Source organism: Marmota flaviventris, chromosome 3 (assembly GCF_047511675.1).
Source record: "Marmota flaviventris isolate mMarFla1 chromosome 3, mMarFla1.hap1, whole genome shotgun sequence".
Classification (NCBI taxonomy): Eukaryota; Metazoa; Chordata; class Mammalia; order Rodentia; family Sciuridae; genus Marmota; species Marmota flaviventris.
This window is the reverse complement of record NC_092500.1, coordinates 83,892,347-84,806,478: the sequence shown is the minus strand read 5'-3', so window position 1 is coordinate 84,806,478 and position 914,132 is coordinate 83,892,347. Positions and strand designations below refer to the sequence as shown.

The 914,132-nt window shown below is 37.2% G+C and overlaps 6 protein-coding genes, 2 non-coding genes and 4 pseudogenes across 25 annotated transcripts; 8 read left to right on the top strand and 4 right to left on the bottom strand.

The window, feature by feature from the left end:
- Nucleotides 1-3,780: 3,780 nt before the first annotated feature.
- On the bottom strand, nucleotides 3,781-485,059 carry Itpr2 (inositol 1,4,5-trisphosphate receptor type 2). Of its 2 annotated transcripts, XM_027934069.2 has the most exons (57): nucleotides 484,500-485,059; nucleotides 442,190-442,260; nucleotides 390,330-390,445; nucleotides 389,490-389,576; nucleotides 386,995-387,153; nucleotides 381,667-381,765; nucleotides 381,286-381,369; nucleotides 380,676-380,822; nucleotides 377,601-377,696; nucleotides 361,623-361,667; nucleotides 351,217-351,368; nucleotides 347,280-347,379; nucleotides 346,597-346,757; nucleotides 338,277-338,418; nucleotides 335,894-336,055; nucleotides 330,818-330,990; nucleotides 329,592-329,711; nucleotides 329,274-329,459; nucleotides 327,921-328,172; nucleotides 327,152-327,296; nucleotides 325,729-325,879; nucleotides 301,623-301,816; nucleotides 298,136-298,265; nucleotides 295,742-295,799; nucleotides 293,404-293,569; nucleotides 292,107-292,280; nucleotides 272,475-272,564; nucleotides 272,219-272,344; nucleotides 267,503-267,625; nucleotides 266,664-266,864; nucleotides 264,432-264,683; nucleotides 261,492-261,617; nucleotides 248,168-248,296; nucleotides 246,135-246,255; nucleotides 231,320-231,510; nucleotides 227,443-227,585; nucleotides 218,749-218,857; nucleotides 159,894-160,002; nucleotides 159,231-159,418; nucleotides 153,422-153,605; nucleotides 152,434-152,690; nucleotides 150,122-150,322; nucleotides 147,578-147,688; nucleotides 143,272-143,367; nucleotides 140,767-140,889; nucleotides 105,751-105,858; nucleotides 100,860-101,052; nucleotides 97,275-97,400; nucleotides 89,135-89,310; nucleotides 81,398-81,562; nucleotides 77,705-77,900; nucleotides 73,754-73,846; nucleotides 64,410-64,540; nucleotides 63,013-63,178; nucleotides 52,131-52,291; nucleotides 8,569-8,730; nucleotides 3,781-7,907 (listed from the first exon to the last, which is right to left on the bottom strand). In XM_027934069.2, the coding sequence occupies exons 1-57, from the start codon at nucleotides 484,589-484,591 to the stop codon at nucleotides 7,821-7,823; spliced, it is 8,106 nt and encodes a 2,701-aa protein (XP_027789870.1). In that variant the 5' UTR covers nucleotides 484,592-485,059; the 3' UTR covers nucleotides 3,781-7,820. The 2 variants fall into 2 exon arrangements, with proteins under 2 accessions (XP_027789870.1, XP_071466148.1); XM_071610047.1 differs by lacking the exon at nucleotides 442,190-442,260 and having other exon boundaries at nucleotides 484,500-484,585.
- LOC114091761 (U6 spliceosomal RNA) lies at nucleotides 287,671-287,774 on the top strand. The gene has a single exon (XR_003582543.1). It is a non-coding gene; the product is annotated as a U6 spliceosomal RNA (small nuclear RNA).
- Nucleotides 475,352-475,451, top strand: LOC114091760 (U6 spliceosomal RNA; annotated as a pseudogene).
- A 79,868-nt stretch (nucleotides 485,060-564,927) lies between the features above and the next one.
- Nucleotides 564,928-594,429, bottom strand: Ints13 (integrator complex subunit 13). 7 transcript variants are annotated; one of them, XM_071610044.1, is made up of 18 exons: nucleotides 593,890-594,429; nucleotides 592,669-592,900; nucleotides 590,213-590,287; nucleotides 584,189-584,391; nucleotides 583,710-583,790; nucleotides 581,659-581,761; nucleotides 579,986-580,114; nucleotides 578,264-578,348; nucleotides 575,559-575,648; nucleotides 575,273-575,380; nucleotides 574,124-574,302; nucleotides 572,849-573,019; nucleotides 572,420-572,574; nucleotides 571,858-572,088; nucleotides 570,258-570,397; nucleotides 566,010-566,145; nucleotides 565,799-565,858; nucleotides 564,928-565,280 (listed from the first exon to the last, which is right to left on the bottom strand). In XM_071610044.1, exons 2-17 carry the CDS (start codon nucleotides 592,891-592,893, stop codon nucleotides 565,834-565,836), a joined length of 2,136 nt encoding a protein of 711 aa, XP_071466145.1. In that variant the 5' UTR covers nucleotides 592,894-592,900; nucleotides 593,890-594,429; the 3' UTR covers nucleotides 564,928-565,280; nucleotides 565,799-565,833. The 7 variants fall into 7 exon arrangements, with proteins under 7 accessions (XP_071466145.1, XP_071466143.1, XP_071466146.1 ...); XM_071610042.1 differs by lacking the exon at nucleotides 565,799-565,858; XM_071610045.1 differs by lacking the exon at nucleotides 565,799-565,858 and having other exon boundaries at nucleotides 575,273-575,362.
- LOC114091614 (large ribosomal subunit protein eL15-like) lies at nucleotides 587,989-588,540 on the top strand (annotated as a pseudogene).
- Nucleotides 594,430-594,587: 158 nt separating the features above from the next.
- Nucleotides 594,588-624,041, top strand: Fgfr1op2 (FGFR1 oncogene partner 2). Of its 11 annotated transcripts, none has more exons than XM_027934137.2 (8): nucleotides 594,588-594,828; nucleotides 598,489-598,618; nucleotides 610,441-610,589; nucleotides 612,833-612,950; nucleotides 614,201-614,343; nucleotides 616,831-616,944; nucleotides 619,921-620,034; nucleotides 623,582-624,041. In XM_027934137.2, exons 3-8 carry the CDS (start codon nucleotides 610,455-610,457, stop codon nucleotides 623,639-623,641), a joined length of 684 nt encoding a protein of 227 aa, XP_027789938.1. In that variant the 5' UTR covers nucleotides 594,588-594,828; nucleotides 598,489-598,618; nucleotides 610,441-610,454; the 3' UTR covers nucleotides 623,642-624,041. The 11 variants fall into 11 exon arrangements, with proteins under 11 accessions (XP_027789938.1, XP_071466142.1, XP_027789929.1 ...); XM_071610041.1 differs by lacking the exon at nucleotides 623,582-624,041 and adding an exon at nucleotides 621,459-623,453 and having other exon boundaries at nucleotides 594,588-594,739; XM_027934128.2 differs by lacking the exon at nucleotides 623,582-624,041 and adding an exon at nucleotides 621,459-623,453 and having other exon boundaries at nucleotides 610,453-610,589.
- A 6,335-nt stretch (nucleotides 624,042-630,376) lies between these two features.
- Nucleotides 630,377-667,064, bottom strand: Tm7sf3 (transmembrane 7 superfamily member 3). Its single transcript, XM_027934205.2, has 12 exons — nucleotides 666,709-667,064; nucleotides 655,060-655,214; nucleotides 651,666-651,816; nucleotides 648,517-648,637; nucleotides 646,614-646,785; nucleotides 643,909-644,086; nucleotides 638,014-638,100; nucleotides 636,392-636,472; nucleotides 635,461-635,613; nucleotides 632,425-632,522; nucleotides 631,473-631,635; nucleotides 630,377-630,965 (listed from the first exon to the last, which is right to left on the bottom strand). The coding sequence occupies exons 1-12, from the start codon at nucleotides 666,797-666,799 to the stop codon at nucleotides 630,703-630,705; spliced, it is 1,713 nt and encodes a 570-aa protein (XP_027790006.1). The 5' UTR covers nucleotides 666,800-667,064; the 3' UTR covers nucleotides 630,377-630,702.
- Nucleotides 667,065-675,488: 8,424 nt separating this feature from the next.
- Med21 (mediator complex subunit 21) lies at nucleotides 675,489-680,769 on the top strand. Its single transcript, XM_027934260.1, has 4 exons — nucleotides 675,489-675,552; nucleotides 679,173-679,287; nucleotides 679,804-679,904; nucleotides 680,349-680,769. The coding sequence occupies exons 1-4, from the start codon at nucleotides 675,511-675,513 to the stop codon at nucleotides 680,523-680,525; spliced, it is 435 nt and encodes a 144-aa protein (XP_027790061.1). The 5' UTR covers nucleotides 675,489-675,510; the 3' UTR covers nucleotides 680,526-680,769.
- A 42,575-nt stretch (nucleotides 680,770-723,344) lies between these two features.
- On the top strand, nucleotides 723,345-724,094 carry LOC139705087 (uncharacterized protein C12orf71 homolog pseudogene; annotated as a pseudogene).
- A 5,794-nt stretch (nucleotides 724,095-729,888) lies between these two features.
- On the bottom strand, nucleotides 729,889-731,190 carry LOC114091626 (tRNA methyltransferase 10 homolog B pseudogene; annotated as a pseudogene).
- A 59,548-nt stretch (nucleotides 731,191-790,738) lies between these two features.
- Nucleotides 790,739-790,845, top strand: LOC139705287 (U6 spliceosomal RNA). Its single transcript, XR_011707204.1, has one exon. It is a non-coding gene; the product is annotated as a U6 spliceosomal RNA (small nuclear RNA).
- Nucleotides 790,846-829,034: 38,189 nt separating this feature from the next.
- On the top strand, nucleotides 829,035-907,892 carry Stk38l (serine/threonine kinase 38 like). The gene is made up of 14 exons (XM_027934259.2): nucleotides 829,035-829,112; nucleotides 882,905-883,049; nucleotides 887,076-887,127; nucleotides 891,560-891,682; nucleotides 892,086-892,169; nucleotides 897,297-897,420; nucleotides 899,175-899,329; nucleotides 899,729-899,831; nucleotides 900,017-900,078; nucleotides 902,628-902,745; nucleotides 903,163-903,286; nucleotides 904,130-904,225; nucleotides 905,445-905,536; nucleotides 905,635-907,892. Exons 2-14 carry the CDS (start codon nucleotides 882,916-882,918, stop codon nucleotides 905,760-905,762), a joined length of 1,395 nt encoding a protein of 464 aa, XP_027790060.1. The 5' UTR covers nucleotides 829,035-829,112; nucleotides 882,905-882,915; the 3' UTR covers nucleotides 905,763-907,892.
- Nucleotides 907,893-914,132: the final 6,240 nt, after the last annotated feature.

The window sequence follows — 914,132 nt, the reverse complement described above, 5'->3', positions numbered from 1 at the left end:
TTTAGCATTCATTTATTCCTTTGGCCCCACTGCCGTGCGGTATCTTGATGATGCTAAAATCTTTTATTTCGAGCCCTGACTTCTTACATAGATATTTCAAACCAACACATATTCTTTCCTGGGTGTCTCTACAACAAGTAAAACTCATTGAATCCAAGCATAAGCCCATCTTCTACTCCCCCTTACAGCCTTCCCTATAGAACCACTGTTTTCCCATTGAGCAAGCCGAGAGTCCACAACTTGTTCTGGATCCCTCCCTTTTTCTTGTTTCTCACCACTGAGCACAAAGCTGCAGGCCCTTTGGAACACCTCTTTCAACTAATACTTTTTTCCATTCTAGTGGCTACTAATCTTAAGATAAAACCCTCCTCATATCTTGCCCAGACTTCTGCAGAATTCTTTAAATTTAATAAGCACTAAATAAATGTTGAAAAGATGAATATCTAAGCATCAGGATGGAGGTTTTGTAAAAATCTCGGTGAATTGCTATTCTGCCCTATCCAGTATTTATGCAACAGCTTTTTTGGAGCTAAGCTTTGCATTTCTCCTGAAGTTCAGCAGAATACCTTTGTTCACCCTTCCAGTTTTCTGACATTATTGTTCTTCTGTCATCAATCATGTTAACTCTACTTCCCAGCTTTATGTCATTTCCACATTTTGTAATTTTGCTGTCTACTTCTTTATTCCAGACATGGAAATAAATGTTGGTCAGGAAAAGGCCAAGGACAGAGATCTAACAACCGGCCAAGGATATTTTACTCTAGTCTCACATTAAGTAAAACTGTTCACTTGCATATAAATTTGCAGAATTCCCTTCTTGTCCAAGACACATTTCTCTATGTTGTCGACAGGAATTTCATGCAAACTTCTAAAATGTCTTTTTGAATTCAATAGAAACTGTGACTATGATATTCACTTAATCCACAATTCTAGTCATCCTATAAAAATGTAAATGATGTTGGGAAAAACCTGTTTTTAGGAAATGTTAGATAGATTTAAGTCATTAAAACTTTCATTTCTAAAAAATGTCATTATTAAACTATCAAAGCAAATTTTTAAAACTATAAAAAAGAAAACAAGGCATATCCTATAGCTATTTTATAATGAATATCATTTTGTGTATTTTGTTGAGAAGCATATTTTTATGTAGTTAATAGTCTATATAATTTTGTAGCCATTTAAAATAAAACTAATCTTACATGTTTTCCAGTATTGCCTCAGTTTACATACTTCTTTTAGGTTTTATGACATTTCATCCTGTGACTGAATTATAAGTTTATAAACACACCTAAATTGCTGGACATTTGGAATGTGTTTGATTTTGAAATGATATATGATAAAATGAAATTTTGCATATGCATTTTTTTCTTATTTGATATTGTTCTTGGGTAAATCCTAGAAGTTTCATACTTGAGTCAATATTCTGGTGCCTATTACATATTTCTCTGTATTAGTCAGATAGGGTGTGTAATGCTGCGGTAACAAATTATCACATACCTCAATTTCATTTATTTAACAACCCAAAAGGAAAAAAATACCCCATATATTTCAATGGCTTATCACATGAAAGTTTATTTCTCACTCATACCTATTCTGCTGCAGGCTCAAGGACCTTCAGGATAGTTCCTTTCAAAGAGGATTTAGATTGGTTCCATCTTGCTCCATGACTGATGAGGATTTAGACTGGTTCCATCTGGCTCCATGACTGATGAGGCAGGGTAAGGACTGCAGATTGTATAGGGGATTTTTCCTGCCTCAGCTTGTCAGTTGTACTCACAATCAATTGAATAGAAATGTCCATGTGTTCCCACCGATTTGCAGTGAGTGTTGGAAAGTGTTTCATCTGTGTGTTCAGTACTAAAAGGAGCACCACTATTGGTAAGCGTTAAAGTTTACTCCAGTGGAATGGTTTTGTGCTGTGTCTATGAAGCTGGGCTGGAACTACATTCCCCAGAATGCCTTTACTCATGAGGTTACCCATTAGGCTTGCCCACAGGAAGTCTTTTCATGAGATTTGGAACATGGAAGTGAAACAGTAGCTACTAAGTTCAGAATAAGCAGGTGACAGATGCCACTATATCTCCTGCCTGGTCTCCTGGCTCACCGTGTTGGTGAGCAGCAGAAGGTGGTCTACAGTTCTCCAGCTCTATCAGATTTCCTACTCCAGCTCTGAGTCCTGGGTCAGAAACACACGCAGCTCCAGGTGAAAGGAGCCAGCTTCTTCAATTAGGCCACCTACACTATATGGAGTTTGGAGGTGGTTGACACCAGATGCACATTTGTCTATCCTCAGGATCCCAGCTTTTCCTTGCTCTCCTCTGCATCATACCCAGCTTTCCTCCCTATCTGCCAGCCCCACTGACTTGCTGTAACTTCGGCCCCACTGTCTGATGCAGAAGCACCAGCCTTCCATGAAGTTCTTCACCATAACTACATGATGTTAGACACACAGTTATGGTGAAGATCCCTAAAATGAATCTCTCAGGCAATGTTATCCAAAGTGATTTTGATTTCCTGATAAATCTCTAATTAAAAACCATACATGATAAAGCAGGGCCTAATCTTAAGGTATTGTGGTCACAGAATTTTTGAGTTAAGCTGCTGAGAAGACAGGATCACGGAGCAACACTTGACTCATGTTGAAAGAGAAGAGGAGGAGGTTATAATAAGTGATTGTCTATAAAGGAGACAAACATAAACATACAACAAAACCAAAGGCAGGAATTAGAGCTGGCACAGTCTTAGCAGCTTTTCCCCTGTGCAAACAGAATACAGGGGATGAAGCTTTGGGAGCAAGTGCTGTGGTGACTACCCAGGGGATCCTCACCTGTATGCCCCTCCCCTGTTGGGAGGGGACCACTAGCTGGAGAGGATTTTCCACCAAGGACTAGAGATCAAAGGAAACAGGCTAATCTTGGGGGGAAATCCAAAATAAAACTGAAGAGTCAGAATTTTTATTAAAGTGAGTCCAACTGAGTTTAACAACTAATCTCTGTTCCCATAACATTTCTACCTGCCTGAAGTTCCATCTCTGTGATTCTTTGTTTGCCATGTGACTCCATGTGATGCACCAGCACGTCAGCTGTGGGGGAGGTACTGGGTTGCTAAAGCCTGGAGATTTTTGGCCTGGGGTTGTTCTCTGAAGACCAGGCCCTCCTGAGACTTCCTCAAAACACCCTGGCTGACCAAAGGCAGGGTGACTTGTGGACTTCTTTCACACTGCCCTCCACATGCACACTACTGCCCTTGGTGCCAATCACTCTCACTGGAAGAGGAACTCTGTCCCATTTCCCTACCCCCATCATTCCTCTGATTCCAAACAAAACAAATCAGTTCTTGCCACACTGCTTCAAAGAAGTGTGGTGTCCTGGAAAATACCCATATGAGCAAAGAAATCTATTCATAGATTGCATGTGATTCATGCCACTCAGGTTGACTTTGGCTGCGTTATGCTTAGTTCTCTTCTGAGGGAAACTGTCATTGGAAGCAGCAGGAAATCTGAGAAGATCAAGTGGCCTGTGCCCACTGAGCTCACACAGGACATCAGACACAATATAGATACACCAGTGTGTGTTGGTAAATTGAGGACTTGGCCAGCTCCCAACAAACCCTGAGTATGTGGGTCCATCCGGATCATTTCATCATTGTGACTGGAATCATAGCTTTTGGTCCCTCATGTCTTGCTATGTGAAATAGCAATGATAAAGCCTTTTTACACCAATGGAGACATTTTGAAACATGGCAAGAAGTGAATAAAGCACTGAAAGTATCACACACAAAAAATATACAAATCCAATTTTATTAATATTAACTTATAAATTATCTGGCCTTGACAGATTATATTAGAATCATGTTTTTTTTTTTTTTGAGGCAAATATAGTAATCCTCTACTGCAGGGGGATAAAAAGTCTACTTGGTGATATGAGAAGTACTGGCATGATAATTTCATAAATTATTCAAGTCCGTGGAAACATTCCAGTTCAGAGATGGCAACCCAGATTTGCTTTCAGATTTCTCAATTTTCACATGCATTTTTAGCTCCCTGCTTGATTCTGGTACTGTGTGTTTTCTTTTACTAAACAGGATAGCTTTATCAATAATTATTCAGAGACAGCAGCAAATGAGTGACTAGAAGGCTTCAATTGGCCTGAGGCATTTTCTAAAAACTGGAATTGGTTGTCAAATTTTGAAGATGGAGCACTTAGCACGGCCTCCCCACTCCCTAAATATGGCGCGCACTTAGTGGTTTCCCACACTGTAGAGACTTGCTGGCTCCCACAGGCCTCTGTGGCTGTTTAAGACGCCTGCTCCCTCTGTAGTGCATCCTGTCAGGTGTCTCAGCATTGTGGAACGGGTCTCTATTTCAGAATATGTTGATTTGTTGTTCAGTGTGGCTTTAAAGCAGCTCTAGGGAATATTCCAACGTACAGTTGCTCTTCCACCAAGCACTGTTCTCTTCATGTTTAAAGGGTTATCTCTTGAGTCTACAATCTGTTACATCATTGTGCCTATGCAATGTTTACTTACTTATGTCCAATATACCAGGTCCCTGGAGGGCAAGCCCTCTCCTTCCTATTATCTATGGTTAGTCCTCCTTTTCCCTATGAACAGCATACAGGGAAACAGAAGTTGCCATTTTAGCTTTCCCTCACCAATTCCTGAGATTCCTGCTTATTCTCAGTCCTGGAGGAAAGGGGGTGTGGGCCACACTGCACTACTGCTTATAATAGGATAGCTAGAAGCTAAAAGGACAGCCAAAGCGCTGAGCCATGAGCTGCAGATATGGGAACAAGCACACAGTTACTTCTGACTTGAATGAATTCTCTTCCTGAGACTATTAACAATCTACTAGAAACTAAGTTCTCTTTACTAACAACAACAACAAAATGTCAATACGTAAGAAAATAAGCCCTTTTCTAAGTTGAACTTTTTAATGACAGAAAATATGATAAATATTTTCATGTATACAGTTTATTTTATTAATATTATAGTCCTAGATGATACAACATCTCTAATCCCTAAAAAGATATTTTAATTTAGAAGACTTACTCTTGAGTCTCAGAATGTAGCACACAGGAAAACAAAACCCTTTTGAAATTAAAAATGTTATTCAGCAGAAACTGAGACTTTTAAACCCATATGGATTTTAATACCAAATATTAAAAATCAAAGCAAAGATAATTGTATTTATTTTAATATCACTATATAAATATGAGCATGTTGATGATACTCACCTCACCAAATGTTGTAGCTGCATTAACAAACATATGCATAACCAAGAAAGTCCTACAAGTTGTCATTTCTTTATTATTATTTTATCATTCATGAATTTAATGTCCTGGAAAGTGCCTTTTTGGTTTGCTATTCTTATTTTGCTTTATAACCCCCAAACATTTAGGTATTAAAAATACAACTGAGAAATTTTAAGATCTGGATGAAATGACAGTCTGTACTCATTTTTGGGTTTTTTCCCATGAGAGAAAATATGCCATGAAACAATGAGCTGCCTACACAATGGCTGGAGATGTTCAATCATTTCCCAATAGCAGTTACAGGGCCAATAGCTTTTTCACTCTAGAATGGACAATTGCCGTGTCAGGAAAGACTAGATAGTTTGCCATCTAAAACACAGGTTGCTCACATCTGTACCAATTAATTGATACTCTTGACTTTCAGTTCAGACATCAGAAATATTTTATGCTGAAACAGAGACAGCTTCCTATATTAGAATATGTTCAGTATTTGCCTTTGCCCTCTTCTTTTCCTTCCCCACAAAACTCTGCCCAATTCCAGATTTAAAAGTACACTTTTTACTAAATACTGATAATGATAATGATGGTGAATTTTTCACATGACTATTTTAGTCTAATTTTGATAAAGCCATTTTTAAAAACAAATATATGATATAGTGTTTTTAAAAAATTAATCATTGATGGACCTTTATCTTATCTTATTTATATGTTGTGCTGAGACTCAAACCCAGTGCCTCACACATGCTAGGCAAATGCTCTACTACTGAGCCACAACCCCAGCCCCTGGTACTAAGTTTGAATAAAGAATTCAGGTTAACTGAATAACAGCTGGATTTCTTCTCCCTTTAGTGAATGCCCACTAGGTTCAAAGGTTGTTCTGTATACTGATATATCACAATTTCTTTGCATCTTTTAGTCATGGATGTCAGGGTCCTTTAGCTACTGGCCAGGAAAAATACTATCATATCAGAGTGAGGAGTGCTTAGTTTGGGGTGTTCTGGGGTGGGAAGTGGTGCCAGTTGATTTGGTTCAAAAATTTGTTCCTCTGGGCTCCAACAGCTGTATTCCAAGTCTATGTTTTAACAGTGTGTGGAAGAAAGATAGGTTCTGGTTTCCTTTGTGTTCTACACAGACCATGCTTTGAGATTTTTAGGAGTCAACAGTTAAAACTATGTGATAAAAAAATCCCAAAACTTTAAAACTGTCATAGCAACCCCTCTTTGGCTCTTCAACCTTGGTGGTAATAACCAAAAGTTTAAAGGCACTAGAGGCCAGAGGGCCCATTTGCAAAGCCTCTCTCAGAGTCTAGAGTCAGGAGCCTTCTATGCTTTGCCACACAGCAATTCTCCTAATATTTTCATTATCTGTATTTTGCTTTAATGTTACAAATGTATAGTCTCTAAAAGTAATCTGACCATGCCAGGTTATTTTCTCCCTCAACAAACTCTGATTGCATGATTTAACATAAAAACAATTTGGGGAAGAGATTATTATCTTTATACATTTTGAAAAGCCCTTACTGTTACAGTTTTAAACATGCAATGGAAATGCTGTATTTTCTTGAGTATTTAATCAATTTCTTGGATTCTCTCCTCTAACTGCAGGAACAGGATAAACAGAAACACTCAGTTCTTGGAGCACAACAAACACAAATCAAATTGCTTTCACTCCATGTTTATAAAAATCAAGGCCACCATCAGAAGTTTTTCACTCTTTCCTGTCACCTTTAAATATTTTCATTTATTAAAAGCAGTATATTTTAATAGTATATGCATATGTTCTAAAAAAAAAAATTCTTCCCTGGGGTTGCTGTCAGGCTTTTCTTCCCCAAGCCTTTTGCAATCTTAGCGTATTCTGAATTAAAATGTGTTCCTAACAAGTTATATGAAAGCCTCCTTTTGGGCTGCACATCGACATAGCCCATCTGAAGCCTGGAGAAAGCAATCGAATCCAGCTATGTGGTCAGCAGGCGGGCATCTGCTCCAAAGCACTTGCTCCTGAGCTGCACATCCACTGGGTTTCATGTAATAAAGAAACTGCCCAGCGACAGCTACGGTTTGGAAGTATCCCCAAGCTCCTTTCCAATTCTCATTTTTAATCTTTTCAGCTATTTTCTTTAGTAAAATTAGCCACCAAAGTATGACTTCCTGTATCATTGACCTATGTGCCACAATTAGAAGAAATAAATTCCAACCAGCCCTGAGGAAGGCTAGAGTCAGCACTGAAGGAAAAACTGAGCCTCATCAATTTATCAGAAGGTGGTTCTCACTGCCCGGTGTTACTTCCCACTCTGCCTCTCCCTACCCTCTCTAGCCCTGTGCCCAAGTTCATGTTGCTTTGAGGATGTGTGATGTGTGCTTTCGAGTTGCTGCTTTTGAGCTTGGGTCTTCTCAGCCATGAAAACACAGTTACAAATTGTTCTGGGAGCTAAACCACTCAACATCTTGGCACTTGGTTGTTTTTAACTTTTCAACAATAGGCACTGTTCACTCCCCTCCATCTCAGTCCTTTATTCAGTGATCAGGCAGGACACTGATGAAAGGCTGGTCACGGCTTCCCCCCATGGTATCAGTGTGGTGGCATGTGATGATTCACATGGGGTGTGTTTGATCCGAGGAAGCCCAGCCTCTGCTTATTCTTCCTTTGTTCTGTCATCTGGGGAGAGAGAGAGAGAGAGAGTGTTCAGCTGATTTCCACTCTTCCCCAGTGCTGGTGGGCACAGACGTTCTCTATCAATATTTCCCAAGTACCTACGATCTGGCATCTTATAGAATATATTTATCAAAAAAAGGGGAAATAAAAAAGTGTGAATTTCCATAAAGAGAGAAAAAGAGCAAACCCCTCTCTGTGGTTGGGAAACAGGAACCATGGTTAATTTTTAAGACAGATCTTGATTTTCACTCATTTATCACCATCACCACAATCATTTTAATAGTTAGCCGGGCTACTATTGATAACCACGAATGCTAATGATGTTGTATGATAAAGGGGTAGATTGTTGTAGTTACTAATAATGATTTGCTATTCTGATGAGTATAATAATTGTAAACGTGGCAGAAAATATGCTCTTCTATCAAAAAGTGCAGAGGTGTCCTTGTATGTTGGCATTTGCTCCTTTCTCCCCTTCATAGAAGAAGAAATGTCACACACAGTGACTAAGTGGAAGACCCTGTTTGCCAAGATATGGTTCTATAGCATACTGGAGTTCACAATCCTCTGAAGGACAGCCTAGCTCCCAGCAGTCTCTCTGGATCTCCCCAGATTCAAAGTGGTGAGTGGCTCCGGCCCCCAGTGCCACCTCCAGGAGCATACATACCTGCTCCTTGAGTTCCGCCAGCTGACCTGACAGCTGTTTGACCAGACTCATGGTTGATTCCAGCTTTTCCTGCAGGTTCCGAATCTCATTTTGCTCACTGTCACCTTCATTGCTAACGAGGGACATGGCTCGCATCCGAGGAAACCAGTCCAAGTTCTTCTCCTAAAAGCAAAGTAAATGTGCAGGAACAAAGGAATGAGTATGGAAGGGAGCCTGGAGTCCCATAAAGAATGTTTATAGGTGTTCATTATTATTAATGAACCAAGTTAAACCAAGGTCTCTTAGCATTCACACCAAAAGGCATCCTCTAGCCAGGGTTAGGGAGGGGATGAGGGCAGAAACGAAGTGGGGGTCAGCCATTGCTCTTCATGAACTGGGGGAAGACCTTCAATATTGAAACAAGCTTGCTATGGGCTTCCAGAGAGATTCCAGATGAAGCACTTAGGAGAGCACCATGCACCCTGCAGGCATGCAGTGAATCTTCCTGAGTGAGGGGTCATGATGAGGTGGGGTCTGGAAACTGGGGAGAGGACGTGTATTATGTGTGGGTACAGCAGAGTCATGAGCTGTTTCTCTTTCCCCCAGCACAGGGGAGGAAAGGGTGGTAGAACAAGAGGGTGGTAAAAAGATAGTTTCAGTTCTAGCTGCCCATGCTCGTTTCCTTCCTACTTCCCCTGTTGAGGCTCCTCACTAGCTCTTTGGCCTCTAAGCTCCACTTAGGAAAGAGGGGAGTAGGAGGGCATGGCCCAGGGTTGCTCTGTCTGCTCCCTTTGGAAACACTCTATTATGGCGGTTTTAGACTTAAGACTTCTCCAGACAGCAATAGATGGCACCACTTCTGTATTTCTAGTGTGTGTCTTGTGGTGGTGGTGGGAGGATATTAGGAGGAGGACTCTACTTTCCACTATGATAGACACCCAGCTGTCTAAAAAATTGAATTGCCTAACAACATAGAATCACTGCGAATTACTTAGATTACATTTTCCAATCTTCAAAAGAACTCTACAAAGTAAACCATATTGTCTCCTATTTTACAGGTAAGGAAACAAGAGGATCCAACATTACAATTACCCCTGTCACAAGCTAGTGAATGGCAGGGGAGAAATGGGATTTGAGCCATTGATTGGGCATGCCAGTGTATCTCTACCTACCCATCTATTTCTCTAAGTCACCTTCTCTCAATATCCCCAGAAGTTGGCTTTTTGCTTAAGTTTCTTTCTTCTCCAGAAATGTCCACTGAAGTGGTTGTGGAAATCCTCTGTCTAGAGGATCCTAAGCAGGAGGGTCATTGAGCAAGCACCTTCCCTAAGGTGGAAAAAGTGCACTGTGCTGTGGTCTCCACGATCTTACCTGGCCCTTGAATTGATTTTTTGTTGTTGTTGCTGGTTGGGGAACAAGTTCTCTTTAGTTCCCTATTGCCAAGGGCAGTGAAAGGGGCTAATAAAGGATTAAAGATAAAACACATTGAAGAGTTTTAAACTGCATTTAAACAGCTGTAGTTAATTAGCATTTCAAAGGAGAACAGTCACTTCCTCTGAAGTGCAGAGTGACAGATTCATTCATTTAATCAATCCTTCAACTTCTATTGTCAGGTAGCAGGGATGAAAGTCAGATAAGACTGTGTGTGTGTGTGTGTGTGTGTGTGTGTGTGCGCTCTCAAGGGGCTTATGGAATAGGATGGTCCTCCAGGAAGAGTGGACTGCACACCCTGTCTGTCAAAATCCCCTGGGGTTGCTTGTTAAAATTGAGATCCTAACCCCATCACCTCTTATCAAATCAGAACCTCAGGGGATGTGTGTGATTCTTATTCTGATGTCATTACTGTGTAAGAACTCTGGTCTTCAGAGACAGAAAAGATAAATGAGGATTGCTGGGACAGTGGCAGGACAGGGAGATGGTGTGAACAGGAAAAATCTATAATAGCAGTTTGGAAAAAACAGCAGAGGAAACCAAATCAGGACCCATTAAATGCTTGCAGAGTGGTGTACACGGTCCAGCCAGGTGGGAAGCCAGGCCTTGAAATGACTGCAGCAAAGACCCTTGTTCACAAACAATCCAGGTAAATGTGCAGATAAGTCAGAAAGCCAGACTGACACAGAATCTTGTGTCTCCTTGGGATGGGCATCAGGAAGACACAGGTGTAGCGAAGTAGGAATGTTGGCAAAGAGGTAGTTAGGCTTAGGAATATTAAGGTGTGGACTGGCAGGAAAGATGGAGAGGAAGAAACCTGGGCTAGCTCCTGTGGTCATTTGTTCCTTCTAACAATGCAATGACATGCGTTCTATTATCTCTCTAGTGTCTATATTGTCTACAATGCTACTAGTTATCTAAATTTTACAAAGGAAGAAACTGAGTCTAGGAGGGGCACAGTGGGGATCCCAGCTCAGATCTGTTCATTCTGTTTTGTTGGTAGGACACAAGACAGTGCACAGAAAATGGAATAAATATAAGATTTTGAAGGTAGGACAACTTTGAGATATGAAAACTCTGGGGTGAGAATGCCTTAAATCTGCTGAAGGTGGGTACTGCCTAAGTTGGGGTATCAGTGTTGGTGGGCACAGAATTTTAATTGAAGAAGATTATGGAAGATTATGGTTATGGAAGCTGGGGTGATGGTAGTACTCTTGTGTGAATGTACTCAACACCATAAAGCTATTTTTAAAATGGCCCACTGACAAATTTTATATTCTGTATATTTTACCACAACTAAAAAAAAAAATCACAGAATTTGCAGAGGCTAATTTTTTTGGATGAAATGTGCACGGAGCCCCGGAAGTCATCCTGAAGATCAGTACCTGGGTAGATGAGGAAGCTGTGGGCCAGCCAGGGCCAATGTTTGTAATGAATGCACAAAAGTGACCCAATGTGCTAGAGGACATTGAGATTTTAAAAATGTCCTTTAATGGTGATTGAAGGTGTCAAGATTTCTTTTTCTTTTTTTTTTTTTAATTTTTTATTGTGGGTTGTTCAAAACATTACAAATTTCTTGACATATCATATTCCACACTTTGATTCAAGTGGGTTATGAACTCCCACCTTCACCCCATACACAGATTGCAGAATCACATCAGTTACACATCCATTGATTTACAAATTGCCATACTAGTGTCTGTTGTGCTCCACTGCCTTTCCCATCCTCCACCCTCCCCCCTCCCCACCTCTCCCCTCCCCTCCCCTCCTCTCTCTCTACCTCCTCCACTGTATAACCCTGAGGGTCTCCTTCCATTACCATGCAATTTTCGATGTCAGGGAGCCCAGAATTTGTGAACCTTCTTCTAGGGCCCTTAGGACTGAGTGGTTGGGGAAATAGGCAGCTGCCTCCAGAGGGCTAAAAGGGAGGCTCCTCCTGCGACAAAGAGGCAGCATTGTGGAAGAGAAGAAAGGCCCATGAGGACCGGGGCCAGAGGAGCTCTTGGAGCAGAGGTTTTGGGAGCATCAAATGACTGGGCTTGGGGTGAGGAGGTACCTGGTGGCATGTGATGGCCACAGTGAGTGAAAATATTAACTTTCAGAAAGTTTCAAGACACAAAGCATTGCTCGAATACTTAGCAGACTGTCACAGGAGAGAATACGAAACTGCCTCTGAAGAAACGCTACTGCAGCATTGGGGGCCAGATCAGTCAAGTCCAACACCTTTGGCTTTTGAGGAAACAATGGCAGTTCTCAGTGGACCACTGTTGGAGCCATTTGGGCCATGGAGCTCTCATTCCCTGCACTGTTCTGTATCTCTGTTCATCCATTAATTGAGTAATTCTTACTGGGGATTTCTGTGTCTGTGCTAGGCACTGAGAAAACAACAGAAAACAAAACCCAGCACAATCCATGTGCTCTTTAAAATACACGGTTTGGCGGAGGGGTGGAGAGTAAAACTTCAATCAAGGGATGACAAAAATAAAGACAAGCTGTGCTTAAATGCTAGGCAGGAAAGGTACACGGCTTCTCTTTTCTCTCAGTTACTAAAATGCATTCTTTCTTTTAACACTCCTTTGGTTTTCCTAATCTTTTTTTCTGCTTTTTAATATGTATATTGTTTCATTTCTTCCTCCCTTTGTGTATCAACTGATGACTGGCCAAAATGTAAATATAATGTTTAATTAACATTTTTTTTCACTATCAAACACAATTTTATGGTTCTTAAGATTTGAGAGACTGAAGTTAAGTGAAAAAAATTTAATATTTTTGTCCTTTTTTAATAAAATGATCTTTTAAAAATCAGTTTCACATCTTATTTTTCTTCAAAACTAATGCAGAAAATATATTCTTTTCACCAAGTTTAACTCAAATACAGCAGTGTTCTTGGAATAAAATGTGGTGTGTGTTTATATATGATTATGTATAGTCATATAGTTAGATCAGTTTGTCCTATTAACATTTGTATTACTTTTGAGATATATACATATCTCAAAAGTAATTCCCAATTAAGCACCCAGAATTTCCTCTCTCTGCTCTGCTACTTTCCATGGAGTTCTCATCCTGAGCAAGGTGGAGAGAAAGGTGAGCTGTGGACCCACACACAGAACAGTAACTAGCTGACAGGACACCACTCCCTCAGCAGGTCCACGTGTAACGTGCTCAATGTCTAACAAAGCCGTTGGATTTGATTTACTATTCCTCAGTTTACTTCTCTATGCTATGTATATCTTGTGATCATATGAGCACATGATTATTAGATTCCCATGTTGACTCTGCTTAGTCAATATGAAATCATTTCCTTATTTCACCAGGAATGAAAATATTTGACCACAGGGTAGCATAGAGTCAGGGAAGTGGTGGATTAACTGTTAGAATCTGAGGCTACAATGCAAGATCCTAACAATTTGGTGAGTGAAAATTCAGACCTTCCAGAGATTTCAAAAATGCAAAGCTCAGAGATGGAACTAGTCATATCTCTGAGATGTCACAGGCCAACCACAACCCTCTTTCTGTCTCCAAATTCTAATAATAATGTACCTTTCTGGATGACTGAAAGACCAAATGGTAGAGATACATAAATCTTTCAAATTAGTCCTTTCAACAATAGTCAGATCAGTTTGTCCTATTAACATTTGTAGTTATGCAATAAAAATGATTAAGTTGTTAGTGCCAATCAAAATTATCTGTGCTGTTTTCATATTTGGTTCTAAAATACAGTATTTCATTTGTGGGAAAGAGGCAATGTGGTACAATGCACAGAGCACGGATTTAGGAGTCAGGACACCTGGGTTCTGACTTTATTAGCCCCAAACTAGCAATGTGACATAGAGGGGGAAGGTCTTATTGCTGAGTCCCAGTTTCCTCATCTGTAAAGCTAGAATGTTATCCTAGGTGGTGTCTATGTCTTTTCCGGCTCATCATTATGTCAGTTATGAATACAAGGAAAGTTTAAAAGCCAAACTGCTGAGAGAAACTTCCAGCTTGCCAAGTGAGCAAATAGAAACAGGGCTTTAGGATAGAAGCAACCTTGAAACCACATAGCCACTGTGAATGCCCAGCGCCTTGTGAATGCCCAGCCAATAGTCTAGAAAGTTTGGTTTCCTTGAGGTCTCACAGTACAATAGTGGCAGATGTCCCTGCTCTCGTTCCACTTCAGGACAAGTTCTGCCACATTACATAATGGAATAGGTCTTACATAACCCGTCCCTCTTGGTATCTAATTGACCACAGGCTCAAGAAAACACAAAGAGCATAATCACCTTCCTCTACATCAGAATGAGATTAAGGAGTAAATCAGATTGATCTGGGGAGGCCAGACATTGGAGAAACTGACTTGTATCTTTTTAGCTCTATTAGCTACACATTAATAGATTCCTGCAGGTAAGCTAAAGAGAAAGCAAGTAGTCTCCATCCCACACCACAATAACCAATCTCCAAGGCACTGTAGCCATGCTATGACCAATACCCACAATTCCTTAAAGTAGGGGTGGTTACCATCGTGCTTTACAGAATGGCACCGAGGCAAGAGGAGGATTATTACTAGCCCAATGTCTCACAGGTGATGTAAGTGGCTAAGCCTGGCTCTGACCTCCACCCTGTTTGACTGGAAATCTTGTGGTCCTTTGACTGCATTAGACTACTTTCTGTCTAATGGTGACGTCAGGTTTAGTTCTGAACTTGCTGAAGCAAACAAACACCAGGAAACCTCCAAACAGAAACTACTATATCTTATACCTTCTTGAATACTTTTTCTGGGATATGCTAAAAAGATGCTAAAAGCTTATTTATTGGAAATCAGAAACACAAACCACTGGAGCATTGCATCACAGATGCATGTGTGGGTACCGACGGGAACATGTCAATGCTCGACATTCACTAAGATTTTGCAGAGTGTTCACAAATATGGCTGACAAGAGGTCACGCATTGAGTGTGCCATGTCTTGCCATGGAATATCAATAAACCATTTAATATACACTTTCACTTCTGCTTCCAGACTTTATTGCTATGCTTAGATTTGCTGCCACAAGATCATTTCCTAGGGTCTTTCTTGGTTACCATCCTCTCCTAAGTTTTCTGTTTATATTGCATTTTCCATTCTAAAACTCATTTGCAAAGCCTCCTGGGCTGAAGAGCATAACCATTTCCCCAAAGCCTCAGCATGACCTACCGCATTTTTCTCTTTGCACTTCTGGTCTGGAGATGTCAGCAGAAATGGCTCTCAAAAGTAACAACAGCCATGCAACTACCACCTCCTTACTGGAAGGTCCCTGAGGGAAAGACACTGTTCCTGCTTTCCTGGAACTTCAGACATAGGAAAACAGGTTGGAACAATCTTTCTTTTGAAGTTGAAGTGATCGTTTCAGTTTCGGGGAGTGCCTCATGTGCCTGGTCCCAGTCACTGCACAATTTCACAAAAGGCCTGGTGGGCTTCTCACCTTTGTGACAACAGGGTGGCCTTGAGGGCAGATTAGGCATTATCTTGAAAAAAATAAGGGACACCCACAACATAGTGTCTGGCTTCCTATCCAGTTCCTAGTGAATGCCCCACCTACAGACAAGAAATGCTGCCTTAGGGAAGTCCCCCCCCCACCACCAAAAAAAAAAAAAAAAAAAAAAAAAAAAGGCTACCTCTCTTCAAGGCTCAGATACGAGCCCCATAGTTCATAGGGAAGAATGGGCTGGAAAAATATACCCTTGCTTGACAAAAGTTAGGGACTTCAGGTGAGAGGATAAGGATCCAGCTATATTCCTTGAAATTAAAACACCATTCCTGGACTGACAGATAAATGAAACCATTGGTAATTTATTCTAAAAAGAGGTAGGGGAAAACAGCCAATTTTGTTCTAGAAAAACAACACATTAAGGACTAGCAGATTCATTTTCCATGCATTTTATTTCCTTATTTTCTTCTGCATCTCTCTGTACCTTAATCTCCCTGCATCATTTTTCCTGCAATGGGTAGGGCCCTGCAAATTCAGATTAGCAAATTTATGAAAACTGAGAAAGTTGGGGATGGTAAATTATTCAAAACAAGCCTATATTGGAAGCAATAATTCCCTCTGGAGTGTTAGCATGACACCCTGACATATTTTAAAAATTTGAATGTTCATGTTATGTACATGTACAAACAAGGCATAACGAATTCCACTATTATGCATCATTATAATGCACCACTAAAAATTAGTGTTCAAATAGCATGTTTATATTATGTACATGAAGTGTTTTGGACCTCATAAAGTGCTGCACAGATAGAAAGTATCCTTGGACAGTTGGAGCAATGTGCACAGCAGCTGGGACCCTTGCCTGCGGGCAACACATGGCCCCTAACAAATGCTAGTATCACTGCTGGATCTGGCCTGTTCCCTTTTCCATGGTACCACCTCCAGTGTGGGAAGGGGAATGCAGCCCTGAGAGCCCCGCAGGGCAAGGCCTATTTCATCTAGTCACCACTTCCAAAACATAGGGAAAAACATGTCTAGTCAAAGTATCAATGGAGGAGAGTTCTGGGATGAAAACAACCTAACAGGACTATTGATCTCAGCAGGGCCCAGGTTTAGAATCAGAGAGTTGCAATTGAAGGGCCTGGGAGATAGCCCACTCTCCAGCCTCCTTGCTTTGTACCCTGAGCAGCCCTGGTGGGAGGCAGACAGTTCCAAGCACAGGGCTCACAGGAGGACCAGGAGGAGGTAGAAGTATGAAGTCCTTTCTCTCTCAGCTGGCCTCCTGACTTTAGGGAGACTGGACACAGACAGCAATGACCCTTGGGTGTCTATAGGATGAATCATTCACATCTGCTCATGGTGGGTCCTATATGCTCCCAGCTGACAGTGATCTGAGGGGCAGAGCCACTGTCAGGAGGGCTGGGAAGATCTAAGAAGGTAGCACAGAGTGGCTGGGAAGCACAGCCCTCTTGTCAGTAAATTTTAGAAGGATTGCCGGGGAGCCAGCATGAAGAGGGCTCTCAGAGGCTCTGGGTGGACACTGAACCTTACCTTGAGCTGTGATCAGTGTGAGGCCTGCTCAGGGAGAGGCATGCGGAGCTCACATACCCAGAGCTGCTGCAAGCCACTGGCCAGCTGATTTCTAGAATCCCCTGCAGGATCAGACTTGGACTGGGATCCAATTAGTCAAAGGGCCAGGAATCTGGGGAAGCATATGACGATGCAGAGACTTGTCCACCAGCTCACTGTGAATGGCCCAGGAACTGAAGTCCCCACTGCTCTTTTTCCTTCAGATGTGTTAAATGGGAAACATTTTGATTACAAAGGAAAAAAATAAGTAAATCAGAGAAGACTATCAGGGATAACAGACAGCTCCAAGGTTCTGCTGATGGACTTCCTAGAGCTAGTCTAGGCAAGTCTCTGCTACATGTTTTTTTTTCCCCCCTATTAATTCTATTTGTGTGTGTGTGGAGGGTGGGTACTGGGGATTGAACCAGGGGTGCTCTACCATTGAACTATATCCCCAGGCCTTTTTATTTTTTTTTGAGACAGAGTCTCACTAATTTGTCCAGGCTGCCCTGGAACTTGTGATCCTCCTGCTTCAGCCTCCTAACTACCCTTGGCTCTAATCAATTCTTCAAACCTTTGATTCTATAGTTTTCTTTGGGGTATTTTTTTCTTACCTTATTACTTATTAATTTCCATACTTTAACCCCTCTGATTACTATCACTTGGATTCTTTATAAAAAGAACATACATATGTATTTTCTTTTACAAATAATTTGAAGTAGGAACATTCATGAGTCTCATTATATAGAAGAAAGCTGGAGAATTATTCACAGTGAGTTGGGGGCAAGGCACACTGAACAGAGTTGAACACTCAAGTGGGCATTTGTTCAACTCTTGGCTGCCTAGGATCTGGAGGCCCTCCCTGTGTGAGAAAACAACTAGGGTAGGGTCTTGGTGGAAGGTTGGGTCTAGCCTTGCACCTCAGATACAGGAAGGGCTCCCCATGGCAGCTGGAGCTGAGTCCCATTAGATATTAGGAGTAGCCCATTAGATGTTCCTGCCTCAGAAATGGATGTTGAATAAGTGATGCCAAGAAGCAGGGGTGGTACAGGATTCCTTCAATTCACACTGGCTGGGGTGGTGGCTTCTGGCTGTGGTGACACCATGCATGCCAGGACCAACTTCCAGCCTGCGACCACAATGATAACCAATTCCTTCTCCAGCCAGACTGTCCCCAGCTGGACTTTCCAAACAGCACATTTTTCATGAGTCTGTCCATACTGAACCTGATTCCCACTTTCCTCTTAACACTGTACATTTTTTCCACAACTTTTTTCTCTCTAAAGAGCACAAGTCCATTGCTATCATTGAAAATAAAGAAACCCAAATGAAACACAGCAAGGGAATGACAAGGTCAAGTCCTAATTTAACACAGCCAATTTCATCCAGAATAAAAATAATAAAACATTACACTACAATGGCTGAGCCATATATTTAATTAACTCTTATTTAATAATTATAATTAATAATATATAATTATGCAATGATCCTATTATTAATTAATTGGATCATCAATTACACAGAAAAGAACATTGTGGACTCTTGAGTTTATATGCCCATTTGAGGACAGGATCTTTCTCTGATTTATTCTTGCATCTTTCATTTTATAGAACATGATGGACACTGAACATGTATTTGTTAATAAAATGGATGAATGATTAGGTGTTGCTGCATTCATATAAATGCATGGTAGGTAAGGATAGTAAGTAAAATTTCTGTATGGCATATTATTCTTTCTTCTTTATCAATCTAAAACAAAATGCTTTCCTTCTCCCCCTTCAACATATACTTAATTATCATCTGATATATGTACTTTTCTAGGTGGCTAAGGCAATGAGCAGCTCCAAAAGAGTCCACAATTTTGTGGTGTTTACATTTTAATGGCAGGGGAAAATGAAGGGTGTGGAAATGATAATAAAATGAACAAAAATAAAATAATTTCAGCTGGGTGTGGTGGCACACACCTGTAATCCCAGAAGTTAGGGAGGCTGGGGCAGGAGGATTGTGAGTTCAAAGCCAGCCTCAGTAAAAGTGAGGCACTAAGCAACTCAGGGAGACCCTGTTTCTAAATAAAATACAAAATAGGGCTGGTGTTGTGGCTCAGTGGTCGAATGCCCCTGAGTTCAATCTCCAGTACCTGCCCAAAAAGATAGAAAAATAAAATAACTTAAGATAAAAAGAAGTATAAATGACCAAAATGGTGGTTTGAAAGATTGGGGGGCTGGGGTTGTCTCAGTGATAGAGCGCTTGCCTAGCATGCACAAGGCACTGGGTTCAATCCTCAGCACCACATAAATGTAAAATAAAGATATTGTGTCCACCTAAAACTAAAAAATAAATATTAAAAAAATGGACAATGGCCAAGACTCCTATTCAGGAATCCATGTAGGCATGGATGATGGCTTCAGCAAGGGTTATTCTAGATTAGGCAAGCCACAAATGATGTTCTAGGGAAGTGATGCTTGACTGACAAGAAGGAGAAGCTCTTCCCAGATTGGAGGGACACTGTTTCAGTCAAAGGCAGTAGTAAAAGTAACAATGCACAGGCCTCAGGGCAGAGAACAGTGTTGGTATTTTGAAGGAACAGAAAGAAGGCCATGGAACTGGAGAGTGGTACCAAGTGAGAAAGAAGGGATGGCAAGAGATAAGGTACCAGAAGTGAACAGGACTTAGCTATGGAGAGTCCTTCAAACAGCATGATTCACAATAAGGTTTTAAACAAAGAAATGGCATATTTTGGTTTATAGCAAAAATGCATATATATATATCCCCCCCCCACATCCATCCCCATGCACATCCATTCATAGACAGAAATAAAAAACTGAACACCTTGGCTGTTGTGAGGAGAATGGACAACGGCCAAGACTCCTATTCAGGAATCCATGTAGGCATGGATGATGGCTTCAGCAAGGGGCACAAGGAAGTGTGACCCCAATGTCAGCCCCAGGGACTATGAAGTCCCCTTGAAGTGTTTGGAAATGCAAGCCTGCCAGACAACACCTCCTTCTGAAGGAGAAGGCTGCATTCATAGAGCTTAAGATATTTGGTTAACATGATTAATGTGATCAGACGGACTGCATAATTCAGTCCCTAAGATGGATTATTGGGCCAGAACCACATGACTGTTTTCCCAGAGAAGAGGATTGTGCCATTTGCGAAAGCCAATTGTGTACATCTCTTCCCAACTCTGCATTCCTCGACGCCTTGCTGGTACCTTGACACCAACCATAGTGGGAGTATTTACACAAGGGAAATAGACAAATGTTATACTCAGGGTTGTCCAGACTCTACCAGGACTAGCACACCATGAATAATACCTCTTATTAATAGACAGGGAGGAAGTCATAAAGACTGTTTAGATTAAATCACTGACCCAAACCATACATCAGAAGATCATAGCAGGACCAGGTCAGCAGAGGTCTCCTAATACACCAGACACCTGATCTTAAACGTCTCTCAACCTTCCCCTATATTACCATCTGAATTTTTAGTTTGTTGGATTCACAGTTGAATAATATCTTTCTGAGTCATTCAGTCATTTGAATTTACATAAGCGCTTTGGGTATCATGGTCCTCATTATGACAATAAAGAGCCTGTTTTTATCAAGATCATTTTGCTTTTCAAAATCTCCCAAAGTCAACAGAAAGGACAATTATGTTTCAGATACCTATTTAGAAAGTGCTGGATGGCCAGTGATGGCCCCAGACTCAGGGTGGCTGAAAGAAAAAGCAGATCTGAATCTTTTGGTTAGGCTCTTACAGAGGGATCTGCCCAAGCTGTATAGGAAAGTGTGTCTGGATCCATCTGTTTGTCTTCTAAAGACAACCGGGAGGGAGGACTTTGCAATTACAAACCATGCTGAGGTGCAAAGGACAAAACCATTTTTGTGTTTTGATCATAAACAATAATAACTTGGCTCAGTAATTGTGTCAGTTAATATACAATTTGATTGATTTCTTCCTCAAGTATAAATCAAAACTGCTTTTCTGTAAGTCCTAATTCTTTGACAGGATTTCACAAGATTTCTCAAATATGATCATTATATTTATCTCCACAGTATATGATTTATTAGGAGGAGAATTAAGAAAAATATATCTATTTGCAAAACTCTAGGAAAATTAGATACTATATATATAATGTCTATATAGAAAATATTACACCTAAGAACTTCGAGAAAAAAACCATTTCTAGAAATCTTTTAATTCCAGAGCCAAATGCCACAACAAAAATGGAATTAAAATCTGTTTTAGTTAATGCATCTGTTAATCTTTGAACATCAATGTATATTTCTACATTTATCTCATACAGAGAAATGGATAAATCTGCTTAAAGGCAACTGAAATTCCTCTTTTGTAAAAATTAAGAATGTCACTTTATCCCTTGAGAACTAGTCAATGAATAGTCACCAAATCTTAAAATCACATGAAATAGCTCTAAGAAGAATTGCCACATGATGATCATCACAGAGCATTGACCTGCTGCCATCTGATTATACTGTGTTTGCAGCCGACCAGCTAGCATACAATAATAAATAATAAAATAATAAATGGGATTTTAATTTTATCTAGTATTTATTTAACACAATGCTGGAATTGAACCCAGGGCATTGTATATGTATATGTACTCTACCACTGAGCTACAACTCCAGCCCCTATTTGTTTTATTTGAGCTGTTCAGTCTATCCTTAAGTCTTTCCCCTTATTTTCAAAATAATGCCTAAGAAGAGTTGCTGGTTCTCAAAAGTGTGTTTCCCAGACCAGGTGCATCAGCATCACCTGAGAAATGGTTAGAAATGCAAAATCTTATACCTCACCCCAAATCTACAGAATCACAAATACAGTCCACCTCCAGGTGATTGTGATGCATGCTCAAGGTTGAGAACAACCTCGGTAGATAACTCAGGATCTAGCCAGGAATTTCTTAACATCATATCTGTTGGATGAACCACAAAACAATTCTTAACTATACTTACATGTTACATGTTTATAAGGTAATCATACAATTTATTGAATAAACTGACAAGCATTTTAACACAAGAAGAGTGTTTTTAATAAAAATGCAGTGTTGGGGCATCAACTAGGAATGGTCCAGTCAAAACTATGGTTCCTCTGGATTATGTTAAAACCTAGACTATTATTTGCAGGATCTGGACCAACTGGTAATAGAATAAAACAATTCTGTAACCATATTTGGGCAACCTGCCTAGATTATAAAATCTCATTTATATGAAAAATTGGGAGAGAATGACCCTCATATTACCTATGAGGAAGCTGTAAGCATTTGGTCACCAGCAAACTGCCCACAAGCAATGAGTTTTAACACATTTCTCAAGGGAGTGGTCCATACCTACCACTTCAGTTCCATTATCACCCATTCTCTTCTTTACTCTTACAAAATAGATTCCTACCAATATTACCCTGAAATGTCTCTTTGATTCTCATGACTTTCTTTTGGAAATTTCACATCGTTTTCCTCCAATTTTCGTTCCTGGCCTTAGTACTAGTCTCTCACCTGTTCCAAAAGTCCAGTGCCAAAGAGCTAGAAGATGTTCATGATTAAAACCTTGAGTGGCTCTTTCGGGGTTATCACAACAAAGGCCTAACAGTAAGTTCAAAGTTGGATCAAGATGATATGTCAGATTGTACCAAAGAGATCTTACACACAGACAAAAATTTCCAATTAGCATCAAAGACTAAGAATTCTTCACTAGATTCTGCAAATAGGGCAAATGGGGCTTTGAAGGATGCTGAATAAAAACCTGAATTGAATCCAGACCAATATGTTCTTCTGGGATGGGCCAGTTAGTTGTGATTCAAAATGGGATTGAACTCTAAGTCAGAGTACAGCTTTGCAGAGGATGATGGTGACCACTGGCTGGCTGGCTCTGGGACCTGGATTTGCTTCAGCAGTTCAAAATAATTTCTCCAAAGTCATTAATGAATTGACAGCTGGCTATATGGGTCCACAGAGCACAGGGTCCTGAACAGAGAGAGCCCAGCAGCTGTAGGTATCAACAAACAACTCTGCCAAGCAGCTATCACATGATAAGAAGCAATGAGGTAATTTCAAGTATGATGAACAAGAGGAACTTTGAATGATGAAGCAAAGTGATGGACTTCTCAGGACACAAGTAAAATCAAAAGAAGAATATGGTAAATTGCAATTCCAGAGGCTGGTGGTTCTCTTTGAGTAATGACCTCTGGCTGATTATAATTATAACATGCCTAGTCACAAAAGACACAAGGTTTTGATGAACAGGAATTACAACCATGAGCTTTAGCATGCTTTCCCACAAAAGCAATGTGGAAACAACCATTGATTATTCAGTAGGTGTTGCATTTCTAAATTTTGTGCAGTTTCACAAATAAATTCCCCAACTTTATGCTGAGGCTACTCAGGGTTTATAGATTTTGCTCACTTTTCTACTTTTGAAACATTGCACTGATTATTCATTTTTATGGAATATCCATCTAGTAGAAGACTTAAAAAAATTGAAACAGACACAGAAGCAATTCCTACATGTAAAACTTGTTTTCAACACATGATGGAGCCAATTGGATGAAATAATGTAAGGCCTTGGATGACTGGTTGCTGTACACGGGTGTTCTGTGCTGACAAGCATGTGGATGCTGCCCTGAGACATAGTACTGATCAACCGTCAAGTTACTCCCTAATCTGAAGTAAATCTGCATTGCCTCTTTGGTTGAATCGTACATATATTGAGAGTCAAAGCCACACACACACACACACACACCTATAGTTTCCATAGCAGTACAGTCAACTTCTAGACTCACATTTCTTTCTCTTCCTCCTCCTTTTCTTCCCCCAGTACGAGGATCAAATCCAAGGCCTAACACACAAGGCAAGACCTATACCACTGAGCTCCACCCTCCCTAAACTCACACTTCTCCTTCAGTTTGCTTTTCTCCATGTGCTCCTCCTGACCTAACCTCTCCCAGGTCTACCACCCTTTATGGTTGGGGCACTCGTATAAAATTTGAATGGTTTTGGTTCCTGGTTCCTAAGAGGATGGCCTAAACCTTTGAGATTTCCTGAGTGATAGAAGTATCTTTGTCACTCATAATCACCCAGATTATACCAGGGTTTATGCTAATGAACTAACTCATGTTGGGCTCCTAGATACCTTCAGGAGGTAGGTTACTAGAATGACCAAAGACAGATGATGGCAGTGTTGGGACTTTGAGCCAGTCAACTCCTGGGCTAAGGACTGAGTTCAATCATATGGCCAATGTTTCCATTAACCAAGCTATGTAAGAAAACCTAATAAAAACTCTGGAAACTGAGGATTAGTGGATCAGTGGAATTTTCTTTTTGATGAATAAACTAATGTGCAGACAAAGTAACATGCCCTGGTCCCTTGGGGAGAAGCTATGGAAGGTCTGTGTTCCCTCCTAGACAGTTCCCCATGGTGATCTTCCTTATTTATATCCTTTGTAATAAAACTATAATACTAAGTATAGCTTTTTAAAAAATTTCTTTTGAGTTGCTAGCAAATTATCTAACTTAACTGGTTTGTGGAACCCCCCCAAATTTATAGCAAGCCTATCAGAAGTGTTAACCTCAAGACCCTAAAGACTAGCTGGTGTCTAAAGTCTTGCTGGGAATTGTGCCCTGTAACTTGTGGGGTCGGCACCAACTGTGGGTGGTTAGTGCCAAAAAGGAATTGTGGTATCCCCAGTTGGGATGGAAACTGAATAGCTGGTGTTTGAATAGTCACCACCTTGTTCACTACCTCTGGCTGTGTTCCAGCTCCTGCAGGTGGCAAGACACAGGGTGCTCATGATAGGAATGGTAAAGAAATGGAAGGGCAGTTAGTTCAGGTTACAGGGCTAGCTGGGCATTTACTTCTGTGAACTGTTGCTGCTCTGAGACCTATAAATAGCAAGCTGTGGATTGGACTATTACAAAAGACAGCTATAGATGATAGAACATACCCAGAGAGTTGCAGCTGTATGTATATTCAGGATGTGACCATGCAAGGCCAACAAGATTTATCCAGTGTGTGTCTGTTGCTAAAGAATAAAATAACTCTCTGTTTTATCCTGAGCCCTGCACAGGAAAAGGATGCTGTTGGAGTGTGATCTTACATAAGGCCACTCTTGATTCCTTACCCATTCTGCCTTAGAAGTTAGGGACAATTTGAAATCCATCAGCCTGTGGGTGCTTTGTGGATTAAACTGTTGTGCTTATATGTTCTACCCATTTCCTTGTCAGAACTGAATTTTGTGTTTTACAAATAATTGATGATGTTGGGCACTTCTCTGATACAAAAATAAAGCACTAATACATTTTTTAGAGTCAATTTTGCTAGCATAAAACTTAAATGTCTTTTTTTGCACAGGGGACCCTGTGTATTCCAGTCCCTGTCCCTCTGCTATCCTGCATCCTCGTCACCATCTGTTTCCCTTACTAACTCTGCCACAGGAACTATCCCACTGGTCCCTCCTTGAGCCCAATCCATTCCTATCAAGTGTTGGCCTGTGCAAATCTCCATCTTTCTGTGGCTTCTCATTTACTTCATTGCTATTTCCTTAGAGGGCGTCCCTGCTAAAACACCTTTCGCTGTTCTCTACTCCTTTAACTTGCTTTGTTTTCCTCTATGTTACCTGGCATTACACCTATATTATACAGTTACCTGTCTCTGATAAAAAAATACAAGTTCTAGGAGAACAGGGCTTTTTGGCTTGTTCCCAGAGCCTAGAACAATTTGACTTGTAGTAGGTTTTCAATAAATGCTAGCTACATAAATGCAGAGGTCAACATGGAGCAAAGTGCTCCAGGACTGCTATGTTTTCCCCACGGGTCCAGAGATGAAGAATATCCAGGTGACAGATGAAGCAACTATGAGGTTTTGAGAAGATGTGTGCCCATGTTAACACTAACTGAGGTGAACGCCCACTCACCCACATCTCCAGATGAGAGGACACAGATGTGCATGGAACCAAGAAAAGAGGCTATAACTTACCAGGCAGGGGTTGGAGGGAGCCATCCCTATGTGAAGCCCAGCCTGATCTCTCATTAAACTTGCAATCAGAGAAGGTTATTATTTAAGTTTCTTCCTCTGAAACCGGTGATGATGATCCCTTTCTGATATGATTTCTGTCAGGGTTTAATATAATGCTATAGAGGATCAAGTGCAAAGTGTTCCCCCGCTGGGGGATGAAAACTGATACTCATAACACACATTTGGTGGGAGGCAAACTTGAGAGGGGTTAGGGTGTAGGCGTGCCACAGGGGGACATACGGTTAGGGCCAAGCACAAGGAGAGTGATCTGCAGCTGGCCCCATGGGATATGACGTTAGCATACTTTCCAGGGACAAGAAAAAAGAAGTCACCCTGATGTGAGTGTAGACATTTCCCCAGGTCAGCTGCAATTTGGGAGTTTCTAAGGGTTTTCCTTCCACTCTGCCCACCCCATTACTTGCTAACTCTGAAGCAATGAGGAGCCTACTCATTTCGTCCATATCCCCAAATACAACTTTAACCTTTATGTGCCACTTTGAAAAATGTAAATTACTTAAGTTGTCATGCTTCTGAAATCTACTGTTTGAAAATCACTGACACACAAAGAGAAGAAGGATGGAAGGATTCTATTTTTGTCTGTTTTCTCTGCAAGGACTGTCTGTGGTTAGACTTCCTAACCGGTGTTGCCCAAGTAGTCAGAGCTGACCTATCTGTATATGGGGACTGTTACTTTGAAAGGAAGCTTCAAGGCTTTGTTCCAGAGGCTTTGCAGCCCTTCATATTTACTGAACACATGATGAATCCGCTTTTACTTCCTCCTTCATTATTTATGTTACTTGAAGGGGCTCCCAGAACCACTTCTACACATTGGGTTCATCTCTCCCCTCTCTGCTGGTCTTGCTGCCTCCTCTCTCCAAGGCTACTGAATTTGGAGGCGTGGTAATGACCTTTAGCTCTGCCTGGTCCTGAGGCCTGTGGTCATGCTATGAATCCTGTGAAGGAAGCCTTGCCCTTAGAGCCATTTTTGGCTATGCCATAACTTTGCACTTGGAAATGAGATTATGGGAGATGCCTGTACTTTCACACCACGGCTTCAATATGCAGCTGGCGGATGCATGCCTACTTAACTTCAGACTTGACAAGGCTTTTTAGTGGCCTAACAAACAAGATTTATTTGGATTTAAAATTTATCACCAAGAATGGAAAATTGATGGTCTCACCAGTGTTAGTAGCCAAGACTTCCAAGGTCCTGTTGAACTTGAATTTATCCTCAGCACTTCAGTGGACATTCTCTTATATCCCGTAAATCCCACCAGGCAGATATAAATATATTCTTTTTATTTTCATTTTATGACTGAGATTTTAAGGTAATTTGACCATATCTTTGTGTAACCATTTTAAATATTTTAAAAAGACTTTGTTATTATCATCCCGAATTTAATATTTCTTGTCATTGGGGCCCTTATTACAGAATTTAAAACAATGTTACCAACAGCCTCAGATTTGGTTGCTGGAAGCTGAGTTGGAAATTATGTTATATTGGAATCATAGCAACATCTATTCAGCATTATTTAAAGGATCTGGTTATGATTTAATCCCTGGTGATGGTTTAGGTATCATAACATAGTAAATTTCTCCTCATTTTATTCCCCCAGAATACTCTTGCTCACTCCCACCTACCCCAACAACTCACAACTCATTTTTAATTTGCTAAAATATTCAGGGAAGACTTGGAGATAAAAATACATAATGTACATTGTATTAATTGAGATTGTGCACTGTTCAGGAATAAAGGTAACCAAATTATTTTAACTTAAAATACCTTTAGGTTAGTGGAAATTATAAAAGTGAGTTTAAAAAAATAGAATACTTACTATTTATTTCAAAAAGTTTTTCTTTCTTTTTTCAGTGCTGAGGATTGCTAAGGATTGAACCCAGAGCCTCAGCCTTATGTGCACAAGGCAAAACTCAACCACTGAGCTTCACCCCTGCTCATCAGGGTTGTTTTTTTTTAAAGTAACAATTTTACCAAGCACATTGAAAGTAAGACTCAAGCTTTCAACACAAAACACAGTTACATGCAACATGTCAATAACAGGTATACAAAGTGAAGCTGAAATAATTTTGATGTACTCTATCAGGTTAAACAGAAATTTAAGAAAAATCTTACTTACGAACTACCATTTTACTTTTCAATATTATAGGATGAGCATAGCTGACACAAGGTGTAATGTAAATTTCACCCACGAAGATCCACTTTTAATATAGAAATCTCCTGTTCTCTTATTCACAATTAACAGCAACTTATTGTATGGAATGCCATTGTGCTACGATGGTCGGATCAAGGTGATGTGTCCAGTTTCCAAGTGGCTTGAGGCCCTGGGGCTGTAGAAGAGTGTTCCTGGGCCTTGAGCTGGGGTTGCAGTGCTAAAGCTCCATTGAGCAGGACTGAATCACATGTAGCCTCACATCCCTGGATGATCCACAAAGCAATGTGCTCCTGTTTGTCTATCTCACTGGACAGGTTCCCTCAGAGCTGACCTCTGGCAATTTATCTTCACCTGGAGACTCAGATCACACTCAGAACTTACAAAGACCTATGTTCCTTACCAAAAATAAAACAATTTACATAGCTCTCTGAGGCCTTATCACCAAAAGGACATTTTAGAAAACATGTTTTGCATCTCTTGCTGGTGTCACACACACCTAAGGACCACTCTGTTTTTTCTCTTATTGCCTAACACACAAGCCTAGCACACTCTTAAATACGTGGGGTGGATGCATAGTGCAAGAATATTGACAGATTTTTTTTTTTACTATTATCTCTTCTCTACTATTTCTTGTCAATCACCAATTATTTACAATCATATGCTTCTTATATCTCTCATACCAGATCCTTTTTCTCTAATCCAGAGAAACCAGGACTCTAAATATCAACTGTTCTTCTGCTCTAACACCACTACTTTCTGATCTATCAAAATCTGAACTTAGTGCCCTGCAATAATATCAGCCCAACCATTATCTAGCTACCAACCTATTTACAGGTGTCTGTTCTTCTCTCTTGATGGGTACTCTCAGTTCCCCTCAGCACCTCTCTGTACCCTAGATGAAAGAGTGCATACCCCAGGCACAAAAGACAGGGAACCTTATGATGGTCATTTGGGTGGGTTACTTTCATTCTCTCATCCTCCCTGGGGAGGGCTTCCTGGGCTGGGCTGGAAAGTTGGAGAGGCCTTTGCAGCTCTGAGGTTCTCTAAGCTCATGCTCTATCATTTCAACTCCTACCTGTGCTTGTGGGCATAAGATTGGGATAGATTTAAAAGGAAAAACGATTTGAGCTTTTTGAAGGAGACATAATTCATATTATTAAAATCAGCACCTTTTTAATTCACATAATATTTTAAAAGCTTGATTACTCTTTCACATTTATTATCTTAGTTTATTTTTCTCATTAACTCTTTGAAGGGCAATTCCAATTGTTCCCAAGACACAGAAAGGAAAACTAAGGTACATGGCTGTCACCCCTTAACCATGTCACCCATATAGTGAACAAGTCATTACTAGAATGCAGGCTTTTGATTTCTAGGTCCCAAGACTCTTTCTCTAGAGAAAGATCTATTTACATGATTTTCGTGATCTGATCTTAGAAAAGGATCTAAGTATGTAGATGCCTCTCATATATTTGAAGTTAGACTTACACTCAACTCATGAGAAAGGAAATGAAAGGTATATAATGACACCTTCAGGATAAGCTGTCTTTCAGAATAAAGCAAGACAGAGTTAATTAACAAACGGGATCAAAACATTTAAAGGAACTCTGTCCATCGGGAGGAAGGCCTGAGCTTGAACCGAATGAGGTGGAAGGAGGTGGAACTGGCTTTTGTCCTGTGGCTTGTGTCCTGTGCTCTTCTGGGGAGGTTTGGTTAATTTCTGTATGTTCCTCAAGAAAGACAGAATGAGAGGAGGAATAATATGTTAGAATAAAAATATGACAGGTGAGCACTGTCGTATTTGCATCTATTATTTCACATAATTAAAATGACTCCATTGCCCTGATTATTTTTCCCTTCCCTGCTGTTTTTCCTCTGTAGCCCTCATCATCATCTGGCATAGTATATATATAATCTATCAATTGTATTGATTGCCTGAATATCAGAATGCAAACATCATGAGGGTGGGGATTTCTGTTTTGTTTACTGTTGTCTTGGATCATGTGCCTAAAACAATGCCTGGCACACAGCTGGTGATGAGAGAATAAACGAACCAGCTTTCACAACAGCCCTGAGGTAGGTACTGTTGTCTCCCAAGATCACAGAGCTAGTAAGTGGTAAAGCAGGAAACTGCCTCAAGATTCAAGCCTACGTCTAAACTAGAGTCTACAGTTGTGCATGGCGATGAGGTCACATCAGTTTATCTTGGTCTGGTCTACTAAACATTCAAGTCACACAACCAACTAACTCCCTTTGCTCCCAACCTCTGTTCATTAAGCAACTTCTGATTCTAATCTGGCTTCTCAGGGAAAAAAAAATACACTGACTGGCCATCATACATGTCTGTTCTGCTTGGAAATTATAATTTATCTGGCTAAATCAAGGATAGGCAATCAATGCATAAGTGTTCTGACACATCCACATCTCTGCCTTTTGACTTTCATTCATTGGTGTAGCAATAAGTACTCTGGTGGCATCTAGGATCTATCTGGGCCTGCAAAAGTCAGATATGAACTTCTTTCACCTAAAAGGCGGTCTGTAATGAAGTGCTGCACCAGAGAGACCATCTGGTCACCTGCATATCAACCTCCCCAGGTGGCAACCTGATATCACTGCATTCTATTTTTAGCAAGGCAGAATTCTGACTATAGTTTGATATAATTTGGGAATGACAATGATGAACATGAATTGCGAAAGGAAGTTCATTGGTATCATACTGACTTTGCTACCATTTTATTTCAGGGTTTACTAGCAAGGTTAAACTAGTTTCTCTAAGCAAGTCTAACCATTCTCATGCCTCCACATGGAGGGGTAAAGGAAGGAAAAATGTACAATGTCACTAGAAAGAATGAAAATTTAATTTGAAGCTTAGTAATTCCTGAAGCCTGAGAACCTACAACGATCCACTATAATGTAATATTAGAGTAACAATATAATATTATCCATTTTAATATAAGAAGAGAACATTGTATATCCCCAAACATGCAAGGATTCCAGAAATGGCTCTGGCAACTTTAATTATAGAATTTTTTTTTCTGTAATTTTTTTCCCTTGGCATTGTATCCTCAGACTTATGATACAGAAGTTTAGAAGTAGTAGACCAGAATTTTCATTAAGCTCATGTAGTCGCCTACAAATGTTCAATTGTTCATGCTTGTTTGTCATTATATACGTGAGCTCAGAGTTTTAAATGCTAAAATAAGTTTTCTCATCTGTGCATTTATTCTAGAAGCTAAGAGGTATGAAAAAAAGACATTTCCTATAGGAAATAAACTGTGGATAATATTTACAAACTATTCAAAGGAATAAGTACTTTAATTAAAGGGCAGATTTATCCTTCACAGGGCTTAAATAGAATGCTTGTTAACATTTTACTCATCGAGACAATGTCAAATGATGGGGGCAGCTAAGGTGATCAAGCATAAATGCTAGTGGGCGTGCTGAATAGAACTTCACGCAAACACTGGCCCCACAGCTGGTGCCTGCATAGAAACCATTTCTGATCTGAATATTTTAAAAGTATTGTAGTACTTTTTGCGTATTGTCAGATTCACCATGAAAACTATAAATTATTTTAAATAGGAAATTAAAATAATACATAGGATTTCTTTAAAAAGTCACCAGAAGTGAAACCTATTTTAAAGTAATTACCAGTTAAACATCCTTGTCTGGCTGCTGACAGGTTTTCAGTGATTATGCAACAAATATTCTTATTTTCCTACATCACTTGGCCTCCTCATGAAGCAGTGTAGCCTGCTTCCTCTTGTTCTCTTGGAAAACTTGAAAGACATCGCCTGTATGAGGTAGAAAATGTCGTTTCTGCTAGCTTAATGGCTAATTACAGCAACAGGAGGGACAAATAAGAAAATACAGCTAAATTGCAATAAGTAATGAAGGGCTTTGTGAGCTTTAACTACAATTTCACACCTTGTGCAACGGCTGTTTAACAAAGCTCTTGTTGCCGATTCCCTTCGTTAATTCCAGTGTGATATTTTGATGCTTACAGTTATCTATTTTACAAAAAGCGGGTTCAGATTATGTTTATCTTTTTCATTAGCAGGGATGTTCCTAATAGAACCACCCACAGTCACTCTTGTTTTTGCTCCATTTTTAAGAGAAGATATATTCTCTGGTTGCTGTTGTTGGAATAATTTGAATATAATCCACTACATTCTTCTTCACTGTTGTTTTATGATTTCTTTTAGGATAGGCAGACTAAAAGGAATACATATTTTTTAGAGAATATTCTTCCCTCTTCCTGCTGTGTAAACCCCTACATATATCCATCACAGGAGGGACAGTGTACTTGGTTTGAATCAATCTCTCTCTCTCTCTCTTTCTTTCTTTAAGGTATACATGACAATGGAGTATATTTTGACACATTGTATGCACATGGAGTACAACATCTTCTAATTAGGATCCCATTCTTGTGGTTGTACACTATGTGGAGTTTCACTGGTCATGTATTCATGTGAACAAAGGAAAGTTATGTCCAATTCATTCTACTGTCTTTTCTAATTCCATCCCCTCTCCCTTCCCTTCATTCCCCTTTGTCCAATCCAATGAACTTCTATTCTTCCTCTCACCCTGCCTACCCCCTCAGTGTGTTAGCATCCACATATCAGAGAGAACATTTGGCCTTTGGTTTTTTGGAATTGGCTTATTTCATTTAGCGTGATAGTCTCCATTTCACCCATTTACTGGAAAATGCCATAATTTCACTGAATTTTTCTTTTTGAGAACCAACAACAAAAACAACCTGTTGAGGGTCCATTCTAGAAAGAATGCATATATTAATAGTTCCAATGGCCACAAGGAAAGAAAGGTCCTCTGGCACTTTCTCCTCATTTTTTTAAAAAAATATTTATTTATTTATTTATTTTTAGTTGTAGTTGGACACAATACCTTTATTTTATTTATTTTTATGTGGTGCTGAGGATTGAACCCAGGGCCTTGCACTTGCTAGGCGTGTGCTCTACTACTGAGCCACAACCCCAGCCCCCCACTTTCTGCTAATTTTGAAGAATAAATATTCTGGGTCTATATAGCCAGTCTCCAGGATACCTGCACAGTAAACAGAAGCAAACATCCAACGATTCCTCCATCCTGCAGAAAATCACCCAGTCGCCACTTCAACTGGTATTGATTAAAAACTATGACAGTTCACGGTGGCCTCTGAGGATTATGAAAAACCTCAGTTTTTTCAACACCTTGAATCCCGAATTCTCAGCTACAAGGCAATTCTTATCTGCAGAATTCTGTAGGGTGGCTTTACTGGCTTCTGTTATGTAGAAATTGGAGAAGACCAATTGAGAACCTTACATGTGTGTGTGTGTGTGTGTGTGTGTGTGTGTGTGTGTGTATCTCTGAAGGCCCTTAAGGCAATTGTGTAAAATAATGTGTGAAAGATTGTTGCTGGAAATAGTGCAAGATTTCATGATTTAAAAAACACATCAGTGTCATTTAGATAAAATGAAATGGTTCCTTACTTTCTTCGTATACATTTTAACCATCTTCTCGAGGAACTAGTCCAATGAATACTGCACGAAACTGGCATTTTGTGCTTTGTCCCAGGGATGCAATTTGCCAGCCTGACTGGCTTCTTTCTCCACAGCTCACCTGCACTTTCTCCTTTATTAAAGACGATATAATCTCAGTTTCTATCACAGTCACATTCACGAAGCCACTAAGAGCCAGAGAGAGCGGCACAGATGAAGACAGCAAAGGATAGGATTTCATGGAACAGGTTTGTAATCAGTGTAAAAATCTGACACAAACTCATAATGTAGATAGGGGAGAAATGAATGGAACAATGAAGTTATATGAAGAGAAGAAACCTGGTAGTCAAAGGCCAACTGACACACAACCTTGGGGAAAATCAGAATGAGCAGTGAGACAGATTATTTATTCTAGGAAGATTCTCGTGTGCCGGGTGGAGAGGTGGCTTCAACGGTGTCCACCCATGTTTCTGTCACTGTGTCTGGTTCTCCTTAGACAACGCCCCACCCTCTCTGATGATGGAAGCCAATTCCCCCTCCTTCTCATGTAGCACTTTATTAGACAAAGACCAAGAAGAAAGAGCAGGCTGGTGCGGCTACCCTGGGCTCCAGCTTCAATTCCCCTTCTTGGCCTTATCCTGATGGAGCCCAGGGAGGCCACCCAATCACAACCTAACTGGTCATGTCCTGTAAAGTAAGTTTAGTGGACACTGCAGGACTGCTTGGTGACCTTATAATAAGGAAGAGAGCCCTGATGCTTTTCTTCAAGATTAGTATGATTCTCTTATCCACCTCTGGCTTCCAAGTTGGCCAGACTTGTAGTTTTGATTATAAAAACCACAGAATATCAGAGTTCAAAGGGTATTTTTATGAATTTAATTCAACGCCTTGAAGTTCATAAAAGGAAGCTAAAGGAGATTGCCTAAGGTCTATGTCTCTTAATTCCTAATCTAGTCTTATATGTCCAGGTCAATCTGGAATACTTTGGATCTGCTCAGAGGCTCCAGTTGAATATGTGTAGGCTACCAAGAATACAGGTATTAGAGAAAATTCCTCATTAGCAGGGATTTTTAAACACAGTTTTAAGTGTCACGGTAGGTAGTATCATTTTTTCCCCCCAATTTTAACAGACAAGAACAATGAAGCACAGAGTAGGTATGCAAATTCCCCAGGGTTACACAGCCAGATAGGCAAGTTGCCATATAAACTCAATCTTAACACCTGTGCTTTGGACTACTGCATAATTTTGCTCCATCATCTGCATTATTAGGAAGTTGAGTCACTAAAGGTATTTCATTACATATTTCTTGATCATTCATTTGTTCATTTATCACTTCAGCAACTATTTACTAAGCACTTATTATGTGCCAGCAACTGCTCTAATTCCTGGTAATGTAAAAATGAGCAAAGCAAAGTTGTTGTCCTCATTTAAATTACATTTAAACATAGGAGACATAATATCAAAAATAAAGACAGCTGGGCACAGTGGTGCATGCCTGTAATCCCAGCAGCTCAGAAGGCTGAGGCAGGAGGATCACAAGTTCGAAGCCAGCCTCGGCAACTTAGTGAGGCTCTAAGCAACTTAGTGAGAACCTATCTCAAAAAATAATAATAATAATAATAAAGGGCTGAGAATGTAGCTCAGGGGTCAAGTGCCCTGGAGTTCAATCCCCCATAACAAAAATAAGTAAATAATTAAATAAAGACAATATAATGTCAGATTGTCACAGTGTTTTGGAAGGTAAAAACCCAGGGTAAGAGGATAAAGAATGATAGAGAGGAAGGAGAGATATCTGGAGGGACGTCTTTTGAAATACGAATGGGGAAAGCCTTTCTGAGCTGGTGACACTTAGGTGGAGACGTACAGGATGTGAGAGGACAATCTGGATGCTGTGCACTGTGAGAAGAGCAGATGCCTCAGGTGGAGGAGAGCTTGGTGCTGTGCGGGGACAGCACGTTCAGCAGGCTGGCTGCAGCCTCCGAGTGGGGAGAGGGGCAGGACAGCAGGTGGCAGAGCTTGGAGGCCTGGACAAGAAGCCTGGATTTTGTTCAATGTACAGTAGGAAGCCAGCAGAGGGTTTGGAGCCAAAGAGTGAGCATTTTAATTTATGTGTTAAAAAACAGCACTTTTCTCCCTGAGGAGTGACCAGTGGAGGGGCAAGCCCGGGAGCTCAGGGGCCAGCATGGTGGCCAGCAGAAGTCTAGGTGAGAGGTGACAGTTATGGGGACTAGAGGGGTAGAAGTTTTAGAACAGTGGATTGGCATCTATTTTTTAGGTGGGCACTGGGTATTGAACTCAGGGGCACTCAACCACTGAGCCACATCCTCAGCCCTATTTTGTATTTGATTTAGAGACAGGGTCTCACTGAGTTGCTTAGGGCCTCGCTTTTGCTGAGGCTGGCTTTGAACTGTGGTCCTCCTGTCTCAGCCTCCTGAGCCACTGGGATTATAGATGGGCACCACTGCACCTGACTTGGCACGTATTTTATTGAATGGTAAAATGAGATATTTTGATGGAGTATATGTTGTGTTAGAGGAATGAGGAATGTTAATTTTCAATTAAGGTTTAAAACCTCTTTCCAATTAAGTACTTTTTAAAAAAGGCAGTAAGTGCTTGAACAGAAAAAAAAAAAGGTGGGGGGGGCAAAGAATTTGACATAAAGAATCTGGTCTTTGTCCCTGATTCTTAAGAGATTTTTATTTATTTTTCTTGGTATAGGAAATAGAACCTAGGGCCTCACACATGCTAGGCAAGTGATCTACTGCTGAGCTATATCCCCAGCTCCTGTCCCTGATTCTTGAAGATTCTAAAACCCTTGGAATTTCCCAGTGATTGGAGTGTCCTTATTGGTCATGGGCCATTGGGATCATCTCTGCGTCTAGGCTAAGAGATAGCATGACTCAGTGTGAGGCTGAGCACCAGGAAGACCTCGCTGCATGATCAGAGGGTGTGCGCAGGCGTCAGCTGAGCTCTGGGGAGGGCGGGGGCTGGCGATGGAGGTCAATTATGTGGCAAACGATTAGGTCAACCATGCTTTGTAATGAAACCCCAATAAAAATTCCAGGCATCCAAGCTCACTGGAGCTTCCTGATTGGCAAACACTGGTGACCCAGGAAGGTGATGTGCCTGATTCCCCAGGAGACGACACAGAGGCCCCAGGTTCAGATCCTACCAGGCCCTGTCCACACATCTCTTGGTGTGGCTGTTCCCGATCTTTACCCTATAAAATAAAGCTGCAACTGTGAGCACAGTGATTCTTAGGGTTTCTATGTCACCCTGGTGGGTCATCAAACCTGAAGGGATCATGGGAACCACTGAACTTGCAGCCAGTTGGTCTGAACTATGACTGACCTGGGGACACCTCAAGAACCGCTGGCATAAGAATTGTAGGCTTCTCACTGGGGACTGTGGGCGCTGACTCTGGGCAGTTAGTATCGAAGTTGTATTGTGGTGTGCCAGCTGATGTCAGTACACATCCCAGGTCACTGTCACTGCCCCCAACAGAAGGGACCTGGAGAGAAATCTGTCCACAGCCAGGATCTAATGGCTGAAGATCTAAATCTTCAGAAGATCTAATCTTCCCATTAGGATGGGAAGGGTGCGTTTGGTCCCATCACCACTCTGTTCTAACAGGAAGCCAAGGACTGTAAATAGCACATGTTCCAATGGGGATTCAACATGCTAAGATCTCTTGGCACTTTCTTAATCTCCCCACCTGTGGAATTTCTATTCAAATACAAATCACTCCACCAACAGTTTAAAATAAATCCATATTTGTCATTATCAACTGCAAACATGAGCCTTGGGCATGTTCCCCTCACGCCCATCTTCAACATCCTTCAGTCTTCTCTCCTGACCCTGGTTTTGTGCTCTGCAGAGCCCTGGTATCATCAGCCTGTGGAGGTCCATTCTCACCCCATGTAGGATGAGCTGGTGACAAAAACCACTGTTTTCCCAGTTTCTTCCTTCGATGGGCTGGCCAGGGAGGAGGGGAGGAGGACTCTAATTTCTGAAGACCTGTGCTCCAGGTGGTCATAGTTTGCACCTGGAGTATCCCCCGAAAGGCTCATGTATAGAGGCCTGGTCACCAGCGGATGGCACTGTTGGAGGATGATAGAAGCACTGCGGGTGTGTCCTTTAAGGGCACATTGGGACCCTACCCCTTCTCTCTCTCTTCACTTCCTGGCTCCCGTGAGATGGGAAGTCTCCCTCCATCACACATTCCTTGTCACGGTGCGCCGCTTCTCCACAGGCTCAAAAGCCAGAGAGTCAACAGACCATAGACTGAAGCCTCTGGAACTCTGAACCTAATAAACCTTTCTTCCTTCAAGTTGTTTTCCTCATGTAGTTTGTCACAGTGATAGAAAACTAAGTGATACACAGGTGGAGGGAACAGTAGGAGCCAAAATTGGCTGAACTGAAACTCACAATAAGAAGAATGCCAGGCACAAAATAGACATTATTATTGCTGTGTGTATAAAGGTGACTGTATGACCAATGTGATTCTGCAACCTGTACACTTAGAAAAATGAGAAATTATATCCCATCTGATTCAAATGTATGATATGTCAAGGTCATTGTACTGTCATGTGTAACTAATTAAAACAAATTCAAAAAAAAGGAAAAAGAAGAATGCCAGGCATAGAATAACAGAAGGATGGGATGGAGGTGGAGAACCAAGCCCTCTTGGTTTATGGGTGGAGGCATTAGGAGGACAGCTCACGCCGATTCTGGGTCAAATTTTCATCTTCCTTCCATCATACTATCCCTAACCTATTTTTTTCCCTAGTTCCTCCCATCATATTTTCTATCGGTACAATGGTTGCTGGTTTTCCATCCTCCCCATTTCTTACCCCTTTATAAACTACTTCCTGCTTTCACTTTTATGACACTTCCTAAAAGATCCCATTTAAAAAAATCATATAATTGCTCTATTTAAAAATCATAGATGTAAAGTAAACAAGGAACCCAACACCTATAATTTCAGTTACTTGGGATAGGGAGCAGGAGTACAGTAAGTTCGAGGATAGCCTGAGCAAATTAACAAGACCCTGTCTCAAAATAAAAAAGGCTGGGCTGGGGATGGGGCTCAAGCAGTAGTGCACTCACCTGACATGTGCAGGGCACTGGGTTCCATCCTCAGCACTACATACAAATAAAAATAAAGCTGTTGGGTCCACTGAAAACTGAAAAATAAATATTAAAAAATTCTCTCTCTCTTCTAAAAATAAATAATTAAATAAATAAATAAATAGGGCTGGGGATGGAGCTCAGAGGTACAGTGCTTGCCTAAAAAGCCTGAAGCCCTGGGTTCAATCCCCAGGAAAAAAAAGAAAAGAAAGAACAAAAGAAAGGAAAAGAAAAGAAGAGAAAGAGAGAAACAAGGAAGGAAGAAAGAAAGTCTCACTTTTATTTGTAGGATTAGGCAAAAATTCCTTATGATCAATTCCTGCTACCATTTAGCCCCAACCTAATCCAGGTGGATTATGCCCTTTCTGAGTATTAATCATAGTTGGTCCTCTGTATCTCCAGGTTTAGCATCCAGTCTTCACAGAATGAAAATATTTCGAAAAATAATTGCTGTCATGAACATATGTAACCTTTCTTTGCTGGTCATTATTCCCTTAATACAGTATAATAACTAATTCAACAGCATTTATATTGTATTAAGTATTATAAGTAATCTAAGATGTTGGAGAGCACACAGGAAGATGTGTCTAGGTTACACATGAACACAACACCATTTAAATAAGGCACTTGAGCATCTGCGGATCTTGGTACCCAAGGGGAGGTTCTGGAAGCAATCCCTCAAGGACACCAAGGGACATCTGTATTCAAATCTTCTCATTTCCTTTATATACGATGTCCTCTTCCCAATCTGGAGGACAGAGCCTTCTCTGTAGCTTATCACACATTGTTGATATGCAGTCATGAAGACTGAGTAATAACCTTTTGATATATTATTCTTTCCCATGAGGCTCAAGGCTCCTGAAGGTGGAGAATTTATTCATCAACTTTTTGTGTGTGCTTCTCTACAATATCTAACCATTAATATAGACATGGTAGCCACTAAATAAAAATTGTTGAATAATCATTTCTTGATCCCAGACATGCTATTTCAGTAGTCAAATGCCCACATACATTTTAAAATTGAATGTAACATTTATTAGGTGTCAGAAAATGCAAAAATAGTGAATTGCTTAATGCTCATAAAGCCCCACAGGTGGGAATGTTTTTAACCCATTTTACAAGTGCAGAAGCTAAGGTACAGGAGGGTTAGATAACCTGCCCAATGCTTCAAAAGTCCCTCAGGTTGTATCTAAACCACACCACCACGCCACACCACGTCCCGCCCTCACACCCAGCACCCCTTCAATGACTCGTTTCATTCTCGATTCCTGTGTACGAGTGAGTTCCATGTTAGAAAATAAAGTGAAGTGATCATGATATGCCCAAGTTAGAATAAATGCCATCACCCCCCAATACGATGAGTTCTTCTATAGCTGTTGGTACTGTGTCATTATATTCTAAAATGACACTTTTCAAGCTGGACTCAGTGCTTCCAAATGTGCACCCCAGCACAGGTGCAGCTGGAGACAGGTGAAATCTCCCATCCCTCCCACAGCCACCAGAATCACTGTGGAAGTTTCTCAAGGAGGTTTTGGCTCCAGGTCTTAGAGGAAAATTCCTGCTCTGTCCCTAGTCAGTGTGGCCCTAGTGAGAAGGTCAGAGCACAGAGGCCCAATCACCGGGACCACAGACCAGCGGGATTCAAGAGCCAGACTACAGCTGGGGGGAAGCCAACCCTCACCTGACCTCCCAGGGAACAAACAGGAACAAACTCTGACCACTCCCAAATCCCTGCCACGACTACTTCCGGTTCATCATATAAAACAAACATCAACACCCCAGAAATGAGACAGAAAAAAAAATATTTTAAACACTAGAGTTACCCGAATTTTAGAAGTAGGACAGAAGAGACTCTGGAAATTACCTAGATTTTCGTTATGAACAGGAATCTACAGTCCTGAAGTTCATCTCTTCTCACAGTCATAGCTCTGCTTAGTAGAAGCAGGACCAAGGACCTTGATAGCACAATGTGGCACATCCAAGGTAGTTATCTCTTTGAAAAGTTACGGATACCTTTTCAATTAGACTACCTCTAAATTTGGTTATGTTTGAGTTTCAGATTCTGGCGAACCAGGTTTTTGGATGTCAGGTGTGTTGGAAATGCTCATCAGGTATCCCACAGGACAGCATAAATACCCTGAACGCTTTCTTCAGAGTTCACCACGGTAGAGGGAACAGTGCAGAAAACTCAGAGCCAGAATAAGATTCCTACACAAACTGTGCGCTTCACACCAGAACTTTTTCAGATGTTGGAAAAAATGAAAAAGGTGATTACGTGATGGAAAAATGTGGCTAATTCTTCCTATGAAGGAGCCCAAATCGTGCATTCTTTGGAAAATGAACTAAATATTCTTTGATGATCCCATGTGGAGCCTAGAAGAAGGCAGTGCCTGCTATCTTGCCCCAAGATGGTGAGGGAAGCTATATGGTACATGCATGCAGGTCACCTGGGTTCTGACGCAGCATTACTGCCTACCACTGCTGGGGACACTCTAGAAAACAGGCCCCCACACCTCTTATCACTTGTAAAACTCAGATTCAATGGTCTTAGCAATTCAAATATTTAAACGAGCTCTCAACTTCTGGTTTAACAAGGGAAGAAATGATAAAGGCATTTGAGTTTGGGTCTGACAACATACTTGAGGACTCGTTTGGCCCAACATTTTTCCTGGTGGTCATGCACACTGTTTAATTACCAAAAAACCTGGGCGACTTGTTGAGAATCATCCTTCTGTTCTCAGAAAATTCTGTGAGGGGGCCTTCCCTTTCCTGATTTTCTTTGCCCCCTGTCCAGGGGCTAGCACAGTGCCGGACACAGGAGAGAGTGTTTACTGAAAAATGAAAACTGACCATCTAACCTCCAAAAGGTGCATTGCAGAAATCAGTAGAGCACTTGAACATGAAAGAGCTTAAGAATGTTTTGCGTCTGCAAAGTAGTATTTAAATTTCGCCCTGTTATTTAGTTGGCCAAGTAGTCTTAGTAGAAAGGAAATCAACATTTGTTGGGCAATAACCGTGAGCCAGACACCGTGGAAGGCACTGATATATGTGATTCTGTTGAACTCACACAGGAATCCTAGTAAAAAAAGGATGAGAAAACAGAAAGCTGAGGTAATGTACCTCAGATGCTGTTATTTTGAAACACCTTGATCTCTAAATCCTACAAAAGTAGCAGACTCCACTAACATGATATTAAATGACTGATCTCTGAAATACAAATGCTGAATCACTTTGGTAAAAATTCAGCAATTATTTTTCAGGAATTTTAGATAAAAATTGGTCTGAAGTCTGATGGAAATTAGCTTGCATGATAACCTTACCTAACACAAGAGCAATATTTCAGCTTAATTGGTATCTTAACTAATTACTCATAATATGACCCAGGTTATGCCGTTCTATTAAAAACCATTAGACAGGAGTCCTGTGGCTTTACCGTATATAGTCCTCATTCCCACAACTTACATTTTGATGGCATCTGTTACTCTCTGGAAGAAAGCCAGAGTTTCTGAGTAAAATGTATCAGTCCTAACAATGTGGACATTATTATTCCAGAAAGCCAACTGAGAATTCAACAAGATCTTACAGTAATGACTAGAACTGGGAAACAAGAATTTTCTTCGGCACAGCAGGGAGAAATCTTTTTATTAAAGTTATGAGAATCAGAGATGTGAACATCCCTTTACAAGTTTCAAATAAATGACTTAGGATGGGTCACCCTTTCAGTATGGCTTCCACATACTGAACAAATCCAGGTCACTTTGCTCTAAACATTTGGGGTTGCAGCATAATTCCATATGAAAACTCATTAATCAATATTGGGTCACAGGATATCCACACACTGAACAAAGTACTCTTAGGTTCACTGACTAACGAAAAGCTGGAATCCTCTTTCAGTTTTCCTATGAACACTGTTTTTCTCCTCTCTGGTTCTACTTTTTGATGAGTAAAATCTGGGTGGTAGACGACATTATTATCATCATTGTTAAAGAGTTTCCTCTGTGCCCAAGTCCAATGCAAAGCTTCCTCTGATTCTCTGGCTCCACATAATCCCTTTTGGGACACCCTTTCCAAATCTGTGACTTCAACTATTAATTATACTCCATCAACTTATGAATCTTCATGATCAGCTAACAGATATTTATTGAGCATCTACTACTTGCCAGGCACTGTTCTATGCTCCTCAGATACCCTAGCAAATTAAGAGATTAAAAATTTATCTTTGTGGTGTTTAACTTTTCTAGTAGATTATCCACTTCAGACTTCTCATCTGAATTCCAGACTCACATATCCAGTTTTTTATGGAACCTATGTGCTTGAATATTATAAACCAAACTAAGCTGATCACATCTCCTCAATTTACACCTATGGCATGCTTACTCCTCCCACAGCCTCCCCCAAACTATCCAAGGCCTGGGGATGTAATGGCCTTCCCTTTACCTTCATTAAAGCCTCTGCCTTCATTTTTCCATGGCCATCATTTCTACTGGCATTTCCTTTGTCTGAGTTCTTATTCTTGTTTCTGGGCAATGAAATTTTTCTACTAGTTTCCCCCCCCCCGCCCCAGGATGACCCCTTGAATCTGTTTCTTACGTTGCCATGCAACATGCTTTCTAAAATCTAAATCTGCCCTGTCTCTTTGGTTTACTCTCTGGGTGGCTTCCCTAAGCTTTCAGGCAAAAGTAAAAACTTCTAAGTAAGTACACAGGCCCTTTGTGCTCTGGCTCCTGGTTACCACTGGAGTCTCCTGGTCTCCCCACCCTCACTCTTTCTCCAGACATACCCATCTGCTCCATCTGCCATTTCAGTCCTCATTCCCTGGCTCCCCTGGAGCTCCCAGGTGTGGCCTCCAGGAAGCCTGCCTTCCCAGGCCCTCTGCTCTGCTGCACCACTGTGTGTGTGTCTGCTCCTGAACCTGGGCTCCTGCTTCCTTGGGTTAGCTCTGCCTCTTTTTGAATCCCAAGGCCTAGCTCAGGGCCTGGAATGCAGTAGGCACTCAACATGTGTTTGCTGAATGAGCATATCTTTTGACAAAAGTGGAAAACGACACATAGCCTGCATTTTCAAGGTACTTGAGATCACAGCTCCAAGAATGCAGCTTCAACACTAAGAATTTTAATTCATACAACTACTAGAGAAGCAGAATGAGCTTTCCTCTTTCTAAAAGATGTCTTTTGGCTTTTGAGTTTTTTCCCCTACCTTTTCTCCAATACTTGATTTACACATATTTGACCTTAGTTAAGTTTTACCTGATTTCTCACTAGATGAGGGATTGGCTAAAGGTAAGATCTGTGTTTGGACTTCTTTACTGAGCACCTTGGATGAACAGCACTTCTGAACCTCGAATGATAAAATTGGGTATAGTGAAGTAAGATGACCTGCAAAGCTGCTAGTACATATCATGTATTTAACTAATTTCCCTTCTTTATCTTACACTTTCACTTTAAAATGCACTTTCTGCCTGGACCACTTTCCTTCCATCCCTTCTGTCAAAGTACTCCTCATTTCTAAGCCCAACTCTCCTCACAGTCTTCTCTGTGAAACAGCACCCAGCACCTCAGCCACAAATAACTGTCTGTCCTCTGTGCTCCAGTGACGGTTATTTTGCTCAATAAATCCATGCTGAGTGCCTACTATGTGCTAGGCATTGATGTAGTTGCTGGAAATATAGCAGAGAACAAAACAGCACGCAAATGCCCTACTGGAGTGTGTATTGTGAGGTGAGCACTAAAAATATTAATAAATATGGAACAGTCTGATGTTGGAGATAAATGCTGAAAGAAATAAAGGGTGATAAGACAAAGTAACAAGAATGAGGGCGTCAGGGAGGGGACTGCATGCAAAGAGCCGGGGGACAACCAGGACAAGCAGAAAGCACACATACACAAAGGCACTGACCAGCAAGAAGGCCAATGTGGCTGCAGTGCAATTGGTGTGAAGAAGGAAGGTGTGAAGCAAAGAGGCTGGTGAAGTTGGCCAGAGTCACCCTGAGGAAAGGTCCATGAAAGAGTTGGGATTTAATCCTCAGTATCATGCAAGGGTCTTTTTGCAGGGGAGCAATGGTGTAATTTGTTTTCACTGTCTACTTTGTCCCTTACCAGAGTCGTGATAGACACTGTATTTTCTGGTGAATGTAGCTGTCCTTCCCATTAAGTTGTGGTTTTGTGAGGGTGGTGAAGATGTTTTATTCTTGTTTTTATCAGTGCCTTGTGTAGACTGCTCCCCAGTAAGTACTTGTCAAATTAAACACAGAATATTCTGCAGCCTCTTTCTTTCTTGCCTGCATTTGGAATCATTATAATTGCAATATTCCTATCTTTGTAAGAGGCATGCAATTGCCAACCAGTTCTGAACAGGTTCTCATTTTCCTATCTGAACCCCTCTCAGGCCATCCTGCTATTGTAGGGCTGTCATCTGACCTCCTGGCCAGGTCCATTCCCTGCCCTGTGGCCTGGATTTTTATAGCCCCTCTTCTTTAAAGCACCAAGTGTGCAGCTGAGAGCGTTGGGTACAGCTGGCCTTGTCTGCCCTCAGAGGAACCGTGGCTTCTTGCTTTACGTGTTGTATAGGACCCAGTACTAGGACACTCTGATTGACCACTTACAGGTTATGGACACAGCATCCCTTTGCTTGAGCTGTGCCACTAGGAGCAAGTTATAATCCTCTTTAAGCCTCTGTTTCTTCATGTGTGAAATGGGGATAATAATAATAGGATCCTCCCAGTTTTTCCCCAGGATTTTTGCCTTGACCCTTCTCCAAGACTTGCAATGGGAAGGTTAATGCCTCCACAGCCTATCAAAGTTCAGCAGGCTTCCATTCTGAGTTCTGACTCATTACACATACATTATCAATGGGCAATTTGAGAAGCAAAGTCAAGTCATCAATCTTGTAAATAGAAATCCTAAAAAATCAAACTCCATCTTCTAGAGCCCAGTTGATTCTTTGGCACCCAGTTTCTTCTAGAACAACCAACAAAAGCCACTTCCGGCTTCTCAAACTCTACGGACAATCACCCAGACACCAGCAGATCCAGTTTGGGATCAATTCAGGAAGGAAGTAACCTAGGACAGCTCAGAGTTAGGGCCTTTCTGCCTGCCTTTGTCTTTATTCCCCAGCCCACTTCCATCCATGAAAATCATTCCAAAATTATTTGGCCCAAATCCCTTTCCCCTCATTTCTAGCACTGAGGTCTCACAAGCTGAGCACTGCAATACAGTCTCCTAGATTCAGGCTCCATGTGCAGCCACTGTTAAACACTTCCAAGTCTGTCTGTTTTACAAACAAACAAACAACAAAAAAGAGGATTAGAAAGGTGTAAACATGAGTGTAAAAAGGTGGTTAATTCATGCATCTTGCACATGCATACCAAATAGAAAATGTGAATAATATGGAGGGGGTCTCCAGCCATGACAATGAAATCTGGAGTTGGGAATTGAGACAGATCCCTTTTAAGTTAAAGACACATGTCTGCACTTAAAATGTGGGGAGAAGGTGGTGGCTCTGTGAATGTATACACTGGCCTCTTAATTGTGCATTTTGAGCTGTGGAGACCCCCTTGGCTTGCCGTGACATGTAAACATTTTTTAAAACGTTGTCTTAATAAGTTCTGAAATCTTTAAAATAGGTTTTAGTTAAAAATTAAGATGTTACATAATTGGCTTCATTAGATCCAATTACACAATTAGTGTAAATTAGAAATAATGGAATCAGAACATATAATTTCAGAATTATGACACATAACAATAATGTGGAAATTAAGTTGGCAAATGTGCTGAGGCAGGCAGGGTGCATATAAATTGTAGACAATTTGATGTCTTCCATGAGCACAAACATCTCCCTGCTCCAGTAGTTACTGCTCAAAAATATGGTTTAACTAAACAAGACTGATTTTGAGTTCCAGACTCAGAAACCAACATCTGGAAAATCATAAGTTCTTTTCCCCTCCCTAGGTGGCTGAAGGAATGACTGAATAGATTTCTAATTCATGAAGAGGATGATCCCTCTCTTCCTAAGATCTAAACAGATCACTACAAGGAAGGATTCATTCTTAAGGGTGAAGGATGCCAAAAAACAACAACAACAACAACAACAACAAAAAAGCCCCACATCCATGTAGATAGCTGCCCCTCTGCTCTGGAAGCAGCCTCAGGCACTCTCCCAAGCATCTGTGTGTGTGGGAGGGAAGGGGCTGGGCTTTGGACACTCTAGGAGAGAGACCAGGGAGGCATGCAAGTACCTCAGCCCTCAAATCAGTCATCTGATTTTTAATGTTGAATTCTCTACACTTGGTTCAAGTGATATAACCCCTTCCTGCCACACCTTTATCTTCTGATTTTAAAGAAGGGAATGAGCATTTGACTAATGAGAAATTCATGTACCTCTCTCTCCCATCTATTTTTGCTGTATCTTTCTATAAATTGTGTTCAAGTGCCAGAAGACTAAAAAGAAACCATTTATTTATTAATTTCCTTACTTTTTTTTGATTTACTCAATAAATGGTTTAAGTTTCATGGGGGAAGAGATGGTTTCTTCTTCATCCTTATACATCAAACTTTTAGCATAGCCACTAGCAATGGATGTTGAATTGCTTTTAATACACATTACAGACATTATTTGCCCTGGTATTGTGTAGAACAAACTGCTACTATCTACCTGGATATGGCCTTCAAGAAACTTACAATTATTTTCTGTGTGAAGACAGATGATTATGTTCAGAAAAATATGAATTAAATTGTCTTGGTTTATATTGTCATAATGTCAAGAAGCACTAACGGGAGGAAATGATCCCGCAAACCATGGTCATGATGGGTGGGGAGCAGCCAGGGTCTCAGTCACAGCCCAGTGCCATCCATCAGGATGCTTGGGGAGGCAGCAGTTCTCTGCACACACACAGCTCTTATATGCAACTCTGGTTTGGGTCTTGCTGTTTGTTGCATTAAGTAATAAACATCTCCAAAGATCCCTAACATATCTCGGCAAACAACACTGAAAATATCCTCCAAATTTAGAGAAACAGCTAAAAAGCCTGAGGCATTTTTTTTCTAATGGTTGCTATTTTGTCTGTTCCTCCTCAGTCATCATCTTTTGGATAGAAGAAGCAAAGGGGCTCTGTGATGCTCAAAGGCCATTACTCGGAAGGCCTGGGGATTTATTCCTTTATATTTACCTCTTGTTTACTGGATTTTCTTTCATTACTTCTATTTTCCCGTGTGGGCCCTTCTTTTCCCTTATTTTCTCTTCCCAATAAATACCAACTCAAAATATCAATTATTTTATCAAAAATGAGGGTTTGCTTGCCAGAAGAAAATACATTCCCCAATACCTTGATCTACCTGCATCTTCCCTAACAAGATCCCAGCAGATGCTTTGTGTTAATTTGAATATTCATACACTGGCTTTAAACATCTTGGCTGAGAGTATGAATGAAAGGGTACAGCAGTTTTAAGTTCTGATTAATATTTCAGACTCCTGATTTTTATCATTGGATTAATACAGATGTACAAACATGTTTCCCAAAATTCTAATCCACAGAATAGAAGTAGCATATTAATTTATTTTAAATGTATGTTTTAATGAATATTTGGTATACATGTACATGTTGACATGGTAATAAAGAATAAGGGTGAAGCACTGAAGGTGAAATCATCCAGATGGAGAAACATTCCCCACACTTGTTATATTATATTCTTGTTTTTCCCATTTCACCAAAAGGTAGGAGGCATTTTCTAAAAGTCCCAAGGCACAAATCAGATTTCCTTAGTGTAACAAAATTCAGATGAATTCATTTTCTTTTGCATAAACCCTTATGGGTAAAAGCTGTATTGATTATGAAGCACCTTGCAAAGCCTATTGATAAACAAGCACCTACATCAACTTGGTAAAAAAACATGTTTTAAGGAACAAAAATAAGAGCAGCAGGAAGACACCTGGAAGGTTTCCTACCAAACTGTTAAGAGGAGCTATCTCTGGAGGGAGGGGAAAAAAACTCCCAGTCTTCAAACTCAACTGTAAACGTGCTTCGACTTATACATGTTCTAAAATCTTGTCTCTCTATGAGGCTCGGGATTATGAAACCAAAGTCTCCATGGAGCTTGGTGTAACAGATTTTCTGAACTGAGTTTGTCAGCTACAGATTTTTAGTTTTCCAAAAACACCATTTCAGAAAATGAGCAATCTTCCATGTGAACAAATTTTTGTTTCCATTCAGACCTAAGCTAATCCACTCTTCTGTCCTCTGTTCATTAAAATTCAGGAATGGAGCCTGTTCCCTGGGATGCGCATTGCTTGGATGAGAATGAGATGTTTCAGGCTGGAATAAGCTTGTGGGCTCTTATCCCTCCTGTCAAGGTTCTGGAAAGAGCTCTGACAGAAGAGGAATGGGTAGAAACATGCATAAGGACTTGGATACTTAAAGATCCAAGCACAAGTGCCTGGTAAAATGCTGCTTTTACTGTGAAGGCTAAAGATGGGTCAACATTTTCACAGCAGTCTTCTTTTGTGGGAAAAGGTCATTGGGTGATTTCTGCATTACAAAATCCAAAGGCTGTGACCTGTCTCTTCTTTATGGCTTCTCTGCAGCAATTGCTGCTGTTGAATTCTGGCCCTGAAACACTCATCTCTGGGCTTTTGACAAGCTCTACTTCCTGATTCTCCTTCTGCCTCTTTACTGTCTTCTTTTCTATCTATTTCACTCATCTTTCTTCTGGGGGACTCCCAGGTTCTGTTCTGGGCTCTCTCCTCACTCTTTACACTCTCCCCCTTCTCCCACCAGTCTGTAGATTGGCGGCTTCAATGGTCCTTCCATGTGGACAGTCAATATTAGAACTTCATTTACCAAGTCTCTTCACTCTACCAGGTCATTTTAACATCTCACAGCACTCCTATGAGAGATGCCATAGTTTCTTCACTTGAGAAGAGGCTCAGATAGGTTTTAAGATTCATCTATGACATCCAAGACCACCCAGCCAATAAGTAGTAGAGCACAAGTTTGATCTTCTTGGCTCCAAGACTCATACTGTGGCCACCTTGACATTCCTTTGAATCCACAATTCTCGCTCTTCAGTCTCACTTCAAAATCAACAAGTCTTTTCCCCTGACCAACTTCTCTTCCTAACAAAGAGACTTTCTGAAGTTGACACACCACCTTTCTCCCAATGACCAGGCTGTCACTGTCAGGTGTCTCAGGTTCATCTTGCTCTCTTCCACCTCCTGCTCCTCCCCCATCCACCACTCAATTTCATCCCTTGCTAAATACCATCTCTGATGTTATATCCCCCTCCCTTCAATGCCATCTTACACACCAATGTGCCACTACTTGATTATTGTCCCGGATCACACTATCCTCTTAGTTATAATATTCAGTGGCTTCACATTGCTGATGAAATAACACCCAAATGCCTGTATTTGTTACTCAAAAGTCCCATCTACTTTTCTTGCCACGTCTCTCAGGGATTCATTCTAATCGGACTGGATGCCAGGGAAAACTGGGCAACTAACGATCCCTCGAGGGTCTGCGTGTCCCACTTTTATGCCTGTGTTCAGACTGCTCCTTCCTACAGGCACTCACTTTTATTTAGCAGATAAACCCTACCTGCACAAATCCTGCCCTGTCTGTTATGCTGGCCCCCTCTTCTCCCCCTACCCCATCTTACACACACAAACACACACACACACAATTCTCCTTCTCCCCCATCCAGTTAAATGTCACTTCACAGATTTTCATTTGTATAACTCGTGTGGAACTTTTCTACTTTTGGTTTGCTATCCCCCATCTCTCTGACTAAGCTCTAAATTCCTTGGCACAGGGGAATATAGCAGACTTTTCACTGTATTCCCTGAAATCTTTTATTCTAAAAGATATCATAGGAACCTAATAAATACTATTGATTAGATTTATTCAAACTTTGATATAGTGCAGCAATGTGAGTTCACATTTAAAATGTAATGCTTGATGTACCATTTTTTTCCCAGCAAGCAGAAACGAAATGTTTCTCACATACCAGACCAAGAATGTGCAAATGACCACTGTGAAGGCACAACCTCAAATGGTTAACACCCCCCAACCAGCCACCCCCGCAACTTAAAAAGGGAAGAGGGCAGAAAGGCAAAAGTGGAAAAAGAGAGACCAAATTAGGTTCTGTCTGCTGTCAAATGAATGCAGAGAAAACAACTTACAGTGAGATGAAAGTCAATAATAAAAAAAAATATGAAAAATCTTGAACTATTAAAATTCCATTTACATGTACTTTATAAAAATTCCATTTACATTTACTTGTGACACATTGATATTGACAGGAAGGAACATTATTACTGTATCAATCTGCACTTATCAATATCTTTCTCACTAAAAATGTTCTTTCGTTGCTCCTGATGGGTCCCTGCTTTTCTACATGGATGATAAGTCCCCAGAGGCAAGGACCTAGAGCCACTGTTAACTAAGTTCTCCTGTCCTGACCCCATTGCATTGATGCTAATTATCCTGAGAACCGAGCAGCAAGGAGGACCATGCATTCTCTAAGATCTCTTTCTCAAACAGTGAACACAATTTTGTAGGATGGTCTTTGAGGAAAATAAAAACCCAATGTACAGGCTTGTTTGTTATAAGTATACGAGAATTGATACAGTTGTAATTATGCTTATTAAAAGTGCCACGCTAAAGTGACAACTTTAACTTCCTTTTGGGCCAGTTAGTTTTAATTTTCTATGAGACAAAAGAAGCAATTTCAAATTATGGACAACCACATCCTCTGTGCTTATCTTAATGAGGAGCTATAAGTAACGACATGTGGCAGGATCGATGAAAATCCATCATGAACTCTGGAAAATCAATCCAAAGTATATGCTGCCAGGAAACCAGGACCCTCCTGTTAGGACTAAATATCATACTCTTCCTACATGGAATTTAATTTCTTAAACTTTTGATTTTTGAAATTCAAGGAATTTCATAAAGCACAAATCTTTTGTTCACATTTGACAATAGGAATGTTCCAGATTTGGGGAATTAGGAGATCAGCAATGATAGAAGGCATGAGGTCAGAAGGTGACAGACATCACTGAGAAGATGCTATTCATTGCACAGAATATCCCACAGGAGAATTATGTGCATATTATATGTGCACTTGAGTTTTAGATTTGGGTGAAAAACCAAGAAATCTACTGGGAACCAGCAATTTAGGCCACACAGAGGTTCTTCAGTGGTTATGGGCTTATTAAAAACATTGCTAGAGCCATTCTATTCTGAAAGGAGGGAAAGATAGAAAAGGTGCAAGTGTGCAGAACACAGATGGTCACAGATTCCAATGCTCTGGTCACTCACCACAATCATTTGAGCCACGTAACTTTCAGGTCCAGTGTATTCTGTTGGGTCTTTAACTTTCACCAGGACAATGAAGTACAAATAATGCCACATATTGTGTTCTGATTTAATATGCTCCTCAAATGAAACAGTCTTATTATCAAACTTGTCCCTCTCGAGTCCTGCAAAACACAAGAAATATAATATATGTAATTTGTCATTTAATCAGCACTTAACTTTTTAGCATAAAAACAAAACATAATCATTATTGAGAAAAAATGCCTGCTGAAACAGTGTGCCAATTTAAAATGTTATGATTAAAAACAACATAGTACCCAAGACCTCTAGGAAAAAGGCCACAGTTTATAGATTTCTTGCTAACTAATATTTATTTTTCCTCCCATGGATCCTTGGAAATGCACAATCCTATTGTAGACTTAAACTTTACAGGTAATTTTAAATATAGCTATAGCAAACCTGTCAAATTAAACTGGACCACAAATCTAAGAAAAAGAAGTAAAATAATTGTGCAAGAAAAGGTATACTTGCTCATCAGGGTAGAAAAAAATTATTTTATTCAGGACATGGGTTAAAAGAGGAAAGGCATTGAGAGTCCTCTCTTCAGAACCGCTTATAATCAGTGAAGGGCACATGAACAGAGCAAACCAGCCAGACTCTGGGGGCATCGAGGACTCACACGCTACTCTATACCTCTAGACTTCCATGCTCCAGGTACTGGGGGAGGGGAAGAATCTGTTCAATCTCCTGGGCACATTTTCAGCCTCTGAAAGAACACGGAAGTATGAATTTGGGCAGTAAGATTATTTTCTCCTGACATTGAGTAGATGAAAGGAAATGAATGAAAATGAAGAAAAACATCTATGGAAAAATGAATTCCATTGCCAGGTAAAATGGGGAGTTGGGATTGAGTCTGGCTTTGAGTTCAGATCCTGGAGAAGAAACCAGGAAACTGAATTCCAGTTTTGGCTACTCTTTCTCTAACCACTTTAAAAAGCCCATTCAAGCATAAAGAAGATCCTCTAAGTAATAAAATACAAGGCACACTAAATTAAAAAAAAAAAAAATCTGTCCCCAGTGAGTGTGTTAAAAGGTGTGCCTTTTAACTTACATTATTGAATATTTTTATGAAAAACATCACAATATTCAGTGGCTAATGGCTATGCCCCATCTTATGACCTGTCTTCAGCTCAGTATACCCAAATAAACTCAACTCCTCTTTCCCAAATCTGCTCTAACCACAGTCCTTCTCCTTTCATTTGATGGCAACTCTGTTCTTTCAGTTGTTCAAGCCAAAAGCCTAGGAGTCATCTTCGAATTCTGTCTGCCTCTCAAGCATATGGTCCAATCCATGATAAAATGCTTTTGGTTGGACTTTCAAAACATATCTGGAATTCTGAACACTTCTCACCCCCTCCACTGCTGCCATTACAGTCTGGGCCATCATCATCCCTCATCCGATTACTGCAATAGCCTCCCAGAACCTCTCTGTTCCCACTGGTGCTCTCCATGGCCTGTTCTCAGCACAAAAGAGACAGCAATCCCTTAAATACCGAAACACAATGGTGTCTCTCCTCTGATGCAAAACCTGCATTGGCCTTTCACCTCTTCAGTCCAGGGCCAAGTCCTTACAATGGCCTACAAGTAGAGCTGCTAAAAGCACAAAACAAAATGAAACCCAGGATGCCCAGTTAAGTTTGAATTTCAGATAAAGAATGAATAACTGTTTAGTACAAGGTTGCCCTCATGCACCATTTACTTGCTAAATCCTGCATAGTTTGGCTCACAGCCACACTAACCTTCTCGCCTCCTGTATTCTCTGTTGCTAGCTCCTATGCTAACAACAATACTGGCCTCCTTGCTATTCCTTGGACAGAATCCTGCTTCAGGGACTCTGGATTGGTTGCTTCCTCTGCTCACAAAACTCTTCTCCCTGATATCTCCTCAGCTGACTCATTCACCTTTAAGCTTTTGCCAAAATCTCACCTTCTCAACATGGCCTAACTCAATCACCCTATTAACTCACTACCAGTCCTTTCCTTCTCTGCCGACACTCTTGATCGCCTTTTTTCTCTTTCTTCCTCTTTCCTACGATGCCTATCACCCACCAGTAGACTGAATACAGCCAGGGCAAAGTTGTGAGACTCGATCTCAACTCTAAGATAAAGAGGTAAAAATGACTGCAAGAAAAAATCTTTACTGCTAATTAGCACAGAACAAAGAGATGTCATTTTAGCCAGAAACTTGAATAAGAATTTATTATATTTATTGCTTATTGTTTGTCTTTCTTCCCATTAGAACTTAAGATTCCCCCTGGACAGATATTTTTGTCTTTTAACTTCACCAGTGGTTCCAAAAGCTGAGAATGGTGTCTGGCACTTAGAGGGCACTCAACAAAACACAGACTGAATGAATTAAGAATATTTCACTAATACAATATAGCTCTACTAAGATGCTATATTAATTAAATAAAAAAAGAAAGAAAGAAACATACAATATAGCCAGGCACACTGGCACACTCCTATAATTCCAGTGGCTCAGGAGGCTGAGGCAGGAGGATCCCAAGTTCAAAGTCAGCCTCAGCAACTTAGCAAGACCCTAAGCAACTTAGTGAGACCCTGTCTCAAAATAAAATATAAAAGGGCTGAGGGTGTGGTTCAGTGGTTTAGCATCCCTGGGCTAAAAAAAAAAATGAAAAACACCCAAGCAAATCAGATAGTGACAAGTATGGGCAAGGATGTGGAACCCTCATATTCTGCTAGTAGAAATAAAATAATGCATCTGCTTTAGAAAAGAGTTTGGCAGTTCCTCAAAAGGTTAGACAGAAGAGTTACCATATGACTCAGCATATTCCACCCACTGGTCCAACAAGAGAAATGAAAATGTATGTTCACACAAAAATCTGTTCATGGTTATGTTAAGTGAAATAAGCCAGACTCAGAAAGTCAAGGGTCATGTTTTCTCTCATATGTGGAAGACAAAGAGGAAAAAGGGAAAGAAAGGTGTGTGTGTATGTGTGTGGGGAATCTCATGAAAATCCAAAGGAAATGAGTAGAGTGGAGGAAAGGGACCAGGGGAGGGAGGAAAGGAGAGAAATACGGGGGAGGGATATTGGCCGAATTATATTGTGTGTGTGTATGAAAATGTACCAACAAATCCCATCATTACATACAACTATAATACATCAATAAAAATATAGAAAAAACCTGTTCATGAAAAGAGAAAGAAAGAAACATACAATAGCCAGGAATAGTAATAAAAAATGCTCATAAATAATGCTCATAGTAGCATTATTTATAATAGCCCAAAGTGGAAACAACCCAAATGTCCTTCAGTTGATGACCAGAAACAAAATATGATATATGCAAAAAATGTAATTTTTTTTTGCAATAATAAGATCTGGAGTACTGAATACAGGATATAAAATGAACCTTGAAAACATCATACTAAGTGAAAGAAATTGGTCACAAAGACTGGATATTTTGATCCCATTTATATGAAATCTTAAAAATACATCAGTGGTTGCCCAAATCTAAGGAGGTTGGAAGTTGGGGGGGCGGGTGATGGTTAAAGTGTAGGGGTTCTTTTTTTGGGGGGGCAATAAAAATATTCTAAGATTGATTATAGTGATCTACACACAACTCCGAATTTGCTGCAAACTACTGAATTATAGACATTAAATGTGAGAGCTGTAAGGCATGTTAAACATATCTTAATAGAGCTATTATCAAGAAAGAGAGAGATGGGGGGGTGTAGATTATAGTAAAATTTACAGTTCTCAATTCAAACACCTACTGCTTGCAAGACAATAATGCTACAAACACAATGTTTCTCATACCAAGTAATCCATGATATGGTAGAGGAACAGATAACTTGTGTTATTTGCTAAAGTGGAAGGATAAAGAGAGCAAAATGAATTGACGAGGCATATTTAAATGGTTTCTAACAAGTGTGAAGCTTTAAAAATCCTGCCTTGGAACATGACTATGGCAAGTGGAAAAGAGGTGTATGGCTTAATAAATGAGCTTAATATTTGATGAGCACCTATTTATGTCAACAACATATTTATTTATGTCTAAATACACTATCATAATTACAATGATTCAATATGACTTTTTAGCATGTGAAGAAATAGATTCTAAATAATTCAACAAATTACCCAAGTTGACTCTTCTAGTTAATGGAAGAGTTTGTCAGTATTTAAATAAAAATACTTCTGCCTCTAAAGCTCACATTCTTTTGTCACATGGGCAGAGGAATTGGCATGGCAAAACTAGAGATGAAGGTAGATGACCTGTCCAGGGATATGTCAGTTCCTGGTTGGTTCACAGGGAACCCCCAGAAATAAGATGGAGTGGCGTGTTTGGCACAAACCACAAAGAGCTTTAAACTCAAAGCTGTGGTGCTTGCACTACATTTGGAAGACATTTGAGAGGAGATTGGCAGATTCAGAGCTGTACTTCAAGTAGCTCCTGGGCAGAATTTAGAAGAAGAGAAAGGGCTGAGGTAGAGAATGAGGCACTAGGGCAGTGTGGTGGGGAGCTGAGAGCAGAACGGGTTCTTTCCTCTGCATGGGTTCTTACTCACTGGGCTTTGCCACAGATTCCCACCATCTTAACAATCATCACGTTGATGGTTTCTCAATCCTCATCTCCAGTATGAGCCTTTCTTCTCAACTTCAGGTTCCACTTCCAGCTGCCTACTTGATAAATCCTGTGGGGTAGCTTGTGGACCTGTCAGACATAGCTCATTAAAAGTCTCCTCCTTCACTGCTGTTTAGGAAGTCCTTGTTAAGTGGGGAACTTGAGGTGATCCTTAGACTCCACTCGCTGACAATCCACTCTGGCAGTTTCTCTTTCTCTTTCTCTCCAAATACATCAAGTCTCTGCCTCCACCTCCTCTTCTTTTTGCCTTGCAAATATTCCTTCCTCAAGACTCAGCTCACACACTGCACCACTGACTCCCACAGATAGCTAGATGGCTGATCTTGGGGACTCCAACACTTGACTAAGAAAATGTCTGTCTCTGTCTCAGCCTCTACCACTTTACTGTCTGATTAACTTTTTATAATATCAGCACCTGGCATAATTTCTAGCAAACAGTAGACATTCACCTACACTCAAAAGAAAAATTGCATAAATGAATAAGAGAGGTGGAAGAGGTATTTGGAATGAAAATTTGAAAGATCTATATAATTATAGGTATATACTTGGGGTGAAGGAGGAATCAATAATGATTCTGAATTTTCTGACATGATTTATATTAGGGTAATATTTCCAGAGCAAGATAGCCTGTCATGTTGTTTCATCACACCTAGTCTATCCACATCTCCTTCTTGTTACCTTTTTTGCTGCTGTAACTAAAAAATATGACCAGAACAATTTTAGGAGGAAAAGTTTATTTGAGGGTTCACAGTTTCAGAGGCAGGCTCCATCCTTCAGGGCTCAAGGTGAGACAGGACATCATGGCAGAAGCATATGGCAGAGGAATGTGGCTTACATGATGATAGGAAGCAGAGAGAGAGATCTCCACTTGCCAGATACAAATATATACCCCAAAGTCAAGCCCCAATTCCCACCTCCTCCAGCCACACCTACCACTTCAGTCACTACTCAGTTAATCCCTATCAGGGGATTAATTCTCTGATTAAGACTCTCACAACCCAATCATTTTTCCTCTGAATTTCTTGCCTTATCTCACATGTGAGCTATTGGGGGATACCTCATATCCAAACCATAATAAGTGTGAAACCACTGAGCCACTTCCTCAGCCCTTTTTAATTTTTATTTTACGGCAGGGTCTCACTAAGTTGCTGAGGTTAGTTTTGAATTTGTGATTCTCCTGCCTCCAGCCTTTCAGGTTGCTGGGATTACAGGCATGAGCCATTGGATACAGGAGCTACTTTGTTTCTACGATTACTGCTTGAGTTCTGTCCTCTGCTAACCATCACCCAGTCATGGCCACTTTCAGAATCACCAGCAATTATTTTCTGAGTCATGTTTAACTCTCAAATGTTTGGACATAGCCTTCAAGGCTGGGAAAGCCTAGCTGCTGCCACCACCTGTCACAGAATCCACATCCTCCCCACCACTGTGGGTGTGTCTTGAAAACACCTGGAGCCAGTCTCTCTTGCTATGGAGGTTTTCTCCTCTTATTTGATTTTATAACTTTTTTTTAATCACAGATAATCCCATCCTACCAAAACACAATTCTGGGTTAATTGCAACTATTTTACAACTTACTAAAATAACTCCCAAATATCCTGGCTATTTAAATGTTTCTTGTAATTAAATTGTAATTAAGATATGTATATCTTAATAAACCTTATAATTAAGATATGATATGCACTATATCTTGCAGGTATAGAGAGTCCAGCAACGAGTGCATGTCTAGAAATCCATTATCATGATACTCTCCACATTTCTACTGCTTAAATTCCTAAAAATGCCCAGGACCAATTGACAAACTTGTTTTTTTAAAGTTTCCATTTTATTTAAATGGGCACACAAAGTTTGATATACTTTATAATATTTGTTCTAATATAAAAACACTATTTACATTTATTCTCAGGTTAAATTACCTAAATGGCCCCTCAGACTTGAATAAACATAAAACTTCCAGAAAAGAGACTTTAGAATATGTTGATCCAACATATCCTTGCACCTCTTGACATATCACCCTCCATCCCTGAATACCTGGCATATGACATAGCTGGCTCAGAGTGGTAAGAAACTTGGCCAAGATCACACAGCCAGATGTGGAACCACTGTAGAGCTATGTCTATTTGATTATGAGGTTCATGTGTTTTCTAGCATACATGGTACACAGCACCCAGCAAAGGTGCTAAGACAGCAATGACATGTACAGCAATGTAGAGCTGAGTGTGATGTGAGGAATTTAAGGGCAGACATATTTGCTCTGGTTGGTGAGATCAGAGATGGATTCATGGCATAATGACCTTAGAGCTGGGCCTCAGAGAGTGGCGAGCAGGAACTCAACAGCTCAGGAGTTTGGAATTTTAAAATGAGTGTGCCCCACAACTGAGATCACAGAGGGAGTTCAGGAAGTTAAACATGAATAACCAGCTGGACTGGAACAGGGATATAAATGGAAGAAATGTAGATAAACAGGTAGGGGGGGAAAAAAAAGAAGGGGCCAAATCGTGAGGTTTCTTAGATGCCAGGAAAATTAGAGTTTTAGAGTTATAGACTGTTACTGATGGCTCTTTGAGTAAGAAAATGATGAATTTAAAGTGGAAAAATTAGTCTGGCAGCACTGAGCAGACCGTTTTGGAGCATGAGTCAAGATGAGCCTGAAAATCCAAGGTGTGGCTGTGGGAATATGTGAAGATGTGTGACTGTGGAAGTTCATTAGCCCAAGGTAGCTGGTGTATCTGGAAGAGGAAGAAGGAGATGCTAAAAAACAACGGTGACATTCCCAGCCAGACAACTGGAGGTAGGGGAGGAGGACATCATGAAGTGCAGCATGTAAGTCAGGATTAGGAGCTGGGTCAGAGCGTCAGACATGACGTATTGGTTTTAGACATGGAACAACGTCTGGCTACCGGGAAGATGCGTCTATGTGTCCAATAAACAAATGAAAATAGATGGGAAAACATAGGGAGGGTTTGGAGCTGAGGAGGCCTATTTGGCAATAATCTGTACAAAAGGGAGGTTAAAGAGGATGGCAGAGAGGAAAGACAAGAAGTCAATGACAAAATTAAATCTCTTTTCTAGGGGTTTGGGAGAAGAAATCAAAACTTCTTTCTTAGGAGTCTGGGGTAAAACCAAAGAATGAACAATCAGAAGTAGAAAAAAAGGTCAACAGGAAATTAATAGTGAGTTTGAAAAGAAGACTTAAGTTTGGCAATGAGGGTTACTGTGATGTTTTAAGATATTTCTAGGTCATAGGTTTTTAAAATAACCATGAAAAGCCATGGGACACAGGATCATGTCTTAGAATGAGGCTCCCATCTTAGTGACCCTCTCTTCAAACACAGCCTTTTTCAGAGGTAGTGCACCAACATGACGGTTAGGATCATGAAGAAAAGGACTTAGAGGAGGCAGTGAAAGGCAGACCATGAGGCACACCAGAAGTTTCCAAAGAATGCATCTTTTCTCCCCTCTGGAACTCATCCTTCCCTACAATGGCTCAGCCCCATATCACTACACTCCTCAACTTGGATCTGTTCCCAGGCTTGGTTGTCCTTGAGTTAGACCATGACCTGATGCTGCCATTTAAAGAGAATCATGTAGCTTAGTGGACTTTTGAGTTTAAATCCTGGCTCTACTGATTACTAGCCAGACATTGATAGGATCTGAATTGTTTCCATGTGTGTAAATGGGTGGTCATATGCAGAATATACTTTGTTTTTCAAAAACAAAATTCAAAGAAAAAAATCTAAGTTGAATATCCATTGTGTAATGAGTATTCAATAAACAGTCTTGAGATTTCCCATGATGATGTTGTTGATGATGCTAAAAGAGAGGTTCCAAGGTTGAAGGTGGGACCTTGACAGCCTCTCAGCCTATTCTTTCCAAGCTTCTGAATGACTGCAGGACATCTTCCTTGGCTACCTCTCAACCTTGCTCTCCCCCTTCTAATCCAGATACCAAAACAGAAGACTCCAATTCCTGTCTTAATTTCCTTCTAGCAAATCCTTGCTCAGCATTATAATCTGCTCTAACTAAAGTACCAGAGACTCTGAGTGAGAAGTCCAGAGGCTCTTTCACTTCATACTACTGGCCTTCTCTGCTCTGGCAGGGTTGAGTATTCATTCCTGTCTCATGAGGCTTTCTCCCCTCACTCTGGAGATGCCACATACTCCTGGTTCTCTTCGTGCCAGTCTAATTTGGTGCTGTTAGTTTTTTGGTATGTGAATCTGTTTCTCTCCTAACTCTTCAAGGCTGGTGCTTTCCACATGTATCCCAGCTGTGTTTTTTCTCACTCAGAAGCTCTTCCCCACACTCCTGATTTTATCCCACACAGGTTGAGGATTCCCCAGTTGACTGGTCTCTAGTGCAGACCCACTCTCTGAGACTCATACTCATACACTGGCCTACACTCGATGTACAACACTGTGGTTTTCAATGCACAATGCAATTTAATTGTTTCTAAAGTTAAACTCAGAATATTCCTACCTAAAGGGATTTTATTCATCTATTCTTAAACACAATCACCTGTTGGTTATTATTCTCCACCCAAGTACCTAAGGTATCTGTCATCGGTATTCCTAGCCACCAAGGTTTAAAAATTCTGTCCTCTAAATATTTCTTGCCTTCTACCCTTAACAGCTCCACTACTCATTGAATCAGGTTTATATTACCTTTCTGTTGCTTGAACTGTGGCCTCATCCTCCTACCTGGTTACTCTGCTTGCAGGACTATTTCCTGATAAAGGGCCTCCCAAAGCTGCCACACTGCTCTAAAACAAAAATTAGAACCTTAACTCTTTTATTTACGATTCTTTAATGGTTCATGATCTTAAGTCTGTAGGATAAAGTCCATGCTGCCTAACCGAAAAGGCTAACCTGTCCTCTTGGCATCCCTTGCTCTGAACTTCACACGCAATAACACTGAGATTTTCTTGAGTAAATGAAGCTCTTCCTGGTGCTGTTCTTTCCTCTGAGCCTTTGTATCTCCTGGCCATTCTGCTTCCACCCATCTCCAGCTGTCTAATGCTCTTCCATCTTAAGCCATTGGCTCTGCCATTAGCTCTCCTAAGAGGTTTTCCTGATTCTTTTCCATTGCTCCTTACTCCAACCTGAAGAGGTAACCGTCCTTTGGGTCCTTGCAGCTCAGCCGGAACGTCTTTAATATTTCTCTCATTACAAATGACAGCACTGCTGTTTAGTATGTTTGTATCCCACAACAGATCGTGAACACCCTGAGACAGGGTATGTGTCAATTTTAATTGTTTCCCTGGCATGCAGCACTTTACTGCACATTATTCTCTGGTACATCTCTGGAAAGGTTTGGAAGAGCCATGGGAGGAAACAAAACAATCCACAAAAGATGAACTGGGGAGGAAATGGGGTTTACTGAGGCCCAATCTAAGCTATAAATGGTTACAGTGGAGTAAAGCCCTTATGCTTATCTGGTGACTTTTAGCCAAAGAATCTTCGGCCCAACATGGAAAATCAGAGGGTGAAGTCAGCCTAGTGTTGGTGGTCATCCAAAGAGGGAGAGGGATTCTACAGTGCAGGAGACCAGCTGCAGGGACAGCTAAAGTCAGAAAGGGCTTTGGAGATGTCACATACTCCTGGTTCTCTTCGTGCCAGTCTAATTTGGTGCTCTTAGTTTTTTAGTATGTGGTATGAATAATAAATACAAGAGAGCTGAGTCCAAGAGAAGGATGCCAACAGAGGGAAGGATGGGGTCCTGAGAGAGACGATGATGCGGCAGGGAGGAGAGTGGTGGGTATGCCAGGATGCTTTAAAACTAGGAGAAAGCACCCCCCAGTTTTAAAGATGAGAATCTAAAACAGTGATGTTAGAGAGTAGAAGTTCAAGCTTCTGGAAAAAGTATCTTTGAATTCATAATTTAACCCCTCCCCAAAAGCCCCAAATCATTCTGTTGTGTAATTAATACATTTTTGTGATAAAAGCCAGTTGGGGAAACCTTTTGACATTTTTGCATCACATTCTAAAATCAGAGAATCATATAAATTGCAGAAATAATGACAGAATAGCTTTGAGATGCAATTCTTCTATTTATGGAAGCAGAGAATTCCAGTGTACTTTTCTGTTACATAATCTGAATTTTATCCAGCCTTCATTTTCAAGTAGATTTTCCAAAAGCATGACAAATAAAAAAAATTATTCTAGCCCCTCTCTCCTGCTAAACAGTTTATTCATCTATTCTTTTAGCATATGGAGAACACTTACCACAGATGAAACAGGTTGTTTTCAAAATTTCTTCTTTCTTCTGTTTTTCACTTCTGAGATCAGCAAAGGTATCAATGATAACTCCAAAAATCAAGTTAAGAACAATAATGATGACAATGAAAAAGAAAAGAAGGTCATAAACCACTCGGGCAGCAAACAAGGGTTCCTGAAATACAATTTTAAGAAAAAATATAAAATATTATACATAATTTCAAGTTATGTTGATCTGATTTAGCAAACTGCCTAGCACAAACATATGTTCAATAAAAGCAAATAATATCCACAGTTGTAAAAATAACCCCCACTTTCTATCTATCTTCTTTTAAGTATTTTAAGATAAACTGCCTAGCCTATTCTCAAACCCTTCCACTTCTGTAGGACGGCATATTTTTCTGCCCAGTGGAGCGGATGCACCTTTCTTTAGAAACTACTTTATTTCGGGATTCCACTAAATGCATTTTGGCACAGTGGGCCACATTCCAGACACTACACAAAATGTAGTTAAATACTAATTCCAAAAGTCAGCAATTAGGGAGCTGAAAGGATCTAAGTGTTTGTCAATTTCTGGAATAGGTTTGTCCTCAGTGTTAAGAGGTCAAGAATATAGAGTCCACGCTTATTTCTACCTGGTGAACAGTATCAAAATATACATTAGAGGGGGCTGGGGTTGTGGCTCAGCGGTAGAGCGCTCGCCTAGCACATGCGAGGTGCTGGGTTCGATCTTCAGCACCACATAAAAAATACATAGATAAAATAAAGGTATTGTGTTCAACTACAGCTAAAAAAACTTTTTAAAAAATATATACATTAGAGATCATGTAATTCAGTTTAACCACTGACGGACCTGAGTTTATAAGTTTAAATGACTTGACATTATACAATTGGCCAGCTGCAGAATTAAGACTTTAAAGTTCTTAGCCAGGCACTCAAGATTTTATAATTATTAAAATTTTTTCCTTCCTTGCCATTTTAATATATGAAATCCTATTAGAATTTGTTCAAAGTTTATATTCATCATGGATAAATAATGAAAGCTCTTCCCAGGCAGAAGCAAAGAGTAAATCTTTATATCTGAGGAACCTGATAGACAAGAGGCGGCCTCCTTGCTGTGATTTATGTAGCAATCAACCCCTAGATGAAGTCTGCAGTCATGGTTCTGTTGTGGTAACAGAATACAGAGGTCAGACGTGGATGCATTTCATAACCCTACTAGCATACATAGATTGTTAGTGCTACAGCTATTTCTGTGTAATCCTAGTACACAATTAGCAGATGTTATTGGCCACTGTCAAACAATATAGTACTCTGAAAGCAAAATCATATTATAAATGCTATTAAGAAAGGTTGCAAAAAATAATTATATGCTTCTTGAAAAAAATACTTCTCCTCTGACTTACATCTTTGGACGGCTTTCTGAGCACATCCCCCACGCCACCACCGTTTCTGAGGCCCTGGTTCAGCACAGTGACAATGCACATAAGAAGAGTGTCACATGTCCTTTCAATGCCATCTTCGTACTCTTCGTCAGCTATGAAAACACATAAAAGATATAGCAAACCTACATTTATAAAACATACTGTTATCTATTTCCAAAGATATACTTCTGACTGTGCCATTATACAATTTTTAAAGTCACATGACATCTACTTCATATGTGACAGCACATGACTGACACACGCTGATGAAGACACACTTTTAATTTCCTGAAATATTTTTTTTTCTTGCACAGATGGAAAAATGACAGAATGGAAAGGACAAAATATAAGAAAGCCAATATTCACTGTGCATTGTTGTGGTGGGAAGAGATTGTGGTAAAACCTCCACAAACAGCCATGTCACCTAGGAGACACAAGTCTCACAGAGGAAAGAGCATGAACAAGGAAGCCAGGCAGACCAGGCTTCAGGTCCTGCTGTGTTCCAGAAGGCTCCAGAATGTTGAACCTCAACATCCTCATCTGCAAAATGAGAAGGGCTGTTTGAGGATTAAACCCTTCAGAGGGTTGTTCAAAGATTATGTTTATGGTATATAAAAACTGTACAGACTGCTATACACTTCAGTAGGTGCCTACATTTTGGGCAGGCACAATTATTTCATCATTTTAGTTAAGTTTCTAAGTTTTCTTAAGGAACAACTTGGAGGTACGGATGAGAAACACAATGTATTTATATGAAAAACTTTACTCAGGGAGAAATGGGCAGAGAGAAAAAGGTATCATATAACAGAAATATCCCTAGGATACACTAATTTTGTCTAAAGGTATAGTTCTTAGACTTAAAATATAATTTCCTAATAATTTAAAATAGTGACAAACTCATGCTAAGTTGGATGTTAGAATCAGAATGTTCTAACATTAGTAAATGAGCAGAAGGGTGTTTTTTGGTTACAAAGTAAAACAAACAAACAAACAAAAAAACAGGGGCATTGAATTTTGGGATTCTGTAACTATAGTCTATATGTCCAGGCATGACTGCACAAGCAACCACCAGTAAAGAAAAGAAAAAGAATCTAACTCTGTCTAGGTGATCCATGACCAACAGCCGGTTTAGCTCATTGTTAGGAAAGACTGATTTTTCCTTTCTGAACAGATTTCAACACTGTATGAATGAGGGATTCTGGTATTTTTACTTTTCTTAGAACTGTCCCTTTTTTAACATGCTGGGATACATGTGGCTACAGCCAGGGATGGGCAAGCATGAGAGGTGGCTTCAAAGACAGTGGCAGAATCTGCGGTGGTCACTTACCTCAGAGCTGAACCAAGGCACACCGTGGTTTAGAAAGCAGGAGAAAGAAAACTCCCTTTGGAGGAAGGAACAATGGGGAAGAGGTGTTGGGGCAGAGCAGACAAGGCAAGTGGGCGAGCAGTGGACTATGCTGTCTGTAATGTGCTAGCTAGGGTCCAACACACGGGGGCAGATCCTAACATGATGGCTGAGAAGAATGAGAAGAAAAAGGGTTAGAAATGTGTCAGAATATGAAAGTGATTATACAGAGAAAAATGGTTTTCCAGTAAGGAGGTCACAGAGGAACATGTGTATATGCTACTTTGCTACAGTTAGATTTTCAAGCAAAGCAATCTTATATCTAGCAGCATGGTCTGCATTCGTTTAATCATTCAGTAACTGCTTGGTCATGTCACAAAAAACAGTTGCTAAAGACTTATCAAGTATCATAATCAGTATATAAAAGTGACAAGAGGGGCTGGAGTTATAGCTCTGTGTAAGAGCACTTGCCTAGCATGTATGAGGCACTGGGTTCGATTCTCAGCACCACACATAAATAAATACATTAAAGTTCCATCAACAACTAAAAAAATATTTTTAAAAAAGTGACAGGAAAGTGCTCCTATCTCTCCTCCAAATATGGAAATGAGGTTCTTTATTCTCTAAGAAGTGAGTTGACAAAATCCATATGCAACTCCTGTGATTAGCCATAGTGAAATAAAATTGATTGGCTGCAAATACATCATGAGAGAACGGATGGTCCGTGTGCCATGTAAAAAGGCAGATAAGGCCCAGGTCAGGCCAATGTCAGCATCAGTCCAGTCACCCTGCTCAGTACTAATCAGTATATGGGCTCATGGTTTAGGCAGGAGCCTCTATGAGCTTGGTTAATAATGTTCTACCTTTGTGGACTTAAAAACAGCATAGTACAGGAACACAGCCACATCAATGCTTATAGCAGCACAATTCACAATAGCTAAACTGTGGAACCAATCTAGATGCCCTTCAATAGATGAATGGATAAAAAAAAATGTGGTACATATACACAATGGAATATTACTCAGCCATAAAAGAAAATAAAATCATGGCATTTGCAGGTAAATGGATGGCATCTGAGAAGATAATGCTAAATGAAGTTTGCCAATCCCCCCAAATTAAATGCTGAATGTTTTCTCTGATATAAGGTGACTGACTCATAGTGGGGTAGGAGGGGTAGCATGGGAGGAATAGGAAAACACTAGATAGGGCAGAGGGATAGGAAGGGAAGGGAGTGGGGCAGGGGGTTAGAAAGGATGGTGGAATGTGATGGACATCATTATCCAAAGCACATATATGAAGACACGAATTGGTGTGAATATATTTTATATATAACCAGAGACATGAAAAATTGTGCTGTGTATGTGTAATAAGAATTATAATGCATTCTGCTGTCATTTAGTTTTAAAAAATCAATTAAAAAAACCCCAAAGCTCTACCTTTGTGAGATGGATCCACTCTCAATTTGTCAGGCCAAGTTCCCAGACCTTCAGGCTGAAAGTCAGAGCCCATGTCATGATAAATTCACATAGATAAATGCCACCTTGTGGTTACCTGTGTAACCAGCTGGCCTTCCCCATATCACATCTGCCTTGTTCATTTCATCACACCAGCAGCCACTGGCTAGGTGTTAGGAATAGAAGTAAAAGAGATGAGGGTGTCCCAGTCCATAGGACACATGGTCCTAGGAAAGGAAAGGGGTAGTCATCCTGAAAGCTGGTGGCACCTGAGGGGAGCCTAGAAAGACAAGGCACGCCTGGGGCGTAAAATCAGTGAAGTAAGGCATCCTGGGCAGATAAAATGGGATGAGCAAAGGTGAACAGGTGTGGAAGCACACAGGGTGTTGAGGGAACCCCAGGGGGACAGAGGGCACTGGGCCTTTGGTATATGAAGAGGCATGTGGAAGGCATGAGAGAAGAGCTGTGGGAGCAGAGCTCAAGAGATTCCATCAAGCTTGTATTCTGAACTCTGTGGGGAGCAACTGGAGAGCTTCCAACAGGGGCAAAGTTGTTTACCCTCTGGTTGGGGAAATAGTATGAGAAAAACATGTACACTGCAAAATAGCTGGTGATCAAACACACAGAAGTGGTACAAAACGATCAGTGCAGCGCGAGAACCTTCCACGCCACGTATAATTGGAGAGGTGTCCCAATAATTAACACAGAGGTTGAGTTTATCTTGAAAACTCAGTGGCCTAAGACTTGAGCAAAGACACATCTCACATGGCATAAGCAGAAAGCCACAGAGGTGGAGAGATATAGGCTTGAACAATGAACAGCAAATAAACCAGTGAGTACACAGGAGAGGAAGATGAAGTGGGAGCGATAAACTGAGAGCTCTCTGTGAAGCTTCAGGGAGTGTGGACTTTATTGGGCAGGTAATGGAGCATCATGGAAAGGCTGACCGGGGGTACAGGAGGAAATATTCAGAGCAGTGATTTCTGACAAGTAGTGTAGTGGTGATAAACTGGGTGAACTGAGGAGGAGAGTATGACTGGAGGTAAAGACCACTTAGGAGGCAGTTGCAATAATTCAGGCATGATGTGCTATGAGGCTTTACCAGCATAATGGCAAAGAACAGGGGGAAGGATGAATGAAAAGGAGCAGTTGGGGTTTTAGGCATGAGGGAAAAGGCAGCATTGAATACCATACCAGGGCTGTCCAGCCAGTGGAGACATGGGAAAAGGATGGTCCCATTAGACCACAAAAGTAGGCAATTCAGATGGAGGAACCTGATATAGACTGTTCTGATGAAGACAAAGAAGGAATGTTGATGATTTTTATGTGTACAGGATGAGACGACAGACATTTTTTAAAAAGTCAGAGAAGACAAGAATTCTGGGTGAAATTAAGGAAGAGAATAATTTAAACATGGAAGGGTGGCAAAAAAAAATTGAAATTATGGAAGAATCAAGGGCAATGAAAGGTGAGAAAAGGTCATAGGATTTAACAATAAGGTCACTGGGAACCAATAGGAAGAGGTGAATAATAACAGAGAAGGTGATTGCTGCACAGATTGAAGGAGACAGTGTAGGCCCAATTGTTTCATAAGAAATTTTGGTATTAAAACTATTACTTTGGTGGAAACCAGAGGGAGATTCAATTAGAACCTAAAGTATATGTAAAAAGAGAGAGACCAAGCAAAAGATTTCAGATGCAAAGCAATGGTCCTCATGGTGGCCAGGGGGTAGGGACAATAAATGAAGGTGATTATGAAAGTAGAGAGAGCATATGTTGGTTATAAACAAAAGGAAAGAATTAGTGGAAGTTGACTTTCAGTGAGCAACACTGAAAAGGTCTACATATTCACACGTAAAAAATTTGGAATAGTAAGGACTCAACAAATTCTAGCTATTGTAATTACCATTACTGATTAATGGCTTTTAAATCTTAAGAAAAGGTATGGTTTTAACATAATTAACAAATTTGATACTGGAACAATATGAGGTTAAATTATCCATTTTCATTTGACTATTGTTAAATATTTTTCTCCATACTGTAAAAAATCTTTCCTATGAAGACAGGAATCAAAATAAATTTTATTGTTTCTGAAATAGTTCCCTCTCATCTGAAGTGGTAGTCTATAAAATTTTTTAAATATTGGACATGCTTAAGTAAGATTTACTAATGTCACCTTTTTTTGCATTAATAATTGAATTATTCAGTTTATGGTTTCTGAGAAAGAAATGGATTATCACTGAGATACATTTGGAAATCTGAACACAACTGAGAAACCTATTTTTTTAAAGTCTTCAGCTTTAATTAAAATCCATCTATTATGGAATTGCTGATTTGAAAATTTTTAACTAGGAAAAAATTTTAAAACACTAGGCATTCTGTAGGAAGCCAAAATGTAAAGTGCATCATGCTGACTGGTTTCTGGTACTTATTGATCTTTTCTATTAAAGTAAAATATCGAAACATGTTAACTTTGAATTACTTATAAATGTTGAACAACTGTGAACCTCCTCCTTTTTTTCCTGTATATTCAGAAGGCTTTTTACTTACAGCATAATTGTGATTATATTTTGTAAATTATCTCAAAAAGGTTTTGCTTTTCTAGAAAAGTCAGTTCAGGGGTTCTTTTTTAAAAAGTATATATTTTTGTCTAGGAATCAGGGCGGTCAGTAGCAAATGAAATAAAAGTTGGTGTTTTTTTTTTTCCCCAACCACAGTTGGTTGCCAGGTACCATGTGAATTTTCTGCTGTTGGGACAATAACCTTACCCACATCCACAGGAGCCTTCCCCGGGAGCTGGTCGCTCTGCCTTCCAAACACCACAAGGCTAGTTATTATGCCACTGTGTGTGTCTGGGCCTTTTGTAATGTGGACCTGCTGTCCACAAGGTAACAAACCAAGGCCCTCACAAATGCACACTAGGGTTTGTAAATTAAAATTTAATCCTGGTTTTAGACATACAAAAGTTATTTTTAAATCTAAGTGACACACGCTGCACAACAAACACCAGGTTTTAGCTTTCACTCCACTTCTGCAGTTAAATATCTGAGTTAAATACAAAAGTTAAAGGAAGATCAAACCCAAAGAATTTTCAATGAAATGAATTTTAACACTTGCATGTCAAGTGCAAAAAGGATAGGGAAGAAAGTATAGATTAATACAGGCATTTCTATATTTTTAAGACTGATTTGGGAATAATTTGTAAGTGTGATAAGCTCTTTCCACCATGTAGGACTCCCCACGGGGTCTCCAACACTCTTCCAGGGCTGAAACTCCGCTACCATCCAGCTGGAATCCTTGCTTTCCTCCTACCTTGGCAGCTTTCCTTGCAAAAGCATTTCTACCTTTCCTCCCACTCCTAGCTCAACTAGAGCCCCAAATCATATAGACTTTGCCCTGGACCATGCACCTGGGAGAAAGAATTGTCTCCACTTGTCCATAGAGAAAGGGAGAGGTAAGGTCTTCTCATCACTTTTAGGTGAACAGTAATATGGTATAAAAATTTTCAGAAAGCTTTTTTTTTTTTAACTTGTTACATGAAACATTTACTTTGAACATACTGAAACAAGTTTGTACCAAGTATTGTAATCCCACCTCAGCTGGAATGAAATACAACATAGAAAGAAAAAGCAGCCACCAACATGTAGGCTATGCCTGGTGTCAGAAAGCCTTTTTTAATAGATTATATTCAGCAGGAAAGACAGTAGAATGAATCAGACATAACTTTTCTATGTTCATATATGAATATAAGATCAGCAAAATTCCACATCATGTACAACACAAGAATGGGATCCTAATTAGAATAAGTTATATTCCATGTGTGTATAAATACATGTCAAAATATACTCTATTGTCATCGGTATCTAAAAAGAACAAAATTTTTAAAAAGTGAAAAGAAAAGTTTGTATTTAGAGTTTTAAACCAATGTCCAGACAGAACAAAGTTTCTCAGCCTTAACAATATTAATGCTTTGGACTGGATGATTCTTGGTTGTGGGCTGTCCTCTGCTTTTTGGATATTTAGCCTCCCTAGCCTCTATCAGATATCCATCCTTGGTTATGAAAACCAAACACACCTTACTCCATGCACTCTCAGATGTCCCCAGGGAAAGGGAGTAGAAAGCAAAACCAAGTCCTGTTGATAAATATGCAATGAAGAATGTATCCAAGAAATTGCCTTCCGTATACAACATGCTTAAAGAAAATCCATGCATGCATACTCAGTGAAAGGCAATCTAACAGGTGGAATTTTAACAATCTCTGAATTTTGGATAGAGGGAAATAATTTATTAGAGATTAATCCTTTAACTGGAAAGAAATAACAGTCAGACAGAGTGCTGGCTTTGGAATCAGAAATCCACATTGATTTCCAAGCTCTGTGATCTTGGCAATTAAAGTCTTGATTCTTCCAAATTTTATCTAAAATACAAAAATAATTAGTCCTGTCTCTCTCAGTCATAGAAGGGTTGTGATGATTAAATAACATCATGCACACAAAGTGTCCAGCACAGTACCTGAAATGCTAAGCCTGGTCCAGGTCTTTGAAGACTGGGCAGGACCTCACTCTTATTGTTCCCTGTGCAGGAAGCACTCTTCCTCATCTTGACCTTATTAAGTCTCAACTAATTCCTCTGAGAAAGGTCTTTCTGTCTAATTTACCTATGGCCAGTCTCTCTTTTGATTATTGACCACAGAATTAGCCTTATTTTATAGCTTTTCATGCTTCCACCAATATTTTATAATTTCCATAAGGGCCAGGGTCATGGTGGCTGGCCCAGAGTAAGGGCCCCAGAAATCTTTATGAATGATGGTAAAAGGAAGAAAGGGAAGAAGGAAGGGAAGGAAGAAGGCAGGCAGGCACAGGTTTTCATTATTATTAATACCATCTGTGGCTAACATACAGTTTCCATTACATCTTTTTCTTTAAAACATTTTAAAATGTCATACTCATTCTTAGGTCAAGCTGTACAAAAACAGGTGGCAAGCCATATTTATCCTATTGTAGAACTTATCAAACTTGAGGATGACAAGAGAGGGAATAAGTATACTACTTTGAGGCTCATGGCCCACTTGAACTGGAACCGCCCTGAAACTAAGAGATCATCTGGTCAAAAAACTCCTAATCTATTCACTGGATAATCTGCAAAGTCCTAGGATTATGAGTTGGCAGAAACAGAGAGAAATAAATGCATGGTTTCATATGTGAAACCTCAAACTCCCAATTATATGAGTACAGGATGGGTATTTAGGGCTTAACAGCTAAGCCAGCGAAGAATGGCATTTCAGTTACGAGTCAGCCAAATACGGGTCAAGAGTGTGATGCAATTCCAAATTCTGCTACCCAGAATGCAACAGCACCATTCAACTGCTTGCCTTGGAGTATTACATCAAGAGTCACTGCTATAATATGTGAGGAAGGCTGAAGAAATTGGAGATGTTTAAATTGAAGGATGCATATAATAGGATTTTGGAAACTGCAGAGCACAGCAATGCCACATGAGCTGAAGAAAGCTGGTTCTACTACGGTAAGCCTTAACAGGAAAGCAGGGGCAGGGGGGAAAAGGAGTCTTGGTGGCAGTTGCTCACAACACCTGTAGATACTGGGAGCCTGGAAGAAATGTGTCTAATCCTCCCTTTAGGTCATAAAGCGTAAACTATCTTAGTCAGGGAAAGGAAATGTCCATTTTCCCCCAAGCAATAGTCCAATATCTCAAAGCAAAAGACAACTAGGAAAGAAGGCACTGTTGTTATGACTAGACAGACAACATGCTCCATCCTTATACTCTTTTTCCCCTGATCTTCCCTGAGTCCAATTTTGTCTTCTGTAGACACAGAACATCTTCTTCTACCAAATCTACTCCTGTTTATATATGACAGCTCTCAAAATATTTAATGACACACAGTCCCTGTGTCTTCACTGCTTCAAGAAATAATCATTAATTTCTTCTATGTTCATGAAACATCACACATGCTGTAGTTTCTAGACTCCTGCTACTCTTCAAAGAATATGAAGTTTTAAAAATCATTTGTATATGCAGTATCTCACTAGCTCTTGTGGAAGTAGGGAAATTTTCATTCATTCTCTCATTGTCTCTCTTTGCAAGCCACATGAACAAAGTCCAGGAAATTTTCAAAATATATCCAAGACATCTAGCTAGGGAGTAGCAGGTCCAAGATTATAGCCAAGTTTTTGGAGTTCTAAGCCTGTGCTTTTCCAAATCCTTTGTTAAAGTCTATACAGTCAAAAGAGACTTGGAATGGTTTGCCATATGGTAAAAGAATTTTAGCAGCATGTACCACAAATTTGCTAAATTATCATGTATAGCAATAATACAAGGAAATAAGACGAGGATTCAAAATAACAGACAAGATAATTTCTTTTTCTCTAGTTTGGATACTCTGGGTTCTTTTACCCTCTATTCTTCTATTTCATCTCACCATGAAATTCCTAGAGCAATTTTCTTAGATGTAATTAGCGTTACTTCAGAGGTATCAAGTTTATACCATCCTAGAGTTCTTTCTACAGACCTGTATTTGAAGATGGTATTGTGGGTGAACAGTTTTCCTTTTCACATGTTTCCATCATGGAAGGCAAAGTCATGGTAGGAACTCCATCATTACCTAAGAAGATACAAAGCAGAGTGTGGGTAGAGATGAGTATGCAAACAATAAGAAATAAACATACAGATTCCACTTAACTGTGATGCTAAAGTCTTTTAGTAAGTTGGTTTGAAACCCTGAACAGAGTTTTGTCTATTGAAGCAATTTTATAGAGAATAAATTAATGGACCAACTCACTAAAAGCATTTTACCTTTTTTTAAGTGGCTGCGATAAAGTATTGCTAAGATTTAGACCTTAACCACCATTTGTAAGAATGTTTGTATGGCCAGATGCATCCAGGGTTCTGAACTGGGGTGCCAAGAACATATTCCCTCAATGCAGCTGGCAGTCCTTGAACTCTAAGCACTTGTCCCTATGGCTGAGGTACCCAGACTAGAGTCAGTGGCATTTCTAGCAGTAAAGTATGGGCTGCAGGGAACAAGGGCATAAAATAACCCAGGGAAGGACAAATCTTTTTGCCAGATCCCTGTTCGGGATCTCTCCTTTCTTTCATTGTCCCCAGAAACTCATCTACCTGTTCATTTATTTGCCTGGTACAGAATGGAACAGAAAATAGTAATCTTCCTATTTGTATGAAAGAAATTTTTCTTTGACTCAGAAGCTACGATAAGAGTAGAAATGGCAAATGGGAGCTGGAGTTAGAAGGGAAAGTGAGGAGGAGGTGAACTAGAGGTGGGATTGTCAGCCACCAAAGCACTCAAGCACTGGAGCAGAGAGCTAGGTCCACTGTGGAAAGGGAGACTACAGATCTCAGGCCTCCATTTCTCCCTGCCCCTGACGGTGGGCATATCACCATCAGTACTGACATGGGAAAGGGGTGAGAATCAGGTGGTCAGAGAGGGAGAGAACTGGAGTTTCTCAATGTGCTCTGGTGGCCATCCCCTTAATAAATATCTACTCAAGTCCTATACTAGGTTCTAAGGGCTCAGATTTGAGAGTTTGAAGAACTAAAATTCAAGTAGGCAACACAGAGAGGTATAGACATAACCGCAGTGAAACAGAGAAAGTGAAGTACAGGTTGAAAAAAAAGTGTAATGCAACAGGAGAGGTAGCAGTGAATTCTAGAAGGGAAATAAAACAGATGTTTTACTTGCATGAAGATGAGGCAGGGAGTCAATAGGGTAATTCCGGGTGCAATCTGCCTAACAAAGGGCATAGGGACCACAGAAGGCACAGAGCAGGCTGAGTGACCTCAGCTACCAGGACACTTTGCACCAAGCATCCCATAGCCAGTCAGACTCACGGCTGTGGTCATAATGACTAGTGTGGGTAGGCAGAAGACAGGCTATAGGTGAAGAAGCCACATGGGCAGCTCCTGCAGGGTACTAGAGAGTAAAAATGAGGGTGATAAGCAAGAGGGTGAACTGAGGATGGGGAAGAGGGACAAGTCACCTCAATTTTTCAACAAAATCTTCCCTCCAAGTTCTTGGGCTTTTCTGAAACATGGGTTCCCTTGGAAACTGCTCAAGTGAAGTTTTCTTTGAGTTGCAGAATATTCTGGTAGGAACCACTTTCTTCTAAACTCTCAAAGCAATTTGCAAATAATGAGTCCTGCACTCTCACATATACCTGTGATGCTTTTGCCATTAGCTCTAAATGCCCAGTCTCTGTGCTCCCATCCACTGGTTTTCTGGTCAGCACTTCACACTCACGGAAGAATGGCATACTTCTGCACTCCAAATTTCACTTGCTCCCCAGTGTGTTATCCTCAGTAATTCCACTCCACACACATAGTCAACTTTGCAAGTAAATGGTATCCAATACTTGAAAGAGTAAATTTTATATCATGTTTCAACAGAGTTACTAATATAGTTTGTATGTCCCCACCAAAACTCATGTAGAAATTTAATCCCCACTGTAAATTATTATGAGGTAGGACCAGGTGGGACCTTTATGGGGTGATCAAGTTATGAGGGTAAGAGTGGGTCTGTTATAAAAACCAGTTTGGCTCTGTCTCATCATGTGGTACCCTCTGCCTTATGAAGATGCTTCAAGAAGACCCTCACCAGAGGATGCTGAGCAGATGTCAGCTCTATGCCCCTGGACTTCCCAGCCTCCAGAACTACTGTGAGTTAAACAAAACTCTGTTCTTTATAAATCATCTAGTCTCAAGTAATTTGATATAAAACAGATACAACATGGCATTAGAAATGAACAAAAAATATAATGAAAATAAGGGTGCTTTTTCTAGGGCATTACATCATATACTACTCAATCTATGAAACAAAAACTCTCAATCTGTGAAGAATCAGGAGTGTAACTTTGTTAGCTCTTTCTACATGCTAGATTTTCATAGCATTTACAAAAGCTTTATTTAACAGCTTTCTATATGAATGTGCATAAGTATTTTTAGTAAAGAGCTTGAAATTATAGCTCTAGTGTTGCCTATTTTGTTAAGAAGGGTATTTTTTCCATTTCTAAGGAAAATATTTATATTCATAATATGACACCAACTTCCTTCTTAAGTAACACAAAATATGTACCACTGAATTCATTAAGACAATAACTACCATAAACATTTTGAATTCAGAAATTACAATGTTTCTGTTTTAGATTGGCTCTGTACTGAGCAACTTAATGTGATCATGCCTCTAGTCTAGCAAGTAAGTAAAATGATAAAACTGTTGAGAGCACTATTTATGATTCATGGTTTAGTAAAAGTGGAGCTTCACAGGTATTTATATATGAGCTTTTCCACCAAATATGTAAAACCTGTATTAATGTGTACAAAGCAATACTTAAGGAAGAACAAAGAAAGCAGTAGCAGAAAATATTCAGGTTATTGTAAAAAAGACTAACACCTAGGTATGAAAGTCAGTAGAGTCCCAGCTTAATAACTTTCCATTCAAGTATTTAATGTTTCTATTCTGTGCTTAGATCATTTAGAATTACTAATAGATTGAAATGCCACTTAATTATCACACAGTCTAAGAAAGATAACATCATACACTGTCAATTGAATAATTGAGAAATGTTTGTTAAAGACAAGAAAGAGTATCATTTATAAGGCAATGCTAATTAAATCTTATTTTTAAGTTTAATGGTTTGAGGACAGGCTGTGCCATTTTGTGGTTTCTATTCTCTACAACCCAGAACCAGCAGATGCACCAGAAAAATTATCAGCAAAGGCAGGACTATGATTCTATGTAGAAAAGCAGGAGGCGGGGAATAAGAGCAACAAAGAAATTTAACCAAAACAATAGAAGGTAAGAAAGACGGGGAAAGGAGTCATTATAAAGCATGATAATTAAAACATCCAAAGTAACATGGAAAGAATAAGGCCCGAATCACAGTGAGCAGGAATGGGTGCTGCCAAACCACTCAAATAACAAAAATACAGACTGTACAGGATGCTGAAAATCACCTGCTGATAGACTGGGTCCCTTCATCACAGTATTTCCAGCATATCTTCCAGATTAAATTCCTTACTATTTGATGGGTTCCAAATCAAAGCATTTATCATTTTCAATTAAATATAATACGGTATTGTACTGCAACCAAGCATATGGAATAATGATTGCAAATGGATCAAGGAAAAAGAGGAGGGAAAGAATTCCAAACCCATTATTCTGCACTGAAGATGCTGACTTCTGGAGTATGGTCAGCATTATTGACATTTTCTTCCTGAGAGTGAGCTTAGATGATGTTTCTTGTGTGGGTATTTCCCTATACATATTGACAGCTAATATGTACTCTGAAAGTACTGCACGCTCCTGACTCTCAGTAGTAAACAAGAACATGTTTTCAAAGGAATGAAAGGAAAATTTCCTCCATTAGAGTTTATCTATAATCCCACAAACAAGCTACATACAATCATATCTGCCGTCAGAAAGCTCATTCAGTGGAAGTAACAATACCTGTAACTGGAGTTCTGTTTTTCAGCCTATGCACTTCCATAGTGAAGTCATCCTTCAGGAAAAGAAACCCAATAATGGAAAACAGGTAGACGAGGATGAGAGCCAGGACTGCGGTTAGAATAATGGAGCGGCCGTTCCGTGTGACACTTTTTATGACATTGAGCAGAGTCTCTTCTCTGTATACCAAATCAAAAAGCTACAAAAATGAAGAAAGTAAAAACAAGGAAAAAATGTAATGCAGCAAAAAGCAAATGAATACAGATAATTACAAATACAAATGTGAGCCATTCTAGTTTATCTATAAAAAACAACCAAAGCCACCTTAAACATAAATCAAAACACTTATTTTTTCTCTGTTTGGAATATATTAATAAACTGTTTTCCAATAAATATAACTCTAATCATATAATATGCATCTGATAACTTCATAATTAATATAATATCAATTTATTCTATGACATAATAGAAATAGTATACTTTGATTTGAATTTAGAAAAATTAAAGTGGATTCACCTGACTGATAAATTATTGACAAATTCACTAACTTCACTGTTTATTCAAGGGGTTAGAGGAGAAATTAGAACAATTTTACAAGTGTGATGCAATGGAAAAGGTATGGAATTCAAACCTTTGAGAAATGCAAACACCTTTTTTTTTAACTAAATAAAAACAAAATCTGTTAATTTAGCGAATACTTTTAGAAGCAAAAGTATAAACATAATTATAATATACAATTTTGCCAATGGGCCATTAATCATTTTATCTTTAGTATATTAGAAAAGCTATGCTCTAGGCAAGAATATAGGTATTTGTTTGCTATTTACTGTCTATACCAAGAATGAGTTTATTTATTGCTCCATTAAAAAGCTGAAATTATGCATTAGTAAGTACATTTTATTATAAAATGCTGATTAAAAGACATAAAATAACATTCACTTAAAATATATATAAATAGCAGTTTGGAAATTAATACTACCATTAAAATTAGAATAACTGGGATTGGTATTCTGTTATCTGTGGGCTGAAATGGTCAATTATGAGTCATACATGCTTTCAGAAACACCAAGGTCTTGCTTTCTGTTTTTCCAAGTACTGAAGGTTATATACAGTTACTTCTCAATTAAATTATAGTCTTATATATAACTGTTCAATAGATCTTTTTTTTTCTTAAACGAATAAATTTTTTTTACAAAGCTCTTGACATATCATATTTCATACATTAGATTCAAGTGGGTTATGAACTCCCATTTTTACCCCAAATACAGATTGCAGAATCACATCGGTTACACATCCACATTTTTACATAATGCCATATTAGTAACTGTTGTATTCTGCTACCTTTCCTATCCTCTACTATCCCCCCTCCCCTCCCCTCCCATCTTCTCTCTCTACCCCATCTGACTTGTTTGCTCACTTTAGGAAACCAATCTTTTATGATGGTCAAATAAAAAACCAAGTTTAACTATCTTTCTATCTATTTATCTTCTGGAAGATGGAGCTAACTTTAGAAATAAAGTCAATATTCTTCAGTAAAGACAAATTAATGCAAATTCAACTTCCAGATTGTCACTACTCTGGTTTATTCAATTTATTTAAGCATTAAGTTGCCATGAAGGAGATTTTCTTTTATGTTAACTCAACAGTGGCTTGAAAAACAGGTCTTGCAATATGCAGTAGGTTAGCTCTAGAGAGAGTTTATAGCTTTCAGAAGCCTGTGGGATGCTTGATAACAATTCCTGAGCCTCACTCTAAGCCCACAGCATCAGCCTCTTGCTAGTTCTAAAGGTCTTTACAGTGGATAGGTTGATGGTTCTTTATTTCTGCAAGGAAAATTTAGAGTGTAGTTTTTATTACTTCAGATAAAGGACTGACACTTGAGGACCCAAGAGACTTCTTACTCAAATATTTTTTAAAATACACAAAGTAATTTTAAAATAATTTTAAATAATAATAATTTAAAATAATATTTTAAATAATAATTTTAAATAATATTTTAAATACATAATAGTATATAGTAATAAATAATTTTAATAATAATAAATATATTATAATAAATATTATATGTTAAATTTCCTTCTAGTACTCTTAAACACCAAAATAGATATTATATTCATAACTAACCCAATATGAACAAGCTAGCATCATTATTATAAACTTTGAAAGATAAAATATTGAAAGAAAATGAAACTATAACTGGGTTAAGTAACATAAAATAAAATTAATACAATTCTAATAACTCATATAATAATTAAATAAGCTTTTATTTTGTTAAACATCTTTCCCTGGAAAACAGAGATTTTATATGTGTCGTTTCACATATGTTTTAATGTTACTTGATGTATCTTGATACTAACAGTCTCATATACTGTTCCATCCATTCAATAAATAAGATTAACACACAACACATTATAGATTCATCAGGTTATATACATTCAATATTATACAGATTTCTGTAAGTCAGTAATGCCTGAATGAAGTAGTTTAAAAATTATACATTATTGCATGTCAGAGTCAGGTAAAAGTGCTGGGTATAATAGGACTTTACATATCATAGGAAAAAAATGGAATTTTCTAGTGAATCAGGAAAAAGAGAAAGTTCATTTGGATTGCTGAAATAGAAAAAAAAATCTATTGCTAAATGATCTAACTTAACAGCCTAGAAGATAAGTCTGTATCAAAATACAATATGTCTGAATCAAAATATAAAATCCACTCATAACTACAACTCTTCCAAGGATAAAACGATAAAGGAAATAAGGCCTCATTTCAGCCTTCCTACATGATTGTGTCACGTAATAGGAAAGCAAAAGGTGCTGAATTCTTCCTTGCTGGCCTGAATGAACTGGTCAACAAAATGTTTTAGGTCTTCAGCTTGTTTTCAGGAATCACTTTAGTAGACAGCACTCTCTACTGTATATTCACTATGAACCGGAGACAGAAATAAATTGTCCCTACAGCTCTATGATGCTAACAAACATGGTAGTGTTCTAAGTTTCAAAACATTATAACACATTTATACTGACTCCTCTCCTGGTTTATTGCTATAAAACAGTATATATGTAGAAAGGAAAACAGAATAATCATTCTAGAAAAGTCTTAAAAACATCTATTTAAAGAAAGAAAGAAATATATACACATATATTTCTTTAATATGTGTATATATATATACTTAACAATCACATATTAAACCTGAAACTATAAGACTGTACCTAAAACAAATGACTCATTGTCTTTTTCCCTAGGTTGGCCTTTGTTTCTCCTCATTTTACTTAGATAACATTCTAAAGATGAAGATAACATTTGATACTATAAAAATACAATGATTTCAGCACCCAAGAAAATAGATCCTTACTTTTCCCCACACTGTTGGAGAATATTGAAATGTAAAGGGAAATATTAGTTGGCTGAAACCAAAAGCAGCTGTCTTATGAAGCCTGAGAAGAGGTGGGATGGTTGATTGCTTCTGAGAGAGGAAACAAAAAACTATACCTCCTATGGTGGTTTCCCAGAAAAAAAAAGAAAGACTAAAAATTATAATTCACACTCTTCCTTAGAAATTCTAAAAATAACACAATTTGTCCTAAATGTCAGGCCCTGCTCTAAAAAAATAAAAAATAAATCAAAGGACAAGGCATAAGCAGCAGCAGCACTGTGGCTTTATCAGCAGTGACTGTCCATGTAAAGATTACTCACCAGGAAGCTATAGAAGAACTCATGAACAAAGAGGCCCAGCATGCAGACCAGGACGTATGCCACGTGATAGAGAAAGGCCACATCCAGGATGACTGCTCCATATCCTCGGGTGAACGTGCCACGATTTCCCACAAAACTCACCAGAAATACTATTTTATTACAAAGCTAAAAGGAGTAAAAGATTTGATTTTACTGTCTTATTTATCCTGAATTCACATACATGGTAGGATACTGACAAAAACTATTATCCATATACTCTGTGGTTTTCTTTCATGGTTTCTAATATAAATCTGCATAGAAACATAATATGTGCAAAACTTGTATCCTTTTCAGTTTCAGTAAAAGAGAGAAGAATGATGAAGAGAACTAGCTATGCAATTGAAACAGACTTGAATTTAAATCCTGGCTCTTTCAATTATGCAACCTAGTCCATGCAACTGTAAGCCTCAAAGTTTTTTTTTCTGAAAAATTGGAATAAAAAATTTCCCTCATAGATCTCTTTAGAGGACTAAAAGACATTATGCATTATGAATCAATTAGTACAATGACTCTTTACTACTTTTACTATTATTTTCATATTAAAAGAAATATAAAATGGTTTACTACACTAAAATATAACAGAAAAAAAATTTAGAAAATATATAGATTTGAGAAAAAAAAAGAAAATATATAGATTTGTCTTTTCTATCTTGGATTTTTTTATATTGAGTATTATTTTAAAGAAGCAAGTCATTAAATATTTTTACCATATATTTTATATACATTGAAAATATGAATGTACTATGTACCTGGGTTAAAATAAACATAATGCACATATTTATTTTCTAAGCCATATATGTAGTAATTATTCAATAAATATTTTGGAATGTTTACTATTTCTCTGATCATGTAGTACATTTATATTCAGGCTTTAATTAATATTACCTTTTGTGGCATAACTTTGGGAATGTAGAAATTTATATTGACTTTCTTTAACAATAACAATGATATGTACAGTGATTTATAAAGACATTAGTTATCATAAACTTAGTGCCATCTCTTTGGTTATTGAATCACAGCATTATTTATAAGAGCCAATTTTGCCTCATAGTCATCAAAGAAGAAATTACAGATTCCAAGAATTCTTAGAATTTTCCTTCCTCATTGTTCCCTGAGTTCTTCACATTATCTAATGGAAACATATTTATCTTTAAGCATCCAAACCTAACTTTGGAAAAACAGATTGCTCTTTGCAACACTGTTGGTTTTTTTCTATATCGATAACATAAACAAAAGTACCTTAGGGGATGATTTTAAATAACATAAAAAGAAACATAACACTTTGAGTCAGATATAAGATTTGAAAGGGTGAAAAAAAACTTTTCCTTCAACTTTCTGAAGCCCAAATCAACACAGATGAAATGACCTATGGGTTATTAGTGAATGTTTTGAAAGACCAGTCAATTCAACAGCCCAGCACCTAAAAGTCAAAACTTTCCTAAATTTCCCCTCAGCCAATTAACTATCCTTGCAATAATTGATCACTTCCTCCTTCATCATCTTAACAATTTTAATAACACCAAATAGAAAGAAACTCCTACTATTTTCTTTGTTCAGTGTTTCCTCACTAGCTTCCACTAGTATTAAATACAGCTATGGTATAATAGAAGTCTTGATATTTATTGTTCAAGAACAGGGTTGATATCATAAAAACAGGGACTTTACATAAAGTGCTTCTCCACATGGAGTATTTGACAAGAAACAGCCATGAAAATGGGAAGAAATAGAATATCTGGCAAAGTGTATTCAGCAGTTTACTCTCTTAATTGTTTTGAGTGGCTCTTGTCTAAATTTACACTATCTTGATTAATTTGTTATAATTCATCAGTATAATATAGAAATAAGTTGTATAATAAATAGAATTAAAAGTAAGAATCATAACTTTTCAGAAGGATGAATGATGTGATTAAGAAAGTTCTTGTTTTCTGATCTCTAATTCTTTAAATTGCATCATTAAAAGTTATGTAGGAAGAAACTTTATAAGTCCTGTACACTGAGGAAAAAAGAATACTTTGAATTTAAGTCCTCAAAAAAGAGCAATACATTTGGTTCTCAAATAATGAAAAAGCAAGAACACATATCTGCCTAAAAGGGACTCTGCCATTTTCACATGAAAATTAGAGATTTGCTTTATTTGTATTCAGAGTTTTTGTTTATGAATCTTGATCTAGAGTGTGACAGATACATTCCTGTTCTCTGGACTAAGTCTAGAAGTGGAATGGAGTCAGCTCTAGCAGCGGCATCCATCTATTTCTCTTGAGATCAGACACAGGGAAATCAATGTCCTCATGATTTAAAGAGTTCATACCAAGGGCTGGGGCTGTGGTTCAGTGGTAGCGCACTTGTCTGGCATGTGTGAGGCACTGGGTTCAATTCTCAGCACCACATATGAATAAATAAAATAAAGGTCTATTAACAACTAAAAATATTTTTTTTAAAAAAAGAGTTCATACCAAGGAGAAATAAATGCAAGAATAATTATTTGATTAGACAAGAAGTTGAACTCTGGTTTCTCACATAGGATGCAATTTGTCAGTTGTTTTCATAGAACACTTTCCTTAAGAGCTGGGAATATTTATGTAAGAAAAAAGTTTATAAGCCATGTACACTAAGGAAAAATGATACGTTGAATTTGAATTCTCAAAAAAGAGCAATACATTTTGGTTCTCAAATAATGAAAAAGCAAAACCATTCTCCCTTTTCATGTCACGACTTGGCTGCTGTCATCTAACCAGTCCTTCACCTGTCACTACTGCAATCATTTCTATGGCAAAGGTCCACATGGACAACAACGACTAGAAGTTTAGTGAGAACATCTGAGTTGGCTTAGAAAGCCCTGGAATCAGACACATGGGACCAATATACAACACCATAACTGTCTCATTTGGTCTCCCTTCTCCATTTAGTTTTCAAAGCTGCCCAGTCTATATTTTTGATGGGGATGGGGTCAGTTATGTGTTGGTGGGGAAAAAAGAGTGGGCATGGAGAGGCAACTTCAAAGTAAACTTTCTGGAAATTTTATTAACAGTGCTACACCATCAGGTCTTCCCAAACAAAAGTGAATTTAACAGATACTTGTTCATTAATGTATACTAAAGCAATACCACTGGTTTTAATTAGGTAAAAAATATACAGTAAAGTAATATCTCCATATACACTTTATAGTCTGTGGATATGTCTTCAGGACTAATATCAGTGCAGTGTGGTGGAAAAACACTGGATGAGAAGTTGGCCATCTGGGGTCCAGTTGTGGCTATGGCACTAACTTCCTGCTTTAGTACATCCTTCTGTCTCTACAGGATTTTATTTGCTCATGTCTGCAATTATGTGCCTAGAATTTAGGTGCCTTATAGTTCTAGAATTTTATGTGAGTCCTTTAAATTTTACTATTTAATCTGATCACAGACATTTGTTTTCGTCTTTATATTATCCTTGTGATCTAACTTCATACTCTGGCCCTGATCAAGAATTATATCCCCATCTTAACATTGTTCCTATGGGAAAATATGACCTATTTTCCAAGAATAAATTGTAGAATACAAAAAAAAACCATGCAAGACTTGTCTGCTTATATGTTGAAAAGATAAAATTGAATTTATAATCTTCAACTACATTACCATATTTTCACCAACCGACTGAATCACCCTTCTCATTGAAAATGAGATGATTTAATTTTTTAAAAAAAAATCTCTATTTCAGTGATGTTACATTGTAGGCAAGATAAGGTTCTAAGATTAATATGTAAGACAAAATTTGCATGCAAATTTTGCAGTCAGAATTGCCCTGGAAATCTTTTAATCTGCCCACAAAACAGTACAGTAAACCTGGACGATATAAAGAGTAGCATCTCTCACTAAGTACAAAAAAACAGCACTGAAGCAATTTTGTATTCTGCAAGTGAATACCAGAAGTAGTTAGGAGCTTTCATTGACCATAATCTGTAAAACTGTGTGTGTGTGGGGGGGAATATAAGAGTTTTGACTTGGAATGTATAATTGAATTTGTATATATTAAGTGAACATATGATGGGATCCAACCTTATCGATCAATAGCAACAAGAGACCTCCAGAAAACTACCTACAGGTAAATATCTGAGGGTATGATTTATTTGAACACCATAGTTTATTTGATAGACTAGTTATCTGCTAAACACCATTTGCTTCTCCTCTCTGCAAAATGGCAAGACCAAGTTCTAGCATAAAAAAACATTTGCACATGAGAAATAACTATGAGAAAGACAAATGATGTACAAATAGCTTTAAATCAATTACACATTTCCAGGCATTGTTAGAAAAAGGAAAAAAAAACATTGTGACTAAAAAGTATTTACAAGATGTTAAAAGATCTGATATTTACTATATTGATATTATTTTAAAATGTAAGCATCTAAACAAAAGATAATGGAAGGGTTAAACAGGTTATTTAACATTTACATGACGATTAAAATGAGATTTACATACAATCTTATTAGAATGAAAAAATATTAAGTGATCCTAAATTTCTAAAATGTTCACTTATATTTGTCAGAAGAACATATTAATCTCTATTACCATTAACTATCAATGCAGTGTAGTGGATGAGAAAGAAGGAAACTATAGTGGGTTATATGATGTGCTTTATAACTGAGAAAGAAAACGTTTGAATTTTTGAAACATCTTAAATATTGGGATAACTCCTGTGACAAGATAAGCTAGTTAAAATCTAGATAAAACTTCAATTTCTAAAAATGAATAAAGATGAAAAAAAATGAAGTACTACAACAAAGAGGAGCCAGTAATCCTAAATGCTCAGCACACAAGCTGAGGATTTTTTCCTCCCACTTAGTTCCTTTTCCAAAAGAGACTTTCAGTGTTTGCATAACATTATGAAAGGCAGAGTCCAGGAACAAGAACCAAAACAGAAACACTCTCCAATCATGATAGCGCATACTGCCTCACATGTTAGATCCTAAGTAAATGGTAGCTATTATTACTGTTGTATCAGTATCCTAATTATTGTTCTTTTCTAAATCTTCCACACTCATCTCAATTGCACTAAATAGCAACTGCTCTCTTACAGACTAGGTATCAGTATCTCATTCCTTCCACGGATGAGAAGAATGAAATTCAGAGGCTTGCTGAGTTGCCTGAAGTCTAGTTCTGATTTTCATTAAGGCTAACCTTTCAAGTAGATGTCTGGTTTTTCCTGTTTCTGATATCTCTAATTTTAGCACTTATAATCTCACCTGTTATGCAATGCAAATGTGTAAGCATAAATTAAGAAAATGAACATATTAAAACCTAAGATACACAGCATGACCAATTCATATTTTCATTTGTTTATTTCCTGCCTCCTGAATAAACCGTAGATAATTTTACAGTATGTTATTTTAAAAGTTAAGGTAGATGATTATTCACTAAGAATTCTTAGTTGATATAATATTAAAATTATAGATAAAACTTCTGTCAATACCTAATATATCAAGATTACAATTATTCCATGGAGTTTGTCCCAAATTGACATTGATTCTTTCATCAAAATGCCCTGGACCAGTGGATGTGATAATGCATAATCTGGCTGTGCAAACATGTTTTATACTATAAAAGCTATTAGGGTACCAGCAGATTTTCATATAGTTAATAAGGTAGATATGTTTACATATTTTAAAAATTTTTCATAAAGATATTAAAGTATAAGACTTGCATTTCATATGAATACTCAATTGTTATAGTGGAATTATTCTCACCAAAACCTAAGGACAAGTGTTGTTTTTATCCTATCCCAGGAGGGGGATAAGAGAAATACTTCAAGTGTTTTGGGTTTATCCCAACAGACATTAGAATGCTATTCCTCATCTTTTAATATATTCTGGGTCCAAAGATAAAGAACATGCAAAACAGTGAGTCTGACACATCCACCTCTAGATGGCGAGCACCATGTCCTCTCCTCTTGCTATTTTTAGTATCTATTAAATTACATAACAGGGGCACAGTGAAAGTTTGTTATTTTTGGCCAAATCTATCTAACTATTATTTCACTTATCAAACTTGGATTTTTCTAACTTAGGGTTAGTGTCCTATTGAGGGTCAGTTACCAGTTTATGAAAAATATTTGCTTCTTAAATAATATGGTTTCATATTCAAATTATTTTTTTAAAGAAAAAAATAAGCCAAATACATAGGTTTAGAAAAATTTAGATATATTCCTGAATATTCTCAAATTAGATGGTTTGGTAATATTACCAAATTAGCTTATTTCCAATGCATTGAAAGTACAAGTTCAGTTCATGTAAATATTTTCAATGTTCAAATACCAAGTATTAGAGTAAAGAAAAAAGGAGCTGGAAGGGAGCAAGAAGAGTAGGATTATGTACATGAACGTGACAACTTCTGCCCTCCAGAAACTTGCAGAAGGTATATTTGGTACTTTACAAGATTCTGTACTTATAGACTTCTTTATAATACACTTCCCTTTATTAACAATAGTTGAGAACTGGCAATTTGGTTGCTTGAATAATCCGATTAACTGGGAAGTGTCAAATATGTCATGTTTAATTTTTGAAGAATTGTAATAAAAGAGATATCAGAAACACAGAAATATAGAATTGCTCATACTAGCTCAGCATCATAATTCTCACAATTTGATTGACTATTTCATTTATTAATTTTCAATAAGTATTTGAACATATTTTATGTGTAAGACACTGTACAAGAATACAAAGATAACCATTCCTTCAGTCGTTCATTCACTTAATAATTAGTTGACTGCTTTGAGAAATATTTATTGAGTCCCTATGATGTTCCTTATGACATGGAATGATCAAGCACTATTCTTAAGAACTGTATAATGTAGTAAGGGAGATAAATTCTGGCTAAAAAATTTCCAGAATAGGGTATATTATGTTAAAAACTCAGTAAAAGATAAAATGCATTAGGAATTCAGTAGCTATAATAACAATATTTCTGGGCTTACCTGTCCATTTGTATTTCAAAAGCCAGGTGATATATCTTTTCTTAAGGTAATATCCATTTATGGTTTCACCTTGTGTAAAGCTGGTAGAGAGATCTTTTAAAAATTTTACTTCTTGGGTAATATTATTTATATAAATGTCTTACCTGCTTTTTTTGAAATAGTATTCTAGCTTGCATATTCTAAACTCACCTAACTAAAGTTTCAAAATGTACTCCCTTTTTCTAGTATTTCAAAACTTGGCAAAAAGAATATTAATCTTATCTATGCCTTCTACAAATTTATAAGATTTGTTCACATAAAAGGAGTCCAATTTCATATTTTCTCAGGTAATAACCCTTTTTCTTAGGTCATTTGATAAAAAGGTATTCACTTCTTAAGTTCTACTGAATATAACTTAATCTTTCTTGGATGATTTAGAAATCATTTTAGGATGTTTTACAGTGGCTTGGAGTCATTGCTGTCAATAGCTGTGGGTATAGGATACGGATGGCATTAAAATTGGATTAGATTAAATTGATGGCAGAACTGGGTCATGCCCCAAATGCTACCTCCTTAAATATATCGATTTTTTGTCATTTTTTTATTTCTCTAAATTAAATAATGTACGAATTATACTATGGCTAATTTAGGTTCACAATAAATTAGAATTCACTTTGTCTACATGAGTGAAAACATAGAGCTACAGTTTTATGTTTAATACACTTTTAATTAGTTCTGTAACAATAGGAAACTAAGCAAAGTACTTACATTAGCTGCACCAAGAAGTATTAATGTAGGGCCAAGACCTATAGTATATATTGACCTGAGCATGACTGACACAAGAAAGGGCCGAATACCCACAGGCTTGGAGAAGAAAAACAGCATAGACGTGCAGATCGCAACTGCTATCCACAGAAGGACTGAGAACAATGGAGAGAGGGTACCTGTAAAATGTGGAAGAAATTTATTTTCAATGAGAATAAAACTAGAAAATGCTGAAATACTTGCTCCTCTATTTGAGCAAGTCAAGCCATAATGCACTGAAACAAAACCACTGTAAACTCTATATTCTAAGGAAATGTCTTTGAACACACTACTTACTGCATTACTAGAAAGTTTGTGATTAATTTCAAGCTACTTACTCACTAGTTAACCTCCTTCTATTAAATCTGAGAATTCTCCTCCTATCTCACCTCTGGGAGTAATTTTCTAAGTGCTTTCCAGTAATTTTCTAAGACCCATCTCATTTGGAAATCCTAATTCAAAATTTATGATTAATGACTGTTAGGGGTATAGCTAAATTATGAGAAATCAGGCAACTTTTTCATTGAACTCATACTTTGTCTTGCTTCATTATTACCAAGAATCCATATTATGTTTTCCCTAAAAACAATCCAGTATGTAGAGTACCTAATTTTTTATAAAGTAAGGACAAGTTTGAACTGTTACAACACACACACACACACACACAGGTGTCTACATCTGAATGTATGTGTATGACTGTGAGGATCTGAAATCCAAAACAAGTTTTATAGAAAATGTAGAGCTATGCAATCATCAGAAAATAAAAAGTTTTTAAAAATGAACTCCATTACAAACAGAATTTCTCAGAAAGAGCCCACAAAGGAGGCTTAAAAATATCTTTCTTTTAAAAAGAAGTACAATTCAATGACATTTGCACTGACATGCAGAATCAAGGAATCCTCTGTGGGTTGTGAGTGCTCCATCTGTAGAAGTAAATCAAGGGGCAACATTCTTGGGCTGACTGGATCAGCTCTGGAACTTCAAACTCCTGTCCATAGGATGACATTGCCACAGGGGGTACAACAAAATGGAGGTTTTTCCACAAATTTCTTTAGTAAGTATTCCATGATGACTCTTATTCTTTTGGCCACACCTGTTTTTATTATTTTATAAATTTATTTCTTCATGCAAAACACCTTGAGTGCTTTGGTGTGGAGAGCTTTTGTACTATCACTGAAACCCTGGGTTATCTGGCCTCCTTTAATGAATTCTGTATAGACTTTAGTTCACAGTGCTAATAAATTTCAAAAATAGACTGATACTGTCAGATGTTGTGTTAGTCAGCTTTTCATCACTGTGACCAAAATACCTGACATAAACAACTTAAAGAGGAAAGATTTATTTGGGCTTGTGGTTTTGAGCTTTCCATCCAAGGACAGTCAGGTCCATTGCTTCCGGCCTGAGGTGAGGCAGAACATGATGGCAGAAGGTGAAGCAGAGCCACGCTGCTTACCTCATGGCAGACAGGAGGCAGACTGAGAGAGAAGGAGGTTGGGGACAATACATGCCCAAGGGCCCACTTCAACTATGTCCTACCTCCCTAAAATGCCATCAAATTATCAATTCACTGTTGAGGTCAGAGCCCTCATGCTCCAAACACTTCCCCACAGTCCCATCTCTGAATGTTGCTGCCTTGACTACATGAACCTTGGGTGGGAGCAGATATTCCAGATACAAACCATAAAAAAAGTTTACAACAAACAAAAAATATCAATGAAGAGCATTAGTTTAGACATTAACTTCTGAAATGCTTGTTTTTATCATGTTTTCTCTTGCTATAGTCTGCATACAGTATGAGTGTGTTCCCCAGAGATTCACAGCCTAGAAGCCTGGGCCCCGGTATGATGGTGTTGAGGTGGTAAAATTTTTAAGAGGCAGGGCCTACTGCAAAGTAATTAGGTCATGAGGGTACTGCCCTGGGAAGGAATTGATGCAGTTATCACAGGACTAACACAGTTCTCTCCAAAGCAGTTGTTATAAAGTGAGGCTATCCTGCAGGCAGGGTTTTTGCACCCGGTCATTTCCACATCCACCTTTCTATAATGTTGTGAGTTATAACATGTCATGTTGTGACGAGGGCCCTCACCAAGGGGTGAACAGATAGGACCATCCAATCTTGAACTCCAAGTCTCTCTTTTTTTTAATGAAGTACCCAGCATCAGGTATTTTATTATATCCATACAAAATGAACTAACACATGTTTTATAGCAAACAATGATGAAAAAAGATTGGGAAGAGAGGTTTGATCTCCCCCATAATCAAATTTATCTGGTAAGATTAATTCAGGGGTGGGGAAAGAAAAGGGGTAAACTTCCTGAAAGTTACATTCTGTTTCCAGTGCTAACAAAATGGACATGCTACTTGTGTTTATTTTGATATTGGCTTATAATCATTTTGTGTCTACCCAAAATAAAGCCTAACCACCAACTGCCTTGACGTCATAGATCTCAATGAGAAAAAAAAATGCCTTTAGGGTCCTCTTATCCTTATTAGGACTTGGGTCTCCTTTAGAATGCAAACCCTAAGGGAGAGGGCCATCTCGAGGTCTGTCACAGGGCTTGTCTTGAAGCAATAAATTAAAGTTCATTAAGTAAACAAACAGAAACATACTCTGTGAGTTCATTTTAAGTAGGCAGTTAAGTCTATTTATAAACACTCCAAGTTGCAGAGCTTTACTTTCAAGTATATTAAAACCGCCAACATCTTCAAGGCACATTTAACAATTTTCTATCAATCAAGTGACTCTTCAGTGTAATTCACAATGTCTTGGTATGACATTCTTGAAGTCCCAGATTTGGCACAGATAGCCACACTGGATGTTAATGCCTGATAAGGTAGCCACATCTTTACTCTTCTCCATATAGTATCAAGCTTGGTGAGATTTCCTCCTGATTATACAAGAAATTAATAGCCATGTGCTTAAAATTGGTTGCTTTCTAGAAAGAATTCCAAAAGTGTCTCACACAGCCCCTTGTACGTAGTTTAATGATAAATACATCCTTGAGGAATGAATAAAGAAGCTTAAAATTTATTTTAAATGACTATTAATTGATAATGATAACTGTAATTTCATCTTCCATAAGAATGATCCTATTGTTTTCTATCTGAAGATTCAACACGAAAAAAAAAAAAGAAAAAGAAAGAAAGGAAATTAAAATATAAAACGTCTCTGACAAACTCTAGAGCAGATAGTGCAGATTTTCAAAGCCAATCCTTACCCATTAAGGGGGAAGGTTATCTCTCTTCTCAGTACAGTATATTTCTACCAATTTTCTATAAGGAGCATGTATAATATTTATAATGGAAAATATTTTTAGAAATCCCCCTATACATTTTTAAATCTTAGAAAGTAGGAAGTTAAGCCTTTATAAAAGAAATTTTAGGCAGCAAAATTGGAAACTCAATTCAGTTCACATAATGGAACGCTGCTATCTACCTCAATCTACCTCATGCTAATTTGTTTATGGCTTCCTGTATAGAGCAATCTGCTTCTTACTTCTTGGTCTCTCTCCATGGCCTCTGCCTCCCACATAGGTTCATAAGACTCTCCTGTTTTTTTCTGCCTAGTCCAGCTAAAGTAGACATCCATTCATAAATCCATGGGTTTTCCTTGTGCTTTTCTCAACTTTTGCTCCTTTAATCATACCAAGAACTTCTTAAGGACAAGGACAGCTTTCCTACTATTAGAATTTCTAGGATCTAGCATGCTGCCTGAAATTTGGTGGTACCCCATCAATGCTTATGCTTATTTAATTGAATGTACTGAAATACCTTGAAGAATTTATTTATTTTTTAACACAAAGCACTTGTAGGGAAAAAGAATTACCTACAAAATTGAAATACACACACACACACACACAAACACACTCATTTTTATAAAAATCACATGCTATCTTGCTATGAGAAATTCCAATGGCAAAATTCTCTCCCCTGAATAGTCTGCTTTTGCCAAATGCAGTCCAGGACAGAGACAATTGGCATGGCCATTTTTAATTTATGAGCAGATATCCAGGAGATTCCCTAGCATCAACAGCTGCTGTGCTAGCCTGGAGATGAGAGGACATTCTCTATCTGGAGTAGAGGACAGAGGGTACTTTTCAAGTTGTCCTCTAAGAATTGTATTCCCATAATATCTCCATTTAATTACTGTATACCAGTGCCATGGCCAAAGGGGAACACTATTCTCTTAGTTAATATTATATCCCCATTGTAAACCAGACTTGAGGCCCAAGAAATCCCCAGTGGCTCTGTTGTTATAAGGCTGGAAAATACACCTTGAGAAAGCATCAACAGCCCAGTCCCTCTGCCAGCCCCTCAGCTCTCATGTTCCCATTGGTCTCTGTGGCTCTAAAGTAACATACATTAAGGTTTGGGATTGGAAAGGGTGGCACACATTAATCAGAGGTCTTTTTTTTGGCTCAAGATTTATTAGGAGATTTCATGATCAACATGATCAACATCTACACACAAAATTATGAGGATCTCAGGGTAAAATAGATTCCTTATATTTATTTACTTATTTTTCATTTTAAACTTCATTTGCAAACTCTTTAAGACTTATGTAATAGTTGCAAAAATAATGCAAAAAAAATCCTCCATATCTTTTACCTAAATTCCCCAATGTCAACACCTTATATAACCAAAGATCAACATCATTGATGAGGCATTTTTAGCTAACCTATTTGACCAAAGTTGGCCATATGTCCAACTAAAATCTTTTTTTTGGGATCACGATGCATTTAGTTGTCACATCTCTTTCATCTCTCTCTTTTTTAAAAAATTTTTTTGTAGTTGTAGATGGATGGAATGCCTTATTTTATTAGTTTATTTTTATGTGGTCATTAGAACTGAATCCAGTACCTCATGCATGCTAGGCAAGCACTCTGCCACTAAGCTACAGCTCCAGCCCTCTTTCATCTCTCTTAATTTGGACCATTCTTTAATTTTTGTCTTTCATAAGCCTCATAAGAGACTGAGGTTGTGGCTCAGTGGTAGAGCAGTAGCCTAGCATGTGTGAGGCACTGGGCTTGATTCTCAGCATCACATTAAAAAAATAAATAAACAAAATAAAGGTATTGTGTCCATCTACAACTAAAAAAAGAAATTAAAAAATAAACCTGATAACTTTAATTATTATAATAATTACTAGCTGATTATTTTATAGAATGTCCCTGATTTGGAGTGTGTCTGAAATTTCCTCAGTTTACTCATCATTTTTGGCAAATGATGTTATGTCCTTGTTGGTACCTTTTGTCAGAAGCCACATGATGTTACCATGTCTCATGAATGGCAACATGAAGATTGAATGCTTAAAGTGATTTCTCCACTCTAAAGTTACCACTTTTCCTTTTGTAATTGGTAAGACTCTGTGAACATCCTGTTTTCATCATATAGCTACCCCTTATTTTTAGCACCCATTATTGATTCTTACTGCTGTGATGTTTGTCAAGTGGTGATATTCTATTTCCATCATTCTGCCTACATTTTATTAACAAGAATACTATTATAAGGAAGAATTCTTTTTTCTCACTACAAATATGGATTCCTGGATTCTTTTTTTATTCCATGAGTTATAATGTGTCACTGTCAATAATTTTTTTCTCAAAGTTTTCTCAGATTTGGCGACGAGGAGGCCTTTTAAGTTGGATCCTGTGTTCTTACACGTCCCCATCATTTTTTGAGCACATCTTAGAAGAATTTTAATGGTCACATAATCCATCTTTTAATGACTTCAAAGTGCTCCAGGAGAGTAATGGTTCAGCCTGTTCGAAAAAATTCAGCATCAAAGAGCTTTCACCACCAGCACAGAATTCTTCTTCAGACAGTTCTGGTGGCCAAGTGTACTTATCAGCCTTGACTTTCCTTCCTTGGCCTTCCTAGAGATGCACAGTGTGCAGCTGAGGTTTGGAGACTATGCTAACTGTGACCTAAATTTCAACCTTGCTCATGGAGTAATAACTAAATCATTCATCTGGAACTGCAATCTGATGACCAGACTCATCTTGGGGTTCTACATTGCCCCTTTCTTCTAAATGCCAAACCCACACCCAGATACTTTGAGACTGAGCCTCTCCTCGGTTGCTACTGTTAGTTCCTTTTCAAGGGAAAGTTTGCATCTGCAGCTGATGATGGGGCACCATGTTTTTCAGGGTCGTGTTTGTTAATCCTATTTCTTTTGGAGTCAGGAGAACAACTCCAAACCCATTTATACATGTGGTTTTCAGTCTTTGTTCAAGGATTAGTCACATCAGAAACACCTTGAGAGCTTATTTAAAAATAGAATTATTAGGCAAATCTGAAACAGGTGTACCATCCATAGAACAAAGTACTCACTTTACAGGTTTTGTCAGGAAGATTCAATGAAATTATGTTTGTAAAGTGCTGAGCATTTTGCCTGACCCAATCTAAATGGTAAATGACATCAGCCACTATTATTATTATCAATATTACTATTATAACTATTATCAGTCAGGTTAGTATTAAAAATACATCTGGTGTTCTGCTTTCTCCTGAATGAGTAAGGAACAGTGGTCCAGAGGATGGCATTTCCCATCACCATGCATAATAGGTGGCATCAAAGGCTGTACACCTCATCTCTGCTGGTCATGTCAGCAATATCATAGAATGGAACTGAGGGGACATGAGGTCATATATGAAGGAGCACATACTATCTACATATTTCCAATACAATCTTTCATGAAGAAAGGTCCAAGATTAGAAACAAAAGGTTTAGACTTCTACTCTGAGATTAGCCATGTTTGCCTCTCTGGGTTTCCATCTCTGCATCTGTCAAATAAAGGTTTGATACTGGATGAATTCTAGAGTTGCCTCCAACTCTAAAACTTTATGCCTCTATTAACTGGGACTCTGCCATCTAGTCTCAGCAGTCTGTGTGCAGATGATAGTGATTTATCTATCATTTCATGCTGGACTTCTCTTGTCACAAGAGTTACACTCCTCGGGTGCCAAGAGTTCACATTAAAGGAGACCAAACACAGGGCCGAAGAGACAGGCCGTTTCCACTTCCTAGTGCAGTATGGATGGCCAAAGAGTTGCTACATTTTTCACTGATATTTAACTCGCGCATCCACCTTATTGACAAATATTCTATCATTGGCAATGTCTTCTAATGAAAGAAATCTTTTTTTCATGACCACACAAATTGTATCTAAAGGATATGATTTTAATATTTTTGATATCTATAATGGACTTGTAAAATAGAAAATTACTCTAGGATTCCCATTTTTTGTCTCACCTCCAGTTCATCTGAAATGAGCTTAAATATCTGTTGCTTTCATCATAACACCTTTCCAACAGGCTTCCCTTGGTAGCATGAACATACTGTACCTTATAACAACCACAACTCAACTTTATCAGACGCTTAAGGAGTTGCTATAGGTAAAGCACTATTATAAATGCTTTACCTATAGCAACTCCTTAAATTTTCACAATAATCCTGTGAATACAAAGCACTTCATGATTATCATTTGAAATACAAAAGTATTTCATAGTTATCACTTGCTGATTTTTTCATGCCCCCCCCATTCTTTCCACGCCAACTGCAAAGGTATTTACTTGTTTCCCTCACTTGTAATATATTTTCCCATGTGCACTGTCAAACTCAAACAAAATTTATTTCTCAAAACCCTTAAGTATATTTCTACCTTATTTCCCATTTCACTTAAAATGGTATTTATCTCACCTTTGCCCTTATAAAACCACATGCATTATTAGTTTAATAATACTAATTTCATAGTCAATATCCTTTATTCTCTATTATTATATTCTGTCTTATATTGTGCATTTTAAAGACCACGATTATAAATATTCAACTTTCTATATTATTATATATAATATTATAGAATCAAAACCAAAAAATTATAGGTTGCATATATGTGCATGTATATATGAGATTTTTTTTGTAAAATTATATTCCTCTCCACAGTTTACTGAACACTCAGCATCATGCTTTCAAAAACAGAAAAATTAATTTAACAATAATTAAATTTTCCTTATTTCAGAGCTGTTTATGGTTAAGGAACTTATGTAGTATATTAATTTTAGAATTTTAAAACATTGATCATTTGAAGAGACAAGCACTTGCCTTCATCTCCATCATCCCCAAATGGGTAGAAGAGAGCAACTGCTAGATTGATGAACACGGCCAGGTTGAAAGAAATGCTCCCCCAGAGAGAGATATGTCTCGAGAACCAGAACAGAGCAGGGTTGTCTGGAAGCAGAAAGTGGAACGGGTCAGAACAGAAAATAAATCTGGATTTTAACAGGTAAGTCTAACTGAAATAATATTGCATTAAATCCATTTTTGTAAACTACTATAAAATCATATTTAAGTAAACATCAATTATGTCTTAATTTATTGAAAATAATGAATACCACAGGGAGATTTCTATTTCATTCCTTTTTTTATCCTTCAGCCAGTTTACACCTACCCTGCAGTAGAAGACTGAGTAATTTTGCAATTACTAATGGTGGTCAGTAAAGGTGGTTCTGGCTAGGTGCAGGGGCTACTTGGGAAACTGAGGCAGGAGGATGGCAAGTCCAGCATGGGACATTTAGTGAGGTCTTGTCTGAAAATAAAAAATAAAAGGGCTGGTAATGTGGCTCAGTGGAGTGCCCCTGAATTCAATTACAATTAAAAAAATAAGTAGAAAAGGGGATTTTGTACTCTATCCCCAGAACCGATTAGGGGGGAAGGCAGCTTAGCAGCTGCCTGAGGTCCCTTTTAATGAAATGGTATACATCACTGTACAATTTGGTAACACTGATAAACGGGTCCCATTCCCATGCCTTAAAAGTAAAAAACAAAAACAACAATAACAAAAGACCCTAGCACAGGTACATCTATAATGAAAATTCCTATGACACAGCTGTAGTTACCTAAAATCAGAAACATAATGCCACAGCACAGTACTATTTATTGAGAAGAAGTGATTTATACTATCTATATTTTAAACCATAATACTTAACAACTTATTGGGTTTGAAACAGCAGAAAAAGATGAACTCTGCAAAAAGAAATATCTCTAAGTGGGAGAGAGACTTTGCAGAATATTTTTAGAAATGGGACTCCATGTCTGTTATCAGAAAAGAATTAGTAAACACATCTACTGAATGTCATCTACCTTAACTGAAACTCACTTCTTTCTTTCTTTTTTAATTTGTTCTTTTTAGTTATACATGATAGTAGGATCTATCTATACAAACATGGAACATATCTCATTCTAATTAGGATTGTGGCATGCATTTTTATACTCTCCTAGTAGCACGTTTGAAAGAAGTCAAGAAAGAAATTATTCTCCCTTAGCATTTTACCACATAGAGCCATAAGGAATAAAGTGACATTTTATTTCAGAGGTTCACTGTGGTAGATTCATATTCATCCATAGGAAAGTTTGTCAGATCCATTCTACTGTCTTTCCTATTTCCTATCCCTCCTCCCTTTTCTTCATTCCCCTTTGTCTAATCCACCAAACTTCTATTCTTTCCCTCCTCCAACCTTGTTGTAGGTAAGCACCCACATATCAGAGAGAACATTTGACCTTTGGTTTTTTGGGATTGGCTTCTGCCAATTAGCATGATAGTCTTCACATCTATCCATTTACTGGTGAATGTCAAAGTCATTCTTTTTTTATGGCTGAGTTATATTCCATTGTGTATATATACCACAGTTTCTTTATCCATTCATCTGTTGATGGGTAGCTAGGTTGGTTCCATAGCTTAGCTAATGTGAACTGTGCTGCTATAAACATCAGTGTGGCTGTGTCACTGAAGTATGCTGATTTCCTTTCCTTTGGATGTATATCAAGGAGTGGGATAACTGGGTCAAACAGTGGTTCCATTCCTAGTTTTTTTGAGGAGTCTCCCATACTGCTTTCCAGAGTGGTTGCACTAATTTGCAATCCTGTTTATTGATTGGGTTATTTGGGGTTTTATTTTTATTTTTATTTTTGGTTAAGCTTTTGAGTTCTTCGAATATTCTGGAAATTAATGTCTTATCTTATGTGTAGGTGGCAAAGATTTTCTCCCATTCTGTAGGTTCTCTCTTTATGCTCTTGATGATTTCCTTTGCTGCGAAGAAGCTGTTTAGTTTGATATCATCCCATTTATTCTTTATACCTCTTTTAAATAACTGAACAGACATTTAATGCATTCAAGGTTGACTAGCAGCCCAATTTGCCCTAGGCACCACCACCCTTTGTTCTCTAACTTTTAATATCTTAACACCAGGATTAAAATACTGGAGTTAATTATGGGGGAGGCCTATTGATTTTCAAGTAGAAGTTAGAAACTTTTCAGATATACCCTGTGAATCCCCATCTAGCGCCTGCTGTTTACTTACAAACTATTCTTCTGTTCAGTACATGTTGTTTTTCTTCCCTTGGGATGGAATATTTCATGCTAGAAAAAGCTATCGCTAGCCATGGCATTTTATTGACTAATATTCTGCTTTTTAAAAATGAGGACTCCTAGTTCACAAATGATGGAAATGGCTGTTTCCAAATTTTAAAGTGAAATGTACTTTGGAAATAATTTTCAGATTTTGTTCAGACATAACAAGATATTTATGTAAATAAAGAGCACAGACTCCAGGGCAGCTCACTATTCAATTTGCTTTTTGGTCAGGAGAAAATGCATGGTTTTCAAATGTCTCAAATAAAACTACTGAGTCCTTACATATATTTTGGACACTCAAAAATGTCACTTTATTCCTTAGGGTTCTATGTGGTAAAATGCTAAGGGAGAATAATTTCTTTCTTGACTTCTTTCATATGTGCTACTAGGATGTCTAAAAATGCATGCCACAATCCTATATCCAAAGATGTGGTTCTCAAGCTAAATTCAAGTTCATAAATCATACTCACTAAGGTTCCTAGAAAACTAGAAGGATGAACAGAGGCCAGCTTATCTGGGAAACCTCTCCTAAAGACAAAAAAAAAAAAAAAAAAAAAAAAAAACACCAAAAAACCTAATCAAGAGCTTCCCCCTACCAATTTTTGTCAAAATTCATGATATCCCTTATCTGGGAAAATAAATTAAAATTTATTTAAAGTTAAAAAAAATTTAAATATTAAAACTCAGTGTTTCCAAATAGATTGGAGGTTTGAGATATAAGTAGTGAGAATGATTTTTAACTGTAAAGTTATAACACTTGCTCTCTCTGAATACAGGTGTCATGAAAGGTTTGGCTTATTTGATATGGAAAGGGAACCTATGTTAAAAGAAAGGATGACTCTCAGAAAAACACCGGACAGTCCATTCAATCCCAGGACAATAGAGAAGAGCATGAGGAGTCCTCTGGTGCTGACATCCCCCCACCCTGTTCTCTGACTATCAGAGGCCAGTGGTGCCTATTCATGGACTTCAAACCTGCAGCTGCCCAGTGGTTGAAACTTACAGCTGCAACCTTGCATTTCATAACATGTATTTAAAAAATAGGATCATCACTGACAGGCAATGTGTAATCAGGCCTTTCTGCATTCAATGCAGTCACAGGTACCGTCTCCACTTCTAGACTAGGCTTACACTCTTAAGTCTGTAAGTGGCTTCATTGACATCAGACTGGAAAGAAATTTAAAAACTATTTAAGTGAATTGGCATCATGTGTCCCCAAAGTACCAACTTATCTACTGCTATGCACAGAACTAGCCCTCTCAGGTTTTTGTACTTACTCCTGATTTTCTTTTGCCACTTCATCTCATTGTAGAGATCTTCTGTTTGCTGGAAGAAGTCATTCACTTTGCTTCCTTGTTCATCCCTCTCAGTTGTATTGAACACACGACACTTGGATTCACGAGTGAGGAACTCACAAATATTGGGGACAGGAAAAACGATTTGCTCCATGGTCCTGTCATGCCGAACAATCTGAAAACAATAATTTGCATTTGATTTTAGCCTTTTGCATACCTGAGTCTTAGACTATTATTTAATTTTCAGCATAAGTCTGTTTACTAATATTTTATGAATCCAGTATGAAAAAAATGTGCTGGCTTAAAATCCCTAAAATAGTCCTTTACTGTACTTTATTTTGCATTTTATCTTTAAATAAAATAAGAGCAATTAATTGACATAGTAGCATACTATATTACAAATAAGAAAAAATTAATCATTCATTCTGAGTTAGCATTAAAGTTTTGCCATCTATTTTTATTTTCATGAAGTACACCAGCGAATGAAGACTGTCTTAATTAGCAGGTGACTGGCTATCGCCTCAAACCCAGCCCTTAGCATATTTGTGTCTTGTTCCTGGTCTGTTCTTCCTGGACAGGGCTCTTGGGTAACAAGTGACATTCAAGTGCATCCTCAGTTCTACAGGGAAAGGTGTTTCATATTATTAAAGTGTTCTCCTATACATGGCAAAACCTATTTTTGTAGGCACAACACCATTTTTAAGCATGTGCCCACACATGTATAGTCATTATTTTGGACATCCCTAATTGGTATTTGTGACCATTTATCTTTAGACCAAAAACGAGGCTGAATATTTTCACAAGGATTTACTATGTAACAAAGAATTTATGGAGCTTAAACTTCAAGGTTCATTTCAAGTCCTTAGGAATTAATAAGGATTGGTCTAAATACAGAAGAGTAATTTTATTTCCCTTTGCCATTGACTAGTTTGGGAGTGGGCATATGACCTAACTCTGGAAAATGAGGCATAAGAAGAAATCTCTAGGGGCATGGGGGTGGTGGTGGGGGTTTCTAGAAGATTTTACTTCCTAATAAAGGCAGAGAGTCACCTGGGACAAAATAATAATGGCCCCAAACCGAACACAGAAAACACAAGCTTTGTTTTTTTTTTTTTTTTTAATACCCTGCACCCTCTTTCTTTTTGCTTAGAATAAAGGGTGGTATAAAGGTGTGGACCTTGAAACTCTGCAGCCTTGAGGCAAGGTGAAAGAAGAAACCTAGCAGAAGCATGAAAAGCCTACATGCTTGAATCGGTTGTAGGAGTGCTTACACCTCCAGACCACCCATCAGATGATAACGTGTTTTTGTTGTTTGAATAACTGTGAGTTGGTCTTCTGTTAAACTTATAATTGAAGATATCCTAAACAATATGTGGTCTCATCAAACTACAAGCTAGAATACTGACATAAAGCAAACAAGATGAAATTTAGTAGTGGTAAATAAAACTTCCTGCACATAGACTAAAAATCAATTATATAAAATAATTGGACATATACGGTATGGTAAACAACCATCTGAAAAATTTTTAAAAAAGGTTTACTTGATTAAAAAGTGTCAAATACTAAAAAAATCTCAGGGTGCAATAAAGAAATGGAATCTTGATTATTATAAGACAAGCTATTCAGTCCCTTTATGAAATGTCATGTTTAATTCTGGTTGTCACATTTTACAAAGGGCACTGACAAACTGGAGGTATTACTGAAGTAAATGGGAATAACTTAACTGCAAAGAGCCAAATATGGTTGATTTTTTCCCACAAATCATTCAACAAATGCTTATTCAGTCATTAGGTGAGGAGCTTTGGGGAAATCAAAGTTGAAAACAATGTGAGCACCTATCTATAAGAACTTGAGGTTTAGAAATCATGACGGCTCTTCAAATGTTACCACCAAGCTACTATGTTGAGAGTGGAGGAAATATTCTCAACAGAGGGTAAACTTTATAATGAGCTAATGTAAATTCTTTGTTTAAGAAAAACCTTTCTGATTATTAGGGTTGTTCCAAATTAAAGCAATCTCCTTCAGAAGAACTGAGATCTCTGTTACACAAAGAATTTAAAGTAGAAGCAACATCACTACAGGGCAATTCCTTCCTAGACAGACACATAGACATAAGATACTTTCTATTTCCTAGGGTCATTAAGTCTATAATTTACAGATAAATTATTATCCTCAATAATATCAATTATTATAGTTACGCTCTGGATACAATATTTAGTTTTGGAAATACAAAGATAATTGAGACCAGTCCCTGTCTCAAACTGAAAACAAGTGAAATATACATAAAGCCAACAATACTCCAGTGTGATCTGCATTGAACTAACAGAAGGACTAAAGTGCTATGGAAACTGCAGTGGAAACCTGGGGGCGGGGGTGGAATTAGTGAATGCCTGGAGGAAGAAGGGGAGCCCCTTCTGAGAAGGTCATTTAAGCTGATTTTTGAATGAGCATGAGAACTGGTCAATGTGAAGAATTTATACCATCAACCCAGACCCCTCCTTTGAAACCTGGACTTCTATGTTGAATTTCATGGGTGTTTCACCCTCACCTCAAATTCAGTTTACCTAAGAATGAACAAATAATCTACCTTTTAACAGCAAGAATTCATTCTCTCCCAGGATTTCCATACATGACACCAACTGTTTATTCATCCTACAGCCCAGGGGGCATCCTTTTCCACACCATTTTACTAATTTTACACATGCGCTATAGTTTGGAACAAAAGGTTCATGTGTTAAAAGCCATTCAAGGTACTGAAACTTTGGGGAGTTTGGGACTAGCAAGAGGTCCTTAGACCTAAGGAATCATGCCTTTGAAGAAACAGAAGGTGTTGTTCTTGTCCTCTTCTCCTTTTGCTTTCTGGATGATGAGTGGTTTTGCTCTACTGTGTGCCCCTGCCATGATGTACCACCCGCTACAGGCCCAAAAGCAATGGGTCCACCCAAACATGAACTGGAGCCTCGAAAATCATAAGACAAAATAAACCTTTTCTTTTTAGTAGTTAATTATCTAGGTACTTTTTTTTTTATAATAACACCAAAGCTGACTGATACAATGTACAATCCAAAATTAATCCCTGTCAGGATGTCTATATATTTCTCTGCATATAACTATACCTATGTGTGTGCAAATGTGTGTGTGCATATAGTTTGAAACCCAAAGTTTGGAGATGTGTGTGTGTGTGTGTGTGTGTTTGTGTATTTATCTATATATCTATATATATATTTGCATGTACATATATTCTCTAATCCAACCATCTTCAATACTACCATCTCTCACCTTTCCTATTATCATATCATCTTGTCTGATTCACCTGTCTTCTCTAATGCCTTCTCTTTCTAAATCTTTCTCCAAACAGCAACCAGAGTGCTCTTTTTGTAAGAACATCCCCTCCCTGTGCTCTTTCACATTTTTTCTTCATTCCCTTTTTCTATTTGAAGTCCTCTTCCTGATCATTAGTAAAGAGAAACTTGTATCCAGTCTTTAATCTATTCTTGATGGCAGCCTTTTTTATGAAATCTATCCTGAAAAATTTCAGGCACATTTAATTGCTGTTTCCTCTGCATTTCCTTGAGCCTTGTTTATATACTTACTGCACAGAATTATCTTCCATATGTGTGAATTGGTAGTGAGTGCTCAGTAAACATTAACGGAATGAATTTATAGCTCTCTCCTCACTGCTGGGAATCAATAAAACCACCTCCAACAGTAGCTCTCATCTCTCATAGGTATAAACAACCCCCTCTGTCATCTGCCCACTCTGCCTGCTATTCCCTGATCTCTTCTAATCTCCTTGCTCGGTACTTTGGTTTCTGAGACCGTCCTCAGGACCTTCATGACTTGATGATCTATTTGTATTAATTCCTTCAGCCTCCTGACTCCCAGTTCCTAAGCACCAGATGTAGTGAGCAATATTTTGGCTCCAGGTCCAGCTTCTGGGCTGCTCTAGGTCAAGTTTGACACCAAAGTTGTGGTACTGTTAATGCTTACAAATGTGAGCAAGGAACTGATTTTGCCACACAAAGTAATAATGCTCATTATTCCAAAGGTTTGGCAATAGTAAACAATAAGGTATGGCAATTATATATCCTGAGAGCAGTGATGCCCATCCTGCATTCTGCTAAAGAATCAAAAATATCTGCCAAAATGAATGCACATATGAGTGTAAAAATTAGGACTGACAAGCATCAACTACTCTGCTCACTTCTGCCTGATTAGTTCTGCCAACTAGTATCAAAATGATACCATAGCTAGTAAATGACAGCCATATGGGTCTCCCAATATATAATGATAAATGCATTTTGACTCACACCTCCTGAACTCCCATTGGCCATTAAATAAAATTAAATAATATCTAATCTGAGGGGAGGAGTGGCAAGGGGTCAATTGATGCACACTGAAAATGGAAATTGTTGAACCTTGCAAGTTAACAGTCATATGAAAACTTTATTAGTACCTTCTATATCTTCTACACTTCTATTTTCCTAAGACACACAGAGATCTCTTTTGCATTAAGCCTTCCACAGTTTTAAAATGTAACATTTTCTAGAATCATGACTTCTATAATATTTATCCTGTCTCTAAAATATCACTGCTCTGCAATGATTGTTTCTACAATCAAACAACAAAAATAAAATAACTCTATTAATTTTAGAAAACAATTTACACATAGTTCTGGTAAAGGAAGAAAAAAGATAACTTTGAAAGATATGCACCTCCATTTCTTATAGATCCTCTTTTAGTATATACTTTTCAGTTTAAATCACTCAATGCTGCTTCATTGCTCTAGGAAAATACATGAAAATGGTCTCAAATAGGAAGTAAACATTTTTTTTTCACAGTTGGTCCCTTTCAAGAAATAGTAGATGGTTACCTCGATCTGGGCGGTGTGGTTGGCATAATATTTTAAGGCTTCATCTCCTTCATCTGGATCTGATCCCGGTTTGAGCATCTGCTGTAACAGTTTGTTGTGGCGGGCCAACTAGAGAGGGAAAAGGATAAAGGTTTGAGATATTTTCATTTCCCCTTTCCTGGTTCACACTTCAAAATTCCTTTGTCCATTTGTAGATACAACTTCACAGTCCTGGGGTAAATGGCAACTAGTTATATTTCAAGAAAGTAGGTCTATATTTGAAAGGCATGAATAATCAAGTCACTAAGGATCAGCTGTCAACATTTGTTAATTAAATTTATGTTTTCAATAAGTATATGATTGTGCCAGGAAAAAGAAATGTCCACAGTGATATGATACAGATGTAAATAATATTCCCTGTAATAAATTTAAACTACATTCACAGATCAAACTGCCAGATCAACAGTGCAATAGATCAGAGGGTAGTGGAAATAATATAAAGGGTAGCTTCCTGGTGGGCATAAGTAGTCCTGTGTATTTCAGAGGATTTCTCTTAAGGCATCTAATCAAAGTTTCCCATCAGTAGTTTTTACTGAAGTTCTTTGCTTTATCATCTTAAGTCTGTCAAAATTGACACTTCATGGGTATAGATTTCTATTTTACTGTAATTGAAACTGGGCATTTAAAAAAACAAAAAACTCATCTTAAATTATTTCAAGCTACTACTGTAAATCATTCAAGAAAATCATTTCCTGATTTTCACTACTGCTGTAGAAGTAATCTTTCTCTCTTATTTAAACGTTTAAGATATTTGCTGGCTTGTTCTCTTACTTTGTAGATAATTAGTACCTATTGCCTTTAGAAGTCTCTTTTATGGTTGTCTTGAACAATTCCTGAGACCTTGCAATGTCTTTAACCTTTCAAATGTTCTATTCCTCAAGTTCCCCAAGGATTTCTAGTGCTATTCTGCTATATAATTCTTTTACTACTAGCATAGTACACGTGTCTTTTCTGTGTCCTAAGCATTTTAAGTATATGATCTCACTTAATCCTACTAAGAAATCCTGGGGTACATACTATCATTATCACTAACTCATAGAAAATGTGAAACTTTTCTATAATAATATAACTAGAAATCAGTAGAGCCAGTATTAAACTCAAACAATATGGCTCCAGATTCTGTATTTTATCAACATTATAGAGCAATAAACAAGTTCTTCATTATTTATGAGATATTCATACAAATATTACCTAGACAGAATGGAGATACATTTGAAATAATAATCTAGGACCAATAAAACCAAATGAGTATCTTCCTTGGATGTGATAATTTGGTGAGCTAAATATTCATTCCATTGATGCCGCTCTAGAACAAATAATTTTTGAAATTATTATTTTAGAATTGACTTTCAGGAACATTTGTAAATCATTCAAGAAAATAATTTCCTGATTTTCACTTATATTTTATATTCAACTAAATGGGAATTATATAAAATTTTATTAGAAACCATAGTCATGGAATTTGTTGTGACTTATAGGTATTACGAAAAATCTAAATGAGTTTCAATGGATAAAATTATTGCCACCATTCAGGCACATTAGCAAGTGGCAAAAAGTGGACAGTTCATCAACGTAAAACTGGCATGATTTATTTAAATATTGAATCTAGGGCACAAGAAGAATTAAGAATATATTATGGTTTAAATCTGAAATGTCCCCCAAAAGCTCCTGTATGAAGGCTTGGTCTCCAGCTGATGGTGCTCTTGGGAGGTGGCAGAACCTTTAGGAGTCGGGGGCCTACCTGGAGGAAGTCAGGCTGCTGAGAGTGTGCCCTTGAGGGGAATCTTGGGACCCTGCCCCTTCCTACGATGCAAATAGTTTTGCTCCACCATGGCTTCCGCCATCATGCTCAGCCTCACCACAGGCATCCAGAGCAACAAGGCCAAGACTTGGCCTTGGACTGAAACTTCTGAAACTACAAGCCAAAATAAATCTTTCCAATTTTTAAGATATTTATATCAGATATTTTGTTATGGTGCTGGAAATCTATCACAGGCTGACTCTAATATTACTGACATGAGCAATTAAGTTTAGAAATGTCATTTACTAAGAGAAAATACAAAGAAAGCAAATTTAGGGGCAGAAAGTCAGGATTTGGGTCTGGATACCTAGAAACTTTCAATGTCACCCTATAAAGGTGACATGGATCACACTGTTGGATAGGTTTGTCAAAAGTTCTAGGGAGAGGTAAGGGCTTGATTATATATTTAGGGTTGTCAGTGATAACAGTTATAGGAAACCATGGTCTAAGCCTCCACACTAGGCACCAAGAGACCAGCCTAAAACTCAACATGGAGTCAGTCATGCTAAAGCTCCATGGCATCAAACTGAAACTAAATTATCATTTGAACTTCCAAGAATTCAAGAGAAAGGTAAGAGCCAAATTCTCCAACAGGCCAATTTCAATTTGTGTGACAATGAAGTTCTCTTTATTTTATTTTTTGCTTTTTAGTTCTATTTTAATCTTTTCTGAGTAATATGAAGTAACCTCATGTCAACCAGTCAGTTGTTTTTCTGTTGTCTATTTCCCTGCTCCTGTGTTACAGGGAGAGTAACTTTAAATGACCAGTCCACTTTTTGTTCTTCATCCCTGTTTTCCTCACCCCTGTTCTGTTGATAAAACCAATCTCTTTGCATTTATTCAACTTTATAAAGAATAAGTACTTCCCAAGTCTAGGAAAAGTATTTCCTGTGTCTAGAATCACAAATAAAGCTAATCAAGATTTCTAAATAAAATCTGCTATAATTTTGTTTTTTGATGTCACAGTATGGCTGACATTTAAAATCATGAACTTCAGTGAGATCATCAAAAAGTGAGTTTAGACCAAGAAAAGAGCTCCATGGAATCCAAAAGAGATAAAGAAGATAAAAACCATTGTCAAAGAAGAGTGAGAAAGCTGGGTAGGCATGCAGACACAAAATAGTGCAATGGAACTTCTGGAAGCCAAGTGAAGAAAGAATTTCAAGGTGGAGGGCAGGACCATGGGCATCAAATGCTGCTGATAAGCAAATGGAATGAAGCCTGGGAAGTGTCATTTTGTTTGATAACTGATAAGCTTGATAGCAGCAATTCCAGGTGGTGAGGGAAGAAAAGTGTAGTGAGTTTATGTAAGAATGGGAGGAGAGGAGATAAAACCAGTGAGTGTGAGTACAGGAAACTCTTGAGGACCACTGCTTTGGGGATAGCCAAGGAATAGCTTGCAGAATAGTCCGAGTTTACTGGAAACTCTGCAAAAATTTTTGCACTGGATTTCGGATTTCATTGATACTGGGCAGGACTGATACTTTCACCAGTCCTACTTTGCCCCCCAAATTTGGTTTTCCTAGATTCAAGCGTTCACTTGCAGGAACACTTTTAATTTTTAGGCTAGCTAGACAAGGAGAGGGGCAAAAGGGAGCTTTTGTTTTTAAATATAGGAAACGTCAGGCTTGATTTTGAGAGAACAGGAACAATTACTGGAATGCTGTCAGGGAGTGTGGAATGGTCCAGCACTAAGTGGAAGGCTTGGCCTTAGAAAATGCACCCCAGAGACAGCAGAGATTTGCAGGGGCAGGGGCTAACTGTGACAGTGGGAACACAGAGGAGACATTTTCTGGTTACGTTTATTTTCTTGGCAAAATAGGAGGCTAATAATGAGGATGAAAGAGGAGGCACTGGATATTTAATGAAGCAAAGGTATGATGCAGTCAGATAAGGAAAGAGAAGGGCTTGGGGAATATAGTAGGAGTGTCAAGAAGCCTCAAGGGTCTCCTTTCTGTATGGTCACAGTAAGAACAGTGAGCATGTTTGTAGGATTCTCTCCAGTGACATTCAGTTGTCTGGGTGCAGGTATGCAGGAGACAGAAAGTTGTAACTAATGAGATTTGTGGTTTGGCTGGATGAGGTCAACACCATCAAAAAAGACAACAGGAACTAGGAGTCTATGCAAGGAATTTAAACAGGACTATGGAATCTAAGCTGAATGAAGGAGGAAGTGAAGCCAGGAGGGACAATAAAAAGATGATAGAATCAATGAATTGTAGCTTCTAATGTGGTTTTTAAAAGGGATAGTAACTGGGGAACTAGAAGGAAGTACAAGTGAGGCAGAACTAGTCCAGGTGGAATATTTGCAATGGAGCTTATTGACAGTGAGGGCTCACTGATTGGTAATGATGAGTTGCAGGTACACCCATATGGCTAACTGTGTCTCACATCTCCTTCCCACGCTGTTTGGATCCACAAGTCTCCCACCTGGAATACTACAATAGCCTTTCCCCCCATTTTAAAAATTGATTCTTTTTAGTTATACATGATAGTAGAATTCATTTTGATAAAATTATACATGCATATTTATATCTTATTCTAATTAGGATGTCATTCTTGTGGATGTACACAGTGGTGGGATTCACTTAGGTTTTTTTCATATAAGTACACTGGAAAATTATGTCAAATTCATGCAATAGCCTTATAACAAGTCTCCTTGCTTCACCCTTGTCCTCTTGAGACTAGCCTTAATACAGGAGCTGAGCTGATCCTGCTGGTCAGATTATGTCTTTTTCCTACCCAGAACCCTCACATGGCTATTATCTGAGAGCCAGAGACATGTCCTCATAATAGCCCTCTGACCTTCCTACACCTCTCTTCTTCTACCTTCCCCCTGGTGACTCAGTCCCAGGCATACTGGTCTCCCAACTGTCCCTTCTACCCAAGTAGCATGTTATCAACCCAGGGTCTTTGCAGTTGCTATTCTGTTCTGGATTCTTTTCCTTTAGACACCTGCATATCTTGCTCCCCTGCCTACTTCTGGTTTCCTTTTCAATATTGTCTTGCCAGTAACCAAGCTTGAAAAGATCAACCCACCCTCTGCCTGCCTCCCCTGCTACATTGAACCCCATTTCCTGCTTTAGTTTTCCCCATAAAACATTATCATCTGACAGTATATTTTGTAATGGATCTGTTCATTAACTCTCCCCCTTCTAGAACGTAAGTTAGGAAAAAAAAAAAAAAAGAAAAGAATGTAAGTTAGGACGTGATTTTCATTTGATTCATTCAATGCTATATTTCCAAGGCTTAGAACAGTGTCTTACACATAGTAGGTGCTCAATGCATATTTTTAATCAATTAAATGTAAAATCAGAACTCTTTAAAACTTAAAAGTTGACAGCTTCTTAAGGTAAAGTAACTTAGTGACTTCAATATTTTCTCATTAATTTATTAAAAAGCTTTTACTTCTTTACAGTTACTTTATTTATTTTTTTTTATACTGACTTTCAATTTTTTTTTTTAAATTTTTTATTGTGGGTTGTTCAAAACATTACAAATTTCTTGACATATCATATTCCACACTTTGATTCAAGTGGGTTATGAACTCCCACCTTCACCCCATTACAGTTACTTTATGATATTAAAATTACTAAAATTGTTTGAAGAAAATAATTCTATTTTATGCACCATAACTAATGGTAAATAAACCCATAGAAAAAATTTACATTTAGTATATTTTGCTTAGCAGAAACATTTTAGAACCTCTCTTCTTTATGCAGTCTTAATGAGATAATTTACATTTATTTTGTTTTACTGCAGATATAAAGCATTCTAAAAGGCACTTTAAAAAAACCTTCTAAGCCTTCTTGTACATGTTCAAAGTCTTAAGCAACATTTTCATTCAGGGTTGTATAGGTTTGCTACACATATCTTGGAAAATTTCAAATATGTAATTTTTAAAAAACAATAAAAAAGAAAAATAATTCCAGCATTTTTTCTTTTTTTTTTTTACTTCTCTTGACTTTTTTAAGAATTTATTTTGAAGTTTCATTTTATACAGGAAATAGGCTTAACACCAATAAGTGAACTTTAAGAACTAAGACCCCAGGAGCCTTCCCTGGTTGGCAAAAAAAAAAAAAAAAAAAAAAAAAATTCCTTTATGTGCCACAAATCCTGCTTCTGGGATATCCTATTTTCTTTTCTTTCTTTCTTTCTTCTTCTTCTTCTTCTTTTTTTTTTGCTAACCCCCTGCCCCCTCCCTTCCCTTCCCACCCCTTTGCCCTATCTAGAATCCATCTATTCCTCCCATGCTCCCTCTCCCTACCCCACTATGAGTCAGTCACCTTATATCAAATATTCGCCATTTTTTTTTGATTGGCTAACTTCACTTAGCATTATCTTCTCCAACTGCATCCATTTACCTGCAAATGCCATGATTTTATTCTCTTTTAATTGCTGAGTAATATTCCATTGTGTATATATGGCAATTTTTTAATCCATTCATCTACCACAAATCAAAACTACTCTAAGATATCATCTCACTCCAGTCACAATGGCAGCTATTATGAAGACAAACAACAATAAGTGTTGGTGAGGATGTGGGGAAAAAGGCACACTCATATATTGCTGGTGGGACTGCAAAGTGGTGCAGCCAATATGAAAAGCAGTATGGAGACTTCTTGGAAAACTTGGAATGGAACCACCATTTGACCCAGCTGTCCCTCTCCCCAGTCTATACCCAAAGGACTTAAAACCCGCATACTACAGGGACACAGCCACATCAATGTTTATAGCAGCACAATTCACAATAGCCAAACTGTGGATCCACCATTTTTTTTCTACCTGTTCATCTTTTATATTCTTTGCCACTGAGGGTCATTCTTGACCAAGCAGCCTGCTTGCTTGTCTCTGTTCTGCATTGACACGGTGCCCTGCACATTCCTATATCATAAAACTTATCATATTTTATCTTACTCACTTTTATTTCTCTCCAGTGGGCTGTGACATTCTTAAGGAAAAGGGCCTGGTCTTATTCATTTCTGTATTCTTAGAGCCAGAAACAAAACTTGGTTCATAAAATAGGCTCAATAAATACGTCTTGAATCTGGCTAATCAATGACATATATCTGTGTGTTAAAGTTAAGCAAGGGCTCAATAAATTCTGTTTCCACCTCTATAAAGAGGAAAGGTGAATAAATCTGATTAGAAATCAGATGATAATTCCCAGAAAAATGCTTTAATGTTTTTTCTTGCTTGCTTATGATTATTGATGTGCGTATATCCCTTCTGGTAGGTTGTAAGTGATTTAGGCAACAGCTATATGGCAGCCCAACCTTAGTGATTGTGAAATGCATGAAATGGTATCAATATAGAGTATTTTTGGTACAAATTTATAATTTGCTACAAATGCAACTTCTCAGAGACCAATTAACATATGTCCATTAGTTTCTAAAATATTTAAATCCCTTTGTATGCAATTCTATTAAAAGTATTCTACAGAATAACAGTACTGCCAACCAAAGGCAATCAATTTTCTTAATGATGGACTCTTTTGCCACATTTGTTATTATGCCCTGACATGTACCCTTTTATATAACATTAAAACAACAACAAACACAGCATCCAAAGAAGAAATAGTATTATTATTATATGTTCTGAAAAAAAGGAAAAAAAAATGTTTAGTTCCTGGAATGTTTGGCACATCGTGGAGAGATGTCACAGTAAGAAATCTCAGTAAGAAATCTAATTTAAACCCTAATTAAAAACTGAAAAACAGGTATGAAGATATTCAAGGGCTATGCCTGATGACATCCAACTTGACTATTGACAGAGACACTCACAACAGTACTTGAAATTAGCTGATGTCACTATATAGTATGGTCCAGAAAACTAAAATCAATCAATATTAGTAATTATGAGAGTCTGAACCTGCACAGCTGCCCTGAATGTTAACAAGAATGATATTGTAGGTAGGAAACCCCTGGGTCCTAGAACTACTTGTGATCCACATGAAAATAATTGCCAAAATAGTAGCAATTATTTTATATATGGGAGGGAAATGATGTCTAGGTTTTGCATGCATAGTTAGTATATAGTGCCAAAAGAATTCTGCCCAAATGAACACTTATTAGGCTATTATCACAGATAATAAAACCAGGCCTGGGATTGCTTATCAACTACCATAATGATTGGTTTTGGTGAGTGTCCCCCTAAAGGGGACATGCGCCGCTGTGTTAAGGTTTGGTTCTCATGTGTCATACTACTGGGAAGCAGTGGAATCCCTTTTTTTTTTTGGTCCTGGGGATTAAAACAAGGGGGAGTTTTATCACTGAGATATATATCCAGCCCTTTCATTTTTTATTTTAGACAGTCTTACCAAGTTGCCCAGGCTGGCCTTGCACTTGTGATCCTCCTGCCTCAGTCTCCAGAATGCCTGGGATTACAGGTGTGGCTCACCATGCTGGCAAGGTGGTAGACTCTTTAAGAGGTGAAGCCAAGTGGGAGGTCTTCAGTCATTGGAGGAGCATGCCTTTGAGGATACTGGGACCCCAGCCCCTTTCCTCTTCCTCCTTTTCAGGTGCCAGCCATGAAGTGAACAGGCTTCATTCTGGCACATGATCCCCACCATAATGGCTGCCTCACCATAGGCCAAAGTAAGGGGACCAGTGGATCATAGAGTGAAATTCCAAAACTGTAGGCCAAAATAAATCTTTCTTCTTATAAGTTGATCATTTCAGGTAGTTTGTCAGGAAAGCTAACACAACAATATTAAAATATATAACAAAATGTAATACAATAAGTGAGCAGATATATGTATATATATTGCAATATAATAAATGGGTAGGCCAAGTGCAGTGGTGCATGCCTGTAAGCCCAGTGGCTCAGGAGGCTGAGGCAGAGGATCATGAGTTCAAAGCCAGCAATGGTGAGGTGCTAAGCAACTCAGTGAGACCCTCTCTCTAAATAAAATACAAAATAAGGCTGGGGATGTGGCTCAGTGGTTGAGTGCCCCCTGAGTTCAATCCCCAGTACCTAAAAATAAATAAATAGGCAAATATAGATATTATACATATATATGTGCATCTGTATATTTGTGGGGGTGAGGAAGGAATCGATAACACTGGCAGAGAGTTAGCCTTATGAAAGAATAAAAACATATCCTCCAAAGGTGAATACTGCTAAGGAGAGGTAAGGATTCCTTCATTATTTGTTGGAGATAATCATGCACCTCCTTATCAATCATGATACATCTGTCATTCAGTTAAATATAAATGCAACTAAATAGGAGTAAAAACACATGTGTGTGCATTTATACACAAATACACACACATATATCTACAACAGAGTCTTTGGAGAATATCATGCATTTTTAAATCCAAAAATGGGAAATAAAGATGACAGATTTGAGGTTTTCATTTTTGCTGACATCCTTTATTAAAACATTTCATATTTATCTTCTTACCATGAGGATTTTAATGTTCATTAATGTTGATATTGATACATATGAAATATATATCAAGAAATGGTTTCTGAATGATACTGAACAATAATTATTCCTTGGTACTTCTGTGTTCTACTTTTACTAATTGGTAAAACTGTGACACAGCAACTTGCTGCTCAAAGATCACAAAGTGAGCTGGGGCCTGAAGTTAGAATAATTGCCTTATGTGTTTAGGCTAATAATTGTGCAATGCTTTCAAACAGAACACCATTCCCATTTGAAGTAGAGATAAATGAGCAGAAGAAGGTATAAATTAAGGTTTTACCTATTCTTGCATATATAATGTATATAAACCCCTCTGTTTTCAAAACATCTGGGGTATTCTTTTTCCATCTAATTTTGTGATCCTGTTATGTGCAAAGCTCAAGTTTGACTAGTGTGGTATTATAGAGATAAAATATATTTTGTTCTTTTAAAACAAACTGATTTCCAGGAATTGGAGAAATTAAATCAATTATAGCCATGTGATTAATATGAGGTTAAAAAAAAGAAAGCGGGGGGCAGGATTACTAAGAATCACATTTGTTTTGGTGCCACCAGGAAAAGAATCATGTAGACATATACCTGATAAAGAAAGGTATTAAAGAATGAATAAAATGCCCACAGGCAGAAAGGAGAAAGGAGAGGATCGCATGAGAATGTCCTTCTGCACAAAGAGAGGGATCTGCATGAACCAAGTCATGGAGGATGGTAAGAAGAGTTAGGACCAGAAAGAGAATTTGAAGCCATACTAAATGTTTAAGTGGAGAATACTGCCATGGGTGGAACTGTATCCAAAGCAACCCAAAAAGATCCACTCACATCCTAAACCCTCGTATCTATGAGTATGATCTTATTTGGAAATAGGGTCTTTGTAGCTGTAATCAAATTAAGATGAGGTCATTTTGGAGTAGAGTGAACCCTCACCCATTAACTAGTGTCCTTAGAAGAGGAAAATATGGGCTCAGACAGACACATGAGGAACAGAGTCATGCGACAGAGGAGACTGGAGTGATGGGGGCCTTGGAACACCAGCATTACTCCATACACTAGTGCCTTTACCAAAACAAATGTGATTCTTGGGAGTCGTTAAAACAAGTCAATAGGGGCCAAGAACAGCCAGCCAACAACGAAACTGGGAAGGGACAAAGAAAGACCCTTCCCTTGAGCCTTCACAAGACCATGGGCCTGCCAACCCCTTCATTCAGGACTTCCAGCTTTGAGCACGGTGAGGCATTGTCTGCTGTTTTGAGCTACCAGTTTGTTCTGGTCTGCTATGGCATCCCTAGAAAGCCAGCACAAATACAAACCATAAAGGAATTCTCCTCTTAACTGTGACAAGATGAAATGAGATTGTCTTCACCATCCCTTTCTCTGATATTAATAAGCGAATTATGGATCACAGAAGATCCATTTGGGAATGGTACCATCTGTCCAGAGCTGCTCTCAATGCTGAGAGTTCCTTTATATAGAACACAGCCCAAAGAAGTAATGATTCTTCCAGAATGTTGATGCCAGAATCACTAGTCTGTTAGGAGTAGGGTCAAAGTCATGTTAAGAAGAAGAAAAGGGCTTTCTCACATGAGACTGAACTGTGTGGTCTCAGCAGGTCTCAGTCACATGGCAGGGGGGTCACTTAGAAGGAAAGTAGCTTCAGGCACTTCTGGTAGAAAGGAACACATTCCTCCCTCTTGCCAGCATAGCCTGGATGGCAGGAACACTCGGTTGCATCCAGCAGAAGTCTGAGGTTAAAAAAGGGCAGTGAGCAAGGACCCTTCTCAAGGAGGAAATGTGGAGTTCCCTAAAAGAGAGAGGTGAGACCACGAGAGAGGTAAGGAGGAGAAGAAGAGTGGAGAGAAAGGGTGGGGAAGGATATTAAAGACAAGATAGGAGAAGCAGAGGAAGGCCCTGACTTTTCACTGAAGAGTACAGTGGAAGGGGTTAGTTGGAAACAGTAACTAATCTCATTCTTAAAAAGGTATTTCTCATCCTTTTTTTCCTTTTCCAGACATGCTTTTCCCTAGTCAAACACAGTTGTCCACATTGCCTTGAGCAGATTTGGGGTTGCAACTGGAATAGGACAGAAACAAATGACATTTTTCTGGACTTCCAAACTAAGCTCTTGAGAATCCAAAGAGAAAGCCCCAAGGACAGCATGACAAGAGGAAAGGGTGGCCATGGATGAGAAAGAGAAGGATCATTCTGAGAAATTTGGTTTGAAAAACTTTGGAAAAAGACAGCTGTGGCTCAGTGGCAGAGCACTTTCCTAGCATGTGTGAGGCACTGGGTTTGATCCTCAGCACCACATCAATAAATACATGAATAAATAAATAAAATAAAGTTATTATATCCATTTATGACTAAAAATATTAAAAAAAAAAGCTGTGGATGATTCCTGGACCAAGAGAATAAAGGGCCAAGACCCCAAGGCAAGTATGAAACCTCAGACATCTCAGACTGCTTTTTTCTCATTTCTCCCCACCCCTGCCTCCCTCTCTCTCTCATACACACACCCCTCTAGGGATATACAGAGGAACTGGTCCTTCCCTTCCTCCAAGCACAATTGGAGGAGAGACCCTGGAACACCAGCATTACTCTATACACTAGTGCCTGTACCCAAGGAGTATAATACATAAATAATTCCACCATGAGCATTAGGGATCAGTTATTAGTTCTATTATAGCAATGGCCAAACATAGACAAAGATATGTGCAAAATAACAAGGAATTCAACAAAAATTTTTTTAAAAATGTTTTTCAACTAACTCCTGATTTTTCAGATGAACTAGACTGCTACTCATTAATACCTATCTTATATTTCAGCTAATCAGTAATTAATTAGTGATTATATGAAATAAATGGCTTATGATATAGGGCAAAGCAGGAGAAAAAAAAAAGACAAAGACAATGACCCTCAAGAAACAATGCATTTTTTAAAACAATTTAAGGCAGTTTTCAGTAAGTAAACTATCTTTGTAATAGGTTTCTGACATAAAGCTTACAAAGTGTTGTGATGGAGAGTGTAGTTTTCTTACTGATTGTTAATGCTGTTTTTAATAAAAATGTGTCTCTGGGGCTGCTGCATAGGAATCATCTAGAAACTGTTGGAGATGCAAGTCCTTAGGCACCTCAGACCTTCCCAATCAGAAACTCCAGGGGTGGGGTTAAGGGTGCAGCCATCTGCTTCAATAACCGACTGCCTAATAGTAGATCTTATCATCAGAAGCAATTTGGATTCTGGACGAAAAATCCACCATTCTCTTAATAAATTAAACATAAAAGAATCAATGTTTTCAAAGGAGTTTTTTCCTTTAAAACATAAGAAAAATGCAAATATTTAGAAAATCTTACTGTAAGACACACTTTTTAAAATAAAAATTTGAGCCAGACATATAAAATGTTTTGCACTTAATTTTTAAGAACGAGTGATCACTAGTAGCTACAGATTTCCAAATTCATGTTGCTCTTTGTAAATACTTCTGTACTAAAATGGTAAAAATTACTTTAATCTCATTAAAATTTTAGTTTATAAAATATATAATATATTAAGTATGTTAGTTTATTAGTTGGTTTATTTTTATGAAAAGACTAGATGAACAAATTTTTGTCTTGTAAACCAAGTCTTCCCCCTACAATTATTTAAGACAAATTCATTCTTTATTTCCAGTTTTCAAGTAAAACAGGTCATATCTTTTCTGACTTCTAGACTTTAGAACTTATTTATAATTTTATATTTTTATGCAAATTTTAATGAAGTATAATGCCTAATTCCTTCTGATATCATCAAAATAACATAGATTAATAATTTGGAATGAATAAAACTACATGAAAACAAATAATACATATAGGTCATCTTATCTGAAATCAGTATTTTAATATTGCAAATTTGTTAATGTTGCAGTGCTATTCTTCACAAAACTTAAAAATGTTTTAAGATGAGAAAGCAAGAGCATTAACATGCAATTCTAGCATGTGTGAGGTTATCCAAAAGACAGATATTAAGAGAAAGCAAGTGATCTTTGGGAACCCCACAAATGACAAACACTTGGAGCTTTTGGTTTTTGACTTGTAGAATTGATGAAAGAGGTAAATTTCTTCTACCTTATTTCTTTCTGATGTAACTAAAGATAAATCTTTGAAATTTCTAGGCCTCTCTCTTTCCATATAGGAAGTAATGCATTAGAAAATGCAGATCTACAGATCCAGAGATGAGAGGATAATGTTACCCGAGCTGCTTCTTTAGCATCCAGAAAAAAGCTTGCTGGCTACTTCCAACCCATGTCCCCTTCCTCATGGTTCTTCAAATGTGGTCTGAGAAATACTAACAAATCACAAGGACCTTTCTGCACAGTAATTCTCAAGAGTGATGCACTGGTGTGAAATACTCTTTATTTGATGTTGGTGTGTCACCCTCACTTCGAATATAAGTCTCAGGTCAGGCATGGTGACACAAGCCTGTAACCCCAGAGGCTTGGGAAGTTGAGACAGAAGGATCGTGAGTTCAAGGCCAACCTCATCAAAAGCCAGGCCCTAAGCAACTCAGTGAGACCCTGTCTCTAAATAAAATACAAAAGATATGGGGATGTGGCTCAGTGGTCAAGTGCCCCTGAGTTGAATCCCCTGTGCCCACCCCAAATACTTAAGTCTCAGAAGGATAGGGATTTTGTTTTGTTAACTACTGTACTCCATGTATCTAAAACCATATCCAGCACAGAACAGTTGCTTAATATTTATTGGATAGATGGATGGATGGTAGGAATAGAGTATTTTTTGTATGTTTTGTTTGCTTATTTGTTAATTCATTTAAGTGGTATATGTGTTTTACATTCCAAAAGAGACTGATTTTTAGAAAACAATAAGTTGTCATATTCTATGTAAATGGGAAAAATATTTTAATTCCCATTTCTGGAATAAACTAGACATCTACTTACAAAACTAAATAAGAAGGATGGCTTTGCTTATCTTTTCCAAAACATTCTGATTCTTTCACTGTTTTTTAGTTGTTGCATTTTCTAGTTGTTGCATTTTCTAGTTGTTGTATTTTCTTTGAAGCAATCACCAAGAGGTAAAGAAAGCAATCTTTTGGGGGTCTTTGACCCATTAAAATAATTTTGTGGTTGACTGGGAAAACTTAGAGAGCCTTTGCTCTCCGAGTAATTGCCGTAGTGAGTGGGCTTATTTATACTGACAAATTATTTCTGGTTCTACTGCGGACCTTTCATAGCAATGCATTCAAGTTTTTTCACCTTCTTATGTCTCATTTGCCTACCTGTGAAGTAACAATAATATCTACAATAATCTCAGAAAATTGTTGGAGGATCAATACTCCTAATGCTCTTAATTTCCCAACCAACAGGGCTCAGAGAAGAGCCCTGGATCACTATCCTCTCCATGAGAAACCTCTTCTAAGAATGAGTCAATTGCTTTTGGGTTGCTCATAGTCTTGACAAAGCCACTGTAAAGTGGGTTTAATTAAAGGCTCGAAGTTAATAATGATGAGTTCTACAAAGATTCTCCCACTGCTCAGGAATCCAATGTGAAGTGCAGAAATTAGCCAGATGTAAATCGGGGGTGGAATATGAAGGGCTGAGAAGAACCACTGCGAGATAATTTTCAGGAACTTTAAGCTGAATTGCTTGAAAGCATTTCAACCGTAGGTTTCTTCAGCTTTCTATTTCTGCATCACGCCAGAATGAGAAATATCATGCCATTGCTTCTCTATGTTTAACTGTCTAATGGCTGCTAAAAAAAAGGTCAGCTTTTGTTCGACAGAGTGGTTTCTAAAGGGAGAGAATTACTGCTCAAATGAACTTCTGCATTTCAAAGGCAACTCTAATAAAGGAGGGAAATGAGGTGGCAAGGTGAATCTCAACTCCAAGTAAGGATTCAGATCAGTTGAGTCAAACTGAAAAGAGACAAAGAAGTTTAAACAGATGCATTCTGATACTTGCTCATTCTGTGACATCCAACACCCTCTTAAATGTTACCTAATCATCCAGAAGTTAAATGACCCAGGTTGCAAATGAAAAGACCATGGGAGGGCAAGTCACAAAAGAAGGGGAAGAAAGATAAAATTTAGGTAAGTTCACATAGCAAAACTGAGTTCCCTTCCTTAAAAAAGGTATAGCTAATTAATAAATAAGGCATTTAAGGATATAGGCACTGAACATAAACATATTGGTAGTAAGATACTGCCTGCATTATAAGTTTCTTTTTTATTATTTATTTTTATTTCTTACCTACATGACAATAGTGGAATGCATTACAATCATAATTATCCATTCACAGTACAATTTTTCGTGTCTCTCTATATAAAGTACATTCATGCCAAATGATGCCATTATACATGAGCTCTCTTTTTTTTGCATTACAATTCTTAATATACCTTTATACCACAATTTATCATACTGCATTATAAGCTTCTTTGTTACAATGTAACGAGGTCATGAATTATCTGTAAATGAAAATATTATTATCATTGTTAGGTCCATAAAGTACTTTATGTATGATATTAACATAACATAAATACTCTCTTCTCCTGAACCAAAAACAAAAAAAAAATACTTTTTTATCCTTATAATTTTATGCCACCACGAGATAAATTCAATAATTAATGTGTGTCTTGTATGTTCATTCTAAAATACTTAACAAATCTTTATTGTGTGCCACATAATGCTCCAGGCATTGCAGTTATAAAAGCAAACGAAACAGATAAAAGCTCCTGCCCTCAAGGAACTAACTTTCTGTTGGTGGAGGAGACACAAATAAACGCGCATTCTACCAAAATATGAAAGTTCTAAGAAGAGAAGAGAGCAGAGGATGGGAGTAAGGATTGGGGGTGCACGTGAAGCCTGCTATTTTAAATAACATAGTCACAGACCATTTTCACAGAAATTTAAAAGGCAGAACCAATAACAAGTTTAAAGACCCAAGGTGGGATTATGGTTCTTGGTTTCAAAGCGCAGCCATGAGACCACTGTGGCTTGAGCAGAGAAAATAAGAAGGAAAGCACCAGAGAAGTGATGGGGAGGGGCCAGGTCATACTGGGAGGCTTTTGAAGTCAATGTGAAATTTGATTTCTGCTGAGAAACTGGAAGTATTCGAAAGTGTTGAGCAGAGAGGTAACATAATCTGCATTATATTTTTAAGGGTTCATTATGGTTACTGTGTTTGAGAAAACAACTGAGGAATGCACAGACAAATGGAAGTAGAATAGTCAGAAGCCTATGGCAGTAATCCAGTTGAGAGATGATGGCAGTCTGGACCAGATGATCATGCAGAAAGTGGGCAGATTCTGGAACACAGAGATCAAGAGGGACGATGGCAGAGATGACTAGAGAGTAGGGCGTCCCAGTGGTTAGCACCACAGGCTCTGAACAGACCTGGGTTCAAATCCCAACTGTCCCATTTGTTCACAGAGCAACCACTGGCAAGTGGTTTAGCTTTTCAGAGCTTTCACTTTTAGCAAGTGAGGTTACTAAGAACACTTCCTTAATATTTACCTCAAAAAGTTACTCTGATATTCAGATGAGACACGGTACCTGACACGAAGAAAGTACTTGATAAATATGAACTAAAATAATAATAAAAAAAAGAAAGAGCAATCAGGAGCCTGACCAGGGTCTCTCAAGCCAGACCAATGAGCACACACTGTGGCTCACCAGAAGCCATGGAAATGCTGAGTGAGGAGATGGGCACCATCAGCTGGCATTTTGGAATAATTACTTTGACTTCTTTGAAGAGTGGATTGAAAAGGCACTTCACTGGAAACAAAGAGGAGACTGCCTTAGGTGCCTGGTAAGAGCGGATGGCAGCAGGGAGTGGAGGAAGTGAGTGGCTGAGGGAGGCAGGGGAAGTGCTGACTGGCTCCATAGGCCTTGTGGTGAGGGCGTGGGAGGGTCCAGGGCAACAGCAGCCTCTGGCTGGATAGCCCCTGAGTGAACAGGCCACTCCCTGAGGAAAGTGCTCAGAGTGATTCTGGAAAGAAGCCAGGGTGGTTTCAAGACTAAGCCCCCTGCTCTGCAGTAGACTCAGATTATATCCTACAGGGAGGAGAAAGTCAGGTTCCCCAGGGGAAGCAGGAAGAGTCCGCTGCCTATATCACCCCTGCTCCTGAAGCATTGATACTTTCTGGATGTGTGTCTTTACATTATAACTTGGGAAGACTTCTTCCTTAGTTTGCCTCAATGTCAAATATGTGGGAGTGACCAACTGCAACTATAAAACAAAGTTAACTATAAGGCAGTTCTAGAATCAGTAACACCATTAATAACATGGGGGGTGATGGAGGGGAAAATTTTCAAGGAAAACTTGCCCAAAGAAATTGTTCTCTGTTAAAACTGCATAGACATGTGTTTGTTTATTCCTTTTGGAGCTCATTTGTGGACCCTCTTGCAGCATCTACTTAGGATCTGAACCCTGGAGCTGCCTGAATTCAAGCCCTTCCCTCCCCTAATGAGCTTAGGGAGGGTTGATGGACCTCTCCTTTCAGCTTCAGCCTCGCCATCTGAGCGTGAAGTCCTCCCTGCAACTCCCAAACCCACTGACATTTAATTAGCACTATTGCTGGGATCCTGAAGCATGCCTTACTAGATGACAACCATAATGCCTTACTAGATGTCAAGCAGAATGGGTAAACGTGAAAACAAATACCTAGTCTGGCAGATAGTGATCTGCTTTTGCAAACTGGACCCTCTGAGCATTTCCAATTAGCCCTTTTCAGGTTCTGCTTTTAGGTAATGGCACTGTGCTAAGGGAAAGCAAATATAAATATGAAGGAGCCTTAGGAAATCTTGGAGGGTGAACATTTTAAATAAAGTGCATGAGTGCACACACCCCACTTCTTCTGAAGAACAATCATGGTATACTGATGGCATAAAGTTGTCCTGAGTGACAGCAAGACAATTTGAGTTGCAGTGCCTCTAGTGTTATCTCATTCTCCCAGGCCCTCTGGGTTTTAGAGCTGAAATTTTGCTTTCATTCTGCTTAAGGTAGGGATCAGAAAAGCACACCCTGGCTGAGCTGCTTTGAGTTACTACTCTTCTGACTCTTGTGCACCTTTTGGAATACACCTGTGTTTCCAATCATCATCGCACAGCTGCTCTGTTCACTGCTATCCCGTTTGGGTGCTCACCACCCAGGCTTGTAGAACTGCTAAGTGTCACAGCCAGGCCCAGCTGACAAGTGTACTTTGTGTATTGAGTTATTTAGGGCCATTGGTCCCACCCTCTTTTGAGAGTCTCTCTCCTCCCCTCTCTTACTTTTAAATCTCATTCCCTCAGAACTCTCATTTCAACCCATTTCTGTGGTTTCCTCTCCTCCCATGCTTTCCTTTAACTTTTGATACTACTCTGATTCTGTTCTCGATGTTCTACTCCTCTGATTCCAATCGCTTTGCTCTGGAAGTCTCATCTCTGCTCACCAATGTTCCAAGCTTAGCTGTCATTCCTGAGAATGAAGTATACAGAGTCCACTGCTTGTTGTATACCTCCAAACCCAATGTCTCGATAGCTCCTTAAATACCGAAGGTCTAGAACTAAGTTTCCTTTTCCATTTCCCCTCCAAGCTTCTCTTTCCCTGGTCTTGCCCACCAACCAACTCCATGCCTAGAAGCTATCCAATACTCTTACATCCGTTTTGCTCTCCTTAAGCCACTCCTGTGGTCATTAAATGAGCTAAATATGAAGCTAGACTTAAGAGAGGGCAGTGGAGATGGCTTCTCACTACATGTAGGACTAAGGTCAAAACCCTTGGCAAGATCTACATGGCCTCCTGATCTGACCCTGCCCATCTCCTCAGCCTCCTCACTTGCCCTCTTCCTTGGTCTCTTCTTATTTTGTCATTAAAGACTTTGCATCTAAAGATGATGCAGATTCTCATATTGTTTTATGGGGTCAGTGTGTACACACATGACCAAGAGGGAGACAGCTATGGTTTTTATTCATTAACTTTAGTGCAAGCTATTTTTTTTTTTTAGCAGATATTTCCTTGTTGATAGACAGAGGTCGGTTTAATTTCTGAGAAGGGGTTGGGTTTTAGCAGAAATAAAATGAATAACAATCAGGTCAGGATGACACCAGGAAGGTGGAAAGCACAAAAGGAGAAGGAAGGGAAGGAAAGGAGAAGAGGTTGTATGTGAGTCAGGTGATCAGGCCCGGTCAATTAGGGAAGGAAGCTGAGAAGGGCAAAAGTCTGGAGTAGCTTTTTTTGAAACTGTGGTCTGCAGACAACTCAAATAAAAATATCTTGGATGTATGGTAAAAAGTGATCTTGGGTCCTACCTTCAATCTATTGAGAGTCTCTGCAGACAGAGTCTAGGAATTAGAAGTGAACTACATTTGAGAACTTCTGCTTTAGACCTCAATATAGAACACAGCGTTTCCTCAGTTGTCCATCAGATGTAAGTGGAAAACTACCTTCGCCCATAGCTAGTTTTCTTTTGTTTGTCCTGTGGCTTTGCCCTCTAGATCCCTCTCATTGCAATCACTCTGTCTTCACTTCCTGGATTCTGCTTCCATTCTGCTAGGTTCATTCACATTCCTGATTCACACTGAATTCGTTTGTCTTCTCCATCTAAGGAATGAGCATAAGCCTGCCCCTATCAACTTGTTAGTGAATTCTCATTTATCAGGCTCTCGCTGTCCACAGAATACTTAAGTCATACAACCAGAGGAATGGAAGAAAGGACCTCCAGTATGTTCCTTTTATCCAGTCAAGAATTCTAAGCGTCTGTGTGTGTGTGTGTGTGTGTGTATGCGCACATACGTGCCTGTGAGCTTACGTAAGCATGGCATGTCACACTCATAGACAAAGTGAATTAAACTTTATAAATACAAAGTTGAAAAACACTTAAAAGTAAGTGGTCCCATCAGTTCTGATTCACAAGGATATTTCAAATGTGAGGAATGGGAATCTTTCCCATTGAGAAGATTATAAAAATTATCTAAAGCAGTATCTGGCAAACCATAACTCCTGGGTCAAATCTGTTCTGCCACCTGCTTTGTAAAAATGAAGTTTTATTTGGTAAACACAGACAAACGCATGTGTTTACACATTATCCGTAGCTGTTTTGGCTCTAGGATGGCAGAGTTGAAAATCTGCAACAGAGACAGTATGGTCTGAAAAGCTGAAAATATTCACCATGTGGCACTTTGTAAACCCCTGATAAACCAATTCATAAAAGTTTTCAGGTCTCATATGGCAGACAAAAAAATGTATAGATATGGATAAATGCCATATAGATAGATACACTTCTAGAAGATGTTTTTTGAACCAATCCATTTTATATCCCTAAAACTGATCTTTCATTGATAACATAAATCATAAGGGGCTTTCCAGAATTTTCTCCTACTATATAATTTCAGATAATCACTTCATTGTGAGGTTAAAGGGAACCTTTTTTTGGTTTGTTTTTTGTCTGGCTGAGGATAACTATTTCCCTTTCTGAGGTCTGACATTTTTTTAGTTCAACAGTTTTATCTTCTGATATTATTTTGTTGCAATGGTCTATCACTTTACTGTGTTTCTGTAAGTAATTCAGAAATTCAAAATGCATCAAAAATCACAAAAGACAAAGGCTGAGCAATCTTGTCAGTAATTAGTAAGACCCATGTAACTCCATAGTTCTCTTAGCTACTGCATCAGGAAAAGCTATTTTCAAAAATAATTTTAATGTTCTAGTACTTGATCTATTTATTGGCCAACAGTTGATAGTCAATAGAGAGTTAGTTGGACCTCTGTTCTGCTATCCCATCCCATCTGATGCTTCTACCGTGTGTCTTCAGGATAAAATGTCAGCTGAAGAGTTGAACCTTCTACACTCACATTTGAGATGGAAAAACAAGCTAATTGATATACATTACAGGCAGATATATGCAAGCACAAACAAAGACACACATATCCAGACTCTTCCTCAGTGCTTTGACATAAGTGGTTTTTATCGGCTTATGTGTTTACTAATTGTTTTCACATTGGTTCCTTTATAATTGATTTATCTTTAAATGCTTGCTTAATAATGTCATGGTATAAATTAGTACATGAATAAAAGTACAATTGTTAAAAGATCCTTTTAAGACCTGTAATAATGCTTTTGGGTTGGCAGATATTTTCTAATGCAGACTTCTCTGTCATTTTTTTGTTGCTAATGTGTTCAGCAATTTATAAAATCATCAATGTCTCAATAATTTTATGGTAACATAAGTAAGAGCAAAGTACTCTGAGGAACAGTTTGGACAAAATGTGTACTACGTGACATGTCAATTAATATTTCTATGGAATTGTTTTTTGGTACTTAAAGTCCTCCAGAAGTTGCTGAAGTGCCCCTCCTCTGCCACTTACCACACACAGCACCTCCCTGCCTTCCCCGTCCTTGATGCAAGGTCCCCAGAGAACCTGACGTGCACACACACCAAGCTAAATGCTGCCCCCACCCCTGTAATACTTCCCTATTATGAAAATGTTTTCCTCTTTTTTTTTGCTTATGTAAATCTTATCAATCCACAAACATTATCTAAAATGCAAGTCACTCCACAAAGTCTTATACAGCAATTCTAGTCAATCAATCTAATTCCTTTGTAATCATCTACAACACTTATTAACTATAACAATCACTCATTTACTTACTCAATCAACCCAAAATGTTTATGGAATCGATCACATGCTATGCACTGGAAGACATTTGTGAATAAAACCCAAATTGTGCTCTTAAAGAGTTTGGAATCTAGCAGAGTCAGATAAGTAAATAGGCCACAAGAGTCCAGTTGATGTATATTCCATGATATATCACAGTAAGCAATGATGTATCGCGTGACAGACAAAATCCAGTCTTGAGTCAGAGTAACAATGTGAAGAACAGGCCCTGGAGTCCAAGTGTCTGGATTCGTCCCTAGGTTGTACACACCATGGGAGAAGCAAGAGTACCGTTATGGGTATAGTCAGTGTTAGTTGCTGAAAAAAGACCCAAATGGGAGCTTGAGCTCCAGGCAGTGGAGGTATCAGTCTGGTGTAGAAGAGAAGCCCATGCTGAAGATAAAAATGTGGGATTTATCATGGTACTGCTGGTTCTTACCATCATGTGATTGAATGAGATCACCCAGGGAGTGATCAGTCATTAAAAAGCCAAGAGATCCAAGGATTGAGTCCTACAACACTGTGGCCAGAACACTTCAGACAGAAGGAGAAAGGAACCAGTGAAGGAGACCGAGAAGAAGGAAACAGAATGATCAGAAGACAGTGCTGTGTGAAACTAAGTGAAGAAAGTACTTCAAGGGGAAGAGAGTGACCAACTGGGTCAAATGTTAGTGACAGGTCACATAAGATGAGGAAGAGGACAAACCATTAGATTTAGCAAGGTGGCAGTCACTGTAGTCCACGTAGAACTTATTGGTGGCATGGTGGGGATAAAAGTCTGGCAGAAATGGATTTAAGAAAGAAAGGAAAGAGAGGAATTGGGGGTAACAATTATGTACATTCTTTTGAGCAATTCTGCTATAAAAGGGAGCAGAATCTCAAGCCAGTGGGCTAGAGGCTTTTCAGAGAAGCAGATGAACATGCTTGAATACTGAGTGAATGGCCAAATGATTGAGTATAGAGTGAATTCAGTCTGCTCCTCAGACTCCTTCAGGCTCTCTCCCTGACACATTCTGGCCCTTATGCCCTCATCTTCCCAAGTATACTCCCACCCTGAGATCCCAGAGCACCCCAGATACACATCTTCCAAAGGACTTAATGCAATGTGATTGTTTTCTTGTCTCTCCTGTAATAAAAGGTGAACTTCATGAAAGTAGAGACGATGTCTCTTTTCCACACCCCATTCATCCCCATCCCCGCCTGCTACATGACTGGTGTCCATAGAACACACACAATCAGTGTGATCCCAAGGAGGGATGTCAGTTCATTGAGGGGAGGGAACTGTCTGCTCCCTTCTTTATTCTCACAACCGAGAACAGCAGCCTTATTGCATACCTGGACAATTAAACTAAATCTATTTTTCAACTCAATATGATAAATGTGATATTTTTAAAAGCTTTTTTCAATAAAGTTCACATATTGGGAAGCTTCTACATTATTGAAGTCCATCTATGAAGTAAGCTTACAATCTATTTTCACAAACACTGCTATATTTGTCATAGTCCAGAATTAACTATATTCATTTAATTATAAGTGAAGTGTTGAACACTATCCCTGAGGACTGGAAAAAAGCAAAGTGCAACACTTTTCATCTGGGAAATTTTGCAGAACTCTTTTAGAAAACATTGTCCATGTTGTTGTACTTTGTCTTCATATAAATTCCTTTTAGAACTAAATGCCAATAAACAGTTGGTTATTAATAAATAGCATAGGTATTAATTCACTATTTTTCATGCTCAGTTACCAAAAAAAAAAAAAAAAAACTCAGATCTACCTCTGATAAACAGTCAGAATATTGGCCAAGATACTCAAAGTACTTAGATACCCCCTTTTTTTTAAGGTTTTTGATCTTACATATTCTAACAGTCTAGTTATACAAAAGCATTTCTCATTCAACCTCAAATTCCTTTTATATAGAGATGATGCATAAATATATACATAAATATCTAGTACATGATTAGTTATTCCATTCCATTACTTAAAACATAATCTAACCCAGTAAAAGAGGCATCGTGGTCCAAATATACTCTAGTATTCATATAGGTCCCTGAAAACTTACTTTGCAAACATGGGTACCCATCATAGTTTAGTAGATGAGCAAGCTGAAGTCAGATAAGCCGAGTGACGTAAATAGCTCATAGAGAAAACACACAGTGCAGGGCGAATAACAGCTAAGCAGTCCCCACAATATCCTTGATACAATATTCCAGCTAACACATTACTGCACTCCAAATGCCTCTGCATGTTAAAAAACCCAGCTGTGTTTTCTGCTTTCTGCACTACAAGCAATAATAAAGATGAAGTAATTGTAAGTTAGTTAAAACCCTTCAAAGATATTAGAGATGGAAGTTATGTATCCAATTACGAACCCATCCTTCTGCTTCTACAAATGAAGTAAATGAAGCAATGCTGATTACTATATATTAGCATAAGAAAATAAAAGCTGCAAAGAGGTGAAAAGCATAACTCTCTAAGGGAAACATTTTAAGTAATAGGAGTGATATATACATTACATATGATTTCAGTATAAATTAAAATTCAGTTATTTAGAATAATTTGTATGCTTATCCCTTAAAATGAATATAGCTTAAGCAATGGCAGCTATGAAACAGAATTTTCAAAGAGAAAAAAAAGTGGATTAATGGGGACTATCAGGACATCTATAAAACTTCTTCAGTATAACATAGAGAATCACAGTGCTTAAAATACCATGGCTATTCCTACCACCTGGTCTCTCTCTCCCAAGTGTTAAGAAACAGATATTGGTTTTGGGTTCAGATAGGGTAATAATTCAAGGATCTGAAGTACACTAAGAAATGCTGTGCATTTTCTTTGGGAGGGGGAAAAACAAAAACTTAGAAGTCCTATCTGCAATTTCTAGCTTTTCTAATAAACTTTGTATTCAATGAATATAGCTGAGATCAGAGCAGCATAAGGAGGAGTCAGAGACATGGCAACAGCCTTATGCATGGCTAGAATTCAGATTGATGTTCTGATAATTATGTCAGTTAAAAACAAGTATATAACAAACATAAAATGTTAAGAAAAAAAAGAGATAATAATAATTGATTCCACTGAACCTGGCTTCATGATCCTTACATGGAACTAACAATTAGAGAGGCCAATTTCAATCCATTTTGGGGATTGTATTGTTTTTATTGCTCCCACTAGCCATGAATTTGAGAGGTCACTTAAATGATAGTAACACAAAGATCAGTTGTTGCTCAGTGAAGTATATTTGGGTGCCAGTTAGAGGATTTAAACGATTACACCTAGGAAATTTTTCCATTACATTTTTTCCTTTGTAGAAAAGTTTGTTGTTGTTTTAAATGATATTTCATGGGCACCCAGATTTGTGAACCTACTGCTAATTAAGTATGCAAGATCGATATGCATGAGATAATTAAAGAACAATTCTAGGATGATATATAGCATGAACAACTGTCAAAGTATGCATGTGGTTTGGGGCAAACATAACAAGTATAAGAATTAAAAACAAAAAGAAACCATTGTTGGTTGGAAGTTATTTGGAAATGGGATAGGTAGTTCTCACTTCAGATTTTAAAGGAACTACATCAATACTAAAATACTAAATGAGGAGATATTCTATTATCTCAGGAGGATAGCTTCATTTAAAAAAAATAAGAAAAGTACCTAGGAAGAGGAGAGATAATACAGAGCCCTAACTAATAGAATTTACAGAAAAGACTGGAAAAGAGTGACCTGTAAAATTAAAATAAAAGCAGTCATAGTTAAATAAGATCCTTGACTGCCAGAATGCTAGTATCAGTTTTGCAAGATGCTATTTATCTATCGCTGCTGTGGTTTAGATATGAGGTGTCCCCCAAAAGCTCATGTGTGAGACCATGCAAGAATTTTCAGAGGTGAACTGATTATAAGAAGTGTAAACTAATCAGTGGATTAAGCCACTCATATTGATTAACTGGGTGGCAACTGTAGGCAGGTAGGGTGTGGCTGAAGGGAGTAGGTCACTAAGGACGCAACTTTGGGGTAATGAGAGAGCCAGCATTCTCTCTCAGCTTCCTGCCTGCCATGTCCTGAGCTGCTTTCCTTCAGCACGGCTTTCTGCCATGATATTCTGCCTCACCTTGGGCCCAGAAATATGGAGTAAGCTGACTATGAACTGAACCTCTGAAACCATGAGCCAAAATAAACTTTTCCTACATTGTTCTTGTCAGGTCGTTGGGTCACAGTGACAATAAAGCTAACAAAATCAAATGCCTATCTTGCATAAAAGTATTATCAGCATGCATGCATTTTTGCAGGTAATTGTTCCTCCATACTCTTCTTAAGTGTCTACTATACACAAGGTACTATATTTAGCATGGGAGCAGAAAAAAAAAAGATGAAGAAAAGATTTGTGTTTATATAGAAAAAAATTTATACATCAAGAGCAGAAATTATTGATTTTGATCATGGTACCAATGCTAACAGAAAAATATCTTTATTCAGGTTTTCTATTAAAATACTTAAACTATAAAATACCAAAGTTTTGTAGTATATTATATACTAGTCATTCATTTGTTCATTTGTGCTAAATTCCTGTGATCAGTCATTGAGATATCAACCATGTTTACTAAATCAAATTATTACAGTTCATCTCATAAAAAACATATGGGTATCATAAAAAATCCCTATGAATTGTCCCAAAACAAAATTCTCCCTGCAGAGAAAGCCTTTGACAAAATTCAGCATCAATTAATGATAAAAATACTGAAGAAACTAGGGATAGAAGCTACTTCAACATCATAAAGAGGCTGTATATGACAACATTATAGTGAATGGGGAAAAACTGAAAAACTTTCCTTAAAAATCTAGAACAACCAGTGAACTGAATTTGGCCAAAGCAGAATGAGCTTGAGTGGGGATTCTTCCCAGAACTTCCAGATAAAAGACTACCCTAACCTGCACTTGATTTGGGCTTTGTTAGACACTAACAGAGATTACACTTGAGCCAGCCCAGACTTCTAATCTTTAAACCTGTAATGTAATAAATAAGCATTGTTGAAATCTACTAAATTTGTGCTATTTTTAATGCAACAATAGGAAATTAACATAATATTTTATAGGGTGTCTTTGGGGACTAAATAGGATAATATCTGTAGAGTTCTTAATATTTGTAATTGTCAAGTTGTAAATATTCAAGAAATGATAGCTCTTTAAAAAAATCTGGAACAAGACAAGGTGTTCACTCTCACCACTCCCATTTAATACCTGGCTTCAAATTATACTACAAGGTTATAGTAATAAGAACTGCAGGGTATTGGCATAAAAACAGATGTACTGACTTATGGTACAGAATAGAAGACATCTATAGAAATCCACACATCTATAGTCACCTTATCCTTGACAAAGGTACCAAAACATAAACTGGAGAAAAGACAGCCTTTTTAACAAATGGTGCTGGGAAAACTGGTTATCCATATGTTTAAAAAAAAAATAAGGCTCAACCTTGATCTCTCACCCTGCACAAAATCCAACTCAAAATGGATCAAAGTTTAGTAATTAGGACAGAAACTATAATTCTTAGAAGAAAACAGGGTCAACACTCCAACATATGGGCACAGGCAGTAACTTCCTCAATAGGACCCCTAAAGCTGACATCAAATTAAAAAGCTTCTGCAGAGCAAAGGAAACAATTAAGAATGTGAAAAAGAGAACCTATATAATGGAAGAAAATCTCTGCTAGCCATTCTTCTGACAGAGATTTAATATCTAGAACATATAAAGAACTAAAAAAAAACATTGAAAACAAATAATCCAACTAATAAACGGGCAAATGAACTAATAGACACTTCTCAACAGAAGAAATACAAATGGCCAAAAAATATATGAAAAAAATCACTGGCAATGAGGGAAATGCAAATCCCTACTGAGATTAGAGAAATGCAAATCCCACTGAGATTTCATATCACTCCAGTCAGAATGGCAGTTATCAAGAATACAAATAATAATAAATGCTGGAGAGGATGTGGAGAAAAAGGAATGCTTTTACATGGTTTGTGGTACTGTAAATTAGTACAACCAGCATGGAAATCAGTATTGAAGTTTTTCAAGACTAGACATGGAACCACCATATGACCCAGGATAACCATTCCTTTGTTGGGGACCGCAAATCAAGTCAAGATGGCGCCTGGCAGTTTGGCAGGAGGAGTGGTTTGTGAAGCAACGCCACCACCGAGCCATTAAGATGGTGAGGATTCCTTATTGGCTGATTGCTGTATCTGGATGATGCTAATTGAGTCAAGCTGTGTGTAATCAGGTATATATAGCTCTGCTGTTCCGCAATAAAGTGGTTCCCGCTACCTTGCGTGCCCGCTACCTTGAGTTCCCGCTCAGTTCCCGCTGAGTTCCTCCGTAATAAAGCAGTTCCCGCTTCAACCTTCAAGTTGCTTGTCACCTCCCGGTTATTTTGCCCAGCCGGACTGTGGCATTCCTTGGTGTTTATCTTAAAGGTTTAAAGTCATCACACTACAGTGATACATGCATACATACACGCACTACAGTGATACATGTTTACAGCAGCACAATTCACAATAGCCAAACTATAGAACCAGCTTAGACAAATTGATAAAAAAAAAAATGTGCTATACACACACAATGGAGTTTTATTTAGTCATAAAGAAAAATGAAATTATGTCATTTTTAGGAAAATGGATCGAATTTGAGAAAATTATGTTAAGCAAAATAAGCTAAACTCAGAAGGTCAAGTTTGTATGTTTTCTTTCATATGTGGAAGCTATAGGGTAACAAAGAAAAGAAAGATAGTGCGGGGGAGGGGTCTCATGAAAATCGAAGAGAGATCAGGAGAGTAGAGGAAAGGGACCATGGGAGGAAGGAGAGGAGGGAAAGAAAAAACACTGGGAATAATATTGGCAAAATTATATTCTTATATTATGTACATGTGTAACTATGTGCAACAACTATGTAACAACAGATCCCACCATATGTACAACTATAATGCACCAATGAAAAATATGGGGAAAAAACAACCAGAAGTTTCTCCCTGTAAAATATCTATGGTGCATGTTTGCAGAAACTGTTTCCTTTGCTCAAAATGTCCTCACCATCTCTTTTATTCTACAGGGTTCAGTTCAAGTGTCTCCTCTTCTAGAAGTCTCTTCTGCCTCCTAGGGGAATAGCTTCTTGCACAGACTCAACTTTAAAACAGCACATTAAATTATATTGATTTCTCCATCTTCCTCTCTCCATTACATACAGTTCATTGGGAGCTTCTTGAGACATTTTATTTATCTTTTTATCTTAGCAACTAACACAATGCCTGACATAAGAGGTGTTCAGTACATGTTCTTGAATGACTCTCTGATGGTAAATGAACCTGAGGTAATTCTATGTGATCAATATAATATTTAAGAGCTCATAGCTGGCTGGCGGGGGGGGGGGGGTCCAGCTTCCAAGGACTTCTTTTAATCCTTGAAACATGCCAAGCTCATTGCCACTTTCAAGACACTTGTACACCACACCCCCCACTTCAAACACTGACCTTTGTTACTTTTCTTAGATCTAGCTTCCGTTTAAGCTCATCAGAGTAAACTCTCCAGATCAACCAGTCTCCAGCAGGCCCCACTGTCTTTCAACCACTCCCCAGTCTCATCCCCAGCATCACCTATCTATCTGCAACTTTTTGGGTTTGTCTTCTCCCCTTCTTGGCTCTCAGGCAATATGGAAATTCCCTGAAAGCTGACCCATGCTGATCATTTCACTGCTGCATCCTAGTATCTGGCACAGTGCTTGGTATTTAGTAAGCACTCGATACGCAATCAGATCAAAGAATGAATAAGGAATTTGGATCCTTTACTCCATGAGTGGTAAACTGAAAAGCTGCATTCAACTTGCTGGTGAGTTTTGTTTGGACTGCTCATTGTTTTAAAAAACCTTAAATGAGGGCTGGGGTTGTAGCTCAATGGTAGAGTGCTTGCCTCACACATAGGTTCGATCATCAGTACCACATAAAAATAAATAAATAAATAAAGATATTGTATCCATCTACAACTAAAAAATATTTTAAAACACCTTAAATGAGTTGCCAATTTTTAAAGGTTAGGATATATACATACATACATATGTATATGTATATGTATATATGTGTGTGTGTGTGTGTGTGTAAATTTCAAAATTCAGACTTTTTTTTCAAATTATTGCAAGAAGAAAACCAGGACCTGTAATCTCAATTGGCAAATCATCAGATGTGAATAATGGTTGCCTGCTTTGGGAGAGGATCATCAGACTGTCCAGCCCCACCTGCCCCACTCATTCACATGCCCCATCCCGCCCTGTAGGTGGTCTGGATTCGGGCCCTGATCTCTTTTCCTGTAGCCTTCACTATGAACTATGCTCTCATATAATTCCCTGACCTCATGGATTGCTACTACATGAAATCTTAGAATATGCCTTTAGAGATGAATTAGCATCAGAACATACCTTATTACTATTTCTATATTTAAACAGTAAAGAATTACATGATTAAATAAAAAACTGGATACAATAGAAAATCTTTTATTAGAAGAAAAATCTGGGTGAGTAGTTAACAGATCTTAAGGGGGTAGAAGAAAACTGCCATTAAAATATAAAAAAGTCAATGAATCAGGAAGTAGATATAACTAATATGATTTGCAAAGGGTTATTATCCTTCATTAAAATTCAAGAAAAAAAATGAACCCTAATAAAGAACGGACAAATACATTTTGCAGAAGAAATACAAGTGACCCAAGAACTCATTAAAAGATGGTCTGTTTTACTAGAAACCGAAAAGATGTGAATCAAAATGATATCCCCATTCATCTATCATACATTAATTTATTCAACAAACATCTGCTGAGTTATCACTACATTCCAAACACTATCAGTTTAGCAAAGATTTTTTAAATGGTAATAATTTTAGGATTGAGTAAGTTAAGTACTTCATACACTGTGGAAAATAATTTTACAATATTCATCAAGAATCATAACACAGTTACTACTCTGTGACCCAGTAATTAAACTTCTTGGAATTTATCCTAGGAAAATAATCAGTGTAGCAGACAAAGATTAATGTATGAGGATGTTAATCATAGTGTAATTTATAATATCAAACACATTAGAAACGTAATGTCTAACAATAAGGAGTGATTAAACAAATTATGGTCCATTCAAACGATGCACAATTATGCAGACATTAAAATTATGTTTTCAAAGACCATTTATTGATATGGGAAAATGATCATGAAAAGTTTTAAAGCCTGAATTTTGAAAAGAATCTCATCTAACTAATTAAAGTGATATATTCTATGATTCGGGGCTTATTTTTGCTTCTTCCCGCCGTCTTGTTATCTGATACTTCTCCTGCAAGGAACATAACATTTCTCCATATACATCTTATTTCAGATGGGCATTAAATGAAGAGTCTCAGAGAAAAACACAGAAATTGCTAGAAGGAATGTGAGGAACAATGTGGCTCACTACAGGTTAAACATATAACAAAGTACTGAAGGATGCTCAAATGGTGGGCAGGGGCTTAACAGAAAGCAAGAACAGAGAAGAAGGAGGAACAGGAAGGAAGTAGAATATAAAAGATCAAGACTACAGCAGAGAGAGAGGTCAGAGAGGCAGGAGGAGAGCCAGAGGAGGACAGAAGTCAAAAGGGACACCACTGAATGTTAAGGAAATTCTCTGCACAACGCCACAGTACTAGAACTTAAGAAATTCCCTTTTTGATGTATTTATAGTTTTATGTAGATCAGACAAGACACTTACAAGAAGCATTATTTGTTTCTTGTAACACCAACCACAGGAAGGGCCAAAAGGGATGTCATGGTAGAAAAAGCAGAACCATCTCACTGCCATGAAAAGCATAACAACAAAAACTGAAAGTCTGAGAGCCCCAAAATAAACTGTCTGTACAAAAGATGATTATAGTAAAACAAGGAGGAAGCGGCATCTTGGTTTTGGAATTGCTGAACTGTGCAAAGGCAGAAACCAATCTGCACGGTCATTTGCATGAAGAAGCCCAAGGATCCCACATCCACAGTGAAAACAAGAAGAGCTGGATTCAACCAGACACAGCTACTTGGCCACTCCTGAAGCACAGCTCCTCTGCATTTACTCACTGGTGCAGGAGCGGTCTGGACAACAGGCTTGTAAGGAACTCGGCAACCATGGTTGGCTTCCCATGATACCAAATATGATATGCCAGGCCAGGGACAGCCAAAGAAGCCACTTGTGAAAGGTCAACAGAGCACAGGGGGCTCTTCTGTGAGTGAATGCTGACAATCTTTCATAAACGATTGGTGGCAGGAAATCACCTCATAAAGAATACATCTAAGGGCTGAAGGTTATGGCTCAGTGGCAGAGCGCTTGCCTGGAACATGGAAGGCACTGGATTCGATCCTCAGCAACCACACAAAAATAAATAAAAATAAAACAAAGGTATATATATATATATATATATATATATATATATATATATATATATGGTGGTAAGGTGACAATTTCTTGTGTAACTGTAACAAAATAAGCAGACAATAGCTTAGCATTATGGTGTCAGTTATTTATAACTGGTCCTGTACTACTCCATTCCTATACAGGGGATCCATGTGGACTCTCCATTTAACTGCAAATCACCATTGAGTCTTAAGGCAGAAAGCCTACAGCAATTTAGAATCTACTTGTTCCCTTCACTCAGTCCAGAGCTCTCTCTTTCTGAAGCCTGATTTCTTTTATGTACCTCTACCTTGTACTTTAATTGCTCTTCAAGCCACTACTTTTCCAACATTTTCTTTAGGGGAACTTAAAAAAAAATACCTCTGTATGTCCACTCTGGCCATTTTCACATCAGTTGGTTTCTCTCTTCCTTTCAGTAAGTTATTTTAACCTTTTGTTACTTTTGAATTTCTACTCCCGGGAAAATTCCACATTATCTTTGAATATATCTGTTCTCTTCTTTAAGTATTTTCATAAACTCAAATCCATCAAAATAACTGACCTTTATGCCATCTTCATTTTTCCCTTCTTTCATTTATAAGTTACATTTTTTTGTTATCGTCTTGAAATCTATAACCAACTCTTAAATTCTTTATCTTCTCTCCATTCTTCTCAACATGCAGCTTAGCCTTTTAGAACATTTTGTATCCTCTACTCTTAAAATTAATCTGCTGTGGGCTGGGGCTGTAGCTCAGTGGTGGAGTCTTGCACATGTGAGGCACTGGAATCGATCCTCAGCACCACATAAAAATAAATAAAGATATTGTGTCCATCCACAACTAAAAAACATATTTTTAAAAAATGAATCTGCTACAACTGAACTAACCTAAGTCTTTCTTCAACCTTGGCATTTTTATTGTTACCTCTAATGCACTGGTAATCTGAGATTGCATTTTAAAACTTCTTCAAAGATGTGGGATAATCAGGCACAAACATACTAGCCACATCACTGTTCCAAGGCAAACCGACCTGGTCTGGAAGCTCATTTCCCACTCAATAGTTGCACGGCTAGGTCTTGTTTACAAAGCTGCTCACTCACGCATAGGACAACCTCACCAGAGAGAGCAAGACTAGCTTTCAGTCAGGAACTCAACTCTCAACAAAATGGCACCTTTTCCATATCCTAAATTTCCCTTGTGATTCTATTCCCTTCCCCTTCCTTCTAAAAGGTATTGCTGCTGTCTTTGCCCTAATCTTCCTGTCCCTTCCATGTCCCCTCTCCACCCCGCACAGAATGCTACAGCTCCTACAGAAACTCCTGGACCCCATACACACACCGTCACCATGTTTCTATGACCAGACCTGGAAAAATATGACAATAAGTCACTGACATAAAATACAAAGAATGATTTTATTCTCAGCCTGGATCTATATCTCCCTACTTATATTAACTCTTATTCTTTTTTCTAACTTGACTCAATTCCTGTCACCTGATTTCTCTTTCTCTCTAAAATAACACCTTTTCCATATCCTAAATCTCCATTTCTACTCCCTTCAACCCATCCTTCATCTTGCTTTCTGTTCCTCAATACCTAAAATGCTCTTTTTGTCTTTGCAGCTATAACTCATTTACCCTCACCTCCTTCTGATCTATATATGCATCTTGATACACAATAAGAGACCCTAAAATCTTCTCAATATCTCAACTAGATCATGTAACAATAGCAGCCTCTTTTGTTAGTAGCTTTAAAAATCTGACTCCTTCCCAGAAGCCTCTGTAAATATTATACTCAAGTTTACATCAATTAGACAGTTATACAAAGGGTAGAAAAGGGCACAAGAAATGTCTAAAGAGCAACCTTTAAAAATAAATCTACTCAGAATCTGACCTTATATCTATCATTGCTTATTTAATCAAGAAATAAAATGAATGGGGAAGCAGGAGAAAGGAGAGATTGTCAATGGGAGATGATGGCTAGGAAGAAAGATTATGAAGAATTATAAGTCTGAATTTTATTCGGAAAAAAAAGAGGGGGCTTTACAGACAAATGCACATTTAAAGTTTTTAACTTCTAAAACAATCTGCATTCAAAAATGCAAATTTAAATTTGAGCTTCATGTTAGTGGAATTAAACTTATCAAATAATATTTACCAAAGTTTTGGTTTTTATAAATCATGAAGTAGAAACATTTTTTTCCAAAAGAATTTGAAAGTTAGCCTCACATTTGTTAGAAGTCCAGTTGAAACCAATTAGAGGCTGCTACTTTATGCTTTGCCAATCTACAATTCAAGGAGACCAGCAGGTACCTGCCAGGCTTTTCCTGATTAGGCCTGATTGCTCTCCCTTACTTCACATTCTCTGTTTTCTCAGTAGCCTTTCTCTCTTCTTCAGGATTTCTCTTTGTTACCATGTTTTACCTATCCCTGAGTCTCTGACATGAGACTGTCCCTTCCTTCCTCCTGGCCGAGTTTTTGGTGCCAACCACTGGTAACTTGTAGACTGTCCCCTAGCATATTCTGCAGTGTATCAGGCATTCTTGGGGCTTGTTGCTCTCTTTAACCCCAAACATAGGGGGCGAGTGCTGAATAAATGAAAGGACCAGAACTGGAATACGACAAAAAGTCACTGTCATAAAACACAACCGATAAGAAAAGCAAAATAATATAAGGATATAAAATGTGATACCTGATGGGCCAGAATATAGATATTGTGTCCAACATCCTTTGGGGAAACACCATCATCTCTGCCTTCCTCTTCCCCATGATCACATTCCAATCCTTGGTTATAGGCATTCTTCATCACATCTACCTAATGGGAGAAAAAAAAAGGAACAACAAACAAGGTTTGAAATGCTACAACACACGTTTTAGATTTTTTTGTGTCATAATTTAAAATTGGGAAGCTTCATGAGTCTCAAAAGTATAAAAGACGCATAATGAAAATATCTTTGAAAACTATTTAAATGAATATGAAGTATAGTCCTGCAATCCTACAATTCTTGTCTTACATGGAAATTTTTGCTTTGACTTTGAATGTTAATTGTCAAAGTTCACATGATTTATGAGAATCTGGAACCCTGAGAAACATCCATTATTTAGTGAGCCCCCACAAGGGAACAGACAGACATGGTTCTGGATGTGGTATAATAACAACAACAGTGATAATAATAATAAGTGGAAACAACAGGGCATCTCCCCTCAAGGAACTTACTCCCAGTGGACAATCAGCAAGTAAAGAACTGGTATTTTTCAAAAAGGTATTGCACAGTTCTATTGCTGAATAAATTCATAATTCATTGATGTATTTAACTATAGGATTGGGACAGTGCTGCACTTCTTAACCCATTGCTTATTATTAGCAAATCAAAATTTTAAATAAATTTGAATTATTTAGGTTGAATTAGTATGAAAAATTCATGAGTCAGAAATATAATATAAATGTATTGGTAACAAAGTCAGGTGTGGTAACACATGCCTGTAATCTCAGCTACTCAGGAGACTAAGACAGAAGAATCACAAGTTTGAGGGAAGCCTGGGCAACTTAGTAAACTCATTAAACTGTGTTAAATAACACAGTGTCTTATCTCTCTTCTTGACTCCATTATTTACTAATAAAGCAAAGATAGTAGTGTCAGCCTCCCATAGGGTCTCTCCATAGCACCAACCATGGTGTTGATGCAAATGGGACTTAGTCACTGGGGCACTGAGCTATACGGCTTGAATACGTCCTCAACACGTTTGAAACTTGCTGCTTTAAAAACATAACTATGTTACTTCATAATTTGCATACCATAAGTAAGAAGAAAAATATAACTTCTACAATAGGAAGATATTAATGATCTCTGTGGAATCACCATCAAATCTCTGCACAATTTCCTCTAGGCCAAGCATTGTGCAACATTTCTCAAGTAAGAACAACAACAAAAAATACATATTAATTTTACTTTTCAAATAGGTATACAATCTGGGATATGTCTTATAAACAATTTTACAAACCTTCCTTACATACAGTCTTTCTGTATCTATGGGCAATTTGATACCCCTTGAGGATACCAAAATCTGGGGACGCTCAATTTCCTCATAAAAAAATGATGTAGTGTTTGCATATAATCTATGCACAGCCTCCCTTATACTTTAAATTATCTCTAGATTACTCACAATGCTTAATATAATGTAAATACTACATTAATAGTTAATATGTTGTATTATTTAGGGAATAATGACAAGGAACAAGTCTATACATATTCTGTACAGGAACAATTTTTAAAAATTATTTTTGTTCTGTGATTAGCTGAATCCACAGATGTAGGTGGGACTCCTGGATACACAGGGCTGACTATACTCCCCAGACACTAGTAAACTAAAGTCAACTTTTTTTCTGGCAAAGACCATTTGCATATAGTTTAGTAGAGTGTAACAATCTGGCAAGAAGTACTCAGAGTGGATAAAATGAATGAAGTCATAGGACCCAATTCCTATAGACCTTCAGAAGCACTTGTAATGGTGAGTCATTATGTTCCATTAGGTCTCGGCAGAGGAGGGAAAGTTGCTAGCCTTTTCTTCTGACAGGCTTATCATCCTCCTCTCCCTTTTAGGCTACACATTATTTTGTTAATTTGTTTTAATTAGTTACACATGACAGTACAATGACTTTGACATATCATACATTTGAATCAGATGGGATATAATAACTCATTTTTCTGAGTACACAGGTTGCAGAATCACATTGGTCATGCATTCACATATATACACACAGTAATAATAATGTCTGTTCCCATTCTACTATCCTTCCTATCTCCCCAACCCCTCCCCTCCCCTCCCATCACTTCTCTCTACCTAATCTACGGTAACACTATTCTTTTTTTTTTTCTCACATTTTCATACATGTATTTTGTATAACAATGAGGGTCTCCTTCCACCATCCATGCAATTCCCTTTCTCCCTCCCTTTCCCTCCCACCCCTCTTCCCTATGTAGAGGTAATCTTCTTCCCGTGCTCTTCCTCTCTTCCCCATTTTGAGTCACCCTCCTTATATCAGAGAAGACATTCGGCATTTTTTTTTTTTTTTGGTATTGGCTAAATTCACTTAGCATAATCTGCTCTAATGCCATCCATTTCCCTGCAAACTACATGATTTTATTATTTTTTAGTGGCTACACATTATTAACACAACTTTAAAACTTTTCCTTACCAGTTCCCTGGGTCTCATGTTGAAAAGAATTCTCTCTGCATTCTCGCTGTCATGTCTGCTTTCCATAATGGCCAGCAAAAGCTTGGAGGCGTTGTTCTAGAGAAACAGATTGAGTTAATGCACATGTAAAGTCTGTTTCATGGACTAATGATCCCCTGCGTTTGTTTTAATTGAGATTGCCAGGACCATTTTTTAATCAAACAGAATTGAAAACTGACCATTTCTTTTGTCTTATTAATGTTTTAAATTGGATGTTTTACTTCATTGTCAATACAAAATAAATCTAATGAATCATAAGAGATGTTACAAGGGATATTTTAATTATTGGTGAAAAGATGCTTTAAATACAAAATTGACTATATATATTATATATATATATATATATATATATATATATATATATATATATAATGCAAATATATTTTCCTTCCTTATTTCCTAAATAGTCATTCGTATCATGACATTTTAATAAGAAATAAAGTGAACAGGAAATGATGACATATTTTATAGCAATGGCATAAACTTAAAGAAGTTAACACAGTTGTTTTTGAAATAAAATATTATTAGCAAATCAAAATTTTAAATAAATTTGAATTATTTAGGTTGAATTAGTATGAAAAATTCATGAGTCAGAAATATAATATAAATTTATTGATAACAAAGTCAAGTGTGGTTGCACATGCCTGTAATCCCAGCTACTCAGGAGACTAAGACAGAAGAATCACAAGTTTGAGGCAAGCCTGGGCAACTTAGTAAGACCCTGTCTCAAAATAAAAGTAAAAAAAAAAGTGTGTGGGGAGGTGCTTGGGATGTAGCCCAGTGGTAGAGCACTTGCTTACTATATGCAAAACTCATATTCAGTATCTGGACTATGGCAGAATAATATTTTCTTTTTTTATGGATGGTTGTTTCGTTTTGCCATACTGGAGATTGAACTGAGGGCCTTGCGTGGGTAAGTGTACTACCACTGAGCTACGTTCCTAGCCCAAGGATAATATTTTCTATTTTTGCTTAATAGAGAATAATATAGCTTATATTATTTGATATGCTCTTATTTTATTCATAAATATATTATCTCAAATATTTTACTTTGAGATATCAAAAATGTGTCTAAAACAATTTGCAATCCAAATGGGCAACACAAAGTTATAGAAAGTCTTATCATAGAAAGTATAATATCCTAGACATTTTGAATGACCACTGCAGGCTTGGCTAAAAGTTCAATATGCTATCCTCTGCCACAGAGCCAGTTCTGGACATTATGAAAGATGTTTCCATACACTATGATTTTAAATAGTGCTGCAATAAAATTTTGGCTGGCAAAAAAAATACCCAGGAGATATTTCTACAGAGTTTTGTTATATTCATTTAGACCAGAATCTTAATCTTCACATATAATCTTTGATAGAACAAAAGAGGTAGAGTCAATGGTTTTTAAGGCACTTCAAAGTGAGTCAAAGTTAATATCTTTCACAGAATAAAAAATTAAATTCAATCAGCATTCAATCTAGGTGGACAATCACCACACGAATTTTTTATAAGATTATGTAAAGTAATTCCACTGTTTAATTTTAGTACTAAGTTCTATCCTGCTATTCCAGAAGTACCACATGAAGACTATTTTGAAGTGACTGATATTAGAAGATGATGAAGATGAAGAGCTGTAGATGGCACCAAAGCCACTGACCCACAGGGAAAAGATCTTAGTACGTTTATCCCATTTTCATTTTTTGCAGATTTGCACCAATTCTAATACCCACTTTCATAATGTAGGATCCTGCATAAACAACATAACTAAGAAATATGATTTCAGGATTAGTGGAGAGCTTAAATCCTTAGCGCCATTTGAACAGACCTCCACAGAATTCAAAGCTCACTCCCTGGCAACAGGAGCAGGACTCTCTAAGGAATCACACGAATCACAGGACCAATACATAATAGCTTAAAAATACATCCAATTTCAGAATGCTATCGGCAATATGGTATTTTTTGACCAATTTTCTTTTTCATACTATGTCAAAAGAATAGAAAGAAATCTTATAAATGACCTCCTAAAATCTGAATCCATTTTAAAGTACAAGACCCTATATAAGCTAAAAAATCAAATGGAAGTGTCAGAGTTAATAGGGGGGTTTTCTTCCAATGGAAGCCAGAATCTTCAAAATAAAACAAAACAAAAAATATTATCTGTCTACAAACTCAACATTTCATATTTACCAATGATAAGAAATGGAAGTAAAAAGTAAAAAGTTTGAAAAATTCATAAAGAATTATACTATATGAGTATACAAAATATAAAATTACGAACAATTAAGCAATCAAATTCAGTAATGGATGATATGAAATAAAACCTTAATATTTTAATGCAGCATCTGTATAATGTTATAGAAAATTTATTAAAGCCCCATACCTATGAAAGCCCCTCGAATTTACTAATGTACATCTTACTGTCAAGCAGACGTTGTTTTCATGTTAACCAATATAAACAAAACCTCAGACTGTTTAGAAAGCTACATTCACCTCATTCTTTAAGTAAAAAACTAAACTTCAAATATTTTAAATCAAATCTGTAAATTTGGTATTTCAAACAAATCGTGACTTATCAAACTATTGTATTTTAAAAGATATAAATTGTGCTTATTAAGTAAAACTTAAAGAAATCTTTGTTTAAAAGTATTTTTATTTGGATAGCTTATATATTTGTACTACTAAATCATACCCATTTAAGATTTGTTGTTGTTTTTTTTTCACATAGGTCTGGATTTGTAAGTAATCTATATGTCCATACTTTATTTATTTATCTATCTCTATTATTTTCAGCATGGGAGATTGAAATCAGGAGCACTTTACCACTGAGCTACAACCCCAGCCATTTTTATTTTGTATTTTGAGACAGGGTCTCACTAAGTTAGTAAAGCTGGCCTTGAACTTGCAATCCTTCTTCCTCAGCCCCTAGAGTCACTGGGATCACAGGAATGCACCCAGCACCTGGCCCAAACATTATTTTTAAGTTTCTTCCTCTATAAGACATATTAATTAAAAATGAGATGTAAAAGTATAGTCTTTAGACTAATGAAAGGTTTCAAAAGTCAAAGACCAAGGCAACTACATGTTGTTTCTTTCTGGATAATGGTTAAAGATAAATTTAAGATAAAGTAACAAAAAGGTTTTATGTAACTCAAGTGAAGCTGACTGTCATAGAGGCCCAGATGCTTCATTAACTGACGCCTGCAGCCAGCAAGTCAAAGGGCACAAGTGCTGTCCACGTGGGGACCACCTTCATTCTGTCCTGAATGGAGGGGCTCAAAGCTCACACAGGTGACAGTGGAAAAATACAAATGCAACTCTTCTGCAAAAAGAAGCAGCACCTGTTTACTAGGGGCCTTTAGCACAACCTTCACATGAGTAGGACATATGTATATTCCATCTGACACTCAAACCTGCATTTAGAAACAGATTCATAAAAATATCATTTCTATTCTTCTTGGCCATAAATTTACCCAGATAAAGTTCAACTTAATTATATGCTTTCTATCATATTGGATAGCTCTGGCTTTGCAGAGAAATTGTATTTATCCCTGATTGTGCCTTTTTTAACCTGCTCAACACTAAACACAATAATGTGGTCTTAAATAATTTATTTCAATTGAATATCATGCCTTAGCATTGGGGATTTATATAGTTTCTAGACAAATATTCATTTTGTCTATTTTCATTTGAACAGAAAGTTCAAAAAGAAAAAAAATTAAATGCCCCTGTGCTTCTGAGAAACAGAACTGCTGAAAGTGGGTACAAGGCTTGCATTAAAGGACTCCCTTAAAGGCACTGCGAATATAACAACATATTTTTTGAGAGGAATTCATATTCTAATGTAAAAAGGACTTGGAAAGAAGATATAAAACTAAAATGTGTCACTCCTTTGACATTATCTAATTAATTATGACCTCCTGTAGCCCAGGTGGGCTATAAGTACACGGTGTGGTCAGTGTTCAGCACATTTTGCTTCTCTGTATAATGAAAATTACAAAATAAAAACAGCAAGGAAGTAGTGAAACAAAGTGGCTGCTCGAGAGAACATCCACACAGGAGCTTGCAATTGAACATTACCTCAAAGTAAAATTTCCGTTTTATCAGAAATTTTGTGAGCCTTTTGATTTTTAAATCTCTTTCTGTCAACTCATTAGTTGAAAATCTGATCACATCTTACATTTGACAAATGCTGCTTGAAGACTTAGAGTCAACTCTGAAAGGGAGCTTTATGTAGGGAATGTAACTTTCCCCACTGGAACAGCGGATTTTACTCTACCTTTAGCTGGAGCACCAAGTCCATTCGGTATTTACCAAGAGGATTTATGTCATTCAGAATCAAAGCAATGATGATATCAATCCCATTGGATTCATGAGTAGCAATGCAAGTCTAGAAAACAAAATATTTGTAAAATAACCTTTTATTTACAAATGAACAACACTAGATACAATAGGACATAAAATAGCAGAATCACCTTTATTTTTTGACCTTTAAAACATAATTGAAATTTAACTTTATTTGAGTTATTCTTTTGTGTGGAGTCTTTTAATTGATTGGTATTAGGTAAGAGGCTTTGGACACAGAGCATTAAGAGAGACAGATGTCTGTGAATGCCTATTTTTAAAATGAACTATTTTTTTTCAGAATTTCAAAGACCACTGATCATGTTAAATACTCTTCTGGCCAATAAATTTTTAATACAGCCATCAACAGAGGAGCTCTTTAAACTTTCCAGTTTTAAGATTTCACCCATCCTAAGAGAATATAAAAAAGGGAGATCTGTAAGTAAATTTTATAGGACTGATGTAGCACTTTAATTTAGGTGCTACTTAATGCTAAATTGGTGACGAGAGGTGGTGTGCACGTGCTGGACAACAGCAAAGACAGATGATGTGGGAATCTCCTAATATTTGGTGGGGGGGAACACACTGTCAGTTATGGTGTATAAGGGAAAATTTTGACAGATTTCTTAAACCTGGGTGATATATAGAGAGATTTTTGATTGGGAAAATTACATAAAACATCTTGAGACATAAATATGAACATTTTGAAGATAAAGATCTACTGTGCTAGGGTTCTGAACTTAATTTTACAGAACTTAAGATTCAAAAGGTTTGAGGGCTAGATTCATGGGACTATGTTACAATGGAGAACCTTGCCATAGAGTTTGAAAAAAATCTGAAAACTTGCTGAGTTAAATGAGAAAGGGTAATACCAAGACAAGTCTGAAATGACTGCTTTTTAGGATAGGCCTTATTTTTCCTTCATACAAGGAAACTGTCAGTCCCCTGACACAGAGGAAAGGCGTTTTCCATTCACCTTTCCCATTATTTCCTTAGGTTCTTCTGCCCATGAAATGTTTACTAAATGTAAAGGGAGTCTAGTTGCAGTCCATTTCTAGAATTTGCTAGCAAACTTCTTTCCTTCCATACATTTTCAGAGCATGGGAAATTATATGTGGGGTTAGAGTTATTTTATTATTAGTTTTTACTTTTAGAACTTACTTGGTGTTAATAAATTAACTTCAAAACTCAACTTCACCCTCTTATAAAACCAAGAGTTGGGTACATTCTAATAGGCTGCCCATGAAATAATAATAGAAGTGCATGGCAAACATATTTTCTGTTATAGATAGACATGGCTTTATCAACAAAACCAAATCTCTAAATTTGTATATTTTTCCTTAACTTATAAATTAACTGTTAGGCTTTCTTGTATCATTGACCTAGGAAATTGAAACAGAATCCAAAAAACTTCAGGGCAAAATTCACAAACTCACATGTGCCTTACAAAGAAGAAAAAATTATCCCTATAACAAATTATTTATATCAGTGATTCTCATGTTTTACTTGTTTATGTTTTATGTTGTTTACATGTTTTATGTACCTATAATGTATATGTGTGTGAGTATATGTTCCTACATACACACAGTCACTCTATATGTGTATATAATTTGCAATACAAAAGTAAATCTCTTTTTCTCATTTCCTTCTATCAACAACTGATGTTTGTTCTCAATGGCTTCTTTAACATTTATATCCAGAAATGTCTGTGATTGGAAAACTCTTCCTGCATAAGCCTGTGCTTATGATGGTAGCTCTATAAAGCTTGTGTGGTTGCAAAAATATCAGTTGGCTCCTCTTTCCTCTACTCACCAAAAGTTATGTCTTCTCCCATAATGTGTCCTTGATATCCAAAATAAAAATGGAATAAGAGATCTACATTCTAGAAAACAGTATTGAACTTTGTGCCACCCTCCAAAATTAATACAGTCAAAAGAGCACTCTATTTAGATTCAAAATCTAAGGTCTTGAGTTTTAGAAACAACTCCACAACTAACCAATTCTGGCACTCTGAGACACTGGGAAGTCACTTAATCTCTTGAGTCAGAACCTATTCATCAGCAAAATAGGAGCAATAACATCTCCTTCATATGTTTTACTGTGAGTATAAAAGAGAATATATACTACCCCCAGTAGTAGGGCAAAAGGAAGTTTATTCTACAATCCTGGAAAGATCACTACAGATGAAAACTGAGCATTGGGGGAAGAGACATATTTTACCTTTTGTTCAGTAATTCTGACTTTTATCTTGAATGTTTTCATGGGAATTTGCTTTTATGATGAAATTAAATAAAGATATGGCACAGTAGTCACTACTCTATAATTCAGTCTTTGCATGTTTTGTTAGGAAAGTAAAAATGTCTGGCAAAGCAAGAAGAAAGATCCTTCAAATGTACACAAAGGTTGGGTGCTTCCCTAACTTGGCCCTTTGCTCGTGAGTCATGACTACTTTTGCATGAGGAACTGCTTTCACAATTACCTGATTTTCATGGCACGGACCCTGGCAATATTCAGTCAAGCTCTCCAGGGTCTGGTTGACCAGTGCTACATTCTTCTCGTTGATGTAGAGACCCAACAGGCCCAGGCCACCTGTTGTACTCCCACAAATGCAGTCCAAAAACTGGAGGGTCTCACAGACGAGGTTGTAATTTGTCTTGTTGTTTTGATTTCTCAAGAAGTTCTGAGGGCAAAAGAAAATACATCACAGGGGTTAAAAAAAAAAACTATACTAATTGCTTTCAATTCTCTCTCTATATGTGTGTTTTTCTAACTCAAAAGTATCCCTGAGGCAGTGAGGGATGGAAATGCTCTTTATAAGAAAGTGTTCACATTTACTAATTTTCTCAAAGGTTTAAGATGGGAAAAAGCCTATAGGTTTTAGCTAAAGGTTCTGTATCAATTGTACAGTTCATAATGAACACTTCTCAATGTCACCTGTTTAAAATAACTTAGTAAGGGAGAAATAATAAGTATGAAAAGGAGAAGAAGAAAGTAAAAGCAAAAAGCAATTCATTAGAGAGAGAAATAATCAAATTTCAAGTAAAGGGTCCCTGATAGGTAATGCCGCTTCATTGTTTGTTGATTGTAATGATAGCACTTGGAAGCATTGTCAAAAATTTCAAAGAGTTAACACAAATCTATATAAAAGAGGTTGTATACTGCTTTTTATAGCAAAATCTCTTATCAGACCCATGGCAAGGTGACTGGCTTAACCAATAAGAGTACATCCAAACCCTGATATATTGTGAGGCTATAAAATGAGGCACATCAGTATATACTGATAAGCATAACCTAACGATATATAAGTTAGTAATAAAGTATATTAATTAATAAAAAAGTAAATTGGAGGATACTATGAAATGTGTATTCTCTTTAATAAAAGGTTTACACACATATCAACATTTACATGGGGACAAAAATTTGTACAAGGAAATACAACCTATTAATAGTGATTTTCTTGAGGAATAAGCCTAGTGAAATGGTAAGCAAGAAGGAAGAGTTTTATTTCTTAAAACATTGCTTATATTTATTGTTTTAATTAATTTAATTTATTCATTTGAATTTATTTCTACCATTTATTATTCTTAAAACTATTTTACACATAGTAATTCCCTATATTGTTTGATCCCATACTCCTATCAGGAAAATGTCCAATCAAAAATTCTATAATCTCTTATACATTCCATACATCTGTTCCCTACATTGACAGACTGGACGGGTTAGGACAAGCATGTAGGCACACATCCAGCACCCTTTCTCTAGAAGGAATGCTTCTGGATTGGCTTGCCAACCATGTTGCAGAAGCTCTCCCCAAGTTGGAGGGATGGTTCACAAGAGTAATGACTTTCAACATCATTAATTCCTGAGCTTCTCATCCCCGTGGAAGACATTTAGTCCAATATGTCTTAACCTACCATATCCCACCAATTCAGAGCCCTTGCACTCTAGATCCTCACCAGAAAACACAACTTCATAATCCACTGTCCTCTACTGGGGACAGGTGGTCTTAGAAACACCTATAGTGAAAATGGAAGATAAGAGGCACTGCAAATTTCAGCCACTTCCACTAGAATTCATTAATGGATTCTTTTGCCAGCCATACCACCTGGAAGGGTGGCTAGGCTGGCATGATGGAAGGTGTGCTGGACCTGAAATGGTCTGCTGACTAAAACCGCCTCAGGTAAGCATACTCACTCACCTTCAATCAGGACAATCAAGGATTTCAACATTTCATGTGGCTTTGCCATGGTGACATAAGCAAATAATGCAAAAAAAAAAAAAAAAAAAAAAAAAAAAGTCAAAATTCTTAGGCTCCTAAACTCATCTGTCTGACCAAGGACAATGTATCAAATAAGATATTAAGACATGCACTGTACTCATTTACAAAGGTATCAACCTTCATTGATGCAAAAAATCCTTCTCTGTATTAACTTTGTTTCTAATAAAAACAAAACATATTCAGCATCCTCAAAACCATGAAAGGCATAGATGAGACCAATTGGACTTTCCTCAACAAATGCAAGAAAACTGAAGCTCATTGAGGATTAAAAAAAATTGAGTTGTGGATACACAAGATGATAATGTGTGCATCTGATTTTTTCATGCATCAAGGAACTTTTTTCTCATTTTTCTTTGCTGATACAAAAGTTTCTTCCATTTCAGAAAAGCATTGCTGGCTTTATTGATTATCTCTCCAAATCTCTCTCCCAAACTACTTGTTAGCTTTATTTGAGTTTAATTACTTATAACCACAGGCTTATTCTCAGCTTTCACACAAAACAGAACAAATACCTGCAGCTCCCGGTTGTGATTCTCACACAGTAACTGAAGAAATCTCAGGATTGGCTGCATGATGGCAATTGCGGGACTCATTGTTACTTCTTCTGCAGATTTTTCCTCCACGTTTCCCACCTCTGAGCCTGTGCACATAATGTCTATTTCTGGATCCATTTCTCTTCTGTATACACAATATGCTTTAGATGTTGCCGAAGAAGCTTCTGTTAACTGCCCTTTCATACCCTCTTTTAAATGTAGTGATGAATCTCTTACTGAAAATAAAGTAGTATTCTTATTTTTCTGAACTAATTTTCTTTCTAATTAAAATAAAAGAAAGACAACCAGAGACCCAAATTCTCTAACAATTGTATTAAAAAATCATCTGACGAGAGATGCAACAATTATCTCATAAGGGATTTGAGGTGAGAAATAAAAAATTAACATTTGCAGTGGAACATCAGAAAAGATTTCAATCCTTAGCCAATTTTAGAATTTTCTGATATCTATATCAGAAAGACAGACACACACAGACAGATACACACACAATCTATGAATTTATTACATACAAGAAGGTTGGGAAAATATGACAAACTTCAAAATGTTAACATCTTTATGACTTATAATTAATATGGTGATAATTTTTTTTATTTCAAATACCAAGATTTTTTTGTTATATAGAGTTTAATGCTACCAATTTTGTTCCAAATCTTAAATTTTCATGGTGACTCTAAAGGTTTTAGGCAGTTGTTGTGTACCACACATGCCACAGTAAAATCAAAGAGTTCTCATGTCACCGATTGCTTCACACTGATTAAACCTCATCTAAGTTTGCTCCTGCAAGGCCCATGACCAAAACTCTTTATGGATGGAAGTTCACGTTCAGAGCCAAAGAGGCGATAATTAGGCCAAGATAAAGGAGATGATAAGGACAAGAGACATTTAAAGGCTACATCACCTTCTCTTCTCTCACCCTCTTCTCCCCAAGAGCCAAAGAGTTCTTTACCTCTCACTCGTGGGCCGGATGTAATCAACTCACTGTCCTCATCCCTCTTTTTGCTCCCTAGATCGATGGTGTTCACTGTCACTGTTGATCTTATCTCTTTCTGAGCCGCCTTCATTCGATCATAGAGAACTTTGAAGAATTTTTCTGACTTTTTTTGTTCATGCAACTGCTTGTAGAAGGAACTCTGAAAGAAAACATAGTTTAAGATATCAATACCCAAGAGGAGAAGAATAGTTGTTTTCATGCAGGAAGTGAACATAAGCATTATAGATAAAAGCACATATTTAAAATGCTACCCATTATTACTTCATAAATTGACAGCCTTCAGTCTCTTGTACTAGTTAATGAGAACTAATAATAGCTAGTTATTTACTTAGCACTTTCTACTAAGAGACATATTTTAATGTGTTATTTCTGTTATTCTTACTGATTATATTTTTTAAATTATAAGGTTATTATAAGATGTTGTATGAAAAGAGTTTTTGATTTTTATGTTTTTATAAAGTCACACCTTGATTCAACACATATTTACTGAATGCCTACTGTGTGCCAGCTCTACCTAGTGCTAAAGATAGAACAAAAAAGGAAAAGCAACCACAATCCCTGCACTCATGGGTTTGTAATCTTAAAAAAAAAAAAAATCCATAAGTCCAATGTTTACCCTGTTTAAAATATGAGCTTATGTTAAGTTATGAAGAGTTATTTTTCTCTTTATCTAAATTAAAGTACATTTAATTTAGAATGGTTACCATGACAACCTCACTCATAGGAACCTACTGATAAATAGGCACTAAGTTTTTTCAGTACTCATTAGTTACATTGCTTCACATGGGGTCTAGGACAAATCCAATTTAAAATAAATCCTGCTCTATAGTGAATAATGATGTAGAAAGGATTCAACATCAAAAATATGATAAAATTATCTTAGTAAGATGTGGAAATACTGAGCCTTAGAAATATGTACTCTAATCATTGTCTGATCAATGTCTTATGGAAGTATTCAGAAGAAGGGGTAAGAGATAGGAAAGGTGATGTACTCCAGAGAAGGTAGAATTTGAAATGGGTGGAGAAATCATAAACTATTAATAATAAATCTATGAGATAGTCACAACATAAATAAGAGAAATATAGTAAAAATTTAGTGAAGATAATAATCATGTAACTATAATGATAAAAAAGAGATTTTTGTAAGCTTAACAAGAGGTAGTGTAAAGAAAACATATATATATAAACAATGTTTTCTAGATCAAGGAGAACTGTCCATAGTCCAAAATAAGAAAATCTAAACAGGCCATTTTGGGGAATTTGACTGTTTCAGATACGCTCTCCTAAAGGAGTGCCTGGAACCATGACCTACAGGTCTTGGGACATGTGAGACTCCAACGGCATCGGGTTTTGCAATTTTCTATGTGGGCAATGCACATATGCACAGTGAATTTAGAAGCATAAGATGCCTACTCCACCCACACAAGAGGACGCTCCCAAGTGGAGGGTGAGCAACCCTTAAGGCAGCAGGCCAAAAGTCACAGTAACCATAGCAACCACAGCCCAACAGCCAAGCTGGTTCTGTTGGTTCAAAGGATAAACACAGCGTTCACAGATCTCTGTGGTTCCACAAATTAAGCTGAAGCTTAAGCCCTAAAATTTTGAAACAATATGGTTAGAATGTGGAAGGAGGTCCCAATATATTAGTAAAGAAGATATGGAAATGTTGTGGCTCTACTGAAACAGGGTTTTACAGTTGATATAGATCTTTCACTCATATCACATCATGGGCACCTTCAGTCCAACAGTATGATGCACCAGATGCTCTTTTGCCATTTTATAGATTAATAAAATGAGATTTAGCAAAGGTAAGTGACTTGCCCAATATTACATAACGAGTAAGTAGTAGAGCAAGGATTTAAATCTAGATACTGACTCCAAACCACTAAATTATAAAATAGCAATATAAACTCAAAACAATAGATCATTTACATAGACAATACCTTTTAAAACCCAGGGATCTACAATACTGAACAGCATGAGTTTAAGAAAATTAAAAGTATGTTTCATAGACAATTTTATAATCTCAACAGACAGGTAAGGATTTAACAATAAAGATATTGTTTCTGCTTGGGAAAGTATCTTAGGGAGCTGCAGAGTGTATAAGGGGGAAAGCCAGGTCCTTTTTTAGGAGCCAAAGGTAATGGATAAACACATTTGTGTGACAGAGGAAGGATTTGGCCCCAAAGAAGAGGAGGCAGACTGAAAATGGAAGGGCTGAGAAGAGAAGTGAAATAATGAACTAGAAACACAAGAGAGGACAAGGGTATGACGCAAGGTGAGCCAGCCAGTGACACTTCCAGGGCTGAGGATATAGAAGGTTATTTCTAGAAAGGAGGTGTTTATTGTGGCTAAGATTACAGAATCTGGAGTCAGACTGCACGGGTTCAAATCCTGACTCTACCAAATAGCTGTGTGAGTTTGGAACTATCTGTTTCTTCTTCTGTAAGAATTCATATTGCCTCATGGGTTGTTGGAGAACAAACCACCAAGAGTGGTGCCTGGGATTTAGCAGATATTTCTCTTTCCTATTGTTATGATTAGTATTTGAAATTGAAATGTGAGTTTTTCTATCATCCACCAACCAATCTTTAATAAAGTATGTTAAACACATAAATTGATTTCTATAGTTAGGAAGGTAGAAATTAAGGAAGGGGCTCTGATTCATATCTCAATAATAGAAGGAGAGCTGCCAAGATAATCCATGAACTAAAATGCAGGATACTGGTGACTAAGGAAACAGTGAGAATGTAAAACCCCCAGGGGACTGGCAGGAGCCTTGGGAGGGATGCATTTCAGTCTATAATAGTGCAGGGTTCAGGATTCCAGCTGATATCAACTAGACCTCTGAGGCCAGATGGACACAGATGACATTTAGGTGACACAATGATGTACTTAATTGAAGAACCTGACCAAGGGGAAGCCTAGCAAATGAGATTGCCATAGGTCATCTTATAAGAAACTTTTTACATACAAGTGTAATTTAATACTCTTTCATCAACAAATATCCATTAAATAGCTGTAAAAGACTATAGATACAAAGAATACCACCGGATCTTCTATATTAAGAAGTTGAATTTTATTAGAGAGGGTGCAGTACAAATTAAAAAATTAAAAAAAAAAAAGGTAGCACAAGCAAAGCAGCAAGTAAGAATTAAAGAACCAGTGCTAGGGAAGTTCAGATAAGGGAGCAGTTGCCAAATGCCCCAGCCAGACAAGAAAGACTATGAATGAGGAAGAATTTGACTGGGACCATTTGTAGATACATTCACTCCTGAGCACTTATTGTACTCTTAGATAGAGTCAGATATAATGCCAGACATAAAGAAGAACATGTGATCTCGACTTTTAAGGATTTTTAATTTATTAGAGTCTTAAGCTCACAATAACGCGGCAGTACTGCTAAAGATGTCTGCAGGTCACAGAGGGCCCTTCAGCAACTAGCAATCAATTCCGCCCAAAGGGACATGGAGTCAGAAAAGGCTTCCATGAGAAATCTATTGAGGTAAAGAGAAAGCATGAAAAATCACATATTTGGGGAGCTGAAGAGTTTAGTGTAGCTGGCGTGAAAGAGAAAGGACAGAGGGAGGAAGTGGGAAGTTGGAAAAGTTGACAGGATTCAATCATGAAGGCTCTGATGGACTAGAGTAGGGAGTCTGCCTTTGCCGGGCAGGTAATGATCAGAAGCAAGGCAATAATAGGTTTTGGAAAGATATCCTTGGAAGAAATAGGGAGAATGATTTGGAGAAGAGCAAAACTAGAAGCAAGGATACTTCTTGGAAGGCTTCTCCTCACAATTCATTAAAATATAAGAAGGATATGTAGGAGGGTTGGACAAGCAGGGGTTGAAAATAAAGTATGGATATGAAAGATGTTAAGAGGACAGAATCACAGAGGTTGATCATCCTGGGATATCCAGGAAGAGAGTGAGGGTGAGTGAGGGTAAGTTAAGGTGAAGGCTGGTTTTTGAAATTCTTTCTTTCTTTTTAAAATATTTGTTTTAGTTATAGGTGGACACAAAGCTTTATTTATTTATTTATTTATTTATTTATTTATTTTTTATGTGGTGCTGAGGATTGAACCCAGTGCCTCACACATGCTAGGTGAGTGCTCTACTGCTGAGCCACAACCACAGCCCCTGGCTTTTGATTTCTGTGTAGACAGCTTAATAGATGCAGTGCTAGTCATCAAAAGAGACAATGCACAGGGAGGAATGGGCATGTAGAGAATAATAGTGGATTCCATTTGGAATGTGTTGATACTTGTTCAACATCTTGTAAAGATCTCTGGAAGATACTTAGATGCAGCATCTAGGACTTCAGTGAGTGAACTGAGAATCATCAGCATAGAGCAGAAATTAAAGATGTGAACATGAATGAGATTCAGTTGGGGATCAAGTAGAATAAAAGAGGAGGGTCCAAAGAAACTGGGGAAATGTCAGGATTCAGGAGTTAATCAGAAGAAGAGGAATCTTCACAGAATGCTAAGAAGAAATGGTAGAAGGTGGGAGGAGAAGCTGGAGAAGGGGGTATCCCAAGACCAAGGCATGAAAAAGTCTCAAGAAGAAAAACGAAAGTCACCAGTGACAAAATGCCACAGAAATGTCAAGAAAATAAGGACTAAAATATGTTTTGGTTATGAAGGAATCTAGGAAATCTTTATCTACCTTGCCAGGAATTGAAAAAGTGGAATATGCAGTTTCTGACTGGTATTGGCTTATTCTCCAACAATATGAAGACATAAGTAAGTACAAATATGCACAGAGGATGAAGAATGATCCCATCTGATAACCCTCAGTGGTCCAGACAGAGGATTCCAGAACATACTGTTAAGCCTAAGAATCACTTCTAGAGATGTCAAGAAATCCTTCACTCCTATCGTATGTCTACATTTAATGGAGTAGCCTAGATAATTATTCAGAAACTCCCAACTGAATATCTGGTAGGAGAAGATGAGATAATTTCCAAGAAAATCCACTCAAATCCCTCCATTACCTACTGCTTCAAGCTCCTTCAGAGGAATCTGTGCTGTAGCTTTAGTACCATGGGAACTTTCAACACTTTTCTTTTTTCCCCACTAAGAAATATCATTGTTTGGAGATGATTTTGTTTTTGTTTTTGTCACTGTGCCATTTGCTATTCATGAGGCCTTTGTTCCTAAAGCTTCACCATTGGATGTGTCCTATAGTAAAGTTCCTGTTGTTCGACATATTCAATGGCTAGCTAAAGCAAAGTATCCCAGATTTGAATCAGATGTGGCTTCTGCTTGCTATGAAGAGGGACAGTGGGTTTCGGACTCCAATGAGTTGCAGTTGTTACATTGTTGCTTGTTCACCCAGGCAAATCTAGAAAGATCAGGTTACTGAGCAGCAGCAAGGCCAGAGGGCAGCCTTGTTTTCTGGGAACACTTCCCAGATCCCAGGCTAGCAAGCCCAATTGCCTGTGGGCGTGGAGGGGCCTGTGTGCAACTTGGCAGGAGTTACCAAGGGAAGTGTGTACCTTCTGGAGAAGGTGGTCAGATCCTCTGTGTGCAGGTGAGCATATCGTTCACTGTAGCAGAATTCCTGATCTAATGTCAGACTGATGTTTCTTAGGATGTTCTGCTTTATGGAATAATTTGTGAAGTTCTGTAGCTTTTACATCAAATTAAATAAATTTATAAGGAAAATGTGAGGTTCTTCCTTTTGTTTGTTGTTTGGTTGCTATGATAAGTAAAGAAGAAATACAAATAACAAATGTAAGGCCCATGATTGATAAACAGGCACCTGTGTTTGTGAATTTCCTCCTTCAAGCAAGGCAATGCCGAGTAAAATGCCTTCTGAAAAAATCCTGTCGTTTTTGGTGTTTACTATAACATCAATGACAAGTTCCGATGCACCCTCTTTATCCAGCAGAGACTGGATATCAGACATTGAAATCCCGGTCTTATCTGAATCTTGTCCAGAAAAGCTTCCTGTGATTAGGGAAAACAAACAAACAAACTTTAACTGCAGACACACTAGCATGCAATGTTTTCAAATCCTTACAACATAAAAAATATTTAACATTGAGCCTTTTTTCCTACATAATTCAATATAATGGAAACTGAGTTGAAAATTAACAAAGGTGTATAAAAATGGAACTTTTGGCTAAAGGTCAGACACCTGTACTTTAGTGTAATTAAATTTTTTTCTTAAGAAAACAGAAAAAAATAGCTTTTTTGTCCTTCATTTACATACTTAATTTACTTATTTTTTTCAAAATCACAAGGCAAAATCAATTACAATGTTCAAATCTGTTTTTTTCATGAACCCCAAACTGCACAAAGGTTGTTAAGAGTGCTTTTTAAATGAATATATTATATTTGTGCCATTCAAGTGAAATACGAAAGACTGACATAAAAAAAAATGTCATGAGAATCCTAAAATGAAAAAACAGAGAAGCCTCACCTCCCACTTGTGCAATTTTGGCGTAGTTTCCTGTCAGGTGTCCATTCATACCAACTCCATAATCACCTTTGAAGTATCGATTCAGGAGTATTTTTCTTAATATGCTACCCTAATAAGAAAATAGGAAAAGTGTTAGTTATTGTGTCTTTTTCTAATGAAAGTAGAAAATCTCAGTATATTAAAATGCCACATAAGGTATATTTTATGGAAAATATTGTGATATGGATATTTTAATTATATATCAAATAATATTTTCTGAGGCAAAAAATCATAAATATGTACCAAAATAATAATTTTACTTCTTATAACAAATGAAGAAGGGCAGAAACTTGGAACTGATGAATGGGCTTATGACCTAGACTATAGAGTTGGTTTCACAGATTTACCCTAATTAAACTCATCAACCTATATATATTAAATATAAATATTTTTTATATGCTGGTCATACCTCAATAAAGCAATTTTAAAAATAAGTTTTCTTATTCCAGAAATAAAATATGGTAGATTGTACCAGAAAAATCACAAATACTATAAAAACTGGAGGTCCCAGTGTTGGTAAGAATATCAGTAGTTCCTAAAGATAACACAGAATGACAAACACCCCAAGAATTAAAACACAAAGACTTAGTTAGAAAAGCTTATTAAAAGAGTTGGGGGGAAACTGGGTATACATCAGCCACTCAGAAATTAAGCTTGATAAAACAATGAATTATATTCAGACTCTAAGAAGTTTTACTCAAAAGACAGTGGGCAAAAGACCTTGTATTTCTTTATAAAACATGCAATTCAAAAATTCCTAAGTCTCCAACTTTGTACTGATTATAGAATGTTTTATATGTAATATTTTAAAATACAATTTCTTTCACATGTATAAGAAATGCACACATCTGAAATCCCAGTGGCTCAGGAGGCTAAGGCAGGAGTGTAGCAAGTTGGAGGCCAGTCTCAGCAACTTAGCAAGACACTCTCTAAGAAAATAACCAAAGGTGGCGGGGTGGGGGAATGGGGCTGGCTGGGATGTAGCTCAGTGGTAACCCCCCAGTACCAAAACAGAAAAAAAAGAAATACAATAACTCCAAATCTCCTTTAGAGGTTATTATTAATTTAATAGAAAGAATGGTCTTAAAATACTATTTAAAGAATACTTGTTTATCCCCACATCCTCACCAATACTTATTGTTGTTTGTATTCTTTTTTTTTATTTATTTTTATTTTTATTTATTTTTTTATTTTTATTTTTTATTTTTTTTGACATGAAAATAATTTTATTCAAAATAAAGATTGAAAGTAAAAGCTTTTTTTCCCCCAAGGCTTTGGAAATTCATCAAAAACAATTAGTAAGAAAAAAAATCATGCATTCAGATTCTAAACAAAGAAATAAATTGGCTAATTCAAATCTTTAATAATTTGGCTGTTTCAATAAAACTGAACAGCTCTATAAAATGCATTTGGTAAAGTCACAAAGAATTTTTCATTTGTTTTGTTAAATTGATTTCAGAAATTACTACTAGATTTAGATGTATTAAATTATTATTATTATTATTTTATATTCTGGAGTTCTTTTTTTCTTTTTTATTTTTTTTTTTATTGGTTGTTCAAAACATTATAGAGCTCTTGACATATCATATTTCATACATTAGATTCAAGTTGGTTATGAACTCCCAATTTTACCCCAAATACAGATTGCAGAATCACATCGGTTACACATCCACATTTTTACACAGCTGCCATTCTGACTGGAGTGAGGTGAAATCTTAGAGTAGTTCTGATTTGCATTTCTCTAATTGCTAGAGATGCTGAACATTTTTTCATATATTTGTTGATTGATTGTATATCTTCTTCTGAGAACTGTCTGTTCATTTCTTTGGCCCATTTATTGACTGGGTTATTTGTTTTTTGTTGTTGTTGTTGTTTGTTTGTTTTTTGGTGTTTAGCTTTTTTAGTTCTTTATATACCCTAGAGATTAGTGCTCTATCTGATGTGTGAGGGGTAAAAATTTGCTCCCAAGCTGTAAGCTCTCTATTCACCTCACTGATTGTTTCTTTTGCTGAGAAGAAGCTTTTTAGTTTCAATCCAACCCATTTATTGATTTTTGGTTTTAATTCTTGCACTACAGGTGTCTTATTAAGGAAGTTGGGGCCTAATCCAACATGATGGAGGTTTGGGCCTTCTTTTTCTTCCATTAGGCACAAGGTCTCTGGTTTAATTCCTAGGTCCTTGATCCACTTTGAGTTGAGTTTTGTGCATGGTGAGAGATAGAGGTTTAATTTTGTTACATGTGGATTTCCAGTTTTCCCAGCACCATTTGTTGAAGAGGCTGTCTTTTCTCCAATGTACGTTTTTGGCGCCTTTGTCTAATACAAGATAACTGTAGTTATGTGGGTTAGTCTTTGTGTCCTCTAATCTGTACCATTGGTCTACAGGTCTATTTTGGTGCCAATACTATGCTGTTTTTGTTACGATTGCTCTGTGGTATAGTTTAAGGTCTGGAATAGTAATGCCACCAGCTTCACTCTTCTTGCTAAGGATTGCTTTGGCTATTCTGGTGGGACTGCACCAACTTGGTACAGCCAATCTGGAAAAGCAGTATGAAGATTCCTTGGAAAACTTGGAATAGAACCACCATTTGACCCAGCTATCCCACTCCTTGGTTTATACCCAAAGGACTTAAAACAGAATACTATAGGGGCAAAGCCATATCAACATTTATAGCAACACAATTCACAATACCTAAATTGTGGAACCAACCCAGATGCCCTTCAGTAGATGAATGGATAGGGAACATTACTCAGCATTAAAAGAGAATAAAATCATGGCATCAACTTTTTGACTCCTGTATACTTAATAATAAAATGTTCCTTCATTTTATATATATATATATATATATTTTTTTTTTTAAAAACCACACTTGTTTAAACTATTTAAATTAATGTAACTACTAAGGTGTCACTCCTATCCTGCAGGGAAGGCAGCTGATCTAATCTCTACTCTTGATTACAAAATCCAAGCCATTTCCCATTCCTGTACAACCCTCCCCCAAGCACACCTCAATTTATGTAGTGACACGTGTCTCTTATCACTCTTTCTCTCTTTCATGCTTTGGTTGTCTCTCCTTCTCTGGTTCTCAAGCTTTGCCCTCATTTCTTTTGTTGTGCTTGCCTCTCTGTTTTCCCTTCCCCATCTGCAATTTCATCTGATCCTTGATTGCGCAATCGCTTCTGCAGATCTGAAGGCCAACTGTGTCTCCTCCAGCCTTGACCTTGCTCTCTTAAGCTGCTCAATCTGTTTCTCATCTCTGACTGCCATTCTACAGGCACCTCAAACTCAATTTTCATTCTCTGTTAAACATGGTTTCCTGTAGATTTCTATTTATTTTAAAGAGATAATAATTATTCTAGTCATTTAGGCTTCAAATTTACTGAATCATGTATTTACCCCCCACCTGAACTTGACAATGGTCTGTGTCTTCAGACATTATATTTTAACAAACTGAACTATGTGATCATTTCTTAAAGTTTTCTATGCCTTTCTTGGCTCACATCATTACTAATAGACAGGTCCTGTCTTCTTCATTCTACAAATATTCATTAGGTGCTGATTATTTTAGACATTATCCTATGAGAATAAGATATAACCTTCCTCTCCAAGAGTTTACAATGAGCCGTGTGCTAGGTCTTGAGTAAGCACAGTAGTCGATTCTGAGAAGGTTTCACATGCACACGTGCACTTCTAAGCCATGCTCATGGAACAGACTGACCTGTGCACGGGGAACAACATGTCCTAAATGCTCTGTGCCAGGAATTTTAGAAGACATTCAGTGATGGCAGGTGTTTATCTTTATAGTGACTTTTATTGATTTAATTCTTGGAACGCAAACACCTATAATGGCTCTTTATTTCATGTTTTTTTCCTTGAAGACTTTTCCATATGGAGTGTATTAAGTAAAGGAGATGACTAGTCTCACAAGAAGTAGTGAGATATAAGAGCTATTCCCTCACTGAATACGACTCTACTTTTCCTTATAAAACCTAAGAAGGCTATCTGGCGGAGACATGAGAAATTAAAATGGTCAATACCTATGGTGTGTGTGGGTGTTTTATGAGAAAGTCCTTTGAGTTGAATTAGTACTATATGGCTGAAGAACAGTCCTTTCAAAAGGGAAAGAAAAATAAAACATTTCTTTGGAATCAAGTGGGCTTTTCCTGTGTATCTCATTATAGCAGAAGGTGATGCCTTTAGACTCATTAACAATGGGGTTGAAGTTATAATTGGGATGAAAAACATGAGCTCATATGAACTGAAGCGCTGGTTTGTACCCAGGGTAGTACAGTTTGCTGACCTAATCTCACCCCCACAGATCCTGCATGATACAATTTGTGCATCCCTAATGAATATAACTGTCAGGTGGAAAGATCCAGCCTCTTTTTTTGAAATTGCACAGGTCAAATCAGAATTGGTGTCTGGAAGACAACCGAATATGGGTAGAAGCCTGGATCCTTATGATCTACTTTTGTTTTAGTCTTTGTAAGGATCTTACTCACTTCTTTTAATCACACTATTCCAAGAAACAAATATCATTTTATTAAAAAAGAAGAAGAAAAGTAAAACTACTTCTTACCCTTTAAAAATTCTCTGTAACTTGTTAGAAGAATAAACTGTTTAAAATCAATCATGGAGCAGAACTGTCCTGCAATAAACTAAAATAATGCTTATATTTGTCAATATTTTAAAGTTTTCTTCAGGAAAATAAAATCACAAGTATCTATCAGAATGATAAACACAGAAGTCAAATGAGCAACATTCTTCTTATGCAATTCTAGCCTCATCAGATTATTTTCTAACTATTCTGTGTAACACTCAGAATATCATAGAAAGGGGTAGCTTCCCTCTATCTCTGTTCTTAATGCTGCAAACACTGGGGGCTCTTATAGAAGTTACCTCACCACTCTGGCCCTCTTTCCTTCAATCAAATGAAATTATTATAGCACCTACTATCATAGGGTTTCTCTGGCATTAAATAGTTAAAATTACATAAAATATTTGGGACAGTTCCCAACATGTACAAAGTGTTGTGTAAGTTTTATGTATCTGATGCTCTCCATGCTAGTATTAATATTATCCAGATCATAGAACAGCTTACAACTTCATCCTTTCATATACTTCTTCTCACTTTATACCAAACCTTCCCACAAAGTAAAATAAAGATCTAACAAAAAAGTAAAAATAATAAATGATAAATTGCCTAAGTTTTCCAATAATAACCAGTCCTTGGAATTAGATATTTGTCGGTCTAAAACATGCATATAATAATCAGTCCAAAGCATACATATATTTCACTATATAAGATGTATCTTATGCTAAGTGCAGTGGTGCACGCCTATAATCCCAGCAGCTCGGAAGGCTGAGGCAGAAATATTGTGAGTTCAAAGCGAGCCTCAGCAAAAGTGAGGTGCTAAGCAACTCAGTGAGACCCTATTTCTAAATAAACTACAAATTAGGCCTGGGGATGTGGCTCAGTGGTCGAGTGCCCCTGAGTACAATCCCCAGTACCACCCCCCCCCCTTCAAAATGTATCTTACAACTTCAACTAAAGTTGGAAAAAATAATTCTACATTGGTTCAAACATAGTTTTCAAGTAAGACAAACTCTGGTGCTAAAACCAAATGAGATGTAGATTGAGCAGGATTCTGCTGCATCTTAATCGTTCTCCCTTAAGAATGGAAAACTCCAATAGTGCCACATCACCAGTTCAGCAGAACCAACTTATGTTGTCATTTATCAAGTTCTGATTTGCTGGATGAGAAGCAAGTCTGTGTCACAGTTTGCCTTGGGGCTTCCTGGTGGCCTGTGCTGCTTGTGATGGGTTACTGTGGTAGTTGTTTAGATGTGAGTCATTCCCCCAAAATTACTTTAACTCAAATAAAGTAATTGTAGAACCCTTGTCAGAAATTCTGGTGCCAACACTGTAAATGATTGTCTCAGACACAATTTGGGAAATTCAGGAAAAAACTAAAAGCACATTAAGCTATTTTGAAAAGAATTCTACTACAATTGAGAAGGTCCACTTCTGTACTGGTTGTTCAAATCCAAAATGAATTCCTGACTGGGCCTCCCACGGAAGGTGTCTTTGTTGGGTTAGGCCAACTAGCCAGGAATGTTCTTTACAGTCTTTTCAGTGTCAGAGTCAATCCCAGGCCACAAGACACTGCTTTTAGCCAACGTCTTTATGCGAACACATCCCAGATGTGCTAAATGCACTGTAGCCAAGATAACTAACAACCACCTTCTGAAATTACAACAAAATATCTCCATAAAAAGACATCTTTTGTGGCCAGAGAAGTCATGCTGACAGTCTGTGAATATCTAGGAGAATTGGTTTTTTCCTGGCCACTCCCTGTTAAGTTGAGTCCAATGTATCAAAACTTAAGCAACTCAGAAGTTACAGCCTTTCATGGATGGAGAGGAAAATAAAAAATTATTAATCCTAGAAAGGACTAAAGATTTTCTTTTGCTTTTGAGAAAACATAATATTGTTTGCCTTAACAGAAGTTAATAGCCTTAGGAATGAAGACTTCAAGGATGCAACATTTGAAGAACCGATTTCACATCTGTTCCCATCCCTTTGGGAAAATACTCTTATTTTTTTTTCCATTGTGGACAACATAATCACAACATTATGAAGAAGGGACACCCTAACCAGCAGTTTAAAAAACTAAAGCCTCAAATGGAAATTCAAAAGAGAATAAAAATTACAAACTAAAGATGTTTAATTTAGGATTTTTCCTTAAAGATTATTGTTTAGCTACTAATCAGCTTGGTCAAGATCTGTGAGGAGGTGATTGTATGTGCCTCTACTCCCCACAGTGTCATTTTAACATTAAATAAGGTAGTAGCATAATTGGTGTTTCCATAACCTTTTGATTTAATGATAGTACATCTGATTAGATATTTTCCCACATTTGAATTCCCAGGGGGGAAAAGGTCCATATCTCATTTTAAAGAAATTAATTGTAATAACTGCAACCTAATGGAATTATATCAGGTCCATCATTATAATCAACTGCCTCTTTAGGGAATTGCTTTGAGGACATGTGGTAAATCTCCTATAATGTAGCTTTCTAATGGTTTGGATGTCTTGGTCTCAGTCCGAGTAGTGGGTGCCCATCTCTTTCTCTGTTGCTTTTGACCAGCTATTTTAAGATGAGAAACACACATTTCAACAGCAGTTGTTATATATATTCACAAGATGTTCTTCATCAGCACAATGATAATCATTATAATCCTGAAAAACATATGGATGCCTCAACAATGCTACTAAAGGGCCTTGTGAAAAAATAAAAGACTGGAAAATTTTAGAACCAATTATTCATATACCACAATGGAAGTCTACTTCCAAATTACCTTTCTCCTTGTTTTTTGTAATCATAAAGACATTCGTTACATTTCTACCATGCATCAAGAACAAGAATGGGGGTACAAAAAATAATTCTGCATCATGTGCTAAAGCAATGTTTAGATATGTATAGCTGAGACATTCAGTACTGTTTTTCAGTATAGATAATCCTCATCAGATCATTGAATTCCATTTGTGAAATTTAAATGTTTGAACATGATCATGTTTAAGCATTTTATTGATGATGCTGGGTATGAATGACTTCAGTAATCACTGCAGGTTTATCAAATATCCAAGCCTCAAGGTAAATGGGGTAGCTGAGTAGGCTTTATTAGGGAATGATTCTGTGCCCCATAAACAATAAGGAGTGAAGGAAACTGTATTTATTTTATTTGGGGTATAATAAAAGTCTTTCTGTATTTGAATTCCAGGAAGCATACTGAATGACATCAAATTCAACAAACTCTCCCACCTCAACCATTTTACAAACAGAGTCTGTTTAAATTCAAAAGCTAAGGACTTATGTAACCCTTCACCAATAGTACTTGAGAATGAATTTTATTGCTTGTATTGTTTAGTTCTCTGAGTAAGCAATATTCATCTCATCTTCAGAACAGAATGGTAAAAAGTTGAGAGGAGAGTAAACAAGCAGAGATGTGCATACCAGCTTTAGATATAATTTCCTTACTGAAGAAACACTTCCAGACTCACACACCATAAATCACTATCTCATAAAACTACAGTCAACTGGCAGTGGCACACAACACCAGAATTAAGCCCATAATCCCCTGGTACACAGCAGATAAACCTACCAGAATACTATCTGTGACTGAAAAAATGGAGTCCATGCTGCCAATGTGAGCGTGTGCACACACCGAGGGCTGAGGAAAATGGAATTTCAAGTAGTAATTTCAAAGTTTCTGCAGACTGCGTTGCAATGAGTTCAGTAATGGACTCGGTTTATGGCAGTTCCCAGAGAACTCAAAAGTGGGAAAGCAGAAGGCAGGAGGAGATGGGAATAAATGACATAACTGACATTGATCTGAATAACAATATGAACTGCAATGGAGAAGGGGTATTCCTCCTGGACAACAGAAAAAGGCCTATTCAGTTTGCTGTGTTAAAGCTCTGTCCTTGGATGCTATGTGACTCTTATGTTTGCACAATCATTTAGTAAAGGTTGATACATGGGTACAACTTTGGAAGGTGGTGTGACAGGAGGTGAGGAACAATACTTAAAGGGAGGTAAGATCCTGCTCTATACTGACTTCCTGTCCTGCTCTATATTTACTTCCTGTTTCTATGGAGTCTCTTGCAGTCCTTCAGCTCCAAGTTGGGATCTCCTCATCTATAACTAAGAGAGTGCTGCTCACAGGGCTGTGAGAGGGGCATCTGCCTGAGGATAGCTGGCAAGGAAAAATGTGGTGGAATTTACCCCACCACAACATCACACACACACACACACACACACACACACACACAAAACATTCAAGAGAAAGACTTCGCCCTAGAAAGATTCTACAAAGAAATTGTGTCTAAAGGACAGGGAGTAAACTATCACTTGTATTACTTATCAATCAATGCAAATATTTGACAAAAGTAGGAAGCTAATTTTTTTTTTTTTTTAGAGAGAGAGAGAGAGAATTTTAATATTTATTTTTTAGTTTTTGGCGGACACAATATCTTTGTTTGTATGTGGTGCTGAGGATTGAACCCGGGCCGCATGCATGCCAGGCAAGCGCGCTACCGCTTGAGCCACATCCCCAGCCCAGAAGCTAAATTTTAATAAATTCAACAATTGTTTTAGAATCTCCTCACACAGGAGAAAAATATTTATGGAGTCTGAAATGAAGAGTTCTACACAGGCTCAGCTTCTAACGGACGTATCAAGAATTAAATAATGTCTATATACAGTTTAAGATATAATAAATTCAATTTATAAAAGCTTCTTGCATTGGAAGATGGTATATTTTGGTGGAAAGGATACTATTTCGGAGACCAGTGGACTTAATTCAGATCTGGGTCCAGCATTTACTAGCTTTGTGATGGCAAGAATTATACATAATTGCCATGAGACTCAGTTTCCCCACCTCTGGATAATAATATCTACACTGTAGGATTAAAAATTATATTTTTGTTCTTAGCCATAAGTGCTAAGTAAACAGATGTGCTATGGTATTGCAATTAATGATTAAAGGGAAAAAAGCTTCAGTCTGGGGAAGATTTGTATAACTGATGACATATATGGGGTATGGCAATGCTCAGTGGCACAAAGACCAGCATAGCTTTATCGGTTAACATGAATACTCAGTTCCGACCTTCTACAAGTTTTTAAAAGAGCAAATTAAATACAGCATTAATTCTGTAGATGATTACTCTGAAGCCAATTTGATCAGCATGTTACAGTTTCATAAAAATAACACCTACACATCAATAGGTTTCAACCACCCTGGTAAATGTACAAAGCAGATATCTTCAGAAGATAATTTAGATCAGCTTTTCTTGAAGCAGTGTTAGAAGGAAAGCCAATATTTCACATTCTGCAGGAAAAGAGCTGTTTTCCCTTCTGATATTTATTTTTAACCTAAGAAACATAGCAATATATTAAATATATTTATAAAGTTATCATCATGCAATGATGGTTCATTAGGAAGTCTGTGCTTCCTAACTAGTCTTCCTATAACCACATGCTGCCCCTTTTGCATCTACACTCAGCATTCAGGGACTTGCAAAACAACATAGGGCTACTACTGTTCATGACGTATGAAGGTGAATGCTTACAAATCAATAACTAAAGCATACTCTCAGAAAAGCAGGCAAAGGAATTAAAACTGGCATTTCATATACATAAATATGTATTGGCAACAAGTGGGGAAAATGCTCATATTCTTTGACTAATCAGGGAAGATTATTAAGATTATTGAGCACCATTTCCACACACAACAGATTGGCAAAAATTAAGAAACAATACAAAATCAGTGCCACATAAGACATGAATGACGAGAGTGTCGCAATGCAAATTGGAACAACCCCTTTAGAAAACATATTGATATATGCTTTCATCCAACAATTTCACTCACAGAGAAACATGTGCCCAAGCAGATCAACAGCATCCCGTCCAGACATTCATGTTAGCATTGAGAGCAAGGGCAAAACAACAAGCAGAAATCACAGAGAGTCAACCTCAAATAACCACTGATGGGAAAATGAACAGATACATATGACATATCGCCAGCATGGAATGTAAACATGAATGAACAAGAGCCTCACAACAGCATACAACAACCTTGGTGAATCTTAGAAACACAGTGTCTAGAAGAGAGGAAGTAAGCCCTAGAAGACATGTAGGGCAGTACTAAAAATGCAAGCTTCCACTAGTCTCTGGAGGGGAAGGCCAGAGCACACAGGCAGACACAAGTGCTTGGGGACAGCTGGCTGGAGGATTCCTGGGTCTTCACTATATTATTATGCATTATAATTTAGAATTATGTTGAACATATTGTTTCATAAAAATTCAGTATTATATTTTTTAAATACTCAAGAAATACCAGGCGTCATGATAAGTGCTCCCCTCACATAATGTCCCATTGATTTCCACCTCCCTGAATACAGGCTAAAACCACAGTATGGCTTGGATGAAGATTTATGGGCTAACACCTATGGATCTTGAACCACTATTGTCATTGTCCTCTGAACCAATCTACATCTCCCTGATGCCACTCAAACCTTGGAGGATCCCATTACACTCCTCCCTGCTTCAAGACATCAGCACAGTATATTCCCTCTGCCAGGCCTACTTTCAGCCCCTGCCCTCCCGGCTTGCTTGCTTAAGTCCTGATCAACCTTCAGATTTCAACTCACATGTCGTCCTTAGTCATCCTCTCCAGGCTTCCCAAGTTAATTCCCACTAAATCCTCTCATTGCACTACATACTTCACTAAATACTTCAGTTTTATATTGATTTACACCAATTTTTCAATGACTTCCATTAATTCTATTAAATTGTAAGTGTCATGAGGATAGGGACTGTGCTTGCTTACTTGCTTGCTTGCTTGCCTTTTTGACTGACCATTGATTTCAACACCTAGCTAAAACTTGACACATTAAGTTTTGAATGAACATTTGAATCAATGATATTGAATGAGAGATCACTACATTTACTAATCAAATCTGGTGCCAAGGGCCATCTATTCAAAGATGCCCCATGTATGCTGTATATTCTCACAACAATGTTACTGAAATATTAAGTATTTTTAGTACACAAACTCATTTCCCATGGTTATAATCCTGAAAGAAGGAAGTTGTGTTGGAATCTAACAAGCAATACATGTGAATGCTTAAAAATTAAAGACGGACCATTCCAAAATTCAGTCTGAAGGACTGGAAGGTAAAAATGTTAATAAGAGCACACACAGCCTAGTGCAAAAGAACTCACTCATGTGAACATATATTAGTCTAGTCCGAGTTCTTCCCCTCCTGGAATAGTCTATTGAATTTTCATTTCTTACTGAAAACACAAACCATCTTGATGCTGTACACCATGGAAGGATCTAACTCAGCAACCTCATTCCTAATATTATGTGATTATCACAAAGATATAGGAAGTTACAATAGCCACTTTTTTGTTGTTTGGGTGTGTTATAATTTATTTTAAAAGATAAAATTAAACACAATTCTATACTACCTCATTTTTCTCATGAAATAACCATTTCATCTTTAGTGTCTTATACTTCTAATTAAATAGGTCATATTTTGATCATCTCTTGCACAATTTACACATGACACCATATGTTTTTGCCTACATTAATGTAAGTAATTATTACTCTTCTGAGCTCCTAATTGGGTTCTATATGTAAACCATAATTTTCAAAGATTTTACAGGAAGAAAAAAACCAAGACAATGACTAAAAAGTAATGAAAAATAGAAAGCCCCTAAATTTCCATCAACATTTCAAAGCGCCAACATAATTATTACCAAAGTGAGGTCTCAGCTCAAACAATTATAAATATGCCAGAGCTAAGTAAAGGGACAATGTGACAAATGCCTACCTTAGGAATGACCTTTTTGAGAGTCTTTGACTAGGTTTATTACAGTCCTTTGAATACTATTTTGAAAATCATTCTGATTCCCTGTGGCATACACCACAGCAGATATTTCACTGCTTTAATATGTCTAGAGTGACACTGGAATCCAGGGCACCAAGAGGGTAAAACTCGACTTTCCCTAGCAGCAGAGCAGAGCACGCTGGCTACAGTGGAAGCGCAGGTGCTTGCTAGCACTGTGCTGGCATCTCTGCGTTATAAATAAGGATTTTCACAGGCTTGACAATCACCTGTTGAAATGTGCTTCTCAAAGAAACAAGTGGGAAAAAAAAAAAAAACATTCACACTCTGAAAGCTTAAAGTCTTCAATAAATTTGATTTGAGGCAAACCATTTTGTGTGTGTATGTGGCACGAAGCTAAGCGGGCTGGTTTCCAGGGATTAAACCCACGGACTTTCAACCACTGAGCAACAACCTCAGGCTTTTTTTTTTGAGATAGAATCTCACTGAATTGCTTAGGATCTCACTAAGTTTCTGCGTCTGGCTTTGAACTCGTGATCCTCCTGCCTCAGCCTCCCAAATCTCTGGGATTACAGTCGTGCACCACTGGGAGCCTGTTTATAAATCGATTGTTTTAAATTAGTAAATTGTTCAGAGAAAGGGAATAATTTCTGTGAACTACAGGTGCTAATGCTGATCTAATACTCCCAATTTGGAAAAGGGTAAGTCAAAGAATCTCTTTCCCCTTTCTCCCTTTACAATGTACAGGGTGGAGAGGGGGCATGGATGTGATTTACCTTTTAGATATGAATGCCTATATTTTAAAAGGTATTTATGAAGTCAGTGAGGTATTAAAATCCTTGTTTTCTCTCCTGGGTACTGATAAGCCTGTTGACTCTGAACAAGGGAACAAGCACACCTCCCCTTAGGATTCCCTGATTCTAACACACACCTTTTTCTCAACATTTTAACATTTCTGATTCTAATTCACAGTGTGTCACAGATTAATTGGCAGTATGCCTTTTCTTTCCAGAGATACACGAAATTGTGGCATGTCTTCCAGTTGCTTATATATTAGAGTTGATGGAATATATTGAATGAGAGGGCAACCATTTCTTCTAATCTAGCGTTGTGACACTGAGCCACACGGGCTGTGGCACCACTTTTATGTCCCTTTTTTGGTTAATATAAAATAAGATGAAATCATGCCGAACATTGTGGGATTTAACCTTTGTAATAAAAAAATTTTTTTTAGTTTCTCTCTTTTTCATGCTACATTTCTATCTAAAAGCTCAAGTCACCACCATCTTCAGTTTTTGATGACGTATTCCCTGAGTTGAGCTTGTATTAAAATTAGAAAGGAAAATGACCACATTGATGTATATGAAAAGTGTATTTATCCCACACATCAAGAGTAATGGAAAAGAAAATAACTATGTGAGATGCATTTAACTAATTTATGAAGCCTAGATAATATTTCTCTCATTTGAAGAAATCACCCCTTAATACCACTTTACATGCCCAAGAATGGCTAGAATAAAAAGGAGAAAAATGACACATACTAGTGAGGATGCAGAGAAATTAGGACTCTCATACACTGCCAATCAAAATATAAAATGGGACAGCTACTCTGGAGAACTGTTTGGCAGTTCCAGAAAATGAACAGAGCTATCACTAAGAACCAACAATCCCACTCCTAAGTATGTACTGAAGAGAAATTAAAACATCCACATAAAAATGTGTATGGCAATGTTAATATCAGCATTAGTCATAACTGTCAAAAAAGTGAACACAATCCAAATGTTCAACAAGTGATGAATGGTAACCAAAATGTGATATAAGCATACAATGGAATATTGTATGTCAACAAAAGGTAAACATACTAATATATGCTACAATATGGATGTGCTTCAAAACATTGTGCCAAGTAAAAGGAGGTGTCACAAGAGCCTGCATACCATATCATTCCATTTATATAAAATGTCAGAAGAGGATAATTCATAGAGATAGGAAGATTAGTGTTTGTTAGCACAGTAATCCCAGTGGCTCAGGAGGCTAAGGCAGGAGGATCACAAGTCCGAGGCCAGCCTCAGGCAACTTAGTGAGTCTCTGTCTCAAAATAAAAAAATAAAAAGGTGGGGACTGAAGTTGTGACTCAGTGGTAAAGCACTTGCCTAGCACATATAAGGCAATGGGTTTAATTCTCAGCACCACATAAAAATAAAGGCATTGTGTTCATCTACAACTAAAAAAATAGTTTTTAATTTAAAAAAATTTAAAAAGGGCTGGGGATGTGGCTCAGGGTTAAAATGCCCCTGAGTTCAATTCCCAGTACAAAAAAAAATTTTAGAAAAAGAAAAGAAAAAGAAAAATTAGTGTTTGCCAGCAACTGGGGATGGAGAGAATGGGAAGTGACTGCTAGAGTTTGGGGTTTCTTTGGGGGTGACAAAGATGGTTCTAAACTTAGACACTGGTGTTGGCTGCAAATCTGTGAATATACTAAGCACCACTGAATTGTACATTCAAGCAGGGGGGATTTTATGATATGTGAATGTCTCAATAAAGCTCTTACAAAAATAGAAAATAAATCCATTAGATCAGTTAAGGAAAATCATCCCTTAAATGATTTTAAACTACATCTCTTAAAGAAAATAATGTCAGTTTTGTCCAAATTTTTACTAAGCAGCTGAGCTGCTATTTGCCACAAAGTTCCTGCATTGAAGTACATCTGTGCAACAGATGTAGTATAAAGGCATATGTTTTGAATGTTACATCTGTTAGTAAAATGTAGCAAGGCTCTAACTGCTAATTAAATATGAAATTGTATGTGTCAATTAGGAGCCAATTTCTTGTTAAAACTGCCTAATGTTAAGGCACAATAAATGGAGCGAGTGTCTGGGACTGTCTTGACCTGTGTGGGAAGGCAGCCCAGTGCACTGAATATAGGCTAGACAGTTTCCATGGATACCTCACACAACCTGAGGTGTAGACACTCAAAATTATAAACGACTTTATGGAAATCATGCTTTGCAAAACATGTTTTTGAAATGTTAAACAAAAATATGCATTTTCCTGAAGAAAGATGTCCAAATTTATATTTCTGATAAGGTTTTGGGGGGAGAGGTAGGGCACATTATTTAAAGGACAGTTTTTAAGTTCCTTTAGAATTCATATTAAGAGGACAGACATTCAAAATATGTCCTTCAACATCAGCTTTATGGTAAACCTCAAGAGTTTAAAGATATTTAGCTTTTATAGAAACCAACTACAATGAATTATTGCAGCTGAGCTTAATTAATTTGGCCACTGCATACTAATATGCTGGTCTTTCCAAATAAATGTACACTGTAATTACAACCAGGCAACTCCACCCACCATCCTTTTGCTCCTTCCCATGAAATATGACTACATATCTTCCAGATGTAGCATAAAAGCCTCAGTATTATTTGCCAACCATTTTAGAATTAAACAAAGCATGAGAAAGACACATGGCATAAGAAAAGGAGACATTTCCCACACCACTTTGCCTGGAAGACCTGGGAGACACCTGCTTATTTACTAACCCTTTAACAGGTTAGAGAAGGAGGATAAGACAGTCACAACACATGCCACTTTCATGACCCCAAATCACTTCCACTATTGGGCAATCAAGTCCTAGAACTTCAAAGATAATTAGCATGCACAGAAATGCAGCTGTATTCTTTGGGACCGCTCAATTCAGGCACTACTGGAGGACCGACCATCATGAGTAAGGAAAAGGCATGAATTGTTGTAATAATGAGCCAAATGAATCAGTAGATTTTAATCAAATTAAACAAATACTGGATGATGTATCAGGACAATTCTGCAAATATCACCTCTTATTTCACCGCAAGCTAACACCTGGCTTAACAGCACGAGTCAACCATATTATGCTCTTCCTGAATAATTTTGAAGCATGTGCATTTATTCTAACTTGAAAGACAGTGTTTTGAAAAAATTAGAAAATGTTCACCAGAAGTGTAGAGGGTAGGAATTGGTGCTAAAAGATCACAAAAGGAACTCAAACTAGAAAAATACCTGTCTTAAAAGAGAACCCTGCATTAAGTTTTCTGCGCTGTTGCCAACTCTATCTTGATCCTCCCAATTTCCTCCTGTTTTCAGTCTCTTTTCACCTGAGCTCTAGCCAATCCCTAGGGATCTCAACCAGCATGGCCTTCATCATGGAAGCAGTGGCCTTCCCACATGTGTGCCTCCTACCACTCCCACCACCTTCACCAGTAGCTCTGGATTATTCTTCAGGTCTCCGCTTATGTCATTTTCTTGGAAAGAACTGTTTCCTAGACAGTCCTGCCCTAACCTATCCTGCATCCTCCAGTTACATACTCTTGCCACACACCTTCAGAGTAATTAAGAGAAGGAAATTAATGAATTTCCTTCCTAACCATGTGGTTGATATCTGATTTTCTCACTAAACTCTAAACTCTATGAAGGTGTAATAAATTATTCATCAGTGTATGTCCAGAGATTATTGAACAGACATTCAATAATTTTGATGTATTTTTTCTATTTCTAAATACTTCTATATCCTATCATTTTCATTATTTCCTAACAAAAACTTGTTTTCATAGAATTCAGATTCTTGTTTTTCAAATTCACATAAAAAGTAGTACTAGGAAATAAATATCCTTCGTCCTATTTTGTCCTCTGATTCATTGTCATTTAATGTATGCAGAATCAACATACAGACATGCATGTAACCATATTTGGGACATGTGTAGGGCCAATGTGTAAATACCTGGTGGGTGATAGAACAGTGGACATCCATATGTCCACTCTAGTTACAAAGTCTTGAAGCCTGAGCCATGTCTGTCTTCTACCTCCGTACTCAGGATCCAATACTTTCTTCAGTACCAACCTCCTCAATGCCTTTCACATAGTCTACCATACTTGAAACTAAAATCATGTGCTCTATAGCTTCTGTCACCTGGAACAACCTCTGAGTACCTCTTTGCCTTATTTACTCTTCATCTCATTTCAATCTTCAGTTAGAAATATCCCTTTGTCCTTGATTCACCTCTCAATGGGCAGGGTAGGGAAGGATTTCTAGCTTTAAAGCACTTGAGTGGTCACGTTGCAAGAAGACACTGCAGTTTCATGAAGCACGGCATGCTGCACGTATGCCCAGGGGATTTCAGAGGTTATGAAAGCCATTTCCATCTTGCATTTAAAAGTCTCTGCTTACATCAGAATTAAGATTCATTATGTTATTGCCATGGTACTAACATTTTAACCCCTTGAGAAAAAAAAAAGATTCACATAGTATTTCCTCCTGGAAAACATAAAATGTCTTAGAAGAATTCATTATCAAAGATACCATCAGATATCCTTGCCCTATAAGTCTGTATTTATCAACACGAGAATAAATGACAAACTCTAGTTTACTGCAAGGAGAGGCCACGTGCTGAAGGCTGGCCACCTGGTCACAAAATCCTCTCTCTTTTCTTCTGAGTGCATAATCAGACTACATTTACTTGTCTCTGCCCAGTAAGGTGGAGCCACGTGATTGAGTCTGAGCAAACTGAAGATAAGCAAAGTACCACCGGCCTCACGTGGGAGTCTTGTCTCCTTTCCTCTGCTGTAGCTTGATACAGAACAGCAAAGCAGGCTCAGAAGACACAGAGCCCAAGATGGACAGATCCTGGATCGCTAGGGAAGCTGGCTAATAGGAAAGCTGCCCTACTAGGAACATGACACTGGAATTTTAACTTTCATTTTTTAAACAGAAGTAAAGTATAATTATATTAAGAATTATATAATTATGATATTAATATATTATTAGTTATATATTAATATCACAATTATCACATATGCTTATATAATTGTTAATTATTTTGTATTAATATTATAATTATCATGTATAATTATAACACTAATTATTATATATATTATATTAATATAATAGAAGCAAATTCTATTATATTAAGCCACAGAGGTTTTTGGTTTGTTATTTCATTAGGTAGATTATCTCTAATATAGGCTAGTCTGGGTCAGCCCGAATGGGCCATCACTGGTCCTAAGCTCTTCCTAGGGTAATATGTCCAAACTCATCTGTATCCACAGGAACCCTGACTCTAAGCACCAGCTAGTCATGAAGCTTTTGTTAAAACTCATCTGGGAATACAATTTCACCTATACCAAAATAGTTCCAGGTTCTCCTTAGCCTGTCCCATCATTCTCCAACATCTTTTCCTCATCTCCACTGACCCATTGTCTCCAAGTCCCCATCACTACAATTCTCTCACCACCCCCACATACGCACACTCTTTTTCCTTCCTTTGTGGTAATCCTTGAATAGATCCAGTGTCACGAAAGCTACCCAGAAAAAAAAGTCAACTGACCTCAGGCCACATGTATGTCATCAACTGTCAGGAAATGCTCTCCACCATCCAGCTGCACTTCCACCAACCTTGTCATTTGTCCACTTTCATTTCTCCTATCCTTGAACCTCTGAAAATATTTCCTCTCTACAGTGGAGTAGTAAGGCTGGAATAGCCTCCGAGTTCCTCTGAAAGCACTCAGGAATCCCTGAATTTAAGTATGCATCCCAAGAACAATGCAATATTTATGAACAACACGGCACACGGTTTTGTTTTGACTTCTCTATTATTTCACCAGCCAGTAAAGAAATATGAGCTAAATTCTTAGTATGATCAGTTATCATGGGAAAAGCTTGCAATTAACTATAATTTTTAAAAAGACAAAAAGGAAAACAGAAAGAAAGAGGAGAAAAAAAGAAAGGGCAAAGAATTGATGGACAGTATTGGCTGGGATTTGTATCAATTTAGTTAGATATACAAAAAACAAACAAACAAAAAGTGCTTCATTTCCTCTAATGAAGTCCTGAAAATGATTTACTGCAGTGATGATATTTCTAGGCTTTAAAGACATCCATGCAAAAAGATATTCTTCTGTATTGGATCAATCGCATTCCAGCCTGGCTAGAAGGGATGATAATTATTGGAAAGTAAATTGTTATGTTTTTGTCTGACTGCCTATTGCCTTGGCACGTGCAACTTCCAACTCTGTCTGGAAATAATAGTACACCAAGCCATCTTGGGTGACTTATATAACCAGCTGCTATCATCTGAAAACTGTCAGCTTCAGAAACTTGCTACTGTATGTGCAGTTATGCCATTGGAACACTGATTTCATTTCATTTATTTTCTGCCTGCTGCCGAGAACTGTCATTTTAAAAGAAAATTAATTTCAAAGCTTCACCTTTATTCTTAATTCAAGTCACTGTAGATTTGGTTACTAACAATTTCCAAAAGAGAGGAATAATATTTAATGAACTACTGACATTACTTATTTCTTATTTTAATTTATCTATTAAAATTATGGTTAATTCTTTAGGCAAAATATAGTTATCTTCTGCTTCCTGGGTTTATAACAACAGATCAAGAATCCAGCCTCCAACAGAACAGAATCTGCATGTCTCATCACCTAAAAGTAAGATGGTGGAAAATTATTCTCCTAAACTCTGGGAATTTAACAAATATACAAAGTAATTTCTACCTCAGGGCTATGTGCACTATCAAAACTAGCAAGACACCTACCAGAGTAGTGAAAACAGAGTTTGCAAAATCTTACTCAGATTGAACCAGTTTGTTCCAGTACCAGCAAGAGAACAAGGCAAAACAATAACAACAACAACAACAACAAAACAACTTTACAGGTTAAAATAGAAAGTGCTAAGAGGAAAAAACAAAACAGAAGCTTTATATCATTATTAAAAAAAAAATTCCTGTAATGTCCAAATATTAGCACCAATGCCAATACCAAAACTTTTTTTAAAGGAAATAAAAGGTAACAAAGAGAAAAGCATTTTCTACAGTGACTTTTTGGGGAGTTCTGAACATTCTTTCTACATTTAAACATTATCTGTTCTACTTACTGTAATGTTTATGTAACCTATCAAAGCCCTAATATGAACATACTATTCTTTGAAAGCACATATAGATTTCCAGCATGTGCCTGGCTAATTAAGTTAGTATCACTATACTTCTGATGAAATCAATGAAAACAACAAAGAAAATAAAATGACACTCTCCAAACTCCATTTTCAGCAAAAGCAAGAGATAGATAGCAAAAACCAAAGGGCTTATTACTGTTTCCTCATCTCCACTGCCCCATTGACTCCAATTCATATAAGGGCTGCCCACATCTGCAGGCATCAGGTAGAGCCCGAGCAGGAGAAAAGTGAAGACAACTTTTAAGAGTTAGCCCAACTACAGCAGCAAAATAAAGGCAAGGATATATATCCCGAGGTTAAGAAATACCAAGAAATATGAGAGCTCCATTTCACACACATATCAATAGTTATCAGATGTCAGAAAAGGCAATGTCAGAGATACAGAGGTCCTAGAACTATGAAAAGAACTATCGTATTTGTGACTGCAGAAAATAAAAGTGTTTGGATCTACAAAGACTGTTACTGAGGCTAGCTTTGAACTCCTGATCCTCCTGATCCTCCCGCCTCAGCCTCCCAAGCCACTGAGATTCCAGGCAAGCTCCGTTGCTCACAGCTCCTGCAAATTACTAGTAGTATCAACAGAAAGAATATACAGAAAGGTTATGAAGAGAAAGGCAATACGTGCCATGCAGCAGCATTTGAATGCAACAGCAAAGTTGATCAGTAAATGGCACTCCTGAGTTACACACAACAGCTAAAATCATAACCAGAAAACTCCAATGTGTGCACTTTTAAAAATAAGGGTAATATCACCTCTATAAGGTAATGTTGCACAGCAAAAAGATAGTAATTTACAAAGAGATTGCAAAAAATAAAAACAAAAAACAGTAAGAGATGAAAGTAAAAAAAATTCTTCTGAAATGAATAAATAATTAGAAAGGAAACAAATTATCTAGACACTACAGGAAACAGAGGATTGAATAAAAACAAAATAAATGGACATTAAGAAATCCCTTTAAAAGTTAAAAGAAAACATAAAATAAGACAGTGACTGGGAGACTCAAATGCACAACTGGAGATCTGAGGAACAAAATCAAAGAAATAGGGTTTAAATCAAAGAAATAGAGAATGAATAGTTTACAAAGACATAAGGAAATCTTCCATTTTCCTAAGTATAAAGTTTGAAGAATGTAACAGTGATAGCAAACAGAAAACTAGAAACTAGTTTTGAAGTTAGAAAGCAAAAGATTTCCTGCATCTGGAAAATAAACTCTCCTTAAATAGAGAATAAATTCATATTTAACTGCAAAATTTCTAGAAGACAACAACTAAAATACTATCTAGAGGGATGCTATGGATTCAGGTAAAGTAATGCTAAGAGAAAAATCCATAGTCTTAAAAATTCATGGCAACAAAAATAAATGTCCTAAACAAAAATAAAAATAGCAAAATTTAAGTCAAATAAATTATTAAATATAGAATGATGTAATTTAGAAGAGACAAATAAACAGCAGTAACAAATATATTTTTTAAAACTTGCTTTTTTCAAAAAAGAGATTAAGCATCAAATGACCTGGTTAAAATAAAAAAAAAAAAGCTAAAACACTAAGTAAAACAATGTGAAAGGAAAATAACCAAATAAACAGAAAAGTTTAAATGGTCACAAAATTTCCTATGATCAACATTGTTTTTCATTTCATTTTTTGAAAGATTGAATAAAATGAATAATTTTCAAGGAAAACGTAATTTGCCAAAATTGAATCCAAATGAGATAGAATATGGTCTAATGGGACATTTCCATAGAAGAAATAAAAGAAACTGTCAAAGAGTAAACAATTGAAAAAACACCAATCTCAGATAGTTTCACAGGGCACTACTGCCAAACTTAGGAGAGGAGGTCATTCCAAATCTGTTTAAATGTTTCAAAGAGAAAAAAACAAGAGAAACTTCTAAATTCTTCTTGTAAAACAAATAAGACTGATACAAAAATCTGACAGTGATCAACAACAACAACAAAAAATCTACAAGGTTTTTATAAATATCACTGTGTACACATATAGTATGGGTAAGTATGTGTTGCTGAATTTCATGATCCAGTGGAATTTGTTCCAAGAATGCAAAGATGGCTCAATATTAGAAATATTAGGAAATCTATTAATCAAAGAGGTAATTTAAAGAAATATTTTCCACATTCATTAACTATTTAAAAAAAAAACATATGGTCATGCTCAGTTGATGCTGAAAAGACATGGATAAAATTTAACTGCATTTCTGATTAAAATATATATGTGTGTGTATATATATATATATATATGTATGTTTAATATATGCTGTTATTTAATACATGCTATATGTATGTATAGCATATATATATAGTTAAATATGATAAATAGATGCTTCTTTAACAAAATAAAATATATTAGTCTTACCCCAAAGCTAGCACCATGTTTAATGAGAAATTATTAGAGACATTCCAAGTAAGGCCAGAAAAAGACAAAGAGGTTTACTGTTACCATTATTGTTTTACATGTGCTAGATACACAAGCCAAAACAATTAGCCCAGAGCATTAATTCAGAGATAAAAAGAAAATTGGAAATTATCAGTATTTGTGGAGGATGCCACTTCATCCTATGAATACCAAAGACAATAAAATGAAAAACTACTGAAAACAGTAGGACATTTCATTAAGGAAATGAGATTTAAAACATGAAGCAGCTCCCTGGGTACTAAGGCAAGATCAAGGAGGTGTATCAGTAAGTAAAATGAGTAAGGTGAAAATAGTAGTATGGTGAAAGGTGAAATGGTGAAAATAGAGCGATAGGAAAGCAGAGATAAGAACAAACATACCTTTGTATTTGCTTATGTGCACAGAGAAACTCTGAAAGCACACCTAAGAAATGAGTACCAGTTCAAGTGCAGGGAGTTGGGAGGGTGGAAACCAGGTGCATGAGGGTCGGGGAGAAACTATCCGCATTACATTTCTGTCCATGTGGGTATACTGTCTATTCAAAAATGAATTTTTACTCCTCACACTTCAGATAGAGCCCTAATATCCAGAGTATACAAAGAACTCAAAAAATTAAACAATAAGAAAACAAATAACCCAATCAACAAATGGGCCAAAGACCTGAACAGACACTTCTCAGAGGAGGACATACAATCAATCAACAAGTACATGAAAAAATGCTCACCATCTCTAGCAGTCAGAGAAATGCAAATCAAAACCACCCTAAGATACCATCTCACTCCAGTAAGATTGGCAGCCACTATGAAGTCAAACAACAACAAGTGCTGGAGAGGATGTGGGGAAAAGGGTACTCTTGTACATTGCTGGTGGGACTGCAAACTGGTGCGGCCAATCTGGAAATCAGTATGGAGATTCCTGGGAAAGCTGGGAATGGAACCACCATTTGACCCAGCTATTGCCCTTCTTGGACTTTTCCCCGAAGACCTTAAAAGAGCGTACTACAGGGATACTGCTACATCGATGTTCATAGCAGCACAATTCACAATTGCTAGACTGTGGAACCAACCCAGATGCCCTTCAATAGATGAATGGATAAAAAAAATGTGGCATTTATACACCATGGAGTATTACGCAGCACTAAAAAATGACAAAATCATAGAATTTGCAGGGAAATGGATGGCACTAGAGCAGATTATGCTTAGTGAAGCTAGCCAATCCCTAAAAAACAAATACCAAATGTCTTCTTTGATATAATGAGAGCAACTAAGAACAGAGCAGGGAGGAAGAGCAGGAAGAAAAGATTAACATTAAACAGATAGATGAGGTGGGATGGAAAGGGAGAGAAAAGGGAAATTGCATGGTAATGGAGGGAGACCCTCATTGTTATACAAAATTACATATAAGAGGTTGTGAGGGGAATGGGAAAATAAACAAGGAGAGATACGAATTACAGTGGATGGGGTAGAGAGAGAAGATGGGAGGGGAGGGAGGGGGAATGGTAGAGGATAGGAAAGGTAGCAGAATGCAACAGTCACTAGTATGGCAATATGTAAAAACGTGGGTGTGTAACTGATGTGATTCTGCAATCTGTATTTGGGGTAAAATTGGGAGTTCATAACCAACTTGAATCTAATGTATGAAATATGATATGTCAAGAGCTTTATAATGTTTTTAACAACCAATAAAAAAAAATTAAAAAAAAATAAAATAAAATAAATTTTTCACATAAAAAAAAATGAATTTAAAATGAATTTGAACTGAGAGTTTTCTTCAGGTTCTCAAAGAAATATGCAGTTATTAAACTATTGTTTCTCAGCTCCAAGCTGGCCCTTGTGATGCTAGGGTTAGAATTTTTTAAATCCGGGGCTAGAGTTGTGGCTCAGCAGTAGAGTGCTTGCCTGGTATGTGTGAGGCTCTGGGTTCAATCCTTAGCACCACATATAAATAAATAAAATAAAGGTCCATTGACAAGTAAAAAATATTTAAAAAAAAAAAAAGAATTTGATAAATCACATCTCTGCTTTGCTGGCTAGATCCAGGATAGGTTCAGCCCAGAGGGAGCCTACCAGGCAGGAGGAAGAAGGGCTTGCTCCTTCTGTCTGCTTCCATGGGTCTTCTGTGTTGCTACCAGTTCCTGTGAGTGCTGTTCCAGCCACACTTTACACCAGGAAGGACGACTCCTAATGAGAGCTGTTAACTTCGGTAGTCTGTAGCCTTTCCACGGCGCCTTTCTCTCAGCAACATCTGCTTCTGTCTTTTGCTGATGGACCCTGGGGTCTGTGTAGCAGCCAGACAGGACCCTCCTCCAAGGTTTCTAATGCTAAAATTCCAGTGTCTTCTTTTGCTCTCGCCCTAGATATGGCAGCTGCTTTCTGAGACTGTGACATTCTAGTGTGTTCTCTTTCAGCCTTTCATTGCTTCATTTCCTAGTTATCAATGAGTTTTATTAAACTTTCTTTAAAATTTGATTTTTCCCTCTCTCCTAATTCAAACCTCATTGCAAATCTTTTATTTTTTAGGCACATACTATGAATTTGATTGAGTAGATATATGTAGAAATGTGGACCTTCCACAAGTTGATACAACTTTGAAAAATTACAGCAGAACAGTTAGAAATTAGAGAAAATTAGTTCATGTGACTAAAATAATGAGTTTCTTTTTGGATTACCCAATAAATTATTTCTTGGATGGAACATCATGTTAATGTTAGCAACATAAGTCTTGTGAAAGAAAGTATATTAAAAAGCCAGACTCAGCCCTTAAGTAGCTGCCTTTCTATAGTATAAATGTTCAAAAAGAAACTCACTGAGCCAAACTGCATAATACATCACTGAGTTTTATTACCTGAAGGCTGTGCAGCAGGTGGTACATTTTCAGTAGTTATGTACAACTGAACTAAATATTTAGTTCATTTGCAGAGAAAAGTTTACTCACTCATAATTGAGGTTCAGAAAATCATAAAATCATTTAGTATTATTTATTTTATATGCACAACTCATTAAAAATTATTCCTTTATAATTTTGTATTATAAATACTAAAATGTAAGTGAAAATACCTTAATAGCTGCCAGTTATATATCTGGTAATTGTCTGATGACAGCTGAACTACTAAGAATGTGTTCCTGGAAAGTACATGTTCTACAAAGTTGCATGAGCTCTGTGTTTCACTGTCAAACATTCTTAGGTTCATTATATGCATTCAGAGGCCCCTCTGGAGCTTCCCAAAGCCTCAGCCATCACACGTTGGTCATAAAGCACATAGGTTCACCAATGTAATTTGGCTTTTTCAAAAATTCCCTTTTAAAATATGTATTTGTGGTACAAAACAAGATGATCCTTGCAAAAAAGATAGAAGCAGGTGAATAAAGGAAAGATGCTCAGAGAGCCCCAGCCCCAGCAATGATGGATCATACATTAGCTTTTAAAAATGCAGACAGGAAAAGAAACAAACAAAAAACCATATTCAATTATGGTAGGTAAGGGATTAGCCAGTTCCTTTTTACTGTTTTGTAAAGATGAAGGAGAACGTTATGCTTGCTGATGTAACAAGCTATCCTTCCATTACCAGATAATTAAAACAGCTCTGATTTCATTCATTAACAAAGGTACACCAGCTAGCATCAATTAAAGACCTGGAGGCTAGCCTCCTCATAGCAGATGACATTTACTGAACTACAATTCCTGGTATCTTTTTTACTTTTATAAAATACTAATACCATGTTAGCCATCAAATATTTTGTCTATTCTAACAAGATACATTTTCTATTACAGTTTTGCCAAACAAAAAAGAACTATGGTTTTACAGTTTGGTTTACATATATAGTGTGAATACTCTTTGTGTATGTATATGTATGTGTGTGTGTGTGTGTGTGTACACACACACACACACACATACACATACACACACGCAGAGTTGTCCCTTGGTAACTGCAGGGGATTGGTTTCAAGTCTCCCCTGCCCCACAGATACCGAAATCTGCAGATGATCAAGTCTCATAAAAAATGACATAGTGTTTGCATATAACCTGCATACATCCTCCCACATACTTTAAATGATCTCTAGGTTGCTTATAATACCTAATACAATGGTAAGAACAATGTAAACAACTGCTATACTGTGTTGTTTAGGAAATAATGACAAGAAAAAAGTCTATACATGTTCAGTATAGATACAATCTTTCAAAAATTTTCAAATGACTCTGATCTGCTGAACCCATGAGTACAGAAGGCCAACTACATATATACATACCAGAAGTACAGTGTAAGTAGAGGCGTCCTAATGCTATCTCTAAAACTCAGAATATTTGATAAGAAGTAGCTACAAATCTTGCTCTTACATCAGACTCACCTGGGAAGCAATTTAAAAACCATATCTTTTCAGACCTTCAATCTAGACACAATCTATCAAAATTTCCTTGAAATATGGGCCAACCTGATGCTAGTCCATGGAACAACATTTGTGGACCATTTAGATGTTTTATAACCACTATCCTGTCACCTCTTAGCAGTGTGACCCTGATCAGCTCCTGATATCTTTATGCATCAGTTTCCTCTTTGCTTAAAAAGAATAATCATACCTACTATAGGCAGTTGAAATAATGACATGAATATGAAAGTACATGTGTGAATGTTAAATGTTATATGTGATGTAGATAATCTATTAAAATGATTTTGCTAAATCTGGGGTTTAATATATTTTTGAAAACAATTTGCTCATGAATACCCACATACATGAAATCAGGATATAAGGTTACATTCAGCAAATTTTTGTCCTCAGAAGATTTTTAAAGAATAAGAGAAAAACAAGTTTTTTTGCAAATTGGGAAAAAAACTGTGACAACACTGGTTTTGTGACAGTTTAAGAACGCTTCACCTAAAATTACAAAAGAACTGTACACCTAATCCCTGTTGATACAGCAAAATAGAAGCTTCTGCATAACCTTTCAGTGCTTTGGCTTCAACCCGGTGTCCAAAAAATTCTAATGAACATAAAGTTCTCGCCAGGGCTTGTGGTTGAAAATTTAAATCCTATGTGTAAGAAAATGAGAGTAGAGGGGTTGGGAAAGCTGAGCTCACATCATTGGTTTTGGTTGTCTCCCAGTGGACCTTTAAGCCCCTACTGTGACAATAATCCTCTACTTTCCCAGGCCCTAACTTTTCAACATCTAATATTATCTTTCTTCCTCTATCTCAGATCTCCTTTTGTGAAAAGATACCCAAAAGTCTCAACTAAACAATATGGGGTTAATTTCTGATGGTTCTCAATTCTTTAAATTGATCAGCTACAGTCTCACAAAGAAAGTAAACTTGCTTAATATTAAAAGGCCATTTGAACTCACAATTTAAAATTCTTTGTCACTAATGTTCCTTCCCCCACAAAATGACCACTGACTATCAATTTCTATATTTGTATTCATAGATCATGACATTGGAAAAAAATAACAGCCTTTTAAGAAGATTCCCCCAAAAAATAGTTTTAAAAAACCAAATAAACCACTGCTAAGTGTTTGTAAGAAAATATTTTTCTCTCATCAAGAGGATTAGGTCCCACACCACCCCTACATTATTTATGCAGGTTACATAATGCTTAAATTCTGCTCTTCGGTGTGTGTGTGTGTGTGCGTGTGAGTGTGTATGTGTACGTGTGTGTGTATATACACACACACACATATATATGCATATATATGTGTATATATTTTGCGAATATCTTTGCTGGAATTACAACGGCAATTTATCAATTTATGTGCAGCTAATCAACCCATTTGCTTTCTAGTATAGAGCAGTAAAAGCTTATCTCATGCAGACTCACGGATCGTTCAAAGCAACCTAATTGAATTTCAGGGCCAAGAGCATTGCACAACACGTGACGTGTCTCCAGTGGAGCACAGTGCCAGACACTGCAGGCGTTACATAATCACATGCTGTTGTTGGCAGAGCCGCCTCCGTGGCTTGGCAGTCCACGTCTCCTCCAATCATGCCCTGCAGCTTTAATCTGCACAGAGTTTTCACATGTACAGTCACATGTTTTGAGACTTTCATAGCTGCAAATAAAACAGGGACCATTTCCCTACTGGTAGAAGCAGTTCATTAAAACCAGTCACACAGCACACAGGATGACATCAGAATGGAAGACACAGATAATACAGAGGCTTTCAAGCAAGCAGCAGAAAAAGCAAATATCAAATATTCCATTTTTCAAATGATTGAAGATACATAATACTATCCCTGCCATTTCAAATGACTTTTCAAATTGGGAAGGTACAGGAATAATATATTTAGACATTACATAGAGTATAACCAATTATCAAACATGAGCTAGCTAGCTATTCTTGAACATGAGCCCTAGGGGGTACATAAATTCCAAGCCTCAAATACTCATCATTTTATTTTCAACGGTCAATCAGAATATGCACGATTATGAAATATTAGGTATATTTAGTCCTTAAGTAATATTATCATATTTGTAAACATTGAGCTATTTTATATATATCTAAGAGTTTACCTTCAGTTTCTATTGTATTGCTAATGCTGTGCCCTAATGCAAAAATATGTCTAAAATTGATAATGACATACGATATATGCCAAATGAACTCCTATTTTTGTTTTCAAATTTTTAAAAATATGCTTAAGTATGAGATTCAGAACTCAGATGTTAAACAATGTCTTCAGATTTTCTCAAAAACAAAAGGAATCATTTAAATCTATACCAGGGATGTTTAACAGAACTTCCAGGGAGATAGAAATGCTACATAAAAAAATAAAAAGAAAAAAGAAATGTTACATAAAGAGGGAAAAATGAAAACAAAGGACACAAAAAAAAATGAAAACAAAACACACAAACCATGTTTTTTCCTGATTCCAAAATGCATTTATATCTCCACCAAATGTTAAAATATTATCAAAATAAAAAATTAATATCACAGTAGCTAAAATTAAGCAGGTTACTGTCTGCATAAAAACAATATTAATGAGCAGAATTTTTAAATACATTTTTTTAGTTGTAGATAAACACAATATCTTTATTTATTTTATGTGGTGCTGAGAATTGAACCCACTGCCTCACACATGTGAGGCAAGCATTCCACCACTAAGCCACAATCCCAACCCTAATGAACAGAATTTTGAGTAAAATGTGACGTTACTTTAAGTAAGTAGATTTAGAAACAGTTTACTTTGATCTCACATGACTCGAATAGTTATAGAATGAGAATTCAAAATGTAGAAGGATTAAAATAAAGCATTTATTTTATTTAATATAAAACTTAAACTTGAGAAACTGAGTATGATAAATCACTTGTGAGACAGTGACACCTACTGATGCACTGTGATACTGCAGCCCAGCTCTACAGGCTCAGTCCATTACCATCTCAGGGAAGAGGCAGGAAAAAACAATTTCAAAAGAATTCACTGTAAAATATGAGTATCACTACCATGGGGAAAGGGTGGGCCTAGAAGCTATGGAATGAAAAAGGAGAAATTTTCTTTGGTACCTGTGACCTTTCTATTAAAAAAACTTCCCAACACCTGGGTTTTCATGTTCTGCATTCTATAATAACTTCCTTTCGATACTTTGGGATTTATAACAGACATATAAAGTCCATCCTTTTAGAGTGAAACAGACCTGGAAATATATTTTAGAATCTGTTTCCTGGACAGCTACAATCCTTTCCTACTGACTGCTCTGCCTACAGCATTTCTCACCAATGGCATCAAAGCAGGACTAACCTTTTACAGTCAGTTCCTGATCAAAAATCTTCCTTCAGAAACTTCAACTTTCACTGACAGTTAGGTGAATGCCATTTCCACAGCTCTGACTCTGAGACACTCTCCAAGTTTATATTCCAGCACTATTGAAACTAAACTTTACACCACATAAACAGGTTCTTATTTCCCATTAAGAACAGTGTTCTGGATGATTTGTTCACAAACCATATCCTGAACAAAGCACTCTCATTTATCCCTGTACTCCACACTGAGCTCTTTTCCTTGTCTTTATTTTTTCTCCACAACCTTGGACTCACTCTATCCGACTCATTGCTCAATGTAGCACTTCCATATTTATCCCCCATACAGACTATCTCACCATTAGCCACAGAAACCATGTCCCAACCTCCGACCCAGGCCAACACTGCCAACATTCCAGCTAGGCATTCCCTGTCCCTTGAGGAGCACTGGTTATTGCTTCTATAATCCAAGGTGCACTCTGTTTTCAGTTCTTTGCTCACACTCTCATCCAGCCTGGAATACCACCCTTTTTTCCTTTCTGATTATATAAAATCATTTTTATTATCATTCCTTTTCTGATGTTGTTGCTGCTGCTGCTGCTGGGAATTGAACCCAAGCCTTGCACATGCTAGGCAAGCACTCTACCACTGAACCACCTCCCCATGCCAACCTGCATTCTTTATCCATTTTTCAAATATTTACTAGTTAGTCCAAGACACTGTACACACTGCAATTGCCCTGATAAGATGCTTATTCTCATAGAAGTTACAGGACTACTGTGAGAGACAAATAAAAGGTAAACAACAATAAAAAAAAAATAGATGCATGTGCTTTCTAAAACTAGCTATGACAAAGAAATAGGATGTTATAATAAAGATGAACTGGGGGGAAGTTTAGAGTTGTCAAGGAAATCATTTCAGCTCAGAATGTGTCTTGTGTACTGAAACCTGAAGGATATAAGAAGTCGGGCATACAGTCAGAGGAACCACATTCCAGGCAGAAGGAATAGCAAATGCAAAACCTCTAAGTGGGAAGAGATGATCCTGCTTGAAGAACAGAAAGAAAACACTACAGTAAACAAGAGAAAGAGGTTGAAAAGCTGGCACAAGCTGGATCATGAAGGAACATATTGATTCTAGCAAGAAATGAGAATTTTCTTTTAAAGGGCAACACAACAACACAAAACCCCCACAGGATATTAATAGGAGAATGACATGATCTAGTTCATGATTCATAACTATTACTCTATGGAAAGAAGAAATTGGAGGTTACAAACAACAGAAGCTGGGACATGAGCAGGGAGGGCATGTGACAGCCCAGACAGGAGAGGATGATGACTGAAGCCAGAAGAATGGGCTTACACAAGCGGGAAACTGGGCAGATAAGCAGCTGGATGCACTGAAGAAACATTTATGGTTAAAATCATGAGGCAAGTGGATATAGATTCTGTATGGGGTAAGAGGAATCAAGAAGGACACCTGAGGGGGCTGGGGTTGTAGCTCAGTGGTAGAGCACTCGCTTAGCATGTGCAAGGTACTGGGTTCCATCCTCAGCACCACATAAAAACAAATAAATAAAATAAAGGTCCTGTGTCCATACACAACTAAAAAAAAATATTTAAAAAAAAAAGAATGACACCTGAGGTTTTGGTTGAGTAACTTAAAGGATAGGGATGCTGTTTATTAATAATAGGAATGTAGAGGGAAAAGGGAAACAAGGAGAATATCAAAGACTCAACTCAGTCCTTGGGATATTTGAGGTCCAGCATAAATTCATGGAATTTCCTAGTACCAAACAGCCCATTATCATCTTTTTTTTTTAAATGAAAAGTCACAGTAACACTCAATGCTCTATTTTCTCAAGGTTTATGTGAAATTCTTAAGAAATGGCTTGTAGCCATCCCAGACCAGTCAAAAATGTCTTTGGTGTCTGACTTAACATTCTGCCTCTAACATCTACGTTGTTCACTTTTGAAGAGAGTACAGGCTTAACTGACGTTACTTGCTTTTCCCACGCACTCACATGGCCTGCTTCTAACTGGAGTACAAGCTTTTCATGGACAGATAACTGATGCTCAATGGTGCTTCTGCACTGGGCACTATATACTTCGTTGGTTGGTGATGAAGAGTACAATATTTAAGTGTCCTCAGGTTTTAAAAATTCTATTAAATAACATGATACCACCAATTAAAATAATTCTGGGATAGCGAAGCATTTGGCATTTCAAGAAATAGAAAAAAAAATAAATCTCTTTCAATTAATATAAACTGATAGATCTATTAGAATAATAAATTCCAAATATTCATTTTACAGAAATTTTCTTAACTGAAAACTACTTATGCTAGTGGATCTCAATGTCACAGAAAAAGGAAACAGTGTAGAACTAGCACACAGTGAGATGCCAATACTGGTAGCTTGCTGTTAATCAGATCTGTCTCTGTAAGGAAATGAGTGAAGACCGCCATTCCTACACGACAAAGCCAGGAGTACACATACACAGGATTTCTCATAGAAAGTGAACTTAGGGAGACACCACCGGAGCTCGGGCCTGGCCCAGATCCACCTCCACCCACTTGTGTGGGACCCAGGCCCAGGGTAGGTCCGGATCCGTCATGCACACCCACCTACCATACAGAATAAGAATAGAATCTTAAATGCTGCAAGAGAGAGGAATCAGATCACACATGGGGGAGACCAATTCATATCTCAGCAGATTTTTCAATCCAGACCCTCAAAACTAGGAGATCCTGGAACAACATATACCAAGCTCTGAAAGAAAATGGATGCCAACCAAGAATCTTTTATTCAGCAAAATTAAGCGATAGATTTGATGATAAAATAAAAACCTTCCATGATAAACAAAAGTTAAAAGAATTTACAACTAGAAAGCCTGCACTACAGAACATCCTTGGTAAAATATTCCACGAAGAAGAAATGAAAAACAATGATGAAAATCAGCAGAAGGAGGTATAAAGGAAAAACTAATCAAAGGAGAAACCAAGTCAAATTAAATACCAAAAATAAACAAAAATGGCTGGGAATACAAATTATGTCTCAATAATAACCCTGAATGTTAATGGCTTAAACTTACCAATCAAAAGACATAGAGTAACAGATTGGATTAAAAAAAAAAAAAGACCCAACAATATGCTGCCTCAAAGAGACTCATCTCATTGGAAAAGACATCCATAGACTGAAGGTGAAAGGTTGGAAAAAATCATACTACTCACATAGACTGGGGAAGCAAGCAGGGGTTTCCACCCTCATATTAAATAAAGTAGACATCAAGTTAAAGTCAATCAAAAGGGATAAAGAAAGACACTACATACTGCTCAAGGGAACCATTAACCAACAAGACATAACAATTATAAATATATATGCCCCAAACAACGGAGCGTCTATGTTCATCAAAAAAACTCTTCTCAAGTTCAAGAGTCAAACAGATCACAACACAATAATTCTGGGTGACTTTAACACACCTCTTTCACCACTGGATAGATCTTCCAAACAAAAGCTGAATAAAGAAACTATAGAACTCAATAATACAATCAATAACTTAGATATAACTGACATATATAGAATATTTCATCCTTCAACAAGCGAATACATTCTCTTCTCAGCAGCACATGAATCCTTCTCTAAAATAGACCATATATTATGCCACAAAGCAACATTTAGCAAATACAGAAAAGTAGGGATACTACCCTGCATTTTATCAGATCATAATGGAATGAAACTAGAAAACAATGATGAAATAGAAAACAAAAGCTATTCCAACACCTGGAGACTAAATAATATGATATTGAAAGAACAAGGAGGAGATTACAAAATTCTTAGAGGTAAATGAGAACACTGATACAACATATCAAAATCTCTGGGACACTATGAAGGCAGTACTAAGAGGAAAGTTCCTTGCATGGAGTTCATTCCTTAAAAGAAGAAAAAGTCAACAAATAAATGACCTAACATTACATCTCAAAAACCTAGAAAAAGAACATACCAATAGCAAAATTAGTAGAAGACAGGAAATAATTAAAATCAGAGATGAAATCAATGAAATTGAAAAAACTGACAGAACGAAAAGTTGGTTCTTTTAAAAAATAAATAAAATTGACAGACCTTTAGCCATGATAACGAAGAGAAGGAGAGAAAACTCAAATTATTAACATATGTGATGAAAAAGAAAGTATCATAAGAGACACTACAGAAATACAGAAGATAATTATAAATTATTTTGAAAACTGTACTCTGATAAAATAGAAAATATCAAAGTCATCAAAAAAATTCTAGAGTCATATGACTTGCCCATATTGAATCAAGATGATGTACACAATTTAAATAGATCAATTTCAAGTGATGAAATAGAAGACGCCATCAGAAGCCTACCAACCAAGAAAAGCCCAGGACCGGATGGATACACAGCTGAGTTCTACAAGACCTTTAACGAAAAACTAATACCAATACTCCTCAAATTATTTCGTAAAATAGAAAAAGAGGGAGCACTTCCAAACTCATTCTATGAGGCCAATATCACCCTAATTCCAAAACTACGCAAAGACACAAAGAAAGAAACCAATATCTCTAATAAACATAGATGCAAAAATTCTCAATAAAATTCTGGCAAATCAAATACAAAAACATATCAAAAAGATAGTGTACCATGATCAATTTGGGTTCATCCCACGGGATATAAGTTTTGTTCAACATACAGAAATCAATAAATGTAATTAATCGCATCAATAGACTTAAAGATAAGAATCAAATGATCATCTCGATAGACATAGAAAAAGCATTCGACAAAATACAGCACTCCTTCATGCTCAAAACACTAGAAAAACTAGGGATAATGTGAACATATTTCAACATTGTAAAAGCTACCTATGCTGAGCCCCAGGCCAACAACATTGTAAATGGAGAAAAATTGAAAGCATTCCTTCTAAAAACTGGAACAAGACAGGGATGCTCTCTTTCCCCAATTCTATTTAACATAGTTCTTGAAACACTTGCCAGAGCAATTAGACAGACAAAATAAATTAAATGCATATGAATAGGAAAAGAAGAACTCAAATTAGCACTATTTGCCAATGATATTATTCTATACTTAGAAGACCCAAAAAATTCCACCAGAAAACTTCTAGAACTAATAAATCAATTCAACAAAGTAGCAGCATATAAAATCAACACCTATAAATCAAAGGCATTTCTATATATCAGTGACAAATCCTCTGAAAGGGAAATGAGGAAAAATACCCCATTTACAATAGCCTCAAAAAAGTAAAATGCTTGGGAATCAACTTAAGGAAAGAGGTAACAGACCTCTAAAATGAAAACTATAGAACACTAAAGAAATAAATTAAAGAAGACCTTAAACTATGGAAAGATCTACCTTGTTCTTGGATAGGCAGAATTAATATTGTCAAAATGACCATACTACCAAAAGCACTATACAGATTGAATGCAATTCCAACCAAAATTCCAATGACATTCCTCATAGAAATAGAAAAATAAGTCATGAAATTCATCTGGAAAAATAAGAGACCCAGAATAGCTAAAGCAATCTTTAGCAAGAAAAGTGAAGTAGGTAGCATCAGTATACCAGACCTTAAACTATACTACAGAGCAACAGTAACAAAAACAGCATGGTATTGGCACCAAAATAGACAGATAGACCAATGGTGCAGAATAGAGGACACAGAGACTAACCCACATAACTACAGTTATCTTATATTACACAAAGGCACAAAGAACATACATTGGAGAAAAGATAGCCTCTTCAACAAATGGTGCTGAGAAAATTGGAAATCCATATGTACCCCTATCTCTCACCATGCACAAAACTCAACTCAAAGTGGATCAAGGAGCTAGGAATTAAATCAGAGATACTATGCCTAATAGAAGAAAAAGTAGGCCCAAATCTCCATCATGTCAGATTAGGCTCCAACTTCCTTAATAAGACTCCTTTAGCACAAGAATTGAAATCAAGAATCAATAAATGGGATGAATTCAAACTAAAAAGCTTCTTCACCGCAAAAGAAATAATGAAGTGAAGACAGAACCTACATTTTGGGAGCAAATTTTTAACACATGCACATCAGATAGAGCACTAATCTCTAGGATATATAAAGAACTCAAAAATATTAACACCAAAAAACAAATAACCCAATCAATAAATGGGCCAAGGAATTGAACAGATCCTTCTCAGAAGAGGATTTACAATCAATCAACAAATATATGAAAAAATGTTCAACATCTCTAGCACTTAGAGAAATGCAAATCAAAACTACTCTAAGATTTCATCTCACTCCAGTCAGAATGGCAGTTATCAAGAATACAAACAATAATAACTGTTGGCAAGGATGTGGGGAAAAAGGCACACTCATACACTGCTGGTGGGACTGCAAATTGGTATAGCCAATATGGAAAGCAGTATGGAGATTCCTTGGAAAACTGGAAACGGAACCACCATTTGACACACCTATTCCTCTCCTCAGTCTATACGCAAATGACTTAAAAACAGCACCCTACATACAGATACACAGTCACATCAATGTTTATAGCAGCACAATTCACAATAGCTAAACAGTGGAACCAACCCAGATGCTCTCCAGTAGATGAATGGATAACAAAAATGTGGTATATATACACAATGGAATACTATTCAGCATTAAAAGAGAATAAAACCATGGCATTTGCAGGTAAATGGATGGCACTGGAGAAGATAATGCTAAGTAAATTTAGCCAATCCCCCCAAACCAAATGCTGACTGTTTTCTCTGATATAAGGATGCTGATTCATAATGGGGTTGGAGGGAGCGTGGGAAGATTAGATAAACTCTAGATAGAGCAAAGGGGAGAAAGGGGAAAGGAGGGGGCATAGGGGTAGGAAAGGCGGTGGAATGTGATAGACACCATTACTCTAAGTGCATGTATGAAGACATGAATGGTGTGAATATACTTTGTATACAACCAGAGATGTAAAAATTGTGCTCTTTATGTTAATATGAATTGTAATGCATTCTGCTATCATACATAACAAATTAGAATTTTAAAAAGAAAGTGAACTTAGCTTGCAAAAGGCAACAAGAGCTTATTATGTAATGAGAAAACATCCCATTGGAGAAAGGTCAGTGGGGAAGTGCCTTTCTCTGTGCCTCATGAGTCCCAGGTGGAGAACCTTCCATTAGTGACACACCTAACCTCTCTCTTTCCACTCACTCGCTCCTCCCTGGAAAAGAGCAAGGGCCTTATCTAATTGGCAGTGTGCTTAGCCAAGTCTCTCCTGGGTTCTGCCTGACCACAAGCACAGGTAAATTCTGGACCTCTCTCTGCCATGCTCCAAGAGGCTTGCCCTCCAGGCATCTGGGGCTATTAGTAGGTAGGGAAAAATATTATTAAATACCCACAGATCCAGAGGCATGTTTCCAGTTAGATGTTTCAGTTATGAAAGTAACATTTTTGTATTAACCTAAATGACTCCTGTGTCTGCCCATGGTTCCAAATACTGGGAGAGGAATATTACTGAAATTATTGAATATTATTGAAAGGGCTTCCTCGAGCCCTAGCCGGAAATAGAACCATTAAGGTGTTAAATTCTTATTTGGGGCCACAGAACTAAACATAGGATTCAACACACTTGCATGTTTTAAAACTGCATCTATCCTGGGAAAATAAGAGTCCATCCCATCACGTTAGGATGTTCTCTTCTTTAGTCAATTATTACAACCATGCTCCTCCACATGGAAACCTGAAGGCAGAAGTTGGGCTGAAATAACATTTCTTCAGAGGCCACAAAAACAAACAAACAAAAAAAAACCAAAAACAAACAAACAAAAAAAAAACCCTGCTCAAATCTACTCTATGCGTCCAGAAGAATTTTAGGTGTAAGCTTTAAGGTTTTTCTATTGTTCCCTTGTAAGATTCAATCTCCCTCCAAATTAAAACTGCATTTTCCCCTTTGACACTGTGGACATTTGGATGCTCAACATATCATGCCAAGTGGGTGTGATTTCTTGGCTGAAATTCATCACCCTTGCCTTCTCTATTTGCAGAAACCTGGTAGGAGTAGAATAATTTCATGCCTAACTAGGTCAGTTCTGTACTGTACCTATTTACTCTGCTGAGCACTAGGACATGAAAGTGGATAAAATTCCTTCTGTCGTCTTTCGTTTCACAATGAATGGCACCTCCCATCTTCCCATTACTCAAGCCACAATCTGTAGTTATTTTTGACTCCTCTTTCTCGTATACCACATGTACAATCCATCTGTAAAATCTGCCCACTTGGGGCTGGAGTTCTGGCTCAGCGGTAGAGCACTCACCTAGCATGTGCAAGGCCCTGGGTTCCATCCTCAGCACCACATAAAAATAAACAAATAAAATAAAGGTATTGTGTCCAACTAAAACTAAAAAAAAAAAATCTATCCACTGCAATTTCACGATCTATCCAAAGTCCAATGACTTCTCATCTCTACTGCTATCATCACTCTGATCCCGATCACCTTCATTTCTCACCTAGACCTGTACAACCACCTGTTAAAAATTCTCCCTGCTATCACTTTTGTCCTTCTAGGTGTACTCTCTATAGCAGACACAGTGGTCCTTGTAAATCATAGATCAGATTTAACTTACTTCCATATAGAAAGTGTTTTGATGGCTTCTTTTCTAACTCAGAGGGGAAAAAAAAATCAAAGTCCTTTCCACATCCTGCAGAGGCCCTGCCTGCTGCAGCCCCTGGCCCACCTCTCTGATCTCATGGCTGACACTGTCACTAACTCTTCTCCAGCCACACTGGCTTCCTTGCTATTTCTCAAACACGGAACAGGAGCTCCTGACTGAGGTCTTTTGCTCATGCTCATTCCTCTGCCTAGGATATCTGCAAAGTGCCTTTCCTCAGTGACTTTCTCTCCCCTCAGTGACTTCTAAACACTTCCAACTTCAGGAACTGTTCCTGGTATAGGATCCTGAGTTAGGAGACCTTCCTTGGATCTCTGTCAAATATCACCCTGTCAGAAAGACATTCTCTTAACACCCCACACAGAACACAAATCTCGCCACTCTTCATTCTTCTTGCCCTGCTACTGCCCTGACAGAGGCAGCAGAGTAATTCAGTATTAAAGAGCAAGATCGTACAAACCACCTTGCCATCAGAATATAAGCTCCACTCCTGAGTGGCCTTTGTCCCTTCATTCCATTGTTTTATTTCACTACCATATCTTTGGGAGCTAGTACAGTTCCTGGCACAATAGGCATCAACATTTTTTTGCATTAAAATCTTGTGGTGCAGTCTAACTGTACCCTCCACTATTTCTAAAAAGAAATTTACATGCTTTGTGTCACATTAACAATATAAATCCAAAAAGGAAAAATGAATCAGAGAAGTATGTTATAAGAGACCTCAAAAGATCACTTGGCTCAACTTTGGCTTTTAATTTAACTTGACAGGTGACATAGGTGAGAACAAAGGAGACTAAAATCCCATAGTGACATATCAAGAACCCAGTGTCCCAACCAGCAATCCCTACAAATGTCCAAAGATGCCTTTTTTTTTCTGGTGCTGATAATTAAATCTAGGGCCTCCCACATGCTAGACTAGTGCTCTAAGTTATATCCTCAGCCCCCAAAGTTATTTTAAAGACCATCTTAGGTCTATAAAGTCAGATTGACTAAATTTATTTTGAGTCATATATAGTTAGTAAAACTAGAAATAATCATTTGTTTTCTCATTCATAGGGGTCAGAAGGCCAACTAACTTCTTCTGGAATGTGGTATATCTGAAGTCTTCAAAGACAGACTCCGAGGCCACAGAATACTTGAAATTATTGGGCCATTCTCGTGTGTCCATATTTGTATTTGGAAAACATTATTATCTGTGTTGCTAGTAGTCATGATCTTCTGAGGAAATGTCTCATTGAAGGTCATTTTTTCCCCATTCATCCTAGAGATGTTTTCTTTCTTTTTGGGTCAGAAGTAATTGTGGGAGGAAGACCATTCTTTTCCCCCAACAGAGGCTACAAAGACCTAGAATCAACACAGTCATAATTTCTACACTCAAATCTCTCCTTTCTACTTCCATCTTCAGGAGCTATGCCTGGTTCAGGGTTCATGGTGGTGAATCTCAACCCCTAAGAGCTGGGTTCTTAATGATATGAGCATATTTCTGGGTAAGAAACCCACCTTTATATAGCTTTTTCAGATATGTTGGTCCATCTACATGTAATTGTAATGATAAGCTCAGAGAAAAAGGAAATGCTTCTTTCCAAAGTTATTTCATTTACTTATTTTCAGTTCTCTCAATGTATGCTGATTTATAAATATTAAATCATAAAAAATTATACTCAGAAAAAGAACTTATACATGAAAGCCAAAAATAAATCTTTCAAGAGTTAAGCTTTTTATGATTCAATTTAGACCTACTTTTAGTGTTGAACTATCAACATTTGTAGGTTTGGGTAGCCACTGAATGGTAAGTGGCCCAATAAATCAGTTACGGTAAATTATTTTTATCTTAAATACCCTTCAGAGTAAGATAAAAGATAGATATCTGAGAACCACACAAGTTCATTTCTGAGCCTGGTTTCTCCTGGATCCCTATAATATTTGTTGTAGTTTCCTAATGCGCTCATCATATTCTGCCCACTGAAATATCTGAGGCAACATGAAGTACAAACAAGTGTAACCCTATAGCGTTAGGCACGTAAGCCATCTCAATAAATGCACTGAAAATAACAGCAGTGAACAATTAAATTGGACAACAGATTTTCATATTAGAGTCTGAATGTTATCCCTAGCCTTTCATTTACCACATACCCTGAACATTTACCACATACCTTGGACATGTGTACTAACCAAACCAGAGCAAAACTAAATTCAAAAAACTTTAGCAGTAGACAGGTACAAAATTTGGCTTTTAAAAATGCTTCTGGATATTTTACTCCTCTTAGCTTTATTTGTACCAGGGATTGATCCCAGAGGCACTAAACCACGGAGCCACATCCCCAACCTTTTTTCATATTTTATTTGAAGACAGGGTCTCATTGAATTGCTTAGGGCCTTGCTAAGTTGCTGGGGCTGGCTTTGAACTCGAGATCCTCCAACCTCAGCCTCTCACGGATTACAGGTGTGTGCCACTGCTCCTAGTCTCCTCTTAGCTTTGTGAAGCATTTATGGCCATGCCTGGTAATAGCTACTCCTGTGCAGGTCAGACTGCCTCTCACTCCAGAGTAACCTTCCTCAGCATTGATTTTTCTTTTTCTTTAAAATTAATTTATTTATTTTAATTAGGTATATATAATAGCAGAATGCATTTTGATCCATTGTACACATTGCAACACAACTTACATTTTTATGGTTGTACATGATGTAGTGTCACTCAACATGTACAATCACACTCACACGTGTACCTTGGGTAATGATGTCCATCTCATTCCACCATCTTTCCTGCCCCCTTGCACCCTCCTGACTCTCCCCTCCTTTGCCCAGTCAAAGTTCCCCCATTTTTCCCATGCCAACAGGAGGTATTTCCTCACATACACCTGTGCCTTTCTGTTGCCATGCTGTGCTTCATATTCATTGCATTCACACACACCTGTAAGTGCATATCTGAAGGATGCCAGGAAATTCCCTTTTCCTGTGTGTGTAGTGAAGTAGGCCATCACTCATAACCCTACAGGAAAGACTATCCCCGCATCAAAACACAAATGACCAATAATCTTAATTTGACTATAAAAGAAGTCATTTGTTAAGGGTAGGAGGAATTATTCTGTATGTGTCATTTTTCTGATACTGCTTATTCTCCTTCTATTGGTTTAAAATACACTAGAGGTAGAAAATCTTTATACCTAAGAAGATACAACAGTATTGCCTTAAAATATCAGAAAAATATCCATAAACCAGGATATTTGTGAAAGTAATACTATGATGTGATCCTTGCTTAAAATAATGAGAATTTACTGTTTCATTTTTCTCTCTCACATACAGGCACAAGGAATAAGTTATTAAGGCTTGACTGCATCATGGGCTAAAATTAGCATCCTTATTGGTGGTCTAAAAATTCATTTTATGTGGGTATTAGGATTAACCACCAACATTTTAACAACTGACCACTTACCAAAATAAAAAACAAAACTGTGCATATATATGGTTTATGAAAACTTATAAACAGTATGAAATGCTTCCCAAAAAAGCATGCTTTTTTTTTTCTCTTTTTCCTTCTTCCTCTCTTTCTGTGTGTGCATGTGTGTGTAGTGCTGAGGACAGAACTACCAAGGCCTCATGCATGCTAGGCAAGTGCTATACTACTGAGCTCCATCCCCTGTCTTCAAAGAAGGATTTTAAGCATATGTTTTGCTATGAGAGGGACACAATGATTAAATGTTTTTCCAGAAAATTTCTTGAATTTAAGTGTAGCTAATAGGAAACTCTAAAGTTCACATGTGAAATTTATAATTCTTCATGAAAATGCTGAAACTGTCAAAAAATGCTATCCATTTTAGAGAATGATCCAAGGCTAAAAACTATGACGAACATGATTCTATCAAATTTTCAAATTCTCCCACTTTGCTTTTTCAGAACCACTCAGCTCTATTTAGTGTTTTAACTTTATGCTCAAACATCTATATCCATAAAACATGGATCAAACATCCATGTTTTTCTAGATGTCATGCCAAACAATTGCTTTCTTTGAACATTAAGATGTAAAACAAGAGGAAAATAAAACTCCCTTTTTATGTTTCTTGTCTTGGTTTGGACCAATTTAAATAATAATGTTTAGAAATAACTTGGAAATGCCAACAATCTGCTCAGTACAGTTTGGCTGCCCTCAACAAAATGAACACAAAAGCAAACACAGAAAACATTTGCACATGTTTCATCTATAAGTAGATTAAAGACTGAGCTGGTATTAGGACTAAATTGGGCCCACTCAAAAATTCCTATGTACCTCTCCTGGGTATCTATCCTAAAGAATTAAAGTCAGTATACTATTACGTACATGCACACCCATGTTTACAGCAGCACAATTCACAATACCCCAACTATGGAACCAGCCTAGGTGTCCATCAACAGATGAATGAATAAATAAAGTGTGGTATATGTGCACAATGGAGTTTTATTCATGCCATAAATAAAAATGAAATTATGGCATTTGTAGAAAAATGTATGGAACTTGGGAATATTATGTTAAGCAAAATAAGCAAATCTCAGAAAGTCAAGACTCATATTTTTTTTTCTTCTATGTGGAAGCTAGTATAGAAAAAGGAAAAGAAAGGTAGGGGTAGGGATCTCATGAAAAATCAAAGGGCAGAGGAATAGGACCAGGGGGAGGAGGAAGGGAGGAAAGAGAGAAGTACTAGAGAATGATACTGGCCAAATTGTATGGTAATCCTGTGTGTGAGTTCAAATACGTAACAGAAAATACTACTATTATATGCAAACTATAATGCACCAATAAAAAAATGTAGAAAAAAATTTATGTAAAGTTCTAACCCCCAGTAATTCAGAATTCAGAATATAGTCATACTTAGAGACAAGGTCTTTAAACAGATAATTGAATTAAAATGAGGTCATTAGGGTGGGCCCTAATGCAATGTAATGGTGTTCCTAAAAGAAGAGGAAATTTGGATACAGGCACACACAGAGTGAAGACTACATGAAGATACAAGGAGAAATTGGTCTTCTACAAACCAAAGAGACAGGCCTGGAACAAATCCTTCCCTCCAGGCCCTCCAAAGGAACCAACCCTGCCAATGCCTTCATTTCCGACTTCTAGACCATGAGAAAATGAACTTCTACTGTCTGAGCCACATCGTCTGTGGAAATTTGTATGGCAGTCCATGCAAATTAATATAAATGGTATCATTTCCTTCCTTTTGTAAGAGGTGTTGGTTATCTGATCAAAACACATAAGAAAAAATAAGGCTTTTCTCCAAATAATTCTCTCCCTGGTGCCTGATCCATGACTCAGGGGACAGTGCTCAACACGCCCACCCTCCTAGTCATGGAGAATCACTAGCTGCTTCGTCAGGGACCTTCCTGGAGTGGGTCCTTCATCTGCTGCTCCACTTCTGGCCCAATCATGGAATAGTTCCCAGTTTTATAATCTTCTCTTTTCTCCCTAAAATAAAGGAACTACAGAAATATTCAGTATAAATGTTCCAAGAAGTATCCCTGGCAAGAATCAGCAAGACGGTATGCAAACATGTGAATCTCATTCTACTTCCAGAACATGACTCTTGACAACAGACCTCAGAGAAAACTGCTTGATCTCAACTGCAAGATACATTCCTAACACTGACATAGCCTTAAAGAGTGCAAGGCAGAAAAGGACCTTCTGCTCTAAACATAAATCTTAAATCATTCTAGCTAGAGCTGAAGAAATAACAATTTCATCACAAATCAATGAGTTACTATATTTTCTAATTTACTGACTCTCCTTTAACAATACAGTATTCTGACTCAAGAAAGAAAAAAAGAAGGAAAGAAAGAAGGACCAACCAAATCTTTTATGGAAACCAGAGAATGGAACTTCCTTCTCAAGATCTTACAATGTGATTTAAAAGATAGGAAAAAAAATAAGTTAAACGTTTAATAGGTAGTTTACTACAAAGGAAAGATGCAATGTCAAGGTGGCCCAACAGTCCTTCTGCAGACTTGGTCACTTGCTGTCCTGCATCAATGGGTTTCACAGGAGCTGATAATTTGATGAGGGACCTTTAGATCAAGAATCTGTATGAAGCACTTTTCATTCTTGAGGTTAAAAATTGCTTTATTAATTGAGCAGTAACTGAAACCATTTTAAATGTTTTAAATCACTGGTCTCTATAGGTAACAGTAAAATAAACCATGTATTGCCACAAATAATAAAAATGAGCCCCCTGCCGCCAAATCTGCATGTAGCACATGGAAGCTTCATACTTGCTAGTCAGACTATGGTAGAAGCCACAGAAGTCCAATAAAACTTTACTGAGTCATTAAATAGCACCCTTTGGCAGAAGATGTGCTGACTATATTTTCTGTTACAGATTTCCCAATTATTTTCTCATACAAACATAAAATAAAAATTAATACATATCAAATGCCATGATAGAACATCATGGCTACCTACAGTGCAGTTCAAAATCGCGAACCAGTTGCAAAGTCTGTAGCTTCGGACTAAGAAGGAATGGTTTCTTCCACCTTGGAGCCAAATCAGTCAAGTACTTGGGGAAGTTGGGCTTAAAGGTTTCCCTCAGGTATTTTTAAAGCCTGAAGCAAAAGACTTCCTTTCACAAAATTAATGCAGAAACATTACTCCAATGGAAACAAATTTAGTTAAATCTAAAAAAAAGGGGGGAATTCAAATGTAAGGGGAAAAAAAAGGTTTACAAGGTTTTGAAATTAGACATGATTTAGCTCCCATTTTTAAGACAGGAATTTTTCATAAGAAAATCCTTTTCTGTTGTACTATAGCACAATTGTTTAAAGATGGAGCGCATAAAGGAGAAAAGAAGAAAGAATCCAAAAAGAACAACTTGTGTGTCAGTCAAGATCTCAAAGATTAATATTTATGAAAACAATTGGCAAACAACAGTCTATGATCCAAGTACAAAAAATGTTGTAGCAGATGTCTTGTCGAAAGGCTACAGACGCTGAGAAGTAGCATACTTTCGTCCATATGTTTTCTCAGCCTTAAGAAAAGATATCCTCAGTCACTTCAGTTTTTTGAGAACACAGAGTGCCTGTGTGTACAGTGAAGAAGAAGCTTTTTTTGTAAAGGAAACTCCAAGCCAAGATTTCTGGTTTCATTTGGAAAGAGGTGGCATATACATTTAAGTGGGACAGGAACATTAGCCAAGTAACTTAATCTAAAAAGCCCAATCTGGCAAGATTTTGTAGAAGAGAATGAGGTGGTCTTTGGTTGTTTGGGCCTGCCTGGCATCCCTTTCCCCATCTATTGGCAACAATACTCCAATTTTCTTAGGAAGAACAACTTCACCCCTCTTCCAAGCTGTCTGTTGGTGCACTATCCCAGCTGCTCAGTGGTTGAGCTTGTGACTATGAAATCTAAGGTTAATATGCAAAGGAAGGGAGCAAGCTTGGAGAACGGGGAAATAAGCAGGATCAATGGTTATCATTAGGTTAAAGGACAATGATAGCAGTTGTAGCTAAAGAAGCAAATGGAATGGAAAAGAGTAAAGGTCAGTGCACTGAGATTCCTGAATCAGCAATGTGGAGGAGAAGCCATTCCTGGTGATGAAAATTTCCAAGTTGTTATCACAGAAGTGAGTAGTGGACCATGGAGGTAGGCAGTACAGATTCAGAGGTCAAGGCCCCAGAGGCCAGAGGATCAGCCACTAAGCCCAGATGGACTGCCCTTGATGTGTCAGGTCCGAGAGCCAAGACTATGTGCTAGGTCCCAAAGTCTTGGATGGATGAGAGGGAGTGATAGGACATTGGCAGATGCCAGGGTGACAGAGTCAGAGGGTCTTTGTCTGAAAGAAGAATTTCAAAAGAAGGCAGGGAAATCCACCTTGAAGTAACAACAGGAGGCTGCAAAACTCTTCACATGGAGGGTAAGTGAGAAAAGACACTTCCTACAAATCAGCTGAGAAAGAAGCTGACCTTAGAAGAGAATGAGGATTCCTATAAAGCAAAAGGGGATAAAGATACAGGAGAGTTTGCTGAGTGTGAAGTCCATAGAGGGAGGAGGACAACTTGGGAAACTGAGAAAGAGAGAACTGACAAGGAAACGTGGCATGCAAAGGGCATGAGAGGAAGGGTTTGTTATTTACATTTTGGTCACTGACTGATAAAAGCATGGTGGAATTGATATGGCAGTCTTTCAAGAGAGTAGGCAAACAGTGTAGTAGCTGGAGGTCTTGTCTAACTACAAAGGGTATGGGGACGTTCACCACCCCTACATATGTTGTAACCTACTAGTTTAATGAATAAAAAAACAGTGGTAGATTGCAAAAAGCCTAAAAAGACATCTTTCTTGAAGATACACCCAAGTGGGAGGTTATCGCTTAGTTACTGTTTACCTTCTCCATACACTTTCCTGATTGCTCTACTCTGGCATTGTGAGAGAAAATCAAATCAACTCAATACCTGGGATAGAAATTATATAAGTGCATATATCTGGGTTAATATCTTCAACATCATTCTATCTCTTTCATCTAAATTATAAGTATTTAATATGATTTTAATTGTCTACTTCTTCTCATTTAATTATGTTGTACCCTGGATTCAATCAAAAACTAGAAACAACTGAGAAAAGATAAACCCAATAATTTCACTGAGCAACCTGCATATATTCAAATTGTTGTGTGTTGTTTTGCTTTAAGCAAATAAGATTTATCCAAAAATGTTTGAGACTTTCAAGTACCAGATGGAATATGCAGGAATCAAGCCCATTCTGAAGAAATCAGTAAATGGTAGATGTTCAAAATCATTAAATACAAGAAGAAATGTCTTAAGGTGGTTTGGTGTTGTTGTAATAGGAAAATAGTTTTCCTCTGGCAGCCAAGCATGAAATTTCTACTGCTTTGAAGTTGATATCAAACAGAATGAAAGAACATACTATGTAGTGATTAGGAACATGGACTGTAAAGCCAGAGGACCTGGGGTTTCATCCTGACTCTACGATTTCCTTGCTGTGTAAACATGGACAAGTTTCTTTACCTTTCTCTGCTGTGAAGTTCCTCAGTGTATTGATATGAAGATTTTATGAATTACAATATAACAAAGCAAAAGTTTTAGCAGCTATTATTATTTATAGGGCAGATACCTTAAAGTGGGATGAGACTATATTTCCCTTTATGCTTTGTTTTTGGTTTGGGTTTTTTAAGGCCTGTTGAACTTCCCGGTTTCTAGAGGTAACAAAATGAATCAGTCCAAAGCAGGAAATTGAAAAACTGAAATAATATTCAAATTATCATTTATTTTTCACTAATATTATTTAATTCCCTGCCACATGGAGAAGTATTATAGGGAGTAGAACAAGAAAACCTTGTTTCATATTTATGCTCTGTCAGTTACCAAGCATGTGATTCTTACTAGGGTGATGTCCTCTCAGTGTCTTTCTTCATAATTATAAAATGAAGGTTAAAATAATCCTTTGCTCCCTCAGAGAGTTACTGTGAAGATCCAAGTGACATGGACACCTTGTTACCTTGCAAAGGACTTCTCTAGATACACATAATTGACAACAGTTCAGCAACAATACAGCGGTCATAATAATGTGGATTTAGGGCCTCATATACTAGGCAGTTTATTTCTTATGTGAGGACTTGCTCAAATAGTGGTTTATAAATTAATGAATCTGATAAGAACAGTGAAATGTATCAGACCCAATCTTCTCTGTATCCATTATATTTCTCCTCATCCTTGCAATGGTAAAAGCACAGAGCAGTTCCAAGCACCAATTTTATCCAATGTCAGGAGATTCTGATGCTCTGTGAGATCAATAATTAGTGGGTTCTAGGGCTAGCTACTCTTAACAGTGTCCCCATTCTGTTGACTGGACCTTGGTCTCTCTCCAGAGTCCCCACTACTCCCATGTCCTCTTGATTTTATAGGAGTCTTTTCCTGATTTTATAGGTTCAAAGCTTACATGGTATTTCTGTTCTTTAGTGGCTAAGTCTCCTTGCATGTTCTTACCAAGTCTCTTCTCAGGGAAGGAAACTCTTTCTGGAACAGAAGCCTCTCCATTTGCTGGCCTTCAGACCACAGTATCCTTCCTTTGCTCCAGCCCTCCTGGCTGAACTCCCACTATTACTGTGCAGTGTCTGAGGATTCTTCACATCTTCCCCTTTGTTCTCCCAGGCCACACAGCAAGCAAAGACAACAGCCCATTAGACATGGTACTTTCTGTAAGAGGGTCTCCATCATCAGCCCTCTCTGCTACTGGCCAATTTTACAGGTGTGTCAAAAGTATAAAGAATCCTGCTTTTCCTGGGTTACAAAGATATGCAAAATGGAACTTGAAGTGATGCTTGCAGAATCTGCTTCTTGGCTAGGACCACTGAAGGCCACCGGGTTACATCTGCACACAAACATTTATAGCTCTGTGGAAGTAAGTCAGTCAATCTACAAATGTTTGCTGAGCAATAGCTGTGCAGAGGGTATGGTGTTAAATACTAGAAATTCTTTGGTGAGGGTAAGATCAACAGTCTCTGTTTCAGATAGCACAACATATTTTGGAGTGTGAACTAAGACTAGAGAGAAATACAAAATTGTACCTTCATAGAATATCATCATTCAAAGCTTTTGGGGTCATTTTTTCGCCTACTAAAACTGCAGACCTGTCCTTGAGGGGTTTTTAGGTTATTTAAAATACCAGGACACACAGGAAGGAAAATCTTCATCAGGCCTGTTCTAAAGGTCTACAAAAATAACACATATAGGACTGTATACATGCTTAAATGATTACAGTATAGAATAATATGGAGTTAAACTAATTGTGAAATGCTTCCTGAAAAAGGGTTTAAGTTAGATTTAGATTTAGAGAGAAATAGTTAACATGACAATTTAATAATATATTAATTTTAGTGGGTTTTTTTGTTCTTTATTATCTGTTTTTCTTTTCTTTTTAAATCACTATAACATTCTTCATCTGCAATCATTAGTTACCAAGTGTCTTTCACTACTTAATGGAGGCAATGAATGGAAATCACCTTCTAAATATAGGTAATGTTTTCATTATAACCTTTTTGGGCATAGATCTCTAGAATCATAGCATGTCTCAAAAACCATTGAGGCAATGGATGCTATTCTGTAACATTTTGAAATGGGAAAGTAAAGGCAACGCATAATTAGGAGCTTTGTAATTTTTTGTATGGTTTCAATGATTACTTTAAAAATTTGCTAAGTTTTCTTACTTTTATACCACAAAATACAGTTGACACTAAAACTCAAATTTATTTTCCTTGGCAAGAAAGTTATCAAATTCTTCAATTATAATGCAGTCTCTATAGCCTTTCTACCCAAATTTGTTTATTTACCTTCTAAAAAAACAGTAACATGCACAGAAGATGAATGATCCTGCACAGGTTCTTACAAGAGAAGCTGGATACAATTTATAAATTTGCAATGATATGATTACTGCTAGGACTGACAGGTATGCATATTTGATGGAGGAGAATTAAGTTGCTTGATATAATTCTGACATTCTTTTTGCTGCTTCTCAAAACCAGAAATAAAAGATTAGTTACAATGATTCCTTTTCCTTGCTGAGGAAAAGAATAAATTATTGTTAAGTCAGGTGACAGTAAATTTTAGTTTAAAAAATGGAGGAGATCTTAAAAATAACTCAAGACATCATTTCTCAAAGATCTTTATCCATATCGCTCCAGATAGCAACTTTCAAATCAAGAAGCCACTGTTTGCTATCATTGTGCAAGGTGTAAATATCACCTAGCCCACTGGGGCATTTGTAAAGATCACAGCTCTCAATTAGATGCTGTTTGTTGAAAGCCACATTTCCTCAAGGGGCTGTCTACAATAGTCATCTTACCAGGTATGGTTTAGAACTTTTACAGCTAATGTTCTTGTTACTAACAACTCAGACTATGGGCACAGTGAGAGGCTGAGGGTGCTCTGAGCTTGATCTGTACATCTATAAAAGTAAATCTTCCAAAATCCTCATAGCTACTGTATCACATTGTTCTCAATCAATTTAAACTAAAAACTTCAAGACTTTCCTTAGCAGCTCACTGAATATGTATTCTAGTACACACTTGGGAAAAATTATCAAAAATGAAACTAAAGAGATTTTGATTTTATTTAGATGTAATCCAAGAAAATAGAAGTGTTGGAATTATAAATCCTATACTCTCTTTTTAAATTTTTTTTTAGTTGTCAATGTACCTTTATTTTATTTGTTTATATGTGATGCTGAGAATCGAACTCAGTGCCTCTCACATGCTAGGCAAGTGCTCTACCACTGAGCAATAACCCAGCTCAAATCCTATAACCTCTTTACATCTAATATGCTAAGTGTGAACTTAGGAGCCCAAATGTTTACATTGGAATCTCAGCTCTCTTCTCTCTACCAGATGTGTGAACTTAATCTTTCTATACCTCAGTTTCCTCGTTAGTAAAAGGGAGATAATAATGACATATGGATGAGGATTAAATAAGATAACACATAAAAGATTAGAAATAGCATCTGATGTACGATAAACTTAATCAATGCCTGTTAATATCTTTTTAAACCTTTGCTTAAAACTGCACCATAGCTATCTCGAGATACCTCAAAATTTTCTTTAATATAAAAAAACCCCTGCACCATAGCTATTATAGAAGAAATTTCTGAATCTCTATGCAATACTATTCCAAGGATAGATGCTATTTTAAATCTGAACATTTTAAGAATGTTGAACTTTTCTAAACCTCCTTGTTGTCCTGTTGAGTATATATGTATTCGTGTAACATCCATAGGAAAATATTCACAGGGGAAATTGTGATTGGCATGATAAGTAGGTCAATTGCTCTCATTCCAATGTAAACAGAATGACTTTCACATACCAGTTCAAAAGTTATCATGGAATATTTTCAATACTCACTATCTTTCCAATCCTAAAGTACAGAAGTCATAAGTTTTATATATTTGGGATCAGAACTTTCAGGCATCTTTACAGTTTGATTTATATATATATTTCTCCCTTTTTATGAGAGAAATAATTTTTAATGCTCTACAAATCATAATGAAAATATATACTACACAGTGGAAGAGGAAGGAAATGGACCTCCCCCCCAAAATCCATAAGATCAAACTCATCCTCTGAGCACCTATTACTTCCCCCTCAGCTGCCTTGGCTCAGCTCTACCTGGTCCACACAGGTTCTCTCCCCAGTGCCACCTCAGGCAAGCCTCTGCCCAGGTTGAGGCCCACAGTTTCTTTAAATGTATAAAGCAAAGGCACAGTGTTCTAGTTAAGCTACTGGGTTCAACGGCACAAATACACCACCAGCTACTTCTCTGTTATGGTAAAGACATCGTGGAAACAAAAGAAGCAGGGAACAAAATGGCTTTTAAGACACAGAACATTAGAAATCATACTCCCCTAAAGCTTTTTGAAATATACATTCTCTCTCCCTCCCCCAAATTTCCAACATGTTATTTTTTATAAAATACAAATAAATAGGTCTGTCTTGTTATTTTTTAAAAAATCTTTTATACCTCATAAATATATGCTACTTGAATGTATCAATTAAAATTTAAAAATTAAAAAGCTTTTAAAATATGAGCAACCCCAAAGATCCACTGCACTTACCAAGTTGTCAGAGTTATATCCTTTGTAAAATTTTGCTTATTATAATCACCTACACAAAAAATACTTTGATGGAGGTTTCCTAAAACTCAGTTAAATTTTCCCTTTAAGGACTTTCTATACATAATTTTCACATTTTATCCTTCAATAAAAATAAGTACGACAACAAGTCACTACATGATCCCTAGATGATTTCATGTGTAGACACATATAACAGGAAATTAAATGCTCCTTTACTTATTATCCTTTCAAGAATCTGATTTCGTCTACCCACATCTTATTTCTCAGCTTTATGGACAAAAACTAAGAAATATGATGAAAGAAAAAAAATATCCCTAAGCATAATTAATTTAGGAATAGAACTCAGAGGTATAATAAATTGTAAGCTTTCAAAAAAACAATTGACTGAATACCAGATAAAATGTAGAATATATATCCTTAATCTAGTTCCTTAAAATATCACACAAAAGATAGCCAAATCAGAAAACTTAGAAATTGCCTTAAAGAGCATTTGGTACAACCATGAACCATCATGCTTGGTTGCCCTATTTTTAAATTTTTACCAGATATACACACATGCGCGTTTCTCTCTCTCTCTCCCTCTCCCTCCCTCTCTCTCTGTTTCTCTCTCTCTCTCTCACACACACACACAAAAAAAACAAAAACAAAAAACACAACCTACTTCTGGTGTCAGGGACTGTGATGTTTGAAATTACTATTTGGAAGTGACATACAACTCCTAAAATCCTTGGAATCTCCAAAGTGAAAAATCCTTCAGAATGGGGATGTTTCACTGGAAATATCAAGACAGGATGAGAAGGTTAGGGCTTTCATCCCCACCTCCAGCCTCCAGGGAAGAGGAGGGACTCACCATTATGTAGATCACCAAAGGCTAGCAATATAATCATGCATGCTTAGGAAATGAAGACTCCATTAAAAAAAAAAAAAAAAAAAGACAGGGTTCAGAGATTCAGAGAGTTTCCAGATAGCTGAACATTTAGAGATTGGAGTGCTCAGAGAGGGAGGTCTTTACCCGTTTCTTATGCCTGGTCTTGTGCATCTTCCACTGAGCTGTTCATCTGTATCCTTTGTAATAGCCTTTACAATAAACCAGTAAATGCAAACATTTCCCTGAATTCTATAAGGGGCTCTAGCAAATTAATCGAACCTAAGGAGGGAGTAATAGAAACCCAAGTTTATATCTTGTTGGTCAGAAGTAGGTAAAACAAGTTGGGGCTTGTAAGTGGCTCCTGAAGAGGGAGCAGTCTTGGGGACTGAGCCCTCAAACTCTGGGATCTCACGTTATCCCCAGGTAGACGGTATCAGAATTTAATTGATGCTACAGCACTGCTTGCTTGCTGGGTGGGTAAAACGCCATGCACACTTGGTGTCAGAAGTGTGTTGCTAGAGTAGCTATAAGGAGAAACTGAGTTTGTTTCTACCTATAACTCCAGAGGAACCAAGGAAATAAAAATGGAGATTTTCTTTTCAACTGACATTTTTACATTTAAATAGGTAGAGTTTAAATGTAATAGGAGAGCTAAAATGAAAAACACCGATTTGAGTTTTCTGTGTTGATTTAATTCAGAGAAACCTTTGGGGAACGCTTCCATACACAAATAATAGAAATCCAGTTGATGAGGTGTTAGAGGACCAGGAATTTGGGAACTTATGTGATTAACATAGCTTACCTCTCTGCATCTCTCTTTCTCTATTTGCCATGAGGAGGTAACACTGCCTGCTCTATGTACTCTCCTGAATTGTCGAAAGGTAGCAAAATATTTTTAAATATTTTGAAGACAGCAAAGGAGTATCAATTCAAAACACTTTTTGTCATATTCATTTAAACTGCCCTACATAGTAATTTTCATCAGCCACAGGTAAGCACTGAATCTATATTCTAGATGAAAGTTCTCACTGTCAGTAGAAGGATCACCGTGGTGGACTGAATCATGCCCTCCCCAAAGATGGTCATGTCCTCAGGATCCCCTTCCTTGTCCCAGAATCTGCAAACCTGTTTCCCTACATGGCAAAGGGATTTTGCATACATGATTAATTAAAAAAAAAGAATAGCGTTACCCTAGATTAGGTAGAGAGAAGTGATGGGAGGGGAGGGGAGGGGTTGGGGAGATAGGAAGGATAGTAGAATGAAACAGACATTATTATTACTGTGTGTATATATGTGAATGCATGACCAATGTGATTCTGCAACCTGTATACTCAGAAAAATGAGATATTATATCCCATCTGATTCAAATATATGATATGTCAAGGTCATTGTACTGTCATGTGTAACTCATTAAAACAAATAAAAAAATTTTAAAAATAGCAAAAAGGAAGAAAGGAAGGAAGGAAGGAAGGAAGGAAGGAAGGAAGGAAGGAAGGAAGGAAGAAAGAAAGAAAGAAAGAAAGGAAGAAAGAAAGAAAGAATCTTGACAGGGGAGAGTATACTGGATTGTTCGTGTGGTTCCAATGTAATCACAGGTCTTAAAAAAGGGAGACAAAGGTGCCAGAGGGGGAGATGTGACAGTTGAGGGAGGGGCGGAGGAGAGAACATGGGGGAAGAAAACTGGAAGCTGCTACACTGCTGGCTTTGAAGATGGAGGAAGGGCCCATGAACTAAGGCATGCAGGAGGCCTCTAGAGGCTGGAAAAGCCTAGGAAATGAACTCTCCTCTAGAATCTCCAGAGGCAACACACCTCTGCTGACTTCTTGATTTTAACCTTTGACCTCCAAGTCTGTAAGATAATGAATTTGTGTGGTTTTTAAGCTACTGAATAAGTTGAAAATATAACCACCTATTATCCCATTACTGAAAATCAGGTTTTTCTTAGAGCCCACCATAGCTTTGACCACTTTCTGAGTCCTACCCAGAATGCTTTCATCAAGACCTATTCATTACACTCCCCTCCACTGGCACAGGCAATTGGGCACTGAGCATTTAAAGAGGGCCAACTGTCACTACCTAGAGATCTTCTAGACCTATCTCTTCTTCCACAGTACAGATATTTGAATTGTTCTAGATTTAATATTCTTTCCTTAAGAACTTCCAGCAGGGATATCTTCGGCTTCTACTAGTAGAAATGTTTCTCCTGGGGCTGGGGTTGTAGCTCAGTGGTAGAGCACTTGCCTAGACTGTGAGGCACTGGGTTTGATCCTTAGTGGCACATAAAAAATGAAACAAACAAAATAAAGGCATGCTGTCCTTTGGATAATGATGTCCATCACATTCCACATGTATGAAGACATGAATTAGGTGTCAGCATACTTTATATACAAACAGAGATATGAAAAACTGTGGTATATATGTGTAATAAGAATTATAATGCAAAAGAAGAAGGAAGAGGAGGAGGAGGAGGAAGAGGAGGAGGAGGAGGAGACAAAAAAAAAAAACTTGAAATAGAACCACCATTTGACCCAGCTATCCTACTCCTCCGTCTATAGCCAAAATGATTTAAAAACAGCATACTACAGTGATGCAGCTACATCAATGTTTATAGCAGCTCAATTCACAATAGCTAAACTGTGGAACCAACTTATCTGTCCTTCAGTAGATGAATGGATAAAGAAATTATGGTACATATACACAATGGAATATTACTCAGCATTAAAAGAGAATAAAATCATGGCATTTGCAGGTAAATGGATGGCATCGGAGAAGATAATGCTAAGTGAAGTTAGCCAATCCCCAAAAAACAAATGCCGAATGTTTTCTCTGATATAAGGAGGCTGACTTATAGTGGGGTAGGGAAGGGGAGCATGGGAGGATTAGATGAATTCTAGATAGGGAAGAGGGGTGGGAAGGAAAGGGAGGGGGCAGGGGATTAGCAAGGGTGGTGGAATGTGATGGACACCATTATCCAAAATACATGTATGAAAACTCGAATTGGGTGTCAACGTACTTTTTATATAAACAGATATGAAAAATTGTGATATATATGTGTAATAAGAATTGTAATACAAAAAATACAAAGTACATGTATAAAGGCATGAATTGGTGTGAATATACTCTATATACAAAGATATGAAAAACTGTACTCTATATGTGTAATAAAGATTGTAATGCATTCCACTGTTGTGTTTTTAAAAAACATAAAATCAATAAAACTAAAAAAAGGTATGCTGTCTATCTACAACTACAAAAAAAAAAATGCTTCTCCTTCCAAAACACTTAGAAACAAGGTGTGTCTAAGAATTAGAATTCTTTCATCTGCATTTTTTTCCTACTCTATCCTTATAGGACACTTACAAGTCATTTCCCAGATTTTTTCTATTAGTTAAATGACTGCATTTCCCCCAACTTTAATTATCTTAGAGGTCTATCTGAAACTTGACCTGTTTTGAATGCAATATTCTGTCTTATGTTCTGTCTGCCTATATCTAACTATTTGGATCCATAAATTTGTTTCTTGAACAAAGTGTACTAACCTTTTTAAATATCAGAATACAAAATTTGTAAAAGCTGACTATGCTTACACTAAGACACTCTTGACTACTCAACGTAAAATCTTACTTGATTTCTTCTCTATTTTCTTAGAGTAATTCAATAATGTTCTTTTTTATTGGTTCTTTATAGTTATATATGACAGGAGAATCCATTTTGACATAATTATAAAAACATAGAGTATATCTTGTTCTAATTCAGATCCCAGAGCCTCTCCTTCCTCCTCCTCTCTCTACTCCCACTCCCTTCCCTCTATTGATCTTTCTGCCATTTATCCATAGTTATTTTTTAATTAATTTCTTTTGGATGTACCCAATCGTGAGATTCACTTCCAATTCATATACGTAATTGGAAGCTGTGCCATGTCTCTTTGCTTATATATAAGATATTACTACTGTAAAGCTCCAAACACTCACATTGACCTAATTTTTCACTCTATGACCTAGCATTTCATTCAAGATCAAATAATCTATAGCAGTATCTCAAGGAATCAAAGACAACAAAAAATCCCAAGGAACTCTACTTATATAAACATATACTCAAATTTGTGAGCATTTTCTTGAGTCCTGGGTCAGAGAAACATTTGCTAAAGTTGCATTGACCCCTTTATTTTGATAACTTGTTTCCCAAATATAGTTTGAATGATGACAAGAAGCTATTGCAAAAGAGAAGGCATTTTGATTACTGATGCAAACATCAGATTCAAATGGAATATTTTGAGGCAACAGTCCTCCTTTTAGTAACCAAGATTCCACAGCCTTTCATTTCTACAGAAATGCATTTTAAAAAAACACTACAATCTTTTCAGAATTAGAATATACATAAGTTAATAAACATAATCCTTGAAATTTTAAAATACAGATGATTAGTATTTATAGAAACAGACCAAAAAATTATTAAGAAGCATAGTACAATTTTGTTTGATATCTAAATAAAAGTATTGAGAGATTAGCTTAAAAAACTTCTCTAGACTTATATTTTATCACCTTGGGTATTAAACATGCTGCTAGCTACCTCTTAATGAGCACCTGAGCTGTCATTTTTAATAATAGACTGACAATTATTATCTATAAGGTGCTATTTCTCTGAGAATCATCTGTGCAGTACTTAATACAGTTAAGAATAGAAACTTACTACTCCAATTATTAAAAAGCACTATTTTATAATATTTGGTATAATATAAAAAATAATAAGTATAATCTTTAAAAAATCAACAGATGCCAAAATGCACAGACATTCTCAATAAACGTCAGAACTTTATGTGAAATCTAAATAATGCCATAACTCATTGTTTAAAAAGCTCATTTGGTCTACTGAAATCAAAAGGAGAAAACATACATAATGAAGGCAGACTATATTAAACCAAATCAACCAAATATTCAGGCCACTCTAATTTTAGTTATTTCTCAACTCTAAACAAAACATGAGAGATGAATACCATATAAAATCAAATTATCTAATTCATATAAGTACTTATACCATTAATATATAAGTGATCATATAATAGCCTATTGTAATCCATAGATTATAGCACTAGGGAAATCTTACTTCATTTATATACTAAAAGATTTTTTTTAAAAATACCTCTTCCACAAAGCTGTCTCTCTTCTCTAGCATTTCTCGTAATGTCTGAAGAATTTTAATGCAGAGTTTTTCTTCTTTCTCCATTAGTTTCTTTGTATGATTAATCAACCTTAAAGCAAAACATTAAACCTTAGAAAGGACAGTGATTTCTCTTAAAGCTATATATGAACATCATATGCTGTACAAAACAAAAAAAAAAAAACCATGCTATAATTTAAAAATATGAAATAAACTAAATATACATTTTCAAAGCTTTAAAATTATACTTCAGCTTATAAATTTTGTATTATGAAACATCCTTTTTGTTTTATAGGCAGTATATCTCAGCTTCTCAAACTTTAGGTAATATTCTTCTAGTAGGACACAATACTCTGAAAAACAAGGAAACATCACGTATTCAAAGATTATCATGTGGAAGAAAGAACCAAAGAGTGAAAGTTTTAGAGAAGCAGGCTTTGCTTTTCTTGTAAGGAGAACTTTTGAACAGTTATTCTTTCTGCCTGTTAGACCCGACCACATGAAAACACACCACCTTGTCTGAAAGAAACACCAATAGTCTCAACTCATCTATGTTGTGTTGGAAAAGAGGAATAAGTGTAGTATATTTTATTATGTTATATCATATTATTTTCTATGTACTGTATTATATTAACTATATAGTAGCAGCAGCAAAACACAATATTGTAATGTTAGTTTAACAGGCTACTTTCTAGTGTCCACTAATAATAATGTACTATTTTTTCAAGCTAGAGTTTAGTAGAAACAGGCAGTTTCTGATTAAAAATGGAGAAAAAAAATTTTAAAGTAATATCAAGGCAGTCTATCCATTTGCTATTTTTTCTATGATTTGGACAAAAATTCTACTCATAATTTTATTTGGTGAACATGCACTGGTGAAGTTCTGTTAGAGATTTTTCAGGACCACAATTGTAGACTATCCTCAGATTCAAAATAAAGTCAAATGTTTATCATCAGGATATATAGCTCAGCATACGTAGCTCATGTTTTCCTAGAGAAACAAGGGTTGCAGGTTGCAAGGAAATGCTCTGCTTTCTGTGACATAACATGAGTACTGTGGGACACAACCCTGAGAAAAATAAAAAGGAGTTGCCACCAGTTAATGGCCACTAAGTGATTACCAGGTGTCCAGGTCAAATGCAAGAACTCTCTAGAATTCTTTCCACTCATCCTTACCACAAGCCAGTGAGACAGCTTCCATATTTGGGCTAATTTTGCTAATGAGAAAACAGAGGTCCAGAAAGATAATATATATTGCCTCTGATTATATCATTCTAGAGGTGGGACTGGAAATAGACTTGGGTCCCTCCGACTTCAGAGCCAAAATTCTTGGCATCACTCTGTGACAACACGATAGTTCACCAATCTCTTGATTTTCAGGGTTGCTGTGCAGAGTCTCAATACACACCAGGTGGCACACAGCCACTCGATAAAATAAGTGCCACCGCAGAGGTTATTGGCAAGTGCCATAAACCAAAGAAATCATTTCATTCTGTTGCAGGGAATTATCTGGAGCTGATCAGAGAGAGTTTCCGTCAAGAAATAACATTTCACTTGAAAGATTTCACCTGGCGGGGAAGGGTGGGAAGATAAGGCATCCCTGCAAGGGGAACAGCATGATCACAAAGGGAAGAGGCAGAAAGCCAACCATCCTGTCCAGCAACTGGTAAGAGCACTGACTGGCAGCAAAGACTTAAAGACCTGGAGGAGGAAAGTAAGAGACATGGTTTGGAAAGAAGGGACTGGAAAAGTATGATAAAGAGTCTGGAATGTATTCTGGAGAAAATAGGAAACCACCGGTTATAAGGGGCCTGACCAGAATATAGGTGTGAGAAAGATGCCACTGGAGGCAACAGGAACGATGAAGCAGAGGAATGAGCGCGAGGGGAGAGATGGAGAGGGCAAGTGATAGGATAAAGGGATAAGAAGCAATACAGAAGTACCACAGCCGAACACGGTAAATAATGACAGAGAGATGGAAGACCAGGAAGAAGAGTGGATTGTAGAACCCCAAAATGGATAGACTGGGTGATATGTGGATGGCAATACTTTGAAATGATAACCTGCTTACGCTGAAGGGGCCGCACACAATGAAGGTAACGGTGATTTCTTTCAGACAAGGTGGTGTGTTCTCATGTGGTTGGGTCCAACAGGCAGAAAGAATAACTGTTAAAAAGTTCTCCTTACAAGAAAAGCAAAGCCTGCTTCTCTAAAACTTTCTCTCTTTGGTTTTCTTCCACATGATAATCTTTGAATACATGAAAATAATTTTTTGTGAATGTTGTAAATTATTTTCTCCCTCTCAGGCTGAGTATTTACATTTTCTTTAAATCTTCCTCGGGTAAAATATTTAATTCAGTTATCACACTGAAAATACTAACCGTAAGGTTGAATTTTCACTTCTTAGGAATTTGTAAAAGGGATTAATGTATCACATGATGTTTGGTTGGATAGGATAAGTGACTTTCAAATATTTCTTCTATGATCAAAGTAGTAAATACATTTCACAACCCAGTATATAAGAACGTGTGTGTGAGTACAAGTCGACACAAATTTCTCCTTACTGTGAGATGTACTTTGATACTTTATATTTTTTTTCTAATTCATCTTTTAAAATTGGCTAGTTACCTCTACCTATGTCAATTTAAAAATCCACAAATGGATTAGATCCCATAATTCAAAAAAACAGTGAGGTTCTCCTTCACAAGGGAGAGGCAGTTGCTGAACTGAATGGACCAAAACCAGCTGCCTTTCAAGTGAACACCCACATTGACCTTTTCTCTACATCCCCATTCTATGTGACTAAGTAGAATTCAAGCCCTTTCCTCAGTTCTCTTCTTCATATCCTCCTGGAGATCCTTTTGAGTCCATGGGTCCAAGAAATAGATTCATTTTAGTAAAGAAAGGCCCACTTAGACTTTGGCCCAAACTTTACATTTCCAACTAAGCTTCACCAGAGCACTCTGCACAGAAATTTAAGGTCACTTGCATAGTACTAACTAAATCAAATCTAATTTTGCTAAATCTCCTTGAAAACAAAACTGTTAGTCTTCACAGAGTTAGAGGAGGTCAGAATAAGCATTAGACCAGAAAACAGACATTTGTGAGCTGCTAGCAGTAATACAGTTGTGATAACACAAAACTCTCTTCACTACCCATTAAAGTAAGTACAATATCCTTTTCCTCCCTCTGGGTGTAGGGTCTGCAATATGTTCCCACTATCACATCACTTGTGCTCCTCTGTTGTTAGTTTACCTAATGGAGCCACAGATTTGCCTCCATCTTCACAATAGGACAACATTTATTTGATCTCCTGAGCTTCTTTATATCACTTTCTCCTGTGCCTATACCTTCAGGTTCTAGACCATTGCTATCTAACACGACTCTGTGATAATAGAAATTTTCTCTCTCTCTGCTGTCAGTTTGGTACCCATTAGCCACACATGGCCACTGGGCACTAGAAATGGGGCAAATGAGACTAAGGGAGTAAATTTTCATTTTATTTTAATTAACTTAAATTTCAATTTAAATAGCCACCTGTGCCTAGTAGCTGCTACTATCAACACCCTAGTTCTTGACAAGGAAGTCAATAAACTTTTTATCTAAAGAATTAGTAACTATTTTAGGTTTTGCAGGCCATATAATCTCTGTGGCAACCAACTGACTCTGCATTGTAGCATGAAAGAAGCTCACAGGCAACACACAAATGGACTTAAAACTCTACAAAAATGGAAACAGGACCTATTTAGCCGAGTGCCAGAGTTTCCCCTGTTGATTCAACAGATTTCAAGAATTATACTCACTTAAAGTAGAAAGGTCCACTTAGGCCTTGGCCCAAACTTACTTTCCCCAACCTGGTTTTACCAGAGCACTATGCATAGCAATATAAGGCCCCTTCTTAACTCAGAAATGAGCAACATGATCTATTTAGCTTGAGGGCCTTCTGGAACCCCTGGTCCAGGGTGTCAAATTCGTACTCTATAGCTATAGTATGATATTAATTAACCAGAGCTGAAGTTCTCAAGTTTACAACCTACATTTTTTCATTAGTTGCTCAAGACAATACAATGATCTTGACATATCATACATTTGATTCAAAAGGTGTATGAATTCTTATTTTTCCACATGTACAGATTGCAGGACAACCTATTTTTTATATATGGACATATGTTCATAAGAGGTGAAGGGTATTTTTAAAAATTTTTTATTGTTGGTTGTTCAAAACATTACATAGTTCTTGATATATTTCACACTTTGATTCAAGTGGGTTATGAACTCCCATTTTTACCCCGTATAGATTGCAGAATCACATCAGTTATACATCCATTGATTTACATATTGCCATACTAGTGTCTGTTGTATTCTGCTGCCTTTCCTATCCTCTACTATCCCCCCTCCCCTCCCCTCCCCTCCCCTCTTCTCTCTCTACCCCCTCTACTGTCATTCATTTCTCCCCCTTGTATTATTTTTCCCTTTCCCCTCACTTCCTCTTGTATGTAATTTTGTATAACCCTGAGGGTCTCCTTCCATTTCCATGCAATTTCCCTTCTCTCTCCCTTTCCCTCCCACCTCTCATCCCTGTTTAATGTTAATCTTCTTCTCATGCTCTTCGTCCCTACTCTGTTCTTAGTTACTCTCCTTATATCAAAGAAGACATTTGGCATTTGTTTTTTAGGGATTGGGTAGCTTCACTTAGCACAATCTGCTCTAATGCCATCCATTTCCCTGTAAATTCTATGATTTTGTCATTTTTTAATGCAGAGTAATACTCCATTGTTTATAAATGCCACATTTTTTTTTATCCATTCGTCTATTGAAGGGCATCTAGGTTGGTTCCACAGTCTTGCTATTGTGAATTGTGCTGCTATGAACATCGATGTAGCAGTGTCCCTGTAGCATGCTCTTTTTAGGTCTTTAGGGAATAGACCGAGAAGGGGAATAGCTGGGTCAAATGGTGGTTCCATTCCCAGCTTTCCAAGAAATCTCCATACTGCTTTCCAAATTGGCTGCACCAATTTGCAGTCCCACCAGCAATGTACAAGTGTACCCTTTTCCCCACATCCTCGCCAGCACTTGTTGTTGTTTGACTTCATAATGGCTGCCAATCTTACTGGAGTGAGATGGTATCTTAGGGTGGTTTTGATTTGCATTTCTCTGACTGCTAGAGATGGTGAGCATTTTTTCATGTACTTGCTGATTGAGTGTATGTCCTCCTCTGAGAAGTGTCTGTTCAGGTCCTTGGCCCATTTGTTGATTGGGTTATTTGTTATCTTATTGTCTAATTTTTTGAGTTCTTTGTATACTCTGGATATTAGGGCTCTGTCTGAAGTGTGAGGAGTAAAGATTTGTTCCCAGGATGTAGGCTCCCTATTTACCTCTCTTATTGTTTCTTTTGCTGAGAAAAAACTTTTTAGTTTGAGTAAGTCCCATTTGTTGATTCTAGTTATTAACTTTTGTGCTATGGGTGTCCTATTGAGGAATTTGGAGCCCGACCCCACAGTATGTAGATTGTAGCCAACTTTTTCTTCTATCAGACGGCGTGTCTCTGATTTGATATCAAGCTCCTTGATCCATTTTGAATTAACTTTTGTGCATGGCGAGAGAAAGGGATTCAGTTTCATTTTGTTGCATATGGATTTCCAGTTTTCCCAGCACCATTTGTTGAAGATGCTATCCTTCCTCCATTGCATGCTTTTAGCCCCTTTATCAAATATAAGATAGTTGTAGTTTTGTGGATTGGTTTCTGTGTCCTCTATTCTGTACCATTGGTCCACCCGCCTGTTTTGGTACCAGTACCATGCTGTTTTTGTTACTATTGCTCTGTAGTATAGTTTGAAGTCTGGTATCGCTATACCGCCTGATTCACACTTCCTGCTTAGCATTGTTTTTGCTATTCTGGGTCTTTTATTTTTCCATATGAATTTCATGATTGCTTTCTCTATTTCTACAAGAAATGCCGTTGGGATTTTGATTGGCATTGCATTAAACCTATAGAGAACTTTTGGTAATATCGCCATTTTGATGATGTTAGTTCTGCCTATCCATGAACAGGGTATATTTTTCCATCTTCTAAGATCTTCTTCTATTTCTCTCTTTAGGGTTCTGTAGTTTTCATTGTATAAGTCTTTCACCTCTTTTGTTAGGTTGATTCCCAAGTATTTTATTTTTTTTGAGGATATTGTGAATGGAGTGGTTGTCCTCATTTCCATTTCAGAGGATTTGTCGCTGATATACAGGAATGCCTTTGATTTATGCGTGTTGATTTTATATCCTGCCACTTTGCTGAATTCATTTATTAGCTCTAATAGTTTCTTTGTAGACCCTTTTGGGTCTGCTAGGTATAGAATCATGTCATCTGCAAATAGTGATAATTTAAGTTCTTCTTTTCCTATTTTGATGCCTTTAATTTCTTTCATCTGTCTAATTGCTCTGGCCAGTGTTTCGAGAACTATGTTGAACAGAAGTGGTGAGAGAGGGCATCCCTGTCTTGTTCCAGATTTTAGAGGGAATGCCTTCAATTTTTCTACATTCAGAATGATGCTAGCCTGAGGCTTAGCATAAATTGCTTTTACAATATTGAGGTATGTTCCTGTTATCCCTAGTTTTTCTAGAGTTTTGAACATAAAGGGATGCTGTACTTTGTCGAATGCTTTTTCCGCATCTATCGAGATGATCATATGGTTCTTATTTTTAAGTCTATTGATGTGGTGAATAACATTTATTGATTTCCGTATATTGAACCAGCCTTGCATCCCAGGGATGAATCCTACTTGATCATGGTGCACAATTTTTTTTGATATGTTTTTGTATCCGATTCGCCAGAATTTTATTGAGGATTTTTGCATCTAGGTTCATTAGAGATATTGGTCTGTAGTTTTCTTTCTTTGAAGTGTCTTTGTCTGGTTTAGGTATCAGGGTGATGTTGGCCTCATAGAATGAATTTGGAAGTTCTCCCTCTTTTTCTATTTCCTGAAGTAGCTTGAAAAGTATTGGTATTAGTTCCTCTTTAAAGGTTTTGTAAAACTCTGCTGTATACCCATCCAGTCCTGGGCTTTTCTTAGTTGGTAGTCTTTTGATGGTTTCTTCTATTTCCTCAATTGATATTGGTCTGTTTAGGTTGTCTATATCCTCCTGACTCAATCTGGGCAGATCATATGACTTAAGAAATTTATGGATGCCTTCACTATCTGTGAAGGGTATTTTTAAGACCATGTTTTTATATTGAGTTACTAGGCAATACTTCTACCTAGAATTTGCTTTCTATGTTCTCAGCAGTCATCACTTTTGCAGACACTCTGAACCGCCTCATTTAAAGGTACTTACCAGAAGACTGGCAATTCTCCAGCCCCCTAAGATATAGTGAGTCTAGAGCTGAGAGTCCTTAATTCTGACCATCTGTAGCATTCAACATGATCCCTAGAGTCAGTTCTTCTCATCACATTCGTTATTTGCTTTCTCAAAGTCCCAACCGGAACTTGTTAAAAAAGGAACACACTTTTTGTGTCCCCAGTTCTTCCATTTCTATCTCAGTACGCCAAGTCAATGGAGAAGGTTTCTAGATCTCTCTCAGTAATATCCTTAACCACACAAAATACAGCTGAATGGAAAATGGTCAAGGTACTTGGTCACTTGATCCAACTGACTCCATCCATATACTCTCTTTGGAAGACCATGCAACTGACTAGCCAACTCATTATTATTTTTTTTTTTGTCCTGAAAATTAAACCCAGGGTGCTCTACTACTGAGCTACATCCCCAGGCCTTTTTACTTTTTATTTTGAGACAGGGTCTTGCTAAGTTTCTGAGGGTCTTACTAAATTGCTGGGGCTGGCCTTGGACTTGCAATCCTCCTGCCTCTGCTTTGTGAGTTTCTGGGATTACAGACATGAGCCATTTCACCTGGTTGACTGGGCATCATGAGTCTATGTGCAATGAAATGCAAATCATTCAGTAACATGACTCTTCTTTCAGAAGCTAGGCTTTTTCTTACACCTGCTTATACACGCAGATCCTCCCTGAGAGTTTTCCACTTAGCATTAAGAAAAGAATAATCTAGGGTAAACATGGGGGCTTTATGATAAGACCTCAACAATGCTGAGATAAAGGAGTAAATGGAAGAGTTGCAGATGAGAATCATGATGGCATGACTAAGTACTGAGACTAACACTTAATAGCTCATTTACCTGAAGCATGCCTACACATCAACTTACTGACTTCTGAAACAGGCTGACTTCCCAATCTCTCAAGGTGTTTATGCTGACCACATAAAATAATAAGTAATAATTGTACACATAGTAACAACTCAATAAATGTTAATTCCTCTTCCTTTCCCTCTCTGAAAATTAATGACTTTAAACAAGAATCTCTTAAAAGTTTGTACTACATAGTTAAAGGAAGGAATTAGAACCAAAATATTATTTTGTGTGATATTTTGTGCCCAATAATGAAACACTTCATTTGTAGTACATTTTAGTACAATAGAATAAATTGACCATCACCAAAATGAAACTTCAAATGACCCAATTCAATTATTTGGAAAGTATATTTTGACATGGATTTTTAGACCCTGCACATGCTTTGTAGATTGTCATAAGTATTGTCATAAGTAAAAAGCAGAGATGTTAGAGGCCTTCACACTTTGGGAAACAAGCAGAATCTCAGACCCAATCCACTTACTTGGACATGAACGTGCCACATCTGATTCTTGCATCACTTCCTTCAGGGAACAGCAGTTCTGGACTGTACAATACATCAACCAACACTGAGAATTCAGCCTGCGTCATTGGGCTGAACTGTTGTTCCAAGGAGGCCACGACATCCTAAGACACAAAGCACAAGAGAACCCATTGGAAGACTAAGTCAGACTTTATCTTTCAAAGACATAGTAAACCTAAGAATACTAACCAGGAATGTCAGAGTAGATGGACCCTATCTCCCTATGGCACCAAATGTCTGTGCTATCAGTCTAGTCTGGTTTTATGTATAAGTACTGCCTGGGCCTCTGGGTTTTTTTGTTTTGTTTTTGTTTTCACTTATAAGACAAAGAAAGGGTGGGTAACCATAAGATTTTAAAGAATATACACACAAGAATAAAACTCACTAAAGCCATTGTACAGGCCATTAAGTGTCTAGGACTGTAAAGGAATCATGAATAATTGGAATAAATTGGAGGCCTATTTGGGGTACAGCTAAAAAAAAAGATGTGTCATTGGTCATCTAGAACTAACCATTTCTTCCAACGGAAAAACCCACTGATATATTATTTGAAGCATAATAGTACAAGGGTTCAATGACATTCAATAGTATTTCAAATTATATTTATCAATACACTCTAATGATCACCTACCCCATGGCCTATTTTCACCCCTTTCTTGCTACAAGAATCTGAATATTGTTTCTGAATCTGACAGCAACATTCTTAAGGAGATGAACCCCTCAGCTCTGGGTCAAAGTTGATTAGATTAAGCTAGTCCACCTCCGGCTCTAGCAGCTGACCTTAGCCTGATTATATGACACAGTCCCAGCCAATGAGACATCAGGTGAAGTCTGCAGATGTGCTGGGAGCTGGAAGAATCTTTTTAAACCATCTACTGTTCTCCAGGGAGCTTAAAGGTGTGAATCCAAGGGAGCCAGCCCTCATGTGGCTTTGGGAGATCAGCTTTAAACCAAAAGCCAGCAGACATGGCCTATCCACTGCTGAATTAGCCCTCTCAGGGAAAGCCACATAGGCTTCCTGTTGCGTGAAATGACAGTCATTATTGTTTAAGCCATTTTATTTGAACACTGTGATATTTAAGCTGGAAACATCCTAACTGATGTGTTTCTAAATAAACTATAAGCGGTTATAATTTCTTGAACATTCTTTAATGGTTAAAGCATCTCCTTTTTATTTTTAAACTACATTAGGAAACAAACAAAAAAAAATCTTCTCACATAAGCAACAATTTATCCACCCACAGCTATGGCATATTTTGTTAAGCAGAAAACTGCTTCTTGTTACTCTCAGCTACAGAAACTCAGATGGGGCCACCACCCTCTGGATTTCTTATGGCCAGAAATCAGGAGCTGACTTATCTTTAAGTCTTTCTTAACCTTTCAGCAAAAGTGATTATTTCTACTTACTATTCTAAATCAGCTTTCTGAGAAATTCCTGACATCAGTTAAAGGTGACTAGCAGGAAGTCCATACATCAAGGGGGAAACCAGAGATCATATAAAGGTGAGAAGAGGGCATGCTTATTATATGTGATCATATTTAGTGAAGTGTACCTGAAATACACCTAGGGATTTTTTTTTCTCCTCTCTTTATTTCATTTACTGAATGAATGGTACTCAGGCTACTATGTTGTAAATTTTATCTTTACTTCTGATTTTGATCCTGGACCAACTATGTAATCTGAGTCACTCTCCCCACGTGAAAACTTGGGAGAATGATACTAGTGATCACATGGGCTTGCTGGGGGGACTAAAAGGAAGTGGCTAGAATATGCTGGCCTCTGACTCATTTCACATGTTAGTAATCACTGTGACTGCACATCAGTGCTCCATGATCATCACCTGTGGTCACAATCTCCGGTTACTTACTCCACAGTCCTCATCTAACCGAGTCACTGCTAAAGTATCTTGTGTACTGGTTCCTACTCTGAAATGTCTTCTCTCTTGGCCTCTGTTACACTGCAATTTATTTCCCACCTGGGTCCTGTCCTGACCTTTCCTTTGTCGATCCCTGGTAGCTCCTGGTCTTCTTCTTTGACTACATTTTCTTCTGAGAGATCTCATCCAACTCTATGATTTTGATATCATGTATCAGTTGCAACAGCACATTTATATTTCCAGGATGAACATCATCCCACACCAATCCAGACTTGTACATCTAACTACCTCTCTTGACTCAACCACTGAAGTATCTAAATAGGCATCTCAAACTTAAAATTCCCCCAATTCCTTCTTAAACCAAGCCATCATCACCTTTTGCTTGAACTAATGTCAAAATACCTAACTAAACTCACTATTTCCATGTCTGGATTCTATAAACACCACCCAAAATCCACAGAGATCTCTTTAAATATACACTAGTCATGTCTGTCCTCTGCTAAAAATCTCTTAACCTGCCATCACTCAGAACAAAATCCAAATGCTTTATCGTGTATTTTAGTTTATTCAGGCTGCTATAACAAAATACCATAAACTGGATGCTTAAAAATGATAGAAATTATTTTTCATAATCTTGAGGTCTGGGAAATCTAAGATCAAGTCACCAGCAGATTTGGCATCCCATGAAGGCCCACCTCCTGATTCACCAAGAGTGCTATCTTGCTGGGTTCTCACAGGGTAGAAGGGCCAAATGAGTTTCCTTGGGCCTATTTTATGAGGGCACCAAATCTTATTTATACAGTTTTCACCCTGATGACCTAATCATCTCCCCCAAATTCATATGTTGAGGTCCTCTCTCATAGTACCACAGAATGTGGCTTTATTTGGAGATAGGGCCTTTTAAAAGGTAATTAAGATAAAATGAATTTATATAAGCGGGACTTAATCCAAGGATACATGTTATAAGGATACATATGATTGGTATGATTGGTTATAAGGATACATATGATTGATGTCCTCATAACAAGAAGAAATTGGGGCACAAATGTGCACATGTGCAGAGGGAAAACCATGTGAGGACCCAGTGAGAAATTAGCCATTTATAATTTAAGGAGAGAAGTCTCAGAAGAAACCAAGCCTACTGATACCTTGATCTTGAACCTCTAGCCTATAGAACAGTGAGAAAATAAGTTTCTGTTGTTCGAACCACCCTACCGATAGTTTTTGGTTTTGTTTTTTGTTAGAGCAGCCCTAGCAAACTAATACATTATGTCTTTCATTCAATATCCCAGAATGTCCAGATCAAAAGCATGAGTGAGACTCTACGCAAGTAATTTGTGAATAAAGGTGCTTGGATCATTCTGCCCAAAAGGTTATAAAATAATACTGAGAGAGAAATTGAAGCAAGGTTATGGATATTTAATTTATTATATAAATCTATATGGTCAACTATTTTACCAATTTTAGTACTGGCATTATCGTTATTATTCTGATATTAAGAATCTCTACTCAGCTGGGTATGGTGGTGCATGCTGGTAATCCCAGCAGTTCAGGAGGCTGAGGGAGGAGGATCGCAAGTTCAAAGCCAGCCTCAGCAAAAGCAAGGTGCTAAGCAACTCAGTGAGACCCTGTCTCTAAATAAAAATAGAAAATAGGGTTGGGGATATGGCTCAGTGGTAGAATGCCTCTGAGTTCAATCCCCAGTACCAAAAAAAAAAAAAAGAATCACTACTCACTACTACAATATTAGAACATATTAAATAATGTACAGTCACTAAAAAATAACTCACAACTTTTACCTGAAAGTTATGCATTTAAAAGGGTAGTGTGGTAGAGAGTTGTAAAATAAAACCTAGTCCCCAAAAAGAATAGAATATTTTCAACATATCTTCTTTGTGAAATTCATCTTTTAAAAATTATAATTTATAAAATATTAATGTCATTTCATATTCTCATTATACCTGTAACTTTTCAATAATATTTCTATAATCCCAAGCAGGCCCTCCAAGAGCTTCCTTAAAGCGTGGTCCAGAACGAGCTGAGAGTCTCCAACCCATGGCTGCTCTCTGCACCATATTTGAATGACTCTTCATGAAAAGAGTATTGACTTGGCTGTCCAAATCCACTGGAATGGCAATCCCACGATTTTTTGCTGTAAAATAAAGATTTCAAATAGTTTCCTCTTAATTTGACTAAAGCCTCTTATAAACTATCCCCATACGTACATGAACATAAAACACATAAAAAAGAAAAATAGCAAATTCTTAAACTCTACTATTAAATCATTTTAAAAATATTTCAATTCTTCAGACCAATGAGTAAAGTGGGTCCAGTAAACATTCAAGAACTTATTTGATTTCCCAGTGATTAATCTTTAAAACACACTTCATACAGTATCAACACAGGAAAACATTATATAAAAGCCATGGAGAGTTTTTTTCTTTCCAGATGCCAAAGGAAATAAGACAGCAGACAGAAAACACATTCTGCCAATTCATTCATTAACTTAATTGGTATGTGTCTGTGTGTGTGTTTGTGCGCACACACACACATACATATGGACACAAAATTGCATGTGATACATCTGACAGTAGAAATAAAGAAACCCATTTTAAAAATCTATATTGTAAGATGACCCATAGTACATGTTTTTTCCCCCAAGATCCCCTGAAATTTGCATTTCGCAGACTTATATCATGATAACACTGGAAAATGAGAATGCTTGCCACAAGGAAAAGGAAATGTTGAGGCATTTCTGAAAGACAGAATGAGAATGGCATTGCTCCATCAGAGAATCAGGAACAGAAGCTGTCCCTCAAGAGCACTGAGTTAGAACAGATCTTCCTAGGGGCACAGTCAACCCATATTAGGTGTATCAGGAAGATGGTGTCATCTGGGCAACTCATCAAAGAATCACACTTGAAAAGCAAGAAGGTAAGGCCCTCCATCCAGTGATTAGCAGAAACAGAGAAGTTGGCAGTAGCAGTTTTTACCCAGAGGATACATTTGGAGAAATGGAGCAATGTTCTTTCAGGAAATTAGAATACCTAACTAGAAAGAACACCTAACAAAGGTGCTAGGACTTGACCAAGGAGCAGAACAGAGATTGAAGTAACTCCAAAGATCATCAGATATGGGGGAGATAGGAGGAAAAGAGAAAAGGCAGGTCCAACAGAGAGAAAATACGTTGAAGACTCCAACTCCCAGCAAAGCTCCCTTATTTTAACACTTGTTGGGATGTTCAGCCTATTTTTGGCTACACACACATACACACCCGCCCCACCCCCCCCACACACACACACCCTAAGGGAAAGTCTGCATATGATTTTTCAGCCCCTTCCATAGAACTCCAGGTCAGTTCCATCACTTATGCAAGGATGCTGAGAGAAACAGACCCTTCAAACTGCAATGAAAAACCATGCCAGCCAGCCATGCCAATCATTACAGACCTCCACAATTATGAACACACCACCATGGACCATAAGGAAACAACTTACTCCAGTCAGAATGGCAACTATTAAGAATACAAACAACAATAAATGTTGGCAAGGATGCGGGGGGAAAGGTACAATCATACACTACTGGTGAGACTGCAAATTGGTGCAACCACTATGGAAAGCAGTATGGAGATTCCTCTCTGAGGAACTTGGAATGGAACTACCATTTGACCCAGTTATCCCACTCCTCGGTTTATACCCAAAGGACTTAAAATCATTACAGTGACGCAGCCACATCAATATTTATAGCAGTTCAACTCACAATAGCTAAACTATGAAACCAACTGAGGTGCCCTTCAACAGATGAATGGATAAAGAAAATATGGTACATTTATACAATGAAATATTAATCAGCCTTAAAGAAGAACAAATTATGACATTTCCCAGTAAATGAATGGAACTGGGTACCATCATGCTAAGTGAAAAAAGCCAATCCTAAAAAACCATATGTGGATGCTAACCCACAATAGAGGGGTGGCAGGGAAGAATAGAGGTACTTTGGATTATATAGAGAGAAGGGAAGTGGGAGAAGATATATGGGGTAGAAATAATAGTAGAATTAATCAAATATTACAACCCTATGTGCATACATGATTGCATGAAAGGTGTGATTCTACAACATGCACAACTAGAAGAATAAGAAGTTACACTCCATTTATATGTAATGTGTCAAATGTACTCTCATGTGTAACTAATTGGAATAAACTTTAAAAAAGAATAACTAATTGACCAACAGGTAAAACAGAGATAATTCAAGGAGAGAAAAAAAATATTTACATAGTTCTAATAACTGTCCTCAGAAAAATCTGATCACATACTACTTCCAAAATATCAGAAAAATGACATCTTGGCAATTAAAAATGACATCTGGGCAAAGTGGAGCATGCCTATAATCCCAGCTCAGAAGTCTGAGGTAGAAGGACTGCAAGTTCAAAACCAGCCTGGAAAATTTGTGAGACCCTGTCTCAAAATAAAATAAAAAATGTTGGGGATATAGCTCAATGTTACAGCACTTGCCTAGCATGCATGGGCCCTGAGTTCCTCAGCACCACCACCACCAACACCACATATGTGTGTGTATGTGTGTGTGTGTATGTGTGTGTGTGTGTGTGTGTATTATTCACAAATAAAAACTTCAAAAACCAGATGGAAAAGAAAAGGATAGGAACAAAGTTGGTAATCTTGAAAAGGAAGTCAAGGAATCTTGTGAAACATAAAGCATAAAAGATTAAAAGGGAAAATAAAACAAGGGATAATGAAATTGGGAGTGTAACTCCGGGAAGTTATATACCTAACACGTGTAAGTTCCAGAAAGAAAAAAGCAGACAAAATGGAAGGAATAAATTATTTAAAAAAAAACAGGAGACAATATCCATGGGCTGAAGACAGATGCAAATCTCCAAACTAAAAGGGCCCACTGTTTGGATCACTAAGTACACTGATCATATTTTGGTAACATTTTAGAATATGGTTATAGGTTGAACTGTGTCCCCCAAAAGCATACCTGAAAGTTCTGATCATCAATACCTGTGAACGTGTCCCTATTTGGAAATAGGGTCTTTGTGGATATAATCAAGTTGAATTGAGGTCATACTGAATTAGGATCTGCCCTAATCCAATTTGGCTGGTGTCCTCATAAGAAGGGGAGAAGAGATAGAGAGACACGCAGAGGGAAGCACGCCATGTGAAGATGGAGGCAGAGATTGGGTTTACTCAGCTGCCAGCCAACAACTGTCAGCAAACACAGGAAGCAGAGAGATCCTTCCCTGGAGCCTGGGGAGAGCCTGGTGCTGCCCACACCCTGACTTCAGATAGGGAGACAGTGAGTTTCTGTTGTTTTAAGACTTTCAGTGTATACTTTATTATGGCCAGCCATAGAAAGTAGTACAAAAGTCAAGAATAAAGAGAAAAATCTCAAGAACTTCCAGAGGAAAAAAAGAGAATTTCTAAAAAGAATCAGTTTGGCACCAAACTTCCCATTAACATCACTGAATGCTACAACAGTCTTTAAAGATTAAATGAGTTTTGAAAATTAAAATTTATATCTATCTAAACTAAAAATCAAATGTGAATCCACCATAAAATGTTCCAGAATAGGTAAAGGCTCAGAAATTCTTCACTGAACCTAAGAAAAAAATACATAAAAAATGAGAAGGGAATCAAGAAAATGTCAACATGAACATAAGAAACTATGGCAACTGGTTACGAATCTGAAGAAGAGAATTAGACTAGAAACAAATTTTAAAAGATTCATTAGATAGATTTTAATGGTTAAGAAATTGTCTTCCAATTGAAAAGTTTTTAATATTTCAGCACTACATTTTTATTTCAAATGGTTATACACTAAAAATATTTACACATCATGATTTGTATGTTCTAATCATTTATTTGTAATGTTTATCAACCTATATGATTTATTTGTATTTCAAATAGAATATAAGCATCACAAATCATAACAATAGAAAATCAATAATATGTCAAGCAATAATTAGAATATAAAGTAGAAGAAAAGAGATAATGAAGGATGCATGTTAATTTCCTCATTTCTCACAGTGTGAAACTTATAGACATTATTTGAGATGTTTAATCAAGAAACAGAGATATAAAGATCATATTTAAAGCCATAATGATAGTCACCAGAACACTTATTTTAAATTAATGAAAATAGGCAGAAGGAACTAAAAAGAAACTGGATAGAGACAGATACATACACAGATAGATACAGACACAGACAATCTGGCTTGCTTCATACAATGAAAGGAAAGGAACAATAGTAGAGGAGACTGGTGAAAACTCTCCAAAGCTGGAAGATACTCAAAAACCCCTTTGGAAATAGACAATTTTTACTATCAACACACACACACACACACACACACAAAAAAAAAAAAAAAAACAATTACCAGTTTAGGTAAGAACTCAGTCTTAAGAATACTAATAACTCTAAGCGAATCTTAAATAGCCCACTGCATCCTGGCCCAGACTGTGCCAGCATTCACTAGAATGCTATTCCTGCTCAGTTTCCCTTTCCCAAGTACACAGTATCTCTGTTCATGTCTTTCACACAAAGCAGTGCAACTGCACTTCTGTCCCAGCTGAAAGACAGACGGCCTCCACAGCACCAAGTGGCACATAGTTTTATAAATGCTTGATCCTGCACAATGATCCCACCCTGCAAGACTTTCTTCCTCTTCTGGCTGCTTCACACATAGGCTGTCTTTGCTCTGAACAGTCAAAAAAGTCAAAGAGAATGGCTGGGTATGTAGCTCAGTGGCAAAGTGCTTGTCTAGCATGTGTGAGGCCCTGGGTTCAACCCCCAATACCACACACACACACACACACACACACACACACACACACAAATAGAAGACAACGCTGCCTCTACGTTATTTTCTAAGCAACAAAAATTATAAACCTTAGTTTTGATCAAAGCATGTTATAACCAAGTTTCACTAACATTTAAACAAAAGAAGAGGGTATGGATTTATCTCCCCTTTATAAAGGAGTCGCTTACATTGCTCATTGATGGAATGAACCATCAAGTAATTATGGTTGCTATGAATGTGATTTATACAAAGAAGTGCTCAATTAATATTTTTCCAACGATACTAGCAGAAATGTAGTCCAATGGCCACGCCTCTGTTATGAACAATGTGGGTTTTTTTAATAGTGAGTTCAGAAAAATCTCATTCACCCCCAAAATCTTCTGTAAATTGCTGCTACTAAATATTCCTCTCTGGCTAGCAGCAGGGACTAGCCAGGTTGAGGAGACGCCACTATTCCGAACTTAATTGAAAGGTTTCCCTCAACTACACAACTTTAACTAATATTATTCAGTTTTCCTATCTTGGCATAAACTCCACAATATAAACTAACCAGATAAAATATACTACTTTCTCATGCTTAAAGGAAACACTAACAAGTCACTAAATCAAAATTCTTAGGCAATAAAAGAAAATCAACTATGCAATTAATGGAAAGAGTATTGGAATCAACAAAAGTCAGTTGTTTAGATAGTTGTAACATGTTTTAAAGCAATGGTGAAAGCACAACTATTTCTAAAGATAGTCTGAAATAGATCTGCTCCACTGTCAAAATAATATAAGTATTAATCTGAAATCAAAACTGACAATAGTAATTTAGTTTTATATATATTGCTTAAGATTAAAGCAAAAAATTAAGCAGAAAAGAAAATTATAATTAGCAAAAAAAAAAAGAATTGGTTCACTATCTCACTTACAGAAATATTAAAATTAACTAGAGCACTATTTTTCAAACAGAACAAAAACATGATCCAAACTGAGACTACTTTCATTAAGTTAGAAAAATTCTGGGATATATAGTACGCAGAAATGTGAGCTAGGACATATTCTTGGAATTAGTAGTAAGAAAGAGCTAATGAATTTATTATAGCCAGCCATTCTTCAGGTCTACAGTCTTAGCTCCAACTGTGTGCTTTAATAGAAAGGGTCATGTTAAAGTTTAAAATGTGTAAAAAAAAGAATTACTTCTATTTCTCTTCTAAGTTAGAGCATACTTGAGATACCACCTTGTTAAGGGCACACTGTCAGAGATCAAGTATATGGAGCCCTTAAAAACTAATGGGAGAGAAGATGGACTATTATTAATGCATTTATCTTTCCTAGAGCCCTGCCTAGATATAGCTAGTTGTCTAAAATGAGCTATCTTTATTCATAGTTATTTTTATTAGTAGGCTAACCTTCTAATTAGGCTTATAGGTTCTGAAAATTCTCTGGATGTGACAAGTTTTCTCAGTGATTTTAAGATGTAATCAAAATCCACTTCTAATTATTATTCATTAAATATTGCATATTATGTGAATTTTTTTTAATTAGGTAGAATTACTGATGGTATCTGCCAGACCAATGCAGTGATAGATGCCAAGGGAAAAATGCTCAGATAGATAAACTGACAGGTAGGGGGAAGGCAACAGAAAGTGTAAGCATTAATTAGAAAACCAGGTTGGTTGTCAGGGACCACTGAACAGGCCCATAACAATGACAACAGAGGTGTGCAAGGAACATGCAATGTTCCTTTCTGTATCATGTCAAAGTGTCCAGGATAAATCATACTGAAGTACTGCGTTTTTAAACAGACAGAACATAAAAGATATTAAATGTGTAGGATGGATCTTCAATTAATTTGCAAACAGAACAAAGTATATAGTTTTTATGGTTTACTCAAGAACTAACAGTGGAACACCTGACTAGTTATCTGAATTTATTAAAGTTGTTCCACACCACATACCTTGCAACTAAATGTATTCCCACTAGCTCAAAATTTCAACCAGCAACAGCCTAAATACAGATAAACCAAAACCATAAAAATTTTTTATGAAAAATTAAAAAAAAGATTGATCAAGCCTCCTCTGAAGATGAAAGAAAACCTTTAAAAAAAACTAAGAGAAAAGAGAATTCTGCATGCCAAAAACAATTCAAATGACAAATTAAGAAACAGTTGGAGGGGCACAGTGGTGGACACCTCCTGAGTATCCCAGATACTCAGGAGACTGAGGCAGGAGGATCAGAAATTTGAGATCAGCCTAAGCAACTTAGTGAGACCCTGTTTCAAAATAAAAAATAAAAAGGGCTGGGTATGTGGCTCAGTGGTTAAGTGCCCCCTGGCATCAATCTCCAGTACAAAACAAAAATAAAAAAAAAATTCTCACAGTCACAGAGTTCATTTCTCTAATATATAAATGGTTATATAAATTATTAAGAAAAAAGCACTAGAAAAATAATCAAAGCACAAGAAGTGACAGGTCACAAGAAAGGAAATACTAGTGATTCACTCGTGTGGAAGGGTTTTCTTTTTCATAAAAGAGAAACTCACATTAAAACTATAAGCATATTCTCACTAAGATTGACAAAAATCTAACTTGCTGTATTATCGAGGATAAAGACACCCCCCTAGATTGTTGGGGGTGTTAACTGAACAATCGCTATAGAGGGTAATATCTATCAAAATTAAAATAATCCAGAAATTCTACTCCTAGGTATTTACCCTATTCTCTTTCATGTGCAAAGTGATTGAAAACAATATAAATATTCAACAATGAAGTAAAATCAATTATAATATAATTACATAATAGGATATTATGTAGTCAACAACAAGAGTGGGATATTCAATCATTTATTTGTATTTTATTCATGCCATAAATATTCATAGACTACCTACTGTACTCTGGGCACTCTGTCAGGCTCTAGAACTTTATAACAGCTAATGCACTTAATTTTCTTCTGTGATTTCTTTACATGTTGTAAAGAACATTAAAGATATTAAATACACATTTCCTGTTTGGCATTTCCACAATGCACTGGGACTTTGCCAAGAGCAGGAAATAGGGCGCAACAGAGTGCATTTCCTCCAACTAAAAGAATGCCTTTCAGATAATAAGGAACCATTATAAACCAGCCGAATTAATAAAAAGTGAAAACTTATTAATAAATAAGTGAAGATATTATAATCTCTTCAGATTTAATTTTTTAAAAATAAATAATGGTGCTTATAGAAAACAGAATCATAGGAGTGTTTTATGTCAAACTCTTTATCAACTCTAAGACCCCAGTACACTGAAATGAATAGGCTCGCTTATTAGAGACTGAATTTCTCAAAGGGTTAATATTTTTTGCAAGTTTAAATTGGGGGGGAATATTGGCTTGACGATTTATGTTCATTATTTAAACCATTTGTAAAAGATATTTTATAGAATTTCCATTTGGAAAATAGATTGTGTTGCCAACAAAGAATCCAACATTAATCTTCCAAATCATTTGAAGATTATGAAGCACATGGAACAAAATTCTTTCTTAAATAAAATAATATGTCAGTGATTTTTGGATACTTTTTCTCAAAGCACTTCTACCATGTGCTGCTGTTTCATCTGAATAAGTAAACTGAGGAATAGCAACTGACCAAGCACATTTAAAAATTCACATGGGCTTAATATTTGTCAAATCTCAGTGAACACCATGTGTGCATGTATTGCCAAGGTCTCCATCCCTACTTGCTCCCATAACTGGCCTTAATCTATAGGATTGAGGGTAGAAAATGATAAAGATATCCCTACCTTAACAATGTGTTCAGGACCTGCATGAAATGACTATCTGGGTGTTTGTATTTATTATAATTTAAGAACTTGTTTCTCCTTGCTAGTTTCAAATTCTATATAACTCAGAAGAAAGTCTAACAATGGAGGTAATTATCAATAAAAATTTCTACAGCTACACATCATTCATAAACGTCTTTAAAAGTTTGGAAAATTTTATGAGAAAAACCTAACATGGTAAATACATGGTTTTGCCTACAATTTTAAAACCATATTATGTTTTTTGAAAAATGCTATGTATTTGTTTCAATTATAGCTTAATTTACCATCTTGGTCTATATCTTATAACTTACAAGTGTAAAACAGGTAACATGTTCATTTAAATTGGTTTGTGATAGAGCATCACAAATGCCTATTAGCATGTCAGTCCAAAAGGGGTTCAGATCTCAGCTCTCTCCTTTCCTACCTGTATGATCTTAAGCAAGTAGTCTAACTTTGCTCACCTCATTTCCTCATCTATAAAATGGGGCTAAGAATTATGTCCACATTACAGAGTTTACCAGACTGTCCAATGTTCATCAAGTGCTGGCCGCTCTCAACAAAGCAAGTGCTAAGTTTGTGATTGCTTTTGCTGATTTTTCACTACCTTTTGTATTTGATGTACAAATGAGGAAGTACTTTTGATAATGATAGATGAGTTGAGCTAATATACTTAAGAGCACTTTACAAATCATAGTGTTATGTAAATGTAACTATAATCAATATTTGCATTTGCAGAAATGTGCTTACCAATTTGTAAATGCACTGAAAATTTGCTTTATAGACACAAAGTACCCTCTTGACTTTGTCATGTTTTGAATACATAGACATTGTTCTCTTTAATACTATAAATGCATACATATTTTAATCGTGTAAAATATCAGTGCCTAAATATATTTTTAAAGAGTTGCTGAAATGCAAAACTGACTATGTTCTGAGTTGTAAAAACTTTAGACAGAAGTTTTTATGAAGCAAAGTTTACAGGAGACCACTGTTTTGGACTGAACTCCTGCTGGGTCTTAGAAAACCAGTAATCAGAATGGAGTCATTCATGCTAGCTGCCACATAATCAAACTAAATTCCAAAATGGGCCCTTTTCCCAAGAAATATGGGAGATCACAGCAACCAATCAAAAGGGTCCCTGTTTAACTTTAAGGAAAGTAACTTTGAAACAACCAATCTGTTTCTTGTTCCCTGTTTCTGCTTTCCTCAGCACTTTTCTATCTATAAAGCCTCCACCTTTACTCAGCTTGTTGGGAATATGTATTCTATTATAGAATAAGATGCTGCTTGATTCTAGAATCACACAAAAAAAATCAATTGAATCTTTAAACTAAACTTGTCAGAATTTTACCTTTGATACCAGCAAACCAAATCATGATGGTTCTAGTTTATATCCTAGAACTTCCACAAAATAGGATTTATGGGGTAACTGATATGGCACAGACTGCATACTCAGAGAAACTTGGATTTCAAACCCAAGTCAGCTTCTTAATTGGGCAAGTTACTTAACTTTATGAGCCTAAATTCCATTACCTGTAAAATACTCATCCCACAGATTATTGTTAATCAACAAATACTTATTATCTACTTAACACCAGAACCAAATTTCTGTTTTCATAGTCTATATTCTAATGGGTGAAGCAGACAGTACAGAAGCAACAAACAAAAAAGAGTCTTTCAAATAGTGAAACATATTAGGAGGAAAATAAAATCATATAATATGATAAAGGTGAGAAGAAACTGAGACACTGAATGTGGATTTTTCTGGGACACTTCACTGAGCACTTAGCTTCAGAGATGAGACCTGATTGACAAGAGGAAACAAGCAAGTTGCAACGTGGGGAAGAGGACTCAAACAGCAGGAACAGCACATGCAAATGCCCTGAGTTAAGAAAAGCCTGGTTAGAAAAGGCCATAAAATATCTACTGTTTCAATTATAGTAAAAATAAAAGAAATAAAAGGCCAGGCTGCATGGAGCAGAGATCAGGCAGGGGTTGGTGAAGAAAGGTAGGACTAGATGAAGTTCAGTCGAGGGACCTTGATAAGCTCTGGTAAGGAACACAAATTTTCAAATGCAGCAAGAAGTTTTAGTAGGTGACTGATAGGATCTGAATTACATTTCAAGATCATTAAACTGCTATGCAGAGGGAATGGATTGCAATACGATGGGGGAAGAAGTGGGGAATTCAGTAAGGAGACTCCTCTGTACTCCATGTCCAATAATAGTGGATCTGAACAAGGGTGCCTAACAGAGAAAGAAAAGAGATATATTTTGGAAGTGGAACCAGTAGAAACTGTTCTCATGCTTAATGGAGGTGAACAAAAGGGAAGAATCAGAGTACTAATTGCAAAACAGTTATTTTTAAAAAATAGGGCTGAAATCCACTTCTTGCAGCTGCCACATATTGATTATGACCCTATCTGTAAGAACCTGTTCAAGAATCAGGTGTTTGAGGATAATTATCATGTTCCCCCTCAGAGTCCTCTTCTTTGTCTAAATATCTCAAATGTTTTCAGTCACTGGTCAAATGATTTTTAAATCTCTTTCCTACAATGAATGTCCATGTCTGACTGCATTTCATTTTGGTCCTACCTCCTTCCATGAATGGTATCCTCCAGCAACCAAAAAGCATGGGGTCTCCCTGTCACAAGGCAGAACTTGACTTTCACCCTCATCCTAGATCATAGCTTTCTATGAATGTCTCTTTGACAGCTGCTTAATAGTTTCTTGCTCCTTAAAATCTAATCAGGGAGAAAAGATTTGTACTTATGATGATGTAAGCTGGAATAAATTGAAAAGCACAAAAAAAAAAGGTGTAAATGATCAAATGAGGGAAAGTCCATTTAATGGATATGGGGGTCAGCAATGGCTTTTATGGAAGACTTCAAACAAACAAAAAAAAATTGAGTCATGGAAAAGATGCTGAGAAGTGTCCATGGTGGAAATGGAAGAAAGAGAAAGTTGAAAGAAACTTGCAATGGGAGAAAGCTGCAGCATGAAGAATGCACGGCATAGAGACTTCAGTTCGCTGTCACATAGGGCATTACGGAGACCAAAGCACAAGGAGAACAGAAAGAAAAGGTAGGCTTATGACGCAGAGGCCACACCGGGTCCATCATGGAGTCAATACAGATTACATGAAGGATGTTGCTAAAGTAAGGGACTTTGTTCAGGGGATTTCAGTTCAGGATGATTATTCTGGTAACAGATTTTAAAAGTGAGGAAAGAAGGGGAAAACGTTGGTTCACAAAGAAAGTAAGAGGGGCTAAACAAAGCCTCCATAGAACGAATGGAAGCGGAGGGATGAATGCAGAGGAAGAACAGAATTTCCAGAGCTCAGCAACTGTGCTGATGGACAGGAACAACAGGAAAGAGGCAGAAAGCATGTCTCCTTGCAAGATAAGACAGGTTGTCACATGAAATATCAGTCATCAAATCCATCTTGATCAACAGATTTATACATCATTATCTTTTAGATTTCTTATCCTACCTGCTTTTATAGCATACAGAAAGGAACTGTTTTTTTTCTGTTAAATCCTAAGATTGTGGCCAGAATAGAAAATGAATCTTATAACTTAGAAATAAACTATATATTTGGATTAATATAGTCTCAGTGATTATTTAAGCCCCCAAACCCTGCTATCCTGCTATATAAGAACTGATCTGACCACAGTACACCCACCACTAAGCCTGGAATCCAGGCAACAAGCACAGCATGGAGTTGCACTTGCAGCAAAGTTCCTGTCTCTGTATTCCTAAGTGAACAGCATGCTCTCTATGCCCTGTGTGAGCTGACCAGCATTGCTTGGATGTATCTGATAAACAGTGAGGGAAGAGGAGGAGAAGAGAAAGGGGGAAAGAGGAAGAGAAAGAAGGAAGATAAGAAAACAGGGAGATAAGGCCTTAAAATGGAAAAGAAAGAGGGCTGGGGTTATAGCTCAGTGGTAGAGCGCTTGCCTTGCATGCAAAAGGCCCTGGGTTCAATCCTCAGCACACATAAAAATAAATAAATAAATATAAAGATATTGTGTCCATCTACAACTAAAAAAAATATTTAAAAAAATGGAAAGAAATAAATACTAGTTGGCAGATAAGATAACATATTCCTATGCAAAAATCAACACCATCGTATATTATCTTGGAGTGGTTAATATGTGTCCTAACAGAGTTGGTCCAGATGAAAATCCCTTTACTTCTATTTTATTATAACTTGAAAAGTAATATATGATTAGGAACTCAGAAATTATGTAAAAGTGTGAACAAGAGAACCACATTTCCCTATCACTCCACCACTTAGAGGTAACCTGTGTTAATATTTTACTCATATGACCCTATAGGCACTTTGCAATCTTTTTAATAATAAAAAATAGGTAGTTTTGTTGTCCTTTTTTATTTTTGATGTAATACAATTGTGGCCTCCTCTTCCTTCTTTTCCCTTCTTTTTCTGAACCATTCAGTTATAAAAAATTTAGGAGGTACAGAGCAGAAAAACAAAAAGTCTGAAGGAAGTATGGTGATCCAGAGCCCTGGAGCCCAAAAAGAAGTGGAAGGTCTGCAAGGATGGCATCCACACTGGGGGACGGCCTGGCTCAGGGAGGTAAAGAGGGTATGCATGTAAAGGCACAGGACAGGGCAGAGAACCAGAGACCCAGAAAGGTGAAGAAGACAGCTCACATAGCAAGCGCATGGCCTGGACTGCTGGAGCCAAGATGGCGAGCAGGGCACCTCCACAGGAGGGTGTCGGAGGCCAGGCCCAGGAGGACAGCTTCCCTGAGGGGTATCTGGGCCCACGTGGGCTCTGTGTGCAAAGGAGGGTTCCAAGTGTGGAACTACTGGAGTTACAAGCTTATTTCAAGAAAGCTGGCATCTTTACAATCGAATTTTCCAATCCAGAAATTGTATAGCTTTCCATTTATAAAAAAATTTATATCCCTCAATATGATATTTTAATTTTGTTCTCTTGTATTTATAAGTTTACCCTTAATTATTTAATATTTTCATTGCTATTGTGAATTCACAATATTGTGGCTATTGTGAATATTTTTTATATTATGTGTTTTTGGTATACAGAAAATCCATTAAAGTATAATACTTATCTGTAATTAATTATCTTAGTGAATTGTAATACTAGTCTATTAGTTTTAGTAATTTTCATTTGATGTTCCTTGGTTAGAACTGCTTTTTTAAATTATTCACGTTAAAATTGGTGCCATCCTTAAATTTTGTTAATATAAAATTGTTTAGTTCAGATTGCAAATGGGAGAAAGACTTTAAAATGATCATTCATTAAATCATTTATCACATATCTACTGCATACATACAATAACCCTGGCCAAGTTACACAACCTAGATAATCCTGCTTCCTTAACTGTAAAATGTAAATAATCAAAGAACCTACCTAATCTATCTAAATGAGAGAATGCACGTAAGTTACTTAGCTTTGCACATGGCAAGTGCTCAGGAAATGTTAACAGTCGCAGTGACAAAGACAATGAAACCCTACAAACTGCCCTCCCCAACACCCACAGAACCACCAAAGAATGAGCAAGCCCCTCTTTGTTTTCCTTTTTTTCATTTCAGCCACGTCTATAGTTCTCCTCCCTCCTGCCCTCCACCCTTCATTAACCAGCCTACACACACACACACACACACACACACTCACACAGGGATCTGTAAGAAACTCTTTTTCTAATGTTATGATCCCCTTGCCTCCCACTTCATTTGTAATTTCTGAATCTTTCAACATCTAATAGGTTCTCAAGAAATACTTATGGATTCCAAACAAAATTAGAACACTAAAAAACACTCAGAACATCCTACTGCTGTATCAAAGTCTCAGTAAGTCAGTTTATTAATAGACAAGACCCACTCTACAATGAAATGTGAGATAACAACTAAAACCATGACTTTAAAATTTTATTGAGTTATACTTTAAGTGTCAAATACAATACTATTACATTTAAATTTAGAAATAAAAATACATTCCCCCTCTCAAAAAGCCTGTGATGTTCAGAATCATTTTCTGATCATTGCTCTTCGACTATACAGAAATCATACCTGTTTTCTTACTAAATTGTAAATTGGAAACTTGGTTCTATTGCCTACTAGCCAAAAGTCTAGTTTTGTCAAGAGGTGTATAACTAAGTCAAACTGCATACCATGAACTTACCCACTTCTGCCAAAGTCCTGATACAGGATTCCACTGAGGCTTTCTGTGCGGGGTTTGGCCAGGTGCAATTGTAAATTCTGAAGGCAGACTGCAGCAGCTGAATAAAAACTGGCTGGTGTGTCTGAAAACAAAAAGAAACAAGGCAAGTTGTGCCAATAAGCCACTAACATGCCTGATGTGGGATCTACGCATTATCAGAAAGGTTTATCAAAATAAAATGCAATACATTTTTTCAACTTTCAGTGTTATTTAATATATATCTCATTCAGCCAACATTATTCTATACCCACTTCATAATCCGCACTGTACCAGACACTATAGAAAATCAGTCATTTGCATTTTAACTGTATTCTTAATCAGAAAATATGCCACTTCTTAAGCCAATGACATGAACCTAAGCAGTTTTTATAAATCTCTTTTGTATTCCCAAGTACAAATACAAAAGTGTTTTGGGTTTGGTTGGCTGGTGGGATTTCATATGATGGGCAAATAGAAAGGACAGCCGCTTTGAACTTCAAAAACAACTTCATGGGGCTGAGGTCGTGGCTCAGTGGTAGAGCACTTGCCTGGCACACATGAGGCACTAGGTTTAATCCTCCACAACACACAAATTTAAATAAATAAACTAAAGGTATTGTGTCCATCTACAACTAAAAAATAAACAAATAAAACAATTTCTTATATCTCTATACAATTGTTTAAAATTTTTCCCTAAAGAAAATACAATTGAAATGATATTTTTATAAGAGTAATATATAGTCACTGGAGAGTATTTGGGAACCATGGGAATAAAAATAGTCAATAATCTTTCAATGTGGAGATAATCAGTAACGATATTTTAAAGATAGAGTCATCCTTATATTTGAAGGGGGAGTGGTTCCAGGACCCTTCACAGATACCAAAATCCACAGATATTCAAGGCTTTTATATGAAATTGTGTAATATTTGCATACAACCTCTGCATATCCCCCCCATATACTTTAAATATCTCTGTATTACTTCTAATACCTAATATAATATATAGGCTATATCAATGGTTGTTGCACTGTATTGTTTAGGAAATAATGACAAATAAAGTCTGCATTTGTTTGGTCCAGATGCAATTTTTTTTTCAAATATTTTTGATCCAAGGTTGGTTGAATCCTCAGATGTGAAACTAGCAGCTACAGAGAGAGTCAGCAGTATTTACTTCCTGAGTTTCTCTATGTGTATATGCATATGTATTCTTCACACAAACTATAGTATAGAATGATACTATAACACAAATTTTGTGACCTATTATTACTTCATAAACATTTTCCTTACCAATCAACGTTCCCTTTAAAACATGACTTTTAATTGCAACATAATAAGATACTCTACAGATACACCACAATCTATTTAGCTATTCCCTTTGTGGACATTTAAGGTTGATATCAAATTTTAAATATTATAAATACCTGGATGAAAATTTTAATATATAAACCTACACTAATTCTTTAGGATAAATGTCCAAAGTAAAACTATTGGATTAAAATGCCTATCCATTTAAAGAACTATGTCATCATTTCAACACTTGGCGTGTAGTCAACATATAGATGTGAAAGATGTCAACCTGCTTACAGAGTAAGGAAAAATAACACAATTTCAAGATAGGGTCTCTTTACTTAAAATAAAGTTTGGTTCAGAAATAGGAATAATTTGAAAGAAGAATGCTTTTCAGAAAACAGCTGGGCACAGTGGCACATCCCTGTAATCCCAGCAGCTAGGGAGGATGAGGCAAGAGGATCACGAGTTCAAAGCCAATATTAGCAACTTAGTGAGTCCCTGAGCAACTCAGCAAGATCCTGTATAGAAATAAAATATAAGAAAGGGCTGGGAAAGAGGCTCAGTGTTCAAGTTCCCCTGGGTTCAATCCCAGTACAAAAAAAAAAAAAAAGAAAGAAAGAAAAGAAAAGAAATGTAGAGAACAACTTCTGAACCAGACTGTAGATTTTTCCTACTCCAAGAATATAAATTCCTTGCAACAATGCTTCTGCTCTTGGTTCAGTTACCTGGAGGCTGGTACTGTTGTCTGAGAAAGGAGAGCTGAAGAAGCCACTCACGATGCTCATGACTGACTCCGTGATGCACTTCTCCAGGAAGACGTCTGCGTGCTTCCTGTCTGTGGTGCTGTTGCAGACCTGGAGAGAAGAGCAAAACAACTCAGTGTGCTTCATCCCATCTTTGCATCATAACTCAACATAGGAATCTTCTAAAAAATTGTCCTGAAATAGCTCTCCATAATAATCTTTATCCTTTTTAAAGTTGCTTTGATTAGAAACATTTCTGCCCCCAATCTATTAAAATTGTATCATTTTGCAGTAGCTTCTCCTTCAAGTTTGACTCATCTCGGCCAGGGATCAGAATTCCTTCACAGACTCCAAGCTGCTTATTCTTGATTTTTTTGGCTTCTCCATTCCCTTGCACACCAAACCTGTCCCCTAGTCCTCAAGCTTGGTTCTCCTGGAAAACACTTTTCCTCCCATTCAACATGAAGAAGCCAAAGAAGAAATAGTCTTAAGTATAAGAAAGTGGTAGACATAATCAATGGTGGTGTGTGTCTGCATGCACTTTACCCAAACTGGACAGGGCAAACAAAGAAAATATCTGGAGGGGAGACCAGAAAGGTCAGAGAAGATAAGTCAACACCCTTTCCAACTATTCTGACTTTCTCACCTACAGATGATCTTGGAAGCATGGAAATGTACTTTTGTAAGCATTCTTCTCAGAGTAGGGTAAGCAAGAAGGCACAAAACTAGAGCTACAGACAGACCAAACAGGAATAGCCCTGGAGCTGGGGTTGTGGCTCAGTGGTAGAGTGCTTGCCTCACATGTGTAAGACAGTGGGTTTGATTCTCAGCACCACATATAAATAAATGAATAAAATAAAGGTCCATCAACAACTAAAATATATTAAAAAAAAAAACAGCCCTGCTTCCTGCTCTGTTCTTTACATTTGATTAAATGAGGCACAAACTGGCCAGTTTGCCAAACTATAAATTTCAAAGTGTCTCAGGGTGGAGAAATTGCAAATGCTAAGATGTATAATTAAAAAAAAAAAAACACATAAAAAGCACACAGGAAACATGGAGATAAAAAGGAGAAGGAGGAGAACAGAGGGTGTGAGAAGAGACTGAAAAACAGAGAGGGAAATAAAATTTAAATGTTGACAAATTGTAGTGGGTAAATATGGTGGCCATATGTTCCAGATGTTCTTAGGCAACCCAAATTTTTATGTGATTTTTGTCTTTTCAATAAGGTGCTTAAGTAAAAGAATAAGTAAATGTAATTTCATTTGATATTGCTTTAAAACTCTTCATACAAATTCATAAAAGAGAAAAATTCCTTTCTCAAACCATGTGTTCCAATGTTTTCAGTTTAGAAAACAGAAGTGCTAAAGCTAGCAATTGCTGAATGGGGGAGAAGAAAGAGGACAAGTTTGCATCTAAGCCCTTCTCCATTTCATTTTTTCCCCTCTATTAAATGGCACCTATCTGATGTTTTTAGAACTAAAGGATTTTCAGTACAACTAACATCATAGGGTTATAGTAGGGAACAGTACAATTAAAGGAAATAAACGATGCCAAGTTATGTAATCCAGCTCTTGTCCCAGTATATAACATAGTGTCTGGCACATACAAGATGTTCAATACAGTAGTCCCCCTTATCCACAGAGATATATTCTAAGACCCCTGGTAGATGCTTGAAACCATGTACCATGTTTCATCTACCAAACCCCAAATATACATATTTTTTCTTATACATGCATACCTACAATGAAGTTTAAGTGGCAAAGTAGGTACACGAAGAGATTAACAACAACATAATAAAATGAACCAATTACAACAATATATTGGAATGAAAATTATGTGAATGTGGTCTCTCTCTTCCCCCACAATCTTATTTTATTTTCACTTAAATACTTTCCAAATTCTCTTTGACATATGTGAATTGCCAGCATCACTCACTACTCTTGTGTGTTGGGGTCAAGATTAAGTAAAATGAATGTCACTTGAACATAAGCACCGCAACACTGCTACAGTGGATCTAATAATCAAGGGGTCTACTAAGTGACTAGCAGGTAGGTAGCATATATGCCATGGATAGGCTGGACAAAGGGATAATTCACATCCTGGGCCAGAGGGCATGGGATGACGGATGACATAAGATGCGTGAGATTTCATCAAGCTACTAAGAACAGCATGCAATTTAAAACTTATGAATTGTTTGTTTCTGGAATTGCTCATTTAATACGTTCAAATTTCTGTCACCCTCAGATAACTGAAACTGCAGAAAGTGAAACTGTGTATAAGAGGGGACTTTTAAATGTTTGTGAAATGAATGAATCAATAAACTAATTAAAAAAAATAACTAACGACTCTTATTTTTTATTTTGTTCATTAACTTTGAGCTAGGCTATCTTTGTGAGCCACTCTAACCTGGAATTAACATTTCATGTGGTCTCAGAACTGATATAAAATTGATTTTCCCAAGATGGATATGAATTAGGATTTAGTTCTGTTGGTACCTTTCTAGCACTGGCTTTTACATTGAACTTTTCTGATATGGAGGATAAAACTGTATAATGTTGAATTTGTAGCAGACCAATTCTGGCACAACCAGCAAGAGTGACCTTCTTCATTCATGATACAACATGCAATCATGTAGAGCTCTCTGGAGTTATGAGAGTTATCACACTGCATTACTTGAAACTGGAAATTTGCCAAAGCACCACCCAGAAATTTCCCTTTCAATCAATAGAGTAATAAAAGTTATCTATTTCTAGATAAAAGTCTTTATTCAAAATCTTGAATAGTAAAAACTCTTATGTTTACAAAATGGTGCAAAACCTATTCTCTTTTCAAGCTATTTTTTTTTTCTGCCTCATATGAATGGCATCCCATATTTTATTATCATTAATAGCCAAGAAATGTAGGAAGCTACTTTTCTTTTATTTATTTATTTTTTAGTTGTTGTTCGACCTTTATTTATTTATTTTATATGCGGTGTTGAGAATCGAAACCAGTGCCTCACACATGCCAGGCACGTGCACTACTGCTGAGCCATAGCCCCAACCCCAGGAAACTACTTTTCTTATTAAAATCTATTAAGAAATTTTCAGGGGAAATGAAGCTAATAAATAGTGTAATATTTCCTTGTCCTCTCTATTACTGATTTTTATTACCTCTTTACAACAAAGATCAGAAATGACTCAAATACAATTATATCACATTAAATTATCTTTTATGTGTTTTACATGTTTTCTCAAGTTTCAATCGCTTTCATGTATTAATGACATAACATTATTTCCTATAAAACATTTCTATGTACTGTCATTACCTAAAAACTTGTTTTAAAAGGCTATATTTATTCCATCATTTTAATGTATTCTCATGCTTTAATCTATTTTTGGAATGGGCTGAGGTATATATTACCAAAAATTACAAATCATTTTCTTAGTTATTTCCTTCTTGCTAGTCTTTTATGTGATTTCTTTTATTTATTCGTTTTTATTTATTTAGGCTATCACAAAGAATTATGCGAGATTACCAATTTTACTTTCAGATTTTTGGGTATATTTCACCCAAGAACGAGTCAAATGAGGGTGAGTAGACAGTTTTATACTACTTGTTGGGATGATCCTCTAAATAAATTTACGATGCTATCAACAATCATGGGTACATAGGATGTCCCTACATTACCATCACTAGCTCTAGCTTTCAGGTTCTGGTTGGGTTTCATTACTGCAGGGCACTGTCGGGAGATCACAGAGTGGAAGAGAAAGAGGTCAGGTACCTACCCACCTCTGCTCCCATGCCCACGTCCCTTTCTCTTCTGAGACTTCCATGTTCTGGGGACCCACCTCCAACTGGAGCCCATCTTGCATGTCTGCAAACTGCCCCCTGACAGGAACACTGTGCTGCCCACTGCCCCTTCAGGCCCCTAGGCAGTACCAGCTTTGTCTTGTTCCCAGTTCCTGGTTCCTTCAGCCCTACCCACACCTCTCCCAGTACGCCATTTGTTTCCTACTGAACAGACTGCTACGCCTACATATTATAATAATTATTTTGTCAATTTAATGATACCTAAAAGTTATTTCATTTTGTATTTCATACATTGTTAACAAGGCTGGGTACTTTTATGTCATCATTTCATGTCTGTTTTCTGTCCTGTACAAGAAACTCAAGCCCTGGAAACCACTTTCCAACAACCTGGATAATGACTGTACATTATATATCAGTTTAATAGACCTTTTATAAGCTCTTTTCAGATTGTGCACTCTGACTCTTAGAATATTTACATCCTTCTGTTTCACTGTGTAAACTAATTTTTAACATTCAAGCCCTACTACTTATTTTGATCAGACCTATTTATTTAACATAAAGAACACAAAACCTCCCTTCTTCAAAAAAAATTATAGTCTATACATTTTTATTCTAGTTTTTAAACTCTTTATCTGCATTTTGCTGCTGTAGGTAATCTAACGTGCAGAAAATGCTTATTTTTTTCCCCATACTGAAACTCACCTGCCCTCCAAACATTTATTGAATAGTAATTTCTTGCCTCCTTCTTAGGTGGCTTCAGGTTGGTCTTACAATATGTCACTAATTACTTAAATCTCTCTCTAAATTTTTATATACACCAAGGATTTTCAAAATATCTTAATCCAACTGCATAAAAATAAAAGATTCTCAGTTTGTAATGTGTTTTCCAGCTTGAAAAAAGGTATCCACCATCATTACCTTTCCCAGGAAAAAAAAATACACCTTTTGAAATATTTGTCCTCTTTTATTTCCAGATGAATTTTATTGTATATTTGTTGAAATTCATGACTATCATACAGCTTCTTGAATTTTTAAATTCAAACTAAACATTGGATTAGGAATTCGAATATCTGATTAAACAAAATAAAGTCCGTCGTCTACTAGAGACCTTATTTCAATCAAGAAAGGCACTCCGCAGACAAATTAATAAATACAGAACATGTGAAGTGGTAAAAAAAAAAAAATCAAGAAAAAAAAACAGACTATAGAGAAAATAGAGGCAAATGGTATAGAGGAGGGGTGATTATGTTGAGCATTACAATTTATTTACATTTCTTACATAACATCTAATTTTAATGAAGAACTGAAAGAGGAAGCAACCGTGGAGATTTCTGGGGCAAAAGCAATTAACAAACTGTCTCCACAATTAGAATTCACATGCTTGGATGCCAGGAACCAATCTGTCGTGCTTACCACTACACACACAGCACTTCTGCACTTAGTAGGTATTCTATTTGATGAAAAATTTTATCAAGTGTCTGAATTTCTCCATTATCATATACGATGTCCCTCCTCTCTTCTGCTCTAAAAGTAATTGGTACCCTCCCAAAGATGACAGGCTATGCTAAATAAATTACCAGATGCTAGAGCAGCACTGTCCAATAAAACTGTGTCTATGATGCCCAATTTAGAAGCCCATAATGCACATGCTTACTGAATACTTAAATATTGCTGGTGCAATTGAGGAATTGACTTTAAATTGCAGTTAATTGATTCTGATTAAAATTTAACTTGAGATAACCACACATGGCAAGCGGCTCTTGTACAGGGCAAGAATGCACTAGAGCCGGTAGCACACCTTTGATCACTGAGAAAATAAATCCCAAGGATCATTTTATTATTCCTCAAGGAGAACAAAAATGTTCCTCTAAATATCTGAGGTAATATCTCATATTTATTTTAATTTACATTCCTTTGCTTGTGAGGCCAAAACTTTCCCAAGTGTTTGCTTTCTGTATCGCCTTTGTACGAGAATCACATGTTCATTCACCAAATTGGTTCTCTTAGATTCTAAATTTATTACAGAAAAAAAATTATTAATCACAGGAACTCTGAAAACTAAAGAGAAATAAAAAGGAAAACAAAATTATCCAAAATCCTATAATTTAGATAAAACTATTGCTAATATTGAAAAATTATTTGTTATACTTTTCCTCTGCCATATATATTTTACATAACTGAGATTCTTCTGGAATCAGTTTTATATCTTCCTTTTTATACAACACTTCATCAATTAGCATTTCTCACATTAAAAGCTCTCAAACAGTCTCGTTGACTCAACATCTATCATATAGATATGTCAGAATTTATTTAATCATTTTTCTAAGTTCAGTACTTAAATTATTTGCTGCTTTATAATAGCATAAAATTAAGTTGAACTTTTCTGACTATAAATCCTTGATGGTGTTTTTAAATTATTTCCCAAGGGCAGATTCTTGGAAGTTAAATTTCGTGATATATTTAAAATTATATAATATTTCTTTATATAAATAAAATAATATAAATATACCATTATTTATATCATATAACTTTATACAGAAAGACTGCATAAAATTATATTCTCATCTAATCAAAAGGGTATATAAATGCGCATCCTGAACCATTACCAATATTATCTTTTTACTCTTGCAGTTAGGATGGTTGGAAATTGGATCTTATTTACCTTTGTATTTTTTAAAATTATTAATAGTTGGACATTTTTCAGAGGTCTATTAACTACTTATATTTACTCTTTCTATAAATCCTAAATGCCAAAAAAAAATGAATCAAAAATGCTTGGTTTTTCCCATTGTTTTATTAGACTGTTAGTGCTTTCCTTAATAACATATGTAAGTTCTTTACTACACTTTTAAAAGTATATAGTAATTTTTTCCATTTTGATGGTTTTCTGAAATTTTTACTTGGAAAGTTTTTAAGTGCCTAAGTAACTATTAAATCTTCAAACAGTGAAATGTCTAGAATATTCCTTAGCGAATTTCATTCATTGCTTTTATGCTTAAAAAGAACTTTCTCGTCCAAATATATTCATCTACATTTCCACTCATTTTTAGTTTCCATTTGTCCACCTAAAAATCCATTTTTCTTATTGTTACCATATTATGTAAGTTCATTTCACCTCAAATAACCAGTGTCCTCAAAAATCATTTTGATTTAATTTAAATCAACAATTTTGTTGAGTGCCTGTTCCATGCCAAGAATGTTCTACATACTTAGAATCCCATCAGTGAACAGAATATACAAAAATCACTACTTTAATGGAGTTTATATTATTAATTTAATTATCTAAGAACAGGCAATGGGTCAAATATGGCCATATCCACTCAATTACGTATTGTATGTGGCTTCTTACCCTGTAATAATTGCTATAATAGTTATAATAGTGGCCTACAAAACTGAAGTATTCATTATATGCTCTTTACAGAAAAAGTTTGCTGATCCCTAGAAATAACCAATCCTTTCTCATTAGTGAGTAGTGTTTTATTATACATTAAGATCTTACACATATAAAGGGATGTTTCTGGCTATTTATTTCATTTGACTGACATGCCTAGTTAATTCTGTATTAAGACTATTCTTACTTTGTTTCTAAATCCACTTTATAAGTCAACTTAACTTCAGGTGACATTATTAATTTATTCTATACATAGTTACTGAATATCTACTATTGTGAGGCATTGTTCTAGGTGAGGACTAAATGAAACAGACAAAATCCCTGTCTTTCATTTGTTTCTCCTGAAATAGAAACAAATACATAAAGAAATGTCAGATGGTGGTAAACTGTATTGAGAAAAATGGAGCAAGCATAGGGAGGATAGTAGGTGTTCAGAGAAGGGCCCTCTAAAAGGGTGGCTTATGGGGAGGGGCCTGCAAGAAGAGAAGGAAGAAGTCATGAGGATAACTGAGGGGTCAAGCATACAGGAAAAGGTGCTGAGATGGGAGCATGTTGGGAAAAGCAGCAAGGAGGACACTAGCTGGAACAGGAAGCTAGCTGGGGACAGGATAAGAGAACGTCAAAACCAGGGGATGGAGCGAGAGCAGGGTGAAGGTCAAATCATGCAGAAGTTTTGCTCTGGGTAAGACATAAAGTCTCCGAAGGAATCTGGAAGAGCAGTGACCTGCACCTCTTCCACTTCTTCCAGACAAGACAGTGGTCCTTTGGAACAGGGTGATCATGATCCAAGTGTTCAAAAGTAGTCAAATTTGGGACATTTTAATACCAGAACTTGCTGAAGGGTTGGATTTAAGGTATAAGAAAAAAAATGGTTTACAGATGACATTAAGATTTTTTCCTATACCTAGAGTGAGAATGAAACTTCTATTTACTACAATGCTGAAGATTTAGAAAGGGATTGTTTTACAGCAGGGCATAGGAATGAATAAAGAGTTTGAGGTCAGATAGCCAAATGGATATGTCATGTAGACAGATATGTAAGATTGGACATCAGGGGAAAAGTCTAGGCTTCAATCAACCCAGTATTAAAGTTAAGAGAAGAGATGAGATCAGCAAGAAGTGACTATAGTCAGAGAACGGAACAAGTTCAAGGTGTGAACCTGGCACATCCCAATATTTGGAAGCTGGAAAGATGCAGAGGAAAGAGCCCAGAGACTGAGAAGCAGTTAGTGAGTTGGAAGGCAAAGAGGATAGAACTCATCTTGGGGCCCAAAGGAAGAAGTATTTGAAGAAATAACAAATATTATTGTTCATAATAAATACTGCAAAGAATCTGAAGAGCAGAAAATATGATGCCAGACAGGGAACAATCAACCAATCATCAAGAACAGGTAAACATTCAGCAACTCAGTGAGACCCTGTCTCAGAATAAAAAATAGAAAATAAATTTTAAAATGGACTGGGGAATGTAGCTCATTGGTTGAGTGCCCCTGGATTCAATCCCTGGTACCAAAAAAAAAAAAAAAAAAAAAGAACAGGCAAATCAGCTCTTCAACCCAGGTGGACACCATCATTATAATTCAGCATGAAAGTTAAAGAGATGAATAGAATTACAATTGGAGAAAAGGTGCTACTCAAATAATAAAATCTATAGAATATACTTTTTCACTTCCCTGCAATGCTAGCTAATGAGACCATACTAAAAAAAGGGGGGGGGGGAGGCTTTAAAATGAGGCTTATCAATGGTTCATTCAACTTAAGAAACAAAAGAAAAATAAATCTTTTTAATCCTATAAAATGAAAGAAATAGGAAAGTATGCCCCGAAGTACATATAAATCACATTTTTTCTCCTACCTTTTACCTATTTGTAAGTTAAGTAAAGAGAGTATGGTTTTACTCAAGTGATCTATCTGAAAATGAAATACTTAGATCTTTGTCTTGTTAAGTAATGACTGATGGGACAATGATATGACACTGTGTTAGGTGTGCCTCCTAAATTATTCCTTGGTCTAATTTCATTCTGCCAGTATATCACTTAGACTAGTCTTGGTATTATAGGATCTTGAAATCGATAGTGAAATTGGGAACATCTTCAAAAACATATACATAATCAGAGGCTGACATTGATCATAGTCCACCTTCCTCCTTGTGCTTTCTCATAATGACTCAAGTCCCCTGACTTCACCACAACAATCAGTTATGAAGCTAAAGAAAAGCATTCCTGCCCTACAAACACCAATTTTAGCTGCATTAGAGCATAGATCAAAGTAGGCTGTCATTAAATGCTCTAAAAGACAGGGTAACAACTTTTCATGGGTCTAATAGCTTTTGTGACCTGCCTGAATCTGGTGTATTTACAACCCATGGATGCTGCCTCTGTCAGGAAATCAGAATGGAGTAAGTATGTGAAATAATTGGGCACCAGTTTATTAAAAATTATCTCTGAAGAAATATTTTCTTATATGGGTCTTAAGATGATAAAAGACAAGGAGATACAAACAAGAGAATGAAGGATCCTAATAGAGGTGACTCTTTGGAGGGCGGTAGTCCACAGCAAACAAAAGAGGAAAAAACCAAAAAGCCCCTGTCATGCTGGCTCCAGAAAACCTCGGGAAGAAAGGCGGAAGGCAGAATGAGTGCTACTGTGTGTCAATATTTCATTTATTTTTAAACAATTAATTTTTAAACAAAAATTTTCTCCAAATTTCTACTAAAACATAATTGTGCTGGCCAGACCCTGCATAAAGTAGTTGGCTCCAACCTGAATACCAAACCTTTAAAGAGAAACACAGACAGACTAGTGGGAACCCAAAAGTATATGAAAACAAGGATCCCACAAATGACTTCATAGGTTCATGGAAAGATGTGAAGGAAATATGAAATAATTGACAAGTTGGGTGGGGAAAGGCTGCCCATTCTACAGCAAGCTAGTGGAGTCACCTAGCAAATGATCTCATTGGAACCCACATATAAAATTATGAGGCCAACCTAGGTTTTAAATTCATTTAATTTTATAATTTCAACATAGACTGCAGACAAGGAAATTTTGTTGCTTCTAATAAACACTTATATTTTGTGAACTTAATTGTTCAATATTACTGATGGAAGAATATCAAGGTCAAAATTATCATAAATAAGGGATGAGGAGATAGCTCAGGGGTAGAGGTCTTCTACCCAGCATGCATGAGGCCTAAGGTTTGATCCTCACTATCACAAAACACACACACACACACACACACACACACACACACACGTGTATACTCTCTATATACTTTCCTACAGATTCTCTTCACCATTTCTCACTTAATTGAGTATCATGGGATTTCATAACTTTGTTGTAACATCTGAATTTGATTCATGCCCTTTGTGACAACTCATCAACTACCGTTGTGCATGTCCAGCTTTGTGTCTAGTTTTGGGTTTCTACCTGTGCTGGATGATCCCCCCTTTGGTTATACTCAATATTATTATTTGGTATAGGTCTCAGGGAAGCACTTTAAAGTTGCTAGGCTCCATACAACTTTTCAATAATACTGGTGATAATGATATAGGTGAAGTTGCCCACTCTCCTAGAAGGCACCTTCCTAAGAGTTTTGTATGCCTTATTTCACTGAATCTTCCCAGGAACACCATGAGGAATATGTTATTATTCTATTCATTATATAAATAAGGAAACTTTGGGTGAGACTGCTAAGTACCTTGCCCAAGATAACCATAGCCAGTGTGGACACAGACTTTGATCTGGCTACCTTCTGTAAAATACCTACCCTCAACCACCATTCTCTACTAAAGCAATTCTCAAAGTGTGTTCCCTGGACCAGCAACTATAAATCATCACCTTGGATCTTAAAAATGCCAAATCTTCCAGGTACTGAATCAGAAACTCTCAGGTCAGAGCCCAGCAATCTGTGTTTTAATAAGTCCCCAAGTAATTCTAAAGCTTGAGAACTACTACCCTACTAAATGGAAAGACCAATTTCTACTCACTTAACCATACTTATTTTATAATTTGAACTAAACATTTGAAGTAGCCCCTTAATCTTTTTTTATAGGAGAAGAAAGAAATTCCAGATGTGGAAGAATCAGGCTTCCTTTTCTCTCCGGAAACAGAAAGGGTGATTTCCTGACAACTCTGGTGAGTGGATTAGAGAACTTCTGCCTTAAAATATGGACAGGAGGGAAATAAGAAGGAAAAAGTACTTTCACAATATAGTTAAGCCGTTGTGGTTAGACATGAAAAGTGAATAGACCTAGAAGGTCTTGAAATTCCCTTAGAGACTACAGAATAAATAACATGAATCATCTGCTTCGTCAAAACAGCTAAAATGAAAAACAAACAAACAAAAAGCAACCTTCCCACAGGCATACTTTTTTTAAAAAAAAAAAAGAACATAAATATATACACTTTTGTCTTCCAGATGCATTAGTGGAAAAGTGTTTCCAAGGTGCCATAATCAATGGCAGTTACCATCAGCTTTCTGTGGTGTAAAAAAAAAAAAAAAGTCATTTTAGCATTATAACTCACGCTGCCTAGAATACGCCCTTGGTCTTTCTTAGGCTTATCTCTACTCAGTAGCACAGTGCGTGCAACTCGGCAAATCAGTCCATAATCTCTTTAGCATCTTCCTGCACGTGCAATTTTAAAGTTCAGGCATTGGCACAGAAATCATCCTTACTTCAAGGACTCTAGAGACTCTTTCACATTCTTGCATCTGGCTAGATACTAACTTTTCATAAGCCAGTGGGAATACATATGAGTATTATGTTAAATCTCATATAAAACAGAGTGGTTTCTTTACAGGTGCAGATTTACCTGAGAAAGGTAAAAGTGGCTTCCAGTCAGATGAAAATGATGTAAAACAGAAACTACCCTACCTCACATGAACTTGAACCTAGTGGAGATGGCACACACTTAACCACCCAAAGGTATAATGAGTGAATCTCACCTGGAAACTGTGGCTAAGTAGAAAGGAAAAGTACAGGGCCCACTGTATTTTCCAAAGGTGCTCGTGGGTATCTAGGGTCATAGTGTTTTACTGTATCTGCTGCGTTGTCCCTCCTTCTAGAAGGGGCTATAGAAAGGCAGTGAGATGACATTCTGAAAGATGGTGGAAATAAGGGCTTCACCAATCCTTTAACAAAGAAATGTATATGAAGCCTCTACAAAGCTACCAGCACTCAGGAATGGACAGGCTAGAGAGATGAGCACAGGCCATCGTAACTCATAACAGGTCTAAGGAGTTATCTATACAGCATTGCCAGTGAAAGGCTTATTTTCATTCCATGTCCTATTACTTTAAAGAAAAAACTAAAGAAGATTTTTTTAATTTTTAAAATAATAGACCCTGGACATTGTAAGAATTCACTTTGCAAAAGGAAGGACTAACACATACTAAAGAGAATTCAGTGCTATCTTTCAACCGAAGATTCACTCCTTCCTTTCTTTATCTATTCATTCATTTACTTAGTAATAACAGAGCAAAAACATGCTGAGCAGTATCTAGAATATGCCATCCAGCTCCACACATCCTTTCCTAAACCCTGCCCCAAACAGAGCAAAACAAAAACAAGAGGAAATGGACTCCAAGCAAAAGCAGAGTCTGGTTTTGCTGACATGAGTGATAACACCACATGATTAACTTATTCCAACATGCTTCCAAGGAAGGCTGAACGAGCAATAATGAGTAATGCTAAGTCTGCAGTCAGGTCAAGTGCCTACCTGCCTGAGAGAGGAGGTTGAGGCCTGGAGGCCTCCCCCACCTGTGGTGTTAATTGCACTCATGGTATGAGTTGATTACAAATTGACCTCTGCCAAATGTCTTCTCAAACCAATGTAAAAATGCTACTAAAATTCTACTTAATAACAGACAAATATCATTTGTAAAAATAAGAAATGAACACTATCTAGTACTACGTATACTGTACGAGGAATTTTGTGGACATTAACACATTAAATCTTACAATCTGGTGGAACTCATTCACAACTTCATGAATGTAAGAGTGAAGCAAAAGGTTGTAGGTTTGATGGAAATCTCAGCTGTTTAATTCTGTTTAGTCAGAGCATATATTGCGAACCTTACTAAACATGAATAGTGTTTAAAGGTGAAAGCGCAACTTACCCTTGCCATATCCACCAAGAAGTTCTCAAATAATTTCCAAATGTGGTTACTTGTGTAGATTTCTTTCATTTCCACTTCAGTGTCAACATAACAGTGGTTAACAAAGTTCACATAAGCAATTTTAACCTGTGTAAATTTCAAATTCAAAAGAAAGTTAATTTCTTTAGTGATCACTTTCAAATATCAATTACAAAAGGTTCAAATGTGTTAGTTCCTGTAGTATATTACCGCATGTTTATCTACCGAGAATGCATTCCCATTTCCTTTCTTTTTCCAGGACAATCCACTCCAATCCAGGGGTGAACATATGATCTAGTACTGAGGTCTGTAGGCCCAGGGACTGATATGTGAACGAGCATTTCATGCAAACCAAGCCCCTCATCCTATCACAGAGACTCTAGGGGTCAGGGGTGCTCCCTTGCGCTCGCTCGCTCTCTCTCTCTCTCTCTCTCTCTCTCTCTCTCTCTCTCCTCTTCTCCCTCCCTCTTTCCCTGCCCCTTCTCCCTCCCTCTTTCCCTGCCCCTTCTCCCTTCTCTCTCCCCTGACCCCTGCCCTCACCTGCTACTAAAGTGAAACATGATAAATCTGAACTTCAAGAAACTATCTGCTAGGTGTGTGGAGAGAAAAACTATACCCAGAAGAAGTGAATGAGGCAAAGACACAAAGGAACAAGGGACAACAGAAAGAATTCTGAACCTCTGCATCCACTTGAACAATAGTCCTTCAAATTTCCAAGTACAAGAGCCAGTAAAATCCCCTTAAATTCCCTTTCTTGTTTAAACTACTTTGTTAGGTCTTTGTCACTTGCAACCAGAAGTCCTAATATAATGCTTAAATATGTTGACAAAATAATACTTCATTGACATTAAAAAAAAAGAAACTTATGCTACTGATCCAGAGGAAAAAACAAACTCATAGTTAACAAAAAAGAAGTATTATTTGGGAATGGAGTACATTCCTCAGAATCAGCAAAATTCTTCATGAAGGATTAGGATGAGTCTCATCAATATATACCATGTGGAAAGCACACAGGGCAGTCATTTTTTTATTTTATTTTCTTTGTTTCTCTCATTATAAAAATCTAATGAATTTCTATAAATCTATAAGAAAAATGTATATACACAAAAAAATTAATTAAACTATTTCGGGGATCCATGGAGTTAGAGTTAGAACCACAGGAACATAGGGCCAGCTTGCATACCTTGGTGATTTTCTCTGCTTGACTGGGGTCTAACACAAGCCATCCAAAGTAGGTGTGTGTGTCAAGGATGGTCATAGATAGGGAAATATTTGAGCCAGTCAGCATGCCATCACAGGCCACAGAAGCAAATATTTATGCCGTATTTACTGTGTGCCAAACACCTTAGGCATTTTGTATGTGCTATCTTATTTAATTCAATTCTCCAACAATCCTATCAGACATGTATTATAATTATTTCATCTTAAAACTGTGGAAACTGAAAATTGAAAAATTAAGTAATATGTTGGAGTCAGTGATATCACTAGGCAGTAAATGATCCAGGACTTTGACTCATCCTTTGATTCATTTGTTCATTCATTCAAAACATATGTACTGAGTATTGTTCCATCTCAGACAATGTAATGATGAACAGAAACAGCCCTAACTGTTACTCTCCTTGAGTTTATAATCTTGGAAAAGAGTATGAGGGCTAAATATATTTACTAATGAATAAAATTCAAATGACAAATTTCACATTATAGACTCATAGACTCTCTGCTACAAGAGACCAGGACACTTGTTCCTGAAGATGTAAGGCCCAGATCAGATTCTAAAGGGTGAAGGGGAATTATTTACACAAACCTAGAAGTAAGGGTGGTGTTTTCAGGGGAGCTGCATATGGGAAGAGGCATGGCCAAAACCATGACCACAAATAAGGACAGAACCCGTAGATTTCCTCACTATACTATATTCTCTCTGCCATCTTATTTCAAACAAATCAAGGCATGAAATACCCTAGGATTGAGGTGTCAACAATCCTACAGAATTTCCAAAAATTTTCTTTAAAGTCCATCACTACAGAAGACTATTTAGAAATGGGAAAGTTAACTCCCCTGACACATTTTTAAGTTACTGTAATTTAAAATGTTTGGTTTCATATAATTTTCAGTATATCATACATTTGAAAAATTTTCAATAATATACCATAATAGTACAAAAGAAAGGAATTATTAAAATGTACTTTCCTGGAAGCCTCATTAATAGAACCCTGATAGCAGACAATCAGCTTCTGTTACTTTTTTCCCCCCATATCATCAAAACCAAACTGAGGGGCTGGGGTTGTGGCTCAGTGGTAGAGTTCTTGCCTAGCATGCATGATGCACTGGATTCCATCCCCAGCACCACACAAAAATAAAAACAAATAAAATAAAGATATTGTATCCACCTACAACTAAAAATAAAAAATAAAAAAATAAATCAAACTGAGAGGGTAAAGAAGGATGTATGAACAAAGCAAACTGTGTATGGTATTTTTCAAGAACGCATCTATTATAAAGCAAAGTAAACTTACAGAGTCCCGTGTGCGATCTTGCAGCACTAGCCTAGCCTCTCCAATCAATGATTATAAATCATTTATGAAGTGCCTGTTTATGCTCAAAAATATACTACAGGCTACAAGTAAAGTTTTCATTTGATCTGATTACCATGTTTAAAATTTAAGAGACATTTTTAGTAGCTTCCAGTAAACTAACAGGAGCCATACTTTAAAAAAGTTTTACTCTGCTTCCAAGTTTCTTATATAACTAAAATATATATATCTTTTCATGCTCTTTTAAATTTCTCAAATTATATAGCTAACTAAAATTTCTCAATTAAATATGTGTGATCTCATAAATGTTAGTATGGGAGACTTCCAGCACTTAGATGTACTTCAAAACTTTATGATGGTTCTACAGCTACTGAGCTTCTGCCAGGCTTACCTCTGGGATGCAGTCATCGTGGGTCACCACCCTCACTATGTCGTCCAAGGGCAAAAGGGAATTACACTTGATTTCAGTATAGACATTCTTCCCCTCTGTGCATGCTGCCAGCAACTCCACAAGGGTGATGTGGTAGGCTAAGGGGCCACTGTCATCCCCTCGGTCTCTCTCTGAACACATCATGTGGAGAAGGATTGGAAATGATGCTCTATCATTGTAAAAGATCAGCACATCTTCACCCCCATTTATCAACTGAAATGATAATAAGAGAATCTCCATTGCTATCCAAATTTTCATTCTTGTGTTTTATTTTCAAAGGCTTGATCTATCTAAAAACAGTTGTATCTCTTTATAAAAAGCATAGATAACACCGTGAAGGAATCATTATGCCAAGGAAGAATGGTGAAAAGATTATAATCATGTGCCAAGTTGTGAAAGCTACAAAATGAGGCAGAGAGATATAGGTGCGGCAGAGGTGGCAAGAATTAGACAACATGGACAGTAGCAAGGTGGTTATCAGTGAGTTAGACACTGAAATCAAACCTATAAAATAATAAATTTATTTCCCTCCATATTAGAGGACTCTACTGCCAAAGCACTGGATATCACTTATGTCTAATTTTTACTAAACAGGATGATATACCCCAAACCACTTCAATAGTGACTAAATAAGTAAGCAAGTACATTGAGCCAAGTATAAATCTACAAAAGTCTGGAAAACTCCATGTTTATTGGGAAAGCATCATAAGAAAACAGAGGTAAAAGCAGAAGAGGGAGAAATAAGGAGAAGACTACTAAAAAATGAGACACAAAGAAATGAATAGTAAGGGCTTTTAGGACATGAATTTTCCTTCAGATTTTATTGTATAATTTTAGTGGAAAATTCCAGCAAGTAGCAATTTTACTGCTGAAACATCATAAAATATTATTGTTTATCTCTTACGAGGACCAATTTTCTGAACACAATATGAGTATTTTAGTGGGGAACAATAGATATACAATTTTTAATCTTTTTATCATATTTAAATTGATAAGCCAAAGAATTGAGCAGTTTTGTTGGAAGAAAAATGTATACATATCACAAATATATTAAATATTAACATAATATTAAAAATACTTCCTCACACATGGAAACACATCATTTGATAAATGCCATAGGGATGGCTTAAATATTTGCTACTCTCTCATTCTAATTCTTTCTTTGGTGATCAGAATCCAAATCAAATTACTTCCCACACATTTCTATGCATTAAAGAAGAACTAATGTGAATGTAAATATAATTTGTAAAAAGGTAAATTTTACAAGTGTAAAACATTCCTTACAATGTTTAATAACAATAATTGACATTTAAAATTTTTAAGCTTTTGCTGAATTAATTTTAAGATTTCTAAATGGCAGGAGGGACTCATATTGAATCAATACAAGAATATCTCCCATCCCTAACTTGAAAGAATATTATTGCAAAACTGTCCCCAAACCAACAAAGTCTATAATACAGTGTAACAGTTTGGTAGCCATGACTTGAAACTGCCTTAATCCAGACAGGCCACAAGAGAACCATTTAGTCACAGAGTGGTGATTTATCCAGATGGGCTCTTTGGGCTGCCAATTCCCCAAAGTCTCACCCTTGGTTCCTAGTGAGTAACTCACTCTTTATGTAAATCTCACTCGATACCAAACATCAAGATAAAAAGGGCAAAATAAACTAAGTACTTCAGCCATTCATTCTTCATAGATTCTTGTGTTACTCTAAGTAGCAAGTTCCCACCTGCTATAATAAAGCACCAACAAGTAGCTTTTAAATCGACTGGTTCCTTTTGAAGCCTTTGCAAAATATGGCAGAGAACACCCATTCTACATTTCAGAAACAGAACAATAAAAGTACTAAACAAACAGAGTTCTATCTCTTTGTTGTATTATTAAAAACTTTAAAATACTAAATTTTTTACTTTAATTTCAAATAAGCTTGTGAAATGGTAAGACTTTAGTCATTATTTAACATACCCAAATTCATTATGAATCAAACGAAAATACTCTTAGAAAATCATAAACTTAAGTTGTAATGTGTTGCTTCATTGGACTAAAGCAAAATATATTTGTGCTTAAGGAGTCATGATGAAATAATTTTCCAAAATGGTTGCTTGACTTTTTTCTTCTGCTAAATTAACAGAAAATACACATTCGAGCATATTGTTTAGGTCAAACTGATAAAATACAAACTAAGAACACACCTCTGTCATTACCATATCCTGGCATTTCTTCACGTATTTACCATCTGCTTTCACAATTGTTTGCAAAAACCTCAGGTACTCCACGTGGCGGCCATGTGTCTCAATGCAGTGCACAAAATGCTGCACAACCCTCTCGCTGATTTCATTACACAGATGGTAATTGTTCATGAAGATGTGCCGCATGGTTTCTGCTTCAAGGAGCTAAACAGGGAACATGCTTTGTAATAATGACAAGATCAATTTTGTATTCTACAAAATTAGACTAATTTTCCTGCTTGTGATCAGCTTTACATTTTATATGAAGCCCAAGTGAATTTTCTGTGCAAGTCTTTTACAAAACGCAATGAGATCATTAACCATTAAAAGAAATTCAGCTCACAAAGGAACTCAGTTGAAGACAGAAGCTTATTATCATGAAGTACAACATGTCAGCAATAGTGTTCTTGACATTAATTTAATTATCTATTATTCAAAGTCAGCTCTTTCTTAAGATCTGCTTAAACATGTTTAAAAGGCGAGAGTTAACTCTATCTTCAAGTTACCCATATTTTATCTTACGGTATTATTAAGTTAGTTCTTTGTTATACCTTATCATTGTTTTAACATTAAACTGTATATGAAAAAATGAAATTGTCATTTGCATATAAAATTTTTGCAATTTCTAAATTTACTTTAAAAGAGTCCTTAATAGAAATAAAAAGATGATCAATTTTAAGGAGAGAATACCTACAAGGAAGAAATGAGATGACAAGGATTAATAAAATTCTGTTAATTAGTGCTACTAAGATTAATCTGATGCATACTTTACTATAAATATTAGAAATCACTAAAATACTTACACCAGGAGTTAAAAACAAATTCAGATGTTTATGAAGAAGAATTTGATTCTGTGGATTTCCTCTGCAGAAATTCTGCAGGAAGGTATGGGCTAGATTCATTACTTCATTCATCTTTTCATCATTCTGTAAGTTAAAAGAGTAGCACATGATACAGAGAAACAAACCTGAGTGCAAATACTATCAAAAAAATATTCCTTCAGAAGATTATCTTTCTATGAGTTATAACACAAATTGCACAAAATGTGTTAGTTTACTAACTCTATATTTGTAATACATTGGCAACCTCTTTAATATCTATAGAGTAGATTTAACAATATTAGGACTCCTTTGTCCAGTATGTACACAAAATGTAAAATGCAGCAAGGTTTAAATGAAATGCATATAACATCAAAGGCAATGGGAAAGTTGAAATTTTCTAGCATACTCTCACAAAACACCTTTTGCAACTTCTTTCCTCCCCAATCTCTCAACCCAATGAAAAAGTATAGATAGTAAACTGTTCAGAGATGGTTTAACGATTCCAAACATGAGATTTCCTACCAGTTTTTATGAGATATTTACAAAAATTTTATTTTACTACTTCTGCTTCTAAATATATCAAGCACTTCTAAATATCTAGAAGGACTAAATATTTCCTATAAGAACTTATTCACTATGCACACAGCACTGGTAAATAAAATTGCACTTGTAGGAATGGTTATAATCTGACACATCTTCTAATATGACCGTTTATCCTTGAACCTTTCCCTCCCCAGTTCCTTCTCTCTACTTTCAGTCTAGGGAACAAGCACAGGCATATGTAATGCTTAGAGATTGTCAAACAAATTCATATTCAAAAGTCATTTAGGAGGACAGAATTTCCTATGAATTTCAACACAAAGTAGACAAAATGTGCTAATTATACTAACCACTCTGTCATACACCAGAAACCTCTTTCATATGTAGAAATGAGATGTTGCAAAATTGGGACTTCTTTGTCCATTATATATAATATATACACAGCAAAACATTTAAGTCCTTGTTGGAAACATCTAGTCTTTCAAGATGTCTACCCATACCCAACATATGGTAAAATTAGAGGGTAAAGTAATGCCCTTTAAGTATTTTTGTTACTACTTAAGAATGGTTGCCATTTTGGTGAATGGAAATATTAAATTTGACATCATGGAGAATGTGCTGACTGTTCACTTGGTGGTGGGTGGGAGAAGGAGAAAGTATGCAGAGAGAAGGGTTCTGTGCCCCTTAGATTAGTTCTGATTGTCTAATCATTGTTTTATGTGCAGTATATCATAAAAAGTAGAGCTAGTAAATTAGCTAACTCATACATATCTTAGTGTCATAATTGATAGAAAAGATGCATCTTGGACATGGAATTGTTTTATCTCTCCAAAGTGTGTATCAGAACTTGTTCATTGGGCTGGAGAAGAGGGGAAGAAGGAAGTACACAGGGGAAAGTGGAACAAGTGCTCAAGGATTTATATTTTGATGTGAGCCACTGGTGTGTGTGCATCTTCTGACTGTACTGCTGGAATATTTTAATTCACAGGGAACATGCTTTCTTGCTAATATTTTAGTAGTAGAAATCTGATAATGAATCTCCTAGAAACATTATTGCAGTGTACCCTGCTGCTTTATGTCTCATTTTAAATTGAGTATTAAGTATTTTAAATTTGCATATAAATTTTTAATTGTAACTCTGCCAATTCATCTATCTAGAATCCTGATGCCATTTTTGTCTTTGGTGAAATTTTTGTTCCCAAGAAAGTCAGTATTATAATTTTTTCCTAACAAATTGAGTTGGTGTAATATATGCTTGGTTTAAAAAAATACTCCTGTAGCCTTGGGATTTTTGAATTGGTGAATATTCATGATGTGGAAAACCACAGTTGAGGTCTATGATCTCAACCACACAAAACAGGATGCTGCGTATGTACAGGCAGGGCCCAGGACAGTCCTGGCTAAACTGCTTGTGACTGGATGACGTTCTTCTTTACTTACGTTTTTATGTTTCCTGGAAAGTACATATTAACTTTTGAAAAATAAAAGTTATTTTTTAAAAAATGTGTTCCTTTGTCTGGGGGACATTGTTTTTTCTCTCTGCCTGTTTCATGGTCGCTCTTCTCTGTGCCTTTATGTTTTTACACCTCCCATAGTTGCCCCTGCCACTTCCCTGACTTCTAGATATTCCTTGTCTTCTCTTTATTTGTCCTCATATCTGTTGGGTTCTAGTCCTTAGACCCTCCCTTTGTTTCCCAGCCCGTCCTTGTTTTGCCCCAGTCTTTCTGAATATTATCTGCCTTTCCCCATCTCTGAACACCCACTTCTCCCCACCCGGCCCACATCTCCTCTGCCATCCCTCCTTGTGCTCTCTTTGTGTAATATGACATGAATTGCATTCTGCCATCATGTATAACAAACTAGAATAAATAAATAATTTAATTTTTAAAAAGTGGTCTTTTGACATTATTGAAATCATCTAATAACTTCATATATAATGCATTGCCCATTTGTCATGTGGCCATTATTAGAGATTCAGAATGAATTTGTGTTTTGAGTCGTAGCTGATATTAATTGTGTTTAATGTCTTCCTTTTTCCTAATCTAAGGGTCTATATGCCATCTATAACTAAGCAAGCAGCCTAAAGTCCTTAATAGGCCCATTTCCTCATATTTAAAACAGGGAAGAATCAATTAGACTAACAAGACTAAAAATAACCCCATTTCTAAATAAAAGTGGGAAAATTTAACTTCAAAATCTTCTAACACTTTCTTTCAACTTGTGTAACCCAGGAATAGTTAGAAGACAATGAAGACACTTCAGTCACAGAAATGCCCAATTCCCACTGAAAAGCCAGCAGGGCAGAAGGGCATCCCTGGGGCCAGTGCTACAGCAGCTCCTGCTTCCTGTAACTCTCTTCTCACTTCTTTTCTATTTTTATTATTATTTCTAAACAATCTAGTTATTAAAACTTAATAAACCCATAGAAACAAAGGAGTAAAAAATGTTCAATTCTTCAGTTATATGATTAGAAAGAAATTAATCATGTGTCCAATGTCCATGTTATAATATCAGATAAAATAATCCAGAGAATAAATACTGAGGATTTAGTATCTTTTGTTGGCTTCCAAGAATTCTTCAATGGCATTCTTTACCACAGGCTGGATTATGCCACCTTAGGAATGGTAGACTTGTAAATTTATATATTAGAAAGTAATTAAAGGGGAAAGGCAGACAACCCAGTAGAAGATCAAGTGAGGAGGGCATCCTAACAGAGAAAGGCCTGGCCTGGCCTGGTGGCACCAAAGGAGATGAAAAGATCTCCTACTGGGTGATATGAGAGACCAGTGTGGCCGATGAAAGGGGTGGGCGTTCATATGGAGGCGTGGCAGCAGTGCGGTGGAAGACGTTTTTTTACTGGGTACCTATAAATAAGTAACTGTCTTAAGAAGACAATGGGAGAGGACAGGGTTCTAACTGTTAGAGAATGGATACATAGCACTGAAAAAGAGAAACTAACATGAACTCTGGTTTTGAAATTAGAGTTATGATTATGAAAACATGGTTTTCAATAATGTATAAACAGATAAGAAAACAAATGTCAATGTAACTTGGATATGTTATGTGTGCATGAATGTATGTATGTGCATGTACACACACACACACACACACACACATATGCATATCTCTGACTTTGTCTGTTCAGAGGACATGGAAAATGCAACATTCCAATAGCAACGAGCACACTCATTTTCCAAAACTTTGCTTCTAAAGATCACTCTCTATCAAATAGAACCAGGGCTTCTTGAAGAAATGGCTGATTCAAAGTTGAAGTAGAATGAACCTGGAACGTTTTACTGTGCCAGATCACGATGATGGGGACATGTTAGAGGACACAGAATCTAGCTTGAACGGGCTTCACTGGCCAGTTCTGGGGAAAACTGTGAGTCAAAATAATGATAGAACCCTATTATAACCTATTGAGTAAAATGAACTTCTGCATGTCCACACTGATACAAGTAAATGAAAGGATGTACTCAAAGTTAGATGAAGAATGGGATATTTACTTAGTTTCACAGAATCACTCCACAAAATACTTAATAATCACAAAGGGAAAGTGAGTACTTCACAGTGGAGAATCCAAGCAGTCACCACCTTAATCAAGTGATCCAAGCGGACATCATGAATAATGGGGCAATTAAAATCATGCGTTGCCTACTAGCAAGCAATGAGAAGAACTGAGCATCCTTCTGCTATGTTCCTATCAAAGATGCTTTACTGAGTCTAATCCCATGAGGACATAACAGCTGACCCAAATTAGAAGCCATTCTTCAAGATAAGTGGCTATCTTTAAAAGTATCAATGACATGAGAGTTCCAGCACCAGAAAATTTAAATACATAACAACCCCAAACTGCATGTTTCTAAAGTGGATCCTTGTGTCAATTAGGACACTCCCGGGACAAAGAGAAATTTGAATGGTGTGTGGGATTAGGTGACAGCAAAATGTCATATCCCTCCTGATTTGGAAGGCTGTAGTGTGGTCATGTAGAACCATGTCTTTGCGTGAAATACACACTAACTGGCTCCAAGATGACGGTGATCAGGTAGGGGACTCAATCTCAAATAGTAAAGAGAAGAAAAGCTCTCTTTCACTTTTTTATACACTTAAAATTGTATCAAAATACAAAGTTAAAGAAAAAGGTATTTAAGGACAAACCTTTTCATAGGGTATCTGCAGAAGATCTAACACCACAGAATGAGCCCCCATATTTTTCAGTAATCGTTGATGTTGATTCCGACACTTTTTATTCTGTATGCAGAGTTTACTTAACCTGATCAAAATCTTTAAAAAGAAGTAAACATTATAAACAACAATATTAAATAAATATAATATATAAGCAACAATTATTTATGATAATTATTTAATATCATGCAAATATAATCCTATATAAAGATATTGTAAATTTGCTGACCTCCTTTACAATCCTGTAGTTATTGCTCTTATTGCTGTCAATCTGGGGTTTCTTTGTTCCATCTTGCACTGGACTTAAAATATTTGATTCCTAAAATAAACAAAAACATGTATTTTATGCCATATGTAGCTTGATAATAAACTTATGTTGTAATAAATATACTTTGTGATTATTTTTAATGAATTTATTTTTCAACCTAAATTTTTTCTTTTGTATTTTCTTTATTGAATAAAAAGCTCCTTGGCTTGAGTAAGCCATGTAAATTACCACTGCCTAATAAGAACCCAATTATAAGATAAATGATATTACTAATAATTAATGAACTGTATTTAAAAATAAAAGTTATTATATAATGCTAGTGTATATATGTACCTATTTGTGTGTATACATGTGTATATTTCAAAATATCATGGTTTCATGTTGTCTTTAGAAAAAGAACAGTAAAAATTCAGAGCATAAAAAAGATATAATTTTGTCATCATGGATAACCCATAACGAAATAAAGAGTGAAGGAGCATATCATAACAGCTGAACACATCTCAGGAAGGGAAGAAAGAACAACTTAACCCAAGGATTCTCTGCCAGGTTACCATGACATCCTTAAGAGTCACGACTTGGGGCCACCCAAGCATGTACACAGCCATGAAAATGAATTCAGGAAAATAAAACTTTAATTATAAATAGTATTTCAAATTACCAACATTACTAAAGCTTAATGCCTGAAACACCAAAAACACTTACTTATAATAATTATTAATCTGAAGCATTATAAAAAACAAATATAAGGAATGCAAATATTTTAAATATTAACTATTGTAATAACCATATAGAAGTGATTATAAATAATTCCATATTGAACATTTTAAATTAAAACAGTACATATCTGGTACTAGACTATGGTGAATGGATCAAAAAATAAATAAAAGATATGACCCTTCTTACAACAAAATTAAAGCCTACCTAAGAAAATAGGGAGAAGTAAGAAAATAAAAAATTGATTGAAGTTTGTCTAGATGAACCCAATTACTATGTTTAACTAGAAAGCTCTAGTAAAAAAAGGGTAGATTTGAATTGAGCAGATTTCACTACTCAGAGAAAGAGAGAGAATGGCTACAATTTAGACACCTTTATGAAAGAAGTCAAGTTTAAGCCAAGGTTTTCAAAGGTAGAAACCAGTTAAGCACAGGGGATGCCTGGGCAGTAGAGGGACAACTTGGTCAGAGCAGAAAGTCATCTTAGCCAAAGGGACTGCAGTGAGAAAAGGCACATGTGCTGAGCAGAAAACAGCAAGAACTGATGGAACAGGTTGCACAAGACTGAGCCATTACCTCTCTCATTTACACTAAATTCAAAATTACACTTGGGATGAACATCAGGTTCAACTTGGATTAAAAACACCCTAAACTCCTGACTATTGAAGGCATGGGACTCTCACAGTTACAGAGGACCCCAGTCCAAGCTCAGAAAAAATTAAGAAAAATAACATGAGGCCAACCAATATAATTTCATTTGTCCTGGGCTATTTTTCCTACTGTGCTCCAGGATGAATCATAAAAGTAATACAAACCAAGGGGAAAAAAATACTTTGCTTGCTGGTCCAACAATTCTGATGAAAAGCTTCAAGCCCCTGTAATCCCAGCGGCTGGGGAAGATGAGGCAGGAGCACCTCAAGTTCAAAGCCAGCCTCAGCAATGATGACGCACTAAGCAACTCAGTGAGACCCTGTCTCTAATAAAATACAAAATAGGGCTGGGGATATGGCTCAGTGGTGGGTTTCCCTGAGTTCAATCCCTGGTACAAAAAAAAAAAAAACAAAAAACACCTTATAGCCTCAGAGTGACTTGGTAAGGGTTTAGCCAGCACCACTCATTGTCAGCTTTGCATTCTTCTTTCACTTTGCTTCTTGCAAATATTGTGCCAAGCCTCCCAATCTGAATTCCACTTTAGCAGGTAACCTCCTATTTCATTTATTAAGCAGAAGGAAATTTCCATAAATTACTTTTCCCTTTTTCAACCCAAAATTTCCACTATCACAAACTGACCTATCTCCTTTTCCTTAGAGAACAAAACTTTTGATGTATGGATTTTGAAAATTCCCTGCCTCCTCTTTTCTGCTTCAGTCTTATTTCTTATATACAACTAGTTTCTACCCTCTACTCTTTCTCATCTCTTTAAAATATGGTCAATTGGAGGCTACTCAAACACATTCAGTGATACTGCCCACCCTGGAAAGCAGTCTTGCCTCTCAGATTATTGATTCTACTATTATCTCAAAAGAATAATCTAGGCCACATTGATTGCTTTACATGCTAATGATTCAAAATTGCCAAAACTTTCTCCAGCATTTGAGACTGTGGTTCATTCCCATTTTTTGTTAAGCCCCATTCTCTGTTTTATTGTGGTGTGATACTCTTCCCTATTACCTTCTACCTTGTGACCAATCGTCTCTTTTTCATTCAACAGAACTGCAACTGCAAAAGGTAAAAAAGCAAATGGTGAAAGCATTCAAAAGCTTACTAAGGCTGATTTCAGGGCTATTTCCCCTAGTTATCCTAATAAATGCAAGGAGGGACACGAAACAGTGAAACCTCCACTCCAGGTAAAGGGGAAAACTGAGACATTGTCTGCCAGACTCTAAACATTAAATGAATCCTAAAAAGTCATAGAAGAAAATATTAACCTGTCTTTGTAAGCAAAGCTAGCATAGAAGAGGCAAGGCAGGTCAAGTGGCTAAGATAGATGGAAACTCTCTAGATGGAAAGAGACTGTAGGTCAGAGAATGAGACACTTAGGGTTTCTACTTCATACCAAAAGGAATGTATTGATGAGAGGTAGAAATTGAAAAGGGTAGAAATATAATTAAATTTCCTTTTTCTGATCTCAAAGGTAGAGGTTGAATTTTTATAAGGCTGTTTGATGTTTTTCTTTTTCTGGAAGAAATATTAAGGAAAATCAAATCTATACCACAAATCAAGATTAAGATATTACCAAGTCTAAGGACTGACAAAGCTCCAAAGATAGACTTTTAAAGAAGGCAGTCGAAAATGCAGGCAAAGTTTTGGCCAATACATTGAAGCCCATTTTTCAAACAATGACCTGAATAAAAAGCAACAGACTTGTTTTAAGAAAAGTGATCTCGGGCAAAATGTACTACGGTACGAGAAGTTATGCTCTTTAGTTCAACCCAGGGGAAGACTCAGACAATGCTAAGCTGTGTTAACTATGGGAATCATGAAGAATAATGATTTTAATTTAAAATTGCCAGCAGTCAACCCAAGGAGACAACACTGGAGAATTCAATAAACAATCCCTTTTAATTTCAGAAAATAATGCAACATAATTAAGTGGAACAAAAGTATTAACCTAAAGAACATCTGGATGATTCCAAGTGAGTCATCAGGGGAATCTAAGAAATATGTAAACAATGTACCTACAGTTAGGTTTTTATTATTTTATTTTGCAAATGCTCTAAACAAGCATGTTTTAAGAATTTTCCTCCAAAAAGGGCAGAAATCAACTGTATTTTTTATATCCTACACAGCCTTAGCCCTATTGAAGTAACCAGATCTACAAAGCTCTAACTTAATTCTAATGACAAAACACTAGAAAAGTGCAAAATGCTGAGCAAGTCCAGGAAAAATGTCTAACTCTGCGAACAGTGCCACACTTACAGAACACACCCAAATGACCCCTGACAATGGGTGACGAAGAATAAATATGGAGCTCCAACAGCACTAGTACTTTATTATAATTGCTTCCTGTCATCTGGACAACCTAAATTTACTTCTTCTAATGGAATATGGGAAATAGCTTAATTAAGTGATTTTATAGAAGCAGCTATATTTTTAATTGTATAGTATGTACCACAATAAAAAAGCAGTAGGTTCAGAAACAAGACAGCAAGAAGAGTCTAGATACTGGGTGGGTAGCAGGGTTTTAGGCAGAGACACAGAGAGTGAATTCTGCTTCTAAACAAAAGTTTCTCCCCAGTTTTAAATTTTTCTTTTTTTTTTTTAATTGGGTGTGGGTAGGGAAGGAGCAAGGAAACTCTTTTGTATCAACAGCAAAAGTAATGTAATAAAATAGTATCATATGGACTACATGGCAGCTAACACTGGCACCAATTCGTGGGGACCCAGCTTCTTAATTTAAGCAAGGGCAATCATGCTTTTAAAAATAGGACTTTCCAAATCCTACCATGTAGAGCTGCCGGCAACTGCAGCTGCACGATTAAAATAGCTCAATGCATGCCTTCTATTCTTCCCCACCCCACTGAAGTTTAAGGAGGTCCTTCCTCAGCAAAGTTGTCAAGTCAGCAAGATGGCAAAGCACTCTGGTCACCATCTGGATCCCCAGCCTTCCCTTCATGTAACCACTCTTCAGCCCCATCAGGGGCTTCATTACCATCCAGGGTCCCCACATCTCAGATGTCAAGTGCCTTCCTTCTCCTTTCCTCACTCCCTCTAAAACATGGGTAAAGATCTAATAATCAGTCTTTCATATTTTTATTGATCAATCAGATTATAATTTAATTAATACTTCAAAATAAATGTTTACCCTCTTCAGACAACTGAATAAGAGCCTTTTATGGGGATGATAGGTTTTTTTTCTCCCTCCCATCTAAGAGTACCATCACCTACTAGTCATTTAGGGGGGTGCAAAATACCTAAAATACCCTAGATCTATGTGTCTGAACTTAAATTAATCTGGACCATCATGGTGTCGTGGTTGACCATTTCTTTTTTTGTTGTATTTTGTAGTGACAGACTTAACCTAGGGACTCGTATGTGCAAGGCAAAAACTCCACTATTGTACACCTCCAGCTCATGGTTGACAGTTTCTGCTTCCCCAAGAAGTGCCTAGGGCTGCTGAAAGGATTGGACCAAGATTTACAAAGGGCTGAGGAGGCTGTGTCTCCCTTATTGGCAGATGACTTCCCTCAGGCTTCCCTCAACCCAGGCCCAAATCCCTTCCTTTTGAGAGAATAAGTATACACACTCCTAACTTGACCCTAAACCTGTTTCCCCCACACACCCTGTCCTCCTGCAAATACAATGAATTTTCTGACTCATTTGATATAATTTTAAATGGTATTTGATTATGTTTAATCTGATATCCAAGAAAACACCCCAAATTTACTATCTGTTTGAGAAATAAAGTAACAAAAAGCACATGGCCCTGGACAGTATGCTCTTTTATAGAGATATTAGGAAATACTGGGAATATATCAGTGACAGGTATGTTCACTGTAAACGAATAATGGCTGTCATAATGCAACAGGAAATTGCCATCACAGAAAAGCTGTTTTTCTTTCTTTCTTTCATTTTTTTTAAGAAATGGAGTCTTGGGGCTGGGATTGTTGCTCAGCAGTAGAGTGCTTGCCTAGCATCAGCAAGGCCCTGTGTTCGATCCTCAGCACCACATAAAAATAAATGAATGGAATAAAGGCATTGTGTCCAACTACAACTAAAAAAATAAATATTTTTTTTTTAAAAAAAGAAATGGAGTCTTGCTATGTTGCTCAGGCTGACCCCAAATTCTTGGCCTCAAGCAATCCTCCTGCCTCAGCCTTCCCTGTAACTGGGACTACAGATATGCAATTACCACATCTAGCTTATCCCAGAAATTTTGCAATGCAACTAAGGGGTGGCTAAAACCTCACCAGAATTCTATAAAACATGGAAATAACGAGCGGCCTTTTAGTCATGAGAGTGGTAGACAGTAACAAGCACTATACGGGAAGTGAGAACAGTCGTGTATCATACCCCCAGAAACCACTTCTGGTACCTGCGGCATCATGTGAAGAAAGCATCCTTCTTACAGTCCTCACAGAAGTGGCTGTGAGAGGAGGCCACTGAACGAATGTGTGGCAGGAAGGAATCACTCTCAACCAAGTAACTGCCCTAATCAAGCAGTCATGACAGAAATGTTGGCACCTGATCTAGTGACAAACCTGTGCTGATCTGACTGTATCAACTTCAATTGTTCCCTTGTAAGACACTTACCAAGAATCTTAGAACCTTAGGAATCTAATCATTAATAACCTGTATTGAATTAAAAATAAGTGGAAGCATTTCTTTAACAAAAGGGTAAGATAGTAATTGTTCTTTTAACATGAAGGGAAATACTAAGTTTCCTGCTAAAACAGCATTAATTTTAAATATAGGGTAGAAGACAAGAAGATTCTTCTTGTGGAAGTAATTTAAATAACAAATTCAGGAAGTGTAAGCATTACATTTAAGAATTTGCATTACAACTAAATAGAATGAGAATATATAAAACTAGCATTTGGGTAAAACCCAAAAATTATTTTTCAGCAGTATGTCAGACAGAAGGGCCTATTGATCCATATCTCTGGCAATCACCTTCACTAACATTAGCTCAGACATAAGGACAAGGATAAGTACTGTGACATAAACAAATAAGATAAACTAAACAATGAGTTCTGGAGTAAAAATAGAATATAAAGACAAGAAAATAGATTCTATCAAAGGAAAGCACTGCCCAAATTATAGAATTAAAGTTTTTCATGAAATTACCCTGGCATCCTGTATTGGTCAAGCCAAGTAGTAGGCTTGTTTAAAACACAAGAACTCTTTTCTGTACTAGGCCATGAGGACTCAACATTCCACCAGTCCCTGATGTCAAGTGTCACCTCCTCAATCACAACTTGTGCTGCAGAAACAGTGCTTATGTAGAACTATTTTCCCACTATGAAAAATCAAGTACCCCTACTGGGGAAAGTAGAATTGTCTTTCAAGATATCCTTCTAAAGATATTTGCCTCCTCGTTTTGCTTTATCAAAGAAAAGACTGAAAGTGGTAAGCAAAGAACAGAATACAGATTTTGCTTTTAATGAGTAATGCATGCAGACATAATAGACACATCAACACACAGGGAAGGTGTGCCAGAAAGAAATAGAGAAAGAATAATGGAGGAAGGGAGATGGGGAAGGAGACAAAGAAGAAGGGAATAAATCTATAAATAGTTATGTATATGAAGTAATAGAAATAATTAAGATAAAGCTACTGACTAAAATCCAATGCCTATCAGGGATGTTATTGCTAAGAAAGACAACCCAAAATCTCAACAATAAGAAGACTATCATTTCCCAGTGAAATGCAGTCAAGAAATCTTCTGAAAGGACTTGTTAATAGGTATGTGCAAAACAACCATGGAGACAAGGAAGAACAACATCACTCATGCCATGTGGCTCCACGCAGTTTGCTGCACCAAGGAACAGTACTGGGGATGGCCCCACAGCATCCCTCAACAAGGGTAAGCAATGATTCTGGAGAAGAGGAAACTACAAGCCGAGCATCAGCAAGAAAAGATAAGGCATGAGTCCTCCATTCTCCCATCAGCCAATAGAGAAACACTGGGAGCTCAGCCAGTTGCCAGTATGGGTCTAGATTTCCAAGTAAATGCTCTCCTAACTCCCACAGTAACTTCTTACTGGGCAAGTTTAAGAGTAACCTTCTCAATGGAAGAACTCACAACTGTCTGAGCCATTGATTATAGAAACTGCTTAGGGACACCAACTGTGGGGCTCATAGAAATTGGACAACTGATGGGGGCAGAAGTCCCAGGTCCCATGAGAAGCTGAGTTAGTGTACAGCACCTTGAAGGTGAGGGACTCCCTCTACCATTCCTATCAGCCCAGGCAGCTCGATGTCCAGGCAACTCAGAGTGAGCCCTGGGGACATTTTTCAGTTAATTCTTTTCCTTACATCACCTATCCATTAAGAGGAGAAAAAAAAAAAAAAAAAAAAAAAAAAAGCTCAGAAGGAAAAGAGTTTAGATATGAATCTAAACTGGATAGATTTGAAAAAGAACCAATTAGAAAGCTTGAAGATGAAAAAATTAGTCCTTTAAGTAAAAACTAGATAGATGTTAAATATCAGACTTTAAATTGTTTCATTTAAAAATTTTTATGAAATTGTGTATAGAAAATCATAAGTAATTTTTTAAGCGCTGGAAACCACATATAGGTGAATAGATAGATACAGAGATTAACACAAATCCACATGCAAATAGAGAAGAAAATTCACTGCAAGAAAAATAAATAACAACCTAAATGAATAACAAGAGCAAGGACTTCTTTTGGGAGCACTGTGATGTCCAAGTGACCTGCTTTTCCAGCCTAAATAAAGAGATGGGTGAATGCAAAGGGCAATCCTGACTTAACCCACTCGGATATGGTTTCCTGAGTTAATCTCTCCTTCCTATATTTAGAAGTCAACACATATTTGAATGTGATGAATTAGTAATTGCTTCTAATGCTACTGACATTGTCAACTTGTTACACTCTAGCCTTTAAGCTTTCAGAAATGAGGTACCGTCTTTTTAATGCCCAGGAAAAGAAGTTTAACGAAGGGGAACACTGCGACATATTCTAGATATTAAAGCACATAGGTCCTAGGGATGCAACGGGGTCACTAGAAGACCAAATCCATCCCATTCTCCTCCCCATTTACAAGAGATGAACTATAATGATGGGATAATTTTGGGCCACAAGCTGAGATATGTAGTTTTGATAGATGGCTTTCACTTCACCTTTATTGCCCAGAGTACACAGAATCTAGAGTTAAGGGGAGAAGAACATTTAGATTATTGGAAACATGTTTCTATTATAAAAGTGAAGAATCCCATTAATGTTATCTGGTCCTCTGATATCTAAGCAGGCACAAAGTTAGACCATTATGAGCTGTTTGCAAACAATGTCAATGGCCCTGTGTTTAGAGCCTTTGTGAGACTTACTCAACAACAAAGAACTGTTATTGGTATAGGCCTGCAAGAGTGCATGCTGCCTGCTACTGGCTGTTTCCATTGATATTGTGATTTATTCATTCTGTTTACAACACATTGCCACAGGCTTTGCCTGATGGTTCCTTGCATAATGCAGATTATGTGACTGTGTATAGGTTAGTAACTTTGTAGCTTCTCATTTTTCCTCTTTTTAAAGTAATCCCTTAATGAATGTACCTTTCTCCTGGCTTCTCAATCCGCAAATATTTCTACTGTCACATCCCCAGTTTGGGCTTTTTAAATCTCACACGTGGATTTGTGCAAGAAGCTCTTAATTGGTTCCCCCACTTTGATCACTTGTTCTCCTGAATTCTGCCCAGGAAAAAAAAATGTCCAAGATAATATACTCACCTCCTACTCAAGAATCTTCAGAGTCTCCCAATTTCCAGTCATTTCTAATGAAATCACTTTTTTTTAATTGACTGCTGCAAGTATTTCACTAACTAATCCTGCAAACAGGTCTACCTTACATGTCTGAACTAATCCTTCTCCAAGTTGTTACCCACACCAACCAGCCTTCCTCCATACCATGCAGCTCAGCACCAAGTCAACTGCTGTCACACACTTCCAAGGGTGTTCATTCTATGCACTCATTCTTTAAGGGCAAGAGCCATATCTGGAATATTAGATTGGCTTCTCGACATCAAACTTTAAGAAGGGAAATAAGAAATTGAAGTGTACACAAAAGCGAGTGAGCATGATGGCAAAGGGACTGAAATTATACTTCAAACAGAATGTGTCGAAGAAGGATTTTCCTCTGGAGAAACACAACAGCTAATCAAGTAGAGGAGGTTCATGCATAGTCCACATTGCTTAAACCTACCATCAGTGAACAGATATCCCAGGACGAATATACAGCTCAAAATACAGAAGAGCAATTTATTGTTAAAAACCATAAAACAGAATATGATGAAGTAGAGTTCGGAGAAACCCCTCCTATACAACATCTAAAAGGGACAGATAAAATATTTAAGATACCTGTTTTTAGTAGAGAGACCAGAAACCATGAAAGGACATAAAAGTTTCAAAGCAATAATCAAGCACTGAATTCATTGTTGGCCTTGAAGGCTTCAGTATACACCCAATAACCTGGATTCCAAGTTTTAATGTGATACATGCACGCACACGCACGCGCGTGCACACACACACACACACACACACACACACATACACGAAAGGAAACAGAGAATGAAATCCAAGGAAGGAAGGTCTGATCAGAAGCCCTGACACACAGTCAAAAATATCAAAGAGAGACAGCGTGGTGATAAATCAGGAAAAGATGTAGCATAGAAGAACCAAAAGGGTCCCTGTCTTGGCCTTGACTCTGGATGAAGTTAAAAAGGTGGGGAAATGCTCTTGAGGCCCCCCGTATAAAAAGACAAGCCCTCTTTGACTCCATTTGGGAGCAGAATTCTCACTAATAAAGTAGCTCTCCAGAGTCCAAACCAAAAATGTATTTGATGTGGTTACAGAATATAATATCCCAAGGTGCCTCATAGAATCAAATATAATTATCTAGATTAAACACAGGCCTCAGAAGAACTTCACATATAAAGTTCCAAAAAATGTAAGTTCATAACAAAAATTCCACTAAACACCTAATTAAATGCATCCTAAGGACTTCTGCAAGAATATAAAACTTAAAATTGCAGATCACCCTCCTGTTACAAAACATCTAGATTCTAAATATAAGCCTATTTTAAGTATATTTCTGGGATCACAGAAAACAAAGGTCTCTCCAAGATCCCACCCTGTATCTCCTAAGGGAAAAAAAAGTAACAAGAAATCAGATCAAGGGAGCTCCAATATATAAGGCTACAGAATAAGTATCCCTGAAGGCAAATGACAATACTACTTCTAAACCCAGAAACTAAGGAAGCCCTGAACAAATGTCAAGTTTGGGGAGCTAAAACCCAAAATTTCTGCCTTAGGACAGGTGTGCAGAAAGGGAGTAACATGGTTTCAGACTAGCAGCGCCCCCTGGCAACGGGCTGAGGCAATAGCAAGCATTCTAAAGAGGAAAACATCCCATTTCAACTCTGAGGTCTGCAGATCAAAAGATATGGGCTTATTTATTTGTTGATTGATTGTATATCCTCTTCTGAGAAGTGTCTGTTCAAGTCCTTGGCCCATTTATTAATTGGGTCATTTGGTTTTTTTCTTTTCTTTCTTTCTTTCTTTTTTTTTTTTGGTGTTAAGGTTTTTGAGTTCTTTATATACCCTAGAGATTAGTGCTCTATCTGATGTGTGAGGGGTAAAATTTTGCACCCAAAAAGTAGGCTGTCTGTTCACCTCACAGATTTCTTTTTGCTGAGAAGAATCCCTCTCCTTGGTCTATACCCAAGAACTTAAAAACAGCATATTACAGGGACACAGCCACATCAATGTTTATAGCAGCACAATTCACAACAGCTAAACTGTGGAACCAACCTAAATGCCCTTCAGTAGATGAATGGATAAAAAAACACATGGCATATATACATGATGGAATATTACTCAGCGATAAAAGAGAATAAAATCATGGCATTTGCAGGTAAATGGATGGAGCTGGAGAAGATATGCTAAGTGAGTTAGCCAATCCCCCGCCCCCCCTCCCTAAAAAAATAAAATAAAACAAATGTCGAACGTTTTCTCTGACATAAGGAGGCTGATTCATAGTGGAATAGGGAGCGGGGGCAGGGGAGGAATAGACAGACTCTAGATAGGGTAGAGGGGTGGGAGGGGAAAGGAGGGGACATGGGGTTAGAAATGAGGGTGAAATGTGATGAACATCATTATCCAAAGCACATGTATGAAGACACTAATTGGCATGAATATACTCTGTATACAACCAGAGAAAAAAAAGAGAGAGAGAGATGGGCTCAAAACCTGCCTAAAAGCAGTTAGAGTAGCTTCATTTACAATTGTCCAAAATTGTAAACAACCAAGATAACCTTCAATGGAGGAATGCATAACAAGCTGTAGTGTATCCATACAGTGGGCTAGTTAGTATACGGAGATTTTAAAAATAATAATAATAATAGATATCAAGAATATGAAAAGCTCTTAAATATATATTGCTAAGTCAAAGAAATCCGTCTGAAAAAGCTATATCTTATAAGATTATAACTAAATGACATTCTGGAAAAAGTGAAACTACAGAGATAATAAAAAGATCAGTGGTTGCCAAGGACTCCGGAGTTCAGTGGGAAGAGATATATAGGTGAAGCCCAGAGAATTGTCAACAGTGAAACTATTCTGTGGGATGCTGTAATGGTAGATACATGAGAGTATACATTTGTAGAGCCCATAGGCTTTATAAGGCGAAGAGTGAACCCTAACCAAATGATGGACTTCAGTTAATAAAAATGTATCATTATTGGCTCATCAATTGTAACAAATGTACCATGCTGATACTAGATGTTAATAATAGGCAGAAATAAGAACGGAGAATTCATTTTCTGTGAAATTCTTCTCCAAACCTAAATTTTCTCTAAAGCCTATTCAAAAAAGATATGAACTCATAATCAAAGATGATCAAAAATATAATAAAATGAAGAACATGAATGAGAATAAGAAACACCAAAATTCTTCAGGTCCTGGAAGTCTTACATATAGAATATAAAGTAGCCTTAAGGAATGGCAAAAATTAAAAGGCAATAAAACATCATTTAAAAAATAGCCAAATAGATGTGCATAAAAATCAAACTTTGGGTATAAAAAAGTATAATAATTGACATTAAAAATTCAACTGGTCGGGCTGGGGATGTGGCTCAAGCAGTAGCGCGCTCGCCTGGCATGCGTGCGGCCCGGGTTCGATCCTCAGCACCACATACAAACAAAGATGTTGTGTCCACCAATAACTAAAAAATAAATATTAAAAAATTCTCTCTTTAAAAAAAAAAAATCAACTGGTGCCTCCTAAAGCTTAGGAAATAAGGCCAAGAGTTAATAAATGGGACGGCATCAAATTAAAAAGCTTCTGCACAGCAACAGAAATTAGGAATGTGAAGAGAAAACCTAAAGTATGGGAGAAAAATCTTTGCTAGCTACTCTTCTGACAGAGCATTAATGTTTAAAATACATAAAGAACTCAAAAAACTTTGTACCAGGGGCTGCAGTTGTGGCTACGTGGTAGAGCGCATGCCTAGCATGTGTGAGGCACTGGGTTCAATACTCAGCACTATATACAAATGAATATACAAATAAATTAAATAAAGGTATAAAAAATTCTTAAAAAATGTACCAACAAAATCAAATAACCCAATTAATAAAGGGGCAATTGAATTAAATAGACAATTCTCAAATGAAGAAATACAAATGGCCAGCAAATATATGAAAAAAATGTTCAACATCATTAACAATTAGGGAAATGCAAATCAAAACTACACTGAGATTTCATCTCACGACAATCAGAATGGACGTCATCAAGAATACAAATAAGCAGGACATGGTTGTATATGCTTGTAATCCCAGCAGCTTGGGAGGCTAAGGCAGGAAGACTGCAAGTTCAAGGCCAGCCTCAGCAACTTAGTGAGGCCCTGAACAACTTTACAAGAACCTGTTTTAAAATAAAGGTGGTTCAATGGTTAAGCACCCCTGGCTTCAATCCCCAATACCAAAATAATAATAATAATAAAAACAATATAATAAATGCTGGAAAGGATGTGGAGAAAAAAACACTTTTACACTATCAGTGGCACTATAAATTAGTGCAACCAATATGAAAATCAATATGGAGGTTTCCCAAAAGACTAGGCATGGATCCACCATATGACCCAGCTATACCACTCCTCAGTATTTATCTTGAAGAATGAAAATCATCATATTACAGTGATACATGCTTTCTCATGTTTATAATAGCACAATTCACAATAGCCAAACTATGTAAGCAGCCTAGGTATACATCAAGGAATGAATGAAAAAAGAAAATGTGGTAAATATACACAATAGAGTTTTATTCCGCCATAAAGAAAAATGAAATTATGATGTTTTTCAGGAAAATGGATGGAACTAGAATGTTCCATTATATTAAGCGAAATAAGTTAAACTCAGATGATTAAGGGTCATATGTTTTCTCTCATATGTGGAAGCTAGAGAGGAAAAAGGAAAAGAAAGTAGGGGGTAGATCTCATGAAAATCTAAAGGAGATCAGTAGAAGAAATGGACCAACGAGTGGGAGATGGGGAGAGTGGGGGGAAGTGCCGGAGTGATATTGGCCAAATTATATTGTTACACTGTGTGCATGTATACACAACACACATCCCATCATCATGTACAACTATAATGCACCAATAACAAATTAAAAATTCAACTGGGAAATTGAGAGACACACCTGAAGAGATATTTGGATAAATTTAAAGACGATATTCAATATATAGTACAAGGTCACAGATATAGAAAATATGAAAAAGAAATTAATAGACACATACTATTTAATGCTATACTAGTAATAGAAGGTTTAATGTACATGTATCTGGAGTTTCACAATTAAAGTGCTGTTATTCAAAAACCAGAAAACTTCTCCACAGCAGCAATGGAGGCCCAAACACAAGAAATAATACCTTTAGAAGTGAGAGAAAATAACTTTCAACTGATAAAATTTTTTCTTTGTAGTTAAAAATAATAATTATTATTATTATAAATTTATAAGCATCTAATAAAATATCCTCCAAATGAGTAAAGTAAAAATTAATAGAACTACAGGGTAAAATTGATAAGCCTACCACTGCAGTAGGAAATGCCAACAAATCTCTCTCATTTATTGCTGTTAAGAAAACAAAAATATTAGAAAACTAGATGATTTAAACATAATTAGTAAATCTGAGTCACCAGCCACACATAAAGAATCTCATACCTCATATCTTCTCAATTCTATCTAGAACTTTAAAAAAACTGAAGGTATGATAGACCAAAAAGCAAGACTCAATAAATTTAGGAGAAATTACATTATCCTAACCACATTCCCTTGTCACAAGTTAATAAAGAATTCAGTTTTTTAAAGGCAAAGATTTCAATATATTTGGAAATATAGAAACTCACTCCTAAGAAATTATGAGTTGAAAAAGAAAATCATAATGGAAAATTTTAAAAATAACTAATATTAAACAGTAATAAAAATACAATTTGTCAAAATTTGTGGCACTCAACTCCTTAGAATGGAATCACACCATTAAATTTTCTTCAAAAGTCTGTCAACATAAAAGATTAGAAAACAGTAGAATACATATGATAAAATAGCAAACAAATCCAGAATTCCAACAAAGACAAAAAGAGATTATTTTACAAGAATGAAAAATACATAAAACTCTGGCAAAACTGAGATAGAAGAGAGACAAAAATAAACAGTATTAAGAATAAAAAGTGGATAAGAAAGCCAAGATACCACAGAAAGAAAAAGAAGGTGAAGGAGCTAGCTTCAGCAGCACATATGCTAAAATTAGAATGATACAGAGAAAATTAGCATGGCTCTGCACAAGGGTGACATATAAACATGAAGTGTTCTGCATTTGTCCGTGTGTTCTTGCACAGTAGTATGACTAATGGTAACAGGAATATTACTTTAACTTTCAACAGAAAGGATTTTGAATGTTTCACCATAAAGACATAATCGATTTGAAGGAACAAATACGTTTAACCTGATTTAAACATTATAGAATTACACGTTTCAAAACTCCATATGGCACCCCATTGATGTGTACAATTTATTTTTATTTCCATGCATTGGTTAAAAAGTAAAATTAATTTAAATTAAAAACTTTTAAGGATGATGAACAAATATGAACCAATTAATGCCAATAAACTTGAAGACTTAAAACATATGGCTCATAAACAACAAATTGAGTCTTAATAGAAGAGTTTGAGTTAATTGAATAACCATTTTTAAAAATGAATCAAGCCAATCCCAAAAAACCAAAGGCCGAATGTTCTCTCTAATAACTGGATGCTGATCCGTAATGGGGGGAGGGGAATGGAGGAACTTTGATTGGTCAAAGGGGAGGAAAGGGTGGGGAGGGGGTATGGGGGCAGGAAAGATGGTGGAATGAGATGGACATCATCACCTTAGGTACATGTATGACTGCACATGTAGTGCGATGCTATATCGTGTACGACCAGAAAAATGAAAAGTTGTGTACAATGAATCAAAATGCATTCTGCTTTTATATACACCTAATTAGAATAAATTAATTAATCTTAAAAAATGAATCAGTAATTAAAATCTTACCACAAAATAAATATGTGGCCCAGCAACTTTTACACACGAGTTTTAACATTAATGTTAAATGATAATTCCAGTCTTACACAAAGAAAAAGAATATGCTTCAGCTCATTTTATAGAACTAGTCTAACCTTGATACCAACACTTGTATGAACAAGACAAGAAAGGAAAACTGCAAGTCAATGTCACTGACAATGTAGACGTAAAACCCTACACAAAGTATTAGTAAACAGTCTGGCAATATAAAAAAAATTGGATACTTTTATTCTCTGATGCAAAGTTACTATGGTAGAAGGTCTATTTAAGATTTACATAATTCAAGTGAACATATTAAAGAAAAAACATAATCGAGATAGATATGTAAATTATATCCAATTAAAGTCAATAAAGAAGAAGGGAGGAAGAAGATAGGTGAGGAAGAGAAGGAGGAGGGGGGACTTCTTACCGGTAATATTCTATTTCTTAAGCTATACATTAATTTCAATCACAGAAGTTTGTAGTTTAAGAAATGTATCACATATCCTATAAGGTATTGGATTTGATTACCCCTCCAAGTATCTTTTAACTCTAAGGTTTTATAATTCTATATTCACCATAGTAAATAGCACAATGTTTTTCCCATAAAAACAAATAATAATTATTATAAACACTAACTGAATGCTGACTTTGGTAGACACTGTTGGTTGCTACCCAACATCCTTTCTTACTCATACTTACTAGCAGATTCCAGTTTTTGTTCGTTTTTTGTTTTTGTTTTTCTGCATCCATTGTTCCCCTATGTAACTCAGCATGGGCATCAAGTGAGCAAGCCCTGTGCATGTGATGTGTGTCAGTTAATGCAGCTTCAGTGGAGAAGTATAAACAACATGAAAATATAAATAGTAGGGTAACATTAGTTACCAACAAGTCAAGAAGTAAGGCTCCAATTCCTTGCCTCAGGTTGTCACCCTGGGTTGCTGGGCTTAATTCTGAGGCTGATCTTTCTCCTGGTGGCGTTGTGGGAGCTACTGCCTAGACGTCACATCTGTGCATACCACTGTGAGGAACTATTTCTGGGTCTCCTGTTTAGGAACAAGGGAATCTTTCTCAGGTATTCCTCAATAGATTCTACCTCATAGCTTTTTGGCCAAAATATGGCCACATGTTTACCTCTAAACCAATGGACTGTAGGAGTAGTTTAGATTAAATATAAGATGTCCCTCAATCTATAGCATTTCAAGCTAAGTATCATTATTATGTCCATTTTATAGAGGATAAAAATGCAACTTAGATAATGAAAACAAATTGCTCAAAGTCACACATATACTAAGAGGCAAATTCTGGACTGCCTCATTCCAAATCTCCTGGTATCAATCACCTAAGCAAATCATCTCTATGCTGCATATTATTAACTGACACTCACTATTCATTCCCAGCCTGTGAGGTCCCCTGAACCAAAGACTAGTATCCCAAATCCCCTGCAGCTAGAATTCTACATTCTACCTTCTGCCAATGAGATAAACTCAGGTGGAACTTGAACGGCAGAAGGAAAAGTAAAGGTTATCTCCTTGGGACTATGAGAAAATTCCAGTAGACACGGGTGTTTCCCATGAACACCATGTTGTATTATCTTTCCACATGCTTTCAAAATGTGAGTCAGTGGTGGTGATTGCAGCAACAAAGGCAATAGCCAAAGCAGCTTCTTTACCTCTGACCCTTGCAATCTCTAATGCCAGGGCAACCTCCAAACTGTACTCCTCCAGTATTTAAGTCCTGGTATTAAATCACTTCCTCCTTAAAGTACCTAAAATTGTTACCTTTTCCTGAACTGATAAATCCTGAACTCAACAAATAAATACCAATTTCACTGACTCCTATTCATCTGACACCCCCAGAAAATGGGTTATATAACTTGTTGGTAACTAATGTCACCCTACTACTTATATAATGTAATGCTTTATCTTTAGGATTTCCTCAATCAAACCACTTGTTTCTCTTCTTTCTTTACATAAATACAAAATGTTTGTGAAACTTTTAAGAGGAGACCATGCATACACACTATGATAGAGGCTCTTTCTACCATCTTCCCTCAGTGTGTGGAAACTACAAGTAGTGATTAACATCTTCCATGTTAATGTAGAAGAGATTCTTCTCATCTTAGGATTTGTTTTATTATTGTTGTTGTTGTTGTTTTCAAAGTCCTACAAAAAATAAAATGTGTTTTCCTAAGGTTCATTTTTTTTAAGAATGGAATTTTTTGAAAAAGGAAGGAATGCATGTATTCCTATTCCCTAGAATACATGTAAAATATGTATTTTTCAAAAGAAAAAGATATTATAACTTTTGAAAGCATAATATATTCACAAGTATCATTAAATGAAATTTCAGAAAATGAAATTTCACACTAATGAACCTGGATCTTGTTATCAAAAAAGCTGGGTTCAAATTTCAGTTAAGTCACAGAGTTGACTGACATTAAGGAGGTTCTTGGTTCCTCTGAGCTTCAGTGTATTTAGCGTTAGGAATGTAATACTTATAACTGACTCCAAAGTTTGCTGAAACATTTAAAAAGAGATTCCATAGATAAAAATATTTATTCTAAAATGTGGAATGTAGCAAGTACTAAATAAATGTTAAGTCTTCTCTTATGTCTTAAATACATTATGGGAGAACTTTATTCTCCCACCATCCCAAATTGGTCATAAAATAAATATTCATGGAGTAGAAATTCTGCATTCTATGAACACATTACAAAAATCACAAGAAAAGTTTCTGAAAGATGAAGTAAAAAAATTTCTTATTGATAAGCGACAATTACCTGAGACAAGTAAGAAGTAGTAGCCTATCAATCCAACCCCCCTTTGAAACTAGTCAGCATTTTGATTATTTGAATTATCACCTGTTCTATTATCATTCTTCACCCCAAAATGACTTGAGTTCTCAAACAACAGCAAACCTGAGGCAGTTAAGCCTATCTAAATAGCTTATATTCCTGCAGATTAAAAAGCAACGAAATAAAACATTTGACAGGCACTTAAGAAACTTTATGGATTATCAATTGTGATGGTCTGCTGTTATTTAAGCATTACCACTAACACTGTGCAAAAAGAATATATTGTCCTATGTATTAGTAAAATGGGAAAAGAACAACTCATTAAACCCACTAAAGACTAAAACAGAAGACTCAAGATCAACACCTTAGTTCACTCTTTAGCTCAAGCATAAATTCTTGGTATTTTTGTGTTGACAATAAAGCATATCGTCCTTCTATTTAGATATTTTTATATATTATATAAGGACAGAATGAAAGAAATGATTTGTAGGTTGGTGAAAAGCAGGCACTTTGAATAGTGACAACAAAAATTCCCCTCTCCATAGGCCTGTTATGGTCATGATTCTTGAATTATATGATATAGTGAAAATGAGACAGAGTAAAAAATTACACAGATGAGGTCATAGGTAGTAGCAATTGACAAGAATCAAAGGGCAGGTGTGTGGAGTTCGTTGACATAGGGGAAATTTTATATTCTGAAGCTCAGACAAAAGTTGTCTTACAAACAATTTTGATTATAAAGCATGTGGCTACATACATATCTGACTTAAAAGATACTGCTTGGATTAGTTCAAAGTAGAACTTGGAAACCAACCTCATTTGGTTCTTCGCCACCTTTGACTTGACTTTCACCTATCTCTCCATTCTCATAGCTGCCGCTCTTCTCCACCCATAACTCAGATTTTTCTACAGTCAGTCGAAGTTGGTCCAGATCTGCCTTGATTTGCTTGTAGTTATCTACATCTTGATTGGATACCAGCAGTTGCACCTGAAAACATCAGAATGTTAAACTTTAGAACATTTTTACAACTCTCTTTATTCCTATATCTTTTATGCCTAAACTCTGAGTCTTAAAATATATCTTATGTAGAGTTTGATATTTCTAGAACATTTGTGAATATTTTAGATGTATATTGACCATGAAAACTTACCTGGATATAACCAATATATTGACATGTTATAAAAAATTTTATTTTATTTTTTACAAAAATGTGCCTTAGCTAAACTTTGCAAAGTTGGTGAAAAGTAATTTAACATAAAAAGAATTAACATAATTTCACTGTTGAGATCAATTTTTCTGAGACTATTTAAAAATAGGTAGAAACATTTTTAAAAAGTGGCAGAAAAAATATAGAGATCTAATCTAAGCTTAATAATCTAATTTTTTATTTTATTATAATTTCTAAGGATTATGACATACACATATATGCAAAATTATATGTATTTACATACATATAATTCTATATGACTACCTTTTAGTCAATTTCATATTCTTTAGCACATTCTGAGAAAACTTCCTAATAAAGATCAATGCCTTATTAAATAAAATAAATATTAGTGACATATACATAAACCTTTAGGTATGACTAATAATCTCAAAACTGATGTCTTATTCAAAGATCAAAGAGAAAGATTAATTCCATAACAATTCCTTTTCTTTTTTTTTTCAGAGTCACAGTATTTATTTCAGAGCTACTACTTGTCCTTCCCAATATATCAGTAAAATTTGGGGTCAAAATAATAACAAAGGTAACAAAATTCCTAACGTATTATCTTCCAGTGCCTTCTTAAACCTTAGTGCCTGTCACTCATATTAAAGACATTATCTGAAAATCTCTTGTGAGGAACTCTTGACGTAGACAAGACCATCTGTATCTTTAAAAATATAAAGCATCTCCAGCAAAAGCCACGCAGTCTCGTTAATTCTACAACCATGAAATCAGGGTGGGTGACATTTTCAAAGTTTCAGCTGTGGACCCCTCAATCTTACCTGTTTATTTCTTTTATTCCTTTTTGTTTTAAGGTGCCAGGATTGAATTCAGGAACTCAACGTATGGTATATACCTGGCAATTGCCCTACCACGGAGATACATTTCTGTCAACAAGCTCACCTGTTTAAATGCCTGTAAAACTTCCGCTCTCTGGCTGAAGTGCTTGAAGAGTAGCTGCAGGGCTCCTGACAGCAAAGGAGCATAGTCGTGCATGATCAGATGAATGAGGACCCGTAAAAATGTCCTGCCTCCTTCATCGTCAAGTTGCACTGGATTTTTTTCCTTTCTATAAAAACAAAAACAATATTAAAATAACATATTTACATAACATCTTATATTAAAGTGATTAAACTTGTATCTATGTTTTCAGAGTTAAATGACTTGTTTTCCCAAATTAGGAAGCGAATGGGAAGATCCCCTCATATAATTGATGAGAAAACAATTACAAAGAAAACCCTGTATTTGTCCTTAAAAGTAGGGGTTACTAGCCATCCTAGTTTGTCCAAGACTGAGGAGGTTCCTAGGCAAAACCAGGATGAGCTGGCCACCTAGGCATAGAGGAAAGACAGGCATCTGAACACATTCAGAGTATTTATGGAGAATATCTACCAATGATTGATTTTTCCCCAGAGCCTAAGAGATCCCTACATGACAGGTGGGGAGGGGCTAGAGAAGGGAAGGCCACATGTACAAGACCATCACAAGAGCAGCTCTGTGTTTGGTATAATGGGGCTCTGAATAAGACTCTAGTGGAGTAAAAGGCCGATCTACAGTCATGTGCTGTTTAATAATGGGGCTACACTCTGAGAAATGTATCATTAGGTGATTCCATCACCATGTGAACATTATAGAGTATACTTGTGCCTACTATGCACCTATAATATGAAGTGTGTGTGTGTGTGTGGGGGGGGGGGGTTCTATTGCTTTTACAGCCATGATAAACAAAAAACACACAAGATTAAATTAAACCAGGTACAGTGGTATATGTCTGTAATCCCAGCAGCTTGGGAGGCTGAGGCAGGAGGATCATGAGTTCCAAGTCAGCCTCAGCAATTTAGCCGAGGCGCTAAGCAACTCAGTGAGACCTTGTCTCTAAAAAAATACAAAATAGGGCTGGAGATGTGGCTCAGTGGTCGAGTTTAATCACTGGTACTCCTCCCCCAAAAGAAGATTAAATTAAGCACAAGAGAAAAAAATGATACAAACAAGAGACAAGATAATGAGGGTGCTGGTGGTATAACAGAGCATATAGAAACCATTTTTAGTGAATAGGAATACATTCTAAAATCATAATAAAAAGTATCATATAGCAAATGTATAAACCAGCAACATAGCATTTACTATCATTATCAGGTATTTACATGTCAGGTACAAAATCATATGTCGCATATTTCAATACAACTAGCAGCACAGGAGGTTCTAGACAGCATCACCACAAACACATGAGCACTGCACTATCCTCCACCAACACGATGGCTGCAGTGTGACTGGGCCACAGGAATCTTCCAGCTCCATTACAATTTTATAAAACCACTACTGTGTATGTGGCTGTCTTTGACCAAAACACCATGAGCATCACATGACTGGATTTTTAAGGTGAAATCACACACTGGTTAAGTCTTTCTTCCCAAGAATTATGAATAAGAAAACATTTCAATAGAAAAACAAGCAAAAGCTGATAACTGTGACATGAAAACAAATCTAAATCAAATGTTCACTAGAGATAAAAATCTCTCTCCCCTTAATTTTTGTTTTTGTTTCTAACAACAACAAAAGCAACAAAAAGCTTAGTGAAGACTCTTTTTTTTTTAGGTTCTTATGTCAACTCTGTAATAAAAATGAATGTTAGAATCTCAATAATTTTAGCTTCTTTTACTTTTTGTTTTGGTTGCTATTAATTTCATTTCTGAAAAAAGAAACTCTTCAAAACAATAAAGGGAAGAGTGCCCAAAACAAAGGAGGGTAGTCAGGCCAAACGCATACTGTTTTCTTTAATTATGGATATTTCCAATTAGCAGAAAATAGTTTTATTGTTAACATATCAAGTTAATGATAACATTAAAAGAAGTTACTTTCTTGCCTGGAATGCGTGAGATTCAGGGAAATAATGTTTTACAACACGCAGTGATATTTACATCAGGGGAGCTAAAGGGCATTCTTGTGCTGTCATTATTTAAGGAAAGAAAAGCAAAGACTTCAGGGAAAAGTTCAATACACTGATCTCATCTCTTTTTTCTTTTCTTTTCTTTTTTTTTTTTTTTACTTGACTTAAAGGAGAACTATGCTTTCTCCTCTAGAGTATATTAGCTGCTTCATTTCTGGCAGAAATTTATGTTAACAACAACAGAAGATCTAAAAATAAATACGTATAGGGAGGTGAACAACAAAATGTTATTGATAAAATTCCAGGTAAAATCTTACTCACAAGTAAAATAAAGACACTTGAGTGTTACTATACCTTCCAGCAAACATAGTTTCTGCCTGAGCTGCAATTTCATCTATATCAGGAACAATAGCTGCAAAGATAGATGGTAAAATCTTTATCTTATCCCAATCAGGAGCCACCATATTCATAGTAATACTAATTTACCTGAACTTATTTTTGCCTTCCTTTATTTAGGCCACCAAAGATCAACTAATAGTTTAAAAATTAAAATATAGCCTTGCGGAGACATTAATGTTTTAACTGAAGTTTCCATTTACTTATTTATTTTAGTGTTGGGTATTGAATCCAGGGCCTCATGCATACTAAGTTTCCATTTTTGTTAATGCAAGCTATGTTTTAAACTAATGTGTTACTGTAGTCAAAGATATGTATATTTGTTTGTTATGCGGTACTACAGATTGAACCAGGGGCACTCCACCATTGACCTACATCCCCAGCCCTTTTTTTTCCCTTCAGATAAAGTCTCATCAAGTTGCCAAGGCTGGTCTCAAACTTGCAATCTTCCTGCCTCAGGCTCCTAAGTAGCTGAGATTATAGGTGTGTGTCACTGTGCCTGGCTAGTCAAAAATACATTTGAAGATCAGAAAACACCATTTACAAAGGTGCCTCTTATCTATATGATCATTATCATACACACACACACACAGAGTTCACATATACCTACACATATGAATATACAAATACATATGAACATACATATATACATACATATAATTTAAATAGGTAATGACATGGAAGGATAATCTTTCAAAGACTCAAAATGTACATATGAGTCTTATTATTGTACATTTCCAAACAACATGATGTTTTTACCTAAGCTTACTAACTTCTAAAATTCCATCTTTTTTCTTGTGGACGGGGTGTTTTTTCTCTTGGCAAACCAATCATGGTTCCTAGTAAGGAGTTCCTAGTGTTCCCCACGACTAACATTTTGAAGACACTTTTATTAAGGTAACATGTTTAAGTGATAACTACACAGTTCATTTACTCACCTCCAAAGCATAAAAAGAAAAGAGAGTAACATATGGAAAAGCAGTTCTTCCATACTAAGTTTCCATTCCAATCTGTAAGGCATCGCTTACAGATTCACATGAGGAAAGCAGTCAGGCCAATCAGAGACAAAAGGTTTTCTGGGTGCCCCTAGACCTTCCCTCTGGTGCTTTACTGACACTTAGAGCTCATGTTTCCCGAAGCCTGGCTTCTGGGAGCCAATAATTGTTATGCTTCTGTCAATGCAACCGCCAGCAGGACTTTCTGGTTCTGCCTTCACGTTCCTGGAAACAGCCCTTTGGGGTTCTACACTTCTGAGAAGCCGAAAAAGAGCGGTGCTGCAAAGGTGCCAGAAGTGACTTCTCCCAGGCAAGCCCATCTCCAACCGCAGGGCCTTGCTGCCTTGGGAATCTGCTGATGTCAGACACAGACAGCAGGACATCGGCCTAGTATCCATTTTATCTGCACACTTGCAATCGCTGCATCATTTCTGTCAAGCTGATTGACAGACAAAGAGGAGGAAGTCCCTAACGTTGTCACAGTGGTTATAGTTTGAAGAAAGTTTCATATCTGTGTGCAAATCCTATCCTCAGAAAAAGAATTCTGTTCACTAGCTAACTACTTCATAAGACGTAGCTTCTAGCCTGCCATGACCAGCCTGACCTATGTGGGAAAATGCTAATTTAATTTCTTAGGTATCATTAAGTCCTTTGTATAGTCACAAACTTTTTTAAACCATTTTGGTGTTTCATTGTTATGCGCCAACTCTCAGAAACAGAGTGGCTTCATTCTTTCACTTTTTAAAAATGTGAAAACTGAAATATAACTCCAGTTTATAACTGTGCAAAGTTAAAACCACACAAAGTCAAACTAACAAACACTCTCAGAACTTTGAGGAATGCCAATCTTTATTGTTGAGTCAGGTGATGGCTTCCTCACAAAACACCTTTTCTTCTGAAAGCCCTGTTACACTCTGCTCCTGATCCAGGCAGAAAAATGTCTCTTAGATTTTCATCAAAAAAACACAATGCTTAAGATACAGGTTAGCACTGAAGAGACATGGTGGGGGTAAGGGCTGGGGGTCCTTCTTCCACAACTTTCAGGACCTTTAGCAAGTAATTTACCCCCTCTACCCTGGGTTTGCAGATCAGTACCATGGCACAAGAAATAATACCTCTCCCTCATGGAGTTGTAAGAGTTACAAAGGACAAGCATTCATGGGATTTAGTGTCAATTAACACCAAATATGCTCCCCACCATTTAGGCAAGTTATTTAATGTTCTGTCTTGATCCTTTCATGTTATTAGTGGAGACCATGTCTACATTTCCTTTAATAGAAATACCATGATGTTTTAAAATATGAAAGTTGCCTTTAAGTTCTTATGAAAACAATAAATACTGTCACAGAAAACCTACCTGAGGGTAGTAAGGTATCTGGAGAGCCATTGGCAGATGTCTCAGCATTGTCATTGTTCTCCCCGAACTCCTTTTTATATATCGACAACATATATGAGATCCTATAATCTAGTCTGACACTCAGGATAAACTACAAGAAACATGCAAAACAGCATTTTCAATTAATTAGCACAGTGTTGAAAAAAGCAATTCATTACATGGCACCAAGAGCAACACAGCCACCAACCTTTCAAGTGAACTATTCAGAAACTTGGTGAACTTAACATTCCGTCATCCACATGTTTATCAATGTTAAGACTAAGGGAAAAGATACATTTCTATAAGCCAGTGTTAGTCAAATCCCACAGCAATTTTTGGAAACAAGGAAGACTGACACCCTACAATTGGTCTCTGAATAGTCCAGGTAGGTATCTTGTGGGTCTGGATGAAGAAGTAATGTTGTAATTCCACAGAGCACTTTGCAGCATTTTCATTGGCTCAGAGGAGAATGCTTGAGCTATGGCCTTCATTCTTGCACAGAAAGGCTGGGCTTTCAGCTACAGTAGAGCTGATTCTACAATGAGCCCTGGAGTTGGGGCCATAAAGGGACAACTGAAATCATGGTACCTATGTGCTGTGGGTTTTCCATTGGTATTTGTGTTTCCGTAGGCTGACTTTGCTAGAGTTATTGTTCCCATTAACAAAAACTAAGAACTAAGGCTTCAGTCATGTCATGGAGAATTCAATCACTTGAAGCCCACGGATAACCAGAAGCTGGTAACCAAGTTGGGAAAACAAATTATAGCACTGTTTACATGAATAGGAAATGACTGAGTGCTGAACCATGTGGCAGGGATGCTATGGAGATCCGAGAAGGATAAATCAGGATGCAACAGATTAGAGGAGTGGTTTTCATGGTTGCCTTCCATCCCAGTCTGCCTGAGGTAGGCCCTTTACTTTCTGTGTTTCAGCATAGTTAACAGTGCCCCCTAGATTCTCAAGAGTCTCATTTGGACAGTAAGCAATGCAGTCACCCAAGTTTTAGGAAAGCTGGCATTTCCTGGTGTCACTGAAGCTTATCACTCTCTCTGTGCCACCCTTGCACCACACCACACCTCCCTCCACCACATCCAGCCCCCTCCTCTCATTCTCCCTCAGACTCTGTTCCCTGAGCTCTTAAATGCTCCTCATTTGTTTAATGTCCATGTCGCCCTCCATAGTCTTCTTTTCTACCTCCTAATAAGCAGTTTATGAGATTGCCTCCAAGGTTCACTTTAAACCCTTTTTACATCATGTTTTCACTGGTTCCCCAATCCAAATCGAAATCAATCTACCTTCCACCCTCCACTCACCCACCCTTCCTCCTTCTCCTCTTATTTTTTTTCCTCCTCCTCCCTCCCTTCCTTCCTCCTTCACCTCTTCCTTCTCATCTTTCCCTCCCCACCCCCAGATGTTTATGCTCCTTCCAGGCAGGAAACACTCTTTGTAAGTCACACTCATTTAATTCACCAAACATTTGTTAAGCCAGGTACCGAGGAAGTGGCCAGGGATACAAAAATGGTACCAAGGACATAAGTCTACCTCGGAAGAGACTCTTTTATTAATATGCAGTGAGTGCTCACACAGTGGGTGAAGTGATTTTAGTTAATAAGGGCATTTTCAAAGCAGAAGACAGATCATGGGAAAGGGGAATAAGAAAGAGCTCTCAGATTTGATAACCTGGAGCAAGAGAGTAGGAAGAGAAGGTGGGCTGCAGGTGAACAAGGAATCTGAGGGGTTTTTTTTAAAGCTTATATAAAAAAAAGTAAGAAACAAATTAATTAAATGTGAAATATCCTTTCTCTTTTAATTGAAGATTAGTAATCCTAAATATAACCAAAATAAAACACTGAATTCTCTACTACATCAAATTATGAAAAACAAATAGAAGGTTCATGGACGAAAGGAACAAATAAAAACAAAGGCAGAGAAAGACCATATAGAAAAGGTGAGAGAAAGAATGAACTGAGAGAGAAATAAACAGACTGAAAAAGAAGGATACACTAAAAATGGGAAAAATAAGAATCCTGAGAGAGAAGAAGAGCTAGTAGAAAGCAGAAGATCTGCCAAGGAGTGTGGCTACAAAGAAATTCTTCAACAGAAGTTTCAAGAAAGAAACATGCTCAAGAACAGGATCAGTGAAACTGACCCCGACCCAGGGACCAGCAATCAGACTGAACAGAGGGTCAAGGAGAATTCATAAAGTGCCCAAAGAGGCAGCAAAAATGAATCAGCCCCTGACTGCTGTGCCTCAGAATCTCATTTCATCCTTTTTTACCTGTTAAGAATTTTTTTCTAATGCTCCTTTTCTCCAACTGTGGGCTAAAAGGAGGTCACATGTTTTAGAGGTCGTCCCATGAGCAGGATGATGTTAAGCTGGGGGCTCATTAGGTCCCTGGGTCAGGTGATGACTGCCTTTCTCAGCTTAAGAATAGGAAAACTCTAAGTGATTTTTCAGGGTCATGAACACAGGGTTGGGAGGCCTGCCAATGTGTCTCAGGATTCAGCCTTTGGAATTCCTGGAGGAACTGTGAAGCCTTTTATGATTATAAATCTAATTACTTTGAATGAAAAATGTACAGACCCTTCCAGGACTACTGACCCACTTCTGGTAGCTCAGTCTATGTTAAATTATGATGAAAGACTTAGTAAACTATATCCAGAATCGTAAGAGATTCTTGAAAACTCCAGCTTCCAGTCTCCAAATCTGGAATAAATGCTATAATTAAGGTATCATAAAACTGCTTTCCAAACTTAACAAAAAAGAAAAGTGCTAAGAATTTATAAGCTACTCTAATGGAAATTTATTCACTAAAATAATGCATGTGTAATAAGAGTTTATGTTGTTTAAATTCATAAAGTTAAGGTATTAGAGTAGGTTAACTTTTCAGGAAATAATTATTCCCTGTCCCCTAAAAACAAAAGCACAGAGAGAGATGGTTATTTATATAAATCACTAGAACCAATGATAACAATTTTTATTTGAGTTTCTTGCAACAACAATAAGTCTGGATATTTGGAATCATATGCTTGATTCAATTAAAAACAGGAAAATAATTGGAATTCAATCATTAACTCTACCTTGCATAAATACTTCCTAAATGAGGAAAAATTCAATCAGGATCAATATCAAATGAAAAAATATATATATTTTATATATATATATATATATATATATATATATATATATATATATAGATAGATAGATAGATATACACATACACACATGAAAGCAGTTTTAGCCAGCTCAAAGCACTCCGTAATTGCTGGATATTATCATTAGTATATTTAATAGAATAAATAAATAGAATTAATATGTTAAATAGCATCTGTGTAAGATGTCTTACCAGGCTTGTTCATAACTTTAAAAAATAAAATTAGATAAACAGCATTTCAGAATACTCACATAGCGACTGGGAACAAAAAGCTTAGTGAAATATAAGCAAAATGTGTCTGTCATGGGACGCACCTGTAAAATCTCGATGATCTTCAGCTTGGTGTCCATCACCGTCACGTCCTCATGCTCCGTGGGGCTCACCTGCTTAGTGGGGTGGATGCTGGGCTGCACATCAGGCACACTCACGGGAAAGATGGAGCCTCTGCTGAGCACCATCTGGGTCATCATCTCTCCCACCCCATGGATGGTCCTCATGACGTTGTTCCCTGGCACCAGAAAAGGCCACAGTCAACACATGTAATACCTGGAGCTATGCAGCAGTGATGCTCACTTGGTCACAACCAGGCCAAGAACCTGACAGGGCATTATGACACATAGGAAAGGAGCACGGGCTCTGCTCTGGCTCTGACTACACGGATGGAGTTCAGTGATTGCAGGTGCACTTCAAAATGGCACGATTTTTGAAGATCAAGTTTACTTTTCTCAGAAAATGCTTTCACGTGATTCACTGAAGGTAAATTGTTGGTACCCCTAATATCCAGGCTCTTCTGTAACACAGGAAGTCCTACCAACTGTCACACCAATAGGCCCTTTCACAATGACAAAAAAAAAACAAAAATTGTTGATTGTTAATGTCTATGACACAGTCAGTTTCAAACAGGGATACAAAGACTACAACCAAGTTCCCAGCAGAAAATAAATACATTTCTTTTCTCTTGTAAGAGCCTTAAGACATTCTGCCTCCTAAAAGTTGAAAAACCCAAGAGAAGGAGGGGCAGCAGAAAGTGCCTATAGTTCCAGCAACTTGAGAGGCTGAGGCCAGAGAATCCTGAAGCGCCCAGGAGTTTGAGGCCAGCCTGGGCAACACAGGTAGACCAAATCCCCACCCCACCCGACATGAACGAAATATGAAAAACCAAAATGAACAAAGAGCATATTCTTCTTTTCAAAACTAAGAAAAAAAAAAAAACCTGAACAAGCCCTCTATTTTCACTTGTCATAGAAGCCACTTTACTAAACAAAAAAGTAATGAACCCCTGCTGGCATTACTACAGATAATGCTTCTGATATATGGTTACCTGGTAAGAATTGGTTTTCATCATTCTTTTAGGGATTTGGAGATATAGCCTTATCCAGCTCAAACCGAAGCCACCAACCCCTTGGATCTCCACAAATATTGGACAGGTGACCTCAGAGAGCAAAAACCCTATGCATAGATCATGCCAAAACTAGCATTTTCTAAACAGGCCTCATATGAAAAGTTGGGAAGTTAGTTCACATGCACAGCCTACCAAGTACCTCACATTTCACTTCTCCCCAGGCCTCAGACCACCCTGTTTCTTTGTCCCATACCCTTCCCTAAACCTATCCTTGGGGAGGCAGGTTTGAGTCTGGGAGCTTCCTCTCATTTGTCTACCTCATGAATAAACTCTATTTTTTAAAACTCCAGTGACTGGCAACACTACTTGGTAGGCAGAATGGACCCAACTGATCACAGGATTGCATAAAAACTATTTAAATGCTCAATTGTGACATTCTGATTCTACACTGAGGTCAAGAAATTTTTATCTCTCTTGTAATATTTACAAAAAGCTTGTGAGTACATTTTAAGAAAAAAGAACATCTCATCTGGGGAAAGAGTCTGTACTCTCCAATACAATCCCCATCCCTTCATCTAATTTGAAAAAAAGACCATTTGAAATCCACAAAAAAACTAGTTGGAGGTATTTACAGAAATGAGTTAGTGACAAACATGATGGCCTCCACTGAAGATCACTGTTTTCTGTGTTTCCTCCTGAGTTTGGCGATTTATTCATTTGTCCATCAATAAAACTGCATGATTTGCACTATGCCCCTACTGCCTATGCTGACCACAAACAGCTGGGTCAAAGGTTCCTCCTGTCACTCCCACGATTTATGCTCTCCAGCCTGGCTGTTGTACCTCACTTCTAAGTTCCTACAACAAGCAACAAGAATTCAAAAGAATGGTTGTCTACTTTTCTTTCCAAACAGTGGTCTTTGCTTCGTGGGTGTTCATGGAACTCTGCCTGAAGCCAAAGCCTAAGAATCTGGCAAAAGAATTTTCCCTTCCCTAAGTGTCAAGGGGTGTAAACCAAGAGAAAGGCAAATGGAAATGAGGGGTGATGAGATAAAACTCTCAGCTCTAAAGGAAGAATACAAACTCCAGGGATGCTTAAATGATCAAAGGACAAATAATTAAAAAAAGATGTTTAAAAGATGACAAGAGAATCTGAATAATCCAAACCACTATTACCACTCATAACTACTATTATTTGTACATTGTGTAAAGATGATATGCTTTTTAAAACACACTGTCTTATCTATATGTGAAATCAGTACAAGTAAGAGGTCAGTGCACCAATTGTACTTTTGAATACACAAAAAAGTAGTGTTTTTCTCTTAAGTGGCGTATGATAGGAAGAAATTAATTTAGGTTTTCTCCTTGAAGGTCTGGGACCAGTATTATGTTGCTACTTTCAAAAGTCAAAAAAGAAGAGGAAAAAAAATACATAAAGGAAATTTCCAAATTGGACAAAGTTGAGACAGTTCACTATTTTCTATCAGAATAGCCTGAGAGTCTCCTTTTCTGTGGTTCCCAATCACAGCAAGTGAGTATTTCCAAATCTCCCACACTGTTTGCCACGTGGATTGCAAGGATGCACCTCTGGTTACTGGCAATAGTTTGGGTTTGGGTTTGAAGTCCAACCAGTACATTCATTCAAGTCTTGATCCGAGTATATATGAGTGTTTGCCTCCAAAGATGATTTCTCACCACTGACAGAGAACAGGCTCCCTTGTTATTCTTAACCCTGAAACACACAGAAATCCTTGGCACCCACAGTGTCTCAGTCTTATTTAGATTTGCATGGAAAATAATCATTTAATCCAAATGATTATAATAAAGACAGTTAGACCAGACAATTCTTTACCCAAATATAGAACCCATCACCAAGAAATTAAAATCCAGAGGCCGGAACCATATTAATATATAACATATGTTGTCAGTGAAATGGGAGGGTTCATTCCAGTGGTACCACATCCTCGCATGCCTGTGGCACGTGGTTGCCACAAAATTCTCCTGACATTTCCATGTACGGCCAACTCAGGAGTCTTAAGTGAAAGGATGCTGTATTTTCTGGGTTTGCTTGGAGGTGATGAGAAGTGCTGTGATTCTGAACTATTGCAGCTTGAAAAACATAAGTCAAACACTGCATGAATCACAAGCATGCAAGTCTTCCTGGTATCTGTTTTTCCACAGAAAAAAAATTTCTAAGTCTAGACTGTCGAGATAAATCAGAGGTGATCAGTCCCCAACATTACAAAAGAGAAGTCATATTATTTCTCTTCTCAACCATAATTAGTTAATATTGACTTAAATATTTCGGTTAAAAGGCTCCTAACAACAGAAATTCTCTGAACAATCTAATCCCTAGGAATTCAGTTCTTCTATAATTTTTGTATATTAACCCAGTAGCCAGATTTGGGATATATGTAAAAAAAGCAAGTTGAGATAATCTGAAAACCTGGAAGTTGTTTCTGTTGAGTTAAAAGCAAGAAGGAAGGAATTGCTTAGGAGAAAAGGCAGATGGACTTTTTATGTTTTTTCATTATATAATTAGATACATATTTTTACTAATCCTAATTCCCTCAAAAGAAAAAGCCAAAAATGAGACAGGTTTAGTAAATCCACACTGGGAATGGTGATGGAATCATCTGAGAATATATTGTTTTGTTCCTTTGATTGTTCCAGTGATCCAAGTTTCCATTACCCATTTCAGAAAAGTGAAAAGCAATGAGGTATGTATACGACACTGAAGCTGCTGCATGGACCAACATTTAAATTTGCCTTATTCAGAAGTTACTGTGGGGAATCACTACTGGGTTCAACAATCATTTGCAATTATATGGATTTATAGAAGCATAAGAGATTTAACAGAATCTTGACTGAAATTTACCTATGGTAGTTTATTTGAAGTCATCTTTACGCATTATCTCTTCCCATTAGAAACACTTTTCTCTTCTGAACACATAAGAATAGAAATGATAATTTGAATTTTCTTGTTTTTCAGATTTCAAATAGACATTACTATAACATTTTCAGGATTTATAAGAGATAATAGACATCTGATTAGAAGTATTCTTTGAATAATTGTTCACACAATTTAATTGTTCTATGACTAAAGTCAGCTCAGTGTTTTATAATGATTTAGAAGCCAAAATGGATAATACAAAAACAATTCTTATTTTCCTTGAAACATATTTTTACAGCTGGATTTGCATAAATGCATCTGCTCTTATAATAATTCACTTGAAACAGAATGACACTAAGCCAGGAAACCGTGGCTCAGAAGGTCTTCCTGGTTCCAGCCTAGCCCAGCAGTAACTCACAAACCTCAGCGAGAAAATGCCTACGCCCTCTAGAATGAGAGTAGTTTTCTGTTTCAATCATTTTCTAGAGCAGTGCTTCCTCTCCATGGCTGAAGGTTTCGGTTATAAAAGGTCAATTCTGTATGCCAAGAAAACAAAAATATTCACATGAAATCAAAGCCTTAATTAAGGTACTGGCATAAGCAGAGCAACAGGTAATATGGTACCAACCTGGCTTCAAGATTTGAAGCCCTGAGAAGACCATCAGATGACTAGCCCTCCAAGCTTCAAGTGATCACAGTATTTCAGAGAGCTACATAATTTATTCCACACAGGGCTTTACCCCACACGCTGAACCTCAATAGGCTCACTGTTCCTCTGCCTGGATTCTCTCACCCAGATGGTTACATGGCTTTCTCTATTGCTCCTTTTTGATTTATGATGCAATGTCACCTCCTCAGCTAGACCTCTTCTAACCACCCTCATAAAGAAGCATTGCCATCAATGTCAATCCACGCACCAAGTGACATTTCAGCCACAGCATTATAACCATCTCACATCCTATGATACATCTGATTATATGTATATTGTGTTCTCTCCCCCCAACAAAAGGAACAGGAGGAGAGAGGCGCCCCATGAAGGCAGGGATCCTGCCTGGCTTACTGTTCTGTTGCTATCCAGAGTAATGCCTGATGTATAGCAGGCATTGAATAAATGTTCATTCAATAAATGAAGGAATGAAAGAAAAAAAAGCTGGATAAATAAACGAACTATTAAGAATGAGAATTACTTTTTTAGAAGCCTTGTATAAAAAATTGGCTTTCATTACATTAAAAGTATTCCATCTTTCATCAAGATGAGTTCTTGCTTATTTTCTTTTATACTTCTCTAAATTTTTGCAAAAAGAATATATAATTATGTGCTTCTTAAAAATCAATTTATTAAAAGGAAAAAAATTAATTAAATAGATACCACTGAGATAAAGGGAAATAATGGAACTTGCCTAGTTGAGGGAATATCATATACCCTGTATTTTGTTGGGTCACAGGACAAGCATCCCTTTGCCTCAACTAATCCTCACAGGGTCCCCCTCACCCCATCCCACTTTACATAGCCAGAAAGTGGCAGAGTCTTAAATACATGCCAACTGATGTGAACATGACTCTTTTTGGCCCATACCATATTGCTTCATTAACAAGGTCCCAAAGAGTTTATGTTAGAACTCAGAAAGCCCAGAAAGACAAGATTCCAATTAAAACTGCACTAAGAATGTGGAACTGCTGTTTGCTTCTAATCATGTAATGAATTTGCTCACATTATTCTCAAGTTATCTAACCCAACCAGCTTTTATTACACATGTTGAGCCACACATTACTAGCAGCTTTTTGTTTATATTACAAGGCAAGCTTTGTTCAGAAAGTATTCATAAAGCAACAAATTTTTCTCTGACTCTGTAACAGGGACATCCAGGGTGTGCAGACATAAGAGAAGCAGAAGAATTTACAATATGGTTGGAAAATCTAAAACATGTCCACAAAAATAAAATTAAGACCAAGTACGAGGCAGATGGCATGGTAATAGCATAGCATGGGTAGTACACAGATGGCTTGGGATGTTTTCATTAGGAGACATCAGCTAAAGATGCAGGGAGGAAGTGGAGGACAGCTTCACTGAAGATACAGAATTTAGAACTAGGTTTGGGATGAAGTGAAGATTTTGATTAGAAAAAGCATGATTTTTGTCAAATCTTTGTTCAGAATGTCGAACCTAATAAAATATGTTCTGGCTTCTTATAAAAATAGAATTTTATAACATGTACAAGAGGGCATGAAGAATAAAAAGTACCATATAATGTAAGGGATTACTTTAAAAGGGGAAGTGCAGGACATGAGCATGCTTTGACTTCACCTCTGAAAAACAACTCTTCTCATTTAATTAGCTTCCAATATAGTCGTCAGCACCTTACTAATGAATACGTGATCCTACCATGTAATCACAGCTCATAATCTCTTGTGATACAGCATGACTGACACACAATATTGCCTCTAAAACGAGAGGTCCTCTAGAAAAGTGATTTATAAAGAACACTTAATAGACATAACAGATAATATGACACCTAATTTTCTTCATTCTAAATAAACACTCACTGAATACAGCATTTTGGTAGATTATTCCAAGAGCTTAGAAATAGAACAAACCCAATAACTAACCAAAAACATCTAAAATAAACTAACACTATTATCTGCCCTTTTTTTTCAAATATCAAGAAGACTACTTGAAAGAAAATTATTTCCCATCCCACACACTAAAGAAGTGCTATTCAAAGGGTGAATTGAAAAAGCAATTCATACAAAATAGTGGTTGAGTTCTGCATTTTACTTTGGATTGCATCAGTCAGATACCAACAAAGTCATTTCAATATTCTGAACCTCAAGATTTTAATTTACAAAACTGATCTTTAAATCTTAATAGCTGATAATGAGAAATAAATGAATTTCTTTACCATTTTTATGACTGAGATGATTTACTTAAAATGAAATGCACAGATCTTTAAATGCAAGGTTTGCGCAGTTCTCACAAAGGCACATGAACACATAAACTACAAGTCATGTAAATACAGAAAATTTTCATTATCTCAGAAAGCTCCTTCATGCCCCTTCAGTTAATTTCCCAACATTCCTCCCACCCCCTCCACCCAGAGCATTTCTGGTTTCTCACAACAAAAACTCATACATTGGTTAATGTGGTATTTCATACGTATGGTTTCAGTTAGTGATTATAGGTAAAAAGTTATAATTAATGAACAAATGTTAAAGGATAGAAGGCCCTCTAGTTTTTGCTGCTTTGCTCTTCTTTGACCAGATCAGTACAGAAGCTCCCAAAAAAAAATCTGAAAAAAGACAGTACTCAGCACATCTTAGCAATACATGCACTAGAAAGCTTATAGTGGCACAATTCACAATAGCCAAATTATGAAACGAGCCCAGATGCCCATCAGTAGATGAGGAAATCAAGAAAATGTGATACACACACACACACACACACACACACACACACACTATGGAGTTTTACTCAGCCATCAAGAAGAATGAAATAATGGCATTTGCCAGTAAATGGATAGAAATGGAGAAAATTGTACTAAGTGAGATAAGTCACACTCAGAAAATCAAGGGTTGAATGTATTCCATCCGGAAGCTAGACAAAAATAAGGGGAAAAAGGCAGTGGGGGATCAGATAGATAGAGATATAAGGAAGATCAGTGGAGTAGAAGTAGGAGATAAGAGGGAGGAAGGAAGGAAGGGAAAGGAAAAGAAATACAGAATGAATCTAACAAAATCATGTTACATACATATATAAATATATCAAAGGAATTGCACCTGTGTGTTTATATTAAAAAATACAGATCAAAAATAAAGAAAGAAAGACAAAGAAGAAGATGAGTAGAGGAGGGAGAAAAAGGGGAGGGAGGAGAGGAGAAAAGGAGGGCAATAAGGATTGAAGTCAAATTCCTTTTTGTATAATTTTATCAAAAAGAATCTAAATGCTGTATCTAATTATAATGCTCTAATTAGAAAAAACAGTACTGAATCCTGTATATACTGTTTTTTCCTATACATAACTATGATAAAGTATAATTTATAAATTAGGCACAGTAAGATAGTAACCATAATAACTAGTAAGAAAAACAATAGCAGTATACTATAATAAAAATTATTCAAAACTTATGAATCATTTACTCCCAAAATTTTCCATTTAATATTTTCAGACTGCGGGTGACCACAGGTAACTGAAGAAACAAAAAGGAAAACTGCAGATAAGAAGGGACCACCGTATTTTTGTCAGTGACTTGGACAGAGATTGTATGTTTCTCAAGAGCAAAGATAATATGAAACAAGAAGTGAATAACTATCAAATATAGTTATGGTGAATAACTATCAAATTCCAAAACTACATTAATAGGCGAAAAAATGATAGATTAAACCCAACAAGGGATAATCAAAATAAAAGAAGTCATTGCACTTAAAGTCAAAATTAAAACAACTTAAATACAGGATGAATTGAAAGTTTTGTAAAAGAATACAAATCAGAATTTTAGTTGGATTTAAGTTCAGTAACAATCAATACTATGCCTTTGTTGCCAAAACACTCATTCTCACCTAGGCTCATTATAGAAGTAGAGTGTCCAGAATGAGTGAAAAAGTAGTCATACTGCCTCTGTTCTTTCAGAGTTTGAAAAATCATACCACTCACATGGACTACAGAAGCAAGCAGGGGTTTCCATCCTCATAGCAAATAAAGTAGACTTTAATCTAAAGTCAATCAAAAAGGATAAAGAAGAACACTACATACTGCTCAAGGGAACCATACACCAACAAGACTGAACAATTACAAATACATATGCCCCAAACAATGGAGCATCTACGTCCATCAAACAAACTCTTCTCAAGTTCAAGAGTCAAATAGACCACAACACAATAATTTTGGGTGACTTTAACACACCTTTTTTATCACTAGATAGATCTTCTAAACAAAAGCTGAACAAAAAAAACTATAGAACTCAATAATACAATTAATAACTAACACTTAACTGACATATATGGAATATTTCATCCTTCAACGAGAGAATACACTTTCTTCTCAGCAGCACATGGGTCCTTCTCTAAAATAGACCATATTCTATGCCACAAAGCAACTCTTAGAAATATAAAAAAGTAGAGATACTACCCTGCATTCTATCAGATCACAATGGAACAAAATTAGAAATCAATGATAAAATAAGAAATAAAAGCCACTCCAACACCTGGAGATTAAATAATATGCTACTGAATGAACAATGGGTTGCAGAAAACATCAAGGAGGAGATTAAAATTTTTTAGAGGTGAATGAGAACACAGATACAACATTGAAATCTCTGGGACACTAAGAAAGCAGTTCTAAGAAGAAAGTTCATTACATGGAATTAATTCCTTCAAAGAAGAAAAAGTCAACAAATAAATGACCTAATATTACATCTCAAAGCCCTAGGAAAAAAAGAACAAATCTACACCAAAAGCAGTACAAGACAGGAAAAAATTAAAATCAGAGCTAAAATCAATGAAATTGAAACAATTGAAAAATTGACAGAAAAAAAGTTGGTTCTTTGAAAAAAAATAAATAAAATTGACAGACCTTTAGCCATGCTAACAAAGAAAAGAAAAGAGAAAACTCAAATTACTAACATAGGTGACAAAAAAGGAAATATCACGACACTATGGAAATACAGAAGATAATTAGAAATTATTTTGAAAACTTGTACTTCAATAAAATAGAAAATATCGAAAGCAGACAAATTTCTAGAGTCATATAATTTGCCAAAATTGAATTAGAATGATAAACACAATTTAAACAGATCAATTTCAAGTGACAAAATAGAAGATGCCATCAAAAGTCTACCAACAAAGAAAAGCCAGGACCGAATGGATACACAGCCAAGTTCTACAAGACCTTTAAAGAAGAACTAGTATGAATACTCTTCAATTTATTTCAGGAAATAGAAAAAGAGGGAGCACTTCCAAACTCATTCTATGAGGCCAATATTACCCTGATTCCAAAACCAGGCAAACACACATCAAAAAAAGAAAACTTCAGACCAATATCTCTAATGAACATAGTTGCAAAAATTCTCAATATAATTATGGCAAATTGCACACAAAAACATATCCAAAAGATAATACACCACAATCAAGTGGGATTCATCCCAAGGATGCAAGGTTGGTTCAACATACGGAAAGAATTTGGTTTGAATCACAGGAGAAACTCTTAGAACTAGAGATGACCACACAGAGGGAGCCAACATCAGGGGAGGGCTAGCCATTTTCAAACAGGAAGAGCTGAGGTGCGGAAGCGATGTTGGCTTTCTATGTGGTTCCAGGGAATAGCAATAGGTTCCAGTTGGAAATTAGAGGAAGGTACATTTAGAATCACCTTAAAAAAGAGAAATAACAATTACAGCAGTGAGGAATAAGAAAGGCCAGACCTTTGCAAAAGTAAAATCATGATCCCTGCAGGTGGCCAAGACTCTAGATGACCATTTGTCACAAGTGTCTATGAAGAAGTGAATTTCATATATTGTATAGATGATTTATGTGGTTCTTTGCTAATGCTCTATATACCTATGTTTGAGTCTCAATAATACACATTATAGGTGGTCCTTGGTGGACTCACTTTACAAGAAGTTGAGAGAACTGGGGAACCTACCCAGTATATGTTCATACTTTGAGGCTCCCGATTCTGAGGAAAGGATGGTATTTATAATTAGAGAAAAACAACTGTAGTAGAAAGAAGGTAAGGACCATCAGGTCCTCTTTAGTCATGCTTACTACCTGGGAAGTCATCCTCGGCATGATCCTGCCCACTTAGTGCAGGCAATGTTGATGAGCCTCCTCTTGGATATAAGGAGAAATGCCTAGACTCATTCTTGTCCCTCCTACTTAACTTCAGAGGTTTCCAAGTCACCTTATAGCAAAAAGAATGGGAATAAAATTCTTCACACTGAACTGCAGAATGCATTCACCAATGTTTAACAGACCCATTTGGAATAACAAGCCCCCAAATCTCCAGGTAGTACACTGATTTTTTACACATCCCACTGAAACACAAACCCAGAATCAGTTTTCTGCCTCTACAGGATCAGAGGAGTTGCAAAGTATAAATAAAAATAATTTTATGTTGCAACTTGATGTGAGAAACCCAATTGAGAGAAATATGAAGAACTTATACAGTTACTTTATATCTTATGATGTTATATAAATTATAAATATCCATTCAGTCCTCCTGTAGTTTATTAACCGACAGTTACCAAAAATTTTTTGGACCATAATACTCTATTAAAATGGTTCATAAGGATTACCAAAAAGATATACTATGACTTGTTAAAATTGCTAAGATAAAAATATTGAAACAAAATATCAAGAAGAGTTTTAACATGAACTGGCATTTATCATGTTATCTCCCTTTCACTGTAAGTTAGAAAAGCAAAACTAATGAAGTTTATAAATAATTTAAAAATCTTACATTCTGAATGCTATGGTTCAAAAAATATTTTTATTATTCAAATATGTGGATATTTATATAAAACATATATACATTCATTAGATGCAGTTCATCCAACAAATATTTTTTAATCCAGGTTTAATGGCACATGCCCGTAATTGGGAGGCTAAAGTAAAAGTTCTAAGCCATCCTGGAAATTTAGCAAGACTCTGTCTCAAAATAAAATTTTAAAAAGGGACTATGGGCGTGGCTCAGTATCAGAGCACCTTCGAGTTTAATCCACTGTACCACAAAAACAAATAAATTTTTTGATAACCAAGTTGATATATAATAGTACATTAGGCATGGTACAAGTCAAATACAGAACCAGAAATAGAACTATTTTTACAGTTTTTCCTCTAACTGTAGTTCTCTCAGTCAATAATATGAATCTTTATTATGCATTATCTGGGTAGTAACTCAAAGAGTCATGCACCCTTTTATAACTTTACTGGAAATGACAGACAATAATTATAAAATGAACAAAAGAAAATACACAGTTATATATTTGTGGTATTAGGATCCCTAAATATTTCTGCTCTTCAGATGCATATATACTTACACCAGGTATGTCATACATGCATTTGGCCCAACAATAAGCAAGATGTGAAAGCACAGTGACACGTTGCTGAACAATGGCAATATGTTCTGAGAAATGGGTCATCAGGTGAATTCACCATTGTGCAAACATCACTGAAGGAGATTATACAAACCTGGATGACATCACCTATGACACTCCTAAGATATACACTATATACTGTCATATATGTATCATCCACTGTCCACTGAAGCATTGGTTACACAGCTCATGTGTCTATATACATGAGATACAGAAGTAGGTCACAGAAAGGTGGCTGAGGAGATTGTTTTGCGGGGAAACAGCAAGAGAAAGAACTAGTGATATCTATCAGGTGGTGAAGACCCTTGAGCATCAAATTAAGGAGCTGAGTTATTCTCTAGAGATGATGAGGGCTAAAGAAAGAGGTAGCAAGTATAACTTAGAAGAATCTTATGTGGTCCTGTGGAGATAGCGCCAAGGCAGAGGCATGGAAAACAATCAGCAATCTATTGCAAGAAGGGAAGAGAAACACCCGGCTTCAACAGATAGCTGGGAGGTAAAACAAACCACTTGGAATTAAAACTCTATTTCTGAAACAAGCCAAACAACCACTCATGTACTAATGATTCCTTTAAAAAATTATTTTTGGTCTGACTAATAAAATCACTTCAAGCTAAAACAAAATTCTTAGTAAATACATAGTGCGTTCTATTGAATTTTGGGAGGAAACTTGGAAAAAGTAGAAAACAGAGTCCCTGCACATGAGGAAGTCTAAAGTTAGGGAGAGAAAAAGAAAGGACACTTGGATTCAATTTTTCCAGCAAGCTACAAGCTAAATGATCTGAGGAAAAGTATATCACCTATCTAAAAACCCATTTCCTGGTCAAAACCATGACCAATACACCAAACTTGTTGGACTATGGTAAGAATTAAAGATAAAAACACATGGAAAAGACCTAAAGGTATGATATTAAGCAACTGATACCCTCTTACAGTAAATGTGTGGCCTGGTGTGTGTTACATAGTTATTCAGTGATATTTTGCACAAGCCACATTTCCTCACATTTCTTTTAAAAATGCATATACATATATATATATATATATATATATATATATATATATATATATACATATATATATATATATATATATACATGCATTTGATTTTTAAAAGAAATGTAAGAGGAATGTGATTCACTGCACTTCAGGTGTTTGAGATCTTCTTGCTATACAGGGAAGACTAAACTCCCCAAAGGAGAGTTATTTTAGTCATCATCCATATCTAAGAGAAAACCTGATAGTTACCCAGGCACTTTTTCTAAAACTTATAAAAGTTTAAAAGGAAGAAAAAAAAGTAAAAAGAAGTATAAAATATATTGTATCTTAAGCCAAAAAGAACTCAGAGGTGCATCCAGCAAAGCACAAAGCTAGTGAGAGAACCAGAATCAGGAGATCTGAATGTCACAGAAATCTTTCTCAACATCTAAAGAACAAGATTCTGGAAAAAGGCATGCTGCCCGGGGAGGCTGCTGATGCCAGTTGCTCCGGGGCATTTGGAAATAGGTAGCTTCCAAAGATTTTTCAAGCCTAGAAGTTTGTTGTGCTTTTAAATGTTTTTAATGTCGTTTTTATTTTTCTTCCTAATCTCCACCTCCTCTGAGATCTTAATCTTGATCCACACTTTTTCCAATTGTGTTACTTTTCTGGAAGATAATTATAGTGGATGCAGTGACAGTCCTGCCTAGATTTCCTTCTTAGAAATGAGGAAATATTGCCCCAGCTGCCCTGGGTGCTTCCTGGAGGACAGTCCTTACTGTCAGACCCCTATGATGATTAACAAGTGCTATGGTCTGAACAATATGTCACCCCAAAATTCATATGGTGAAATCCTTACCTCTAAGGTGATGGATTAGAAGGTGGGGCTCTTGGGAAATGATCAGGTCATGGAAGAGGAACCTGCATGAATATGATCCATGTCCTTATAATAGAGACCTGAAAGAGACCCCTTGAGCCCTTCTCCCACATGAGGACACAGTGAGGAGTTACAATCTGTGAACCGGGAAGTGGGCCTTCACCAGACACTGAGTCTGCTGGCACCATCATCTAAGACTTCACATCTCCCAGAACTAATTTAAATGTTTATTGTTTATAAGCCACCTGGTCTAAGGCATTTTTTTGTTTTGTTTTAGCAGCCCAAATCATCTAAAAAGAGAAAATTGGTGCCAAGAAGTGAGACACTAAAAACATGGACGTGGCTTTGGAACTGGGTTAACAGGTAGAGGCTGGAGGAGTTTTGCGCTACATGCTAGAAAAAGTTTATATTGCTATGTGTGGGCCACTAAGGGGTGAATCTGCTGAGGACTCAAAAGAAGAGAAAGGGAGCTACAGAAAAAGCCTAAATCTTCTTAGAGAATATGTAAAAGGTCATGAACTGAATACTGGTAGAAATATGGATGGTAAAGACCCTTCTGATAAGGTCTCAAATGAAAATGAGAAGCATATTCTAGAAACTGTAAGAAAGTCCTCTTTATAAAGTAGCAAAGAACTTCTAAATTGTGTTTGTACTGTACAGAAGGTACAGTACAAACACAATTGAAAAATGATATTGGATATTTGGGTAAGGAAATATCTAACAAAAGTGTATAAGGGGTACCTGATTCCTCTTGACAGCTTATAGTAAAAGATAGAAATAAATTAAAGATGGAATTGTTAATCAAAAGGGAAGAAGAACTTAAAATTTCAGGAAATTTCCTATTGGAAATGTCTTTTTGGAAAAAAAAAATCTGTTTGGAAGAAGACAAGGGTGTGACCAAGGGACCATCTGATAAGAAATCTAGTACTAACAGTTTGTTTTAATCAGCTTTTTCACTGCAGTGAGCAAAAGACAAGAAAAGACCAACATAAAGGAGGAAAGGTTTACTTAAGTCTCACAGTTGCACAGGTCTCAGTCCATAAATGGCCAGTTCTATTCCTTAGGGCCCAAGGTGAGCAGAACAACATGGCAGATGGACATGGCAGAGGAAAGCAGCTAGGAATGTGGCACCAGGAAGCCAAGAGAGAAAACTCCACTGGCCAGGGACAAAAAATATATACCCTGGCCATATCCCCAATGGGCTAACTCCATTGCTCTGGGCCCAAAGTGAGGCACCACATCTTGACAGATGGCCAGAGGCAGATAAAGGCTGTCGGCTTACAGCATCCAGAAGCAGAAAGAGGGATGAAAGAAGGAGCCTCCAGGGAAGATGAGCCCTTCCTGGGCATGCCCCCAGTGACCCACCTCCTCCAGCCGTGCCCTACCAATACCAGCCAGTCAGTCCATTCAAACAGAGATGACTGATAGGTTATGGCTCTCACAATCAAATCATTTCACCTCTGAATATTCCTGCATTAACAGGAGCTTTGGGCAGACACCTCACATCCAAACCATAAGAGACTAGCATCACAACCACTTCCTCCCTTGGTCCAGTCCTGCTTCTTTCCCTTCCTCTCCACTGGTGTAGATTCTAAGAGCTCTCCCCCATTAAATCACCTTCATGATCATCTCTGTCTCAGAGTCTGCTTCCCAGGAAGCACAGCTGGAATAAGTAATGCTAGAGCTGCTGAGGGACTGCTGCTGCTGCTGCTGCTGCTGCTGCTGCTGCTGCTGTTTTTAAGTCAGTGGAAAGATCTCTAGGCATTCTGAGAAGAATGTGTCAATCTGACACAATACACACATACACAAAGGGACAAGGAAAAAAAATATCACTGTGGCTGAGACTGTGGGTGAGAAGCATCCCTGCCTCTTAGAGGCTACAATTTTCTTTGATAAACGTATATTATTTGGATGCAGAGAAGGTGTGGAGAGCAGAGACTAGTGAGTGGGAGGGAAGTAGGTGTGAAGAAGAAGATACACATTTGAGCTGAGACAGCTCTGCTGGAAGCAAAGAGACCTTGCTGAAAGCAGAGAGATGAGTGGACAGGCGGAATGGAGATCTGAAGGACGATAATGCTGAGGGGGAAGAACGGTGTTGGGAAAAATTAGGTCCAGAAACCAATGAAAGAGATTTTCAAATGACAAATGGTACTTGTAGTATCTTCTCTTTTGCAAATAAGCCTTGCTAATACTTCACTGTGAACTCTACGGCAAACTAAAAGGAAAGTCGGATGAAAGGAAGTCAGATGGAAAATTCAAAGAAGATGAACACATTTCAAGTGAAGCCAGCTTCTACTTGAGGTACTTCCTCTGTGGTTTGTACTAAATCTTTTTCTGTTCTTTCTCATCCCCCATCTCCACATATATACCTCTTCAAAGTCTCACCTAACTCCAGGTAAGTCTTTTTCTACCTCTCTGTTTTCTTCTTCTTCTTTTTTTTCTTTCCATTTTTGGTAAGACAATGTGGATATTTCAGGGAACCTGGTTTCTGGCTTTGAGGCATTCTAGCTGGTGTCTCTACAAAGAATAATCACCACTGTTAACCAAGAGATGGGCTTCATGGATATTTACTAAAAAAGAGTGTTTTGTGACTCCTATTAAAAAGAATACCACTGAAGATGAAATGGATTGAAGAATCAGTTTTGAACTGAAGGAGACTATAAAGCTCGTATTTAGACCAACCTCATAATTTTATAAAGAAGGAAACTATTTTCTGGCAGATTTTTTTGTCTGCAAATGTTTTCTTCCTTTCCCACCCATATAACAGTATTAAGTATGTTTCTGCTCTGCCTCACATCTCAATTTCCCTTCTCTTTTTTTACAGCAATGATATTGCCAGAAAAAGTATTTCAAGGTAGATCATGTGAAATCTCTGCCAAGGGGGGGAAAAAAGTTTAATTGAAGAAGTAGCTGGTTCTTTGCCACTAGATGGAAAGTTTGCATACCTCTTACTCTCTTCCCCAAATCTCCAGGGTAAGGGGTACTCCTGGACACACATATATCCAAAGTGCCCCTCACTACCCTGTCTCCTTATTTCTCCTTAGTGTGGGTTGGGCCCATAGGGCTATAAATCAATGCAGTTTTAATCTTTTCGGTACAGAAGGATAATTTCAGGCTGTTGTGGTTGCTTGTATCTTATTCTCTAAGACCAAATGCATTTCATCTCCAAACCAGAAGCCTCAAAGGAAAGGAAATCCTACAAGTAATGGAATTCTCCATTGATTGTTTGTAGTAATTTCTCACTTCCAACATCATAAAGTGTATGCCAACAAAAGACATTATCTGGTTACTGACTGGGAAGAGGTCCACATTTCAGAGTTGAACTATGGAAATTCCCAAGAATTTGGAGTTATGAAAAAGCAAAATGATAGATAATAAAAAGAAACTGTTCAGCTCTTGTTTGGTCTTTTGGTAGTCTTCTATGATCTATTGCCTTATTGAATTATGGGTTCAAGGACAGGGAAACAATTGTGAAATGAGACAACAGCGGTATCCAGACACCCTAACTAGGCCCAAGTTTTACTCAGTGGTGAAGACTCCATTGCTCCATGTGGAAGGTTTCAATTTGAACCCTAGTCCCATTCCAACAACAAACAGATCATTAGAACATGAACAGGGTATCTAAATAACAAACCATGCCCAAACCATTTCCAAGGCTGTGTCAAGTTCTTTATTCTAACCACATATATGTTCAAATAGAGATGATTCCTACTCTTGGAATTCACAATTAACACACACTACGAGGCTCATTAGAACAATGTTAAATGGGATTCACATTTGTCTCCAACTAGCTAAACAACTCTCTAGTAAAAGAAAATGTACTCACCCTGTTGTTTAGAAAAAGAAATGATCGTCAGTCATCAGAAGTAAAATCTTTGGATTGTATATACTTTGGCAAGTATTAAAAAAAGTTGTGTAATTTTAAAAATGCAATGTGTTCAAAGAATATCCAAAATATCCAATTTATCAGCTTGTATGTAGGTTGGCTTTTAACTTTTATACATGACAAAGAAGAACACTGCTTGACATAATCCTTCAACCCAAAAGATCAATTACACTGAATGGTGCCTGTGCATTTTAAATTACTGAGAGCAAATGATAGGTATTAGGCAGAGCAAATTGACTCAACAACATAGCTTGCTGAGAGTGAATGCATTTGTTTGAAAACAATATTTCTTTTCTTAAGTGAGTACACAGCCAAGGAAACAGATTGGATTGATAATTCTGAAGATTAGATCTCCTGTTTCACTACAGAGAAGGCCAGGGCAGTGCCAGCTCCCCGTGTCTCCATGTGGGCATGCCTCAATAATTTTCCGAATGGACCACCTCTAGGGCACAAAAATGAAAGCTGCTCTAAGCCTAGCAACTTCTGCTGAACGTGCCAACTAAACGCCACGGCACTGGGAGCAGCCACAGCCTGGGAGCTGGACTCAGACCTCCAACAAGCTCTACACTGAGGACGCGCAAGTGACACCAAGTGAGCTGCAATGCCACCAAAGACCCAGGAGAAGAAAATTTTTGTAACTGCCGCTTTCCAAGCCAGCCTTCCCCACCTCCTCAAATGCTAATCACTGATATCCAAGCCTCCAGGATTTCCCAGAAAGGCAGATGAATGCTGTGTGTGCACAGCCTATTTAAGACTGGCGCCACTGAGGCTGGCACAAAATGGAACTCCAGGAGCTGAAAACCTTTCCTTCTACGCACGCCTCTTCTTCTGACCTGCCAGATAACTGCCAAAGACATTTCTCTGCATGGCCAACCCCAACTGTACCGAAGGAGAATCAGTAAGGGGTAAGTGAGTAAAAAGAACCAAAAAGACACAGAGCTACTGCACAAAACTCCAGACACTGTACGTGCATAGAAAACTGTATCAATTATTGGAAGGAACTATTTTATCTAGCAATAATGTTTATAAAATGGCTACTTTTTTAAATCCTACTTTGCAAATAACTTCTAATTGAAAATGAAGTTTCATTAAAATAAGAAAATACAATTGAAACCATTTAATGGACAAAAAAGAACCAAGATGATGATACACTGGATATGGAAATGTAACAACACTGCTTTGACTTCTACTAGTTGTCCTTTAACATATCCATGCCCCCCCACCCAGCCCCCCAGGTACTTTCCATAATTTGGGATTTCCTTTCTGGCGAGAACCTCTGTCTCACCCTGCACCACAAGATTTTTCCCATGCCTGAAAATCTTGTCTCCACATTTGGAGATTCCAGAAATATGTTCCCTCTTGTTTCTTTTGTTAAGAATTTATAGAGTCTACTAGAACTTTTGCTAGGATTTATAGTCTAATAGAATACAGCTATAACAACACACCTCCTGGTTGAGTTGTAAGGTAATTATTTAAGCTTGACGTGTCACCTTGCATAACATGAATCCTTCTCCTACCTGGTTAATTAAGTTATTTACTTTATGTTGTTGTTTTTAAAAACTTTCAAATTTATGGAAATAGCTGCAAATACAGTACAAAGAACCCTGTACAAATAGACCCTGTGCCCAAATAGATTAGATGCACAAATTCTACAGCATTGGTGTCAGTCTCTCTCCCTCCCTCCCTCCCTCTCTCCCTTCCTCCCTCCCTCCCTCCCTCCACACATGTACACACAAATTTTTCCTGCACTGTTTAAGAGTTAGTTCCAGACATCATGACTTTTCAAACCTCAATTCTTCAGCATGTACTTGCTAAAAATAAGTACATTCTCTTACATAACCACAGCACAATTTAAAAATTCAGGAAATCTAAATGATACCGTACTACCACTAACAAAAATCATATTCACATTTTATCAATTGTGCCACTGTTGGGGAACAGACAGATGAGGATGGTGGAAACGTGAGGTTAAGAAAATAATTCTATAAAATGGGCCCACTGTGCTGACCCCACATACATTTTTTTTCAAGAAGCAATTTATCTGTAGCCCTGCCTGGCCTAAGGATATGTCACATTCCTCAGCAAACTACCTATTAATTGCAGGAGAAATGCAGGCCCAAGATAATGTCAATGGGAGGAACCCAGGAGACTTTTGTGACCAGATCCTGAAAATCTGGGACATAAGGAAAGTTCCTCCTGACCACAAAATATGTAAGAATATTTGGTTAAAAATCCAATTAGAACTGGTCAGCCTGGGCCAAGGTGACCTAGAGTTGTCATAACAGTGGGTACTTGAAAGTCTGATGTTACCCTGCTGTTAGTCAAAAGTCAAGACGTGGACCTTGGCGGGATTCTCTGGAAACTTCCCTGGGACCCCCGGTAAGACTGGAGTGCAGGAGAGGCACACTGTCCTCCTCTCTGAGAGGACCCACTCTCTCTCTTGAGAGCAACTCCCTTCCCTTTTCCTTACCCCTTCAATAAACACATTCCTGTTACTCGGAGCAACATGTCTGAAATCTTTCTGACTTGGTCACAAGAATCAAGGTTTGAAGGTGGGTCTTCGTGTTGCCTCAGTTTCTTGGAAGGCCCCAGCTCTATAATACCCCTAATGCCTTCAACAGAGAATATCTGTCCTGATTCAAGACCCAATCCAGCTTCCACAGGGCATTTAATGGTCATCTCAATTAATCCCCTCTACTCTGGAGCACTTTCAGCCCTCCTTTACCTTTCATGATGCTGGCATTTTTGCCCAGATTGACATTTATTGTCCACTGAGCAGCCAAAGTGATCAGGTCACATCAAACCCTCCCTCTGAAGGTTGCTCATCACTCAGAACAAAACCAGGTCCCTCCCTTGCCCATCTCCTCCATATCACAGCATTATCAATGTCACAGCATATATTCATTTATTATCTGATAGCTTCTCTCAAGGGGCAATTTTGTCAACTTATCCATTAATAGTCCTCTCTATGGCTAAGGACTTCGCTTGTCTTGTTCCTGGATAATTCCAGAGACTAGAACAGTGTTTGCATGCAGAGGTGGCTCAAGATTCCTCTTGAATAATTAATAGACAGTTGTCAAATTTAAGAAAGATGATTAAGATATCCAGAAGTGAATGGGGTTCATTAGAAAAGATGAGAATTATTACTTTAAAAAAATAATAACTGTATAAGGGCTGGGGGATATATCTCAGTGGCAGAGTATAGGTTCAGCATGGATGAGGCCCTGGCTTTAATTTCTAGCACCACAATAAAAGTTTACATGTCTTACAGGGCAGACAAGACAGTGGAAAACACAAACAAGATATCAGCACATTTTCAGAAGGGAAAACAAATGCTTTTCTTTAGGATAAACCCTATATACAGTCTATCAAACTGAAACCAAAAGTCAGGATCAATTTCTACCTTTTTAAGAATAGTTGAGTTTAAACTGGAGATTGCCAACACATCACAACAGGAAGGCTCTGTTGATATGGCCATCCTGACTAGCACACACCCTCTACAACTGCTAAAAGAGTCGCTCACTGGTGAGAGTCAGGTGGCAGAATTAGCAGGCCACCTGCATGTCCCTGCCCTTCAAATGACCACTGCAGTTCTTTTCTTTGCTCTCATTTGCACGTTGTTCACAGACTCTTATTTTTGTAAAATTTTACACACACAGGGCTGGGGTTGTGGCTCAGTGGTAGAGCTCTTGCCTAGCACATGGGAAGGCCTGGGTTCAATTCACAGCACCACATAGAAATTAAAAAATAAAATGAAAGTCTATTAACAACTAAAAAAATATTTTTAAAAAATTTTTAAGTAAAAAAAAAAATGTAAACACACATGAAAGATGCAGGAATAGAAAAGAACAGTCCTGTAACCTTTTCCTTTTTTCTCCATATGCTTTCATTGCCCATGCCTCAGTCCCCACAACTCCCTCTGAATATATACTATGTGTCTCAGACATTACCATGCTGGACAATTTCACTCTGTAGATTCAGATTGCCTTTTACTTCCAGAATGTTTCCCTAGACTTTCATTTTAAATTGTACCCTGCCCCCCCACTGCTCTGTTTTTCTACTCCAGGGACTCCAGTTGTTCATGTAGTGGCTCCTCTTTGCCTGTCTTCTATGCCTCCACTTTCTCTCTCACCTTTGAGGCTTGTTTTTTAGTATCATCATCACTCTCTTCACTGTTCTCCTGACTTTCTTCAATGCCCCTTATTACATTTTCATTCAAACCTATTCTCCCTTGGACACCTTACAATGTAGTCTGTATGTCTGAAAATAAAATTCTATTTCTTTCCTGACTTCAATCAATTTTCATTGTATTTCTTCCTGCTTTTTGGTCCACTTCTGACCTTGGTTTTGGAATTCCTGTCTCACACTGTTTATCATAGCCCAATGTTTGTGAAGAAATTTAAATTCGATTGGAGTATCATGTTACAACATTCTTATGCTTCCTGGTTGCTTTTCAAAGAGGAAGTGTCATTGACTCAAGTGTTTTAACTTCCATTCTCTTTGGGTCATACAGGTGAACACTGATGACATCTATGCATTTTGTGGGCAGGCTGACAATAGGAACTGGTTCACAAAATCTCTGGTTCAAGAGCTCCCTCTTCTGTCAGAATCATGAAGTGCAGTTTTTTAAAGTGGCTTTCAGGGGTGGGGGGCAATGAAGGAGGTTTATCTCTTTCAACTTCTTGGCTTACTTTTATCATGTACTATTCCAGGTGACCCTATCTTGATTCCTTTCCTTTCACATATAAGACTCCAAAAGATGCTTCTCCCTATCTCTAAGCTCATTCACCCCTAAAAGCTCCAGAACTGCTACCTGTATACTTTTAAGTCCCTTTTTCTCTTTAGTCAGTGCTCATATCTACTGGATTTTGTTTTGTTTTGTTTTTCAGTATTTTTACACCGTCTCTTTCTGAGGGTGATTTTCTCACAATACCCTCTTATCTCTTTTGTTTTTTTCCAGAGACCCTGACTGTGGCCTGTAGTGGGAGCTCATGAGGTAGCTCTACTGAAAACTGATATTTACTTTTCCATTTACAGTAACTCAAGTTTGTGCTGTCCACTGGCCTCTAGTGATGCTGAAGGTGAAGGATTTATGTGATTTAATTTGCTTCTTATTGATCTATGCAGTTTTTTGGAAGATATAAAAGGGATTGAGATTTAGGCAGCAGCAATTAATTACTCTGGATTATCTGTAAGTACCTCATTTATAATTCTTAATTAGATATTTCTTCCTAATGTCTGAAATTAGATTTCTGGTTCCCCCTTTTCCTCCTGCAGTGACTATTGCAGGGGATGCTATTGTGCTCCCCTATTACCCTGCTTCAGAGCTGAGGCACCTCTTCCCCAGTGGGAAGTGCAGAGGTATCATGGCTGCTGCCTGTTCAGGGCGGAGTGAGCACTAAGCACTACTCTTGGCCACGGCACACTCACCCAGTGCTACTTACCCAGTACACCCTACTCCATGAGAAGCCAGCAGCCACTGGCTGGCTGACACTAAGATAGAAACTGGGCTCCTGGCCTTAATCTGTGACAACCCCATAGGGCCATTCCAGCTCAGCTGAGGTCTCAAGCATTGCACATTGGTCCCTCTGATCTGCACAAACCTACCTTTCTCACTTCCCTACAGGTGTATATCTTGAGAACACCCCTTAATAAGCTTCCCACAAAAAGTTCTCCATCTCAGGGCACTTTCAATACTCAACCTAAGGCAATCACCCTTCTAAAAAGACTTACTGAATTATGAGACAACCGCTGTTGTAGTTTACTGAATACATCGATATGTTCTTCTCATAAGAAAACTCTGAGAAAGACACTATAATTCTATAATTGTCATTTTTCTATCTCAAGTGAGAAAAGAAAATCAAAGAGAAAATAAGTTATAATGCCACAGGCAGGAAGGGAACCCAGGCACTCTGCCTCCAGAGCCCTCTCCTCCACTTCAGCCACTGCCACCCACTCTAGCTGTGCACTCAGCCTCCCTTAGGAAGACCTTAGCCAGTACCTCCTTGCATCTGCCGATGCCCTGTTCCAAACCCTATGATACATACCACAATGATCACAAAGAGTAAGATGCTTTTATTCTTTTAACATATAACATTTTCACTGGGGGATAGGTGATAACATTCATTGCTAAAGATGGAATTCGATCTTATAAGTTTGTCTTTTGAAACTATAGCATTAAAACAAAGAAGCATACTTGTGAATCCCTCATTACTACCTGCCAGGTCACAAGATTACTTTTCATACGTATTGTGCATGTGTATGAGAAAGTGCATGTTATCAACCACTGCTCTATAGACTTGTTTTTTATTTTACTTCAATGTAATAAAAAAATATTATAATATGTCTCAGAAGTTCTTACCTCCATCTTGAAATTTGCTTAATCTTTCAAAATACGATGACATGGGGGCCTGTACAATATCTAGGATGGCCAGAAGTGTTCTTGTCAGCCTTAATAATTCACTGAAACTATAAAATCCAAAGTATATAAGATTCCGAGCCAGGTGAACCACCTTAATAAAAAAAGGGGGGGCATGGTAAAGAAGACAGAAATGAAAAGAAGAACATTAGGAACACTGGTATTTTAAAATCTGAATTAGTTCAGATATTGCTAAACTTTATAATTCTTTAATACCTAGGAGTTAAAATCCCTGTAAAAGCAACCCTTAAATTTTGATTTATTTTGAATTATTTAATATTTATTTTATTATTTATTTGAATTATTACCTCTTTATTGAATATTAGCTCATTTAAGTCAGTAAGATACTACTTAATAAGTGGTTAAACTAATTACTTCAGTAAATAAATATTATCCATGAAACTTGCCCATAAATACATGTTCCTTATTCTGCTTTGCAGTCTTCTGTATACTATGAGACACAGCAAGTATGAGAGGCAGCCTCCAGGATGTGGCCCCCACTGTACAGGGTCCTCTCACATTGTATAGATTGGTCTCTGTGACCAACAGAATCCAGCAGAGTGATGACATGCCACTCCCAAGATCAGATGATAGAAGACTGCAACTTTCATCTTGGAGTCCTCTTTGTCCTGCCTTGCCCTGCAGGGAGCCAGTGACATGTCATGGGTACAGTCAGCTCCCAGAAAGAAGAAGCTGAGGTGTTTAGTCAAAAGCCAGCCAGAAAGCATGGCTACCAATAATCACGAGCAGCAGACCATCTAGCCCAGATGACTGCCATCTCGCTCAACATCTTGACTGCTCCCTCTTGGAAGACCCTGAACCACAACTACCAAGCTACTCCCAGGATCCTGACTCATAGAAATTGTAAGACAATAAATGAATGTTTTTGTTTTAGGCTACTATGTTTGAGGGTAATATGTCACACACCAATAGGGAGCTAATACATTAGGTATCCTGTAACAGAATCCTCTAGGTTTGCATCATTCCAAAAATGATATCATCACTGGAGACATTTCAATTCAGTAAAATGAGCCTAAAAATATCACCTCTGTGAAGATAAGGGGGAAAAAAAAAGCATCCAAACATAAAGTATGAAAAAGTATCCTCATTTATCAACTGTAACAAAGATAACATATTCAAAAAAATCAAGGGAAACAGTAATTAATAGATATTAAAGTATTTTGATATCTCATCAAAGTACCAAATCTATATTTTATCAATGCAGAGAATCATGCTGTCATGAACTAAACTATCCAATTACCGAAACACCCTAAATACCAAAGGGAAAAAAAATCTTTGATGCTTAATGTATCTAATTTTTGACAGGGAACATTTAATTACTTTATGAGTAACCATTTAAAAATACCTCAAATGTTAGTTTGTTTTTTTCTTTATCCCCAAAAGGAAAGGGCTGATTTACAACTTCTTTCAAGTATTCCTCAACAAATTCCATCGTTAGTGCAAATTTCCTCTTCATATCATTTCTGGAAGAGTCTGTTATAGAATCATATCTGGAAAGACAGAAGATAAGGCAAGTTAAACTGATTATAATAATTAAAAAACAGAAAACTATGTACTTTAACTTCCTCACTTGAAGACTTTGTTAAATCAATTAACCCTTCCAGGTATCATCCTGCATCTATAAAACGGGGCCATTGTGAAATGAGAAAGAACACATACAAAGTACTTAAATCAGAGTGAACTATAATATCAAACTTTTAACTTATCATTATTCTTATTATTTCTGCATACTGGCTTCCAGAAAGATGTTTCTATTATCACTGAAAATTGTCATTTTGTTCTCAAAAAGAATATAACAAGCCTATGATCCCAGTGGCTCAAAGGGCCAAGGCAGGAGGATCCCAAGTTCAAAGTCAGCCTCAGCAACTTAGCAAGCCCTGTCTCAAAAAATAAAATATATAAATGATTGGGGACATGGCTCAGTTGTTAAGCATGCTGGGATCAATCCCTGGTACCGATAAATAAATAAATAAATAATCTAATTTGCACTTGGAAGATGAACAATGTTAGGATACACACATGCCTTTCCATTGTATTTCATCTCAAAATTAAAGACAATTGATTTTGAGTTCAACTGCTAAATTTATAGTCTTGAGAAATGTTTCCCAACGTACTCATGAATCGTGATCTTTGTGGGGATTTCCGTCCAGAGCCTGGCATAGCGAACAGGCACCACAGACTCCTGAGGGTCTCGGTCAACGTGCATGTGGAGCATGAGGCGACAAAAAGATGCCCGGAGGTCGAACGGGAGGCTCTCATCCGACACGCACCGCAGGATCAGATCTACAGAGAGCTGTGTAGAAATCTGGTTTATGGCCAGATACTGGCGATCCAAGCACATCCTTGCAAAGAGGTTTAGCTGGTACCTTAAAAATATGAGACATATTACATTGTTGATTTCATCTTGATAAACGTCCTAAACTTCATAGTAAAAATTGATGTCTATTTTGATGATCTCTGTATTTCCAAGTGCTTGTGATACTGAGTCAAACTCTGTGAGTGGAAGTTCAAGTGATAAATAAGGACACAGACATGAGATTGTCTCTCTGCCCCTTTATTATAATTTCTCCTCTTTGTTCCAGTGACGTGTGTCTGGCCCAGGTTGTCACTGTGTTCCAGGTTTCCTGGGATTACAAAGACACTAGGCTGGAAGGCCAGGGAGCACAAGTCACATGACACCATCTCGCCCCATCCCCAGCCTCCTGAGCCGGGGGCTCTAGAATCTACACGCCAAGTTTGCTCCCACAGTTCCCAAACCAAATGTGATCAGTTCAAACAGTGTCAGTACTTGGATTCATCAGCCTCTGAGATGAAGAGTCAGCCACGGGTTTGTTGCTGTAGCTGTAGAAACCAGGGAAGGAAGGCATTTTCTGCCTTTCTCTGATTCCTGCCTCTTGGGGCCAAACTGGTCCCTGGGTTGCTGCTTCTGTTTTCATCCCTTAAGCTCAAAGATGCCAGTTAGGATCTTGTCCCCAACACACTGACACTGGGAACGACCTTCAGTACTTCTGCTGTACATCGATGAGTTTTCATAACTACAGACACCAGTTTCTCCAAAGCCCAGGTCAGCAGGTATTAAAGAGTGCTGGTATAAACTACTGGCTGCCCTCCTCTGTGGCCACCCCACAGTGAGGTCAGCTTCCTCAGCCCAGCTACCACTGCTCTCTCAATTTGTGCCCTGGATCCTAACTTGTCTCCCACTCTACTTGAAAACAGAAAGAAACCTCCACACACAAAACTCCAATCTAGAGGAAACTCGGGGAACGGCAAATGGTGTACATGGAAAACACAGACGCCAACTTTCCTTTTGACTATTTGACGCAGTTAGTCCTAAACATTTCAGCTACCCTAGTTCTGGAATGACTTTTAAAATCTCCTCTTCACACAGACCTAACTTTTAGAGGTTTCAGAGAATCCACTCTCGATGAGTATGTGAAAGAGTGAATTATGACTCTATAGTACTTCACCTGTAGTAGGTAAGGACCTCCAGGTCAGCTTTGGTGCCTTCCTTTGCTTCCTGAGCCAGGTGCCGAATAGCTTTGCCATGAGGCTCCTTGTTGCTGTCAATCCAGTACAGCCAGACTTCTTCGTCATCCAGGTCGTCTGGTAGGATGCAGCTCTCCATGGGGTTGTCTATTTGCATGGAGACCAGCCTTGAAATCAGGAACATGCAAAAATCTATCAGGAAGCACGCTTACAACTATGATTTAAAAAATAAAAAAAAAACTACAGAACTTTAAAAATAATGAACAGAAAAAAATGCCTCCATGATCTATCTGCCTTACTTAGTTTGGATGAGAATGTCAGCATTGCCAGGACTCAACATAAATTTACAGATGAGTTCTTGAGTGACAGGGATGGCAGTGGTGTTAGACACACAGAGATCTGACAGATAATCCAAAAACCTGGCAAGAGAAGAAAAATTAAATGGAACAGGAAGGCGAAGCATTTTACGAAATCATCACAATGAAAATATAATTTGGAATATAACAGGAAACTTATTTTTATATTTGTAATACTTTTTCCATGTGACATTTTTCTAATGTGTTGCCTCTCTACTGCATCATTAGAAACAAATTAAACACTCCATGCTTTTCATTTAATACAAACCTTCATTGAATATAAAGCATATGTTTACTTCTATTTATTTGGTGACATTCTTTCCTCAGCATGGTGACTTATGTTTATAAAATCATTTATCTGCCTTAAAGTGACAGTCCCCAGGATTGATATCAAAACAAAACAGATCAAAGCTAAGGCTGGACTGAATAAAACAGGACATAGCACATGCTTCATGAAAGTGACCATGACCTGGTCCAGAGAGAGGACCAGTTCTACTTTCTAGTATTTATTTGCTATACTACTTAGTTAAGAAAACATTGCCAATGTTCATTTCCCTCAGATGAAGCAGTATGGCGAAATCAAAGCAGAACCATAATCCCCAGATTTACTTTTACTTCGTATTCTATTCCTATCAGGGCATTCTTGGGCATACTGCTCTGTTTTCTCATTTCAAAAATGTGGATAATATAGCTCAGTGGTTGAGTATGTGCACTAGATAAGCAAAACTCTGTATTTAATTCTCAACACACACACACACAAAAATGTGGATAATAAAAGATAACCAGTATTCTTCATGAGAATGTGCAAGATTTTAAATGAGATGATGTATATGAATATATTTTGAAAGCTATATATAGGTTATCAGAAGGAAAATTAAGTACATTAAATTATAAGTCTAGTTCTGGGATGTAACTCAGTGACAGAGCATTGCCCAGCATGTGCAAGGCCCTGGGTTCAAGTCCCAGCAGGGTAAAAATAAACAAATGATCAGTTTCTAAAGGGTTTTGATCTCTAACAAAGAAATAACTATATACCAATAAACCCAACAGAATTTGTCCAGGAAAGTTAGTGCTACCAAAGAATTCTAACTTTTAAAATTTCTAAAAATAAAACCAAAAGCCCCGGTCCCCACTAGAAAAGAACGAACGCTACATAAACCACTTCAAACCTTGGCTCCCGGTTCCTCCTGAGTAAGCTGACAAATGTTTCTATTTCTTTTGCTGTGATATGTTTCTCTAGTAGTTTTCTGTTGTTGTGCAACAAAGCTGTGATAGTATCTTCTGCCAAAATATCATAGCCAATCTGGGACTGCATGACACAGAAATTCTTAGCAATATACTCCTGCAAAGAGGAAAGACTGTCAGAATGTGCCGCCATACAGCTCAGAAATCAAGGTCCTCTCAGGGCTAGCAACACGGGTAACTCATTCACAACAGAAAACTTTCTAAAAGTTTTGTCAAAAGAGAAGCAAGTAAATATTTCTTCAAAAAAATAGAGCTTTTTGAGGAAGGCAATTAAAACATATCAATATAAATATAATTTAAATTATGATGAAAAATACATTGCTAAAATGATTTTTAATATGCATGCTTAAGCTCTTGTGAGAAAACCAAAAATAAATATAATTAAAATAACAAATCTTTACAACTTGGTAACTTAGGATTTCATCAGTCTAACAGAGGCTCTTTCTCTGAGTTTTCCCAAAAGCCATGACCAGTGATTTTGGCAAGATGATGAAAAAGAAAATAACTATTTGATATTTCATTCATGAGACATGAGATCTATCCATCTACCTGAAGACTGTAGATGGATCTGGGTTGATTTCTTTCTTGTATATAAACTACAATGATCTATAAGTTCTTTTATTTAAAATAATTGTAAAAACTTAGTAATTTCTTATCATTAAAATGTAAACTGGGGTGGGGATGTAGCTCTGTGGTAGAATGCTTGCCTGGCATGCATGGGGCCCTGGGTTCAATCCCTAGTACTACACACACACACACACACTGCAACCAAATAAGATAATGTAATCAACCATGTTGCTAATCAGATCCATTCATTCAGTAAAAATTTCTTAGAGGCCTCAAACATTCCAGGCACTGATTGGGAGACTAGGGGTATGGCTGTAAACAAGACAGATAAGCTATCATGAAGCTTTCATCCCTGTGAGCAAACAAATATACTCTCATTTCACATGTTGATAAGTGAAATGCAAAAAACAGAAGGATGGAGAAAAGTGGCAACTTTAGATGGGAGATGCCAAAGAAAGGACATGGGCACAAGGATGGAATGATCAAAAGGAGGCAGCCAGGGGAAGACCTGAAGAGAAGCCCTCTAGGCAGTGAAAGAAGCAAGTGCAAAGGCCCTGTGGTAGTGGAACTAAACTTCTTGTGTTCTACAAAGAAGAGATGGCCATTGCAGTGAAAGGGAAGTAAGCAGGGGAAAGCAACAGCTGGAGTTGGAGAGGTAAGTCAAAAAAGGAGTCCTTGTGAGTTATCGTAAAGAGCAAAAACTAAGAACAAGAGAAAGCCACAGGAGTTTCAATTAAACTTTACTTATTCTGCTCCTTACTCTTCACACTAACTCTCCTATACTCCCAATCACTATTGCTCATTTTTAACATTGTGTGTATAAGCAACACATCTCACATAACAATAGAACTAGTGAGATGAAACCTTCTACATCAAATGTTTTCCAGTTCCTGGGTATTCTCCTTGGGAAGGCATCTCTGTTTCTAAGATGGGAGAATGTATTGATTAGAGAGTGGTTTTGCCTCAGGCAAAATTTACTGGAATATATCTATTCCTTGAAAATGGTATTGGTTTGCACAAATCTAATTATGTTCTAGGCAGCATTTTTGTGGTCTTTCAAAATGATGACTTTGTATATTGGTAGCCAATTAAGTAAAGTAAATGTCTTCTGTTGGTGTATCATTTTAAAGATATGTATTGATTTACACACTTTTATGACCACTGTAGTCATACTCTGATATCGGGCAAACTTCCAAGAAGTTGGTAAATAATTAAATGAAATTACAGGGTTATCAAATTCTATAAATAATAACAAACAAAGACACACCATTAAAGACCAGGGTGAGCACTAAATCATGAGTCAACTCAGACTGTAAAGTACAAGTGATGATATGGGAAAATGAGGTAATTATGCAAAAAAGTAGGCCTTTTGCCTACATTTAAAAAACCTTGTTCTTAAAATCATCAGAAAGCTATTTTATGCTTATTATAAAGCATTCTTAATGCAAAAAGAAGTAATAAAAGGGTTTTTCAGCTACCACTGAGATCCCACTGGAGCACACAGGGACAGGTGAGGGAAAATAAAATTCAACCCTCGACGAACACGGACTTCTTCGTTCCTTCCTCAGCTCAATGATCTAAAACTTGGGGAGAGGAGAGGAAGGAAAAGCTGACCCACAGCCATATATGCACAGAAACCCAGGCCAGGTCCCCAGAGCATGTCAGCACTTACTTGGGATGAACCACGTGATTAGGCAGAGGTGTGTGCACATGTGTATATGTGGCCCTTGCAGTGTTTGCTCATCAGAGGATGTTTTCAGAGTGGAAACTGCACACAACACAAGGAGCCTGGGTGCAGTTAAGACTAAGGGAGTGAGAAAACCTGAACATGCCATGCCAGAGAAAGGACACCAACTAAGATGTGCTGCCTGGGAACCTACCACAAGGAGCAGAGTGACCCATCCCAGGACCTCTGGCACTGAAGCCCATGGCAGGGATGGAGAACAGGAGGATGGATCCTCAGCAGCCTTCCAAAGGCTAAGCACATTCAAAGATGGCACACATCCTGACCTTATGGGACTGAGGGCCCCAGGGACGCTGAAGACCTGTGAACTCTTTCTGTTAATTTCATTCTCTAATGATCCAGCACTACTTGTATGGGTGGCATGGTGGCCTATCTAGCAAAGCATAGTAATCTCCCCTTTTCCCCAAGGGACACATTCCATGACCCACAGTGGATGCCTGAAACATGGACAGTACCAGACCCAACTTAAACTGTTTTTCCTATACATACACACCTATGATAAAAGTTTAATTTATAAATCAGGCATAGTAACATATTAATAATAATGAATAACATATAATATTCACAATAAGATATCATAATAAATGTGATTTAAGATGATAGATTTATGTATTGAGCAGCCAGTTGAGTAATGTCTATATTTCTAGAATTACTTCTAGAATCTAGCAATTAATATTTTTGAACCAAAGTTGACCATGGGTAATGGAAAGAAGATAAAATGAAATTGTGGAAAAGAAGGGATTACTCTGTTTTTTTCAGACCCAAGAAGAAAACTAAAGACAAGTAAAATATGCTGGGTAGCCTCATTCCAGACCTCCTCTGAAGACTTTAGACTCTCAGAAGAGGACGCACCTCCAATGCAGATTCTCTGAATGCCTGAATGTCTGTCATTTTTTTTTCTTTTTGTAGTTGTATATGGACAGAATGCCTTCATTTTATTTGTTTTATTTTTATGTGGTGCTGAGGATCGAACACAGTGCCTCACACATGCTAGGCGACCACTCTGCCGCTGAGTTATAGCCCCAGCCCAAGGTCTGTCATTTAACATTCTGGATCTTGAGTTTTCCTCCCATGAAACATGAACAACTCTATCCACTTTTATCTTGCCATCTTAAAGGAATGTAGTGAAGTTGCAGGCATAATTCCAGAGATAACATTTACAACTGGAAAGAAAGATGCTTATTCCTGGGGTTACATTTGAAAATATTTAAGGATTTATGTACATTGTTCCCTTGCTTCCATTCTTTCCCATATTATTTATCTCCTGGCTAATCTGTTTTACATATTTTTGGACCTTTATGAATCTTTGAACAGAATTCCAAAGCCAATGTATTTTATTTAACACATCCTTCCTAATATATATATATATATATATATATATATATATATATATATATATTCTTATATATTTTTTTGGCAAAAAAGAATATACATATTCTTTTTTGCCAAAACACTTTCAAACTACCCAGAGACAATAACACAATGATGGAGCGATAACCATAGGCCTAAGGGGAGAGCTCAGGGGTGGAGCACTTGCCTACCATGCATGAGGTCCTGGATTCAATCCCCAATACTGTAAAGAAAAAAAAAAAAGAACAACCTCCAACTTTAGGCAAGTTATTTAACCTCTTTGTTTGTCAATTCCTCATCTTAGTATCAACTAAACTGAGTTAATCTGTGAAAATTGCTTACAACTAAGCCTAATGCAAAGTGAGCACTCTAAAATACTACTAAATACTCCTAACAACCTCTACCCTGCAGGACTGACACTACAGGCTGTGGGGTACTTAGGCCCTCCCCCAGCCCTCTCCCACACCATTCTTCATGGAATAACCTCCTCAGCAAAACTTATGGTGGTGTATTCTGCCTTCCTGGTTAAGAGAAACATGGAAACTAATTTTCCAAATGATAATTAATTTTAAACAATTTTATGTTAAACATTCACATTATTGAACACAATGCAAAATATTATGTACTTTTAAAATAAAATGAGACCTGAAAGAAATTTCATTAGGAGCCAACAATTTTTAGCTGCATCACACGTGGCTTCCCTGTCCTCCTCAGCTGTGAATATCTTAGGGCTGAAGTACCCTTTCTAGCAGCCATCATTCTTTCTTCAAAGGTCTCTGTTCCTAAAATTGCTTTTCCTAACCAATTTATGAGAATGATTCTTATCCTACTCAGATGCTTTCTTCTCCAGGAATCTGTCCTGGGTTCCCCAGCCACAGCTGTGCTCCCCCTCTTGAGAACTTCCATCCTTGTCTTCTGTCTCTGCTCCCCTCTGCCTCCCCCTTACACTTCAGATGCACATGCCACATGTTTTCCACTAGAAAACAAACTCCTTGACCACAGATGTTGAGGCTGTACCTTGCAAGTTCCTCAAGCCAAGAAATGTTCCATTCCTCTTTACATAATAGACCCCGTACCCCTCCTGCCCAGAAATTAATACGTTCACATAAGAACTCAGGATATCCTCACCCAAGCAGGGATTCTAATTTTATACGGAGGAATAAATAACTATGTTGGCTCAAAAATACTTACAGATCATTTTTGTGCTGCCAATATAAAACACTTCATTGCAAAGTGAAATTCCTAATTCCTACTTTCTTACACTTTACAACAGCAATGAAAAGAACCCTGCTCACACTTCATATGTGAAACAGAATTAAGAATGGGGGCCACCTCTGACCTGATTTTTCCGGTAATCCTGCTGTGAATGCCTGAGGACGCGGTAACAGAGCCGTAGCATGTACTTGTAGGGAGCGTATCTTTGGTCCCCCAGGTCTTCGAGCCTCAACATAGAGCCTTCTCCTGCTTTCTCTTTAAAGGGTGCTTTAAGAATCCCAAATACCTATCAGGAATAAAAAAAATTGCATATTCTAATAAACATGCTTTATGATCATTTTTTTTTTTTTTTACAAATAAGAACATTGGCTCAAAAACACTTTTGTAACATTTGAGTAGAATTAATGTAAAGGGGTGAAAGTACTTAGGATACAGGACTAGAATGTTCAAGGGACAGAAAACCAATGCTAAAAGAGTTCCCTAAAGTGAATGACAAAAATATTGTTTAAATAAAATGCTAAATTTTATTTAGAAATAATGTTTTTAAATTGGGAAATAGAAAGATGTTCAACTGTACCAAGCTGCATGTTTAGATGAACTAAATATAATTTCTGTATGCTTTTGGGTATTTTCCTACTATTTTCTATAACTTCCCCAAATCAAAATAATATAAAGAAACCATTTACTTTTATCTGAAACTTACATCAGAAAATTGCTTCCAAATATAACTTTTACCTCTTCCTAGGGTCAATTCAGAAAGAGGAAATAGCAATCCTAAATATATATGCACTGAATACCAGAGCACCCAAATATAACTCTTTCTAAAAGAGTAAATTCACTGTTCATGATACACAAAGATGTGACCAAGTCAGTGAATGTATCAGAATTAAAATATAATAAATAAGGACCCACATGGGCAGCTGATGGGACCCAGTGAGCCAGATGTTTGTAAGAAAATTAGCAGTTAGGAAGTACTGGAAAGCATTGAGGATAAAATTTGCTTTGAGTAAGACAGCAGGTAGGCTCACCTGGAGACTAGCTGGTAGGATGAGTAAACCACTAGGAAAGAACAGGCAGTCAAGGGAATGAGCATTAACACAAGAAGAAAAATGGAAAGAAATTCTCATTTGGAGCCCATGAAATGTGATAGCATTTCTTCAATAATTGTGTATTTACTAAACTTTGCATGTTATATTTATAACACTGAAATTAAAAATCTGATTGAAATTAAAAATATGTTGGTTAAAATATTAATAAATCCATACCAGGTCCCAAACGTCTTTGAAATCAAATGTTTTATATAAAAGCATTGCTGATGTCAGAAAATGCTTTGCTCCAATTAGATTTATAACCCATTATTTGAGAAAAATATTGACTATATATACTATATACTGTGTCTATTTTCCTTTCTCAATTCAACGAGAACATGTATATTACTAACATAATTGTTAGTTATGTTTAAGTATCTTCCTTGAGTCCATATGTAATTCACACAAAAGCCCATTACTTTAAGTAGCAAATAACAAGGAAAAAAATAACATATAAAGAAGGACATGTCCAGATGTGCATGTTATCAGGAAATGAACTGATTCACTGGTATATTATAAATAATTTCAGGAAGACACAATAAAGGAGCAGCTCTAAACTCTCAGGGAAAAAATTTCAGAATATTGTATGGTGTACTTATGAACCAGTGTTCCTAGAGAAGAGAAGAAGTAGGAAGAGGATGGAAATGGCATTTTCCAAGTTCATCTAGAAATTCTACCTAGACATTTTTGCCAGCAGTTTCTGGAGAATCTGACCACAAAGGTTTTTTGGAGATCTTTGGTAGGCTGCCTCTGAGACGGCCCCCGATGATCCCTGCCTCTTGATAATCACATCCTATGGAATCTTCTCTCTTTGACTATGGGCTGAATTTATTAACTTTCTTCTAACTAAATACAGCAAAATGCATAACATGTCTAATATAAGATCATAAAGGGCTGTGGCTCCTATCTGGGGGTCGTGTCTTGTTTCCTCTTGGATCCGTCACTTCTTTTTTTAAAATATTTTTCAGTTTTAGCTGGACACAATATCTTTATTTTATTTTTATGTGGTGCTGAGAATCGAACCCAGTGCCTCACACATCCTAGGTGAGCACGCTACCACTTGAGCCACATCCCCAGCCCCTTGGATCAGTCACTTCTAAGGGAAGCAAGTTGCCTCCTCTCCCTGGAGACTCCACTGGGAGAGGCCCAAATGAGCAAGCTGGGAAGTGCATCTTCTCTCATGTCTCCTCTCAACCTTGAGATGATGGCAGCTCCACCCGACTCCTTGACTTACTCTGAAAGACCCTCAGCAAGAACACCCACCTAAACTGCTCCTAGAGTTTTAATCCACAGAAACTTCAGAAAGTGTCTGTCTAGGGGTCATTTATAACACAGCAATAGATAATTAATACAAGGACTTTCCTGACACCATAATTTAAAAAACAAAATAAGCAAATTTAGCTTCATAACAAAATTCACCTGTGCCAATATGTTTTGTTCCCTCATTAGTTTTTGACGTTCTCGGTTCGGCTTGGTGATAACCACATCCAGAACTTCTTGTCCATTATTAGGCACATCAGCAACAAAAAAGATGAGGTCTTCCAATAATTTGGTTACAAACCTATCATAAAATGAAAAGGAAATTTTACTCTGTGGCTTAATTTTGGATTTTCTTTTTACTAAATGTAAGAACTGAAACAATGGAAAACAAAGTATTGATAATACAAATCTTTAATAAATAAAAGATAATATCTAATGCAGTTACTGTTTACCTTAACTTTTATAATAATATTCCTTCTCCAGTTCCTACTACAGCCTCTCTGCCTCTAGGTCTAATTGAGTATTTGCAGGCTTTTGTGAAATACAGTCCCAGGTACCTCAACAACAGATGAGCTGGTAAGATAACACCACCAGATTCTTTTCCATGACTGATCAGCAAAGTAGAGTTTTTTCCATTTCAGAGAAAATGGCTATCCCTCTAAATTACTAAATTCAAACTTTATTTTTACTATTCACCCAAGCTACTGCGTTTCAATTTATTCAAATGTACAGAACAAATACTAGGCGCAGTGGTGCATGACTGTAATCCCAGTGGCTTGGGACATTGAAGCAGGAGGTTTGTGAGTTCAAAGCCAGTCTCAGCAACATAGTGAGACACTTAGCAACTCAGGCAGACACTGTCTCTAAAGAAAATATTTTCAAAGGCTGGGCATGTGACTCAGTGGTTAAGCATCCCTGGGTTCAACCCTTGGAGGAGGAGGAGGAGGAGGAGGAGGAGGAGGAGGAGGAGGAGGAGGAGGAGGAGAAGGGGAGGAGAAGGAGGAGGAGGAGGAGGAGGAGGAGAGGAGGAGAAGGAGGAGGAGAAAAATTTAAACAACCTGTGAAAAGAAACCAAGTAAGCAATTAGACACTGTTGTGAAAGTATCAACTGTTCTATAAAAACCATAGTATTCTAAAACCAAACACCAATGTTCACTTGTAACTTGATATTGTGGTTACTGTTGTTATTATTATAACTATTATGTGAACTTCAGTGGCATTTAGTCCCTAAAGTGTTTTGAAAATTCCTCCTTACTTAACTTTTTGCTCCCTCCTTCCTCTGCCTGTTCTTTGTAATTTTTTATGTTGGTAGGTAGATGGAGGCAGCCAGGCTTCATATTATTACAAACACTGGTAAACTTATTTGAACTCTGTATTTTTAAAAGAGATTTTGAAAGTTATTGATGATGAAATAAACTTGTTATTTCGTTTATAAATATGATTTTTATAGTAAAACAAAAAATATTTAAATTAGCATCCCCCATGTACTGGTAGCATAATCATTCACGAGTATTAGCATGATACATCATGATCATATTAATAATAAAACTACAAGTGTCTCAACTATTACAGAACTGTTAGAATATATTTCGTCAGGAAACATCCTGATCCCATCTCCAAGGATCCTATGCCTCCTTAACACTAAGGAGGCAAATTTTAAATTTTAACTCAGTTCTTTGGAAAATGTGTCTAGCTGATAGGATTCACTGACATCTCAGAAGGCAACCACAGAAATAAAAAAAAAAAAACACATGTGCATTAAATATGATGTGAACTTCTTTTGAATTATGACTTAATGTCTTCCAAGTCATTCAGTTCTTCATAAAACAGAAAACAATTTTTTTGAGCTCAGATTACTTCAGCAAACTGAGATTAGTTAAACCTAGGTTGCGATCTGCTCAATATAAGTCCAGCTGGACCATAAATATTTGCATTTATTTTCTTTTTAAAACTATCAATATTCATTTTCTCTTTCTAATTCTCTATTTAGATAACTAAGAAAGCCCAATTTGTGGTCAACTAATATCACTCTGCTTCAAAGTCTTCTAAATGTCGTGAAACCTCCCGATGGTTAATGGAATGATGATGAAGAAAATTAAGTACTGACTGAATATCACTGCACACAAGCCCAAGCTGCAGAGCCCTCCCCAATGAGGGAGCGAGGGAGGCCAGAAAATATGAATATTTGGTTTTCGTTTGGTTTGGGTTTTGTTTCTGTGTTTTTTAATATTTCATCTCAAGCATCCCATCTATGGCCAAAAAAAAAACTGGTTTGCTTTTCATACTCCAGTTCTGTATTGGGTGATTACATCTTTTTAACTCATGTAATTGTACTAATTTTTGTTTATTAAAAACTTTTTCTGGGGCTGGGGCTATACCTCAGTGGTTCAGTACCTGCCTCGCATGTGTGAGGCACTGGGTTCAATCCTCAGCACCACATAAAAATAAATAAATAAAGATATTGTGTCCATCTACAACTTAAAAAATAATTTAGAAGAAAACTTTTTCTGTGTGACTGTCAGGTATAGCAATAATGATGTACATAAAGTATATAATGTATATGTGTGTTGTGTGTGTATGTGTATGTGCACATGTGTGTATATATATACTTTGTGTGTGTATGTATATGTATATGACACAGCACATCTGAAGACATTAATAAGAAGTTTCATGGATCAGAAATCAAATAAGAATAACAAAGTGAAGAGCCTGGCTAACATTCAACCCTCACAAGGTAGCCAGAACTGAAAGCACATGGTAGAGATGACACTAAAGACATAAAAGCAGGGAATAAAGTTGGGGTTATCTATCTCTTCAAATATCCCCCCAAATCCAGTGGTCCCTTTAGGCTCTGGTAGTGAAGGGAACAAAAAGCACATGATAGGACTTGGGCTAGCCACTTGTGATCACGATGACCACTGATCACCAGAGGACCTGAAATCTCAGCACTCAATACCAGACCCAGCTCTGGGCTAGTGGGAGCAGGGAGACAAAATCCAAAGCTAATAGAGAAAATGAATGAACATAGAGAGGAAAAGCAAAAACCTCCCACCTGAAAAGAGACTAAAGAGTGAAATTCCAAAACACATGAAAGAAACCGATTAAGAAAGACGACCATCATGCTAAAGAATCAGGAGACTAATTCATTACCAATAAAACCAAGTAACAGAACAATTTCAAAATAACTTTTAAATAATTATTATTTTTTGGTCCTCCAATGGATAAAGAAAGTAGGTATCTACCAAAACTATATAACATTTTAAAATGCTAGTATGAAGGAAGAATGGGCATATATGCAAAGAACCTAAAGAAATCTAAAAAATCACAATTTAAATCACTTAAGTAAAAGTCTAATTGATAAAGGTAAACTATACTGCACATATTCTAAGAACAATTAATGATCATATGATAGTATAAAAATGAATATAAATAGAATAGAGAGATTTAAAAAGGCAATTATAAAAGATTAAATTAGGAGTTGAGGAAGATGATTAAGAGGAGACTATATGTATTTAAGGTGTTTTGACAGAAAAGAGGAAAATGGAAAGAATCAATATTTGAAGGAAAGTGGATAAAAAACTTAACATTAAAGGAAGACATACATATTCAGATTAAACTAACTGTCAAGGGGAAAGAACAGAAATAAAACATCCCCTTGAAAACATAGTGAGACATTAGGACATTGGGGACAGAGAAGAAAATCTACAAAATTACCAGACAGTAAAGAAAGATTACCAGTAAAGATAACAAGAAAACAGAGATAACAATTGACAGCATATTTCCTAAGAGCAACAAAAGATTCCAGAAAATCATTAAACTATAGCTATAAAATACTATAAGAAAATACTTGTCACTCTAACATTTCACACACAAATTGTCACTTAAGAGTAGAGGCAAAACTTGGGGCTGGGAGCGTAGTTCAGAGACACAATGCCTGCTTGGTATATGTGAAGCCCTAGGTTCCATGCCCAGCCTGAAAGAAAGAGAAAGGGAGGGAGGGAGAGAAAGAGGGGGAAAAAGAGTAGAGGCAATATAAAAACATTTTAGACATCTTTATACATGTGAAGACTAAAGATTATAACCCAACAAAGAGCTCTATTGAATGGACTGAAAACAAGTGAGCCCAGAGAGAAGTGAGATGCAAGAATTAAAAGCAAGCAGAGAGAGATAATTAATCACTGGAAAACAACTTTTAGAAATTAAATTTCTCAGTAAAAATGACGGTTCAGGGGGTGCAGTGGTGCATGCCTGTAATCCCAGCGGCTCAGGAGGCTGAGGCAGGAGGATCATGAGTTCAAAGCCAGCCTCAGCAAAAGCAAGACACTAAGCAACTCAGTGAGACCCTGTTTCTAAATAAAATATAAAATAGAGCTGGGGATGTGCTCAGTGGTTGAGTGCCCCTGAGTTCAATCCCTGGTACCCCCCAAAAAAGGATCTTGCATCACAATTTATATGACACATTTGTTCTTTTGTATGTAACAAATATAAAATAAAACTACAAATGAATAAACACAGAACTGTGGTTCTAGGCATATGCTTCATGAACGATGGGAGGGAGACTATCAGTGTATAAGCAAAGCAGTGCTGAGGCACTTTCTCCCATGAGAAGAAGAAAAAAGTATTAATAACTTCAAGCTTTATAAGAAAGGATATATAAGAAAATGTATAATTAAGAATTTTGGGGCTAGGGCTATAGCTCAGTGGTAGAGTGCTAGTCTCACGGGTGAGAGGCACAGGGTTCCATCCCCAGCATCATATAAAAATAAATACATAAAAGATATTATGTCCATTTACAACTAAAAAAAAATTTAATGGAAAGAAAAGAATTTCAAGGCTGAGGTTATGGTTCAGTGGTAGAGCACTTGCCTAGCACAAGTGAGGCACTGGGTTCAATCCTCAGCACCCCATAAAAATAAATAAAGTTATTTAGAAAAAAGAATTTCAGAGCTCTTGCCAAAAAACAGAAGTACAACCTCAAGCTTCTGAATCAGTAGCGGAAAAGATAAGATAGGGAAGGGAAGGGAGAGATAACCTTCATCCATTGAACAGAAAGCAAAAAGGAAGTGGAAGGAAAAGAAAAGCTACCCTAAGTAAAAAATACGAATGAGCCCAAAGACATTATTTATTACATGCAAGGTAATTAAACTATTTGATTAAGTTTTTAAAATCAAGGTCTCTGCTGCTCACAAGACACATAACTAAAACAAAATGACCAGGAAATCTAAAATCAAGGGACACTGAAAAAGAGGCACCAGGTAAATATTAAAGAAAAGATAGCTGGTGTTGCAATAGTAATATCAGGCAGATAACATTTGGTGAAAAATGATGGTGCTGTGGAAAGCAACCTCAGAGACATCTGACCTGGTGATCCCCTGTTGGATGACCTCTCTAGATCCTGAGCTTCACTATGGGGAATAAGAGGCAGACTTCAAGTCTATAAGTTGCGTGGAGACACATACAATCTAAGACCTTCAGCACCTATTAGCACCATACATGCATACATGGAGAAATAATTCTGAATTAATTACATCTGTAAACAATGGATGCTATATACAAACCCTATGCAGGTAAAACATGCTCTCTCAGATGTACAATGCACTACAGAAATTCTGGTTAAGGAGTGCACATGTCACCTCCTCAAGGTCTGCACAGCAGTCAACAGTCCTTCATATTTCCTTTCTCTCCCCTCCAACATGTTCCCAATACCCTCTATTTCGTTGGTGCAACTATGTAAAATGCAAGCAAAAAATCCAACTGAAAATTATCTAAGGTTGAGCATCTTGGAGCACAACACAGCAGCTGTGCCTCTGGAGTCCTTTCGTGGGCTGAGTAAAAGGAGGGATACAAGGGAGAAAGAGAGAATTCCAACACCACAGGCATTTTGAGACAGACCTGCAATATTCTCACACCCTCCCTTTGACCTTGTATCATCTTCCTCGTTTTGAGTAAAAAGAACATCTAATAATAACTTCATTCTCCATAGGGGGAAAAAGTCAGGGTTGTCAGTTATTTTCAGAAAGAGTTTTATATTGAATTCCAAAACTAAGAAAATAATATAGATGCATTCAACTATGCCAATAAACTCTACTATGCTGACAGGCAGTTTTGAATGCATTTTGATGGGAAATGGCTTTTCTAAGATTACTAAATTAAGATCAATAATTGCAACTTCATATTTCTCAGGCAAAGTCTTCTCTTTGCTATTTTTTTCACTCTAAAAACAGTGATAAAAGAAGCAGAGGAAATAAAATGCATGATCTCTGCTCACTACTAGGCCACCACCTTCCTTGGACACATCTCGTGAGAAGGTCCCCTCCATCAGTAACTGGAGAAAGAGCAACTTGAGCCTGGTGGCATCCAGTGATGGTGGAGCACTCATAATGGGAATCTTTATTTGTCCTTCTCTTCAGTGAATACCTTCATGCTTAGAATTGTAAGAGGGGCTTAGTAAATTTCTATGCATATGTGAAAAGGACAGAGACAGAAATGGATTCATCAAATGAAATTAGATAAATCTCAGGCAAATAAAAATTCCTATCTGCACATTAGAACCCATTTCCTGTCATAATTGAGCTCTGATATTTAATTATCTGTTTTCCATAAAAGTGGGGCAGTTGCTTCAGCTTCTGGCCTTTATTTATTTCCTCCAACAGGGTTAGAGATATAATTGAATACACGACAGTTGTTTTCCAATGCAGGTCTGTCAGGGGAAAAGCAGAGGAAAGAACAGAGAGAGCTGAGAACCAGCTATTTCATTTGTTTGCATATTTATGATTTTTTTTATCAACAGGAGCCGGACAGGGGGAAGCAAGTTAGTGTTTTATTCCTTTGTATTATAAGATACATACCTAAAAGTCTCTAAAACATATATGTTTAGTTAAGGGATACTTACAATGTGAGCCGCATGACACTACCACCCAGAGCAAGCAACAGACAACTACAGGAACCCTTCCTTCCCTCACCAGTCAACTCCTGCCTCCCCTCTAAGAGGAAACCCCAACTGAATTTTGTGACAATGGTTTTCTTGAACGTCTTTTAGGCCTTCCAATTGCCAAAACACCCCTAAAGAAGTTGCATTTATTTATCTTGTTTTTTAACTTACAAATAGTGTAACAGCGAATGCATTTGTTGTGTCTCATTTTCACTCAATCTAAAGTTTGTTAGATTTATTCACAGCATTGCACACAGATATAGTTCTTCAATTTTCACAGCTATACTGTATTCCAGTGTATGAATATATCATGACTTTAATCATCTATTTAATGGGTGATGGATTTGTGGACAGAGTTCAGTCTGGGAGTATTTAGAACAAGGCTGGACATTCCTGAGCATGTGTTCTGTGGCACATATGGAGGAGATCCTTTTGGACAGATGTTCAAGAATACTCAGCCAAGAGTGAAACTGGCAAGCCACGGGATGTTTACTTCTTTAACTTAACTAGTTTCTGCAAGGTGCTTATCTCAGTTATCATCTCACCAGCTGTGTCTGAGAGTTCTAATGCATGAATGCCTTGGCTTGGTAAACACCTTTATCTTGTTCAAATTAAAAGATAAGGTGCAAATCATGAAGAGGGAAAAATAGGATATTTGTGTTCCGATGTGCTGAAAAGCACACAGACTTTAAATTACATGTATTTGAAGCCCCCACTTATTACTTATGTGACCTTATACAAGTTGCTCACTCTCTCGATTCTCCTTTATATATAATGAGAATATCTACCTCAGGACCATTTGAAGGATCAAATAAAATACATGTGTGATGCCTAACACAGTACCTGATTCAAAGTAGAGATACAATAATTTCTAGCTATCATTTTCATCCTCTCTCTCACTTATTTCCAAAACCAGTTTGAGAACCAAGGATCCAGTTTCTCTGAATGAGTTAAAAGGGCAGAAAGCTATGCCTTGCAGATTTTTTTCTAGTACTCCATTTTTTTTTTCATTTTGAAATACTAGAGCTGAGAAATGTGTCATGAATTAAAAATGATCAGAAAAACATAAAACTTCCTTTAGGACATTAAACTCTAAGACCAAATATCAAATCAAGTGCAACAAATGGTATCATGAAGCCTTTCAAAGAAAAGATCAAAGAATAACTACAGGGCTGGGATTGTGGCTCAGTAGTAGAGCGCTTGCCTCACACGTGTGAGGCACTGGGTTTGATTCTCAGCACCGCATATAAATAAATGAATAAAATAAAAGGTCCTCGTCAACTAAAAAAAAATTATAAAAAAAAGAATAACTACAAACAACTATTTTCAAGACAAGGAAAAAGCAAATACTCCATCAGATTTTAAATCACTACTTTTCATTCACTCATTATGATCAAGAGAAATTAAGTTCTCACCTCATTCAGAAGGAATTGTGTGACTACCAAGAATATTCTATTATTCCCTTAGAGTCACTCATTCACTGAAGGTATAAAGCAAGAATTGACAATTAATTCTTGATGATTAAAAGCCATTTTAAAAGTTACTAACCTCCTTTCATTCTGAGTTATGGTGCCATTTTCCAGCTTTTTAACCGTGGTTGCTAGCACTTTGTTTGCATCATTAGCAAAGTCTAAGTCTCGGACCTCAGACAGTGGGACAGACACAATGGCAAATGCTTCTTTATCCTCTTTTGTTTGGCAGGTTCCAATCTGGAATGTGTTTTTCCATTAAGATTAGTTTTGCTAAATAACTATGCAATATTCTTCAAAGACTAACACATATCAGTACTGTTTAAGAAATATAAGGCAAGAATAGATAATCCAAACACAGTAACTCCCACATGCATCACTCTCTGGGAAAGAATGCAAGGATGCGGTGATTTCCATGCCCATTCCCTGCCCTGATTCCAAAGTACCAAAAAAATTGTCCCTTCCACACTTGTCCTTTGCTTCAGTTCCAACAGAGCACAGAAGAGGCAATCCTGAAATCATATCCTCTTCCCAAATATTGTTCCCATTCTTTTTGGAATCTGTACTACAGCCTCCTGACTGACAGTCCTGCTACAGGTTCCGCTACCTCAGCAAGTGGCAGATATAAGAACTCAATGAAATTAATTATAATAATCTCTAATGTTGATGAAGGTGGATTCTAAGGAATATGTCAGAAACCCTCTAAATCCTACAAACACAACATTTGACAAAAAAAATTAAACCATTCTTGGCAATATTTACCTTCAACATAACAGGTCGTTCTTCATCTGTGTCTATAGGAATACTAGTACTGGTTACCCATGTGTTGGTGCATAAATGTCTTAATCGAACATATGAGTTCCTAAAAGAAAAAAATATAAAAGACATACTATAACAAATTTGACATATTTGTCAATATATAACATGTTGACATATTTAACAGTTTCATATATGATAGGAACATAAATATATCTTAGACTATCAAGATACATTTGGATTATGAAAAAATTCTGAATTTAGACTATTTCAAAGCAAGCATACTATTATTACCCAGGCCAGTTGTTCTCTCAAAGTGTCAACATCAACAGAATCAACATCACCAGGGAATTTAGCCGAAATGTAAATTCTAAAACCTTACCCCAGTCCATTAAATCAGAAACTCTGGGGGTAAGGCCCCAAAATGAGTAGTTCAACAGGCTTCTCAGGCAACTTTGATGCACACTAAAGGAAAACTGATCAAGTAACCATTTCCATTAGAACTGCTCCTGCCAGCTGTCTCCTGTGTAGCTTAATCATCTGCATGTGAAAGTATGTACAGTTGATCCCCGTTATTTGTGAATTCCGTACTTGTAAATTCTACTTACTAAAATTTATTTGTAACCCCAAGATCATAGAGCTTTTGTGGTCATTTGAGGACATGTGCAGAGTGACAAAGCATTTGAGTCATCCAACAGGCACATTTCCAAGCTGAGGTCCAGCAAGGTGACATTTGGCCTCCTTGTTCCAGCTCTACTGTAAATACATGTTCCTTTTGCAGTCTACTTAGTGCCATATTTTTTTTTTTCCATTTCCATGCTTCTTATTGGAGATTTTGGTGTTTAAAATGGCCCCCATTCTAGAAATGCTATCAACCATTCCTATGATATGACTGAAGAAAATTCTTGTGCTAGATAAGCTTCACGTAGGCCTGAGTTATAGTCCTGTTTCCACGAGGTCAATGTTAATGAATCAACAGTTCATAGACAATAAGGTATCTTTAAACAGACATGAACACAAAACCAGTTTATGTACTGACAGAAACTAACAGAACATAACCCTATACTTCCCCTATGAACAATGGTTCATTCTGCTAATGGCTCATTTTGCTAATTCCATGAATCATGAATAACAAAAATTCACTGCATATGACCATTGAGAAAGTGCCTGGAAAATCACACTTAGACCTTCATGCAGCTCAAATATTACCATTTTTATTGAATCTTACCATTATTTCTTTAACAAATATGTGTATAGGACTAATTAAAAGAAAATCCCATAAAGTTTTCTGCCTTAGAGTTGCTAAGTATAAAGATTAAACATAAACATATCATACAACATAAGATGTAAAACATTTTGGCCAATAAGAGAAAATAAATAAAATACCAGTGACCTCAGGGAAAGAGATTCATTCAACAATATGGTTCTGCATTCACACAAGTAGAATAAACAGAAAATGAGTTGCAAAAATCTAAAATGACAAGGATCCAATTCTGAAGATTAAACCCAGGGGTGCTTTACACTGAGCTGCTTCTCCAGTCCTTTTAATTTATCATGAGGCAAGATCTTGCTAAGCTGCTGAGACTGGCCTCCAACTTGTGATCCTCCTGCCTGAGCCTCTTGAGTAGCTGGGATTACAGGTGTGCACCATTGTGCCCAGCATAAGCATCCAATTCTTCTCTAAATAACCAAAATTTTTGAAATGTCTCTGGTCTTCCACTTATCTTCTGCACTGAATTACACAGGAGATATCATTTGTATTCAGTGGTCTTCCCTTGCATTTTAAGCATCGGGAAAGTGGATCATAGCTTATATATCTCTGTGGCTCTTTCCCCTATTTTACCCTGGCACTTCTTCAATACAGGTTGAGTACCCTTTATCCAAAATGCTTGTAACCACAGTGTTTCATATTTTAGATTTTTCCATTTTAGAATATAAGCATAATGAGACATCTTGGGGGTGGTCCCAAGTTTAAACATGAAACTCATCGATGTTTTACACATACCTTAGACATATAGCCTGAAGATAACGTTATACAATATTTGTGGTGCACCTAGATTTTCACTAAAACCTATCATAGAAGGTCAGGTGTAGAATTTCCCACCTGTAGCATCATGTTGGCATTCAAAAAGTATCTGTTTGGGAAATATTTCAAATTTTGGATTTTCATATTAGGGATGCTCAACCTGTATGTACTTACCGAGTTAACTCTTATTTCTGGGTTCCAAATAAAAGAGAATATACTCCAGCCTGTTAACTTACATCTTGAGAGGATTTTGGAACTGAGTACCTCTTAAGGACCTGTGCCATAGAAATCTATTGTCAGTAGACCTTGATGTAATCTGAACAGTGAGATCCTTTACCATTTCCTTGAACAAACTCTCTTGACGGGCATTCAAGAAAGACTCCACTTTCAAGCCAAGTCTGGTGGCATGCACCTGTAATCCCAGAGGCTTGGGAGGCTGAGGCAAGAGGACCACAAGTTCAAAGCCAACATCAGCAACTTAGCAAGGTTAAGCAACTCAGCAAGACTCTGTCTCTAAATAAAATATTTTGTTTAAAAAAAAAATAGTTGGGGATGTGGTTCAGTGGTTAAACACCCTTGGGTTCATTCCCAAGTACCCCCCCCCAAAAAAAAACCCTCCAATTTTGCTAAAAAATCTAAAATGAGTGAAGTCATTCCAAGGAGTAATTAAGATCCCAATTCTGGGAAGACAAGGCAGGAGACAGACCTGATAGGGGATCTCTTTATAGACCATATGGGAGAAAGGGAAGCCTGAGAGATGGACTCACATAAAGTCAAGATTCAGCAACATTCCTCATGAATGAGAATACCATGGAATTCTCATACCCTGGGACACTCCACAGTGGTGTTTCTCAGCAGTATTAGTACAGCCACATTTTACCCTTCCCAAAAGGGCCTGATACAACAGCGCCTGCATCTTTGCATAGTTACCTTCATTCACTTAACCTCTACCCAAGGCCTAAGTATAACACTGCTCCATCAAGGCCAACTGAGCGATACCCCACCCTAGCCCAACAATGTGGACGGCACACAGTGTGTCCAACAAGTGCATCAGGGTGCTACTGTTGGAAGAGAGTTGTGGGCAAAAGAGGTCAACTGAAATAGTCAAATTCAAGCAAAAGAACATAAGATATTCTCTTACATGAGGTTCTGACTGCCTCATTTCCCATCACCCTCCCCCCTTACCCACTTAGGTCCAACTCTACTTGCCTCCTCATTGGTCCTTAAAAACACCTAGTAAATTTCAAGATTCTTCCATTCCCTTTTCCTGCTGCTTGAAACACTCCTCCCAGATGGAGTGGACACAATCCCTTGATTCAAGGGCCATTCCTGCACACTCTGATCTAACAGAATTCTCTATACTCTGCAATTTTTCTTCAAAGCATTGTTATTACCTGACCCTATATTTTGTGTTTGCTGGTTTATTTACTGCTTGTCTCTTCCATTTGAATGTCAGTATATAACCAGTTTGCTCACTGTTGTCTTCTCAGTGCTAAAGGCAATGCCTGGAATGTAATCAATGTTCCTTAAATATTGTTGACTGAATCACTAAATAAATGAACAAATGAAGTGGGAAACCTGACATAATAAAAATAAATGATAAAAGTATTCCTAGAAATGCTTTTAGATTATTTATCATTTTTGTAACCAAAGGCCATATAAGTAATAGGAATAAATGATTCTTATGAATTTTTCAGAACTCAATTGGTCCTGTACCTTTTAATTATTTATAAGAATAAAATAAACTATGTTAATCTACTCACAAAAGAGGCACAATATTTTACACACTTTTTCTTCACTTATGCTCTGGATATCACAGAAATTATATTAACATTATGATTTTCATTCCTTACTTACTCCTAAAACTATTCAAAGAAACATCTTTTAACTATATATTCTTTTTTTTTTTTTTTTTACCTCGGAACCAAGCAGTCAGCTCTCTGAAGAGTTGTGGCATCCAGTTCAAAAAGAGATGCAATGTCGTTTCCATGTGGGACTGAGACCAAAGTATACATGATCTTCTCTCCTGACTGGCGTTTTTTCTTTGAAGTTGGAAGGTCTCCATCTCTCTGTTGAGAAGATATAAAGTTATGTACTTTTATCAACTTTCTTATTAAACTCGCCACTTAATCAGGAGATAGTGTTTGAATTTGCATGTTTCTAAAGATGTCTATTTCACAAGACCCAGAAAAAGCAGATTAGACCTGACAGTCTTTGAGGAAACTATTATCAAGACACACACTCCTGGGTGGCATTGGATCCAGGCACATCTTTATGGCACTCACAGTCACAATAGCTTGTTTCCTTCAATCTATTGAAAAGTAAGGGTTTGGGCCATTTGATAAACCAAATACAGAGAAGAAATGAGGCTTCATCTAGATCCAAAATTAAAGACATACATACAGGAAACAAATATATGAAAAGGTGCTCAACATCACTAAGCATCATGGAAATACAAATCTAAACCACCATGAACTATCACACCGTTAGAATGTGTATTTTCAAGAAGACAAGAGACAATAAGTGTTGGGAGGGTGTAGAGAGAAAAGAACCATCGCACACTGTTGGTGGGACTGTAAGTGCAGCCCTTATGAAACACAATATGGATGTTCCTAAAAAAAACTAAAAAGAGAACTATTACGTGGCCCAATAATCCCTCCTCTGGGCACAGAACCAAAGAAGATGAAATCTCCACTCATAAAGACATCTGTGCCCCACATTCACTGAAGTACTATTCACAATGGTCATCGCATGGAGACAACATAAGTTGTCCATTGATGGATGAAAAGGCAAAGAAATCTGTGAGACATATATAAATACACATAAAGAGAGACAGATGGTCCCCCATTTATAATGGCTTGACTTATAATTTTTTTGACATTATGATGTGTAAAATCAATATGCATTCATTAGAAACCACACTCCAAAAAATGATCTTTTCATAGGCTAGCAATCTGCAGCATGATACTCTCTTGCTATGCCAAAAAACCTCAGCTCCAAGTCAGCTACAAGGTCTCAAGAATCAACAACCAATGATTAATAGTATACTGTATTGCTAAGGATATGATGTTTGGTAGGTTAGGAATGTTAAACACAATTTCAACTACAATATTTTCAACTTACAATAGGTTTAACAGAATGTGATCCCATCATAAGTCAAGGAACTGAACAATGGAATATTATTCAGACTTTAAAAAAAAATGGGGGGAGACCTTGACATTTGTGATAACAGATATAAACGTAGGGGTCATAATGCCAAGTAAAATAAACCAGACACAAGAAAACAAAATACCACATGGTATCAGTTAAGTGCTCCTGGGTTCAAACCCTGGTACCTCCTCCCCCCACAAAAAATAAAAGGTAACTATATGAGATAATGGATATGTTAATTTGTTTGATGATAATAATAATTTCACCATGTTTATGTATATTAAAACATCATGTGATACACCATAAGTGTATACAATTTTTAAAAGGAGAGAGAAGGAAAAAAGGAAGGAAGGAAGGAAGGCATGCAGGCAGGCAGAGGTGTGTTGTGTCCTGGTCTATATCATGCAACTTAATAAGAAAATCCAGGTGTTATGCTAAGATATACCTGGTAATGAAGCACTATTCTCTAAGGCTCTAACATCTGATGGTGCCACAGAAACCACACTGCTGACTGCAAACAGCTGAGACAAGAAGGCCTGAACAAGGCCCACAGAATCCTTAACAGGCCCAGTAGAACACCGCATGCAACTAAGAGTGGCTTCTCAAGGTTAAAAGCACATTGACAGATGATACTGAAGACGGTAAGGATTTCAATGAAGAGGCTGAGGAACATAAGGAAGAAGGAGGAGGTTCAAGAAGAGGAAGTGGTCATTCCAAAAGAAGCAAAAGGAAGTTTGTTTTAAATTATATCCTCAGAAATATGAAACATGGGGAGAAACAGGCCAGGATGATAACAGTGGCAAATAAATACTATGAAAGAACATAAGATATTCTCTTACATTAGGTTCTGACTTTTTGGATTTCATAATGCTTTTGCTGCAAAAAAGAAAGAACTACCGACACGGTGAGTGGCGTTAACACACATGAGAGAAGACTGCCTCAGAATGTAAGAACACAGAAATGATGGACGAGATCAGTCAGTTGTAGAAATAACTAGAAGGATTTTTGTGTACATGTAGGTAATGGGATTTGGGCATATCTTAGTCTGTTTTCTGTTGCTACAACTGAACACCACAGATTGGGTAGCTTATAAGAAGAACGGTTTATTTAGCTAATGATTCTGGAGGCTGGAGGTTCAGGAACACGGTGCTGACTGCTGGTGACACCTTCTCGCTGTACCCTAACGTGGTACAAGGCACCACATGGCAAAACAGAGCAAGCTAGTCAGAGAGTTCACTTTTATCATAAAGCCATGTCTACAATAACCTACAAATCCCTGAATAAATTAACCCATTCATGAGGGAAGAGCCCTCATGCCACAGTCACCTCCCAAAAGTCCCACCTCTCCACACCACTGCATTGGGGACCAAGTTGCCAACACATGAAATATAGGGACACTTTCCATCGTAGTAGCACACAAGCGGCTTCCGTGGAATGTTGGAATGGAACAACTAAGAGCTTATCAATTACACTGGACCATGTTTGAAGAAAGGCTTTATTAACAGAAGATCAGCATGTAACCTAAATAAATGGAGCATCTGTGAGTAAGAACTTTACAGGTTCTCAGATCACTGAAGAGCATAGATGTAATAAACGGGTATGCCAATCTTCTTGGTAGAATGCCATAGTCCTAAAAGGACTATGGCATATAATTTCCTGACTGGGTCTCCGATACACCAATCTTCTTATTATAATTTAGCTTTTGATATAGATATTCTTTCAAGGGCAATGCACTAACTGACCCAACTATTTAGATCTACTAACAGTTGAAAGTTGGTGTTGTGGCTTATGAAAGTTGGTGTTGTGGCTTATGGTCACTTGTGAGTTCACTTAGGAGGAGTCAATCCCCCTCCATTCATTCTCCTTTTGGAATGCTAATGAAATGAATTTTCTAGACCAATAAGAAGATATCAGATCTAGGTTCCTAAAGATAACCCTCCTACTGACTCTCCCTGGTACTGTCTTCCTGTGGGGGTCCAAGCAAATCAGTCAGGAGCCTCTTTATTTTGACACTCTCACATTGCAACACTGAGAATCTTTTCCAAACACAGAAAAAAAATCACTAATTAGGGTTAATTAAAACAGGGCACTCTGAGTTACTCATGCTATTTAAGACCTGTGGTTTTACTTTAATTACATAGAATATATGGAATGTACTATTCTGCCCTTAAATAATTCATGTAGGTCTTTGAAAAATGGCTTTAATGAATAGAAAATTTTCCATTTATAAATAACACAACAATTGTTTATGTGTGAATAAGAGCTTTTAACATGTTTAGTTGTTTTTTTTTAAGACAAGTGCTGTTGTCTTAAGCATTTTGTTTTTGATCTCTCATACATTGTTAATTTGTTACATGAACTTTCTCTGTAAAGAGTTTGACAGTAAACTTCAAGGCATCTTCTGGAATTTTTAACTAATGATATCCCAATAACAAGTTTCAAGTATATATTTTTTAATATATGAATCTGACTTCAATATAGAACAAAGTCAATATTAGATCTTTATAGCATGAAGACAATCCTGCTCAGAACCATATGCATGTGGCTTTTGTTTATAAACCCACATTGATTTTTAAGTAAGAAAAAGAAAGACATAGAAACAGTAGTTCCCTGTGTGGAATTACTGCAGCTCAATGGTGTCTCCCTTGAATCACAAAAATGCATTAAGGTCCCACAGAGCTTAAACAGGTGTGAAATGTAACATCAGTGAGCTCAATTTAGGGTGACACAGGGTCTCAGAATGTTAACCGAGTACTGGGCTCTTGGAAAACTGGCATTTTCACTGGGAAGGAGAGGCAGGGCCTCCCAGGTTACAGGAGACACTGGCCCTTAAGAAAAGCCACTTAGGAAACTCAGGGCTCTCCTGGTTTCTCCTGCTGACCTGGGGCCTGCCGGGGGCAGCAGAGCAGTTAGACCCCTGGAACACCTTCTGTGTTACTCACTGGTGAGTCATCAAATTTTTAGCAGGAACCTCACATTGCAATTCTGTTGTTGGGAGCCAGAGACATTCTGTAAGAAACATGTCTGCTTTTCTGAGCTGTGTGAGGCCATGGCATAATGATGCATAGGCTTCTCTGTTTGCATTCGCAGCCTCTTGGGCTTGCTGCTGACTTTATGTAACCACACACAACACTGCCTCTTAAAGCTGCACATGTTCCTCCTCTTGCAGGGCTTCCTTAAAAAATCCTCACTCTCTCTTTTTCTCTTTTTTCCCCCTTAGCACTTAACCAGTGATGAACACAGAATAAAAAACTAAAGAAATTGGGGGAATCTTACTTTCAGAAGCCAGTGCTCAAGGAATTTTGAGAGTCTTTCAGAATCTGGTATCACCACATCCCAAAATTCTACAGAATGTACAAGTAAATTTTCAGCAAAGTTTCCTGATTCCAATAATATTTCTGTTTGTATACATAAATGCACGTAGATAGACCAGTGGTTCTCAATGGGGGAGATTTTGTCCCGGGGGGGGGGGTCATTTGACAATTTCTAGACATATTTTTAATTGTCATAACTAGGGACTAGGGGTGGGGGGCTGTTGGCACCTACCTAGTAAATAGAGGTCATAGATGCTGCTAAACAGCCTGAGATGCAAAGGACACCCCACGCACAACAGAGAATTGCCTGGCCCAATATGTAGATATTACTAGGGTTGAGAAACCCCACCATTAACAAAAGATACTCCTCCAAAAAATTAGATCACATGCCACATAAATATGGTTGTGTTAATATAGATGGTGCTGCAGTACATCAAAAAAAAAAAAAAAGAAGAAGAAGAAGAAAAAGATTTTTAAAAAAGCCCTTTCCCAGAGCCATTTGAAAAGATACAACCTTTCAAGAAGAAATAATGACTGTCAGGTTCCAAGCCTGGCTTGACACGGTTCCAATGTTTACCGGGTCCCTGTGGATGCTGTACATTTGTAAGATTGGAAATAATAGACTCCTTTGTAAAATAAATACAGCAATTTGGGTCTTAATGGGAGCTCTGACACACATCGCCTCATTTCTGCGGCACCATGCATTAACCTCTGAAACTTCAAAAATGGAAGGCAACGTTTTGATAAAGGTTTCTAAATTACAGGAAAAATATTAACTGGGCATTAAATAGACAACCTAGGGAAAATTAGGAAAGAAAAAATTAGCATAGTCATAGTGAACTCAGCATTACTGGAACCCAGATCTGAGGTGAAATGGCCTTCTGTTTTGGGAAATTGATTTCTTATTTCACAGGCAGGAGATAAAGTCTGAAGCCTCCTCTGTTTTCTTCTTTAGACAGAAACATAATTATTGCTCTGTGGTAAATGATCTATAAAATGAGAAGCCATATTGTTATCGTTATAGTTCCATACTCTCCATTTTGTTTATTCTCAAGCTAGGGTTTCTGGAGAGGAAAAAAATTAAATCAAGTGTCTCCAGTTGGATGTCTCTCTGAGATGACAGATGAGATCCAGTCATAAACATCTCCAGCAAATGCAGCCCCACCTGTCTTGTGTGCAATTAAGGAAATGCTGCTGACAACTGCTTAAACAGAAGAGCATTCTTCTCACCTTCAGAGGTAAATGAAGAAATGGTGTTTTGAAATAAAAAGGAAAAAAATACGTATCAAGACAGGGTAAAAGCTGGATTAGCACAAACAGTGAACTTCACCACAGATTCATGAGTTATTTATATTTTCTGTGCTCTATATACCTTTATATCCCATATTCTCCCACTCCACTCTGCCCAGCCATCAGTAGTACCACCAACAGTATGAAGCAGAAAGGAAATGAGCACAGAGATGTAATTCAATTGTTCAATGTGAAACTTTGATATCATGCCCTTGTAATAGAGACAACCCTTATTGCTAGCCTACTAACATCTTTTATTCAGTTTCCCTTTGTTTGATCTCATTTTATCTCATGGCACCCAGATGAGGTATATAAGGTAAACATCTTCATCCCATTAGATAAGGAAACTGAATCTCAAGAAAGCTCTCTGACTCTTCCAATGGCACACACGTGGTACTAGATGTAGGGCCCTCTTGGTCCTAAACCATGCTAAAGAAGCCTCACAGAATGTTATAAAATAACCCTTGAAAGAAAGAAAAGCAGCCCCTGACATCCAACAGGTGTACTCCAGCTAGGCTAGTTTTTCTCTTGCTAATATGAACAATGACACACAACATCGACTTCAGACAAGGACACTTTGACCATGATGGGTCAAGACAAAAAACAGGACCCTCCTTAATGGTGTCTGAAAACAGACAAAATATGAATATCATCCAAGCCACAAAAATGACTAAATACTTCCCTAGCTAACATAAATGGCTAAAGAAGCATCTTTAGCCTTCCCTCCTTTCAGGTAAAATTTATTAAGATTCTCTTCTTCCTAACAGCATCTCTATCCATGACAAAGCTCCACTTCCTCAAATTCTCCTCAAAAGTACCTTACGCAAGTCCAAATCATAGAATGAGTTATTCTAACATGCTCTTCCTGAGATGCCCAGCAGTTCCCCATGTTGCGCCTGCATCTCCCTGTGAAGAGTAATAAACTGAACTTGTTCAACAGCAGGTGTGTTTCTGGTGGACTCTGCTGCAGTGACAAACTCAAAGGAAGAACCAAAGAAGCCATGATTCATCCTCAGCTTTTTAAACTGGTTACTGAGAGCATATTCTTAAATCATAAGAAAAACAGAATCCAACAATCTTGATCAGCCACTGGAAACCCGAGAGGAGAAGAGCCCACCCAGGGTGATAAAACTGAAATAGAAATAGATCTAATTGATGGAACAAGCCTACATCTGTATGGAGGGCTATTTTGACACAAATTACAGTTTCACTGGGCCAATGGCACGAGACTTCAGCTTCCTTTCAATTGTAATCCCAACAGTCAAATGGAAAGAGGAGTCAGTCAAGCAGGACTGAATCAGGTCAGAAGTTCTGACTTGATTCCCTTGCCCCATCCCCAAAATAAACTGTGCACTGATGCAAACACCGTAGTCATGTTAGCTGAACACTCAACTCTCTGTCAATGGGTAAAATTTATGGGTTTTTTTTATTTTAATTTTTTATCATAAAATAATTGTACATATTTATGGGGTACAATATGATGTTTCATTTCATGTATACATTGTGTGATGACTAAATTAAGATAATGAGAATATCTACCACCTTAAACAGTTATTATTTCTTGGTAGTAAGAACATTCAAATACTTTCTTCTAGCTGTTTTGTAATAAACAGCACATCCTTGTTAATCATATTCACACTACTGTGCGACAGTACCCTAGAACTTCTTGCTCCTAATTGTAACTCTATACCCATCAACTTACTTTTCCCATTCCCTCCTCCCCCCTACTTTCCACACCCTCTGCAAAACACCATTCTATTCTCTTTTTTTTCAGAGTTTGTTTGTTTATTGTTGTAACATTTTGTTTTGAACATCAAACACTGCACAAAATATGAGCCATTCATCTTAAGATGTCTTTACTATAACCAAAGAGTACTGTATTGATGTTTACAATTAATTTCAGACAACTGAAAACTTATTAGTGATATTTCTAATAATCAAATAGGCTGAACGCAATTATTAAATTAAAAGAGCAGTTTCCCCTCCCTTTCTTACCCTCAAACCAAACCAAAAGTCATTTTCCACCTGGAAATAACATTTATTTTAACCAGTTTTAAATAAAACCCAGCATGCTCTAAAACATGGGAAAATAAGGTTTCCCAGAGTGAATATGATACTTGAAAAGATAAAGCTCCCTGGATGAATCTGTTTTCACCAACTTGCAAAAAGAGAAAATGCTTAATGTTTTTTCTAACCATTTCTTCGCTCAAAGGCCTTGCTTCACCTTCAAAGCAACTAGTGAAGGATTGCACGCAGGCCCACGGTCAAGTGGGCTGTTCAGGGAAGAAGCACATTTCAGTCACTTAGTCACCTTTCCTCCTCAGTTGGTTTCCCTATGATTTTTAGCAGCTTTTGTTTTAGGACATCAAACTAGTAGGTTTCTTTTTCCAAATGAAGACTCTATGTAGATGTGTTTGAACACAGTGAAACATTACTGATTACGGCACTAAGTGTGCATGCTCCAAGTCCACACATGTACCTCGCACAGCCTGACCGAGAGCAGACATTAACTTCCACAGCAGTACAAGCTTCAACACATGATATCAGAGCAAAAAACACTAAAGTTAGATTGAAGTGGGAAGAGGGAAAGGGGCCATGTCACCAATGGAGCAACTGACAAGAATGACTTAGAAGAGACCAATCTCCCTACAGCTGTCCTTGTGACGTTGCTTGTCACTGAGCCAGCATAAAGTTGATGTTTCAACTTGCCATACTAAGAGATTGTGTGCAAACACACTCAAGGGCATCTCTCTTTCACAGAAAGAACAAATGTCATTTGTACCAAATGGCAATGGATGCTCAGGACAAACTTAATATTTTCCTAACATTACAGCAATAATAATCATCTACTTTCAGCAAAAGGGACTCCTTTAAACAAGAAAAAAGACTCACGGTCATTAGCCTACATACCCACTGGGTCAATCTGCAGCAACAAACTCTAGGGATAGTGGACATTGAGACAGAAGAACCAGCCACCCTCAACACAGGCTGGGAGATCCAGATACTAGGCTGGGTCCTCTCAGAAGGCCTGTATCCAAGGAGAAGAGCTTGTCAAGAAAAACAAACTAGTCAAAAATTGTGTGAAGGACAACCTAAAAAGAGGATACATATTAAGATTTCCTGTACCACACATATGCAAATAAGTCCTACTAAGTGCAGATTAAGCACATAAAGCTCTTATTCTTCCTCTAAATCAAAGGCAGTTGAAAGGACACACTGGTGGCATCTATGAAAATAAGAAAACTGCATGGATATTTTACTAAAATCTTAATTCACTAACTGGGCAGAACTTCATATAAACATAACCTAGTTCTCCTATTTACTATATATAAATAAATCATTAGACAATTAGTCCTTAGAACTATTTAAGGGGGAGGTTTTGCACTGGAGAAAGCCTGTGTCATCTCTTCTCTAGGAATATGTGCCTCCAGACACCATTCTACTCTTAACTCCTAGGAGATCAACATTTTCAGATTCTCCATGTGAGTGAGGATCATGCAGTACGTGTTTTTCTGTGCCTCTTTTATGTCACTTAACATCTTCCAGGTACATCCATGTTATGGCAAATGGCAGGATTCATCTTTTCAGTGCTGAATAGTATTCTCTTATACAATAAGTACCACATCTTCTTTATCTATTTATCTGTCAATGGAGATTTAGATTTATTCCATATCCTGGCTATTGTAAACAGTGCAACAATAAACATGGAAGTATAGATGTCTCTTTGACACTCTTATTTTGTTTCTTTTTGATATATACCTAGCAGTAGAACTTCTGGATCATATTACAGTTCTGTATTTAAATTTTGAGGGACTTGCATGCTGCTTTTCATAATGGCTATGCATTTCAACCTCCAATGTATAAGAGTTCCCCAAACCCTCACCATTTGCTATTTTTTGTCTTTTTCATAATAGTCATTCTAACTGAAGGGAGGTGATATCTCATTGTAGTTATGATTTGCATTTCCCTGGTGGTTATGAAACTACTAGAAAAAAACAGATAGAAAATATTATATGACTTTAGTCTGGGCAAGGCTTTTTTAGATGAATCCTCAGAAAGACAGGCAACAAAAGCAAAAGTTTCACAACTTTGACAAACAGTGTTACTAAAATATCTCTGCACATCAAAGGAAATGATAGACAGAGTGAAGAAACAACCTAGAGAACAGGAGAAAGTATCTGCAAAATATACATCCAAAATTTATAAGGAACTCTTCTCAATGGCAAAAGAACAAATAATCCAACTGAAGAATGGGACAGACACTTGTCAAAAGAAGACACACAAATGACCAACAGCTAAATGGGGAAAAAGTGTAATTTTTTTTTTTACTTTTGTTCTTGTTTTCCTTTTTTGTTCTTCAAATTGCTAGAAGTCTCCCTCAGTGACTTAATTGGACTTCTTATAATCTAAGCTATATCATCTTTTATCTTTTTTCTTTCATCCATAGCTCTACTCAGAGAATCTCAAGAGAGAGATTCTCAGAGATTCTGGTCTTCAAATTTGATACTGAATTTTCCATTTGTTCATATGAAATACAGGATTTATTAGGGAAGAAAAAATTTTACTCACCACATTTTTTCCTTCATTTTGGGCATCTCGATAATCAGGATTAAGCTAAAAAAGAAAGAAAGAAAACTAGTTTTGAATTGCCATTAAGAGCATATTAACAAGACCAGTAATCTTTAATTCAGTTCACTAGTGTACCCTTAACTAAGTTTGATATCTTAAAAGGTGAGAAAAAAATTTAGTAAACATAACCACTTAAAACATTACCACCAAGCCCTAGTTATAGGAAGTAAAAGATAAAATGCCCGACTTAGGGCCTTGGTTCATATCCATACTGTTGACATCTTTGTACAAGTCAGAGAAGACAATCTCACCTCTTCTGGGAAAGCATTCAAGAGAGTTCACCATTTGACCTACCACAAAAACTGACATTAACCAATCACTCAGACATCAGTATTTAAAAATACACCAAAGGAAAGTTTCAACCATGATTCAAGATGGTGCTTTGCATGCACACAGGGAAAAGAAAACTGCAAAAGGGAAGCTCAGGTCAGTTATGTCAGCGAATACACAAGAACTATTGGAACCCAGACAAAAACTCATCTTTGGGCTCAGAGAGCAGAGATTAGAGGTCATTCCAATGACCTCTACATGAGCCCTGGAGAAACTGAATATTGGCACCTACATCACCCAGCTGGTTAGATTCCCTCTTCATTCCCACTCATGAAAAGTATATCTTAGTTGTCCTGAATTAACGACAGATTTTTTTTCTTGAAATATCAAGCCCTAATGAATTTAAACATTTTAATGTGAATCTACCAGTGTATGCAATGCACAAGCCCAAGTAGTTCAATTTATTCCAAATGTAAAGTCAGATGTCTTTTTTTTTTTAAATTTTTTATTGTTGGTTGTTCAAAACATTACATAGTTCTTGACATATCATATTTCACACTTTGATTTAAGGGGGTTATGAACTCCCATTTTTACCCCATATACAGATTGCAGAATCACATCAGTTACACATCCATTGATTTACATATTGCCATACTAGTGTCTGTTGTGTTCTGCTGCCTTTCCTATCCTCTACTATCCCCCCTCCCCTCCCCTCCCCTCCCCTCTTCTCTCTCTACCCCCTCTACTGTCATTCATTTCTCCCCCTTGTATTATTTTTCCCTTTCCCCTCACTTCCTCTTGTATGTACTTTTGTATAACCCTGAGGTTCTCCTTCCATTTCCATGCAATTTCCCTTCTCTCTCCCTTTCCCTCCCACCTCTCATCCCTGTTTAATGTTAATCTTCTTCTCCTGCTCTTCGTCCCTACTCTGTTCTTAGTTACTCTCCTTATATCAAAGAAGACATTTGGCATTTGTTTTTTAGGGATTGGCTAGCTTCACTTAGCATAATCTGCTCTAATGCCATCCATTTCCCTGCAAATTCTATGATTTTGTCATTTTTTTAATGCAGAGTAATACTCCATTGTGCATAAATGCCACATTTTTTTTATCCATTCGTCTATTGAAGGGCATCTAGGTTGGTTCCACAGTCTTGCTATTGTGAATTGACCTGCTATGAACATCGATGTAGCAGTGTCCCAGTAGCATGCTCTTTTTAGGTCTTTCTTAAAATGAATGTAATGATAATTTGGGAATGGCAATTAGAAGTCCTAATTGCCATTCCCAAATTATCATTACATTCAATGAAAGTGCTGGAGAAAAAAAACATAAAAGAAAAATAAGACAAAAGAAAAAACTCTTGACCTCATTGAGAACAAAGGCTGAAGAACCACCTAAATTCCAAATCTTCTGTAAGTTGGAGCTAATTATAAAGCAGATAGTTCTGGAGGGAGAGGCAGGTAACTCCCAGCTTCCAGTAACCTTCAACCTCACTTCAAGCTAGCAGCCCTTCAAGAAGAAAGAAGAGGCCTGCTGTGCCTCCCACCATTTGTCCTGACTCAGAACCCCAGAGAACTTACCAAGTAAAAACCTAAATGGAAAGGCTTCTTGATCAGTGAGAAGCTGCTATTAGATTAAGCAGAAAATCATTTCCCTAGCCGGGCCCCCCATTGACCTGTATCTCCTCTCACGACCAGGGAGATACACAATTCTCAGAAAGTAACTGGGCGGAAAGTACAGGGAGCAGATGCAGGCAGATGAATTTCTGAGAAGCACTGTAGTGAAAAGAAGAGAAACAAAAGAACCACTAATGCTGTGTGCTGGAATCTCACTGCATCGTAAAGTAGAAATAGTGAAGGGGTAGGAGGCAGAAGCAACTGCAGAGGAACTCAGACACAGAGAGTCAACATCTGCTAAAACTGGGAACCGCACTGGAAATGCACCCATCAGTCTGCCCTACAGCTAGCTGAAGGCTTAGAAAAAGAATTGAGCCAGGCACAGTGGTGCATGCCTGTAATCCCAGCAGTTTGGGAGGCTGAGATCGGAGTATCACAGGTTCAAAGCCAACCTCAGTAACTTAGCCAGACCCTGTCTCAAAAATAAAATATTAAAAAGGGTTAGAGATGTGGCTCAGTGGTTAAGCACCTCTGGGTTCAATCCCTGGTGACAGAAAGAAAGAGGTGGGCAGGGAAGCGGGGAAGAAGATAAAAGAAAAAAAAAAAGGATCAAATTGTCAGACCACAGAATTTAGAAATGGAACAAAAGGACAAGCCACTCAACTCATATGGTTATGTACAGAACTCACTTTTATGAGGATAATACAGAAAGAAGGAAGGAAAGAAGGGAAAAACAAAAGTTAACTGATGAGGGCTGAGGTTGTGGCTCAGTGGTAGAGTGTTCGTCTGGCATGCATGGGACAATGGGTTCGATCCTCAGCACCACATAAACATAAAGATATTGTGTCCATCTTAAACTAAAAAACAAATATTTTTTTAAAGGTAACTGATGAGAAAGTACATTGGAACAGAGGGAATTCTTTCTCAGGTTCCTTCTGAATATTTCTTACATGATGCAAAATAAAGTTTCAGGAAAAGGTTTCATATATTCAAGAAAGTACAAGTAAATGTGACTTTTATGTAAAGGCAAAAAAATGCATGAACAGCTAAAAGGATAAGATAACAATATAATATTGTAAATAATAATAATATAAAGTATTGCAATGTAAGATAATGAGAATTTCAATAAAAATGAATATGAATACAAACTCAAAGTCTATTCTAGCAGCAATAAAAAGCACTGTTGGTGCCACATAGAATGAGTGATGAAGAGGGTAAGTTGGATAGCTATCCTTTCATACAAAATAAAAATTTAAAAAAAAAACAGAGGACCAGAGAAGGGACTATTAACTATTGGGTAGCCAGTGTACTCAGAAGGAGGAGAGAATAAGTAGAACACAAACAATAATCAAAGATAACAGAAAGTCTAACTTTGCTCACTTGAAAGAAGGACTGTGTGTGCAAAGGTCACCTTATTTCAAGAGAAAAAATCAACAAAAGAGGTCGACACATTCATTCAAAAATTATGAGGTGGGGAAAAAGAGGGAAAACAGCAAGAGGGACATAAACAAAGCAAGAAATCAGGCCTAGGTAAAATACGCATCATGCACAGGAGGGATAAACCAAATGTGGTTGAGTCAGAAATGGAGTTGCTCAGCAGGAACCAGATGAGCTACCACCCCACACAGATGACTCTGGGAAACATCAAGTGGAAGAAGAAAGACACACAAAGAATGTGCTGTGTGATTCCACTTATGTGAAATATGAAAGTAAACAAAAACAAACTGTGGTGAAACAAATCAGAGAGCGGAGGTGTAAAGAAGAGGAAGGACAGAAAACTGACCCAGTCTCAGAGCCCCATGACAGCATCTCTTGCACACTCAGAACTGATACAAAGGTGGGGAGACATGAGCTACCTGTCAGGGCTGGGCCAGCAACTGGGGGTTTGGAGCCGACCTCCACTTCCTATGAGACTCAGACTCCACCATGGACTCCCTGAATTCCTTTGGATTATGAATCATGCAATTTGTTCCCAAACAGAATTAATCTTCCATTTAAGATGCAAGAAGGAAAATTTGAGAACCAGAGAGTTAGTTATCTGGCCCCCTAATCTACTGATTAGGAAACCCAAGAAAGTACATTTTTACTTGATAGTAAAGAAAATTCCAGTATGGTGCCCAGAAGGGATTTATTCACCTATTTTAATCAAGTATCACCATATTTTTAAATTTTTTTTTAGTTGTAATGGACACAGTACCTTTATTTTGTTCATTTATTTTTTTTATGTGGTGCTAAGGATCAAACCCAGAGCCTCACAGGCAGAAGGCAAGTGCTCTGCCAGAGCTTCAACTCCAGCCCCAAGGACCACCATAGTTTTTTTTTAAATTTTGTTTTCAAATTAAAATCCTAACTTTTGTTTCAAACTTAAAAAAAAAATCCACACTAAAATTTTCACTAAATTACAACCAAAACTATGCAACATTTTTAACCAAAGATATAACCTAGGGTCAAATTTACATTTAATAAGCATTAGAATAGTTGGTTCCATAAATAAACTCATGCTGGAAACCATGACACATCTATATCTATAACTAAAATGTGCACAGAAATAGGAATTAACATTCCTAAGTCAAACACAAAATAATTTATGCCCTTTGAAGTACAGGTCATAGTCTATACCACATTCAATGTTACATTCTATAATTCAGTCTTGACATATTTTATTCACTCAGGATCACCCAATTCAATCCTTGCTGGGATGAAAGGGGAGCTAGTCCCAGGCTGCTCTAAAAGGAAATGCCATGTGTGCCGGGAAAGGTCACCCAGTCCCCATGGAACTTGGCATTCTCATCTGAAAAATGAGGGGAAAAAAATCTCTAACTGAACCCCAGGTGGATGTCAATGAATTTTACACATTCATGTACTTGGTGGCAATGCCAAGATGTGCCAGTCAGGTTCTGTCTCATCTGTGTCTCTCGGCCTACAATGTTCTATTTTAAATAAATCACATTAAGTGATGGTTGTAGCCAATTAGTAAATTCAGTAAAGTGTGAACAGTAATAATAATAACAAAGAGGAAGAGAAGGGAAAGGAGGGGGAAAGGCCAGCCAACTAAAGCTATGGCTATATAAATGCACCAAAATTAACTATTAAAGATCAAATACCATGCTGTTTTCCTTCTCTAAAGATAGTGACAGCAGTAATTATTAAAGTAATTGGACTAAGAATAAATAGCAAAAAAATTATTTTTAACGAAGGAAGAAAAAGATATATATAGCTACAGATAACCGCATCTTTTACGATTTTAAAGGAAATATTTCCTTATGTTAAAAAAATAAACTATAAATTCAGCATTGAAGAAAGAGAAAACTAATATGCTCTTCAATCTTTTATTCAATAAATATTAATAGAGCATCTATAATGGACAAAGCATTGTGGCATATGGTATTTTAGCAAAGACAAAGAGAATATGGTCCCTGACCACAAGACCTTATGATCTAGGAGGGAAAATAAGACATAAATACAGTCAGCTATAATACAAAATAGAATGTGACCAGAGATATAAGACAGGAATGAATAATTTATAAATAATATAGGTCAGAGGAAGGAGGGATCTGTGGTGGGCAAATTTATTCAAGAATTATTCATGGAGAGTAGCATTTGAGATAAGCCTTGAAGGATGGGTAGAATTTTAAGCGGCCAGAGAAGGAAAGAAGGACTGAGAAGACAGGCAGCGCTGGGGGAGCAAATGTCACACAAGTGAGAAAAATGAGCCTTGTTTAGAGAAGACCCTGAAAGGTCATTTATGAAATCCTTTTTATATGCTGTTAAAGGTTCATTCATTTAACCTCACAACTATGCTATAAGAAGGGATTCTTAACTCTTCTGTACAGATGAGGCACCCAGGGTTCTTCCGCAAAGTCACACCACTGTCAAGTGGCAGGGTGACGAGGCACAGGTCTGATGGTGCCAGACATACATCATTCAGTCACTTAGTGTCTTGCTTCCCTCCTGCCTCCATAATAAAGAGCGGTGTGATCCAAGACCAGAGGGAAGATCCACCCAGACCAATGGGGACTTTAAACCACAGGCCACACATACATAAAATCAGTAGTATCTGAATGTGAGAAGAAAATGCTTGTTGTGACTCTCAAGTTTTTAACTCTGCACTAAGAATAATTATCATTTTGTGGGGAAAGAACTCAAGCTTTGAAATATTGATTAAGTTTATATAGCTACAGATAACCAAGATCAAATTTATGGCCCACAGCAGCCATGGAAGAGAATAACAGACAAAGAATTTAAAGACTACTAATATTTAAAAAGAGTGGTTTTTTTTTTAAATGGCTAAAGAAGAATAGAAAGAAGTTAGATACAGTGCAAAGTAGCATAGAGAAAGTAACATCACAGTCCTGGGGTTGTGGCTCAGTGAGAAGCACTTGCCTGGCACATGAGAGGCACTGGGTTAGAGCCTCAACACCACATAAAAATAAGGAAAGAAAGATATTGTAGAGGAGGAGGAAAAGGGGGGAGGAGGAGGGAGAGGAGGGGGAGGAAAAGGAAGAGGAGGGGGAGGGGAGGAGGAGGAGGAGGAGGAGGAGGGAGTTTGTTTTTCTTATTTGTGCTTAGATTTCAGGTTGTAATTCTTTAAACTTACTGTGAGATGGCACCTATAGATATAATAATTTAAACATTACACAAGACCAGGTGTCTCAGATGTATAATGGAAGCAATTACAAGAAAGATCTCAATGTCCCAGTGACTGAGTTAATGGAATTCTCCTCTGGATTGCAAACTATTCAAGGCCAAAAACCATGGATTAATCACCTTTCTTTTCCTTCACAATCTATAGACATTAATGTCATAAAATCGTTGTGTGTACATTTTTAAGTAAAACAGTGACTAGAACTTCAGGGCCAAATCTGATTGATAAAAGTCCAGAAAAGAGATGAAGGAAAAAATAACTTTAAATGGGTGTTTATGTACGCCAGCTACAATTTATATTTTAATGTGGAATATTCTGTGTGTTTAGGGTCTAGTATGTGTCTGTATTTTATCTGTATCCACACACATACATACAAATTGGGCCTTTCTCATATTCTATAGTTGACAAATATGATAAAGAACTAAATATATGGATATTTAAGGCTACAGCCATAATATTCGTAAACGTATACTAATAAACAAGTTCTTGAGTACTATTTTTAATTAATTAAATCCAGACTATTGAATAGTCAGGAAGTAAGTGTTTACTGCCATCTGGTGGAAGTTTTGCCTATCTACAAACAAATAAACTAAAAGAGCAATAGGAGATCTCAAAATTATTTTGCATTACTTCATCTATCTTGTTTTTAAAGGATTATCAAAGGCTTTTACTTTAATAATCTTCAAAGTAAGAAAACATAAAAAGCAGATCAGAAACTGTGATGCTTGATTTGTAATTCTTCCTATGACTGTGGAAGAACTATTTACCAAGGCTCCCATATTATCCCATTGCATATGTACAATAAAATTATTTTCTCCCCCCAAGACAAAGTTGTGAACTTGACTGCACCACCAAGGTAACAATGCCAAAAGCTGTGTTGTGTATGGAACACTCAAAACTATGTAAGAGTTTGTCTACCTCCTTTTGCCATCTAACTAGCGACATGCCTGCCCCTTAGAACTGACATTACAGGGTAGAGCCTACAAACGTGGCACTCTATTACCTCATGAAGCCAAAATATCTTTACTATATCTTCATAACCAAGTGCTTTGTTCCACATTTTATCCAGGGAGTTTTAGCACTATATAGTTCTCAAAAACTGGTCTTTATTCTCTAAAACTATACCATTGGAGATCTTTACAATGAACAAGAATCCATTTCTAAACCTTGATTCACTTTATTTAGTATACTGCAAAATAAAACCTAAATAATGTCATATCTTACATTACTGTCCTAATTCCTAGATGTTTTTCTTAATTCACCAAAAACAGCTTGTAATTTACATGTTGGGGTTCCTACAGAATCTCTAGCATATGAAATGGCCTAATTTCCTTTAGATTATGCCCCCTTCATTTCTACAAACAATAGCCTTATTACAACTTTTCTGAATAACTTAATCACCCAGTTAATAGGTGGTTAAATCAGAGTATTATGTGTAAGCATGATGTTTATAAGTGAGTTTTAGAGTTGGTTTTTCTTATTTGTGCTTAGATTTCAGGTTGTAATTCTTTAAACTTACTGTGAGATGGCACCTATAGATATAATAATTTAAACATTACACAAGACCAGATGTCTCAGATGTATGATGGAAGCAATTGTAAGAAAGATCTCAATGTCACAGTGACTCAGTTAATAGAATTCTCCTCTAGATTGCAAACTATTCAAGGCCAAAAACCATGGATTAATCACCTATTTTTTTCCTTCACAATCTCAAAATACTACTTTCACCTAGGGGACATTCAACAAATAATTGTGTAATTGCAGAATAGTGTTAATCAATATTTCTCAACCTAAACACTACTGGCATTTTGGACAAGATAATTCTTTGTTGTGGAGGGCTGTCTAATACATTATTGGATGTCTAGCTATCTCTCTGTTCTCTAGCAACAAATATAAGTCCCCCTCTCCAATTATGAAATAAAAATGCCTACAGACATTGCCAAAAATCACCCTGAAATTGAGAACCACTGATACAGATGAAACTGTACAAGATTAGCATTCATCCCTAATATTGTCACTATATGTATATATATATATATATATATATATATATATTATACATAAGTTACATATGCACATATATAATACATATGTATGTGTGTACATATATGTGTGTATGTGTATATATATTTATATATATATATATATATTTTTTTTTTTTTTTTTTTTTTTTTTTACTTTGAGCAAAATGAATCATCTCACTGGGCCTGGATTTCCTTTTCTATAAATTGAAATAACTAGGGCTGGGGATGTGGCTCAAGCGGTAGAGCGCTCACCTGGCATGCGTGCGGCCCGGGTTCGATCCTCACCACCACATACAAACAAAGATGTTGTGTCCACCAAAAACTAAAAAATAAATATTAAAAAATTCTCTCTCTCTCACTCTCTCTTTAAAAAAAAAGAAATAACTGGATTTACAATAAGCGTAGTCCTTATGCTTCATTTATTCAATCATCTAGTATTTACTCAATGTAAACTACATGTGAGACACTGTTCTAGCACAAGACATCCAGTCATGAGCTTGCATGGGCCTTTCTTCATGGGGAACAAAACAGTCAGTGGAGGGACATACACAATGCTCAGGGGAACAAGCACATAAAGAAAGACATAACTGCTAACTGTGAAGAAGTCAAAGAAGTGATATAAGCATTTCTTCCATAAATGGGGGATTTCTCAAGTATCTCAACAGGTTTACAGAGAAAAACTGTGGAATTATTCAGAATGAAAACCTTTTAAAATGCTACAAGCCTCAATGAATTCTAACTCTACCACATTGCAAGACTACAAATTAAGTTATCATATAACAGAAAACTGTTTCAAGTTATTCAAAAGAATCTTCATTTCTTCTCTAGAAATAAAACTTTATTTTCACTGACACAGTTGTAAATATTTGTGGGGCATCGTGTGCTAAATTAAAACATATATGCAATGTGTAATGATCAGATCAGTGCAATTGGTATTTTTTTAATGTTTTTTTTAGTAGCAGTTGGACACAATACCTTTATTTTATTTATTTATTTTTATGTGGTGCTGAGGATCAAACCCAGTGCCTCAAACATGCTAGGAGAGTGCGCTAATGCTGAGCCACAATCCCAGCCCTGCAATTGGTATTTTTTCAAGAAAATTTTATCAGAGGACCTCAGAAAAATAAAAGCAACCAACATTGTAGTATAATACTACAAGGCATGAGCAGTCTGTTAAGCTGCCCTCCTTGATAAGCACACAGCACATTTAACCTAGTTAATTTCGAGTAATCTCACCCAAAGTGTCTACTTTATGTCATGGAAGTAACTGGCTGGCTTGTGTATCATGTCTGACGTGTAAACTTTGGGTAGAATTTGATTGGAAGAATTTTTGTCTCCATGAGGCAGTATTTCCTATGTCAAAGCATAACAGGTGATATTTTCCAGGTAAACAGATGAAATCACTAAAATTGGTCCCTAAACATTTTTTCCCATTACATTATATGACAAAGAAGTATCAGTTCTTCATGACAATGATGATAATAATAATAAAACACTGTTCTCCAGTGTCTTCTTTCTTTCCTCTCTACAAAACTGAAGAAACTTAACACATATTGAATAAATTTCATGTACAAGGGACTGTATACACTCTATCTTTCTTAATTCCAGAATAATTCCATACGACATATATTGTCACCTTTTTTAACACACAAAAGAACTCAGGTCCAGAAAAGTTAGATATTTGCTTCAAGTGAGATAGACTGTAAACAGTACACAGGAGACTTTTTCCCCCTACTATTCTAGGTTCTTTTTGTGCCACTGGCCAATATAAATAACCATAAACTCAAAGGCAGTTCAAGAATCGCATAATCCAATTTACCAAGAATGCCAAAAGCACATTAAAGCAAGGGTATAAATTATAAATATGCCTGCTGCGGGTGGAAAAGCCATGGGAAAAGAGAGTAAGACCCTGTGATATCCTGCTCCTTTTTAGGTACTTCTCTTCAATGCAAAAACAGTGCAATACTCACCCATCATTTTTAAGTATATTTGCAAAAAGTATCAAACGGGACTCTTATCTGCACTCTAACTCTCGCTCTCTCTCTCTGAACATTTGATCAGCACTGACCTCTACCTCCTGGCTTCCTCATCACTCCTCCACCCAGGCCTTCTGGCTTCCACTAAAAAATGATCTCAATAAAGTCATAAATGATCGCAGTCTTGCCAAGTGCTGTAAATAGATTTTGCTCCTGACCTTTTCGGTAACACTCCCTCCTTTTTGAAACTTTATCCTCCCTTGCTTGGCATTTGTGATTCAACCCACTTGGTTTTCCAGCTGCTTCTCTGGCTTGGCAGGCTCCCAGTCTTTTGTCCACCCTTAAAAGATAATGTTCCTTGTGGTTCTGTCTTAAACATCTCACCATTCTTTCACACTCCCTAATGATCTTCTCTGTAGAGATGAGAATGAAATCTACTTTGTTAGCCCTAGTCAATCCCCGAATTTCTAAACCATTTGTGAAGCCCGTGCCTATTAGACATTTTCACCTGGACATTCTATAAGCAACCCCAACCAAAGTTAATCAGAGCAGAATGGATTAGTTCCTTCATTAACTTGGCACCTTCTCCCATTTTCTCCAAATTGAGAAGTGACATTTCCAGTTCTTCAAATCTGAAATTCTTCTACTCCTAAACCCTACCATTTAGTGGTTACCATGCCATTGATTCTGCCTCCTAAAAATATCTTCAACCCTTCGCCTCCTTACCATTATCAATGCCCTTGGCCCAGATTCCCAAAGTTCCTGGAAGGTATCATCCTTCTGGTCCTCTGCTTCTAACTCCAGTCTCTTTTGGTTACTTCACAAAGTTCCTGACCAGCACTATACACTAGAACTTTCTCTTTGACCATAGAAATGTCCCATACCTGTGCTAACCCAGATGGAGTAGCCAATGGACAACACACAATGTGGGTAGTATGACTAAGAAACTGACTTTTAGATTTCATTTAATTTTAATAATATTAATTTTAATCTAGTAGCCAACACGTGGTTAGAAGGTAACATGTTGGTCAGTGCAACTCTGAAGTGGTCTTCTTTAAATACAATCTTCTTTATAACACTCCTCTTACTTTAAAGTTAAAACCACTCTTCTTAATTTAGTGGATATGCTCTGAACTACATTTCTATTCTGAACAATCCCTCCCACCATCTAGCACAACTTCCACATGTATCAGTCACACAAAACCACACTGTATGACATGCATGCCTCCTTGCTCAGGTACAAGCTGCCCTTACTACCTGAGCCCCCTTTGTCTCTCCCCATGTTTCTCACTCATCCAGCAAGCAGCTCCTCCTCAGCCTCCTCATCCTGCCGTGCAGCTACCTGGCACCCTCTGGCATAGGTATGCAGCACTGAAGCACGCTACTATTCCTACTGCTATCACATATTTGCCACACTATACGGGAGCTCTTCAAGGGCAGATTGGATTTTTTTTTATGACTTCACCGGTCTATTTCAATGGTTTCAAATAGTCCTTTAGTCACAGCCTCTAGGTTGCTAGGAGAAATTGCCTCAAATCTCATTTCTATTACTAATTATGGCAAATCCAAATTCTTCATTCATAATCTTAAAGGAAAGTGAACTGTCAATAATCCCTTTCTCAACCCTTTCCTTGAAGTGAGCCTTAGTTTTTATATTGTCTACATATGATTTAAACTTTTCACATCCATGTCTGTGCCTTCTTGAAAAACCTACAAGGTTTTTCTCTTCCAATCCATGTCTATTACTTTCTTTGAGAACCATGGGAAAAAGTTCACCCCAAGAAAGAACCCTTTGGACTCATCTTACACTGACCAACTCTACCAGCACAGGTAAGTAGCTCTGTGTGATGTTACCTACAGGCTCTAGCTGTTGATTATATACTGTCCTCTGAACTCCAAGGCCAATTCCTGGAGAGCAAAGACAGTCCTTTGCTTCCTCGCTGTATGTAAAGCACTCTGCCCAGCTGTGCATTTATTAGGCACTGAAGATACACAGATAGAAGAGTCTATGGAATCTTAGAGATGATGTTTGATGTTTTTATGAATTCCAAAAGTTGTCATTTACAACGCTTGTTTTCAACATACTAATACAAAGTAATACGTAGACATTAAAGATAAAACAAAAATATTTGATAAATAAAAGCCATGGATCTTTCCTGCACCCAAAAAGAAGAGTGTAGATCAATAAAGCAAATAATGTCAGGAGGTTATAACTCAAATTTTGAGGAATTCCCTGTAGTGCCTCAATGACCCAAATAATCTTTGTAATTGAGATTTGGGGAATTTTTAAAAAGCAAAATGACAAAAGGGTAATCATGGTTTCTCCATGGCTATCAGAAGCTGGTCACCACCTGCTTCCTGACTAGAAATCAATTTTTTATCAAGTGACTGTGACTGGCCACCCCTCCAGACACTCGTACACCAGGACGTGCACCCTGGGACATCAGTGTGCCAGGCTCTTATCTGAACTACTGATGCAGGAAACAGAAAACTATAGCTTATGAAAGCCAGTGTTTTGAAGCTACGGTTTCTATTTCAATGTTAAAATATTACACAGAAGCACCCATTCTATTAGATAAAATCTATAGAAAATGGATTTCTAGCTTTCAATTTTTAGATATATATTTAATACTTAATTCTTCTTCTCCTACCTTGCCATAAAAAAAAAGATGTTATCTACAGAATTAAAGGTCAAAGAAAAGGTCCTCCAAATACACCAGACTCTTTAATGGATAAAATAGCTTCTGGCATTTAAAACTATGTTCTCTAGAGACAGAGTGAAAAGATAGTCTAACAAAATCTTTTCAAGGAATCAATTGCTTTCTATTTTTCAATCTTTTAATTAATTCATTTATGTATCAAAGTCTTGGATCATCACAGAAAGTGATGAACAATTTAATCCCTAGTAATCTAACCATTTGAATTTATCAAATGATATGTTTTATTCACAGAAATTAATAAGGAATGTGCATATCATGTCAGTTTCCTACAGAATGTCAGAAGTAAAATGGTATTAACTGAAAAGTGAACTAGGAAAAACAATCACTGACACAGAATCCAAAGGGACTTTAATCCTAATTTCTTACCTTTGACAGACTGCATTAGGTTTTTCTAATTCTTATTTTAGACGAGATTTTCTGCTTTACTGTGCATATTTGCTTCAAAGAGTTACTTTTCAAAAGGGTTACTTTGAGATATTTATTGTACAGATAGCCTAGAAATTACAAAGCCACGTTACATTTAGTTGAGCAATAAATAATGTGCCAGATATTTATAAGAGGAAGAGTGATCCCTATTAATCATATAATACAATTAATCATGCTGTTATCACTTCCTGGGTGCTCACCTTGAGCCACACATTACACCAAGCACTTTACCTCATTTAGTTCTCTTAATGTAATTATATTTAATTATCCTCATTTTCCAGAGTAGGAAAGTGGAGCTTTGAGAGATTAATTGGCACAAATATGGCTGCAAATACCTCTTACATACAAATCCTGAAGTCTCCTTCTTCCCACCCTCTAACCTTACAAAAGTCTGCATAGCTCTTTTATATTCATTCATTTACTCAGAAAATATCCATCAAATGCTTGCCAAGTGCCAGCCACTGTTCTAGGTGCTAGGGATCCAGTGATGGTGAAAACCAAGATCCCTGCCTCCAAAAAGCACTGGTACACTCATCACTTGTTGGCCCTTTGGCTAAGATCAGGCATAGAAAATGATCCCTTGACAGACAGTCACTAAAATAAAGTGTACACGGAGTCAGATGGAAAGTACTATGAAGAACGCCACAGAGGACCAAGTTTGTGAGGGTAATGGGGTTGGCTGCAGGTGGTGATGGGTCACACGCTTATAGAACCTACAAGACCCCCCTGTTCCCCATGTCTCTTCTAATCAGTCTACCAACACCACTTCCCTCCTTATCTCTCCTCACACCCAAAACCAGAAGTCAGATAAGTGATGGTTAAAGCCTTTTAGACCTCTGGATTACAATCTCAAAAGAAATTCTAAAAAACAGAAACAGAGTAAAGAACAGAATGAATATTTCTATACACATTTAAAAAAAAATAGAATATTTTCAAGGCCAGGAGCAATGGTTTAACACCTGAAATCTCAGCAGCTTGGGAGGCTGATGCTGGAGGATCACAAGTTCAAAGCCAGACTCGGCAACTTAGCAAGACCCTGTCTCAAAATAAAAAAATTAAAAAAGGGCTGGGGACATGTTTCAGGAGTTAAGCACCCCTGAGTTCAATCCCCAGTACCAAAAATAAACAAATAAAATAAGAATAGTTTCAAAGTTATTTTTAAATTAGATAACCAAACTTTGAACTATTTCTAAGATCTTTTTTGATGTTATTTCTACCACTCTTCACATCTGATTGTCAATATGCTTTTAGTAGAAAAAGAAAAGTCTAGATAGTGCAAAGGGGAAAAGGGGAGGGAGGGAAAGGGAGGGAGCATAGGGGTAGAAAAGAGGTGGAATGCAATGGTCATCATTACTCTAAGTACATGTGTGAAGACACAAAAGATATGACTCTTCTTAACCAGAGATATGAAAAAATGTGCTCTATATGTGTAATATGAATTGTAATGCATTCTGTTGTCATATATAACAAATTAAATTTTTTAAAAAGACTAATTTAAAAAATAAGAACATTGTATCAAAATATCACCATAGAAACATAGAAGCTAATTTTAGAATAAATGAATATGAAAAAAATTATTTTTTAAAAAGTCCTTCATATGTTTTTACTATTCTTATTGACAGTTTTAGGACAGTTCAGTGAATCGAGAACAAACCCTTTCCTCTCCAAAGGTTTGAACAATAAAAACCACCTACTGGTGAAAGAGTGGCCACTGAATGTAAACCTGACATTCTGTGGGTCACATACACATCAACAATGAACTGATCATGCCTCTAATACAGATACTCTGAAAGATTGAAACTAAATAGAAAATTTTAGACCATATCACATACATATGCAAGTCAGATACCTTGTTTCAGCTGACCTTACAATAAGATCAACTGCAAAGTTTTTTCATTGTTACTTTTTTAAAAATATTTATTTTTTAGTTGTCACTGGACACAATATCTTTATTTCATTTTTATATGGTGCTAAGGTTCGAACCCAGTGTCTCCAGTGTCTCACATGTGCTAAGCGAGCACTCTACCACTGAGCCACAACCCCAGCCCCTTCATTGTTACTTTCATTTTTATTTTAAGAATTTGACTATTATCTACATTTTTAAAAAATAATTTATATGCCAACACAGAATATTACAGGCAATAATCAAATCTATATAACAACTATCCCTTTTCGAGAAACCAATTGCCTATTTCTCTATTTCAGAGTTAGTGACTTATTTGCACTATATCCCATAATCTTACCTCTGCAGCTAAATAGTTCCCAGTTGCAAGATGTTTAAATCTGAACAAGCTGTTCCACTGTCCTGCACCTCCACGGCATGGGTCATGGTGAACCACCTACAAAGACAGTAATTACAATAATATCAAATGGTATTCATGTTCCTGCAAACAAATGCCAAGAGTTTATGCAGAGTGCCCTCCTGTTAATATTGACCTGTAAAATCTAATACACGTTTTCATGAGAGTATGATGTGGCAGGCCAACAAAATTCTTTATAAGTGAGCAAAAGAGATAGACTAACGGTTGTTAACTCACTATGCATGCATGAGGTATATGCCTTCCATCTGCAAATACTGCCTCATTCCATAAGGCATATTTCCAGAACAAAAACTGGGCCAATCCAAACCCAAGACTGTGGTTCTCCCCCATCTCTTATTCCATAGATGGTAGTAAAAACCTTACTATAGGCCAGGTACCCTTCAAGACAATAAAGGCAGGGCAATGGAAATGACTACATATTTCATTCTAATGGAGAAGATAAAATTAGAAAACAAAGAAATAAATAAGATTTGAAAAGGAAGGAGACAGAGTGCATGGTGGAGTAACTAGGAAATGCTAATTTCTATATAGCAATCCACATGGGTTACTCAGAGATGACATGGGAGCTGAAACTTGAAGAAAGAGAACAAGATAGTCATGCAGAGACTGACGAGATCATTCCAGGCAAAGGGAACCCCAAATGCTAAGGCTTTCATTAGCAGAGAGCCCAGAGGCTTCTCTATATCAGGGGAAAGAAACCTTGCCTGGCAAGGTTATGGGCATTTCCATGAGAATGGAAAGTAGAGGAATATAGTAGCAGAAAGGTTCCTCTTTTAGTGACAGTAGTCTCCTAAAGGGTGGGTGCTTGGGGACAGCATAACATGTGAGGACAGGCCTGCAGGCTCAGAGGAGGGTGGCTTTCTGTCATGCTAGATCTTCAATAAGTCCATGTCCCCCATACCAGTTTTCCTCCTCCAGCCCTTCCAATACTGTCAGATCTAATTCCTATATTAAATACCTCTTTGCATGAAATGCCTGATCCTCATGCTGACAGAGCATGAGGCCCAGGCTTCCTGAGGAAACCCAGCTGTTACAGCATACAATAGAGAAGCACCCTGAGCCTGCATCATTCAAACCTCTTCCACAAATACACATTGGTAATACTTCAGCACATGACTATTCTAAAAAGCTTTTGCATCAAGTTATCTGAAAGGTCCAATTATTTAATGAATTCATGATGGAGAAGGGAGCTTAAATGTAATAAAGACATTATCTCAAAGCTCTTAAATAACTTATTCACTCTCCATCTGACTGTTCAATGTGTCACAGAAATTCCAACTACACCTTTGCTGGAGAGGGTTTCATGGCTGTGGTGCAGTTTCAGCAAAAGTCATGCAACTAAAGAGATGGCAGAGTTTTCAAAACTCTTTGTAACAGAGTTGGAACCAAATATTAAATAAGCAGGGAACTCACTATACTTCATGAATAAAGTTTTTAAATAGTACCTTACAGTGTTTCTATCTTGATGATTTTTTTTTAAATTTTTGGAATACAATAAGAAATCAGCAGTGTACAAATTCATGCTTTATTTATTTATTTATTTGGGGGGTTGCCTGTTACTATTCAGCCTTACCCTGAAGAGGGAGGAAGCCTCTGGCAAAAGTCTCATGCAGCCTCCTGTGCTGTTGGCTTTGGTGATGGTGTTTTTCCCACACCTTCTCAGTTCTGTCACCTGGTGATAGCTACAGTCACCAAAGTCTTTCTAAATACCAAACACTAAAGGTGTGACTCAACAAGTCGGGGATTTCAAGACAGGAGAAGTGTTTTATCATACCTTTTCATCTCTATTCTAACCCATGTCATAACATCAAGAATTCTTTGGGTGTTAGCTACATTTATTAATAAGGCACAGCTCATTTGCATAAATATCATACTTCCTCATTTTGGTTCAAGTTTCTGTAATAGGCCTTGTTACACCCTACTGGTGGTTATTTCCCTCTGTTTCTTTTATCATGTACAAATAAGTTTGTTCTGTTTTTTCACTTCTACTAGTTATTAATCAAAGTCTCACGATTACCTTTGCTCTTTCATTTTCCTAAACTTGTATGGAATGACTTCAGATCCTCTTCTACCGCTTCTCTCTAACTCAGGATGTAAATGGGTTTATCAAAGATAGATATAAATATCATATCTTCTAGAGTAGTCATTTGCATGTTGAAATACATATCATTTTATTATAAACTTTTTTCCTTTTGTTTCTTCTTTATACTAGAATGGAGTATTATATTTGTTTTCAATCATGAGAACTTGTATATTTCATTTAGGGCACTATGGGAAGCACTACAAAATATGGGCTTTAAAAGGAGGTGGGGGGGGGGAAGGAGGTAGGAGATGGGTTTGAAATAGTTGAGAACCACTGCTATAGGTATACATGTCCATTAAATCAAGATGCAATTTATCAGCTGTTGCCTTGTTCACAAGTGGTTATGTATCTTTTTTCCTCCACTGTATAGAAAGATAATTCAAAGAAAAAACCCATATCTTACATTTCTAATTACTCTAACATCCTGCCACATTTAATAAATACTTTCTAAAGGGTGAAAAAATTCTCAACAGTGAGTCTCTTGATTCCAATAGAAATGGCATCCCCAGAATAAACACTGTTCTCATCAGTGAGAGCCTAGTTCTGATATCTATCTTCACTGAAAGTGAATCATCCTGCTCCATCTTCACTCCATGGCCCTTTCTGGCCAATCAGCCTTGACAGTGTTTCACAATGGACTTTTAAAAACCAAAATCAAATATATGGCCTTATTAAATGTGTGTTTGTATATAAGAGAGAGAATGAAAGACACTTCAGAGAAGACAGGAGAAAGACACAGAATCCTTTCAGATCCATCATAGCAATGAAGGGGTATGAGTTGGCTCACAAAAAAAAATTATTGTTTTATGAGTACATTATAAATGATGCCTATAATGATAAAACAACCTACTGGAGCTTACTTTTTTATCTAAATATTTATTCAAAGTAAGAAAAAAATCTATATAATCACACACCTCTATTTCCCAGAGTGCTTTAGAACTAGTAGCAGAAGTCGCTGACTGACGCAAGGTGGTACGAAGAAAAATGTGCTGTTTCTTCTCATATTCATCACAAGTCAGAAACTTCTCTTGCTCTGCATGAAACAGTCTAACAACATCACCCTAGAAAAAAACAGATCAAGAAACAATGCATTCCAACAACTGTCTGAATTATTTTTTATTTCCTTTTAGATATATATGACAATAGTGTGTATTTTGTCTGAATTATTTTTAATAAAAATAATAAACAGTTTAATTTTAGTTACTGAAGTTAGTTACACTGTTAAGTTTCTCTAGAAGTTATATTGTTGTGGCACCTATACTCTCAACTATAGAATTTCTCATTATCCCTGAAAAACAAGAGGTTCTTTTTGGTTCTGATACTTAGGGACCTTCTGTCAGCTACTTGGCTTTGAATGATTATTTACACATTTAAAATACTGGTGGGGAGTAAATCAATAAAACATTCATAGTATTAAGATTTGTGGTCACATTGTAAATTATGAGTGCAGAGGTTCTACATGTAGACTTTTAGTAAGACTATCTTTATTTCTTCCAGCAAATGTTCAATGCAGCACATACTTACTCCTTTTAACACATCCTCTCGATAGGAACTAAATTTCATGAATAAAGTGATTTTCCAGCTTGTGTTACAATTAACAGCATTCACCTATTAATGAAGAAATATCGAGTTATAAGACTACAGATTCCATTCTATAAAGAAATCATTATTTCAACTAGTAAAAGAAGAAAAAGACAACTTTGGACAATTGAAGTATGTACCTCAATAAAAATTTCATCAAAGGACCATCTAAAATTAGCTAGTCAGCATCTACATATACGTTAGAAATATTAGTTGGCCTTACTAGGATTATGCTCATGAAAACAATGAAGGACACTACGTGACTTCTTCTCTCTCTCCCACCTAAGAAAACCAACAATTGCTGTCCTTAGCTAGGGAACTCACCTCCTTACAGCCTGGGTTATCGAGAAGCTCTATGTTGCTGGCATGCAGTGGCTGTCCTGCGTTCACAGGCATCAAAACAACTTTATCTCCTACGACAATCTAGAAATCAGAAAGAAATTGCAATTGAGACATTGCATGGATCTTTAGTCCTATATCTGAACTTAAAAATAACTGCACAGGAGTTCTCATTGTTGACCTGACAACTGGTCCTTTTATCCTCCACACAAATTTTAGATCAATTCTTGTTACCTTTGAAGTAAAATAGCTTCTAATAAATGATCATGTAATCATGCCCCATAGTACCTATCAGTCTGGACTCACAACACCAGAACAAATCTTTTTATTATCAGTCTCATTTCAGATGGAGTTTTCTGGAAGTCCATAATCAGCTCATTGTTCCTCCCCACAAGGTCTTACACCACAAGTACAGCAAATAGAGAGTAAAAGCAACTGCCACAATGAAACCAATCTGCATATATATCAAAATCACTCCAAGTGCAAGCAAAATATGTTATATATTTGTATTATCTCTGTAAAGGGACACAAGTCTGGCAAATTTGATCTTCCCATAATCTCAGAAATTTATTAAATATTTTAATATCATCTGGATTCAGGAAATACAAGTTGAGGTATGACTTACAAAAATATGCTTTTTGTTTGGGCTTGGCATCTAGTTCCCTCTTATCTTAAACATCCTAAATTAATATTACTTAAGCCTGGTACTCCTTTTAACATCAAAACTAAAATTGGTTGTGGGAAAAGTTCTCCAGAAGTAAACCTAAGCTGATTTTTTAATTTATGCTATCATAGCAATGTCTACTTTATATTCAAATATTTTTATCTGTAACTCAAATTGTAGGGAATTAAAGTTACCCTTTCTTAATAAAAATAATGAGCAGTTAATTTTAGTTGTTAAAGTTAGTTACACCCCTAAATTTCTTTAAAAGATGTAATACTGTGGCACCTACACTCTCAATTACAGACTTTCTCATCATCTCCAAATGAAAACCAAAAGCTTCCTTTGGTATATTTTATACCAATTAGTTTAATAGATAACTGAAAAACAAATTAGGGTTCAAAACTTCTCCAGGTATCTTAAACCAAAACTTTAAGGAACATCAATTTCATATTTTCAATATCAGATAACCTCATATGGATTATATAGAGGAGTCTATATTCACACATGGTACTATTGTTACAAAATATATTTGGAGATTCAGATATGATAAAGAATCCCCAAACCAATCAAACAATGTGAAGCTGTACTTTGTTTTGTGGAAATAACTCCAACTATTTACTGGATTGGCCTCTATTCATTATCCTACCTTTCAAGTCCATAGTAAGTCAGAAGTTGTGACTCTCAAAGACTCATCATAGAAACTCTTCATACAGAGATAAGGAGAAATCATCATGAAATAGTATTAAGTGCAGATATGAAGGGGAAGAGCAAGGCACATATCATGGTATCTTCTGGAGGCGGGGGTAAGGGAGTGGACAGATGGGAGAAAGGGTAAGAGTGACTCTTCACAGTCTTATATGATTTTCTACTATTTAATCATGAAATGATACCTCTTAAAAATTAAATCAGAAACAAAAATATATAAAAATCAATATTCCTAAGCATATTTCCACTACTCTCCTCTCCTAAACACACACACACACACACACACACACACACACACACGATATTGAAGCTCCTTCCCATGACACAAAGGCAGCTTCAGGTCATAGAGCCACACAGAGGCCCAAGTACTCATCCACACTAAAAATTACTGGGTGCTTGATTCCACATTTTACCCGTGCTACATCTGAGCATCCAATTTAAAAAGAAAAAAAAACAGGTTTTATTACTATTTCATTCTCATCTGTCCCATGTAAATATGAGCCAGTAAGTTGCTAAACATTATGATATATTTGAGCTATGTTCTGCCAACTCAATATTTTGGGTTACATCTATATTGTACATTGCTCTGAGTCTTACGATTTTACCATATTCATCTATAAGCTTTGGGTCAATTCATATGTTATATTTACTTCAAAACACCACCATAAAGTCTTCTATATATATATTTTTTTAATTTTTAGTTGTAGATGGACACAATACCTTTATTTTATTTATGCATATGTGCTGCGGATTGAACCCAGGGCCCCACGCATGTGAGGCAAATACTCTATCACTGAGCCACAACCCCAACCCCAAGTCTTCTATATTTTTAAGACACCAGTCATACAGCCAAAATGTTTTTTAATGTCTATGAATCAGTTTCCAAGGGTTATGAACACAGTACTGAAAATTATAATCTAACATTAATTCACTAACTTCCAGGCCCTCAGTCTTGTTGACAATGGTTACCTTGAATAGCTGAATAACACTTGCAAATGAAATCAACAAAATGCCAATCATGTGAAATAAAAAAGAATAGTAAGAGGTGCCAGGAAGAACACAGATATGTAAGAAATAGTCCCTATTCTCAGGAAATTCACACCTAATTAGAAAACTTGGCAAATATGGAACATGGTAACATTAGCAGAAGAGTGCCACTTGGGGCCTGATCCACTGAAGGGGCCAGAAACTTTCTGGGGAATTGCATATTTAGTACAGAACTTGAGAGTGAAGTCATTTTAGGCCACATCCTAGGATTAGCCATCATATTCCCTCTACAGCATGAACATCTTTTTTTAAACATTGTAATTCCGAAAGCACTTCTGTGGATTCTATATAACAGCCATGTAAGATCAAGCTGGGATTTTGCTGAAAATAAAGAGCAATATAATGCCATTTGCAGTCACTCTCCTTCTGAAGTGGCACCTGGTATGGTGAAAAGAATATCACAACAGGAATCAAAACACCAGAGTTCTAGTTCCACCTCTGCTAGAAATTCAAGGTATGTAACTTTTTAAAACAGCAAAATCTACTTGATAGATGGAAAGAGTCTCTTTCCCCAAGAATTGAAATTTTCTCTCCATTTAAAGAATATCTAGCCTTTTCACAGTTTCACTATCTACCAATAAGGTGAAGAACCCCAGTCTTCCTACATCAAAATTGAAAATGAAAAAATAACTATTCAATCAGGAGACAATAAATAAAAATTAAATATTTATGTTCTCTGTTTATAGTTGTCCCCAATGACTTTTTAACCGTTTGACAGCAAGCAAGGGCTTTCTATACAGTGAAAGTTGGATCCATGTGTCAAAACCATCCTTCCCACATCCTTAAACATGTATTACAAAGGTACACGTAAGTGGAGGGACCACTGATTTTTGAGGATATGAGCACCTTTCTCCCCTGACTATCATCACTTCATTCTTGCATTTGGTTGTGTCGAAGAACATCTTGTTAGACACACACAGCCTAAATTAATACTTAACTAATTGCTAACTAGTAAATTATAATTTTAAAGTCCTCTAAACATTGCAATTTCTTCATCTTAATAGGCTTTTGGAGAAAAAAAATCAGGAGTAATAGAAATGACAGAATTTGCAATCGCCTTCAACAAAACAGTAAGGTTATATTTTAGAAAAATACTACCTCTTCCAAAGAAAGAAAATAAGGGTTACAGTACAACTATTTATGTGACCAATATAGGGCTGTGGGTGTGCTTAGGTTTTCACAGCAACCTTAATCATACACAAAAGCTATACAGTGGTGAGCAAAAACAGTGAGCTATTTCAGCAAAAAGCAAAGTGGAAGGTTGTTTCAGCCATGCTATAGGGAGCACATCAAGATAAGGACACTTTTATATTGCACTTAACAATTACATTGTCCATTTTCACCAAAATGGAGCATTTTGAGTGGTAGGTTTTGTTTTGTTTTTCTAGTACAACTAATTATTTGAAATAGTTCATTACATTCAACTCTCTATTGATTCTGTAAAGTGATTTGGAAGCAGGTAAAGAAATAGAGAGAATGAATAAACAGTGAATTAATATAATCCATGCATCACCTAAAGGCTCAAATTTATCCAATCATTTTACCACATTCTTTCAGAGTTTGAGCTCAGCTTTTGTTTGTTTTGATGTTTAATTTTCATGGAACACCTATAGACAGGGACATTACTCAGTGGTGGGAGCAGGTAGTGGGTGCCAGGGGGACAAGCAGGACAAGAAATGGTATCAAAAGCATGGGTCTTTCACAAACCTGTCATCAGCCCCTGAATAATTGAGAGTTGATTGTAATTAACTACTAAAATTAAAATGTATCATGCTCACAGCACACTGCTTGATGCCAAAAGAAAAAGAATACAACTTATTTTTTAAGGAATCCAACACAAGGTTCAAAGTGCATTCCATTCCTGCATGCCATGCTTCTCCCAAACCTTACCTAAGGAAGATATCACCAGATAACTTATTAACCCAAATAAATCATGAAGTTGCATCCTGTGGAATTGAAATCATACTTTAAAATTCGCTAGAAAAGTAGATTCACAATAAAAGGCAGACATTTCTAAGTCTAGAAATACCCAAAACACATTAAAAATGTAAACAACATATTGATGCAGAAAACTCTTTGCATAATTACATTTTATATTGCTTTGAATTCATGTTGTCAAATTTTTGAAAATCTCCACAAAACCACCTGGCCCAACATGGGTAGGGCGTTCTATTTATGAAAGTTATTTGGTGTTCACTGTCAATCAGCATTTATTAAGCATCTCCCAAGTGTGAGAAACTCTCACAATATTTTATATATTACATGCACAAAAAAAAAAATCAAACTATTGATCCTAATGAATCATTTCATGTAATTTTTCTCTATAAAAGAGCAGAAAATATTTTGGCAATTACTATAATTTATGTAACAATATGTACATAGTCCACAACTAATTATAAACATAGCTGTCATCAGTAAGTAGGTGGTAAACCTACAGCTCCTCATATATCCCACATCTACTATAACACGACTGTAAGAAGCTGCTATGGAGCCAATACATTATTGCTGTGACTCATGGTGTTGTTACTCTATTGGTTCAAAGGGCAGACTCTGTATCTTAAACACAGTTTTTTTTACTGCAACCATGTTCCCTCCTGCAAACAGGCAAGAGAATATACTCTGAAAACTACCCAGTAACATTAAGGTTGCTTACGTTCTTTCATGCAAACTCTAACTGGAAGGTGATTTTAAATTAATTTGAATTCTGACTTTATGACTTCTGAGCACAGTCTGTACTATAAATACATGCATTTAGCCTAGTAAGACACTAACACGAAAATATGTTGGTTGAAAATTATCCTTTCTTTGTATCTTTTAGAGTTTGTCCCTTTGTCCCTTATTAAGAACTGCTTCATCTATGAACTCACTGTTTCCCCCTTAATTTTATATTTACATACATTGTCACCCTCACTTCTCAGCTTCCAGAAGGGATGAATATAAAACCAAGACCCTTCATTTCCTGCAGCATCCAAGGACACACGCATGGCATTCTTCTCCAGTAAAGCTGGTAATCGCTTGTTGACAGTTAAATATTTGTTGCTTTTTATATGCAGTAGCTGTAGGGGAAAGACAAGCAGTTACCACCTTTATCCCTTTGTCTCCCCTTTAATTGTATTTGTGCATTATACATATATCATATACCCATATAACATGACTTGAGGCAGAAGCTAAACAAAGGACCTGTTTTCAGACTCCACGACCATCTTTCCAAGTCGATCTTCTTTGTCTCCTCCCCACCTCCACCCCCAATCTGCTTCATAATGAGGTGAGTATGTGCGCAACATAAACCAGAGACACTCTGAATGTTTATTTTTTCATCTAGCGTAAATAATAGAATAAATCCAGGTTTTCCAAAGGAGACCTGGAGTCCCCGAAACCATATCCTTTCTCAAAGCCTGCAAAGCTACAAAAAAGAAAAAGAAAAAGAATATACTAAAGAAAAACTAAGACACTGGAACAATGTTTCAAACTACTCAGTATCACCCTGGCCCAGGGACAGCCTAACTCTTCCTCAGTGAGGAGGGCTGCGCATCTTAAACAGGCTCTGCAACTCCACAGAACCAGCCCCTTCTCACAGGAGTGTAGAGGCTCCATTCTCAGATATTTTGGATTCCATGAAGAAAACATTTCCAAAAATGTAATTCTACTAAATAGGAAAACCAAAACAAAATAGGTTTCCCATCTATTATTACAATTGTTTTGAAAAACAACAGTCATTTTAGTGCCTACAATATAAAAAGGGAGTGATCTCAAAATAAAAGAAAGGTCTTCAATTGAAAAAAAAAAAAAAAATAACCAGATCTTTGAAAAGCTCTCTATTATACCCTTGGTTATTGGAAACCCTCGTGGGCCAACCGCATTCTTCTTCTGGGTTCCACCGCATTAAAGCCATGGTTCAGCCCCTAACCGAGCAGGCAAACATTTTCACTTCAAGTACTTGACAAGGAACACTTAAGTACTTGCTAGACTTAACACCAATCAAAAATCTGTGCAGAGAAACTATTTATGGAAGATTGCCCAAGGGACATCAGTCTACCCATGCCAAGAGTATCATGTTATCTTTCATCAGATTTAGTCATACATGCAGGAAGCTGCAGACCCAGGTTCTCTCATCTTGTCTCCTCAGAGAATTGCTTTGCCCTGTACTCTGTTTTTTTGCCATTGTCCAAAAGCAAAATATCAGGGGGATATTACTTTTAAAAACAGGTTTATGAAGTACTCCCTCATTGTGGTATTTGCTATAAGGAAGTTGTTAAGGATATTGTTTACTAAATAAAACAGTATCCTCTTTATGAGCACTCATAGGAGAAATACTTCCTTGCTCTTATTTCTGGCAATGGTTTCCAGTCTAGACCTCTGTTTGGCTGTATGTTATGGGCCTCCAATGCTAATGCTATAGCATAGGAAGCTTCCCTTATGGCTAAGCAGGCAGCAAAAAAGGCTTCAGGACAAAGTTTATCAGACTTTACCACATGGTTTTCATAAGCATGTCTCACCCTAACTTCAGCTTGCTCATGCAGTCATTATTTTCCCTTTAACCCAACTGCCTTAACTATTTGCCTTTTATCTTGTTATGTGTTATGTATTTTGGAAAATGTCTTACACTCTTTTTTGGAACAAGGTGGGGCATTTATTTAAAAAGCTAAAAAGATCCAAATGAAGCACAGGAAAGGAATGCAGCTGAGATAAATCAGAGTGTGCATATTAATTGAAGTAGAAAATCTTCTAATAACATTCAAAGAGGATTTCCATCTAAAAGTACAATTCAAAATTTTTCCTTTCTCTATAAAAGATAAATATAAAGACCCTGATGTCAAACAGTAACCCCATGAATCTAAAGGACTACTTCTTACAGGCCTTTAGAAATCCTTTCCTCAGGAAAAGAAACTCTATTCCTTTTTTTATTATTATTATGTTATTGTATTTTTGTACCTTTATTTTATTTATTTATTTATTTATATGTGGTGCTGAGGATCAAACCCAGTGCCTTACACATGCTAGGCAAGGAATCTACCACTGAGATATAGCCCCAGTCCCTACCTTATTCCTTTTTATACATACACCTAGATACAATCACTTCTTTATGTGCATACATCAGACTTATTCTTTTTTTCCCCCTTGATAGTGTTGGGGATTGAGCCGAGGACCTCACTAAAAGTAGGCAAACTCTATAACCACTGTGCCACTGAGCTATGCACCTATCCCAGGATTATTTTTAGATGTACAGAATCGTGCACTGATTACTAACTGAATACATCACAACATTTGTAATTCTCACTGAAGAACAAACTATTATATTTCCAGATTTTCATTTGGCATTCCAACCCAAATGAATAATTTGGATAATTGCCCATAAAATATCCATCTCTTTTAAGAAAAAGTAGAGACTTACTTGTATAACATTACTGTATTTCACAATTTCTCCCAACAGTTTCTTATTCTCTGATTCATTTTGTTTTTGTTCCAGTTCTGCAGCATGCTATAAAATGATTATCAAATATTCAGTGTGGAAACAGAGTCAACAGAGTAAAATAATTAACAAAGAAATGATTTTTTTAGTAAAAAGTATATAACCAGAAATACAATTGGCTGATTGCTTAGAGTTTGGGGAGAGGGAGAGAAAGAGAGCAATAATTAAATAAGTGATTGTAATATAATGTGATAACTTCTCAACTCATGCTGAAATGTAGCCAAAAATGTCTTGGGTTACTTTTATGTTGGAAATTTCAGGAAAACATTTTGGTCTTATAAAATTGCTTTAAGAATGAATATTTCTAGAAATACCAACCAGGATAGAAGGTCAATTACAAAAGTCTCAAAGTATAGTTTTTAATTCTGAAAATAGTAGGAATTTTATTTTCTATGTTCTATGAAATTTAAACTCAGCAAAACCAGAAACAATGATCTTTAAATTGTTTTTCCAATTTACAAATTACATACTAAGTCAAGTAAAATATACCTGAACTTAATATTCCTACAGAGATTCTGAACTGGTTTTCAGTTTAATGTGAAGCTTTGAATTAGTCTGGCACACCCTAAAAAAAATGGCAGCTTGTATTACCAGAAAACAAGTGGTCACACCCTATAACTTAAAACTGCCCTACACTTTTCAATGTGTATCTGAAATCTCTGTGTATTGGGTGAAATCACAAAGCTAGAAAGCTGTGAATACATCTTTTGTTATTGCTGCTCTAGTCCAGCCTGAGCAAGACACATGCAGCCTGGCCCTTACCTGTAGTTTCTTCAGCAAGGCGGCCTCTGTGTGGTTCCCCTGTTTGGCTTGCTTGGCTTTCCAATACTGCTTCTGGGCAGAATATCGATTCATAGGGCACACCTTGAAAAGGCAGTCTATGACAAACCAACAAACAAAACACTGTAACTAAGGCTGCTGGCATTTCTTAGACTTCCTTCATTGCCTAGTTTGGGGGTCTTGGAATTTCTAAGTCAAAAGAACGTTCAAAAGTCATATAATCCACCCTCTAGCTATTAGATTTCTCCTATAACATCCTTTTCAAATAATTATACTTAGCTAAAATAAACCCTTCTTCATTAGTTTAAGTTTTAAAAAAATATTATAGCCAGTGTGATTTGTAAAGAAATAAAACCAATATAATTATTATACTTTTTTATTTATTTATTTTTATGTGGTGCTGAGGATCGAACCCAGGGCCTTGCACATGCGAGGCGACCACTCTACTGCTGAGCCATAACCCCAGCCCCTACTTAGCATTTTTAATTGTGATGGGGGACCTAGTCTTAGTGGATAGTATGAGATCAGTGTCTTATCTGACCCAACACAATTAATACTTATTTATGGTAGGTATTTTGACAGCCAAAGCTACACAGAAAACAGAAACAATCACAGCTGATCATTATAGTCATCCATTTCCCAAGTTTCTGAATACCTTGAATGAACATGGTGTGGACACCTCAGAGACAATGGGATATGATGGAAGCATAAAGCAAAACAGAACAAATACATAACAACACCAAGATTATAGTCCTAATACTGCTCCCAAATATCAAGATAGGAAACCATAGTTGAATATTGTGCCCATGATATCTCTAAGTCAAAAAGCAGAGGTGGGGCTGAGGAAAGTGAAGTTGGCCAAATGTAAAGCCTCAGATTGTGAAATCCCTTTCCATTTTAGGGCCTTGGATTTATGGTCCCCCTCAACAGTCTCCCCATAGGTAACACCTGATTTTACACTACAGTAAATAACCAATCTGCTTCTGTGTGGGAACTAAGACCACAGGACTGTCTGGGCTGATAGATGGGAAACACAGGGCGAGACAGTCTTCTGCAAAAAGACTTCTCCTGGTGGTGGTGGGGTACATGTGGGTTTAATTTTCTCTCTCTGCCTCCTTTAGAACACATTTTTTTTAAATAAAAAAATCTACATGTCTTGGGCTGGTCACATATTTTGTCTTAATTCTAAATTTGCTGCATAATAAAAGTATTAATAATACCTGCCACACCTAATTCACAGGCCTGCTGAGATGCACAAAAGGATAATCTGTGTGAAAGTTCTCTGCGAACTCTGAAGCCCTATTATAAATGTAAAGTATTATTATTAACATTGCCTCATTCTTCCAGTAATAGCCTCACTAAGATGAAAAGATGATTAAATCCTTACTGAGCTCTCAGCAAAAGTGGATTTCCTGGAGTACACCTGAACCTGCACCAAGAGTGCCCAATTAATGACAAGGTGTTCGCTCCTGGGACATACGATGCCACAGAGTGTTTTGTATGAAGTCCTCGAAGTCTCTCAAATAGAATGGCAATGAGCATTACCTCCCCATGACCTTGTAATATCATTTAAACTTTGCAGATACAATCCCTAACACCAGTTCAGTCACAGCCTTTGACAAGCCCACTTTTCTCCTGCATGAGGGAATTCAGCTGTATCAGATCCAACAATCTCTCCATCTTCCTCACCCTGCTTCTAAAACTAGCTGTCTCGTATTCCTTGGTCTGCTCCTTCTCTAAAATTAGAGGTGTATATATGCTGAGAAAGCGCTTTTAGGGGTTTCTCCATTAGAAATCATCTCAGTGTCACCTTTTTAATTAGGTAACAACCTCTTTAACATTTGAAGACGCAAGAATTTTTTTTTTTTAAAAGAGAGGTTTGCCTCATAATAAGTACCAAAAGTGCAAATAAAAAAGGAAGGAATTTGAGTCGAATATGTTAAAAGTTTAACCTTCAGACCTTAGGCCAACAATCTTGCAGAAATACAGTTCGGGATACTTAGTAATGCAACAAGACATGACATGTTAGGTCTGGCAATAGTGTAAGAACAATGGCTTAGAATGGGTACTTTTTTTTTCTTTTAACAGCCATGAAAGGAAACTAAGCCACCCAGAAATTTTACTTCAGCCTGATTTCAAATGCCAGGGTTAGAGAAGAGATATGAAAGCCCTTCACAGGGTGCAGAGCAGGAACTTGGCTGTGAGTCAAAGAACTAGCCTTTCCACTTGATGCCATGTACACCTACCTGCAGGGCACCATCTACACTCCACTTCCAAGACTCATCTAAACAGTGTTGAAACATTTTGCTTTGTAGCTAAAAAGCACTTCCTAAAACACTTGAATCTGAGGTCGTTTCTGCCCCAACCTGGAAACTGACTTTAGCACTCCATTCTAGGCTATTACACGTAAGGCTGGGTCAGGCCAGCAAGTTCCTCTGGGCATGGTGGGAAAAAAAAAAAAACTTGCTTTTTCGCTTCTCCACCCTCCTAAAGATGTCTTAAGATTTAAATGAGGCAACGCATATTAAACCATCAGCAAATGGCTGTCACAAGGCAGACATTCAACAAATGGCTCTTTCATGGTAGCTTGTAAAATTACCTCATGCTGATTACAAGGAACATGGTTGCCAAGGGTTTTATTACCTCCACGTGGAGGAAGCTGGGAATGGAAAGGCTCTAGGACTTCTCTTTTTTTTGCAGCAAAGATCCATGATGACAATGATTTCTGGGACAAAGGGCAAGCTGGGACTCTCCCAGTGATAAAATGGAAAGTGGTAAGAAAATTCTCCCTAGGGTAAGGAACAGGCAGACAAGAGACCACTTCCTACTAGCAATTAGAATTCAGAGTTGTTCATGGGAGTGGTATGCATTCATTAGCCAAATTCATAGTGGTAACTCTGTTTTTGATTTTCAGTTTCTCCAAGAAATGCATCCTAAAATACGATGCTTATATAAAACTCTTTATGTTTAGAAGTGTCAAAAAGGCATGTGTTTTTCTATTAAAAATAGAAATTTCAGACCAAACATCTACTTCCCTTGCCTAAGGGAAGGTAACTAAAGAGGAAAATATGCTTTAGAATGCTACAAAGGCCAAGGAGAATTTATTGCATGTGTTAGCAAACATTAAAATTAATCACAACACGATTGGCAACCATGAAAACTGCAATATAACTTTCTCTAGCCAATAGTCAGCTATTTTACTACTGAAGAGGAAGATAAATGGTCTTTCATAGTTACAGGCTTGTAGAATACTAAAATGCTAGCACTTGAAGGGCCCTCAGATAAAATCCAACCTGGAAATAAAGAGGCAAAAACTCAAAGAGTGAGCTGCCTAGGTCTTTCCTGATAGAATCTCTAGAGTGAAATAAAGAATACATATGAACAAGTTGAACCACATACAGGATACTGAAAATGCCCTCACAAGTGACTGCCTAGTTGCCTTGGCTTTCCATTACAGGTGTTTCTGAAAAACACTTGGGATTACCAATTAATAAGGTAAAAGGTTAATTTTGGCTCACAGTTTCAGAGGTCTCAGACCATGGTCACTTGGCCCTGTCACTTTGGATCTGAGTTGTGGCAGAACATCACAGAGAAGAACATGTGGTGGAGCAAAGCTGTCACCTTATGGCAGCTGAGAAGAGAGCAGGAGGAAAGGGTCAGGGGTTCCAATATCCCCTCCAAGGTTAGAACTCCAATGACCTAACTTCCTTCCCCTAGGCCCCACATCCTAAAGGTTCCACCACCTCCCAATAATGTCTCAGGCTGGGGACCAAACCTTCAACAAGTAGGCCTTTGGAGGACATTCAACATCTTAAGAAGACATTAATGCCACACTTAGTTTGCTGAATACGTCAACTACTATGAAGCACTTTATAAACTATAAAGAGTACTGTATAGTGACAATTAAAATCATTTCCTCTTCACAACACCCTTGAAAGTTAACCAGATTATCTCCATGTTACAGAAGACTAAGAATTAAGTCCACAAAGTTGGTCAGGAATTGAGCTGCAATTAGAACAGAGAGCCTCTGTGTCACTGCTAGTCAAAGGTACCATTTGGAAGACAGGTTTTCACAATGAGGCAAACTCTGGCTCATGATAAATACCATTCATAATTCTACATATACACCTTGAGGCCATTGAGAACAAATCTAAACCAGCTTCTACCCAGTGGCCCTAAATCCCCAGACAGCATCCTTCTGACCTATTTTAACTTGGATTTGATTAGCATAGCAGGATCTCCTCAGAAAGCACCATTCTTATTATATATACTACCAACACCTCTTTCCCATAATAGAAGTGTTTGGCCAATTGCAGATTGAATTCTTAAGGTATTAACTAAAGCACTTGTTAATGTATTCAGCAAGTTTGGAAAGTGGAAAATATACTGGCCAGACAGTTATGTCTCAATTCTCATCCTACCACAGTCATACACATAACACAACTTCTAGAGAAATACTATGAAGTTAAATATATACATGTGTAATAGCTACAATATTAAAAAGAAACTAGTAGTTTTTATGGGAAATTTGTTATATATATATATATATATATATATATATATATTACCATATAAATGCCAAAACATCAATAAGAATGCTATAAAATATTAGTCTCAAAGAGAAAAATTATCTGATTCAAACATTAATGAGTAAATACTCAAGAACAAATGAAACTTTATCTTTTACTTCATTTGGAATAGGGAAGAAAAATAAAATTCAAATGCATTAAGGCTAATTTACATTGTTATCAAGGTTTAAGTTTCAGCATTAATCAAACCATTATACTAGACATAAATGGAACTTGCTCCCAGAAAATTATAATGTATAATTTTTCAATTAACTTTCCCATTCTCAGTGTCCTATGTTAACACTGATAATCAAAAAAAGTATAATGAGCACACTGACTCGGAAATCAAAATGCAAGTTTCTAAATTCCATTACATAGGGCTGGGATTGTGGCTTAGCGATAGAGCGCTCTACCGCTCGCCTAGCATGGGCGGGACCCGGGTTCGATCCTCAGCACCACATACAAATAAAGGCATTGTGTTGTGTCCATCTACACCTAAAAAATAAATGTTTAAAAAAAATTCCATTACACAGATATCAAATCCAAAAGAAAGGAATTTATACATCCATACAAATACATAGACACATACTTAATGTATATGTACTTATATTAAAATATGTATTTCCATAGTACCTCCTATATCTCAGGGAGCATGGTTTTCACGTGTGTGTCTATCTCATTTAATTCTTCTACAAACCCTTGAGGTAAGCATTAGTTTTATAAGTGAGGAATGAGAAACAAGATGTTTTAGAGCTCAATCCTAAAATCTCAAATTTTTAGACTTACTCCTGATCAATCTGTTTCCAAATTCCATCTTCATAATGTTATAGAGAACACTCTATGTTTGTTGAATTAAAACTTTAAAAATTAGGCCTAGGTATATTTGCTGAAATTAAAACACATAACATGATAGTCTTAGCCTTTCCTGACTTCAAATTCTGAGAGATGCTGCGATTTCCTACAAGTACTCAAAATTACATCAGAAAGAGTCCATCTGAACATCTTTATGAATATGGTAGAAGTGGTACAAAAGCAAGATAGAAACACCCAAGAAATTATATGGCCTCAAGCCCTCCACTTAGAAAACAATAATTTTCTAATAGATGAACAATTAAACTGTTAATACAGGTAAATTAACTTTCTAGAGATAGGCTTGTTTCTTTATATCAATTTAAGCATGGCAATCATAACTCCTGGACTAAATATTTGAATTTAAAAAGTCTATTCCAGGGGGTTGGGGTTGTAGCTCAGTAAGTAGAGCACCTGCCTAGCATGTGTGAGGCACTGGGTTCGAATCTGAGCACCACATATAAATAAATAAAGGTACATTGACAACTAAAAATATATTCTAAAAAAGTCTAGCACAGGATATTTTATGCAAGTAACAGTTATGTAATTTAAATACTTGGATTGAAGACTGTGTGCTATTCATTGTTCCAGGACTGAATTAATTGCTGTTCTCATATAGGAGACCCAAAACAATTCAGTTTGTTATGCTAGTCCTGTGAGCCAAAATTTATGCCTAAGAACAAAAATATCATGGAGTCCTGTTCCTCACCCTTATTTTAGATTCATGCCCAAGTAAGTCTAGTTTTCTACTGATCATTACCACCATAAAGCATCTATACATAACTTAGGAGTCAATGGACAACAACTTCAGAACAAAGTTTTACAAACTAACTGTGCAAGCCAGGTTAGAAATAAATTTATTTGGTCTCAATATGCCCTTTTTCAATGGAATGTAGAGGAACTAAATGACACAAGAAAGGAAAAGAAAGGTAAATGGAAATTGCAAGTAGCAGGTACTTTCTCAAGAAACTTATTTCTGGTGTGTGTGTATGAGAGAGAGAGAGAGAGAGAGAGACGCGCATGCACACACACACACACACACACACACACACACACATGCATACTGGATTACAGTGTAAGATACATTTCCTTCAAAGAATTCCAATAATAAGTATTTAGAAGTTGCTGTTCTAGAAGATAACACATGTGCAAAGGTTAGTGAACTTTAAATTTATGTGAAAAAAATAGAATAAATGCATAGATCCTGTTGACAAGAAGCAAGGACAAGAGCCAAGACTAAGAGAACTTTTCTTTGCAATATGAGTGACTTGTGAAACACATAAAAACTATCTTTTTATTAACTGACCTGTCAAATTTGTATACAGGCAATTTTAGTGGAGGAAGATGCCCATTTAAAAAAGATCCTCCTCTTTTTTCTCCCCACTCAGGTTGACTTCAGCCTTTCCTACAGCACCTATCTATCAGCTGGTATCTTTCATAGTCAACAAGTATTGGATGTAACTCTATTTTCAGTGCCTATTATTTGATATCTGGAAGATGTTCAAAACCTGTTTGCAAAAGAAAATTCTTGCCAAATTGCCTGAGAAATAATCATGAGATATCAATACTTTCTGCTCTAAAAATTTTTAGTCTTTCTTTTCTCCTATTAAAATAGAAATAACTGACAGAGGATTTCTAAGATGTTTATTTCAATTTCCCCCTTAGACCTTGAGAGCTCCACGAGGATGAGGTGGACTGGTACAAAGGATCTGGGGTAGGCACCTTTTAAACTACCAACAATGAGAAGAATGTTGTTCATCAAATTTTCAGATGATGTAGACTGGGAAGAATAGTTAATTCGAAAGATAAAAATCTACATTTTTTAAATAATCTCCACAGGACAAACATCAATTCAATTATACTTTATACAAACATGAATATAAATATGAAATTTAGAAAAAAAAATCAACTACTTAAGTACATGATAGAGGGGAAACACCAGGGCTATTAGCAATTAACATAAAAACTCTTTTGAAAAGGCTTTATAATCTCAGGCTTCAGTTCAACTTAATATAATTAAAGTGACTGCTATGATTTAGATATGGTTTGTCTTCCAAGGGTTTGTGTATTGTGAGCTTGGCCCCCAATGTGGCCTGTAAAGAGGTGGTGGGTCCTTTAAGAGGTGGGGCTTAGTGGGAGATAAGTAGATCACTAGTGATTGTTATGGTTTAGACATGATGTAGCCTCCAAAAGTTCATGTGTGAGACAATACAACAAAGTTTAGAGGTAAAATGACTGGGTTATGAAAGCCTTAATCCAATCATTGAATTAATACCCTGAGAGGGATTCATTTGGTGGTAATTGAAGGTGGGTAGAGTGTGGCTGGAGGATATAGGTCATTGGGGGGCATGCCTTTGGGGTATGTATTTTGTTTCTGGCAAGTGGAATCTGTCTCCCTGTCCCTCTCCTTCTCCCTCTCCCTGTACCTCTGCCTCTGCCTCTCTCCTTCTTTGTGTGGTGTCCTGAGCCACTTTCCTCTGCCACACTCCTCCACTATGAGGTCTGGCCTCATCTCTGGCCCCAAGGAATGAAGTAACCATCTATGGACTGATACCTCTGAAATCATGAGCCCCAAAATAAACTTTTCCTCCTGTAATTGTTCTTGTCAGGTCTTTTGTTCCCAGTAGCAAAAACAGCTGACTGAAACAGGGATGCTGCCCTTGAAAGGGATTAAGGTAGTTCTCCTGGAACCTTGGTTAGTTCTCAAGAGAGGGTTGCTATAAAAGAGCAAGAATAGTCCCTCTCCATCACTCTCTGGCTTCCAGTCTCCCATATTAGATCTCCCTCTCACAATGACTCCCACCATGATGCCATCTGCCATGATGTAGTACAGCCAAGGGGGCCCTCACCAGAGCCAAGCAGATGTTGGTGCCATCCTCTTGAACCTCCAAAACTGTGAGCTACATAAACTCACTGATTTACAAATATCCAACCTCGTATTTTTATAGCAATATAAAACTAAGAAATACAGTGAGCACACATCCCTATGTACCCATACTATTTCTGGTTTATGTCTGTGGCCTGAGGTTGACAAATAATCATAACCCTTTCTACCCTTAAAAGTGTCCTGGTTTTGACAATAATTATATGCTCACTCCAAAATAATATATGAGCATTGTGTTATAATGGCTTAAAAGCTGATGCCACCACTTTAGGCTGGTTAATAGAACAATGGGATCTCAACCAGAACAAGAAACACACCTAGATAACTGGGTTCAATTGTGCATGGCATATTTTAAGCAGCATCTTAACAAATTAGTCTGTATCCAGAGTTGGACAAACCAGAAAGAAAAATGTCAGGGTTTTTTTGAAGAACAGTAGTAGGAACTAGGAAATGTTGCATGGCAGAGATAAAACAATTCGATAACATTACTTCATATTGCTGAAAGTCTACAAGTAAAACAGGAAAATTCTTTTCCCTATATTAATTCAGGAAAAAAAAACAATTTTACTTCAAACTAAGAGAAAACTTAGCAACAACTGGAGGAAAATCCAAGAAAAATATTACTAAAAAATAAACTTTTGTTCATCATGTTGTAATGAAGGCAGATGAGAAATGGTGCCAAAGGGGTCTTACATCAGGAAGGAGGTTTCTTCCAAATTCGCTTTTTTTTTTTTTTTAATGAGAATTGTAGCAGAGGTGATGGGCATGAAAGGGGCAGAGTTCATGTCCTCCATTTACATAAAATTTCAGAACTTCTCACCTGCCTCAGCTGTATTTATCAAACTGTGGTTTGGTTTGACATCTCAGCATTACAGAAACCAGGAAATCCCTGTCCTGGACCCTTCAAGTTTTCTACTACTAAATGTCTGTCAGTACCAGGTTAAAATGCTCACAGTTCATGCACTTTGTAAATAAGCATTATTATTACTTCCAACTTTACATTCCAGATGAGCAAATACAGTTGTGTTTATATCTTGGAGTTTCAGAAGCATGACGCTTTGTGGTATTTTGCCACTTAAGTATTTTAGTTTGGTAAGATGTGCCCAAATTAAAAGAACATGAACAGAGAGCCAAAAGTGAAAGGCATGAAAACCAGGAAACACCTCCTTCCCCCAACACACACACACACACACACACACACACACACACACAAATAGCATTATAATGTTTAATAACTAAGTACAACGTGTCAAGCACAATGAAAGCTTTACATAGATACATCGATCTCCAAAAATAATTTTGAGACAGACATGGTTATCACTCCCATCATACAGACAGTGAAATTAGTATCTTAATGGTGCGGTTCTGTCCAAGGTCACAGAGCTAGCAAGTGGTAGAGCTAGGATTCACATACAAACAAGTTGACTTCAGAGCTATGCTATTATACAGTACAGATGGAAAGGATACAACCCAGATATGTTGTATGTTTGGAAGGTGGAGCAGTGAAATATTGAAGAATTAAAATATGGAAGGAAAGGAGGGACTTCCAGGAAGCAGGGTGGACACAGAAGTAGGCAAAGGAGAGATAAGATAACAGAGTAGCTGAGACAGTGGGTGAGATGTGGGAACTACAGGAACAGCTGTGGCATTTTCTTCTTGCATTTTTTGTCTTCCTTTTATTCTTTTTTCTTTATTATTTTTTCCTCCATAACTTTAAATTGTTGTTCTCTTCCACCATTCCTTAGGCTCTTCCTTTCATTACTACCTCTTTGTGGTTTTGCCACCTTTTCTGTTTTTCTTTATCATTTTCTTCCTTTTACAATCTTAGTTCACTCTGTCTCCAGTATTTCCTTGATTTGTTCTCTGAACTTTCTCTTTTCTTTTTTCTCTCCCTTTCCTGATTATAAAATCCCCCCCTCAAAAAAATGTATTCTTATTTTCTTTGGATAAGATTATAGCTTTTATCTTTCAAATAAAACCATAAATGATTTGGATATTTTCTTGACCAAACTCAATTTAAAATTAAGTTTCAAAGGCAAACATATATACCTAACAGAGGACTTGCATCCAGAAAAGTACTGATATAGCTCGATGACAGAAGACACAGTCCAACAAGACCTGAACAACCATCTCATGGAAAAATGATATATGGATTGCTTTAGCTATTTGGGGTCTTTTATTTTTCCAAATGAATTTCATGATTGCTTTTTCTAATTCTATGAAGAATGTCATTGGGATTTTAATAGGAATTGTGTCAAATCTGTATAACAGTTTTGATAATATGGCCATTTTGACAATATTAATTCTGCCTATCCAGGAGCAATGGGAGGTCTTCCCATATTCTAAGGTCTTCTTCAATTTCTTTCTTTAGTGTTCTGTAGTTTTCACTGTAGAGGTCTTTCACCTCTTTAGTCGTTTGATTCCCCAGTAATTTTTTTTTTGAGGTTATTGTGAATGGGGTAGTTTTCCTAATTTCTTTTTCAGTAAATTCATCACTGATGTATAGGAACACATTTTCAAAAGAAGCCAATCCCAAAAAACCAAAGCCAAATGTTTTCTCTGATATGCAGATGCTAATTCACAATTAAGGCAGGGTTGGGGGAGAACATAGTTACTTTAGATTAGGTAGAGGGAAGTGAAGGGAGAGGAGTGCGGGGACAGGGGTAGGGAAAATAGTAGAATGAATCTCACATTAGTACCCTATGTACATATGACTACACAACTGGTGGGATTCTACATCGTGTACAATCAGAAGAATGAGAAATTATACTCCACTTATGTGTAATGTATCAAAGTGCATTCTACTGTTATGTATAATGAATTAGAACAAATAAAAAAAAAGATAAGCAACAGGAAAAAATGATATATGGATAGCCAACAAGAAATGAAATGATACTCAGTGTCATTATCAGTAGAAAAATGAAATTAAAGCACTTGTGTACTGTTACACAACCAACAGAATGGCCAAAATCAAAAGAATGACAAAGCCATGTGTGGATGAAGATCTGAAATAGCTGCGACCCTCAGACATTGGTGGTATAAATACAGAATGGTACAGCTACTTGGGAAAACATTTTGGTAGTTTCTTAAAAAGTTAAAAATACACTTACATGACCCAGTAATCCCAATCTAAGATATGGACCCAAGAAAACTAAAACTTACATATATATGTATGTGAAAATATATATATATATGTGTGTGTGTGTGTATATATATGTATGTGTATATATATATGTATATGTATATATATAGATATATGCACGCGCGCGCGCACACACACACACACACATATATATATATATATATATATATATATATATATATATATATACACAAAACCTTGTATGCAGATGTTCATCAGCATTCTTCATAACAGCCAAAAGAGCAGGTGAGGGAAACAACCTGAATATCTGATTTCAAATGTAGTAGTATATCCAAACAATAGAATACCACTTGGCCAAAAAGAAAAGGAACAACATGAATAAGTCTTAAAACTTAAAAAGAAGCCAGACACAGACTATATACCATACAATGCCATTTATATGGAATTCTTAAAAAGGTGAAACTATAGCATCCAATAAAAAAAGTCAGTGTTACCTGGAACTTGTGAATAGGAAGAAACAGTTTGGATCAATGGAAAAGTGATTATAGTGTAGAGTGCATCACTATATGTACTTACTAAAACTTGTTGAATTAATCACTTAAAATAAGTGGATTTTATAGTATATAAATTATTGTACAATTAAACTGAGAAGTCATTGCCATATTTGTACATGGCCCTCAATTGCTTACATATTTTTGGATTCTTAAGATAAAAGATAATATTTAAAGACATAAGAAGAATCTGTTTCAGTTGTGTGGCTGAGGTTTGGGGATATGGGAAGGGAAATACAGGGTGACTTTTTTTGCTACATCACAGGATCAAGCTGACTTCCCTAGTGTGGTAGCTCTTTAAAATATTTGATGATTCACTGATAAGACACACCCAGGGGTGCAGCAAGTAAATCTGGCTAAATGTAGTGAGATAAATTTTCCTAAACACAGTATGAAGTGAAATTGGAGCTTAATCCACAATTTAATTTTCATTTGGAGAAAAGAATACCCTGCAATACCTTGTCACATCTCAAAGGAAGAGGTCAACAAATGGGAGGTGGGGGTGAGGGAGTGCAAAAAGACTTGCAGAGAGATGAGACTACCTGAGCATCAAGAACCACGGACAGACCATGTGAACATCAAGATTACTGACCACACTGGATTAAAACACGACAAATAAATTAAAATCCCTGAGTTCATAATTATTTTAAAAAACACGTATTGGTCACCTTTGTAGTTTAAAGTAGCAACTCTTTACTCTAAACTAATAGATGAAGGGAAATAAGCACTAAAGCAGACAAAAAAAGAAAGTAGATGAACATGAACACAAATGATGTCTTGATACATTACAAAATGGAAAAAAGCAATCTGCACAACACTGAATAATGTGATCCCAGTGTTACAAAACTAACAAATCTATATGAGCTTTTATAGGCTTGATTAAAAACTCTAAGGAGAAAAATTACAAAAAGTGGTTAACCTTGAGGAAGAGAAATGGATGTTGTGAAAGAGAAAAGATGATTTTGGCTTTGTACATTTTACTGCTTTTGTTAAAAAAAAAAAAGTAATAAGTCTATAAACAAAACCTCTCATTTTCCAGGAACAAAAATCAAATTCATTATGGGTTATATATTAAGGCCTTGTAATGGTGCTACGTTCTTTCCTGGATGAGCCCCAGATTTGTCCTTATAATGGAAAGCATATAACAAAGTTTCAAAAGATATAAATAGCAAGTGAATACTTTAACATACATTGCTGTTTCTCTCCCTCCCTCCTTCCCTCTCTCTCCCTCTCTCTCCCTCTCTCCCTCTCTCTCTCTCTCTCTCTCTCTCTCTCTCTCTCTCTCAGGAAAAACACCAGAGAAGGAGAACAAGTCATGATGATGCTACTGCTACCATTGTCGCCAACTTATTTAAAATCACACTTAGAAAAGGTTGATTTAATTATCTACATAGTTTATTCCACAGTTGTTCTTTTCCAAGGAACTCTGCAATTAAGTGGCACCCAATTAGTCATACAAGAAAACAATGTGAAAGGGCTGGGATTGTGGCTCAGCGGTAGAGTGGCTCCCCTAGCATGTGTGAGGCCCTGGGTTCAATCCTCAGCACCACATATAAATAAATAAAATAAAGGTATTGTGTCCACCTACAACTAACATATAAAATTTATAAAAAGAAAGAAAACAACATGAAGGGCTAAGAGTAGAGCTTAATGGCAGAGCACTTGCTGAGCATGCAAGTGAGTCCATCCACAACATACCCTGCCCCCTACAAAGACTCATAAAGGCATTCACCAGGAGAAGTGGAGGATATAATTTCAAATATTCTCATATGCTGGCCGAATGGAAAAGAATGAATTCCACAACAATTTATAAGTGCTATTAATTCCTACCTCCTTTACTAGTTGGGTACAAGCCATGATCCCAGGTTTGCTTTGTTTTGTTTTAAATTGACGAATAAAAAATGAATTTTATTTATATGTCATAAAGTTTAATAATTGTATACATTGTGGAATGGCTAAATCAAGCTAATTAACGTATCCATTATCTCAGCCATTTGTGTGTGTGTATGTGTGTGTGGTGATAATATCTACCTTTTCAGCAATTTTCAAGTATATAATGCATTGTTATTAACTATAGCAATAATGTTGTACAATAGGTCTCTTGAACTACTAATTCTAGCTGAAATTTTATATTCACTAGTTTTATACATACATATGCATCCAGTCTTTCCATGTGGTAACTGTACACAGTGAGTTTCAGGCAGGCATGAGCTAAACTGCTTGGTTAAACCAAAGAGGAAGCCGGGCATAGTGGCATGCTCTTGTAATCCCAGCAACTCAGGAGGCTGACACCGGAGGATAGAGAGTCCAAAGCCAGCCTCATCAGATTAGTGAGGAACTTAGCAACTCAACGAGACCCTGTCTCTAAATAAAATATTAAAAGGGGCTGGGGATGGGGCTCAGTGGTTAAGCGCCCCTAGGTTCAATCCCTGATAACAAAAAAAGAAAACAGAAGAAGAGATATATAAAGAAGGAGAGGATTTCCAAAAGATGCACTAGAGAAACAAAAGAAAAGTTTGTCCTCAACATGTGCCCAGGAGGGAAGGAAGACCCTGGAAGCAGGTATGCAGGAAGCATATTTCTCTGCTCCAGTGGCTGACAAGGGCAGCACTCACACCAACAAGCAAGACAATGTTGTGGAAGACCAGATAAAAAAAGATGAGGTAGCTAGCAAGTCCATCTCTGTGTGCTTACTAGAGAGAAAGGAGTGCCAGCCCACCAAAAGAAATACAAAGCATGTCACAACAATGATGTTCATCATGGCCCCAAACTGGAAACAGCCTATTTAAATGCCTATCAACTGGAGAATGGATAAATACATTGTGGTATGCTAAGGGGATGGGATCCCAAAGAGAATGAACTACTGCTACATGCAGCAACATAAATGAACTACAGAGAGCTGAACAAAGAAGTCAGCTACAGAGGTCATGTACTTTTCACACCTAGGTAGATACCCAAGAGAATTGAAAGCCTTTCCACGCCCACACAAAAACCTGTACATAAATGTTTACAGCAGCATGATTCACAATAACCCCCAAAAGAAAACAAACTAAATGTCCATAAACCAATAGTGGATAAATAAAATATGATGTCCAGCATTTTTTAAAATTCTGATTCATGATACAATATAGATAATCCTTGAGAATATTATCTAAGTGAAAGAAGACGGTCTCAAAATAGCACATATTGAATGTTTCCATTAAATGAAGTGTCCAGAATAAGCAAACCCATAGAGGTATATAGTACATTACTGATTGCCAAGGATGGCAGAAGAGGGAAATGGAGTGATGGCTAATGGCTGTATCTTTTGGCAGGGGATAAAAATGTTCTGGAATTAGAGAGTAGTGATGATTGCACAAATTTGCAAATGCACTAAAAACAACTAAATTGCATATCTGAGATGGTGAATGTTATGGTACGTGAATTGACTTATAAGTCAATAAAAAACTGTTAAAAAAAAAGAGGGTGGCATGGTTCCACTTATACGAAGTTTGAAAACTGAAACTCATTGATGGTAATAAGGGTAAAGATAGCAGCCACTTTTATCAGAAGAACCTCTGGGGGGCTGGAAATGTTCTACATATCTGAATAAAAGTGGTGGCTACCTGAATAAATATTCAAATACACATACATGCACATACATATATAAATTTATCAAATTTATACTTAATATACTTAAGTTTACACTTAAGATTTATGTGTTTTAACGTATGTAAGTTAAGTTTCCTTCAGCAGCTATTTTAGGAAAAAAAACTTTTTTTAGAAAATCCATAGCATGGAACCAACCTAGGTGCCCTTCAACAGATGAATGGAAAAGAGAATGTAGTATATATACACACACAATGGACTATTACTCAGCTATAAAGAAGAATGAAACTATGGCATTTGCCAGTACATGGATGGAACTGGAGAATATCATGCTAACTGAAATATGCCAGTCCCCAAAAGACAAAGGTCAAATGTTCTTTCAGATATGAAACAAGGAAAGGTAGGGAGGGGAGGTACAGAAGTTCATTGTATTAGACAAAGGGGAATGAAGGGAAGGGAAGGAGATGGGAATAGGAAAGACAGTAGAATAAATCAGACATAGTTTCCTATGTTCATATATGAACACATGACCAGTGTAACTCCACATCATGCTCAACCACAAGAATGGGATCCTAGTTAGAATAAATTATACTCCATGTATGCATAATATGTCAAAATACACCCTACTGTCATGTATATCTAAAAATAACAAATAAATTTTAAAAAGAAAATCCATAGCATTATGATGAGAATCAAGAATGTCATTGGTAGGCTGGAGTTGTGGCTCTGTGGTAGAATGCTTGCCTGGCATGTGTGAGGCCCTGGGTTCAATCCTCAGCACTGCATATAAATAAATAAATAAATAAATCCATTGACAACTAAAAATTTTTTTTTAAATTTTTTTAAAAAGATGTCATTGGTATCTAGCATTTAGATCCACTCCATGATGCAATTTTATCCAACCATTTGCCTCAACTAAAAACCCTAAAATCATCTTTGATTCACCTCTTATATATCTCATGTCCAAAATAATAAAACCCCTATAGATTTTACCTTTAAGATACACATAGATTCTGACTTACCAACCCATAAACCTGATCTAAATCACCATATTTCTCTCCTGGCTATAATCACAGTCCCCTAACAAGTCCCCTGTTCCTGCCCAGGTCCCTGACCATCAGCACTCCACTTACCAGGTGGAATGTGCCTGTTAAGACACAAGTTGGGGCCTCTGGGCCTCTGCTCACAACCCTCCGATGGCTCCACCTCACCAAGAGCAAAAAGCAAAGGCCCCAGGGGCCTATGAGGCCCTGCCTAAGCTGCTGTGGGCCCCTGCCTCCCCCAAACACTTTGCTGGCCTCACCCGCCACATCTGGCCCCTCACTAGCTCCACCCAGCCACAGCAGTCCACTTGCTATTACTGCAACCTATCCAGGGCACCCCTCCTTTAGCACCTTTGCCCTTGATGGTCTGTCCACCTCTGGCTGTTCTCTAGGATGTCTGCTCTGTCTCCCACTTTAGGCCTATCCTCAAATATCCACAGGGCCTTCCCTGGCAGTGCAAAAACAGCACCCCTATCCAGCCAGCACTCTGATTACTCTGATTTATTTTTTCTCATAGCCTCTCTCCATCTAATAAATGTCTGGTTCTTAGTAGGTGCTCAATGAATGTTTTCTGTCTGAATGAAAATATACATGAATAAATGAATGAATAAATATAAATAAAAGAAATGAATAAAGGTTACACAAATTCTTGAATGTAGAACAAAACCCCACAACCAACAGTAAATCTGATTTTTTTACTGTATATACAGGTTATTTTTATCATAAACAGGTAGTAGAGTTACAGTAGCCTGTACTTCAACTGGATTCTATCAGATCTGCCTAAAAAAAAAAATATTATAAAGCAAAAGGGAATATACAGTTTTTCTCAACTGTCCTACCATCTACAGGGCTTTATTAAGAAAATATTGACTTTAAGATTTGAAAAGGAAAGGGTGAATACGAAGGAAAATAATTTTGCAGGCAAACTGTTACTCATTTATAGAATCTCGGAAGTTTTCTGTTCAAAGTTAGGTGAATGATGGACAGTGCAACTTCTTTCAGATGTAATGTTTTGCAAGAGAGAGAAATATTTCCCAGGTACCAACAGTACAAATGTTCTCAAGGGTCACTGAGGCCTATCCTGCCCACAGATTAGCAACGGCTTTGCCAGAACCAGCTTTGATGTTATCCAGAAATGAGGAACAACAGACCTCCTGAGCTCCTGGCAGGCCAGATGAAAACAAGAGAACATAAAGGAGCCCTGGTGCTTCTTTCCTTTTATCCTTGAACAAACACAGACATAAAGCAGATGTGACCTCACTAAATATGAGCTGGTTCAACTGATGTGCAGTTTTTACCACACTTCTAATGATTACACATTGTCATGTCCCCACTCTTTGTGACTGAATCCAGGCGAAGGACTAAAGCAACCCTCTGCACCACGGACATAAAAGTTTATTTGAGACATAAATTCTGGCTACTCTAACAATCTGGTAAATGGTACCGGCTTATTTTTCAATAGCTCAAACTGCAAAGTTGAACCATCTGCTCAATAGAAAAATTGCTCCCAACATAGCTAACTTTTGTTGTTTGAAGAAGCACCCTTGAATGCCTTCCCAGAAGCATAGCCTCAAGAAAGAAAAAGAAATTCCTTAACAAAATCCTCAACTACAGAAGGCATAGATGTAGGTAGAGGGATCAAAATTCAACCAAGCAAAATGTAAGAATATTTGGTCTTGGGAGAGAGAGAAAGAGAGAAGTGTGGTCATAATGTACTTCTTATAGAACCTGATTATCAGAAGGCATTTACATGGTTCTGCCTAACATAAAAAAAAAAAAAAAAGTTATGCCAGAGTAGTTTCTCATTTGCAACTCAAATTTTAGTCTCATTACCTGACAGAGAGACTGTAGATATTCAATAAATTCCATTTTGATTGAAATTTAATTCTAAACTTTGAGCCTCATTCTTCCATGAAGACTTCCCAACTCATAAGAAACTACTTCTCAGACCCCTATAATATATACTAGTCAACACAGATTATTAACTGTTTTTGTTGTTCTTTACTTATTTTTGCATAGATTCTTATCTCTACAACTAGACTGTGAGTGCTTCAAATTCAAAAACTACACTTAAATTTCTTCTAAGTTACCCAACAGTATCTCACCAGGGGGATACAAAGTGTATTAAATATGAAACATCACCCCACGTAAGCACAAACAGCTCGATATATAAGATTCCCACAACACACACAGACTCCCACATGGCTCTTCCTAAGCGGTTTCTTTAAAGGCCTAATAAAATATGCATGCAAATGGGGTGAACCTGGAGAATGAGCCCATTCTGTTCCGCCCCATGTCCCACATTCCCCAAGCTCAGGAAAGACAGGGCTAGTGTTTTCTGTGGTGCTCCGAAGCACTGGATGTGAGTCTGAATAGGAAATGAGAAGGAACAACCTAACAATTTACCACCAAACATGTAATTCCCACAAACTGCTGCTGGGCCCTAACTTACTATGGCGTGACTCCTTGGAGACGGGGGTCTTAATTTTTCAAAAGGATCTCTGGAGGATTTCATCTACACACTCCTAACCACCCCTGGTTTGCTGAGAGCATCACAAACTTGTTTGGCAGTACAGCTGTCTTCTTTATTCCAAAGCACACACGCTTTATCTACAACTAACTTATGCTCACCAATCAGATCTGTGTGAAGAAGAGTAGAGGGGTAACACGGTCATGAAGTCAAATTGGGTTATTTCAAAATAGTGCACTGTTTTCTATACTTGTTTTTTTCTTCAAAGAGTTCAAGTGTTTACTTATCAAGGTGGGGGGGGGGTGTTATTTCATTAGATTCTTAATTAACTTGTGTCTAATTCCCTTCAAGGCTACTTATAAGTTACTAAAAAAATGAACAAAAGGCTGGGGTTCTGGCTCAGCAGTAGAATGCTCGCCTAGCACATGCATGGTGCTGGGTTCAATCCTCACCACCACATAAAAATAAATAAAATAAAGGTATTGTGTCCAACTACAACTAAAAAAAAAAAAAAAAACTTTTTTTAAAAATGAGCAAAAACATGTTTCTAAACTCCCTTTCAGGTTTATCAAAATACTTTTTCTTGCTAAATATCCAAGTAATTCAAAACTAAGCAATTGACCAAGTCAGAGTAAAACTGTCTGAAGAGGTCATCAGTCTTTCAGAGTGTTTCTACTCTGATGAAACACCACTTGGTCAAAGGCCAAATGGTTTTATTTGAGATTTTGAATTAGTACATAAAAATACACGCATTTAAAATTTCAAAGAAAAAACAAATCATGAAGTTAGCCTGCCTGCTTGCTCTTCCCTCCCTCCCTCTCTCCCACTTCTCTCCTTTTTTTTTTTTTTTTGTTTGTTTGTTTGTTTGTTCTCAATGCCATAATTCACTATGCTACCAGCTCAGAGCTCTGAAAATACCCACAAGCACTGGAGACTTGTGCCCTCACTTTACTGGCATAGGGACTCCTTTTTTATATATATATATATACTCTTTTTTTTAACCTTTATTTTATTTATTTATTTTTATGTGGTGTTGAGGATTGAATCCGGTGCTTCACATGTGCTAGGTGAGCGCTCTACCACTGAACTACAGCCCCAGCCAGTATAGGGGCTCTTGAAGTTCATGGTTCCTCGATGAAGCCATAATTCACTTTATAGGTTAGTCATCTGCGGGGAGCCACCCATGAATTACTTGAGGGTCTTCACTCGTTATCGAGCACATGACTTCTATCTCTGCTCTACCAGGAAGACCCTTCTTGTAGTTCCGGAGTTGGGCATAAAGGTTGGGAACTGGACAGCCCACCTCCTACCTTATTTGGCAAAGAACATTCCATGAAAAAATTTTGATCTTCCCCAATATAAATAAAGCAAGTGTGGGCTCCATTTTGCTCTTTTTAGTGTGGAAGCGCGATCCCTAAGACCAGCAAGCCCATCAGGCCCCCACTTTTAAAATTACTTTCTGTGTCCTGTGGTTTTTTTCACGGCTCAACTTTCTTAGCTTTTATTCTGCAGCCAGCCCATTCCACCAAGAGGAACTCCATTCCCACAGGCCTTGTGGGAGTCATACACACAAATCAGGTGTGAATGACAAGAACCATACAGAACTACAACTTTCATAGACTTAAGTGAAATAAAAGTAATTTCATATAGTCCAACCCTAAAACATCTTTAACTTCTCTTTGTGTTACTCATGCAAATGTTATAAAGTTCTATTCAAATTCCATAGGTCTTTCTGATTTGTCTCTTGTTCTACTTTATAGCTCCCATTCTCCATTCACTAAATGTCTCTAAAGCTCATAACTCGTCACCTCTCAGCAGGACAACTGCAACTGTGCGCTCATCACTTATATCACCTTTCCCATCAAGTTCTGGGACCACTGGGTCAGTTTCTGCTAACACTCCTTTTGACATGTTTCTCTGTTCAAAACTTCTCCTACACCAAGTGCATATTTATTTACCTCTTCTTGGTTGTCCTACATCATGCCACCTCTCTCACGTCATTCCTTCATTGACTTTTCTTCATTGTTCTTCAACAGATTCAGTGATCTAGACACGAAAAGCCCCTGCTTCAAACCCACAGCTTGTTCCTTCTTAAGTGACTTCAGTGGGCTATTCTATCATCTGAATAATTCTATCTATCAATTTTCTATCAATTCAAGTCCCTTTTAACTTCAAAACCCTGAAGACACAGTTTCTCCAGAAAGTCTTCCTAATTGCTTTTGTACTATCTAAAATTATTACAAAGACATTATCCTTCCTCATTGTTTTGACAATTGTTCCTACCTAAATTTCAACATGTATAAATCATGAAATAGTATATGGCATTCTAAAATACTGGTTCTTTCTGGTAATAAGTGATTCGTCACTGGGGAGACCAGAAAGCTAGAAGGAGCTTGAAATGCAAACTTCAGAATCCATCAGTCCCAAGCCTACAAGTTAAAACAGAAATAAGTGAAACTTTAAAATGGAAGTATAAGGAGTATGAAGGGAAAAGGTAAACCCTGGGGAAATTCATAACTTTAAAGTACATGTCATATGAAACTAATTACTTGGATTTGGTTGTAAGATTTTATGTAGACCCCATTACCTGAAGTTTTATACAAAATTAATAGCTTGGTTCCCTGCTACATTTTTATGGGTTACTGTTACCATTTCTGCTCTGCAGTTTGCAAGTCCACAATAGAAGCAGCAGGAAGAGGGTTGGGGTTGTAGCTCAGTGGTAAAGCTCTTCCCTAGCACATGTGAAGTTCTGGGTTTGATCCTCAGCACCACATAAAAGTAAATAAATAAAATAAAGGTATAGTGTCCATCTACAACTAAAAATATTTAAAAAAAATAAGAAGCTGAAGGAAGAAACTGAACTCATGTGGAGTTAGCATTGACTTTTAATATCCAATTTGGAAAATTAAAAATGGACTGGGATCCAAAGCATCGCTCATACATATTACTCATACATTTCTACAAGTAAGTTACTGCTTATTCCATAATGTAAAATGTCAAGCATTAGTGGGAATGTCTATTGTAATCATCTTTGAAGGTACAACTGGTTTTAGTGATCACACAATTTCTCCTCCCATTTCTTTTTCTCCTGGGGAAACAATGAAATACTAATTTGTTCCAATATGTCATCACCTACTCTTGCTTCTTGAGAGGAAATAAAGACCACTGTTTTCAAGTGTTGTGCCAGGGTGGTAACATTTTGGGTCTGGGCATCACGATCAAATATTATGTTCATTTTAGAAAACCAAGCCTACAGATCTCAAGAAATGCTATGGTTAACTTATCCATCTTTTTAATGGTATCAATTCTGGAAAATGTCATAAACATAGTAATAAAGACTAAAAAAACATAATATTCCATTTTTTAAATATTTTTTAGTTTCAAGTGGACACAATATCTTTATTTTTATTTTTATGTGGTGCTGAGGATTGGAACCCAGTGACTCACGCATGCTAGGCGAACGCCCCACCACTGAGCCACAATCCCATCCCTAATATTCCATTTTTTAATTATGGCATGTGTCCTCTAAGACTTCTTAAGTAATAATGTCAAATGGTGTGCCTCAGGAACTCAGTTGTAGAACTTATTTGAAAGTGAAAAAAAAAAGTGTATACTTCACTAATCCTACAGGATTTTCTCTAGCACTGTTAGAAAAATCTTCACCATTGCTAATTTAGTTAATACTTACTTAGCATCCAACAGCTGTAAAAGCATGGAACTGACATTTTAAAAACTCCCAAGAAGAACCATTAGAACTAGAAAACCTTCTGCTCCTTCTAGAGTATCTGGGGAAAATAAGAAGACCTCTTCCTAATGACTGCAAGGAATGCTGGGGTAATCTCATATAACAACAGCAACCAAATCAAAAGAATGCTTTCTCAATCTAGAAAATACTACAATGTTAAGCATTGGGCCATAGATTTAGATTTCCAAGTTCAATGCTTAACTCTTAATCTTCATTTTTGCAATCTGGGTAAACAGGTACCCAGTTATAGACTCTAATTGCCCAGTTCTCACCTAAACTAACATATGGGTCTATGTATTGACGGTTAGTACTTGTCCTCACATCTCCAAGGGCATGTCACACTCATGCCTACCACTGCCTCATTTCCTTAGAGACAGTAAGTCATGGGACTTGCTCTGCTGATTTATACCTCATCCACAGAGTCATCTCTAGGACATGTGATGCCAATGAGGCAGTCTCCATATAAGAGGTCTGCACTCCTCTGTGCTTGATGAAGACTTAGTAATAGGATAAATGTGTTCTGTATTTCCAAACAGAGGGACCTTGAAATGGTCAAAGAACCACTATAATTACACTGGGACAATAGGTGAAAACCAGGACTGTTCCAGGCAAAATGGTACATATATTATAACCAATGAGCTCATATAGATCCTCTCTCTGTACATGAGACTTAAGAAGAAGGCCAGCAGAAAGAGAGAAGGCAATAAGCAAAGTCCTGAGGCATAAAAAAAAAATAGAAATAAAAGAAGGGAAATGTTTATTATAAATGAACAGAAGTGAGATAGAGGAAAATGGAAAGACACTCATAAGTGCAGGGGGTCGACAGCCAATATTTCAGACAGTATGCAAAAAACTTCAGGCATCTGGGGGGGGGGGGCACGACTGTAATCTCAGAGGCTCAGGAGGCTGAGACAAGAGGATTGCAAGTTCAAAGCCAGCCTTAGCAATGGCGAGGCACTAAGCAACTTAGTGAAACCCTGTCTCTACAATACAAAATCCTGTCTCTAAAATACAAAATAGGGCTGGGGATGTGGCTCAGTGGTTGAGTGCCCTGACTTCAATCCCCCAAAAAAGAAAAGAACTTTAGGCATCTAGTTGCACTAAGTCTCCAAAGCAAACCTACAAAATAGATGTAACAGCCCCCAATTTACAAGTAAGTTAAATGAGGATTGCTACCCAAGATCATACAGCTAGCTAACACCTCTCAAGTGATTAAAAAAAAAAAAAAAAAAAAAAGTTGAGTCATCAAAATGGCAAAACACCAGGATAGTATGTTACAAAAAAGGTATGCACATTCTAAGGGAGTGCCTAAACAGCTTACTGGGATGTGGAAGAAAATTCTAGATGCTAAATTTACATTTATTTTATCCTCTACTTTAAACTCTTCATTTGTGTATATCCAATCATGTGTAGAGCAAAGTATTATATTAGTGTGTATGTGTATATATATATATATATATATATATATATATATATATATATAACTTATATACATATATAATTTAAAAATAAGTGTATATCTATTATCCTCACTTATTTATACCTACTTTTTTTCTGATGAGGCATATGACCAAAAACATTGAAAGAACTACTGTCTAGAGTTCAGAATAGTACAAACTGAGGGGCAGTTTATACAATCACTATAGCATCAACAAGTCTAATCTCAAACTACCACAAACATTGTTGTAGCCGTGAGGCCCAGGTGGTAGTGGCCAAAACTGATTCATGTTTTTCCTCTTATCTATGAATTCTGACAATAAATTCCAATCAACTCAAGTCAACTGAACTTGAAATGTCAAAAAAAAAAAAAATGAAGCAGACGTAACTTTTCTATGTTCACTTATGAATACGCCAACAGTGAAACTCCACATCATGTACAACCACAAGAATGGTATACTAATTCAAATAAGTTATACTCCATGTATGTATAATATGCCAAAATACACTCTACTGTCATGTATATCTACAAAGAACAAAGAAAAAAGTATCAACTTATCCTGGAAGTTTCAAAGGAACTAAATTGATACTGCAGAATAACATGACTTTAAACCCAAACATATTATTTTTGTCACATGCAGAATCCCACAGTTATATGCCTAGGGTCTTAAGTGATCAGTGTAGATACAAGATGAATAATTCACTTTGATGGGTTTAAAAATTTTTTACTTTTTAGAAATTTTAAAAATATTTCACAGTAGATATCTAAAAACTAATTTTAATTTTGACAGCCCTCTTTGTTTGCAAGAAAGTTCTTCCTGCTCGTTTTAAGTTCCTCAAAGAGCTTAAACCTGGTTATCCTATCATATCATCAGTTTACACAGTGATTAGTTAGTTCTCATACTTTGCATAACTTTTTTATTTTTTATTTTTTGGTTATAAATGGACACAATACCTTTATCTTATTTATTTTTTTTTATTTTTATTTATTTTTTAGTTGTGGTTGGACACAGTGCCTTTATTTTATTTATGTATTTTTACATGGGTCTGAGGATTGAACCCAGGGCCTCACACATGCCAGGCGAGCGCTCTACCACTGAGCTACAAGCCCAGCCCCTTTGCATAACTTTTCAAGTACATGAAAGCATTTCTTTAACTCATCTGTTATTCTTTCTCTATCTGGTCCAAATATATATCTGGCTGATTTTACTGGACTATTGGGAAGTACCCCACATAGTGATAAAGTTTCAGGCAGAGTACTTAGAAAAACATCCTTGTTGGGATATGGAAGACACAAAAGTGAGGTAGAGGTGGCTGCCAAGACTTTCCTATTTGAGGATTTCTAGAAATTCAAACACAATTCTAGAAATGGTAAGAATAATTGTTTAAGCACTAATTAGAATTCCAAGGGATAATAATTTGGAATTAATTAGAATCCCAAATTTCGATTTTTTTTTTTAAAGAAAACTGCCCAAATTAACAACCCAGGATGAATTCCTCTCCTCCTCCCCTCACCCCACCTTGGGGCTCCATCCTCCCTTCCTGCCTGATCTCTTACCCCATACACTGTCCCACCTTTCTCACTCTCCATCTCCCTACCTTGAATCTTCTTTATACCTTTACTAGACACAATACATAAAAGCATATATAAGGAGTCATTTATTATACATTGATGTCTCTTTTTCTAAGTTGTAAACAATTGTTTAACATAAAAACTTAGAAATACCAAAATACTACCTAGTGCATAGAAGATACTTATGAATATCAATTCTTTCTTTGCTTTGTTGAATGTTTTTGCCTCTCAGTTGGCCGCAACCAGATTAACTTTGTCAAGATCAAAGCTCCTGATGGGGGTGGGAGGTGCCTAACCTTGACACTAGTCTTTCTCCATGACACAGTCTTGATAGCCACAATGACTTTGAAAACCTTCAACTTTGTATTGTTTCTTTTAAAAGATACAAGTGTAGTTTATAAAGCCTCTTATTTAGAACAGAGGATGTTCAAGTCTTCACAGGTTAGACTTTGGAAAGAGAAGCTCCAGGTAGAAAAGGATGTCTGACTCAGCAACCAGACCACCGCCCCACCCCAGCCCCCCAGCTCCGGAGCCTGGATTTCCACTGAGTTTGTTTCACCAAGTGCTACCTACATACCCATCTCTCAGCAGTCTGTGGCTCCGGACCTACAACTGGGGACAGGAATGCGTAGAAGGCCCTTCTATAATCCTAGTTCAAATGAAATTAGTATTTTCTTTTAAATTTTCTTATTAAATGCCACTGGAAAGATAAAAAGAAATATTTACAAAACATAGTTTTTCAAACAAGAGATATGGATCTTCCATGGACCACATGCAACTGGCCCCAGGTCTCCTCCATAATAGAGGTCAAGAAGCCAAATATAAATCTTCCAGTTTTCATGGGCCATTTGCATCACTGGGACAGAAATAGTGTCATACAAATTTCTTAAAATTTTATCTCCAGTGTCTACCAAAGTATCTAAAATGAAAAAGTGTTCAATAACTATTGTAGAAATAAATGAATGAAACACATACATGAATGTTCATCTATTAAAAGAAACACCCTCCCAAGTGGAGATACAAAATGGGCCATATCCATTACATGAACTAACTTACAGTAAGAATTTCCTTCTCTTAGGTACAAGACAGTTGTTCTTTCAAATTTCCCTTACAGGAATGTGCTGCATTTGAAACCAAATTCAAATAAAATTAGTTTTTTTTCTTTGTCCAAGAAAATCAATCTATAGTAGCATGCCCAGGTATGTTCTAAATACATTATTCATTTTAGCACAGCATGGCTCATTTTCAAAGGAAGAGAAGGAACAGTTTGTAACTGCTGGTCTTCCCTTAACGGCCGCTATTTAAATTATGAGGCATTATTCTGTTGTAAATTATAATCTTACCTGAGGAAATTACACTAGTTTTGCAAATCTAGACAAATTAAGTACAGGGTTACCAATAGATACTAGGAGATGGAATACACAAACTTACCAAAAAAGAATAACAGGATTCCTTCAAAGACTACAAAGTTACTAGAGGTGTTCAAGCAGAAATAAAGGAGGATGCAATACAAAAATAGTAGCTTTGGGCAAGAACATGAATAAGATATGTAACCTCCACATCAACTCTTCTAGAGCTGCCAGCAATTGGTGATAATCCTAAACCTAAACCCAAGTAAAATCTGAACTAGAGAATTACTAGAAACAAAGAATCAAAAGAATCAAACATAATCTGTCTGGAGTAATAAAGATAAAATTTAAGATGATGTTCAACATTTCATGGAAGAAAGGATTGGAGCTCAGAAAATGAAATCCCAGTTTGATGCTCTGACAGGAGAGCTGGAGAAACAGTCTCAAAACCAAGGTCTCTCTTACCTTCCCTGACCCCAGGCTCTCAATTCTCTTGGAGCCTTCTTCCCTTCCAGAGCACAGGAAGGGGCTTTCTCTGAAGTTCCCTTATTTACAGAAAGATCAGATCCATCTAAGAGTACACTTGCTTTCAATCCTTGTTATGGTTTGAATATGAGGTATCCCCCCAAAGCTCCTGTTAATACAGAAATAGTCAAATATAAAATGACAGGATTATGAGAGCTGTAAATCAATTGGTCCATCCTAGTTTGAATGACTGAGTGGTATCTGGGGGAGGTGAATTATTAGGGGCATGCCTTGGAAGGGCCTTTCTTCTGGAGGGCCCCTATCCCTCTCCCTCTCTCTCTCTGCTTCCTGATCCCACCATGAATTGAGCAGTTTTCTTCACTGAGTCTTCTCCCAGGATATACTACCTTACTTTGAGCCCAGAGCATTCGAGTCAACCAACTATGAACTGAGATCTCTGAAACCATGAACCCCAAATAAGTTTATCCTGCTCTAAGTTGTTCTTATTGAGTATTTTGATCACAGTAAAGCAAAAGCTAACCAAAATAATCATCTTCCTGAAATTTTGCTGACTATGGAAGATGAAACTCATATCACAGAATAAGAGATTGAAGATCAAATGGTACGCCCAGAACTCAGGAAGTTGGTCCCAGGTCACTGTGTGTTTTTCAGGCCCATTCATTTCCTCCAAAAAATCATTTACTACTCCTCTAAAATTACCTATATCCCTCATTTCCCCTTCCCCGACAAAGAGGGTATTTAAGCTTCAATCATGTGGACATTTTTTTGAGTTTCATATTTTGTATAGCTCCCAGGTACATGTACACATTAGGAAATTCGTTGTGCTTTCCTCTTGTCAGCCAGTTTTTTGTTATAGTGGTGTTGGCCATGGCCCTTTATAAAAATCAGGAGAAGGAAACTATAATTATATATTAATATCTGTATCTCTGATTCCTTATAATATAGAGAATGGGGGTAGGGAAGATCTACTGTTACTGATCTCACCTTGTCAATTAATGTGCTAGTTGCTTTATGCAAATTGTTTTATTAAATTTCCAAATAGCCCCAGATGTCTATATCACCATCATTTTATAGTATATATACTATAGCAAAAGAGAATTAAGTATCCCCTCAAAGCCACACTCCCAGTAAGTGGCAGAGCTAAGGTCTAGACACCAGTCTGACTCCACAGTACCCCAGTAAATTAACGAGAAGTGCCCAGTAAGCCAACAAAGAACTGAATGCTAAAACTGTAGTTCCAGGGGAGAAGTAAGGCTAATGCCCTAAAGATAAAGAATCTACTCTGTATAATCAGTTAACAGTTCTCCTGCATATCTAGAATAGACTGGTAACTTACTATCCTTTGGAGAACTAAAAAAAAAGGAAAAAAAACTCTCAATGTATTGTCTGTATTTTATAGTAGATGAGAAATCCTGGTAAGAAAGGCTTGGGGACAGTCTAATGTATTTCTAGGAAGAGTGTGAAAATACATGTTCCCTGAGACCCAGCAATGCTACTCATAGGAAAATCCCCTATTAGAATGGGCCTTGGTAGTCTGGTAAAACTCACAAACCCTTTCTCAGAAAAAAATGTGTATTGCCTACATTCAAAACTGCAGACAATGGGACAAGTCTCCAAGGCCCTAGGCACCAGGATGGCAGATCCAGCCTGCAGGACCACATCCTCGGATCTAGGCTCTGGGCTGTGGACTCAAGATCAAGGGCTACCCTAGTGCACTGAGGCTCAACCCCATGCACCCAGGCACCAAGCTAACCTACTTTCTAACCCAGGTACACAGCTAGCCTATCTAAGGACTCAATCAGCAAATCTGCCCAAGGAACCCACCAAACAATGAACCCAGAATCTGTGCATGAGCTGAGTAGTGAAGGACTTTCCCTACCAAAACCACTTTACAGACTGGAATTGATACTTAATTCTTGAAATATACAAACATCAACACAAGGCTGCAGGGATCACAAATAATCAGGGAAACATAACACCACCAATACCATCAAAGGAACAAAACAAAATCCTGTGAAACCAAAGAAATGGGGATCTATGACCTGCCTAAAAAATAATTCAGAATAATCTTCTTAAACTCAGTGAGCTACAAATGAAACACATTAACAGCCAATTTCAGAAAAACATCATACAAACCAAATTCAACAAAGAGAATACAATGATAAAAGAACTGGACAGAAATTCTGGAGCTAAAGAACAGGGTACCTTAACTGAAAGTTTCCATAGGCTTCAACCACATATTTAATCAAGTTATAGCATGTGAGCTCAAAGATAAGTCATTTAAAATTAGTTAGAAGAACGGGGGGGGGGGGAGTGAAAAAAAAACAGGACTATGGGACACTATCAAAAAAAAACTATCATGGGCATCTTGTGAACCCAAAAGGATCAGAGAAAGAAAAGGGATCATAAAACTTATTTAAAGAAACAATCAATGTCAGACAACTTTCCAAATTCAGAAGGGAAAAAATGAACATTTGGATTCACGTATCCCAAAGAACCTCAAATAGATGAAAAGTAAAGAAATCTTCACTACAGCACATTAAACCAAGTTCTCAAATGTCAGAGTGAAGTTTGAAAGCCACAACAGAAAAACAATTCATCACAAAAAAGGAAACCTCCACATGATGATCGGATTTCTCAGGAGATATCTTAGACCAGGAGAGAGTAGGAGGACTATTCAAGAAGTTGAAAGAAATAACTGCTGACCAAAAACACAATACTCCATTTACCTTCAGAAATGAAGAACAGAATTTTGCCAGACAAATAAAAACTGTGGGAATTCATCACCACTAGGCCTGCCTAACAAGAAATGCCAAAGGTATTTCTTCAATTTGAAATGAAAGAACACTAACACCATGAAAACACGTGAAAGTTTAAAACTTTCTGTACAGGTAAGGATATAGTCAATTCAGAACAGTCTAATACTGTAACAATGGCACATAAATAACTTTATTATTATTGTTATTATTTTTAGTTATCAACGGACCTTTATTTTACTTATTTATATGCGGTGCTGAGGATCGAACTCAGTACCTCACACGTGTGAGGCAAGCACTCTGCCACTGAGCTACAGCTACAGCCCCCATAAATCACTTTTAACTCACTGAAGTTAAAAAGTGAACATATTTTAATAACTACAGTTACAGGGCTTGGGAGATAGCTCCGTGGTAAAGCACTTGCCTAGCATGCATGAGGCACTGGGTTCAATTTTTATCACCACACAAAAAATTTAATAAATAAATAACAACAAAAAGATTTATATATTTATATATATAAATGCATATATATACATATATACACACATATATATGTATATGTGTACGTATATATATAACTATAGCTACAATAATTTGTTAGTGGATACATAGTATATAAAAAAGTATAACTCTGATATAAGGTGACTGACTCAAAGTGGGGTAAGGAGAGGGAGCTTGGGAGGAATAGATGAACTCTAGATAGGGCACAGGGGTGAGAGGGGATGGGAGGGAGCAGGGGGTTAGCAATGATGGTGAAATGTGATGGACATCATTATCCAAAGTACATATATGAAGACATGAGTTGGTGTGAACATACTTTATATACAAACAGAGATGTAAAAAACTGTGATCTATATGTGTAATAAGAATTGTGATGCATTCTGCTGTCGTGTATTTTAAAAATAAAAACAATTTAAATAAATAAATAAATAAATAAAATTGGGAGGATCACTATAAAAAAAAGTACAAATTGTTACAGTAACATAAAATGAGGGAGGAGCATAGAAAGTATAGTGTTGATGTCATCAAAATCACATTGTGGCTCAGTGGTAGAGTGCTTACCTAGCATGTGTGAGGCACTGTGTTCAAACCTCAACACCACATATAAATAAATGAATAAAAGTCCATCAACAACTAAAAAAAATTTTTTCAAAAATTACATTGTCGGAGCTGGGGTTGTAGCTCAGTGATAGATCTTTTGCCTAGCATATGTGAGGCAGTGGGTTCAACTATGAGTACCACATATAAATAAATTAATAAAATAAAGGTTCACCAATACACATAAAAAAATTTTTAAGTTACATTGTTATCAACTTAAAATAGACTCTATTGGTAAGCTCTATTTCTTAACCTGGCTGACAGGTATTCATGTAATTTTTGTTTCTTTATTTTACAGTTCTATTAGTGGGAAGCCTCTTCTCCACATTCATCGCTTTTTTCTGATGGTGGAAACTTGAATGATGAAAGTGGCAATACTCCATTCCTTTTCTTACCTAGCCCTTAAGAAGTGAGAAAACTACTTGACTCCCTCAATGGTGCCTACATCTGGCTAAAGGGTCTCACTTGACTGTGGCTTCAGAATGAGAACACTCATTTCACCCAAATTCCTGAAGCTAAATATAGCTCCATTATATAGTAAAATTTTGGTACTGATCATTTTCCCTTAGTTAAAAATAACAGGGCTGCTCTACTTCAAAACTTACCACCAAGCTACAGTAATTAACATGGTATGGTAGTGGTGAAAGAACAGACAAATCAGTGGAACAGAATAGAAAGACAAGAAATAGACTCACATAAATATGGTCAACTAATTTTTGATAAAGGAACAAAGGCTATATAATAAAGTAAAAACAGTCTCTCCAACAAATGTGCTAGAACAACTGGATATCAATATGCAAAAAAAACTGAATCTGGACAAAAACTTTCCATCACTCACAAAAATCATCTATAGTTGAGCACAGTGGTACACTCCAGTAATCCCAGAGGATCAGGAGGCTGAGACAGGAAGATCGTGAGTTCAAAGCCAGCCTGAGCAAAAGTGAGGCACTAAGCAACTCAGTGAGACCCTGTCTCTAAATAAAATACAAAATAGGGCTGGGGATGTGGCCCAGTGGTTAAGTGCTCCTGAGTTCAATCCCCAGTACCCCAAAAAAGAAATCACTTACAAATGGGTCATAATTCTAAATGTAAAATATGAAACTATAAACTCCTAGGAGACAAGAAGGGGGAAACCAGTATGTTCCTTGGGTTTGGCAATAATTTTTTAAATAAAATATCAAAGGCATAATTCATGAAAGAAAGAATTGATAAAACGGCACCTGCATGTCTGGCTTGGGTGGCTCTTACAGTGCCATCTGCTAGCTGGATGATGGCAGTTATATTATAAAGCAGGGCTAGTGGCACTTATGCAGCAGGAACAGGATGTTCCATCCCTATGTGTAACTATCTGCCATGCCTCCTGTCTCTACACTGTCTCACTCACTCTCCCCGAGACTGCTGCCCGGGGTATCCCACCCAACCCCTTTCCCAGCCAGCAGATGGCTGCTCTCCGCCAGTGACTGCTTACTCAGACCCTGGTGCTTTCACTTGTCAGAAGGGCCAGCCTGATTTCCTCATCTGTGAAATAGGAATAAAGGACTTCTTGGAAAAGGGAGAGATAATTGATAAAATGGACTTCATAAATTTAAAACTTCTGTTCTACAAAAGACGTATCAAAAAAGTGAGAGACACAAACTGGGAGAAAATAATTGCAGAAAACGTGTCTAATAAAGGACTATCAGATAATTAAACAATAAGAAAAAGAACAACCTGATTTTAAAATGGCCAAAAGACCTGAACAGACACACTTCACAAAAGATATACAGATGGTAAATGGACTTATAAAAAGAGGCTCACAATCACGTCATTAGGGAACTGAAAACTAAAAATTATAACAGCAATGAGATACCACTACATGCCACCTAGAATAGCCAAAATTCAAAACACTAACACCAAATGCTGGCAAATATGCGGAGCAATAGGACTCTCATTTATTGCTGATGGGAATTCAAAATGGTACACACCGTCTGGCTTTTCCTAACAAAACTACATATACTCTTAAACTATATAATCTGGCAATGAAGCTCTATGATATGTATCCAAATGAGTTGAAAAGTTATGTCTATACACAACCTGAGCTAGATTTTTATAGCAGTTTTATTCACAATTGCCAAAATTTGAAATTAATTAAAATGACCTACAGTAGATAAATAAAGAAATAAACTCTGGTACATCCAGACAGTGGAATATTATTCTTTGAAAAGCAAAGAAAAAAAATGTTTTCTTCTTCAGCATCGAAAAAGAAATGGGGGCGGGTGGCTGGGGTTGTGGCTCAGAGGTAGAACACTCGCCTAGCTCATGCAAGGTGCTGGGTTTGATCCTCAGTACCATAAAAATAAAGGTGTTGTATCCAACTACAACTAAAAGATAAATATTTAAAAAAAAGAAATGGGTTGTAAAACCATTTTTTAAAACATGGTGGAACCAAAAAGGCATTATATAAACAGAAAGCAGACAGTCTGAAAAAGCTATGTTGTGTAGGATACCAACTATGTGAAATTTGTGGAAAACACAAAGGCATGGAGACAGAAATCATGGGTTTTCAGAGGTCAGGGGGAGTGCATGACCAGGGAGAGCACAGAGGATTTTCAGAGCAGTGAAATTACTCTTGTGATTACTGGTGTATACAGGTCATATTTGTCAAGCTCCATAGAATGCACACCACAAAGAATGAACATTAATGTACACTGTGAACTCTGGGCTATAAGGATATGTCAATATAGTCTCATCAATTATAACAAACGAATCCCTCCGGTGCAGGATTTTGATAGTGGAAGAAGATGTGTGCATGTGGGAGCAAGGAGTATATGGAAATTGTACTTTCAGTTTAATTTTGCTGTGACTCTAAAACTGCTATAAAAAAATTCATTTTTTTAAAAAAAATGCAAGCCTATTTTTGAACTCTGCCCATTTAGCTCTATATCTATAGCAATATAGTCTATATCCATATACTCAAAAACACATATATACAAGTAATCAGACATATACATAAATATATCCATTTTATACATTTTTAATGTATGCTTTATTTCATAATGAACGTTTTTGAAAATAACATTTTGAAATGAACTGGTAGCAATAGGGGAAAGCAGTTATAAAGTTAAAAAAAATTAAAGCAGAATATAAGTCTATTAAGGTTTGAGAGGGGCTTCAGACCAGCAAACTACCGTGGGAGGTCAGGCCTGGTGTCCCAGATCCACCCACACCGGACTGCGAGGGCCCAAGGCTCACAGTAGGCCCAGGTTCATCCCTCCACCAGCAGACACCCGCCAGAGCCCAGCCTCTGGCAAGGACTGCCCCTTCTGACCAGCAGACAACCTGGGGAGGTCGGGACCGGCCCAGATCCACTCACTTGCATAGGAACCAGGTCCAGAGTAGATCCGAGTTTGCCACCCCCCACCCCCAACCTGAGAGCCTAAACCTAACCCATTTCCATCTTGGGGCACTGCAGACATCACCATAGTCTTCCCCATGCAGTAGCCCCTACCTTTTTGACAACAGACAGGGCCTAGAAGCAGCTCCATCTCAGAGCAGACATCCCAAAGAGATTGTGAGGCCCACCCTTTCAACCCCATCTCTGTAAGACCTTGCTTCCATCTTGGGGAACCTCCACCATTATCTCAAGTTACCTTGGCTATTTCCGACACCATCTTTAGTTGCAGTAGCATACACTGAGGGACACCAACAGGGTCTGAAAGCCCAACATCAAGGTGAGGTGCAGACAATCTGCACAGGTACTAAAAGAATATAAGGTAGAAGTTGGTGAAATGAAAGAGAAGGAGTTCAGAAGGTTCACAATTAAAATGATCTGTCAATTAAAGAATGGCTTAAATGAGCAAATACAGGCAAAAATTGATCACTCCAACAAACAGATAAAAGAGCAAATACAGGTAGCAAAGATTACTTTAAGAAAGAGATAGAGACTCTGGGGAAAAAAGTCAGAAATCCTTCAAATGAAGGATACAATAAACCAAATAAAAAACTCAATAAAAAGCATAACCAACAGGCTAGATCACTTGGAAGAAAGAATGTCAGATAATGAAGCAAAGTATACAATCTGGAAAATAAAGTTGATCACACAGTGAAAACAGTAAGAAACCATGAACAGAACATCCAAGAATTATGGGACAGCATTAAAAGACAAAATCTAAGAGTTATTGGGATAGAGGAAGGCACAGAGTTTCAAACCAAAGGAATGCACAATTTCTTCAATGAGATAATATCAGAAAATTTCCCAAGCATGAAGAACCAATTGGAAAACCAAATACCAGAGGCTTACAGGATACCAAATGTATAAAATTACAACAGATCTGTACCAAGATACATTATAATGAAAATGCCTAGCAATCAGAATAAGGATGGAATCTTAAATGCGGCAAGAGAGTGGAATGAGATCACATATAGGGGGAGATTTTTCAACCTTAACCCTAAAAGCTAGAAGATCATGGAACAACATATACCAAGCTCTGAAAGAAAATGGATACCAAACAAGAATCTTGTATCCAGCAAAACTAAGCTTTAGATTTGGTGATTAAATAAAAACTTTCCATGATAAAAGTTAAAATAATTTTAACAGAATACAACAGTCACTAGTATGGCAATATGTAAAAACGTGGATGTGTAATCGATGTAATTCTGCAATCTGTATATGGGGTAAAAATGGGAGTTCACAACCCACTTGAATCAAATGTATGAAATATGATATGTCAAGAGCTTTGTAATGTTTTGAACAACCAATAATAAAAAAAAAGTTAAAAGAATTTACAACTAGAAAGCCTGCACTACAGAACATTCCATGAAAAGGAAATGAAAAATAATGATGAAAATCAGCAGAGGGAGGTATTACAATAAAGGAAAATCTAATCAGAAGAGAAACCATGTCACATTAAATACCAAAAAGAAACAAAAAGGCTGGAAATACAAATCATGTCTCAATAATAACCCTGAATGTTAATGGCCTAAACTCACCAACCAAAAGACATAGACTAGCAGATAGGATTAAAAAAAAAAGACCCAACAATATGCTACCTCCAAGAGACTCTTCTCATAGGAAAAGACATCCACAGACTGAAGGTGAAGGGTTGGGAAAAATCATGCCACTCACATGGACTGCGGAAGCAAGCAGGGGTTTCCATCATCATATAAAATAAAGTAGACTTCAAGATAACATCAATCAAAAGGGATAAAAAAGGACACTACATACTGCTCAAGGGAACTATACGCCAACAAGACTTGATAATTATAAATATATATGCCCCAAACAATGGAGCATCTATGTTCACCAAACTCTTCTCAAGTTCAAGAGTCAAATAGACCACAACATAATAATTCTGTGTGACTTTAACACACCTCCTTCACCACTGGATAGATCTTCCAAACAAAAGCTGAACAAAGAAACTATAGAACTCAATAATACAATCAATAACTTAGACTTAACTGACATATATGGAATATTTCATGCTTCAATGAGAGAATACACTTTCTTCTCTGCAGCACATGGATCCATCTCTAAAATAGACCATATAATATGCCACAAAGCAAATCTTAGCAAATATAAAAAAGTAGAGATACTATCCTGCATTCTATCAGATCATAATGGAATGAAATTAGAAATCAATGATAAATTAAGAAATAAAAGCTGCTCCAACCCCTGGAGACTAAGTAATATGCTACTGAATGAACAATGGTTTGCAGAAGACATCAAGGAGGAGATTAAAAAAAATTAGAGGTGAATGAGAACACAGATACAACATATCGAAATCTCTGGGACACTACGAAAGCAGTTCTAAGAGGAAAGTTCATTGCATGGAGTTCATTCCTTCAAAGAAGAAAAAGTCAACAAATAAATGACTTAACACTACATCTCAAAGCCCTAGAAAAAGAAGAACAAATCTGCACCAAAAGCAGTAGTAGACAAGAAATAATTAAAATCAGAGCTGAAATCAATGAAATTGAAACAATTAAAAAAATTGACAGAATAAAAAGTTGATTCTTTGAAAAAATAAATAAAATTGACAGACCCTTAGCCATGCCAGCAAAAAGAGAAAACTCAAATTACTAACATACGTGATGAAAAAGGAAGTATCACGACAGACACTACAGAAATACACAAGATAATTAGAAATTATTTTAAAAACTTGTACTGCAATATAATGGAAAATATCAAAGGTATCGACAAATTTCTAGAGTCATATAATTTGCCAAAATTGAATCAGGATGATATACACAATTTAAACATATCAATTTCAAGCAACGAAATAGAAGAAGCCATCAGAAGTCTACCAACCAAGAAAAACCCAGGACCAGATGGATACACAGCCAACTTCTTCAAGACCTTTAAAGAAGAACTAATACCAATACTCTTCAATTTATTTCAGGAAATAGAAAAAGAGGAAGCACTTCCAAATTCATTCTATGAGGCCAATATCACCCTGATTCCAAAACCAGGCAAACACACATCAAAAAAAGAAAACTTCAGACTAATATTTCTAAATGAACATAGACGCAAAAATTCTCAATAAAATTGTGGCAAATCGAATACAAAAACATATCAAAAAGATCATGCACCACAATCAAGTGGGATTCATCCCAGGGATGCAAGGTTGGTTCAACATACAGAAATCAATAAATGTAATTCATCGCATCAATAGACTTAAAGATAAGAATCATATGATCATCTCAAGAGATGCAGAAAAAGCAGTTGACAAAATACAGCACTGCTTTATGTTCAAAACACTAGAAAAACTAGGGAAGAACATATCTCAACATCATAAAGGCTATCTATGCTAAGCCCCAGGCCAACATCATTCTAAATAGAGAAAAATTGAAGGCATTCCCTCGAAAAACTGGCACAAGACAGGGATGCCCTCTTTCACCACTTCTATTTAACACAGTTCTTGAAACACTAGCCAGAGCAATTAGATGACAGAAATTAAAGGGATACAAATAAGGAAAAGAAGAATTCAAATTGACACTATTTGCTGATGATATGATTTTATGCCTAGAAGACCCTTTAAAAGTTCCACCATAAAACTTCTAGAACTAGTAAATTAATTCAGCAAAGTAGCAGGATATAAAATCAACACCCATAAATCAAATGCATTTCTGTATATCAGTGACAAATCCTAAGAAAGGGAAACGAGGAAAACTACCCCATTTAAAATAGCCTCAAAAAATAAAAATAAAATACTTGAGAATCAACTTAACGAAAGAGGTGAAAGATCTATATAATGAAAATTACAGAAGCCTAAAGAAAGAAATCAAAGAAGACCTTAGAAGATGGAAAGATCTACCTTGCTCTTAGATAGGCAAAATTAATATTATCAAAATAACCATACTTCCAAAAGCACTATACAGATTTTATGTAATTCCAATCAAAATCCCAATGACATTCCTCATAGAAATAGAAAGAGCAGTCATGAAATTCATCTGAAAAAATAAGAGACCCAGAATAGCTAAAGCAATCCTTAGCAGGAAGAGTGAAGCAGGTGGCATCACTATACCAGACTTTAAACTATACTATAGAGCAATAGTAACAAAATCAGCATGGTATTGGCACCAAAACAAACTGGTAGACAAATAGTACAGAATAGAGGACACAATGACTAACCCACGAGATTACAATTATCTTATATTAGACAAAGATGTCAAAAACATGCATTGGAGAAAAGATAGCCTCTTCAACAAATGGTGCTGGGAAAACTGGAAATCCACATGTAACAAAATGAAATTAAACCCCTACCTCTCACCATGCACAAAACTTAACTCAAAATGGACCAAGGACCTAGCAATAAAACTAGAGACCCTGCATCTAATAGAAGAAAATGTAGACCTTAATCTCCATCATGTGGGATCAGGCCCCAACTTCCTTAATAAGATACTTTAGGCACAAGAATTAAAATCAAGAAGCAATAAATGGGATGGATTCAAACTAAAAAGTTTCTTCTCAGCAAAAGAAACAATCTGTGAGGTGAACAGATTGTGAGGTGAACATCTTGGGAGAAAATCTTTACCCCTCACATATAAGATAGAGTACTAATCTTTACAGTACATAAAGAACTCAAAAAGCTAAGCACTAAAAAAACAAATAACCCAACACTTCTCAGAAGATGATATACAATCAATCAACAAATATATGAAAAAATGCTCATCATCTCTAGAAATTAGAGAAATGCAAATCAAAACTATTCTAAGATATCATCTCACTCCAGTCAGAATGGCAGCTATTATGAAGACAAACAACAATAAATGCTGGCGAGGATGTGGGGAAAAGGTACACTCATATATTGCTGGTGGGACTGCAAAGTGGTGCAGCCAATAATGGAAAGCAGTATGGACATTCCTTGGAAAATTGGGAATGGAACCACCATTTGACCCAACTATACCTCTCCTCGGACTATACCCAAAGGACTTAAAAACAGCATACTACAGGGACACAGCCACATCAATATTTATAGCAGCACAATTCACAATAGCTAAACTGTGGAACCAACCTAGATGCCCTTCAGTGGATGAATGGATAAAAAAAAATGTGTCATATATACACAATGGAATATTACTCAGCAATAAAAGAGAATAAAATCATGGCATTTGCAGGTAAATGGATGGCGCTGGAGAAGATAATGCTAAGTGAAGTTAGCCAATCTCAAAAAACCAAAGGCCAAATGTTTTCTCTGATATAAGGAGGCTGATTCATAGTGAGTAGGGAGGGGGAGCATGGGAGGAATAGATGAACTCTAATTAGGGAAGAGAGGTGGGAGGGGAAGGGAGGGAGCATGGAGTTAGAAATGATGGTGGAATGTGATGGACATTATTATCCAAAGTACATGTATGAAGACATGAATTGGTGTGAATATACTTTGTATACAACCAGAGATATGGAAAATTGTGCTCTATATGTGTAATAGGAATTGTAATGCATTCCACTGTCATATAGCATATATAAATAAAAAATTAATTAAAATAAATAAATAGAAAAAAATTTGAGAGGCATCAATAGAATTAGCATAAGCAGTGTTTTATTCAGCTTCTGATTGATTAATTGATTGGTAGTTGTAGATGGACAGAATGCCTTTATTTATTTATTAATTTATTTTTAATGTGGTGCTGAGGATCAAACCCATTGCCTCACACATGCTACGCAAGCACTCTACCATTGAGCTACACCCCAACCCCTCAGTCAGCTTTTTTGTGCTGTGGCCAGAACACTCTCACCCATCTTTTATATCAGGGTAGAAAGTAGAAAGCTATCTCGTTTTCCTGGCTTTCATACCTATAAGCCCATAAGTAGAGATATCTGCCTTTAACTTAACAATACTGGTCAAATATATAAAAAGAAGACAAGGGTAATGAAGAAGTAGGAATTAAAGGCTTTCCAATGTTGTTGTTTTAAGTTAAAATATTAGTTACAGTCTGTTGCTTTTTGCTTTGTTTTCTACATTTGTCCACTAAACACTCATACTGTATTTCTAACATCACATTTTGGGTACTGGACTTTTTCTCTTATACAACCACATAACAGAACCTAACTCCAAACCTAACCACACAATCAATTTTATTTAACTACTTTCCTTCCAATATTTACCCACATCCGGGTATTTAATTATGTAGATATAATCAGAGTCCAAGTTGCCTAAGTGAGGCTTCTTACAACCATTAAATTCTGCTTCGTGAAGCCTCCCTAAACAGAAGCAGGAGGACAAGTCTCCACAGCCCTATTTCTAAACAGAGCCGAGGCTTCTGTCCTTTAGAAATACTAGTTTAAGAAAACAGTTTAAGCCCACTTCTAATTCCAGAATAGGACACTCTGAATAAGCTTATTATCTTCCAGTTCCTCATGGTCCTTGAGAGCCTCTGGATATGGAAGTTAAGTTAACCACCTCCAAGTCATCTGATAGGACACACACACACACACACACACACACCGCCCTCATCCTACAGGAAGACATTAGAGAAGTACTGAGACACAGTAAGTTCCTAGTGATCCACCACATTCATTTTTAGGGTGTATATCTCACTTTTCAGAGGTGTTCAGCTTTAAAAGGGCAAGCAAGGCTGGAGGAGAACAAGGTGCATCCCTGTCATGGCAAACAGAGGCTGCATCACTAAATGTGAGAGCTGCTTTTGTTATTCACCTTATTCTTCAAAAGACAAAGCACCTAAACCACTTCCAAGCATTTATAAAACAAACACTGCCACTTTCCAGCAATGTTTGCTTTCTTCTGAAATTGTGTGGTTACCTTGAAAACCACAAATTATAAACAAGGGCATCTGATCAGGGAAGATCATGAACCTGCGCACTCACTAAGTCAACACCTGGGAAAGCACGGCAGTTGACCTGGGCTTGAATACACAAGGTGCAGATCAATCTTTTGTGTAACTTGAAAAAGTTAATGATTGCTAAGCTTTAAGGAGATATTCCATAAGGACTTTCATAAACAAAATTTCTGTTAACATTTTTATTATTCAGAAAGGAGAAAAACAAGGTTCATCTACCATAAACCATAGAAGCATAATCTTGACTCATGCATATTTCCACTTAAAATAATAAACATGTATATCACTTTTCTGCCCACTGAAGATACAAAGCACGTAAAAACTGAACCAATTTGACATTTCAATATGTCATTCATATGCCTAACATAGTAATATTAGAGGGGATAGGGAAATGGTTGACCTAAAAACAGCTACTATTTGATTCATTGGAGAGTAATTTGAGTGAGCCAAAGTTTCAATTCTGCAAACAGTCTATGCTTCTCACTATAATGTGTTCCTAGTAATGATGTTATTAAGTACATTTTCTACAGGAAATGCTATCAAATAAAATAATTGGGATTATTTCCCAATTAGAATATATAGTTGCTGGGCAGAGAGGCACATACATCTGCAAATCTAGCTACTCAAGAGGCTGATGCAGGAGGACCACAAGTTCAAGGCCAGCCTAAGCTATTTGGTGAGACTCTATCTCAAACCAATAAAAAAAAAATACAGAGTCAATAATGAATGTAGCATAATGCAGCATATAGCATGAGTAGAAATACTATAACCTCCATATCATTTAGAAGAGCAGCCTATAAAATTCATTAAAATGTACTTTATTATACAATCATAAGGATCATTTTTTTTCCTAAAAGTAGAATTGTACCAAATAAATATCTGAAGAGCTTACCAAAGACCTTCCTGTGAGGGCCCAGAGAGGCAGTCAGATGAATGAAGTCTTTCCCCACCTCCCCACACTTCAAGTTTAAAGATAAAAATAAGTCACAGCAATGTAGACTATAGAGACTTAATCTTTTTACAGGGAAGTCGAAAGTTTATTTCAAAGTGAACTCAACTTCTAACTATCCCTTGAATCTGGAGTTGGCTAAATTCACCTCTCCTATCCCAGCCTTTTCCAGAAAAGCAAATAAATAGAATTATGCATTATGTCACCTTCTGAGTCTGAGGAGCCATCAGTGACTCATCGTCTTTACCATGAGGAGCATTCGTTGTGTGGATACACTGCTGTTTGTTTTCTTACCTACCCACCAGCTAAAGGAGATTTTCTCTATTTCCAGGTTTTGCTACAAATACTCTTTGTGTGAATTTAGGTTTCCATTATTCTTTGGTAAATGTTTAAGAGTGAGACTGCTGAGTCATATGGTGAAAGCATCTAATAAACAGCCAACTCTTTTTCAAGGCGCTGTAGCACTTTGTGTACCAACAGAAATGTATGAGGGTCCTGGCTGATAAATTTGATAATGGACTTATCCACTGCTTTAAGGTAAAAACCAAATGTCTCAACACGGCATACAAGGCTGTTAGGTATCAGGACCCTCCTCTCACCTCATATCTGCCACCCTTCCACCATCTCCTAAGCTTTCAACATATCTTCGAAGCCACAGCCACAAACCTGTCATGCTAATTCACACCTCAGTGCCCCAACCAGTAACGTCTCTTTCTCCTCAACCTCCTCCTCTTCACCTGGTTAATAATGCTGATTCCCCAGTTTACCTCCATTCTTCTTCTCAATCCCAAAGCCAATCACAATCTTCTCTGTGTTTCCATAGCGCCTTGGATCTACAGGCAGTACAGACAGTGGGTAAGGGTCTAGACTGCAATCACAGCTTTGCTCCTCTTAGGTGTATGACTTTGGGCAAGTCCCTGAGTCTATCTTTCCCTTAGTTTCCTCATCTATAAAATGGGATATGATAAAGAATGCTACCCCCCCCCCCGTATCCATCCTCTTCTTCCTTTGCATAGTTTGGCTGGCACTTGACCTGCCCCCAACCACCATGCTCCTCAGCCTCCTTGAAACAATACGGAGTATTAGTCTTCTATGGCTGCTGTAACAACTCTCCACAAAATTGATGGCTTTACACAACAGAAATGTATTCTATAGTAGTTACAGAGGCCAGACATCCAAAGTCAAGGTGATGGCAGGGCCATGTTCCCTCTGGAAGTTCTAGGAGAGAATGCTCTCTGGCCTCTCCAGCTCTGGTGACTCTAGGTGTTCGCTTTATGTCAGCAAAATTCCACCTCCACCTTCACATGACCTTCCCCTCATGTTTGTTTCTCCTAAAAACACCTGTCATTGAATTTAGGGACCACCTGGATAATACAGGATGATCTCTTCTTAAGATTCTTAATTATAACTGCAAAGACCCTTTTTCCAAATAAATTCACACTCATAGGATTTTAGTACGTGGACATGTGTTTTATAGGACTGTCATTCAATCCAGTATACCATATGCCTATGAGATATGAGTGGGAGTGATAAATGAAATTTCAGGTATCTTCCTGAAAAAAGAATCCACTTTTCCTGGATTAACCTTACCTCTTTTCTACTGACTGGGAAATGGTGACTAATTAGAGCAACTTTGAAAGCCCTGTGTTGATAACGACACAAGCTGGTGCTGGATCACTCACATAGGAACCACTGAGTGAAAGAGAAATAAGTTTCTAATTTATTGGGCTTTGTTTTATTTTATTTTTTTTGTGTGTTTTCTGTTTGTTTTTTTTTGTTTGTTTGTTTTTGTTTTTTTTGGATTTCTGTGATAGCATCGTGTATACAGAGATAATATTTTTAAAATCATATATGCTTTATAGGTTATATGATGATTAGATAGATTAATAAAATATAAAGCAGTTAGAACATTGCCTGACATATAGTAAGGACAAAATAAACATGAGTTATTAGCAGCAAAGGCAGTAAAGAACGTTTTGTCACATTCCATTATCATGAATTTACTTGTGTATCATGTGCAAAAGACTAAATGTACTGAGATAATGGCTTGGTGCTTTAATCTATATTATACTGAAAAGAATAACAAACATTCCATTACTTTTTAAAGAATGCAGTGTAGCTTTGCACCTCAATTATTACCCTAAGAACTACTGTCATGAACAGGTATATCTTGGGCCTGGGACATCTGTGTGTCCCTTCCCCTCAGGTACAAATCTTTCAGGTCAAACACTATTTTAATTAAGAAGCTTTCTTCATCACTCAAAACAGGAAATTAAAATCTCCATCATCCCATACTACCTTCCCCATATCTTTTTATTTAGCCCTTATCTCTTTCTACCTTGAGTTAAAATTATATATATGCACATCTTATCACCCTCATTAGATTATAAATTCCTTGAGAGCAGCTCTTATTTCTGACTCATCTGGAATGTAACAACTGGTCCACACACTTCACTGCACACAGTGTACATTCAATAAACCTCTGCTGAATGAATCCAAAATCTTACAAGGTTGAACACCAATAGCTTCAAACAAGCCTACCTCCCACCTACTGATGGTGTGACCTTGAGCATATACTTCACTTTCCAAAAATTTACATTTGTAAAATGGGACTATTAGGATTAAATATGGTAACAAGGAAAAAGACCATCATAAGCAATAAAGGTGAAGAATTTGAATATGGAGGACTTTCTATTCCTGGAAAGCGTAGTCTTGGCTATTAGATTAACATGCTCACAGTAAAAAAAAATATATTTATACAGTACTTACTAAAAATTTGGACAGCTAATTTCATACATGACATGAGAAACGAGTTGGTTTTTTTTTTTTTTTTTTTTTTACATAAGCTTGTAGCTCATGAAAGTGACCCATGGGTACATGAATGATAAGGGAAGGAGCCGAAGAATTGTTCTTACCCACTAATCCACCAAACCACGGGAATAATGTTTGTTAATTTTCTGCCCCTCGCTTCTTAAGAGAGAATTAAACCTCACAGTCAAAGTCACAAATCAATAAAGTTCAGACATCATTCATATTTTAGATACATAGGTAATTTTGTGAATTATTATAAATTGCTTTGAAGAGCAATTTATAAGACATCCAAAAGTGATCCTCTTTTATCCCTCAGAACCACTGCCCAATAGAGACTGAAGTATTTTAAAGAACAAGCACTTTCACAACCCTGACTAGTTCAAAAGGAGAAGCAAAGAGGCAGGGCATCTGTTTTCACCTCACCCTTCAGTCCTTCTCCAAAGCCTCACAGAGAAGAGCAAACTTATTATCTAATTTCCACACCACTTTAGAGTTTAATAGTAGGGTATTAGTAGTAGAGGGTTATTATCCAATGACTTACAAACACCCAGGACCTACAGTGGTAGTAACATTCAACTGAAGAATTTTAAAGGTTTTTAATAAAAACCACGTAGTTGTTGGCTTGAAAACCCATAGCAAATTTCTTAAATTTTCTGAGCAGCAAATTACTACATCTGCAGTCTGGATTGTCTAAAACCTCCAAGTGAGTAAGGCAACTCTGCTGAGGATGTGGGCTGCAAATGTGGCCCCCAAAGCAACAAGGGTTCTCATCAGAATAAACTCAACTGTACTGTGTTTAGTTTCCTCTACAGTGCCTGGAGTTAAATTGGCAAACAGGAGCCTAACCAGAGACAAACAAGGCAGTCTGAAGACGACTAAAGAAATCCCAGAAGAATGTGTAGCTGGCATCAAATAAAAGAACTAAAAAAAGCTAAGACTGTAGAAGAAAAGACCTGTAGGAATATGATCAGTCTAAGCAAATATCCAAATGGCTATTGTTTGGAAGACGGATTAGATTTCATCTATGGGCTTTATAGGACCAACAAGTAGAATTTACAGGAGGGCACAATTCAATAGATAGTATGGGCTAGTGGTTAAAAACAAGTCTGGAGTCATAAAACTTGGTTTCAATCTTAGCTCGGCCACTACTGAGCTCAGCAACCTTAAGATGGTTGCAAGATCTCTTTATACATATATTTCTCTATTAAAAAATTAGAGTAGCAGTAGTTTCTACTTCAAGAGGTTATAGGGATGACCAAGTAATAATGCATAGGAAACTCCAAGCACAGCATATCATGTATCAAATGCTCAATAAGTGTTATTTGATTTCGAATCTGAAATAGTTGGTCTTCATAAAAAAAAATTACACTAATACCAAATCTGAAGAAATTCAATATAGTAATTATTAAGCTAGTGAAGAAGGTATTTATAACTGATTAAAGGGTTAAATTGTATATCAAAAAATAAGACCATTAAATCATATTTTCAATTACATAAAGAGTCAAAGCAAGTACCTAGCAAGAACTCTTCTTCATTTACACACCTGAGTATGACCTTTAGGAGTGGGGGAAAGGGTGAGGCCTGCCTTCAAAATGGCTTCCCTGAAGCCAAGCACACATCTGTAATCCCACCTATCTGGGAGGCTGAGGCAGGAGGACCACAAGTTTGAGGTTAGCCTGGGGAATTTAGCAAGAACCTGTCTCAACATAAAATAAAAAGGACTGGGGATCTAGCTCAGTGGTAGAGTATTTGCCTGGCATGCCTAGCACCACACACACACACACACACACACACACTCTCTCTCTCTCTCTCTCACACACACACATACACATACACTCTCTCTCTCTCTCTCTCTCTCTCCCTTCCCCCCCCCCACACACACATACACACAATGAATGGCTTCCCTAAATTACCCAAAAAGAAGGAACTGGGTTAAAGAAAGGATCTTGTGGATCTTCCCTTAAGTCTCTGATTTTCACCACCTGCTTTTTCACATCACAGAAAAGAAATTCTTTCTTTTTGTCCCAATTCCTGAGGCACTCTGACTTATTACTGTAAAATGACCTGCTGCTTACCAGAAGTGGCCCTGTGGTAGGTTGAGGGAATTATGATCATGTCAAATGATTACAGAATCTCAGAGTTGAAACTTTTTAGGCTAAAGGTCCAACACTGGGGAGAATGCAATCAACCAAGGAAGAGGTTTGTCTTCTCTTCCCTCAGCCTCCTGGGGACTAGCTCCCTGGCTTCTCCATGGTCTCTGTGTTTTTGTCCTCCTCAGGATCAGAGAAGGACATGTGAATCTCTCTTGCCTTCATGTAAGTCAGCTTCTCCTCCTAACAGAAAAGCCACATGTGTTAATAAACAGAGACTTTTGGAAAAATCCATTCTTGAAAAAGGTGTTTTTGGAGAATAGAGAAGTATAAGAAGGATCTAGGGGGAAAAAAAGCCAAAAGAACATAAAAAAAACTAAAGTAGCTGCCATTATTTAGGATGAGGAGAAGGATTAAGTATATATCAAAAAATAAGACCAGCAGTAAATCATGTTGCTATTATGCACCTCCTGATACAATGCAGACAGGGCACTTAACCTCTCTGGTATCCTCCTCAAAATTTTAACCCTCTCTAATCCCAAACAACAACACCAGACAGACCCAATCCAAGGGACAGACTAAGAAGTACCTGGCCAGGACTCTTCAGAAGTATCAAGGTCGTGAAAAACAAAAACAAAACCAAGAAAAACAAAAAGTGTCACAGACCAGAACAGACTAATACCCAAATGCAGACTGGGACCCAGGAAAAACTGGAAATGTGGAAAAAGTGCTGAAATCCAAATGAGGTCAGGAATTAGTCCTAGCAATGTACAAATGGTAATTTCTTAATTTTGATAGATGTACCATAGTAATATGAGATGCAAATGTTGGAGGAAGCAGGGTGGAGGGGAATTTCTTGCACTGCCTTTACAACTCTAATGTACTTCCAAGTTGATTCCAAAGTTTCAAGTTTATCATTTAAAAATAGGGAATATCCTGGGCTGGGGTTGTGGCTCAGTGGAAGAGTGCTCGCCTAGCATGCATGGGGCACTGGGTTCGATCCTCAGCACCACATAAATGTAAAATAAAGATATTGTGTCCACCTAAAACTTAAGAATAAATATTTTTTTAAAAAATAGGAAATATATGAACATTAAAGGAACTGTATTAGCTTAATGCCACTGTGCTTCTGTTTATATTATTTTCATTGCACGGTTTTTGTTGGAAAAACAGCTGTCCATCAGGTAGTAAATAACCCTTTGGAAATTGCATATTTGTTAGAACTTCGTTTCCTCTGTTCATAAGTGAAGCACAGTCCCAAAAGAAGACTCTACCACATAATTTTTGTGTGTATGTGGGAGAATCACTGTAACTTATTTGGAACTTTGGGACCTCACTCAAAAAATTGGAGGAGTTGTACTAGATCTACTTTTCATTGCTTCAGCACTCTAAAATGTTGCAACTCACTTGAACAAGTCATAGCATGAGTACTGAAAAACACAAAAATCTTTTTAAATTAATTTAAGAATGTCATGCATCTGGCTGAGGCAAGAGGAACTTCAGGCATAAAATGGTGTAACCCAAGAGCTGTAAAGGACTGGCCACAGGAGAGGATGAGGCAGTCTGGACAATAGTATTGGCTCCAGGCCAATGGGCTGTATGAAGACCAGGTCAGAGACCACCCCTTCTCCCCTGGGGCTCTGCAGGGATGGGGAGGAGAGTTGAGCTTTAAGATAAAAGGGAGCCCTGGATCCCCAATAGGAAAGGACCTTCCTTTTCCACTGATAAATGGAGTAAGCTAAATGGTTTAGTCTTAAACTTTTAGAAATAGAAAATGAGAGCAAATCAGCAAGGGTAATGACCTAAAGCATTAGATTACAGGAAAAGCCAGGGTTTGGGCCAAGGGATGGAGCACCTGAAAGAATGATTCATACTTTGAACCAGTGCCTACTGAATAATGTGAGACCAAATATCTGAATATATTTACCTCTTGAGTATGGAGCTGTTATGGAGCTCAGGGTTCCTTCACATACTCTAAAATAATCTTTGCACTTTAAAACAATTTACTTTAATGAGAAAGAGAAAAAGAGAAACAGCAGCCTGAAATCCTAAGGTTTATCTTTGAAAGAGTAATTATTGCTGACCCTCAAAGGAATAAGGCTGCCCAGGCTCACAGCAGTGAAATCTGGGGCATCCCTGGGAACCAAGTTTTATCACATGATCAGGGAAAGGTTGGATGTCTCATCCAAAAGTATCTAATGGCCACTTTTTGGGGGGAAGGGTAAAGCTCCATGTCTTGGAAACACAAAATTAATAAAATAAAATAAAACTCTCCCCTGGAAGAGATTATAATTTAAGGGTAGAACCAAATATTTTTAATGAAAATACATTATGCGTTTCTATTGTTAGTTAAGTATCATATAATGACCTAAAATGTTTTTACATTTACTTGCTCTGGAAAGATTTCAAGGCTCACAAAACTTTATGTGATAGGCACTGTTCCCATTATCCATCCCAGAGGACAGATGTCCTCTGAGGCTCAAAACAGTTAGGTGACCTATTTAAGAGGACATAGCCATTGAATGACACAGTCAAAACCTAAACCTCATGCTTTTTCTTAATACAAATAAAGTGTTGTCCCAGTTTACTTTTAAAACTTTTCTCTTTGTCTTTAATGCTCTACAGTTCACAAGGGAATACCTCCCTGTGGATTTGGTTGTATTTATCATTACTACTTTGAATATGATGTGCCCTTTCTATTGGGGGAATACTTTTTTCTCCAGTTGATCCAAGTTCTCACCCATGTCCATTCATAGGTTGTGTCTCTCCCATTCCCTCTAATCTCTTCTAGAATTCAGCTGGATGCTGCTGGACCTTCTCGATCTATTCTCCTAACTTACCATCACTCTTTCATATCCTTCTTCATATCTCTCTCTGTTACATACTGGGTGATTTCCTCAGATCTCTTTCTCCAGAGCACTAATTCCCTCTTCGGCTTTACATAACATGCTAGTTCATGCTTTTTAAAATCTATCTCACCTCCATTCATGCTCTCTGTTCATCTATGAGGGTTTCTGCGTCCTCTTTTATTTTATACACACTTGCTGCTGAGTCTCTGGCAGGCTGTTCCTCAGTGCTGGTAGCCTATCTGTAGTGATTTTACTGTGAGTTCCTCCTCAGTGGAGACTTCTATTGCAAGGTCTCATTGACCCAGGGTTAGCAGAATGTTCCTACTGAGAAGTTTTAGGAATGTTTCCAGTGAGTATTTTACCTTTCAAAGCCTATTTTATGTTTTCTCCACTTGGGGAAAAATTTAGATTTTATCCAAATTTTTTAACTAAAAGGACACTCTCTCTACAAGATTCTAAGTTGAGGGAAAGAAAAATATTCTCATAAAAAGATATTGTATATAAAGCACCTACCACAGAGGGTAAAACATAGTGACTATTTACTAAATGTTAACTATCTCCCCTCCCCAGTGCATTGATCAGCACATCTTGACTTGAGTATGTCACTCTAAGGAATTCTTTCCATTCTGCAGGGTTTTGGGGTTTTTTTTAATTATTTATTAAAGCTGATTTCTATCATTGTAAGAATGAATGCATGCAGAGCGTTCATAATAAATTTTGCTTTAAATTTATTTTTATTATTGTAAGCATACACAAATTATGAAATATGTTTGACAATCTTTTAGTTACTGATTTTAGTTTTCTAGAATTCTTTACAGATTCCATTGGTTCTTTTATAAACCTGAGTTATAATCAATTCCTACTAAACCCATTTATCAGTTAAGGAGATTATCAAGCTATTTCTAAGATTGCTTAGAAAGGATTTCTAAGACAATTGTTAGTTATGATACTCCATCCAGAGTGTATTTAAAGCCAAGCTAAAGCATCACTGTCACTTTCCTGAAGACTTTACAAAGATAAATTAACCAGCTAACAATGAAGCACTATAACATTTATAATAACTGCCACATAAATATATAAATAAATTTATTTGGCTGCATTTACTGGCTTGAAAAGTCATCTTTCACAGTTAATTACCATGATTTCCTTTCAACAGAAGACTATTGTCCAGGAAAACAAAAATTGAAATTATTCTTTCATTATAAATCCTCCAATGTATCAAAGAACAACAATGGGTACATTTTTGAAAGAACTTGCAGTGGTATTTGAAAGTTCCACACTGAATAAAGTTTTAACATTACTTTTTTGACACAAAAACAATCTGCTCTCTTAGGTCATATAATAAAACATATTTTTTCTAATTTTTACCTCTGAACTTCTTGGGAGGGTTGGCAAGGTCCCCTGCCTCTGGGTGCACCACACATCTGTCATCCACTAACCTACAAGGGAAAGCATGTTTATATGGTTAATGTTGTCATATGCATAGTCCACAGGCTGCACAAGGACACTGCATAAATATTTACACAGTGTTAACAGCTTCACTAAGAAACTTTTTAATAACCATGGATTTGTAAAAAGATTTGTTTTTAGGAATTCATTACAACAAGGTTTATGAAATTGAAAAATAGAACATATTATTAACTAGTAGGAAACTAGTTAGAGAAATGGAATACTACAGAGCTACTTAAAATTCTATTAAATAAAATGCACTGGGCTCCAAAATGCCTATACTACAGTGTAAAAATAAGTGATAACCAACAAATATGATATCACATGTTTAAATACATGGATGCGTGCGTGCGTACACACACACACACACACACACACACACACACACAAATACATATACATATAACAAATGGAACACAGATAGCAAAATATCAAGAGTGGTCAGACCACCCATAGCTTTTATTTTCCTCTCTTTCCTCTGTGTGTATATTAACAAGGAATCCCACCCAGGCTTCTGTAATGACCATGGAGCAGGTGGCTATGAGTACTCATCCTGCATTCAAACTCTGGCTCACCCACTTCCTATCTAGGACTTTGGGACTCTTTTTTTTTTTTTTAGTTATAGATGGACAGAATGCCTTTATTTTATTTTTATGTGGTGCTGAGGATCAAACCCAGTGCCTTATGCATGCTAGACAAGTAGACAAGTGCTCTGCCGCTGAGTTACTGCCCCAGCCCTAGGACTCATTCTTTACACCTGTAAAACATGGATAAAAGTTCTTATCTCAAACCACTGTTAGGATGATTAAACAACTTGAGATTTTTAAAATATCTAGAATACTTTCTGGAGAACAGTAAGCCTTTAAATAAGTGTTTAGTTGGTAAATAAAATCAAGAACATTCTGTCTTATTCTGCACTATATTCTGTTTCTAGAATAATGACTTGCATGTATCAGGTGATTAACAAATAATAGTCAAATGAATAAACTGCCTTTAGTAGTCATAAAAGCAGCATGTTTAATCCCTGTTAAAATATTTACAAAAAGCCACTTTCTAGTTTGATTCCAAAAGGGAGAAGTCATATCTCTGAATTGTGAGATGTGAGTCTCCTGTTCACAGAGAAAGATCTAACTACCAAAGACTCATTAGCTCATCTCCCATGGACTAACTAGTGGGATTATTTAGGTTTTTTTCCAGAAAATTGTGAGAATACATGTGAATTAGTTACACACATGTGAATTTATTTGAAGGACACTTTTTTCTTTTTCCTTTTAACTTTTTTTTTTTAAGTATTTGACTTGCTATCATGCAACAACTCCAGCACAGAATAAACCCCTTGAAATAGGATGATTAACCAAATAAAAATGAAACTTTTGGTTCATAGTTGCAGACACTTCCTAAATCACCACATTTTTCTATGGGATTCAATTTCCACAAAGTAAAACACTAATTTGGTCAAGTAGTACTGTTTTTCTTTGATTTCTTTTCCCATATATACTTCATTTATGCTAGTTCACTAAAATGTGGTTTTACATGAGCTGCCAGGCATGCAAGAAATTCCTTTTAAGAGTCTTTAGAAACTGTTTTCTTAGAAACAGGAAATCACATTGGATCAAGAGAAAACAAATCCAAACCTCCGTGATGTCCAAGTGCAGTTTGTAATATTGAATCTGAAAGACTTCAAACAGTTCTAAGAATATCACCACATAATTTAAATAAAAACGCTGTGAAGGAAAGGTCAGCTTTTCTAATTAGCCAAGATGCGTTAAGAATTCAAAACACAATGATAAAAGAATCATAGTCTTATTTAGAGCACATAAAAATTACATAAAAGACATTAACACTCCACTCATCCTTCGTGCCTGCCATTCCTACAGAAATACAGGCTCCCACCAAATGCCACAGAGACCCCCACATGAATGGACTAGACTTCAAGAGAAATGGGAACTAAAGCTATAAATCAGATCACAGTGCACTTATGTAAACACTTGTGTCTATCCTCAATTACTGATAGCCTAGATAAAACCATAATAATGAAGAGTGACTCTAATTCTAAGAATTTGCCATTCCTTATACACAAACTTGTATGAGAATCACAAAGGTAATCATTTCATTCTTCGGATTTGGTGACTTGGAAATGAGTTTGGAAAGAACGGAAAGGGGTGGGGGTCGGAAGAAGCAAGGAGAGTAATATATATATTACAATTGTACAAGTCTTATGTCTGTTATAAGACTTGTACAATTGTTGATATTAAAAGCCAAAGAGGATTTCACTTACAGTTGTTTGAATAATTTCTACAATATCGCCAACCACCTCTTCCTGAATATCTCCAGGACCAGTATTTATATACCATCCTTTTGCACTACTAATCTTATAAATAGCACTCTATCTTTCCCATCACAGTACTTGTCACATTTTTTATAACTTTTGGTCTTGTTTACTATTATGTCCTTGGCATGTACTAGACTGAGTTACAGTAGGTACTAAATAAGTATTTGTTAAATGAATAAACAAGTCAGTGAATAATTGATCATTTGCTACCCATTTAACTTCTAGTTCTTCTGGAACTACATAGTATAAGTTTTTCTGAGATGAACAAGCCTATTTCTTCCTTATATTGATATCAACCGAGGAGCTCAACTTCCTTCCATCTATACCAACTGTTTAACATCCTCCTTAAAGATACTATCCACATGAGGCCAGATGCTCCCCTCCCTGAAGAAGTACAGGGTACAGAAGACTATTCCTCCTTTCACCTTTCACCCCTACACTAAGCTTAGAGTGATTTTTTATTTTTTTTTTAATTTTAATTTTTTTTTTTTTTTTGTACCAGGGGTTGAACCCAGGGGCACTTAACTTCCAAGCCACATCCTCAGCCCTTTTTTTATATTTTATTTAGAGTCAGTAACTTGCTGAGTTGCTTAGGGCCTCACTAAATTTCTGAGGCCCAACTTGAACTCAAAATTCTCCTCTCTGCCTCCAGAGCCACTGGGATTACAAGTCTGTGCCACCAAGCCTGGCTATAGTGAGGCATTCTAAGTTTAAAGTAGCTTCTGTGAGCAGTCAAGGCCTACATCTGACTTTCATTAGATTTACAGCCACACAATAATTCCGGGTCATTTTCATGTAACTACTGATATGCCAGGTTCTCTCACCCACCTATGAGGCAGTTAAATTTTATAATCTAAGGAAAATAATTATGACAAGCAAAAAAGGATAAATGTAAAAATCAACCTTTGGCCTATGAGTAGAAGTCATTTGAAAAACATCAATATCTATTCCATCCCTACCTAATTCACTTACAGTACCTGGCAAGATTATTATCCATTTTAATCACTCATAAGAAGTGTTTCCCAAATTTGGCCAACTGGATGAAACACTTGAGGAATTTAATAATAATGATAACAATTTTTGTTCTTTGTCCAGATCCATCAAATCAAAATTTCTAGGAAAGGGGACTGAGAATCTATTTTTTCTGACCTTACTTAACTGGTTTAGAGTTATCTGTTCTGGACTCCCATAATAGATTATCCTATAAAAATAGAATGTATCATATTCCATCAAAATTCATACATATAACACTATAAGTTATAAGCTCCAAGAGAGACCATTTTTGCTTACAATTATATGCCCATCTCCAAATAATATGGAGATAGCCTAATAGTAGATAAAGGGAAAGATCAGAAATATTTCCCATCTATATGTGTCTCAGAAAATTACCCAAAATGTCATATCTTGAAAAGGGTCAAGATAATCTGTTCTAAATGATGATTTCTCATATAACCCCTTTCAACCCATTATATCAATTCAGTTTTAATGGGCTGCATTTAGTTTTCACATGACTATGCATTAGCAAATTAGCCATACAGGTAATTACAATGATAGCATAAAACCTAAACCTGTCACTGAAACTCCCCTAACATAAATGTGTTTTCCTTATATCTATCTTCTCTTCATAAATCATAACTGATTGAATTATTCATTCACTTCAGTTTACAGGAAGGAAAAACATCAACATTTGGAGCTTCCAAAGTATTATGAGAATTTATTAGCTTTTTCAAATGATGTTATACATAAGTATGAATAAAAATGTAAATCAAATTTCAACTGGACAGAAGAAAAAAGTTTAAACTACTGTAAGATGCATAGCATCTGTATGAAATTTGTGTTTATGCATGAAATTCAAGTTGACTACACCTAACACTTTGGTTTTAAAAAAAAAAAAAAATATATATATATATATATATATATATATATATATATATATATTAGTTGTAGTTGGACACAACACCTTTATTTCACTTGTTTATTTTTGTATGTGGTGCTGAGGATCAAACCCAGGGTATTGCACGTGCAAGGCAAGTGCTCTACTGCTGAGCCACAACCCCAGCCCAACACTTTGTTTAAAATAAAGTGTTCCATTAATTATTTTTACAAATATCAACAGTCAAGAGAAAATGCATTTTTTTATTTTCTTGGTTTTGTGGTTTAGGATATTCTACTGCTGTCCATATTAAAAAACTTAATTGCAATCCAACCTCAATCCTAGCTTCAAGCTTCAGAACTGAAATTTATCCTTTAAACATCTTCAAGTTCCACTTGTTCATTTCCCAGATGGGAAGTTCTACCCTGAATTCCTACAGCAACTTTAAGAGTATTTTCTAATTTACAAGATAGTCTGAAAGTATGTCAGATACTTTAGTCTTATCCTCTCAATCAAATAATAATTATAGATGCTTCTTAACTTGTGGTGAGGTTATGGCCAGATAAACACATCATAATTTGAATATATCAAAAGTCAAAATGTGATGAAAACAGCTAACCTACTGAGCAACACAGCTTAGCAGTACAGTACACTGTGCAGTATGGGTTGTTGAACCTCATGATTTCATGGCTGATGGGGAGCTACAGGGTGTATGAGACCACACTGATAGCCCAGGAAAAGATCATAATTCAAAACATGATGAATGGTTTCCAGGGCTTTCAACCAAAGTAGGCAAAAAATTCTAATTAAAATTATCATTATCTCCGAGACCAACTATCAGTCTATCACTCACTGATTACATGTCAAGTGCCGCTCTATATATTTATATGCATTACACTAAATTCCAGACTTGCAAGGCATTTTCTTCCTCCAGATTAGAGAGATCAAATGATATGGCCAAGATGATAACTCAAGAAAAGATCTGTACTCAAATCCATAAGACCAAAGACATTTCTCCTTTCTTCCATTCTATTAGGTCAAATTTGAATTCTCTTGTACATTGTACATGCATGGTAAAATAAGGGAGATGTAGCAGACACTCAAAATTTTTTACTGAAGTGCTGATTGACTTCCACTGATATCAATTCCAACTTTAAAAATTTCACAATCCTATAATTCCATTTTTACAGTATCTATAAAATTAGAAAGCAGTAGTTATACTTAAGTATACCATTCATTAATTTGCATAAAGCCTTACTAATTTCTGTCATGTAAAGACACCCAACAGCAAAACACATCCAGGTAGGGCTGGACATTGTGGTGCATCCCAGCTCCTTGGGAGGCTAAGGCAGAATAATCACAAGTTTAAGGCCGGCCTGGGTACCTTAGCACAATTCTCATTCTCTCTCTCTCTCTCTCTCTCTCTCTCTCTCTCTCTCTCTCTCTCTCTCTCTCTCATACACACACACACATGCATTAAGGTAATGAAGATGACTGTTAAATGATGTTAGGACAATTTATTATTCATAATCCTTTCTTCACAGTACACATAAAAAGCCAATGCCAAGTGGGCTAAAGCCTTTAATATGATAGTAAAAACTATTTAGAAGAATAGGGTTGGGGTTGTAGCTCAGTGGTAGAGCACTTGCCTAGCATGTGTGAGGCACCAAGTTCAATTCCCAGCACCATATATAAATAAATAAAATAAAGGTTCATTGACAATTAAAACAAAATTTAAAAATAAAACTAATCTATTCAGAAAAACAGATGGGTGATAATTGTCATAAGAAGGGAAAAATTAACTAAGCCAGACCAAAACTAAGAAACGACTGATATATTTGTCTACATTAAAACTAAAAACTTCTAGCCAGGCACATTGGTGCCCGTCTGTAATCCCAGTGGCTCAAGACACTGAGGCAGGAGGATTAAAATTTCAAAACTAGCCTCAGCAATTTAGTGAAGCCCTAAGCAACTAAGCAAGACTCTGTCTCTAAGTAAAATTTTTTAAAATGGATAGGGATGAGGTTCAGTGATGAAGTGCCCCTGGGTTCAATCTCCAGTACAAAAAAAAAAAAACTAAGAAGTTCTATCCACCAAGACTGTATACCAAGAGACAGAAAAGTCACAAGGCTACCACCACACTTGTGCATTTGTACATTAAACAAAGGTGGCAGCTTACTAACTAAATTCTGAATCTTGGTCTGTGCTCCACTGTAGAAGCCATACACAGCAGCAGAAGCTGTGACTGTGCAGATGGAGTGGTATGTTTGCACAAGAGAACACTGTGCAGCCTACATAGGCAACTCTTTTTAGTTCATACAAAGAAGCCATAAATACTAACAGTATCCTTTAACACACAAGTTACAAAGTAAGAGAGGATATTTGCTACAAAGGCTTCCTAAGAGGAATTTAAAATAATGTCTAAGAATCAATTTTAAAAAAGAAAAAGAAAAATACAAAAAAATCATGAACAATTTTTTGTTTGTTTTGAGGAAGCATTAATAGTCCTTAAGCATCTGATAAAATGTTCATCCTAATTACTAATCAGGAAAATGCAAATCAAGACAGCATTCATATGCAACAAACTGGCAAAAGATAAAGTTAATGTCAAATGTTAGCAAGTTTTTGAATCAATGTATACTTTCATTCACTACTGGAAGGAGTAAAAATTAGAACAAACACGTTTTTTAAAATATTTTTTCAGTTGTAGATGGACACAATATCTTCATTTTATTTATTTATTTGTTTATATGATGCTGAGGATTGAACCCAGTGACTCATGCATTCGAGGCAAGTGCTCAACCACTGAGCTACAACCCTACGCCAAGAAACACATTTTTTAAATGTGGTATTTAAAGTTGAACATGAGCATGTCTTCCCATTCAGCCTTTCCATTCCCAGTTTATATATGCCCTAGAGAAATCTTACAGATGTGCATCTGAAAACATGTACTGAAGTGTACAAGATAACACTGTTTATGATAGAAGAAACTGAAAAAACCCAAATGCCCATCAAATGGCAGCATGAATAAACTACAACTAAATGAATAACTTCATATAGTAGAAAACTATTTGAAAATGAATGAATTGCAGCAGGTCGCAACAACTCTTTAAAAAGCTCAAAAACATGAAGTTGAGCTTAAGAAAAGCAAGTCCCAAAATAATAAATGTTACATAATTCCATTTATAAAGAAAGTTTAAATAGGTTTTAAGACTAAACAACATATATTCTAGGAACATGCACAAATAATAAAAAAATTATAAAAAGTGCATAACTATCAGATTTTTAAGTAAATTTCTCAGAGTAAGCAAATTATTCCTTAGACTCCAGTCCCTTATTATTCCAACAATTACAAAGAAAATGCCACATGCTAGGTAAAATATGCTAGTTGTACTTTTTTCCTTATGAAGCCATAAATGGTATCTCTACATTGACTATATTGTGAAATAAGTGTGATATTTTCCTGATGTCTGTTTGTCAGATATATCTGACCCTTTAATATTTAATTTTTTTAGTTGTAAATGGACATAATACCTTTATTTTATTTTTATGTGGTGCTGAGGATTGAATCCAGTGCCCCACATGTGAGGCGAGCACTCTACTACCACTGAGCTACAATCCCAGCCCTGACCCATTTAATACTAAGTGACATAGTTTATTTCTAATAAAATGACTCTGAAGTGCATTTAAATAAAATGAAGGACAGAGTAGACCAGATATCCACAGCAGATGTTATTAAAAGCTTTTAGTAAGAAAGGGGGTTAAAAGGATGGATAGTTCTAAGCAAGATACAACTGCTTGTGAGAGTGTTTTCAGAACTTTACCCCAAATAACACTGTCTCCCACCTATCTGATTTGTACTGCTTGACTACATGAATATTTCCCTTGACTGTAATCTCCTGGCTTCTTCCCTAATCTGTCCTTCCTCCCTACCATCTCCCCACCATTCTGGCACACAGTTTGAATCCCTTCTTCACCTGATTTAGAAGTAACACTAGAATAGAAGGAAAGAGATGTGGTTTATGTCCTTGATCTGCATTAACCAGTTGTGTTGATGTTAGTTACTCAATCTCTCTGTGTCTCTGTTTTTTTTTTTTTTGTTTGTTTGTTTGTTTGTTTGTTTGAGCCAGCTGTTATATTTCTATGGTTTTTTGTTTCTCTGGTCCCTTTTTTTGTGGTAAGAGCGGGCCTGTGACATAATCCTTCAATAGCAAACGTTGACATTTATCATTGCACTCTTTCTATAGTTTGAAAGTTCAACTCACTAGCACATTTTTTAAGTTTATACATTTATTTTCTCATTATAAGCAAAATACTAACAAGTAATTACATTCCACTCATTCACCATAGTTTTTTAATTCATTATTTTTAAAAAATACTTAGTAATTTGGACACATTTCTTACTAGAAAATCTCAAGTTGCCCCAATAGGAATCATTTCCAGGCTGCAGATTCGTGTTTATATGACAATTTTCTCATAATTCAGAATAACATGACAAGCCATATTACAAATGTCCAATTTCACACTTTACAGGTCTTGTGGATATACCCCTTTGCAAAGCCACAAATAATTTAAAACATGCCAAAAGGAAAGTAATTTCATTGCAAAATTTTTTGCTAAAAAGTGTTCTAAATTGTAAATGTAAAACAGATGCAATACACCAAATTCACTCATGGCTGTTCTCTGATTTTACCTACCCATGGTTACAAGAGTTAGATTCATACTTGTTTGCCATTCAAAAGGTGTGATTTTTAAATTTAAACCAATAAAATTTATCATTATCTTCTCCTTTGAGATGAGTACCATATGGACTACAAAGATGATGCTTGTGTATTAATATTTTCTACAAATTATTGCAAGAAGTAGTCACTCTTTGAAGCAATTTTTTGCAGCAATTATATTCAAAATATGAAACTCACCAGAAAAATCTAAATTGCCTATAGCCTTTCAAAGAAACATATATTTCAAACATGATTTCAGAAAAGATTTGCCCCTAAGTTTTGAAAGCTTAAAGTCCTAATCCAAGCCTGGCATGGTAGCACGTACCTGTAACCCCAGCCACGCAGCAGGCAGGAGAATCACAAGTTCAAGGCCAGCCTCAGAAATTAGCAAAGCCCTTTCTCAAATAAAGATTAAAAAGAACGAGGGGTGTAACTTAGTGGTAAAGTCCCCTGGGTTTAATCCCTCATACCAAAAAAGAAAAAAAGTCCTGATCCTGCTAAAGAAAAAAAAATCATGACTTTTTTTTCTAGGTTTTTCCTTCTCCATCTAATAACTTCCTTTTCTTGACCTTCTGTCTATCCCCTGCCTCCTCTCCTCCTCAATCTCTTTGAACCCAGTACTGTTGCAAGCCAGTTGGTTAAGTATTTTGTCCTAGCCTGTTTATTACAGTTCCCTTGAAAGCCAAAGCATTTGCAAAGTACCTCAGAATATGAATGGGCATCCATAGACGGTTGAGATCAATTATTTAGTTATGGCTGAGCTGACCTTAACTCACTTCTCAATTATTTACAAAGAGCTAGAAAAATCACTGGTGCTGATAAAATGACTCACTAGGCAAAGTTCAGGTGTAGATGTTTACTACTACTAGACTGTCATTACTATCTGAGTTTTTGCAGCAATTTACAGGAGAAAAGGCCATAAAATTCAGAAATTCACTGTGCCACTCTCCTCCTCCCAGGAGAAACACCTCCCTCATTTCAGGGTTCTGCCTGCTTTGGGGTCCTCCAGTGCCTAAGCACAGATTTTGGTTTTTTTGTTTTGTTTTGTTTCCATTTTGTCTACAGTTTATAGTGATCATACTGTAGATTAAATTCAAATGAATATGAACTTAAATATTTAAAACTTACTAAAAAAAAAAAAACAAGGAAATAAGCTAGTCATGAGTCAGCAAAAACAACAAATATTGTAATCATCAATGAAAACTATAAAATAGCTATCGTGAAATCCTTAAAGAAATGAAAGATTTTTTTTAAAGATCAAAGAGAAGGATCATAAAATGGCCAGATAAATTTGATAAAGAATTTCTAGAGATATAAAGAAAATTATTATGGAATAAATAGATGGGTTCAAGATAGTAAATTAGATACGGCTACTTACTAAGCTGGAAGATAGATCATAAGAAATTACTCAGAATGAAACAGATAACAAGAATAGAGGAGGGGCTGGGGCTCTAGCTCAGTGGCAGAGTGTCTGCCAAGCATATGTGAGGCACTGGGTTTGATCCTTAGCAAAACATGAAAATAAATTTTTAAAAAAAGGCATCTGTCCATCTACAACTACAAAAAAAATTGAAGAATAGAGGAAATAGAAAAGATAGGTTAAAAGCTATAAAGGGTAGGATGACAAAGTTATTCACATGTCATTAACATCTCAGAAGGAGGGAACATGGGATGGAAGAGGCAATATAGGAAGAGATAATGGCTGAGAATTTCCATAGGTAATGAAAAATGTGAATCCACAGAAATAGAAAATACAATATATTCCAAGAAACAGACATTTTTTGGGGCGTAACTGGGAATTTAACCTAGGGGTGCTTTATCACTGACTTACATCCCCAGCCCTTTTTATTTTTTCTATTTCAAAACAGGGTCTCGCTGAGTTACTTTGAGCTAAATTGTGAGGCTGGCCTGAAACTTGCAATCCTCCTGCCTCAACCTCCTAAGTCCCTGGGATTACAGTTGTCAGCCAACATGCCTGGCAAAATAGATATATTTTTTTAAAAAAAACTGCACATATTGAAAAAAATACAAAGCAACAAATGTAGAGAAGGTGTTTAAAGCAGCCCAAGGGAAACCCATGGCAATTAAATGGACAGCAAATGTCTCAGAATCTGCAAAACACCAGGAGATAGAAAAGGTGAGAAAAAGCTGGTAAACATGTGAATTAACCTAAACATAGCATAAAAGAATGACAAGAACTACTCACATAAAGGGTTAAAAAGAACAGCACTGAAATACCAACAGCAGCATATGAGTAGAAAGGGAATGAACAGAGTTAAACAGCCTCTGGTTCCGAATTGTACAAGATGACTTCAAATATCAATTAACTTAATACAGCGTAAAAATGTTTCCCAATCCAACTTTATTAAGGCATAATCAACTAATAAAAATCATACATATGTTTACAATGTACACATGACATTTTGACATTTGTATACATTGTGGAACGATTAAATCAAGCTAATTCATCTATTACTTTATACTCAATTTTTGTGGTGAGACACTAAAAATCCACTAGCTCAGCAATTTCAAGTACATGATACGTTATTATTAATGTATATAGTCACCACACTGTAGCTTGGTGCCCCATCCTATCCAACTGAAATTCTGTATCTTTTGATCAATATCTCCCCATTTGCTCTCCAATGCCTTCCAGTCCCTGGCAACTACTATTCTCTGCTTAAGGGGCTGTAGCTCAGTGGCAGAGCGCTTGCCTAGCACATGTGAAGCACGGGGTTCAATCTTAACACCATATAAAAAAATAAGCAAATTTTTAAAAAAGTCCTGATGTCCATCTACAACAACAAAAATTTTTTTAAAAAAAAAAGAACAACTTTTGTAGATTCCATGTATAAGTGAAATTTCACGGTATTTGCCTTTCTATGCCTGGCCTATTTCATTCAGCATAATGTCCTCTAGATTCATCACTGTTGTCAAAAATGACAGGATTTCCTTTCTTTTTAAATGCTGATTAACATTCCAGTTTGTGTGTGTGTGTGTGTGTGTGTGTGCATGCGCGCTCACACATGCATGTGTAAAACATTTTCATTATCCATCCATCAATCAATGAACACTTAATTTGTTTCTATGCCTTGACTACTGTGAATACTGCAGTTAACATGGGCATGTAGATGTCTTTAGGCATAACCATTTCATTTCAGCACCCAAAAGTGAAACTACTGAATTATATGGTAGTTCTATTTGAATTTTTTTAGAATCCTCTACAATGTTTTCCATAATAGCTATACTAATTTACGTTTCCACCAATAGTGTACAAGGTTTCCCTTTTCACCCTTGCCAATGTCTTATCTCTTGTCATTTTGATAATAGTCATTCTAATAGGTATGAGGTAATATCTCGTTGTGGTTTTAATTTTCATTTCCCTGATGATAAGTAACGTTGAACAGCTTTTTATATATTTCTTGGTCATCTATATTGCTCCTTTTGGAAAATATTCAGTCCTTTGCCTAAAACAAACATAATGAAATTAATTTTTTTAATTTAATTCATCACATAAAAGACAGATTTTCAATAGGATAAAAAAATCCAGTCACATGGTATTCACAAGACTCATACCTAGAACATAAGGACATACTAAGAAAAGAAAGGTGTGGTAGCAGTTATAACATCAGAAAAATAGTCTAAAAGAAAAAAGTCTTATTCCATACTTTAAAAAGCCATTATATAATGAGAAATAGTTCAGTTTCCTAAGAAGATACAAAAATTCTAAATTATATATAAAAGTCCCAAAATGTTTACAACAAAACTGATAAAACTACAGGGAGAAATTAACAAATACACTATCGCAGTGGCAGATTTCAACACACTTCTCAATTAGTGATAGGGCAAAGAGACAAAAATTAGTAAGGATGAATGCTTTAAAACATATTTAACAAGGCTGATCTAATGGACATACAACAACAAGTGGTAATACATAAAACTCAGCAACTGGAGAAAATATGTTCTTAAGCATGAACAGAACCTTAATATACCAGTTCCCTTAATTGTTTCCAGACTGTATGGTTTTCATATTCCCACTCTGTCTCTAAAATATAACCTAAACTTACAGGTATGGATTTTTTAAAAGTGGTGTCCTCTTGGATTACACTTAACTAAAACCTCACACTCCACATCAATGTTTATAGCAGCACAATTCACAATAGCTAAACTGTGGAACCAAATTAGATGCCCTTCAATGGATGAATGGATAAAAAAAAAATGTGGCATATATACACAATGGAATATTACTCAGCAATAAAAGAGAATAAAATCATGGCATTTGCAGGTAAATGGATGAAGTTAGAGAAGATAATGCTAACTGAAATTAGCCAATCCCCAAAAAACAAATGTCAAATGTGTTCTTTGATATAAGGGGCCTGATTCATAGTGAGATAAGGAGCAGGAGCATGGAAGGAATAGACAAACTCTAGATAGGGCAGGGGGCAGGAGGGGAAGGGAGGGAGCAAGGGGTTATTAATGATGGTGGAACATGATGATCATTATTATCCAAAGTACATGTATGAAGACATGAATTGGTGTGAATATACTTTGTATACAACCAAAGATATGAAAAATTGTGCTCTATATGTGTAATAAGAATTGTAATGCATTCTGCTGTAACATATAAATAAAATAAATAAATAAAACCCCACACTCACTCATCCTCCAGAAGCATGGGGTCTCCTTTGATCCCACCATATCTGACATGCTGTCACCTTACAATATCACACTTCAAGGTGTTATTTAATCATATTAGACCTCCAGCTACATGTCTCCAATAACTAATAAGAGCCCTGGGGATTGCAACACTCTATTTGTAATTTTATAATACCCTGCACATATTTTGTATATAAGTGATATATAGTAAGTGCACCCCACATAATATCCCATACAGTGGTGTATAGTGAGTGCACAAAAAGAATTGTTGAATTAATTGTTACTTTAATAGATCAGAAAGATAAAGAAATCAAAATGCAAAAGACAAAAGGGAGTTGATGATGAAATAGTGGCTCTCTTGAAGCAGAATGTGTACCTAAATCACAGGAAGGAAAGATGGAGCAAGCAGTAATGATACAACAGATCATTCTTGGACCGTCTCCTGGGCAGACCATAAAGCAGCATTTAATTATGTATCCTGGAAGTGGGCAGGAAAAAGAAACCTCAAAAAATAATTCAGTCAGTAAGAGCTCCAAGGCAGAACAGAAGGAAACAGAACAGAACATTCGTTAGCAAAAACATTCCTTTCCTTTGAAATCTTCAAAGCACAATGCAATCGGTGATTAGGTCTGTGGCTGTAAGGACCTGCCTCTTCCCTGTTCCCTTCTTCAAAAAGAGATGAAAATGAGAACCAACTACCACTTCCCGATCGATTAGACATGAAAGAGAAATATTACTAGGAGGAGAGTACTGACAAGAGGAGTTCCTTGGCCAGAAAAACCTCTGACAACTACAGACCAATTCCCACAATCATTACAGCGTGAGAAAGAAATTTGGAGGGGTATTAAAGTTACCTCGTTAAAGCTACAAGCAGATGACTCGTTTCTGGGTGGATCAGAAGCCAGACTGTGTTTAAGAACTATCAGAAAAGGAAGAACTCAGAACAAAACAACTCCCATTCTCACATAAATCCTTCAGAGACAGGGGCTGGGGTTGTAGCTCAGTGACTGAGTGCTTGCCTCACATGTGTGAGGCTCTGAGTTGATCCACAGCACCACAAAAATAAATAAATAAATAAATAAATAAGGATATTGTGCTCATCTACAACTTAAAAATTTTTAAAAATAAATAAATAAATCCTTCAGAGACAAAGCCTCCAGTATTTAATTAACAGTAGCTAAATGTGAATAAAGATGGGTTTTAAAAAATACAGTTGTCATGCTAAAGTCTTACCTATAATTGGTACAAAATGAATATGAAGAAAATAATCCCAGACTTGTTTATGCTAATGGTGAGAGTCTAATTGTGGCTGGAATGACAGATATACCCTTCTGCAGCATTTTAATTGGAGAACAAAGTCCTCTTTTTCTGGGATGGAGTAAAAGAATCCTTACCAGAAAATAAAGAAGAACCCACATGACCTGAGAGCAAAACCAACTAAGGCAAATAAAGATAAATAAAAACAAGGAAAATCTCATAGTTGGAAAGAGCTTCAGTGTTACATTGAATTAAATTCTCCCTGGCTTTTAGGCTAGACAAAATTTATTTTTTCCAACCCCTAAAAGCAGAAATAGTAGCACACTTAAAGCAGAATTTGTAACTAATTATAAGAAATGAATGTATCTATAAATGTAAAATGGTCCTTAATTCTAATCCTTCATTCTTCAGACAGTGATCATAGCAATAGGGGAATGTTCATGAAAAGAAATATTGGCTTCCTACAAAATAAGCAAAAGTGGGATGCCAGGCATGGTGGCGCATGCCTGTAATCCTAGTGATTTTGGGTGGCTGAGGCAGGAGGATCGCAAATTCAAAGCCAGCCTCAGCAACTCAGTGAGGCCCTAAACAACTTAGCAAAACCCTGTCTTAAAATAAAAAATAAAAAGGGGTGCGGATGTGGCTTAGTGGTTAAGTACCCCTGGGTTTAATCCCTGGTGCCAAAAAGAAAAAAAGTGGGATGGGTAATATACATTTAACACTATATTTTTTCTTCTTAAAATTTCAGCATCACAAGTTTATCTTTTCCATACTAAATGTGTGATGTTTCGAAAGTTACTTCATTTGCATAACTACAAAATTGAGAAAATAATAGTAGTACCCTCATAAGGTTGGCCTGAAAATTAACTGATTTGATAATGCAAAATGCCTAGTATATTCAATGAATGTTAAACAACATTATCATCATCATCATTAATTTTATTTATTATAAATGCTCAGTATAAAGCAAAGATTCAATGATTAGCTATCATCATTTTCATCATCATAATATTCATTAGCATCATTTAATTGTTGAAAGAAATTCACAACTAAGGTAGTCACTTTGGAGAAAATGAGTTTAAATATCTTTAATATTTAAATTCTATGGGCTGGGGTTGTGGCTCGGTGGCAGGGCGTTTGCCTCGCATATGTGAGGCACTGGATTCGATTCTCAGCACCACATAAAATAAATAAACAGAATAAAGATATTGTGCCCATGTATAACTAAAAACTATTTTTAAAAAAATTTCACAAGTATATACTGAGCTGCTACTATTTGCCAGGAATTATTCTAAGAGCAAAAAAAAAAAAATTAACATTCTTACAGCAGGGAACTGGGGAGCAGATAAATAGTAAATCCACAAATTACATAGTGTACTAAGAGATAAATGCTATAGAAAAGAAGGAAAAATAAAACATGGCAAAGACTTCAAGGAGGCGAGGGAGACATCTAGGCAAACTGCAGTACAGGCAGAGGGAACAGCCAGCTCATCGCCCTACTGTGGGAATGCATTCAGCGTTTCTGAAGACACCTATGAGGCCACCAGGAGTGAGTAAGAAGGTGAGTGACTGGAAGGGAGATCAGAGACATCAAGAAATAGAAGGCCACATCCTGTCGGATCTCCCATGTCAGAGTAAAGACTGTTTTTATTCTGAGTGAGCTGGGAGTTGCTAGAGGATTTGGAGCAGAGGAAGGTTCCACATGGTCTGGCTTATTTCTAAGAACCCTCTCACCCCTGAGTTAAGAACAGACTGATAGGAATGAGTGAGATGCAAAGTAGGGAGAGATCTGAAGAAGGAGGACTATGGGTGACAAAATTGTATTTCATGTGGGATTTGTGCGAAATGAGTTGATGGGAGCTGCTCTTGCCACACACACACACACACACACACACACACACACTGAAAAACCATGTGAGATGATATGTTAATTTGTTTCACTACTGTTTACCATCTATATGTATCCCATAACATCATATTGTGTACCTTAAGTATATGCAACAATATCGATTAAAGAAAAACAGGGAGATCACTTTGAAAACTAGTACAGTAATCCAGGAAAGAAAAAAGAAGGTCCATAAACATGTCTCACATGAACTTATGAATATCCCACCTAGAGAGAATGTTAGGAGAACCTAAGGGATCCTTATCAACAGTTATTCTCTCCTTTAGAGTTATTATACTGGTTTTGGAGTGTAATTGTGCATAGCAAAATCACAGTTACCATAAGTAAAGTGCAGTTAAGTACTTCAGAGTCAAAAAACTAGACTGTGTCTGGAACAAGGTAAATAATATCTGCTTATTTAATTCAGTAAATCAGAATTTATTCAACTTCTTGGTGGAAATGTTATTCAAATATGATTTTTAATGGGAAAAATATGACATAGGGGGAAAAAAACCTTGAAAAACAAGAGACTGTTGTTTCTCAGTTGCTCAAGAAGCACAGTTACATGTTAATTCACATTCATTCATCCTTTCATTAAACAAATATAATTGACCACCTACTGTGTGTCAGGTACCATACTGCTTTCTAACTGAATCACTTAAGCTAGACTTAAAGGATCAAACAAAAAGATCTAGGGTGTGAAAACAATTTCAAAAAGTTCACATTTGGTTGACAGACACACAGAGCTCAGGATGAGGCCCCTGACCTGCTAAAAACCTAGGATTCAAAAGTTAGCACTACATCAAGAAGCTTACAGTCCCTGTTCAACCTGGGTTCATGATGAGCCAAACAGAAAATTAAGATTATTATGCTTTAAATATCATGTTAATTAATCTTTGTAAACAATTTTTCAAAAAGCACCTTAAATATTTAAATGTATTTCAGTCTTCCTAAGAGTATTTTTCTCAAACTTGCATGATAATTATAGAAAGAAATAATTATAGAAAGAAAATATTCACCTTCTATTTAAAGAAAAAATATGTATGTACTATTAACAAACCAATGTTTAATGTTACATATGATCAAAGAAAGAATAATTGAAATTGCAATAATTTGGAATATTGATCATTGATACTGACTGTTTTCTATGTGATAAAGCACACAAAAATCTTTTCAAGAATGCCCATCCATTTTAAAGTATTTTCTCCACCTAATATCAATCTTCACTGGTTACATTTATGTACCCTGGCAAGCACAATGTATTCAGTCCATGCCAATGTTCTGCTAGAGGCACCACAGGGCAGATAAGAAGCTAATGCTAAAACACGATATCACATATAGTAAATCTAAATCACTGTCTCTGTCATCAGAAGACAGCAGCTCTCTCTGTGATTTATACTAGACATCACAAAATTCCTATAATGCTCTCCTCATTCTTTTTCTCTTTTACAAGTGGTGGCAATTATTCCCCTAATTCTTAAAAATTCTGCAAAAAATATAGAAGTCTTTCCTTTGAGGATGCATGCACCTTCGGTGATTCCACAAAACCAGTTGGTATATCAGTAAGGGATATTCAATGGACCCACTAACATTCTAAGACCACATTATCAATTTCAAACTAATTATTTACCAATGGTGCCATAAACATCTGTTACTTTTTAGTCTGCTCCTTACCCTTTGAGAAATACCCCTTTCCGCTTACAACTTTTAAAATGGCATAGTTAAGAACTAGCAGAACCCCTCCAATACCCAAGGGAAAGTATGAGACCAAGGCTAACTCCTTTCTCTTCTACCACTCCAGAAAGTTCTTGGTCCAGAGGAGAGCACCTAACCCAAAGTAACCTACTTCCTCTAGCTAAACCCCATCTGCCTGAAGTTATCATCCAGAACACTAGTCCTTTCAAATTATTATTCCAACAAATGGATTATCCACTGCTTAGGTTAGAACTCTCCTAACCTAATCGTAAGCTTTCAGGGGACACCTCATATTGAAACCATAACAGTAGATGACACAAAACAAACATGAACAATGAAAGAAAAGGGAGGGAAGGGGAACATAGAATCTATCTGTTTTTGAGGTCATGCATTATAGGGGAAAGTGTAGGCCTGCAAACCATTTTCCACACGGCGGATGGAAAAAAAAGTCTGCCAGAGAACACAGCTTATAAGAAGGAAAAAATGAAGAAAGCCAGATAAAATCCTGGTGTCACCAACTGTTTTGGTTTCAATATGAGGTGTCTCCTGAAAGCTCATGCTTAGGTTAGGAGAGTTCTAACCTAAGCAGTGGATTAATCCATTTCTAGGAATAGTAATTTGAAAGGACTACTGTCCTGGATGATAACTTTAGGCAGGTGGGGTATAGCTAGAGGAAGTAGGTTACTGAAGGCATATTTTTGGTGAGGGTTATATTTTGTCCCTGGAGCTTTACTGTCTCTGCTTCCTGGCTGCTATGTCAATGCACAGCTGTCCTCTGCCATGAGGGTCTGCTTCACCTCAGGCCCACAGCAATGGAGTCGGCCAACGATGGACTGAAATCTCTTAAACCGTCAGCCAAAATAAACTTTTCCTCCTCTAAGTTCTTCTTGTCAGGTGTTTTGGACACAGCCACGAAAAGCTGACTAACACATCAACTCAACCCTTGGTTCCAGTTGCAGCTGAAGCCAAAATCTCTTCCTGGACTTCCCAATAATGAAAACAACAACCCTCCACTCTGCATGCTCTGGTTGGGTTTCTGCCCCTTGCAGTAGGAGTAAATGTAGCCATGAAGGCCACATACCTAGTAAAGAACTGACAAAGTATAACCAAAACCATTCTAGCCTCATACCAAAAAAATAAAATATGTACACTTTGTCACTGACTCATTCATTCAACAAGTATTTTTTGTGTGTTGATTCTGAACCAGACATTGTCCTAGGCTCTGTGGCTATAGCACTGACACAACAGACCAAATTTAGAGCTTAAATTTGGCAGCAATAGCCTCTATTACATGTTAGCCCAAGTATTCCCAAGCTTGGACCCAAGGGGTGGACTTCAAGGAGGTTCAAGGACCCTAAATATGTTTAATACCCTAAATATGTGTCTATGCATATCTATGGCAAGTTGCAATATAAATTTTGTTTCAAAGACACATATGACCCAAGAAAAAATCCAAAAAAACCCTTACAGCATAAGTGTGATAGCCGGCTTTGCATTGCTGTGACAAAATACCTGAGGTGGGGAGAGATTTAAAAGAAGTAAAGATTTATTCTGGCTCATGGTTTCAGAGTTTTCAATTCAAAGATGGCTGCCTCCATTGTTTTGTGCCTGAGGTAAGGCAGAATATCATACTGGCTGGAGGATGTGAAGAAAGAGGGTGTTTATCTCATGGCAGCAACCAGGAAGCAGCAGAGTGAGGGGCCAGAATCAAGGTATTCCTTTAAGGACATGCCTCAGGGACCTATCCCCTTCAGCTAGTTCCCACTTCCGGAAGTTCCACCACCCCTTAAGAGTGCCTCCAGCTGGGGACACAGCCTTCAAGACATACATCTTTGGGGAAATCCCAGATCCAAACTCTAACAATAAGCAGACCTTGGGATCATGAGGTCTTCAAATTCTTACAGAAATTTAATCTTCACCTCGGCACAAAGCTGGTGTTGTGCAGAAACACCATTCTCTTGTATAGCAGACAATGAGGTTAACTCCATTAATCATATCTTTTCCTATGAAAACAAAACTAAGAGCTAATAAGGGGTTGCCTTAACCCATAAGATGCTGGAAGGTGTCTTAAATTTTAGCTCTTTAATTAAGGATTGTGCCTGAAGAAGAGGATAAAACCGAACCCTCCTCTAGATCACACAGTCTCAACTCCCTCAAATGCTTTTGTGGCCAACATATCACTCGATAAAGTTGAAAGCCCTGATGGAAGCAAAGGAACTGCAGATATTTCTACCAAAGAGGGACCTCTACCGCGAAGTTCTAAAGGCCCAGTTTACAAACATTGCTGTCATCCACAGTCAGTTTTACATATTCCGTTCTTTTCCCTTAACAATTTGAATTTAAAAACCTGCATGCTACAATTTAATACAACTAAAGAGCAATCAAGTTGGACCCCAAAGGAAAGAATTTTTTTCATCTGTAAAATAAATTTCTTCTAAACATATTCCTTTCTGGATTAAAAGAAAAATAGGAATTAGGGTCATGGCTTTCCCTTCTTCTAAAAGCTCTTCCAGAGATGTCTAAACAGCAGCAATTGTTATCATTATTATCTCACCTTAACTTTCTCTAAGAATGTGATTTAGTGGTTTTCATTCTGGCTGCTCCAGCATCTAGGGTACCAAATTTAGAATCCTTTACGATGTAAACCAACTTGTTTCTCAACCTCCTGCCTTTTCATGGAATGATACTTAAGACTTTTCGACAAGAAATGTCACTAGAAAAGACAATCTCATTTGACATTTTGGTAAGATTTTACCAATTCCTCCCAAAATGGTGTGACTGTCTTGCCTTCTAAAGAGGTGAGAGAAAAAGCCAGGGCCACTACTCCATGACTGGGCCCCCGCCACAGTCTTTCTGTAGCACAGGGGCTCATTTCTCTGTCTATATCTGTCTTCTCATTCTGTTTCATAATGCCAAGCTTTAAGTAGTTTTTAGTTAAATATACCCAAAATATTTTTAAACTGCCTTTTTAAGCAATTGCTTTTAGGGTTTGATAGCCTTACTAGTGTGATGTTTTACCAACCAAACTTCTAGTCACGAAAGTGACAAACCTCCACCATTACCTTACCTCCTTAAACACACTATAAGAAACAAATATAGATTTAGTAATATACTCATTCTATTCCCCTAAACCAACCCAGATTTCAGCTTTTCTTTTTTAAATTTTGTTTATCTTTACATATTCAGGCATAATGCCACTCATAGTTATAAATTACATGGAAAAATAAATCCATTAAGACACAGACAATTCTTCAACTCTGTGATGCTTTTGGGTTGTACACTAAGGGCTTTGTCACTGAAAGGCCACATCCATGTAAGATGAAGACATCTCCTGCCAGGAGGCATAGAAATTATTCTTAATCATAAAGAATAACAAACCTTCACCATTTCATTTTGCTTTTGCTTTTGTCCTGTCTGAGAAAGTTCTACAAAAAGCACATGATTCAAAAGTTTACTCTAGATTAAGATCTACTACTTACCAAGAGAACCACACCTTTTTTAGTTTTCTCTCAAAGTGATTTGAAGGATAATCTCTACTCTTAGTGGTTGCTCAAAGTTCTTATAGTTGTTTTTTCATAATGTCATATTTCCCAATATTAAGTTAGTGAAACGACGTCTCTTTAGTTACCTGCTTTATTCGGTGTTCTAAACCAGTGAATTCTTTTTTTTTTTTTTTTAATTTTTTATTGTGGGTTGTTCAAAACATTACAAATTTCTTGACATATCATATTCCACACTTTGATTCAAGTGGGTTATGAACTCCCACCTTCACCCCATACACAGATTGCAGAATCACATCAGTTACACATCCATTGATTTACAAATTGCCATACTAGTGTCTGTTGTGCTCCGCTGCCTTTCCCATCCTCCACCCTCCCCCCTCCCCACCTCTCCCCTCCCCTCCCCTCCTCTCTCTCTACCTCCTCCACTGTATAACCCTGAGGGTCTCCTTCCATTACCATGCAATTTCCCTTCTCTCTCCCTTTCCCCCCCACCTCTCATCCCTGTTAAATGTTAATCTTCTTCTCCTGCTCTTCTTCCCTACTCTGTTCTTAGTTACTCTCCTTATATCAAAGAAGACATTTGGCATTTGTTTTTTAGGGATTGGCTAGCTTCACTTAGCATAATCTGCTCTAATGCCATCCATTTCCCTGTAAATTCTATGATTTTGTCATTTTTTAATGCAGAGTAATACTCCATTGTGTATAAATGCCACATTTTTTTTATCCATTCGTCTATTGAAGGGCATCTAGGTTGGTTCCACAGTCTTGCTATTGTGAACTGTGCTGCTATGAACATCGATGTAGCAGTGTCCCTGTAGCATGCTCTTTTTAGGTCTTTAGGGAATAGACCAAGAAGGGGAATAGCTGGGTCAAATGGTGGCTCCATTCCCAGCTTTCCAAGAAATCTCCATACTGCTTTCCAAATTGGCTGCACCAATCTGCAGTCCCACCAGCAATGTACAAGTGTACCCTTTTCCCCACATCCTCGCCAGCACTTGTTGTTGTTTGACTTCTTAATGGTTGCCAATCTTACTGGAGTGAGATGGTATCTTAGGGTGGTTTTGATTTGCATTTCTCTGACAGCTAGAGCAATAGTAACAAAAACAGCATGGTACTGGTACCAAAACAGGCGGGTGGACCAATGGTACAGAATAGAGGACACAGAAACCAATCCACAAAACTACAACTTTCTTATATTTGATAAAGGGGCTAAAAGCATGCAATGGAGGAAGGATAGCATCTTCAACAAATGGTGCTGGGAAAACTGGAAATCCATATGCAACAAAATGAATCCCTTTCTCTCGCCATGCACAAAAGTGAATTCAAAATGGATCAAGGAGCTTGATATCAAATCAGAGACGCGCCATCTGATAGAAGAAAAAGTTGGCTACGATCTACAGTCGGTGGGGTCGGGCTCCAAATTCCTCAATAGGACACCCATAGCACAAAAGTTAATAACTAGAATCAACAAATGGGACTTAATCAAACTAAAAAGTTTTTTTCTCAGCAAAAGAAACAATAAGAGAGGTAAATAGGGAGCCTACACCCTGGGAACAAATCTTTACTCCTCACACTTCAGATAGAGCCCTAATATCCAGAGTATACAAAGAACTCAAAAAATTAGACAATAAGAGAACAAACAACCCAATCAACAAATGGGCCAAGGACCTGAACAGACACTTCTCAGAGGAGGACATACAGTCAATCAACAAGTACATGAAAAAATGCTAAACCAGTGAATTCTAAGTATAAAAAAGCCATAGCTTAGGGACTTGCCATTTTCCCTACAGCCACCCCTTTCTCTTCTGCTCAGCAAGCACCACTGGGACATTCAGTCTCCCTTCCTTTCACACACCCATCAAAAGCCTCTTCCCTGCCGGTCTGAAATCTGAATCCCAACCACTTGGCAGTAAAGGGCTGTCACCAGGCCAGGCTCCCTGCAGGAGCATTCCAAACATTGCCTAAAGACTCCCTAGTAGCAGAAGTTTTCTTAAAAGGACTTGGAATTTAAAAACAGGAACAGAGAAGATGTGATAGGAAATGCTTTATTTTCACTTAATGTCACATTTCCTTGAATTTATGGATATCTAGATTTAGACACATTACTCTGCTTAATCTTTCACCCTTTAATCTTTCCTGAATGCTAGAGTTCAAAGAAACTGCTGGACCACATTTTGAATTTTATTTGTTTGTTTGTTTTTAACAGTCGACAAAATTTGAAGCTATCTTCCTCTCTTATACTTTGAACTAAAAAAGGGGAGGAGGGATTGGGATTGTAGCTCAGTGGTAGAGTGCTTGCTTAGCATGTGTGAGGCACTGGGTTCGATCCTCAGCACCACATAAAAATAAATAAACAAAATAAAGGTCCATCGACAACTAGAATAATATTTTTAAAAAAAACAGGGGCTGGGGTTGTGGCTCAGTGGTAGAGTTCTTGCCTAGCACATGCGAGGCCCTGGGTTTGATCCTCAGCACCACATAAAAATAAATAAAATAAAAATGAAAAAAAAAACAGCTAATAAGGAGAGGATACCTTAATGACACTCCACGTATCATGATTTATCTGTGAAGTTGTAGTCAGATGATAATTAGAGTATAGTTTTAAAACGCCAAAAACAAGATTTTTAACTTTTGATATAACTAAAACAATATTTGTTTTCCAAATATGTTCTTTTATCAATAAACATAAAATAGAATCGTACTGCAGAGGAGATACTTTCATTCTTTTTTAATTATAAAAATCTGAAAAAAATAAGCCATTGATATTAAAATACGTAATTTGATTCAACCCTTGCTATTAAAAAGGAGTAGGTGATCTCCCTATGACTTAATCACTTTAAAAGCATCTAATACTAATTTTTTAAATGTCTACCATGAATCAGTATATCTTTCCAAATATTCAAACAGGTTTAATGTCACTTCTTACCCCCAAAGGACCACACACATATATTATCAGTACTCCTAAAAGAAAAAAAAATTATTTTTGGACTGGGGATTGAATCCAGGGTACTTTACCACTGAAATATATCCCCAATCCTTTTTTTCTATTTTTTGTATTTCTTTCTTTCTTTTTTTTTTTTTTTTTTTTTTTTTTTTGCAGCTAGGGAGTGGGTATCAGGGATTAAACTCAGAGGCACTTGACCACTACAGCCACATCCCCAGCCCTATTTTGTATTTTTATTTATTTATTTGTTTGTTTATTTATTTAGTTATTTTATTTTATTTTTTTTTTTTTAGAGGCAGGGTCTCACTGAGTTTCTTAGTGTCTCCCCGTTGCTGAGGCTGGCTTTGAACTAAGGATCCTCCTGCCTCAGCCTCCCAAAATCACTGGGATTACAGGCGCTCGGCAGGATATACAGGTCTACTTTTATTTTGATACAGGGTCTCACTAAATTGCACAGGCTAGCCTAGAATTTAGAATCCTCCTGCCTCACACTTTGGAGTAACCGGGATTACAGGTGTGTACCCGGACACTAGGCTCAGTATCTCCGGTTTAAAGATGGGGATCTTGATTCAAAGTTAAATGATTTTCCAAGTTGTCAAAACCTCTTCAGGGCATAACAAATTCATTCCTATGCACCTGAGTAGTTCTTTCTGCAATCCACACTGCTTTTAAAGACTCATTATCAAACATTTATTTATTCAAGGATTTAACTTCAACCTTGAAATTAAATATGATTTATACAGTCATGTCAATAATCTATCAATGGGTTGGGGATGTGGCTCAAGCGGTAGCGCACTCGCCTGGCATGCGTGCGGCCAGGGTTCCATCCTCAGCACCACATACAAAAAAAGATGTTGTGTCCGCCGAAAACTAAAAAATAAATATTAAAAAATTCTCTCTCTCTCTCTCTAAAAAATAAATACATAAATAATCTATCAATGTTTTCAATACTTCAACATGGATCCAAATTTTAAGTATGTAAGAAAGAAGAAAAAAAAGTTGAAGATACTTTTTACTTACTTGTTTGTTTGTTTATTTATTTATTTTTGGTACTGGGGATTTAACTCAGGGCACTTATCCACTGAACCACATCCCCAGCCCCTTTTATTTTTTATTTTGAGACAGGGTCTCACTGAGTTGCTTAGGGTCTTGCTAAGTTGCTGAGGCTGACTTTGAATTTGCAATCCTCCTGCCTCAGACTCCCAAGCCACTGGAAGATACTGACTATATATATATTAGACACAATACCTTTATTTTATTTATTTATTTTTATGTGGTGCTAAAGATCAAACCCAGTACCTCACACATGCCAGGCAAGTGCTCTACCACTGAGCTACAACCCCAGCCCTAGATACTGACTTTAAGAGTTAGGAAAATTTAATTATTCTAAAAGATTACACAAAGATCACATTTCAAATATTACATATTTTATAGTAATTAGAAATTAAAATTCATATTTAGTTTGAGCACAATATAAATTAGGTTTTTAACATGGAGAACATTTAAATTTTTAAATATTTAAAGCAGTTTAGCAACACAATTTTCTAATTTTTGAGATCGAAATTGATCTTTTGATTTTAAAATTCAAATTTTAAGTTTAGAAAATTTTAAACCCTGATTATATTACACTCCACATTGTGTCCTCTTCATTAAAATAATTAACTTATGTTCACTATGTGCATATAAGTGCCACTATTATGCCATAAAGTAGGTAAACTGTTTATATCTAAGCAAAAGTTTTCTTAAAAAAAGCAAGAAATTAACCAGTTGCACTGGTACACGCCTATAAGGCCAGGCCTCTGGAGGCTGAGGCAGAAGGATCCCAAGTTCAAAGGCAGCCTCAGCAAAAAAGTGAGGTGCTATGCAATTCAGTGAGAACCTGTCTCTAAATAAAAGACAAAATAAGTTTGGGGGGCCCAGGTTGCGGCTCAGTGGCAGAGCACTTGCCGAGCATGCATGAGGCACTGGGTTCCATCCTCAGCACCACATAAAAATAAAATAAAGGTATTTTGTCCACCTACAACTAAAAAAATAAATGTTAAAAAAAAATAAGGCTGGGGTGGTAGCTCAGTGGTAGAGCGCTCACCTAGCACATGTGAGACCCTGGGTTCGATCCTCAACACCACATAAAAATTAATTAATTTTTTAAAAAGGTATTGTGTCCATCTACAACTAAAAAAATATTTTAAAAATAAGTAAATAAATAAGGCTGGGGATGTGGCTCAGTGGTTGAGCATCCCTGAGTTCAATCCCCCATACCAAAAAAAAAAAAAAAAAAAATTAAACTTACTGTAAGAAAGACAGATTCAAATACATATGCTTTCCTGAATGAGAACTATTAATCAAAGTTCTATGCTCATGAATAATGTGCTTCTTTTTAAAGTTTGTCTTATGCTCCTTTTTAAATTTTGCATCAACATTATTGAGATATAATTTAGCAACAACAAACTGCTGCCTTTTCTTTTTGACCCCTTACCAGTACTCCCACCCTTGATTTCCTCAGAATCCTCTTCTACACTAACAGATGCCAAAGTAATGTTTAGGCCACTCCAGGCTACTGAAGCTTTGCGAGGGCATATAAATTTTTATCAGAAAGAAGCAGAAACAGTTCTGAAAGCCCAGAAAAACAGTAGCCTGGAAATGAGACTAGTCTGATATAAGTACCCAAATAATTAAAGGCTTCCAGTTTTAAATCGTATTTGTACGGACCTAGGAAATGAGGATTCGTGAAGGTTAAGGGGTGATCCTATTTGGCCACAGTGGACACGTGGCGTCTCTGCCTGTACAGCACCCACCACCCGCCTACTGACAGCAAAGCCCAGACCAAAGAACTGGGAGGGGTCTCCTCCTACACAGTGCATGATGACGTCACCTCTGAAACAGGCTCCGCTCCTCCCCCAGCCGCGGTGTTGGCTGAAAGATGTGACCATTACCTAAGCCACTGCAACAGAGATAACTGTAGTACTGTACTTTCTCTAGAGTGTAAGGAAATGGGGCACTCCTTTTTTCAGCTCTGAGTGTAAGAGAACGGGGGTAAGGCAGAAGCTACTAGCGCCAATTAGCCTCCTTTGGGACAACACCTGCCCAGGATGTGACTTTATTGATAGTACAGCAGAATCCGGGGAGATGAAGAGCAAGTCCTGCAAACTGTGATGCCAAGATTTCCCAGTTACCTATCACAATATCCTCTTGTTTTGCTAGAAATGTCTTAAATTGAGTTTTCTGATTCTTGCACCAAAAAATATCCTTAAAAAAAAATAGTGTCTTCACATAACACTCATTCTTGGTCACATCCAGGAGTGTGGCACTTGTTGAACTCTTTCCCATCACCAGTTACTCTGGTAAACCTAGAAAGAGCCAACTGGCTTAAACATCACCATAAGGAATTTATGATGGCTAACAGGAAATAACTTTCTCATAGAGAAATTTTCAAGGGAGGGGTTACAAAGTAGTTTCTCTTTCAAAGTATTTTTTAAAGCTTTAATGTTTTAAAGGTTCTTCTATACTTTGTGAACATGAGTATATTACATTTACAATAAACAGAAAAAATCTTCTTTTAATGCATAATTAAAAGAAGGCAAAGGCCTGAATAATTTTTATTCATTAAGAAGATCAAGAGGCAGGAATAAAGATGTACTTTTTAATGCCTTTTCAATCCCCATGATTTTGTCTAAAAACTGTGAGTATTCCCAAGAGAAATGTTATAATTTGATTAGTTGCTATTTAAAATTTGACAAGATTTTCTCCCACAAATTTGTTTATTTGTAAACTGATTAACTATTCAAATCAGATAAATTGTTTTTGCTAATCTACATCTAACAGTCACAAAAGTTCAATCAGAATTCTTGCCAAGAGAGAGTAGCACCAGCTGTTCATTGGAAACATATATTAAAAACTATATCCTATTGGCTCCAAAACAAATACATGTTTTATGTCAATAAATAAGACAAAAAATTGCTTCATTACTATGTTCTAGTAGAGAAGAAATTTTAGCAACTAAAAGAGCATGTAAGCTTTAAAATTTAACAAAACATGAAAATTCTAGTCAAAGAAAATAATATATATCAAGCAATTCTAAGACTATTACTAATCTGATACACTCCAAGTGTTTTTAGTACATCAAATGAATTACATGCATCAAACCAGAAACAAAAGAAAAACATAAGTATTCACAATTTAATAACATATATTATTAAAGAAAGAAAAAAAAAAAACAAAATAAATAATAGATAAGGCAGCATGGCTCCAGAGAGCCTACTAGACAAACACCAGCTTAAAAACTGGTATACTACAAAATTTTATAAACATAATACAGCAGCACTTTTAACAACCATGCAATAGGAACTCAGCTAAGTTTCCAAAAAGACATTCATGCTAATTTTCTAGAAATAATAATATATATAATAACAATGATAGCTTCCACATAGTTGGCACTTAGATGCCTAATGCCTCAGACCTGATGGTGACCAAATATTTGACATATATTAATTTCCATTAGTTTCATGGCAGTACTACAAACTGGGCAATAATCCTACCTTGCAAATAAGAAAGCTGAGATATTTAATATTAAATAACTTCTGAAGGTCACACTATGAGAAAAAGTGGAGCAATAATTTGAAATCAGATTCATCTGAGCCAAAAGCCCAAACTTTACAGCATATGCTAACTATTCATTCAATATATTTCTTGAGTACCTATTGTGTGACAGATACTATGAAAATCCCAGGGGAGTCTCTGCCCTTAGGGAGTTTAAAGTCTAATGGAAGAAGTAAATATAATTAGATACTCATAGAAATAGAAGCAAAATTAAAACCACAACTGTGATCAATTTTATAAAGGAAAAGAATATGGTGCTGTATAGCATACAGGATCTCTCACAGTCTGAGAGATCAGTGACAGTTCACCACAAGAGTCACAGAGCTGAAATCTGAATGAGGAATAGGTGAAAGGCTTGCAGGTAAGAAGGGAAACTGACCAGAGGGGGAGCACATGTAAAGGTCTTGCGGCAATAGGAAGCTCATAAAATTCATGCAACTAAAAAAGAAGGCAGAGAGCTAGAGGAAGGGCGCATAGTACAAGATGTAGCTCACACACAGCTCAGAGACTTGGAAAACCAGAAGTGAATTACATTTTATCCAGATATGAACAAATGAAAATTTCTTTCAAATCTGTACCTTTAGTTTTTTCAAGTAATTATGCCTCAATAGCAATGGTGAATATTTTCATTCATAAATCTTTTTTAGGTCCAAAGTGAAGAACTAAATGGACACCGTCCCTTCAGTGATTGTGACGACAAGCTACTCTCATCCCTACACAACTGCTTGGTTCATGCTGTCATCATGTATCATCCTGATTCCTCCGCTGCCTGTCACTTGCAGGCTTCTGTTTGTCCTCCCATTCTCTGATCTTTCTAAAGCAAAACCAGATCATGTGATTGTGCTGTTTAAAAACCCTTCAATGGCTTCACATTGCCTAATAGGGAATACATCATCTTTTACCCATCTAGTTTCATATTTTGTTAGAGTACAGTAGAGCCACTGTTGGGTACATTTCTTGGGGCTTTGTTATTTCTAGTGCATTAGCCTCACCTTCATGGTCCAAGATGCCTTATTCCCATGCCCATGGGTGGGGGACTAAACACCTCCATTAATGGTTTTTCTTCCACGTGTAGTATATGGCCTCACCTAATTATGAAGGGGACTAGGAAATATGGTCTTTATTTTGGGACCCATAAACCCATCTACTTCTCTTAGTATGAAAGAAGGGGAAAATGGATTTCATGGAATAACTAACTAGCAGTCTCTGAAACAGAAATTGACATTAACATGTCTTTTTAAAATTAAATGTTTCAAACTAAATGATATAGTTGACATTAATTCTTTATAATTTATTAGACAAATTGTAACTTTCATTTTTGAAAAAAAAACATGCATTATGAACACGGGTGTATTCTTTAGAAAATGCTTATAGACTAACTTTATAGATATCCATTGCCAAAGAAATTACCGCCTGTCAAAATTTCTTCATGACAATTTACCAAAATAATTATTGATTCAGATTCTCTAATTATTAACAAAGTATTTTTATACTTCTGAGAGATTCCTTAGCAGCTGAGACTTTGGAAATAAGCACTTAGTTTATCCCCTAACAGATAACAATGACTTCATTTGTACTAACCAGGAAGGAAGGCTCTGAAAACATGACCTGTCAGGTAAAGAAATAAAGAAAAGTAAATAAAAGTCCCTTTCTCATTTATTAATACTAGAAATGCACTGATTTAGTAAAGTTTTAACAACTTACACTTTCACTGACAGTGAATCTTGATTTAAGTATCATTTAATATTTCTCATTCCTAGCCACGCACAAGTTTAGAATCCTGAATATAACAAAATTTTTTTCTTTGCTTTCCCCACCAACTATAAAGAACCAGAACTGAAATTACCTTCTCTGAAAACATGGTTGAAGCCAAAAATCTACTTGCAATGCAAATGTTTAAGTAGTTATGTCCCTGATATTAGCAATGACCTTGAACACTCTCAAAACAAAAGTGACCAGTCTTTAAATCATTAACTTACTTTGGATCCCTAGTGTAACTGTGTTTGGTGATTTGTGTATTCAATTTTTTTGAGTCACTGTCTTTATGTTGCTTGATATTCTTAAACTAGATTTAGTTTGAATGTTATAGAAATGGAAAAAAAAACTCTGATTATGTTTGGTATCATTTATCTCAAAATTACTTTTCAAAGTACTTATATTTTCAAACACCATTATAGGGGAATACAGTATGTTAGAACTAAAAGAAATTGAACGACAATGTTTTATTTTTTCAAATTATTTTATAATTTGTACATATCTACATTTTCACTCTCTCATTTTTCTCTCATATGTAAATCCTAAAGCAACAAGTATTCATTCAATAAGTAACACTGTGTTACACAAAAGGAGAGCTATTGTAAGGTTCCACTTACATGAGGTACCTAGAGTAGGCAAATTTATAAAGACAGAAAATAAACCCAAAGTTACCAGGGGATAAAGGTAGGGGAATATGAGGATTTATTGTCTAAAGGATATGGAGTTTCTATTTGAGATAATGAAAAAGTTCTGGAAACAGTGGTGATGGTTACTCAACACTGTGAATATAATTATTGCTGTGGATTTATAGACTTAACAAAAATTAAAATGGAAAATTGTATGTCATGTATATTTTTTCATAATTTATTTTAAAAAGGCACTACAGCTTACTACAGTATTAAACTGTCTATAAGCAGTGACAACCAGCATATGCCCAGGCCCTCTGTCCCCTTTCCCCAATGCCATACTGCCCCAGAAGCAGATAGAAATCAGAGCTCTGCTCAGTGATTTTCCTGGTAGCCAGATCAGAGCACTGGGATTCACTTTCATGACATAAATGATTAATCCTAATCCAAGTGGGGCCAAATGCTATCACTCTACAATCTGAAATTTGAGAGACACCAATATAGGAATTACAGGGTCAAGGTCATGCGGGTGGTGGGACCCAGAGAGAAGGTCCTGCTGTTGGCACTCTCACAGGAGCCCTGGATCTTGGCCTCCCTTAATGGCCACTTGTCAGTTTCTTGGCGCTCCTCCAGTATCCTCACAATAAATCTCCTTCTTTTCTTAAAGGTAGCCAGAGATGGTCTGTGTTCCTTACCAACAAAGAACATTCCTTTCAACATAATGAAGTCATCTAAATCTTCAGCTTTATTCAGGTGGGCAAAGAGATGTACAAATATCCCTTGCTTCCCAGATCTTTCAAGGTTTTGAGATCAGATAGTAAGAATTAGGATATCAAGGGACACTGTGAATTGTTTTTGAAGATTTCCAAGGCAATTCACTATATAGTGTGCAAATAATTAAATATGAGTTGAACATGAGTCGGAGGTACTTTAGTCTCTTGAGATTTTTACAAATAATATACTTTGATTTATCACTAGAAATGTTAATAAACAACTTTTAAACAAGTTGTATTTTTCAGGGGGTTTTTGTTAGTTTATTTGGGCTCTTTACATTTAGCATTGGTGATCCATTTAAATTCCCTACAAAATATGAACAATCCTCTTTTCTACAGGAGACAATATGTGGAGAAAATCAGGATCTGTCCTTAGTGATTGTTTCATAATTAGCCATTACCACTACAGGTCTCAGGAAGCTAGACAACTAGGATTTACTTCATTCAAAACCTAAGTTTTACTACTTGCTTTGGTGGCACATATACTAAAATTGGAAGGACACAGAGATTAGCATGGTCCCTGCACAAGAATGATATGCAAATTTGTGAAGCATTCCATATTGTTTTTTAAAAGGGAAGAAAAAAAAACCAAGGTTTTATAGAGTAGAGGAAGGAGTGTAGGAGAGGGGAGGGAGGGCAGGAAGGAAAGAGAGGAGGGATGGGGGGATCATGAACTGAAATCGAATTCCATGTGTATATGATTTTGTCAGGATGAGCCCAACTACTTACTACATATAACTATAAACCTCAAATTAAAAAAAAAAAGAGGTGGCACCTTGGAGACATGATTAGGCCATGAGGCCTTCACCCTCATAGGCTATTATAAACAGCTAAATTTGGCCCCCTTTTGTCCTTTCTTGCCCTCTTGCCTTCCATCAGGCAATGATGCAGCAAGAAGACTCTCACCAGATGATGAACCAATAAATTTCTGTTACTTATTAAAAAAAAAAACTAAGTTTTCTCTAGAAATCCATTGAGGAATTCTCTTGGATATAATCAATATATAATAAAGTCTAGCATTTTATAACTGGTACAAAGAGATCTTTATAATGATATTTTAATAGTGACTCAAACATCTCAGTAATAGGTAGAACCTCAATGACGTATGTCTGAATTCTAAGAATTTAGATACCAATTGAGATTATGCTTTGTTCACTTCCTTAACCTTTCCCTGTATTCATAGGAACTTATCTATGGCCTTTGTCACTTTTTAAGACATCGAAAGAGAAAGAGGGTATGGTAGACTCCATACAGAGAAGAAGAGAATTTCAAACCAAGTGGGACAGCGTGTGTGAGTGTGTATGTGCAGTGTGTGTGTGTGTGTGTGTGTGTGTGTATGCATATCCACGCAGTCAAATGCATTATAAGGAAAAAATAATTAAGAACTACTTTAAATGAAAAGCTGTCCTTATTTCCAAAGCTTCCAAGGAATCTATAAAACTTGAATTAAGTTCATGACTCATGAAGAAAAACTATGAAACACTGGAGATAAGAAGCAGCAAGGAAAGGGGAATAAAAATATCATATACAAAGAAGCTGAGTATCTTTTCTAAATTCTACACACACATACACATACACACACACACACACAAACAAATGCTAAGTTTCTTCTTGACCAAGCTTTATATCCCCGACCTCATTCTCTCAGGACTCAGTAAATCCACCATATATTGAAAGAAGTCTTTCTTAATAATCTCAGAGGAAACTGAATCAAGTTTAAGTCTCTCACATTTGCTAAAATTAGCATAAAATAGATTCTCAGATTATTGCTTCTGTTTTTGTGTCTCTCAAAAATAACAAACTGTTTGCTTATAGTTTTCCAGACCTATTAAAATGGACAGAAAAATTCACTGATTTTTTAGATGAAAAATTACCAAGAACACATAATCAATTATGGGAATAGATAAAACAAATATCCATCCTAATAATTCTGCAAAGTTTAGCTCATGTGCCAGCTCATTCTTGAAGCCCCCCCAGGTTATCCAAAGCAGAAGAGGAAGAAGGACTCTTCTGACTTCCTATTCCACTGTTTCTGACCACATTTTTGGCATTTATAAAGAAGTACCTCACAGTGCAGATATTCAACACCATTCTTTTCTGTTACTAAATATTCAAAAGTGCTACACTGATTTCCCAAATATTTATTCAACACCTACTATGTACTAGGAATTTTGTCAGATGCTAAGCATACAAGAATTTAAATGACCACATTTTCTTGGTACTTGTTAGTTCCTGGTCTTGCAGCACTCACAGCACTGAGAGTAAAAATAAAAACTGCCTTCATTTCTCCCACAAATCCTGGCCCACTGTTGTACCACAAATTGTCAAAGGAAGATTTTATTTTTGAGATAATATTTTATAGCTTAATATCTGTCATCTCTTTACATGTGTATCCCTAGCCCATAGTGTAGCTCATTAAGCATTTACCAAAAGAATAAATCATCTTAACATGCTTCAGCAAAAAGTACACCATCAGGACAGTCACGTGGACTTCTTTCATCATGTGGACACTCTGTCAATTCTATGATTAAAGTTTTTTTCCTAAATAGCCTAATAGTTTCTCTCTCTCTCTCTCTCTCTCTCTCTCTCTCTCTCTCAACTCAGGGGCATTCAACCACTGAGCCACATTCCCAGCCCTATTCTTTTTTTTTTTTTTTTTTAATTTAGAGACAGGGTCTGAGTTGCTTAGAGCCTCACAGTTGCTGAGGCTGGCTTTGAATGAGATCCTCAGGCCTCAGCCTCTGGAGCCACTGGCATGTGCCACTGCATGTGCCACTGCATATTACAGGCATGTGCCACTGCACCCAGCTATATGTAACTCATTCTTAATTCAAGGTTGGAGATCTATGGTGTGTGTTGTTATAACCTATATAATAGCTATTGTTAACCAACAATTGATTTGAATTTTGAGAAAGCTAATCCATCCTTTTCAGACAGTAAAAGAATTTGTTAATTTAGTTTGAACACACACCCAATAACCCCTCACAAACTAATGCTATAGATGTTGACTAAGGCAATAAAAACCTCAATCTGAGTTCAAGGTTACTAAAAGAACAAGTCAACCATGCAAAAATGTATATTTTACGTGTGTAAACAGACTTCTAAAGTAAAACAGACTATATATTTACTGTATGAAATAAATTACTCATCATAATTGCTCAGTATTACTGGCTGGACAGACATTTTTCATAATACATTTTAATACCAATGTGAACTAGGAACAAATTTTTCATGGTAAACATATGACTATTTCAGTAACATGCTTTATTTATACTTTTTAAAATAAATATTATTGATGTAGCTCAGAGGTAGAGCACTTGCCCAACATGTGTGAGGCCATGGGTTCAATCCCCAGCACCAAAAAATTATAAATATAGATAGATATAAAGATATATATATATATATATATATATATATATATATATATATATATATATATATATTATTGATTAACAGTAATAAGAAATTGAAGAATCCTTAAAAACATCATTTTCATTTTAATTAACTTTCCTGACTATAAAAGCAATAGGTGTTTAATTAAAGAAATATATTCAAAATCTGGGAAATAAAGGAGATATAAAAAGGAGAATTAAAAATCAGCCATTCATGGGCTGGGGTTGTGGCTCAGTGGTAGAGCACTTGCCTAGCATGTGTGAGGCACTGGGTTCAAGTATCAGCACCACATATAAATAAATAAATAAATAAAATAAAATAAAGGTCCATCAATATCTAAAAAAATATTTTTTTAAAGAAATCAGCATTCACTAGCCATGTGAGAATCAACCACTGCTAGTATGCTATTCTATTTTCCCAGTATCTTGCTTTGAATATTTTTATTAAAATTGTGGTTTTCTAAAGTTATCTATTAATGAATTTACCATCTAAATTGGTATGAAAGTAGAAAGATAACCAACCACACACAAAAAAGACATCAATGGGGACTGGGGTGGTGGCTCAGTGGTAAAGGGTTTGCCTACCATGTATGAGGCACTGCATTCAATTCTCAACACTGCAAATAAATAAATAAAATAAAGGCCCATTGACAACTAAAAAACATTTTTTAAAAGAAGACATTAATGTATTTGAAAGGCATACTTATAACCATCAAATAAATGAATAAATGAATGAATGAATGTCCATTAGCTTCACATGTCTGATTATGATACAGTGATCCATTACCAAATTCTTATATTAAAAAAGTAAAACTTGCTGGCCACAGTGGCAAACACGTGCACGCTGTAATCCCAACAGCTCCAGAGGCTAAGGCAGGAGGATTGCAAGTTCAAAGCCACCCTCATCAATTTAGCAAGGCCCTAAGCAACTTAGTGAGACCCTATCTCAAAATTTAAAATAAAAATAAAAAGGGGGGCCCGGGGCTGTAGCTCAGTGGCAGAGCACTTGCCTAGCATGTATGAGGCACTGGGTTCGATCCTCAGCACCACATAAAAATAAACAAATAAAATAAAGGCATTCTGTCCATCTAAAACTACAAAAAAAAATTTAAATAAAATAAAATAAAAAGGGCTGGAGATGTATCTCAATGGTTGAGTGCCTCTTGGTCCAATCCCTGGTACAAAAAAAAAAAAAAAGTAAAACTTACTTAGTACATTATAAATTTATCATAAAAGTCCATGGTTACTTCTTTTACATTTATATATGAAGATATGTACTCTGACTGGGATTAAAGTTTGAAAGTTTAGTTCTATAGTAATCTGTCTATAGTCTCTAGGTTATCTTCATACCATCTATACAATAACAGTTCCAAAGGGAAAATGTGATTATGAAAAGAGCTACCTGTGCACAAATAAAAGACTTCTTTTAAACCTAGAATGAAGCCAAGCAGTTGCCTCTGAATTCCAGTCTGTCAAGACAAGTATTTAGGGGCACTTGAACAGGGATAGTTGTTTGCCTGACTGAGCTCTCACTTTAGTGAGGGTCCAAGGCCTGCAGTGTTATTCATGGAATGATTTCTAGGTTTCAGAAACAGTCCAGCTTTCAGTTTAAAATAGATTTCATGTTGACCACTTCAGAAGCTGTCTTTGAACTTTAGCTGGTTTCAAGTTCCACAACATCACACTTCTAACCCTTAGACTTCCCCAAAAAACTCAGTATTCAAGATTCCATCATGTATCCTCCCCACTGAACATGTATGCAAATATTCAATGAGTTTTTAGATAATTTTTATCACATTATCAGATGCCATAGCCAAAACAAAGCTCAGTTTCTGTGCCTATAGCAGAAAACAATATTTGGCTATTATTTAGAAGGTCCTATTTGGAAGATAATAAACATAACTTGCAAATTATGCAAAAATAAAAGTTCCATTCCATGCTTCATCTACAACTCCCTACTAATCAAACAATTCTATTACAGAAAATATTTTTACAACTATAATAAGGATGACATAATTAAGAGAAAATAAATCATATCTGTAAACATTTAAAGGTCAATAGAAGAGAAATTCAAGGGACTATAATTAGGAACAATAAAATGTAAGCATTTTCATAGTCTTGTTATCCAAGGAATTAAATCAGAATTACTAACTAGGTGACTCACCCCTTTCCCCACGTGATATCTGTTATTGAACATGGAAAAAGGAAAGGGAAAAATTAATAGAATTGGTCAAAATCAAGCAAGAAGTAAAAATAAGGGCCTCAATCCTTTGTCACTCTAACTAAGAGACTATTATGACACTTTGATATCAGTGTTACAATTGGTAGTTATCTGACAGTTCTTCAATACCTTAACTTGATGAAACCTCAAGCCAAAAGTAGCAATCACTTAAACATACATACACACACATACACACACATGCACACAAATATACACACTTTTTATTTCCCAACCTCTCATCTTATGAATGGCCAATGAAGAAATGGCATACCTCACTGGTTCCACTTTCCCTACCATCCTAAGAATTCTGCTAACACTTTTTGTGTTAGTTAGCTTCCTGTTACTGCAATAAAATACCTGATGTAACCAATGTATAAAAAGAAAGGTTTATTTTAGCTTAAAGTTTTGGAGGCTTTCAGGACTGATTGGCCTCACTGCTTTCAGCCTGTAATGGCATAGTACATCATGATGGGAGAATATGGCACCTTATGGCAACTGGGAGAATATGGCACCTTATGGCAACTGAAGCAAAGAGAACAGGAGAAAAAGGCTATATCCCAATATCACTTTTAAGGATAAGCCTCCAAAGACCAAACTTCCTCCCACTATGCCCAGCCCCTTAAAGGTTCTGCCACCTCCCAATTGTGTAATGAACCTTTAACACATGGGCCTTTAGGGGAATTTAAGATCTAAACTCTAGCACTTTTATCCTGAAAAGTCAGACTCATCAATTGAAACACAATTATTTTCTTCTGATTCTTATAAATGGCATTACAGTTAATTTTTTAATGACCTTGCATGGTTTTAATGTTTAGGACTTTCTTTGACTCATGGAACCACAATGTCATCCAATTTTTAGAAATTATAAAGCTCATGGAAGCATATACCCATGCCACATGTAATATTATGTAGGCAGATATTGGGGTGGCATCCCCTACTTGTTAGCTTACTTACAATTTGTAAATATTTTATTTTGCAAGTTGGGTCTAGAGCTATGAAACCAAAGTTTCTCAATATATTGTTGCAGGTCATTATTTGTACATGTCCTGTATCAAAGACAGTGGATACTTCTGGTTGAATTAATAAGTTTAATTAACCATTACAAAATTAAATGGTATTATTTCTCAACAGTTGAAACTTTTCATCTCTGAATTTAGAAAATTATTTTATAACACAGAATCCCTAACTTTGAAAATGATCATCATGTTAATAAAAATCAAAGCAATGAAGAATAAACATGAACCACATGGTCCCTTTAGAAATTAAACAAGCCTTATTAAAGGTACCAGATGCTTTCTGAAAGCATCACAGAAGTTTCTGCAACATTAATTATATATCTCATAAACAGCAAAGTTTGGAAATGTGTGTTAATAAGATAATCAATAATTGCAGGTTTAACTCTATGTCAGTTCCAATTTTAAAAGAAATAACATGTTTTTCAATGAGCCCCATTTTCAAAGCAGAAAAATGCTATTTTTAATCATCAAAGATATACTGAAGCCATTATTTGTCAAGTGAAATATCACAGCACTTGAATAGTTTGTCCTGATCCTTATTCCATAAGGATACTCTTAAGCCAGAATTCATTTAAGTCCTAAGCTAGTTATCTGCTGCCCTTGAATACTTTTTGGACACTATTCAATGAGGGCCAGGAAACTGCATCAGAGCATATCAGCAATGACTTTCATTCACTACAATGCCCTTTGAAAAGATGTTCAGAAGCAAGTATCAGGACAGAGAAATGGCATACCCTATTCCTGACTTACAGAGTACTACATAATTATGTGAACCCCTGAGCAGTCTCACTCAAAAAAAGAATATCCAATCAAAGCATCAAATTCTACAAGGCACAGCTTTTCTAAAGACTCTTCTTTAACTTAGCAGCATGTGAACCTTGTCAGATTACTCTCAACATGACTCTGTACATTAACAGAAAAATACTATTCTGTTAATACAATACACAAATACAATCTAAGGAAACTCAACTTTTGAAACACCATCAAGAAACACTGACTACAAATAATAAATATTTATACAAATGTATATGTGACATTCATAGTCATTCAAGCTTATTTTTCTCAAGGCTTAAAAAGTATTATGTGTATGTAGCCAAAGAAAAGCATACTTGGCTAGGAATCTGGAGACAGGTTTGAGTTTCAACTTTTTGCACTGATATCTCCTATTTCTAGGGTCAGTCACTTCATTTTTCTTAGAGTTTCCTTATCTCTAAAATGAGTAGGGCAGACTCCACAACTGTTGAAGTTGTAGCTCCATGATTTGCCACCCACAGCCCTTCTAGTATTTGTTTTATAAGTTACTCACATGCATGCCTTTGCTGTACACGGCACTATAGAAATATGGCCTTTTGGTTTTGTCTAGGTTTTATACACTACTCCTAGACTTTTTTATTGTATTATCCACAAATATAACTATTGCTCATAGTCACCAAGGTAGTGATAATTACTGCAACAGCTAGTACTTACATAAGTGCTTATTACATGACTATACTGTACTAAGCACTTTACACATATGAACTCTTCTCACCACAAACCCATGGGAAAGAAACCATTATTATTCCCATTTTTGCAACTGAGGGGACTGAGGTACAGGTGGGTTATGTAACTTGCCCAGGGTCAAAAAGTTTACAAGTGGAAGAGTTGGGATTCAAACCCCAACCCGCTCCTAGAAGCCCATCAGTTTAACTCCAGCCTTGCACTTGGCTAGAGGGTCCATAGAAGGTGAAGTGCAGCAGAGTTCATCCACAAAATATTGGCAGAGTCCCCAAAACTGCACTCATACTATGAATTCTCCCAGGAATAACCAATAGTTTGTGATTTACAAACCCAGCATACATACTTGCAATTCTTATTTCTTTCTTCCCTGCTTCAGTTGTGCAAGTAAATAACAAGGATGGAAAAGAGATTAAACTAAATCTACCTTCCTTCTCTCAATTATTTGGGGAAATGTACAAATAACAGGAACTGTGGGACTACTGGTAACTTCCACATCCCACTGCTGAGTAGGCAGAGCTCCGTTATAACAAGCTCCCAGTCATGGTCCAGGGACGTTGCATGTTAAGTCATGTCCCCCAAAAACGAACAGCTGAAAACAGTGACATAGAAACACCAGTTCTGCAGCCTCAAATCTCTAAGACTGGGGAGTCTAAGAGCCTGGGACCATGAGGTAACAAAAAACTACCTCTGCAGCAAAATATATTACAGTGTGCAATTAAACTCGTCAGTGGTATACAAAATTAGGGCAGAGAGAAAATACTGGTAATCAAAAAAAAAAAAAGCCCTATTTAGCTATTCAGCACATTGTTTTTGTATATGTATACTCATATATTTCCCCAATTATTAACCAACTCCAATCTTGCACTTGGCTGAGATTCAAGAGATCTTCCCTATGGGAACCAGAGCTGAGTTCTGGAACCCGGGCAGCCGCCCCTAGGCTGCCCACGAGGCGGGGCAAGTCCTCGTTTGGCAAGGACAAAAGGAAATTACTTCAGCGAAGAGGAGACGGTGAGCTCCTCCCGTAGGACAAAGCCACACTTTGGCTCACCACATCTCGCCCGAGTTTCACGTCCAAGGCCACGGACTTCTATCGCCTGCTCTTCAAACCCAGCACTGACAGACAAGGGGATGAGAGCGGTACTGAGAAACGATGGGAAGAGAAGGTGTTTTGTTTTCCCAAAGGGGAAAACAAACCCACATTTTAATCAAAACAACCTATGGAGAAGCCAGCGAAGACTTCTTCGCCCGGCCTGTCTCAGGACTTTTGAATCACTTCCTCCTTTTCTGATGTGTCTGAGTTTGAGATTACAAAGTTGCTGAGAAAGTCTTGCCTCTCCGGCAGCTTCCTGCGAGTGAGAGCAGGCGCTGACCCTGCCCGGCGCCGCCACCTCGGGCGGGAACCGGAGGGCGCCGCAGCGCGAGGAGGGACTGGGATGGGTTCCGCGGGGACAGAGCGCGAGCGCTGCCCAGCCGCCTCTCCTGCTTACCCCAGGGTGCTGATGAAGCCGTTGACAGAGCCCTCCGCGTACAGGGACACGATGTCCCCTATGTAGAGGAAGCTGGACATTTTATCAGACATGCTGCTTCATGTTCCAAAGTGAACCTCCCTCCTCTTCCCTGCGCCCTCGCTGCTCTCTCCAAAGGAGCTGCAGCGGCAGAGGCAGAATGGAGCGCAGGACCGCTGCAGCGGCGCAGGGCACAGTCCCAGTGACCGAGAATAGGGGTTCAGCCTGCTTCCGCACCGCAGGAGCGGGGCAGGAGCAAAGGCGCCCTGTGGACACCCCGCGACGTGCGCAGCCCCGACGCCCCGAGAAGCTGCAGCAGCCGCCTCCCCGGCAGGTTTCCTGTTCCTTCAGAAGTTTTCTCTCCAACACCTTTGCTCCTCCTCCTCCCTCCTCCGCTCCCTTCTTCGAGTCCCCTCCCCGATCGGCGTCCCGCCGCAGCCGTCACCGTCACCGCAGCCCCGCGGGAGCTGGAGGTTGCAGAGCCCCTCGGTCCCCTCAGGGGAATTTTTGGACCAGGTGCTGGTGCCCATCCGATCACGCAGAGGAGAGGATCCCAGGGGAGGCGGGGGCATCCAATCAGGCAACGGCGACCGGGGGCGGAGCTGGACAGGGGCGGGGCGACTCTGAGGAGGCCGGGCCACCGGGGAAGCTGAGGAGGTGGACGCAGCTGCGGGCGCGGGGAGGAGCACTGGGCGGTGCTGGAAGAGCTGCAGGGGGCCGGAGCCTCCGGGGGGACGCTGCCTATTCTAACTGGAGAGGAAGGACCTGGGGCTCGACAGTCCCTGCCTGGGAAAGCGAATGAGCCTGAAAGGGACTAAAAGGGTGCGAATTGGTGAAGGGGAGGGTGCATGCATGACCCATGCTCAGTGGAATGAACCAGCGAGACTCCTGAACATGAAAACGTGGAGTAGGGGTGTGGATGGGGTGGATGGGATTGAGTAACTCGCTGATCAAGGGAGAGGAAGAGGTTGAAGTGAAGGAAAACATACAAATAAAAAACAAATACATAATAAAGAAAAGGAGCGAGGAGGGAGTAAAAATTTCGCTTGGCATATGTAATTTTGTTGTTTTGTTTTTCTCAAGTATATTAGCCTTAGTGAAACTTGACCCAGGAGCAGATGTCTAGGTGAGTGCGAGCTTCCGTGGAGCTTTCCTCACTTGGCCGAGCCTGCAATTTTTGTAGCCAGCCCCTGACGTTGAGGGCACTGTGGACCTGTGCCTTCTCTTAACTTCTGTTAAGCCTCCAAGGCTGGGCCTCCTGTGCTTCCTTAACTTCAAGCCAAGGCTAACCATGTACCTCCTGGAGCCCATTGTCACTGTCTCATTGACAGCCCTTGCTTGTTTACATTTAAAGTTGATGACTTTTGAAGCTCCAGCCGTTGCAAACTAACTGGAGGCAGCACACGCTTGAAATCCTTCTCTGTTGCTTTTGAAGTCTTCACCTTAGAACATCGTTTTAAAAGTCTTTCACCCTACCCTTCTAGAAGACATGAAGGAGGCAAACTCCAGCAGTGATGACAGTCAACACTCAATTAAAAAAAATGAATGCTACTTAAAGTAATCCCACAGAGCAACGTTTGCAGAAAAGCAGAGGAACTCTGGGAATGCAGAGGATATGTGCCAAATTATGCAACTGGCCAAAATGTACCTTACAGTTCAATGATGTCACTCATGTCTTACAGCTCAAAGATGGTTTGGGTTGAAATTTATAGTCATACAATAGACTGTGAGAGAAAAATCAGCTTAATATTCAAATGTTTGTATTTAGAAAGCCTTCAGGAAAGAAAAGAATAGACTCTGGATCCAGGAAATGCCAGTACAAAGTCTGTGTGTGTTGAGATAAACTGAACCTAGTCATTGACTTACCATGCAGCTGAGAGATCTCTTTACTTCTGTGTTCTGGAAAAGATAACTTAGCTACTTAGAAATGCCTATTACATGATAGAAGCCTTCTTCTGCCTACACATGTGACATTACTATTGGGAGCCTGCAAGAAACTGGCCATAATTATTAAAAAGCTTGAGATGGAACAAGATGATGAGTGTAGAAATGGAACTTTCTTTTTTTGTGGAGTGGCGGGGGTGGGGTACTAGGGGTTGAACTCAGAGCACTCCACCATTGAGCCCCCACCCCAGCCCTATTTTGCATTTTATTTGGAGACAGGGTCTCACTGAGTTGCTTAGGACCTCAATTTTGCTGAGGCTGACTTTGAACTTGTGACCCTCCTGCCTCAGCTCATGAGCCAGTGGGATTACAGGTGTGAGCCACAGTGCCCAGAGGAAGTTTCTTTTTGTCCAAGTGACCTATGCATTACATTCTATGGTTCTCCATATTGCACAGTCCTGTGCTATACATCTAATGGATGCTCAACAATTACTGGTCAAAGACATGAATGTTCTTTGTTATCTCAAGGCACAGAGTAACTGTGGACAACACATAATAAAATGAGCAGGTGAGTGTTTATGCTCATGAACAGATAAAAGTATCAAGTCATGTACCCAAGTTCTAGCTCTTGGTAGGCATGTCTCCTGGGCCCAAAACAGGGTCCTCTAAAAACTAAAGCCCAGCACTGGTGCCCTGTTGCCTGGCCTAAGAATACATTCATTTTAATGTACCTTTCAACACTTCTCACTTTGTTTTCTGCTTATTTTTGTACATATTGAATCTTACCAAACTAAAAGTATTCTAAGAATGAAATCAGCATCTAATTCATGTTTTATCCCTGTGGGACCTAGAAGTGCCCATTGAAAGTTTCAATAAATATTGGATAGGTAAATTAAATAATAACTAATGTAGAATGTTTTAATGTTAAAATATTTATATTACCTCTGAGAGCAGGTGTCATTTCAGCAAAAGCTCTGGTCATCATGCCCTATATGAAAAGGCAATAAATAGAGCAGAGTATAATATTTGAAATGTTTATTCCCAAAGGATTTACTATATTAAAAGGTTTCCAGTAAAAAAGTTCTTCCATCAGAGATGTTTTCAGGGTAATTTATAATCAGTGTTCACTTGAATGTTCTTAGATCAATACTAGAAGTGAAAAGGTTTGCAAGCCATTATCTATCAAATGAGTGTTTCATGAATTGCTTTCCTCTCTTCCCTTCCTTGTAATGAATATAATTTTTTAAATGTAGTGGTTTATTGAGCAGTCTCCTTCATGAAATACAAATAAAATACAGTTTTTTAAGTCATCCCATTTCAACAACACTCTATTAAATCTACATGTTCTGTTCCTTAATAATATTTCAAGGAAAGTCCTTGGATATAAAATATTTTCAATTATTAAAAATACACACTCAGCTAGGTGTGGTGGCGCACGTCAGGAATCCCAGCTACTCAGGAGGCGGAGGCAGGAGGATAGCAAGTTCGAGGTCTGCCTCAGCAACTTAGTGAGACCCTCAGTAGTTTAGCATGACACTGTTTCTAAATAAAAAGTTCTGGGGCTGAAGCTCAGTGGTAGAAAACCCCTGGGTTCAGTATTCCATCACTGCCAATAAATAAATAAATGAAAATATATGCTCTTGCACATGTGCACATTCACATACTCGTGTATACACACATACACACATGCACTCACACATGTGCGCACATCCCAGTACAGTTTCAAACATTGGTCTCATCTCCTCCAGCCCTCTTCAGATCAATGAGTAAGTCACAGGAAAGGAGGTGTCTGCCTTTTATCACTATACATAGGTCTTCATGAGCTCCTTGGGTGTTGAGATGGAGAGCTAGAATCAGGATGAAAAGAGTAAGTGTATCACTCTGAACTCACTATGTGATTTCAGTTTTCTATTGACTCTGCTGCTCATCTGGCCAGCCTTGACTATTTGCAGAGGACTTGTTGTCAGGTAGGTATCAAATTTCACCTCCCTGTTGGGCTCTAAAACACCTCTGCGCATTTCTTTGGAGTGGGGCCTCTGATAGTAGGCCCCACAAACAGACAACCCTTTCAAACATAGTTCAAGTAGATCTGGCTGTGCTTTGAGTGTAGGAAAGTTGGGAATAGTCTTATTCGTGGCAATGCAACCAGTGCACAGGACCCTTGCCTACAAAGTTCCCAAACTCGATTTGATATTTGTTTTGCTGGCACCATCCTGAAATTCTCAGTCAATTTTTTTTTCTTGAGAGAGAGAGAGAGGGAATTTTTAAAAAATATTTATTTTTTAGTTTTCGGCGGGCACACCATCTTTATTTGTATGTGGTGCTGAGGATCGAACCCAGCACCGCACACATGCCAGGCGAGCGCGCTACCTCTGGAGCCACATCCCCAGCCCTCTCAGTCAATTTTTTACAAGGAACTCTGCATTTTCATTTTGCACTGGACCCTGCAACTTATGTAGCCCAGTCCTGGATTCAGGAATCCTTACCACAACAAAGAGTAAGCAGCTTGCCTGCTCCACTGATCCCCCTCATGAATCTTTCTCTCTCTTGCCAATTCCTTTTTTCCATCTCAGCCATCTCAACAAGTCTGACACATCAAGTCACTTCCAATTAGAACAATTAACACCAAAATTCTCCACTTGTAGTACTACCACACTCCAAGTTTCTTTCCAAATGTCCTCATTGGGACAAGGGTAAAACTCTACCATCCCTCGCTAATCAAAAATGGACAACTTAAACTGAGGATATAAAGTAGTATGAGACTCTGAGTTCAATCCCCAGAACCGCCCCCCCCCACACACACACACACAAAAGACAATTCTGTCAATTCACTATAATCAATTTGTATTCACCATGATGAATTCTAATAAATAGAGATTAGTCATTTATATTCATTGAAATGTTGAACCAAGAAGTGTGTCCTTGGGCTTCTGGGTTCAAGCTGAAAGAAGGGTAGATGGTACAGGAGAGAATATCATAACCATCATCAGCCACTGTTATCTCAACACTCCTGTGAGGTAGAACATGTGGTCACCACCCCTGTACCCACCCACATACCTTTGCCCTATAGGGTAGCATCCTGAATGGGGTTAACCTCCAATTCCAAGCAAGCAGTTTTTGAGATCTAGTACACATAAATAAGACCGATCTGAAGAGTTTGTTAACACACAAATCCCTGAGCCCTATCCCTGAGATTCTGATGTAACAGATCTTGGGTGGGGTTTGGCATCACTTCTGAAGAAAGGGTTGTATGTGGGCAGGAGCTGAGGGAGACAGGGTTCAAGTAAACCTTGGCTAGTGAAATAACCTCAAAATTGCAGAAAAACCTTAACAAAAAGAATACATAGCTCTACCCCAAATTTAGTAATTTTAATAATTTGTCACATTTTATAGCTCTTTTTCTATAGACACACAATTTGTTTTCAGAAACATTTGAGTGCAGGTGGCATAATTGTGTCTGCTAATTTTTTAATACTTCACGTATATAGTACCTAAGAACAACAATAGTCTGATATAGCAACTATCAAGTTCAGGATATTTAGCATTAATATAAAATTTTTACCTTATCTACTGTCCAAATTCCAATGTTGTCTATTATCCCAGTAGTGCTCTTCTATAGCATTTGACTCCAAGGACAGAATCCTAGCCAATCATATTTAGCATTTAGTTGTCAGAACTCTTTAATATCTTTTAATCTGTAACAATTCCTCAGCTGTACTTTGTCTTTAATGCCATTGACATTTTTTTAAAAAATTATATTTATTTGTAGACTATTTCTCAATCAGGGTTGTCTTGTATTTCTTCACAAATAGATTAGGTTGGGCTTGGGATGTAACTTAGCTGTACAGCACTTGCTTAGCATGTACAAGACCATGGGTTCAATCCCCAGCATCACAAAAACAAAACAACAACAAAACTGAATTAGTTTAGGAATTTCCAGCCAGAATAGTACACAAAAGACAATGTGTTCTTCAGGGTACCCTGATATCAGGGACACAATATCCATCTGTCCCTCACTGACGATGTTAGTTTCTATCACTGTCAGGATGTTGTCCAGTACACAGGAGTTTAAGAATAATCCCAAACCAGATCTCTTATAAAGAAATGGTTTCCAAATAAATAATCTCTTAACCTGAAAAAATTCTGGAAATGAAGGCCAATTTCAAGGCAGCAACAAGCCTGATTTTCCTGCCACAAAGGCTATCCATACCATCTCCTGATCCTTAGCCTGTTTCCAAAGCCAGGGTTTGACCTCAGTCTGCGGTATCGGTCTCACACGGTCCTTGTGAAGTTTAAATTAGAAAATAAATTTAAAGGGCTAGGCTGGTAGTGTCTGGCACTAGGCACTCAATAAATGTTAGCTATTATTATGATTACCATTATCTGAAAGAAAAGCAATATTGAAGATCATAAGAAAACCAAGCATAAGAGATGTTGCAACCAGTGCAAGAAGACACTAGTGACAGCCAGCCACAAACATCTTCAGACACTGAATCAATGGCTCTCCAATTTACACATCAGTGCCTTCCGTGCCTTCCACAAGCAAACAGTAGTCAATACTTGGTGTCTATTGAAATTTAAATTATTTCAGGAATATTTTAATTTTCTTAGTATGTGTAAAAGAAATCATTTTTTAAAGCAGTCAAATTTCAGATCAGGGGGAAATTTTTGAGATTAAAAAAAAAAAAAAGGTAGCTAAATTTCCAGCCCAATGCTGCAAAACCACCCACAAATGTCACATGAGAACTCTGCCTTCTACAAGCTGACGGCTTTTTATCTCTTCACAAAAGGGAACAGATAAAACCCACAGAGAAAACTGCCATCCAACATCAGAGAATACTGTCATGTTTATGGTTCCATGAATGATAATGGCCTCTCACAGACTCTGATGCCCACAATAAAGGTTGCTTGGGCAGTTAAGGGTCTAAAATCAAATTAAAAGAGATTATGCAAGGTATGGTCCCAATTCCAATATCCCGTGGGATTTCTGGACTGCTCTGGAAAGCTTACTTCAGGAATTTCAATCCTGTCTTTAAAAATGGAAAGAGACTGCTCACCAATTAGTAAATGTCATAAATGAAAAGTTCGACAGCAAGTTTCTATAGAGGGAAAGGAATGACTCTAAGGAAGGAAACTAATATATATATATCAGTAACTTTCATGTTTGATTCTCTGAGTTAAGTACTCTTCATACATTACCTAACAATCCCCATGAAATAATTGCTATTATTAATCCCATTTTACAAATGAAGAAACAGACTTAGAAAAAATAAGGAATCTTCCCAAGATCACCCAATTAGTAAGATAGGGGAGAAAAGAGAAAGTAGTACCATGACTCAGAAAGAGGCAAAAAACAGGGAGGATAAACCCAGGAAGAAATTTCTGAAATCTCTCACCGCCTGTCTTTTTCCCCCAAATTTAACTTGGTTTCCTCTCATTTGCATAAGTGGTTTAAACTGCAGAACTGTGCATCTGCTCTTGTGCATTATTTCAGGTATGTGCATCCTGATTAACCAACTGAATCATAAGTTTATTTAAGGCAAGAAGTCTTTTATATACTTCCCTTCCATTGCCCTTTGCTCTTTGCTGCTGAAATAATTAGCCCAGGAAATGTTCTGGATCCCAATCATAACATCCACTTTAAGCTGTGCTCAGGGAAAATGCTCAGGACAGGGGCTTACATCCAATGGACTTTTATACTTCTTCAAATCATTTGAAGGCAGATGAGCCATGATCACAATCACAGAAAGTCAAGTATCTAAAGGACTGAGAGAAGCAAGTGGCATGTGATTATTTAAAGGCTAAGCACATTTTAAAAACACTAGAGATGTGAACTTCAGAGAGCCCAGAAGCTGGATCTCCTAAAGGATGTTCCTGGAAACATGACCTTCACCTAACCAGTCTCAGGGCCAATGCACAAAGGTGCAGGAAGCTGTTTTGTACCAGGTATTTGCAATCATCAGCACAGAGTCACAGACTACAGGCCTGATTACTTATAAGAACTCAATATATGATAAAGGAAGTATCAAGAATCAATGGGAAAATATAAGATTGTTCAAAAATACTGTTGAAATGATTATGTACTTATTTGAAGAATATAAGTTTTAAAATGAATTCAGGTGAGTATATTAAATCATTTAATATAAGAAATATGGGCTGGGGTTGTGGCTCAGTAGTCTAGTGCTCGCCTAGCACATGTGAAGCCCTGGGTTCAATCCTCAACACCACATGAAAATAAATAAATAAAACAAAGGTATTGTGTCCAACTACAACTAAAAAATACATATTAAAAAAAGGAAATATATATATACCCAGTCAGGCATGGTGACACACACATGTAATCTCAACAACTCAGGAAGCTGAGTCTGAATAATCATGTTTGAGGCCAGCCTGAGCAGCTTAGTGAGACCCTGCTCATAATAAAATAAAAAGGGATGGGGATATAGTTCAGTGATGGAGTGGTAGAGCACCCAGGTTCAATCCCCACTACTTGAAAACATATGTGTGTGTGTGTGTGTGTGTGTGTGTGTCCAAAGGAAAGGGAATTGGATGTATCACACCCTATGAACAAGGGATTTCTTAGCAATACATATGTATTAAAATAGAAATATAAAGCAAAATATCAAGTAAATTTTATGTCAAAAACTTCTAACAAACAAAATTGAAAGGGAAACAAACTAAAAAAGCTCTTTGCAATAAATTTTATAGGCAAAATGTTGATTATAGGCAAATAAGTAAAAGTAATATAATAGTGATATATCATTTCTCAGATTAGCAAAAATTTTTTAAATTATCACAACCAAGGCTGATAATCAAACAACTAATCTCTTATTCAACCATTTTTTAACTGTAAATATGGAAGATTTCCTAAGGAAATAATTCTATATATGAAAAATACTTTATTCACTATTATGTTTATCATAGTATTTATAATAACAAGAATATTAATAATCATTAGAAAAAGTAAATACTGAACATTAGCAGATTATGGATGCATGTTATAGTATGTGACATGGAACTTAGCCCCTGATTCTTATTAAGAATATATGAACAAACAAAAAAATTTTTTAAAAAGTGACATTAGGCTGGCAATGTATCAGTGGTTAGAGCATTTGTCTAGCATGCTTGAGACCTTAGGTTTGATCTCTAGCAATGCAAGATAAGAAAGAGAGAAAAAGAGAAAGATAAGAATAAATAAAGAAATGTATAATAATACATAAAATTATTTCTATGATGACTTAAAAAGCAAGATTAATGTTCTACATTAAGTACAGTCATTGTAATGTAGGGGGAAAGCAACGTATAAGAAAAAGACATGTTTGATAAACTGTGGGTAATTTTTCCACTTTCCTAATGTTTTAGAGAGTATTAATTTTTAAATAAAAAATATAAACATACAGGAGTGAATGACATTTGCTTTTTTTTTTTTTTTTTGGCAGTGTTGGGATTTGAACCCGAGGCCTTTCATTTGCTTTTAAGAGAAAAAAAAAAAATGTTTTCAAGCCATGTCTAGAAACAGCAGTAGAGAGCCGGCAGAGCGGTAGGAGGGGACTGGTCAGCTTTAGCGGGGCAGAAGACAAAATGGGAAGCTGTTGGTGTTTCAATTGATCTATTCCTATCAATGCATATTTTATAAAATGTTTATTGCCTTCTTTATAGTGAATCATAAGCAGCGCACATAGCGCTCCAGGGCATTCCACTAACTTATTTTTGCTGGGCCAGTGTCTCCTGGCATCTTTCAGGACATCTCAGTGGAAAAAAAGAGTACGTGGAAATTCAAGAAGCTTGTAGAATTTGAAACCACCCTTCTTGGCAGAAGCAGAGTTAAGAATGGAATGTAGTTCTCCATGACAACCTTATCAGTGTTTGGGGTCTGCTTATTTCTGGGTACCATGTTCCAGGAAAGTGTTGCAACTAAGCTTGTTACCATTTTCCCCTTAGTTACAGGCACCAGGATTTGTACTCACTCATCAGCACAATCTCTGCTTATCAAAGTGGAGCAGGTATTGTATTCAATAAGCCTAGCAATGAATGACATAGAAATACTGACAGAGAGAGAAAGTGCTAAACCCTTTTCCACAGGAAATTTTACAATTAGTCAAATCTATGGGCTTCAATTCAGCTCCTGAACTCTCCCAAATCATCCTTCCATATGTTGTAGGACTTGTTTAAATCTCATCTGATATTGTTCCTATTTAAATAGATTTATACTAGAGAAAACTCAAAAATTTCCTTCAAACAGCGAGCGTACTGTTTGCAGCTGCTTCTCACAGACTTTCATTTCTCTGAAAAGATAGACACTTGCCTCAGATGTCACTTCCTACTCCTATTTGTCTGTACACTAAGATAACAGCACACCAGGTTTTGAATACATGCTCACTTCCTCATAGACTTGAAGAGTGTGTCTTTGTACGGTAGAATTTCTGGAAGAATGTGTATATGGCAGTGTATGTGGAACTAAGGGGTTGGCAGATGGTGGTAGATTAGGAAAACTTGCTAACAGTCCCTGTCTTGCTTTCTTCCGAGAAGCATGCCTTTTTCTCCATAAGCCACAGTTCCTTCATTCCCAGGTGGCTTGAAATATTGCCTCTTAAAGTCATTTCATAATTGCCTCTATCTCTGATGTTAAGAATTCTTGCTATACACCATTTCCCCAACACACGGCATACACATATCCATGTAAAGTTCTACCATCTTGTGGTTTGGGCTGTATTACAAATCTACGTTAACTTTGCTTTGCATTCTTAAAGCTTAAAATCATTCTTTTTCTTTATTTATTAGCATTTTTTCTTCTAATATCTATTTTTCTTTACCAATATTCTTATTGTCAGCCTTTGACAAAATAGGGAAATATGAAGAGAGAGATCTCTTTTTCTCCACCCTCTACCCTTCACCCCTACTGCAACAGATCCCGACATTTCATACTGCACTATTCATGTTAGTTTGTACCATAGCTTTTGTCATCCTTAGATGCTTTCCCGTTGTTCCACTTCTAAACAGCCACTTATTTCTGCCTCAAAACTGATGGAAGTATCAGCTTTATTTTTTTCCCAAACTGAGTCTATATACTTTTTTCCACCTGTGACTGAGTCATTTTGTCGACAGTTAGGCACAGTATTTGGAAACAAAACTAATTGCTTCTTGTCTGTCTGACAGCATTCTTATAACCCAAGCAGAGACAAACGGTTTTATATAGTCGAGTTGTTGTCTTGTTTGTTGATTGAGTTCTGAAATCAGAATTAAAGTAAAATGGAAGAAAGTTTTTAAAACCTTCTTTTCGAAAGATTGGTTGCATTAAAACAGAGAAGAGTTAATGGAAAACTCCCTTTTCACACTCTTTCCAGGAGCCACAGCCTAGTGAGGGGTAGGTATAAAGGGTAAAAGTAAAGATGGGGGGTCCCTATCTGTTCAACCTCAGATGAGGACCCCCTTGGCCACATCACAACATGGCAAAGTGGAAAAAAAAAATGCCCCGGTGCAGAAAAGGTCCAGTGCATGGGGCAGGTAGCCTTACCTTATAACAACCTGCTCTTATTCTGAGATGAGGAACTTATCCTGAAAGACTGGCATTAGCCCCTACCGAGCGCAACCCCCAGTGATCTACCAATCTTCCACGAGGCCCCACCTCCTTTTTTTTTTTTTTAATACCTACCCTTTAGTTTTAGGACACAATATTTTCTTTGTGGTGTTGAGGATCGAACCCAGTGCCCCCTGTAAGCTAGGCGAGCACTCCACCACTGAGCCACACCCTAGGCCCCGCCTCTTAAAAGCTCCACCTTCTGAGCATCACCACACTGGAGACCAAGCCTCAGTAAACAACCTTTGGGAGATAAATGAAATCCAAATCGCAGCACTTGTATTTTTAAGGTAAGTGCTAATTATAGAGATTATAGAGGATAGAAAAAGGTGGTTTGTATTATAATTGAGGGATGAAAAATATTTCTACGTTAAAAAATATTAAACTAACTTCTAGCTCCATTAAGCAGCTAAATAAAAGGTTCAGCATTTCTGTAAACAGTATTTTCTGCTTATAAAAGCCGAACTTTCCTTATTACTTATTTCCATTACTTATCCCAAAATAGATGCATCCTCTTTTCTGTGTGTGTAGTTTTAATCATTGAATATTATTTTGACCACAGATCTTATAAGTATAATGAACATATATGTCTTATAGATTCTTAAAAAGACAATATTATGAATTTTTTAAAAGTCATATAAAACTTGAATATTAATTTTGATTAAATCTGTAGTATATTTGGGGTCACATCATATTTGTAAAACTCACAATTGAGAGTACTTTGTTAACTGAACTTATATCTTTTTTAAGTTAGTATGTGCTAATGTGTATAATAAAGACAATCTTGCAAATTTAAAGCAAATCAAGAAATTGCAGCAATTATCAAATTAAAAACGTCACATAACATCAACTACCTATTATTCATTGGCAATTTCCAAGTAACCAAGACTACACTTCATTGAATTCCAAGAAGAAAAAAATATCCATATCACAAACACTCCTCAGTCAAATGGTCTGCATATAAGACAAAGATTTAACTCACTCAATATTGATATTTAATATGGATTCTCATAACACAATTTTCTTGGCCTAGCCTAACAAGGATCACATAGAACAACTCTGTCAATTATCACACATTTTAGTAGTGTTTAGAATTTTTAGAATTATTTGCCTACTCAGTTGAGCCCCAGCCCAACATATAGTGAATACAGAGGGAAATCCTGGCATAACAGCTCTGAAAACAAGGGAGGACATCAGTAAATGCAAATAAAATTGTGGTGTAGATAATTACATTGCTAGCATTTTTTTCTTCAGTGATATTTCTTGGAAAATAAAAATAAATTGCATTTTCTTGTTTATTACCAATCTCCCAATTTTACTGAAAAATACCCATTGGCTTCCAGCTATATACTTAACTCATCCACATTTAGACTTTTCATCATTACACTGAATTAACAGAGGAATTTCTCAAATTGGACTTTATCAGAAGAAAATGCATCTGTTCTTTATGTGGCGCAATTTGAAATCCTATATTATTAAATTTTATATAATCTAAAGAAAATTACAATATATATTTGTGACAAATTTGTAGAGATCAAATCTATATTCTTGGCTCAAATCCTTCAATATTGCCATTAACCTTAAAAATGAAAGATTTTGTGGCATTTATACACAATGGAGTATTACTCTGCATTAAAAAATGACAAAATCATAGAATTTGCAGGGAAATGGATGGCATTAGAGCAGATTATGCTAAGTGAAGCTAGCCAATCCCTAAAAAACAAATGCCAAATGTCTTCTTTGATATAAGGAGAGTAACTAAGAACAGAGTAGGGACAAAGAGCATGAGAAGAAGATTAACATTAAACAGGGATGAGAGGTGGGAGGGAAAGGGAGAGAGAAGGGAAATTGCATGGAAATGGAAGGAGACCCTCAGGGTTATACAAAATTACATACAAGAGGAAGTGAGGGGAAAGGGAAAAATAATACAAGGGGGAGAAATGAATGACAGTAGAGGGGGTAGAGAGAGAAGAGGGGAGGGGAGGGGAGGGGAGGGGGGATAGTAGAGGATAGGAAAGGCAGCAGAATACAACAGACACTAGTATGGCAATATGTAAATCAATGGATGTGTAACTGATGTGATTCTGCAATCTGTATACGGGGTAAAAATGGGAGTTCATAACCCACTTGAATCAAAGTGTGAAATATGATATGTCAAGAACTATGTAATGTTTTGAACAACCAACAATAAAAATTAAAAAAAAAGAAAACAAACAAAAAAATGAAAGATTTTTTTTATCTTTCTATAATATTTGGCTATTCCAGATGAGCAGGAAATTCCTTATCAGTTTGTTCAACGTAATTAATACTCCAGATACATTATGGGACCAGAGGCAGTGCCTAAGAGAAGTGAAAGGAATCAATGCTCTTGAACTTTGTATTACTCAATCCTATTTTTACATACGACTCAATCAACAGAATAAATTATCTTTAATATCCATAAAAAAGCAAATGATTGACTTTTTTGTAGTTGTAAATGGACATATACTTTTATTTTATTTATTTATGTGGTGCTGAGGATCAAACCCAGTGCCCCACACATGCAAGGCAAGCGCTCTACCACTGAGCCACAATTCCAGGCCCATGAGACTATTTCTATGTAAAAATTTCAGTTAATATTTTTAATTAAGGTATTATGGGTGAAGAAAGTAAAACATTTCATTCTGTGGATGTTTCTCGTGATGTTACCAACATGCTTAGTGAGGTGGAAAATTGAAGCAATTCTCTGGATGATTCATGCCATAATAAAATAGTCAAATTCTTGAGTTTAAGCTTAGGCATCTGTTTTTTTTTTTTAATTTCTACTTTGTTATTTTGTTTTCCTATGATTTTGCAAACAGAACACTCCCAGACAGGATAACATCTCCACACCTAGATAAATATCATTTTTTTTCCAGATTTACAAATGAAAAAAAAAAAACTAAGGACCAAATAAATTAGGTGACTCATCCATAAATCAGGAGTTAAGTCATAACCTCCCGAATTCTCTTCTCCCATGATTATACCATATATCATTCTATCTTTTTCTAATTACAGTGCTCCTCCTTTATCTGTGGTTTTGATTTCTGCAGTTTCAGTTACCCAAGATCAACCATGTCCTGAAAATATTAAGTGGAAAATTCTAGAAATAAACAATTTGTAAGTTTTTAATAACTTTTATTACCATACACTATTTCTATTGTTCTATCTGATTACTAATGTTGTTAATCTCTTATTGTGCTCTAATTTATAAATTAAACTTCATCATAGGCATATATATGTAAGAGAAACATTACTAATGTACATGTAGGGTTTGTTGGTATTCCATTTCAGATGTCTTCCTGGGCTTCTAAAACATATCCCCCATGGAGAAAGGGAGCTACTATAATCCTATTTGCAGTAATTATGCCTAATCTTTAAATAATATACAAATAAATCAAACTACAATAGAAAATAGAAAATAATGGTTAACAGTAGGAAAAACACTATTACCCTTGTAGAGACAATTGCTCTAATCATCTTGGTGTTTATCTTAACATTTATTATTCATGTATATTATATAGATAATATGTTTTTACAAAAATGAGAAAGTCATATTCAAACCATTTAGAAGCCAAATTTTCTCACTAAACTATAGATCATTAATATACTTCCATTATGAATAAATCTTATGTGCCACCAGGTGCAATGGTGCACACCTGTAATTCCAGTGGCTTGGGAGGCTGAGGCAGGAGGATCACTAGTTCAAAGCCAGTCTCAGCAACTCAGTGAGGCCCTAAGCAACTCAGTGAGACCTGTCTCTAAATAAAATTTTAAAAAAGGCTGGGGATGTGGCTCAATAGTCAAGCACCCCTGGGTTCAATCCCTGGTACAAAAAAAAAAAAATCTTATGTGCCTTATTTTTCAAATGCTTATTTTAATGATGAAGAATTGAATTTAAGGATGGTTCAATCTATATTAATACTTTCCAATCAATTTTAGAAAGTTAGTTATTAAAACTTAATGAGATACTACTACATGTATAAAATTGTTGCCATCACTACCAGAAAATACTTCCATGAAAGTATGTTTCTCTTTGACTTTTAAAATGTATAACAGGTATGACATTCATTTTACAAATATTAAACTAACGCATTATTTTTTCCCCTTAAATCAAGTTTCAATGAAGTCTCTGCCTTAGAGATCAAACCCTGCAGGCTTGTACAAGGGCTAGAGTGGATTATTTTGTCCTGCTCAGGACAATAAGCCAGAAATCTGGTAGAGAAGGAATTTACTAAATTCTTGACCCTCCACTTAACCAAGGATATCTGTTATAGGATAGGAAAGATGACGTTAGTGCCACAATGTACAACCCTGAGGTTAAAGTGGAACATACAAGAATATGGTGTAGAAGACATGGAGAAATACTGTAGTTTATAGAATCTAAGACAGCATTGATCATAAGCTGCATCCTGACACCACCACTGTGGTTTGCATGCTGTTTGTCCCTGACAAAACTCATGTTGATATTTAATTGCCAATGTAGCAGTTGGAGAGGTGATGGGGTCTCTTTAAGAGACGTTTGGGTCATGGAGACCCCACCTTCTCAAAAAGAGCAATGTAGTTCCTGCAAGGGTAGTTTAGTCATCTCTAGCCCCCTGTGTCTCCTCCTCCCCTTCTTTCTTTCTTTCTTTTTGCACATGCCTGCTTGCCCTTCCACCATATGTGAAGCAGCAGAAGGATCTCCCGAGATACCAATCAGAAGCAGCCAAGCCTAGATTTCTTGAGCTTTCCAGCCTCCAGAATTATAATCCAAACAAACCTCTTTTCTTTATTAATCATTCAGTCTTAGGTATTCTGTTATAGCAATAGAAAACAGACTAAGACAACCACTAAGAAAAATGATAAGCTAAAACATGACATACGTTCAGTTTCAAAGATGTTAAAATATGGAAGTGAGTGGAGAGTGCATCTTAAATGCATTAAGTACAGTGTAAGAAAGGGCAAGAAGGGGGGCAAGGTAAGGGGCTTCGCTCTCCTCACTCTGGAGCTTTAAAGTTAACTCAGGGCAGTTTAAGGCAGAAAGGATCTTGCCTTGCTTCTAGATAGGGTTTGGAGAGGAGTCCGCCTCAAACAATCCACATTCTAATGGGGAAGGTGGAGAGAAAAAGTGGTGACCTAGTGTAATGGGGCAGAGGAGGGAGCTTGACACCGGGTCCCCAAAGCTCACCTCTACTCTTGTGTGATATAGATGGAAGCCATAGTGCTGGTAACAAAGGTGAGAATGTAGGCATAGGCTGTAGCTCAGTGGTAGAACGCCTGCCTCACATGCTCTAGGCCCTGGGTGTTACCCCAACACTGCAAAAAAAAAAAAAGAGGAAGAAGGCACATGATCTAAGACCTGAAAGCAGGAAGCCCCACGGTGCCACAGTAGCAGATTCCTTCCCCACTCTGTGATTCAGGGCAGATGACCCCATCATCTAGTAGGCCAAGAGCCAGATAGAGAACAGGGCAGAAACTCAGTAGGGACCAGGGAGCCAGGCACTGCCAAGTCAGTCAGGGAGAACGCTGGGCTCAGCTCAAACTGCAAAAGTGACTAAACCATGAGTTACATCACTTGCAGATCCAGCCAGCGAAGCCAGCAGCAACCTGGTGACCAAGAGTCATCACAGAGAACAGAGAAGCTGGAGCACAGAACATGGAGCCCGTGTGGAACTAAAAACCCCATCCTCCAAAAGCCACAAGATCACAAAACCACATCCTGCCAGGTGAAATCTAAGAGACCAAACATATACCCAAAAGAGACTAGACGTTTACCTAAAGAGACTGTTTAAATTTCTGTAACTATATCCAAGTTTTAATGCTCAAGGACTGAAGTCAGCTGTTTCCTGGCCCTCCAGCAGGTGGAGCCTCTGGAGGCTGTGTTTCAGACCCATGAAGGAAGTACACCTCCTCTGCAAGGCTGACTTGCAGAATGAGTACAAAGTAGGACGTCTAGTTAACATGACGTTTGATGACATCAAACCACCATTATATTTTCCATGCATCTTCCCTGATCTCTCCAACCAGAAGCATTTCCTTCCTTTTCTGAATTTTCATAGTACATTGGTTCTCAAAATGTGGTTTCTGACCATCAACATCTGTGCCACCTGAGAACTTGTTAGAAATGCAAATCTTCAGGGCCACCTCACAACTACTATATCAGAAATTTGAAAAGTAGAGCCCTGCAATCTGTGTGTGTGTTTTGTGTGTGTGTGTGTATGTGTGTGTGTGTTTGTAGTTGGACACAATACTTTTATTTCATTTACTTATTTTTGTGCTGAAGATCGAACCCAGGGTCTCCCACGTGCAAGGCGAGCGCTCTACCACTGAGCCACAACCCCAGCCCTGCAATCTGTATTTTAACAAATCATTTAAACATTCCAATGCTTGCTAAAATTTGAGAACCATTGTCATAGCACTTTGTACCTTTTTTGAGATCTGTTACATGCTAGCCTTGTAGTTTTAGTTTCACTGTCCTGTGGATGTTGGGTTTGAACATAGACTATGTCATAAATGTACAATACAGGTCCTGCTATAGACGTCTAGACACCACTCAGTCATCCTTCTCTATTCCTTGCAGATTTACCTCTGGGCTCACTGTTACTCTGGCCAACACTTTCCCCACAACTCATAATACTTTCAATATCTGTATAAATGATGTTTCTCCTATCCTGGCCTCTCAGCCTCAATTCTCACACTCTACTTTAGCTCCTTACTCTATGAGTACAACATTGACCATAATCACAACCCATAATATCAATTTCAAGAAGCTGACTCTCTTAGCACCATCTACATCTTGTCTTTTTCTTGCACCCTCTAAACACTCTCATTCATACAGTTTTTTGACTCTGATTGATCACCACTATCCCATGGTACCCCACCTTTCACACATCCTATTTTCCTTTCTTACTCAGTTGGATTAGAATTGATCATCATAATCACTCCAGTGTACTACCTTCAACTCTCTTTGACCTCTCTTAGTCCTCTCCCTCTATTCACCTGGTAAACTCCAAAGCTGGTTAAATCCAGTGCTCAGCCTGCTCTACAGCTGCACTCCTGACTAATATTGCTGTAGGAAAATGCAAAACCCCACACACAACCAGTCCCTTCTAAATTTGTAACTACTGATCCTCAAGTGGGTGTGGTGGACACAATGCATTCTCTTAACTTATCCACCCTCCTAGAAGATGACTTCACACCTTCTTCTCCATCTCCTCCCCAAATGACAAATTTCCCTTCCAGTCTCATGTTGCTGATCATCTTGCTTCCTATTTCATGGAGAAAATAAAAACAATTAAAACAACTTCTACAAGCATCTGCAGCAATACCTGTATCATTTTCTCTGTCTTCCACCCTGTGCTGAACTCACTCCAGCCCTATCTAATCCCCATACAGAAATTCCCTGGAAAGAATTGTAGATAACTTATCTTCTATCTCTTTCTCCTCTTTCCATTCTCTTTTGAACCCTTTGCCTCTGCCCCCACTTAGCCATTGAGACTCTTGTCAAAGTCACCTGTGACCTTCATAACGCTATAAATGGTCACTTAGTTCTTTCTTCCTCTTTCTTCCTCTTACTCAACTTACCAGGAGTACTTTGCACAATTGATGACTCTCTTCTATATATTTTCTTGGCTTCCAGGACACCATACTTTCTTGGTTTTTCCTGTGCTTCATTATCAGTTCTCTTTGCTGGTTCTTCCTTCTGTCTCCAACATTTAAACAATAAAGTGCCTAATGGTTCAGACATGGGACCTCTTCTCAGATGACTGTCTCTCATAAATTTTCCACTTAGAACTTCAAAGTCTATATATCCAATTGTGTAGATTTGTTTGTATAATAGACAGATATTAGCAGAATTTGACATAAGATTACTCTAGCTGTGTATGAAGAAGGGATCCAAGGAGAACAAGAAATTATGTAGGGGCACTAGCAAGAAGACTAATGTAATATAGTGGTCTCCTTATCCACAGGGAATACATTCTGAGATTCCCAGCAGATGCCTGACGTTGCAGATAATACCAAACACTATATGTACAGCAAAATGTGTTTCTTGACATATGTACCAATGAAAAGTTTTAATTTATAAATTAGGCACAGTCTGAGATTAATAGCAATAATAGTAAAACAGAACAATTATAACAATATGCTATAATAAAAAATTGTGTGTAGTCTTTCCTTCAAAGTATCTTATTCACCTTTCTTCTTGTGATAATGTGAGATAATACATGTTGACATGATGAGATGAAGTGAGGTGAATGAAAGGCACTCTGATGTACTGTTCAGCTACTATGTAAGGGTTATTTGAACACAAGCACTGTGATATCATGGCAGTTGATCTGATACCCTAAATAACTACTCACTAATAGATGGGTAACAAGAGGTAATTCATGTCCTGGACATGGGTAGGAGATGTCACACTACCAAGATGGTGTATAATTTAAAACTTATGAATTGTTTATTTCTGGAATTTTCCATTTACTATCTCTGGACTGTAGTTGATCACAGTACCTGAAACTGTGGAAAGTGAAATTGCAGATAAAGTGGGAGGAATAGGGACTACTATAGTCTGGATAAGAAATAAAATTGGTGTAAACTGTAGTGATGGTGGTAGAAATGAAGAAAATACACTCATTTAAAATTATTTTACAGCTAAAATCAAAAGATTTTGGTGATAGATTAGATGGGAGTAGGAAGGGAAAGAAAGGATCAAAGATGTCTCCCAAATTATCAGCTGGGCAAGAGGGAAAATGAGAAGGCTACTAAATGTGCTATGAAAAAGAGGAGGGAAATAGGTTTGGGTTTTTTTGAAGTGTTGGGAAGATAAAAGTTTAATTTGTAGCTACTTAAGTTTCAGAGGCTTGACACATCTCATTGATAAAATTCATAAATTACTTGGGATATACAGAACTAGAATTTGCTAGATAGGACTGAATGAAGATCATAAAACTATCAAATCACGCTAAGCAACAAAGTAAGATGAAAACTGAAGTATCTTTTAAACAAAGCAATTTGGAGGGCATTAATGAGCTGGACAGCAGCAGTTTCAGTGAAGTTCTGGGTAATGTAAGAGGAGCCAGAAAACAAATGAAGGGAATGGCCTTCTAAGAAGGAGGAACATTTTTTTCATTGAAAGATAAAATAGAGGAAACTAGGAGAGGGCAACATGAAGAGGAAGCAAGCGGTGGGATTAAGAGACAGGAAATAGGAAAAATAATAATAGAAATTGAAAGAGAGGGGAACTTATGAGAAAAAAATTCTTCTTGGTAAAATAGAAAATGAATAGATTCTCAACTTCCTCAGAAAGTAACACTGGCTATGAGGAGGTGTTAGAATGTTTCTTGGGTAATAAAGTTCAGGTTTCATTTTCATTTTATTTTATCAGAATAAAAGAATCCACATAAAGTTTGGGCATTAAGAAAATCATGGGGCTGGGGTTGTGACTCAGAGGAAAAGCGCTCGCCTAGCATGCGTGAGGCACTGAGTTCGATCCCCAGCGCCACATAAAAATTAAATAAAGGTATTGTGTCTGCCTACAACTAAAGAATAAATGTTTAAAAGAAAAGAAAATAATATGCTGTGGAAATAAAAAATTTAAGCTTTTATCTGGAAATGATAAGGCTAGATTTATTACCCTGAAATAGCTACCTATTGCCTGTAATGGAAACAATAAGGAAAAATTAATCAGCAGGAATTCTGTTAATTGTCATTTAAGCACAACCATTTCCTTTCTTTGAAATCCATCTGAAAAAGTCCACAGGGCAAGAAGGTTGCCTCAAATCCAAGGTACAAACACAAGTTATAAGACAAACAGAGGAAATTATTCCATCATAAATCTGTCAGTCAGCAAAACAGTCCATTCAGACCAGCATAAAGGCCTTATCTGCTCTTTGGCTGTAATGTTCTGGCTATTTCTCTTTCCTTCCCTTGAGCAACACATTTAGTCATTGCAACCAGGGAACCTGGAATGTGTGAGGGACATTGAAATGTATCTACTAGCTCAATGCTCTCTGGCTGTTTTAAGTGGTATTATAAAGATCACAAGGAGCTGGGCATGGTGGCCCAACCCTGTAATCCCAGCAGCTGGGGAGATTGAGACATGAGGATTGCAAGTTCAAAGATGGCCTCAGCAACAGCAAGGTGCTAAGCAACTCAGTGAGACCCTGTCTCTAAATAAAATACAAAATAGGGCTGGGGAGTCCATTCACCAGAGTCTCTGGTGACAGAGAACTTGATAGCTTTCAAGGGCACCCTCCAGATAGAGAGCACTTCCTTCCATTCACCAGATATCATCTCCCTGATGTTTCCATTTCTCTGAGTTTGCCACATTAGAATTTTTTCTACAACTCAAAATTCCTATCCCAAATACTGTCTCTTCAAAGAGGAAAGGTAGCTATCATATACTTCTGTTTTCTCCAGTTCACATCTGCAAATTCTTATTTTGATTCCACTTTGTTATGTCCTACCACCATATTTCTGTGATTGGTCCCCAGTTTGATTATATTGATGCCCAGAGTTGAACACAATTATCTAGATATTCTCTAGCAAAGATGAGTAGAATGAAACTATAACCTCTCTTATTTGGAATATTATGTTTATATAATATATTGATTGCTATACAATTAACATATTTATTAAATATCACTAAATTAATATTTCATCCAAAATGTTAATACATCCAATGATTCCATAGCTTTCTTTTCAATAAAATCACACCATTGACTCACTGTGGCAGGTTGAGAATGGTTTCCCTAAGATGTTCATGTCTTAATCCCTAAAGCATGAGATATGATACCTTATGTGATAGGAGAGGATTTTGCAGGTGTGATTAAATTAAGGATCTTGGGAAGGGGAAATTATCCAGAATTATCTGGGTGGGCCCAGTGTAATTAAAAAGTTTGTTATAAGAAGGAGGCAGGAGGGCCAAAGTCAGAGGAAATGTGACAATAGAAGCAGCTATCGGAGTGACGCAGGACTGTGAGCCAAGGAATTTGAGCAGCCTTAAGAAGCTGGAAAAGATAAGGAAACAAATTCTCCCCAAAAGCCTCCGAAAGGAATGTAGTCCTGATGGCCCACTTACCTTCCTGACCCCTAGAATGAACTGTAAAAGAATAGACTTTAATTCTTTAAGCCAATAAGTTTGTAGTGATTTGTTGAAGCAGAAATAGGAACCAATACTCTCATATTAAATTTCATTGACATACACTTCATCCATGTGCACTGTAGCTAAACTTGCTATGACACAACCAGCCTTTGCTTCTAAGGGCTTTGCATCTTCAGGTTCAACCAACCACCGAAAGAAAATATTTGAAAAAAAGTCAAGTTGATACTAAACATGCACACATCTTGTTGTCTTGTCATTCCCTAAACAATGGAGTATAACAACAATTTGAATAAGTATACTATATCAGATATTAGAAATAATTATAAATAATTAGAGATGATTTAAAGCACACTGAAAGATATATGCAGGCTGTATATAAATACTATACCATTTTATATGAAGGACCCAAGCATCTGAGGATTTGAATATATATACTGGGGGGCATAGTATGATTACCCTATGGAGAACCAGGGATGACTGTACTTATATAGTTGGTTTTCTGGATTTAATTTTTAAAAACCTAATGATTATTCATATTAATTTTAACTTGGTTTACTTTATCTCACTTCTCAATTATCAAGAAATAATTTTAAAACAATTCTATTATCCAAGTGTGCAAAATTATTCCATCTTCATGAAATCCACTGATATTTTATAAGCATATTTTTAAGAGAGAATTTTTAATATTTATTTTTTAATTTTCAGCAGACACAACATCTTTGTTTGTATGTGGTGCTGAGGATCGAACCCAGGCCACACGCATGCTTGCAGAGCGTGCTACTGCTTGAGCCACATCCCCAGCCCTATAAGCACATTTTTAAAAAAAATTTTTTAGTGGTTGATAGACTTTTATTTTATTTATTTGTATGTGGTGTTGAGAATCAAACCCAGTGCCTCTCACATGCCAGGCAAGTATGCTACTGCTGAGCCCTAGCCCCAGCCCTTATAAGCATATTTTTAATGTATCATTAACCAAATCACCAATCAAAACATTGAATGGGGAGGACAAAGGGAAAAATTCAAGAAAGATGCATCTCTCTCCAGATTTTGGGAATCACTTGTCAGTGACTTTGTTGTACTTCATTCAGAAGATATTTTTTAATGCTATCCAAAAGAATACCACAAGACTTTCATTAATTCCTTGGACTGGTTCACAACTCTGATAGTAACCCTGACAAGGAGATGAAGTTAATCCGATGGAATGTGCTTTTTTGTGAATCGGTGCTGGTTTCTGATGATCATGGTTTTCTAGTTTAGGCGTTCATAAACCACTGCTTTACTAATCTACAGTCTTGCATGGAGCCCATCATGTGTCCACAGGCTTCGACATGATGAATATAAGTAAGTTTTTTTAATTTTCAAAGACAGAATAGTTGTATAGTATTCAAGAGATATCAAAGTACCAAGACATTGTTTATGCTTTCAAAAAAAATTATACTGAAACTAGATGGGCATAGTAGTGCATGACTATCATTCCAGCTATTCAGATGGTTGAGGTGGGAGGATTACTAGTTCAAGGTCAGTCTAGGCAATTTATCAAGATCTTGTTTTAAAATAAAAAGTAAAAAGGTCTGGGATGTAGCTCAGTGGTAGAGTACCCCTGGGTTCAATCCTAGCCGAGAGAGAGAGAGAGAGAGAGACAGAGAGAGACAGAGAGGAAGAACAGAAAACAAATTAAAAATTTTAAAAAATAAAAAATTATGTTGTAACTAATTTTATTCACCCTGTATTCTTTTGAAGATTTTCTAGAATATTATAATACTAACAAATGATCTAGAAAGCAACTACCAACAAGGCATCCAGGTAGTTGGGAAAGTAAAGCACCTACAGGTAGTTTTTTTGTTTTGTTTTGTTTTTGGTACTGGGTATTGAACTCAGGGTTCTCAACCACTGAGCCACATGCCTAGCCCTATTTCGTATTTTATTTAGAGACAGAGTCTCACTGAGTTGCTCAGCGGCTCACTTTTGCTAAGGCTGGCTTTGAACTTGCAACCCTCCTGCCCCAGCCTCCGAAGCCTCTGGGATTATAGGCATGCGTCACCACACCCAATTTCTACAGGTAGTTTTTTTTTTTTTTTTTTAATTTTTTATTGTTGGCTGTTCAAAACATTACATAGTTCTTGATATATCATATTTCACACTTTGATTCAAGTGGGTTATGAGCTCCCATTTTTACCCCATATACAGATTGCAGAATTACATCAGTTACACATCCATTGATTTACATATTGCCATACTAGTGTCTGTTGTGTTCTGCTGCCTTTCCTATCCTCTACTACCCCCCCTCCCCTCCCCTCCCCTCCCCTCTTCTCTCTCTGCCCCCTCTACTGACATTCATTTGTCCCCCTTGTATTATTTTTCCCTTTCCCCTCACTTCCTCTTGTATGTACTTTTGTATAACTCTGAGGGTCTCCTTCCATTTCCATGCAATTTCCCTTCTCTCTCCCTTTCCCTCCCACCTCTCATCCCTGTTTAATATTAATCTTCTTCTCATGCTCTTCGACCCTACTCTGTTCTTAGTTACTCTCCTTATATCAAAGAAGACATTTGGCATTTGTTTTTTAGGGATTGGCTAGCTTCACTTAGCATAGTTTCTTGGACAACTTTTTTCACTTCCCTGAGACTAAAAAGAAATCCTACAATAGTAGAAAACTAGTGATGTCCTATGTTGTTTGACTTATGTTCTAAGGTTGGGGATGGGAAGAGATATTCAGGAACAATGATTTCATATTCAAAATATCCAGTTTACATCAATAAGATAATAAACTATTTCATTCCGTTGGTAAAATCTTTCACAGAGCAAAAATTTTTAAGTTTTGATGAATTTAACTGGCAAGGTTTTCTTTTACAGACTGTGCTTTTGGTTTCACATCTAGGAACTCTTTGTCTAACCTGCTTCTTTGGTCAGTTTGAACCAGGTGCTTCTCTGGAGTTCTGTGTCCATGCTGATGCCCCCTTCAGGTTTCAGGCAGCCTTGAATGTAGGCTGGGCAATACTAAAGTTAAAAAAAAAAAAAAATATGTAAACTCAGCACCAGTTTTGTGTTGCTTCAAATTCTGATCTTCTTCCCCTAGCTGCTTATTCCTGTTCACTTTTCAGAGTCCTCAAGTAGCTTCTTACTGTTTTCTTTTTATTTTTAGCTGGATTCCATGGGAGAGATCAGGAGCAGTATGCTGACTCCATCTATCCTGGAGTCATGACACCAGCTTGTTAAACATCTAACCCTGGATGAGTTAGCACAAGTCTCTCTTCTCTGTCTCTTTTACATCATCCCCAGAAACTGGAGTTTTAATTACAATGGGAACTGGAGAAATAGCACTGGGACAAGGGTGGCATCTGCTGCAGCCACCACAGGCTGAGGTCTGGTGCTGTTCTCTCCCTGCCAGCCCCCATTTTTAAGTTAAATTATAGAAATCATGACATATCACTTGTTCATACTTCCATACCCATATCTAGAGAGGATATTTTACTACATAACAAAAATATTATTGTCACACTAACCTAACAAACAATAATTCTCTATTGCAGACCACATGCCAGAGCCAGTGTTTCCAGGTGGTCCCAATGTGAGACCAAATCTTAATATTTTGAAGGACTGTAATAACACAGTAGAAGAAATCTTTGCAGATATGCATTGAGGAAAGGCTATATCTCCTTCATATACGATCAACACTATCTCAACTCTCATTCCTAATCTTAACATCTTTCTCACATAATATTCCTCCTTCCTGGCATCCTAATGTCCAGCAAGGACGCAGAATAGAGGAAACCACAAATAATTAGGGAAAAAAAACCCTTCTCACCCACAAACAAGGAATTAATCATATGTTCCTCTCAATCTATTAATAGTGAAAAATTATTATATGGTGAGTTAGAATAATTTCTTAAGGTAGTGTTTTCAATCTGCAAGTCATGACCCGTTAGTGGATTGTAAAGTGAATTTATTGTATTTTAGCCAGCATCTTTTAAGAAAAGAATGAGTAGAATAGACACTTTCGAAGTACATTCTACATTGTAAGGGTAAGCTACTTTTTTCTGACATTTTGTTTTGGTTCTATATATGTAAATACAATTGTGAACTGAGGATACTTCTGAGAAATGTACTGTTGTGTAATTTCACCATAGAGTGTAATTACACAAACTAAGATGCCTATGACATCACTATATGACATAATTATACAGGGCACCATTATGTGTGTCGTCCATGATTGACCAAAACCTCAGTTATGCCACACATGACTGTATATCTATATGAATTGCAATAGAAATCTGTTTCTCCTTGCTGGTAAGAATGTGAAGCAAGGGGAACTCTCATTCACTGTTAGTGTGAATGTAAATTAGTATAGCCATCGTGGAAAGTAGTATGGTACTTCCTCAAAAAACTAGAAAAGGTGCCAGGCATGGTAGCACACATATGTAGTCAGAAGGATCATTCAAGCTCAGGTGTTCAAGACCAGCCTGGGCAACATAATGAGACCCTATCTCATAAAAACAAATATCATCCTGATTTAGTTTTGGCATATCATATGCCTCTAGAAATTTCTCGATGTCTTCGATATTTTCAATTCTATTGGAGTACAAATTTTCAAAATAATTTCTAGTTATCTTCTGTATTTCTGTAGTGTCCATCACAATATTTCCTTTTTCATCATAAATGTTAGTGATTTGAGTTTTCTCTCTCCTTCTCTTCATTAGCATGGCTAATGGTTTATCAATTTTATTTATTTTTTCAAAGAACTAACTTTTTGTCTTGTCAAATTTTTCAATTGTTTCTTTTGTTTCAATTTTATTGATTTCAGCTCTGATTTTAATTATTTCCTGTCTTCTGCTGCTTTTGGTGTTGATTTGTTCTTCTTTTTCTAGGGCTTTGAGATGTAATTTTAAGTCATTTATTTGTTGACTTTTTCTTCTTTTAAGGAATGAACTCCATGCAATGAACTTTCCTCTTAGAACTGCCTTCATAGTGTCCCAAAGGTTTCGATATGTTGTATTGAAGTTCTTGATTACCTCTAAGAATTTTTTAATCTCCTCCTTGATATCTTTGCAACCCATTGTTCATTCAATAGCATATTATTTAGTCTCCAGGTGTTGGAAAAGCTTTTATTTTTTATTTTATCATTGATTTCTAATTTCATTTCATTGTGGTCTGATAGAATGCAGGGTAGTATCTCTACTTTTTTGTATTTACTAAGATTTGCTTTGTGGTGTAACATATGGTCTATTTTAGAGAAGGATCCATGTGCTGCTGAGAAAAAAGTGTATTCACTTGTTGATGGATAATATATTCTATATATGCCAGTTAAGTCTAAGTTATTGATTGTATTATTGAATTCTATAGTTTCTTTGTTTAGCTTTTGTTTGGAAGATCTATCCAGTGGGGAAAGAGGTATGCTAAAGTCACCCAGAATTATTGTGTTGTGGTCTATTTGACTCTTGAACTTGAGAAGAGTTTGATTGATGAAAGTAGATGCTCCATTGTTTGGGGCATATATATTTATAACTGCCTTGTTGATGTATGGTTCCCTTAAGCATTATGAAATGTTCCTCTTCATCCCTTTTGATTAACTTTGGCATGAAGTCTACTTTATTTGATATGAGAATAGAAACCTCTGCTTGCTTATGTAGACCATGTGAATGGTATATTTTATTTCAACCTTTAACCTTCAGTCTGTGGGAGTCTTTTCCTATGAGATGAGTCTGTTGAAAGCAGCTTACTGTTGGGTCTTTTTTTTAAATCCAATCTACCAGCCTATGTCTTTTGATTGGTAAGTTTAGGCCATTACCAATTTAAACAGATCGATTTCAAGTAAGGAAATAGAGGATGCCATCAGAAGCCTACCAACCAAGAAAAGCCCAGGACTGGATGGGTACACAACCGAGTTCTACAAGACCTTTAAAGAAGAACTAACACCAATACTTTTCAAACTATTTCATGAAATAGAAAAAGAAGGAACACTTCCAAACACATTCTATGAGGCCAATGTCACCCTAATTCCAAAACCAGATAAAGACACATCAAAGAAAGAAAACTTCAGACCAATATTTCAAATGAATATAGATGCAGAAATTCTCAATAAAATTCTGGCAAATCAAATACAAAAACATATCAGAAAGATAGTGCACCATGATCAAATAGGATTCATTCCAGGGAGTAATAAATGTAATTCATCACATCAATAGACTTAAAGATAAAATAAAGATAAAAATAGACTTAAAAATCATATGATCATCTTAATAGATACTGGGAAAGCATTTGATAAAATACAGCACCCCTTCATATTCAAAACACTAGAAAAACTAGGGATAACAGGAACATATCTCAACATTGTAAAAGCTATCTATGCTGAGCCCCAGGTCAACATCATTCTAAATGGAGAAAAATTGAAAGCATTCCCTCTAAAAGCTGGAACAAGACAGGGATGCCCTCTTTCACCACTTCTATTCAACATAGTTCTTAAAACTCTAGCCAGAGCAATCAGACAGATGAAAGAAATTTAAAGGGATATGGATAGGAAAAAAATAACTAAAATTATCACTATTTGTAGATGATACGATTCTATACCTAGAAGACCCAAAATATTCCACCAGAAATATCTTAGAACTAATAAATAAATTCAGCAAAGTAGCTGGATATAAAATCAATACCTATAAATCAAAGGCATTTCTGTACATCAGTGACAAATTCGCTAAAAAAAAAAACTAGGAAAACCACCCCATTTACAATAGCCTCAAAAAAAAATACTTGGGAATAAATTTAACAAAAGAGGTGAAAGACCTCTACAATAAAAAGTACAACACACTAAAGAAAAAAATTAAAGAACATCTACCTTGTTCTTAGATAAGCAGAATTAAAAAATGACCATACTACCAAAAGTACTATACAGATTCAATACAATCCCAATGACACTCCTTATAGAAATAGAAAAAGGAATCATGAAATAAGAGACCCAGAAAAATAAGAGACCCAGAATAGCCAAAGGAATCCTTAGCAAGAAGAGTGAAGCTGGTAGCATTACTATACCAGACCTTAAACTATACCACAGAGCAATAGTAACAAAACCAGCAAGGCATCAAAATAGACTGGTAGTTCAATGGTACAAAATAGAGGACCCAGAGTCTAACCCACATAACTACAGTTATCTTATATCAGACAATGGTGCCAAAAATGTACACTGGAGAAAAGATAGCCTCTTCAACAAATGCTGCTGGGAAAACTGGATATCCACATGTAACAAAATGAAATTAAACCTCTATCTCTCACCATGCAAAAAACTCAACTCAAAGTGGATCAAGGACATGGAATTAAACCAGATACCTTGCACCTAATCAAAGAAAAAGTAGGCCCTAATCTTCATCATATCAGATTAGGCCCCAACTTTCTTAATAAGACTCCTATAGTGCAAGAATTAAAACCAAGAATCAATAAATGGGATGGATTCAAACTAAAAAACTTCTTCTCAGAAAAAGAAACAATCAGTGAGGTGAACAGAGCACGTACAGAATGGGAGCAAATCTTTACCACAAGCACATCAGATAGAGCACTAATTTCTAGAATATATAAAGCACTCAAAAACCTTAACACCAGGGGCTGGGGCTGGGGCTCAATGGCAGAGCACTTGTCTTGCATGAGTGAGGTATTGGGTTTGATCCTCAGCACCACATAAAAATAAAGAGATAACTAAAGATATTGTGTCCACCTACAATTTTAAAAATATTTTTTTAAAAAAAGCTCAACACCAAAAAAACCAAATAACCCAATCAATAAATGGGCTAAGGAATTGAACAGACACTTCTCAGAAGAGGATATACAATCAACTAACAAACATATAAAAAAATGTTCAGGGACTGGGATTGTGGCTCAGTGGTAGAGCTCTCATCTAGCACGTGCGAGGCCCTGGGTTCAATCCTCAGCACCACATAAAAAAATAAACAAACAAAATAAAGGTATTGTGTCCAACTACTTCTAAAAAATAAATATTTTTTTAAAATGTTCAACATCTCTAGCAATTAGAGAAATGCAAATCAAAAGTACTTTAAGATTTCATCTCACTCCAGTCAGAATGGCAGCTATCAAGAATACAAACAACAATAAGGGTTGGTGAGGATGTGGGGGAAAAGGCACACTCATACATTGCTAGTGGCACTGCAAATTGGTGCAGCCAACCTGGAAAACAGTATGGAGATTCCTTGGAAAACTTGGAATGGAACCACCATTTGACCCAGCTATCCCACTCCTCAGTTTATACCCAAAGGATTTAAAAACAGCATACTACAGGGACACAGCCACATCAATGTTTATAGAAGCATAATTCACAATAGCTAAACTGTGGAACCAACCCAGATGGTTGATGAATGGATAGGGAAACTTTGGTATATCTACACAATGGAACATTACTCAGCATTAAAAGAAAAAAAAATCATGGCATCAGCAGGTAAATGGATGGAGTTAGAGAATATAATGCTAAGTGAAGAAAGCTAATCCCAAAAACCAAAGGCCGAATGAATGTTTTCTTTGATATGAGGATGCTGAATCATAATGTGAGGAATGGAGGAACTTTAGATACGGAAAGGGAAGGGACATGGTGGTAGGAAAGATGGTGGAATGAGTTAGATGTCATTACCCTAAGTACATGTATGAAGACACAAATGGTGTGAAAATACTTTGTGTACAATCAGTTACTTGAAAATTTGAGTTCTATATGTGTAATATGAAATGAACTGCATTTTTCTATCATGTATAACAAATTAAAATAAATAATTTTATAAACAAACAAACAAATTTTAAAAAAACTAGAAACAGAACTTGCACGTGATACAGCAATCCCATTACTGGATACATATGTAAAGGAAATGAAAACAGAATGTCAAAGAGTTATCTACACTAAAACAATACTGAATATTACAGAACTAATCACAATAATCAAGATGTGGAATTAATAGGTGACCATTGATGAATGAATGAATGAATAAAGAAAATATGGGGGCTGGGGATGTGGCTGAAGCGGTAGCGCGCTCGCCTGGCATGCGTGCGGCCAGATCCTCAGCACCACATACAAACAAAGATATTGTGTCTGCCAAAAAACTAAAAAATAAATATTAAAGAACTCTCTCTCTCTCTCTCTCTCTCTCTCAAAAAAAAAAATATGATACATATGTGTGTGTGTGTGTATACACACACAATGGAATATTATTTGGCTATAAAGAACAATGAAATTCTATCATTTGCATCAGTGTGGATGGAATTGGAGGACAGTAATTTTTAAGTGAAATAAGTCAAACACACAAAGACAAATACTGCGTGTTCTCACCTACATGTGCAAGATAAAAAGCTGATCTCACAGAAGTGGAGAATAGTGAATATCAGAGCCTGGAGAGCATGGGGGAGGGAAGAATGGAGAAGCACAGGGATGCAATTTGGATAGGAGGAGCTTCTCATATTGTATAGCTCAGTGGAATAATTATGATTGACAACAATTAATTGCATATTTCAAAATAGCTACTACAGAGGATTTTGAATGTTCCAAATACAAAGAAATGATAAATGTCTGAGGCAATAGATATGCTAATTATCCTAATGTGATCATCACACATTGTATAAATGTATTGAAATGTCACACTGAATTCCATGAATATGTTTAATTACTGTGCCAATTAAAAATAAATTTTAAAAAATAGAAACCTCTTTCTTATCGTATGTTGTGAACAACGATTTGAAAACCACAGCTTCACAGAAAGTCTAAACTGGCCCTGTATCTTAGAAGGCTAGTCCCTTTTTCCAATATCTCTAAAGAATGATTGGATCCAGAAGATCCAGTCTTCCCTTCTTCCTACATGTCTGGTGGATAGATGTTTTCTACAGAGTCAGGTGTCTAGACAGTGAAGATAATCAGCAGCACATCCACCAAGAGGCTGAGAAAGCCAGCTTTCCCCTACAAAATGCTGAGAATAGTGTCAAATCAGATGGTAAGACCACGAGGAGAACATAAGAAACACAGGCAGAAAATCAGGACAGAGCAAAAAATGAGGAGAACATGCACATGAAATTCTAGACCATCAGTCACACCTACCCAGAAGCATGCATGCCAGCCAAGATGAGGGTAAACAGTGAAGATGGCTGAAGTTAGGGAGTAGTGCTTGGGCACCACCTCTGGGATTTAATCCCTGTTTTCTTCTTATTAGTTGGGTGTTCTTAGAAATGTTAAGCACTCTGAGCCTTATTTTTATCATCTATTAACTAGGAGGAAAAGAGTTATTGTCTCCTAGGATTGTGATGATGATTAAATGAGTTAATACCTGTATAGAACTTTACCCTCTGGAAAATGACTAAGATCTCACAGAAGTACCTGCTGTATTTTGGAGGGTTTATGGAAGTAAGAGTGAAAGTAGAGAATAATAAGATAACTAAATAAGGCAACATACAATGAAACTCACAATACAATTATAATATTTTTATCAGGTGGTTAAATTCAGTATCAAGACAGCCCTGAAACTGCTTACATTTTGTTCCCTGTTGGAAACCTAACTTTCTCATCACACTCACTTGGTTGAAGTTACCTTCATTTATATCCTGAAGAGATATGATAAATTAATATTGAATTGAGAAATTCAAATATTGACTTTTTTAAAATACAAGTTTTTGTTTTAAAATACTAATGTCTTTTACCTAAACTCTCCCTTACTTTAACATCATCTCTTCAGGTGTATCTCTTACTTTGGCACATTCAGACCCCTTCTGAGTGTCACCTTCTCTTAAGAGAAGCCAGCTAGCTATCAAGACAGGGAGAGTCCAGGGGGTTGGATCAAAGGAAGCACAGAAAGGAGTGTGGGTTGCTGAGGGGGGCAGGCAGCTCTGTTGAGGACGGGTCAAGGTGGAGGTGGGGGTGGGGACATGTGGTTCCCAACAAAGTCCCCAGATTCCAGATGGGATGAATGGAAAGGGAGGATGTTTCTCATGGAAGCTCTGCTTTCCTGGCACACAATAGAGGCTGAAGGAGAATGCTGCAGTCAAATCACAGCCTGGAGATTGAAAATCATCTCTCCCATCAAGGGTAACTTTGCATTTCCACCATAACTCAAGGTATGAGAGAGTAGAGACAAGGCACACTTCTAATCTCTCTCTTACATCTTTTCTATCCATTCGCCATATCATTTACATACACTTGATTGGAAAACAATATAGATCACACTTTATTTCTAACTGGTTACAGACCATAATCATAGCCACTTCCTTTATGTATCAGTTATAAACAAATATCATTGAGTTTAAATGGTATTTTAAATGTAACCCGTTTCTAGGATTATTAAGGATATTCTTTAACCTTAGCTTCTGTTTTATAAATTGGATGATAATATTTAAATCTCATTCTTAATTTTGACTTTTTTTTTTATCTGGGGATTGAACTCAGGGGCACTCAACCACTGAGCCACATCCCTAGTCCTTTTTTGTATTTGTCTTGAGACAGGGTCTTGCTGAGTTGCTTAGTTCCTCGCTATGTTGCTAAGGCTGGCTTTGAACTCTTGATCCTCCTACCTCAACCTCCTGAGCTGCTGGGATTACAGGAGTGCACCACCTCGCCTGGTTTAATTTTGACTTTTAAATGTGGGTATGACCATCCAGCACTTGGGAGGGTTGGTGCATACACATTAGTTTATCTTTTTGACTCTCCTTTCCTGAGTTCAGACTAGTCCCATAGCCTCCTTTGAAATTAGAAAGGAAGATGGAGAATGAATTTTTCACGTATGTATGACTACTTATATACAGTAGGCCATTATTTATGGCTTGAAATAATCTGGTTGTAATTTGAAGCCCTACTATATAATGAATATTACTAACAAACACCTAGAAATAACACTGAAAAAATACAAGTAAGGCAATTATATTCCATCTTTGTGATAAATAATGAAGACTTCCCTCCTAACATATATTGGGAGAGAAAAAAAATCGAATAGAAAAGAATGTTCTCTAGGCCTATAAGATTGGTCTCATTAGAAGTGAGTACGATTACTCTTCACAGTATTCTGTTGGTAGGCCTGTTGGGTTAGTTTGTTTTCTTTTCTTAAATTACTCATTTCTGTGACTATGCCAGGCCACTGTGCCCCATTGCATGCTACGCCGTTTCTGTTGCTGAATTATATAAGAAATCTTGGTATTTTCCCTGCAACCTTGTACCTAGTAATGCATCATCTTGAGCTTCTTCTCTTCTTCCTGACCTCCCCCTTCCTCTTTCCAGATGCTGTTGTCTAGTGAACATTAAATGTATGCCTTCAGAAGCTTGCTGGCTAATTTCACCAAGTGGAAAACAAAAAAAGTTAGTTAGAAATCAAGTAATGAATTATAAAGGCAATCATTGGAGCTTTATTTCTTTAATATAAAAAGAACTTTTTCTAAACATTTCATTTCTCTTGATTGAGATTTGTATCTTTTTTCACAAAAGAGTGCTCTTTGTTCCATTGGTTTTGGGCTTGGGGTGTTTTCTTTTTGCTTTTTGGGGTTTCTTTGTACTGGATGGTGATTGAACCCAGAGCCTCGTGCAAACTAGGCAAGTGCCCTAGCCCTGGGCTGTGTCTCCAGCCCAAGAATGTTTCTTTATACCTCTTCTCCTTTCACAGGAAATGTCTCCACACTGCGTTCCTATGGTACTCAACCCACATGGGTAGCTGTTTTTTTTTTTTTCCAGATGTTATTCAGATCAAGTACTGACTTCTCTCACACAGAAACCACAAGTTTTAATTTTTCCTAAATTGAAACAAAACCTTCTTCTCCCCATCTTAGCAGCCATTTCCTGACAAATTTACTGGTTTATGATCTTTCTGTTTCATACATTTGACTGTCTTTTTTAAAAATATTTTTTAGTTGTAAATGGATAAAATACCTTTATTTATTTATCTTTATGTGGTGCTGAGGATTGAAATAATGGCTTGAAATAATCTGGTTGTAATTTGAAGTGCCTCACACATACTAGGTGAGTGTGCTCTACCACTGAGCCACAACCCCAGCCCAACATTGGACTCTTAATTGTCATTAATTGAACAAACTGGCCAGTGTGACCTGTATCTATCATGAAGTAATTTTTGCTAGGGGTGTACTGTCTATAGAGCCATCTTAAATCCATAAGCAGAACCCTTCCATCTATAACTAAGGGCTCTTTTCTGTCACTGGTGGGAACCATTTTAATATACACATGGGTTTCCATAGCTTGGGCTAGATTCATCCTGGTAGTTGTATCTAATAATGGCACCAAATCCTAGAACCAGCCCCAATTCAATGACTCAAAATACCACCCTCAGAGATTTTGGCACCTGTCAAAACCTCTCCAGGGAAGGTTTTCTGGAAATTCTAAGACCCTATAAAAATGTGGAGAACTCAACACTAGAACATCTGTGACACAGTATAAGACTAGATTTGACAGTCTGTTCAGATCATGGTCATGCCTCTTCCTGTTGTACATCGCTTAACCTTTATGTGTCTATTTCCTCGTGGACTGATTATTCTCCAATTGCCCCCATTGGAGCCACATGGGAATTGACACCTGAAGCCTATATGACCTAGATTGATTCCCTTGACCTCAGGCTTCCAGTTGTTTCCTTTATGAGAAATGGGAAGGAAGTGGTCAGAGAGAGCAGTTGGAGTGTTTGCTGTCCCTACACCCCACTGAACTTCAGTTGTTCACACCTCACCTGCTGCCCTCCCCTGCACCCACTGGGGCTCCAGACACACCTCTCTATGATCTGAGGCTTCTGAGAGCAGCTCTTCCTAGAACAATTCTTCACCTGGCTCCAGTTGTACCATTTTCTTGACTTTCCCTGCTGCCTCAGGATGGGAACAGCTGCCTACTGCTGCTAGATTTCTGATACTTCCGCATCCCTGATTGATTTGCTTAAATCTGCCTCCGTGTCTGTAAACAGTTCTTTCCTTCTGTACATGTGTCCTGTTTCTGCTGCAACCTTGATGAACATACCTCACAGGGCTGTAGCTAGGACTAGTAAATTCAGACATGTATCACAACAGCACAGGGTACAGACTAAATGCTGTGTAAGGATCAGCCACTGTCATCACAAGGAGTCCTGTCTGCTTTCCTACCAGTTCTAGAAGACATACCACTGAAATTGCCAAAAATAGATAGGGGCCCTATTTCTAGGAAGCCTCAGAATTTCTGGAGGCCTCTACCAAGCTCCCTCTGTGAAGGTATTTGTGAAGGCTGGGATGGGAAAGCCAGAGTGACATGGGAGAGTCACCATGGGTTGGGGCAGTGGGGAGCGGAGGAAGCATCAGGTCTCTCAGCATGTCAACAGGCAAGGACTGAAGGACACAGTCCCTCTGGAGAGGTTTGGGCTGCAGGACCTGAAAGAGGAGTCTTGGCTGGACAGGATACCTAAAGGGTGTGGCAGAGTGCAGGAGAGAATGGGGCACCCAGGACAAATGTCTTTCTGTACTTGGCCTAGAGCCTACAGGGCTGTTGTCCAAATTCTGAAGACCAGGTGAACCCAGTGTTTGGGACTAACAGGATCTTATCTGAGAATGCCAGCTGGCTGAGTTCACACTGTCATATTTATACTGGTGGAAGCTGGTTCAGGTGGGAATGAAGACTGTTCCTCATGAACAGGGCTGAAGGCATAAACAGAACATCAGAGGACGTGTATAGCAGTGGTTGGCAGGAGAGGCTCTCAGGACCTGACAGGACTCAAAGCAGCTTCACCAGTTCCTAGCTGGGTGGCACTGGGCAAGTCACTCAGACTCTCTAAGCCTCATATGTTTAGTCTGTAAATATGATGCTAATAACAGAGCCTATATTTAGAGTGGTTACAAGAATTAAATAAGGAAATTCAGGTGTAGTGCGTCATACAGTGACTGACCTTTAGTAAGCACTCAAAGCCATTCTTCTAATCCTCATACAAACTGTGGTCTCCATCACAGTTCTTAACAGTCAGGCTAGCAAGAATCTTGCAGACACAAGTTAATGAAAGGGTAACAAGTCTTGTGAGAATATTGTGTAATAAATAGGGTTGTGCTGTAAGTAGATGTGTTAATCCAACCAGCTTATTCTTTCTTTTTCTTGCAAATCCAGACCCAAGAAAACTGCAATCACTGTCTAAACTATAGGGTGGCTATGCTCTTTAGCTCAGTAGTATAGTTTAAAAGTTGGTTCTGAGTAGGTACAGTGGCACATGCCTGTAATCTCAGCACCTTGGGAGGCTGAGGCAGGAGGATTGCAAATTCAGGATCAGCCTCACCAATTTAGTGAGACCGTTAACAACATAGCAAAAGCCTGTCTCAAAATTAAAAAAAAAAAATTAAAAGGACTGGGGATATAGCTCAATGGTAAAGCACCCCTGGGTTCAATCTCTAGTACCAAAATAAATAAATAAATAGAAGTTAGGTTATGGAATCAAGCCTGTTGAGGCTCAAGTCCCAACACTGGCAGAAAAGAGCTCCTTGACCTGGGGGCAATTTACTTTATCTTCTGGAGCTCTGTTCATCTCTCATTTGTAAAATGGAAAAATTAATCATTTCTGCCTCGTAGGATAGTTATGAATATTAAGGGAGATGATAGAGACAAACCTCTTAGCAAATGTTGGTTCTCACTGTTAGTCCACTTCCAATAGAAGGAAATTGTGAGAGTTTGACTGTTAAATAAAATACATGCCCCAAGAACATTTGAGAACTTTCACAATAAAACATTCTGCCATATTGTGGAGAAAGAGGACTGATGGGAAGAGATCATGGGGAAATTTTCAAGATGGCGAAAATGTTAAATTCTTATTTGGAGTAATGGGTGTATAGAATTGTCAAAGTTCGTGGAACACGGCAGATTTGTACTGTATTTGTGAAAATTATACCTCAAAGGAAGAAGACAGCAGTTACGAATTCTACTCTTGATCTAGGAGTTTATCTCATCCTATTCCCTATATTAAGCTTGAAAACATCATTGGTAACATTGATTCAGAGAAGCAATGATGTTGGACTGTCATTCACAGACTGCACAATTAAAGGTTCCTTATCTTTAAAGGTACAGCTTCTGCTCAAAACCCATTCACCAGAAACTATTAAGAGTCATGGGGAGGCCTTGGTCCTAAGCATCATTTCATCAGGTCTATGGGAATAGTGAATCCAGAGCTTATCTTCACTGATCTTTCTTAGGGTGTCTCTATAAACAATGAGGTGAATGACTAGGCTAGAGTCACACCCACCCAATGACTGACTTGTATATATCACTAACAGTGGCAGTAGTCTTGCTACAGAGGAAGGGAAGGATGAACCTGTTAATGAATGGATGATTGAGTGGACAAACAAACATTTACTTAATGGCCATCATGCATCCCCTTAATTAAATGTAATTCTCACAGAAACCTTATGGAGGGGCTGGGGATATGGCTCAGTGGTAGAGTGCATGCCTAGCATGCATGAGGCCTTGGGTTTGTTCCTCAGCACTACAAAAGCAAAACAATAACAAAAATTTATGAAGCAAATGTCATTATCCCCACTTAATAAATTAGAAAGAATCTACTTAGAAGGGAAGCAATTAGCCTAGTCATAGCAGAAATAGACTCCCATGTCATCTGAGCATATTCTGAATAATTTCCATTTGTTGCAAGTTATTTTTTTTCTTAAGAGTTCCTCTGGAACTGGGATGTGACTCAGTAGGTAGAGTTCTTGCTTAGCATGCATGTGGCCCTGGGTTTGATACCCACTAGTACCAAAAAGAAAAAGAAAAGAAAGAAATAAAATCTCCTGTGTATTTTATTAGAGCTTGTATGTTACAGTTAGGATACATAGAAAGATTCCGTCTTTATTCCAAATGCTATCCCAGCCACCTTCACTAAGGAACTGATTAATAGAAAATTATGAGGTAGGATATACTTTCAAAGTATTAGTCAATGTTTTCCTGCAATATTTTCCTCTTACTTCTCCATTCTTATCATCTTTCAAACAGCAGGGAGGTTATTCTGAGTTCTATTACCCCCAAGAAGGGGAGCTTAACAGAAAATAGAGGGGAAAAAAATGAACTTCTTTTGACTTTTGGGTCTGCAAAATCTAGGCTCCAAAGATATTGGGAAAGCTGTAAGACATAAATAAGATTTTTTAAATCTACTTGATAATGTAGAGGAAAAATGCCCATTCACCTTTACACAAGGATTTTGGTGGGGGTTAGGGGGCAAAAAGAGGCAAGTTAGAAAGAAGTCAGGAGAACACAGATACTAACATGACTCCTTGGTGGGTCCGCCCCTTCCTTCTCCCTCGCGAATTCAAGTGTGTGGGAAGGACTGAGATATAGACAGTGACTCCCACATCAAGGGGATGGAGCAAGAATATCTCAGAAGATAAATTACCATGCAAAAGACAGATATTGAGGGTGTGGGCCCCATGGATGACCTTCACGGTAGGTACCAGCATGGACAACAGACACGCAGAGATCAGACTCAAACCCCACACCTCAGTCCCCACATCTTGCCACTGGGAACATACTCTAGAAATTAGGTACAATCCTGGGAAGGGTGAGAGGAAATCCCCAAACTGACAGAGATTAATTTTGGCTACATTGAAGGAATAGGGGCTAAAACAGAAATTAGGTGCAATTATAGAAAAACAAACAGATTTCTTGTCCAGTTGCACAGAGGTGTTTTGACGTTTGCCTATTGGCATTCATAATGTAGTAGTTATTTCTGTAGCAGGTCTCCTACTTCAGATATAACAGCATGAGAAGGGAACCATATGTTAAGCTTACGAATAGAAATCTAGAGAAAAAACTTCATTAAGGACAAAATGAAATCTCCCTTTTGACTTGGCCTCTGCTTTTCTCGCCATCATATTCATTGAGTTTATCCTATTTGTGTGTGACATCCCAAGTTTACTTTTGTTGCAAATTCCTATACCTATTCCTTCCGAGTTATGTGCCTTCTGCTTGTATCCTTCAGAGTCTCTGATCATATTAAGTTTTTGTTCTGTAACTTGTTTATTTCGAAACAGAGTTTTTAAGAAGAGGGTTCATTTATTGGTTGAGTCCTTTGCAAAAGTCCTCTTGTCCAACAGGAGTTTAATAATTTTTTTCTTGGCTGTTGTGTGTGCACCACATGCCACAGAAGCTCCTTTGTTCCCACTTATATGGTCTCTGGTCTCCTGTGCATCACCTGTCAGTGAATGACCCAGGCATGACCACTCTAGAAGAAGCAAAAACAAATTGTGGGAAGAGAGGTGAACACTAAGCCAATATCTTTAAAGAAATGTTGTCACTTGAACCACTGGAAACCATTATGGCCCAGCCCAAGAGTTGTTGTTCCACCTCTTTGACATATGTTGTCAAGCAAAAAGGTAAAGGGACCAAGGACAAGACTTGTTTCTGAAAGCAGGGAAAACCAGCCCCAGAAAAAGGAGATAGAGGAACTGGAGACGCAGTTCAGTGGTAGTGAATATGGTTCAGATGTGGAGGCTCAGGTTTCAATCTCCAGCAAGGAGGAGAAAACAACAGGAGAATGGGAGATGGGGAGAGGAAAATAGAGAGGAAGTGGAAGGGGAAGGGAAAGGGGAAGGAAAGAAAGAGAAATTAATGAATGAATAAATAGGGAATGGATTAGGAGAGGAGAGTAAGTAATGACAATTGCTAGAAAAAGAATTACTATCAATGAGTGGAAGAAAATTGCACATAGGTCAGATCAGACTCCACCCCATTGACAATGGACCTGAGAAAGCAATCGCCTTAAGAAATGTTGTAATTATTCCATATATGTATGTCAAAAAAGTTAGGAACACGTGGGCCTAAATTCCCTCCTACAAACTCAAAATTATATTGCCACTTAAAGGTTCTAAGATAGTCTGCATCAAATAAACCTATATTACTTTAAGCCAGAGTTTTCAAATTTATTTGAATACAATACACTTTCCTGCCTTTCTGTTAACACCCTGAGCAACAAGTTTCACTATACACCAGTTTGTGAACTGCAGATAAACAATTTTTTCTTTCTTCTTCTTTTCTTAAATTTACTGATTTTTCCAATATTTGGATTTTCATTTTTATCCTCATAAGTTTATTTCAATAGAGACCCTAATGATCACAATTATTTTTTTTAAATGTTAAGAGTTCTTAGGGGATGCCTGTAACAGGAATGAAGGCATGAAGGCATGAACAGCAGAGGCTGAAGAAGATCATTCAGGGCAGTGGAAGATCCCAGAGAGCATAGGCGCCGGGTAGAAAATTAGGTGACAGCTGAAGTAATTCCCGGACTCAAAAAAAGGGAAAGACTGGGGCTGGGATTGTGGCTCAGCGGTAGAGTGCTCGCCTAGCTTGAGTGGGATCCGGGTTTGATTCTCAGAACCACATAAAAATAAAGACATTGTGTTATGTCCATCTACACCTAAAAATAAATAAATAAATATTTTTTTAAAAAGTGAAAGACAAAGGTGTGTGACTTGGGGACAGGGACTCTGGTATTATTTTCTAACTTAGGTTAAGGGACTCAGAAGAAAAGTACTTTGCAATACCACCTAGATCCACTTTCTACATTATCAGAGTAGAAGGCCACAGATACATTGTGATTTGAGAAACAATCTAGAGTAGCTACATAATCAAAAATGTTGAATACTCTTTTAATTGGTCTAATTTTGAAATTATCATATTGCTCAGCCTTACATGTTAAATTTTTACCTGTTTCATAGTAAGAATTCAAAAAATGTTTATTTAATTTATGCTATAGTCTATATTAGTCTATACATAGATATGTCATAGGATATAAAATAAATTATTTTGTTTTGACTTTGGTGCTAGGGATTGGGCCTAGGGCCTCATGCATGCTAACTGCCACTGAACTATTCCTCCAACCCCTGTATATATTGCTTTTTAACTTAGGCTGCTTCTTAGTACTAGTTTCATCTGTAAAGTTTATATCTACAAATGCTTTATTTTAATATTTGAGGTTGTTGGGAATTGTTTTGTTTTTGCCAAACACCTCCCTGGCAGCAAATAGATTGAAAGCATCCGCTCTGGCATGAGACACATCGGTTCCATTCTGGCTCTGCCACTCATTAAGCCATGTGAATGGGTCAAGGTGCTTAGCTTCTCTGAGTTTCTCTTTCTTCATCCATAAAGTTGGGATAATAATAGTTCTAATTCATAGGACTGTCAGCAGGATTACGTGACAATACAAGTGAAGTTCTTGCATAATGGCTGGCATGTACTCAATAATTAATAGACATCAGCAGAATTCTACAAACTAATGACTGGGACGGAGTAGAGATGAGGGAAAGACAAAAATATGAAGCAAAGGAATAGGGTGATGAGAGTTGGAAGTTGGAGAAACTGAAACTTTTCTAGGTTTAATCAAGAAAGAACTGGTGAGGTGCTAGAAAGACTCTGTGGGAGACAGACCTGCCAAATGTAAGTTTGATGCTTCTAGTTTATATATTTATTCAGTACCTTCTCTGTGCAAGGGACTATTTAGGCTCTGGGGAAATCACAGTTAGCAAGAGAGTTTTCATTCTAGTGTAGGAGAAAAATGATACATAAGAAAAGAAGTTTAAAAAAGATAAAACTGCTCACAGTAACAAGAGCTATGTATTGATTAAAAGAGGACAAAGGAATAAAGAAAGTTGGTGGTGATGTTTTACATAGGAGTCAAAACATGGGCCTAAGCGATGTGAAGAAGCAAAACATACAACATCTGGGAGAACCATATACCAACCACTGGCAGCTGCTAGTGTAATAGTGTGTGTTCCACCATGAAGACCAGTGTGCCTGGAGTGAAGGGAGGGTGGTAGGAGATGAAGTCTTAAGGGAAATAAGGGACAAATTGTGGAGGGACTGGGAAGTCCTAGTAAGAAATTTTCTAAATGTGGTGAAATTCTGAAAGATTCTTCCCCAACCTTCTTGCCTCCCTCATCTATCCATTACAAGGTAGTTGAATATTGTGGTCTGATTTATATTTTTAAAATATCATGGTTGATGTTTTAAGAATAGACTGTTGTTGAGGAGGGATAATGAAAGTAAAAAAAAAAAAACATTATGAGGCTATTTCAGTAGTCCTAAAAATAGATAATAATGCTTTGGACTATGATAGTAATGTTAAAATATGCTTGGATGAGAAATATACTAAAACTTTCAAATTAAACCAATATGATTTTGTTTGTAAGGTATGAGGCAAAGGAAAGGGTCAGGTTTGATTCCTGTGTAGCATACAGTTACCTGGAATCTTAGATGAATGGATAAAATACACCTGAGAGTAGATTTAAAAGCAGGAGTTGGCTAACCTGGAGACCAAACAGGTAAATAAAAGGACACTTGAATGATTTTTTTTTTTAACAGTAAAAAAGGGAAACTATAGCTGGACATAATGGTGCATGCTTATAATCTCAGTGCTTGAGAAACTGAGGCAGGAGGATCACAAATTTAAGGCTAGCCTTTTCATAGTGAGACCCTGTCTCAAAATGAAAAATAAATAAAAGAACTGGAGGCCTGGTGTGGTGGTGCATTCCTGTAATCCCAGCGGCTCAGGAGATCCAGGCAAGAGGAACAGCGAGTCCCTAAGCAACTCATGGAGACCCTGTCTTTAAGTAATACATAAAAAAGGACTGGGGATGTAGCTCAGTGGTAAAGCACCCCTGGATTCAATCCCTAATACCCATAAATAAATAAATAAATAAATAAATAAATGGGGGGGGCTGTTTTGGAATGAACAATAAAAAAATTCTCAGTTTAATTTAAATTTGTTAATCTACCAACAAAGATCCACATGGAGCATGAAATTGGTTTTGATTTACAAGCTTCATGAAAAGCCAAGATCCTCAAATTAATACTGAAAGCCAGATCGTTTTTCTTATACAAATGAAGAGTTCAAAATGTACCCACCTGACTATAGTCAGTTAGGTCCCCCTGCTGGTGACTAGGAAACTTACCTCTTGATATAGTATGCTAACTGATAGGTACTAATGTTGCTCTGAGCCAAATGTATGGTGTAGGCCAAATTGGCTCCTTTCACGTTTTATCCCTCCTTCCTCCTGATGTCTACCTCACTTTCACCAAGACCAACTATCACCAGATTCCATGCAACATACTAGCTACAAGATATATCCCAACAAATAGGACGTTTTTTCCTGAGACTCATCAAAACATACTTTCTTTTGTGTCCTACTCTCCAACACAACTTCTTTGTGCCTGACAATATGAGTCAAAGAGTAGGTACTTACCTCTCTAAAATAATGTAATGTTTTTAACTAAAATTGTTCCTCATAAAGAGAGAAAAATATAAAAATTTCAGATAGAACTAATGTTGAGGAAGGAAGAATACTATTAAAAATAATAAGAAAAAAAATTCCCAAAAGATTCTCATCACATCAGGCTGTCCTTGGCAAGCCTTATGCCTTCAATATTTCCTACTTAAAACTAGGCTTTCCACTGCCACACCCTCCCAGTCCCCTCAGAGGAGTGGTGGTTGCCCCCACAACTTCTGATCTAGGGGAAACGATGCATGGTGAGTCGGCCACGTAGCCAGGGCCCTAAGGAAATTGGGCCAGCTTTCAGGTTTCCCAGGCAAGGTGCATAAGTCAGGCCTCCAGTACATACAATAGAGGTCAGGTCAAAACTCATTTCCTGGAACAGTCACCATGGAGAAAACTACTAAAATACTTAAATACCAAACTCCATTTTTATGCATGCTCTCAAGAAAAAAAGCACAAAGAAGCTGGGCTTGGTGGCACACATCTGTTATTTAACTACTCAAAAGACTGAGGCAGGAAGATCTCAAGTTGGAGGCCAGCCTCAACATATTAGCAAGACACTGTCTCAAAATAAAAAAAATAAAAAGCACTAGCTAGAGATATAGCTCAGAGGTAGATTGCTCCTAGGTTCAATCCCCCAATTGGATGGGCTGGGGAGAGGTAAGGACAGAAAAGCAGCCCTACAACAACTCATTAGGAAGAGGTCCTGCTGGTACAGGGTGCCAGCATGTGGGTGTGGCTCACTCAGGGCATTTGCTGAACCTTGACACTCCAACAAGAGCCTCAGCTTTATTTAACTATTATTCCTGGGGGAAAAAACCATACACACATTTTAATGCCAGCACCATTCCTGTTCATCCATTAACCTGTGTGTTGATGGGCTTTGTTAGTCTGTAATGTCTGACTTGCTTACATGGCTGATTATCAGGGGGTATGCTCAGAGTTCGCAATAAAAATGTCCAGAATTTTACATAAAGATTTAATTTGAAAAATAAGGCATTTTGTGATCATGAAACAAAAAATACAAAAATTTGATTTCTGTTTCAAATAAAAAATGTTCTTCACTTTCTTTACCTATTCTTCTTGTCTAAGAGTTCACCTGTCAGGAAGATGTACCAATGTATCATTTATTACATAGCTTATCTTGGTATAATGTATTTGAAACCTCTCTGAAAGGTAAGTTGAATAGTTATTACATTTTGCGGAGGGTTGGGGGTACTGAGGATTGAACACAGGGGCACTTAACCACTGAGCCACATCCTCAGCCTTTTTATTTATTTATTTATTTTGAGACAGGGCCTCACTAAGTTGCCGAGGCTGGCTTTGAATTTGTGATCCTCCTGCCTCAGCCTCTTGAGCTGCTGAGATTACAGGCGCACACCACCATGCTGGCCAATTATAACATTTTCATCATCCCTTTCTACCTTTCCCATCCCAACCTCCCTCATCGTCTGTATCTTTTTCATTCTTTAGAAATTGTTTCTAGCATATCATTTCAGGTGCTCTGTTAGAATATCTATTAGAATTTTGACCAAAAAAAGCTCAGTGGCAGCCAGTAGTCCTTTCAGTGGGGTGAACATGGTGATGGTTTGGGTAGCAGCTTCTACCACCCCATACTGACAATTATTAAAGTCTAATAAAAGAATTGCCTCTTGTCTATGCCCTTCTCTACCAGCAGATGATGAGCTGTGCAAGCGGCATGGGATTTGTCTTATTCACTGCTGAATCCTACCGGTTAGAATGATGCCAGACCATAGTAGGCATTCAATAAATATTTTAAAAATTATTACATAAGATCATTCTTATGATCTTTCACTTAGACATCCTGAACTACTCAGCCATCTCTTTTTGGCCAGCATTCTAAATTACCTACTTGAATAGGGCTTGTGAGGAAAGGGGATGGTCTCATTACTGATCATGAGCTAGTCTCTGAATAGTGAGGACCCACATTCAGCTAACTGATTTCCCAGAGATCATGTGAGTTTCTATTAGCAGCTTACAGTAAGCTAAAGATGCACAATAGCAATTTTTTTAAGGTGGAAGAAATATTGGTTCCATGTGGACTATAGGAAGCAAAAACTGAGAATGTTTTCCTTCTTTATGTTGGTTTAGTCCAGGAACTTGCACTACAGCAGGCTTCATTGTGTCCATAGAGGAATATAATCATTTGCTTTTTTCCAGGAACATTGTGTTTTCATCATCTTGTTGTTGGCATTCCGTGTAGTTTGTTCACATGAACTTCCAAAGCCAACAATTTTTCAGAAATGTTCTCAGGAAACAATACCTGTCTTGATCTCAGAATAACTGAGCAAGTCATAAAGGCAAGAAAGAATATTTTTTCTGGGTGTCAGCACAGCACACCAGCTGTATCCATCAGTGGGAGGTTATATTTTCCTATCCAATATCAAGTGCTAGCCACACCTAGAGTACATCAAGTTAAACCAGTATAAATTGTTTATAAACATAAAGTTACTGGGAGTGACTTCATCCAAGATTTTTTTTTTTTTTTTTGTACCAGAGATTGAACTCAGGGGCACTTGACTCCGGCCATGTCCTGCGTGGGCGTGGAAGTGAAGATTCCTCTGGGTGGAGTGGGCTGGCTGCAGAATAAAAGCTAAGAAAGAAAATGGTGAAAGTAATTTTTAAAAGCAGGGACAGAATGGCTAGCCGATCTTAGGGATCACGCTTCCACACTAGAAAAAAAAAATATGGAGCCCTTGCTTGCCTTATTTATATGGGGAAACATCAAAGATTTTTCATGGAATGTTCTTTGCCAAATAAGGTAGGACTTCGGCTGTCCAGTTTCCAAGGGGTTACGCCCAACTCCAGAGCTATGAGAGTGTTCAGAGTGTTCTTCCTAGCAGAGCGGAGATAGAGGTCACCAGCTTTGAGCAATCCATTAGTGGGAGGAGCCACAAAACAGTTCGCAATGCCAAACCTAAATCTCCCTGGCTCAATACCAAGTGAAGACGCTCAAGTAATTCACGGGTGGCTCCCCACACTGGACCACTGAGCCACATCCCCAGCCCTATTTTATATTTTATTTAGAGACAGGTCTTGATGACTTACTAAGGCCCTCATTGATTTGCTGAAGCCGGCTTTGAACTTGCAATTTTCCTGCCTCAGCCTCCAGAGCCACTGGGATTACAGGCGGGCACCACCGTGCCCAGCTCATCCAAGTCTCTTTTAAAATTTTACATTTTACACTTCAAAGTCAATAGTACAGATCCTAGCTATAGTTAATCCTGAAAGCTGGTAAGTGCCAAATTCCATGGACTAAGTACATTATAAAGGCCTAAAGGAAATAAACTATAACTACAATCCCATTTACCTTGTAAAAATAATCTTATTTCTCTTTCTGCTAACCTGAATCTAAATTTTGTGGCTTTCTAGTTATGGAGCTGTTTGTGTCAGAAAAGAAATACTATTGACAAAAATAAATTGCATTCAACTTGGAAATTTATAAGACTCTTCCAAATGCAGGTTAGGGAGACCCTAAAAGAATCTCCCAATAAAAATAAATAAAATGTCAGAGAAAAATATCTTTTTAAATTCTTCAAGTAGGGGAAAGTAAGAAATACTCAGATCTTTAAACCAAGTGAATGCAGGCACCCTAAGAGGTGAGCAAGGATGAGACTTCCCTGGAGCATTCCTGAGGAACCCTGAAGACACTGAATTTCCACTTTGATGGTTGCAAGCAACACAGGGGAATAGGAAATAAAGGCTATGGCTCAACAAAGGTGAAGAATCTAAACTGGGGCCCTGAAAGTCTACATCATTGATATAATAGGAAAAAATAAATGTAATCCTATCTCACTGACAGTGAAATAAAGAAACTGTCTTGTCTCCAGATGTGCCATGGAAAGAAGGGTGTAAAAAAAATCTCTTCTGAAAATACATAATTACAAGGATTATTGACTCTTACAGGGATTTACAGCCTGAATTTATACTGCCACTGTGATGATTAAAAAAATGTTTAAAATGAAAATTTTATTTAGTGGGAAAATCCCCTAAATGTTTGTCAGGAGAAAAGTTAAAATTAAGGCTTTAAGGATTCCAATAAAGAGCCAAGGAAAAGGAATTAAAGTGAATATCATAAAACACACAGGAAGCAAAGCACTGATTAAGAGATGGCAGAAAAATCGGGGGAAAGGACTAAAAAAGCTTATGTTGGAGTGATAACAGATTAGCTATATCTAAAGAAAGAATTTGCAAACTAGAAGAAAGATACAAAGAAAGTCATAAAATATTCCAGACAGAGATGAAAATATGAAATAGATGTGGAATATAGACTGAGGTCTAATTATCATTCCAGAACAAGCTAATAGAATAAAGAAGAAATAATATTCGGCAAGATAACAATTGTTAGCTTTCTACTACTGGGATAAAATGCCTGAGAAAATCAGCTTAAATAGAGGAAAGGTTTATTTTGGTTCATAGTTTCAGAGGTTTCAGTCCAGTCCAAGGCCAGTTGTCTGTTGTTTTGGGGCCTCTGAGAGCAGAACATCATGGCAAGGAGTGTAGTACAACAAAGCTGCTTACCTCATGGTGGCAGGAAAGCAAAGAGAAAGACAAGAAGGGGCAAGGCTCCCCATATCCCCTTCAAGGGAGACCCCAGTGACCTAACTTCCTCCAACATGGTCCCCCCACGTTAAGATTCCACTATCTCCCAATAGCATGCTGGGCTGGATATCAAGCCTCTAACACAGGAGCCTATGGAGGAACACTCCAGATCCAAACTATAGCAGGCTAGGAATCCTTCAGAATTATAAAAAGATGCAGATCCAGAAAGACCAGGTGAAACAAAACAAAACAAGCAGATAAATAAAATAAAAATTAAAAATATACAACTAAATAAAAAATAAAAAAATCCATACAACTACAAACCACCAAGCAATGAAAACACTTCAAAAGCGTAGAAAGCGTACACATTACCTGCAAGAGATAGCAAGGAAGCTGGCAACTGACTTTTCAACAGTAACAATGGAAACCTGAAGGTAGCAGAGCCCTCCATTGGCTGAGCTAAAACAACTAATAATCTATTAGTCTACAGCCCTTAAAAAGTAGGAGGAAATAGAATAATTTTCAGACAAACAAAAACAAAGACTGCCATTGAAAGACCTTCTAAAAGAAGTCTAAACGAAGGATTTAATTGCAAAAGAATTAGTGAACAAAGACATTGGTCATATGTGCACAAAGCACAGAAGTCATTGTTTGCAATAACTGATTGTGCAGATTGTAATGCAATAAAAAGAAATAGTAATTATCTGCCTAACTACTGATAAGTTTTTTCTAGATGTATAAATAATAATGAAGGGGTGATCAGAATTAAAATATTCTAAGGTGCTTGTAGTTTTTGGAGGGTAAAAATATTGAATCACTGTAAACTTTGACAAATATTCACATTAAAATAATCTGAAAACCACTAAAGTAAAAGACAGAAAACACATTGCTTCCAAGTTAGAACATATTTATAAGTCAAATATGAACCAGATGCACATAACTATAATCCTAGCTCCTTGGGAGGCTGAAGCAGAAGGATTGCAAGTTTGTGGAGAGCCTGGACAATTTAGCAAAACCATATCTCAAAATCAAAAATAAGAAGGGTTGGAGGCATTGCTCAGTGGTAGAATGGTTGCCTAGCATGCAGGAGGCCCTAGGTTCAATCCCCAGCATGAGGGAGGAGGAAGAGGAAGAAAGAGAAGGGGAACAGGAGGAAGACAAGGAGAAGAAATCCTGATTTCCAGTGTGATAATATTAGCAAGTGGCATTGATATTATCAGGTCACATGGGTGGGATGGGATTACTGCCCTTATAAAAGAGATCCAGAAGTGCTAGGAATATAGTTTAGTGGTAGAATGCTTGCCTAGCATGTACAAGGCACCGAGAGAGAGAGAGAGAGAGAGAGAGAGAGAGAGAGAGAGAGATTGATTCCAGAGACCTCCTTACCCTTTTCACCACGTGTGGACACAGTGAGAAGATGACCATTGATGAACCAAAAGGGTGCTCTCACTAGAGCCCAAATCTACCAGCTCCTTGATCTTGGACTCCCCACCTTTCAGAACTGTGAGAAATAAAGTTGTATTGCTAGTAAGCCACCCACTCTATGGTAATTTGCTATAACTAAAACAGCTTCCCTCTGGAAATCTAAGCAAACACAGGTAGTTACTTCTGTTAATTTTCTTATGATTTGCCACAAAATTGTCTTTTAATAATCTCAGTGATTTAATTGAGTAAAAAATATTTATACACTTATAACCAGAGAATCAAAATGCAAGAGCCCAAAGAGATCATAGGACACTTGTAATCTGACATTCTCTAATTTAACAACTGCAAAATTGAGACCCAGAGAGAATCAATGATTTTCCCAAGGTGTCCTAGTTAGTAATTATAAAAAGACAAGAACCCAGGTTTCCTCATTACCCCCCACATTCAGTGACCTTTCCACCCACTCTACCATTTTCCATTTACCATTCTATTATTAAAGCATTAGATGCCCGCTAAGATGAATAGAAACCGTTGACTGGGAAGAACCTTCTGTTTTCAGGATTATGAATTCTAACTTTCTCCAGTCATTAACTCCATGATGCCACAGTGAAATAAGTGGCAATTTGTCCAGACCTGCATTCACTTCCCAAAACACTCATACATTATCTGCTGGCACTCTCATTCTTTTCACAGGGAATTCAAAGAACAGACCTTAGCGGAAGTGGAAAACCTGTGGGTGGTACCAGACATTCTGATACTATCTCTTCTAATTTCCCCAAGGCAGCTTCAAACATGTTGCTTAGCCCTTTATTATATTTTTCCTCCAGAAATGTTTTTAGTGAAATCATCTTTTACATTTAGGCAAGATGAAATCCTCTCTTAGCAGCCACTTCTGCTCTTTGTGTAAAAGAATGTTGGAGGAATTAAAGAGGGTCTAAGATAAGCAACTAAAAAAACTAAAGGAGTGAGAAACAATTTCTCTATAGCAATCTAATGAGATGAAAATATTTAACCAAGAAAGATACAGCTAAGTGGTGATAAAAGTGTAGAAAAAAATGGCATTAAGAGATATTGTAAGGAGGGATGGCCTTATGGAAAAGGCCATTCCTTAAGATAACTTGAAAGTTGGGTTTCTGTAATGTTACATGGTCTCCAAAAGTCATTTAAAAACTCAAGTATTTGATAAATTATATGAGTGTGTGCTTAGCTTTAGAAAAAACTGTCAATCTATTTTTCAAAGTAGATGTGCCATTTTCCAACCTCATTAGCTGTGTATTGAGTGTTCGTGTTGTTTTTACATCGTTGCCAGCACTTGATACTGTCAATTTAAAAATGATCATTCTAGTAATTATGCAGTTTTTATACCCTGAGAATTGTTTGCATAATCCATGGTCATAAGGAGTTTTCTCTTGGTTTTATAGCCTTAATTCTTATATTCAGGTATAACTCTGTTTTTTTCAATCTGAAATTGAGGTAAGGTACAAGACCAAGGAACAGATTTAAGAATCTTTTGTGAGAAAATTGGAAAACATTGGGCAACAGTTACTAAGATCAATAGTATTTTTAAATATGTTTTGCAATTTACAAATAAAATCAATAATCATTTCCATATTTCTTGACATTTGGTGTGTAATATACACAACCAGGAATTGTGAGCAGGGAAGACTGCCAAGAAGTCCAAGTGGAGACCCACTTTCTTCTTTCTGATGCATTCCATTTATTTAAAGAGGTGAGATATGAGCATTCAAATAATAGAGAATTTTGTTTAAAACAGCATGCATTTAATTGAAAAGCATAAGTTAGACCTGTGATTCTCAACGAGTGTGGGGAAAAAGCAAAGGAACCATGCCCCTCTTTGGAGTCATCTGAGCATCACTGGGGAGGTTCTGAAGCTATACATGGCCCTCACACCAAAGTGTTGAGATTCTGGTAAAAATGCTTCCTTTGTTCAATGAGAGTCAGTGAATTCTGAACTCTGCTATAAGAGGGTATATATTATTTTTCGGATAAGTTACTGTGAGAAAATTTGTGGATCACTGCTATGAGAAGCATTCTAGTGAGGATACATGGATTAGTTTAAATCTGGGAGAGAGTCAAAGGGCTTGGGAAAACAGAAGGTGGAGATCATTCCAGGTGGGATAATTAGTAGAGAGGTAGAAAAAACACTGGGAGGTTCACTTTCCCTGAGAGTACAAGTTAATGCAGAGAGATAAATCTGGAAGATTAGATTAGGATTAATTGTAGAAATAAACTGTATGAGAATAGGGGCTTTGCCCATCTTGTTCACTTCTGCTATGACAAGAAACTAGAAGAGTGCCTCACATATTATAGACCCTCATATATATTGAGAAGACTGTCAATTTAAAATTGTAGGACATTATCTTCCAGCATCTATAAGTGATGATAGTAGTAGAAATGTGAACTTAGGATTCCAGCAAGAGATGAGGATGAATCAATATATGGGGAAAGTTGAACCAGAGAGAAGGTAAAAATAAGGACCCACCTTCTGGGAATCCCAGAGGATGGGATAGAAGAAAACTCAGCAAAGATAAATAAATTTTATTAGCTAATAAATTCAACAAACATAAAATATCACCTTGTAATTTAAAAGATTCCTCCATGTGTGCAATATTAGGTAAAACAGGCATTTTTTTCCTACTGTTTTACATTGAAATCTGTGGGATGATGATGAAGATTATCTGAGAGCTGATGGAGAATACCTGAGAAAGGAAAGACTTTGAGGAGGAACCGCTTCCCAAAAGGTAAGATTTAGACTTAAACAGATAAAGTGTTGTTGTAGACCACTGAGTAGCAGAGACATTTTCTGGGTTGCCTGAGCCAGAGCTAGTCCACAGTCATCAGGCAGCAGGGAACAACCCTGCGGGGCACAGATGAGCCAAGGTAAATCTCTGGGCAGGTACACAAGAGAGTTAGGATGCCACTGACTACATCAGTTATGGAACCCAGCAGCATCATGGTGAAGTGATTTACTGGGCCTGGGCTGGGCTTCAAGGTCACCCAGGGCAGAGTACTGCCAAGTGTTCCCTCCATACCAAGCTGAAACCAAGATGTATCTTTCTTCCGGTAGCATCTCTCCATTGCCCTCTACTGGCAAATTTTAGCATTATGCTCACCTCAAAAGAAATGCTGGTTTGGGAAAGTATTGGTTTGAGTCTTCGGAAGTGTCTATTTTTTCTTCGTTTATGTAAATTGATATTTTAGAGCATTAATACCGTAGGATTCTGCTGAGTAAAATGTTAATGGTTTCAACAAAGCATAATCCTAGGATATCAAGACAACCCTCTTGAGTTATTTTGAAAACCATTTCCTTCAAGCAACCATTAGGGCATATAAGCTGAATTTGGGAACAACTTCACCCACAAACCAATCCAATCCCCTAGAGTCTGTTTCCCCCAGATTGGAAATAACCTGATTATCCAAAAGTGAGCCACTCTTTGTACCTCTTCAGTGACACTCAATATTTTCATATTTCCAATCTACTACATGCACAAGAAGTGTGCCAATAATGCTAGTCCACCAGTTCGAATCTCCCTTTCTTTTCACACATATGTGGTGGGCAAGTAAATGAACTATAACTTGAAGGTCCATGACAGCTGGGATCTTTCTCACTTAGCATGAGGGAGCTAACAAGATTTTTGACTAGAGGGCCCTAACCAGTTTAAAATTTCCTTCCATCAAATGTAATACTGTAAAAGAAGCAGTTAGTCCCTAAAATTAGCTATCATAGGAGGCATAATATCACAGTAACCACTAGCTACCCCAGGAGCCATGTATTTCCTACAGCTTCGATTCTTCAAAAATGGCTTTCAAAGAGCTGCTTCATCAAGGTCAGCACATCAGGATGGAAATGATCCAGAACTGGGTTTTCTGTTAAGATGCTTAGAAGCATCATGAGCTTCCTGGGCACATTATGAGAGTCAGTGCAAGACTGTGGGGGAATAATCAGATTTCCAGATTTGGGTTTATATTCATCATCGATGACTTGAGCATTGTACTTTAGGGCACATTCTTCCCATTACATAATTTGTGGAGGAAATATCCAGTTCCATAATTAAATCAGTCTGGAAAGAAAAAAGACAAATGTGATAGGTTAGTCCATTATTACATAGTGGATACATAAGCTGAGAGGTAATAAATTGACAACTAGAACAAATGGTTATCTGACATTGTCAAGGGTGCCTGTATAAGGCTGGACTTTTCTATAACATGGGATAGAAATGAGTGAAACTTGACTTGGGGTTCTGGGAGAAGGCTGGGGTAGAGCAGGCAGAGGAAATAGTGATACCTAGTTACCCAGGTGGTGTTAACTCTACATAGGGGATGGATATGTTAGAAATGCCTAGGATAGACATTACTGGCAAAACTTTGTCCCTGAATTTGATCAGAAGAGTTTCAATGCCAAGTCTTGTGTTGGTGCTGACCTGTCTCAAGAAATATGCTGGCTGTGATTGACCTCTCACTATTTATATGAAGAAATCTGAGTTTTTCATGGCTTGCCAGATGTAGTTGCTATACTGGTAAATTATTCTATTATCTAATTTCTCCTATAGCTTCCCTGGGAAAACAAGGCAGTTTCAAGTAAGCACCTAAGAATCTCTGACCTCAAGACCCAACATGGCAGCCGGCGAGGAAGCAGCACTTTCAATACCTCCACAGTAACGGGATCAGAGAGACCCATTAATACACCTACATGCTACCTGCTGAGAAACTTCTAGCAAAATTCCGCTGAAAGGAGACCTGCCGGGAATTAGTAAGTTTATTGGAAGTGTCAGTTTGTCTCGGCCACGAGGCCCAGGGGCCCAGTCCCGCTGGCCACCGCCGAAAGGCCGCTGCTAGCCCGGCGGCGAACGTTCAAACAGCCGCTGCCTGCCCGGGCCCCTGCCGCCCGGCTCTGTAAACCGCCCCCGGCGGTTTGGCGCTGCAAACGACCCCTGCCCCCGTTTGGCACTGCAAACGACCCCCCGTCCCCCCCCTTGGGTGAACAACTGCCGCCCACCCCCCCCAACCCCCGCGAACAGCCCCGCCCGCACGGCGAACAGGATACCACCTTGGCAGAGAACTGACGTCACGGGCGGAGGAGATAACTTCATTGAAACCAGCGCGACAGCTGTGTAATCCCCTAGCCATCTCTCTCCACACAGCGAGGAAACCTTAAGAGCCCCTCCCAGCTCTCCTGTGAGCTCCATAGCCAGACCGAGGGAATCAGGAGTGGCGCGGGACTCGCGGCGCGGAACTCCCGGCTACCGCTCCCACCAGTGCTGACAACTGAGGTCTCTTGTACCAGCTACCGAGGGCGTGGCTACTGGAGGGCAAGCAAATTCGTTGGGGGTTCTCACCCCCAAGCTCTACAAACGTAGGGTCTGAGGGAGGCAAACAGGGAGAGTGTGCCCAGGCGTTCATGAAAACAGGGCTCCCAGGAGCAACAGACCTGGCGTGTAACTAGTATTGTGGTAAGCGTCACAGGTGAGCGGGGCCCGGCTTGAGGAAACACAAGAGAAGGCCCTAGGCACTCAGGATTGGAGACCTGCCCAGTCTGGGACGAAGAGCTACTGCACAGTGAATGGTTCCCACCTATTGACAGGAGAAGCTTGGCCCAGTAGGTACAGCTCCACCTACTGGAAGAGAAGTTAATCAAACTCTATGACTGCATTTATTATTATTATTTTTTCTTTTTCTTTCATTTTCATTTTTTTGTTGGTGTTGTTGTTCTTTAACTTTTTTTAATGTTTTTAATTTTTTTAATTTTTTATTTTATTATTAGTAGTATTATTTCTTTAAATTTTAATTTTCATTTTTTTATTATCTTTATTATTATTTAAAAAAATTTTTTTTTCTTTCTTTCTTTATTTTCTATTTTTTTCTTTTGTCTTTTCATTTCTTTTCAATTTTCTTATTCTCCCTTCCTTGAATTCTACCTGCCTACTCTCATTCTCTTTAGTGACTTCTTCCCTTCCCTTCTAATATACTTCCTCCCAAGCATCAAATAAATTTATAAGAATAAACAGTAACTCAGCAGTCAAATAGAACAAGAAGTAACATGAGCAGCATAAAAAAGCAAGGAAGAAAAGGAGTACAAACAATGCAGGACAGCCTAAATATTCAGGAGGATCTAGAGTCATTAGAAAAATGGACATATAAAGATCTCAAGGAATACCTTAGACAAATGGAATGGAACCTTAAAGAGGATACGAGACAGCAAATCCAAACAGTGAAAGAACACATTGAAAGTGAATTACATAAACAGATAAAAGAAGAAGTTAAGCATCTTTATCAAGAGATAGAGATTATAAAAAAAATCAAAAAATAATTCTAGAAATGAAGGAAACGATAAACCAAATTAAAAACTCAATTGAGAGTATCACTAACAGAATGGAGCAAGTAGAAGCCAGAACATCAGATAATGAAGACAAAATATATCATCTTGAAAAGAGTCTAGCCAACTCAGAAAGGCTGGTAAAAAATCACCAGAAAAACATGCAAGAGATATGGGATAATATAAAAAAACCAAACTTACGAGTCATCGGGATAGAGGAAGGTACAGAGATTCAAACCAAGGGAATGAGTAACCTGCTGAATGAAATAATTACAGAAAACTTTCCAGAAATAAAAAAGGAAACGGATATTCAAATTGTAGATGCATACAGGACACTGAGCACACAAAATCACAGTAGACCAACGCCAAGACACATTGTTATGAAGATATCCAATATACAGAACAAAGAGAAAATATTAAAAGCTACAAGAGAAAGGAGGCAGATTACATTCAGGGGTAAACCAATAAGGTTAACAATGGATTTTTCATCACAGACGCTGAAAGCGAGAAGATCCTGGAACAACGTATTTCAAACACTGAAAGACAATGGATGCCAACCAAGAATTCTGTATCCAGCAAAATTAAGCTTCAGGTATGACAATGAAATAAAAATCTTTCATGATAAACAAAAGCTAAAAGAATTTGCAGCCAGAAAACCAGCATTGCAAAGCATCTGCAGGGATACTACCACATCGATGTTCATAGCAGCACAATTCACAATTGCTAGACTGTGGAACCAACCCAGATGCCCTTCAATAGATGAGTGGATAAAAAAAAAATGTGGCATTTATACACCATGGAGCATTACGCAGCACTAAAAAATGACAAAATCATGGAATTTGCAGGGAAATGGATGGCATTAGAGCAAATTATGCTAAGTGAAGCTAGCCAATCCCTAAAAAACAAATGCCAAATGTCTTCTTTGATATATGAGAGCAACTAAGAACAGAGCAGGGAAGAAGAGCAGGAGGAAAAGATTAACATTAAACAGAGGCATGAGGTGGGAGGGAAAGGGAGAGAAAAGGGAAATTGCATGGTAATGGAGGGAGACCCTCATTGTTATACAAAATTACATATAAGAGGTTGTGAGGGGAATGGGAAAATAAACAAGGAGAGAAATGAATTACAGTAGATGGGGTAGAGAGAGAAGATGGGAGGGGAGGGGAGGGGGGATAGTTGAGGATAGGAAAGGTAGCAGAATACAACAGTTACTAATAGGGCATTATGTAAAATTGTGGATGTGTAACCGATGTGATTCTGCAATCTGTATTTGGGGTAAAATTGGGAGTTCATAACCAACTTGAATCTAAAGCATGAAATATGATATGTCAAGAGCTTTGTAATGTTTTGAACAACCAATAATAAAAAAAAAGAATCTCTGACCTATCTGCTCAGCACTGTGTTCCAACAGATATTAAAGTAGGGCTCAAATTTTCCAAGTTGTTCCCTGTGATGATTTATATATAGCTGTCTCAAAACACTAACAAAGAAATGAAAGTATTTAAAAGGCCCATAAATAATAGTCTAGTATAGGGAACGCATCTGAGAACAATAGTTCAATATTTAAAGTTAATAGACTGTAGCATTTTAAGATACAAGTCTTAATTGTCTGTCACATTAAGTAATTGATAGGTTTTGGTAAACTTTTTATGAAATAGTCAAGTATTTTAATGATCCTAATGATTATTCTGTGACTTCTACTCAAAGTTTGTATCTTTTATAAGGACTTCACAAACTTGAAATGAAAGAATGTCTATTTTTTAGGGTTAAAAAACTGGCTTATGAGAAAACTTAACATTTATTGCCTCAGCAGAGAACTTTAAGTATCAATGTTCTGCCAGAGGGACAGAGCAAGCAAATGCCAAACCTCTTTCCAAAGGCAAGTCTGAACTTTGCTTCATGTATACTTGAACAGGTTACACTGGTTCATGATGTCAAACTGCCAAGATGGCTGGAATACAATTCTCTTACCAAGACCTTGCAATGACTACTCTTAGATGAAGGGGAGATTATTGAATCATAGTGCTAGTATCTTGGGACAGTTTTTACCATATTTACCCTTCATGCACTGGCTAACAATGAGAAGATTGATCCCTTTTCCAAATGGCTAAGTACGGGTAGCTGAGTATAATGCTCAGCTTATGAGTTTAGTTAAAAAGAAAAGGTAGGATCTGAAGCAAAATTCATGTTAAAGAATGAAAACTTGAGCTGGGATTGTGGCTCAGCGGTAGAGTGCTTGCCTAGCACGGGCAGGGCCCCAGTTCGATCCTCAGCACCACATAAAAATAAAGGTATTATGTTAAAAAAAAAAAAAAAAGGAAGAAAGTTAAAAAAAAAGAATGAAAACTATCACAAAATGTAGAGACATTTTCAGAATTTACTAATCAATAAGACCTTAAGATGAAGATTATAATAATCCTTTGAGTTAAAAAACAATCCCCATATAAGTGAAATTTCAAAAATTGAGTTATTTCTTATACCATTTTATTTTTGTACTCATGGACTATGCACTAATTGAAAAATCTTTTTTTCCTTCAAAAGGCAGCTTCTTGTATACATATGTGTCTATACATGCATAAGCTATATCTGAATATTCACTAAACTGCTAACAGAAAAGGAGAAAAACTGAAGGACTGGGCAATCAGCATGTTGGATCTTTTTTTTTAAGAGAGAGAATTTTTAATATTTATTTTTAAATTTTTGGTGGACACAACATCTTTTTTTTATTATTTTTATGTGATGCTGAGGATGGAACCCAGTGCCCCATGCATGCCAGGCAAGCGTGCTACCACTTGAGCCACATCCCTAGCCCGGATCTTTTAAATTTCATGTTGTGGTCATGTATTGTCTGTTTTATAAGTTAAAAAGTTGTTTTTAAATACGTAGAATCCATATGTCAAGTATTTTATGTTCCTCAAATCATTTCTAAATATAGAAATAACCATTTGCTCTTTCCCAATATAAAACTTTGAAAGTCTTTTCTCCAGTCACCTCTAATTTCTAAAACAATTTCTGTGCTAAATTGTGAAAACATAGATCTAGTTAGCTGCTCCTACACAAAAATTCACAATTTATATTATATTTTCACATACATCATTGCATCTCTTTTACATTCTTCTTTTATTCATTTATTCACTCATTCATTTGAAAAGAATTTGGCTAGTGTCTACTTTTTGCCAGACTATTGGGCTAGGAAATAAAGATAACGTAAATAAGCTACTATCACAGAATTCATAATATAGTACTAAAGAAGTGTATGCAGAAATATAAAAAACATAATATTGGGCGGGCGAAGGGAAAAGACCATGGAGTGAGTAGGACCGGGCAGGGAGGACGCTCAGGAAACCGCCTGTCAAACACCCTGCGGTGAGAGGCGGGCGCGAAGGGCAGAATGGCACCAAAGTACATTTGAGTGGCTGGATAGGAGCTAATGAGGAAAGTTCTTAGATGAAGAAAATAAGGAAGAGAAACATCTTTTTTCAGAAACATGGAATGGAAGAAAATATTGAGGCAGAGAAAATTAAGTTAAAACCAAAGGATTCTTTCTGGAGCAAAATTGTTTTAATGGAAGTAAGATTAAATTTAAGAGACTTGGAGATCCAACATGGCGGTGGGCGTGGAGAGATCAAGTCTCTGACCTCTTCAGCTGTGCGAGCATAGGGAGTCATAATCCATCTAAATGCTGTTTGCTCAGTATCACTAGGCAATGCTGAGCTGACGTGGATCTGGGGCAAACAGTCTGGACCTCTCAGAACACACACTGAGCCCGGATCGGCTGAATTCAAGCTCCCGTTCGCCTGCGTTTCACAGACAAACCGCTATGACTCAGCACTAAATGATCCCACTGAAACAACTGGTCGGCCCTTCTGAAACTGCGGAGGTTAATACGAACTGAGCCTTCATAGGCAGTGGCCACAGGATTGAGACGGGGCTTGGGAGAGCCAGTCAGGACCCACTCATTGCATTGGTCACCTGGCAAAGGGAACGAACTGTCGCCATTTGCATTGGATACCACCATGGCAGAGAACTGACGTCATCAGAATGCGGCGGAGGAGATAACTTCATTGAAACCGGCAGCGACAGGTGTGTAATCCCCTAGCCTTCCCTCTCCACACAGAGGGGAAACCTTAAGGGCCCCTCCCAGCTCTCCCGTAAGGGCCCCTCCCAGCTCTCCCGTGAGCGCGATAGTCAGACCGAGGGAATCAGGAGTGGTGCGGAACCCGCGGCGCGGAACCCCCAGCTACCGCTACCACCAGTGCTGACCACTGAGGTCTCTTGCACCAGCTACCGGGGGCGTGGCTACCGGAGAGCAAGCAAAATTTTGCTGAGGGTTCTCAGCCCCAAGCTCCACAAACTTAGGGTCTGAGGGAACGGCAAATGGGGAGAGTGTGCCCAGTCATTCAAGAAAATAGGGCTCCTGGGAGCAGCAGACCTGGCGTGTAGCCAGTATTGTGGTGAGCGTCACTGGTGAGCGGGGCCTGGCTTGAGGAAAAGTGGAGAAGTGACTAGACACAAGAGAAGGCCCTAGGCACTCAGGACTGGAGACCCGCCCAGTCTGGGAGGAGGAGCTGCTGCACAGTGATTTGTTCCCACATATTGAGAGGAGAAGCTTGGCCCAGTGGACACAGCTCCACCTACTGGAAGAGAAGTTAATCAAACTCTAAGACTGCATTTGTTAAATTTTTGGTTATTTTTTTTCATTTTCATTTTTTTTATTTTCTAAATTTTTTAAAATTTTTTTTATTATTTTTTTAATTTTAATTTTTTTAATTATTTTTTTAATTTTTTTCTTTTTTTATTTTCTATTTTTTTCTTTTGTCTTTTCATTTCTTTTCAATTTCCTTATTCCCCCTTCCTTGAATTCTACCTGCTTACTCTCATTCTCTTTAGTGACTTCTTCCCTCCCCTTCTAATACCTTTCCTCCCAAGCATCAAATAAATTTATAGGAGTAAATAGTAACTCAGCAGTCAAGCAGAACAAGAAGTAGCATGAGCAGCATGAAAAAGCAAGGAAGAAAAGGAGTACAAACAATGCAGGACAGCCTAAATATTCAGGAGGACCTAGAGACATCGGAAAAATGGCCAAATAAAGAACTCAAGGAATACCTTAGACAGATGGAATGTCTTAAAGAGGATATGAGACAGCAAATTCAAACAGTGAAAGAACACATTGAAAATGAATTACATAAACAGACAAAAGAAGCAAATAAGCGGGCTTGGGATATGGCTCAAGTGGTAGTGCTCATGCCTGGCATGCGTGCGGCCCAGGTTCGATCCTCAGCACCACATGCAAACAGAGATGTTGTGTCCGCCAAGAACTAAAAAAAATAAATAAATATTAAATTTTAAAAAAAAAGAAGCAAATAAGCATCCTTATCAGGAGAGAGAGATTATAAAAAAATCAAACAATAATTCTAGAAATGCAGGAAACTATAAACCAAATTAAAAACTCAAATGAGAGTATCACTAACAGAGTGGAGCAAGTAGAAGCCAGAACATCAGATAATGAAGACAAAATATATCATCTTGAAAAGAGTCTAGCCAACTCAGAAAGGCTGGTAAAAAATCAGGAGAAAAACATGCAAGAGATATGGGATAAAATAAAAAAACCAAACTTAAGAGTCATCGGGATAGAGGAAGGTATAGAGGTTTAAACCAAGGGAATGAGCAACCTGCTGAATGAAATAATTATAGAAAACTTTCCAGAAATAAAAAAGGAAACAGATATACAAATTGTTGATACATACAGGACACCGAGCATACAAAAATCACAGTAGACCAACGCCAGGACACATTGTTATGAAGATATCCAATATACAGAACAAAGAGAAAATATTAAAAGCTACAAGAGAAAGGAGGCAGATTACATTCAGGGGTAAACCAATAAGGTTAACAATGGATTTTTCATCACAGACGCTGAAAGCGAGAAGATCCTGGAACAACGTATTTCAAACACTGAAAGACAATGGATGCCAACCAAGAATTCTGTATCCAGCAAAATTAAGCTTCAGGTACGACAATGAAATAAAAATCTTTCATGAAAAACAAAAGTTAAAAGAATTTGCAGCCAGAAAACCAGCACTGCAAAGCATCTTGAGAAAAACACTACACGAGGAAGAAATGAAAAACAATAACCAAAACCAACAGTGGGAAGTACCTCAATAAAGACAGAGGGTGGGGGGAAACAAACTAAATTTATTAAAAAAAGATAAATAATCAAACATGGCTGGAAGTACAAACCATATATCAATAGTAACTCTAAACATTAATGGCTTAAACTCTCCAATAAAGCGACATAGGCTGGTAACATGGATTAAAAAAACAAATCCAACAATATGCTGCCTCCAGGAGACACATCTGATTGGAAAAGACATACAAAGGCTGAAGGTGAAAGGTTGGGAAAAAATATACCACGCACACGGTCCTCGTAAGCAAGCAGGGGTGGCCATCCTCATATAGAATAAAATCGACTTCAAGACTAAGTTAATCAAAAGGGATAAGGAAGGACATTATATACTGTTAAAAGGAACCATTCACCAGCAAGACATAACAATTATCAATATTTATGCACCAAATAATGGTGCTGCGACGTTCATAAAACAAATTCTCCTCAAGTTACAGAATCAAATACACCACAACACAATAATTATGGGTGACTTCAACACACCTCTCTCACCATTGGACAGATCCTCCAAACAAAAGTTGAATAAAGAAACTATAGAACTCAATATCACAATTAATAACCTTGACTTAACTGACATATATAGAATATATCAACCATCATCAAGTGGATATACTTTTTTCTCAGCAGTACATGGATCCTTCTCAAAAATAGACCATATATTATGCCATAGGGCAACCCTCAGTAAATATAAAGGGGTGGAGATAATACCATGCATTTTATCTGATCATAATGGAATGAAACTGGAAATCAATGATAAAAGAAGGAAGGAAAAATCCTAAATCACATGGAAAATGAACAATATGTTACTGAATGATCAATGGGTTACAGAAGACACAAAGGAGGAAATCAAAAATTCTTAGAGATAAATGAAAATACAGACACAACATATCGGAATCTATGGGACACAATGAAAGCAGTTTTAAGAGGGAAATTCATCGCCTGGAGGTCATTCCTCAAAAAAAGGAAAAACCAACAAATAAATGAGCTCACACTTCATCTCAAAGCCCTAGAAAAGGAAGAGCAAAACAACAGCAAATGTAGCAGAAGGCAAGAAATAATTAAAATCAGAGCAGAAATCAATGAAATTGAAACAAAGGAAACTACTGAAAAAATTGACAAAACTAAAAGTTGGTTCTTCGAAAAAATAAATAAGATCGACAGAACCTTAGCCATGCTAACGAAGAGAAGAAGAGAGAGAACTCAAATTACTAACATACGGGATGAAAAAGGCAATATCACAACAGATGCTACAGAAATACAGAAGACACTTAGAAATTATTTTGAAAACCTATATTCCAATAAAATAGAAGATAGTGAAGACATCGATAAATTTCTTAAGTCATATGATTTGCCCAGACTGAGTCAGGAGGATACACACAATTTGAACAGACCAATATCAATGGATGAAATAGAAGAAGCAATCAAAAGACTACCAACCAAGAAAAGCCCAGGACCGGATGGGTATACAGCGGAGTTTTACAAAACCTTTAAAGAAGAATTAATACCAATACTTTTCAACTTATTTCAGGAAACAGAAAAAGAGGGAGCTCTGCCAAATTCATTCTATGAGGCCAACATCACCCTGATACCGAAACCAGACAAAGACACCTCAAAGAAAGAAAACTACAGACCAATATCTCTAATGAACCTAGATGCAAAAATCCTCAATAAAATTCTGGTGAATCGGATACAAAAACACATCAAAAAAATTGTGCACCATGATCAAGTAGGATTCGTCCCTGGGATGCAAGGATGGTTCAATATACGGAAATCAATAAATGTTATTCACCGCATCAATAGACTTAAAGATAAGAACCATATGATCATCTCGATAGATGCAGAAAAAACATTCGACAAAGTACAACATCCCTTTATGTTCAAAACATTAGAAAAACTAGGGATAACAGGAACTTACCTCAACATTGTAAAAGCTATCTAGGCTAGCATCATTCGGAATGGAGAAAAATTGAAGGCATTCCCTTTAAAATCTGGAACAAGACAGGGATGCCCTCTATCACCACTTCTATTCAATATAGTTCTCGAAACACTGGCCAGAGCAATTAGACAGACGAAAGAAATTAAAGGCATAAAAATAGGAAAAGAAGAACTTAAATTATCACTATTTGCAGGAGACATGATTCTATACCTAGAAGACCCAAAAGGGTCTACAAAGAAACTACTAGAACTAATAAATGAATTCAGCAAAGTGGCAGGATATAAAATCAACACGCATAAATCAAAGGCATTTCTGTATATCAGCGACAAAACATCTGAAACGGAAATGAGGAAAAACACCCCATTCACAATATCCTCAAAAAAAATAAAATATTTGGGAATCAACCTAACAAAAGAGGTGAAAGATTTATACAATGAAAACTACAGAACCCTAAAGAGAGAAATAGAAGAAGATCTTAGAAGATGGAAAAGTATACCCTGTTCATGGGTAGGCAGAACTAACATCATCAAAATGGTGATATTACCAAAAGTTCTCTATAGGTTTAATGCAATGCCAATCAAAATCCCAACAGCATTTCTTGTAGAAATAGATAAAGCAATCATGAAATTCATATGAAAAAATAAAAGACCCAGAATAGCAAAAGCAACTCTAAGCAGGAAGTGTGAATCAGGCGGCATAGCGATACCAGATTTCAAACTATACTACAGAGAAATAGTAACAAAAGCAGCATGGTACTGGTACCAAAACAGGCGGGTGGACCAATGGTACAGAATAGAGGACACAGAGACTAATCCACAAAGTTACAACTATCTTATATTTGATAAAGGGGCTAAAAGCATGCAATGGAGGAAGGATAGCATCTTCGACAAATGGTGCTGAGAAAACTGGAAATCCATATGCAACAAAATGAAACTGAATCCCTTTCTCTCACCATGCACAAAAGTTAACTCAAAATGGATCAAGGAGCTTGATATCAAATCCCAGAGACTCTGCGTCTGATAGAAGAAAAAGTTGGCTCTGATCTACATATTGCGGGGTCAGGTTCCAAATTCCTTAATAGGACACCCATAGCACAAGAGTTAATAACAAGAATCAACAAATGGGACTTATTTAAACTAAAAAGTTTTTTCTCAGCAAGAGAAACAATAAGAGAGGTAAATAGGGAGCCTACATCATGGGAACAAATTTTTACTCCTCACACTTCAGATAGAGCCCTAATATCCAGAGTTTACAAAGAACTCAAAAAATTAAACAATAAGATAACAAATAACCCAATCAACAAATGGGCCAAGGACCTGAACAGACACTTCTCAGAGGAGGACATACAATCAATCAACAAGTACATGAAAAAATGCTCACCATCTCTAGCAGTCAGAGAAATGCAAATCAAAACCACCCTAAGATACCATCTCACTCCAGTAAGAGTGGCAGCCATTATGAAGTCAAACAACAACAAGTGCTGGCGAGGATGTGGGGAAAAGGGTACTCTTGTACATTGCTGGTGGGACTGCAAATTTGTGTGGCCAATTTGGAAAGCAGTATGGAGATTCCTGGGAAAGCTGGGAATGGAACCACCATTTGACCCAGCTATTCCCCTTCTTGGACTATTCCCTGAAGACCTTAAAAGAGCGTACTACAGGGATACTGCCACATCGATGTTCATAGCAGCACAATTCACAATAGCTAGACTGTGGAACCAACCCAGATGCCCTTCAATAGATGAATGGATAAAAAAAATGTGGCATTTATACACAATGGAGTATTACTCTGCACTAAAAAATGACAAAATCATGGAATTTGCAGGGAAATGGATGGCATTAGAGCAAATTATGCTAAGTGAAGCTAGCCAATCCCTAAAAAACAAATGCCAAATGTCTTCTTTGATATAAGGAGAGTAACTAAGAACAGAGCAGGGAAGAAGAGCAGGAGGAAAAGATTAACATTAAAAGAGACATGAGGTGGGAGGGAAAGGGAGAGAAAAGGGAAACTGCATGGAAATGGAAGGAGACCCTCATTGTTACTCAAAATTACATATAAGAGGTTGTGAGGGGAATGGGAAAAAAAACAAGGAGAGAAATGAGTTACAGTAGATGGGGTAGAGAGAGAAGATGGGAGGGGAGGGGAGGGGGGATAGTAGTGGATAGGAAAGGTAGCAGAATACAATAGTTACTAATATGGCATTATGTAAAAATGTGGATGTGTAACCAATGTGATTCTGCAATCTGTATTTGGGGTAAAAATGGGAGTTCATAACCCACTTGAATCTAATGTATGAAATATGATATGTCAAGAGCTTTGTAATGTTTTGAACAACCAATAAAAAAAAATTAAAAAAAACATAATATTGTATAATGAATGCAATAACAGGACCATATACAAGATAGAGAAGCTAAATTAGTGACTTTCACATTATTTAGGAAGAGGATGTTGGCAAAAACTGGGTAAATGAATATTCATGGTCGATTTTAAAGCTAGAGAAGCTATCTATCTAAAAACAGGAAAGGCACTGTAGACTCAGAGGTCTACAGTGCTTGAGTTATGGAAATATAAAACAGCACAGTGTGCTTAGGAAGCTATGGGAAATCTTCTATTGCTGGAACACAGGATGAGTTGAGGAGTGGGAAGAAATGAGACTACAGAGGTGAGCAGAACTTGGGTTCTGAAATGCCTTGTGGCTTCAATTACCATATTTGAAAGTTTTAGAGATGGCAGTTTGAAATGGAAGTCCTGAAAAAATGCATTAAAAATAGAATCTCTTCATTTTACCCTAGTTTCTTTTTCTTGAAAGACTTATTAGAATTATTTTGTGCATAGTCTTAGTTTTTTGGTTTAGCACGCCAGCACATCAGCACTAAAGGGGGGCTCTCCAACCTTCAGAATCCTCCCTGTCCCTGGGAGAACTTCCATTTTCATTTGGCAAAGCCACATTCTTCTAGACACTGTTGTTGTGGTTCTCACTCTGAACTGCAGCCCAACCTAAAGAGCATGTGTAATTGCAGGAGCCACTAACCAGGACTTCAACTGGATGCAAAGCATGAGAGATAAAGAACAACAAAGCAAAGGGAAGGCTAATAGGAAAGGAAAAACACAGAAAGATAAAAAGAAGGGAAGGATGTATGAAAGGGCACAAGGCAGGGTGCAGGGAAGGACCAGGAAAGAGCGAGAGGAAGGGAAGAATAGGAAAGGTTACAGGAAAGGGAGTGGAATTAAAGAAAGGAACAGGAAAGTGAAAGACTTAGTTTTGTCAGGTACTCTCAAAGTACCTTATATCAATTAATATCCAAAACATCACTGATCCCATTTGTTAGTTGAAGAAACTGAAGTTACATGCAAAATCACGTAACCAGTCAAGACAAATTGGATTTAAACCTTTTATTCCAAAACCCACAACTTTTTCCAGTGAAATTACCTTTCAATTTGAAATTGGAACAGCTGGACTTAGATCAAACACACACTTATATCTTCAGTATTAGGGCCAGAGGCAGTTCAAAGGAGTGTCTCACCACTATAGCTGAAATAACTCTTAGAGCAGCTGAAAGTTCAAGACCCTCTCTTTTGGTACACATGATGGCAAACTATGTCCACTTGCATCCTTCTTTAGTGACTATAAGCCCAGTCAGAAGCACCTGTGCAACCTTCCAGCTAAAGATCCTCAGCCGGTCATCACCTTACAAGGTCACTCTACAATTCCACAGGCTTATGGAACATGAAGTTTCCACAATACTGCCCAAACTAATGCAAATTTCTCAACAGCAAGCTTCTTCTAAGTATCTGGCTCAAATTTTAGCATAAAATTTTAATATTGAAGGCTAGAAATCCAAAGATGACACAGGAATTTAAGGGTTATCAACCTGAACAATGGGGCTAACTGAAATGATAACAAAATTAAGCAAGCCATTCTGTTTTCTTACCCATCACTCACTGGATGCTAAAAGACGAGATATCATCAATTCCCAGAATTTTATGTTATTTTAAGAGAGATCACCCCTAACTATGTCTAATACTCCAAGTACTTTATTCCAAAAGTACACAAAGATTACAGGGCCACAGAATGCAGCAGATATCACAGAAGTCATTAAAAGAAATGTCCTTGACGACAAACCCTGATACTCCTGCTTTTCCTGAGGTTATTCCTTCCATGGTATTAACAACTACTTCACTCACAGATTTTGATTCCAATGAATGTTTGCAGAAAAACTAGACTCTACATAAGTACACCCTAATCACAGAATAAAAATACCAAAGCATCCTGTTTTATCTGACCTTGTTTCAGAATCATTTAGTCAAGATTGGTATTCACAAGCCCTCCTTTCATTACCCAAGTACTCTAATTTTTGTGGATCTTCAATCTCTGAGGCAGTAATGCTGGATATAGCCATGCCTTCAGAAGCACCATCTTCAAAGTGACAGTGTTTCTCAGCAAATGGAGTGGCTCTGGTTCCAGTCTACCTAGAAAGATATGTAGTCATCAATCTCTTGACATCTTCAGCATCAGCAAGAGATACAGCCTCCCATTTTCCCCTTGAGTTACATTGATTACACTTGTCAAGCCAACCTAATCAACAGCACCTTCATGAGCACAATCATACATACTTCTGAATCTCCTGAAGTTTCTCAACAGATTCACTTGTTTGCCATTCCCACAAAAACAATTTTACCTTCTGGCACAAGGACCTCACTCAATTCTTTTTTGCCTTTAAAAAATCACAATTTCAGGGCTGGGATTGTGGCTCAGTGGTAAGGTGCTCACCTAGCACGTGCAAAGCCCTGGGTTCAATCCTCAGCATTACATAAAAATAAATAAACAAAATAAAGGTATTGTGTCCAAGTATAACTAAAAAATAAATATTTTTTAAAAAATCACAATTTTAGCAGCACCCTCTTAGATCAAGTCTTATTATGTAATATGATTATGAAAACTCAGTCTTCTTAGGAGACCTCATCATTTACACAATTTATATGGCTTATCTAAATTGTCCCTTCCTGAGTTATCCAAATTTGCAAACCCATTAGACTAACTGAAAGTACAGATGCAAAGACTATAATGCATCTATCTTCTAAGTAAGTGAATCTCAGACATGGATTTCTGGTGGTAGCTGAACTCTCCAAAACTAGACAAATTTTGCCAAACACTACATTGTTTAAAACCTGGATTTTACTGAAATGGTGACAGGTCACCCACATACCTCCAAACACTTATTGGCAACAAACCATGGAACTTCACTGACTTTACCAATATACAATGTAAGATTGATAGTTGCTTAGTTTTTTTTTTTTTTTGCCATAGTTTTCAGTGAATCTTTATATTAACAAGCAGTAGCCAACTAAATGATTAAAACAGTGCCTAGTATTAACTGAAGTAAAACTATGATTGCTTGATTTCTTCCCTGTATTTGTCCAATATTTTTAGAAGAAACAGTGATCTGGGGGGAAATTTTTAAGAATATGTCAAGTAAGAAAACTCAAAAAACACAGTATTTATCTTATGCCCTATACACATTATTCAGTTTTATCAGATTCCCACACCTGAAAGGAACTGCAAGCCATCACTTAGATGATGCTATCTCATTGTTATTATTATTCCTAAATAATCTCAGAAAGACACTAATTATTTATTGCAATCTCATGAATGAACCACCATAGTTAGAAAAATGTTTGCTAACAGATTCAATTTCTACTGCTAAACACCATCTTCTTTTGTTTTTCTCAACTATCTCCTGATATACTGCAGAACTTGGTGTCTACAGTGAAACAGGGTTTCAAAATCTAGCTCTATAATTTACTGTATGTATGGCCTTAAGTACTTCCTTATTATTTTACTTTCATAAATTATTCTTAATTTTATAAATTGAGGGTAAAATAATTATCCCAATATACTTGTTGTAAAGACAAAATGCGCACTTGGCACAGTGCCTGCCACATAGTCCATTAAATGAAACCTGCTATCATGTCTGTTCATCTTCTCTTCTCTGAACTAAATAACCCATATCACAATTATTATTAGCACTTGTTTCAAATTGATGCAATATGTGTATGATAACTTCTATGGAAAATTTCATTGCTTTTCAATTTGGGGGAATTTCAGATACTTTGAGCTAAATATCTAAATTATGTTCACCATCTCAGCTATACTCACCAGTTTTCAGAAACATTATTTAGAAAAGGTATAACCAATTTGTCTTTCACCAAATATGAATTGCTTCAAGTGACAAAGATTCTTGACAACACGTGCTCTGTATTCTGAATCTCAGAAACCTGGATGTGCCACACTCTCGGTTCAGCAATCCTATCACTCAGGAATAAGAGTGATGAAACTTGAGCCTGTTTGAAATTCCCTTTTAGTTACACTTTAAATCAGTCCCGTGATGTATGCAACAACACCCAGATCTCACTTTCTAATAGTCTTGCGGTTCATCAAATGATTGCCCCAGTCTTTTTGATTTGTTTTTCTGTGGCACACTACTCCTTTCCAACTAGTGCTATCCACAATATCTAAAGCCACCTTCCTGTCTTTGTTAATTGTATCATTGTGAAAATCAGTCACCTCATCTTTCTTCTCAAAAAAACCCAGCAATTATCTATGCAGCTTGAATTGTTTTCTAGCTTGAGATCTAAATTGTGTTAACCAAAAATCTGAGTATTCATTACTGTTTCAACTGCACAGCTTTTGTCTTGAGTTTTGAAATGTTCTCTGTTGAGGTTTTAACCAACACACACACACACACACACACACACACACACACATGTACACAGAGTTCAGGAATTTAGGCCATTTGCCAAAATGTTGTTTTTCTTTAAAGCCCCCATAATCTAAACTTGGTTAGTTGTTACTACTAAAGAGCTGATTTCAAGATCTTCTTCTATAGTATAATTAAGGATTAGCAAACTTAGAAACTAACAAGCTTCTTGAATATGTAGAAGCAACATCAAGGTTGTAATGCAAAATTTACAAGAATGATAAAAGATGAAAAAGGGAAGAGGAAAAAGAGAAAGAAGAGGGAGAGAAAACCAAAGAAGAAGGGCAGATGGCACTTGAGATCAATGTGACTGTTGAACAGATGAAGTATCCTTAAATCAAAGGCTCAAAACAGAAGAACAAAGACAGTCCCTTTCATACCTCTCTGGAGTGACTAATGTGGTAACCAATTTCAGGAGGACCTACTAAGGCACAGACACATGGGGTATCAATAGATGCTTCCCATATCCCTTTGTAAAACAGGTCAAAAGAGAATGTCATGGAAACAAATCAACCATTAAGACAACCTTATGTAAGTATGTATGTATGTATGTATTTTGGTACTGAGGATTGAAACCAGAGACATTCTACCATTGAGCTACATCCCCAGCCCTTTCACTTTTGAGACAGGGTCTCACTTAATTGTCCACGCTGGCCTTCTGCCTCATCTCCCCATGTCACTGGGAACAGGCATGTGCTAATGCACCCAGCTAAAGAATGGTATTTGTTGAAATCTCAAAGACCCTGTGTCTAATAGAAGAAACTATAGGCCCTAATCTCCATCATGTGGGGTCAGGCCCCAACTTCCTTAATAAGATATTTTGGCATAAGAATTAAAATAAAGAATCAATAAATGGGATGGACTCACACTAAAAATTTTCTTCTCAGCAAAAGAAACAATCTGTGAGGTGAATAGAGAGAGAGCCTACATCTTGGGAGCAAATCTTTACCCCTCAAAAATCAGATAGAGCACTCTCTAGGGTATATAAAGAAGTCAAAAAGCTAAGCACCAAAAAAACAAGTAACCCAATCAATAAATGGGCCACGGACCTGAATAGACACTTCTCAGAATAAATAAATAAATATATGAAAAAATGTTCATCATTGCTAGCAATGAGAGAAATACAAATTAAAACGACTCTAAGATTTCATCTCACTCCAGTCAGAATGGCAGCTATCAAGAATACAAACAAAAATAAGTGTTGTCAAGGATGTGGGGGAAAAGACACACTCATACATTGTTGGTGGGACTGCAAATTGGTGCAACCAATCTGGAAAGCAGTATGGAGATTCTTTGGAAAACTGGGAATGGAACCACCATTTGACCCAGCCATCCCTCTCCTCAGGCTATACTCAAAGGACTTAAAAACAGCATACTACAGGGACACAGCCACATCAGTATTTATAGCAGCACAATTCACTAACCTGTGGGACCAACCTAGATGCCCCTCAGTAGAAGTGGATAAAAAAATGTGGTACATATATATACACAATGAAATATTACTCAGCAATAAAAGAGAACAAAAACATGGCATTTGTAGGTAAATGGATGAAATTAGAGAAGATACTGCCAATTGAAGTTAGCCAATTCAAAAAAAAAAACAACAAAAAACAAAAGCCAAATGTTTTCTCTGATATAAGGAGGCTGATTCATAATGGGGTAGGGAGGGGGAGCATGGGAGAATAGACAAACTCTAGATATGGCAGAGGGATGGGAGGGGAAGGAAGGGGGTATAGCGTTAGAGATGATGGTGGAATGTGATGGACATTATTATCCAAAGTACATGTATAAAGACACAAACTGGTGTGAATATACTTTGTATACAACCAGAGATATGAAAAATTGTACTCTATAGTTTTTTTGTAATATTTATTTTTTATTTTTTGGCAGACACAACATCTTTGTTTGTATGTGGTGCTGAGGATCGAACCCGGGCCGCATGCATGCCAGGCGAGCGGGCTACTGCTTGAGCCACATCCCCAGCCCAAAAAATTGTACTCTATTTGCGTAATAAGAATTGTAATGCATTCTGTCACATATAAATTTTTAAAAACTAATAAAATAAAAAACATGAATGCTCAAAAAATAGTTTTAATTTACATTTATCTAATTACTAGAGATTTTCATTTTCTCATATATCTGTTGATTGTTTGTATACCTTCTTCTGAGAAGTATCTATTGAGCTTCTCAGCCCATTTATTGATTGGGTTGTTTTTTAATTTTTTGGTGTTAAATCTTTGAGTTCTTTATATATCCTGGGGATTAGTGCTCTATCTGATGTGTGGAAAAAATTTGCTCCCAAACAGTAGAGACTCTCTCCACCTCATTGATTATTTCTTTTGCTGAGAAGAAGCTTTTTAGTTTGAATCCATCCCATTTATTGATTCTTGATTTTATTTCTTGTGCTTTAGGAGTCTTATTAAGGAAGTCGGGGCCTAACCCGACATGAAGAGCTTTGGGCCTATTCTTTCTTCTATTAGGCGTAGGGTCTCTGGTCTCAAATGCCTAGGTCCTTGATCCACTTTGAGTTTTGTAAATGGTGAGAGATAAAGGTTTAATTTCATTTTGCTCCATGCATATGGATTTCCTGTTTTCCCAGCACCATTTGTTGAAGAGGCTATCTTCTCCAATGTATGTTTTTGGCACCTTGTCTAGTACGAGATAACTGTATTCATGTGGGTTTGTCTCTCTGTATTCTATTCTGTACCATTAGATTTCATCTCACTCCAGTCAGAATGACAGTTATCAAGAATACAAGCAACAAAAAAGTACTGGCGAAAAGTCACACTCATACATTGCTGGTGGCATTGCAAATTGGTGCAGCCAATCTGAAAAGCAGTATAGAGATTCCTTAGAAAACTTGGAATGAAGCCACCATTTGACCCACACCTTGTTCTATACCCAAAGGACTTAAAAATAGCATACTACACTGACACAGTCACATTAATGTTTATAACAGCACAATTCACAATTGCTAAATTGTGGAAGCAACCTATAAGCCCTTTAAAAGATGAATGGATAAAGAAACTGTGGTACACATACACAATGAAATATTACTCACATTATAAGAGAGTAAAATTATGGCATTTACAGGCAAATGGATGGAGTTGAAGAACATCATGCTAAGTGAAATATGCCAATCCCAAAAAACCAGGACTGAATGTTTTCTCTGATAAGTGGATGCTAATCCATAACAGGGCGGGGCGTGGGATGAGTGAAGGAACTTTGGATAGGGCAAAGGGGAGGGAGGAGGGGGTAAGGGGGTAGAAAAGATGGTGGAATGAGATGGACATCATTACCCTAGGTACACGTATGATTCCACGAATGGTATGACTACTTCATGTACAAGTAGAGAAGTGAAATATTTTTGCTCCATTTGGTACAATGAATTGAAGAGCTTTCTACTGTCATGTATAACTGATTAGAATTTAAAAAAAAAGAATGGTATTTGTTGAAATTTGTTTCTTGTTTGCTCCTTTTAGGTCAGTCTAATAAATATCCAACAGTTATCAATCCAATTCAACTGATAACACCAATTACTGGGTGACTTGATTCCCAATCCCTTTTAACACATTTCATGTTCAGGAAGATGGTAACTCAACTCCTTTAACAAAATAAAATCAGCAAAAGAATATAGTCTAGGCCCAAAAAGCTAGCTCTAACCTAATACAATTGATCAAATACTATATGGGTATCCCCCAGAATTGGATTTCCAATATTCCCCTTGGGAATTTCTTTGTGCACTGATTCTGGGGGCCTGGATGTTCAGATACGTTTTACCATTGACCTGAAGCTCCCCAAGACTCCCTGCCTCACTTATATTCTGCGAATAAATTTCTCCACATTCATGAAAGAGAGGATTGGTTTGCTTTTTGCAAAACTTGCTTGTCATCTAAACTCCCATAACCCTGGGTAATTTGTATTAACTCTCCTGAAACCAGTTTCTACTATTAAATCCTGGTCCAACATAGACTTATGTGTAGCCCATTGCAATTCTTTGAATGGTTTCCAAACAGAACAGTTCAGGAAGAAATATTTAAATGAAGGCGTCCTGGTGGAAATGTCCAACCAAACTTCACCTAGAATACAAGACTGGTACAACTGAGAACATCACATAGAGTAGAATCTGCTTATTCTGGAGTCGGATAATGGGTTGTTAATTGAAAATGGCATTCTATACTCATCTAACATAGAAAACAGCCCTTATATTATTAAAGTTCTGGCGTTGTCAGAAAGTATACCAATTCCTCAGTCCCTGGTGTTTTAAGGAAAAACCTTGATAATACTACCAAGAAACAGGTATGCAAAGGCCCTGAAAACCACCCATCTTGGAGTACAAAGTTCTACCTTCACCTCAGTTATGGAAAAGTGTGCCACTCTTCACAGCATCTACCTTACAAAGAAAATATATGTGGAAACAAGAGCAACCACTTCTCAACTTCTAAAACATCAATTCCTATTCCATTATGAAATGAATCTCATTAATGAGAAGAAAGGTCGAGTGTTGTCGGAAATCCACATATAGCAAGAACTGTTTGAGAAACAGCTAGTTGATTTAGAAATTAGATTAACACTTGCTGAATCAAATTATCAAAAGATAAGTGATAAATAATTCATACTGTGTTAACTGCAATGAATTCTAATCACTTATTTCCCCTTGGAAACCTGGATAGTTCATTATAAATTTGTCGCCCTGGCCACCATTACCATAAACAAATCTTGTAAGGACTTATCCATTATGGTTAAATAGTTCCACCATTGGCAATAGCATCTTCAAATGAGAAAAGAGTTATATACAGAAAACAAAAACCGTATTATAATCCTCAGCATATGATTAATTTAACAATAAAAATATGGCAATGTCTTAAAAGTTCCGTTCTACTATGTATGGACAAAGAATTACAGGAATCTTTACCTCTCAACTATATTTTACCTTTAACTTATAAACAAGCTCATCACACTCACCTAAAAAAGGACCACCAAAAAACAAACAAACAAACAATAAATCCTCCCTCAGTTCTACCAAGTTACCTTATAAGCAAAGACATCTTTCAGAATGAGTTTGACAACACTCATCACTATCTACTTTTAACTTCATTCCAATAACATTTCAATTGCTGCAATTTAGTTTCTATTCCAGGATACCAAGGAAATGGCTTTTTGGAAGTCATTAACAAAATGTTGGTTGGCATATCCCATCCCCTGGCTGTCTTGATCCTCTTCAGTTCCAGTAGCTCTTCTTTATCCTTACCTCCCTTTCATTTTCCCTTCTATTCTACTCTTTAAACATGATTCCCAAGGCTATCTTGAACTTAGGGTAAATTATTTTATCCACAGTCATCCCTCAGTACCCTTAAGTGATTGGTTCCAGGTCTCCATCAATCCTTGGGGACACCAAAACCTATGGCTTCTCAAGTCCCTTATATAAAATGATTTAGTATTTTATATAAATATACACTCCCACATACTTTGAATCATTTTTAGATTACTTATACAATCTAATACAATGTGAATGCTATATAAATAGCTGTTATACTCTATTATTTAGAGATTCATGCAAGAAAAAAGCACATTCAGTACAGATGCCATTTTTCCCCAAAATATTTCTGATCCATGGGTAGTTAAGTCCAAGGATACAGTAGGCTGACTGTATTTTAAAACAAAAGAATATTTTTTTTCCTTTTAATATTCCAAATAGTTTATTACCCCGTTCCTTACTTAAGAAGTAATTATAGAGGCACTTAACTCAGTATCCTTTCCTTCCTTGGATCTTTTCCTTTTTGAATGATTCAAAACAGTTATGGAATTCATTTAAAACATTATAAATATAAAAATCTCTAATCAGACAGGTTGTAAGTTTACACCTTTTTTCTAGGAATAAAATTATTTTTTGGTATTGGGGATTGAATTCAGGGGCACTTAACCACTGGGCCACATACCAAGCCCTTTTTTGTATTTTATTTAGAGACAGGGTCTCACTGAGTTGCTTAGTGCTTCACCATTCCTGGACTGGCTTTCAACTCAAGATCCTCCTGCCTCAACTTCCCAAGCTGCTGGGATTACAGGAGTAAGCCACTGCGCCCAGTCCAAGCCTGTTTTTGTATTTTATATAGAGACAGGGTCTCACTGAGTTACTTAGAACCTTGCTGAGTTGCTGAGGCTGGCTTTGAACTTGTGACCCTCCTGCCTCAGCCTCCCAAGCCGCTGGGATTATAGGCATGTATCACTGTGCCAAACTATGAAGAACTTGTTTCAATATATACAAGCTGTTAAATTTAGTTTCCATTGAATAGATAGGATATAAAGACAAATATGCAGATTGAACCATATAAAATTGTCAATATTCAACTATGTTTTTAAAAATATTTTTTAGTTGTAGATGGACATAATTTCTTTTATTTATTTTTATGTGGTGCTGAGGATCAAATCCAGTGCCTCACACTTGCGATGCTAGTACTTAATTACTGAGCTACAGCCCCAGCCCTCGTTATATTTTACATATAAAAATGGTAGTTTCAGGGCTGGGGGTGTGGCTCAGTGATAGAGCACTTGCCTAGCACATGTGAGGCACTGGATTCCACATAAAAATAAATAAATAAATAATGTTATGTCCATTTACAACAAAAAGAAATTTTTTAAGTGGTAGTTTCACATGGTTCAATCTGTTTACTAATTTTTAAATTTTTTTAGTTGTAGATGGACACAATACCTTTATTTATTTATTTGTTTTTAATGTGGTGCTGAGAATTGAACCCTGTGCATCACACATGCCAGACAACTGCACTACCACTGAGCCACAACCCCAGACCCCTATGTTTACTAATTATCACTGAAATAAAGATCTTAATCAAACTTCCTAAATACAAATTCAGATTCTGCTTTCTTAAGTCTAATGCTTCAAATCCTTATGATAATATGGGATTTTCTACATCTGCTCACTTTGACAGCATATCCATAACAAATTAGTATCTGAATGCTTTTGTTTCCCACATGTGAAATTATACTGATGGTTTTAATTGAAATGTGCCAGAAACATCAAAGCAAATAACTTGAGTGCCTCATAAAACAACCTCAAATGAAATATCACATACTGTTTTGCCCAGAAATAAAGGTACCTTAGTTCACTGTTTAGTCAGGAATATAAGTGAATTTTGAGAACTCAGACATTTAATTTGTAATGGTCCTTCCAAAAGCAAGCTCTGTATTTTTCAGACTGATTCATAATACTTATATGATGCATCAATGTCAATCAATCTATAGATTAATAAATCTATATAAATTGTATTGATAATTGTTACATGTCCATATACTGATTCTGAATAATATTCAAATACTCTCGGAATTTTTGGAATAAAATCTCATAGCATTTATGGCTGCATATACTAGTTTGTCAAACATACCATGTGGTTAGAGAACCTCTAAAATTATGCCTTAAATTATAATTATAAAAATATATGGGAATGGGGCTGGGGTTGTAGCTCAGTTACAGAGTGCTTGCCTCATACGTGTGAGGCACTGGTTTCGATCCTCAGCATCACATAAAAATAAATAAAGCAAAGGAAAAACAACAAAAAAAGAATTTAAAAAAACTATGGGAAGGCCTAGGGTTGTGGCTCAGCCGTAGAGCGCTTGCCTAACACATACAAGGCACTGGGTTCGATTCTCAGCACCACATAAAAATAAATAAATAAAATAAAGGTACTGTGTCCAGCTTCAACTAAACTATATATATATATATATATATATACACACACACACACACACACACACACACACACATACACACACACACACACACACATATATTTTAAAAATATATGGGAAAAAAAGAAAAAAAAAGATTGCAAAGGTTTAAAAAAATTTAAAAAAAAGAAATGAACCAATAAAAATTTAATAAAATAATATTAAAATATCAGCTAAAATAATAAATAAATAAGATTTTAAGAGAGTAGACTCTCAATACAATTGAAAGTGCAGCTGTTCTTGATGGGATAACTTTGATTCCTTCAATCATTAACTCTGGACATAAGATTCCCTTATAGAAAAACAACACAGAAAGCTTTCTCCTTTTCTAATAAATACTCAAGGAAAAAAACCGAGAAACCTAGAAATAGTGTTTGACACTAAAATAACATGTCTCTTACAACATGTTAGAAGCTTCCAGATGAAGCAGTACAGGAAGAAGGTTTACAAAACATTTAACATAAACCATGAATTTCAGAGGAATAAAAAGACCAAAATACACACACATACATGCCCACCAATACAAAGGCAAAATAATTCAAAATAAACAAAACATTCTTCCTTAGAAGAGCACCCTATATATGATGCAGAATAACAGTAAAATTTTATGTAAGATTTCAAATCTTACTTAAACTCTATAAATTTCTAAGGATTGTCCGTTATTAAATGAATAATATTTTTTTCTAAAGTAACTACTCCCAGTATTTTGCATTTCAGATTTTTAATAGTTTTATTTGGCAAAGAGAAGCCTAAGAATTTTTTTAAAAAACATTTCCAGAGGGAACACCTTTTACCGTAAAATAAACTTGTGTGAGTTGGAAGGACAAATCTCAAATGTATATTTTTGACTTATATGCCAATTTTATAATTAGTACAAAAAAGATAGTTGTTGAAATATTTTAAAAATGTAAAAACCAGTCCAGGCAACATAGCTATACAATCTTGCTGTAAAATTACTTATATCAAATTCTTGCCCAAAATATTTTTGCAATATACTAAATTTCTTCAAGTCACTCTTCACTGACGGCTAGCTTTTCCATTTTCTGTTGTTTCCATCCTAAAAAAAAATAGAAGAGACAAAAATGAGTTGGTAAATTAAAACATTAACTTTCCATATTTTTTCCACTTAATTATCTACCTGGTAGATGGAAACTAAAATCTAATATATTTATTCATAGAACAGAACATGAGCACTTTAGGAAAGGATTAAAGTTAGGGAGTTAGCCCAATTTCCTTATCTTGCAGATAAATAAAAACAGCCTGGAGAGATTAAGTGACTTTCCCAAGGCTGAATTTCAAAGGCCACCAGTTTTTTCCTATCACTCTCCCTTCTCCAAGCAAATATATGGGAAAAAAAATCTCTATCATTCAGTCAAGGATTTGTTTCCTTTTCCATTAAGAATTCCTTCACCAAATATATTTTAAGAGAATTTCTTCTAAAAAATTTATTAAAACAATCAATATTTTTAATATTGTATTACTGGATAGGAAAATATTTCCCCCTTGTTATTTTATACAGATTAAGTATTGCATACTATGTGTTCTTTATAGTTTTCCCCTCTCTCTGATGCTTACCAAGCACTGAAAAAAATAATGCTGTACTTTCAGGGTCATAAGCAATGTGGGTATGAGTACCTAGAATCAAACAATTTAATTTGTTTATTCCTTGTAGGTAACACATATCAATTCATCATAATAGTGAAAAATTGCTGAACACAACAAATAGTGAATAATACAGCTATATAAGCAATTAACAAAATCAATTTCTAAAATAAATAACACACACCCATTTTCCTCCTTGAGATGTTGATACAACTCAGCTCTGTTATTGACAGAGTTCAAACGTCCAGCAAACTCCTGATGTTTTCTGGAATTGGCAGTATTGATTCTATTACTCCACAAGGATAATAAAGACACTGGCCCTGGTATTGTATTAGAAAAAACAAAAAGGTAAGAAAATGTATTACTACAAAATTTAGAAGTTTAATAAACTTGCCTTTAATTCTATTGTTCATTTTACACAATTAGGAAACAGCACCTTTATCATTTTCTAAAATTTATGTTTCAGGGTCCCAAGAGTACTAGCTATTTCAGTGACTCCTGGAAGAACTCAGATGTCTAAAGGTGAAATTACAGTCATGACTAAGAATTATTACAGCAACAGAGTAAGAATATACAGATAGATCAGTAGAAGGAAAGACAAATTAAACACAAACTAGAGGACTCCATTTACAGCCTTCCCATGATCTCTGCCTCCAGAGGAAAAAAAAAAACTTAACCAAATGTGTGTAATATTTCTGCCAGGAAAGCCTGTTAGAGACTCAAGAGTCCAGGGTTTTTACACAGGGGTTGATTATGTAAGCATTCTCTGTCTAGCCACAACAATCAAACTTCTAGACTTCCAGAAGAAAAGCTAGTATTAAGTTCAAATGTAAGGAAAAATTACTTTATCATCTAGGGAATGTTTCAAAAGCCAAGTTCTGAGATGCCAGCCAAGGGCCAAACTTGCAAGCAAGATTTTCTAATGAAAATGATAAGACAAAAGAACTACAATAGCCAAAACAATTCTGAAAAAGAAAATAAAAAAAAATATGTAGAGGATTCTTCACTATCTGACTTCAAAACTTAGGTTGTAGTGATTATGACAGCCCTGATTGGTGAAAGGAGACACAGACCAACAGAATATAAGAGAATCCATAAATAGATCCCACAGAGAGTCAATCGATTTCTGATAAATATACAAAGGCGACTTAATGAAGGACAGTCTTTTCAATAAACACTTGTGGAACAATTAAGACACTGTACACACACACACACACACACACAATGAATACTGAAACTATGCATGGTGGCACAAAACTGTAATTCCAATCTCTGCTTGGGAGATTTGAGGTAGAAGGATTGCAAGTTACAGGATAGTATGAGCTACTTAGTGAGACCATGACTCAATATAAAAAACAAAAAGAGGTGGGGATGTATCTCAGTGGTAGAACACGACTGGGGTTCAATTCCCATTACCACAAAAAGAGAGGGAAAAAAAAGTCTGAAGCTATATAGCTCAGAGCACCTGGCTAGCATACATGAGGCCCTGAGGCCCTGAGGCCCTGAGTTCAATCCCTGGTACTGAAAAGAAAAAAAAAGATCAAAAAGAATATTGACCCATATTTTGCACCTTACATAAAAATAACTCAAAATAGATTATGGCTTTTAAAAGTAAAATCTAAATTATAGAACTCATAAGAGTTAGGTTTCTTTACACGTAACACCAAAAGCAAAATAAAAACAAAAATTGGTATATCAGACGTCATTAAAATTAAGAAACTAATGTTTTGCAAAATTCATCATTAACAGGACAAGCCGGACACTTGGAAAAATATTTGCAAATCACATATCCAACAAAGGACTTGTACTTAGAACAAATAAAGAACTCTCAGAATTCAACCATAAGAAAACAACCAACCAAATTTAAAAATGGACAAGTAATTTGAAGGGACCCTTCACCAAATTAAACATACAGATGGCAAATAAGCAAATGAAAAGAGGTTCATCATCATTAGTCAGACAAGACTGTAAACTAAAATAATAATGAACATTAGAACAGCTAAAATAACGATAGTAGATAACCCTGACAATAGCAAGTGCTAACATGGATGCAGAATAACCAGAAGTCTCCTACAATGCTGGTGTAGGTGTAAAATGACGAAGCTACTTTTGAAAAATAACATGACAGTTCCTTATAAAGTTAATTACATACTTTATAAATAAATGGAATAAAAAGAGCAAACTAGTGATATATACACAAAACACAGATGAATCTCAAATGCATTATGCCATGTGGCAAAGCAAACTTCAAAAGGCAAAACAGTATTAAATTCATTACAATCACACATCAGTGGTTACCAGGGATTGGGGACAGTCATTGACAGTGTGTGATGACTACAAAGGGGCAGTGCAGGGGAATCTCAGGGGTGGACTGTTCTACATGCAGATTCAATGTCTAAACTCACAGAACTGCAGACCAGAGAGTCCCACTGCATATACATTTTTAAAAAGTAAATTTTAAAAACAAAATTATTTTATTTTTCTTATTACTAAATTAATACATATTCAGTAGCATTCAGAATACAATAAAACAAAGGAACAAATAAAAATAATCCATATTATTACTGCTCTAACAACTGTAAATATTTTGATCTTTAATTTAATGCCTATCAACAAAATGACATTCTGTTTTTTCTGTTACTGAATCATACAAAAAAGTTGAACAGATTTTCACCAAATATAGAGGGCACATTTGGAACAGTACAATCTTAAGGGCAACGTATACAGCAGGCACAAAACTGGGGAGGACTAAAAAGTAATTTTCCAAAGGAAATGAAACTAAGGTATGATAAAAGGCCCATATAAGTAGCTGATCAAAAGAGACATATGATTTAGGTGGTAAAATAGAATGGAAGGAAAAATAAATGCTTTTCCAATATCAGTCTAAATGGAAAGTTTCAAGGGCAAAGAGGGATTTGCAACCAGATTGCTTCTCATAATGGTCCATTCTGTACAATATTTCCAGGGTAAAAAGCATCAGGGATCCATTTAATTTCCAAACAATGATAGATGATAATTCATAATTCATCTAAGTTACAAACCAGTGTATATGTGCATGAAAACTTTTTAAACAAAATTGAGATCATAGTATATATGGATTTATAGCCTACTTTTGACCCCCTAAACTTATTACATATTCATTCATTTACTCATTCATTCAATAAGTAACTGAACTCAGTATAAATGAGCCTGTGCTGGTTGATAATATAAGAGTAAATTAAAAATAATCCCTGCTCTGAAAATATTTCAGACTAGCAGAAGTGGGATGTTAGGATGCAATGTCAATGCAATACTCTGAAGTGCTACCAGAGCAGCAATCCTAGGACACAATGGAAGCACAAAGAAGCAGCATCTGACTTAACTGTGAAAGGAAGGAAGTTAGGGATTTCCTTCTGAAAAAGGAGTCATGACGAAGAGAGAAGAGTAGGCATTTGTGACAATAATTATTCTTGGGCACGCTTTCATATAGTCATCTTTTTACTAATATGTGTTTTGGCTGTTTCCAATTTTTGTCAGTATGAATAATGCTTTTTAGAGTTCTATTTTCCAAGCAATACCATTAAGAGTAAACCTTCTCATTCTAATCAACAATGGCATATTTGGGCCCACAAGAAATAAGACAATTCATCAATAGACATTTATTTAAGTCCTATTATTTTCAACATACTCTGGCAAATGCCTGAAAGGCAAATATGGCCAGGCTACCTTAAGGGTGACCTCAAATTCTGATTTCAAAGAAGCTAGTAAACCAAAAAAAATGTAACACATAATATGTGTACTAAGACAAAAATATATAAAAAGCAAACAAGCTCAACTTCTCCCTAGGTTGAACTGCCAGTAATGGTAATATAGCCAGCCCTGAAATCTTTATGGCCTTAGAAGAGGCACAGTAGCAAAACATCAGTTTGATGATGGCATACCATTTTCCATGTATCCTAAAAGAACTAAACCTAAACCTAGTTTACCCTCAAGATCACTAGGACCTCGAATGATTTCAGGAACTCTCAATTTCGAATCATATCTTTAATGAACACATGAGGAAACTAAACTTCTCAGCCTATAAGTAAGACAGTTTAGAGAAGAATCTGTCTTCAGTAACCTAGTACTTAGGATAGTATCAGGAACATAACCAGATTCAAATTTACATATTTAGAATTTCTTATAGCATAAACTTTATAGTAAAACTGCTAACTTTCCAAAGGCTTCACATTAATGGAGATAAAACATGACTTTTATTTTTTTACTACTGACAAATATATTTACTACCTATATCTTCCAAGGCTATAAACAGAGAATCTCCTAAACAAAATCCAGCAATACTTAGGAGCTCTTCCCCAAAGATACAACAAAATTAAATAACACTATACGAAATTAAGTTTAATTAGAAAAAAATTTACATAGTTACCTTACCTTACCTTAAGTTATACCTTACCTTTTGATTTTTCCACTTGTGGAGTTTCATCCATTTCAACAAGGGGCTTTTTGTTTGGAGGTTCTGGGGAATCAGGTGAATCTTTTATAATTTCAGCTTCAGCCAACTCTTCTTTTCCACGTTCTAAGATTCCTTTCAATCTTTTAGAGGGACAAAAAATTAAATATAGTTAAAATTTTAAAAGTTTACAAATAGTTTAATAATTAAACCATCTCTGCAAAATCCAGGGGCTAATCAGAAACTTCAATCTAAAACCAGGGAAGAGAACTTAACAAATTAAACATAAATATCCCTTCCTTCATAATAAAAATGCAATAATTCAGGAATTGGCTGTAAAACAGGAAAAACTAGAGGAAAACTTAAGAAGATAACATTAAAAAGGTGAGAAATAATGGGATCTTTAGAAGATACTTCATAGTTTTAAATTATAAATATGATCAAGAAGTTTACTATCAGCTTTATAAGCTACGTACTGTGAAAATGTAGTTCTCACAGTTAGGAACTTAACTTCAAGCTTTTATTGAATTTCATCAAGGAATAAAAACACTTTCAAAATATTCAGAGGTATATTTGAAGGTCAGTTCAAACTGAATAAGTACTTTTTTTCCTCTTTGTATAGTAAGCCAATTTTGTTTTAAAAGCTCAGTAGCCCTAAGGAAAAAGTAAATTTCTAAAGTTAAAGAGAATAAAACTGTTCTACCTATTTATGGATGAAGTATGAGTTTCAGAATTAGCTTCAAAATATGCCTATGAGGTTGGTGGTGAGGGTAGTGGATGTGAATATACATATATATAAACTAAGATCTGCCATGAATTAATAATTGTCGAAGGTAGATCATGGTTATCTATTTGTTCTACAGATGTTTATGTTTGAAATGTTCCGTAATAAAAAGGTGGGTATATTTTAAAGGAATTTTCTAATTATAATTCCATTATAACATTTATCTCATTGACTGCCTGATTTTATGAGGAAACTAAACTTCTCAGCCTATAAGTAAGACAGTTTAGAGAAGAATGTAGCTAATAAGATATTTTTACGTATAGATCTTTATTACTGTTTTTCAAATTTTACCTTGACATCACAGGATAAATCGCAAACTAAGGGAAAAGAATGTACTACTGAAGAAAGTTTTTGAATTAAAACTGTAAGCTCTTCTGTGCTCCCAAGGGTATTCTGTGCCTAATTTTATAAGCACTTCCCACTTTCCTGTCATCAGTGACTTGCTTGCCTGATTTTCCCATAATACTGTATGTTCTTTCAGGTCAGAGATCTTTTGCCAAATACCTGGCACATCACTGAAGTTAAATATTTTGAAACTAAAGAATAAAATTGTTTTGGAAATTCTTAACACATTAAGCAGGTACTGATAACAAACATGGTTTATGACTTTCAGAAGCTACTTAGGAAAAATTAACATTATCTTTGCCCCAAGAGTAAACACATACCTTTTTAAACCCAAGAATGATCTTCTGGAGTTAAGAATGATAAGATTATAGTTATAAAATGAATAAACACATATTAAATGAAATTTGAATGTGCTACACATAGAATGTGATACAACAAAAGGTATGTGGGGCTGTATCAATGCTAAGAAATCACCTCTCTGAATCTTGCCAAGGTTTCTCCTGTTCATAATCTTTCACTGCTTTCTCTGATTTGTCCTCTTTGTCCTCCCTCTTTCTTCCTCGTTTTTTTCGTTCTTCTTCTTCTGGGGGTTTGCTCCTACATGCCATCAAACATTCTAAGACTCTTTGATGTTTCTCCGAGTTGTTGATATGGGCTCTGACCAGGGTTTCTAATTCATTCCACATGATACGGTACTGTTCGTCTCTGTGGGAAAGATTTAAAACATTCTTAGAAATGTTCTTTAAATAATATTTATCATTAAATAATATTGAAGTGTTACTTGCTACTGATAAAAGTAAAAGGAAATAAATGTTTTGTTTCCCCTCTTACCCCAGTAGCTAATGGTGGAATTCTAAATTACAATATATCTATGTCTGCTATTCTATCACATCTCCATTATTATGTACATGCGTGTACACACACACACACACACACACACAGCCTCAAATATAATTTATGCGTAGAATAAATTATCTTACGAAACATTATGTATCAAGTAAATGTGATATATAAGGAAAGTAAGGAAAAAAGCTACCTTTTAGGGCCCTTTCCTCTTGTACCAACTGTGGAAATAGGTAGAGGATCATTTTTCCTTTCCATATCAACTAAGTTGTATATTGTTTTTTGACAGTTTAACACATCTTCTTCTGTCAAAGATTCTTTCACAATAACACTGGCTAATGGAACTACCTGTTAGATTTTTTTTAAAAGAAAAAAGAGAATCTGTCTTGAAAAACAAATATCAAAGCATCTAGGTGACCTTGATTTTAAAACTGACTTTAAAGAATACCATGGTGATATAATCTATAACTACTATTTAATTTTCAATAACTAATTCTTTAACTTGAGCAAACGCACATATTACATTCTTTGCTTGATAAAGGTATAAATTACAAATTTTCTAATTTGTTTCTATAAAGAATATGTAACTAATTTAGGGAAAAAAGTGAAATTATACACTTACCGCTTGCATGTTGAAAATGGTGGTTTGTGAAATAATCATAGGCCAGTAACGGGTGTGTTTTTCTAACTGATCTTTTGCTCGTTCCAAAGGGATCTCAAGACTTCCATCGATTTTATATCTGGGGTCTAGAAAAGGAGTTAATCTGTTTTCCCTCATAAATTCACCAAAATCCTAATGATAACCAAATAAGATAAAATTAGAAACTATTTCTACTGTTTCAGTATGGATTACACGTAATAGTCATTTTCCCTGATGTCTTCTCTCCTGTGATTTGCAACAAAGCACTTTTTCTAACAGCTGTCCCCTCACCTCACTTTTTTCAAACTTGAAACCTATCAGCCTTCATACAAGGGAAATGAAGAAAGCCTCAAAATGCATAATACATTCATGCTGTTTTTTCCCTTTTTAAAAACCCGGGAACATTCATTTTATTTCACTCCTATAATTTAACTCTTTTCTATTATATAAAAGAATGAGTTATTTACATTAGAAGACCAATTTGCTTCCTTAAAAACAGCCTTAACATAATATTACAATGTTAACAGTGGATACTGCTAAATGATGGAATTGTAGGTAATTTACAGGTTTTTGCTTTTGCTTTTAGATGTCTGCAAGCTCTATATTTTCCACAATGAATACTGATGAGCATTCTTTTTAGTTAAAAAAAAAAAAAGGAAAGGCCTACTAAAACAATTACTTTAAGTACATACACTCTGGTTTATAAAGTATATTTGTATACATAAATCATATTTAATTCTTATAACTACCTCAAAAAGCAGACAGCCATGAAATATCAAATATGAAAATGGGAGAAAGAATGAAAAAAATCAGAATCAAAACCACAGAAATTCTAGCAAAAATACTATTTCTTTGTATGCTCTTCCCGATAAGAAAAAAAAATTAATGTTACTTCAAAGTGGTAGCAATACAAAGACTCAAAAAAAGTTTTTGCTTACCATTTAAATTACTAGAAATTAAATTTTATCTAAAATAGCAGTTCAGATGAATTTTCCTTCTCTGTAATTCCAATGTGTTAGTATAATCCAAATACTTCCATATACAATCCAGATACTTCTCACTGAATATACAATAATGGAAGACTACATAGTGATAAGTAGATCTTTTGATCAAGTATTAAAGGAAGTTCAACTATTTAAAATAACAATCCACTTCTTCCAAACTCTTTCTTTCACAGATTTTAGCATATTACAGGAACTCAATAACTACTTGCTAATTGATATTAGACTTAAAACATAACATTTATTAAATTCTTACTGTAATCCGGTAGTCTGTAACTCTTCCTCCACATCCTTCGCTAATTGAAGGTGGATCCTCTAGAATGGATCGAGAACTGCTAAGGACATGCAAAAAAATTTCTCCTCCATGGCTACTGAGCATATGACTAATGACTTTGGAACCCGACTTTCGTGGTTGTTCCAACAAAACAGAACGACCTGTCAAAAGCAAGAATGCTATCAGCAATAAAATTCAAATAGATTTATTTATTCCCTTGAGATTTATGTCTAGATTTTTTTCATTTTATTTACTGATTCCCATATTTTAACCAGCACTGCTAACTTAGTATATTTCAATAACTAAAAATCTGAATTCTAGCAATAGCTTATTTTCAGATACTCCAAACTTACACAGAAATTTGGACAGTTTTCCAAAACACGTATAATGGTTTCTGATATAACCAATTTCAAGTTCACATATAATTTTTCTCCTGGACATTTAAGAAGAAAAGTAAGAAAACTGCTGGATAATCCTCAGATTATTAATGCTACAAGATATGTGGGGAGAAGACCCAGTCTCAATTTGCCTTTTATAATAACTCCTTATCAGTTCTATTATCATAAATACTTCCTATTTCACATATCCAAACATTATTAAATCTGATTTTACACAGGGTGATAATTAAAATTGTGCTTAACATAGCAATGAGATAGGCTTTATGATAAGGACAGACTGACTTCTTAGTTCAATGATTCCAAAACCTAGCTGATCACACAAAGAGCTTTTAAAATTTAGACTTATAAAATGGAATCTGACACTTTAGACTTATTCAGTCCCTAGCATTAGGGGAAAAAACAATCAAGCTATAATGGTCTATATTATTCTAGATTCTAAAAAAGAAAATAAAGTTAAGACTCCAAAGTCCAAATTTTTAAAAATAAAAATACTTAAAAATATGTTAAATAAAACTCACTTAGACACAATAAATATGAAATTTATAAAATCATCTTACTTTTTAAACCTTAGTGAACCTGTTAAAGGCTATTTCATTTCAGATTTTTAAGTTTAGAACAGTTTTGGCAAATACATAGTTAGATTATGTTGAAACAAATACCTTTCCAGAATTTATATTACTAATGATTTCACTTATAATAATCTCAGTCAAAACCATTAAAGGATGAGAGTTACCATTTAGAAGAAAATTAGTAAGGCAGGAAGAAGGTCTACTATTTACATCTACGGGTGAAATTCGATAAGCTCCAGTACAATAGTGTAATTCTGAAACAGAAGAAAACACTGATTTGAAAGAATATAAAGAAATATTCATTTCTACAATTTAAAAAAAAAACTTGCTTTTTGAGTCCCTAAACCAATACAAATCAAAAATTCAAGAAGAAATTAACCAATCTTTGTATAATACTTGAGCAATCTTTTGATTTGTTCTTTTCTCTTTCAATTGTTTTTAAATACCTACCAATGTTATTTGTCCTTGGTGTGCACCACTTTAAAGTTATCGTTTCTTTAAACGGGCCTTCTCTACTGCTGCCACCTAAGTGGGTATCACCTTTAAAAATTTGTCAAGAAACATTAGTATTACTAAATAGGTCGTAAACTTTAATTGTTTGAACAAGATTTCAAAATGAGTTTAAGCTCTATAAGATGCATACTTATGAAAAAAAAACAACATTATTTTTATAAAGTCCCTTAGAAAAATGCCAAGCAGAATATGGGTATTACCTACAATTAAAAGTAATATGTAATTTCCCTCCAACTTTTCATTAATTAAACATTTCAGGTTAGTACACTGAATGTCATTGGCAAAAATTTCAAGAATCTACAATAATTCCTCCTTACCCACATCGTTACATGACAAAATAACATAGTTAAATACTCAAAGGCTTAAGGAACCTAAAATTAACAACTAATTTTACCAAATCCTTATAAGTTTATTAAAGAGAAACACAGCCAAGGGATCTATGAAGTTGAACTTTGAACAGGATACATTTACATTATTAGTGCTTGTAATACAGAGATTTGACCTATTCTAAAACACAATGGAGATGTTGCTTGACTTCCTTGACTGGTATGAGTTCTAAGAGGATGAATAGAAATTAAAAGAAATGGAGAGAAAAAAGCATGAAGATTATCAGGTCTGCACAGATGAAACAGAGAGGAGTATGTTTTGAGATAGAAAGGCAGAGAAGCCAGACAATGCAGAGCTTTGCAGGACATTAAAATAGTTTTGTCTTTGTCCCAAGGGCAACAGAAAAGCACTAGAGGGTTTTAAGCTAATGGGAACATGATCAGAATTAGCATTATGAAAATTCATCTTACTGGAGGGTGAAAACTGTATATAGACAGACCTTTTAGGAGACTGCTATTGAGATGCTGGGCAAGAAAACAATAGACTTCATTAGAGAGACAGTAATGGTTGCAGAGATGCAGATGTGAAAATACTGAAGATACCTAGTAGATGAAATCAAGAAAATGTGATAATGAGGCTGGACATGGTGGCACACGCCTATAATCCTAGGGAGGTTAAGGCAGGAGGATTGCAAATTCAAGGTCAACCTCAGCAACTAAGTGAGGCTCTAAAAAACTTGGTGAGAGTCTGTCTCAAAGTTAAAATAAATAAATACATAAAAAGGGCAGGTAGGGACTGGGGATGTGGCTCAGGGGTTAGGCACCCCTGGGTTCAATCCCTAGAACAAAAAAGAAAAGAAAATGTGGTGATGAATTAGATATGAAGAATGACCAGTATCTCAAAGATGATTCTGAGATTTATGCCTTATACAACTGCAAAGATGACAGGGCCATCCACTGTAAGAGAGAACATTAGAAGACCAGTTCAGGAAGCAAAGCTCATTAATTGTTCTGAGCATGCTGAGTTTTCAATGGCTGAAAGACAACTATAAGATACAATTTCAAGGTAGAATACACAGATGTGGAGCATAGTAGAGACACATGGGCTAAACTGGAAGCCTACAATCACCAAGTTCCAGCTCTGTTGTCACCTCCTTGGTACAGCTTAACTAACTCTCAGAGATATAATCAGCAGCCTCCTCCGTATTCCCACAGTGCTCTAATCCCATTGCTACATTACACATGGTGTCTACATGTTAACATGTACAACTACAAGTTAAGCTAACAACTATTCCAGAGAAATATTTTGTACTATCAACATTTTAACATTTAAATTATACTTTACATATTCTTTCCAAGTTTTAAAAATAAATAATCTAAAAACTGACATCACCTTACAGGTTCTTAGCAATTTCCACAAATTATATTTTTAAAAAAAGTTTTCTACATTCTTTTGTTAAACACTGTTACATTCACATGGTTTTTTTTTCCCTTTCTGTTAGCCACTCACTAGATGAACTCCAAGATTGCTTAGACATGAACAAATGTTACAACTGGCTCATGATCATACTTCAGAATAGTTACAAACATGATCAAAGTCAACCATTTAATTCTCTAATAGCACAATCTACATAAAAAACATTCTACAGATTCAACCAAATGTCAAAGCCTAAAAGCTTTTAAAATGACCTTCAAATCTTAAAATTTCACTGAATTTAAGAACTGGCTGGAATATTGCACTTCATCTAATCCAGCATCTTTAATTTATAAGTATGCAAACTGAAGTTTAGAAATATATGGGACCTGCCAATTGATGGCAAAACTTTAACTAAGTTCTTATGTCCTAACTCCAGTCTTCTCCCTTAAACCATACCAATATAGTTACAGAAACCAAAGTTTTGGAGATGAGACTTAATGATTCAAAGAAATTTTTAAGAGGAAAAAAACTAATTTAAATTTCAAAATTTTTATCTAGGCAAGCTGTAGGTCTAACATTCCTTTAGGTCTGCTCTTGTTCTTTCTCTTTGTTAAGGCCACTTGCCTACAGGAAAAAAAAAATGACAACTACCATTTGAAAAAACTTGTGCATTTGAGAAAGGCATGGTGATCTTTCTGAATATTTGCTCAGTTAGCCTACTGTTTCCCATCTAACTTCTACACAACATTAGTATGGCCATTAATAAATAATACTGTCATATAAGTTTAGAAAGATAAATTAAAGCCATTCATGTTTGTTTACTGAAGAACTTCTTAGAGGTGTTTAGTATGCTTTCATATGTCAGATCTTACAAAATAATACTTCAAAATTTCTCTTACCACTTTTCAGGAAATCTACATGTGCATCTTTGTGATGAAGTAGTTCCACATCATAATTGGCAGATGTGTTAGCATGTTGTTCTTCCTGTAGGCAAAATTTAAAACATTTAAAATGATTTGGTTTTGCTTTCTAAATAAGGAAATTATTTATTTTGCTTTTTGTTTAAAATGAGGCCAAATATATTCAACCATAATTTGCTAAAATAATGGGATAGTCTGCTCAGTAATTAAACTATTTAAAGATGCAATAATTTTCAACAGCATTATGAACTTTATTTAGAATCTACTGGCTAGGGCTGGAAATGTGGCTCAAGGGTAGAGTGTTTGCCTGGAACATGTGAAGCCCTGGGGTTGTTCCCAGCACCACATACACAAAAATAAATAAGTAAAATAAACAAGAAGAAAAAACCCCACTGGCTACACATAGATAATGAAGAATTTAATGATTATTTTATGTCAGAATTAACATAGATGACTAATCTAGAAATTTAAAACATTTTTTATTCCAAATGTATTCTTGTTAATGCTTTTTTTACCCAAATATAATGTAATTGAAATAATTTACATAAAGTGAAAATGAAACAGTGTTGAAAAGAGCAAACAGCATCTTTAAATACCTGCAGTGAATTAGTGTAAACACCAATTACATAAAATAGCAAATACAAACTATAAACAAGTTTAGCAACTTGCTTTCATAGTAAATAGGAATTTCAACATTATCTATTTACCAAAAAATGAGAAAAATTGAAGAGAGAATCACACACAGTAGCATACTAATGTCAAATTCAACAAGCAAGTCATCTGTTATCCTTATAGTATTATTCTTATAAAATTACTCATATCAAAATAAACCTATTACATTATATTACTTGTTAATTGCTTCTGTATCCAAAAAGTTCTAAAAGATAAGATTAAAATTTCTGGAGAAGAATCAAGCCATGGAATAAGGAAATTAAAAATGAAAGTATTATACTCATGCAATTTAGTGTTTATGATGTCATGGCAAAAAACCTGAAACTGGATTATAAACAAGACAATTTGAACTTTCAGGTATAGTGATCACTTTATATTTTAAAAATAATCAATACAATTCAATTCAATTCAATTCTACTCAGTAACAATGCTTCTAAAGCTTCTATTGGTCAGGTATTGTCCTGGTCTTATATGACGTAATAACATAATGAAAATCACAGTAATAGAGTCCTAAGAAAATCCATTAGTAAAATTATAGGACTTATGGATATCTACAGTTTTACAGTTACACAGTAATAAACTAATTGAAAGCTATGGGCTATTTTTTCCTAATTAGACCTATTATCTATAAATATCTTTATGCTGGGTGGGCAAGAATACAAACACAGAAAAAGGATCCACTAGAAAACACAAAGTACGTAAAATCTAATATTACAGCTGTCAGGAAAAGAATCACAGAAAAATAATTTAAAATACCAATTATATTTTAATGAAAATAATGAAAACATATTTTTTAAAATTTCATATAACATGTTATTAGAAATAAAAAATATAGCACTTTATTCTGTGATCCTTTCTTGATGCTTTTCAATATTTACTAACCTGGTCAAAGACACTGAATGTGGGCTAGTAAAACAGAAAATATGATATGGAGAGAAAAAGTAAATGTTCAATTAAAATAAATAATACATATCAAAGACGTATTTAAAAAGCAGTTTTCAAATTTAGCAAAAAAAAAAGAACGCCTACCTTCATTGGAATATTTGTAATAGTAGTTGAAGCCAAGTCAAAATGTTGCTGTACTAAAATATTCAATTTGGTAGCAAGATGCCGTCCTGCACGAACACTATGAACTTCACTAGTTAAAACTGGGGACAACTACAGAAAAATATGCAAGAAAAATAACCCACAAAACATTAATTCATTGTAACCTAGTATATTATAACACAAAAAAAATTAAGTACTTTTACTTTTAGAACTTGGGGGAAGGAGAAAAGCCCACAAATTAACCATGACAGTTATTTAGCAAAATTTTCATATATTCATTCAACACATATTAATCAGAGTTTACTACATTATAAATCAAGAACTGTGTAAGTCACTGGACAATACAATGGTGAACAGTCTCCACCCTCCTAAAACTTAGAGTGAAATAATTTTTTATTTAAATATATTTTTAATTTGTATTTTTACTTCTACTCATCTAAGCATAAAATGAATTTGAAGTGACTCACAGAAATACTACAGAAAAAAATAATTCATTTTGTTGTGAAGACAAAATTCTGCAGATAAAACTTAAAGAATGTAGGAATCACCATGAACATCTCATTTTGTTGCCAATAAATGAGATAAGGCAATCAAAAGATATAAGATAAAAAAATTATTCATTACAGGGCAATAATATTTATTATAAATTATTTATTTTAGTTATTATAAAATAAAACTAACATATTGCCATATTATTACAAGAGGCAGAACAAAGTTAATAAAAAATGATAGAGATAATGACTTAAAAATACCACTTAACTATAAAACAGACTACAGCAATACCAGCATAATTATATTAAAAATTGCAAAATAAAAATTCCAGAATATAAGGACATATACTTTTTTTAGGTGGGGGGTAGTACTAGAGATTAAACTCAGGGACACTTGGCTACTGAGCCACTCCCCAGCCTTATTTTGTATTTTATTTAAAAACAGGGTTTCACTGAGTTGCTTAATGCCTCGCTTTTGCTAAGGCTGGCTTTGAACTTGCAATCCTCCTGCCTCAGACTCCTGAGCTGCTGGGATTACAGGCGTGTGCCACCATGCCTAGCAAGGACATACAATTTTAATTTAACTACATAAATAGATTTGTATTTCTAAACATAGACCACTGATGGAAAATAATCTGACATGAATTCATTTAACAATTAACATAATTATCTTTTCCTTTGAGATTTTCAAATTTAGTTAAAACGAAAAAGTAAAGGTTGAGAATTAAGTTCCCCCCACCCACTGCCTAACATGTAAAATTAGTTTCTTTATCAACAGAGTGTATTTTTATTAAGAAAAAAGAAAGTGTATTGTTTTTCTAATGAAGAAAAGATTTTCATACAATACAAATGGCTACTAATAACTGAAATTTATTGAAGCACTTAGGAAGAATATAAATTGTGTATGGTTTGGCAACACATTTTATTGAAATAAACAAATGTCAATAGGCAAGCAAAATAGAAAATACTTTTTTTTTCCAGAAAATACTTTAAAAACTATAATTTTAACAACCTAAACATTTGTCCTACAGGTTTTGCTTTGAAAAATTTAAATATTTTCTTTTCAGTAAATATTGATATTGTGATCACTTCAATGCTAACCTTTCTCAGCATTCATTAATAAGAACTCACAGTGATCTTTTCTTCTGAAACTTTTACACCTACCTCTTTTTTAGGACGATCAGATACAAGGCTGTCTTCACCAACTGGGTAGGTGTGGATCAAGACCAACTCACATTTTTGAATCTGCATGAGACTTAAAGAGAAACTTTTCACTTAAAATATAAGAATATATACTATGTAAAGCATTTGGGTAGGTAAACTACTACAACTTTACTACACTAAAACAATATATTGCTACAACCAGACACTACTGTTAACACAAATGCTAAGTATTTAGAAAGACAGTGTATAACCGCTGTATTTGAACACAATGGTTTTATCAATTTTAAGTACAAAAATAATTTTCTTTTTGGAGGATTAAAAAAATACAGAATTCTTATAATTATCAAAGAGAAAATGAATACACTGTATATTAATTTCCCTTGTACTAATAATTTCTCTTAAGAGTAAAATCAGGAAGAGTTGATTATTTCCAAGAACACAGATTAGTAATGCTAAGAACATCCCCCAACTTTATACTGAAATTTTGAGACTCACAGAAAAGTACAATCTTCAATGAACACTCCTATATCTTACATTCTATTACATGCATTTACTATTAGCTATATTTTCTACCTAAAATTTTATTAAACCATTTGTAATTAAGTTGCAAAGGACCCTCCTAAATACTTGAGCATGCTTCTCCTAGTAAAAATAATCTTACAACAATAATACCACTAACCCAAGAAAATGTAATCACTCAATCCAAATTATAATCCACATTACAATTCACATTAAATATGTCCTTACTAACTGTAATGTAACAAGAAATCTGTATTTGGTCTCTGCCCTGGAGTTCCTAGAACAGTGTTCTTAAAACCTGTATAAATTCTTAAGACAACTGGGTTGTACTAACGATCTATTACTCTAGTATTTGATCTTTGATCTCAGTTTTCAACATTGGAATTTCCCTTGGAATTTCCTGGGTGATAGGAGTATTTTTTGTGCTAATGAGGAAATTCATGGTGGGCTCTTTGATAGCTCCTGGATGGTAAAGCTATCACCAGAAAGACCAAGCTATAATTAGAAGTTTAGGAGCTTTCAGCCCTACCCTACCATCCTCCAGGAAGGAAAGAATCATCAGAGAGCAAGTAATCAATCATGCCTATGTGAAGCTTCCATAAAATTCCCTGAAGCACAAGATTTAGAGAGATTTTGTGTTGGTAAACATATCCACATGCTGAAAGGGCAGTACACCCCAACTCCATAGGGACAAGAGCTCCTGTACTTAGGACTCTTCCTCCTATGTACCTCTTTACCTGGCTGCTTGTCTGTAGTCATTATAATATCCTTTATAATGGGGTATCGTAAAAGTGTCCCTCTATTCTATAAGCCACCATAGCAAACTATCAGACATGAGGAGGGAGTCATGGAACACCTCATTTCTACCCAAATTGGACAGACAGGTGAAAATCTAGGGATTTACTACTTGAGACTGATGTCTGACAGTGTGTGGGGTGGGGGACAATCTTGTGGGATGTATCTTAATCTGCAGGGTCTGGCAAAAACTCTAGTCAGTTAAGTATCATATCTGAACTGCAGGACACCTAACTGGTATCTAGAGAGTTGGGGATTTTGTTGATGTGGGGAAAAAAAACATTACATTTGATTACTCAGGGTATGGACATAGAGAGGAAAAAAAGTGTTTTCCTTTTCAATAGCTTTTTTCTTTTTTAAAAATTCACACAATGCAATGAGTTGTTATGTTTTGATTTGGTACATACTGAGTAATGCTACCTACAATTTGCACATTTTACAAACACTTAACAGACTATGAGAATGAGCCATCAAAACAAATAGGCATTAGAAATTTAAGTGCTATTTTATCCTTCTGATTACATTTCCTGTGAGAAAAGTAAATTTCTTAGGTGCAAGACAAAATGGGAAGAAAAGCCTCTACATTCTTAGTAGTCAATACTTTTAGACTAATTTGTTGAGTTAGGACAGAATTCAAGGGAATACTAAAAATCACATTAAAATTCTTGGAAATAACTATAATAAAATGCATACAAGATGAAGTTGAAGACATTTATTTCTTTATGGATCATACTCACTGATCTGAATTTGCAGCAAGCTTGTTATGTTCATGAATGGTTTCCTGGACACAGTCTTCAAGCATTCGCACATGACTATCACTGTTTCATAAAAAAGACATAGGAAGCTTAGATAAATAAACAGTTAAAAAAAATTGAAAATACTATTAAGATAAAAAATATATTATTATTAACCTGCATTATCTTGTATAAACACTTAAAATTACTTTAATAAGGATTGTCTTTAGTGTGTTCATTCACAATACCAAACAACTATCTGAAAAACTAGTGATAAAAAAAAATAATAATCAAATCAATTTACATGACAACACAGTTTTCACAGAGATGAGTCTTCATTTAGAATTGGATAAATGCAGCATTAATTTTAAAGGGGAAAAAAATAAAAAATCCACTTGCAATGTGTTTAAGTGTTTATATGTAAACCATAATAGGAATGACAATTCCCTCAGTGAAAGGATTATTATGATTACTATCCACACCTTTTTGCATTAGTAATGCAGATTATTCGTCCTCTATTTCCAACACGTTCTGCATTCTCCATGAGTAAAGTACGAGCCTCATGTTGATATTCAGTAATTTTGCAAAGCGTTTCCACTGCTGCAACAAGACCATGCAGAATACTGCAGCATTCTGGATCTGCCCGAGGATTAGGAGGCCCAACAGCAGCTAATGCTGCCATTAGCTAAGCAAAAGGAAAAACAATTAGGTTGACAAAAGTAGTAACAAGTCAGACAAAACACTCACAAGAAAACTACACACCAATGTATTTTTAAAATATAGACATAGACATCCTTAATAAAATACTAGCAAACCAAATCCATTTGCACACAAAGAATTATTATATACCATGATCAAGTAGTATTTATTTCAGAAATACAAAGTTGATTTAATATCCAAAATCAATTAATGTAAGACACTGTATAAATTGACTAAGAAACAAAAATCACGATAAGCTCCATAAACAGAAAAAAACATCATTTCACAAAATTCAAGACCCTTTCGTGAATAAAACAAAACAAAATGACAACAACAACCAACGAAACAAACAAAAATATAATGCAGGAATAGAAAGGGAACTTCCTGAAAGAGAAGAGCGCCTATGAAAAATCCACAGATAACATCTTACTTAATGGCAAAAGACTGGATATGTTTTTCCTAATGGAACTTACGAATAATGATGTCCACTCTCACAACTTTTATATATACACATAAGTTATTTTTAAACTTCATGAGAATTGCTTACTCATAAAAGGTATCCAAAAAAGAAAGAAAAGTTACTGTTTATAAAAATGTCATATAAAGTCCCTGTTACATAGGAAAAACCTCAATAAAAAATCCTAATTCCTTAGGAGTCAGAGACATATGAATTGAAACTCTGGCTCTGCCATTTAATCTCTTATGGATTTTTCTCTAGTCTGATAATAAAACCTATAATAGAACCTATCCCACATTAATGTAGTATTTTTAAACTTTAGCCAAAAAAAAAAAAACTTTAACCAACAAAAACTCCTGAAGTCTGACATCTTTTCTGTAATAAAATGTAAGCTGTATAGGATAGAGTTGTATGCTTAATGGAAAGAATTTTGGGCCTACATATGTATGTTAAACAACCTCTGGCTGCTGTACACCTCAGTCCATTCACCTGTACAAGGGAAGAGTTGAAGCAAAGGATGTTTAAGATCCATCTGGCCCAAACGTTCTGAAATCAGTCAACTTCACTTGTTACACATTACTATTCCTAATAACTAGGGAAAAACGTGACACAGATAACCAAAGCTAAACATTAAATATGCTAACACAGAGAAGACTAAACGTAATTTATACAAAATGTCAATTCTCTTGTATCTTTTTTTCTTTTTTGGGGGGGTTACAGTGATTGAGCTCAGGGGCATTCAACCACTGAGTCACATCCCCAGCCCTATTTTGTATTTTATTTAGAGACAGGGTCTTACTGAGTTGCTTAGTGCCCCTCTATTGCTGAGGCTGGCTTTGAACTCTCAATCCTCCTGCCTTAGCCTCCAGAGCTTCTGGGATTACAGGCCTGCGCCGCCACCACCACGCCTGTTCTCTTGTATTTAATATTGTTATTGTATTTTAATATTGTTGCCTTTACATCTGAAGTTTCTTACTCCATTCACAATTTAAAAGCAGTGCATGTGATAATGTACCTTCACCTCAAAAGTAGAAGTAATGCTTCTTTTATGATTGGTCACCTATCAAATGCATACCTTCATTGCACTACAGTGGTGCAGGAAAAAAACCTATATACCTCTTTGTATTCACCCACAGCTAGAAAGACTTCAAGCTTCTTCCACAGTACTTCCAAGAGATAGTACAAGAGGAATGCATGAAATCCTTAATATTATTTTTCCAAGTAATGAATGAATATTAAGAATATTCTGGTTGGGTACAGTGGCACATGCCTGTAATCCCATCTACTTTAAAGGTTGAGACAGGAGGATTATAAATTCAAGGCCAGCCTTGGCAACTTAGCAATACCTTATCTCAAAATGAAATTATAAAAGGGTTGGAGGGCTGGGGTTGTGGCTCAGTGGTAAAATGCTTGCCTCATATGCTTGAGATACTGGGTTTGATCCTCAGCACCACATAAAAATAAATAATTAAAATAAAGATATTTATTTTACATCTACAACTAAAAAAATATTAAAAAAAAAAAAAAAGGCAGAGCACTTGCCTAGCACACATAAACCAATCCCCAGTTCCACCAAAACAAACAAACAAACAAAAACTAAACTAAAAAGATAAAAATGCAAAGCCAAGCCAATGAAATCCTACTCCTTAAGTCACTTATATCTAAAGAGTGTAAGGTTAGATATGTTTGATAATCACAAATATTATAAGGGATAAACACATTTTCTTTAAAAGTATTACACTAAAACTCACCTTTAATTAGATTATTTCTATTGAAGAGAATCCATTAACAGAAAAATTTTAGCATGACATAATTCAAAGTGTATCCAATATATCACTAATCCCTATCTCTCATGTTGTTCAATTTTACCAGTGAAGAATCTAGTAGAATAAAGTCTTCCATCCAACTAAATAATAGCAATGAACATAATCTACCAGAAACTCAATATATTTAGACAAATAAAGTTAAGAAAACATAAACTTAATTAAGCAAGCATGAGTTTATTTCTGTTCCCTCCACTATGACCACAGCAATTTTTTAAAAAGTATAAACCCAAAGATGAAGGAAAAAGAAGATAACAACAAATGTCAGATAAAAAAGATATCAACAATAATACATAAAAATGAGTGAAGAAGTGGTAATAAACCTAATAGAACTGAACAAGATGAAATTTAAGTATCTACAGGGGAGAAATAGAGGCAAGATGATATGTCCTAAAGAATTAAAAAGAAGTTTGAGAACTTGAACACAATGCAGGGATGAGACAACATTTTAAGAACTATAAGTAGCTTTAAGTCAGAATAGGTAAAATTTGATTCTAGACCCTACAACCTAACCCAGATAAGTGACTATCTCTTCCCCACTCCCACACAGAATTACACTTGTGAGTGGGCACAAAACAGAAAGGTACCAAGCATGGATACCACAAAGCACAGCATAGAATAAGAGTAAGTTACTAGACCAGCACTGCTCAACAAAACTTTCTGTGATGTTGAAAATGTTCTCTGTCTGTTCTATTACAGTAACCACTATCTATGTGTGGCTTACTGAGCACTTGAAATATGGCTAGTGCTATAAGAGAACTAAATTTTTAATTATATTAAATTTTTAAATTTAAATACACAAATGTGGCTAGTAGCTACTATATCATTTAGCAAAGTACTAGACTCAAAACAGAAAAATTTAAATACAACCTGGATGTCTGCGCACTGAATGACAGAACAAACCATCCCCTCCTGCTTCCAGAAAGCTACCTACAAAGTTTATAGAATATAAACTTTGAATAGTAGAAGATCTTCTCTGGAGACTACAAATAGTTCCAGAGAGATGATCTGTTAACTCTGACATTTGGAAGTTCCTCAGCAAAAATAACTGTCTTAACCTCTGAAGCTTAGTCAGCAATGCCTAATCCAACATAAAGATTTTCTAATCTGCTGTTTAATGCCTTGTTTTTAAATAAGATTGCATAGACAAATGTCATCAGGCATTTAAGAAAAGCCTCAACATGAAAAAAACTCTTGAGAACACAAAGGGATCAAAGAAAAACTTAAAACACACCATAATTAATGGCTCCAGATAAAAAATATTACACCCATAGGTCTGGTAGCAGCCATCAGGTAAGACAAGATGGGCATATACAAGTACATCCAGGAGCTATGGAGGAAGAAGCAGTCAGATGTGATGCACTTTCCTGAGGGTCCACGGCTGGCAGTACCGCAAGCTCTCTGTGCTCCACAGGGCTCCCCACCCAACCTGACCAGATACAATGCAGCATTCATGTGCACTGCGGTGGCCACAAATGTCCATTTCCTAAGGGTGCAACCTATGGCACGCCTGTCCATCATAGTATTAACCAGCTAAAGTTTGCTTGAAGCCTTCAGTCTGTAGTGAGTGAGATGGACGTCGCAGTGGGGCTCTAAGAGTCCTGAATTCTTATTGGGCTGGTGAAGATTCCACAAATTCTTTATTGGTCCATTCCACAAAGCTACCAGAAGAAATCCTGACACCCAGTGGATCACCAAAACAGTCCACAAGCACAGGGAGATGCATGGTCTAACATCTGCAGGCCATAAGAGTTGTGGCCTTGAGAAGGGCCACAAATTCCACCACACTATTGCTGGTTCTCACAGTACAGCTTGGAGAAGCTGCAATACTCTCCAGCTCCACCGTTACCACTAACATAAGTATGATGTTCGTAAGGTTCATACCTAATAAATAATTTGGGACAGTCATGTCTGCTTAAAAGTGTTATTTGTCTGTTAAAACTAGTCTGCAGATTATTTCATGAATACTTTGTCAAATTGTGGAAGTTAAATTGCAATAATGTTTGAAGACAGTAAGTGATGGTGTACCTTGTTTCTAATTAGATAAACTTTCTGTCTTGCTTTATCTTATTAGGGACTTATATGTCAGGGTTTAAAATACTCTGTGTGGTACAAAAGGTGTCATATTCTTTTATTTATTTTTTTTTTTTAAATATTTTTTAGTTGTAGTTGACACAATACCTTTATTTATTTATTTATATGTGGTGCTGAGGATCGAACCCAGGACCTCACACATGCTAGGTAAATGCTCTACACCTGAGCCACAACCCCAGCTCCGTGTCATATTCTTTTAAAAGAGGAAAAAAATTATACCCGTAAAGTAAGAAAAAGATGATAAAAATGATATAGTTACAATGTAAGTACAAGTTATTGGAAATGTAAAAAATATAAATAACATTTCCATATGAGTCAAAAGATTCAAATAATGTAGAACCCAGAGAGAGGCTCAATGAGAAGAATAAGGAATTTAATCCCATAAATTCAAAATCCCACTAATAGGTATGCTAAAAAGACACGGAATATAGACAAGAACATTATCAAAGATACAGCACAGGGACTTTTTCTTGAACTGAAGAATATAAGCCATAGCACCATGAATGAGAAAAGACTAAGATATATTACTAAAAAATTTCAGAACACACAGTGGGAAAGATAAAATTCTAAAAGCTTCCAGAAATTATGAAGAAAAATGATACTGGACTTCTCAAGAGCATCATGGAGGGTGTAACACAGTATAATGATGTCCTCAAAATTTTTTGAAAAATATACTTCCAATGTGGAATTTCTATGCTCAAAATATCAAAAAAAAAGTAAGGTAAGTTACAGGAATTCTGGAGCCTCTACCAAAACTAAAGACTACAGAGAGAGAAAAATGAGACCTGAAAATTAGAGCAAAGAGGATAACTGCAGTGCAGTAAGCCCAGAAAGTGCCAGTTCAGACTGTGCTTCAAGAAGTAATTCGTGAAGGTATCAAACTGTTAAATTATCTAATACATCTATAATAAAAATACTGAGAAGTTTAAGCAAACATAGAAAAAAGGAAATAATTAATTCTAGGAATAAATAAAAATTTGCACAAATAATCATAGATATTACCTGGCATAATAGTGAATAACACTGTATGTGGACATTATAACAGAAATATGAAATTTTAAGCAAACCAATAATTCTGATATAATAATTCTGAGAAAACAGGGAAAGGAATGGGTGAAGGGAATATAAAAAAGATAAATCCTAACAATAATGATAAATAGATAAATTATAAATTGAGACCTCAATAAGTAGGAGTAAAAATATGTTGTTTAGAAATATGAAAATATATATCAGAAAAACTAGAAGTGAAAGATGTTTGGGGGTGAGAGGGTGAGTGAAATGGAAAGCTGTTTTTCTTTTAATTTAACTGGAAATTTTAAAACTATGTATAAATACAACATGGACATAAATAAATAAATAAACTTTTTTTAAAAAAACTATTGCCATATTTAGATAATTTTCAAAAACAGCCACAACTTAAAACCTAACCATACCTCCTGTAAATTTTGGTCTTCTTGAGTCCAAGAATTTAAAACATGTGCTCCGGAGTCACTCACAATGAAATTCACCTAATAGATGTCAAAGAAACAATTAATATTCAACTATAATTTTACTTAACCACCATACTTTAATATAATATGCAATTTCTACCACTGATTCATTGTTTGATTAATTCATTCATTTTATAATAACAGAATGCCTAGCTTATACCAGGTACTATTCTTAGCAGTGGGGACATGGTACTATAGGGATGGATAAAACAATTCTGTCACAATGTGGGGGAAGTCTAGAATGGGGAATGTGACAAAGTAAGGAGCATTGCAACAAGAATACAAATTAACATGATAATTTCAGAGAGTGATAAATACTATGAAAAATAGTTGTTAGCTACTCTAGATCGGGTTGTGAGACACAGGCTCTCTATAGAAAGTGGCAATCTAGAGAAAATTAAAATGACCAAAGGAAACTAGCCACTGAAAAAAACAGGGATAGAGAATTCCAGGTACAGCAAACAGCAAATGCAAAAGTTGATAAGTGTGTACCCTTAGAAGAGTTTAAAAAAAATAAAAAATAAAAAAAAATAAAGAGTAAGCAGAGTAGCAGGAAAAAAGTTCAAACAAATAGGGCAATAGCCTTATCTATAGAGCACTCAGTAATTCAGACCACTGAAAGCCAAATAATGGATTTGAAATACATTATTTTTACTAAAGTAAAATACAAAAAGAAAAAAAAAAAAAACATTATTGGGGCTGAGAATATAACTCAGTGGTAGAGCACTTGCCTAGAATGCGAAAGGCCTTAGGTTTGCTCCCCAGCACCACAAAAAACTACCAGGTAGGATGATGATAAGGAACATATTAGAAAATATATCAAGTGACTATGTCACTTTTTGAGAGGAGGAAGAAATTTCTTTTTTTCCCCTGGATGATATGATCTTTTTTCCCTAATATACATGAAATGTTAGTTTCCTTCTTTAAAGAAAAGGTTTGATAATTGGTCTTTTCTCCAATGTTTATCTGACAGGAATAAATTTTATAGCCACTTTATTAGATTATCTCACTTAAATCTTACAGCGAGAAAATAGGTATAATACTTACATAGGAGGAAACTAAGGCTTGGAGAGATTAAGAAATATTATCCAAGTCACACTGCTGGTTGCTAGATGCCAGGATTTGAACTGAAGCCTGTGCCTAAAATCAAGATGCTATTCTTCCCCTCATTATATATCTATACAGGATGCACAAAAATTTCAAAAGGGCCAGGTGCCACAGCGCAAGCCTGTGTCCCACCAGCTAGGGAGACTGGGCAGGAGGAGGACCGTGAGTTCAAAGCCAGCCTCAGCAACGATGAGATGCTAAGCAATTCAGTGAGACCCTGCTCTAAATAAAATACAAAAAAAAGGGTGGGGATGTGGCTCAGTGGTTGAATGCCCCTGAGTTCAATCCCTGGTACCCTCCCCCGCCAAAAATTATAAATATATAAGGAACTTATTTTTTAACTTGGAATATATCTGAATGCATAATGTTGGACTCTCTATATTCACCTTAGCTGTGACTATGCTATCTTTGCCAGTCTAAGAATTGGCTAGGTCCCAGCCCAGGCTGCTGCAAATGAGACGGAGAGCACATCATCCACTTGTGGCTAACCAAATGACTTTCCCAAAATAAAACATCTGAGATAATAAAACCTAAAGATAATTTTTAATACTTAAATTTTCTATTAATCATCAATTTCTCTTCTTGATATAAAAAAAAATTCCATTTAGCATCATTTTTTCTTTCTTTCCTTTTCTTTTGGTGCTGGGGATTAAACCTAGAGCTTCCCAATGAGCTACACTCTTAACCCCAACTTAGTATTTTAAGAGCATTTCTTTTTAAGTTGGGCAAATCCTAAGCAGTTTAGTATATATTCTTTAGAATGGCAAGCAGCCAGTCTGCTTAGATTCAGATTCTGGCTCTATCTCTAACTGGCTATGTGACTAGGGACAAGTTTCTTTACCTCAGTTTTTGTATGAACACCACAACTGTAATAAACAAAACTGATATACAGCTGGCAACATACCAGCACAAGTAGAGAAACTGCTTATAGCCAATGCTCCTTCTGCTTGGGCTCCCATAATTCTCAATGGTGCTTGTTCCATATTAGTTGTTACATATTAAAATTGCCTCAATACTTATGGTACCTACTTCATCTAACTGTTGTGACAATCAAAGGAGCTAATAAATATAAAGCACTTTGAAACATGTCTGGCACATGTAAGTGTGCAATAGTTACCAGCTGTTATTACTGGTTCCAATTAAATATCTATAATATATTTATCCCAAATAGCAGTTCTGTGTGCATTTTAAGTAGTAAATAAATAGTTCTAAGTCAAATGTACAACAAATTTATTTACACAGTTAAGTATATCCCCCCCATATCATAAATTTTGTTTGTAATGTATACTCACCAGCTTTTTAAATGGAAATATATCATACATTATTCTACAGTACTCCATCGAAGATTCTACTGAACAAGTCCACAATGATTTAGAGATTGGGGCCAGAGGGATGATTCCTTGGGTTCTATTCTTCACCAGCATATCAAACTCCACATGCTGTCGGCATGATTCTGCCATATAAGGGCAGTGATCCACAACAAATACTGTTTTATGAGATTCAGAAAAAATCTTCATTTTTAACCTATATGGGGAAATGTACATTAGTTAAATGGTGATATATAACATGTAATATCTTAAATTATTTCTAACTAACAGGACTTTTCCACACACAAAAAAAAATTGGTAGGAGACATTAAAAATATGTTCAGAGAAATTTGCCCAACAAAGGAAAAGTTTAATGACAATGTTTACCAGGGTTAGGACCAGAAAGCAACTGGGTCAATTCAAATAAGACTGTCACTTTACCAGGCACAGAAAGTTACATTCCATAATTTTTTTATTTTTGCTTTTTAAAATAACTTAAAATTGTCAGAAAAAAACATTTTATATATCATTGTATCTGATTCCCTTATATTTACCAAACATGAAAAATAATAAATACTCTTCAAATACACTTTTGGTTATCTTAATTGACATTGATATATAAAAACCTCTAAGTCAGCAATTTTGAGCTTCCCTCCAAACACAAACAAACAAAAAAGTTTCAAGACTTCTGAAAAAGGTGAGTGGAGTGAGGGAAAACTAACAATTAAGGAACGTGACAGCAAAAGTAAAGCCCAAAACATAATAAACAACTCCCAAGATAACTGCATATCGGGTGTTCGTATTAGGATAAGGACCCCAAACTCATTCTTCTTCTTAACATTTGATAGACCACAATAATTTCCATGTAGAACAGAATAACTTGGTTGCTACAATTACACTGTTGGGGAAAAGGAACTTTTTAAACTTTTTCTTATTAAAACAGAGCATGAGATACTCTCTTACTTCACTAATAAAATACTAAATAGACAAATCCACATTCCAAAAGCACATGTTAAGCAGTGGAAAAGTGTTCATCAAAACGAACTGTCTTTTTACGACCGCTATTTTCTTCTGTTCTCAAAACACATCTCCCCTTCATGCAAAACTCTCTTTAAGAAACCTCCTAGACACACTCTGCCGGGGGTTGGGAAGGGGGTAATACAAGGTGAGTGGATAGGGAAGACCTCAGAATCGAGGTTCGCTTACTTTCGTGCCTGGTCCTGCAGTGAAAACGAACAGAGGCTGTGCCTCTCTGGCAAAGGCTGCTGGCTGGGAGGGTGGGAGAATCAACGCACAGTCAGGAGTGTCTGGTACCAAAACCAGGGGACTACGCTTTCCCCGCACATCTCCAGAACACCGGTCCTTCCCAGGCTTCCTAAATGCAGGAGTGCGCGCGTGCGCGTGCACATACACACACACTCACATACTCGGGCTCGCGCTTGCGCAAAGCACTCTTCGACAGCCCCGCCAAGCTTCTCTTCCTCCTCCAAGGACCGACGCACAAGACGCCAAACAGGAAGAGGGCGGAGCCAATGAGAAAAAAAATTGCCTCCAACCTCGAGATGTTCTACCCACTAATTTACCCAATCACCCTTTGGGAAGAATGATCCGGGCGACCTAAGAGTGTCCCCAAAAGTGAAGTACCAACCACAGCACCGCTGAACAGGCCACAACCCCTTAGGTTCAGAACCCATAGGCTTAGCACCCACCCTCCCGCGTCTGCTTTTCTGTCTCTTCACCTAGGCCCGTTGCCCCTAGAAAAACACGCGAGACTTAGCGAGAAGACGAGCTAAAACTAGAGTGGGTAAATAGGGAGGGACACAGGAAGGCCCCGCCCCTACCTCTCCCGCAAATCAGCGGCGAGCGGCCGGCTCTGCTCCACGGTAACGCGAGGGAGGAAATCTCGCGAGACTGGGGCAGTCAAGGAGCGCTAGTCGGGGACGGTCGGCGGAGGTTTATCCCGGGTCAGTGATGGGGCTGAACCCTGCTGACTTGCCAGTTGTCTGTGCTGTCTCTGTTGGATTCTGCGTCTGCTCGCTGAAGACGCGGAACAGAGGTGCGGAGTCTTTTCCTTTGGGTGCTTAAGACCCGGTCGTCAAAGGTCCTAATCTCCATAGCCGACGGCTGCGAGGGATTGAGAGCGCAGTAAGTGGTATAAACCCGGGGACCAGAGCGGGCGTAGGCGAGTCGGAAGCTTCCTTTGCCTGTGGGCTGCCTCGGTGCGTGCCACTTGAGAACCACCGGCTCTCCGGCCCCGGCCACTTCGCAGTCTCAGCTCTTGGGAGCCAGCCCGGTGCTTAGCTTTGAGCTCCTCTTTCCGGAATGGAGGTACGGAAAGTTTATTAGAAACTCTCGGCCCCAAACCTGTGGACGCACCGTACCATCCGTATTTGTTTTCTTCTCTTCTTACCCACCTTGAGGGTTAGGGAAAGGGACCCTTTTTCCTCCAGTTTACCCCTTTGCAGTATTTGCCGCAGATGACCATTCCCTTCTTGAAACCGCCATCCAAGAGATATTACTCTTTTTTTCTGGTTTTCATCTTTATTCCATCCCAGATACTGATACTGACACCAGTATACGTCCTAACATCCAAACTAGAAACCCAAGAATCCACAGTTCCAGTTAAACTGCACTGTATTGTTTCTTCTTTCACCAGAATTATTGCACCTACCCCAAACTAGTTTCCCCGTTAACGTCCTTACAGTTCTGGCATACATTTTGTTTACATCTCTCCTTAAACTTTTCAAGTAACCGTATTGCTGACAGAATCAAGTCCTAATTATCAAGCATGTCATTCAAGATCTTTTACAGTCTGTCTCAATCATATTTTTAGAGTCTCAACTTGCTTCTCCAGATACTTTAACGTCCAACCATACCAGACACTGGCTGTTTTTTCCAAAAGTGCCGTGCATTTTTCACAGCTCTTTCTCTTTATAGGACTGTAGCATCTGTCCCTGTTTGCCATTTATCAAAACTTAATTCGTGGATTTTCTCAGACTCCCCCAGGTGACAAAGCGCTTCAGATAGTTTGGTGGTATTTATTAGGAAGTATTATTTGTTCATTTATCTGTCTGTTCTGCGAACTTGAAATTGAGTCTGAAATCATGTCATTTCATCTTTGAAACAGAATCTATTCCAGTGCTTGGCACATTATTTATATGTACATATGTATACATATTTATAATAGTTCGAAAAACTTTACCACGGAGTTTTTAGTTCCTTAAAACCATGGAATTTTAAGACCTAGAAGGAACCTTGTATATTTGCTTGAAGGCCCCTGCCTATTTTGAATATGAGCAATCCCATACTCCTAATACGTATGTAATTGTAAAATTTTTAAATTATTGGTTGATTGGAATTATAATGGAAAGGGAAAAAAACCCTATGCTTTCAAATAATTTTGTGTTTTATTATACTATTATATTTGAAAAGTAGTGGAATTATATGTGAGAGAAATGTCTTAGACTGTTTGCAATGCTTCCTGTGTGTGCATTCATGCAACTGTGCCACTGACTCCTTGGCCTATAGGTTAGAAACAGTGGGTTTAGATTAGGTTGGTTCCTTTTGGAATTGCTGTAACTGTTTGCATATGTGTATATGAAACTTTTGTTTAATCGTGATTCTAAGGATATTTTATTATGGCGGGGGGCGGTTACCCGGGATGGAACTCAGGGGCACTCAACCACTAAGCCACATCCCCAGCCATTTTTTATACTTTATTTAGAAACAGGTGCTCACTCAGTTGCTTATCACCTTGCTGTTGCTGAGGCTGGCTTTGAACTCAAGATCCTTCATCCTCAACCTCGGGAGCCACTGGGATTACAGGCCTGCACCTTTTTTTTGGGTGTTGGAAATTGAGCCCAGGGGGACTTTACCACTAAGCTAAGTCTCCAGACTTTTTAATTTTTTATTTTGAGATAAGTTCTCACTAAGATGCTGAGGCTGGGTGCTGGGGTTGTGGCTCAGCAGTAGCGTTCGCCTAGCATGTGTGAGGCCCTGGGTTGGATCTTCAGCAACACATATAAATAAATAAATAAAATAAAGCTTAAAAAAAAATACTGAGGCTGGTCTTGAACTTTCAGTCCTACTTCATTGGGAATATAGATGTGCACCACTCTGTTAGGTCCAAATATATATGATTTTTCTAAAAATCTTCCAGCATTATTCCTTTCAAATTCTGTTCTGTCCAACTTTAAAAATTAATTTTCTTTATAAAGCTCCAATTATGTTCACTGCACCAATGAAAATTTTCCGTGATTTCAAATAGTGACATGTATGTCTGTATAATGCTTATTTTTATGTGTAATTAAATGCATAATTCTTGATCTCTTAAGATTATGAGCTTTGGGGGCTGGGGATATAGCTCAGTTGGTAGAGTGCTTGCCTAGCATGCACAAGGCCCTAGGTTCAATCCCCGGCACCACCAAAAAAATAAATAAAAATAAAAAAAGATTATGAACTTTTCTGAAAGACATAACTATGCCTTTTTATTTTTCTATCTCATGTGTCAATTAATGTTATCTCCTAATTGTCATTAGAGGTATCTACTTGGACAGTTAAAAAAAATTTACACTAAACTGACATTTAAAGACATCTGTGGTATATCAGTAGTCACAGTAATTTTCTGTAGGTCTAGCTATAAGATAGTAGATTTCTGGATAAAGGAAACAGATGAGTGACCTGAATTTATTAAAATTTTCTTAACCAAAAAGAAGTCTATAAGTAAACAGCTGGCAATTGCTGTCTTGGGTAGGTGGCAGTTTCTTTTTTACCAGCAGCAGAATGTTCTTGAACCATCTGCCAGGAATCTTGAATGTACATGTTTGGTGGCAAGAGTGGGTGAGAATGTGGCTAATGCAGGAAACACACCAAAAAAAAATTGTTTAAAAAAAATTTGCCTGCAATTTAGACCTACCTATAGAAAACAATGTAAACATTTTGTGACTAGTTAAAGTAGGTAGGTACTATGAAAATAGGCAGGTATGTTAAAAGTATAACTTTTTTTTTTTAACTGAAGGCTATTTTTAAAAAAATTGAAACTTGTTAGTTTGAAAAGTACTTCTTCCACTCTACTTATTAGACAAAGAAAGGGAGGAAATCATTTTTCAGGAAGAATAGCAAAATAAATTAATATTATTAAATATTTTACACTTTTGTGGTTTCACATACAGGAAATGAACATGCAAATTCTTAGAAACTGTGTCACTGTTTTTCTGAAATAGTAATAAAATTATCCTTTGAGCTGCCTGCTATTTACAGTTTCTTTCCCTGAATAGATGGTTTTATAATTATGAACAAATTTTAAGTATGGTTCATTTTGATAGTGTTTCATTATGCAGCCTAGAGAATGTTTTTTAAAGTAGATGTTAATTATAATTTTTAAAAGTCTATCGATAAACTTTTGTTGCTTAATTAACTAAGGTCTAATTAAAATGGTTCTTAGGCTTGTATTAGTTACATGAAAAAAATTTTGAAATTTTGTTTGGTTTTGGTACTGGGATTGAACTCAGGGGCACTCAACCACTAAGCCATATCCCCAGCCCTATTTTGTATTTTATTTAGAGACAAGGTCTCTCTGAGTTGCCTAGTGCCTCACTTTTGCTGAGACTGGCTTTGAACTAGTGATCCTCCCACCTCAACTTCCTGAGCCACTGAGAATACATGCGCCACCGCAGCAGGCAAAATTTTGTAATTTTTTTTTATATAAATTGTTCTTAGGCTTTCTTGTTTATTTCTTATGACTATCTTGGAAGTTCATTGATTCGTTAGAGTCAGGGAATTTGCTTTGTTTTTCTACCTATGCAGGTCAAGATGGTTTCTGAATAAGTGAAAGCAAATAAGACCTTGTGAATCCAGCCTGGCTCAAGAATAAAACTGGGATCGGAAGATCTATTTCTGGTACTAGCTGGGCTCTTTCACTGGGTTCCTCATATTGGTAATTACTAAGTCTATTTTCTTTTCTTTTTGGGGGGTACTGAGGATTGAACTCAGGGGCACTCCTCCACTGAGCCACATCCCTAGCCCTGTTTTGTATTTTATTAGAGACAGGGTCTCACTGAGTTGGAACTGGCTAAATTGCTGAGGCTGGCTTTGAACTCTCAATCCTCCTGCCTTATCCTCCTGAGCCACTGGGATCACAGGTGTGTGCCACCCCACCCGGCCCCTAAGTCTATTTCTTATTGGTAAAAAAGGAATAATAATACTTGTCCTGCTGCCCAATTAAAGTGGTACTCCTCAAATTCCGAAAGCTACCACCAGTTTGAATGAATTATCACAAGCATTTTGATTTTTATTCTAGAGTACTCCAGAAGTCTGGGTTGAATTAGATTGGAGAGAAGGCTAAATATAGGTAAAAACAATTCTGAAGAAAAAGCAATGACTTAGCAAGGGTTTTAAAACTATTAAAACTGAAGCGGTTGGGTATTGATGATAGACAAATAGCCATTTTAATAGGGTGGTAAAAAAACACATCATGGTTTTAATTGAATATCTTTAATAAGCACATCTTTTCATGTGCCTATTTACCATACATGTTTTTTTAGTTAGTATTAAAGTCTTTTGCTCATTTGCTTATTTTAAAAACTGTATTCTTAGCATTCGTTTTGAGAGATTTTCATTGTAAATACAAGTCTTTCATCAGATATGTGATTTGAAAGTATTTTCTTCCAGTATAGATATAGCTTGTGTTTTCAGTCTGTCTTAATGGTATTTTTCCTTAGTTGTAATTTTAATGAAGTTCGGTTTATCAAATTTTTCTTTTAGGAGTCATGCTTTGGTAAACATCTAAAAAAAATCTTTGTTTAACCCCAAGTTACCAGGATTTTCTCCTCTTGTTTCTTATAGAAGTGTTACGTTTAACATTTAAAACAGTGTTCCATTTTGAGTTAATTTCTGTATAAAGTGTAAGAATTGTGTTGAGATTAGTTTTCTGGCATATGGATGTCCAGTTCTTCAACCATTTGTTGAAAAAACTAACCTTTCTCCTTAGGCTTGCCTTTGCACCTTTTCAGATATCAATTGACCATGTTTCTGTGGGCCAATTTCTGATCCTCTATTCTGTCTCTATCAATACTACAACTGTCTTGATTGCTGAAGTAGGTCTTAAGTTTTAGTGTGATTTTTACAACTTCATTTTCAAAATTGTTTTGTCAAGTCTATCTTTACATTTCCACAGAAATTTTATAATTGGCTTGTCCATTTCTGGAAAACAGAATTGCTGGGGTTTTGATTGGAAATTACATTAAATCCGCAGGTCATTTGTGGAAAACTGATCATCTCTATTACATTGAGTCTTTCAATCGTTGAACATAGTTGTTTCTCCATTTATTTAGGTCCTCTTTAGTTTCTTTTCATTAACTTTTTGTAGTTAGCATGTAGACATTACATGTATTTTGCTTCCTTTTTACCAAGAATTTTTTGTTTTGCCCAAGAATTTTTAAAGAGTATTATAAACGTGTTTTGTTTTGAATTTTTGATTTTTGATTCCCATTTGTTCATTGCTAGTTTATATAGGGGCCTTAAGCCTCCCACCCCTACCCCACCTCCGCTACTGCGGATTGATCCCAGAATATTCTACTACTGAGATACACCCCCAGCCCGTTTTTAAATTTTGAGACAGGGTCCCCAAGTTTCTGAGGCTGGCCTGGCCTCAAAGTTATGATCCTCCCTGCATCACCCTCCCAAATCCCTGGGATTACAGCTGTACACTGCTGGGCCAAGCTTTTTTTTTTTTTAATTTCTAACATAGTGTTGGCTATGAATGAAGGCGGTTTTCTTTCTTTTATGTCTATATGCCCCCCCCCATTTTCTAGATTTTTTTCCTCATTATTATTGGTTATTAGAATATCCTTGCCTTGTTCTAATTTTAGTGTGAATGTACTCAGTCTTTGTCTATTAAGTATGATTCGCTGTAGGTTTTTTTTTTTTTTTAGAAGTGCCCTTTCTCTGTTTGTAACTTCCCTTCTAGTCCTAGTTTGCAGAAAGTTTTTACTATGAAAGGATGTTGAATTTTTTTCTAGTGTACCAATTGGTATGATCAAGTTTTTTCCTCTTTGGTGGACTATAGTGATAGCCTTGAATGGTGGGATAAACTCCACTTGGTCATGGTGTATTACTTCTTTAATATATGGCCAAATTTGATGTTATGGTTTGGATGTGAGGTGTCCCTCAGAAGCTCAAGTGTGAAACAGTGCAAAAATGTTCAGAGGAGAAATGATTGGGTTATGAGAGCCTTATCCCAATCAATGAATTAACCCCTGATGGAATTAACTGAGTGGCAATTGAAGACAAGCAGGGTGTGGCTTGGAGAGGTGCCTATTGGGGACATATCTTTGGGGTATATGCTTTTTATCTGGCAAGTGGTGTCTCTCTGCTTCCTGATCATCATGTCTTCCACCATCATGTCCTGCTCACCTCCCACCTCAAGGAATGGAATTGGCTGTCTATGGACTAGACCTCTGAAACTCTGATCCCCCATATAAACTTTTCCTCCTCTAAAATTTTCTGGTTAGGTCTTTTCAGTCATAGAAGTGAAAAGCTGACTAAAACATTTGATTTGCTAATATTTTCTTGAGAATTTTTGCCATGTATATTCATGAGGGATGTTGGTCTATGTTTTCTGTGTTTCTTTTACTGTCTTGTATAGTTTGGGTTTCAGAGTAATACTGATTATCATTTATGAGTTTGAAAGAATTCCCTTTACTTCTGGGTTGTTTTTTTTTTTATGTATAACATTGGTTATATCTCTTCTTCAAATGCATGTTAAAATTTGTCACTGAAACCATCTGGTTGTGGAGATTTTTTGCAGGATTTTAAAATTTTGTTTTGTCCCAGAGATAGGACAAAACCACAGGCCCTTAACCACTGAGATATATCCCCAGCCGTTTTTATTTTGAGATAGGGCCTCGATAAGTTACTTAGGGCTTTGCTAAATTGCTGAGGCTGGCTTTGAATTTAAGATCCTCCTGCCTCAGCCTCCAGTGTTGCTAGGATTACAGCTGTGTGCACTCATAATTTTGCAGGATTGGACCAATGGTACAGAATAGAGGACACAGAGACCAATCCACAAAATTACAACTTTCTTATATTTGATAAAGGGGCTAAAAGCATGCAATGGAGGAAGGATAGCATCTTCAACAAATGGTGCTGGGAAAACTGGAAATCCATATGCAACAAAATGAAACTGAATCCCTTTCTCTCACCATGCACAAAAGTTAACTTGTTGGAGTCCAGCTCCAACAGGGGGTCTCAGGAGACAAACGGATGGTGAGGAGTCGGCAAAAGGGAGGTGGAGAAACAACACAGACACCAAAGTGAAGGTGCTGAATCCCAATCTTTACTTGTGAAGTTGATCATATATACTTTTCATTTTGGCAGGCTCATAGTACTTTGTGGTTACAAAACAGGAATCATTATTCAAAGAAACAAAATATTACGTAGCTACAATTAGAATAGAAGAATGTATCTTGGCTTATGCATAAGCAAGCATTTGAACTTTCAGTTCGCGTTTTGCTTTGAGCTGTTTCTGCTTAGTTAACTTTTAATAATAGTTAGAAATGTCCCAAACTATTGGCCTATACCTTGACTATTCTTTCTTGACTTACTGACTGGAACCGGTGCCATGGTTACGGCAAGTGGTTGACTTGTTTTAATTTTAATCAAACAAGAGTAAGAGCACAAACCATTGTGCACAGGAACAAGAACAAGTTGCCCAGTACTAAGCACTAATCTGTCTTCTTAACATTAATTCTTCTTCTCCAGATTTTAATTTAATTTCTCAAAAACTTCCTTGACAGGAATACAGGGAGTTTTTCATTAGACATTAACAATTTACGCTTCACAGCTGAATCATTGCATTTAGACCAAACAGATCTATTCTTAGAAGTAGTTACATTAATTGGGAAAGTCATGTTTTTTCCTTCATACTTAATGGTCATATGAGAAATCGCAACTACACTTATTAAAGGAATACAAAAACAAACCAGCCCATTCCCAGAAATATACTGTGCTCCTCCAGAGGATGGACGCCTTGCGCCATCCACCTCAGTAGGGCCTTGCCATTGCCTGAGTCAGGGGAGGGGCGCAGCATTAACTCAAAATGGATCAAAGAGCTTGATATCAAATCAGAGACTCTGTGTCTGATAGAAGAAAAAATTGGCTCCGATCTACATATTGTGGGGTCGCGCTCCAAATTCCTTAATAGGACACCCATAGCACAAGAGTTAATAACAAGAATCAACAAATGGGACTTATTTAAACTAAAAAGTTTTTTCTCAGCAAGAGAAACAATAAGAGAGGTAAATAGGGAGCCTACATCATGGGAACAAATTTTTACTCCTCACACTTCAGATAGAGCCCTAATATCCAGAGTATACAAAGAACTCAAAAAATTAAACAATAAGATAACAAATAACCCAATCAACAAATGGGCCAAGGACCTGAACAGACACTTCTCAGAGGAGGACATACAATCAATCAACAAGTACATGAAAAAATGCTCACCATCTCTAGCAGTCAGAGAAATGCAAATCAAAACCACCCTAAGATACCATCTCACCCCAGTAAGATTGGCAGCCATTATGAAGTCAAACAACAACAAGTGCTGGCGAGGATGTGGGGAAAAGGGTACACTTGTTCATTGCTGGTGGGACTGCAAATTGGTGCGGCCAATGTGGAAAGCAGTATGGAGATTCCTTGGAAAGCTGGGAATGGAACCACCATTTGACCCAGCTATTCCCTTTCTTGGACTATTCCCTAAAGACCTTAAAAGAGCGTACTATTGGGATACTGCTACATCGATGTTCATAGCAGCACAATTCACAATAGCTAGACTATGGAACCAACCTAAATGCCCTTCAGTAGATGAATGGATAAAAAAAAATGTGGCATTTATACACAATGGAGTACTTACTACTCAGCACTAAAAAATGACAAAATCATGGCATTTGCAGGGAAATGGATGGCACTAGAGCAGATTATGCTAAGTGAAGCTAGCCAATCCGTAAAAAATAAATGCCAAATGTCATCTTTGATATAAGGAGAGCAACTAAGAACAGAGCAGGGAGGAAGAGCATGAGAAGAAGATAAACATTAAACAGGGATGAGAGGTGGGAGGGAAAGGGAGAGAGAAGGGAAATTGCATGTAAATGGAAGGAGACCCTCATCGTTATACAAAATTACATATAAGAGGAGGTGAAGGGAAAGGGGGGAAAAAACAAGGGAGAAAAATGAAGTACAGTAGATGGGGTAGAGAGAGAAGATGGGAGGGGAGGGGAGGGGGGATAGTAGAGGATAGGAAAGACAGTAGAATACAACAGACAATAGTATGGCAGTATGTAAAAACGTGGATGTGTAACCGATGTGATTCTGCAATCTGTACACGGGGGAAAAATGGGAGTTCATAACCCACTTGAATCAAATGTATGAAATATGTTATGTCAAGAGCTATGTAATTTTTTGAACAACTAATAAAAAAAATAATTTTGCAGGATATTTTTAACTATGTATTCAATTTATTTGAAGTTAAAGGACTATTATAGAATAGCTATAGACTTTAATAGTAACATAACTACAATAACTATAATTAATAGTTATAGAATACTAATTTTTATCTTTTTTGTGATTTTATATAGTTTTAGTTAATTCATTTCGTTTAAATTATACATCTTAGTTGTGTGGGATTAAATAGTATTCACTTTTGCTTTGAATGAATTAGGGGTCCACAGTGATAACCCTTCTTTTGTTCTTGACATTGATAAGTTGTGTCTTTTGTTGGTTTGTTTGTTTCTTGGTTAGTCTTGCTGGAGATGTACCAACTTTGTTATAAAGAACTAGCTTTTGATTTCACTGATTTTTCTCTGTTGCTTTCCTGTTTTCAATTTTATGGTTTAATCTTAGTGCTCTTTATTATTTCTTTCTACTTTTACTTTGGGTTTATTTTGCTGTTCTTTTCCCATTTTCTGAAGGTTGAGGCATAGATAATTGATTTGAGGTCTTTCTGATTTTCTAATATAAGCATTTAATGTTCTAAATTTCCTTCAAAGTACTGTTTTACATGTATGCCAAAATTTTTGATATCTTGTAGTTTCAAATTTATTTAGATCAAAATATTTCTGATTTCCAGAAATTTCCTTTTTAGCACATTATTTAGAAGTGTCTTGTTTAATTTTAGAATGTTTGGAGATTTTTTTTAACCTATGTTATTTAATTCCATTATGATCAGAATATAATTTACATGATTGCATTTCTTTTAGATTTTTTTCCCCAATATGTATTTTATTATTTTATTTTTATGTGGTGCTGAGGATCAAACCCAGTGCCTTAAACATGCTAGGTAAGCACTCTACCTCTGAGCCATAACCCCAACCCTTCTTTTAGATTTTTTTAAGGTTTGTTTTGTGATCTATCCTAGTGAATATCCTATGTACACTTCAAAATAACGTGTACAGTAGTTCCCCCTTATATTTAGGGGATATGTTCCAAAATCCCGAGTGGACACCTAAAACTGAAAATTATACCAAACCCTATGAACACTGTCTTTCTTATACATTCCTATGGATAAAGTTTAATGTATAAATTAGACCAGAGTAAGAAATTAACAATAGGCTTCTCACTCTTGAGATAGTTTGTACACTGTCTCTTTTCCTTTAAGTGTATAATTCTTGTTTTCCTAAATAAATCTCTGCTTCTGACTCCAGAAAATAAAAAAGAGATTAACAATACTACTAATAAAATACAACAATTATAAAATATACTGTAATAAAAGTTATATAAATATGGTCTTAAAATATAGGTTTTGGTTTTGGGTGTGTGTGGGTTCTTCACTCTATACACAGCTAACTTTATGTTATGCCCTGCAGTGTTGCCACATAGTACTAGAGTAATCTGTCCTATGTCTAATGTCCTCCTTCCATGACTGCAGATTCTACTGGCATCTTCCTGCAGATGAGCTTAGTTTCATTGCAGTTGAAAATTCACATTGGATGGTATCCTTTCTCTTTATTTAGTCTCTTCAACACTGCTGGAAATTCAGCAGCAGCTTCCTCATCAGCAGACACAGCCTCTGTAGTAATTTCAGTCCAAACCTATTCCTGAGTCTGTGTAACCATCCTTTATTTGCAGTAAATGGCTTGGTGTTATGTTATTTCAGAGGCTCCCTGCTGAAGTCTTCATATAGGCTGAATACTTTCTAACACAAAATATTACCACCAATCCGGATGTGTTTTTCTGTTCATGTGGTCCACTTACAAATTTAATGCCCTGCCCCACCTTCTTTTGTACTCAGATTGAAAAACAGTCTTCAACACTTTTATCTTTTTGGTTCTGGGGACTGGAACCCAGGACTTTGCAGAGGCAGAGCATGCACTCTTATCACTGATCTACAGCCCCAACTCTCTTTTTCATCTTAACTAATTACTAATCACATAATCACATGCTGTGGCTGCAGCTTTTGTAGCTTGGGTTGTGACAGCAAAACCAGCACAAATTTATTTTTTCTTCACAGTTTCAGACAGATCTTAGGAACCTTGGTATATAGTTTTGTGGTTTTGTTTTTTTTTTTTCCTGTCCTTATGAGAATTTTTCACTTAAAGGAAGCACTTATGGTTTCTTTGGCATGTCCAAATTGCCAGCATCACTACTCTTGTACATTGAGGCCATGATTAAGTAAAATAAAGGTTACTTGAACACTGGTACTGCTACTGTGACAGTAAATTTGATAACTTAGATAACTAGTAAGTGACTAACAGGCATGGAATATAGCCAGCATGATTGGACAAAGGGATGATTCATGTATTAAGCAGGAATAAATAAAGATTTCATAACACTGTTCAGAATGGCTTACAATTTAAAATTTATGATTGTTTATTTCTGGATTTTTTTCAGTTAGTATTTTTGATCCACAATTGGTCATGGGTAACTAAAATCATAGAAAGTAAAACCATGGATAAAGAGAACTATCGTATTCTACCATTGTTGGTAGTAGTGTTTCATAAAATCAGTTCAATCCACTTAGATGATGATGTTCATTTCCTCTGTATCCTTCCTGATTTTCTGCATACAAGATCTGCCAATTCCTGAGAAAGGAGCATTGACTTTTTAGTAGTAAGTGTGACTATGTCTATTTATCCTTTCAATACTTTCAGGTTTTGCTTTACGTATTCTTGCGTGCGTGTTACATTAGGATTCTTGTCTTCTTGGTGAACTGGCCCTTTTATCATTATGTAATGCTTCTCTGTCCCTGATCATTTTCTTTTCCCTAAAGTGTCTTTACTCCAGCTCTTAAAAAAAAAAAAAGAACGCCTTTATCAAGACATACAATATACTATTTACCTATTTAAAGTGTACGATTGAATGGGTTTTAGTATATTCACAGTCATATAACTGTCAACAAAATCAATTTTAGAATATTTTATCACTCTAAAAAGAAACCATATGCCATATGCCATTAACAGTTATTTCCTATTCCCCTTAACTTTTCCCAACCATACCCTACCCCCTGCTATACTCCAGCACTAGGCATTCACTAAATTAATTTCAGTTTCTATGGATTTTCCTCTACTGGACATCTAAATCATAATATGTGGTCACTTGTGACTGGTTCCTATCACTAAGCATAATAATTATCATTCATGTTCCTTGTTTCAGGACATCTTTTTATTTATTCATTTTTTCATTTGACAGACTGGGTTAATTCTAATTTTGGGCCATTATGAATAATGTTGCTATGCATAATATTTTGCTTGAATTTTTTTTTTCATTTTCTAAGTGTATATCTAGAATGGAATCATGTGTTTGACATTTTGAAGAACTACCAGCATATTTTTCATAGTGGCTATACCATTTTTACATTCCATGGGTACTTTATGCAAATTGCAAATTCTCCATATCCTAGCCAACACTTAAATTTTTTATTGTCTTTTTTGTGATAGCCACCCTTAATAGATGTATCTCATTATAGTCTTTTTAGTTTTGTTTTTTGTGGTTTTGGTACTGGGGATTGAACTCAGGGGCAGTTGGCCAGTGAGCTACATCCCTAGCCCTTTTATTGTGAGGCAAGTTTTTGCTACATAGGTTGGGATCTCGTTTACTTGCTGAGGCTAGCCTCAAACTTGTGATCCTTCTGCTTCAGCCTCCCTAGTCACTGGCATTACAAGCGTGCACCACTGTGCCCTGCTTGTTGTAGTTTCTTTTCTTTCTTTTTTTAATTCTTTTGTAGGTGTAGATGGACAGAATGCCTTATTTTTTTAATTTTTATGTGGGGCTAAGGATCGAACCCAATGCTTCATACAGGCTGAGCAAGTGCTCTGCCACTGAGCTACAGCCCCAGCCCTTGGTGTAGTTTTTTAATTGCATTATGTTGAGCATGTTTTCATGTACTTTTTGGTATCTGGCTTTCTTTTGATTAGTATTTGTATAGTGCATCCTTTTTCTATCCTTTTACTTTTAATGTATCTATATTATATTTTAAGTGAGTTTTATTTAGATAGCATATAGGTCTTCTTCCTCAAGTAAAATATTAGAAACCTTATCACAATATGGGCCTCTTTGTTGCCCCTCTCTCCTTATGTTGTAGTTATAGTTGTATTCTATATTACCTCTGTATATGCTAAAAATTCCATCAGACAAAAGTTGGAATTCTTATTTCTAAACACCAAACATTTTAAAGAACTAAAGAGACTATTTACTGTTATTTATAATTTCTGTTCCTTTTTCTTCATTCCTGATGTTTTTTCTTTCTGATATCATATTGCTTTTATCTGAAGAATTCCTTTAGAATGAGTCTATGGCCATATCAGGTGTTGGGCTTCCTCAGTACTATTGATGCTGGTTCTGTTATCTGTAAGGGTCTCTAGCACTAGCTGTACCAGTAATGGTGAGGGGCCCAGGTGCTTCACAAGGAGAGGCCAGGGCAAGAATCAGAGCACCTCTTCTGTGGCACTCACATGCAGTCCATTAAGCAATGCATGACAGGCAAGGTGTGGGGGTAGGCAGCCAGGAGTAGAACTGCATAGTTGTGGTGTTCCTTTCTGCTACTGTAGGCATGTCCACCCAAGTGTGGGACCTCAGACCAACCCCTAACTGCAGGCACTTGGTGACAGGATAGTAGTAGCAAGACCCTCCACCCTCACTTCTGTCCTGTCTGGGATGGAGCAGAACAAAGTCAAGGCAAAATTCCTCCTGGGGCCTGTCTTGGCTATGCACACTCAGGGTCAGGGCAGTGGGGTTGGGGGGCTTTTATTCTAGAATTGCTTTAGATGTAATGCCCTCCATAGAACCAGCAAGAGTGAATCACATCTGCAACCAAGCAATATTCCTTTCAGTGGAAGTGCATGAGCAAGAGAAGAATGCTCCAGGCATCAGGCAAGGTTCTCCCCCCCCCCCCCCCCCCCCCCCGCCCCCTTAGACTGCAGGTCCCTCAGTAATTAGATCTCCAGCATTGCTCAAAGCTATCCCAGCAGTCCTCCATAGGCAAAGCAGCAGTGGGACCCATGGAGTTTTTTCCCTGCCCTGTTAATGACAGGAGCCTGTTTGGGTGAAGGGGTGAGGGGTCCCTTCATTTCAAGCACTAGAGTGAACCCCCATGCTACTTAATGATCATGCCCCTGGTTTCTAAGGGCATCATCCCCAGTCTCCCAGTTCTTGAGGGTATTGCCTTCTGTTCTCATGTCACAAACCCTGTTTATGACAGTGTAGGACACACAGCAGGTTTGAATCATTCATCTGCTGAGCCATGTTTGGTTCCTGAGGCAGCTACCTGCTAAGCCAGTGCAGTGGAATGTCGAAGTTCCAGAAATGTGAATATATTGGGGTTTCTAATCCTTAAAGCAGCCCAAAGTCAGACAGTAGGTCTCTTCTCAGCATGGCTCCTGAACTGCACCCTATATATTCTCTGGAAGGTGATATTAAATCCTTTTCAAAGCAAGTCTGTTAGATAGATTTCAGGTAACTTACCTAGGTAGGGCAGCAAGCCAGTGGGCATAGTGAAACTTTGCAAAAGCTAGGGTTACCAGTATCCACACTGATTATTTTGTGAGACTGTTTTTTACCCTTACCCTGCAAATGGAACTTTTTTTTACCCTTTCCCTATCCCAGTTGTAGGGTCCGGTGGCAAGTGCTGGGCTATTTTGTTTCTCTTACTGTATTCTTCTCCCAGGTTTATAAGAATTTACAAGGTTACAGTATCTCGCTCCCTGCTTTCCAGTGTTCTCCCATGGTCACTCACTTGTGAATTCAACTATATACCTATTTGTTTCATTGTTGAGGGGGAGGTGAGTGCTGGGTACCTCTAATAGCCATCTTGAAATTCCCATTAAATTTCCCTTATATATACCAAAAGTTTCCCATAAGAGCCAGTGTTATTCAAATCAAAACTTTTTTTTCTTTTCACCATATAATAAGGAAAATACAAGAGTTAGGATTATAATGTGATTTTATATAAGAAGCATACCCAAGAGAAGATTGAGACTTTGAATAGCATTGACACATAGAAGCAATTTTGTCTAGTTAGTAATATGTGTTTTTAAGGAGTGTCTCAGATCACCTGACTAAGTAGAGGCTAAGCAGCGTTCTTTACACTCTATTTAAACTTCAAGCTTATATCATTTCTAACAAGCGAAATCACAAGGTGTTCTTAGATTCTTTTTTCTCCCAATGAACAAACTTAAATGAAGCTTTAGAAGTGTAATTTTGTATATGTGAAGCTAAAACAAGGTGATATGCAGACTTTGTTTTGAGTCTCAATTTTAATTTTAATTATAGATATTCTTTTAGAAATGAGTTGCACAATTGAGAAGGCACTTGCTGATGCTAAAGCCCTTGTTGAAAGACTGAGAGATCATGACGATGCAGCAGAATCTCTGATTGAGCAAACCACAGCTCTCAACAAGCGAGTAGAAGCAATGAAGCAGGTTTGATTTTTCTTTGATACCATTTAACAGAAGCAGTCATTGACATTTATGTATTGCTTGAATCATAGCTACTGCTTTTAATGTTCCCTAAATTTTGAAGTAGCTTCACTTGTATGTTTAGTCTGCTTTAAATGAGGATATATTTGTCGTGTTTAGATGGCATACATGTATGTATGTATGTGTGTTCTAAAACCTATAGATTTGCTGAGCACTGTAATCCCAGGAACTTGGGAGGCTGAAGCAGGAGTATCACAAATTCAAAGCCAGCCTCAGCAACTTGGCAAGGCCCCAAGCAACTTAGTGAAACCCTGTCCCAAAACAGAAAATTAAAAGGACTGGGCATGTGACTCATTTGTAAAGTGCCCTTTGTTCAATTCCTACTGCAAAAAAAAAAAAAAAAAAACCTGTAGATTTGATACTTTTCTGATAGAGATGCACATTTGAGTTTAGACCTCAAATGAATTTATTAGGTCTAGATAAATTTGACAAAGACCAGATAATACCTTTTACTAATGTTGACATACATTTTGCTTTGTCTTATGTAAGACAGATGTGTTTATGTAGTTTTTTATAAAATGCTATTTAACAACCAAATATTTTCTAAAGTGATGCAAAGAAATATCTGGTTTACAGCCTATGCAGTAACACATTAGTACTTTCTATCTTGTTTTTCATTTAATGCTCTCAACTAAAAAGAAATTAAAAGGTTTTCATAACTTGATTTTTTACCATGTATAACAGTATCTTTCAGTGAACTATAGAGTCTAGCTACCATTTTAAACCCTCCTCTGATAAAAATTTTTAATTATTAAGAAAATTATACAATCTCATGTATTGTGATAGAAATTAGAGGGGAAAATGTATATTCACAGCCAACTTTTATGAAACTCACCCATTCTGTAAAAGGAAACAACCTGAGGTAATGCTCTTAACAAAGCTATGAAAAATAGTAAAGCAAGTTTACTTATTCTGTTTTGCAGTCATGTTGCCCTAAACAGATTACCTGCCTCCATAATGTGCGGTTTAACTCTGGCACTCCAGTGAACATATGCCTGGTATTAACTTGTTTTTAAAAAAGGAATTTGACATTTGAAGTTAAGAATCAGGAATGTTGTTATGAATCCATTACTAGGTGTCTCATAATGTCTTGAAAGTAAATGATTGCAATTTTGAAGTTACATTCTTACTTTTGGGGGGTGGGATACTGAAGATTGAACTCAGGGGCACTGGACCACTGAGCCACATCCCAGTCCTATTTTTTGTATTTTATTTATAGACAGGGTCTCACTGAGTTGCTTAGTTCCTCACCATTGCTGAGGCTGGCTTTGAACTTAACATCCTCCTGTCTCAGCCTCCTGAGCTGCTAGGAGTACAGGTGTGCGCCAATTATTTTTTTAATGCAAATTATTTTGCATTTCTTCCGCACATGTTCTTTTAAGATAATTTATATACCATAAAATTCCACCCTTTTAAATAATACAGTTCATTGGATTTCAGTATATTCACAGGTTGTGCAACCATAATCACTAATTACAGATCATTTTCATCACCCTAAAACTGTAGACCCATTAGCAGTATTTCCCTAGCTTTTCCTTCCCCTCCCCACTAGTAAGCACGAATCTTTTCATCTGTGATTTGCCTGTACTAGATAAGATGATATAATATGTGGCTTATTGTGATTGGCTGCTTCTTTTATTTTCCCCTGGTACCGGAGATTGAACCCAGGGGCACTTAACCACTGAGCCTACATTCCCAGCCCTTTTTAATTATTTTGTTTAGAGATAGGATCTTGCTAAGTTGCTTAGAGCCTCCCTAAGTTGCTGAGGCTGGCTTTGAACTCAAGATCCTCCTGCCTCAGCCTCCTGAACCACTGGGATTACAGACACTTGCCACCACAATTCCTGTCACAGCATGGAATCAGTACTTCATTCCTGTTTATTGCCCAATAATATTGCATTGTGAGGATGCAACACATTGTGGTTTATCCATTCATCAGTTGGTAGACATTTGAATTTGGGGGCTCTTACACAAAATGGTGTTATGAATATTTGTATACAAGGTTTGGCATGGATGTAGGGTTTCCATGCCCTGGGGTATATACCTAGGAGTGGGATGAATGAATTATATAATATCTTGTATGTTTAACTTTTGAAGGATCTGTTTATTTATTTATACTTATTAACACATCAGATATGTTTCCAAATACTTTCTCCAGACATATTCTTTTTTAATCATTTCATTAGTATCAGGAAGAAATTCAAGAACTTAATGAAGTCGCAAGACATCGGCCACGGTCTACATTAGTTATGGGAATCCAGCAAGAAAACAGACAAATCAGAGAATTGCAACAAGAGAACAAAGGTAAGACATATTATCGCTGTAGATGAATGGCTTCTTTTCTTCTTCTTTTTTTTTTTTTTTTTTTTGGTACTGGGGTTTGAACTGGGGCATTTTATACTGAGCCACATCCCCAGTTCTTTTTATTATTTTGAAACAGGGTCTTAAGTTGCTGAGGCTGGCCTCAAACTTGGGATCCTCCTGCCTCAGCCTCCTGAGTCACTTGGTATGACAGGTGTACACCCCCACACCCAGAGAACTTCTTTTCTTGGTCTTAGAATCTCATCCTCAATACTTAGTTTGCACCATTTTTTTTGTTACCTGTGAAATGACTCAGTTTCATTCTCTGCAGTTTCACTGCTTTAGCCCCCGTTAGGATGCTGTCCTCTTAATCTTTTGTCTGTTCTGTCCTAACTGGTCTCCTTGATTCTAGTCTTTCCACTTCCATCAGTCTTTAACACAAGCATCAGATTGATTTCTCAAAAATAAATCTAATCATGCTAGTTTTTGCTTGAGAACTTTCATTGTATCCTTATTTCCTTACATAAGGAACTTCAAAGTCAATTCCAGGCCTTTTCTGTCTTCTTCCCACAGCTCTTCTCTGTGAATATTTTGCTCTTGCCATTTCAGACCAGTTTCTCAACACATCATCCATTTTAATGCCTCCTTACCTTGAATCTCCAATCTTTAATTTTTCAACCCAAGAAAATCAAAGTCATCCCCGTGTCACGCTTCTGGAAAACTTTCACAAATTTCTCCCCAGAGATTTCTCTTAAATGTGTTTGAGTAGCTCTGCACTTACCACATATTTGTTTTCTGTACTATACCCTAAACTCTAATAGTTTTGGGGTATTCTTAATATAGCAAGAGCATTGTCTGATGTTTATTTGCTATTTAGTAAATGTTTTCTGATACTTAAAAACTGAGTTTTAAAGCTGGGTACAGTTGTACATGCCTGTAATGCCAGTGACTTGGGAGGCTGAGGAAGGAGAATTGCAAGTTTGAGGCCAGTGTTGGCAACTTAGCAAGACCCTGTCTCAAAGTTAGAAATAAAAAGAGTTATGGATATACCTCAATAGTAAAGTGCACCTGGTTTCAACCCCCACCACTAAATAAATTATTTGTCTTTTATTGTTACATGGGTAGAATTTTATATATCATGTTTTCTTTTTAAAATATCCTATTTATTTTGGTATTTGGGTATTTTGGTAAATATTGAAGAGAATATTTTGTTTACCCTAAATTTTAATAAAATATACTGTTATTCTTGATAGAATTACGTACATCCCTGGAAGAACATCAGTCTGCATTGGAACTTATAATGAGCAAGTATCGAGAACAAATGTTTAGATTGCTCATGGCTAGCAAAAAAGATGATCCAGGTATAATAATGAAGTTAAAGGAGCAGCATTCCAAGGTAATCCATTCCATAAAGGTAACTTGAACGGGAAAAGAGGGACAGTTGGTTGTGTTCAGATTAAAAAAGGGATATCTAGTAATGCCGCCTTAACATGACATTGACTACTTCATGTTTTTAACTGACATTTTCTGCCTTCTCTTTTCTCACTTCTTGTTTGTTATGTGCCATATTCTGTTTGATTTTTTTTTTTTCTAACTCATACTGTTTGCTAGTAACTTTTAAACAAGTATGTATGTATATTACACACACTGTTTTGGAAATAAAGGTAAGTTTGTTCAATTCAAAATTAGTTTTGTAAGTTATCTACTTTTAAGAAATATTTCTCCCAGTAAATTTATATAATGACATATTTTGTGAGAACAAAAATTGAAATGCTTTGAAATTTTAAAAAAATTTTAAAAGCAACTAAATGTAAATTTGTTTTTCTGAAGACCATTTTCTGAATGAGGCTAATTTATCTACTCTATGAATGATCCTGATTATAATGAAAAACTATGGGGCTGGGGAGAAGAAAAGATTGTACCAGTCTATTTAAATTTTGCCCTCGGGATTGCATACCAATTGACATCATTTTTAGAGGCAAAACTGAAGTGGTTAGAAACTAGAGTTTTTTTTCCTATTGTTCTTTTAGGATTCCTGTGTCTATTTCCTTTGGTATGTTTCTGTATTTACTGGCAACTGTTATGAAGATAAGTAGACTAATCTCTTCACCATTTACATTGTATTTTAAACTTAATTTTAGCTGCTGGTGTAAAATAGAAATATTAAAGGTTGTGATAACCTGGCCATTATCTGTAGTGCATAATAGTGAGATACTTGTTATTAGTTATTAAGAAATAGTGGTTGTTATAAGACATTTTTGATCTTTCTCAATTAGGAAAACACATTTTAGATTCTTTAAAATATTTCTTCCATCTGGTGCTTATGTTTTTAAATTATTATTAATTCTTCTGGAATTAAGTGTCTAGTAAATAACTCTTTGAGAAAACTTAATAGGTTCTTCTTGTGTCAACTAGTAAATTAATAAATTAACAACTTTGGGCTTGATATTATCTAATATTCATCTCCTAGACAAATGGAAATCCTTGGCTATTTAGGGACAATCTTTTGAATATGAAATCTATAGTTGGGCTGGGGATGTAGCTTCATAGAGCACTTGCCCAGCCATGCAAGGCCTTGAGTTAGATCCCTAACATTAGGAAAAAAAAAAAAAATCCATTGTTAATGAGACCATTACAAATCATTTAAATTTAACAATATAACTAAGACTCTTTTTTTTTAAATAATGAAGAGAAATTGAGTTAAAATTATTGATAAGATGAATGTAATCTTGACATATTCTAAAAGGACCTTCTCTTTTATAACTTGAAAAATAAATTTTAAAGATCTAATCTAAAGGGAAGAGAATACCATGTCAAAAAATGCTTAGGATCCGATATTGCAGCTTGTTAGTCCCATCTGGTAGCAATTATGACAGAGCAAATGTTTTCTAAAACACATTAGGGGATAGAGATGTAGTTCAGTGGTATTGTGTGTGCTTAGCAAGCATGAAATCCTGGGTTTAATCCCCAGCACAAAATATAAATAAAACACATTAGATTTAATCATTCATTGAAGCTATTTTACTAATTAGTAAAGTTAAACATTTTCTAGATTGCTCTAAACCATCCATTTTCATTATGTGGATTGAATTTAAGTGCTGATCCTTGCCTTCCATAAAATGACTATAAAGTTACTCGTTATTAATTCTAACTAATACATATTAATGTTTGTGATTTTGATTTTTCCCAAAAAGGAGACACCTTGACTCAGTTAAACAAACATTTATTAACACTTGCACGGGGTTAGTTGTTAAGCGTAATAACAATGTGAATGAACAAATAAGTTAAATTACTATTTGAGCTTGTAATGGGAGATACAGACACAAACCTAATTAATATAGGGCAGGGTCTGATAGAAATAGGAATTGTTACCAGAATACTAAAAAGCAATATTAGTTCTTGTGAGGAAAATCTGGAAAGATGTTCAGTAAAGAGAAAATGTATCCAAATTCAACCTTGAATTAATTATGAAGGTGGGGAGGGTTTCCATAAGCAGAAGTGGGTTAGGGAAATACCATAAAAGCACAAAACAATGGGATTCTAGGACATGTTTGAGTATTAGTGCCCTGATAACATCTAAACACAAAAATAATTTTATGACAGTTAGGGGTAACATAAAGTTACACATAGCAACATTTTGGAGTAGAAGACCCTTTTGAAATACTACAGAAGTTTGTGAGTGCACACTTAAAAATCTGTAGAAAGTTTGAGAATTTATTTTCATCCAAATAATTATTTTTATATTATTTTTAACATACCTTTTTGGAAATCTTAAAAAAACAAACATTTTGAACAGTTGGCTAACACGCATGAACTAACACTCATTCAGTTTTTAAAGTACGGATAATGTCCGTATTAACATTATAATGACTCTGTACTACAGATTGACATGGTACATCGTAACAACTCCGAAGGATTCTTCCTTGATGCATCTCGACACGTCCTTGAAGCACCTCAACATGGACTGGAGAGGAGGCACTTGGAAGCAAATCAGAATGTACACTAAATAAAACAGTCAATTTTGGGGTGTGGATGGAAAGGGGGTCCATTTAAAAAGTTCTTTTACTTTGAATTTCCCTCCCAGAATAGATCAGCAAATAAATGAAATCAACTAAAAATAAAATGCTGTGCTTTTGGTAGTTATGCTGTTTAGTGTAGAAACTTTAAAAATTTGTCATTAATTCTCTATATATTGTATCATACACAGTCACTAATTCTCTTGTGTATTGTATCATACACAGACTACAGATTTCAAATGATATTTAGCCCAGTTTTGCATTTATTTTCTCTTATTAGCTTTGTTGCTGCAGTTTTTGTTACAACAAAACAGTTACATCAAGGACATTTTCTTGTCCTGGACATTAAGGATATTTTCTTGACATTAATTTTAACCTGATTTCTTAAAGTCTTGATCCATCAAAAAGGAAATGTTTTAATTTAGATTTTTGATAGTTTGTAGTCCTTTACAGTTCACAAATAAGACAAAAATGCCTTTTGTTTATATAATTTAGTAGTGCTCTTTCCATGTGTCTTCTCTTTTTAAAAAACTTGTAGCCATTCTTTTATCTTCTTAGTAAAGTAAAAATAAGCCTAGACAAAGTTAAAAATGAAAAGCATTAGGTACACTCCTATAATCCCAGCAACTCTAGAGGTTGAAGCAAAAGGATCACAAGTTCAAGATCAGCTTCAGCAATTTTAGCAGGCTCCTCAGTAACTTAGTGAGACCCTGTCTCAAAAAATATAAAAGACTGGGGATATAGCTCAGTGGTAAGGCACCCCTGGTTTCAACCCTCAGTGCCTCCCCCCCCACCCTCTCAAAAAAAGTCATTTCAAAACAGTTTAATAATTATGTTGCTAACACTTTTGCCTTCAAGGCAGTTTTGAACCAGTCTTGTCTTTTACACCTATTGAAAACTGATTCCTCACAAAAGATTTTATAGTTAACAAGTGAACCATTAATTGGGCCTATAAAAATACTATCATTTAAAGTTTGGTTTTTTTTTGTTTTGTTTTGTTTTTGTGGTGATCTTGTTAGAAGAGACTTTTTCCTGAAAAAGAAAGTAAATATCTATTTTCTTCCAGTTTAAAAAGACTTAATTGAGAATGCTATTGTTATTCAAAACTTATGTTCATTACTCATTTTGCTGCTGCAGTTATCTGTATTTACTTGCTTTTAAACATTATGTTCCCTTTACAAGTGGGAGGAAGTTTATTTTTTATTTTTTGGTACCAGGGATTAAACTGAGGGGTACTGAACCACTGAGCCACATCCCAGCCCTATTTTTTGTATTTTATTTAGAGACAAGGTCTCACTGAGTTGCTTGTTAGCACCTTGCTTTTGCTGAGGCTGATTTTGAACTCAAGATCCTCTTGCCTCAGCCTCTGTGCTGCTGGGATTACAGGCATGTGCCAACCATGCCCAGCTTTTAATGATTTTTTTTTAACTGTTGCAGAGTATGGCAAGTATGTGTCTTGATCCTTTTTGTTACTATAATCTAATCCAAAATTGCCCAGTAGAACTTTCTGAAATGATGGAAATGTTCTTTATACTAATGTGGAAGCAAATAAGAAATGTACGCTAAATATATGTGTGGCTGTTGAGCACTTGGAAATGTCAGTGCAGGAATTAATAATTATATGTATTTAATTTTAATAGCACTGTGCTGGACAGTGCAGATTAGTTTTTTATTGTGCCTTCTTCTTAAGTACTCAACATTATATAGATGTCATCATTGGAATAATACAAGGAGAGGTAGGAGGGGGTATAGATCAATGGTAGAACATGTCTTAGCATGTGCAAGGCCCCAACACCAAAAAAAAAAAAAAAAGAAATGCATTTTTATTAGATTATTAAATGAGGTGGGGAATGTAGCTAAGTGGTAGAGCACTTGCCTACCATGGAGTAAGGTCGTGGGTTCAATCAGCCCTGCAAAATATATATGTATATTTTATACACACAAATATGTATACATATATAAACTGTATATTTTTTAATGTGGTTTGCTAAAGATAGATCCATTCTTTTTTCCCTGTCATTTCATCCAGTTTGTTTTGTGGGGTTTTTTTGAGGTCTTGTTCAAATCCTGTTTACAATCAAAATATATACAACTATTTGAGACTTGATGTTTATTTGGAAAGTTATTCATTTTATATTTAAGCTTGGCCTTGATATAATAACCTCCATTGCCAATGAATAATGGTCGATAGAAACTGATAATGATAGTGATTTTTCTCACATTTCTATTGATTTTGAATGGTATTTGCTTCACTCGACTCTGAGCTCCTGCAGGTCAGGAAATAGTCTTAGCAGGCTTGATATTCCTGGTGCCTGGTACAGTACCTGGCACATCAGAGATTTGCAAAAAAATAAGGAATTCTCGAGTGGGACCTCATTTATGCACCTAACAAATGTGGATGTCTGTATTATGCTGAAATTATATTTTCAATGGTTGGCAAAGGCCATTTAAGTCTATTAAGTTCTCAATATTATATAGAAAACACTAAATAGGCAAATATAAACAGGATACAGTTCTTGCTTTCAAAGAGGATCAATTTATAGGCATGGATAATATTGAAAAGATTTGTGAATCATGAAAAATTGAAGATCAGTGTGTCAACAATTTTTTCTTCACAATTACTTTGACCCGTTGTATATATAGGTGTGAAAAAGAAAAAGTTGCTGATTCCTGTGGTTAGAGGAATATGAAACAAGTAAATTTCTTGGTACTGGGTTTAATTATATCTTGCTGCTTATCCTTAATTCTAATCCTAATAGAAATCTGATTTCAAAAACACATTCATTGTTAATCATCTTTGTTGTGATCTAACTACTACATTTATATTAAATGGCAATACAAGAATATTACATTCATATTAAATGACAGTGCAGATTTTATTAAAAGGATCCAAAACTAAAAATAATTTGAAAAATAAAGTATTTCACTGATTACCAACTCGTATGCCTTTTTTTCAGGAGTTACAAGCACATGTTGACCAGATAACTGAAATGGCAGCAGTGATGAGGAAAGCCATTGAAATCGACGAGCAACAGGGTTGCAAGGAGCAGGAACGAATATTTCAACTTGAAGTAAGTTTTAAATTGCAAGTGTAGGTGAAAACTGTCCATAAAAAGACATGCCAGAGGGGCTGGAGTTGTGGCTCAGTGGTAGAGTGCTGGCCTAGCACATGTAAGGCACTGGGTTTGATTCTCCACACCACATAAAAAAGAAAAAAATAAAAGGCATTGTGTTCATCTATAACTAAAAATATTTTTTAAAAAAAGACATTCCAGAATCCCATTTAAAAATGTACATATACTTTTCTGGAATACTTGGTAATGTTCTTTTCTTAATCTGGATGCTGGTTATATGAATATATGATGTAAGACTATACAGTAATGCAAGAATCTAGGATCATTAGGAACTTATACCAGTAGTGGAGAAAGTTATATTCCTTTTCTTACTAAATGAAGGTACTTATTTAATTTAGTAATTTTTATAAATTTGTTCATTCTATCAAGATAGTACAGGGAAAGGGTTCATTAATCCACATATATTTTTTGTGTACTCTTATTTTCCAAGGACTCTAAAAGTCTTTGTCTCGATCCATCTTTTATTTTGTATACAATTAATAATTGGAATAGACTTTGAAGTCATTATCGGGAAAAAATTGACTTCTTACTCTTAAACACGTATTCTCCCATTTGTGTTACAGGAACGGGCAGACTTTTCCAATAGTGAACCAGCAAATAAATTTTCTATACTTCTCAAACTAAACAGTTTGCACCTGCTCAACTTTGCCATGTAATGCAAAAGTAGCCACAATAATATATGATAAATTATAAAAGATTATTTTTAACTATCTGAAAATTTCTTAACAGTAATTCTAGAGTTGGGGGAGGCAAAATTTTTTTGTGTTTTGGTATTTGCACACAACACCTTTATTTTATTTACCTATTTTTATGTGGTGCTGAGGATCGAACCCAGGGCCTCAAATATGCTAGGGGAGTGCTCTACCGCTGAGCCACAACCCAACCCCCACCCCAAGGCAAAGTTTTTTACAGTGTCAAATATGGTTACTTAATTTCCTTTTGAGAAATATCATCTACTCAACCCGGCTGCTCTCAAATTTCTGTGTAAGGGAAACAAACTAGATGGCTTGTCCTACATTCCATACTATCATGGAAAGTAATAAAAGTACTAATGTACTGCGAGGGTGTAGTCAGAGGGTATTATTCACTACCTTTATGAATTTATATCTAGATCCAGATGCTATTTTCTTCATCTTTAGTATGATTATAAGGCAGTTTGAGTTTTTAATCTCAGTTACATCTGTGTATATATAAGGCTTTGCAGTGGTGGGAGAGGGTGAACATAGTTCACTTTTTTAAAAGAAAAATTGTTTGGGTTCAGCTTGTCAACTATATGTAACTACATTTATGCCAGTTACAGAACATATATATATATATATATATATATATATTTTTTTTTTTTTTGGCTTGCCTCCTTCTAGCAAGAAAACAAGGGCCTGAGAGAGATCCTTCAAATAACTCGAGAATCATTTTTGAACCTTAGGAAGGATGATGCATCAGAAAGCACATCTTTGTCAGCATTAGTAACCAACAGTGACCTGAGTCTGAGGAAGAGCTGAAAGGGTTCCAAGTCTGGGAACTTTGTATATGACTCTAAACTGTCACAAAGACTGGCCTATAAATGAATGAATGAAGAGAAAACTCAAATTCAATCAACCCTTTTTTTTTTTTCCTCTATGGTTTGTACAGTACACTGGCTAAGTGTTAGCCAAAAAAAAAAAATGTATAGTTGGTCATAAACTTTATTCCAAAACATAATTGAAATAGAAACTGAGCCATTGTTAATTGGTGAACAAACAAAGGGTTTTCACAGTGATGGCTGAAAATATCAAGAGCTTTCAGCAGTGCTATTGGCTTTCTAAATGATATACTTAGATACACTTGACTTTTCCCAGTAATTGTTTGGGAATTCATAGAATTATCCTAATTTACGATATTTTGCCATGGTTTTGTGAATGGAAGATCCTTATACTCAATTTAATCCTTCCTGTTTGGTGTCAGAGTTAACAAATAGGTTATGTACCATAGACTTCAGCTTTAGTGATTGCCTGTCTCCTTTCCCATTAATTTAAAATTTTTTTGTCAAAGAAAATTCAGGTTTAAAGGTTGCAGTAATGTTTTACATGTACCACAAATAAAAGAGGAAATTTAATTATAGCTAATTTACCACATAAATGATACTTAGCTAACAATTGTCCATAACTTGCTAAAGAATATGAAATATTTCAGGAATGAAAGATAAGGAACATTACTTTCTAAGAAAGAAGATCTTATAAATAAACATATTTAGTAGGTTAAACTACTCCTCTGAAAGAATAAGTTTTGGTTTTTAGTCAATAATAAAAACAATTTTTCTCTTTTCTGTTTGGTATTTAAGGACCTCATATATTTCATTTACTTAACAAAGTTGAAATGTTTCATGTAGTAAAATAGGTATGGTAATTTCAAAGTAAATTCAAAATTATGGTTTACCCAACCCTTTTTTAAGTAATTAAGATACAGAAAAAGTAGACTCAAATATTAAAAAAAAAAAATATTTTTAAGCTCCATCTGCCTCATTCCCTTAAGGTTTTTTTGGTTTGGTTTTTCATTACTACAGGGGGTTGGAAATCTATGGATTTACAAGTATTGGTTTTATTAAAACATGTCAAACAGTAAGTAGATTTCTTTTTTAAAGCAAAAAGACACAGAAACTTTGACACCAATTGAAACCTAAATTTTTCTTTATTTTGTAGTGATCATATAGAATAAAAGAATGAGTATCAAATATTATTAAATATACTCATTTTATCACACATTAAAATTAACACATAGAAAATTCTACTTATGAGTATATAATTTGTTAAATATTATGTCATGACAATTTTTAAGTATGATTTCATATATTGATAAAACTCAAAACTACTTTTCACTTTAGAAATTTTCTACATTAAGTTTGGGGAGAGAAGGGTAGATGGGGCTTACTGATTAGAAAAGGGTTAATAATGGCCCAAAACATTAAATTTCTTTTTTCATTCAGAGGCCTTAACTGATACTTTATAAATGACAGTCTTTTATTTTTAAACTTTTCTATTTTTTTCAGAAAGCAGACCTTAATTCAGTGGCACATTCAAATAGTTTTTATCCCAAGTAAAAATTAAATAAGCTACACAGTTGAGATTCTAAGGCAATTCATTAGGCAGCTGTAATTATAAACATTACTTGATAAATATTTTTATAAACAGATGAGTTAATTTATTCTTGGTGTTCTTGCTTGAATATGATTTTAAGGTCTTGGGTGTTTGAAAGACTTTGTTTTTAATGACAGTTTTCCATCCCCTACCCCCCCCCCTTTTTTTTTAAGAACTTCAAATTTGTGTCTGAGAGTATATACTGCATAGGAGACTATTTTATCAATAAAGATGGATGATTATAAATATTGGTATGGTCTCCAATTTAATTTTAAAACAATGCTTACATTTCTTACGGTAGTTCATTTTTAAGGCCTTTTGTCTTTTTTATCACAGGATGATACTTAGCAACAATCTCTATTTATATTTCCTAGGGATTGGCCAGTGGCTTATTGCTGATCCTGCAAACCTTTTTATCATCAGTAGTGGGTTGAATAGTATCCCCCCAAAGGGTAGGCCCAAAGCCTAACCCACTATACCTAGCAATGTGACCATATTTGGAAATAGATAAAGGATCTCAGGATAATATCACTCCACATTAGACATGGCCCTAAATCAATGATTGGTGTTCTTATAATGAGATTTGCAACACAGAGAGAAAGCCATGTGAAGATGGAGGCAGAAATTTATGCAAGTCAAGAAACACCAAGGATCATGAGTCACTGCCAGAACCAAGAGTGAGGCATAGAATGGATTCTCAGCTCCAAGAAGGGAACAACTCCTGCTTGATTTCAGACTCTGGCCTCAAGAATTGTGAGAAAACAAATTTCCATTGTTTTAAGCCACCCAGTCTGTGGGTAATTTATTAATACATCATTTGTTTATCAAGTATAAGCTATATTTTTAAATTTTTGTATAGGAAATACAGTTCTAAAAAACCAATTATACAAACTCAGATAAAATGCTTTCTGTTCAAATTTATAATTGCTGGTATACTTTAATATCAAGGTAACTCCCACAATTTTAGATTAGTTCTAAACTGCTTCAGGGAAAATAATAGAAGATCATAGATCCATAACTTAATTTGGGGTGACCGCTACTACCTTTTCCAATTGACCAAACAGGAAATTTTTTTTTTTTTAATAAAATATTGATGGAGATAATTTCTAACTGGCATTTTAGGGGACATTTTCCTTTAACTTCCATCCCCTTTATTCCTTTCTTTTCTCTGACCTCAACATTAGCCACCATCAGTCCTTATTCCTATTCAGTGTTAATATCTCTACTCACCTCCTTGGTGATGTCATTTGTATGCTGGATGATACACTACAGTTTGTACCGCTCAGTAACTCTAAACTCATCCACCTGTGACTGCCAAAGAGACATTTCAAATTTAAGATGTCCAAAAAGAACTCCCAGAACCTCTCCATACCATTCCCCATCCCAGTTAATCCCATTGCCAGCTGCCAAGTTCAAAAACTCCAGTGGCATCTTTGACTCTACTTTCTAGCTTGCATCTAACTAACTCAGCAAATCCTGCTGTTCTTTCTTCAAAATATATCAGAAACCTACCATTCCTCACCGTCTGCATGTACTGTTATCCCTGGTCCAAGCCATATGGGAGTGAACAAATTGGATTCGACCTAAATAACCTCCAACAGGAAAAAGAGTTGTCAATTTTCACAGTACTTAGTGTGGTTTATTATGTACTGAATTAGTCCATTGTGGTTACATAAAACCTCAGCATTTTGTTTTGTTCTTATAGGCTACTTTAAAATGGAGGTGATCTGTTATACTCCTGGTCTTAAATTTCAGCACTACTCTGTGGTCAAGTGCTCAGTGCTGATCAAAAGTTATTTTCAAGATCACGCCTATAATAATCCCAGCTACTGAGAAGGCTGAAGCAGGATCCAAAGTTCAAGGCCAACCTGGGCCACTTAGCAAGATCCTGCCTGCCCTGCCTCCAAATAAAAAGTTTAAGGATTTTAAAGTGGCAGAGCACATACATAGTATGTGCGGAACTCTAGGTTCATTGCTCTGGAAAAAAAAAAAAAAAGTTATTTTTCCATAAGTGAATGAATTTCTCAAATGTTATCTTGTCTAGAATATGTTCATCTTAAGACCTATCTTGTTAGGTATGGTGGCACATGCATGTTATCCCAGCAATTTGGAAGTCTAAGGTGGGAGGATTTCAATTTCGAGGCCAGCCTCAGCAGTTTTGAAGCCCTAAGTAACTTAGCAAGATCCCATCTCATAATTTTAAAAAGGGGAGGGGATATATCTCAGTGGTAAAGCACCCCTAGGTTCAATTGCCAGTGCCAAAAAAAAAAATCTATCTCAATGGACATAATAAGGTTTTTGCAACACTTAGGACCCACATAAAACACAAGACAGCAAAAATGCTATCTGAGTAAGAACTCAGAAGTGAGTTGGTTTGGAAGGAAAATTGAATAGCTCTATTCATGGAACAAAACTACACTGAAAAACATCAGGCATTAATAAGCAAAATAAGAGGAGTTGTGTTTTTGTTTTTTTTAAGTCTTCAACCATAGGCCTGAAACTGTCCCACCAGAACCCTAGGCCCAGACCTGACAATACACTTATTTTACTTGTTTTAAGGAATTTTGATACACGGATGGTCTCCCCCAAAAGACAACTGGTTTGGGGGGGGTGGTTTTTTTAGGTATTAGGGGTGGAACCCAGGGATGCTCTACCACTGAGCTATAGCCCCAATCTTTTTATATTTTATCTGAGATAGGGTCTTGCTAAGTTGCCTAGGCAGGCCTCAAACTTGTGATCCTCCTGCCTCAGCCCCCTGAGTTGTTGGGATTATAGGCATGCTTATGCCAGCTGTGGAGGGGAGGAGAGGAAGAGAAAATGGATGAAAGAAGGAAGCTGAGAACTGCCTGATTGAATTGCTGAAAACAATTCATAGAGAATTGGGGAGCAAAAGCACGTTTAATAATAATTTCACTTGCTTCTTCAAGCTCTTCATTTTAATCTCTGTCCCTCTGCTCAAAGGCCCCAGACACAGACATCCATGAACTTCTCAACAGCCCACTGTGAGTTTGGGCAGGTCAGAATACATGCATACAACAAGCTGGGCAATGGAATCTGTCAGCAGAAACCAGGAACTTCATGTGAGAAAGTAAGACTTTCACCCCTTAATATTCCCATAATTGGCCACTCTGTAATCTTGCAAGGGAAGGTATTCACCCTGGGAGTGACAGATCCATTATAGTTGTGTACAGGCCTTGAATAGGAAAAATCACTTTGAAGACGTGCTGACCCATCTCCTGGAGAACAACTGCCAAATTCTACGGTTTGGAGAGGAATTAAAGCAGCAAGATAAATATTAAAGGCAAGGTATTCACTGCAGTTTTGTGTTGCAGTTAAAATTTAACCAAGACTGATAGCACCCTTCTCAGAACACTGAGTGCTGAACCCACCAACCACCAGAATGAAGGATATAAGGACAGGCTCACTTGAGGGCTCTCCGTAATGAGAAGGGAGGCCTAGAGGCTTTGCTTCCCCTCTACTACATGGGACACACTTTGCCCCACTTTGGCTTAGACTCTCCTACTCACCCTTCAAATCTCAGCTTAAACCACTTCCTCAAGAAATTCCCTGGTAGGCCTTTTTCTACCCCATCAGAAATTTTCATTGCATATTGATTGTACCTCTTTGTATACCTATTTGATATCTGCCTGCCTCACTACACTACACCCTGAGAGCAAAGAGCAGGCCTATACTATCTGCCATCAGCTTCCTAGTCCCCAAGACAATGTTTGGCACATAAACTGCCAAATATGTATTTTAAAAAGTAACCAAGTCAAAGACCACTATTTTTTTTTTCTTTGCCTCTTATTTTGACATCACTTGAACTAGATCTGCCAGTCTCCCCAGTGTTTGCATGGTACTCCCTGGATAAATCAAAAGTTTTATTAACTTGGAGCTCCTCTTTATTGTCAGTTTCATAGAGTGGTCCTTGCAAATACAATGCCAAATTGTCAAGAAACATTTCCACCAATTATTGAAATAAAATGATTTGCAAAGTCCATTGCCAGGAATGCCATAACAATATCACAGGCTGGATGGCTTAAACAACAAAATTTTCTCATAGTTCTGGAAGCTAGAAGTATGTGAACAAAGTACCAGAAGGACTAGTTTCTCCCAAGACCTCTGCTGTGTTTGCAGATGACAATTCTTGCTGCTTATTCAAATAGGCTTTCCTCTGACCCACGCCCCTGGTGTTTCTCTGTATATCCTACTCTCTTATTAGTCAGATTGGACTGATGGCCTCAATTTAATCTGATCATCTCTTTAAAAACATTATCTCCGAATACAGTCACATTCTGAGATACTGGGAGCTACAGCTTCAAAATATAAATTTGGTGGGTTCACAGTTTAGTCCATAACATAAAAGGAAAACACAGGTAAGCTGCTATCCCATTAAGGGCTAAGGCACAATGCAAGACCAAGCTCCAGGGCAAGGCCCTGTTCTCAAAAAATTAGAGCCAGGAACTATGCGCTTTATTAAAGGTTACTAAAAGGTATCATAAACATCATCGTCCTCAAACTGGGGATGGTAGCACAGACCTGTAATCCCAGCAGCTTGGGAGGTTGAGGCAGGAGGTGACTAGGTGAGACCCTGTCTCTAAATAAAAATACAAAAAAGGGCTGGGGATGTGGCTTAGTGGTTGAGTGCCCCTGGGTTCAATTCCTGGTATCAAAAAAAAAAAGAGAACATTAAAACAAAAAGTTCTAAACAAATGCTACTGTACAGATATTTATGGATACTGAAATATTAAATACCAGTCATTTGAAATTAAAAAAAAGAAGTGGGCCAGGTGTGATGGTACATGCCTATAATCCAGCAGCTCAGGAGGATGAGGTAGGAGGATTGCAAATTCAAGGCCAGCCACAGCATTTAGCAAGGCCCTATGCAACTTAGTGAGATCCCGGTCTAGAAATTTAAAAATAACATAAAAAAGGGCTGGGGATGTGGCTCAGTGATTAAGGGTCCCTGGGTTCAATCCCTGGTACAACAAACAAAAAACCTACCATGGTCTGGAACCACAAAGCATTAACTTGGAAAAACATGCTTGTGTAAAATGAGTAATTCCTAAAAATGTCAGAGTTATAAATATTAACATGAGAATATCCTACCAGTTTATTAGAAGAAAATTGAAAATAATCAGTGACTTACATCTTTATGACAGAATACAAAGCACATTTGGATAGAGCATTGAGCATCCCCAACTTTGGTCTCGGCAGTTGTCTGAGAATTTCCTCAGGCATAAAATTAAAAGGACAAATAACATGATCTCTAAAGTCCTTTCCAGGCATAGTATTCTAGCAAATTCTTTGTTGGGATCAGTTTTCTATCACCTTCTACAGAAAATTCAACTGGCCTACAAGTACTATTTGGCTAGTGTGGTTTGGCTACCTGGTAACTAACCTGTAACAGATCAGAACGTTCAGAAAATATTTTAATAGTGTAATAGGTTTTCCTGTAACACTAGTACTTTTTATTCAATTTGATACCTGAAGAACTAATGAAACCAACACTATATTTTAATAACTAGGCTTTTTAGCACTTTTTTCAAAATAGATATATTTATTATAAAAACTATACAAACTGGTTTTTTATTACAAATTATCATGAAAGTTTTTAAATAATTTGTATCCTTGTTCCCAAAAAAAAAAGGTGTTCCACCTTTTATAGTCTTGACTAGCAGAGCATTCTAAGGGTACCAAGAACAACTCACAAATATTCCATTTAACTGTTAGAATGTACAAAGATTGAAGAAGCCAGAGTCCCTACAGTAAATTATTTTAAATTTGAATAAAAAGTCTTTTAAGTGTTACTGAAGTTACAAACAGTAAAAAATTACCTACATTAAATTTTTCAAAGCAAATATGGTTTGTTTTCTATTAGTTCATTGTTCTTATCCTTCCCAAAATACTTTTAAAAGCAACAGTTAAAAGATCTTTCCAATTACCCAAAGCTTCAATAATCTTTTGTACTTTGAAGAAACCATAAAACGTAACATCAATTAAATAGTGGTTACCACACACATGTGTGTGCCCCAGCCACCGTGGACCTCAGCATCACTCAGGCATGTCAGAGAAACCAGCTCACAATCCAGCACTCTGACAGGCGAGAAGAAAGGTCCTGAGTGGGAGGTGCGCAGCCCAGGGATCCAAGTGCTTTCTTGTGGTGAAACAAGGTTATGGAAACTGAAGGGGCCCTCTATAGACAATCCAAGGTGGTCTTAATTAAAGGCTGGCTCATTGAATACCTGAATCCTTTTTGACTCTCGCCTCATCACTTCAAAACACAGATCACAGAAAAGGCTTTAATTACAGAAAAACAATTATTAAAACTATTTTACACCAATGCTAACACAGCTACTTTAGCAGGGAAAACTTAAGTGCAGATTTTTTTAAGGTTGTTAATGTCACTGTAGATTAACAGAGGGATCAACGTGTTTCCTTGAGGGGGAAGGGATCCATGTCATCTAATGCAGCTTAAAATAAAGATCACCACTTAATTATTTTTTGTGGTACTGGGGATTGAATCCAGGAGTGCTTTACCAAAACTAAGCTATATACTCCATCCCTTTTTGAGACTGGATCTTGCTAAATTGCTGAGGCTGGCCTCAAACTTGCAATCTTCCTGCCTCAGCCTCCCAAGTTGCTGGGATTACAGGCATGTGTCGCCATACCTGGCTGTCAACACTGTTTTATAAAGCCTTGAAAGAAAAATAAAAGGCCATGTTTTGGAATCTAGATAAATCATCCATAAAAATTCTACTATCTATATAAATTGACCGATTTTCAAATAACAAATAATTTAGCTTTTTAAATTACCATTTTAAGCAATAAAAGTCAAAAACAAAGGAAAACTACTGAATTATACACTTAAAAATTTAAGTTGTTAAATGTTATGTATATTTTACAGTTAAAAATCTTTTAAATATTGAAAAAGTTCCTTTTGGTTAAAAAAAAAAAAAGACATGTAACTTTGTAGTCAGATGGCTTTTAATAAGAAAATGAGTTACTTCTCTATATATTCTGACATTTGGGAACTCAGTATCAGATCCCTAAACCTTTAAACAAAGGGGTGAATAAAGATTGAATATTTAAATAACTCCCCCTCCCCAAGTTTAGACAGACTCAGGGGAGAAAATTATTCAAGGAGTTATAAAAAGAAACACAGGGGCTTTTCAGAAGAATCACTGTTTTTTATTTTTATATTTTTTGATGAACCTATTTAAATGGAATATGTTGATCATACATGTATAAACCAGAAAGTAATTTCCCAAGTATTGGAAAATAAGGAAAAGCCTCCCTACCACAACTGTTCAGTTATACTTCTCATTCTCTCACTTAGAATCATCCTAACTCCCTAGTGTACCCTTACCACACGTCAAAAAGGACACCATGATCTCATGCAGGGCCGATCCAATATTAGGTGGGCACCAGGGGTGGCTGATGCAGTCTGGACATGAATTCCAGAGCTGAGGCAGACTGACTAAGCCCATGCCATCTATAGAAGGAGGGGCGTCCTCTCTCCAGCCGGCTGTTCCTCCTGGAAAAGCTCTTTTATCTGGGTTAACCGGCCATAGAGCCTTTCTCTCAGTGGAGGAATATGGTAGCTTGGATCCAGAATGTTCGTTACTCTGCGCTCTCTCTCTTGTTTCCACATCTTGTATGGGTGGGGAGGGAAAAATGGTCGCCCTCTTTCTCTTCGAATCTGTAATGTAATTCCACTTACAGCCAGCATACCCCATACTGCCAGAATAATGAAGTCTGAAAAAAAAAAAAAACCAGTAGAGAAGCACCATTTGAACACTTGTATTTTAAAATCTAACATATAATCCTTCATGGACTAAGTCTGGGTTTTCCTTTCTAATATCAGAGTTTGTGGTGAGTTGGTCTACCCATGTACTTTCTTTTGCTCACAATCTAAGTAATGAGTGGGGAAGCTGCTGTCTTTATTTTTGAAACTAGGAATTCTCTATTAAAGGCATCCAAAAGTTCAAACAGGTTGGAAAAGAACCAATTGTTTGGATCCTTGGCATTCCAACATTAAGTAACCATGCCCACACACACCATTTTATATATATATATATATATATATATATATTTTTTTTTTTTTTTTTTTTTTTTTTTTTGGCAGAAAGAGGCTGAGGGGAAAGGCAGTGATTTAGTTATACTTCACATATGTTCATCAAGGAAACTAGGTGCTGCTCATTTCCTTCCCATTCCACTCTCCTGTTTGACCATCACTCCAGGTTTTGTATTTAAGAGTCTTACCATTATTTTGAAAAGGCACATTTGTGAAAGCTCTGTGGAAATCTGTGTGGAGTGCTCTCCTGAGAACATTCAAAGTGATGTAAGAAAGGCTTGTGTACATGTAACTGTCAATGGCCAAAACCACCGCGTAGGAGCCAATAATGCCACAAGACAGGATGTTCAGCTGTGGAAGAGTAGAAGAGTTTAGGCATAATCCCTGGTAGAATGAGAGTAGCTTCTAACTCTCACTACTCATCTCAATCACAGAGGCACATGAAAAAGGACCAAGAAATAAATGTTACCTGAAAAGATGAGCTTATCAAAATACAGCCATGTGCCACATAAAGACAGACTGCATATACAACAGCAGTCCCACAAGATTATATCACCTACTGACACTCTCTTAGTCTGTATAAGTCCACTCTATGATTTTGCACTGACAAAATCACCCAAGGATGCAGTTCTCAGAATGTGGCTTTATTATTAAGCAATGCATGACTGCACACAGAAAATAAACTTCCCTGGGCTTGGGTTGTGGCTCAGCAGTAGAGCACTCACCTAGCACATGTGAGGCCCTGGGTTCGATTCTCAGCACCACATAAAAGTAAATAAAATAAAGGTATTGTGTCCAACTACATCTAAAAAATATTAAGAAGAAAGAAAGAAAATAATCTTCCCTGTGAAAGAACTTCAACACCAACATATAATTAAATGAAAACAGCTAGACCTAAGACTACCTTCTCTGTTCCAACTGCTGAAATATATTGACAGATGATGCTCCATTTGATTACAACAAAAGAATACCATGTGATAATCATACATAGAATTTATTTCCTTTGCTTTCCTAGTAATAAGACTATTTAGAAGCAGATAATCATACAGCCCTCCCTAGTGAATAAAAACATGCAATCAGTGATCAGCTGAAAGCCCGGGACATATAATGAATACATCTAACTTGTGACGAAACACTTACTATTCTTAGGCAGCCCATGAAAACTACTGGAATGAGGACAGCTATACAAGAGAAGGTCACCCAGAACACACCATCGTCACGAAAAACTTTTATGTTTCCTGAAAAAGCAAAAAGAAATCAAGAGTAAACAAGAGGTTTCCCAACTTAAATTTTCTCATTATGAGAACACAGACATATACTGAAGGCTTAAAGCAACAACCAGGGAATATGTTGGCAACTAGAAATGAACTGATATTCTTCATTTCTGTCAATATAATCCCCTTTGAAAGGTGGTCTAGAAGGGGAGGGGAGATGATAAAGGTAAATGCTCTTCATGTAGTAGCAGGATAATTTTAGAAGAGGCTACAACAGTTCCAGCTATTCCATTCACTAGCACTGCAGCTCTGGACCTCAGCTTCTTAACCCATAAAAAGACTGAATTATCTCTACACTCTCAATCACCCCTTCTATATCTAATAAGTTCTATGTTTCCTGTTTTGTACTGGTGTGGGGAGACAAGTAAAAAAAGATTCAAAGTTATGAACCAACACAATACAAGCTGCAAAATCCTCTTTAGATTTTATCATCAACCCATATCCTGATACACCACTGCATACTGGAGGAAATCAGGGACCAAAGCTAACCATTCTTTGCTCCTACCAAACCCTTTTCCTGTCACATGACTCCAATATGTGGCACAGCTTAGGGTGACGCATAACCAATACATGCAAACTCTTTATAAAGTGAGTTTTAAAAGCAAAAGCAGGGTGTGATGATATATACCTACAGTCTCAGCTGCTGGGAAGGCTGCAGCAGAAGAACCACTTGAGTTTAGGGCCAGCCTGGGCAACATAGCAAGACCCCATCCCAAAAGAAAAAAAAAGGTCTGATGATTTATTATGATGCTGGCACGTCATTTGTCTATACATGGTGCTATAGCTTGAGACCTATATGTCTTGAGCAGAGGCTCTGACCTTGGGACTCCATATTGTCTTAAAGCCATCTGCAACATGCTACAATGAAGTGAATTTATGGATTATATTCTTAAGTTCAACTACATTAACCAATGGCTTTTTTTTTTTAAAGTTTGCCAAGGATTGAATAGAGTTATTATACACACAGGTGAAGAATGGACCTTTTCAGAGAATGACCTCTTTGCTACCCACATAACATGAAAATAGTAATCTAATCAGATCAGAGAGGTCAGCTAAATATTTTACAAATTACATTGCAAAAGTATGAGTTTGCATCCACTGCCAATAAAGAAATGCTCACTCTAACTGTTCTTGAGCTATGAGATAGTTCATAAATAAATATATATACATATATATGTATATTGTATATGCTAAAATTATTTTCACCAATAGAAATAGTTCATAAAAAAGTTTAGAGACAATTGCTCTAGGCTACTTTTTTTTTTTTTTAAAAAATACCTTTATTTTATTTATTTTTTTGTGATGCTAAGGATCAAACCCAGCGCCTTGCACATGCTAGGCAAGTGCTCTACTGCTAAGCCACAACCCCAGCCCCCTCTAGACTACTTTTATAAAGATGAAAATGAAGTCTTTATTATCTCATCACTTCTATCCTACTAAAGTTTTACAGATGATGAAACAGAGCTGCAGTCAATGCCTTGTCCAAAGTTAAAAGCCAGGCAGGGCACAAGGGACAGCCAGAATGCATATTACATTTTTTTTTCCTGATTTCCAAACTTAGGCTCATTCTACTCATCAAAAGCACACTAACTACTAAAAATTCTAACTTACAGTCCCTCATCCTTTAGGGGGAAACCCCAGTACATGGTATTTGATGTAGCCCATCTGGGGAGGGCCTCGGATCTACAATTTCAACACATACCTCCCCCTGAGAATCTGTCATTCAGCCAAGCTTAAACACAACTACTTTTCACCAGACTTTCTAAACAAAAAGCCACCTGTAAGGGGCCAGTAGGAATGTACTGGGCTATAGGTTTGCTAAAGTCAGGACAAAAGGCCTTGGACAGTCAGGAAACACACAGGTTGTCAATTCTCTCTGGTCTTAAAAAATAATCTTTAGTGAGCCCAGGGACACTGACTTGTACTGAACACCTCTTATATTATATTGTGTGTTCTTAAGAGGTGTCAGCCTCAGGAAACTGTTATTGTTAATCTAACATTTCCATCAATTTTAATATTAATGTAAGAACTAAAATTATCACAGAAAGGAAACAGCCTAATAGAGTATCTTTGAATGTATTCTTCTCTTCGCATTTTGTAAGTCACTGTACAAGCTAAGAATGTTAACTCACATGTTATTTGGATTTTTTAAATTAATAGAAATTAAATTAAAATTCCAGAATTATCCTTGGGCTACTGCTCTAGGGTGATTACCAGCAGTTACCTTAAGAACACTTGGGGCTTAGCAAAAGGCAAGAGTGGAGGTGGAGGGTCCCTGGGAAGGCTGAGGATACAGTGTCAGGTTCCCCAGCTCAGCTGCCATCACAGCACTGCCAATTTATATGGGAGATATATTGGGCTTCTGCTTAGGATTTACTATAGAAAGAGTTCCCAGATTAAAAAAATAAATCACTGTTCTGCCATAATAAGAGTCCTCTTTGGCTCCACTTATTCTCACAGAAATATACAGGCACAAAGCCACCTCTACAGACATTCTATGATACGCCCAGTACAGAGTGCCTCTAAGAAAGTAGTTTTTCTTTTTTTCTTCTTTTTTTTTTTTTTAATTTTGAGACAGGATCTAAGTTCCTCAGCATCTCACTAAGTCATTGAGGCTGGCTTTGAACTTATGATCCTCCTACCTTAGCTTCCAAAGTCTCTGGGATTACAGGCGCATGCCACCACGCCCAGTGAAAGTAGGAATTCTTATTTGTGTAGGCCTTCTCTAAAAGAGCCACATCATCTGTGCAAATTCCCACAACTCTTCAAAGAAAAGTGGAGAAAGGCAGCACCACTCCAGGATCCAAATTCCTGACAAGGCAATATTTGAGTCTAGAGAGCCCAATTAAAGTCTTCCAAACAATGAACCAAATACACAGAACATCAGCCACACATCTCCTACCCAGCGGAGTGAAGAAAGTCACTGAGGCAGTGAGGAACCCCAGCACCAGTCCAACACACAGCATGCACAGCGGGAGGACTCCAAATCGCCACCATGTAGCCACCAAGAAAATCCCACCAATGGTTCCAGCTACAGCTGTTAGGATCAGGCGAACTGTACAGAGGAAGAAGATGCACTGTTTAATCAGGAAGAGCACTTCCAACCACATGCCTCAGACACAGTAGCATTATCAGAGCCAGCCTCGGCCTTCCCTGGGTCAGGCCCCACTGACCCTTTAGCAGTGCCATGACACCAGCATGGAGCAGGCCTATCCAGGGAGGGGTCTAACCACCATGCTAACCCCCAAAGGCAGGTGACAGGCTTGGCTTGTCATTGAGTTCAGACTGAGGAAGGTGACAAGTATTTTGTTAAATGTGATGGGGTGGTGAAGAATGTTTACTTTAAGGTAAGGAAAATTTTATCATTTTGATGTTATACATTTTGTATCTTAAAGTTTATAATCAAAATGGCCTTTCATTTCCTAAGTCCCAAGAAATTTGCCATGCAGATTAAAAACCTGAAGAGAAGGCCTGATTGAGTAGTGAGATACTTGGTGCATGGCAGGCTGATTACTTCACACATGCAAGGGGACATCACACACAAGTCCAACCTCAGAAGGAAAAGTGAAGTGTCAACACAGCAGTTTCTCTCCCTCCACCCCCTACAGTACTGGGGACTCAACCCAGGGACCATCTACTGGGCTACATCCCCAGTCCTTTATATTTTTTTTATTTTGGGGACAGAAACTAGCTAAGTTGCTGAGGTTGGCCTTGAACTTGCAATCCTACTGCCTCAGCACCCGCCGAGTAGCTGGGATTACAGGTGTGCACCATTGTGCCCAGTTCAGCAGTTTCCATTTTGAACACCCAATTAAACCATCATTTTCACTTACCGTCATACTTAACAGGTGTCAGCCTTGTGACTAATATATAAAAGAAGAATCCCATGAAGATAAAGCCTATGAAGAATAATTCTAGTAGCAAACCAGCAGGCAACAAAAAAAAAAAAAAAAAAAACAAGCTATGGTTAGGTCCTCTTTTTACAATGCAATTCAAATATCTGATCTACCAATACATGCTTACACTCCTAGAATAGTCACACATTATGGCATTTGAAGAAGAAAAGTAATTATCTAAAAGGCAGGAGAAATTGAGAAGTCACCGGGAGTAATTTTATTATTAAATGGATAAATATTTAAAGTATGGTATTAACTACCAAACACCCTTTTATATATGTAAGTCAATTTCAATTATTATGGCCAATTTCATAGTTCATTTTAATACATTTGTATTTTCTACTTAAGAGCACTTTTGTCATCTGTTTCTAATCTGAAATTACATACTAAATTTCAGCAGTTATATAAGCAAAAAATGATATTATGTGAAAAATTAATTATATGTGAAAAATAAAGTATTCCAACAGAAAATGTGACTTTACTATTTTTTTAAATCATCTTACCTTGATCCACTAAAATACCTGAAAATAAAACCATATATATAACTTTGTTTCCCACCAGTAAGTCTAATCCTGATTGAAGATGGAGCTCTATTTTCTCATATTCTTCTCAGTTGTTATTGGTAATATTTTTCCTGTATTTTAATTTTAATATGTATAACATGATAAGTATCAACATAAAAGGGGGGAAGAAAAAAAAACCCTGGTAATATCTTTGGGATTTTGCCCACAGTCTAGCAATTAATTCTTTGTCACAGAATCATTCTACAGTTTGAGGGATTGAGTCTTCCTCATAATACTCTTATCCAACAAGAAAAAAGTGTTGCAAAACAGTTGCTATTTCAAACACTATCAAAGCAAATTCAAGAGCTTCATTAGACCAGGATCATGTGTTCACTCTACCCATGAAGCTCAGTGATCAGCTTGCTGGTAAGAATTTTTTTAGGCAATTGAAAATGTTACCTAAAATGCAATCCAAAGAACTGAAACCAATTCAGTAAGCATAATTTCCATTCCATTCCCACACAGTTTCTCTCTGTGATTTCTGAAACTCCTCTGGGCAGCTAAACCTCCCAGGACTGAGCAGGCATTTTGCCTTTCTCTATTTGGTAGCCCTGGAGTCCAGGAAGTCCATCACCATCACCACAATCCACACAGACTAGGCAGACACTCTCATTTCTAATCCCAGTTATTTTTAGTCACTAGCAGACCTAGCAAATAAAGAAGTTTTCCAGACAAGCCAAACTTTATTCTCTTATGAAGAGGAGGTTGTACTCCACTTTTGAGAGAAAAGGAAAACATTAAAATGCAGGACCGGCAATGTAACTCAGTGGTGTTCTTGCTAGCCTGAGCAAGGATCTGGGTTCAGTCCTCAGAATTATAAAAATAAAATTTAAAAAATGCAGAGCAACTTAATAGAAGCATCAAAAGAACCCAGCCACAAACCTATGAGAACAGTGGACAGACGTGCTCACACTCCTTACTGTTCATAATTCCCCAGCAACATGGAAAACCAAAGACAATAAAGAACATAAGTAGTATCTACACTGGTCAAGATACCTGTTTTCCAGAATCTGTGTCCAAAGAAACAAATGAAGAGACCAAGCATTGCAAAAAGAGTAAAGAACACTTTGGTAGATACTCTTCCTGAAGAAAAAAAAAAAATGAAAATTTAGTAGATAACACATTGCAATTTAATATTCTATGTTTAATTAGTAAAGCTCTATGAAAAAAAACTGAAGTGAACTGACAAGGATTTATCTCATACATGTATAATTTATCTTAAAAATATCCTTCCCACCCTTAATGACTTAAATCTATGTAGGCAATATCAATGGGTGCTTCTATGACAAAAAAGAAGACTACATGCTTGCTTATAGAGGTATACAATATTAACTATGACATATTCTTTGTAGTAGGGTAAGCAGTAAGAGTGTGTTAAAATAACTATTCAATAAATAGTTAAAAGGAAAAAGGGGGGTACGACTACGGAGTAAAAAAGATTTATGAGATACATCAACTAAATACAGTGTACATATGAAGCCTGGTTTGAATTAACCTGTGGAAGACAACTGGAATACTATTGGGGAAATATAAACTCTGAATGTTAATTTGATGCTATTAAAGATTATTTTTAGTATTTAAATTGAAAATTGTGTTGGGGCTGAGAATATAGCTCAGATGGTAGAGTGCTTGCTAAGGCCCTGGGTTCAATCCCCAGCACCACAAAAAAAAAAAAAAAGAAAGAAAGAAAATTGTGATATGATACTATGGTTATATTTATGTATGTGGTACTGAGGATTGAACCCAGGGGATGCCCTACCACTGAGCCCAGCCCTTTTTGTTTTGAGACAGGGTCTTGGTAAATTGCTCAAGTTGGTCTTGAAATTGTGATCCTCCTGCCTCAGCCTCCAGAGTCACTGGGAATTATAGGCATGAACTACCATGCCTGGCTCCTATGGTTTTATTGTTTTTTTTTAAACAACACTTATCCATGGTGGTGCTATTTTAGAAAATAATAATAGATATTGAGAGAGATTTGTGAGTTAAATGGTGTCTAGGAGTTTACTTTAAAATAATTCAGTGATAAAGGATAAACAGAAAATGGGAATGGTGGCACATGCATATATTCGTAGATACTCAGGAGGCTGAGGCAGGAGGATCAAAAGTTCAAGAACAGCCTCCACAAGTGAGTGAGATCCTATCTCAAAATAAATAATATAAAGGGCTTGGGATGTAGCTCAGTGGAAGAGTGTTCCTGGGTTCAATCCCCAGCACTGCAAGGAGAGAGACAGAAGAAAGCAGGAATACAGCTGAAACATGACAATGGCCTCAAGTCAAAATTGTTTATGCTCAATAATTGATACATGAAAGCTCACTGAAGTTTTCCAAAATGAAAAACTTAAACATAAACTCACATTAAGAAAACATTAATGCGGGCTGGGATTGTGGCTCAGTGGTAGAGTGTTTGCCTAGCACATACGAGGCCCTGGGTTTAATCCTCAGCACCACATAAAAATAAATTAATTAATTAAATAATGGTATTGTGCCTAACTACAACTAAAATAATACATTTTAAAAAAGGAGAACATTAATGATACTACAAATCACACATGTACTAATCACTTCCAATCTTGGGGAAAAAATATTACATTAAAGGCAACAATAAATCACAATATGCTTCATGTTGTCAAAGAATCTCTAAATCTCATGACCCTTAGTAGGTACAAACGTAAATATGAATGCCATAACAATGCAAAAGATTTAGTTTATTTAAGAGAAATATGTGCTCACAAAATTCCCCATCATCACTGGGCATGGTGGTGCACGACTATAATTCCAGCATCTCTGGAGTCTGAAGCAGGAGGATAGTGAGTTCAAAGTCAGCCTCAGCAACTCAGCAAGGCCCTAAGCAACTTAGCAAGACCCTATCTCAAAATAAAAAGGGCTGGAAAAATGATTCAATGGTTAAGCACACCCCTGGGTTAAATCCCAGATACCAAAAAGAAAAAAAATTCCCCATCATCATTACTCCTTCAAGGTAAACACAAGAAAGTAATCCCTGAACTAACAATGAAAACAAAACCTCTATGTAATAATCTCATATAAAAAAATGTTACAAGCCTGCCACAAATCAAAACACACCAAGCCAGGCATGGAGGCTCAGGCCTGTAATCCCAGCAACTCAGGAGGCTGACGCAGGAGGATCACAAGTTCCAGACCAGCCTCAGCAACTTAGCAAGGCCCTGAGCAATTTACTGAGACCCTTTCTTCTTTTTGAATGCTGGGGAATGAACCCAGGGAACTGAACCCAGGGACACTTCACCTCTGAGCTACATTCCCAAGCCCTTTTTTTTTATTTTTTAGTTTTAGGTTGACAACAATATCTTTATTTTATATTTATGTGGTCCTGAGGATCGAACCCAGTGCCTTGTGCATACTAGGCGAGCACTCTACCACTGAGCCACAACCCCAGCCCTCCTCAAGCCCTTTTAATTGTTTGTTTTGAGATAGGCTGACCAGGAGGGGCATGGATGTGAAGGGCTCAAGAGAAAAGAATAGAGGAACCTGGACATGATTCACTGTGAAAAATGCAAACACACATCTGCCTGGATCTCTTGCATTTTCTCTTTCAAGGATGAGCATCAGTAAAAAACTGAGTGGTGATACCACCCTTTAATTGGGCTCCTGAACTTTCTCATAGGCCCGTAGTAAAATACCTTCCTTGTAAAATTAAATTTCAGCAAAAACTCTAATGAATCAGATTAGCAAGAACCAGGTCCCCACCACCACCATTTGTTATCTGATCGCCCTCAATATCTGATCAGGTTCCTCATCTTCCACCATCCCCCAGGTGATGTCTCATCACTCTGCAGTGCCTTCAGCAAGAACCCTCTTAGGTCAGTTAGACAGAATTCCTTTTACCTCTCATATTCTCTCTTAGTAACATTTCATTCACTGACCACACCCACCCCAGCCACCTGCTCTTTGGCTATATATTCCCACTTGCCCATGCTGTATTCAGAGCTGAACCTACTCTCCCCGTACCCACTGCAAAATCCCATTGTAATGGTCCCTATACCGACTAAAATACCCTCCTCTTCTCTGTGCTTTCATGAATGTCACTAAATTTTTTCCTCCTTTAACAGAAGGATACAGCTCCAACAAACAAAGGGAACCCTAATCCCTGTCTCAAGCACAACTCCTAGACTTCATTCTTCAGAGCAAAACTCCTTGAAAGAGCTATTTGAACTCATTCTCCAATTCCCATCCCCTTTGCTCTTGAACATATTCCAGCTATCGCACTCCACTGGAACAGCTCTCAGAGGCACCAATGTCCTCCTTGTTGCTGAAGCCAGTGGTCATTTTCAGCCTGTTAGCTGACCTCTCCTCAGCATCTGACAGTTGATTGCTCTCTCTTCCTTGAAACTCTTTCTCCTGCCACCTTCAGAAAACAGCCAGGCACAGTGGGACATGCCTGTAATCCCAGCAACTTGGGATGCTGGGGCAGGAGGATCACAAGGTGGAGATCAGCCTCAGCAACTTAGCAAGACCCTGTCTCAAAATCAAAACAAAAAAAGGGCTAGGGATGTAGCTCAATAGTACTGTCCCTGGGTTCAACCCTCAGTTGCAAAACACCAACAACAAAACAAAAACCATTACATTCTCTTTGGGCTGTGGGTATAACTCAGTAATAGATCACTGACCCAAATCCCTGGGTTCAATTCTTAGCACCACAAAAATTAATTAAATAAAAACAAAAATCAGGGCTGGGGAGATAGCTCAGTGGTGAAGCACTTGCCTCGCATGCATGAGGTCCTGTATTCAATCCCCATTACCACATAAAAAATAAACAAACAACAACAAAAGATTTTATATATAATTTTTTAAAAAATATATCACTTTCCATTTACCACTCCTGCTGCTCCTTCTCAGCCACCTCACCAGGATTTTCTTCATCTCCATATCTGTGCCACCAGGGCTCAGTCCTCAGACCCTTCCCTTTTCTATATACTCACTCATCCATTCTATGGTCTTAAACGCCATATAGTTAACCTGATAATTTCCAAGACAATCTCTAGCCCAGCCCTCCCCTGAATTCCAACTGCTACATATAGCCAACGGTCAGCTGCCCAACTCCACTTGAATAGTTAAGAGTGTTCTCAAACTGCACATGTCCAAAACTGAATTCTGGGTATATTCTCCCAAGACCACTCCCAATCTTTCCCACCTCAGTGAATGGCAGTTTGCCTTCTCTAATTACTTAGGCCAAAAACTAAGAAGTCATCCTTAACCCCACTTTCTTCCACTCAATCAATCCATCATCAAACCCTATATCAAAAATACATTCAGCCACTCATTGGTTAAATCTGGGACAATCTGGACTGAAATTAGGAAAATGCCATTTGGCAACGACTAGTAATAAATGTTTCAGGCAAAGACCACTGGATGCTAAAACTAGCAAGTGTGAGTTTGAGAATGAGATTATTTACAAACACTAAAAATATCTCCCCCAAAAGATATTTTAGGTAAAAACAGTGACTTTATGGCAGAGAAGACTGGCAGAGGTCACTAACCAAGTAATCAAGTTATCACCATTAATGGGACAGATATGAAGAGAAAAGGACACATCACTTCCTCTCTTTCTGCCAGATATGCATAATCTGAATGTAATCATGAAGAAGCATCAAAGTAACTAAGACTGAGGACTTTCTAAAAACTAAACATCCTGTACTCTTCAAAAAAGGTCCAAGTCCTCAAAGACAAAAATAAGACTAAGAAATTGCTCCAGATTACAGAAGGCTAAGGAGACATGGAAATTAGCAAGGTGGTGTCATGAACTGGACTTTGGGCAGGAAAAAAATTACTTTGTGTCTTTTAAAGGACATTAGTGGATAATGAGTAAAATTTGATAATATCTATAGATTAAATAACTGTATTGTATCAGTACTAATTCTGTGTAATTAGGGGTACAAGATCTTTCTATCTGCAACTTATTCTCAAATGGTTCAGAAAAGTATTCAATATACATATATGTATGTTTTTATAGGAAGACAGGATGAAGCAAATAGAACAACATGGAAACTAATGTTTGAGAAATCAGGGTGAAGATTATGCAAAAATTATAGCATCTGTGCACCTTTTCTAAGAAAGTGTTTCAAGATGACACATACGTGCTGGTCCCACTCACCTTCACTGCCACAACTCTCCTTAAGCTACCATCCCTCATCTGGATGACTTCCATGGCCTCCTAACTCATTCTACTACTTCTGCTCTTGCCCCTGTCTTTTCTCCAAAAGGAGCCAGCAATCACATTAAAGTCAGATGGTGGCGCTATCTGCTTAAAACCTCCCAATGTCTTTCCATTTCCTTCTGATATAATATATCTACTACGACCTGCGAGGGCACACTACCAGCCCTGCATCTCTACTGTGCCCTCCTCATTCTTTTCCCACCACTGTTCGCACTGCCTTTCTTCAGGCAGTCTTCTGGAAGAGACTTTGGTACTGGCGATTCCCTCTACCTGGAAGGCTCTGTCCCCCGATATGCACATGGCTTCCTGCCTCCAAGGCCTTCCCATATTGTACTATCTCAGATTTTCTTCTCACCTCTACCAATGTGGCCCTTCCCAATTTTATTTTTCTTCTTAGTACTTTCTCATGTATTATATACTTTACAAATTTATCTTGTCTTGAATCTCCCACTAAATATATATGATATATAAGCAAGATGATATATATATATGTGTGTACATATGTAAGTATTTTTATTTTGTCTGGTTTGTTCACTGCTATATTCTAGTGCCTAGAACAGAGAGTAGAAAAACGAAAGGGCTCAAACCCCATTTGCTGAATGAACAAAAAGCATTTTTTAATATTCTAAAGTTCTATATCTGTGGAAACAGATCTGCAAAGTCAAAGAAAAATCTGTCAAAGTTTAAATCCATACACTCACCAAGGGAAGCACAATTACCCTCCACTGCCTCAAAGCTGCAAGCGTATGTGTGAGCAGGAACATAAGCAGCAGATGTATTCAGGAATGGATCCCGAACGATGACATTATAAATAACTCCTTGACCCCGCAGGGAGGAGAAGGAAACTCTTGTCTTATCATCAGCTGTTAGAGTCACCAGCTAGAGCCAAAAATAATGCACAATTAGTGTTTAGACTTTTTTTTTTAAAAGCTATTCTATTAAAAATACCACCTACATATACCAAATTGCAATTCTGTTTAAAAGCAAAAATTACACCAACCCATTTAGCTTTGTCAAAAGACCAGCCTACATGGTTTGTATGTGCTAATATAAACAGTTCTTACACAAAATGCCTCCAAAGTTTTAATTTAATATGTTAAATGACATTAATATCTAATATAAATAAAGTCTAACATCTATATATTAACCTAATACAAATAAAATCTAATTATAAACCTAATAAAAACAGTATGCAAATGCTAGTTAGTACAAAGTAAAAAATTTGGTAGGTTTTTTTCTTTCTTTTTTTTTTTTTTTTTTGGTAGCAGGGATTGAACCCAGGCATGCTAAACCACAGAGCTACATCCCTTTCCCTTTTCATTTTTTATTTTGAAATAGGGTCTCGCTAAGTTGCTGAAGCTGGCTTGAACTCAGAATATTCCTGCCTCAGCCTACAAGTTGCTGGAATTACGGCATGCACCACTGCACCTGGGCATTTGTTTTAGTTTAAATAACTAAAACAAGAGCAAAAATCATAGTTAATTTGCTCACTACTCTTTCTTTAGTACTCAGCCCAATCGCTATTACCAAATCTTCAACAAGTGTATGCTCAATATAACCATACCGAGCTCAACGTAACGATAATACATAGAACTATAACTAGTGTAAATGAAGAAATTAAATATTTGAGTTTCCAAAGAAACAGTCACAAGCCTTCTAGAAGGGTACCACTTTTTAAAATTATTGCTCAGCCTTTAAAATACATGCTCTCTGGGCAAAAGATTAGTCAAGTTTAACAAAATATTAATCTTATCACCTACATTTCCAAGTTTTTATCATGCAAAATCTAAACTACACAAAAATGTTAATAATACAATAAACTCTATACCACATAATTGTCAATATTTTACCGTATTTTCTTTTCTATTCCTTGCTCCTTCAATTTTTTTTCTTGCAGAACTATTATAGATATCATGACATTTTACTTCTAAATATTTCTAAATACTCCTAAAAGAGTATTTCTCAAACATCATGTCCCTTGAATCACTAAGGGAATCTAGTAAAATGACTGATTCTGTCAGTCAGAGGTGGCTTTTGTTGCTTTTCTAACAATCTTTTAGGTGTTGACAATACTCTACACGCATCTACCACATTCTGAGTAGCAAGGTACTAAGAACATTCTCCAATCTAACCACAATGCCAGTCTCACCTAAGAAAATTAATAATTTCTCATTATCTAATACAGATCCATTTTTTCCCTTAATGTCTTCTATAGCTTTTTTCCTTCTTACCCAACATTCAAGTTTAGCATCTGTTTTGCATCTCTAATCTCAGTAATCTAGAATAGTCCTTCCCACCACCCTCTCCAACCTACCCACCACTCAATGATTTTTAAAGAGATTAAGTCAGTAGTTTTACAGAATATACCACAATCTGGGTTTGTCAGATTGTGCTCAAGGTCTAATTGGTTCTTTTAACCTTTATATTTCCTATAAACAAGAGAATCAAATGGAATGAACAGTACTTCTTAATTTGTGAGTAAGCATGATGAGTTTTTTTGTATTAAGGCTCCTCAGAATTGTGCAATGACATCCCAGGTGACACACATACAAAGTAAGACCTTACTCTTCAATAGGCTATGCCTACAGGCTGATCATAATATGCCATTTTAATCCCTTCTTTCTACATAACCTGGTGATCTATTAACCTTCTAGGAAGAATCATAGCAATCAGTCTAAAAAAACCTCACCCACCAACCATGACTGAAGGAGGACCTCATATGACATACTGCTATCAAGTACCTTGCAAGATATGAAGTTAAAATCCTGGCCTCCACAAAAGGAATCTAAATCATTAAGTCTCAAATTCTAATATACACAAGAATTACCTGGGGGATTATAAAACACAAATTCCAATTCAGTAGTTCCAGAGTGAAGCCTAAGAAGAATCTGCAATTCTAACAAACTCCCAAATGATGCCAATGTTGCGGGTCTGTGGTCCACACCTGGAGTAGCCAGGGTTTACAGGGATTCAAAAGCTCAGAGAAAACTTTTGCTCCAAGTTAGACTTTGAGTTTGGTTCAAATATTAATACCGATGTGCAATTTCTCATTATTATTTAGACACTACAACCTTCATACTTGCCAAAACTATTAAGCCAATAGTTACGGAAGTTACACAGAAAATCACTTCAACTTCCCTCTGTGTCTCAAGATCATTAGTCACAGATGTAGCTGCAGCCTAAATTCAATATAGTATATCTGTATCTCTCCAAAGGGTAACATCATTCTGGCCTATCACTAGCAATAGCTCCCCATTTGATAACAAAATAAAAGGGAATAAAGTGGTTATCCCCCCCCCCAAAAAAAAATCAAGAAAACAGTAAAGCAATAAGGTCCTGGTAGGTTCTCCCCTCAACTTTTTCAACAGTGTCACAATAGCCACACGACCATGAGAAACAGATTTACCTTGACAGCATTGGCCTTCACCTCGGGCACCTGGACCATCCTCTGCATGTGCTGGAGCAACACGTCCTCAGTGAGGTCATTCTCAGGCAGGAAATACTGATACACATCATACTGCAACCTCCACCTAAAGTCCCGGCCTGTTCCCACGTCACATGGCGGAGGATCTGCACCTCTAAAGTCAACCAACAAAACTGAACATCAATCTCATGTGGTGCAAGCCCCATCTACAAAAAGGAACCAAAAGCTCTAATTTCAAACTTCTGCAACAATTCAAATATAACAGTTCACCTTTTGCAATGGCATAATTGGTATTCCGGAGAAAAGTAACATGCTGTTATGAACTGAATGTTGCTGTTACCCAAAAAATTCATGTTGAAGTCCTAGCCCCTCATATAATGGTACTAGAAGGTGGGCCTTTGAGAGATAATTAGGTCATGAGGGTGGAGCTCTCCTAAGTGGGATTACTGCCCTTATAAGAGACCCCAGAGAGCTCTCTAGCACTTTGTGTCTTGTTAAGGATACTGCAACTAGAAGAGGGCTTGCTCCCAACCGTTCTGGCACCTTAATTTTGGACTGCTAGCTTCTAAAACTGAGAGAAATAAATGTCCATTCTTTATCCAGTCTACAGTACAAGTTGATCATCCTTAATCCAAAACTCCAAAATCCAAAATGTTCTGAAATCTGGAATTTCTTGAGCACAGATATAATGCTCAAAACACTTCAGATTTTGATTTTCAGACGAAAAGTACCCAACCAGTAAAACCTATGCACATATTCCCAAATCCAAAAAACTTCCATCATCTGAAATCCTTGTGATCTCAAGTATTTCAGAGAAGGAATACTTAATCTGTGCTTTGTTATAACAGCTCACCCGAAGACACACCAAGAGGCGAGTGCAGTTAAATAACCAAATTCTAATGTCAGGATTATAGTGAACTGCCAGCTGTGCCATCTGGTGTGCCTGTGGGCACATCAATGAACCTCAATGACCCTTAGAAAAACCTCTCTGTAAAACAAGAGCAATCGCCCCTTCTTCATGAGATATTTGGATTAAAGGATAAAGAACATGTAGCACTCAGTACTACATATGATGCACAGTGCTGAGTGCCACATAGAGAATTCTAATGTTTTTCAATGGAATTGTTGCTGTTAAAATAGAAATTTAAAAACTGAGGGCCAGGCACAGTGTGATTGCCAGTAATCCCAGCAACTCAGGAGGCTGAGGCAGGAGGATCACAAGTTCGAAGCCAGCCTCAGAAACTTAGTGAGATCCTATATCAAAATTTAAAAAGGGGCTAGGGATGTAGCTTAGTGACAAAGCACCCCTAGGGTCAACCCCCAGCACCAAAAAAAGAAAGAAAGAAAGAAACTGAGGCAGAGTTTTAATTTTTAAAAAATCTTATAAAAGGATATTTCAGAGCTACAGAAGACTTTCTATATTAAAATGCATTATAAAAATTAAGATGCACTTCCAAATTCACAATAGACACGTCTGGCTTTTTCAAATAAAGAATGAAGGGGCAAAACATTAATTACAAATGACAGTTCAAACCAGGCACAGTGGCTTGGGAGGCTGAGGCAGGAGAATCGTGAGTTAAAAGCCAGACTCAACAACTGCGAGGCACTAAGCAACTCAGTGAGACCCTGTCTCTAAATAAAATACAAAATAGGGCTGGGGATATGGCTTAGTGGTTGAGTACCTGAGTTCAACCCCTAGTACCAAAAAAAAAAAAAGTTGAAATATTAGTAATAAAGTTTAAATTACAACAATTTCCTTCCCCAAAAAAATAAACAATTCAATTTCACTACAGAGAACTACGGATCTCAGAAAGTTTGCTAAATTTACACAAAATTCAGTCATGACTATTCTAAAAGCAGTTTTAGGAGACAGAGATGGTCATACCTTGCATAGCCTAGGTTTGCAGGGGCAAACTCAATAGTTGTTTCAAAGAAATTATACTCCAAGTAAACGTTGGGATCAATGTCTAAATCAAACTCCAAATTACAGCCTCCAGGGATAGGATCTGAACGAAAAATAGGAAAGTTACTAACAAAGAAGTCTTACATATACAAATCAGGCTCAGAAAAGTGGAGTGTTAACAGAACTTCCCATGTGGAAGTTAAATATAAACACAGAGCTTCTGCTTTTATACTATTTCAAGGACTTGGTTAAAGAGGAAGATCATGGGGATGAGGACCCTAGACCAGGGACCATTTTAGGCTTTGTGGGTCTGAGGGTCTCTATGACAACTGCTCAGTCCTGCCCTTGAGACACAAAAGCAGCCACAAATAATACACAAATGAACAGGCACAGGTATGTTTCAATAAAGTTTTATATACAAAGACAGACAGCAAGCTGGATCTGGCTTACCATCTCCAGCATGCCAATCTCCAGAGTTTAGTCAAAAGTGACATTTTTAAACTGAGGTCCAAAAATGGGTTTCATGAGCTCCACAAGCACCCTGAAGTTGCCAAATATTGAATTTCTACATTTCCTTGGGAGAAAACTTTTTATTATATTCTGGAGTCTGTGACTCAAAAAAAAATGCTTAAAAATCTGAAGATGGGCGGGGGGTGGGGGGTGGGGGGGGAAATCACTGCCAAAAAGAAAGGGAACTCCATAGGTAACAGCTGTAGGGGGATGCAGCCAAACATGGGGCACACATCTATAATACCAGTGAATCTGGAGGCTGAGACAGGAGGGTTACAATTTTAAGGCCAGCCTCAACAAGACCCCCAGCAAGACCCTGTCTGAAAATAAAAAATACAAAGGCCTGGGATGTAGCTCACTGGTGGAGTACCCCTGGGTTCAATCCCTAAATCCAAAAATAAAAAAGGTAAGGGCATCTACTTTTCATATGGCCTCTTTCAACAGAGAAAAATGGTATCATCCTCACTACTGTAGGAACAGTCATTGTGTTTCTACAAATGAGTAAATATAGAAGACCCTAGGGCCATTTATGTGAATAGCACTTGAGTATTTAATCAAACACAAGATAGATTTTGGTAATTTGATGTTAATCATGTGACTGAAATAGCTCTTTTCTTGTTAAGAATCCTACTGAAGTCACTTGACATTAGCTCAACTCCATATGAAGAACTGTGTGTTATGCAGTCATATGGAGAGGATAAGACAGAGCAGGTTAACCAATCTAAAGATTTAGATCACAACTTCATACACTCATCCATCTATTCCCACAGCTGAATCTTGGTTTCCACAAACTGTTGGAATTCTGGTGGTAGACTTCCCCTGGTGAGAGCTGAGATGGAATATAGTGTATACTTCAATATTATGTGGAATCTTCCTCAAAATTTTGAGCTTTTTTTAATATTCTTTCTCTGCACTTACAAATATCTACAACACCTAAGAAAATGATATGCATCCCACCTGAAGCTCTACTTTTTGGGGGAAGGTTACAGGGTGGGTTACACTGTCTTTGATAGAAGGCTGAGGTCTATGGATTTGTTTGTTCGTTTTTGGTACTAAGGATTGAACCCAGGGATGCTTAACCACTGGCTGGGTCATAGCCCCAGCCTTTTTTTTTTTTTCTTTGAGACATGGTCTTGCTATATTGCTTAGGGCCTTGCTAAAGTTGCTGCAGCTGGCCTCAAACTTGTGATCCTCCTGCCTCAGCCTCCTGAGCCACTGGGGTTACAGGTGTGCACCACCATGCTTGGTGAGTCTATAACTTTTTACCAGGTAATTACTCTTTAGTTACAGAAATTATTCCCTTTCCTTGATTCTGATAATCATTCGAATTCCACCTCCTTTACTACCTATCACTCCTCTCCTTCCCTTGTTCCCTAAACTTTAAGCATGGCCTAATTTCCCTCACCTCACCTGCGCTGCTCAATCACTGTAATCTCATTTTCATCCCTCCTGTCTATGCCACTAAGATGACTCCCATTAAAAGCCACCACTCATGCTTTATTACTATCAGATGGACCCTTCTGGTCACTTCTCTGGACCTCCCTACAGAGTTCTGTTCTCCACTCCTTACTAAGGCTGCACCTCTGAGCTCTTCTCCTACCTCCAAGACCACATCTCAGTCTTACGCTTATTCCTCAGCAGTTAATATCCCCCAGGCACCCAGAAATGGTGCCTGACAGATAGTAGGAACTAGGAAAGTATCTGCCATTTCCCCCTAGTTTTCTAAGTACATGCCTGGACAATTTCACTCACAGGATGGCTTTTCCTTTGCTGAGTATCTAACCTCACTCCTCCATTCCAGGTCCATATTTTAACTGTCCACTATGCACTGTCATCCATATGTCCAACAATCCCATCTGGGATTCACTGCGTCTCAAACTGAAGTCATCATCTATTCCATTGCACCCCATAAAACATCCAATACAACAACCCTGTTCCTCTGCCTACTTCCATCGCTATCTCCAAGCTGTCCATATAGGAAGTCTATGTACCCCTCTAGTAATCCCAAACCACTGGTCATTGTGTCTTATCAATGCTACCTTCCAAACATCTCAAGACCAGCCCCTCTTCTCCACCCCATCTTGTGGCCTCAGCTCAGATCTTCATTTCCCACTCTGAACCCTCAAAGCTTTACTGAGTCCTGACTCTGCTGTGCTTTCTCCAATCCACTCCCAACACCGGCTCCAGGGTTAGCTTTCCAAGATGAAATGGACCCCATCATTCCTCTGCCTGGAAACTCTACACTTCCTTAGAACTGACCTCAGGATAGAATGCAAACTTCTTGCTGTATAAGGCCCTTTGCACTCTGATTCCAGCCACACCCACTTGCCACACTCCTCCTTCAAAACATTAAGCTCACTGCTTCCTCAACTTAGAAGAATCAACTGCTAAGTTCTGTTTCTTGCCTTTCTGTTTCTGCTTTTCCAAGAGCTCCTTAAATATACTCTCCCCATCACCACCTGAGCTTTCACTCATCATGCTCACTTTGAGCTCCCTTGCTATTAAAATATTTCTGATTAAATAGCACTTACAACAAGCAATCATAATAGGATAATTTTCCTTAAATTTTCACAAATACATCCCATATTCCTTATAGTAATCGAGAGTCAAAGACAGGTTACCTCTTTCTGAGTACGAGAGTGGAATGGCCACATTTTGAACAGGCTCAGCATCTGTAGTCTCCAAATACCAAGTGCACATACTCTGCTCTGGTCTAAGAATAAAAACCAGTCCTTTGTCATTGCCTGTTCCTGAGGTATTGGGAAGGAGAGTCTGCAATTAGGAAGAAAAGTCACCATGAATAGGAAGTTGAGCAAAAGACATAGAATTGATCCAGTATGCAAGGCCTATTCCAAATATACTCAAATGAAAAATAGGGGACGGGGAGGAACCAGCCCTTCCTTAAATAATTAAGAAATTCTTTTCATCCCTATGTTCACATGTTCACATCTATAAGTAGAATTCTTTAAAATGCACTATTGTTTTAGTCAGTTTGGGCTGCTATAACAAAGTACCATAGATTGGGTTGTATATAAAGAATAAAAATTTATTTCTTATAGTTCCAGAAGCTGGAAATCTGAGCAGAGTGCCAGCATAGTTAAGTTCAAGTGAGAACCCTCTTCCAGGCTGCAAACTGCCAACCTCTGGCTGCATCCTCACACAGCAGAAGGGGCACCTCTTGTACAAGGGCACCAATTCCACGTATGAGGACTCTGCTCTTAGGACCTAACACTTTCCACAGGACCCACTTCCTAATACCAAGACACCAGGAGTTAGGATTTCAACATATGAATTTGGAGAGGACATATTCACTCCATAACAAAAATCTTTGATCAGAAATTGAACAATGGATTTTACAAGCATTTTGATTCACCTGAGTTAAAATTTACTAAGACGATAAAGATATAAATCCCAACCCAAAGGAGTTCAGTTTCTAGAAAGCCTTTTGTAACTAAGTTGTAACAAATTATAAACTGCACATGAAGTATATCATTTGAAAAGTTTTGATACATGCAGACACCTGTGAAACCATCACCAATTCAAAACAATGAATATATGCAGGACTTCCAAAAAGTTTCCTGAGCCCCTTCCCAATCCTTCCCCTACACTCCTCTCCCTATTACATCCCCCAATCCCATCTGTTTAGAAATCTTCTTTACTAATAAAATGCTTTTTTAATAATAAAAGATTAAGGAAGCAAACTCAGAATGCTCTTTTAAAACAAAGCAGGGGACAGATAAAGGAATCAGATTCAATTTGACAGGCATACACAAAAATGACTCACGTATTAATTAACTGTAAGGTCAATGGATTCCAAGAAACAACAAACTGTCATGATAACCCAAAAACCAACAGTTTCTAGGATGCAGGAAACAAACAATTCTCACACAGACCTCTCATTTCTAGGTGCATGCAGTTCTGGTCATCATCTTCTAAACAGTATGAATAGTGGAACTAAAAGTGGCCCAAGAAATGAAAACTTTTATAACTAAGATTTTTCTGCATGGAATCAAGGCCCAAGATGCTGTTCAGCCAGATCTCTTTGGTCATTTATTATGTCAACATTTCTTTATCAAAGATCTGTTTTCTCAAATGTAGGAACAGGCATCACAACTATGTTACTAAGCTGCTATGAGAATTAACTATATGGAAATCAAACACAGAGGTTCCCAAACAGGAATCAGAGGGTTCTCTAAGTCTCCAGAGGCCCCTATGAAATTGTATTTTGCCTAGGAGAGGGTGTCCACGAACAAGCAGTCTCTGGCTTCAAGAGTTTAAGAAACACAGATTTAGCACAAAGTATCTAATAAACTTAAATGCCCTTCCCATCCTCTCTTATTGTCTTTGTTATCAACTGAATCCTATCATTTGTGACAACATGGCAGAACTGGAGATCATTATGTTTAGTAAAATAAGCAAGGCACAGAAAGATAATTACCAAATGATCTCACTCACATACAGAATCTCAAACAGTTGATTTCACAGAAGTTGAGAGTAGAACAGTGGTTGCCAGAGGCTGGGGAGAGTAGATGGGGAGAAGCTGATAAGTGGGAAGGAAGTTACAGTTAGATAAGAGCAAGTTTTAGTGTGCTATTTGCCCAGAAGAATGGGTACAGATAATTATAAAGCACTGTTTGCAAAAGCTAGAAAAATTTGAATGTTTTCACCTTGAAGAAATGATAGATATTTGAGGAGGTATGTTTAACCTGGTTTAAACATTACTCAATGTATACACGTATCAAGAAATCACATGGCACCCCATAAATACAAGATGACCAATGCCTATCAAACTGCATATGTACTGGGTTGAGACAGGTTTGTTAACCAAATTCCAGAACATTAGAAGATAGGCATGGAACAAATAAAAAGTAATTTCACACAGGGCAAAATTCATTCATTAGTCTAAGGGTTCATGTAGGCCAAATACAGATTTGTGAAAAGTTACCATAAATGACTGATCCTAAAAAGTTCAAGTTAATCCAACTAAAAACTTTCCAAAGTTGAGGTTAGCTTAAGGGGTTAGTGATGACATCTACAGTAGAGTTCTTAACTCTGCTGGATGTGCAGCGCAAGGCTGGATGAACTAGGTGTTAATTCCTTCATTTGGTTCAAAGCCAGCCTCAGCATCTTATCAAGACCCTGCCTCAAAATAAAAAATAAAAAAATTTTTAAATGGCTGAGGATGTGACTCAGTGGTTAAGCATCCCTGGGTTCAATCTCCAGTACCTGCCCCCACCTCCACCCCCACCCCCACAAAAAAGAATTCATTTGTTTACAAGAGAGACTCCAAAGGATAAAACTGATCACATAGGGTTCTCAGTAAGCTACAACAAATAGCTAAACGACAATGGAAACACATTAAAATATATTATCAGAAAAATTATTTAAGGACCCACAGAGTGAGAAAATGAAATGGCAGGAAAACTTAAGTGCAGAGAAGAGACATCAGGCACAGGACCCCTCTCCCATGACTTGGCTCTCCAGCTCTAAGTCAGAGGCTGGCACACTGGCACATGTCTACAATCCTAGTGACATGTGAGGATGAGGCAGAAGGATCACCAGTTGAGGCCAGCCTCAGCAATTTAATGAGATCCTGTCTCAAAATAAAAAATTAAAAGGACTGGGGATGTAGCTCAGGGGTAAAGCATCCCTGGGTTCAATCCTCAGTACCAAAAAAAAAAAGAAAGAAAGTACTGAAGTACTAACATCTGCTGCTCTCAATTACTAACCTGACAACACAATCTTTTTTTTTTTAATTTTTTTTCCTTAGTTGTAGTTGGACAGAATACCTTTATTTTATTTATTTATTTTTATGTGGTGCTGAGGATCGAACCCAGCGCCTTGCACGTGCTAGGCTAGTGCTCTACCGCTGAGCCACAACCCCAGCCCCCAACTCAATCTTTTTAAGACAAAAGACATAAACATGAAGAGACATCAAATTCTAATGCTTATACCACACATAAGACCTAAACATATGGAAATGATATTTTTGCTGAAATAATTCTTCATACATACCTGAGAAAAAGAAAGTGTTGTATTCCGATACTGTGAGTGTATTTGGAAAATAAGGAAAGTCACATTACTTGAAATATGACGCAAAATAGCTTCCTCTGGAAACAGCCTGTTGAGCTCGAAGTATCTGAATTTCCCCACAGAAAATTCAAGAAAACCTACAATGGGAGAAACTTTTCATTATAATACTGTATCTCATTTGTAAACACCACATTCAAAAACAAATGTAGAATGCTAATTTAACCCTCAGAAAACTCCATGAGGTAAATATTATTGTCTCTATGTTATGGATGAGGACAATGAAGCTAAAAAGGTGAAGCAGGGCCTGGGGGTGTGGCTCAGTGGTAGAGCTCTTGCCTAGCACGTCCAAGGCCCCGGGTTCACCAGCACCAGAAGAAAGAAAGAAAAAGGAAGGTGGAGCAGTCCACATGAGGTCATTCAACTAGTAAGTGGTGGAGCTGAGAACTAGAATGGATGTTTGAAAAGATGTGAACATCCAGATGTGGTGGTGCACATCTGTAATCCCAGCAGTTTGGGAGGTTGAATCAAGAGGATTCCAAGTTCAAAGTCAGCCTCAGCAACTTGGTGAGCCCTGAGCAACTTACTGAGACTCTGCCTCAAATAAAATATAAAAAATGGCAGGGGAGGGCTAGGGATATAGCTCAGTTGGTAGAGTGCTTGCCTCATATGCACAAGGCCCTGGGTTCAATCCCTAGCACCACAAAAAAAAAAAAAAAAAAAAAATGGGGGTGGGAGGGGAATGTGGCTCAGTGGTTGAACACTTCTCTATTAAATCCCTGGTATGGGGGAAAAGAACATGAACAATACTAAGTGCTGAGGATGGACCCAAGACCCCAGAAAATTTTACATCTTGTAGGAAAACAACAATTCTCTTTGGAACAAAGTCTCCAAACTTAAGAATAAGCAATCCTCAAGGATCTTATTTATCATGAATGTGCTACTATTAAAGAGTACCATCTAGTGAATTCTGAAAGAAGCGGGACTTCAACTTAATGCCAGAGTTAATGGCTGTATTATTTTTAGGCTGGTTGCTGAATTGTCATAAGCTTCAATTTCCTCATCTATCAAATGGGGTGTTTAAAACTAACTTGAAAAAGCAGGTACCATCAACATCGACAAAAATGTTTGTCAGGGGCTGGGGTTGTGGCTTAGTGGTAGAGCACTTGCCTAGCATGTGTGAGGCACAGAGTTCGATTCGCAGCACCACATATAAATAAGTAAAATAAAGGTCCATTGACAACTAAAAAAAATTAAAAAAAAAAAAAGTTTGTCAGGTACCCACAATAGACACTTCACATATAATTGTGAACCACAGGCATTCTGGAAAAAGGAGCTTTTTGGTCATTTGTATTAGGATCAAGCCCAGAGTTCACACAGTTTATGACAAGGACAGTTTCTCAATACCTCATCCAGACGTCTCCAGACTGTCTACCTGCCCCTATTGTCTGGTTGTGTTGAAGTCACTCATTCTATCCATGCTCCTCTCTCAGCTGCATGCCAGTTCTTTTTCCAATCTAATTCTCAAGCAACCCACTAAATTAGGTTGCTTTTACTTCTGGGTGGCCCTGGATTCCCAAGGCAGCCCTACCCTCTCGTCAGTATGTATCTACATAAATAGCAGAAGAGTTCACAAGCATTACATACCAGTCCTGGGGGTTCACATCTGAAAGTAAGTGGAAAAAGCTTCAAGTTTAATATAGAAAAGAAGCTGATGAGAAAGGAGTTGACAAGAAAAACTGTAATTCAACTGAATCCCACAGTAGAACCATCATGTTTTACTTTAGAAGGAGATGAGAGGCAGTGGGTGGTAAAAGAAAACTCTCCTGAATTAAATAATTTGGACTGGAGCTGTAGCTCAGTCTCACACGTGTGAGGCACTGGGTTCGATCCTCAGCATCATATAAAAATATATAAATAAAGATACTGTGTCCATCTATAGCTAAAAAAAAATTTTTTAAATAATTTAACACATTCATGTCCCAAGAAGACCATTCAACATTTTTTTCCTAAATTCTAATACCCTATAGGAACCATCAAGAACAAAACAAAAAGTTATCATAAATGGCCAACCTGTAGATGGAACTCCAATAAGCACAAATGATGATAAGCCTAGAAAAATGATTAGTCTCTATAAATTTTCCACAAACTCTGTGATGCTGTATTACGTTCATAACAATGTTTTTATAAAAATTGACAAAAAAGGTTATTTGCGTTTATGATTTAATTTCTCAAAAGTCCAGAGAAAAATTTAATAGTTGTAGCCACGACAGATGGAAATGGTATATTTTCTCCTATTTATAGAACAGGAATGAATATTTTATATGGATCAAACTCCAGCTGAAATAGAGGTAAAGCTTTAGGGAGTAGCTAGGAAAATCTGGCTAGGAAAGTCTAGAAAATACAGAGAGTTTGTAGTTTTGTTTTTTGTTAAAGGTTAACAGGAAAAACAGTTTTATATTTTCCAGACCTTTTCATCATCGTAGTTATTAGAAAACCAAACTACACATAAAACTAAAAGCATCTCAGTAAACGGCACTAAATGTGTCTGTCTCTGTTTTGCACTTTAATTTTGGTCCCATCTATCATCCATCTTCTAAGTCTTAAAAAAAAAAAAAAAACCCATTCTGGAGGCTGGGGTTGTGGCTTAGTGCCTAGCATGTGTGAGGAACAGGGTTCGATTCTCAGCACCACATATAAATCATAAAATAAAGGTCCATCAACAACTAATAAAAATATTTTTTAAAATACCCATTCTGATCTGTCAGACCAGAACAATATCAGCATCAGTCTGTTTTCCTAAAGAATTAACTGTCCAAAGTTAACTGTCCTTTCACTGTCCAAAGCCTGCAGCTCATCTACTATCCTATCTTTTCTAGTTTCATTTTTGGTTTTCCCTTTTTAAAATCCTTTTCCCCATTTGGCAAATGTTCAGGAAGTACTTATGAAATAGTCCCTCTGGCTATCAGGCATTGTAAATGAAACTGAAAGAAGAAAATTTAAAAAGATTATCTAAAACTCTGTCATTAAAACTTAGATTTGCCCTTCAACATATTTTAGAATGTCAACGCCCAAAACACGGACCTTGAACCAGAACAGTACAGGCTTTAAAGCCCTGGAAGAGATTGAAGCTGTCATTAGTAAAATCTTAATGGTAAACTACCCCTAACCTTTTTCTTTATTCTATCACCCAGGGGCAAGCATGAATCACCACTCAGAGTTAGAAAAACTTCAGAAAGACAGGAAAGAAACACAGGACCATGGAAATTTAAATATATCTTAAACAATTGGTGACTTGACGAAATAAACAGGGGTATTAAAAGCAGGTAGGTTAAGTTACTTTGCTTTATGTGTTTCCTTATTTTTCAAAATTTCTATGGTGATCATGAGTTGTTCTTATCCAAAGGAATTTCATGATTTGAAAAAAAGGCTTCCTGGCACTCGAAAGTATAAGATCAATCCCTGAATCTACAATTTTATTTATTCATTTATTTTAGAATTTTCAATGCCTTTATTAGTGCATTGTAATTATACACAATAGCTGGGTTCATTTGGACATAATCAAACATGCATGGAATTTAATTTGCTCCATTTCAGTTCCTAGGGCCTCCTCTTTCTTTCCCCTCCTCCCTCCCCCCATTTTCCTTCTTATACTCCACTGATCTTCCTTCTATTTATTTATCTATTTTTAATTGGTGCTTTACAGATATACACAAAGGCAAAATTCACTGTGGTATATTTACACATGTACACAGTGTAATTTTATCTAATTCATTTCATATTTCTGCCCCTTTCCCAACCCTCCTGCATCCCCTCAATCTCCTTCTTACATTTTAAATTCTTAAAAAAAAAAAAAAAAATGCCTGGGTTCATTGCCCAGCACTGGAGGGGGAGAGGGGAAGGACACACAATAAACAAACTTATCGTTAATTTTTCCCTTAAAACAAATATTTTTAGATACTATATAATCTTTATTTTTAAAAGGTACAAAATACAATACACTATTCATAAATCATCACTCAGTTTGGCATACAACTGTTCCTCAGCATCCACAAAGGAAGGGTCCAGAATCTCCAAATAAACCAAAATATGTGCATGCTCATATCCCTTACATTAAAAGGTGCAGTGTTTGCATATAACACATGCACGTCCTCCTGTATACTTTAAGTCATCTTTGGACTGCTTATGAACCTAATACAATATGAATGTTACGTAAATAGTTGTTATACTGTATTGCGTAGGAAATGACAAGAAAAGTCTGTACATGTTTAGTACAGGGGCAATGTTTTCAAATGAAAATGGAAAATCATTAGCAATTGGTTGAATCCATGGATGCAGAACCTATGGAGGATATGGAGAGGTATCTTAGGACTTAGGTAGACAGCAGCATGTGCATTTCCACATATACGGAGGGAAAAGATATAAATGTTTGGCGTAGCCCATTTAATAGGTTTTAATACTTTTCCATATCAAAATCATCCTAGGTATATCATTCTTAAAGTTCTTCAGTATTCTATTCTGCATATGTAACATAATTAGTCAACCAATCCCCAAATAACGAACCCACAGACTGTTATTCCAATACAAATTAAAAAATAAAATAGTTCTATTTTGTGACAGTGTGTCCTAGAAAGCACTAAGTCAGGCAATCAACTTATGTGAGATTTCTCATATGACAGCATAACAGATGGCCTTTGATCCTAAATGGTTAAACTGTATCTAAGACTTATTCTAATCTTAGAAAATTCGAAAATGAAAACAAACAGCCCAGCAAGGCACAGTGGTGCACGCCTATATTTCCAGCGGCTGGGTGGCTGATGCAGGAGGATCACAAGTTCAAAGCCAGCCTCAGAAATTTAGCAAAATCCTGTCTCAAAATAAAAAATAAAAAGGGCTGGGGATATAGCTCAGTGGTTAAGCGCCCCAGGTTCAATCCCTGGTACAATAAACAAAACAAATAGCCCACTGAAAATATGTAATGATCAGGACCAGAAAATTAAGCTACAGTCTCTTCTGACTTCTTCCTCAAGAAGTACACCCAACATTTCAGGAAGAGTTGTAAGTTTCATCACTTCCTGGGTTTCCAGAAAGCTACAGCAGGATGATGCCTCACTGGTCCGCATCCCCAACATGACTATAGCAATGAACCAGGCAGAAGCCAGATAATAAAAGGAAGGGACACTGTATTATTTAAAACCTGGTTACTTGAAAAAAAAAAATAGGCAGAATTAATAACAGGTATCTCTCTAGGGATATATTTTAAATAATTATTTTTTCCTTACAATTTTCCTTAGTTTTCAGTTTTTCCATAGTGATCATGAGATGTTCTTAATAGAAACAAGTTATAATATATCCTGGCAATATATGACAGTCATCTGGAGGTAGTTTAAACAAAAAAAACTGCTGCTTGTGATCCTTTCCAGTCAGTTATATCAGAATCCCTGGGGGCTGGGTCAAACTGTCAATTTAAAAATATTTATTAAAATAAAGTGCAGAGGGCTGGAGTTGTGGAGTTGTAGAGTGCTTGCCTAGCATGAGTGAGGCACTGGGTTTGATTCTCAGCACCACCTATAAATAAAATAAAGGTCCACTGACAACTAAAAAATATTTTGAAAAATAAAATATAGTGCAGAGAAATACCTAAAGTTTACACACCCATGAAACCATCACCTAAGTCAAGAACCATCATTCCAGCATCTCAGTATGGCCCCTGTCAATCTTCCTTCCTCCCTAGAGGGAACCATGATTTAATGTCAAACACTAGGGTTTGGTTTTGCGAATTAAATGAAATTTACACATGAATTCTTGTGTGTGTGGCTTTTTTTTTTTATACTGGGAATCGAACCCAGGGGTACTCTATCCCTGAGCTATACCCTCAGCCCTTTATTTTGAGATAGGGTCTTGCTAAATTGCAGAGGCTGACCTCAACCTTGCAATCCAGGTGCAAACTTGCAATCAGGTGCCTACCGGAGTTGTTGGGATTACAGGCATGTACCACCATGTGTCTAGCTTTTAAAAAAATCAATATTCTATTTGTAAGCTTCATTCCAGTGACTATAAGTAATCATAACTAATTCATTACCATTGTTGTATAACCCATGAAATTAAATACCACAATGTATTAATGTTCTGTTAATAAATATTTGGAGGGGATGGGGATATAAGCTCAGGGGTACAGCATTTGCCTAACATGATGTAGGGCGCTGGGTATGATCCCCAGAACCTCAAAAAAATAAACATTTGGATTATGTCTAGTTCGGTGTTATTACAAATAACTCCAAACATTTTCTATACATCTTTTGGTACATGTACATACAGGTTTCTCTTTGATAGAATCCATCAGAATTATCAGATAATAGGTATTCTTATATTCAGATTTAATAGAAAGCATTATCCAACATTCTTTTGCCAATGTACAGTCCCATTAATGTGTGGAAAAGTATTGTCAACAGTCTCCCAAACACTTGGGATCATCAGTTGCTCTGCTGGATGTATAGTAGTATGTTATGTTAATACGCAGTATTAACTGGGGATGTAGCTCAGCAGTACAGCTCATGTTTAGCATGCCAGAGGTCCTGGGTTCTATTCTCAGCACCAAAAAATAAAAATAAAAATAATAATATGCATTTCCAAATCAGCTAGTGATTTTTTACTACATTTTATTTTGCTTATTGGCTATATGGATATTCTCTTTGTGAAAAAGTCTGTTCATCTTTTGTCCATTTTTAAAACTGAATCATTTGGTCAGGTGCTGGGGTATATAACTACAATCCCAGCAAGTCAGGAAGCTGAGGCAAGAGAATCCTAAGTTCAAGACCAGAATGGACAACTAAGTGAAATCCTGTCTTAAAAAATAAAAGGCTGAGGATGTGGTAGAGCACCCCAGATTCAATCCCCAATACTAGGAAAAAAATTATTTGTTCTTAAATCTTACCAGTTCTTTATGAGAACTTGCCTGTCAGGCAAGTGTTGCATACCACCTTGTACTTTTGTAATTTGTCTGTTTCCTCTCTCGGTACCTTCAGATTATGGAAGTTTTAATTTTAACAAAATCTGATTTCTCACGTTTTTCATCTATGATTAGTCCTTGTGTCATTTTATTTTTTATTTATTTATTTATTTTTAGTCATACATGACAGTAGAATGCATTTTGATATATAATACATACATGGAATGTACATACATCAATCATATTGTCTATTCTATTCTGCTGCCCTTCCTATCCTCCCTATTTCTCCCCTCCTCTCCCATCCTTTAGTCCTTGTGTCATTTTAAAGAAATTTTGTCAAGTATTCCAAGATCTTGAAGGCGGATTCCCCATGTTAACTTCTGGAAGTTTTGTTTGACCTTTTACATTTAGGTCTCAAACCAACCTAACACTGATTTTTATGTATAGCTGAGACAGGGAGCAAGGTTCATTTTTCCATGTACATATACTTGAAATAACAACCTTCAGTAAAAAACCCCACCCTCTCCCTACTGCTCTGCAGTCCCACTTTAATGTAAGTCAAGTAAACAAACATGTTTGTTTCTGGATTCTCCCCTGGGTTCCACCAGTTTACCTATCTGTCCTGACACGTTTATTATTCTGTGTAAATTCCTATCCCAAATTTGTCCTTCCTCTTCAAAACTGTCTTGACTATATTACAGCCCTTTTCATTTCCACATAAATACAGAAATCAGTTCATCAATATCCACCAAAAAAAAAAAAAAAAAAGCCCCTGATTCTGATTGGGAGGGCACTACAATTTAGGAAGAAGTGATATCTTTAAGACATATTTTTTGGTACCAGGGATTGGACCCACCTGCCGTTTTTGTTCTGTTTTGTTTCGGTTTTTTAAGACAGGGTCTCACTAAGTTGCTTAGGGCTTCGTTAAATTGCTGAGGTTGGCCTTGAACTCGAAGTCCTCCTGAGTCCCTAGGATTACAAGAATGCACCACCATGCCCAGCTAAAACAGAAAATTTCTTAATCTGTGAATTGGAGATATTCTTCTACTTATTTAATTTGTCTCAAGAATGTTGTATGGTTTTCTCTGCAGAGATCTCTACATATCCTAGTATAATTATCCCTAAATATTTAATATTTCCTGGTGCTTCTGTAAACTTTTTCTTTTGAATTTCCATTTCTTGTTCTCTCTTCAACAATATGCCTATTTAAAAGTTCTCCAGGCGATTCTAATGTTCAGCCAGGTTTGAGAACTACAAACACAATAATAAATAAGGGAAGGATAAACACATTTTCTCCTTATCTTTAACCTAACTTCACTGTGAAAATACTTTGGCAGTTAAAAGGACATTTCATAATTTTTACAGAAGACTGCATTTTAACCAAACTACTTGTGGTTTCACTTCTGGCTGTTCAGAGCTTTGTCATATTTGATGCTCCAGTGCCTAGAACTATGTAACCTCAGGCAAATAATTTATTATTTCCTCTGGGCTTCTGTTCTCTTATGGTAAAGTGGAGGTAACTATGCTACATATATCAGTTTGGCTGCTAAAAGTATCAAACAAATGGGAAAAATTATTTTAAACTATCCAGTTCTATACTATAAGATATCATTAGCTTCCAGGCAGTCTTGAATTAGCTTACAAATAAACTAATGAGAAGATGCTAAACACACATAGGACATTTACAGAAATGCCCAACTCATAAACATCAAGTTGAGAAAGAGACTTCCATCTGATGACAATGAAAGACACTGAAAAAGACACTGGGGATGAGGCTCAGTGGTAAAGCTCTTGCCTGACATGCATGAGAACCTGGGTTTGATCCCCAGCACCACAATACAAAGAAAAAAAAAATTTTACTGAAACCCAAAATAATTTTTACAACACAACCTGATAGAGATGGCATTTAATTTCTACTCACAAAAAAAAAAAGACCTGGCAAAAGAAGACACGTACCAAATTATATCCTGCAGAAGTTAACAGGAACTTAATTTCACCTCTAAGCCATCTGGAAAAGGATTCATCGGAAGCATTTTATGAGACATAATTAGATCTTATGACTTCAGGAGTGGGAGGAAAAAAGACAGCACATCAAATGACATTACAGAGCAAAGGGCCAACATCAAGATGGTGCACTTACAAAGTAGTTCTCCTCTACAAAGAAGTGGTTCTGCTTTTTCTGCCAACAATTTTTAGCACTGGAATAGAAAGGGACTTTTTTTTCCTATTTTTCACACTCATCTTTTATTCTTGCCCAGAGTCCGTTTTTCTTTCCAGTAATTCCATTCCAAGAAGAACTGCCCAATCCTAATAATCTCTTCCTTTCTTTGCCAATCAGGTCCTTATCTTGCAACCTTAAAAATTTCCAGCTTTTCCTAATATTTTACTAAAGTCTACTTCAGATTTCCCTCCATTGTTTGTGCTTTAACACAACAACCAAATTCTGGGAGGGATCTGTCAAATCTTGGTCTCAATAATTCTCTTCAGACACACAGTTAAAAATAAAAATGGTTCAGCTACTTGAGCTGGCTGCCATTCAAATGCCCCTCCCAATAGCTCATTTTTATCGTCTTCTAAATTGTTATTAGTCCCAAAAGTTAAAAGGAAACACAACAATGAACATACAACTTCTCACACACTTGTGAAGGGAACCAACATTTGCAACTCACAGCACAAGTGACCTGTTGCTTTAAAGCATCATCCAAAGCACAGAGGGTCCACATGACTTCCCTACCAACTCCAATTACTATGTAATTTCATGAGAGTTAGTGGATACAAATCTAAAACAATAATGATATATGTTAAGGGTCAAAGAGACATGGGACTCCAGGAGAAGAGACAACTATTTAAATGGACAAATCACCTCCAATGCCCAGAGCTGGTCAGAGAAAGCACCTTCCTTAGACATTCTAGGAACTTGACCAGCCACCTTCCAAGGTTCATTCAGTATTCAGCCTCAAGCTGTGCAAGTCAGCTCATCCTGCTCAAGATGGATAAATCTTCCTAAACTGCAACAGCTGCTCTGATCCTTCATTTTGTCCCATTAGAATCCTACACAGCAATCCAGCCATGTTACAAGAGGATCACGCAAGTCTTGAACTAAGGATTTCTTGATTTCTGTACTGACTTTCATCTGACAGATGTGGAGAATATCAGCTTTTATTACCAGCAGTTAAATTTCCACATATTGTCCCTTTCCTGCAGAGAATAATATTAACACAAGGCAAACATAACCTTTTTTTTTTTTTTTTTTTTGGTACCAGAGATTGAACCCAGGGCATCAATCACCGAGCCACATCCCCAGCCTGTTTTTTATATTTTATTTAGAGACAAAGTTTCACTAAATTGCCAAGGCTGGCTTTGAATCCTCAATCCTCCTGCCTCCCAAGCTACTAGGATTACAGGCATGAGCCACAGTGCCTGGCTCCATTTCTCAACTTCTCTGTAAAGATTTCTAGATAGTAAATACTAAAGCACCAAACTAGAATAAAAAGGTCTGGATACCAACCCTTCTGACTCTTGGACTATCCTGGATCAACCACAGCTTCCCTACCTGTTAAATGGAGATAGGGAAGGTTGAGTCTCCAGATACTATTAGTCTATTTTAAGGGATAAGGAATCGCTGAAGGATTAAATGTAAAACACAAGATATTTTATTGGAAGTCACCTTTGTTGAAGTGGGAAGACAATGAAATTTGCTGGGAGACACACCTAGATTTAAACCCTGCCTCTGCCCCTACTAGCTATTCATTTGTTTAATGAGTGTCTTGGGCCTCAGCTTCATCCTCTGCCAGGTGAGGACAATCATCATCTGTGGAGTTGTGAGGATTAAAGAACACTGTATATGGAAAGCACCTGGCACAGGCTGCATGCAGTGAACATACCCTATTATATGTTCTGCAAGTAAATATAATTGTCCTTTTCAGTTTTGGCCTTAAGTCTATGCAAAGATCCTAGGATTCAGTTTGCACAAGGGGTTTTTCAGAGATAAGCATGTAGGAGCACAATCACATTATTCAGAAAATATGTTTCAGAACTGCATCTTGTCTCTTAAGCTCGAAACAAAACCCAGAATGTGCCTAATTTCACGGAAAAGCACATGATCATCAGCCTGGCACAATTAGTGCTTTTTACATTTTATATTAACAAAGCATGAGCTGTTGCTAAAACCCATTTCACCAAGCACATGACCTACGATCTAAAGTCCCATTCTGGGGTCATTTTTTTCTCAAACTCCGCAGGACATCAATCAATTTGAAAAGCGTCACGATTTCGGAATGCGAAACCAATGCAGCTTGGAGGACCATCAATCATAAAGCTTAATTCCTCTCCAAGCTTCGCAATCCGGAGCTGAGGCAGGCCACGGAGGAGCAAAGGGGCGTTTTAATATGTTAAAACCACAAACATGGCTGCTCCCTACGGGAGATAATAATGTCTGAAAAAGAGAGTTGGCTATCTCTTCCCGTTTCCCCCGTCTCTTTAGGGGGCTGACAGGAAGGCCTCCTTCTTAGCAATGGGAGGAAGGCTCTAGTCTATCCGTGTCAGTTTTAACTCACAGCTCGGCGCTCCAACGCCCCCCAAGACCCACCTTTCTCGCCAGGTGGAAAGCCCCCAGGGGGATTCTAAGCTTGCAAAAAAATGCAGAAGTAACTTTGGGTCGCACCAGCGAGGCACCCCGACCTTACCCTGGCTAGAGTTCCCGACCGTCTCAGCTCCTCCGGCCGTACTGCGTTCCGATGCCAGCACCGCCAAGACCAGCAGCCGCAGAAGCCCCATTGCTGCCTGCACGGACCCGGACCCGGACCCGCGCCGCGGTCTGGGAGGAAGGCGGGCATGCGCGCCGGGACCCAGCAGCCTAGCCGGCACTACCCCGGGGCGCTCGCGCTGGGCGCCATCGCCTGCTCCGTGCACTCGCCGCGCACCTGCCACCACCAGAGTATCTGGCGAGCGCCCCAACAAGAGGTTAACTCACGGGCCCGCGTTGCCCAGTGTCTCCGTCCCCAGCCCGGAGCGCTAAGCAGCCGCGGGTCCCCGGGCGAGGGCGGTGCTGGGGGCGTTCCCACGCAGCGCGCGCCCAGGAAGTTCTGGGGTTGTCTCTTCTTGCTTTTATATCTTTCTAACGCCGTTAAAAGGACAAAATCGCTTTCTGTTGTGGCCTAACGTCCAAGACTCCAGTTTAACAGCCCTCTGAAAAAAAAAAAAAGAAGAAACAAAAGAGGAATCCGGTGGTCCTCTAGCCCGTCGTTAGATTTTTTTTGCAACAGTTGAAGATTGCTTCCCTGTAGCAATTGCCTTAGCAGCTAAAGTTAAAGTTAGTATAAAAATACCAGGGAATGCCCCTTATAGTTGTTACTACTTTCTGTAGCTGTTATTACGCTAGTTCTGAATACCACATCGAAAAATAAAGTTTCATTTTCTCTAAGCGAAATATCCTCGAAAACTCACAATCTTTACCTGACCTTCAGCTCTCAAATCTCATACCTGAGTGCTGTTTGAAGGCACAGCAGTCCCTGTAACAGATGGCTCATGAGATGATGATGATGATGGAATTAGCCCCCAGGGGGATTCTAAGCTTGCAAGAAATCCAAAAGTAACTTGCATTACAGACTCAGTTATTTGGGGATGACTGCCCTGCTTTCTTTCCGTGCTAATTAAATTTTTCCTGTATGTATTTTAATGAACAACTATTTCTAGAAAAAAAATATTTGTTCAATTAATCCACTAATAGATACACTCCATGGCAGCTACCATAATAGTAACAGGCACAACTGTTGATGGTTCAGATTTTCACACCTTCAGTAGCTTATTTACTCTTCCACATGCCCCATCCATATATTTACATATGATTATATGTGTTTTCCCCAAAAGCTGATCTCGATCAGTTGATCCTCCCACCTGGGCCTACTGAGTAGGTAGGATTGCAAGTGTACACCACCTATGCCCAGCTAAGAGGTTTTAAAGATGAAAAAGGAAGTGGATTATGTAAGATATTTTGAAGCAGTAATCCTTGGCCACAATTATTAATAACAAGAAGAGCATCAGGGGGCTGGGGTTGGGGCCCAGCAGTAGAGCACTCATCTCACATGTGTGAGGCCCTGGGTTCGATCCTCAGCACCACATAAATAAAATAAAGGTATTGTGTCCACCTACAACTGAAAAAATATATATATTTAAAAAGAAAAAAAGAAGAGCATCAGTCCAAAGTTGAACAGTCAGTTGCTGGGCAGAGGTCCTATTATGAGTCCTTGTTATATAGGGTTGTGGTGGCCTCTGTGCAAACATCAGGTTCTGACAAGTCTTTTGTGATAATTACTGTTGGGCAATCATGCATAAGAATCCTTTTTCATAACTTCCTGACTTTATGAAGGCTGTTGTTAGGGTTGACACAAGTAAATCCATTTAGAATCTGAAAACACATTTTTTCACAACATTCAGAATCAAAATCCATCTGCCTGGGAGCAGTTGTTTGAAGTCAACCTGGGTGATGTAGCAAGACCACATCAAAAAAAAAAAAAGAAGAAAAGAAAAGAAAAAAGAAAGATAAAGAAAAGAGTGAGGTGCCTGGTGGTGCATGCCTATAATACCAGCAACTTGGGAGGCTGCGGCTGGAGGATCAAAGACACCCTCAGCAACTTAGGAGAGGCCTCAGTAACTTAGAGAGACCCAGTCTCTAAATAAAAATACAAAAAGGACTGGGGATATGGCTCAGTAGTTAAGTGCTCCTGGGTTCAATCCCTGGTTCCAAAAAAAGAAAAGGAAAAAAATAAATAAAATTCATCTTCCTGAGTATGACACACGTCTTCTGTAATGTAGTTCTTGTCCTCAGTTCCACTGCAAATAAACTCAAACTCTATACTAGCCACACTGAATTAATTTCAATTTCCTGATCTAATCCCATCCTCTGCCCTCCATATCTTTTCCAGCAGTTCCCCCATGCCTATGAGACAGCTGATGTCAGATGTGTCAGTAATCAGAGAAGGCTTCATTACCTGGGAGAATGATTAGCTGGAGTACCCTGCTCATGTCAGAGTTCCATGGAGATCTGAAAAGCAAACAAGCTGGGCTGCTTTGTAAACGAATTGGTTTTTCTATTTATTAAAGGAAAATGTAGGGGCTGGGGTTGTGACTCAGTGGTAAAGTGCTTGCTTAACAAGTGTGAGGCACTGGGTTTGATTCTCAGTGCCACATATAAATAAATAAAATAAAGGTCCATCAACAACTAAAAAATATATTTAAAAAAGAAAATGCAGAAACTGAAAAGATTCTCAGATTTAATATATGTATAACTAGAGCCTTAAAGTCAAAATTTAGAAGAAGAAGGAAGGAAGGGAGGGAAGGAGAAAATCTAACATAGATTTTTAGATAAAACCAATGGCACCTCAAGATGGAGATAGAAGCAAGAATCCAGGGCAAAGGCAGGAATGAACCTTTGTGGAACTTGTGCATTTATCTATTCCCACTCTAATCTCACCCTCATATTCATATTCTCTCTCTCTCTCTCTCTCTCTCTCTCTCTCTCCATATATATATATATATATATATATATATATATATATATATATATCACTAATTTGTTTTAACTATAGTTTGGGGGTAATCTGTAATCTCTAACTTTCCAACCCCTGTCCCCTGTTGATAGAGTATATGTGTGTGTGTGTGTGTGTGTGTATATATATATATATATATATATATATATATATATATATATATATCCCCCATCCCTGCATGCTCTTACCTTACTTCGACTGTTTGCTAAATTAAATTCACTAAATGTGCTTATTGTAACTATTATATGCAAATGATAATGCTGGTAAATTCATTCATTCAATCGATAGATGTGCATTCAGTAGTTTCTATATGCCAGGCTAAATGCTTGATGCTAGGTATTGGAAATATGGAAACAAATTGTTTCCTGCCTACACATAGATCATGGTCTGGTGAGTGAATTAGTCATATGCCACATAACATTTGGGTCAGCGATGGGCTGCATATATGACAGTGGTCCCATAAGATTACAATGAAGGTGAAAAATTCCTGTTGCCTAGCAATGTCATAGTCATCATAACATCATAGCACAATGCATTGTTCCCATGTTTATGGTGACGCAGATATAAACAAACCTACTGTATCACCAATTGTATGAAAGTGTACACATCCAATTCTGTGAAGTTCATAATATTTGATAATGATAATAAAGAATTATGTTACTGGTTCATGAATCTGTTATATCATCATTTTCAGTGTACTATTTATTTAAAAAGAAAAGGTTTAATATAAAACTGTATGCCATGTTATATCTGTGGTGGCCTCATAAATCTGGTGTTTATCCCACCTCCTGATTGCATCATTTTCTCTTGTGCTTAATTTAATCTTGTGTTGTTCTGTTCATCATGGCCCTAAGAATAATAGGCTGTACCATACATGCACACGCCATATAGTCAAGTGTGTAGCAGGTCAAACTATCTACGATTGTAAAAGTATACTTTATGATGTTTACACAATGAAATTGCCTAACAATACATTTTTCTGGAATGTATCCCATTAAGCTATGCATGGCTGTAATTGTATGTTAAGTTAACTAATAAAGTGTAAGGACCAATTTTGGTAAAGGTTGGGAGCAATTAACTAACTCTTGGGATGAGGAAAGTTTTTTGTTTTGTTTTGTTAATATTTAATTTTTAGTTATAGGTGGACACATTATCTTTATTTTATTTTTATGTGGTGCTGGGGATCAAACCCAGTGCCTCATGCATGGTAGGCGAGCACTCTACCTCTGAGCCACAACCCCAGCCCCTTTTGTTTTGTTTTGTTTTTAATATATTTTTTTAGTTGTAGATGGACACAATACCTTTATTTTGTTTATTTATTTTTACATGGCGCTGAGGATCGAACCCAGTGCCTCACCATGCGAGGTAAGTGCTCTACCCCTAAACCATAATCCCAGCCCTGAGGAAAGGTTTTTTTAGTTGTTTTTGTTTTTGTCTTTGTGGTACTGCAGATCAAACCCAGGGACTCATGCATGCTAGCCAATTGGGAAAGTTTTATGAAGAAATGTTTAGAATAAGATTTGAGGGCTGAATAGACAATCACCAAGGGAACAAAGTGGAGGTGTGGATGGAAGTGTAAGTAATTCATGAAAGGAAGAGAGAATTATATGTGCTTCATATGACATGCTAGCAGAGCATGTTTAGGGGACTGCAAGGAATCTGGTGTACTAAATGTTAGTATAGTATTTCAGCCTATTGCTGGGTCATTTCAGACATTTACTGGATTGTAATCAAGTTAGTCATAAAGGTATCTAAGAGTCTGGAATGTCAAGTTAAAAAATCATTAAGGTTTTTTTTTTTTTTTAAATGAAAGAATAGGGAGTTACTACAAGTTACTACAAGTTAAAAACAACAACAAAGTGCACACGGGCCTAGAAGAAAATTCATAAGCTTGACTAAAGTTTTGCCAAGCAAATCTAAGTTGTCTTGAAGTGACTCCTCTACTCCAGGTACCCAAGTTCTCCTCAACCAGTTTACAAAACTTAACATTCTCATTTAGTAGACTACATTATATCCAATCAGTCACTAATCCACATTATTTTTTTCTTTAAAAATATGTTTTAACTTTACATCCTCTCATATTAGAGTCAACACTGTAGACTAGATCCAACTCACCTCACTATCTCACACTTGGACAACTACAAACTAATGGGTCCTTGGCATTTTTTTTTTAATCTCTACAAACCTAACAGCCAATATATTTCTGGGTACATGGCAGGCATTCAATAAGGTACTCTCTCAACAAGGGGTGGAAAGTTACCAGATTATCCCAAATTATAGTTGAAACAAATTGGTCATCTTTAATTAATCTCATTTATTGGGGAAGTACTCCACTTATAGAGGTTCCCAGTTAGGCTGCAGTAGGTAAATAGACTGTTTCAGCATGGGGATGGCTATGAAGCAAAAGTGCAAGAGTTGGAGTAAACCACACAAAACACTGATATAGATGCAGTCCACTAGTCTCTCATTGGCAGCATGTGAACTGTTGAAGAACCCACTGGAATGTGACTGCACAAGGATTCTGTCCTTGTCTTCTTTGTTCTGGGTTCTAAGCACAGTAGCCAGGACTGAGTAATCCCTCAGAACAGGGGCAATTGGCAAAAGCTTTGGTATCCTCTCTTTGCTTCTTATACTCTCTTATGTATGGCACTATGTTCCTGATAACAGACTTCTGATTGATAATACTGTGCACAAGGGGTCTGGTGAATATTTACTTTGATTGCCAAAAGAATGAGATGAAAACACTTTTCTTTGCACACCTGTTTTGAGAAGCAGCTCTGGCATTACTCCCACAGTACACCCAAAAGAGGAATTGACCATAGAATGTTGAATTACTGAAGTCAGAAATCTTCAGTTCCAGTTTCTGGTGGGTCACTTACTGACTTCAGATCACTTGACCTCTGAGTTTGTTTCTTCATTTATAAAATGCAAATAAATCCTGTCATGCCTTCTTTGCTCTGTTATGATTCAAATCAGTGAAAACACTACAAAGAGATTATTACACAGACTTCCTGAGGCCAGAGAGCTCCTCTCAATATAGATGAGGCTGCCCACTTGGTTTTTATTGGGAATCATTGGGTGAAGGTTGCATTTGATGAACCCAGCCAAATTCATCTCAAGATTGGGAGCCATCTCGCCACAAAGTCATGAAAAGTTGATTTCTGTTTTACTATAAATTACTGCAATTTCTAAACTTGCTTGGAATGCCTGCCCTTGCCTTGAACTCACCCATGCCTGGCTTTCCCTGACCAGATAACAACCCTCTCTGAAACCTCAGTGGCACCTCATAAATTCTGATGTTGGGATCTAAATTTATTCCCTACCTTGAAATGTTAAGCCATGTAGATCATTAACTTACTATCTGCCTTTGTATTATGCTTGTCAAAATCCTGTTATCTGTAAGTTCTCAAGACACCCCCGTTTGCAACTTTTTGTGCTATAAAATCTCATTCTTAGAGAGCAGGGAAGGGGAGGAGTGTTGGTCTCTAGACAGTGTTAGGAGAGACAGTCGCTGATCAGCTCTCTTTGTGTACACAAATACAAGTTGCTTTAATTTGATTTAAAATTGGAGTTGGTCTTTTCTTTGTGTGGAGATTCAACACATTAATATTCTAATTTTAATATTACTATTTCAACTTGTATGTGTTCTAAAATTTCCAAAATAAAAAGTTTGGTAAATTTCAAGTGTTGGAAAATTAGTTCCCAAAGTTATATGCCAATGGTATGAGAGGTGAGACCTTTGTTAGGTGATTGAATCTTGAGGGCTCTGCTGTGATGAATGAATTAATCTATTCATGGATTAGTGGACTATCAAAGAAATAGCTTTGTTAAAGTGAACTTTCTCTGGCTCACTTGCTTTCTCTCCCTACATGATGCCTCTCCCCACCTGCAGCAAGAAGGCCTCACTAGATTTCAGCACCTTGATACTGAAGTTCCCAGATTCAAGAACCCTGAGCTAAATAAACCTCTATTCTTTATTTAGTCTGGGGTATTCAGTTATGACAACAGAAAATGGTCTAAGACACCCACCTTTTCCCCAACCCCAGGAAAGTAATCAGGGATATGGGCCTGAGAAAAATGGTATAAAATTTGTCCAAAGTACACAAAGCAGTCATTGCTGAATCTAAGCCCCTCCCCTCCCCTTTCTTTTTTGCCGCCATTGCCCACCACAAAGTTACATCTCCAGTCCTTTTTACTTTTTGAGACAGAGTTTGGCTAGGTTGCCCAGACTGGCCTTGAATTCAGGATCCGCCTTCCTTAACCTTCCCCAACCCTGCCCCCCAGTGTTTGGGATTACAAGCATGTGACATTGCATCTGGCTTCAGGCTCGTTTCTTACCAGATTTTCCCTAGGTTCACTTTCCTTAAATATCGAATTTCTACTGTTGTAGGGACAAATGAGGGAAGGCACCGAAGATAGCAGGAAACAGTTTTATTTGGCTGCAGCCAGGTTCCGAGGGCACAGCTTTTGCTGTAATCAATTAATCCCCTGAACCCCGAGTTTAGCGAGTTTCAGAGTTTTGTAGCCAGCATGTAAGAGGAGGGGCTCAGAAGTTCACAGTTTGCAAAAGTTCACATAAAAGCAGCTTTTTCTTTTACTGTTTTGGGCATGTTAACTCTTTAAGAACAACACCTGAGAAGGGAGAGCTTCTTTTCCCCTTTCTTTCCTCCCCCTGCCAGCTGTTACCATGGAGCCCAATTGTAACATCTTAAAAAATGTAGACATCTCTGTGAAGCCCAGCTCAAGGCCAGAGGCTTTGTTTGCACATTTCTTCAAAGTATTATACTGGATATGTTTGTGAAAAACTAGTAAGGGGGTGCCCAGCACCTGGAATGCTGATATCTTCTCAGCCAGTGGCCAAGTAAACAGGGTGACACAAAAAATAGGAAGTTTATCTGAATTGGACTCTTTTGCAGAGACTCTTTTGCTGACAGTCCTAAAATCAGCCATGGTGAAGAGGGCTTTTCTGTGGAGAAAGGGGGTGCCACTTCTCTACTATTACTCTTTACACTTAAACTCTCAGTAGGTCCCAGCTCTAAATCTAAATTCTAAAGCTGATCCTTCTTAAATCTGAATCTGCCTTACCAGCTTATTTTCAAGAAATCTCCTCTTTGGACTACACACTGTGGATCCATTACTTTCCTTTCCACTAACTCTTATTTCTCACACTAATTTCCTCATTGTCAAGCAAACAAAGAGGCTTATTAGTTACCTAGGTTAACACCTGAACATCCTATTATCACTTACCTCCAAATGATCCTCTTCCCCTTTCTCAATTTTGCCCGCCTTTCTTCTCCCTACACAGTCAATATAACCCAGTTTAATATTTACTTTCTGAGCTTTCCACTTCTTCTCAGCTTCCTCAGCACACTAATATTCAGAATTAAAACACATAGCTAATTTCCACCGGTAAATTCCCTATGCCCTAAAACAACAAAGCAGCACCCGAATATTTAGTCTTCCTGATTGCCTGGTGGATTTTAATGTGTTGAATTTAAAATCGATGTCGTGACTTTCAAGTATTTATGAATTGCTTGCTGCCTGTTTTGTGGTCCACTTGGAAAGCAAAAGCAACAGAAAATAAAAATTCAAGGTGATATTAAAAAAAAAAAGTAAAATAAATACATGAGAAGGTAGGAGGAACCACCAAATAATCACACAGAGCCAACAATCTCCGTAACGTGTTGAACACCTAACAACCTCGAGGCGGTTTGGCCCCCCAAACGATTTGACATTCCTAATTGTCCCTAACTAAACTCAAAAGCGGTCCAACCTCTAAACTGTCTAAACCAAGCAAGCCCGAGAGCACGCCCACCTACTCCTGTCTCCATGCCCCACCCCCTTCAAGAACGCCGGCCTTTGATTGGTCCTGACGCATCCTAAAGCTGCCCAATCACGCGCGAGCAGTTGCCAGAGCGTCCCTTTACGTGCAGGGGGAACATGGCGGATCGGCTCACGCAGCTGCAAGACGCTGTGAACTCGGTAAGGAATATCGTTGGATTAGTCTCTGGCTTTCTTTTTTGAGGTAAAGCGACGGAGGAAAGGGGCCCGAGAGAGAAAACTCGGAAGTCGGGGGAAGAATGAGTCAAAGCGTGAGTGAAAAGTGCTCGCTCGTGGCGGTGGAAAGCGCCGCCGCGAACTGTGGGAGGTTGGTGGTGGTGCGCGATGCTGCAGGGGAGAGCAGCCTCTCGCCAGACTAGGACCGAGGAACACCCCGACACGCCTCCGGGGTCCGGGATGCACGGTCCTGTTGTGTCTTATGCGAACGATTTTATTTGTTAGTGTTTCTGGGATCCCCCTTTTTTTGTGTGGGGTGGGAGAAGCAGCAGCTTTGTTTTGTTTTGCTTTTCCTTGTTAATTTTAACCACCCAGGGGGATCCCGTGCTCTTGGTTGTTGAGTCTTTTTAATTAAATGTTAATCGAGAGCTTTTCTTCGTCTGCATTTTCAGGTTGGGGCTAGAGCAATGGGTGAGAAGTTTTGTTTAGTCTTGGTTGGCTCCTGTTCCGTCTCTTGGCTACTCTCTAGCAAATAGTTTGGGGAGAACTGACAACTTTATGATACGATTCTTCTAATCTTATTTAAAATGTCTACTTTAATGTCTCCCCAAAAGTCTGTTAAAGGTTAGGTCTTGTAAGCAGGTTTTCTAACTTTTTCGTTCTGTTTCTTTTTCCTGCTTGCTGTACCTGAGTGCAAGGTATATGCAAGCCAAAGGATACATATACTTTTTCCCATTAAGAGTTAAACTTTTTTTCATTGGTAGTTATATTTCTTGGCGTCATTCTGATTGTAATTTGTTGTCCCAGGTCAGGTGCCTATACAGAATATTGACTGGGTACCTGTTCCCCATGCCTATTCCACCCTCCTCCCAAGACAGCAACTTGGTGTTCTTGTTAACACATCACTCTGGGTATACTTGAAGAGTCTTGAGCCTGCTTGTGAAAAACAGATCCACTCTATATCAGTAAAAATAGGAACTTTTAAGTCTGAACCCCTAGATGTTGTTGAATTCACCAGGTAAAATCTACCTTGCAGTGACTTGGCTGGGCAGCCAGCCAACCTCCCCTCAGGGAATACTCCTTTGAGGTTTTACAAATAATAATGCTGCTGCTGGATAGAAACATTATTTCAGAGAAAATTTTGCATATTCGTATCTTGTAACTAGGATAGTGAGGACAAAATGAATATGGCCTTGAATCCAGGGAAGGCATGCTGATAATTGGATTTGAGAATCCTTTAGATTAACTAATATGAGTGAGTGCTTATCGTATATATAAATATTTTTGATATTTATTTTTTAGGTGTAGATGGACACAACACAATGCCTTTATTTTTTTATGTGGTGCTGAGGATCAAACTCGGGTCCTGCCCGTGCTAGGCCAGTGCTCTACGGCTGAGCACAGTCCCAGCCCCATATATATAAATATTATCTTTACAAAATGATACTCCCTGCATGGATTAGAAAGATGTCATATACTCAAGAGACTTTTAAATGATGCAAAACTGTTTGTTATTAGGGTGTTATAATGATTCAAGTGTTTTCAGCTGTAACTGTTGAAGTAGATTGACATATAGAGCTGTATGAACTAAGGTAGAGGGAATCTTAGCCTTTATCCTAATCATAATTATATGTTTAACTATTAACATTTGTTCTACCCTCTGGAATTTCTGAGTACAGAAACTATGTCAGATTCACTATATCTCTAGAATGTTTATATATAATACTTGGCAAGGAATTGATTTTCAATAAATATTAGTGAATGAATGAATGGATCTGAAAAACATCTGCAGAACGTAATTGCCACTGTATTGAATATGTGTGTGTGTGTGTGTTTTGCTATTCCTCATGACAGGGCTGTAATATGAAATGTTCCAATTTTAAAAATGAAAAAAGCTAGGAGAGGGTAGTGACATACATCTGTAATCCTTTCGATTCAGGAAGCTGAGGCAGGAGGATCGAAAGTTTGAAGCCAACCTGGGTTACTTAGTGAAACCCTATCTTAAAAAAAAAAATTGTGGGCTGGGGTTGTGGCACAGTGGTAGCACACTTGCCTAGCACTTGGGAGACATTGGGTTTGATCTTCAGCACCACATAAAAATAAACATATAAAATGTATTGAGTCCATCTACAACTAAAAATTTTTTTTAAAAAATTGCTGGGGGCTGGGGTTGTGGCTGAGTGGTACAGCACTTGCCTAGCGTATGTGAGACACTGGGTTCAATCTTCAGTACACATAAAAATAAATAAATAAAATAAATGTCTATCAACAACTAAAAAAAAATTGCTGGGGTTACAGCTCAGTGGTAGAGCACTCTGGGTTTAATTCCCAGTACTGAATTAGAGGAAGAGAAGAAAATAGCTACTCAGGTTAACAGAACTGGTATAAGAATCTAGGTTTATATATCTTCTGAGTACTTACAAGTAGTAAAACATGAGCAAAGCCATTTAGTCTCATAAATGCATTCATGATTAGTCAAGCAAATGTGAGGGAGTAGTGAAAAATGAATAAGAATTGACTTAGATTATTGAAAGTTTTGAAATAACCTGTAAGTTGGAGATTTATCTTGAAAACCATGGTGGAGTGAACTTTAATTTTTTTGAGCAGGGTAAAATAATATGGTCAACTAGAAAATGATGAGGCTTTTTATAATACTGTTGTAAGATTACTACACTAAAACAGCAGCAGTAATGATAAAAAGGGAAGTATTTGTAGTGTTAGGTATTGAAGATGAGTGGAAATAATCTGAAGTTACACTTGTTGACTCCCAATACAGGTTAGATATTTAACATAGGAAACAGTTGACTTTGAGTTCTGTCCATGAAATGAAGGCAGAGAAACTCAGTGGAAGTTCTTATGTTTTGATTATTAATAGAAATTGAGGTTTGAGGGATCAGGACTAATGAGAGAAGTTGGTGGGGAGTATATTAGTGTTTAGTTTGGAGATGGTAAGGAATTGATATTCTCAGTTTTCAAAACTGTTTAAGAAATACATTTTTAGTACCAAGAATTTACAACTAGAGTTTTGGAGAATTATATATTTCTTAATTACCTAAGGTTTCTTTTCTAGCAGTTGTTTTCTCATTGTTTTTTTACAGTTGAAATTACACTCTATGAGAAAAGGAATCATACTTTGTGTATGAATAACACATTGTTAATTAAACTTGAGCTATACTTAGATATTTACCAAATCTGTTTTTTTCCACCACTGCCCCTCCAAAAGTCTTTATTTGTTGCTTCTAATAGGTATTGACAAAATTATTACTTTCAGAAGAAAACAAAGGTTATTCTATATTTCTTTTTAATTGTTTCAACTAGACTGATACCAAACTTGGTTTCTTTGTACAACTAAAACATTTAGTGGGGTTGGGGTGTAGCTCAGTGGTAAAGTGTATGCTTAACGTGGACAAGGTCCTGGGGTAAATCCCCAGCACCCTCCAAAAATAATAATTGTTATTAATCATCACTAGTTTATTTTATACAAAATTACTTCTGTTTTATTCCCTTGATCAGAGATTATTATTACTAAAACTTGTTGCTATTACTGATAAAATCCTTAAAATTGGTAAATCTTTTCTAACCTTAAATGTTTTCTTTGGCCCAAGCTTGCAGATCAGTTTTGTAATGCCATTGGAGTGTTGCAACAATGTGGTCCTCCTGCCTCTTTTAATAATATTCAGACAGCAATTAACAAAGACCAGCCAGCTAATCCTACAGAAGGTAAATAAGTTCCCTATAGCTTCTCTTAGTTTGAGTCTGAAATTTCTTATAATCCTTTATTAGATTCACTGAGAAACTCAACTTATTTATGATTTCTTTCTAAAAATGTTGTTGGAGAATGTTACTACAAATTTTATCATAAAATAAATGAATTTATTAGTCAATTCACACACTATTTCATCATTCTGTTCATATCAATAGCAGATGGATCCTCCTCTAGAGAAGCGATTGTATGAATTTAACTGAATTTTACTTGAAGGACTTTAATAAGGAGACCATCACATTTACAAATTTTGTTCAACTGATCACCATATTATCCTGTTAAAGGAAATGACATACACTATGCATAATTTCCAATTTAAGCTAACATTAAGTTAAATATGTGATGAGATTGGTATGTCAAAATTAGACTTTAATCATTAGTTATGACTTTCTTGTTTCATTAACTTAAAATTAAATTTGTTTTGGGAAATTTGAGATTCTTTTAAAACCTAATTTAGTCATGTCTTTCTCTAGAATATGCCCAGCTTTTTGCTGCACTGATTGCACGAACAGCAAAAGACATTGATGTTTTGATAGACTCCTTACCCAGTGAAGAATCTACAGCTGCTTTACAGGTAAAAACAAACAAACTCATTTGAGAATTTTACTAGTAATAAAGAATTTTGATTTAAAGGAGGTATTTGATACAGTTTGTTACAATATTGAAAGTTACTTTAATATTAAATTTTAAGTTGGGTGTTTTGTCAGTTCGAGCTAGAATAGACTATTGAAGGTGGTGCTGAATAAATATAGTTGTCCAGTTTTGAGTTACAAGGAAGCCTCACTTTGAGGAACATTTCAGAATGTTCCTTGTTTTGTCCCTTTTCCTTGCAAAGAATGAAAGGAGGGTGGAATTCTGAATGTAGAGTAGAATAATAGTTTCCAAGTTATCTGGTTTTTAGAATTCCTACTACTGAAAAATATATCACAGTGGTTGGAAAGTGATCCAGATTTAAAAATTAATACCACTTTTTTTCCTTCTGAACTCTAAAGATTTAAAAATTTGTTGTCTTATAAAGGCTGCTAGCTTATATAAGCTAGAAGAAGAAAATCATGAAGCTGCTACATGTCTGGAAGATGTTGTTTACCGAGGGGATATGCTTCTGGAAAAGATACAAAGTGCACTTGCTGATATTGCTCAATCACAACTGAAGACAAGAAGTGGTACCCATAACCAGTCTCTTCCAGACTCATAGCACCATGTAGCTAAGAAAAGAACTGTTCAAGAATTCTGTATCATATTTAGATATATGCCTTTCCAACAGTTTCAGAAACTTTGACATGTGTTACCTTTGTAGCTATTTTTAATAGTCTTCTGTTTTTGCTCTTGGTAAATACACTTACAAATTTATGGTTGAACCAACTTTAAATCATTGTTATGCCATCATTTTTTTATCTGAATGAATAATGTTCATAATACAATTAAACATATGCTATAAAGTTCTGTCTTTTTGTTTTGTTTTGTATCTTTAGAGTCAAGCACTTTACCACTGAGCTACATCCCTAGCCCTTTATTTCATTTCGAGGCAGTTTTGCTAAGTTTCCCATGCTAGCCTCAAATATGAGATCCTCCCATCTCTACCTCCCAAGTGTCTAGTGTCCTCCCAAGTGTCTGGTGCATGTCCCTGTGCCCAGCATTCTGATGTTTTTTAAAGAAGCAGTGTAGCTAGATGAGAGTAAATCACTTATGCAAATATTTTCTTTTCCAGAACCTCATACCCATTCTAGTTCGTTTGCTTTTACTAAGAAATTTTTTTTTTTAATATTTTTAGTTGTAGATGGACACAATACCTTTATTTTGTTTATTTAGTTTTATGTGGTGCTGGGGATCGAACCCAGGGCCTCACACGTGCTAGGCAAGCACTCTACCACTGAACTACAACCCCATCCCCTACTAAGAAATCTTCTCCGTCTGTAGAGTGCCTGTGCTATTGTGAGAGAATTTTTTTTTTCATTCTGAATTTTCTGGTTTTTTTTTTTTTTTTTTTTTTTTTGGTACTAGAGATTAAACCCAGGGGTGCTTAACCACTGAGCTATATCCCCAGCCCTTTTAATTTTTTATTTTAAGACATGGTCTTGCTAAGTTGCTTAGAGCCACACTTAGTTACTGAGACTGGCCTTGAACTGGCAATCCCCCCGTCTCAGCTTCCCAAACCACTGGGATTATAGGCTTATGCCACCTTTCCCAGCTGTTTTAATTTTTTATTTATTTATTTATTTTTTTGTGGTGCTGAGGATTGAACCCAGAGCCTTGTGCATGTGAGGCAAGCACTCTACCAGCTGAGCTGTATCCCCAGCCATGTTTTTATTTTTTATTTTTAACCTGCTTTTTCAAAACATCCTTCTCCTTAATTTGCTTGTCATCAGAATGATGTGTTTCCTAAATCAACTTCTTTTCATTCTGTTTATTTATCTGAAGGAACCATCTTCTGATATTATTAACCTCCTAGTCTTTATTGCTGTATTCTAATTAAACCAGAACATACTTTTATAACAAGTTTTCTCCATTTGTGTTAGGCATCTTTTTGTTGCTGTAACCAAACTATCTGGATTTATTTGATGTACAGTTTCAGAAGTTGAATCCATGGTTGATTCGCAGAAACATGGCAGAGGAAAGCTGCTCAGCTCATGGCAACCAGAAAGTATGCAGGGAGGGTGGGGGATAAAACCTTCCAGGGGATGCCTCCTGTGACCTACTTCCCCCAACTAGGTCATACCTCTTTATTACATTCAACTGTCAAGATTCATTTGATAGATTATACCACTAATGGCCCTTATGATCCTACCATTGCCCACAATCCCTGCCACCCCTGAACCTTGCTGCACTGGAGATCATGCTTTCAATACATGAGCTTTTGGGTGGACATTCTAGATCCAAACCATAGCACCATTCCACCCCAGTTTGTTATTGTTAACATTTATGTCAGCATTATCAACTATGGGTGTTCATCACCTCTTGGATCTCACTAATTATCTTCTTTGAAAAGCTGCAGTTGAAATGTCTTCCACCCTGTAACTGGTTCTACCTCCTAAAGCTTCTTTTTTCTTAATATCCTGAGCTGTGCTTGCTGCAATCTGCTGCTCTCCAGAGTTTCTAGAGAACCCTCAAGAACAACAAAGCATTCTGCCAACTAATTTCATCATAATGAAGTTCTTCTACATTTCTAGATAAAGTGCTATGTTTCAAAGTTTAGAACACTAGCATTAGCTACAAAATTGTACCAATTTTATTGGTTAGGCATGGGAATTTTTGAACTTTTAATTTTTTTGTATCTATTATCAATGAAGTTTAACAGTTTGCTATAATTATTCAGCATAACCCTATACTTTTTATTAGAATTTATTGGAAAAGAAGATTTGATCAGAAAACTATTTTTAAAAATACATAAGGTGGGGGGCTGGGGTTGTGGATCAGAGGTAGAGCGCTCGCCTAGCATGTGTGAGGCACTGGGTTTGATCCTCAGCACCACATAAATATAAAATAAAGATATTGTGTCCACCTATAACTAAAAAATAAATATTAAAAAAATACCTAAGGGGGCCACATCAATGTTTATAGCAGCACAATTCACAATAGCTAAATCGTGGAACCAGCCTATATACCCTTCAGTAGATGAATGGATAAAAAAAATGTGGCATATGTACACAATGGAATATTACTCAGCATTAAAAGAGAATAAAATCATGGCATTTACAGGAAATGGATGGAGTTGGAGAATAGAATGCTAAGTGAAGTAAGCCAATTCCAAAAAACCAAATGCCAAATGTCTTCTTTGATATAAGTATGCTGATTCATAATGGGGATGGGGTGGGGGAGCATGGGAGGAATACACAAACTCTAGATAGGGAAAAAGGGATAGAGGGGAAGGAAAGAGGCATGGGAGTAGGAAAGACAGTGGAATGAGACGGACATTGTTACCCTAAGTACATGTATGAAAACATGAATGGTGGGACTCTACTTTGTGTACAACCAGAGACATGAAAAATTGTCCTCTATTTGTGTAATATGAATTGAATTGCATTTTGCTGTTATATATATAACAAATAAGAATAAATAAAATTTAAAAAATACATAAGGCGGCTGGGATTGTGGCTCAGTGGTAGAGTGCTTGCCTAGCAAATGATGTACACTGGGTTTGATTGCAGCACCACATAAAAATAAATGAATAAAATAAAGGTCCAATAACATCTAAAAATAGTTTTTATAAGTATATAAGGTATTATGAAGGACCTACGAAGGTACTAATATGAAGAAGTCATTTTCAGCTAAATTAAAGGAAGGCTTAGTAGAAACAAACCCAAAACTCTGAGGACAGGAACCTTTCTTCAGTCAGAGAAGCTGTGATCTCATTGCTTTTTTTCACTTTCCATTCACTTCCTGGCCTGGATGTAGCCACAGTTGTTAGAAGTGTGCGGCAAAGCAAGGTAACTAAAGCCCCAGCTTTTTACTTGGAGGACTGCAAGGGTGAGCGTCAGGGAACCTAGAAGTACGGGGAAACTTTAAAGAGAGTAAGGAACTTTGGAAAGCAACCCCTTAAAGTTATTTTTGAGTAACTATTCACTGTCAGGCTACATGTGTGGCTCTGACTCCAAATAGCATACACAGATTTTAATGAAGTAGAATGAATCAGACATAACTTTCCACTGTTCATCTATGAATACATGACCAGTAAAACTCCACATCATGTGCAACCACAAGAATGGGATCCCTAATTTGAATTTTATACTCCATGTATGTATAGAGTCAAAATACATTGTACTGTCATATGTGTCTAAGAAGAACAAATAAAAGATTCTTAATCTCAAAAAGAAAAAAGAAAAAAAATGATGTACAGCCAAGTCCTACAGTGATCTTTGGGTGTGTGCACAAGAGACAGATCCCAATAGCATAGTTGGGTTTTAAAAACTGAGCTGACACTGGAAACAGGCCACAGTTTTCTGGTTGAACTTGTGGCCTGAATCCAACTGGGCTCATTGCCTAAAAACAAAATTCTATGTAGAATAAAACAAGGCACACAAATTAATACATTCAGAACATCAGGAATAGAATCCAAAATGGCTTGGCATACAAATAACTGGGAAAAATCTCAGTATGCATTAGGAAAAGAAATCAGCCTAAACCAAAAACATAAATTGTCTGACAAAGACTTGAAAGTAGCTGTTGTAAAAAAATTTCCAAGGTTAACAGTAAATACTCTTGAACTGAAAGTTTCAGCAAAGATGCTGTAATGGCACCCCCTTTCTCCTCAGAAAAGTCTTAACTGGGTTTCTCTAGAAATCTTCACCATGGCCGATATTAGGACTGTCAGCAAAAGAGTCTCTACAAAAGAGTTCAATGTAGATAAACTTCCTATTTTCATGTTGCCCTGTCTTACTTGGACACTGGCTGGGAAGAAATCTGCACTCCAGGTGCTGGACATCCCCTTACTAGTTTTTCACAAACATGTATCCAGTATAGTAGTTTGTAGAAATAAGTAAATGAGGCCTCTGGCCATGAGCTGGGGCTTCACAGAGATGTCTACATTTCTAAGGTAAGACAAGTTATCAATTGGGCTCCATGGTAACAGCTGGCAGCGGGAGGGAAGAAGAAGCTCCCCTCTTCTCAGGTGTTGTCCTTGAAGGGTTAACTTGCTCAGAACAGTGAAAGAAAAAAACTGCTTTTATGTGAACTTCTACAGACTGTGAACTTCTGAGCCCCTCCCCTTACATGGCTGGGTATAAAATTCTGAAACTACCTGAACTCGGAGTTCAGAGGATTGATTAATTACAGCAAAAGCTGTGCCCTCTGAACCTGGGTGCAGACAAATAAAACTATTTCCTGTTATCTTCGATGCCTTGCCTTGTCTGTCCCTGCAACAATATAAAGAAGAACCAAAGTGGGGCTGGGGATGTGGCTCAAGTGGTAACGCGCTTGCCTGGCATGCGCGGGGCACTGGGTTCTATCCTCAGCACCACATAATGTTCTGTACACTGAAAACTGAAAAATAAATATTAAAAAAATTTCTCTCTCTTCTCTCTCTCTTTAAAAAAAGGGGGGAATTTTAGAATGGAAATATACAGTAACAGACTCAGTGGGTAGGCTCAGTAAAATGTGGATGAAAAGAAAAGGCAGTGAGTTGTAAAATAGATGAATAGAAATTACCAGTATGAACAACAGAGACTAGATTGAAAAAAAAGTGAACAAGTCTCAGGGCCCCATGGGCCAATAAGAAAATATTTATGTAAGAGGAGAGAATGCAGAGCTTAAAAATGTATTTGAAGAAGAAATGTAACCACTTAAGAAATCCAGCAAACCCTAAGCAAAAAAATCTCAAATCTGTACCCAAACATTTTATAACCCAATTTCTGATTAGTAAAGATAAAGATATTGAAAGTAGCCATAAATAAATGACACTTTCTGGGTGTGGGAGCACACACCCGTAATCCCAGCGGCTTAGGCGGCTGAGGCAGGAGGATCTCAAGTTCAAAGCCTGGCTCCGCAATGGTGAGGTGCTAAGCAACTCAGTGAGACCCTATCTCTAAATAAAATACAAAATAGGGCTGGGGATGTGGCTCAGTGGTTGAGTGCCCCTGAGTTCAATCCCCAGTACCAAAAAAAAAAGAAAAGAAAAGAAAGAAAGAAATGACACTGGCTACAGGGAAACAAAGATGAAAATAACACTGTATTTCTCACCAGAAATTAAATGTCAGAAAGAAGTAGCATAGCATAACAACATTTTAAGTATTGGAAAACAAAATAAAACCCCAGAATCTTGTATCCAGCAAAAATACCCATTTGGGAATGAAGGTGAAATCAAGATATTCTTCAAATGAAGGAAAACCAAAAGAACTTATCATCAACAGGCCTACTATAAAAGAACAGTAGAAGGAAGCTTTTCAGAAAGAAGGGAAATAGCACCAATAGGAAAACTGAACAGTAGTAATGAAGAAAGCACAATGGAAAACGTAAGTATAACAGACTTACTGAGGTTTTAAAAATTACGTTTAATGATTGACAGAAAATAAATTAGTCTTCTTATCTCAGTGTATGTAGAGGTAATATTTGTCATAAAGGCAGAAGAATTAAAGTAATCTAAATGGTAAGATTTCTACATTCCATTTTAATTATTTTGGTGCAGGGAATTGAACCAGGGCCTCATGCATGTCATATATTCCATTTCAAATGGTGAAAAATATTGATTCTCATAGACTATAAGGAGTTAAGTATTTGTATGATCACTAGAGCAACTACTTAAATTTTTAAAAAATGCAGAAATATTTTCAAAAACATTGGAAAAAATGTTCAACTATCAGAAAGAGAGGAAAAGGGGATACAAAAGAATGAAAATATAGAGAAAACAGATGATAAAATAGTAACCCTAAATTGTCCTAACACATCAATTATTACACTAAATATCAAGGAGGTAAGCTAGTTTAAATCAAGAAATGGGTGAGTACCTGTGACTTTCTTAAGGTGATTAAAGTTTAACCTTTATTCGGTAGCTCTATAGTTTGATTTTCTTTTTGCTTATGTAAGCAAGTTTTATAGTCCAGCTGATCATAATCAATTAACTGACTCTTAAGATCTCTGTAGGTTGAAACCATTATAATTACTGCCCTGGCCCTGATGCCAATTTTGGTAATTAGAGTCTTCCTTTCTCGAGGTTCAATCCTTCTAAGTGTCTCCGGCCTCTCTTATTTCCCATCATCTCTATTATGTGTAAGGAGGCAGTTTCAATGAGAGCATATTTTACTAACATTAGCAGACAATAGCTATTAGAGTTTTTCGAGAATAATATTACTCTCTTTACCAATGATTTTTTGAAAAAGCTTTGATGAAGAGAGAGTGTAAGTCCAACTAATAAAATCACTCCAACATTTCCATCTCCTTGAGTCTTTGGATACCATTCTCTCTCTCTTAACACAAATATTCTGGCATATCACTTTCATTCAAGTTGATCTTGCTTCTATATATTAGCAAACCAAATGACAACATGTGAAAACTTAAGTAACTTTTACCATGAACTGTCATTTACTACATCAGTAGAGACATTAATGTCTTTTAATCCATTGAGATCAGAGAACAGATTCCAGATTTCCATTCTTAAGGTTCTGTTTCTGCTACCATTGCCGGTACCAAAACTCAATAGAATAGGCTCAATAGAATGTACCATGAAATAAATTGTTACTACATGTATTACAGGAATAAGGGTTTTGGGAATCAGCATTTACACAAAATGTGGGAGGAGCTGGGGAGGTGAAGGATGAAAGGAGAATCTGCAGAGCAGAAAAAGTTACTAACCACATCATCCTAAAGAAATGGTGTGGATAGATATGTTGGCACATGTGAGAAAGTGTAACAAGCTGTGTGTGTGTGTGTGTGTGTCTACCAAAGTATGAATGTGAAGGAGAAGCTCATGAAGAGATTTGTGAAAGCTGATGCTGCTTAGATAGTGCCTTTCTATGTGGAAATCACTATCTCTTCATCAGCCTTGAAGCCAAGTTTGTGATGGTCACTAGGGCCAAAAGCTGGGAAGAGAAACTCGATAAGGAGAGGGAAGAAAGAACAAGCTGGGGCCACAGTTCACCTTTGTGTCTTCTATTGTTGGAAGCCCATGGCATTCTGAGAATACCCATCTCTTCTTCATTTCCACCTTTCTGAAATTGAGAAACTGATGTGACTCCATTTTTGAAAATAAATAACAGCAGCTTCTACCTCAAGGCCTGTCCTAAGGAAGGCGGCATGACCCTTGTCCTTGGAAAAACCCATAGAGCACTCCTAAGCACATACCCACCCTGCTGAGTTGTTTGTCTGCAAATAACAGGAGAGATCTGTGGCGCCAGGTGTCCCTGACTCAGGCGAGGTGAAGACCCATAGCAACCCCCTAGCAACCCCCAATAAGCATGAGACAGGGAAAATACCGGGAATGCCAGATGACCCCTCAGTAGTTTTTGGTGGTTGATAACATGTTGGGAAACCATGTAGTTTAGCACGTACATCCCTCGTGGCCTAAACCAATCAGTTGAAAGGAATCCCCCTCTTGTACTAACCAATCACCCCTACCCAACTGGTTCCTGCCAGTGAATGTGCTAATTAATATTAAGAGTTGTTGTTTGATTCCCCCCCCCGGTATGGAATGATTTGCTGTGTGGTGTTGTGACGCATAGAGTATCCCCCCAAAACCTATAAAATCTCACTGAACAAAGGACCGGAACTCACTCCCTGGGATCACTGCGTCGGTTGTGATTCCAGGCTCGAGCTTGCAATAAAGACTCTTGTGTGATTGCATTGGATTCGGCTCCCCGGCTCCTGGAGGTCTACTGGGGGTCCCACGAATCTGGCATTACAATATCATGTGAGTTCCTTTCACTGGCCAACTCTTAATGGGGAGCCTTTCATGTACAAAGTTATCAGGTTTCCAGGTTAGTCCATTTTGAACTTCAAAGGCCTTGTTCTTCAACTCAAATTATCCATGGCCAGGCCAGTAGACAGACCACAGGACAAAAGCCTGAGACAGGACGGGGGATCAAACCCAGGGCCTTGTACATGCTGGGCAAGTACTCTACACTGAGCTGCACCCCCAGCTTTAGATAGGACTCTTTAACAGCATAGTTAAATGATCTGTTAAGATTCAGACAGTATTCTCCTTCAGAGTAACAGCCAAAGTTTTAAAATTGGCCCACAATGTGCTAGATAACTTTGCTTTTGTTACTTGGCTGCTCTCTTGGTTGACTGTGCTCCATATATAGCAGGCTCACTCACTTCAAACCTCTGTCCTGATGTTCACTCCATTTGGATATTCATCTCACAGATCATCCTGGGATCCACTTCCTCTTTTCCTTCACACCTTTATGTGAATATAACCTCAGAAAGACCTGATTCATTGCTTATGAAAGTAACCTTCTCATCCCACTCTGTATCCTTTCCCCTTCTGTGTTATAACAGTCTACCTGAGAACAGTCGCATTAAAAAATAAGGATTGAAGGAATAAATACAACAAAAATGTAAGACATCTGGGGATAAATATAACAAAAAATGAAGGAAAATTATAAAATACTTAAAATAGTTTTTAAACCCAAATAAATGGATAATACTCTTCTGTTCATAGCTAAATTTCCACCTGGGATTTCTGTGGAATTTGACAAGTTATTTCAAAAATTTATATGGAAATGCAAAAGGCCAATAAGATAATTATGAGAAAGAATAACAGAATGATGAAACTTGCTTTAATAATTTGTGCAGGAATAGACAAATAGACCAATGGAAGATAATATAGAGATAAAAAGCAAATCTACACAGATAATTTAAACTTGATTTGGGACCAATGATGTTACAAGTCACTGGGGAAAGAATAGAAATGGCACTGGTGCTAGAAGTAGTGATATACACCCTGAACGTTAAAGTCAATGCTTATGGAGTTGTGTGTGGGTGATCAAGATGCTCTGAAATTAGTGGTGATGGTTACACAACTCTGTGAATATAATAAGACCCACTGAGTTGTATATTTTTAAATGGTGAATTTCATGGGAATAATACATAACAAAACATATAAGTATTAAAAAATTGAGCTGGGAATATAGCTTAGTGGTACAGTGCTTGCTTAGCAGGTGCAAGGCCCTGGGTTGGATCCCCAGTGCCACATTGATTTTTATATTTGTGTGATTTATAAATGTATATAAATCAATGCCAGATAGATTAAAAATTTACAAATTTACAAATCTGAGAAGACAAACACAAACACAATCTCTCACCACAAGAGGGCAGTTTGACCTCGAACTTTGGCTCTATACAGATTTTGTTTTGTGACCCAGAGGTCCCTCAGGATTAGCTAGATTGGTATCCTTAAATTAAGATTCCTCAGAAATCCACGTGTTCAAATCTAGTGTTACAATTCTGATTTCAACTAGTATTTTCCAGAAGCCAGTAACTTAAATGTGGTGACCAAATACTATTTTTTTTCATCTGAAAGCAAAATAAAAGGATATAGACACAAATTTATAGTAAAAGACTCTAGGCCAACCATACAGATGTATTAAGCAGAAACATGAACCACAAAGCAAGTTATGTGAGTACTTTGCACGGTAAGTCATCTTCTCTAGTACATGCAAAAACACAACCTCCCCACCCCCATATTTAATCTAACATTTCAAGAGAAAGGGAATACTTAACAGTGAATGAGAAAATGAAATTATAATGGCTCTATAATGAGTTTATCAGATCTACTTTTAAGTCTTCCAGAAAGTTAGTTTTGAATCCTTTCACTTAAAATGTGAAAATGCGAAAACTTCACAAGAACAAATTTTTGATATCCAGGAAAACGAAAATTTGCTACTTAAATTTTAATAAAAACATTTTTATTTATGGAAAAAATATTTTTATAACTGGTGGATGGACTGAAAAATCAATTCTCTAGTAAATGAAGCCAACTCTTTAATATGAATCCATGATTTACAGGAGTTTTTAGCTAAAAGAGCCACTAATGACAAATGTTAAACTTAGAACCAGAATTTCTTATCACTTAATCCTATGGTATAATACCCAAATTTTATGATAACAAAGTATATTAAATTACATTTCTCTCACCAAGTGGCTTTTTATTTGTTTGTTTTGGCAAAGAAACATTTTATTTATAATAAAATTAAACATATTTAAGAATAGTGTTGGGCTGGGGTTGTGGATCAGTGGTAGAGCGCTTGCCTAGTATGTGACAGGAAGCACTGTGTTTGATCCTCAGCACCACATAAAAATAAATAAATAAAGAAATGGTATTGTGTACAACTAAAAAATAATTTAAAAAAAATTTGCAGGTAAATGGATGGAGTTGGAGAATATAATGCTAAGTAAAGCCAGCCAATCCCCCAAAACCAAAGGCTGAATGTTTTCCTTGATATGAGGATGCTGACTCATAATGGTGATGGGGGAAGAGCATGGGAGGAATGCAGGAATTTTAGATAGGGCAAAAGGGAGGGAGGGGAAGGGAGGGGACAAGGGGGTAGGAATGATGGTGGAATGAATTAGACATCATTACCCTCAGTTCATGTATAATGGTGTAAATATTTTTACACATGAATGGTGTAAAAATACTTAGTGTACAATCAGTGACTTGAAAAATTGTGCTCTTATATGTGCAATATAAAATGAATTGCATTCTGCCATCATGTATAACAAATTAGAATAAATAAATAATTTAATTAAAAAATAGTGTTTAGGAGGCTAGGGATATAGCTTACTTAGTTGGTAGAGTGCTTGCCTTGCATGCATAAGGCCCTGGTTTGTTTAATCCCCAGCACCATCACAAAAAAAAAAAAAAAAAAAAAAAAAAAAAGAATATTGTTTAGGGCTGGGGTTGTAGCTCACAAGTAGGGTAAGCACTTAGCAAGTACAAGGCCCTGGGTCTGATCTCCAGCAATACACACATACATATTTAATTCCTATCTCATCCTTTTAAAATTTATATTTTTGGAGGTATTACATTATTAAATAGTATATCACTATTTACATAACTTATAAAAATAAATATGCATATATAAAGAATATCAACTCAACATTTATTTTGTTAGAGTTCCTAATAAAATGTTTGAGGATCATAGGTCTGTTTGCTGGCAAAGCAAATCACATATTTAATTAAATATTGGGTTACCTGGATGACAAAGTATTATTTATATAAGGTAGATAAATAATGTTTTCCAAGGGAAAAAAAATCCAGAAAGTGGAACATCTCATTCCAGGTATTAATATTCTATACTAAAGAAAATTATTATTTTTAATTAATTAAGTTAATTTAGTTAGTTTGAGATGGGGTATCACTGTGTTGCTCATGCTGGTTTTGAACTAACTCCTGGGCTCAAACAATGCTCCAACCTCAAGCTCCCAAATAGCTGGGACTACAGGCACAGACCACTATGCCTGACTAGAAAATAATTCTTAAAGTGTGATTCATGGACCCCAAGAGTGCTAAGTCAGACCATTTTCATAATAATGTAAGACATTATTTGCTTTTTTCACCATGTTGGCGTTTGTACTGATGATGCAAAAGCAATGGTAGGTAAAATTGCTGAAGGCTTGGCATTAATCAAGGCACTGAAATAAAACTAATCATTAAAGTCTTTACCATCACACACTCTCAAAAAAAAAAAAAAAAAAAAAAACCAAAAAGCTTATTTCACTTAATGCCCTTGATGAAGCAGTAAAGTCTAATCATTAAATCTTGATTCTTTAAGTGTCTTTTTATAATTCCGTGTGACAAAATATAAGCATACATAAAACACTTCTGCATAGTGAAGCATAATGGTTGTATTGAAGAAAAGGAATTCATACAATTTTTTGAAAGGGGAGTTAAACTAGCTGTGTTTTTTTCATGAAACAATATTTACTAATGACTGAATCAAACTGGTTATGTAGAATTAGGTAACTTGGAGGTATTTTTTAAAAAATGAACTAACTAATCCTGTCACTTCAGAGAGCACAAAGCATTTATTGCCAATGAAAAAATTTGAGCTTTCAAGTAAAAATTAAGATTTCAGGAAACTTGTGTTCTCCCCATGAACTTGATAGGTTCCTACTATTTAAGACTTTTTTTGGTATATTTCTGATGAGTTCAGTAGTAATACTAAGAATTGTGATTTTTAAAAATATTGTTTAATGAAAATGTGTCAACATCTGTAAGATATGAAGACCTTGGCAAATCAGAAGTTTTTTGTTTGTTTCCCAAATGGCCAATGAATGATGCTAAAGAATTTTTCATGGGTAAAATATCCATTCAAAATGCAGTGGATTTTAATGTAACACAGTAAGAAAGTCATTAATAATGGTTTTGGATTCCACATTGCAACTAACCTCTAATAAGTTGCCATTTTTTTTTTTTTGTACCAGGAATTAACCACTGAACCATATCCCCAACCCTTTTTATTTTTTTATTTTTAAGCAGGGTCTCTGTTTAGTTGCTTAGGGTCTTGCTAAGTTGCTGAGGCTGGCTTTAATTTGAGATCCTCCTGCTTCAGCTTCCCGAGTCACTGGAGTTAGAGCTGTGTGTCGCCTTGGCTAGCTTTAAATTGCTACTTTTGATTTTGTGTGTGTGTGTGTGTGTGTGTGTGTGTGTGTGTGGTGCTGGGGATTGAACCCAGGGCCTTGTGCATGCTAGGCAAGCACTCTTCCAACTGAGCTATATCCCCAGCCCCACTTTTGATTCTTAATGTACTTTGGAAAAAATAACTACAACTATCTGAAAAGGCAATTAAAATATCCTCCCTATTCAAACTGCATATACAGATTTGCTTAACATACTTCAACCAAAACAAATACTATGAAAAATGGAAAGCAGAAACAAATATTACAACCCAGTATTTACAAAATCTTTCTGTCCTTACAAGTTCTATTTTGCTTTGGAGAATATAATTTTCATAAGATATATCTTACTCATATTTACATTTAATGGGATTATTATCTTAAAATATATTTGCTAAGGTTCATAATGGTATAGGTTAAAAAAAAGCAGGTGCTCACATCAAATAATGATGGTGCAGATGTAATAATTAGTGTGTTTGTTTGTTTTGCAGTTCTGGGGATCAAACTCAGAGCCTCATGCATGTTATGCAAATACTCCTCCACTAAGCTACATCTTCAATCCAATTTTTTTCTTTCTACTTTTCCCTCTTGTAGCTGAAATATGCTATGGGTTAATATTTTATCTTAATTATTCAATCGTGGAAAATAGAATTCTCACAATATGAATGACCCTTATAAATCAAATAAACATGCTGAGAGTAAAAGAGATTTGTTTCTTTGTCAGAGTTATCCAAGTGTTTACAGTGCTTATATTCTATTTTAAGACCCAAGGTTGGCTGAAGTTGGACTATTATTCTTAAATTACATTTTTTAATCCTGCCAAAGCTAAAATTTTAAGAAAATCTCTAGATATCATGGTCATATCAATGATCTTGAAAGTATGGTTCTCAACAAACAATGAAGAAATAGTTTATTAAAAACAAATCCTGGGGCTGGAGTTGTGGCTCAGTGGCAGAGCACTTGCCTCACACATGTGAGGTGCTGGGTTCGATCCTCAGCACCATATAAAAATAAGCAAACAGCAAAATAAAGATACTAAAATATATATATTTTAAAAAAACATGTCCTTTCCAAAGTAAAAAAAAATCCAATAAAAGATGAAACATGTACTGTAAGTTTATAAGACTTTGAACTCCATGGTCCTGATACAGTATGCTCTCTGACGCTGGCTTATTCTAAATGCTTCAACAAATAACACAAGAGTACAGTAAATCCCTATTCTTCCTAAGAGCTTTGCTGGAAGATATTTCTCTCTAACCCTGGTTAAGGTGCTCTTAATTTATTACATGGATTAAACTTAATTTCCTTGATTTCTACTTATTCTTTCTAACAATGGTTGATGAATAGGAATTCCGAAAGGCTTTTCCAGATTTGAGATGCAACTTCAATGTCAGCCCCTTTTTCAGCCTAACTAAATTCAAAACAAAAGAAATAGTTGCCAACTAAAGCACACTATACAAAATCCAGGACTTATGTGGTAACTCAGCAATGAATTTTACTCTCATGATTTTGCTGGGAATTAGGTGCAACTTTGGAGAATAATAGTAGCATTGACTTTAGGCTCTGTAGGCCTAAACTGAGTTAAGGACTATTAGAATCTTAATATGCAGTTTCCTAATCTTTGTTATAAGAACTTCTTAGTTAAAATATTATTGATATATCATCCTTAAAAACTCCTTACTGTTAAACAAAATAAAACAAAACAAAACAAAAACCTCCTTACTGTTTGGAAAACATAAAGCATGTTTGTTTAGGGCACAGACTCTGGATTTGAACCCTAGCTATTTACAAGTGTGTAACCTGGGTTAAGTACCAATGCCATTCTTTTTCTCAGTTGCTGTAGCTATAAAATAAGAAGGATTTTGTGGTTTATATGGATAATAAATATATGTAGTCTGATACTAAATTACCAATAATGTCATTTAAATTTTTTTTTCAATATTGGGGATTGAAACTAGGAGTGCCAGTGCTCCTATGCGTAAAAGTTTTGGTTCTTAAAAATCTGCTGAAGAAAGATTAATACATATTCTAGTACTATAAGAAGAGTCAACAAGCTGAAACCAGCCCTTTTAGTTTTATTTTGAGTCAAGGTCTTGCTAAATTGTATAGGCTAGCCTGTAACTTGAGATCTTCCTGTTTCAGTCTCCCAAGTTGTTGGGATTATAGGCATGTACCACTGGCCCAGCTGCTTTATTTCTTGAGCCTTTTGTTTCTTGTGTCTGTAATGGGGTATCAGCCCCTAAAAGTAAACTGAGGCTCAGAAGTTAATTGTCCACTTACCTAGCTAGTACTTGTCTGTGACAGGCTGTCTGATTTCCAAACAGGATACTTGTCAATATGTTATCCTAAATCTACAAATTTCATTTATTTCTTATAGGAATCCTCACTCAATGTGTTACTCAAAATTTTGCTTTTTTTCCTTCTTTCTTACACACACACACACACACACACACACACAAATTCATTGAGTGCATTTTTCCAAATGCTTTTGTGAAATGTCCAGACTAGAAATCTAAAGAAATCGGAAGTAGTAGTTGCCTAGGGCTAGGAAATATTGGGGTTTGGAGGGTGATGGTTAAGTAGTGTGCAATTTCTCTCTCTCTCTCTCTTTTTTTTAATATTTATTTTTTGGTTGTAACTGGACACAATATCTTTATTTTATTTATTTATTTTTATGTGGTGCTGAGGATCGAACCCAGGGCCTCCCATGTGCTAGGTGAGCACTCTACAGCTGAGCCACAACCCCAGCCCCTTCTCTTTATGTTAATGAAAATGTAAAAATCAATTGTGGCAATGAATGCACAATTCTTTGAATATACTAAAACTTATAGAATTGTGTACTTTAATGGGTCATTTGCCTAGTATGTGCATCCTCAATAAAACTGTTTGAAAAGTTAATAGAGGAGAAAATAGAATAATAATAGTGTGATACAAAACAAGTCAAGAAAAGAGAAGTAAAAAATAATGAAAAGATAGGACAAGCATTTTGACAATTACATTAAATTTGGACTAAAAACTCTTTGAAAAAGTATATATAGAAATGCAAAGAATAAAGAAAGCATATGAGATTAAATAAAGAAGTACATATGGAAATGCAGGAATAAAGAAGGCAGTCATGGAGGGGAAAATAGTGGAGGCTTTAAACTTTCAAGTGTAAGACTGTAAAATTATAGTAATGAAAAACATAGCAATATTGGAGCAAAAATAGGCACATAATTCAGTGGGACAGAATGCTGAGTCTAGAACTGATCTACTATATAGTAACATGATTTACTGGAAAGAGGCCACTATTCAGCAGGGAAAAGGATGGTCTTTTCAATAAACGGTGCCAGGTTCATTGGATATGCATGTGGAAAATAGTTAATCCTCATCCTGTTCTTCACACCATAAGAAAATGTATGCACTTAACAGAAGTGAGTGCTTGTAGCCATCAAAATACATGTGTAAGAATGTTCATAGCAGATTATCAATTGGTAAAAACTCAAATTTTTTATCATAAGTTGGATAGATAAATAAGTTTTAAATGAATGATAGGGTGATATAAATAATGCAAAAATTAAAATAAGCTACTACATTCAATAAATAGATAAATCTCATACAAAATATCGAAAGAATCCAGACATAAGAGAATATCTACTATATGATTCCATTTATATGAAGTTCAAAACCAATCTGCAGTTAAATTTCAGAATAACCATTATCTTTAATGGTGTATTGATGGAGTGGCATGAGAAAGCTTTCTGGACTGCTGGAATGTTCCATGCCTTTAGATGGAATTTACATAAAAATACACTAAACTGCTGTTTAAGATATGTGTACTTTACTGCATATAAGTTATCTCAAAGAGTTGATTGAGAGATATTTTTATGTATCAATACTTAGAATGATGATGAACAAAGTAAACTTGATATTTGATTTTATAGATGTCAATAAGAATTATTGGGTAGAACGTGTACGTGGAATATGGAATTTAAGAAATATTTTGGTCAAAATATGTCACATAACATAAGGAATACTAGTAGTATAATAGTCATAACTTATTTATAGAAAAAGCAACAGCCAGAAAACAAGAAAGGGAAAGATGAAGAAGATTTGGGCTGCTTGCCTTTCCTATATAAACTACATCATGCAGAATATTATAGTCATATAAGATGCTAATGTGTTTTCTGGGAAGATATTGCCATGCTTGTATGTTTCTGTGTATATTCAGGACAATAGAAACAACTCTAGGTATTTCAAACATTGAACATTTAATAGAGAGATTTTTTTTTCTTTTTCTTTTTTGGTGCTGGAGAATAAACCCAGGGCACTCTATCACTGGGCCACATCCTCAACCCTTTGCATTTCTTATTTTGAGACAGGGTCCAAATTGCCCAGACTAGTCTGGAACTTGTGCTCTTCCTTCCTTAGTCTCATGAGTTGCCGGGATTGCAGGCGTGTGCTATCACGCCTGGCTAACACTGAGAATTGTTGACAAAAGTACTAAAGGGGCTGAAGGGATGGAAAGGTGAGTGGATGCTACCCATATGTCAGTAAGCAGAGGAAACTGCCAACTCCCAAGGCTGGAGGAACAAAAGGGAAAAGAGTGTTGCCCTATCCCAAGAGTGCTGTGCTGCTCAGACCTCTGATGCCACCATTGCCACCACTATTGTTAGAATCACTGCAGCTGCTACTTAAAAAAAAAAATTAAGTTGTAGATGGACACAATACCTTTATTTTATTTATTTTTATGTGGTGCTGAGGATCAAACCCAGTGCCTTAGCCATGCTCAGGGAGCACTCTATTACTGTGCCACCCCCAGCCCCAGCTGCTACTTTTCAGGAAACTTGGAATTTTGGTGATTATTCAGGGTTTTGGAGGCCACAGACCTACTTTTGCTGGTAGACTTGTTACTGCCACCATGAGTTCAGAGACAGCAGAAACCAGCAGAATCCAGCTGTTGAGGGCCACAGCCAAGTCGGGATGACGCATGGCATTTTTGCCAGAAGTAGTGGTTGAGAGGTGATGCCAGAGAGCCATTAAGATGATGACTTTTGAGTTTTTGCAGAGTTCCCGTTGAGTTCCGGTTGAGCTCTCTCGGGGATTCCTGAAGAGTTCGTGTTGGTTGGTGAAGTTCCAGTGGTGGGAGTTCCGGTTGATGTGGTGTTCCTGGAGGACCCCCGTGGGTGGCGTTCGGGAGAGTTCCTGGGGAGCGTGTGTGGAGTGTGCTGGTGGAGTTCAGAAATAAAGTTTGTTTCTGCTTGAGTAGCTTGTGACTTGTGCCCAGCCAGACTGCGGCATCCAGCAATAGAACTTCCTATACAAATGACTCTATAGGTTCCTGCCCAAATCTTTTTTTCACTTTTCTGCCTATTGTACAACATTTAACCCTTCCAGAAATTATTTTTCTCCTTAACTAAACAAAATTTATTTATGTTGTTTGCAACCAAGAACTCTAATGCAAGTATTCTTAGAAAGTAGAGAAAGCAAAAAGAGGAACAAAATTCTAATATTTTTTTCTAGTCAAAAAGAAAGAAAAGATTGCTTATGTGAGAGAAAGTTCCTATGAACTAATGGCATTCTAAAATTTTAGGTTTAGAAAAGCAGGTTTACAAAAACTCAGAGAAACAATATATGTAAGAGAAAAGGAGGGAAACTATAAAACTATGTCCAACTGTCTAAATGTAAATAATTCCAAAGAAATAAAAGAGACAGGGATAGCTGTGACAAGGTACTAAATGGCCCTGATGTGGAACAATGAGTAGAAGAATAAGAAGAAGGAACCAATAAAAATGTGTCTGTAATAAAACATGTGGATATTATGGTTTTCATCATAATCCTGTATACAAGGCCAAGGTACTCATTCTCATGCTATGGTGCATATTGGCTCATATGTGGGTCCCGCATATGAAATTGCTTGACAGCAGAAGATTGCCCTGATCCAATCCTAAAGCCCCTCCCAGGTTCAGCTGATGCAAAACAAAACAAAACAAAAGAACAACAACAAAATAAAGGCTGGATCTTTCCCCAATTTAGGATAACTCTAAAGAATCACTCTAGTTTTAAAGCAAGTGGTGGGATCAGCTGCAAGGAGGCTTCTGCATCAAACTCCTCATTTCAGAGACTGTTTCTAGGAAACCCAGTCTAAGGCACTATTAAAGTTCAGAATAATCTGTTGTCAGCCATCCATGGGCTGTGTGTGTGAGCTGTGCGCATTGTAGCCATATGAGGGGACAAGTCTGGCATTGCACGCTGATTGGGCTGTGCAATGCAAATGTGCCTCTCTTCTCGCTCTGCCTGTGGTACCACGCAGCACCTGAGATGCGTGTGACTTGCCAAGATGCCAATCAATCTGCTGACCACAAGACTCCACCTTTGAAACCCTGTCCCCTGTCTTATATGATGAAGAACATTCCATCGAAAATCCTTTGTGCGTCCCCCCCTATAAAAATAAAGAGATTCCTGGTGCATGCTGTCTTTTTACAGAGCCTTCTAGCATGGAAGCTGACCCTTAATGTTGAAGAGTAGTCCCACCGTTGATCTGAGAAACTCATGTTCATGTGTTGAGTGATTTCTTCTCCGTGTTCTTAATTTAATGTCTCAGCCAGCTCCTTTGAACACAGCTTATCTCATCAGCGTAGGTTGTTGGCGAGAATAATCTTGTGAATATTCTTAATAAAAATGAAAAGACTTTTTAGCCATGGTCTGAATAGGTGGAAGATGGGTTAGTGTCGGGGTGCTATCTCCTGAAGTCATGGAGAGTACACCCTGAAGAATCTGAATGCAGAATTCCTGTTTATTATGGGAAGCCAAGGAGTCTGGGCTGCTGAATGCTGTAGGGCAGCATTAACTCCTCACACTAGGCTAATTCTTGTGGGGCACAATGACCCTGATTAAGGAGAAAAATAAGGCCCCAATTGTACTACCTGTTATGTACTTTAGGTGTATGTTTCCTGGCATTTTATGAGAACACATCCTGTTTTGTCACAGAGAAATCTGTTTTCTTAGTACTAGCAAACAAGTTAGTTGTTTTCAATATGTTATGCCATAGTTCAGATTTAACCTCACACTGCCCTATAAAAGATGTACTGTGCAAAAACAAAGCAGCCTGCAACTTTGCAGGCTCCCCAGCATCCCCCAATAAACAAACTGTCAATTTTAGGACTCTTCGTGCATAATTAACGTGCATAATTAACGGGACCAAATGCTCAGCAGCAGTTCATTCGAGGTGGGTCAGCAACCTGAGGAGGAGGACATGATGTTACAGGAAAGCAGAACTCAGGGGACTGGATGATGACTGTGGTCCCTGAGTATGTAGAATGTTATAGTTATCAGTTTACTTAGTTTCTGCTTTTTTTTTCCAGCTTCTTTGGCAAGGATTGTCTTTAATTGTAAATGTCAGAACAATTAATCTAAATAAGGAAGTCCAGTACAATTAAGATAGGGAAAAATGATAAGACAGCACTCAGCTACACTTTAAAGTTGTCATTAATGAAAACAGAATTATATATGTCCATTGTAAGAATAAGAGCCAGAGTTGCTAGTAGCTCTGTCTTTTGGGGAAATCCTGCCCAAAGTAGGATAAAATAAAGCCAAGAAACTGAAAATTTTGGAGATGGGGACAAAATGAGAGTCCAGGAGACTCAGGTTCATTAGATGGTTAGATGGCAGTTCACCTCTGCCCTTTCTTATTACATGAACAAATAAGTCCTTTATTTTATTTTTTTGGCTTTGGCTTGACTGAGTTCCAGTTGAATTTTTTCATTTAGTAAAAAGTCCTGAAAAAGAATAAATTTATAGATGAAAATTCTGATATTCAGAGGGGTAAAGCAATTCATACAAGTTTTAAGCAGCAAGTGGCAGAGCCAGACTTCTGAGACCTCTCTGAGCCATAAAACTATTTCTCTTTTCATTTTCCTCTACTGATCAGCAATCTCTATCAATCAATTATTTACTAAAAGGTACCAGATCCTGTAGGAGAATTCCCCCATGCAGTTTTGATTATTGCTTCTAATTATTTGTCTCAGGGAGAGAAGCATACATCCTTGGAGTACTAGGTTGTACCCCAAGGGGAGAATGTGTATTTCTGCTTACAGTGCCATTGATCCTGTTCTTAGGTTCAACTCAGCATTCAAACTCAGAAAACTACCACAGACCACTCTGGCATCAGACTCACTGTAGGGTCCCCAGTTCTCCCCTACACCTCCCAGCCTATTGCTTTCTTTCTGTAACCTGATTAAAAAAAAAAAAAAAATCAGCGTGCCTTAACTCTTCTCTGACCTAGCCAACTGTAGCTTTTCCCCAAGAGGCTTGAGCCCAAGCAGAGGCCTTGAATATTCCCAGGCACTGATACAGGTACTAGTTTGTTGCCTAAAACACTGAAATAAAATAGCCCTGGCCCTGAGCCAAAATTCCTTAAATTCTCATATAAACTCCATACCTTAGCCCTCCTTGCTGAGGATGTACGTAGGTACAACATGCCTTTTCTTTCACCATCTCTCCCAAGGATACATGGCAGCACTTTTTAAAGTAAGATTCCCTAAAAAAAAAAAAAAAAAAAGATTTGGACTATCACTTGACATTTTGTGTTTCTTTTTGGAATCGCAGTTGGTTCCATCTTGTTCCCTTATGGGAATTCCCCTGCTGCAGCTTTTGGGGCAATACCAGCAGGTTTGGTGGAACAAAACATTCACTCAGAAGAACAAAGGACAGGAACCACAGTGTACAAGTAGGGCAGCACCCAGTGTCTCTCTTCTGTAGGACATCAATGCCTACAGCTCCCAGAGAAGCTCAAATGGAAGAAGATGTCATGCACACAGGGGATGTTCAAGACCTCCCTGACCTAGATCCCATTCCCACAGGAGCAGATGTCTCCTGTAACAACTTCAGAGGCACAGCTTCTGGCATCACTACAGGGGACACATCCAGTTAAAGCAGTCACCACTCAGGGAAGTTAAGAGCTGCATAGTCTCCATACTGTATTTATAATGCATTATAGTTCTCTCCATATCCAGATCAATTTTCAATTAGAGATTATTTTAATTATAAGCAATTTTGCTGAATAACTTTGTTCACATAGTGCTCTAATCTGGTTCCAGGAGAACAGAACTAGAAAGTTAACCAAAGGTCACATTCTTAGGCAGCAGGGGCAAGATTTTAACCATTTGCTCAGACTATTCCACTGATAGAAAGTTTAACTATATGATTTGCTTTGATCAATGGAATGGAGATGGATGTGTCTGTCTTAGGCCTCTTCCAAGCAGAAGCCTTAAGAGCCATTGCATGATTCTGCTCTTATTCCTTCCCTCTTCCATGAAGCCAGGATAGGTGCCATCCCTTCAGCTAGGTTCCCAAATGAAGAACATATCTGGAGAAGAGAAACAGAACAGAACTGCAACAGATCCTCAGCTGCCATAAACCCTCCAGGAGAGACACAGACTTACTGTGGGAAGTCATAGCTAATGAGGTTGGTAATTACAGCAAAATAACGTCTTTCTGATTAACAGGTCTCCTTTGAAAAGATCTAGGCTTCAGTTTTTCATTTCCCCACCAGAAATTCCCTAAGTAGAGCCTGCCAACTGAACCAGCTAGTTTAGGGGATGTCATACCCTTCATTCTGCCCATAACCCCCAACCTGAGTCTGATAGACAGTGGTTTCCCCTTTCAGAGCTATTCTGATATTAGCGGAGTTTAAGTTACATCTGAAACAAACAAACAAACAAACAAAAAAACAAGTATGTAGACTGTAATGTTTAGTTGCCCTAATTCATCTTCCTTTTTGTACCAGTCAGGATTCAGTCTAGAGACAGAAATTACACAACACTAACTGAATAAAGAGAATTTAAAGAATTATCAACTCGGTATGAAACTGCCAACTTGGTAACCAAAAAAAGGTAAAAAGAGATGTCATTAAGTTATCATAGGGCTGGGGTTGTGGCTCAGCAGTAGAGGGCTCACTTAGCACGTGTGAGACCCTGGGTTCGATTCTCAGCACCACATAAAAATAAATAAAACAAAGGCATTGTGTCCAACTACAACTAAAAAAAATTATATTTAACAACTGTTAGAGTCTGTAAACAAGTCAAAATAACACCTGGCATTTAGTCAGGGGAATGTTAGAGTTCGTAAACAAGTCTGGATGGTGCCTGGCAAAATGCCAGAGGGAGTGGTTTGAGAAGTAACAAAAGCGAGTCATTAAGTGTAGAGATTCCTGATTGGTTGACTGATGTATCTAGTTTATGCTAATTAGATAAGCTCTGTGGAATGTATAAATACTGCTCCTGTCCTGCAATAAATGGCTCCTACTCCTGCTGTATCAATCTACACAAGTTGTTCGTCACCCCCCGGTTATTTTGCCCAGCCAGCCGGGCTGCGGCAAACAACAACAACAACAACAAAATATCACAGATGGGAGACTGAGGCAGAAGGATACCAAGTTCAAAACCAGCCTCAGCAACTTAGTGAGGCCCAGGCAACTTAGTGAGACCTTGTCTCAAAATAAAATATAAAAAGGGCTGGGGATGTGGTTCAGTGGTTGAGCACTCCTGGGTTCAATCCCTGATACCCCCCCCCCCAAAAAAAAAAAAAAATCAGAGACTGCAACTGTAATAAACTGTCAATTACCTCTAGAGTTGAGGAAGAAGGATAAGAGGTTGGAACTACTAAAACGCACAAACTCGGAGGAGGAGCCAAGAGGAGTTAAAACACAGATGGGTGCTGCTCAGCCAGTGCTGGTGTCTGAAATGGAGGCAATGCAGCCAGTCCTACAAAAGTTAGGAAAACTGCAGACCAGATCAACTGCTGCTATGGTGAACACATGTTAAGGGACATGGCTGGCAAAAGCTACAAATAGGAGGCTTACAAGAAAAGCAAATCCCTTTTTCCTCCCCAAGCCCTCAGTTTCTCTCTCTCTCCCTAGCGTCCCCTGTTGTTGGAGACAGCTGGCAAAACTGAAAAGGGACTATTGAGTTCTAGCCCACCACACTAAAATTGGTGCCTGAGGACAACTGGCTGAGGGAGCGAGGGAGGGCTGCAGTACAGTCTTTTCTTGCCAAGTGCTACCCTCTTGTGTGGGGCTGTGGAGAAACAATAATCTTTTTCTAATTTGCACAGAGGTGAACACACACTGATTCAAGCATCAGCAATCAAATCTTCCATCCGTCTAGTTGGCAGTGAGAAACATATGTTTGAATTGTATTATTCCAGGAAAATTTACATGAAATCAACGTACAATCTTTTGCAGGTTTGGATACAGCCCTCCCTTATACCATCAAAGGTTTATATGGATTTGTTTGAATTTGGATCCCGTTCCTCACCATGAGTGCAGCCTTCGGTGTGCAGTGCAGGCTCAGGCCCCTCCTTTCTCATGTGCTGGACTTCCAGCTGAACACGCCAAATAAGACTTGATTGCTTCCATAGGCCTCTTTCTTATTTTCTACCTGTTGTCTTTTCACTAGAGTGGTATTAGTGAACTGCTGTGCTCATAGTTTTATCCTATCCTAAGTAAGTTCAACATTTTTATTAATTATTTAAATAAAGGATTTTTAAAAGAGCTTATCTCCAAATTTTTGATGACAAAAACTGGAGTGCTGGTTTCCTAATGATTTCTAGGCTGCATTAGTCAGTGCTGCATTGCTGTAGTCTCGGGGGTTCAGTCATTAGTGAGCCAAATCCATTATTTTGGACCCAAGAGGGGGCAGCATGTCTTGGGGGAAGGGCCCAGCAGAGGAAAACTGATTGGGTTATGGTGGGGTCATGAGGAGACAGAGAGAGAAGGGTCGGGGGAGAAAGGAACTAAGAAAGGTGCACCCTTCCAAAGGCCTCTGTTACTTACCCTCTGCAGTCATCCACCTGCCTACAATTACCACCCAGTCAGTCCTTTCAAGCTAGGATGGACTGATTAGATTATAGCACTCATAATCTAATAATTTCATCTCTGAATATTCCTGTATTAACACAGGAGCTTTGGGAGACACCTCATATCCAAACTATAACAACACTGAAACACTGTGTTGACAGAAAAAGGGGGGGGGAGAGAGAGAGAGAGAGAGAGAGAGAGAGAGAGAGAGAGAGAGAGACCCAGAGAACTCAGTAGATTTTAAAATGAAAATAAAAGCCAGGTGCCTGAGGACAACTGGCTGAGGGAGCGAGGTGTGCTGAGTGTCTGTAATCCCAGATACTCAGGAAGTTTAGGCAAGTGCATTAGGATTTTAAGGCCAACCTGGGCATCATAGGGAGACCCCATTTCAAAAAAATAAAACAAATAATTAAAATAAGGATAAGAGAAAGGTAGAATAAAATAACTGAAATGAATAAAAATTTCTATTTTTTTAAACCTAATGGCAATTTTTTTTGTGTGTGTAGATGGGGGTAGTTTACTGGGGATTGAAACTAGGGGCACTTTTACCACTGAGCTGTATCCCCAACCCTTCTTATTTATTTTGAGATAGAGTCTTGCTAAATTGCTGAGGGTCTTGCTAAGTTGCTGGCCTCAAACTTGCGATCCTCTTGCCTCAGCTTCCCAAGTCGCTGGGAATACAGGAGTGTGCCACTACACCCAGCCCAGTGGCAATATAGTTTATAAAACAAGGTTAGAAAAGAATTGCTCTATTTTTGTAATAAGCACACACTAGATACTAAAGGTGTGCAAATTTAGTGTTTTATGAAAATCATAAAATTCATGGAAATGGATGGCTACTTATGGTGAAAAAAAAGTAGGTCACTTTTTACTTAACCACCTGATGAAAACTCTCAGGAACTGAATTGTGTGTGTGTGTGTGTGCATGTGTGTATACACCACATGTACTTATACAACAGAATATTAATAGTGGTTATCTCTCACTCAGGGTTGGTAAATTTTTAATTTTATTTTACTGCTGAAAATGTTATTTTCTCTATTATACAAGTATTTACTTTGTATATGTATATAAACCATAAGTGTTATGGTTTCAATATGAGGTGTCCCCCAAAGAATTTATGTGTGAGACAACGCAAGAAAGTTTAGAGGTGAAATGATTGTGTTATTAAATCTGAACCTAATCCATGCTTTCATCCACTGATAAGGATTAACTGTAGGCAGGTAGAGTGTGGCTGGAGGGGGTGTGCCATTGAGGGCATGCCTTTGGGGTTTATGTGTTGTCCATGGTGAGGAGAACTATCTGTCTCTGTCCCTTTCTCTCTCCCCTCTCCTCCCTCCCCTCTCTCCCCACCCCCCTTTCTTATGTTCCCACATGCTTTCCTCTGCCACACTCTTTCACCATGATGCTCTGCTTCATCTCACTTGAGCCTGGAGAAATGGAGTCAGTTGTCTATGGACGGAGACCTCTAAAACTGTGAGCCCCCAAATAAACTTTTCTTCCTCTAAAATTGTTGTTGTCGGGTCTTTGTTCACAGCAGCGAAAAAACTGACTAAAACAATAAGAATAAATGTTTAAAAAATAAAAACAACCAAATGAAAAGTGGCCAAATGTATTTCAAGGTTTAGTAAAACTGATATGAGATGTATCTTCCTTACAATGATTTAAAATAGGCAGTAAAGTAACAATTGGAAATAAAAATCATCTAATGTGCTCCATTCAATGACATATAAGTGAAGATTAATTTGATGTATAGCTACAGATTTCCAAAGGGAAGGAAAAAGTATAAATTGAATCTATAAGAACAATATTATAGATTTGCAAATGAGAATCCACAAAACATCCTTTTTTAAATAGAGAATATATTTCAAAAAGGTAATTCATTTGATAGAGAAGCAAAATGATGAGAAAATGCTGGGATTGTTTTTCCCCACTCTTTTCTGTCACTTAGATAATTCATGAAAGTAGGCAGCAAGGAAAAGAGCCCTCTAAAATGTATAATTCTTGGATAAGAGATGATGAGTGTTTCCTATTAGATGGGAGGGAACACTTTGGGAAAATGGATCTAGATGAAATTTCTTCTGCTCACCTTTAGAATTAATAAATTGTGTAGTTTATTACAGTGGTCTTATGAAAGGAGATTAAATCCTAAGCTATAGATCCAGTCTAATTTTGTTCTTGATGCAGTGTTCCCTCATATAAGTCCTTCTCTAGGCAAGGTTCCTGTTGTATGTGCTGTCTAGGATTATGTTATTTCTTTGGAATAATGAACCTCAATTCATAATCATACCACCATTTGGGATGGGGATATAACTCAGTGATAGAATGTGTGCTTACTGTGCATAAGACCCTGGACTCAATCTCTAGCACACACATGCCCCCAAATTCACTGACACGTTTTTACCACCATTAATGTGATTATTTGATTAATATCTGAATATCCTACTTGATTATCAGCTCTATGAGACTGTGGCCTGTGCCTGTTTATGCTCACCATAATGTTGCCAGAGCCTAAAGAGACTGAAATATAGTAAGTACTGAATAAGTATTTGTGAATAAATAAACGATGAATCAAACATTTTAAATGCAAATAATTAGTTAGAATAGATTCTGGGGAGGGGCATTAGAAAATTTGGAGTTAACTTTTTAGGTACTTTAAGAGAGTATCTTTGAAGTATTTCTGGTGGATTTAGCAATAGGATATAAAATGCAATGTAGCAGAAAGAATATGAAAAACTTTCAGACTTCCAGAAAATAAAACAAAACAAACAAACAAACAAAAACACACCCCCTCTGGTAAATTCCTTATATAGTTTAAAGTAGTTTAGTACTTTCTCTTCTGAGCTCTCTGAATATTTTTCTAAAATATCGTTCCCTTTTTAAATGGTATAAAAAGCTATATTTTTCTTGAGTAAAATATTTCCTTAACCTAGTTAATAAAATGATTAACAGTTAATAAATATCTTTATAGTATAATATTTGGAACAGAAAGCCACAGTGAATCTTTCACTAAATAAATAAAGAAATTAGATGACAAAAGAAAGAAGCTTTGCCTTACTTTTTATTTATTTATTTTTAACTTTTATGATCTTCTGGGATTTCTCTACAGATTCTTAGTAGATTTTCCAAGTAAAAATTTTGACATTTTTTTGTACCTTTAAATTTTTTTCAATAATTCTAGCTAAAAACAACAACAAAACCAACCAACAAACCAAACAAACAATCTTGTAACTTTGAAAAAAGTACTTCATGATTCTCACTATGGGTGAACAAAAAGTTTTATTCACTCTGTAAAACTGGGTCATCTTTTTTTAAAAAATCTTTTTCTCCCTCAATCTGAGAACAGATTCAAGGGAGCAAGGCAGAAAGTTTTCTACAGTCCAATGGGGAATTCCTCTTGGGGACTAAAGAAGCAAGCTAGCCAGACAACATGTTTGCACAAGTATTTCTGATGCTTAAAAACATGTATACATTTGTAAGTTAACACTTGATTGAACGAGATACAGAAATTGAGCGTGAATGAGGCACTGGGTTTAATCCCCAGCACTTCCCAGGTCTGTGGAGGAACCACAGTCAAATGACTTCCCTAAAATCTGTTCATTTTTTAAAAAACTTTTTTTTCAGTTGTTGATGGACCTTTATTTTATTTTATTTATATGTGGTGTTGAGAATTGAATTGAGTGCTTCACACATGGTAGGCAAGCACTTTACCACTGAGCTACAACCCCAGCCACAATCTATTTATTTTAAATGTATGTGTTTATGCATTGCCCAATGTACTGCTTCATTGTGGCTTTTCAATTTATGATTTTTAGTGTAAGAAAAAAGATAATCCCCATTAGGCAAAAGAGGAGCAGGTGGCATTTCACAAGGATTCTACTTCAGTCATGGATGAGACTAGAAGAAACCAACAGTTCAGCTTGAGGAGAAGCCAAGTCACCCTTGAAGCAAGACAAGAATCAGAAGTAAGCTAGGAACATCTCCCTAATGATATGATAGATGTCTTACAGCTTTTCTCTCTGGCTGTTGAAAGATTTATCCAATTTAAGTAGTTATCTCTCTTACCTCATAAATACCCCTTGAAAGTTTTTATATTTGTTATTTTTTTAGACTGAAAAAACTTAAAACAAATTTAAGAAATTTTTAAATTATTTTATCTACTCACTATCTATCTCAGTTCTCAGATTTGGCATCATGAGTTTTGGAGGGTCATGGGAGCCTCACCAAGTTTCCAGGGCTGGCCTTACAGGCATGAGACTATTCTAAGAACCAAAATAAGATCTCTCTTTCCATGTCCACTTGAAAAGAATATGTACTGTACTGTTGTTGGCTGGAGTAGTCTATAAACGTCAGTTCAGAAATATTTTTATCTTTTAATACAAATGGGGTGAGATATGAAATAGATTCATTGCCCTCTTCCACAAATTGATAATGTGAGATTGTAAATCCTGCCAGCTCTTTCTTCTAGCTGAAGAAGTCTCCTGATTGCAATGACAGCTTTGAACTGAAAAACATTCTTTCATTTAGTCTACTAATCAGCCACAGAGATTACCTGATTGGATACTTATTAAGAAATTAAATGAAGCTGCTTGTAATTCTTCAAGCATCCACCAAACTAATTAGATTAACTCTTTACTTCCTGGCATACCTGGAGGATTCTCCTGTGACACAGAGGAACGGCAAATCCTTCTTGAAAACTATTGATTTTAACAACCAGATATTTCAGTCAATTTCAAAGGAGATACCTTATTTAAGGGGCATATTAAGTACAAATAAAAAAAATAGAGGTTATACAACTATAGTCCTTTGACAACTTGAGTTTTCCTTTATTGATAGTGTTCTGAGGGTCTATTTTTTGAGACAGGGTCTCACTACGTTGCCCAGGCTGACCTTGAACTTGTGAGCCTCCTGCATCAGCCTCCCTAAATGCTGGCAATACAGGCATGCACCCCTACACCTAGCTTAATGAGTTGTTTCAAAAGTGTGGTTATATAAAATGAATCAACATTAAACTAGTTCTCCACATTAATGTAAAATAAAATTTAGGATCAATGATTAAAATATCCAAGTTGATAAGTGCAAGAATATTTAAAGTACCTTTCAGTGCCTTAGGACATTTCAGACAAAAAAAAATGGGTTAAAAATATCTCTTCCTGGGCTGGGGTTGTGGCTCAGTGGTAGAGCCTTTGCCCAGCTTGCATGAGGCACTGAGTTCAATCACCAGCACTACATAAAACAAACAAACTAACCTAAATAAATAAACAAAATAAAAGTATTGTGTTCATCTACAACTAAAAATATTTCTTTTTAAAAAAAATCTCTTCCTTGCTAAGTTTGAGGTTTATGGAAGTTGTGAATATATTTCATTAGAAAAATAATATATATTAGAAGAATTCAATATTACATGTTTTTCTTAAAGATTCCCATGGAGAGAAAATAAATTTCCATAATAAAAAACTATATTTTTATTAATAATTTTAATTTACTTTTATAATGAATACTCTTGGAGATAATTAAATTTTTTTTTTAGTTGTAGTTGGTAAAATATTTTTATTTATTTATTTTTATGTGGTGCTGAGGATGGAACCCAGTACCTCACATGCTCAAGGCAAGTGCTCTACCACTGAGCTACAGCCCAAGGCCCCTCTTGAAGATAATTCAGATCAGTTTTTGTTTGTGAGTTTTTGTTTTTGCCTTTGTTGTTGTTGTTATTGTTGTTTGGTACTAGAGATTGAACCCAGAGGTGCTTTACCACATCCCTAGCTCTTTTTATTTTTTAAGACAGGGTCTTGCTAAGTTTCTTAGGGCCTCACTAAATTTCTGAGGCTGGCCTTGAACTTGCAATACTCCTGCATCAGCCTCCCAAGTCACTGGGATTACAGGCATGAGCCACTGTGCCCAGAAGATCAGTTTTTTAAAAAGAAGAAAATAAGGCTGGGGGTGTGGCTCAGTGGTAGAGCACTTGCCTAGCACATGTGAGGCACTGAGTTCCTTCCTCAGCACCACATAAGAGTAAATAAATAAATGGTAATATGTCCATCTATGGCAAAAAAATTTTTTTTAAAAAAGAAGAAAATAGAAAACAATCATCATTTTATCACCTCAAAAATAACTGTGAACATTCTGATGTCTATTTGTTCAGATTTTTTTTGGTCTTGTTATGTATTATATATTGTTTCAATAAAAAAATGGAATTAAAAATGCATATTATTTTATGCAACCTACTTTTTCACTTAATAATTTATATTTAATAATTGAATATTATCTTAATATTTTAACTCTTCTTATTGTTGGACATCTAGTTTGTTTACAATCTATGATGAAGATATTTATTAGATATGTTACTTATATAAATGACATGAAAAATATCTAATTTTCTTCCACTGAATATATGGGATAGAAATACTTTTGATTTTGGAGAGGAAAGGGTAAGTCAAGATTAGATTTAGATACAATTTTATTTAGCAACACTTTCATAGAACTAACTGCCTGACACTACTCTAAGAACTTTAGAACTAGTAATTAATTGAATCTTCCTAATAACTACATGAAGCACATTTCCCATTTCACAGTTGGGAAAATGAGGCACAAAGAGCTTTGGCAACTCGTCCAGTATTACCCAGGTAGTAAGAGGTAGAGCTAGACTTTCATCTGGGTCCTTGCTCTTAACGATTCTCTCACAAGGCCTAGGTCCATTGTCGTTTTCTGAGCCATTTTAGAAATGAGGTTTGTGGTGTTAACTGGGTATATAGAGGTATCTCTGAAAGAGAATTTGATGGACATGGGGGAGGATTTTTAAATCAAAGGAACCTAGAACTTCACAGATCAGGCACAGAATGCTGGGCATTCTTTTGTTACAATAAAAAATAAAAAGAAAGCCTGGCCTGAAGAAGTTGGTAACGCCCTCTATTAAAATCTTTTGTGATTTTATAATGCAGTTTTGCAAATCATAGTTATTTGGCAGAATGTGATCTTTTTTTCTCTTTCTTTCCCCCATTTTACTGTGAAGTAAATCCAGTTTACATACTTCATAACAAAAGAAAACTGTATTGACAGTGATGTGCCTCTTTTAAATGTTGGCCCAAAAGTTTGCTCTCTGGGCTTTAATATAGTTAATCCTAAGAAATCCTGTTCTTATAGAGACACAACATAGTTTTGCTTGTTTTCCATCAAACTAGTGGATAAATTTAAAGATTAATTTACAATCAGTCAATCCTGAAAGCAGCCTCAAAACTGACGGTTAAAACCAGGAAAGACTTGCCCATTGTCAAAAATGAAACAGGCTAGCAGGAGCTAAAGAACAGCTCATGGACAGGATTCTTTGAAGTTTCTCCGGTGCATGGCAGGCATCTGTAACCAGAGGGATTAGTTGTTCTGGGGAAGAACAAAGGCCCATTCTTGTCCTCCCGGAGGCTGCCCTTCTATGGGGAATTTTGCCATAGCTCCTTTTTGCTATAGGGCCTGGAGTTCTCAATGCTGTTGAAAACTTTCAGCACAAACGGTATGATTTAATTCTGATGAGTTAAATATGCCCAGTCAGTGGTGAACTAGGAGAAAAGGAAATATAACCAGATGGTGGAACAGGGGAGGGATCAGAGTAAATGATAATTGGGGCTAAGGCATATGTATCTTATATGACTTAGATTTTAGAGGTATGATGATTCTAAATCAGAAGCAAATACAGAAAAGTTAGATTTGTTGAGCTGAAAATATTATTTTGCTGGATTTCATTGAAAGTTTTATATAGGGGAAGAGCCTGTTTCCATAATACCTCAGCTGAGTCCCCTAGTTATCAAAGAGGACCATTCCGGAACTTTACTGTGCTGAGTAGGACCCAGGTATGGTTGCTTCTCCGCTGCACTGTTGAAGAGAGGGAGGGTTCTGGGGGACTAGAGAGGGTTCTTCTCCAACAAAAACTCTGTAGGTAGTGTCACCCACTGCTAGCTGCTGTCCTCACCAATCATAGCATTCGCAAGTTTGAAGAACCAGACATACTCCAAGTAGTTTAAAAGAAAGTGAGAAGAAGATGAGACTGGAAAACGCTAAATAAATCAGACTTAAGTTTGGTCCATGTAACATAAACAGGCAGTTTAGTTTCATCACCAGACTAAAAAAATGTAGCCTGATTACATGGCAAACATGACAGTAAGAGGAGCTTGGAGGGTTGATACTGCTTGGTGTTGCTATTTGAGAACTTTTTCCTAAACTGAAGACAGTGGAAGCACCATATCCGGCATACCGGTCTGGATTTATCCTCTAAGTGGCCTTGAAACTGACACAAATCTGAGAACATGTTGAATACACTCAAGAATACATCCAACAAGTATTTTCAAAAAGATGCTTAAAAACTGTAACTTTGTAGCCACATACGGTGGTGTAGCCTATAATTCCAGCAGCCTGGGAGGTTGTGGCAGGAGGATCTCAAGTGCAAAGCCAGCCTCAGCAAAAGTGAGGTGCTAAGCCAACTCAGTAATACTCTGTCCTTAAACAGAATACAAAATAGGGTTGAGGATGTGGCTCAGTGGTCAAGTGCCCCAGAGTTCATTCCCAGGTACCCACCCCTCCCCCCAAAAAACCTGTTACTTTGTTTAAAAAATGGGGATGTGTTGAGAGCCACAGCCCAAGGGGGCCCCAGCAAACTTCTAGCTGCCAACTGATTGGCTCCTCTGCGGTGATGCTCATTGGGTTGTTTCCCCGCCCTTTCAGACCATGGAGCAGCTCATTGGGGGACTTTTTTTGGCTCTGCCCATGCAACCCAGCCAATTGGGCTTAAGAGCAGGAGGAGTGGGGGGAGGTTGAGAGGCTTGTGGGAAGCTGGTGGTGGCAGTTGGGCTCTGAGGGAATTCCTGAAGAGCTTGTGTGGTGTGGTGTGTGTTCTAAAAATAAAGTTTGACTTTGTTTAAAAAATGGGGATGTGTGATCCTTTTATTCATTCACTCATTCAGCAAATATTTATTGTGTACTAAGTGCCAGGGATATTCAAAAGTAAAATGGGTCCTGGATCTTTTGTTCTTTAGAGCAAATGCTGTGAAAGCAGAGTCAGACCTGCCAATCCTGTTGGGACTAGGGCTTGGGTGGTAACTTCTACTTTTGAAGCCTAGAGAGACCAATAAACTGATAGACTTTATGGCAACAAAATACAATAGCAGCGACTGTCTATTTCTTCTTACTAAGTGCTTTATATATGTGATCTCTCTTAAATTCTTACAATTAGCAGGCCACCTACAGAGTGCCTGTGCTAACTGGAACTAGATACTTATTATCCTGAGGGGACTTAGACCCAGGAAACAGATTCAGGATCCCAGCAGGTCGAATAAGATGCAAGACACAATTGAGATAGTAAGCTTGCTTTATTTAGAGGTGGCAGTAGCCACTAGCCAGACTCCAACTCCATCCTCAGCCCCCAACCAGCACCATTTTGCCCTCCTGAATCCTTTCCATAGGCCTTTTAAAAAGTATCCAATACAAGACAAAGAAGGCACATTGCCAACAGGTTACCATAATGGGCACGTGCTTACAAGTGAATGTTTATGACCTTGAGTACTTACAGAGTATTTATAACCGTGACTTCACACTAAAAATATAGCCTGATGGAGGTCTCAGAGAGGGAGCCTAACTACAGCCATTTTGAGCCTGCCCTACACTTAGGCATGGTAGATACTCCGGGATTTGAGCCCAAATGGGATGTGAGCCCTTCTCACCTCCTCCACAAGGAACTGTTCAAGTCACAGGCTGCACAACTGTACTTGACAGGCCTGTCAAGAACCTAGTTAAGTCACCATCAATCTTGTTTCACAAAGAAGGAAACAGATTTAGAGATGTTAAATGATTTCCCCAAAGGTCTTGGCTCAAAGCTGCATTTGTTTGTTACTAAAGCACTGTTGTCCTTCCGCTATTTCAATTTGCCTTCTTGTTGTTTTGCCAAGGCTGACCATATCCCCTCACCCCTGTTTTTTTTAGTTGTAGTTGGACACAATACCTTTATTTTTTATTTATTTTTATGTGGTGCTGAGGATCAAACCCAGGGCGCAGCACGTGCTAGGCAAGTGCTCCACTGCTGAGCCCCAGCCCCAGCCCACCATATCCCCACTTGATGGGGCAGTAATAACAATTCTCAAAGAGCCTGTTGCTTCTTTCTTTTTTATTTTATTTTTTATTTTTAATTGTTGTTAGGCCTTTAATTTATTCACTTTTTTATATACAATGCTGAGAATTGAACCCAGTGCCTCACACATGCTAAACAAGCGCTCTACCACTAAGCCACAACTCCAGAGCCTGTTGCTTCTTATGTGTTTTCTAGACCGTGTTGGAAGTCTCCCCTTTCTTTTTTTTTTTTTTTAATTTATTTTTTAGCTGTAGGTGGACACAATATCTTTATTTTACATCTATGTGGTGCTGAAGATCGAACCCAGTGCCTTGTGCATGCTAGGTGAGTGCTCTACCACTGAGCCACAACCCCAGCCCGGAAGTCTCCCCTTTCTATGTTCTCCTTTTAGCATTGTTAATAGCAGTTAAATGCTTACTTACCTTTTTCTTCCTGCTGGCGTAATTTAAATCCAGGTAGTTTAAACAAACACTTAACATAAACGTTATTTTTAAACTCTTTATAAATCTTGTAGGTGAAGATAATACACTTTTAAAAATTAATATGTAGGACCAGGATGTAATTCAGTAGTATAGTGACTGCCTAGCATGTGCGAGGACATGGGTTTGATCCCCAGCACATTAAAAGAAAGAAAGAAAGAAAAAATTAATATGTAAATGTATACAAAGGTAATCAAATTATTTTTTTTAAAAAAGCAACTTTTATGGTTTTCAAATATCCATCTGCTATAGGTATAGTCTCCAGTGTGGAGGGGCTAGAAAGAGGTGGAACCTTGTAGAGGGGGAGCCTACTGGCCGATTATTAGGTAATGGGGTACCGTCTTTCTAGTTCTTGAGGAATTGGATCAGTACTCCTAAGAAGGGATTGTTGCCAGTGAGCCTGGATCTCCCTTCCACACACATCTGTTCACTGCCTTTCATGGCCTTCTATCATGTGACACACCAGAGAGCCCTCACTAGATACTGGCATTATGCTATTAGGACTTTCCAGCCACCAGAATCATGAACCAAATAAATCTCTTTTCTTTATAAACCCCACTCTGGGGCTGGGATTGTGGCTGGCGGTAGAGCACTCACCTAGCACATGTGAGGCCCTGGGTTTGGTTCCTCAGCACCACATAAAATAAATAAATAAAATAAAGGTGTTTTGCCCAACTACAACTAAAAAAAAAATTTTTTTTAAAAAGTACCCACTCTCAAATATTTTGTTTTAGAAGCATGAAACAGACTAAGACAGAGGCCTTTCCATAGAAAGAATATGCCTTCATATTCTTTTAATAGTGATGAATGGAAATGATGTGGACAGCATTCCATGACCAACCTGTACTGGCTTCATCAAGCTAACCCTCTGTGAATTGTGCTTAGGTAATTCTTCTGTTAGCAGGTCTTGGGGAACCACCATGAGGCCATAGTGAGAACCAAGGGAGAGATGTCAATCAGAGCGGCAGCAGAGGTATCACAGGGTCAGGGCCACCTTTCACACAGTTGCACCTGCTTAAGCACAGTCTCCTGTTATCCCCGCATCCAGCCCAGACGATTAACTGTTCGGTCACTCAGGGAAATTTCTCAGGGAGTTAGAAATAAAATACAGACACACAATTTACCAGAGAGAGAGAGAGAGAGAGACTTTGGAATGGGCTTTTATTGGGGAACTCTAAATTCTGGGGAAAATCCCGTCCAATGAAGGTCAAGGCGGGGCAGGATTGCAAGGACAGGTGAGGTGATTGGGTCCTGGGGTTGTGGAGAGACAGGCTTCTACAAGGACAACCCAAGAAGAGCGGGGCAGTCTAGCAGCAATGCTGCTATCTGACACCTCATCACCCAGCAGGGGAGTTAACTCAGTCAAGTGAGAGGTTGATCTCCCACATCTTGTAACTTGGGGCTTTGAGATCATTCAGCGCATGATGAGCTAGCTATTCTGGCTGTATGGTCATTTGATGTCCTGTAGTGAAGAACTAACTCTGTCAGGGCCCAGTAGCCTCTGGGAGCTGCACTTTGAATAAGTTATAGTTCGTTGTAGCAGATGTCAGTAGAACTGCTTGGAGAACCCTCAGGGACTTCCTGCAGTCTTTCAATTGGGACTAGCCAAAGGACTCACATGGTATCTTTTTATTCCACAGATGCCCCCACTATCATGGGATCCACTGCGTTGTATGGCCCAGGCAGCAAGGCTGCTTTTACTGAAAACTGGACCTGTTATAGAGTCTTTTCTTGCCCTTGATTCCAGTCCTAGGCCACCAACTCTCCAAGTCACCTTAAAGATGGATTGAAGCAGTGTACAACAATGTGAAATATTCTGCCACCAACAACTAAAGAACTTGCTTAACAAGTGCTATGTTTCTCTCTTATAGGTAGTAAGTAAAAGATGAAGTAACCACCCTTTACTTTTTAAGGGATATCTGTGCATCTGGTAGGACTCTGGATCTTCACAGAGTTGATTTTTCACTCTCTGGGTTATGTTTTAGTAAGGCAGCTATAGTACCTGCCACCTCTCATTCATTAACAGCTATCTTCAAAATAGTGGACCAATGTGATTTTTTTGGAATGTCAAGACAGTAGATATCCTTGTGTCCAAAAATGGGAAAATTGCACTCTAGTAAGCAGTATGGAGATCCCTTAGAAAACTCGGAACGGAACCACTGTTTGACGGAGTTATCCCTCTCCATGGTATATACCCAGAGGACTTAAATCAGCGTACTAAAGTGATGCAGCCACGTTCATGTTTAAATGTTTATATCAGCTCAATTCACAATAGCCAAGCTATGGAACCAATGTAGGTGCCCTTCAACAGATGAATGGATAAAGAAAATGTGGTATAGACACAATGGAATATTACTCAGCTATAAAGAAGAATGAAATTATGGCATTTGCCAGTAAATGGATGGAACTGGAGACTATCATGCTAAGTGAAATAAGCCATTCCCAAAACACCAAAAGCCAAATGTTCTCTCATATGTAGATGCTAACACATAAAAGTGTGGCAGTGTGTGGGGTGGAGAATAGATCATTGGGTTAGACCAAGGGAATGAAGGGAAGGGAGGGGGGATAAGACTAGGAAAGACAGTAGTGGACAATAGTGAGGCCCCTTTTATATGGCTCTCTAGAGGGATTTCTAGAGAAAACACATCTGTTTCCCACAGTGATGATCAACTTTGTACACACCCTTCATTTCACTTTCCTTTTAGCTCAATTTTACTTTTCCACATCCCTACTCCTATTCCCTGAGATTGTTGACTGAATTAACTAACTACATGCAAACTCTTGTCATAGGGTCTACTCTGAGTATGGTGTAGAACTTTTAAATATAGAATTTATGCTTGTTATAGAAAATCAGAAAACACTTGTAGGTATTTAAAAGAAAAATTAATGCAAGATCCTACCAGCCAGACATATACTTTCTAGAAGGTTGTCTATGCATATACATACATATGTACTTTTATACTTACTATAAAAGTATATATAAAAAGTACACCTATACTTTTTATATGTACTTTTATAGTATATATGTATATATATACATATATGTTTATGTGTATATATATATAATATATATATATATATATATATTCGTAGATGCCTTCTTTGTTGTAGATGGACACGATACCTTTATTTTATTTATTTATTTTCACGTGGTGCTGAAGATTGAACCCAGTGTCTTACATGTGCTAAGCAAATGCTGTACCACTGAACTAACTACACACGAGCATGCATAGACTTTTTTTAATATTTATTTTTTTAGTTGTATACAATATCTTTATTGTGTTTATTTATTTTTATGTGGTGCTGAGGATCAAATCTAGCATAGCCTTGCACATGCCAGGCAAGTGCTCTACCAGTGAGCCACAACCCCAGCCCACATGCATATACTTTTGAAAAAATTGGACTAGAGTTTGTTTTTTAAACTTGCTCTCATCTTATATAGTATAAACATCTTTTTATGTGCCTCTTTGTAATTAAAAAAAAAAACACTTCAAAAGCTGGCATGGTGGCCCACTAGACTCTAAACTCTGTGGCCCTTAGGTATTCTTAATATAGTGAGACCATTGTCTCATATTTAATTGCTGTTTAATAAATGTTTGTTGAAATAATTCTTAAAAACTGAGTTTAAAGTCAGGTGTGGTTGTGCATGCCTATAATCCCAGTGACTTGGGAGGCTGAGGCAGGAGGAATATGAGTTCAAAGCTAGCCTGGGTCATTTAGTGAGACTCTGTCTCAAAAATAAAAAAGGCTGGGAGTTTAACAGTGATAGAATGCTTGCCTAGCATGTGTGAGGCCCTGGGTTTAATCCCTGCCCCCCCCCAAAAATAAATACTGCATTAGTATAAGTACTCTATGACATAGTGCTACCGCATGTGGTTCAAACCAGTCTCTCACACTTAGACATTAAATTGTTTCCCAGTTTTTTTTTTTTTTTGTCAGTGTTGCATTGTTTGACCAAAAGACTTGACAAGAACAACATAGATTATTTGGTGCATGTTTCAGAGGTTTTAGAGTTTCAGTCCACAGTCAGTCCACTCCACAGCTCTGGACCCAAGTTGAGGCAGAACATTATGGCAGAGGGAAGCAGCTCAGGACATGGCAAGCAGGAATGAGAGAGAGAGAGAGAGAGAGAGAGAGAGAGGGGGCTCCATTCACCAAGGACAAAATATAAACCTAAAAGGCACGCACCTAGTGACCCATCTTTTTTAGCCATACCCCACCTGCCTACTGTTACCACCCAGCTAATCCATGTAAGTATATTAATCTGATTGTCTCACCTCTGAACATTCTTGCGTTGTCTCACACAAGAGCTGTTGGGGGCTACCTCATATTCAAACCATAACACTGGATTTGTTATTCTAATGCAGTGCTCTGATTTATATACTTAAAGGTATTTAAGAAGTATGAGTGGGCTGGGGATGTGGCTCAAGCAGTAGCGTGTTTGCCTGGCATGCGTGCGGCCCGGGTTCGATCCTCAACACCACATACAAACAAAGATGTTGTGTCCGCCAAAAACTAAAAAATAAAAATAAAGAAGTGCGAGTATATCATAATGATTGAAAGCACAGCTCTGGACTCAAACTGATGGATTAAAATATTCTGTTATATAATTTAAAACAAGTTGCTTAACTTCTCAAGCCTCAGTCTCCTTGTGTAAGAATGTGATAAGAATAGATAATAATAATAATAGTAGGTGATACATCATATAGTGCTATAAACATTCAAAATTAATTTGTGAAAAGCACTTAGAATAATGCCTATCGAACAACAACTGTTCAATAAAAGTTAGCCATTATTACAAGATTGTTATAGATTATTTCCTTAGGATTAGTTCCTAGGAATAGAATTTCCTGGTCAAAAGGTATATGTTTTTGAGGTTTTGCTATAAGTTGCCAAATTTAGGCTGTATTAATAGTCATAAGTAAATATTCATATTGTTGCTCAAATCAATAATATTTATATGGATACAAATATATGAACTATTTTTAATACAAGAGGATAAGCACAAATATTCTTAAAAATCACATATTTTGATTTTGGAAAAAGTATCCAGAGTCATCTAGTTAAATCTTTTATCAGTGAAGATAGGGCCTAATGTTTTATCAGTGAGGATAGGCTCGCACGTGCTGTGGTGACAAATAATTCCATTAACTCAGTAATTTAAAACAACAAAGGTTATTTCTCCTTCATGCTACCTGTACAATATATTGTAGTGTAGCAGTGGTGGAAAGGAGGGTGTTTACTGCTTAGAAGTCATGCGCTCGGGCTAATCAGGATTCCATCTGGTCAGATGCTTCCATGATCCATAGGACAGGAAAAAGGGCCAGTGGCAAAACTCACACTGACTTTATAGCCTCAGCCTGGTCATAACTCATATTAGTTCAACTCGTCTTTCATTTGTCAAGCAAAATATGGCCAAACCTGCCTCAACAGTTTGGAGAACTATACTCCTATATACTCAAGAGAGAAGAAGCAGGGCATACTTGTGAACAGTCTTAATGACTACTGGCAAATAGACTTTTTTGGGGGTTATTGTCACCTTTTAAATTTGACTATTATTTATTTTTTTAAATAGGCAATATATAGTCACATGGTTCAAAATTCAAAAGGGATCTGGGGTGTAGTTCAATGTAGTGTGTTTTTAGATGTGAGGGCTTGGGTTCTATCAACAGCACTCCAAAAAAAAAAAAAAAAAAAAAAAAGGCAGAGAGAATTCAAAAGGTACGAAATGTTATAGAGTAATAGGTCAATATTCTACCATCTTTTTCCTTACTTGGAGCCAACCAGTGTTAACAATTGTCTTGTATTATCTGGAGACGTTCTGTACATACACTGTATTAGTAAATACTGTGTGTGTATTGGCTCTTCTGTTTTTGCCTTCAGACCCCTTATCTGTTTGTTATAGTTTCAATTAGAAGTGTTCCCCAAAGGTTCCTGTATTAATGGAGGAATGGTTTGAGATGAAATAATTGGACTTTGAGAGCTGTAACCTCATCAGTCCATCCTAGTTTAAATTGACTGACTGAGCGGTTACTGTACATGTGGAGCATAGCTGGAGGAGGTGGGTCACTGAAAGCTGGCCTTGGAAGCATTATTCTTCCTCCCCGTGTTTCCCTCTCTGGACTTCTTGGCCTTCCATCAGCTGAGCAGCTTTCCTCCTCTGGACCATCCCCCATGAGGTGCTGCTCCACCGTGGACCAGAGCAAGGAAGCCAGTCATCTGTGTAATCAGACCTCTGAAAATATCAGCCCCAAATAAACTTTTCCTTCTCTAAGTTGTTCTTGTCATATATTTAGGTCACAGTGATACAAAACAACAACTAAATCAAGGGGACAGATATCCTCTTTTTCTCTCTCTATACTTCTGACTCTAACATGGATTCTCTGTTGCCATGGTAGCCAACAGTCTCAGAACACAGACTTGGGACAGTTGCACTTCTTAGTTACTGAATTCAGTATTTGAAGGACTTCAGATATCCCGTTTATGCCTCAGGAATTGGCAGCATCTCTTTCCTTTAGGCAGTCACAAGAGCCAGGCGTGACAGAGTCTGCAAAGTGAGTGTGTGTGTATGTATGTGTGTGAGACAGAGTCGAAAAGAGAAAGCAATTGTGTGCATATTCTCTCCCCCTAATCAATCACTTGCTGGTGCATCTCAGGAAATGCTGGACTAATGATACCATCAGATAAGGGAAGGAAGGGTATTTAAATATCTGTATTCTTTCTAGAAAGTAATTTAATATCAATTATCATAACTTCAATATATTTGAAATCTTTGATGCAAGAATCCAACCTATAGGACTGTGTAAAGAGAGGCAGAAATGTGTGGATAAGGGAGTTTACTATGATTAACAAGACCATCGTTAATGGTCTTAATAATCTAAGGGCCATTGATCACCTAAATTAATGGTCATTAATGTGTGATCACCAAAAATAATTATGAGAAAGTGGTTAAGAATTAGAGAATAGCCATATGTGTACATGTTTCATGAAGGCTGTGCCATAAAATTTAATAATCTTACATTCTTTGATGTGACATTCACATATATATGGATGTGCTCATAAATGTAAAATCCAGATAGATAGATAGATAGATAAGTAGATAGATATACAGAAAGAGAATATTATAAATAAATCCACCAAACTCTTCCTGATGGTATCATTCCCCTTGGATGATGGGATAAGGGTATTTATTTTCAACTTCCTATTTTCCTGTATTTTTCAAATGTTATACAACCATCTTTCATGATAGGCAGTTCTTTTAACTGTAGTAATAAGACAAAGCATGAGAGATACCAGGTGGAGATGTCAGTGAAGATCGTTATTATACAATAGAATAAGTTTTTAAAGAGGAAGAACTGCATCTTCTGCCCTTGACTGGAGAGTGCAAATCTAGGATGTGCTTCTGCCTGAGAGGTATAGTTGTGAATGAAAAAAAAAGGGGGGGGGGGGCACAATTTGCTAAAGTACATGACTCTCTTCCCAATATCACCTATTTGGTTTCTTTTGAAGTTTCCATTTTTGAGGGAAACGGGGCATTTGAGCCGTTGGACTTCATGGAAGACTCATCCTTGGGCAGCAACAGCCCTGACATGGAGGACTGCGTTTTGGAATCCTCATCCAACCAGAACCTCTCTGTAGGCTATTTTCCCCATGAGGATAGCATTGACTGTGAGGATATCATACCCTGTGAAGAGCTGACTTTTCAGGGTCCTTCCTGCCACTTTCTCCCTCCTGTCCAAGGGGCATGGGGAACTGAAAGTGTAAAGAGACCCACGGAGAGACAAAATCCAATTCAGGACAACCCAGAGAAGCCTGGCGAAGAAACCATCCTCGAGGTCTTGGATGCCTATCTGGACTGGCACCGTGAAGACTCGGGAGCTAATGGGGCTCTAAGTGAAGACTCCCAGAGGATGGACAAGTGCCCACAGGAGAGGATAAACCAGACCCTCTGGGACCTGGATGAGCTCATGAAAGATCTGAAGGTATTTCTGGAAAGTCAGAAGGATGACAAAGATGATGACCCTGTGCTGTCTGATTCTCCTCAGGAGGAAGATCTCCAGCCGTGCAGCAGTGCCTCTCCCCATATGGATCAGGTCAGTCATCAAGAACCTGAAGCTTGTGAGGACTTGCCCAAGTGTGACCCACCAGAAAATGGAGACATGGACCAGATCCTAGAAATGCCTCCTGAGCTTGAGGATGATGAGATTGTTGAGGTGAGCACAGAGCTGCCTCAGTGCAGAGCAAGGGGTGGCTGGGGAGGGGGTGCCAGGCTGGACAACATGGAGTCATTGTACCTGCTGTGAAGCAGAGGTGGACCCCAGTGTCTGAGCAGATGAACAATGGGAGAAGCAGGACAGCCAGGAAAGGAGCTGGGGGAGAGGGGTGGGGAACATGCCAAGGAACACTGAGTCAGGCAAGAGAGGGGAGAGCAGAGAGAAGGACTAATGATAATATAAACAAGTGTGTGTGTGTGTGTGTGTGTGTGTGTGTGTGTGTGTGATGGTTAATGAGTAATGAAACTTTCCATTTACAGTTGGCCATTTTTGGTAAAAAATAAATTAGATATTCATGAGTGACTAGATATTGAGTCCATTGGCTGCTGAGACTGTATGTCTCTACTCATCCTCTTTGTCTTCGCAGATGCAAAGCCAGGACAGTGGCACTGAAGAAACCTCCTCAGTCTTATCAGAGGAGTCAAAGGAGGAGGATGTGCCCTTAGACACCAAAACAACGTGCTGTCTGAATTTTGTTTTCAGCTTCCAGTGGCTCAGAAAGCGACTTGTCTCCTTCATGCCAGGGAGAAAGAGCCCTGGGAGGGTCAACAATGGCCCCCTTAAGCTGGCACTACAGAGAAGACATTTGTTTGGAGGCAATAGAATCCTACCTCAAGAATCCCTCTAGTTAGGAAACCCAATATACCTAGAATTTTAATTGTTTTGATAGCCCCTACTATACAATTACCATGGTTTTATGTTTTCCCAATTAAAAAAAAATGTTCTTATTCTCCATGTCTTCCTCCTCTTCCATTATAACATCTGGGCCCAAGTGGAAAGTATGTATGTTGGTTATAAGATTGAAATGGATTCTCAAGACATTTTAGGGAGTATTATGCTTCCTAAACAGAAGGCATTTCTCTCTCTCTTTCTGTATCCCTTCCTACTGTATCCCCCCCTATTTGATCTATTATTTCATTCATTTTAACCTCTTTTATCATTAACTCATACTTGCACTGTCAGAGGCAGCAGGACACCTGTGAGTGACTCCCACATGGCAGGATGGTATTGGTAGAACTTCTGGGTCTTGAGCAAGTGGCAGTGGGCAGTGAGTCACTGGGAAATCCATTTCAATCAATGGTGTTCAGACTTTCGGAAAGCAGTCTAAAAAAAAAAAAGCAGTCTGATGACCCTGCGGAATCAGACTGGTTCTAGCATGTTATTCTAAAATGTTCTGGCATATTAGTTGGTTCTAGCAAAGTGGCTGGTGTAAGTGGCCCATGGAGGAGGAAAGTGAGGGCTGGGAATGCTGCTTCACCACCCCAAAGCTTGGTTGTCTTCATTCATAAGATGAGGGAGATGGTACCACAGACCTCACAGGGTTGTTGGGAGAATGAATGAGATAAAGAAAGTGCTTGATAAATACTGTGGCTGCTGGTGGTGGTCATGTTCTTGAGGATCTCCTGGGAAGACCTGATTCAAGATGTACCTAAGAGAGAGAGAGTTGGAGTCAACTCTCATTGAGCTATTTCCTTCACTGAAGCCATTTTACCAAAACTTCAGGTTTTCAGTAGATCTTGATTTAACCAAGTCATCTTTCAACCCAATGCACTGTGCTCTCTGAAATTCCTTTGCAAGTATCATTAAAATTGTCCCTACAGGGACTGGGGTTGTGGCTCAGGGGTAGAGTGCTCACCTAGCGAGGGTGAGGCACTAGGTTCAATCCGCAGTACTACATAAAAATAAATAAATAAAAGGCATTGGGGCTGGGTTTGTGGCTCAGTGGTAGAGCACTCGCCTAGCACGTGCAAGGCACTGAGTTTGATCCTCAGCACCACATAAAAATAAATAAAATAAAGGTATTGTGTCCAACTAAACTAAAAAAAAGCATTGTGTCCACCTAAAACAAATGAACAAAAAAAATTGTCCCTACAGGTTAACTTCTTTGAGCATGGCTGGATTCATTCTTCTTGCTTTGCTGGCTCTTCCTGTGTTGCCAATTCACCTCCCATGGCCACCATCATCTTCCTCACTCACCCACAGGGTCCCTCAAAGGCCCTCCTCCTCCAGCTCTTACTACCACTATGTGGGAGCTTCACTGTTCACATTGTGAAAAGCCTATGAGTGTTTAGTCTTAAAGGCCTTCCTTTCCTCAGTTTCACCCTCCTTATCTCCTTCCTCCCTTCTACAGACATTAAGCACATAGAAACCTCACTAGCTTAACATACCACAAAAAGATGTCTGGATCTTTGGGCTCAAGGGGCTTTGTACTCAAGAGTTAAAGCCATCCAAACATATTGCTATAAAGGGTTGTGGGTGAGAGTAGTCTGTAGTGGGTGTTAGAAGGTACTAAAGAAAGAAGAATTCAGCAAGAGAGGGGTGATTTTGAAATTGTTCGAAAAAAGAATCACATACAGTCCACGTATACTGGTATTTTTTCACTGCATTTTTTTATTGTTAAAATGCATATGAAGTGGGCTGGGGTTGTGGCTCAGTAGAAAAGCACTCGCCTTGCATGTGGGAGTCCCTGGGTTGGATCCTCAGCACCACATAAAAATAATAAGTAAAATAAAGTTTTTGGGACCAACTACAACTAAAAAATAAATATTTAAAAGATACATATGAAGTTTATTTTTATATGTACAATTCAGATGTATTGAGTGCATTCCTGCCTCTATATGGTTTTTGTTTGTTTGTTGGGTTTTTTGGGGTAGAGTACTGGGGATTGAACTCAGGGGCACTTGGTCACTGAGCCAGACCCTGAGTCCTATTTTGTATTTTATGTAGAGACAGGGTCTCACTGAGTTGCTTAGTGCCTTGCTTTTGCTGAGGTTGCCTTTACACTCTCATTTCTCCTGCCTCAGCCTCTTAGCCACTCAGATTACAGGCGTGACCACCGAGCCTGGCTCCCTATATATTTTCCCCAAAGTAAAGCAATTTATTAATATGAAACACCATTAAAACACACATAAAATAAACATCAAGTTGAGAATAGTGCTCCTGAGGGAAGGTGGGAACCAAATGGAACAGCAAAGGGGAAAACCAGGGGCCTAGGTTTTATCTATAATATAGTTTTAGTAAAAGGATACATGTTGGGAAGAGTCCCCAGAAGCTTTGTTGAGCCTTCTGTGAATTGTATGACAAGTTCAGAATGTCTCTTTTTATACTTTAAGCTATAGCATAATTTCAAAAATGGAAGCCAAATTCAGTGGTGCAGCCTGTAACCCCAGCTACTCTGGTAACTAAAGCAGGAGGATCACAAGTTCAAGGTGAGTCTGGGCAAGTTGGCAAGACCATGTCTCAAAATTAAATTAAATTAAATTAAAAGTGCAACTGGAGGAATAGCTCAGTGGTAGAGGGCTTGTTTAGTGTGTAGAAGGTCCTGAATTTGATACCTGACACTGCAAAGGAAGGAAGGGATGAAGAGTAAAGTATGTAATCTGAAATCTTTAGAAAAGCAGAATAATTGGGAGATTTTAGGCCAGGCATGATGATGCATGCCTGTTATCCCAGCAGCTCAGGAGGCTGAGGTAGAAGGATTGCAAGTTCATAGCTGGCCTCAGCAATTTAGGAAGGTCCTAAGCTACTCAGTGAGACCCTGTCTCTAAATAAAATAATTTTTAAAAAGGAATGGGATATGGCTTGGTAATTAAGCACCCCTGGGTTCAATCACAAGCCAAAATAATAATAATAATAATATAAGTAAAAAACATGGGCTGGGATTGTGGCTCAGTGGTGGAGCACTTGCTTCACATGTATCCTCATCACACATAAAAATCAATAAAAGTAAAATAAAGGTATGTGTCCATCTATAACTAAAATATATTTTAAAAAAGTAAAAAACATAGAAGATTATACATAAAGACAGAAACTTTTACAAGGAGTTGGCACATGCTGTTATGGAGGCTGAGAAGTCCAGGACCTGCCATCTGTCTACTGGAGACCCAGGAGTGTCAATGTCAATATTCTAGTCTGAATCTGAAGGCTTGAGAAGCAGGAGAGGTATGGGCCAAGTAACAGTCCAAATCCAGAGGCAGGGGAAGACTGATGTCCAAGCTCCAGGAAAGTTGGGCAGAGCAGTCTTATGCTTCATTCAGACCTCCAGTGGATTTGGATGAGGCCCAACCACTCTGGAGAGGCCAATCTGTTTTATGGTGTCTACTGGGACAAATTTATTTGTTTGTTTGTTTGTCTGTTTTTGTACCGGAGGTTGAACCCCCCTTCCTTTTTTTCCTGGCTATTTTCAAAGTTTCATCAATACTGTGGTTTTGCTTTTTAATTTTTTACAAATATATATGAAGAATCTAATTTGTACAATGCTCAGGATGAAAAGCTCTTCACACAAATTGGAAGAGAGAAGCCCTGCATTCCATACTCAGAACACGGGAGTACTGTGTGAGAGCCAGGAGGGAACAAAGTGCTATGGGAGCTCAAAGTAGTAAGGCCAGGTTGGGCTGACTCTGCAAAGCTTAGGTGCAGCATATAACTTAGCTGGAAAAATCAGCATGTTCAGAGGCAGCTGGAGAAAATCACAAATTTAATGCCAGTTCAGTAAAAATTAAGCTCTTGATGTAACAATTATTCAACCACACAAACAGTCTCTAAAAGTAGATTTTCTCAAATAGAGAAGCACAAAAGATTGATTTAAATATCCAAAGTTGGGCTGGGGCTGTAGCTCAGTGCCATGGTGCTTTCCTAATGTGTGTGAGGAACTGGGTTCTATCCTTAGCACCACATAAAAGTGAATAAAATAAAGGCATTCTGTCCATCTACAACTACAAAAAAAATTTTTTTAAACAAAAAACCCCAAAACATATCCAAAGTCATGTAGTTTAAATTATGTAATTTCTTGTTACATAATTTAAAAAATTGATCAGAACAAATATATGAAAAAATGTTCAACACCTCTAGCAATTAGAGAAATGCAGATCAAAACTACTCTAAGATTTCATTTCACTCCAGTCAGAATGGCAGTTATCAAGAATACAAACAACAATAAGTGTTGGCGAGGATGTGGGGGAAAAGGCACATTCATACATTGCTGGTGGCACTGCAAATTGGTGCAACCAATCTGGAAAGCAGTATGGAGATTCCTTAGAAAACATGGAACCACCATTTGACCCAGCTATCCCACTCCTCGGTCTATATCCTAAAGACTTAAAAACACATACTATAGTAACGCAGTCACTTCAATGTTTATAGCAGCACAATTCACAATTGCTAAACTGTGGAAGCAGCCTAGATCCTTTCAACAGATGAATGGATAAAGAAACTGTGGTACATATACACAATGGAATGTTACTCAGCCTTAGAAGAGCATAAAATTATGGCATTTGCAGGTAAATGGATGGAGTTGGAGAATATCATGCTAAGTAAAGTAAGCCAATCCCCCAAAACCAAAGGCTGAATGTTCTCTCTGATAATTGAATGATGACCCATAATGGGGGGAGGGTCATGGGGGGAATGGAACTTTGATTGGGCAAAGGGGAGGGAGAGAAGGGGAGGGGGAAGGGAGTAGGAAAGATGGAAGATGATGGAATGAGATGAACATCATTACCCTGGGTACATGTATGGCTGACTGCACATGTGGTGTGACTCTACATCGTATACAACCAGAGAAATAAAACAGTTGTATTCCATTTATGTACAATTGAATTGAAATGCATTCTGCTATCATGTATAACTGATTAGAACAAATTAAAAAAAAATAACATTGATCAGGGTACTTCTTGTGAGCCAGGCACTGTGGGCAATGCAAAAACATAAAATGTGGTCCCTGTCATTAGCTTATACTATGAAGATTCAAGATGCCAAGTAAAGGCAAGTGTATGTTATTACCACCCTTTGCCCTTTTCTTTGGTTGAGACACCTCAGGCACTTCATCTCATATAGTTGCAATCTTAGGCTTCCTGTTACTCCACTGAGTTCTGAAAAACATGCTTTTTCCTGAAGAAACTCCTTTCTTCAATGCTTCAGGCCAATTGTGAGTCTTCAAGTAAGTGGACTGGATAAAAATACTTGATTGATGGCTGATATCTCTGAATGATGTATTCTGGAACCTGACCATGTGTTCCTAGTTCAGCAAGCGGGCTGATTTGACAGAATACTCCTGGGCCTTTTGAAATGTCACCTTCTTGTGAATGCTTTCACTCACAAGTCTACCAAGGATGTAAACTTTGTTTGGGTCAACATCTTGACGAGCATATTCTGAGTCAGGAGTCAGGTACACAACAGTTTCCAGGGGAAATAAACTATAGCAGTCTTCTTCTGTTATGTCCAGCAGGTAACTAGAAAATCCACCCTTCATCCACAAACATTCTTTATAGAGGGGGCTGTGTGTCATGAGTCCAGTGAAGCAGACCAAAAGGGTCTTTCCACTTTTTGTTTTGAACCATACAACCTTTGAATCTGTCCAGCCAGCCTACTTAATTGCCACAGTCTGGCTGGGCACATTCACGAGCCACTGAAGCAGGAACAAACGTTATTTCTGAACTCCACCAGCACATTCCACACACGCTCCTGGGAACTCTCCCGAACGCCACGCGGCTCCTCCAGGAACTACCAACCGGAAATCCCTCCTCCGGCACTTCCCCAACCAATGTAAACTCTTCAGGAATCCCCGCGAGAGCTCAACCAGAACTCAACGGGAACTCCGCGAGAACTCAAAAGTCATCATCTTAATGGCTTGCTGGCATCACCTCTCAACCACTACTTCTGGCAAAAATGCCATGCGTCATCCCAACTCGGCTGTGGCCCTCAACACTTAATTCCTTCTTTGACCCGTGATGGATCATACTCAAATCGTTAGATACACAGTCTTGGTCCTGAGTGTTTGGCCTCCAAGAGTTTCTCTTTGGATAAGGCTTTCAGAAAGTGTTTGCTGTGCTGGGGGCAGATGCCTGGATTTTCTGCATGATTGGCTTTTCTTCTTTCTTTTTCTTGCTTTCTTTTGTTGTTGCAATTATCTTTTCCCAGTGTCTCTGTTTTCTCTGGATGTTTTTCAAGCACCACATTGTACTGCTTGTGGGAGGGGCTCCCTGTCTGGGCAGTCACATTCTACATCAATCTGCAGAAGCTGGAAGCTTTCAGAGAGTCCATCTTCACCTATGTTCTCTAGGATGCCTTCTTTCTCCTGAAACTCTGGTCACTGTGTTCTTTGAACACTCCCTTCCAATATCCAGTCCATGTGATTAGACCTCAACTTCCGATGAAAAGTGAAAGTTCAAATCACTTAAGCAAATGCCAGTAATATTTATAATATTTATATTATAAATATTATATTAAATATTAAATATTTATAATATTTATCTTTTATTCATATTGTTGATTTGTTGGTTTTTGTTTTTCCTTTTTTTTTTTTTTTTCCGGAGCTGGGAGTGGAATCTAGAGCCTCATGCATACTAACTAAGTGCTCCACCAGCACTAGAACACCCAGACTCTAGACCCCAGCAGGCCACAAGCAAGAGGAACAGCAGGAAGGAGTAGGACTAAGAAGGTGGCTTACAGGGCCTCAAGGCCACCTTCCAGAGAGAGTGCAATGGCACTCCTATCTCACCCAGAAATGAGTACCCAGCATACCTCCACATCCCTTTTGAATGTTTTATTTAGAGACAGAGTCCTTCTGAGTTGCTAGGGGCCTTGTTAAGATGCGAAAGCTAGCTTTGAATTTGCAGTCCTTCTGCCTCAACTTCCCTAGCCACTAGGATTACAGGAATGCTCCATTGGACCTGGTTTGCTGGTATAAATATTAATCTCATCCAGAAATAACCTCACAGACACTCAGAATGATGTTTAATCAAATATCTGGAATCCTGATAGCCCATTGTGTTGACACATAAAATCAACCATCATGTTAGCTTAACTTATAAATTAGAAACTTCTATGTATTTAGGTTCCAAGTCCCATTAAGTCAAATGGATTTCAGGAAGTGTTCTAACTCTTAAAGTCACTCTAAGTACTGACCTTAGGCCTAAAGCATAGATCCACAATATATTATCGTCTTAAATACTTCAAGATTTGTTATGATCTTGCTTTAAGAGAAGGCAGTTTATGCCATTTTAGATAATGAAACTATAATCTAAAAGAGCTAGACCAGCATCTGATTAAGGCCCTAAGAAAGAAACGAACACTAGAGGTATTGTGAAGGAGGACCCCAAGTCCCCTAATCTATTAGGAGAGGCAAATGCTCAGTTTTCATTTTTAAGTGAATGTACTCCTCAGCATGGCATCTAAGAGGGATGTGTGTCATTGCCATTTCCATGATGCTTTAGAAAAAAATCTAAATAAATTAATATATACATTAATCTACAAACATATCTTTATTTCTGGGCAGGAGAGAGTATGAGTGCCAAGAACATTCACTAACTGAGTTGCACATTTCAAATGGGGAAAAAATGTGTGTGTGCCCGTGCTTTTGTGTGAGCAGAGAGTAATACACAAATATATTTCATAGAAATGGTAAAAGTAAATAAATTTTTCTCTGAGATTGTCTCCCTTTGAAGCTCCCTTGCCTTCAGGATCACTCTACACTTCAGTGGTCTAGCCTGGAAATTCATTCTTTCTTTCTCTAGTGTTTGTGTTCTGGTCAAACTGCTCCATTTCACGGGCAACAATACAATGTACAGCTCCTCTCCACCTGCACAGAAGGAAAGGTACTGATGAATTCTCTTCAAGGCCCCAATGTTCTGGAAGGCAGGTTCAAAGGTTCATGAAAAGCCAAAGCAGAGGATTTGAGATCTCATTAGGCCAAAGAGGAAATTTAATACTTATTTTAGACTTTCCTTTCCTCCTGCTCCAAATGCAGACCCCATGGACTTCTTCTCTTGCTTGTCCCACGGAGCATGAAGTTCCCCCACAGGGGAATATCTTTCAAGGAACCAGCAAATAGGTTTGATTGTAGACTGGGTCAGGTCTCTCAGCAGTCTTCAGGAAGGAGATGGGTGCCCAGTTTCCCAGAGATGAAGGTGTGTGGAGATTAAGGGGTTGGGGCTCTGAAGCCAGATTGCCTCTGAACAGGCACCTGGGGTTATGATGTGGGAACGTGAGCCAGTTATCTGGCTGCACATGTTATATGTTCTTCTGTAAAATGGGGCAAACAATGAGACTTAGCTTATCAGTTTCTTTGAGGACAAAAGAACTAACATGTGCAAAGTGGGCAAGTGGAAGTGATCACAAGACCCTGCATGTACTCAGGGAGGCTGTGATCATGCATGGTAGCTGGAGTACCTGCGGGCACTTGCCAGGCTGCATCTCTTGGATTCTAGGTGTTTCTCTCCAACCCCAGCTCTGCCTATTTGTTGCATCATGCCATCAAAATTCTGAAACAGAGTCATCTACAACAATCTTATTGAATAGAAACTAGAAATTTAAGTCTGGTCCATAGTGAAAAATGTAAGAGAGTCATGGCAAACTTTCAATACTATCTTATTGACTGGAAATAGACACAAATATTTGGGAACGATCTTATGAAACTGAGAGATCCCCAAAAGCTGAGTTTCTTTTAGGTCAGATAGCTATTTCTTGGCTTTGTTCTACTATTATGTCCTCCCTCACCCTTTGTGTGTATGTTCAGATGTGCTTAAACCTATGCCTCTTTTTTTGACAAGTATATAAGGGTCATGACAGCTTCCACCTATATTTCAGAGAAAGACTTGGGAGGCCAGGCAAGTGTTGCTGGTCCCAGTCCCTGTGGGCTGCCCCTGAGAGACCAATGCTTGAGGTTGTAAAGGTGAAGTTCAAGCTGGGACAGAGACCCCAGGAAGTAAGAGATGCCAGGAACATGGACTGTCAGCTCAGCCAAGCTGGGGGCTGCAGAGCCCACCAGGCTAAAAGAGAGCTCAGGCATACTGCAACCAATCCTGAGGAAATAACCCCTCACAGTCAAGGGTCCTGGTCACCGTAGATGGACTCAGGGAACTTCTTTGCCCAGCTGGGTCTTGGTCTTATTTTGGCCCCAGTCCTTCTTCTGTGCCTTAGTACTTCATGTTGAAATGGGAATGATTATGCTGTGCCACTGATTTTGAATATATGAAACTTGGTTTTGAATTTTAAAGGAGATCACAACCAAGAGTTTGTCTTGAGTCTTGGAGGAGACTTGGACTTGGGCTAGATGTTCAGGCAGTGCCAGAGCTCTGGAGACTATGAGTCTCTTGGAGATATGCTGAATGCATCTTGCTCGGTTGAGAAGGCTATGAGCTATTTAGGAGACGGGGGCAGTATGTGACCTGTCCCCCAGAAGCTCCTGTTAATGTAAGAATATTCAGAGGTTAAAAAAGTAGACTGTGAGAGCTGTAACCTAATGAGTCCATCCTAGTTTGAATGAACTGACTAGGCAGTCATTGTAGAAAGGTGGGATATGTTTGGAGGAGATGGGTTGCTGGAGGTTGGCCCCGGAAGTGTTGTTCTTCCTGTCTCTGCTTCCTGACCCCCATCTATTGATACCTTTTCTCCTCTAGGCCCTTCCCCCATAATGGGCTGCTACACCTTGGACCTAGAGCAAGGGAGCCAGTTATCTATGACCTCTGAAAATGTGAGCCCCAAATAAACTTTTCCTTCTCTAAGTTGTTCTTTTTTTCAACATTTATTTTTAGGTGTAGTTGAACACAATGTCTTTATTTATTTTTATATGGTGCTGAGGATCCAACCCAGGGCCCTGCACATGCTAGGTGAGCACTCTACTGCCAAGCCACAACTCCAGCCCCTCTAAGTTGTTCTTGTCATACACTTTAGTCATAGTGAGACAGAAAAAAAAAAGACTAAAATAAGAGGATGGGTCCTTTGGTTTTTTTAATCCACGTTTTTTCCTTCCACCCATCTGGTTCTAATTTGTTTCCTCTGTTGCAACTGTAGCCAACAGTCTCAGAACTCAGAGTTTTGACAGTTGGACTTTTTAGCCATCAGGACCAAGGATCCAAAGGATTTCCGGTAGCCCCTATTTATGCCTTGGGAGTTGGAAGCATCTCTTCATGCAGGCAGCCATCAGAGTTGGACTTAACAGAGGCTGCAATGCGCGTGTGTGAGAAAGAGCGACTGTGTTTGTGTGCTCTTCTCCCCTTTATAGCTGGAGCATCTTGGGAAATGCTGGACTCAAGATGCCATCTATGACAGGAGGATAAGCATTTAAACAGCTTTACTCTTTCTACAAAGTCATTTAGTATCAGCTGTCGTAAGATTTTAATATATTTGTAAACTTTGGTCCAATGATTCAAACTGTAGGACTATGAAAAGATAGGGATTTTTGTATTTTTGTTAATGATCTTAATAATCTAAAGTCATTGATTACCTAAACTAATGGTCATTAGTAGGTGATCACCAAAGAGTCATTAATGAGAAAGGAGTTAAGTAGAGAATAGCCATATATGTGTTTCTTGTAGGCTATGCCATAAAATTTAATAATGTTACTTTCTGTAGATGTAACTCCACACATATATGGATGTGTGTAAATATGTATAATATGCAGTCACATGAAGATGCACATACAATGAAAAAAAACCAGATTATAAGAAAATCCACCAAACCATTTTACTGATGGTCATCATTACCCCCCGGATGTTGGGATAGGAGTATTTATTTTCATCTTTCTACTTTCCCATATTTTCCACATTTTATACAACCATCTTTTAATGATAGAAGTTCTTCCAAGTGTAGTAATAACAAAAAACATAAGAGCTCTCAGGTGGAGATGCTCAGTCCGGAGGGTTATTATACAAAAAAATAAGTTGTAAAAGAGAAAAAACTGCCTCTTCTGCTCATGACTGGAGAGCTCTTCTTCTTCTTCTTCTTCTTCAATTTTTTTTAGTCATAGATGGACATCTTTATTTTATTTATTTATTTTTATGTGGTGCTGAGGATTGAATCCAGTGCGTGTTAAGCAGGTCCTCTACCCGAGCCACAACCCCAGCCTCTGGAGAGCACTTCTGACAGTTATGAGTGGAAAAAAGAATGAGAATTATTGCCAAAATACTCTCCCCAGTATCACCTCTTAATGTCTTTCTTTTGAAGTTTCCTGCATTGAGGGAGACCAGAGTTTCAGTCCTTGGACTCCATGGAAGACTCATCCTCTGGCAGCAACTGCATTGAAGAAGAGGACTGCATTTCAGAATCCAAATCCAACCTGAGTGGCTCTGTCGGCTATTTCCCCTTTAAGGACACCATTGTCTGGGAGAACATAACACCCTGTGAAGACCTGACTCTCATGGCTTCTTTTGCCTACCTCCACCCTCCTGTCCAAGGGGCATGGTGGACTAGAAGTGTAAGGAGATCCATGGGGAGACAAAATCAAATTCAGGACAACCCAGAGACGCATGGCGAAGAAACCATGTCCCTCGTCTTGGATACCTATCTGAACTCCAACCGTGAAGACTCACTATATGAAACTACCAGAGGATGGACAAGTGCCCACAAGAGAGGATAGAACAGCTTCTCTGGGAACTGGATGATCTAGTGCAAAATCTCAAGGCATTTGTAGACAATCATAAAGATGACAAAGACAATGATGCTGTGCTCTCTGGGTCTCCTCAGGAGGAGGGTCTCCAGCTGCCCAGCAGGATGTCTTCCCATATGTATCAGGTCAGTTATCAAGAACGTGAACTGTAGCCAGGTACAGTGGCATATGCCAGTAATCCCAGCAACTCAGGAGACTGGGGCAGGAGGACTACAAACTCAAGGCCAACCTTAGCAACTTAGCGAGGCCCTAAGCAACTTAGCAAAAATCTAAATAAAAATTTGTTTAGAGAGGGACTGGGGATGTGGCTCAATAGTTAAGTGCCCCTAGGTTTAATCCCCAGTCCAAGAAGAAGAAGAAGGAAGAGGAGGAGGAGGAGAAGGAGAAGGAGAAGGAGAAGAAAAAGAAGAAGAACATGAGACTTGTCAGACCTTGCCCAAGTGTAAACCACCAGAAAATGGAGACATCAACCAGTTTCTAGAAATTTCACCCAGGAACATGAACTTGCTGATGTAAGCTGCCTCCCTGCAGAGCAAGGGAGAGACCTGGTGGGGGTGCCAGGTTGGACAGCAGGGAGTCAGTCATTCTCCCTGCTGTGAAACAGAGGTGGACCCCAGTGTTTGAGAAGATGAGCAATGGGGGAAGGAGGACAGAAACAAAAACAACTGAGGAAGAGGGGTGGGGGAAATGCCAAGAAACACTGAGAGGGGAGGAACAAAGAAAAGGACTAATGATAATACAAAAAAAAAAAAGTGTGTGTGTATAGATATGTTTAATGATTAATGGGTATTACAACTTTGCATTTACCAGTGGGCTACTTTTTGGTAAGAAAAATAAATTAGATACCCCAAAATGAGAAAATATTGAATCTATTGCTGCTGATATTACACCTATCTAACTCCTCTTTCTCTTGGCAGATGCTAAGCAGGAGACCAGCACTGCAGAGACCTCCTCAGTCTCATCAGGTAGTCAAAGGAGGGGGATCTGCTTTCCTACAGAGAAACCACATCCTGTCTGAATTTTGGGTGGATCTTCCACTGGATCAGAAAATGGGTGGTCTCTCTACCAAGGAGAAAACACTCTGGGAGGGCCAACAAGGGCCCTAGTCTGCTGTCATCAAAGAAATGATGTTTTCTTAGGGGCAAGAGAATCCAGTCTCAAGAATCCCTTGAAAGGACATGCTATAAACCAGATTTTTAAATATTTTGACATCCCATATTGAACAGTCTCTATGGTTTTATGATTTCCCAATAAACAAAGCAAATGTTCTTGTTTTCCACATCTTCTTCCTTTTCCATCATAACATCTGGGCACAGGTTGAATGCACATATGTTGTCTGGAAGACATGTTCTCAGGACATATTAAGGAGCATTATGCTTCCTAAACAGAAGGTATTTCTTTCTCCCAATTTAATCTATTATTTCATGCATTTTATCCTCTTTTATCATTAACTCATACCTGCACTGTCAGAGGCAGCAGGACACCTGTGAGTGACTCCCACATGGCAGGATGGTATTGGTAGAACTTCTGGGTCTTGAGCAAGTGGCAGTGGGCAGTGAGTCACTGGGAAATCCATTTCAATCAATGGTGTTCAGACTTTCGGAAAGCAGTCTAAAAAAAAAAAAAAGCAGTCTGATGACCCTGCGGAATCAGACTGGTTCTAGCGTGTTATTCTAAAATGTTCTGGCATATTAGTTGGTTCTAGCAAAGTGGCTGGTGTAAGTGGCCCATGGAGGAGGAAAGTGAGGGCTGGGAATGCTGCTTCACCACCCCAAAGCTTGGTTGTCTTCATTCATAAGATGAGGGAGATGGTACCACAGACCTCACAGGGTTGTTGGGAGAATGAATGAGATAAAGAAAGTGCTTGATAAATACTGTGGCTGCTGGTGGTGGTCATGTTCTTGAGGATCTCCTAGGAAGACCTGATTCAAGATGTACCTAAGAGAGAGAGAGTTGGAGTCAACTCTCATTGAGCTATTTCCTTCACTGAAGCCATTTTACCAAAACTTCAGGTTTTCAGTAGATCTTGATTTAACCAAGTCCTCTCTCAACCCACTGCACTCTGCTGCCTGAAATTCCTTTGCAAGTGTCAGTAAAATTGTCCCTACAGGTCAACTTCTTTAAGGATGGCCGGACTCATCCTTCTTGCTGGCTCTTCCTGTGTTGTCAATTCACCTCCCATGGCCACCATCATCTTCCTCACTCACCTACAGGTTCCCACAAAGGTCCTCCTCCTCCAGCTTCTACCACTACCCTGTGTGACCTTCATTGTTCACATGATAAGCACGTGTTTAGTCTCAAAGGCCTTCCTTTCCTCAATTTCAACCTCCTTATCTCCTTCTTCCCTCCCTTCCCCAAACATTAAACATGTCCGAAACCTTACTACCTTAATATAACAAAACAAAACAAAAAAAGATGTCTAGCTCTTTGGGCTCAAGGGACTTCTTTTTAAAAGTTGAAACCATGTAAACATATAGCTAGCTACAAAGAACTGTGAATTATAGCCATATAATCATGACCATAAAGAGTTGTAGGTGAGTGTAGTCTGTAAGAAGTATACAAAGGGTACTGAAGAAAGAATAATTCAGTACAGGACAGATGACTTTCAAGGTTTTCATACATGAGGCTCTTTGAGGTAAAAATATGGTAGTTTGAGGTAGAAAACTTTAAGCTGCCAGATACATGGGAGTGGAGGTGAGAGTGTGGCTCGCTCAACACACACATGAGAGACATATGCATGATTCTGTCCACAACAAAGAGGGGAAGGAAGAGATGCAAGAATAGGGCCCTTTGTCCAATACAGTGCATCACAAGTCTCTTCCAGCCAGACTTCTCTCTTCTCCACCTCTCTGAGAACTCTATCCCATTTCACTAGCTCACTCCAACACTCTCCTCTCCTTTCACAAACACCTGGAGTCCCATCACCATACCTATCCCTGAGCATCAACCTACGTGCCTCCTTCCCAAGATGTGGCACATCCTAGTCACATGCACAATGCCTGCCTTTTCTGTCTCCCACATCTGCTTTTAATCTATGTTCACCCAATTTCCACAGAGGACACTCTTGCTTCTCGAAAGGGTCATCATCACACAAAATCACTGAGATTTCTTTCTCCATTCCCAGACTGCCTGGGCAACTCATACTTGTTCTAGGATTGCTATGAGGCCAAATTTGATCACCCTAGGTAAAGGTGATCATGTCCTTTAGTTGTACCCTGTAACCTATACTGTTACACTCATACCATGACCTATACTTTATAGCTCTCCTTGTAAATGTATTTTACCTAGAGACTGTGAGCTTTTGAGGGCAAATACCAGGTCTTAGTTCCTTTATACTGGGAAATCCAAAACTGTGTCTAATCCAGAGTAATCTGACTGTCTGACCCTATGTAATAAGTGTTTTTAATATATCCTACTTCTCTGAAATTTTTTCAATATGAATTTTCAGAAGCGAAATACAGAAATGTGCAGATTTGCTTTTCTTTACATTAAAAGTGATTGATCCCCAGGATGAAGGGTACTAAGGATGAAGGGAGAGCAAAAAAATAAAAGAGAGAGAGAGAGACAGAGAGAGAGAGAATGAATGACCATCAGGAGAAGGTGAAGTGGTAGGGCAACATGCTGATTGAGAAGCCTATTGAGATCAGATGAATTTAAAACCTAATTTGAAAAGTTTGTTTCTCAATTATTGAAAGAAAGTAGACTATGTAGCAAGAATCTTACATAAATAACCTCCAATTCGTCCAAAAACTCCATAAGGAAGATGTCATTATCTCTATTTCATACATGAAGCAATGTCAGGTTAAAAATGGATTTGCTACTGGAGAAGTGGCAGGATTAGGGCCTGGAACTTGATAGGCACTCACTTGGTAGGTATACAGTTGTGGGATTTTTTTTTTTCAACAGTTTTTAAAAGTACAGAAAATATTCTAAGAGGAAATTAGAACAGTTCAAAAGGTTACCTGGGTTTGATGTTGGGGTATTATCAGACTTGGTTAGAAGTATATTGAGGGCTGGGGATGTGGCTCAAGCGGTAGCGCGCTCACTTGACATGCGTGCAGCCCGGGTTAGATCCTCAACACCACATACAAACAAGATGTTGTGTCCGCCGAGTACTAAAAAATAAATACTAAAAAATTCTCCCCCACCCCTCTCTCATTCTCTCTTTAAAAAAAAAAAACAGAAGTATATTGAGCCCAAAAAAGGGAAATAAAAGAAGAAACTCTAGATGCTTTGAATATTTCCAACTATTTAAATGATTGGCATTTAATTCTCACCTAAGTAATAAAGAAGCAACTGGGCAAGGCTTGGTGGCACATACCTGTAATCCCAGCAGCTTGGGAGTCTGAGGCAGGAGGATTGCGAGTTCAAAGCCAGCCTCAGCAACTTAACAAGGCCTTAAGCAACTCAGTGAGACTCTGTCTCTAAATAAAACACAAAAAAGGGCTTGGGATGTGGCTAAGTGGTTAAGTACCCCTGGATTCCTCTATAAAAATGCCCCCTCCCAAAAAAAAAAAAAAAAAACAAGAGCAACAGGCTCCATCATGCAAGAGCCTGGCCACAGACCTTGGGGAATTCAACCAAGCCTATAATGAGATTCATACCTGCAATGCCTAGAAGAAAGGGTGAAAGAAAGAAGAAATCAATTTAAAGATTGAATGACTGAAAAACATAATCTATACATGTGTAATTAAAAAAAAAATTTCCACAGGGTTAGTTGTGATACAAAAGTGATAATTATTTATAACTCCCTGGGGAAATTAGCATTGACTTACTAATCCAAAGCTCATATACAGAAAACCAATCAACCACAGTATGTTTCTCTCCCATGAACATCAGAGAGTTGTCTTTTAGCATAATATTTAGCATAATATTTGCTGCAAATAATATTTCATTGATAAAGTGGTGCTCACAAAGGACTGTGAGTTTGTATAGTCAGTCTCACTCCCATGTAAGCTGAAAATGAGACTCTATCCTGCTCAGCTGGTCCCCTTAGGCCCTAAGTTCCACAGGGCTGACGTACAGCATATTGACCACACTTAGTAATATCCCATACTGTAATCTTGCTAAGAGAGTAGACCTTGGGTGTTCTCACCATACACACAAACAAGCACACACAAATAGTAACTATGTGAGGTATAGAGGCATTAACATGATTGTATTGAATACTTCACAACATATACATATATAAATCATCACATCATGTGCCTTAAATATACCATCTCTGGGTTGGGGCTGGGGCTCAGCGGTAGCGTATTTGCGGGGCATGTATGAGGCACTGGGTTCGATTTTCAGCACCATATATAAATAAATAAAGGTCTATCAACAATTAAAAAAATTTTTTTAAATATACCATTTCTACCTGTCAATTATACCTCCATATATTCCCACCAGTCCTGTTTCTAGCCTCTTTGAAGGAAATTTTGTCATCTGATAAGTGTAATTTGTTTTTGATTTTTACATGGGCTCACAGCCAAATTTGCCTTGAGTTTGAGGAGAATTTGGAGTTGGACAGTACTTCTGAACTCTGCTGGAGCTGTTGACTATGGTACCCTTGGAGATGGGCTAAATGCATTTTTGCATTGTGAGATGGACAAGAGCTTTGGGAGGGGGCAGAATATTATTGTTTGGATATGAGGTATCCTCCACCCCAAAAGTTTCTATATTAATATAGGGATGTCCAGAGGTAAAATGAGTGGACTCTGATAACTGTAATCTCATGGTTGCATCCTAGTTTGAATGACAGGGTAGTAACTGTAAGCAGGTGGGACATAGCAGGAGGAGGTGGGTTACTGGGGATGTGCCATGGAAAGGTACATCTTCCCTGTAGCCCTTGTCCTTTTCCTCTATGTTTGCTTCCTGGCCTCCATGAACACAGCAGCATCTCTCCTCCACACCCTTCTGCCATGATATTGTACCTGACCTTGCACCCACAGAAATGGAGTTGGCAAACCTCCGAAACTGTGAGACAATAAACTTTTCTTCCTCTAAGTCGCCAAAGTAGATATTTTGGTCACAGCAACAAAAGATGACGAACACACCATCCTTATGGAATTTTCTTTGCCCTAAGGAGTCTACTCCCATGAATTTATCACCCAGGTTCCTTGATCTTTTACTTACAGTTGGGTTTGGTCAAGGGGAGAAAGATTGGTCTATGTTTTCTCTGAACTATTGCTGTAGAGCTACAATCAGGGTTTGGGAGTATAGCTTGGTGGTAGAGCTCATGTGTGAAGTCCTGGTATCAATCTCAGCATCACCAAAAAAAAAAAAAAAAAAAAAAAGCTACAATTGGGGTAAAGGTAGAAACACGCCCATCTTGCTGAGTACTCCCTCTCTGATCTTCAGCTCTCACAGAGCTCTGGCTGGTAACCCTGTTCATCCTTAATCCATAAAACATGGGTATGGTAATGGCTCCCTACATTGTTAGTTAAGGTAGGAGAGGGAAGGGGAAGCCTCAGCATCTCTCTCTCTCTCTCTCTTATTCAAACTGCTTGGTTGAGATATAATTCATATTCCATACAATTTACTACTCAGTGTGCCATTCAGTAGCTTTTCATATATTAACAGACTTGTGAGCATCTCTTTACATTTTCTTAACCTTGCTCCTACCTTTATAAATAGTTTATTGAATTTCCTTCAAATTTTCATCTGAGTGTCTTTTTTTGTTTCCACCTGGGCCTCTGACTTATTGTCTATTCAGTGGACGCTGGCACCAAATCATACCAACTCATGAAAACCTATTGCTAAATATATAGGAGCTTTGTGAACTGATTATTCAATACAGCCACTATTTTAAAAATTAAATAAATATCAACAAGTTATTTAAAAAGTAAAAAATACCAAAAATTGGGGCTGGGAGTGTAGCTCAGAGAGCATGCACAGAGTCTTGGGTTCAATCCCCAGTACCACCAAAACAAATGCCAAAATTTATCACTTCCTAATTATTGTACTACATTTTATTTTGAGATTATTTGCATCTGTTGCATCTATATGGTAGAAATACTATACAATGAAGTGCTTCGAGGTATATGCCTCTTCTCCCAACTCTATTTAATGACGACACATTGATACCTTGAAGTTGACCACTGTGGGAACATATCTATACAGAAATCATCAAATGGCAGTCAGGACTTGATCTTTTGTTTTATGGACTGTCTAGACTTATGAAAATGATAGTAAGATGTTAAAAGTACAAATTTAACCTGAAAGTTTATCATTTTGAACAGAAAAGAAATTAAGAAAGTATTGCTCCAGTATTTGAATTTATCCAGTCCAGCAAAGTCACACATATCATTGAAGTGCTATGAAACGCCAAAATGTCTTCATTGTTTCACTTCCACCTTACTCGTCAATGATCATGCACAGAACTCCACTTGAGGAGTTGATTGCTAAATATTCCCTGTATACACGCATATACCTACACAGAGTTTAGACAGTATTCCATATCACCAAAAGAGCTTTCTCAATTTTTTTAGGTTTGCATTATATGCATTTTATGGATAGACTGAAATATTTTGCTGTTATGAAATCGTTCTTCAAAGAATCACTTATGAGTCATCTATAAACGCATTTGAAATTTCAACAGCTATGGCCAAATTGCTCTCTGAAGTTTTGTCAGTTGATACTCCTGCCAGCAATATATGAGAATGTCTTTTTTCCCACACACCCCAGCAATATGATGTACATCAAATATTTTGCATTTTGCTATGTCATTATTTAATGATTGTTAATCACCCAATAAGATTCTGAAATGCAATTTTAGTTAATAAGATACATAATGTTTGGGGGCTGGGGTTGTGGCTCAGTGGTAGAGTGCTCACCTAGCATGTGTGAGGCACTGGGTTCGATCCTCAGCATCACATTAAAAAAAATAAACAAACAAAATAAAGGTATTGTGTCCATCTACAATTAAAAAAGAAATTTTATTTTAAAAAAAGATGCATAATGTTTTCAATTAGCAATTATTGAAATTCTATTTAAAACGATAGTCTGTAAGTGATTTGCATGAGAGAAGGTAACATTTACTCTTTAAGATACAATGTAGGGAGCCACCTTTCTCAGGAGCAGACTGGTCATGCCTAGAAAATAAGAACTGAAAGTTAAAAAGAGATATTTGCAGGTAGCCTATATTGGAAGTAGAAAGACACAACACTGTTTTGAAGAACTCTGCTCAGAAGGGGATAGATTAGATAAGTAAGTAATATTTTGGTTCATTCTCTCTCACAAAAGTAGTATGGGAGCATTTTTCCAGAAGATACTGGAAAAAGTGAAAGAAAAACATCAGTATGTGTAAGAAATGTGAGTAAAAATAAAGTACTTGTATAACTCTGCTTGAAAATCTGTATTATCTCCTGGGCTCCATGCTACGTAGCTCCCTGGGAAGGTGGGGAGAGACGCAGGAAGCCTTGTTTCTGCCCAGATGCAGCCAGACCTACTGTTGCTTTGAGCACAGCTTCCACTTACCCACACAGAGCTATCAGCTGAGGTAGAAGCAGAAAATGTGCATTCATATTATTTGACTTTCTCAGCATCTCTCTTTCCCATTCTCTTTTCTACTTCAGAAAGAAATAAAGTCTTCAGTAGATACAACTGATAGAGATTCAGTCCTATGGGTTTAAGAGTCTTAAGATAGAGCCCAGCCAGGCATGGTGGCACACTCTTGTAATCCCAGTGGGGATTGCAATTTCAAAGCCAGCCTGGGCCACTTCGTGAGACCCTGTCTCAAAATAAAAAAATAAGAAGAGCTAGAGATGTAGCTCAGGGGTAGACACCCCTGGGTTCAATTCTCTGTACCATAAGAAGGGAAAAAAACTGGGCCGGAAAGAAGGGAATAAGCAAAGAGTAAAACTGACTGGGTACATTTTCTCAATTACATTGCTTATGGGTGGTCAGCCTTTCGCTCATTCCTTACTTCTCAACATGTCTGTAACATTAAGAAGTTACTTGGCTCCTTGACCTTTGATTTCCTCATCTACAAAGTGCGGATGATAATAGTTTCAACTTCATGGGGTTATTGTGAGGAAATGAGATAATCCATAAAAAGTACAAAGCCAGCATTTGACAAACATGTTATTGCTCAGTATGTGTTATCCATCATTTTTCCAGAAATAACTATTGTAAATTGTGTGCACCCTCATTAAACAATGGAGTTGCTTACAATAGATTTTTCTGTTGCCTTTATGAAATCTTGAGCTAAAGAACTCTATAGTCTTATTCAGAGGTCATAGGTGAAGGAGCTCTTCGATGCACAGAGTTGGTGAAAGTAGAAGACAGTCTCTTCACAAGCACTCTAACAAGGCCTATTTCTGTCTGGTTTGGCCCCACTAGACATGTGAGTTGATCCAGGCTTATTTTTAAGTAACCATTTATTTTGCTGAACAAAATTAGAGCTTATATGCATCCATTATAACATATATCCAGGCTCTATTTAATCTTCCAGGAGAAGAAGTTTACTAAATGATACCCTCATGTCATAGAAGAGCTTACTCAACTTAACTGAGTGGGTCCTTTACTCCCATGGACGAGGTTAGACATTCTGATGCTTTCTGATCCTTACATTGGAATCAGCTGACCTGGGAGTTGACTGTGCACAAAAAAGTATGGAATACCTCCTTTTGCCTACAACAATTTAATTACGTATAGACAGCGGAAAAGAGTGTTGCTACAAAAGCCTAATTATGGCCTAAGATACAATAACCTAATGACAGATTATGTTTCTCTCTGTGTCTCTCTCTTTTTTTGTGTGTGTGGTGCTGGGGCTCAAACCCAGTGCCTTGTGCATGCAAAGCAAGCACTCTACTAACTGAGCTACATCCCCAACCTCTGTGTCTCTCTATCTCTCTGTGTCTGTCTCTTCCTCATGTCTTAAGTAGCAAAGCAACCAAATCTGTTTAGAAGACTAATCTTTGAAAAAACAGGCTCAGTTCAATTGAGAGAAACATTTTTTTAAGGACACAATTATCTGTGAGGCACTATACTGGGCAGTATGAAAAACAGGACAAAAAAGATAATGTCACTGCTCTCAAGTCACCATCTAAGGAAATAGACAAATAAGTGCAAAACAGTAATAAAATATGGGAAGTGCTATGCTAGTGGCATAGAAAAAGGTGTTATGGAAACTACTAGGAAGCCACTGATTTCACCATACAGCAGGGAGTAGGATCCTAAGGAAGATTTTGCTGAAGTGACATTTGAATTGGATCTTGGAAGATCTGCAAGGTTTTTGAAGGAGGCAGAGAGTAGAGAGATAAAAGAAGCAGCATGAACAGGGGTAGGGATGCTCCATGGTGGGGGATAAAGCTCAAGAGATTTGCTAGGATGAGGTTCTGAAGCATTTATTAGTCTTCTAATGTCAACTGAGTGTTATCTTGAAACCAACAGAGAAAACTGAAGGTTCTTGGTTGAGGCAGTGACCTGAACAGGCTTAGTTTGAGGGAAGGTCATTGAAGTAGCAGTGGGGAAGCTGGCGATCTGCTAGCCCAGGGGCTTCTGGGCAGAGCTAGAAGGTAATGCAGGAGAACATGTAAGGGTGACCTGTGGAAGAAAACAAAAGAAGAGGGCTGCGGCTGGGGCTCAGTGGTAGAGCGCTTGCCAAGCAAGTGTGAGGCACTGGGTTCGATTCTCAGCACTACATATAAATAAATAAAACAAAGGTCCATCAACAACTAGAAAAAAAAATTAAAAAAAAAAAAAGAAGAGTGTTCCTAAGAAATTATCTTCAGAATTCAAAGAATAATGAGACAAACACACAGGGGCAAAGGAGAGAGGGGCAAGAAGACGAGGTGACCAATATTGTCAACAACTCTACAGTTCCAGATGCAAACTAAAAAAAAAAAAAATCTATTGGATTGAGCAACTAGACCATTTCTAGTGGCTCTTTCTGAGAAACCAGTTTCAATAGAATGAGCAGGGTGGAAACTAGATACTGTCAGACGTGGAAAAATATTTATAATGTACAGGAAATTTTAAGATAGGAGCTAATGTTGCCTCTCTCTCAAGGAGAATAGCATTTAAAAGCAACTGACGGAAATCATGAGAAACGGGAGCTAAAAAAGTCTAATCCCCAAAACCAGACAGACGAGAAACATTTGCAGGATGATGTCATCCTCCCCCCTTGGATGATATCATTTTGTCCCTCAGATGTTTAACCCAGACTGCATGAGTCAACATCTATCTTTGGGCATAAGGAGAACTACCTTTTGTATTATGTGCCAATTCAGAAGTCTGTTTGTGTTCGTCTGGTTTAGATCTGTCAATTTATTTTAGGCTGTGACTTCATTAGCAGTCCATGGTAGTTAATCTGTTTAATATCACACAGCTTGAATTTCAGCATGCTCATTTTTATGCAATATAACCTTAATTGTCCTCTTTTGTTCTTTGCATTTGGAAGACATTAGGATTACATTTACAAGTACATTCTTAATAAAATTTTTAAAGGCAAAAGTGGAAATATGAGAAGCAAATATAAATAGACCTAAGAGCTTATGTGGATTACTGGGCATGACTAGAATAACAGTAATAGCTTCCATGAATTAGTGCTCAGGGTCTGCCAAAGAGTTTTCATAGAATATGGCCAATTCTCACTATTGCCTTTATATAGAGCTATGGTTTCCAGCTGAAAAAGTAACTTGCCTATGTTCACTTAGACAGCAAATGGAAGAGTAGAGACTCAAGCCAGACCTGATCCTAAAGTCCATGATCTTTCACCACATTGTTTTCTCTTCTTCAAACTATCATGGTGCCCATTATAACAAAAGAAAAGCAGACCAAGTCATATCAGTGTGTTCACAAGTGATGAACAAGACATTAGTTTAGAAACTCTTATTAGGTGTAAATTACCCATCTAATTTTATTTTGGAGGTAAATATTACCAAATGTATGTGGTTGACCAAACTGAATATTGAATGACTCCTTATCTTTGATGAGAAATCAGAGAAGAAAGCAAGAAAATAAAGAAAACAGGAGGATTATACAATGGGAGCTATGCCTGAAGGGAAATTCCAAGTTTCAAAAGAACTGAAGATGGATTCTTATAAGATCATAACTCTTCAGAAATGTTAAACTATAGTGGTTCTTTGTCTAACAAATAATAAGAACATTTATCAGAATTTTATTTCTTTTATACTAAACTCATTGCTATGGACAAGATAAGTGTGCAATATTTATTTAGGAAAGAAAAGAAAACTAACATTTAGTCAGTGCCTAATTCATCACCTGATACACAGTAGTTGCTCAATAAATATCAATGAATGGATGTCTGCTTCATCTCAGACACTGTGCTGGCAAATTGTGTGTGTGTCTGTGTGTATATGTGTGTATGTGTGTGAGTGTGTGTGTTTTGTTTTGTTGTTGGTACACCAACATAGGGTTTTAAATAGAAGTTAGTGAGAGGGTCATTAAAGCACTAACTTGGGGTATTTCAGGTTGAGAAATCGCATATATGATATTTGTGATATTTGATACTATTATGGGGTTATTTCCCAATGAAGCACACCAATCGGAGAAATCATTTTGGGGAGGCCTTTGGGACATCAAAGTCTTATAGGTCTGCCATACATAGACCATGAAGCAATTAAATTACACTAAAGAAGAGGAAGCAAGGGAAATACTGCCTTGAATTCTAGTACCTAGAACAGATCTGGCATGAAGGAGACATTCAACAAACCTTTTTTTTTTTTTTTTTTGGTACTGCCAATCACCTTATAATCCATGCAAGTTGTGTGTCCTTAACTCAGCTTTCTAGGATCACATTTTCCTTTACAATTAAACAACATAACCCTTCAAATTCTCATCCTGCTTGATTGACAATGAAGTTCTCAAGAGGGAAGAGCCTCCTTTCTCTCATTTTCACCCGATAATTGTAGTTGTCCTATGAAAGGCTTTAGGTGAATGCTTGCTGTGTGAGTTAACAAATGCTGTGTCAGGATAGATTCTCTCTCCAAAGATTTCTTTTCTTTTTTTTTTTTTTCTTTTCTAGTACTAGAAATTGAACCCTAGGGTGTTTAACCACTGAGCCATATCCCTGGCCTTTTTATTTTTTATTTTGAGACCAGATCTCACTAGGTTGCTGAGACTGGCTTTGAACTTGCAATCCTCCTGCCTAAGCCTCCTGAGCTGCTAGGATTACAGGCACGTGCCACCATGCCCTGCTGTCTCCAAGGATTTCTAAGGACAACCAGGTAGTCCTAGTTTTCACATCACCTCAGATCTGGACTACATATCAACCTTCTATTATTTCTCTGGGTTACTGTGATCTCTTCAAACATCTTTGCTTAATCATGGACCCAACTACTCTCTCTTTTTCCTGACGTACTTCATAGGCGACTTTAGGAGATTAACAAATTTGACTTAAGTGTTGAAGATAACACAAGGGATTGACAGCATCAGAAGTAAATTTCTGCCTTCTCTTTAGCCCCATATGGCACCAAGTTGCTAGGACTTGTACTTTCCCACACTTCAAGTCTACCCTGTCTATTGTGGGTTGAATAGGGTCTGTCTAAATTTATGTCTACCAGAACATATGAGTATTACATTACATGGGTTCCATTATGTGGATTTACAAATGTAAGCAAGTTAAGATGAGGTCATATTGGAAAAGGGTGAATGCTAAATCCAGTGATTAGTGTCCTTCTTAAAAGAGGTAAAAGAGGGAAGGGTCTGGGAATGTAGCTCAGTAGTATGGCACTTGCATAGCATATGCAAGGTCTGGGTTTCATCCCTGTACAGCAAAAAGGAAAAAAAAAAAAGTTGCTAGCAACCACAAGATTCCATGAAGAGGCAAAAAAGTATTCTTCCTTAGAGCCTTCAGAGAGAGCACCACACTTGGACATCTAAACTCCAGAACTGCAAGATAATATATTTCTGTAGCTTTAAGCTACCTAGTTTATGGTAATTTGTTGTGGCAGTCTTAGGAAACAAATATGCTTCCTGAAATCCCAGACCATCTCCTTTCTTGGCACCCCTGCAGGAGAACTGGAAAGAGAGAGAGCGCTCCATTTACATAAAAAAGACAAAGAGATCTCCCTAAGATTATTTTTGCATTCTTTCTTGCCTTTGAAGAAGGATTTTAGCAAGCATGTGGCTAGGGAGATGGCCCAGTGGGTAGAGCTCCTGCCTAGCATGCACAAGGCTCTGGGTTCTACCCCAGGCACCACAAAATAATTAAAGAAGAAGGCTTTGTCACATTCCAGTTCCATTGCAAAGTCCTGCCTGCTTTTCTCAATCTCTCCTGTCAGCCTAGGGTGGGAGCAGTGGCTCACCTCTGTAGGTCTCTCTCTCCAAGAGCCTTCCCCTTTGGCACCAAATCTGAAGTCACCCCCAGACACTTGCTAACACATTACTGTGTTACAGATTTTTCATAGCAGCACCTGAAATCATCTTGTTAGCTCATTTTTTTCCCTTTGAAATAGACTGATCACTCCCACTAGATTTAAGCTCCATGAGAACAGACTTTGTCTTGGATTCACATCTATATTTGAAATGGCAATAATGGTGCCTGAAACATAGTAAATGCTGAAAAAAAATTTACTCACTGACTGAATGAATGAGTTATTATTGCCAAAGGCATAATAATGTGAATTCCCAAATTAATGAGAGATCTTCACTCAAGAAATAAATTCTGAGCCAGGTGCCATGGCACACACCTGTAATCCCAGCAGCTCCAGGGGCTGAGGCAGGAGGATTGCGAGTTCAAAGTCAGCCTCAGCAAAAGTGAGGCACTAAGCAACTTGGTGAGACCCTATCTCTAAAAAAAAATACAAAATAGGGCTGGGGATGTGGCTCAGTGGTTGAGTGCCCAAGTTCAATCCCTGGTACCCCCTCCTCCCCCAAAAGAAATAAATTCTGCATCTTCCTGGAAAGGGGAAGCAGTTCGAGGGATGGAGAAGGAAGACTCAGAAAGATGGTATGATAATAGGAATATATGTTTGATTTCTATCTTGTAGATCCTGACCCAGAGCTTCTGAAACCCTGAAAATCTCCCAAGTGACAGGATGTTGGAGTGTCTTTGCTACTCATAACAAGTTCCTCACAACTGTATCTGAGTTTATGTTAAGAAAGTGACTCTTGGTGGGTCCCTAGGTAATTTCAGGTTGGGGACTGGTTGCCAGAGGAACCAACTATGTGATTACACCATTAGAACTTTTAACCCTATGTAATGAAGCCTCCATAAAAATGGATCTAAACAACGGGATCTGGAGAATTTCCAGGATGGTGAGCACATCAAGGCTCTGGGAAGGTAGAAGACACAAACAGGGCATGGAAACTATACCTCCTTCATGCCTTTACCCCATGCATCTCTTCCATCTGGCTATTCCATCTGAATTGCATCCTTTGTGTTAAACTGGTAATAGTAGGTAAAGTGCTGTCCTCAGTGCTATGAGCTGTTCTAGCAAATTAGCAAACCCATGGAGGGAGTGGTAGGAATCCAGGACTTTGGAGCTGGTTGCTCAGAAGTATGGGTGGCTAGGAAATGCAGTTGGTGTCTGCAGTGAGGACAAACTTGTGGGACTAAACCCTTAACCTGTGGAGTCTGAGCTAATTCTGGGTGGCATCAGAATTGAATTGAATTGTGAGACTGTTGTTATCTGGACAGTTAGAGAATTGATTAGGGTGAGGGGGAAAAAAATCCATTTTGGTGTCAGAGTGCTGTGAATAAAGACAATTCACAGGTGACTTACTACGAACATGAACAGAGCTGATTCTAAAGAATCTCCTTCCTGGGATTTCTAAGGACACCCAGGTAGTCCTAGTTGTCACATCACCTGTGGGGCCGTGATTGTAGCTCAGTGGTAGAGAGCTGGCCTAGCATGTGTGAGGCACTGGGTTCAAGCCATAGCACCACATAAAAATGAAACAAATAAAGGCATGTTGTTCATCTACAACTACAAAAATAATTTTAAAAAATAAAACAAAGGTATTATGTTCATCTATAATATATATATATATATATATATATAAATTTCCTTCTTCACGGGCATGAAGAGTTAACCTATAGGCATATTTGCTTAGTTCAAAGTCTTATTGTTCAGTAAACTAGCAGACATGTGAATGTTGCTAAATATATGCAAATAATTAAAATGATGTGACATAGAATTTGTTAGCCATCATGCAATACTTTTGTTAAGTCAGAATTTTAAAAGCAATTCTGAATAGTGGGAAGTTTTTTATCTCATGAGTGTCTTACGGCATGGAATATCTTATCAGTTCTCAGAGCTGTCTGTACTAGAGTGTTTAAAAAAAAAAAAAACAGAAGTAAGACGACTAGTACTCCTAGCTTTGATATGGCTGGATGCATTCGGCAGATTGCCTTTTATAAAGTCCATTCACTGAGTTAGAAAATACAGCCAATCTTCACTTGACCTTATATGGTGGTCAGAGGTCCATGAGCTGTCACATGCCCTTATGTTTTCTTAGAATAAACTTCTGCTTAGTGCTCCAAAGGGAAGCTGCTATGTTTCTGGACAAGTCTTTGAAAAAATGTACCTTGCTGATGAAAAATGGTTATCGTATTGCTATGAACTATGAAAACACATACATAAAATACATGTATTTTTTTCATAGCTTTTTCTAATGTTGAGAAATCATCCTAACTAAACAGGCATATTAACCAAAAATCAGACAAAGCATCTATGGAAATATAAAGAAATGAAAGAGAATAAATATGATTCACAAAGGAGGAAAAATCAGAGAAATATGGTTTTAGCCAACAGGATCACACCATTTGTTTTGTCTAATGCTATAAAACAAACCATTTTGAAACATTGCATCTGAAAACAATAACAACCATTTATCTGTTTGTGGCTTTGCTGTTTGGTAGGAACTTGGGGGACACAAGTCAGCTCTGCTTCATCTGGGGGCTACTAGAGAATGGAGCACAAGCATCCACTTTCAAGATGGTTCCTTCACATGCCTGCAAGTTGGTACTGAATGCTGGCTGGAACAGGCTAGGGCTGTTGGCCAAGGGTGATGACTGCCCTCCACAGGAATCTTCCACGGCTGCTCAGGCTCCCTTACAGCTTAGCAGCTGGGTTCCAAGAGGGAAGAATTAGAAGTTGCCTATCTTCTCAAACATTAGGCCCACAATTAACATAAAATCATTTTCCCTTTGTTCTGTTGGCCAAAGCATTCCCAGGCCTATCCAGATTCAAAGGGGGTGATAAACCCTGCCTTGAGTTTTGGGTGGAGTCGGGTGTAGAGTGACAAAGAATTTGCCGTCACTTTTACTCTAAACATTCATTTGTTTATTAATCAAATTTTTTCAAGGAACTATTAATTCTCTGCCAGGCATTGTATTAGGATACCCATAGGAATTCATTCAAAGTTGAGTCAGAAATAGTTTCTACTTTCTAGTAGTTGACGCCCTAGTGGGGGAGGCAGATTCCTTAAGAGATGATGTATTAGTCTCAGGATGAGGGAAGCTTGGAGTTCTGAGGCACCACAGAGAAAAAACACTTCATCCGACCTTGGCTGGAAATAGGGGTCAGTGAGGATTTCCTAGCAGGTGTGCATGCTGGCCAGAATCTCAAATGATGAGATAACATTAGCCAAGAGAAGAGAGGATGGGTGGCAAACAAGTGTGTTTCATGTAGGGATAGCTCCTTGACAAAAGCAGATGCCAGAGAGCATGGTTCAGGACAAGACAAAGCAGCTCAGTATAAAAGGAAAAAAGAAAAGGGGCTGGGGATGTGGCTCAAGGGGCAGTGCGCTTGCCTGGCATGCATGAGGCAGTGGGTTTGATCCTCAGCACCACATAAAAATGAAATAAAGATATTTTTTAAAAAAGGCAGGAGAGTTGGGTTTTATTCTGTGGATCACAAAAAATAAGTACACAGAATAAAGGCTGCCCCTCCTTCTTCCCTTACTAGTGATAGACATTTGTAATCGTCTCAACACAGGACTCTAAAAGTTACCTCCAAAACTGGGAGGTAAAACTGGGAGACGAAAGTGGGAGGTTTTATCTAATGTTATAAAAGAAACCATTTTAAATCTTTGCATCTTAAAACAATAACAATTATTGATTTGTTTCTGATTTTGCTGTTCATGAGAATGCTTTGCTACATAAGCTGTAGAAAATGGAAAAACAAATTCGAGTCTGTGTGTGGGCACAGAAGGCCCCAAGTTAGAGTGCTGTATAGAGCACTGGGCAAACAATGCAGGGTGGGTTTGAGAAAATAATACTGGACACAAGGAGAAAAGCTGGGATTGATGGAGGAGTCCAGATGACAGACAATAGACTTAACCTGGACTCAGGAGCATTGTTTGGAGAGGAAAAGATGATTCTAGAGATATTTAGGAATTGATGTGATTAGAATATGTGGAATCATTTGGTTATGTGAAAGGCATAGAGGAAAAAAGGAAAGATATTACATTATAAATCATTTAAATAATCTTTCCCTTCTTGCCTTATTTTCTGGGTCAAACCTGGGTCAGACTATGTATGTAGGGATAATGCAAAAACATGGTGAAGATCCCAAGAGTAATGAGGTTTATCTTCACAAGAAAGAAATAGTTAGAAGGCAGCAAAGAAGAGGAAGAGTCTTCAAGCAGAAACGTTATCAGGGAAATCTGAGGGACTTTGGGGAGAGCAAAGAGGTTGGGGTAGACAGGAGCTGTCAGCCATCAGATATGTGGGTCTGTAAAGAGAATAGGAAAATAGATTTCAAGAAATTTTGGCTATGTATGATATCTCCTGAATTGATGTCCTCTGGGAGCACCCTGAAAGGATTCGAGTTGCTTTCTAATTACTTAGTGTTGTCAGACTAGTATTTCCTAGAATATGATTGTATGTTTGGGTTGAACCAGGGGTAGCTTGATATTTTGCAGCCTATATTTCCAAGCTGGATATGTAAGCACAATTAAGGCAGTTTCTTAGGTTTCTAGCTTGCATGCTTGAGTAGTGCCACCAACAGAGAATGGAGGAGGAATAGCTTACCAATAGGGAGGAAATGTGGCCCACATTAATTTGCAGTGTTTGTGGTGGCAAGTTCCAGTGGATATGTTGAGCAGGCAATTAAATTTGTAAGTCTGAGGCCTCAGATGGAGGTACAGATTTGGGAAACTCAGCATTCAAGTAGCTGTTTCAGTTATAAAAGTGTGTGACTCCGCCAGGGAGGACACTTAAAGCACAAGAGAAGATAGCTGGGGACAAAACAGGGGAGAACAGAAATTAGTCATGATTTGGCCAAGAAGGATGGTCAGAAAGACTGAAGAAGCATCAGGAAAGTATGGTGTCACCAAAGCTATGGTTTGAGAATTTCAAGAAGGAAGCCATGGTCCAAAATATTACATTCAGCAGAAAAATTCACTCATTTAAAGACAAAATATAATGGCAGGATTGCTCAGTAAAAGATCACTGGGAACTCTTCTTGCAAGCCATATTTTAGTGGAATGGTTGGGATAAGGCCAGATTGCAATTTGAACCCAATGGGAGGTGAAGAAGCAAAGACCACCGGCAGGTATTGATTACTTTCAAAATCTAGATGGATGGAGGAATAGAAAGAGATGGTCGCAGAGACAGAAGAGAGCATAGGGTCAAAGGAAGGTTTAGAGTATTCAACATTTTTTTTAATAAAAAATATGTGATTTCCCTCTCATTTTGAGCAGATAAAATGGAACAGTACTGTCAAAGGCAGTAGCTTTATAATTATGCAGATGTGTTGCTCTCCTTTCTGTAAAAATCTTCTTGGTAAACTAAACTAACCAAACAAAAATGAAGCTTATGCCTTTTGTTGGATCCTGTTGGACATGTAAGAAAACTAAACATTCTTGTGTTCTACATATATTTATTCAGAATTATAGGAACCCAGCTTGACATGACTACCGCCATCTTATTTATAACTGTCTTTTTGCCCAGGTGATCCTAGAACACATCCCAAACCCCATAGGAAAAAGTCACTAAGATAGTCAGCCAAGGGACTGGGATACAGTTCTGTGGTAGAGTACATACACAAGGCCCTGGGTTTGATACCCAGCACCACACACACATGAAAAAAAGATAATCATCTAAGTGTGATATACACTGATGTCTAGGCAACAGACACATAGGTTGTTTTCATATCTTGGCTGTTGTGAATAACGCTGCAGTGAACACTGAAATGTAGATATCACTATGAAGTGGTGATTTCACCTCCTTTGCATATACACCCAAAAGAATGATTGCTAGGTCATATGGTAGTTCTATTTGTAATCTGTTTAGAAACCTCTGTTCTGTTTTCAATAATGGCTATAACAATCTACTTTCCCAGCCAGGCATGGCGGTGCATATCTGTAATCTTAGTAGCTCAGGAGGTTGAGGCAGGAGGATTACAAGTTCAAAGCCACCTTAGCAATTTAGTGAGGCCCTAAGCAACTTAACGAGACCCTATTTCAAAATAAAAAAATAAAAAGATCTAGGATGTGGCTCAGTGGTTAAGTACCCCTGGGTTCAATCCCTAATACCAAAATTAATTAATCAATTAATCTTAAAAAAGCAATCTACATTCTCACCAATAGTATACAAGATTTCCTCTTTTTCCCCATTAGTTTTTATTTTAAGCAAGATAATACTCAGAGCTCGTACAAGTGGTAGAAATATAAACTCTTACAACTTTTCTGTATCAGAACTTTTAAAATTACTATCCAGTAATTCAGTAATTCTAACTCTAAGAATTTAGCTAGAGAAATAATTACATATTTTCACAAACATTAAAGTACAAGAATCTGTATTGAGTCTTGGAAAAAGACGATAAGGTGAAATATTAAGACATTAGGGCAAATCCATATGATGTATTCAGTGAAGTCAGATTTTTCAAGAAAATTTAATGACCAGAGAGAGTATTTGTGATTAAATAGAAATTCAGGTTTTATTTTTTTTAGTGCGATCTGACTTTCATAAAGAGAAAATGCATACATGCATATTGACATCTGGAAATAAAATATACTTAATAATAAACATACCTAATAAAATATACTTAATAAGAAACAATTCTATGTCCGGGTGGGCTCCCCTCCCTTCATTGCTTGGATCCAAGTGGTTTTATTATTGGTGATTTAGAGTTTTTTAAAATAATTTTTTAGTTGTAGATGAACACAATACTTTTATTTTATATATTTTTTTTATTTTTAAAATATTTTGTTAGTTGTAGGTGGACACAATACCTTTATTTTTTATTTATTCATATGTGGTGCTGAGGATTGAACCCAGTGCCTCACATGCACTAGGTGTGTGCTCTACCACTGAGCCACAATCCCAGTCCTTAATTTTTTAAATTTTTATGTGGTGGTGAGGATTGAACCCAGTGCCTCACTCGTGCTAGGCAAGTGATCTACCACTGAGCTACAACCCAAGTCCCTGCATTTTCTTATTGTATACTTTTCTGTATTCCTAAATTTTCTACAATGACTTGCACAGCATTTGTCACCAGAAAAAAACAAAGTTAACCAAATGACATTGTATATGGTGTCTGACTAGTAAATCCTGCTGACTGCAGGCCAAAACCCATTAAGTTTGGATTCAGTGTCACTCAAACCAAGTGTATTCGAAGCTCTCTAAGGACCTGTGGAGCTCTGAAGTGCTGAATATCATTCTGTGAACAACCCTCTCCTCTACTGCCAATAGAGCAGTAGGCCCAGTGCTTCAGCAAGCTGCCTTCTCAGGGGCCGACCTTAGAAAATTTAGATTGTCCTATTTAAGAATGGTAGAGGCCTGGGGTTGTGGCTCAGTGTAGAGTGCTCGCCTAGCATGCGTGAAGCACTGGGTTTGATCCTCGACACCCATAAAAATAAAATAAAAGTATTGTGTTCACCTACCACAAAAAATGTATTTTAAAAAAGTTAAAAAAAAAAAAAGAATGGTAGAGTATGGATACCTCAATTAATCAACGGCTGATTAAAAGTAGATTACTAAAAAAAAAAGTAGATTACTAAAAAAAAAAGTAGATTACTGTAGCATATGTTTGCCCCAGAGACAGTGAAAAAATCATGTGCATGGTAACTGTCATTGCAAGTGTTGACATTTCCTCCTCTGTGGGTGGAGTTGTCCTAAGCCCTGGTGTCTGGAAAATGGCAGGGATTTCCTTAGAACAGAGCCACTCCTTATATCTGATTATTCTCTTTCACCCTTTTAATCTTGGGTAGAATTTTCTTCAGGGCTTATTTTGTATTTTAGAACTATTTAGAAATTTAGACTAAGAAAGTATTTATCTTCATCCTGAGATATAGATCTCCAAATCCGGCTGCGTAACATTACCCTCAAAGCTCCTTCTCTTTCTCCAACCGTCTTCACACTGCCTTCTCTCTTAGATGACCACTCACTTTCAAGGTCTAGATGAATGAAGGAAGAGGGAGATGGTAGCAGAGATAGAAGAGGAGGCCAAAGGAGAGTTTGGACTTTTCAATAGAAAATGAAACAATAATAATTAAATAATTATGAAACACTAAATCATTAAAATGGGTCTCAGACCCATTTGGATAATTCAAGAAAATCTCCTCATCTCAAGACTCCAACTCATCATAAATGTAATAATCAGTTTCCAGAGCTCGGGAGGTGGACATCTGAATTTTCATGGTCAGTTTGGGGAATCATGTAGCCTGCAACACCACATGGCCAGCGGCTACTGTCTTCAGGCACCCTGAATTAAATATGCCAGTGCTCTCAAGAGTGTTTTGTAAAATGTCAGCCCACGTGTGAGGAGCAATTTCCATCCTGGAATAAGACCTGAGAGCTCAAAGTAGAATAGCAGAGTAGGTCTGGATTTCAATCCTGGTCTCGCCTCCTTAACCACTTAAATGGTATGTGATCCTGGGAATGTCACTTGACCTCTCTAGTCTATTTCCTCATCAATAAGATAACATCTATCTCCCAGAGTCATTGGGAAGGCTAAATGAGACAATGCTTGTAAAGTGGTTAGGACAGTGTGTGATATACAGAAAAAAATCTTGGAGAATGATTAGCTCTGTGATTAGGGTGTCTTCCTTCTTTACATACAAAGATAAGAGCTTAGAAACATTGAGTGATTTATCTTTGTCTCACCCCCTTGCCCTCAGGAGTTATAGAAAGGACAAAATCCCACATAAGACACTGAAGCTATTTGGATCCAACTGAGGAATCCCTCCTGTCTGCTCCCGGGATGCCAGGCCACCTCACTCCCACAGTCTTCCACGCCATCCCAGGAGGGCCTGTGGGCCCCTGGGCCGGCACTATTCCTTCAGTGCTCTGGAAGGGAACCAACGCCTTGATACCACAGTACCTGCCAACTAACCTAGTGCTGGCTAGTGTCCTGCTTCATTCCCCACACAGGCCCTTAGCCCAGTTTTGGGAAGAGGCTGTCAGTATTTTGGTTCATGGTCCACTGTTATGAATCTCATTGCTGTTATCTACTGGCTTTGCCTGGCACACACCTGTAATTGCGGCAACTCAAGAGGCTGTGACAGGAGGATCGCAAGTTCAAAGCCTGCCTCAGCAACTTAGTGCGACTCTGTCTCAAAATAAAAATAAAATAAAAAGGACTGAGGGTATAGTGCTGTGGTAAAGCACTTTTGGGTCCATTCCCCAGAACCGCCCCCCCCCCCAAAAAAATCCTTTTTAATAAAAATTGTTTTCTGTGCATTAGTCAGTGTTCAACATGTAAATATTAATTATCTTAATAGCTTTATAAAGTAGGAACTCTTGCCATCTTTCTTTTAGAGATGAAGGACAACTCCCCTTCTAATCAACAGGAGCTCCTATTGCTGTACGATCCTCTTTCTCTGAAGTATGCAGAGCATCATGGAGGGTGTCCTCTTGTGCATGTATCTGTCTGGTCCCACCTTTCCTGGGGAAGATCACTTAGGGGGCTATGTGAACTCTGCTACATCTGTAGTTGTAAGCTTTCTCTATAAACTGTATACTGTGTGGCTCCAGTGGGGTGTGTGTTAATAACCCCTTGGCAGAATAGTTAGATATTTCTGTATTGGATAACTTTATCATTCAAAAAGAAAGCATGGTCTGAGACCAATTAAGCATGCCGTAAGAGTGAATATTGTGTTTATGGAAGTCCTTAAAAGATTTCAGTCCATTGATACCTTGTCTCTTCTGCTCTGTGCCATCGCCTCTAAATGGCATCCTGTTCCCTGGAAGAAAACGTGGTTAAGGCATCTCTTGGCTTGACTCTAAGGCCACCTGTATCTTGGAGTGGTCTTCGCTTGGAGCTCTAACTGCTTGCTTCTAACTTGAGTGCCAGGGAGCACTCACTTCACCAGAAAAAAGGTGTTTGGAGGAAAAGTCAAAATCCTCTTCTTTCCAAGGGACAAATACGCCAGAATGAGATACAGATGTTCTTGCCCTTCCCTAATATGCCAGAGCCTCTCCTTCTGGCAATTCCTTAAGCATTTGGTTTGTCTGTTTTTTCCCCAACCCTGTTAGGATTACACTCAAAACACTTTATTTTTTTTTTATTTGATATAAAAGTATGGGTCAAAGAATTTCACATTCCATATCTGTTCCCTATGTGTTTTATGGGTCAGTTTTTAGTTTAGTTTAGATTCTTTTTCTTTTTCTTCTTTTTTTTTTTTGTAAGCACCAAAGTCCTTTTAGAGGTGACTATGTCATTTGTTGGTTTTTCTGCAAACAGTTTACATTCTTTGGTATTTCTTAGAACCATTTACAATTTCCTGTTGGAGAGGATTTTGTGCTGCTGAAATTCTATTTGTGGAGTTTTTCCTATTAGTTTAAAAATACACATATACACACAGAGAGAGTGTTTCTCTCTCCCACCACCCTTTCAGTTGTTTATTAGCTTTGGCCTCTGAGGCATTCTAGAGCATAAGACTGTTCAGCTCCATCTCACTGGGAGGCTCAAGCTACAAGAAAAAAATCCCAGGAGATCAGTACCTACAGCTGAGCTCAACTTTAATGCACATGATCCAGAAGTCAGGAAGTCAGAGCAAAAGTGGCTGCTGCACTAACTAGTGTGTGGTGGCAGGGCCTCTCTGTCCTGGGGAGGTTCTCCTGGGCTGTTGCTGCGGCATAGAAGGGGTGAAGTCAGCGGTGTGCAGGGTGGGGCAAGAACTGGGAGGCTGGGCAATTAACAACCAAACCCAGTCCTCACCCACATGATAATGAGATCTTTTGCTTTCTTTCATCTTCTTTCTCTCTTTCCTCTCCTTGAACTTCATACAATTTCCCCTAGCCCCTACCCGATACCCACCCCGGGCCCCAGGTCTGGGATCTGATCCCAGGGCCTTACACATGCTAAGCAAGCATTCTATCATGTATATACATCCCCCAGTCCCATGCTGTCTTATTAGTTCTCTTGAATGTAGGAGAAAGTATTGGCATGAAAATACACTACTCACAGGGGTATTTGCAGAACAAAATTTAACAGGGCAGGTCAGGACTTTGGTTTGCATTTCTTCCCCTTACTTCTAGTCCTAACCATTGCTAGGAGGTAAGAGGTAGAGGAGGTGAGAAATACCGCTGGCATGTAAGTCACACAGTTCATCTCTGCTTTCCCAGGCCTATTCCATGGGGAGGCCTTGCTGCTTTTCTTTAATTCATACTATTGCCTATCACGTGCCAGGTATTGGCACTGGGGTATAATGGCAGTTAACATAGAAAACAGTCCCTGAGGTAGCTGCATATGTGATGATTGTTACCTCAAAATGATTAAGGATGCCATGGGAGGCTGAGGACATTTCTTAGTTGGTAGAGTGCTTGCTTAGTGAGCACAAGGCCCTGGGTTCAATCCCCAGCACCACAAAAAAAAAAAAAAGAAAGAAAGAAAGCACGATTTCAGACCAATTAAGCATGACATAAGAGTGAATATTGTGTTTATGGAAGTTCTTTTTTTTTTAAGAGAGAGAGAGAATTTTAATATTTATTTCTTAGTTTTTGGCAGACACAACATCTCTGTTTGTATGTGGTGGTGAGGATTGAACCCAGGCTGCACGCATGCCAGGCGAGCGCGCTACCACTTGAGCCACATCCCCAGCCCTTATGGAAGTTCTTAAGACAGATTTCAGTCCAATTGATACCCTGTCTCTTCTGCTCTGTGCCGTAGCCTCTAAATAGCATCCTGTTCCCTGGAAGAATACCTGGTTAATGCATCTCTTGGCTTGACTCTAAGGCCACCTGTATCTTGGAGTAGTCTTCGCCATGGAAGTCCACAGTGAGGAAACCAATCTGATTGCCTTTCCTGTAGGGCTTAGTCTCATGTATAACATCAGCCCTTGCCCTGTAGGTGGCCCTTCGATTCAGGCCTAGAAAGCCCTGGGCATCCATGTAGAGCGCCAGATGCAGCCTTCCTCTGCCCTCCAGTAAGTCCTGGCATTTGATCTCCATCCCATTGGCCTGCACTCTAGTTATTTGCTGGTTATTTGAACCTTTCACTCTGCTCAAAATTTGCCAGGTTTCTCCTCTAAGTCTATACCCTTTCTCTTGGATCTTCAGAAACTGAGTCCTGCCCTGGCTGGACTGCTCTGCCCCCACCTGACTTTGATCCTAGCCATCCATTAGAACTCCCACTGTTGTGTGCTGCCCTCCAGTGTAGATCAACCTGGCCAGACCAAATGCAGGGGCCATGGAGAGTTTCCAAAGCTGCTAGGGTTGGCTTCAGGCATTCTTCTGACTTCTGTTTTTTCCTTCCTCTCATTTTTATTTTGCTGTGACCCACAAGGCTTTGTGGATAAGTCTGAGATGTAACGTTGTTATTCAAAATGCCCTGGCTTTGTTGGCTGTTGAATTTTTACATTAGCTCTTCCTCCTTTGTACAATGTAGAGTACTGCATAGTTTTTCAATAAAATTTCCTAAGAACCCACCATGCACCACTATTCTGAGCACTCAGGAAATATTAGTGAACAAAACCAGGATTCCTGGACCCTTTTTTCCCCTACAGGGAATTAAACCCAGAGGTATTTAACCACTGAGCACATCCCCAACCCTCTTTATGTTTTATTTTGATACAGGGTTTCACTAAGTTGCTTAGGGCCTCACTAAGTTGCTAAGGCTGGCTTTGAACTTGCAGTTCTCCTGCCTCACCCTCCTGAGCCACTGAGATAACAAGCATGTGCCACCATGCCCAGATGGATCCCTGAACTTCTTAACATATCCATTCTATGTGTGCTCTCCGGGAATATAGAGTTCTAAAATCAAGTGCCCTCTGATATGAGAGTAGTTGGGCCCTCTACTCAATGCTCAAGACATGGTGTACTTTCAAATCTCCAAATTTCCCAAGATGAAGGGGCCCACCCAGGTATTGCCTTCATTCCAAGCCTCTCACTTCCTCTGTGAAAAATGAATCTCCATGTGGACCATTTCCAAACCACCCTGCTGGAAGCATGACATCACATCACAAATTACAAAGTTTATAAACCACACATGATAAATGAGTTTCAGCCTTGGAAATTAAGTAATTGCTCTTTGAGACTTGCAGACTAGACAATACAAATTGCTCATTGCTGACCCAAAGATTTCAAACTAAGATTTCTCATTTCAGAGACTAACTGTGCTATATAAGGAAACACAAATTTGACTTTTGCTCTGATTAAAACCTATCATAATATTACAGAAACCTGACGGATAAACACCCCTTTCTTCTCCTTCCAAGTAATCATAATTTGGTGGCATACACACACACACACACACACACACACACCACAAAGTTCAGTGTGGGGTTTATTGCCCCAAACACACATGCAGTTGTTGAAGTAGTTTCTTTAGCTGTTTTCTTTTTTGTTTGCTTCTCTTTCTGGTTTCAGAGTTCTCATATCAACTTGGATAATAATTGAGCAAATATTATCTAACAAAAACAATTACAATTAAGCAGAATTTAACAATCATGCCCTAGGTCTGAACAATTTCCTTGATCATTGAGACACATGCTGTCCCACACATTAGTGAGTGGCAGAGAAGCTGAGGTCAGGCTGCCAGTGAGCACAGGAACGTGCCAATGATGTGAGGCAGAGCAGGGCAGACATCAGGTAGGTGGAGCGTGTAACTGGGCATGTGGCAAGATGAGACAGATTCCCAAAAAAGGTACTTGACTGGGAAAGTCTTTCCTCTCTACTACAGACAGGGCCTGTGATTATTGGAATCAGTGTAAGGTAAGCCTCACCACCCCCACTCCTAGCCTTCAGCTCCCAATATCTCATTCCACAGGAAGTGAATCCAGGGAGGAGCCCCCAGCTACTGGCGTGGGGCTTAGTGATAATCCTGGTCTGTCGTGGGTTCCAGCCTGAGTTCTTTGACCAGAACTTGTTTTTGGAATCCACCTTGTTTTTCTCCCTCCTTACTTTTCCAAACATTTAGCAGAGCCTTCTAAGAGGAAGGCACCATGTTAGACACTGAGACCAAAGATAAATAATGCATATGTCCTTCTCTCAAGATTCTGATGCAAATAATAATACAAGAGAAACTTAAAAAGAGATCAGCTGGGAACCGTGATGCACAGCTATAATCCCAGAAGCATGGGAGGCTGAGGCAGGAAGATCATAAGTTCAAAGCCAGCCTCCAGCAACTTAGCAAGGACCTAAGCAACTTAGTGAGACTGTCTCAAAATAAAATATAAAAAGGGATGGGGATGTGGATCAGTGGTTAAGTGCCCCTGGGTTCAATCCCCAATACAGAGAGAGAGAGAGAGAGAGAGAGAGAGAGAGAGAAAGAGAGAGAGATACAAATAAGGGAAATCTTTGTCATAACGGAATACTTCTGTTTCTTGATTACAGTGGTAGTTCCATGACTCTATACCATGATAAAATGACATAAAAGTGTGTGTGTGTGTGTGTGTGTGTGTGTAGTTTCCAGGTCAATTTCCTGGTGTTGACATTGTACTATAGTTACGTAAAATGCAACTGTTAGGAAAACTGAGTGAAGAGTACAGGGAACTTCTCTGTACTATCTTTGCAACTTTCTTTGACTCCATGATTATTTAAAAGTAAACCAATTTTTTTAAAGAATGGAAGAGGTAGATGCTCTCTTTCCATTTCATACTCAGGAACATAAGTTAAGGGAAGTTTAATGACTAGGTCAAAATGACAGAATTGAGCGTGTGCATAAAGCACATGAATATTTAAGGCTGGAGTTCAGGGGCAAAATCCAGGCTGTTTCTAAAGATTCAGGAACCGTCAGCATTGGCATGGGAATCACAGGTGTGGAAGCAGATGAGACCCCTGGTGGAGAAGAGATGAATGAAGAGGCAGAGTGGGTATGTCTGGAGGGAAAGGAAGTGAACCAAGAGTAACTACCATGGAAGCTGTAGTAGGGGGGAGTGTGGAGGAAAGGAATTTGTAGTCATACTGATGAGAGGGCAAAAGCGATAAAGAATGGTGTCTTCTGACTTCTGCCACAAGAGGCCATTTGTGACCCTGGTAAGAGCAGTTACCAAATAGCAAGAATGAGAAGAGAGAGACTAGAGGATGTGTAGACAGGCAATCTTTCCATAAGTGTAGTGTGAAGAGGACGAGAGGGACAGGACCTTGCATAGAATGGGAGGGGAGCTGCAGGGAGGTCTGTTGGTTTTAAGATGAAGGAGAGAAGCAAGAGAGACAGAGTTTGAAGACTTGTTAGAGAGGAAATGCTCAACTAAGGAGAGTCACCAAGCAGACAAAAGGGACAACTAAGAACAGCAAGGCAGTCTGGCCTTAGAAAGAGAGACACCTCTTCAATTCAAGAGAGGAGAAAGAGATGTGATGGGTATGGATGTGAGTGGGTATTAGAATTGTTGGCAGGAAGCTGGTCGGTTCCTCTCTGAGATTTTAGTGCTTCTCTGTGAACTAGGAGAACAGGTCATTGACTGAGAGATGGGGACAATAAAGAGCATCAGAGGTTTGGAGTGACCAGAGGAATGTTGAAAGGGTTGTAGGGAGGGGAGAGGGAGGTGACTGAGGCAACAAGGTGAAGACACTGGGCCACAGTGTACGTGGTGGCCACCCAGCCCCACCCCCTCGGCACTCAGTTTTGGAGTGGACATGCTGATGGCTTTCTGCAGTGAGCATCTACAGCTCTGCCTGAGGGTGTTCTTCAGCTGGGAGCTTGTGTGATTTAGGCACCAGGCAGCCAGGAAGGAAAGCAAGTTAATGCTGCTGAGAGCAGTCCTCAACCAAAGACAGAGAGGAATGGGGTGGGACATTCACAGCTACACAGGCCCCTGTGACGCAAAGCTCCAGCTGGCCACAGTGGTGATCTGCTCATTAATACATCTTATGTTTGTGTCCCTCTTTCCTCTTTCCTTTTTTCTTACTCCTCTACTTGGGGTTATATCCAAACAAACCATATTCATTAAAATCCTGTCTCAGGCTCTGCTTTTGTGGGAAATTAACTCAACAAACACACAGTTGAAATTAGTGAGTATCAACTATATTTCGCATCTGCTATGTTGTGACGATACCTTAGCAGTGCTTGATAACCTGATGAGAAAGAGAGGTGGGTAGGGGATTTTGCAGTGGGAATAATAAAGCAAAGTGTTTAAGACCTTGCCAAGAAAATAATCAAGAAGAATAATCATGAAGTCTAACTTGCAGTACTGGGGATTGAACCCAGAACCTTGTACATGCTAGGCAAGCCCTCTACCACTGATCTATACCCACCAATGAAGTCTAGTCTGAACAGACTTGTCCTCCAGGAATGGACTAAAGGACCTAAAGCCAAAGGAGAACAACAATTTTTTTTGTGTGTGTTAGGACAGTTGAGCAGGCCAATGAGTGGGTAAGAAAAAGTGATCAGAGAGAAGGATGCCTGATTTCATCATTTTAGAGATAGGACAGTTTGTGCATAGCATGGCTATGAGAATACTCCAATATCAATTTTACCATATTTCTTTATAAAAGAATTCAACATGTCTGAGATTGTAAATGGAATGGTTTGTTCACACAGTTACTTAAGTCACTTTGGACGTAGTAATTTGGAAGACCATAAGCCAAGTGCCAAAGTCTATCATGAACAGGGGTAGAATTATCAGAAACTCTGATGGTGCACAAGGGTGACAGTTGATAGAATGAAGTGATATGGGCCTCAGAGAATTGATAACCAAAGCCCCATCTTTCTGTGTTGATAGAGACTTTCATTACTGTTCTTAAGGGCAGCACAATATTCCACAGATGCTTACACCACAATTTACTTAGCTAACCCCTACCAAGGGACATTAAGTTTGTTTCTGCATAAAGAGCATGAATACCTCTTCTCAGATTTGTGTTTAATCTCCTTGGAACTAGGAGAGAGTCCTACACATAGATTTGTTGCATTGAAGAATGTATATATGATAGTTGGGTGTGGTGGCATATACTTATAATCCCAGCAGCTTGGGAGGCTGAGGCAGGAGGATCACTAGTTCAAAGCCAGCCTCAGCAATTTAGTGAGCCCTAAGCAATTTAGTGAGACCCTGTCTCAAAATAGAACATAAAGAGAATTGGGGATGTAGCTCAGTGGTTAGTGTCTCTGGATTAGATACCTGGCACTATCCCAGCCCTGCCCCCCCAAAAAAGAATATATATATACATATATATATATATATATATATATACATATATATATATATATATATATATATATATATATATATGTATATATATATTGCTGTGTTACTTTATTGTCAGAAAGCCCTTTGCGGGGGAGAAAGTTTGGGCCATTTTACATATTCACAGGAAAAGTACAGATAGTGAATTTCTTTCATCCTTGACAATGCAGGAGTTTGATCAACTTTTAAAAATTTTTGCCAGTCTGGAAGGTGAAAATTATTTCATTATTGTTTTAATTTGTCTTTCTGAGTATTAGTGAATTGGAACTTTTCCATGTTTAAAGCCCATTTACATTTTTAATTTACTTGTTTGTGACTTTGACCCATTTTTTTCTAATAGACTTAAAAAATAACTTACATTAACTCCTTTATTATTGTGGGTATTAACACAATGTTGCACAGTGTTGTTAATATTTTTCCTTAGTTTGTTAGCCTTGATTTTTTTTCTTTTCTTTTCTCCTTCTCCTTCTCCTTCTTCTTTTTTGACCTGAGGATCAAATCCAGGGCCTTGCTCATGCCAGGAAAGTGCTAAACCCTTGAATAACACCCCTGGTCCCACCTTGAAATTTTCAATTGACTATATTCAACATTATTTATTTATCATTATTTTTTCTATATTCTTTTATATTTAAAGTGTTTGCATTTAAATTTTTGGCTCGTCTCTAATTTATTTAGAGGCAAGAATCTAATATTTAGAGGTACAAATCTAATATTTTCCCAAAATTACTATTGAACATTTCTGAAAGGTTCATCCTTTTCTTCAGTGATTTGAATGTCACTTTTGGTCATATACTTGCATAACTAGTGCCCTGGTCTCTCCCATCCCCCCATCCTTTGCAATCTGGGGCTGTAGCCCAGTGTCAGAGTATGAGACCCAGCCCAGGCACTAAGTCTTGCTGCAGCCAAGAGAATTAAACAGGGTCTCAGCTGGAGTCCAGGAAGTAGGGGAAAGGGTGGAATAGATGTGCAGCAGCACAGGGAAAAGGACTCTGACTCACACACTTACTGGAACATTCATGGGCGGTTCCTTCAGGGCACCAGAATAAATGGGGATCCAATAGCAAAGTGGCAGGATGTCTGGGCATGTATTTCCTGGACTACAGCTCCAGGACTACAGCTCTTCTATTTCAGCCATTGCTTTAGGCGCTAGTATGATGGCCATTCACAGCAGATAAGTCCCCAGATCATGTCTCCAGGATCTGCCCATGTGAACAAGGATCTCCAGCTGGAATCAGAAGACACACCCAGATTGTGGTACCACCGCAGATCCTGCCCCTGATTGCTTTCCCTCCTTCTATTCTGGCTTCAGGTTTGTCATTGCCTTTCTTAGAGGTACCCACCCCAAATAGACTAATTCCTCCCTTTTTTTGGACAATGGAGGTGTGGCTTCTTTTTCAAGAGGGGCCGGTCTACGAGTTAGGAATACAACCTTATACAAATGGCATTCCTAAATCCTCATGATACTTTTTCTAGGGATAGTTCTTCAATCCTTATACAACCATATCCTTTAAAAGACAGTTATTTTTAGTTAGTTTCAAAGGTTAAAAGAATCTGGGATTAAAAGAAAGAAATAAAGTTTTATCTCTCAAGGCATTCTGTTATGTAAATTTTTGAATAACAACAAAATTAATTGGAAGAGCTCATGCATGGACTCTCCACACTGTTGTTCTTTGGATCTTTCCAAACACCTCAGCCATGCTAAGTGTGCCTCCACGCTTGCACTGACAGTGAAATTGGCTAATGGTCTCTTCACTCCCAGAGATTGTTCTGTTATTCAGAAGTGGACTGTTCTTCTCTAGAAGTCTTAAAATTCAGCCACTGTTGGTCTTCCAGCTGCGGTTTAAATCACCAAGCCCAAGCTACCACTCAATCCTCGCCTTCAGCAAGTTGGACATTCTTGCTTTGGGGGAAGGGACAGCTTGCCTCCCTTCCCTCCCCCTGGGTAGACCAACACTGCCACTGATTTTTGTGCAGTGTGGGCCCAACACAAGGGTGTCCAGCTGAAGGACAGGTAGAGGCTAAGGTTCAGTACTTGACCCAGGAGTCCTGGCTTGGTGCTGGGCATGTGAGAGGACGCTGGTCTTCCATGAAGGAAAGTGTGTTTCTAATTTCACAGAGGCCCTGTATGGGCTGGTGGCAGGCTTGGGACAAGACTTAGGAAAGCCATAGGGTAGCCTGGAGTTTTAGCCTTTTGCATTAGGAGACCAGACCTTCATGATATTTACTGGGAGTGTCCAATTTGGGGGTTCATATTTTATGAATTTGATGTGACTTTCTCTCAATGCCCCCCAGTGGGAAGTCTGTTGTCACTGACTGCAGTCAGATGAGGGTGAATATTCTACCTCCCCTTGCTCAGAGGCATCTGTGCTACTGTGATGAAGGTCTGTCCTCTGAGATATAGTATATTCCTCTCATTTGTCCTCTATTTTGTCTTTCTAGAAGCTTCAGAATCTGTAAATACAACAGTAATACCCTTAAAATGGGGACAGAGAACATATATGGACTTCTCCACCCAAGTCCCCTTCTAGGATTGTCTCTCCTCTATCCTCACTCCCTTCCTCTCTCCGTTAAAGCTATGTCAGAAGCTTTCATGTTCATATATCACCACATCTACTAGATTTGATCCAACATGGACCTCAAATTTCCCCAATTAAAATTGAGAGGGATTATCTCTTTCAGGAGTAAAACTGTAAGGATTTTTAAAAGAATAAAATGAGTTGTTCTCTATTCTTTAAAAAGAATAAAATAAGTTTCCTTCCTGGTGGAGAAGGTAGATCTACAATGAACAAGACCAATGCATCAGGTGGAGAGTTTCCAAATGGAGGAGAGTTCCAGCAACATTTCAATCCTTGGTTCCCATTGTTCCTGAGGCCCAGCTGCATCCCAGTTCTCCCCAGCCTTGATTACTCACCTCCTTGTTGATTTTGTGAATAGCAACCTCTACCCCAACTCTTTTCTTTGGGATAATTCAAATAATGTGCCCTTGGGATGCCTTACTTTTATAGTTACACTCCACTAAGCCTGACTAAAAACATTACTTCACATAGGTGAAAAGCAGAGGTCCATTGGATCTTGTACTTGGATGACTAGATAGGATTCATTAACTGCTGATGGTTTACAGTTAAGAAAATAAGTCCTGAAGGATTGTCTGGCTCACAATAAAGCTGGTTTCCTGAGAAACTTGCTTGACCCCAGACAAGGCATTTTCTTTTTCAAGAGAATTGTTCTGTTTTTAAACCACAGAGCACTGCTGTATAGCAGGCATTCTTGAAACGACTTCCTTTCTATACACATAAATGAGCAAATTCAAAAATGATGTAAGCAGAAGAACCAGTAATAAAAATAGATATGTGTGAATAATAGTACGAAGAATCTCTACTGAGGTTTCTCCCATGGTGTCACAAGATCAATAAACTATTTTTTATGTTTACATTCATGACATTCCTTCAGTCACCATTTGTTGATACCTACTTTGAAATAACTAAATGGAAGCCATGGAGTTGGACCAAAGAGGTTCACAGGATGTTTATAACCCTGTCTGAAAGTACATTTGTGAAAAAACCTTAACAAGGCCAGTTGAAATAGATGCTGTCGCAGAAGGAATGAAGTGTTCTGGAAGTTTTTGTGGAGGAATGACTATCTGCAGCTGGGGTAAGAGCATAAATTATTCTCAATATGGCAGATTCACATTAACCAAGCTCAGAGAAATTATCTCCAAATTGAAAATGGCAGGTTATTATTTTTTAATGACAACTATTTCTGAGAAAGGTTTAGACACCTCTATGATTGTATGTGAGCTTACTACATACAGGACCTTTGAGCCAACGCCTGACACTTACTGAACTGAGATTCTATTTTATGATGAATATATCTCAAAATGCTACACGATTATAATGCTTAGAGATTTCATAAGGAAATAAAAACGGCAGCAAGTGTTTTAATGGATAGAATCCAAGGGACAAATTTCTCTTCTCACTGAAAATGAACAAGGGCCAGATAGTAAATATTTTCAGCTTTACAGGCTGTCAGAGCTCTGTTGCAACTGCTCAACAATGCTCTTAAAATGCAAAAGCAGCCACAGGCAATGCATAAATGATAAGCATGGCTGTGTTCCAATAAAACTTTATTTATAAAAACAGATAAAGGGCAAGATTTGGCACCCCAGGCTGTTGTTTTCCAATCTCTGACCAAAAACAAAGGGGAGGAGTTATGAGCATTGAATAAAAGAACCTACTAGCACTTTGTTGTGCTTTGTGGAGAGAAACAAAGATACAAAAGACACACTCCAAAGTCCAGTACCATGGATGAAATCTGTAAACAAATAACTAGAATACAAGGCAAAACAGGGTAAGTGTCTTAAGTGAGGAACACAAACCTCTGAGTTGGAAAAGCCAAAAAACATGGGATCTACTTACCTGGAGAAAGGGGCAGGGGTTGTAGGAAAGGAGAGTTAATCCAGCAAATGACCAGGACAAAAGAGGGGTAGGAGGGCATGAAGACAGAAGGAAACTTTGAAACACAGTTTAAGACCCTCATTTTGTTTTCTGTCTTTGCCTCTTCCTGAATTCTGAGCTTCTTAACTAAAAGAGTGTTCTTCTCCTGAGAGCCTGAAGAAGGTCACTAGGAATTATCAGTTAAGATCATTTTGTTTTGAAATACAGTCTGGCAAGATCTACTCAAATAATGAGTGGCTCCTCCATTTCACACCTGTTCTCCAGGTAGACCAGATGCCTTTTGACCTAGAATCACCAGAGAGAAAAGACCCAACATTGATTGATATTCTCCAAAAGTTATCCACATCTCACAAGCACCCTTCCCCCCAGTAAGGAATTTTACCCTTAGTAAAGCCAAGGGAGGCCTGTGAGAAACCTGATCATCACTGGCCGAGAGGCCATAGTCCACAGGTGGCCCAGAAGCAGAAGGGCTTTGATTCTCCAGGAAGGGTTCCCTGTGGTACTCAAAGTTCTTATTCCAAAAATCTTCTCAAAGGGCCTTCCGTACCAAAACTAAGGTCAGCTGTATCTTATAAAGTAATCAAATAAATGTAAATGAAAACAAAAGGGAAACTTTAATCATTGAAGATACCATGATCATTTTATAAATGATCGGAGTTAATAAAGACATTTGGAATGCATGTTCTTGTTTCCTATTGATGGGAGCTTTCACTGGAACAACTGTTCTCAGATGCAATTTATAGTTTGTACAAAATTCGTTTTGGTTCAACATTTTTATTGCAATAAATTTATTCTAAAGAATGGCTAAAATGTAATATACAATTTGATGATGTTATCTGTAGTGTTTTTTAATAGAGGACAACATAAATTTCCACCAATAAACTCATTTACATGAATTATGGTACACTTGGGTGATACATATCATTTCACCAATAAAGTTAATATTTTAAAAACTAATAGCATAGGAAGTAGAATATGTTGAATGCTAAAATAATGTAAAAAAAACAGTGATAGTAGAATTATCATTTTATTGTATGTCTTTTAATATATTTTTAAATTTATTTTTAAAAGACAAAAGAGATTGTATTACACTACTAATTGTAAAATAAATTGTGGTCCATCCACACAGTGGAGAATTATGTGGCTATTAAAGAATGAGGTTGCTCTATATGCTGATGTGCAAAGATGTCCATGATACATCATTAAGTGAAAAAGAAAGTAATGTAGTAATATACATAGTATAAGTTCATTTATATATATATTTTATTTGGGCTAATTTCTTTATTTTCATTTTTTTTAAATTTGTAGATGGACACAATACCTTTGTTTTATTTATCTATTTATTTTTACGTGGTGCTGCGGATCAAACTCAGTGCCTCACATGAGCCAAGCGAGCACTCTACCACTGAGCCACAACCCCAGTCCCTCATTTGTATTTTTATAAAAGTTTATATATGTATTAAAAGTCTTTACAAGGCCAGGCATGGTGCCATATGCCTGTAATCCCAGCAGCTCAGGAGGCTGAGGCAGGAAGATCACAAGTTCAAAGCCAGTCTCAGCAACTTAGCAAGGCCCCAAGGAACTTAGTGACACCCTGTCTCAAAATCAAATATTAAAAAAAAAGAGGGTACTGGGAATGTGGCTCAGTGGTTTAAAGCCCCTGGATTCTAGCCCTGGTATCAAAAATAAAATAAAATAAAATAAAAATGTTATAGATATACTCCCAGATAACAACTGTGTTTACACATTGGTGACAAACGAAGGAACTCTTCTGGTTATCCAATGTCGTATAACAGCTCACTTTAAAATGTGGCTGCTTAAAGTAACAATATTCATTTATAAACTCTCCCTGTTTATGTGGATCAGGAACTTGGAGCTGCTCAGCTGGGTAGTTCTGACTCAGGGGTTTGCATGAGTTTATTACAGTCTGGGGTTGGGGCTATCTCAAAGCTTGTTCATTCACAGATCTGGTGTCCATACTGGGAAGGTGTTTTAGTCAGTTTTATTTTTTTGTGTTTTTGGTTTTTGTTTTTTTTGCTGCTGCGACCCGAAGACCTGACAAGAGCAATTTTAGAGGAGGAAAGTTCATATTGGGGTTCATGATTTCAGAGGTCTCAGTCCATAGAAAGTCAGCTTTATTTCTCGGTGATTGATGTGAGGCAGAGCATCATGGCAGAAGAGTGTGGTGGAGGAAAGTGGCTCAGGACATTACACCAGGCAGAGAGAGCTCCCCTCAACAAAGACAAAAATACATACCCAAGGACCTACCTCCTCCAGCCATAGCCTACCTGCCTACTGTTACCACTCGGTTATCCTTATCAGGATAAGGATTAATTCATTGGCTTGGATTAAGGCTCTCAAAACCTCAAAACCTTCTAGCATTGTCTCACACATAAACTCTGGGGGAACACCATGTAGCTAAACCATAACAGAAGACTTGAAACGCTGGGGCTTCTGGGGATCTCTCTCTATCCGTATGTGATCTCTCCAGCATTCAGGCTTCAGAGCAGTGGGATTTCTTGCATGGCAACTTAGGGCTCCAAAGACACATATCCAGAAGGAGAAAACCAGGTAGAGGCCATGTTGCCTTCTATGACCTCGCCTTGGAAACCATTCCTGCCACAATCTTATCAGGCAAAGGCAGTTTCCAGGTTTTCGTAAGTCTGAGGAGAGGGAACACAGACAACACCCCAGCACCCAGAAGGAGGAGTGTCGACATCTCATCCTAAGAAGAATATGTGGAATGAGATACATATATAATTCCTTCTTTGGAAAATATCATCTACTGGAGTATATTTGCATTAAATTTTTTGTTCTTTTTTCTTTTTGGTACCAGGGATTAACCCAGGGGCGCTTAACCACTGGGTCACATCCCCAGTTCTTTTTAATTTTTTTGTTTTGATCCAGGGTCTCACTAAGTTGCTTAGGGCTGGCTTTGAACTTGCACTTTGCCTGCCTCAGCCTCCCACGCAGCTGGGATTAAAGGTGTGTGCCATTGCCCCCAGCTGTCTTGTTTTAATTTTGACAGTGAACACATATTATTTTGGAAAGAGAAAAAACAATGTAAAATTACATCAATGTTAAAGTCTATAGAACTAACAAAGTAGAGGCCGTATTACCTTTCACGACCTCACCTTGGAAATCACCCCTGCCACATACTGGGAATATTTCTTCTACTCTACCAACAAGAAAAGATTTAAAAATTACATTACATCCTGTCTATACTGTAGTGCAGTATTTGAAGTTGGAACAATTCTTTTGAAAGCAGAGAAGATAACATACCTTATAATTATCACAAAGTGATCTATTTCAGAGCAGCCCCTTTGTGTTACAATGGCCTGATTCAAAATAGGCTCTGAATTAGAGGTTTATTCATTCTGCCCAGGATTATTTTAGACTCTTTTTAAAGTCAAATAAAATTAAAGAAGTAATCTTAATTCCTTATAATAATGATATCAATCAATGTGAGAGCAAACAAATGATTCCTAGTGTGACTCATTGGCAAGGACTTACTGTAGTGGCACCACCTCCTCCACAGAAAATCTTAATTAAGCTTCTCCAGAAATCCTCACCATAATTGATCTTGGGACTATCAGCAAAAGAGTCTCTACAGTGTAGTTAAATTTTCTATTTCCTGTTGCTCTGTCTTATTTAGCCACAGGCCTAAAAGAGATCAGTACTCCAGGTGCTGAATACCTCTTTACTAATTTTTTTCTCAAACATTTATGAACTATCTAGTGTGTGTGTGTGAGTGTGTGTGTGTGTGTGTGTGTGTGTGTGTGTGTTTAATAATTTGTAAAGGTTTTCAAGGGAAGTGTGTCTGCAAATGCAGTGTGATAAGAAAAACAGATTCTTTTAACTAAGCCTCTGGCTTCACAGAGATGTTTACATTTCAAAGATAAGAGAAGATGTTGGGCTCCAAGATAACAGCTGCCAGGGGGAGGAAAAAAAGGGGAGAACAAGCTCTCCCCTTCTTGGGCACTGTCCTTGAAGGATTAACTTGCCCAGAACAGTGAAAGAAAAGCTGTTTTTGTGCGAACTTCTACAGATTGTGAACTTCTGAGCCCCTCCCCTTACATGCAGCTTATAAAGTTCTGAAACTGTCTGAACACGGGGTTCAGAGGAATTAATTGAGAATAGTGAAAGCTATACCCTCTGAACCTAACTGCAGCCAAATAAACCTGCTTCCTGTTTCCTATTTGGTGTCCTACCTGGTCTGTCCCCTACTACATTACCAAGAAGTAAAACCTGCCTCACTCCTGCCTTAGCATGACAACACCAGGAAACCTACTATCCCAGAGAGTTTCTCTGAAAACTGAAATGGAGAGTTCTACCCGCAGTTTTGTTCCTTGAGATTAAAGTTTTCTACTTTTTACATTAAAAAAAAATTCATGAAAAAGCAGCACTTAAAGCTTTATTAGTAATTTACAGCTAGGCAAATGGATTTCTGATCCCAGATAAGAAGGTTTTGAAAACTAAGTACAGCCTTTGCCGTGCTCACTGACTATTAGGGGCTACTCTGTAGGTCATAATTCCTGATTAGTTACAACTCCTCTCTTGGTACATCGTCCTGCTGTTCCAAGAAGGTAAATCCCATGTATGTCAGTAGTCTCCCCTTTACATTTTAATATTCAGTGAATTAATTCAATCACAGTGTTGTAAAAAAATCAAACACTACAAAATGATCTATATTGAAAAGCATTGTTTTTCCAGGTGTGATGCAACTCAGAAGGATCTCAAGTTCAAGGCTGGCCTTAACAACTTAGTGAGTCCCTGTGTCAAAATAAAAAAATAAGTAAGGCGGGGATAGCAGGGTGGCACATGGCTATAATCCCAGCAACTCGAGAGGCTGAGGCAGGAGGATTGTAAATTTAAAGCGAGCCTTAGCAACTTAGCAAGGCTCTAGGTGAGTTATCAAGAACCTATCTCAAAATAAAAAATAAAAAAGGGCTGGGAATGTAATTTAGTGGTTAAGTGCCCCTAGGTTCAGTCCCTGGGACCAAAAAAAAAAAAAAAAAAGGCTGGGAATGTAGCACAGTGATAGAGCATCCCTGGGTTCAATCTCCAGTACTACAAAATAAAATGACTAATTAAATAAATGAATAACAAAAAAGCAAGTTTCCTGTCTCACTCCACCAAAATCCAAGGAAACTTTTAATATAACATGCACAATTTTTTTAAATACTTATTTTTTAGTTATAGGTGGACACAATATCTTTATTTTATTTTTATGTGGAGCTAAGGATCGAACCCAGTGCCTCACAAAAATGCTAGGTGAACACTCTGCCTCAGAGCCACAACCCCACCCCATGACATGCATATTTGATTATTTATGACTTATATAGAAACTCTAGTATTGGATGTTGTTATATATTGACTTGCCTATAGTGGATGATGAAATAGTTTGTTTTCCACACCTTCCCTAAATTCCCCTATGCTTTCCTTTTAATATAATTACATCACCATTTTTGTTCCCATACTGGTTACCTTAAACTTAACTATTAAAACACAGAACTAAGTGCTAAAAAGCTGTCAGATAGGAGACATTTTATGTAAGGAAGAGAACTCAAAGATTTAGACAATAAAGTTATTGTGAGAAATCATAGAATTCAGTTGCCTGTAACAACCTGTTTGAACGAAATGCCATTCTCGGTTCAAGTCTCAAGGGAAACTTCAAACACACAATGGAGTTTATTATGCTGCTAAAAATAAAAACATTTTAATATTAGAAGTGAGGTGAGTTGCTCAGGAGGCTAAGGCAGGAGGATTTCAAATTCAAAGCCAGCCTCAGCAATTTAGTAAGATCCTGTCTCTAAATAAATATAAAAAAGGGCTGGGGGTGTGGCTTATTGGTTAAGTGCCCCTGGGTTCAATTCCCAGTACAAAAAAAGAAAAAAAAAAAAAAAAGAAAAAAATGAAGTTAGTAAATTTAGTAAATCTAAAACCGACTAATTACTCTAGGGATGGGGGAAGGAAACTTGGCTTAAAAAGTAGAAAACCAAGCAACAGATTAAAAACTGAAAGCTCCACATCGTAGAGACTTCCAGCTTTCTGCTCAACTTCCAAATAGTCTCCATGTTGTTGGATGTGGAGAAGTGTCCAGTCAGATAAAAGTATTATGGTTCTAGGGCTAGGGTTGTGGCTCAGTGGTAGCGCGCTTGCCTAGCGCGTGTGAGGCACTGGGTTTGATCCTTAGCACCACATTAATAAAAATTAAAAAATTTAAAAAAAAACAAATAAAAATAAAGGTATTGTCCATTATAACTAAAAATATATTTTTAAAAAAGTATTGTTTCCTACCTTAGCAAATAAAACCATAGTACTCTCATTTAAATATGTATTTCAGACAATGAAACAATTAATACTTTCAGTATAAGTATGACCCATGCAATATTTTATCTGGCATCCATGTAAGTATATTTACCAACCTCCCTTGCAGATAGGAGTAATCAAAGAGATGCCAGATAAGCCATTGGGTGGAGCATCTAGGAAAGTTCTAAAAGGGGATTTACCAAGCAGCACCCATTTATCCTTTCCTCTTCCTTCTTCTTCCTGCCAAGAATGCTAATGTGAGCAGCTCTCTGGTGACCATGGACAGCTTTGACGATAGAACCCACCAATATGGACGGGACTGCAGACAGAGAAAGGAGACTGGTGAACATCGAGGACACCACAGAACAACTCTACAGCTCAGATTTATCTTTGTGACAAAAGACAGATTTCTAATTTGTGGAAGCTAGTTTTCTATTTTAAGTATTTGAACTCAGTCTCAATCCAAACAGTCCATGTTCATGCGCCATGTTATGGTTTGGATGTGAGGTATCCTCCAAAAGCTCATGTGTGAGACAATGAAAGAAGGCTTAGAAGTGTAATAATTGGGTTATGAAAGCCTTAACCCAATCAGTGAATTAATCCCCAGATAGAGATTAACTGAGTGGTAACTGAAGGCAGGGAGGGTGTGGCTGGAAAAGGTGGGTCATTGGGGGTTTGTCTTTGTATCTGATGGGTGGAGTTTGTATCTAATGGGTGGAGTCTCTCTCTCTCTCTGATTCCTGAAGTCCTGTTCTGAGTTGCTCCCCTCTGCCAAACCCTTCCTTCGTGATGTTCTGCCTCACCTCCAGCCCCAAGGAATGGAGCACGCTGTCTATGGACTGAGACCTCTGAAATTGTGAGCCCCCAAATAAACTTTTCCTCCTTAAAATTGTTCTTGTCAGGTCTTTTAGTCACAGCAGCGAAAAAGTTGACTAAAATGTGCCATTAGCAAAAAGTCAGGTCCAGTGTCAAATTCAACCATGGCTATCCAAGCAGTATAGAATAAGATATCAGCAGAGGATAGTGTTGCAGATAATTTACAAAGACCCATATGGACAGGTAACTGGCAGCAGAGAGGTCTAGAAACAGGCATCAAAGACCTGGTCAAAAAGATTGGAAATCTAACCCTTGTGGGAAATTGGGTGAAGGCAAAGGCTTCCTTTTAGAAGGATGTGGTCATGAAGTCAGATCATAAATCAAGATGAAGGAAAGATGAAAGATCATAGGTCAAGATGAAGGAAAGACAATCTGGAGTGACATCCTGACTTCTGTTGTTCCTACCTGAGACCAGGCCTGGCTTTTGAAATGTGCCATGCTGTTGCTTAGCTGCCAACAGCTAGCTCACAAACTTGAATTGCAAAATTTCACAAGTTTATGATGAAATAAGATAAAGAAAAATGTCTAGATAACCCTGGGATATTGGACCTGGATTTGAAGGATTTGAAGAAAAGATGCTGGCACTGAGTAAAAGGTGGAGCTGAATAAATAACTGCCAAGATTTCTTCCTACTCTTAAGATTCTTGTATTTCTTTTTTCCTTTGTTTTCTCTTCTTCTCCTTCCTCTTCACATTTTCAACTACCACAATAAGTCTTACACTTCCCACTAGAATCCATTGTTATTGCTTTATTGATGAAAACCAAAAGCACTTCAGTTTGGCCCCAAGACTCTCCAAATCTAATTTCTGCATAATTCTTCAGCCTGAAAATCCAGCCTTTCTTTGTAGTCCAGAAAGTCAAGTACTGAATTCTATTCTGCCTCCTACCTCCAAACTCTATCCCCAGTTGGCCTATATTTAAACTTGCCTTTCTTGGGAGGACTCCATGTGGTCCTCGATTTTACTTGTTCTACTTTCAACTTATCCATTCTTTGTTGGATTAGTCAGGCAGCTACCCAGGCATAAGTGGCACAAAATATATCTGAAAAAAGCCTGGAAATTTGGAGCTGGTGAACCTAGATTCCTCATAGCATAAGTGGAGAAATTGAAATTAGTCCAACTCTTACATTAGTGTCTATAATAATCCATTATTTTGGATTTGAACACAGAAGAGGAGAATTTATTGTTAATTATCCTTCACTGACTTCCAAGGTAAAAGGATCCTAATCAACCAGAGCACCAGTCTTAAGGGCCTTTGGTATACTGGCATAAGTGGTAATGAAGGGTTGTTGTGCAAGTTTGGAACCAGAGGCTGGAGCAGAGCTGAAGAGTTTGGCATAGAGAAAATTTAGACAGGAAGAGGAGAGAGGTCTGAGAAGGCAGAGGTAGCTGTCAGGAAGGCTTGAAGCAGAAGGGAAAAAATCGTTTGAAGGCCAAAAACAGATTTTTTTTTTTTTTTTTGGTACTGGGGATTGAACTCAGGGTCACTCACCACTGAGTCACATCCCCAGCCCCATTTTGTAGTTTATTTAGATACAGGGTCACACTGAGTTGGTTTTTGCTGAGGCTGGCTTTGAACTTGCCATCCTCCCGCTTCAGCCTCTGGAGCTGCTGGGATTATAGGTGTGCACCACCAGCACCTGGCCCCAAAAATAGATTTTGAAGGAAGAAAGAACTAGATGACTAATTAATTTCCTTCCTTCCATCTTTCTTCTTCTGTTTCTTTTTTTTTAGGGAAAAAACCTACTTGAATCACTAACGTTATTGTGAAGTGAAATTTTGTTTGGGGTTTAAGAAGAGGAAGGCATGAGTTAAAAACATGAAGAAACAAAGTATACAATTTAAATTTGCAGAAAGTTTATGTCTTCAATGTCAAAAAGAAAATATCTTTAAGATGTTGGTCTAAGTTGGGCACAGTGGTACACATCTGTAATCCCAACTATTTTGGAGGCTGAGGAAGGAGATTGTAAATTTGAGAGCAGCCTTGACAATTTAGCAAGACTCTGTATCAAGATACAAAGGACTGGGGATGTGACTCAGTGGAAGACCACCCCTGGGTTCAATCCCCAGTACCAAAAAATGAAGAAGGAGGAAGAGGAGGAAAGGAAGAAGAGAAAGAAGACGATGATGAAGGAGGAGAAGGAGTGGTGAGGGAGAGGGGGAGATGGAGGAAGAGATGGAGAAAATGACAGGGTGAAAATTACTGGTTGTCAGCATGCACCTATAGAGCAGTCAAGGTTTGAGCATGATTAGGAAGATCCAGAATGGGGAGACTTCAGGGAGAAAATGAATTTGATTAACTGATGTGGCTGGCATTTGGAAAATCGCTATTGCTAGAAGAAAAAATTAAGAATTATGAGTACTTAAAATAAAACAAATGAGCCAGGTGCAGTGATGCATGCCTGTAATCCCAGCAGCTCCGGAGACTGAGGCAGGAGGATGGCAAGTTTAAAGCCAGCCTCAGCAAAAGCGAGGTGCTGACCAACTCAGTGAGACCCTGTATCTAAATAAAATACAAAATAGGGCTGGGGATGTGGCTCAGTGGTCGAGTGCCCCTGAGTTCAATCCCCAGGACCCAAATAAATAAATAAAACAAATAAAAAAAATAAGGCCGCAGTTAACTTCAGGGGGAAAAATGTAAGATCGGTAGTACAGAGACATAAACTAGGAGGGTGTTTTTAGTTCTCCTGTGTGTCGGTAACAGGATATGTTGACCCTTACAGCGATGGGGTCATTTTCTAACATGTTGACCATTATCAAGATGAGGGTTTCTTTTCTTCTTTGTTTTTGATGTGTTCTGTTTGGTGAATTTAAACAGTACAGCATTGTTGTAGCTTTGGATAAGGTCAAATAATTGATTTCATAGTGCTGTTTGTGATGAAGGGATGTGAAAGTGACCTTCAAGTCTGAACTTTGAGTCTCAACCACTCTTGTGTTGTCCCGCATACCTCCTTTCTGCCTCCTGTGTCCTCTCCCTCATTATTTTATGCTCCCATGGATCTCAGCACCTACAGACTCAAGCATGCTGCTAGCAAGACATAGGCAGGACCTTCAGAACAGATCCGAGTATGATGACCCAACAGAGGAACGAAAGGCCAGGACCACAGCCTCCTTTTAAATCATGGTGCCCAGGCCTGCCCATGGCTACCTGCCACTCCTACAGGAAGTGAAGTGGAGTCTGTGGATCTGGGCTCAGAATGGAATAGGAGGACATGGCAGCCATGAGCATGGGCCCACCTTCAGCAGAGGTCTAGCCCACCAGTGAAACTGGTTCAGTGAATGTCCCGCTTTAAATAATCATGCAGGTGCTCCTAGTGGGGGATAGAAAAGGGGCAAATTGAGCTAGCAGAAATACAACAGAGGTTCCCTCCTTTTTGGGCTAAGGCAAACGCACAGGGTAGATAGGATTCTTCTATCTTCAGTGGTTTTCCTTACCCATCTGTCTTCTTCCTTCCTTCTTTTCTTAAAAGCACAAGACAAAGAAGTGGCTCAGTGTTCAACAGGATCATGATTAAGTATTATACCTGTTAATCATTAACATGTGAAAATGCTGGCTGGGGATATAGCTCAGTTGATAGAGAGCTTGCCTCACATGCACAGAGTATTGGGTCCAATCCCTAGCACCACAGAGGGGAAAAAAGTGAAAATGCCAAGGAAGCAATCTGTTAAACATAAATATGATCACCCCCTAAAATGCATACATGGAGAGAATTGACCTCAAAGTCATAATCTCATTGGCTTGTAAAGGAGGTTGAATGAGTTAAAAGTCTAAAAAAAGTGTGAAACAATGCTTGGCATATAATACCTTATTGTTGTTAATTTACCTTTGTGAAGCATAATACAGTAATTATCTTCTATGATTTTTTCTGTTTTTTTTTTACAACAGCCCATGAAGGAAGAAGTAGGACAAGTCATATTACCTCCTTTACAGAAGTTCTTCAGAACAGTAGATCTATAATTCAGATGTTCTGATTTCTAGTTTAAATCCTTTTCTACTATCACACACATGGGCAGCTACCTGATTTCCCTTATTTAGTAAAAAATTAATCTAAAAATTTGGTGTCTTACCTTCTCATCAGGAATTCCCAGCTGATGATAAAGTAGAACTCTGCAATTCTCCTACTCTCCTAGGAAAAGAATCTCTTGGCTTGAATTATATACAGTATTTGGTTTTGCAGTTTCCTGGACAAATCAGTATATGCATTACATAATTGATAATCCTTTGCCTTTTTACATATTTCCCATGCTGATTATTTTATTTCTTCCAAATTAAACCATTAGGGGAGGAGAAGGAGATGAACTGGATGTCACTTTCTGTCTTCTTACTGTAAGAGGTTGCTTTAGCTCATTTGACTAGATGAGTAGATATCACCATAGCCCTCTTCTTTTTAACTATACCTTTTATATTTATGTAGATAAAGTGTGTTTAATATGTGTAAGAGTGTAGACAGAAGATATATAAAGATGTATGCACACATATATCACTGAGACCATGCTCCTCACTCTACTCTGTAACCTGCTGTTTTTGCTTAACAACACAGCATGTATGTTTTCCTATGAATTAGTTAGGTTTGCCTCCCATTGTCAAATTGGGCATATTGTGGTTTAACCAACCAAGGGGGTTATTTATCCCATAAAATAAGAAATCCAGAGGTACATAGCCAGTGCTTCACAATGCCTTCCAGGACCCAGGTTTCTTCTCTGCCATACTCAGCATGTGGTTTTAGATTTTGTGCTTGTTACTTTTTTTTAAATTTTTTTTTAGTTGTAGTTGACACAATACCCTTATTTTATTTATTTACTTATTTTTATGTAGGGCTGAGGATCGAACCCAGGGCTTCGTATGTGTTAGGCAAGCGCTCTACTGCTGAGCCACAACCCCAGCCCCTGTGCTTGTTACTTCATTGGCAAAAGGTGGTTACTTTTGCTGCCCCTTTTAACACATCTGTATACTAGGTAAAAAAAAAAAAAAAAGGGAAAATACCAAGAGCAAAGGTGCATGTTAGCTGAGACTGCCTCTGATAAAATAATTTTCCTAGAATTCTTCTCAACCATTTCTGCTTACATGTCACTGGCCAAAACTGTGTTGAGTGGCTGATTAAAGCCACAAGAGAAGCTGGGTATCACCATTCTGTTTCTCAAGAAGCAGTTACTCAGATGTAGTTAGGCATTAAAAAAGTTTAATGGGGAGTAATACTTGGGAAAGAAGCAGGAAGCAGAATCAGGCAGGTGGAGCCATCATTCCCTGATGCAAACCTGACAGTCTCTACCAGCTCCATGTACAGCTCCAAAGCAAAGATTACCCATTGCAGAACCCTAGTAGGCTAGACATGGTCAGCCCTTTTACTATTGTCTTTGGCTGGGGATTGTCCCAGAAGAGCAAGATCTCAACTTGAAAGGTTCCAGAAGTTAGTAATGGGAGGTTGTCAGTCAATCATATTCCTTGCAGTGGGCAGCAAGTCCCTTCTGAAACAAGGGCATCTGAATGGCACATTTCTATGTATGCTACCCTGGGAAATAGAGTTTTTAAGTTGGGCTCATTGCCACGAAAAAATTTGGAGTTCTGTTAGTGAGGAAGAAGAAAGGATGATGTATAGGCCACTGTCATATCTGTCACCCTTTGTTAAGATTCCTGCTTGGGAGACAGGAACAATCTTGCAATTGTTCTATTTGTGTGTGCCGTGGTGCAAGGGAATCAAGAAACAGAAATATCATCTTCACTAGCAAGCACCTTGGTGGTCGGCTTCGGGTTGCCTCCTGTTGGGTAATTCAGAAAGAAATGGGTCTAGCTTACAACCGAAATGATGGACATGGGTAATGACAGAAAGAAATAAACCTGAGTGCTGCTTTTTGGTTTTCCTTCTATACTTTGTGCTTTTCTAGAAGTCATCAGTGTAACTAAGTTTTTCCCTTTGGGCTTATAAAGATTTGGTTCATTGATATTTGGTGGCTAAACTAGGGAAAGGCCAATTATTCAGTCTGTCTCATGAGGATGGATAATGCAAGGCTCTTTGGATGATGCAAAGATCATCCTAAAAAGGAATTCCCCAGAGAAAAAGGAAACGAGTAAGCGATTTAGGTGCTATAGATTTGTTCAGTTAGGTTATTTATTGCTTTCTATTTTGCTGAAGTGGTTTCCTCCAATCTGAATATTTCTGATGCCATGAAGAACAATTCCCTGTCTGTAGCAGCAGGAAATATATTTGTCTTTCAACAGATAGATTCGGGAGTAATTATGAAGTTTAAGGATACCCTGAGTCTTTCCCTGTCAGCACCGGGAGAGGAGATTGTCATCTCATCTGGGTATCTGCATCTGTGCTCTGAACATGGAGCTGGCTGGTTGATTAATTCTGAAAGTTAGTGGTGTGCATGCAAATAAAGTCTCAAAATATGGAAATATGACATAATGGAGAATACATTTAGGTCTTAGCTAATCTTAGAAAACTGGTGAATAATTTATTCTCCTAATTAGTTTCCTTAAAGTAACCAAAGTTTGTTATTTATCAGTAATTAGGACCTCCATTTCAGCTCCTCTCACTGAAAGAAAAAGCACAAGCAGTTTTAAATTGGCTGTGAGGAATTAAAGGTTTTCCAATAATGCTTTTAATTTTAAATAAGATGCATTTACTGTAGAAAATAGAGAAAAATGCCAGAATGATTAAAATTACCTCTAATTTCACTAAAAGTAATCAACATTATAATGTATATTTTTTCAATCTTTCATAACATTTATACTTTGTGTTTTATATAGATAAAATATGGTTAATATATGTAAAATGTTTATAAACAGGTGTTTGTATGAGTCATGTGTGTACACACACACAATTAATTGGGACTGTGCTCTGCACACTGTTGTTATGCCTAATGTGATACCTTAAAATTTTTTTCATGCCAGTTTTTCTGTATAGCATACTTTTCAAATCCTGTACAGTATTCAAATGAATCTATATATCAACTTATTCAAATAATTTGTTACTATTGGACACTTAAATTCTTTCTGGAGTTTGATTATTATGTGAATATTATATTTGGATAGTCCTGGCCTCTACCTGCTCAGATTTTCTTCCCTTGTACTATATGATAGAACTGACCTCCTACCCCACTCACCCATTTCCTTTTAGGAACTAACTGCCTCTGCCCACATGGTGAAATGGTGCAACTTTTCATTATGTGTCCTGCCTCCTATTGCCCCAGACACAGTGACTGGTGCAAGAGTATGGCAAGTAGTGCCAATAAGAGAGACTTTTTCTAAGTCTGATATTAATGCCAGGATCAAAACATCTCTTCCATGGCCAGATGCAGTGGTGCATGCCTGTAATCTGAGCAGTTTGGGAGGCTGAGGCAGTAGGATCACTAGTTCAAAGCCAGCCTCAGCAATTTAGTGGGGCCCTAAGCAACTTAGCAAAATCCTGTCTCAAAATATAAAATAAAAAGGGCTGGGGATGTGGCTCAGTGGTTAAGTGTCCCTGGTTCAATCCCTGGTACCAAAAAACAAACAAACAAAAAACTAAAAAAATCCCATCTCTTTCCTTTTGAAATTCCTAAGTGGCACCAAAGACCAGTTAAGATTGGGACCAATGAGCACCATTTTCATACAACACATAAGAAAGCAGAGCCAAGCAATGGAACAAGAAGGAGATTCCTGATGACAGCATTTGGGTTCCTGATTTCAGCAATGCCAGAATCAAGATGTTCCCTTAAACTCATTCAATTATTTGACCTTATAAATCTTTCTTTTTACTTAAATTAATTTGAGCTGGCTTTCTATATTTGATACCAAGGTTCTTGATTAGTACAGATATTCTTAAGGTTTTCATACATGTTCTCGAATAACCTCCAGAATAATATTGCCAAATATACTTCTGAAATGTGAAAATTTTAACTTGAACTAACAATATTGCTGCCATGGATCCGTGTAGAATTACAGTATGACTCAATCATCTTTCTTCTTTTCCTACTCCACCCCATCCTGACCAAAGCAAAACATACCCATCAAATCATCACACTCAGGTCAGAAGGTGGGGATTGTGATGACTAGGAAGCCCAGGCTCAGGTGAGTAAAGCCCTGGTGTCATGGAGGAAGAAGAAAATGTCAACCTGTACTCTATAGCCAATTACATAGTGGGCCTCTAATATCACTTTTTCTTTCTTCCCACCCTCAGATGTAAATCTAAACCTGAAGGGGGCTAGTTCCAAGAAGGGAGTTAAATTATTAAAAAGTAAGTTTTCAATTTCAAATCAAGCAGAGCATTTCAGAAAGAAAGTATGTGACTATACTAGGTGGGAACCAAAGTTTCTAAGCCAGATTAAAGAGGTAGACTAGAGAGAAACTGTGGGAGGTAGGCAGGTAAGACCAAAATAATGCTGGGGTAAACTCCAACACACCACTGGAAGAAGATGGAAAACGGTGTCCATTACTCTAGTGTCCCTATCGGTTCCTATGTGGCTGTGGAAATGAAAATTGATTCCAGCCTCACTGAGGTAGACATTGTCCTGTTAAATAAGATTTACAAGAGGCCATCAATTCAGACTGAGCGCCTACATTAGTCCCACAGACCAAACCAAAATGGAGTCACTTATGGTAGAGTTCCATGTATGTTGCCAAACAGAAATTTACTTGTTTATCTGAATTTTCAAAACATCAAGAGAGAGATAACAGCCTAATCCTGAAACAAGTCAGTTTTAGCCAGCATGATAAGGAGGTCTCTTCTAATTCTATAAGAAAAGTAACTTTGAAATGACCAATCAACATTTTTTTGGGGGGGCGGGTACCAGGGATTGAACTCAGGGGCACTCGACTTCTTCCCTAGTCCTATTTTGTATTTTATTTAGAAACAAGATCTCACTGAGTTGCTTAGCAGCTTGCTGTTGCTGAGGCTGGCTTTGAACTCATGATCCTCCTGCCTCAGCCTCCAGAGCTGCTAGGATTACAAGCGTGTGCCACCACGCCTGACAACCAATCTATTTTTTATTCTTTATTTTTTGCTTTCTTCAACTGCTTTTTGCTTTTAAAGCTTGTCTACTCTGCTCAACTCATCTGAATACCTTTTCTAAATTTTTAGACATGCTGTCCTAACTCAGGAATCACAAATAAAAGCCAATGAAATCACTTAACTGAATTCGGTGCAGTTTTATCTTTGGACAGCCCTCAAAAGGAAATGGAAAGAACACCCTTTACTAGCAGCAGCCCATCTAGGGTGGATGGTTTTATGATGCACATGTGCACCACTCCTTCAGAGACTTCTAAGTCAACTAGTGGGTGGCCCAGTGATGGTTCCTGAGAATGAGTGGTTTGTTTCACTTACTCTTTCGCATCTCTCTCAGATTTTTCTGGTTCATAAAATTACAAATGAACAAAATTAAAAGAGAAGATGCACTTCAGAAAAATGAGAACCAATCATTAATCTTTTGAAAGAATATTTTTTTGTTCTTCAGCTGGTGGAAGTCAATTAATAAGAAAGTCTGTTGCTTTCTTCTTTCTTTTTCGTGTGTGTGTGTGTGTGTGTGTGTGTGTGTGTGTGTGTATGTGTGTTACTGGATATTGAACCCAGGGCTTTGCACAAGTTAGGCAAATGCTGAACAACTAAGATACACCACCAGATTTTTGTAAGAAATTTTTGAGACAGGTTTTGCTAAGCTGCTTAGTCTGGCCTTGAACTTGTGATACTCTTGCTTCAGTGTTCCAAGCTAGGCTACAGGTGTACCCCAGCATACCTGGCTCTACTTACATTTGATTTATTGATTTTTATTGATTTTTTAAAAAGTTTCTCAGCCAGGCATGGTGGTACATGCCTATAATCCCAGGAGGCAGAGGCAGGAGGATCATAAGTGCATGGCCAGCCTCAGCAATTTAGAAAGAACCTGTCTTGAAATAAAACTTTCTTTAAAAAAAAAAATGGGCTGGAGATGTAGCTCAATGGAAAAATGCTTTGTCTAGCATATGAGAGACCCTGAGTTTCAGTTCCAGAACAGAAGAAAGGAAAGTATTTCTCCATATCTCAATCAAATCAATGTTGAACACACTATTTGTAGGATATTCAGTTGTAGGGGCAGTTTGGCTTGGTCCAGGCCTGCTGGAAGGTTGGATATGGCTGCAATGATATCTGTTTTCCTCCTAGATTGCTTCATTGAAAAAATGTCTCTCTATAGACCAGCTAAGTAGCCAGGTTTGCAAAAGGGCACACTGAAGGACAAGCTAGTTCTGCGTTAAAAATTTTGGAGATAAAAACATGGATGTGTAACCGATGTGATTCTGCAATCTGTATACGGGGTAAAAATGGGAGTTCATAACCCACTTGAAACAAATGTATGAAATATGATATGTCAAGAGCTTTGTAATGTTTTGAACAACTAATAAAAAAAAATTTTGGAGGCATTGTCCAGACCCCTGAGAAAAAAAAGACATTTCCAACCATCTATGGCTGTTTGGGCAAAGCAAGTAATAGGTGGCTAATGGAGGTGGGTCAAGAAAAAGACAAGATGTAGTCTCAACATCTGGAAAATTGGTCAAGTAATTGACTTTTCACCATTCTTACTCCCTTTCACTCCCACCCTTCTAGGTGCCTTGTCCCAAACACAGACTTGATCTGAATTCTACTTCTGAATTCTAATTCTAATTCAGTCTGGGGGATGAGAAGGAAAATTATCCCTTTCCTTTCCCCCAAACTCTGCTGCTCCAATGACAATAATTCAAACAAAACACAAGTGTAATAAAATATTTAAAATGGTCTATTTAAAAATCTGAATGAATCAACAATAACAACAACAGCAGAAGAACAAACAAAAAAACCTTCTGGAACTAGTGCAGGATAAAAATATAAAGTCAATCACTTTCTTAAGTACCAGCAATGTATGCATAGAATTTCAAATTTTAAAAAAAGACCATTTATATTAGCAGCCCCAGAAATGAAATACTTAGATGTAAATCTCACAATGTATGCATAAGATATATATAAAGAAAACCTACAAAACTCTGATGGAAGAAATAAAAAAGAACTAAATGAATGGAGAAATAGTCCATGTCCCTAAATAGGAAGCTGTAATATGGTCAAGATAACAGCCTTCCCAGCCTAATCTATTTTTTCAATATAATCTCAATCAAAATCCTAGCAATATATCTTGTAAATATTTACAAATTGATTCTAAAGTTGGTAGAAAAAAAGAGAATGATCCAGAATAGCTAGGACAGTGCTCGCTTCGGCAGCACATATACTAAAATTGGAACGATACAGAGAAGATTAGCATGGCCCCTGCGCAAGGATGACACGCAAATTCGTGAAGCGTTCCATATTTTTATAACAGCTGATCTTTCAACACAGACTCTGAAAGCTAGAAGATCCTGGAATAACATATTTCAAACACTGAAAGAAAATGGGTTCCAACCAAGAATTGTGTTTCCAGCGAAATTAAGCTTCAGGATGGAAGATGAAATTAAAACCTTCCACGATAAACAAAAGTTAAAAGAATTTGCAGCTAGAAAACCATCTCTTCAAAACATCCTTGGCAAAACATTACAGGAAGAGGAAATGGAAAATAACAATGAAAACCAACAGTGGGAGGTAGGACACTAAAGGGGGGAAAATAATCAAAGTGGAAAACAGAATAGCTAGGACAATATTGTAGGAAAAGAACCAAGTTGGAAAATTCACACTATCTGACTTCTAGGCTTACTCTAAAGCCACAGTGGTCAAGACAATGTGATACTAAAGAATAAACAAACAGATGAATGGAACAGAAAAGAGATCCCAGAAATAATTCACATAAATCAACTGATCATTGACAAAGGAGCAAAAACAATAAAAGGGACAATAGAATCTTTTCAAGAAGTAATACTAAACAACTGGACATTCACACAGAAAAATTCATCTAGACACAATCCTTCTACCCTTCACAAAAACTACTTCAAAAGGGATGTTAGACCTTAATGTAGAATTTTAAAAACCCGTAAATTCCTAGAAGATAACACAGGACAAACTCTAGATGATCTTGGATGGCAATGGCTTTTGAAAATACAACATCAAAGGCATGATTTATGAAATAAATAGTTGATAGGTTAGACTTCATTAAAACTAAAAACTTCTGCATTGCAAGAGAATAAGACAAGTCACAGATGGAAGAAAATATTTGCAAAAGACATGTGTGATAAGGGACTATTATCTAAAATATACAAAGAACTCTTAAAATTCAGCAATCAAAAAATGAACAATCTCATTGAAAATGGGCAAAAGACCTTAACAGACAAACCCCATAAAAAGATATAAAGATGACAAATAAGCACATGAAAAGATGCTCAATATCACTTGTCCTTAGGGAATTATAATTTAAAATAATAAGATATCATTACATACAAATTTGAAAATTTAAAATCCCAAACACTGGTCATGACAAGTGCTGGTGAGAATGTGGACAGACAGGAGATCTCACTGGTTGTCAGTGGGAATGCCAAGTGGTACACCCACTTTGGAAGGTTATTTGGTGGTTTCTGTAAAATTAAACATATTCTTAATATATGATCCAACAATTGTGCTGCTTGGTATTTACCTAAATGAGTTGAAAAATTATATCCACACAAAAACTCATACATGGATGTTTATAGCACTTTTATTCATAATTGTCAAAACCTGGAAGTTACCAAGATGTCCTTCAGTAGTTAATGGATAAATGAACTACAGTACCTCCAGAGAATGGAAGATTATTCAATGTTAAAAGAAATGAGCTATCTAGCTATGGAGAGACATGAAAGAACCTTACTAAATGCTGTAGTAATATGCACTCCTAAAGTCTCTTGTGTTGAAGGTTTGGTCTCTAGCCTGTTGTGCTATTGGGAGGAGGTAGAACCAGGTGGGGTCTAGTGGAAGGAAGTTAGGTCATTGTGGGTGTGCCCTTGGAGGGGATATAAAGACCCATCCCCTTCCTGTCTCTCTGCTTCCTGGCTACCATGAGATGAACAAACCTCCACCACATGCTTTTGTTTTGTTTTTGATACTGAGGATTAAAACCAGGGGCATTTAATCATTGAGCCACATTCCCCAACCATTTTTTTTTCTTAATATATATTTTATTTAGAGACAGAGTCTCACAGAGTTGCTTAGTGCCTCACTAAGTTACTGAGGTTGGCTTTGAACTTGCAATCCTTCTGTCTCAGACTTTCGAGCCATTGAAATTACAGGTCTGTGCCACTGCTCTGCCACATGCTCCCACCATGATGTACTGTGCTGCCACAGGCCCAGAGCTATGGGGCCAACTGATCAAGGATGGAAATCTCTAAAATGAAACCAAAATAATTTTTTTTCCTTATAAGTTAATTTCCTTAAGTATTTTGTCATAGCAACAAAAGCTGACTAACACACTAAGTGAAATAGCAAATATGAAAGGCTGTGTACTGTATTCCAACTATATGTCATTCTGGGACGGTAAAAATTATGAAGGCAAAAAAAAAGATTAGTGGTCAAGTGTTAGGGAGGAGGTTAGTACTGACTAGACAGAGCACAGGGGATTTTTAGGGCAGTGAAACTAATTTTTATGATACTATAATAGTCAGCACAGGCTATCATGCATCTTTGCAAATTTATAGAATGTACAGCACCAAGAGTGAACCCTCATGTAAACTATGGGCTTTGGGTGATAATTATATGTCAATGTAAGCTCATCAATGGTAGCAAATGTGTCACTTAGGGGCTAGAACTGGATACTAGGGTCTTGTGCTAGTGTGGAGGCAAGGGATAATGGGAATTCTCTGCACATTCTGCTCAATTTTTTTTAAAAATATTATTTTAGTTGTCAATGGATTTTTATTTTATTTATTTACTTGTATGTGGTGCTGAAAAATCAAACCTAGTGCCTCACACATGCTAGGCAAGCGCTCTACTGCTGAGCTACAACCCCAGCCCCATTCCACTCAATTTTGTTGTAAACCTAAACTGCTCTTAAAAATTAAAATTATTAAAAATGTATTAACTTAAGAAAATTCTGTGATGAGTCAGTGAGAGAGGGATTAAAAAAAAGTACTGAGTAGCAGAGGCTGGTTTTCAGCAATGTTGTCCTATTAAGCTATCTTTCATTCCCAGGGCATCCCTACTTACACTCTTGTAACCACTTTGCTTTTCTCCATGTGCTCATTTGACCTGATGTTAATATTTCCACATTTTTGGTTAGTTACATCTCACAACTTAGACCACAGACAGTCCATGCTAAGATAGTCACAGAGAGATGGGCTCATCCCTAGCTAAGCACATCCTATGTGTGGCTCCATCTGTTTGCTCTCACACTTCCCCATCCCAGCTCCTCCTTCCTTTCTCTCCCAAACTTCCAGTGCTCTGGCTCTAGAACTCTTAGACCCACAGGGTAACATGGCCAGTCCCAAGCCTCTGAATTTCTTTTGCTTTCCCCAACTCCCCAAAATCTAAGCCTTGTCTTTTTGGCAAGAAAGGGGCAAGGAAAAATCTTCTCCTCCCATCAGTTACATTCCACTTCATAGAGCTTGACTAACTCCTGCAATGAGCTGCTTCTGTAGGATTTCTCCGTGGACATGTCATAGGTTACAGGTATCTATGGGATGTAGATAACTTTAAATTTTTACAGACTTAGCCAGGCGCCACGGGGCATGCCTGTAATACCAGAGGCTCTGTAGGCTGAGGCAGAAAAATCGCAAGTTCAAAGCCAGCCTCAGCAATTTAGTGAGGCCACAAGCAACTCAGTGAGACCTTATCTCTAAATAAAATACAAAAAAGTCATGGGGATGTGGCTCAGTGGTTAAGTGCCTCTGGGTTCAATATCCAGTACAAAAACAATAACAAAACTTTTAAACCAATAAAAAACTTTACAGTGTTTGGAATTTGTTTTCTTCCTGTACTAGGATTGAACCTGAGGCCTCGCACATGCTAAGCAAGTACTCTATCACTGAGCTACATTTCCAATCTTTCTTTACAATTCTATTTTGAGACAGAGTCTCACCAATTTGCCCAGGCTGACACCAAACTTTTGATCCTCCTGCGTCAGCCTCCTGAGTCACTGGGATTACAAATGTGTGCCGCCATGCCTAGATGAAATTATTTTTGTATTTGTAGATAATAATGATATCATACAAAGAAATTTGTTTTCACCAAGACTCATACAGTCTCTTCCAAATATCTTCCAGATTACAAGTGGTATATGATAAACTGAATTACTGCCTGGAAGTCAGCACACCTGAATGGAATCTCAGTTACTCCATGGAGAGTGTGTGAGGTTATTCACATTAAGTAACTTCTTCAGATCTTTGCTTCCTCAGACATATGATTATGATTTCTGTATGTTAAACGCAAATACAAATGGTGAGTGTTTAAAGGAGCCTCACATCCTCCTGTGTCATATTTCCCCCAAAGTGGAAACCAAAAGCCAGAAAAAGCTTCCTATAAAAGACCACACTTCGGGCTGGGGTTGTGGCTCTGGCAGAGGGCTCGCCTAATACATGCGAGGCCCTGGGTTCAATCCTCAGCACCACATAAAAATAAATAAAATAAAGATGTTATGTCCAACTAAAAAAATAAACATTAAAAAAACAAAAAAGACCACACTTCAAATTACATCAACTCCCAATGCAGACTGTCTAGGTATAAAAAATTCTCATCCTGAAATCAGGCAAGTCCTGACTTATGCAAGTCTTTCCACTCAAATGCAGATGCTTTCTTGTGGAAAGAGAGTTTAGCCAGCCAGAGGCCTCATTCAGAGCAGACTGAAAGGTCTCCCAAGGCAACCACTTCCCAAAGTGGGCTGAGTTTCTGTAGCTGTCTCCAGCCTGGACAAACAGCCCCTCCCAAGCCCTGGAAGATGAACTGGTTCAGGGACCACCCTTTGGCATTTAAGTCCATTGCAGTGGCCGAGCCGGCCCTGGACAAAAATAAATGTGAAAAAAGTAGTCCCAGGGGTTTGGCTCCATGGCAGCCCCAGGAACAACATGACTTTTTTTAGTTGAGCAATAAATAACCTGAGCCTGTGCCAGGCCTGGAACACAGTCCCTGGTCTACCCCAGTTTAAATGTGAGTGTGAGATAGACAGGAATTGCCGTGGGGAAACAGGAGCCAGGACTCTATTTGTTGAAATCTAGTTTGGGGCCAAACTGTGAGCTTGTCCATCTTGGAGTTCTACTTGGTTCTCTCCTCCCTTGGATGCTTTCTTATCTACTGGCAAATCTGCCCCTCCCCCTATCTCAGCTGCCTATCTCAGCTGCCTTTCTGTTCAGACAGGGACCAGATTTCAAAAGGTTTTAACAAAATCTCTAATAAAGGATTTTCATATCTGTAGGAGAGAGAAATTTGTATGAAACACTTTTTTTTTTCAATTGCCTTCTAATTATATCATGCTTTATAATCAAAAGAAACATGGACCAACCATGTAAGGTCATTGTTCCGTCTTATGTATTATAAATATTAACTTATTTATTTCTTATATGAGGTAGGTACATTTAATTTCTGATTTTACAGGTAAGGAAACTAAAGAACAAAGTGGTTAAGTAAATTTCCTAAAAATCATAGTTAATGAATGCCAAAGGGGGATTCAAATTCAATCAGTCTGATCCCAGGAGCTATTTTTTTTAGAATCACTGTACTATTCTTGTAAGACTGGAAGATGCCACACCACACGACACAGATTACCAAAGAGGTTTCCCCCTTTATTACAAAAAGCTGTGTGTTTATATAGGTCTAAGGAGAGGTCGCAGGGCTGAGGTAGATAACAGGTCACCCGTTTATTGGCAAGCTCTTCCATATGTCAGTTCCGGAGCCCAAGAAGTTAATTCTAATTGGGGCTAAGGCTTCCCACCAGCAGGGTTTGAACATTAGCGCCAGCGGGAACGTTTCGCGCCAGTGAAAGAAACAAAGAGGAGAAAGAGGGTCGTTAGACGCCATGCTGGGATTTTTCTCTGGGGTGCTGCTGCCGTTATATGTTTACCCAACAATTCTGCTAGCTCTGTTTAATGCTTCCTCCAATTTAAATCTTCCTACTGTGATAGTAGGAGCAAATGTGACTCCATTTTGTTTTATGACTTCATCCTGTAAAACAACCATGCCAAGTAGAAGAGTCATGACTAGAGCAAGGTGTTCTTTTCCTTTTGCTATAGAAACCTTTAAGAACACGGAACTACCTAATGGGGTATTGTTTCTGTAACTAGGGTAACGGGGCTCTGTTTCTGTAACTGGGGTGACTGGGCTAACTGTGATTGGTTAGGCTTCCCTCCGCTTGACTGCACTGTCCTGCTTCTGTAACCTGGCTTGCTTGCATTGGCTAGACCCCCGAACATCCCTTTTGCGGTTTTCAGGCTTATAAGGAGTGCCCTTGCAATTGTTTGGGGCTGATCAGGGGAACAGCTTTATGTTCTGGTCAGCCACCATCGGTGTGCTTCAATAAAGGCTTGATTCGATTATACGTGAGTGGTCTGGAAGTCAGTTTATGAAACCCTGGGACGAAGCTTTAACTATAACATTTGGGGGCTCGTCCGGGATCCATTTCTTCCCTACCCTCACCCCAAATTTGCCTCCAACAACGGTCCTTTGGACCACGACCCCGGAGTAGAGGGGAGCTCCTGAGAGACATTCCTCAGCCTCACTCCGAGGACGACTCCAATCCGTCCTAGGACGCTCTGAAAAGCCTCCTGCCGGCTGTCAGTTCTGGTGAGTCGACTCTTCTCTGGGGGAAAAGGTCAGATTGGACGCAGTCGCTTACACCTTCCCCGGGACAGGATGAGACATTGTCACTGTCTCCCTGGAGGTCTCCCTGTGAGACCTCATCTGTCTGTATCTGGGGCTCACTGGAGGCCTCCCTGGGAGGCCTCATCTGTCTGGGGGCAGGACGAGACATGGTCTCTGCCCCATTAGAGGTCTCCCTGTGCGACCTCAGCGATTGTTGCTTGTCCTGTGTCTGTTCTGCTGTTTGTCATTTCTCCAGTGTCTTCTGCTGTTGGTCATTTGTCCAGTGTCAGTTCGCCGGCCGGTTGTTCTGTTTGTGGGGTCTCTGCCCATTAGAGGTCTCCTTGTGTGATCTCAGCGATTGTTGATTGTCCTGTGTCTGTTTTGCTGTTTGTCGTTTCTCCAGCGTCCTCTTGCTGTTTGTCATTTGTCCCGTGTCTGTTCGCGGGCTGTTTGTCCTGTTCTTCTATCCGAGTGTTGTGCGCGGGCCCTTTTCTTGTTCTCATAACCACTCTTCTTTCATCAGGACTCCTTAGATCCACCAACATCAGAGACAAGGAAATGCTACAGAGATCTCTACCTGGACTCCTTTAACTTGTTAACAGTTTCAGGACTTTGTCTGTTGGTTTGTTTTTGTTTGTTCCCTTTGTGTTCTGTGTTAATTTCTACCTCAGTTTGTTTCTAATGGGAAAAAATGGTTAAAATGGTTTTAACTGTGCTCACTACAGCTTACATTAAAATGTAAAGTGCTGCCAACAGGACTAAAAAAATTGTCAAAAGTAAAAGCTAAAGGTAAAAAGAAAAAGACATTCTAGAGATTGCCTTCATTTAGGAACTGGGCCAGGTGGCCAACTGGGTAAATCATGTCAGTTCCTATAGAGGACAGATTAAAACTAAAGTGTTTTATAAAATTATTATTCCTATATTGTATAACAAAAAGCATAATTTTGTCTAGAAATTTGGCTTTTGTCTCTCAGTATTTACAAGCATGAATAACTCCCAACTATTAAAAAAATGGTCTAAAGATTTTTCAATGTCAGACTAAAAGTTGGTGGCCGCTATCCAAGAAACCAGAAAAACCAGTTTAGAATGGGACCCCAACCTGGAGGACTCTCCCAAGGAGACCAATGAAGCTGCATCTTTGGGAACTTCCTCCAGGGAAAAATAAACCCCCTTCGTTTGTCTATGTTCCCTCAACTCTTTTCAGCTTTCATGAACAGGACCACCTCAGGAAAAAGGTCAGAAAACTTTTAAAACTCTATATTTGTTAAACTCATAATTTTGATCCAATATGCCTAGGTTAATATGTTTTTCCTATTACACTCTGCTTTATTCTAAGGCCAATTTACAAGGGTTAACTCTCAATATAATAGGTTTTAAAAAATAAGCTACAAGGCTTTTGTTTGTCTGTTTGCTTTGTGTGGGTGCACCGGTGTACTGTCTGTCTACGTGTATTGCCATGTCTAAATATATTTGGTACAAATGAGCTCATAAATTAAAATTTTAAAAAATGGATCCAAATACTTTTTTGGTTAATATGATTTAAAAGGTTCAATTCAAATTGGGAAAATAAATAAAAGTACAAATGTCTTTAAAGTTACTAATACACAGTTTTGTTTCTACATGGGTAAACAGCTGTTAAAATGTTAATGTCTATAAAGTGTCTGATATACATTGTCTCTAGGATTTTTATTCAACAGAAAAAAAAAAGATTACTAATACTATTCAATGCACTTGTCTGATACCTTGTTTTTAAAAAAAGATTCATAAATTTTATCTAAACATATATAAAATTAATCATGGATATGTTTGTTAAAGACATCTAATTGGTACAAAGTTAAAATGCTGTTAAATATAATATCAAGTACTCTTAACTCCTTAAATTCCATAAGGTAAAATATTTAAACAATGTTGGTGTTTTCACAAATTGGTAAACTAAAAAAGAAAATTTTAAATTATTTTGTGTTATTATAAAAACAAGGTTACTATAAATTACAAAGTCCCAACAGGTATAATTCTACATAAAAAGAGTCAAAAGTTTTCAACTGTATTTCAATGAAAGTACTGTAAGTAACACATATTTCATCTTATTAAAATGGATTGATTTATCTAAATTCAAAAATTTATAAAGATTATTATTTCAAGGTACAAACCAAAAAAAAGGATCAATAGGTTAAAAAAATATTAAAAAGTTCTACATATAAAAATATCTTTAATTAATAAAAAAATGTTTCCAGGTTAAAAAGTCTTTATGTGATAAAGTATAATTATAATACATCTAAGTAAACAACAAAAGGGTCTAATTAAGTAATATAAAGGTCTATAAATAAAAGACAAATATTAAAAGGTTTATATGTAACTAAGTTGGTTTTATATATATAACACAAATATTTAAAACTATTCAAGGTTGTTCCCTAAGGACAAATAATAATGTACTGATATATTTATATGTTAAATTGACAAAAATATTAATTACATTATGTCTGTTAAGTTTTATCCTCTAGAACAAGTAATCTTGGAAAAATTAAGGTTTTTACATCTGTGGCTAAACAACAACTGTTATTTTAAAGTATTGTCTTACATTACAAAGTCTAGATTTTCCTTTAAAAGCTAACCTTGGTTAATATAAAAACATCAATGAAAGTGTGGTACATTACTCTTCTTTATGGATTAAATGTGTTCATATCTTTCAGGTAAACAAGTCTTTAAGGTAAAAGGTTTAAAGGAACATTTTATCAAGCTGGTATTCTCCAAACTAAAATTGTCTGTAATGGTAATTTAAACTTACAAATATAATAGATTTTATTGGAAATTTATTTATATTATTTAATGTTTTGTAACCAAATCTTATGTTACCTTTTACACTAAATTTAAAAAGTAATGAGAGCCTAATCTACTTAAAGGTTAAATATTATAAAACATTTTGACACTTTTCCACATAAAAAATGTTAAGGGCTCTCAGCCTTTCCTTAATTAATGTTTCAGATGTATGTCATATTGTGCTACTAACATTCATACAGAGCCAAAAACAATATATGTAAACTTTATAAAATGATATCTAAAAAGAGAGAGAAAGATCAGCTTTAAAACTAAAACACTTTACCTAAGATTGTTAAGATAAGGCTGAGATAAGGCTCTGCTTCCCACCTTACAACATGTCAGAATAACTTCAAAGTAGGCCAGATTTCAGTTAATTTAAAGTTATATTCAAAGATTAATTTATTAAAAAGATTACTATGATCTCATATAAAAAATATAATGTATAACTCAGCCAAGGTTCAAAATTATATACAAGCCAAATATGTTTTTATTATTGTTGATTTCACTTTATATTTACATTATATCTAAAAAAAAAAAAAAAGTGACCACTGCACTCAGAGCAACCAAGAGACCTTTACTGTGACAGTGTCTGATTAACACAAAGAGAAAGAGAAAGAGAGAGAAAAAGAGAGAAAGAGAGAAAGAGAAGTAAAAAGAAGTGCAAGAGAGAGAGAGAAAGAGAGAAGGTAAAAGAGAGAGGAAAAAAGTGAATGAGAGACAGGGAAAGTGAGAGAAAAAGGAGAGAGCAAGAGGGGAGGACCTGACAAGAGAGAGTTTTTATAGCCAAAATCTAATGGGATCTCTAGGTCTGCAAGCTGCCTTGTTGGTGTATAGTGATTGGATCATACAGTAGATGCTAAGGTGTCATCTTCTTCCTTCAGGCAGATCTTCAGCATTACGTAAATTAATAAATAAAATAAGGATATTGTGTTATGTAAAAATAAACTGTAAAGTTATAAAGATTAAAGTTAAAGCCCAGCATTCTTACTTTAAAACTGGTAAAACTGACTTGCTGGATGTTTAAGGCCAAATTTAAATATTAATGTTAAAATAAAGGGGCCAAAAAACCCAATATTTGGCTCTTGCCCTCTAAGTCAGCCTGAACCCAGGACAGGGGAAAATGCTTTGCAACTCCGGGCCACATAACCTCCTGATAAGGGAGATTAATGAGACCAATGGAAAACAAAATGCCAATGAGTGTACATGCTGCAAAACAGGAGGGTCATTTAAAAAGGAGACATGCCTGATGCTTCCAAGGAAAGCCATATGGTCAGCAAGACCTTGACCCATCCTAATGCAGATGACACTAACAGAGCTAAAATGCTACTCACACGTTCCCCAAGAATGTCCTCCGAGGAAACTCAGCTGACTCTTAACAATAGATAGAAACAAGGTCAGTTTGACCAGCTTGGTCTTAAACACCTAGCAAAAACAGTTAAAACCAAAGCACAGCCATTCCTGGACATTTAAAAAAACAACAACAGTTAATGTAACTTAAAATGTACACTAATGTTAGCATCCCCCAAAATAAGTAAGACTGGAGACAACAGAAGAAAAATTCTTAGGCAAAAATGCCTGATAACTACCAATAAATGCCAGAAGTTTCTATTCCATTTAAGGCCTTCAGATCTTCCTAACTTCCTACACAGGTAGATGTAATCAATGTTTATTAATATAATTATCTAGCCCTAAGTAACAAAAGGATCTTTACTGAACACAGTGGTCATGCCAAAAAGGTATTTTTACAAAAATCAGATGACATTAACTAATTTAACTAAATATTGTGTCTACATTCCTGATAATTCTAACAATGTTAAAGATTTATGTTCCCTAAAAAAAGTGCCTTATTAGGCTTTGTTAGGCCTTGTTATGGGGACATTTTCTCAGGTCTTCCGCCTCCTGGTAAACAATTATTAATTTCTGTCATTTTCATGATATTCATGAACAGGTTTCAGATGCTACAACTGCTATTTTGTATTAATATTACTTCAGCACTCATGTCTTTTTGTTTCTCTCATAGAAGTGCTCACCCCAGGTGAATTTACATCCTGTTCTTCCTGAGCCAGATTTTTACCATGGACTCCTTGACCCACTCGGTTTCTAAAAAGGGACTCCAAAACTGCTTGCCCACTGCACATCGCCCCCCTTTCAGCTGGAAGTAGCAAGAACGGTCATCGCCCTTTTCCCTTACGGCAGTTGGAGTTCCCTAATATTAAAAAAAAAAAAAATTACGGTCAACATAGATGTTCACCAATGTCTAGCTCAGGAAGATGTACCTGGGAAACTACTCCCAAGATCACCCTGTGTGATCTCCCATAAAGAGACACTTGCTTCCGCAACCCAACTTATAAATGGGACAACTCCCCATTCACCAAAAATTGTGCTTCTCGGTTCCCACTTTGAACTCCTTGACTAAATCTCCAAACTCTCAATAACTCTGAACTATGTAACTTACTATTTTGATGGAGTAAAAGAAAAAGAACACCTGGACTTATTAAAAGGCCAGACCCCACTGATTTATCAACATAGACTGGCTACCCCCATTTTAGTTCCCCTCCTGGCTGGTATCTACTGCTTTGGGAACTACAGCTCTTATCACAAGCTCTAAAAATTTTAAGTCCCTCAGCCATCAAATAAATATAGATTTAGAAAAACTAGAAAGGTCAATCTCCAAACTAGAGGTTTCACTAGACTCTCTGACAGAAATAGTCTTACAAAACAGATGAGGTCTAGATGGTCTCTTTCTGAAACAAGGAGGACTTTGTATGGCTCCAGTAGAAACTTGTTTCTCTATGCAAACCATTCTGGGATAATAAAGTACAGTTTGGCGCTTGTGAAAAACAGGTTAAATGAAAGAGATAAAACACTAGAAACTTCAGGAAATTGGTTCCAAAATCTATTCTCATGGTCCCCTTAGTTGACTACCATCATTTCAGCCATAGTTGGGCCCCTAGTCCTTCACCTGATTGGTATTACTGTAGGACCCTGCCTCTTAAAAACCCTCCTAAACCATATACACAAAAGAATGTAGATGGGGTCAGACTTATGGTCTTGAGAGCCCAGTAAAGTCCCTTAGACACAGAAGGATGAAACAAAAACTGAGGCCTAATGATGTGCAAGATTGACATCAAACCTACTAAAACCAGTGGGGAATGTGATAGTAGGAGCAAATGTGACTCCATTTTGTTTTATGACTTCATCCTGTAAAACAACCATGCCAAGTAGAAGAGTCATGACTGGAGCAAGATGTTCTTTTCCTTTTGCTATAGAAACCTTTAAGAACACGGAACTACCTAATGGGGTATTGTTTCTGTAACTAGGGTAACGGGGCTCTGTTTCTGTAACTGGGGTGACTGTGCTAACTGTGATTGGTTAGTCTTCCCTCCGCTTGACTGCACTGTCCAGCTTCTGTAACCTGGCTTGCTTGCATTGGCTAGACCCCCCCGAACATCCCTTTTGCGGTTTTCAGGCTTTTAAGGAGTGCCCTTGCAATTGTTTGGGGCTGATCAGGGGAACAGCTTTATGTTCTGGTCAGCCACCACTGGTGTGCTTCAATAAAGGCTTGATTCGATTATACGTGAGTGGTCTGGAAGTCAGTTTATGAAACCCCGGGACGAAGCTTTAACTATAACACTACATCATACCCAGACATCTCCTGGATGGATTTTTAGAAGTAGGTGATTGTATTTCACTTGGACCTATTGATGGATCATAAAAGAAAATCTTTGACTTCATATGGACAAACATAAGTATGTTTTATGGGCTGGGGTTGTAGCTCAGTGGTAGAGTGCTTACCTAGCCTGTGTCAGGCACTGGGTACAAAATACTTAGCACCACATAAGAAAAAGAAAGGTTAAAAAAAAAGTAGATTTGGTGGTGAAGTGGCATCCCCTTTCTCCACAGAGAAGTCCTCTTCACCATGGCTGATTTTAGGACTGTCAGCAAAAGAGTCCATTGTAGATAAACTTCCTATTTTCATGTCACCCTGTTTACTTGGCCACTGGCAAGAAGATACCAGCACTCCAGGTGTTGGACACCCCCTTACTAGTTTTTCACAAACGTATCCAGTATAGTACTTTGAAGAAATGTGCAAACAAGGCCTCTCGCCTTGAGCTGGGCTTCACAAAGATGTCTACATTTTTAAGATGTTACAAATGGGCCCATGGTAACAGCTGGCAGGGGGAGGAAAGAAAGGGGAGATGAAGCTCTCACCTTCTCAGGTGTTGTCCTTGAAGAGTTAACTTGCCCAGAACAGTGAAAGAAAAAGCTGCTTTTATGTGAACTTCTGCAGACTGTGAACTTCTGAGCCCCTCCCCTTACATGCTGGGTATAAAATTCTGAAACTCCCTGAACTTGGGGTTCAGGGGATTGATTGATTACAGCAAAGGCTGTACCCTCTGAACCTGGCTGCAGTCAAATAAAACTGTTTCCTGCTATCTTTGGTGCCTTGCCTCATTTGTCCCTACAACAGTGGATCTAAATTTAAATTAATAGCTTTTAAAGTTAAACTGATAAATGTTCTATTTTTAAAAGAAGGAAAGATCTAAGGACCTATAAGAATAATTAATATTCCTCTGCTTCTTTCTTTATGTCTCTGTCCCCCTTTTTAGCGATAGAACTTATAATTCCAGTGGTTATCATGAAGCTCTAATAATATGACAATACTTTTGATTGATGGATCAACTTTATTTTTTTTTTATTATTAGTTGTTCAAAACATTACAAAGCTCTTGACATATCATATTTCATACATTTGATTCAAGCAAATTATGAACTCCCATTTTTGCCCCGTATACATATTGCAGATTCACATCGATTACACATCCACTTTTTTACATACTGCCATACTAGTGTCTGTTGTATTCTGCTGCCCTTCCTATCCTCTACTATCCCCCTCCCCTCCCCTCCCCTCTCCTCCCATCTTCTCTCTCTACCCCAGATCAACTTTAGACATCATTTACTGACTTTCTGCTGTGATTGTTGAGCACTTAGTTTCCTTCTATCCTTTTATTTAACTAAATGTTTTCAGTTCTTACTTTTGAATTTTTAAATTAACATTTTTCACTTCATTGTCATTATAGTGAAGCTCTTCCAGCTCAGTACTCTGCTGTACCTTATGCTTCCCCTTCCTCCTTCTGCATTCATGAGATCTATCTTGTTTTTATTATAGTTTGATCCTGAAAATTTGAGTTGATAAAAATTATTTTCAAGCATTTCATGCACACCTTCTCGTGCACGAGGTCCCCATTTCCTCCACATTCCGCCATTTTTCGACTTCATTTTCTTGCTCAAAATCCTCTAGCAATGTCTCATCACAGCTGACTTGGCAGGGGAAATGCCCCATTGTTGCCATAGTTGCTTTCTTCCCACTCTTCAAACATCCCAAGCTGGTTTTGTAATGCCAGATTCGTGGGACCCCAATAGACCTCCAGGAGCCGAATCCAATGCAATTGCACAAGACTCTTTATTGCAAGCTCGAACCTGGACTCACAACCATTTCCAACGCAGTGGTCCTTAGGAGTGAATCCCAACACTTAGTTCAGTGAGGATTTATAAGTTTTGGGGATACTCTATGCATCACAACATCACACAGCAATTCATTTCATACCTAGGAAAAATCAAACAACAACTCTTAACATTGATAAGCACATTCACTGGCAGGAACAAGTTGGGTAAGGGTGATTGGTTAGTACAAGGGGTGGATACATTTGAACTGATTGGTTTAAGCCGCGAGGGGTGTATGAGCTAAACTGCAGGGTTGCCTAATCATGTTATCAAATCACCAGAAACTGAGAGGGTCACCTGGCATCTTAAATAATTTTTTTCCCTGTCTCATGCTGATTAGTGGTTGCTAGGGGGTTGCTATAGGTCCTCACCTAGCCTGAGTCAGGGATACCTGGCACTGCAGATCTCTTCTGTTAAACAACTCAGCAGGGTGGGTATGCATTTAGGAGTGCTCTGTGGGTTTTTCAAAGACAAGGGTCATGCCCCCTCCCGCTGGACAGGCCTTGAGGTAGAAGCTGGTTTCTCAAAAATGGATTCACATCAGTTTCTCAGTTTCTACTTCTGGGCCTTTGCACTTGCTGTTTATTGCCTAGTTTTTCCTTTCCTGTAGCCCTCAATTCAAGTGTTACCCTAACATCGGTGTTGTAAATCAGATCCAAGCCCCTTTTCCCCGGTGTCTAAGATTGAACACCCAAGAAATGCTGAGGCAAACACAGAAAGAAGTTTTATTTAAAGGATAGGACAGAGACTGACTTCTTCCAGGAGAAAGGGGATCCAGAGCTGGTGTCAGTAGGAAGAGGTATCCTGCTCCTTTTATCCTTTCTTCTCAAGCTCCCTCCTTGAAGCCTTCCAGGGGTGCCTCCCTGTGTCTGTCCAAAGGGGCAGGAAGGGAACCACCCAGAAGGTGGTACTTCTTTAACAATTTCTCTTCGGGAGGAACAGTTCCCTGGAGGCAGGTAACCTTGGCAACAGGTGTGGAGGAGAGGGAGTGTCCTGAAGATATTAGCATTTTATTACCTTTCTTTGGGAACCAACCCCATCTTCCCAATACACCAACGGGATCATCTATCTACACTAGATGCTTGTCCTTGTTCTTACTTCAACCCCATCAAAGAGCACACCTCTCCTTTCCCTGCATCATTCTCCATCAGAGCATTTATCACTGCCCACAATTAGTTATGCACAGATTTCTGTTTTTCTGTCTCCCTCACTGGAATTAAGCATGGTGATGTCTTTCTTTCTTGTCCATCATTGTATCCCCAACACCTAGAATAGCACCTGGCATATAGTAAGTGCACAATAAACATTTGCAGATGAATGGAGTTTCTCCTTTATACTTGCTAAATAGATCCTGTTCTGCATTTCCTTTCATTTCTTTTTTTTTAAAACATTCATTTTTTAGTTGTAATTGGACACAATACCTTCATTTATCCATTTTTATGTGGTGTTGAGGATCGAACCCAGGGCCTCTCACGTGCTAGGCAAGTGCTCTACGGCTGAGCCACAACCCTAGCCCCCTCATTGCTTTTCTTAATCAGACCAACTTCTATTTCTCCCCCTTTTTTTTGGGAGAATATATTCAAGTAACTTTTTTGAGAAGGGATGCATCAGGACTGAAGTTTCCAAATTCTTGCATATTTGAAAACATTTGTAGTTGGCCTTCAACCTAATTGATAGCTAGCCTAGGTATAGGGTTCAAGATTGAAACTCATTTTCTCTTTGAATTTTGATGGCCTTGCCACTGGTGAGAATTCTGAGGCATATCTGACTCTTTTGACACTTAGATAGTGATGTGTGTGTATATGTCTGTCTGTGTGTGCAAACTTGATTTCCAGAAGCTTTTAGGGTCTTATCTTTACGCAATTGCTAGTGATGTATTTCCTAGAGTTTTTTCTTTCTTCTTATTTTTTTCTTCCCTTGTTCGGCTTTGCAACAACAGACTTTTTCAATTTAAAGACAGCTTATTTCTTCATTTAACTTTTATTTTTTTCTTTCTGAAATGCTCTTTACTCAGTTTGGACTTGCTGGAATGATCCCTTATTTCTTAACTTCCCTGTTTCTCACTTTAATGTCTTCTATATTTTACAAGATGACCTTGTTTTATCCTCCGAGATTTTGAATATTTTTTTGGCAGTTGTTATGTTTAAATTCCACGAATCAGGTTTGTTCTCTGGCTTGTCCTTTTCCATAACAGCCTGCTTATGTTTTAGGAATACAATGTGCATTATTCTATGAGGACTTCCAGAACAAAATACCACAGACTGGGTGGCTTAACTCATTTTCTTGCGCTGGGATTGTGGCTCAGAGGTAGAGGGCTCGCCTAGCACGGGCGGGACTCAGGTTGGATTCTCAGCACCACATAAAAATAAAGGCGTTGTGTCTATCTACAAAAAAGATTCTCTCTCTCTCTCTCTCTCTCTCTCTCTCTCTCTCTCTCTGTCTCTCTCTCTTTCTCTCCCTCTCTCTCTCTTAAAAAAACTTATCTTCTCTAAAGACTAGAAGTCTGAGGTCAAGGTGCCAGCAGGCTTGGTTCTTCTGAGGACTTTCTTCTCAGTTTGCAGATGGCCATCTTCTCCCTGTGTCCTCACATTATCTTCCTTCTGTCCATATTTGTGTCCTAATTTCTTCTTATAATGACAGGAGTCAAACTGGATGAGGATCTGCCCTGAGGAACCTTTTAACTGAATTACTTTAAAGACCCATATCCTATTACTGTCTCAAGCACAATGTTTATGCACTTTTTTTTTTCTTTTCTTCTCTGTGTGTGTGTGAGAGTTAGTTACTAGGTTGGGATCAAACCCAGGGCCTCATGAATACTAAGCACAAAATCTTCCTGAACTACATCCATAGCCCCTTTATATATATCCTTAAAAAGTTTTATTCCTGGGCTGGGGTTGTGGCTCAGCGGTAGAGCACTCACCTGGCATGCGCGAAGCCCTGGGTTTGATCCTCAGCACCACATAAAAAAATAAATAAATAAAATAAAGATATATGTCTAACCAAAAAAAATAAATCTTTAAAAAAAAAAAGTTCTATTCCTCACATTAGCTCGTTTCTCCAGGATCACTTTTTCTATTTACTTTTCTTCTTTTTTTCTCTTTTTTTTTTCCTGAGTCTTGCTTATTTCTGTTTATTCTTAAATAAATTTTATTGTGTATATTTATGACATACAACATGTTATATGATACATATCTAGGAAAATGGTTTCTATAATGGAACGAATTAACATATTCATCATCTCACATATTCACTCATTTCACGCCCCTCCCCCGCACCATGGAAAAAGTCACTATAATCTATCTCATCATTTCTGATATACTATCATTAGCTAAAATATTTATGTTGTACATTAGATCTTTTTTTTTATTGGTTGTTCAAAACATTACAAAACTCTTGACATATCATATTTCATACATTAGATTCAAGTGGGTTATGAACTCCCATTTTTACCCCAAATACAGATTGCAGAATCACATCGGTTACACATCCACATTTTTACATAATGCCATATTAGATACTGTTGTATTCTACTACCTTTCCTATCCTCTACTATTCCCCCTCCCCTCCCCTCCCATCTTCTCTCTCTACCCCATCTACTGTAATTCATTTCTCTACTTGTTTTTTTTTCCCATTCCCCTCATAACCTCTTATATGTAATTTTGTATAACAATGAGGGTCTCCTTCCATTTCCATGCAATTTCCCTTTTCTCTACCTTTCCCTCCCACCTCATGTCTCTGTTTAATGTTAATCTTTTCCTCCTGCTCTTCCTCCCTGCTCTGTTCTTAGTTGCTCTCATTATATCAAAGAAGACATTTGGCATTTGTTTTTTAGGGATTGGCTAGCTTCACTAAGCATAATCTGCTCTAGTGCCATCCATTTCCCTGCAAATTCCATGATTTTGTCATTTTTTAGTGCTGCATAATACTCCATGGTGTATAAATGCCACATGTTTTTATCCATTCATCTATTGAAGGGCATCTGGGTTGGTTCCCCAGTCTAACTATTGTGAATTGTGCTGCTATGAACATCGATGTGGCAGTATCCCTGTAGTACGCTCTTTTAAGGTCTTCAGGGAATAGTCCGAGAAGGGCAAGAGTTGGGTCAAATGATGGTTCCATTGCCAGCTTTCCAAGAAATTTCCATACTGCTTTCCAGATTGGCCGCACCAATTTGCAGTCCCACCAGCAATGTATAAGAGTACCCTTTTCCCCACATCCTCGCCAGCACTTGTTGTTTGATTTCAAAATGGCTGCCAATCTTACTGGAGTGAGATGGTATCTTAGGGTGGTTTTGATTTGCATTTCTCTGACTGCTAGAGATGGTGAGCATTTTTTCATGTACTTGTTGATTGATTGTATGTCCTCCTCTGAGAAGTGTCTGTTCAGGTCCTTGGCCCATTTGTTGATTGGGTTATTTGTTATCTTATTGTTTAATTTTTTGAGTTCTTTGTATACTCTGGATATTAGGGCTCTATCTGAAGTGTGAGGAGTAAAAATTTGTTCCCATGATGTAGGCTCCCTATTTACCTCTCTTATTGTTTCTTTTGCTGAGAAAAAACTTTTTAGTTTGAGTAAGTCCCCATTTGTTGATTCTAGTTATTAACTCTTGTGCTATGGGTGTCCTATTGAGGAATTTGGAGCCCGACCCCACAGTATGTAGATCGCAGCCAACTTTTTCTTGTATCAGATGCCATGTCTCTGATTTGATATCAAGCTCCTTGATCCATTTTGAGTTAACTTTTGTGCATGGCGAGAGAAAGGGATTCAGTTTCATTTTGTTGCATATGGATTTCCAGTTTTCCCAGCACCATTTGTTGAAGATGCTATCCTTCCTCCATTTCATGCTTTTAGCCCCTTTATCAAATATAAGATAGTTGTAACTTTGTGGATTGGTTTCTGTGTCCTCTATTCTGTACCATTGGTCCACCCGCCTGTTTTGGTACCAGTACCATGCTGTTTTTGTTACTATTGCTCTGTAGTATAGTTTGAAGTCTGGTATCGCTATACCGCCTTATTCACACTTCCTGCTTAGAGTTGCTTTTCCTATTCTGGGTCTTTTATTTTTCCATATGAATTTCATGATTGCTTTCTCTATTTCTACAAGAAATGCCGTTGGGATTTTGATTGGCATTGCATTAAACCTATAGAGAACTTTTGGTAATATCGCCATTTTGATGAGGTTAGTTCTGCCTATCCATGAACAGGGTATATTTTTCCATCTTCTAAGATCTTCTTCTATTTCTCTCTTTAGGGTTCTGTAGTTTTCATTGTATAAATCTTTCACCTCCTTTGTTAGGTTAATTCCGAAGTATTTTATTTTTTTTGAGGATATTGTGAATGGGGTATTTTTCCTCATTTCCGTTTCAGAAGTTTTGTCGCTGATATACAGAAATGCCTTTGATTTATGCGTGTTGATTTTATATCCTGCCACTTTGCTGAATTCATTTATTAGTTCTAGTAGTTTTTTTGAAGACCCTTTTGGGTCTTCTAGGTATAGAATCATGTATTTCGCAAATAGTGATAATTTAAGTTCTTCTTTTCCTATTTTTATGCCTTTAATTTCTTTTGTCTGTCTAATTGCTCTGGCCAGTGTTTCGAGAACTATATTGAATAGAAGTGGTGATAGAGGGCATCCCTATCTTGTTCCAGATTTTAGAGGGAATGCCTTCAATTTTTCTCCATTCAGAATGATGCTAGCCTGAGGCTTAGCATAGATAGCTTTTACAATGTTGAGGTAAGTTCCTGTTATCCCTAGTTTTTCTAACGTTTTGAACATAAAGGGATGCTGTACTTTGTCGAATGCTTTTTCCGCATCTATCGAGATGATCATATGGTTCTTATCTTTAAGTCTATTGATGTGGTGAATAACATTTATTGATTTCCGTATATTGAACCAGCCTTGCATCCCAGGGATGAATCCTACTTGATCATGGTGCACAATTTTTTTGATGTGTTTTTGTATCCGATTTGCCAGAATTTTATTAAGGATTTTTGCATCTAGGTTCATTAGAGATATTGGTCTGTAGTTTTCTTTCTTTGAGGTGTCTTTGTCTGGTTTCAGAATCAGGATGATGATGGCCTCATAGAATAAATTTGGAAGAGCTCCCTCTTTTTCTATTTCTTGAAATAACTTGAAAAGTATTGGTATTAATTCTTCTTTAAAGGTTTTGTAAAACTCTGCTGTATACCCATCCGGTCCTGGGCTTTTCTTGGTTGGTAATCTTTTGATTGCTTCTTCTATTTCATCCATTGATATTGGTCTGTTCAAATTATGTGTTTCCTCCTGACTCAGTCTAGGCAAATCATATGACTTAAGAAATTTATCGATGTCTTCACTATCTTCTATTTTATTGGAATATAGGTTTTCAAAATAAATCCTAATTATCTTCTGTATTTCTGTAGTATCTGTTTTGATGTTGCCTTTTTCATCCCGTTTGTTAGTAATTTGAGTTCTCTCTCTTCATCTCTTCGTTAGCATGGCTAAGGGTCTGTTGATCTTATTTATTTTTTTGAAGAACCAACTTTTAGTTTTGTCAATTTTTTCAATAGTTTCTTTTGTTTCCATTTTGTTGATTTCCGCTCTGATTTTAATTATTTCTTGCCTTCTGCTACATTTGCTGTTGTTTTGCTCTTCCTTTTCTAGGGTTTGAGATGAAGTGTGAGCTCATTTATTTGTTGGTTTTTTCTTTTTTTGAGGAATGACCTCCAGGCGATGAATTTCCCTCTTAAAACTGCTTTTATTGTGTCCCATAGATTCCGATATGTTTTGTCTGTATTTTCATTTATCTCTAAGAATTTTTTGATTTCCTCGTTTATGTCTTCTGTAACCCATTGATCATTCAGTAACATATTGTTCATTTTCCATGCGATGTAGGATTTTTCCTTCCTTCTTTTATCATTGATTTCCAGTTTCATTCCATTATGATCAGATAAAATGCATGGTATTATCTCCACCCCTTTATATTTACTGAGGGTTGCCCTATGGCATAATATATAGTCTATTTTTGAGAAGGATCCATGTGCTGCTGAGAAAAAAGTATATCCACTTGATCATGGTTGATATATTCTATATATATCAGTTAAGTCTAGGTTATTGATTGTGATATTGAGTTCTATAGTTTCTTTATTCAACTTTTGTTTGGAGGATCTGTCCAATGGTGAGAGAGGTGTGTTGAAGTCACCCATAATTATTGTGTTGTGGTCTATTTGATTCTGGAACTTGAGGAGAATTTGTTTTATGAACGTCGCAGCACCATTATTTGGTGCATAAATATTGATAATTGTTATGTCTTGTTGGTGAATGGTTCCTTTTAACAGTATATAATGTCCTTCCTTATCCCTTTTGATTAACTTAGTCTTGAAGTCAATTTTATTCTATATGAGGATGGCCTCCCCTGCTTGCTTATGAGGACCGTGTGCGTGGTATATTTTTCCCCAACCTTTCACCTTCAGCCTGTGTATATCTTTTCCAATCAGATGTGTCTCCTGGAGGCAGCATATTGTTGGATTTGTTTTTTTAATCCATGTTACCAGCCTATGTCGCTTTATTGGAGAGTTTAGGCCATTAACGTTTAGAGTTACTATTGATAGATGGTTTGTACTTCCAGCCATGTTTGATTATTTATCTTTTTTTTTTTTAATTTAGTTTGTTTCTCCATGATTAGCTTTCCCCCCGCCCTCTGTCTTTACTGAGGCACTTCCCACTGATGGTTTTGGTTATCGTTTTTCATTTCTTCCTCGTGTAGTGTTTTGCTCAAGATGCTTTGCGATGCTGGTTTTCTGGCTGCAAATTCTTTTAACTTTTGTTTATCATGAAAGATTTTTATTTCATTGTCGTACCTGAAGCTTAATTTTGCTGGATACAAAATTCTTGGTTGGCATCCATTGTCTTTCAGTGTTTGAAATACGTTGTTCCAGGATCTTCTCGCTTTCAGCATCTGTGATGAAAAATCCGTTGTTAATCTTATTGGTTTACCCCTGAATGTAATCTGCCTCCTTTCTCTTGTAGCTTTTAATATTTTCTATTTGTTCTGTATATTGGATATCTTCATAACAATGTGTCCTGGAATTGGTCTTCTGTGATTTTGTATGCTCGGTGTCCTGTATGCATCGACAATTTGTATATCCGTTTCCTTTTTTATTTCTGGAAAGTTTTCTGTAATTATTTCATTCAGCAGGTTGCTCATTCCCTTGGTTTGAACCTCTATACCTTCCTCTATCCCGATGACTCTTAAGTTTGTTTTTTTTATATTATCCCATATCTCTTGGATGTTTTTCTCATGATTTTTTACCAGCCTGAGTTGGCTAGACTCTTTTCAAGATGATATATTTTGTCTTCATTATCTGACGTTCTGGCTTCTACTTGCTCCACTCTGTTAGTGATACTCTCATTTGAGTTTTTAATTTGGTTTATAGTTTCCTTCATTTCTAGAATTATTGTTTGATTTTTTTTATAATCTCTATCTCCTGATAAAGATGCTTAATTTCTTCTTTTATCTGTTTATGTAAGTCATTTTTAATGTGTTCTTTCACTGTTTGAATTTGCTGTCTCATATCCTCTTTAAGGTTCCATTCCATCTGTCTAAGGTAATCCTTGAGTTCTTTATTTGACCATTTTTCTGATGCCTCTAGGTCCTCCTGAATATTTAGACTGTCCTGCATTGTTTGTACTCCTTTTCTTCCTTGCTTTTTCATGCTGCTCATGTTACTTCTTTTTCTGTTTGACTGCTGAGTTACTATTTACTCCTATAAATTTATTTGATGCTTGGGAGGAAAGGTATTAGAAGGGAAGGGAAGAAGTCACTAAAGAGAATGAGAGTAAGCAGGTAGAATTCAAGGAAGGGGGAATAAGTAAATTGAAAAGAAATGAAAAGACAAAAGAAAAAAATAGAAAATAAAAAAAGAAAAAAAAATTAAAAAATATATAAAAAATTAAAATTAAAATTAAAAAAATAATAAAAATTTTTTTAAAAAATTAAAAAAACAACAAAAAAATGAAAATTAAAAAAACCTAAATTAAAAAAAAATTAATAAATGCAGTCTTAGAGTTTGATTAACTTCTCTTCCAGTAGGTGGAGCTGTTCCCACCGGGCCAAGCGTCTCCTCTCAATACGCAGGAACCAATCACTGTGTAGCAGCTCCTCCTCCCAGACTGGGCGGGTCTCCAATCCTGAGTGCCTAGAGCCTTCTCTTGTGTCTAGTCACTTCCCCCCTTTTCCTCAAGCCAGGCTCCGCTCACCGGTGATGCTCACCACAATACTGGCTACACACCAGGTCTGCTGCTCTCGGGAGCCCTATTTTCATGAACGACTGGGCACACTCTCCCTGTTTGCCATTCCCTCAGACCCTAAGTTTGTATAGCTTGGGGCTGAGAACCGTCAGCGAATTTTGCTTGCCCTTGGGTAGCCACGCCCCCGGTAGCTGGTGCAAGAGACCTCAGTTGTCAGTACTGGTGGGAGCAGTAGCCGGGAGTTCCGCACCGCGGGTCCCGCGCCACTCCTGATTCCCTCAGTCTGGCTATTGCGCTCACGGGAGAGCTGGGAGGGGCCCTTAAGGTTTCCTCGCTGTGTGGAGAGGGAAGGCTAGGGTGTTACACATCTGTCGCTGCCAGTTTCAATGGAGTTATCTCCTCCGCCGCATTCTTGTGACGTCAGTTCTCTGCCATGGTGGTATCCCATGCAAATGGCGACAGTTCGTTCCCTTTGCCGGGTGACCAATGCAACGGGTGGGTCCTGACTGGCTCTCCCAAGCCCCATTTCAATCCTGTGGCCACTGCCTATGAAGGCTCGGTTTGCATTAACCTCCATAGGTTCAGAAGGGCCGACCAGTTGTTTCAGCGGGATCGTTTAGTGCTGAGTCACAGCAGTTTGTCTGCGAAAAGCAGGCGAACGGGAGCTTGAATTCAGCCGATCCGGGCTCGGTATGTGTTCTGAGAGGCCCAGACTGTTCGCCCCAGATCCACGTCAGCTCAGCATTGCCTAGTGATCCTGAGCAAACAGCATTTAGACGGTTTATGACTCCCTATGCCCACGCAGCTGAAGAGGTCAGAGACTTGATCTCTCTGCGCCCGCCGCCATGTTGGATCTCCCCTGTACATTAGATCTTTCTCTTTTTTTCTCTTTAATATAGAAAACAATAAGAAAGGGGCCTTTTAGAAAATTGTATCTATTTACCTTGTAGGCATCTATGTAAATATGTTTTCCCATGAGCTGTAATTACTAGTTACTGAAAATGTCATGTTCTCCATTGAGAGATATTTAAGCTTTTCCCAGGGCAAAATTGGAACTCTTTGTGATAAAATTAGATAGTACGGTTTAAATTGAATGTTCTTATCTTTTTATACTTAAATATGGTGGCATGTTTGTCTTAAGAACAATGATATCCTCTTACAAAACCACAGAACAATTATTACAACCAGAGAATTTACATTAGTATTATCTAACTTATAGATCTTAATCATATTTTGCCAGTTGTCCCAATGATGTCTTTTATAGCAAATTAATGATAGTAAAATTCCAGCCCAGGATCTAATTAAGGATTAAATCTTGCTTTTATTTAGTTTTTAATAGCTTTTTTAGTTGTAGATGGACAAAATTTTATTTATTTTTTATGTGGTGCTGAGGATCGAACCCAGTGCCTCACGTGTGCTAGACAAGCGCTCTACCGCTGAGTGACAACCTCAGCCCCTAATAATCTTATCTTTTTAGTCTTTTGAATCCATGAATATTTTCTGAGTTTATTTTTGTTTTTTTATGACATTGAAATTTCGAACAGTGTGGGCCAGTTAATTTGTGTATTATCCCTCACTTTGTGCTTGTCTGTTTCTTCATGATTAGATTCTGGGTAAGCAAGGCAATACAGAAGAGATGTGACCCAGTAAGCCATATCAGGAGGCAAAATGGAACATTTTTGAAGAGTAGTGTTTGTGGCTAGTTTACAAATATATGCAATAGGATAAGCCTAAGACCAAGGCTTTGGGGGGGCAGTGGATGCTGTGCTACCCCACTGTAAGGATGGCCTTAACCTAAGAAGGGCCTTAGCCTAAGTAACTCCATTTTAAAACAAAACTGCAGTCCCTACCAGGCAAGCCTACAGAGCCCTCCAATATTGTCATCAGGCATAGACTGATAAAATAAGTCACTTTCCACAACCCTGATAAAACTCAGAGTGAAGTCACTGTCATTTGCCTTCACCCTGATAAAGTCAAAGAGGAGAGATCAGGGTAGAAACCACCAGACCAGATGTCCTGACCCTAGAATGAAAGACGTCACTGAGAAACCTGTTAATGGCTGATAGGGATTGAAAGGGGGAGCAGAAGCCCTAAAATTTAGCATAAATGATGGAGCAAATGAACATTCAGCCAGCCGACACTGATGCCCACATGCTGGAGAGCCTGGTAAGGACCTGGACCGACATCCCAACTCTTATCATCTACCTGATCCTCTGCATCATCCTCACGGCTCTCTACAGCCATGTCTTAACCCTGGTGAGAGCCGCAACTTCTCTCTACGACCCTCTCCTCAACTGGCCATCAGCTCCACCCAGGAGAAGCCTCCCTCGGTTCCTGACCTAACCACTGCGGTCTGAGTGAGTGTGCATCTGCTGGACTTAAAGCCTAAGACTTTATATCTGGCACTTGAGCTTAGCATGCAGAGAGAATATCTGTAATGAGTCTGTCATGATTAAGTGGGTTTGCAGTGTTTAGAATTAACTTAGACTTGTTTTCTTTGAATTGGTTATGTTTATTGCAGTGCCTAGCATTAAGGATTGTCACTTTCTTGATTAAAAACCTATAGAATGGGGCTGGGATTGTGGCTCAGAGGTAAAGCGCTCGCCTAGCACGTGTGAGGCCCTGGGTTTGATCCTCAGCACCACATAAAAACATAAAATAAAATAAATATATGTGTCCACCTATAAGTAAAAAATAAATACTAAAAAAAGAACCTATAGAGTGAAATTGTATTGAGTGATTTGAGTGAATAAAACATTGAAAAGGGCATTAGCGCGGGAACATTCTTTATTTCTCCCCTCAACTGAATATGTTACATCCTTGCCCATCATGACACCCACCCAAAGCCACTTCTATGCTGAGGCTGCCACCATCTCAGCTGCCAAAAGTGTTGGCTTCTAATAGCCATGTCTGAGTCCTTCTCCAGTTTCTGCTTCCAGCCAAATGAGCTGTTTCCCACACCCAACAGCTGATTAAGGTTGGGGTAGAAAGGAGGATTGGTGCTTCATCTGGGACAACTCTGCAGGGCCATCCCAACTCAGAGCTCCCTGTGGGAGAGGCTGAGGCCTCCACTGGAACTGCTTCACAGTTGAGCTGTTCCCTCTGCCTAATCCCACGCCTTTTCTCTCTCACCTGAGTTGTTCCAGAGACTACTTCCCTAATAAATCTCTTGCATTTAACCCGAGAGTTCCAGGGTCTTCCCCCCAGGAAAACTGATGAGTACAGTCAGTTTTACAGATGTGAGTGAGTCTTTTTATAAGCCATCCAAACATTAAAACAAGTCTATTTATAAACATTTAAAATATATACAGCATGCATATTAATCCTGTTATAAGAATTTTACTACATTGTTATTCGACCATGGAGACTATTGTAGTCAGAGACCAAGAACACAAAGATGTCAACAAGAATTGGGTCTAGACTGTTAAGGGTAGTCAGGGCTTGATGCTTAGCTTTGTGTGTCCAGAAGTTTAACTTCGTCAGAGGTGACCAAACTCAGAGAAACCAACACAGAGTAAAAGTAATCTAGCCAAGAAAAGAATAGGTGGCTATTTATATCGAGGCTGGCAATTTAGAATTCGAACTATAATTTGCAAGCAAACAAAAATTTTTATTGGCTAATTAGTACACTCTTACCCCATAAAGATATGTACATGGGAAGTCACATCAGAAATTTACTTTATGTGTTAGAGGTTTGTCTAAAAATTTATCTAATTTACCATGATCTGATAACCTCTGCACTACAAGTAGGCTAGATATTCATTTCTGCCTACTAAGGTATTCTTGCCCCAAACATTTTATAATATACAATTTAAAAGTTATAAAAGTCAGTCTATTGGGCTGGGGATGTGGCTCAAGCGGTAGCGCGCTCGCCTGGCATGCGTGCGGCCCAGGTTCGATCCTCAGCACCACATACAAACAAAGATGTTGTGTCTGCAGAAAACTAAAAAAATAAATATTAAAAAATTCTCTCTAAAAAAATAAAAAAATAAATAAAAATTTAAAAAAAATAAAAGTCAGCCTATTGCCAGGGGCAGCAGCACATGCCTATAATTCCAGTTACTCTGAAGACTGAGGTATTGCAAATTTGAGGTCAGTCTGTGCAACAGAGACACCATCTCAAAACAAAAAAATAAAAAGGACTGGGGATGTAGCTCAATGGTAGAGCACCCCTGGGCTTAACCCCCAGTACTAAATAAATAAATAATTCAACCTCCTAATGGTACATCAATATACATTCTGTCTCCCTCAGAGCAGTTCTCCAAACTAAGTGTCAGAGTATTTTTTTAAATGCAAATTTACCATATCATCCTTTTGACTAAATCCTTAGAAGAGCTGCCCATTGCTATTATTTATGTGAAGATAAATTCTTAACTTTATCTGCAAGGTCCAGTGTGGTTTAATCAGGAAAAAAAAAAACCCAAAACAACAACAAAAAAATGCAATTCTTTGAAAGCCCCATTTAGGTTACTTCCTTCAGGAAACCAAATCAGCACAGAATGCATAAGACTAACCTGAAAGCAACAACCCCACTCCTGGAGAGGGTGGAAAGTATGGCAGAATGATAGGCAGATCTAGTTACTTCTCTTGTATAATCCCTAGCTCTCCTTTTATAAAATTAACGACCTACTCTAGGAATGATTTTGCCTGCCTTAGATGTTTCTAGAATTTTTTTTTATATTTAAACACACCACAGGGTTTGTGACTTACTTCCCTTCATAGTCTTGTCCTCAACCTTAGCCCCAGAGCTGAAACCAAAGAGGAACTTAGATTGCATGCTATGAAGTGACTGTCATATTACCTCATCTCTTTAAACTCTCATGATAACGCTATCAAATGGTGAGAGAAGTTCCTTTTTATTTAGGTATTTATTATTTGAATCCCTAATTGTTACAAGATTGTGCCAAAAGCAAAAGTCATCAAAACAGAGGCTGGGTTTGTGGCTCAGCAGCAGAGCGCTTGCCTAGCAAGTGCGAGGCCCTGGGTTTGATCCTCAGCACCACATAAAAATAAATAAATAAAATAAAGATATTGTGTCCAACTAAAAAATAAATGTTTAAAAAAAGGTCATCAAAACATGAAAATAATCACTAACCAATTGACCTATTAAGATGAGTCCCCACATAAACTTAACTTCTGTTTAATGTTGGACTCATCCCTGACTCTCATGCCAAGGTCTTACACTCTTTCTTTATGGAAAGATTAAAAATAGGGACAAAACCTAGTGTGAGCAAGCATGCCTGAAAATGGAAATTTTCTTTACTGCTTGCTGGTAACACGGAAATTAGTGCAACTCTAGACTATAGTTTGTTGGTAGGTTCAGAAATGTAAAATGTGGATTGCTTTTGAGTCACTCATGGGGATTTGCCCTAAACTTTACATTCTCTGTTGGGAGGAGAGAACCAAGAAGGAAGTTAATATATTAGAGGTTGTTGCAAATAACAGTTTAAAATAGAAAACTATGAATATCAAAAGATCTCAGAGAAATAGCTATTCTTTTGAGAGTGACCCTCTACATGATTGTAATGTAATATCAAAAGTGAACTGGATTATCCATCCATAATATTATAAAATCTCTAATGTGATTCAGCCTTTCTCTTTTTTCTCCAGGATACAAATTTGTGGTTTGCATGGCTACAATGTAACCTAAATTTTAAAAAGCAAATTTATCTTAATAATTTTAAGTTTTATTTTTCAATATAAATCTCCGCCCAAACCATCATTCTTTCACACTTACTATAAAATACTAACCCTCCTTCCAATATGTATATAATTTTCTGGCAACAGTTATCATCTGATAATAAAAATCTAAATTATTCCCATTACAGATGAGTAAACTCAGGTTTAGAGAGTTTAAGCAACGTGCCTAAGATCAAGGATCCAGCCCTTAGTCCAAATGTGGACCCCAAATGTGATTATCCTTCCATTATACAATGTGACTCATTAAAGGACTTTTGACCCTGTTGCCCCATTGAGCTGTCCTGTACTCCATCTCTAAGCAGGGACCTCAGAAATCTGACCTTTCCTCCAGGCTCAGAACACAGTGGAAACATCTGCACACACACAGGCCACTCCTGAGGTGTCAGAGACATTCTTCATCTGGATTATCTGCCTAATACCAAGTGTTCCAACATCTGAAAAATAAAAATTAACAGGTAAAGCAGATGACTGAAGCAGTAGAACTTGCACTTAGGGTCTCTGAATGGGGTGGCTGTAAGAAAAGGAAAGAAATCCCTACCCTCAAAGAAGGGAGATGTAAAAAGGAAACTCCCCTCAAGTCTCATTTAAGTTTATAGATTTTTCTAAGACATAGCACCATCTCTAAAATTAACTCTAAATAGAGTTAATTTTAACAACTAGACTTTGAAGCAAAGTCATAATGACTTATTTTAAAAAATTAACTATTTTACATATTCCATATTAAATAGGTAAAAAAATGGTAGAGGAAGAACCAAATAAAACCATACTATACATGCAGGTGACTTCTGGTTAAAAATATAAGTGATATCATTAATTTTTTTTTTTTTTTGGTGATTCTGAGGATTGAACCCAAGGCCTCACACATGCTAGGCAAGCACTCTGCCTCTGAGCTATACTCCAAGACCTTAAAATTCCTTTGAAAATGAAAAAGCAACTGCTTTTTAAACACATGATAATTTTAAGTGCTGAAATTGCAGGATATGAATAAATTCAAAAGGTGACTATAATAGTTTCCTAGGATGAATTAATTTTTTTATATTTTCTTGGGCTTTTCACATTAAACATGAATAAGTTTTTATAAGTCAGATTTTACTATTATAATCAAAACATAATTTGGGGAAGTTTTCTTTCTCTTAATTGAGAAATGAAAATTTTGGACTGAACCCTGAAATTAGGAATGAGGACTGTGAGATTTTAAAAAGAAAAAGGAAATTTAATTATAATGCTAATGTCAATGGACATTAATTTTTAGGAAATTTATGGGTAATTTTTAGGAAAATTATGACACCAAACGGAATTTGTTTTTCTCTTTTGAGATTCAAAAGTTTTAAACCATACCTAATATAGCATCTACTATCACAAAATATTATAGCATCTTGCGTTTTGCTTTTCTACAGAGCTTCACTGTCAGATTTTCCTTAAGAGGTAGGAGAATCAGAATATCTAGCATTTGGACAGTTTTTTCATACACACAGTACATGGTAGTCATTTGTACTATTGCCAGATATTTCTGGTTTTCTCCCCTTCCTGGAATGGTGAAAGACTGTACCCCCTAGCTTCCTTTTTTAAATTATCAGAATCTTCTGCAAAGCTTTTATGGGGTTGTATTGACTACTTCCAGCCAATGGGTTATGAATAGAAATCTCAATTGAGACCCTCCAATCTTGTCTTTTTTCCTTTCCATTGTGATTAGCAATATTCACAATGATACCTGCTCCCTTGTCCTGAGGCCCTGAGTAACTCTGAAAAGCAAAGCATTACTAGCCTGTGAAGGACATAGAACGTAAGCAATAAATAAATCCTTGCCATTTTAAACCACTAAAATTCTGTTACTGAAGCATCACTTAGCATGTTTCAACTTATGAATTATATTTCCTATTACACAGATGGAAACTCAGTTGTATCTGTGTCTCTGTTAGTATTGGGAATTTGTAAAAATTAATAGATAGTAGATGAGAATTACAGCAAGAAAGATTCTGACAGTGAGTTTTTCTCTTTTCGTTGATTTAAATATTGGTTTTTTTTTTTTTAAAAGTCATCAAAGGGAAAGAATCCATTCAATTTGTATGTAAAAAAGAAAAAAAAGGATCCATTCTGACACAGGTGTTTGTTATATAAATAATTATTATTATGAATGGTAATAAAAATAGCTTGCATTGAATGTGAATATGTGCTGAGTCCCCTATTAGGTGCTTAATTTATATTATCACATTTAATTTCACTTAATCCTCACTGAGATCCTAAAAGGCAGTTATTATTTAAAGTGAGGTCTTTATTCTAATAAATATTTCTTCTATATGGCAGTAGTGTTTTATAGTTTGCAAAGTGCTTTTTTTTGTACTGGGGATTGAACTCAAGGGCACTTGACCACTCAGCCACAACCCCAGCCCTATTTTGTGTTTATTATTTAGAGACAGGGTCTCACTGAGTTGCTTAGCACCTTACCATTGCTGAGACTGGCTTTGAACTTGCAATCCTCCTGCATCAGCCTCCTGAGCCACTGGGATTACAGGAGTGTGCCACTGCACCCATGTAAAGTGCTTTTACTATATAAAACAATATTTCATTTTTGCAGCAAGTATGATGCTATTTTCCCATTTTACAGATGAGGGTTATACAGCTAGTGACAACCAGGTCCTTGGAATATAAGCCTTGTGTGATTCTTTGTTACATTTGCAGAGCAATAAACATAATGCAAAGAAATATTTAGACAATATATTTTCCACGTTTCCTTAATGCTTTCCTTCAGGCTTCCGATTTACCAGTGCATTCATTTTGGGGGAGAAATAACTTAAACCTTGGGAGTGTTAAATTCTAGGTGAAGAGCTGAGCACTGTGGTTCATGCCTGTAATCCCATGCCTGTAATTACTGAAGCAGAAGGATCACATGTTCAAAGCCAGCTTCAGCAATTTAGTGAGGTCTTAGGCAACTCAGTGAGACCATGACTCTAAATAAAATACTAAAAAGGGCTAGTGATGTGGCTCAGTGGTTAAGCACCTGTGGGTACCAAAAATAAAAATAAATAAATAAATTCTAGGTGAGTGTTATGGTTTGGATATGGTTTAATTGTCCCCCAAATGTTTATGTGCTGGAAGTGTGGTCCCCAATGTGACAGTATTTAGAGGTGAAACCTAGTGGAAGGTGATTATGGAGGAATTACCCTTGGAAAAAATTAATGGCCATCTCATAGGAGTGGGTTAGGTCTGGTGTGACTGGATGAGTCTTTAAGAGAGAAATTTCATTTTTTCAAGTAAGGAAAAGAAAATTTTCCAAAAGACTTACTTCTCTCTTTCTTCCCCTCTCACCGTGTGATTTCTTTAGGAGATGGGATTTTGTGGGAAGAACTTAGGTCATTGGGGGCACATCTTTAAAGGGGATACTGAAGTCCCAGCTCCTCCTCTTTTCTCTCTTTCACTTCCCGGGTACCACATACTCTGCCACATACTCCCACCGTGATGTACTGCCTCACCACAGGTCAAAAAGCAACAGGCTAAGTGACCAGGGGCTTAAACCTCCCAAACTGTGAGCCAATATAAACCTTTCCTTCTTAGCTTGTCTCTCCCAGGTATTTTGTTACAGTGATGCAAAGCTAACTCTCAAACTCAGTTAAAAATTAGAGCAGGTATCAATGAAAATTTGTGGTTTCCTGATTTATAAAGTGATTTGCAGAATATAGTCTGGTCTTAATGGATTATCATGTGTATTATTATAGTATTAATGGATTATCATGTGTATTATTAAATAATCCAGTGAAAGCCCCTGCAGCTTATTGACTAGGACCTTTATTTTTAAACAAACTCAACAGCACTTAGCTGTCTGGTATGGACTAGAGTGCCTTTGAAACTCAGTGATGAGAACAGGAAGCAGGAGTCAGGTACTCTTAGTGTCAAACCTGAAAGGCATATTCATTTTTTTTCTTTTATCCCATCAAATTGCCATTTTATCCTCAGTAAAAAAATTTAATGGATTTCCATTAGGACAGCATTCCAGGAGGACTGAAAAGCACATTTTCTGTCTATCTCCTCCTTTTCAAATCTATTTGTGTAACGCTATACACCATAATCTTTTGTGCTTTTTAAAATCTCCATATCTGTAGTTTAGTTACATCTTTATTATTATTCCTACAATTTGTGTCTTTTCCTTTTCCCCCAGGATTAGTCCTACAAGGATTTTCCTGTTTCCTTGACTTTTCAAAGAATAATCTTTTGGTGCTATTAGTCAGTTTTTTTTAAACTGCAATTAATTTCTGCCTTAATCTTTTGAAATTGTGTTTGAAATAGTTAATCGTAACATAATTTATATCCATTTAAAAATAAGTAGTTTATATGAGAATGATTATTAGCTTTACATTACCTGGTAAACATAAGGACAATGAACCCTGGGAAGGACTTCTTTTCTAAGTTTTATATCCTTCTACTTTCTTTGGATTAATTTTGTTTTTTCTTTCCGATTTCCTGAATTGAAAGCTTGGTTCATTTATTTTTCATTTTTTCATGTTAATTGCATTTAAAGTGATACATTATCCTCTAACTCTTGCTTTGTCCATATTCCAGAGTTACAAAATTGTACATAGAATAGCAGCTTCATGTACTTGGTGGAAGTGTTTTATTAACACTTTTCCTTCTGTTACTTACTACTGCTATTTGCCATTCACTGGCTATTTACTATGTGGTAGGCCTAGGAGGGCCAAATACTCCTGAGTCCCTATGGCAAAGGAGCTAAATATTTCATGTGCTTAAAAAAAATCAGATGAATTGAGTACCAGAAAGGCTTTCACCATGATTTTTCTCTTTCCGGCCTACAATTTTAGCTTGTCTATATATATTTAGCATAGACTTGGAGAAAAGGGAATAAATGGAGGAAAAGAATAAGAATTCATATTAAACCACAGGGTAACAAGATTAGCAATGGTCATGATACATTCCTGATACCTGTAAATAATTATCTGAACTTTAATTCTAATATCTGAGAAAGTTGGTGAAAATAATTTTAAATGTTCCTACGAATGATTTATTATGTAGTCAAGAATTTTGGCCTACTGATGAAAAAAAATAAATATAAAAAGTATGTATGCAATTCATCTATTTAACATGTATTTTGTGTATATTTATATTTTTTCACTCAATCCTTACCAAAAATTAATATTTCTTCCATTATGAATGTAGGCAGGAAACCACAGAAATATTAGCAATACCTGTGACTTTATTTTTTTCTACCACATTAAAGATGGCTACAGATATCTCAAAATATTCTTTTTGTATATCACTACTGCAAAACTGCTGTGGGTCTTGATCTTGTTATTTAATGCGTTAATAAAGAAGCAAATATACAACTCTTTTAGTTATCTATGACTGTGCATCAAATTGCCTCAAAAGTTTTTGCCTTAAACAACAAACGTTTAGCTGGGCAGGGTAGGGCACCTGTGTAATACCAGAAGCTTGGGAGGCTGAGGCAGGAGGATTCTAAATTCAAAGCCAGCCTTAGCAACATAACAAGGCCCTAAGCAACTTAGTGAGACCCTTTCTCAAAATAAAAAATAAAAAGGGCTCAGTTGTAGCTCAGTGGTTAAGCATCTCTGTGTTCAATCTCTGGTACAACAACAATAACAACAACAGCAAATGTTTATTATCTCAGAGGATCTGTGGGCCAGGAATCTGGGCTTGGCTTAGCTGGCTCTGCTAGCTCATCATCTGGTTTCTCAGTGCAGGGGTTAGGCAGGGTTATAGTCATCACAAGGCTCACCTGGGAAAGAATCTGCTTTCAAGTTCATTCAGATAGTTATTGGCAGACTTCAGTTCCTTATGGGTTATTGGACAGCTTTAACTTCTTGGTAATTTTTTTACTTGAGATCTCTCACAGTTCCTTGACATGTGGGCCTCTCCATACGGCAGGTCCCAACAGAGCAGCTGGCTTCCATCAGAGTGAGCAGGTGAGACCAAGAGGGTGAGCGAGATGAAAGCCAGAGTCTTTGGTAACCTAATTATGAAAATGAAATCCCGTCACATTTACTGTATTCTCTTCTCCAAGTTACAGGTCCAGCCCACACTCAAAAGAAGGAATTGCACAAGAATATCAGAAGGTAAGGATCATTGGGAGCCATCTTAAGAACTACCTGCTATATAACTATATCACAAATTCACTTTTTAGTATTTTGCTAATTTAATATTAATATAATCAATTTGTCTTGTAGGCTTATGCAGTTTATTTTACTCATTTCAGAATATATTTTGTAAAGGGATCCATAGGCTTCACGAAACTTGCCAAAGGATACATATCTCTTAATGTGTTTCAGTTCAGGTAACTTCAACAACCTCCTGAGCTAATTTGTTCAGAATAGTCTCAATTAATAAACTAGTGGTCAAAGCTTTTTCTTTAATCTAGTCTGATAATATAGAATAGTTTATATTATCCCAGTGTTGTGAAAAAAGCACGGCACACCCAAATTTGCTATAAAACAAACTATAAACTTCTCCATCTTCCCTACTTGAATTGAACGTGTATGTATGCAGTACGGGGAAAGAAGCATATAGGTCTCTGTCAAGTCTTTTTTATCAGTTAAACCACCTACACTTGCATATGACAATTGTCATTTGAGTCTCAAAATGACCATGTAAGTGGAATTGATACCCTGAAGACTACTCTTATTACCAGACTGGAGCTTTTCCCAAGCTATGTATGAAAAAGCATAGAGTATAAGAAAAGAGAAAGAAATGATGTCATGATTTTTTCCTAATACTTAGGTATGTGTAATCAACTCTTGGTAAACCTAAAGATAATGATTGGCATTTTAAAATCATATTTTCTACAAGCACTATGCTAGCTTAATATATTGTCTTACTAGTCTAAAAACTAAGGGTATTTTATAAAACTTTCAATATAAAACTTTTTAATATAAAACTTTCAATATTCTTAGGGATACGTTTGTCAACAATCATTGGAAGTGATTCTCTTATATGGCTTGCCCAAAGGCCAGTTTTGTCCCCAAATGCAAACTGCATCATTTTCCCGTCATTTCCATGAGTCATCCTACAAGAAAGTTGTTTTCTAAATATAATAGACCCATACCCCTTTATCCACAGTTTTCTTTTCCCATGTTTCAGTTGCCAGCATCATGGTCCAAAAATATTAACTGGAAAATTCCAGAAATAAACCATTCATGAATTTAAAACTGCATCCCATTCTAAGTGACGTCATAAAATCTTGCACCATTCCACTCTATCTCATTCCAGAAATGAATCCTTCCTTTGTCCAGGGTTTCTGCATGGTATATGCTGCCTGCCCATTAATGAGTAGCTCGCTCAGTTATCAAATTAACTGTTAAGGTATCACTTGTCATCAAATACTTGTCTTCAAGTAACCCTTATTTTACTTAATAGCCCCCAAAATGCAAGAGTAGCAACTTTGGCAATTTGAGATTTCAAAAAAGCTAGCACTACTTCTCTTAAGGAAAAAGTTGAAAAATTTTAACTTAGGAGTGAATGAAAAAAAAAATCATAAAATGAGGTTGCTAAGATCTATGGTAAGTTGTTAATTTCTTTCTTTCTTCTTCTTCTTATTTTTTATTTATTTATTTATTATTATTTTTTTGGTACTGGGGATTAACTCAGAGGCACTAGACCACTGAGCCATATCCTCAGCCCGATTTTGTACTTTTTATTTAGAGACAGGGTCTCACTGAGTTGCTGAGGCTGGCATTTAGAACTCGCATCCTCCTGCCTCAGCCTCCTGAGGCACTGTGCCACTATGCCCAGTGTAATTCTCAGGTTCAAATGATGTAGCTCAACACTAAAGACTATCATTTAGTATAGTTCAGATTTTCTGAGATAACTCAAGCAAGTTTTCTACGCATGCTCCCGTTTACTTGGGGCCTATTCTTTCTTATATTTATTTTTTAAGATTTAGGTGGACACAATATCTTTATTTTATTTTTATGTGGCGCTGAGGATGGAACCCAGTGCCTCACGCATGCCAGGCGAGCGCGCTACTACTTGAGCCATATCCCCAGCCCTTTTTGCGCCCTTTCCAAATCCTAATTTCTCTCAAGACTCTAGAGTTCAGTCATGATGAAATGGAAGAGTTATGGAACTTGGGTGGCTTCTAGTCCCCACAGCCACCCACTGGGCAGTTGGTCAGCCAATCCATCTTTGTTGAGTACAATTTCCTAATCTGCAAATGGTGTGGATTTGTGATTTCTAAACCCTTCTCTATTTCTAATAGAGAATTGTAAAGTACTGAGGAAAAACTCTGACGACATTTAGGACATGTAAGTAATGTTACAACAAAATGAGCCACTCTCAAGCGAGTTTTGAGTGAGATGAGGCTGATAAGAAAAGGTAGTGCTAACCTCCCAGTCTAAGTTCCAATAGGAGGAGGTGGGCGGGGCCGGGGACCCGCTTTGACGACAGAAGGCTGCTTCCGGCTGCGGTGCGTATGACGTCAGGGCGAGCTGGACCAGCCCAGCCACCGAGAAGCCGAGGAGGGAGGGCTCGCGAGAGTTCAGGGCGGCCGCCCCGAGATTCCGGCACGGCCGCAGGTCCCGCCTCTCGGGGGCGGGGCGAGGGCGGAGCGGGCAGCTGGAGCGGAGGGGCGCCCGGCCGGCTGCGGTCCGTGCGGAGGCTGAGCCGGCCGCGGGCGCGACTGGAGGCAGGTGAGTGCGCGGATGCAGCGCTCTGGGGGCCGGGCTGCCGCACCCGCCCCAACTCTGCGAGAGAGAGCTGGAGGAGATCTTCTGTGTCTTTGGGTGTCCAGGGAAAGCTGAGCTTATTTCGGGGCTGGAAATGTCTCCCGGGAAGCTCTGGCGACGGCCTTGGCCCTCTTGTTCCCCGGGGTGATACCGGCCCCTGTGTCCGAAGAGGTGGCCTCGAGCCCGGGGAGGAATTTTTGTCCTTCCCTGTTCCTTTCTTCTTTCACTCCTCGGCCCCCAAGCACCCCACTTCAGGTCGCTGCCTGGTTTTCACAAACAATAACAAATGTCGCGGATGCCCTCCTGGTCGCCCCTGTCTCCCGTCCCGTGCCCTCCAGCCCATGTCACCGAGAGGACGGATTCTGGGCATGGCTCTTGAGTTGTGGGGGCTGTTTGTGTACCATTCCTAAAAACTGATGCGTCAGATTGCTAAACATTCTCAGACACTGTAAAGCCGCCCAGCTGCCAGCAGCCACGGAATGTTCAAAACTGGTCTCGAAATCGGTCCCTACCATTGGAACGTAGACCCTTCTTTTCAGCATCTTTTTCTCCCGTCCCCCCCCCCCCCTTTTTTTTTTCACCTGTAGTGTTGAGAACAAACAATTGGTTGTTTAGCATGGGAGTAGGAAAGATTATACCTGATTGAGTAGACGACGTTTCACCTTTAAAAAGTTGCCAGGTTGACAGCAAAAGAACAAACTTTTGTTATCAAAATCAGTGGACTACCATTTTCTGACGCTACTTTTGTTTTATAGGATCGCTTTTTCGGGTTCTAAATTGGGAGAAATGATATAAAAAGAAATGGGAGGTGGGGGTGGGGGTGGGGGTGGTGCTGAAAGTAGTAGCTTGTCCAAAAGTGTGGTACTGTTTGTTGTTGCTCAGTTGTTAAAATGCAGAACCAGCGCTCTTGCCTGTTTCACCTAACTTGTGATAAGTTTTGATAGAAGCCACTTACTTGGAAGTGGTCTGAGGATTAGCTTTATTGCTACTAAAATCCGAGGAAACAACTTGAGTGGTTTAAATTGTGCCTTTTGGTTTTAAGACAGGGATTGGTGAGTGAGACCTTGTCTTTTTTTTTTTTTTTTTTTGGCGTGAGGGCTTAAATTTGAACAGGTCTCCCTATTTTAAAGGAGGGTCTCTTGTTCTTAACCCCAATTTTGCTTACTTAAAGTAGATTTTTGATTTGTTTGATCTTAGATATATAAGATACTGGAAACTGCTTTGAATTTGGCCTTTGTCTCTTTGCCTCAGGATATATAAAACAATTAAGATTATTATACTCTGCATTGTCTTGGAGGTATTGTATGTGATTATTTACTCTTGTGACTATTTGGGGATAAAGTAATTAGTCCAAAATATGATGTTAAATTTTTAAACATATTTGTTCATATTCAGTATTATAGTACTTATCTGAAAAATCCCAATCTCAAAAGAGATGCAATGGATAAAATCTTTTTTTGGTTTGACCTCACTTAGCTTGTGTTCTTGTTAAGATGGCTGATAATGTTTCCCATTTTGTTGGAATGTGAATGTTGGAATGAGAATGAGAAACAGTTTTGTGTAGTTTTTGTATTTTTTTAAAAAGTCCTGCTATTGGGGAATTAACAAATTAGAATTAGAAAAAACTACATTAAATGAATACAATTCTTCTCTAGCACTTTGTTCTTGAGTTTGTTTAAAAATGAATAAAAGAATAGAAACTAAGATTATTTGTGGAAATAAGTAGGAGTTCTCAGAAGTGTTTTATGCTGAAAATTTAATTTTGAGAGGTAGGATATGACAAAAACAAAGGAAAAACTCTACTTTCTAGAAAATGATAAAGCAATGAATTCAGTTTGGCCATTTGTTTTCAGAAAAGGTTTGTTCTCTCAGAGGAAGGTGAGTATTGTTGTCCTAGAAAAGTTGGATGGTACTTTAGAAATTACTTTACCAGTAATCTGGGAGAAGTTGGCACTTTTTCAAGAGGGAGTTACAGGGTGTGTATCAAAACCAGAAAGATTTGCATCTCATTGTAATGTTAAAATAATTTTATTTTACACAAATAAGTGTGGGGTGAATTAAGCAAACATATTGCCATCTAGCATTCCTAGGATTACTTTAAAATCAGGCAGATGGGCAAGTTATGATTAGGTTAGACTTGACATATGCAGAAAGTATGCTACTATATTTTTTATATTAAAAGCATCATTGGGGCTGGGGTTGTGGCTCAGTGGTAGAGCACTTGCCTTGCATGTGTGGGGAACTGGGTTCAATTCTCAGTACCACATGTAAGTAAACGAATAAAAGCCCATCAACAACTAAAATATATATATATATATATATATATGTATATATATATATATATATATATATATATATTAAATCATCATGGGCTTTTTAAGTGAGATAATGAAAGCAAGTTAAGGCATAAGAAAATTTTTAAAATTAAAATGATATCATTGGTTAGTGAGGCTTCTTTTCCTTTCTCCCTTTGAACATTCTTGTTCAAATCTTAAGGGAATATTTAGAAAGGTCTGACCATTCCTTCTGTGTACTGATTATATAAGCCTTCTGTCTCCAGGTAAAGGTTTGCTAATTGACAGTGTATTATTGTTTACAGCCTTTTGTGGGAGGTGAGAGGCAACAGTGGGCAGTGTTTGCTGCCTGGTACATGTAGATGATCTGTGGTCTCTGTCCTCAAGGTTTGTCCTCTGCCCTAATGGGAGGGAAATGGGCCCACCCAAATAACTATAATACAAAATGCACTTTATGAGGAAGCCAAGCAGGGAGGGATTAAATTCTACCAGAGCAAGTAAGGAAGGCTTTAAGTAGGAAAAAGCATTTATGTAGATGGTTTGTTGATAATGTCAGTAGGGAACATTATATAATGCTGCTTGCTGCTAAATTCTTTCCTTAAATTACTTATTTACTTGAGTTTAATTCTTTCAACTGTATGGAGTAGGTGTTTTATTATTCCCATTTTGTTGATGGAATAACTGAAGTACGAAGATCAGAGAGCTAGTAAGTAAATCAGGATTCCAACTCAGGCGTCTGGCTTGTATCTATATCTATAGCTTATTTGCTATCTTATTTTCATTCTTCTTCTCAGGTCTATAGTTTCAAAGGGTTTATTGGGAAAATGCATTCCTCTATCATCTAAATTTTGGGATCAGTTTTTTAGAAACAACTCAAAGTAATGAAAATTTAGGTAAACAAAATATATTTTCAGCATGTTAAGTATTTTAACCCATTTTCAAAAGTTGCTTTTGGGGACTGGGACTTTGGCTCAGTGGTAGAGTGCTCGCCTAGCATGTCCGAGACCCTGGGTTCGATCATCAGCACCACATATAAATAAAGGTATTGTGTGCAACTACAACTAAAAATTTTTTTAAAAAGTTTCTTTTGGTACCAATTAAATGTAACCATTGAGTAGGACTTTTGATAATGCTTACTACCTGTCAGTACTCATAAAGATTCGGAAATAAGACGTTATAACTCCTTGAAAGAAGTATAATCATTGTATATATTATCTTGTAATTTTAAAAAACATTTGGCACTGTGTTTTTGTATTGAATTATGAAGTTGAAATTTAGTTAATGATTGAATGATCATCTCAGCCCTTTCAGTTTTATTTCCACAAATAGCTGTACTTACAATGGCTGAAATAGGGTTTGAATAGAGTGTTTTAAATATATAAAATGAGAGAAGTTCAGTTACTGATACTTTATGTTGGGGCAGCTTTGAAAATTCTTGGGGTTGTAAGGTAACTGGTGCTGTAGAATGTGTGCTTCCCATACAGACCTCTCAGTAAATGGTTGTTGAAAGAATGGTCCAGATGTTACTACTGAAGTTCCAGGAATAATACATGTTTGTTATTGGTTGTCTAAAAACTGGAAAACAGTTAATGAGTATGGGGGTGAATGGTGGTAGGGCTGCTGCCTACCCTTACCTGTCTAGTAAGATCCAGTCTCTTCAGCTCCTTTGGTTCCCTGATTGACTATACTCAGGGTTCTGGAGGACATACTCTTCAAAGGAATAGAGTTGTGTTCTTCTTTTGACTGAGGTGGTAGAAAACCCCTATAGTAGGATAATTTATGGCTGATTACGCTTAAACCCAGTGAGAAAAGTAGCAGAACTATGCCAGGATTTGAAGCCCACATATTTGTAATATTAAAATAAGACAAAGATGGCAAAACAGAAAGCTTGTGTGTGTGTGTGTGTGTGTGTGTGTGTGTGTGTATGTTTTAACACACCTAAATTAGTAGTGGTAGTATACTGTTTCTATTTACCATCCTCAGTTGACAAAATCTTCTAGAACATCAGCCTGTAATTTTATGGAGATGCTTATAACAGCTTTTCTTTGTTTTAAAAAATTTATAGCTTTCTGTATGTACAGGTTGGTTTTGAAAGGTTGTTCTTAGTAAAAAGGAGAATGAGTTTGCCAATCAAAGGAAAACTAGACATACTCTCACCTCCTTGTGGATAGAAATCTGGGGGGCATCTTTTCCCACAATAAAAGTTTTGTCTACAATGCAAACCCACTTGGGCAGTTAGCCTCCCTGTTAGATGATCTCTGCATCGCTCTTAGGGAAGACTAGCTTAGCAGTTACAGGTCATTTAGTGACCTGACCATTCATATTGATGTGTAAATTTAAACATCCCTTAGCCTTGTTAATTGTCTGTGGCCTGTGATAATGGTAAAACATGCTTAGCTTTTAAATTCTTGAACAATCTCTTTGCCTTCCCCTGAATTAACACTAGACCATTTGGCAACCCAAACTGATGTTGATTCTTTGGCCACATGCATAAAGAGGTTTCTTGTTTTCCTTATCTTTTGCTGATTCTTACTGATTCTACAGGCATACACTTTCAACATATAATAATATGTAAATCTCTAATCCCATATGCACAGAAAACTTTCTTTCTTTTTTTTTTTTTTTAGTGATTTGCTATCTTTACATCTGATTCGGAAGGGGAATTTATTCCTTCTTATTTCTGGAACAATTAAACTGCTTTTTCAATTCCTGAATAGGATGGAGTTAATACTATTTAACACCTCAGATCAACCATAGACACAACACACTTCCTTCCAATAAAGCACAAGATGGCAGCAACTAAAATGACTGTGCATAATTGCTAATACCATCTATTTTTGCCAAGCAGGATTGCTGCATCTTTGGTACGGAACCTAGCTTTCATTCGGTCTGTGAAAGTTTAGACAAATGAAAGGTTGGGGCAGACAAGCTTTTATACACATTAATGAACACTTTTGGGGGGTGTTGTTTACTGTTTTGGCCTATTTCTTTATTACTGTTCTGCTTTTATGAGTTGGAGATTTTTACTATATTTCTCTGGATTCCTCAGTAATCCTGTAGACACAGTAATTTTTATACTTAATATGAAATATGACTTATGTAATCTTTATTTCTCAAATTTGTCTTCCATAGTACATAGATTTAGCTAAGTTATCATCATCCACTCTTACATATTTTTGGTTCCTTTTTCTTCCTGAAGGTCACCCATCAGGGTCCATATCAAATAATTTTATAAACAACAGTAACTATGTACTTACTACTTACTGTGTAGCAGATATAATGCTAAGTACTATCTCTATGTAAGTTTATATATAAATAAACGTAAATATTAAAAAATGTATAAATCCATTTATCTGTAGGAACCCTTTGAATTTTTATCTCTTTTTGGTGGGGGGGGGGCAGGTACTAGAGATTGAACCCAGGGGTGCTTATCCAGTGTACCACATCCCCAGCCCTTTTAAAAATTTTTTATTTTGAAACAGGGTCTTGCTAAGTTGCTTAGGACCTCGCTTAGATGCTGAGGCTGGCCTTGAACTTGTGATCATCCTGCCTCAGCCTCCAAAGTTGCTGGGATTACAGGTATGCACCACCATGCCTGGCTGAATTATCTCTTCTTACAAATGAGGAAACTGGACCTTAGAGAGGGGAGGTGACTTGGCTAGTGTCCCAGGAATAGATAGTAAAAGGTAGAGTTGGAAATTGATCCTAAGATCCAGGTTTGTTTTCTCTAGTATTCTTATTTTGTTACAAAAATTTATCCTTTGCCATTTATTTACCCACATGACTTTTATTTCTTCCCTCTCTTCCCTCCTTTTTTGGTAATTTTTTCTTTAGGGATTGTTTATAGTTTTGCTTGTCAAACACATTTTCTTGGGAAAAGGATACAGAAATAATTCAGTTATATATTAAGATTTCATATAGAGGAGGACTTGCTCTTAGAGCTTATTTTAAGAATAAAACTAGTAGCATCTTATCTTTGTATTATGCTTGATAGTTTTATGAAGCACTTACACATTTTTAAAAATTAATCCTCATAGCAGTCATGTGATGTAGACACAGTGAGGATATGGCTGTCACATTTATTTACAGGTAGAAAGGAACTCCTAAGTGACTTGCCTGACAATATTTTATCCCAAAATAAAAAACAAAACCTGAATTTAAACTTGGGTCTTTTGACTAACATAAAAACTATGTTTGACATAGCAGTCTTCCTAGTAGCTAAGTTATCATCATCCACTATAGGCAAAATGTTTACTGATGACTATATAAAAGAGACGTGTTTCTTGTCCTCAGTAGTTTTTAATACTGAAATAAATGATATAATCAAATGTTCTGACTTCATTTAAGCCAGCTAGGAGTGGATGAATATCATTATAGCTTAGTGTTTTTCTTAAAAGGTGTTATATTTTTGAGCCTTGACTTTGTGTTTTTGCTTTTGTCAAAATCATGAGGCTGGAGTTTTATCTCTGCATTTTAAATCATGAAATGTAACGTCCTCAGTTCTTAGTTAAGTTGCTGTCTACCTTATCCTGTACTCAACTGCTTGCTTCCTTACAATTATGATGAAGAAGTGGGATGAAGGAAAGACAGATATAAACATTAAAAATTAAAATAAATTAATTCCTTCCTACATGCAAAATAAAATTGAGGATTCCAACAAGGTATTGATAAGATACCTTGTAGTAGCCCTGTTGTAGGAAATTGCATATGAAATTCAAAGCATAGATAAGCCCCAAGAATTTACTTCTGGAAAGTTATATTCTTTGAGAGATTGAGAACTTATTTAATGATCCAGTTTTGAACTATCATGCCAGTATCTTGTTTTATTAAATTTAAATTTTTAATAGCTGTGGACATTTTTACTTTGAGTGATTTTTGCTCATGGACTTGCCCCCATTGTGGAAACTCCACACATTGTTTGCCCTTCATGATTTTTCTGTTTGTCAGCAGGGATTGGTTGCCTAGTTTTATAGCACAAGGGAGTTGCCCTTTGTTGTGTCTTTGTAATAGAAATCCATTTCATTTGGACACATCTTTCCAGTCTGGTTGAGGATATTCTCCATATGTCCACTATTATCTAGCCAAACAGAATTTCTATTTTTATGGCTAGAGTGGAAAAATTTTAGTACTGAATTGCATGTACTTGCCCCATTGATACTCTTAATACTGGCAAGTCCTAAAGGAATCACAGACTCATAATGTTTTAGTGTGGTTAATCATCATAATTCAACATTTATCAATGTTTGCAGGGCACTGTGTTAGTTACCTGACAAAACAAAGACTAGTAAATGTATTGTTCTTCCATTTAGAATGATTCAATACTGCAAGAGGTATAATGTATGGGTACAAATAATTGTAATTCAAACAAAAAGTGATAAATAGGCAACAGTGTTGCCAAAAGCTTGGTCCTTGTCTCCAAAGTCAATCCAATAATGAGGACACAGTTTTGAGAAAAACGAGAAAGACAGTATATTGCTAGCAAAGGAGAAACACTGGGGACTCCTGTCTCAAAGGCTGTGATTCTGCCCATCAGCAGAATAGAGATGATTCATAGAAAATGAGATTTGGGAGGAGAGATGAGGGAGGAGAAGATCAGGGAGGAGAATGTTGGGAAAAAGAAAAAAAAATGTGAGTTTCAAAACCATAGGGACATAGTCAAAACATCAAGTGAACCCGGTACAATGCAGCACTGTGGAAGTAGGGGTAGGAGAGATTACTCTTGGCGAGGCAGGTTAGGAAAAAGCTTCCTATATGAAATAATCATTTCAGAGTGAAGGACATGCCAGGTGGAGGGATTAGCGTAAATTGGGTGTTTCTCTGTAGTACTTGATAAGTTATATATTGTTTACTTTTCTCTCTGTCCTATTGGATTTGAGCCCATTGAGACTAGAGGAAAGGTGTTTTTCAGCTTTTTATTCTCTATATCACCAACTGCTCAACCTGGTACATTCGAATAGAGTTGTACTTTAGTAATATTATAGTGGTAGTAGTGCATATGGAATGCATTCAAAGGAAGAGAGAAAAGAAATGGGAAGACCGTGAAGGGACTAACTTAAATAATCTAGGAGGTAATGAAGTTCTGAACTAGATGATATTGGAAAGGAGAGACTGGAATGAATATGAGTTGCAACTTCAATTTAGACTTAGGGAATTTTTTTTTTTACTCACGAATTACCTATGAGTGCCCTAGGTGACATGGGGATGGAAAGACTTGGTACTCCTTCAGAAAGGAGGAAGGTGACTGCTGAGTTGCATTCACAGCTAGAGAAGCAGTTGGAGTAGAGCACAGCTGCTATAATGAAGGAGCACTGAGAGGAACATCTAAGGAAAGGGAGCACCCATTGGGAAAGTGAGAAAAGCTTCCTCAGGAGGTGATAGTGTTTGAGCTTAGACTTGAAGAGCAAGGAGAAGTTTTTTAGGCCAACAAACCACAGGAAGATGTTATCACATAATGATGTAAGAGACTAAAGCACATTTAGGGAGCCACAAGAACCTGGATTGTTTTAGTGTTGGGCATGAGGCTGGAGAGGATAAATGAACCTTTTATTTGTTGTGCTTTTTTGATGTTTATTTTATCCAGCTTGAGTACTCTGACATTTTGAAAGGAAGCTTTTCTGTTGCCTCTTAGGCGTACTGGAAGCATCTCTGCTGTTTTTCATTCCTAGTCTGCAAGTAAAGTGCCAGTGAGAAATTTTCTCTTGCTTCCATTTTGTGAAATAAGACCAAAAGTAATGATACTATCAGCTGAAGAGATAAAGGGAAGAATAAATCTACAAAAGCTCCTTTTCTTGAATGAATGCCTAGAGCCACCAGGGTTATTGTATAAAGAGAATGCTGCATCAAAGCATAGTTTCAAGAGTACTTGACTTGAGGGAGGGGATTATGGTAGGAACATAATTATTTCCCTTTTCCATAGGGTTTTATGGAACCCTGAAATTTCCCAGGACTATAATACTGTAATACCCGAAGTCCTTTCATTGTAGTTCTAGCCTTGATTTTTTTCTTAATCTTCCCTGACCCTTATTTTATTTTAAAATAACACAATTTAATAACATTGCATGACTTTAAACTTCAAATTGTGTCAAACATTGTCTCTAGCTTCACCCCTCCTTCCCCCTTTTTTGTCATGCAGAGACTTGCATATGTAAACCATGATTCTGAGCTATATTTTATTTCTGGAGCTAAAAAGCATTAGAGGTCTTTTACATAAATTTACTTTCTAGAGTGGTTAGTTTTTCTATCCTGTGGATTAAGCCACTGAAACAGAATATGGTTGTTTTCTAAGGACAACCAAAAAGTTAATGGTATACTCCAGTTAGAATTATATCCATTATATTTCAAGGCCAGGGTTGGCAGCTGTGTTAACTTTAGTGTTATTACTGGTAATAGTAAAAGTTTATGGACTATGGGTACTGTCAGGAGGAAAGTGAAAGACAAGAACAGAGGAGAAAGAAGGCTTGCAGAGTTGTGGGGGAGGCATTGGGTGGGACAGGAAGAAAAGTACATATTTAAAAGAGCTTAAGTACCTCTAATACCTATTCTAGGTGCTACTTTGTGGGACTAGTGCCATATTTCTGGATTAAGTTGAACTGCCAGCAGTCCTGTCTCAAAATACACTGGGCATATTGTTTTGGCAAAAAAAAAAAAAAAAAAAAGTTTGTTTCAATCAATATAGATTTAATTTTTAAAATTTTGTTTTTAAGAATTGAGCAGAAGGAGAAAAAGAAACCAGTATGCTTTAAATATTAGTGGAAACTATAGGTACATTTCTGAAATGTAGTAAAAAAGTAAAAGATTTAAGATCTCAATCCATAGAGTATGTACAGCCCTAGTTGGGCAGAAAGTGGCTGAAAGTAAAAGTAAGAATAAATAGAAATGTGTGTTTTTGATTCTAGTAAAATTGCATTTTTCAAGCTGACCAAGAATATAATTGAACCCACAGAAGGAAAAATAGGGTAGAAATTAAATCTGGTACTTATATTCCCCTGTCCAAGTAAACCAATTACTACATCTCTTTCAGAAAACAATTTTATGAAAACAACCAAACATTTCTCCATTAGAATTTATTTTTTGTTGTTGTTTTTTATTATTGACTAAAAAGCCAAAGTGTAAACTACCCATGATGTTATTTTTCTGTAATAGTAGTAAAAAGTTCTTTCTCAGAAATATTGAAGCTTTTGATTCATTTTCAGAGTTGAAAGATGCTGTAGAGGTCATCTTGTACAATTCTCTGCTGTAAATTCCCTCTGCATGATACCTAACTAGTAAATGTCTAATCTTTGCCTGAATATCTAAATTCTGTCAAGTCACAAAGTAGCTAATTTGAATTCCCTTAAGTGATTGGTGTTCTCCAGCCTTCTGCCTCAGTCCTCTTCTTCTCACTCCACTCTGGGGGTGTGAGTGATCTCTTATATTATGATACCTTCAATGGCCTCTCTGTGATGGTAACTTTCAAACTGATATATCTAGCTCACATCTCTCTCTTGAACTTGATACTCCTTAGTGTTGGCTTCAGTTTGTCCAGAGTTGACTTTATGTTCTCCCTTCCCAGAGCTTTTCTTGCCTTTCTCAGTGCAAGGCATTTTTCTTTACCTAGTGAAATCCTGGAAATCATCTTTGACTTTTCATTTATTACTCACACTGTCAATTATTAAATTCACCTTGCTACCCCTTCAACTCTATCTTTGTTGCTTTTCCAGTGCCAGTATCTTCATTTAGGTATCAAATTACTAGAGCAGTCATGCCCTCTTCCAATCCATCTTCCTGTTGGCTGCCACAGGATTCTTCTAAAACATTAATCTGATTATATAACTCCCACACTTAAAATTTCCAATGACTCCCATCACCTTCTGCCAGACTTCTTAGGATGGCATAGAATCTCAGGGTTCCTTTATGATATAGGGCTTTTTAGTTTTCTCCCTTATTTTTCATAACTCCTACTCACCTCTTCAGTTACATTCTTTCTTTAAAGGAAGCCTTCCTTGACTTCTCAACTACTGTCAGTGTCTTTTACATGTGTCTTTCATGACTTTTTATATCCTAAAGCAGATAGATATCCTAAAGCAGATAATAGATAATTTGTTGAGCATTTATTGTGTTCCAGGCACAGGACATCGTTAATCGTAAAGTTCTTCCTTATGTAACTTTCAACTGGTTCTTATCATAGAATTAAAGATAATTAAAGTATGATACAAATATCACAAGAGTGATACTTGTAGATGCCTATTGTATATCCTCTTTGTTCCAAGATAACTATATTTATGTATTTTTTAGCTTTTATTTATTTATTTATGTGCTGGGGATTTAAACCAAGCATCTTCATTTAATTCATTCAAATATCATAGATTCCCAGACTTTTTACTTTCCTGGTCAAAACCTTCTGTCTGTTTTAATTTGTTAGTTTTCTCTCTTAAAATGTGTGTTTTGATTTTAGATAAAATAGAGCTGTCATAAAGAAAGGCAGAGCTTCATAGATGTTTAGAACCTGGATATGGATGGTCATATTTAAGGTATAAACCTAACTTTTTTAGGTTTATACCTGTGAATGTTTTTCTTTGAGTCCAGAAATCATCAGAATTATGTGGGAGAATATATGTATATGTATATACATATATAAAATATATTTTTATATCTTTTAATAAATAAACATATATATTTTTTGGGGGAGGGCATAATGGGAGTTGAACCCAGAGTCACTCTACTGTTGAGCTTTACCCCTAGCCCTTTTTATTTTTTATTTTGAGATAGGATCTTACTAAGTTGCCCAGGCTGGGCTCAGATTTGCAATCCTCCTGCCTCAGTGTCCCAAATTTATTTATATTTAACAAGTGATTGAAATACTCACATAAAAACAAGAATGCTAATTAGTGAATTCATTAATATAACTGTGAGTAGAATGGAAGCTTGCAACATTTGGTCACACTTTCTTACCCCTACAGGAGAACCTACATGGGAAGTCAGTCATTCCAATCAAATGGGTAATCTTAATGGTGAGTGTCACTAAGTAGGATAACCTGATGGATCCTCTTTGTAAGGATGCAACTGCTCAGCACTGTTCTGAGTGTAGTCAGTGTACTTTGACCGCAGACAGTGTTGAGGGTACACAGGCAAAGTATTGCTTGTTAAACTCCTGCCTACCCCATTCCAGACTAGCAGTCCTCTTCTGATAGCATGGTCTTTACTTCAGCCAGAAAAAGAAAACACAATCAAAAAGATTCACGTTTCTTAGTTCACATTCCACTCCTTCCTCCCAGAAATGATACCCTACTCACTTTTGATTGGGCTTGAGTACTCCAGATCTTCTCCTTTACAAATTTTCTTGTAATTACTTATGTCGATGGATAATTTTTACCATTCCTTTTGATTTGTGCTGGTGTTACTTCCGGAGGGTAATTTAATTTTTAAATTATGAGTGCTTTTGCAATGTCCCTTGATATGACTGCTGGGCCTTGCCAGTTGTTAAAAACTTCTCCAAGTGCAAGCCAACCAGTACAGTTCACTTTCTTTATTCTTGAATTTATATGTTTATTGACTTGGTTGGTCTAAGATTAAGATTGCTTAAATTTGGGGGTGGTCACTTTATTCTTTTAGTGTATGTCAACCTTTTATTCATTGAAAGTCTTATTCTTTCTATTTATGAGTTTGTCACTTAGTATTTGATTTTTTAAACCCAAACATAATTCTGTATATTTTCTGAATTAAATTTCATTTATTAAAATTAATATGTTAAAATTGTTTTGGATTCTGACTCTGTTGCTCCACTTTTGATTATTCTCTTCAGGTTCAGGTCTTCTCTACATTTTTTTTTAATATTTACTTTTTAGTTGTAGTTGGACACAATACCTTTTATTTTATTTAATTTATTTTTATGTAGTGCTGAAGATCGAACCCAGGGCCTCACACATGCTAGGCAAGCACTCTATCGCTGAGCCACAACCTCAGCCCCTTCCCTACATTTTGATAAGTATGTTGTCAAAAGTTTTTTCCAAGCCAGGATCTGTGGCACATGCCTATAATCCCAGCAGCTTCCGAGGATGAGGCAGGAGGATGGCACGTTCAAAGCCAGCCTCAGCAATTTAGTGAGGCCATAAGCAAATTAGTGAGACCCTGTGGCTTGGTAGGCTGAGGCAGGAGGATGGCGAGTTCAAAGCCAGCCTCCGCAATTTAGTGAGACCCTAAGCAGCTCAGCAAGACCCTGTCTCTAAATAAAATATAAAAAAGGACTGGGAATGTAGCTCAGTGGTTATGCATCCCTGGGTTCGATCCCCAGTACCACCCCCCCCACACACACACAAAAAAAGTTTTTTCCAGATCATTGGTAATTTATGTTGTCTAAGTCCATTGAGTTTTGGAGAACTTATTTATAAGCATTCTGAGTTTTGTTTCAGGCAGTTATAAATACATTCATTATTTAGCCTAAAAGAAGTATGAAGTGGAGCTTATTAAATATCTTTCAGGGTGTCATATGGATTGCTCCTATATATTTGCTAACTACAGAAAATACGTGGCAAGACTTGTTTATCCTGAGTCTATGCTGATTCTCAACGATCAGTCATTTTTGTCTGTTGAAAGACTTTTTTTTTTATAATCAAAATTCTAGAGGGCTGGGGATGTGGCTCAAGCGGTAGCGCGCTCGCCTGGCATGCGCGTGGTGTTGGGTTCGATCCTCAGCACCACATACGAATAAAGATGTTGTCCGCCGAAAACTAAACAATAAATATTAAAAATATTTCTCTTCTCTCTCTCTCTCTTAAAAAAAAAAAAGAAAAATTCTAGAATTTCCTCAGGATAGAAGATTCAAGAGTTTTTGGTATTGTCCATATTCTTCTGCAATGTGCATGTTCTTTCCTCACTTTTAAAGATCAGTAGGTGGCCTCCTGTCTTTTAGCAAAGCTCTCTAGTCTTAAGTTCCAAGAGTATTTACAGCATCTAGCAAAATTCACATACAGGTTCTCAGTATGTAGCTGGCACAGTTGGAAGATTTTCAGTGCATTGAGGGCAGCTCTCTGTGGCCTCACCCATCTTGGTCTTCAGGTGTTCCCTGCCAACACTCCAGTTTGGGTTGTAATCTCCTGGGCTGAGAAGAGAAGGCAGAGTGGGTGGTGGGATGCTTCTAGGACTGGGAGTTTAAGAGGGGTGATCCCACCTCTTAAGGTGGTTGTAAAATAGAAATATATGAAAGGTGGTATTCAAGTGTAAGATTTTTTAAAAGCAAGATTGAAATGGAGGTTTTTCCTTTTCTTTTTTCCTGTCATGCATCAACTATACCATTTACCTTAACTGACATAATCCGGCCTTTTGGAAATTTTCATTTCTAGACATAAATTTAGAAGCCCCTTTTGTAGTCCTTGGAAGATTTCTTAAGTTGAGCTCATTGTGGACATTTTACTTCCTGAAAGCACTGTTTCTTTTATAGCCATCTAAGTTAAATGTCTCTCCTATTTTTTCTGTCTTTAAAAATCTTAAGTTCATTGACGAGCTCTCCAGTGAACTGCCAGTCTTTTTAGACTCTTCCCTTTTTCTGTCATTAATATTTTTTTTTCAGTTTACAGCCAGAATGCTATTTCACAGACCAAACCATTCCAAGTTTTAATCTCTTTGTGGCTGGAATGATTAGGTTATACTTTCTCCCAAAACATTTTTTTTGACTCATTTTCTTTGTTTTATACTCTCTGTCATCCTTTTCTGTATTATTTTGGTGATGTAACTTTAGGGATTATTTATTCTAGAACCAGAAATTTAAATCTGTCATTTTAATCAAATGCTGCATAGATATAGAACATTTCCCTTCTTATTTTTTTTAAGTTCCTTTTTGTTCTATAATTTCTACAGTTTAAAATGGATACTTAGTATGATGCCTTTTTTGAAAGAAAAGTTTTTTTCTTTTTGTTATTATTTATATACTGTGTAATCCATTAGTTTAAAATGTGCTGTTTAGTGAATTTTGATAATTGTATATAATAGTATAGCCATGATCACCAACAAGATGTAGACAGTAATTTCATCTGCTAAAAAGATTCCTTGTGCTCCTTTGTACTCAATCCCCATTCCCTGTTCCTGTTCCCAGATAACCCTTGATCTGCTTTCTGTCACTATAGTTTTGTCTCTTCCAAAATTTCATGTTGTAGAAGACAGAATTGATTTATAATTACACTGTAAAAGCTTCATCTTCTTTGGGGACTTTTTTTTTTTTTTTTTTTTTTTTTTGGTACCAGGGATTGAACCCCAGAGTTGCTAAACCATTGAGCCACATCCCCAGTCCTTTTTATTTTTTATTTTGACACAAGTTCTTGCTAGTTGCTTAGAGCCTCGCTAAGTTGCTGAGGCTGGCTTTGAACTTTTGATCCTCCTGCCTCAGCCTCCTGAGTCACTAGGATTACAGCTGTGTGCCACTGTGCCCAGGTTGGGGACATATTTTTTTTGTTTGCTTTTTTGTTTTATTTTTCAATTTTATTTCTCTCAGGACATCTGGATCTCTAGTTTTTCACTCTTGGTCAAGAGAAGGGCATTATAATGTTTTACTTGAAGTCCGAAGATCATCTGCCCCACCCCCACCCCGGCTGCCAGAATCACTTTCTTTACTGAGCGTTTGTAACTAATTTGACTAGTTACATGTATCTGGGTAGGTTCTGTGGTCAGAGTAACACAAAAACCTTCCTGGGCACTTCTGATTTGAGCTTTCCCAAAGCCAAAATTTCTCACATACATCAGGGTTCAAGGTGATTTAACCAAAAACCCTCTCAGTGCAGTTCATGTGTAAATAAAGAACCTGTACATACAGGGATGTTTCTCAAAAAAATAAAATAAAATGGATACTGTCTTCAGGGCAGTAATTATGTTTTCTACTTCCTTTGTATTTTCCTCACAATGCTTAGTAAAATGTAGATATTTCACAGGGAAATTTAGTATTAACAGTGCCTAATTAGTGTGAATTCTTTTAATTCATGAGTAATCTAAGGTCCTTACATCTCCACAAGATCTTACACATCCTGTCACCTGTTACTTTTCTAAACGCTTTTTTTTTTTTTACCAGTCTCAGTCACCCATTTTATCCTTATCATACTAAACTCTACTATTTCTTCAAGATTTACTTCTACTCAGGATCTTTGCTCATAGTATACCCTGAATGGTCCCCCCCCCCTGAAGTTTCTGAATTACGATTTTTCATCTCATTCAAACTAACTTCCTAATGAAACCTTTCCTGATGACCTTATTTAAAATTTTAATGTCACTCACAGCCTTTCTCCCTTAGAATGTAAGCTTCAGAAAGTGCAATATCACCTGTGTCGAGAGCATACCTGGCATAGGGTGATATTCAGTAAGTATTTGTTCAATTAATTAATTAATCAAAGCTAATTTAGATAGAATTCTGTTCTTGAGAGCTTCCTAAAACATATGATTTATCTTTCTTTAAAGAGTCTCAGGAAGGATTTGCTTTTATTTTCTCTGAACATTTTGTAATTTGTATTCCCTAATTGCGGCCCTCATTCTTTTTTTTTTTTGTACCAGGGATTGAACTCAGGGGCACTTGACAACTAAGCCACATACCCAGCCCTTTTTTGAATTTTATTTAGAGACAGGATCTCCTCAGTTGCTTAGCACTTCGCATTTGCTGAGGCTGGCTTTGAACTCATGATCCTCCTGCCTCAGCCTCCAGAGCCACTGGGGTTATAGGTGTGTGTGTGCCACTGTGCCTGACTGTGGCCTTCATTCTTATTCCCAGGGATGGCAAGAAACTTCAGAATTCCCTGATTAATTACTCTCCAGTTTCCCACTACTTCTTTTGTCAGCAAATTTCCTTCAGTGGTCATATTCATGTCCAGAATATTTCTTTCCCTATTTGAGACATAATGGAAGGGTTAGCATGGTATTTATTTGTGTTGATTTTAGATGTAGAATTCTATAGTTGAAGTTTCTATCACAACTTATTTTTGTATTACCTTTTGTCTATCTAGAACATGGAAAGTTCTTTATGTTTCTACTTTTCCACCATTGTACTATGCCAGTTCAGAGGCCCATCCCATCAGATCTCAGTGATGCTTCATGATATCATATCAACTTATTTCTAAAATGTCTTTCTTTGTATAATACCCGTATCCTGGGCATGGGTTTGCAGGGATCTAAGACCCCATTGTTGCTGACTCCTTTACCGTCTCTTTCTCTGTAAAAAATAATTTACTTAACTATTCCCATTATTGTAATTTTCTTTTTACAGTTACAGAAGTATCTGAATTTTTTCTACCCCTTTCATTTTTTTTCAGCTTATGATTTTTAAGTTTGCGTAATCAATGAACCAAAATTACATAGTGCTTTTTTAAAAAAGCTCAGGATCTGCTATTTTATTTATTTATTTGTTTGTTTATTTATATGACAGTGGAATGCATTACAATTCTTATTACACATATAGAGCACAATTTTTCATATCTCTGGTTGTATACAAAGTATATTCACACCAATTTGTGTCTTCATACAGGTACTTTGGATAATAATGACCATCACATTCCACCATCATTTCTAACCCCATTTTAACTGTGTATTCTGAAACAAATTAAGTTACTTAAAACCTCTAAATTTATTTTTTCATTTGTAAAACAATTGACTACTATTCTGGGCATGGGTTTCCAGGGACCTAGTACCACATGTTGCTGACATACTTCCTATTTGTTTTCTGCCACAAGTAATTTACAAATTAATTTAAAGTAATGCCTGCAGGATTCATAAAACATTAATCTTCATTTCAAGAATTAAATGATATACAGATGATGATGATAAACTTTGATGTAGGGTTTACTACTTGCCAGGCATTGCTTTAAAAGCCTCATGTTAACACACAGTGTATATGGTGTGCAGTGTGTTTATTAGCATGTGGTTGGCCCAGCAAATATGGAACACAGGTGTCAGTAAATGTGCTTTTTGTTTTTTTGTTTGTTTTAGTAAATATTAATTTTTATTACCAGCAGCAGAAACACGTCTGATATTAGGTATGAGCCAGACATTCTTGTACCATTCATACCATTCTTTAATGCTTTCCTCTTCCTAGAAGAAACCTCACATTAGTTTCTTCTTTCAAAAAAATTATATATTTTAAGTTTGGGGGCCCAGACAATAATAATTCTTTTATCGAGAACATAGCCATTACACATTTAAACCAAATTCAAATTATGTCTTTAAATTTAAAATAAAATTTTAACTTTTAAAGAATGGAAATTTTAATATTAGTTTTTATAATTTATATTTACTAAATTCCACATATTTTAATTGATTCAATACAAATGGAGAGATTAAAATAGCTCTTTAGAAAGGGAGAAAGCACTATGGAAAATTTCCAAGGTGTTCTAAAACATTGCATTTTTCTATGGAATAAAACTGAAAATCATTGAGTTGTCAATTTTTGAAGTGGATCTTAATTTTAGGATAATGTAACTTAGCATATTTAAAGTACACTCCAAATAAATCAAATGGTTGTATATGGACTCTGTTTAGTAGGATACTGAAATATTGCTTATTAGTTGACAGTTAACCATCTCTTAACTAATAGCAGGATGGCACCTCTTGAGTTAAATTAAGGCTCAATGAGATTTGGTGATTTATGTAGTAGCATCTTGTGAATAAGCTGATTTGATTCAGGTCATTTGTTTCATTATGTGATTCTCTTTGACATTCACACCAGTCAAAGCTTGCTTTCAAAAGACCCAGTTCCTATTCTCATGGAAATTAGGAGGCGTTTGAGATCTGCCATTGCTGTTCTCTTGGAAGATACTTGGAGAACTCCAATTGCCATTCTCAAGAACTCTGTTTCTATTGTCCCTGGTAAAGGGCTTAGAGACCCCTTGTCATTTCTCCCCTTGTTATACCTAAAGGGCCTCCATAATAATGTGTTTAAAGAGTCTTCTATTTTCTCTTGGGATGGTGCTTGACCTGCCCAAATTGTAATGTACATGTTAAATAAAGTCTGGAGCTGCAGTTGATCATTCCTTGCTGGGTCAGTCAACAAGATATGAGCATTTTGTGTGCTCTGCTTCCTCCTAAATATTGCAGGTGATGCAATAAGCTATTGCTCCCTGCCTCAGGGAGTATGGAGTTTGATTGAAGATTACATATATAAATCTACCTACATGAGAGTATATAATTAAATGCCCAATTGTGAGATTCATAATAAGTACTAGACAAGTTCTGAAAAGTGAAGTCAAATAAAGTTGGAGGAATCATGAAAAACTTTTCAGAGGAAACATTCACTAGTTTCTTTAAATATGAATAGAGGGAAAAGGAAGCTGTATCTATCTGTCTGTCTGTCTGTCTGTCTGTCTATCTATCTATGCAGGGAATCAAATCCAGTGAAATACATGGTCTACCACTAGATAGAGAATGGTAATTGGGATTCTAGTCCTAAGAAAGGAACATTTTTAAATTTAGATATTCCAAGGCTTGGTGGTGAGATTGATTATGACATGTCTTGTTGGTTGATGAGAGAGGAAACTGGTGAATAGAAGAAAATAAAACTAAATAGTTAGGGTGGGCCAAATTATGGGGTTCAATAGAAGTCGGGCATAGGAGTTTAAATTGGAGTGACTTTAAACTCCTTGGAGCCAAGGAGTGGCATCATCCCAGTTCTATTTAAGGAACAGTGATTTAGAGATGGAGAGAATGGCATTGAAGTGTTTAGCAAATAGTAGAAATATGAGACTGGCTGATGGAAGAAAAGATAGAAAATTCAGGTGTTTCCTAGCCTTGTTGAGTGTTGCTTAAAGCCATAGGGAAGGATGAGCTATCTCAGAATTCAAAGCCAGAGGTTCAAGGACTGGCATTCATGCATAATTTCTAGTGGATAAATCTGAAGAGTTCTTATATTCATGTCGACTCAAATTACTTCAGTAGTAATTCCTCTCCTTATGATAAAAACTATTTAGAAAATTGGAAAATGCAAAAAGGTGTAAGAAAAGAAGATAATAATTTATAGTACTTAGTGACTTTTCACCCTTTTCTTACGCATATAAAGGGATATGAAATATGTACAAACGTGTTGTGTATAGAATCATGGGCTATCCTTTTGTAATTTTTAAAAAATTTAACATTATATCATACTAATTTTCCTTTGTTATGAATAACTGCTTGAAGATACTATTCTCAAAGGGCTCTTTTTTCCCTTATCGTTTAGATTTATTATTACTTAATTACAGCTCTATTGTTGAACATTCAGATTGCTTTTGAACTCTTTTGCTCTTACTAATAATATAATCAGCTCGTGAAAAAACAGTCTTCACCTACTACTTAGATATGAACTCCTGAAAGCACAGATCTCTGTATACCCACACCTAGATGACTACCTGGACATAGTAGTTGTTTAATTTTAAAAATTAATGGAATGAACATTAAATGTTCAGTTCCTTTTATTTCCTTTATTCTGATTCTCTGTGTACCCAGGAACTTTTGATTATGACTTGGCTATCTGTATAGGTCTGGCTGTAATGGAAGTATTGGTCAGATACACACACACACACACACACACACACACACACGAAGTCTTTTAAACCAGGAATTGAGTCTAGGGTGCTTAACCACTGAGCTACATCTCCAGCCCTTTTTGAAAGTTTTTATTTTGAGACAGGGTCTTGCTAAGTTGCTTAGGGCCTCACTAAGTGGCTGAGGCTGGCTTTGAACTGGTGATCCCGCCTCAGTCTCCTAGCCCTGGGATTACAGGTATGTGCCACTGTGCCTGGCTGTCACAGTTATATTTATCATTCTGTATTAATAAATTTGTGTTCTGATTTCTGTTGAACCTTGTTAATTTTGTTTGCTTCTAAAAGATTGAGCTATCCTATTGATACTGATAAAATCCAGTTTCTGAAAATGTAATGTTAAGGAGTGGCTTGGGTTGTGGGAAATAACCAAGGTAAGTGATTGCCACTCTGCCAAGAGCCCTTTGAACAAGACAGTCTGCTAGCCATCACTGGGCAGAAACTTCTGGCAGTACCTTGTTTTCCAGTTCGAATCCCCATGGTACCCTGAAATGACAGAGGTTTGACTTGTGTCATATTTTAACATATTTTGAGATGGAAAAGGCATCATAATTGACAACTTTTTTCTTAAAAATATATTTCATTGCCACTTAGAAGTTTCTAAGAGAAATTAAGTGGGTTTATATGATGGTCTTAAAAATTAAGAATAAATGTACGATATTTATGTCTTTTCTTTCAAAGGGTGTTATTTTATTTTCCTATGGTAATAAAAGCATATTATGAAGAATTTTTAGATCCAATTCACACATTCCTTGTACCTAGGGAAGTTTTTAGTAGAAAATTAGAGAATTCCTAATTTTATTAGAGAAAATTAGTGAAAAAACTTTTTAACTGAGGGATTTGATTTGGAAAAAAAAAAAATCTTGTGCTAGAAGCCTCTGTTAAATTCAACCTGTATCAAAAAGACCTTCTTTTAGTCTATCATACCCTAAATGTTGAAATTCTGATTTTCCACCTGGATCTTTTCTGTTGTATTTCATGGCTGCACTTTTTTTTTTTTTTTTTTGGTCGGGCGGGCAAGCTCCCAGAGGAATCACAGAAAAGCTCTATCCATTTTTCATACTTAGAAATTAATCATTCATTTGGTTACTAAAATTTCTCTTTGATTATGAGGTTTGATCCCACTTGTCCAGGTTGGATAGATCAGCTACTCAGGATTAGGATGTCTGGATACCTTTTCCTGGAGTATTCATCCTTTGTTCTTCCCTTGTTCTGGGAGACAATATTCCATCTGGTATAACCTGTTATAAAGTTATGTTTCCCAAATTGTGTTATATGAAACACAAATCCTAGAAGGATCACTTTGTAAATTGCTATGTAAATAAGATTCCAGAGTCAAGGATTTGGGAATTCTGTTCCTTCCTTAGGAGATTCACTCATTTAGCCTAGTATTTTCCAAATTCATTTTACTCTTAGAACTTATCTTTCTCAGACATATTTAATAAAATTGTTTTGTAGAACACACTTGAACAAATTATGCTTTTAATCATTCCTTTCTGGTTTTTCTGCTTATGAATTATTTTGACTCAATTTTAGGAGTTTTAGAATTTTTTTTTCTGTTGCAATTTTTGAGTTTTTCTTATATAGTTTATCCTAAAATAGTTGCTTTGCTAGTTTGAAATGTATACATTATTCCAAAGATGAATTTATCATGTAGACTTGCCTCGGGTTCATCTAAAGGAAATAAGTACTAAGTTGCTTTTTAAATTTTTTGAAGTGTGTCACATAGGAGAATGTAAAATGTATCTGTACATTTGAAGAAAAATAATGAAACCTACCTGGAAGTATCTACCGTGGAGTTGAAGTAGAACTGTAACAAACATGACACAATGAAACCCACAGTTCTGTAAATTAGTATGCACTAATTCTTTTAAAAAGTAAAACTTGACCAGTATCCCCATGTATTTTTTTCTACAAAGCAGCTACTGTCTTTAATTTTGCAATAAACATTTCTTTGCTCTTATTTGTAGTTTCATCACTTAATGATATGTCTCACAAAATCATTATTATTTTTTAGGTTTGTGTGTTTTTGAACGTTATAGGAGAAACATGCAGTGTGTATTCTTCTATGACTTGCTTCTTATTTCATCATGTTTCTGAAATTCATCCCTGTTGAGTTACTTTGTTCATTTTTATGCTCTATAGTTTTCAGTTATATGAATGTACCACAATGTTCTTTTTTTTTTTTCTTTTTTTATTCTGTTGACGGTCATTTGTGTTGTTTCCTATTTTTTCATCTGTAGAAACAGTGCTCACTGAAACATTGCTGCTCACTGTCTCCCTTTTCATATACGCAGGAGTATTTTAACAGTATATACCCAAGAGTGGAATTGTTTGGTCATAGAGCACATGCTTGTTCAGCTCCATGAGCAGGATCAGACTGTACTCTAAGGCAGTGGTACTAATTTATACTATCATTTGCAAGGGATAAGGATTTCTACTGTTGTTCTTCCTCAGTGAAACTAGGTATTGATAAAAAAAAACTTTTTAAGTTTTTCCAGTCTGGAAAATGATTGTCAAGTATGAAATGATACCTTGTTGAGGTTTTAATGTTCATTTTTCTGATTAGAATCTTAGTTGAACATTTTTCATTATGTTTATTTTTTTTCTCTTCTGTGAAATTCCTATATGTTTTTTTTCCATTTAAAATTTGTTGTTTGTATTTTCCTATTGATTCATAGAAATTCTTCATGTATTTTAGACAGTATATTGTTTAGTGCCTAAAACACAGAATTATAAAAGAATAGCTTATATTACTGTTGTATTTAATACTTTTTTTTATGTGTTGCAAATATCTTCTGCTAGTTTGTGGTTTATTTTTTTATTATGTGATGCTTTTTTTAACTTAGGATTTTATTATATAGAATTAAATTTTATACACAATCTTGAATATCTACATATTTATAACTATGACATATTTGTGGTATATATGTTGTGTTTCATAACACATAACTTTCAATCTTCAGTACCATTTACTTCTGCTCTTTTCCCTCCACCCCTCACCCCTTCTCTCCTTCCTTCTCCAGGAAAAAAATTAACCCCATTTAATCTCTGTTCAAACTGCTATATTTTTATCTTCCTTGTTGTAGGCTAATTGTAGGTATTATCTGTCTCTCCAAATACTTTATGATTATTTTAAAGACAAAACATTTTTGATCCTATGATTTGTTCAAAAGTTTAATATTCGATACAGGAACTGCTTGAACTCTGTAATAGTTGCTCATAAGAGATACAAATGAATCTTAAACTGTTATTTTACTTGGGGCCTTCTGATGTTAGATCAAAGACCTAAGTTCTTTGAAATATGTAACTTGCTGACCAGTCAGTGTATTATTTCTTTTAGTGTAAATAGTTAAGAGATTCACATTATCTTTTTTTAAAAAAAAAAACAGTTTTAGTTATAGATGGACACAATACCTTTATTTTATTTATTACTTTTATGTGTTGCTGAGGATCAAACCCAGTACCTTACATGAGCAAGGCAAGAGCTACATCACTGACTTAAAACCAAGCCCCTCACTTTATCTTTTAATGGGCTTTTTCACTTACTGAAAGGTTGATAAAAGGGACACGTTAACAAGGTAATTTGTAAAGATAACAGTGATGACAGCAGTCATAATAATAATAATTTCTTACATTTGCCACATGTCCAGGACTGTCCTAAGTGCTTGAAATGTATGGACTCAAAGCAGTCCTTTTGATTGATGAGAAAACCAAGGTTCATACAGATGAAGTAACTTGCTTGAGATCACACAGCTAGCAAAAATTGGAATCAGAAATTCAAACTAGGCAGTCTAGTTGCAAAGTCATAGAAGTAGACTTTTATTTATCAGCTTGAAGGAACATTTATTCATTTTTAGTTTTGCTCTATTTTTAAAATGTGATGGTGAGAGAATGGGAAAGCACATTTGCAGCATGGTACATGGGATCATGAACTTTTAAGATAGGAGCAAAGCTTGGAGTGGGGGATGTCTGATGGAAATGTATGGTAGGTCAGGCTTCCATGTGGACAGCTTTGGATCTTTGTTAGTGGACCATGACCTATGAAAGATTTCAGGGAATTCATAGCCTGTAGTTCAGTCTTCTGTATACCATATATAAATATCTGGAGTACAGTCAGTGGACAGTAGTTTAAAAATTATGGCAGAGGAGTCCAACCAGTTTTTTTTTAATATTTAATTTTTAGTTGCAGTTGGACACAGTACCTTTATTTATTTTTATGAGGTGCTGAGATTTGAACCCAGGTCCTTGAATGTGCTAGGTGAGCACTCTACTGCTGAGCCTTGGATAGTTACTCTCCAGTTGAAGTAAAGCCATCCTAAAAGACTGCAACTTAGAAACTCTTGTATATACAACTGTTTGGGAAGTAGCTAAACATTTGAAAAGTATCTACTCAGCTTTAGGTTAAAAGTATACCAGTCAAGCACCATGGCACGTGCCTGTGATTCTAGCTACTTGGGAAACTGAGGCAGGAGGGTCACTTAAGCCCACAAATATCAGCATGGGGTACATCATGAGACACACAACCCCCCTCCCAGTTCCCATTTTGGATGTATACATTCTAATCGGTTCACAAAGCAATTTTCTTTAGGTTGCTGTTACTACTTTTGTTATTGGCTATTTTTAGGTAGTTTCACTCTGCTGGGGTTTGTTTATTTAGTTATAGATTAAGACTTGGGTGGATAAAGATCAGTGTATTTACTCTAAAAACCGTAGGATTTAATGAATAAGCAAAAAAGAATGAAACATGTTTTTGCTTCTTATCCATTCCATTTCAAGGAGAATTAGCAGGGTAGATGACCATGTATAGGAAAGATGGTACTGAGGTGATCCACTGTGGGCTGTTAGGCTCGATGACTCAGCTAGGGTGTGTATATTAATGGAAAAATTTCTAAATTTTGTTGTGGGCTTTAAATATTACACTTTTTCCTCTATCGCTTCCCCCTCAAGGAAGAACTGAGAAAGTAGTTCTTTTCCCCCCTTTGTATGGTCATAATAAAGGATTAAAAATTAATTAATTGTATTCAAAGCTTCATTACAGATTAAATTCCATATTTGTCTTGGAAGGAAATTCAGGCTTCTGTTGTGCTGACTGAATCTGTGCTTTGTGGGACTGGGTGCAACTTCCGTGTATTCAAGGGTGGGATCATCTTGTCAACAGCCAAGTGCCTTAAGAGATGGAGGTCACTAGGGAGAAATTAGCCCCCTAAGTATAGTTTGTTTTGATGCCTTGTTCACAGCCTGTTCACTCCCAGTACATCCCGGGGCAGCAGAGAAATGTTGCATCTGTGTGCTCCTCAGCAAGAGATTCTGTGACAGTTCATTGTAGATATTGTTTCTCTTGTGGGTTGGTGGCAGAAAACTGCTCTTTAACTTTTCCCAAGTCTCTGATATATGCTGAAAATTTCGGAAGCTCATTGTTGACTGTAAAAGATATATATCTAGAAATATTAGGAAAGCAAAAATAAACTCAAGAGATTAGAAAGCTGAAATGTGTGATTACATTAGCATGATTTCACTAGCTACCTTTAGGATTTTGAGTTAAAGGTGATCTTGATGTGTCAAAAAGAAACTTAGTTAAAACAAACAAAAAAACAAAAAAAATCCCTTCATGACTTTTATGCTGTGTTGACAAAGCTATTTGTGTTTCACTGTTTTCTTTTCTTTATTGTGTGTATTTATCTTTTTTTTTCTTTTAAACAAGGGTGAAGATTTTCTATTCTGATGATCCCTGTGGATCAATTTTGATTTGTTTCATTAGAAGTCGAGAGGGAGGGGTCCTGGATTAGGAGTCTTCTGGTAGCTCGATTTCTAAATGTGTTACCTTAGGCAAATTTTGTTAGCTTTCTGAGCCTCAGATTTTAAACTTTAAAATAGTGATGATAATGCCTGTCTGCCTATCTTACATAGTTTGGGAGGAGTAGGTACTGAATGGTGGGGAAGAGTCCTGAGCTATTGAGTCTTTGGTTGTATAAATTGGATAAGATACAAATCTCCCTTGAGTACCAGTGTTTTCTATTGCAGCATGGTAGTAACATTATGTACCACCTCTTAGGGCTAATCTGAGGATCAAAATCAAATGAGATGGCGTGCCTATAATCCCAGCAGTTTGGGAGGCTGAGACAGGAGGGTCACCAGTTCAAAACTAGCCTCAGATACTTAGTGACACCCTAAGCAACTCAGTAAAACCCTGTCTCTAAATAAAATGCAGAAAAGGGCTGGAGAGGGCTGGGGTTGTAGCTCAGCAGTAGAGCCCTCGCCTAGGGCATGCGAGGTCCTGAGTTCGATCCTAGCACCACATAAAAACAAATAAATAAAATAAAGGTATTGTGTCCAACTACAACTAAAAAATATTGAAAAAATAATGACTCCTCTAGCACAAGAATTAAAATCAAGAATCAATAAATGGGGTAAATGGGATGGATTCAAACTAAAAAGTTTCTTCTCAGCAAAAAAACAAAACAAAAAACACAATCTGTGAGGTGAATAGAGAACCTACATCTTGGGAGCAAATCTTTCCCCCTCACACATCAGATAGAGCACTACTCTCTAGGGTATATAAAGAACTCAAAAAGCTAAGCACCAAAAAAAAAAAAAAAAAATAACCCAATCAATAAATGGGCCAAGGAACTGAACAGACACTTCTCAGAAGAAGATGTACAATCAATCAACAAATATATGAAAAAAGGTTCATCATCTCTAGCAATTAGAGAAATGCAAATCAAAACTACTTTAAGATTTCATCTCACTCCTGTCAGAATGGCAGTTATTACAAAGACAAACAACTTTAAGTGTTGACGAGGATGTGGAAGAAAAAGGTACACTCATACATTACTGGTGGGACTGCAAATTGGTGCAGCCAATACGGAAAACAGTATGGAGATTCCTTTGAAAACTGGGAATGAACCACCGTTTGACCCAGCTGTCCCTCTCCTCGGTCTACACCCAAAGGACTTAAAAACAGTATACTACAGGGACACAGTCACATCAATGTTTATAGCAGCACAATTCACAACAGCTAAACTGTGGAACCAACCTAGATGCCCTTCAGTAGATGAATGGATTAAAAAAATGTGGCATATATACACAATGGAATATTTCTCAGCAATAAAAGAGAATAAAATTATGGCACTTGCAGGTAAATGGATGGAGCTGGAGAAGATAATGCTAAGTGAAGTTAGCCAATACCATAAAACCAAATGCCGAATGTTTTCTCTGATATAAGGAGACTGATTCATAGTGGGGTAGGAAGGAGAAACATGGGAGGAATAGACAAACTCTAGACAGGGCAGAGAGGTGGGAGGGGAAGGGACGGGGCAGGGGGTTAGCAGTGATGGACATTATTATCCAAAGTACATGTATGAAGACACAAATTGGTGTGAATATACTTTGTATACAACCAGAGATATGAAAAATTGTGCTCTATATATGTAATATGAAGTGTAATTCATTCCACAGTCATATATTTTTTTAAAAATCAATAAAAAAAAGTTGCGGGGGGGAGGCTGGAGTTGTGGGTCAGTGGTTAAGCGCCCCTGAGATCAATCCCTGTACCAAAAAAAAAAAAAAATCAAATGAGATTATGTATATAAAGTATTAAGTATATTAGCTGGCACATAATTAATGTTTGGTTAATTATTATTAATTATATATTATTAATGTCAATAACATTTGGAATGCTATTAAGTTTTAATGAAGTTATGGAATAGAATGATCAGATTTCCAGGTTTTGATGTTTGGTATACCACAACTTTACTGCTGAGAAAACCTAGAAATATAAGAAGTTAAAGAAAGACATTTTTCTTTATATACACACACACACACACACACACACACACACACACACACATATTTATTAGCTGAGGATCAAACCCAGGGCCTCACACATACTAGGCGAGCGTTCTACCACTGAGTCACGATCCCAGTCCCTAGACAGTTTTCTTTTTTGAAAAATTTTTTAGCTGTAAATGGACACAATACCTTTATCTATCTATCTATCTGTCTGTCTATCTATCTATCTATCTATCTATCTATTTTATCTATCTGTCTGTGATGCTGAGAATCAATCCCAGTGCCTCACACATGATAGGCAAGGACTCCACCACTGACTCCAGCCCAGGCAGTTTTCTAGTTTCATAAATTGTCATTAATACCAGGGCATTGTCTAAATGATCTGCCTTTCTGAGTTTAACTTTGTATCTAATTCAAATAAAGATAATGTTTTTTTTCAGGAAAAATTATTGCTGTCATTTTATAAAAATTGAAACAAAAGTTCATGAAGTTCATGGCACCTAGAACTGAGTGAGTGGTTCTTTCTGATATTTCCTTAAGAAGTCTTTTTTAAGACTCAAATAAAAGATACTATACAATTGGTAAGGAAAAAAATGTATCATCTTTTATGGTGTATATGTGGGGAGTATTATAAATCTAAACAAGAAATTAATTTTCCACATTGTTTTAAGAAATGATGGTCAAAATCATTGCTGAGACTGCAAAGATTATAGAAATATACAAAAAAAATTCTGCTTTTTTCCTTGCTTGTGCTTTTGGTCACTACTGATAGGCCAGAAAAAGGGAATTTACCACCTATACCATGTGACAGTGACCAGAGAGAACACGTCCTGTTTCGTGTATTTATGAATTTGTCACATTCAGCATATGACCCTCATTCATTAAGCACTGACTGTATGTTAGGTGTTGTCCTTGAAACTTATAATCCCTGGATAATGTTAGGATTTCAGTGTTACCCTGAATGGGTGGGGGCAGTAATTATAGTAGAGTACCTAAAATCTGCATTTCTAAAATATTTTCTTTATTACTTTGAAGGAGTTTATTACCTTTATTGTATATTAATAGTTAAATACTCAGTTAACAATCTTTTCCCAAACCCAAGAAAATGCTGTAAAAGGAGCTCAGAAATCTCCACTGTTTCTCCCTTATCATAGCCTGCTGGGCCAATTTAGTTTATCTCTTAACTACTAGGTAAACTCCTTTCCCTTCTTCCTCCACTTTCTCTGTTCTTCAAACACTGACAGCACCAACAAATCTATTTTTCTCCATCAGCAGTTCATCTAAAATGTAAATGGATCACATCATTTCCAGACTTAAATTCTATAAAATGCTGCCTTTATCACTTTTTTAGATCTATTCAAATTCCTTGCATCACATTCATGTTCTTAAACTGATCCCAACTTTCCTATCTAGTCCCATCTACTGCCACTTTTTCTCTCCCTTCTGCATATAAAATTATTTATAGTTCCCTGCTTTCATGCATTATGAAGTCCTTTTGGTATTTTCAACTCCATCGTTTCTATCATCATACTTATATTCTCATTTGTTTATACATTTGTCTCCCATGATTAGACTGGATCTTGAAGACGGAGATTCAGCGTCATTTGTCATTTAATGTTATATTCTACCCACATGTTACACTCCCTGGCATATAGTGTGCATTCTCTAAATGTTTGTCAAATAAATTAATAGATAGATAGATAGGGATTAAAGATATTCCCTTGTGTTCACAGTGTATGATTAGTAACCCATTTCTCAAGTGTACTATACAATATCTATAGATCAGTTTTATAAACCCAACAATCATATTATAGCTAAAAGGGGACTTGTATATCTTGTGTTGTTTTGTGGCAAATCTTGATGTTATAGTATTTCATCTGGAAATATTTTAGTATGTATAGGATGTGTTATTAGTCATCCAAATATGAATCTCTCTAGCATTCTGGGTAGTCATAATACTTCTATATATAAAGTTGAGTAGCTTTAAAAAATATTTACCCAGCTACGCTCCATGATACAGACCTGTAATCTCAGGTACTCAGGAGGCTGAGGTAGGAGGACAGCAAATTTAAGGCCAAGACAATTTAGTGAGACCTTGTCTCAAAATTTTAAAAGGGCTGGGAATGTAGCTCAGTGGATGAGCACTTGTATGAGACCCTGGGTTCAATCTAGCACCACAGTAAATAAAAATCTAGGAAAAAAAACTTAAAAATTCCTTGGAATCTTTGTTATTTTTAATTTCTTTAAATGACATTATAAGTTTATGGTTAAAATTTTAATTATGAATTGCACACGTACATAGACTAAAATATAAGGAACATTCATGTATGTCCACTGTGCAACTTTGTCAAGTATTGATATTTTACCTTCTTTGCCTTGGATTTTATTTAAGTAACAAAAGATTACAGGTAGACTTGTGATGCTTTGGTAATCCTTTCTTTTCCCCCCTTCCTCCACAGAAATAGTTAGTATCCTGAATGTAGAATTTTTATTGTTTAAATGCAGGTATATCCTTATGTTGAATAGTGCCCTTTCTTTTATAAAGCAGTTTTACCCTTCATTTTATCTTCATAACTTTTGAAATTATTTAGGGAACTATATAACAGAGTATTTATCTGACTTCTAAAAATACCCCAACCCACCATATTCTGTTTCACTTAATACAAAGCTATAGGGTGTGAAGTATAGTGTTTTTAAATTATTTACAATGTATTTCATTAGAAGAGTCCTGAAATGTGTATGAAACCTGAACACTTCCTATGTTCTCTGTTTAAAGCATCAGTAACAACCTTTAAAAAGTTTAAACAAAGAAAGAAGACAGGAAGGAACCTCAGAGGGTTAAATAGTCTTTATTTCCTGGTTTTAATGAAACTGACTTTAAAACCAACTCATAGGTAAGAATTCTGTCCATTTGCAAAGAAAGTATCTGAAGAAGTAAGAGCTTTCTGTCCTCCTGAGTCATGTTTTCTGCAGTGTCACACTGGCAGAGAAGTAATGGAGATGTCTGCTTTGCATTTATCTAGTAATGCTTTAAAAAGTAAATGACTATCCTGATTTGAACATTACACAATATATACATGTGTCAAAACATTCACATGGTATCTCATGAATATGTACAATTTTATATGTCAATTAAAAGACTATTTTTTTAAAAAGTAAATAACTGTAGAGTTTGCATATAATTTAAAGTTTTAAAAGCAGGTTTCCACCCTGGTTCCTTCTGAGCAATTTCCCCAGCTATGTTTAGCATTAGTTTTTGCTCCTTGGAAAGAGATATAGTGCTCATCCTGTTTATTCAACTTAAAAAAAAAAATTTTTTTCCCTTTTTTTAAAAAACAGACCCAATGCCTGTAAAAATTTCTGAGTCAGTAATTTTGGAAAGAACTACCTCTTTCCACAAATAAATGGGCCTACATACTAGGTCTTCTGAGTAGATCAGTAAATTTCCATGATGTCAGGAAACTGGGTGCAGTTTCTGTGGATGTAAGTTCTAAGGAGTAGGGACTTTTCAAGTCATGTTTGGAGAGCAGGATCAGGTTCCAGTATGGAATAGTCTATGAGCCACAAAATATTAATGTAATTAATAGTGATGGGCACAGTTTATGGGTATGATCAAGCATACCCAGCTGCTGCAAGATCTGCTTATAAGATCTCTGTGCTTTGATTAGAATGCCATTAGTATACCCCAGCTTTGCTTTATAAAACAGGTTTTATAAAGAGCTGACACTAAATTTCTAGTAACCTCTAGCATTTAGTTAAGCTAGAGCTGATTTACCTGATTTTATTAGTTTTTTTGGAGCACTATAGTCCTCCCTGATATTTCAGTTCTAAAGCCCTGCTTATATCAGAAAGGCCTTCCCTGCTGATTATTTTTGTACTAATTGTATGGACAAGTCTTACTTTATTTCAACAATATGATGACCTCTTAGAGTGCTCATATCTTATTTTATTATCCAGGTCCCATTCTACTAACATAGTGTGCAGTACATGACAGATACCATGGTGTAATTATTTGGTCAGCCTTGCCTAAAGCCAGGGGAACTATTAGCTTAACTAGTTTCTCTAACTTTACCTATCTCTGGTCATCCTGAAAGCCTAAATGTCCTGTAAATACAGTCTCATGGGATTTTTAATATCTTATTTTCTGTAATCAATAATAAGATATTATCAGTTTGGATGCAACTTTTTAAATGGAATTTAACTGTAACCTTCAAATTGGATATTTGTCCTCCTGGTGGCAGAATATTTTTGCACATCAGCCTAAGACTAAAACTAGAATGGGATGTTTTAAACTATGCTTTTTCTCTTTTCAAAAGATGATACCAGCTGAGCTTTGTGGCACATGCTTGTAATCCCAGCTACTCAGGAGACTGAGACAGTAAGATCACACGTTCAAGGCCAACCAGGGCAACTTAGACCCTGTCTCAAAAAATAAAAAGATCTGGGAATGTGGCTCAGTGGTAGAATGCTCCTGGGTCCAATTCCCAGTTTACCCAGAAAAAGAAAGAAAGAAAAAAAAATGACACCAAATAAAAATCCCAAGAATATTTAAAAACTTAATTTATAAGCAGGTTCTAAAATTCATATGAATTTTAAGAGGGGCTAGAAGGAGGGTCTTTACAACCAGATGTCAAAATATAACTATGAAAATAGTTTGGTTTAACTGTGATAATAAATGGATAATATTAATGGAACACACAGTAGTCTCAAAATGGATTATTTGAAATGAAAAAGGTCTACTTGCTCATACTTAGACTTCTAAGTCTTAGGATAGCTTTTTTTTTTCCTCTTAGTTTAAAAATGTTGGGCTGGGATTGTGGCTCAGCCGTAGAGCGCTTGCCTAGCACAGGTGGGGCCCGGGTTCAATCCTCAGCACCACATAAAAATAAAGGTATTGTGTTAAAATTTTTTTTTTTTTTTTTTTTTTTGAATTTTTTAAATATTTATTTTTTAGTTTTTGGCAGACACAACATCTTTGTTTGTATGTGGTGCTGAGGATCGAATCTGGGCCGCACGCATGCCAGGCGAGCGCGCGCGCGCTACCGCTTGAGCCACATCCCCAGCCCCAATTTATTGATTCTTGATTTTAATTCTTAAACTATTTAACTTTTATACAACATTTTTTAGCTGTCTCTTAAAGTCTTTTAAAATACAGCTAAAACTCAGATTTAATAATAGAAATCTATTCAGTGGGATCAACTTTTCATGGATATTTTCTTTTTTATTTTTTTGGTGGTGCTGGGGATTGAACCCAGGGCCTTGTGCATACAAGGCAAACACTCTACCAATTAACTATATCCCCAGCCCTGGATATTTTCTTTATAATTCAACTTACCCCAAATCTGTTTATAACAAGAATCAAAAACAGTTATTATTTTAAGCCATAAAATATTTATAAGTTGAATTTTCTATTATGTTAAACAGTATTGGATTTCATAATACTTCTGTTGAATTGAATTGGTATGTGAAGAAATGTTTTGGCTTAATGACTTTTTTTTTCTTTAAATATTTTATTAGTTGTTGATGGACCTTTATTTTATTTACTTATTTATATGTGGTGCTGAGAATCAAACCCAGTGCCTCTCACATGCTAGGCAAGTGCTCTACCACTTAGTCACAACCCCAGCCCTGCTTAATGACTTTTTTTGGTCCAACTTTTTATTTGGAAAACCCAAATCTTTAGAAATGTTGAAAGAATAGTGTACCAAAGAATTAGTGCGTTTCCTTTTTGTTAGTTGGTTATTAACATTTTGCCACATTTACTTTAGCCACAAAAAAAAAAAAAAAAAAAAAGGATGGGAATAGCTGCACTCTCTCCAAGAGGGAGTTCCTAAGCTCATGAATACAGAATTGGCTGCCTTCACCAAGAACCAAGAGGATTTTGGTGCCCTTGATTGCATAAAAAAATAAACCTCAACAGTGATGGACAACTAGATTTCCAAGAATATCTTATTCTTATTGGTGGTTTAGCCATGGCGTGTCATGAATCCTTATGAAAGCTACACATTGCCAGAAGTCTGCGGCCCCCAAAGGACCTGATCTCAAAACTTCCTTCTTCCCTTCAGCTACCCAGTCATTCCACCCCATGCATACCCTGAGTCCAGCACAAGGTAGGGTGGGGTGGGGAGATGGGGAATAAATGAGAGAATCTAAATATAAACTATACATTAGATGATATTATAAAATTATTACTCATTATCTTGGGAATGATAATGACATTATAGTTATTCTAGAAAATATTTCTGTTTTCAGAAGATGCAAATTGAAGAATGTGGAAGTGAAGTATCAAGATAGCTACAACTTACTTTTAAACAATCCTGGTTTAAAAAATTTTTTTTTTTAAAAAATGTTTGCAATATTCTTTTTTGGGGGGTGGGGGTGGTACCAGGGATTGAACTCGGGGCACTCAACTACTAATCCCCAGCCCCAGCCCTTTTTTGTATTTTGAGACAGGATCTCACTGAGTTGCTTAGTGCCTTGCTTTTGCTGAGGTTGGCTTTGAACTCACAATCCTCCTGCCCCCACTCCCCACCTCCAGATTCTGGGATTACAGGCACGCATGTACTGTATTTCCCGGGAGTTTTATGAAACCTTGGGGTTGTAGTTTTTCCTCAAATTTTATAATGGAAAAAAAGAAAAATAAGGTTTATTATAAAGAACTTAGCAAAATGCAAGTTTAAGAACTTTTGGCAGTGTGATGAGAGAGAATCAAAGAAAGCTATCTTGAAGAAGGTACAGGTTTCAGCTACCTTTGTCTTACTTGCTGGGAGAACTTGAGCAAGTTACTTGCTGCAGTAAAGATTTTCATTTTTATGGAGAATATGAGAAAAATCAATGAGTTTGAATTTCAGTGGGAGAGAATTAGATTTAGGAACTTTCTAACTACAAGTTGCCACATGGATAAGAGAGACTCTTTTGTTGCCACTAGTAGAAAGTACCAGAGGAACTTTCCCTTTTTGGCTTTCTGAGGCTATTTCCGGGCTCCTGGGAACCTATATAGATGCAGCCTCAGTCCTGGACTTCACCCCTAACTCCCAGCTGATGGCATCTTTGCCAGGATTCTGCTTGGTTAATCTTCCTGCTCATGTAGGAAGCATTCTGATACTTTTTGCCTGTTTCCTAGGTAAGTCAATGAGGACATCATGCACAAATATATATTTTAAAAATCTGAAATAATTGCAGAGATTCCTGTTTATCAAAGTTCTTCATGAAGTTTTTAGAGCTGTTTGTGCAAGAGGACAGATTGAGTGGAAGGAGTAGTAACACAACTCTGTGTTACTGTGTTAGGAGAGATGAGTTCATTCTTTTTTTTTTAATCACGAATTATACAGTCGTGTAAGATGTACCAAGAATAAATAAGGCAATTCTCTGGAGTTGCCTTTAGGAAATTACAGGTTTATTTTTGGCCTTAGCTTTGTTTAACTGAGTGAGTATGGTTATATATTAGTATGCCTAGTGGTTATCATAGTTTTAGAATCAAGAAAGGTTTAAATCCCAGTTGTCTGCCACTTTCTAGTTGAGAGGCCTCTGGAGAAGTAGTACCTACCTCATGTGGTCATGAAGATTGAGATAATGCATATAGCACTGTTGAGCATGGACAAGGTGCTTAATAAATGGTAGTCATTAATTAATGTTCATCATTCTTCCTTTCTTCCTTTTTTTTCCTTCTTTCTTTTACATCCCCAGTCCCAAGAATGATTAAGAACAGTGCTTATTTGATTTCCAGAGGAGCATGACCAAAGCTGGGACATTTTCTGTTGAAAAGAAAATTGTCATTGTTTTAACAAAGGATTTATATATCCTGGTCCAATAAATAAACAGTGAAGTTTTCACATTACATCTGAATAACAGAAAATCTCAGTTTGGAAACTATTTCTACTTACATTCTCAACCTTTGAGTTGTATGAAAGTAGTATTGATTTATAGGAAAGCACCTCTTCTAATAATAGTAATAACTATAGTTCCTGCATGAACTGAAACATACTCTTTTTATTTATGCTTTATAAATTGAAGTGACTTAAATATTGGCATTATGGTATGATTTCAGTTATTTAAAAAGAACTGTGAGCTCTATTGTTGAAATATGGTCTGACTCTTAAAAATAAATGGATTTTATAATGCAGAAGCAGGCAAAATAATTAAATCAGGCAGGCTTATAAGAGAATAAATAACTATTTAAAATCATCATGTTTAATTCATTTAGTCAAAGAAATGTATAAGCAAAAGTAAGGTGTTCTTTTTTTTTTTTTTTAAGAGAGAGAGTCGAGAGAGAGAGAGAGAGAGAGAGAGAGAGAGAGTTTTAATATTTATTTTTTTTTAGTTCTCCGCTGACACAACATCTTTGTTTGTATGTGGTGCTGAGGATCAAACCCGGGCCCCACGCATGCCAGGCGAGCGCGCTACCGCTTGAGCCACATCCCCAGCCCCCAGGTGTTCTGTTTTATTTTTGGTGTATTTTGGTTTTTTGGTGGTGCTGGAAACTAAATCCAGGACCTTAAGCATGAAGGCAAAGATATTCTTTTTAACTTATCAGACTGGCAAAGTTTAAAAGGATAGGCAATGTCCAGGATTGACTCTGTCATATAACTATATATGGTCAATTGGTACTTTCTCTGGAAAGGATTTTGGCAGTGTATATCACATTTTTAAATGTGAATGTCTTTTGATTCAGTAATTGTACATCTGGAAGAGTATAAGGAAATTTAAAAAGTGGGGGCACATAATCTGTGATCCAATATATTTACTGAAGCATGGCTATAAATACCCCCCAAAATGGAAACCATCTGAATATCTGTTAGTGGACATTGGTATAAAAACCTATGGAAGGTGCAGTATGCCATGGTGGCTTAATTTCAGAGGACCCTAAGTTCAAATCCTGCCACTTCATCTAACTGTATGATCTTACACAGGTAACTTAATACAGCCAAGTCTTACTTTCCTCTTTGAATGGGAATAATAAATGGCATACTTTTTTTAGGGTTAGTATGAGGGTTAAGTGAGATGATAATATGTAAAGCCCAGAGTCTAGCACAAAATGAGTCATTATATGTTAGAAAATATTATTACTATGTGCCACCTAACAAGAATGAATCTATATGTATTAATATAGATTAATATCAAAGGTTATCTACAAGATCACAAAGGAAAAAGCAAATTACAGAATAATTTATTTGAGCTCATTAATAAAACTGTTGTGTGTGTTGATCTATGCATTAGTTTTATAAGGCATAGCAATAGTTAATGTTTAATGAGCATTTGACTGAGTCTCAGGCATGATTCTGAGTACTTAAAAAACATCAGTCATTTTATTAAAATTAACTAATGTATTTCAAGTGCTTGGAACAATACCTATGTTTTATAAAGTGCTTAATAAACAATAGTTATTAATTTTCACATGCTGTCATTATCTCTGTTTTGTAGATAAGGACATGAGACCCTGACAGTTCTCACAGTTGGGAAGTGATAGAACCAGAATTTAAATCAAGGCAGTCTAACTCCAGTCTCTCACTTAGTTAAAACCGGATATTATGGGAGATAGGATCGTGAGGTCACTTTCACTTTGCAATGTATAAATGTCTGGATGTTTTCACATGAAACATTTTACTTTTACATTTTAGAAATCTCTTTTTTTTCCAAATCAGTATGGTAGTTCCAGAGATCTGAGTATACGTACACTTAGTTTTACCCTTATGCTTGGATGTTCTGGTCAAAGAGTGCCCATGTTCCCCATATAGTGCATAAGATTTTGAGAACCCCACCTTGGAGCACCCTTTTTTAAGGAGGTAATTATAGACAGAGGTAGGATCTCAAGCTAAATCCACATCATTTAATATGACCAGCTTCCGTATTCAAAATAGCTTTCCAGAAACCTGGATTTAGTTCCCAGCACCACCAAAAAACCAAAATACACCAAAAATAAAACAGAACACCTATCTTTTCTGGGACAGAAAAGATCCATTCTTTATAGGACATATCAGGGCACATACAGGATTGCCTGGAGCCCTTAGTTTGGGCAATGATTTAGCAGATATAACTACACATGACATACATATTTTCTCTACAGTTGAAGAAGCTATAAATTTTCATAAACGGTTCCATGTCAATGCTAATACTTTACAAAAGCATTTTAAAATAACTAAGGAACAAGCTAGAGAAATAATAAAACAATGTCAAAATTGTGTGACCTTTTTACCACAAGTTAATCTTGGAGTCAATCCTAGAGGATTGATACCTAACCATATTTGGCAGATGGACATCACACACTTGTCAGAATTTGGAAAATTAAAATATTTGCATGTTACAGTTGATACTTCTTCTGGATTTTTGATGGGCTCCCTTCATGCCGGAGAAAAAACTGAAGATGTTATAGCTCATTGCTTACAAAATTTTGCCACTGTGGGTGTTCCAAAACAGTTAAAAACAGATAATGCCCCTGGTTATACTTCTACCTCTTTTAAACAATTTTGCTCAACATTTGGCATTACTCATATAACAGGAATCCCATACAATCCACAGGGACAAGGCATAGTTGAAAGAGCTCATCAAACTATTAAAATGTACTTATTAAAGCAAAAAGAAGGAATTGGGAAGGGGTATATATTCCCCAAAGATAAACTTAAAATAACCCTTTTTACTCTAAACTTTTTAAATTTGGATTCATCAGGACTTAGTGCTGCGGAAAGGCATATGTGTCCAAAAAATGTACATAAGCCCAAGGTACTTTGGAAGGATATTCTAACAGGACAATGGAAAGGTCCTGACCCAGTAATTGTCTGGAGTCGGGGGTCTGTTTGTGTGTTTCCACAGGGAGAACAGCAGCCGATTTGGATTCCAGAGAGATTAACCAAGGTCCTGACCCAGTGATTGTCTGGAGTCGGGGGTCTGTTTATGTGTTTCCACAGGGAGAACAGCAGCCAATTTGGATTCCAGAAAGATTAACTAAAGCGATTTCTACAGACCAAAAAGAAGAAGATTTGTCTCAAATCTATAACAACTGATATCCAAAACTCCAGTTTGGCTATTCTTACATCTGCAACAGAACCAGGATGCTTTTTTCAATATCTATTTTATTATTGCCCTTTGCCATATCATGAAGTTCTATTTTGTTTTTTGAGCTCATACAGACCTAGGTTAATGTTTTGCTGATCAGTTCTATTTTTTGACTATAGAGTTTTTAAACATTGCAATGGAGATTTCACCTGTAAAAAGTTATAAGGCCTTTACTATTAGGTTATGTGTTGTATGTATTATATTATGTGTGCACACTTGTGTTTTGTGTTATATGTTTGAATGTACGTATGTCCATATATCATATATGATGAGCGCTCATGATAAAATGGATCCAAATGTTTTGTTTTTTTCACGTGATTTATATGGTTTAATTTAAATTGGGTAAACAACTGTTGAGGATTGTTTTAATATGTAAACAAAAAAGAAGGTTAACAGATCTGTTTGTTTACTTTCACCTTTCCTTTTCATTATATTTAATAATTCTCTTAAAGATAAGGTAAATTGTTAAGAAAATTGTTTTCTTTTAGTGCCTTCTGGAATGTTACATAATTTTTTCTTTAGCCATTATTGCCAGAATTCCTATCTTCATCCCAGTGCTGGTGAAGTCAAAGATAAAACCAATCTACAGCTTCTACAATAGCCATCACTGAACTGCTTGCAGAACTTGCCTGGACACATTGTGAGCTCACCTGTATGCATTGTGAACTATCTGTTGGTGCAGCGACTTGTGGTAGTGTTGGGGTATTTTTGCTGATGATGTCATTGGTGGTACAATTTTTCCAAAAGGAGCCGTCAATTGGCTTGGTGTATCTTCCTCCCTTCTGCTTGTCATGATCGTCCAGCTAAAATTTGGGGGCCAACAGAGGTGAGGCAAAGAACCTCACCCCCTGCTGGTACAAAGACCTCTCCACAGGTGTGGCTGTATACTGGACCGGTAGTCAGTGACGGGTAAGATCCAATTGCAATGGTACCAACCTAAGGACCATATGTACTATTGGACAACCTAAGGCAGGCATGGTCCCTAAGCCACGTGCTTGTTGTTTAAACAGAGAGGGGGAGATGTTGAGAGCCACAGCCGAAGGGGCCCCAGCAAACTTCCAGCTGCCAGCAAACTTCCAGCTGCCGGCTGATGATTGGCTCACAGCGGCCCCAGCAACATCTAGCTGATTGGCTCCTCGGCCCCAGCAACATCTAGCTGATTGGCTCCTCTGCGGTGATGCTCATTGGGCTGTTTCCCTGCCCTTTCAGACCACGGAGCTGCTCATTGGGGGACTTTTTTGGCTCCGCCCACGTGACCCAGCCAATCGGCCTCAAGAGCAGGAGGATTGTGGGAGGTGGAGAGAAGCTTGTGTGGGAGAGAGAGGCTTGTGGAAAGCCGGTGGTGGCAGTTGAGGCTCTGAGGGTTTTTCCTGAGAGGCTGTTTTGTTTGGCGTGTGTGGTTCTAAAAATAAAGTTAGTTTCTTTTGACAAGTGGCTCCTGATTGTGCCCAGCCAGACTGCGGCACTGGAACCTGAGACACAACCCTGGGTGGTAGTGGTCTGAGATATAGCCTCTCTGCAGGCAGGGTTAGTACAGTATCACCACCACATTATACTCTCTCCAGCCAAAGTGGAAGCTTCACTGGAAGGTCAAGTGACCTATTCTAGTCCAGTCTTTTCCATTAAATATCCAAGTGTTTGTGGGTTTCATCTCTATAAATTGAGGGAGATGGACTACATAGCATAGTCTCTGTCACTTAATGACAGTTAAATTAGTTTCTATATTACTTAAAGATGACCAACTTCTGCAGTCACAGTTGATTTTCAAGTTCCATGATGCTCACAGTTTTGCCCCATGGTAAACTTGAGTTTGCCGTCTTAGACCTGTAGTAGAGTCTAGAAAAATGCAAAACAGAATTGAACACATAAAGTGATTTATGGGAGGGTTTGCCAAAGTACTTTGTTGAATGACAGGATATCCTTGATGACAACCAGCTATACAATTTACTTTTTATTCCATTTTAGGTATTTTTTTCTTCCTATATTTGTTTTCTAAATAATCCAGAATTGTGTTCTAAGGATCACAAGCCACCAAAGTGATATGGTCCTGTTCAATGCTTAGGTTTTTTACATTTTAAGTTTTTCCGTTATTAATGACAAAGGTCATGAGTAGTTAAAAGGGTTTTTTGTTGTTGTTGTTTTTTCTGTCTTGAAGTTTTTTTGTGTTCTGCTGTCTTAATGAAGTGGATACCTTCTGGATTTTCTCAGGGTTGCAGAAGTCAAGTGATCTGAATGCTTAACACAATATCTGAGACTGATGAGTAACATGGTTTGTCTGCTTTTAGTTGGAAGCAATTTCTTTGGTCACTTGTGATGGTCAAAAAAGTCTCTTGGGAGAGTTTAAGTGATTCAAAATAACTAAAAGTAACCCATAGCTACTTAGGTCTTAAAACTATAAACTTGATGATATCATGTTCTAATTTTAGTCTTGTCTAATTTTTGCTCCCCCTCCCCAAAGAACTGCTGCTTCTGGCTCTTAAGTTTTTAACTTAGTTTGATCTCTTTCAGGGAGTAGTTTTCATTTAAAAGGAAGAGCAAAACAACGATAGAATAATTTTAATAAAGTTAAGAAGTTGGTACAACTGAGAAGTGCACACAAGTGTCTTCCAAAGTTATTCAATGATGTAGAAGCTTTGAATGAATGGGAAATTAAAATATGACTTTATATTTGAAAGTAATATCATGTGTTTACTTGAGAAGTATATGTTTTACATCCTTACTTTTATGCAAACGTGTCATTGTATTAGAAGTTTACTTTTAAGAGAATGAAAAGCAAATGTTAAAGATGACCAAGCTTTTTATAGTCTGGCCACTGGGTGATTCATCCCTCCCGGCTGCTTCCCAAGCTTGCTCCTCCCTTCCCTTTACCAGGATGTCACACCACCTCTCACCACTCTTCATTCTCCTGCCTTGTCCATTCATTGGTTGTTTTCTGCTCACACCAGCCTTCATCTTTTAGCACAAAGTCTGCATTTTGGGCTGAACTAGTGTTGGCAGAGGGAGTAAGAGGGTTGGGTGACTTTTTAAAATTTAGTGTTTTTTCCTCTTCACATATTTTGGAGGAGGATTTCTCTTGCCTAAATAATATTTGAAGGTGATTTAGTTAAGATTTGTGTTGCCTTACTTTTTGTTTTTGATATGGGCCTTTCAAATCATCAGGAGAATAGGCAGCCATTATATATATATGCACAGATGTAAGCCATTATGAAACTATTTCCTAAAATGAGTCTAAGCTATGATTGAAAAACTTTTTTCAAAATTCCCCTTATTAGTCTTGTTTGTCTTTAGTTTTTCCATGACATCTAACTCTTCATAATCCTTCACTAAACCACCTCTAAGAATTTGGTTCATAGGAAAAAATTCAAGTATACTGTAAACCTACTTCTGTGTGCTGAAGAGTGCAAATTGATTCCTTTTTACCACCCCACCTCCAGCACCCTCTTTCCAACATTCTTAGTTTTTTTTTTTTTTTTTTTTCCTGATTGTAAAAATGGTTGTTTGCTTATTATGATATGAGAATGTGAGAAAATTGAAAAAATCATGAAGGACAAAATTTAAACTATTCATAATTTCATTCTATAAACGCCACCCCCTTTTAGGCAGTTGAGATTATTTTGTCTCTAAGGATAGAACATTGGGAATCCTGCTTATTAACCTAACATTAATTGTCATGTTGTTAATTTTTTTTTTTGGGGGGGGGGGTTTCTTCAGTAGTCTTTACTATGCTGTCTTAATTCCATCAATCATTTTAACTAATTTCAAACAACTTTGTTTTAAGTGGTTTGGTGGTTTATTATTTTAAATGCTGCTTTAATTTAGAAAAGATAACCTTATACAAATCTTTGCTGCAATTTTGATTATTTCCTTAAGATAAAGTCCTAAAGATAGAATTATTATGTCAAAAGATAAAACATGTCATTTTGCTTGTTGACAGAAAAGGTTACATTCTACCATTTAACACAAGCACAGATGATGCACCAGAAAAGTGTCTAATGACATGGGACCCCACCTAAAGAGCAAGTTGTGGCTACTTTGATATAGGGAACATACTGCATTCTTTTAAAGTTTCCTTGTCTTTAATTTATTAGTAATATTGAACATTTTTCGTATATTCTTACGCTATTTTTATTTATTGTTGATCAGATATTTTCCCACTTATTATTTGGTCTTTGTTGTCTCTTTACAGCTTTGATTTTTTAAAAATCTCTATATGAACTTTATACATAATAAGAAATTTGTTTTTTGAATGTATACTAACTAGTATGTTTATGTAAAATACACTGTTATTTTAGTGTTTTCCCCAAAATTACTATCTTTGCATCTTGTTTGATTAGTATATTCCAAATTTTTGTGTAAGGATACTAACTCTATTTTTCATTGTGATGACTTTCTTTTTAAAAAGTTCTTTCACTTTCAGATATCCAATATTTTTTCATCTATATTTTCTTATAATTTTTTGACATTTAATTTCTTTTATTTCCTCCCGCCTTTTCTCCTTCCTTTCCTTCCTTCTGTCTACCCATTTATCTTTATGTTCACCTTTTGAACCACTTGAAATTTATTTTGCCTTTTAGAGTGAAATGAACATCTGAATATCTGTCTTGATTTTTTTTTCCTTTCCAAATAGATGCCCAGTTGTTTTAATACCATTCATTGAATAATTCTTCTCTTTCTTCCATAATCTATGGTTAGTTTTCCTCATAAAGGATCAACACTCTCAAAAATTTGTTCTTCTTAGTTATACATGGCATCAATATTATTCTTTTTTTGTTTTTTGTGTTTTTTTGGTACCAGGGATTTAACCCAGGGGCACTTAACCACTGAGTCACATCTCTCGGCCTTTTTTATATTTTATTTAGAGACAGGGTCTTGCTGAGTTGCTTAGGGCCTCTCTAAGTTGCTGAGGCTGATCTTGAACTCACTACTACTGCCTTAGCCTCTCAGCCTGCTCGGATTACAGGCGTCTGTCTGCCAAGGTTATTCTGAACATAGTTAAGGTGTTGTTTTTCATCTCTTCCTCCTTGCTACTTTTGTGAATAGGGTTATTTCTCCCTTTCTAAATGTCATCTTTAAAATTAACATTTTCAAGCATAAATTTTAAATTTAACTTCTTTTGGGGAGTACTGGGGATTGAACCCAGGGGTACTTTACCACTGAGCTATATCCCTTACTTTTTATTTTGAGACAGGGTTTTGCCAAGTTGCTGAGGTTGGCTTTGAACTTGCTCTTGCCTTAATTCTCAGGTCACTGGGAATACAGGCATGTGCTTTGTATTCACTCAGTTTAATTTTACTCTTTATTTAAAAAAGTAATTAGTCTTAATTTCCACTGGCCATATTATTTAAAACAAATGAAAAATTTAGAGGAAATTTCACAGTGTTGGGATATTGGAAGCCCAGGGAAGCATGGCTTTGCTGACAAGGCAAAGGGAAGGATAGTTCTTTGGGTTGTATTAGGTATTGTCTTTGTTCGTCTCATTTATCCAAACTCTTCAGTTCAGAGCCATAGGTTAACTCTGGTATCGTAGAATTCTCTAGAATATCACTATCTCTTTCTCTGTTACACTCATGCTCTCCAAAACTTTCCTTAGGCTAGTAAATTCATGTCTATAAATTCTATAAATTTCTAGATATAAAAATTGTAAATATGAATAAAATAAAGATGTCTTAAATCACATTTGTGCCTTATAAATTGATGCTTTTCCCACTGTTGTGTTGTTTTTACCTTTGAGTAATTCCTCTTTTACAAGCAACATTGAGATACTCACTCTGGTTTCCCTCACCCCTCAACATAGCTTTTCTCTACTGCTTAATGTAGGCCCTCATTGGCCTGTACTAAACCAAGGGTTGCATTCTGAAATTCTGATTAGCAGCAGGCAGGTACTAAAATGAGTGAAGGAAACATGAAGGAGCAAGTCGCACCCTGGTGGGATGTGATATTTTAAAGACGCCCACTGTTTATGAGTTCAGCTATCTTTATAGTTGTATAGATGTAAGAATCAGAACTGTCAACAATGAGTTAGCTCATTGTTGACAGTTCTGATTTTTCAAGAGGAAAAATTTTTATATGAAATCTTTCAATTTCTAAATCACAGCATAAGCCAAACAAAATATGACTGTGAACAACCTGTTTGTAAGCCCTGACAACTCTCATTATTGAGGCCTCTAACCCTGTTTACATTCCTCTAGTGTATTCCTAGCCTTTTTGCCATTCTTACTCTCCTAGCATAATCCATCCAGAGGGCAAATCAGATAAGATCTTAAGACTGGTTGGAACTATTACATTAAAACTGGTAACCTTCTCAGAAAAGTTCTTGATACTTGGGTAAATACTGTAACTGCTTAATTGGCTCTTTTCCATTTAATTAAAAGTCTTGAGTAACTCCCACTTATGCTTAGGGTAATTTTTTAACATGGCCAAAAAATACTTTATCATACCCTTATCTGCATTTCTACCTTGATCTTCTGCCATTTCAAACAAATATACTCAGTCTGTTCTGTACATGCAAATGTGTGTCCAGCACCTCCTCTGCAGAGTCCAGCTGACTAGTCAACTCTTTCTACAGTCCCCTCCCCCACAAGATTGAGTTTAAGCATCTTCTTCTATTATTAAAACTTTGCCTATACTTTCCCTTAAAGAGCTGATTTCTTCCTGCTTTGTGTCAGGGCGGGAACTGTTTTCTCTATCTCATACTCTCACTACTTTGCACAGTGCTAGCACTTAGGATAGATCTGCAATGAACATTGGTTGGAATAATACAAGTAAGTTATTATTATAATAATACAAGACTGTGAATTTCTTGTTCTTCAAGCTCCTCCTCAAAGAAAAAAGAGGCTCTGGCTGCTCAGTCATTAGGGAACCCAGCATATACAGTGTCCAGTCTAAGGATTGGTAGCCTTGGGCATTGAAAGCAAATGAAAGAGAATACAAAAAGAAAAAGGAATGGAGTCTGACCTTGAAGGATTTGGAAAACAACAACCCACCCAGAAAAAGGGGAACAACCACCCCCAGGGAGAAAGGAGGACAATAGGTCTGGGGAGAGAAGGAAAACAATGGGCTTTGGACTTTCACTGCTCTCCCTGACTGCCCAACTAACGCATTCTGCTATGATTCAAGTCTCACTTAAACCCTATAAAAATCAGACTCCCATTGTAATCAGTTGCCATTTTCTCTCAAAGGCATCGCTGATCCATCTAGGTCTGTCCCCATTTCGGTTATTTTTTGCTTTCAGACCTCAATGGATCCGCGGTGTTTAATTAAGCAACAGAAGGGCACATTTTTGAGAGGGAAAAATGGTGCTGGGCTGCAAAGGTTCTAGGTTTTGTAGGGTTTAGCTGGGCCAGGTCATAGGAGGAATTTTGTCTGCTGCTGGTGGTGGTCTCATTTAGGGTGGGGCAGGAGGCCTGTAGAGGAATTGTATATAAGGGAAGCTTCCTGGGGCCTGTGGTACTGGGGAAAGCCAGTTCAGCTGTTGGTAAGGGCCAGGTCTTTCTGTCCCGACTCTGCTCTCCCCATTTTCCCTTCTCTTCTGTCCGAGGCCTGGGCTTCGATTTTATCCCACTACAATGACAATAGCTCCAATTTACCACAGACATCTCCCCACACACACAGCCAGAGGGCGGGTGGGGGAACAGTTACAGAGAAGAACTTTCCCTGGGTTCCCTGGGGCCTACTGTCCATATCCTTCAGGCATGATGATTGCAAGTTATGAATTTTAGGAAGATTTTTATACTGCAAGGCAGTAAGGTAGTAGCATTAAGCATACTCTCTTTTGAAAGGCAGTATGTGAAAACTACCTTTTACCAGTCAGGTAAGGCAGTTGTTTTCCCCTTTTAGAAGTTTGATGGTAAATGGTTGGAGAGACCACATCTATTTATAGGTGGCCTGAGTGCCAGATTTGTTATCTCCTTTCCCCAGGCTTGATAAACTAAGGAATGTTGGGCTAAACTATTGGTAGTGTCTCCCTTAATGAATAGGGGAGTCTGGAGAAAACATGTGGACAGGAAATTTAAGGGCACCTAGTGTTGTTTTTATCATCCAGGAATTCTAGACTTGCAAATTGCATCCTGTTCTTTTTCTAGCTAAAGAAAGGGCTTTAATAAAAGACAAAGAACAGTGTTAAATCCATTAGAGGAATGAATTTGCAATATAACAAGTGCCAGTCATAGTAGATTATACTAAGAAATAATTTGAGCACTACACAGTTTTGTCGGATTTAAAAAATAAAAGTCTATTTGGTTTTGGTTAAAAGAAAAATTTTTTTCTTATTTTTTAAAGCTAATCTCCAAAAAGATACTGAGTAATCAAAACTAAGGATGAAACACTGGCTTTTTCTGCAAATCTGCTTGTTTCTGATGGTTATAACACAATATCAAATGATTCTATAGGGTTTGACCTAAGTGAGATTACTATGTATAAAATACATATATAATTTAAAATTTGTTGAATTACATCATTTACAGAATGCTTACTGGGTGCTCAGTATGTTCCCCATATGCTTTCATTGCAAAGATGAATAGATATAGATTTTGCTCTGATAATTGCTTTCATGTATATGTAACAAAAATGGAAGGAACATATTAATCATGATTCAATTAGTGTCTTAAAGTGCTGTTTCATGGCTTGACATCTACTTCTGGATTTTGGAGTCTTAGGATGCAAGAAACCCCATCTTCTGTTTACTTTTATAAAGACATCAGGTTTAGAAATATTTATCTAAAAATGGTCTCATTTATTTCTGTACTGTTAATGCAGACAAGTCCTGTTGTTTGAAACTAAAAAGTATTAGGGAATTCCATAAAAATGTCTATAAAGGCTTTGTAAGGGACAAGTGGACAAGTCTGAGGAATTCCTGGAGACAGGGAACCTCAAGTCAGGATTGGTGGGGTACATCATAGAAATGAATTTAAGGACAGCTCAGAGGCAAATAGATTTATTTAGGAAAGCAGAGACATATTTAAGGGAGAATGTGGTTCATTTCAAGAATGAGATGCCTTTGGGGTTTTTAGGCTCTTCTTTTAAGGAAACTTGGTAAAGGGTGGGCATAGGAGAGTATGGGGATGACCTCTGTCAGTTGATCATCAGATAGTTCATGGTGATCTGGCTATTCTCAAGATCCTTAGGTTGACATCTTCTCTGTTGTGATCAATAGATAACATTGGGAAAGTATGCTATATCATAGGTTTTGGAGAAAGTACTCTTTATTGTAGATTTTGTTTAATCTGTTTTAAAAATGCATACATTAGTGAGCTCATTTACAGTGTGCAGAGCAATTTTCATAAGTGGGTGAACTTCCAGTAACTGTAAGATTGTGAGTGAAGATTTATAGATTTCTCAGAAACTTGGGAGTTCCAGGCCTGGGAGGGAGCACTGGGTTGGGAGTGAAGGTATGTGGAACTTTCTCATAAGACTTGAAGATTAAAGTTATATTTCCTTGTCCTCCTTTTGTCTCCTTTCTAGCTATCTTGTATTTCTTTTCTATCCTACATCAGTTTTGCTTAGTCATATGCCAGCCAGCCTCTGATTTACACATTTCTGCTATATTTTGGGAAACCCAGGTTAATAACGCCCATTTCCTCCAGTGGTCAGGGGGCCCTGGGCAAGATAGTAACCAGTCTATTTTTTTTTTTTTAATATTCCACCATATCCTGATGCCATTAAATATTTAAATTGAACAACAGTTCCCTTTGTTTGGATGCCATGCTCACCAAGCTATCTTCTGAAAGCAATCTTCATATCATAATGCAGGCTTTACATCTAGCTTGCCTAGAGAATAGGGTGCATTTGCAACAAGATGTTCCCCTTGTTACTTGATTTCTTATTGTATAAAACAGTAAATTACTGGTCTGTCTTGTATATCTACCTTTTGTGAACTTGGTTAGGATAAAGTAGTTGCCAGAGTTAGTTTGATGTGAGACACTGTCAGCTGAAGATTAGACCTTGCACCTTGGCAGACTGAGCAGGGCAGCCTGTTCTACAAGGCCCTTTGGCAGCCAGCCAGCCAACTCCCTCCAGGGCTATATCTTGAGTTCACCATACACCTTTTTTTCTGAGTTCCATAAGCATTACTTCTGAATCATATAATTCTGTAACTGATGTGATATTTCTTTATATTTTCTTCAAGAAGCATTATAAAAGATTTTGTTTATTTTTTACTGTTAACTTTTTGAAAGGAATACATAAGCTTTGAACAATTATAGTTGGATCTTGATTGTTTTTTCCTTCTAGGAATAGGCAAACAAACCACTTTGAAAATTCTCTTACCAGAGGTCCATCTTCTGGAGATTTCCCTGTTCACAAGTACCTGCCTGCTAGAAGAGGCAGAGCAAATCAGAAAGCAGATCTTTTAGGTATTGCTCTTAGTTTGTTGAAAAAGTAGTAGAACTTGTTTATTAAAGTGTGTGAAGAGCAGTGTCTATGAACCTACATTTTATATGTCCAAAGTTCTCTGGAATACTACTGCAAATTATATACCTATCCCTCTTTTGAGGATTTAGGGTTCATGTTGGCATATTAAAGATGCTGGGGGGCTGAGGATGTGGCTCAAGCGGTAGCGCGCTCGCCTTGCATGCGTGCGGCCCGGGTTCGATCCTCAGTACCACATACAAACAAAGATGTTGTGTCCGCCAAGAACTAAAAAAAAAATAAATATTAAAAAATTCTCTCTCTCTCTCTCTCTCTCTCTCTCTCTCTCTCTCTCTCTCTCTCTCTCTCTTCCACTCTCTCTTTAAAAAAAAAAAAAAGATGCTGGGAAGTCTTTATAATAAGCAACTTGTTTAATTTTGTATAATCTGTTTCTTAAATTTACTTTAATTCCTATATTTCCAGTCTATTTTCCTCCTCTCATCCCCAAATCCCAGCAACAAACATAATTTGGGAGATGCTTGCTATGTAACATTCCTGTTCCTCTTTTCTTTCTTTTGACTTTTCTACATCTGATCTTGAAACAGAGAACGTAAGCCTAATGATTCTGAGATTTCTGAAAACAGTCTTGCAGCATTGACTTACAGAGCATTCAGTGAGAACAGCTTAGTCCTTAAAAATCACTTGGCCATGATAATTCTTAAGTTTAATTTTTTTATTGCTTTAAAAATAATACTCATCATTGTTAAAGAATTTAACAAATTTTTAAAAAGGTAACCTATTTTGAATTTATATTAGCCATTGTGGCTTTCCTATGTATTTCCTGTATATTATCTTGGAGGGCCTTAGACTAGTCTGTGAACTAGGTAGAGCAAATGTTATATCCCTGACTGAGGGGAAAGGGACTTGAATTCGAAGTGTTCTGGTGCTATGAATAAGGCCTTATGATAAATTAACAGGAAGGCTGCAATTAGATCTCTGAATTTCTGACTCCAAGGTTCAGTAATTTCTTTTTCCACAGTTGCTTATTAGCCATACTTCATAGACTGCATTACTTTTTGCTAACTCTATAATTTTTTCCTCATTCCTCATTTGATAGGTTGTCTTATTCATTCATTAATGTCCATGGTATGTCAGATACAATGGTATCATAGGGACTATTCAAAAATGCTTCAGGGAAAGTTCTTGCCCAGAGGTGCTTCTAGGTAGCCTACTACCTTTGAGACTTTTTCCAAGCTTCAGTTTCCTACTTAGAGGGCTGTTTTAAGGACAAAATGAGAAGTGCCACTGTAAGTCCTCAGGAGAGAAAATGGGGAAGTCAATGAATAAAATACCATAAAGATCCTGACATACTGGCTTTTTTTCATGTTAAGCTAATTAAGCTTATTTGACTTGCTATAGTCAATGAGGTGCCATGAAAGATACAATCATCTTTTTGCTATAAAAAGAATTAAAATAGTCTTCAGAGGAACAAATTTATAACATCAATGGATTTAATTTCAGACAGTGAAAAGCTCAAGCAGTGCATTAAGTATAAACCCATAAGACAAAAATGGAACCTGGAGTTTTCCATGTTTAAATTATTTACTTTGAATCTACACTTGACTTGCTAGACATTAAGGAACATGAAAGATCTTTAGGTTCATTCTGTCGTCCCTGGAATCTTATTCAATTCAGGTTCACATCCAGGAGCCTGTATTTTCATGTAATTGAGGCATGGTGGGTATTGAAGGGTAGGTGGCAGATTTAGGGGAAAACTTTTCTGCTAAGAGTGCAGAATAAGAGTGCAGTTTTAGATGATCTCTCTTGGCAAGCTGAATCTTCTTGGGTATGGTTTGTTATGAGCCACATCCAAGTATACAAAAGCCTCTTTAATATGTGAACTATTCTAGTTTTGGTCTAGACATGGCCTGGGTAGGTCAGGAATGTAAAAGCCTCTTTAATAATGAACTGTTCTAATCTTTGTGGTCCAGACATGGCCTGTGGTAGGTAAGTGTCTTGGGGTCAGTGCCCACCTACAGCAAACATGAGAGTTCAGTCTGTCCCCTGCAAAACAGCCATTTTGCTATATTATTCACATTATCTTCAAACCAGTACTTTGGTTGGTCTAGCAGTTTCTAAAAGTTGGCACTTGAATGTCTTTAAGACAACATAAACTGGCCAAAGCTACAGAACTTCCTATTGTTACCTGGCTTGATTCATGTGTTTGTGTTTCCTGCCTGTTCCTACAAGCATTCATTTCATTTGAAAAGGAAATGGACCTCATCTAGTCTGGAGAAGTATGCTGCACCTTCTTGTAGCACCATCTAGAAGGACATAGAATTAAGAGTGAAAGGGGACAGTTATGACCCCATCCAAAGAGACCAATTTTTAGCAATTTTCTCCTAAATTAGCATATGCCTATATGAATGGCTTTAAACTGATGCTTGCATGCATATTTTATTTTATTTCACAAAACTTTTTTTTATTGGTTGTTCAAAACATTACAAAGCTCTTGACATATCATATTTCATACATTAGATTCAAGTGGGTTATGAACTCCCATTTTTACCCCAAATACAGATTGCAGAATCACATCGGTTACACATCCACATTTTTACATAATGGCATATTAGTAACTGTTGTATTCTACTACCTTTCCTATCCTCTACTATCCCCCCTCCCCTCCCCTCCCATCTTCTCTTTCTACCCCATCTACTGTAATTCATTTCTCTACTTGTTTTTTTTCCCATTCCCCTCATAACCTCTTATATGTAATTTTGTATAACAATGAGGGTCTCCTTCCATTTCCATGCAATTTCCCTTTTCTCTACCTTTCCCTCCCACCTCATGTCTCTGTTTAATGTTAATCTTTTCCTCCTGCTCTTCCTCCCTGCTCTGTTCTTAGTTGCTCTCATTATATCAAAGAAGACATTTGGCATTTGTTTTTTAGGGATTGGCTAGCTTCACTTAGCATAATCTGCTCTAGTGCCATCCATTTCCCTGCAAATTCCATGATTTTGTCATTTTTTAGTGCTGCATAATACTCCATTGTGTATAAATGCCACATTTTTTTTATCCATTCATCTATTGAAGGGCATCTGGGTTGGTTCCACAATCTAGCTATTGTGAATTGTGCTGCTATGAACATCGATGTGGCAGTATCCCTGTAGTACGCTCTTTTAAGGTCTTTAGGGAATATTCCGAGAAGGGCAATAGCTGGGTCAAATGGTGGTTCCATTCCCAGCTTTCCCAGGAAACTCCATACTGCTTGCATGCATATTTAATGTAACATTCATGTTTCATAGAATTTATGTGGCATATAGTAAAAAGTAAGTTACTTCTTACTATTTAAATTACATTAACTCATAGGAGACTTACATTTATCAGGGGTGCAACGGTAACTATTAGCAAAATCTTATAAATTTTATTTGGTCATCAATAAATCAACAAAATGGACTGAAGTCTTGTTGTTTTGGATGTTGCTGAATATGATTTTTTGTATGTGCCTTTATTATGTGTAGACTGCTGCTGGTACTGCTTCACTATAATTCATCCCTGGCTTTGCCAATGCGAAATTAATTTCTCTTGCTTTGAGAATAGTGCTTCTTTTTCTTTTTAACTTTGTATTATTTGTAATATGAAAAATTTGGGTATGTTAACTGTTAGGGTAGAATTTTTCTTAGAATTAAATATTTTCAGAGTTTGTTATAAGGAATAGAGTTTTTTTCCTACCAAACAATTTGTTTTTAACATGTCGTTCCAGTTTCTGTTACTATGGCAATGACGGCAGGGACTACAACAACCTTTCCTATGAGCAACCATACCCGGGAAAGAGTGACTGTAGCCAAGCTCACATTGGAAAATTTTTACAGCAATCTAATTTTACAGCATGAAGAAAGAGAAACCAGGTATAGTAAAGGCTGGTCAAAATTTTGTTCAGTTAAATGAACTATTGTGCTGTGAGTGGACTGTAATCATGTTTTTCATCAATAATCTGAATATTACAGATCCCTTTATGCTGTTTTTATGTTTTCTGCACCAACAGTGCATCTGGTTATTTGTTTTATTTTCACAGAACAATTTTCTGGGGTATCCGAAGTCTTGTGCACTCAAATTCCCATAATCAATGTTTTAAGCTACAAAATTATGGTATATCAAGGGCTAGGGATGTAGCTCAGTGGTAACGTGCTTCTGTCAGTCCCCAGTACTAAAGGAAGAAAAAAAGAGAGAAAGAAAGATTACTTTTGACTAAGACAACTGGAAATATTTCATAAATGGTAGTGGCATTTAAACAAGGCTCTAAAGGAAGAATACTATTTATACATATGTAAAAGGAAGGAGAAGGAGGTACAAGAGCAGGAGGAAGGATATTAGAGATACAACAAATCACTGTCAGGTCAGGCAGTGTCCAATATAGCTCAGGCACAGGATGTGCTAGATTTCAACATCCTGGGAGCTTCAGATGCTTTGTTAATGTAACTGTTCTCTTGAGGGTGTAAAGCCTTGAAGATTTTTGAGCAGTGACCACAAATGTTTCTTTAAAAGAGAATTTTAACTGTGATACACAAAGTGGATGGACTGAGGTGGGAAATTAGAAACAGGAAAGGCTATGATGTAGTTCCAGCAAATGGAAAACTGACAACAATAGAGAAGAACTGACATGTGGAAGATTAATAGAAAATAGTAACTATTCAAATACAAAGTGTGAGGGAAATAAGTCAATGCTGGCCCAGATATTAATGCCTATGCAAACTGAGAGGGTACAATTTTGTGGAACAGAACTAGAGAAGAGTCAGATTTTGGACAGGTTTAACTGTGGATTAGACACAGGTGAGGAAAGAATTAGTGAACTAGATGATAAAGGGAAATAAAGTATAAGCATTCAGAAGTTGATTTTAGAGAGACAAAGTAGGGATATTTGAAAGAGAATTAAGAAACATGGAACATATTGAGAAGAGCTGACATATTTCTAAAGTTCCTAAAGGAAGAGAGGAACAAGATTGGAGCAGACACAAGCACAAACTTCACCACTAATAGAAGTTTTTGTAGAGTTCACTACTAGTAGAAATTGCAAAAGATTCCGTTTATTCAGAGGAAAGTGATTACAAATAGAACATCTAAATGGCTAATGCCTGGATAAATCTCAACAACTATTGTACAGATGCTCCCCTACTTAGTGATGGTTTGACTTATGATTTTTCAGCTTTATGATTGTGTGAAAGTGACATACATTCAATAGAAATTAGACTTTGGATTTTGTATTTTGATCTTTTCCAATACTCTTTCTTGATGCTGGGTACAGCTGTAGTCATCCACACTATCACAAGGTAAAACAACCAGTACTCTGTTGCCATGATGTTCAGTATGCAAGTGCATTAAATGCATTTTTAGCTGATGATATTTTCAACTTATTGAGATGTAGCTATATCAAAACTCGAAAGCAACTGTATAAAACCACAAAAAATGACAATAATGTCTTCTGTGTTTAATAATTAAAATATTTTCTAGTGACAGAATATAAGTCAAAGAGAAATAATTGAAATTAAAGATCTTTGTAGAAAGGGAATAAAGGTTAACTTCAAACTTTGACAAATTAAGTAGGTATGTTGGAATTTCTTGGGTAACCACTAAATGAATAAAAATAGTTTGTAACTTCCAAACTAGTAGAAGGAAAAAAATGACATGAGATAAAACATCAATTCAAAAGGACTCAAAAAAAGAAAAACTGAATTACTAAAAACAAAAAAAACCCTGAAATGCCAAAATAGAAAGGACATAATAGGTTAGGAAATCCAAATATATCAGTAAATGTAATTAAAGTTGCTAGAAGTGATTGGGTCATCATGGGAGAGTGAATAAAGTAAAAGGGATACAAGAAAAGAAAGACCTATGTATTTTAAAAAAACAGGCACTTAAGGTTATTCTTCATAATTTTAAAAGGTCATTGTCTTTTTTTTTCTGAAAATTTAAAGTGATTCTATTCCCAAAGGAAAGAATAAAAATATATGCTTTATTTATTTGTTTGTTTGTTTGTTTTCAGAGATACACATGAGAGTTTATTTGTCAGAGCTGACAAAGGCCATCTATAGGAGAGAGAGACCAAAATATGCTTTATTTAAAAAAAAAAAAAAGTAGATTTAACTTCGTGCTATGGAAGAAAAATTAGCTGGTCAGCTCATGTTTTTAAAAGCATATATTTTAAGAAAACATGTGATGTATTTTTGAGACCTGATTGGATAAATGCATAAGTCTAATAAATTATTTATCAGAGCAAAGTATAAGAGTGTTTTAGAAGAAAAGTTATTTTAAAAGAGGTACCAGAGAAGTCATGGCTTTCTGTTTAGATATGGTGGAAATGGTAAGTTACTGTTATCTCTTCCTAGAATAAGGAAGGATTTCATGAAGTGTAAGTCTTGGCTGGAATCTAGGGGAAGAGAGGTAGTGGTGATTTGACTTAGAATAAAGTTGCTTGTATATTGATAGTCTTTCCCAGAATAATGGTTCTATTACTCTTTTCTACAGAGAAAACTGAAAATCATTCACCAAGCAACTCTGAAGTGCCTTGCTTAATGGCAGGCACAGAATCTAATGTTAGGGGCTTAGTCCATTCTAAGGAATGGGCCCTGGGGGAAAAAATCATTGTAATGGGCACTTCAGTAGGTGCCTATGGCAAGTTGGGGAAAGCATGTGAGTGGAGAATATGTTGTTAGGTCTCATCTTCTCATCTGTGATTTACCAACAGGCTTTAGGTACTTCTGTTACAAATTTTCCATAGGTAAAAAGAATTTATTTTAATGATGGTTTAAGAAAGTGTTTACTTTTGAATATATTATCATGAATAATAAATACCAAAAATAAAAAAAAAATGTTTCTGATAGTTTTCAATCAACTCTTAGATTCATTTGAGCAAATTCTGAAACGTTAGTCTTATTTGGGAATACTCCAAAACTAATTAGGACAAGTACTCCCAGATTTATATTTAGGAAAAACCAATACAATAGAAATGAAATTGTTTACTTGGAAATGAATTGCAAGATGTATCTGATAATCATCTCTCTAGTTACTTTATCCACATATCTTCCCACATCACAAATTCTTATCTTAACTGACTTTAGGGGTGCCATTTTTAAAAAAATGAGTAACTAAACTTGGCAATTTCTAGAGAAGAAAATATTCTGAAAGTAGATTATTACATATATACATATGGCTTTCCAATTTCCAAAGAATTTTAATAGAATAAGATATACAGTTGTACTGAATATCTTTTTGTTGTAACTGTTAACTCATATTAATTGTATAGATTAATGAATTTCACTTCGACATTTCCATACATATGTACATTTCCATGCATATGTACATCATACTTTTGGACATCTTTTCTTGTTTAGAAAAATTGAGTTTAAAATGAGGGACTAACAAGCTCATTTTGCTGAAAAGTGTTAGAACCAGGATTCAAACACAGAGATATCCAGCTTAAATTTTTATACTTTTTAGCATTGTTGCCTTTTTATTCTTTTATTATAAACACTGAGAAATATTACTGATTTAGGTACATTCTACATTAGATAACAGAGTGTTTCAATAGTACAATAATCACCTTTTCCAATAGTCATTTAGGCAGGAAAGTGAAGTAAACTATAAAAGTAGAGTTTACAGCTGGGGAATGTGGCTCGGTGGTAGCACTTGCCTATCATGCATGAGGTTCAGTCCCCAGCACTGAAAAAAAGAACTAATACTTTGTCCAATATAAGAAGCTAAATCCAAATTAATATTTTGAGAAAGAAAATTATTTTTAGTGATTATTTTGATCCAACTTGAAAGATTTTCCTAGCATGGCAATCTGAAGCAGTTAACTTGAATAAGTAAATGCTTTTCTTAAACAGGTATAGTTAGGAACATACTTAAAATTCTAATTATTTTTTTCTTTTGAAAAGGCAGAAGAAATTAGAAGTGGCCATGGAAGAAGAAGGATTAGCAGATGAAGAGGTAATGTATTTTATTACCTGTAATTACTATATAAAAGTAACCCCTGCTGAGAGCCACGGCTGAGTCTGTATGGCCCCTGGCATTTTGCCAACAGTATTGATTGACAGGCGCCTCTGCCTGTCCGCCTCTGCCGCAACTTTTGAGTTCTCGCACTATTTTGGAGTTCTCGTGGGGATTTCCAGGGATTCCCCGAGAGTTCCCATTGGTTGGGGAAGTGCAGGAGGAGGGATTTCCGGGAGAGAGAGTTCCGGCTGGGGGTTCCTGGACAAGCCTCGTGGCGCGTTAGGGAGGATTCCCCGGGAGCTGTGTGAAGTGTTTTCCTGCAGTTTAAAAATAAAGTTTGTTCCTGCTTCAGTGGCTCGTGATTTGTGCCCAGCCAGACTGCGGCAAACCCCATTGATTTTTTTCTCTTTTATCAATATTAGTTGATTTTTAGATTTCATCATTTGAATATGAACTTTCTTTGTTGCAGTCTCAGCTGTCTTTAGAAAGAGGCAGCTCTTTTTAAAAATTCCAAAAACATACTTTATCTATAGATGTGTGAAACGAGGAAGTCAGTTCTCAAAGAGGAGTCACTTAATTGCTTAACTCTTCTCAATGTTTTTTCTAAATTTTTTAAAAAGTTTTTAATAATTTTTTTTAGTTGTAGATGGACACAATTATTTTATTTTACTTATTTGTATGTGGTGCTGAGGATTAAAACCAGTACCTCACATGTGCTAGGCGAGCACTCTTACCACTAAGTCACAATCCCAGTCCTCTAAATTTTTTTAAAACCATTTACTTCTCTAGCCTAAAACTGCTACACGTAATTTAAGCTACTATATGTTTCACCTCAGTAATACCTGCCTTGAAGTGGTTTCACTACTTCCTACTTGCAGTGTTTCTGCACACTGTATCCAGAGTGATTTGTTTGAAAATAGATTTGATTATATCACTATTTTGCCTAATACTCTTCATTGCACTCTTGGGAAAACTCTGTAACATTGGTGTATAAGACTTTACAAGTTGGCTTCTGCCCCTTCTCTAGCCTCATGCCTGCCTCCCTACCCCCATACCAACCATCATTGAATCATTATAATTTTCCCTTTCTCATCTTGGTCCTTGTCACATACTATTTCTGCCACTTGGAACTCTTGGTTATTCCTCCACAACTCCCTTTAACCCTTCAAGGAGCTTTTAGGTCTCACTTTATGCATCACTTCTACAAGGAATCATCCTACCTTCTGTCACAGCACTATTTCTATTGTTGTGGTACCCTCAAAATACTATCTTTCCAGAGAGCAGAGACTATAATGTCTTATTTAGCATTATACCTTCAGAGCTGGCAGAGCTACAGTAAGTATTTGAGAGAATAAATGAACAATGGGTCTTGCCTTCAAGGAGTTTTCACATCAGGAGAGATTATGTATGTGTTTGTGTGTATATTCAAAATACGTGTACATTATAGAGCCGGAGGTGTACCTCAGTAGTAGAGCACATGCCTAGCGTGCACGAGGCCCTAAATTGGATCTCCAGTTCTGCCAAAAAAAGAAAAGAAAAATAGACACACTTTGAAAATACAGAGACTTCTTCTTTTTCCTAGTTAGGGGGCCAAAGAAGTTTTGAAGTTTAAAGAATGAGTAGAATTTTGGCGATTCTGGGTCTCTTTATTTTTCACAGTAGCCAAACTGTGTAACCAACCTAGATGCCCTTCAATAGATGAATGGATAAAGAAACTGTAGTATATATACACAATAGAATATTACTCAACATTAAAAGAGAATAAAATCATAGCATTTGCAGGTAAATGGATGGAGTTGGAGAATATCATTCTAAGTGAAGTAAGCCAATCTCAAAAAACCAAAGGCTGAATGTTCTCTCTCATAAGTGGATGCTGATCCATAATGGGGGGTGGGTGGGAAAAATGGAGGAACTGTGATTGGGCAAAGGGGAGAGAAGAGGGGAGGGAGTATGGGGGCAGGAAAGGTAATGGAACGAGATGGACATCATTACCCTAGGTACATGTATGACTGCACATATGGTGTGATGCTATATCTTGTACAACCAGAGAAATGAAAAGTTGTGCTGCAATTGTGTACAATGAATCAGAATGCATTCAGCTGTCATATATACCTAATTAAAATAAAGAAAGAAAGAAGAATAGAAATTACTCTTCAGATGAGGTATATACAAAATAATGAATATGTATGCAGAATAATGAATAATAACATTTGCACTCTAAAGGGTGCATGAAGAAAATAGCAAGCTAAGTTGACAGCACCAGTGGAAAGTAAGGTTTAGAATAATTTACTAAGAGAGGTATACTTTATTTCCTGGGTGGTAGGGAATGAATCATAACTTATAGCAGTTGATAATCATAAAAGTGTCTCTATATTTAAAGAGTAAACTACCAAATGATGATTTGAAATCAACCCGTTATCCAATCTTACCTGCACCTTTCCCTCTGTGTATAATATCTTGATTTATACAAAAGATGGTTACTTTGTTAATCACTTGATTCCATCTAGAAAACTCAAATATTTTTACATTTTAAATTATTATGTATATAAAATTACTGTGATAAATATTTTAAAAGCTCATATCATTTATGCTCTTTTAATTTTATTGAGAATGGTAATAATTTAAGTTTATATTCCAATCCAGAGAGAAATAAATAAGAGCCAGCTTATCTTATTTTTGCAGTGCTGGGCATCTAGACATACTTTGTTTGCATGTCCATCTCATAAGGACATTTTTTGTTTAGTTCCACAAAGATATTCTTTTTTTCCCTTTTTCTAAATAATCTTCTAGTTTGTCTGTTAATAAAGACTTACCTATCACTCTTTACTGTATGAGAAACTAAGAGCTCCAGTCCAAGTAGACTTCTCCCCTGGTGACTGTCATCAGTGGTAGAAACTGTGACAAATTAGGGAATTATTGTCCAGCTAAAGAGGATTGTCATTAGAGTGTGGCCAATTTCCTGTTTTTCAAAAAGAACTAGACATTTGGATTTTTATGTAAAATCACCTCTACTTCTAAAATTTTTTGGCAAATATTAGAATGTTTTAAAACAACTTGCCATCCAAATTAAATACATCTGTATGTCAAATACAACTTAACCTATTAGATATTCAGTGAACTTTTTTTTTTTTTTAACTAGTCTATAGGTACTTTTAATGAAATGGTACAATCAGGTCATCTTCTGCATTCAGATTAGACAAGTTTCTGTAACTATGCCTAAATGTACCCTGTTTCATGAGCTATAAAGGGAAAGATTCAGGATTATCTTTAAGAATTCTTAAGACATATTCATTTATGCAACTAAAATTTTTTTAAACTCACCTTATTACTTTTAAGGACATAATGCTATAGTGCCACCAAGTGGCCTTTAAAAAGCTATAGTCTTAAAATTTAAAACAAGCTAATTTGAAGAGTTGTCTTTTACGAGTAATTCAGGCTTTTAAAATTATTCAAAAGGTATTTTTGAACACCTACTATGTTCAAAAAAGGTTACTGGCATTGCATTTTATGTAAAAGGAAGCAAAAATAGTCTTCACTGTTGCTCTAGGATCCACTTGTGTTTTCACAATTATATAAATGTCATTTTAAGATGCTTTAAACTGATTTCTAAAAGATTAAAATCACCCTGCATGATTAATTCAAACTAATACATAGGTACTAGGTTTGGATACCCTTTTGGTAAACAAAGTAATGATTATTTTATCTTTGTGTTAATAATTTAATTTCTCTTATCTTATGACTTCTTATCAAAAGAAAAAATTCTCCTTCATTGTTGCCTACTTATTTTCCATAGTATCACTGGATTTTGTAATAAGTATTTGATGTGAAAAAGGACACTAAGCAAAGCTTTTCAATTTTTACATTTGACTTATTTTCACAGTGTCATAATTTCTACATTGTTGTGTCTGGGTAACTTCATTCAGCTGTCTGGATTGAAGACATAATCTCATAATCTCATCTACTTATCTTTTTTTAATATCATTTTTTATTGTTGTTGTTTATTTTTTATGTGGTGATGGGGATTGAACTCAGGGCCTCATGCATGCTAGGCAGGTGCTTTACCACTGAGCTATCTCCCCAGCCCCTCATCTGTTTATCCTAACTTTAAGAGGTATCAGAATTCCATTGTATTGATGATACATATTTACATATTTCTAATTAATTGTTAACCTAATTCTTTAAAACATATATACAGGATCAGGAAGAGATACTTCAGTAGTTTTTTTTTTTTTTTTTATTTAGGAGTAATATTTCTGGTCATTTTGATCTGTTTTTCCTTCTTAGCTGAATGACTAAAAACTAAGCAGGGTTCAGTTAAAGATGAGTGATACCTTATCCCTGTTTTTATGTTTATCATCTTTTAATATTGTAAGCACCTTTGAAACAACCTGATTATAAATTATCCTTTTAAATTATCTTTTTTCAATAGAAAAAATTACGCCGATCACAACATGCTCGCAAGGAAACGGAGTTTTTACGGCTCAAGAGGACCAGGCTTGGCTTGGATGACTTTGAGTCTCTGAAAGTTATAGGAAGAGGAGCTTTTGGAGAGGTGAGCTGCTCTGTTGAAGCCACCACTGATGAAATATATGTCCTAAGATAGTTTAAAATATCTATTCAAACATATTATTCCTAAATTACCACCAATGGCAAATATCAGCTTTCTTCAAAGGAACCTGCTCTTCACTCTTGAATTAAAAGTAGTGACTTGTGTGTGTGTGTGTGTGTGTGTGTGTGTGTGTATTTATTTATTTTTACTGAGGATTGAATCCAGGAACACTCTACCTTGGAACCACATTCCCAGCCCTTTTTATTTTTTATTTTGAGACAGGATCTCAAAATAAGTTGCCCAGACTGGCCTCAACTTGTAATCTTCCTGCTTCAACCTTCTGAGTAACTGGGATTACAGGCATGCATCAACATGTTTGGCTATAATATGTATTTTTATATTATAGGTACGGCTGGTCCAAAAAAAAGATACAGGACATATCTATGCAATGAAGATATTGAGAAAGGCTGATATGCTTGAAAAAGAACAGGTATGGATTCTTTCACACATGCATTGCAAAGAAACATCCATGTCTAAGATGGTAGGGTAGTGTTTATATTGGAATTTTTAAAATACATCTGTCTTAATATATAATTGATTAATTTTTGATAGCCTGTTATAGTGTTTTCCAATTATTTATTTATTTATATTTTGGTGGTATTGGGGCTAAAACCCAGGGAGACTCTACCACTGAGATACATTTCAATACTTTTTATTTGTTCTCTTTGGAAACAGGGTCTTACTAAATTACTGAGGATTTTGCCAAGTTTTTGAGACTGACCTTGAATTTAAGATCCTACTGCCTCAACCTCCTGAGTTGCTGGGATTATAGGTACATACTACCATGCCCAGCTCAATTCTTATATTTAAAATGTCTTCAAGTTTATAAATATCTATGTATTAGTTTTCTTGAGCTGCTATGGCAAAAACACTACAAGCTGGGTAGCTTATTTTCCTATAGTTCTGGAGGCTGGATGTCCCAAGATCAAAGTTCTTATAGTATTTGGTTTCTGGTGGGGCCTCTTCTCCTGACTTGCAGAAGGCTACTTTTCACTAAGTATTCACATGGCCTTTCCTTGGTGAATGAAGGGAAGATGGGGGTGGAGGGCCTCCGAGAATGAACACAAATACTCACATGAGAACTCCTGGCGTCTCTTCTTATAAGGACACTAACTTCACCCTTCATCCTCAATTAAACCTTTTTTAGAGGGCCTAGAGGTCCTATCTCCAAATATAGTCACACTGGGGTGTTAGGACTTAACTATTACAATTTTGGGTGATTCATTCAGTTCATAACAGAATTCCTTCTGAAATACCCCCTTTTCTGATTTTGGTGGAAACAAAGAATAGTTCCCAACACTCTTAATCCTGTTGCATATCAAATTAGCAGAACTAATTTCCTGAGAATTTACTGGTTTTACTATTTCCAATATCTGTTCACTGCTCTTTTTCTATTCCTTGGTTTACTCTCTGTTTCCTGGGACTTAATGCAGTTCTGTGGGGTGGCCATAATGTCTGAAAACACTGATATGTTTCCATTTCATAGGTGTTCTATATTCCCAATCTGGATGGACACCCTGTAAAACTCTAAATTGAATACATATTCTGGTGAAGGACTCAACAATAGGAGCATAAGGAGAGATGGCACCTCTTCTTAGATTTTATTTGTTTGTCCCCCCCAATTCCTACTTTGTCATTGCAGCAGTAAAATATTGATTTTTATTTCACTATGACACACTTGGATTTTCACTGCATTGTTTTGCTTTGTTCTTTCTTCCATAGCATTTATTCAGTTATTGAGTATCTACAGTATACCAAATACCATTGTAGGTCAGGAACTCTGTGTGTGTGTGTGTGTGTGTGTGTGTGTGTGTGTGTGTGTTCGTTCAGCAGTGGTGAGGGCCTTCTGAATGCTAGGCATGTGCTTTACTCCTGAGCTACCACCCCACCCTGAGATACAATAGTTAACAAATCTGATCCTTGTTCTTTTGAAACAATGGAGAGACTGCACAGACAGCTATATCAAATTGTCATGATTGATAAATATTATGCGAAAATTTCTTTAAAAGGATCGGTGATATATATGATCTGGGTTAAAGAGGAAGAATTCAGTCAGGGGAAGTTTCTCTTAGGAAGGAATATTTGATGAGAGACTGAATGATGAGAAAGAATGACATAATTAGAATAAAGGTCTCGGGAGCAAATCCAGAGACCTGAGGCAGGAATAACCTTAGTCTGCTCAGAGAGAAGGAAACCATGTGGCTAGAATTAAGTGAGGGAAAAGTGATTAGAAATGAAGTGGAAAAGGTAGGCAGTAGCCAGATCACATGGGACTTTGAAAGCCATGATCTAGAATTTGGGTTTTATTCTGAGTACAATGGGATGATATTGTTTGTTTTATTTTTTCCCCCCTGTTTAAGCTGGGCAGTAGTGTGTTTGTTTTTTTTTTAACAAAAATGAATTCATCTTTTTGCTTGCTTATAGGCAAAGCATGATTTGAAGCACAGAGACCACTTGGGAGAGTGTATCATTTCCATCCAGGATGTAGTTGTGGCTTACACTTTGGTTACAATAGTAAAGTTGAAGAAAAATTAAAATAGATTAAGTGTGTGTGTTTGCAGGAAGAGTTAGCAGATTTTGCTCTGATGGATTATTGCAGAATGAGAGGATGGGCAGAATTGTGAGAAGAAGGGAAGAAACAAGGATAAAGTAATGGGACAAGATGAAATTGCCTAGGGAACGAGTATAGATAGAGAAGAGGGCCTGGATCCCAGCACCACACAGAAGAAGAAACTACAAAGGAGACGAGTATCTTGGCAAGGAGAAGTCTAACTGGAATAGTGGAAAATAGAATGGGAAGCAACAAGTGGAGAAGTAAGTAGCGGTAAATTCTTCATGTGAAGCAGATTAAAGAATAAATTAGTAAAGTGAGAGTTAGGGCCGAAAGGGGTTTTTTTGTTTTTGTTTTTGTTTTAGGACAAGAAATGTCTTAGTTGGAAGAATTCATTAGAAAGGAAAAAATTGAAGATGCAGGAAAGAAAGGAGAGATAACTGCAGCAGTATGCTGGAGGACAGGACCAGAAACCCATCTAGTAAAACAGAAGAAAAGCAGAGAAATGGGAATATAGAGTGGTTGTTCTGGCATTGGGAAGTTCCAGGTTTCTGCCTGAGTACAAAGGAGCAGTCACTGGTTTGGAGTAAAGGAGGTGCAGCTTGTTGGAGGTCAAAAGAGAGAAAAGTGCAAAATAGTTATCTGGAAGTGTGGGAAAGGATACTTGCTATGGCAAATGCCCACTGAGATTTGTATTCATGAATTTATGGTGAAACCAGTTGGTAGTTGGGTGCTTTTCACCCTGGTTTCAGCTGAAGTGACAGGGTGCAAGGAACCATCCAGAGGAGAGGTTTTAGGGGACTTTGTTGATGACAATCTATGATTCCAGAGGGAAGAGGTTTGGAAGGCAGAAAGATGGAGCTGTCAAGCTAGAGAAGAGAATTATAGATAATGATTGGAACGTAAGTTTGGGTAAAAAAGATAGCTTCAGAGACTAGGAGGTACATAGGAATCTAACTTAGCCATAATAGGATAAATCCTAGATATGGTTTTAGAGGAAGGACAAAAGGTAGCAGTTAATTGAAGCTGTAGTCAAGCTGCTAGTCATGTGGCTACTGAGCACTAGAAATGTAGCCACTCTGAATTGAGATGTACTATAAATGTAAACTACACACTAAATGAAGACTCAGGGTCAAAAATATAAAATATCTCAACAATTTTATATCAATTAGATATTTAATTTAGGAATATCAGATTATACAAACTATTACTAAAATTAATTTCACCTAGCTTTTTTCTTTTTTTTGCTTTAATGTAGCTACTGGAAAATTTAAAATTACATGTGTGGCTTGCGTTATATTTGTATTGGACAGCATGGTCTCAAATATTTTGCTAGAAGTTGAGGAGCCTCTGGACTATTGTTCTTTCTTGTACAGAGGAAGTCTTACCAGCTTTGCATGCAGTCAGTTTGTGCATTTTGGAATTGTCCCCCACTTCCTACCTCATAAATTAATCTGCATTCTTTTACCACTGAATTTCATTTTATTTATTTTTTATTTTTTTAATTTGTTTTAATTAGTTATACGTGACAGTAGAATGCATTTATATACTTTGATATATTATACATAGAAGGGATCTGATTTCTCATTTTTCTGAGTGTACATATTGAGAATCACATTGATCTTACAGTCACGTATATACATAAAGTAATAATGTCTGTTTCATTCTACTGTTCTCCCTATCCCCACATCCCTCCTTTCCCCTCCCTTCTGAATTTCATTTTAGAAAACTTTTCCAATTCTACTCTGTATTTCAAGGTTTGTCACAGATACTGTAGTGCTAAACACCCCCAAAATCAAATCGCAGGCCTTGTGCTGCCACATCACCGTACATCATCCTTTCAAATCTTCTGGTCCCATTTGGGAAACATACCATGTAATTTAGCTGTAAGATATTTTTAAATAATCAAGCCAAGTTTATGATATAGTTTTTTTCCTGACAACATCACACGTAGCTCCAAAAGTTCAGGGCTTTTCCTTTACTGCCTTAAAATGCTTTGTAAAAAGAAATTGGTACAAATTTTTATTATCATTTTTTTCCTTATTGAGTCAAATCCAGAGAGAAAATAGTTTTTTGATGCCAGAAAGCAGGTTCTTTGTTCTTCACTCTTGTGCTATGCTCTCAGCATTTATTGAACCAAGCAATAACAGTAATTCCCAAAATGACTTCTCAAGCAGATCAGATTTTATTATCCTTAAAAGGCTTTCAAATATGTGCTTTCAATGTGCTTTGGACCAGAGTTCTTAGTGGTACACAGTGAAAATATCAAAAGTACAAAATCAAATCTTGTTGATAAATCCTTGAACAAAGAACATGTAAACATACTAATGCAAAAGCATCTGGAAACTGAAGTTATACCAACCTCATAAATTATTCAGTTTATGAAATTTCTAGTCTATAAAATTTTTACATAATGGTATCCCAGGTAATTATGTGTCTGACAAATCAGTAGGAAAACCTCAAAAATTTATACTACTTTGCTGTAACTAATGATTAGAGATTTTCTAACAATAACTTAATATAAAATTATTACAAATGTTCCTCCGAATAAAAGCTAACAAAGATCAAACTGGGCCCTCTTTTTTAATGGCTAAAAGTAGTTTTAGTAAACCTTGGCTTTGTGATACTAATCTACATGGCATTGTTTACTGCTTTTAACAAAGTCAAACTAATGTCCTGAATTTATATAACAAAGCCAGGATTCTTGCCCTGGTTGAGAGGTTTTAGTTGGGAAGATTGTGGACTAGTCATTACCCTATCTCAAAGGCCTTAGCTTTCCATAATATACCTTTTGATCTCATCTTTTCAACCCTAAAGATATTAGCTAAAACAAATTATTTCATGAGAGTCTCCATATTTAATGAGAATTTGAACATGCATTATGTTTGAAATCTTTTTTCAAATTCCAGTTTTCCTTCATGACAATTATGGATGCATAATTTTAAGAGGGAAACTTGAAAAATGTGTAATGTGTTACAATTATTCTTTTAAAATATATTCCTCTAGGTGGCACATATCCGAGCAGAAAGAGATATTTTGGTGGAAGCAGATGGTGCCTGGGTGGTGAAGATGTTTTACAGTTTTCAGGATAAGAGGAACCTTTATCTCATCATGGAATTTCTTCCTGGAGGTAAAGAAAACATTATAGCAATGACAAGCTGACCAAGCATATCTTTATATGTAATAATAACTTTGTTGATTAGGTTTACTTTTATAATTCTAGTTATGGGGTTTATATACTCACAGTTTTTCAGAATTTCCTTGTATAATAATATTCATTTTGACCACAAATCAGGTCATATCAAATCAAATTTTGAAGGAATGATTAGAATTGGTATATTTTAAATACTACCATTCTGGGTTCACTGCAACCCTTAGATTGTTATAAGTGTAGAGTTAAAACAAAAAGCCAATAAAATAAAAACACAAATACCCAGCAGGAAAATGACTGACAGTGTACAGAAGAGAAACTCTGGCTGCTTTATATAGGAAAATGTTCACCTTCACCTATATTCAGGGAAATGCTTTTTTTTTTTCTTTTTCTTTCTTTCTTTTTTTTTTTTTTTTGTGTGTGTGTGTGTGTTGCTGGGGATTGAACCCAGGGCCTTGTGCATACAAGGTAAACACTTACCAACTGAGCTATATCCCCAGCCCCAGTGAAATGCAATGTAAGTAGGAATGATATATCATTTCACACTCATCAGATTATCAAAAGCCTTCAAGTCTGATAATAATGAATATTGATAAGACTGTAGAAGATACTGACCTCCTGTAAGTAGATCTCTAACTTTGATGGAGAGCAGTTTAGAGATGTTCAGTGAATCTGAAAATGCATGTGGCCTATGATCCAGTACTTTCGCAACCAGCTGTTCTCCCTGGAGATTCTCCCTACATGTGCACAAGAAATGTGCAAAAGAATGCTTATGGCAGCATCAGCATAATAGTGAAAAACTACATGCAAGACAAATGCCTGTCATTAGAAGTATAGAACAATAAAATCTGTCCAAATTATGTGATGGAAATTTTTTAACTGTAATTAAAAGTCATAAGCTCTATCTGATTCCACAGTAAAATTCAGAAACAGTGGAATGAAATAAAAACAAGCTGTGAAATTACACATAATTTGATAGCATTTAGGTAAAATTTAAAAAACCCAAAACTATAAATTTCTAGATTAATACATAAATATGTGAAACCATATTTTATAAATAAGCCGGAAGGATACACACCAAACCAAATCTATCCATTGTTACTCAGCTAAGAGGGAATGGGAAATAGAATGGGAGTGGAGGACAAAGAATACTTCTATATAGTCTTTTTTTTAAAAGACTCAAAGCAGATAAGAGAAAATATTATCAGTTATCAATCCTGTGTTGCAAATGCACTAGTGTTTACAGTACTAAAAACTACTTATTATTTGCCCTTTTTTAAAGGAAAAATTTTCTTGAAAATAAAAGACTGCCTAGAAGTGATTTCTTAAAGTGAGCTAATGTTCTATTTTCTTTGGACTAAGGAGCTCAGGCTATTTTTGAAACTTTAAAGAGTATGTCTGATTTCCTGCTGTGTTTATTCTGATTCTTTTTGCAGTTTGACTTATTTTCTTCAGCAACTTATTCTGAATGGAGTTATATTTCTTCATCAGCTTCTATCAGCTCTGTTCTGATTTGGTTTCAAAAAACTCTCTACTCTAAAACCATTGCATGTCATCAAAATTTGCTTATGCAACGTGACTTTTGTTTAGCTCCAGAGATGGTTAGAGGTGTACTGGGTGGATCACAAAATGCCAAATCAGACATACATTGTAAAAATACAAAGAAAGCTTTTGCAGGGTATTTCCTCCCCTTTTGAAGCATTTTCAGTAACATGATGCTTCCCTTTTCTTAGGTGACATGATGACATTGTTAATGAAGAAGGATACCTTGACAGAAGAGGAAACACAGTTCTACATTTCAGAGACTGTTCTGGCAATAGATGCAATCCACCAGTTGGGCTTCATCCATCGGGATATCAAGCCAGACAACCTTTTATTGGATGCCAAGGCATGTGCATAAACTGGTGAATTATGAGGTTGCTGATTAGTTTATAGAGTAAAGCTGGTTTTATGATTAAAAATATACAACTGTAATTTGAATTATTACTAAACTACATTATTTCAGAACAGCACAATAGGAGAGGCCTCTGGAGTGGAATGTATCATGGGGATATGATTTTTTTTTTTTGCAGTGCTGGGGATAAATCCATGGTTTTTTTTTTTTTTTTAATCTCCTTCCATTTTATGCTTTTAAAAAAAATCCTCCTCCTCCAATATTTCTAAGTTTACATTTTTATCTGAATTTTAAGCCAAAGATTTTAATAATAATTGCATTTAAAAGAGGAGTTTATAATAAGGCCTTTTTTTCAAAGTTGATATAATCTGGTTTTACTGAAATTTTTTTTAGGGACATGTAAAATTATCTGATTTTGGTTTATGCACGGGGTTAAAGAAAGCTCACAGGACTGAATTCTACAGAAATCTTACACACAACCCACCAAGTGACTTCTGTAAGTTTGCTTTTTTATTTTGATTAAGATAGCTGGTTAAATGCAGTACTGTTAAGAAATGATAATTTTCTCCCTTCCTCTCCCCACTCAACTGAATTTACCTTGTGTTTTAGATGTTTATATGTGATTTGTCTTTTGCTAAGAGTTTTCCCCTCGTGATTATAATTCTGTCTTGCTGAAATTAGCATTTCAGAACATGAACTCAAAGAGGAAAGCGGAAACATGGAAGAAAAACAGGAGACAACTGGTGAGTTAACCACATTTTCAAGAGAGAATTTTGTGTGCTGGTCCTAAAATCTCATCTGTTTTCTACTTAATTGTTTTGTCTTCACAGTGATTAGTACTCCCTTCAATGATGGTGCTTGTTCTGGGCTCACATAGTTTTCTGTTTCTTTTTATGATTTCCTTGCCTATAAAGCAAACTAGAAAAATCTACTTTATGATTTAATTTTAGAGTACTTTATTGAGAATTAATATGAATAAGTAATTCATCTGTTTAATAGTAATTAACACTGTAAATAAAACATACTGAGTGTGTGAATGGCATGAGATTTCCATTTCCTCGTTTTCTGTGCTGTGATATAAATCCTGATACAACAAATAACAATTGTAAAAAAGTGGTTGCCCTTTTCTATGAACTTCTTTAGAGATCAAGTAAATAGGAAATTTGGGATTTCAACAGTGTTATGATAGAATAGATACAAAACTGCCTCAAGGTGGGTATGGTGGTGCATGCCTATAATCCCAGCATCTTGAGAGGCTTCAACAGCAGGATCACAGGTTTGAGGCCAGCCTCTAAAATTTAGCGAGACTCTCAGCAACTTAGTGAGATCCTTTCTCAAAATAAAAAGTAATGGGCTGGCGTTGTGGCTCAGTGGTAGAACACTTGTCTAGCATGTGTGAGGCACTGGGTTTGATTCTCAACATTGCATATAAATGTACAAAATAAAGGTCCAAATAAAATAACACCACCTTTGTTTAAAAAAAAAAAAAAAAAAAGTAAAAAAGTGGTTCATACACGTAATCCCAGCAGCTCAGGAGGCTGAGGTAGGAAGATCTTGAGCTCAAAGCCAGCCTCCGCAAAAATGAGGTGCTAACTCAGTGAGACCCTGTCTCTAAATAAAATACAAAATAGGGCTGGGGATGTGGCTCAGTAGTTGAGTATCAATCCCCAGTACAAAAAAAAAGAAGAAGAAGAAGAAGAAGTAAAAAGGGGCTTGGGATGTAGCTCAGCAATAAAATGCCCCTGGATTATATCCCCAGTAACCAACCCTCCCACACCCCCAAAAAATTTGCCACAGGTAAACTTCATTATTCCATTAATGTAGAATTACACTACTTTTAACCCCATACTATTTCTCCTCTGTTACTTAGCAAATTTATAAGAATTGTTTCCCCCTTTTCCTCTTTCCCTTTATCCAGAACCATGAACATTTGTAAGATGAAGAATGTGCCTTTTGACTTTGTTTTTCCACCTTCTCATACAATGTCTGGCACATATAGATACTCTATAAATATTTGTTCACTTCAACCAAGTAATGAATGGGGATTCTAACTCACCATTCCTTTAGGGAAGTAAATAGACTGAAAAATAATAGTTTGACACCCTCTAAAACCAAATAAACAAACTTTGCATGATTTAACTTATTCTCTTACTAGACCAAGTAATTGAAAACTCTTGTAAAAACAGTTCAGTGTTTTTTAAATGTATTGAGCTATGCATTGAGGAAAACTCCATTCTGCTTTTCAATGTGTCACTTTTAGGTCATATTTTACAGCTGAGAAAAGAATTGCAGTATTGCCTACTTTTAAAGGAAAATAATGAATACTGGTTAAAAATATCATAGGAGAATTCTTTATCTCCTATTTACAGAGTTTTCAAAGGTAATCATAGGTTAATGTTCTCATGGCCAATAGTTATTCTGTGTTGTATCAGGGTTTCCCAAGGAAGAAGTAAAAAAGTACTTTATTACTATTTAGGACAGGAAATTTCCTCTGCCCACTAACTGCCAATCATGTCTTCTCCCAGATTGTTTAGATGACAAAATCTGCTTGTTACATCAGAAATAGCACCTAGCTCTCATTGAGAACTACTCCTTAAAAACAATTTACTAAGAATGAAGCCAGGTGCAGTGAAGCATGCCTGTAATCCCAGAGACCGAGGCAGGAGGATCAAAAGTTCAAAGCCAGCCTCAGCAATTAATCGAGACCCTAAGCAACTTAGCAAGACCTTATCTCAAAATAAAAAATAAAATGGACTTGGGAGTGAGGCTCAGTGGTAAAACTGCATAGCTTCCTGAATGGATAAGAACATCATGGAATTACAATGAAAATACCAGATGCTTATAGTAGTTTTTAGTTTACAAAGTACATTCCTTTTCTTGTTTTATTCTTGTTTTATCAACTCTGTTGTGGCAAGTTTTATTACCACAGATTTTTGTAAGCAGAAGCTGAGGCTCTGAGAGCTTAAATAACTTGCCCGAGAACACAATAGTAGTGACAGGGCAGCCAGGGTTCAACCTTTTCATTCTGTTTTGAGATGGACTTAGGGCTACACATATAATGACTTAGTTGAGCATCTTAGGAAGCAGAAATCATGTATTCTGTAACATAGAATCTGACTCACCTTGCATATGATAAACATATGGAATAAGTTATTAAAGGGAAAATTAACTTCTCTAAACATTACTTTTTTCAGTAGTAAATCATACTCAGGTGGTTGGGATTTTTTTTGTTTTATTGTTTTTTGTTTTTTAAATGTTCTGAATGTTGGTTTGATAAGCTGCTCCTTTACAGGCATATTCCACAGTTGGGACACCAGATTACATTGCTCCAGAAGTCTTCATGCAGACTGGTTACAACAAGTTGTGTGACTGGTGGTCTTTGGGAGTGATTATGTATGAAATGTTAATAGGTATGTTCTGTCGTTAACTTATATACGTGATGTGTGCGTTACCTTGAGTGCTATTGTTTGAACATGTTACAGATATCATGGGCTAAAGTAGTTTAACTACTTTAAACCTATTTCTAACCTTCTGCAATGTTAAATACTACCAAATACCAAAGGACTCTTTAGGGATCCTATTGAAGGAAGGCAGTTATTTACCTGGACATTCATGTATCTGCATGACTTTTCAGGTAAAATAAGGAAGAGGGGTACTTTAAATCCTTTATTGACTCTATTGGCAATTTTATTGTAAATTGATGAATGGTGGTATTTTTTAAATTAGATACAGCATTCAGCATTGTTTCTTGTGGCACATATTTAGTAGGTACAATTTAATTAATCACAAAAGCTGACAAAGCTTTTGTTTTTCTTTATGACATGTAGGCTATCCACCTTTCTGCTCCGAAACGCCTCAAGAAACATACAGAAAAGTGATGAATTGGAAAGAAACTCTAGTATTTCCTCCAGAAGTACCTATCTCTGAGAAAGCCAAGGATTTAATTCTCAGGTTAGTGTTTAAACCCCTAGAGGAATTCAGGGTGTCTTAACACTTCACAGGTACCTAAAAGATCTGTTTCACTTTTGTGTGTCAAGAGAGGATACCACTGATCTACATAGCCAAAGAAGTCAATAAAGAAAAGGGTTTTTTGGTTTTTTTTTTTTTTTTTTTTTTTTTTAATGTAAACTCTTAAAAGGAAGTTTGCAATGGAAAAAAAGTAGGAGTCAAGAAGAGGGAAGAAGTCTTGTATTGTTTCAGGGACTGATACACATTAAAAGCAAAATGTCACTCCTGTTAGAATGCAGTGACCTAATCCTATTAAAGAGAAGAGGGAAAGGAAATTTGTTAGTGGTAGGAACTCCTTTTTATGAAAGTCTGTATATGAAATCATCTAAGCAAAAGATTCTATTCTGTTCTATAACTAAGATGTATTTTGGTACTGCTGTGAAGAGCTGGAAGGATTATAAATGGAACAACCTGTGAGAACAGCCTGTCATTAAAAAATCTTTAAACTATATATGACCTTAGACCTAGCGACTCTGCTTTTAGAGTTTTGCTTATGCAAATAATTTGATGTATATAAACATTTAAGTATGTTTATCTGGATATTGTTTTAGTCATGAAAAATTGGAAACCATCTAAATGTTCAACAACAGCAGACTGGCTACATACATTGTAATTTATAATAGTTATCCCTAAATACTACAATTATGGGTGATTTTTATTTTCTCCTACATTTTCCACAATAAACATAGTAAGCGTCAAAAAAAATTTTGTAATGCTTTAAAAAAATAAAAAAATAACCTGAGTACTTTAGATATAATTTGTATATAATTTGTTTTCTTGTTATAGATTTTGTACTGATTCTGAAAATAGAATTGGGAATAGTGGAGTAGAAGAAATAAAAAGTCACCCCTTTTTTGAAGGCGTAGACTGGGGGCATATAAGGTATGTTGCTGGACTTTGGGGGAGAAGTCTGAGTATTATGAGTTTCTAGATTTGGTGATTAATTTACCTTCAATTCTGCTAGATTACCCCTAGCAGAAGAAGTACCACTATTATAATGTTATCAAGTCAATGTTTTCTGGGTTATATAAGTGAGACTATACTGGCTATATAGCTAAATGACTTATCATAGGCTAATGTCCACTGTAAAGGAAAAAAACACATTTTGCTTTTTAGAACCTTCTACTTAATATCTTAGTACCTTTTACATAATCTGGTAAACTTAACACCCAATGTATTCATTAAAATATTGTTGAAAATTCCTTAATGTAAGCCAGGTGTGGTGGCACACACCGGTAATATGAGTGGCTTGGGAGGCTGAGGTAGGAGGATCTTGAATTCAAAGCCAGCCTCCACAAAAGTGAGGTGCTGACCAACTCAGTGAGACCCTGTCTCTAAATAAAATACAAAATAGGGCTGGGGATGTGGCTCCTGAGGTCAATCCACAGTATCCCACCCTCTAAAAAATATACAATAAAAACTGATAGTTTCTTTTAATGATTTTTATAGCCAAATATTTTTAAAATGATAAGAAGACACTTTCAGGGTCTGGGGTTGTAGCTCAGTGGTTGAGCACTTGCCTTACATGCGTAAGGCATTGGGTTCAAGCCTCAGCCACCAAATAAATAAATAAATAAAGATATATGTCCATCTACGACTAAAAAAAAAATATTTTTAAAAAAGGCATATTCATGACTATTTTTTTAAAAAACCTAATATTCTTGATTCTCTTGAAATTCATACAACTGAGAAGTATTTGCATTCACATTTCATCACAAATATGTAGTACCTTGTTTTCCCAAATAACTTTGAATTTTTGGTTCTTCTACTAGAAGAATTCTAGTCCTTAATTACTTAAGTAGGATCCAATCCTCACAATATCCTATTTTATATAACTGTAAAATTGGTCACTCTTTTTCTACTTAAAAATAGCATGAAAAAGTCTTGGTACAAGAATTTTAAAATTCTAAGTAAATGAAAACATTTTTGTAAAAATTTATACTCAACTATTTTGAAATCCACTGAACTATTCTCATATCCACAATAAATGTCATTGGCCTTTTTAATTAGAAAATAGCACACAAGATTTGTAAGAATTATTTGTTGGAAAATAAAGAATTCAGGAAAATTTCCCATGGTTACTCAGTACCTTATTTTACAGGGAAAGGCCAGCAGCAATCCCTATAGAAATCAAGAGCATTGATGACACTTCAAATTTTGATGACTTCCCTGAATCTGATATCTTACAACCAGGTAAGATAATCTTATAACTCATGCTATTAAAAGTCTATGAAGGTGACATTTTACTAATGAAATTTCTATATTCTTGATTAATTTTTCTATCTTTCTAGTGCCAAATACCACAGAACCAGACTATAAATCCAAAGACTGGGTCTTTCTCAATTATACCTACAAAAGGTTTGAAGGGTTGACTCAGCGTGGCTCTATCCCCACCTACATGAAAGCTGGGAAATTATGAATGAAGATCACAGTCACCCATAACCAAGAGAACTCAGGTAGCTGCATCACCAGGCTTGCTTGGCATAGGTAACAAGACACTGAAATACCCTGAAGACGGTGGTGCTTATTGACTACAAGAGGAAATTCTACAGGATTAGGATTTCTAAGACTACTACAGGAATTGGTTGGCAGTGCCAGCTGGCATTTTTTTTTTAATATTTTATTGATTTTGTTAACTTTATTATACGAAGGTACTGGAATAAAAGGAACGTACATCCCTTTCTAACTGCACTGCCTACGTGCGTATTAAGGTCCATTCTGCCTGTGTGTGCTTTGGCTTTGAACTGTAACACCTCTAATCAATTCAGGAGAAATACATATCATTTAAAGCAGCATAGGCTAACCTGTAGGTAACACTGCAGTATTGCTGATTCACTGCAAATCTTATGGGTCTAGATAATCAGTAAAAGCCATCTTCCATAGTTAGAACATTTGCCCTATTGGTTTGGACATCTGTAGAATATATATGAAGACAATTTCTATAATGGTTTTAAGAAATTTAAAAAGAGATACACTGGTTCTTTAAAAATAGAATTTTATCATCAAATTATTACACAAACTCCACTGTAGGGAGTGACAAGTTTCTAATAAGGAAAAGGAAGTTTTAATACTTTCACTCAAGAACTCCACTAAGATATTTACTTTGTGGTCAGAAATACTGATGACCTTTATATACGTAGTCTGTATATTCATAGGGAGATGTACTGTATTATACAAAATGTAAAGTTGCTTTTTTTGTGACAAGAGGACTTCTTTTTTTAACAAGAAGACATGGCATTATTTTAATTTGATTATGGTGAGTTGAATTTCAGAATTGACCGTAAAGGCTGCTTGTAGAACCTAGCGTATTTTTATTAAACTATTTTTTTAAATGTCAGACTTCTGATTATGTAAATGGACTTATAAAGAACAAAGAGCTATTTACTTTGGTTTTATAGAAAGTTGTTACATATCATGGCTAGTTACCTTTTATTTCTTTTGATCAAATTTTTTCCTTTGATAGTAGTTGTATTATTGTGCCATTATTTTCTTATGCTCCAAATGTACCAAAGATCCTAAACAGAGTGGATGCTCACAGCGGAATAGAATTTTACTTTCCTATGGGAATGCTGTATTCAGACATGAAAGATCTCTCTCTGATGGAGATCAGCTTATTTGAGGGCAGCACTATTTGGGTTGAGTTGCACCACTCTGGTTAATACCAATAGAAATAATAAAGTAAATGCAAGCCAAGAGATTGTTATTAGAGGAAGAGAGCAAATGTCAGCATCAAATTCTTTGGGTATTTCTCTAAGAATTAAATAATCTTTTCTTGCTCAACATTTTAATTCTAAAATGACTATCCCAAGGTTTTGGTTTCATATGTACTAGTTGAAGATAATACTTTATTAAAGAATGGCCTAATGTTTATCATAACTGTTAAATGAATGATCTGTGATCAAAATCTAAAGTGATGATTTATTTGTAGGATGTCTTTCGTAAAGGGAAAGAATTGCATAGGAGCATTATACAAATCTACAAAAACTGATGACTGTTGCTAAGTAACTCCCAATGTTTCAGTAAGGCCATCCTGATGTGTCCCCCTCCTTTGGTTTGTTTCTTTATTTTTAAGCATTTGTTGAGTACTTTTTATGTGTTCATCTAGTAGTTTATCTCCATTTTTCTAGTTAGATCATGTGACTGAATATTTAGGAGAGAAAATTGTGAAAACTCTGGAGTTATCTCAATGTAACTGATTTTTCTAACTGCCTTTAATTTAAAAAAGAAAAAAAATTCTTTAACTCTTGCTGGGGTTCATGAGATTTTCTCTCTCCAACACAGTCCCTTTTAAAAGGGATTTTAATCAGCAAAGATCCCTAGCTACTTGACATATTCTCTCTCTGAATTGTTAAAATTTAGAACATTTACAGTGACAATTTGCTGCAACCATGATTATTTCCTGTTTTCTTTATTTAAATTTCACATTTTCTTTTTAAAAAGGACTGTTTTGCTAGTGTGCTAATGAATAGTTAAGACACAAAGAAACTGCAATAGTCTGTAGTTTAAGTATCATAACTATGCTAGAACAGAAAGAATACCACTAATTCAAGTTGACTGAGAGACTGCAATCAATATAAGGAGCATATAAGAACAGAGCATTTTAGTTTTATTTCCTTCATTATTATCAGAAACAACTTAGAAATAGTTATGATTTCTTGGCATTAGAAGGGACATTTTGGAAAGTTTGCTTTGTTTAGAGCCTCATTCTTTTCTGGAGTTAATAGAGTGGTTCACATCTTTAGGGATTTCTCCTCATCAGAAGCGTTTCTTAAGTGCCTCTCTCAAAGCAATTAAAGATTGTGTCTGCCCTCTGGAAGCTACGAATTTGATTCATGATGCAAATTAGTTAGATAATTTGCAAAGTACCCTTGAGATTGAATTTTCTCTATTATACATTTCCCAAATTTCAGGTGAATCATTTAATTTAAATAACAGAACCCTATCTAATCAACTTCGCATAATGACATTTTCTTTAAATTAGACTCTATTTTGAATTAAAAGAATTTTATTATAAATTGTGTGCTTTTGGTTTTTTAAGTATATAGAAAGCTTGTATAATTCAGATTTTTCGGTTTCCTGATTTAATGTAGACATTGACTTTTTTATTAAACCTTTGTATTAAATCAAATTATGATATTTTTCTTTTATGAATTTATTATATTAACATGGCTTTAATTTTTTAACTGTATTAAAGCATTGTGTTGTCTGAAAATAAGGAGTCCACTTACAAATCAGCCACTTCTAAAACGGAATATATAGTTGATCTAAGAAGCTAGTTAGCTTAATGGAAAGTACCAAATGTGGACTATATAAAATGTTCTTTGCTAAGGCTTCAGATGGGGTTTCACTTATTTCCATAATAGCATCATACTTCAATGTTTTGTGTTTTTTTTTTGAAAACACCTGCATATCTTTATGTAAATCGAAGTTTTAAAATATTTTAAGTACATTTTTTTTATGTTTTAGTGTAGAAAAGCTTTAGACAATTAGTCTCAACTGGTAGGAGAAACAGATATCTTTTGATGGTCTGCAAATAAATTAATTGAGGTTTTAATCAGTAAAGATCCCTAGCTACTAGAAACATTCTTTGAATTGTAAAAATTCAGAACATTCAAAATGACTGTTTTGCTGCATCCATGATTATTTCCTGTTTTCTTTATTTAAAATTTATTTTCTCTTTAGAAGTGCACTTATTTCTGAAAAATCTTAATGAAACAAACACTTAAAACAAATATAAAAACAAGACATTTGGGACTATTAGAGATATTTTAGATTTTTATGACAATGTGAGGGGATATTGCTGCTTTAAAAAGGAATAAAGTAATAAAAATATATCTTAGTTATTTTTTTAAAAGCAATATAATCCAGCAATTGTCTAGAAAAATAGTCATCAGGCTATTGAGTTCAGTGTTTCAAAAAAAAAAAAAATGTTTTGGTGGCACGAGGGCTTTTTCACTGAAGGTAAGACAAAAATAAAAACTATGTTTATAAAATTTCTGTTGGTGAGGTGTTTTTGGTTTTATTTTTGAGTTTTGAGATAGGTGTTATCCAAAACTCAGGAAAGACTGTTTTGTGAATGTAAATTGCAGAACAACTACTATACTTAAGGATCACATCAAGAACAAAACAAACATTTGAAGTTTCATTTATATTCCATTTAAACTATCAAGAGAGCTCGAGGTGTAGCTCAGCAGTAGAGCACTTACCTGCTTCACAAACAACAACAACAACAAAATCAGACAAGTTCATGTTTGAAATTGTTCAAATTTGTAGCTAAAAACATAACTGCACAAATTACAAATTCTACTTTTAGGCACTTGCTGGGCATATAGCTTATATACCCCACTAAATCAAAACCAATTAGCAAGCAGTATATTGAAAATGTCTCAAAATAACATGGAGGAGAAAGATATAAGTGGCTCAGATACCACTACATTCTGTCCTGTGGAAGACACTGACAGACAGTCAATCATGATCTGTTCCACTGAGTCCAGAGGGAGGCAGTCAATCCTGTTCAGCCTTGTTGCACTCCAGCTCTTCCCTGACACACATCATTTTAATAATGCCATGGTAAGAAAAAACAGAAAAATACTAAATGTCAGAATTTAGGCAAGAGAAGAAGCTTGGAGACTCTAAATTCAACTTTCAAAAGAATCTAGTGATACAAAGAACTTTATAAACAAGATGCTTTCACTTAACATGATTTGTTTTTTAACAACTATTCTATAAAGAAAATTACCATTCTATAGATAATAGTCATAAGACTGAGTGATTGTGATATCCAAAATATAGGTAGTAAACTACTCTGAAACCTAAATCCAGTGCACCTTCTCCTCCAAAACATACAGCATGTCTCATTGACAAATTACCCCCATATACTTCTTAGAATACAGAAGAATACATGGGGTAATGTTTCAAGAGTTATTACTTAGAATGCTTATTGTTACTGGGAGTTGTTACTTGGACTTCAGAGACAGAAGACACAGGTAAAAGTGACTTCAGCAATATGGAAAATGAATATCTCACATAACAGGAATACACAAGACAGGGCTTCCAAGGCAGTCAATTCAGCATCTCAAAAACATCACTGACACAGGTTCTTTCCATTTTTTTTTACTTTGCCATCCTCAAAGTGTTGGCTTTGTCCTTGGTCTTGTTTTCTCAGAAACTAGATAGCTGCAGGGACTCTGTATCCCATGACATATAAGGCCTTAAAAAGAAAATTCTGGGTCTGGGTGTGTGTGTCTCGGTGGTAGAGCACTTGCCTAGCATGCACAAGGCCCTCAGTTTGACAAATGACCTTGTGTACCTCCTTTTTTGAATAGCAAGGAAAACTTTCCAAAAACATTTTAAGCAAAGTAATCCTCACATCTTATTGGCCATGATTAGCTGTCCTTTACTAAGCCAGTGCTAGGCCTCACTATTGATTTAAATCAAGACTCACGTTCCTAGTATTGGATGAGGTTCACCTAAAGCACAAGTCCACATGGTACCAAATTAGGCTTATTCTGACAAGCTACAAGGTAACCAAAAGGGTGTCAGCTCTATGGCAGTGGTTCTTACCTGAAGCTGTAGCTCCTAGATTCTGTTGCTGGATGTGCATTGCCTATAAAAGAAGAGAAGTCTGGTTCAGTGACATCTTTCCTGACCCATCTGTAAAACTGGATTACTGAGAACCATAGTGCTAGACCATAGCTCAGCAGCTTGGATTTGTTGGGTCTCTAGACATCAAACAATGAGGATGGACATATGGTCCAGTGACCAAGGCTTGCTCTCTTTAGTACTTTTGCCATTTCTCCCAGCTCCTGTTCATCAGCAGACTGTGTCTTTGTTGGTCCATCTCCTCTAAAGCTATTACAGTGGAAATAGAGACCCTTGTCAATTTAGTTCCTTCCCAGATCCAGCCAGGGGTGCAGTGGTCTAATTACTGTTGGCTCAATTGCTTTATCTAAATTAGGAAGATAGTTTTTGACTAGCCTTTAAATTAAAAGGTTCATGATCAAACTCCCAAACATAGAATGACTTAAATCTCTGACAAAGGGAGAAACTCCTAATAGGAAAGGGAAGCTGTCCAGTTTGGGCCTAACATCTTTTATTATTCCTTGTCCTGTTAGGTAAAATAATCTTGAACAGAACCTGAAGAAACCTTCTGTACCCAGAGAACTAAGGAAGCCCTGAGACACCAGGCCTGCTTTAAGTGTCTAGAATCTACAAAAATAGATATTAGTGCAGGCTTTGACATACACAATCCCTAAGGGGCAAATGACAGTAAGCAATAACTCCACATAGAAAGACTTCTGCACAGTGATTTCTTCATGCTTGTCCTAAGTTTTGTTCCTTCCTGCAGTTTTTTCAGAATTTTGGTGTCTTGCCACTGAGAGAAATACCCCCTCCCCAACACACACACACACCTACTTTATCCTCTGCAACAATCTAAGATTAAGAAAATTCATTTTCTTAAAATATTTTTTTTAGTTGTAGATGGACACAATATCTCTATTTTTTATTTGTTTTTATTTTTTTAAGTGGTGCTAGGGATTGAACCCAGTGCCTCATCCATGCTAGGCAAGCGCTCCACCCTTGAGCCACAACCCTGGCCCTTAAGGAAACTTATTTTTAACAAGGTAATATTTTCTATAGTACTCTAATCATCTCAGAATTGTTTCAAAATCAACTATGATACCAATTTGAAATAAAGATTTAATGTGTCTCACCCCATACCTAACATCAGAATCTCTGAGGGTGGTTCGAAGTTCTGCACGTTCTCCTATACATTGGTCTTAAGGGATCACTGAGCAAAGAGGGAAAGATCATTTTTGGACTTTTCCAAAAGGAAATAATGCATGCTTCATTGGTTATTGTGAGAACATCTATGTAAAGTAACTGCATAGTAGGTGAGGTTAAAAAAAAAGGGCGGGAGTCAACTTTTACAGTAGTGCCTAGAATATGATAGGTGCTCAATAAATATCTGTGATTAAATGAATTCAATAACTGCATTTTGTGGGTGACCCTACCTTCCACCCAAGGCCAATCTCAATATTTTCACTTTTAATAAAAACAAATAATAACCCCAAAATCATTACGAAGGATGTTACTTTTGCTGAATTTATTTTCCAAGAAAGTAACGTGAAAGGTTTCGCATTACACAATGAAGTTCCCCCATAACCTTTTAGAAGATGTTTCTTGAATTTCCACTCCCTATGGCAACTGCCACTGCCCTCCCCTAACCTGTCACTCCACCTTTTCTTTCTCTTAAGCGACTCTCCTCCAAGTATCTCTGCTTTCCTCCCCTTCTTAGGCCAAACTCCAGCTGATCTTTACCACACCGGAAGTCCACTACAGGTCTGTCCCTTGGTACACACAGGGCACTCATGGCCTTGTTTCTTCAACTGTACTCCCATCCATCAAACAGCTCAGCAGATCCAAGTATCTTCACATCTTCCCCAGGATTCACTCTCCCCAGGCTGCTGGAGACAGGGTAGGATGAAAGAGTAGGCTTAAATATTACTGGTTCAGTTATTTTCCCCAATCCACTTAGAAGCTTAAAAATTCTTTTTATGCATCATTAGAAATAATATCTTCAGGTTGTGGCTCAGTGGTAGAGCACTTGCCTAGCACGTGTGAGGCACTGGGTTTGATCTTCAGCATCACAAAAAATAAATAAATAAAATAAAGGTTTAAAAAATATAACATTTAAAAAAAAGAAATAATGTCTTCGGTTTAACTCCAAAGCAGATGAATATTTTTGCCTTGAACCAAATAAAAAATTTCTAAGTGGCCTTACGGTAAACTATTGTAAATAAATTACACTGTTACAATCCCTGCAAGAGATTGAAAAGGATGGAGTTTATAGTTCCTGAAGCAGTGGTTCCTAGATAGGCAAAAAATACATGCTCTATCTTGAAAACAGTACCATCCTTGCCTAAGTACTTAACAGTGAAACAAAATAAGTCCACTCAAGGATAAACAAGGGTTCTTGGAGAGCAAGGCTATTCCTGGGCTTTTGGCAAGGGGATAGTGTTGACCAGAAGGTTCTGGGAATCATATTTCAAATTACTTTTATCACATTTTCCCCAAGGAGAAAATAAGAAAACAACTGGTTGGAAATGAAAGATTACCTTCCTAGCTATCTGGCAAGACATTGTGTGGCTTCTTATCTCTTCCTTATCCTGTGAGATATTTTGTAACTATTCCTTTAAAAAAAAAAAAAAGAAGGAAAGAAAAAGAAAAAGAGGCAGATGTGGTGGTGGTGCACCCTTGTAATCCCAGTTACTTGGGAATCTGAGGCAGGACTGCAAGTTCAAGGCAGGCCTGAGTGATTTATCAAAACTGTGTCTCAAAATAAAGGGGCTGGGGTTGTGGTTCAGCAGTAGAGTGTGTGCCCAGCATGTGGGAGGCCCTGAGTTTGATCCTCAGCACCACATAATAAAAAGTAAATAAATAAATAAACAAACAAATAAATAAATATTTAAAAATTAAAAAATAAATAAATAGAATTTTAAAAGGGCCAGGCCTGTGCAAGTTTCTGGGATTGGCTGGAGAACCACAAGAAAGATGGGGCACTTCCCCCACCATGTTTTAGAAAATAGAACCCAAGAGTATAAAGAAATAGCAAGTAGAAGATAAACCTGACTGATCAGGAAAATACATATTAAGCATTGAGAGGAATTTGTCCCACAGAATCCGATGGGCCGGCTTTACTGTGTTATTACACTTCCTGCTTTCATAGTTCAGTGTCTGGGTTACTCCTTTCTTGCTTCCAGGCTTTTGGTGGAAGTGAATCATCATT

Excerpts from the sequence above, each read along its gene's own strand:
- Itpr2 (XM_027934069.2), bottom strand. The coding sequence starts at position 484,591 with ATGTCTGATAAAATGTCCAGCTTCCTCTACATAGGGGACATCGTGTCC. Across the intron at positions 328,173-329,273 it reads GAGGTCCTTACCTACTACAG|GTACCAGCTAAACCTCTTTG; the intron begins GTGAAGTACTAT and ends CATATTTTTAAG. Across the intron at positions 77,901-81,397 it reads AGTTCTTCTATAGCTTCCTG|CTTTTTGATTTGGTATACAG; the intron begins GTGAGTAATCTT and ends TCATTTTTGTAG.
- Ints13 (XM_071610042.1), bottom strand. The coding sequence starts at position 592,893 with ATGAAGATTTTTTCTGAATCTCATAAAACAGTATTTGTTGTGGATCAC. Across the intron at positions 575,649-578,263 it reads TGTAGATTTCCTGAAAAGTG|GTGATACCCACTTAGGTGGC; the intron begins GTAAGAGAAATT and ends AAATTTTTAAAG. Across the intron at positions 570,398-571,857 it reads CCTTGGCAAGATTCAGAGAG|ATTGAAAGGAATCTTAGAAC; the intron begins GTGATTTCTTAG and ends TCCCTCTAAAAG.
- Fgfr1op2 (XM_071610041.1), top strand. The coding sequence starts at position 610,455 with ATGAGTTGCACAATTGAGAAGGCACTTGCTGATGCTAAAGCCCTTGTT. Across the intron at positions 610,590-612,832 it reads GAGTAGAAGCAATGAAGCAG|TATCAGGAAGAAATTCAAGA; the intron begins GTTTGATTTTTC and ends TCATTTCATTAG. Across the intron at positions 614,344-616,830 it reads TAAAGGAGCAGCATTCCAAG|ATTGACATGGTACATCGTAA; the intron begins GTAATCCATTCC and ends TCTGTACTACAG.
- Tm7sf3 (XM_027934205.2), bottom strand. The coding sequence starts at position 666,799 with ATGGGGCTTCTGCGGCTGCTGGTCTTGGCGGTGCTGGCATCGGAACGC. Across the intron at positions 655,215-666,708 it reads GGTCGGGAACTCTAGCCAGG|GTTTTCTTGAATTTTCTGTG; the intron begins GTAAGGTCGGGG and ends CTCCCATTGTAG. Across the intron at positions 644,087-646,613 it reads TGAAGGCCAATGCTGTCAAG|CTGGTGACTCTAACAGCTGA; the intron begins GTAAATCTGTTT and ends TTTTGGCTCTAG.
- Med21 (XM_027934260.1), top strand. The coding sequence starts at position 675,511 with ATGGCGGATCGGCTCACGCAGCTGCAAGACGCTGTGAACTCG. Across the intron at positions 675,553-679,172 it reads TGCAAGACGCTGTGAACTCG|CTTGCAGATCAGTTTTGTAA; the intron begins GTAAGGAATATC and ends CTTTGGCCCAAG. Across the intron at positions 679,288-679,803 it reads GCCAGCTAATCCTACAGAAG|AATATGCCCAGCTTTTTGCT; the intron begins GTAAATAAGTTC and ends GTCTTTCTCTAG.
- Stk38l (XM_027934259.2), top strand. The coding sequence starts at position 882,916 with ATGGCAATGACGGCAGGGACTACAACAACCTTTCCTATGAGCAACCAT. Across the intron at positions 900,079-902,627 it reads AGAAAAACAGGAGACAACTG|GCATATTCCACAGTTGGGAC; the intron begins GTGAGTTAACCA and ends GCTCCTTTACAG. Across the intron at positions 903,287-904,129 it reads GCCAAGGATTTAATTCTCAG|ATTTTGTACTGATTCTGAAA; the intron begins GTTAGTGTTTAA and ends TTCTTGTTATAG.